Source organism: Lissotriton helveticus, chromosome 9 (assembly GCF_964261635.1).
Source record: "Lissotriton helveticus chromosome 9, aLisHel1.1, whole genome shotgun sequence".
Taxonomy (NCBI): Eukaryota; Metazoa; Chordata; class Amphibia; order Caudata; family Salamandridae; genus Lissotriton; species Lissotriton helveticus.
In genome coordinates, this window is record NC_136070.1 from 211,551,738 (window position 1) to 212,705,170 (window position 1,153,433).

Sequence of the window (1,153,433 nt, forward strand, 5' to 3'; positions counted from 1 at the left end):
TTACATTGTTATTCAGAAAAGATCTGATATGTTCTTGAATCCGATCTTTGAGTGGTCTTATCGTACTACCCAAGTAACTAGGATTGCACTGACAAACAATACAATAAACAACATATTTTGTATTGCAGTTGATAAAATGCGTTATGTTGTGTGTCTGGCCAGTGTATAGCTGAAACTTGTGATCTTGTTATGCGCAAATTGACACACATTACACATAGAACATTTGAAAAATCCCTTTGGCTTAGCAGGTAACCAAGTGCGTGATGGTTCATTCCTAGTATGACCTACATGAGTGGAATTCAAAATGTTGCTAAGTGTCCTTCCCCTCATGTATGTAATTTGGGGTATATTCCTGAGGTATGGATCCATGGTCAAGTTTAAGTAAATGTCTGTCACAACAAAAAGAGAGGCAGGGAGAGTATTGGGACACTCTTATACCCCGGTATAAATCAGATCAACAAAGCAAGAGTGTACCCAGGTAGTAACAGACCACCGGATTGGAGCGAATAGACGTCATCACTTAAGGCGTTAAGGAAAGCCCTCACTCACCACCTAGTGATGACATGCTTCATCATCGGGCCCCACAAAAGAGACCTAGCGTCTCTTTCGTGTGCTTCGACGCCAGATCTACTGCGGAGCGGGTTAGTGGGTAAAGGCAGTGTTGTGCGAAAGAAAATTAACTTAAGTGAGTGGTGAGGGGTTTAAAAAGAAGTCAGTAGTGTCTCAAAAAAACTTTATTAATATGATCACTAAGGACTTAAAGATCAATAAAATTTGTGTAGGAAATACGTCCACATTTAATTAAGTGGTGGTTTCCTAGGTCAGTCGACATGTTTCAGCCAAGAAACGGTGTAAATTTACCTGGCATTCATCAGGACTTTAGTGTGTGATAAACCCTGGCGGTATGGGCTCGCTAAGGCCCACCCTACCTAGGGACGTGAAAGTGAAAAATAATATTTGTGAAAAAGTGCAAAAAATTAGGAACAAAAGAATATCGTCCTAATTACTCCTGGTTTAGGAGGCTTCCGACTTTTGCGGTTTCTGCACTTTTAGGGTGTAAGCGTAATTGGCACACCGCCCTCGACGCTCAGCAACCGTAGTGAACCTGTAGCGGCCCTCCGCTGGACCCCGAAGATCATCTTCGGGGTCCAGCGGAGGGCCGCTACAGGTTCACTACGGGTGCCGAGCGTCGAGGGCGGTGTGCCAATTACGCTTCCACCCCCCCCCCGTGACCCATGGTGTGAACATTTTACACCCTAAAAGTGCAGAAACCGCAAAAGTCGGAAGCCTCCTAAACCAGGAGTAATTAGGACGATATTCTTTTGTTCCTAATTTTTTGCACTTTTTCACAAATATTATTTTTCACTTTCACGTCCCTAGGTAGGGTGGGCCTTAGCGAGCCCATACCGCCAGGGTTTATCACACACTAAAGTCCTGATGAATGCCAGGTAAATTTACACCGTTTCTTGGCTGAAACATGTCGACTGACCTAGGAAACCACCACTTAATTAAATGTGGACGTATTTCCTACACAAAATTTTTTTACCTTTAAGTCCTTAGTGATCAAATTAATAAAGTTTTTTTTGAGACACTACTGACTTCTTTTTAAACCCCTCACCACTCACTTAAGTTAATTTTCTTTCGCACAACACTGCCTTTACCCACTAACCCGCTCCGCAGTAGATCTGGCGTCGAAGCACACGAAAGAGACGCTAGGTCTCTTTTGTGGGGCCCGATGATGAAGCATGTCATCACTAGGTGGTGAGTGAGGGCTTTCCTTAACGTCTTAAGTGAAGACGTCTATTCGCTCCAATCCGGTGGTCTGTTACTACCTGGGTACACTCTTGCTTTGTTGATCCAAGTTTAAGTAAATGCCAGTGTTTGTGTTTTCTACCTAGTTTGCTCTTTTTGTTTTGATAACATTTTAGGATCTCAGTACAATTTTTTCTGTTGATTCTAGTGTGTGCTTTCAAGTGTATCACCATCATATCTTCTAATTAAAAATCGTTTTTTTAGAGCAATCATCCCTTGCTGAAAATTATGTTCTGTACTGCAATTTCTTCTCAAGCGAGTCATCTCCCCGAAGGGAATTGCACAAATCTGTGAGGCAGGGTGTGCACTGGTCACATGTAAGACAGAGTTACAAGCGGTGCTTTTGCGAAAAAGTTTAGACTCCAGGATCCCATTGTCCACAAAAAGTGTGACATCCAAAAAATCAATCTGTTTTTTGATGAAATTATGTGTAAAGCTGAGATTGTAGTCATTATTTTTTAGACAGATGATGAAGTCCTCTACGGTTTTGACGTCACCACCCCAAATCATTAGGATGTTGTCGATAAAACGACCCCAATACATTATATGGTTAGTCAAATCAGGTGGGCAGGATCTCCAGATATGTTGTTGTTCATAAAAGCCCGTATAGATATTAGAGAACGAAGGAGAGAACTTGGCCCCCATAGCCACCCCTGAATGTTGTCTATACCATGTGTCTTGATGTTTAAAGTAATTATTGTCTAGGGTTGACCTGGTAAGTTCAATTACCATCCTGGTGTGATCATACAACGTTGCGTCCCGTTTAGAAAGAAAATAAGTCAGAGCTTCCATGCCCTTGTCCAATGGAATGCTGGTGTACAGTGTATTCACTTCAAGTGCAACAAAATGAGGTCATCCGTCCAGGCAAAATGTTCTAATTTATTGAGTAAATCTTTAGTATCCTCAATAAATGCTGGTAGTTGGCGCAGAATAGGTTGTAAGAAGATGTCAATATATTCAGATGTGCGCTCAGTAGGTCCCCCTATTCCAGAAATGATTGGTCTGCCTGGCGGTGCAGCAAGATTTTCTATGAATTTTAGGCAAGGTGTAAATATACGCGTTCTCGGTGTGAGATTTAACATGTATTTAAATGTGATATCAGATAGAAGCCCTGCATTAAGCCAGTAGCGTAATGTTCTCTCTATTAATTTATTAGTTTCCTGCATGGGATTGTGAGAGATCTTGGTGTAAGAATTGCTGTCTGATAATTGACTTTCAATTTCCTCACAGTAGTCATCATTGTCCATAAGGACAATGGTGCCGCCTTTTACTGCCTCTTTGATCGTTAAATGGGAATATCTGGTCAATTGGAAAAGGGCAGTTCTCTAATTTTTTGTCAAGTTATATTTAAATCTACAAGGAGCATGTTGTACTTTATCCTCCAATTTATAGAGATCAGTCGTGACAGCTTTGTAAAAGCAGTCAATCATGTTTTCAGGCGATAGCATGGGGATGAACGTAGATTTGGTTTTCAACCCACTATCAGTTTGTAAATTGGTTGCTATATCTAAATCCTGAAAAATGTCTTCCATACTAGGAACTGTGTCAAGACTCTCATCAAGAGATAGAAACATGTGTATGTTGTGTATGTCCTGAATGGTTTGTCCCCTGGCATCAGTTGTATAGATTGGTACTAGACACAATTTATTTTGATTTTCAAAAAATGTCTTTAATTTGAGCCTACGCACAAATTTAAAAAGGTCTATATGAATTTGAGTAAAGTCCGGTCTCAACAGCCTCCAATCGCTAAGAAACTGCTTTGCTCTTAACAAGGCACACTGCCTCGTGTCTCTTTAAAAGTTGCTCATATGAGATCCCTTGGGAAACCTGGAATTATTTGCGGGACGTGCAGGAATCCGGGGGGAAGGGGCACTAGCCTAACAACGTAATGTTATAGATGAACATTTTTGCTTTTGAGTACTTCATATACATTCTCATATGTGTACTGTTTTCCTTTATTTTAGAAACAAAAGGATCCACCTCAAGGAGGTCAGAAGGGATGTCTGTCTAAAAGCTAGCTAAGGCATACACTATGTTTGTTAAAATACCCCTCACACACCAAAAGGGCCATTGGTGTCATGCTTCATCATCGTGGTCTTCCCGCCCCGCTGTGGGACGGGGCGTGCTAAGACTGGCGACTACGCTGGAGCACTGTTATTGTAGTGCTAAGTGAGGTGTATTTGTAGTGAGTGAAAGGGTAAGCCGTGGATGAAAAGTGTGGATTAAAAGGTACCTGGCCTTATGGACTAAAGATACTTTATTCGGTCATAGGCTGGTACTGTTAAAAGAGTGGTTCGGAGACATCATGCTATTAATGTGCTGATTCTCCTTGAAAAGTCAACATGTTTCGAAACATCAAGGCTTCTTCATCAGGACTAAAGATGATCCCTTTGTCGCTCACTATGTTGCTATCAAAAAAATGTGAAAAAAATATGTGAATATATACAAAAGTGATGTTAGAATACAGTACTTAGTTGGTATTGTTATTGTGTAGGCTCAGTCAGTATTTCTGAAAATAAGCCTGAAAAAGAGAGCATAGTTACTTCACGTGCGCTTCCCAATGCGCAAACACAGATCACCTAAAAGGAGAGAAAAGATGAAGCAATGTGAACATTTTAACGTTATATTTTACAGTTAACCACAAGTGCTGTGACCTATTCAGGAAAAAAGGGGGACAATACTCATAACAAACATACATATAACAGAAAACACATACTCTATATCGTGGACATTCACAGATGTTGTTGGAATAGGTTGCTGAAAATTTACATATTAGAAACGATAGGAGTCAGTGCTCCATGAGCCTTCTGGTCGAGAGGTAATTGACACTGTAAGCTGTTCGTATAGAAAAAGAGTAGAAATGACCTTGCTGTGTTAGGTTATTGCCAGAAAATAAAACTTCTCTGCTTATCTTATCTGCAAGCGAGAGATAATTATAGTCAATATCCTCCCCAAGCGGCTATGCCGTACTTACTCAGAGTCGTGAAGTCCTCGCCTCCTCTCTCGTCATCCCGCGGCTCCGTGGTTTGACAGAGAGAGCGGAGGGCGGGATATTTATGTGGTAGTTAATTGGTCCTAATGGTCTAAAACGTGTACACCTGGCATGGGTGGCCGGAAATGTGCACAGCCATGTTGGGGGAGAAACACTAGAGTACTGCCTGATACTTCGCCAATGGATGTGGTATTGCCGTAGGAGTGGAAGTGACGTTATGCATTTTTAATCGTAGTGCGGAAGAAGACTAGAATGCTCGCAATTTAGGATTTTCCAGTGCTTATTGACTATTTTGGAAATGGTATTGGAATTAGTGTTGTAGGTTGTGACACAAATAGGCCAAGTTTCTTGTTCCTTAGGTGTGCAATTCTCTAGCAGTGCATCCCTGTTATTATTTCTTGCTCTTTTCAGACCTTTCTGCACAATTCTTTTGGGATAGTTTCTTTTCAGCAGTTTTACTTCTAAGTCCGATGCTTGTTTTTTGAACCCCGAGATGTCTGAACAGTTTCGCCAAAGACGGAGAAATTTTCCATAAGAGAGATTATCCCGCAGGTGCCTCGGATGGAAACTACTGTACCAAAGGAGGCAATTCTTTGAGGTGGGTTTGAAATGCGTGTTGGTTTTTAATCTTCCTTCTTCTGGGTAGATGTTTAGGTCTAGGAATACCAGGTTTTTATTTGAGACTGTATGGGTGAATTTTAAAAAACACATCCTGTTGGTTTAGCCATGTCATAAAACCCTCAACTGATTCCGTGTTGCCCTTCCATATGACAAGGACATCATCGATGTACCGTATCCAGATAACTATTTGGTTGTGGAACGGGTTATGTTGGTGTAGTATTTTGGGCACTACCTCTGCACTCCCTAGTCCTTGTTTTTTGCACACTGTTTTCCTTTATATGACGCCTATACCTGCCACGTCTGACAGACTGAGAATAAATGTTTTGTTCCATTTGTTTTTCTCAAGGTGTGTATTTATATTTCTTGGATTGGTTGTTTTAAATACTGCCCCTCACATTTGGCAATGAATATGTGCTTATATGTGAGATTTAAATTAAATTATCGCATGTAGACTTTATTACGCCTTTTTTAGCTTGGAACTTTACTAGTTTAAAAGTACAGAGTTGCATATTTCAGCTTCCTAACTTGTAATAATTTATTTTCTTAGTTGGTTAGGCTCTGCGCTGACTGATTTAATATCTTTTATATGAACGTAATGTTTGCCTATCTCTTGATATCTAGGGTCTTATCACAGCACTCTGAATACTGCAATTTACTTGTCCCCAGATCAAGCTAAAGGAAAATAAACACTGTATTTAGAATGTCAGTTCTCTCATCTATGCATTTTGCATATGGACAAGCTTCAGTCAGTCGGGTATTTATTGGGGAGTATTAACGCGTTTTATTTATCTCTCTATATCACAGGGTCATACTATGGCACCCTACCGATCTGAACTTCTAACTGTCAGATGACAATTACAACTTAGGCTTTAATTTAATTTGTTCCTAGTGTAAGTTTCTTTTTGACAGTGTGTTATTTGAACTTGTATAGTATTATGAAACTACCTCTCAGTCTACAGTGAGGGGATTTTCTTTGTTTGAACATTAATTGTCTCCTTTTATCTCTTGTGACTTAGGAATTTTCCAATAGTAACTTTGCAAAATAGTTGAAATTTTGAGTTTTACTTCAAGTAATACCTAATGAAAGACCTGTCAAGGAGATAATTATCTGACAGTTTTTCAAGTAAGTTTTTGGTCTAAGGGGATCAATCCAAATCAAAAATCTTTGCCTTAAATATCATGGGACTTTCTGACTGCAAATCTGTTTTACATTAATAGGTATTTGCGGCCTATCAAACATTTGGAAATCAAATCTCAGTGTTTAGGACACAACAAGAGAAGAAAGGATCTGAAGCTTTTATCAAGAGTGAGCTTTCTTTAGTTATAGACAATTTTTGCAGTTCTATAACTAGTGGTTCGTTTTCATGTGTACTGTATAACCGGTACTAATCAAGTCTATATACATTTTTATAATTACAGTCCGTCTACATAAAGTTAACGAGGGAGGACAAAGGATACTCCATAGTCTGAGATATCGGAGCCAAAACAGGAAAAGTTTCTCAGGCTCCTGTGACATTACGATTCAAAGTTATTGCGCTTTTATTCCTATTTTAGGATTTAATCTTGGTGTATGGCATGCCCTTACGATCACACACACCCTGTGTTATTTCACGTGGTTCTTTTCATTTTCTTACTTTTCCTTGCATATGCTTATAAGCTAAGATATCTATTTTATAATGATATGTAGCAAGGCAGGCACCACTTCGCAACATTGAAGCTGTGTGATGCTATGCCTCACCCATTTTTTTGGTGCTCTCACATTTCTTATGGTATCTTGCTCTGGGTGTTCTTTCTCATTCTCTATCTTGGTGTGACAGCTATTCTCATTCACACCATTTCTCAGCCTTAGCCTAAGGAGTTACTCTGTGGCCCCATAGTTTTTTGATACACGTGCCAACTATTGTATTCATGCTTATTTTTACAGCCTTGAGGAAGTCACGGTGGTGACGAAACGCGCGTTTGCTGTTTTCGCACTACAAGACAAAGAACTGGAATTCTAAGCACACAATGGAATCTGACCTTTGTGAATGTTAAGACTCTGAATGTGAAATTTATATGTTTTTGAGGAAACTCGAGACCTAGTATCCACCCTCAATTCTTCTGTATGCGCGATACTGATCTTGTGGCTCTTTTGCTGCCCTCTAAGTCTGTTCAAATGTCCCCCCCGCCTGGTTCCTTTCTTCCCATGGGTTTTTTGTTGTTAAAGCTCAATCTGGTTCCTTTCCTGTACCTCTCTAGCTCTGATAAAAAAGAGGAAGCACCTGCAGTATTCGTGTCATTCTGTATTGAAGTAGATGCCGCTTCACTCCCAAAGTCACTGCTGTCACTAGCAATGCTAGAGAGATCTGACTCACTTGCTGTTGCGTGAGTGTCTGATCTTTTGGCATCCAAATCTTTGATTCCAGCTCTAGGTTTTAATTCATCGAATTTCTTTGCAAATGTGAAGATACGACCATTTCTGTAATCGTTCTCATCCCGTTTAACTTTACGGATTCATGTCTGATGAGTGCTCAGTACCTCTTTGAGTATTTTGAAATTTTTCTCTGTGGCTTCAACCAGATTCAATCTCTTACCACACCCCTCCCCACCACCGACAACAAGCCCATCCTCACGACCTGGAAACCCGCCACCGTTGAACACATCACAGTGACCATTAAGAACACCCACTCAGGAGCCCCCACGGACCCCTGCCCACCGCACAACTACCACAGGGCTGCCGTCATCACACCTGAACTAGGACAAACCATTAGCATCTCCTTCAAATCCTGCATCTTCCCAGATGACTGTAAGCGGGCAGAGGTCCAACCCCGCCTCAAGAAACCCACAGCCGACCTGACGGACCTGAAAAACTATTGGCCCATCTCTCTCCTCCCCTTCGCTCCAAAGTCGCCGAGAGACTCATGAATGCTCAGCTGACCGCCTTCATCGAAGAGAATTCCATCCTATACTCCTCCCGTTCCAGATTCTGCTGCAACCACACCAACGAGACCGCCCTCCTCGCCGCCACTGATGACATTTGCATGCTAGTCGACCAGGGACACAGTGCGGTCCTCATCCTACTAGACCTCTCTGCAGTGTACAACACCATCTCAAATGGCACTCTCGCTGCTAGATTCCACAGCACAGAGATATAAAGAACCCCCCTCAGCTAGATCCAATCCTTTCTCTTCGGCAGAACCCAGAGGGTCAGACTCCCTCCCTTCCTCTCCGAACCCACAGACACCAACTGCAGAGTACCCCAAGGATCATTGCTGAGCCCCACACTCTCCAACATCTACATAGCCCCCCTTGCCACTATTGTCAGACAGCATGTGCTCAGCATGTGTCTTACACCGACCATACCCAGCTCATCCTCTCCCTCACGAAGAACCGCAAAGGCACCAGATGCTGCTTCCGGGAAGGAATGAAGGACGTCGTGGCTTGGATGAAAGATAGCTGGCTGACGCTCAACTCAGAGAAGACTGAGGTCCTCACACTCGGACCCTTCACCTTAGACTGGGACAACACCTGGTGGCCCTCTGCCCTCGGGATGCCACCCACCCCTACAGACCATGCACGCAGCCTCTGCATCATCCTTGACTCCTCCCTCACCATGACCAGCCAGATCAACTCTGTCGCCTCCACCAGTTACAACTGCCTTCGCATCCTACGTAAGACCTTCAAATGGATACCCCCGAATTCTGAAAGACCATCACCCACGCACTCATTGCCATCAGGCTCGACTATGGCAACACCCACTACGCCGGAATCAACAGAACTCTTCTACACAAGCTCCAAACCATCTTCAACGCCACAGCCAGACTCGTCACACATGACCCAACACCTATGAGACCTTCACTTGCTCCCCATCGAGACAAGAGTAACCTTCAAACTCCTCACCCATGCTTACAAATCCCTCCAAAACATTGGACTCAAATACCTCAACGAGGGAGTCTCCTTCCATGCACCCAAATGACCTCGCTCTGGCAGAGACCCCTCGCATCCGCAGAGACAGAGCAGACGGAAAGAACCTTCTCCTACATCGCAGCCAAGACCTGGAACGAGCTCCCAGCTAACATCAGGCGCTCCCCGACCCTGCACACCTTCAGGAAGAACCTCCAGACCTGGCTCTTCGGTTGAACTTGAGCTGCACCCCTCCTGCCCTCCATCAGTGCCTTGAGCCCCTCGCGGGTGAGTTGCACGCTATACCAACCCCCTGATCGATTGATTGATTGATTGATTCATTCATTCATTCATTGAATGTACACACGCCAATGAAGTATTGACCACTGCCAGCAGACTACAATTGTGCATTTATTCACAGACAACAACATGTATTGACTGATTTGCACAAAGGGCACACAAAATGTATGTATTGGGTAGCCCATTTGTACCATGTAGGCTCTAGTCTTACACATTTGATACATTGAAAGCAGCTCTGTACTGAGGAGACATTCCCAGCATGGTAGAAGATTTTATTTTTTCATTGCACTTTTTGTGCAACGTACCCTTTTCAGAGTGATGTACCCATGCTGGACAGCAATTTGGCACACCCCGTGATGGCGATAATTTTTCTATGAGATACATTGGAGGGGGACTGTCACAATGTGACATGCTCAGTTAAAGAAAGTGTTCATTATTCGGTCTCTTCGGGCAGTTCCTGCTGTATTTACTGTGGGGTGTGCGCCACCTGCCTCATCTGTAGCATCATCCTGGTCGTCGTCCGGTGCAGCAGGCACTTGGATCCATAGAGCATTTGTGTGAACAAATATGTTGTACAATACACAACATGCAAGGATGATTTTGTTCACCATTTCAGGGCTGTACAGCAATCTGCCACATGTGATGTCCAGGCAACAGAAACATGACTTTAGCACGCCAAATGTACGCTCCACAATGCACCGAGTGCGTCTGTGGGCCACCTTATACTGCCCCTGGGCCTGGGTGGTGGGGTTTTGGAGGAGTGTCATCAACCACGGGCATAGTGCATATCCTTGGTCACCTGTAACATGTAATAGTAAGATGTTTACATTATTGGTTGTGTCGGCTATGTTGTGGGTGTAGATGGTTTTGTGGTGTGTCATTTGTGTTATGTTGGATTTCATGTTAGCCATGTGTTGCTTCTGAATGATTACAAAGCGGTACAAAAGGGGGTGGTGATGGACGGAGCATCTGAACCAATCAAACACTCACACCCAGTCAACAGATCTGGGTTTAATCCATCACCGTTCTTTAGCCCACTCTGCCACCCCAGTTCAGACATGGCCATATGCAAATCAGTCCGACCCTGTGTCTCATGGGAACAGTCCAGCCTGAACTGCCAAGCCATGCCTTCCCTGGACCGGAATCAAACTTCCTAGGACCGGTTTCTGGCATTCCAGCCGTCTTCAGCCAGGCTTAGATTACAAGCATCATTGCAAATTGAATTGACTCACTGTTGATACTCCCTCCCCCGGGCCTCTTCAATTGTGTGCGCTGCAAAGTTGCATGACTGGATCTTCTCCGATCTATCAATGGCACTCATCCACCCTCCTTACAGTCAATGCCATGTGAACGTTGAAATGGCAATGGGTCACAACATACACGGTTCACGTTCAGTTGTGCTACTGTCGCTGCTGCCAGACATGCCCCAATGCACAGCACATGCTGTTTCCTGTCCTGAGCGGCCACATATCAACAGTCATCAGCCCCCTTGCATGCAGGGCACATTTCAGGCAGGAACGCATCACCCACACCATCAGCATCATCAGATGCAACACTGTCCACTATGTGAACTACTTTCTCATTCGTGGGGGCGCTAGAGGGCGCACGACCAACATTGCTGCGCACTAGCGCGGCTCCTGCCGGCCCGGGCAGAACGCACAACATAACCTTCATCCTGAATGCCCTAAAGTGACATCTAATCACTGGAACGGACAGCGGAAGTCCCCCTGACTTTGGGGAACTAACTTTGACCGTCCGCGATTACGGGCTGCCTGAGATACCCGCGGTCTTGCGATTTGCGCGAGGCGGCGGAGCTCTGGTGCGGCGGAGCCTCCTACATGAGACCGGGGATTGAGAGGCCGCGGCCGCAGTGGAGACTGGCGACTTGCTTCACGAACGACCGCTCTGGAGGACGGGGCCTGGCGGGCCGACATACTAGGCACAACAAACAGCGGGGACTGGCGATTGGCGGAGGGAGCGTCCTATGTCATTGAAACGGTCAGAAGGTGCAGCGAATACCCCCTGGAACTGACGGTGAGGAGGCCCGTATGGCTGTGAGAGGTGGAGAAACTGAGTGCTGCGGGGTGGGATGGGAACTCACTGCATTGAAACCTGCCTGGTCTGCCTGATTTCAAGTGGAGCACGCGCCTATAGATACTAGCTCTTTTGCAACATACAGTGCAGCAGCATGCGGAAGCCGCCATTTTGCACACGCACGTGGGGAGGATTACCGGACGAGGTGTCTTGGACCAGCATGTGCAAGAATATACGGAGGGAGCCGTAGAAACTGGCCATAGTCTCCCTGGGGGAGGAAACCTTGGATGTGGAGCTCTGAAACTGCTCTCCGCTTGCCGACCCTGCCCTGCGGAGGTGAGTGAAAAGCCAGCTGCGAGAGGGGCGATTGCGGCTGGGCCTCCATAGGAAAGTGTGGCCTCTCCATTAACCATTTGCCGGGAACTGTATTGGAGAGGATGTGCTGTAGAACCTATTCTGGCACTGACGGCGCAGGGTGTTGACCCCTTCTGTGACACGAGACGGCATTTGAGTGGGGGTCAGTAGGTGTGCGTGGAACGTGGACATACTGTTTTTGGCTGACACCCTTCAGTTTGTGGCAGAGATAGGGTGCAATGATCCTAGGCAAGCCAAACTCTCTTTCAACTCCCGTGGGGATCAGCGCTCAGGCTTGACGGAGCGATCAGAAACTGGTCCACCGGAGCAGCAAGAGGAAGACTGGAAAACAATCTTGTTAGGTATGAAACAGAGCCTCACGTCCATAGACGCCAAGATTGACTCTATGAACACTAGAATGGACTCAGTGGTCTCTAGGCTTGAGAAACAGGATCATAGGATTGAAGAAGTTGAGTCCAGGGTCTCTGATTTAGAAGATGGCGCCGCATCGACGAGTGCACACGTGCTCCAGATGGACAAATTGCTGAAGGTGATCGCTGAAAAGAATGAGGACATAGAAGCGCGCTCTCGGCGAAATAATGTGCGGGTCATAGGCCTGGCAGAGACCACCAACACGGGCAAGATGGAGGTGTTCATGGAAAACTTAGTGATCGGCAGAGACTCTTTCTCCGCACATCTCACGGTGGAAAGGGCCCACCGCTCGTTAGCTGTGCGACCTCCGCCAGGGGCACCGCCACGCCCTGTCATTGTACGATTTCTAAAGTATCGAGATCGCAACACGGTGCTGCGGCTAGCACCGGAAAAGAAGCAAGTCCGCTATGAGAATACAACCCTATGGTTTTACCCTGATTTCACTCAAGCGGTTCAGGAGGCAAGGCGCAAGTATGTTGCTGTGAAGAAGAAATTGTTGGTGCAAAATATACAATATGCGATGCTCTACCCGGCGAAACTTCGAATCACGCACTTGGGGAAACAACATTTTTTCAATACTCCGCAACAGGCTGAGGGCTACCTGAGGAGACATCGTAAGGCGGCATCCCGGGAGTCAGAATGCAGCAGGCGCTCCTGGTCGCTCTCGCCTACCTCGAACCAGGACTGAACATCAAGATTAAAATTATAAATGGTGGTAGGCCGGGTTTAGAAAACTGCATCAGCCTTACTGTGAACTGGTGATGTATCCTTCATCCTTTTGTTTTGATTGTACTTACTTTGAAATTCTGACCGGGCACTCGCTTACGTCCCTCTGAAGCGCCCTGCTCTGCCGAGTGGGAGCGCGGGTGGGTGAAATATGGAGGTGAGAGGGCAGGTCGTGGACCGCTAGTGTTCACCATATGTGGGCATACCCCCCAAATTACCCTCCATTGAGAGGAGGACTGTAGTAGACTCTGATTTTGTTTTGAGGGAGGGAGGGTAGCATGCTCGGCAGGTTGGGGGAGTCAGAGTGGGGGGACGGGGGGGAGTTGTGGGGAGTTTCTTGATGCAGGACTGACTATTGGACCAGATTGCCACATGATGAACATGCACAACTGCTGGGACAATGGGTGATGGGGCTTCGAGTGTAAGTGGACTCAATATATTATCATGGAATGTACGTGGGTTAAATGATCCTAGGAAGAGGAGGAGTATTGGGTTACTTAGACAGATACCGGATTGCTGTGGCTCTGCTGCAAGAAACCCATCCGAGGCTGAATGGTGTCCCTCAGTTAGCGAGCCGCTGGGCTGTGCACCGCTGTTTTGCCTCCTACTCGAACTACTCTAGAGGGGATGGCTATTTTGGTTAAGAGGGGGAAACCTTTTGTAAGAGGAGGTGAGGAAGTGGATGCTAATGGCCGCTACTGCTTATTGTGGGGTAGGATACACACACATGATGTACTGTTTGCTAATTACTACTGCCCCAACACTGATGACCCCAATGCGCTCCTGGAGGTTTGGGGTAAAATCCAGACGATAGCCCTTACTTATGTGGTCTGGGGAGGGGATTTCAACACGGTTATGGGTTCTGGAGCCGATAGATCCTGTCCCGAACGTATGCAGTATGCTAACTCACAAAGGACGCTGCGAGACATTACGACCTCTAATAGGTTTTTGGACACTTGGCGATACAAACACCCTTCATTGCGAGAGGGGACACATTTTTCAACAGTACACGGGTCCTGGGCGAGACTTGATTATGTCTTTGTTACGGTGCGCATGACACACTGGGTAGAAGGGGCGACTCATTTGGCCCGTACGTATTCGGACCATTCGCCGGTCAGGGTTAGGTTACATCCCCTGATGGAGCACTCCCCTTTTCTACACTGGCGACTGAACCCCCAGCATCTCCAAGACCAGGTATTTAGAGCTGAGCTGGAACTGGAAATACAGGACTTTTTTTAGCGTGACATACACTCAGTTGCCAGTCTGACCACAGTGTGGGAGGCCTTCCAGGTAACGGTGCGGGGTGGTGCATCTCGAAGGGAGGGGGAGTCCTGAAAGTCCTCCAAAGCCAACTGCACAGACTGGAAGGAGAACTCAAATCTCTAGAGAGAGATCTAGCAGAGGGGGATGAGACTGGAACCACCAGAGCTACTCTCCGTGAAAAAATGTCAGAGTATGTGGAAATGGCCGACAGGGAATATCAGTTTCGAGGAAAGGCCCATAGGGCACAGATATATGGAGAGGCTCACCGACCGGGGAAAGCTTTCGCAAATACAGTACGAGCCTCTAGATTTGCTAATTACATAGTGGAAGTGCGGGATAAGGAGAGGCGAATGCACAGCAGCTTGTCGGAGCAACTGCGCTCTAGACGCTCTACTCCTCTCAGAGGACGGCACCCCTAGATTTGCAATCCTATCTTGATGACACAGCCCTGGCATGGTTAGGAGATGCCTAGTGGAAATTCCTTGACCACCACCTTGTGGTAAATAAATAAATAATACCCTATTTTTGACTAGACATATATCATAACAGATAGCTCAATAAATAAGAGTCAAGATTCGAGGTAGTAGGAGTTTTGCAGGTTTAATACAGCATAAGGACAGGAACAGGACAACCTGCATAGGAATAGGATGACTGCTGGGGCTGGGTCTGGGATGAGCGCGCTGACTTTTAATAACAATACATGAGCATATATACATAACGCAAACACATAGCATTACATTGCAGTAGGCGTAGCAGTGGGTGGAGCAAGAGGCATGACGCGAAACAGTCGCGAAAGATAAGGGCTAAAGAGGGTGTAAAGAGGGTGTAACTGGGTGTGTACATAGACATGTGATGCAAATGTAACAGAATATGTCATGAATGGGGCGGAAACATTGGAGGGGGCTACCTGAGGAGCCGGGACCTCTAACCTAGTGGTGCGCGCAAACTGGCAATGACGTATTACTAGGAGAAGCTGGGGGCTATGAACTCTGTGCTAAGAGCAGAGACTGAAGTCTGGAGGGTCGGAGCGACATGTACCTAAACCCTATCTAGTATCTGATGTTTAGAGAACATGTTGATATAAACTATAAGTCAAGAGAGGAAAGGCTAACTTGATTCTAAGACTGGACCATGCATTATTCTACATGTAGTGCGTGATGAAGAATATGAAGAATATGAAATGACCATTAAATACAGTATTTCTCTAACGTGGAGACGTGAAGGCTAGACAATGACGGAAACTATTGATGCAGTTCAGTAGCTTAGGAATGCAGAGAAGGAGGACTAAACTGATAGCTGGAATCATAACATAGTCTTGGCAGACTCAGAGGCAGAGCCAAGCTGCACCGGGCACTGCGAGGCAGGAAGTAAGTGAAGGGTCGAGGATACAGGTGGGGGCTGTATCCCTCCTCAGCGAGGCTTCAGGAGACAGGAGCTGAATCTGGTGTCCAGGCCCTTTTGAGGCCTAGAAACGGGGACTTTATAATGGAATAACGTGCACACTGAGAAACGTGGCAACGTAGCTTTACATAGGCCTGGTATTCGTATTATTCACGAGGACTGGAAACTGGCATACTAGAGGTGGACACAACTGTAATTGCGTCATTAATCAGACATGGGGAATGCATATGCATATTTAATCATGCACACATAATATATGACGGATGACACGTAGGGACATAGAACATGGCAAAATTTACTTTTCCACATTCCCTCCTTGTCACTACGTTTCCATCAGGAAACATCAATATTCATGATACCATCTATCATTTCATACAGTATCATTTGCTCATCTCGAATTATCCTGGAACGGGATTTAGAACGGGGCTTGGGACTAGGAATACAAGAGGTAGCACACATGCCGCAAATCGCAGGGCCACATTGTATACAGAGGCAGCAGCTGAATATGATCGCTACTGCAATACCTAGAAAGGACAATATTTTCCATCCCCATGCGGAAATTATATTCCAGAACCAACCGGACCATGTCCAGGTGCCTGGATCTTGGTGTATCAGATGGGCAATTTTATGGAGTCTGGTTATAGCTGAATAAACAGACGGCGCGTTATTTGGAATGAAAATGCAGCAACTAGATCCGATGACTCTACAGGCCCCGCCCCTATCGGCCAGTATGACGTCAAGGACGAGACGATTTTGCAAAACGACAAATCTCATAGCAGATTGCTCTTCGGTTAGATTACCTAGAGCAGAGGCAGTCTCATTTACTACAACTTCAAGGGTTCTGGTTAACCTACGGATTAGTTTACTATTCTGGACAGGTCCTATAAAGAAGAAGAAACCTCTATTGAAATCTGTATACTGTTCTAGAGCAGTTTCAGTATAATCGACAATTGGGGACTCCCTTCTATGTCTAATGTGTACTAGATGTGTATTTCTATGATAATCAGGTGGGGCTAGGAAAACTGGTGGCAGTAGGAAGGCAATGTAACAGGTTCCCTCCCAATCGAGGGGCAGACGAACATATGCAGTTTGACCACAAACAAAATAAGAATGACGTGAAGCTTTAAAAATAGATTTCCCACTGTCACTATACTTGACAATAGTAGTACAATCACTATGTCCTACATGTACAGAACCATAATTACGAACACATAATTCGCCTTTGACTGGTAGTACTGAAATAGCAGGTAAGTCTGGAGTAGTATCAGACTGAACATTCAGGACCATGAAATTCGACGAATAATTACCTAAATTATACACTTCATTTTCTAGATCTAAACCTGTTCGGTGAGTGAGACCTTGCTTGTCTGGAAAACATGTACTGTTAAGAAAAAACATATCTGTTGAGGATGACGTTAACGTGGACCATGCTCCACACGAACCATTATGTGAGAATGGATAAGGAAAGAGTGGCAGAACTCCCTTTGACGTCTGGAAAGGAGGGAGTCGACCACACACCCAACAATTAGTGGCATTGCTGGTCTGGTGTGAATAATGTAACATGCGGATAAATGAGTTATTACGCATAGCGAGGCGGTAGGACAGTTCATGAGGGGGCAGATCACTAAACGTGTGCTCTACTGTAGCATTAGCAGACTTATTTACATGTGAAACTGGGAAACATAGGTAAAATGCATAACTGGTGCAGGAAATCATAAGGCTGAGAAATAATATAAAACATAGAAAAATGATACATCGAATTGAGTTTTGACTAACTCTCTCACTATGGGGGTCTACTTTATACATGTCAGAAACAGTCTAACCGTTTCACCTAGGGGAGGACTTAGACAATCAAACTGGCTGACTTAATTTACTAGACCGTAGTTTCTGTTTATACTCCTGCTGCGGAGTTTTCTCTAACAGGGGAGGGGTTGTGTCAATGTCATTTGCGGGACAGTCCTTAGGAACAATGTTTTGACAAGTTTTTAAATCCTGGGAAATGTTCTTGGAGACCGGCTTTAATCCGTAGAATTTCTTGACGTGCGAAAGGTGTACCCAGCCGCGGCGTCCTTCCAATTTCACGGCTGTACGGGTGGTGAGGAGGACCTGACGGGGCTCCTTCCAACGTGGCTCCAGCGGACTTGATCTGTCGAAGTTACGTACGAGGACCATTGAACCTGGAACGATTTCATGCGGGGCCACCTCGGTATTGTCTGGAAATGCGGCGGCAACCTGTGAACGACATGAGTTGAGGGCAGACATCAAGGAAGCTAGGTAATCTGTCAGCATATTACATGAAACATCAGTAATACTTCGGGGTCTAGGAGTACCCCACATGTTAGGGGGGCGGCCGAAAACGACCTCATACGGGGACAGACCTGATCTGGAATGTGCGACCATGCGCATATAAAACAAAGCAACTGGCAGAGCTACTAGCCAGTCCACACCTTTCTCTTGACAGACTTTGGCGATGCGGATTTTCAGGGTTTGATTATGTCTCTCAACGAGACCGGCTGCTTCAGGATGGCGTACACAATGGAACTTCCACTGGTACCCTAGCAAAAGGGAAACGTGCTTCATGAGTTCAGATGAGAATGGCTGACCGTTATCAGAATATACGACTCTAGGGAGTCCATATCGAGGGAAAAACTCACGAACCAAATGCTTGGCAGTGGTCGCGGCTGTGTAATCTGGGACTGGATATGCTTCTGTCCACCTGGACAAAGCGCATACAACTACAAGGACATACTTGAAACCTCGACATCGCTCCATCTGAATATAATCCATCTGGAGGACCTCAAAAGGGTGGTCAGGAGGCTGGAATCCCCCTTGTTCCACCGGGACACTTTTACCTGGATTAAACTGACAACATATCATACAGGTACGGACTTTCTGCTTGGCTGCAGCTCGTAAATGCTTGTTGAACCAAATGTTCTGGATACTGTCTAACATAGCTTTTTCTCCTAAATGTGCTGGACTATGTGCGGTATTAATGATAACTTGAACCATAGAGTCGGGGAGAAACCATGTGGTTCTTCCCTTCGTCACCCATCCTTGATCTGTCTGGACCCCTCCTTGTTCGGACCATTTCTTGATTTCATCGGGAGTAGCATGTAACTGGATATCTATGACATCTTGAGTAGGGTCCTTAACTGTCATGCATGTAGTCGGATCTGGAGTATGTGTCATGTTAACTGGAATGTCTGGAGTCTGGGCTGTAAGCTTGGCTGTGCGATCTGCTAGATCATTACCTTGGGAAATAATGTCAGTAACTTTCGTATGTGCTTTGCATTTCATAATAGCAATGGATGTCGGTAAATGTATGGCATCTAACAGAGCTTGAATAAGGAGACCATGCTGAATCTTGGTTCCATGAGAAGTCATGAAACCTCTCTCCTGCCAGAGCACTCCGAAGTCGTGTACGACTCCAAATGCGTAGCGTGAATCTGTGTAAACGTTAACTTTCTTTTCCTTGGCGTGTATACAAGCTTGTGTCAGAGCAACTAGCTCTGCTGCTTGAGCGGACAGAGTGTCAATACGGTGTGTTTCAATAACTTTAGTGTCAGTAGTCACTGCATACGCGGCTACTAGTTCTCCTGTACTAGTTCTCATACATGAACCATCCACATAAAGTGTCAGGTCGGGATCTAGTAACGGAATGTCTGTCAGGTCTTGTCTTGGCTTTGTCGTAATGTTGACTACTTCCACGCAATCATGTGTGGCTGGATTTGAATTAACTGATGGTAACAGTGTAGCAGGGTTCAGGACGTTGCAGCGTCTGATTTCTATGTGTGGCTGGAACAGTGTCAATTCATAACCTGTTAAACGTGCAATTGTCAAGTGCTGAGTTTGTGTTCGGTTCAGAAGAACTTCCACGGAGTGTGGAACTTGTACTGTCAAGGAATGTCCTAAGACTATGGAATCACTTTGTCTGATAGCTAGTGCTGTGGCTGCAACTGACTTGAGGCACGCAGGCAAAGCCTGGGCGACTGGATCTAATGTGCTCGAAAAATAAGCACAGGGCTTGTATTGTCCTGCTTGATCTTGTGTGAGAACAGATAATGCTGTACCTTCACGTTCAGTAACGAAAAGTGTAAAAGGCTTACTGTAGTTCGGTGTCGCTAGAACTGGAGCTTGGCATAAAGCTTTCTTTAACTCGTTGAAACTAAGTGTATGTTCAGATGTCCAAGGGAGAACAGTCGATACGGCTGCCTCCTGTGTCGTTAACTGTATCAGTGGTTTGGCTAGAAATGCATACTGAGGAATCCATTGTCTACAATAAGAAGTGAGGCCGATAAAAGCACGTACCTCCTTCTGGGTCTTGGGCTGAGGAAGACTCGCTATTAACTGGATACGGTCTGGTGTCAACTGCCTACCCCTCTTGGACAGTAAGTGTCCTAAGTATACCACTTGCTGGACACAGAATTGAAGCTTCGAAGGGGACACCTTGTGCCCCATCTCGGCTAGGAAATACAGAACCGTCAGTGACGCTCGCTCGCAGTCACGTTCAGAACGGGCTGTGATCAATAGATCATCGACATACTGGAGCAGGGCAGTGTCAGTTGGCATGTGAATATTGTCTAGTTGTCTCTTAAGTGCTTGACTGTAAATACTAGGACTTTCTGTGAAACCTTGAGGAGCGCGTGTGAACATATAGCTCCTTCCATTTAAACAGAATCCGAAAAGAAACTGGCTGTCTGGATGAATAGGGACACTGAAAAATGCGTTCTTGAGGTCTATGACAGTGAAGAACGTGGCTTCGGAATCAATGGCTGTCAATAGAGAAGAGATGTCTGGGACAACTGGGTACTGAGGAATAATACATTTATTAAGCTCTCGTAGGTCGATCACTAATCGATATACTGGGGGTGCATTTGGATCAGTACGTTTCATAACTGGAATGATCGGAGAATTACATACATTGGAGTCAGTTTCTACAACCACTCCTTGAGCGATGAGCTCGTCAATAATTTTGGATAAGGCTGCTACAGCCTCAGGTGGCAATCTATACTGCCTGATTCGTGGTAACACTACACCTGGTTTGAGAGTCACACGATAGGGTGTGATTTGCATGTAACCTACATCAGTTGGACCTTGCGCCCATAAATGCTGCGGTACATTAGACAGTCTTGGATCAAAATCACGTAATACATAGTGACCCTTAAAGTCACGTAGGAACAATCGTATTCCCTCGGGGGAACAACATATAACTGCACCTAACTCTTTCAATGTCTTAATACCTAATAGATTTTCTGGACATGACTTAGTAAGTAACAGATCAGTAGTGCGGGACAATGGACCTACTTCTAGAGTAACTGGCTTTGAAATCTCATTTACGATAGGTTTTCCTGAAAATCCAAGGGAAACATTTCTTGAGCCTGAGAGCGGAGCCCCTGGAACTTCGGCATGACTAATTGTGGTCCTACTTGCCCCTGTATCAATCAAAAACTTTCTGTCTTTCCCTAATACTTGACTGTGAACATAGGGACCTTCTTGATCTACAGGTATCTCGATGAGAGGCAAGCCTACCTCCCTCTCTAGGCTGTTTCATGAATACTGCTGGTACTCTGGATACTCAGACTGTGCATACTGGTACATCTGCTGTGTGACGTGCTGTGTTGCAGCGATAGGCTGCGGTACTGTAACTGTCTGTTGTGCATTCTGTGGCTGAGGAATCTGTGAAACTTGTTCTTGTCTAGGCGGACGTGGTCTTTCTTTAGTTTTACCGGTAGCTATGTTGTGTTTCAGAACTGCACACTCATTTATAAAATGACCTGGCTGTTTACAATAATTGCAGTTCCCTTTAACGGGTGCTGCAGGATGACTGGCTTGATTCGGACCCCTCTTCTGACTGTCGTGAGGAACAGATTGTGCAACTAGTACTTTCATTTTCGTGTCTTTCATACGTTTTCTCTCGTGTTCTTGCTCTTCCCTGATTCTATTCTGGTGGTACTGGAGCATCTGGAGCATCTGGGACGGGGTATTAGCTTGCCAGGTACTTTCGACTTTCAAAACTCGATTTTTAATTTGTGGGCTTGAATTCTCGACTAATTTAGTAACAAAAAGGTGAGGGTACGACTCACTACTTGTCTTGAGGCCACTGTTGATACTAAAGCACTTTTCAAACCTAGAATAAAAATCACTAATATCCTCGTCTTGCTTCTGTTTACAGGCTGAGATTGCATCCCAGTCTTCTTTTCTAGTTGTCAATAATCTGGGTAAAACTTGAATTAATAATTCTGGTAATTCTTTACATTTCTCTCCTAGACCGGTACCTGGTACTCGTGACTTATCTTCTGCTTCTAGAACTGTCCAATCTATCTTTTTCTCTCCCACCTCCCATTCTTTTTCCTTTAGCTTTTCATACACCCCTGCGGGCAACAGGACCTTTAACATTTTAATGATATCTGGGTAAGTGTATTCTCCCATACGGAGCATGTCTTTCAATTCTCTATGGAACCCTGCTGGATCTTTGTCATGACAGGGAATTAATTTCTTCATTTCGAGGAGTTCCATCTTTGTAATCGGGGTGTAAACAAACACTCGTTGCATTTCACCGTCCTCTGTCTTAACTGGATGCACTTCTCGTAACGGGTTCTGTCTCTCCATGTAAAATGGTTTACTTTCTGGGGGTGAGACATGAACAAAACGCGGGTTCAGAAACGTTCTATATTTGTGGCGCTGTTCTAGAATGACACTAATTAAATCGGTACCTAGACCTCTCCATCTATACTGGAGTAACTCGTTCAGGACATCATGTAACGGACCTGGATCAGAATGTTGACCCTCATACAGAGTAATGAGGTGCTGAATCGTATACATACCCACCAGTCGCTGCTCGGCTGGGGGCAATTTCAGAAACATTTGTGCCACTATTTCGTCTGGAAAAGTGGTAGAATCAGTAATCCATCAGACTGCTGACCGAACTAGTTCTTGTTCATGCATGGTACTTAACTCACTGTAACCGATTCGTGATTTCAGAATGTGATCGGTAGCTTGGAATACTTGTTCTAGGGAACCTTGTTCTGGTGCTGAATGATGGAAAATTGACTTGTGTTCTAGGCGTAAATGGCGATCTGGAAATCTAGATTTTCCTACATACGCTATTCTGGCAGTATTCTCGTCGTCTTCCTCTTCAGGATCAGAATTACTTTCTTTCTCGCTTACTTGTGCTGCTTTACGTTGTTCGTGTATCTTTATTATCTCTCTACGGATTTTCTTGTACATACTCTCCATGGCACTAATGGTATTGTGCTTTCCTTCAGCTATATTATCACTCCATTTTGTTAGAGTTTTCATTTCTTCCGGGTCTTTAGACGGATGATCCTGTTCTCTTATTAGACAGTTAATTAAAAACTTTAATATCATACGCTGGATCTCAGCTTTCCTTTGAGACATGGCATCACTAATACTTTGTGGGTCATCCCCTGTACGGATGAAACGATATATCCTGTCTAGATCTTCTTTCATATTCGGCAGGGTGACTAGATACTCGGTCACTCTCCTTACGCGTACGGAATATAAAACCATATTAAACTCGCCTGGAACTGGGTCATAGACACATTCGCCAAGGGCTTGCCTGATTTCTGCAACAGACTTATTACTCTTGGGAGTACGCTGTGATGCTTGAGCATGTAATTCGAGTGCTGATAAACGCTTACGTGGCGGCGGGGTTTGAGGAAGACCTCCTCCTGCGGCCCCTAGACTAGAATCGTCGACTGATATTCTTCGTGGCGGAGCGGGAAATTGAAATGCTGGCTGGACCGGGGGTACCGTAGCAGGTACTGCATGGGGTGCCCCGGTGTCTGGAGAAGCAGGATGTGCCTGATTTACAGGGACTGGCGGAGCACGAACAGGATCTGCATATTCAGGGACTGTGTCGTCCAGATAGGACGAAATAAAAATATCAGCTGCGGTCGGTTTGTGACGTAGCTTGGTCGGAACTAACGGTGGCGGGAAATTACTGGATGCCTCCGGGGTCGCTTTTGGCAAACCCTCGGCAAGAAGAGGATACATACCCTTAATAAGGGCATGCCTCTGTCTGTCTGATTGCTCAGTTCTAACTCGTTCACCTATCTCGATTAATTCCCTTTCTTGGGCTCGTTCTTAGGATTCTCTACTTAGTTCTGACTTTCTGATTTCTTTTTCGGTTCTTTTATGAGCTTCTTTGCGCCATAACTCAATGGCATCTTTCTGTGATTGTCTGGCTTTCTTTTTCCATAATGCCTCTTCTACTCGCATGATGCATTCGGCATCCCATGTACCCGATACGGGCCATCTATACTTTTCTTCTAACTGTTTGGTATACTCTACCCATAAATCTAGATACAATATGGCACTTATGCCATGTTTCTGATACATAAAGTGACCTGGACTGTCCCTGGGCGGGACGGGAACTGCTGCTTCCAGCAGACCCTTTCTAGTCTTTAACTGACGTAATTTTGAGAAGAGCGGCATGACTGGACTATAATCTGGACATAATACAATACACAATAAACACGATACTTATTCCCCCATTCATACCACGACATTGAAATACATGAAAAACATTTAAAATAACAGTTCGAACAGAATACTACCTGGAAATACTGAGAACAGAACACTTGAAATTTCTCGAGAACAGAACTGACTAGAACAGAAACTAGATGCACTGCTGAAACAGTACGAAACTTACCGGTCTCTTAAAGAGACACGTCAGGACCCGCATCCACCGAAGTGGACACTTCGTTTGTGGGACTGTGTACCACCAACCCACAGACCAGAGTCAATTTAAATTGACCCTGTCTAGATACCACCCCAGTAACGGTACTCACCGGGCAGCAAGAACGGAAAGCCTCGGACTGGACTGGACTGCTTCGACGACGACGACGAACTTCGGACTTCAGTTACGGGTGGACCTCCGGATACCTCGGACCTTGGACTCTTGGCTTGGGCTCTGGTCGGGACTCGCCGCGTTCCTCCACCGTCTCGTCTGGATGCTGGACCGCCTCCTCCGTCTCCTCCGTGGGCCTGAGGGATACTTGAGCAGAAATATCTGCCACTGCGCAGAAGAGTTCCGTCACGACTGCAGAGGGTCAGGGGGTCGGCGTGGCTTCACCGACGCGTGGGGAAAGGGCAAGTCCCTATTCGGGCGCCATTATGTGGTAAATAAATAAATAATACCCTATTTTTGACTAGACATATATCATAACAGATAGCTCAATAAATAAGAGTCAAGATTCGAGGTAGTAGGAGTTTTGCAGGTTTAATACAGCATAAGGACAGGAACAGGACAACCTGCATAGGAATAGGATGACAGGGCCCAGCAGCTGCTGGGGCTGGGTCTGGGATGAGCGCGCTGACTTTTAATAACAATACATGAGCATATATACATAACGCAAACACATAGCATTACATTGCAGTAGGCGTAGCAGTGGGTGGAGCAAGAGGCATGACGCGAAACAGTCGCGAAAGATAAGGGCTAAAGAGGGTGTAACTGGGTGTGTACATAGACATGTGATGCAAATGTAACAGAATATGTCATGAATGGGGCGGAAACATTGGAGGGGGCTACCTGAGGAGCCGGGACCTCTAACCTAGTGGTGCGCGCAAACTGGCAATGACGTATTACTAGGAGAAGCTGGGGGCTATGAACTCTGTGCTAGGAGCAGAGACTGAAGTCTGGAGGGTCGGAGCGACATGTACCTAAACCCTATCTAGTATCTGATGTTTAGAGAACATGTTGATATAAACTATAAGTCAAGAGAGGAAAGGCTAACTTGATTCTAAGACTGGACCATGCATTATTCTACATGTAGTGCGTGATGAAGAATATGAAGAATATGAAATGACCATTAAATACAGTATTTCTCTAACGTGGAGACGTGAAGGCTAGACAATGACGGAAACTATTGATGCAGTTCAGTAGCTTAGGAATGCAGAGAAGGAGGACTAAACTGATAGCTGGAATCATAACATAGTCTTGGCAGACTCAGAGGCAGAGCCAAGCTGCACCGGGCACTGCGAGGCAGGAAGTAAGTGAAGGGTCGAGGATACAGGTGGGGGCTGTATCCCTCCTCAGCGAGGCTTCAGGAGACAGGAGCTGAATCTGGTGTCCAGGCCCTTTTGAGGCCTAGAAACGGGGACTTTATAATGGAATAACGTGCACACTGAGAAACGTGGCAACGTAGCTTTACATAGGCCTGGTATTCGTATTATTCACGAGGACTGGAAACTGGCATACTAGAGGTGGACACAACTGTAATTGCGTCATTAATCAGACATGGGGAATGCATATGCATATTTAATCATGCACACATAATATATGACGGATGACACGTAGGGACATAGAACATGGCAAAATTTACTTTTCCACAACCTAGAAATATACGAAATCACTGACGCTATCATGGCTATGAAGTCGGGGAGAGCCCCGGGCATTGATGGGCTGCCGAAGGAATTTTTTAAAACCTTTGTGACGACATTAGCTCCTATTTTAAAGGTAGTGTATTACGAAGCACTTGAGGAGGGTATGTTACCCACCACAATGAGGGAAGCCCAGATTATGTTGTTGCTGAAACCAGGGAAGTGCCCATCCACTTGCGACTCTTACAGACCGCTGTCGCTTCTTAATTGCGACACTAAGATTTTAGCCAACGTTCTTGCGACACGCCTTAATCTCCTGATGGAAAAACTTGTTCTGCCTGACCAGGTGGGATTTGTCCCCAATAGGTCCACAGCCCATAAACTTAGAACTCTGTTGTCCGTTATGCAGGATATAGATCCCAACAGTGCTGCGGTGGCGGTCTTTCTTGTCGCCACCAAAGCTTTTGACTCCCTTGAATGGGACTACCTACTGAGAACGCTTGAGCGCATAGGCATGCCGTACTCATTCCCTAACTGGGTCAGGCTGTTGTACTCCAATCCGCGGGCTTGGTCCTACTAAATGGGACAAGATCAGATAGCTTCCTCATCTCTAGAGGCACGAGGCAGGGGTGCCCTTTGTCCCCTGTCCTCTTTGCGCTGGCAATCGAGCTGCTGGCAGCAAAACTACGACAACATCAGAAGCACAGGGCACTAATATACCCCGCCAGGCAATTGTTAATATCTCTTTACGTGGCCGATATTACGTTGAATGTAGACAAACCCCAGGAAAACCCTAATCCAGTACTGAGAAAAATAACAAAGTTTGGCGCCATCTCGGGGGTCCAGATTAATTGGGCTAAATCGGCTATATTCCTGCTGACCGACAAGATGGAACAGTATCAGTTGGATTTTCCGTTACTGTGGGAGGTGGAGGATTTTAAGTATCTGGGTATACATGTCACCAGAAACAAGGACGAACTTATGCGCGCAAACTATAGTAAGGCGATAGATAGAATAACTTACAACATAACTCAGTGGTTGAGGCTGCCCCATTCGATGGCGGGACGTACTCCCTCATCAAGATGATAATTTTACCTAAGTTTCTTTATTTATTCATCAATATACCATACCACCCGGGTAATTTCTTTTTCGGTACACTCAAATCCCAACTACTTCTGCTTATTTGGGGAGGGAAACAGGCCCGGCTGAACTTGGCGACTCTCATGCTACCTTATCGACAGGGTGGTTTTGAAGTTCCCAACTTCGAACAGTACTACTTCTGTGCACAGGCACATTTTGCGGTGTACTTGCTGCACCCGCCTCCATACATGGCACACTTGGCATGGGTATATGGCGCCTGTCCCACCCGAGGGGTACTTATTCACACAAGTCACGGAGAGGGGCAGAGATCCAACCACGGTGGACTGCACTGTGGAGTCCTGGAAGTGGATGGCAGGCCAGATGGTGACAACGCTGATGTACTCTCCCAGACTACCGTTACTACACTGCCCAATTTTGCGGGTCACATGTGAAGGGCTGGGAGGCAGAATGTTGCGCAAGCTGCAGTGTACTACCTGGGGAGCACTCTATCTAGATGGCCAATTCCGATCAATGGTACAACTTTTCGGGGACCACACCCCAACCAGCATGGATATTTTTTGTATACTAGACTCTGACAGAATATCAAAGCAGTTAAACCAGATTTCCCTAGGGAACGGGATATATTCACACAACTGCACACGCTATTACAAACAGATGCACCCACACACGTTATCTCACTACTATATAAGCAAGTTAGGGATGTCCGTATGGAAACCCCGGTACATGCGAGGGCGGAGTGGGACAAAGACTTGGGTGTAATATTGACTGATGATCAGTGGGAACGGAGCTGTCTGCAAACAGAGGCGATCACCGGCAGGTGCCGCTTGAGACTAATTCATTACAAGTTTCTCCATCAGTTGTATCATATCCCTGCTCGGCTTCACCGCTTTAAGTTGAGGGAACAAGTTAGATGCGATGGGTGCGGCAGAGAGGGGGCTGATTTCATACACTTGGCGTGGCTATGCCCTAGGGTGGAGGAATACTGGACGGAAGTCTTTGAGAGTATGTCTGAGATGATGGGAGTACAGATTGAGGCGCAGCCCCTTGTGGGTCTCCTAGGACTGACATACTCGGTGCAGACTGTGCATTCAAAGATTGGATTAACGACATGTCCACTTGGCAGGATCACTTACATAGTTATGCAGAGCAGCTTCCTTTAAAGTCACACCCAAAGATATCTGGGGGCCCCTGGTGTCATATCTCCTCGCTCAGAGCGTAGGTCATGACGATGCACAAGAGGAGGGAGGGGACGCATCATTAGCACCGATCCCTACATCAGGGGTGAGTGTCTCACTGTCCCGACGAGGGAATACTGAGCGAGGAGGTGGAGGTACAGAACTAGTGGGGAGGGGGTGGTAACTCCTTCCTTATAGGGACCGGCCATACACATTCCTTATTAACCTTGAGGTTAGGTCCAAATTGTGTCACGGCAGCACCGGTTGGCAATCCGTGACCACACGAAGCTCAGAACTGTGCAGAGGGTATGTCCAGCTATGTTTACTGCATCTGGGGGGGGGTTGGGAGGAGAGAGTTATTTTGGATGTATGTTAATAATGGCCCTTGTGCTGTGTCAACTACTGCAAGAATGTCTTACACTTCGCAATATGACATGTCAGCTTTGTATTTCATGTGCCTTTTTTTCAATAAAGGTTTTGGAAAACTAAAAAAAAACAAAAAAAACTACTTGCTCTTTCGTGAGTGTAGCCTCCAACTCACATGCCACGACTTCTCAAGGTACATTTGACTCTGGGAAATGTTAGCTGACATCAGACTGTACCGGATCTTCAGCACACTGATCCACTAGACAGGGCACACCTTTGATGGCTTCTTTGCATGTGTAGACTTCGTCCAGTTCCTCGGGCCCACTAAAAGGACATGGGCACATGACCACTTACGCATGCTCCACTTTGTTGATGTACCCCAAACCACCGTTGACCACATGCAGGCCCCCACAAAGTTGGTGTAGATCAGTCACCGATGAGATGCCACACAACACCATTGACAGCAACAACCACAACACTGCAGTCGTCAACAATGGCGCAAGGCCACATTTTCCAGACATATATCTCCAAATGCACATGCACCCTTGTCCCACTATGCAACTGCATCTCCATGTAGCTACAGGTGTACACAGGGCCTTCAGCTGCTTTGACAGCCTCTGCATCCTCCATGCTACCTTTACATAGATCGCCACATTGTAAAGGTGTAACAGTGACTCACACAATCATTGCCATCAGACTGGACTACCGAAACACACTATATGCCAACACGGGCACATCTGCAGTCAGCTTCCTCCCAACTGTCCAGCACAACACCTACGCACTGGCCCTTGTGTTCCTACTTTCATTATCGATCGTGTGCCTCCATCGCACATACATGGTTCCCACCTCTCACCAAATTTGCTTATGAGTGGCACAGGAGCTGAGCATTTGCGGATGGTTTGTCTACATATCTAGCCACATTCCCCACAGATCTTGGTGTTGTTGTGTCTGGTTTATGGGCATGTTGATTGAAATGTTGTATGTGTGATTGTACATGTCCATTTTCAAAATTGTGAGTTGCATGAATATGGAGTTAAGGCGTGTGGTGTGTTCAATTAGTACTTACCCACAAGGACTGTATTTCCGTATGTGCCATCCTGGAAGAGCTGGTTTATGATGGACTGTCAGAAGATGTAGGAATCATGCACACTCCTTGGGAACTTGGCTATGACATTGGTGAACAGTCCCCGGTGGTCCACTATTGCCTGCACATTCATGGGTGTGCTGTGTGCACTGTCCAATAGGGGGCATAAATAGGGCTATGGCGTATGATCCTTGCTTGGTCTCAATCTGTTCCTGCACAGTGTTGGAGGTAGTGAAGTTGCTGGGAAATCAGGCTGAGTATGCCATCCAAGACAGTTGGGAGGAAGATTGAGAAGGCTGCCTGTGAGACTCCTCCTACTCTGGCCATTGTTGGTTGGAAGGTCCCAGAGGCCAACATATGCAGCACGGCCAGCAGCTTGGTCTGTGGAGGGATGTTGGTTCTCCGCTGTGTTTGTGGCATCAGCCTGTGGGCTATCTGGTTCAGGATGTGTTGGATGGATGTCACTTTGAGCATGAAGTGGGCAATGACATCCTCTGGCGTCAGGTCTGCGAGGCTGAGACGTCTGCGCAGGACCCTCTGTCATCTTTGGCACTGCCTTGGTGGTGGTCCTGAGGGAGATGGAAGTGGCAGTGGCGATGGTGGTTGTTGCCTTCCTGGGTCTCCAAGCTGAATGATTAGCACCTGTATGGTGTCTGTGGGTCTTCAGGTGTGTGTCTGGACTGGTCTCCCTTATATGCTTAGGTATGATCCATTAGATTTAATAATTTATAAAACTCTCCTTGGCACATATAAATCAGCTATCCTAGGTAAGAAGGCAGCATTCTATGAAGCTAGGATTAGCTCCGCTGGAAATAAACAAAAAGGGATCTTCGCAATACTGAAGGAACTGAGCCAAAAAGGGGACAAATACACCATGGGAGACTTGCCGACCTGTGATAGCTACCAGGAGTTTTTCCTTCAAAAGGTTTGGGATTTTGTCTCAGAAATCACCGCAAACCCCATAGACCCCAGTCTCCTGGACCAGTATGCACCCCCCATTCCCGAGTAGCCAGCTGGCTAGTTTCCCAAAACTTGACCAGGCCACCCTAACTACAGTGGCCAAACAGATTAAATCAGGCTCGCGAATGGACCCCTGCCCGCCGGGCCTTTTTCAAATGGCCCTGCCGGGAGTGGAAAAGCAGGCCCTGGGACTACTCAACGAGTCTTTAGATCTGGGCCATCTACCAGCAATGTTGAAGGAAGCAAGGGTCACTCCCCTATTGACAAAACCAGGGGCAGATGTGTCAGCCTTAAAAAACTATAGGCCCATGTCACAGCTCCCTTTTCTTGCTAAAATACTGGAACAACATGTCCTGAAATCCCTTTTAAGAATATCTAGATGACCACCATCTGCTCCACTCTAGACAAGTGAGTTTCAGGACACATCATAGCACTGAGCTGGTGATGGTGTCTGTTTTGGACGAGCTTAGAATCAGAGCCAATAATAAACATCCGAGTGCTCTGATTCTATTAGATCTGTCAGCAGCATTCAACACGGTCAGCTATGACATCTTGCTGAGCCGTTTGTCGAATCTGGGCATAAAGGGGCAAGCAATTCAGTGGCTAAGATCCTTCCTGACCAACCGTACCCAGAGAGTCCAAATGGGGGACCAGGTGTCGACTTTGGGCTCTCTGATCTGTGGAGTCCCCAGGGCTCTGCTTTGTCTCCACTCCTCTTTAACATCTACCTGCAGCCCTTGGTGTTGGCGCTCACAGGCAGGGATTGCCAGGTCTTTAACTACGCTGATGACACCCAACTCCTGGTCCGTCTTGATCATACCAGCCAGGCACAGAATCAGTGAGAAATCTTCTCAGGTTCACTGTTAACTGGATGGCAGCCAATTCACTAAAAATCAACCCAGACAAAACCAAGGTGCTTATTGTTCCAGCTCAAAATAGCCCTTGGTGTGAACTGTTCTGGCCCTCAGAATTAGGAGTGGCACCATCCCCAGTACCAGTAGTAAAGAGCTTGGGCTTGAAGATCGATTCTGATCTGTCAATGTCTAGCCAGGTATCGGCAGTGGTGGGTATCTGTATGGGACTACTCAGGCAATTACGGAAACTTGTTCCCCTTCTCTCTAACTCTGTCCTACAATCGATTGTATCAGCTACAACTAGACCATGGGAATGGCCTTTATTTAGGCATCCCACAGAAGCTACTGAGGAGACTGCAGGTTGTACAAAATGATGCTGCCAGGTTAATTTTTAGCCTCCCTAGGCGCACAAGAGCCACCCCCCTTCTACATAAACTGCACTGGCTGCCTATTGAACACCGGGTGCACTTTAAGAGCCTGTGTATAGCTCATAAGGCCCTACATGGAGATGCACCAAAATATATAAAAGACAGAGTACAAAAGTATGTGCCGGGTTGGGCTCTGCATTCCTCAGAGACCTGCAGACTAGCCTCCTCCAGATACAACCTTAAGACCAAAGGGGGCAGAGCGTTCTCGGTCCTCCTGCCTCAGATCTGGAATGATCAACCAGAGTCCTTGCGCAAGGAATCAGCCCTGCTCCCTTTTAGAAAGCTGCTAAAAACCCACCTGTTTAGAGAAACACTGACATCTGTTTAATCCTCCGCCCTTTAGTCATGCAGTGCCCTGCTCCTTCTTTTAAGTGCTTAGAGACCAGTGGTAATTTGTGCTATATAAAAATAAAATAACATAACATAACATGACTTGCCTGCATTTATCACCACTATTCAATTTTTAGACCTGTTTTTTCCAGGTCTTATTTTCCTGCAGCTAAGGGGCCTGTCCGGGACATCATTGGTAATAGTGCGATGGTGTGTTAGCGTCTTCTTTCATGAAATTTTGAGAGAGTACGCCTACTTTGAATATCATTAGCGGTAACTTTGCTGCCAGGTACCGCAATGGGAAAATCGATTGCTATTGCCGGAAAGATGTCCCTAACGCTTGTTAGCGTTATCTTGGTGATAGGGCGATTAAAAAAAAATCGGCGATCACTTGCTTTATAATACTCCCCTTTGTTGTGTACGGAATAGATAAATAACATTTGATGCACAACCAGGTATAACCAGCCATCAAGTTAAGTGGTTCCGAGTATGTGAGTGGCATGCAGAGTAGTAAAGGGAATGCATCCATCAATGAGCAACCGCAAAGAACTAGTAATTACTGCTGCAATCCTTGTGTTTGCTTGTGTTTGCAATCTCAAGACATACGATACAGTGCTGCATGCCAACATGGTTACCATACTATGTGTAGTAGTACATGTTACACCTAAAACTAAGTAGTTAGCAAGAATACCTAATGCAAAATGAAGTCCAACCATGTTTCCATGCAAGGGATTAATAGAGATGTCAGGGGCTAACATCACAATTAACTGAGATTCCCTTTTAATAGTGAACCTGTCAATTGGGGGCTTCTCAGACAAGGTTATGGGGATACACCTATCCAACCAGGTGTGGTATCTTTTTTACTGTTTGAAATTATTGCACAAATATTTTACACTTTGCCTTTTAAGTTAAGCCTGAGCCACACTACCATAGCATGAGCACAGGTTAATTTAGCGTGTGTATCTGACTTACCTTGGCTAGGAGTGTGTTTCTTACTGGGACAGCGTGCATACTTCTGCAAACTAGAAACCCAGGGGCAGATTTACGAGCTCCTTGCGCTGCCAGTACGTGACTTTTTGTGTTGCACTGGCAGCTCAGTTCCCTGCCTCATATTTACAAGGACAGGAAAGCCAACCTGCATGGCTTTTCCTGTCCTTGTAAATATGGCCCCTTTACATGCAGCACTTTGTGTGAAAGGGGCATTTCATGGGTGTTGCTGTCGGTGTTCCCATGCAACACCTATGGAATGAGACACATTTCCAGATTTATGAGAAATTGTAAATCTGGTAATGAGCCTGAATACTGCACCTCCCCAGGGGAGGCATACGGAGGTGCAACGAGGAGAAATGTAATCATTTCTCCTCGTTTTTGTTTCCTGTTTTTATGCATGCTGCATTCTGCAGCACACATAGCAAGAGGAAATCACCTCTAATGATTGTTTTTGTTCAGGAAGGTAATCTATGTAATTTTACCAATTACCAATACTTGACAAATGTTGGCCTGCATGTTCAATGACCATCAGTTGTAACATGGCAGAAAAGTGAGCAGTGGCAAAAGGGATGTATAATCTTTGTTAGAATTCCATTCACAGGGCCTCATGGTAGTTATAGTCAATTCAAGCTCACATTACCAGCACTTGAAAATGGGCTAGGGTTACATAACTGTTGGCAACATGCATTTGGGATGGACCATACATTTACATATTAACACATATTGGGGGTCCTGGGATGATACTTGCATGGTCATCCTCTTCCAGTCACCATTCCAACTTGTGGCATATCATGCAGAATGATACTTGTGCTCTTAGATGCAACAAGGATGTATGACGGTACAACGCGTACCGTTACAATGCATACCTTTACGACGCAGGTTTAACAACGCAAGTCGTTACAACGACTTGCGTTGGGGGCACTGGATAGTGAATAGTTTAATTTATTATTCTAACTCCAGTCCCCGTGGATAGTAGGGAAGGTGTTGGATAGTAAATTAAACTATCCCTTATCCTAGAGCGCCCTCCAGCCAAAGTCGTTGTAACCACTTTCGTTGTAAATCCTGCGTTGTAACGGTACTGCGTTGTAACGATTCCATTGTAAAGGATGTTTCCCTGCAACAATGCACAGTAGCACAGGCAAACCAACATCTCTGATACTTTGAGTATTGCATACAGGGAAAGTAGATAGACAATACAATAGCAAAAGCAGAGTTGAGAGCAAATAGGACATTGTGGTATTGATACTGTTAGTGAAGTGAAACTTTACATGACTGCACTCCCCCAGGTATTCAAGTCAAGCCCTTAGAATGCTGGATGGCCATTCTTCTCCCAGGGAAATAATTGTAATAGGGCACTAGGAGGGTCACTGCCAGTCCTCTGGGCCTCCAAGTAGTGGTTGTTGAACCGGGTACACACATTCAACCTGAGGTCATTCCACCTCCTAATTTCCAGTTGTGTGTGTAGGGTGGTACCAACAGCATTCCCTATGTTGACTATCCTGTCCAACAATTCCTTTTTCCTGCTGAAAGGAGTATGCTGATCTTGGGAAGCAAACATTTGAGACAGGCATCCTTGCACCATGGTGCAAGGGTGCCTGCGTCGGCGCATGGCAGAGTTTGTGCGCCAACGCAGGCGGAAGCCCAGAGATGCAACATATTGCTGTAAATATGTTGCATCACTATGCTTTTGAAACTACACGGCACAGCAAAATGACTCCGCGATGCGTTAGTTTATTGTAAATCTGTCCCCACATTTCTAACAGTGTCCAATTATCATGTCCTTCAAATAGAAGTTTATGTAGATCCTTGCTACTTCCCTTTTTCATTTTGTTACAGAGGAGTGCACAGGAAGGATGGTTTTGCATTGGCTTGCTGGGCACAGTTTTACTTTGTGAGCCAAATATCATGTAAAGAAAACGTATGTGGATTAAGATGTATTCTATTTGTATTGTATTTGTTTATATGTTTTCATTAGCATGTGACCATAACTGGGTCTTTCAGAAGTTCATATAGTAAATCTGTAACTTTACTTAGGCAGTCTAGTTTATTTTGTGGGCTCCAGGCTACTTTTTGTAGTGTTGTGCTATACAGATATAACTAAGTTGTTGTACCTTATAACCTTATAACCACTTCATGACATTACTTGCAATAGCAAAACAAATTACCTACCTAATCTAATGTACATTGCTGTGAAATTCGTTTACAATCCATTCAGCTGTTTTTCTGCTACATGAAATACAAAAGTCTATGTAGAATGCTTTGGAGTGTAAGTGTGTTTTGGGACCCCGCCCCTTTTTTCTTTGCACCCAGTTGACCAAACACCGCCAGACCTTCAGTCATTCACCAACAGAATGGGTGCAATATGTCTTCAAGGTTTTGTGAAGATTGGTCAAACAGGTGCAAAGTTATTAGGAGAAAAACCCTCACTATAACTACAGAGTGGGTATTTCCACTCTGTAATAAATATATAGTTATTCATATATCCGTATATATAACTAAATATGTTCACACTGCTTCCATGCATGACAGCGTCTGTGTAACAGTTAGTTAACTTCAGTGTCAGGGCCAGGACAGTCAGCTTTTTTTTAATATTGTCAGCTTTTTTCAGAGCACACTGAACCCCCCCTCCCAAACCCCTTGATAATGATATGGGTCTACCTTCTTACTATGCATTTCGTCCCAAGCGGTCGATGCTTATAACACAGGTGTTCAGTCTCCAGTTCCATTGACTATAGCCTTACAGCCCGCCATAGCAGGCTATACTGGCCATTAAAGGCACCTTTCTTTCAGGCCATCTTAAAGCTGTTAGTTGACAGTGGCACTGAGCTTCACAACAAGGTGAAGAAATAACCGTTTTGCGTAGCCAATCACATGTCACATTGTGCACAGGTCTTCTGTCTGGCAGTACTGTGTGTGATGTATGTTCTATTGCGCACCTAAATGCAAACAAGCAAGAAGAACATCAATGAAAAATGGCATTGTTGCAGTTCAAGTAGTCGTACAAACAAGCAATGTCATTTAGTGTGGTGACTTAGCAATAATAAAGTCTAACTATCCATTCATAAAACAACACCAGCATAAACTTTCATTGTGTTCAGTACACTCAGGAAGAATCAGACAGAGCAAAAACAACAACATACAGATGTAATTGATTTATGTGGCACTCAGGGAGGAGCAGGTGACAATGGAATAATACTGAAACAATGAATGCTGCTGTTCATTGGGTTGATGCCAGATGTTAAGAAAATAGAAACTTTTTTTAGATCAAAATAAAAACAAAATGTAAATAAAAAAAATCAAAGGACAGATTTTGAAGATATACAAATTAAAAAAATGTTATATAAATTAAAATAATTAAAATAAATGAAAAAACGATATGCATTTAAAAAAAAACTTGTTTTAAAAGTAAAATTAAACAATAAATAAAATTCAAATAATAAAATTTAAAAAATCGAAATTAAAAATTTAAGAACATTTAAATATACGCAAGTTTATTATTTTTTAAACTGCTATCTTTGTCAACCATCAATGCACGCCTTGGCAAAGGGCCACACTGGCTCAAGGCACAAAATGGCTGCCAGCCAGTGCCACATGGTCATAAACAACAACTAACAACTAACACATTGCCACAAACAGAGAACACAGAAGGGCCACCAGCCACATGGTCAGAACCACAACAACCAGCGGGAGGCATGCCCACAAACAGAAAAGACATGCAGGCCAATGGCATAAGCACACTGTCTGGCTACACAAAATGGCCATCAGCCACATGGTCAGAATAACAACCACTAGCAAGACGGCATTGCCACAAACCTAATAAGATATGGAGGCCTATGGCAAAAGAACACAGGCTGTCTGCACAAAATGGCCACTAGACACATGGTCAGAACAACCAGCAAGAAGGCATGGTCACAAACAAAGAAGCCATGCAGGCCTATAATTAAAACACATTGGCTGGCTACACAAAATGACTGCCAGCCACATGGTCAGAATTTTATATAGAAGAATTGCCCCCCACTGCTTATTTAAACCAACTTTTAGTTATAAGCCACACATCTACCTGAGTTAGAAGTGTTTGGTATATTTATTTGTACCTTATATTCATCATATAGTCAAAATGTTCAAAGTTTTACATGTCAGACAAAAAAACACTACAAATATAACATATACATATATCAGTGTGAACACAGTTTTACAAATGGAAAAAAATGAGACAAATCAACATGTGCATGTGCTATACACAACCAAGCGGTCACATCTAAGTGCAGACTATTGCAAATTACAGTGACCAATAATGAAAAACTTGTAATTTGGACAATAATGGACAAAATCACACATGAAAGGAGATATCACGACAATTGAATTATAGTATTCATAACACAACAGTAGTTCCTGGTCGTGTTAATTGTTTTTTATGAATGATTCTGATTTCTATCCCCTTCCTTGCCGACGCGTTTCGAACTTCATACATGAATTACGAGTTCTCTTCAGGGCCTTGTCAATACTATCTTCAAAGCCTTGCCATTGCTATCTGCCTGTGTGTAGAGTAAAAAGATTCTTTCAGTGTCAAATAGTGTGCCTCATCTCTTAAGATCTCTCGCATTTTTAACAAAAAAATACCTGTATGTTAGCCAGATTTTTCTCAATATCTTGTTCTGAGTGAAGGCGTATTTCAGTCTAAAAAAGGAGTTAAAAGCCAAAGTCACGTTTTAGAGTCAAAAAATCAGGACTGGCCCTACAGTCACATCGGCCAGGAACATTGCGCGACATACCTTTGGTTTTGTTTTGGGTACGGAGGGGCGTCTCCCTATGGCACGGTGAGGCTTCAGTTACCTGAAGGAGGGGGAGGAGGGAATCAATACCTGCACATTCTACGTTTCTTGTCATGAGCCAAAAAATGAAGTTAGACTAGCTGAACAGTTAGCGTTACCTCAAGGGGTGCCCCGCGGGCTTCGGGAGAGGCTCACTTTCTGCCAAGCAGTTTACGGGTCCACGTTAGTCAGGAATATCGCGTGCTCGCGTTCAGTCACCCTCCGATCTCGTGCGCTGGTAAGAGAGAGATCGGTTCCCGTTTTAGATACTATGTTAGGCAGTCTGTTTTGCATTCAGTCGCACAAGCGCTTCGCTCACCTTTTCGCAAGCGTTCCGTTTTCCAAATGATTCGGTCTCGAGGGCGGCGGTCAGGTTGCCAAGCAACTAAATGCGGTCACATGACCGAAGGTTGTTATGGGAATTGTAGTGCTGAGTGCACGCGGACCCATGGAGTGGCTCACAGATTTTAGGAGTTACAGTTTTCCACTTACACATCCTCCTCGTGTGCCCTTCTATCGCATGGGAGATCAAAGGCCCCCTGGAGTCCCAAACAATCTTAAATTATAATCTGGACACCTCGGACAGAGCGTTCAATCCAGTTTGTGCGCTGTTAAATTTGAGAATCAAATATGCTTCTTTTCTTAACAGGGTTTCCTCAATGTCAATTGGACCCTTATTTCCTGATGGCCCTACTGTGCACAGTACGGTCCACTTGAAATCCATTTCACTGTGGTCTGAATCCAGAAAGTGTTGCACCATGGGGGCACTCTCCACTCTCTTTTTGATGCGTGACCTATGTTGGGTGATGCGACTGTTGATCTGTTGTGTCGTTTTGCCTATATACAGTTTTTGACAGGCACAGATGATTGCATATATCACGTTTCGGGTCTTGCAGTTAGAAAATCCATTATTGCGGCATTTGATTCCTCTATGTTCAAATTCCGACCCTTCAATTGTAGATGCACATGATATACAGTTTCCACATCTGTGATTTCTTCACAAAACCTGGTCGCATGTTTGTCATATTCAGCCACTTCCGAGCAATTTCTTCGAATGCGAAGAAGTTGCCCGTAGGGCAGATTGTCCCTCAGGCTTCTGGGGTGAGCGCTTCGATGATGAAGGATGGTATTTTTGTCCGTTTTTTTGCGGAAAAGGGTGGAATTCAAGTGTCCGTCTGTGCATGTTATTTCTAAGTCTAGAAATGTCATTTTGTGGACAAACATGCGACCAGGTTTTGTGAAGAAATGCAAAACAGAGGGTATCCCAAGAAACTGCTCAGTAACTCTAAAAAGAGGGCACACTACACCCCGAGGGAGTGTTTACTTGAGCGAAAACAAAAACCAGAAATGGACCGACTAGTATGTGTGTCTACCTTTGGGTCTGACACACATCAAGTAAGACAAATGGTATTCAAGAACTGGCATCTACTAGAGGGACTTGAATGCCCATTCCCGCGACCGCTTTTTGCCTATAAGAAAAGCAAGAGCATTGGCCAAAGCATAATCAGGGCTGATGTATTGACTCCTAAGCCCAAAAGTGATTTGATATCAATATGGGGCCTTAAGCCAATAACAGGGCATCACAGATGTGGAAACTGTATATCATGTGCATCTACAATTGAAGGGTCGGAATTTGAACATAGAGGAATCAAATGCCGCAATAATGGATTTTCTAACTGCAAGACCCGAAACGTGATATATGCAATCATCTGTGCCTGTCAAAAACTGTATATAGGCAAAACGACACAACAGATCAACAGTCGCATCACCCAACATATGTCACGCATCAAAAAGAGAGTGGAGAGTGCCCCCATGGTGCAACACTTTCTGGATTCAGACCACAGTGAAATGGATTTCAAGTGGACCGTACTGTGCACAGTAGGGCCATCAGGAAATAAGGGTCCAATTGACATTGAGGAAACCCTGTTAAGAAAAGAAGCATATTTGATTCTCAAATTTAACAGCGCACAAACTGGATTGAACGCTCTGTCCGAGGTGTCCAGATTATAATTTAAGATTGTTTGGGACTCCAGGGGGCCTTTGATCTCCCATGCGATAGAAGGGCACACGAGGAGGATGTGTAAGTGGAAAACTGTAACTCCTAAAATCTGTGAGCCACTCCATGGGTCCGCGTGCACTCAGCACTACAATTCCCATAACAACCTTCGGTCATGTGACCGCATTTAGTTGCTTGGCAACCTGACCGCCGCCCTCGAGACCGAATCATTTGGAAAACGGAACGCTTGCGAAAAGGTGAGCGAAGCGCTTGTGCGACTGAATGCAAAACAGACTGCCTAACATAGTATCTAAAACGGGAACCGATCTCTCTCTTACCAGCGCACGAGATCGGAGGGTGACTGAACGCGAGCACGCGATATTCCTGACTAACGTGGACCCGTAAACTGCTTGGCAGAAAGTGAGCCTCTCCCGAAGCCCGCGGGGCACCCCTTGAGGTAACGCTAACTGTTCAGCTAGTCTAACTTCATTTTTTGGCTCATGACAAGAAACGTAGAATGTGCAGGTATTGATTCCCTCCTCCCCCTCCTTCAGGTAACTGAAGCCTCACCGTGCCATAGGGAGACGCCCCTCCGTACCCAAAACAAAACCAAAGGTATGTCGCGCAATGTTCCTGGCCGATGTGACTGTAGGGCCAGTCCTGATTTTTTGACTCTAAAAAGTGACTTTGGCTTTTAACTCCTTTTTTAGACTGAAATACGCCTTCACTCAGAACAAGATATTGAGAAAAATCTGGCTAACATACAGGTATTTTTTTGTTAAAAATGCGAGAGATCTTAAGAGATGAGGCACACTATTTGACACTGAAAGAATCTTTTTACTCTACACACAGGCAAATAGCAATGGCAAGGCTTTGAAGATAGTATTGACAAGGCCCTGAAGAGAACTCGTAATTCATGTATGAAGTTCGAAACGCGTCGGCAAGGAAGGGGATAGAAATCAGAATCATTCATAAAAAACAATTAACACGACCAGGAACTACTGTTGTGTTATGAATACTATAATTCAATTGTCGTGATATCTCCTTTCATGTGTGATTTTGTCCATTATTGTCCAAATTACAAGTTTTTCATTATTGGTCACTGTAATTTGCAATAGTCTGCACTTAGATGTGACCGCTTGGTTGTGTATAGCACATGCACATGTTGATTTGTCTCATTTTTTTCCATTTGTAAAACTGTGTTCACACTGATATATGTATATGTTATATTTGTAGTGTTTTTTTGTCTGACATGTAAAACTTTGAACATTTTGACTATATGATGAATATAAGGTACAAATAAATATACCAAACACTTCTAACTCAGGTAGATGTGTGGCTTATAACTAAAAGTTGGTTTAAATAAGCAGTGGGGGGCAATTCTTCTATATAAAATTGTGATTTCAGGTCCAGCCTTCCCACTTTAAGGACCGAACTCCTTCATACTAAAAAGCCACATGGTCAGAGCAACAACAATCAGAAAGAAAGCATGGACACAAACAAAGAAGGCATGCAGGACTATAGTGAAAGCACATTGGCTGGCTACACAAAATGGCCCCCTGCCACATGGCCTGAACAACAAAAACCAAAGAAGGCACGGTCACAAACAAATAAGACATGCAGGACTATGGCAAAAGCAAATCACACTGGCTGGCTACACAAAATGGCCACCAGCCATATGGCCAGAACAACAACAACCAGCAAGGAGGCATGGCCAAATACAGAGAAGACATTCAGGTTAATTGCAAAAGCACACTGGCTGGCTACACAAAATGGCTGCCAACCACATGGTCACAACAAGAAGCAGGAGGCCTGGAAAACAAAGAATACATACAGGCCTATGGTGAACACTGACTATACAAAATGTCCCTTTGCCACAGTGCATGGGGAATAACAAAGGCAAATGTTGGCATATGACACACAACCATATACACAGACTGGTCAGACAAAAGCAGAATGGTAACACAGAGAACACAGCATTGATTCAGTAATGCAAAAAACTAAAATTAACAGGGCTAACTTGCTTTACAGCAATGTACATCCCTCAATGCCATACACCCCCTACACTGTTTACAGGAAAAAAATGAAATACCCCTAAAAATACATTTTGTATTTTAAACAAATGTCATCCGTGGCCTAAATGATGTTTAATTTCAACAGATATCGTAGACACAGTTGTTTCATGCACCCATGAATAGTACAGGGCCTACTGGCTGGAAGGCCCATAGGCAGACTAGGACACAACGTGAATCAATATTGCAAATTTATTCAAAAACAAGGAGAAAACGTAGTAACTTGTGCAACATTTTTCATTCAGAAAAGAAGAAGAAAAATGTAATGCAAAAACAAAAACTAGGCCCCAACTAAAACCGCAGGTCAACCACCACAATCAATTTTAAAAGTTGAATTAAAGAACAAATAAATGCAGGTGCCTGCCATCAGTCAAATAAACAACACCGTTATACACCTGTTTGTCAAATTACTTTTGATATCCCAAAACAAAGTCCTTAAATCCAATGGTATATATGCAGCAGACAAGGAGTGTGATCCTTCCAGATCCAAATCCCAGTGAAAAGTGACCAGGAGAGGAAGAAAGCACTGAGAGGAGTCAGCTGGAAAGGAACAGGAAGTTGGAGTCTCTGGGCACGTCCTTCTGGTTTGAAGAAAAGGTTTTAAATATTGCTCCTCACACAAAAAAACCCAACTCTAACGGCCCGTTTGAGAAGAAAACCCACTCCAAATGCCTCTCAGCTGCTTTCTTGAACAGAGGAGCTGCTCAACCACTCCGTTTGTGTTCATGATCAGCACTACGAATACTAAATTGGTGCCGTTGCGTCTGACAGCCATGCAAGTGAGCAAGAAGTCTTGTAGGAGCTTGCTAGTGGTGTGAGAAGTGTCACATGCTCTCGTGGCCCGAGACTCTTGCCATGCGTGGTAGACAGCAAAAAGAAAACTTGAGTGTGTGAATGGAAAATAAATGCCTGAATTCCGCTAAACTCCGTGAGTGAAGAGGAGTTTACTCCCTGGGCACACTTCTGAGCAGAGCTTTGAGCATCAGCACTCAGCTGCACTGTCAAGCCAGACCATAAAAACGACCAGAACACTAACAAATGACTTTGCATGGTGTATGATTGGATAATAACTTATAAAGAACATAATTAACCAGGAAAGGAGTGTGGTGGTGTATGTCCAAGTTATAAGAAAGCAAATAAGACTAAGCAGAAGATGATTGTGAAGAACTTTCTAAATGGTATTAGACAATTTGTGATACATGGTGTGAAGAAAAAATAATTCCAATTGTTTGCCCTATTCACCTATAAGACATGCCCACCCGTTCGAGCACTTCAAACGCTGGTTATGGGAAATAGATTAGCAATGTTTGATTGGAGAGTTCTGGGTGGGATAGAGAAGGTGTATTGAGAACTGCTGTAGCTTGGAGCTTTACAAAATAAAGTAGTATCTAACATAGCACCTTAAAAGACATATTTTCTGAATTGGAAGCCAATGTAGATCACTGAGGTGGATAGAAATTAGAGAACAGAACTGACAACTTGGTTTGACATCTGAACATCTTTTGTAAACAAAATTTCCTTCAATTATATAAAGTATTGTATATCATGAAAGGTAACCGTCAGTAACGCAAAATGCAAATAGTCCAAAAGTAAACGAAAAGAACAAAAACAATTGATACATGTATATTGTGATGTAGTCATTTTATTGGAAAAAACATTACTAAGCATGTTCATGTACATTTCCTGATTATAATGAGGGACACGTGTAGCGCAGCGGCCAGGTCAGCTGACTCCCGATCGCGGGATTCACGGTTAGATCACCAGTGGCAGCTCAGCTAAGCACCATGTGGCTCTGGGCAATAGCTCGCTTAATCACATTGACGGCCACCAGTGCCTTGAGACCCTCAGGGGTGATTAGTTAACCTTTTACAAATACCAGGTTAATATTATTATTATGAACTGATATACTAGAGATGCTTTGCAATATATCCCTTTGAAATGCTGTAACACTCTAAGGGGTCGATTCTGATCCGGTAAAAAGCGCTCCGAATTGCCGTTCGGAGCATTTTTCCCCATACGAATCGTACCCATAAGCGTCCCCGTACGATTCAACAAGTACGATTCCAACCAAAAGCGTCACTTCGTACGCCTCGTAAAAAATGCCGTACAAATCGAAAGTCCATACGTATTGCAGTCGGCTGACGCTCCACGCTACGTCCGAACGTAAATAGACCGCGTCTTCCACACCAGGAAGTACGATCCGTGTTGAACACACTCCGTACGGCTCTTTTTCTACGAGAGCTGAAAACTACTGTAAAACCAGACTCCGGCACAAACCGCACCCCGGTGCGCGACAAGCAGGACATGAACGCCATCGTCCGTGTCAACCCAATCCTGTACGGCCACCACCTTGTACATAGAAACCGACGACGGCGCAGAAGGTGAGTACAACGAAGTCCAACATACCTGTACGTGGTGTCACACGCACACATCCATTGCATGACTGTAATGTCTGGGTACGTTGCGCCACACACTCCCGCACATCACCAGTGTAATACGGAGACGTGCCACACCTACGTCATCGACCTCGGGATACGGTACGTCACCGCACATCACCAGTGTAATACGGAGATGTGCCGCACCTACATCATCGACCTCGGGGTACGGTACGTCACCGCACATCAACAGTGCAATACGGAGACGTGCCGCACCTACGTCATCGACCTCGGGGTACGGTACGTCACCGCACATCACCAGTGTAATACGGAGACGTGCCGCACCTACGTCATCGACCTCAGGGTACGGTACACCACCGCACATCAACAGTGCAATACGGAGACGTGCCGCACCTACATCATCGACCTCGGGGTACGATACGTCACCGCACATCACCAGTGTAATACGGAGACGTGCCGCACCTACGTCATCGACCTCGGGGTACGGTACGTCACCTCACATCACCAGTGCAATACGGAGACGTGCCGCACCTACGTCATCGACCTCGGGGTACGGTACGTCATCGCACATCACCAGTGTAATACGGAGACGTGCCGCACCTACGTCATCGACCTCGGGGTACGGTACGCCACCGCACATCACCAGTGTAATACGGAGACGTGTGGGACATACGCCTGCCATGTCAGTGTAAGTGTAAGAGGTGTGTAGAAAACACACCCAGCAGTGCCCAGCATTAGAGTGTGTGTGTGGCTAAGACCCCCACCAGTGCCCACCATTGCCCAGCATCAGAGTGTGTGTGTGGCTAAGACCCCCAATAGTGCCCACCAGTGCCCAGCATCAGAGTGTGTGTGTGGCTAAGACCCCCACCAGGGCCCACCAGTGCCCAGCATCAGAGTGTGTGTGTGGCTAAGACCCCCACCAGGGCCCACCAGTGCCCAGCATCAGAGTGTGTGTGTGGCTAAGACCCCCACTAGTGCCCACCAGTGCCCACCAGTGCCCAGCATCAGAGTGTGTGTGTGGTTAAGACCCCCACCAGTGCCCACCAGTGCCCAGCATCAGAGTGTGTGTGTGGCTAAGACCCCCAATAGTGCCCACCAGTGCCCAGCATCAGAGTGTGTGTGTGGCTAAGACCCCCACCAGGGCCCACCAGTGCCCAGCATCAGAGTGTGTGTGTGGCTAAGACCCCCACCAGGGCCCACCAGTGCCCAGCATCAGAGTGTGTGTGTGGCTAAGACCCCCACTAGTGCCCACCAGTGCCGAGCATCAGAGTGTGTGTGTGGCTAAGACCCCCACCAGTGCCCACCAGTGCCCAGCATCAGAGTGTGTGTGTGGCTAAGCCCCCCACCAGTGCCCCCCAGTGCCCAGCATCAGAGTGTGTGTGTGGCTAGGATCCCCACCAGTGCCCACCAGTGCCCAGCATTGAAGTTTGTGTGTGGCTAAGACCCCCACCAGTGCCCACCAGTACCCAGCATCAGAGTGTGTGTGTGGCTAAGACCCCCACCAGTGCCCACCAGTGCCCTGCAGTGCCCAGCCGTTAAATCAAAATATATACCAGTGTTAACCTCGTTACCATCAGGAGATAGACACATGTTAACATACCCAAATTTGAACATCACACCAGCTCCCAGGCACACAGCAGTCACAGATATTATCAGACAAACTATTCAGCTGGTTCAAAATTGAAAACGCAAATAAGAGTCCTCGCTCATAAAAGGCCAATGGCTAGTCCAAACAAGTCAGAATAACAGTTTGTGCCTTCATGGATGTGCTCACACCCAAACTTGCCTGCACATGGAGTTCAATCCGCTGTGGTAACTTTGCGGATATCATCTGTGGAATCCTCCGGCACCGCATGGACAGGAGAGGGAAGGACAGGTGGAGTGGGTGCAGCTGTTGTGGATTCATCCACACTGGCCGGTGCATCGCTGAAAGTAGCAAGATGAACTTGGCTGCACACTTCAGCCAGTTCGGAAAAACTACCACCTGAACCCGGTGACACATTGGGGGTGGAGGTAGAGGGCTGTGAGTCTGTTCTCCTGGGTCAGTGGATGCGTGTGTGAGGTGTGTCCCCTCTCCCTGTGGGTGTGCCTACATCCCCTTGAGATTGTGTGCGTGGAGATTTGAGCTTCTTCTGCCGTGTGGGTGTGCTGGGTGTGTCATGTGTTGTGTCTGACCTGTGGCGTCTGCGTGTATGTTGGGGAGGTATGGGAGAGGCTGAGGTGGATGGGTCTGAAGGATGGGGGGGACAGATGCTGCTGGGTATACAGAGCTGCCGTCACTGTTGACTCTATGGCAGTCACACTCCGACGTAGATCAGACATGGCAGATGACATGCCCTCCATGAACGACACCAACTGTGTAATAAGTCGTGTATGTCCATGGAGGACAGTCAACATGGATGTCTGACCTACTACAATCTGCCGGAGTCACAGCAGGGGACACAGGGGCAGGGGCTGCGGTGCTGGGAACAAAGGAGACACGGGGCTAGCACGGACCCTAGGGACACTAACAACTGGGAGGTTGAAGATGGTACTGGAGGAGGGGAGGCCAGCCAAAGATGAAGAAGTGACCATTCCTGCATATTCCCCCTCCTCCTGAGAGTCTGATTCGGAGCCATCCACATGGTAGGATGTGTCCGTCACATGTGGTCTGGCCTGCAGACTCTCCTCACCCTCCGTGCCACTGCCTCCCTCTGACTCCTCAAAGCAGGTGGCACTGTCGCTGGGTCCCTCTGCATGGTCCGCGCCTGTGTCTCCTCCAGATTCTGATGATGATGCTGTTGGCAAGGAGAATAAGAAAAATATATCAGTCACCTGTACACATCAGACATATCAGCTAAAAATCATTTGGGCACATTTATAAACATGGCATGCATCATGAGTCACATGCCACTGAACTCTGCACAATGCTAAGTCTAGTTTTGGGCAATTGTAAGAGAGACAACGCTTAATGTATAGTAGGATACAAGCAACAGGCAAGGCAAAAACTTGTATGAGAGACACAATGATGAGCCACTGCCTGACAACAGGATAGCTGATGATGCATCACAGTTCATTTGCCCACCCTGCCACCCAAATCCAGACCTGGTCATGTTTGATTTGCTTTGACCTTGTGCCACATGGGAAAACTCCTGCCTGAACTGCCATGTGATGCCATCCTGGGACCTGAACCAAGTGTCCCATCACCTCACACTGGCATCACAGCTGTCTACACCCAAAGCCACATTGTGTGGCTAACCATCAATATTATTTACAAACAACATGCAACATAGTTAGAGAATATGCACACACGCACTGCCCAGTGTGAGTACGCACAAGGCAAAATTAGTGCACTTGTACAGTGTGCACCTGTAGCTAACACATGACAATTAGAAAGTGTACCATGGAGAAAGGCCACTGAGGCTGATTCGTGCAGAAAACACATGTTGAGACTCAAGATCAGTGCCAAAATATGAAGAAGGCCAGACACAGTGCACATGTGGTGCTACATGTAAGGTACCAACAGGTGTCACAGACCCCCTCCAACATGATGATGTGCAAAGGAAGATGCATACTAAGACATTGCACCATATGAGTATGTGTGAAAAACAATCATTAGCCAAAGCGCTGGTCAAATGTGGAGTAGGGCAAGGCATGTAAAGAAGCAGCTGATGAAACTGGGACATTCTTATGCCAATGCATTAAGTGCCTGTCTGACCACACGACTCCAACTATGGGAGTGTTACCATGCCTCTGAGCACTGCAGGTAGCATGTGACACACATGACAACAAACAGACATGTAACTACCCCCTTCTTGCTGCTGTCCATGCTGCAACTGCCTAAGGAGGTCAGGGAACACCACTTCCAGGACCCGGAGCATGTGGGGGGTGAGGTGGCGGGTGCCGCCATGCCGGCGTGGAGCTTCCAGCTTCAGCTGTACTCTGGCGATGCGGCGGGTCCAGCACCGGATGTCCTGCCACCTCTTCTTGATGTTTCTGAGCCTCCTGCGAGGCCCCCCCCTCACTCCTGACAGCCCTGGCGATGTCTACCCAGATTTCACCCTTCTCATAGGCAGATACCTGTCACAATTGTTAAGTAAAAGAACATCAGTACACCTGGTCCATGTTTCAATAACACACATATGTGCACAAAATACTTGAGGACAACAGGGCATCGGATGCTCCACACATTTGCATCATTGTCCAGGAGTGTGTGGCCTGTGAGCAAACACAACTGCATTACATGCCATTAAAAGGCTACAGATGACATGAGGGGTGCAAACCACTCTTTGAACATGGCACTCACTGAGCAATATATGCTACATCTGGGTGCACTGCAGCACGTGACATGCTGTCACACACCCCACTACAACAAAGAACCCTCTTGAAACAACACTGTACACCCTGGCACTCACTCCCAACAACATAGCATCTATCCACTATACATACACAGTGGCTATAATCTCACGCACACAACAGGTGCACACTCCAAGGTATTGCACACATCACTCACCTGATCCTCTGGTCTCCCATACAGCTTTCTGTAGTTAGGCAGGAGGGCATCCAGCAGGGCCTTGTTCTCACCATCACTGAATGCAGGTGCCCTCTCCATGCTCAGCTAATCAGGGTCCAGAGGATACAGAGGCAGCAGCTGTGTTTACCACTCCAATGTTGTGCAGGCAGATGCCCTCCCACAGCCACATGCTGCCTTATATTTGTGCTGCAGAGGGTGTGTGAGTCCAAGGAGTAGTGTGTGATAGGCCACCATAGTTAGCATCCTATGTTTCATCCGATCCCATCACACATAAGGCCATGACACACATATGCATGGTTTGAAAACTGAGCCAGAGCTGAACAACAACTTTTGCAACATTGTATACTTTAGCCCAACTGAATTTTCTAGAACACCTGTAGGAGGCTTAAAACTCTCTGTATCCATGACAACCTGGTTGCATTCTGATCATTCCACTGTTCCCCTAGATGTTCCCTATGTATTTATTTGAATACACACACAAGTACGGTGCCATTGCCGTTGCAAATGCAACCCATTCAATGGTGAAACGAGGCGTACACACGCGCGTACCATTGGGGTACGCTGTGCTCGCGTATAGCTAAAATGCAATAGGGAAATGAGGCGTACACACGCACGTACCATTGGGGTACGCTGTGCTCGCATACGGCTAAAATGCAATAGGGAAACGAGGCCTACACACGCACGTACCATTGGGGTACGCTGTGCTCGCGTATGGCTACATTGCAATAGGGAAACGAGGCGTACACACGGACGTACCATTGGGGTACGCTGTGCTCGCGTATGGCTAAAATGCAATAGGGAAACAAGGCCTACACATGCACGTACCATTGGGGTACGATGTGCTTGCGTATGGCTACATTGCAATAGGGAAACGACACGTACACATGCACGTACCATTGGGGTACGCTGTGCTCGTGTATAGCTAAAATGCAATAGGGAAACGAGTCCTACACACGCACGTACCATTGGGGTACGCTGAGCTCGCGTATGGCTACATTGCAATAGGGAAACCAGGCGTACACACGCACGAACCATTGGGGTACGCTGTGCTCGCGTATGGCTAAAATGCAATAGGGAAACGAGTCCTACACACGCACGTACCATTGGGGTACGCTGAGCCCGCGTATGGCTAAATTGCAATAGGGAAACGAGGAGTACACACGCACGTACAATTGGGGTACGCTGTGCATGCGTATGGCTAAAATGCAATAGGGAAACGAGGCGTACACACGCACGTACCATTGGGGTACGCTGTGCTCGCGTATGGCTAAAATGCAATAGGGAAACAAGGCCTACACACGCACGTACCATTGGGTTACGCTGTACTCGCGGATGGCTACATTGCAATAGGGAAACGAGGCATACACACGCACATACCATTGGGGTACGCTGTGCTCGCGTATGGCTAAAATGCAATAGGGAAACGAGGCCTACACACGCATGAACCATTGGGGTACAGTGCGTCAGACATGCTCAAGTGAACGCTTGTGTAGGCTGCATTCCTGACCTCCTTCATGTCACCATTGGGAGAGTGACTCCAGGAAATCACATTGCAGGGATGTAGTCTACACTCATGTTGATGATGTGGATGCATATATCAGCATGGCATCCTTACATCAGCATGCCCCAGGTGTGGGAGACATTGAAGAAGCACAGGGACTGTGACCTTGTGGCTCAGTTGATGTGTGAAGAGCTGTTGAGACATGTCATTAATCATTTTGCACATGTGTATCACAAACATTCAACACTTCGCACCTGAGTAACGTCTGCAACATATTGTGATGCACATCAACACTGGAATGGCACACCATTCAGTACAGGGAACTGTCACATGATGACAACAACATGCCCACTGTCACAGAGGTCGAATTAAAGCACAGCATGAACCTGCGTGCTCACGTCAGGTCCTCTTTTTTCACACCACCAGCGCTGTTCCCGTATCAGTGTAACCTTACTCATTTTTCTTATTCAAATCATAGTACGATCACTTCTGACCATTTAACTTGTATTGTCCGACTCAGGACGGTGCCAATAGGGATGGCCGTTTCCAAGCCTGTGAGGATTGCGACCGACTCATGTCGGTGACTGACCCTCACCGTCGGTGTCTCCACTTTTTTGACGTCAAGCATGACAAGAAGAGCTGGTCCGACTGCCGGGACCAGACATATGAAGATAGGTGTGAGTGGTCCCACAAGCGGCTCGGACTCCAGCAGTTGGCCCTGCACCGCAATAGCTCATGGTCTGGACATAGGTCAAGTGCCTGGGCATGGGTTTTGAGACATCAGAGCCCTGGGATTTGACATCAGTCCTCCAGGGCAAAGTCGTCAGGTAACCACAAGAAGTCAAAGAGACGTCATCGCACTTCAAACTCACCACAATGCACGTGCAATGCTGCATGGGATTCGGGTGACTCCGCCCATGCAGCTCCGTCAGATTTGCAGCCGTCGTAGCCTGCACCACGACCTCCGGTACCTGGCCAGCATGCGACACAGGAGGAGTAAGTGCGCTTCCTCATGGCCATGATGTCCCTCACTCCACCGACGGCCTACGCCGCGGCTTAGGGCCCAGCGGACCCGTCTGGGAGCACTAGCGGGTCTGGTGCTTTGCCCCCGACGCCGTCACTCGCTTTGGCTCTGACGCTGGCGGCGCCTTCATCCCGGCCCCGCTGGGACAGACAGGATCCGATTGGTGATCCTGGTCCTCGCTGGTTCACCTCACAACCTCACCGGCAACAGTCCCCTAGGTGTCACACTTGGCGCCGTCCTCGGGTGGTGCTGTCCCCGATACCACACACTATACGGCTCCGGCGTGGGAACTGCGCGGCAGAACACAGCTTATGACAACCCTGATTATCAGGGAATGGGTGATAAGGAGTATTGGGAGGGTTCTGAAGACCCACTGACACGTGAGTGTCAGTCCCAAGACGACAGGACAGGTGGACTGGGGGATGCGAGTGGTCTGGACACCTCGCCAGACACTGGTAATGTCTCTACTTCAAACGTGTCTTTGGATGAGCGGGCAACGTACAGTGTTGTGTTTACGTGGGCGGCCGAAGCCTTGCCCCTTCATCTCCCCGTTGCGGCTGTGAGGACCAACCTCCTCACTGAGGTCCTTAAACTGCAGTCAAGGTCCGCTGAGCCTCTGCAGCCGTTTCATGAGGAATTGACTGACGCAATATTGGCCACCATGTCCAGGCCCGCTGCAGGTTTGGCTGTAGATAGGCACGTTGCCAGACGCCCACACCCCTCCCCAGACGACCCATGTTTCCTGTCCTCCCACCCCACCCCAGAGAGCATGGGCATCCAGGCCTCCAAATCATAGACCGCATTCCCATTTGCTCCGCTGGACAGGGTATCCAAGAGGTATGAGCAGTACGGAAAGATGGTATCATCCTCCCTGAGTCTGGGACTGAGGTCTTCCAACATCACATGGCTCTTTGTCCGCTACACACACTCTCTGTGGGACACGGTTGTGGAACTGCTGCCAGAGTGCGCGTTGTAGGTACGGGCAATACTTGGCCAAGCCCTTGTAGAATGCCGATCTGCAACACGGTATTCGATCCGGTGTGGGCTGGATAGCACCGACTCACTGGGCAGAGCGATGGCATCCACGGAGGCAATTTGTTGCAAAGCCTAGTATGTATTCCAAGTTAGGAATATGGTACTAACTACTGTTCCTTAAAGATATTTCGTTACAAAAGGTAAGTAACTAGTTCATACTGTTCAGTATATCTGCTGTAGGAGCATCTATGTTGGGTCCGTGCCGTGATGACAGGGTTTCAAATGTACGCACACCATGCCACTTGTGCAAATGAACCGCTCATATGTGTGATGGCATCACAGACCATTTGTCACAAATCAAACATTTCTGCTGTATGATGATGTCCATGTAATAGTTTGGGAAATATTACACCGCAATAGGAATATGTCAGATCTGTGCAAATGATGGCACATGTGATGTGGGTGTGTGTATTGCTGTCAGCTGTCTGGATGTGCAGACAAACTCCTAATGCAATTCACGTGACGTGTGTCACTGACATGATACATTGTCATGCTCACTCAGACCTTCCCATCAGATCATTTGTATGCATGTCATATCCATTCCACAGACCACAGGTCTTTAACTTTTCACGGAGGAGTGGCTGGCAGCTGGCACATGTTTCCTCAGTGTGTATCCCACGCAACACTCAAAATTGCCTAGATTTGTTGAAGCAGTGTTGCTTGTGCCATGTACATTGTTATTGTCTTAGTCTGACAGTTGTACACATTTTCTACTAAATATGGTTTGCAGGGCACACCCTCTGGAAAGGCCGTTGCCAGACTTGGAAGCCATGAGGGAACGTAATTGCATACGGCGTTACCGCTTCGGCTGACAGTTGATCAAGTACCTGACGGACAGGCTGGAAGATCACCTGCAACCACGACACAGGTATCCAACTGCGCTGACACCCAAGGTAAAGGTGATGGCAGCCCTACATTTCTTTGCCACAGGTACGTTCCAATTTACCATAGCTGATGTGGGAGGGATGTCTCAGACAATGGTTAGCCGGGTATTGAGTGATGTATTTGGCAGGGATGTTGCTGCACATAGATGAATTCATTTCATTCCCTACTCCAGAACAGTTGACCCATGTCAAGGGGGAATTCTATGCCCTGGGACGCATGCCACATGTAATTGGTGCAATTGATGGTACACATGTTACTCTGGTGCCACCACAGGCTCAGGAGCAAGCGTACTGCAACAGGAAACACTACCACTCGATAAATGCCCTGGTGGTGTGTCTTGCCAACATGATTATCTCACATGTTTCTGCACGTTTTCCAGGATCGTGCCACGATGCTTTCATCATTTTGTAGTTTGGTTTGCCCTGTTCCCATCATGCACTGGGACAGGAACAGACTAATTTGCATACAGCCAGGTTCTGAAACTGGGATGGTGCAGTGAGCTAAAAAACGGTGTTGGATCTAGCCCTGATCTCTTGACAGGGTGAGAGTATTCTGCTTAATTCAGAGACTCTGTCCCTCACCACCCCTTGTTGTAAATATTTTTGTCCACCCTAAGCGTGGAAGGGTATACTCAGACATGAGTCCCTTGCTCATTGCACCATCAGGATTCAAGCAAGCTGGGCCGAAGACGGCTGTAATGCCAGAAACCGGTCCCCGGAAGCTTGTTTCCTTCCCAGTGTAAGAATTGGCTTTTGTAGTTTGGTTTGCCCTGTTCCCATCATGCACTGGGACAGGAACAGACTAATTTGCATACAGCCAGGTTCTGAAACTGGGATGGTGCAGTGAGCTAAAAAACGGTGTTGGATCTAGCCCTGATCTCTTGACAGGGTGAGAGTATTCTGCTTAATTCAGAGACTCTGTCCCTCACCACCCCTTGTTGTAAATATTTTTGTCCACCCTAAGCGTGGAAGGGTATACTCAGACATGAGTCCCTTGCTCATTGCACCATCAGGATTCAAGCAAGCCGGGCCGAAGACGGCTGTAATGCCAGAAACCGGTCCCCGGAAGCTTGTTTCCTTCCCAGTGTAAGAATTGGCTTTTGTAGTTTGGTTTGCCCTGTTCCCATCATGCACTGGGACAGGAACAGACTAATTTGCATACAGCCAGGTTCTGAAACTGGGATGGTGCAGTGAGCTAAAAAACGGTGCTGGATCTAGCCCTGATCTCTTGACAGGGTGAGAGTATTCTGCTTAATTCAGAGACTCTGTCCCTCACCACCCCTTGTTGTAAATATTTTTGTCCACCCTAAGCGTGGAAGGGTATACTCAGACATGAGTCCCTTGCTCATTGCACCATCAGGATTCAAGCAAGCCGGGCCGAAGACGGCTGTAATGCCAGAAACCGGTCCCCGGAAGCTTGTTTCCTTCCCAGTGTAAGAATTGGCTTTTGTAGTTTGGTTTGCCCTGTTCCCATCATGCACTGGGACAGGAACAGACTAATTTGCATACAGCCAGGTTCTGAAACTGGGATGGTGCAGTGAGCTAAAAAACGGTGTTGGATCTAGCCCTGATCTCTTGACAGGGTGAGGGTATTCTGCTTAATTCAGAGACTCTGTCCCTCACCACCCCTTGTTGTAAATATTTTTGTCCACCCTAAGCGTGGAAGGGTATACTCAGACATGAGTCCCTTGCTCATTGCACCATCAGGATTCAAGTAAGCCGGGCCGAAGACGGCTGTAATGCCAGAAACCGGTCCCCGGAAGCTTGTTTCCTTCCCAGTGTAAGAATTGGCTTTTGTAGTTTGGTTTGCCCTGTTCCCATCATGCACTGGGACAGGAACAAACTAATTTGCATACAGCCAGGTTCTGAAACTGGGATGGTGCAGTGAGCTAAAAAACGGTGTTGGATCTACCCCTGATCTCTTGACAGGGTGAGAGTATTCTGCTTAATTCAGAGACTCTGTCCCTCACCACCCCTTGTTGTAAATATTTTTGTCCACCCTAAGCGTGGAAGGGTATACTCAGACATGAGTCCCTTGCTCATTGCACCATCAGGATTCAAGCAAGCCGGGCCGAAGACGGCTGTAATGCCAGAAACCGGTCCCCGGAAGCTTGTTTCCTTCCCAGTGTAAGAATTGGCTTCTGTAGTTTGGTTTGCCCTGTTCCCATCATGCACTGGGACAGGAACAGACTAATTTGCATACAGCCAGGTTCTGAAACTGGGATGGTGCAGTGAGCTAAAAAACGGTGTTGGATCTAGCCCTGATCTCTTGACAGGGTGAGAGTATTCTGCTTAATTCAGAGACTCTGTCCCTCACCACCCCTTGTTGTAAATATTTTTGTCCACCCTAAGCGTGGAAGGGTATACTCAGACATGAGTCCCTTGCTCATTGCACCATCAGGATTCAAGCAAGCCGGGCCGAAGACGGCTGTAATGCCAGAAACCGGTCCCCGGAAGCTTGTTTCCTTCCCAGTGTAAGAATTGGCTTTTGTAGTTTGGTTTGCCCTGTTCCCATCATGCACTGGGACAGGAACAGACTAATTTGCATACAGCCAGGTTCTGAAACTGGGATGGTGCAGTGAGCTAAAAAACGGTGTTGGATCTAGCCCTGATCTCTTGACAGGGTGAGAGTATTCTGCTTAATTCAGAGACTCTGTCCCTCACCACCCCTTGTTGTAAATATTTTTGTCCACCCTAAGCGTGGAAGGGTATACTCAGACATGAGTCCCTTGCTCATTGCACCATCAGGATTCAAGCAAGCCGGGCCGAAGACGGCTGTAATGCCAGAAACCGGTCCCCGGAAGCTTGTTTCCTTCCCAGTGTAAGAATTGGCTTTTGTAGTTTGGTTTGCCCTGTTCCCATCATGCACTGGGACAGGAACAGACTAATTTGCATACAGCCAGGTTCTGAAACTGGGATGGTGCAGTGAGCTAAAAAACGGTGTTGGATCTAGCCCTGATCTCTTGACAGGGTGAGAGTATTCTGCTTAATTCAGAGACTCTGTCCCTCACCACCCCTTGTTGTAAATATTTTTGTCCACCCTAAGCGTGGAAGGGTATACTCAGACATGAGTCCCTTGCTCATTGCACCATCAGGATTCAAGCAAGCCGGGCCGAAGACGGCTGTAATGCCAGAAACCGGTCCCCGGAAGCTTGTTTCCTTCCCAGTGTAAGAATTGGCTTTTGTAGTTTGGTTTGCCCTGTTCCCATCATGCACTGGGACAGGAACAGACTAATTTGCATACAGCCAGGTTCTGAAACTGGGATGGTGCAGTGAGCTAAAAAACGGTGTTGGATCTAGCCCTGATCTCTTGACAGGGTGAGAGTATTCTGCTTAATTCAGAGACTCTGTCCCTCACCACCCCTTGTTGTAAATATTTTTGTCCACCCTAAGCGTGGAAGGGTATACTCAGACATGAGTCCCTTGCTCATTGCACCATCAGGATTCAAGCAAGCCGGGCCGAAGACGGCTGTAATGCCAGAAACCGGTCCCCGGAAGCTTGTTTCCTTCCCAGTGTAAGAATTGGCTTTTGTAGTTTGGTTTGCCCTGTTCCCATCATGCACTGGGACAGGAACAGACTAATTTGCATACAGCCAGGTTCTGAAACTGGGATGGTGCAGTGAGCTAAAAAACGGTGTTGGATCTAGCCCTGATCTCTTGACAGGGTGAGAGTATTCTGCTTAATTCAGAGACTCTGTCCCTCACCACCCCATGTTGTAAATATTTTTGTCCACCCTAAGCGTGGAAGGGTATACTCAGACATGAGTCCCTTGCTCATTGCACCATCAGGATTCAAGCAAGCCGGGCCGAAGACGGCTGTAATGCCAGAAACCGGTCCCCGGAAGCTTGTTTCCTTCCCAGTGTAAGAATTGGCTTTTGTAGTTTGGTTTGCCCTGTTCCCATCATGCACTGGGACAGGAACAGACTAATTTGCATACAGCCAGGTTCTGAAACTGGGATGGTGCAGTGAGCTAAAAAACGGTGCTGGATCTAGCCCTGATCTCTTGACAGGGTGAGAGTATTCTGCTTAATTCAGAGACTCTGTCCCTCACCACCCCTTGTTGTAAATATTTTTGTCCACCCTAAGCGTGGAAGGGTATACTCAGACATGAGTCCCTTGCTCATTGCACCATCAGGATTCAAGCAAGCCGGGCCGAAGACGGCTGTAATGCCAGAAACCGGTCCCCGGAAGCTTGTTTCCTTCCCAGTGTAAGAATTGGCTTTTGTAGTTTGGTTTGCCCTGTTCCCATCATGCACTGGGACAGGAACAGACTAATTTGCATACAGCCAGGTTCTGAAACTGGGATGGTGCAGTGAGCTAAAAAACGGTGTTGGATCTAGCCCTGATCTCTTGACAGGGTGAGAGTATTCTGCTTAATTCAGAGACTCTGTCCCTCACCACCCCTTGTTGTAAATATTTTTGTCCACCCTAAGCGTGGAAGGGTATACTCAGACATGAGTCCCTTGCTCATTGCACCATCAGGATTCAAGTAAGCCGGGCCGAAGACGGCTGTAATGCCAGAAACCGGTCCCCGGAAGCTTGTTTCCTTCCCAGTGTAAGAATTGGCTTTTGTAGTTTGGTTTGCCCTGTTCCCATCATGCACTGGGACAGGAACAAACTAATTTGCATACAGCCAGGTTCTGAAACTGGGATGGTGCAGTGAGCTAAAAAACGGTGTTGGATCTACCCCTGATCTCTTGACAGGGTGAGAGTATTCTGCTTAATTCAGAGACTCTGTCCCTCACCACCCCTTGTTGTAAATATTTTTGTCCACCCTAAGCGTGGAAGGGTATACTCAGACATGTGTCCCTTGCTCATTGCACCATCAGGATTCAAGCAAGCCGGGCCGAAGACGGCTGAAATGCCAGAAACCGGTCCCCGGAAGCTTGTTTCCTTCCCAGTGTAAGAATTGGCTTCTGTAGTTTGGTTTGCCCTGTTCCCATCATGCACTGGGACAGGAACAGACTAATTTGCATACAGCCAGGTTCTGAAACTGGGATGGTGCAGTGAGCTAAAAAACGGTGTTGGATCTAGCCCTGATCTCTTGACAGGGTGAGAGTATTCTGCTTAATTCAGAGACTCTGTCCCTCACCACCCCTTGTTGTAAATATTTTTGTCCACCCTAAGCGTGGAAGGGTATACTCAGACATGAGTCCCTTGCTCATTGCACCATCAGGATTCAAGCAAGCCGGGCCGAAGACGGCTGTAATGCCAGAAACCGGTCCCCGGAAGCTTGTTTCCTTCCCAGTGTAAGAATTGGCTTTTGTAGTTTGGTTTGCCCTGTTCCCATCATGCACTGGGACAGGAACAGACTAATTTGCATACAGCCAGGTTCTGAAACTGGGATGGTGCAGTGAGCTAAAAAACGGTGTTGGATCTAGCCCTGATCTCTTGACAGGGTGAGAGTATTCTGCTTAATTCAGAGACTCTGTCCCTCACCACCCCTTGTTGTAAATATTTTTGTCCACCCTAAGCGTGGAAGGGTATACTCAGACATGAGTCCCTTGCTCATTGCACCATCAGGATTCAAGCAAGCCGGGCCGAAGACGGCTGTAATGCCAGAAACCGGTCCCCGGAAGCTTGTTTCCTTCCCAGTGTAAGAATTGGCTTTTGTAGTTTGGTTTGCCCTGTTCCCATCATGCACTGGGACAGGAACAGACTAATTTGCATACAGCCAGGTTCTGAAACTGGGATGGTGCAGTGAGCTAAAAAACGGTGTTTGATCTAGCCCTGATCTCTTGACAGGGTGAGAGTATTCTGCTTAATTCAGAGACTCTGTCCCTCACCACCCCTTGTTGTAAATATTTTTGTCCACCCTAAGCGTGGAAGGGTATACTCAGACATGAGTCCCTTGCTCATTGCACCATCAGGATTCAAGCAAGCCGGGCCGAAGACGGCTGTAATGCCAGAAACCGGTCCCCGGAAGCTTGTTTCCTTCCCAGTGTAAGAATTGGCTTTTGTAGTTTGGTTTGCCCTGTTCCCATCATGCACTGGGACAGGAACAGACTAATTTGCATACAGCCAGGTTCTGAAACTGGGATGGTGCAGTGAGCTAAAAAACGGTGTTGGATCTAGCCCTGATCTCTTGACAGGGTGAGAGTATTCTGCTTAATTCAGAGACTCTGTCCCTCACCACCCCTTGTTGTAAATATTTTTGTCCACCCTAAGCGTGGAAGGGTATACTCAGACATGAGTCCCTTGCTCATTGCACCATCAGGATTCAAGCAAGCCGGGCCGAAGACGGCTGTAATGCCAGAAACCAGTCCCCGGAAGCTTGTTTCCTTCCCAGTGTAAGACTTGGCTTTTGTAGTTTGGTTTGCCCTGTTCCCATCATGCACTGGGACAGGAACAGACTAATTTGCATACAGCCAGGTTCTGAAACTGGGATGGTGCAGTGAGCTAAAAAACGGTGTTGGATCTAGCCCTGATCTCTTGACAGGGTGAGAGTATTCTGCTTAATTCAGAGACTCTGTCCCTCACCACCCCATGTTGTAAATATTTTTGTCCACCCTAAGCGTGGAAGGGTATACTCAGACATGAGTCCCTTGCTCATTGCACCATCAGGATTCAAGCAAGCCGGGCCGAAGACGGCTGTAATGCCAGAAACCGGTCCCCGGAAGCTTGTTTCCTTCCCAGTGTAAGAATTGGCTTTTGTAGTTTGGTTTGCCCTGTTCCCATCATGCACTGGGACAGGAACAGACTAATTTGCATACAGCCAGGTTCTGAAACTGGGATGGTGCAGTGAGCTAAAAAACGGTGTTGGATCTAGCCCTGATCTCTTGACAGGGTGAGAGTATTCTGCTTAATTCAGAGACTCTGTCCCTCACCACCCCTTGTTGTAAATATTTTTGTCCACCCTAAGCGTGGAAGGGTATACTCAGACATGAGTCCCTTGCTCATTGCACCATCAGGATTCAAGCAAGCCGGGCCGAAGACGGCTGTAATGCCAGAAACCGGTCCCCGGAAGCTTGTTTCCTTCCCAGTGTAAGAATTGGCTTTTGTAGTTTGGTTTGCCCTGTTCCCATCATGCACTGGGACAGGAACAGACTAATTTGCATACAGCCAGGTTCTGAAACTGGGATGGTGCAGTGAGCTAAAAAACGGTGTTGGATCTAGCCCTGATCTCTTGACAGGGTGAGAGTATTCTGCTTAATTCAGAGACTCTGTCCCTCACCACCCCTTGTTGTAAATATGTTTGTCCACCCTAAGCGTGGAAGGGTATACTCAGACATGAGTCCCTTGCTCATTGCACCATCAGGATTCAAGCAAGCCGGGCCGAAGACGGCTGTAATACCAGAAACCGGTCCCCGGAAGCTTGTTTCCTTCCCAGTGTAAGAATTGGCTTTTGTAGTTTGGTTTGCCCTGTTCCCATCATGCACTGGGACAGGAACAGACTAATTTGCATACAGCCAGGTTCTGAAACTGGGATGGTGCAGTGAGCTAAAAAACGGTGTTGGATCTAGCCCTGATCTCTTGACAGGGTGAGAGTATTCTGCTTAATTCAGAGACTCTGTCCCTCACCACCCCTTGTTGTAAATATTTTTGTCCACCCTAAGCGTGGAAGGGTATACTCAGACATGAGTCCCTTGCTCATTGCACCATCAGGATTCAAGCAAGCCGGGCCGAAGACGGCTGTAATGCCAGAAACCGGTCCCCGGAAGCTTGTTTCCTTCCCAGTGTAAGAATTGGCTTTTGTAGTTTGGTTTGCCCTGTTCCCATCATGCACTGGGACAGGAACAGACTAATTTGCATACAGCCAGGTTCTGAAACTGGGATGGTGCAGTGAGCTAAAAAACGGTGTTGGATCTAGCCCTGATCTCTTGACAGGGTGAGAGTATTCTGCTTAATTCAGAGACTCTGTCCCTCACCACCCCTTGTTGTAAATATTCATCATGAGGCGTAGCAGGGTACCACAGATGATGCTGCAGCTGCACAACCACCTGGCATGTCTTGTTGGTGGGTAAACTCTGTCAGCTATTTATGTCAGTATGTCAAAACGTCATGGACTGCATCATATTACACACTCATTTCCATGATGTCAATTTGCAGGAGACGCAGGATATCCAAACATGCCGTGGCTAATGACTCCGCTACGCAACCCCAGGACAGCTGCAGACCAGCGGTACAACAATGCTCATGGGAAGACCAGGCGGGTGATCGAGAGAACATTTGGACTCCTGAAGAGCCGGTTCAGGTGCCTGGACAAGACAGGCGGAGCCCTCCAATACACCCCACGCAAGGTGTGTGACATCTTCACCGTGTGCTGCATGCTACACAACATGGCAGTGGAGAAGGCCGTGACACTCTACCTTGATCCTGATGAGCTGGAACATCCGCCCGTTGAGGATGAAGTCCTTGCCCAGGATGCCAGTGACGAGGAGGATGAAGATGATATCCGGAGTCACCTCATCCGCAACTTCTTTTCATAATGGTGAGTCATAGGTGCATTTTAGTAAAACATGTACTATAGAGTTGCATGGGTAGTATGCTGTGTATGCAATTGACTGCATGCAATGTCACTTGGATGTTTGTTGTGCAGTGTCACACAGGTGCATATGTAATGCAACAGACATACGTGCTATGAGTGTACTTGGAATGTACAGGTGTACTACAACATCAGGCTATTCAACAGGACAATGTCAGAATGACATTATACGGAACTTGACCCCTTGTGTGCCTCTCATCCCCAGCTCGCCCTGCCTGTTGTCCGTTTGGTCATCGTGGTCAGCCTGCTATTGCTCATTATGATTGCAACGTCAGCCGAATCAACGGAGCATGCATGGACATGTGGAAAAGTCAATTTGGGTAAGTACCCATATGAGGCTGTTTAGCGTTGGTATGGTTTCAAATGTGTGGTACATGTTCATGCGCATGTTGTTGGACCATGCATACATGCAACAACATCATGTTCCTTATTACATGTAGGCCCACTCCCATGACAGGATAGTCAACCCATCTGACAGTCATCTGTTGTAGTTTTAGACTCTGGTGAATGCATCAATGTGTGTAGACATTGACAATGCAACATTGCATATACCATGGTTTGACATTGTGTTAGAGGTCACAACCACGGACTCTGTGGGGGATTGCAGCCTCACTGTGTGCATTAGAATGTGTCTGGTTCCTCACCTCCACCTTGTGGGCCAGTCCAGTTTGTTTTCCACAAAACCATGTCGTGTAGGTGTGGCCCAGTGTATGTTCCACATGTTAAGACAACTGTCCTGTGATTCTGTTCGCATGGATGCATTGCCCCTTGTTGCAGTATGTCATGTCACTGTCATGTCATTACCTCAGTGCAGGTTGAGAATACTGCTACGCCAGCTTTCACAGTGAGTAGCAGTTCCTTTTTAATTCACACAATGCCATGTATGTTTAGCATTAGACATGGCAATGTTGGGATGATGCATATGTGAATTATTGTGTTGCACCAGTGGAGTGCGGTCATTCACATGATTCTCTTGTCCCGTGCAGCATTTCTGTGCAATGGTAGGGTATCATTATGTGGCTTGGATCAACATCACTTGCTGTTGAGTTATTTTCAACCTGCTTGTCATGTTTGGCATAGTGATTCTAAGTTGATAGAGCAAAAGACTGGCTACAGAGTGCCTTCATTGCATGTAGGTCATTAGCTTCCTCATCATATGTGATTCTTACAGCTGTTGTGGGTGATGTCAAGTTTGCCTACATGGCCCTTACGGGTACACATAATCAAATACAGATATTACACTTTGCGTAAGTAGCATTGCCATATGTTTTAATTTGTTTGTAGGGTCCACATCATCAGAGACAGTGAATTAGTTTTTGTCCACATAGATCTCATTGCATGGTAGCTGACTTGTGAGCGTTACACAAGATTCAAATAGATGACAGACTGTCCTAGGTTTTATGTGTCCGTGTTACAGCATCGGATCTCATGTGATAGCATGATGAGTGATCTCTAATTGGCTACAGTCATTACACTTCACAGGTGTGACTGGTACAGTGTATCTCATGAGGTATTTGTAGTGTCAGTGACATGAGAAACTACTCCTAATGGTTATTTGCCTCTGTTTCAGGTCTCCCTCCCTGCAGTTCCCATCCTCTCCTTCCCTTGCCTGATCACCCTTTTGTGTCTGTCATTTGTACTCAGACCAAGGGGCTATTTGGAGGTGGAACCCTTTGAGCATCACACCACTCTGATGAAGAAAGGTATGGCCAGTCCCTGGCAGGCTTGGAGCGAATAGTTCTGCTGCATTACAGGTGACATCATTCATAGACTTTTTTTGTCTTCTTGCCAATGCCAATGACCATGTATGTTTGATAATGCTCCATGGGCTCACAAGGTAAATCATCATGTTGTGCATGACGTGTGATTTCAACTGAATGTTGTGCCTCCTTGATGTCAACGCACATGTCCTTCTAATCTGCATGTATACTATATGGCATGAAGTAAGCTTATGCTTGTTATTTGTTTACGTGTACAGTGACTACATGCATGGTGTTGGTTAAGGCTAAAATACTATATTGTATGAGAGGTAGATGGCTGTGTAGCTGCTGTTTAGCTTGGAACACACTAGCTGTAGTCTACACCTGCTGACGCTGTGTGTCATGTGCCCCACTTGTCCCTAAGGGGCCTGATCCAGTGACCGTGATCTTTGTAGATTACTGTGCCATTTTATTTGCAGTGACCCTTAGTGAAGCAGACACTTCTGCATTCACATACACATGTCACTTTGTGGCTTGCCAATGCCCTTGTGGTATGTGCTTGTTTTGCAAGTTGTCACACCCCTCCTGCCGTCATGTCTTCACTCATTCCTGCTGCTGCATACACAGCCACAATGCAGCGCACACTATCCAGGACCACACACGCCTACAGGATACCTCTGCTTCCATCCATTTGTAGAGCATGCTCCAGCCATCCTACACACAGAAAACACCATACAATCATCCTCCTGGTATCACGATGCCTCAAACTCAGCCATTACAACTTCTATGCCTGTGTGTGCAACACATACTGGCAAGACTATGCTGAGCCACATGACAGTGTGGGTGCACAGACATAATATCGACTCCAAAATATCGTTTGGACAGAATATCGAGGAAAAAATATCGTTTGGACAAAATATCGACTGGACAGAATATCGACAGCCAAAATATCGTTTTTAAGGTAAGTGCAGTAATATCGACTGTAAATAATATAGAAAGTGAAAATATGTAAGTATATACTATAGATAGTAAAATAAATTGTTTTTATTTTTAGGGTTCAGGGTCAGTTTTGGGTTTTTGGGTAAAGGGGTATTTTTAGGGTTCAGAGTCAGTTTTGGGTTTTTGGGTAAAGGGGTATTTTTAGGGTTCAGGGTCAGTTTTCAGTTTTTGGGTAAAGGGGTATTTTTAGGGTTCAGGGTCAGTTTTCAGTTTTTGGGTAAAGGGGTATTTTTAGGGTTCAGGGTCAGTTTTCAGTTTTTGGGTAAAGGGGTATTTTTAGGGTTCAGGGTCAGTTTTCAGTTTTTGGGTAAAGGGGTATTTTTAGGGTTCAGGGTCAGTTTTCAGTTTTTGGGTAAAGGGGTATTTTTAGGGTTCAGAGTCAGTTTTCAGTTTTTGGGTAAAGGGGTATTTTTAGGGTTCAGGGTCAGTTTTCAGTTTTTGGGTATTATTTTATTATATTTTATTACTATATATATATGTTTAATAAATATGAAATAAAAAAATATTTATTTAACTTTCATTAATTATTTAATTATTATAAGTTAATTTAAGTAATTTTAAGTATATTTTAGTAATTAATTATTAATATTAATTTAATTTAACACTGTTTTTAGTAAATACGATATTTTTTACAACTATATTTTTGTAAACGATATTTTGTACTCGATATTTTTGTACTTACCTGTTTGTACATACAAACTCGATATTTTTGCTGTAGATATTTTTTCCTCGATATTTTGGGTAGTCGATATTTTGGTAGTCGATATTCTTTCAGTGATCCGACAGTGTGTCTACGTACCACCAGGTCATGTGCCTTGTACAGCACACACACACCTTCCATAGGCACAATATTGTACAGTGTTACCTTGTCAACACCACAGCAGCAAAAATCGGCTTCCTTACAGTCACGTGGCAGTACACGACCTGGTCACACCACTTCAACATAGCCATCAAAGTCAGTCAAGTAGCCACAGGGGACACACACCATGACCACGTCTCTTGGGTGTGGTGGGATTTGGCCGTTCTGGTGTAGATAATTGTCAGACGTGGGTAGTTTTTCTGGATGCGTTGCACCCATCACAGGAGTTTAGTACTTGTAGCTCCATAGGGGGAGGTCACGTAATCAGGTGAGCTTGGGTAGAGTGCTACACCCCATTGCCGACAGTCTGTACTGCCACCCTTGTCCTGTGCGCCATTCATCACATCCACAGTACAGCATCATGCTGATGATAGTTCACATACCTGAGGACACAGATGTAGGTACTCCCTACGTGGACAACTCGTTTTGTCACACTGATCTATACACCTTAAAGTGACTCTTCTGGGCCTGGCTGTAATTGCAGTTTTGTGATCCAAACCCCCCTCCAGCATTTACTATCCCTCACAGGTGTGTGTTTCCATCCATGTATCTAGTTGTTAGGAATTTGTGACCGATGTGTGTCCTCACCCGGACTCAGATCCAAGTGTGTGGATGGCTGCAGTTTGTTGAATACCCTTGCATTTCATACATTTGCACACACATATTATTTTATACTGTGGGTGCAAGATAACTCACCAAATGCGTATGATGTTTAGAATATTTATTGGGTGATCTTGTGCAGGAAACGTGAAGAGGTGCTGTACAGAAAGGGGGGGAATCCAAAGTTCACTGCTGGAGATGAGATGCCTTACAGTTTGAGTCAACAGAGTCCAGGCCACAGTGCTTGGCATCATTGGGCAGACTGTGACCAGCAAGTCCATGTGGGAGAGTCTCATAGGTTATGCTGTTGCACCCAAGGGCAATATGCCAGGTCAGGTGTCCTGGGAGTTGTGCATGGCCCACTGCCTCGCAACGTCTTAGCCGTGGACGACCCTTCTTCCTTGGGAGACCCTCACGTGCAGGCATGGACGATGCATGGGATGCTACGTCAGACAGTTCCTCCTCCTCCTCCCTCCCTGTGACTGGTGTTGCACTTTGCCTTGATGTAGCTGGCCTGGTGACACAGGGAGGGTGCTGCATGTTGGCAGCAATCTGACGTAGTGATTGGCTCATTTCCCGATGCACCGTCAAGCGCTCAGCCAGACTTGCCTCCACCCGTCCATAATGTTGGTCTTGCCTGGCATTTTGCTCAGCCTGCTGTTCATTCACCTGGTTGAGGGCCTCCGCTAGCTGGCTTACCTCCCTGGTGTCCCGTCGGTATGCCTCCAGGATGTTAGTTAGTTCAGGCATGTCAGGCCCTGCAGCTGACTGGCCAGAATCTCGCCTCCGCCTTGCGCCACTCCCACCACCCTGACCCACATGAGCACGGCCTGCGCTTGTGGGCACATCCGATCGACGGGCCCCCCGAGTGCTGGCAGGGTGGAGGTTGTCTGCCACCTCAGGGGTGCCCGACAAAGGGTGTCCCTCATTTTCAGACAGGCTCTCTGGTGGATCATGGGCAGGGCTCTGACCTGTCTGCTGGGATGTGGTGGGAATGGTTCTGGTGGTGTTCTCTTTCTGCTCTGGCAGCCTGATATTCCGAGGCTCTTCACCTACTTGTGCAGCGGCCGGGCTTGGCTCCGCCACACCGTCTTCGTCATCGACCGGCCAGGCTTGGCTCCGCCGGTCGAACTCCATCTCCCAGCAGCCTCCAGGGGAGGCGACGACGCCAGCTAACAGCGCGCCAGGTGGCGCATAAAGCACCGGCGGGGGCTGAGTTCCCCATTCTTCTCTTTCTGCTCTGGCAGCCTGATATTCCGAGGCTCTTCACCTACTTGTGCAGAGGCCGGGCTTGGCTCCGCCACACCATCTTCGTCATCGACCGGCCGGGCTTGGCTCCGCCGGTCGAACATCTCCCAGCATCTCCCAGCAGCCTCCAGGGGAGACGACGACGCCAGCTAACAGCGCGCCAGGTGGCGCATAAAGCACCGGCAGGTACCTCGTCCCGCGAGGATGCGCGCGGGACGCGCCGGACGAAGCCCAGACTAAGGGCGGACAGTCTAAGACAGTCCGAGACCGGCAGAGACTGGGCTGGGCCAGTTACTCTGTCCGTTACCCTCAAGGTGAGACTTTTCCATTGCTCGTGGTCCTACTCGGTCTCTATTGTTTACAGACATTGTTGAACAGCGGTTACGCTGCTCTGGGGGTTTGGGATAAAACGTTGTCAACACATACACATAGGATTCTTGGAAAGATTACTGTACACTGGTGCACTATGTCTAGCAAAAAGCTATCTCCGGCTAGAAATACTATGGACAACTACTTAGTCCAGGTAGTTCCTAAAATCAATAGCGAAAGGAGATCTTCACTTGGGTTGGGTGTATCTTCTAAATCATCTACACCCACCTTATTGGCACCAGACCTGGCCCAATCTCCTGAGTTAGCCAACAGTAGTAGCACTGCTGCAATATTTGACCATGTTGACAATGTGTTTTCGGCTCAGATAAGCTGTTTAGTAGAAGAGAGTGACAATGAGGAGGTGGCTGAAGTACATCTAACTGAGAAAAAAGCCCCTACCCCAGTGCCTGCACCGCGTAGTACTAGAGGTGTCAGAAAGAATCAGCCCAAACGTGGAGGGCTTCGATCAAGCCGGAAAAATCCCTCTAGTAATATAGTGGTGGAGGAAGATGGATCAATTGATGATAATTCCATGTCCTTAACTAACGAGCAATTTAAAAAACTGTCGGGCATGATAGACTCAAAGGTTAAGGGTATTGTAAAGCCATTGGTAGGCATGATAGAGAAGCTCACTAGCGAGGTGAACCGATTAGGGGATCTACTGAATAAAGCATTAGCAGAAGTGGAAAAGCTGCCAGATGAAGTCGCTAATAGGGCTGGGCTAGTGCTAGGCACCACTACACATGTGGGCGACGGCGGTGCCTTCCCTTTGCTCAACCAACCGGTGGCTCCTCAGGTAGCTACATTAGATGGTGAGCGTGGGGAAGTTGTCCCTCCAGTTGTACCTACTGCCCCGGAACCTATGAAAGGTTCGGTTGAGCTTATAGTTGAGGCTTCTCCTCTAGTCCTGGTCCTAGCTAACGTTCCCACATTGGCTCCTGGACAGGATGAAACTACTTCATCCTTGTTGCCCAAAGCCCTACACTGGCTGACAGATAACATGAAGATAACTCCCTGGGGCAAGCAACAGCTGGCAGAAGAACTAGTTATGGCCAGGAGGGTGAAGTGGATCGGAAACAGTCCAAAAAGATTCAGGGGTGATTGTGTCGTTTTGAATTTCTCAGACCCAGATTTTTGACCAACATATTGCCCAATATTCTACCGCTACAGCGTAGATCTACTGAGATTATTCCACTCACTTTAGACTTCTTTTACTATCAGAGTGGGAGGGCTCCTAACCGGTGCATGTTAAGGACAAGATGGAATGTGGTTTCAACCAAGGGGAGGAGGGCTACCCAACCCACTGAGTGGGGATTAAATCTGGAGAATAGGTATTCAGCTCTTTCCAATCTGAACGATTGCGATTGACTTTCTGCGGGCAAAAGTTTAGCAGTATCCACTACAACCAATCAGAGCTTATGCAGCTTGCCCGTCCAAAAAGTCAATTGTTGTAGAAATGGGTTGAAGACTAAACTTGGGGCCGTGTCTGGCAAGAGGGACCCTCAAACAGTTACGGTCCCATCTACTGTTCACTGCAATCTTGTAGTTGGTTCTCAGGGGGCAGGTATCAGTGCTACTACAAGCAATATAGCCCAGTTAAGTCCAGTAGTGTTAGTAGCAGGTGAGCCTAGTATCCCGCATGTTATTCCTGAAGTGTTAGTTGGCCGTTTCTCTGGGGGGGCGAATCTAATCTCTTGGAACTTGGCTGGGCTGTCCTCTAAACTAGATTGTGGGGACTGGCTTGGCTTTGTAAGCTTATTCGATGTGTGCATATTCCAGGAGACTTGGGCTTGCAAACCTGTTTTTGTGTTAGGATATCTAAATTTTTCTGTACCAGCGATAAAGGGTCCAAAAGGGAGACCAATGGGGGGTCTCACAATTTGGGTCCGACAGTCCCTTAAATTCACAACCAAAAGTATAGGGACTAGTCACAATGACATCCAGTTGATCAGGATAACTAATGATATTCTAGGGTCACTTGACATTTATAATATATATGCAAGAAGTGCTAAGGGAGGCCGATCCAAAGTATTAATTGCCTTAGATAACTTTCTTGATATATATTCCTATGACAATAATATTGTTATTGCAGGCGACCTTAATAGGACGTTCGAGCCTTTGGTCGCGGGTGAGTTCGACTGTGGAGCAGAAGTGGACTCCCATTGGGGTATTCCTGAGATACAAGTGAAGCCAGTCACACGTTGGACTGAGGACATAATAGCTCTGAATGCCATGTGTCTCGAAAAAGGTCTGAGAGCTTTGAATGGAAGAACAGTACGGGATAAAAATGGCTCTATGACTTTTGATAATGGGAGACATAAAAGTCGAATAGACTATGTAATCTGTAGCATGACTCTGTGGCCATCTGTCTATGACATGGAGGTTGTCGTGAGACCCGAGAGCGACCACAACCCCCTATGCGTGGAGCACAAATGGTGGCCCGCTAGGTCTAACTCCATCTGCTCGAATGCTCTTGTTCCGCCTTTGATCATCCCAGCAAATATTATGCGCAGGCTCAAGTGGGCTAGTGTAGTGACCAATCCGCAGGCCATTGATACTATTAATTATGAAACTGACCAAGCTATATTAGCTATGGAATCAATTTGTGTTTCCTCCTCTGGCTTGGGGGATGTGGTCAACATCCATGATACCCTCTTTGGCAAGATCAAAGAACATTTTTTAAAACCTGCTAAGCGAAATGGAGCAATAGCTTATAAAGATGCAAGATGGTACAACGCCGAATGTAGGGCGGCACGACTTGCTCTGGGTCATGCCATCAAGAGGAGGGAGCCCGCGACCATCTGCTTAGCCAGAAAGGGTTACAAAGCCTGCATAGCGGAAGCCAAGAGAGATTGGGATGAGCAACATTGGTGTAAATTGAAAAAAGCTAGTGATAGGAAGGACTCCAGAGTGTTCTGGAACATCGTCAAATGGGGTAGTGATAGAGTAGAGGAACCCCCTAATAATAATGTGTCACAAGAGGATTGGGTTAAATTTTTTAGTTCTCAATACGCTCTTAATATTCAGATTACAGGTGAGGACAGGTTCATTATGACCTTTTCCCAAGGTAATCTTTTTACCAACAAGGAGGTTATGTCTGCCATTAATGCAGTGAATAGAGGGCGTGCTCCCGGGTTGGATGGTGTCCCTGCCGATATCTTTTTAAATGACAAAGAGCGATGGTGTAAATATATTCATTTACTTACTAATTTCATCGCTGAGGGAGCAGAGGTCCCGGCCTCATGGAGAGGAGCTGTGATCATCCCCATGTTTAAAAAGGGTGACCGCGCACAGCCAGGTAATTATAGGCCAATAAATGTAAATGTAAATGTAAATGTATGAAACTTATATAGCGCAGGACTTACCCTGGGGCATCTCCGCGCTTGCTTAGGGAACCCGTCCTGGTATTCCCCTGTGAGAAACCCCGGCAGGGTATCCACAAGGTGAAAGCCAGGCATCCCGCCGCGAGGGGCCGATGTGGAGATTAAGCAAGCTATTGCCCAGAGTCGCAGAGTGTGACCCCGTGAGTCGAGTAGGCACCGGAGCGAGAATTGTCGAGACCGTGGAATTTTATGAGCCCGAGACCCGCCGAGGCGGGGATTCGAACCCTGGTCCACGGTCGATCTCAGATTCCAGGTCTGCCGCCTCTAACCACTGAGCCACACTTCTCCACATAAGCCTTATAGACACTGTGCAGAAAATAGTTGGACGTGTGGTTGTAAATAAGCTCCTTGACTGGGCCGAGGACAATAATATCTTATCACCCTACCAAGCGGGATTCAGAAGGGCAACAAGCACGGTGGACCAAGTGTTCCGCTTTCAATTGCTACAGTGGAAGACCGTGGTGCTGGGGGGAGGCAGCCTATATGCGGCTTTTGTCGATCTAAGGGCTGCTTTCGACCTGGTGCCACGGGCCAAATTGTGGCAAGTTTTACAGAGTCTGGGGGTTCCTATGGAATTATTGACCTTGATAATGCGCCTCCATGAGCTCACTTTTGCTAAAATTCAGTGGGGCGGCTATGGGATGGTCACATCTGACTTTCCAGTTGAGCGAGGGGTTCGACAAGGGTGCTCAATGGCTCCAACTTTGTTTACCTTGTTTATAAATGGTGTTGTCTCCAGTATGGTACCAGCTTCAGTAGATGCTCCCTCTCTTTCAGGTCTAAAAATCCCCATATTAATGTTTGCGGATGACACGCTTATTCTATCTAAACCCCCTAGTGGCTTGCAGCGTGCTCTGTTAATTTTTGAGAATTTCTGTGGGGAACATGGATTAGAGGTGAACGCAACTAAAACTAAACTTATGATCTTTAATCCGCACCGCAACTTTAAGTCCAAAATTGTTATGAGCGGTCGGCCTCTTGAAGTAGTAAACTCGTTTACATATCTGGGTATCCACATTGCAGACAATAACAGGTGGAGTCAGCATATAAACATTGCCACTCTGAGACACAAACAACTAGCGGGTGCCATTAACTCAGAACACAGGAAGTCTTTGACTAAACCTGTTAAGCCAGCTTTGTTGGTTTACGAAGCAAAGGCAATTGGTTCCGCACTTTATGGTGCGGAGATGTGGGGCTTTGAAAATTTGAATCCCTTGCAAACCTCAGAGAACACATTTTTACGGTTACTCACTGGCACACCGAAAAGCACTCCGCTGTTGCCTTTAAGATACGATCTTGGTAGGAAACAAATTAAGGACCTGGCCAGCTTACGACCAATCTTGTACTGGCGAAGGCTTTGGACCACTCCCGAGCTCTCGCATTATGCTGAAGGTTTCATTGATGTCATAAAGGCGGATACCTTCCATAAAATTAGTTGGCTCAGGTCACTGAAAGCCATACTGTTTGAGCTTGGGTTGAGTTCTATATGGCTAGATCCAGCAGGTGCATTATTTCCCACCAAGTCTGCCCTAAAAAATATATTTTGGGAAAATGTTGCTAACAGGAGCCTGAGTAGATCTAGCAATGGGTCTATGTCTGTGGGTTTTCTTGAGGTTAAACTGTATCCCGCTTTGGAGTTGTATTGGGATATTATCTCAAAGCCAGGTGACAGAAAGCTTTTATTCCAACTGAGAGCTGGAGCCCTACCAATAAGATCATTGACTGCTAAATGGGGTACAGGGGGGAGTGACACCTGCCCAGCTTGCGGTACGGGGAAGGAAACACTTGGTCACTTCTTGTTTTCCTGTAAAGCTTTCTGTGCTCCAAGGCGTGTCTGGTTAGCACCTATGTGCAGGAACCTTGGGACGTCCTGTAGTTCTGTTGCCCTCTGTATTATATATTCAAACTCACTTACATGGATAACAATAGCCACAGCTAAATATATTGGTTGGGCATGGGCGATCAGACAGAGACTGCTAGTTGATTAACTGTTCTCTGTCTGCAAAATTTTTCTTTAGGATTTTGTTACCATTGCTTTCTAAACTACGAATGTTTTGGTATTCAGATAGAGACTGCTAGTTGTTTAACTATTCTCTGTCTGTATTATTTGTCTCCATGAATTTGCCATCACTGCTCCTTAGATTGTCAATGTTTTTATAACCTTCCATGAAACTATGAATGTTTTGGTATTCAGATAGAGACTGCTAGTTGTTTAACTATTCTCTGTCTGTATTATTTGTCTCCATGAATTTGCCATCACTGCTCCTTAGATTGTCAATGTTTTTATAACTTTCCATGAAACTATGAATGTTTTGGTATTCAGATAGAGACTGCTAGTTGTTTAACTATTCTCTGTCTGTATTATTTGTTTCCATGAATGTGCCATCACTGCTCCTTAGATTGTCAATGTTTTTATAACCTTCTATGTTTTTTAAAATGTACTAAACTCCTTTTAAATTATTTAATTGAGGGAAATTTTATAATTGTGTACTCTATGAATTCAATAGTGCAGTGTCATTGTGATTGACTGAAAATTTAATTCAATTTTAATATTCTGTGTATATTCTGCTTTTATGAGTATCTACTCGAATAAAGCACTATTTGACTTGACTTGACTTGGTTCCGGTGGTTGGCACAGATGTCGCTGGTACAGTTGCTGCAGGGGTTTGGGATCCAGAGGAGCCAGGTTGGTTGGGGTCATCCACAGTGCGTTAAGTGGCGTCGCTGTCGGTTGGGTCAGGGTTCTGCTGAGCCTGGGACTGGGATCCTTCTCCCCCCTGGTTGGGGGAGGTCTCCACACGTTGCCCTGTGTGTGGGAGAGACAGACACTGTTAATGCACTATCAAGTGACATCTTAATTAGTTAGCCATTATCAGCATCACAGTTCCACAAGCTTTACATTGTTGTCATTGTACAGTTGTGTATGTAGTGGTAGTAATTTGACATGTACTCGGGGGTATTTTCCTTCTTCCATTCTCTTGACAATGACTGACACAGCCATTGCCGTGTCTTGTCTTGCCGGCAGAACACATATACAGCAGTGCTCAGTTTCACGCAACATCCAGGATACAGTGTTAATCCTTATGTCTGCGTCAAGTATGCACAGAGTTTAGATGCAGCATGTTCATGTAAGAGACAGAGCATTATTTATTTGCATAAAATCTTCTACTTTGGATAGGTGTTGCTGTTCCGTGATGGCCAAACAATGCCAACACCCCTGGACCTGTACACCCACTTCTAGATCATGGCTTTAGAACGTGGCACTTCTTCAAGATGCATCACCTTGTCAATACCCATGTCCATGTTGGTACTTAAGTGCATCCACAACGTTCATGAGATGGGGCACGTGCATTGTGTGAGAGGCACAATGGACTGGAGCATCTGCAATGTGCATGTAAAAGTTGTATGCGTATTCATATGAGTGAGTGTTTAGTTGTGGTACATGACAATTGTGACAGTGTTGCACTCCATTGCCTGTCCCCAGGGGATGAGTTTTTGTAAGGGGGGTGTATGACAGGCCATGCTAGTAGTTTGCCTGTGATTTGCAAGCGTCCATCCTTCATGATTTGGCTGTCCCCTCATGTAGCATGCTGGCATCATTGTGGTTCTGTGTTCCTGCACAGGATGTGTGACCTTGTCCTGGTGTCTGTGTTTGCAATGATCACAGGAGGGACTTGTGCTGCCTACACCTGTGCCCATTGTGTACTACAGAGCTTTCCAAACTGTGTGTCCTGACACACTAAAGTGTCGCCTGCAAATGGTGGGTGTGTTGCAGGCACTTAGTACATGACTGCTGGTAATTAGGAGACATCCCTAAACACTCTGCTCTATGGTCTTTATAAGTCCTGTGCAGTGCTTGGGTGCAACTGTGTGTGTGCCCAGGGAGCTGGGGTGAGGTGACAGAGGGAGGAGCACTGAGGGATGGATACAGAGGGAGGGAGGGAGACAGAGGGAGGGAGACTGAGGGAGGGAGGGAGACAGAGGGAGGGAGGCAGAGGGAGGGAGACAGAGGGAGGGAGACAGAGGGAGACACAGGGAGGGAGACAGAGGGAGAGGGAGACAGGGATGGAGGGAGTCACAGGGAGGGAGGGAGACAGAGGGAGGAGGGCAACAGAGAGATGGAGACAGGGATGGAGGGAGTCAGAGGGATGGAGGGAGACAGAGGGAGTGAGACAGAGGGTGACAGACAGAGGGAGACAGTCAGAGGGAGGGAGACAGACAGAGGGAGGAGGGCAACAGAGGGATGGAGACAGGGATGAAGGGAGTCAGAGGGATGGAGGGAGACATAGGGAGAGGGAGACAGAGAGAGAGGGCGACAGGGATGGAGGGAGTCAGAGGGAGGGAGGGAGACAGAGGGAGTGAGACAGAGGGTGACAGACAGAGGGAGACAGTCAGAGGGAGGGAGACAGAGAGAGGGAGGAGGGCAACAGAGGGATGGAGACAGGGATGGAGGGAGTCAGAGGGATGGAGGGAGACATAGGGAGAGGGAGACAGAGAGAGAGGGCGACAGGGATGGAGGGAGTCAATGGGAGGGAGGGAGACAGAGGGAGTGAGACAGAGGGTGACAGACAGAGGGAGACAGTCAGAGGGAGGGAGACAGACAGAGGTAGGAGGGCAACAGAGGGATGGAGACAGGGATGGAGGGAGTCAGAGGGATGGAGGGAGACATAGGGAGAGGGAGACAGAGAGAGAGGGTGACAGGGATGGAGGGAGTCAGAGGGAGGGAGACAGAGGGAGTGAGACAGAGGGTGACAGACAGAGGGAGACAGTCAGAGGGAGGGAGACAGACAGAGGGAGGAGGGCAACAGAGGGATGGAGACAGGGATGGAGGGAGTCAGAGGGATGGAGGGAGACAGAGGGAGGGAGACATAGGGAGAGGGAGACAGAGAGAGAGGGCAACAGGGATGGAGGTATTCAGAGGGAGGGAGGGAGACAGAGGGAGTGAGACAGAGGGTGACAGACAGAGGGAGACAGTCAGAGGGAGGGAGACAGACAGGGGGAGGAGGGCAACAGAGGGATGGAGACAGGTTGTTTGTGCTCGCTTGCTTGCTACACTGCCTTACTGTGTCACAAAATGATGCATCTCCGAAAGGTGTGTCAGCAACATGAAATAGTTTATGAGCTGTGGTCTACTATCTTGTGTGATATTTCCCTATCCCTGTGCATTGGGCATAGTGCTTGGGTGTGTCCCTGGGACATATGGGATGGGAGCAGCCTCCTATCCTACACCTTCCACCCTTTGTGCCTCCCCCTTGCAACTACCCCCATTCGGTTGTGTACTGCTGGGACTCATGGCCACCCACCCCATGCTGCTGGGCACTGTTGTAAGTCCACCCATGTAACATGTGTTTTTTGTACACTCACCAGACTTAACGGCTCCTTCAATTCCGTGTACTCTCACCAGTGCCAGCACGGCCATGACTTTCTCCTCCCAGGGCTGGTATACAGGAGGTCTGCGGGGACCACCACCTCCAGTGTAGTGTGCATTGGCGTAGTCCTGGTCCATTTTCTTCTTCACCATCCTCCGCAGATCATACCACCTGGACTGGCATTCCCCCCTGGTGCGCCTTATGGGTGCACAGCATTGACCCGGTCTACGATCCTCTCCCACAGGCGTGTTTTTTTCTGCCATGCTGGTCTGTCTGACCAATGCGCCAAACAGCTGTGGCTCGACTCTGATGACTTCATCTGTAAGTATCTCATTCTCCGGGTTAGTGAACTTTGGATTCTTGGGTGTGGTCATGGTGTGGGGTGTATGTAATTGAGGGGGTGATGGTGTGTATGGATGAGGGTGTGTGGGGCTGAATGTGAAGGGGTGGTGTTGGTGTGGATGAGATAGGGTGTATGTGTGAAGGTGTGTGGCTACAATTGTTTGTGAGATGTCTGTGTCTTTGCAAGAATGGGTATGTTGCAAAGGATGATGGGTTGTATGTGTGGACCCTTTTATTGGTTAATTTGTGGGTGTGGCTTAATTTGAATAGGTGGTGTGTGTGTTATATGGGGTGGGTGTTAGTGTTGACCTCTGTTTGCCTGTTTGGCTGTGACCAGGACATTGTTTCTCAATGGTGTGTACACAGGAGACATGTTTAGTGTGGTTGTGCGACTCGTTAGCAAAGTCCTTGTGCTGGTTTAGGTGTTGGCGTTATGTGTGCGTGTCGTACTTGTGCGTGCGGTTGACTTGTACGGGCCGTTGGCGGGTGGGGGGGTTCCAATAGGCTTGATGGGGGGGTGTGTGTGTCGTTTTTGTTCGTGCGCTTGACTTGTACGGGCCGTTGGCGGGTGGGGGGGTTCGTGTAGGCTTGATGGGGGGGTGTGCGTGTCGTACTTGTGCGTGCGGGTGTGTTGTACGGGCCGTTGGTGGTTGGGGGTTCACGCAGGCTTGATGGGGGGTGTGCGTGTCGTACTTGCGCGTGCAATTGACTTGTACGGGCCGTTGGCGGGTGGGGAGGTTCGCGTAGGCTTGATGGGGGGGTGTGCGTGTCATACTTGTGTGTGCGGTTGACTTGTACGGGCCGTTGGTGGGTGGGGGGGTTCGCGTAGGCTTGATGGGGGGTGTGCGTGTCGTACTTGTGCGTGCGGGTGTGTTGTATGGGCCGTTGGCGGGTGGGGGGTTCGCGTAGGCTTGATGGGGGGGGTGCGTGTTGTACTTGTGCGTGCGGGTGTGTTGTACGGGCCGTTGGTGGGGGGGTTTGCGTAGGCTTGATGGGGGTGTGCGTGTCATACTTGTGCGTACGGGTGTGTTGTACGGGCTGTTGGCGGGTGGGGGGGTTCGCGTAGGCTTGATGGGGGGTTGTGCATGTTGTACTTGTGCGTGCGGGTGTGTTGTACGGGCCGTTGGCGGGTGGGGGGCTCGCATAGGCTTGATGGGGGTGTGCGTGTCGTACTTGTGCGTGCGGTTGACTTGTACGGGCCATTGGCGGGTGGGGGGGTTCGTGTAGGCTTGATGGGGGGTGTGCGTGTCGTACTTGTGCGTGCGGGTGTGTTGTACGGGCCGTTGGTGGGTGGGGGGGTTCGCGTAGGATTGATGGGGGGTGTGCGTGTCGTACTTGTGCGTGCGGGTGTGTTGTACGGGCCGTTGGCGGGTGGGGGGGTTCGCGTAGGCTTGATGGGGGGTGTGCGTGTCGTACTTGTGCGTGCGGTTGACTTGTACGGGCCGTTGGCGGGTAGGGGGGTACGCGTAGGCTTGATCGAGGGGTACACATGTGGTATGTGTTGATGCCGCTTGCTGTGAGGCGAATTATCCCGTACGAATCAATCTTCATGTGCGAATACTTTGGGCCGTACGAATCACGGACAGGCTTTTCGTACAGGATCGTACTAGTGTGTTTGTACGGCCTGGTTACAAATCGTACGGTAGGATTCACGATGCTTATTCGTACGGGTCATCGGCTGTGGTTCGTACGGTTCGCTGATATTCATACGGCAATCGACGGAAATGGATCGGAATTCGCCGGTTGGACGGTAATTTCCCATTCGCACGGATACGAATACGAATCGTACGGCGGAATATTTTACCGGATCGGAATCGACGCCTTAATGTATACCCTGAGCACAGAGTGGATGTGTTTCAACATTAATACTAGAACAAATGCACTAATCATGGTATTCTAGTTATAACGCATAATAACAGCGACTAGTCATGATGTACCTGAGAGGATCAATAGTTTTTTTATTGTTCATGAAATGTAATTGGTTAGTTTAATATATGACGTATAAAATGGACACAAAAGAGTCATGAATTCCTTTGAAATGTTAACATATCATGTGCTCTTCCCGTCAATGAGCCAAGAGTCTTTAATAAAGCTATGGGTCAGAGACACTTCCTGAACTTGCTATCAGTTTAAAAAGGAAAAAGTTCCCCTAGCACTACATACGCAATTGAATCAATGATTTTGATGACATACTTTTGAGAAAATGGAAGGGCAAATTCTGCGTAAATTGAACAATTTTAATTAGTCTTTCCTGTTTACTTAAGACTGTCAAAGTGCTTAACAAGTTGCTACGTGCAAGTGTTGGCAGTGTGATTTGGCAGGGTTTTCAGCTTAGGAGGAGTAAAAAGGATTTGTTGAGTGGCTTTCCGAGCTCAGAAATTCTTAGCTCTGAACTAGGAAAATATATATTTTCCAGGTACCTCTATTATACTTTAAACCCATTGGATTTAAAGGAGGACACTGGCCTCCTTTTCCTCATATTCATTTTACCAACTTTCCAAAATATTCCCAAGTCTCATTTGTCAACAATTGAATATAGAACATTGCCTAACATAGTAAACGTGTGAGGTGGTGACCTCTTTTTGTCAATTAAAGGTAGCCCAGCAGTACTTGTCTTGAAACTCGAGCATGGTTTTTGTCACTTTTGGACCTTATTAGTTAGGAATTTGCTTCCCTTAAAGGTGTTAACATTGAAATAGGGGAACTCCGGAGAAATGGAGAAATCGTGCAATTTGTGCAATGTGGACACTCAGGATTTTGTTTGAATTGTTTGTCTGTACCGCACTGATCTTTCCCTGTCGTTACACTTAATGCTAATGTTATTAAATAATAATATGAAGACAGCAGCATGTCAATTTCTCTTTTTATCCTAAAAATGAGGTTATTTGTATAAAAGTTTTTAGTGTTTTGTAAATGTATTTTGAAGTGAATAATGTCATTTGTTAATCATCTCATTTAGTATGGACCTCTCTTGAGTTTCAGATCATGAATAAAAAAAATGTGTTGATAAATATTGAGTCTCACATTAAAAAACACAATGGTGTTTGAAAGGATAAGTGTTTCTATGATTTTCTTCTGCAGCGGTATTTGGTTCTTTCTTTTTGAACATTTTTAGTTGAGGTTTGAAAAATGTTGAAATTACTAACATTGTTACTCTAATCAAGGTTCTAGCCAGAACTGAAATGCATTGTGGTTTGCTTCCTGTAAAAAAAAAACTGTCAGTTGGTATATGATTGAATTCCATGTTATGGGGCCTATTAAGATTGCGTTTTTTCCGCATCCTCCGGGCCGGCGGAAGCCACTGCCAGCCCGGAGGATGCAGAAAAACCGCAGCCGACACACCAAAGACCCACCGCCACATTAGGATGGCTGGTGGGTCCTGGTTTCCGTCCGCAGCTTTTCCACCGCGGTTGGCTTACAACCGCGGCGGAAAAGCTCTAATATGGTGGCGGTGTCTCTCAGACACCGCCAGACATATTAGGATGGGCTTTAAAAAATGCTTTTCCGCGGTGGGTTTTCCGCCGTGGAAAAGCATGTGGAACTTCACTGCGGGGGCCCGTTGTGGGCCCCCTAGGTGAAAGGGGGTTGGAAGGGTGCACCTGGGGAGTATCTATGGTACCTCCCTGCATTTGTATGCAGAAATCGGCAGGCACCGCACAGTGCCTGCCGCTTTCTGCATACAAATGCAATGTATGCATTTTTACCATTGCGGCGGGCGCAGCTTGAAGCCGCACCTGCCGCTATGGTAAAAATAGAGGATGTGACCGCCAGGGTGGCGGTCACATCCTAATTGGACAGGAGGGAACTCCGCAGGCCATGCGGAGGTTCCCTCCTCCTCTATGGTCGCGGACGGACTCAAGTCCGTCCGCGATCATAATGGGCCCCTTATGTGTTTGTGTGTGTGGGTGTGTGGGTGTGTGTGCGTGTGTGTGTGTGTGTGTGTGTGTGTGGTGAATTGGGCTCAGAATAACCTTTGTTGACATAAACATCTGCAATCTCTAGGATTATGCCATTGAAATATTGTTGCATACTAATATTGAAGGTAGAATATCAAGGCACAAAATATTGAAGGGTAAAGGCATATAGGGAACTATAGATTTACTACTTCTAACTCAACATCTGTGTACATTGAAGGCATACGTACTGTGTAGGTACATGTGTGTGGAGTTAGGTTTAGAAAATAATTTATTTTTGATATTCTGCCCTCGATATTCTGTCCTATTGAAATTGTTGATTCAATATTCATGGTGCATACTACAACCGCGGCCGGTAGTTAGAGTACTGGCCGGGCGGTGACGCGGGGATTGGGAGGGGCAGGGTGCGGGGTAGTAATGTATGGATTACGGACCTTAACAGGTAAGTAAACATATAAATAAATAAAATGAATTTGGTTGCGCGCACTGCTTCGCATTTGGTGATGCAGTGCCCGCAACCAAATTTGTTTTACACTTCACAAATTTACACTTTGCAACAGTGTCACTCAACACACTGTCCTCCTGCATAGTAAACAGAACAGAGAAAATCTACACTTGCACAACCTTGAACTAAAACACACGCCCTGCACCCTTTAACCTATAGGAAGAGTGGAACCTTGGGCTAAACACTTGCACCTACACCTTTAACCCCTTAGGAAGGGTGGTAAAATTGCACATTGCATCAATGTCACTTAACCAACACAGTCACACTCCAGGACCAACACATCATATCATGGTCACCTTTTAGGATCACCATATCATTGTACAGACACTCCCTCTTCTGCATACCCCATATGGCTGGGAAGAGCATAGCATTAAAAACATATTCTGACTTAACATGTCACTCGGTGACCAAACTCTTAACCAACATCCAACCATGTACACTAACAATAAGACCAACTGGAACAGTTCAATTCATCCCCAATTGTCACAAGAGGAGCAGCAGTTGCTGTTCATCATCTTGAAGACAGCTCTGGTTAGTGCTCCATGCATGCAAAAACTTAACTCCTCAGCTTCAAATGGTTGGGCATCCACTGCCCAAAAGTGATGTAGTTGTGGTGCGACAATTATTCTTCCTCAAAATGTGAAAGTCATTCACCCCTGGACAAAATCCCAGAGGAGCCGCTGTAGTCTTCTCTTGTTCCAATAAAGCTTAGCAGGAATTTTCACTTACATTTCCAATGCCCCTGGGGAAACGTGATCCAGCACTGACATATGATTCTGATCTTACAGATGTGGTAAGCTAATTTATAGGTAAAGAATGCCACATGGAGGGTTAGGGCTTCACGGCGCCTTGCATTTTGCTCCCCACGCTGCTTATTAAATTTAAACGCACTGTCCAGACTGCCAAAAGTTACTTACATTTCAATCAAGAATCTAAACACAGGTAAAGCTCCCCAGTTTTACAACATTGCTGACATCCATCATACTCCGTCTGCAGTAGAAACCATTCTTGGTGATCTCCACGAAGGTAAATTCATGCTCCCGGTTTGCTCACTTCATAACTTACTGCATTATTTGTATCACAGCACTGCCTGTTCACTCCATTCCGGCATGACCAGCCAAACTATGAAATATTCTTGCACATACCAACTTCAATCTTGTTGAAAACAAAGTCCTTTCAACCCAGTAACCGCTCTCTAGATCTGCTGCACAATTCACGCTGGCCTGTGAAAATGCCCTGGACTGCAGGCTGCCTGGTGTAGTCAACACTAGTGGGGTTAATAGGCGCAATCCTTCATCAAAGGGTTCTTACAGGCTTCAATCTCTATTGTTTTGTAGTCCACTTCGTTTCTTCAGCAGTTCCACAAGTTCCTCACTCGTAGTTTATTTTCTGCTTGTTGCCAGTTTTACAATGAAGGATGCAGTATCATAGGTTACAAACGATATTGGTTTATTGGGTTTAGATCAGGTTACAAGTAGAACAATGTAAAGGCCCACCAGGCGCAGCATCCTGCTGCTCAGCCCTTCTCAATTCAACTGTACACTCATCCAAGCACTAACACTCTCAACTCTTGGCACTGTCTCCCTACCTTTAATTCAAAGCAGTTGCCTTCTCTCAAGAGCTTAGAGACCGATGGTGATAAGGCGCTATATAAATATAAATTACAATTACAATTACAATTACAACATCCCAACCATACAATGAACTCACTTACCTACAGAGCAGCAGGGAACATCAAGACTGTGGGGAAAATGCATAAGGTAGCAAGAGGCCACAACAGAAATCTTGGAAAAGTTCTGGAGTATGTTGTTTGTGACATGTTTAAGAGCATTATCAGATTATTCAGAATTTGCAAATCCTGACTATCTCGGTACAGGGTGAAAAAATAAGGAGAGGTTTGGTTTACATAAAAGGGGTGACCCTGTGTCCCTCAGAACCTGGGTAAGCGTGGTTAAATACAAAGTGGTTCCGTCGGGTAGCGAGAAATTGCTTTAAAAAATGGTTGATTTCAGTTCAATCTATACTTAAAGTAAACCCTCTCAGAACAATGCAGTCAAAAAATATATAGTCTTTATATTGACAAATATTCGCGATACACAGGAATTACTTCATTCCGCAATAACACATGTTTGAATAAATGGTAAAATCATTACAAACAACAAACATGTGGTGCATGTGACTGTCAGTGAACAAAGTGATCAGTGCATTTAATCCAGTGACACATTTATACAATATATACAGTGAAATTGTAAGGGAGGGGAGGGGGGTTTTGAAAGGCCAGTATGTTCAATTCGTACTCCAAGGAGACAGGGGTTAATTTATACAAGCTCCTGGAGTTATCTTGACCGGTGGTGAGCGTCGACGTTTCGACCCTAAAGCGCCCCAGTTGGTGGTCGTGGCGGGTCTTTATCAAGACAGGGACCGTATATAAGGCAGATCCAGATATCACTGCCTGGTGGGTGGCCAAATGGTCCAACCCCTGGAAATAGCAAAGCGCGGAGTGAGTCCGTTCGTCTATGTGCGAGTCCTGCCAGCAATGAACGCGGCAAAACACCGCCGCGTTCATTGCTGGCAGGACTCGCACATAGACGAACGGACTCACTCCGCGCTTTGCTATTTCCAGGGGTCGGACCATTTGGCCACCCACCAGGCAGTGATATCTGGATCTGCCTTATATACGGTCCCTGTCTTGATAAAGACCCGCCGCGACCACCAACTGGGGCGCTTTAGGGTCGAAACGTCGACGTTCACCACCGGTCAAGATAACTCCAGGAGCTTGTATAAATTAACCCCTGTCTCCTTGGAGTACGAATTGAACATACTGGCCTTTCAAAACCCCCCTCCCCCCCTTCCAATTTCACTGTATATATTGTATAAATGTGTCACTGGATTAAATGCACTGATCTCTTTGTTCACTGACAGTCACATGCACCACATGTTTGTTGTTTGTAATGATTTTACCATTTATTGAAACATGTGTTATTGCGGAATGAAGTAATTCCTGTGTATCGCGAATATTTGTCAATATAAAGACTATATATTTTTTGACTGCATTGTTCTGAGAGGGTTTACTTTAATGTATAGATTGAACTGAAATCAACCATTTTTTAAAGCAATTTCTCGCTACCCGACGGAAAAAATAAGGAGAGCCATCATCACCTATTTCTTTGTAATATGCATACATAAAACCTCACTGGATATCTATGTCACTCTGTTGTCAATCAAAGAACTTTTGCAGTCATCACACATGGACCGTGTTGGAGAGATCAATTTGTTAATAAGATTGCAGCCATTCTTTGTCCAACCTCTACATATTGTTCCTATATACCACCATATGCCCAAAAACCCATGTACACTTTAATAAAGGGTGCATTTAGTGAAAAACATGTATTCGCATTTCACAGAAAATGCTGCTCGAAGCTCTTCACTTAGTGGGAAGGCATGGTTTAAAAAAAACCAACTAAATTACTTGAAGGCATGGTATAATCCTCTTCTTAGGCAATTGTACACCCTTGATACTTCATTATTAGATATGATGCATGGGTTAGCTGTGTCATACATATGGCATATATAATGCTACCTGCTCTTCGAACCAAGTTTATTTGAGTGGTTAGTCTAATGATGATTTCTGTCTAGATGGACTTAGATTTCATGCAACACTCATGCATCCAAATGTTTTGTCCTGAGTTATGGGAGTGGAAAACCTTGGTACAGGCTACATTTACAAAGACAGGCTTGATGCTAGTGTCATCCTCGACACTTGTGCACAAGCAGGATTTCTTTGGAGATGCACAGCTTTATACCGTGGTGCAGAGGTGAATGTGTTCTCTCCATACTCTTTGGGCCTGATTCACAAAGGTAAAGTTACAAATGTGTATCCATTTACGATATTTTGCAATTCAGAAAGGAATTGTATGAGTTGTAGCATTACGACTGTGAGGTTTCAGCAGTCTTGGTTGAGACTCTGCACATAAACAGATAAGCAGCCCTAAAGATACTACCCGTAAAATTGCTTTGTGAATTGCAAATAATTGTAATGAATCAATCAATCAATTTTATCATTTGTAAAGCGCACTACTCACCAGTGAGGGTCTCAAGGTGTTGGGGTAGGGAATGCTGCTACTGCTCGAAAAGCCAGGTCTTGAGGAGTTTTCTGAAGGTCAGCAGGTCTTGGGTCTGCCGTAGGTGGATGGGGAGGGTGTTCCAGGTCTTGGCGGCAAGGTGGGAAAACGATCTGCCGCCTGAGGTTGCCCTTCGGAAGCGGGGGACTGTAGCGAGGGCGAGGTCGGCGGAGCGGAACTGGCGAGTGGGGGTGTAGAAGTTGAGTCGTCTGTTGAGGTACGTTGGTCCGGTGTTGTGGAGTGCCTTGTGTGCGTGGGTGAGGAGCTTGAAGGTTATCCTCTTGTTGACCGGTAGCCAGTGCAGGTCTCTCAGGTGGGGTGTGATGTGGCTGCAGTGAGGGATGTCAAGGATCAGGCGTGCAGAGGTGTTTTGGATGCGTTGGAGCCATCTCAGGAGTTTGGCCGAGGCTCCTGGGTAGAGGACGTTTCCATAGTCCAACCTGCTGCTGACAAGGGCCTGGGTGACTGTTCTTCTCATTTCAGTGGGGATCCAGTTGTAGATCCTACGGAGCATGCGGAGGGTGTTGAAGCAGAAGGAGGAGACGGCGTTGACCTGCTTAGTCATGTAGAGGGTGGAGTCGAGGATGACCCCTAGGTTGCGTGCGTGGTCGGTGGCTGTTGGAGCGGTTCCTAGTGCGGTTGGCCATCAGGAGTCATCCCAGGCCGAAGGGTTGGATCCGAGGATGAGGACCTCCATCTTGTCCGATTTCAGCTTCAGTCAGCTGTTCCTCATCCATTCAGCAACGGCCTTCATTCCTTCGTGAAGGTTGGTTTTGGCGTTGTGGGGGGTCCTTGGTGAGGGAGAGTATCAGCTGGGTGTCATCGGTGTAGGAGAGGATGTTGAGGTCGTGCTGACGGGCGACGTGGGCGAGCGGTGCCATGTAGATGTTAAACAGGGTTGGGCTGAGGGATGAGCCCTGGGGTATGCCGCAGATGATCTCTGTGGCTTCGGAGCGGAAGGCGGACGCTCTGTGTTCTGCCGGGGAAGAAGGAGGTGGTCCAGTCCAGGGCCTTCTCTTGGATCCCAGCATTGTGGAGGCGTGTTCGTAGTGTGTGGTGACAGTCCGTGTCGAAGGCGCTGACAGGTCCAGGAGGATGAGGGCCGCCGTTTCTCCGTTGTCCAGTAGGGACTTGATGTCATCGGTGGCGGCAATGAGGGCAGTCTCGGTGCTGTGGTTGCTGCAGAACCCGGACTGGGAAGGGTCCAGGATGTTGTTCTCCTCGAGGTAGCGGGTCAGTTGTTCGTTGACGGTCTTCTCGATGTTCTTTGCCGGGAACGGGAGCAGGGAGATGGGCCAGAAGTTCTTTAGGTCCTTGGGGTCCGCCTTTGGTTTCTTGAGTGAGGCGTTGATAACGGCGTGTTTCCAGCTCTCCGGGAAGGTTGCTGTCTAGAAAGAGGTGTTGATGACTTTCCGGAGATGGGATGCGATGGATGTGCTGGCTTTGTTGAAGATGTGGCATGGGCATGGATCTGACGGAGGTCCGGAGTAGATGGTGTTCATGATCTTGATGGTGTCATCGTCGTTGATGTTGGTCCAGTAGAGCAGGCGGTTGGTGCGGATGGTGTTCGTGGGGGCGGAGGTCTCAGTGGTTGTCGGGGCAGTCGTGGCGTTGAAACTGTCGTGGATGTCTGTGATCTTGCGGTGGAAGAAGGTAGCCAGCGAGTCGCACAGGTCTTGAGAGGGTGGGACGTTGTTGGTGTTGGAGCTGGGGTTGGAGAGTTCCTTCACGATGTTGAAGAGCTCTTTGCTGTGTGCGCATTGTTGTCTAGGCAGTTTTTGAAGGAGGTCCTTTTGGCGGATCTGATGAGGTGATGGTGTCTGCGGGTGGCATTCTTGCGGGCAGCGTGGCTGTCCGGTGTTCGCCCACAGAGCCAGATCTTCTCCAGCTTTCAGCAGGTTTGCTTGGAGGCCCGGAGGTCTTCAGTGAACCAGCTGGCTTTCTTGTTGGTATGATTGTTGGAGTGTTTCTTGATCGGGCGAGGGTGTTGGCGCAGTCGTTGATCCACTGTCTGAGGTTGCGGACGGCGGTGTCGGGATCGGTATGGTCGGCGGGTGGGCTCTGGGCGAGGGTGGTGGTTAGCTGGTCTTCGGTGACTTTGTTCCAGCAGCGGTGAGGCATCTGTTGGGTGCGGTGGTGCGTGGTGGGTTTCTTTAAGGTGAAGTGGATGCAGCGGTGGTCGGTCCAGTGGAGTACCGTGGTATGGTTGAAGGAGACGTGGTGGCTTGTGGAGAAGATGGGGTCAAGCGTGTGACCGGCGGAGTGGGTGGGTGTTTTGACAAGTTGTCTGAGTCCGAGGTTGGCTAGGCTGTCGATCAGGGTGGTGGAGTTGGTGTCATCATTGTTCTCGAGGTGGAAGTTCAGGTCCCCGAGGAGGATGTAGTCCGTGGAGGCGAGGGCGTGTGTGCTGACGAAGTCGGCGATGGAGTCACTGAACTGTGGTCGGGGTCCGGGCGGTCTGTAGATGAGCGTTCCTCTGAGGGTGGTGTTGGGGTCGGTGTGGATCTGGAAGTGCAGGTATTCGGTGGTGCTGAGGGTGTCGTCGGTGTTGGTCGAGACTCTGAGAGTGTTCCTGTGGACGATGGCAATTCCTCCTCCCGCTCTGTTGGTGCGGTCCTTGCGGGTGATCTTGTAGCCTTCCAGGATGGCTATGGCTATGTTGGGTGCTGAGGTGGGGTTCAGCCAGGTCTCCGGCAGGACGGCGACGTCTGGGGAGGTTGAGTCGAGTGATCCCAGAGTTCAACGGCATGTTTTCGGGCGGAGCGGGTGTTGATAAGGATGCATCTCTAAGGTGGTTGGGTTCTTTCCTGGTCGGCAGCATGGTGGGGCGGATACTTGTGAAGCTGCAGTTCCGGCAGGTGAAAGCTCCGTGGGTGCACTTTGGGTCGGCCAGGAAGCAGGTGTGTGATCGTCCGGTGATGAGTGCGTGGAGGGTTCTGTAAATGTACACAAAAATGTAAGTTTACCTTTGTGATTCAGGCCCTTTCATTTTTATTTCCTATAGACTACTGAAAAAGATTCAGACTCATTGCATGTGTTCCATGCTCTGCAGCATATATGCAGGGGCATAATTATGAAAAAAGTCATGTATTGCAGTGCAGCAAGACACCTTGCTGCACTGCATGACTGAGAATGAATATGGCACATTCAAGCATTTGTCCCTGCGCTGGTACCTGTGTCTACTGAGCAATATTTTGGGGTGAAAAAACTGGTCACGCCAATTTAGTAGACGGAGCTTTGTTTGAAAACTCGGAAGTCTGAACTGGTGCACCCTCAGAATGTCCCCTTGTTACAAATTATATTTAGAATTGTGAAAAGGCACTTTTCTGGCACTAACAGTGGCAGCTCCTCTGCTACGGTGGAGGAGCATAGCCCCACTTCTCTTTGAGTAGTGCAAACAAATACAAATAAACTGATAATAACAAGTAGTTATTATCATTTTAATTTTCAGAGCGGCACACGGAGCCAGGTTGGAGTGAGGTGGGGCTGAGCCCACCAGAACAGAGTGAAGAGTGGTTTGCACTCCTTAATCACTTGTAATTGTTTGGCAGGCCCTCTTGAACCAGCCAAACAGTCATGCACACTTAGCATGTTCTTCACCTGGCTGTGTTGCCCATCTAGGTGGAGAACATTCCCAGGCTCCCAGATGCTACCTGAGTGGCTAAACAGGCCACTAGATCAATCACAGCAGCATCGTGATTGGCTGGGACAGTCTGGGAGCCTGTGTGCTTCCGGTGCTTCCAATTCATTGAGGACCAAGGAGAGGCATGCAGCTGCGAAGGTAAGTTTATTTAATTAATTTATTTATCCCCGTTCCGAGGCAGCCGCCACTGAGCACAAAACACCTTCCGAACTCGATAATAAAGCACCGGTGCAGCTTTTTTCATGCTCCCGCCTGAGCAAAGCATTAGCAAACATAGCTTACTGTAAAACTGTAAAAATACCAAAAGAACAGCAAAGGCATACAGGCTCTCCTTTGCATCTTCTGCTTTGTTCATAAAATATTGATACACGCAATGAATGTAACAACATACGCTTCAGTGAAGGTTCTATCATTTGTTTTTAGTGCAGGTGCATTTTCCTTAAGGGCTACAATAGGTAAAACACAGTGAGGTGTTGTACAAGAACCTTGTTTGCTTCAGGAAGTGGAATGCTTCAGCTTTACTATAAACAATATTTTTTTGCAACTGCCCATGGGCAAATACGCTCACCCTGAGGCTTCTGCACTCTGTGCTCTGGCGTTATCCTAGACATTTTGCTATGAAGCAGACGCAGTGAGTGCGAGAAGGAAATACAATGCTATACATAACTTATAAATCGCTTGTAAAGGATTATTTTTAGGATAATCTTACCTCGCAAAAAGCTTCAAAAAAAGTATACATATACTTTTGTGTAAAATTAACAAAACGCTGAATGAAAATGTTCGTTTTTCGGCTGCACATTGATTCTTTGTCACTCTTTCAGATTTAACGTGTGCTTGTGGCTTTATTGGGAAGTGTCACTGTTTATGTGCACTGTAGTTGCAGTTTAGAATTAAAGATAGAGATTATTCAAACCATTATAAGGATTTTATTTGAGGACTCCCATCAAAACATGCCTTGTTTGTATAGATTTTTTGAGTTCATGGACTAATGTTGGACGGTGACCACGCTAGCGATATACACACCTACATATGCAAGCTTACGTATGAAAAAGAGTGAGGCAACCAGGAAAGTGGAATAAGACAAAATAGGACCACGGTCTTGAAACTGGGATGATGGAACAAACAGAGAAAGTGTCGAAAGGAGAAAGAAGAGGAAAGTGTGTAATGGGTGAAAAGCCAAAGAGAAAGTGAGAGAAATAGTAACATTTAAAAAAATGTGAAAGGCTTAAAAGGGAGTGCATGCATAAGGGTGCAAAAAAGGAAAGTAACAGGGTGAGCTCAGGGAAGAGATACAGAAGAAACTAATTCCCCGAGAAGCAGACTGAGAATGAAAAAGTAGCAACTCAGTGAAAAGTGGCCAACAAAGCAGCACTAAGAAAGTGTGAATCAAAAAGATGATGCTTGAGTGAAGACCAAAGAGACAACGAAAAGGATAAGGGGGGTTATGCACCGGGTCGTATTGGGACCAAAAATAGGCCTTAGCAACCCCAAAACAGTGGCTCACACTTGAGGAGTGCGACCAATGCTTGGTTATTATCAGGAGGCTCATTTTCGGAGAAATGTGTGGTACATTAGGGATTTTAAAGTTTGAAGGGTCAGTAGCAGTGGTGAAGACTGGAAAAACTGTAGCTGGAAAAACTGAATAATTATTACAGTCTCAAAGCCTTGTAGAAGGTTGCAAGAATACCACTCCCAAGCATCTAGGTTCTCGACCCTAATTATAACATCAATCAGAAATCCAGTACAAAGCTAAGGGGCAAAAGAGGATAGGTCAGGATCCCTCGGAAAAAAAACCTACAGTAACTAAAGAAAGAGAAAAAGTGCTCTGAAATTCCTTCTCTTGATTATTCACTACAGAGGAATTTTCCTATTCAATGGTGTTCACACTAGTCTCTGCCCCCGTTTGGTATGCAAAAAGAACTATTGATGGACAGAATGCAGAACAATGTCATACATTTACACCAGTACAGAGATCTGGGCCTAAATCCATCGATTTTTTGCTCACCATGCCATTCCAGTTTGAACTCAGCTATATGCAAATCAGTATTGACCATCCGCCCAATAGGAACAGTCCTGCCCGAACTGCCAGACCAGGTCCACTGCGGTGGTGAAGTGAGTTAAAGTACGATGATGGATTCAACCCAAATCTGTGACTGGGGGTAAGTGTCTGAAGAGTTTCAGCGTGAACTGCCAGGCCAGGTCCTCCCTGGACTGGAAGCAAGCATCCTAAGACCCGTTTCAGTATGCGGTATCCCCCTTTTGTGGTGTAGTAGCACATTCTGCAGTGGTACAGGGTGTGAATCCCCGTCCTCCACCGCTAAGTGTGGTGTGTACGCATGCGAGTTATACCAATAGTGTGCAAAATGTGCATGAATGCATAGGCAGTAAAGATATAGATCTGGTGCATTAAAGGTTGTTTACCTGCCCAGATGAGCCTTAGCAATTGTGAACATATATTTGCAATAAGTGAGGTATATTTATGAACAGGTAGAGAAAACCTGGAAGTGTTATCATTTTTACCAGAGCTATGTTGTCTGCAAGGGACAGCTGCTTTTTTATCCATCTTTCGACTTGTTTTTCCAGTTTTAGTGAGTGCCCAGCCATTGTTTTCTCTTATTATCAGATCTGGGTCTCTGTGAATCCCCACTCCCAAAAGACTTTACTGGTTGTGTGGACCATTCAACTGGATTTTCAAGCACGTATGGTGAGGTGCATTCCACCAGAGGAATAATCGTCGATTTATTCCAGTTTATGCTAAGCCGTGGAAACTGCTCAAAGCGAATATATTGATGAAGAATTGGCATGAGATATGTGTCCTGCTCCCTGACAAAGAACACCCTTTTGGCTGCATACAGGGAAATATTAATTGGCTACTCTCTGAATCACAACACCGATGCCCTGTGGCGCTGTCCTATAATGCAAGCCAGGGTGTTTAGACAAAATATAAGGTTGCAAATATCGACAAGAATATCGGATTTAAAATATTGTGATATGGAAATATCAATGTCAAGAATATCGATTTGGAGGTAAGTAACATTGACTTTTAAAATATAATAGTAATTAATATCGTTTGCAAAAATGTAAGGGCCGATTACAATGAAGGTGAGACCGTCACCGACATCCTGTCGGTGGCAGTCTCGCCACCATCGAAGACAGGTTTCCCGCCTACCATATTACAATGCAGGTAGTGTGATAGCGGGCAGAAACACTGATCGCCACGCTTCCGAGGGCTCCTTGAGCCGACCGCTGCAGCAGAGGGCCTCATAATTCCTGCAATGGTGGTGGTGCCTACCAGGCACTGCCGTAGGGGTAACAATGTCCCTCCCCGCCAGCAGTTTCATGGCAGTTCACCTGCAATGGAACGGCTGGTACAAAGGGACATTTGGGGGCTCTTGGCAGTCCCCCTTCCCCCTTGCTCTTGATTTGAGGTATTGGGGGGACACCTACTCGTAGTCCAGGGATATGTTCCCTGTCTATTTCTTGTACTGCGGCGTGTACTGCAGCACGCAGCACCCACCGCAATACAGGAGATAGGCAGTGTGACCGCCTTGGAGTAATGAGGTAATGAGGTTGACGGGACCATAGACTGCATGTCAGGCATTCCTGTTGTCTAATAGCAGGTGGACATGAGTCCATACGACATCCTAATCAATATTGTTTTTTAATAAGTGTTATGTATTTTAGTATTTAAGTTAAATGTATGTGAAGTAATTTTTTTGTTTAAGTGGTGTTTATGTTCTTTAATATAGGTGTTATATTTTTAGTAGTTATTAAATGTCATTTAAATACATTTCGTGCTTTTTAGTTACGCAGCAGATTGTGGGTTTACAGGGGATTAGGGTGGGAAGTAATTTAATTATAATAAATGAAGGATTATTTTGCATTTAATAATATTTATTTAATCAGTATTTAATTGTGTTACATTTCATATGTGGGTTATGGGGTATATAGGGGTAATGGATGGGAAGTAATATATTTGTTTATATTTAATAATTAGGGGACAATTACGATGCTGTCCGGAAAGGCTCTTAACTTGAGTCGGTTTAGGAAAATCTGATTTGGAACCTATGTTTCCGACCGAATTAGAAACCTTTCTGGATGACTGATTACGATGCAAGGAAACCGTTCAGCCTTTCCTAATAGTGTGCGAATGGCATTCATACAGCTCTATGGACACGGTTTCCAGACAAGCGATTACAATGACTATATCGGAGAGCCATTTCAATTTGGTCAGCCCGACACAAAATGTCTGTTGAAATCTGGCCCATAGCAGGCTCCCCTTCATCCATATGCCTCCAGATGGTGCCCGTTGAGGGTATCCAAGGTAACCCTCTCACACACCATGCACAGTGTGGCAGGCACCATGGGGTGCACGTCACAGGAAGCATGGTTTTACCCAACCACCCTTTTTTCCGATGGGAGCCTGTGTTCTGGTTCGGAACACAGGCTCCCATTGAAGTCAATGCGAGTCCGAGCGAAGTTGAGAAGCATCATAATAGATCAGTCGGACTCAAAGAGCCGGAGTCAGTCGGAAACGTCCTGAAACGGATTTGGTTGGAATAGTTTCCAAGCAACATAGTAATTGACCCCTTACTTGTTAATTAATATTAATTAATTAATTAATTAGTTATTTATTATGTTAATTATTTAGTTGTTTAGGTGCAGGTTGTGGGCTTATAGGGGTAAACCATGGGAAGTAATTTCTTTTTTATTTAATAATTACTTGATAAATAATTTTGATGAATTAATTGATAATGAAATTTGTTAATTGTGTGATTTATTTAGGTGCGGGTTGTGAGGTTATAGGAGTAAAGGGTGCGATGTAAGTTATTTTTAATTAATTATTATTTAGTTGATAATTAACATTAATTAATTAATTAAATGCAATTATTTATGATAATTGCTTATTTCTTTAGGTACATGTTTGGGGTTTATAGTGGTAAAGCGTGGTGAGCACATTATTTATAATTACTTTATAATTAGTTGATAAATCCTATTATTTATTTATTTGAACATTTATTTTTATTTGTGTAATTATTTTTTATATGTTTACTTTTAGGTGCAGGATGTGAGGATTATAGGGGTAAAAAGGGTGGGAAGTTAATTATGTTAATGTAACACTTTCCGTACTGTTGTAGTGATTGGAGTGTAAATAGTAAATGTATCCCTTCGCACTCCAACAGTTTTCCTACTGTTGAGCTGGTTGGAATGGGTACAGTCAATATTACTTATGCGCAATCCAACACTTTTATTACGGCTGAATTTATTGGAGAGAAATTTGTACGTTTTAACCAATTTTATTAATTTCATGTTGTGTGACATGGAAGTAGTACATTTGTTATACATTAATTTTAATAGTTTGTGTAGTTTGGTATACATTTTAGTAGGAACGGTATTTGTATTACATTTTATATGTTATAATTTATGTTATGCTGTTATAATTTCACATCATTATATTTTTGTTTATTTAAAATTATCATCATTTTAATTATTAATATTTTCAATGTGTTAAATAATTTATAATACATTTAAAGAATGTGAAGTTGTTGAATTTTTTATTTAACGATAACAGTTTGTTTTTTAAAGATTATATGTTAATGGTATATGTATATATATATATATATTTATTTGTTTTCATAATCTTTTTTACTTATATATATTAAGTAGATATATGTAAATATATTTTAATTATTATATATGTGTATTTAACTTTTTTTGATGAAGATATATATGAAATATTTTGTAATTTTTGTAAATCAATTTTACGATATAATATATTTAAAATGTATTATTTTATTTTATATATATTTAAAAAATGTATACAACTATATTAAATACATCAATATTGTTTTCTGATATTTTTGTACTTACCATTATAAGTGTAACATTTCGGTATTTTTTACATCAATAATTTCATCACAATGTTTTTGTATGGGAATATTTTGAGTGTGGATATTATGTCAGTATACGGCACGCCACTAGTTCTAACATCAGGGAGAACAGCAGCAGGGACAGAGGGCATCCCTGCCTGGTACCCCTGTATATAGCAAGCAATTCCGATGTGTACCCATCTATACATACTCTCGCCGCTGGGGAGGCGTATAACAGCCCTACCCATTTTTGGAAATCCTCGAGAAGGCCCATTTGTTGAAGTATTTGGAACATGTAGTTCCATTCTTTAGTGGCACCCAACATTTCTCAAGCAGCCTTAAGATTAAGATTAAGCTGGTGATAGAGTGTAAATATTTTACGCAAGTTGTATGTGGTTGAACTGGTTGGTATAACTCCTGATTGGTTTGGGAGTATCATTGTCTTCATTAGAGGCTGAAGTCTTGTGGCTAGTATTCGTGCTAGTATCTTAGCGTCTTCATTGATGAAGGATAAGGGCCTATAGGACTCACACCTCATTGGGGGCTTATTGGGCTTAAGCAGAGCTATTATTAAAGCTTCACGTAATGTAGACAGGAGAATTTCTAAAAAATATGTTGTGCTAGTAGATCCACAAATGCTTTGTGAAATTCACTAGTGAGTGTGTTTGGACGTGGTGCTTTCCTGTTTGGTAGAGACCTTATGGCCTCATATATCTCTGCCCATTTGACTACCAGGGGAGCACAATACCCGATAAGTAGTTGTCTAGCCCTTCTATAATTACCGCTCACAGGAAGCATAGATTCCCTTGTAGAATCACTTAAACTTTTCCAGTATTCCCGTGGGGTCAAAATGATCTTTCCAATCATCAACCGTGATCTTTATAATGTGATGATGTTTTTTGTCTTCTGTTATTCTAGTAACTAGTTCGTATCCAGGTCTCCCCCCTTTGCCATATGCCCTCACAACGTGCCTTTTAGCCAAATATTGTACTTCCCTTTTTGCCAGGTCAATCATAATCTGTTATTTGCTCTCTTATATTTGCTAAGGTGTTGGGGCGTGGCCTAGCTTTGTATTTCTGCTGACAAAAGTGATGCCACTGACCATGTTAAGGGTGATGTAATATGTGAGGTCATAAGCACTGCATTGCGGAGCTTGAGTTATAGTTAGCTCAGCTAACTATAACTTCTAAATCTCTCTTGTTTAGTATGAGTGAAACCTGAACCTAACAATAACGTCTCTGTGACCTTTAGTTTTTTCAGTGAATAAATATATATATGTATATATATATATATATATATATATATTCACTGAAAAAACCATAGGTTATAGACCATATATAGTTAGGAATTAGCATTTAAAAAACCTTATTTTACTCACACAAAACCATTGAAATTCCATATATAGTTAGTTGCACTAACTATATATCGCGCACCCGCAATCCACTGCTGATGATGTCACATATTACATCATTCATGACATGGTCAGTGACATCACTGATGACATCACTGATGACATCTCAAATGACATCACTGATGACATCATCCAGTGACTGTGTGTTTCTGTAAAGTTTAAATATGTTTTACATATTGAAGAATGAGTAGATGTAGAAGTGTCTGGATGAAGGATTTAGTAGGTGCGTGACTGACTGTATGAGTGAGTGATTAAATGTGTCTCACTGAGTGCATGGGTTAGTGACTAAACTGTCTTAATTGGTGCATCATTATGTCTGTTGTTCTGTAAACTGCTGCATGTGTTGATCAGTAGCTATATGAGTAACTATATGGGTTATTGATTGATTGTCCAAGTATTTGTATGGGAGACTGAGTGTGTGTGTGGCTGGCTGGGAGGTGTGTGACTCTGTGCAGATCAATGTGTACTTGTATCAATGATTGTATAAGAGAGTAATTATGTGTTAGTATATGTTTCAAAATGTAAGGTGCTCTATGTTTAACTGTATAGATTAGAAAATGGAAGTGTGATTGATTCTTTACAGGACTGACTAGGTGTGTGAGTAACTCCATGGATGAGTGACAGAGTGTGAGAGTCTGTATAGGTGTATGAGTGCATATGATAGTGTTGTAAAGATGAGTGATTGTATGTATGAATGATTGTATGGGTAAATGAGTGAATGTGTGTGTAAACATAGGAATCACTGAGTGCGTATGTAGTAACTAGTATTGGTGTGTCAATGGTTTCAAAAATTATACTCTGTATTTAACACTGGGTGTAACAGAGGTTATATTAAAGTGTGAGGAGATGCATTGTATTGTCACATGAATGATATCATCAGTGATGTGGTCATTGATGTCAAATGAGATGTCATCAGTGATGTCATCAGTGATGTCATTTGAGATGTCATCAGTGATGTCATCAGTGATGTCACTGACCATGTCATGAATGATGTAATATGTGACATCATCAGCAGTGGATTGCGGGTGCGCGATATATAGTTAGTGCAACTAACTATATATGGAATTTCAATGGTTTTGTGTGAGTAAAATAAGGTTTTTTAAATGCTAATTCCTAACTATATATGGTCTATAACCTATGGTTTTTTCAGTGAATTTTCAAGGTTTTGTAAATGCTAATTCCTAACTATATATGGTCTATAACCTATGGTTTTTTCAGTGAATTTTCAAGGTTTTGTAAATGCTAATTCCTAACTATATATGGTCTATAACCTATGGTTTTTTCAGTGAATTTCAATGGTTTTTTAATAGCAAATATCATAAGCTGTCGAATGTCAAGTACGTGGTAAGTAAAAACATTTTCGTGTTTATGCACACTGATCTGCTTTGAATGCTGCCCCCCACCCCTCATTTCTATTAGGAGTACTCTCTCTTTGCAGATAGTGAAGGGTAGTTAACGCAGCCCTTTGCCCCCTTTGTAATCCGTCGTGCCTGCTTCTCTCTCCATTTGATTGATTGTTCTCTTTGGTTCATTCTCTATTTACAAACAAGCACAGAGTCGCAATACTCTGTTTAGTCTTTGCAGATAGCGAAAAATCGTGTAAAAAAACAAAAGGAATCGAGCAAAATCAGTAGGCCACTAATGGGATCTCTTTTTGACCTCGCTAAAATAGAAACATTAGGAACAACCTGTTGAAAATAGCAATGCGTATGTATATAAGCGGCGTTCATTTGTGTTCACAGTACCCCTTGTTGATTGTTTCAATCGAGCATTGAATTGTTCGAAGTTAATTCTCTTAAGGATCTTCTCTACCTGCAAACGAGGAAGAATAGGAATATTCTCTCTCCCTTTGCAGATAGTGAAGGGTAGGTAACGCAAGCCTTTAACACGTCGTACCTATTTCATTCCTCATTGATTGATTGATTGTCCGAACATTGACTGTTTGGGAATTAGTTCTTTTTGGAGGTATTCCCTGTTTGCAAATAAACGTAGGAAAATCTTTGCAAGTAGTGAAAGGGTACGTAATGCGGACCGTTCTCCCCCGTTGTAATCTGTCATGCTTATCTACTCCCCACTGATTGATGCACCTTTTTCCCCCGGACCATTTACTAGAGATACGTCATCTGGCCCGACCAGAGAGCACCCCTAGTGAAAAGGACATATGCAATAATAACGAAGTGATCACTGTATCCTGTTAACAGAAACTTTACCATGAAACAACCTGGAAAGAAAAAAATAGGAAAACGAAAATCAGTAGGCCACTGATGAACATGAACTTTTATTAAACAACGAACAAAGAAACGATAACATAACGTAATGATAAAACCTATTAATGTCCTAGAAACAAGAAAACGTTAAAATATGCCAGTGGTGAGAGACCAGAAAAACAGTAAGAGAAACCAAATCACCCCTCGCTGTCCCACCGCCTGCCACGCCAAAAAAATCGATAGACTAGGGAAAATGCAAGTCAGTAGAACATCCACCCCCACTCTGGAAACTTCCAAGGTGGGGCAGGGTTCCGGCTACGCCCAGCCGGGAGCAGCCCATATAAGGCAGGTCCTGCTGCCACGCCTCGGCCAGGAGATCCTAACGTAGGGTGTAGCCGGAGGAGAGGCCGAGGCCAGCGGGACCCGGCCAGGGGATTGCCTTTACAACGCTGAACAGTTGCAGGGGGGGGGAATGTCTCCTCGACCCTCCCCTCTCTCTCCCAGTCCGGCCGCGGTGGCCCTTGAGAGTTGCAGGTAGTCCCGCCACATGCTCTTCCGGTCCGACCACCAACGGTCGGGGGGCCGAGGCCGACGGGATCCGGCTGCAGCCGATAAACCAAGAAACCCGTTCATGGGGCCAGAGCCAGGGGCGTCCGGCCGACATCCACCGGAAGCCCGGCCCGAAGACGGACGGGACACTTCTTTCTTTTATAATGGCTGCGACAACACTGGGGGGGGATGTCTTGCACATGCCTCCGACCCCCCCCCCCTCGTCCTCATTGCCTGGTCCGGCCATAACAAATCTCAAGCGAGACGCCGTGGGGTGCACTGGGAGGGAGAGACGGTGCGAACAGGCCTCTCCCGCCTCCCCAGGTGGAGGCTTCCCAGCTGCACCCTCAGCGCTCCAGGCGCCCGGAAAAGGGTTCTTCCACTGTGGCCATGCTGCAACGTCTCGCCCGGCAGGGTGGAGCCCGTCCGCTCATGTGACCCCGCGATCGCCGGTAGCTGCCGAACTCTCAAAATGGCGGTCGACCTGGCAAGAGCGGGCCCAGCATAAAGAAATGGCCCGGTCACTGGTTGACTCCACCACCGTAGTCCTCCTCGACCTTGAAGATTCTAGAGGAGCCGCGGGAGTCTCCGACCCCCGATGGGGAATGACTGCCATGATCGCCCGTGGAGTGACGAAACTGTATCCGCGGGACGTCGGCGCTCCCATGCTGGCGCCAGCCTCACTTTGAATTACTAGAATCCTGCAGACCTCACTTCCGGTGAAAGCACAGTGTGACCCGGTAGGAAAAATTATTGCACCCCCTCCCCTTTTTGACTGATAGTTCAAACCACCGATCCTTTCCTTTGCCCTTTTAACGGAACTTTGGACTGCCTCCCCCTCTTTTACATTTTCTAGAGAAAACAAAACATTAACTACTACATTAGCATAGCAGTTGACACCAGAACTGTTTTCAAATTGAAAACCAACAACATCTTCAACAGAATCCTTTTTGTTTCTGCTGTGACCCTGCTACAGCACAGGCATTGTCCCCAGCAGTAATTCTGCAATGCCGGTAAGAATAGCTGTGGTGCCTACTGGACTCACTCACCCCCGCGGCGCCCCACGCCGTTTTTTGCTGGGCGGCAACTTACTAGACATCACTTTCGTGCCATCTAGATTTCAGCGCGTTCTGCTGCCTTGGAACTATTCGCACAACAGACCGCTACTGACAAGAATATTTCATTATTGGTGCTGTCAATTTCAATAAATCTATTGGATAATTCAAAAGAAATTGCCACGGTCTCTTCGTTGTTTAAATGTTTTTACTGTTTTTGTTTTCTTGTATATATTTATATGTTATTAAAGTTTTATATTCCTACTACTTTGTTGGAGTGCTATATATTTTTAATGTGACACATAATTGTAAAAACTTTGATGTACAAAGAGTCATTCCTGGAATCTTCCGCTTCAGGCTCGGTCCCCTCCCCAATCACAATACAGGATGGTTTTCAGATAGTAGGAACACGTGTGGTGTGACGGATCTCATCGGGTGTGGGCCTTGATCTACTATAACTCCTTTGAAGAGGGGTGATTCTTTACAGCTGGGGCCATAAACTACATCTGCAGGGCTAGCTGATAGCCTGGACAATCGGACACAGAGAAAGAGGAGTGTCAGAGGGTGCGGTAGTGAATAGGGCGAAAGGGAGGTGTCGGGCGGGCACAGAGTGTGATTCTCAGGGAAGAGCAGCGCAGATGGGGGGAGGTTTATTGCCCATGCATAAGACAGAGAGCGGTGGTGACCAGTGCCTAGGGAAGATGCTTGCGTGGGTGAGGAGCCATGCTACGAATCGACAGCGTGCAGAGAGTGGGTCTGGTCAACACATCTAAAATGGCTGCCGTGCACGACAAAAGTGTGGCATTTCAAAAAAGGCAAGATGGCGCAGACAATGTTTTTCAACACTTCCTCATTTCCTTCGAATCGAACGTTAACAGACGTTGGGGCATATTACCAAAGTTAAGCGATATTTATCGCTAACGATGCTTACCAACCAATTTTTTACCACTAAGCATCGTCAGAAATTATCGAAGATAAACCTTGCTATTATCAAGGTTTATCGCAAATGCGATAATAAACGGCCGCAATGCATGAATATCGCTAAAACTCAGCGATATTCATGCATTACCGAGCTAATGCTCTTAGCCATGTTATCCACCTCCCATTGGATAACATGGCTAAGAACTGCTCAGGGCAGGTGTTACTTTTTGGAGATATTCGCGCTTAGCGCGAATATCTCCAAAAGTTGGTAATAGGAGATAGATATCTTGCATGTTGTAATGCAAGTTATTGTGGTATATGGAACTCATACCATAATCTCTCAGGAAAGCAGAAACTGATCCTTTTGGGACCGCCTAAAAAGGCCTAGGGGGTGAGGAGTACTCTACTTTGCCCCCTTTTCACGTTCCGAACTATTTTATTTTACTCTCTTCTGTAATTACACAAAATAGCAGCGATAAGATGCATCGGAGACACACAGTGAGAGAAAGGAGGCCGGAGATGAAGAAAAGATGTCAAATACACATTGGAGATAATATAGTGGCAGAAGGGAAGTAAATATGAGTAAACTTACCATGTAACATAAAAATGTTGCACTCTATACTATAAGTCTCATTTTATACTACAATCACTTCGCTACAACCTCATAAATTAAAAATAAAAATGAATAATGTCTCAAACAATTTTTGATTTCTAAATATACATTTATTCTTCAGAATTTTCTAAATTTGAAAGAACTAGTAACATGTCCTCATCAGCAATGTCCTCATTAAAAGTCTCCAATGATGATTCTTGTAACTCTATGGTCTCCAAACACTCGATAAATTCGCCATCAAGAGATTGATCAAAAAAATCATTCAAGTCATCTCCTCCTTGTGACAATATTTCATTATTGGTGCTGTCAATTTCAATCAATGTAGTGGAATCATTCAAGTCATCTCCTCGTGACAATATTTCATTATTGGTGCTCTCAATTTCAATCAATGTAGTGGAATCATTCAAGTCATATCCTCCTTGTGACAATATTTCATTATTGGTGCTGTCCATTTCAATCAATCTAATGGAATCATACAAGTCATCTCCTCCTTGTGACAATATTTCATTATTGGTGCTCTCAATTTCAATCAATGTAGTGGAATCATTCAAGTCATCTCCTTGTGACAATATTTCATTCTTGGTGCTGTCCATTTCAATCAATCTAATGGAATCATACAAGTCATGTCCTCCTTGTAACACTATTTCATTATTGGTGCTCTTAATTTCAATCAATGTGTTGGACAATTCAAAAGAAATTGCCACGGTCTCTTCATTGTGAGCCATTTTATTTTGAAATTGCTTGCTGTAAATTGCAGAAAAAAATAATCACTTTCATTTATCGTTTTTAGTAATACATAATATAAAACTAACTTTATCAAGTATTTAGTATAACAGAAGGACTGCAAATAAATAACAGAAAACATTTTTCAAATTATCTTCAAGTGTACAACATAGTTCCCCTTACAAATTAACAACTCACCTTTTTAAAAGTAGCAGAAGTGTTAGTACTGTGTAAATCAAACACCAGAAATTCACCACCAAAAATTCCTCACAAATGTACCTCAGACAGTAGTATCACAAAATGGCTGTGGTTTCCTCTCATTTGACATATATACATAACCAATTAACTTTCATCACACACAAATACAAAACCAAAGTAACATTTTAATTGGTTCTAAATTTCAACACTTTCAAATGTGTTTTCCCCATGCAATTTTCCATAGGACATTTACATACGTCTACAGCCTGAATGGCTGAACGGAATTACACCAAACTTGGCAAAATGGTACATCAAACCTAAGAGGTCAGGAAGGATCTACTATGCCCCCTTATGGTCATTTCCCCCTTCGCTTTGGCCTCCTCTTGTCTCTCAATCCTACCGAGAGACAAGATGGCGGCCGCTACGGACTGTTTGGAATGTTGACGGACGCCGGAGAACCAATCAGCTTCGCAAAGCTCCGTAACGCGAAAAGTACGCGAAGCGGAGCGCTGTTACAGATATATATCTTTTTTTGAACGTTAATTTCTCAAAATCCACTGGAGCACATATATTGAGACCTAGCAAAGGCACATCGGGCTACCAGTCCCTAATATTTTGCCAAGTTTCGTGCAAATCCATTCAACCGTTCGATTATTATTATTTTGGGTTTTTTTTGCCCCGCGGGGCCCTTTTAAAACCTCCACATCAAACCTAGGGGGTCAGCGAGGATCTACAATGCCCCCTTATAGTTATTTCCCCCTTTGTTTTGACCTCCTCTTGTCTCTCGATCCTACCGAGAGACAAGATGGCGGCCGCTACGGACTTTTTGGAATGTTGACAGACGCCGGAGAACCAATCAGCTTCGCTTCACAAAGCTCCGTTGCGCGTAAAGTACGCGTCCTGGGACGCTGCCAGGTCCGCTGTTACAGATATATATCTTTTTTTAAACGTTAATTTCTCAAAATCCACTGGAGCACATATATTGAGACCTACAAAAGGCACATCGGGCTACCAGTCCCTACAATTTTGCCAAGTTTCGTGCAAATCCATTCAGCCGTTCGGGCTAAAAGTGAGGCCAACCGCCCTATGGAAAACTCAATGTTAAAAACACGTTTTGGGACCCCCCTTTTTTCTCGGCCCCCCATTGACGAACCCCCCCCAAATTTTCAAGGGCTGCTCAGAAACAAAATGTGCCATTTTCCTGAAAATTTCAGCCAATTCCGTCCACAAACGCCAAAGTTATTAGACATAGAATTTTCAAAAATCCCATAGAGAAAAAATCCTAACTATATATACCTACTGGCGGTATATATATATATATTACCTACTGGCGGTCGCCAGTAGGTATATATAGTTAGGATTTTTTCTCTATGGGATTTTTGAAAATTCTATGTCTAATAACTTTGGCGTTTGTGGACGGAATTGGCTGAAATTTTCAGGAAAATGGCACATTTTGTTTCTGAGCAGCCCTTGAAAATTTGGGGGGGGTTCGTCAAGGGGGGGCCGAGAAAAAAGGGGGTCCCAAAACGTGTTTTTAACATTGAGTTTTCCATAGGGCGGTTGGCCTCACTTTTAGCCCGAACGGCTGAATGGATTTGCACGAAACTTGGCAAAATTGTAGGGACTGGTAGCCCGATGTGCCTTTGCTAGGTCTCAATATATGTGCTCCAGTGGATTTTGAGAAATTAACGTTCAAAAAAAGATATATATCTGTAACAGCGGACCGGGCAGCGCTCCGGTTCGCGGACTTTTCGCGGTACGGAGCTTTGTGAAGCGAAGCTGATTGGTTCTCCGGCATCTGTGAACATTCCAAACAGTCCGTAGCGGCCGCCATCTTGTCTCTCGGTAGGATCGAGAGACAAGAGGAGGCCAAAGCGAAGGGGCAAATGACCATAAGGGGGCATAGTAGATCCTCGCTGACCCCCTAGGTTTGATGTGGAGGTTTTAAAAGGGCCCCGCGGGGCAAAAAAAAAATATAATAATAATAATCGAACGGCTGAATGGAATTGCACGAAACTTGGTAAAATATTAGGGACTGGTAGCCCGATGTGCCTTTGCTAGGTCTCAATATATGTGCTCCAGTGGATTTTGAGAAATTAACGTTCAAAAAAAGATATATATCTGTACAGCGCTCCGCTTCGCGTAACGGAGGTTTGCGAAGCTGATTGGTTCTCCGGCGTCTGTAAACATTGCAAACAGTCCGTAGCGGCCGCCATCTTGTCTCTCGGTAGGATCGAGAGACAAGAGGAGGCCAAAGCGAAGGGGCAAATGACCATAAGGGGGCATAGTAGATCCTCCTTGACCTCTTAGGTTTGATGTGGAGGTTTTAAAAGGGCCCCGCGGGGCAAAAAAAATAATAATAATAATAATCGAACGGCTGAATGGATTTGCACGAAACTTGGCAAAATTGTAGGGACTGGTAGCTCGATGTGCCTTTGCTAGGTCTCAATATATGTGCTTCAGTGGATTTTGAGAAATTAACGTTCAAAAACAAGATATATATCTGTAACAGCGCTCCGCTTCGCGGAGATAAAATTATATCTGTATTACCTAGCTGTTGCCAGTTAGCGACGGCTAGTAGGAGATAGCGACCATCTTGGGCCCCACTTTGCATGTGAGTGATATTTATCACTAATGACATGCAAAGTGGGCATGCCAAGATGTTAGCGACTGGAAACAGTCGCTAACATCGCTATCTCCTTTTATCAACTTTTGGAAATATTCGCGATAAGCGCGAATATCTCCAAAAGCTAGCACCTGCCCTGAGCAGTTCTTAGCCATGTTATCCAATGGGAGGTGGATAACATGGCTAAGAGCATTAGCTCGGTAATGCATGAATATCGCTGAGTTTTCAGCGATATTAATGCATTGCGGTCGTTTTTTATCGTATTTGCGATAAACCTTGATAATAGCAAGGTTTATCTGCGATAATTTCTGACGATGCTTAGCGGTAAAAAAATCGTTGCTAAGCATCGTTAGGGACGGAATGGCAACTTTGGTAATATGCCCCAACGTCTGTTAACGTTCGATTCGAAGGAAATCAGGAAGTGTTGAAAAACATTGTCTGCGCCATCTTGCCTTTTTTCAAATGCCACACTTTTGTCGTGCACGGCAGTCATTTTAGATGCCTTGACCAGACCCACTCTGTGCACGCTGTCGATCCTCAGCATGGCTCCCCACCCTCGCAAGCATCTCCCCCAGGCAGTGGTCACCCCCGCTCTCTGTCTTATGCATGGGTAATAAACCACCCCCCATCTGCGCTGCTCTTCCCTGAGAATCACACCCTGTGCCCGCCCGACACCTCCCTTTCGCCCTATTCACTACCGCACCCTCTGACACTCCTTTTCCTCTGTGTCCGATTGTCCAGGCCGGTCCTAGGGTATCAGCTAGCCCTGCAGATGTAGTTTATGGCCCCAGCTGTAAAGAATCACCCCTCTTCAAAGGAGTTATAGTAGATCAAGGCCCACACTCGATGAGATCCGTCACAGCAGACGCGTTCCTATTATCTGAAAACCATCCTGTATTGTGATTGGGGAGGGGACCGAGCCTGAAGCGGAAGATTCCAGGGATGACTCTTTGTACATCAAAGTTTTTACAATTATGTGTCACATTAAAAATATATAGCACTCCAACAAAGTAGTAAGATTATAAAACTTTAATAACTTATAAATATATACAAGAAAACAAAAACAGTAATAACATATAAACATTTTTAGGGAAAAACAACGAAGTAGCGCTCGGCTGTGCGAATAGTCCCAACGCAGCACAACGTCCAGATTTCTGGCGTGGGCCGTCGCGGGGGGTGGGTCATCAGTAGCAAACTGTTGTGCGAATAGTTCCAAGGCAGCAGAACGATGGCACCAAGGTGATGTCCAGTAAGTTGCCGCACTGGTTTTGGTATCCTACAATGCTGCTCCGAATAACGGCGTGGGGCGCCCCGGGGGAGGCGGCGTGAACGGGCCTCTCCAGGTGGAGTCTCGTCTGTTGTAGTGGGGCGCCCCTTTACCGTTTCAGTTGCCATTCTGTCCGCTTTTGGTCCACTGTGTCAAAAGCCGCAATTCAGCTGAGTTGCGCCCACTCTTGCGGTGCAGCGATAGGCGGCTGTCACAGGACTCTCAAAATGGCGGCAGGCTGTTTCCTTTTTGGGCCTGGTCCACTGAAATGGCCCTGGGACACCTTGGAAATCGGACGCTTGTCTGCTAGGTCTTGGACCCCATTCTCGAAAGCGTCCCCTCCGCCTTGAGGATTCATCAAAAGTTTTGGGGGCCCCCGACTCCTGTAGGCTTCTGGTGGGGAGCGGCTGCCATGATTGCTCGCGGAATGACCACGACGGAGCTACGAGATGGTGGTGCTCTCATGCTGACGCCAGCTTCAGTCTGAAACATCCAGAAACAAGGTGGGGCTTTCATCGTTTGGGAAAAAAAAAAGTTTTCATCCAATGAAAAGTGTTGTTTTTAGGTCATATGATCAAGCCTTCCATCATTAGGAAACCAAAAGTAAAATGAACCAATGAAAAGTTTTATAAACAAGTCACATGACCTGTTATGCGGCATAGGGTATAAAATGCGGAGAAAATACGTTGGCACGTGAGGCGGCGTCAGTAGCGGACCGATGTGCGAATAGGCCGAAGGCAACACAACGCGCCAAGATCCGGATGGCACCGAGGTGGTGTCCAGCAAGTTGCAGCACTGGTGTGGCCATCCTACAATGCTGAAATTCGGCGTGGGGCGCCCCGTTGGCCTGTGAGTTTGTGTCAGTAGCGGACCGATGTGCGAATAGGCCGAAGGCAGCACAACGCGCCAAGATCCGGATGGCACCGAGGTGGTGTCTAGTAAGTTGCCGCACTGGTGTGGCCATCCTACAATGTTGAAAGTCGGCGTGGGGCGCCCCGTTGGCCTGTGAGATGGCGTCAGTAGCGGACCGATGTGCGAATGGGGCCAAAGGCAGCGCAACAATATTTTCTGACTAGAAGACACCACAAGGCGCTGAGATGCCAAGATTCGGATGGCACCGAGGTGGTGTCTAGCAAGTTGTGGTACTGGTGTGGCCATCCTACAATGGTAAAAGTCGGCGTGGGGCGCCCTGTTGGCCTGTGAGATGGTGTCAGTTGCGGACCGATGTGCGAATGGGGCCAAAGGCAGCGCAACAATATTTTCTGTATGGAAGATACCACTAGGCGTTGAGATGCCAATATCCGGATGGCACCGAGGTGATGTCTAGCAAGTTGCTGTACTGGTGTGGTCATCCTACAATGCTGAAACTCGGCGTGGGGCGCCCCATTAGCCTGTGAGATGGCGTCAGTAGCGGACCGATGTGTGAATAGGCCGGAACCAGCACAAGGCGCCAAGATCCGGATGTCACCGTGGTGGTTTCATAGTTGAGAGGCACTTCATCTGCAGTGGGGCGCCGAGATCCGGATGGCACCGAGGTGATGTCTAGCAAGTTGCTGCACTGGTGAGGTCATCCTACAATGCTGAAACTCGGCGTGGGGCGCCCCATTAGCCTGTGAGATGGCGTCAGTAGCGGACCGATGTGTGAATGGGGCAAAGGTAGCGCAAGAATATTTTCTGAATAGAAGACACCACAAGGCGCTGAGATGCCAAGATCCGGATGGCACCGAGGTGGTGTCTAGCAAGTTGTGGCACTGGTGTGGCCATCCTACAATGGTAAAAGTCGGTGTGGGGCGCCCTGTTGGCCTGTGAGATGGTGTCAGTAGCGGACCGATGTGCGAATGGGGCCAAAGGCAGCGCAACAATATTTTCTGACTAGAAGACACCACAAGGCGCTGAGATGCCAAGATCCGGATGGCACCGAGGTGATGTCTAGCAAGTTGCTGTACTGGTGTGGCCATCCTACAATGCTGAAACTCGGCGTGGGGCGCTCCATTAGCCTGTGAGATGGCGTCAGTAGCGGACCGATGTGCGAATGGGACCAAAGGCAGCGCAACAATATTTTCTGAATAGAAGACACCACAAGGCGCTGAGATGCCAAGATCCGGATGGCACCGAGGTGGTGTCTAGTAAGGTGCACTGGTGTGGCCATCCTACAATGCTGAAAGTCGGCGTGGGGCGCCCCGTTGGCCTGTGAGATGGCGGCAGTAGCGGACCGATGTGCGAATGGGGCCAAAGGCAGCGCAACAATATTTTTGGAATAGAAGAGACCACAAGGCGCTGAGATTCGGTTAGCACCGAGGTGGTGTCTAGCAAGCTATGCAGCTGAGTTGCGTGCGCACTTGCGGCGAATAGGTCGAAGGCAGCACAACAATGTTTTCTGAATAGAAGACACCACAAGGTGCTGAGATTCGGTTACCACCGAGGTGATGTCTAGCAAGTTGCCGCACTGGTGTGGCCATCCTACAATACTGCTCCGAATAACGGCGTGGGGTGCCCGAAGGGGGGGGGGGGCGGCGTGAACGGGCCTTCCTAGGTGGAGGCTCGTCTGCTGTAGTGGGGCGCCCCTTTACCGTTTCAGTTGCCATTCAGCTGAGTTTCGGCTGCTCTTGATGCTACAGCGACAGGCGGCTGCAACAGGACTCTCAAAATGGCGGCCTGTTCTTTGGATTTGGGCCTGGTCCACTAAAATGGCCCTGGGACACCTTAGAACTCGGACGCTCGATTTTTTTTTCCTTTCCTGTACATGCAAAAAAAGGTAAATGCCCGGTACGTTACACGCTTCATCTGCCACGATGAACTCTCCAGAGGAACCGAAAAAAAATATAGTTATGGTAACTATACCATGCATCGTCATATGGAGAGGTGGCACCAATTAATTATAGTGCTGCATAAAAGAGAGATTTGGAGGAGAACCCCTGACCTGCTAGTACATTCATCAAAGAAGTGGCACTGACAGCATCAGAGGCAAGGGAAACGGTCCCAAATATTTAGAAGAACTTTGGAAAGATTAAAATGACATGTTTAGATTGTGGCAAATTAATTTCATGTGGACAGATGAGTGTTACTCTAATAAATACAGCATATGAACATCATCATAGTCGATGGTTGGTAGAGACATTTTGACTATATCCTGGACCTGCCCGTCCTCGCCCAAAATGGCGCCGGAATAAATGGGACTCGTAACTCCTTGTTGTGTACTGGTTGCAGAACCTTGAAATCACGAGATACGTATGCAGTTTTGAAGCACATGGCGGGCGGGGACGAGAATTGATTGAATATTTCGACATCCCTATTGATATTAAGTTCTGATGTGTTATTGATTACTGTACTATTGAAAGTTCGAATTAACGTCACCCATGGTACTTGCGCGCAAATGTATATCTAGATAATTTTATTGTAACTGGCCCTGTCGTATTTTAATTATAAAATGTACGTCCACCGATTCCGTAACTGTTAGACACCTTAGTTCTTGCAACCTAATGGCCCGCCCGTTACGTTCCTCTGCAGTGTAAATGTCTACTCATCATATACGATTACAGTTTGCTCCGTGGCCGGCCCACGTGGTTATAGGCTCGTATTTGTATAATGAAATTTTCACAATAAAGGTTTTTAAAAGAAAACATGGTAGTAGTATATACATTGGTAAAGTTTTTAATAATAGTCACTGTTTTAGAATCATTAAAAGGCAAGTGAAATAAAGCAGACCAATTACATGAAGGGTAAAAGGTATAATACGAAGGAACGCAGTAAAGATAAATGGTCAAGGGCTGTTGTGTTTTCTACTCCTGCAACATAAAGTGATCGATAAGAATCTCATATTCAGGCGTATTGGCGACTAAGACAGCAGGTCGACCCTCTTTTGCTCAACGGCTCCGTCATGGGACGAAGAAACGCTCTTTTTCTCGAAAAAAGAATATATTTTACTTGCAGGACAGTTGTAAATTTTCCGGGAAAGTACATTAGCCTGGAACATTATAACATATATTTAAGAAAAAATAATGTTCGGAAGTAATAAAAAGCGTAATTTTTAGGTCATATGACCAAGCCTTTCATCATTAGAATAAGAAAAGTAAAATGAACCAATGAAAAGTTGTATTAACAAGTCACATGACTTGTTATGCTTACGTTACGCGCTGCGCGCCCCGGATGACTTCCGGATGCGCTAACGCGGCGCGTCATATGACGCATTACGCGACAACGCAGGTCCAGAATATAGTCAAAATGTCTCCACCAACCAGCGGTCGGAACACAACCCCTTTCAGCAGGCTAAATAGTTCTGTTAAATGACAACAGAAGGGACAGGCAACAAGAACCATCAGTCAAAGAGGGGAGGGCTAGTTCTTCTCTACCGGGTTACATTGGGGCGCTACCGGAACTGATCGAATTGGTAGTCTACAGTGTTTCTGGATGTTTCAGACTGAAGCTGGGGTTAGCATGAGAGCAGCACCATTTCGTAGCTCCGTCGTGGCCATTCCGCAACCAATCATGGCAGCCGCTCTTTATCGTTATTTTGGGCGGGGTGGGTGGCGGAGCCGAGCTGTTTTGCAGCCATCATTGTGTGGAGTTCAGTTCATCTCCCTAGTTTTGTATTTGTCATGAGGGGTTGTTCCAAATGTTTCTATTTTAGCGAGGTCAAAAAGAGATCCCATTAGTGGCCTACTGATTTTGCTCGATTCCTTTTCTTTTTTTTTTACACGATTTTTCGTTATCTGCAAAGACTAAACAGAGTATTGCGACTCTGTGTTTGTTTGTAAATAGAGAATGAACCAAAGAGAACCAATTCTAAAACAGTAAATACTTGGATAACAATCAATCAAATGGAGAGAGAAGCAGGCACGACGTATTACAACGGGGGCAAAGGCCTGCGTTAACTACCCTTCACTATGTGCAAAGAGAGAGTACTCCTAATAGAAATGAGGGGGGGGGCACTGTTCAAAGCAGATCAGTGTGCATAAACACGAAAATGTTTTCACTTACCACGTACTTGACATTCGACAGCTTATGATATTTGCTATTAAAAAACCTTGAAAATTCACTGAAAAAACCATAGGTTATAGACCATATATAGTTAGGAATTAGCATTTAAAAAACCTTATTTTACTCACACAAAACCATTGAAATTCCATATATAGTTAGTTGCACTAACTATATATCGCGCACCCGCAATCCACTGCTGATGATGTCACATATTACATCATTCATGACATGGTCAGTGACATCACTGATGACATCACTGATGACATCTCAAATAACATCACTGATGACATCACTGATGACATCTCAAATGACATCACTGATAACATCTCAAATGACACCACTGATGACATCTCAAATGACATCACTGATGACATCACTGATGACATCTCATTTGACATCAATGGTCACATCACTGATGATATCATTCATGTGACAATACAATGCATCTCCTCACACTTTAATATAACCTCTGTTACACCCAGTGTTAAATACAGAATATAATTTTTCAAACCATTGACACACCAATACTAGTTACTACATACGCACTCAGTGATTCCTATGTTTACACACACATTCACTCATTTACCCATACAATCATTCATACATACAATCACTCATCTTTACAACACTATCATATGCACTCATACACCTATACAGACTCTCACACTCTGTCACTCATCCATGGAGTTACTCACACACCTAGTCAGTCCTGTAAATAATCAATCACACTTCCATTTTCTAATCTATACAGTTAAACATAGAGCACCTTACATTTTGAAACATATACTAACACATACTTACTCTCTTATACAATCATTGATACAAGTACACATTGATCTGCACAGAGTCACACACCTCCCAGCCAGCCACACACACACTCAGTCTCCCATACAAATACTTGGGCAATCAATCAATAACCCATATGGTTACTCATATAGCTACTGACCAACACATGCAGCAGTTTACAGAACAACAGACATAATGATGCACAAATTAAGACAGTTTAGTCACTAACCCATGCACTCAGTGAGACACATTTAATCACTCACTCATACAGTCAGTCACGCACCTACTAAATCCTTCATCCAGACACTTCTACATCTACTCATTCTTCAAGATGTAAAACATATTTAAACTTTTCAGAAACACACAGTCACTGGATGATGTCATCAGTGATGTCATTTGAGATGCCATCAGTGATGTCATCAGTGATGTCACTGACCATGTCATGAATGATGTAACAATGCTGAAATTCGGCGTGGGGCGCCCCGTTGGCCTGTGAGTTTGTGTCAGTAGCGGACCGATGTGCGAATAGGCCGAAGGCAGCACAACGCGCCAAGATCCGGATGGCACCGAGGTGGTGTCTAGTAAGTTGCCGCACTGGTGTGGCCATCCTACAATGTTGAAAGTCGGCGTGGGGCGCCCCGTTGGCCTGTGAGATGGCGTCAGTAGCGGACCGATGTGCGAATGGGGCCAAAGGCAGCGCAACAATATTTTCTGACTAGAAGACACCACAAGGCGCTGAGATGCCAAGATTCGGATGGCACCGAGGTGGTGTCTAGCAAGTTGTGGTACTGGTGTGGCCATCCTACAATGGTAAAAGTCGGCGTGGGGCGCCCTGTTGGCCTGTGAGATGGTGTCAGTTGCGGACCGATGTGCGAATGGGGCCAAAGGCAGCGCAACAATATTTTCTGTATGGAAGATACCACTAGGCGTTGAGATGCCAATATCCGGATGGCACCGAGGTGATGTCTAGCAAGTTGCTGTACTGGTGTGGTCATCCTACAATGCTGAAACTCGGCGTGGGGCGCCCCATTAGCCTGTGAGATGGCGTCAGTAGCGGACCGATGTGTGAATAGGCCGGAACCAGCACAAGGCGCCAAGATCCGGATGTCACCGTGGTGGTTTCATAGTTGAGAGGCACTTCATCTGCAGTGGGGCGCCGAGATCCGGATGGCACCGAGGTGATGTCTAGCAAGTTGCTGCACTGGTGAGGTCATCCTACAATGCTGAAACTCGGCGTGGGGCGCCCCATTAGCCTGTGAGATGGCGTCAGTAGCGGACCGATGTGTGAATGGGGCAAAGGTAGCGCAAGAATATTTTCTGAATAGAAGACACCACAAGGCGCTGAGATGCCAAGATCCGGATGGCACCGAGGTGGTGTCTAGCAAGTTGTGGCACTGGTGTGGCCATCCTACAATGGTAAAAGTCGGTGTGGGGCGCCCTGTTGGCCTGTGAGATGGTGTCAGTAGCGGACCGATGTGCGAATGGGGCCAAAGGCAGCGCAACAATATTTTCTGACTAGAAGACACCACAAGGCGCTGAGATGCCAAGATCCGGATGGCACCGAGGTGATGTCTAGCAAGTTGCTGTACTGGTGTGGCCATCCTACAATGCTGAAACTCGGCGTGGGGCGCTCCATTAGCCTGTGAGATGGTGTCAGTAGCGGACCGATGTGCGAATGGGACCAAAGGCAGCGCAACAATATTTTCTGAATAGAAGACACCACAAGGCGCTGAGATGCCAAGATCCGGATGGCACCGAGGTGGTGTCTAGTAAGGTGCACTGGTGTGGCCATCCTACAATGCTGAAAGTCGGCGTGGGGCGCCCCGTTGGCCTGTGAGATGGCGGCAGTAGCGGACCGATGTGCGAATGGGGCCAAAGGCAGCGCAACAATATTTTTGGAATAGAAGAGACCACAAGGCGCTGAGATTCGGTTAGCACCGAGGTGGTGTCTAGCAAGCTATGCAGCTGAGTTGCGTGCGCACTTGCGGCGAATAGGTCGAAGGCAGCACAACAATGTTTTCTGAATAGAAGACACCACAAGGTGCTGAGATTCGGTTACCACCGAGGTGATGTCTAGCAAGTTGCCGCACTGGTGTGGCCATCCTACAATACTGCTCCGAATAACGGCGTGGGGTGCCCGAAGGGGGGGGGGGGCGGCGTGAACGGGCCTTCCTAGGTGGAGGCTCGTCTGCTGTAGTGGGGCGCCCCTTTACCGTTTCAGTTGCCATTCAGCTGAGTTTCGGCTGCTCTTGATGCTACAGCGACAGGCGGCTGCAACAGGACTCTCAAAATGGCGGCCTGTTCTTTGGATTTGGGCCTGGTCCACTAAAATGGCCCTGGGACACCTTAGAACTCGGACGCTCGATTTTTTTTTCCTTTCCTGTACATGCAAAAAAAGGTAAATGCCCGGTACGTTACACGCTTCATCTGCCACGATGAACTCTCCAGAGGAACCGAAAAAAAATATAGTTATGGTAACTATACCATGCATCGTCATATGGAGAGGTGGCACCAATTAATTATAGTGCTGCATAAAAGAGAGATTTGGAGGAGAACCCCTGACCTGCTAGTACATTCATCAAAGAAGTGGCACTGACAGCATCAGAGGCAAGGGAAACGGTCCCAAATATTTAGAAGAACTTTGGAAAGATTAAAATGACATGTTTAGATTGTGGCAAATTAATTTCATGTGGACAGATGAGTGTTACTCTAATAAATACAGCATATGAACATCATCATAGTCGATGGTTGGTAGAGACATTTTGACTATATCCTGGACCTGCCCGTCCTCGCCCAAAATGGCGCCGGAATAAATGGGACTCGTAACTCCTTGTTGTGTACTGGTTGCAGAACCTTGAAATCACGAGATACGTATGCAGTTTTGAAGCACATGGCGGGCGGGGACGAGAATTGATTGAATATTTCGACATCCCTATTGATATTAAGTTCTGATGTGTTATTGATTACTGTACTATTGAAAGTTCGAATTAACGTCACCCATGGTACTTGCGCGCAAATGTATATCTAGATAATTTTATTGTAACTGGCCCTGTCGTATTTTAATTATAAAATGTACGTCCACCGATTCCGTAACTGTTAGACACCTTAGTTCTTGCAACCTAATGGCCCGCCCGTTACGTTCCTCTGCAGTGTAAATGTCTACTCATCATATACGATTACAGTTTGCTCCGTGGCCGGCCCACGTGGTTATAGGCTCGTATTTGTATAATGAAATTTTCACAATAAAGGTTTTTAAAAGAAAACATGGTAGTAGTATATACATTGGTAAAGTTTTTAATAATAGTCACTGTTTTAGAATCATTAAAAGGCAAGTGAAATAAAGCAGACCAATTACATGAAGGGTAAAAGGTATAATACGAAGGAACGCAGTAAAGATAAATGGTCAAGGGCTGTTGTGTTTTCTACTCCTGCAACATAAAGTGATCGATAAGAATCTCATATTCAGGCGTATTGGCGACTAAGACAGCAGGTCGACCCTCTTTTGCTCAACGGCTCCGTCATGGGACGAAGAAACGCTCTTTTTCTCGAAAAAAGAATATATTTTACTTGCAGGACAGTTGTAAATTTTCCGGGAAAGTACATTAGCCTGGAACATTATAACATATATTTAAGAAAAAATAATGTTCGGAAGTAATAAAAAGCGTAATTTTTAGGTCATATGACCAAGCCTTTCATCATTAGAATAAGAAAAGTAAAATGAACCAATGAAAAGTTTTATTAACAAGTCACATGACTTGTTATGCTTACGTTACGCGCTGCGCGCCCCGGATGACTTCCAGATGCGCTAACGCGGCGCGTCATATGACGCATTACGCGACAACGCAGGTCCAGAATATAGTCAAAATGTCTCCACCAACCAGCGGTCGGAACACAACCCCTTTCAGCAGGCTAAATAGTTCTGTTAAATGACAACAGAAGGGACAGGCAACAAGAACCATCAGTCAAAGAGGGGAGGGCTAGTTCTTCTCTACCGGGTTACATTGGGGCGCTACCGGAACTGATCGAATTGGTAGTCTACAGTGTTTCTGGATGTTTCAGACTGAAGCTGGGGTTAGCATGAGAGCAGCACCATTTCGTAGCTCCGTCGTGGCCATTCCGCAACCAATCATGGCAGCCGCTCTTTATCGTTATTTTGGGCGGGGTGGGTGGCGGAGCCGAGCTGTTTTGCAGCCATCATTGTGTGGAGTTCAGTTCATCTCCCTAGTTTTGTATTTGTCATGAGGGGTTGTTCCAAATGTTTCTATTTTAGCGAGGTCAAAAAGAGATCCCATTAGTGGCCTACTGATTTTGCTCGATTCCTTTTCTTTTTTTTTTACACGATTTTTCGTTATCTGCAAAGACTAAACAGAGTATTGCGACTCTGTGTTTGTTTGTAAATAGAGAATGAACCAAAGAGAACCAATTCTAAAACAGTAAATACTTGGATAACAATCAATCAAATGGAGAGAGAAGCAGGCACGACGTATTACAACGGGGGCAAAGGCCTGCGTTAACTACCCTTCACTATGTGCAAAGAGAGAGTACTCCTAATAGAAATGAGGGGGGGGGGCACTGTTCAAAGCAGATCAGTGTGCATAAACACGAAAATGTTTTCACTTACCACGTACTTGACATTCGACAGCTTATGATATTTGCTATTAAAAAACCTTGAAAATTCACTGAAAAAACCATAGGTTATAGACCATATATAGTTAGGAATTAGCATTTAAAAAACCTTATTTTACTCACACAAAACCATTGAAATTCCATATATAGTTAGTTGCACTAACTATATATCGCGCACCCGCAATCCACTGCTGATGATGTCACATATTACATCATTCATGACATGGTCAGTGACATCACTGATGACATCACTGATGACATCTCAAATGACATCACTGATGACATCACTGATGACATCTCAAATGACATCACTGATAACATCTCAAATGACACCACTGATGACATCTCAAATGACATCACTGATGACATCACTGATGACATCTCATTTGACATCAATGGTCACATCACTGATGATATCATTCATGTGACAATACAATGCATCTCCTCACACTTTAATATAACCTCTGTTACACCCAGTGTTAAATACAGAATATAATTTTTCAAACCATTGACACACCAATACTAGTTACTACATACGCACTCAGTGATTCCTATGTTTACACACACATTCACTCATTTACCCATACAATCATTCATACATACAATCACTCATCTTTACAACACTATCATATGCACTCATACACCTATACAGACTCTCACACTCTGTCACTCATCCATGGAGTTACTCACACACCTAGTCAGTCCTGTAAATAATCAATCACACTTCCATTTTCTAATCTATACAGTTAAACATAGAGCACCTTACATTTTGAAACATATACTAACACATACTTACTCTCTTATACAATCATTGATACAAGTACACATTGATCTGCACAGAGTCACACACCTCCCAGCCAGCCACACACACACTCAGTCTCCCATACAAATACTTGGGCAATCAATCAATAACCCATATGGCTACTCATATAGCTACTGACCAACACATGCAGCAGTTTACAGAACAACAGACATAATGATGCACAAATTAAGACAGTTTAGTCACTAACCCATGCACTCAGTGAGACACATTTAATCACTCACTCATACAGTCAGTCACGCACCTACTAAATCCTTCATCCAGACACTTCTACATCTACTCATTCTTCAAGATGTAAAACATATTTAAACTTTTCAGAAACACACAGTCACTGGATGATGTCATCAGTGATGTCATTTGAGATGCCATCAGTGATGTCATCAGTGATGTCACTGACCATGTCATGAATGATGTAATATGTGACATCATCAGCAGTGGATTGCGGGTGCGCGATATATAGTTAGTGCAACTAACTATATATGGAATTTCAATGGTTTTGTATGAGTAAAATAAGGTTTTTTAAATGCTAATTCCTAACTATACATGGTCTATAACCTATGGTTTTTTCAGTGAATTTTCAAGGTTTTGTAAATGCTAATTCCTAACTATATATGGTCTATAACCTATGTTTTTTTCAGTGAATTTTCAAGGTTTTGTAAATGCTAATTCCTAACTATATATGGTCTATAACCTATGGTTTTTTCAGTGAATATATATATATATATATATATATATATATATATATATATATATATATATATATATATATATATATATATACATATATATATATATATATATATATATTCACTGAAAAAACCATAGGTTATAGACCATATATAGTTAGGAATTAGCATTTACATAACCTTGAAAATTCACTGAAAAAACCATGGGTTATAGACCATATATAGTTAGGAATTAGCATTTACAAAACCTTATTTTACTCACACAAAACCATTGAAATTCCATATATAGTTAGTTGCACTAACTATATAGCGCGCACCCGCAATCCACTGCTGATGATGTCACATATTACATCATTCATGACATGGTCAGTGACATCACTGATGACATCACTGATGACATCTAATTTACTCAAAATTCACAGGAGCATATATCTTGAGACCTAGCAAAGGCACATCGGGCAAACAATATCTACAATTTTGCCAAGTTTCGTGGAAATCCATTCAGCCGTTCGGGCTAAAAGTGAGGCCAACCGCCCTATGGAAATTAACATGGGAAAAACACGTTTTGGGACCCCCCTTTTTTCTCAGCCCCCCCTTGACAAACCCCCCCAAATTTTCAGTTGCTGCTCAGAAACAAAATGTTCCATTTTCCTGAAAATTTCAGCCAATTCCGTCCACAAACGCCAAAGTTATTAGACATAGAATTTTCAAAAATCCCATAGAGAAAAAATCCTAACTATATATACCTACTGGCGACCGCCAGTAGGTAATATATATATATATATAGATATATATAATAATATTATATATATATATATATTCACCCGCACAGAATACGCAGCACTCCTTTTGGCTTCATAAAGATGAAATTTATTGCAAATGCAAGCTCCAACGCGTTTCGAACTCTGTTCTTGTTCACGGTAGTATGACGAATCTTCGCGAAATTTTCAAAACAAATTTTTTGTTGATATCAGCTCCTATGTTGGAAGTTTGGGGGTGATTTGTCAAGAGGGGCTGAGAAAAAAGGGGGGGTTCCAAAATGTGTTTTCTCCATGTTAATTTAGACAAGGCTACAGGTCGAACGAGTGAACAGAATAACCCCATTTGGCAGGGCGAAGGGACTTGGTCTAGAAAGCAAGCTTTTGTTTATTTGGTGTAAATCCGTTCAGTATTTTTTGAGAAATATCGAAATTTACAGATATCGATTTTTGGGAATTCCGCCATCTGATTGGCTGAGGCGTTATGAGCACAAGCTTGCTGCTGATTGCCTGCGAGCGCTGCGAGCAGTTGCAACTAGGAAGTGTTGGCTGCCATTTTATGATTCCGATGAAGCTAGTAAGGGGAAAATGTGCAGAAAAAAGTGGGAAAGAGGAGGGTAGGAGCGCTGTAAGGTCTGTAGGGTGGTAAGGGTGTGCTGTAGAGGGAGTGTGAAGCAAAGTATTTACCCCTACGGGTGTGAAAGTGCTGTTTTGCCCACTGTGAGATAGTGCTGAGGTGAGGTGCCGGTATACTCCGGGATGAAAGCGAGCATGTAAACCATGAGCTTAGTGCTGTAAACTGATGTGCTCTGGGGGCTGTAGCATACTGGCCGAAGCTAAGTATTTACACCTACCGGTGTGAAAGTGCTGCTTTGCCCACCGTGAAATGGTGCGGAGGTGAGGGCTCTGTGAACTCGGCAATAAAAGTGTGTGCCTAAACTTTGAGCTGGGTGTTCTGTGGCATCCTGGCAGAAGCGACGTATTTACCCTTAGCGGTGTGAAAGTGCTGTTTTGCCTAGAGTGAGATGGTGTTGAGGTGAGGTATCAGTAAAGTCGGCGATGAAAGTGTGTGCTTAAACTGTGAGCTGTGCGCTGTAAACTGATGTGCTGTGGGCGCTGCAGCATACAGGCTGAAGCAAAGTGTTTACTCCTACCGGTGTGAAAGTGTTGTTTTGCCCACCGTGAGATGGTGGTGAGGTGAGGGGCCGGTACACCTTGGCATGAAAGTGTATGCCTAAACTGTGAGCTGAGTGGTCTGTAGCATACTGGCAGAACCAAAGTATTTACCCTTACTGGTGTGAAAGTGCTGTTTTGTCTAGAGTGAGATGGTGCAGAGGTGAGGTACTGCTAAACTCGGGGATGAAATCGTGCGCTTAACCTGTGGACAACGCTGCTGGAGAACGTACATGGCAAGCTGATGGATGTTTGAAATAGTATGATGGAACTTATCATGGCTCCATGAGTACTGACAATACAGAGGATCAATTTTCACACATCTCACATATTTGAACAGGTTGGATTATATTGTTGATGAATCTTATATTAAGACTGATACATTCTGCGAAAGCTGTGACTGCAAAAGTGTAGTGTTCAATACGTTGCAAAGAAGCCTTGAGGCAGCCCGAATAGGGCAAAATGCACGTCGGCTGTGGAACATCGTCTTTTAAGAAATAAAACATGAACTGTCTACACAACATGGCTCTCTGGGAATGATAAAGATTATTCCGACAAGAACATTGATGGAGAAAAAGTGCTAACTGCACAGAGAATAAAAGTGATTACATGTGATGTGTGCTGGTGTTTTACTTTTGTTACTTTGACATTCTGCTGCAATTGTTGTAAGCAGGAGGTCTCTTTGATGCTTGAGGTGGATGCACGTCAAATGCCAAGGCTGCACTCAATATTGAATGTTTTGAACTTAATAAGTGGTTGAAGTGTTTACAATAAGAGGATGCCAATTGATGTGCAGATCATTCTATAGCAAATCCACCCTTCTTTATGTTTTAAAGAATTTACCATTACTGATGTGAAAGTGCTGTTTTGTCTAGAGTGAGATGGTGCAGAGGTGAGGTACTGCTAAACTCGGGGATGAAACCATGCGCTTAACCTGTGACCTGAGTGCTGTAAACTGATGTGCTCTGGCCAGTGTAGCATCCTGGCTGTTGTAGCATATTTGTGCAGGTGGTGTTAGTATGCGTTTAGAGTATAGCGGGAGTGGAAGGCAAAGTACTCACTGGTACCGGTCTGAAGAATCAGGGATGAACGTGTGAGTGTAAGTTGTGAGTTTATTGCTGTAAAGTGATGTGCTGTAGCTGCTGTAGGATACTGGCCACTGTAGCATACATGTGTAAGTGGTGTTAGTGTACGTTTATACTATACAGGGAGTGGGAAAGCGAACTACTCACCCCTACCGGTCTGCAGCCTCGAATGAAGTGTTTTAGGAAGCAGGAATGGAGAAATAATCGTGAAGAATATAATGCAGAATGTTGCCATGCCACAGAAGAAACATTGTGAAATGTGGTATGTTTAAGAAAGTGGCTGTGTGTAATAAAGGCATAGAGTTTGAAAATTATATAGGAAGTGTCTTTATTTAAGTGTCATAATTGGACCCACTGGTGCAGGAGCTAGGGCATCCAGCTGAAGCAAAGTTGAACCACTACTGTTGTATTCAAACGTAAGCTCCTGCATCAGTGAATTGCATATTACATGTTACAGTTGCATGTAACATAAACAATAGCTATTACACTTTAATTACTCTAAATTCTATCAGGACAATAAAGGAAGGATACAATTACCACATGTATCCTTTAAGAAAAAGAAAGAACAAAAAAAAGATATTGCAAAATGTAATCATCAAGAAAAAGTTATCAACAGTAGAATAGTTAGCAATCTTTTGTACAGTAGATTGAATGTGGTGCATGTCAGAATTGGTACTAGTTCTAATCACAATAGAACTTTGAGGATGAACACAAACATTGTGCTTCTGAGAAGCACATTCGGTACCTTTGTAGTCAAAACATACATTATTGTCTTCAGCTGTTTCAACAAAACATTTTTGTGTAGAGAGGTAAGGCATCGAGCTGAGACAAACTCCAACTGCTTCTGCTGTAGTCAAATCGAAGCTTCTGCATCAGTGAATTGCACATTATATGTTACAATCCTATGTGACGTACACAATAGCTATTAGACATGAATGAATACATGGTATAATGAAAATAAAGGTAGTTTACGTGCCAACTAGTCCCTATACAAAGTCGGCTTTTTTCAATATTATTGTGAGTTTCTGAGTAGAGGTTGACTTTGAGTAAATTTGTGTGAATGGGCTTTGTGAATAACAGGGAGGCAGAGAGGCGTGTGCACAAAGAATAGTCGTGGTTTCTAAATGGGTGTCGGGTTTAGGCTAATTACGGAAGTAAATAGCGTATTTGCATTGGCCATAAATCACCGATCCCTGGTTAAAGTGGAGACGTAACGAGCAATAATGAAGATAGAGTTCAAATGTCTGAGTATACTTAGAAAGTTATTATATGAAAGTAGTAGGATTGAAGTGTATTATAAAAAATGTAACAGAAAAAGTAAAAAAAGATGGAAAAAAAATCCATTCAAGAATAACGTGAGTTTCTTACAAGTCTTGGAGATTCCAGTCCAGGAGTTCTTCCGCGGCTTGAGATGCGTAATGTTCCAAGAGGCTTTTTTTGCCATTATCTGAGAAAAGCGAAGCGATCCAATTCATATCTTTGAAGAGACAGTAATGTTCTTCGAATTTAGGAGCGGAAATTTGAATTGACAGGCAATCTGCGATGTTGTGAAAGGTCGCACGTTGCAGGAGATCTTTCGCTGCTGCGCAGTAATCCCATTCCGCTGCGATTCCTTTTTGCATTGCACTTGCCATTTCTCCACTGCCAGAAAAATCACGTTAATGGTTTTCAAGATAATGCATTACCTGCTGGCAAGGCATACATCCATTCGCTAGTCAAATCAGCAAGTTTTGCAATCAAACAATGGTTGTACGCATATTGCATAAGTGTAGATAAATGTTATGTTGTAGCTAGCTCCGATAATAGATAGAGGCAGGTCGGCAAAAAGTTTTTCTGTTTTTTTACAGTATTGATGTAGCTTGACGTAGAGGCGTATTCTGTCAGACATAGTTGTTTCCACAGAGAGCGTAGCCATTTTTAGAAGTAGAATTAGTGGTAGGATGGCTGTAAAGAGAGCGAGAGCTATGGGCACTGTTCCTGTTATTCCAGAGATGATCGAATGAATGTAGTCTGGTATTAAAAGAAGAACAGTTTGAACGCATGTTAGAAGGCTGTAGGAGACTGTGTTAATAAAGGGTGCCAGACCTTGAGTGTGACATGTGTTCAAAATTGTGAAACAATTCACAAAGTGTAATTGGCGGTTCGTATTTAAAAGGGAGTGTATTTTACTTGATGTTCGTGGTATCTGCAGTCGATACATTTCTTTTGCAAAAGTGAGGGAGAGTTCTGTACTGAACAAAAGCACTTTTAGTTTGGTTTGTTTCTAGAAATCTGTTTTTAAACGAAGAATTGAAGGCCAAGTTGAAGTTTGGGAGTTAGTTTGTGTGGGTGGGAATAGACATTGCCACAGGGATTTACTGTGTTTGAAACAGTAAGCACATGCGGTGTGCCAGCTCACATTCCGTAGGAGTGCATGTTATTGATAAGCAGATAACTGCAGTTAGAAAGCTGTGTGAATGTTAGTCTGATTGAGGGAGTTGGCATTCTTTTAAGGAAGGATGCAAGGCTGGGGGCTGTAAGCTTAGAAGCGCCGTGTAGTTGGACATTCTTGGATAGTAATGAATGACTGCCATTGTGGTCGCACTTTTCACCTGTGAGAAAAATTTCTGTATGCTCTTTAAGACAGTGATATGTAAATGAGAGAAACCGCTGCTCGTGAATAAACGCGCTACCTTATATAATCACATACAACATGACAAACAACATGTGCACCTAGCAGACACAACAACACTACATACTGTGGGAAACATGGGTAGCCATGAACACAAACAAAACATTGCATGTCACCTCTGCCTCACAATGCAGAATGCTGGGAGAGATGGGTGCAAAGTATAAGCGAAGGTGGTAAGTAATTATCGATTATAAAAGTATATAATGCAAAGTGTTGCCGGGTTGTGCCGGATAGAGTTGAGTCTGTAGAGCACAGACATGTACATGTCAACATACAATGATGGTCTATTGAGTGAAGTAGACAGTGGACGGAACCATGATAGTACAGTCAGTAGGGAAGATTACGGAATGGTAGCGCGTACGTGCCTCCTCCCCTCCTAAATGTTTAGGGTAGTGGGCTGGTTCGGCGTATGCAAGGCTAGCATAGGGGTTTGAAAAAGAGGCACGTTTCCCTGGGTGTAGTTCTCTTCCGAATTGGCGAACGTGTCTACCAGGTCTGCGTATCTTACACCGCCACGAGGCTGACAGCATGAGCGAAGGTGGCTGCGTGAATGATGCTTTCAGCCTGCTGGTATCTGCAAAGTGTATTGGCCTATGCAACGCATATATGCTGCACAGTTCATCCTTGGACACCACCGTATGTGAAGGAGGGTCAACCACGTGCAGGCGGAAGTTCCTGGGCCGAGGTCTCCAAGCTCAGAATGCTCCTGAGAGCACACAGCGCCCAGCCTGTGGCCCAGCACCGTGGATTGCTCTGTATACTACTAACACAGTAGTCCGACAGGTACCAACAGTGGAACAGTGTTTTCGATACCATAGTGGGCGATGCTAGAACTGTATCTGGGAGTGGAGATGAAGGCACTCCTTTCAACCAGGTGAAAGCAACTCTGGGTCCCAACAGTGGAATGGTGTCTTGATCCCACAATGGACGATGTTAGAACTGTATCTCAGAGTGGAGATGGAGGTACTCTCTTCGACCAGCTGCAACCAACTCTAGGTTCCAACAGTGGAACGGTGTCTTGATCCCACAATGGACGATGTTAGAACTGTATCCGAGAGTGGAGATGGAGGTACTCCCTTTGACTAGCTGCAACCAACTCCAGGTCCCAACTGTGGAACGGTGTCTTGATCCCACAATGGGCAATGTTAGAACTGTATCTCAGAGTGGAGATGGAGGTACTCCATTTGACCAGCTGCAACCAACTATAGGTCCCAACAGTGGAACTTTGTCTTGATCTCACAATGGACGATGTCCGATATTACCTGCTGCTCGATTTTGTCAGAAGTTTGTGTGTTGAGGTGCATCACAGTCTGTGCTTCCATAGCTAAGTGCTGCACATGATTATTGGGCTTGGTTGACAGTAGTTGGTGGAGTATACTGTGGTACAGCAGGTGCGAACAGTGAAGTGGGGTCTTGATTGTATGATTGAGGATGTCATAAGTTCAAGTCTGTAATGATTTCTGTGTACCCTCTCTGATCAGGTGCAACCAACTCTGTGCTTTCAAATCAAACTGTATGTGGCTGTGAGGTGTTAATGACCACTGCATCTAGTCTAAACTGCGGTTCGCAGGGTTCACAATTTAGATTGAGTGGTGATTGTTTAATTACAGAATCCAGTAGTTAAGCAATTAGAACGTATATTGAAACATACACAACATTGTTTTATTAGAACATTGGAATGTTGGGAGCTCCATTGAAAACAATGGAGTAGCTCCGTTATTATAATAGCTTGTATAAGCCTGGAGCTCCAACTTTGCAAAGTTTTTTTGTTCACAGCTCTGGCTGTGAACAAATGCTTTAGGGAGCCTGAAGGAATTCCACTCCCCTTGCGCTCTCTTAAGGCTTTGCTTTATTTGTTGGAACATTCTACCCTCTAGTGGCAGAATGTTCAAATAGCCTTATAGCCCTTTGTAGCTGGGCAATAGTGGCTATTAAAGTCCCTCTCCCTGGTTAAAGGCCATCGCCTTTGGCTTGGGCCTTTAATGCTGGAGAGGGCCTTTAATAGCTGGTATAGCCTGCTACGGTGGGCTATAAGGCTATAGAATACTTGCTTGAAGACGTTTTTTTAGATGAGTTATAGGTTTAGTAAAATTACCAAATTCATCTTGTAAGTTGAAAGGAACAGTGAATAGTGTAGACTGTGGACAGATGAAATCCCAATTTGAATTGTTTTGATTTCTTTATTGTAGACTTCTATGCAATTTATGTAGTTGTATTTTGTAAAGAAGGAGTGAGAAAAAGTATTGATCGTTTTGTGTGTGAGTACTGCTTTCAATTAACAATGCAGACAGTGTGTTCAAAATTCAGATTGAGTCACTATTGTAGATGATTCAGTCCTATAAGAGAAGAGATTGCTGTAGTGTGCTCTGTCTGCACCAGTTATACGCATCATTGCAGGCTTTGCACACATTTTATTTTGCTTCGCGAATTGCAAACTGTAGAGCTCAAGTCAATGCCATGTGGCTGTGGGCCCTTTCTGACTGCTCTCTCTGGCCTACACTGCAGATAGCAGTGTTCACAATTGAGATCAAGTTGATATTGTAGATGAGGTAGTCTTGTAGGAAAATATATTGATCCAGTGCGTACTGTCTGCACCACTCATATGTATCATTGCAGGCTCTTCACACGTTTTTCTTTGCTGCTTGTATTGCAAACTGTAGAGCTCATGTTAATGCCATGTGGTTGTGGGCCCTTGCTAAATGCTTTCTCTGGCCTATACTGCAGACCTCAGTTTTCGCATTTGACATTGAGTCAGTATTGTAGATGATGCAGTCCTGTAGGAAAAGACATTGCTCCAGTGTCCTTTGTCTGCACCACTCATACGCATCATTGCAGGCTTTCACAATTGAGATCGAGTCGTTATTGCAGATGAGGTAGTCCTGTATGAAAAGACATTGCTGCAGTGCGTACTGTCTGCACCACTCATACGCATCATTGCAGGCTCTGCACACATTTTTTTGCTTTGTGTATTGCAAACTGTAGAGCTGAAGTCAATGCCACGTGGCTGTGGGCCCTTGCTAAACGCTCTCTATGGCCTATACTGCAGACTTCAGTGTTCACATTTGACATTGAGTCGGTATTGTAGATGATGCAGTCCTGTAGGAAAAGACATTGCTCCAGTGCGCCCTGTCTGCACCACTCATAGGCAACATTGCAGGCTCTGCACACATTTTTTTTGCTTCGCGTATTGCAAACTGTAGAGCTCAAGCCAATGCTATGTGGCTGTGGGCTCTTGCTGACTGCTCTCTTAGGCCTACACTGCAGATAGCAGTGTTCACAATTGAGATCGAGTTGATATTGTAGACGAGTGAGTCTTGTAGGAAAAGACTTTGCTCCAGTGCATACTTTCTGCACCACTCATATGCATCATTGCAGGCTCTACACTCGTTTTTTTTTGCTTCGCGTATTGCAAATTGTAGAGCTCAAGTGAATGCCACGTGGCAGTGGGCCCTTGCTGAACGTTCTTTCTGGCCTACACTGCAGACTTCAATGTTCACATTTGACATGAGTTGGTATTGTAGATGATGCTGTCCTGTAGGAAAAGACATTTCTCCTGTGCACTCTGTGTGCACCAGTCATACGCATCATTACATGCTCTGCACATATTTTTGTGCTTCTCGTATTGCAAACTGTAGAGCTCAAGTCAATGCCACGTGGATGTGGGCCATTGATGATCGCTCACTCTGGCCTACACTGCAGACAGCAGTGTTCACAATTGAGATCGAGTCGCTATTGTAGATGAGGTAGTCCTGTAGGAAAAGACATTGCTCTAGTGCATACTGTCTGCACCATGCATATGCATCATTGCAGGCTCCACACATGCTTTTTTGTTGCTTTGCTTATGACACACTGGGCAGCTCAAGTTACCTTATGTAGGTGTGGGCCTTTGCTGACCGCTCTCTGAGGCCAACACTGCAGACAGCAGATTGAGTTGCTATTGCAGATGATGCAGTGTTGATGGCAACATATATTGCTCCTGGTACGGCCTGTCTACAGCATGCATTATAGCTGGCTGTGCACATGCTGAATGCTTTTGATGTGGCCATGTGAGTGCACAAGAACTGATGGAGCGTTTATGATATAATCTTTTTATGTATTATTTCAGATCTATTGATTGTGTGTCAGTATACAACAAGTTGTGGTTCTCTTACGATAGAATTATTTCTGTATTATTTCACATCTACTGCCCCTACCTTACTGCAGCACAAATTATTTATTCTTTTAATATTGAATATCTGTGATGCAATGATTTCTGTTGTAGTTGATGCTAGCAGCAACCGTTCCCTGAGGGCTGGTTTACACTCACTCCACACACATCCATCACAGACTTCACTGGATATGTGACCCTGGTATTAGGAAGGAGTCGAGTGCACGTGCCCGTACCCACTTCCACTATCTATCTGTGTCCGTGTGTTCATTAACTATGCATGATTCTGTCTCCGGACCGTACTTTATTACATTGTGCTGTGGACAGCGTATGCAACCATGTTACCTCTGGTATTGGGGAAAATGTTGGTAATGTAACTTTTAGGTGTATGGCTATCACAGGTGGAAGGCTACTTTACAGAGCATGAATATTGATGAAAATGATGGTTCATGTTGTATGCAGTGTAATATATGTGTATATTGCAAAAAGTTTAGAACAAAGCTCTCTAAGCAGAAGAGGTGTGTTTCATGAAATGCAGTACAGATATTGACTACAATGGGTGGCGTTTTCGAACTGTTACAATGGGAAATGTCATGAACAAATGAATTTATTTTTATGGTCATATGGCAATCACGCAGCCAGTGCCCAATGTGATCGCTTCCGATGTGCTTTTGAGAAAATATATTTACTATAATATAAGTTTATTACAGTTAGAAATATAAACTGTTTAAATATCTTTATTTATTGCTTGCTCTCATATACACTCTAAAGATATTTAGATATAGTTTTGAGACCAAAAAAATGGGGGAATGGCGTATGTGGCGCAATATCGTACATCTGTAACATAACACAGGGTGTGGCAGCATGCATTCATCGCATTTGGAATGCGCAGAGGGTGCCACCCCATACGTACATGATGTAATGTGCCGTTTGGTAGTGCGTATGGGTCGCATCCCACAGTAGTAGCTGGCGCAACCTCATATGTACATGTTGTTACTTATGACGTGGTGTTACAAACCCGTCGGATATGAAATGCGCATCATTTAAATGTTGTGGATAGGATTCGCGTGCTGATCTAGGTTGGTAGACTACCGGTACGGGACTGTAGTTTTATCTAAAGAATATGCATATTTTTGGGGGAAGATATAAAACATTACATAATTTTTAAAGTTAAGAAAAGGATAATAGAGTTGCAAAATATTAAAAAACAATAAGAAAAAATATAGGTTTTATAAATATTAAAATATGAAATTAACATTTAAAAAACCTTTGAAATTCACTGAAAACAACATAGGCTTTACAGACATTATAGTTAGGAATTAGCATTTAAAAAACCTTAGAAATTCACAGAAAAAACCATAGGTTTCAGGGACGTTATACCCAGTTGGACATTTGACTCATATAAAACCAGAGAAATTTGCCAGTTATAGTTAGTTGACCTAACTATAATTTGCGCGCCCGCAATGCACTGCTGATGACGTCACATATTACATCAATCAATCAATCAATTAAAGCATATATAGAACACGCTACTCGCCCGAGGGTCTCAAGGCACTGGAAAAGGGGGGGGTGCTACTGCTCAAAAAGCCAGGTCTTGAGGTGTTTCCTGAAGGTGAGACGGTCCTGGGTCGTTTGTAGGTGTACGGGGAGGGAGTTCCATGTTTTGGCTGCCAGGTAGGAGAACGATCTTTCTCCGGCGGTGGTTCTGCGTATCTGTGGAACGGTGGCGAGGGCGAGGCTGGCGGATCGGAGCTGGCGGGTGGGAGTGTAGAATGAGAGGCGCTTTTTGAGGTATTTTGGGCCCATGTCGTGGAGCGCTTTGTGTGCATGGGTGAGGAGCCTGAATTTGACCCTCTTGTTGACGGGGAGTCAGTGCAGGTTTCTGAGGTGGGCGGATATGTGGCTGTGGTGAGGGATGTCGAGGATGAGTCGTGCGGAGGCGTTCTGTATGCGTTGTAGTCTTTTCTGAAGTAAGTGGATGTGTATATAGATGGTGAAATTATTGAATTGGTTGTTGTTACTGGTATGGGTATCTCCATTTTTTTTTACATTTTAGTTTCTATTATTGAATATGTGCTTCAAGTGTTACATTACAGTGAAAGGAGGTCTGTCACTCTGTCACAAGGATGGTGTCATCAGTGATGTCATGAGTGATGTCACTGACCATGTTATGAGTGATGTAATATGTGATGTCATCAGCAGTGCATTGCAGGCGCGCAAGTTATAGTGAGTCCAACTAACTATAACGTGGGAATTTCAATGGTTTTATGCGAGTAAAATTTCCAGCTAACTATAACTGGTGTGAAACCTATGGTTTTTTCAGTGAATTTAATAGGTTTTTTAAATGCTAATTCCTAACTATAACTGGTGTGAAATCTATGGTTTTTTCAGTGAATTTCAATGGTCTTTTAATAGCAAATCTCTACAGGTATAAAAAGTAAAAAAATTTATAACGAATTTTATATTGTATAATTATGTTTGTTTTTTTTGTTTGCCCTGGGGCGCTCCTGGGGCGCGTACTGGTGAACGCACGGGTAACCGCAATGTTACGGCGCGGCCCAGGGCGCGTACCGGGGAGCGTCCCGTTAGTGCTATTCTCGCGAACGAAAACAACATCGTGACATTTCGCGTAACCGCGTGATGCGTCATATGACACACTGCGTAAGCGCACCCGGAAGCACGCGAGCGCATACGATCGCGCAACGTCCTGATGCGCTTATGCTACGCACCCCCGGGCGCGCCCCAGAGCGCGACTACGGGCGCGCCCCGGGTCGCGTAGCGTAAGCGCGTCGGGTCATGTAATCTGAAAATAACACTTTTCATTGGTGCAGATCAGTTTTGGTTTCCAAATGATGAAAGCCCGGATCATGTGACTTGAAAATAACACTTTTCATTGGTCAAGAAAAGTTCTGTTTTCCAAATGATGAAAGACTCCACCTTTTTTCCTTATTCTGACTTTGTCCTTTGACTGAGGAAGACCTGTTTCAACAACAAAGAGAATTATTTTGTACTTTAAAATGGCTACAGTAGCAGCAGCAGCTGGAGCATCTGCACCACCACCACCACCACCACCACCACCACCACCACCAAGAGGACCACCACAACAGTACATTGGTGGTGAAGAAGAGGAGGAGGAGGAAGAGGAAGAGGAGGAGAGGAGAAGATGGCTGGCTGAAGACAATACCCCATACCAGCCAAGGCCACACATTGTATGGGAGTTTTTTTCAATCCCAGAGGGCAAGAAAAAAGTAAATGCGGCCAAGGTAACTTGCCTAATCTGTGGCATGGAACTCTCAAGGGGCAACCCAAACAAAAAATATTCTTTTGGTAATAATACCATGATTAGACATATGACCCGCAAGCATCCAAACAACTATGCTGCTGCAGAGATCAGGGAACTGGCCAGGAACCTCCCCCAATTTTGGAAAAGGGGGGTGGTGATGGACAGAGTTCCTGAATGATGCAGAATACTCTTACCAAGTCAATAGATCATGGTTTTAATCCATCACCGTTTTTTAGCTCACGGCACCATCCCAGCTCAGAACCTGGCTATATGCAAATTAGTCTGTTCCTGTCCCAGTGCATGATGGGAACAGGGCAAACCAAACTACCAAGCCAATTCTTATACTGGGAAGGAAACAAGCTTCTGGGGACCGGTTTCTGGCATCACAGCCTTCTTCGGCCCGGCTTGCTTGAATCCTGATGGTGCAATGAGCAAGGGACTCACGTCTGAGTATACCCTCCCACACATAGTGTGGATAAAACCGATTTTGGAAAAGGGGGGTGGTGATAGACAGAGTTTCTGAATGATGCAGAATACTCTTACCAAGTCAATAGATCATGGTTTTAATCCATCACCGTTTTTTAGCTCAAGGCACCATCCCAGCTCAGAACCTGGCTATATGCAAATCAGTCTGTTCCTGTCCCAGTGCATGATGGGAACAGGGCAAACCAAACTACCAAGCCAATTCTTATACTGGGAAGGAAACAAGCTTCCGGGGACCGGTTTCTGGCAGCACAGCCTTCTTCGGCCCGGCTTGCTTGAATCCTGATGGTGCAATGAGCAAGGGACTCACGTCTGAGTATACCCTCCCACACATAGTGTGGATAAAACCGATTTTGGAAAAGGGGGGTGGTGATGGACAGAGTTTCTGAATGATGCAGAATACTCTTACCAAGTCAATAGATCATGGTTTTAATCCATCACCGTTTTTTAGCTCACTGCACCATCCCAGCTCAGAACCTGGCTATATGCAAATTAGTCTGTTCCTGTCCCAGTGCATGATGGGAACATGCACTGGGACTTCACGAATCTTGGAAAATTACACGCAAATTCCTCACCCGGCGCCAAAGTTATTCCCAATAGAATGTTGCGGATTTCCTATGGTAGCTAGGTCCTAACTATATATACCTACTGGCTTACGCCAGTAGGTAATATATATATATATATATATATTCACTGAAAAAACCATAGGTTATAGACCATATATAGTTAGGAATTAGCATTTACAAAACCTTGAAAATTCACTGAAAAAACCATAGGTTATAGACCATATATAGTTAGGAATTAGCATTTACAAAACCTTGAAAATTCACTGAAAAAACCATAGGTTAGAGACCATATATAGTTAGCTGGACATTTTATTGACATAAAACCAATGAAATTCCATATATAGTTAGTTGCACTAACTATATATCGCGCACCCGCAATCCACTGCTGATGATGTCACATATTACATCATTCATGACATGGTCAGTGACATCACTGATGACATCACTGATGACATCTCAAATGACATCACTGATGACATCATCCAGTGACTGTGTGTTTCTGTAAAGTTTAAATATGTTTTACATATTGAAGAATGAGTAGATGTATAAGTGTCTGGACGAAGGATTTAGTAGGTGCATGACTGAATGTATGAGTGAGTGATTAAATGTGTCTCACTGAGTGCATGGGTTAGTGACTAAACTGTCTTAATTTGTGCATCATTATGTCTGTTGTTCTGTAAACTGCTGCATGTGTTGATCAGTAGCTATATGATTAACTATATGGGTTACTGATTGATTGTCCAAGTATTTGTATGGGAGACTGAGTGTGTGTGTGGCTGGCTGGGAGGTGTGTGACTCTGTGCAGATCAATGTGTACTTGTATCAATGATTGTATAAGAAGGTAAGTATGTGTTAGTATATTTTTGAAAATGTAAGGTGCTCTATGTTTAACTGTATAGACAAGAAAATGGAAGTGTGATTGATTCTTTACAGGACTGACTAGGTGTGTGAGTAACTCCATGGATGAGTGGCAGAGTGTGAGTGTCTGTATAGGTGTATGAGTGCATATGATAGTGTTGTAAAGATGAGTGATTGTATGTATGAATGATTGTATGGGTGAATGAGTGAAGGTGTGTGTAGACGTAGGAATCAGTGAGTACGTATGTAGTAACTACTATTGGTGTGTCAATGGTTTCAAAAATTATACTCTGTATTTAACACTGGGTGAAACAGAGGTTATATTAAAATGTGAGGAGATGCATTGTATTGTCACATGAATGATATCATCAGTGATGTGGTCATTGATGTCAAATGAGATGTCATCAGTGATGTCATTTGAGATGTCATCAGTGATGTCATCAGTGATGTCACTGACCATGTCATGAATGATGTAATATGTGACATCATCAGCAGTGGATTGCGGGTGCGCGATATATAGTTAGTGCAACTAACTATATATGGAATTTCATTGGTTTTATGTCAATAAAATGTCCAGCTAACTATATATGGTCTCTAACCTATGGTTTTTTCAGTGAATTTTCAAGGTTTTGTAAATGCTAATTCCTAACTATATATGGTCTATAACCTATGGTTTTTTCAGTGAATTTTCAAGGTTTTGTAAATGCTAATTCCTAACTATATATGGTCTATAACCTATGGTTTTTTCAGTGAATTTCAAAGGTTTTTTAATAGCAAATATCATAAGCTGTCGAATGTCAAGTAGGTGGTAAGTAAAAACATTTTCGTGTTTATGCACACTGATCTGCTTTGAATGCTGCCCCCCACCCCTCATTTCTATTAGGAGTACTCTCTCTTTGCAGATAGTGAAGGGTAGTTAACGCAGCCCTTTGCCCCCTTTGTAATCCGTCGTGCCTGCTTCTCTCTCCATTTGATTGATTGTTCTCTTTGGTTCATTCTCTATTTACAAACAAGCACAGAGTCGCAATACTCTGTTTAGTCTTTGCAGATAGCGAAAAAACGTGTAAAAAAACAAAAGGAATCGAGCAAAATCAGTAGGCCACTAATGGGATCTCTTTTTGACCTCGCTAAAATAGAAACATTAGGAACAACCTGTTGAAAATAGCAATGCGTATGTACATAAGCGGCGTTCATTTGTGTTCACAGTACCCCTTGTTGATTGTTTGAATCGAGCATTGAATTGTTCGAAGTTGGTTCTCTTAAGGATCTTCTCTGCCTGCAAACGAGGAAGAATAGGAATATTCTCTCTCCCTTTGCAGATAGTGAAGGGTAGGTAACGCAAGCCTTTAACACGTCGTACCTATTTCATTCCTCATTGATTGATTGATTGTCCGAACATTGACTGTTTGGGAATTAGTTCTTTTTGGAGGTATTCCCTGTTTGCAAATAAACGTAGGAAAATCTTTGCAAGTAGTGAAAGGGTACGTAATGCGGACCTTTCTCCCCCGTTGTAATCTGTCATGCCTATCTACTCCCCACTGATTGATGCACCTGTTTCACCCGGACCATTTACTAGACATACGTCATCTGGCCCGACCAGAGAGCACCCCTAGTGAAAAGGACATATGCAATAATAACGAAGTGATCACTGTATCCTGTTAACAGAAACTTTAGCATGAAACAACCTGGAAAGAAAAGATTAGGAAAACGAAAATCAGTAGGCCACTGATGAACATGAACTTTTATTAAACAACGAACAAAGAAACGATAACATAACGTAATGATAAAACCTGTTAATGTCCTAGAAACAAGAAAACGTTAAAATATGCCATTGGTGAGAGACCAGAAAAACAGTAAGAGAAACCAAATCACCCCTCGCTGTCCCACCGCCTGCCACGCCAAAAAAATCGATAGACTAGGGAAAATGCAAGTCAGTAGAACATCCGCCCCCACTCTGGAAACTTCCAAGGTGGAGCAGGGTTCCGGCTACGCCCAGCCGGGAGCAGCCCATATAAGGCAGGTCCTGCTGCCACGCCTCGGCCAGGAGATCCTAACGTAGGGTGTAGCCGGAGGAGAGGCCGAGACCAGCGGGACCCGGCCAGGGGATTGCCTTTACAACGCTGAACAGTTGCAGGGGGGGGGGAATGTCTCCTCGACCCTCCCCTCTCTCTCCCAGTCCGGCCGCGGTGGCCCTTGAGAGTTGCAGGTAGTCCCGCCACATGCTCTTCCGGTCCGGCCACCAACGGTCGGGGGGCCGAGGCCGACGGGATCCGGCTGCAGCCGATAAACCAAGAAACCCGTTCATGGGGCCAGAGCCAGGGGCGTCCGGCCGACATCTACCGGAAGCCCGGCCCGAAGACGGACGGGACACTTCTTCTTTCTTGTATAATTGCTGCAACAACCCTGGGGGGGGATGTCTTGCACATGCCTCCGACCCCCCCCCCCTCGTCCTCATCGCCTGGTCCGGCCATAACAAATATCAAGCGAGACGCCGTGGGGTGCACTGGGAGGAAGAGACGGTGCGAACAGGCCTCTCCCGCCTCCCCAGTGGAGGCTTCCCAGCTGCACCCTCAGCGCTCCAGGCGCCCGGAAAAGAGTTCTTCCACTGTGGCCATGCTGCAACATCTCGCCCAGCAGGGTGGAGCCCGTCCGCTCATTTGACCCCGCGATCGCCAGTAGCTACCGAACTCTCAAAATGGCGGTCGACCTGGCAAGAGCGGGCCCAGCATAAAGAAATGGCCCGGTCACTGGTTGACTCCACCACCGTAGTCCTCCACGACCTTGAAGATTCTAGAGGAGCCGCGGGAGTCTCCGACCCCCGATGGGGAATGACTGCCATGATCACCCGTGGAGTGACGAAACTGTATTCGCGGGACGTCGGCGCCAGCCTCACTTTGAATTACTAGAATCCTGCAGACCTCACTTCCGGTAAAAGCACAGTGTGACCCGGTAGGAAAAATTGTTGCACCCCCTCCCCTTTTTGACTGATAGTTCAAACCACCGATCCTTTCCTTTGCCCTTTTAACGGAACTTTGGACTGCCTCCCCCTCTTTTACATTTTCTAGAGAAAACAAAACATTAACCACTACATTAGCATAGCAGTTGACACCAGAACTGTTTTCAAATTGAAAACCAACAACATCTTCAACAGAATCCTTTTTGTTTCTGCTGTGACCCTGCTACAGCACAGGCATTGTCCCCAGCAGTAATTCTGCAATGCTGGTAAGAATAGCTGTGGTGCCTACTGGACTCACTCACCCCCGCGGCGCCCCACGCCGTTATGTGCTGGGCGGCAACTTGCTAGACATCACTTTAGTGCCATCTAGATTTCAGCGCGTTCTGCTGCCTTGGAACTATTCGCACAACAGACCGCTACTGACAAGAATATTTCATTATTGGTGCTGTCAATTTCAATAAATCTATTGGATAATTCAAAAGAAATTGCCACGGTCTCTTCGTTGTTTAAATGTTTTTACTGTTTTTGTTTTGTTGTATATATTTATATGTTATTAAAGTTTTATATTCCTACTACTTTGTTGGAGTGCTATATATTTTTAATGTGAGACATAATTGTAAAAACTTTGATGTACAAAGAGTCATTCCTGGAATCTTCCGCTTCAGGCTCGATCCCCTCCCCAATCACAATACAGGATAGTTTTCAGATAGTAGGAACACGTGTGGTGTGACGGATCTCATCGGGTGTGGGCCTTGATCTACTATAACTCCTTTGAAGAGGGGTGATTCTTTACAGCTGAGGCCATAAACTACATCTGCAGGGCTAGCTGATAGCCTGGACAATCGGACACAGAGGAAGAGGAGTGTCAGAGGGTGCGGTAGTGAATAGGGCGAAAGGGAGGTGTCGGGCGGGCACAGAGTGTGATTCTCAGGGAAGAGCAGCGCAGATGGGGGGAGGTTTATTGCCCATGCATAAGACAGAGAGCGGGGGTGACCAGTGCCTGGGGAAGATGCTTGCGAGGGTGAGGAGCCATGCTACGAATCGACAGCGTGCAGAGAGTGGGTCTGGTCAAGACATCTAAAATGGCTGCCGTGCACGACAAAAGTGTGGCATTTCAAAAAAGGCAAGATGGCGCAGACAATGTTTTTCAACACTTCCTCATTTCCTTCGAATCGAACGTTAACAGACGTTGGGGCATATTACCAAAGTTAAGCGATATTTATCGCTAACGATGCTTACCAACGAATTTTTTACCGCTAAGCATCGTCAGAAATTATCAAAGATAAACCTTGCTATTATCAAGGTTTATCACAAATGCGATAATAAACGGCCGCAATGCATGAATATCGCTAAAAACTCAGCGATATTCATACATTACCGAGCTAATGCTCTTAGCCATGTTATCCACCTCCCATTGGATAACATGGCTAAGAACTGCTCAGGGCAGGTGTTACTTTTTGGAGATATTCGCGCTTAGCGCGAATATCTCCAAAAGTTGGTAATAGGAGATAGATATCTTGCATGTTGTAATGCAAGTTATTGTGGTATATGGAACTCATACCATAATCTCTCAGGAAAGCAGAAACTGATCCTTTTGGGACCGCCTAAAAAGGCCTAGGGGGTGAGGAGTACTCTACTTTGCCCCCTTTTCACGTTCCAAACTATTTTATTTTACTCTCTTCTGTAATTACACAAAATAGCACCGATAAGATGCATCGGAGACACACAGTGAGAGAAAGGAGGCCGGAGATGAAGAAGAGATGTCAAATACACATTGGAGATAATATAGTGGCAGAAGGGAAGTAAATATGAGTAAACTTACCATGTAACATAAAAATGTTGCACTCTATACTATAAGTCTCATTTTATACTACAATCACTTCGCTACAACCTCATAAATTAAAAATAAAAATGAATAATGTCTCAAACAATTTTTGATTTCTAAATATAAATTTATTCTTCAGAATTTTCTAAATTTGAAAGAACTAGTAACATGTCCTCATCAGCAATGTCCTCATGAAAAGTCTGCAATAATGATTCTTGTAACTCTATCGTCTCCAAACACTCGATAAATTCGCCATCAAGAGATGGATCAAAAAAATCATTCAAGTCATCTCCTCCTTCTGACAATATTTCATTATTGGTGCTGTCAATTTCAATCAATGTAGTGGAATCATTCAAGTCATCTCCTCGTGACAATATTTCATTATTGGTGCTCTCAATTTCAATCAATGTAGTGGAATCATTCAAGTCATCTCCTCCTTGTGACAATATTTCATTATTGGTGCTGTCCATTTCAATCAATCTAATGGAATCATACAAGTCATCTCCTCCTTGTGACAATATTTCATTATTGCTGCTCTCAATTTCAATCAACGTAGTGGAATCATTCAAGTTATCTCCTTGTGACAATATTTCATTCTTGGTGCTGTCCATTTCAATCAATCTAATGGAATCATACAAGTCATGTCCTCCTTGTGACAATGTTTCATTATTGGTGCTCTCAATTTCAATCAATGTAGTGGACAATTCAAAAGAAATTGCCACGGTCTCTTCATTGTGAGCCATTTTATTTTGAAATTGCTTGCTGTGAATTGCAGAAAAAAATAATCACTTTCATTTATCGTTTTTAGTAATACATAATATAAAACTAACTTTATCAAGTATTTAGTATAACAGAAGGACTGCAAATAAATAACAGAAAACATTTTTCAAATTATCTTCAAGTGTACAACATAGTTCCCCTTACAAATTAACAACTCACCTTTTCAAAAGTAGGAAAAGTGTTAGTGCTGTGTAAATCAAACACCAGAAATTCACCACCAAAAATTCCTCACAAATGTACCTCAGACAGTAGTATCACAAAATGGCTGTGGTTTCCTCTCATTTGACATATATACATAACCAATTAACTTTCATCACACACAAATACAAAACCAAAGTAACATTTTAATTGGTTCTAAATTTCAACACTTTCAAATGTGTTTTCCCCATGCAATTTTCCATAGGACATTTACATACGTCTACAGCCTGAATGGCTGAACGGAATTACACCAAACTTGGCAAAATGGTACATCAAACCTAAGAGGTCAGGAAGGATCTACTATGCCCCCTTATGGTCATTTCCCCCTTCGCTTTGGCCTCCTCTTGTCTCTCAATCCTACCGAGAGACAAGATGGCGGCCGCTACGGACTGTTTGGAATGTTGACAGACGCCGGAGAACCAATCAGCTTCGCAAAGCTCCGTAACGCGAAAAGTACGCGAAGCGGAGCGCTGTTACAGATATATATCTTTTTTTGAACGTTAATTTCTCAAAATCCACTGGAGCACATATATTGAGACCTAGCAAAGGCACATCGGGCTACCAGTCCCTAATATTTTACCAAGTTTCGTGCAAATCCATTCAGCCGTTCGATTATTATTATTATTTTTTTTTTTTGCCCCGCGGGGCCCTTTTAAAACCTCCACATCAAACCTAGGGGGTCAGCGAGGATCTACTATTCCCCCTTATGGTCATTTGCCCCTTCGCTTTCGCCTCCTCTTGTCTCTCGATCCTACCGAGAGACAAGATGGCGGCCGCTACGGACTATTTGGAATGTTGACAGACGCCGGAGAACCAATCAGCTTCGCTTCACAAAGCTCCGTTGCGCGAAAAGTCCGCGTCCTGGGCCGCTGCCCAGTCCGCTGTTACAGATATACATCTTTTTTTAAACGTTAATTTCTCAAAATCCACTGCAGCACATATATTGAGACCTACAAAAGGCACATCGGGCTACCAGTCCCTACAATTTTGCCAAGTTTCGTGCAAATCCATTCAGCCGTTCGGGCTAAAAGTGAGGCCAACCGCCCTATGGAAATTAACATGGGAAAAACGCGTTTTGGGACCCCCCTTTTTTCTCGGCCCCCCCTTGACGAACCCCCCCAAAATTTTCAGGGGCTGCTCAGAAACAAAATGTGCCATTTTCCTGAACATTTCAGCCAATTCCGTCCACAAACGCCAAAGTTATTAGACATAGAATTTTCAAAAAACCCATAGAGAAAAAATCCTAACTATATATACCTACTGGCGACCGCCAGTAGGTAATATATATATATATATATATATATATATATATTCACTGAAAAAAACCATAGGTTTCACACCAGTTATAGTTAGGAATTAGCATTTAAAAAACCTATTAAATTCACTGAAAAAAACATAGGTTTCACACCAGTTATAGTTAGCTGGAAATTTTACTCGCATAAAAATATTGAAATTCCCACGTTATAGTTAGTTGGACTTACTATAACAAGCGCGCCTGCAATGCACTGCTGATGACATCACATATTACATCACACATGACATGGTCAGTGGTATCACTCATGACATCACTGATGACACCATCCAGTGAATGTGTGTCTTTCTGAAAAATAAATATTATGTTTTTTTTTTTTGTTTGCCCTGGGGCGCTCCCGGGGCGCGTACCGGTGAACGCACGGGTAACCGCAATGTTACGGCGCGGCCCGGGGCGCGTACCGGGGAGCGTCCCGTTAGCACTATTCTCGCGAACGAAAACAACATCGTGACGTTTCGCGTAACCGCGTGATGCGTCATATGACGCACTGCGTAAGCGCACCCGGAAGCACGCGAGCGCATACGATCGCGCAACGTCCTGACGCACTTACGCTACGCACCCCCGGGCGCGCCCCAGAGCGCGACTACGGGCGCGCCCAGGGGCACGTAGCGTAAGCGCGTCGGGTCATGTGATCTGAAAATAACACTTTTCATTGGTGCAGATCAGTTTTGGTTTCCAAATGATGAAAGCCCGGATCATGTGACTTGAAAAGAACACTTTTCATTGGTCAAGAACAGTTCTGTTTTCCAAATGATGAAAGACTCCACCTTTTTTCCTTATTCTGACTTTGTCCTTTGACTGAGGAAGACCTGTTTCAACAACAAAGAGAATTATTTTGTACTTTAAAATGGCTACAGTAGCAGCAGCAGCTGGAGCATCTGCACCACCACCACCACCACCACCAAGAGGACCACCACAACAGTACATTGGTGGTCAAGAAGAGGAGGAGGAGGAAGAGGAAGAGGAGGAGAGGAGAAGATGGCTGGCTGAAGACAATACCCCATACCAGCCAAGGCCACACATTGTATGGGAGTTTTTTTCAATCCCAGAGGGCAAGAAAAAAGTAAATGCGGCCAAGGTAACTTGCCTAATCTGTGGCATGGAACTCTCAAGGGGCAACCCAAACAAAAAATATTCTTTTGGTAATAATACCATGATTAGACATATGACCCGCAAGCATCCAAACAACTATGCTGCTGCAGAGATCAGGGAACTGGCCAGGAACCTCCCCCAGTCTTCAAGGACCACCTCCAAAAGAAAGCAACCCACTCCATCGGGACCAGAAACAATGGAGACGATGCTTTGCATTCAACAACGATTTGAAGATTTTAGAGTAACATGTATTTATTGTGGCAAACTCATCTCCTATGGTGAAAAGAGCGTAAAGCTCATCGTCCTTGCTGGTGACAATCACAATTGCCACAAGAAACCCTAATGTTTTCCGTTTTTTGTTTTTTGCTCCAGTTGAGCCATTTTCAATTCCCTTTTTTTTGTTTCTCCCCATAAAAAAATACAAAAAAAATATAAAACTGTTTTGAAAAACCAAAAAAAGTACAAAATGTTCAAAAAAACATTAAAAAACAATATAAAACAACAAAAAGAAGAAAAAAAACAGTTCTTTTTAGAACTACCTTTAATTTATAAAAATAAACCTATATTTTTAAAGAATCTCTGTTATTTTTTTTTTTCTTAGGGTACGCGTACCGGGGCGCGCACCCAAAAAAAATAAAAAAAAATTAATGAAGGAGTTAGCATGAGGGAAGAACACAAAGAGAGTAATGTTAAGAGAAAGAGAGCTACAGGGAGAAACACAGAGGGATTGTTTATTACATAGTAAAAAACAGAGAAGGTGTAATAGGGTGAAAGTGAGAAAAGTAAAATGACTAAAGGAGCGAAAGAAAGGAAGAGAGAAGAAAAAGACTAAAGTAGAGATAGTGGGAGAATGTGAGTGGGTGTTGAAAGAAAAAGAAAGGACAGTAAAAAATGGAGAATGAAGGGTAGTGGCGGAACCGGGATAAATGAAGAACGGTGAAGGAGGGTGAGAAAAGACCAGTTAGTGTAAGTAAAGAGGGGTGAAAGAGGGTGAAAAATTGAATTAGGTTAAGACATGGGGAGTGACAAAGAGAAAGGACAAAGAGAGTAAAGGAAACAGTGCCTGAATGGGTTTGAGTGAAACAGCAAAGAAAGGTAAGTAATGCAGTGTGTGTGACTTATAGGGAGTCAGTGGGTGTAGGTCGGGGTGTGGGTGTGTAAGGTGTGTCTGTGGGTGTGGGTGTGTGGGGTGTTTCGGTGTGGGTGGAGGTGAGGGTGTGTGAAATATGTGTGAGGGGTGTATGGGTGTGGGGTGTCTATGTGTGGGATGTATGTGTGTGTATGGAATGTGTGTGTGTGTGTGTGTGAGGAGTGTGTGTGGGGGATTTTTTGTGTGTATGAGGTGTGTGTGGTGTGTGTGTGGGGTGTATGTTAGAGGTGTGTGTATTTGTTGGGAGGGGGATGAGGTGTGTGTGTAGGAGTAAGGTAAATAATTAAGAAAAACAGAATGAGTGAAGAAGCAAAGGAAGGGAACAGAGGGTAAGTGAAGTAAAGAATAGGGACTGAAAGAAGTTGAATATGAGAGGGGAAATTGGGAAATTGGAGTAAACATGGAGAATAAGAATAAGTGAGGAAAGCAGAGTAAGGAAACAGGAGTGAGGTTGGTTGAGAAAATATTAGTGAGCTTAAAGCAAGGGGTGATGACAAACTACATTTTTTTTGTCACACTTACCATATAATAAATGTAACTTTAATTAAATTGTTTTACTACACTTTGTATCTGTGAAAGAGAGAAGAAAAAAGAAGTTATAATTAGTAAAATATGTATTTTAAATCAAAAGATACAAATGAAGAGGTTAAAAAGCATAACAGTGTATTTAGAAATAAAGTAATAGTGAAGGACATAGAAAGGGAAATAAAGTAAGGTAGAAGGACAAAAAGAGAGAAAAGGAAATAGAAGGAGAGCAAATTAGTAAGAGTAAGGCATATAGATTCACTGACAGAGAGGAAGAGAAGAACAGAGAAATGAACTGTAGGTAAGAAAGATACTAAAACAATGTGAGTTAGCAAAACTAAGTCAGGAAACAGTAGTAAGTAAAAAGATAATGACAGAGACGGAAAAGAGTCTAATTAAGGATGCATTTAGAAGAATGAGGAATAGAAGATAACTGAGAGTAAGTGAAGAACAGTCATAGAGTGAAGGGATGAAGGGAGAGAGGATAATATACAATGATTGAGGGAAATGGAGTGAGGAAGTTAGTAGACAGACACACTAAGAGAAAAACTGAGTGAGGTGGAGTACAATGAGTAAGCAAAGGAAATGAGTAAGGGAGCAAAAAAAGGAAACAGAGGAGAAGACGACTAAAACAGTGGTACTGAGAGAAAATAATTTGGTGATGAAAGTAAAGAGAAGGACATTGAAAGAAAGGAAATGAGGGATAGTAATGGAACCAGACTAAAAGAAATGGGATGAAGAACGATGAGAGAGGAGCAGTGAAGTTGTTATAAAAGAAATGATAGAAGGTAGATAAACACAAGTGAACATAACACAAGGGGAGTGAGGCACTGAGGACATAGAGGTAGTGAACGAAAAATAGAGAGAAGAGGTCAAAAGAAAAGAGCAAACAAAGATAAGCGAGGGAGAGTGGGTGATATATAGTGAAAGAGTGCGACAATACTGCTGAGTGAGTAAAGAGGAATTACTAAAAGAGCAAAGGAGGAAAATACGGAAAAGGGAAGTAAAGCAGAGAGACTGAAAGCTGAAAAGTTATGCAAGGGAGAGAGGGGATGCAGAAAGTTGAAATGAGAATGAGGGGTTGTGAAAAAAGTGGAGTAAAGGAACAGGGGTTACAGAAAGTGAGAGAAAGACATTATAAGTGAGTAAAAAGAGCTGAAAGAGGATAGAAAAAGGAAAGTGAGTGTCAGACAATGGGAATACAATTTAATTTACACAATCCAAAGTATAGAATAACTTGTACAACATGTTACATAGTTTATTTTTGCTGTTCTCAGAATATATTGAATTTCACTTAAAACAGTGAGTTCAAATTACTCATCATATGACAGCGGGAAAAAAAGCACAATCTAAAAGATTGTGTTTTAAAAAAAAACTTAGATACTGACAAACGACAAATGTACACTAATCTTTGATTCACTTACTTTTCCTTTAGGCCAAATAGTATATCATGAAGGTCCTTTTCTCGTTGGAAAGTACTCTGCTGTTCACTAAAAAATCCATTTCATCAACTTTCTAGAAGAAAAGCTCCAAGAACATCTGAAATATTTTCATTATTTTCACCATTCCTTAAGGCCAAATAGTGTCAGATGTATCAGTATATTTTCAAATTACTTAAAACAAACTCTAAAATTACCGTTTTTCCGACGTTCTGAAAGAAAGACTCAAACAACATTTTCACAATATTTAAATTTTCGTAATTCTATCTCTGACTCACTCATGTTCATCATTTCCTATAATACTGATATCACTTACTATGAGATCCACTTACAGTACCTATATGACAACTCAATTTGTTATATTATCTTGATCACTTTTACTCAGAATATAATTTTAAACAGCAAACTAACCTTTATTAACTGCTCCCGTCTTCATAGGCCAATTACCTTTACTTAATTTTTGGTTGTAAAAACACTAGATATGATTTTTTTAAGTCAAAAGGCAAACGTTGTTTTAAAGTCAAACCTTTACAACTTTTTAAATAGCATGTGTAATGCCCTGATGTTGTTGAAAGACCGTCATGATAAATAATAGCTACAGTTGCAAACGTTCTTCCTGAAATTGATAATTGAGAAGCCACAAAATTTTTAATAGAAGTTGTCAATTTTGTTCCATCAGGTCTACATCGTTGGAACATTAAAATTACATAGTGACCACAACTTCGTAGAAATAATGTGGACAGCATTGCAGACTTACATTGGGTACACACCATATTGTGATCAGCTGCTTTAACGAGATTATTAAAAGGCACTGATTTGCAGTCTGGTAAACTCAAATATATACATCTTTCAGTGTCTATTCTAGTACTACTTGATAAAGTACAGTTATCACAGTCATGCTGCCATTGATAAGAAAGGTTAAAAAGATTTTTTGATATCTACTCCTTCATCTTCCAATACATCAAACATATACATTAAAAATTCCTGACAATCCTGCAGAATTATCTGTGAAAATTGATTTTGACCAGAACATATGTCTAGAAGATTTCTAATTTCTGAAACACTTTCTATTTTTGCTCTATCACTGCTACATTTCTCAAACACAGAATTCAATAAACAGCAGAATGTTTGATCCCGATTTTCAACAATCTGTTCTTGTAAATTTTGAAGAAAAAAAACAACATTAACTACTACATTAGCATAGCAGTTGACACCAGAACTGTTTTCAAACTGAAATCCAACAACAGAATCCTTTTTCTTTCTCCTTACAATTACAGTTTCATCTACTTTTTGTCTTTTTGCTAGTACCTCACTGCAATTATTCTCATTTCTTCTTTTACGGCCTACCACACGTTTTTCAAACACAGGATATTGAGGCAAATATGGAGCATACTCTCTTCTTAACCTATTGTATTCTTCCACACAATCTAGATCAGCACAAATCTTTGTTTCATCACACTCAATCAAGTACAATCCTGATAAAGTTCTGACTCGTGATAATGCCACATATGCCATACCCTCTTTAAACACAGAACTTCCAATGTTCACCAAAGCACTATCTACGCTTAAACCTTGAGATTTATGAATTGTCACTGCATATGCTAAACAAACAGGAAACTGTTTTTGGCGAACATATAAGTCTTTCACAAGCAAAAATCTAGCTGAACAACGACAAATTTGTTCTATTTCGTCAATGACATCAAATTTAATTTTTTAAATTTCAATTCCATCTGTATTTTTGTAATTCACAAAACCAACAACATGACCCATTGCTCCATTTACCAGACCTCTTTCAACATTTAAATTCCTTCTCAAAATGATACGACAATTTAAACACAAATTCAGAGTCTTTTCAAAACCAGCAGTTTTAGATATAGTCTTCTCTAATTAATCCAATTTTGATTTCAAATTTTCTGACAAAATAATTGTTGCTCCCATATGCTCTATTTTATCTATAGCTTCCATTTTCACTATCGCTTCATTTTCTAAATTTAACATTTTGTTGTTGAACATGGAACATTCTTTCAGAGTTGGCATCAAGCATATGCCAGATTTCTTCTCGTTAATTTTCTTAAAAATATTCTCTGGAAGAATGTTTTCATTTGGGTACAAATTTGAAATTAATCGTCCATGTAAAGCTTCTTTCCCATGCTGACTTATTTTTCTGATTCTTACATCTTGTAGAATAATTTTATAATCTTCATCCTTTGCCTGCCGCATATTTTGGAGTAGTTCTCCATATTTGAAATTTAACCATATATTAACGTTTCCAATGCTTCCTAGGCACTTCCTGGTATCTTCATGCATGACCATTTTAAATACTGGTTGACCTTTCACTGGAGTCAACTGCAGTAGATCTCCAAAAACAATAATGTGTTTACCTCCAAATAAGACATCATAGTCTGTTCTAAAAATTTCTTGCATTCCTAATGCACAAAAGCAAGCATTAGATTTGAGACCATGCTTACTTCATCAATGATAAGAAGTTTCATTTTCTTCAGGACTCTGGAAACTTCAGAACACGCATCTCCAGATAGCTTGTGGTATTGCAATTTGTTATCATGCTCCACTGGCAGCATCAGTAAACGATGTAAAGTAATCCCTTTAATATTATGTGCTGCCAGCCCAGTTGGAGCGGTAACAACACAAGACAGCGGTGATTCAGTCCTTTTCTGCAGATAAATTGCAATTGCTTTAATCAGAAAACGTTTTCCAGTTCCCGCTTCTCCACTCACGTACAGTCGGACAGGCTTAAATGATGTACATGAGCACTCTTTCTTCTCATGACTCAATCCATGTTCAACCTGTTCTGTGACTTTGTCATATATCTGTTTCTGCTCAAGGTTTAATTGTTTCACCAAATCTTCTAAATTAATTACATCCTCTTGAGCTTGCTCCATAGCTCTTTCCACCTCATCCATGGCAGTTGCAGCTTCATTTTGGATAATTGGTCCTCCTAGTGGATCCTGACTCAATGAAGCAGAACTCTGACTGTCTTGAGAACTGTCTCTCGCAATCTCTGCAGCAATTGTTGCTTCTTGCTCTATTTCTTCATTCAACATTTGCAGATAATTTGGAAAAACAGGACATTCTATGGTATCCTACGTTGCATTAAAAGAGTCTTCATAACAGAGAAAATCTCCAAGTAGTTCCTCTTCTGTACGCCATGGTTTAAAGAGTTGCAAAAGAGCCAAATAGTAAAATTCTCTTTTGTCTGGATTTTCACAACTCAATTTTCGATGATTAATCAAATGACCTTTTCTCTGTTTCACTAGACATCCTTCACATCCAATGACAGCATATATTCCATTATTGATATCTTCTCAGATGTTCCTCTTATAAATATAGCTTTGAAGAACTTCATAGAGACAAGCGTTCTCAAGGTGAGGACTTCTATTTGGATAGTATGTATCCAACATGTTTGTCTTCAAAATATCTGTACTTTCTGGTTCTTTCTCCGCCAAATACTCTACCTCTTGTACAGATTTCAAAACTCGGTTTCGTGTTGCAGCAAGACCTAGACTTATCCAAATGATGGTTCTAGATTTGGCATAGAGACTTGCTGATGACAATCGGTCAGAACATTCCTATGCTCCAATTTCTCGATGCGACAACATCTTCAGACTGTAACTGTATAATTTCTTGCTTAGACTCTTTTCATGTGAAATGTCCTCCCACATTTTCTTCAGTTCTGTCTTTTCTTTTTTTGTGATGTAAGACATCACATATCGAGCCACAGCAATAGAGTTGTCAGCAACGAATTGAATATCCATGTTAGCATTCCACATGGACAAAATCACTGGGTTGTAGTCGTTGATGTACTTGGACTCTTCGTTTCTTTTTTAAATTGTATGTATTTTTGAGTGATTTCCTCGTCATAGTATGTCGTAGAGGAGACATCAAATTATTGACTCTTCCTTTAGAAATCACTGGTCGTGGAAAGCCGAAACGACATTTTGTGTAGAACTTGTCCTTGTTTCTGAATTTTCGACGACAGTACTTTCCACAACGATGGGATTGAAAACGTAAAACTTGTTGCCTTAAACTGTTTTCTTCGGTAGTTTTCGGACAGCACATGTTGAATACTCTTCAATGAAGCTCATCACTGTCTCATCCGCATCTGTTCCAAATTTGGGTGCATCTTTAATCCACAACAACATATGTATATGAGGAGCACCTCTCGCTTGATACTCCTTTCTCCAAAAGAAATCCAAAACCTCTCCAAGGGGAGGATTTTTTTTGTTGGTAATAAAAGACATGATAGCTTCAAATCTATGATTAAAATATCTGCATACATTCACTGGATCCAAAGAACACAGTTCTCCAGGTGTTTTGAATTCTATATTTTGTGTATTTGCATTTGCCTCTCGTAGAAATTGAAGTAAGTCGTCCCATGCATACTCGGCACAGCTAAAAGTGAGGAACCATGTAGGAGTTCCTAAGTTTCTTAGCATACATTTCAATTCCCCATGACGACGGTACCAATACTCGTTTGTACCACGCTGACATGCCATGAGATTGATTAAATGAGATTCCAAAATATTATCTTGCAGATTCTCTCTCTCCATAAAGTCCCTCGCCGAAACATTTTGCAGATGTGCTCCACTTTCCAGTATATGGTTTACTGCATAAGAAAGAACAGACAAGTCACTTTCATACAGTAGATGAAACAAATAAGGAATGCATTACCGAAACCTTGGATCTTCAGCATATAATCTTACAGTTCGATATTCAGATGCAGGAATTTGAAGTGGTCGATCCTCATATCGTCCACCTCGACCTGTTGGAAATAAATGTGGAAAACAACGAGCTTCCAAACTTTCTTCCCATACACTAATGGGACTTCCTTTTGCTGCTTTCATTTGAAACAATTCAAATGCATTCCCCATTACTTCTTTGGAATGCAAAGGATGAACATTATAATGTTCATATATTTCTTCACTTCTAGACACATCAACTTTTTCAATTTGGCCGCCTGAACAATCACTGTCTTCATCGGCAGCTGTTTCCTCTGCTGCAACACATACATCTTTGTAATACTCATTGTTTTTGACTAAATACAACGTTGCCTTTTTGACTTTCCTAACATCCACTAAATCTTGCCAGATTTTCTTACTCTTTGTCGGAACCCCATTAACTAGAATAACTAAAGGTTCCTCTTCTACTTTTTCTATACCAATTGTATCAATATTTTTTTTTAAATCTAGAGGCAAATAAACAACTCTTCCCTTTAATCCTCTCTGCAAATCTGTAGGAGGAAATTTCCCTATCTTAGGCTCCATGCGAACAATTGCCTGAAAAGGATGGACACATTGAATCAAAATAGACTCATATGTATTTAAATCCATCAATTCACGGGGAATGTCTACCAACTCCAGATTATTATGAACAGCTCTAGCAGGCATTCTGTTTTGATTTAATTTATCATAACAATATTTACAAATACGCTGATCAGAACTCAAATCAAAACAATTCTCCACCCACAAATAAGTTGCAAAATCCTTCCACTCATAATTATTTATCTTTTCACTTTTTACGTATAAATCAACTAATCTAGTTTGATGCTTAAAATGACTTCGTCGACAACACACACAAGTAAAATTCGGCCTTTCACTTGATTTCACCTTAAACCTGGTAATTTCCTGGTCAAACTTTTCTGTACTTGAAATCTGTACATTGTCTTCCACATTACCTTGAATTGCTGCGTCAATTTCTACACTGTCCTCTTTTTCACCAAAATAACAAATGTCAATTTCTTCACAAATCTTCTTCACATCTAATTCAGTTCCATGCAAAAGAGCACTGTTTAATTGTTTACGCTTAAGTGCTGGACTTTTTGCATAATACAACATTCTCACTAATTTCCTCATTTTGGTATGATGCACTGCTAACATCCTAAAATGATGAAAAACACTCTGACAGACTTTTCTAGAAAGACAAACCAGTGAATGCCCTTGCAAACCTGTGTTTTCTCTCACTCTGCAAGGATCTAAGGTTTGCAACAACTTCACTTTCTGCTTTAGACTTTTCTTACTATATGTACGTAAGAAATTACAAAACAAATCAATTGATTCCTGTCGCACACTACAAATACGATTACACTTCCAAGTGTACACTGGACCCTTAGTACGTCTCCCTAAAACTTAATCAGTTAACACCTCTTCTGGTTCTCTAGGCACAAATTTCTCTTTTTCAATCGGACAACCGTCTTTCACTTCATATGCTCGACCACTGGTGTCAACTGCATGCACTAAATCATTCTCCTGGAAGTAACTCTCCTCATTAAAAAAAGGCTCACAACTTGAACTGTGCATCCATTCTCCTGAAAAAACTTTACAAAAATAAGTCTGATTAATTACTCTTTTCCATCTACTGTTTGATTTGAAAACATCAATTGTCTTGTTAAGTGTCCTAATTCTATTGATTATTAAAATAAATAATTTTTTCTTAACTTCAAAAGCCTGATCAACAATCTTCTCTACACTTTTCTTTTTCTTATAAAAAGCAGCTCTCTGTTTACCTTTCCTAATGTTTTTTAACAAATTTAAAACCACCCTATTTCGAAACATTCGTTTACGAATGTCTCTAAACTGATTCTGCCTTCTATTCCTATACATATTATTCTCTCCTGCTCCAGTTGTAAGATTTTTTGAGGGTCTCTCCTTCCTTTTCAAATTTACTCTCTCATTCTCTTTTTCTACATGCTGTCCAACATTTTTTTTTTATCTACATATGTTCCGTAAGAAAGACTTAGTTGTCTTACCAGGAGCTTTGTTCCTGTTTTTGAAGTATTTGTTGTGGAAGAGTGCTGTAATTCCGTTGCTGCTTTTGTTTTTTTGCGGTTATCATGTTTTCTTCTCCTTTGCCTTGAGGGCACGTTTCCTTACTCTTGAAATCTTGATTTCAATCTGTGTTAAAGAAAAAAATAGCACATTATAGACCACTATTACCAAACAACAAAGCAATGACAAAAAGCAAACAGTCTATTCAGGGTTACAGATCAGGTGAGGATTCTCCAGGGGTGCAGAAGAGGTGAGGCCTGTATTGAAGAGTGTAGTGGAAGAGAGCTCTGTCCACAGGTACAAAGAAGATAAGACCTGTGTCTAAGAGTGCAGTAGGGGATAGGCTTCATTAAGTCTAGTCCACTGCACTCTTACACACAGGCTTCACCACCTATGCTTCCCAGGAAAAGCCTCTCTCCCACTACAGTCTTGAACACAGGCCTCACCTCCTCTGTCCCTCTGGACATTCCTCACCTCATCTGCACAATCTACTTCCTAATCTCAGGTAACACAGGTCACATTATTGTGAAATGATGAAATATATTTATTTAATTATGCAGACACTATTTATTCCTTCTCAAAAATCTAAAACTCATTGATTTGCACCAAAATCGTTTTTTACATAACATTTTAGACACACACTGCAGGTCCTATGTACAAGCATTCAGTGTCCATGAGTACAGTGGAGAGGACTGACCTCCTCTCACCCTTGGACAAGCCTTACCTCATCTGTATCCTCTGGACAGGCCTCAATGTATTGAGTATAAATGATGGTAACTGGGTTCAGATGAGGTGACGCATGTCCAAGGGTGTAAATAAGCTGAGGCCTGTCTAAGGATACAGATTAGTTGAAGTCTATTCAGGGTTGCAGATGAGGTGAGGATTGTCTAGGGGTGCAGGAGAGGTGAGGTCTGTATTGAAGAGTGTAGTGGAAGAGAGGTCTGTCCACGGGTACAAAGAAGGTGGGACCTGTGTTTAAGAGTGCAGTGGGGGATAGGCTTCATAAAGTCTAGTCCACTGCACTCTTAAACACAGGCCTCACCACCTATACTCCCCAGGAAAGGCCTCTCTCCCACTACAGTCTTGAACACAGACCTCACCTCCTCTGTCCCTCTGGACATGCCTCACCCCAACTGCACAATCTACTTCCTAATCTGAGGTAACACAGGTGACATTATTGTGAAAGGTTGAAATATATTTATTTAATCATGCAGACACTATTTATTCCTTCTCAAAAATCTAAAAGTCATTAATTTTCCCCAAAATCGTTTTTGACATCACATTTAAAAAACACAGCACAGCACCTATGTACAAGCATTCCATGTCACTACTAAAACTTCACAATTTTACAAAATACATTTCCTCTATGCAACGAAACTCAATGTGCTTCCTACACTGAGTTAACACAGGTAACATCATTCTGAAAAGGTCAAATTTATTTCTTACAGCATGCAAACACTATTTATTCCATCTCAAAAATGTAAAAGCCATTTATTTCCCCCAAAATCGTTTTTGACTTCACATTTAAGAAACACAGCACAGGTCCTATGTACAAGCATTTCATGTCATTACTGAAACCTCACTATTTTACAAAATACAATTCCTCTATGCAAACAAACTCAATGTGCTTCCTACACTGAGTTAACACAGGTAACATCATTGTAAAGAGTCAAATTGACGCCAGTGTCTAAGAGTGCAGTCGGGGATAGGCTTCTTGAAGCCTAGTCCACTGCACTCTTAGACACAAGCCTCACCACCTATGCTCCCCAGGAAAGCCCTCTCTCCCACTACAGTCTTGAACAAATGCCTCACCTCCTCTGTACCTCTGGACATGCCTCACCTCATCTGCACAATCTACTTCCTAATCTGAGGTAACACAGGTGACATCATTGTGAAAGGGGCAAATTTATTTCTTTAAGCATGCAGACACTCTTTATTCCTTCTCAAAAATGTAAAAGTCATTCATTTTCCCCAAAATCGTTTTGGACATTACATTTAAGAAACACAGCACAGGTCCTATGAACAAGCATTCCATGTCACTACCGAAACTTCACAATTTTACAAAATACAATTCCTCTATGCAAAGAAACTCAATGTGCTTCCTACACTGAGTTAACACAGGTAACATCATTGTGAAAAGGTCAAATGTATTTCTTTAAGCATGCAGACACTATTTATTCCTACTCAAAAATGTAAAAGCCATTCATTTTCCCCAAAATCGTTTTTGACATCACATTTAAGAAACACAGCACAGGTCCTATGTACACGCATTCAATTTCACTACTGAAATTCAACCATTATAAAAAAAAATGACACAAACCAACAGCAAAGAAACTCAATGTGCTTCCTACTCTGAGTTAACACAGGTAACATCATTGTGAAAGGGTCAATTTTTTTTCTTTAAGCATGCAGACACTCTTTCTTGCTTCTCAAAAATGTAAAAGCCATTCATTTTCCCCAAAATCGTTTTTGACATCACATTTAAGAAACACAGCACAGGTCCTATGTACAAGCATTCCATGTCACTACTGAAACTTCACAATTTTACAAAATACAATTCCTCTATGCAAAGAAACTCAATGTGCTTCCTACACTGAGTTAACACAGGTAACATCATTGTGAAAGGGTCAAATGTATTTCTTTAAGCATGCACACATTATTTATTCCTTCTAAAAAATGTAAAAGCCATTCATTTTCCCCAAAATCGTTTTTGACATCACATTTAAGAAACACAGCACAGGTCCTATGTACAAGAATTCCATGTCACTACTAAAACTTCACAATTTTACAAAATACAATTCCTCTATGCAGTAAAAACTTTTTACCAAGCATTATCAAAAAGCATGACACAAAACAACATTAAAAAAACCACAATTTGCTTCCAAATCTTCTCCATAGAGTATACAAGTCTCTATGTATATTAAATGAATCATTACTCACCTTTACAAATGCTTTAGGAGATTGAGAACAGTGTCATACACACACACCAATATTTCTTTAGCAGAGAAAAAGGTATGTACTCCAGGCACTGCAACCATGAATGGCACAGAGAACCTCTAATTCTACACACATATTGCACATGGTAACCAATCAAAACTCTTCCCTCTCTATTTTCAAACCAACACCCTTCCCCCCTCAGCCTTTTCTACCTGTTACCATAGCAACTCCCTCCTCACTGAGCTCTCAGAGTTAAAAGTTTATTCTACAATGTTGCAAATGAACTAAGCAAGGATGCTTGACCTCTCAATACACCAGCTTATCCGCTGCAATCTTTCTTTAAATGACTTTTTCTTAACCATTCAAATTGCTTCTTTCACAGAACAGAACCATGCACCCTAACTTCCAGTTTTCAACTATCTGAATCCACCAATCATTGCTTGTGATTGAAGAGCACTGAAACTCCACAGTTTTTTTTGTTGCAAACTCATACTGTTCCAACTGCCATTTCATTCCCACACTTCATCTGACTGCACCAGAACCTCCTCTTACCATGTATTCTGTCTGGATTATTGGACATAGCTACATCCACTGGGCTCAAAGGTATGCAGCTACCAGAAATTTTCACAACCTTGACTTACCAAATGTAGACATAAAATGGATTGGCCAAAGAGGATTGAGATGTCATCAATTGATACCATTGGTGAAAACCTTTTTGCATCTGCCACACCCAAACCTCATAATTCTGCACTGTGGTGAAAATGACTTAGGCACTTTGACTGGGGTAGGTCTGGAAATGCTTTTAAAGGACACCTTTGAGCAATTGATGGCACTTTTTCCTCAAACTGCCTTGGTATATTCCAATATATGCCAAAGACAGAAATGGAAGTGGTCCAACCAATTTTGTCCACAATTTGAGAAAGCACGGAAACATGTGAATAAATCTGTTTCTGCTTACATGAGAGACTATGGAATGGGTTCAAAATACAACACCAACTTGCGTTACAACATGCAAGATATCTACAGAGGAGATGGTGTGAACTTCTCAGATGAGGGGAATAGAATATTCCTCCTGAATATAAGACTGTGCATTGGAACCTACTTGTAGGTACCTAAATCAGCCACAGAACCCAAAAGCTCTTTTCAGAGCTACCCTACCTCTGATCACTCAAAATGATTATTTTTTTCTAACTTTTTTCACTGTTTTTCACTAAAGTACGCTCCCCGGTATGCTTCCCGGTGCGGGTACCGGGCGCTCCCCCCGCGAAAATGTTTAAAAAAATTGGTTTTTTTGGGCCTATATGGGCCTCCTAAGCCCCCCTCAGAAAACCTAGGGGGTCAGGGAGTGTCTACCGTGCCCCCTCTTACCCATTCCCAACGTTGTTTTTCCTCCATCTTGTGTCTCAAATTTACCGAAACACAAGATGGAGGACTCCCGTAGCGCTGCCGGTACGCGTACCGGGGCGTGCACCGGGAAGCGCTCTCAACATTTTTTTTAAGTTAATTTACATAAAAACCACTGGAGACACTTTCACCAAATATAGAATAGGCCCTACTACATACCAATCCCTACCATTTTCCCAAATTTGGTGGAATTCCATTGAGCCATTTGAGCGGTAGCATTGTCTAAATATCCTGAGGTTAATTACATGACAAAAACACATCTGAAGTGTTAGAATTTACAACCAATTAAAATGTTACTTTCATTTTCTACTTTTTTTCCTGACATTTGATTGGTTATGTACATGAATATAAATGAAAAATGAGAGGGAAACACAGCCATTTTGACTACAACTACCTGAGGTACATCTTGAAAGGATTTTCGCATTTTTTCTTCTTCACCTCTCTGTAAAGTAAGTTGTTAATTTGTAAGGGGCACTTTAAGTTAATTTGTAAAAACGTTTTCTGATAGTTATTTACTGTCACTCTGCTATAGTTATAGATAGAGATAGGCTCCTCTGTTGTATTTATTGATTGACTTAGGCTTCTCTGCTATAATTATGAATTTACGCTTCTTCACAGGCACTTTTTTATATTTCTACTTCCTGCCTGATACCATACACTTCCCAAAGTTAACTTCACTGTTAAAAAATCAGAACTACCTGTCTGAACTTAAACCCAACACTGCCCTAACTCTACTGATATATATATTTTTAATACAATTTACAGCAAGAAAATGGAAGGAGAAGCAAATATTTCTTTCGAAATTGTTCTTCAAAACAATCCTGAGGAAGACTTGGACTTTATGGATCAGTCTCTAGACGAAGAATTAGTTAATTGTGTGGAAGAAATAGAATCATGGACTGAAAATGAGGACATTTCTGACGAAATAATGTTGGAAGTGTTATTAAATTTTGAAAAATCAGAGCAATACATTTTTATTTATTAATTAAAAATTGCTCTAGACATTATTCTGTTTTATATGTAATTCATGAAATAGTACCAAAATGATTATGTTTATATTATAGTATAAAGTGAAACTTACAGTATACTGTGCAATTTTAAAACATCATAAGGGAGCAGGGTAGACTACCCATGATCCCCTAGGTCTTCTCAGGGAGTACTTAAAGGATCTGTTTCTGCTTTCCTGACAGACTATGGTATGGATTCCGTATTCCACAATAACTTCTGTAACAACATGCAAGATATCTACAGAAAAAACGATGTACATTGAATTTAAGACTCTGCATTGGTACCTACATGTTGGTACTTAAATCACTCACACAACACAAAAACTCTATTCAGAGCTACCCTACCTCTAAGCATTTTAAATTATTATTTTACTGTTTCACTGAGTTTTCCCCATGTGTGGGGGGGGAGGTGTGTGTGGGGGATGTGTGGGGTGTGTCTGTGAGGTGTGTGTGTGTGTGTGTCTGGGGGGTGAGGTGTATAGGTGTGTGTAGGTGTGTGGGGTATGTGGGTATGGGTGGGGATTTGGGTGTGTAAGGTGTGTGTGTGGGTGTGGGTGGGTGGGGTGTTTGGGTGTAGGTGGGGGTGTGGGTGTGTGAGGTGTGTGTGGGGGGTGTGTGGGTGTAGGGGGTATGTGTGTAGGATGTGTGTGTATGTGTGGGATGTGTGGGTGTGTCTGTGAGGTATGTGTGTGTGTGTGGGGGGGCATGTGTGTGTGGGATGTGTGGGGTGTGTCTGTGAGGTATCTGTGTGTGCGTGTGTGTGTGTGTGTTGGGGGGTGAGGTGTGTGTGAGTGTGGGTGTGTGGGATGTGTGGGTGTGGGTGTGGGTGTGGGTGTGGATGTGTAAGGTGTCGGTGTGTGGGTGTGGGATGTTTGGGTGTGGGTGGAGGTGTGCGTATGTGAGGTGTGTCTGGGGAGTGTGTGGGTGTGGGGGTGTGGGGTTGTGTGCGTGTGGGTGTGTGTGGGACGTACTTGTAGGTACCTAAAACAGCCACAGAACCCAAAAGCTCTTTTCAGAGCTACCCTACCTGTAATCACTCAAAATGATTATTTTACACTTTTATTTTCACTATTTTTCACCAAAGTACGCTCCCTGGTACGCTCCCCGGTGCGCGTACCGGGCGCTCCCCCCGCGAAAATCGAAAAAAAATATTTATTTTTTTACCCGCGGGACTCTTTTATGGCCCCCACATCAAACCTAGGGGGTCAGGGGGGTCTACCCTGCCCCCCTTTGGTTATTTCCCCCTTTGTTTTTGCCACCTCTTGTGTCTCGATCCTACCAAGACACAAGATGGCGGCCGCTCCGGACTGTTTGGAATGTTGACTGACACCCGCGAGCCAATCAGCTTTCCATGCGCAAGTCGCGTGGCGCGCCCGGAGCGCTCCCCGGTGCGCGTACCGGGGCGCGGCTATAGATATATATATTTTTGGGAACCTAAATTACTCAAAATCCACTGGAGCACATATCTTGAGACATAGCAAAGGCACATCGGGCTACCAGTCCCTACAATTTTGCCAAGTTTGGTGGGAATCCATTCAGCCGTTCGGGCTATAAGTGAGTCCAACCGCCCTATGGAAATTAACATGGAGAAAACACGTTTTGGGACCCCCCTTTTATCTCGGCCCCCGCTTGACGATTCCCCCCCAAACTTTCAGGGAAGGAGCGGAGAGCCGCGAGGCAAATTTGAGGAAAATTTCAGGCAGATCCCTTAACCAAAGTTATTCCCAATAGAATGTTGCAATTTCCCTATGGAAAACAATCCTAACTATAACTACCTACTGGCGACCGCCAGTAGGTAATATATATATATATATATATATATATATACATATATATATATATATACATATATATATATATATATATATATATATACATATATATATATATATATATATATATATATATATATTCACTGAAAAAACCATAGGTTATAGACCATATATAGTTAGGAATTAGCATTTAAAAAACCTTATTTTACTCACACAAAACCATTGAAATTCCATATATAGTTAGTTGCACTAACTATATATTGCGCACCCGCAATCCACTGCTGATGATGTCACATATTACATCATTCATGACATGGTCAGTGACATCACTGATGACATCACTGATGACATCTCAAATGACATCACTGATGACATCACTGATGACATCTCATTTGACATCAATGACCACATCACTGATGATATCATTCATGTGACAATACAATGCATCTCCTCACATTTTAATATAACCTCTGTTTCACCCAGTGTTAAAAACAGAGTATAATTTTTGAAACCATTGACACACCAATACTAGTTACTACATACGTACTCACTGATTCCTACGTCTACACACACATTCACTCATTCACCCATACAATCATTCATACATACAATCACTCATGTTTACAACACTATCATATGCACTCATACACCTATACAGACACTCACACTCTGCCACTCATCCATGGAGTTACTCACACACCTAGTCAGTCCTGTAAAGAATCAATCACACTTCCATTTTCTACTCTATACAGTTAAACATAGAGCACCTTACGTTTTCAACCATATACTAACACATACTTACTCTCTTATACAATCATTGATACAAGTACACATTGATCTGTACAGAGTCACACACCTCCCAGCCAGCCACACACACACTCAGTCTCCCATGCAAATACTTGGGCAATCAATCAATAACCCATATAGTTACTCATATAGCTACTGATCAACACATGCAGCAGTTTACAGAACAACAGACATAATGATGCACAAATTAAGACACTTTAGTCACTAACCCATGCACTCAGTGAGACACATTTAATCATTTAAGCATAACAAGTCATGTGACTTGTTAATAAAACTTTTCATTGGTTCATTTTACTTTTCTTATTCTAATGATGAAAGCCTTGGTCATATCACCTAAAAATTACGCTTTTAATTACTTCCGAACATTATTTTTTCTTAAATATATGTTATAATGTTCCAGGCTAATGTACTTTCCCGGAAATTTTACAACTGTCCTGCAAGTAAAATATATTCTTTTTTCGAGAAAAAGAGCGTTTCTTCGTCCCATGACGGAGCCGTTGAGCAAAAGAGGGTCGACCTGCTGTCTTAGTCGCCGATACGCCTGAATATGAGATTCTTATCGATCACTTTATGTTGCAGGAATAGAAAACACAACAGCCCTTGACCATTTATCTTTACTGCGTTCCTTCGTATTATACCTTTTACCCTTCATGTAATTGGTCTGCTTTATTTCACTTGCCGTTTAATGATTCTAAAACAGTGACTATTATTAAAAACTTTACCAATGTATATACTACTACCATGTTTTCTTTTAAAAACCTTTATTGTGAAAATTTCATTATACAAATACGAGCCTATAACCACGTGGGCCTGCCACAGAGCAAACTGTAATCGTATATGATGAATAGACATTTACACTGTAGAGGAACGTAACGGGCGGGCCATTAGGTTGCAAGAACTAAGGTGTCTAACAGTTACGGAATCGGTGGACGTACATTTTATAATTAAAATACGACAGGGCCAGTTACAATAAAATTATCTAGATATACATTTGCGGGCAAGTACCATGGGTGACGTTAATTCGAATTTTCAACAGCACAGTAATCAATAACACATCAGAACTTAATATCAATAGGGATGTCGAAATATTCAATCAATTCTCGTCCCCGCCCACCATGTGCTTCAAAACTGCATACGTATCTCGTGATTTCAAGGTTCTGCAACCAGTACACAACAAGGAGTTACGAGTCCCATTCATTCCGGCGCCATTTTGGGCGAGGACGGGCAGGTCCAGAATATACTCAAAATGTCTCTACCAACCATCGACTATGATGATGTTCATATGCTGTATTTATTAGAGTAACACTCATCTGTCCACATGAAATTAATTTACCACAATCTAAACATGTCATTTTAATCTTTCCAAAGTTCTTCTAAATATTTGGGACCGTTTCCCTTGCCTCTGAAGCTCTCAGTGCCACTTCTTTGATGAATGTACTAGCAGGTCAGGGGTTCTCCTCCAAATCTCTCTTTTATGCAGCACTATAATTAATTGGTGCCACCTCTCCATATGACGATGCATGGTATAGTTACCACAACTATATTTTTTTTCGGTTCCTCTGGAGAGTTCATCGTGGCAGATGAAGCGTGTAACGTACCGGGCATTTACCTTTTTTTGCATGTACAGGAAAGGAAAAAAAATCGAGCGTCCGAGTTCTAAGGTGTACCAGGGCCATTTTAGTGGACCAGGCCCAAATACAAAGAACAGGCCGCCATTTTGAGAGTCCTCTTGCAGCCGCCTGTCGCTGTAGCATCAAGAGCAGCCGAAACTCAGCTGAATGGCAACTGAAACGGTAAATGGGCGCCCCACTACATTTCAGCATTGTAGGATGACCACACCAGTACAGCAACTTGCTAGACATCACCTCGGTGCCATCCGGATCTCGGCGCCCCACTGCAGATGAAGTGCCTCTCAACTATGAAACCACCACGGTGACATCCGGATCTTGGCGCGTTGTGCTGCCTTCGGCCTATTCGCACATCGGTCCGCTACTGACGCCATCTCACAGGCTAATGGGGTGACCCACGCCGAGTTTCAGCATTGTAGGATGACCACACCAACTTGCTAGACATCACCTCGGTGCCATCCGAATCTTGGCATCTCAACGCCTAGTGGTATCTTCCATACAGAAAATCTTGTTACGCTGCCTTTGGCCCCATTCGCACATCAGTCCGCAACTTAGACATCACCTCGGTGCCATCCGGATCTTGGCATCTCAGCGCCTTGTGGTGTCAGTCAGAAAATATTGTTGCGCTGCCTTTGGCCCCATTCGCACATCAGTCCGCTACTGACACCATCTCACAGGCCAATAGGGCGCCCCACGCCGACTTTTACCATTGTACGATGGCCACACCAGTGGCACAACTTGCTAGACATCACCTCGGTGCCATCCGAATCTTGGCATCTCAACGCCTAGTGGTATCTTCCATACAGAAAATCTTGTTACGCTACCTTTGGCCCCATTCGCACATCGGTCCGCAACTTAGACATCACCTCGGTGCCATCCGGATCTTGGCATCTCAGCGCCTTGTGGTGTCTTCTACTCCGAAAATATAGTAGAAAATATTGTTGCGCTGCCTTTGGCCCCATTCACACATCAGTCCGCTACTGACACCATCTCACAGGCCAACAGGGCGCCCCACGCCGACTTTTACCATTGTACGATGGCCACACCAGTGCCACAACTTGCTAGACACCACCTCGGTGCCATCCGGATCTTGGCATCTCAGCGCCTTGTGGTGTCTTCAAATCAGAAAATATTGTTGCGCTGCCTTTGGCCCCATTCGCACATCGGTCCGCTACTGACGCCATCTCACAGGCCAACGGGGCGCCCCACGCCGACTTTCAACATTGTAGGATGGCCACAGAAGTGCGACAACTTACTAGACACCACCTCGGTGCCATCCGGATCTTGGCGCGTTGTGCTGCCTTCGGCCTATTCGCACATCGGTCCGCTACTGATGCAAACTGACAGGCCAACGGGGCGCCCCACGCCGACTTTCAGCATTGTAGGATGGCCACACCAGTGCGGCAACTTGCTACACACCACCTCGGTGCCATCCGGATCTTGGCATCTCAGCGCCTAGTGGTGTCTTCTATTCCGAAAATATTGTTGCGCTGCCTTCGGCCCCATTCACACATCGGTCCGCTACTGACGCCATCTCACAGGCCAACGGGGCGCCCCACGCCGACTTTCAGCATTGTAGGATGGCCACACCAGTGCGGCAACTTACTAGACACCACCTCGGTGCCATCCGGATCTTGGCGCGTTGTGCTGCCTTCGGCCTATTCGCACATCGGTCCGCTACTGACGCAAACTCACAGGCCAACGGGGCGCCCCACGCCGACTTACAGCATTGTTGGATGGCCACACCAGTGCGGCAACTTACTAGACACCACCTCGGTGCCATCCGGATCTTGGCGCGTTGTGCTGCCTTCGGCCTATTCGCACATCGGTCCGCTACTGACGCAAACTCACAGGCCAACGGGGCGCCCCACGCCGACTTTCAGCATTGTAGGATGGCCACACCAGTGCTGCAACTTGCTGGACACCACCTCGGTGCCATCCGGATCTTGGCGCGTTGTATTGCCTTCGGCCTATTCGCACATCGGTCCGCTACTGACGCCGCCTCACGTACCAACGTATTTTCTCCGCATTTTACACCCTATGCCGCATAACAGGTCATGTGACTTGTTTATAAAACTTTTCATTGGTTCATTTTACTTTTGGTTTCCTAATGATGGAAGGCTTGATCATGTGACCTAAAAACAACACTTTTCATTGGATGAAAACTTTTTTTTTTCCCAAACGATGAAAGCCGCACCTTGTTTCTGGATGTTTCAGACTGAAGCTGGCGTCAGCATGAGAGCACCACCATCTCATAGCTCAGTCGTGGTCATTCCGCGAGCAATCATGGCAGCCGCTCCCCACCAGAAGCCTGCAGGAGTCGGAGCCCCCAAAACTTTTGATGAATTCTCAAGGCGGAGGGGACGCTTTCGAGAATGGGGTCCAAGACCTAGCAGACAAGCGTCCGATTTCCAAGGTGTCCCAGGGCCATTTCAGTGGACCAGGCCCAAAAAGGAAAGAGCCTGCCGCCATTTTGAGACTCCTGTGACAGCCGCCTATCGCTGCACCGCAAGAGTGGGCGCAACTCAGCTGAATTGCGGCATTTGACACAGTGGACCAAAAACGGACGGAATGGCAACTGAAACGGTAAAGGGGCGCCCCACTACAACAGATGACACTCCACCTGGAGAGGCCCGTTCACACCGCCTCCCCCGGGGCGCCCCACGCCGTTATTCGGAGCAGCATTGTAGGATACCAAAACCAGTGCGGCAACTTACTGGACATCACCTTGGTGCCATCGTTCTGCTGCCTTGGAACTATTCGCGCAACAGTTTGCTACTGATGACCCACCCCCCGCGACGCCCCATGCCGTTATTTGCTGGGTGGCAACTTACTAGACATCACTTTCGTGTCATCTAGATTTCGGCGCGTTCTGCTGCCTTGGAACTATTCGCACAACAGTTTGCTACTGATGACCCACCCCCCGCGACGCCCCACGCCGGAAATCTGGACGTTGTGCTGCGTTGGGACTATTCGCACAGCCGACCGCTACTTCGTTGTTTTTCCCTAAAAATGTTTATATGTTATTACTATTTTTGTTTTCTTGTATATATTTATAAATTATTAAAGTTTTATAATCTTACTACTTTGTCGGAGTGCTATATATATTTAATGTGACACATAATTGTAAAAACTTTGATGTACAAAGAGTCATCCCTGGAATCTTCCGCTTCAGGCTCGGTCCCCTCCCCAATCACAATACAGGATGCTTTTCAGATAATAGCAACGCTTCTGCTGTGCCGGATCTCATCGAGTGTGGGCCTTGATCTACTATAACTCCTTTCAAGAGGGGTGATTCTTTACAGCTGTGGCCATAAACTACATCTGCAGGGCTAGCTGATACCCTAGGACCAGCCTGGACAATCGGACACAGAGGAAAAGGAGTGTCAGAGGGTGCGGTAGTGAATAGGGCGAAAGGGAGGTGTCGGGCGGGCACAGGGTGTGATTCTCAGGGAAGAGCAGCGCAGATGGGGGGAGGTTTATTACCCATGCATAAGACAGAGAGCGGGGGTGACCACTGCCTGGGGGAGATGCTTGCGAGGGTGGGGAGCCATGCTAAGGATCGACAGCGTGCACAGAGTGGGTCTGGTCAAGGCATCTAAAATGGCTGCCGTGCACGACAAAAGTGTGGCATTTGAAAAAAGACAAGATGGCGCAGACAATGTTTTTCAACACTTCCTGATTTCCTTCGAATCAAACGTTAACAGACGTTGGGGCATATTACCAAAGTTAAGCGATATTTATCCCTAACGATGCTTAGCAACGATTTTTTTACCGTCAGAAATTATCGCAGATAAACCTTGCTATTATCAAGGTTTATCGGAAATACGATAAAAAACGACCGCAATGCATTAATATCGCTGAAAACTCAGCGATATTCATGCATTACCGAGCTAATGCTCTTAGCCATGTTATCCACCTCCCATTGGATAACATGGCTAAGAACTGCTCAGGGCAGGTGGTAGCTTTTGGAGATATTCGCGCTTATCTCGAATATTTCCAAAAGTTGATAATAGGAGATAGCGATGTTAGCGACTGTTTCCAGTCGCTAACATCTTGGCATGCCCACTTTCCATGTCATTAGTGATAAATATCACTCACATGCAAAGTGGGGCCCAAGATGGTCGCTATCTTCTACTAGCCGTCGCTAACTGGTGTTAGCAACAGCTAGGTAATACACATATAATTTTATCTCCGCGAAGCGGAGCGCTGTTACATATATATATCTTGTTTTTGAACGTTAATTTCTCAAAATGCACTGAAGCACATATATTGAGACCTAGCAAAGGCACATCGGGCTACCAGTCCCTACAATTTTGCCAAGTTTCGTGCAAATCCATTCAGCTGTTCGATCCTACCGAGAGACAAGATGGCGGCCGCTACGGACTGTTTGGAATGTTTACAGACACCGGAGAGCCAATCAGCTTCGCTTCGCAAAGCTCCGTAACGCGAAAAGTACGCGAAGCGGTGCGGTGTTACAGATATATATCTTTTTTTGAACGTTAATTTCTCAAAATCCACTGGAGCACATATATTGAGACCTAGCAAAGGCACATCGGGCTACCAGTCCCTAATATTTTACCAAGTTTCGTGCAAATCCATTCAGCCGTTCGATTATTATTATTATTTTTTTTTTTTGCCCCGCGGGGCCCTTTTAAAACCTCCACATCAAACCTAGGGGGTCAGCGAGGATCTACTATTCCCCCTTATGGTCATTTGCCCCTTCGCTTTCGCCTCCTCTTGTCTCTCGATCCTACCGAGAGACAAGATGGCGGCCGCTACGGACTGTTTGGAATGTTGACAGACGCCGGAGAACCAATCAGCTTCGCTTCACAAAGCTCCGTTGCGCGAAAAGTACGCGTCCTGGGCCGCTGCCCAGTCCGCTGTTACAGATATATATCTTTTTTTAAACGTTAATTTCTCAAAATCCACTGGAGCACATATATTGAGACCTACAAAAGGCACATCGGGCTACCAGTCCCTACAATTTTGCCAAGTTTCGTGCAAATCCATTCAGCCGTTCGCGCTAAAAGTGAGGCCAACCGCCCTATGGAAATTAACATGGGAAAAATGCGTTTTGGGACCCCCTTTTTTCTCGGCCCCCCCTTGACGAACCCCCCCAAAATTTTCAGGGGCTGCTCAGAAACAAAATGTTCCATTTTCCTGAAAATTTCAGCCAATTCCGTCCACAAACGCCAAAGTTATTAGACATAGAATTTTCAAAAAACCCATAGAGAAAAAATCCTAACTATATATACCTACTGGCGACCGCCAGTAGGTAATATATATAGCCTACTGGCGGTCGACAGTAGGTAGTTATAATTAGGATATTGTTTTCTCCTTGTTCATTTCCATAGGACCTTTTGTTGTGGCTACAACCTGAACTGCTGAATGGAATTAAACCAAATTTGACAGAGAAGAAGCTCTTGGTTCAGAGTGCACTCTTTGCTTTAAATAGTGTAAATCCGTTCAGTAGTTTCAGAGAAATGTAAAAATAAAAAAATACTGATATCTGGGGATCGAGGAGGATTCATGAAGCTTGAGTTTGATTGTCTGCCAACACTTCAAACCAAGAAGTGTTTCCAGCCATCTAGTGACTCGGTAAAACCGAGTCACAAGCAAAAAGGGAAATAATTATGAAACAAAAGAAAAGGGGGCAGGGTAGAAACACCCTGACCCCATAGGCCTTGTCAGTGGCTGACACAGGGACCCCCATGGCCCAAAAAAGCAATTTTTTATAAAAAGAAATTGGCGGGATTTGCGAATCTCACCCCAAAAAACCAAAGCGCAGGCTCCTGTACTTTGTTTTAATGCGTTACCGGGTGGGCCAGGTGCCGGGGGCAATGCGCATAATATATTCGGGGTCTGAGTGGGCCCCCGCAGCCCCGGGGACTGCCACCTCCCCAGTGCTTTATTAATAATGTGCGGGGGTATGTAGCACCCCCACAGCCCTGGGGTCCGCCACCTCCCGGGGCTTGGCAACAAAATATTTGGAGAGGCTCCTGCCCCCACACTGCCCCAGGGACCAACACCTCCCTGGGGCATTCGTTTAATTATGTGGGGGGCCCTCAGGCCCCCCAGCCCTGTGACCACCACCTTCCTGGTGCTTCAATTTAAATTATAAAGTATGGTGGGACTCCTGTCCCTCATACTGTCCTGGGGACCACCACCTCCCTGGGGCACACTTTATTTAAATGTGGGGGTCCGCTGTGGACCCCTGACCCTGATGACCACTACCTCCCGGGGCTATGTTCACATTGGCAGGGTACCGGGCTGCCCCAGCATTGTCCTGGGGTTCCCACCCCTGGAACATTGCAGTTTGCAAGAGCAGGAAACCAGCTCTCGCTTCCATGAAGCAAAGCAGATTGCTTTTGGACAAGGGGAGCTGCATGACAGCAAGAGGCGTGGATCTGGCAGGGACCGTGGGGACATTGGGGTACCATCCACGGTCCCCAACTTGAGGGCCAATCCCAGGGGATGGGAGGTGGGCCACTTGGCTCCCCTCCTTTTTAATTTTTTTTTTTTTTAAATGAAGGCTGGACCGGTTGATACATTCCCCAGGGACATAATTGGCCTCAGGAGGGGGACCAGGTAGCCCCCATCTAAAAATAAAAAATAAAGGCTGTCCAGGCCCCAGGGATGGGGTGCCTGGGGCCAAAAATGGCCCAGGGAAGGGGGGGGCATGCTTCCCCCCTTCCGTAAGATTAATTACATTAAAAAAGAGGCAATTCCCAGGGGGCACACAGCTAGATTGCTTAGAGTGGTCCGAGGCCATGCCCCCTTTTTATATCACTCTGCAAACGCACCTTCTGACGTACTACTGCTCGGGAGATGACGTCCACTTTAGTCCTGAGGTCCTCAGGACACAAGAGGACCTCATTGCTCCACCAGCAGCGTGCCAGGAGGTGCATTTGCAGGGTGGTGTAAAAAGGGGCATGGCCTCGCCCACCCCCAGCAATACAGCAGTGTGGGGCTTACTGGAGGTACCTGGCAGGCCAGTTGGCCCCTCAGGACCCTCAGGACTAAGGGGACTTAATCCCCCAACCCAGAACGGGGCAGGAGGAGCATTTGTAGAGTGGTGGAGAAAGGGGGCGTGGCCTGTGTCCTGTGTCTACCTATCAGCAATCCCACTATCCGGGGCATACTGGAGGTATCAGGTAGGCTAGTTGGCCACTAAGGACCGCCAGCAGCGAAGGGGACTTTAATCCCTATCCAGTGGTGGGGAAAGGGGGCGTGGCCTGCTATAAAAATGTAGCAATCCTTTTGTGTGGGACTTACTGGAGGTAATAGGAGGGGTAGTTAGCCCCCAAGGTTGACCTTGGGGGACAAGTACCCCTCCTATTACCTCCAGTAAGTCCCTCACACTAGGATTCCTAAGAGGTCTTTGGAAGCCACTCTCACCTTTCTCCACTATTCTACAAATGCAACTCCTGGCACAGTAATGGTTGGGGATGAGGTCCACTTTACTCCTGAGGGACTTTGGTGGCCAAGTAGCCCTCCTGGTACTCCCTGTAAGTCCTACGCAGCGGAATTCCTGAGCGCTGGTTGGAGGTCCAGCCTCCTTTCTCCACCACTCCCCAAACGTGACTACCAGTTAAAGAAGCATTTGCAATGTAATAGGTTTTGCATTTGTGACAGTTAGAGCTATTGGTGTTGTAAATGTAAAAGTTTTTTACTAATGTCTTTTTGGAATGGAGTGGATGTATGTTGTGTGTAGTGAAATTATGTAGTATGTTTTCAGTGAAATTATGTTGATATAAAGTATGTGGTATTTAGTGTATAGGAATTATGTGGAGTGGGATTATGTGTTATGGAGAGTAAATATGGGGTATGGTAGTCTGTGTTGGGAGTGGTAACCTCAGGTTAAGTCTTCCTGATTTCCATAGAAGCTAAATTATAAACTCAATGTGATAAAAAAAGAAGGAACTGCTGATGAGCACTTCTTGACCTAGTGAGAGGTATGAGCGGGGCCACTGGACTTATGTGACTGTTTAGCTGCACCAACTTTAGCACTATTATAAATTTTCCACATTTGCCACACAATCCATCATCTGTTGCATAATCTGCAGATTTCAACAAAAAAACCTTGTTTTTAGCGCAAATGGCTCTAACGGTACCAAAAATACAGGGACAAGTGGTATAGTGTGGTGGAAGGCCCTTTGCAAACCTAGAATGGTCACCTCTTACTTATTACTAAATGTGGGTGTTAGATTGGTACTAATGGTATGCAAACCACTCTTGCTTGTTTCTGCACCTCTCTTGCCTCTTTCTTGATTTATCTTGCTTCTTTCTGTACCTTTCTTCTTTTTTCTCCACTTCTCTTGACCTTTCTACACTTCTCTTGCTTTTGTTATGCACCTCTTGTTTCTTTATACAACTCTCTTGCCTCTTCCTGTACTTCTCTTGCCTGTTTCTGCACTCCTCTTGCCTCTTTCTGACCATCTCTTGCCTCCTTCTAAAACTCTCTTGCCTGTTTCCGCACCCCTTTTCCTTTTTCCTGTACCTGTCTTGCCTCATTTTGCACTCCTCTTCCCTCTTCCTGCACATCTCTTGCCTGTTTCTGCATCTCACGTGGTTCTTTCTGTACTGCTCTTGTTTCTTTCTGCACCTGTATTGTAAATTTCTGCACCGCTCTTGCTTATTTCTGTACCCCTCTCCCCTATTTCTGCACCTCTCTTGCCTCTGTCTGCACCCCTCTGCCCTCTTTCTGCACCAATGTTGTTTCTGAAACTCTCCTGCTTCTTTCTGAACTTGTCTTGCCCCTTTTTTTACTCAAATGGGAAGTGCAATCTGTCAGGTTTAAAGGTCTGCATGCTCTTGTGACTGAGAATACGTCTACTTGTATATGTATTCTTACATGTGTTCTGCATCTGAAGATGGTAGCTTTGAAAGCAAATAACTACTCCTATAGGTATTCATATATTCTCAGTTCTGCTCTGTCATTTAGTTGCACAGGCAGCCATGTCTTATGTATATATGTGTTATAGAGCCCCTCAAATATGCTATTGAATACCCTTGTGCCCTGTATTGTGAGCATAAAGAAATGCATACGCCTTTTTTTACACAAATTTACAGAGTATGCTTTTTGAAGCACAGGTATTTGTATGTTTATTTTCATTTAACATACCACTAGGTAAAAGCATAGACACGCCTACATACCTTCACAAACGTGGTCAGACTTACAACAGCGGTATGCTTAGGATTGCTGTTTTTTATTTGGTAGGCCTAACATTCTGAGCAGTCGATTAATAGTGAACCTTCAGTAGAAAAGTGTGGTTTAAGACATCTTGGGAGAAGGATTAGTGATTAGGGTACTTTGTGTAAGTCTGTTGAAGGTACAGTCAACGTAGGCCTCTTTCTGTACCTCTGTTGGTTCGTTCTGCACATCTCTTGCTTCTTTATGTACCTTACTCACTCCTTCTGGACTTCTGTTGCCTCTTTCTGCTTTCCCTTGCTTCTCTCTGCACTTTTCTTCCTCTATCTGCACCTCTCTTGCATCTTTCTGCACTTCCCTTGCTTCTTTCTTCGCCTTGCTTCCTCTTTCTGCAAATGTCCTACCTACGTAGGCATAGAAATTAGCATTTTAAAAAAACTAAGAAATTCACTGATAAAACCACAAGTTTCAGGGACGGTATAGTCAAAGATTAGCATTTAAAAAACCTTAGAAATTCACTTAAAAAGACACAGGTTTCAGGGATATTATAGTTAGGGATTAGCATTTACAAAACCTTATAACTTCACTGAAAAAAACACAGGTTTCAAGGACGTTATAGTTAGGGCTTAGCATTCAAAAAACCTTAGAAATTAATTGAAAAAAACATAGGTTTCAGGGACGTTATAGTTAGGCTGTCATTTCACTCTTACAAAACCAGAGAAATTCGGCTGTTATAGTTAGCTGAGCTAACTATAACTCGTGCCCCCACAGTGCACTGCTGATGACATCACATATTGCATCACTCATGACATGGACAGGTACATCACTGATGATATCTCAAATGACATCACTGATGACATCATCCCGTGACTATGAGTGTTGATAAAAAGTTTATGAATATATATATATATATTTATATATATATTACCTACTGGCGGTCGCCAGTAGGTATATATAGTTAGGATTTTTTCTCTATGGGATTTTTGAAAATTCTATGTCTAATAACTTTGGCGTTTGTGGACGGAATTGGCTGACATTTTCAGGAAAATGGAACATTTTGTTTTTGAGCAGCCCCTGAAAATTTGGGGGGGTTTCGTCAAGGGGGGGCCGAGAAAAAAGGGGGGTCCCAAAATGTGTTTTTAACATTGAGTTTTCCATAGGGCGGTTGGCCTCACTTTTAGCCCGAACGGCTGAATGGATTTGCACGAAACTTGGCAAAATTGTAGGGACTGGTAGCCCGATGTGCCTTTGCTAGGTCTCAATATATGTGCTTCAGTGGATTTTGAGAAATTAACGTTCAAAAAAAGATATATATCTGTAACAGCGGACCGGGCAGCGCTCCGGTTCGCGGACTTTTCGCGGTACGGAGCTTTGTGAAGCGAAGCTGATTGGTTCTCCGGCGTCTGTGAACATTCCAAACAGTCCGTAGCGGCCGCCATCTTGTCTCTCGGTAGGATCGAGAGACAAGAGGAGGCCAAAGCGAAGGGGCAAATGACCATAAGGGGGCATAGTAGATCCTCGCTGACCCCCTAGGTTTGATGTGGAGGTTTTAAAAGGGCCCCGCGGGGCAAAAAAATAAAATAATAATAATAATCGAACGGCTGAATGGATTTGCACGAAACTTGGCAAAATATTAGGGACTGGTAGCCCGATGTGCCTTTGCTAGGTCTCAATATATGTGCTCCAGTGGATTTTGAGAAATTAACGTTCAAAAAAAGATATATATCTGTAACAGCGCTCCGCTTCGCGTACTTTTCGCGTTACGGAGCTTTGCGAAGCTGATTGGTTCTCCGGCGTCTGTAAACATTCCAAACAGTCCGTAGCGGCCGCCATCTTGTCTCTCGGTAGGATCGAGTGACAAGAGGAGGCCAAAGCGAAGGGGCAAATGACCATAAGGGGGCATAGTAGATCCTTCCTGACCTCTTAGGTTTGATGTACCATTTTGCCAAGTTTGGTGTAATTCCGTTCAGCCATTCAGGCTGTAGACGTATGTAAATGTCCTATGGAAAATTGCATGGGGAAAACACATTTGAAAGTGTTGAAATTTAGAACCAATTAAAATGTTACTTTGGTTTTGTATTTGTGTGTGATGAAAGTTAATTGGTTATGTATATATCTCAAATGAGAGGAAACCACAGCCATTTTGTGATACTACTGTCTGAGGTACATTTGTGAGGAATTTTTGGTGGTGAATTTCTGGTGTTTGATTTACACAGTACTAACACTTCTCCTACTTTTAAAAAGGTGAGTTGTTAATTTGTAAGGGGAACTATGTTGTACACTTGAAGATAATTAGAAAAATGTTTTCTGTTATTTATTTGCAGTCCTTCTGTTATACTAAATACTTGATAAAGTTAGTTTTATATTATGTATTACTAAAAACGATAAATGAAAGTGATTATTTTTTTCTGCAATTTACAGCAAGCAATTTCAAAATAAAATGGCTCACAATGAAGAGACCGTGGCAATTTCTTTTGAATTGTCCACTACATTGATTGAAATTGACAGCACCAATAATGAAATATTGTCACAAGGAGGAGATGACTTGAATGATTCCACTACATTGATTGAAATTGACAGCACCAATAATGAAATATTGTCACAAGGAGGAGATGACTTGAATGATTTTTTTGATCAATCTGTTGATGGCGAATTTATCGAATGTTTGGAGACCATAGAGTTACAAGAATCATCATTGCAGACTGTTAATGAGGAGATTCCAGATGAGATGATTGAAGAGGAAATTCCTGATGAGGACATGTTACTAGTTCTTTCAAATTTAGAAAATTCAGAAGAATACATTTATATTTAGAAATCAAAAATTGTTTGAGACATTATTCATTTTTATTTTTAATTTATGAGGTTGTAGCGAAGTGATTGTAGTATAAAATGAGACTTATAGTATAGAGTGCAACATTTTTATGTTACATGGTAAGTTTACTCATATTTACTTCCCTTCTCCCACTATATTATCTCCAATGTGTATTTGACATCTCTTCTTCATCTCCGGCCTCCTTTCTCTCACTGTGTGTCTCTGATGCATCTTATCGCTGCTATTTTGTGTAATTACAGAAGAGAGTAAAATAAAATAGTTCGGAACGTGAAAAGGGGGCAAAGTAGAGTACCCCTCACCCCCTAGGCCTTCTCAGGCCCCAAAAGGATCAGTTTCTGCTTTCCCGAGAGATTATGGTATGAGTTCCATATACCACAATAATTTGCATTACAACATGCAAGATATATATCTCCTATTACCAACTTTTGGAGATATTCGCGCTAAGCGCGAATATCTCCAAAAACTAACACCTGCCCTGAGCAGTTCTTAGCCATGTTATCCAATGGGAGGTGGATAACATGGCTAAGAGCATTAGCTCGGTAATGCATGAATATCGCTGAGTTTTCGGCGATATTAATGCATTGCGGTCGTTTTTTATCGCATTTGCGATAAACCTTGATAATAGCAAGGTTTATCTTCGATAATTTCTGACGATGCTTAGCGGTAAAAAATTCGTTGGTAAGCATCGTTAGCGATAAATATCGCTTAACTTTGGTAATATGCACCAACGTCTGTTAACGTTCGATTCGAAGGAAATGAGGAAGTGTTGAAAAACATTGTTTGCGCCATCTTGCCTTTTTTGAAATGCCACACTTTTGTCGTGCACGGCAGCCATTTTAGATGCCTTGACCAGACCCACTCTCTGCACGCTGTCGATTCGTAGCATGGCTCCCCCTCGCAAGCATCTTCCCCAGGCACTGGTCACCCCCGCTCTCTGTGTTATGCATGGGCAATAAACCTCTCCCCATCTGCGCTGCTCTTCCCTGAGAATCACACTCTGTGCCCGCCCGACACCTCCCTTTCGCCCTATTCACTACCGCACCCTCTGACACTCCTCTTCCTCTGTGTCCGATTGTCCAGGCTATCAGCTAGCCCTGCAGATGTAGTTTATGGCCCCAGCTGTAAAGAATCACCCCTCTTCAAAGGAGTTATAGTAGATCAAGGCCCACACCCGATGAGATCCGTCACACCACACGTGTTCCTACTATCTGAAAACCATCCTGTATTGTGATTGGGGAGGGGACCGAGCCTGAAGCGGAAGATTCCAGGGATGACTCTTTGTACATCAAAGTTTTTACATTTATGTGTCACATTAAAAATATATAGCACTCCAACAAAGTAGTAGGATTATAAAACTTTAATAACTTATAAATATATACAACAAAACAAAAACAGTAAAAACATTTAAACAACGAAGAGACCGTGGCAATTTCTTTTGAATTATCCAATACATTTATTGAAATTGACAGCACCAATAATAAAATATTCTCACAAGGAGGAGATGACTTGAATGATTTTTTTGATCAATCTCTTGATGGCGAATTTATCGAATGTTTGGAGACCATAGAGTTACAAGAATCATCATTGCAGACTTTTCATGAGGAAATTCCTGATGAGGACATGTTACTAGTTCTTTCAAATTATGAAAATTCAGAAGATGTTGCCTGGGGGTGGGTCGTCAGTAGCAGTCTGTTGTGCGAATAGTTCCAAGGCAGCAGAACGCGCTGAAATCTAGATGGCACGAAGGTGATGTCTAGTAAGTTGCCGCCCAGCAAATAACGGCGTGGGGCGCCGCGGGGGTGAGTGAGTCCAGTAGGCACCACAGCTATTCTTACCGGCATTACAGAATTACTGCTGGGGACAATGCCTGTGCTGTAGCAGGGTCACAGCAGAAACAAAAAGGATTCTGTTGAAGATGTTGTTGGTTTTCAATTTGAAAACAGTTCTGGTGTCAACTGCTATGCTAATGTAGTGGTTAATGTTTTGTTTTCTCTAGAAAATGTAAAAGAGGGGGAGGCAGTCCAAAGATCTGGTAAAAGGGCAAAGGAAAGGATCGGTGGTTTGAACTATCAGTCAAAAAGGGGAGGGGGTGCAACAATTTTTCCTACCGGGTCACAGTGTGCTTTCACCGGAACTGAGGTTTGCAGGATTCTAGTAATTCAAAGTGAGGCTGGTGCCAGCATGGGAGCGCCAACGTCCCGCGGATACAGTTTCGTCACTCCACGGGCGATCATGGCAGTCATTCCCCATCGGGGGTGTCTGCGGGGGTCGGAGACTCCCGCGGCTCCTCTAGAATCTTCAAGGTCGTGGAAGACTACGGTGGTGGAGTCAACCAGTGACCGGGCCATTTCTTTATGCTGGGCCCGCTCTTGCCTGGTCGATCGCCATTTTGAGAGTTCGGTAGCTACTGGCGATCGCGGGGTCAAATGAGCGGACGGGCTCCACCCTGCCGGGCGAGACGTTGCAGCATCGCCACAGTGGAAGAACCCTTTTCCGGGCGCCTGGAGCGCTGAGGGTGCAGGTGGGAAGCCTCCACTGGGGAGGCGGGAGAGGCCTGTTCGCACCGTCTCTCCCTCCCAGTGCACCCCACGGCGTCTCGCTTGAGATTTGTTATGGCCGGACCAGGCGATGTGGACGAGGGGGGGGGGTGGGTCGGAGGCATGTGCAAGACATCCCCCCCAGTGTTGTCAAAGCCATTATTGAAGAAAGAAGAAATGTCCCGTCCGTCTTCGGGCCGGGCTTCCGGTGGATGTCGGCCGGACGCCCCTTGCTCTGGCCCCATGAACGGGTTCCTTGGTTTATCGGCTGCAGCCGGATCCCATCGGCCCCGGCCGTTGGTGGCCGGACCGGTAGAGAATGTGGCGGGACTACCTGAAACTGTCAAGGGCCACCGCGGCCGGACTGGGAGAGAGAGGGGAGGGTCGAGGACACGGACATTCCCCCCCCTGCAACTCTCCAGCGTTGTCAATCCCCCTGGCCGGGTCCCGCTGGCCTCGGCCTCGGCCTCTCCTCCGGCTACACCCTACGTGATGATCTCCGAGGCGTGGCAGCAGGACCCGCCTTATATGTGTTGCTTCCGGCTGGGCGTAGCCGAAAACCTGTTGCCCTTTGGAAGTTTCTAGAATGGGGCGGATGTCTGCTGACTTCTATCTTTCCCAGTTTGCCGTTATTTGGCCGTGGCAGGCGGTGGGACAGACACGTTTTGGGGCAGTGAGGGGCGATGTTTTCAGGTTTCTTATTACGGGCTTACTTCTAATGTTTCTTGTTTCTAGGACAATAATAGGTTTTATCATTACATATTGTTATCGTTTCTTTGTTTGTTATTGAATAAAAAGTTCATCAGTGGCCTACTGATTTTCGTTTTCCTATTCTTTTCTTTCCAGGTTGTTTCATGCTAAAGTTTCTGTTAACAGGATACAGTGATCACTTTGTTATTATTGCATATGTCCTTTTCACTAGGGGTGCTCTCTTGTTGGGCCAGATGACCTATCTCTAGTAAATGGTCCGGGTGAAACAGGTGCATCAATCAGTGGGGAGTAGATAGGCATGACAGATTACAACGGGGGAGAAAGGTCCGCATTACCTACACTTTCACTACTTGCAAAGATTTTCCTACGTTTATTTGCAAACAGGGAATACCTCCAAAAAGAACTAATTCCCAAACAGTCAATGTTCGGACAATCAATCAATCAATGAGGAATGAAATAGGTACGACGTGTTAAAGGCTTGCGTTACCTACCCTTCACTATCTGCAAAGGGAGAGAGAATATTCCTATTCTTCCTCGTTTGCAGGCAGAGAAGATCCTTAAGAGAACCAACTTCGAACAATTCAATGCTCGATTCAAACAATCAACAAGGGGTACTGTGAACACAAATGAACGCCGCTTATGTACATACACATTGCTATTTTCAACAGGTTGTTCCTAATGTTTCTATTTTAGCGAGGTCAAAAAGAGATCCCATTAGTGGCCTACTGATTTTGCTCGATTCCTTTTGTTTTTTTACACGATTTTTCGCTATCTGCAAAGACTAAACAGAGTATTGCGACTCTGTGCTTGTTTGTAAATAGAGAATGAACCAAAGAGAACAATCAATCAAATGGAGAGAGAAGCAGGCACGACCGATTACAAGGGGGGAAAGGCCTGCGTTAACTACCCTTCACTATCTGCAAAGAGAGAGTACTCCTAATAGAAATGAGGGGTGGGGGGCAGCATTCAAAGCAGATCAGTGTGCATAAACACGAAAATGTTTTTACTTACCACGTACTTGACATTCGACAGCTTATGATATTTGCTATTAAAAAACCATTGAAATTCACTGAAAAAACCATAGGTTATAGACCATATATAGTTAGGAATTAGCATTTACAAAACCTTGAAAATTCACTGAAAAAACCATAGGTTATAGACCATATATAGTTAGGAATTAGCATTTACAAAACCTTGAAAATTCACTGAAAAAACCATAGGTTAGAGACCATATATAGTTAGCTGGACATTTTATTGACATAAAACCAATGAAATTCCATATATAGTTAGTTGCACTAACTATATATCGCGCACCCGCAATCCACTGCTGATGATGTCACATATTACATCATTCATGACATGGTCAGTGACATCACTGATGACATCACTGATGACATCTCAAATGACATCACTGATGACATCACTGATGACATCTCATTTGACATCAATGACCACATCACTGATGATATCATTCATGTGACAATACAATGCATCTCCTCACATTTTAATATAACCTCTGTTTCACCCAGTGTTAAATACAGAGTATAATTTTTGAAACCATTGACACACCAATACTAGTTACTACATACGCACTCACTGATTGCTACGTCTACACACACCTTCACTCATTCACCCATACAATCATTCATACATAAAATCACTCATCTTTACAACACTATCATATGCACTCATACACCTATACAGACACTCACAGTCTGCCACTCATCCATGGAGTTACTCACACACCTAGTCAGTCCTGTAAAGAATCAATGACACTTCCATGTTCTTGTCTATACAGTTAAACATAGAGCACCTTACATTTTCAAACATATACTAACACATACTTACCTTCTTATACAATCATTGATACAAGTGCACATTGATCTGCACAGAGTCACACACCTCCCAGCTAGCCACACACACACTCAGTCTCCCATACAAATACTTGGGCAATCAATCAATAACCCATATAGTTGGTCATATAGCTACTGATCAACACATGCAGCAGTTTACAGAACAACAGACATAATGATGCACAAATTAAGACAGTTTAGTCACTAACCCATGCACTCAGTGAGACACATTTAATCACTCACTCATACAGTCAGTCATGCACCTACTAAATCCTTCGTCCAGACACTTACACATCCACTCATTCTTCAATATGTAAGACATATTTAAACTTTACAGAAACAAAAAATCACTGGATGTTGTTATCAGTGATGTCATCAGTGATGTCATTTGAGATGTCATCAGTGATGTCATCAGTGATGTCACTGACCATGTCATGAATGATGTAATATGTGACATCATCAGCAGTGGATTGCGGGTGCGCGATATATAGTTAGTGCAACTAACTATATATGGAATTTCATTGGTTTTATGTCAATAAAATGTCCAGCTAACTATATATGGTCTCTAACCTATGGTTTTTTCAGTGAATTTTCAAGGTTTTGTAAATGCTAATTCCTAACTATATATGGTCTATAACCTATGGTTTTTTCAGTGAATTTTCAAGGTTTTGTAAATGCTAATTCCTAACTATATATGGTCTATAACCTATGGTTTTTTCAGTGAATATATATATATATATATTCACTGAAAAAACCATAGGTTATAGACCATGTATAGTTAGGAATTAGCATTTACAAAACCTTATTTTACTCACACAAAACCATTGAAATTCGCATATATAGTTAGTTGCACTAACTATATATCGCGCACCCGCAATCCACTGCTGATCATGTCACATATTACATCATTCATGACATGGTCAGTGACATCACTGATGACATCACTGATGACATCTCAAATGACATCACTGATGACATCACTGATGACATCTCAACTGACATCACTGATGACATCACTGATGACATCTCAAATGACATCACTGATGACATCACTGATGACATCACTGATCACATCACTTTTGCGAAAACCTCTGGTCGTGCTAAGCCAATTATCTAGGACCACAATTTCAGGGCTGGATTTAACCAACTCATCTCCCAAAGACCGGGCTTTTCTGAAAGTTATTAAGGGCTTTAATGGCATACACTCACCGATAGATGGATCATTACGGATGAGGTTCCAATGTTTGTTCACAATGTTTCTCAATGCACTATGTTGTTTATTAAACAACCAGATTAGTCTGGTCTGTTGCTGGGGCTCCTCACAACTCAAGATCTTATTTTTCTTATATGTTAACGCCTCCTGTCTAGATAGTGCATTGGCTTTGCAAATTGCCATGTTGATGTCTTTAGCCTTATAGCCTCTTGCCAAGAATCTATCATGGCTAGCTCGCTGAGCAGACTCACACTCCTGATCTGTACTGCAAATGCGTCTTATTCTCAGCATCTCCCCATAGGTGATGCTGCGTATAAGATGGGGTGGGTGGTGGCTGGTAGCATGCAACAGGGTGTTGCCAGCCGTAGGTTTCCTATATAATTTTGTATGGATATGATCATCAACAATCGAGATCTCAACATCAAGGAAATAGGCAGTTGTTCGGCTAATGTTAGCAGTAAACTCAAGGTTGAACATATTAACATTGATGTTTCTAATAAATGTTTCCGCCTCTTCAAATGACCCACGCCAAATTGAAAATATATCATCGATATATCTGAACCATTGTAAAATGTTATTGCTGCAAATCTCTTTAAAGTCACCATGGGTTGACCTGTCTCTCCCAGTAGCTCATATGTAAACAGGCATAACTGGGAGAGAAACAGGCCCCCATGGCAACCCCTCTGACCTGTTGGAAATACTGCTTATTGAACATAAAAAAATTATTGTTCAAACAATGGGTAATCATGGCAATAAGCATTTTGTTGTGATGTGTCATAACTGCTGGTCTAAAGTCCAAAAAATACTTGATTGCTCTAACACCATCCTGGTGATGGATGCTCGTATAGAGCGATGTAACATCCAATGTAATTAGCCAGCAGTCACTGTCCCAAACGATGTTATTGATTTTCCTAAGGAAATCACCAGAGTCTTGGATAAAATAGGGTAAGCCACTCACAATGTCCTGTAAAAAAGAATCTATGTAGATGGTTGTGCTTTCCAATAATCCTCCACAAGCCGAAATAATTGGCCTCCCAGGAGGAGTGGCAGCGTTCTTATGGATTTTTGGAATGAGATAGAAAACTGGCATAATTGGATGTTCATTCTTCAAAAACTTCAGTTCTTCCATACTCAATAAACCCATACTGCACCATCCCAACAATAAGGAGTAGAATTCAGATTGTGAATTGGTAACAGAGATTTTATCACACCGTCGATAACACAAAGAGTAATTTAATTGTGAGAGGGCTTCCTGTAGATATAATGTTCGAGGCCATAAGACGACGTTACCGCCTTTGTCCGCTTGGCGGACAATTATATATATATATATTACCTACTGGTGGTCGCCAGTAGGTAGTTATAGTTAGGACCTAGTTACCATCGGAAAATCGCAACATTCTATTCCCAATAACTTTAGCGCCGATTGACAAATCTTCGCAAAGTGTTCAAAACCTATGGCACGCTTCGGTCCGCTCCTATCTCGACAGTTTTGGGGTATTTCAGCAAGTGGGGGCTCAGAAAAAAGGGGGGTCCCAAAACGTGTTTCCTCCATGCAATTTTTCATAGGAAACTTTAGACACGGCTACAGCCCCAACTGCTGAACGGAATTACACCAAATTTGGCAAAAAGGTAGCCCTATGTTCAGAAAGAGCCCTTCTTTTTAAATGGTGTAAATCTGTTCAGTAGTTTTGTAAATATAAATGGAAAAATAAATATATATATCTTGGCGGAGCCTAACCACACATCTCATCGTGAGATCTGATTGGCTGTCAGCACTTCATCCAAGAAGTGTTGGCAGCCATCTTGGGGCCAATATACATGATAGTACCGCATTAAAAAGCATTGCAGGTAATATAAGGTTTTAAGACTTTAGTTACATTATAAATCGTTTGTTGATGGTATCATACTCATTTTAGGAATTGTGGTGTGTTCTAAGGTGATTTTACCATGTAAAAAGCCTTCTGCTGGGATATCATAAATCATGTTTGAGAGAAAACTATTTTTTCATGCTTTTCCCACAGAGCTTTGGAAGGTGATCTATAAGCTAAACTGAGAGCATATTTTCTGTAAATTCACATTATCTTTCTCAGTCATGTGAGAATGAAGTCTGACAATCTCAGTAAAACATGTATATCCAACAAGGGCAGAGACTGTCAGTTCATTCCTTTGTATTCTACTGCAGCTTCCCAGAGTGTTCTAAAGAACAACCAGAGTGCTAACAGTCCTACTTGTGACAAACGTATTTCAGACCTGAAGCCATCTTGATTGGAATAAGCTGGTAACTCTTAAAACATTTAATTTAGAAAGGAACATATTGAGGGGGTTCATTTTGCCATAGAAAGTATGATTAGTGCTGCAGAAAGAAAAATGAGGGCACATTTTGAGTGACTTCTCAAGTCCTCTTCTATTTCATTAAAACATTCTGACATGCAGACAGAAACATTCACTTTCAGTACTAGAAGGAGACTTCCCAGGTGAGCAGTAGCCTTACTACAGTGATCTAATGAGCAACTAGAGTGCTACCATTCAGAATTCCTGGCAAATGTGTGACACATCTGAATGCCTTCTTGATGGAATCAAAGTAAAAAAATGAAAGTATTTCCGACTGAGGAGACTGTAGTAAATGAGGAAATTAGGAAACTTCATAACAGATAAGTCTCACAAGATGGCCACCACAGACAAAAGAGCCCAAATGTAGCACAAATATCACCCAGATGTAGCCCACGTATAGCCCAATGACAGAAGTATACACTTTTTATTTTTTGTGTTTTTGCAATTTTATATAGTGCAGACTTGTCAGGTATTGGAGTGCTGTACATGACATGGGGAGATTAATTGATTTGACCAGAATCACAGAATGTCGAGCTGAAGCAGAAACTCCAACCTGGCTCCCCAGTTGCAAAGTCTGCAGCTCTGGAAGTAATACCACATCCTCTCCCCTAAGTGCAACATTTAATCAAGTGGTGAACTGGATAAAAAAACATAAAGATAACAAATAATTTAAAAATTCTTTGTCACTATTTGAAAACTCAGAAAATATGTCCTCATTTTAGTTTTTTAGAGCACTAACCATAATTCTGATGCAAATAAGACCCGCTCATATATGTAATTTCTAAAGGAAATGCTCTAGGTATTACAGTTTTGATTATATCAAGATGATGTCAGGCGTTCCACACTTTTGTAATAAATATAGAATGTTAGCAATCTAGTTGTTCATTAGGATACTGTTGAGAGGCAGAGGCCAGGGGCACGGACTCTGAAAATTGAAGGCAGGTAGGAGGGTGCAGAGGCAACAATTTGACCACACTGGGCAGGCAGAAAGGTCAGTGGCAGCACAACAGACTATGGAAGGCAGTGGAAAGGGGGCAGGGGCAACAAACCAACAATACAGGACTGGCGAGAGAGGCTGTGGAAATATAATAGACAATTGTTGGAAGAAGGAAGAGGCAGTGGTAGTACAACCATACATGCCAACAGCCAGGAAATGTCCAATGTTTTTAAGCCCAAATGGGCTTTATTTGATCTGTCTCCTGTCTACAATCTCCTCCATTTTCAATGTAAGTCAAAGGGGAAAATCAATACCCCAGTTTTTTTCAAAATCTCCCTCCCAAATTCAAAATGTTGGCAAGTATGGTACATTGGATCATGGAAGGCAGGAGGAACTGGGGTAGGGACATGAACTCAGATAACAGAGGACAGGAGGGACATGGAGAGGTGCATCCACCTGACCCTACAGGGCAGGCATCAGGGTTTGCAGCAGCACAATACACCACACAGGGCATGTGGGACGGGAGTGCAGCACAACAATCCATAGAAAGCAATAGGGAGGGGACAGGACCATGCACATAAACCACAGAGAACAGAGGGGAAAGAGGCAATGATAGCTAGCTGACCATAATGAACAGACAGGAGAGAAAGCTGAGCATAACGGACCATAAAGGGCAGGAGGGACGGATCATGGGCATTGCAATGGAACAGATAAGCCAGGAGGGAGGTAATAGGGGTCTGCACATGGTAACAGAGGGCTGGGGGCAAGGGGGCTAGACAGGAGCAGCAAGATGACCATGGAGGTCAGGCAGGATGGGCACTAGAAGCAAGACACACCATGGGGAGCAACAGTGAGACTATAGTGGCATACAAGAAACACTACTATATACAGAGGGGTCTCAGGGACAAATTCATAGACCTAGCATGGATATATTCCCCAAAAACATATGAATAAACAACACTAATATCCACGGGTCTAGTAATAAAGATAAACATTAGAAGCTAGCAACTGGATCAATCTGATTCCTACAGCTCAAAAAAAGAAAAAAATTATTTAAAATGGACGGATTCCCATCAGTCACCAATGGTGACATGTTTCATCATCTGGGTCTACTCCTAGTGCCACAGTGGTGGCACTAAGTGCTACAAACCTTGCACAGGGTAAGGGGAGCTTGCAGATGTTTTTTACCTATTGCGAACAAACGTTATAATTAGACCTCTAGATGTGAGTGAACGATTATATGGGAATTGTGATTGCAGTGCAGTGATGTGTTTATGTGATGTGGGTTGAAATTGACCAATGGAAAGCAAAATTATTTATTCACGCCTCTCATAGATCAAAATTTAAAAACAGTGCAACAAGACAGTCTTGAACAAATAACTGTCTAGATGTGAAACGTCAACATGTTTCAGCAATAATGGATGAATTATCCTATGCCTTCGTCAGGACCATAAATATTGCTACTGCAAGTGAATTTTATATATACACAATGTGTCACGTATGTAAAGGGTTGGAAATGATACAACCCCTTTTGCAAGGACCTAGATGATGAAACATGTCACCCTTGGTGACTGACGGGAATCCGTCCATTTAAATGAATTTTTCTTTTTTTTGAGTTGTAGGAATCAGATTGATCCAGTTGCCAGCGTCTAATGTTTATCTTTTTTACTAGACCCGTGGATATTAGTGTTGTTTATTTATATATAATGGCATACTCACAGACCATCGAGGGAAGGTGGGAGGGGGTCAGGGGCAGCTTGCTGACCACACAGGGAAGGTGGGAGGGGCCATGGCAGCACAGTAGACCATGCATGGCAAGCGGGAGGGTTAGTGGCAGCACAATGGCTATGATGGGCAAAAAGGAGGGTCAGGGGCATGCACAAAGGACCATGGAGGATTGAAGGGAGGGTCAGGGCCTGGGCACAGACAGAAGAGTTCAGCGGAAAGGGCCTCACAACAGACCAAGCGGGGCAGGTAGGAGGAGCAGTTGCCACACAACAGACCAGAGAGGGCAGAAGGGTGTGGCAGTAAAATCGACCAGGGAATAGGGGCATGGAATGTGGACAGGCAGGGTGGAGGTGGCAGGGACAGGTTACAGTCATCTGACAATGCTAGGCAGGTGGGAGGGGAGTGGCAGCTCAACAGAAAACTCAAAGTAGATAGGAGTGGCAGATCCATGGAACATGGTAGGCAAAAAGGATGGAGCAGGGGCATGCACACAGACATCGGAGGGCGGGGGAAGGAGAATAGGGGCAGCAAGCTATGCAGGAGGTTAATGATGGGGAATATATTTGGGCAATGGAGGGCAGGAGGAGTGGACTGGTACATCATGCTAAATGGAGGGCAGTGGCAGCACATCAGACTATGCATGACAGGTGGGAGGAGGCTAGTCCATGGATTCAGACAACAGAGGATAGGGAGGAGGTGGATGGGGCAGCAAGCTAACTGTTCAGAGAAGGTGGTAAGGCCAGTGGCAGAACAACGGCCACACAGGGCTGAAATAAGGGAGCAGGGACATGGACTTGGACAATGGATGGCTAGGAGGAGGGAAGGCAGGAGCAGCAAACTTGCATGGGGCAGCACAATGTCAGGCCCTTCTTCCAACCCCCCACCATCCATTGTGAAATGCATCTTACTTAACGTTAAAAAAAACTAGAAATGTTCTGAAAAAAACAACGATTACAGGGACGTATAGTTAGACTCAGATTTCACTCATACACAACCAGTGAAATTCCGCAGTTATAGTTACCTGTGCTAATTATACCTTATGCCCCGCAATTCACTGCTAATGACCTCAGACATTACATCATTCATGACATGGTTACTTGCATCACTCATGACATCTCAAATGAGCTGTGAATGGAATGGAACTATATTCGCTAGAACTTTATTTAGGGATAGTGTTTGTATATTAACATCCCTTTTTTTTCTTTTCTTTCGTGTAAGAACCATTATAATATGCAACGTGCCCAGGATAATATGGCCGATAGCCTTTCACTTTAAAATAATGTGTAGTCTATTGTTTATGTTGGTGTTTGCAATCATAAGTATGTTTATTATGAATAAGTCACGTTGACAAACATGCACTTCGTGACCAGGCCAATATGGCCACCAGCTTTCTGGATTAAAGTAATATGTAGTCCTTTGTTAATGTTGGCAACTTTAGGACTTTGTATATTTAAATAAGGATGCTACAATTACGTCTTGTATCATTATCAAGGTTCGGACGAGCTGAAACGCGTGGATCATGTCCTTTACAGATTAAATACTTCCAAACTACAACCTGAGTGCTGAATCCTTCCTTGTAAGAGTGAGAGGAGATTAAGTATATATTTATATATATATATATATATATATATATATATATATATATATATATATGAAGAAAGCAGTCCAGGTTCCGAATAGATGTCGGAATCAACGGTCGGGACCTCAAAATGCCTCGTACCCAGCAGTTAACACAGCCTCATAGAAAGTAAATCCACCAGTGGAAACAGGGAAGACGTATATATATAAAATTCACTGAAAAAAACACAAGTTTCAGGGACATTATAGTTAGAAATTAGCATTTAAAAAACCTCAGAAATTCACTGAAAAAACCACAGGTTTCATGGACGTCATAGTTAGTTGGACATTTCACCCGTACAAAACAAGAGAAATTCGGCCGTTATAGTTAGTTGTGCTAACTATAATGCATGCCCCTGCAATGCACTGCTGATGACGTCACATATTACGTCACTCATGACATGGTCAGTGACATCACTGATGACATCATCTGATGCACCTCTTCACATCCTAAAATACAGACTACCATTCTAGAAACCATAGACACACCAATACTAGTACAGCTACAATATTCTGTGCATTATGCATACAGACCTCTAACCAGCTACATACTATTGATAAACTCTTCTAAATATCCAAATAGTACCTATGCAGTCTAGGAATCCTTCTGTCTGTCCTAAGCACTTCTCCATTCACCCATCCAGCACTATCTACGTATCCTATCACTCCACCAATACCTAAGCACTTATAAATTCAGCACGCACTTTCTTTGCAACACTGAAATTACTCCAGTTATCAGTGGTATACTTAAGGAATGGCATAGTCACTAACACAAGTGCAGGTACAATATTTTATACACTATGCATGCACACCTCTAACCAGCTACAAACTATTGATACGCTCTTCTAAATACCCAGTTTGTACCTATGCAGTGTAGGAATCCTCCTATCTGTCCCATGCTTTACTCCAATCATCCATCCAGCATTATCTGATTATCCTATTATTACACCAATACCTAAGCACTTATAAATTCACTATACACTCTGTAATACTGTAAATATTCTAGTTACTAGTCATGAACTTATGGAATTGCCTAGCTACTAACACAAGTACAGCTATAATATTTTGTGCACTACCCAAGCAGACCTCTAACTAGCTACATACTATTGATGCACTCTTCTAAATACCCAGTTAGTACTCATGCAGTGTAGGAATCGTCCAGTCTGTCACATGCGCTTCTTTAATCACTTATCTACCACTATCTACCTATCCTATCACTCCACCGATACGTAAGCACTGATAAATTAATTGTTCACTCTGTTTGCAGCACTGTCATCATTCCAGTTACTAGTGGTATCCTTATAAAATGACCTATGCACCAACACAAGTACACATAAAATATTCTGTGCATAATCCCTACAAATCTCTAAGCAGATACATACTATTGGTCCACTCTATTAGATACTGAAATAGTACCCATGCAGCGTAGGATACCTCTTGTCAGTCTCATGCAATTCTTCAATCACCCATCTAGCACTATGTTCTTATTGTATCAGTCTGCCAATATCTCAGCACTTATGGGGCAGATTTACAAGCACCCTGCACCGCCAGTAAGTCACTTTTTGTAACGTAGTGATTGCGCCAGGCACTCATATTTACAAGGAGAGGAAAAGCCACCCTGCATGGTTTTTCCTCTCCTTTTAAATACGACACCTTCATACACAGAACTTTGCGTTGAAGGGGCGCTCCATAGGTGTTGCTGTGGGTGTTCCCACGCAACACCCATAGAACAAGACACATCTCCAGATTCATAAGAAATCGTAAATCTGGAGATGTGTGTGAATGCTGTGCCATCCTAGAGTTGGTGTAGCAAAGGCACAACGAGGAGAATTGATTTCATTTTTCCTAATTTTTTCCTCTTTCAATGCATGCTGCATTCCATAGCATATATTGAAATAGGAAAATGCCTTTACTGATTGTTTTTGTGCTGGAAGGTGTCCCTTCCTGCACAAAAACAATCTCAGCACGACACAGACATCCTTGCACCATGGTGCAAGGGTTCCTGTGTCACCGCATGGCTGCAATTTGTGCAGCAGTGCAGAGGGAATCACAGATTTGCAACATATTCATGTACATATGTCACATCTCCTGTGCTTTAGAAGTGCCACAGTGCAGCTAAAGATCTTGCAGTGTCATGCTGCAGTACTTCTTCATAAACCTTCACCTATAAATTCAGCATACTCTACTAATGCATTCTTTCAGTCAATCATGCTGTATACATATAGTCAACCAAACGTTCACACATTACCTTGCAATTATAGTTCTTTCTTTTACCAGATCAGGTTCTAACTTTTTTTTCTTCTTTTTTCTTTTTCCTTTTTTTGAACAATTTTTAATTTTTGGGGAGTTTTTTCAAACAATGAACACAAAAAATAACGCCTAAAACAAGAAACTTTTGGAATTACTTATCATTCAAAAGACAACAAAAAAATGTAACAACAATGGTTGCGTTGCGCAGCACAAACTGCATCCACCGACTGCTCACCGAAGCATATAAGTTTCTTACACTTCACGCAGTGTTGCTCGAGAAAGACGAATTCTGGCCGAATGTCCATTGCAGGTGTTCCTGAGGACGCTCCAGACGTACTTGCCACAGCAGGTGAGGGGTTCAAAGCAGCTTTCCTCATTTCCCCCCGAGCAAGATTGAGAGGATGTGTGGTCAGGAGATGCTTGTATATAGAAGCAGTGCCACAAGAGTATTTTTTTTCACTGCTTCTTGACAAGACTCGGTCACAAATTTTGCACGTCACCTTTCTCGCATTTACTCTCTGCTCTCAAGGTGGAAAAGTGAAGAATTTCCACATGACAGATTCCAGCCTCTGTGGACGTGGTGCCTCCTGCAAGAATTCTTCTTCGGAAGATTCTTCCTCCTGCTGCTGCTGCTGTCCAGATGACATTTTGTTTGATAATTTTTTTAAAACACCAAAAAAAACAAGCAAAAAGGGTTCTTGTAGGAAAAGACAAGAATGATTAAAATGGGTGGGGTCCTTCAATAGTTACAGTGGGAAATGTTATGAACCAATGAAATCTTTTTTTTTAGGTCAACTGGGATCTGCTCACTCTGCGCTCACGAAGCACGCACCTGACGCGACTTCGCAAAAATATATTTAAAAATAATATACATTTATTATAAGTACAAATATATTATTTCTATAAATATCTTAGATAATCTCTTGCTCTAATATGTATATTAAAGACACATAGATATCTTTATATCTTTTTATAACATCATTTTTTGCGGGAGTCGCCCACCCAACGTGCCCCAGCACGTATATGATGTCACGCGGGACCCGCGCACGCATCGCGTACCATAATGCGCATGTGTCGTGAATGCGCAGGAGCAGGAGTAGCCAATCGGTCGAAATACCAATCGCGCACATCACGTAATATTAAATGTATGATGTAACTGAAAAACACGCAGCCGCCGAACACCGTACGCGGATCCTTCACGACTTTTCTAAAATGGCGGTTAGAATCCGTGCACCCACCGTGATGTGTATGCTTTGGGTTCGTAACTCCGAAAAAATGTCGAAAAAAAAATAATAATATAAATATATTCAAATAAAAAAGCACGTATATAATGTCACGCGGGACCGGTGCACGCATTGCGTACCGTAATGCGCATGTGTCGTGATTGTGCAGGTGCAGGAGTAGCCAACTGGTCGAAATACCAATCGCGCACATCACGTAATATTAAATGTATATGATGTAACTGAAAAACACGCAGCCGTCGAACACCGTACGCGGATCCTTCATGACTTTTCGAAAATGGCGGTTAGAATCCGTGCACCCACCGTGATGTGTATGCTTTGGGTTCGTAACTCCGAAAAAAAATAGAAAAAAAAATATTAATATAAATATATTAAAATAAAATAAAAAAAAAAACAATATTCAAGTTTAAATTAAAACAAAGATTTTTGTGCAATTTTCAAAAAAAATATAATGTTATTTAATGAATAAAATATTTATAAATAAACAGATAAAAAACTGTAGAAAATCAGAACAAAAAAATAGGTATAACTACTATTACTCATAAAAATTTGCATTTAAAAAACCTTTGAAATTCACTGAAAAAACCACAGGTTTCAGAGACGGTAAAGTTAGAAATTAGCATTTAAAAAACCTTAGAAATTCACAGAAAAAAACATAGGTTTCAGGGGTGTTATAATTAGTTGGACATTTCACTCGCACAAAACCATAGAAATTCCTCTGTTATAGTTAGTTCTGCTAACTATAACTCACGCACCCACAATGCACTGCTGATGATGTCACATATTACATCATTCATGACATGGTCAGTGACATCACTGATGACATCTCAAATGACAACACTGATGACATTACGATGACATCATCCACCTGACAATCTGATACACCTCATCATACACTAGTAACCTTTCATCACTCACTGTAAAATACAGAGCACCATATTTGAAATCATTGACGCATCAATACCAGTTACTACATACCCACACACTGATTCCTAAGTCTACACCCACAACTACCCATTCAACAACAGACTAAAGTGCTAAAGTGCTTGTACTCACTCCCTTAAACATTTTAAAATTGGATTTCTCCTGATTGACACATTTAATTTACTTATAAATCCCCATGTAAAGTGATATACCATATAACCAGGGCTGGTACTTTTAGTAGGCCTGCATCACGTATTGTGCCACCCACTTAAGAGGCCCCTTAAAACACGTCCCAGGCCTGCCTTTGCAGTCTTTTGACAGTTTAAATAGCTTAATCGACTTACCGGAATAACCACTTTGCCAAGCATTAAACTCCCTTTTTGTTACATATGTCAACACTAAGGTAGGGTATGAACAGCCCATAATGCAGCAGGCATTGAAATTAAAAGGTTGGAAAGTATTAGATGTCTTGGTTCTGTAAAACTCACAATTTCGTATCCCATTAATGTGAGGCTTACCTCTCTAATAGGATAACATTGTGTTACTTTATTACATTAAATAAGTGCTAATTTGTTATTGGGAGTAAGTAGGAAATTCGAGGTTGTACCTGAAGAACTGTACAGTTTCATTTTGGTCACACTTTTAAAAATGTCCACTTTTAGAAAGTTGACGGTTTCCTATCTTAACTATTTGGTGCCTGCAGCCTGTTCCTGTGACACATCACTAGGTGTAGGTGGTGTTTGCATATTCCTCTTAGACAGCTACACAATAGAGGGATTAGGCGTGCCTGGATTGACCATCTCAGGCAGGGTGGTGGGAAAAAGGGGTAGAACAGGGCACAGCCATAATTGCAAGTCAATTGGGTGTGCCCTGCCTTCACATAAAGAACGTCACATTAGGTTTTTTTGTATCTGCAGACAGAGTTTCAAACAAGGCATCAGGCATAAAAGTAGGACCCTCAGGCCCACTCTTCAGATCACGTCTGGGCCTGTGGAAGACTCTGATTAAGTACTGCTCTGTGCTCTGCTACAAGGACAGCTTTGCTGCCCAGCTTCTCTGCTACCTGAGTAAGAAGGACTGGATCTGCACCTTGAACCCAGAACTACCAGAGTAAATCTAAGGGCTAGTTGGTTGGCCCCCTGATCAGACCTTCACTGTCAAAGAAGAGTCCAACCAATCGTTGCACAGATCCGGCTGGTAAAGCAGGACTGTGTATTAGGGCAAGAGGAAACCAGAGTGTAGGGACTGAGTCTCTCTACTACATCAGTAAAAGTCAGTCCAAATCCGAGCTAGCTCACAGTTCCTCGTTTGAACTCCTAACTAATCCAAAGCAGCATGTGTTGTCAGCAACCTCCAACAGGACACTATAGTCCCAGAGGGAACTGTGGAAACAGATCCTACCCATTTCTTTATTCACACACGTATGCATTCCCGATGTAAACACAAGAAAGACGTGAAAAGTTTACAATGTGTTTCTTGAAACTACACACACACAAGTACTACTCAGGATTATAGGGACTGAGGGCCAGATATAGGTAAATGCATGTTTGTGAGTCCTTTATAGCGATTTTTTGAGAATCGCTATTAAGGAATCGCAAAATGCCATTTAGGTAGGAATCGCAATATTTTTTGCGATTCCTTAATATTCCTTTATTGTGAATATTCACAATTAAGGAATAGCTCCACATTCATTCCTATGGGCCAAGAAGCACATAGGAATGAATAGGAATGAATAGGAATTACTCCCCCAATTTGCGAGTCATCAAGAGGCACTCGCAAATTGCGGGCGCAATTTCAAGGGTGCCGGGGTTCCAAATGGACACCCTGTTGCACCCTGAAATGTGCATGTGTGTACATGTGGCACGCATACATGCCCTTAGGGCATGAATGTGTGCCACATGGCACTTGAAAGAAAGCAAAAAAGTGCTTTTTTTAAAGGAAATCGCTAATTACCACCAACTTGAAGTTGGTGGTAATTAGCGATTCCTTAAGGCTAAAGTGCATTTTCTTTTGTGCTACTTACAAAGCATTTAAGGAATCGCAATTTCCGATTCCTTAAATATAAGAGCAAAATAAGGAATCATAATTGTGCGATTCCTTATTTTGCTAGTAGCTTTCAACTTACCTACATTGCTCGCTGCCAAATAGCGATCGCAAACGTTGAAATTCTGCAAATTTCAGCGTTAGCGCTCGCTATTTGGCCACCTACATCTTCCTGCTCCCGTTCCCAGCGAATGTCATTGAGAATACTGTCAACAGACAACTGACCCTCTACCTCGAGGAGAACAGCATCCTGGATCCGTCCCAGTCCGGATTCCGCAGCAATCCGAAACTGCCGAAACTGCCCTCATCGCTGCCACTGATGACATCAGGATCCTACTGGACAGCCGCAAAATCGCGGCCCTCATCCTCCTAGACTTGTCAGAAGCCTTTGACACTGTCTGCCACCGCACCCTAAGCACACGCCTCCACAACGCTGGGATCCGAGACAAAGCACTGGACTGGACCACCTCCTTCCTCGCCGGCAGTACCCAGAGCGTCCGCCTCCCCCTTTCTGCGCCGAAGCCACCAAGATCATCTGCGGCGTCCCCACGGATCACCTCAGCTCGACATTGTTCAACATCTACATGGCACCACTCGCTCATGTCGCCTGACTGCACAACCTCAACATCATCTCCTACGCCAACGACACCCAGTTGATCCTCTCCCTCACCAAGGACCCCTAATCACCAAAACAAACCTACACAAAGGAATGAAAGCCGTCGCTGAGTGGATGAAGATCAGCTGCCTGAAATTGAACTCATACAAGATGAAAGTCCTCATCCTTGGCTCCACTCCCTCGTGTGGGGTGACTCCTGGTGGCCAAATGCACTGGGAGCAGCCCCAACTCTCACCTACCATGCACGCAACCTAGGGTTCATCCTCAACTCAACACTCTCCATGACGAAGCAAATCAACGCGTCTCGTCCTCCTACTTCAACACCCTCCAAATGTGCAGCAAGATCTACAGGTGGATCCCCACTGAAACAAGAAGAACGGTCACCCAGGCCCTCGTCAGCATTAGGCTAGACTAGGAAAACTTGTCCTGCATGAACCAGGGTATGCAGGAGATAAACAAAGTGTCTTCGATAAAAAACCCTCATGCACGTGTTGGGAAGTATGGGTAGCGGTATATCTTGATTCTCCGCTCTTCATACACGTGTGTGCATAATCATAGGGTTAGTTTTGGTATGCAGCCTCCACCTGGAGGATCTTACCCATGGTTAAAAACAGTAGTGACCCAGTGATGTGGACAGTGTTCAGTTAAAAATACCCGTCTCAAATGACCTCTATTAGTATGCAGTGCCATCAACTTTCACCACCGGGTGTCGGTCGGTCCCCTGACCAAGACAATGTGGAGCAGAGGAAACTCCAACCGACATCGTAATCGGGCCCTTGGAATTACTGAAAGAATTCTGATTGGCGAATGGGCTCTCCGAGCACATTAGAAGCCAGTTGGAATCACCGATCACATTCCCTTCTGACTGACTTCATCATAATGGGTCAGTTGGAAAGGAATCCGGCAGCTGATTACGATGCGGTTGAAACGGCTCCAACCAATGGTCGGAGTTGTTTCCGACCGCATAGTAATTTGCCCCTTAGTAGGGATTCCTGAAAGCACAATTTAGTAGGGGTGTCCAAAAACACAAGTCAGTGACAGTTGATTAAGGCTAAAAAAACACATATTATTTTGAGTAGCTGAAAAAGTAATTCAATGGTGAAAGACGAACACACTATTCAGTAGGGGTTGCCAAAGAACAATTCACAAGGTATATGTAAAATCACAAATTATGTGGGTATGTGAAATCACAGCATACTGGAAATAATACAAACCCAATTCAGTAAAAGTAGCACAATTGATTGGAATTAGCTGAAAGCACAATTCAACGAGTGCCATTGAAAACGTAATTGAGCATGAATAACTGGCAGGACTGTCGTAGAAACAAAACAAAATTCACTTGGAGAAGCTGAAAGCGCATTTCATTGGAAATTCAGTAGAAATATCCTAATATATTGAAAGCCCCATTCGGTGGCAGCGCGTAAAAGTTGAATTTACTGGAGTAGCTGAAAGTATAATTCAATGGGAATAGCTGAAACCGCAATTGAGTAGCTGTGAGCTAACATATACAAGGAAGCACACCATTTGATATTAATCAGTTCAAAAGATAAAACTATGGGGCATATTATCAACAACTAGCAATATTTATCGCTAAATGAGTTTAGCGATATTTTTTTTAACGCCGCATATCGCCGGATGTTATCGCAGAGATAACGTGCTATTAGCAACGTTTATCTCAAATGCGATAAAATATCTGGCGATAGCGTCTCAATACGTGAATATCGCTGGAAATCCAGCTATATTCAGGCATTAACGCCAATAGGGTCTTAACCTGATTATCCAACTCCCATTCGATATACAGGTTAAGAAGTGGTCTGAGCAGGCATTAGTTTTTGGCGATATTCGCGCCTAGCGCACATTTTTTTATCGCTGTGCCTGCATTGCTAATAGGCGATAGCGATGTTAGCGACTGCTGGCAGTCGCTAACAGGTTGGGTACGCCCACTTTGCATGTCATTAGCCATAAATATAGGTGACATGCAAAGCGGGCCCCAACCCGCTCGCTATTGCCTACAAACTGTCGCTAACTGCTGTTAGGGACATCTTGCTAATAGGGCGATGAAATTATCGCCGCTTTAGCGGGAAAAAGTCCCGCTAAAGCGGCGAAAAGGCCCTTGATAATATGTCCCTATTTCCTTTATCCAATTCAGGAGTTTTTTTTTTCTTCTCATATTGAACATGTGGAAATAACTGAGAAATCAATAATGAGGTTTGTAAGGTCAAGAACAAGATCATTCTAAGACAGGTTTTTAATTCTTCCCGGGCCAAATCACGGAGCTTCGAGGCCATCACTTAGAGAAAATTTAGCAGATCTGACAGCTAATTAATTAAATAGCAAAATTAGATACTGGACAGAGGTGGAGTACACGAAACAATTCATCTTTTATGTCAACTCCTTTCATTGTATCCATTTTCTTAGCACCAAAGGAAACACATCCAGGAAACCTAGGTTTATATTTTAGCACCAGGAAGGAAATTAAACATGACATGAACAATTACCAGTATATTCCGAGGGAAATGAACTTTCAAGAGTGTAACATGGAAACAAATTAACATTGCAAACATCTGATATTTTTTGACAGGTTTCATTCAAGGATTACGTTGGCCTGAGTATTATAAACGCTGCAACAACAAAGACATGCTGAAAACTGTAAAAGTCATTGCAATGCAAAATGGCTTTAAAATATTCTTTCTGGAGTTTTCACGGTATATGCTGTAGATGGAAACATACCTTACGTGAGATGCGCATCTTAAAGGTGATTGAAGCTCTATTTGCTTATGACAAACACATTGTAATTTTGCAGATGTCTGTTGATGGTTGGCCCAGTATAAGCTTGGTACCTATTCAAATATGTAGTTTTTTATTTGTATTGTTTTATATCAGAAAACTCAAATCTGATGCCCTGCTTAAAGAGCTTACATTATCATTGAGGCAGCCTTTCAGAAGTTGATATCCAAACTACAGAAAATTAATATAGCAGCCTACACATTGCAACGAAACTAGCAATCATAGGAGCCGTCATGACAGATAGTGCACGTTAGAGAAAAATAACCAGATGTGATTTTTATTAGCTTTCATTATCAGATGTTGCTACATTTTAGAAGTTTACATTCTAAGAGATTATGGTGGTCGTTTAGAGTTTGGCAGAGTGGGAACATTGACATAAGTTGACAGGGTTTCGTTGCGCCAAACTCACAGTTCCTCTGCTCCATTTGGCAGTTGTGGTTCAGTTCGTTTTGCTTCAATGGAGCTATTTCTCTGCTCTGCTAGTAGAATTCCTTGACCTGGAAGCCCGTCAATCACTGGACCACTAGTTACTGTGGCACTCTCTGCCTTATTTAGGGAAGGGAGACTAGCTATCTTTTTTACTTTTCACTACTTTTCAGGACTGTTAAGTGAGGCTTGGCAATCGAGGTAAAGAACATGTTCAAAAGTCTGTGAAATAGAGAAATATGATTCACTGTGAGTCAGGGATAGGTGTTTTTTAATTGCAGCAAACAATTTCCAAAGCAGAAGAAAATGCTAATTGTGCTGATAAAACAAGGCATCCTGTCTGGCATTCACCAGTAAAGTAAGTGCATCCACTCCACTGGAAGATGCACTTGTATCACCTAGATTCCCTCCAGGCAGGAAGATGATCTTAAAATATGGTGGGTGGTCCTTCAACTGGGCCTCATGGCCCACGGGCAGCATTCAGTAGTATTAAAAACACCCCTAGACCTAGGTCAATAATGCTGCAGAATTTCAGGAGTACACAAGCTATTAGATGTAACCGTTTTAAAACATCATTTAATCCTCTGCTCGGGCTTCCTCATCATGGCTTGGAGAACCTTGGAACCGTATTCAACTCTCAAATCTAATTTTTTGCCCAAAGCGACAGAATCTCATGAAGCTGCTTTTTCATGCTTTGGTTCATATGTAAAATACATCCCATTCTCGCTGAGTACTCTTGAAAGACTTTTAATAAAGCCTACTTTATTGCTACTTTTTATATTTCAGCATTACTCTCTGTCTATTAGCTAAACATCCAACAGCCTGACTTGTCTTAGAATCAAACCATGACTTTAGAATTTTGAGTCATCTTAAACAGATCTGCTGGCTTCAAAGCACTGGCATATTTAGGGCCTCCTTTTTGGGAATTTAGCATCGCGCAGCACAGCAAGTCACCTTGCTGTGCTGCCCTACCTCAAAGTGAAAGGACAGGGATGCACCACATTTATCCAATACGGGGCATTCCTGTCCTTTCCCCTTATGCTGGCACTGTACCAGCTGTCTAGCACCAACACAGGCCTGTGCTGTTGGCAGGATTTTTTTTCTCGAGGAAGGGGCAACTTGCCATTGCCTCTTTCTTTTTGTGCTGAGCACATGTGGAAAGAGGAAAAATCAAGGAGAAATAAAGTTCTTTCTTCTTGTTACGCCTGACCTCAAGAAGCGCAAGGTTTTGTCACATCCCTAGGTGAACATGGTCTTGTAAATCCGGGGAATCGTCAAAATCCAAAATCCATGGGTGTTGTGTGGGAACACTCCTGCATCACTTATGGAATACTTCCCTAGCGCAAAGTAAAGCAATGCAGCCATTTGCGCTGCCATGTCTAACTCCATATCTATGAGGCCATTCAAAGCCACACAAAGTTTTTTTGCGTGGTCTCATTAATATTATTTGGTGGTTTACCCTACCGGAGGGCAACAAAAAGTGATGCTACAGTGGTGCAAGGGGTTCATAAATATGCCCCTGAAGGTGTATGGTCCATTTGATTATTGAACTTTTTACCCCATAAGTAGCACCAAAACCTTTCAAACACCCACCAACATACCAAACATTATTTTTCAATTACTTAATAATGTAACTCAGCATTGGGTAGTATTCTTGTTGCAAAACCAAACGTTTGTTCCTTTGCATCCATTTTTGCGGAAGGACCAAGAAATTACTTCACCCCACTCTTTTCAGTTGGAGGGGTGCCTCAATGATGCCACTTACCAACCCTGGTCTAGGAGAAATCCCTGTGCTGGAAATATTTTGTTCAATATATTTAATGGATTTGTTCAGAAATGCACAATTTTCAGGTTTAAAAAAAACTTCCTGCTTCTGAAATATTGCAAAAACTTTGTATACATTATCATCATGGGTTTCACAATCATGAGCATACATTAGAACTATATCTTGAAAAATGACCACATTCTACACATCTCTTGCAATGTAAGTATCACTCTTTCGAAGAGAGCGAAATGGCATGCAACAACACTGAAATGTTAAATGTAAATGTACAGGAATTTATATAGCGCAAATCACCAAGCGGTTTCTAAGCGCTTGCTTAGGGAACCCGTCCTGGTATTCCCCTGTGAGATAACCCCGACAGGGTATCCGCAAGGTGAAAGCCAGGCATCCCGCCGCGAGGGGCCGTTGTGGAGATTAAGCAAGCTATTGCCCAGAGTCGCAGAGTGTGAACCCGTGAGTCGAGTAGGCACCGGAGCTAGAATTGTCGAGTCCATGGACATTTTAGGACTCAAGACCCCGCCGAGCCGGGAATTGAACCCTAGTTGACCTCTTAGAGGAGGCTGACCTCTGCTTCCAGGTCTGCCTCCTCTAACCAGTGAGCCACACTTCTCCTAGAAGAGGATAGGAGTCTGCACAGATCTCCTCATTGAGGTTGCAGAGATCAATGCATACTCTCCATTCCCCATTTATTTTCCGCACAGCTACTAATGGATAGAACCAACGTGAGGATTCTAAAGGTTCTGTGATCCCCCTTATTGCATAAAGAAGTAAGTTCATTTTCCAAATCATCTCTGACACTAAAGAGAACACCCCTGAGTTTGTGCTTAACAGGAATGGTGCCATCTTTTTTTTGGTCCTATGTCTAACCCTTTTATTTTACTCAGCTCTCCTGAAAAAAACACTCTGGAACTGGTTTAAAATCTCCTGTACAAAGCTGCCTTTTCCTATGACTAGACCTTGCTTGCTTGCTCTTGGCCGTAAAACCAAGGTAAACAACCCTTGATGGAACCAACCAAGCATATTCAGACCAATAACTGATACATCCACCTTGCATTGAGTATGTCTAACTTTAAAATTCAAAATGTCCTCAAAATAACTCACCAAATATATTTTGTGACTGTCATAGGACACTGGAACTTCATCTGGTGAAGACAACTCTCAATTCTTCCAGGTGGACATGAGCAGTTCTTAAGAGTCCACTAATAAAAGGAAGGCCTTGTCTCCTTTTAAAATGTCCACATGTGGGTCAACACATTCAGATAGATCACCTTTGACGACTTTACCAACAGCAGCAACCAACATCCTGTCCTGCACGTTACTAATAAGATCTTCTGAGTCGCTTCCTTTGTCATTCATGACACATGCTACTTTCCCGCCTGCACTTTTTATGCTTTGACATACCTTTGCGAAATTACTTATTTTGTTAAATAATCTCCACATTACATGATTGGCTGGACAAGACTTTACCCCTTTAAATGTGACTCTGATTCCCACATCTAAAATATTCATTTGCTTGTTAAAAAAAATCACTAGCTTGAACTTCCCTTTTCCTTTGTTGTAATCAGTACTTAATCATATCTGATTGAACAATTCAGTTTTGCGACATCTCAATACTCTTAGCTGTCCTAATTGTTTCCTCCAATTAGGGATTTGCTAATGATAGAAGCTTTTTATGAATTTCCCTAACTACACAGTAGCTAATAAATTGGACACACATTAGTTGGTCACTGACATTCTCAAAATGACACTGCAACCAATTTCCATGAAAAAGCAATGTAGGTTTCCACATCTTCTCCAGACTTTTGAACTCCATTAAAAAACCTATGCTGCAAAACAACGAAGCTCGACTGAAAATAAAATGGATTTGCAAGTTTCTTAATAGTTTCCTGAAATTCCTCAGGTTCTTCACCTTGTACCACAACCATATCAGAGAGATGTTTGAAAATTGATTTCCCCTCAAAACCAAGTGACTAGAACAACAGAGACATTTTTTTGTTCAGGTATAAATCTTGATGCCCCAATGGCTCCTAAATAGGGTTCAAAGGTAACAAGCATTGTCTCCATGGTAATAGGTGGTTCTCCAGGAATGTCAAGAAATGGCGATTCTGGATTTACAGCATGCATGCTGGAATCCTTCCCACTGGTTATGTAAAAGGTTTGGGGATATTAATAATAAAGGTAGGCAATTTGTTATTAGTTGTGTGGCATGTACAAGTAATAGGTCCACCATTTTCCTTACTCAGAACCAAGCCCCCCACTGTAGAGCTTGACTCTCACAGGGTAGCTAGATGCAGTTATCAAAACAATGCTCCAGCCTGAATGCACTTATTAAAGCAAATTAAAAGATATAATTGTCATCATCATGTAAACCTATAACGCATTTGTGATTATTAAAACATGCATGTGTACACATTTTAAGAGGGCATCACATTGTAATGATACTGCATTGCAACCATACACATGGCACCTAGAGGGCGTGTTGATACATGTACTGCTTTTAACAACCTTTAGAGCTATCAGACTATGATAAATGCAACTCTATATATAGCCCTAGAGAATGCCACACTACCAGCTGTAGAGAAAAAGCTCAAGTATTGGGAGTGCTTGAAAATACAGCATAAATTCAAGGGTGGTGAATGTTTTGGAGTCCCCCAAACTTTTTGTTTTTTGTTTTTAGAGGAATAGGAATCAGGCTACTCAACCCCAGTAGGCGTGATGCCCTGTTCCAGGAGTATGTCAGATTGTGGCAAATGGACTCCACATATGTCCTGTAGGGACCCCATATGTCTTTGGGACAAGAGGAAATAGGTAGGCTAACAGAGTAAACCTCATTATTGATGTTACAATATGATAGACTATTCAACCAATTCTGCAAAGTGGGAGCTGTCTTGCGATCCAGTGGATCGCAATTTCTCGCTTGGCTAGTAATAGACTAAGGGCAGAGAATTTTCTAACTTTTTTGGGGAAGGTCACCACATATCCTAAAAATGCCACCTCCAGTATGGGAATAAGAGACAGTGATTTATGCACCTTTTCCCAGTATGGTTGTAAAACAGGGCAGATCCAGGTGAGGTGGGCAAAATCTGCGTGTGGGGCTCTGCAGTTGCGGCAGGTGTGAGGCCTTGTTGGGTCTAGTCTGTGTACTTTGGCAGGTGTGAAGTATAGTCTGTGGAGGAATTTAAAATGTAGCAATGTATGCCTGCTGTTTAGTGAAATATCTTTTGTGACTGCGCAGCATTTGGCCCATTGTTCATCGGTGATAGGATGGCCCAAATCCTCCTCCCAGTCCCTTCGGCCTTATCATCGCAAACTGGTAGCATCCCAGAGCATGCCTTGTAAAGTTGAGATATAATGTGTACCCCATTCTCATTCTCAATGATGAGTGTAAGAGGAGGGAACAAGTCCAGTTCAGTTGGAAACCCTGGAATCGCGGCTCGGAGAGCAGAGCGGATCTGACCCAGCACAAAGCTGTCCATGACCGCAGCATCACAAAAGCAGTTGTCTTCCGCGGTTGAAAAAATCTGTCCGTCGGGATACAGGTGACCCAGTTGTATGATGTCAAACTTGGTTAAAGAGTGCTGTACCAGTCTCTCACCTGGTATAGGAAGCCAGCGGGCACTGGCAAGAGGAAGCACCAAGGAGTATAGCGTCTGAGCACCTGTTAGATGCGTAAGTTTGCTCCAAGCCCAGCTGGTAGCGTCCCTGGGTACACCCTTCAGTAGGACAGTGGATAGCCGTTCCGGGAGAACAAAATCTGCTTCCAGGCGGAGGAATGGGATCCTGGCGTCGGGATGGTACCATGCGAAGGTGTAGCTGCATTGTGCCACAAGGTAGTACAGACGGAGATTTGGCACTCCATACCCCCCTCATAGGGTAGGGTGAGAATCTACCAGAGAACACGTGGCAGCTTGCCCCCCCAAACCAACCATAGGAGGTGCGTTGGAATCATGGGAAAAAAGCTGTTTGGGAGAGGAATAGGGAGGTTTTTAAAAAGATATAAAAATTTGGGTAGGACTACCATCTTGATGATAGCGACTCTGCCAGCAAGGGACAAAGGCAGCCTCAGCCAACGCTCAACCGGGGCTTCAAGTACCCCAAGTGTCTAAGTAGACGTGAATGCCAAGGTACTTAACCGAGTCTGAGCTCAACTCAAGAGGGAACTCACATTCCCATTGGGACATACTGGAAGTTAAGGGAAAAATAACTGACTTTCACCAGTTAATGCCCAGGCCAGAGTGCCACCCAAACCGGAGAGTCTCTCTAATGAGCAGCTCTGGATTCACCCATAGTTCTGGAATGTACAGTATGATGTCATCTGCATAGAGCAAAACTAGAAGAGGGGCAGTGTTGAATTGCAGGCCTCTCTGTAGATGCCTCTCCTGGAAGTGTCGTATCAAGGGGTCTATGGCGAGGAGGAATTATAAAGGTGATAAGGGGTACCCCTGTTGCGTGCCCTGGGATAATGAGAAGGGACGAGTAAGCGTATCATTCAGACGGAGTATCGCCGGGGGGCGGCTGTATAGCAGTGCCTCCCACTGGCATACCCATGCGACGCATGACTGACATAAAGAAAGGTCATTCCAAAGTATTAAAGGCCTTTTCAGTATACAAAAGAATAGCAGCGGTGGGGAACTCCGGGATTATTCTGTGAAGGACCAAGAACAGCGTTCTGAGACGTCGACCGATGGGGGACACCGCCGGTTTGAGCAGGCAAAATAATGTATTCCATCAATTGAGATAAGCTATTGGCGACGATTTTAGCAAGAATTTTATAATCCAAATTGAGCAGGGATAGGGTCTGTAAGACCCGCATAATGATGGGCCTTGGTTACCTCAACATTGAATAAGTCGTCACTGAGGGCGCGACTAGGGAAGCGCAATTATCTATTGTATCCGTCATTTCGTGTAATCTGAACGAGGAGCCTAACCAGGGAGTGATCGGAGTACATTCTCAAGGATGTCACGAGGGAATGATACCAACCGGAGACCCCAGGGGAAAGACGCAGATACAGAATTCTAGTCCAGGTGTTGTAGTGGCCCACATAATGCGTGAAGTCAGTGTGGGAGGGATTGCGCCTGTGCCAAACAACAATTAGAGAGATTTGGTTGCAAAGATCCTGGAGAGCACGGGGCTTAGTGCCATGGGATTTAGCAGTACTATCCAGTTCGGGGTCAAGGAGTAGATTAAAGTCTCTACCCATCAGTAGTAAAATGGGATCTAACTTTGAAAGCTGGGGAATTAGTGTTCGGGGCGTATACACAGATCAACGCAACACTATAGCCCATTAGCGTCCCCACCACAACTGTGTATCTACCTTGGCTATCATTGACGACTGAGTGACAACTATAGGGAACCCTCTTATGGATAAGGATGGCTGTGCCCTTGGGGTTATTGCTAAAGTTAGCAAAATATCTGTGAGCTCCTCAACCGGAGGCAAAGTGGACAGAACCGGACTTAGGAAAATGTGTTTCTTGCAGAAAAACAATATCGACATTGTGTCGAAGCAGATAATGAATAACCTGTTGTCTCTTACAGTTATCGTTGAGCCCCCAGACATTCCAGGACATCAAGATAAGCTAGTGGGGCCATCAATATTTCCTATCTGAGCCATCTAGGGGATGTGGTACATATGAGAGATGCAGGCACAAACCTATAAAGTCAGACTGTGACAGTGAAGAAAATACTCAACAACAATTGCTATGGCATGGTAAGTAGCCCCCCACCCACCCAACCTCACTACATAGAAAACAAGGCAAAACTCCAACAAATAATAGAACATAAAGTCCCAATCAACGGTACATCGGAAAGGAAAAGCTCTGTAAACACCATGGGGTGGCAACACCATGACAGCCTGGCAGCCATTTTAAAGAGATCACATGAGGACTATTAGCATACTACTAGAATACAGCAATGACATAGAAAAAACATTCAGCAGAGTCAACCAGTTCCAGAACCAGAGAAAAGTTCCAAGCTTGCTTCGGAGCCCCTCTGTGAGGGAGAGTGTCTACTCCCACCCGGCGCTGTCTGCTAGTTGTTTTGTTTAAAAGCGTGGCAAAAGTCCTGTACTTTGGTGGGATTCTCAAAGATTCGGGCCCGGCCTTTAATGTCAACTCGTATTCTGGTGGGGTATAACATGCTGTATTTCCAATCCAAGTTCCCGAGGGTGGCCTTAACTCTGTTGTACTTGCGGCGGGACTCTTGCACCATGATGGTGAAGTCTTGAAAGCAAGCAAGTTTGATGCCCCACCATATGTTGTCCCCTCCTTCCCTAGCGAGGCATAATGCAGTGTCACAATCCCGAATGTTCATGATGCACGCAATGATAGGGCGTGGGGACAGCCTTGGTTGGGCTGGGGCCCCAGGGAACATTGGGTGCACTCCACTACAAACCTGGGGGTAAAGGACTGCTTACCAAAGAGGTCAGAGAGTAGAGACTCAACAAAGAGGTCAAGGCGGCCTGTTGCAGTGGTCTCCGGCACTCCTAGGATGCATATGTTGTTGCGCCGTTTTTAATAGCCACCTCCTTGAGGATGCGCACCACCCGTTCCAGTTGCTTAATGGACTTTGCTGTGCCGTTGTCTATATAAGAGATACAGGCCTCAGCAATGTCCAGGTGTCTGTCATGGACTTGAATTTTTGCCCCCAAGGTCGCCAGGTTCCTGTCAAGTGTGTCAAACTGCCCACCCAGAGCATAAAAGACTGCTCTCATCTCTTGAAGCAGGGAGGTTGATGGGACGGAAGGATCTTCAGATCGGTCCTTACCCTGGCCGCCATCTGCTATGTTGGAGCTGTCGTCGGTAACCCTCTCCACTAGTTTCTCAAAGGGAAGGGTTTTCTGCTTGGGATCCTTGAAGCCCTTGCTGCATCCCAACGACTTTATATTAAAAGGCAGACACTGGCAGTAAATGTGCAGTTTGTTTGCCAAGTGATTACCATGAGTCCTGACGCTGGCATTCAAATAACGTATTGACTGATAGTCACTGTTAAGATATTGTAACTGGAGATTGTTTGACTTCCCTGTGAAAGTGCCGCCACAATGCTGGACGGACCTTGATCTTTAGATCAGTTATAGCTCCGCTATTGATTCAAGTGGTGTGAAATTTACTCCCACGAAAAGGATTCAATCATGTTGAGTCCATTCAGCAGGAAAAGGTTTTTTTTCATATGCAATATCTACTGTGCTAAAGATGATCTGACGGACTGACGCCACTTAAGACCGAAACGTCGACTCTACCATCTACTTCCGAAAAACGTAATGTGGTCAAGTGACCATTATTTTCATTAGGAGTTATGTCATTTGTAATTCTACTGGAATAGATGTTTTGCTCATGAATTGTAGGCTTAATTGTATTTTTACCTCCTTTCATGATTTATTGCTAAATTAATTGTTCATTTGTACTCCCTTTTTAATTTGATCAACACATATACATATTTTTGTATATTCAACAAAGGATACTCCCATGTTTATGCTTTTCTTACTCATTTATTGATTGTTTCAATTGAAAATGTGGGTTTGTGATCTAATTAGACTCACCTGTAGAGAAACTCCTTGATAAATAACTACAGAAGTTGTTCTTGTAAATTAAATCCCTTGTAGGCGCCTTTACTTGCTACTGTTTGAATTGCCCAAGCCTCCAGATGTTAATGATGACATCAATATAGTCAACCATGAAGCTGGTGTAAACCGTGCACTTTAGAAATGTTTTGTGTTGAAATCTGATGGTCAGGTGTGTTAACGCAGTTGCATTATACTAATTTAAAATGTAATTTGAGATCCATCCCAGACAAGCAAACGAGAAAGGGCCAAGAAAGTTGGGAACACAGCTGGTCACAGTGGTTTCAGTCATGACAGTATGTACTCAGAGAGACCCAGTGACCGAGAGGGTGAGTGGAGTGATACGGAGTAGGCAAGCACAACTTCATCATCTTCAGAGTCATCCTCCATTGGTCACTCCCAAGTGGTGGCAAACCCCAACAAGTTTTTTCCGACTTCATCCTTGTCTGCCACCCCCAGTTACATCACCACCATCCCTGTTGCACACACACATACACACACACCACACCCCTACCACCCAATCAACGTTTGTGTAGTTCCCACTGATTTGTAGGATCTGTGAGTTTTTTGGGCAGCATACATTTTGGGTGAGGTTCCTAGGCTTAATATAGGCACCCCCACAGAATCTGTTGGCCTAGAGACCAGCTAGCCCACAGTGCCACCATAATCCCCCTGACCCTACCAGGGAGGGAAAGGTTTCTGGAAAGCACTGAACATAACAACCCTGACTCCTTATGGATCATGGTAACAAATCAGAACCTCTCGCTCAGTCATTTGTGCTCTTTTGGCCTCCGAAAAATATACTGCGAATACCCAATATGATGTTTTGACTATATATTTATTGAACTAGCGTTATTCTTGTATAAAATGCAGGTGCGCAAAGATCTTGTACTTGGTTTTTGAGGTTTTGTGATGATGTTATGCAAAACCAGATGTGTACAAAGAAGTATTTTCATAGAAACTAACTCAACCTTGTTACACATGCGAATATGTGCAAAAGGTCACAGCAGAAATGTTATTGTGAAAAAGAGGACAATGTAAGAAATGAGCAGCTTCACTACATGGGCCTACTGGGGCACATAACACCACAGCCAGTACAGGCAACACCACACCTATCCCCCAAGCACCATTGCTTCCATTCAAACACCACAAACAACCACACACAATGTTTCCACAAAATCAGCATCCACAACGCCCATGCTAAGCACTTCCACAGCAGCAACCTTCATTAGATAAAAGCACCCAACAGACACCACAAAAACAAGAAATAGCCATACCTTCAGCACATACACCTGACACACATGCCCCTGCACCCACAACAGACTCCAGCACATCACACACAGTCACTCCCTCCACCTCCAAGACCCCAATCCTTACCATTCCCACTAGCAAGTACCCTATTGAAGATTACACATTTTCCCTTGCTATCACCTCTCCCAAACCTCCAACCGCCGCTTCTAAGGACCTTACTACACCTCCCACACCCAAGACTACCCCTTCTACCTCCAAAGTCACCCCTCTTACCAACCCATCCACCCCTTCCACTTCCCAAGACACTTCTACCAAAAGTTCCTTGACTTCTCATTTCCAAATGTAAGTCTACTCTTTCGTCTTCCAAAACCATCACTTCCTAACCAAAGGACACCCCTCACGAAAACCAAATGTCCCCATCCCAAATAACATATTTAAGGTGCCTGCCCTGACCAATGGATGGCACTTTGTGAGGAGGTTACCCTAGCAGTGGAAGTCAAGGCACGTTTTGTGGCACTGGAGTGTGCTTTGCCATACAATTAACTATGGATTGACCATTGGGCTTTTGTTATGGTTTGTCCCTGTTGCTTATTTGAACTAATTAATATATGCTTTGTATTTGAACAAATTATTCCTGTCATTACTTTTCCCTAGCTAAATTTGGAAACCTTGCATTGTTGCAAAGGTTCAATTTAATGTAATGTTATTGTGTTTGCACATTATGGCAGGTATACTACAAATATATTTAGAGTATATTTTGTTACGTACATGCACAATTTGATATGATATTGTATGTGATGGTGATTTCTTTTGGTGGGCATACAATACACACAATGTAGTGTTGATCACTTGCCCCACCTAATTAACATGATTTGATACACTGGAATGTGTGACTACAGGGGAGTTTGTTTCAACCTGATTTGGTTTGTGCATTTACAATTTGGAACCAGTGCTGTAGAAATGCAGGACAAGGGGAAATGTGCCATGGATGGATATGTGGGATGAATCCAAATTGGGCCAGACATTGATTGGGGTGGTATTTCACATGGTAAATATTTCAGCTTGTCTTAAGAAATGTCTACATCATTTTGCTTGCACTTTTCTCTAGGATATATGTTGAATATGTATTCAAAGTGTGCAAATTGGTTGGTTAATTGTCATACCTTTTTGTGTTATGTTTTTGGACATGTGTCCATTATTTTATGTGTACGTTAAGCCTACTTTACTTATATGAGAAGGATGCTATTTTTGTGCGTGATTTTTAGAGTTTTATATAGCGTTAACTCAATTCCAAGTTACCAGAGTACTTACATGAGCACCTGTTGCATTACAGAAGAGCACATTCATTTTGTTAGACATGGGGAGATTAAGTGATTTGCCCTGAATCACTTGAAGTGGAGCATCCCTATCCAAGACTTGAATCCGGTTCCACAGCTTTGAGGTCGACTGCTAAAGCCGTTAGGCCACAACCTCTCCCCTGTTTCTGATGTGTATGTTTTTGTATCTTGCACTTAAACATTACACACAAATGTATGGCACTTGGTGTTGCTATTGGTTATCTCTGATATACCTGAAGCCAGGGTGCCTCGGCACAGAGACTTTTAGAGGCATAGGCAAAGTGGGCTGTGGCCCAGAGATCCAGACTTTCAAGGTGCCCCATGCTTGAGCCATCCCTGTTCGACAAAGAGTCTTGCCAGGATGACCTTGAACATTTTCTTCAACAGACTGGTTTGATTAGCATTATCCAAAAGGTACTTTTTAACATGAGTGATGTGTGAGAGTCTATTACTGAAATTTTGCAGAGAAGGTGTGTTTCTGTTCCATGAAACATCCATGCTTCAGTTTATTTCATATCACAACAACAGCTAGCATGTTGGAAACGGGAGAGTGTCACAAAACGTATTTGATGTAATGTTAGTAGAAGCTGCTGATGTGTTGCAACATTGAAATCACACATCACTATTCATGAATGTTAGATGTAATCACATTTGGAATTTGTAAAGGTATGCCTGTGCTCAATCAGTGACCTGACATAAGAAGGCATGAAAATAGTGACGTTGGATCATACACTCAAATCTGTTCCAAACAGGGACCGACAAAATTGGTTTGGACCAGGGCACCAATACATCGTAAGATGTGCCTAGCTGTGCATCTGTTAACTGAGAAGTCAATGGAAAACGGTCAGATCGTGACTTACTGCCGTTTGATTCCACAGCAGTGTCAGTTTTGGACATCATCAAGCAGAAGCAGCAGCGGCAGGATGTGTATGATCAGATTAATGGTGACACAGGGTGTGTGTAGCTGAGTACAGGTGAGTTTAAGCCTTATATCTGTCCCTTTCTGCCAGCTCAGGTGTTGCAGTTTGACCACCACAGTCATGTTGGCATGAAGGCTCATCATGATGGGGCGGATGGTAACACTGACGGTCCCTACTCTGACACATGTATTTGCCTATTCCACCACCACTGCGGACGAGATCTCCTGGTGGCAGTGCCACAACAGTCTTTATTCTCTTGAACAGTATGCATCATAATAGGGCAAAAGGATCACTAACTGAATGCTGGAGAATACAACACTATTTCGATGTTGGTACCCTTACTGCCAAACTCATAATCAGGCCCTAAATATTTCTACTTAGTACAAATAACTACAATGCACATCTTAAAAAAAAGTGATTTGTCATTAATGTGGTAATACATTTGCACTATGAGTAAGTAAGCATAATTTTTAAGTTCGTGAAGTGTGCGCATCACCACACTGATCAAAATATACTGACATTTGGAATAGTAGCAATGGTGTGCTTATGACTGCACCAAAATGTGTACAGTACATTATGTGTTCCACAGTATGAGGTGTGCATGTCACTGCACTGAGAATTACTGGATAAAATCATGTGCACATCACCGTGCTGACCAAATGAAATGGTTATACATATCACTGCACCAAAAGGTGCAGAATGCATTATGACGTCTACAGTCTAAGATGTGCACATCACCCCGCTGAGAACTATTGAAGAAAATGGTGTGCCTGTCACTATGCTAACAGAAGCTAAACTAATATACAATCTATCACTGCTTAGAAGTGAAATATGCAAATGTTAAACAGTACTCACAGATACCCTCCACCCAAGCAAGAGGACATCAACTCTTGAATGATCTTCATTCATCCTGAACAATGCAAACCTGTGACAGGTTGTGCTAGAACTACTCAAGGGTTCAGAGCTCCCTATAAAAAAGGTTAAACACCCTCCATGGGGGATGTATGACGTTACAAAGCATACTTTTACAACGCATACCTTTACAACACATTTTTTACAACGCAACATTCATTACAACACATTCCATTACAAGGCATGCCATTACAACGAATTTTTAAAAAACTACCTTTACAATGCATTCCATTACAAAGCATACTACCTTTACAACACATACCATTACAACACATAACATTACATTGCATGTTTGGTAAGTATTGGATAGTGTAGTGGTAATAATTACTATTTTAACTCCTGGGGGTGCAACAGTAGGGTAAGTGTTCGATACTGTAGGGGTCAAAATTATTATTGTAACTCCAGGGGTTGCAACAGTAGGGTAAGTGTTGGATGGTAATATTATGCATTGTAATGGTATGCGCTGTAATGACTGCGTTGTAATGACATGCGTTGTAGTGGTATGCGTTGTAGTGTCATGCGTTGTAATGGTTGTGTTGTAATGGCAAGCGATGTAATGGATGTTGCATTGTAAAAGTTTTGTTGTAAAGGTTGTTTCCCGCCATGGGTGTTTTAGGCATGCAGTTCTGTGGGCACCATGATCACTCAGGGGAGGGCTCAACAACAAGGACATGGGAAATGGCCTAACGCATGTCAAGCTTGAGTTTTAGCTGTTGAAAGATACTTTCCAGATGCCAATAATGCCCGCCCCTCAAGTCCGCACCACGCAATGTATCCTTTTGTAGTTTTTGTTAGCCATTTCAAGTTTCATAGGCACTAGTAGGTTCCGTATATGGGGGAGTTTGGAATTCAAGCTTGTCGTCACATTTCTTATGTAATTCCAGGAACACATGGTGAAGAAGTTTCTATGTGAAGGTTAATTGAAGTTGAAACACACAACCACCTTGAAGTGGACAGCCTCCAAGTTCCCGCGACACCACCCACCAACTGTCCCCACACATTTTAAAGCCAACATTCTAAAGAATCTCCGTCACATGAACCCTCCAATTGGTCACCATGTCAATCAGAAGGCTCATGTGAAGCAGATTACTACACAGTGGTTAGGGTATTACATCGGAGCAGGACATCCTGCTTGCTCCCATATCTTCATTGAGCATTCAGGTTGAAAATGTGTGAGTGCTGATACTTCAATGTCAACACTATCATCAACCCTTATAGTAGCCTGCTAATGAGCTATACCGACCATTACACACCAGCTCCAGACTTATAGGCCTGAGCCAAAGGTTTGGGATACTTGATCTGCAACACTGGATTTGTTCGCTGTTAAAGGCTTTGTTTGGTATAGGTAGTCATTTACGAGTTGCTGCAGAGGTTTATATACAAATCCTACCCTTTAATCAGTCTGAAAACCACTTTTCAAGTTGTTGTTTGTTATGCAAAAACTCCAAGACGTTCAAATAACATTCTCACAAAATGTGGATTGCTACATTTTCTTAGAAATTCTTTAGTTTTAAACTACCATATAATAATCGGTAGTTCGCATACTTCCTCCAATACTTGCTATTCCTTATTGATATTGATATGTTGGTGATGATGACAATGTTAATGATAATGACCCGTCAATAGGGTGTCCTGGTGCAAGCAACTGATTAGGCAAAAAACAACGAAGATTAAACAATATAGAGAAGGAGCATAGATTTTAGACTTACAAGAGAAGTAAATACAATGCTTTAAATTGTAGATATAAAAAACAAACACCTCCAGTACAGACTCTTTGAAGACTACGAATGATGAGACTAGAGAAACATTAGGAGTGCACATTTCTACCACGTATGTACCACTTGAATATGTGCGTCCATTATATGCATTTGGAAAAAAAATCGAGAGCCACTAAAATGGGCCATTTGGAAGAAAGGGGAGATAAATCAGACAGTCCACCTGTTTAGCAAGAAGATATTTTGGTAACTCAAGAAGTACAGAATTCTAGTGATATAACCTTGATGGCATGGGGACCAGGTACACTAGATTCCTGAACATAGAGTGCAAAAAGGAGAGAACACCTTGCAAAACATTAAGAAAGAAACACCATGTTGATGCAATTATTGTATTGCTGAAAAGAGTGTATTGCCAAATTGGACACCAAGATATGGGAGTATTTCTAATTCAGTATGCTATCACTGCTCTCACTGCTTGATGTGTGAAAATGAATACATCTATCAACACCTTGGAGTAATTTAAAAAGTGTGCCAATGTAATCTGATTAATTTTGGTATTCTAAATTACTCTTTGATGTGGAATTACCAATAATAACAGGTGTCCTCTGATTGTTGAATTAATTTGGGGTAAAAATGCTACTGCAAGAGCACATTTAGTGAGGGGGAGTGGAAGCTTGCAAGGCTGTTTATGTTTGCTGCATTCAGCACTATTTTCTTAACACAAAATGCATCTTCATGTCCCTTTTGAATGCAAATGTGCAGTTTATGCTAAGAAACTAGAGTCAAATGCCTAGAGTAAACTGGGGGAAAATCCTGCCCCAAGTACACATTGAGCAAATGTGATCTAGTGTTCTTGCTGCAATTCAGTTTCTGTTGCATTTAGATTTATTTCTTAGGGCAAAATACCTACTTGTATCCCGTTGGAATGCAATGGGGCATTTTATGCTTAGAAAATAGCTCTAAATGCAGAATTACTCTTTTTGCATCATTTAGTGAATTATAATAACATTTTAGGTCATTCCAAATGATTACACAACACAGAATTATGCAATCTATGCAGTCCCCCTGATTTCATCTTCCCTGAGTTATGTTGAAGAAAATTACTGTTCATGCAGACAACAATGTTGGAATCTGACACTGTAATCGGTAGGTCGGTCAAAAATGCTGCTTGTTGAGCTGTGTGAACCGGCTCCGACCGAATTGGATTCTCTGAATGCCGAAATGACCGAACGGTTCCCCTCCCGACTGCGGGCATTGTAATCAGTCTGTCAGAAATGTTTCCGACTGTGTCAGGCGGATGAGTTTTGACATGGTCTAGGAGAATTCACCTGTTGGACGGATGCTTTACAACCAACATTGTAATTAGGCCCTAAGTCTCGGAATTTTTGGGACGTGGACAATCAACAGCAGGAGGAGGCAGACAATTAATGGCAAAGGACTTCTGAACACCAAATTGTTCCGCAAGGAAACATAGGGCAATACCTTGCTCCATGCTCTTAGCAGCCAACCGGATCCCTTGAAGTGGAGCATACCATATTCCAGGCACTGGCCTTTCATTGTGTATCCAGGGGTATATCATTTGGGTCATCTCTCCTAGACTGAGAACTGTGGGATCTCACCAGACCGAGAGGATTAGTAATTCGGATGTTGCACTTGTACACTGTTTGTTTGGACTCACAACCTCACAACCAACCCTGTTCCAGCCTTTCCTTCAACTTGGCCACTGGGGACACAAACACCAGGTTGGTCCCTTCATTCCCTTGGCACTACTCATGCCAACCATGCCAACCTCGATCCATTGACGTTCACCTCTTTTAGGGCTTGATCCTTTTTAGCAGGTGCTGCCGAGATAGCCACTCCAAGTTGGCCACCACTCTGTGGTCTCCCGTACCTGAGACACACGTTACCCTTTTAAGTCATTTGACACACTGTGTCTCAGTACATAGTACTCTGTGGAACACCATGAATGTATTATTAGGAGATTTATCAGGACTCTTGTTGCTATACTCATTGTCGAACCGCAGTACAACCAATCTAGAAGTATCTAATTTCAAGGATGCTCAATGCCGTTTTATTCCAGACATGTTTACTTATTGCAATGTGATGTGTACATTATAACCTTCTAGCATTGCTGTTAATCTTATACTCATGTTCATCACAATTGTAACACTACAACATGGCGGCAAATTCTGAGCAATTTGCTAGGTTGTTTCTTGTCCATTCTTAAAATATATATTTTGATCAATGTACACTGTGTGTTTGCAGCTTCTCACGTGTGAGCAACGCTGCTTACAGTCAAAACACATACCGCAGAAGCAGAATAAACCTTTTCTGAGTATTTACCATGTCTGTTCCTTCAGAGTACGGTAAACCCTGGATACGGGGACTGTGTCGGCTGCTCTACCGGTGCACATACCACCTCTCTTGGGTCCTTGGGCGAGCATGAAGCGGAGACTGTGTTGTGATATATATATATATATATATATATATATATATATATATATATATATATATATATATTTGTGTATTACCTACTGGCGGTCGCCAGTAGGTAGTTATATTTAGGATTGGCTACCATAGGAAATCCGCAACATTCTATTGGGAATAACTCTGGCGCCGGTTGAGGAATTTGCGTGTACCGGGGAGCGCACCCGACGCGCTACGGGAGTGAGCGAGCGGAAAGCTGATTGGCTGTCGGGTGTCTGTCAACATTCTAAACAGTCCGGAGAGTCCGCCTGCTTAAAAGAAAGGGGGAAATAATTAAAAGGGGGCAGAGTAGACACCCCCTGACACCCTAGGTTTTCTGAGGGGGGCCTAGAAGGACCCTGAAGGGCAAAAAAACTGGGTGCGTTCCCAGGTGCGCGCTCTGGTACGCGCACCCTGAGCGCACCACAGGGAAAAGCAGTGTAAAAAATGATAGTAAAAAAATTATTTAGAGTGCTTAGAGGTAGGGTAGCTCTGAAAAGAGCTGTTGTGTTATGTGGGTGTTTTTTGTACCTACAAGTAGGTACCAATGCAGAGACTTATATTCAAGAGGAAAACTCTATTCCCCTCATCTGTAAAATGCACACCATCTCTCCTATAGATGTCTTGCATGTTGTAACGCAATTTGTTGTGGTAAATGGAACCCATACCATAGTCTCTGAGGTAAGCAGAAACAGATTTATTTACATGTTTCCTTGCTTTTTCAATATGTGGACAAAATTGGTTGGACCAGTTCCATTTTTGCCTTTGGCATATATTGGAAAAAGTGACATCAATTGCCCAAAGATGTCCTTTAAAAGCATTTCCAGACCTACCCCAGTCAAAGTGCCCAAGTCATTGCCACCACATTGCACAATTATAAGGTCAGGGTGTGGTAAATGCATAAAGGATTTTACCAATGGTATCAATTGGTGACTTCTCAATCCTCTCTGTCCAATCCATACAATGTCCGCATTTGGTAAATCAAGGTTGTAAATACCTCTGTTAGCTGCGTATTTTTGACTCCAGTGGACATAGTTATGACCCACAACCCAGACTTTTTGCATGTTGAAGGTAGATGTGCTTCTAGTCAGATGAATTGTGGAAATGAAATGGCATTTTGATTATGAAAAAAAGTGCTTGGGAATCAGTGCAGTTGAAAAACCAGAAATGATTGGTGCTTTCTTAAAAATCTCCACTGAAAATTAGGCTGCATGCTTTTTTTTTGTAAGAAGTCATTTAAATGGTTTAGAAAAAGTCATTTAAAGAAACATTGCATTTCATTAGCTAGTAGATTGAGAGGTCAAACAACCTTGATGGATTTTTTTGCAACATAGTATGATGAACTTGTGAACTGTGTGCTGGTTTAAGAGGGAGTTACCATGGTTACTTGGTGAATGAGCACAAGGGGGGATGGGTGAATGTTATGTGAGTTTCAAAGTCTTGAAATGTACAACCAATTAAAATGTGCAGTTTGGTTTTGAATTTATGTGGGAACAATTTTAATCGGTTAGGTACAAGAATATGGGTCTGAAATGAGAAACAATCTATGCCATTATTCTTTTCTTCCTCTCTTTTCCCATCCTTTGCTCTTTCACTGTTTTCCCTTCCCTTACTGTCCTTACTCCACTTCACTAATTATTTCTCTTACTCCCTCTGTCCTCTTACTTCTACACTCCTCTTACCTCATTCTCTCTCTGTTAGCCTCATTCTCCCTGACCCCTTAGTCTGTCACTCCTCTTCTATCACACTCACTCCCTATAACACAGCCACACTCCCTCACTTATGTTTCTTTCCTCTCTCACTCAGGGCCTCATTTATGAGAAATGACGCATTGCTGCTTGAAAGCAGCGATGCATCACTTCTCAGTGCGCTCTCCTTGCGACATTCCTGATGCGTCATATTTAATGTATGACGTATTATGTCGCAAGGAGTTACAGATACGTCAGTATTTCTGACGTATCTGTAAGCGCAAAAGTGATGCATTGCTGGAGTGTGTCACAAAAGTGACGCAACTCCAGCAATGCATTCTTTCACATGGGGCCAGCCCCATGTGAAAGGGCCTGCGTCAGTCTTACACCTGCTGTGAGGCAGGCGCAAGATTTTGACGCAACAGTGTCCTAAAAGTGACGCAGTGAAATCTCATAGATTTCACTGCGTCACTTCTACGACCCTTCCTTGCGTCAATACGCCCCCTTTGCATACATTACACCTGGCGCAGGTATAATATGGCGCAGGGGTTTACAAAGTGACGCATCTACCTAGATGCGTCACTTTGTAAATATGACTCAACAAGGTGCATTTTTTACAGCACTGGTGTGTCACAAAAAGTGACGCACCGGCGGCGTAAAAGTGACGCATGGCCTCATAAATGGGGCCTTCAGTCTTCTACTCATGCGTCATATTTAATGTATGATGCATTATGTCGCAAGGAGTTACAGATACGTTAGTATTTCTGACGTATCTGTAAGCGCAAAAGTGATGCATTGCTGGAGTGTGTCACAAAAGTGACGCAACTCCAGCAATGCATCCTTTCACATGGGGCCAGCCCCATGTGAAAGGGCCTGCGTCACTCTTATGCTTGCTTTGAGGCAGGCGCAAGATTTTGACGCAACGGTGTCCTAAAAGTGACGCAGTGAAATCTCATAGATTTCACTGCGTCACTTCTACGACCCTTTCTTGCGTCAATACGGCCCCTTTGCATACATTACACCTGACGCAGGTATAATGTGGCGCAGGGGTTTACAAAGTGACGCATCTACCTAGATGCGTCACTTTGTAAATATGACTCAACAAGGTGCATTTTTTACAGCACTGGTGCGTCTGCGTCACAAAAAGTGATGCACCGGCGGCTTAAAAGTGACAGGCCTTCAGTCTTCTACTCTTACTTTTTCTTTCACTTTCTCTGTTTCTTCACTGCCTTACTCACCTTGTCTCACACTCACTTGTCTTTATCCAGTCTGTATCTCCACTCTTTTCTAAACATCACTGCTCTTTTCTTACCCTTCCACACCCCCGTTCCTTTACTACATTTTCTTCACTTATCCACATTCCCCATGTTCACTCTCCTTCTCCTCACTCTCCTTCCCCACACTCACCTTCTTTCAGTCCCCCTACTTCACTTCCCTTCCCCTCTCGTCCCTTTCTTTGCTTTCTCACTCATTTTCCTCTCCTCTCTCACTGCACTCCACTTCAGTTACTCTTTTTCATTTTTTAAGAATACAGCTCTTTGATGAGAATTGGAGGTAGTTCTGAAAATAACTTTTTTTCCTTCTTTTTTCCTTTTGTTTTGAACAAAAACAAAAACAGGGAATGGGAAACTGCTCAACAGGAGCAAAAAAAATAATCAAAATTAGGGCTGGGGACGGCAGCGGTGGTTCTCTAATGCTCGAACCATGAGCATAACACTTTGTTCCCCATAACAAAGGAGCTGGTCACATTGTCTGCATTTAATTATGGCTTCATTAAAAGCAGGCTGAATATTAGGGATCAGCTCTTCTGGTCGCCCCCTCACCGATGCAGTTGCTCCTCCAGTTGAAGTAGAGGCACCATCTCTTGGAGCCTCTCGTGCCAGAGCCCTGACACTCTCCCGGGCATAGTTTTGGGGATGCCTTCTCTGCACGTGGCAAATCATGGTAGAATAACCAAGACTGTACTTCCTTGTGGGGTCTCCTCTAGAAAGTACAGTATGGCAGATCTTACACTCCACCTTTGGAGCATTTACTTTCTTACGTCCCTTAGGTATATCAAAAAATTTCCAGATAAAATGCTCCTTAACTCTAGGCTGAGGAACATCTTCATCTATAAATCCATCTGTGTCATCACTGCTGCTGGATGCTCTGGCAGCCATGATAATCCAACAAAGATTAAGCTGCAAAAAGACAGGTCTTGCAGTCACAAAAGTGAAAGAAGAAGTGAAGGAAGTGGGTGGGGATTTCATTCTTTGTAAAAAAAAACTGTTAGCAACCAATGAAAAGTGTTATTTTAAGGTCACATGACTTGACACGCTTACGCTGCGCGCACCGGAGCGCTTCCGGGGGCGCTTACGCGGCGCGTATGTAGGCGCTTCCGGGGGCGCTTACGCGGCGCGCCTGAGTGATGTTTTGGTAGCTTTACGGAAATGCAAAATCATTTTCATTTCGTAAATCAATAATACTGCTTTTATAAGTATGGTACTGAATGTCTTGCATTATTATTTACTTTTCATCCATATTTTTTTTACGAACGCAGAAATAGCGCTCTCGCTGCGCTCTCGGGAGAGCTTACCGGTGCGCGCACCCTGAGCGCCCCAATTCAAAATGATACGGGTAAGCTTACCGGTGCGCGCACCCTGAGCGCACCAGGAAAAAATGATAAAAAAATATACATTGAACAAATATATATTTTTAAAAAAATATATAATTAATACTTATAAAAAACAGCTAATAAAAAAAATCGTAGGTTACAAAGTCGATATACAAAGAAATTTTCTTTTTAAAAAACAATGAAATTCACTGAAAAAAACATAGGTTTCACAATCGTTGTAGTTAGGAATTAGCTTTTAAAAAACCTTTGAAATTCACAAACAAAACCATAGGTTTCACAATCGTTATAGTTAGGAATTAGCATTTAAAAAACCTTTGAAATTCACTGAAAAAACCACAGGTTTCACACTCGTTATAGTTAGGAATTAGCATTTAAAAAACCTTTCAAATTCACTGAAAAAAACATAGGTTTCACACCAGTTATAGTTAGCTGAACATTTTACTCATACAAAACCATTGAAATTTCCACGTTATAGTTAGTTGGACTCACTATAACTTGCGCGCCCGCAATCCACTGCTGATGATGTCACATATTACATCATTCATGACATGGTCAGTGACATCACTGATGACATCACTGATGACATCCCAAATGACATCACTGATGACATCTCAAATGACATCACTGATGACATCATCCATGTGATAATACGATGCACCTCCTCACACTCTAATCTAACCTTTGATACACCCAGTGTTAAATACAAACCACCATTCCTGAAATTATTGACACACCAATACCCGTAACTACATACGCACTCACTGATTCCTAGGTCTACACACACATCCACTCATTCACCCATACAATCACTCATACATACAGTCACACATCAATAGAACACTATCATATCCACTCATACACCTATACAGACGTATCATCCACGGAGTTACTCACACACCTAGTCAGTTATGCAAAGAATCAATCACACTCCCATTTCCTCAACTACACAGTTATACACACTAAACCTTACTTATTCAAACATATACTAACACATACTTACTCTCTTTTACAATCACTGATACAAGTACACATTGATCCATACAGTCACTTACGCAATCACAGGCTCTCATGTATAGTCATTTATATATGCCAACTCTCACATGCACTGTGTTTTACATATGTACTTACTTGGACATGGAGCACTGAGATAGCTATTCACTCACCAACACACCCATGCAGACAGTCAACCACCCATACAGCTCTTTCCACATGCACTGTTGAACCCATATACCAAGTGAATCAACTGCTCACACATATATGCACAGAGTCACACACCTCCCAGCCACCCACACACACACTCACCCTCACATACAAATACTTGGACAACCAATCAATAACCATATAGCCACTCATATAGCCACTGATCAACACATGCAGCAGCTTGCACAACAACAGACATAATGATGCACACATTCAGACAGTTAAGTCACTAACCCATGCATTCAGTAAGACACATTTAATCTCCCACTCATACAGTCAGTCACGCACCTACTAAATCCATTATCCAAACACTCATACATACACTCATTCTACAATATGTTAAACACATTTTTAAATCTTTAATTTACAGGAACACACATTTACTGGATGATGTCATCAGTGATGTCATCAGTGATGTCATTTGAGATGTCATCAGTGATGTCATCAGTGATGTCACTGACCATGTCATGAATGATGTAATATGTGACATCATCAGCAGTGGATTGCGGGCGCGCGAGTTATAGTGAGTCCAACTAACTATAACGTGGGAATTTCAATGGTTTTGTATGAGTAAAATGTTCAGCTAACTATAATTGGTGTGAAACCTATGGTTTTTTCAGTGAATTTGAAAGGTTTTTTAAATGCTAATTCCTAACTATAACGAGTTAGCGGATCTTCTTCAAAACTAATTTCTCAAAGGAAGAACAAATCACACTCAAAAACTTAGCCAATAATCCCCTAAGAGTAATTAAGCCTGCTGACAAGTGCGGGGGCATTGTTCAGTGGGACAGTGATGAGTATGATAAAGAAATAATGAAACAACTTACCGAACAAGTACATTAAAGTCCAATTACAGACAATCCCATCCCCGCTTGAGAGCCCAAATTCTACACCTCGCTACTGAGGCTTTAGAAGGGGGCTACATCCGTATAAAAAAATATGAATATCTGAATATCACCACGCAAAAAACACCCAATACATATGTGCTACCAAAAGTACATATAAATGTTGAACAACCAGCAGGTAGGCTGATTATTTCTGCCTGCGGTTCTCTTTTAGAACCCTTGGCTAAATATATTGATTTCTTTTTAAAACCCTTTGTTGTTCAGACAAAGGAATACATCAGAGATACGACGGATTTGATTAAAAAAATTGAGAATTCATTGTTTGACAGGGATAAACAATTTATTGGTCTTGTTCGACATTAAATGCTTATATACTAATATACCACAAGAGGAAGCCCTTGCAGTCCTAAGTATCGTCTTAGATAAAAGAGACAGACCACACCAAGTACCAACAGAATTTATAGCTGCTCTAGCCAGAATATGTCTTAAAAATAATTTTCTTGCTTTCAAAGATGACCTGTATTTACAGGTCAAGGGTGTGGCGATGGGATGCTGCTTCGCCTCAGAAATAGCCAATCTTGTTACGGATTGTTTTGAGACCCAATACATTTTTCATGACTCCAACCCATTTAAAGCGCATACTGCACAGTGTGTGTAGTTTATAAATGATATTTTGATGGTGTGGAATGGAGACCAGGAGTCGTTAGAACAATTTTATCAATGGCTGAACTCACGCACACTAGATATGAGGTTTACTAAAACATACAGCAGCGAAAACATTTCTTAGCTGTATGGATAGCCGATAATGATGGGAAACTGGAGGTGAGCTTGTACACAAAGCCTACGGATCCTAACATGCTGTTGCATTATACAAGCAGACATGCTAGAAATTTAAAAGAGAACTTGCCCAACAGGCAGTCCTTAAGGATAAGGTTGAATTGTACTAATAAAGCAGATTATTTTACCAATGCAGAAATTCTGCTGTAGAATTATTTGAGAGAGGCTAGCCAAACAAATTGGTCCAAACAGCACTCAAACATGCCTGGTTCACACCACAAGAAGATCTTTTTACTCCTAAGATCAAACCTGACTCAAACCAATTGACATCCTAACATACCACCCCAAGGCCAATAATATTATGCAAATCATACTGCAGAATTGGAGGTTGGTGCGGCATTTAAACCTCCCAAAGTCCCTTTTTGTTTTCCGTAGAACTTACAGCAACATGTAGTGAAGGCCTCATGCACGCAACAACCCAAGACAGAGAAGTATGTTGGGCCTTTCGCCCTTAGTAGGGCATTTGGTGCAATAACTGCGTTGCGTGCCCACAGACAAAAAATTCTAAATTTGTAATGCTTAACCCCTTCGCTGGTATTCCTTCTCCCCCCCCCCCCCCCCCCCTGTGCTAAGCCTTTTTTTTGGGCTATTTGTGGTAGTTCGCGCTTAGGCCCTTGTAACTTTTTGACAACATAAGTTATCCACGCCAAATTTGCGTCCTTTTCTAAAAGTACCCAGGGTGTCTGGATTCCCCTGGGGGGGGCAGAAATTAGCCTTAATACAGCAACATTTTGTTTTTTGGGGAAAAATGGTAAAAAAGTGCTGCAAATGTCTGGGTTGTTCCCTGCAAATAGTATCAAAAAAGGGTTTGTGGGGCTGAAATCACATTTTTCCCATATTTTAGGGAATGACAGACTTTTGTCAGAAAACCAACATTTCATACACAGTTTTGAAAATTTTCTGGGACATAGCCTATTTTTGCTATTTTTTGTGCTTTCAATCTCCTTCCAGTTAATGGTCGAAATGGATATGAAAGCACTAATGGATAATGGAAAGCTATACATTTTAGAACCTTACTGGTTCTAGGATATATAGGACTTTTAGGTGCACCAAGGACCCGACCAACCCAGAGACAAAAACTGAGCAGCGACTTGCAATGGTTTTTTTTTTATATACCGGGTATATAGCAAATATTCTGGGAAAATGTATACATGGAAAAATCAGTATGAAATACACCTATGTATTTCTGAAATGGGAACAAAATATAGATTTTAGAAACAGTAGATATTTGCACATATCCGAAATTGGGAAACATTTTGTGATAGGCAAATTTGATGTTGCCTCAATATGTTTTGGGCCCTTGCCTGCCGCAGGTACTTGGGCCTCCAACACAAGTGAGGCACCATTTTTATAGGGAGACCTGGGGGACGCTGGGTGGTAGGAAACTTTCCTACACTGAAATGTGTGAAAAAAAGTGGTTTATCCAGGTAAAGTTCAGGTTGCAGGAGATTCTAGGAAGAAAACATTGTGGAATCCATGCATGCTATACCTCCCTGGAATCCCCCGGGTGTCTAGTTTTCAGAAATGTGTGGGTTTTGTAGGTTTCCATAGGTGGCTGCTGAGCCCCGGGTCAAAAAGTCATGGGACCCCCCTTGTAAAACCAGGTCGCTTTGTGATTGGCAATTTTGATGTCGCCTCAATACGTTTTGGGCCCTTGCCTGTCGCGGATACTTGGACTTCCAACATGAGTGAGGCACCATTTTTATCGGGAGACCTGGGGGAATGCTGGGTGGTATGACATTTGTGTCAGTCCGGTGATGCCACAATTTTCCCACACGAAAAGGTGAGGAAAAAGTGATTGATTTTTTCAGCTGCATTTGAGGTTTGCAGGCGATTCTTGGTAAGAAAACATTAAGGGATCCACACAAGCCATACCGTCCTGGAATTCCCAGGGTGTCTAGTTTTTAGAAATGTGTGAGACTGGTAGGTTTTCCTAGGAGGCCGCCGAGCACCGGGCCGAAAAGTAATGGGACCCTCATTGCAAAACCAGGTCAACTTGTGAAAGACACTTTTGATGTCACCTCAATACCTTTTGGGCCCTTGCCTGTTGCGGTTACTTGGGCCTCCCACACAAGTGTGGCAGCATTTTTGTTCGGAGACCTGGGGGAATGCAGAGTGGTAGGAAATTTGTGTCAGCCCGGTGATGCCACAACTTTTCCACACAGAAATGGGTAAACAAATTGAGTTTTGCAGCTACATTTCAGGTTTGCAGGGGATTCTGGGTAAGAAAACATTGGGGGATCAATGCAAGCCATACCTACCTGGAATCCCCGGGGTGTATTCTTTTCAGAAATGTGTGGGTTTGGTAGGTTTCCCACACTTTTCTGAAATTAATTCATGTGGGGGCTGCAACAAATGGGCATGCCAATGCCCCCACCCTAATTCAGATTTGCCCCAAAAAAAATTCCTGGCATCAAGTAGTCTTTTTGCCATTGGGCGGCAGAAAGGATGGCATTTTTGCAGGGGGTGGGGGCATGGGCATGCATATATTGGGCAGCCCCACCACTAATTATAATTTAAAAAAATCCCTGGCATCTAGTAGTCATTTTGCCCCCAGGGGGGCAGAAAAACTGTAATTTTTGCAGCCAGGGACATCGGCATGCCCGTTTTGGGCAGCCCCCACCCTAAATTAATTTGGCAGTAAAAATCCCCTGGCGTATAGTGGGCTTTTTGCCCTCTCGGGGGGGGGGGCTGATGGGGGACAACTGCTCCACTAGAGGCTATTCCTCTTCCATGGTAATTAAGTCAAATGGGAACATCCCATACCCACTTTTATACAGTGGCACTGGAAACAATTGTGCAACTATGCCAAAGTCCGTTCTAAGCTTCTTTGGTAGACTTCTATCGTCCATCAAATCTGCCTCCGTTGTCTTCTTCCGCGTTGGGCCTCTCGATCCAGGCCTTCTATAAAAATAATGCTTCTCAGTATCTGTTGGAGTGTCCTGCTGGGAAACACTCACAGCTCACTCAAAAGTCTCAATGTCTCAATGTAGTGCACCAGTGTCTCTCCTCTGCGGCAGGCACTATAGATATTGTGCTCTTTGTTGGTCGTGGGCACAGATCATCTCTTGCAGACCCATGTACTGCTTAAACAGAAAAAGCAATAACATGTCATCTTCAGCTACATTCTCAGGCTCCAACACTCATTATTCAGTGTCAGAGGACACTCGGGCTGCTCTTTCATTTTATTTTTCCTTTCAACATGGGTACCACAATATAGTGCCTTTTGCCAATCTTGGATCCTCCGGTACACTGCCCTTCCGTTGGAGCAAAGAAAAGGGGTGGCAAAAACTCAGGCCAAGGGGCTCAAGGGACTGCGCGCTGTCAGAGATTACCAGCACATGACAAGTAGAAAACTAAAGCCTCAAACCAGCCCTGACATAAACAACAGGGATCCTTCTCTTTCACTCTTTTGCACTGAAACTCTGGTTCTGTGGCAAACAGGGAACCAGCTCCTCCTTCTTGTCCGATGCCCAACGCCGTCTGATGGAGCAAGCATGATGCTTTGAAGATACCATTGATGGCGTGCTGCCGATCGCTGTCCAGCCTTGCTACTTTCTGGGTGCTGGGACTGTAGGTCCAAGACGTCTGCCTTTCATCTGTAGCTGTCACTAATGGGATTTAGGATTCAATCAGTGTTCTGCAGGTTATTATGACTCTTCCTGTAACTCTGGAAGATCTCTCAGAACCTAGTGACGTAGGAAATGTGACACAGTTGTTAGTTTCCTTCAAATTAGCGCAAAAACAGTTCATTGTATTTAACAATGGGACGGCAAGCAGGTGGCCTGCAATCTTCAAAGGAGTGGCCAGAAGCCATGGGACAACTCTCGTCTAGAATGCACAGTCACTCTTAAAGGATACAAAGGCAGTACGTCAAGTCTCTTCAATTGGGTACTTTTCATATCCTCACCAACTTCAATGTGGGAGCATTATCCTCTGCCATTTAAGGGTAGATAGCTACATGGGAATTCTATCTAAATGTGTGTCCTCACACATAGTGGCTTTATCTAATGGGGTAAATTCCTTATCTAGAACATCTCAAAAGGGAAATCACATGATACAGATTATCGGAGACATGTAGATCCCTCCCTTTAATAATTGTGCATCAGGTACACTATGCAATACACAGGCTAATGATCAAAATGTGGAAACAAAAGACAAGAACTAGAGAGTCCTGGTATTTCCATGATTAGAACATATTTGATCCCACCAAAAATTAAAGAAGCAGGAACAAAAGGGAAAAAAAAACAAATTAAAATAGGCATTACATTTGTCATGTTAAAAAAACGTAATGTATCTCCTATTGAGGTGGAAAACTTGTCTTACTATAGTATTGAGTCAGTTAACCAGTCTATCACTACCCTGACAGTCAGACTGGAAAACATCAAAGTGGGCCTAAAGAAAATTCTTGAAAACCAGTCTGGTCAAACAAAAGGGAATTATACATAATATGGGGGTCCCTGGTATATCACTGCAGTCTGGAAGTGTGAACTTGAACAATACACCAACAATAATAAAAGGGCTCACTAGTGAAAGGTATACAGAAAAGGGAAATGGGACTAGGACACAACTAAAATCCCCAATAACGAGGCACAATGCAACATCAATCAGGGGAGAAGCGGCAAAAGAAAAATCTATAGGAAGAACAAGAAATTACATGAGTGATAGTCAAGCATGTGACACAACACCAAGAGTACGGGTGATACATAAGAGACCAAAATAGTACACAATTTTAACTCTACCACCAGCTGCTACACCATATACTGTAATCCCAGCTACTGATCCAGTTCCTCTGAGGAACAAAACCATACACTACCTAGGAAGCAGAACATGATTAACTAATGTAACATCATGAGAAAGGTTCAGGTCACCTTTAGCAAAAGCCACAAATTTATAGTCCAACTTAGGGTCAAATCAAGGAACATAATCAAGGGCTGCCTGCTCCTTAAGGGAAGGGGCAGTAATGTGACTAACTGCAGGTGACACACTTTTAATCCTGTATAACTCTTTTATTTTTCTTCAATACCATTATAGCCAAATAGACATGCACTGGTGAAGTGTTGTCTCTCATGTTCACAGCATGAAATGTCATATCTGTAGAATTTAGTAACCAGAACAAGTCCAACCAACTGCTTCGTAGCGATGGGCATCGTCATGACCATCCCCTCACAACACAGGGGAGCTTGTAATAGTATCAAAAGTAAAATTATCAAAATAACGCAAAAACAAAAAAACACGCATAAAATAAAAACTCACATGTTCAGCCTTCAGGTATACTTGCTGTATACCAAGCACAGAAAGCATAAACAAATTACAGTAGCACATGCAAACGAGCTGTGACACACAATAATATGACATGCACTTTATGCACAGTGAACCTGCAGCCCAAAACCCAATATTCTGGCCTGTTTAATTTGTCAGGCTTAAAATCAAAATTCAGTTTTCTTTTACTTTCCTCACCCTCCTTTTGACAGCAGGTCACCTTAGTGGTGATCGGCTGTCAAATACAACTTACTGTGTCACTTCTGACACATAGGATCAGCAGGAACAACATGTAAGCATGTAAAGCCACCTTAATTTTGACTGTCCAAAAGTGAAACTGTTTCGCAGACACTCTGTGTGTCCCTTGCGCCACAATTTTTCCTGTGTAAAATAAATCTGAATTTGCTAATCGTTTTTACCTAGACATGTAGCCCACAAAATTCTAAGAAAGAGCTTCATCTTATTTTCTGTCTAAAACGAATGCAACATTTTATTTTCTGTTAAATGAAGGCAACTACGTGGACATTATTTTTCAAGAGCAGAAGCAGTGTGTAATACACTTGTCTAACAATCCAGAAGTCAGCTATTTGTATTATACCTAAATGTATGCAGTTACTGAAGCCTAAGGCACTTTAAAGCTACTGTAAATGGCAAGAATACTGTTTAAATACTCTATTTCACCCAATTTCGACTTTGATATTTGGAGCACTTAAAAATAAATGTCCTATAATTGTGTTACGTATTAATCATCCTCAAAATGTTCTTTACAGATTGCAGGGATTGGAAATTATACATATCTCATGTGAATCCTTGGAAAAATGAGTTTTTTACGCCTGCGCCAAGTGAAATTCCACATGCAAATGTCATCATAATGCAGTACAACACAACTTAAATTAAATTGTAATGCTAGGAGGTCACAGTATTAGTATTAAGCTTTATAAATAGTGAAAACAAATTTAAAAGCACTTATTTGTAATAATTTTTTTCATAATTAATACATATTTTTTATAAAAACCAATAATTTTTGATAATTCCACATATAAAGAGCAAGCTGCATCCCTTGCCTATCATTTTTTGACGTATTCATTCATAAGCCTAAGCACAGAAGCCTAACTTAAAACATGACACATTTTTGCACCACTTTTTTTTTAAAGAACAATTATTTTAACATTAGAACCAAGAATATGCTTATAAAAATGCTTAAAGAGAGGAAACCCTTAATTGAAATGTTTTCCAGTGATACAAAATAATGAACCTTAGTTTTGGAACCTTTTTTAAAACAGCATTCTGAAATGCAAAGTTTCACCCGTGTTTAACTGAGGGAGTCCTGGCTGAGTAAACAATCCTTTCTTTTTGTGGCCTACACAAATAACAGCTGCTTGCTTAGTGGCAGTAAAAGCTGTTTCTCAGTGTTGGAAAGTGTGCACGGTGGCAGTCTTATTTAAAACAGACATTTCAAGTTTTAAAATGCGTGTGCAATACAGCAAAATCTAATGTATTCAGATGATGTGTTTGCCTGTTAATATCTAGTACAATGTATCTAAGGAAAATGCGTTACAATTGTTTAAATATTACAAAACACACAATTTTGTTTTTGAGGCTTTTTTTAAAACTATTGAATGTGATTTCTAATTTTATCTTTTAAGCATTTAACAGTTTGTACGTGTGCGTAATTGCTTACTCTATAAATTAAATAGCAACATATAGCTATTATATCATATCATATGGTTAATTTCTGAATTTTTATTTAATTTCTAATTAATATTAATTAACTTAAATTTTGATTAACAGACTGAATACAACAAGAAAGTCCACAAACACATATTGAGCACATTTCAGACATATACAGAAAGGGGTCAAACACTCAGGACACACAATACAGCGCGCTTAATAGCCTTCAATTAATAAATAGCGCCATCGCTATTTACTTACACAAGTTGCACTAATGGGTAAACCACATAGACATTTAAACACACATTTAACGCACAGATCAATACTTAGGACAGAAACGAAGGACAGCCCACAGACTGTACTCAAACCAAACCATTTGTAAATACTAGTTGTAAGTCATATTTACAAGAAGCACAACTGAATAGTATACCAAAAGACTGCAAAAACAGCCCAACAAACTGTTTTATTTCCAAGAAGCCAACATATACTCAATTCACTAGCTTTAGCTGGCAGAACACCAAAAATAGCTCTGCATATCTCCATTCATAAAATTGCGCAGAAAAAGGATCCTTGTATGTATTTTGTCATATTTTAATTAGCTGGGGATACAGAATCACCAAGGAAGAAATATGTTTTTATACCTAAACCTATTTAGGTATTCCCTCAAGGGAGCCGGCTAATTTAATTCACATCTCTCTATGGTACCTTCAAAGAGCAACACATTCTTCTATGTGTGCTTGAAACAGGCATGCCAAAATTAGTGCACAATATGCAGTATCATAAAAAAGTAGCTCTTAAAGTACTCTTTGTACGTTGAGCCGTTCAAATTTCATAGGAGTACAGAAAAATCTCCCCTCATTACCTGCATATACGTGTTGCATCACATACATCTACATATTCATATTCATAGGACTAACTCAATATTTGGCCAATTTCAAATTTATGTCATATTCATGTTCAAAATCAAGCTCCCGGGTAAGTGTACCTAAACCAAGTTTACCAATCGGGTCCCGGGTAAGTGTTCCTAGACTACCTTACCAATCGATTTCAAACCTATACAAGTGCCACAAAACGACTATTATCAAACAAATGGTTGTCCAAATTCTAACTGCCAAGTTCTAAATGCCCTTACAGACTTTTTTTTTTTAAATAGTCATGCCAAAAAGGTTCTCAGTCAGGGCTGACATCATGTGGAGGAGCAAAATCAGGAAGATCAGAAATATACTGGGCTGCATAGACAGAGAATCCCCAGAATCTCAAAGCACAGAGTACCTCCTCAGTAGAATCCTGTCCTGTCCTCCTCAGTAGATTTCTGTCTCCTGACAAGATCACTCCCTCAGATAGTCACTTCTGATGAGGTCCACGTTGGCGCGCCAAACTGTAGTAAACAAAAATCCACTTCTCAGGGGTTCTACTGATACTTAGTCCTTTTAAACCAACAAAGAAGAAATTGGCACAGAAGCTGAAATGTAACAGAGAGTTTTATTAACCTCAAATGAGGTGAGACTATGTCACACAGAAGCCTTAGCAACTGAATGAGGCAGTCTAAGGAGTACAGAACACTGGGGCCTTATATATGTGAGGGTTACATACTCAGCATGAAACCAAGGGGCAGTCCTGGCTCATGTAAGCATTTAAAACTACTAAGTCGGGCATACAAGATCTACTTGCTCAACAAAGTGGAAGGATAGTTACTTCTCCATACAGCAGCAAAAATAGCCTCACAGTTATACTAGAGAGGCAGGTGCATTCTACTAGCTAGGCCCTTCTGGGCATGTGCGAAGTGGAGGATGCTGAATATAGTTTGTCTCCATGCAGACTACGAGAGCAGTTAACAGAAAGATAGGACAGAGCACATGGCAGACAAAATGGCTGCCAGAAATACAAAATGGGTTTCAACTCATGCTAACAAATCTGTCCAATATTTAACACCACTACCTAAGGTGTCAACCCACTGTGGCCCAAATGAACCCAGTGGGAAATGTCAAAACATGTACATAAACCGCGGCACTCTAGTCAATTTAAATGGACTATTTACGAGGTTATTTGATTGTCTTACCCCTCCACATTTTTTACTCTGGAGTGGTTGGTCCACTCACTTTGTCTTGTATGACATAGCTCTGGACCTTACATACAGCTTTCTGTTTGAATACAACACCTTCCCTGATTTTTTAAAAGAAGAGGTGGAGCTATATCCTTTTGCCCCCTTTTGGAGTAACTTGTAAGGGACATCACTCCCACCTATACCATAGATAATGATATTATTTGCATCATCGGGTTTCCATGATGATCTGATAACAATTCTCCGGTAGTCTGGCTTTCTTGATTTTATCCCCCGTGATAACTCTCCATATTTTGTGGTTATATTAAACATCTCTTGTGTAGGCAAAAACAACAGTTGATGGACAGAATGCAGAACAATGTCATACATTCACCCCAGTACAGAGATCTGGGCATAAATCCATTGTTTTTTTGCTCACCATGCCATTCCAGTTTGAACCCAACCATATGCAAATCAGTCTTGACCCTGTGCCCTAAGGGAATAGTCCAGTCCGAACTGCCAAGCCAGGCCCTCCCTGGCATGGAAAAAAATAAAGCATCCAAGGAAAGAAATGATGGATTCAGGCCCCGATCTCTGTACTGGGGTGAATGTATGACATTGTTCTGCATTCTGTCCATCAACTGTTGTTTTTGCATTTGTCACTCCGAGTGGGACGGGTATGCTCAGACGTGAGTCCTGTGCTCTCCACACCACTGGAGTCAAGCTATCCTGGCTGATGACGGCTGATAGCCAGAAACCGGTCCTAGGATGCTTGATTCCAGTCCAGGGAAGACATGGGTTGGCAGTTCGGGCTGGACTGTTCCCTTGAGGCACAGGGTCAAGGCTGATTTGCATATGGCCATGTCTGAACTGGGGTGGTAAGGTGAGCAAAAAAACGATAGATTTAGGCCCAGATCTCTGTACTGGGGTGAATGTATGACATTGTTCTACATTCTGTCCATCAACTGTTGTTTTTGCATTTGTCACCCCGAGTGGGACGGGTATGCTCTAACGTGAGTCCCGTGCTCTCGACACCACTGGAGTCAAGCTATCCTGGCTGATGACGGCTGATAGCCAGAAACCGGTCCTAGGATGCTTGATTCCGGTCCAGGGAAGACATGGCTTGGCAGTTCGGGCTGGACTGTTCCCATGAGGCACAGGGTCAAGGCTGATTTGCATATGGCCATGTCTGTACTGGGGTGGTGTGGTGAGCAAAAAAACGATGTATTTAGGCCCAGATCCCTGTACTGGGGTGAATGCATGACATTGTTCTGCATTCTGTCGATCAACTGTTGTTTTTGCATCTCTTGTATAGGGGCACAGTTTTTTCATTCTTCATCGTTATGGATTAGACCGCATTCAATTATAAGTACTCGATACTTCCTTGTGTTTTAGGTAATTATGACAACCTAAACACAAAATCCTGGGAGTCTTTTTTCTATTTTCCTGGATTTGATTATGACGTGGTTAATCCGTGACCATGCCTACAGGACGTTTCCTGTTCTTAACCTCCCTGTGATTTAGTGATGGCAGCGTGTCAGAGCGTTTACACTCTTGGATGACTGGAGCGGCTATTCATATAAGTTACGTCGTGACCCTTGGCACTACAGACGGTGAGTGCTGAACCGCGCAGATTGTATGAGGGCTATCCCCGTATTTTGGAGCACGCACAAGAGCCTGAATTTGTTAAAGCCACATGAGTGTGCTTTGTTTCTTCCGCACTTCTATAGTGTTTTACCATGGTAGCACGGCAGGTGTGTGACTTTATCTTTATATGCACTCTTTTGGGCCCCTTTTGGGATCTGCAGCCTTCCAGGTCTACCACTATGGGGTGTCCAAGCACACTTATCTTTTGCAATCCCTGCATGAATGTTCTTTGGAAATTGGATGGGCACTTGTTGCATGTCATGGGTTCAGAATATCCTGTGAGACTTAGAGGACAGTTGTTTTAGATTTTGTAAATGTTTCCGTTTTGTGTTACTTAGGTTGGTTCGTTTACCCTTGTCCTGATGAGGCCATGAAGGAATGGGGGCTGAAACGCGTCGACTGTTTTGATGGGAGGAATCCACTTGAAAACAAGATTTACAATTGTATTGTATTTCAACCCACATTCAACAAATGTTTGTAGAAGTGTAGAAACCTTGTGTGCATAGAGGACTACCTCCCAGTGTATTGCCTAGATTCATTGTAAAAATTTGTGGGTATAGGCAACAAAAATTGGTTTATGTTTATGTCTATATATGTTGGTTATGTAGATGTCTATATATGAAAAAATAATTATTGATTTTTCTCAAAGGAAGTCATTGTGGTATGTGTACTCTTTGATTTGTTTTTTAAGAAATTGGAATGGTACATTGTACCATTTATCGGGTAAGTTGATGGTCCCTATGATTAAGTAAATGAATAGATATTTGTTCCTCCATACCATATTTCTGCACAATGTGTATTTTGAATGGAGGCAACAGTAATTCAACATGAAATTACATTTTCTAGTTGAATATGTATGCCCAAACAGAACATTAGTGTGAGATACATTTTGCAAACATAATTTTGCGGAAATGTCACATAAGTACACTACAGCGAATCATGCAACCTTCACACTCTAGTATTTGATTGACACAAATGATTATTTAACCTTGAAATACGGAACGGGGTTGTTACAGATGCCTCTTAATATGCAGCTAGCCTTCACACATATGTTCATGGAATCTGTAATGGTATTCCGTTTGTTTTATGGTGAAACAAATAAACAAAATGCTAGGTCTCTATAAGCTGTGCTACTCCTGACTTTTGTGTATGAACAGGTTCTTCTGAATAATGCAACCTGACAAAAACCTGCTGTGAAACCCCACAGTAAAAACTGTTTGCATTTTCAGAGATAGTTCAGAGAAAGTTTGATTTCCATCACAAGCAAGGAGCTCTCGACAGAGGTGAGTTCGATATCTCGAAGTACAAAGTGGTCTCTGTTTAAAAGAGTTGTTCCCCTGGAGACCCACAGGGGGGATGAAGATACTTTAGTAGCTCTGTACAACGCATTTCTATAGTAAACCCCTGTGCAATCGCTGACCGAGTAGGGATTCTCTGCGGGAGCTCTGTCACTGCCATCTCTCTGTAATGCATGGATTGAATGTCAACAGACTCTAGGTATTGTCAGGCAGACCATAGAAAATGTCTTTTGCAAATATATACACGTAAACTTATTGATGATTTTCCGTGATATATGCCCAATTTCGAAAAGTGACTACACAAATAAAGTTCTAGGCGTGTTTTATTAAAGCGTAGCAGGGCAACAACAATTGAGGTTTTGGAAAGCTATATGAAATATGTATGTTCTGTCAGAGACTGAACGTTCTCTTATGATTAGGAAATACCACATCTCCTTTATCAATATCTTCATCTTGCCATAAAGTGCGCTAGTACAGCTCAAGTCTTTGCTGGGATTTATTGGGAAGAGTGCGCTTTCTGACAGTAATATGGCGTTTATATAATCAACAGCGCAAAGGCTTTCGCATGACCTGTAAAATACATGTTTTATGAGCTCAAGAAATGTTTTTTGATTCACGAAATCCTGCCTAGATAATATTAACGTATTGCCAAACAAGCAGCTAAGTTCGCAGAAATGATACACGGTAAATGTGTGTTTAATTAAACAGGGCTGTGGGAAATGTATAAAGTAAACTGAACATTTCCTGACAGGTCTTGATTTTAAAATTCCTGTAACTGACCATTTCTTTTGAGATTGTAATTGTGCTGACCCTAAGTATAAGCATATTTAAAACTGAATTTCGAAGAAACCCATTATACTTCCAGTTAAATCGTGTGCACTGTAAACACTTTAATTTTGGGACACAGTTTAATTAAAAACAACACACGAATATTATAATAATGAGGACATATATAGCGCCCATCACAATCAAAACGTGTTCTTTGGCACTTGTATTACTGAGGTATTTATTACACATTTTCACCTAACTAGGGAAGGGAGTGTGAGTAGTCCTCCCTGGCAGAGAACTTGTAAAGGGAAGAATTGTGAGTAGGTGCTGAACTCAATGAACCGCTATGTAAGAGAAGAGATACAACAGAAGAAGAGAATAGACAAAGCATGTACCATACAGCAGACTTAAACATATCACATAATGCACAAGTGGAAAACAGCACGAAATTAACTTTAACTATTTATTATCAGTTAGTACAGGATGGATAAATTAGATTTGCCTTAACATTTTTGGGTTTGAGAAGATTCAAATTGAAAATTTCTATTGAAGATCCAACAAATATCACAGTTTGTTTAACTTACATGCCTTTTTTAAATGACCACACTTAAAGGGCTATCCATAATAAAATGCATTATTAGTTAGGGGGGTGTGAATTCTTCCCAAGTAACAAGTAAAAAATCTTATCAGGTCCATCATACTAGTTTAATTAATACGCTTTGACTCAATGCTTAGTTACAAAGACACAGATCAGAGATGCTTAAATTGAAGAAATGTATTTGAAGAATTTGGCAATGTTAGAGCTTGGGGTCTCTAGATGGCAATGGCTTGCACCTTTGTCCAAATAGAGACCCTTGCATCTAGTCAGAGTGAGGGAGCTACACTCCTAAAATAACCCCTGCTCAACCCTGTGGTAGCTTGGCACGAGCAGAAAGGCGTATCTCAGAGGCAGTGTGTAAAGCATTTGTGAACACATACAGTAATACAGTGAAAACACTACAGATGGACACAACACAGGTTTTATGAAAATAAGTATTCTTTTATAGACTTAACACAAGACCCAAATGACAAAAATCCACAATACAGTATTAGGAAAATGACTTTAAGATGGTAGAAATAGCTTAGTTCACTTTAGATGGTAAATGCGTCACGTTTCTCACAAAGTATGTTAGGATGTGTAACACAAGATAAACAAAATGTTCACAGGGAGAACGATGCGTCGGTTCCTTGCGTTGGGGGAGGCGATGCGTCTGTTCCTCAGTGCTTGCGCAAAGTAGGCAATACGTCAGTTTCTTACTGGAGAGGAGGTAATGCGACGTTCCCGTGGTGGTTCCGGTGGCGTTGTGGCAAGATGGCACCTCGATGCAATGCGATGATCCGGTGCGGTGTGACAAGATGGTGTCTTTGATGCGATGCGACGACGTGAAGATGATGCGTGCAAGTCCGATGGCCGTGCGACGACTCTGTAACTTTAAAGCCTCGACAGGCCCTGCGACATGCTTCTCTGGTAATGGAACGGCGACCCTTGCGGTGGCGACACGCTTCTCTGGTGATGGGATGACAAACAGCTGCGACAGAGACATGCTTCTCTGGTGATGCGACAGCGACCCTTGCAGTGGTGACACGTTGCTCCAATGATGCGACGGTAACAGCTGCGGATACAAAATGCTTCTTCACATTGTGGCATGCTTCTAGCTCCCAACAACATGCAGGCTTCTGCAGACAGAATTCCCAGCAAGGAAATTCAGGGGGGAGCAGGCGGTGAAGTCTTGTATCCCTGAGACTTCAGCAGGAGGCAATCACAGTTCAAGCCCTTGGAGATTCTACTTCAAGATGATGAAAGTTGCAAATAAAAGTCTTTCTACTTTCCTTGGAAATAAAGAAACCACTGCAGGCCAATCCCAGAAAGCAACACACTGGCACAGGGACAATCCAACTCCTGCAGATTCTCTGGTTCTTCTCCTTGGCAAAAGGTCTGTTGTGATGTCCAGAAGTGAACTAAACTCTTGGACCTCCATATTTATACTAGTCAATCCTTTGCCCTCTGATGGCAATTGGTGCCTGTACCTAGCCAGACCCAGTTATGTGCAGCTTCCTGGCAGGAGGTGGAGACAGCATTGTTGAAAGCAGACCTGGCACAGGTAGCTGAAAGGAAATCTCCTCCCCATACTCTCTGTTCTATGAAGGCTGGGAGCACTGAAAGGAAATCTCCGCCCCCACTCTCTATGCAGCCATGGTCCAATTCAGCCCAGCCCTGACTCATCAGACTGTTGGAGCTCAAGCCCTACTGTCACCCACAAACCAGACATGCAATATAGAACCTAGAGGAGGCAGGCTGGAAGTTAGGTCAGAAAATACCTACTTTCTCAAAGTGGTATTTTCAAGCACAGAATGGTAAAACCAGCTTTACTAAAAGATGCTTTTTATCATTCTGAGTTCAGGCTTACTTAATTTGTTTTTCTACCATGTACCCTGGGATAGTTATGATTATAAGATGTTATAATCAAACTGCTCATTCTGGCCTATGAGGACAGGTAGCCTTGCAATAGTGAAATACGAAATTGGCTGTAATTCACTATCAGGACATGTCACACACATCAGGACATGTCCTACCTTTCACATACAATGCACCCTGCCTTAGGACCCACCTTAGGGGTGCTTACATATAGAAAAGGGAAGGTTTAGGGACTGGTAATTGGGTGCACTGACCAAGTCACATGACAGTACTAGACTGCACATAGACTCTGCAATGGCAGGCCTAAGACAAACTTTACAAGCTGCTTCTGTGGGTGGCACAATCAGTGCTGCAAGCCCACTAGCGGAACAAAAGAGGGTGGTGATGGACGGAGCATCTGAACCAATCAAACACTCATACCCAGTCAACAGATCTGGGTTTAATCCATCACCGTTCTTTAGCCCACTCTGCCACCCCAGTTCAGACATGGCCATATGCAAATCAGCCCGAACTGCCAAGTCAAGAGTTCCCTGGACTGGAAACAAGCTTCCTGGGACCGGTTTCCTGCATTTCAGCCATCTTCAGCCCGGCTTGCTTGAATCCAGTGGCAAAGTGAGCAAGGGACTCACGTCTGAGCATACCCTGCCAACTTATAGCAAACAAAGTGGTACAAAAGGGGATGGTGATGGACGGAGCATCTGAACCAATCAAACACTCACACCCAGTCAACAGATCTGGGTTTAATCCATCACGGTTCTTTAGCCCACTAGCAGCATTTGATCTGCATGCCCTGGGCACACATGGTGCACTGCACTAGGGTCTTACAAGTAAATCGATTAAGCCAATCATGGAGTCACTAATCCATTACAATATTTTACAATAAGGTGTACTTGCACTGTGGCACTGAATAGCAGTGGCACAAATGCCCAAAACATCTAACCAGCAAAAACATATCAAAAACAGAGTAGACAACAACGAAAAATGGAAGGAAGACTCACGCCAATGGTACCAGGTCTAACACATGTCCCCTCCAGCTGAAATATGGGGAGAACTACCCATCCTCTTGGGAGTCCTATTCACTAAGGCAGAAAAATCTGGACAGACCATCAGCATTGGTGTGTTCTGTACCAGGGCGGTGTTCCACCGTGAAGTCCATCCCCTGTAGGGAAATGGACCACTTCAACAACTTTGGATTCTCAACCCTCATCTGCATCAGCCATCTGAGAGGCCTGTGGTCTGTCTGAACCCGGAAGTGAGTACCAAACAGGTATTGTCTCAACTTCTTCAGTGCCCAGACCACAGCAAATGCTTCACGTTCAATTGCACTCCACCTCTGTTCCAGTGGAAGTAGCCTGCTACTGATGAAGGCTACAGGCTGGTCTAGGCACTCCTCATTGACATCCCCCACACCATGCTCTAAAGCATCTGTTGAACAATGAATTCCTTTGAGAAGTTGGGCGCCTGAAGCACCGGTGCTGTGCACATGGAAGTCTTCAGAGCGTCAAAAGCTTTCTGACAGTTGTCTTCCCAGCGGTGGCGCAGATGTTCTTCCCAACTAGCGCTGAACACTGCAATTTCATCTAGGTAGGCGGCACTGAAAGCTTCCAGTCCGGCCAACACTTAACTCCTTACACACGATTTGTACATTTTGCTTTGTTTCACACATAACATTTACTTACATATAAAAAGACATCAGGATTGCATATACAAATATTTGACTATAAACAAATATAAAAATACATCTTTTAGAAAGGAAAAATGCTGCACAGTTCAGAAATTTCTTTTCATATTTGTTACATGTGCAATATTGATTTACTTATAATGTTTGCCAGTCTGCCAACGGGCCATCCAGTCAGGAAGCACAAGCCAGTGATGCAGCGGATCTAACACAAAACCCCCTATCTATACCACCAATACAGGAGCAACCTCTTTAATTTAATACACGGTGGGGTCCATAGCACTGCGAGTCACACACACACTAAAAACACACTGCCCCTGAATGAGTGACAAGTAGATGAGCTGCAAGACATATGGGGTACCTTATTAACCTAAAAAGTGACTTTATACATTATATACATTAGAATTTTAAATGTTTAACAGTCACAAAAACAACACCAAATTGATGGCGATTAAGTCCAGTGCAATCACAATATTCTTATAACTTTTAAAATTTAATTGTCATGACTTTACTTCAATAAACACAGGCTCGAGTTTATATTTGATAGAATTTTATTTATATTTATTAAGAGAGAGTTTTATATTTCGAAAGATTTATTAAACAAGTACATTCTAAACACTATTCAATACATTTTAAGCAAAGAAAAATTAAAAGTACTCATTACCCCTTGGCCATCAAAGGTCAAAGTCCAAAAACTGTCAAAGTCTCTTGCACCATATGAAAAATCATCCCAACCAACCGCATGTCGTGGGGAAAAAATAACGGCCACACCGAGATCATTTACACAAGCTATATTATACCCTTTCACTAACTATCTAAACCCAAAATTGAAACTTTTAGGGGCTACACTCATCTCTCATTGGTCCATTGGAGGGGTGGCGATGATCATTTCATGTCCTCCTTGCTCAAACCCATTCATAAAAAATGCAAAATCATACCATGGTTTCTCATTACTTTATCAAATGTTCACATTTAGCACTTTGCAACACTTCCTCGCATTAAGGTTTCAATGTCCATCCGTTCCCAGGCTTTTCAAGACAGACAACTTTGACGCAACTCCTGTTACAGGCCAGGCTGGCCTTGACATCTCTTGCTCTGGGCATAGGCCACACACTTGTGACTGAGCATCCACTTTATATGCATGCGTGGGGGCTATCTTTAATTTCAATTCCACCATCACGTTTTAACAGCAGCCACTTTTCAGACTAGGCTAATCAGGCCATAATGGGAACTAATATGAAAAAAAAACACAACAGAAATTAGATATAGTAAATAAGCCCTTCTGTTTACCTCCCACCATTCTAATTACCCATGTTGGGTGTTACCTAGCAAAGCAACATGTAAGCAATGTTACTTATCATCTGCATTCTTTTGCCACAATACAATTCTACCATATGTACAAATACATGTGTTTACTCTTTTATATCTACGTTATCACAGTTCTATATTTTTTCGACTCATGATTTATTAATGAATTAGGTTTTTGCAAACTAGCAGTTATTTTTCCCATTTGTAGTGTCTAATATAATGTGCATTTTGTTGATTAGTTTACATGCTTCACACAACTTATATTATTAAAGTTATGAGGGAACAACATAGTAGGGGGTACAAACATTTTTGTTTCTCCCCTGCTCCCTCACCAGTACTAGACATGGTTGCATGAAACAACTGCTTCTTTAATATGTTGTTTTAAAACATCATTTAACGCTTGGATGGCATTGGATTAAATAAACAATTTGGTGTTTTTTGTATTTCACTTTTTTTGTGTATAAAAAGTGTATATGTGAGATAATATTTAATGTCATGGGAGGATGTGTGGTGACTTGTACATTTTATAGCTCAGTTAATTTAATTTTTTTGGCACTGTTGAATTAATGGTATTATTTTCTTCAGTGTTACTAGGCGTCATTTGCCTCATCAGTGAATGAGTTTGACATAGGTCACCATTTGCGTTTGTTCTCCATGACATTTGGCCTGGAGCCATTTTGTGTAGTCTGTATCCATTGGCCAGAATGTGTTATTTGTTCCCCATGTCTCCTGCTGCTTTTGTTTGATCATGTGGCCAGCAGCCTTTTTGTACATTCAGCGAGTGTGCCTTTGCCATAGGCTTGCATATGTTCTTTTTCCCCATGCCTCCTTGGTCGCTATTGTTGTTTTACCATGTGGATGTTGGTCACTGGCCTCCTTTCTCACTGCTGTTTTTTGACTATGTGGCTAGCGGTCATTTGTGCATCCAATCAGTCTTTTTTGCCATTGGCTTGCATGTGTTCTTTGTTCCTCGTGCCTCCTTGTTTGCTGATGTTGTTTGATTATGTGGCTGGCAGCCATTTTGTAGATCTAGCCAATGTGCCTTTTCCATAGGCTTGCATATGTTCTTTGTTCCACATGCCTCCTTGCTTGCCGTTGTTGTTTGATCATGTGGTTAGCAGCCATGTTGTTCTTCCAGCCAGTGTGGAACTCACAATGGCACAAGAAGATTCGAAGTCAGAAGGAGAACCCATTGCATACAGTGGCTGCCCCACGCCTTACATTGAGTCTACCACCACCTACTTCTTAAAGTCACCTGCGTCAGTGGCCCCAGAAAATAAAAAAATCCAGGTTCCTATAATGGGCATATTTAGGCAGGAGAGGCCCTATTGCCACAACCACCCGCTGGCATGTTGGTACAATGGGAAGCACGCAAAAATGTTATCACAGGACCTCCTCCAATTTTTCTATTATAGCAGTAGTGAGATTCTTGGTATTTGTTGCAGACATCTGTCCAAAATGATGGGTTACAAGTCAGACCTACTGTGCCATTCCCAGCACTGCATAATGATGTGCTGTAATTAGTTGGACAAGCGTTGCAGCAAAGTAATGTTCACAATATCCATCTGATGACAGACATGTGGGTCTGTTGTCAGGTGACTGATTACATGTACATCATTGCACACTCAATCACTTTTTGTGAAGTTAATGCAAAAGCTATCTATAGGTCTTGGCCCTGAATAATGTTCTAAGAACATGTAGTGGCATTCAACAGTAGCCGTGTTCGCCATGGAGAAACCACATTGAGCAACAGTCTTGGATGAAGTTAACAGGAAGGTGTCTGGATTGTTGAGACCCAGAGGTCTCAGAATTTGATTTTTTGCCAAGGATAATGGTAGTAACATAGTCAAGGCCATGGAAGATGGTGACAGGGTCCTGTTTTTGGTGCATTGCATCAACCTGGTTGTGCAAGATTTTCTAAAAAAAGTATACACATTGACCACCTGCAGAAGTATCAGCTCTCAATTCAGCTATTCTTTTAAAGCTCGGAAGCAGTTGATTATTAGACAGCATGCTAATATAGTACCAGTTAAAGCCCTGATACAGAAGGTGCCAACACATTGGAACTCGACCTATTACATGTTGCAATGTCTGTTTGAGTGGTACAGACAAATCAATGACTAAGGCATTCAAAGAGGAGGGAATGCAATTGGGAAAACTTTGACCAAGGATGTGGACAAAAGGGGCCTAGTCAAATGTCTAACACAGATGCTACTACCTTTTGAGGCTTTCACAAGAGAAGTTAGAAAGGAGGACAGTACGATGGGCCAAGCTATCTAGTTGTTGCATCTGCTACAGGACCAGCTAAAGAATGTGTCTGAAAGGATCGATCGCAAACACAGGTGTGAATGGAATCCCAGAAGCACATGCCTTGGTTGAAAGCTTTATCTTTAGCTTGGCTTGAAGTGCAAGGCTAAATATAACATCATCTCACCCAAAGAGTACATCTGAGCCACACTACTTGATACATGGTACAAAAGAATTTTGCCCAATTTCATTTATTTTTTTGGGAAGAGCATATTTCAAAATATGTGAGGTGAATTGTTGATCAAGCCGGAGACCTGGAAGAAGAATGGTTGGAACTTGGAATCTAACTCCTCAGTACTGGGGTGCCTTCTTCAACTTCCAGAGAGGGCAGTCCTTTCCCTCAAAAGGCAACAGCAGCAACAAGAACACCGACAACAACAGCAACAGAAGAATCAGACCCAAACTCTGCATTGGATTGGTTTAAAGTGGCAGTTCTTAAGTCTAGTGCAGGGTCTAAGGCATGAGGTCAAGCAAGTGGCTACACCAATGACCACAGGGAGGATGTTTCAGGAGTATCTGGATGATCCAAAAAAGGACTATGAGGACCAAAACCCATTGTTGTATTGGAATCGATAGATCTCCAAATGGCTAGAGCTCAGCAGGCTGGCAATAAAGTAATTGGCATGTCCTGTATCCACTGTATCTGCTGAGCATGTGTTCAATGCAGCTGGCACAGTTGCTGCAGTGAGAAGAACAAGTCTCTCACTTCAAAACATAGAGAGATTGACCATGATCAAAATGAGCTAACATTTCATACCACCGTTCCTGAAACAGCACAGAACTAGGAACATGATTGGACAGAATCAAGTGTGCTAGCTGACCAACCTCTGAGTTTCTTTTCAGTAAATAAATTAGCTAGCAGAACATTCTGTTTGTGTCAGATGTATGCTGCCCCACCAATTTTAAGTAACATATTGCATTCTTTTTTGTACTTTATACAGCCACTCCAGACGACAAATCTTAAAACCCCTCCTGTTAACTTGGGGCTTAAGGAAAGCAAGAGATGCCTATAACAAACTCAGGTCCCTAGAAGATTCTTTTATCATCAGCATAGTGAGCCTTTATTTGAATACAATTATAAGAGCGAGACGGACCATCGTCATGGGATAGCAAGAGTTAATTAAGTATTTTTAACTATTATGTAATTAAATTGATTGTATTGTTTTATCCTTTTAACCACTTTTTACCAATTTCTTCATGGCATTGGAGACAATACTAGCCTCCCTTCCATGCCTATCCTTTTTTTCATCCATTAACATGGCTGCCCCAGAAGATCATTGATTTACAAGAGTGTCAATACAATATTCCAATGTGTTGCCTGCGTCAAAGATACAATTCTGTACTTAATGTACCTGTGCTTGCATTGGAAGTGGTAACTATAACTCTTGCAACAATGAGTGAGTGATTGGGAGTGATGATTGATGATTTAGGTGGTAGACAGTGAGGGAGAGTGTTCAATTAATAGTAAACTTGATTTTGATGAATTACAAGGTTTGATACCCCGTACAGTTTCTTGAAGGTGATTGGCCTTTTCAAACTTACTTAGTGAAAATGTACCCGTATGGTCCACTGTTTTTTGGGGTTCTTCGGAGACCAGACCAGACTCTTTAGTTAGCAAACATAAATCCGAATAAAATACTTCATTTTTGATTTCCCTAGGTGTTCTTGAACAGCAGCGCACTACATGTCTATCTTGCTTGGGTCGAGACGGGGACAAAGATCTTCAGAGTCAGGAGTAGGAAGGAAGGAATCAGTTCAGGACAATGCAGATTCACAGCTCAAACTGGCAACACAGAATCATTTTTCTTTTATTAATCAGATTTTTGGAACTGGGTGGGTTCAGTTCACTCCGTCATAATTTAATTTTTTCAAACCTAAATGCTGGCATAGGTATTTGGATGACAGTTTCCTGGTATGGAGGGGCAGTGAGAGTGACGTCCATAATTTTGTACGATACTTGAATACAGTACAACCACACCTGATGTTTACATCCACTTTACATAGGTCTAGTATTGCCTTCCTGGACCTGAACTAAGCATGGGCGTAAAATCCGCTCCGCTCGCGGATTTTTCGGATTTTCGGCAAATTCGCAATCCGCGAACTCTCGCGAATTTGTCGAAAATCCGTGAATTCGCTCGCGGCGGATTTTTTGCTTGGTGATACAATATTGCGGCACGCGGCGTGGTTCAAGGCGTTCACTTTCCGTCATTCAGCGTTTGCCGAGTTGTTTTTCTCAATAATATTTTGCGAGTGCTGCGCCATTTTGGATCTTGCTGCGGGATCCCGCGGGAGTTTGGCGCCCGCGAATACGTAATCGCGGCTTGCCACCTTGCACAGCACGCCTCGCGAGAGTTCGCAATTGCGAACACGTAGTTGCGGGGGAAAGGAACAATCTCGCACTCGCGAAATAGAGATTTAGCAATTCTGCACAAGAAATCCACCAGCAAACAGGATAAACCTTCAGAAAATGATGATTTTTATCAGAATCACTCCTCAGGTTGACATTTGCATGGCCTTTTTTTTTGCAAGGAGTCCATTTTTGGGGGGGGGGGGGAAGGAAGTGCCCCACAGTCTCCAACTTCCTGTTCCTGTCCAGCAGGCTCCTCCCAGTGCTTTCTTCATGTGCTGGTCACTTTCATTTGGACATTGACCTGGAAGGATTACTTTTTGTGGGTGCTGCTGGATATTTGGATTTGAGGCCTTTTTTACTTTCTTTGGATCACTTTTGGATTAGAAATCAACTTTCACAAGTAAGTTTGTTTGGGGCATTACAGTTGCTGCAACTACAATTTTGGAACTTTTTCAGAACATTAAATAAAATATATTGTGGGTAGCCACAGTATCCAGTAGGACCAGTGTTGGTTATGGGTGCATGATACAACTGTTTTGTTGAATTTAAACACCATTGAGGCCATGGATGGCCTTGGATTGTGCAGATTTTTGTTGTTTTTGTCGTTTTTTGGGGCTGCTGGTGGGGCCCTTTGCCCAGGGGTGGTGAGTGTTGCATGGGCCCAGTCTTTCTGTGGGGTGTCCTCTTGAATTTAAACACCATTGAGGCCATGGATGGGCTGGGATTGTGCTGTTTTTTGTGTTTTTTGTCGTTTTTTTTGGGCTGCTGGTGTGGCCTTTTGCCCAGGGGTAGTGGTGCATGGACTGAGTGTGCCTGTGGGGTCTCACTCTCTTTAAGGTAAACATCCTGGATGGCATTGGATTGTGGTGATTTTTGGGTGTTTTTCTGTTTTTTTGGGGTGTACTGTTGATGTGGACTGGCCATGTGGGTGGTGGTGGTGGCCATCTTGAGTGCTGGCTGGTACAGGCAACATGTGCTTGGGGTGCAAGGGGCCATTTTGAAGAGAGGCAGTGTCTGAGGCCTGCACTTATTTAGCCTACTTTTCATCCATTATCCCCAGGGGTAGTGAGTGTTGCATGGGCCTAGTCTTTCTGTGGGGTGTCTTCTTGAATTTAAACACCATTGAGGGCATGGATGGGCTAGGATTGTGCTGAATTTTGTGGTTTTTGTCGTTTTTTTGGGCTGCTGGTGGGGCCCTTTGCCCAGGGGTGGTGAGTGTTGCATGGGCCCAGTCTTTCTGTGGGGTGTCCTCTTGAATTTAAACACCATTGAGGCCATGGATAGGCTGGGATTGTGCTGTTTTTTGTGTTTTTTGTCGTTTTGTTGGGGCTGCTGGTGTGGCCTTTTGCCCAGGGGTAGTGGTGCATGGACTGAGTGTGCCTGTGGGGTCTCACTCTCTTTAAGGTAAACATCCTGGATGGCATTGGATTGTGGTGATTTTTGGGTGTTTTTCTGTTTTTTTGGGGTGTACTATTGATATGGACTGGCCATGTGGGTGGTGGTGGTGGCCATCTTGAGTGCTGGCTGGTACAGGCAACATGTGCTTGGGGTGCAAGGGGCCATTTTGAAGAGAGGCAGTGTCTGAGGCCTGCACTTATTTAGCCTACTTTTCATCCATTATCCCCAGGGGTAGTGAGTGTTGCATGGGCCTAGTCTTTCTGTGGGGTGTCTTCTTGAATTTAAACACCATTGAGGGCATGGATGGGCTAGGATTGTGCTGAATTTTGTGGTTTTTGTCGTTTTTTGGGGCTGCTGGTGGGGCCCTTTGCCCAGGGGTGGTGAGTGTTGCATGGGCCCAGTCTTTCTGTGGGGTGTCCTCTTGAATTTAAACACCATTGAGGCCATGGATGGGCTGGGATTGTGCTGTTTTTTGTGTTTTTTGTCGTTTTTTTGGGGCTGCTGGTGTGGCCTTTTGCCCAGGGGTAGTGGTGCATGGACTGAGTGTGCCTGTGGGGTCTCACTCTCTTTAAGGTAAACATCCTGGATGGCATTGGATTGTGGTGATTTTTGGGTGTTTTTCAGTTTTTTGTGGTGTACTGTTGATGTGGACTGGCCATGTGGGTGGTGGTGGTGGCCATCTTGAGTGCTGGCTGGTACAGGCAACATGTGCTTGGGGTGCAAGGGGCCATTTTGAAGAGAGGCAGTGTCTGAGGCCTGCACTTATTTAGCCTACTTTTCATCCATTATCCCCAGGGGTAGTGAGTGTTGTGTCGTGTATTTCTATAGGTTCTGATTCGATCCCCCTATTCCTGACCCTATTCTGGTTAAACTTACTAGCTAGTTAACTAACAGTCAGCCCATGAGGCAAGAAATCCCCCATGATGCAGATACCGTTATCTGACGCAGTCACACTACGGCACAGGAACGTGTTATCTGATTAGGTCATAACGCTTGAGATCTAATTAGACAAGCAATATTCCTCCAGCCCCTGATAAGGCATACGACGTTCTCATAACAAATCAAACCTATGACAACCTGGATAATCCGTGCGGCCATTGTTTTGATTTCACAGAGAACTTTAGTAAAGAATGTGCTAACGAGCAAGTCGTATGACATCTTTATTGACGTACCTATGTCCATCCTTACGTCAATCTCGGCACCTTTAAGGTATAAATATTGCCGACCTTGCCCTATGCAAACACACGCGTGGTGACAAGACGGAGCAGCCATACTTGCCGAAGCCGAGAGCAGAAGCAGACCCCGCAGGCAGCAGCCCCGCCTTCCTGACGCGCTGAGAGACGCGCTGCTATCTCAAGCCGAGAGACCCAGCACCGGCGCTTCTGGGCAGCCCTCGCAGGCAGCCTGGAATATCGAGAGCAGAGAAAGAGATACCATTCCTCATTCATCCTAAATTCCAGGTACAGAACTGAATAACCCCTCCTAGAGAATTCTTTAGTTATTCACTTGGCAAAAACAAACTTAAACTAAACTGTAACTTTCTATTCCCGCCCACGCATTAGACTTAGGTCAGGTACACGGGGTAGGCGTATTTAGAAACACCAGTTGAGTACGTTTAGTCAAATGTATATGTGTATGTAAATATATTTTAATCATTTTAAACATCATATGGCTCAGAAACCATATCAATGTTTTTACAGTATTATTTTATACTATTGCTTCTAATGTATGCACTTTACTTAACTATAAGTATTGCAATAATATCGATCCATTTCTCTTGTACGAGAAAAGAGACTGATCAATAAATAACATCTTTTATTGAACACGCCCGTCTCTTCCTTTTCTCTACATTCTGATGAGACTAAGAATGCACGTACTGACTGAGTAAAATAATTGCCTTGTGCTCACACGACTCTTGAGATTGACTCTTGATTAGGGGAGAGCAAAGTTGTCATGTTCTATGGTTGTCAGAAACTAAATCCCTTCTTGTCTAATCAGGGGAGTTCATCCTTCCTTGAACATTCGAGAAAGTTTCTAGCGAACTCTGAGCTTAGCTGGCAAACCCAAAAATTAAGTCTAGTTTCGACAGTAGTAGACCTAGTTAACGTCTGGCCTAGGTCTTTACTGCTGTAGGTACTATTCCAATGCGCAGAGCCTATTGGGAAAATAGGAGCTACACTACATGGCGCCCAACGTGTTTGGAAAGGGCGATAAAACTAACGTAAGACATTTAGAGTAACTCAGTCGTGCTTTCTCACTCAGGCCCCTTTTCCCAAATACTCCAAAGACGTCTGGAGTGGGTGAAAGGTTATTATATCCTCCAAAACCTCGCAGGAGGGAACTCCTATGTACGGTTCTTGGTCTAGTCAACGTTGAAGGATAAAACAGTTCCAAAATATTGTGCACCTAATCTCTGTTTCCATAAAGAAACCTGATCTGCAAATAAAAATAATACCATCCTGTCAGTAAAATGGGAGACAGTGATGGAGAAAGAGAGGCAATTAGATTAGCTACTGAAATAGCAGATGCTGATGCTACCATGCAAACAGCAGACCCGGATATAATACTCATCCAGGTCGCCAAAAGGAGATCTATAACCTTAAAACTTATAGAAAATGGACTGACACCTAGAGGTGGCACAGTCATATTCGTAATTGAGGCACACGAATATCGGCAGACAGAGGTATACTATACATGGATACATTTTCCAGCAGCAAATGCTGTAACAAAGTACTTCCACTATTACAAAGTAGAGGAACCTCCTGAAACGTACACTCCTTTCGAGGAGGTGGAAGTACCACTCAAATTCCAAGAGCATTTGCTCTTATTTGATGGCGCCCTAAAACATAATAATCACATTACAAGGCTCGGTCCTTTAGGAAGACCAGGAGCAACGTGGCCGGTCTTAGCCGGATACACACCACATCCAGACATCGACGAGATGACTGCACCAGAGCTATTAATACAGCTAAAACAACTACTAAAAATTCACAGACAATTAGTTCAGTATGTAATGCGGACTTCAACAATTCAGCCAGCGATTAAAATTCCACAGCTGACCCCTCACCAGGGGAACACAAATAAAATCACACCACAGAACATCCAATCCTGCCTAGGTAAAGTTCCAGCTAAACGGGAACAGATACCATTCTGGTTGGCACAGAAAATCACCCAAATAGAGGCGGTGTTTCCTGACACCACCCCATTAGAAAAGCACAGGATTCTGACTATATGTCTCCCAATGGGAATCGCACCACACATTGAGGACTGTGACACTTGGGGTACGGTCTTTGCTTCAATCTACACAAAAACGCACGGTGTTCCATCCATTTCGGTAATACCAGATGTGCTAAAACAAATTCAAGATGAATACGGTCCAGAACCTGCTTTAACTCTTGGTATGAAATTACTGAAAGACTTCAAGCAGGTCTCGGCTATATTACTAGCCAACATAAAGGGTGAAGCAGCAAACGTGGCGATCCGCCAGAGGTTAAAAGAGACAGATATAGCAGACCAACCAGCTGAAATTGCCAGAATCATAGAAAAATCCTATGAAGAACTAGGCAGAGATAGTCTAGGTGGAATACCAGTAAAACCGCAACTGACTACAAGTCCAGAAAAATATTTTTTAATAATAATTCACCAAAAAAGAACTGGGATGGAAATAAACAATCCAATCCTAAAGAAAAGAAATTCCAGTCCAGAGGAAGGTCTCCTAGGCGAAGAGAGAAATCTCCAAACCCGAGACAAAGGTCACCTCAGAGTGAACCCTCTGGGAATAGATATAACCTTAGAAATAGGGATAATATTAAAAAACCTGATAGATATCAAGACATTGATACACGTCCGTCTCAATCTTTTCAGAATTCCTCGCAGAAATCGGAAAGAAGAGGACGATCAGAAGAGCACGCCAAGTCCAAAGACAAGGAACCTGCTCAACTGAAAAAGAAATCACGATTTCCAAAAAAGAAGGTAGCCAGTATCAAGGTAGTTAACAATGCTGAGAATACTGAGGACACAACTGAAAAACGGAGAATGGGCTCAGACAATGCTAGACAGCGCAGCAGAGGTGAGCATAGCTCGCAAAGTCCTTATGAATCATCTGGAGACAGTGGACACGAATGAATACCTTCAAGTGGAAACTGCAGATACCAGAGTTAGCAAGCCCCACAAAATATACGAGATAACATTACGTATAGAGGGAGATAAGACTAGGAAAATAAGGGGACTATTTTGGGATAACCTATCCAAGGGCTATGACATCCTTCTAGCTGAAAAAGACTGGCCACCGGAGTTTGTCAGGGAGTGCCCTCATGGCGAAGAAGTAATTATGCCTGCCTTCTCGAATCAAATACCGATTCATAAAAAATATACACTTGCTAGAAAGTGGGCAGTGGCCTTAGCACCTGCTTTATATAAAAATCACGTAGGATGGGATGAGGATTCTCCTCCTCACAAAGTCCAGTTAAAATCACAACCAACTGCACAAAGGCAGTACCCAATTAAGCAAGAAGCTAAAAAACAAGTAAATGAAATACTAGATCAGCTAGAATACCAAGGGGTGATTGAAACTTGCACCTCACAAATGAACAATCCTTTGTTTCCGGTCTCCAAACCAGACAATTCATATCGTCTAGTTTTGGATTACCGACACCTTAACACATGTTGCAAAACTTTTGCAGTGCAAAACTCACACAGTGCTGCACTAATGAATAACATAGTGCGCAAAAAATACAAAACAACCTTGGACATCTCCAATGGATTCTTTTGTCAAAACATAGCACCAGAGAGCAGATATTTAACTGCATTTTCAGTAAATGGCACTCAAAAACAATTCTGTTGGTTAGCCCAGGGGTACAAGAACAGCCCGGGGGTATTCTCAGCGAGAGTAACAGAATTACTACAACTATATGATGATGAAGCATTATCTTATGTCGATGACATTTACTTAACAGATGATGACTTGGAAACTCACTTGAAAAGAGTGAACACCATAATACTTGGTTTCGCTGCAGAGGGTTACAAATTCAACTTCAAAAAGTCCAGAATTGCCCATCTGACGGTCCTATTCTTAGGATATGAGTTATCAAGTGAAGGCAAAAGCCTGGCAGACAATTTCCTAGAGAAATGTGCCGTAATCCAAGCTCCTAAAACACTAAAAAACCTACAGTCAATTCTAGGCTTCCTAAACTTCGGAAGAACATATATTGCAAATTACGCAGAAAGGGTCAAACCCCTTTACGATCTAATTAAACCAGACTTTAAAAGATCCAGTTGGACTCAAGCACACACAGAAATTTTGAGATCCTTACAAACAGACATGCTAATTAAAACAAAATTAGAAACCCGTGATAATACACGCAACCTTGTGATCCGAGTCATCCCAGGGAGATGCGGATTCACATACCTAACCTCTAATGAGGGAGATAAGGTACCAATTGCATTCAAATCACATTTGTACACAAAAGCTGAACAGAGATTCAACAACAAAGGAAAAATTGTTCAAGCAGTTCAAACCGCAATAACTAGAGAAAAAGACATAGCTGACGGTAGACATATCACAGTCAGAACAGCAGAATCAGCCTTTGAGGCATTAACAACACTGTGTAATTTACCAATAACAACATTGGATCCAGAATGGTTACAATGGGTAAATTCAATCACAACGGACAAAGTATATTACTTCTTTGATCCAGAACTAGAAGAATTAAAAAATCTAAAATATGAAAAAACGTATCCTCTGCCAATCGACATTCTGCCTCTACGACATTACGCCTGTGTAATCTATACAGACGGACATGCTCAACCCTCCGTTTGGGGAGAACATGCATACAATCCCACATGTGAGATTACAAAAGAAGTGTGGCACGGAGGTAAACTAAGACCTCTATTAACAAAATCACACTCAGTAGAAACTAATTCAGAACTACAAACTGAAATATTAGCTTTGAAAATGGCGCTAGATAATGCGGATCGCGAATTCCCGACACTTATAGTGTCAGATTCATATTTCTGCGTCAAAGCATATAACAAGGATTTGCAGACCTGGATTCAGAACGATTACAAAGATGACACGGATGCACCAATAAAGCAGAGACTGCTCTGGGAACAGGTAGCTCTTTTGAAAAAAGAACTACCAAAGACTCACTTGACACACTCACTGAGTCACCAGCGTGATGGCGTTCACGTTGTAGGGAATTCATTGGCTGAAACAGCCGCAGCGGCAGCCAGTAAACCGGCTCCCGTAGATCGAAAAAAGCGTACATTAAAATACATTGACGGCGAAACAGTGCTGGCAGTAAAAACGTCATCAAAAGGCGACTGCTCGGCGTTACCGATCAACTATCCACTCAATTACACATACATCATAGATGCAAACTCCATTCCTTTTGCTCGAATCCCTGGAGTGGGGGATAGAGTGATTCCAAACATGGACAGGAGAAACTTGTTAATCGCAGACGCACACATGGGCGAGGGTCTCAGACACCTTAAATTAAAAGATTCTCTGGAAGAATTACAATCACGGTACTGGTGGCCAGGCATGAGCCTGCACTACACCATGTTTGTAAAAAACTGCCCAAACTGCAACAGAGATCGCAGTGGGGAGAGAAGCAGTTTAATACCTCGTCGTATCAAGGCAGATAACATCACCACTAAAAAGAATGGCTTGCGATTAACATATACAGGCTAGTTCCCACTTATAATGTAGATCCACAGCACTCGGCTGACGTCCGGACTGTTATACAAGATTTGCGAGTCTAAATGGCATATACGCTAAGAGCATGCTACGTTCGACCATTTTTTTCTTTTTCTCAGGCAATCCAGCCTGGGGGGGGGAAAGAATGGCCAAATGAGCACAGCCCAGCGGGAATCTTCTCACTTCCTTCCTGAGGGTATGGGATGGTGTAAAGAAAAAACCAAGACAGAAAGCAATCTATAATAGAAAGGATATTAGGTTCGGGAGCTGGGTGGGTCAAACATCTAATAAGTGTCCAACGTAGTCTAAATAACTTGCCAAGAAATTCTCTGAAGGGATTCAGTCCGTACGAATTATTATTCGGAACTAGGATGTTGATCTCTGACCTTGATAGTCAGACTTCAGTGGTAACAGAAAAAAGCTTTGATGTCAAAGACCGTTTGGCTATTTTGCAGGACTTAAACAAAACAAGAAAAGACCTGAGCAACATACAGTTGAAAGAACAGCCAACGACCACTGAAGAATCACCACCTGTCCCAGCAAGACCTGTCTGGATTCCAAAAGTCGGGGATCTAGTCAGGGAGAAGATCGCGGTAAAGAAGGAATTTGGGCTTTCTTACAGAAAAGCAGTTCCTGTATTGTCTGTCAACGGGACAAGATCAGTTGTACTACCGCCACTTGCTGGAAAAAAGGAGAACCGAGTTGTATCCATCGACCTGGTAAAACCACAACATGTGGCCGATAACCAACAGTAGGCCAAGTGGACTCCCAATAAGTAGCAGAACACCAAGGTTTGCTACCAGTACAGAGGTCCTATCAAAGAGGCTCATCACATTCGAAACGCCTACAGAAGAACAACAAGGACTATGCAACAATGCAATAGAACTTAGACCTCTGAAAACCCAAATAAAGACATTTAGCAGAGACACACCAATCTATACAGAAGTACCAAGTGAAAATGCAAGAAACAAAAATCCTGAACCAATTGGAACAATTGACAGAACTGCATCCGGTTACTTCATCAACTTCGATGATTCGTCTGAAGGCTTCAGCGAACAAAAGACACAGCCATCATCAAAATCCTTTAAAGACAAAGCGAAGGAACTTTTGAAACAACTGAAAGAAACATATCTAGTTTCTCCATGGATTGAATTTTGGGTGGGTTTTGGTGCATTTATCCTCATACTTTGGCTCATCATGGTATTTACCTTGGGACGCTTCATTGAGGGAAAATATGCTAAAATGGACACAGCAAGTCAGAACATCAACTTGGTCCTCAAACCACACACATCTTCACACGTCGAGAAAAGAGAACTTTCTTCAGAACTTTCTTCAGCCAACTTCACAGCAATTCCAATATCTGGTGGGGTAGCCTGGGACAACACTGACTATGAAATTTATGGTCCGGTCGAGATCCTGAAATATCCACACCAAATCAAGATCTCCTTGAGTGACTTTGCAAAACCAAACTCATTTGCTGATGATTGGGACTTTGAAAGTATAAACAATATGATGTCTGACTTAGTAATGTCTGCTAAATTTACAAAACATGATTATTTGCAGGGTTCTACAAATTATGACAGCATGTACTGCTATAACCATTATGGTAACCATTTCTTGCATAAATCTGCACAACCTAGAAATGTTTTAACTTTTAATCAATGGGAACATTGTGCTACACCTCCAAAAGGGAGCTCTAGAACCGTGTATGGCAAATATTCATATTTTTCAGGTTTTAACATAACTAATGCTGAAACATTTTATTACAAATTGTCAAACAAGACAGGGATGAAAACCATGATAACCAACACAAAATTGATATATTCAGATTCTTTCTTTGAAAAAATGAATACTTTTGGATTTGATTATTGGGACAAACATGTTGATTTGAAAAGTGTTTGGGGTACAAAAGAATGGCAAGTACAGGGTATAGAAGCTTTGTTTAGAGCCTGCATGATCCCAGAACAAATGATATTTTTAAATGACACCGTTCAACAAACCACCTGTCTTGGCTTAGCCAAAATCAAAGATTTAAATAACCTGTCTATTCCAAAGCCAACAATGTTTAGCAATAACTCTGAAACAGATGAAGAAATAGACATAAACCATATACTTAACCAAAACAGAACACATTCTGATTGGAAACAATGGTTGATCTGGCCCACAGATACAAATAACTGTCAAGATAGATTCCTGAATAAAACACAGGGTTTCAAAATGAACAGGCCAGACCCTAGATATCCCCAAAGACATCACCCAGGGATAATAACAACCTACAGTGTGGGCAAATTATGCCTTCAATGGCTACAAACTTCCACACTGCCTGAAATTAAGCAACACCTAACTTTACTTACTGATGGTGCTGACTTGCGTGATTTCATAATTTGACCACGCAAACAGCGTCAAAAGCGTTTCATAGCAGCCTCTGTATATGCAGCATACAATGAGGCCTGGAAGGTTACTCAAATTGAGACAGCAGAAAGAATACGGGAAATTGACCGTATTAATTTGGAAAAATCACTTTCTGTAGTGGACAATGGGTTAATGACTCTGTCCTCCAGAATTTTTTCATTGGACAGCATTGTGTCTTCAGCAATCGATATATTATCGCAAGACTTACTGTTATTACAACATGGTCAGTCACAATTGCGTTCTATTGTACAGCTTGGCTGGACGTTACAAAATCTGCGTTCAGGCTATGTGCCTTGGCGTTTAATCAACACAACGTCACTATTTCAAATCTTTAACCTTACTGATAGACAAATCGGTATGGCGCAGAAGGGTGCTGATTATACAATCTTGAGCATTGAAAAACTAGAAAGATTACCGTTGACAATGTCAGAACGACCTGTCAGTGAATGGATAATCCACGGAATCATAAATATTCCAATCTCAACCTTCAGGTTTCAATACTGCCAAAAATATATACAGGCTGGCATGTACGAGAAATTGGGAAAGGGGTACCTTAAAACAACATGGAACCTGCCCTATTCACATGCATGTGTCAGTAACAAAGGACAGAAAGTGTTTCTTAGTGGCATCAATTGTGCTATGTCACTAAGCGGCACGCTTCTGTGTAACGGTATTAGTTTGCACGGAGCCTGTGAAGGGAATTCATACAACCTTTCATGTCACCAGCAAGGCGCACCTGCAACTGAAATAGAACCATTCTTTCAAAGACTCTATAATGGGAGTTACATTCTTATTGTAGACCGCAGATGCTGTAGTCTTATGCCCGGGACTCCTTATCTCGTCACTACGACGGCGAAGGTTAAGTGCTGTGGACGTTCTTTGTTCCCCAGCTCCTTTCCAGACAGGGAGGCGAGGGCATGGCCCAGTTTGAAAATTACTTCTATTCGAATAGACACTTTAAGCAGAATGAAAACAGTGCTTCTTCAGACGCCTACAAGGCTCACGTCATCTAAAGAAACGTATGATCTACAAGTCGCAAGGACGACTGCAGAGATACATACATTATTATCAACTAATTCCCCCGTACATTTCGCGGAAATCCTGAGCGAAATCTTAAATATTTCTGATACCACAGGGGTCTCAAAGGTATTTAAGACAGTATTTTCGATGGCATTAACACCATTCAAAGCCATACTGGGTATTTTTCCAGACTTCGTCCATTCGATTTTTGGCGGACTTCCCCTGATCCTAGGACTAATTGCAGGAATCCTATTCCTAGTCCTTATTTTTCGTTATGGCAACCCATGTCACAGATCAAACTCTCGCGACAATGGAAGATACGATCCTAGCCATTGGATACCGGGACCGGATATCAAAAATCCTGGGACTATCCCGGCTTAGAGACCTAAACATGACTTGGTTTCTATCATTTCGACCAATGTGGCAAAGGTGTGTTTTACCTGTACTAAGGTGTCTGCTATGCGGAGAAGAATGCGTGTTAGACACCTGTCTGACGCTACAATCGGATGCGCCGGTGGATGCAGATACACTGTTGGTTCCTACCAAGGTTCACGCACTGTGCTGCCCTCAAAGGCTGCCAATTCTGATGACGGCATTCCTGGAATCTTCACCACTGCGATTGAAGAGTAGTGAAGTTCAAGATGAAAGCAGCATCGAACAGGTACGACCTTCTGTCAGCAATGCAAATCAGAATGTCAATGGAGACAATCATGCGCATGAATGCATGGTTACCCCTATTTCCGACTTAGAGGAACTTTCCCATGAAGCTGTTGACAGTTTTTTCGAAAGCCTGAATGATATGATGTTCTCTCCGGAACAGAAATAGAGACTTTTGAGTAAACTCGCACACGGCGTTCCCTGAATTCGGCCTTCAACTTTAAAAATAAAGTCACATGAACAATTACAATCCAGTTCACGGACAGCAACTTTTTTCAGCAAGCCCCTAAAATATTTTTCTATATATTTTTTCCCGGGACACTGATTTTCTGCTTAAAGTAAGAGACTATTCCTAGAGAACTAAGATTTCTATTTTAGATACTTTATAGACTTTATAGACTTTAGCTGCCCGCTGGTATGTTCGCAATAGATTTTATGTGATGAAATGGTTTCGACTTTTTTTCTGTATAGCCATATTAAGAGCCATTTCATGTGTATTTCTCATATACCAACAATCAATAATGCATAACAATGCGTGTTCACTTTTGCATCCAATTCATAGCTTAAGTGCATACAATATATATGACTGCAATTTTTCAGTATATTTGAAAATTTCGAAATACATTTATGTATTTTGGGGTGGTAAGGTATACACTATACTCTATAGTATGTTGTACTATGTTATACTATGCATAGATTAGTAGATATGACCATAGTTAGCGTGGAGTGGGTGTCGTGTATTTCTATAGGTTCTGATTCGATCCCCCTATTCCTGACCCTATTCTGGTTAAACTTACTAGCTAGTTAACTAACAGTCAGCCCATGAGGCAAGAAATCCCCCATGATGCAGATACCGTTATCTGACGCAGTCACACTACGGCACAGGAACGTGTTATCTGATTAGGTCATAACGCTTGAGATCTAATTAGACAAGCAATATTCCTCCAGCCCCTGATAAGGCATACGACGTTCTCATAACAAATCAAACCTATGACAACCTGGATAATCCGTGCGGCCATTGTTTTGATTTCACAGAGAACTTTAGTAAAGAATGTGCTAACGAGCAAGTCGTATGACATCTTTATTGACGTACCTATGTCCATCCTTACGTCAATCTCGGCACCTTTAAGGTATAAATATTGCCGACCTTGCCCTATGCAAACACACGCGTGGTGACAAGACGGAGCAGCCATACTTGCCGAAGCCGAGAGCAGAAGCAGACCCCGCAGGCAGCAGCCCCGCCTTCCTGACGCGCTGAGAGACGCGCTGCTATCTCAAGCCGAGAGACCCAGCACCGGCGCTTCTGGGCAGCCCTCGCAGGCAGCCTGGAATATCGAGAGCAGAGAAAGAGATACCATTCCTCATTCATCCTAAATTCCAGGTACAGAACTGAATAACCCCTCCTAGAGAATTCTTTAGTTATTCACTTGGCAAAAACAAACTTAAACTAAACTGTAACTTTCTATTCCCGCCCACGCATTAGACTTAGGTCAGGTACACGGGGTAGGCGTATTTAGAAACACCAGTTGAGTACGTTTAGTCAAATGTATATGTGTATGTAAATATATTTTAATCATTTTAAACATCATATGGCTCAGAAACCATATCAATGTTTTTACAGTATTATTTTATACTATTGCTTCTAATGTATGCACTTTACTTAACTATAAGTATTGCAATAATATCGATCCATTTCTCTTGTACGAGAAAAGAGACTGATCAATAAATAACATCTTTTATTGAACACGCCCGTCTCTTCCTTTTCTCTACATTCTGATGAGACTAAGAATGCACGTACTGACTGAGTAAAATAATTGCCTTGTGCTCACACGACTCTTGAGATTGACTCTTGATTAGGGGAGAGCAAAGTTGTCATGTTCTATGGTTGTCAGAAACTAAATCCCTTCTTGTCTAATCAGGGGAGTTCATCCTTCCTTGAACATTCGAGAAAGTTTCTAGCGAACTCTGAGCTTAGCTGGCAAACCCAAAAATTAAGTCTAGTTTCGACAGTAGTAGACCTAGTTAACGTCTGGCCTAGGTCTTTACTGCTGTAGGTACTATTCCAATGCGCAGAGCCTATTGGGAAAATAGGAGCTACACTACAGTTGCATGGGCCTAGTCTTTCTGTGGGGTGTCTTCTTGAATTTAAACACCATTGAGGGCATGGATGGGCTAATATTGTGCTGAATTTTGTGGTTTTTGTCGTTTTTTGGGGCTGCTGGTGGGGCCCTTTGCCCAGTGGTGGTGAGTGTTGCATGGGCCCAGTATTTCTGTGGGGTGTCCTCTTGAATTTAAACACCATTGAGGCCATGGATGGGCTGGGATTGTGCTGTTTTTTTGTGTTTTTTGTCGTTTTTTTGGGGCTGCTGGTGTGGCCTTTTGCCCAGGGGTAGTGGTGCATGGACTGAGTGTGCCTGTGGGGTCTCACTCTCTTTAAGGTAAACATCCTGGATGGCATTGGATTGTGGTGATTTTTGGGTGTTTTTCAGTTTTTTTGGGGTGTACTGTTGATGTGGACTGGCCATGTGGGTGGTGTTGGTGGCCATCTTGAGTGCTAGCTGGTACAGGCAACATGTGCTTGGGGTGCAAGGGGCCATTTTGAAGAGAGGCAGTGTCTGAGGCCTGCACTTATTTAGCCTACTTTTCATCCATTATCCCCAGGGGTAGTGAGTGTTGCATGGGCCTAGTCTTTCTATGTGGTGTCTTGAATGTAAACATCATGGATGGCATGGGATTGTGCTTATTTTTCTGTGTTTTTCCATTTTTTGGGGTGTATAACTGAACTGATGTTCCTCTGTCTTCCATTGCTTTTAGGTGCACAAGACTCTAGAGAACCACCAGTGCCAGGAAGAAGTCCTGCAGCGGTGTGTGTGTGCAGCATAACGTCACGCGACGTCACGTCTGGACACAGACAACTCTGCAACTCGTGCAACTGCTGCCTGCTGTTCTGAAGAAGATGGCCCCAAAAAAAGTTACCCGTAGCTCCTCTAGCAAGAAAGTTGCCAGTAAGGAGCAGAAGAAGCAAGTTACCAAGGAGACTGGTGTGCCGGCCGCCCCTTTTTTGGGGAGTAAAAAAAAAAGTATGCCTGCAGCAGCAGCGGGATCTGCTGGGGACCAAGCTGGGAGCAGCACCCCCGCTCCATTGGGCTCAGTGCCACCACCACCACCACGCCAACTTAAGTCCAAGCCCTTCAGTGCTGCAGAGGCACTTAGTCTAGTTGTTCAATCACCATCGACCAGTGATGTTGGCTCATCGCAAGAAAGTAGCAGCAATGTCCCTCAATCAACACAGGTTGTTGTAACTCATCTGACGAGTGTTGAACAACCACAGCCGCAACAAAAACCACATGTGCAAGTACAAGCCCAAGTACATGTGGAAGGAGAGGCAGCGCAAGGAGATGCGCAAGCAGAGGTGCATGGAGGGTCACAAGTGCCCTCAATAGTTGTTCCTCCCGAAGTAGGGGCACATCAGGAAATCGACAATCAAGGCGAGGTATCATTTGAGGAAGACACTCCTCCTGATGATCATTCATTGTCTTCCACACCCCTAGCAAGGAAGAGATCAAGGGTGGTGTCTACATCTTCTTCAAGCACACCTCCTTCTGATGATACGGATCAAAATTGGGAACCAGCGCCACTGCCGTCTGAGAGTGAGGCACATGATCTGACAAAGGTAGTTAAGCGTAAAAGGAAGCTCGTCCAAAGTCTCAGAGTTATGGAGTGTGATGATGAGGCTCAACAAGAAGTGGCGGATACTGCTGCTGATGAAGACTCTGACAACGACGACCCAGTCATCATAAAGGTCACTGCAGCCCCAGCGGGCATGCAGCAAACAGACATTTTGACCCTAGCCCGAAAAGCTGCTGAGCGTGATGATGATGATGTTGTCGACGAGGAGGCAGTGGAAACACCACAATCATTGGAGTTAAGTAGCACACCAACTCGTACCGCTTCCATATTTCTTTCTTACAAGAAGGGACCTCCATCCACCTCGACCTTAATTAGTGGCGGTGAAAGTGCACAACGTACAAAAGTTGGGCAATCCAGATCCTCCACTTCATCTGGCATTAGCAGCATGACCACCACCACCAGTATCGCTGCCTCCTCCGGCCCCCACAGACACTTCAAGTCCCCAGTTTGGGACTTCTTTACTGTTTGCCCAAAAAGGGAAAAGTTAGCCATTTGTACCATTTGTAAGGTTGCAGTTAGTCGTGGTAAGTTTGGTACCAACTATGGTACCGGAGGCCAGAGAGGTCATCTTAGGAGACAGCACACTGTGACAATGGTTTGCGCACCTAAAGGCGATCAAGGAAGCCCGAATTGGAAGTCAAGAAAACGTTGATGTTGCATCTGATGATGACGAGGAGGAAGAAGACGTGTCAAACACTTCACTTACACCCAGTACCCCTGTCAGCAGCACACCCCATGTGAGGCACACTAAGAGTGTTGGAGCAAGTGAGACACCAACGCGCAAAAGTTCACCAGCGAGCATAATTGGGTCAACGAAGTCATTATCATCCCGTAAATGCTTGGTCCAGGGCAACATTAGAACCATGTTTTCTTCAGACGCGCCATATGAACGCAACCACCCACTGACGCGTCTGTATAACAATAAGCTGGCTAAAATGTTAGCTGTGGACCTTCTCCCTTTTTCTTTTGTAGAAGCGGTAGGTTTTCTAGAATTAGTGGCAACGCTCTGCCCTAAATGCCGGTTCTATTTTGCCAGAGTTGCGGTTCCAGCACTACATGAAGATGTGCTGGAGGCGATTGGGGCAGCTTTGCAGAAGAGTGCTGTTCACACAATACATCTGACAACAGACATGTGGACCAGTGGTGCAGGCGCTGATTACATGTGCATCACTGCACACTGGGTCTCTTTTTCAGGTGTTAAAGCAAAGCTAAACGCAGGTGTTGACCCGGACCAAGTTTTTGAAGCTGCTCATAAACATGCAACACTAGCCATGTTTGGCTTGGAGAAAAGTCACACATCACAAAACATTTTGGACGAGTTTAACAAAAAGGTCTTTCACTGGCTGTCCCCAAAAAACGCAAGATTGGTTATGTTTCCACGGATAATGGCGCCAATGTAGTTAAGGCCATGGCGCTGGGTGACTATTTCAGAGTGCCGTGTTTGGCGCACTGTATCAACCTGGTAGTTCAAAAATTCTTGAGTGATAAAGACAGTCCAGCGTGCGAGGTAATGGCCACCTGCCGCAAAATGTGCAACCATTTCAGCCATTCTTTTAAGGCCCGGAAGCATCTGAGGAGCCTGCTACTTGAACGTCGAATGCCAGTGAAAGCACTCATCCAGGAGGTGGTAACACGTTGGAACTCAACCTTCTACATGCTTGAGCGTCTGTATGAGCAGTATACGGTACTCGATCACTATTTCTTTAAAGAGGGTACAGCTCAGAAGGACCTGCGGATGGGTGCGGCGCAATGGGACATAGTTAAAAGCCTGACAGACATGCTTCGTCCTTTTGAGTTCTTCACGCGTGCAGTCAGCCAGGAGGACTGTAATTTGGGAAAAGCTATCCCATTGTTGTGCATGCTGGAGCACCAACTGAAGGCGGTGTTTTCTGAGTTAGAAAAAGATGAAAAAAACAAAGACCCTTTTCTTTTGTCGGAGAAATTATTAGAGCGCCTACGTGGTGATGAACGTCTTAAAAAGATCAACTCAGAACAGCATTCAATTTGTGCTACTATTCTGGATCCACGCTACAAAAAGGCGCTGGCAGGCCAAGCATTCTTTCCTTTTGCTGATGAAGATGTTAAAAAGTACAAACGTTGGCTAGCCTGGTCAGCCAAGAGGTTTGAAAAAGAACGGCAGGATATTGAAGGAGAAGGCAGTACATCAGCATCAGCATCAGCAGGCCATCCCCAGTCAAAAGAATCCACTTCTGCACCTGTGGCTGTGGCACAAGTGACCTCTCAGCCGTTAAAGACACCGGCAACCGGATCATCTGCACCACACACAAGAGTAACAAGAGTAACAGTGGCTGCTGAAGCGGATTGGCTAACTTTGCTTGGGTATGGTTCTCAAAAAAAGGTCACAGGCACAGCAAAAAGTAAGCAAAGTGGAGGAACCGTTGAGGACCTTGAGTCGATGGTGCAGGACTATCTGAATGACTCAACAGAGGTCTTTCTTAATGATGAGCCATTGCAGTATTGGCATGGGAAAAAACAATTGTGGCCACAGCTCTCCAACCTGGCTATAAACTATTTGTCTTGCCCACTCGCAAGTGTGTCTTCTGAACGTGTTTTCAGTGCTGCTGGTGGCATTGTAACTCCCAAACGGAGCCGCTTCTCGCCCAAAAATGTGGAGAGGCTAACAATGATCAAGATGAATCAGCACCTCATACCACCAGATTACAAAGTACGAGAAAGCACGCCGCATGAAGACGAGGAGGACGGCAACGTAGATGAGGGGATTTGTTCTCTGTTCGGTGATGCTGACCTCATCCTGCCTGAATTCGCAGAGTATGATGACGAAATCTTCTTCTTATTCCCTGACACCGAGCCCTGAAAATGAGACAATGAATCAATAACTTTCTTTTTCGTCCTTATTCACTTTTATTCCTGTGTGTCTGTCTTTCTTTGTTTTGCACAGTTAATTTAATTCAAACTTTAATCACCTAATCCCAAAAACAAGCCCATCAGCAGAACTGTCTTCACTTGTTTGCTTATTGATTTGAAGGTGCCGCAGTCTACATTCCTCAGGTTCACAAGTTCAGAAGAACATGCTCCTCTATCCTCCTCCTCCTATTTCCCTCAAAGCAGAGGGCTGGATTAAGCCCAATGAAGAAAGACTCAGCACTTGTGGGGGTGTTCTACTTCTTTGCGGGTGAGTTGACGGCTCTGGGCCCATTGCTGTGAAGCTCTAATAACGGATAAAAGTGTTATGGACCAAATATGAGGCGGAAATTTCTTGCCGTTTTTGCTGACTTGCTTGCCTTTGAGGTGCTCTTTGGCGGGGTTCCGGGTGTTTGTGGGTGAGTTTTGGGGTCTGGGAGCACTGCTGCGACAGTCTAATCTTGATTGCATTTGCTTTTCAGGAAATCCGTGGTGGAAAACAGGAGTTATGATGATGACCTAGCTGCACAGCGCGTTTGGACCGAAGGCCGAGAGATATTGTAAGTATGAGATTTTGCTTTTTGGCTGTTTGGGGTGTCGTCGCGTGCTTTTTTGCGGGTGGGTTGGCGGGTCTCTTGGGGCATTCCTGGGAAGGTCTAATACCGGATAGAAGTGGTTTGGACAAAATCCATAAGGAAAAGCCTTTTGGCACTTTTTGTAACTAAGGGTTCATTAGGGTTAGCCCTAGCAGCAGGATTGCATGTGTTTCGGGGTGTTCTAGATTTTTGCAACTGAGTTCCGGGGTCTTAGAGCACTCTTGGAGCGATGCTGGCTATGGATACTTTTGCTTGCTTGCAAGTGGTTTGAATACAATCCACGGTGGGTAAGGGTGTATTTGGGCCTACTTTTACTTTCAAAGTACGTTTTGTCACCATTTTTCTGCTAGGCCTCGTTTTTTGAGATCTGATTGGGGGTCTTCTACATTTTTGCGACTGGCTTTAGTAAGGGTCTTGGTGGGAGCATTGCTGGGAAGGTCTAATTTTGTTCCAAAACACAGTTTACAGTACACCTAGCTTGAGGGAAAAGATCCGCTAAATTAATTTGGCCATACTTATTTATCCTTAAAAAGGTGACTCAGACAGATTATGCAATTTCAAAAATATTGTACTGTCCATCATCAAAATCAAAGTGTGACTTTTTGCACCACACAGCGTACATACCTTATATTTCTTTATCAGTGGTAGTGTAATAGCACTTCCTGTTTTCCGTTCAATAATTACAGGCCGGGTTTCAGTCAACATCCGCCAGGCAGGCAGTGGACAGGGTGTCTTCTGTCAGTGGTCACTGGTCACCAACATTGATGGACGAAGCGTCAGCTGGAATGGAGGAATGCCGCTAATAAGAGGAATTGTTTGCTGCATGCAACTTACTTACCAAATTCAACAGGACAACTCCAACAACATACAGAATACAGATACAGTATCCATTGTTTTCTTCTATGAGTGTGACTGCATGTGGTTAGCTTTAGTTTGTACCCAAAGATTTCTTTATCTTCAATTATTGTTTGTCCATGCTGTGCTTTTTTTTTCTTCTCTCAACAAAACCTACCCAAAAAGAAACCCCCATTCCCATCCATTTTCCAAACCCTAACCCTCTTCCCCCGGGCTGTGTGGTTTTGCTTGATGTCTGACTAAATGACATCAATAATTCCACACACTTGCTGGGGAGTATAAGGTCATAGCAACAGGCTGGTGAAGGAATACGAGGATATATTCTAGACTTACTCAGCTTCAGTACTATTTCTTGTAGTAGTAGGAGCCAATGTCAAATAAATTCAACGCAAGTACTAGTTATACTTGCAATACTTTACCATTTGTTAGGCTACATTGTGGCACTGTTCTAGTGTACTGTCACCTGCTATATTCTCTATCGTACCGTAACCGTTGTAATGCTACAGTAAGGACAAACCAGGTTTCGTTTTCTTTTTTTCCATAGGCATGCAACTGCCACTGTGTCACACCACTAGTACCACCGCAACGAGGAAATTTCATCCGCCCAGGATTGCCAACCTTAATCCCCATTTCCCGTGGAGCCAGCCCTGGGCCTAGCCCTAATTTCTAACACAAATTACAGGTAAGATAAGCGTTTGGTGGGAGGTAGTATAATGGAGTATTAGGACTAGACGAGAGATTGACGGTAGTACTACTAAAGTCCTAGGACTCTTCAGGAAAACAAACTTACTGTTAAACCCCCACCCACCAGAATGAAAAGCAGTAAAAAACAGGTATGGTCAGATAAAGTTTAAAAAAGTATATTTATGTAGCCCTAACAAAATAATCTCCCTCAAGACCCTCCCTAACCCCAACGATTGTCTTTCAAAAGTCCCAAAAAGAACCCAACTCCCAAATCCCAGCCCCCAAAAGTCTCTAAAAAAAGGGCAAGGGACACTCTGGAGGGTGCTGGTGAATTTTGCGGCCAGGGCATCATACTCCTTGCGGAGGGTGGCATGGTCGAAGCGGAGGCCCTCCACCAAGTTCTTATAGTTATGGAGCAGCCCGTGGGGGCACGGAGGAGGATGCAGCTGTCCCAGTGGAGGATGTTGTGGTTCCACCGGTTGACTGCGTGTCCTCCTCCTCCAGGGCCACCAGCCGCCGATATTCGGCGACAGTGGCATCCAGCCTCCATTGCCGGGCCATTCGAGCCTGCTCCCTCCGTGATGTCAATTTGGAAGGAGCAACTATATGAAGAAAGAAAGACATAGTCTGTAACCAATGCTCCTTAACATTAATAACACAAAGTGATTGAGCCGAAAGTTGTGTCACAGTACAAGTAGCAAATTGAAAGCACAGTACATAACTATTGAGGACAGTATCTATCTAACCTCCCACTTCTGCATCTTTGCTCTAACATTAGTGGGAGTGTAATGAACAAATTCTACGACCACTATGGACTTCCATTACAGTCGACTATGACAGTACACCAGTCTTATTCTTCTCCTTCTCTCTTGTTTAGGAAAATTGGTACGTTATCTTATGCAAGCCGGCAGAATGCCAGCGCAGTGAACTTGCACCCGAGAAAAACAGACGCACACCATGATGAGTGAGACAGAATTGCGTTACTGTACCGGTCCAGTACATGCAGGTGGTGAAGCTATTACTTTTCTATTACGGGTGGCACTGAGAATACTCTGTTACAAGGGCTACTGCTTAATTAATTTACCTTTCACCCTACAGTGCAAATGAGTACTAGAAAAGGAAAATGAAGAAGCTAAATAATTTGATTATCTATCACTTCATATGGGATGTATTTGATGACATATGGGATGACTTTAGGTGCTTTGCTTATTATTGAGTGAACAGTGATACACCCACACATGAATGACGTACTACTACTAAAGTTATTAAGAGAGGTACAGAGTGTCCACCGTAATAACCGGATATATGCTGTGCTTGCAGTTGCAATACAAACTACTACTACTATTCATGGTAGTATTGGACAAATTTACAATTTCTTTTCCTTGCCTTCCCTACACTGGAACGGACGTGCGGGTGCGGTGCTACATGCTCTTCAAGGTAACACTTAGTTCATCCAGTGACCATCTACTCTCTCTAGATACACATGTGCTATCTAAGAGTCAGATAATACCATGATCCAGGCATCCATCCATTCAAAGTATATGCACACATACAGTTTCTGTTTCACCCACCCAGGCTGTTGTCCTTCCACCCATCCTTGCTTCATCATTGACCCAGCCATGCACCATACCATATTCTTTCCTTCCCAGCCACCTCGGGGGCCAAGCAAACACATATCATTCTTCTTTGCCAGCCATCATAAAATTTCTCGTCCTTCCACACTTACTTACACCCTTCTTTCGCTTTTCGTTCATCCCATCCATCAAGTTTATCTAAGATCTTATTGGGATTCTTCTCACCAAAAACTTCACAGCTAAGTCGAAGTACATTTAGAGGAGGCTACTACCTGGTTGATTTATAATACACCCGTGCAGAAAGCACACTATGCAGTCTTCAATCTCAATAAGTAAGGAATATATAGCTTACCTCTTCCCGCCACCACCGTGCGAACCCTCACAGGAACGTCCGGCACTTGCACCGCCTCCTCCCCAGAGTCCTCGCCCAACACCACCACCTCCGCGCTGGCCCCGCCACCAGATGTTCCACCTACAAAGTACATTTAAGAATGTTAGAATACACCACTCACTACTATATATTATTTGGTCTAGGAGGAATAAACAAATGTTAAAAAAACGAAATACAATGTAATAATTTGTAACTGTCTACTCTAAAGTAAAAATGTCCCTTTTTCCACAAGAAATGTGTCCAATTATTCGTTAGCACTAAGCACTTTTCCATTTTCAGTTAAACGTTTACTTTTATGACAAACTTGATTTTAATAAATGTGTTTACTTTTAATAAAGCTTTTAAACTTAAATAGACTCTGTGGTTTTTGGTCCTCCAGACTAGAGTGGATGAGCTAAAGGTTTTGGAATTTTTGCAAGCATGAGTGCCTCTGGCACTTCTTGACTCTGACTCCGTACTCTTGTCCTGCGTTGGATAATCTAATGATCATTGGGGATCAATCATCGGTGACTTTGGGAGCTAAATGACTCTGCCACACTATCTAGTCAGTAAGGAGATTGGGGGTTCTTCAAAGTCTGATATCACTGAGGTATGTGGAAAGAAAGTCTACCTGCGCCTATTATAATTGATAAACAATGCACTATTTAGTGTTCATAGTTCGGTTTGTGCAGATTTGTCCCTGCAACAGTAGTAGAATGGATTGTCCTCCTATCCAAACCAAAAGTAAAGTAGTATCTTATTCTTTCTTGGTGGTCATTCACCTTTTTATTGTTGGCAATTGTCAAAGCATAAACATTTAGAAGACTTGAAAAGACATTATGGACAATCCCAGAGGACTGCACTCAGTGCATAGAGCTATTGCTGACTAGAATGGGAGTCCAATGAAATTGCCAAATGTGCAATCTTAGTTAGCTACTCAGACAGACTAATAAGAATAATCTAGTAATACCACAGGGAGTCATAGTCGAGGCAGGATAAGAATTTAGATCCAGTCTACAAGAAGATCAAAGACGATTTAGAAAAAATCGAATGAGGAACGCTAGGAAAAAATAGGTACTCTATATTAAAATTAAAACTTACTGGGGCCAGCAAAGGAGCCCTCGCCTGCCCGATCCTGGCCTGCATCCTCCTGAACAGCACCCTCCTCCTCCTCCTCCTGTGTCCTCTTGCCCTTGGGGGGAGCAGATGTACAACATGAAAGAAAGAAAGACCAGAAAACATGGATGAGATTTGTCAACCAAATCAAACATTTCAAAAGAACAATAACAAAATATTTTGGAGAAATAGCAAATAGATAGACAACTATTCCACAGGATATATTGACCTATCTCATGTGGTATACTACGTTATTCGTATTGCCTGATTTGCGGACATTTGACTTTGAAAGTTCCTATGTAACTCACTAAACAGACTACTAAAAAGGTTTGCCTAGGCCTGGCAGGCAGCAGTCCGCAGCACGCGAAGTGACAGACAAAGTCCATCCTGCTTGCAGATCAGTGAATACTCAAACTATCAATCCACCGACCACCACCACTATTTCTTCTTATAGCCATGTGTCTAAAGGAAGGACTGGACTTCAGTCTGTTGGGGCTGATTTAGAAGTCCCTTGCGGCTCATTTTCCTCCATTGTTGCGTGACTTTTGTGACGCAGTGGCAGAACAAAAGAGTCGCCATGGTGCGGCGTATATATAAAAAAAAACGCATATGGGAGATGCATCACGTTGTAAAGCCCTGCGCCATCAGGGGGCGTTCCGGCGCAAGGGAGGGCGTTCCTGCGCAGGAACGAATCCTAAAAGTGGCTGAGGGAAATCTACAAGATGTCAATCAGTCACTTTTAGGACAATGATGCGTGACTCAAACCCTGCGCCTGCTTGAAGCCGACGTACGGCTTGATGCTGCATTGGGGAGATAGGGCACCCCAGAGCATTGCTGGAGCTGCGCCATCGTTGGCATGCAACTCCAGCAATGCGCCGCCTTTACGGCACAGATGCGTAAGGCTTCTGTGCCGTTTTGGGCCAATTGGTGGTGGTGGCATGGCGCACAATTACTGCCGCATCCCTGCTACTTTGCAGGGATGCGCCGGTAATTGAAAATATGACCCTTAGTGTCTAGCATTACGCAGTTCTTTACACTACACTCATACATAATTTCTCAGGCCAATGAAATGAACACAACATACAAACAAATAAGCATAGTAGCAAGCAAGGCTACTGAGAAGGAGAGCAGTGCACCTGAAATGCATAGAAGATTTTGAAATATAATTTACCTACAATGTAATCGGCAGCATTATTGCTCTTGGTAAAGAACAAAGATTTGCAAATAACAGAGCCGGATAAAACAGATTAGTGATGAAATAGCTAGAAATAGCTACTACTACTCACCAAGCCCGGGGACCTCTACGCCGAGCGCGTCCAGCAAGTCTCGTTCCCGGTCCATGACATCCGTCCAGCGGTGGGTGGCCTGGTTATAGGTGCGCCGGACCCCAGAGAGCTTAAACATGGCCCGGCACACCTTCTCCAACCGCTTCCGGCGCTCCCGGATGCCATAGCCGGTTGCGATCTTACCGCCTCCCAGGATGGTCTTGGGGAGGCGGCGCTGGACGTGGAAGATGAGTGCGGCCACCTCCTCCGCGCTAAAGATCTCCCGTGGCATCACTAGCTCCCCCCTCAAACGCCCGCACGGGAGCCGGGCACAGGGTGCGGGACCCTTCCCCTTCTCAGGGTGCTTCCCGGCTCCCTTTACCATGGTCTGGCCAGAAATGAGTTAAATAATAAAGAAGAAATAGAATAGGGAAGAAGAAAAGAAAAGAGTTTAAAAAAGTAGTTTAAAATTAACAAAAAGTAGCAGAAAACACAAAAATATAGAGCTAGAAAAATAGAGGGATAGATAATAAGTAAAATAGATCAAATAAACTTCAAACAAGCAAAGGATGGCAGAGATTCAGAGAGGATACAGAAAGCATGCCCAGAACCATAGCAATGAATGAGAAACAAGATGGCCGCGCCCATTCACGACCGCGTGGGTAAGTTCGCGCGAGATTTTCCTCGCGATCACGCGCGAAATTGTACTAGCGAGCAGCACACTTTGCGAGATTCCACATAGCGGCCGGAAACGGAATTACGTCACGCAAACAAGATGGCCGCGCCCGTGTACGACCGCTAAGGTAACTTCGCAAACGTATAGCTACAAGCGCCTTGCGAACATGCAAAAAATCACGCGAACATACACGCCGCAAAAAAAAAAATAGTGTATTCGCACGCATTCGCGGCTTCCGAAATCGATTTCGCTCGGATTCGCGCCCCACAAATCGCGCGAAATTGCAGAAAAACGATTTTTGCTGAACTGAAAGCAATCAGCAGGTGCAAAAGTTCAAACTTAACATTAGTAACCATTCACTCTAGTGCTTCCTGAGGGGCCCCTCCAGAGTTCAGTTGCCTATTTGCCACTATTCCATGACCCTGCTATGACCCAAACAGCAGGCTCATAGAATAGCTACAAGTAGACCATAAAGGTCCTGTGAAAAAAAATTGTACTGCAACAGAAAGCAAATTACAGATAAGGAAGGAAGCAGGTGCCAGCTAGATTGGAAGTTTCAAAATTACTGACACATTAATCACCCCCTAATTAATTCATGGCAGTTGAAGAAGGGCAGGTGTGCTTGCTTTCACTGCAACAGAAAGCAAATTACAGATAAGGAAGGAAGTAGGTGCCAGCCAGACTGGAAGTTTAAAAATAAGTGACACATTAATCAACCCCAAATTAATTCATGGCAGTTGAAGCAGGGCAGGTGTGCTTGCTTTTTTTCACCCCCATAATCTACAGTGATAAACAAACCTAATGGGTGGCAGTGAGGATGTACCAGCGGGTGGCATGGGTGTACCAGAGGGTGGCAGTGGTGAAACAGAGGGTGCTGTGAACCTGTGATGATAACCCAGACGTAGAAACAACATAGTCGCGGCCGTTGCGAGCCGAAAAGTAAGTTCGCAATTGCGAAATGGTCCACAAATCCTCGCGAACGCTCGCCAACACAAAAAACTTAAAAATCCGCTAATCCGCGAGAGTTCGCGGATTTTGCGGATTGCGAATCTGTAAATACGCAAATTTGCGTACGCGAGATCCGCTAGATCCGCCCATGCTTAACCTGAACATTAGACACATGTAATGCCAAATCTATACCACCTTACATAGGAAATCCACGGAGCGTAACACATTGTTATCATATAAAAGTCAACACCCAGAGCGCTCAGAGATGTATTACCCTTCAGACAATTTCTGCGCATTCGCAGAAACTGTTCACTTAAGGAGGACTATATACTGTCCAGAGGGTATCCAAATAGAGTAGTCAAGAAATCATTGAAATGGGCATGGTACTGCCCCCTGGGGGAACCTTTGAAACCCAAACAAAAGAAGCAACTAGAGAAAATTGTTTGTGTGACCACTTTTTGCGTACACACAAACGAAATAAGGATACTAATCACAAAGAACTGGGGCGTAATTGAAAACCTTGACCCAGAAATGGCAATACCATTATTTGCATAAAAAAGATGCAAATATATAAAAGACCATATGGTTAGATCCTCTACTGAGATAACTAGACCAAAGGTAAATACACTAGAACCGACATGGGGCCTACCAGAGATCAAAGGCCATCACAAATGTGGTAATTGTGTGGTTTGTCCTTTTACCTCCAATACTCAGACTTTCGAACATGGTTCATGGAAAGGCACACTGAATTTCTTCTCAAATTGCAATACCCGAAATGTGATTTACTGCATATGGTGTCCGTGTGATTTACCATGTATCGGACAGACCCAACAGCCCATAAAAGGCCGCATTGGACAACACCAGAGTCACATACGACGCTCGGTGGAAAACGCCCCTCAAGTGTCCCATTACAAAGACAAAAAACATTCTGTGGAGGACATCAGATGGCAAGTCATTGACATTGACTTAGTACCGGAAAGAGGGATTGATATCTTGCAAATCCTACAGAGACGTGAATGCCATTGGATAGACCGTATTAACTCTATTAATGAAGGCCAAAATAATGCTGAAGAATGGCTGGGCGTTGTGGCGACGCTGGTTTAAATCACTCCATATGTAACAGATTATCACTTATCCATATTTTCCTATTGATCAACAATGCCATGAGCAACTCACTCCAAATGCGTCACGTTATGACTCCTACATATGTTCCAATTCACCCACAAGTACAGTATAAAATTTAAAATTTTGATTTAAATTTTTGAACTACAATTTATGACCATCCACTATGTAATAAATTGTGTGACCAGAAAAATTGGATTAATCTTGGATGAGATAAGCTGTATAGAATGTGTAAACCTTAAACATGCAGCCGTTATGGAGATCTCAATTAATTGCAAGATAACTGTATCACAACAGCCGTTTTGAAAGCATCGTCCGCCGTTTCCACCTTGAACATAATTGGTTATCCTTGTAGTGACGGAATCAAACATAATCACCAGTATGCCCTACCAATTGTGTGCCAGAACTGCCCCGTCATGCCTGATGTCCAACCTATCCCAAAACATAAGGCACTCAGATTCCTGCTTTGACTAATTAATTACTGAGATAATTACAGAGAATAGTGCTCCTTGCTCTTCCAGCAGCGATACGGAATAAGTGTCATACACATGAGCGCACATGCATGCATAGTCACATAAATCACACACAAAAAGTAACCACACTGCCATAATCTTCTCTTTATATTTATTATAATTATTTTTGGTTGCACTTTTCTATTTTCTTTTTAACTATTTCCTTCACTCCCCTCTCTATCGTCACTTATTCTAATTGGGTAGAATACACATTATAAGTAAAAGGGCCCCCCCATTCTCAGGTTGAAGACGGGGGAATCGTGGCACGTCACACGTGACATATATTTATAGCAATGTGTGGCGGCCGCCGTACACACAGCGGTCACAACCAGAATTAACTGGAGGCTTAAATATTTACCGAGTACACTTGGTCGCCGTCATTTGTACCACGGAGGATGGACAGAAGCAGCTCCTCCATACAGAGCCTTGAATACATAGGAAAAGGTTCGTTCTTGCGGAATTCAGGGGCCCCTGGCATCAGCCAGGGGGCCCTGAATTAACCACTTGAGACATTTTTAAGATTCGAAGTGAAACAGCCCTGATTAATTCACTATCCGGTCTAAATCAATAGCACGCCAGAGCAAAGACAATGGTATAGTTATTATTCTATGCAGATCCTTTTGAAATGACACATTCATGTGACAACCCGATCGCTCTAATTACATAACGATAAGAGAAGGGGTTCCAAGTTAAACACTTTTTACCTGAGTTAACCCTGAAATAGCCCTGCACATTTAGTATCTTGACCTCAGCGAGGACGAAACATCACAAATGATGGCACCGTTTTAGTTTTGGCGTTATATACGGACATGTTTCACATTCTCTAAGGGGTTGGAACCGAAAATGCACCCCAAATTAAGTAATACATTAATAATAGACCTCGGCACAGTGACGCCATACTTAGCCTACTATTGACGGACTATTGTATTCTTAATACAGAATCCCACACAGACTTTGGTGACTGCTAAACAGCGCCCGCAGGAACAAGGACAAGCGACTTCAATGGAAATAACACCCTGAAGCCAATAGGACAGCCATTGTGCACCATACCGGAATTGTTAAGGCCACATACTTACTAGGGGTAAGTAAACCTGTATCTGCCCTCTCAAGGATACCACCAGTGTATGCTTCTCTAAACCTTTTTTCATCTATTTCTTCTTTTAATAATGGACTATTTGCATTTCTCTCTCTTATAGAACCCCAGCTGGGTTTCTTAGTGAGTATCTTTAATTTTATTTTCACTTGCACACGGTTCTCACGCACTTCACCTACATTGAGCAATTCCAACACCAGGTAATTTTTCCAGTCCGCATTTCTCTAAGACAACGTCTTAAACTATAGATTGGTCTTAGATTCTAAATACATATCTCTGTCTCCCTAGATGCCCCTCACATCATAAAGTCCTGAAGAGACCCTTAACCCATATTTGGGTCGAAACACCGTTGACAATTAAGAAAAGCAAACCAATATAACTGGCATTCTATCATTCTATAGATGTTATGTATTTGAAAAAAGAAATTGGTCATTTTTTGTACATAACAAAGTCTATTTTGAAACCTTGCACATATTGTTTCACAAATCTATTCATATGGCTTGGTTCATAATTTCACTTGGGACACAACACACAACTGTAAATATTTGTTGTAGAAATTATTTGGAATCATTGTTGTCTTCAATACAATCATTGTACAAACTAAATCAGTGTATTGGAGTCCTTTTCTATATGACATCCCACCTGATCCCTATATATACATGTGATTTTCGCTGTTGTATATAATTATTAAATATTAAGTATTGTTCCACAGGAACCACTGTTTTCTTAACATACTTAAATCACCCTGGTTCGGACGTGAGTAGGGTTCCCTTGTCTTCCTTTTCAAAAACATTTATGGATGTCATTGATGCTTATCGTTCCCATAGGATAGCCTAGTTTTGATATGTTAAAAACACACTGACGAAAATGGGTCTGAAGGCATTATGGATCAGCCCACTGCAACCCCCATTCCCTCAGCTGAAAACTTGAAAAAGCTTTATTGGTCCTCTATTTCATTATAAGAGCAGTGCTTGGTAGAAGGCTCTTGTCTGACCAGGAGGTTTTAAGAATTCAAAGCTAACTTCTTCATGGAGACATATTGGTATATAAAGCAGGACTTCGAACTCAGGGCAAGATCGATTCCTTTAAATTCATTCATCCGCAAATGGAATCCAAAAATTGATGATTAGTGCCCGATTTGCCACGGTAATGAGACTATTTCTCATGTCCTGATCGTCTGTCTCGCCTATGCTAGGCCATGCAAACAATAGCTGAAACCTTTATGTCAGTCCCTGGGGAAGCAAAGCAGTTCCATTTCACTGATAATCCTGATAGATACTCGTCTGACATTTGCATGTGTGGTTGCCAAGTTCCAAATCATCTCATACTTTAACTTTCATATTCTAGCCCTCCTAATTTTGGATCATGAAGGCGTATTTCAGTAATGCCATTCTCCTGTCCATGCCTATGATAGTATGATAGGCGAAGACTACTGCACTTTTATATTAGTGGTCCATATTTGTTTTCAGCACATTTCATCACATTTTACTGTTTTATCTTCGCTCTTGATTTTATGAATTTTAATGACGTATCTTCTAAATGACTACTTCCATTTTTATGATCTGAATATAATACTTTGGCTTTTTGCCAATCATAGTTTTATTTTCGTGTTTTATCTGCACATTCTATGTACTGTACTGCTTTTATGACATGTGTTGTCGAAATAAAGCTGATGATGATAACATATTACTTTTGTACATTTTACAACTGACTTAATATTATGAAAAAACAAAACATGTCTAACATTATTTGTGACCATACATTCTAATATATGACTTAGAATGCAAATGAGAAAATAAGAATTTGATGCAATGGAAGCAACTTGACAGTGAACAATTTTATGCTATTGTAATCCATAGTTGAAATCAGAAAATTGCCATTCGTTTTTTTCTATTCACTATGTTAGAAATAAAACAGCTTTTGGAATTATCTGGAATTGATGTCGATGAGTGTGGGATGGGAAATCACATCCATTTGCAAATAATGTGGATCTTGCGACATTCAGGAAGATTAGTCTGTCACTTTGAATAAGCTGGAGTCCAGCGGCATTCAGGCAAGTCACAGGCAGGATCAAATGATTGCAGATGCAATGCGACAGCTACTCTTTTAAAGGTGAGCCTGCACCAGAGATTCAGTTCCAGTATATTTGAAACAAATTCAAAGAGGTTTGAACCGGCCACATTTGAATTGCTTGAAAAGCAGCTACTACATTTTCAAGTAAAATTCTGGGGACATCCATCACTCAGCAAACAGGGGAGGAAATATTTAGTCCTTTCTGCTCAATCCGTAACTATACAATTTACAAATTGTGCTGGCCCTTTTAATTTCAAGTATTCTTACAACATTCCCTTTCGACAATGATGTGCACCCCCAAAAAGTTTTGAGAATAAATATTTCACCCAAAAATAAAACTAAAAGGATTTTATTTGCGCAGACAGTCACACACAGAAACCTCTGCCTATGTGGTATCCCACCTGAGAGGTTTAGCTGTTTGTCGAAGACAGCATTATTAACAATATATTAACATAGGTATGCACTCCAAATATCAATGTCCGGATATCGATGGGAACAGGATTAAGGACAAAATATCGAAAATGAAAGATAACGCTCAACGGAAATGCATGAGCCTGGACCCTTATCGCTCTTCTGTCACCACCACCATCTCACGGTCCTTTTCCATGTACCTTTGTTGCCGCCCTCACCTCCACCACGCCTCTCTACGTTACCACCTTCCCCCCACAAGTTTCCAACATCGAATACTGCCGCACTCAGGGGCATATTACCAAGCAATAGCGATAATTATCGCTATTGCTTGGTTAGAGACAAAATTTTACTGCTGAGCTGCGGTGATTTTTACCGCAGATAAACCTTGGTATTACCAAGGTTTAGCGCAAATGCGATAAAAAACATCCGCAATGCATGAATATCACTGAAAAGTCAGCAATATTCATGCATTACCGAGCTAATGCTCTTAGCCATGTTATCCACCTCCCATTGAATAACATGGCTAAGAACTGCCCAGGGCAGGTGTTAGCTTTTGGAGATATTCGCGCTTAGCGCGAATATCTCCAAAAGTTGGTAATAGGAGATAGCGATGTTAGCGACTGTTTCCAGTCGCTAACATCTTGGCACGCCCACTTTGCATGTCATTAGTGATAAATATCACTGACATGCAAAGTGGGGCCCAAGATGGTCGCTATCTCCTACTAGCTGTCGCTAGCTGGTGTTAGCGACAGCTAGGTAATAGGGAGATCATTTTATCTCCGCTTTCTTGGCTTTTAAAGCCAAAAAAGCGGAGATAAACCCCCTTGATAATATGCCCCTCAGTGTCTCTCTCTTTCTCTCCTATCATCCTTCGCCTGGCTTTCTTTCCTTTCACCTCCCCTAAAATCCTTAACCATTAGTGGCAGAAATACCTATTTTCAGCCTGCAGAACGCAGGGAACATGGTATATTTAGTGAATGCACAAGAAAATCATATGACAATAATCTGTGCACATTTGGATCTTGTTTCATCTGCCTGCCTATGGAATATGGGCTCAATTTCTAGTTAGATGGTCTTTCCCATCTTTAATGACTGACTTCTTTTCCCCTCCAAAGTTGTATCACAGAAACAAACCTCAGAGAGCACTGGCCAGCATCAACGCTGCCATCTCAAAACGGAGCTCTTCAACAGATGAATCTCTAAACAAAACTGAAATGAATTAAGGTTAATAATACATTCTGTGTAACATTGAAGAGGTTACATGCCAAGTCACAGCATGCTACATTGTGAATATAAGCTTTGAAACTAGTCAGCTATAAATACAGGGGCCAGATGTAGGCAAATTGAATTTAGCGAGTCCTTAATAGTGATTGTTACTAAATCAAGAACAAAATTGAATGTAGGTAGGAATCACAAAAATATTTGAGATTCCGTACTATTCCTTAATTGCAAATTGCAAATTGAGATTCACAATCAAGGAATACCTTCCCATTCCTTTGCAAGAGGCCCATAGGAATGAATATTATTTATGCCCGCATTTTGCGAGAAACCAAGAGACACTCAAAAATTGCGGGCTCAATTTTAAGGGTACGAGGGTTCCAAAAGGACACCCTGTTGCACCACAGAAATGTGCATAAGTGCACATATTGTGCACATACATGCCCTAAGGGCATGTATGTTTACCACATGGCCCTCTGTAAAAGGCCAAAAAGTGCTTTTTGAAATGAAATTGAAAAATACCACCAACTTTAAGTTGGTGGTATTTTGCGATTCCTTAAGGCAAAATCGCAATTTGCGATGCCTACCAGCATAGCATTTAGGGAATCGCAAACTGCAATTCTCTAAATGCTTGCTCAAAATAAGAATTTGGGATTCCTTACTTTGCGTGCGGGTATTTGCACCTACATTGCTCACAGCCAAATTGCGATCACAAACGCTGAAATTCAGCGAATTTCAGTGTTTGCACTCGCAATTTGGCTTCCTACATCTAGCCCCTAGTCATTTTTTGTCATATGAGTAGTACTATGTTGGACAAGAAACATGCATCTGTGATATGCTTGTAGAACTGATTCTGTTTCAAGATGCTAATCTATTGCTGATCAACAGATGTCCCTTTGAATGCTAGTTCTTTGTCAATTTCACTGTCTATAGACATTTTTAGGCATGGGCAGCATGAATGATTGCCCAAGGTCTGCACATTATAAGGTCTCCAGTGGTAAAGTGATTATTCACAGTTTCCATAACTTGGTTTCCCTTTTAATTGTTTTGCTACCAGAACTCTCTCCTCACAACTCGACCTTTGTCTCTTTCTGCCCAGTGTCATTTTAAAGTTGGACAAAACACATCACAGCTGTTTTTGTGCAAAACTTTAAGTATTACATTATTTGGCATCATGTAGAATAGATAATAACATTAAAACATTTTCTGAACGGGGGTCCTAAAAACCCTTAAAATGACACTGATGGCATCTGCCACTCTAGGCCACAAGGCTGACTTGCAACGTGGCTGAAGATAGGAATGGTGGCAAATAGAGGCAGGGGTATGTATGTATGTAATTTAAGTTAAAAATATGTAAATACAATTATAAAATATATCATGCTAGCACATTTTAAGAACCTTTTTTAATTTAAAAAACGTTGTATGCCTGTGGTCAAGCGTTATGTATATTAATTCTGATTTATTTGATTAATTATTTGCGGATTTTCTAAGGATGTTCGGCATTTCTGGTTAAATAAACTTTGTTATTTATAACTCATTGCACACATTTCCCAATGAATGTACAACTGGCAACAAGGAGATTGGACCTTTATAGACTGCACAATATATCTTGTCTGTGCATGGCATGGGGTAATATCTGTGATTCAAACAGAGATTATTAAATTACATGTATTTTTTCTATTATGTGCAATGTATTACTGAATTCTTTGAAACTACATCTCTGTATTATGTATTTTGGGAAGAGTTTTTCCATTCTTCTCTTGACTATGATATATATTAGTTTTTACTGGTGGTGGTGCGCCACAAACTGACAAAAGTTGAAAGGCAGAAATGCGTCTTGTGGGTTAAACTCAGCAAAAATTAAATGTTTGGGTGCCAGCATTTTCTTCTTCTTTTGAAAATGTACTGTTATTTGAACAAACATTTTAATTGAAAAATCTAGGGACATTTTAATACATAATACATACATATAACATTTAATTTAGGCCGTTTTTGAAATAAATCTTTAATGAATAATGTTAATTTAAGTTAATATTTAAATTAATTGAATATTCATTCACAAATAATAAGTTAAAAATGCTGTAATATTTCATTTATTTTTTTCAACATTTACAAAAGGAATATAACATTACTTTACATTAATATTTAACACAAAATTATTTTGACACGTTTTTTAAAGTTGAATAAACTTCTTCAATGCATCCTTACACGTGCTTTAGGGATATTTCTGCCCCTGTGTTGAAGATCTTCCTATATAAAGTATAGAGATGGACAATAAAGTTTATTGAATTTAAATATGTATCTCTATTTTACAATAGGGAGATCTCCACCACTCAGAGGGTGAGCTCTCCCTATGGTAAAGTGCAGTTATGTAAAAAAAAGTTACACTTAAAAATAAATACTAAAACTACTTTATGTTAAATAGTAATGCATATTAGCTTTATTTATATATATATTCACAAAAAAAAACGTAAGTTTCAGGGGCGTTATAGTTAGTTGGACATTTCACTCGCATAAAACCATAGAAATTCACCCGTTATAGTTAGTTCACCTAACTATCACTCGCGCGCCTGCAATGCACTGCTGATGAGGTCACATATTACATCACTCATGACATGGTCAGTGACATCACTCATGACATCACTCATGACATCTCAAATGACAATACTGATGACATCACTGATGACATCATCCAGTGAATGTGTGTTTTTCTGAAAATTAAATATGTTTTATATATGCATATCTCAAGGTTGATGGAAGAATAAATGGGTAAATAAGTGGGTAAATGGATGATTTTTTTATGTAAAATTAATTGTATGGCCTACGGATTAAGTGTATTTTAGTGAATACATGGGTTAGCGAGTAATGATTAAATATATAAATATCTGTATCAGTCTCTCACTTTGTGTATAAATGACTGCATGGGTTGGTGAGTAGCTACATGAGTGTCTATATGAGTTATTAATTGGTTTTGTGAGTATCGGTATACGTGTGTGAATGTCTGTGTGGTTTGCTGGGGGGTATTACTTAGTGCATAGATGCATGAATGAGTGAGTCACTGATTGTATGTGTTGAAGGCAGCATGTGTGCAGGACTGTATGGGTGGATGAGCGTGTGTATGGGTGTGTTAGTGAGTGAATGTCTGTCACAATAGTGTATTTTTGAGTAACTACATATGTTTTAAACTTTTATATGTGCATATTGGTGTATATAAGTGAGTATATGTGAGAGTGAGAGATTGGAAGAGTTCCTGTATAAATAGGTATGTGTTTCTATAAGTGATTGTTTAAGAGAGTAAGTATATGTGATTTTCTGTTGAAATAGTGTGGTGGTGTGTGTATAACTGTATATGCAAGTAAATGGATGTTTGATACTTTGTTTGCATGTGTGACTATGTGTATGAGTAACTCTATGGATGAGTGGCAGTGTGTAACAGGATGTATAGGTGTATGAGTACATATGATGAGTGAGTATATGTATGAGTGACTGTATAGGACTGTTGGTGAATGAGTGGATGTGTGTGTAGATCTTTGAATTACTGAATAGGTGTGTTGTAACTGGTATTGGTATGTCTATTGTTTTGAAAATGTTAGTTTGTATTTTTGAGTGTGTGTATCAAAGGTTATATTAGGGTGAGACGAGGTTTGCCACTCTATCACAAGGATGATGGCTTCAGTGATGTCATGAGTGATGTCATTTGAGATGTCATCAGTGATGTCATGAGTGATGTCACTGACCATGTCATGAGTGATGTCATATGTGACGTCATCAGCAGTGCATTGTGGGTGCGCAAGTTATAGTTAGCTGAACTAACTATAACGGGGGAGTATCTATGGTTTTGTACGAGTGAAATGTCCAACTAACTATAAGGCCCCTGAATCCTATGTTTTTTTCTGTAAATTTCTAAGGTTTTTTCAATGCTAATTTCTAACTATATAGTGCCTGAAACTTATGTTTTCTTCAGTGAATTCCAAAGGTTTTTTTAAATGCTAGCTTCTAACTATGTCTACAGAGGTAGTACATGTGGTGAAAGAATAAACAACGCACAGAAAGTTCAAAAAAGAAATGCAGAAAGAAGCAACAGAAGTCCACAAAGATGAAGAAAAGTGCAGGAAGAAGAAGAGATGTACAGAAAGACCAACAGAGGAGCAGAAAGTCCTCCTTCACCCACACCTTTTTCAGACGGGTACTGGTGGTAACTGACTCTGACTAATCAGGTCTAGAGCCAGTGCTATGCTAAAAGACACTTAGAATACAGTGAAAACAACTACATACACTAGGTAACACTATGCGTTGGGCTTAACCCTGTGATTAGCATGACCTCCTCTGTAAGACCATAGTACATAATAGGGCAGAGGGATTAAAACTACCTCTTAAACGCGCCACAGGGCCGGTTTGCACACTGGTGAAGGGAGGGGGGCCTGAAGTGACATGTGTGCAAACACACCTTGAGGCCGTTTTAAGTTGGGGGATAAAGTCCCCTTGAATCCTGGGGGTCCCTTGGATCCAACCAGCCTACTAGGTATCTCCAGTAAGCGCCACAGAGCTGCGTTGCAGAGAGGTGTAAAAAGGGGCCTGGCCTGGACAACCTCTCTGCAATGCAGCCCAGTGGCACTTACTGGAAGCACCTGGTGGGCTAGTTGGGCCCCAGGAGCCCTCAGGATTGAAGGGGAATTATTTCCCCAACTTAAAACACACCACAGGGCGTGGTTGCACACATCACCCCAGGCCCCGTCCCCTCCGTTCACCACTGTGTAAACACGCCCTATGGCCGTTTTAAGTTGAGAGATTAAGTCCCCTTGAATCCTGAGGGTCCCTAGGGTCCAACTAGCCCACTAGGTCCCTCCAGTAAGTGCCACAAGACTGTGCTGCAGAAAGGTGTAAAAAGGGGTGTAGCCTCGGAACACCTCTCTGCAACGCAGCTCCCTGGCACATACTACAGGTACCTGGTGGGCTAGTTGACCCCCAGGGACCCTCAGTATTGAAAGGGAAATAATTCCCCAACTTACAACTTGCCAGGGGGCGTGTTTGCACTGTGGTAAAGGAAGGAGCGGGCCTGAGGTAACATGTGTGCAAACAAAACCTGTGGCGTGTTTTAAGTTGGGGAAATAATTCCTCTTCAATCCTGATGGTCCCTGGGGGCCAAAAAGCCCAACAGGTACCTCCAGTATGCACCGGGGAGCTGCGTTGCAGAAGTGTTCAGAGGCCACGCACCTTTTTACAACACTCTGCAACACAGCTCTGTTGCGCTTATTGGAGGTACCTGGTAAACTAGTTGGCCCCAGGGGACCTCAGGATTGAAGAGGAAATAATTTTCCAACTTAAAACGCGCCACAGGGCGTATTTACACACATGTCACCTTAGGCCCTGCCCCCTTCCTTCACCACTGTGCAAACACGCCTGTGGTGCATTTTAAGTTGGGGGATTAAGTCCCCTTGAATCCTGAAGGTCCCTGGGGTGCAACTAGTCCACCAGCTACCTCCATTAAGCGCAACAGAGGTGCGTTGCAGAGAAGTGTAAAAAGGGCATGGCCTCTGAACACCTCTCTGCAATGCAGCTCCCTGACGCCTACTGGAGGTTCCTGGTGGGCTTGTTGGCCCACAGGGACCCCCAGTATTCAAGGGCAATTAGTTCCCCATCTTACAATGGGCTAGCGGGCACGTTTGCAGAGTGCTGTAGGGAGGGGGCAGGGCCTCCGGCGCCATGCCGTTATTTTTTTCTTTCATTACTTTTTTTTTAAGAAGAAGAGCTGTGTAGCCACCCTTCTCTTCCTATTTTATTGGCACTGTGGAGCCCATCCCCAGGGCCTGACCCCTATTTTTTATTTTATTGTTTAAAAATTGGAAGGGGGCCACGTGACCCCCCTCCCAAGGCCATGGGGCATGGCCACTTTTAGTTTTTTAGATTTTATTATTGGAGGGGACTGCGTAGCCCCCCTCCCTGGCCACTTCTGGCCCTGGGGGGCCCATCCCCTGGGGTATGGCGATTGTTTTTCTTTTTTTTCGGAGGGGGCTTCATGGCCCCCCTCCTCAGGCCTATTATGGTCCTGGTGACCCCGGGGGCCGGCCTGCCTTTTTTTATTTGTAGGGGAGGGGGCTGCGTGTCCCCCTCCTAGGCCACTTCTGGCCCGAGTACCCCATACCCAGGGCCGGCCCTATCCTTTGGGGACTGTGGGGGGTCCACAATCCCCCCACTGTCCTGCCAGCTCCCCGTGTCCAGCAGGAGCCGTCATTGCTTTTCCACATGGGAACTGCTGACATGCAGCTCGCCATGTGGAAAAGCAATCTGCTTTGCTTCATTGAAGCGGGAGCAGTTGCAGTTTGCAATGATGGCTCCTGCCCTGTCATTGCAAACAGCAGTGTCCCGGGGTGGGCCCCCTGGGACACTGTAGGAGCCGGTGCTGGGGGGTGGCGGTACCCAGGGCCATAAAGGGCTCCAGGAGCGGGGCCGTGCGGCCCCCTCCCCCATAATGCACAGCCACGGGGAGGTGGTGGTCCCCGGGGCATGTGGGGGGCTCAAGCCCCCTCCACACAGGAGTCTTTATATTTTTTTTTAAAAGCCCCGGGGGTGGCGGTCCCCACAAATAAAAAAAAAAGCCCTGGGGGTGGTGGTCCTTAGAGGACCCCACACAGATTAAAAGAGAAGGCCCGGGCTGTGTGCCCCCCGTAACTCATTGACCAAGTCCCGAGGAGGTGGTGGTCCCCGGGCAGTGAGGGGGGAATTTGGCCTCCCCCACTTTTCTTTTCTCTACCTCTGGGACCTGGCCCACCCAGGGGCTAAAGAATAACAAAGCGCAGGAGGCCGTGCTTTGTTTTTTTTTTACATTTTGGCCAAAATTCACTCTGGATGCGTGAATCTCACAAATGTTTTTTTTTTTAATGCTTTTTTGGTCCCTGGGGATCCTTGTGGCACCCCCTGAGCAGACCCCTTTTCTTGTTTGTGCATTACTTTTACAAGATGTCTGCCAACACTTCCTTTTTGGAGTATTGACAGCCCATTAGAATACAGCTCGTGGTTGGGAGGGTCCGTGGATCCACCGCGGCCATAGATATCACATTTTTTTTAATTTGATTTTCTCAGAAACTACTGCACGGATTTACACCATTTAACAAAAAGTTCTCTTTCTGAACCAAGGGATACCTTTTTGCCAAATTTGGTGTAATTCCGTTCAGCAGTTCGGGCTGTAGCCGTGTCTAAAGTTTCCTATGGAAAATTGCATGGGGAAAACACGTTTTGGGACCCCCCTTTTTTCTCAGCCCCCACTTGATGAATCACCCCGAAACTTTTAAGATAGGAGCGGACCGGAGTGCCACACAAGTTTTAAAACTTTTGCAAAGATTCGTCAATTGACACCAAAGTTATTGGGAATAGAATGTTGCAATTTTCCTATGGCTAATAGGTCTTAACTATAACTACCTACTGGTGACCGCCAGTATGTAATATATATATATATATTCACTGAAAAAACCATAGGTTATAGACCATATATAGTTAGGAATTAGCATTTAAGAAACCTTTTTTTTACTCACACAAAACCATTGAAATTCCATATATAGTTAGTTGTACTAACTATATATCGCGCACCCGCAATCCACTGCTGATCATGTCACATATTACATCATTCATGACATGGTCAGTGACATCACTGATGACATCACTGATGACATCTCAAATGACATCACTGATGACATCACTGATGACAACATCCAGTGACTGTATGTTTCTATAAAGTTAAAATATGTCTTACATATTGAAGAATGAGTAGATGTATAAGTGTCTGGACGAAGGATTTAGTAGGTGCATGACTGAATGTATGAGTGAGTGATTAAATGTGTCTCACTGAGTGCATGGGTTAGTGACTAAACTGTCTTAATTTGTGCATCATTATGTCTGTTGTTCTGTAAACTGCTGCATGTGTTGATCAGTAGCTATATGAGTAACTATATGGGTTATTGATTGGTTGCCCAAGTATTTGTATGGGAGACTGAGTGTGTGTGTGAATGGCTGGGAGGTGTATGACTCTGTGCATAGATGTGTGAGCAGTTGATTCACTAGATGTATGGGTTCAAAAGTGCATGTGGAAACAGCTGTATGGGGGGTTGACTGTGTGCATGAGTGTATTGGTGAGTGAATGGATATCTCAGTGCTACATGTCAAAGTAAGTACATATGTAAAACACAGTACATGTGAGAGTTGACATATATAAATAACTGTGCAAAAGAGCCAGTGAATGTGTGAGTGGCTGTATGGATCATTGTGAACTTGTATCAGGGATGGTATAAGAGAGTAAATATGTGTTAGTATATGTTTGAATAAGTAAGGTGTGTATAACTGTATAGTTGAGGAAATGGAGGTGTGATTGATTCTTTGCATGACTGACTAGGTGTGTGAGTAACTCCATGGATGAGTGACAGTCTGTGAGTGTCTGTTTGCACTGAGTGTATCTAAGGTTATATTAGAGTCTGAAGAGGTTCATCGTATTATCACATGAATGATGTCATCAGTGATGTGATCAGTAATGTCAAATGAGATGTCATCAGTGATATCATCAGTGATGTCATTTGAGATGTCATCAGTGATGTCATCAGTGATGTCATCAGTGATGTCATTTGAGATGTCATCAGTGATGTCATCAGTGATGTCTTTTGAGATGTGATCAGTGATGTCATCAGTGATGTCATCGGTGATGTCATTTGAGATGTCATCAATGATGTCATCAGTGATGTCATCAGAGACATCATCAATGATGTCATTTGAGATGTCATCAGTGATGTCATCAGTGATGTCATTTGAGATGTCATCAGTGATGTAATCAGTGATGTCATTTGAGATGTCATCAGTGATGTCATCAGTGATGTCATTGACCATGTCATGAATGATGTAATATGTGACATGATCAGCAGTGGATTGCGGGTGCGCGATATATAGTTAGTACAACTAACTATATATGGAATTTCAATGGTTTTGTGTGAGTAAAAAAAGGTTTCTTAAATGCTAAATCCTAACTATATATGGTCTATAACCTATGGTTTTTTCAGTGAATTTTCAAGGTTTTGTAAATGCTAATTCCTAACTATATATGGTCTATAACCTATGGTTTTTTCAGTGAATTTCATTGGTTTTTTAAAAGCTAATATCTATAGCTGTAAAATGTATTCTTCTTTAAATCAAAAAATATATTTTATATGTTTATTAATAATTTTTTTTATTATTATTATTTTTTGTTCGCTCCCGGTTCGCGAACCGGGAAGCTTCCCGTTAGCTCAATTTGGTGCCGCGACCCGGTCCGCGAACCAGTAAACGTTCCGTTTGCGCAACTGCCGCGTTAGAAATCAACATCGTGACGCGTCGCGGAAGCGCGACGTATCACGTTGTCGCGTAATGCGTCTTAAGACGCGCCGCGTTAGCGCACCCGGAAGTGCTCCGGAGCGCGAACCGAGGCGCGAAGCGCAGCTCCCCGGAAGCGATCCGGGGCGCCTTCCGCAGCGCGTAACATAAGCGTAACAGGTCATGTGACTTGTTAATAAAACTTTTCATTGGTTCATTTCACTTTTGGTTTCCTAATGATGTAAGGCTAGGTCATGTGACCTAAAAATAACACTTTTCATTGGTTTAGACCTATTTTTTTTCCAAAATGATGAAAACCCCTCCTTCTTTCCTCACTCTGACTTTCATCTTTGTGAGAGGAAGACCCTTTGTGATCACTGAGCAATGGCTTCGTTAGTAGCTTCAGCTGGTGCACCCCCACCACCACCACCACCTCCTCATAGGAAGAGAGGACCACCTCCACAGTTCATTACCAACACAGAGGAGGAAGAGGATGAAGAAGAGGAAGAGGAAATACAGGCACCACAGTTTTTACAAGAGGAGCCCCGGGTATCTCATCATAAAACTAGTTTCATTTGGCAGTTTTTTTCTTTTCCTGAAGGACAGAAAAAAGTTAAGGCTCGATATGTGACGTGCCTGATATGTAAAGAGGACTTATCTAGAGGCACAGAAAAGAAGTATAGTTACGGCAACTATACTATGCACCGTCACATGCAGAGGTGGCATCCACTAAATTACAGCCGGGCAGAGATGCGTGACCTTCAGGACAACCCACCAACTCCTGTGGCCAGGACATCGGCACAGATATCTCTGTCGGGGCCAGAGGCACGGGAAACAGTGCCAAACATTCAGGAAAACTTTGTCCACATAAAGATGGTCTGTTTATATTGTGGTACATTACTCTCATGTGCCAATATGAGCATTAACTTAATAAACAGAGCATTTGAAAACCACAAGTGCTCTAAACGCCCCAGAAAATAAAAATTTTTTTTGCTCCTGTTGAGCCCTTTCCAATGCCTGTTTTTTGTTGTTTCCCCTCCAAAAAAAAACAAAAAAAACATAAAAATGTTCAGAAAAATAAAAAAAAAATATAAAACAACAAAAACATTAAAAAAAAGTTCTTTTCAGAACTACCTCCCCTTTATAAAAAAATTGCTAGAATGTTTAGCACTCTGGCAAGCTCTATTTCTTTGGTTCGCTTCCCGGTTTGCTCGCCGGTACGCGAACCGGGAGCGAACCAAAAATTTTTATTAAAAAAAAAAGAAGAGTAAGTATAAGGGAAGTAAACAGAGAGTAATGTTAAAAGAAAGACAGCTATAGGGACTAAACCAGAGATACTGTTTAATAGATTTATTTACCGAAGAAAAGAGGGAAGAGGATATAATTCTGAAAAACAAAATAGATAAGGAAGTGAAAGAAAAAAAGGAGAGTAGAAGAATAACAAAGAAGAGTTTGTTAGAGAATGTGAGTGAATGTTCAAAATAAGATTAAAACATGTGGAATAACAGAGAGAAAAAACAGAAAGCAGAAAAGAAGAAGTAACAGAAAAAGAATAATTGAAACAGCAAAGAAATGTAAATAACATAGGGGCATATTATCAACATAGGCGATAAAAGTTTTGCAGCTTTTATCGGCAGAAATGTGTCGCTAAAGCCGCTTTTGCGGCTGAAAACTGCCGCTAAAACCGCTTTTGCAGCAGTTTTCTGCCGATAAAAACAGCAATAATTTTATTGGCTGTGTTCATAATATGCCCCTTAGTGTGCTTCAACTACACAGAGAAAGCATAATGAACAAGTAGTGAAAGAGTGATCAGTCAAAGACACTAAGAGTAATGGAGACAGAGTGAGTGAACAAGAGTGAGGAACTATGAGAAGAGAGGGACTGAGAAAAGGAGTGGAAGGAGTAGAGTAAGTAAGTAATAGAGAAAGGAATTAGGGAAGTAGCAAAGGCAGGAAAGTGAGGGTTAAAGAAATGAAGCAGTGGAACTAATAGTAGTTAAATGTGATAGAAATGTAATGAAAAGAGTACAAAACATTTACCTTATAATTGTCGTTAACTTAGTCACTTGTTATTTTTATACTTTCAATCTGTGAAAGAGAGAACAAACATTTGAAAAATATTAAAACATGTATTTAAAAATTAGAAAAGACAAGGGAAAAGATTGAAGGACAAACAGTTTTTCAACAACTTTGACACTTACAGAAGCTTCTGCTTCTCCAGGCCCCCTACACAGTCCTAAAGATATACATTTTAAACTAACAGTATCTTGATGCAGATGAAGTGAGGCCTATCTTGGAACATGGTGCATCTTTTGCACTGCTGTTGTCTCACAAAAGTGACGCAATGGCAGCGCAAAAGAGGTGCACAATCATCATAAAACTGTTCCTAACATTTTAAATCATTGTTTCAGGATGGCAATAAGGTGTGTCCTATCCAGACGTTTGTTTCAGGTGAGGCCTACTCAGGGTTGGAGATGAAATTTAGGCTTGTTGAAGAGTATAGAGGACATAATACATGTGCAGGCCTACTAACGAAGTGAGTCATGCCCACTGCACTCTTGAACAAATGTCAGACCTCCTCTGTCTCCTGGAACAGGCCTAAACCTCATCTACACAATGTGATGTGTAATGTTAGGAAACACAGGTAATATAATAGAAAAACGTGCAATTTTTTTTGCTCATTCCACAATCACATCACCTGTGTTTCCTTTGCTTAGGTATCTCATTGTGGAAATGTAGTCTATCATATGAAAGACTACGTAAAATGTGAGCACTGTATGCAACAACTATGACACTTACAGAAGCCTCACCTTCTCCATGCCTCCTACACAGTTCTAAATGTACATCATAAATACAAACAGTACAGAATTAATTATACATGTTAAATGGTTTATTTTTGCTGTTCTCAGAATGTATCAAATTTCACTAAAAACAGTGACTTGAAGGTATTCATCATATAACAGCGGGGAAAAAAAACACAATCAAAATGATTGTGTTTAAAAAACCCATATAACATAACCAATCAGAAATCAGAACTCCTCAAAAGTAACTTACTTTCCATGACGTCGAAGGATGTCCTATGAACAGCTTACACTCGGTTGTGCTGTTTTTATTTTCAGCCCGCCACTTTCTGAAAGAAAACCTCCATCGTTTTGAGAAATATGTTACATACAATAAATGACTTCTCGCTCTCTACCACACGTTTCCACAAGGCCAAATCATGTAAGAGCCATTTATAACTCTTGGAATTCTTGTAAGCAAATCCCGTCATTTTGTATTTCCGCAACTTTCAGAAAGAAAACGTTCAAGATCACTTTCACAATCCTGGACTAGTAATATCTTACCCTTCTTGCTCACTCGTGTTCTACATTTCCTATGACACTGATACTGCTTACTATGAAGCAGACTTACACTACCTCTATGACTACTACAATTATTTAATTCTCTACATCACTTTTAATCACAAAGCAATATAAAACAGTAGATAAAATTATATCAACCCCTAGAATCATTATACGCCAGTTACCTACCCTAAATTCTCTTTTCTGAAAATAGAAAGTAAGAATATTTTTAAATAAAAAGGCAACATTGTATCGTAGTCAAATGGGAATAATTTCCGAAACAGCAATTTTTTTTACATTTTAAGCTGTGTAATAAGCGGATCTGTCAAATGACCATCATGCCATATAATAGCTGCAGTTACAAATGTTCTTCCTAAAATCAACGACTGTGTAGCCACAACATTTGTAATTAAAGTTGAAGACTTACTTTCATCAGGTTTATATACTTGGATTTTTAAAATGACATTATAATCAAAAGTTTGGACCAATAATCTAGACAGCATTGCAGACTTACATTCCCTCTACTCCATGTTTTGATTCGCAGCTTGAATTAGCTTATAAAAAAGAAACAGTTTTTCTGAACTCATTCAAAGTGCAGTTATTTTTCCATGACGTCAAGTGTTATGGTAAGAAGACCGTTTGCTTTGGGAAATACTCTGTTGTCCCTCAACTAATCTGTGCCCACCACTTTCTGTAAGAAAGTCTTCTTTTTTTCCAGGAACTATTTAATACTCAAAAATAACTTATGTCTCTGTACTACACTTATCCTCAAGGCCAAATCGTGTAGGAGCCATTAGAACCTCTTGAAATTCCTCAGAGCACATCCCGAGATTCTTTCCCTAAAATTTTGGTTTTAAAAACACCAGGTAAGAATTTTTAAGGTCATACGGCAATTTCTTTTTTAAAGTTAAAACAGAATCGTTGCAGAATGACCAGCCGTTTCTAGACTTTAAATAAGCTGTGTAATGTCCTGATGTTATTGAAGGACCGTCATGATATATAATTGCTCCAGTTACAAAAGTCCTTCCTGATATTGACAACTGTGAAGCCACAAAATTTTTAATTAAAGTTGTCAATTTTGTTCCATCAGGCCTACATCGTTGGAACATTAAAATGACATACTGGCCATATGTTCGTATAAATAATGTTGACATCATTTCAGATTTACATTGGCTAAGTTGAGGGGCATTAGCAGGTGATCAGTCCATGGGAGGTGGGTGATAGTGCCAACCGTGAGGTTGGGGCAGTTGGTGAAGACTGGGTCAAGCAAGTGACCTTTGTTATGAGTGGGAGACCTGATTAATTGTTCTAGTTCGATTGCGGCTAGGCTGGAAAGTAGCTCGTTAGCGGTGCTGTCCGTTTTGTTATCGAAGTGGATATTGAAGTCTCCCAACAATGTAAAGTTGGAGGAAGATATAGCAGAATCGGCTGCTAACGAGGGTAGTGAAGAATGGAAATGATTCAGTGGGCCTGGGGGGCGATAAACAAGTGCCCCAGTTAGACTGTTGTTGGCGGTGAGTTTGAGGCAGAAGGACATGCTTTCGCAGTCTGGGAATGGATCAGGGGTGCAATGACATTGATATATGGATTTATAAACAATGGCAAGTCCTCCCCCTTTTCCGCGTGAGTGGTCCTTGCGAGCAATTTGGTATCCCGGAGGCAAGGCCTGAATCACATCCGGGTCGCAATCTGAGGTTAACCAAGTTTCGGTCAGGAAGATGGCGTCAGGAGACCGCTCTTCTAGGAGCAGGGAGATTTCTGCACTGTGTTTAGGTAGAGACCTGCAATTCAGGAGTAGTAGGGTGTAATTTTGCAGGGAAGGCCTTAATCGAGTGGGTCGGAGGTTGGTGTTGCAGTGCGAGCAATAGGTGGGTAGATTCAGAGGGTGATGTTGATGAAGGCAACTCTCTTTCGTGGGGGGTTTAATTGTCAGTAGGGCAGCAGCACAATATCGGGTTTTGGGAAGGGGGCCAGGGGATTTGGCCCCTGTCCCCGTCCGGACGGGCTTGCCTTTGGCGCGCTGGCGCCGCGCTGGCGGCGCGCCCGCTGCGCTCATCCGCTGCGCGCCCGGTAGATACACATGATTTATGGGAGTGGAGGGGACGTGTGGGGGGCGTGGCCTAGCTGTGGTGGGCATGGCCTCAGGGGTCCCAGGTGCTGGTGGTTTAGCGTTTGTTTGTTTCCCGCCGCAGCGCCAAGATCGGCTGCGCGGGGATGCCCAGGGGAGTGGAGAGCACGTCAGGTAGGTGCCCAGGGGACGAGGGTAGAGTTAAAAATACACAATCACAATACAATTTTTAAAATACAAGCAGTTGCGCTCCCGGCTGTGCCTCAGGAGTAGTGTTGTCTTGTGGCTCGCGATCAGCGTGCCTTAAGAATTCCGGTGGGGGGGCGTGGCCTAGCTGTGGTGGGCGTGGCCTCAGGGGTCCCAGGTGCTGGTGGTTTAGCGTTTGTTTGTTTCCCGCCGCAGCGCCAAGATCGGCTGCGCGGGGATGCCCAGGGGAGTGGAGAGCACGTCAGGTAGGTGCCCAGGGGATGAGGGTGGAGTCAAAAATACACAATCACAATACAATTTTTTAAATACAAGCAGTTGCGCTCTCGGCTGTGCCTCAGGAGTAGTGTTGTCTTGTGGCTCGTGCTCTCATTCAGCGTGCCTTAAGAGTACCGGCGGGGGGGCGTGGCCTAGCTGTGGTGGGCGTGGCCTCAGGGGTCCCAGGTGCTGGTGGTTTAGCGTTTGTTTGTTTCCCGCCGCAGCGCCAAGATCGGCTACGCGGGGATTCCCAGGGGAGTGGAGAGCACGTCAGGTAGGTGCCCAGGGGACGAGGGTAGAGTTAAAAATACACAATCACAATACAATTTTTTAAATACAAGCAGTTGCGCTCCCGGCTGTGCCTCAGGAGTAGTGTTGTCTTGTAGCTCGCGCTCGCATTCAGCGTGCCTTAAGAGTTCCGGCGGGGGGGGCGTGGCCTAGCTGTGGTGTGCGTGGCCTCAGGGGTCCCAGGTGCTGGTGGTTTAGCGTTTGTTTGTTTCCCGCCGCAGCGCCAAGATCGGCTGCGCGGGGATGCCCAGGGGAGTGGAGAGCACGTCAGGTAGGTGCCCAGGGGACGAGGGTAGAGTTAAAAATACACAATCACAATACAATTTTTAAAATACAAGCAGTTGCGCTCCCGGCTGTGCCTCAGGAGTAGTGTTGTCTTGTCCACAGGGCCTCTAGACTCAAAATAAGGCCCTATGTGTCAGTAATACATTCCTAATTCAATATTTCATTAGTCATATTTTCTCCTGATACATTGTATTTACTATTACAGTTGAGTTGCACACATATTAAATTATACACAAAAGGTGTCAACGAATTCCCCATCCTTCTAGTTTGTGCCATGTTGCTGTTAACTTTATCAAAGGTCACCAAGATCTCCAAGAAACACGCAGATAAAGTTGAGCTTCACCATTGACTATGAACTGGCTCAATGATGTGTAACATGAAAGGAGGAGAGGAATGATTATAATACGCCATGGTCATAGCTAAAGGCACTGGCACGACGGAACGAGTACATCGCACCATAATTGATGCTTGAGAAACTGGCATAGTCCCTCTTCAATTGGACTACTGTAAAAACATTCCAACTTATGTTTTCTGCTTCAAACTACTCCCCTCCATCTGGATTTGAATAACAGCCCTAGAAAGACATCGCTTCTCTTAGAGCAATTTAGCTCATGAACAAAAAGCTTGTTTGGTCCTGAAGAGAACTCCTTATAACCCAGAGAGTGCGAAACGCATAGACCTGTTTGCCATACAGTTTTAGGATTAACCACAAAAAAAATTCCATGGCTGTTAATGTTGAATCTCTTGCTTGATATGTATAGATTGTAATGTTGTTCTTGTATCAATTGTTGTAGATAGAGTGTGGCTGTGAATGCTGGAATGAATGAGAAGAGTGAGAGAAGTTAAGTTAATGTTTTCCTAGGATATTCCATGGTGCAAATGTAAATCTTTTAGATTACATAAAGAGAAACAAAAAGAAAAAGTTGTTTTTGCTATGTGAAAAAAAGAAAAATAAATAAAATTGATTTATTTCAGACTGAACAAAAGGCCTATGGCACATATTGTTTAATTGTCAATACATTCCTTTGAAACTTCCCCAAATAGAATGGCACTACTGGCAGTTATTTTGTTTTGATAGTTTTCTGCTTTCTGACACAGATACCGTCTCTAATAGAATGAAAAAAGCAGTGCATTCAAATTACTGTAAATAATAATCGGAAAAGTTTGTAAGGAGTCTGTATTTGATTGCATTTATATTTCTTGTCATTGCTCAAAAAGACAGCCAGTGTTATTCCCACCAGTTGGGACGTTTCTCTGCCTCTAAACCTACCATCTAACCCTTTCATCATTTTTTCATCTGTCTGCTTTCACCCACCAAACAGATAGCTATGAAAATAAAACGTGCTTTCAGTATTGCCAATAATGCTAAAACTGAGAGGTTGGCAAAAACATTGAAGGGAAACAAAAATGTAATCAATTGTGCCTTATTTTTGAATAAGACAATGGAAAGGCTGTCACTTCAAAACAAAAAGTTAGTGTAGTTTCCGTTATACCGATTGAGTACTAATAAAGAAAAATCCGTAATTTTGGGTAATCTTGATATTGTTACCTGTGAGTAGAGAACCAAGCAGTTCCATATATAGGTTGAAGATAAGAGGAAATTGTATGGAGTCCTTGGGGACTCCAAATGTCATAGGCATCCTTTGTGACTTTGTCTCGCCATATGAACCAACTGGTGTCAATTGGAAAGGTAGGCGGAGAACCGGTGAAGGACATTGCCAGTTATTAGAATTGGGGATCTCTACTTGGCAACGGTTTGCACCTTTGTCCAAGTAGGGACCCTTCTTCTTAGTCAGGGTAAGGGGGATACACTTCTAAAATAACCCCTGCTCACCCCCTTTGTAGCTTGGTACAAGCAGACTGGCTTATTTCATAGGCAGGTTGGAAAGCATTTGTGCATGCATACAGGAACACAGTAAAACACTACAAATGGACACCACACCAGTTAAGAAAAATAGCAAATCTTTATCTAAAACAATAAGACCAAAAACAACAAAAATAAAAAATACAATATTGGAAAAATAGGTACTCTGCAAGATAATCTTTAAATTGCAGTAATATCTCACAAACACAATTCTTCTGAGTCGGTAGCTGCATCTGTGGCTACCGCATTGCTGAAAACAGAGTCTAACATTTCAGCTGACTGCGTCAGTATGGGGCAGGTGTAGCATCGAAAGATTTGTAGACAGCACCTTTCTCATTGCGGCCAATCCCGTTGGTACAAGTTGGTTGGGGCAACGGTCGCAGTTGTATTGTGAAGTGAAGTAGTGCTGTGCATGGTGCCCTCATGGTGCAGTGCAGGCAGCGCCTCGGTGACGGTCGTCCAACGACATCTGTGAGACCTGGTCTATGACGCAAAGTGAGGCGGTGCTTGATGCAGTGCTGGCAGGTCACTGTGCAGGTGACGGAACCGGTCGATGCAGGTGAGGTCCGGACAGAGTGAAGTGGGGTGGTGCGGAGTGCGGTGCTCATAGTACGCGTTGCAAACAGAGGTTCAGTGACGGTCACCCAGAGGCGTCAGTGAGACATGGGATGTGGTGCAGCAGTGTCTTCTGTGGTGCCTTTAGGGGTAGGCAGACAAAATATTGATTTTTAAATATCGACATACAATAATGTCGATGTTTAAATATCGAAGGGACATAATATAGAAGGTAAGTTATATCGATGTATTTAATATCGATGTTGGTAATATCGATGTTAGTAATTTCGATGTTAGTAATATCGATGTTACTAATATCGATATTAGTAATATCGATGTTAGTAATTTCAATGTTACTAATATTGATTTTTATATGACTTTTATGTATATTATTATGTATTTATTATGTGTTTATTTGTTATTTATGTAATTTAAGTACATTTTGTATTTTAGTACTGTAGCGGGTTGTGGGTTTATAGGGGAATAGGGTGGGAAGCAATTTAATTATACTAAATTAATTATTAATTATTAGGAATTATAAATTAATTTGAATTAATTAGTAATGACTTTTAATTAATTGGTAATTCATTTTAAATAATTGATTAATTGATAATTATGTTCTGTAGCGGGTTATGGGTTTATAGGGGAATAGGGTGGGAAGTAATTTAATTATACTAAATTATTTATTAATTTTTAGGAATTATAAATTAATTGTAATTAATTGGTTATACATTTTTATGGATTGGTAATTAATTTTAATTAATTGATTAATTGATAATTATGTTGTTTAGCGAGTTATGGGTTTATAGGGGAATAGGTTGGGAAGTAATTTAAATGTAATTAAGTAATATATTTCAATTAATTGTTTTGTTAATTATATTATTGTTATTTAATTATTAATTGGTAATTACTTATTATTAATTGATATTTTTTTTACTTAATTATTTATTGCTAATCATGTTTTTAATAATTATGTATTGGTATTTGTAAATAGTTTATATTTATTTAATAATTAATGATTTAATTATTTTAAATTAATAATTTATTTATAAGTATGTTATTTTTAACTTCTACGCTATCCAATACTTTCCCTACTTTTGCACTCTCTGGAGTTCGAATAGTAATTTTTACCCCTATGCTATCCAACACTTTCCGTACTGATGCACTCTCTGGAGTTGGAATAGTCATTTTTTCCCCTTCAATATCCAGTAATATCCCTACTGTTGCACTCACTGGAGTGAGAATAGTAATTTTTACCCCTACGCTATCCAACACTTTCCCTACTGTTGCACCCTTTGAAGTGGGAATAGTAATTTTTACTCCTACGCTATCCAACACTTTCCCTACTGTTGCACTCTCTGGAGTTGGAATAGTAATTTTAACCTTACGCTATCCAACAGTTTCCCTACTGTTGCACTCTCTGGAGTGGGAATAGTAATTTTTACTCCTACGCTATCCAACACTTTCCCTACTGTTGCACCCACTGAAGTGAGAATAGTAATTTTTACCCCTATGCTATCCAACACTTTCCCTACTGTTGTACTCTCTGGAGTTGGAATAGTACATTTTTACCCCTACACTATACAACACGTTCCCTACTGTTGCACTCTCTGGAGTGGGAATAGTAATTTTTAGTCCTACGCTATCTAACATATTCCCTACTGTTGCACTCTTTGGAGTGGGAATAGTAATTTTTACTCCTACGCTATCCAACACGTTCCGTACTATGGCACTCTCTGGAGTGGGAATAGTAATTCTAACCCTACGCTATCCAACACTTTCCCTACTTTTGCACTCTCTGGAGTTGAAATAGTGATTTTTACCCATACGCTATCCAACACTTTCCCTACTGTTGCACTCTCTGGAGTGGGAATTGTAATTTTTACCCCTACGCTATCCAACATTTACTTACTTTTTAAAATTTGTTTCACATTTTTATACATTTTTATTTATATTATTATTTTATGTGTATACATTTATTTGTAATTTATAATATTGTTATTTATTTATAAGTTATTAAAATTATGTTGAAAGTTATTAAATATTATAACATATTTTAACTACGTTTTTTACATTTATAAGTATTATTGTATTTATATTACATATTGTTTTAATTAAAAAAACGATATTTTTTAATAACAATATTTTTGACATCTATATATTTTTTCCTATATTTTTGTACTTACCTTGTTAGAGATAGCATGTCGATATTTTTTTAATCGACATTTTTGTTGCGATATTTTTGTAATCAATATTTTGTCAGACATTCACCTTTAGGACATGGAACCAGCGACGGACTCAGTGACAGAGTCAGCTGCTCTTGTCCTCAGTTCCAGAGACCATGTCCAGAGGGATAGTGAAGTCTTTTCCATTCCTGAGACTTCTTGAACAGGGGCAAGCTCTACCTAAACCCCTTGGAGATACTTTTCAAGCAGGATATACACTCAGTTGCTCTCCTTGCCAGAAAGAGCTACTGCAGGCCAACCGGAGTCAGCACACAGCAAAGGGTCAGTACTTCTCCTCCATCTTCTTTCAGCATTTCTTCTTGGCAGAGGTTCCTCTTGAATTCCAGAAGTGATCTTAAGTTCTGGGGGTTGGGCCCCAGTATTTAGACTCAGTTTCTCTTTGGTCTTTATGGCAGAGAGTGTTTGAGCTCAGCCCAAACCAGTTCTGTCCTCCCTGGTCCAGCTTCCCAGCAGGAGGTGGAGACAGCATTTCCGAAGGCAGATAGGGCCTATTCTGGTGTAAGGAAAATCTCATCACACCACTCTAAATGCAGACCAGGCATATTCAGCTGCTAGTGAAAACCCATCCCCCTACTCTGAGTGCAGCCCAAGTCTATTCAGCACAGCCCTGACAGGAAGAAAGACAGGACACACATCAACCCCCCAGTGGCTGTCTGAGAGAATGCACATCCCCAGCCCCTGTGACTCCAAAGCCAGACAGTCAATCCACAAACCAGCAGAGGCACACAGCGTGGCTAAGCAAAAAAACACCCACTTTCTAAAAGTGGTATTTTCAAACACACAATATTAAAATCATCTTTACTAAAAAATGCATATTTATATTCTGAGTTCAGGCATACTAAACTCCATCTTTCTATCTAGTCCCAATGGGGAGTTATATTTATAAGATGTTATAAGTAAATTCCCATTCCTATCGGGCAGATAGCCTTTCAATAGTGAAACATGAAATACACTGTTTTTCACCTTCAGGACATGTCACACACCTCAGTATATATCCTACCTTTAACATACACTTCACCCTGCCCATCTGTCGACCTTGGGCCTACCCTAGGGGTAACTTACATGTAAGAAAAGGGAAGGTTAGAACCCGGCAAGTGGGTGAACTTGACATGTCAGTACTAAACGGCGCACAGACACTGTAGTGACAGGTTTCAGTTACAATTAGTGACTGCTCATGGGGGTGCCACAATCAGTGATGCAGGCCCACTAGCACCATTTGGTTTACAGTACTTGGGCACACACTAGGAGCCTACCAGTAAATCAAATATGCCAATCATGGAGTCACCAATCCATGAACACAATTTACAGGCAGAGCATATACACTTTAGCACGCAATAGCAGTGGTAAAGTGCCCAGACCCCTAAAACCAACAAAAATAGGGCAAAAACAGGAGGCCAAAAAGCAAAAAGTCAGGTGGTAAACCAGCTGAAAAAGCCAAGTCTAACACCAGTGAATCCCATTTGAGGCTCAAATGAGCATATGTGGAAGGAATGGGCAACTGTTTTGAAGATAGCTGAGAAGTCCAGTAATATGTGGATACAGGGATAATCTTCATATGTGGTCAACAGGGCATCATCTAAGATGCAACAGTAGTGGCTTCCATGCGGCAGTGTGATCAGAAGCCAGAGTAGAAGCCATGCACCACCTACTTAGCACTGATGTGGTCTTGGAGCGCAATCAATCAGTAGACTTGTAAAGTGCTGCTTGTCACCCCATGAGGTTATTCGGTCTCTGGAAGGTTCCAGTTGATTAGAGGAATAGACAGTTCTTCATGGACTTTCAGTACTCTGCAAGAAGTGGTGATAACCACAGGTAAAAAGGTAGTTCATTCCATGCCTTCGCTGCTAGCAAGAAGAAGGAGTAACCTCTGCATCTGCTACATCGGATACAGGGTGGGAGGGTTAGAGAAAGGTCCAAGAATGGAAGTGTCTTGTAGGTTTATTGAAGTTCAGGGGGTGATTCATATAGACAGGTCTGTAGTTGTGTAGGGCCTTGTATGCATGGGTTAGGAGCTTGAACTGACCTCTTTTCTGTACAGGGAGCCAGTTGAGTTCCCTCAGGTAGGGGGTGATGTGGATTATTCTAGGGAGATCCAGGATGAGTCTTGATGTGGCTTTCTGTATGGTCTGTAGTCATTGGAGGAGGTGAACTGTGATCCCTATGCAGAGAGCATTGCCATTGTCCAGTGATGTGACACAAGGACCTGTGTGATGATGTGTCTTGGGCTTTGGGTTAGCCATTTGGATATCTTACAAAGCACACAGAGGATGAAGAAGAAGGAGGAGGAGAGAGAGTTGATCTAAGTCATCATGGTTAGATTGTTGTTTAAAATGATTCCTAGATTCTAGCATGGTCAGTGAGGAAGGGAGTACATCCGTGTTCTGAGTGCCAACAGGATGCGTCCCTTGGGGAGCTTTTGTGTCTACAACTAGGTGCCTCTGTCTGGTCCGTGTTGAGCCACAGGCAGTTGTCCTTCATCCAATTAGCAATGTCTGTCATGCAGTTGGGGAAGTTGGTCTTGGCATTAGTGGTGTCTTTGGAGTGGGAGAGGATGAGTTGTGTGTCTTTGGCATAAGTAATGATGTTGAGTCTGTGGGTTTTGGCAATGCTGGCCAAGGTAACATATTAGTGTTGAAGAGGGTGGGGAACTTCACAGATGATTTTTTGGGGTTCGGATGTGAAGGGGAGAAGGCAGCCTTTTTGCATTCTTCCAGTGAGGAAGAGGTGATTCATCTGAGAGCGACTCCTTTGATGCCTATGTTGTGCAACCTTGTGATAAATGTCTGGTGGGAGACTGAATCGAAGGCAGCTGAGAGTTCTAGGAGAATCAAAGCTGCAGTTTCTCCTTTGTCTAATCAGGCTAGGATGTCAGAGCTGAATGTAGATTGTTTTTTCAATGATCTTGCTGATGAATATTAGGTGAGTGATGGGCAGGTAGTTTGCAAGTGTAGGAAAGTGGAGTTTTATGGAGTGAGGCTGGTTATGTTTCACTATGTAATACTCTCACAATACCCCAAAGATTGTCTTAGATTCACAATAATAAATCGTTAGCTCAGTCATGGTAATGTAGCAAAGAGCAATCCGGCTTTACTAGATAAACATGGGTACTAACATAGATAATAAGTAATTGACACAACTTGTAAGAAATACAACTGACACCAATTTATAAGCCTAAAACAGATTTTCATATAAATTTAGACACCAAAATGAAATCAATCGGATAAGTGTAACCAGAGTTATGGATTTTAGAAGTAAAAATAAATCAGGGCAAATTATTACTGCAAACGTTAGCAATGCGACTAATGGTAAAAGGCACTAGTTATAATTTGTCACTTGCAGGTCGAGTTGCATGGAATCCTCTGGGGGTTCAGGTGATGCGGGTCCCTGGACCAAGCTACAACAATGAGTTTGATTTTACCTGGGTGGAGAGCACTGGATGCAGTCTTGTCCTGACTGTCCTTGGTGCTGATGCGGTAAATGCAGGGGAGCTGGTTTTACAACTTAGACTGTGCTGGTGGGGAATATCATGCAAAAAGGTGACAATGGGCCACTGCTGTGGTCATTTGAAGGTGCTACGTTCCTTTGTTTTACAGTGTAAAATAAAGTTGGTTGTTTATAGACTGGCTACCATCAAGCATTGGCAGTGGTAAGGTTAGCAAAATGTATTTTCGACATCCAGAGGTGTGAGGTAAAACTGAAGTGGCCTGAAACTTGCTGTAAGTCAGTGGAGTTTGGGTCGCTGGGGTAGGTGGGTGTGTTCTGAGCGAGGGTGGCATGGGCGGATTTTGCGGATCCACGATTCAAGAATTTGCGGATTCACGGATCGTGGATCCGCAAAATCCGCGGATTTTGCGGATCGGCGGATTTGGGGGCGGGGCTTCCTCGAGTGTGTGGGCGGGGCCAAACGGACGGGGCTTCCATGCGAGCGCACATGCCTCTTGTGTATACAAAAGGTCAGAGACCGATCAGAGCAGCAGATTAAGAGACAGAAGCCCCTGGTCACAGGAAAGGCACGGGGATTGCGCTCGTGAAAGTCAAAGATGCAAATGCCTCTGGCCAGCATCACGATTTTTTTTGGCCTGATGAATGAGTCACTGCATTTGCGCTTCAACTAGTTCCAGCGACCAAGTGTGTGTTGCTATGCAATCGCGCCGAAGTGCGCAGGGGTCCCTTGATTGAAATGTCCATCATAGTGGGTAAATGGCGGGAAGACGGTGCACACCTCGAGTGTGTGGGCGGGGCCAAACGGACGGGGCTTCCATGCGAGCGCACAAGGCACACCTGCCCAGCCTCCACAACGCTCACGATTATTTTTTGGCTGATGAATGAGTCACTGCCCTTCAGACACCATGTAAATAATTTACGATGGCGCCGGCAAGCTGCCAGCGCCATCCTGCAAAAGTTACTTAATTAGCTTCAACAGGAAGCTCCAACTGATAAAATAAAGCAGGCGCTCGAGCCCCTGCTTTATCTTATCTGTTAGAGCTTCCTGTCGAAGCTAATTAAGTAACCATTTGAGGATGGCGCTGGCAGCTTGCCGGCGCCATCGTAAATTATGCAGGCTTGAACTTTTGACCGCAAAATCCGCTCCGATCGCGGATTGCGGATTCTCGGTAAATCCGCGAGAGTTCGCGGATCGCGGATTTACCGAAAATCCGCAAAATCCGCGATCGGAGCGGATTTTGCGCTCATGCTTAGTGACCAGCTGTTCTGCAGTGATTTTGCTCCAGTTGCTGCGGGGCAGCTGTTGGGTGTGATGGTGCATGGTGGGCTTCTTGTAGGTTAAGTGGATGCAGCGGTGGTCGGTCCAGTGGAGTTCGGTGGTGTGGTCGAAGGAGACGTGGGGGCTAGCAGAGAAGATGGGGTCAAGTGTGTGTCCGGCGGCATGTGTGGATGTGGTGACAAGTTGTCTGAAGCCAAGGTTGGTGAGGTTGTCGATCAGGGTGGCGGAGTTGGTGTCATTGTTGTTCTCAAGGTGGAAGTTCAGGTCCCCAAGGAGGATGTAGTCCATGGAGGCAAGAGCGTGGGTGCTGATGAGGTCAGCGATGGAGTCGCTAAACTGTGGTCAGGGTCCGGGGGGGTCTGTAGACAAGAGTTCCTCTGAGGGTGGTGTTGGGGTCGGTGTGGATCCGGAAGTGCAGGTGTTCGGCGGTGCAGTGGGTGTCGTCGTCTGAGTGGGTGGAGACCTTGAGGGAAGATTTGTGGACGATGGCTAGTCCTCCTCCAATTCTGTTGGTGCAGTCTCTGCAGGAGATCTTGTAGCTGTCCGGGATGGCTATGGGGATGTCGGGCGCCGAGGAGTTGTTCCACCAGGTCTCGGTCAGGAACGCGACGTCTGGGGCAGAGGTGTTGAGCAGGTCCCAGAGCTCGATGGCATGTCTGCGTGCGGAGCGGGTGTTCAGGAGTATGCAGCGGAGGTGGTTGTTTCCAGTCCTTGGTGGTTTGGTGGCTCTGTCGATGGTGAAGCTGCAGTTGTGGCAGTAGAAAGGTCCATGGGTGTATTTTGGGGCGGCCTGGAAGCAGGTGTGGTCTTGGCCGGTGTTGAGTGCGTGGATAGTGCTGGCATCATAATGGAGTCTGGCGTCTTGGTGTTCGCGGGGGCCAGGGGTTCTGGCTCTGGGCGTGGTCCAGGCGTGTACAAGCGCAGACGGGCTTGCCTCTGGCATGCCTCCAGGGCGCCAACGGCGCGGCCATGCAGTGGCCGGCATTTAAGGTGGTGAGGGAGGGAGGAGCAGCTGGGAGGTGGAAGCGGGGCTGCGAATGGATGACAAGGGGGCGGGGCCAAAGGGGAGCAGCGGTGGGAGTGGGCAGCGGGGTACAGAAGAAGAAAAGGGGGGAGGGGGAAGGCGAGGACGCAAGGCCAAAATAAGGGTCAAAATACACAAGACGGTGGGAACATTAGAGCACAATCAATGGGGCACAGAACTGAAAAAAGGCACAAAAACAGTGGAATACAACCAGCAGGATCGAACTCACGGGCTGAGCGGCAGCGAGGGGTGGAGGCACTCACACACAGGAGGAGCTTTGCAGCGTGGGGAGTGACCTGGACTGACAGACTGATACACACATTCACACAGGTTAGTCACTCAGCCATAAATTCAGTAAGGCATGTTTAATCACTCACTTATACTGTCAGTTGCATATCTACTAAACCATCCACACAGACACTCATACAACCACTCATTCTTCAACACACCTTGGCGTATATAATAAATAATAAATAACATCCTTAAACTTTTCAGAAACACTGTCATCAGTGATGTCCTCAGTGATGACATGAGTAATGCAATATGTGACGTCATCAGCAGTGCATTGTAGGGGTGCGAGGTTTTTTAAAATGCTAATTTTTAACTATAACAACCATGAAACTTTATTGCAGTGAATATATTACCTACTGGCGGTCGCCAGTAGGTATATATAGTTAGGATTTTTTCTCTATGGGTTTTTTGAAAATTCTATGTCTAATAACTTTGGCGTTTGTGGACGGAATTGGCTGAAATTTTCAGGAAAATGGCACATTTTGTTTCTGAGCAGCCCTTGAAAATTTGGGGGGGGTTCGTCCAGTGGGGGCCGAGAAAAAAGGGGGGTCCCAAAACGTGTTTTTAACATTGAGTTTTCCATAGGGCGGTTGGCCTCACTTTTAGCCCGAACGGCTGAATGGATTTGCACGAAACTTGGCAAAATTGTAGGGACTGGTAGCCCGATGTGCCTTTTGTAGGTCTCAATATATGTGCTCCAGTGGATTTTGAGAAATTAACGTTTAAAAAAAGATATATATCTGTAACAGCGGACCGGGCAGCGGCCCAGGACGCGTACTTTTCGCGCAACGGAGCTTTGTGAAGCGAAGCTGATTGGTTCTCTGGCGTCTGTCAACATTCCAAACAGTCCGTAGCGGCCGCCATCTTGTCTCTCGGTAGGATCGAGAGACAAGAGGAGGCCAAAGCGAAGGGGCAAATGACCATAAGGGGGAATAGTAGATCCTCGCTGACCCCCTAGGTTTGATGTGGAGGTTTTAAAAGGGCCCCGCGGGGCAAAAAAAAAAAATAATAATAATAATCGAACGGCTGAATGGATTTGCACGAAACTTGGCAAAATTGTAGGGACTGGTAGCCCGATGTGCCTTTGCTAGGTCTCAATATATGTGCTCCAGTGGATTTTGAGAAATTAACGTTCAAAAAAAGATATATATCTGTAACAGCGCTCCGCTTCGCGTAACGGAGGTTTGCGAAGCTGATTGGTCATTCTGTCACTGGGCTATAGTTGGGCTACATCTGGCTGATATTTGGGCTACATTTGTTTTTTTGTGTGTCTGGCGGCCATCTTTGGGCTACATTGGGCTACATTGGGCTTCATTGGGCTACATTCGGCTAATTAGCAAATAGCTCATCGCAAACTAGGAATGGTAAAGAATCGCTATTTATTCCTTAAAGTTCGCTATTTAGGAAATGCAAAAAACTTTGATGATATATATGGCGGTTCATCTCTAACAAGATAAGAAGCATAGGGATACATTTATGATGACTGGCGCATCACCAGGGATGTGTTAGTCATTCTGTGCCGCTGTTCCGTCACCTATGGTGTGCTGCATTTACAATGCGGCGCATCATGGGGCAAAAACAGCACAGATGCGTGATGTATCTGTGCCGTAAAGGTGGCGCATTGCTGGAGTTGTATCGCAAGTGTGATGAAGCTCCAGCAAGGGTCGGGGGTGCCCCTGTCGCAGGGTTTCTGTTCTCACACAGAACTGTGGACAGAGGATTGGAACCTCGGCGAATGCATTGCTGGAGTTGTATCGCAAGTGTGATGAAGCTCCAGCAAGGGTCGGGGGTGCCCCTGTCGCAGGGTTTCTGTTCTCACACAGAACTGTGGACAGAGGATTGGAACCTCGGCGAATTAGGGTGTCCCAAAACTCACGTTAGTAATCAAAAACTCCTTAGCAAGCTAGGTACAGTGTCACATTGGATATAACAAACTCTCAATGTTTAGACAATCCAGAATATGAACTTATAGTACCTCAGGATACGTGGAACTCATGAACAGTCGGTCGTTATAGATTTCTTAGAAACCAGAAAATGGAGTTAAGAAGAACAGATGTGTATTTGAAATGTTTATTTACTAATGCCGTCTTCTCAGGCGTAGTACCTTAGATAATAAAAGTACACATATTATCAGTAGCAAAATTACTAGCATAGTTACTAGTACATAAAAAGTGAATGGTGATAGTATGTTAACATGCTGTAAATGAATAAGAGTTAGCAACACTTGTAAGCAGCCGCGGGCCGTGGAGGGAGTTACGGTGAGGCAGGGAGGCGGGGAGGGGGAGAAGCAGGGTGGAGAATACAAGTACACATATTATCAGTAGCAAAATTACCAGCATAGTTACTAGTACATAAAAAGCGAATGGTGACAGTATGTTAACATGCTGTAAATGAATAAGAGTTAGCAACACTTATAAGCAGCCGCGGGCCGTGGAGGGAGTTACGGTGGGGCAGGGAGGCGGGGAGGGGGAGGGGCAAGGTAGAGAGGGCTCCACCCTGCTTCTCCCCCTCCCCGCCTCCCTGCCTCACCGTAACTCCCTCCACGGCCCGCGGCTGCTTATATCTCACCCTCCCTAATACACATATTATATTATTTGCTAAGAAGGTCTCTTTGTGTTGGTTTAGGGCGTGCCCATACTTTAGTGTCTTAGATTTGAAGGAATCACATCAGCATACACCAGCTCTCTCTTCATGTGAACCGCATCAACTGTTGTGTATGTGTGTTCGGCAAAGCAATATAAAACCCGCCTCATGCCCAGAATTGGCAGAAGTTGCACTTATGTTATGAGTATGAAGTCGTGGAGATCAGACCTCATAACAATTCTGTATCGTGTTGTTCTTGAAACTTTAGCACTCGCTGTACAGATATAGTTTAACAAGTAAAGCAGATAGTAGACCAATAACATATTATTCTCATGTAAACCACGATGAACTACTAGGTGGAAAGCTAAAGCAACAACTAAGTGTCGTGTGCAGAAGTTGCAAAAAAGGAAAAATGGCGTTTAAACCGGTAATGAGCCCATGCTAACTTAACACGGTGTAAAGATATCCAGGACCTAGATGACACCTCCTCATGATCCGGAAACGAACTGAATAAGATAATAGAAGTGCCATCTCATGAGAGCAGATTGCAAGTTTATATGTGGACGGTCCGCAAGGTAAAGCATTAAAAACTAGGAAAATTTAATGCTAAAGAAAAATAAAACAGCCAAGTACTTTATCGAGTCTTAAGCCAATAGGCAAGGTAAATAATAAAAACTTGACAAATAAGTTAATGAATTGTCAATGAAATGCTAGTACTCAGCATATCAAACATGAAAAAGGTCTATGACATAACTGTGTATGCAAAATAAGCTGCAACAGCCTCCAATAGGAAGTCACCGTCTTCATCCGAAAACAGTTCAGCCATCCAATTTAAAAGCGGAAAAGAACATACGTGCTCTCCCAGCACCGGATCCTCTATCACCATCAGAGGACAGCTCGGTGGGTTTTCAAGAAAGCTCTGTTCCAAGAAAGACTGTGCTGCCGCCAGTAAATTCCAGGGACCAAGTAGTCCATGCATCAATGCCACAGCCATAATCCTTTCGCCAGGACAAACCAACTCGTGAGTAATGATAGGAGTCATCAGCTGATTAAAGTCGACGTCAGGAGAAACCGGTCCGCAGAGACACAAATCAATGGCCCAATCGAAATCACAGGTCAGGCAGTGAAATACAGGCTGGATACAGGTGAAGTAGGAGAACCGAAAAGATAATCCATATGCCGTGCTTAATATCGCCAACGGCATTGTGCCATAATATTCTAGCATGCGATTGCGGAACAGTGTCAGCAGCTGCAGGGTCGGAGGTTGCATAGGAGGGACATCCATATTTAAAAATGTAAAAAAGCACAAGAGCGTCCGCTGGTAATGCAAGTAAAAATGCCAATCCACGAACCAGAGCGCAGAAAATACAATGAAAGGAAGCAGGGATGACTCCAAAGATTTTCTCAAATGAAGTCACGAGGCCACTGGTAACAACTTTAAAAAAGTGTGTCAGGGACTTTGTGGAGGATGCGTTAAAGATAGTCGGAAACATGTTGCTGAAATTGAAAGGCAAATCTTAATTGAAAAGGGTGTGCACCTCTGTACGGGTGTTCGCTATGTGAAGTACGAAAGTTTCACGGGCCGAACTCAAGGCCACCTCTCTCTGAGACAAAAGAGCTCTTATTCTTGCCATGCCGTTGAAACGTGTCCCAAGGTTGGTATTTGTGGCCAGATTGAAAACTCCCTATGTTCATGTGTGGGAGGAAATAGAACATTTCTGCAGCAAATAACCCGTTCACTTACTGTTACGATAAAAGGAATACTTTTAATTAACTCAGAACAATCTTCATTATTGAGCATCAAATAACTACCATTTTCCAACAACTTGAACGTGGGGATGATAGCAGGAACTGGCGTGCCTTGCAACACGCAAGCCATATTTGGTCGGTGTTTGTTGCATGAACCGTGTAACTGTATGTGCCTACACATTAGTGAATGATCTGGCGTCTCAGTGCATTCCTCTCCATTCAGATAAACTTCTTGATCATCTTTGAAACATCTGTATGTGTATGGAAGCGACCAGACCTCATGAAGAAAAGCACTACCTAAAGGTTCATAACGACCTATTGGTATATATTTCATACAATTTGAAAACTTATATAAAGCAAAAGGCAGCGTTATTAAACCGTGGATAAGGCATGTTGTCAAAAAACCCGCAATCCTCTGCTGATGATGTCACTGAGCATGTCATGAATGATGTAATATGTGACATCATCAGCAGTGGATTACGGGTAATAGTATCTCTAGTTTACTCCCCTATAGCTGTCTTTATTTTAACATAAGTGTGTGTTTCCCTCCCTTATACTTACTGTTTTTGGTTCGCTTCCAGTTCGCGTACCGGCGAGCGAACTAGGAAGCGAACTAAGAGAAATAGAGGTTGGCACAGTTCCAAATATTGTACCAATTTTTTAATAACGGGGAGGTAGTTCTGAAAAGAACTTTTTTTTTTATTTTTCTGAACATTTTTTTACTGTTTTTGAATTTTTCGGAACAGTTTTATATTTTTTTGGGTTTTTCTTGGAGGGGGCAATGAAAACGATTCATTGTAAAGGGCTCAACAGGAGCAACAAAACAAAAAAAAGAAGTATTTATTATTTTGGGCGTTTCGGACAAACTTGCATATGATAGTCAATAGCTCTGTTGATCAGAGTGATGCTTCTTTCTCCGTAGGAAATGAATCCATCGCAAAATACGCAGGTGTGTTTTACTTCACCAAATCTCATTTGTATATTTGGCACCATCTCCCTGCCCTCTGGTCCCGTTACTTCCGGTACAACAGATCTTCTGGCCATAATAGGGAGATTATCTAGGTCGTTCCGAAACTGTGCAGCACTGTAGTTGTTAGGATGCCACCTAGTCATATGGCGATGCATTGTGTAGTTTCCGAAACTGTATTTTTTGTCGGTCCCTCTGGACAGTCTATCTTGACATATAAGGCAAGTTACGTATCTTGCATTTACTTTTTTCTGACCTTTGGGAATTTAAAAAAATTGCCAAATGAAGTTTTCTTTCCGGTGAGACGTCCTGGGCTGCTCAGGCAAAAACTGCCTCTCTTCGTGCTCGTCCTCCTGTTCCTCTTCTTCTTCTTCTTGTTGAATTATAACTTGAGCAGGTGGTCCACTCTTCCTTGGATGTGGTGGAGGTGGTGGGGAAGCACCAGCTGAAGCTACTAAAGAAGCCATTGCTCAGTGATCACAAAGGGTCTTTCTCTCACAATGATGAAAGTCAGAGTGAGGAAAGAAGGAGGGATTTTCATCATTTGGGAAAAACAAGAGTTCTCAACCAATCAAAAGTGTTCATTTTAGATTATATGACCTAGTCTTACATCATTAGGAAACCAAAAGTGAAATGAACCAATGAAAAGTGTTATTACCAAGTCACATGACTTGCTGTGTTTACGTTAAGCGCTTTGCAGGGCCTCCCGGTTTGCTTCCAGAAACCTGCGCTTTGCGACTCGCTTCGCGTACCAGTTCGCTAACGTAGTACGTCATATGACGTATCACGCGACAACGTGAAACGTCATGCGGACGGGAGGCGTCACGATGTTGTTTTGTAACGCGGCACTTGCGGTAAAGAAACGTTTACCGGCTCGCGGTCTATTTCGCGGCATCAAGGTCAGCTAACGGGAAGCTTCCCGATTTGCGAAGCGGGAACGAAGAAAAAAAAATATTTTAAAAAAAAATTATTCATAAACATATAAAATATATTTTTGGATTTAAAGAAGAATACATTTTACAGCTACAGATATTAGCTGTTAAAAAACCAATGACATTCACAGAAAAAACCATAGGTTATGGACCATATATAGTTAGGAATTAGCATTTACAAAACCTTGAAAATTCACTGAAAAAACCATAGGTTATAGACCATATATAGTTAGGAATTAGCATTTACAAAACCTTGAAAATTCACTGAAAAAACCATAGGTTATAGACCATATATAGTTAGGAATTAGCATTTAAAAAACCTTATTTTACTCACACAAAACCATTGAAATTCCATATATAGTTAGTTGCACTAACTATATATCGTGCACCCGCAATCCACTGCTGATCATGTCACATATTACATCATTCATGACATGGTCAGTGACATCACTGATGACATCACTGATGACATCTCAAATGACATCACTGATGACATCACTGATGACATCTCATTTGACATCATTCTTGTGCTAATACGATAAACCTCTTCAGACTCTAATATAACCTTAGATACACTCAGTGTATACAGACACTCACACACTGCCACTCATCCATGGAGTTACTCACACACCCAGTCAGTCATGCAAAGAAACAATCTCACCTCCATTTCTTCAACTATACAGTTAAACACACCTTACTTATTGAAACATATACTAACACATATTTACTCTCTTATACAATCCCTGATACAAGTTCACAATGATCGATACAACCACTCACTCATTCAGTGGCTCTCATGCACAGTTATTTATATATGCCAACTCTCACATGTACTGTGTTTTACATATGTACTTACTATGACATGTAGCATTGAGATATCCATTCACTCATCAATACACTCATGCACACAGTCAACTGCCCATGTAGCTGTTTCCACATGCACTCTTGAACTCATACACCTAGTGAATAAACTGCTCACACATCTATGCATAGAGTCTCACACCTTCCAGCCACCCCCACACAAACTCAATCTCCCATAGAAATACTTGGGCAACCAATTAATAACACATATAGCCTCTCGTATAGCTAATGATCAACACATGCAGCAGTTTACAGAACAACAGACATAATGATGCACAAATTAAGACAGTTTAGTCACTAACCCATGCATTCAGTGAGACACATTTAATCACTCACTCATACAGTCAGTCATGCACCTACTAAATCCTTCATCCAGACACTTATACATCCACTCAAGACATATTTTAACTTTACAGAAAAATACAGTCACTGGATGTTGTCATCAGTGATGTCATTTGAGATGTCATCAGTGATGTCATCAGTGATGTCACTGACCATGTCATGAATGATGTAATATGTGACATGATCAGCAGTGGATTGCGGGTGCACGATATATAGTTAGTGCAACTAACTATATATGGAATTTCAATGGTTTTGTGTGAGTAAAATAAGGTTTTTTAAATGCTAATTCCTAACTATATATGGTCTATAACCTATGGTTTTTTCAGTGAATTTTATATATATGTATATATGTGTGTGTTTATATATATATATATTACCTACTGGCGGTCGCCAGTAGGTATATATAGTTAGGATTTTTTCTCTATGGGTTTTTTGAAAATTCTATGTCTAATAACTTTGGCGTTTGTGGACGGAATTGGCTGAAATTTTCAGGAAAATGGCACATTTTGTTTCTGAGCAGCCCCATAAAATTGGGGGGGGGTTCGTCCAGGGGGGGTCGAGAAAAAAGGGGGGTCCCAAAACGTGTTTTTAACATTGAGTTTTCCATAGGGCGGTTGGCCTCACTTTTAGCCCGAACGGCTGAATGGATTTGCACGAAACTTGGCAAAATTGTAGGGACTGGTAGCCCGATGTGCCTTTTGTAGGTCTCAATATATGTGCTACAGTGGATTTTGAGAAATTAACGTTTAAAAAAAGATATATATCTGTAACAGCGGACCGGGCAGCGCTCCAGGACGCGTACTTTTCGCGCAACGGAGCTTTGTGAAGCGAAGCTGATTGGTTCTCCGGCGTCTGTCAACATTCCAAACAGTCCGTAGCGGCCGCCATCTTGTCTCTCGGTAGGATCGAGAGACAAGAGGAGGCCAAAGCGAAGGGGCAAATGACCATAAGGGGGAATAGTAGATCCTCGCTGACCCCCTAGGTTTGATGTGGAGGTTTTAAAAGGGCCCCGCGGGGCAAAAAAAAAATAATAATAATAATAATCGAACGGCTGAATGGATTTGCACGAAACTTGGTAAAATATTAGGGACTGGTAGCCCGATGTGCCTTTGCTAGGTCTCAATATATGTGCTCCAGTGGATTTTGAGAAATTAACGTTCAAAAAAAGATATATATCTGTAACAGCGCTCCGCTTCGCGTACTTTTCGCGTTACGGAGCTTTGCGAAGCGAAGCTGATTGGCTCTCCGGTGTCTGTAAACATTCCAAACAGTACGTAGCGGCCGCCATCTTGTCTGTCGGTAGGATCGAGAGACAAGAGGAGGCCAAAGCGAAGGGGCAAATGACCATAAGGGGGCATAGTAGATCCTCGCTGACCCCCTAGGTTTGATGTGGAGGTTTTAAAAGGGCCCCGCGGGGCAAAAAAAAATAAATAATAATAATAATCGAACGGCTGAATGGATTTGCACGAAACTTGGTAAAATATTAGGGACTGGTAGCCCGATGTGCCTTTGCTAGGTCTCAATATATGTGCTTCAGTGCATTTTGAGAAATTAACGTTCAAAAACAAGATATATATCTGTAACAGCGCTCCGCTTCGCGGAGATAAAATTATATCTGTATTACCTAGCTGTTGCTAACACCGGTTAGCGACGGCTAGTAGGAGATAGCGACCATCTTGGGCCCCACTTTGCATGTGAGTGATATTTATCACTAATGACATGCAAAGTGGGCATGCCAAGATGTTAGCGACTGGAAACAGTCGCTAACATCGCTATCTCCTATTATCAACTTTTGGAAATATTCGAGATAAGCGCGAATATCTCCAAAAAGTAACAGCTGCCCTGAGCAGTTCTTAGCCATGTTATCCAATGGGAGGTGGATAACATGGCTAAGAGCATTAGCTCGGTAATGCATGAATATCGCTGAGTTTTCAGCGATATTAATGCATTGCGGTCGTTTTTTATCGTAATTGCGATAAACCTTGATAATAGCAAGGTTTATCTGCGATAATTTCTGACGGTAAAAAAATCTTTGCAATGCATCGTTAGGGATAAATATCGCTTAACTTTGGTAATATGCCCCAACGTCTGTTAACGTTCGATTCGAAGGAAATCAGGAAGTGTTGAAAAACATTGTCTGCGCCATCTTTTCTTTTTTCAAATGCCACACTTTTGTCATGCACGGCAGCCATTTTAGATGCCTTGACCAGACCCACTCTGTGCACGCTGTCGATCCTTAGCATGGCTCCCCACCCTCGCAAGGATCTCACCCAGGCAGTGGTCACCCCCGCTCTCTGTCTTATGCATGGGTAATAAACCTCCCCCCATCTGCGCTGCTCTTCCCTGAGAATCACACCCTGTGCCCGCCCGACACCTCCCTTTCGCCCTATTCACTACCGCACCCTCTGACACTCCTTTTCCTCTGTGTCCGATTGTCCAGGCCGGTCCTAGGCTATCAGCTAGCCCTGCAGATGTAGTTTATGGCCACAGCTGTAAAGAATCACCCCTCTTCAAAGGAGTTATAGTAGATCAAGGCCCACACTCGATGAGATCCGTCACAGCAGAAGCGTTGCTATTATCTGAAAACCATCCTGTATTGTGATTGGGGAGGGGACCGAGCGTGAAGCGGAAGATTCCAGGGATGACTCTTTGTACATCAAAGTTTTTACAATTATGTGTCACATTAAAAATATATAGCACTCCGACAAAGTAGTAAGATTATAAAACTTTAATAATTTATAAATATATACAAGAAAACAAAAATAGTAATAACATATAAACATTTTTAGGGAAAAACAACGAAGTAGCGGTCGGCTGTGCGAATAGTCCCAACGCAGCACAACGTCCAGATTTCCGGCGTGGGGCGTCGCGGGGGGTGGGTCATCAGTAGCAAACTGTTGTGCGAATAGTTCCAAGGCAGCAGAACGCGCCGAAATCTAGATGACACGAAAGTGATGTCTAGTAAGTTGCCACCCAGCAAATAACGGCGTGGGGCGTCGCGGGGGGTGGGTCATCAGTAGCAAACTGTTGTGCGAATAGTTCCAAGGCAGCAGAACGATGGCACCAAGGTGATGTCCAGTAAGTTGCCGCACTGGTTTTGGTATCCTACAATGCTGCTCCGAATAACGGCGTGGGGCGCCCCGGGGGAGGCGGCGTGAACGGGCCTCTCCAGGTGGAGTGTCATATGTTGTAGTGGGGCGCCCCTTTACCGTTTCAGTTGCCATTCCGTCCGTTTTTGGTCCACTGTGTCAAAAGCCGCAATTCAGCTGAGTTGCGCCCACTCTTGCGGTGCAGCGATAGGCGGCTGTCACAGGACTCTCAAAATGGCGGCAGGCTCTTTCCTTTTTGGGCCTGGTCCACTGAAATGGCCCTGGGACACCTTGGAAATCGGACGCTTGTCTGCTAGGTCTTGGACCCCATTCTCGAAAGCGTCCTCTCCGCCTTGAGAATTCATCAAAAGTTTTGGGGGCCCCGACTCCTGCAGGCTTCTGGTGGGGAGCGGCTGCCATGATTGCTCGCGGAATGACCACGATGGAGCTACGAGATGGTGGTGCTCTCATGCTGACGCCAGTTTAGTCTGAAACATCCAGAAACAAGGTGGGGCTTTCATCGTTTGGGAAAAAAAAAAAGTTTTCATCCAATGAAAAGTGTTGTTTTTAGGTCACATGATCAAGCCTTCCATCATTAGGAAACCAAAAGTAAAATGAACCAATGAAAAGTTTTATAAACAAGTCACATGGCCTGTTATGCGGCATAGGGTATAAAATGCGGAGAAAATACGTTGGCACGTGAGGCGGCGGCAGTAGCGGACCGATGTGCGAATAGGCCGAAGGCAATACAACGCGCCAAGATCCGGATGGCACCGAGGTGGTGTCCAGCAAGTTGCAGCACTGGTGTGGCCATCCTACAATGCTGAAAGTCGGCGTAGGGCGCCCCGTTGGCCTGTGAGTTTGCGTCAATAGCGGACCGATGTGCGAATAGGCCGAAGGCAGCACAACGCGCCAAGATCCGGATGGCACCGAGGTGGTGTCTAGTAAGTTGCCGCACTGGTGTGGCTATCCAACAATGCTGAAAGTCGGCGTGGGGCGCCCCGTTGGCCTGTGAGATGGCGTCAGTAGCGGACCGATGTGCGAATAGGCCGAAGGCAGCACAACGCGCCAAGATCCGGATGGCACCGAGGTGGTGTCATAGTTGAGAGTTCTGAGCAGCGGTTGTAACACTGTCTGAAGCTTATTTGCAGCTGCTGCAGCTTCACTACGCGCCAAGATCCGGATGGCACCGAGGTGGTGTCTAGTAAGTTGCCGCACTGGTGTGGCCATCCAACAATGCTGAAAGTCGGCGTGGGGCGCCCCGTTGGCCTGTGAGTTTGCGTCAGTAGCGGACCGATGTGCGAATAGGCCGAAGGCAGCACAACGCGCCAAGATCCGGATGGCACCGAGGTGGTGTCTAGTAAGTTGTCGCACTTCTGTGGCCATCCTACAATGTTGAAAGTCGGCGTGGGGCGCCCCGTTGGCCTGTGAGATGGCGTCAGTAGCGGACCGATGTGCGAATGGGGCCAAAGGCAGCGCAACAATATTTTCTGACTGACACCACAAGGCGCTGAGATGCCAAGATCCGGATGGCACCGAGGTGATGTCTAAGTTGCGGACTGATGTGCGAATGGGGCCAAAGGCAGCGTAACAATATTTTTTGTATGGAAGATACCACTAGGCGTTGAGATGCCAAGATTCGGATGGCACCGAGGTGATGTCTAGCAAGTTGCTGTACTGGTGTGGTCATCCTACAATGCTGAAACTCGGCGTGGGTCGCCCCATTAGCCTGTGAGATGGCGTCAGTAGCGGACCGATGTGCAAATAGGCCGAAGGCAGCACAACGCGCCAAGATCCGGATGGCACCGAGGTGGTGTCATAGTTGAGAGTTCTGAGCAGCGGTTGTAACACTGTCTGAAGCTTATTTGCAGCTGCTGCAGCTTCACTACGCGCCAAGATCCGGATGGCACCGAGGTGGTGTCTAGTAAGTTGCCGCACTGGTGTGGCCATCCAACAATGCTGAAAGTCGGCGTGGGGCGCCCCGTTGGCCTGTGAGTTTGCGTCAGTAGCGGACCGATGTGCGAATAGGCCGAAGGCAGCACAACGCGCCAAGATCCGGATGGCACCGAGGTGGTGTCAAGTAAGTTGTCGCACTTCTGTGGCCATCCTACAATGTTGAAAGTCGGCGTGGGGCGCCCCGTTGGCCTGTGAGATGGCGTCAGTAGCGGACCGATGTGCGAATGGGGCCAAAGGCAGCGCAACAATATTTTCTGACTGACACCACAAGGCGCTGAGATGCCAAGATCCGGATGGCACCGAGGTGATGTCTAAGTTGCGGACTGATGTGCGAATGGGGCCAAAGGCAGCGTAACAATATTTTTTGTATGGAAGATACCACTAGGCGTTGAGATGCCAAGATTCGGATGGCACCGAGGTGATGTCTAGCAAGTTGCTGTACTGGTGTGGTCATCCTACAATGCTGAAACTCGGCGTGGGTCGCCCCATTAGCCTGTGAGATGGCGTCAGTAGCGGACCGATGTGCGAATAGGCCGAAGGCAGCACAACGCGCCAAGATCCGGATGTCACCGTGGTGGTTTCATAGTTGAGAGGCACTTCATCTGCAGTGGGGCGCCGAGATCCGGATGGCACCGAGGTGATGTCTAGCAAGTTGCTGTACTGGTGTGGTCATTCTACAATGCTGAAAGTCGGCGTGGGTCGCCCCATTAGCCTGTGAGATGGCTGTTCTTTGGATTTGGGCCTGGTCCACTAAAATGGCCCTGGGACACCTTAGAACTCGGACGCTCAATTTTTTTTTCCTTTCCTGTACATGCAAAAAAAGGTAAATGCCCGGTACGTTACACGCTTCATCTGCCACGATGAACTCTCCAGAGGAACCGAAAAAAAATATAGTTGTGGTAACTATACCATGCATCGTCATATGGAGAGGTGGCACCAATTAATTATAGTGCTGCATAAAAGAGAGATTTGGAGGAGAACCCCTCACCTGCTAGTACATTCATCAAAGAAGTGGCACTGAGAGCTTCAGAGGCAAGGGAAACGGTCCCAAATATTTAGAAGAACTTTGGAAAGATTAAAATGACATGTTTAGATTGTGGCAAATTAATTTCATGTGGACAGATGAGTGTTACTCTAATAAATACAGCATATGAACATCATCATAGTCGATGGTTGGTAGAGACATTTTGACTATATCCTGGACCTGCCCGTCCTCGCCCAAAATGGCGCCGGAATAAATGGGACTCGTAACTCCTTGTTGTGTACTGGTTGCAGAACCTTGAAATCACGAGATACGTATGCAGTTTTGAAGCACATGGCGGGCGGGGACGAGAATTGATTGAATATTTCGACATCCCTATTGATATTAAGTTCTGATGTGTTATTGATTACTGTACTATTGAAAGTTCGAATTAACGTCACCCATGGTACTTGCCCGCAAATGTATATCTAGATAATTTTATTGTAACTGGCCCTGTCGTATTTTAATTATAAAATGTACGTCCACCGATTCCGTAACTGTTAGACACCTTAGTTCTTGCAACCTAATGGCCCGCCCGTTACGTTCCTCTACAGTGTAAATGTCTACTCATCATATACGATTACAGTTTGCTCTGTGGCAGGCCCACGTGGTTATAGGCTCGTATTTGTATAATGAAATTTTCACAATAAAGGTTTTTAAAAGAAAACATGGTAGTAGTATATACATTGGTAAAGTTTTTAATAATAGTGACTGTTTTAGAATCATTAAAAGGCAAGTGAAATAAAGCAGACCAATTACATGAAGGGTAAAAGGTATAATACGAAGGAACGCAGTAAAGATAAATGGTCAAGGGCTGTTGTGTTTTCTATTCCTGCAACATAAAGTGATCGATAAGAATCTCATATTCAGGCGTATCGGCGACTAAGACAGCAGGTCGACCCTCTTTTGCTCAACGGCTCCGTCATGGGACAAAGAAACGCTCTTTTTCTCGAAAAAAGAATATATTTTACTTGCAGGACAGTTGTAAAATTTCCGGGAAAGTACATTAGCCTGGAACATTATAACATATATTTAAGAAAAAATAATGTTCGGAAGTAATGAAAAGCGTAATTTTTAGGTCATATGACCAAGCCTTTCATCATTACAATAAGAAAAGTAAAATGAACCAATGAAAAGTTTTATTAACAAGTCACATGACTTGTTATGCTTACGTTACGCGCTGCGCGCCCCGGATGACTTCCGGATGCGCTAACGCGGCGCATCATATGACGCATTACGCGACAACGCAGGTACAGAATATAGTCAAAATGTCTCCACCAACCAGCGGTCGGAACACAACCCCTTTCAGCAGGCTAAATAGTTCTGTTAAATGACAACAGAAGGGACAGGCAACAAGAACCATCAGTCAAAGAGGGGAGGGCTAGTTCTTCTCTACCGGGTTACATTGGGGCGCTACCGGAACTGATCGAATTGGTAGTCTACAGTGTTTCTGGATGTTTCAGACTGAAGCTGGGGTTAGCATGAGAGCAGCACCATTTTGTAGCTCCGTCGTGGTCATTCCGCAACCAATCATGGCAGCCGTTCTTTATCGTTATTTTGGGCGGGGTGGGTGGCGGAGCCGAGCTGTTTTGCAGCCATCATTGTGTGGAGTTCAGTTCATCTCACTAGTTTTGTATTTGTAATGAGGGGTTGTTCCTAATGTTTCTATTTTAGCGAGGTCAAAATGAGATCCCATTAGTGGCCTACTGATTTTGCTCGATTCCTTTTCTTTTTTTTTACACGATTTTTCGTTATCTGCAAAGACTAAACAGAGTATTGCGACTCTGTGTTTGTTTGTAAATAGAGAATGAACCAAAGAGAACCAATTCTAAAACAGTAAATACTTGGATAACAATCAATCAAATGGAGAGAGAAGCAGGCACGACGGATTACAACGGGGGCAAAGGCCTGCGTTAACTACCTTTCACTATCTGCAAAGAGAGAGTACTCCTAATAGAAATGAGGGGGGGGGGCACCATTCAAAGCAGATCAGTGTGCATAAACACGAAAATGTTTTCACTTACCACGTACTTGACATTCGACAGCTTATGATATTTGCTATTAAAAAACCATTGAAATTCACTGAAAAAACCATAGGTTATAGACCATATATAGTTAGGAATTAGCATTTACAAAACCTTGAAAATTCACTGAAAAAACCATAGGTTATAGACCATATATAGTTAGGAATTAGCATTTAAAAAACCTTATTTTACTCACTCAAAACCATTGAAATTCCATATATAGTTAGTTGCACTAACTATATATCGCGCACCCGCAATCCACTGCTGATCATGTCACATATTACATCATTCATGACATGGTCAGTGACATCACTGATGACATCACTGATGACATCTCAAATGACATCACTGATGACATCACTGATGACATCTCATTTGACATCATTCTTGTGCTAATACGATAAATCTCTTCAGACTCTAATATAACCTTAGATACACTCAGTGTATACAGACACTCACACACTGCCACTCATCCATGGAGTTACTCACACACCCAGTCAGTCATGCAAAGAAACAATCTCACCTCCATTTCTTCAACTATACAGTTAAACACACCTTACTTATTGAAACATATACTAACACATATTTACTCTCTTATACAATCCCTGATACAAGTTCACAATGATCGATACAACCACTCACTCATTCAGTGGCTCTCATGCACAGTTATTTATATATGCCAACTCTCACATGTACTGTGTTTTACATATGTACTTACTATGACATGTAGCATTGAGATATCCATTCACTCATCAATACACTCATGCACACAGTCAACTGCCCATGTAGCTGTTTCCACATGCACTCTTGAACTCATACACCTAGTGAATAAACTGCTCACACATCTATGCATAGAGTCACACACCTTCCAGCCACCCCCACACAAACTCAATCTCCCATAGAAATACTTGGGCAACCAATTAATAACACATATAGCCTCTCGTATAGCTAATGATCAACACATGCAGCAGTTTACAGAACAACAGACATAATGATGCACAAATTAAGACAGTTTAGTCACTAACCCATGCATTCAGTGAGACACATTTAATCACTCACTCATACAGTCAGTCATGCACCTACTAAATCCTTCATCCAGACACTTATACATCCACTCAAGACATATTTTAACTTTACAGAAAAATACAGTCACTGGATGTTGTCATCAGTGATGTCATCAGTGATGTCATTTGAGATGTCATCAGTGATGTCATCAGTGATGTCACTGACCATGTCATGAATGATGTAATATGTGACATGATCAGCAGTGGATTGCGGGTGCGCGATATATAGTTAGTGCAACTAACTATATATGGAATTTCAATGGTTTTGTGTGAGTAAAATAAGGTTTTTTAAATGCTAATTCCTAACTATATATGGTCTATAACCTTTGGTTTTTTCAGTGAATATATATATATATATATATATATATATATATATATATATATATATATATATATATATATATATATATATATATATATATATGTGTATATATATATATATATATTACCTACTGGCGATAGCCAGTAGGTATATATAGTTAGGATTGTTTTCCATAGGGAAATCGCAACATTCTATTGGGAATAACTTTGGCGCCGGTTGAGGAATCTTCATGAAATTTTCCTTAACTTTGCCTCGCGGCGCTCCGCTCCTTCCCTAAAAGTTTGGGGGGGACAAGCACTCACGGAGTGCGAAACGCGTCACGTAGGGCTTATGGCGTGAATAAACCCTACTATTTGGCAGACCTGATTTGTTGGTGTGGTTATTGCTGTGCCTGAGTGCGCGCTTGGGACGCCGTTTTGTACTTCATATTGACTACCGGACACCTCACCGGCAGCACGCCACCCCCACGAGACGATGGATGCCCCATCGAGGTATTCTTTGGATTAATATATATATATATATATATATATATATATATATATATGTGTATATATATATATATATATTACCTACTGGCGATAGCCAGTAGGTATATATAGTTAGGATTGTTTTCCATAGGGAAATCGCAACATTCTATTGGGAATAACTTTGGCGCCGGTTGAGGAATCTTCATGAAATTTTCCTTAACTTTGCCTCGCGGCGCTCCGCTCCTTCCCTAAAAGTTTAGGGGGGATTCGTCAAGCGGGAGCCGAGATAAAAGGGGGGTCCCAAAACGTGTTTTCCCCATGTTAATTTCCATAGGGCGGTTGGGCTCACTTTTAGCCCGAACGGCTAAATGGTTTTCCACCAAACTTGGCAAAATTGTAGGGACTGGTAGCCTGATGTGCCTTTGCTATGTCTCAAGATATGTGCTCCAGTGGTTTTTACGAAAATTAACTTTGAATAAATATATATTGGGCTACATTGGGCTATATATATATGTTAGAGCCCAAATGTAGCCCAATGTAGCCCAATGTAGCCCAATGTAGCCCAAAGATGGCCACCAGAGACAAAAAAAACAAATGTAACCCAAATATCAGCCAGATGGAGACCAACTATAGCCCAATGACAGAATGTCCCAGAGTGTTCTAAAGAACAACTAGAGCGCTAACAGTCTTACTTATGACAAAAGTATGGCACACCTGAAGTCATCTTGATTGGAATAAAGTGTTAACACTTAAAACATTTAATTTGCAAAGGAACAAAATGACGGGGTTCATTTTGCCATAGAAATTATGATTAGTGCTGAAGAAAGAAAAATTAGGGCACATTTTGAGTGACTTCTCAAATCCTCTTATATTTCATTAAAAAAATTCTGATATGCAGTCTCCCAAGATGGCCACCAGAGACAAAAGAGCCCAAATGTAGCCCAAATATCAGCCAGATGTAGCCCAACTATAGCCCAATGACACAATGTCCCAGAGTGTTCTAAAGAACAACTAGAACGCTAACAGTCTTACTTATGACAAAAGTATGGCACACCTGAAGTCATCTTGATTGGAATAAAGTGGTAACACTTAATACATTTAATTTGAAAAGGAACAAAATGAGGGGTTTCATTTTGCCATATAAATTTTATATATATATATATATATATATATATATATATATATATATATATATATATATATATATTCACTGAAAAAACCATAGGTTATAGACCATATATAGTTAGGAATTAGCATTTACAAAACCTTGAAAATTCACTGAAAAAACCATAGGTTATAGACCATATATAGTTAGGAATTAGCATTTACAAAACCTTATTTTACTCACACAAAACCATTGAAATTCCATATATAGTTAGTTGCACTAACTATATATCGCGCACCCGCAATGCTGATGATGTCACATATTACATCATTCATGACATGGTCAGTGACATCACTGATGACATCACTGATGACATCTCAAATGACATCACTGATGACATCACTGATGACATCACTGATGACAACATCCAGTGACTGTATGTTTCTGTAAAGTTAAAATGTGTCTTACATATTGAAGAATGATTTGAAGTATAAGTGTAGGGACAAAGGATTTAGTAGGTGCATGACTGAATGTATGAGTGAGTGATTAAATGTGTCTCACTGAGTGCATGGGTTAGTGACTAAACTGTCTTAATTTGTGCATCATTATGTCTGTTGTTCTGTAAACTGCTGCATGTGTTGATCAGTAGCTATATGATTAACTATATGGGTTACTGATTGATTGTCCAAGTATTTGTATGGGAGACTGAGTGTGTGTGTGGCTGGCTGGGAGGTGTGTGACGCTGTGCATATCAATGTGTACTTGTATCAGTGATTGTATAAGAGAGTAAGTATGTGTTAGTATATGTGTGAAAAGTATGGTGTTCTGTGTTTAACTATAGATGAGGAAATCGAAGTGTGATTGATTCTTCACAGGACTGACTAGGTGTATGAGTGCATATCATAGTGTTCTAATAATAACTGACTGTATGTATGAGTAATTGTATGGGTGAATGAGTGAATGTGTGTGTAGACGTACGAATCAGTGAGTGCGTATGTATTAACTGGTATTGGTGTGTCATGATGTCATCAGTGATGTCATTTGAGATGTCATCAGTGATGTCATTTCAGATGTCATTAGTGATCTCATCAGTGATGTCACTGAAGTATGGTGTTCTGTGTTTAACTGTATAGATGAAGAAATGGAAGTGTGATTGATTCTTTACAGGACTGACTTGGTGTGTGAGTAACTCCATGGATGAGTGGCAGTGTGTGACTGTCTGCATAGGTGTATGAGTGCATATGATAGTGTTGTAATAATGAGTGACTGTATGTATGAGTGATTGTATGGGTGAATGAGTGAATGTGTGTGTAGACGTAGGAATCAGTGAGTGCGTATGTAGTAACTGGTATTGGTGTGTCATGATGTCATCAGTGATGTCATTTGAGATGTCAGCAGTGATGTCATCAGTGATGTCATTTGAGATGTCATCAGTGATGTCATCAGTGATGTCACTGACCATGTCATGAATGATGTAATATGTGACATCATCAGCAGTGGATTGCGGGTGCGCGATATATAGTTAGTGCAACTAACTATATATGGAATTTCAATGGTTTTGTGTGAGTAAAATAAGGTTTTGTAAATGCTAATTCCTAACTATATATGGTCTATAACCTATGGTTTTTTCAGTGAATTTTCAAGGTTTTGTAAATGCTAATTCCTAACTATATATGGTCTATAACCTATGGTTTTTTCAGTGAATTTCATTGGTTTTTTAACAGCTAATATCTGTAGCTGTAAAATGTATTCTTCTTTAAATCCAAAAATATATTTTATATGTTTATTAATAACTTTTTTTTAAATATTTTTTTTTCTTCGTTCCCGCTTCGCGAATCGGGAAGCTTCCCGTTAGCTGACCTTGATACAGCGAAATAGACCGCGAGCCGGTAAACGTTTCTTTACCGCAACTGCCGCGTTAGAAAACAACATCGTGACGCCTCCCGTCCGCATGACGTTTCGCGTTGTCGCGTGATACGTCATATGACGTGCTACGTTAGCGAACTCGTACGCTTACCGAGTCGCTAAGCACAGGTTTCTGGAAGCAAACCGGGAGGCCCTGCAAAGCGCGTAACGTAAACACAGCAGGTCATGTGACTTGGTAATAACACTTTTCATTGGTTCATTTCACTTTCGGTTTCCTAATGATGTAAGACTAGGTCATATGATCTAAAATGAACACTTTTCATTGGTTGAGAACTATTTTTTTTCCCAAATGGTGAAAATCCCTCCTTCTTTCCTCACTCTGACTTTCATCATTGTGAGAGAAAGACCCTTTGTTACCAGTGAGCAATGGCTTCTTTACTAGCTTCAGCTGGTGCTTCCCCACCACCTCCACCACATCCAAGGAAGAGTGGACCACCTGCTAAAGTTATAATTCAGCAAGAAGAGGAAGAAGAGGAACAGGACGACCTAGATAATCTCCCTATTATGGCCAGAAGATCTGTTGAACCGGAAGTAACGGGACCAGAGGGCAGGGAGATGGTGCCAAATATACAAACGAGATTTCGTGAAGTAAAACAAGTCTGCGTACATTGCATTGGATTCATTTGCTACGGAGAAAGTAGCATCACTCTGATCAACAGAGCTATTGACAATCATGCTCATGTTTGTCCGTAACTCCCCAAACAATAAATTCTTTTTTTTTGTTTTCTTGCTCCTGTTGAGCCCTTTACAATGAATCGTTTTCGTTGCCCCCTCCGAAAAAAAAACAAAAAAAATATAAAACTGTTCAGAAAAATTCAAAAAAAGTAAAAAAATGTTCAGAAAAATAATAAAAAAAATATAAAACAACAAAAACAATTTAAAAAAAAGTTCTTTTCAGAACTACCTCCCCGTTATTAAAAAATTGGTACAATATTTGCAACTGTGCCAACCTCTATTTCTCTTAGTTCGCTTCCCAGTTCGCTCCCCGGTACGCGAACCGGAAGCGAACCAAAATTTTTTTTTTTTTAAAAAGAACAGTAAGTATAAGGGAAGGAAACAGACAGTTATGTTAAAAGAAAGACAGCTATAGGGGAGTAAACTAGAGATACTATTACCCGTAATCCACTGCTGATGATGTCACATATTACATCATTCATGACATGCTCAGTGACATCATCAGCAGAGGATTGCGGGTAACAGTATCCCTAGTTTATTCCCTATAGCTGTGTTTCTTTTAACATAACTGTCTGTTTCCTTCCCTTATACTTACTGTTCTTTTTAAAAAAAAAAATTTAGATCAGTCAGAAACAGTGAAAGTAATGAAATATAAAAGACTACGTAGAATATGAGCACTGTATGCAACAACTTTGACACTTACAGAAGCCTCACCTTCTCCATGCCTCCTACACAGTTCTACATGTACATCATAAATGCAAACAGAACAGAATTAATTATACATGTTAAATGGTTTATTTTTGCTGTTCTCAGAATGTATCAAATTTCACTAAAACAGTGACTTGAAGGTATTCATCATATAACAGCGGGGAAAAAAAAACACAATCAAAATGATTGTGTTTAAAAAACCCATACAACATTACAAATCAGAATTCAGAACTCCTTAAAGTTAACTTACTTTCCATGACGGCCAAGGATGTCCTATGAACAGCTTACACTCTGTTGTGCTGTTATTACTTTCAACCCGCCACTTTCTGAAAGAAAACCTCCATCGTTTTCAAAAACATGTTACATACAATAAATGACTTCTTGCTCTCTACCACAAGTTTCCACAAGGCCAAATCTTGTCAGAGCCATGTATAACTCTTGGATTTCTTGTTAGCCAATCCCGTCTTTTCGACTTTCCGCAACTTTCAGAATTAAAATGTTGAAGATCATTTACACAATCCTGGACTAGTAATATCTTCCCCTTCTTGCTCAATCATGTTCTACATTTCCTATCACACTGATACTGCTTACTATGAAGCAGACTTACACTACCTTTATGACTAGTACAATTATTTAATTCTCTACATCACTTTTAATCACAAAGCAATGTAAAACAGTAGACAGCATTGCAGACTTACATTCCCTCTACTCCATGTTTTGATTGGCTGCTTCAATTAGCTTATAAAAAGAAATAGTTTTTCTGAACTCATTCAAAGTGCACGTATTTCTCAATAACGTCCAGTGTTATGGTAAAAAGTTATGTCTCTGTACTACACTTATCCTCAAGGCCAAATAGTGTAGGAGCCATGAGAACTTCTTGAAATTCCTCAGAGCACATCCCGAGATTCTTTCCCTAAAATTTTGGTTTTAAAAACACCAGGTAAGAGTTTTTAAGGTCATATGGCAATATTTTTTTGAAAATTAAAACAGAATCATTGCAGAATGACCAGCCATTTCTACACTTTAAATAAGCTGTATAATGTCCTGATGTTATTGAAGGACCATCATGATATATAATTGCTACAGTTACAAAAGTCCTTCCTGATATTGACAACTGTGAAGCCACAAAATTTTTAATTAAAGTTGTCAATTTTGTTCCATCAGGCCTACATCGTTGGAACATTAAAATGACATACTGGCCATATGTTCGTATAAATAATGTGGACATCATTTCAGATTTACATTGCCTACACTCCATATTGTGATCAGCTGCTTTTACTAGCTTATTAAAAGAGACTGATTTACTGTCTGGCAAAGTTAAATATATAAATCTTTCTGAGTCTACACTAGTACTACTTGATACCCTACAGTTCTCGCAGTCATGCTGCCATTGATAAGAAAGCCCAAACAGGTGATCTACATCTACACCTTCAGCATGCAATACATCAAGCATATACATTAAAAACTCCTGACAATCTTGCTGACTATTTTGAGAGAATTGTGTTTGGCCTGAACATCTGTCTAACAGATTTCGAATTTCAGACACACTTTCTATGTTTGTTCTATCAGTGCTACATTTCTCTAAAACAGAATTTAACAAACTGCAAAATCTTTGATCAGAATTGACCACAATCTCTTCTTTTACATTTTGTAGAGAAAACAAAACATTAACCACTACATTAGCATAGCAGTTGACACCAGAACTGTTTTCAAATTGAAAACCAACAACATCTTCAACAGAATCCTTTTTGTTTCTGCTTATAATTTCAGGTTCATCAACTTTTCGTCTTTTTGCTACAACCTCCCCAGTATTGGTCACATTTCTTCGTTTCCGGCCTACCACACGTTTCTCAAACAAAGGATACTGAGGCAAATGTGGCGCATACTCTCTTCTCAACCTATTGTATTCCTTAACACAATCTAGATCCGCACAAATGTTTGTGACATCACACTCAATCAAGTACAATCCCGATAAAGTCCTAACTCGTGACAATGCCACATATGCCATACCCTCCTTGAACACAGAACTGCCAATATTCACCAATGCACAGTCTACACTTAAACCTTGCGATTTATGGATTGTCACCGCATATGCCAAGCAAACAGGAAACTGCTTACGACGAACATATAAGTCTTTTACAAGCAAAAATCTAGCAGAACAACGAGCAATTAGCTGTACTTCCTCAATGCCATCAAATTTAATTTTTAAAAATTCAATTCCATCTCTATTTCTGTATTTCACAAAATCAACAACATTACCCATTGATCCATTTACCAGACCTCTTTCAACATGTAAATTCCTTCTTAAAATTATACGGCAGTTCAAGCACACATTCAGAGTCTTTTCAAAACCCGCAGTTTTAGATATACTCTTCTCTAATGAATCCAATTTTGTTTTCAGATTCTCAGACAAAATAATTGTTGATCCCATATGCTCTACTCTGTCAATAGCTTCCAATTTCACAATCTCTTGCTTTTCTAAATGCAACATTTTGTTGTTGAATTTGGCACATTCTGCAAGAGTTGGCATCAAACATATTCCAGATTTTTTCTCAGTAACTTTCTGAAAAATATTCTCAGGCACAACATCTTCGTCTGGATATAAATTTGTCAGTAATCGTGCATGTAAAGCTTCTTTCCCATGCTCGGTCACTTTTCCAATTCTAACATCTTGTAGAATAGTCTTGTAAACTTCATCCTTTGCCTGACGCATATTTTCATGCAGTTCAGCATAATTGAAGTTTAACCATATATTGACGTTGCCAATACTCCCTAAGCACTTCCTGGTATCTTCATGCGTGAGCATTTTGAACACAGGTTGCCATTTCACTGGTGTCAGCTGCAGAAGATCTCTGAAAACAATGATGTGTTTGCCACCAAATAACACATCATACTCTGTTTTGAGAACTTCTTGCATTCTCAAATGCACAAAGGCAAGCATGACATTGGAAACCATGCTTACTTCGTCAATGATAAGAAGTTTCATTTTCCTCAAGACTCTTGAAACTTCAAAACAAGCATCTCCAGATAGCTTGTGATATTCTAATTTGTTGTCATGCTCCACTGGCAGCATCAGTAAACGATGTAAAGTAATCCCTTTAATGTTATGTGCTGCCAGTCCAGTTGGAGCGGTGACAACACAAGACAGCGATGACTCTGTCCTTTCCTGCAAATAACATGAAATTGCTTTAATAAGGAAACTTTTTCCAGTTCCCGCTTCTCCACTCACGTACAGTCGGACAGGCTTCAACGACGTACATGAGCACTCTTTCTTGTCATGACTTAATCCATGATCAATTTGCATGGTAAGTTCGTCATATATTTTCCTCTGCTCAACGTTGAGTTGTCTTTCCAACTCTTCTAAGTTAACCGCATCCTCCTGAGCATGTGCCATGGCTCTTTCCACTTCATTCATAGCAGTGGCAGCTTCATTTTCGATAAGAGGTCCTCCTAGTGGATCCTGACTCAATGAAGCAGAACTCTGACTGTCCTGAGAACTGTCTCTGGCAATCTCGGCCGCAATCGTTGCTTCCTGCTCAATTTCCACATTCAACATTTCTACATATTTGGGAAAAGCAGGACATTCTATGGTCTCCTTGGCAGCATTGAATGAGTCTTCGTAACAAAGGAAATCTCCAAGCAGTTCCTCTTCTGCACGCCAAGGCTTAAAAAGTTGCAAAAGTGCTAAATAGAAAAACTCCTTTTTTTCAGGAGATTCGCCACTCAATTTTCGATGGTTTATCAAGTGGCATTTTCTTTGCTTGACCAGACATCCCTCACTTCCTATTACAGCATACACTCCTTTCTCAGTATCTTCTTTGATGTTCCTCTTGAATATGTAATTTTGCAGAACCTCATACAGACAAACATTCTCGAGGTGACTGCTTCGATTTGGATAATATGTATCCAACATGTTGCTCTTCAAAATGTCGGTACTGTTTGGCTCCTTTTCCGCCAAATACTCAATTTCCCGCACAGGTTTCAGAACTCGATTACGCGTTGCAGCAAGACCAACACTCGCCCAAACGATACTCCTGGACTTGGCATAGAGACTTGCTGAAGACAACCGGTCAGAACATTCGTAAGCTCCGATTTCTCGATGCGACAACATCTTCAGACTGAAACTGTACAACTTCTTGCTGAGGCTCTTTTCATGGGAAATGTCCTCCCACATATCCTTCAATTCTGTCTTCTCTTTTTTGGTGATGTAAGATGTCACATACCGAGCCACAGCCATACAGTTATCAGCCACAAACTGTATATCCATGTTAGCATTCCACATGGACAAAATCACCGGGTTGTAGTCGTTGATGTACTTAGACTCTTCGTTCCTCTTCAAATTGTATGTGTTTTTAGGTGATTTCTTCATCACATTATGTCGCAGCGAAGACATCAAACTGTTCACTCTTCCTTTAGAAATCACCGATCGTGGAAAGCCGAAACGACATTTGGTGTAGAACTTGTCTTTGTTCCGGAATTTACGACGACAGTACTTTCCACATCGATGGCTTTGGAAACGTAGAACTTTTTCTCTTAGGCTTTTTTTCTCCTTTGCGTTTGGAACAGCACACGTAGAATACTGTTCTATGAAACTCATCACTGAGTCGTCTGCATCCGTTCCAAATTTAGGTGCATCCTTGATCCACAGCAACATATGTATATGAGGAGCACCTCTTGCTTGGTACTCCTTCCTCCAGAAGAAATCCAACACCTCTCCAAGAGGTGGATTCTTCTTATTCATGATGAAAGACATCATACCTTCAAATCTATGATTGAAGTACCTACATACATTGACTGGATCCAAAGAGCACAGTTCTTCGGGTGTCTTGAATTCGATGTTTTCTACGTTAGCATTTGCCTCTCGTAGAAATTCAAGTAAGTCTTCCCAGCCATACTCAGCACAGCTCAAAGTGAGGAACCATGTGGGAGTTCCTAAGTTCCTCAGCATACATTTTAAATCACCATGACGACGGTACCAGTACTCATTAGTACCACGCTGACACGCCATGAGATTAATCAGGTGAGAATCCAAAATAATGTCTTGGACATTGACTTTATCCATAAAGTCACTTGCCGAGATGTTTTGCATGTGTATACCACTTTTCAAGATGTGGTTCACTGCATATGACAGTCCAGACAGATCGCTTTCAAACAGGAGATGAAACAAATAAGGAATGCATTGTCGAAACCTAGGATCTCCTGCATACAATCGCAAAGTCCGGTATTCAGAAGCAGGAATTTGATGAGGTCGCTCATCATATCTTCCTCCCTGACCTGTTGGAAAAAGCTGTGGGAAACACCGAGCTTCCAAACTTTCCTCCCAAACACTAATGGGACTCCCTTTCGCTTGTTTCATTTGAAACAACTCAATAGCATTCCCCATGACTTCCTTGGAATGCAAAGGATGAACACTATAATGTTCATATATTTCTTCACTAGTACAGGGTTCTACTTTCTCAATTTGACCAGCACACAAATCGCTATCCTCTTCCTCACTTACTTCCTCTACTGCAACATATACATTTTTATAGTATTTATTATATTTTTTCAAATACAATGTTGCCCTTTTGACTTTCCTAACATCTACTAAATCTTGCCATATTTTCTTATTCTTTGTCGGAACCCCATTAACTAAGATAACAAGAGGTTCCTCTTCCACTTTTTCTACTCCAATTGTGTTAATGTTTTTCTTCAAATCTAGAGGCAAATAAACAACTCTTCCCTTTAATCCTCTCTGTAAATCTGATGGAGGCAATTTCCCTGTCTTTGGCTCCATTCTTACAATAGCCTGAAAGGGATGGATACTTTGAATCAAAATAGATTCATAAGTATTTAAATCCTTCAATTCAGAAGGAATCTCAACCAATTCCAGATTATTATGAACTGCTCTAGCAGGCATCTGGTTTTGATTTAATTTGTTACAACAATAAGTACACACACGTTGATCCAATCCCAAATCAAAACAATTTTCTACCATCAAGTATGTTGTAAAATCCTTCCATTCACTATTATTTTCCCTTTCACTTTTTCCATATAAATCCACTAACTTAGTCTGATTCTTATAATAAGTGCGTCGACAACACACACAAGTGAAATTTGGCCTCTCACTTGATTTCACCTCAAACGTCGCAATTTCCCTCTGGAAATTATCTGTACTGGAAACCTGTACACTATCTTCCACATTACTCTCTTCTTCTTGGTCAATTTCAACATTCTCCTCTTTACTTCCAAAGTAACAAAACTCAATTTCTTCACATATATTCTTCACATCTATTTCAGAACCATGCAAAAGAGCAGCGCATAATTGTTTAAGCATAATTGCTGGACTCTTAGCATAATACAACATTCTAACTAATTTCCTCACTTTATTATGATGCACTGCTAGCATCCTGAAATGATGAAAAACACTCTGGCATACTCTCCTGGAAAGACAAGCCAGTGAATGACCATGCAAACCTATCACTTCTCTCACTCTGCAAGGATCTAATTCTTGCAACAACTTCATTTTCTGCTTCAAACTTTTCTTACTAAATGACCGTATAAAATCACAAAGCAAATTGATGGAATCCTGTCGTACACTGCAAATACAACTACACTTCCAGGTGTACACAGGACCCTTAGGACGTCTCCCTAAAACCTCATTACCTAACACCTCTTCTATCTCTGTTCTCACAAGTTTTTCTTTTTCAACTGGACAACCATCTTTCACTTCATAAGCTCGACCACTGGTGTCAACTGCATGCACCAAATCATTATCCTGGAAATAACTCTCCTCATTAAAAAATGCCTCAGAGCTTGAACTATGCATCCATTCTCCAGAAAAAACTTCACAAAAATTACTACGATTAACTATTCTCTTCCATCTACTATTTCTTTTGAAATCATAAATTACCTTGTTTAGCTTCCTAATTCTATTGATTGTCAAAATAAATAACTTACGTTTAATTTCAAATGCCTGATCAATAACTTTCTCAACTATTTTTTTTCTCTTATAAAAAACCACTTTCTGCTGACCTTTCTTAATATTTTTTAACAAATTCCCAATTATCCTGTTGCGGAACATTCGTTTACGAATATCCCTAAACTGTTGTTTCCTTCTACTTTCATGCATAGAGTTATCTCTTACTCTAGCAGTAACATTTCTCATTGGCCTTTCCTTACCATTTGAATTCTTTCTCCTTTTCTGGACTGAAACATTTTCTGTAGTAATATTTTTTTTACTACACATATTTCTTATGACTGTTTTTCGACTCTTACCCGGTGCTTTCTTGGTGACTTGACAAATCTTTTTGTTAGAGGACTGCTGCATTATTCCATGGTCCTGCTGTCTTTGACGTTTTGCAGCCTTTCTTACTCTTTCTTTGCTAGGCATCCTAAAATCTTGAAATAATCTGCAGTTGAATCTGTGGTAAAATATAATAAAAAATGTTATTAACCACTATTACCCAACAGTAAATTAATAACAGTCATCAAAAACTTAACACACTACTTAAGTATATAATATACTGAAGCCTATCTCCAATTTTTCACTGAACAGGACTCATCTCTTCTTAACCTTGGATAAACCTCACCTACTCTGTGTCCCCTGCACATAATTAAATGTAAAGGGGCAGATTTATATTAACTAGCACATCCCCAGGGATGCACCAGTTAACGTGCACCGCTGCTCTGCCACCCACGGTGTGCCGCATTTACAATCAGATAGGACAAAGCTACATCAAAACCCTGCGCCTGCTTGAAGCAGGCATAGATCTTGACGCAAGTAGGCTGAAAGCTAAAGCAACAACTAAGTGTCGTGTGCAGAAGTTACAAAAAAGGAAAAATGGCGTTTAAACCAGTAATGAGACCATGCTAACGTAATACAGAGTAAAAATATCCAGGATCTACATCAGTTTGGGGTTCACGAACCTGGCAGGTACAAGGCACTGAGGCTTTCCACCGTGCATGTCTCATCCCAAAACATATGTTGTTTGTGAATGAAACAATTTCCCAGACCAAATGCTTTGGATTGGCTACTTCTAAAAAATTAAACACCCCTACTATCCCGGAGTTAGAGGAATATGATGGTTGGAGTAATTTTACTCGTTGTCTATTAAAGATTTACAGGCCCTACTCCGTAATTCTTCCTTTAACATTTCCAGTATAAATCCAAAAGGTTGACTGCTTTGGCAACGTGCCTTATCCACGGTTTAATAACGCTGCCTTTTGCTTTATATAAGTTTTCAAATTGTATGAAATATATACCAATAGGTCGTTATTAACCTTTAGGTAGTGGTTTTCTTCATGAAGTCTGGTCGCTTCCATACACATACAGATTTTCAAAGATGATCAAGAACTTTATCTGAATGGAGAGGAATGCACTGAGACGCCAGATCATTCACTAATGTGTAGGCACATACAGTTACACGGTTCATGCAACAAACACCGACCAAATATGGCTTGCGTGTTGCAAGGCACACCAGTTCCTGCTATCATCCCCACGTTCAAGTTCTTGGAAAATGGTAGTTATTTGATGCTCAATAATGAAGATTGTTCTGGGTTAATTAAAAGTATTCATTTTATCGTAACAGTAAATGAACAGGTTATTTGCTGCAGAAATGTTCTATTTCCTCCCACACATGAACATAGGGAGTTTTCAATCTGGCCACAAATACCAACCTTGGGAGCACATTTCAACGGCATGGCAAGAATAAGAGCTATTTTGTCTCAGAGAGAGGTGGCCTTGAGTTCGGCCCGTGAAACTTTCGTGCTTCACACAGCGAACACCCGTACAGAGGTGCAGACCCTTTTAAATACAGATTCGCCTTTCCATTTCAGCAAGATGGTTCGGACTATCTCTAACGCGTCCTCCACAAAGGGCCTGGCGCACTTTTTTAAAGTTGTTACCAGTGGTCTCGTGACTTCATTTGAGAAAATCTTTGGAGTCATCCCTGCTTTCTTACATTCTATTTTTTCCACTCTGCTTCGTGGATTCCCATTTTTACTTGCATTACCAGCGGACGCTCTTGTGCTTTTTTACATTTTTAAATATGGATGTCCCTCCTGTGCAAGCTCCCGCCCTGCAGCTGCTGACACTGTTCCGCAATCGCATGCTAGAATATTATGGCACAATGCCGTTGGCGATATTAAGCCCGGCATATGGATTATCTTTTCTATGCTGATGTGATTCCTTCAAATCTAAGACACTAAAGTATCGGCACGCCCTAAACCAACACAAAGAGACCTTCTTAGCAAATAATATATTATGTGTATTAGGGAGGGTGAGATATAAGGAGCCGCGGGCCGTGGAGGGAGTTACGGTGGGGCAGGGATGCGGGGAGGGGGAGGGGCAGGGTGGAGCCCTCTCCACCCTGCCCCTCCCCCTCCCCGCCTCCCTGCCCCACCGTAACTCCCTCCACGGCCCGCGGCTGCTTATAAGTGTTGCTAACTCTTATTCATTTACAGCATGTTAACATACTGTCACCATTCGCTTTTTATGTACTATTGACTATGCTGGTAATTTTGCTACTGATAATATGTGTACTTGTATAATCTAAGATACTACGCCTGAGAAGACGGCATTAGTAAATAAACATTTCAAATACACATGTGTTCTTCTTAACTCCATGTTCTCGTTTTTAAGAAATATATAACGACCGACTGTTCATGAGTTCCACGTATCCTGAGGTACTATAAGTTCATATTCTGGATTGTCTAAACATTGAGAGTTTGTTATATCCAATGTGACACTGTACCTAGCTTGCTAAGGGGTTTTGATTACTAAGGTGAGTTTTGGGACACCCTAATTCGCCGAGGTTCCAATCCTCTGTCCACAGTTCTGTGTCAGAACAGAAACCCTGCGACAGGGGCACCCCATAACCTTACTGGAGCTTCATCACACTTGCGATACAACTCCAGCAATGCGCCAACTTTACGGCACAAATACGTCACGCATCTGTGCTGTTTTTGCCCCATGATGCGCCGCATTGTAAATGCAGCACACCATAGGTGACGGAACAGCGGCACAGAATGACTAACACATCCCTGGTGATGCGCCAGTCATCATAAATCTATCCCTATGCTTCTTATCTTGTTAGAGATAAACCGCCATATGTATCATCAAAGTTTTTTGCATTTCCTAAATAGCGAACTTTAAGGAATAAATAGCGATTCTTTACCATTCCTAGTTTGCGATGACCTATTTGCTAATTACAAATTACCCATTCATTTCCATGCAGCAGGAGGCCCATAGGAATGAAGGTGCAATTTGCGATTAGCAATTACCTCATCGCAAATTACGAATTTTTCCGACGGTGCAGGGGTGTCTCAAGAACACCCTGCTGCACCCCTGAAAAAGAAATTTGGGGTCATATGGCGCACATAAATTTTGAAAACATTCCTTTACCTCAAAAACGATTTTCAACTCATAATTTGAAAACACTGCACATGGGGAAATGACTTGAAATGTCCTTAAGACACATAAAAGCATTTTTTGATTGCCTTTGCAGCATGTTTCAGTCACCTTTAACATGCCTATGTAACGGAAACATTCAAAATCTAAATTTGCCATGCACAGGTGGGAGCATATTTACAAGCAATTTGCTCCACAGACAAACTTCTTACATTGAAATGGGAAAAATAACATCAGAGACTCTCAATTACCTTATAAAGAAGCAGACACCATTATGTCCTTCTCATCAATATTAAAACCATTGCTTTTTCTCAAAAACGATTTACAAGTCATAATTTGAAAACACTCCACAGCTCCTATGCACATAAAAGCCCTGTCAGTACTAATACTTCACATTTTCTCCAATTACAATTTCTCAAAGAAACAAAATCTATTTGTGAAACACTTGAGACAAAGCAACATTTGAAAAACACAACTTTCTTCATAATTTTCTCCTTAAAGCACACTATTTTCTATCTAAATTAAAGAAATCTTTTCTCACCTTAGCAAATACTTTGAGTTTCAAAACAGTCTCAGAAACACACCAATTTGTCTTCAGCAGAGCAAAAGGTATGCACTCCAGAGTCTGCAGCTATCAAAAGCACTTCCTCACACATATCTCTCATGTCACCCAATCAAAACTCTTCCCTCACTTTTTTTCAAAGCAAAACCCTTCCCCCCTCTGCCCCCTCTCTGCTTTTTCTGCATAGCAACCACCTCTTGCAAGACCTCTCACACAACAATGTTGCAATTGAACTCTGAACTCTCAGTGCACCTGCATATCCAGAGCATTCTTTCATTTAATGATTTTTTCTTCGCCACTCAAAATACATCTTTCAACGAACTCATCCATGCACACTAACTTTCTGTTTTCAGCAATCAAAATCCACCAATCACTCTTACTGCTTCATTAACACAGAAACTCCTCAGTTTTTTTCATTTTACACTCTCATTTTTTCAACTGCCATGTCATTGCCACACTTCATCTGACTGCAGCAGAACCTTCTCTCACCATGTTTTCTGTCTGGATTGTTGGACATAGTTACATCTATTGGGCTCAAAGGTACGCTGAAAACAGGAATTTACCTAACCTCAATTTACAAGATGTGGAAATTAAGTGGTTTGGCCACAGAGGATTAAAATGTCACCAATTGATACCATTGGTGAAAACCTTTATGCATTTGCCAAAACCTGACCTGTTAATTGTGCACTGTGGAGGTAATGATTTGGGCACTTTGACTGGGGTAGGTCTGGAAATGCTTTTAAAGGACACCTTTGAGCAATTGATGGCACTTTTTCCTCAGACTGCCTTGGTATATTCAAATATATGCCAAAGACAGAAATGGAGGTGGTCGAACCAATTTTGTCCACAAATTGAGAAATCGAGGAAGCATGTAAACAAATCTGTTTCAGCTTACATGAGAGACCATGGAATGGGCTCCCTGTACAACAATAACTTGCGTTACTACATGCAAGATATCTACAGAGGAGATGGAGTTCACTTCTCAGATGAGGGCAACAGAGTTTTCACTCTGAATTTAAGAATGTGCATTGGTACCTACTTATAAGTACCTAAATGTACCATAAACCCAAAAGCTCTTCTCAGAGCTACCCTACATCTGATCACTCACAATTATTATTTTACTCTAACTTTTTTCACTAATTTTCAAGAAAGTACGCTCCCCAGAACGCTTCCCGGTTCGCGAACCGGGCGCACTCCACGCAAAAAAACTAAAAAAACGGTATATTTTTTTTTGCCCTGCGAGACCCTTTCAAAGCCTCCACATCAAACCTAGGGGGTCAGGGACGATCTACTATGCCCCCTTATGGTAATTTGCCCCTTCGCTTTGGCCTCCTCTTGTCTCTCGATCCTACCGAGAGACAAGATGGCGGCCGCTACGGACTGTTTGGAATGTTTACAGACGCCGAAAAACCAATCAGCTTCGCAAACCTCCGTAACGCGAAAAGTACGCGAAGCGGAGCGCTGTTACAGATATATATCTTTTTTTGAACGTTAATTTCTCAAAATCCACTGGAGCACATATATTGAGACCTAGCAAAGGCACATCGGGCTACCAGTCCCTACAATTTTGCCAAGTTTCGTGCAAATCCATTCAGCCGTTCGATTATTATTATTTTATTTTTTTTTGCCCCGCGGGCCCTTTTAAAACCTCCACATCAAACGTAGGGGGTCAGCGAGGATCTACTATTCCCCCTTATGGTCATTTGCCCCTTCGCTCTGGCCTCCTCTTGTCTCTCGATCCTACCGAGAGACAAGATGGCGGCCGCTACGGACTGTTTGGAATGTTGACAGACGCCGGAGAACCAATCAGCTTCGCTTCACAAAGCTCCGTTGCGCGAAAAGTACGCGTCCTGGGACGCTGCCCGGTCCGCTGGTACAGATATATATCTTTTTTTAAACGTTAATTTCTCAAAATCCACTGAAGCACATATATTGAGACCTACAAAAGGCACATCGGGCTACCAGTCCCTACAATTTTGCCAAGTTTCGTGCAAATCCATTCAGCCGTTCGGGCTAAAAGTGAGGCCAACCGCCCTATGGAAATTAACATGGGAAAAACGCGTTTTGGGACCCCCCTTTTTTCTCGGCCCCCCCTTGACGAACCCCCCCAAAATTTTCAGGGGCTGCTCAGAAACAAAATGTGCCATTTTCCTGAAAATTTCAGCCAATTCCGTCCACAAACGCCAAAGTTATTAGACATAGAATTTTCAAAAATCCCATAGAGAAAAAATCCTAACTATATATATTTGAGATGTCATCAGTGATGTCACTGACCATGTCATGAATGATCTAATATGTGACATCATCAGCAGTGGATTGCGGGTGCGCGAAATATAGTTAGTACAACTAACTATATAGGAGCAATTTCATTGGTTTTGTATGAGTAAAATGTTCAGCTAACTATAACACCACTAAAACTTATAGTTTTTTGAGTGAATTTCAAAGGTTTTTTAAAAACTAATTCCTAACTATATAACTTCTGAAACCTATGGTTTTGTCAGTGAATATATATATATATATATATATATATATATTTAAAAAATATTTTTAATATTTTTTTTTAATTATTTTTATTAAAACGTTTACAAATATATATATATATGTATTTTACAAAAAATGTATTTTTTATAAAAAAATAGTCACATACTGGATGTGAATCATTGCGTTTTGTTCATGAAGCCATTTATTTGTTTAAAAGTGTAAACATAGTGAAATTAATACTTTCTGTATGTGTTAGGGGTTGTAGTTTAGTTGTGCATTAATATAATAAACACGTAGTTATACTAAATTATAAATAAATATTACATGTATGTATATCGCAATACCACTGCGTATACTACTGGGCCTTACTTCCGGATCTGCGTATGAATCGAGGTGCCTGCATGATTTTTAACAGTTATATTTCTAAAAATGTACGTGTTATCACTTTAATATTTTAATATAAATTACATTAAATCTCCTTTTTCTTTCGAAAGTGTAAATGCTGAATCGTAACCCAGACACAACTCTTTGTTTTTAATTTGTACTATTAATACATACAAGTAGAGAATAATATTCTGAAGTTCAAGGTTACAGTTTTGCTAAGATAGTTTATAAACTTATATTGTAATACAAGAAAGTGATTAAAACATATTTTAATGATAATTTCAGGAATCGCGATACGTCCGGTACATCACGACTTCTGGATTAGAGTAGGGGACGCAAATCTAAAAAATGTTTTAACAATATTATATATTAATATAGCTTCATTTACTTTACTTAAAATAAAGAGATACAGTTGTTTGTAATTAAAATATTATAAGATAGTACTAAATATTGTTGATATATAAAATTGAAAAAAGTTGCAGAATCATGTACGGTACACGGTGGTACCGCGTAGTGGTTGCACACCCCATGTGACACAAATAAATTATATTTGATTAATTAAAGATCCTGTCATCATTAAGTTTGCTAGATCCCACCCTGTTTCTTCTAATTTTGGGTGTGGTTGGCAACAGCCATACTTTTTCAGGAGCTTGACAGTTTTGGAGGTGTTCTTTGGTGTTAGACAGAATTTACACAAAAATTTCGATATGGTAACTCCACAGGATCTGCAGAAGGAGGAGGAGAGACCCTTCTGGAGGAGGAAGAGGAGCCATGCCGCAGAAGGAAGGAGAGTGTGGTATGGCAATTCTTCAGCATAACTGAGCTCCAGAAGAAGGTCAATGCACAAAGAGGAACATGCCACATGTGCAAGAAGATGCTGTCACGAGGTTCCAGACAGAAAATATTCTGGTGGTATATCATCGATGTACAAGCATCATAAAACTAAGCACGAAAACAGTTTGCAAGAGCTGAACTTGCAAGACTAAATGATGGGAGTCAAGATGCACAGCCAAAGACCTGACGACAGGTTGGAGCCCATCCCACCGACTCTTTCCGAATTTCTCAAAGGCAGGACTTTATTACCTTAAGTGCATTACTGTACTAGGTATTGGGGAACAGGTTGTCCAAACCATGTTGGAAACTATTAACAATCACCGTTGTTATATTTTTTGTATCCGAATTAGGCACATTGTTTTGTGCTTGTTTTTTTGTTTAACTGTTCTTTGTTATATCTAAAAAATACAGAAAAACAACAAAATTGTTATCAAAAAATAAATAAAATAGTTTTAAAAAAAGAATTAAAAAAAGGTTTTTACGGAACCACCTATTCTGGTTTAACCCCTTCCATGCTCATGACAAGGTCAGCTCGTCATGCAGTACAATGGAGCTGTGCTAGTGACGAGCTGACCTTGTCATGAACAATGGTAAATCTGACTTGTCAGCACCCAGCGGGAAAAGCCTTAGCACCAATGTGGTTAAAAGAGAAAAGGTATATGTTGTATGAATACATGAGTCAATGGATAGTGTCTGTGTGATTGGATGATTGTGTAAGTATCTAACCTGTCTGAATGATTGGATGAGTAAATGAGTAGTGCTTGAGTGAATGGATGACTGCAAGATTAGTGGTTGCCTGATTGTGTAACTGAATCGATAGTGCCTGAGTGATTGGAAGAATGTGTGAATAGTGCCTGGCTGGTTGGATGACTGCATGAGTAGTGCGTGGCCCATTTGGTAGTGCATGGTTAGTGTTTGTGTGATTGAATGATTGAAGGGTACTACCTCCAGGTTTGCATGAGACTGCATGGACAGTGTATGAGAGAATGAATCAGTGCATAGGTAGTGCCTGGATGAATGGGTGAGTACCCAGCCTTGCATGAGTAATTGAAAATGACTGCATGGATAGTACGTAGGTGAATTAATTAGTGTATTGGTAGTTCCTGAGTGATTGGATGAGTGCATGAATAGTGCCTGGGAGATTGGATAAGTACAAGAGCAGTGCCTGAGTTATTCAATTAGTGCATCAATAGTACCTGGATAAATGAATGAGAGTAGGGGTAGTACCTGGGTGATCGGATGTGTGCATGAGTACAGCCTGAGTAAATGCATGACTACAGGAGTAGTGATTGAGTAAATGGTTGCCTTCAAGCATAGTGCCTGAGTGATTGCATTAGTGCATGGGTAGTGCCAGAGTGAATGGAATACTGCAAGTATAGTACATGCCTGAGTGAATGTATGAGTGTATAGGTAGTACCTGAGTGAACTGTTTAGTTGGAGGATAGTGTGTGAGTGATTGGATGAGTGCATGTGTCCTGCCTGAGTGTATGCATGAGTGCATATGTAGTGACTGAGTGAATGGTTGAGTGAAATCATAGTGTCTGAGTGATTGGATGACTCCATATGTAGTGCATGAGTAAACAGATTAGTGCAATGGTAGTGTGTGGCTCATCCAGAGGGTACATGAGTAGTGTGTGCATGATTGGATGAGTGCATGGCTACTGTCTTGATGACTTTATAAGTCCATGCACAGTATGTGAGTAAATATATGAGTGCATGAGTAGTGCCTCAGTGAATAATTGAGTACAGAAGATTTGGCTGGATGATTGCACGAGAGCATGGATAGTACCTGGGTGAATGAATGAGTATACAGGTAGTCCCTGGGTGTTTCTATGAGTGCATGGATAGTGTATATTTGGTTCCATGAGTGCATGGGTAGTATCTGTGTGATTGCATCAGTGCATGTGGACTGCCTCAATCAATGCAATGTCTGAAAGAATCAATGAGTGCATGATGAATAGGTGAGTGCAAGAGCAGTGTCTGGGTAATTCCACAAGTGCATGGATAGTACCTGGGTGAATTAATGAGTATATGAGTAGTGTGTATGTGTTTGGATGAGTGCATGGATAATGCCTGGGAGATTGGATGAGTGCATGGGTAGTGTCTGAATGATTGCATAAGTGCGTAGGTAGTGCCTAAGTAAATCGATGAGTGTAAGGAAAGTGTCTTGCTCATTTGCTGAGTGCATGAGGAGTGTCTGTGTGACTGCATAAATGCATGGGGACTGCCGTGATCACTGCATGACTGTATGGGCAGTGCTTGAGTGATTTGATGAGTGCATGGGTAGTGGCAGTATAAATTATTGAGTACAAGAGCAGGGTCTTGATGATTTTATGTATTCATAAAAAGTATGTGGGTGAATTATTAGTAAATGAGTAGTGCCTGGGTGATTTGATGAGTGCATATGTAATGTTTGTGTGATTGATTGAATGCATGGGGACTGCCTTGATCACTGCATCACTGTATGGGCAGTACCTGAGTGAATCAATAACTGCATGGTTAGTGGCTATGTGAATTTCTGAGTGCACGAGCAGTGTATGGGTGATTCTAAGGGTGCATGGATAGTACCTGGGTGAATGAATTAGTGTATGGGTAGCCCCTGGCTGATTGGAATGAGTGCATGGGTAGTGGCCCGGACATTGAAAAAGTGCATGGGTAGTGCATGTGTGATTGTATAAGTGCATAGGTAGTGTCTGAGTAAATAGATGAGTGTAAGGGAAGTGCCTTGATCATTTGGTGAGTGCAAGAGCAGTGTTTGAGTGATTGCATGAGTGCATGGGTAGTGCCTGGCGATTGCATGACTGTATGGGTACTGCCTGATTGACTGGATGTGTGTATGGGTAGTGGAGCCTTGATTGCATTAGTGCATGGGCAGAGCCTGAGAGAATAGATGAGTGCATGGGTAGTACCTGGGTGAATGGTTAATTGCAAGATTGGTGCCTGAGTGATTGCATGCATGCATGGGTAGTGCCTGGATGACTGTGTGAGTGCAGGTGTAGTGCCTGAGTGATTGGATGAATGCATGTGCAGTTCTTGAGTGATGAGTACAAGGTTAATGCCTAAGTCATTGGATGAGTGCATGGGTAGTGGCTAAGAGAAAGGATGAGTGCATGGGTATTGTCTGAGAGAATAGTTGAGTCCGTGTGTAGTGTCTGACTGAATGGTTGAGTTAAAGAGTAGTGCCTGAGTAATTATATGAGTGCAGGGGTAGTGCCTGAGTGATTGGATGAGTTCAAAGGTTATGCCTGGGTCATTTCATAAGTGCATGGGTAGTGCCTGAGAACATCGATGAGTGCATGGGTAGTGCCTGGGAGAATGGTTGAGTGCAAGAGTAGTGCCTAAATGATTGCAGGAGTGCAAGCGAAATGCCTGAGTGATTGAATGACTGCATGGGTAGTGCCTGAGTGAATGGATTAGTGCAAGAGTAGAGCGTGGCTCACCCAGTGATTACATGAGCTATACCTGAGTGATTGGATGAATCCATGGCTACTGACTTGATGACTGTATAAGTCCACGCACTCTGTGTGAGCAAATTTATGAGTACATGGGTAGTACCTTAGTGAATAGTTAAGTACAGGGGAATTGCATGGGTGATTGCATGAGTGCATGGACAGAACCTGGGTGAATGAATGAGTGTATGGTTAGTTCCTGGGTGATTTGATGAGTGCATGGATAGTGTATATTAGGTTCCATTAGTACATGAATAGTTACTGGGTAATTCCAGGAGTGCATAGCTAGTGCCTAGGTGACTAGAGCAGTGCATCGGTAGTGCCAGAGTCTATGGTTGAGTGTATGGGCATTGCCTGGGTGATTGGTACACTGCAAGAGTAGTGTTTGGGTGATTGAATGACTCCATTCGTATTATCTGGATGATTGGATGGATGCATGATTGGGCCTGAATAAATGAATTAGTGCAAGGATAGTGTTTGAATGATTGGATGACTGCATGAATTAAGCTGTATACAGTAGATTGTATACATTAAAACATAGTCCTATTGGCTCTACAATGTCTTGAAGAATACATCTTCAAATGAGAAGATACATCATAATTCAAAACTGACACATGTTCAAATATAATAAAAATCACTTTCAATACCCACCTGTCTTGTATAAGAGGATAAACTAATATATATAAATCTTCTTGCATGTAAAATTGGAAAACATGTGGTATGAAACAGACATATTCTGGTATGTGTAGGCTTCTACTTGTATTCTGACATGAGTTATGCATCTGATGTCTCTAACTTCAAAACTATCTTGTTTATCAAAGAAGTGCACACATCTTATCAGTTCTACTAGAGTATTGTGTCACAGAAGCAGGCATCTTTTAACTATGTATGCATGTGAAAAGTCCTTGGCCAGAGAGTTCAATACACACCTGTGCTGTATAATGTGAGTTATATAACTTGCAATAAAAGCACTTTTATTGGTCTATGCACTTTTGTAAAAAGTAAGTGTAATACTGCTTCTCAGAAATATGATGATACTTTTCAAATAGTCAAAAGGATTAACATTGTTTATTTTAGAAACAAATAACATATTAAAATTTAAATAATGTTTCCATGTTATCATGCATAGTATATTATGTATTCTTCCCTTTCAAGTAATTTAGATACATTACTCAGCAAAACTGTTTTAGAGTAGTATTTTCCTAAACAACATACAAATAGTTATCAAAATTCAACCGGAGATACTATAAAGAAGAAAAGGAAAACTATTATTTAATGATAATATACTACAAAAATTATAATATTATATGTTTGAGAACACAACATAAATTTAGAATTACATAACTTCGTAGTTTGCCTTTTTTGCTGTTCTCAGGTTCCACTTAACTTTACCATATAAGTGATTTCAATGTAGTATAATCATTGAACAGCGGGGAAAGAAACAATCAAATTGATTTTTGAAAAAAAAGGTTAGTTTATCATCATCAATATGTTTACCTATGCATTTTCCTATATACACTTTGTTAATTACCCTGTCAAATACATTTGCCAAAATGTACACTCTCATGTACATGTGATGCAATGTAGACAACAAATATATAACCTTTAGCTTTTAAATACAATTTTCCAAATGTAATATCAATTAGTGCAAATAATAATCAAAATACTAATTATAAATAATAATAGTTTGCAGTGCTATCTACTTTCTGTTGACAACATCCCCAATAGGCCGAATGATGTACCTATAACTTTGGCTGTGAAAATAACATATATGAATTTCATATTTCATAAGGCAATCTAAGTTTGAATTCCAAGTGCGCTTCATTGCGTAGCGTCCATTCTTTGTTGCACTTTAAATAAACAGTATAGTGTCCAGATGTTGCAGTATGTCCTTCATTCAAAATAATAACTAATGTTGTATAAGTTTTTCTTGAAATAGATATTTGACTTGCTTTCGGCTCTGAAGCCACCAAGATCACCTGCGGCGTACCCAAAGGATCATCACTCAGCCTGACGCTTTTTAACATCTACATGGCACCGCTCGCCAAAATCATCCAGGCGCACAACCTCAACATCATCTCACATGCTGATGACACCCTGCTGATCTTCTCTCTCACCAAGGACCCCGCCACTGCCAAAACCAACCTCTACAAAGGAATGAAGGCCGTTGCTGAATGGATGAAGGACAGTCGCCTGAAACTGAACTCAGACAAGATGGAGGTCCTCATACTCGGCTCCACCCCATCCATCTGGGATGACTCCTGGTGGCTGACCATGCTGGGCACTGACCTAACCCCCACGGACCACGCACGCAACCTAGGGGTCATCCTGGACTCATCAATCTCTATGACCCAGCAGGTCAACGCCATCTCCTCCTCCTGCTTCAACACCCACCACATGCTCCGCAAGATCTACAGATGGAACTCCACCGGAACCAGATTGACGGTAACCCATGCCCTTGTCAGCAGCAGGTTGGACTATGGCAATGCCCTCTATGCAGGAACCACGGCCAAACTCCAGAAAAGACTTCAACGCATACAGAACGTCTCCACACGCCTTATACTCAACAACAACCAACACAGCCAAATCACTTCCCACCTGAGAGACCTGTACTGGCTCCCCGTCAACAAGAGGATGACCTTCAAAGTCCTCACCTATGATTACAAAGCACTACACAACGCCAGACCAGTATACCTCAACAAACGAGTCACCTTCTAGACCCTAATCCACCAGCTCCGCTCCGCTGACCTAGCCCTCGCCACTGTTCCGCGCATCCACCGAATGACCACCGGTGGCAGATCATTCTCCCACCTTCTTCCTAAACGCTGATCTTCTTTTATACTTGTTAAAATCTTTTAATACATTTTTGAATTAATCTACTTCCAAACATTCTTATACATTTTTCTTTAAATAGTTTTTACTTTCTTATAATATGATTTGTTTTTCCTTCTGGTTTGTTGTAAAACTTTTCTTATTCTGTTCATTATTATTGACTTTCTTTAATTTCTCTACAACTGTTTTAAGAAACTGATTAGTGCTCTTACCAGAAGAGATGTAACATTTTGCTCTTTTTCTAATGCACTCTTTTTACTTTTCTTTAAGTAGTACTGTTTTCTTTGTTCTCTTTTCTTTTCATGGTTTCTTGGCATCTTCAACTTGTGATCCGAATAAAATACATTTCTAAAAAACATAGAACAGTTTCAATAGTTTGTTACATCAATTAACAGTTTTAAGTTAATTACATGTTAATATGCATACTAACCACCAAGCAATTACTTACAATTACATTGCTATTCTCTTGATAACAAATAAAAAAACTAAAATGCAGAAACAAGCAAGAGAACTGCAGAAAGAGGAAGAAAGGTGCTGAAATTGAAAGAAAGGGACAGCAAGAAAAATAAAGGTTCAGAAAGAGCGAATAGAAATAAACAAAGAAGCAACACAGCTACAGAAAAATGCGAGAAGTGCAGAAAGAGGCAACAGAGGTGCAGAAATAGATACTAGAGGTACACAAAGAAGCCACAGGGGTGTACAAACATGAAAGAGAAGCACACAAAGAGGTAAGAGAGATGCAGACAGAGGCTTGAGAGGTACAGAAAAAGAAAGACAAATATATAAAGAAGCAACTGACATTCAAAAACAAGCAAGAGAAGTGCAGAAAGAGGCAAGAGAACTGCAGAAAGAGGAAGAAATGTGCATAAAGTGGCAAGAAAGATGCAGAAAGAAGCAAGAGAGTTGCAGAAAGAGGCAATAGAAGTGCAAAACGAGGGAAGAAGGAAGAAGAAAGAGGCAAGAGAAGGGCCGAAAGAGGGAAAGAGTTATATAACAAGGCAAGAGAGGTTCAGAAAGAGACAAGAGCCATGCAAAAAGAAGCAAGAGAGGTGCAGAAATTGGCATGGGAGGTGCAGAAACAGGTGAGGAAGATGAAGAAAGAGGGAAGAGGAATACAGAAAGAGGCAACAGAGGTACAGAAACAGACAACAGAGATACAGAAACAGGGAAGAAGGGTAAAAAATAGAGGCAAGAGGAGTGCGAAAAGAAGCCACAGAGGTGAAAAAAAGGCAAGAGACATTCAGAAAGAAGTGAGTGCACTTGCTAAGTCGACATGACAGTGAAAACTACGCGCAGACACTGCAGTGGCAGGTCTGAGAACCTTTTGAAATGCTGATCCTGTGGGTGCTGCAGGCCCAATATTAGCATTTGATAGACAGGCCCTGCCTCTCCTAATGAACTTTACTAGGGACTTACCAGATATGCTAATCATGGAAACACCAATCCATAATCCAATTTACAATAGGAGCACTTGCACTTTAACACTAAACAGCAGTGAAAAAGTGTGCAGAGACACTAAACAAGCAAAAAAAGAGTAAAAACCGGGAGGTCAGAAAACAAACAGACAGTGGAAACATTGCAAAAGATACCAGTTCTAACACACACCTTCTGGCCTCCCAATGCTCCTTTCTTGGATGCTTTGGCTACAACAGGATCTTTCAGTCTGGCTTTGCCAGAGGGTCAAGGCTGGTCACCCTTCTCTTGCACAAGCCCTTCCCTCTGAATGCTACCAAGGTGCATGATGACTCACAGGGGAGTTTTGGGGGGATTGAGGGACACCTGACCGTGCAACACTACAACTTCATTTCCAATTATGTTCCTCCTCAGCTACTGGGGACCCTTTGCTTCCTAGTGGTGACCCTTACCCTAGTACTGCATTAGTGGGTGGGTACTTCAACATTGTCACGGATCCCAAATGGGACAATTCCAGTGGTCCATCCGAGCAGGAGGGGCTTATGACATGCCTAGTCAATTGGGCAGACTCCATGGGTCTCTATGACACATGGCATGCCAGACTGCTTTCATACATCCCTGGACCGCAAACTTCATCGATGGAACTTATTACCTCTCAACCCAATGCGCCACTTTGCATTATTTAAAATTATGTGTCTTCCTTGACACTTATACATCCTGTCTAACTATCCTCATCTGATTCCCTGGAAGTGGTTCCATTCCATAACCTCTAAACTTACATCCTTAATATGGGCTGGTAAGTTCCTTTGCTAGGTGTTTAACTCAGCAAGCAAGTCCCCCTTTGATCGTGGATTGGGTATGTCAGACATCTATGCCTACTATCTGGAGGCCAACTTAGTGCCCAGAAATTAATGGTTCACAGGATTTGGGATGATCCTGTATACTTCCTAGAGTGCTACCCCATAGACTTTGAAGGGATCCTTAATCTGCTCGATGGTGGTCAAATGGCCCAAACTATTCCATAGTGCACCTGCTTGGCTTTGATATGCTGGAGGACAGTGCAGCACTTTATCTGCTGGGACCACTGACTGATGGTTGTGACTCCTCTTTGGGGGTGTGTTGGGCTCCAAAAGGTGTCTAGTCTCGATGGCTTTGCCCACTGGGACCGGGATTACATACTTGTGGGACGTATATCAGTGGGAGGCTTTGATGTCCTTTCAAGGACTCCAAGGCCAATACACACTGTCTCATACACCGTTTTAATGCTTTCTCTGCCTGAAACATGCTTTGTTGGCTCATCTTCCCCCATGAACTCAGCTTCCTCCATTTAGCCCACTTGAAGCAAACATCCTACCGCTCCTTGATTATCAATGCACCCAATCAAGAGACAGAAGTGGGAGGACTGTGTGGACGGACTTGACAATGATCAAAGGAGGCAGGCTTGCCAGGACCCTAGGGAGCTGGTGATTTCTTTTCATCTGTGCATGACCCAAATAAACTCCCTGCACGTGACCTACCTGTCCCCTCACCATAAACTACTGATGAAGTCGTCAACTCATCTGGCCTGTGCCCCATGCGCTCGCCTTGCTGAGGATTTCTACCATGTGGTGTGGCGTTGTCCTGTGTTGTGCTCCTTCTGGGACTGGAGTGGTCATGAGCTATGGGCAGTTTGGACATGCCATTGAAAAGAACCCCCAACCAGTCCTATTGAGACTTTTGGATGAATTGGAGGGACTGCGACCTGAAAAGACTTTTATGTGGACGGCATGTATGGTAGCAAAGTGAGAGGTCACCCACCTGTTAAGACACCCCTCACCCTTTTCTTTGCAAATATGGCACAGGAGAGTTGTCTGATGCAGGGGCTAAGAGAAACCAATATATGAGGTACATGACTGTCCTTAAAAACATGGTAAAATATGGGCTTACTATGGAATACTGTCATGATGGTTTTATTGTTTGAAATTAAAATTTTGTACACATGTATGCTTCAGAGTCACTTTGTTAGTGATGAATTTATCAAATTGGACAATCCTCGCTTTTTAAACTCAATAAAATTTGGTTAGCCCAAAAAATATTTTGTGGACTTGTGAGGAATCAGAAGAAGGATAGTCCTGCTGTAAGGAGAACCTGAATGAAGCCTGGACCTGTCTGCCTTGACCTCAGGACCCCAGAAGTTATTTCAGGGATTAGTTGGCTGACCTCTATGAGCTACAGGGATGCACCAACCTCTAGAGGCATCTCCCCAGGTGATCAGTTCCATCTCGACCTGTACTGCACCCTGCTGCTGACCTCAAATGGAGTACATCCTAGCCTCAAATGGGAACCCCTGCCTAGGTCTTGGACTCTAGGCTGGTTTTAGAGTGTACTCCTCCTGCCCCCAACTGAAAAAGTGGAACTTAGAAACATTTTGCCAACTTTCTACCTGGAGCATTATTTAAGACTGGGGTCACCGCCAAATCAACAGTCAGTTAGAAAAAGGCCTTTGCCCCTCTCCAATGCAGGACTCAATATCTCATATACCCCACTCTAACTCATCCCAATTATCATTGTACTACTATAATCTACCTAATAACCCTTTTAGACTCTTCCCTTCTCTATCTCTCCTTTGACACATCCCATAGCTCCATTTACTACTATGATCTCCCAAATTAGTACTTTGCAGACTCTTCCCTCTTCTATTCCTCCCTTGATGAATCCCAAACTTCACTTTAATACTATGATCTCCCAAATAATTATTTCTAGACTTTCCCTCCTCTATGCTATTAAATCCAAATAACACTCACATGTATACCCCTCTAATTAATCTACATTTCCCCATACTAAACCACCTCTAATACATTTTGGGTACTGGAGTAGCATGCTACTTGCCTAAAAGCTCTTCAATGCCTTGTTAGTGGTAGTAAGCCCTATACAATGCAATTACAATTACATTTGAATCGCCAGTTTGTAACACTGTGCTGGTTTGCCCAGCTGGAGGAGATCCAATTTATAGAAAGGTTTTAAAGTCCAACCATAGAGGCCTTCATAGGGACTGATGTAAAGCAGCATACAATTGTCCATAAGGCCTTACTGAGCACAGATATTGGACTTTGCCCACTCTGAGCTGTCCCTGTTTGTCAATGACTATGACCTTGCTCCTCAGCAACCAGCCATCATCAGGTCCTGCTTCAGATCCAACCTGCAGCTTGCTCTGCTGACTTCTTATCCATGACCAGGTTTTCAATCTCAGTCAGCCTTAATGTGTAATCTTGACCCTGTCTAGAGCAACTAGATAACAGTAATTGGAGCTTTGTGTTTTTGGTGCTATTTTTATTTAAAAGTTTAAATATTCATATCTCTGGGTTTACATTATTAAATTTAATTATCAAAAATGTATGGAGCGCAATAGCTACTCAGAAGATTGTCCTAGCGCTAAAAGCAAGTCTGATCCCCAAAAAAGTTTGATAACTAAAATACTGAACTGAAAAACCATGTCACGAGGAATCTCTTAAAAGTCATAATTTCACTAGAGGTGCTATGCTGGACTGGGAGGACATTCAACTCCCTGGCAGCCTGATAGGAAAAAGAACTGCCACCCTACTTTTTCCATCTAAAACGTGAAGTGGCTACCAACAGAGCATTGGATGAATGCATATTTATTGGCTTTTCCTCATTATGGTGTAATTCTATTTACTTAAATGCTCTGAATTTTTCTAAATTAGTTTAAGGTTTTTATTTTGTTGTGTTTTCACTTTACTGTGGCTTGAGTATTTCATATATAGTTTACAGTTTGCCTCTAAGTTAAGCCTGATTGCTTTGTGCTGACCTGCCACAGGGTAAAAGCAGAGTTTTATTTAGTGACTTAAGTGCTGTACTCTGACAAGGATTGTGATTATTATTAATATTATTATCAACTAGTAGGCCAATTTCTTACACAAAGTTAAATCTTCTTCACCTGTAGAATTCTCCACAATATACTGTGCGGTCAGCGCGGCAGGTAGAACATTTGGCACTAAATTGCTTTTACTGTTTTGTTATATGTATGGTAATCAGTTGATATAACTAAGAAACTCTTTGAAGATTTCTTTGGCTTAGTTAAATGGCAAGCAGCATTCCGCTTATGTGAAATCTCAGTGTCTGCACCAGCCATACAAACACCTCAGCAGTTGCAGGTACAAGTCCTGGCTTGGAAATAGAGGCAATGAGGCATGAGTGCTACTTCAAATGTAGATAAACAAACAGAATCCACTCCTCGGGTATGGGGCGTATCCTCCACAGTCGGGAACACCTTCCTTGTTTTTGGGTCCCCTCACACACCAACAGGCCCCTTGGTGTCATGCTTCATCATCGGGGTCATCGTACCCCTCTATGGGGTACGGCGTGCTGCGACCTACGGATACGCGGGAGCACTTGATAGACTATGTGTGGTGTGGATGGGGGATTTTTATGTGAGTGTGTGGTGGGGTTTAAATCTAGGTGAAGGTTAAAAAGGACCTGGCTCGTGGGGTGACTAAAAAATATTTAATAAGCCCCCGGGCTGGTGCTATTAAAATTTATGTGTGGGAGGTTATTACGCAGACAATGTGCATTACATCCTCTCGGTGTGCGTCGACATGTTTCGGTGTAAAGACGCCTTCTTCAGGACGGGGTACACAAATCCCCACCTTACTCACGTTTCTCTAACTCGTATCAGAATCTCCAATAAAAAGTGAGGACTACAGTGCAGGTAAAACAATGTACCTAACAAAAAACGTCGCTTTTTGGTCAACCTGTCAAGGAAAAAAAGACACATTTTTTTTTTCTGGTGGTCTACTTCTCAACAGCCATAGGTAAAGTGACCAGTGGTTACAGGTGACAGACTCGCGGTCAAGACTATTACTGTAGGTGTCAATTGTGCCTATAGTGGGATAAAAACACAAGGACAAACTAGACTCACTGACAAAAAAACATAAAACACACACTTATTTTGTAGATATGGTTTTTAGCGTAGTTTCAGAGCATAACACCACTTGTGGTAAGATTGTTTGAGCAAAATGTTTTGTGCCCCTGTAAAGAAACAGAGACACTTAATGCCTTTAAGTACTATTAACATACTGTTTTGATGTGGTTGAAAAGCTTCATGAACCAAACATCCGGGTTTGGTATGCTATTTAGCACCTGTTTGGAGAAAATGGATGTTCAAATCCCCATTCTACTTACATTAGGGTCGTGGAGACAGGAGCTGCTCTTTACCCCAAACTACTCACGATTTCTGTGAGGAAATTCCTCCCGATCGACCCCTCTGTGGCTCCGGTGATTATGCCAAGTGGAGTCGAAACTACGGGTTTTTATATCCTTTCCCGACTTGGAGTTAATTGTTTAATAGGTTAATTAGTGTTTCCTTTATGTTCATATAAGGGTTTATGTCGGTTCTGCTCGCGACTCGCTTTGTTAGTGTGCCCGGTTCGCGCATGCGCACGTGTATTTCCATGATCTAGTTGGATACGCGCATGCGTTTACTGCCGGTACGTTCGTTTACCGCTTGCCGCTTGGAAGGGTAGTGTTCCGAATGTGCGCATGCGTTTATAAATGTCACGAATGGTCACTAATCTCGCGTCACTGTACACGGGATTGTTTAGTACTAATTATAAAAACAGCCAAACGAATCACACAGGAGTTGAAATTTGACATACACAAAATTGAGGTACAACTAAAAGCATACCTAAAACCAGCTGAACTGAAAAAATGATTAGCTGAGTTAAACCAACAGATGTCGGATTTTGAGGCCACACTCAAACAAAGTAAATTCAAAAAACTATGGAAAGACAAAGATCGCTTTACCCCGGAGACTGCGTACCCATACACGAAGGATGACTACGTCCCATGTAACATTAACAGCGACAATGACAGCGACGGTTCCGATACCGGATCGTCAGGGTCAAGTACAAGCAGCAACTCTAGGTACAATGGCACACAGAGACAAAGAGGCCAACAACATCCAAGACAAAGAGGATGGAGGGGTTACCAACCACAACCTTTCTACTCCCAATACGGTGCCGCAGCCTAAACAGAAAAGGAAATACAGTGTTGTGGCAGGACCCGATCCATACGGACCCACGGATGAACACAAGGAGCATGACGGGTACCCTACCAGACAACCCATCCACCAGCTGGAGGGGGACCTAGTGATAAATATCACCCAATGTGAACTAACTGACACCCAAAAAGAAGTCCGGAACAAAGGACTGGGTTTCGTCCCCACTAACAAACTGGACCTATTTAAATTACACACGGAAATACAAGAGTTCATCCGCAAAATCAAGTTATAGGTCTTTTTTGAGGGAAAGGAGAAACCCACGGAAACCGAAGGCTTAAGACCCAAATCGACTTTTGTCCCACCAGACAATACCCTACCCATTGAGGTTCTAACTTATGAAAATGCTGTCATGACTGAACTAAAAGAAGTGGACAGACAAAATCGCCAGGTCTTCCATAACACTAGCCGCCGCGAACATGAAGCCATTCGTGAGCTGGCCAACAATCATGACATGACCATCAAGCCCGCTGACAAAGGGGGAGCAATAGTAATACAGACAACAACAGCCTACAAAAAGGAGTGCCTAAGGTTATTGTCGGACCAACGGAATTATACTATCCTACCCCAAGATCCAACAGCGATTTGCGAAAATAACACATGAAATGGCTCTTAATACAGAAGAAAAAGTGCGAGACCACTCCATCACATATAAACACAATTACTTGGAAATACGCTAGAGGCTGAGGTAATATATTGTCTCTAGATTTCCTAAAAATAGAAGTTCTGTTCTCTAGGAATAGTTTTACTTTAAGCAGAAGAAAAGTGCCAAAAAGTAAATATTTTGGGTTTGGGAAAAGTTTTCGTTTTCAGGGGAAGAAGGAAAAAAAAATTCTCAGTAGCTTTGTTTTTAAAGCCGAAGGCAAAATTCAGAGTTCGGTGAACGCTGTGTGCAATCTTGCTTAAAGTCATTCTCTCTGTTCTGGTGAAAACATCATTTCAGACTGATTCTCGAAAAAACAGTCTACCGCTTCAGGTGAAAGTTCGACCAAGTTGGAAAATGTCGCTACCATGCAGTCGTGCGCATGTTCGCTTTCAGTGATGTTTTGATCAGCATTGCTTACAGAAGGCCGTACCTGGTTGATGCTGCTTTCATCCTGTACTTCACTACCCTTCAATCGTAGTGGTGAAGTCTCCACGAATGCCGTCATCAGGATAGGTAACCGCTGGGGACAGCACAATGCATGAGCCTTTACTGGACCCAACAAAGTATCTGCATCCAATGGTACTTCTGATTGTAGTGTAAGACAGGTGTCCAACACGCATTCTTCGCCGCATAGCATGCATCTCAATACAGGTAAGACACAATTCTGCCATATGGGTCTGAACGAAAGAAACCAGGTCATATTTAGATCTCTTAGCCGGGCTAATCCAAGGACTTTAGTTATGCGGTCCCGGTAGCGTATAGCTAGGATCGTCGCTTCCATTGTTGCTGGAGTCTTGTCTGTGACATGGCTTGCCATAATGAAGCAAGAGTAGCAAAAATAGGATGCCTGCTACAAGTCCCAACAGGAGAGGAAGTCCGCCAAAGATGGAATGGACGAAGTTTGGAAAAATACCCAGGACTGCTTTGAATGGGGTTAACAGTCCCGAAAAAACGGTCTTAAATACACTCGCGACACCACTTGTATCAGAAATGTTTAAGATTCCGTTTAGCATTTCTGCGAAGTGTAGGGGGCAATTTGTTGATAACAATGCATGTATCTCTCCTGTTGTCCTTGCAACTTGGAGATCATACGTTTCTTTTGATGACGTCAAGCGAACTGGCGTCCGTAGGAGCACAGTCTTCATTCTGCTTAAAGTATCAATTCGAATAGAAGAGATTTTCAATCTGGGCCAAATTTTTCCCTCCCTGTCTGGAGTGTCATTCGGAAACAATACTCGCTCACAGCAAATGACCATGGAAGTCACGCTTACTAGATAAGGTTTTCCTGGCAGTAAGCCACAACATCTGTGATCTACAATTAGAATGTAACTCCCGTTAGAAAGTCTTCTAAAGAATGGTTCTATTTTTGTTGCAGGTGTTCCGAGCTGGTGACATGAAAGGTTATTTGAAGTCCCCTCACAGGCCCCATGTAAACTTATCCCCTGACACAGAAGTATACCACTTAGTGATTTTTCACAATTGTTACCACTAAGAAATACACTCTGTCCTTTTTCACTATAACATGTGTGTGTATAAGGTAAGTTCCATGTTGACTTAATGTATCCTTTACCCAACCTTTCATACTGGCCTGCCTGTATATATTTTTGGCAGTATCGAAACTGGAAAGTCGTTATCGGAATAGTTATAATCCCATGTATTATCCATTCAATGACAGGTCGTTCTGACATTGTCAATGGTAATCTCTCAAGTTTTTCAATGTTCAGAATTGTATACTCTGCACCCTTTTGTGCCAAGCTGATTTGTGTATCAGTAAGGTTAAAGATAGTGAATAGTGACGTTGTGTTGATTAGACGCCAAGGCACGTAGCCTGAACGCAGATTTTGTAACGTCCAGCCAAGCTGTACAATAGAACGCAGTTGTGACTGACCGTGTTGTAACATCAGTAAGTCTTGCTCTATTATATCGATTGCAGATGATACAATACTGTCCAGTGAATATATTCTGGAAGACAGAGTCATTAACCCATTGTCCACAACAGAAAGCGATTTTTCCAAATTAACACGGTCAATTTCCCGTATTTTTTCTGCTGTCTCAATTTGAGCTACTTTCCAAGCTTCGTTGTAAGCTGCATATATAGAGGCCGCTATGAAACGTTTTTTACGCTGTTTGCGTGGTCCCATAATGAAATCACGCAAGTCAGCACCTTCTTTAAGTAAAGTTAAGTGTTGCTTAATTTCTGCCAGTGTGGATGTTCGTAGCCATTCGAGGCAGAGTTTCCCCACACTGTATGTAGTTACAATCCCTGGATGTTGTCTCTGGGAGTATCTAGGGTCTGCCCTGGTCAATGTGAACCCCTGTGTTTTGTGCAGGAATCTATCTTGACAGTTATTTGTGTCTGTGGGCCAGATCAACCATTTTTTCCAATCAGGATGTGTTCTGTTTTGGTTCAAAATATGAGATACGTCTATCTCAACATCTGTAGTGCTATTACTGTCGGGTGTTGGTTTCGGAATAGACGGTTTGCTTAAGTCTTTAATTTTGGCTAGGCCAAGACAGGTTGTCTGTTGAATTGTATCATTCAAAAATATAATTTGTTCTGGGATCATGCAGGCTCTAAATAATGAGTCTATACCTTGCACTTGCCAATCTTTTGTACCCCAGATCATTTTTGTTTCAATATTATTGTTCCAGAAATCAAAACCAAATGTTTTCATTTTTTCAAAAAATGTCTCTGAATAGAATAATTTTGTGTTTGTAAGCATGTTTTTCATTCCTGTCTTATTTAACAGTTTAAAATAAAATGTTTCTGCATCACTTGTGTTAAACCCTGATAAGTATGAACATTTTTAATAAAATGTTTTTGAACTTCCTTTTGGTGGAGTTGCACAATGTTCCCATTGGTTATATTTTAAAACATTTCTAGGTTGAGCTGATTTATGGAGATAATGGTTACTATAGTGGTTATAACAATACATCTGGTCATACTTAGAAGAACCTTGTAAATAATCATGTCCTGCAAATTTAGCTGACATCACTAGATCTGACATCATATCATTTATACTGTCAAAGTCCCAATCATCAGCGAATGTGCTCGGTTTTACAAAGTCACTCAATGAAATCTTGAATTGATGAGGATACTTCAGCAGCTCGACCGGACCATAGATTTCGTAATCAGTTTTGTCCCATGCTACCCCACCGGGTATAGGATTGGCTGTGAAGTTTACTGAAGAAAGTTCTCTTTTCTCGATGTGTGAAGACTTGTGTGGTTTCAGGACCAAGTTGATATTCTGACTTGCTGTGTCCATTGTAACGTATTTTCCCTCAATGAAATGTCCCAATTATAGTACCAGGATGAGCCAAAGTATGAGGACAAATACACCTTGTGCCACCCAAAATTCAATCCATGGAGACATCAGATAGGTTTCTTGTAGTTGATGAAAGAGTTCTTTTGCTTTGTCTTTAAAAGTCTTTGATGTTGGTTGTTCCTCAGGTTCACTCGGATCCTCAGAAAAATCATCGAAGTTGATGAAGTTGTTGCAGGGTTTCTGTACTCACACAGAACTGTGCACAGAGGAGTGGAACCTCGGCAAATTAGGGTGTCCCAAAACTTACCTTAGCAACCAACTCACCCCTTACCGAGCTAGCTACAGTGTCTCATTGGACATATCAAACTCCCAATGTTTAGACAAACCAGAACATGAACTTACAGTACCTCAGGGTACGTGGGACTCATGAACACTCTTTCGTTATATTATCATTACAAACCAGAACATGGAGTAAAGAAGACACATGTGAATTTGAAATGTTTATTTACTAATGCCGTCTTCTCAGGCGCAGTATCTTAGATAATACAAGTATACTTATTATCAGTAGCAAAATTATCAGCATAGTTACTAAGACATAAAAAGCGAATGGTGACAGCATGTTAACATGCTGTAATGAATAAGAGTTAACAACACTTATATCTCACCCTCCCTAACACATATATTATATTATTAGCTAAGAAGGTCTCTTTGGGTTGTTTTAGGGCGGGCCCATACCTTAGTGTCCTAGCATGAAGGAATCACATCACAATACACCAGCTCTCTCTGCATGTGCACCGCATCAAGTGTGTTAACAATTCTCGTGCAAAGCAATATCAATCCCGCCTCAAGCCCAAGTTGGCAAAGGCTGCACTTGTGTTATGACTATGAAGGCGTGGAGATCAGACCTCATAACAATTCCATATCGTGTTGCTCCTGAAACTTCAGCACTCTCCGTGCAGACATGGTTTATTAAACAAAACTGATACCAGAGCAATAACATATTATTCTCACATACACCACGGCAAACCACTAGGTTGAAAGCTAAGTCAACAATTAAGGGTCGTGTGCAGAAGTTGCAAGAAAGGAAAAATGGCGTTTAAATCTCAAATGTACCTATGCTAACTTAACACGATATAAGGATATATAGGAGCTATACAACACCCCCCCATGATCCGAGAACGGACTAGATAAGATAACAGAAGTGCCATCACATGAGAGCAGAATCCAATTATAAACGAGCATGAATAAAAATTCAATTATAAAAACTAATGCTAAAAAATAGCCCACAAGTATAATGTGGCTCAAGCCAATAGGCAAGCAAAAATAAAATGTCTTGACCAAAAGTCAATAAAATCAAGGAAATGCTATCAATCAGCATGTCAATTCGAGGCAGTGTCTATGATAAGACTGTATATGAAAAGTAAGCTGCAACAGCCTCCAGGAGGAAGTCACTGTCCTCATCCGAAAACAGTTCAGCCATCCAATTTAAAAGATGAAAGGAACATACGTGATCTTCCAGCACCGGATCCTCTATAACCATCAGAGGACAGCTCGGTGGGTTTTCAAGAAAACTTTGTTCCAAGAAATTTTGCGCTGCCGACAACACATCCCAGGGACCCATTAGTCCATGTGCCGCCGCCAAGGCCATAATCCTTTCGTCAGAACAAACCAACTCGTGAGCAATGATAGGACTCATCAGTTGATCAAAATCGACGTCAGAAGATATTGGTCCGCAGAGACACAAATCAATGGCCCAAAGGAAATCACAGGTCAGGCAGCGAAATACAGGCTGGACACAGGTGAAATAGGAGAACCGAAAAGATAATCCAAACGCCGTGCTTAGAGTCGCCAACGGCAGTGTGCCATAATAATCAAGCATGCGGTTGCGAAACCGCGTCAGTAGCAGCTGTGCGTGGTCTTGCACAGGAAGGGCATCCATATTTAAAAAGGCAGAAAACCACCAAAGCGCCAGCCGCTAATGCAAGTAAAAACGGGAACCCTCCAAATAAGGACGAAAAAATAGAATGGAAGAAGGCAGGGATGACTCCAAAAATCTTCTCAAAGGAAGTCACGAGGCCACCGCTAACAACTTTAAAAAAATGTGCTAGGCCCGTTGTGGAGGATGCGTTAAAGATAGAACGGACCATGGCTCCGAAATGCAAAGGCAAATCAGTGTTTAAAAGAGCCTGAACCTCCGTACGGGTGTTAGCAATGTGAAGCACGAAAGTTTCACGGGCCGAGCTCAAGGCCACCTCTTTCTGGGACAATAGAGCTCTTATTCTAGCCATGCCGCTGAATTCTGCTCCCAAGGTCGGTATCTGTGGCCAAATGGAAGACTCCCTATGTTCACGTGTGGGAGGATAAAGAACATTTCTGCAGCAAATAACTCGCTCACTTACTGTTACTATGAAAGCTATACCTTTAATTAAACCACAACAGTTTTCATTATTGAGCATTAAATAACTACCATTCTCTAACAATTTAAACGTGGGGATGATAGCAGGAACTGGCGTGCCCTGTAAAACGCAAGCCATATTCGGTCGGTCCTTGTTACATGAACCGTGTAACTGTATGTGTCTGCACATTAAAGAATGATCTGGCGTCTCAGTACACTCATCCCCTGTTAGATAAACTTCTTGTTCATCCTTGAAACATCTGTATGTGTATGGGAGTGACCAGACCTCATGAAGAAAACCGCTACCTAAGGGTTCAAAACGACCTATTGGCACATATTTCATACAATTTGAAAACTTATATAAAGCAAAAGGCAGCGTTATTAAACCGTGGATAAGCCACGTAGCAGCAGTGGCTTCTGCCACAGAAAAAGGTAAAGATTCCAACCTTTCAATATGTAGCATAGAAAAGGAAGCATCACGCATTGAAAGCAAGCGTTGTTTGTCTGTCAAATTAAACGGTGCAAATAAAGAGGAAACGTTCATGTATCCCCAGGGAACTTTACCCATTTTCAGAGTCTGAAGTGTCCATGCAAACTGCATGATTGAACGTAATTGATTTTGACCATGGTATAAAACAGACACTTCATCATGCACAATATCAACAACAGACGACACAATATTATCTAATGTGTAAATTCTAGAGGAAAGCACGTTTATGCTATTGTCAACAACTGCAAGCACTTTCTCAAGATTCGCCTGATCAATAGCCCTAAGGCGTGAAGCAGCCTCAATTTGTGAGAGTTTCCAAATTTCATTGTAAACCCCATATAACCACCTTTTCGACCTGCCACTAGCTGGGCCTTTAATGAAATCATTCAAATCCACGTCTGCATTCAGTTTGGAAAGGTGATACTTAACCGCAGGTAAAGTTGAATGTTTCAGCCAAGCTTGACACAACTTGCCCACAGAGTAAGAGGTGACAGTATGACTCAAATCAAACCGGGGATCAGATCTAACAGTCTTAAAACCGTCAGTTATATTTAAAAACCTTTTTTGGCAAGAATCAGCACTACGGTGCCAAAGCAGCCAACCCTTGGGATTCATACTGGAAATGTTAAAGGAGGAATTAAGAAGCAGAGCCTGTATATCTTTAATAGACAATTGAGTAAAATTACTCCAATCCTCATATTCCTCCAACTCTGGGAAAGACGGGGTGTTTAACCTTTTAGATGTAGCCAATCCAAAGCATGTGGTCTGGGAAATGGTTTCATTTAAAAACAACATATGATTCGGGATGAGACATGCACGGTGCAAAGCCTCAGTGCCTTGTACCTGCCAGGCCCTTGAACCCCAAACCGATTTAAGGTCTATGGTTTCCTTCCATAACTCATAGCCCCCAGTAACTAATTGATCTAGGAAGGCCTTCGAGTACAACAATTTTGTATCGGTAAGTCTAACCTTGGACAGTGGCTGTTTGTGAAATTTAAAATAAAAGGACTCGGGATTGGACTGATTAAAGTCAGTGAAATAAGTATACTTTTTAAGAAACGTTTCTGAACTCCCTTGTGTAGGTGCCGGGCAATGTTCCCACTGAGTAAAATTAACAGCATCCCTTCGGGAAGATGTTTTGTGTAAGAAGTGATTGCCATAATGTTGGTAACAGAACAATTCACCATAATTAGCAGATTCCAAGTATAAATCCTCAGCATCAAAAGCAGCATAGTATTTCAAATCAGAAAACAAACTTTCCACAGCATTAACATCCCAATCATCAGACCGAATGTTTTGTTTCACCACATCCCCCATATTCACTCTTAGTACATTAGGAACATTAACGACTTCCGTTGGGCCATGAATCTGAAAACGAACTGCATCCCACGCGATTCCATCCAGAACAGGCCATGCTGTGATGTTAACCAAAGTCAAGTCTCTTTTTAATCTGTGTGTAGAATGTGAAGAGGAAAGTGGGGCCAAAGTTCCATTTAAATGAGTAATGCAAGTTCTCTCCTCGACATAGTGTCCATTCATAATTCGAAAAAAATAAAACACAAAACCAATTGACATAAAAAGGTAAACCGAAAAAAGGACCAGCCAAATGTATGTCCAAGGAGGTATCAAAAAATGTTTTTTAAACAGGCCAGCATATACTGCAATTTGAGAGGGTTTTTTCGAGGCAAGGGAAGCAGAGTCAAATGAAAATCTGGATTCCGTGGCCAAACGAGCTTGCAGGTCAGGCATGGACAAATCAGTGGGGTATGTATAGTCTAATTCATCAACGTTAGTTCCGGGCAAATTATTTAATAATGGACTGGAAACAGCAGGTAATTCGATGGCCACTTCAGGTTCAATATTCGAAGCAGTGGGCATAATTGAATTTCTCACAATGGAAGGACAGGAAACAGCTGGTGTCATGCTAAGAAGAATCGGCCACTCTGTGTATCTTGACATTGTCAATAGAAATAAACCTGTTTTCCTTACGACCTGGAAGTGGTGGTAAAATGACTGTTCTCGTGCCCTTCACTCCAAGCACTGGGACCGGAGCTCGATAGGAGGGACCAAACTCTTTCTTGTTGTCGATCTTCTCTCGAACCAGTTCTCCAACTTGGGGTAGCCAGCCAACTACCGGGATCTGCAACGCATCATCCGATGTGGAGGGCAAATGTTCCTTTGCAAGACTGTCTCTGGTCTTTTGTAGATTCTGTAAAACATTGCAATGTTCATCTGCGTCAAAGGAAGTGGCGCGAACCACAGAGTCTAGACCGTCAAGGTCAGGGACGTACATCTTGATGCCAAAGAGCATTTCGTATGGGGTCCGCCCACCCAGAGACCTTCTAGGGAGATTATTAAGAGCACGCTGCACGCCATAGAGGTGAGCCAGCCAGTTTCTGCCAGTGCCTATAACTCGGGCTGTCAAAGATTGCTTTAAATCACGGTTCATTCGTTCAACTACACTATTACCCTCAGGTCTGTAGGGTGACGAAAACTTGACTTGGACCCCCATCGAAGTCATGGCATCCTTATACGCCTTAGAGGCGAAAGCCGGACCCTGATCCGAATGGAAGGTACCACAGGCAAAAATCCCTATAAAGATACGCAAATCTCTAATGACAGTCCGTGAATCAGCGCTGCGATGTGGCCATACCCACACAAAGCGTGTGCATGAGTCAACTGCTACTAAGATGTACTTATACGCAGTATCAGATGAAAAAGGACCGCAGTGATCTAAATAAACACAGCCTAGTGGTTTATTAGAAATGTACAACTGAGTCTGTGGCGGACGCGTAGGACATAATCACGCGTCTGTTTGTACAGTCCCCGCCACCAGAAACGTTGTTGTAGTTGCGTTACAGTGGCTGAGACGCCCGCATGCGCAGACGCCACACCTTCATGAGCCGCTGTAATCAAGTCTGTTCTGCGATCCGAGTTGGGAATCAGCCGTTCCCCAACATCAGGAATTGTCACAAAAGGAACCTTTTCGGGACTTAAGTGGTATTTATACTTCGAAGGGAATCCCGCAGGATGTTTACTTCCCTTCTCAGAGGCAGCAATCGCTGCCAAGATGTCGCTATCAATCTTGGTTTTAGACCTAGTAACTGCTGCAACTAAGTATGTAGATACTGCTGATTTCGCTGCTTCATCAGCAAGCGAGTTGCCAACAGCGTGAACTCCTACGCGCTGATGACCGAGAGTATGAATCACATAAACGAGTGGCAACATAGCCTTAGGCTCTGCCACTCGAACCCAGATCATTTTATGTTTTATTGTGCTACCCTTGGAATCATGAAAATCATTTTGAATCCAAAAGAACAAGTTTTCATTGTAAGACTGGACACAGTAGTAAGAATCACTTACAATTAGAGTAGTAACACTTGGATCTGCGTACTCCAAAGCTAGTAAGAGAGCACGAAGCTCTGCCAATTGTGCGGTGCAATCGCCCAGGGGCAACGTGTGCACTTCCCTGGAAACGAACTCATCATTCAACATAGCACCGACCACAATGGCGCATGCGGAAACGTAGGCATGTTTAGAGCCATGCGCAACCTGCGCCGACCCATCAGTGTAAATGATGCAATGGAAGTCCTCCAAAGGTCGCATAGCCAGAGGAGCAGGATGAACGAATTCATACTGCAAGTACTCCTGCGACCGTAAGGAAGCGTCAAAAATAAACATGACATCCGTGGATGACAATGACGCTGCCCACTGAATCCACCGAGGGTGCAAAGCCTTTGAATTCGGTACACTGGCTTTCGTGACTGCCTCCAAGTGAGGACAGGGTGTTACCACTAGCATGCGTTTCCCCTGAGACAGTGCTCGTTCCTTTAGAATAGCCATCTGTACAGCAGTTAAAACATTTTCTACTGTGGGAAACCGCATCTCAGCCGAAGTGTACAAGTGTGACTTGTAAGCAATAGGTACTGTGTCACCTTCATTAAAAGTGAGGTATGTGAAACCCACCGTCCCAGGAATTATTCTTATTACCAGGTTGGTGTGGTTATCACGAGTCAGTAAATATTTAGAAGCGAGCAGATCAGCCTGCAAGGATTGCAAAATGGCTGAATGCTCAGGCAGCCAGCATGATTTTGAGAAAGTTGGTTGTATCAAAGCATACAAAGGCTTGATACGCTGGGCATAATCCGGAATGTAAGTTCTGCCGAAATTCAAAAAGCCCAGTAAAGATTGCAATTTTTTCAGTGTTGTTGGAGCGCGCAATTGTGCGCACTTCTCTAAGAAGTGAGGAGCCAAACCTCTACCTTCATTGTTGAGCTCATAGCCCAAAAACAACACTGTGTGTTCTGCAATGTGCGATTTAGCAAAATTAAATTTGTAACCCATGTCTGCAAAGGTACAAATTATGGAATTCACTCGACACAGATGCATCCAAATTTCGTCGTCTGTGAGATAAATATCATCCACATAAGAACATGCATCCGGATCGATTCCCTCCAATAGTGTGACTATTCTGGAGGTGAAGACCCCAGGACTATTTTTGTAGCCCATTGGGAGTCGCCGGAAGCATTTTTGCACACCAGCGGACGTAAAACTTGTCCATTGGGAGCTAAAGCCATCCAGTCTGTGGGCATAAAAACCATTGGAAATGTCAAGCGTTGTCTTGAAACGCTTACGCACTAGACTATCCACTAGGGCAGAGCCGTGAGTATTCTGTACTGCACAGTTACGGCAATGCGAGTTCAAATGCCGGTAATCCAATACCAAACGATATGATCCGTCAGGTTTGGTCACAGTAAAAAGGGGATTATTCATTGGTGACACACACGTTTCAATAACTCCCTGATATTCCAATTGTTCAAGGATTTCTGCGACGGCCGCTTTAGCTTCACGCCGTATGGGATATTGAGGCTGAGGATGCGGCTCAGACCGCAAAGGAATTTCGTGGCATGGGGACAATTTGTCCCAACCACATTGGTTGCGGTAGAGAGCCGGTGCAAGAGCACGAGCCCACTCTTCTGCAAAATGCTGCGCATGCTCAGTTGAGACAGTGTGCGCGAAACTGGGAAGGATTACCTCCTCCCCTCGCGGCGCTGCGAGCACAAAAGGTGGGGGCCAGTCAGCCTCGGAAAGCAAAATGTCGTACGTAGACGAAAGGTTCTCCCAAAATACCCCTCTGACAGTACGCTGTATGTCACCTTCAATTAACAGGACAATTTCAAAAAGTCTTTCAGGGGGAGCCAATCTCGTATCGGCTGTTTCTATAACAACAAAAACTTCAGTCGCTGTCACCCTCAGTAGTGGACGGAGCGCCTCTCTGACTATGGTAATCTCCGCCGCGCTGTCCAGCAAGGTCAGAGCCCACGTCAGATTCCAAAGCCGCGTTCTCACTATCTGTGGCATATCTATGCGCTGTTAAGGCCGCGACTTTCTTCTTCGCAAACTGCGGACGCTTAGGCGTAGAATCCTCCTGCTTCACTGCGCCGTCTGTCTGGCGGGACTGACCACGTCCTTGCTGGCCACCACGTCCACGTCCACCCCCTCCTCCACCACCGGTCTTCTGGGCCGATGTTTCCTGAAAGGAACGAGGAGAGCGTTGATCAGAACCCTGAAAACGATCAGGTGATTTAATCATCGCGCGATCGCGCAAATCATAAACTCTGTCTGCCGGCGCAGGAGCTTGTATAGCAGGAACAGAATCCTGAGTTTGCCTAGTCTGCTTCCCCTGTGTCTGTTTCTTAGGCCAATTCTGTTTTTTGGACTTGGGCTGGACATCTGTCACTGCAGATTGTCCCTGAGGTTGTTTTTTATCCTTCACTGGAAAATATTTCAGACCTCTACTTGTGCGGCCAATTGTCTTATAAGCGGCCACCACAATCTTTGCTAACTGGCGGGGTTTGTCGGCATCGGGCAGAGCAGCCAAAGCATTCGACACCTGAAAGTTAACTGCATCTCCTTTAACATTGGAGAGAATGAGATCACTTACAATCTCAAATGAACCACACAGGCGCATACCCAATTCAACCGCTGCCTCTGGACCGTGATCATTCTGAACACGTCTAATGATTTCAGGCAGGGCATTCATAGACGGGGTGCCGAAGCACCTCGTATAAACTGCCGCAAAAGTTTTTCCCCAGCTTTCACAGTCAGCAAGTTCAGGAGTAATATCCTTTGGTAGAGTAATCGTTAACATTCTATGTTTATCAGCAGGAGTAGAATTCGGAAAAACCGCCTCCAGTTGATCAAACTTCTCTGCTAGCCAGAATGGGAAGTCATCGTTGTCAACTGGACGCGCACCAAAAACCGAATTAACCATCACTGGATTGAGACGCATTCCGCCTCGTTCCATGGGAGCGGCCGCACCCCCCTGGGGACCACCAGGAAGATGTCGACCGATGTATTGCACTAAGGCACGAATCACGGAAATGGAAACAACATGTAGCCTGCGTATTTCTGCTAGGGTACAAGCCCCGTGATTCGGGTGCGGGGTAAAGCCACCCAACGCAGGCCAATTTGTACCTGGAATTGAGAGTGGACCTAACCTCGCAGCGGACAAAGAGTGGGGGAGGGCGCCATCAAACCAAACTCGATGCTGCCAATGATCAATAGGTATTTCCAATGCCCTGTACGGCGTATATTCAGCCGGGACATCCGAGGCGGTGTAGGAGTGGAACAAACCAGAATTAGCGTCCACAGCCGGAAACGTAACCCAAGAGTAAAACAACTCGTAAGGAAACGCCGGATCTGCACATACCACGAAAATCACAGCCATCCCATCTACTGGGACTTGGTACGTCTGAAGATGGTTGCGTACCGCTACGCGACTATGCTGCGCAATAGCCACCACCGCCATGACAACACTGGAAACAAGAAAACACAAAGAATACTTTGTAGCACAACTGGGTAGTAATTCAAAGAAACCGTTTAAGAAAGAATCAAGCTTGAATAAAGACCTATTTCAAAAAATAGGTAGGTTTCACCGACACCCCGTTTTCCGGAAACGGATGTGAAGGGGTTAAGGCATGAACGATAAACTACTCGAGTGTCATGATATAAGACCACCAAAACCGTTGGGCGCCATGTTGCAGGGTTTCTGTACTCACACAGAACTGTGCACAGAGGAGTGGAACCTCGGCAAATTAGGGTGTCCCAAAACTTACCTTAGCAACCAACTCACCCCTTACCGAGCTAGCTACAGTGTCTCATTGGACATATCAAACTCCCAATGTTTAGACAAACCAGAACATGAACTTACAGTACCTCAGGGTACGTGGGACTCATGAACACTCTTTCGTTATATTATCATTACAAACCAGAACATGGAGTAAAGAAGACACATGTGCATTTGAAATGTTTATTTACTAATGCCGTCTTCTCAGGCACAGTATCTTAGATAATACAAGTATACTTATTATCAGTAGCAAAATTATCAGCATAGTTACTAAGAAATAAAAAGCGAATGGTGACAGCATGTTAACATGCTGTAATGAATAAGAGTTAACAACACTTATATCTCACCCTCCCTAACACATATATTATATTATTAGCTAAGAAGGTCTCTTTGGGTTGTTTTAGGGCGGGCCCATACCTTAGTGTCCTAGCATGAAGGAATCACATCAGCATACACCAGCTCTCTCTGCATGTGCACCGCATCAAGTGTGTTAACAATTCTCGTGCAAAGCAATATCAATCCCGCCTCAAGCCCAAGTTGGCAAAGGCTGCACTTGTGTTATGACTATGAAGGCGTGGAGATCAGACCTCATAACAATTCCATATCGTGTTGCTCCTGAAACTTCAGCACTCTCCGTGCAGACATGGTTTATTAAACAAAACTGATACCAGAGCAATAACATATTATTCTCACATACACCACGGCAAACCACTAGGTTGAAAGCTAAGTCAACAATTAAGGGTCGTGTGCAGAAGTTGCAAGAAAGGAAAAATGGCGTTTAAATCTCAAATGTACCTATGCTAACTTAACACGATATAAGGATATATAGGAGCTATACAACAAAGTAGCCTGATGCAGTTCTGTCAATTGTTTCAATTGCTTCTGGATTTCTTTTTGTTTTTGGAATTTTCTTTGTTGCATTAGCATAGTCTGCTGTTACATCATTGTAGACTGGTGTTTCTTGATGTAAGATTTAGATTTGGGTTTCAAGAGGTTTAAGTTCCATGGCTTTGTTGCATAGTCCTTGTTGATTCACTGTAGGTTTATCAATTGTGATTAGTCTCTCAGTTTGAACCTCTGTATTTGTAGCAAACTTTGGTGTTCTACTACTTCTTGGGAGTCCACTTGGCCTACTACTTATTATCGGCCACATGATTGTGGTTTAACCAGGTCGATGGATACAACTCGGTTCTCCTTTTTACCAGCAAGGGGCGGTAACACCACTGATCTTGTCCCCTGCTTTTCTGTAAGAAGGCCCAAATTCCTTCTTTACCGCGATCTTCTCTCGGACCAGATCCCCGATTTTTGGAATCCAGACAGGCCTTGCTGGGACAGGTGGTTTCTCTTCAGTGGCTGTTGGTTGTTGCTTCAACTTTATGTTGCTCAGGTCTTTTCTTTTTTCATTTAAGTCCTGTAAAGATTGCTCTATGCCTTGGTTTTTCCTTTACACCATCCCGTTTCCCTCAGGAAGGAAGTGACAAGAGTCCCGCAATGCAATGCCCATGCTGGCCATGCCCCCCATAAGCTCGAGAGCTAAGAGCAGGACAATGGCCAGAATGTAGCATGCCCCTTGTGTATATGCCATTATAGACTCGCAAATCTTTTTATAACAGTTCAGACGTCAGCCGAGACCTGGGGTCTACATTTTAAGTGAATTTTAGTCTTAAATAATATACATTGGGGCGCATGTTTCTTGTTTAATCATGCGAATAGATCGCTTTATGCTTTCTATTATGTGTTCTGGCACTACCTCGGCCGGTTCGCCACTGCGATCTCTGTTGCAGTTTTCACAATTTTTTGCAAATTTGTGATTATCCACGCTCATCCCCGGCCACCAGTATTCTGATTTTAATTCTGTCAAGGATTCTTTGATTGTCTGATGCCTTAAACCTAATCCCATATGTGCTTCTTGTATTAAGAAGCCTCTCCTGTTCCTGTTTGGAATTACCCTATCCCCCACTCCAGGGATTTGAGCAAAGGGAACGGAGTTTGCATCGATTATGTATGTATAATTGAGTGGATAGTTGATGGGTAGCGCTGAGCAGTCGCCTTTTGATGACGTTTTCACCGCCAGAATTGTTTCCCCGTCAATGTATTTTCCTGAACGCTTTTTTGTAGCTACGGGAGCCGAATAAGTTGCTTCCGCTGTGGCTGTGTCAGCCAATAAATTCCCTGCAGCGTGAACGCCATCACGCTGATGACCCAGTGTATGTATCACGTGAGCCTTTTGTAGTTCTTTCTGTAAAAGAACTACTTGTTCCCAAAGCGATTTTTGCTTTATTGTGGCACCTGTGTCATCTTTGTAACCGTTTTGAACCCATTTCTGCCAGTCTTCGTTGTATGATTTGACGCAGGAATGTGAATCGCACACTATCAGTGTCGGGAATTCGCGATCGGCAATATCGAGCGCCATTTTTAAAGCTATTAATTCAGTTTGATGACCTGAATTGTCTTTTACAGATTGTGACATTGTTACTAGTGGCATCAATTTACGTCCGCGCCTCCGGCATTTGACAACCTCGCATGTAGCGTTGTAGGCTTGTTTTCTCCAAACTGAGGGTTCTGCATAACTGTTTGTGTATATTACGCAGGCGTAAAGTTGTATGGGCAGAATGTCGCTAGGCAGAGGGTATTCTCTTTCATATTCAAGATTTTTTAATTTTTTCATTTCCGGGTCAAAATAGTATTTCACTCTGTCTATAGCAAGAGAATTTTCCCATTGTATCCATTTTGGATTTAATGCCATAGTAGGTAAATTACATGGACTTGTTAATGCCTCAAAGGCTGATTCTGCTGTCCTGACTGTAATCCGTCTGCCGTCAGCTTGGTCTCTTTCTCTTGCTATAGCTGTTTGAACCGCATGAACAATGTTTTCCTTAATGCTGAGTGTTTTTTCAGCTACTGTGTACAAATGTGATTTGTATGCTATTGGTACTGTTTCTCCCTCATTAGAGGTTAGGTATGTGAATCCGCATCTTCCTGGGATGACTCGAATCACAAGGTTGCGTGTGTTATCGAGTGTTTGCAGTTTTGTTTTAACTAGCATGTCTGTTTGTAAAGATCTCAAAATTTCTGTGTGTTTTTGAGTCCAATTGATTGTTTTAAAATCTGGTCTTATTAGGTCATAGAGAGGTTTGACTCTCTCTGCATAATTTAGAATGTAAGTTCTTCCGAAATTCAGGAAACCTAGAATTGATTGTAAGTTTTTCAGCGTTCTTGGTGGTTGGATTACAGCGCATTTCTCTAAGAAATTGTCAGCCAGGCTTTTGCCTTCACTTGATAATTCATATCCTAAAAACAGGACAGTTAGATGGGCAATTCTTGACTTTTTGAAGTTGAATTTGTAACCCTCTGTTGCGAACCCAAGTATTATGGTGTTCACTCTTTTCAAGTGAGTATCCAAGTCATCATCTGTTAGATAGATGTCATCAACATAAGATAATGCGTCATCATCATATATTTGTAGTAACTCTGTTACTCTCACTGAGAATAATCCTGGGCTGTTCTTGAACCCCTGTGGCAAACGACAGAAATGTCCTGTGAGCCATTTATTGAGAAAGCGGTCAAATATCTGCTTTCGGGTGCTATATTTTGACAAAAGAATCCATTAGAGATGTCTAATGTTGTTTTGTATTTTTTGCGCACTATGCTATTCATTCGTGTCGCACTGTGTGAGTTTTGTACTGCAAAAGTTTTGCAACATGAGTTTAGGTGTATGTAGTCCAAAACTAGACGATATGAATTGTCTGGCTTGGAGACAGGAAACAAAGGATTGTTCATTTGTGAGGTGCAAGTTTCAATCACCTCCTGGTATTCAAGTTGATCTAAGATCTCCCTGACCTGTTTTTTAGCTTCTTGCTTAATTGGGTACTGCCTTTGTGCAGTTGGTTGAGATTTTAACTGGATTCTGTGAGGAGGTGAGTCCTCATCCCATCCTACGTGGTTTTTATATAATGCAGGAGCTTGGGCTACTGCCCACTTTCATGCAAGTGTATATTTTCTATGTATTGGAACGTGATTTGAGAAGGCAGGCATAATCATTTCTTCGCCATGAGGGCACTCCCTGACAAACTCTGGTTGCCAGTCTTTTTCAGCTAAAAGGATGTCATAGCCTTTGGAGAGGTCATCCCAAAATAGACCCCTTATTTTCCTAGTCTTATCTCCCTCTATACGTAATGTTATTTCATATATTTTATGAGGTTTGCTAACTCTGGTATCTGCAGTTTCCACCTGAATGTATTCATTCGTGTCCACTGTCTCCAGATGATTCATCAGGATCTTGCGAGCTATGCTCACTTCTGCTGCGCTGTATAGCATTGTCTGAGCCCATTCTCCGTTTTTCAGCTGTGTCCTCAGTATCCTCGGCATGTTTGATTACTTTAATACTGACTACCTTCTTCTTTGGAAATTGGAACTTTTTATTTTGATGAGCAGGTTCCTTGTCTTTGGACTTGACGTGCTCTTCCCTGTGTTCTGACCGTCCTCTTCTTTCCGATTTTTGCAAGGAAGTCTGAAAAGATCGAGATGGACGTGTATCAATATCTTGATATCTATCAGGTTTCTTCAAATTATCTCTATTTCTAAGCTTGTATTTTTTCTCAGAGGGCTCCCTCTGGGGAGACTTGTGTCCTTGGTCCGGAGATCTTTCTCTCCGCCGAGGAGACCTTCCTCTGGACTGGAATCTTTTTTCTTTGGGAGTGGAATGTTTATTTCCATCCCAGCTCTTTTTTGGAGTGTTTAGATTATTTTTAATAAATATCTTTTCAGGATTTTCAGTTAGTTGGGGTTTTACTGGTTTTCCACCCAAACTATCTCTTCCTAGTTCTTCATAGGATTTTTCTATGATTCTGGCAAGTTCAAATGGTTGTTCTGCTATATCTGTTTCTTTCAGTCTTTGGCGGATCGCCACAGTTGCTGCTTCCCCCTTTATGTTGGTTAGTAATATTGCCGAGACCTGCTTGAAGTCTTTCAGTAATTTCATACCCAGAGTTAAAACAGGTTCTGGACCGTATTCATTTTGAATCTGTTTTAGCACCTCTGGTATTACCGCCATGGACGGAACACCATGTGTTTTTGTGTAAATGGAAGCAAAGACTGTACCCCAAGTGTCACAGTCCTCCACATGTGGTGCGATCCCCATTGGAAGACAGATAGTCAGAATTCTGTGTTTCTCAGTAGGGGTAGTATCCGGAAATACTGCCTCTATTTGAGTGATTTTCTGTGCTAACCAGAATGGAATTTGTTCCCGTTTGATGGGTACTTTGCCTAGACAGGACTGCATGTTCTGTGGTGTTATTTTATTTATGTTCCCCTGATGAGGGGTCAGCTGTGGAAGTTTAATAGCTGGTTGAACTGTTGAAGTCCGCATTACATATTGGACTAATTGTCTATGTATTTTAATCAGTTGTTTTAGCTGTACTAAAAGTTCTGGTATTGACATTTTTTCAATGTCTGGATGTGGTATGTAGCTGGCTAGAACCAGCCACGTTGCTCCTGGTCTACCTAGTGGACCGAGCCTGGTGATGTGATCATTATGTTTTAGGGCGCCTTTAAAACAGAGCAGGTGCTCTTGGTATTTTAATGGGATTTCCACCTCCTCGAAAGGGGTGTACTCATCCGGTGGTTCCTCTATTTTGTAATAGTGGAACTCCTTTGTTACAGCGTTTGCTGCTGGAATGTTTATCCATGAATAGAATACCTCTGTCTGCCGATATTTGTGTGCCTCAATTACAAATATGACTGTACCACCTCTCGATGTCAGTCCATTCTCTATAAGTTTTAAGGTTATAGTTTTTCTTATGCTGACCGGGATGAGTATTGCATCCGGGTCTTGCTGTAGGAGACTTGTGTCATCCGCTAGGAGTTGAGCTGCTATTCTAGCTGCCTCCCTTTCTTCTTCATTGTCTGACATTTTACTGACAAGAAGATTTTTTTTTGTTGCAGATCAGGTTTCCACGGAAACAAAGATTAGGTGCACAATATTTTTGGAACACTGTATCCTTCAACGTTGAATAAACCAAAAACCGTACATAGGAGTCTCCTCCTACTAAGTTTGGCTGATTTTAACCTTTGACCCATTCCAGACGTCTTTGGAGTATTTATGGGAGAAAGGGTCTGTGTGAAAAGCACGACTGAGTTACTCTAATGTCTTGCGTTAGATTTATCGCCTTACCAAACCTTTGGGCGCCATGTAGTGTAGTTCCTATTATCCCAATAGGCTCTGCGCATTGAAATAATATCTTCAATAGTATAGACGTAGGACAGAGGTTAACTAGGTCTTCTACTGTCGATATTAGACTTAAGTTTTGTGTGCCAGCTAGCTCAGAGTTCACTAGAAACTTTCTCGATTAGGCGAGGAGGAGTTTAACCTCCCTGGATAGACAAGAAGGGATTTAGTTTCTGACAACCATAGAACATGACAACTTTGCTCTCCCTAATCAAGAGTATATCTCTAGAGTCGTGTGAAAACAAAAGACAACTATTTTACTCAGTCAATACGTGCATACTTAGTTTCACCAGATTGTAGAGAAAGAAGAGATGGGCGTGTTCAATAAAAGGTGTTATTTATTGATCAGTCTCTTTTTCTCATACAAGAGAAATGAATCGCTACAGTTGCAATACTTATGGTTAAGTAAAGTGCATACAGTAAAAGCAGGATTATAAAATAATACTGTAAAAGCATTGATATGGTTTCTTAGCCATATGATACTTAAATGGATAAAAGATATACATACATATATACATTGACTAATCGTACTCAACTGGTGCTTCTAACTACGCCTACCCCGGTGTACCTGACCTAATCCTAAAACGTGGGAGGGAGTAAGTAAGTAGCAGTTTAAGTTAAGTTTGTTTTGCCAAGAATCTGACTCAAGAATTTTCTGTAGAGGGTTAGTCAGTTCAGTACCTGGGATTTAGAAGGTAGGAAGGCTGGTATCTCTGTCTCAGGACACGATATCCCAGTCACCCGCGAAGGTGGACTGGAAACGCTGGAGGCTGGATTTCTCGGCAAGAGAAAAGACAGCGTCTTTCCTCAGCGCGTCAAAGAGGGAGGGGCAGCGTCCGTGGGCTTCTCGCATCAGCTGGGCTCTCCGGCAAGTAATCACTGCTCCAAGCTCATCACCACCGTGTCTTTACTTAGGGCAGTGTCGGTATATTTATACCTGAGAGGTGCCGGGTTTGACGTAAGGATGGACATAAGACGTCAATTAAGAACTGGTCGTTCTTACATTCTTTACAGGAGTTCTCGAACGAAATCAAAACAATAGCAGCGAGGATTTCCCAGGTTTGCTGGAGGCTTGGTTTGTTTAGAGAACTCGGTGTGCTTTCTAGGGGGCAGGAGGAATAGTGCTTGCTCAATGTGACAGCATGCGCTATGACTTAATCTGAGAACGGGTCTCTGTGCCGTTGTATGGACATTAGTGAATAATAACCGGACAAGGGTCAGAAATAGGAGTATCGATACAGGTCCCTAGATAAACATACTACACAATCAGGATAACTATCGGATGTATGGTAGAAGAAGCCTTGGCACACAATTGGCTATCAACGAAGGAGGCCGAATTTTTAATCCAAAAAACACCAAAAACACCCTATTTCTACTGCATCCCCAAAATTCATAAGGATCTGGAAAATCCGCCCGGAAGACCGATTGTCTCAGGGATAGGCTCCATCCTAGAGCCCCTATCAAAATTCTCGGATGCTTTCTTACGCTCTTTAGTACAAGGGACAGATACCTATCTCAAGGAAACCAAATCTGTTCTGCAACTTTTACAAGACCTCAACTTCGATCCAGACAGCCAACTATTGCTAAGTCTAGACGTGGAAAGCCTGTACACTAGCCTCCCTCATGATGAAACCATATCTATTATTGAGGAGGTCCTAATACTCCTATCCCTACGCATCCCACCGAACGCCTTACTAGAAAAATTACGGGACTAGTGGGTTCCGCAGAGAGCCAATGTTGGTTAAGTAAAAAGGAAGCAGCCTTCCTTGTGAAAAAAGAAACTTAGACCCCCCATTTCTACATACTTCCAAAGATTCACAAGGGGTCTCACCAGTCCCAGGTCGCCCAATAGTCTCAGGAATAGACTCGGTTCTAGAACCGCTTTCTCAATTTTGTAACCACTTTTTACAGCCTTTGGTTAAACTCATTCCCTCCTTCATACAGGACACCATGGACGTTCTTCGTCTGCTGGAGCAGTTCAAAGACACCGACGAGATCAACTTCCTCATCACCCTAGATTTGGAGCCCTCTATACCAACATCCCACAGAGGGCCACACTAGAGGTGATTGAGGAGGTGCTGAATGCCACCTCTTGGAAGTCACCTACCCCTCCAACTTTCATGATGGAATGTGCCACACTGGCCCTAACCAAAAACTTTTTCGAGTTTAAGGGACAACTTTACAACCAGACGCAAGGTACTTCCATGGGGAGTACCTATGTCCCAGTGTGGCATGCCTTTACATGGCAAGCACATATTCCACAACTCTAATCCATACCATGAAAACATTCGGTTGTAGAAGCGTTTTATAGATGACATCCTGATCTTCTGGACAGGTGACAGTGAGTCATATGGGGAATTCTTTCAGTGGATTAATAATCTCAATCCATATCTTAACTTCACAATCACTGCATCCCCATCCCAATAGCCTTCCTGGATCTAATGATCAGAATTGATGGCAGGAACCTAACTACGACTATGTACAGGAAAAGCACAGATCGCACAGACTCCTGCATTTTAACAGCCATCACCCCAAAGCACTGAGAGAAAACCTGCCCTTTGGACAGTTTTTAAAGGGTGAGGAGGAATTGTAGCACCATTGAGGAATATAAAACTGAGTCTACAACTCTAGCAAACAATCTAATCACCAGAGGTTATCCTCGCAGGAGTGTTTCTCTCGCTAGAAAATGAGCTTGTAGCAACGACAAAGAGAGCCTCCTGGAACATAAGGCATGTTAACACACTAACACTGAACTCATGGCGTGTGTTACCACGTTCACACCTCCCTCTAACAAATTGAAGAAAGTATACTGATGAGACACTGGCACATCCTAAACACAGGAGTTCTGAGCTCCGAACAACCAAGCTTTGCGTTCACACGCTCCAAAAACATTAAGGTCACTACACTTGTGGCACGTGCAGCGCATGTGCCTTCACCACAGTGCACAAAACTATCACTGTGAATAATTCGTTCACCTGGGAAATGAGAGGACACACAAACTGCAATACAACCAATTGCGTCTACCTCCTGACCTGCCCACTATGTGGGGATGATGACCCACCAGATAAAAGTACGCATCTCAGACCATCGCAGCAACTTTCGATGCAAAAAAAGCAATACCAAAATGTATGCTCAATACCTGGAAAAAAAACACTCTCCAGATTCCATGAAATGGCTTGTTCTAGAAGCCAACCCTAGAACATCAAACCAAAACCTTTTTACAAAGGAACAAAGATGGATACATCGGCTATACACAGACAGCACTGGCCTCAATGAAGAAATACCCTGGAGCTCCATCAAGAGCTAACATGTACTCCTTTGGGTTTCTTCCCAAACCTCTGCAGCAAGCTCCCACATGCTATAGTTCCATGGACCACATGTCAATGGCACCGTACTTGGCAACTGTCCAAAGATAAAATACTCCTAGCCAGATGAAGCACTTAACTGACTACACAGAGACTGTACTTACTAATGACCAGGAGTAGTCCTCATCCATAATGTATTCTTGTGGACAGTCCATAACACCAGCAGAACTAGATTCTACTAGTATGTATTCTCCACTAAGTAACCGCTGGCACACTGGCAAGACTATTGTCATTACTTGGTCATAGCCACCAGGTGCGCCTCACTATGCAAAGTGACCTTTAGGCAATAGATACCGCTTCAGTCACGTGATTCATACTCGTGCTGACCGGGTGAATTTTTGAAGAATTTTTATGAATTTTGATAAAAAAGGTTTTTTGATAACTGGAAACCGATAACTAATTGATAGGATTCAGCTGACAACCTTAGTAGTCACAGTTTCTACCAGTCCATTACTCTGAAGAGGTACCGAGCCACCACACAGACAAATACATAGAACACCACTCTGTCATGGCCGCTGTGTACGCTTAACTAGACCATGTGACCAGGAGGCAGTTGACTCGGTCCCAGTCACGTGATACACACTACTGCAGAAATACATGGCTACCCTGCCTACCACCACCTCCCGGACTCTGTGGTGTGGGTAGGTCAGGAAGCACCACACTAGGCGTAAAAACGTGAGTACAAGGATCACGCTCCCAGGGAGCAATGTTCACCAGCACCGGTAATTCGCGACTATCAACTACACTTAGTTTGCGGCTCCCTTACTAATGTAGTCCTTTTCCTCCATTCAATTGATAGAGTCTTTTGGCGCAAACATATTTTCGTCACCGATTGCACCTCTTGACTCATTGTGCACATAGAAAACCTACGCCTCCACCCACAGACGCTAACGCTGGGCCAACCCATGGGTTGACCACACAGGTTTCAAAACCGAGGGCACACATATCATGAGGGGCATTTATGTATGCATATCTTTGAGTTGCAGAAACCGGGGAGTGATCAAGTAGCTAGACTATACTAACTGCACCTCACATTTGGGCTGCGTTGGAATAGTAGACTCTATGTGCAGCCCCCAAGACATCACGGCTATTACAGGTTGCTTACAAGTCATTTACATATCGTGAAGTTACCACACCGCAGATTTCACCGCATCTCCCACTGAGCACATAGCACAACAACGCCTCCACCTGTTGGGTTACAGAGAGCAGGGAGTGACCAAGCAAGTGAGACTCCATTAACCGTACCTAAACATTGGGCGGTGTTGGAATAATAGACTATATACACAGCCCACACAACACCAGGGTTATTCTAGGGTGTTTACAAGAAAGTTGCATAATACAGAGTAACCTTACCTCTGACCTCACTGGTGACCTATACATGGGCAGTGTGGAAACACATAACTTTGGACCCAACATGCACAACCTTATGGTCACCTCTCCTTTATAGGGTATTACCTAGGGGTGGGTTGAATTTGCGTAATCGCGTTAAGCAAATCTCTGCGAAACTGTAAAAAATCTCTGCGAACACGCAGAAATTCGGCAAACACACGGAATTGCTTGTTCGCAATGCTTTTTTACTGTTTGCCATTGCTGTTTACATGCTTGGGTGAAATATCTCGCGAACACACATTTGAGAACGCGAACAAGCAAAACATTTGGCAAAGTCGCGGAACGCAGAATTTTGGCCAATTTTGCGTTCTCCGCGGAACGCAAAATTACCCAAATTCCGCAAGCAGAGCGGAATTTACTGCCCAGGCCTAGTATTACCCAGTAAGGAGACTCTTGCACTCACCATTGATTACTGCATTGACTATGTTGAAACAGGACACCTATGTCCACAACACCACCCCTAACGGCGATAAACACTAGGTTAATATGTGCTTGAACATTACCATGTACAAATTTCACAACTAGTTGTTTGTCCAGTACATGAATTTTTATTGTTTTCATTGTTGCCATTCATTCCTCCTTATGTAGCCCAACTTACATGCTAGTACAAGCCTGATGTGTTGACCACCGGATACTATCGAAGCCTGGATACTTGATACAACTAGGTGAGTCCAATATACTTTTCCGCTGCGGTTTCGGAGATTTCACATGGGCATACAACCACCTTAGCTCACTGTGGGTTTCCACCAACTTGTTTTAATTTTATGGTACTCAAGCGCACTGGCGCTCACCACTGATCATTCATAACCGAGATTGAAGTCACTAAAAGGCATGATCTGATATTGTTTATCTATGTATATACCTGAAATTTATGTTTCTTTGTCTCTCCAATACAGGCAGATCCAGATCATCGCAGGTACATTGACACACTAGACAGTTTTCTAATGTGATTTTGATAAACATACAAAGTTTTTATAGTGTAGATAGTTTTCGTTTTCATGGTCCTGGAAAATTCGCAAGTTAATTGACACGAACGCGAGAAACATGTTGACCGTTATTTTTTACTAACTGACACACAAGTAGGAGACATTATACGCCAATGAGTGCCGGTTTCACTGTTTTTAACTACGGCAGGAGACCCCCAGAATGAAAATTAATCTTCCCCAGGTACTCCCAGCCTCATTTTAAAGTCACCTACACGTCTACACCCTTCTGGCCCCACACCCGCACTTCACCATACAGCAGTTGGATAAAAGATCTCTGATAAAGTGCCCATCTTTGAGGTGAGCCCGTTGGGTATCGCACCGCTGACCCAACGAGGAACAGCCCATATGATGAAGCATGATACCTGAACTGGTGTGTGAAGGCACTAAAATCCAACCAATGGATGCCCAACCGGAGATCTCTTCGAGACACGGTTGTATCTAGACTATATGTGACTCCCCCAACCCCTTACCCTCGAGGAACTGCGCAACAAACCTTTCTTGACTTCATGGAAGGTTAAACACTCATCGGTATGTGCCAGTTAGGGCATTACCTATTGTTTTATTGGCTCTTCCTATCAAGACCTCGACACCATGTGTGAGAGAGGGGTTGTGTCTAGCACCCATGCCTTGGAGGAGTGGTTGAACTTACAATGCTTTTAAACAGTTCCTTAGGGTAGAAAAAGCAGAGGTTAGATTGTTGTTTCTCCTTTTTATCGCACTTCACTGTTTATGGAAGGCATCTCTTGAGTCAAAGATTACACCGAGATACTTCTAATCCAGCATGGGTTCCAAGGCAGAACCATCCAGATGAAAGATCGATGGCGGGCATCTTCTAGTGCTCACTAACTTTGTTATGGTTAACTCGAAGCCCATGATTTGCTGCATAGAAGGCAGTTGCCAAAGTTAATCGGTGTAGGCCGACCTTGGTGTAACTGATCAAGGTAACATTATCCGCATACACCATGTGTGAAACATTGAATCCAGACAATGTGGGAGAGAGATAATTCTGCTGAGAGTAGTTGTCAGCTCCATGGATATTAGTTGAGCATGTATTAGTGCAGATGCATTTAATGGCCTTTAGGAATAAAGGAGAGATTTCCCAGCTTTGCTAGTTGGACCACATGATGTTGCAGTGGACTGAATTAAAAGCAGAACGAAAGCCCACAAAACATCGATGTAGATTTGAGAAGTGATGTCTAGCTTCGTTGATTAACAGAGTAAGCATTAAGATGTTAATGGTTGTGCCTGTTTCTAAATAAACCAAGTTTGATTTACAGGGACCAGCGAGCCTTCTTCAGCCCAGTCTATCAGTTTGCTAAGTAGAAGTTTGACAACATACTATGCCTCCACATACAGTAGGACAATCAATCAGTAGTGTGAGTGTAATGTTTTGTTCCTTGTTTATAGACTGGAGCTATGATCGATCCTCACCATTTGTCCTAGATTTGCCGTAGATAAATGTCCTAGATAACCTGATTAGTCATACAAAGTGAACAGTTGTTTCACCCAATAATGAGTGTTCTGTTTAAAGCTCATCTGTGGTAGGCCATTGGGGCCCAGGGCACCATCACGTAGTCTGGTGATGATTATTTTCTCCATTTCCTCTCGATAACATTGCGCGACTAGGGCGTACTGCCAATGGAATTGAAGACCAAGTTTGCAGTGCCCCTGTGGTGACTTTGGACCCCGGGTCATTTCGTGTAGGTAGGTGATCCAGACAGCTTCTGAGTTTTTGCAGAGGAAGAGGGCAACCGAGCGCTAGAGGCATGCTTCACCAAACTCCAGAAATCTCTTGGGTTGTTTCTTCTGGAGGCCAGGAAGGTTGTATAGTAGTATTAGTCTTCTTCTGACTCAGCTGACTCTCATGTAGTTTTTTGGACAGTGATCTCGGCTTGGGAAGGATCACACTCCATAAGGTCAAAATTGAACTATTTTGAAGTAGTCACAGGCATGGTTCAACTTCTTTTAAGCTGTAATAAATTAAGTTGAAGGCCTTCTGGCCCAACTCTGTGTTGAAACTGGAAAATTGACTGCCCCACGACATTAGTCCTGTTCATCTAGGAGCAGTGCGTGGAGCTGGGCCCACTTTTCCAGAGGGACATAAGTTGATTTGCATAACAGCTACCAGTTATGCCTGGATATATGTTCCACCCACTCAATGGATCCTGTTGACTAGTAAATGCTTCTGTAGTTAGTGATGGCGCCTGGTCCTATGTCTGGATGGGCCTGGTCATGCATTGAGCAGTGTAAGCGTATCAGGATCTTTTGAAGTTGAGGGTCACTTTCCAGTTGGCTTTTCAAACAATAGTTGGTCATTATCTGAAATAGAGCCTGAGACACACAGGTGTAATTTATGATTGAGTTGGAGATTGCCCAGTGATAGTTAGACTGAGCTGGAATAAGTGGGTTAATGTGACCATTCAGGGAACTCATGCCCAGATGCTCAAAGTCATTGGCGGACAGCCAAGCTCTAGTATCCTTCCTTTGTGTTTGAATATAGGTATGTCGCAGATCTGATCATGTATTTCTATTATTTTTTTCTCATATTACAGCCTGCAATACCTTCCTATTGAAGTTGCTGGTCATAACAAAAACCTGAGCCAGAATTGATGCCTTTTGGGCAATGATGAAAGCAAGTAAGATGTTTATTGTCCCTTTGTTCTTAGAAAGTGAAGGGTGTATGTAGACATTTATGTCTAACAAAAGAGAGGGTCCCCAACGCCCAAAAGGGCAGGGTGCCTGAAGACAAATGTAAAAAAAGATTCCCTTTTGGGTGCAACCTTATATAATAGAAACACTTTCTAACCACAACAGCTTATTCATACAGGAGCAGAAAGGAAGAATTGTTTAAAAAAAGACAGTTTATTCAATAGAATATGTTAAAAAAGCTTATCCTTTCTTGTCATCAGACACAATTAAAGATTAAAAAAATATTTTCATTCACAAGATTATACACAATAAAAACTCATTACAATATACAAGTGGTAAACAGAAGCCAAAGGAATTGATGAGTCCTTTTAGCATGAGGTAAGTACAATAGCAACACTTATAATCCCGCTCTGATATCCAACTAATTTTTCAATCTAAGTTGTTATCACCAGGACTTAAAGTACTTCATCTCATAAAAGGGGCATCGACGCGTTTCGGTGGGCACAATGTTTAGAAGCCAACACCTTCTTCAGGATATAATGATTTCATCCCACATTAAATTTAAAACATCTGAAATGCAAGAAAAAGTGTCTTAGATAATTTGTATTTGTATTTATTTTATTTTAGAAGTTTTCTATAGCGCTGGCCAGACCAGAGGGTATTGGAGCGCCTTACAGTCGATGTGGAGAAGACAAGTGTAGGACAATACAAACAGATTCATACATGTTCAAAGATTAACAGAATTGTCTGGCGCCAGAGGGGCGAGTCTGAGGTAGCGTCTTTGAGGTCATCAATGTTACAGGGTGAGCTGTTGTGGTAGAGTTCGGGAATGCACGGTTGAGGTAGAGGATTTTTAGACGGCTTTTGAATTCTGGAAAGGAAGGGGTAGTTCTGATATCCACAGGGATGCAGTTCCAAATTTTTGGAGCATTACCGGCAAAAGAGCGGGTTGCGTTTTTTTGTTTCCGGGTTTTCAAGGGGATGAGTAGGAGGGAGTTAAAACTTCTGAGATTTCTGGATTGACCCGCTTTCTTGAGTTTAGAGGCTAAGTATTCCGGTTTCCCTGTGTGCAAGGCTTTGTGTGTAAGGCAGGCCGTTCTGAAGCTGGCGCGCATTTCCACTGGGAGCCATTTTAAATCTTTGAGTGCTGGAGATATGTGGTCGAATTTCATTGCACCAGAGACCATTCTGGCTGCTGCATTAAGAGTAGATTTAAGTGGCGCTAGGTGGGATAGGGATGTGCCGGATAGGGTTGCGATTCCATAGTCTAGTCTGGACAGCACCAGTGCTTGGGTGGCTTGTTTGAGATCACTCTGCGGAATGTGTGGTTTGATTTTGTTGAGGAGCTTCAGATTGAGGAAGGTGCTCTTCGCAGAGTTCTTTATGTGGTTCGTCATTGATAGTTTGTGATCAAGAGTGATTCCAAGTGATTTTACCGAGTTAGTCAGGGTGAGATTTCCTTTGAGAGCATCAATAGCTTTCACCCATTCAGTGATTTGAGGGTTATCCTCCTTGTTGGATATGAGGAGGATATCGGTTTTTCCTTGATTGAGTTTGAGGTGGTTCTTCCCTAGCCAGTCTTGGATTTCTTTGAGAGTGTTGTTGAGCCTTAGAATGTCGTTAAAGGAGGCGGTTTCTATGTAGATCTGTGTGTCGTCTGCATAGAGATGGAAAGGGATGTTGGCTTTCTTCAGTATGGTGGTGAGGGGTACCATATATATGTTGAACAGTTGAGGGGAAAGGACAGATCCTTGGGGGACCCCTCTCGTCACGGGCAGAGGGTCGGATGTGAAGGATTTTATTTTAACTCTTTGGAAGCGGTTCTGAAAGAAGGAGGCGAACCATTGCAGGACCACATCATCCGCACCTGCTCGTTCTTTGAGGGCCTTGATGAGCAGCTTGTGGTCTACCGTGTCAAAGGCCGCTGACAGGTCTAGGAGTATGAGTAAGCAGCACTGATCTGAATCAAGGGAGTTGCGGATGTCATCCACTATGTTCAGGATTGCAGTTTCGGTGCTATAGCCTTTTCTGAAGCCTGATTGGTTGTGGTCTAGAAGATTGATGTTGTCAATCTGATTGTTAAGTTGACGTAATACACATTTTTCTAAGATTTTGGCTAGGAAGGGCAGGCTGGAGACTGGTCTGAAGTTGTTTAGTTCATTAGAGTCTTGGCCTGGTTTCTTCAGGAGAGGAGTGACCTGGCCGACTTTGAGGCAGTCAGGAATGATGCCAGTTTTTAAGGAGCTGTTGATGATTTCACACCAGAGTGGAGCAAGGGTGAGTTTCAGGTCTTTGGCCATTTGGGAGGGGATGGGATCAAGGTTGTGGGATGAGGGTTTGGAGGATGAGAATGAGATTAGATTGAGGATCTCGGCTTCATGGATGTGGTCGAAGGAGGACCAGGCGATAGAGGAGCTTAGCTACAGCATTTTACATTAAATACAACCATTGATAATTCTTTTTTTTTAAAACACATCCTAAATGCTCCACATAATACACTTTACACATCATCCTTACACACATAGATTCCAAACTTGTATATCAAAGTATAAAATCAAATTCAAGGAACCTTTCTTCAAAAATAATCTATCATTTAAAAGGGAACACTATGCAATTTCATATTTGGCATATGTGAACATCATATGATATCCATGTAAATGACGCCGTCACAACTCTGTGTTGTTAGCTGATGTATTATACACCGTAGGTAAGCCAATAATTACCTTATACGGAGAAAGCTCAGAGTCTCAATTTTTTCCGGATATATGATCTAACTGTTGGAAAAGAGACGTATTATGAATACTAAAGTTCTCCAGATATATCTGCAATGTATGCTGTATACAATATTTCATCTCTAGCACATACCTTTGAAATTGGCGCATTCTTAGTTTAATTATTCTTTAAAGACCACTCTTGCATCTATCAACGATATTATCATCTAATCTGAGGGCATAAATAGAGCCATGTAATGACTATAATATTGACTTGATTTCAACTGAGGTAGACTACGTTACGTTACAAGGATTAAAACTAGAGAGCGCGGATATGTTACGCCGCATTTTAGAAATAGACCAGAAAAACGCACGTATACAAGGCTACCCCATACTAACTATTTTATACTTAACATATCGGGGCCTGCCATTACCTCATAGGTTTGCTTACATATTCAGCCGTGTTACAAAGGTCGTTACTTCACACGTCTTAGCCATCTGACAAAATAGTAGTCAACCTGCCAGATAGCCCAAAGCTCACATACTACCAATTGTGCACACCTTAAAGTGCGTATTTCAATAGACATACTAGCCCAGCATATAACAAAAAGGCATATAATATTGCCATTCATTTTCTATAGTTGGTAATATTATGGTAAATAACATACCTTACACAAGCAAAATCGACAGTTGGCCGAGGAATGGGAACGTTTGTTGAGACCTGTGTAAGGAAATCTAGGATATCAATATTTTAGACTGTATTTAGAAAAAAAGACATATATTCTATTCTGTGTTGGCTATAATGGAATCTTTTATGTTGTGTAATTTCATTAATTCTCATTAATATGTGTGAGTTTCCCACATTGTGATTTACCGTGATTTTCTGTAACTTGCGTTGTGATTCCCATTATGTGGTAGAATCATTCATATGGGACCACAATGGAATTAGTACAAGATATTAACTGTAACATCTATGTCCCGTGTACATCCTGATACCTTGATACTGTGGCAAAATCGTTTGCAATTACATCTTTGGCATATGAAAAATGTCGAGCATTTATAATGAGAAGAATATTAGAAGGGTCGAGTATACATCCTGATAACAATATATTGTCACATTGATGGCCGTTTATTGGAGATGAATAGGTTAGTGAGTGCTAGGCACGTTCGTACATTTACAAGGAGAATACAATGTCTCATTTAGGACCTCTTATTTAGGGCCCATATGAGATTCATCTATAACGTATGGTAATGAGTACTACTCATGCTCTTGTACTGATATGAATATCTAGGAGCGAAAGGTTTAACATTCGTAAATCATAAATGTGGTAAATATAACATGTCGAGCCTTATTATATTGAATTAAATGAAGGGAACCCAGTCGCTTTTTATTTTTACTGCTTCTTTTATTTGATGCAGATACCACCCAACTTTTATTTGAATTTGTGGGTGTTGTGATTTATTTATTTATAACCACATTTACAAGTTGCTTCACTTGGATCAACTAGAGTAATAGTCCGAGGGTTTTTTTTGTCGAACACCTGAGGCTAGTGTTCATATACAATTTTTACAATAAACATTCAAACAAACATTAAGACTACAAAACTATACATTACTATACATATTGACATATATTTACATATGATATGCAATGAATTGTTGTAGAACCCTACTAACAATTTTTACCACCAGGCCCTTACTGTATAACTTCAATGTAATTGGGGACTGGTTGCACTAGGGCATGCCTTTTTCAAGCACTTTTGTGTCTGAATTCACAATATTCAACTAATGGCCCTTAGCGCAATAAATGTTCGAGAACAAATCAGGTACAAGTGAGCCGACGCGTTTCCAAGCCTGTGTCTTGCTCGCCAGGCTTTTCTTCAGGGCTTTTGTTAGTTGGGTACCTAAACAAATCAGGGGAACTCTCGTTTAAAAAGGGACCTTACATTTGCATCAATGTTGTACTTTAAGCCGTTTGCGTTATGTATTACCTTTACAGGCTGTAGGTTGATTCTATCATGGTGGGAACTCCAGGGCTTTCAAAGATTCTGCAGGGGTAAGAGGAGCTTATTATATCAATACTCTATGTTTATGCAACCAGCTGTCCCGATAATTAAAAAATGGAGGGCAGGACTTACATTTATAAAGCCTCCTAGTTGTATTGTAAGAGGGAATCTGTTTTTCTTTATGCTTTTTTTCTCTTTTGTTTTACTCGTGTCTGTCCAGGCTGCTGCGGCAGGGTCTATGTTAAATGAGACGTGGGGAGAACCTTTAGTAATCGGTTCATATGTTTTCAATTTGTCAAATGACAACTTTAGCTTGAACTTGCTTACTTGGGGGTTTAGTCCGCGGTGCAGCCGCCGCTTTAATCAGATGCGCGAAGCCGCCTATGGTTTTGTTTTCAAGGGTCTCGCGTGTAGCTGCAAGGGTAGAATTAAAAGGATTTATTTAGAAATTATACCGTGTTTGCGCCTCGTTTACCCCGCGGTTAACTGCCCTTACCTTTGAATATCATGAACGCTCATAGTTTTCCTGCCTGCTTTCGTGACGAACTGGTGTGCAGTGGTGGTCGATCACCTGACCACTTGTATTTGATCCTGTCATGTGATCAAAGGATTATGGGAGATGTAGTCCCGAGTGAAAGTTTGTGGATCAGCGTCTTTCCAGCGATCATCAGTGTACGATTCAGATTTCGAATTGTTCGTTCAATCCTGTATTCACGCAGTTGAACTTAGCAATTAGGTATGCTTCTCTTTTTAATAACAAAGTTTCAACATTTCCTCCTCTCGGAGGAGTTTTTATTCCAGATAGTACAGACCAACGTAAATCTTTTTCAGTGTGGTTCTTCTCTACGAAGTGTTGAACCATTGGTGCGGTCAACACTTTCTGCTTTATTCTAGAGCGGTGTTGGGCCAATCTCTGTGTGATGTGTTGGTTTGTTTTGCCTATGTATATTTTGTCGCAAGGACAAAGAATTACGTAGACAATATTTTTACTTTTACAGTTAGTGAATTCATTGTGATTCCACCTAATGGAGTTGTGTTCGAATTTAGTCCCCTCTATTGTGCTTGCACATGAGATACAGGTGCCACATTTATGGTGGCCCTGTATTGGACTCAAATTCCATAATGTCCGTAGATCACTTTTCACTGTTGAGACACCCAAATCAGCTCTTATTAATTGTTGACCCAGGTTTTTGTTCTTTTTTAGGGCAAACATCGGTCTTGCAAATGGGGCTTCTAGATTTGACAACATGTGCCAATTTTTTAACACAATTGATTTAAATTTGTTTGTCAGGGGACCATATGTGGAAACACACACCAGCTGTTCCAAGGTTTTTTTTTCTTTTTTCGTTAACAATACCTCTCTTGGGGTAAACCACGCACGTTTAGTTGCGTGCTTTAGCATCTTTTTCGGGTAGCCTCTCGCTCTTAATTGCTCACAGAATATTTCAGCGTGTGTGAAATAGTCCTCTTTTCTTGAGCAATTACGCCGAATTCTTAGTAGTTGGCTGTACGGTAGATTTTCTTTTAAACTCTGTGGGTGGAAACTTTGATAATGTAGAATGGTGTTTTTATCTGTCTCTTTCTGATGTAATGTGGTAGCTAGTTCGTTATTGTTAACAAAGACCTCGACATCCAAAAAAGTTAAGCGGTTGTTGCTGTGTGTCATACTAAATTTGATGTCTGGATGCCTGTTGTTTAACCAATCATGGAACTCGGCCAGATGTTCCTGAGTCCCACTCCAATGGCACCAGACATCGTCTATGTAACGATACCATTTTAGGATATGCTTCTTGTATGGATTGTTTTGATAGACAAATCTTTCCTCGTACAGGGACATGAAGAGCTCCGCCATCTCCGGAGCATAAGGACACCCCATGGCGGTGCCCTTCACCTGCACGTAGAAAGTGTCTATGAATCGGAAGAAATTTCTTTTTAATGCCAAGCTGGCCAAGTCTCTTATAAGTTTGGTGGGAACTCTTTGTGGTTGTGGCCTGGTGTCTAAGTAAAACTCAATGGCTTCGAGTCCCTCCTCTTGGGGGATCTGGGTATACAACGAGTTAACGTCGAACGCCACCATTAGTTCTTTCCTCTCATCAAAAGGCAAGTTTTCAACTTTGTTGATGAAATCTCCAGTATCTTTAATATGAGATTTTACATCGCTCAAGAATGGTTTTAAAAAAACGTCCACATATTTGGCCAGTGGTTCTAGGATAGAGTCGCACCCGGAGACTATTGGTCTTCCGGCGGATTTTGCAGGTTTTTGTGCACCTTTGGCAGGAAGTAAATCACTGGAGTCCGAGGGTTTTTTTTGTTCATATATTCAAACTCTTTTGGGCCCAGTATGCCCTCATCCAATCCTTCCTTTAATATGATTTGGATCTCTGCCTGGATCCTATCAGTTGGATCATCTGTTAGTTTTCTATACCATTCTGTGTTGTCTATTTGGCTTATCGCTTCTTTGATGTATTTATCTTTTTGCCACACCACTAGGGCTCCCCCTTTGTCGGCCGGCTTCACGACAATGGTCGTATCCTCGCTTAGATGTTTTATTGCTGCCTGTTGGTCTTTCGAGATGTTTCTCTTTACGAATGTCTTTTGTTGGCCCAACTGCGTGATTGAGGAAAGAACGGCTTGTTCAAATGCGAGAATTTGTTTAGGAACCATTTGTGATGTCGGAGTAAAAGACGACTTATTTGATAAGTTGGAAGGTTCTGATGGTCTTGTGTATTCTTTGTTTGGAAATAGGATTTTAATCTAATTTTCCTGAATAGATCTTGAGCCTCTATTTTTAAGTTAATTATGTCTGTTTTGACTATTGGGACAAATTTGAGTCCTAGTTCGAGGACTGTTCTCTCATGTATTGTGAGCTGTTTAGTAGAAAGATTAATGATGGACGAGTTGGTTATGTCTTGTAGTAGTTCTTGTTGCGGGTTCTCATCTCCCATGCTTGCGGTTGGGGTTTGAACCTTACGCGGCCTCTGCCTTCTCCCTTCTCTAAAAAAGTGTTTTGTCATTTTGATGGGCCTTCTCTGGGGTCTTGATCACCCGAGGAGTCCTACGATGAACTCTCTGAGAAGGTGAGAAAACGGTTTTTAGAGCGACCCTGATATTGGGAAAGTGCTCTACGGGATTCTTGTTGGATATAAAAGTCCTCCCTCAAGTATGGATAGACCTTTTCCAAATTAAACACTTTACAGTCCTTCTCAAACTTATTGATTCTGTAATTTATTGTTGTATCTTTGAACGTTTGAAGCTCTTTTTCGATTTTTTCTAGTAAAGCCTTTGCTTCAGTTGTATTATGATTGTCAGAAATCTCTTTAGTCAAAGCGTCTATTTCCTCTTGTTCTTTTGCACAAATTCGTTGAGCAGTCTCTACTGTATGGACCATAAGGTCCCTGCTGCATTTTGTGGCAATATAGCTGAAACCTTTTTTGTACACCGGGTCCTCTGTAAAAACTACTGGCACATTCTTAACTTGGAGCCCCCAAGGAATGGTACCTGATTTCAAGTGTTGAAACAAAAAATGCCCGTGTAGTTCCGTCCGAACGTGTTTTTTGCTCAAGCGCATTAATTTGTCAGTTTCGTTCTGTTGCTGAGCATTAGTACTCAATTTTAATGACGCAAATGGTGACGGTCCTGAAATTAAGTTTTTGGTGTATGCCTCTGTGAATGACAAAGTTTCTTCCTCGGACATGTTTTTATAGGCTGAGATGCAGCCTATGTGTTTAAATTATTCTCTGTGTTAATTCTGAAGCTGGCATTAATTTTGAATGCAGGGACCTCGCGGAAGGGTTACCGCTCAAGTACATGTAAGAAGGGGGAGGTTGTGTCCGAATAAGCACTGGGTAGGACAACGTAATCAATTGAATTAAATAAAGGGAACCCAGTCGCTTTTTATTTTTACTGCTTCTTTTATTTGATGCAGATACCACCCAAACACAATTCTCTGAAAATATTCAGCAATATTGTCAAGAGTTTTTAATGTATATGCTTGATGTATTGCATGCTGAAGGTGTAGATGTAGATCACCTGTTTGGGCTTTCTTATCAATGGCAGCATGACTGCGAGAACTGTAGGGTATCAAGTACTACTAGTGTAGACTCAGAAAGATTTATATATTTAACTTTGCCAGGACTTTCAACAAGTGGATTGAGGACTCCATAGACACTGTCCTCCCTCCCAGGAAAATCAAGCTAAAAAGAGCACGCAAAACCGCCCCCTGGTACTCGGAAAAGCTTAGGGAGTTAAAACGACAGTGCAGAAAGTCGGAAAGGAAGTGGCGCCTGGGGTACGCTACCACATCAAAGGATAGATACAGGGAAGCCATTAGGGCATACAAATGTGAAATCAACTTAGCCCAAACTACCCACTATAAAGAAAAAATTATGGCAGCTCGATCAAAGCCAAAAGAAATATATTCGATAGTTAAAAGTCTCTCCAAAACCTCCCCTCCCTTGGTTCCAACCGACAACCCTACAGCCCGATGCAACGAGCTGGCTGACTACTTCTTTCAAAAAATCAATAAAATATACTCTTCCTTCACAGCCCCCACCACAGAGACTATTACTGCCACGCCACCATCCCCAAGCAATATATCACACCCTCCGCGTGCATCCATGAGTACATTTCCACCTCTAGACCCGGATTCACTCAAATCCCTCGCACACCAAATAAAATGAGGTTCCCCCCTTGACCCAGTGCCCCCTCAGATGATGAACATGGCTAATCAAGTCATTTTCCCTACCCTCATGGACCTACTTAATAGCTCCATGCAAACTGGAGTGGTCCCCCCCCCTGGCAAACAGGCTATGGTGAGGGCACTGCTTAAAAAACCCACCCTTAACCCTATGGACCCCAACAATTTCCGCCCAATATCCCTGTTACCTTGGGCAAGTAAAATTCTAGAAAAACACATTAATCATCACCTCACCAACTTCCTTGAGGAGAACTCACTACTGGACCCCACCCAGACAGGATTCCGCCCAAAACACGGCACAGAAACTGCCCTTCTGGCCGTAACGGAGGAATCTAGGAGGATCTTGGATCAAGGGGGGTCAGTGGCAGTGATCCTCCTTGACCTAAGCGCCGCGTTTGACACAGTGTGCCACAAAACCCTGCTGTCTCGTCTAGTCGATCTGGGGATTGCAGGAAACGCTCTCGACTGGTTGGATTACTTTTTGAGCGGAAGGACCTTCCAGGTCTTTGATGGCGACTCCTGCTCCACGAGTAGACCTTTAAACTGTGGGGTTCCCCAAGGCTCCTCCCTAGGCCCCACGCTGTTCAATGAGTACATGAGGCCGCTGGCTGAGGTCGTCCGACAATACGGTGTCAAGATCATCTCGTATGCGGACGACACTCAGCTGGTGGTCTCTCTGGCACAGAAGAACAGCAGGCTTCCCCAAATCAACCTAGCAGCATGCATGGAGGACATCAGGAGATGGATGACAGCATCCTCATTAAAACTCAATGGTGATAAGACCGAGATAATGCTCCTTGGCCCCCCCACTCCCACGCCCATGGACCAACTATGGCCTCCCAGTTTGGGTCCGCCCCCATCCCCGAAGGAGGACATCAAGAGTCTGGGAATCTGGCTGGACAAAACCCTTACCTTCAATACGCAGGCAACTAAAACAGCAGCAACGTGCTTCGGGATCATCCGAATGCTAAGGAAGATTCTGCCTATTTTACCCCATGAAGCCAAACAGATTGTTATCCAGGGCCTCATCCAATCCCGACTCGACTTCAATAATGCCCTTTACCTAGGAGCCCCTGACTACGTGCTGCAGAAACTTCAGCGCACACAGAATTGTGCAGCTCGCACGCTTCTCCAAATTCCGCGCAGAGAATCGGCTAAACCAGGGATCAGGTCACTACACTGGCTCCCGGTCAGGGATAGCATTAAATTTAAGACTCTGTGCATATCGCACCAAGCCTTCCACAGAGCCAGACCTGAGATCAACCACACTCTTCTGACTCCCTACTGTCCTGGTAAGTCACTTCGCTCTGAGAACGCATTCCTTGCTGCAGTTCCCAGAGTAAAAAGATCCAGAGCAGGAGTTAGGTCCTTTTAGCTTAATGCTGCTAAATTATGGAACTCCCTTCCCTTTTCACTTAGGTCCAACCCTATCTTGTCATCCTTCTGTAAAGAGCTAAAAACACATCTCTTCAGCAATTAGCCCCCACCTGGACTCCTCCCCCCTCCCCTCAGAGTTCTGTTATCTTCACTCAGCGCCTGGACGCCCTTGGGCAGCAGCCGCGCTATACAAAACTCCTTTTCATTTCATTTCATTTTCATTTCATTTCATTTCAAACCTATGGCAGTGCTGCTAACCCATACAGGTTGTCCAACAACCCTGTAACAAGTTGGGCAATTGGACCACCATAGGATCGCTGCTGCTGCCTCGGTTCCATGATCCCTGGCAGTCTAGCTGTGGTGTGAGTCTCCTTTTTTTCTGGTGGTGACGCTGCAGCACTGCCAAGCATGTTCAAGAGTTTTCTCACTGACACAGTTTTCATGGCAGTGAACCTGCCATGAAAAGTGTGGCAGTGAGGAAATGACTGCCAGTGGATACATGCAATGGGTGCACATTGTGTGCCACTTTGAATGCATGCACTCCCAATTTCTGCAGGGCATAGACATGACAGTTTTGTTATGTTACATAGGTTTATAGAGCGCTCATGTACCCGAAGGTGTCTTGCCTCTGTTCTGAGTGAGCGAGGTCAGACCTGGTTGAAAGGTGCTGTACGGTTACTATAGCCTAAAGAGCCAAGATTTGAATGCTTTTCTGAAATATAATAAAAAGTTATTCTGAGAGTTTTACAGCCTATGCCCTGCAGAAACATCCAATAACTTCCCAATTGCGGTGCCTTTCTAAGGCTCATGTATGAGCCTTAGCACAGCACCACTGTGGGTCAGGCACGGCAGGACTGCCTGACTTGAATTCCTGTCGGAATCAAGCAGACGGTTGTAATATGGCTTTGGCAGTGTGGCAGCAGACTGCAGGTGTGGCGGCCCGCTGCCACACAGCTAAAGGCATAATAAGGCCCTTATACTCTTCAGTCTTTATACTGTTAATGTAGGGGCTGGTTTGTATAAGCTAGGGTATTTCTTCTTAAACTCAGTACATAGTCTTAGTATAAGGATGATACTGCCATCACAAATAGAACAGCCATAGGCCTAATAGAAGCATTTACTGATTTGGATCAGTAGATGTAGTATAAAGTATGCTTTGCAGTACATTATAAGGCTATTGAAAATCACCCAGGAAATCACTGACCAATTAGATAAATAAGGCTGAAAGCCAAGTTAATTTATGAAGAGTCAAAATCATGACATTTTATGAAATTCTCTAATACCTCATCATTTGTTGTGGGTTGCTGTCCTTAAGACATGGAACAAAAGATATGGTTTTTCCCATCTGAGAATATTCCTAGTTAAGGAAGGGCTTCCAGACCTCGTAAATGAGGAAAGGTGATTATTATGGGGATTATTAGATTCACAATACAATTTTTATGCAAGTTTCCAAAAGCACTGTGACAAGAATTTGCTCCACATATGACATTGTCTTGGAAATCATCACATCCCCACATCTAGAATGGTAGAAGTACCGAGCACTTATAAAAGTTAGGGAGACTTTTCTTTGCTTTCTGCTGCCAATTTGTTTACCTGCTCAGTGGGACGCCACATGAAGCGAGGGAGGAACCCCTAGAGGGGCGAGGGACCGAGGGGCATGCCGCACAGCCCGCAGCACCAGCCACACTCTGGGGAGGACTGCAACCCCCAGAGTGCATCACTTGCTCTCACAGCTGGCGTGAGTGCCGCAAACGAGGGGGTGGTGGGGTCATTGCACTTATAGCGCTGCCTCTCCCACTGCAGCGCGGTACACAAGCTGGACGATGCCTGCACGAAGCCTGGACAAAGGGCGGGCCCATCTAAGACCGCCAGAGACTGGAGGAGGCTGGGCTGGACCACGGTATTGACATTTATATTGTGATATCTGGACATATTATTGTTGATATAGCTAATTGTCATCTAGCTATCAGTTTTTATATTGATAATTAGCCCCCCCCCCCCAGGAACTTGGTTAATTAAAAGTTGGAGAATACACTGAACGACCCCTGGGAGATAATAGAGCAAGGGAAAGAGGATGAGCAAGCGAAAATCCCTTACAGGGCATGGGTGGTTGGGACCTTTGATGCCTTTTTGCAGAGGGGCGAGCTGGTCCTAAGGCATGAAATTACTCTAACTGAACTTAGGTTATCACTCGAGCTGCAAGTTGGTCCTCTGTGCCCACAAATTCACCAGTCAGAAATTTTAGCTATTACTTCAGCGGGACCCCCAAAGTCTGACCTACTTAAAGAGGCCCTGGGGGAGGAAACCCCACTGATGCCTTCAGTTACATCCTCGGCCGTGCGGGAAGTATATAACCACGTCATAATAACCAAACCCAATGTCCAGATGAGAGGCCAAAAAATGAAGATCAGCCAGGGCAAAGGAGTAGCGCCCCCATCAATAAAAAGACGAGGGCAGGGACCAAACACTGCATCATCAGCAGTGGCCCATGAGCCTACAGGGGTCAACCCTGCAACGGGGGGGATTCCCGACACGATTCACCTAGATTTCTGGGAAAAACTTGAGTGCATTTTTTTTGAACCCTAATTAGACCTGTGCTAACTATGCTATCTGCAATAGAAGAAAGGCTACAGGGTCTAGAAGGGGCTGTTGAACTTCCCTGGAACTCTCACATCCACCTGTACAGATATGTCGCGAGACAGAGTTTACCGCCAATAACTCCCAGGGTCTTCCAGGCCCGAGCGCATTGCACAACACACATGTACTTAACACTGCACCCGTAGTCAGGTCCTTAGTTAATCCTGAGCTTGAAGTAGCGCCAATGGCTCCTTGCATGCCGTCCTCCCAACAGTCCCATCAACCTCTTTTAGAGATTGGCGGTTCAAGTTGCAGCGAAGTGACCTACCCTGCGCGCACCTCAACCCAGGCAAATCAGGTAAATTCTATCAGGCCACAGACCAGGGAGAAAACAAGGGAGTCTAATGGGAGACAGAAAAACAGTAATCTGTCAGAGTCAATGTTTTTACATCTCTCACCAGAGGCAACACCTTACAATGTTGTCCTCACTAATGTACCCCTTTTACATCAGGGAGTTTTTGAGCATTTGTCTTCCCTGAAAAATAAGGCACCACACGCACTCTCCATCAAGATGGGCCACTCGAATGTTCTATTCTCAGAGTTTAAGATGGCTTGCCGAATCCCTTGGGTAGGTAGCGCACCGAAAACACTGGCAGGGGATTGTGTAGTAGACACTTTTAGATCTCCAGATTTGGTCAGAAGCATCCTTGAAGTGTCCATGCGCCACATGGTCAGAAAAGGGGGATGGGTGTTGTTCCTCTAGGCTTCTTCTATCAACCTTCTCTGCTGCCTAAACAGGCCCCTGTATTTGATAACAATAGTGGTATTCTACAATATAGATATGGCATCCCAACATCCAACTCTTTTGACCCCCTCTATAATCTGGACGGGGTAGACTGACTGGCATCACAGCTAGGCAACATCGAAGGCAAGAGGGAGCAACAAGATATTACTACCTTAGACACCTCGCAGTATACGGGTCTAACATGGAACGTGGAATTAACTAGGGCCCCAATCCCCAAGTATTTAGAGGGATGTACAAGTGGGAAGGGAACCCCTGGGGACTCAGTGCACCCTTTTGAGCAGTATGTGGATAAATTAGGGATACTAACAACACCTAATCTGGATCACCCTAATGTAACAGGGTCGATTAGTATTCTATCCTCAACAATACCAGATCTCACAACGCTTACCGTAGTGTCTTGGAATATCTCTGGGCTACGCTCAAAGGTTCAGAACCCAGTTTGGGAAGCTTTTGTCGGGAATATACATATTTTATGCCTAAAGGAGACATGGGTAACTGAACCTTTATATATAAACGGTTAGAAGACGTTTAACACACCAGCAGTGAAAAGCTGGGGAGGGAGGCCAAAGGTCAGGATCTCCACCTACAACTCTAATAAGCTGCCCTTAAGTAAGATCACGTTTCACCCGGGGAAATCCACTTTCATGTGGTTGAGTTAGCTCCCACTGCAACTCACCGCATACTCTTAATCAATATATATAATAATACCAACCAAAATTACCTTAACTCTGTAGTAAAAGGTATTCTGGCTACAGTCACAAACATTTCCAATGGGAAAAGCAAAGAAACTATGACTCTGCTGATGGGTGATTTGAATTGTGGTATATGAAATCATTCTGATAACAGATTGTGTGGTATCCTAAATGGGGCAGATAGTTGTACACACTTCAACCACTCTAAGACAGGGGATATTTTTAACAACCTCATCTCTAAATTAGATCTTGGGTCTGCAAATGAGATCTCAACTACTCCAGTTGGTTTTCTGCCTGCCTTTAATAGGAGAGGCTATGCCAACACCATTGATTTTATACTGATGTCACCCGTACATGCGCACTTGGTCATTTTCTTTGAGGTAAGCAATATCGCCTTAAGTGACCGTTTCCCCCACCTCTTAAAACTTAAGACACACACGCACTTCTCAAACAAGCCTGAATTACCTACCCGTATGTTGGGAACTGTAGAACTGAACAAAGTAAAAGGATTCTCATTAAAGTGGTCTAAGGTTGATGCAGATCTGCTAATTAAAAATGTTTTAGTGAAATGCAGGTCTGAGATAGAAACCTGTCTAAGCATGGTTGCTTTGGATGCAACTATAGTCAATTGCTCTGTAGATATTACCAGGGTGGCCAGAAATGTAACTGTACAATTTAGTAATAAACCTAAACCTCCTGGTTTGTTTAACAAAACATGCTCCAGGGCATATGCCAATTTAAAAAAGGCACTACACACAAAGCCAAGATCATTACCCAACATCCGTCAAGCTAGATTAGACTATAGAAGGGCATTAAAAGTAAGAAAACAAACTTTCGTAATGATGCTTGGGACTCTTTGCATAACGCCGCAGAGCAGAAAGATAGTACTGCATTCTGGAAGGTCCTGGGAACTCCCTTTCTAGCCCCAAGCAAAGGCCCCTCAGTGGAGATAGCTATTACAGAAGACGCATGGTTAAGCCACTTCTCCAAACTATATAATGAACAAGGGAACCCAGGGAGAACCCGGAGGACTGTAACATAAATATTTGTGAACATATTGATCTAGAAATCACCTTGGAGGAAGAGACTAGGGCCCTGGCACAAAGTGCGGGAGGTAACGCTCCTGGGCCACACGGGGTACCAGTTGACCTGTGCAAAACATAATGTCCCCTTTTGGGTTCCATATTGACACAGATTTTTAATACCAGCATAAGGTCTACCCTCCCTCAGACATGGGCACAATCAATAAAAATTCCAATTTTTAAAAAGGGCAATCGTGAAGATCCAGGATGCCTCAGACAGATTTCTCTCCTGGATTCTATGGTCAAAGTGCTAGGGAGGGTCATACTGGAACGCTTAGCTGACTGGGCCGAGGAAAATCAGATTTTATCCGACCTGCAGTACGGGTTCGTGACGGCCTTGGCACCATTGAACAGTGCTTAAATCTCATAATATTACACAAGAGCGAAAAAAGGCAGCCTCTATTTGAATTTTGTTGACCTCACTGCGGCCGTTGATTCAGTTAAGCATAATCGGCTGTGGGAGGTCCTTGAAGGGGTGGGGGTTGACTCACAAATTATTATGCTCCTACGCTGACTGTACAGCGACAAGTCAGCAAGTGTCCGTTTTGGCCAGAAGGGAGAATGCATGGAAGCCTTGCCAATCAGGAGAGGGGTCAGACAGGGCTGTGTGCTCGCCCCCTTCCTTTTTAACCTTTATATAAATGGACTTGAAGATGCATTGCTTCTGCAGGGCAAAGACTTTCCCCAAGCTGGTGGTCGATCGATTCCCGCACATCTCTATGCGGATGATGCCGCATTGATAGCCTGCACCCAAAACGGCCTTCAGAGAGCCCAGGACATTTTCAGCACATTCATGAGGGACCTTGGTCTTGAAACCAATATAACCAAGACGTTTGTTATGAGGTGTAAGCAAGGGACGCAGAAGACCCGTGAAATGTATATAGACGGGAAAAAGTTAGCCTCCACAAAAAACTTTTCTTACTTAGGTGTACTATTTAATCACCATGACTCCTGGGCCCCTGCCATATTTGCCCAAAAATTTGCCTTTGCTAGATCTACTGCTGCAGTATCAACCATTCCAACAAGTTAGGTAGGAAACTGCCCACAGAATTGCTGCATATATATAAAGCAAAGTGCGTCACTATGGCAACTTATGGAGCCGGGGTGTGGTTTTTTTTGGACATTAATCCCCTACAAATAATTTAAAAAGTGTTCACAAGGTATATCCTCTCTGCTGCTCCTAGTACATCACCTTTATTTGCCATAATGAGTTAGCTCTCCACCATAAAGCAGAACAATTAGAGCCTATTCTTCTGTGGCATTGAGTCTGGTGTAAGGACCAGAGAGAGTTGAACAGAGAGATCTTAAAAGATACCTTAAAACTAGAAGGGGCCCTTGCAATCCTTTAAATTAAATCTGTACGTGATTTTATGAACGAATTGGGTCACCCTGAATAGTTTTTAACCCCATCGTCAATGATGGAGATCCCAATCAAGCCTTGAAAAATTAGGGCATTCAGTACTTAGAAGCTAAATGATTACACAGAGAATCAGTAGCAAAAATAACCGTGAGACAACAACAATTGTTACGTACCACCATAGGGATGGAGCCCTATTTATCTTTTGTACCAGGAACCTTTGACATTCCCGAAAATGAATGACTGGTCTCGTACTTTAATACTGTGCCCTTGCAATAACATCTCTGACCAATCCACCATGCATCTAGTCCTGTTTTGCTAATTTTACTTAGAGCAAAGGAAAGCTTGGATTATTCCTTTCTTAAGAAAACCTGGGCTCAGGCAGTGCCGCCAAGCCATGCTTTTACTCTAATTACAAGAGAATGAGCATATAGCACGGAGGGTAGCTCAGTTTTAAAAAGCTGCATTTTATATAAGGAAAAGTATTTTATTGGAATAGTAATGTATGTATCATGTTTCTCCTCTTTTTAACTGTAAATTACCTGTACTATTTATTACGTGTAAATATTATGCAGTGTTTTTAATTTTTGTGCTTTTATATAGGTTTTTAATAGCAGCTAAATAAAGCTTTCTTTGACTTGACTATAACAGTTGTGGCAATGCCTCCGGTGTCCTATCAAGCAATAGTTCCATGTAATACTAAAAATCGATCTTTAAGAAAGAAACTCAATAGGTTCCTCAAGCAACTGGGATGGGAATTATTCAGTGGCAGGCAAAGGTAAGAGCAGAAGGGCGGGAGGAGGGATATCAAGCACAATGTATTTGCAATTATTCATTTATTTAATCTTCCCTATTCCTTCATCTGTCGACTTCTGCCTCTGCCTGCTGCCCCACTGTGCTTACCTGCATGGACCACTGCTAGAGGCAGGTGAATAGTTATGGGTTTCAGTACTAAGATTGGAACCTTTCTAGGTAACATCAAATTCCAATTTCAAGGACTGTGAAATGCTAGTCCTGTCGCATCAACACTGCAGCAGAATTGTTTTTTCAATATTTAATATTTACTCATGCCCAATATAGTTTAACAGTGTTGCTGGACCTTGGGTGGTCCTGCGGACCTTATTAAGCACTATTTTCGGTCTTTCTGTGCATCCTATCTGATTAAGTATCATTGCGCTTTGCACTGTCATTGCTTTATGTGGATTACATTGTTTTAAAAGTATGAAAATAAGGACATATGCATAATTACATCCTTATCCATTCAAGAATAAAATCAGGACAGTCAGGAAATTCATTTTTTTGCCTTTTTTCTCCTTTTTCGTTTTGATTTTTGGACACTGGACATGTTGCATTGTCTGGGCAGATGCGACCTACTAAATAGCTGGCAGGTGCTCGTGCTCATCCCCAATAATGAAAAGCAATTATGGGATGCAATCGATGTAGTCCACACAATGGCAGGACAGCTGCAATTTGCGCACATGTATGGGACAGCTGTACAAGGATCATATCTCCGATTTCAGCTTGCCTCCGATGTTTTTGCTTCTAATAAACACCAGACAGTGGACCGGTGTATGGAAAAAAAGGAAAGCCACCCTTTAAAGAAAGCCACTGATTTTACCATCTGTAACATTTTTAAATATGGGCTGTAAGAATTTGCTTTGTTATTCACTGAGATGTGAGCCCTGGTCAAGCAGCAACCAGAATCCTTGACAGGGTGAGGCACACACCAACCCTAAATTACCCTGTGCTCAACCCAACGGCAGCTTGAAATAGAGCAGTCAGGCTTAACTTTAAGGCTATGTGTAAAGTATTCGTGCAACACTTTAAACAGTAATAAATTGAAAACGCTACACAAAATGAATCACAGTTCAAGTCCGAAAAAATAGACATTTTTAAAATAAACAAAGACTAAAAGGGCATAAATCCAATGAGTAGAACCAGATATATGCAATTGTAAAGATTTTAGTTAAAAAATTAATCCAAAAAGGACAAAACGCCAACCCTGGATATCTGGACACTCCAGGCTGGGAAAAAGTCACAAATTCAGGCTGCCTGCAATGGAGCATGGGCCGGCGACAGGGACCCAGTAAGGTCCACTGAACAAAGTAACTTACATTTTAGTTTACAGCACATTATAAGGATCAGCATCGAAGATGCGAGATGCAGCAGTAGCACCAAGATGTGGTGAGGCTGTGGTGTGAGGTACTGTGTAGTCACAGAGAGTCCCATCAATGAGGGCTTCCGATGATGTGCAAGGCTTCAATGCAGTTTGAGGTCGTCTTTGAGGTTGCCGTCAAAGAGGGATGCAAGTGCCTTTGCCAAGAATGCGTCATGCAAATATACAGAGATAATGGACGGACCTGCAAAACGTTTCAGACACTCACCCTCAGTCACTGACCTGGATTATACATCCTCGTTCTTTAGCTCACTTCGCCACCCCAGTTCAGACCCAACCATATGCAAATCAGTCTTGACCCTGTGCCTCATGGGAACAGCCCAGCCCGTCCTGACAAGCCAGTTCTTTACTGGACCGGAAACAAGCATCCTGGGACTGGGTTTGGGGAAACATCCCTCATCAGTCAGGCTAGCTTGAATTCATTCGCAAAGTGAGCACTTATATTCCCACTCAGATACTCAAGCACCCACTCGCATACCTATTTAGAGACTCCTGTGCCAACTTGCATACCCACTCAAACACCCATGCTCCCAGGCACATCCCCAGAGACTGTTGTCCCCAATCACAGACTCAGTGAGACTCATATACTCACTCACAGACCCACTCAGATATCCACAGACCCAGTCACAGATTCACCAATAGAATTATGAACCCAATGAGGGAGTCATTAAAAACTCATGCACCCACTCAAAGGCCTACTCGGAGACTCATGCACTGAGCACAGAGTCTGATGTACCCAGTACCAGACCCACTCAGAGACGTAGACTCCAACTCACATAACCCAGTGAATCATTAATACACACTGTTATAGAGATATTGAGAGACTGATGAAGGTTTTAATAGAGCTATTTAGACAGTGATGTAAGTGGTGTGATGGTTAGAATTATACAGTTATAATTGTGGATATTGAATTCATATTTTGCTTTGTGTTTTCGCCTACATATTTGCGATTGTTCTGGTTACAAAATTATTGCAACTCTCGGGGTCACTGCGAAAATGGAAAATAGGTTTTAAAGATGGTTTTTATAGAACTTCACTTGAAAAAGATACGTTTGAACTGTTCAGTAATAAATCCCTAGTTCCCAAAATACTAGAATACGTGTGCATATATGTGTTTTACACTTTGCAAAAAAGGTGCAATTGTGGTCGATACTGATGTCATTGTGACTCCCAGCATCACCACAAAAACTGAAAATAAGTTTTAAAGATTTATAATGAAATTTAGTATAAAAACATGAGTTTTAACATGTTTTTTAAATAGCCATGTATATAGTAATGCATGTAGTGCATTGTTTAGAATGAATATATTTGTTATATTTTTTTTAAGTGCTCGTGGCCCTTGAATGTTTGCTATTGTTTTCCATCTTCACTAGTTATGTGTGACCACCACAATGTTGCCACAAAAATGTCTAAAACTTGTGGGTGAAAAGGCTCCTTAAAAAAATATAATTATAATTTGGGCACTGGCAAGTGACTTTGTGTTGATTGTGTCTATTTGTCATCTACACGTAAGACTGGATAGCGAGTTTCAGGTTGCCTAGAGGCACCCTGTTGCCTTTGTCTGTAAAGTGAACTCCATCACTTCTAGAAATTCCATGCATGTTGAAACGCAGGTTGTTGTTGTACATTGAGTCCATGTTTTGGTCTCTTAGGAAGGCAGAAACAGTTTTATTAACATGTCTCCTGGCTTTGTCAATCTGTGTACAGAATTTATTAGACCACTTCCATTTCTTTCATTGGAATATGTTAAAGTACACCAAGACAGTGTGAATGAAAAGCTTCATCAATTCAGCAAAGGTATCTTTCATTAGAATTACTAGACCTACCCCAGTCAATGTGTCTAGGTCATTGCCACCACAGTACACAATTATGAGGTCAGTGGCTGGTGAATCCACAATGTTTTTATCTAAGCCAGCAATTGATGAAACTTTAATCCTATCTGCTCCAATCCAAGTAATGTCCACATTAGGCAAACCCAAGTCCCTATTAATACTTCTCTTTCTTGCTAAATCACTAGCCCGATAGACATAGCTGTGGCTATAGCTGTGGCCCACAATCCACACTTGAAGCATTTTGAAGTGAAGGAGTAGTAGCAGACAAGAGAAGGCTGTAGCTGTATTAGGTAGTCGGTAGAATGAAAGGCAGTTAAAATGAATGTGTGGTGGTGATTTGAAAAAATATAAAACATTTGATTGGACTGAGGCACTATGCAGGTGAATAAAAGTAGGTGACATTTGGAAATGATTAGTAAATAGATGTTTAATTAGCTCTGCAAAATAGAATAAAATGCAATCAAGAGTATGATATGCTTTACAGTATGTGCATTAAGCCACACTTGCTGTAGTTCTATTTGTAGCTAGTATGGCCAGTGTGGAATATGTTGTGAACTTATGACCTTTTCGGCTCTAGTGGGTTTCTATGGAGAATGTGATGTTGGTGAATTGGGCAAAGGGTGTTAAAGAGAAAGAAATTAGTGTTTATAACTTTGAGAGTTTTAGGTTAATTGTTTCATAAGGCAAGTATGATTACCTAGTGTGGATTTTGCGATAAACTATAGTATAGTATTTTAAATGTAAAATTATAAAGAAAGTTGTTTTTTTGACTCCTGTCGCAGTTACATTGTGAGTATTGAAACAAAGGCAACCTTTTTAGGTGACATCTAAAACGTAGTAGAAAGGTTAACAGACAGTAACCACTCAGAAATGCAATTACAACAATGAAAGGAATGTTTCAATTTGCTGATTTTTGCAGTATTATGAAATGCAAAGTTCAGAAGGTTGCTATTTATGGCTGTTTTGTGTGCAAGTGGTGTGCCATTCTTGTGCTGAGTTTTTACAAAACCTAAGAGTATTGCATTTATCTAATAAGAGAAAGAAAAGCGATTTTACCAACAACCTCAATCTTCTGGGATGTAAATTGCATTTCTTTGGAAGTAAAAAACAATTGATGAATAAGGTTTGTGAGCTTTTCCCATGTTTAAGCCCCTATCTCTTGCCTCACAGCTTCCAATTGGCCGCCGGGAACGAGGTGGGAAAACGGCCAAAGATTTTACGCTCTGAAGTGAGCAGGTCCGTGTTGAATATCTTGGAACACTGTTCAGCAGAGACAACACAAATAAGAGGGTCCCTGTGCCACCTAGGACTCAACATGTTTTGTGTCCTGTCTGTGATGACTCCCAAAATATATATTGTTCCTTTCCTCTCAACTTTCATGGCTCAAAGTATCGGGCAGCCCATATCTATAATGCCACTGAAAAAAATAACAGTTTGTTAAGAGTATGTTTGAAGGCACATACTAATGACTGCTGGGAAATATTTGTATTAAGGTGTCATCACACATGGTACTACGTAATCAAGACATCTATTAAAATTGCAATAGTGACTATTTCTCATAGATACCAATTTTACTGGGGCCACCTGCCATTCTTCTATCTGAAAACACCCTGGTGGGAAACCCGGTCCCAGGGTGCAACTTGGACAGGTTCCTGTAGCTGCTGTTCGGGGGGAGGCATGGGGGAGGGATGGTCATCTCGCGCTCTTGAATTGAATTGAAAATGTATATAGCGCTCGAATGCCCAAGGGAGTCCAGGCGCTGCAGCAGAGGAAGAACCAAAGATGAAGAATGATTAGATTGAAAAAAAAACAGGTTATTAACGCTTTCCTAAAGGAAAGGAGAGTTGTGCAGTTCTTTATAGATATCGGGAGTGTGTTCCACAGCTTAACAATGTGAAGAAAAAAACTACTTCCTCCCCAAATTGCTCTCCTAAATTTGGGCACCTGAAGGAGTTTACTCGTAGCTGAGCGAGTGTCCTGTTAGGATGATGTCATAACAGGTGCTGTTTAAGGTATTCAGGTCCTGTCCCCTGAAGGGCCTTGAAAGCCAGACAGAGGGCTTTAAATTCCGCTCTCTTCCTTACAGGTAACCAAATGTAGATATTTTAGGCCATGGGACACAGATTGGAACTTAGGAATATTCAGCAACATCCTAGCTGCGGAATTGTGGACCCGTTGAAGTTTAAGCAGATGTTGTTTCTTAAGGCCCAAGTGAAGGGCATTACTATAGTCCAGTCTGGCCAACGCCAAAGTTGTTACTAATGTTTTTACTGCAGCTGGCGGAACATAGGGTCTCACCTTCTGAATTAACTTTAAAGTTAGGTGTACCTGAGAAGCAACCTTATTGGTTGCCTTGACTCCTGCAGCGTGGGCTTTGCATGGGCCATGCCAAGGCTAAGCCTGTGCTAGGGGTAGGCCCATCCCAAGCACATCAGTGACAAGAAGAGGCAGGGCAGGGCCACCACCCTTGGTTTTTGTTAACAATTAACCATTCTACGGATACAATTAAAAGGTAAAACTTTCAATAAAGTTAGACTTTGACATCGATAAACAATCAACCTTAAAAAGGCGGGGTTCTGGTACAGACAGACTCCTTTTGACTGGGAACAAAGAAATGTTTCCACAACATAGTGTGCGAACATTTGCCTGACCTATCATTTTATTACTCATTAGTATTTCTGTACTTGTGGTCTTGCCTTTGTATATACTATTCATTTTATATTTCACATTTGGTAGGCAACAGTAATATTGGTTTGGCACAAACTGTCAAAATTGTAAACCACAAGATCAGATAACTTAAGGGACAAATTAAAACTAGGACACACTGCAAGGAGAAATACTGAACATGTAGTACCCAATGCTTTCCTAGAATGGGCAAGAGAAAGGCTATTGAATCCCTAAATTAGAAGGTAGAAATAGCAAAGATTCTCATTGACCTTTCTTCTGCTTTTGACACTGTTAAGCACAACATCCCCTTATCCATTCTAGAACACAGGATGGACTGCTCAGGAGCGGTATTCCAATGGTTTACTTCCTTCCTCCACAACAGATCACAAAGAGTCAAAGTGAATCAATCCCTATCCCAGCCCTCCTCAGTGAATATATAGAGGGGTTCCACTGGGGTCCGCTCTATCACCAATACTTTTCTGCTATGACATGTGAGTTCAAATACACTCTTGAAACCCTATGTTCCATGTTACTAGCATTAAGAGACTGGAACGTCTAGCCATTTGATGCCCCTGTCATACTGGCTAAGAATCTGGGTTACAAAAGAACTAAACCCTTATAGTCAAGGATTGAAGGAGCTACTGGAACTTGACAGCCAGCTCACCTTTTCTTGGTTCCGCTATGTGCGAAACTAATTCCATGAGCTGGGCCTCACCTCAGAAGTTTCTGGACTGAGCCTAGTTCACTGACTGTATACTCTAAGAATTAACTAAAACGCATCCATTGGGAATTTATAGCAGATAATGTCCATATTGATTGTAGAATGGGTAAACTCACTACATCATTTCTAAGCTTTAAACTATTGCCAAGTTATAACTCTTATCTCGATGAAATCCAACCCCAATTAGCCAAAACCCTCTTCATGAAGTTTCAATTTGAGACTCTTCAGATTAACTCAATCATAGCCATATGGTCCCCTGGTCAAGTAGCATGGAGAAAAACCAAATGAACTCTATGGGAGTTGGATGCTGAAGTAAATATTGCACACATTTTAATTTTGTGCCCGGAATATGCTGATATAAGTAGGAAATGGGTAAAACCAATGCATCTGTGTCTGAGGATTAGAAACCTTTCAGAGGCCCTAAGAATTTTGAAAACGTGAAGAGGATGGGCGTGTTGGCTCCAATGACGGATGGAGAGACACTTCGGAGTGGCAAGAGGAGCTTCTTTGCCCACTGTGTTTTTAAAACTGCACATTTTTGAAGGTCTAGGGAGAGGAACGCCCGGCCTATGGACAGACCACAAGAGATTTTGACCTTTTGTTGTTCTTTGTTCTCTCTCATCTCATTGGAGCCCGCGTGCCCATCCTCTTCATGCCCACGCCCACAAGACCCTTTTCGGGGTCCCAACCTTTTCCACCCCCCCTTCTCAGTACCACTGTCCTGAGGATGACCCTGGCGTAAGGGACTTACTTCAAGAGAGAAATTCCCTCGTGGCCTTATTTACTTTACTCTAGACCTATAGTTCCTACTTTCAAACAAAGCCCTTCAAAGCATGACGAGTACAATTATTTATTGCATTTTATATTTTTATTTAGTAGTCATTTTTTTACTTTTTCCTTTCATTTCAAATTCATATTTCAAAAAATGTTTCTTGGAATCAATATAGCAAAAACATTTACATAACATATACAAACAATTAAAATAAGAGAATCAATTCTATATACATGATACCCTACAAAGAGCACACCATAACATTCATACAACTTACACACATCCTAATGCATTCACTCAAAAAAGATTCTGTATTCCGTATCTGAGGAGTCACAGATATTTATGTGTACTGTCACGCTAGGTTGACGCGTTTCGGTGGGATAGGACCACCTTCCTCAGGACCCTTGACAGAACAGAGTTCTTCACAACAATTAGTGCCCTCTGTATGGATATCCTAGCACGAGTTGCCTACAATCTTACAGGGGTTGAAACGTCGACAACAGATACACTAGCCAGTTACAACAACAACGATGAATCACTGTTATGTTATATATTGTTATATTAAATTTGTGGAGCGCACAGCTACTCAAAGTATCCCGACGCTGACTCGAGAAAGAATTCAACACTTCAATCAGAAGACCTCAAAAAAGCAATGTTTTTAGTTTCTTCTTAAAGGACACAGGGTCCTGCACCCTCCGAAGTGCCAGCAGAAGCGCATTGGAAGCTAGGCCTGCTTTGCGAGTGAAAGAGCTCCCGCCCAACCTATGGCGGTTAAAGCGAGGGTACTGTATTATAAGCTGGTCAGAGGATTGCAGTTGTCTAGAAGGTTTATAAAAGACGAAGCGGTTCTGCAGGTAGAGCGGGCCAAGCCCATACCGGGCCCGATGGACAATGGACAGCATTTTAAATTTAAGACGGGACTCAACTGGGAGCCAATGCAGGTGACTTAGATGGATCCGAACACTCTGACTTGGAGAGAGTCCCAGAAGTAATCTGGCTGCCGCATTTTATACTACCGCACAAAAGGAGATAGGTCCGTAGCGGGGCTGAGGGAGGGCTGGACCCTATTATAATGAACACACAAAAAATTGCCCCCTTCTCAATTCACTTTTAGTTAGGGACCAAATGAAAATTCATTAAATCTGGTCCAGTATATTTATTTATACCCATTAATCATATTCTTTCATACAAAAATTATTTAGAATGGCAGAAAGAAAATACACAATACAAACAATTACTAACAATCTTACTAAATTACCGACTAACACAAAACGTATTATAAAAATATCCAAAGAAAATAACATCAATATTACATCCAACGAATCATACAGATTGCAATGCAACAATTTTATATTACATTACATTAAACCATTTCATTGATCAAAATTCATAACATGGAAAGAGTTACTTCATCACAAGACCAAAAATTGCATATATCACTGTTATCTTAAAACACACTAAATGTTACAGTTCGCTCTTCCTGGATTTGCCGACGCGTTTCAAGTTCGGGCCATTAATGTCCAAACCATTGTCAGGGCTCTGTTATTTTTCTGACGCGTTTCAAGTTCGGACCATTAATGTACAAACCATCGTCAGGGCTCTGTTATTTTTTTGTTAGGATGCAAGAAAACGACGTTTTAATACAACCTAATGGCCTCTTTTCTAAAATACCACCGTTCAGGTAAGGAATAAATGTACCTGTATGTTGCTATGTAGTTGACCTGAACTGATTTTAATGGAGACAGTCCTTCCTTCAGGTCTCAACGGGGACAACTTTTTCCACGAAAAAATCTGAGGAATGAACAACAAATTGTCCACATTTACAGGACGTGATCGTGGGGCATTATATCAACTTTATATCGTATTTAAGGAATTCATACCTTAAGCTGAGCAATCTTGCGATGCAAGGAGGGGCGGAGGAATGTCTTTTTTTCTTTTTCTTTTGCTTTTAATCCTAATAGAACGACACATAACCTGCTTTTACCAACCCACTATGTTTTAATAAAACTCAAGGTGATAGTATACATAGTCTACTACTCGTACCTGTAGTGCACACCACTTTGGTTGTGGTCAACTGCTTCGTCTTTTCATTAAATGTTGCCACGTATACCTGTTTGTACAATACACTTGTAAATCCACAGGTATTTGGAAAATTATCACAAAGCAATTCGTTTAACTTGGGCAGCAGGTGCCGAAGACTCATACCTATATTGTTGTGAAACGAGGCGCCGCCTCTCGCCCCCGTTTAACCGCCCCATCCGGGGCTCGAAGTATATCGGAATCGCCTTCCTTTTAGTACTCGCGTGCTCCGATAATAACCAAGAATCAAAGCGTTCTCTGGAGGGAGAAACGAACTGTCAGATATCTCGCGGTTTACTGGCTTCTACTGAACTAAAAAGCAGCCCGCGCGGCCGTATGTGTAACATTACCTGCTTCTGCAGTCTGTTTATTTCTGCCGGGTCTAAGCGTTGCTTCTCAGTCACTGGCTGCTCGTTTGTGAAGCCGGCAGCCATACTGCCACAGTATAAAGGAACTACTATTCAGACTAATGTATTGTGGGAATTGTAGTGTGTTTTTTGTTAAAACACCCTGGAGGCATATACATGGGTTACAAGTAGGGGTTCTAAAATTTTGCCCAAGCATTTCAAAGTAGGCGGCAGGTATGTGTCATTAGCATAAGTATTAGATCAAATAGATGTTAATTCGCACAATTTTAATCGAAAAATTAATATTGCATGGTAGCTAACAGATTATTTCAGTCTTAGCAGAGACTCTTCTTGACAAAATCCAAAAGGACATACAGGTTTTTAAGGATATCACGATCAACATTAAAAGTCTTAAATACGAGAAGGATAGTAAATCCTTCAAAATAGAACAAGTATATCCTTTCCTAAAAGAGGATTACTATACCCAGGCTGAGTCACGCAGGGCATTGTACGATTACCAAGGCAGATCCAGAAACCGCTTTACCACCTTCTCTGAGACTTCGTCATCAGATTCATCAGACCCAGACTCAAGAGGCAATAATTCACGCAAACAGGTTTTTTTTTTAGAGAGGGGCCAGCAGGGAAGAACAAAATCCGAAGCCCCTTGGCAAATGCGAACACACAAACGTTTCTACCAATCCTAAATAAACCCAACGTGGTGGTTAATCTATCCGACCGGGTATTGACAAGGCATAAAGAATCCTTATTGAATTTAGGCCTAAAATTTGTTCCCTGTAAACGAACGGATTTTACCAAATTAAAAATAGAAACCTTAGACTTTTGCAGGAAATTAAGGCTTAAAGCCTACTTTTTCAATCAACCAGCCTCCGATAATACAGAGACAACGGGGTTGAGGAACAAATCTAAATTTTTTCCATATCAAAATATTCCGAAGCAGATACAAGCGTTTGAGCAAATCATGCTCTCTTCTATTAACAAAATGGAAAGAACTAAGAAATATGTGCCTCCAAACATCAGTAAGGGAGAGGTACATGCAATACAAAGCCTTAAGGAAGACCCCTCCCTAGTCATTAAGCAGGCAGACAAGGGGGGAGCGGTCGTGATCTGGCCTCGCGACAAATATGTCGCTGAAGGACTCAAACAGGTCAACAATACCACTTGGTATCGAGCTCTAAATGAGGATCCCACAAAGCAGATCCAAGGATTGATAAATGAAGTGTTAATACAAAGAAAAGATGAAGGTTTTTTGGGCAGTAAAGAATTTGAATTTTTGAATAAAAAATTCCCGCGAGTACCGGTATTATACTTACTCCCCAAGATACATAAAAACCTAGCCGAACCACCAGGGCGCTCGATCGTGTCGGGCTGTGAGCCAATATCCAAATACGTGGATTTCTTTTTAAAGCCTTTCTTGACGGAGGTTAAATCGTATCTCAGAGATACTACAGATTTTCTAACGAAGGTGGAAGGAATTAATTTTGACCCATCCAAACACATAATGGCAACCATGGACGTTACGTCCCTTTACACACAAATTCCTCAAGAAGAAGCATTAGAGGTAATTGAGTTGTTTTTAGATAAAAGGGAAAGGCCACATAGGGTGCCCACTGCATTCATTCTAAAACTTGCAGCGATAGCATTAAAGAAGAACTATTTCACATTCAACGATCGGTTCTATATGCAAATCAAGGGCACTGCCATGGGGTGTCCTTATGCTCCGGAAATGGCAGTGCTCTACATGGCCCAGTATGAGTCCTTGTTTGTAGAGAATAATAACCCATACAAGGACAATATCATACAATGCGGGCGTTACATAGACGACGTCTGGCTCCTGTGGCAGGGGAGCCAGACCGAGCTCTTGGCGTTCCATGACTGGATCAATAGTAGACATAGTGACATTAAATTCTCTATTGAGACAAGCACCTTGCGAATGACATTTTTAGACGTCGAGGTTACCTGTGAGGATGGAAAACTGAAAACATCCTTATATAAGAAACCGACCGATAAAAATACTATTTTACATCATAAAAGCTACCATCCCAGAAGCCTGAAGGCTAATTTGCCGTATGGGCAAATGCTACGTATCCGGAGAAATTGCTCCGAGATAGGGGATTATGAGCATCATGCCCAGGTCTTCTGTAACGAGATGATCCATAGAGGGTACCCACGAAAGCTCTTGAAGAATTCGTACAAAAGGGCTAGGTTTACCCCTCGGGAAACCTTATTACAAACCAAAGAGAAGAAGGAACTAGACCGAGTAGTATGCGTTACCACCTTTGGGCCTGACACACATAAGCTCAGACAAGCGGTCCTCAAAAATTGGCACCTATTGGAAGACTTGGAGTGCCCTTTTCCGTGCCCCATTTTCGCATATAAGAAAAATCAGAGTTTGGGACAACAAATTGTGAGAGCGGATCTCCTGAAGTCCCAACCAAAACATGATCTTCTTGCGCTCTGGGACATTAAACCAATAGAAGGCCACCATCGGTGTGGTAATTGTGTTTCATGCGGCAGTACTATCGAAGGAAACGAGTTCCAACACCAAGGGGTCAAGTGAAACACCTTGGCTTCTCGAACTGTAAAGCCAAAAGCGTAATGGACGTAATCATCTGCCCTTGCCCCAGGATTTACATAGGCAAAACAAACCAGCAGGTTAACCTCCGAATAGGACAACACAGATCAAGGATCACAAATAAAATACTCACAGCCCCTATGGTGGAGCATTTTGTGGAATTGTCACATAATGAGAATGACTTTTGGTGGTCTGTCCTTCGCACAATGAGTAACGTACACCGCCCTGCTGACACCGAGAGGATGCTACTTGAGAAGGAAGCATACCTCATTTTGAAAATTAACTGTATAACGACTGGCCTAAACAATATGTCAGAATTGTCAAGAATATGAGACTTTGCGTCACACTGCCTGGGTTTCTCTGCTAAGACTGAAAGAATCTGTTAGCTACCATGCAATATTAATTTTTCGATTAAAATTGTGCGAATTAACATCTATTTGATCTAATACTTATGCTAATGACACATACCTGCCGCCCACTTTGAAATGCTTGGGCAAAATTTTAGAACCCCTACTTGTAACCCATGTATATGCCTCCAAGGTATTTTAACAAAAAACACACTACAATTCCCACAATACATTTGTCTGAATAGTAGTTCCTTTATACTGTGGCAGTATGGCTGCCGGCTTCACAAACGAGCAGCCAGTGACTGAGAAGCAACGCTTAGACGCGGCAGAAATAAACAGACTGCAGAAGCAGGTAATGTTACACATACGGCCGCGCGGGCTGCTTTTTAGTTCATTAGAAGCCAGTAAACCGCAAGATATCTGACAGTTCGTTTCTCCCTCCAGAGAACGCTTTGATTCTTTGTTATTATCGGAGCACGCGAGTACTAAAAGGAAGGCGATTCCGATATACTTCGAGCCCCGGACGGGGCGGTTAAACGGGGGGCTAGAGGCGGCGCCTCGTTTCACAACAATATAGGTATGTGAGTCTTCGGCACCTGCTGCCCAAGTTAAACGAATTGCTTTGTGATAATTTTCCAAATACCTGTGGATTTACAAGTGTATTGTCCAAACAGGTATACGTGGCGACATTTAATGAAAAGACGAAGCAGTTGACCACAACCAAAGCGGTGTGCACTACAGGTACGAGTAGTAGACTATGTATACTATCACCTTGAGTTTTATTAAAACATAGTGGGTTGGTAAAAGCAGGTTATGTGTCGTTCTATTAGGATTAAAAGCAAAAGAAAAAGAAAAAAATACATTCCTCCGCCCCTCCTTGCATCGCAAGATTGCTCAGCTTAAGGTATGAATTCCTTAAATACGATATAAAGTTGATATAATGCCCCACGATCACGTCCTGTAAATGTGGACAATTTGTTGTTCATTCCTCAGATTTTTTCGTGGAAAAAGTTGTCCCCGTTGAGACCTGAAGGAAGGACTGTCTCCATTAAAATCAGTTCAGGTCAACTACATAGCAACATACAGGTACATTTATTCCTTACCCGAACAGTGGTATTTTAGAAAAGAGGCCATTAGGTTGTATTAAAACGTCGTTTTCTTGCATCCTAACAGAAAAATAACAGAGCCCTGACGATGGTTTGGACATTAATGGCCCGAACTTGAAACGCGTCAGAAAAATAACAGACCCCTGACGATGGTTTGGACATTAATGGCCCGAACTTGAAACGCGTCGGCAAATCCAGCAAGAGCGAACTGTAACATTTAGTGTGTTTTAAGATAACAGTGATATATGCAATTTTGGTTCTTGTGATGAAGTAACTCTTTCCATGTTATGAATTTGGATCAATGAAATGGTTTAATGTAATGTAATATAAAATTGTTGCATTGCAATCTGTATGATTCGTTGGATGTAATATTGATGTTATTTTCTTTGGATATTTTTATAATACGTTTTGTGTTAGTCGGTAATTTAGTAAGATTGTTAGTAATTGTTTGTATTGTGTATTTTCTTTCTGCCATTCGAAAAAAAATTTGTATGAAAGAATATGATTAATAGGTATAAATAAATATACCGGACCAGATTTAATGAATTTTCATTTGGTCCCTAACTAAAAGTGAATTGAGAAGGGGGCAATTTTTTGTGTGTGCATTTTATACTACCTGCAGTTTCTTTGTCAGATATCCCGGGCAGCCCACCAGGAGGGCGTTAGCATAATCTAGGCGGGAAAGGATCAGGGCCCTGACAACCGTCTCTTTGGCACCACCCGGCAAGAGGGGGAGAAACTTTCTCAGAAATTTCAGGGTACCAAAACATGTCCCTGTAAGCTTCTTCACATGGGTAGAAAAGTTTAGGTTTTCCTCGAACCAAACCCCCACATTTTTGGTGAGGCCCTTCCCTGTCATAGGGCGGGGAAAGTCAGGTGGCCACAACCTGGCTCTGAAATCCTCTGGAAATGAGCCGAACAGGAGTACCTCCGACTTTTCTTCATTACACTTCAATTGTGCGTTTGCCAGCCAACGAAACACAGATGAGAGGCAGTGCAGCACCACAGTGACCGAGTCATCACCCCGTCTCCAGGACAACAGGAGCTGTGTATCATCGGCATATGCCATCACCTTAGCCCCCAGGGACTCTGCCAGATAAACCAGCGGAGTCACATAAATGTTAAAAAGCAGGGGGCTAAGTGAGGACCCCTGTGGAACACCAGTGGACAGCGGCGTCGGCGCAGAGGCACAAGGGGGCAGCCATACTTCCTGTGATCTGACACAACTCCATGCTGAGCCCACAATGCCGATTTCTGTTAAACGAGTGAGGAGGAGAGAGTGGGGCAACCGTATCGAAGGCCGCCGAGAGATCCAGCATAACCAAGGCTGCTCTCCCACTGCATTCAGACAGTCGCGTATTGCCTCCGCCACCTCCAGTAATGCTGACTCCGTACCGTAAGAAGCACGAAAACCGGATTGCGCAGGATGCAACAAACCCGCCGTCTCGACATAGTTGGTGAGCAGAGACGTAACGGCCTTTTCGCAAACTTTAGCCAAACTTGGCAAGAGTGAGATAGGACGGTAATTGGCAGGAAGCAGCGGATCAAGGGTCGGCTTCTTAAGAAGAGGCAGTATAAGAGCCTGCTTCCATGAAGGCGGAACACAGGCCTCACGAAGCGACTGATTAACTACTACTGTTCTATGTTATTTGATCATGGCTATTGGAAGTATGGATACTGTATAAATAAGCTGGCTTATTTTTGAGCCGTCATGTTGTGTATATAATATACTGAATGAATCACACTTTTGTACATTCACTCCCTCATCCTCACCCTAATCACATACACCCCCCACTGTTCCTATGTACATACATTGAACATGACATTTACAGTGAAGTTAACAAGATAGAGAAAGTTTAATAGGAAATATGAGTTTATGTAAATTAAAAGGATTTGAGGAAAACATTCAGTCCATTTAGAAGAAAGAAAGGAAAGCAAATAATGTGCTTTAACATTAATAAAACACGTCAGGGAGCATCAGGGGAACCAGTCTATATACAAGGGGCAAAGTATATAAATGTCCTGAAAAAGTCACAGTCCAAAAACTAAACTATCCTTCTGGTCATCTTCAAACTCCACAATTTTCAGAACATCCAAATATGATGCAGGCTCCTGGTTGGCCAGTGCAGGACCAGGCACCACACGAGGTTGGAACATATGAGGAGTACAAGGGAAACAGTGTGGGACAATATACAGGGTAAACATTGAGGGTGCTTTGGGAGGGACCTTGTGCTTGTCAGACAACCTGGCTATACCCAAGGAAGTGACACCAGCTGTGAGGGTGGCCATAGGTTTTGCAAGTTACTCTTGCATCATATTCCCCTCATCACAGAGCTGATGCATTATGCAAGAAGACATGTCTGGCTGACTCTCACATGCCCCATCACTTCCTGGGATGCAGCCACAGGAGGTACAATGCAGGGAGGTTGTTTGGGTTGAACATGAGGGGTGTGGTGTCTTGGGTCAGAGCCTAGATTAGGGTATTCCTGGCAGCTACTTGGAGTGTGACTAGTGGCAGGGAATGCTACTGGAGACCCTGATGAATGGGGGCCCTAGAGTCACGGAGGGACTGATGTAAGGACCAGGTTGTGTTGTGGTCTGCACCCTGGACACCTCACCAAAAGAAAGTTGTGAATAGTTAGGGGGAGAGTCGATCTCCTCCCCCCAGGCCAGAGGTGTCCAGTTTTTCACCCCCTATATTGTCCTCAGCCTCTACCCAGTCCGTAGCACTTCAGGGGTGGTCTTGCTCAGTCTGGGTGGTTGCAATTCCCCTGCCTTCTGATGTTGAAGGCCCCTCCTTCTCCTCATCCTCTTCATTTGTGGAGAGAGATTGTGGCCGCCGGTGCACCAACGATGTAGTGGTTGTACACATCAGAACAACACAAATAACTAAGTGAAGCAAGGGAAGGTTTTGTTCTTCTCTGATCACACTATTCAAATATGAGTGACTTGGATCCTAAAGCATGTGTATGTTCACTGTGATGTCCTGATTTGACTCACACAGAGACATCTTACTTTAAATTTGATGACTTACACTTTTGAAACTGACCAACTCTCACCTTCTTCATTCTTGTAATCTGTCTTTCCTGTCATTGCTACATAGGCATCTTCCAATGCCAGTCTAGAAAAGGAGATCAGAGACAGTTCAAATGGTATTTGAATGGTCCTGTGATATAGAGTCACTGCACTATTATACTTTCTAGCAAATGTCATCCAGTGGCGGTTTCTCCCCGAGGGCGTCGGGCCTCCGCCCCGTTACCAAAAGTGCCATGCTCAATTTTAAAATCTATTTTAGTAAATCAGTAAAATTAATCACAGACTAGTACTGTATATTGCTGCCGCGCCGGCCGTGACAGTGAGTGGCCGTTCGTTGTGGTGGCTGCTGGCTGCCTGGAGGCATGTCACTCACTCACGTCACGTGATTTTCCCCCTTGCGGTCCGAAAGAAGCTAAGTTTTTGCCGTGCCGACAACCTCACCGCCCTGAAGGCTGTGATGTCATCAGCTCGGCAAAGACCTAGCTTCAGGGCCCAGTCTCCACCCCCTGATGGCGTGGAGGTTAAGTTAGCCCCGGGCGTTTTATGTCCAAGCCCGGTATCTCTAACCCTCCACGTCAATCAGAGAGTGGAGACCTTTCCCAACTCATTACAGGGCGTGGTAGGACCCACCCACCCTGTGACGAGTTGGGAAAGGGGTGTGGCAGGACCCTTCCCCCGTAACCTGTGGTGGAACTTTCTGGAAGGAGGATTAGCACGGTCGGAGTGGAGTGTACACCACACGGACTGCAGTTCCACACTTCCCCGATTGATTGAGAGTGAGACTGTGACTCGCTCGTCTCAGTAGAGTAGTCGGAGGGTACGGCAGCTCACCAGAAGGCAGAAGCGAGCCCCTGCCCAGGTAAGGCCCAGGCGGGCATTTTTTTGAAGTTGCTATTGCTACCACCATTCTGAGCCGTCATGTTGTGTATATAATATACTGAATGAATCACACTTTTGTACATTCACTCCCTCATCCTCACCCTAATCACATACACCCCCCACTGTTCCTATGTACATACATTGAACATGACATTTACAGTGAAGTTAACAAGATAGAGAAAGTTTAATAGGAAATATGAGTTTATGTAAATTAAAAGGATTTGAGGAAAACATTCAGTCCATTTAGAAGAAAGAAAGGAAAGCAAATAATGTGCTTTAACATTAATAAAACACGTCAGGGAGCATCAGGGGAACCAGTCTATATACAAGGGGCAAAGTATATAAATGTCCTGAAAAAGTCACAGTCCAAAAACTAAACTATCCTTCTGGTCATCTTCAAACTCCACAATGTTCAGAACATCCAAATATGATGCAGGCTCCTGGTTGGCCAGTGCAGGACCAGGCACCACACGAGGTTGGAACATATGAGGAGTACAAGGGAAACAGTGTGGGACAATATACAGGGTAAACATTGAGGGTGCTTTGGGAGGGACCTTGTGCTTGTCAGACAACCTGGCTATACCCAAGGAAGTGACACCAGCTGTGAGGGTGGCCATAGGTTTTGCAAGTTACTCTTGCATCATATTCCCCTCATCACAGAGCTGCAGCATGATGCAAGAAGACATGTCTGACTGACTCTCACATGCCCCATCACTTCCTGGGATGCAGCCACAGGAGGTACAATGCAGGGAGGTTGTTTGGGTTGAACATGAGGGGTGTGGTGTCTTGGGTCAGAGCCTAGATTAGGGTATTCCTGGCAGCTACTTGGAGCGTGACTAGTGGCAGGGAATGCTACTGGAGACCCTGATGAATGGGGGCCCTAGAGTCACGGAGGGACTGATGTAAGGACCAGGTTGTGTTGTGGTCTGCACCCTGGACACCTCACCAAAAGAAAGTTGTGAATAGTTAGGGGGAGAGTCGATCTCCTCCCCCCAGGTCAGAGGTGTCCAGTTTTTCACCCCCACTATATTGTCCTCAGCCTCTACCCAGTCCGTAGCACTTCAGGGGTGGTCTTGCTCAGTCTGGGTGGTTGCAATTCCCCTGCCTTCTGATGTTGAAGGCCCCTCCTTCTCCTCATCCTCTTCATTTGTGGAGAGAGATTGTGGCCGCCGGTGCACCAACGATGTAGTGGTTGTACACATCAGAACAACACAAATAACTAAGTGAAGCAAGGGAAGGTTTTGTTCTTCTCTGATCACACTATTCAAATATGAGTGACTTGGATCCTAAAGCATGTGTATGTTCACTGTGATGTCCTGATTTGACTCACACAGAGACATCTTACTTTAAATTTGATGACTTACACTTTTGGAACTGACCAACTCTCACCTTCTTCATTCTTGTAATCTGTCTTTCCTGTCATTGCTACATAGGCATCTTCCAATGCCAGTCTAAAAAAGGAGATCAGAGACAGTTCAAATGGTATTTGAATGGTCCTGTGATATAGAGTCACTGCACTATTATACTTTATAGCAAATGTCATCCAGTGGCGGTTTCTCCCCGAGGGCGTCGGGGCTCCGCCCCGTTACCAAAAGTGCCATGCTCAAGTTTAAAATCTATTTTAGTAAATCAGTAAAATTAATCACAGACTAGTACTGTATATTGCTGCCGCGCCGGCCGTGACAGTGAGTGGCCGTTCGTTGTGGTGGCTGCTGGCTGCCTGGAGGCATGTCACTCACTCACGTCACGTGATTTTCCCCGTTGCGGTCCGAAAGAAGCTAAGTTTTTGCCGTGCCGACAACCTCACCGCCCTGAAGGCTGTGATGTCATCAGCTCGGCAAAGACCTAGCTTCAGGGCCCAGTCTCCACCCCCTGATGGCGTGGAGGTTAAGTTAGCCCCGGGCGTTTTATGTCCAAGCCCGGTATCTCTAACCCTCCACGTCAATCAGAGAGTGGAGACCTTTCCCAACTCATTACAGGGCGTGGTAGGACCCACCCACCCTGTGACGAGTTGGGAAAGGGGTGTGGCAGGACCCTTCCCCCGTAACCTGTGGTGGAACTTTCTGGAAGGAGGATTAGCACGGTCGGAGTGGAGTGTACACCACACGGACTGCAGTTCCACACTTCCCCGATTGATTGAGAGTGAGACTGTGACTCGCTCGTCTCAGTAGAGTAGTCGGAGGGTACGGCAGTTCACCAGAAGGCAGAAGCGAGCCCCTGCCCAGGTAAGGCCCAGGCGGGCATTTTTTTTAAGTTGCTATTGCTACCACCATTCTGAAATGGGCACTGTTTCTGTAAAGCGCCGCCACCACGTGAACCCAACCCTGTCTCTTAACGCTGTATGTAATCTGGATTGAGACCACCACAGTGACAGATAAGGGCACTCATTGTACCCCAGGAGGAGCCCCCACCGGCCAGACGGCCAACTTCCTCCTCTGTCCCATCCTCCTGAGGTGTCCACGTCCGGCCCCTGTGTCCAGAACCTGTCCTTTCTTACAGCGCAGCGCTAGGTAATACCAGAGCTCGAGGCCTCCAAAGCTGCCCCCAGGGATGTGGGGGGGCTCGACACGACCAGATTAGTCACCGGATAAGGGGATTTGTTCATTGCAAAGCTCACTTTGTGTCACTTTGTTCGCTGCAGTGCAGTAGATGCTCACACGACAGGCCCTGTCGTGTGAGCATTGACTACACTGCAGAGAGGACGGCAGGCGAGGCATGAGTCTAACAGTGAGGACTGGTGAATCCACCTCTTCGTTTTTAACCAAAGAACCAACAATGTTCAGGCTAATCAAGATAATTATCCCGGGCCGGTACTTTATCAATGAAGATGTGCTGACAGAAACCTGTTGCACGCGGCAAAAATAAAAGAGGCAGCGACAGGCAGAGAAGTTCTTTACTGCATGTTAACAAGAAGCTGGGTAACACAAGGAATTGGAAACGGTAAGTAAAGCAGCAGGCAGCGGCCCCTGATCACATAGATGCACTTATTTTTAAATTAATTATTCCTGGCTTGTCAAACTCCAAGGTTATTGGCAGGATCAGATGTCCCTTGTTTATTTTTAATGATACTTTTTGCTTTTGACAAACTACATACAAATAGCAACGATCTTAGGTGAAGGGGGTTTCCATAAAAAAAGTCTTACACAATCAGTACACTTCTCAATAGCATTAGCAGACACTTTTAATTTGAATTGATACACGGTGGGAGGGGAGGCAGACAGCAGGACAGAAAACAATATCTTTTTGGGATATACCAGATAACCGAGTATGCAGCACATTGCAAATAATGCCATAGGCGTCAATTTTGAAATATATTTCCAGAGATGGTTTTCTATGTGGCGCCCAGCGCACAATTATTCTCTGGAGTCTACAGTGGAGCTGAGAGAGGCTCAAAATATTATTTTTTTTACCCATCTTTAGGGGCACCTGATGTGACAGAAGGGGGATTAACAGATGGAAGGGCAGGTGCGACTGAACAAAGAAGATACAAAAGGATGCTAATCAATAATCGGTAGAAAGAAGTGGGCACTAAATGAAGATGTCCCACATTATGTGCAAATTAATAAATTAGCTGAGCTGGAAGTTGATGATCGGTACATGACTGTGTGTACAGAACATTAAAGAAGGCAGAGCCTTCGAACAGTCAGATGTATCTCTTCTTCAGGTTCAATGGTGGACGTTAAGGAACGCTCCATGTACAAGCCTTATTAATGCTTGATTCCTTTATATCATAAGCATCGACAGTATCCTGTGCTTGTCAAGATTTGACACACACAATGTCTTTCCTACAGCTATGCCTGATCAGCATAATGCTGATTTTCAATGGTTGATATGCATTCAAAAATGTATGACCACACAGTTATTACAAGTACAATTTAAAATATTATATGGGAGACAAAGAGGAAAGATGTCTCCCTTGACAGAAAATGAAATTAGATGACAGAGGTAAGAGGTAAGGATTGAAAAGGGTTTCAGGATGAGGTGGTCGAGGGAAGCCAGGACGCAGATGACAGACTCAGGACACATCAGTAACATGTGCCTTGTCATTGCCCATGCACCCCCTGCAAATGTTATAAATAATGGTCCTACATCAGTCGGACTGAGGTCAGCTCAGGCGTGTAGACCTTGTTTGCATTGCATCACTGGGAGGGTCTGACCAGCCAGCCAAGGGCCTGGTCCTCTCGTTACCTCTGCTACTGTTGCTACATCACAGTATCCCACCTCCCTCTGTCTCAGTGGACATCCCAGGAAGAGACCCCCCTCTCTGTTCGGGGGTTTCCAGCTTTCTTGCCCCTTAGAAACCCCCGGCTGGAGCCCGGCTCTGCAAACACAAAGGCAACAACCCGTAGGGCACCTCAGTTGACCCTGTTGTTCCCAGTTGTCTATAATCGTTGTTGGAGTTATTTTTGGTTAAAATCATATTTACTTAGTAAAATGAACATTTTGCTTTTGATACGATAATTCTGCAATGTACAGAACTAAGTTTGTCTTGCCAATGCCATTAACCAAACTAGGCGTTCATTGGGCTCTGACTCCATCTTGGTTTGCAAAGAAGTCATGTTTTCATCATGTTTTCAAACTCTAGTCAAACACTACGGAAAGTGCATGTATTTGGGGTGGAGTGGGAGGGCTTGGGATTGATTTATAACTCCAGTCAAACACTTCAGAAAGTGCATGTATGTGGGGTGGAGTGGGAGGGCCTGGGGTGGATTTATAACTCTGGTCAAACACTGAGGAAAGTGCATGTATTTGTGGTGGAGTGGGAGGGCCTAGGGTGTATTTATAACTCTGGTCGAAGACTGCGGAATGTGCATGTATTTAGGGTGGAGTGGGAGGGCCTGGGGTGGATTCATACTCTGGTCAAACACTGGGGAAAGCAGTGGGGGTTTCTAGTCCCCGAGGGCGTCTTCTATCTTCTCTCTAAATAAATAATAATAGTAAGATTAGTCTCTTGATGCAGTCCAGTCTTCTGCAGCGCAGCAAGATAGGTGATCAGCGGAGCCCAAATATCCTTTGTTATGGATCACTAAGGCATCAGCTCCTAAAAGTTGCTCCTGGCTGACAGAATGCTTCATCTCTCAGTCAGTGTTTAAATAGTGGGGCGAATGGCGACCCTGCACTTGGCCAATATAAGCAAGATGGTGGTCAGCCTTCAGGCCCTTGAGGGTGCATCCTTCACATACCTCAGCAATCAAACCTGGTCTTTGACCACATGTGTAATGCACTATCTTGCCATCTCTGTGATTCCCAATGTGTGGGAACCTGGACTTTACGTGCGCACCTTCCTTCCTTTTTTCTACCTCTGTCACCTTCGAATCGGTTACACTTGTGTTTGATCATGTGCCACACTTTTGTTCTACTTTACATTGACGTATACCATTTAGTATGTCTTTGCACGCTTACTCTACCTGGCTACACTTGTTTGACTATATGCCGCGCTTTGGTTGAATCAACATATACCATATATTATGTCTTCGCACGGTCAATCTACCTGACTTGTGATCATTTTTGATATACATTATGTTGCCAGTGTTACATCACCTACAACTTTTAACTTGTTCCTTAATGTGCGCGCGCTCTCTCCTTTTTCTTTCTACTCATGCCATTTCCCTACCGGCTGTCTTTGCCTTTGTTCTGTCTGCCGCCGTATGTGATGATATCATGTTGACACATACATTTTGTACAGTATATTTTTCTACCTTTGTTCATATATTATATCTTTGCACAATTATTGAACCTGGTTGTGACCATCTTTGATATGCATTATGTTGACATTTTTCAGGCCCCCTACATCTTGTTTACCTGTTCTTTAATGTGTGCTCTCTTTTTCTTTTCCTTTTCTTTGTCTCCTCCTTCCTTTCTCTCTACCTATGCCATTTCATTACTGGCTGTTTCTGCCTTTGTACTGTTTGCCAATGTCGGTGATGTAATCATGTTGACTTATACATTAGTACTGTATTCTTTTACTTGTGTCTTTTCTTTTTTCTCCTCTGGTATTTCCACTGCGGTATTTTGTTACGTGCTTTTCGCTTTTACTGGGACTCACTTTCCCCTTCCCACTCCAGTCTCACCACAAGGCCTACATCCCATTCTTCTTGCGCCTACTATCTCTCCCTTTTCACTTGATAACCATCGCCAACACACTACCCTAACTGAACGTTGACCCACACCCTCCCTTCTTCTGTGTGTTTTTTCTCTCTGCTCCTATCGCTATGTTTGCACTTTCTCTCTGCACATGGAAGGCGAGCATCAACATCAGTGCCCCCACCCACCCCATTAGCAAACCAGATTGGAAATCAGATGAGCCTTGAACTCGTATAGATGCGCTGCAAGGCATAGGACTAAAGACTGCATGAATTTGAGCTTGCTGCAGGCCTCGCTTGTGTTAAAATCGGGGAAATAAACATGAAAGAAACAGGCACACAAACTGCTAAAAACTGCATCATACATTTATCTGTCTGATTTATCTGACCAACCCATCTGTGTTTATTTCACCTCATACTTAGCGGCTGGAGACTCTTGGCTATCTGAGTTAGCGCTACCTAAATGCACACTGCATGCTAATGCTGAGTTTACAGAGTTACGTAGCGCGCTATGCTCCTCATTCACTCCTTTTATTTGGGGCTCATTCTCAGTCACAGATGCTAGGTTAGTAGTATAATAAAGTTATAACACATTTGTGGAAAGAGCCTTGTTTGGTGATGGCAGGGAAACTTTCTCTATTGTGTGTTAATGATCGTTCATGGTAAAGGTTTAATAAGTAAACCTCCCAGGTTCATTCATCCATTGAGTATGTTGATTTCTCTGATTAAATTATATTGTGAATTGGGCTCTAAAACGCCTTCCAGCATTTGGCTTTCTAGGTTCTTGTTCAATGTTGAATATGTATTTTAGTATAGGAGGTTGGCCTGCCTTTTTGGGATTTCCTGTTTAGCTGTTGATTGCTATGCGCACATCTCTTCGCACTGACAAAAATCAGGCATTAGATATTGTATTTTTGTGTTTCTCCCTCAGGTTCCATAGAGTTATGCTGCTTTGATGAATCGGACTGTGCTGGTAGTCTACCATGGCTAGTAAAATTGCGGGTCACCCTAAGCAGATTTGAGGCCAGATGTTCGACCATGGCATTTACCCCCACATGCATCATTGTGTTTTGTATTCGCAAACGGTGCGAATCGGAGAATTTGGCCGTTTGCGAATGCAAAATCCAATATTGGGATGCATCATGTTTTTTGTGAAAATTCGCTATTTAAGAATTCGCATATCGGTTGCGAATTCTTAAATAAGTCGCAAATTTAAGGAATCGCTAATTTTTAAGAAAAAATGGCATGCATGAAAAAACGCTATTTGCGATTCTCTGTAAATTCGCAAATAGCATTTCCTAAAATAAGAAGAGCTCAGACTTGGTGTTATTTTTTTCTTAACCAAACGCACATGTGTTTTTCATTGCTCTTGCTATAAAAGTGACACTCTCACCATTACATTTCCTTTCACCATAGCTGCAATCATAGTCTTGGCACGTAGGCGGAGATTGAGAGCTGCTCTGAGGCGCAGAGTAGTGAGTGAAAGGATATTTAGGGTGCGCATTAATTTATTTGGGCAGACTGAGGCAGAAATTTATGATAAATACAGGTTAAATGTAGATTCTATACTAAAATTAATTGCTGATTTGGATCCTATACTACAGAGGCCCACCCTTAGAACACAAGCCATTCCTACTCATGTCCAAGTACTTTGTTGCCTACATCTTCTGGCTTCTGGTTCTTTTCAAGGTGTGATTGCCATTGCTGGGGGGGTGTCACAGAGTTCCCTTTCAAGGTTTTTCAGAAATTTTTTAAATGCTATGTTGTTGAGGATCAGGCATTACATAGTTTTCCCAAGTACTCAGCAGGAACTTTTACAGACAAAGTTGGACTTCTATAATATGGCTCATTTCCCTCATGTCATAGGCTGTATAGATGGTACTCATATCCCCATATGCCCACCTTCTCACAATGAGTACATTTTTAGGAATAGGAAATTGTATCATTCATTGAACATTCAAGCCATTTGTAATTCAAAAACCATAATCACAGACCTAGTTGCTAGTTTCCCTGGAAGTGCTCATGACTCCTACATATTTAAACAGAGTGCCATATACACAAAGTTGGAAGCAGGACATTTTGGAGATGGATATTTATTGGGTAAGTTATCATGTTATGTTGTTGAAATTGTTGTCAGCCAAAGAATGTTTTCACATGTTTGCATTCAAATTAAATTTTTTTAAATTTTCCACAGGTGACAGTGCTTATGGTGTGAGAACTTTTATCCTGACTCCTTATCTCAACCCTACAACCCGCAAAGAGCAAAATTATAATCAAGCTCATATCTCTACCAGAAATGTGATTGAAAGGACATTTGGAATAATGAAATCCAGATTCAGAATACTTCATAAAACTGGAGGTGCATTACAATATCGTCCTGATGTCTGTTGCAAGATTGTTGCCACTTGTGCCATGCTCCACAATGTAGCCATGAAAAGAGGACTTGGATTGGAATTTGAAGACAACATCCCAAACAACCTCAACCAACCTCACCAACCCCAACCTAGAATCAATGGTCCTGATGCAGCAGAGGGAAGGAGAAGGAGAGCAGAGATAACTCAGCATTACTTTTAAATAAAGGTATGACACGGAACAAACATGCTTTTGCTGTAACTTTGGACTTTATTTCAGTTCAAAAGTAATGTAATGTGAGCCTTTATTCAAACATATCTGCTGTTTTTCAAAAAAAATCTCATTTAAATGTAATCTTCAAAGGTATGGATATTGACATTCAAAAACAGTGCAAAATAAGGTTCCAAAAATATCCACATATGACTCATTTTTTCCTTCCTCTTAACCCCAATGCTTTAACCTGCACAGGGTTTGAAGTAAGGTTTTTAAAGGTATCTTTGGCTACATTTCTCACACTTCTTCTTTCTGAAGCTGCTTTGCTTTTTAGATTTGGATTTTCAGCAGAAGATGCAGTGACTGCAGACTCTGGTTGAGTTATACTTTGCCCTTGATGGTGCTCTGAAATGAGGCCTTGCATTGACTTCATGCCAGAGGACAGCTCTCCATAACATTTCATCATTTCCTTTTGAATGGCAACAGTACTTTCTATCAATTTTGAAGTGTTATTGCACATTCTGTGCATGGCTCTTGTGCTGGAATGCATATTTACTACTGTTGCTCTTTGTAAAACTGCACCCTGGTTGCCCTGCATTGCTTGAGATAGTGTCTCTATTGCTGATGTCATGCGTTCCATTTTATCTGAGGAGACATTGACCATGTTGACAAGTGCTGTACTCATAATGTTCATGTCTTTGGCCATATTGGTGATTGTACCCTTGATAACCCTAATATCCTTTCCTTGCAGGCGCTGTACTTTAAATAACTTCCTCTCAATGACACTTCCATTGACAATGTCATCCATTGCTTCATGATTTTGAAAAGGACGTCTGCGACGCCGGATGAATTGTCGCAGTCTTTGACGCCTGCCTGGGCCCCTTTGTGCAGGCTCTGCATTGACTGTTGTATTTGGGACTTCAGTGTTCACATTATCCTCTGCCTCAGATTCTGTGTCTACCAGTTGACGCAGTCTGCGTCTTTGACTTTGTGGTTCCACAGTGGGTGAAGGTGGTGGGTCAAAATTATTACCAGTATCATTTAATAAGTCTTGTGTAAAGGACTCTGCAAATTGAATGAATTCAGCATCCAAATCTGCATCTGAAAATGAGACAGTGGGAGTAAACTGTTAGAACATTTTTCCCAATGCCTACTCTTTTTTTACAGGTTAACATCTGACACTCATATATTGAGGCATGGCTCACACATACTCTTTAAAGTGCCTCTACATATTTCCTGAAAAGACCCTGTTTTTGTGATTTCAATAAAGAAATATTTTGAAAACTACATGTCCCATGATGCAATTTATTAAAGCTAAATGTATCAAAAATGTCATGCACTTTGGCCAAAAATGTAGTTAACACATTATTAACATTTCAAAATTAATGACAAGTAATGCAGTCAATGACAGTACCCTGATTTCAAATAAAATTTACCTTGACTTGGTCCTGGCTGCTCAGAGGTGTCTATGTCAAACACTCCAATCACTGCTTCTGTTGGTAAAGTCCCTTCAACTAGTTCCTCCCAAGGGGTAGTTGGTATGTCTTTTGGTGTACCCCCACCAGTTTTCCTTGATGATTTAATGCGTGTCGCAATCTTCTCTTTGGCTCTGCTGCGCAAATCATACCATCTCTTCTGGAGATTGCTGATGTCTCTGTGGGCGACACCTACAGCATTGACCTTTGCCTGTATTGTAATCCAAATTTTTCTTTTCATAGCCTCAGGTACTTTTAGAGAAGTTTTACCAAAAAGCTGTTCATGCTTAGCTGTCACTTCCTCAATTAGTATCTCCAATTCTTTGTCACTAAATTTGACTTTCCTTTTCCTGGGCTGCTGCTGCTGTTGTTGGGGCTCCAAGACCTCATTGCTTGGCTCCATAATCACATGAGAAAACAGGAACCTCTCCAGCACCTTCCAAACACTCTTTCCAAACTGCCAAATTCAAGTAGAATGTAGCCCACAAGTGTCTGTAATTAGTTTCAGAGGCAGGCACACTACAATCACTTCAGTATTCATCATGTGTGTGTTTTCCTTATTAGCGAATTCGCAAAATGCGATTTCGCTAATAAGGAATCGCATTTTCCTTGCGATTCGGTAAAAATTGCGATTTTTACCGAATCGCTAAAAAATTGCGATTAATTTCATGCATCCCATTATGCGAATTCTTATTTGCGATTCCTTATTTTTCGCAAATAAGAATTCGCAATTTGTCACATTGATGCATGTGGGGGTTAGTGACTTGCAAATAGCGCTCAATTGCAAGTCAGGATTTGCAAGTCACTAAATGCCATGTACAACAGTGTCTGATACACTGTTAGCGATTCCTAATGAGGTTGCAAATTGCATGCCTCATGAATATTATTGAGGCACTCGCAATTTGCAACTCCGTTTGACTCTCCCAGGTATGGTGGCCTGCTGGGCTCAGCAGACCTCCATGTCTGGGATTGCTTTTAAATAAAGCAGTTTGTTTTTAAAATGCAGCACATTCTCCTTAAAGGAAAATGGGATGCATTTAAAAAAAGAATTTTTTTTTCATGTCATTTTTCATTTTTTAAGTGTAGGCAGTGGCCTGTTCTCTTTAACACAGTGGCTCCTGAAAGTCTTGAAAATGCACCATTTGCCTAATAATTTTTCAACATTTTCTCGGGGGGAGAACCCCCCCGAACCCTCCTTAGGTGGTTCGGGCTCGCTCCCTTCGCTCGCTCGCACGTGTGCACCACCACTAATTTTGTGCACCACCACTAATTTTACGCCCACCACTTTCAAATGTCACCAGCCACCACTGATGTCATCTGCTGTGTAGCATTGTATGAGACAACACAAATGCAAATGTGGGTGTACATATTCAAATAGGGGCTGGGATATTAAATATGCTAAGTGGGGAGTCTAACATGTTGATATTCCTTCATAACAGCAGACAGTCTAGAGCCACATTTTCCCTTCAAAGACTGCTAAGGTAGTGCAGTACCCTGATGAACAGTTGTGGCTAGTTGTTACATCTACATTGACTGGACAAATTACATACAAGCCACTAATAGGAATATGTGTGCATGTGGACCCACTTAGAGAAGTTGCTGTGACTTTAGAGTGAGGCAAGGGTCTCAAAGTCTGTCCTACCTCAATGGCACATAATGATCTGTCTTGATCGGGACCCAATCTCACCAAAGGTATTGAAAGTCACACCAGCCAACACCCATAGGCCTCTCATCCACACACTGGATAGTGTCTGTACCATTCCTCACCCAATGTACACATCAGTTATAAGGCCCTTGATTCACTGGTAATGGGGCTGGTAGTCCAATTTTATACACAAATACACATGTGTGGTCTATTTCTCTGGTGGCGTACAAAAACTACGGCTCCCAGAATGCACTCTGTTCAGTGCATTCTATGTGCTACAGCAAGCCTTTGGTCTTATAATGACAGCTACATTTGCACAGATTAGGTAAATGGAGACCTGAGACACACACCAAAGGCCATGCAAGTCACAGCATCAAAAACCAAAGCCTTCTCATCCAATGGTAATGGTGCTGGCAGTGCAATTTAATATACAAATGCATGTGTTCTATTCCCCCAGTGGCATACAAAAACGTCCACTTCCAGAATGCACTCTGCTCAGTGCATTTTATGTGCTACAGCAAGACTTTGGCCTTATAATGACTGCTGTGTTCACATATTTTAGGTAAATGGAGACTTAGACACACAACAAAGGCAATGCAAGTTGCAGCATCCAACAACCAAAGGCCTCCCATCCACACAGTGGATATATTATCTTCATAAATCTTTACTGATGCCAGTGTTACATTTATTAATAAATGGACACAAGAGACCTTTTAGAGGATCCCTGGAAAACCTACAAAGTGCTGGTGTGGTCTCTGACTAGTCTTTTTCAGGCTGCCACCATGGTGATACTGGCACCAGTGTCTCTCAGGGCTACCATCCTAATCCCATTAATATTTGGCTCTTGTCTTTATCTCTCCAGGTTACTGGGCCAGACAGCCAGGGTAGCATCATCCTCCTCTCCCTTTGAAACTAGAGAGATGCCTCAGTGAGCACCAACAGGTGTGCTAGAGGCATTGTTTTTGGTTTTTACTGCTAGGGTCTCCATATTGGTGCCCAAGGGCCTTACATCTTGACACCTAGTCTTTTGGGGATCCTAGTGTTTGCCCTGGTACCTACCATTCTGTTGTGAAGAGGTTTAAGGCTCACTCTTCTGAGCAGGTTTTTGGAGGCATGAAGAAGACTTTTGTTTTTAGCTTTTTGTTCACCATTTTAACCTTGGGGGGTCTGTTGGCCACTTTCTATTGATCACCCCACCAGTGAAAATGTTGGTTATCCTTATTTTGACCCAGTGGTCTGCCTTTTTCCCTAACTCTAGAGGAGAAAGTGGACCTAGGCCTAACAGATGCTGATATATCTTCTCATGGTAACAATTACTTAGCAGATGCTGTTTCATGATTAAATTGTAAAGTCCTTCACAATAATGCATATTGTTGCCGGTTAACCAAGCACCTAGTGGCTTCATTGATAAGTCAACAAATTCCAACGAGGATTGACTCTGATTTTTTCAAGTCTCCCTGAATTTGATCCTCTATTCTTGATTGCTGAATCCAAAGTCCTCAGTTGGTGCACCCTTCATTAGCGTCATAGGACTCATTATCTTTCTCGTTCAATGTCAGGAGTCTATCCTTGCATTTTCCTGACACTATTTCCCACAAGAGTGTGATCCAGATCTTTCAGGCAACCCTCATGGCTAAGCAGGCTCTCTAGAAAACAATGATACATCTGGTGATGTCATTACCATCTTAATATTTAGGGACAATCTCTTTGGGGAGTTTTAAATCAAGAGAATCTTCTCTCTATATAGTTACAACACTGCTGCCACCATGGATGGGTCCTAGGCCCATCTCTTTCCTTTGTCTTTCTATGTCCACGGGTTTACAGCATGTTTTCCTCATCTGAGGGCTCCTCATTTGCATCTGAGTGGAGGGACTCAGCCACCTTGTCAGAAGGATATTCATTAGCAGTCTCATCATCTTTAGATTGAGCTACTAGCTCTGGATGGTTTCTCTCAAACTCTGCTATCAGTCTTCTAAGCTTTTCTTTGTTAGCTTGAGAGCCAGTCTTGATACCATAACCTTTACAGAGGGCCCTACACCTGACATAGGAGAGGTCAATGTAAGGTTCCGATCGAGCTCCTGACAATGGTTATCATTATCACCCAGTATTGTTATTAAAGTTAGGACCTTTTACATAAAATAAAATAAAAACTCAACACGTACATATAACGCCCCGGTATGTGTTCCAGGGGGCCCAAACCTTGGACCATGTGCGGGGACAACCTCGGGCAGCATAGACTTTTTTCTCCCTCAGCCTACACCAGTCAAGGTCTTGCTCCCAAGCTATGACCGCGGGTGGATGCGGGGCTCCCCAGAGTTGCGCAGTATTGCTCTTGGCCACCATGCAACCAAGCGTGACCCATTTCATAATGTAGGTATTGAGGTCAGTAGGCTTCTAGATGGTAAGGAGGCACCCGGTGGAGTCGAGTCATCGGGAATTGCCTTTTGCGGCGAGTATCTGATTTGCAGGTATCGAAAATATTAGGACTTCGCCAGGGCATATTGAGATTGCAGAGCGTCAAAGGGTTTCACACCCCCATTGCACCAAAGATCCTTGACATGAGAAATATCTATTAAGTCCCATTTATCAAATTCTTTTGAGTTTCCCATATACCCCAGTTTCTGTGAGTCCCACAAGGGCGTGGCCAGAGACAGCTTGTTTTGCCAGCCGGTTGATTTAGTGGCAGAGTGCCAGACTTTGTGTGGGCAGTGGGCCCGGTGAGCGGGTATTTGTTTTGTGTTGAGTATAGCGCTCTTAAAAAGGTCCCATTGGGTAAAAGCCAACGATCCATAAGGAAGCCCGGGCTGTCAGTGCGACCATATGTGAAATGGTTGATAGCTGCGAGATGAGCAGCCCAGTAATATTTTTTGATATCAGGTAAACCGATTCCCCGGTCATACCAGCTAAGTGTCACCTTTTTCATAGCAATGCGTGGTCTGACTGCCCATAGGGGGTCCCTCAGGAGCCCTTCAAGATCTTTAAAGTGTGAGTATGGGACAAGTTCGGCCGAATTTTGCAGCGCCTACAGGAAACAGGGCAAATACTTCATTTTAAATAATGCAGCCTTACCCAGTAATGAGAGCGGGAGTGACTTCTAGTGTGTAATGTCGCTTTTGAGCCGCTGCAGTGGGGGGAGTAGATTGCGGGCGTATCAAACTGACGGGTCTAAAGATATAAATATTGCTAAGTATTTGAAGCCGGCTGAGACTATTGGAATCGGGCAATTTTGGGGTAAAGGTGGAGAAGTCCTCCATAGGACATACAGAAGTAGTTTTTGCCAGTTGACGTGAAACCCAAAATACATACCAAAAATATCTAATATATCAAAATCTGCTATCAGGGATCTCTTAGGGGACATGAGATAAAGGAGGATATACGGTCCTCCCAGTCCGCCGACCAGCGCATGCCGCAGACCATTACATCTTTACGGATCCACGCTGCGAGTGGTTCAAGGGCCAAAGCGAACAGTAAGGGAGAAAGGGGGAACCCCTGACAGGTCTCCCAGCTGAGTATAAAGGGCTCTGACTTTCTGTTATTTATAACTACCTGAGCCAGCGGCGTACTGTATAACAGTTGTATCCAGTGGCAGAAATTTGGCCCAAATCCTAGTTTGACAAGTACTGCAAAAAGATAGTGAAGAATTTGGTTGACAGAGCACAACGCAATCAAGTTACAAAAATGACTCCAGTGAGTCAGCAGTTACATAGGCAATACTAATACAGATCCAATGGTATGTGTAGCCAAAATTATTTTATTCTTAAGTCTTCTTCAGTGTTGACCCGTAGAGTCAGAAACAAGAACAGCCGACACTTGTTTCGTCTTGAGACGACTTTTTCAAGGCTAAGAACAACAGTTCTCATCAGAACTTGATGTGTGATGACGCTTTCAGGATAGCTTGCTATGTGTTCATGAGGATTACCCTGGCCCTCAATCTGATGACGAGAAAATACCCTGTAGTCTAATCAGAGCAATACCATTAAATGCATCCGTAAATATCAGAGGCTCTTTCAGACGTGAGACACATGAGTGCCCAGCAGTTTAAATAATGGTGTCCGTATGCCAGAGAAATATTATTAAATTCATCCACTCAGTAAACAGAGCCCATATGAGTATAAATATAAATACGCAGTGTAATGTAAAAGTTAAAAGTCACGAGCTGGAGCAGTTCTCAGGGGAATGCCCAGGCAGGAAGCCTCACTTGATAATGAAGAGCTTCTGATCGATCCCAAAGTCGGAAAGCCCGTCTGAAAAAGGAGCCGCTTGCTACCGGATACACACCACGTCCCTCAAAGGACATACAGAAGTAATTTTTGCCAATTGACGCGAAACCCAGAATACCTACAAACAATATCTAATATATCAAAAGCTGCTATCAGGGATCTCTTAGGGGACGTGGAATAAAGGAGGCTATCATCGGCATACAGGGATTTACGGTCCTCCCAGTCCGCCGACCATCGCATGCCATGGACCATTACATCTTTGCGGATCCATGCTGCGAGTGGTTCAAGGGCCAAATCGAAAAGTAAGGGAGAAAGGGGGCACCCCTGACAGGTCCCCCAGCTGAGTATAAAGGGCTCTGACTTTCTGTTATTTATAACTACCTGAGCCAGCGGCGCACTGTATAACAGTCGTATCCAGTGGCCGAAATTTGGCCCAAATCCTAGTTTGACAAGTACTGCAAAAAGATAGGGCCATTCCAGTGTATAGAAAGCCTTAGTGGTGTCCAGGGAGACCACAACGGCATCCTCACATATCATCGGTACTCTGCCCAGAACTCCGTGAAGTCTGCGCAGGTTGAGAGCCGTGTTTCTTTTAGGCTCGAACCCCGACTGATCTGGATGGACTAGGTCGCCTATCACCTTGAGCAGCCTGGTGGCCAGTACTTTGGGCAGAATTTTGGGTTCTGCATTCAGCAGCGATATAGGCCGATAGGAGGTGCACTCTTCTTTGGGTTTCCCTTCCTTGTGGATTGTGACTATAGTGGCAATTCTCTGGTCATACGGCAATGATCCCAGTTTAAGGCTGTCTTTGAACATAGACTTAAAATAGGGGGCCAGTTTAATCTGGTCAATGATTGTAGAGCTCGATTGGAATGCCATTTAGGCCCAGTGCTTCCCCCAAATGTAGAGTTTGTATAGCTGTAGTTATTTCATCAGCAGTCAATGCACTGTCCATGAATGTGAAGTCAGAGTCCGATAGTTTCGGGAGAGAGATATCTTTGATAAGATCAGTAAAGTCTGCTTCAGGGTATGGTGCCACCGAGCTATAAACAGTTTAGTAGTGAGCTGCAAAGTGGTTAGATATGTCTTGGGGATCTGTCACAGGGGAACAATCAGTACCGTTGATTTCTGTCACAAGCCTGCTGGCCTGCTCTCTCTTGTCCAACCATGCAAGCAATTTACCAGCCTTGTAGCCCCAGTCGTATATACGCCCAGTCTTTCCTGTCTCAGTAGTTTGGCACGGTCAGTGACCAGCACCCGGTATTCCTCTTCGCAGTCAGAGGGCGTGAAGGGCATCAGGTGTGGCATCTGAGGTGACATCCTGTTCTAGGCGGTATAGCTCCTGTTCTATGCCAGAGATTTATTTCACCCTGTCTTTTTTGGAACCCGCCACCAAGGAAAGGGCCTGCCCTTGGACCACCATTTTGAAAGCTTCCCACAATGTTTGGGGAGACTCAACTGTGTGCTCGTTCTCCAAAAAGTATTCATCAATTGCTTTAAGTAGATCTTTCAGTATTTAAAGGTTCTTGAGGTACCAGGGGTTTACTGGGGCAACCCTTCCCACATGTGTATGGTCTAGAACTATATGGACCCACAGAGGGGAATGGTTAGAGATGCCTCTTGCCAGGTGGCAGATTTCATGAATATCAGTAATTTGCAAAGCCGGGACAAGTATGTAATCAAGTCGGGACAGACTGTTGTGTGCCCCTGAGTGGAACGTGTATTGTGTTTTATAAATGTTGTATTTCCTCGAGCCATCTAGTAGTCCCATCGCCTCTAAGAAACTGGAGAATTCACACACGGCTTGAGGGGTTGCGCGGGTGGGGTGTCTATCTAGAGCGCCCGAGACTATATAGTTTAAGTCGCCTCCGAACACCAGGTGTCCGTCAGGCAATGCCAAGAGTACAGCACTGAGGTCAGTGAATGTTGTGCCCTGCATCCCAGGGGGCGTGTATATTGACATATAGGTGATAGGTCTGCCCTCCCAAGAGCCCTTGATTCCAACATATCTGCCCAGGTCGTCTACATATGTAGAGGTGAGTGTGAGAGGAAATTACTTTTTTTGCACAATGCCTTCTCCCCTGGAGCTAGAGGTGAAGCCCGCATGTGCCACCTTCGGTTGTAGCTTTGTCAAGATCAGTTCCTCAATGAACAGGTTAACAGCGCGACCCTCCGATTTCTCTGGCACGCCAAGAACACGGATGTTATTGCGTCTAAGGTGTCCCTCATAGTCATCCAGTATGTCCTCCGAATATTTGCGGAATGATTGAAGCTCCCAAATGTCTGTTTGTTGTTGCGAGGTGTCCTCCACAAGGCTGGCAGTGGTAATCTCTAATTGTTTGACCTTCTCTCTGTATTTTGTGAGCTCCACTCTGATCAGCGTTACTTCCGAGGAGAGGGTGTCGATAGATGAGCGGACACTTATAGTAGCTGCCTTTAAGTCCTTCATCGTGGGTTTGGTAGCGTTTTGCTCAGCTCCACCTTGCGATTTGTCACTGGCCGCCTTCCTGTCAGGAAAGTTCGCCTTCAGCCAGATAAAGCGGTCAAGTCTGCTTTGTTGGCGCTGGACATGACAAGGCCCTCACTGATCACTTGATTAGTTACTCAAAGTTAATCTCAAATAGAATTGTCCTTTGTAAGGTCCTCCTGAGGTCTTCTCCAGTGTGCTGGGCCAAATACATACTTGTGTGTATGCTGCTGAGTTGACTCCGCCGTATCCGGATGATAATTTGGACCTAGGACGCAAGCAGTGTGTGGGGGCACCTAAGGCGTCGCTGGCTGTAAAGTCACTGTGTACTGATCTCGCGGTGACATCTACGGGCAATGGAAGTCCCAGAGTGTCCCTAAGCTGTGGAATATCAGGTCGCCACCAGGTCTAGCCACCACTTAGGCCCAGGACGTTGGCAGCTTTAGAGCAGAGCTCCAGGCAGCAAGGAGTAGCAACGACAAGTCAGTCGCAAAGTCACCGATATGCCAAGGAAGGGAGGGGGTGTAGTGTGGTTTAGTCCATGTGGCCGCAATCTGCCGGCTTTAATGGTGCAGTTATATGGAAGTGTCCGCTTCATTGTCACTCATCCACTCCCTCTGACGCCACAATGAGGTTGTTCATCAGAAGTTCTGCCATGCACCGCCAGTCCCGGGGATCATCCCAGACAATAAGGTCCGATCTAGTACGGCCAAAGCTGCTCCCAGCATGTCTCCCACAGGTTTGCCCAGACACTGTAGCTCACCCCTAATTCTGCCCAGCAGAGTCTCCAAGGCCCCTTGCATTCCTTTCCACGGGAGATGCAGCTGCTGCACCCGAAAGTTCCGGTCCCCATCTGCCCCCGATCCAGCTTCAAGGCTAGGAGGTGTTGGGGACAATGACTCACAGGTGCCGTTCTCATTGTCTTGCCGCCTGAAGGGCAGGTCGGGTTGCGGGGGGCTGCAGACCTTGCAGGGCACCGCACTGATTACCAGCAAATTCACACCTGCCGGGTCACGGGAACTGTCCTCGCACTTTTGGCAGTCTACATGGGCCCACCGCGCAGACGCTGGCGGGCACGGTTAATCCCGCTCGGGGTCGGCAGCCCCCAGTCCAGCAGTCCAGGCAGCAGCGTCCAGGTCTCGGGGGGGGGGAGGCTTTAAGGACGGTTCCCGAGCTTTTGCAACGAAGTCTCCGACCCCCCGAGGGTGGAGGAGAGGGTCGCACCTGTGTCCTCGCTCCTGCCGATGGCGGCCTCAAATACTCGAGGCCCCAGCCTAACCAGTCTCAGGTTCCAAGTTGTCGATCAGTATAATATTGGCCCACCACCTCGGATTTTGCTCAGGCCAGTCTCATTGGGTGCCGCTGTCACTCCGGTTTAAGATACTGCACCTCTTAGTCGGATAACTGTGGCGGATTCGTTTGGTAGGACGGGTGGGCCTCAGAGCAGTCCTAGGTAGTGGCCATGTTGGTTTGCCGTGAAACCACGCCCCCACCCATAAACTTTTTTAACATGCATTAACTAACAGACCCACTCAGACACTTATGCACTGACTCATTCATCCACTCAAAGACATCCATTTACTCACAGACTTTCAAAGAAGTGCATGCACCTACTCACAGACCCAGTCAGAGACTCAGGCACTGACCCACAGACCAACTAAGACACGCATGCACCCACTCACAGACCCACTCAGTCACTAATGCATCTAGTCACAGACCCACTCAGACACGCATGTACCCACTCACAGACCCACTCAGTCACTAATGCATCTTGTCACAGACCCACTCAGACACTCATGCACCCACTGACAGACCCATTAGGACACTCACACATTCACAGACCCCACAGGCACTCCTACCGTCACTTACACAGATATGTACACAACCCTTCATTCACACACATATCCACTCTCAGACCCATACAGCCACTAACACACCCATTCACCTAATTATACAGCCACTCACAAACCCACTCTCGAAGTTTACAGTGTACAGTTAGGAAATCATGTTTTTTTTAAAACATTCATATTCACTCAAAAAATAAAGTTTACAAGGACATTATAATGTGGAAGTAGAATTTAAAAACCATTGAGATTAACTGATAAAACCAATGGTTACAGATATGTTATAGGTAGGAATTTGAACATACAGCCACTCACATCACAATACATCTACTCACACGCCCACTCACTCATCCATGAAGTCACTCACACATCATACTAGCATCTGCTCACATATGGATACTCATAGTCACACAGTCACTCAATCACTTAAGAAATGTTGTAAATATTATCACACATTAATATAACAGAAAGTAAAACATCTTAGAAAACACTCTCACTCACTGGATAATGTCATGAGTGATGTCCTTTGAGATGTCATCAGGGATGTCATTAGTGATGTCACTGACCATGTCATGAGTGATGTAATATGTGAGGTCTAAGCAATGCATTACGGGTGGGGGCATAAGTTATAATTAGCTCAGGTAGCTATGACTGCGGAATTTCACTAGTTTTCTAGGAGTGAAATGTAAGCTAAAGTATAATGTCACTGTAACATTTGTCTTTTCTGTTCATTTCAGTTTTCTAAAATTATATTTCCTAATTTTTTCACAATATAAATATATGTACCAAAATGCCAAGCAAAACAGGGCAACCAGGAGAAGAAGGGGCGTAGGCAATCAAGAAGAAAGCGCCAGGAAGTGAGGGAGAGGGAGAGCTCGCAGGTAATAATTGGTCAAGGTGGAGTACCCAAAGAAACCATCCAAGAGAGAACCCCCCAATGAATAACAATTCTATTGTCAATCTGTCAAGCGTCTCCCTCACAGCGGCCGAAAAACAGCTGTTGACATTGGGACTTTCTTTTTGCCCAGAGTCCAACTTTAATTATACCCAAACCCGTGCGGATATTTACAAGTTTATAAGAAAATTAAAACTAAGAAAATGTCATGAACAAAGGGGCGCCTGGAAAAATGATGGAGAGGGCCACGCAACAGCATCCTGAGATGCAAGGCCTACGATTTACTTCATGATATGCATGGGTTGGAGAGAGGAGGGGGGAGAATACCATGTGATGCCCCCCAGTTATTACCAGGCGTGATTACATCCGAACATGAAACCTGGCAAACACAGATAGCCGGGACAATGTCAAGCCTCAAACTTCTTTTAAACCAAATTCAAAATTCGTACCAGTCATGGCACGGGATTCACTAGAAGTTTTCAATGAACAATTGGTGGCACAAATTAAAAGATTGAACATCATGACTTCCAAATCTAAAAGAAAACACACTAATCATGAGAGGAAGTACTGGCAACTTATCAACAAATTGAAGGATAACGACCAAGTCATAATAAGGAACTCAGACAAGGGAGGGAATTTGGTGTTGTGGCCGGTGCAGGATTACCTGCAAGAGGCAAATAGTCAACTCAACAACACCGAATGCTACAGAAAAGTTCAATTTTCAAAGCACAAAGACACTCAGGAGGCTTTGTCAAAACAATTATTGCCTTGGAAGAGTGTGGGAATGCTTAACTGGGAGGAGTTCAAATATCTAAAGAAGGACTATCCCAGCTTCCCGGTGATCTACTTCATACCTAAAATCCATAAAAGTATGAATAGACCACCGGGGCACCCCATCATTTCCGCATGCGATGGCCTACTGGAAAATCTCTCTAGGTACATCGATTTCTTTTTGCAGGACATGGTCAGGAGCTTGAAATCCTATGTACAGGACACAAGTGACTTTCTTAGGAAAATTCATGATATAGAATGGAGGTCATCTTACCTTTTAATAGCTCTGGATGTGTCTAGCTAATACACATGTATCAGAAATCGAGATGGCATGCGGGCAATTGAATATTTCCTTCATAATAGGCCTATTATCTGCTCTCAGCATTCAAACATGTTGCTTAAGATGATAACATTCTGCTTAGAAAATACTTTTTTTCTATTTGATGGGAGGATGTACCAACAGACGCAAGGTGTAGCTATGGGGGGCCAGCTTCTCCCCCAGTTATGCCTGTTTATTCATGGGCTGGTGGGAGGAGCTGGTCCTCAGGCGGCAACATGAGTTGGTGTTCAACAGCAATGTGGTAACATGGTTACGTTACATTGATGACTTATTCATTGTGTGGGATGGAAGTACAGCTAGTGCCACTGATTTTATTGAAAGATTGAATCTAAATGAGGTTAACCTACACTTCATGGCAGAAATTGTTACATTTCTGGACGTGAGAATACATGTGGTAGAAAACGAGCTCACTACCACCTTATACCGCAAACCTCCATCTGGTAATACACTCTTACATGCCTCAAGTGCGCATCCCCCCCATTTACTTAGGAGCATCCCGTACTGGGAATTCCTCCGTATAAGATGGATATGTAGCAGGGAGGCTGACTGCGAGGAAAAACAGAATGAGTGTAAAAGCAGGTTTCTGGAAAGAGGGTATAGTTCGGAAGTAATTGAGGCAGCTATTGGGAAATCTAAATTAAAGGCAAGAGAAGACCTGTTTCAATACAGGAGAAACAGAACATGGAAGGTACAGAAAAGGAACCCATAAGACTAATCCTTGGCTTTTCGAGGCAGCAGAAACAGATCAGGGAGATAGTCAGGAGGAACTGGCCCATTGTTAAGGGCGACCTGGTAATAGGGGGGTCAATGCCAAAGATGCCATCAATTACTTTTAGAAGAAACAACAATATAGGCTCCTCTCTGGTCAGAAGTAATTTTGAAACCAGGGGGAAGGGGTCATGGCTGATGGCAAAGAAGGGTTTCTTTAGATGTTCTGTATGCAAAGCATGCCAGTATGGTGTTAACACGACTACTTACACCACTGTGTTTGGTTCTGCGGTCTGCAAAATCAGTCAACATATAACCCGTAAATCTGAATTTGCAGTGTACGTGTTCACCTGCAGATGCAACTTACGTTATGTAGGGAGCAGAAAACTACCTGTACACAAGAGGGTGCTGCAACATATCCGGGCCATATGCAACAAGGATGATATTTACCCTGTGGCACGGCATTTCCAACAAAGTCATAACAGCGACCCCAAGCACCTGAAATACTATGCCATAGATACCATTATGCCTCAAAAGAGAGGGGGGGATAGGGAATGCAAACTAAGAAGGTTGGAAACATCGTATATTCTATGGTTTGATTCTAGACATCCTAATGGTCTAAATATCAGTGAAGACCTGTATACCTTCCTCTAACACATGTAGATATTGTAATATAATATTTTAACATTTTACTATTATGAGGTTAACCGATGTAATACTAGAATGAGTAGAACCAACAGTGAAGCATCCATTGAAAGGATATGGTAGGTTCAATATTGAGGAAATGCAATCTGATATCATCCTGTGAAAGCCTATGAATTTTAGAGTGGGAAGAGATTTTAGGATAGTGTATTATGTATGACATATTTATGAGGATTAGGGATGAGTTTTTAGACTCATTAGATGGAAAGTATATATATTTTTTGATACTTCTGACATTTAAAATGATTTTATTTATGGATTGACCCTGGTAATTATATGTTGACTGTCCTAATCTCACTTTGCACTTTAAACATTTCCGCAACTTTTGCACAGATTATAAGTCGCCTTGCTGGCAAACTGAGAAATGAAATGACTGTTATTTATTGCTTATTCACTTTATGGTATTGCACTATTGTTATTATTTATTAGGCACTATAACAAATTCACTGTGGATTCATGGTGGTATACATAGGCACAACAAGCATTTATGCATGTATAATTGTTTTTCTTGTTATGAATTTCATAATTAGAAGGTTCCTATAGGAATGTTGAGAGTAAAGATCTGGTGCTACATTTCACATATTGTTAAAAAATTATACAGTAACTAATGTATAATTGAACCAGAAGATGTGCCCAAACAAAGTATTTCCACTATGTCTATGTATGGCTGCACTGCACTTGCACTTTAAAAAGCGAAGGGTTAAGCCTTTGGGTTGTCATGTGATCAAGGGAGGGATCTCCCGAAACGCGTTATGGCGGCGCTGGCAAAATAAAGAATGCACTAAAAATATCGGGTCCACGCTCGTTTGTCCGTGTGAAGATTTGGAGTGAAAGCGAGTGGAAAAGGATAAATATATATATATTCACTGAAAAAACCATAGGTTATAGACCATATATAGTTAGGAATTAGCATTTACAAAACCTTGAAAATTCACTGAAAAAACCATAGGTTATAGACCATATATAGTTAGGAATTAGCATTTAAAAAACCTTATTTTACTCACACAAAACCATTGAAATTCCATATATAGTTAGTTGCACTAACTATATATCGCGCACCCGCAATCCACTGCTGATGATGTCACATATTACATCATTCATGACATGGTCAGTGACATCACTGATGACATCACTGATGACAACATCCAGTGATTATGTGTTTCTGTAAAGTTTAAATATGTTTTACATATTGAAGAATGAGTGGATGTATAAGTGTCTGAATGAAGGTTTTAGTAGGTGCGTGATTGACTGTATGAGTGAGTGATTAAATGCGTCTTACTGAATGCACGGGTTAGTGACTAAACTGTCTGAAAGTGTGCATCAGTATCTCTGTTGTTGTGCAAGCTGCTGCATGTGTTGATCAGTAGCTATATAAGTAGCTATATGGGTTATTGATTGGTTGCACAAGTATTTGTATGGGAGACTGAGTGTGTGTATGGCTGGCTGGGAGGTGTGTGACTCTGTGCAGATCAATGTGTACTTGTATCAGTGATTCTATAAGAGAGTAACTATGTGTTAGTATATGTTTCAAAAATGTAAGGTGTTCTGTGTTTAACTGTATAGATGAGAAAATGGAAGTGTGATTGATTCTTTTCAGGACTGACTAGGTGTGTGAGTAACTCCATGAATGAGTGGCAGAGTGTGAGTGTCTGTATAAGTGTATGAGTGCATATGATAGTGTTGTAAAGATGAGTGATTGTATGTATGAATGATTGTATAAGTGAATGTGTGTGTAGACATAGGAATCAGTGAGTGCGTATGTAGTAACTAGTATTGGTGTGTCAATGGTTTCAAAAATGATACTCTCTATTTAACACTGGGTGTAACGGAGGTTATATTACAGTGTGAGGAGATGCATTGTATTATCACATGAATGATATCATCAGTGATGTGATCATTGATGTCAAGTGTGATGTCATCAGTGATGTCATTTAAGATGTCATCAGTGATGTCATCAGTGATGTCACTGACCATGTCATGAATGATGTAATATGTGACATCATCAGCAGTGGATTGCGGGTGCGCGATATATAGTTAGTGCAACTAACTATATATGGAATTTCAATGGTTTTGTGTGAGTAAAATAAGGTTTTTTAAATGCTAATTCCTAACTATATATGGTCTATAACCTATGGTTTTTTCAGTGAATTTTCAAGGTTTTGTAAATGCTAATTCCTAACTATATATGGTCTATAACCTATGGTTTTTTCAGTGAATTTCAATGGTTTTTTAATAGCAAATATCATAAGCTGTCGAATGTCAAGTACGTGGTAAGTAAAAACATTTTCGTGTTTATGCACACTGATCTGCTTTGAATGCTGCCCCCCACCCCTCATTTCTATTAGGAGTACTCTCTCTTTGCAGATAGTGAAGGGTAGTTAACGCAGCCCTTTGCCCCCTTTGTAATCCGTCGTGCCTGCTTCTCTCTCCATTTGATTGATTGTTCTCTTTGGTTCATTCTCTATTTACAAACAAGCACAGAGTCAAAATACTCTGTTTAGTCTTTGCAGATAGCGAAAAACCGTGTAAAAAAACCAAAGGAATCGAGCAAAATCAGTAGGCTACTAATGGGATCTCTTTTTGACCTCGCTAAAATAGAAACATTAGGAACAACCTGTTGAAAATAGCAATGCGTATGTACATAAGCGGCGTTCATTTGTGTTCACAGTACCCCTTGTTGATTGTTTGAATCGAGCATTGAATTGTTCGAAGTTGGTTCTCTTAAGGATCTTCTCTGCCTGCAAACGAGGAAGAATAGGAATATTCTCTCTCCCTTTGCAGATAGTGAAGGGTAGGTAACGCAAGCCTTTAACACGTCGTACCTATTTCATTCCTCATTGATTGATTGATTGTCCGAACATTGACTGTTTGGGAATTATTTCTTTTTGGAGGTATTCCCTGTTTGCAAATAAACGTAGGAAAATCTTTGCAAGTAGTGAAAGGGTACGTAATGCGGACCTTTCTCCCCCGTTGTAATCTGTCATGCCTATCTACTCCCCACTGATTGATGCACCTGTTTCACCCGGACCATTTACTAGACATACGTCATCTGGCCCGACCAGAGAGCACCCCTAGTGAAAAGGACATATGCAATAATAACGAAGTGATCACTGTATCCTGTTAACAGAAACTTTAGCATGAAACAACCTGGAAAGAAAAGAATAGGAAATCGAAAATCAGTAGGCCACTGATGAACATGAACTTTTATTAAACAACGAACAAAGAAACGATAACATAACGTAATGATAAAACCTATTAATGTCCTAGAAACAAGAAAACGTTCGAAATATGCCAGTGGTGAGAGACCAGAAAAACAGTAAGAGAAACCAAATCACCCCTCGCTGTCCCACCGCCTGCCACGCCAAAAAAATCGATAGACTAGGGAAAATGCAAGTCAGTAGAACATCCGCCCCCACTCTGGAAACTTCCAAGGTGGGGCAGGGTTGCGGCTACGCCCAGCCGGGAGCAGCCCATATAAGGCAGGTCCTGCTGCCACGCCTCGGCCAGGAGATCCTAACGTAGGGTGTAGCCGGAGGAGAGGCCGAGACCAGCGGGACCCGGCCAGGGGATTGCCTTTACAACGCTGAACAGTTGCAGGGGGGGGGGGAATGTCTCCTCGACCCTCCCCTCTCTCTCCCAGTCCGGCCGCGGTGGCCCTTGAGAGTTGCAGGTAGTCCCGCCACATGCTCTTCCGGTCCGGCCACCAACGGTCGGGGGCCGAGGCCGACGGGATCCGGCTGCAGCCAATAAACCAAGAAACCCGTTCATGGGGCCAGAGCCAGGGGCGTCCGGCCGACATCTACCGGAAGCCCGGCCCGAAGACGGACGGGACACTTCTTCTTTCTTGTATAATTGCTGCAACAACCCTGGGGGGGGATGTCTTGCACATGCCTCCGACCCCCCCCCCCCCTCGTCCTCATCGCCTGGTCCGGCCATAACAAATCTCAAGCGAGACGCCGTGGGGTGCACTGGGAGGGAGAGACGGTGCGAACAGGCCTCTCCCGCCTCCCCAGGTGGAGGCTTCCCAGCTGCACCCTCAGCGCTCCAGGCGCCCGGAAAAGGGTTCTTCCACTGTGGCCATGCTGCAACGTCTCGCCCGGCAGGGTGGAGCCCGTCCGCTCATTTGATCCCGCGATCGCCAGTAGCTACCGAACTCTCAAAATGGCGGTCGACCTGGCAAGAGCGGGCCCAGCATAAAGAAATGGCCCGGTCACTGGTTGACTCCACCACCGTAGTCCTCCACGACCTTGAAGATTCTAGAGGAGCCGCGGGAGTCTCCGACCCCCGATGGGGAATGACTGCCATGATCACCCGTGGAGTGACGAAACTGTATCCGCGGGACGTCGGCGCCAGCCTCACTTTGAATTACTAGAATCCTGCAGACCTCACTTCCGGTGAAAGCACAGTGTGACCCGGTAGGAAAAATTGTTGCACCCCCTCCCCTTTTTGACTGATAGTTCAAACCACCGATCCTTTCCTTTGCCCTTTTAACGGAACTTTGGACTGCCTCCCCCTCTTTTACATTTTCTAGAGAAAACAAAACATTAACCACTACAATAACATAGCAGTTGACACCAGAACTGTTTTCAAATTGAAAACCAACAACATCTTCAACAGAATCCTTTTTGTTTCTGCTGTGACCCTGCTACAGCACAGGCATTGTCCCCAGCAGTAATTCTGCAATGCCGGTAAGAATAGCTGTGGTGCCTACTGGACTCACTCACCCCCGCGGCGCCCCACGCCGTTATTTGCTGGGCGGCAACTTGCTAGACATCACTTTCGTGCCATCTAGATTTCAGCGCGTTCTGCTGCCTTGGAACTATTCGCACAACAGACCGCTACTGACAAGAATATTTCATTATTGGTGCTGTCAATTTCAATAAATCTATTGGATAATTCAAAAGAAATTGCCACGGTCTCTTCGTTGTTTAAATGTTTTTACTGTTTTTGTTTTGTTGTATATATTTATATGTTATTAAAGTTTTATATTCCTACTACTTTGTTGGAGTGCTATATATTTTTAATGTGACACATAATTGTAAAAACTTTGATGTACAAAGAGTGATTCCTGGAATCTTCCGCTTCAGGCTCGGTCCCCTCCCCAATCACAATACAGGATGGTTTTCAGATAGTAGGAACACGTGTGGTGTGACGAATCTCATCGGGTGTGGGCCTTCATCTACTATAACTCCTTTGAAGAGGGGTGATTCTTTACAGCTGGGGCCATAAACTACATCTGCAGGGCTAGCTGATAGCCTGGACAATCGGACACAGAGGAAGAGGAGTGTCAGAGGGTGCGGTAGTGAATAGGGCGAAAGGGAGGTGTCGGGCGGGCACAGTGTGATTCTCAGGGAAGAGCAGCGCAGATGGGGGGAGGTTTATTGCCCATGCATAAGACAGAGAGCGGGGGTGACCAGTGCCTGGGGAAGATGCTTGCGAGGGTGAGGAGCCATGCTACGAATCGACAGCGTGCAGAGAGTGGGTCTGGTCAAGACATCTAAAATGGCTGCCGTGCACGACAAAAGTGTGGCATTTCAAAAAAGGCAAGATGGCGCAGACAATGTTTTTCAACACTTCCTCATTTCCTTCGAATCGAACGTTAACAGACGTTGGGGCATATTACCAAAGTTAAGCGATATTTATCGCTAACGATGCTTACCAACGAATTTTTTACCGCTAAGCATCATCAGAAATTATCGAAGATAAACCTTGCTATTATCAAGGTTTATCACAAATGCGATAATAAACGGCCGCAATGCATGAATATCGCTAAAAACTCAGCGATATTCATACATTACCGAGCTAATGCTCTTAGCCATGTTATCCACCTCCCATTGGATAACATGGCTAAGAACTGCTCAGGGCAGGTGTTACTTTTTGGAGATATTCGCGCTTAGCGCGAATATCTCCAAAAGTTGGTAATAGGAGATAGATATCTTGCATGTTGTAATGCAAGTTATTGTGGTATATGGAACTCATACCATAATCTCTCAGGAAAGCAGAAACTGATCCTTTTGGGACCGCCTAAAAAGGCCTAGGGGGTGAGGAGTACTCTACTTTGCCCCCTTTTCACGTTCCGAACTATTTTATTTTACTCTCTTCTGTAATTACACAAAATAGCAGCGATAAGATGCATCGGAGACACACAGTGAGAGAAAGGAGGCCGGAGATGAAGAAGAGATGTCAAATACACATTGGAGATAATATAGTGGCAGAAGGGAAGTAAATATGAGTAAACTTACCATGTAACATAAAAATGTTGCACTCTATAGTATAAGTCTCATTTTATACTACAATCACTTCGCTACAACCTCATAAATTAAAAATAAAAATGAATAATGTCTCAAACAATTTTTGATTTCTAAATATAAATTTATTCTTCAGAATTTTCTAAATTTGAAAGAACTAGTAACATGTCCTCATCAGCAATGTCCTCATGAAAAGTCTCCAATAATGATTCTTGTAACTCTATGGTCTCCAAACACTCGATAAATTCGCCATCAAGAGATTGATCAAAAAAATCATTCAAGTCATCTCCTCCTTCTGACAATATTTCATTATTGGTGCTGTCAATTTCAATCAATGTAGTGGAATCATTCAAGTCATCTCCTCGTGACAATATTTCATTATTGGTGCTCTCAATTTCAATCAATGTAGTGGAATCATTCAAGTCATCTCCTCCTTGTGACAATATTTCATTATTGGTGCTGTCCATTTCAATCAATCTAATGGAATCATACAAGTCATCTCCTCCTTGTGACAATATTTCATTATTGCTGCTCTCAATTTCAATCAACGTAGTGGAATCATTCAAGTCATCTCCTTGTGACAATATTTCATTCTTGGTGCTGTCCATTTCAATCAATCTAATGGAATCATACAAGTCATGTCCTCCTTGTGACAATGTTTCATTATTGGTGCTCTCAATTTCAATCAATGTAGTGGACGATTCAAAAGAAATTGCCACGGTCTCTTCATTGTGAGCCATTTTATTTTGAAATTGCTTGCTGTAAATTGCAGAAAAAAATAATCACTTTCATTTATCGTTTTTAGTAATACATAATATAAAACTAACTTTATCAAGTATTTAGTATAACAGAAGGACTGCAAATAAATAACAGAAAACATTTTTCAAATTATCTTCAAGTGTACAACATAGTTCCCCTTACAAATTAACAACTCACCTTTTCAAAAGTAGGAAAAGTGTTAGTACTGTGTAAATCAAACACCAGAAATTCACCACCAAAAATTCCTCACAAATGTACCTCAGACAGTAGTATCACAAAATGGCTGTGGTTTCCTCTCATTTGACATATATACATAACCAATTAACTTTCATCACACACAAATACAAAACCAAAGTAACATTTTAATTGGTTCTAAATTTCAACACTTTCAAATGTGTTTTCCCCATGCAATTTTCCATAGGACATTTACATACGTCTACAGCCTGAATGGCTGAACGGAATTACACCAAACTTGGCAAAATGGTACATCAAACCTAAGAGGTCAGGAAGGATCTACTATGCCCCCTTATGGTCATTTCCCCCTTCGCTTTGGCCTCCTCTTGTCTCTCAATCCTACCGAGAGACAAGATGGCGGCCGCTACGGACTGTTTGGAATGTTGACAGACGCCGGAGAACCAATCAGCTTCGCAAAGCTCCGTAACGCGAAAAGTACGCGAAGCGGAGCGCTGTTACAGATATATATCTTTTTTTGAACGTTAATTTCTCAAAATCCACTGGAGCACATATATTGAGACCTAGCAAAGGCACATCGGGCTACCAGTCCCTAATATTTTACCAAGTTTCGTGCAAATCCATTCAGCCGTTCGATTATTATTATTATTTTTTTTTTTTGCCCCGCGGGGCCCTTTTAAAACCTCCACATCAAACCTAGGGGGTCAGCGAGGATCTACTATTCCCCCTTATGGTCATTTGCCCCTTCGCTTTCGCCTCCTCTTGTCTCTCGATCCTACCGAGAGACAAGATGGCGGCCGCTACGGACTGTTTGGAATGTTGACAGACGCCGGAGAACCAATCAGCTTCGCTTCACAAAGCTCCGTTGCGCGAAAAGTACGCGTAGCGGAGCGCTGCCCAGTCCGCGGTTACAGATATATATCTTTTTTTGAACCTTAATTTCTCAAAATCCACTGAAGCACATATATTGAGACCTACAAAAGGCACATCGGGCTACCAGTCCCTACAATTTTGCCAAGTTTCGTGCAAATCCATTCAGCCGTTCGGGCTAAAAGTGAGGCCAACCGCCCTATGGAAAACTCAATGTTAAAAACACGTTTTGGGACCCCCCTTTTTTCTCGGCCCCCCCTTGACGAACCCCCCCCAAATTTTCAGGGGCTGCTCAGAAACAAAATGTTCCATTTTCCTGAAAATTTCAGCCAATTCCGTCCACAAACGCCAAAGTTATTAGACATAGAATTTTCAAAAATCCCATAGAGAAAAAATCCTAACTATATATACCTACTGGCGACCGCCAGTAGGTAATATATATATATATATATACATATATATATATATATATATAATATAATATAATATATATATATATATATATTACCTACTGGCGGTCGCCAGTAGGTATATATAGTTAGGATTTTTTCTCTATGGGATTTTTGAAAATTCTATGTCTAATAACTTTGCCGTTTGTGGACGGAATTGGCTGAAATTTTCAGGAAAATGGAACATTTTGTTTCTGAGCAGCCTTTGAAAATTTGGGGGGGGTTCGTCAAGGGGGGGCCGAGAAAAAAGGGGGGTCCCAAAACGCGTTTTTCCCATGTTAATTTCCATAGGGCGGTTGGCCTCACTTTTAGCCCGAACGGCTGAATGGATTTGCACGAAACTTGGCAAAATTGTAGGGACTGGTAGCCCGATGTGCCTTTTGTAGGTCTCAATATATGTGCTCCAGTGGATTTTGAGAAATTAACGTTTAAAAAAAGATATATATCTGTAAGCGCGGACCGGGCAGCGGCCTAGGACGCGTACTTTTCGCGCAACGGAGCTTTGTGAAGCGAAGCTGATTGGTTCTCCGGCGTCTGTCAACATTCCAAACAGTCCGTAGTGGCCGCAAACAGTCCGTAGTGGCCGCCATCTTGTCTCTCGGTAGGATCGAGAGACAAGAGGAGGCCAAAGCGAAGGGGCAAATGACCATAAGGGGGAATAGTAGATCCTCGCTGACCCCCTAAGTTTGATGTGGAGGTTTTAAAAGGGCCCCGCGGGGCAAAAAAAAAAAATTATAATAATAATCTTACGGCTGAATGGATTTGCACGAAACTTGGCAAAATTGTAGGGACTGGTAGCCCGATGTGCCTTTGCTAGGTCTCAATATATGTGCTTCAGTGGATTTTGAGAAATTAACGTTCAAAAAAAGATATATATCTGTAACAGCGCACCGCTTCGCGTACTTTTCGCGTTACGGAGCTTTGCGAAGCGAAGCTGATTGGCTCTCCGGTGTCTGTAAACATTCCAAACAGTCCGTAGCGGCCGCCATCTTGTCTCTCGGTAGGATCGAGAGACAAGAGGAGGCCAAAGCGAAGGGGCAAATGACCATAAGGGGGCATAGTAGATCCTCGCTGATCCCCTAGGTTTGATGTGGAGGTTTTAAAAGGGCCCCGCGGGGCAAAAAAAATAAATAATAATAATAATCGAACGGCTGAATGGATTTGTACGAAACTTGGTAAAATATTAGGGACTGGTAGCCCGATGTGCCTTTGCTAGGTCTCAATATATGTGCTTCAGTGCATTTTGAGAAATTAACGTTCAAAAACAAGATATATATCTGTAACAGCGCTCCGCTTCGCGGAGATAAAATTATATCTGTATTACCTAGCTGTTGCTAACACCAGTTAGCGACGGCTAGTAGGAGATAGCGACCATCTTGGGCCCCACTTTGCATGTGAGTGATATTTATCACTAATGACATGCAAAGTGGGCATGCCAAGATGTTAGCGACTGGAAACAGTCGCTAACATCGCTATCTCCTATTATCAACTTTTGGAAATATTCGAGATAAGCGCGAATATCTCCAAAAAGTAACAGCTGCCCTGAGCAGTTCTTAGCCATGTTATCCTATGGGAGGTGGATAACATGGCTAAGAGGATTAGCTCGGTAATGCATGAATATCGCTGAGTTTTCAGCGATATTAATGCATTGCGGTCGGTTTTTATCGTATTTGCGATAAACTTTGATAATAGCAAGGTTTATCTGCGATAATTTCTGACGGTAAAAAAATCTTTGCAATGCATCGTTAGGGATAAATATCGCTTAACTTTGGTAATATGCCCCAACGTCTGTTAACGTTCGATTCGAAGGAAATCAGGAAGTGTTGAAAAACATTGTCTGCGCCATCTTGTCTTTTTTCAAATGCCACACTTTTGTCGTGCACGGCAGCCATTTTAGATGCCTTGACCAGACCCACTCTGTGCACGCTGTCGATCCTTAGCATGGCTCCCCACCCTCGCAAGCATCTCCCCCAGGCAGTGGTCACCCCCGCTCTCTGTCTTATGCATGGGTAATAAACCTCCCCCCATCTGCGCTGCTCTTTCCTGAGAATCACACCCTGTGCCCGCCCGACACCTCCCTTTCGCCCTATTCACTACCGCACCCTCTGACACTCCTTTTCCTCTGTGTCCGATTGTCCAGGCCGGTCCTAGGGTATCAGCTAGCCCTGCAGATGTAGTTTATGGCCACAGCTGTAAAGATTCACCCCTCTTCAAAGGAGTTATAGTAGATCAAGGCCCACACTCGATGAGATCCGTCACAGCAGAAGCGTTGCTATTATCTGAAAACCATCCTGTATTGTGATTGGGGAGGGGACCGAGCGTGAAGCGGAAGATTCCAGGGATGACTCTTTGTACATCAAAGTTTTTACAATTATGTGTCACATTAAAAATATATAGCACTCCGACAAAGTAGTAAGATTATAAAACTTTAATAATTTATAAATATATACAAGAAAACAAAAATAGTAATAACATATAAACATTTTTAGGGAAAAACAACGAAGTAGCGGTCGGCTGTGCGAATAGTCCCAACGCAGCACAACGTCCAGATTTCCGGCGTGGGGCGGGTCATCAGTAGCAAACTGTTGTGCGAATAGTTCCAAGGCAGCAGAACGCGCCGAAATCTAGATGACACGAAAGTGATGTCTAGTAAGTTGCCACCCAGCAAATAACGGCGTGGGGCGTCGCGGGGGGTGGGTCTTCAGTAGCAAACTGTTGTGCGAATAGTTCCAAGGCAGCAGAACGATGGCACCAAGGTGATGTCCAGTAAGTTGCCGCACTGGTTTTGGTATCCTACAATGCTGCTCCGAATAACGGCGTGGGGCGCCCCGGGGGAGGCGGCGTGAACGGGCCTCTCCAGGTGGAGTGTCATCTGTTGTAGTGGGGCGCCCCTTTACCGTTTCAGTTGCCATTCCATCCGTTTTTGGTCCACTGTGTCAAAAGCCGCCATTCAGCTGAGTTGCGCCCACTCTTGCGGTGCAGCGATAGGCGGCTGTCACAGGACTCTCAAAATGGCGGCAGGCTCTTTCCTTTTTGGGCCTGGTCCACTGAAATGGCCCTGGGACACCTTGGAAATCGGACGCTTGTCTGCTAGGTCTTGGACCCCATTCTCGAAAGCGTCCCCTCCGCCTTGAGAATTCATCGAAAGTTTTGGGGGCCCCGACTCCTGCAGGCTTCTGGTGGGGAGCGGCTGCCATGATTGCTCGCGGAATGACTACGACGGAGCTACGAGATGGTGGTGCTCTCATGCTGACGCCAGCTTCAGTCTGAAACATCCAGAAACAAGGTGGGGCTTTCATCGTTTGGAAAAAAAAAAAGTTTTCATCCAATGAAAAGTGTTGTTTTTAGGTCATATGATCAAGCCTTCCATCATTAGGAAACCAAAAGTAAAATGAACCAATGAAAAGTTTTATAAACAAGTCACATGACCTGTTATGCGGCATAGGGTATAAAATGCGGAGAAAATACGTTGGCACGTGAGGCGGCGTCAGTAGCGGACCGATGTGCGAATAGGCCGAAGGCAACACAGCGCGCCAAGATCCGGATGGCACCGAGGTGGTGTCCAGCAAGTTGCAGCACTGGTGTGGCCATCCTACAATGTTGAAAGTCGGCGTGGGGCGCCCCGTTGGCCTGTGAGTTTGCGTCAGTAGCGGACCGATGTGCGAATAGGCCGAAGGCAGCACAACGCGCCAAGATCCGGATGGCACCGAGGTGGTGTCTAGTAAGTTGCCGCACTGGTGTGGCCATCCTACAATGCTGAAAGTCGGCGTGGGGCGCCCCGTTGGCCTGTGAGATGGTGTCAGTAGCGGACTGATGTGTGAATGGGGCCAAAGGCAGCGCAACAATATTTTCTACTATATTTCCGGAGTAGAAGACACCACAAGGCGCTGAGATGCCAAGATCCGGATGGCACCGAGGTGGTGTGTAGCAAGTTGCCGCACTGGTGTGGCCATCCTACAATGCTGAAAGTCGGCGTGGGGCGCCCCGTTGGCCTGTGAGATGGCGTCAGTAGCGGACCGATGTGCGAATAGGCCGAAGGCAGCACAACAATATTTTCTGACTGACACCACAAGGCGCTGAGATGCCAAGATCCGGATGGCACCGAGGTGATGTCTAAGTTGCGGACTGATGTGCGAATGGGGCCAAAGGCAGCGTAACAATATTTTTTGTATGGAAGATACCACTAGGCGTTGAGATGCCAAGATTCGGATGGCACTGAGGTGATGTCTAGCAAGTTGGTGTGGTCATCCTACAATGCTGAAACTCGGCGTGGGTCGCCCCATTAGCCTGTGAGATGGCGTCAGTAGCGGACCGATGTGCGAATAGGCCGAAGGCAGCACAACGCGCCAAGATCCGGATGTCACCGTGGTGGTTTCATAGTTGAGAGGCACTTCATCTGCAGTGGGGCGCCGAGATCCGGATGGCACCGAGGTGATGTCTAGCAAGTTGCTGTACTGGTGTGGTTATTCTACAATGCTGAAAGTCGGCGTGGGGCGCCCCATTAGCCTGTGAGATGGCGTCAGTAGCGGACTGATGTGCGAATGGGGCCAAAGGCAGCGCAACAATATTTTCTGACGAGAAGACACCAAAAGGTGCTGACATTCCAAGATCCGGATGGCACCGAGGTGGTGTCTAAGTTGCGGACTGATGTGCGAATGGGGCCAAAGGCAGCGTAACAATATTTTTTGTATGGAAGATACCACTAGGCGTTGAGATGCCAAGATTCGGATGGCACTGAGGTGATGTCTAGCAAGTTGCTGTACTGGTGTGGTCATCCTACAATGCTGAAACTCGGCGTGGGTCGCCCCATTAGCCTGTGAGATGGCGTCAGTAGCGGACCGATGTGCGAATAGGCCGAAGGCAGCACAACGCGCCAAGATCCGGATGTCACCGTGGTGGTTTCATAGTTGAGAGGCACTTCATCTGCAGTGGGGCGCCGAGATCCGGATGGCACCGAGGTGATGTCTAGCAAGTTGCTGTACTGGTGTGGTCATCCTACAATGCTGAAACTCGGCGTGGGTCGCCCCATTAGCCTGTGAGATGGCGTCAGTAGCGGACCGATGTGCGAATAGGCCGAAGGCAGCACAACGCGCCAAGATCCGGATGTCACCGTGGTGGTTTCATAGTTGAGAGGCACTTCATCTGCAGTGGGGCGCCGAGATCCGGATGGCACCGAGGTGATGTCTAGCAAGTTGCTGTACTTGTGTGGTCATACTACAATGCTGAAACTCGGCGTGGGTCGCCCCATTAGCCTGTGAGATGGCTGTTCTTTGGATTTGGGCCTGGTCCACCAAAATGGCCCTGGGACACCTTAGAACTCGGACGCTCGATTTTTTTTTCCTTTCCTGTACATGCAAAAAAAGGTAAATGCCCGGTACGTTACATGCTTCATCTGCCACGATGAACTCTCCAGAGGAACCGAAAAAAAATATAGTTGTGGTAACTATACCATGCATCGTCATATGGAGAGGTGGCACCAATTAATTATAGTGCTGCATAAAAGAGAGATTTGGAGGAGAACCCCTGACCTGCTAGTACATTCATCAAAGAAGTGGCACTGAGAGCTTCAGAGGCAAGGGAAACGGTCCCAAATATTTAGAAGAACTTTGGAAAGATTAAAATGACATGTTTAGATTGTGGCAAATTAATTTCATGTGGACAGATGAGTGTTACTCTAATAAATACAGCATATGAAGATCATCATAGTCGATGGTTGGTAGAGACATTTTGACTATATCCTGGACCTGCCCGTCCTCGCCCAAAATGGCGCCAGAATAAATGGGACTCGTAACTCCTTGTTGTGTACTGGTTGCAGAACCTTGAAATCACGAGATACGTATGCAGTTTTGAAGCACATGGCGGGCGGGGACGAGAATTGATTGAATATTTCGACATCCCTATTGATATTAAGTTCTGATGTGTTATTGATTACTGTACTGTTGAAAGTTCGAATTAACGTCACCCATGGTACTTGCCCGCAAATGAATATCTAGATAATTTTATTGTAACTGGCCCTGTCGTATTTTAATTATAAAATGTACGTCCACCGATTCCGTAACTGTTAGACACCTTAGTTCTTGCAACCTAATGGCCCGCCCGTTACGTTCCTCTACAGTGTAAATGTCTATTCATCATATACGATTACAGTTTGCTCTGTGGCAGGCCCACGTGGTTATAGGCTCGTATTTGCATAATGAAATTTTCTCAATAAAGGTTTTTAAAAGAAAACATGGTAGTAGTATATACATTGGTAAAGTTTTTAATAATAGTGACTGTTTTAGAATCATTAAAAGGCAAGTGAAATAAAGCAGACCAATTACATGAAGGGTAAAAGGTATAATACGAAGGAACGCAGTAAAGATAAATGGTCAAGGGCTGTTGTGTTTTCTATTCCTGCAACATAAAGTGATCGATAAGAATCTCATATTCAGGCGTATCGGCGACTAAGACAGCAGGTCGACCCTCTTTTGCTCAACGGCTCCGTCATGGGACAAAGAAACGCTCTTTTTCTCGAAAAAAGAATATATTTTACTTGCAGGACAGTTGTAAAATTTCCGGGAAAGTACATTAGCCTGGAACATTATAACATATATTTAAGAAAAAATAATGTTCGGAAGTAATGAAAAGCGTAATTTTTAGGTCATATGACCAAGCCTTTCATCATTACAATAAGAAAAGTAAAATGAACCAATGAAAAGTTTTATTAACAAGTCACATGACTTGTTATGCTTACGTTACGCGCTGCGCGCCCCGGATGACTTCCGGATGCGCTAACGCGGCGCGTCATATGACGCATTACGCGACAACGCAGGTACAGAATATAGTCAAAATGTCTCCACCAACCAGCGGTCGGAACACAACCCCTTTCAGCAGGCTAAATAGTTCTGTTAAATGACAACAGAAGGGACAGGCAACAAGAACCATCAGTCAAAGAGGGGAGAGCTAGTTCTTCTCTACCGGGTTACATTGGGGCGCTACCGGAACTGATCGAATTGGTAGTCTACAGTGTTTCTGGATGTTTCAGACTAAAGCTGGGGTTAGCATGAGAGCAGCACCATTTCGTAGCTCCGTCGTGGTCATTCCGCAACCAATCATGGCAGCCGTTCTTTATCGTTATTTTGGGCGGGGTGGGTGGCGGAGCCGAGTTGTTTTGCAGCCATCATTGTGTGGAGTTCAGTTCATCTCACTAGTTTTGTATTTGTCATGAGGGGTTGTTCCTAATGTTTCTATTTTAGCGAGGTCAAAAAGAGATCCCATTAGTGGCCTACTGATTTTGCTCGATTCCTTTTCTTTTTTTTTTACACGATTTTTCGTTATCTGCAAAGACTGAACAGAGTATTGCGACTCTGTGTTTGTTTGTAAATAGAGAATGAACCAAAGAGAACTAATTCTAAAACAGTAAATACTTGGATAACAATCAATCAAATGGAGAGAGAAGCAGGCACGACGGATTACAATGGGGGCAAAGACCTGCGTTAACTACCTTTCACTATCTGCAAAGAGAGAGTACTCCTAATAGAAATGAGGGGGGGGGGGCACCATTCAAAGCAGATCAGTGTGCATAAACACGAAAATGTTTTCACTTACCACGTACTTGACATTCGACAGCTTATGATATTTGCTATTAAAAAACCATTGAAATTCACTGAAAAAACCATAGGTTATAGACCATATATAGTTAGGAATTAGCATTTACAAAACCTTGAAAATTCACTGAAAAAACCATAGGTTATAGACCATATATAGTTAGGAATTAGCATTTAAAAAACCTTATTTTACTCACACAAAACCATTGAAATTCCATATATAGTTAGTTGCACTAACTATATATCGCGCACCCGCAATCCACTGCTGATCATGTCACATATTACATCATTCATGACATGGTCAGTGACATCACTGATGACATCACTGATGACATCTCAAATGACATCACTGATGACATCTCACTTGACATCAATGATCACATCACTGATGATATCATTCATGTGATAATACAATGCATCTCCTCACACTCTAATATAACCTCCGTTACACCCAGTGTTAAATAGAGAGTATCATTTTTGAAACCATTGACACACCAATACTAGTTACTACATACGCACTCACTGATTCCTATGTCTACACACACATTCACTCATACAATCATTCATACATACAATCACTCATCTTTACAACACTATCATATGCACTCATACACCTATACAGACACTCACACTCTGCCACTCATCCATGGAGTTACTCACACACCTAGTCAGTCCTGAAAAGAATCAATCACACTTCTATTTTCTCATCTATACAGTTAAACACAGAACACCTTACATTTTTGAAACATATACTAACACATAGTTACTCTCTTATAGAATCACTGATACAAGTACACATTGATCTGCACAGAGTCACACACCTCCCAGCCAGCCATACACACACTCAGTCTCCCATACAAATACTTGTGCAACCAATCAATAACCCATATAGCTACTTATATAGCTACTGATCAACACGTGCAGCAGCTTGCACAACAACAGACATACTGAAGCACACTTTTAGACAGTTTAGTCACTAACCCGTGCATTCAGTAAGACGCATTTAATCACTCACTCATACAGTCAATCACGCACCTACTAAAACCTTCATTCAGACACTTATACATCCACTCATTCTTCAATATGTAAAACATATTTAAACTTTATAGAAACACATAATCACTGGATGTTGTCATCAGTGATGTCACTGACCATGTCATGAATGATGTAATATGTGACATGATCAGCAGTGGATTGCGGGTGCGCGATATATAGTTAGTGCAACTAACTATATATGGAATTTCAATGGTTTTGTGTGAGTAAAATAAGGTTTTTTAAATGCTAATTCCTAACTATATATGGTCTATAACCTATGGTTTTTTCAGTGAATTTTCAAGGTTTTGTAAATGCTAATTCCTAACTATATATGGTCTATAACCTATGGTTTTTTCAGTGAATATATATATATATATATTCATTCATACATACATATATACTTACAAATACACACTTGTATACATACATAAATAATGTATGATTCATACATATATACGGAGAAATATACACATATATTTGTATGTGTGTGTGTGCGTGCACGCTCCTTGGTTTCCTGATTGACTTCAGGCATAGTAGCTAATGATGTTAATCTGAGTAACGAACCCTGGCAAAATCAGACATCAGACCACTAAGTGCGGATCACGAAAATGCTCAACACTCCTCGAATCCTCGTGCAAATGTTCCCTTCTGAATAAAGATACTCAATAGCGAAGCACTACAGATGTTATCAGGTAGGGAGCAGAGTGTCAGCGACTGCTGCGATCAGCATAAGATCACACATTTGGGGCTGGTGGGAGTTAGAATTGTGATGTGCAATCTCAACTCCTTAGTCGCCTAGTGACCGCACCCATTTGAAATCACCCTCTTCGTTAAGGATCAATCTCTTTCATGACGGTATTTTTGCTACATACTCCCCTCTTCTCGCCCACACATCGTGCTCCTCCAAGAGCATGTAGGCTCCGGGTGTAAAATGCCAGCTTTGACTTACTGTGACTGCGTTTCTTGGACAGTGTTTCCTGCAGCGTGCATCGCCTTTGAGATAAAGGCTGCTGGCAGATTCAGGGTGTGGATCTGCTCTACAGCAGATGTCCCTAGCTCAGGGCACTGCATTATACATGTCTGCACAGCTGCTTCAGTGCATCCACGTATACAGGGATTTAATTTGACACATAACTCAATGTTTTCAGACCCGAACTCGCCTTTCACAGATTATTGTTTTTTAACATTATATGCATGATAGATTATATGTGTTTAAAAAAAACCATAAACAATCTCATTCAATAGCAAACGCTTTTGCATATTCCGAAGCAATGTTAATAAATTGTAACAATTTTGATCTTAAAACATTATCCACAATGTTCATCAAACAGAATATGACATAGGAGTTGATCTACTAAAGAGATGTGCCTGTTTATTGTGTAATACTAACAGATCTTAAGCATAGTCACAGATCCTGTATTTATATAATGCGTTTTCAAATTATCACACTGGTGAAGCAGTGATAAAAGACTACAACTCCCAGAGTGCATTAGATTGGTAACTGAAAGCATATGACTGGAAACAGGGTGCTTCAGTGACATGGCGTCATCTGGCCACAAAAACACATGTATGCCATTGTCCTACTAAAAGAAACATTCTCTTCCTGCTCATGGGTCGTTGCTTGCTTCCCATGCTTATTTAAATATTTACATATTTAGTTTCCCTAATGTGCATGCACCCCTGAAAATGCTTCTTTGACCTCTGACATGCCATGATTGAGCAGAGTGCCCATCTGGCACTTCCTGTCTCTGTTTCTTTAAAGATTTAATCGCTGCTCTCTGAGGAAGGATGTTTCTGAAATTGGTGCTGGCTGTGAAAAAAAGCGTGGACTTAATGTAAGGAGATCTCAGTCTCACATGACACAAAGGCCATGTCAGAATATTGGACACATCTACTCCCAATAGTGGAATGTGCATTGTCTCTATAGATCCCACTTGGCCCCCTTTTATGAGCTTCAGATTCTAACACACGAAGAGTTGGGGGTAATAAAAACGATATGCCCAGAATCACATCACTGTGTTGCGGTGGGAAGACTGTTTAGAACTCGGGTTTTCCAATCGGTTCACGTTACGTAACTTTAACCACCAAACCTTATCTCCTCGATGTCAAATGATGAATACACTAGGTTAGGGCATCTGTACCGAATCCTGCCCTGCCAAGGGTGGTGGACAGGGCATGTGCTGGGCACTCTGGGGCTTATTTATGAGCCCTTACGTCACTTTTGCGCAGCGGTGCGTCCCTTTTTGTGAAACACCACCAGGGTAAAAAATACGCCATGCTGCATCATATTTACAAAGTGATGCATCTATGTAGATGCGTCACTTTGTAAACCCCTGTGCCACATTATACCTGCACCAGCTATCATGCATGCAGGGTGGGCGTTCTGACGCAAATAAGCCTTCTCAGAAGTGACACAGTGAAATCTATAAGATTTTACTGCGTCAATATCTTACGCCTGCCTCACAGCAGGAGTAAGACAGACGAAGGAACATTTAAAATGGGACTTGCCCATTTAAAATTACCCATTGATGGAGTTGCGTCACTTGTGTGACACACTCCACCAATGCGTCATTTGTGCACTTATAGATACGACAGAAATACTGACATATTTGTAACTCCTTGCGACATGATGCGTCATACTGTAAATATGACGCATCTAGCATGCCACAAGGAGATCACATGAAAAGTGACACATTGCTGTTTTCAGGTAGCGATGTGTCACTTTTCATAAATGAGGCCCTCATAACAGTGGAGGCCAGAGAGTGTCGCTTCATTATTTGGAAAATGGGTGATTTTCTTTCTGTCTGGTGTCTTTAAACTGATCAGCTTGATAAACATTTAGGAGCTCTTGCGTTTGAAAGCTCCTCACTTACAGTGGTTTGTGAAAGTAGAACCTGAATCAGGATGCTTGTTGCTCCTGCCCATGGCACACCAAGTCATCTTCCTGAAATTCAGAAGTTGACACTGCTTTTGCGGACATCAAAGCATTTCTGGTGTGTAAAAAAACCACTCTATAAAGCTCCCAGTAGCGGTGATTCACTAAGCATTGGGCTTAGTAAAGCACTCTCATATCGGAGCAGGATTTTCATTATACACCCATTGGGAGCCTTTTTGCTAGTTATGTGAAGCGCATCTAAGCGATGAGTGTGCAGAGGAGGACAACGATGCCCCCCGGCATGGGGAAAGTGCATTTTCCTCATGTTAATTCCCATAGAGTTTTTGAATAGGACTACAGCCAGAACCACTGAACGGAATAACACCAAATTTGGCACATAGCTAGATCTAGGTCCAGAGTAGTGTTGTTTGGTTGTTTGGTTGTTTGGTGTACATTTTTTCAGCAGTGTTACAAATATTAACCAAAATCCACATTTGTATATCTGAGGGTGTGGATCCTGCCAGGATCCAACAATTCCAGTGCTGATTTCAGAGCCATCTAAAATGGTAAAAATAAAGAAAAGAGGGCAGGGTAGGAATAGCCCAACCACCTAGGTGTGATAGTGGGGTCTAACAGGGACCCGGCTTGTGGCTCCTTTTGTAATGGCGCACCAGCTAGCAAGTCCTTCATCACCCTGCTCCCAGCTGAATCCAGGATTCTCCTAATCTTTTCCTGATGGAACTTGGGACCTGGTCCAGCTACCAACATAATATGTGAAGGTGAACTTCGTGAAAGCATTGCCTACTTTTATATTAATTTGTCTGCTTTTCTCCATTGACTTCACTGGTGTGTAAATGCCCAAAAGTCATTTTTAGTGTCAATGAGTCACACCTAAAGTGACTCATATTGCTTAATAATGCAGGGTGCATAGATGAAGGACACAGGCTCACCAGCACAAAAACAAAGCCCAATAGAAACATAAACCCAACCCAGCAGCTCCACATTGCAGACGACAACATGGGCCCAAATGGTGCTGCCCCAGATAATGTGGCCCGCCATAAATCATTCACACAATGTATTAGAAACTAAAATCTGAGATAGAGACCTGGGTATCCAAATGTACCTCTTTGACTAGGGAATTGGCGGCACTCATGATTTCCAGAAGGTTGCAAGGAAAACTCGATGGAACTCTTCTTGGATCAATGGCGCTGTGAGTTGCTACCAGCAGGTGCTCTTACCTCATGTTTTGTGGTTGAGTGGGACCACAGGGCATTAGTTCGCAAACTCCTCTCAGAAACAGGTCTCACCCAGTAATTGTGAAACTTCTGAACTATATGGACAGAGACACTATCCTAAAGCATGCCTAATCACAGGAAAAACTGATGTACCAATCGCATGTGATTATGATATTGCCAGACTACACAGGGCTAGTACAGTAGTAACGTCAATCATTCCAGTCCACAAAACAGCACCCGTAAGTTAAATATAAGATATATGCTTCAATATCCAGTCAAACTCACAGAGATATATCAGTGTAAGATGCTCTTCTTCAACTCCAAAGAGGAGGTATTCCAATGGACAGTGAACGTATCCTGATCAAACAACATACATCCCAATGCTGGACGCTGACTCCTCACAGAGCGATAGGCAATATATGAAGAGAAATATATTGGTCACCATTGATCTCAATCATCCTGGTGGAACCCCAGGAAGAAGGAAGATGCACCAGCGGCTACAGGGGGCTCTCTGTCCTCCAGACATCTGGAACATGCTCCCCTAAGTGACCAAGGGGGTACCTATGTTTGATAGTGCTATCCGCAATCTAAACAGTATATGACTCCCTGGGTGGCCACACAATGCAATATTCAAGTACCTACACTCTCCAATAGTTAGTTTAATTTTGGGAATGGGGATCCATAGCGATGGGCCAGGGCAGACCCACCACTGTGGTCTGCCGCTATCACATTCCATGACAGATACTTCGGGCTTCTGAGTATGGGACAGGGGAGTTAAATATTAGATGTTGTTGCAGCAAATATTATATGAACATAATGGATATTTGAGTATGGTGCCACTTTGGTTATATCTGTATGTTTTTCTTATTTTTTGTTATTGGAACCAGCCGAATTTCCACTCCCTCACTCACAAAACATAAAGCTACAGTAACAAGATGGAACCATGTGCACTCAGTCCCTGAGGAGTGCATAGCAATTCATCAAATTTGTGCTGTGGAATGTCAATAGTCTACTATATAGGGTAAAGAGGGGAGCGGTCCTGAACCAGGCCAAGAGGATGGGAGCATATATCCTGTTCCTACAGGAGACCTCATGGTTGACAAGCCCCATGCTTTGCCCGATGGGCATATACATAAATGCATCATTTAGGATTAACACTGGGTTCCAGAGGTAACGGGGTCCTGATTGAGCGCACCATTCCTTTTCAGCATCTCAATAAATGTGGTAGATCCACACTGTTCACAGGAGTGCTCTATGGGAACCTATCACGTTGTTTAATGTATAGCCCCACCCCAACTTGGAAATTCCTTTATTGAGGTGCTGATGGGGCTCTGGGGTGAGCTAATAGATGGGCTTGTAGTGCTAGAGGGAGATTGGAATGGAGTCATTCATCGATCAGTAGATATATGGGGCCCACAGGGACCTCCCCAAACATCAGGCCAGACATCCCTCTCTGCCTTCATTTCAGCCCTGGGCCTCGTTGATGTGTAGAACACACAACTCATCCCAGGGTGGCTACGCCTCCTACTCTTCCACACCTGGCTCCTACTTGGGGCTGGACTATTTCCTGATCCCTGGCAATCACCTACATAGGGTGAGGGATGTAAGGTACTCCCCCGGGGGGCTTTCTGACCACTCTAGGGTGACCCTGGGCCTACAGATGGGACACATATTGCCAGCATTCCATAGGCGCCTCTTGCTATACCATCTGTAGAACCCAAAATATCACATACATATTGAAGACTGCATAGATGGATCTCTGCGGATGATATAGGTACAATGCTGTCATCTCAGGCTTTATTGGAGGCCCTGAAATCAACCCTTTGGGGGGCAGACATTAGTTATTTTCCAACAAGCGCTGGCACAGACTGCAGGACATAGCTGCTCTGGAAACAGAGGTCCTGATACTGGATGGATGAGGTCACCAGCCATTGGACAAAATGCACATAGACAATGCAGTCTGGTGCAGCAGGATTACCTCCAAGCCCTGATGGGTGAGGGACAGCTCACCTGGCAGGCTTCTCAGAATCCTATTTCTCAGTGTGGGGGAAAATCTATTTTTTCATAGATTATGCCAGGGTGCCCCCAAATCACTCATTACCCCTAATTGGGAGCAAATCAGGTGCCCGACTTATGGATCCTAGCATCCTTTTGAATGTTTTTGCATCACATCTGGAGGGTGGCTAACCCAGGTGAGAAGTAATTATGGAGATTCAAATGTTGGAGTTCATACAGTCACTTCCACTTCGATCCTTGTCCCCTGTGGCCTGAGAATGGTTGTACTCTATGCTTACTGGGGAAGAGTTCCTCGTGGCCTGAGTCGATATGAACTCAGGCAAAGCTCCCAGCCCAAACAGCTTTACTAGTGAATTGTTAAAACTATATATGTTAACGTTTCAAACTCACCTCTTGGAGGTGATGTTTTCTGGAGCAAGAAACAAGCATCATGCCGCCAATATACTGTGAGCATATAATGCTTTGACAATGGTAGATGGGCTGAGGGAGCTGGCGATGCTTCTTCTTGCTGACATAGATAAGGCATTTGACTCAATAAACTGGACATATCTATTTATGCTCTTTCAGCATCTTAACTCTGGTCTACTGTTCATCTCCTACATCCGACTATTATATACCGACTTGATGGTGTCAGCATGGGTAGCTGGGGTTGGGTCAGGTATCTTCCCCATACGGCGGGGGACAAGACAGGGTTCTACCCTATCCTCCCTACTGTACGCTATTAGCAAGGAGCCCCTGGCAGTGTGGGTGAGAATAGAGGCACATGTCCAGGGATTTAACTGATGAGGCAGGAAGTTGGACAGGATTATTTCATGCTCCGACATAGTCTAATTTTTTAACACAATGCTGGACATTATAGAACCTGACTGTAGCAGATAATGCGTGTATTTGGGGGAGACCGTTGCCTTTGTCTAATATCCTCCCAATTCACAATATACAATTTGGGCCAGGCATACATAGACTCGGCTGGGTGGCAGGCATATGAGGGCCAGAGACTAATTTCAATACCTAGGGGTTTATGTTTCCCCGGTGGCTACTGTAGTGTGGAACACTAATGTAGAACCAATAGTCGCAAGTTTGAAAGAAGACAAGAAGATTTGGCCTCAACCTCTGCTGTCTCTTTTTTTCTAATATTAAGAATCCACAGTATTAAAACAGTATTAAACCATTACATACAAACCAATCATAAACCAAGATCCAATAATAAATACATATCAATTCATTCCATTCCACAAACATAATTTCAACAGGTCAAATGATCAAGCATAGTACCCTATATTTGCATATCCAGCTCTCTCTTTCTTGAACTTTTAACTGAGTACAGACTGAACTCCAAGTTGAATATATTATTAAACCTACCACACCACATTTCAAAGGAAGTTGCCTCAGGGTGAAGCCATGTGGATGCAATACATAACCATGCTACCCCAGTAGCAACAACAATAAGATACCTATATTTATGTATTGATGTCCCTTGACACAAATCATACCCAGTACCCAATAACATGACTGGGGCTGAGATCTCTATAAACACTCCAGTAACCTCTGATAAAAACCTCTCAATATGTTGTATATACAGAGCCAAATTAATGCATGAATAGAAAACATGTAAAATATTGGAATCATCTGCACCACAGCAGAAACATTTCCCATCATACAAACACCCCCATTTCTTCATCTTTGCACGAGTGTTGTATAAATCGAATATCGTTTTATAGTGCTGTGTTTTTAAGTTTGCGGCCATAAAGATTCCTGCCAGGTCGATCGAGTCCTCTAAGAACACAGCTTGCACTCCTAAGGAATGCCCCCATTTAAGATTGTGTTTCTCAAAGTCATCAGTTTTAGAAGCTTGTAACACTTTATAGATGGTTTTAACGTTGTGACATGTATATGTAGGAAATCATATATCTGAAGGTATGTAAAAAATTGGCCTTTGGGAAGCTGATACGTATCCGCCAGATCAGAGAAGGAAAAGTACCGCTCCTGCCCTCTGTAAAATGTCCCAATTGTATCATACCAGAGACTCAATTGCTCGGCCACATAATTATGAAATATCGATGGGAGAATCCCTACAGCCGACAAAGGTGTGTAGAATGAGAGCCCCTCAATCTGCAAATTCTTTTGGACTGTCTTCCAGACCTTATAAACTGCCTCCAAGATTTTTTAAGCGTGTTCTCTTGTAATAACTGCCGTCAATTCTTTTAAACAGGCAATTTTTGGCCTCAGTCCCGAGCACCATCTGCTATATTGATGGGGCCTCAGCGGGATTATCCACTTCTCCTCCAGTTAACAAAAAATCAGATATTAGCTAAGATACAAGCATAATAATATATTGCAAAATCAGGAACTGACCCCTCTATCTCGGGGTAGAGTCATAAAATCGTGCCGCTCTACATGGTTTCCTCAGTGCCCATGGGAATCTAGAGCAGAGAGATTGTAGTTGGCGTAATTGCAGGTGAGATATTTCCAAAAGTACTGATCTAAAAAAATATAGCACTTTCGGGAAAATATTAATTTTAAGAACATTGGCTTTACCAACCAAAGACAAGTGAAGACATTGCCACCTCCCAAGAGCCTCTTTAATATTTCCAGTGATGACCCCCCAGTTAGCATCAACCAGCTCTTTAAAACAAACCTGTATCTTGATACCCAGACATATAACCTCCTTAACAACTCTAGGATCATGATTAATGATTTGATCAGTACAAAGAATCTGTGTTTTAGACGTATTGAGCCTATATCTGGCTAAACAGCCACATTTATATGCAAGATGTTCAATTTCGGGTAATGCCATCACTGGATCAGATGTTACTATGGCTATATCATCTGCATATGCGAAGACAAGGAACTGATCTTGCCCCACCATAAACGGTCTTATCCTGGTGCTCCACTCAAGCATATTCAGAAAAGGGTTGATATAGAGCGTAAACAAGAGCGGAGAGCATGGGCAGCCCTGACGTGTACCACTAGCATTCTGAACTATCTTAGGTGTTAAGCCCATGGAAGACATCCGAGCCACAGGAAAACAATATAGAACCTTCAGAGCCTGAGGAAAGCGTATCATCAGTAAAGTTCCCTAAAGAAAATTCCATGAGTTGCGGTTGAACGCCTTCTCGGCATCGAGCAACACTATTCATACCTCTCTGGCCTCCGCTTGAGCAACATCAAGTATGATAATGACTCTAGCTATGTGGTTCACCGTCCCCTTGCCAGGGATAAAGCTGTGCTGTCTGAGTGAGACTAAAGGGGACATGACCGTAGCCTATTTGTGACAATTTTCGTATAAATGTTCCCGTCACAATTTGTGAGTGAGATTGGGTGATAAGACCCCGGGAGATCGGATTGCTTACCCTTCTTTTAAAAAAAAATTAATAGCGGCGTCGTCCCATGGCTGTGGTGGCGCCCCAATTTGAGCGTCCTGACAAACAGCCAACAAATCAATTTTAAGGTCATGAAAAAAAATCCGACAGAGTTCAGATGGGAGCTTATCTGGACCTGCGGCTTTACCCCATGTCATACCGTTAATAGCCTGTTCCAACTCATCAATCGAGATAGGACTATCGAATATTCCTACTTCTTCATGAACTAGCCGCTGAAATTGCACATCCAAAACCCCAAAATCTACTGCATCAAGTTCTCCATCCTGTTCTGTATAGAGCTCTTGATAAAAACTATGAAAAATCTCTAAGATCTCCTAAGATCTTCTGGAGATCGTTTACCAATCTACCAGAAGCATTCTTCATACCTTTCTATTCCTTGTGAAGCTACCTTGGAACGTAGCCTTTGAGCTAAAAAATGCCCTGTCACCTCCCCACATTCATAACAATCTTTCTTGAAGAGTTGGTATTTTGTATCAATTTCTTTACTCCATATCTGTCATATTGTTATTAGCTTTACATCTAGCCACTTCAGTTTGCAACTCAGTGATATTACTTCAAGACAGAATCCCACATGTTAGGTTTTGTTCTGCATCTATCATATTATCATAGAGCTTCTGGACCATGCGTTTGGTCTGTTTATGTAGTCCAAAACTCAACACTTTCCCTCTAAAGCAAGCTTTAAAGGTATCCCAAACAATCCCATAGTTTGTAGAGTGACGATTATTCTGAATAAAAATCCCTAACCCAATTTCTCATATACTCAATAACAAAATTGTCAAGAAGGAATTAATCTCCTTGGTGATTCGGGGGAAGACCTGTGTTAGACCTGTCTGGATTTTTTGCGTAGTCCCTCCTCATTATTCTTTATTTTGTCCCCTTTTTGCCCCTCATACCCTTAATATTTTTTGTGTCTACTACTTTTTATAGGTGTTGGTCAAGGGGATAGGTGTTCTTTCCCCCCCCCATAATCTTTTACCTCAGGCCCAGAGGCCTGTTCTGACAGGGAAAGTTGGAGCCACAAAATGGTGGCTACCAACTGCCCTAACTGCCAAGTCCAGAACTCACCCATAGACCAGCATAGGGCATTCCAGAACCTTCTGGTCCATTCTGGACCACTGAGGGGCAGCCTATAAAAGGCGGAATGCGGGGCAGCCATTTTGTCTACCTGTGGAAGTCAGCTGGAGGACAGGCTGTAGCTAAGGGTGGGAAGAGGTTAGACTTAGGGTTGACCTCCTGGACTGGGAAGCTGCCTTATTGATCCATCCCACTACTCCCCTTTTGGTTACTTGTCCTGGCCCCGCTGTTGAGGGTTACTGGAGACCCTGGGCGCCTAGCTTGCCCCTTGTCTAACTAAAATAGGGGAAGTCTATAGGAGAAGGAGACTGCAGCGCTGCGGAGCGCAGTCCTCTGCCCAGTAAAGGAACTTAAGGGAAGTGTTCCCCAGGACATCATTACAGTGGCTGTAAGGACTGCGAGTTGGTGAGAAGTCTATTGCCACGTAATACAAGGATATCCCCCCTTTTCCCTGTACCTGGGGCTGCTTAAGTGAACTTCCAGTGTCTCAGTTGGGGCTGGGAGCGTGCGCTGCTCAGGGAGCTTTGTCGTGCACTGATCGGGTGACCGGGCCGCCTGGGTGCCTGTGTCCTGTGGTAGCAGCGGATCGTTTCCCTGCGCTGTGTGCGCTGTGTCCTGTCAGCGCTAACCCGGTGTGCAGAGCAAGTGAGCCGGTATCTGAGGGCGGGGCCGGAGGAAGCCGAACGGAGCAGTCTCCAGAGTAAGCCGCTGCTCACTCACGCATGCCCGGTCGCGCCGCTCCTCTTCAGGAAGGCGGAGGCGGGACCAGGGTGGGAGGCGCCGAGAGCCGAGCAAAGGCTGAGGTGTGTGTCATCGTCTTTTCCCCCCCCGCTCGAGCGCCTCAGGAAGGAGCTGGCGCGAGCGGGAAGGGGGCATTTGAAGTGTGCTCTCCGTTGTTCTTCCGCCCCAGCATTAAGGAAGCAGCTGGCTCGGCGGGAGGAAGTCGAGTGGGGCATTCGAAGTGTGTTCTCCGTTGTTCCTCCGCCCCAGCACCCAGTAAGCAGCTGGCTCGGCGGGAGGAAGTAGAGTGAGGCCTGTGAGACCTCGAAGGAGCCTTAAATCAGCAGCGACGCGTGGAGACTGGGACAACATCGTCTCCACGCTACAGTAAGGAGTTCTGAGCACAGGGGATAACTTAAACTTTTGGTCATTGCACTCAGCTGTATAGAAGAGGTTGGGCCGGCTGATTAGATAAGAAAACAGCTTCTCTTTAGACGGTTAATGCCCCTATGAACATCTTATAGTTCTGAACCCCCACAGTGACTGCTGAGTTGTTAGGAGAGTGGGAGGAACTGTGGGAGGAGGATTAAGGGCACCTTATTGAAGTCCAGTTATATATCTCAAGAATATTTACAGAATTGAATTCAGATTACTAATGTTGGCGTCTGATGCAATGTTCTTTTGATAATAGCTCCTGAAGCAGGTTAACATTTCTGGAGGTGGCACTACTGACGTACATGACATCCAAATGTGATAAAAGTTACTGTTAATGTGGATTTTTAATGCCGGTTAACACTGCTAATTAGGTTGTTATTAATTCCATGACATCTGCTTGTGCTTATATTGTGTGATAGTTTTCTCTCCCAAAACTTTAGCGGATGGTTTTCACTTGATTGATTGGAAAGTACTGAACTGTAAATTCTAAAGTATAAGAGAACAGAATATATTATTTTTATAAAGCAGTACTTATTTTCCTATACTTTGGTGTAGTGTTGTTTTTGTGTGCTATTGCGTGGATTTACTTTTGGGTGGTCTGCAACCTTCACACTGTGCCTCTAGAAATTGCATGTCTTACCCCTAGGCCAGGCTACCCTAGGTGACCTGGCATCTCAGGTTCTAACATTTGGTGCCTAGCGGTGGGATACTGACTTGGTTGCAGCTACTCACTAGTAATTTAACGCAATACACTAACCTACACCAGGAGTTTTCTCCTTGCGGCCCTCCTAATTTGAATTTTGTTTTTTCAAAATTTATTTCTGGTGGTGGGTGGAGGTTAACCCCAGGTCACTTCTTGGTTTTCTCCTGTGAGTTGATTCTATCCCATAGCGAAAGATGGAATTGAATTTTAAAGAGCTGGAAACCAATACTGTGGCCCAACTCAGAGATTGGTGTCAGCATCAAGGGCTATTTTTTAATAAAGGTGCCAAGAAAGGAGAGTTGCTGACAAGCATAAGGGCATGGGTGGAAGCTCATTTAAGGGAGGAACTAGAAACTGAAGAGGGTGACGAGGACACTGTCCCTGAGGCTGCATTGTTGAACCAAGTGGGAAGTGGGAATCTGCTGACAGGTCCCAGGATACCTTCAAGGGCAAGCAGCAGCGTCTCAGACAGGGGTTTAACTGAAGCCGAGCTAGAAGATAGGAGGGAGGAGAGGAGAATGAAGTTGGAATTAGCTAGGATGGATATGGAAAGGGAGGAAAGGAGGTTAGCTCATGAGCGAACCATCAAGGAGATGGACCTACAAGCCGTACTAAGAAGATCTCCCAATCCTGATAATGGTGGCAGCGAAAATAAAGTGAACACCAGGGAATCCAGACCCTATTTACCCAAAGATGTCATTGCTAGTTACACCCCAGGTGATGACATTGCCAAATGGTTGGCCGCCTACGAAGTTTCTTTAAGGGCTCACGGGATCTTAGAAACTCACTGGGGAGGTGGGCTGTATAAATACATGCCACCTGCTGGCAGAGACACCTTGTTGGCTCTGGAGCAGGATGAGCAAACCCACTACCCTGCAATGAAGGTGGCACTGGTGAAAAAATTTGGACTTACCCCTGAAAGGTACAGACAGAAATTCAGGGGAAGTCACAAAATGAGTACCCAGAATTGGGTAGACTTTTTAGACTACGCCAAGAAAGCTTTGGAGGGTTGGGTCAAGGGCAGCGAGGTGAAAGACTATGAGGGGCTGTACAATCTATTTTTGAAAGAACACCTCCTCGAGAAATGTTTTCCCGAGTTGCGCCAACACCTGGTGGACAGCAAGCTGACCGATCCCCGGAAGCTTGCAGAGGAGGCGGACACTTGGGCAAGTACCCGGGTGTCCTCAAAGGGGACTGGAGGGGATTCTCAAAAAGCCGGACAGGGCGCCCCCCAGAAGAAAGAGGGAGGAGATAAAAAAAAGGAGTTCTCCAAAGGTCCCCAAAATAATTTCCAAGGTAAGGGAGCAGGTTTCACCCCTAGGGCAAACCCGCCCAGAAACCCTAATCCTGGCCAAAGCCAGCAGCCAAGGGTTCCCCACTGTTTTGAATGTGGTGGTGTTGGACATTATAAGGGAGATGTCAGATGCCCAAAGAGACCACCCCCTCCCACCGGAGGAAAGTCACCGGGAGTAGCTAGTGTAGCGCTCGGGGAGGAGTTGCCCTTAGATAAGGGGGGTGAGTGGGCGGGTGTCACCTTAGTGTCCCTGGGAGAGCGGGAGATGGTACCAAAGATCCAGGTGCCCCCAAATACTACAAAGTATGGGCAATGGGTTACCATCAATGGCCAAAGAGGGGAGGCTCTGAGAGATACAGGAGCCAGTATGACTATGGTGAGAAGTCAACTGGTGTCTCCAGGGCAGGTTGTTCCTAATGTACTCCACCCCGCCGCGATGGCTGACGGCAGAATGGGCCACTATCCAGTGGCTGAGGTTCCCTTTGAGTGGGAAGGGGTTGCAGGTTCACTTCGAGTTGCCGTAAGCCCTGCCGTGCCAGTTGATTGTCTGTTGGGGAATGACATGGAGCACAACACTTGGAGAGAGGTGGAATACCGGACGCATTCTGCGATGCTGGGTACACCTGACTGGGCCTGTGTAAGCACACGGTCTGCGACTGCCCGGAGAGGGAGTTCGCCTGGGTTGGAGCCTGGAACAATGGCCCAACCCGCTGCCAAAAAGGGACATTATCGGAGACAGGGACAGCCTGCTCCGGCTTCCACACCCCATGTGACAGATTGGCCACCTGCGGTGGTAGGCCAGGAGTCCATGGAGGGGGGAGTAGACTCTTTGGAGGATTTACCCATCCCTGCTGAATGGCATGTGGAGGGAGGTCCTACCAGAGAGGAATTCTGTAAGGGGCAGAGGGAGTGCCCTACCCTTGAGGGACTGAGGCGTCAGGCTGAAGCCCAGGCAGCAGGTGATGCTACGGGACACCACCATATTTACTGGGAGGATGGCCTCCTCTACAGTGAACCTAAGGTACCTCTACCTGGCTCATCAAGGGCCTTGGTGGTCCCGCAGCAATACCGAGCCTTTCTGCTGGAATTGGCTCATGCGATACCACTGGCAGGACACTTAGGCCAGGACAAGACCTTTGCACGGCTTGTTCTCCACTTTTACTGGCCTCAGATGAAAGCGGCGTCCAACACATACTGTAGGACATGTGTATCCTGCCAGGCCAGTGGGAAAACAGGGGTGAAGCTAAAGGCTCCCCTGGAACCACTTCCTGTCGTTAGCACCCCCTTTGAAAGGGTGGGCATCGACATTGTAGGGCCATTGGATCCACCAACAACAGCTGGTCACAGGTTTATCCTGGTTCTGGTGGATCATGCCACACGGTACCCAGAGGCCATCCCTCTGAGGACTGTTACTGCACCTGTGGTGGCTAGGGCCCTGATGGGAATCTTTACCCGGGTAGGATTTCCCAAGGAGGTTGTGTCTGACAGGGGGACCAACTTCCTGTCAGCTTACATGCGGACAATGTGGAAGGAGTGTGGGGTGACCTACCGGTTCACCACTCCTTATCACCCCCATTCCAATGGACTGGTTGAGAGGTTTAATAAGACCCTGAAGGGCATGATAAGAAGTCTGCCGGAGAGCTTACGGAGGAAGTGGGACGTCCTCCTACCTTGCTTGCTGTTCTCTTACAGAGAGGTGCCGCAAAAGTGAGTGGGCTTCAGCCCTTTTGAATTGTTGTATGGGCTCCCTGTGCATGGGCCTCTCAGCCTGGTGAAGGATGGATGGGAGAAGTCTCCCAGAAAACCTCCCCAGGATGTGGTGAGCTATATGCTGGCCTTCAGAAGCCAGATGGCCAAGTTGTGGAAGCAGGCTGCTGACAACTTAGAGGCCAGTCAGGCAGTCATGAAGGAATGGTACAACCAAAATGCTCACCCGGTGGAGTTGGAGCCTGGCCAGAAAGTATGGGTGATGGAACCTGGAGAGCTAAGTGCCCTTCAGGATCGTTGGACAGGCCCATTTGAGGTGTTGGAGAAGAAGGGTAAGGCCACTTACTTGGTGGATCTTAAGACCCCGCGGCAGCCTTTACGGGTGCTGCATGCCAATCGCCTCAAACCCCACCATGAGAGGCCAGAGGTCATCCTGATGTTGGTGACTGATGGTGCTGAGGAAGCAGAAAGCGAGCCTCTCCCAGATCTCTTTTCATGCCAAGAGAAGGATGGGTCGGTGGAGGGAGTGATTCTCTCCCCATCCCTAACTCCTGAGCAACGAGAGGATTGCCGCCAGGTATTGGGGCAGTACTCTTCGCTGTTCTCCCTTGTCCCGGGAAGAACCCACCTGTGTACCCATGATGTGGACACAGGAGACAGCCCCCCAGTGAAGTCCAAGACCTACAGGCTGTCGGACAAGGTGAAGGCTAGCATCCATGGCGAAGTTGCCAAGATGTTGGAGCTAGGAGTGATAGAACCTTCCAGCAGCCCTTGGTCCAGTCCGGTGGTGCTAGTCCCAAAAGCCGCCCCACCAGGCACCACACCAGAACTGAGGTTCTGTGTGGATTACCGAGGACTGAACTCAGTTACAAAGACTGATGCTCATCCAATCCCTAGGGCGGATGAGTTAATTGACCGGCTAGGAGCTGCCCAATACCTAAGTACCTTTGACCTCACTTCAGGGTCCTGGCAGATCTCCTTGACAGATGGAGCAAAGGAAAGGTCAGCCTTCTCCACGCCTGAGGGACACTTCCAGTTCTGTGTGATGCCATTTGGGCTCAAGAACGCCCCTGCCACATTTCAGCGACTGGTGAACCAGGTTCTCTCTGGAATGGAGAGTTTCTCTGCTGCTTACCTGGATGACATTGCTGTCTTCAGTAGCAGTTGGGAGGACCATTTGCAACATTTGCAAGCAGTTCTCCAGGCCCTGAAACAAGCTGGATTGACCATCAAAGCCAGCAAATGCCAGATCGGGCAGGGGTCGGTTGTGTACCTTGGACACTTGGTGGGTAGGGGGTCAGTGCAGCCCCTGCAGGCGAAGATTGAGGCAATCATGGCCTGGGAACCCCCCCAAGACACAGACTGAGGTCCGAGCTTTCCTGGGCCTCACAGGTTACTACCGTCGCTTTGTGAAGGGGTATGGCACTATTGTGGCGCCCCTCACAGAGCTCACCTCTAGGAAACAACCTCGACGGGTAGTTTGGACAAAGGCTTGTCAGCAAGCCTTTGAAAAGTTCAAGCAGGCCATGTGTGAAGCACCAGTCCTGAAGGCTCCCGATTTCTCCAAGGAGTTCATTGTCCAAACAGATGCATCCGAACATGGCATTGGGGCAGTGTTATCGCAACTAAATGAAGAGGGCCTGGATCAGCCTGTAGTCTTCTTATCCAGGAGACTGCTTCCCCGGGAACAGAAGTGGAGTGCAATTGAGAGGGAAGCTTTTGCGGTGGTGTGGGCTCTGAAGAAGCTGCGGCCATACTTCTTTGGCTCGCACTTCCTGGTTCAGACTGACCACCGCCCCCTTCGTTGGCTGATGCAAATGAAGGGGGAAAATCCCAAGCTGTTGAGGTGGTCCATCTCCCTACAGGGAATGGACTTCCGGGTGGAACACCGGCCTGGAGTGGACCTCGCCAATGCAGACGGTCTCTCCAGGTATTTCCGCCTTAGTGAAGAGGACTCCCAAGGGGTTGGGTAGTTCTCCCCACTTTCAGCTGGGGGGGACGCGTGTTAGACCTGTCTGGATTTTTTGCGTAGTCCCTCCTCATTATTCTTTATTTTGTCCCCTTTTTGCCCCTCATACCCTTAATATTTTTTGTGTCTACTACTTTTTATAGGTGTTGGTCAAGGGGATAGGTGTTCTTTCCCCCCCCCCATAATCTTTTACCTCAGGCCCAGAGGCCTGTTCTGACAGGGAAAGTTGGAGCCACAAAATGGTGGCTACCAACTGCCCTAACTGCCAAGTCCAGAACTCACCCATAGACCAGCATAGGGCATTCCAGAACCTTCTGGTCCATTCTGGACCACTGAGGGGCAGCCTATAAAAGGCGGAATGCGGGGCAGCCATTTTGTCTACCTGTGGAAGTCAGCTGGAGGACAGGCTGTAGCTAAGGGTGGGAAGAGGTTAGACTTAGGGTTGACCTCCTGGACTGGGAAGCTGCCTTATTGATCCATCCCACTACTCCCCTTTTGGTTACTTGTCCTGGCCCCGCTGTTGAGGGTTACTGGAGACCCTGGGCGCCTAGCTTGCCCCTTGTCTAACTAAAATAGGGGAAGTCTATAGGAGAAGGAGACTGCAGCGCTGCGGAGCGCAGTCCTCTGCCCAGTAAAGGAACTTAAGGGAAGTGTTCCCCAGGACATCATTACAGTGGCTGTAAGGACTGCGAGTTGGTGAGAAGTCTATTGCCACGTAATACAAGGATATCCCCCCTTTTCCCTGTACCTGGGGCTGCTTAAGTGAACTTCCAGTGTCTCAGTTGGGGCTGGGAGCGTGCGCTGCTCAGGGAGCTTCGTCGTGCACTGATCGGGTGACCGGGCCGCCTGGGTGCCTGTGTCCTGTGGTAGCAGCGGATCGTTTCCCTGCGCTGTGTGCGCTGTGTCCTGTCAGCGCTAACCCGGTGTGCAGAGCAAGTGAGCCGGTATCTGAGGGCGGGGCCGGAGGAAGCCGAACGGAGCAGTCTCCAGAGTAAGCCGCTGCTCACTCGCGCATGCCCGGTCGCGCCGCTCCTCTTCAGGAAGGCGGAGGCGGGACCAGGGTGGGAGGCGCAGAGAGCCGAGCAGAGGCTGAGGTGTGTGTCATCGTCTTTTCCCCCCCCGCTCGAGCGCCTCAGGAAGGAGCTGGCGCGAGCGGGAAGGGGGCATTTGAAGTGTGCTCTCCGTTGTTCTTCCGCCCCAGCATTAAGGAAGCAGCTGGCTCGGCGGGAGGAAGTCGAGTGGGGCATTCGAAGTGTGTTCTCCGTTGTTCCTCCGCCCCAGCACCCAGTAAGCAGCTGGCTCGGTGGGAGGAAGTAGAGTGAGGCCTGTGAGACCTCGAAGGAGCCTTAAATCAGCAGCGACGCGTGGAGACTGGGACAACATCGTCTCCACGCTACAGTAAGGAGTTCTGAGCACAGGGGATAACTTTAACTTTTGGTCATTGCCCTCAGCTGTATAGAAGAGGTTGGGCCGGCTGATTAGATAAGAAAACAGCTTCTCTTTAGACGGTTAATGCCCCTATGAACATCTTATAGTTCTGAACCCCCACAGTGACTGCTGAGTTGTTAGGAGAGTGGGAGGAACTGTGGGAGGAGGATTAAGGGCACCTTATTGAAGTCCAGTTATATATCTCAAGAATATTTACAGAATTGAATGCAGATTACTAATGTTGGCGTCTGATGCAATGTTCTTTTGATAATAGCTCCTGAAGCAGGTTAACATCTCTGGAGGTGGCCCTACTGACGTACATGACATCCAAATGTGATAAAAGTTACTGTTAATGTGGATTTTTAATGCCGGTTAACACTGCTAATTAGGTTGTTATTAATTCCATGACATCTGCTTGTGCTTATATTGTGTGATAGTTTTCTCTCCCAAAACTTTAGTGGATGGTTTTCACTTGATTGATTGTAAAGTACTGAACTGTAAATTCTAAAGTATAAGAGAACAGAATATATTATTTTTATAAAGCAGTACTTATTTTCCTATACTTTGGTGTAGTGTTGTTTTTGTGTGCTATTGCGTGGATTTACTTTTGGGTGGTCTGCAACCTTCACACTGTGCCTCTAGAAATTGCACGTCTTACCCCTAGGCCAGGCTACCCTAGGTGACCTGGCATCTCAGGTTCTAACAACCTGTATTTGGGCTTCTGTCAGTAATAAAGGCGACATAAAAAACTAATCAAGCTGTACTAGTTTAACATGCGAATGAGAATAGAACGTATAGCCAGAGTTGGGTGCTTTAAGCACACCCCAGAAATCAACTAAACCATGATCCAACATTAAGTGATATAGAGCTTTAAACTCCCTAGGTTTCCTACCAATATAACTCTGAATTCCTGCTTGCAGTTCATCCTGTACCAAATTGATCTTAAAAGCCCCACATAACACAAGAGGGGTGGGCCATGATGCAAGTTCAAGATTTAGATATTTAAGTATGGGGGCTTTGTCCAAATTGTATCCATATCCTGTACATAACGTAAATCTAGAGGCTCCCGAAATGCATTCCAAAATTGCCCACAACCCATGGCTGTCCACAGCTATGCATCCAAAAGTTTGTATTGTCGATTTGGCCAACACAGCAACCCCACGATTCAGAGTCTGCTGTGAGGTGGCTAAGACTACATACCCCACATCTGATGGAACCTTGCTCTTTCCCCAAGGTATGTGTGTCTCCTGTATGCATACAAAGCTCTGCAGCAACTCTTTGCCTTTTATTACAGTTGTTAAGACCACAGACATTGCGCGAATATATTCGAAGCCCTAACAGAACCATAAGGCAGGCATGGGCTTAATTCTCTAAAGTAGCATTTAATATCTCTAAATTTCACAAACTTAACAATACTGTGGATTATTTTCTTTTTTCACCCCGGTTTCCTCCCCCACCCAACCCCTGACCCTGAGTGCACCCGACTCCCCAAATCCCCCACCCTTCAATAAGGCATTAGGAACCATGTTCCCAGTGATGATAAGCTCCCGCCACCCAGGTGACCCCGCCCACACTAACATACATCCTTATATGCTAAAAACCCATCAGAAATATAAAGAAAGAGAAACATCAACTCTTCATAGCACATACTTATTGATAATTAATAATGCTGTAACTGTTTTTCTGATACATAAATACATAAACCCAGAGTACTATAAGACAAAAAAAGAAAAAAAGACGGACAGAGAGTCAAAGTATACCAACTGCAACAACCTACCCCATCCATATATAATCCTGCAAAAAAAAAAATACTTCTCACCAAATAGATCCAAGACTAAATATTAGATATGACAAAGAATATAAATACTCTTTGGCTTGGACCTCAGATCTAAAAAATCTGGTTTGATCTTTATACAGCACTATTAGCTTTGCGGAGTCAAGTAAAAAAGCTTGAGCCCCTTTAGATTGGAATGGAGAAATGAGCTGACGGAGCTGCCAATGCTTTTCTACAGTATAATGACAGTAGTCGGGGTGCACAAAAAACTCCAGCCCTTTCCCAGCCTTCTTTCTAGCAGAGTGAGCCAACTCATACACAGCTTTCCATGCCCAAAAATTATTGAGGGATATTAAAATTGCTTTGGGTCTAGCTGTTCCTTGACCAGTGCCAGGACGAATGGAAAAAGGGAAACGATGCACCCTCTGCACTTTTCTGTGCCAGTCGCACTGCTTGAGTTCAGGGAAGGCTTCAGTGAATAAGTCAATGATAAATTTGCGAGGATCTTGCCCCTCCATGCCTTCAGGGACCTGCAGAACTCTAAGATTAATCCTACAGGAATGATTTTCTAGATCAGTTAGCTTCCACTGAGTGTCCTCTTTTAGAGATCGCAGAGACTCAGTGATGGCCTTCTGTGCAAGAGATCATCTTCTAAGGAAGAGATCCATGCCTCAGCTTCGCTAAATCTAGTAGTAAATTCCATGCAGCTCTTGGTGATGCAATGCGATGCACCGAGCTCTGAAGCTTACGACAAGAGATCTGCACCCTCTGACTCTCTGACCGTGTCGCCTCCCTATGGGTCATTAAAGTTTGATAAATCAAAGCAAGTGATATCTCTTCAGGCGGACCTGATACATCTCCTTTTGCCGCCTTAATGCCCATGCCATTCTCAGTTGTAAAGGAATAGTCCCACTGCAGAGCATTGCCACCATTGCCACTATCGTACGATTTGGGACCTTCTCTAAAATCTTGTTTCTTTCTCACTGTGCGAGGACTGTCTTCCGACGTATCCCCTCCTGTATCCTCCTAAAAAATAAGTTAGTGGTGGTATGTTACACAGGGAGGCCCGCATACGCTCTTGAAAAAAAGGCACTGGGTGAGACTCTGCTGCAGGTATACTTATATTGGGGAAGATGCCACTCTTTCCCTGGAGTCAAAAAAGGTGCTGGATTTGTGGCGGTTGACGTTTCATCAAATGAAATGATGGGGCAGGCTAATGAAACAAAGTTCCCTCCGTTGTGGAGCTATGCTCCCAACAGTGGCCGCATTAGAGGAGTTCTGGAGGTGGGGCCTCATCAGGATCTCCATATTTAAGTAATGACCAGGGAGTAACTTTGGTGATGAACCTGTCAGGCACATCCAGGACTGGTCTCAAGAAACACTCCTTAACAAGTAAGTATGGGCCGAAAATCCGTTCCGCTCGTGAAATGTGAAGATTTTCGTCAATTTTGTGATCCGCGAATCTTGCGAAATTGCCGCAAAATTCGCAAATTCGCTCGCGGGTGGATTTTAATTTTTTTTTATGGCTAGCTCACTCAAGGGACCAAAGTTACAGGCACACACGGTCACTGGAGGCAAATCTTCTGGCCCTTTACGCAGATGCAGTGTAGGAAAAGCACTATACATTTAACCAACTAGGTAGCACTTACTGATTGATTAGCCAGTAGAAAGTAATCCAGTTGAGTAGAGGTATTGCACAAAAAGGTGGCATCTTCGTGGATAACTATGCAGGGCAAGATTCATTCTTGCACGAGACTCCTGTCACAAAAATTAAACCTCAACAGGAAGCACTTACAGATATAAATAAAGCCGGTGCCCGAGTTGAAGCTCAAATTCAGTAACGTTTTAATCAGCCCAAAACATTAGTGAGCACGGTGGAGGCTGGGCAAGTGTGCTTTAACCCCATATCTGCTGTTGAAAATTAGCTGTAATACTCGAGGGAGGTCTTTGAATCCATGAGTTTCTCGAGCGCAACCCCCGTGTAGTTCCTGTGACCAGGAGGCTGCTTTCTCCTCACCTGCTGCGCTGCTCGCTCTCTGACCCTTTATACACAAGAGGCATATTGACACGCATAGAAGCCCCGCTCGTTTGGCCCCGCACCACACGCTAGCGGTATCAAAAGTCTTCCCGCCCTTTCCCAACTATGATGGACAGCTCACTAAAGGGACCTTGGCGCCTTTTGGTGCGGTGGCAAAGTTACAGGCACACATGGTCAGAGGAGACAAATCATCTGGCCCTTTACGCAGCTGCAGTGTAGGAAAAGCACTATACATTTACCCAACGAGGTAGCACTTACTGATTAGCCAGTAGAAAGTAATACAGTTGAGTAGAGGTATTGCACAAAACGGTGGCATCTTCGTGGATAACTATGCAGGGCAGGATTCATTCTGGCACGAGGCTCCTGTCACAAAAATGAAACCTCAACAGGAAGCACTTACAGATATAAATAAAGCAGGTGCCCGAGTTGAAGCTCAAATTCAGTAATGTTTTAATCAGCCCAAAACATTAGTGAGCACGGTCGAGGCTGGGCAAGTGTGCATTAACCCCATATCTGCCATCGAAAAATAGCTGTAATACTCGAGGGAGGTCTTTGAATCCATGAGTTTCTCGAGCGCAATCCCAGTGTAGTTCCTGTGACCAGGAGGCTGCTTTCCCCTAACCTGCTGCCCTGTTCGCTCTCTGACCCTTTTTACACAAGAGGCATGTTGACACGTGTGGAAGCCCCGCTCGTTTGGCCCGGCACCACAGACTAGTGGTATCAAACGTCTTCCAGCCCTTTTCCAACTATGATGGACAGCTCACTCAAGGGACCTAGGCGCCTTTTGGCGCAGTGGCAAAGTTACAGGCACACATGGTCAGTGGAGACAAATCTTCTGGCCCTTTACACAGCTGCAGTGTAGGAAAAGCACTATACATTTACCCAACGAGGTAGCACTTACTTGATTAGCCAGTAGAAAGTACTACAGTGCAAATCGCAAAAAAATCCACGAGTTTGCGGGAAAATCTGTGAATTTGCGTTTTTTTGCGATTTTGCGTGAATTCGCGGACCGCAGATCTGCAAAATTCGCTCATATTGATTAACAATGTCTTCAGGATTCACCAGGAACTGGCAGGTTTCTTCCGGAACATTTGACTCTAGGTGTTTTTTTAAGGGCAACCCGAGGCGTAGGGGGGGGGGGGTGACACCAACTTCCGCCCTTATTCTAAATTTACACCCCTGACTGCAGCCCTCCCCATAGAGGTGGATACATTCGAACAGAAGTTCATCCATGAGGTTGAAACCCTGGGGAGACAAGAGACACTCCCTTTCAATAATCTAACCAGACAGGAAAAGGAAGCTCTGAAATAGCTGAGGAACAATCGGGACATTGTGATAAAACTGGCGGATAAGGGGGGAGCCAAAGTGATCCAGGCAAAGGATACTTATGAAGCGGAGTGTCTGAGACTCCACTCAGATGAGAGAAATTACAGGGTGCTCCGAAGTGACCCAACGCAGGACATCAGGAGGGTAATAACCTCTGTTGTTGAGGAAGGAGTTAACAACAACTGGATCACTGTGAAGGAAAGTACATTCCTGTGTAAAGAAGAGCTTGTGAAATCATACTTTTATACCCTTCGGTAGGTACACAAACAGACAAGACCACCATCAGGGAGTACAATCGTATCCGGGTAGGCTCAGTTTTGGAGCCTTCGTCACAATTTAGTGATTTTTATTTAAAACTCTTGGTATAAAACAGGAGAGCCCACCTCAAGGACATGACAGATGTTCTCATACAGCGTGTTATTACCTGCATAGACCATTTCCCCTTTGCATATGTCACTATGGGCTCAGCTTGTATTTGAATAGCCGTGTCTCATGTGTGGCTGAGTAATGGGGCCATTCCTGGCAGATCTTTGCTCATCGAATGTGGTATTTCACCCAGCCACAAGATGGAGCGCGGCACCAGAACTATGGAGGAGCATCCATGTACAGACTCTAACCTCCACTGGCCGTTCGCGATAGCACTGAATAGAGTGGATACCAGCACCATACTGTTTAACAGCAATACGTACATTCCACTTCACTTGGAGCTGAATATAAGATTAGCGTGTTTTAGCCTGTTCTTTCCTCTGGATTCTATACTATATAAAACAGCACAAAAACCTGGCTCACAATCCCTGCCTTTAACATAAACATTCCAAGATGGTGGAGGAGGTTAGTGGTTCAGCTGACATCCAGACAGGCAGTGTGGCGATGGCTGTGTACGTCTCACACATGATGACGCACATAGCCTGAGACAGGGAGTTAACCGGCCATTGCGCCTTAGCTCAGAGCAACTACGCAGCGACTGGAGATACTATTGGTTGGAGACAGCTCACCTTGACTAAGTAAGTCCTGGAGGTGGAGGGGCCAGCTGACGGCGGACATGATACAGACCCGCCCGGGCGGACTCCAACAAGCAGAGTCTATCACATACTATAGTTTATTTTGTTTGGATTTCCAATCCGATCTGTTAAACACTCAATCCTGGCACCACGGCCCATGGCAGTAACCTATTGGAATACCAGGCATGCTCATACGGGCCCGATGAGCTGAGAATGTGTTTATTTATTATTAACTACTAAAAAAAAAGATGTCTCTCTCTCTTTTTTATCTCCACCATTACAGCGCGTGACTATAAGGAGTTGATCTCGCTCCCCCGCCAGTTCAAGCACTGTTTTTAAATAAACTCAGTAAGATTTGCCGAGTTCCTGACTGTGTCGTATAACTAAGTAATGTTGACCCTGTGTTGGTACATATAGAAGGAGTGTCAGTATAGTGCACTTGCGGGATGATAGCTCCACTACACCGGGGTTGCCTACTTTAACTTTAGCACCCAACGGGTCGCACTATTGATCTGGAGGGATAAAACCACTTCTTCCTGTACATTTTTAATCACATTCATCACTAAGGGCATCTAATATAATATGTTGATGTTTTTAACTTTCTCATTATTTTCAGGTATTTCACTGGGATTAAGTTACTGTACCACTAGACCTGAGCATTTTTCTCAGATTTGAGACCACGCTCTACTCCAGAAATAAGGAGGTAGGGTGAGTGTCATAGGGATCTATTTTTCATAGTCCTGATGAAAGCCGGGGGCATTGGAGGGGTAGGAGGTTCATTAAAGCACAGCATACCACTATCTACTAGTCGTTGAGTGACAATTTTATTCTGACCAGGGAATCTATCATTAAAGGGTTTATTTGGAGATGCCTCGTTTTGTTTCAATTATTTTCTCTGCACCTTTTCTTTTGATCCAGCACTATTTCTCTATTTGCTTGTTGTGTCTTCCCCTCCTTATTGCTCCACTTCTAGCGTTGGCTTGCACAAAGGTGTGTTAGCAGCCCTATGATGAAGCATGCCACAGATTTCTGTAGGTGTGGGCAACATTACATGTGCAGCCCCATTTATTTGTGTGTGTAAAGTTGTAATTTAGGAGGTCAGAATGGGGCGTTTCCTCGTACCCCTTATCTTCTGTGTGTGTGAATTATAATATAATATATGGTCCAGGCCTGAAGTCGTACCAGACAATTCAGAAAGAGTACCACCTGCACCGCACCCAGTTCCATAAGTTCCTCCAGCTCCGCCATGAGCCGGGCCCACATATAAGGTTATTGCCGGATCTTCCATAATTTAATCCATTAGAAGGAATATTATTTATGGGAGGTGTGGGTTACCATAAAATTGCCAAGGTTTACCAGACCTATTTCTCTGACCAGCCAGAATCTTTTGGAGTCCTACATGTGGCATGGGAGGCAGATGTAGGTGCATTAGAAAATGAAGACAGGGCCGAGATACTAGGTTCCCCCAGGGGAGGAGCAATTGTAGTAAGGCTCCAGCTAGTTCAATTTAAATATCTCCACAGGGTCTTTTTGACATGACACCAGCTATGGTGTATGGGAGTGATTGCTACTACTGCATACATCCATTGTGGTGCAGAGGAAGATACATTCTTTCATACAGTGTAGAGCTGCCCACAGTTGGAGAGATCTTGGCGGGGTGGTCACATGCTTGGGCAGGGTACTGATCCGGGAAATCCCATTTAACCCATAGTTGGCCCTTCTCCACTTATGGGTGATGTGCATGGACCACTTATGGGCATGGAGAGTGTGGTGCTTAAAGCCAGGAGATGCCCCCCAAAACACTCAAAGCTATGGAAGAGATGTATTTATTTATTTATTTTTATTGATGTGTATAATATAGGAAAATGTAACTAGTGCCAGTCCACCAAAATTACCATCTTCTTGAACATGAAATTCGGACATTTCATGGCCCAAAAGGGACTTTACTGGACTGATCTTTCAATGAATATAAGTTATGTCACTGAGATGTATTCCAATCATTTTTGTGAACTCCTTTTGCTAGAGGAGAGGAGTGGGCGTAGGACTGCAGGACAGCTATATCTTATTGTTATCACAATTTTAGTTACACCTAACTATTTTATCTATGGGCCACACTGGCCATGTTGAATTCTATACATTTACCTCAATAATATGTGCTCTCCCAAACAAATCAATTTCCACTACTGCAAGGTGTGCTCTTCTATGGGATAACAGTGGAGTGACCTTATTAAATTTAATAAGTGTTAACTCTCAATTGCAAGCTGGTGGGAATATCTAGTTTGATGTCTAATTAATTGTAATTTAAAACCCTCTTTAATGGTGAACTTGGATTTAAGTCACAATTCCTAAAAATACCACTTTTAAAAAGCTGGTATTCTCTTGTACTAACCAATTAATATTTCAAAGCAAACACATCCTTTATTCTTTATAAAATCCAATAGAAGCCCCGCCAATGCATTGGCCTCCTGCTGGAACATTTGTCTCAGGTAAGTGACACTGGATCCCTCAGTGAAAGTCTCGGCCTAAAACTACTGTGCATGCCTCTGAGCATCAAGGACAGTGACCCTCTCCCTGCTGGACATTCAGCCCCGGATCCCTGTGAGAGATCTAGTGTCACTCACGTGAGACTAATGTTTCAGCAGGAGTCCGATGAGGCAAATTATAGATTGAAACAGAACAGCATCCTGACCTATATTGGGAGCATTCCTAGATGACAAAATGTTCGAAACTGCAACGAGAGTTGATTTTTATTGAAACCCCAGATGAGGTCCATGTTAGGGACAAAATGCATTGGCTGAGCTGCTGTTGGATTTTGTAAATAATAAAGAATAAGTTTGCTCTGAAATATCATGCCTCAGCTCCTGCATTATATTAAAAAGTGTTGGAATGATGGCTACATCAAGCCAAATTTTGAATAATACTTTGCATCCAAAGTAATTTTTCTGCATTAGCTGGACCTGAAAGAAGAAGTTGCATGATTGGAATATGAACTTGAACTGGCGTTGTATTGAGTTACTTTAAATTCAGATTTGGTTTGCACGTCCTAAGCACTTTCTTTTTATGTATATGCATGTTATTGCTTTCAGCTACTCTGGAATAGATATTAGGCCAATCAGCCTACTTGATGCCGCTCAGAAGGTTTTTTCTCATGCTCTATTAAACAAAATCACAGATTGGATGGAGGAAAACAATATACTATGCCCCTACCAAGCGGGGTTCAGGAAGAAAGTGAGCACTGTTGATGACGTTTTTCATTTTTCCATGCTCGCCTGGAAGGCAGTACTACTAGAACAGGGTAGTCGGGGTTCTGCCTTTACTGATCTAAGTCAGCTTTTGATCACATTCCCTGGCCTAAACTATGGCAGGTGTGACATGATCAGGGGCTCCCACGTGACATTTTGACTTTTCTTATATGGCTACATGAGGGAAACTATGCAAGGGTGAGGTGGGGAGACCAAGGGCCGTTGACAGATCCAATCAAAGTTGCGAGAGGGGTATGGCAAGGTTGCGTCCTGGTGCTCTCTCTTTTTTCACTGTTAATAAATGGAGTTGTGAAGTACCTAGCTGAGGTCCACGTGGAAGCCCCCAAATTGGCAGGAGTACAAATGACAACCTTACTGTTTGTGGATGATAACCTCCGGGTCATAAAAAAAAACCCTGTGGCCTTCAAGTGCTGCTTGATCACTTTATGTCCTTCGGTAAATCGAGAGGATTAGAGATTAACTGCTCAAAAACCAAGCTCATGCAGTTAAATCCACATAAATCATTCAAGGCCAAACTATCGCTGGATGGGATGCCCCTAGAGAGAGCGGACGCTTTCGATTACATGGGCATAACGGTTGAGGAGAATATGTCCTGGAAACATCAAATCTTGAACTGGTCCCTCGAGCAGACGAAAACTACAGGGGCATTACTGAAGGAACACAGAGCTTCACAAACTAGGCCGATAGCTGCATCAATCCAAATCTATGATCAGAAAGTGGTGAGCGCTGCTCTTTACGGAGCTGAACTGTGGGGGTTTGATAACCTTGAGGGTCTTATCCTCACTCAAAATAAATTCCTGAGGTCCCTCTGCTCCCTCCCACAGAGTACTCCACTGCTCCCTCTTAGACACAACATGGGTAGATCCACAATAGTGGACAAAGCCAGATTACGCCCCATTCTTTTTTGGTTACGTCTGAAAAAAACACCTGAGCTTATCCTCTATGTGGCTGCCCTTGAAGACGTTTGTAGTCTAGACCGTTTGAAAAAAATTGGGTGCTTTAGTTACATTCAAAAATCCTCTCTGTGGTTGGTCTGGGGAATCTGTGGGCTGAGTTTGATATGAGTTTGCTACCTAGTAGGGACTGCATCAAGACCTGCTATTGGAATTGGGTAGACCAGAGAAATGTATCACTAGCAGGTGGCCGACTTACAACAGAATTTCTTGAATTCAAGCTATTTAGTATGTATGAGCAGTATATGGAGGTAATCACCATCCCAAATGTACGAAAGCTATACATACAGTTCAGATTTGGTACTCTTCCACTGAATTCATTTACAACTGACATGCAGCGGGGATCTGACGATGCACTACGCTGCTGTCCCCACTGCTCAGGGGCTCATGAGATTATTAACCATGTTTTTTTTTCATGCCCACTGTACAAATCCCTGAGGCTCAAGTGGTTAGCCCCCGTCTGTAGGCTGATGGGTACCCGATGCCATCAAGAGGCACTGCATATTCTAAAAACAGACTCTGGGCGAAATGTGGCTTATAAGAAGACTTAGACTGAAGAATGCCTAAACTACTTACTGTAGCTCTCTAACTTCACCTGGCCCTTTTAGTTTACAGATATAGTTAGAGCATGTTACACCATTAGCACTAGTATCTGTAGTTTTGTTATCTTGGCGCTGGTCTCAAAAGTAAATGTTCACAAATTGTACTACGGGCCTGAGATGCTATGGAAATGAAGCAGACTTTTTTAAGATGTATATGCGCTCTATTTATTTGCACATTTGTTTCCCCTTTTCTTAGGGTAAAACACTGTAAGCTGAATTTGTACTAGCTAAATAACAATATTGCAAAAAAGTGGTCAATTGAGCACTATCCTATAGGTTGTGTCAAAGAAGTGACCTATTAGTCATAGTAATTTCATAAAATTGCACATTTCATCAATAATCTTCCTCTTGAGACAGGATAATCAAGCCAAAGTCCTTTTGTATATGTTTTTCCATGTATTCATAAACATCAGAAGAAAGAGACAAACATCAGAAGAAACAGCCAACACGTGTTTCGTCGGTACACACTCCGTACCAAGACTTTCTCAAGGCTCGATGGTTGAATGGAACACGGTAAGTGAAAAAGACTTTTGAAGATGGTAAACACGAAGAAATCTAAAACGTCCCAGACCCGAGCAATGATGATGTCCGGGAGCACAAATTACAGTAACCGTTAAGGGAAAGTATAACAAGGGCAGTACATGTTGACCGTAGAAAAACTCTCAATTGTCAATCCAAATAAAATTACGATGTGGCCGCACTAATATGTTCACAATGTATCTCTAATATAAGTAACAATGTAGATCGGAGAAATTTCTGAGTATGTCTAACAAGGCTCGGGAATCTAGGTAATTAGCCAGTGCGGTATGTTGAGGAACAAGAAATGGCTATTGAAGCTTGTATTCGTCGTCTGCCAAGTTGGACCACCACATCAGTAATCCGATGTTCTGTTATTCAGTCCGCTTGATAAAGCGACTAAAAATACAACATATACAAAAAGACTTTGGCTTGATTATCCTATCTCAAGGAGAACATTATTGAAGAAATGTGCAATGTTATGACTACTTTGAATATGAAATTACTATGACTAATAGGTTGCTTCTTTGTCACAACTTATCGGATAGTGCTCAATTGACCCCTTTTTTGCAATTTTGTTCCTGAAAATCTTTCGGATTTTCTCTAGTCACTCGGGTAGTGTGTGATGGTGGTCTCCCTAGCACTCCGATTAGATTACTATTATCTTCATTAACTGTGTGTCCCACATTACCATTCCATTTAACACGTATGTGAAGGTGTGGTTACTCCCTTTTAGGGAACACCACTACCAACATTTTTGTTGTCGCTAGCTAAATAACAAGTATGTACAGTGGTATCCCTGTGTTATAACCACTTGCATTTTTCTTATCTATCCTCCACGCTGATGTTTTATGTCTGAGAACACTATTTGGAGCTCCATGTTAGCCCTTAACTTTATCAATATGTAGCTTTGTTTTATTATGATATTTGTAAGTTTAGTCGACTAAACTAAAGGAGCTACTCAGATGAACCAAGGAAACTGCGCCTCTTAGACATTAGTTGCAGGTTTTTAATAATTGCTTATTTCTATTGTATGTTTTTATTGACAAGTTCCAATTTCTCTTTTCTCTTTTTAAACTCACAATGTTTTATCTATATTTAACCTTCTTATGAAGATGTATTTATTGTCAGCTAATGTAGTATATTGTAACATCAGTAATCAAAGTAAGTGTTGGTGAATTCACTATCCTGTACCCATTATACTTTGATGGTCAAATCGACTGAATAAAGTTTCTTGACTGAGTGATATTATGTTTTTGATTGTCGAAGTCTAATCTTGTTTGGTGTTGCTCTACATGCACCTCACACAATGTTTCTGAAGAACGCCTTGCTTATTATCCCAAACTATCAGGGGTGAACCAGGGAGTACTCACAAATAAATATTTGCTTAACAAGATCTGAATTATTTTGCATTCGTAGGAGCTTGGCAAGAGCTCACATTAAGACTCTAATCTATTTTCACAATAGCTTAACAAACTGTTATAATGGAATCAGCCCAGCTGCTTGCTGCTGCACAGTTGTATGGGTTGCATGCAAATGTCTACTATATATAGAACTCAGCAGATTTATTTTCTACTACTAGAACATTCAATGTGTTTCTGAACACTATAAAGATGAAAGTTCAACGCTACAGTTTGCCAAAACATGTTGTAATTTTTAGGGAAAATACTGTGTATGCTATCATATACAATTCTGTCTCATCCAAATGAAGTAAATTTGTAGACTTATTAAATCATGGTACACAAAGTTCCACTTTGTACGGATGTATGACGGTACCACGCGTACTTTTACAACGCGTACCGTTACAACGCTACTTTTACCACGCAAGTGGTTACAACGACTTGCGTGGAGGGGCGCTGGATAGTACATTTTTTAATTTACTATTCCAACTCCAGTCCCCGTGGACTCTAGGGAAAGGAGTTGGATAGTAAATTAAACTATTTACTATCCTGGAGCGCCCCCCAGCACAAGTCGTGGTAACGACTTGCGTGGTAAAAGTAGCGTGGTAACGGTACCGCGTTGTAAAAAATGCGTGGTTACCGTTGTATACCACTTTGTACAGCATTACAGGGAAAATATTCAGTATTTGTGGATGAAACTAAAGCTACATTGTGTGCACTATAGTGCTACATGCTCCATGTATTATTTGATACTGAATTATTCATTCAAACAGCGGTACAGTTGTTATTTGTCTATTTGTAGCATAGTACAAAACACAAGAAAGTAATGGAAAGAATGTTCAAAATAATCTCAGCCAAATGCATTTGCTTGGGGACAAAATCTCTCCATTGTTTTCCCCAATAAGGCTCTACACAGAAACTATAGCTATTCAAATAGACATGGTTGTGCTCCAACTGAAACAGTACAGTATGAACTGCCATGACTTGTACCCTCCAGGTAGAATCACAACACTCATAGGTGAGGTAGAGTTTGAATTCTGTGGTACAGTGAACATGACACCCATAACACAACGGAGTCTACTGCAAAAAACAAATAGATGTAGGGAATGCTTAACTTAATCTCATCCGTGGGAAATCACTTGGGACCAGATTCCAGTCCACTGATTTTTGCCTAATGTGCCACTTTAGATAGATACCTGCTATATCACATTTGGTTATATGGAAACAACAATGGTCCCTGGCAGCGAGACAAATGATTGAAAATGAATATAGACTCAGTCAGTTCTATATTAGAGAAGACATGCCCAGCCGGGCAGAGGTCCTCAAAATGTATATTTAAATCAAAGTTTGCAAAACAAAATAACACCTTCAACAATTCACGTGCGTGGGGCACAAGCCTGTACCCAGCCACAACAATACACAAACAACAACATACATAAAGGGCTTGTAAGGCAAAATCAACAGTCTCTGCAGAATTCCAAGTTTAGACAGAGAATTTCCTATAGGTACCATTACACAATTTTTGTAACAATATTATTTCACAAGTATATGGTACACAGTGGGTCGACGACGTTTCGAAAAAATCGAGTTTTGCCGACTGACCCGGCCCTCCTGGTTCCAGGACCCCAGCGCGACGCGGCGCTTCCGGTATTACCCGGTGCACAAGGTACATGCGGATGCAAGATAATACTCTTCTCCCGCCTTCTGGACCCTCGACTTAACGTCCTTGATTCACTGATGAACCGACCAAGCGGATAATGCCTCCCTAATTGGTTCCGTTCTAAACTCCTTGTCTGCGCGCTCCTCCCGTGAGCTCTCATTTCAATTGCCCTGGGCCCTCGAAATATATATTCTGGTACCACTGATACCGATTGAAGCGGATTATTAATTATTCATGAAGTAAGCCCTCGCCTGCGCGCTTACTTGAGCTCCAGTACCCTTACCCCTCTGGCAAAAGAGGCTTTTAAATTAAAAAGGCAACCATTGTTTTGTCCTGATGATGGACCCCATCATTTAGCAAGGGGTCCGAAACGTCGTCGACCCACTGTGTACCATATACTTGTGAAATAATATTGTTACAAAAATTGTGTAATGGTACCTATAGGAAATTCTCTGTCTAAACTTGGAATTCTGCAGAGACTGTTGATTTTGCCTTACAAGCCCTTTATGTATGTTGTTGTTTGTGTATTGTTGTGGCTGGGTACAGGCTTGTGCCCCACGCACGTGAATTGTTGAAGGTGTTATTTTGTTTTGCAAACTTTGATTTAAATATAAATTTTGAGGACCTCTGCCCGGCTGGGCATGTCTTCTCTAATATAGAACTGACTGAGTCTATATTCATTTTCAATCATTTGTCTCGCTGCCAGGGACCATTGTTGTTTCCATATAACTAAGCTCCCCGAGGTCCCTCGCTGATACTAATTGGGGTCCCCTTGTTGTTTAAAATAGATATCACATTTGGTGGCTCTTTGAGAAAAGGACAAGTCCTGCATGAACTCAAAGGCCCCCTCCAGGTGGGAACACAAGGAATCCTAGACCTGTTTTAGCCTATTGTGTTAGAGGGCCATACCAATCACACGTAAGTCATCTATTGCAAAGAACCGGACTACTTGAAAAAATGCATATATTAATCTCAGCCACTGGTAATCACTTGAACTGTATTCCAGCATTAACAGCACTTCCAAGCTAGGTCTCCTGAAGATAAGAACACAAGCAACCAGGCTGCTTTTGACCTGTTTAGGCCTCTTTAGTGAGGTATAGCTTCCGTCCATGCCATAGCTTGCAAGGGACCTATGTCTGGTCATATCCTGAGACTTAGGGCTTCTATTGCGAAAACAGCCGTGATGCCACTCGACAGAAATGACCCCTTATCCATTTTTTCCATCTACCTTTTATGAGCTATTCAATTTAGCCATACGTCTGGAGAGATATCAGGATGATAAGGATTCTCAGGATATCCACATATTTGTTTGAAGCTTGACATCTTCATTGTTATGGTCAAAGGAACAGATTTATAACCTTTTAAACCAGTGACAGGACAGATGTATGTGCCACAGACATTCTCAATGGACTTATTTAATGATCCCAAATGTGATGATCAAGGAAAATGAGAAACAGTGAAGTAAAGAATTGTTTAGGATCATATCATTTGGTGAAGTAGGGAATCCAGGATTGAACACAGGTTTCCTAATTACACATTTGTGTAAATTAGTCATTGGATGAGAATTTTTTTCTTCAAATTTTGCTTTAGAGGACATTGCTTTATGTTGATTTATTTGGGGTGCTAAATTGGCATAATGTACTAAGGATGCACATTACATTTTAAATTATGCTGACTTATTAGATCGTTCTAGAAAGAAAATTAAGTTACAGGAAGGCAGGACACATAAGTTTTATGTTGTTACCACCGGCTTTCACTGAATAAAACAAACATAATGATTTAACATAGGTTCAAAACCTCAATGAAAACCAATACTAATACTATCAAAATATAGCTTGGTGATCTTACAGAGATATAAGTAAGAAGCAAAGTGCTTGGCTGCAGGAGAAACAGAGATCTCACATTGCGCCATCATTGTGGCCTTTTAGCATAGTTGATTATCTCCTGGGGGTAGGGGCAGCAATAGTTCAGATGGGCTGATTCTGAAGATGATGTGGAGTGCTGAGGAATGCTGCCAAAAATAAGAAATCTAAGTGTATTTTTCAAATTGACAATCACATAGCAGAGTGTTTTGAAATAATACCGGAAATCTCCAAGCATTTTCACAACACTAAATGATAGATTCACTCTCAAGGCATCTGTTCTTGACTTAACTAACAGCCATTGTACAAAAAGCACAATTTCACTATTAACTCATCTACCAAAAGACAATTTTTGCTGTCAGTCCTTCGGAAAAAATTTTTGCCAGTACTTCCTCAGCTACAGGTGTGTTAGTGTAGATTGAAGGATGAGAGAATGGGATGAGAGGGAAGTAGAAAATGTACTGAGGTTGGAAGACAAAAGCACTTTAAGGCTTAGTTCACTTTTGCCTTGAGAGTCCAAATGGACCTTCAGCTAAGACCTAGCCAGAGACATCGTTTCTACTAAGGTTCACAATTTCAGTAGACCAAGTCTACCAAGTCTCTCCTTAATCTTGTTCTCCCATTCAACCAATAGTTAGTTATAGATTATCTAAACATATATACATCGATGAAAAAATAAACATTGATATTCATATGTGCTCAGTACTTCCCATACCCCCACAAAAACCAAATTGAATATCTGAAACTAGCAGCCCGTTCCGACGTTGTCCGGGAGCAATTAGGCTTCAGGGCCCCCGCCTGGCCCGACGTTGTCCGTGGGTCCCCCGGAGCCTTCCTCCATATATTGCAGTATTATACCTCTATGTTTACTTTGTACGCTTTTGTAACCTGCACACGTCACTTTTTCCTCTTGTAATGCAGTATTATACCTCTGTTTACTTTGTACGCTTTTGTAACCTGCACACATCACTTTTTCCTCCTGTAATGCACCGTTTGGCTCACTTTTATAATGCACCGTTTGCTTCCTCTTGTATTTTGTTGTCTCACGATTGTCATTTTTGTTGCTTGATTTAAAGTAACGTTTGCTTACTTTGTATACTTTTGTAACCTGCACACGTCACTTTTTCCTCCTGTAATGCACCGTTTGGCTCACTTTTGTAATGCACCGTTTGCTTCCTCTTTTTTTTTGTTGGCTCACGATTGTCATTTTTGCTTCATTTAATGTAACGTTTGCTTTTGTATTTTGCCGCCGCTCACCGCTCCTAAATAAATAAATAAATAGCCTACCTCATCCGCCGCTCACCGCTCCTCCCCGCCTGTCTGCCGCTCCTCACCGCCTGTCCACCGCTCCTCATCGCCTGTCCGCCGCTCCTCATCGCCTGTCCGCCGCTCCTCACCGGCTGTCCGCCGCTCCTCATCCCCTGTCCGCCGCTCCTCACCGCCTGTCCACCGCTCCTCACCGCCTGTCCGCCGCTCCTCACTGCCTGTCCACCGCTCCTCACCGCCTGTCCGCCGCTCCTCACCGCCTGTCCATCGATCCTCACCGCCTGTCCGCCGCTCCTCACCGCTCCTCCCCACGCTCATGTCCACCGGTCCTCTTCGCGCTCCTGTACGCCGCTACTCCCCGCGCACCTAACGTCAGCACTCATGTCGCGGCCGGAGCTTCTTCAAAGGGACTACTTTTTTGGGGTAAATCTTTGAAATTACGTATATTTATTAAGTTTATATAGCCTATGTCCATCTGCACACCCTGACGATTACAACGATGTATCGGGTGTATGGATTGGCGCTGTGGTTCCCGAGTTTACCCACCCCAAAGGTTCAAAGTTCTTCCTTTATAATAGTAGTATAGATGATGTTGTTATCCTCCTCCCATTTTTCCAGTCTAGACAATAAAATATGTCCCATTATTTTAGAGGGTGTATGGAGTAAAGATATGGGATGGTAACAAGAGGGATGGTTTCTTTCCCATTTTCAATGATTGAATCTTTCCAAGAGTCTGGAAGTGGGACTGTTATTGCAGCGCAAAACACATTGGTCAATAAACGCCCCCATAAGTCGAGATCAGACTTACACATAGCAGCTGAGATCCCAAGAGGTCGATAGGATTTCCAGGAGATTGATTTGTTAATGGCATCTGTTACCTCACTGAGACTACCTGACTGACTAATAGAGCAGGCAAAATCAAAATCCACATCGATCAAATCAACCTCATCCAGCAATGTATTTCCAATGGCAGCGTGAAACACTGTTATAAAGTGTTCCTCCTAACTATCCACTCTAATATGACAGACAAGTTGGGGGTCCTTCTGCTCTCCCTGCAGGCAACGGTAATGCTGGGTTGTAGAATTGTAAAAACCTGTTAATTGCAACACTGTTAAGCATCCCTATTTCCTGACAGCACATTATATCATAACACAAGATTAAAAGGAACCAGACAGTGTTAGACAACTTTGACATCACCCCAGCAATATTCTACGCTAGAAAGTTAAGGCCATGCAGTGTTATTTCCCCCTTGTTAAAATGATGGACGTCATTGGTTAACACAATGTGTGGACCTTCAGATGGACTTTTCCCCCAGTAACTCGTAAGTGGTACTATGACCTATTTTATGGTTCCTAAGTCAATCGATATCTGTAATACCATCCAAATTAGTAAAACAATTCACAGTTGAAACATTGTAGTGAGTGGCCCTAGGTGACCCTAACTAGAGTTTCTTGTAGGGAGGACAGGCCTTGAAGTTTATAAATATAGCCATTTGAATGAGCATGATTTCTCTCCAGCAATGAGATAAGGTAATTCAAATAACACTGCACAACTTTCCAGTTTTCTGGATTCCTAAGGTGAATTACTACGCAGTCACCTTTGCCTTTCTTTTGCCTGTAACCCACCCATGTCACCAAAATTATCTCACCTAATAAGTCCTCATAACATCTTGCATTCAAGTTTAGCCAATGAACAACCTTATTCTTTAGGTCCTTCTCTTCTTTCGTTTTTGAGGTAGACAGAGGAGGGACAGACTCCAGCACAATAACATACCAGGTACATTCTGGTGGAAGCTGTAGTGTTTCAAATCCCAGAAAAGGACCCTTCAGTGATTGAGTTGCGCTTGTATAAAATGAGTCTCAATAAGGCCAACCCTGCACTTCAGATGCTGAAGATTAAGCCTGGGCAGAATTGGTAGAGTGCCATTACGATGAGTTCCACAGAGTTGGAAAAAAACTCAGTAGAACTTTGCTCCGCTGCGCTCCCCTCCACCCTCCCTAAAAAAACACTTACCTGAAGTGGCATCACGGGCTGCCCTCCGCCTTGTTGTGGTCTCTCTCTCCTCCTCATCCTCGCAAACCCCAACATGGTACATCATGCGAGAACTGCGCATACACAGATGCCCGCGCACACGCAGTCCTCCCGAGACATACATTGTAGGGGTTTGCATGGTAGAGGACAGCAAAGAGGATGAGGTGGAGAATGAGACCACAGCAATGGGGAGGGCAGCCCAGAGAAACCACAGCAGGTAAGTGCTTTTTATTGCTATTGGGCGTGGGCAAGGGCCGGCCAACTCCGCTCCGCTGCAGAATCAGAGTTCTGCCTGAACTCCACGTTCTCAACGGAGCACGGAGTTGGCAAAACTCTGCAAACTCCACTGACAGAGTGAAGTTCTCTGCCCAGGGTTACTGAAGATGTACATTGATCATTAGAACCGGGTGGTACTCCCTTGAATCTATATCTATATCCATTCCTATATCCATATCTATTTCTATATATATGCCTTTATCTTCATCTATACCTATATCTCTATCAACATTTATGTTCATATCTATGTACAATTCTATCCATATATATACAATTTAAAAATAGAGAGGCATTCAGATTGACTGAGAAGGCCTTTTTCTCAGCCATCCTCATGGGACCAGTGTGGTGGCCATTTTAGGACTTGGGGAATCGATCCAGTATCTTGAGCTTGTTTTAAAAAAAACTGAAAAAGTGGTTGGGTAGAAGTACCATGACTCTCTGGTCCTTGTAGTGGAGTCTCAATAAAAAAAAAACATTTTCATGCAGTATGTCCCCTGGTATTCTATCAGGAGTAGGAGTAAGTACAACTCCTGTGTACTCCTGCAGGAATAGTAATACCACAAGAGTACCCCAGGAGTATGACAGGACTGGCCAAGGCCTTCTTGCAACTAACTAGTAAGGTATGGTAATTAGACCTTACTTTACACAAGGTAAAGTGATTTTAACGTTATGTATGGGAGTAATAAATATATGCATATTTACTAACCATGTCCTGAGTGATGTAATATATGTGTTCATAAGCAGCGCATTGCTTGGGCACAAGCTCAGCTAACTATAATGGCTGAATTTCTCTGGTTTTGAATGAGGGAAATGTAAGCCTAACTATGATGTCCTTGTAACCTTTGTTTTTTTCAGTGAATTTTTAAGGGTTTTGAAATGCTAATTTCTAAGTATAACGTCCTTGAAACCTGTGTTTTTTTCAGTGAATTTCTAAGGTTTTTTGAACTGCTCATTTCTAACTGTAATGTCCCTGAAACCTGGGTTTTTTTTCAGTGAATTTCTAAGGTTTTTTAAATGTGAATTTCGATCTATAATGTCCCTGAAACCTATGTTTTTTTCAGTGAATACCAAACCAACTCCTACTCCATACTGGAAGAAGGCAAGCACACGAGGGCTGCAAAATAAATGCTTCTTTATTTCATCGGACCTCCCAAGTATATATATTACTTAAACCAAGGTTACAGGGATGTTATAATTAGGAAATAGAATAAAAATAACTTTAGAAATTCACTGAAAAAAAGGGGACAGTGACATTCTAATTAGGCTCAGATTTCACTCATACAAAACCAACGAAATTCAGCAGAAGTTATAGTTAGCCCAGGTAGCTATTACTTTGAATTTCACTGGTCTTGTTTGAGCAAAAGCTGAGTCTAATTATACTGTCTGGGTAACATTTGTTTTTTTCAATGTATTTCTAAGAATTTTTTTAATTCTATTTCCTAACAATAACATCCATGTAAATTTAGTTTTTTTAAAGTGACTTTCTATTTTTTATAAAAACTAAAACTCGCATTTGCAGGTTGACAGAGAAAGTGGGTGGGGCCTCCGACTAGTTTACAGCAATCCCACTTTGTGAAACTTGCTGTAAGTAACAGGAGGAGTTATTGGCCCTTAAGGAGCCTCAGAATCCAACAAGACTTCATCCCCAACTAGTAGTGCACCAGGAGGTGCATTTGCAGAGTAGAGGTGAAAGGGGGTGGGGCCTCTGACCAATTTTCAGCAATCTCGCTGTGTGTGACTTACTGGAGTTAGCAGGCAGAGTTCCTGACCCCTAGGAACCTTAGCATCCAAGGGGACTTCATCCCCCAATCAGTAGTGCACCAGGAAGCATGCTTAGAGGATGGCAGAGAGAGGGGGCGAGCCTATATCGACCTCTCAGCAATCCATCTGTGTGGAACTTACTGGAGGTAACAGGAGGGGTTCCTGGCCCCAAGGACATTCAACATCCAAGGGAACTTCATCCCCCAACCAGTAGCGTTGGGAGGTACATTTGCAGAGTGGTGGTGAAAGGGGGCAGGTCCTATAAAAAACTCTCAGTAATTCAGATGTGCGGGAATTACTGGCGATAACAGTAGGGGTTGTTGCCCCCCAGGCACCCTCAAGAGCCAATGGATTTTATCCCCAACTAGGTCTCCACCAGATGGCCCCTTTGCAGAGTGGATGAGAAAGAGGATGGGGCCTCTGGCAATTTTTGCCCAGGAGACCCCATCCCCCGGACCCTGGCCTTTTTACAATGGGGGAGAAGGGCTGCCTGGCCTCTTTTCCCAGGCTGATTTGAGCCCCAGGAACCATCCATATGCAAATGTGGGGGGACCCAGGGGCCTGGCATTTTATTTTATAAAATTGCAATATGGGAGAGGGTCCACATCACCCACTTCTCCAGGACAATTTAGGTCTGGGGCCTGACCATAAGCAAATGGAAGCTGCCTTATCTGAGCTGATTACGACCACGGGGACCCCATCCCAGGGGTCCAGATTATTTACTCTATATTTACCTTCATTGGGAACTGCAGGGGAAGCTTCAAGGTCACAGTGGTCCCTGCCAGCTCCCATGCCTCCTGCAGACGCTGGCATTACTTTGACACACAGGGGCTGCACACAGATACCTCCTTACAGTGGAAGTTGATGAAATACATTATCCTGAGTGTACAAATAAATAAAAAAAATATATACTGGTGCAGTTGTATGTACTATGCTATTACTAGCTCTATATACTATCGTTCATATCATTAAACTGGAGGGTGCACTATGAACCAGCACGTGCTTGGATGCACAACAAAGGCGAAAGGTGAGCTTCGAAGATTTTCTCCAGTATTAGCTGCTCCATCTATAAATTTCTCTCTCTCACATTTTAATGTAGTATTTTCTCTTTCTTTCCCTCGCTCTCTCTCACATTGTTTCTCTTTCTCTTTTAAAGTTATGGACGCTGCTGTCCACTGTGCCGTGTACAACCAAAGCTAAGTTCAAGTTGTGAACTCTGTTGGCCACAGTGTTTACACAAGGTAAGCAGAGCAGCCTAAATATACAATGCCTCCGATTAAATGCGTTAGAAATAAAAGGGCTTATTTACATGCCCCTTGCGCCACTTTTGCATCACTTTTAACATGTGAAAAGTAACCCAAAAGTGGCACAAGGGGCTTGTAATAAGCCCCAAAGAATATTGTCCTGCATAATGACTTGATCTCCCACCTAATTCTGTCTCATCTCTGAATCATTTTAAAGACCTGTTGATCCATACTGTAAATCCGACGCTGTAGGCACTCCCGTACAGACACCTCTTGAACGCGAGCCTATAAGAGAGGTGGAATGTATCAGGCACAATGCAGACATGCAAATTAAAAAATATCGCCAAGCATTACCTTAACTTGTAATGTTTGACCTCATTTATTCACATCAATCTAATTTTGAACACTTATTTTAATTTTTGTTTTACAGATTACCTACCCTTCTTCCATTGGAGTCCATCTCACATTTTGTTTATTATATTGTTATGTTAAAGTTATGTTTCTAGTTATTTATTAGATTGTTATCCTAAAGTTAAGTTACTAGTTATTTATTGTTATTTTAATAAAACTAATTTTAAAAAGTACATACGTCTTCTTTTTCTGACAACATTTCACTATTATTTAGTGTGATAATCATATAGTTATAAAACATTTAAAAATAGAAATAGTATTTATAACTAGAAGTATAATACTGAGGCTAACTCTTTACCAGCTCTTTACCAGAGTCCATAGCTACGACTAACGGTTCCTATGGAAAACTTTTAAATCTCCAGCACAGTAACTGTTTCGATTAGCAACATTGTGTGGTGAACTTCTAACCTCTGTGCTAACTTAAGTGTTCCATGAACTGTTACTATGGTAACAGGCAGTAAGCAGTTTGGGGGTAGGGTTGAAAGGTACTGGCTGTACAGAAACTATTATATTTACCCACGATCCTCTACATGACAGAAGGGAAAGCAAAGTAAAATAGAGCACTGTGTACCAGATTTACAATCCCCGTGCGCCATTTTGGCTTCCAAGACCCCCCTGCGAAATTAGAAGTTTGTAGGCCTCAATGACCCCCGTCAAGCCCCGGGAACCACCACCCCCGGGGATTTGTGTATTGTGGGAGTAAGGCTGCGTGACCCTCCCCCTGGAGCCCTCGAGGGCCCTGGGGACCGCTATGCCCCAGTGCCAGCTCCTACAGTGTCCCAGGCTGCCTACCCGCGGGACACTGCTGTTTGCTATGAGAGGGCGGGAGTCTTGCGGCTCCCGCCCCTCCCATAACAAACTTGGTTAGTATTTTGAAAGACAGAGCAGTGAAATCTGTTCTCACTTTCAAAATCCAAACCAGATTGCTTTTCCACATGCAAGTTAGCATCTTCCCATGTGGAAAATCAATGCCGGCTCCCGAAGGACAAGGGGAGCTGGCGGGACCGTGGGGGCATTGTGGCTTCCCCCACGGTCTCCAACATTTTTTATAAGACCAAGGGGATAGGATCCCCGGGGATATTAGAAATTACTGACAGGGGCTATTTTTTTACAGTAAAATTAGTACTCACGTACCCAGCGCAGCGCTCAGTGCGGCCCCCTGGTGTGCATGCCCTGAATGCATAATCAGTAGGGTGCACGACTCCAGCGCCTTTGGTGCACAACTTCTACGCGTTTGGGAGCCGGCATTGCTTTTTCACATGGGGAGCTACTAACATGCAGCTCCCCATGTGAAAAAGCAATCTGATTTAGATTTTGAAAGAGAGAACAGATTTCCTTGCTATGGGAGGGAGGGGTGGACACACCGGGACACTGCAGGAACCGGACCTCCCACAATACATAAAGCCCCGGGGAGGGGGGAAAACGAGTGGCACAGTGCAGAAAACGAGGCACGAAGAGGAGGAAACAGTGGTACAGAAGGCAAAATGAGGCACAAGGGGGGAAACGAGTGGCACAGAGCAGAAAACGAGGCACAAAGAGTGGGAAACAGTGGTACAGAAGGCAAAATGGGGCACAAGGGGGGGAACGAGTGGCACAGAGCATTAAACGAGGCACAAGAGGGGGAGACAGTGGCACAGAAAGCAATAAGGACGGAGGACACTTACCAGCGGCAGTGGCAGGGGCACACAGTCGGATGTGCGTGGAGGGGGAGCGACCTACCAGGAGGGTCAGGGGCCGCTCACCTCACCGCGCAGCATCCGGCATATATGGGGAGGTGGGAGGGAGGAGGAGCTGGGAGGCAGGAACAGCGTTTGGGCAGTGGAAACGAGTGCAACAGAAGACAAGAGGGACAAAAAAAAACAAGTGGAATAGAGGGCAGAGGGGCATAAAAGAAGGGCACAAAAAACGAGTGGAACAGTGGGCAGAAGGGCACAAAAAACAAAGGAAAAACGAGTAGAACAGAGGGCAGAAAGGCACAAAAAATGAGGGAAAAACGGGTGGAACAGAGGGCAGGCACAAAAAACGAAGGGAAATGAGAGGAACAGAGGGCAGAAAGGCACAAAAAGCGAGGGAAAACAGGTGGAACAGAGGGCAGAAAGGCACCCAAAATGAGGGAAAATTGGGTGGAACAGAGGGCAGAAAGGCACAAAAAACGAGGGAAAAAAGGGTGGAACAGAAGCAGAAAACGAGGCACAATAGGGGGAGACAGTGGCACAGAAAGCAAAAAGGACAGAGGACACTTACCAGCGGCATAGGGGCACACAGTCGGAGCTGCGTGGAGGGGGAGCGACCTACCAGGAGGGTCAGGGGTCGCTTTAGACTTTAGTTACATTATACATCATTTGTTGATGGTACCATACTCATTTTAGGAATTGTGGTGTGTTCTAAAGTGAATTTACCATGTGCAAAAGACTTCTGCTGGGATATCATGATTCATGTTTGAGAGAAAACTATTTTCTCATGACTGTCCCATAGAGGTTTGGAAGGTGCTCCAGAAACTAAAATGAGAGCATATTTTCTGTAAATTCACTTTATCTTTCTCAGTCATGTGAGAATGAAGTCTGGCATTCTCAGTAAAACATGTACATCCAACAAGGGCAGAGACTATCAGTTGATTCCTTTATGTTCTACTGCAGCTTCCCAGAGTGTTCTAAAGAACAACTAGAGCGCTAACAGCTTTACTATTGACAAAATTATGGCACACCTGAAACCATCTTGATTGGAATAAACTGGTAACACTTAAAACATTTAATTTAAAAAGGAACAAAATAGGGGGGTTTATTTTGTCAAAGAAATTATGGTTAGTGCTGTAGAAAGAAAAATTAGGACATGTTTTAAGTGAGATCTCAAATATCTTCCTGTCATATTTCAACAGAAGCAGCCTGGCAGTTGATTCATTTGTGTTGTACTGCAGCTACCCAGAGTGTTCTAAAGAACAGCTAGAGCACTAACAGTCTTACTTATGACAAAATGATGGCACACCTAAAGCCATCTTGATTTAATAAACTGTTAACACTTAAACATTTAATTTAGAAAGGAATCAAATGAGGGGTTCAATTTGTCCTAGAAATTATGGCTAGTGCTGTATAAAGAAAAATTAGGACATGTTTTAAGTGAGATCTCAAATATCTTCCCTGTTATATTTCAACAGGAGAAGCCTGGCAGCATATTTTCTGTAAATTCACATTATCTTTCTCAGTCACGTGAGAATGAAGTCTGACATTCTCAGTAAAACATGTACATCCAACAAGGGCAGTGACTGTCAGTTGATTCCTGTGTGTTCTACTGCAGCTTCCCAGAGTGTTCTAAAGAACAACTAGAGCATTAACAGTCTTACTTATGACAAAATTATGGCACACCTGAAGCCATGTTGAATGGAATAAACTGGTAACACAAATGAGGGGGTTCATTTTGTCATAGAAATTATGATTAGTGTTGTAGAAAGAAACATTAGGGCATGTTTTAAGAGAGATCTCAAATCCTCTTCTAATTAAATAGCAAATTCTGACATGCAGACTGAAAAATCACTTTCAATACCAGCAGTAGACTTCCAGTTAACTCCCTGGTGAGCACTACCCCCTACACTACACAAACACCACTGCATTACCCTAAACCCTAAAACACTACCCCCTACAGTAGACAAAAACCACTGCTCTTCCCTGAACCCTAAAACACTACCCCCAGCATGACCCCCTATACTGAGCCGCCGTCTTAGATACTAATGCGCATGTGCGGCCACCCGCGCATGCGCATTTCTCGTGAGAAATGCGCGGGCGGCCGCGCATGCGCATTAGTATCCAAGACGCGCGCTGGCGGCGCCATGACGAGAGGGAGCCCCGGGGACGCGGCGGACAAGGTAAGTGGTTTTATAATTCATTTATAATGTCATTTAAGCATTTAGGGAGGGCGGGAGGGAGGCAGGAGGGAGGCAGGTGGCGCGTAGTGGGGCTACGCGAAGTGCGCGGGCGGGCGTAATTTTTTGCCCACTTCGCGTAGCTTCGCGAAGCCCCACTACGCCCACTACGCCCAGGGTTAATTACGTATAGAGGGGGACAAAACTAGGAAAATCAGAGGACTCTTTTGGGAGAATCTATCTAAAGGCTATGATATCCTGCTAGCAGACAAAGACTGGCCACCAGAGTTTCTCAGGGAGTGCCCACATGGCGAAGAAATGATTATGCCTGCCTTCTCAAATCACATTCCAATTCATAAAAAATACACATATGCTAGAAAATGGGCAGTGGCCCAAGCCCCTGCATTATATAAAAATCATGTAGGATGGGATGAGGATTCCCCTCACCATAAAATACAGTTAAAAAATCAACCTACTGCACAGAGGCAATATCCTGTTAAGCAAGAAGCTAAAAAACAAGTCATGGAGATCTTAGATCAACTTGAATACCAGGGGGTGATTGAAACATGCACCTCACACATGAACAATCCTTTGTTTCCTGTCTTCAAGCTAGACGATTCATATCGTCTAGTTTTGGACTACAGACACCTAAACTCCTGTTGCAAAACATTTGCAGTACAAAACTCACACAGTGCAGCACTAATGAATAACATTGTGCGCAAAAAATATAAAACGACATTAGATATTTCAAATGGTTTCTTCTGTCAAAACATAGCACCAGAAAGCAGGTATTTGACCGCTTTCTCAAGTATGGGGGCCCAATGGCAATTCTGTCGTCTCCCCCAGGGATTCAAGAACAGCCCGGGATTATTTTCAGCCAGGGTAACAGATTTACTACAAATGTATGATGATGAGGCATTATCTTATGTCGATGACATCTATCTTACAGACGATGACCTGGAGACACACTTGAAAAGAGTGAACACCATTTTACTTGGGTTCGCATCTGAAGGGTACAAATTTAACTTTAAAAAGTCACGAATTGCCCACCTCACTGTCCTATTTTTAGGATATGAATTATCAAGTCAAGTCAAAAGCCTAGCAGACAACTTCTTAGAGAAGTGTGCAGTACTCCAAGCTCCAAAAACCGCTGAAAAACTTACAATCACTTCTAGGTTTCCTGAATTTTGGAAGAACTTACATTCTAAATTATGCAGAGAGGGTTAAACTCCTCTACAAATTAATAAAACCTGATTTCAAACCAATTAATTGGACACAGAAACACACAAAATTTTTACGATCAATACAAACAGACATGTTAACTAAAACAAAACTGCAAACACGCGCAAATGAACGCAACCTTGTAATCCGAGTCATCCCAGGAAGATGCGGATTTACGTACCTGACCTCTAATGAGGGAGAAACGGTACCAATAGCTTATAAATCACACTTGTACACACAGGCTGAAATGAAATTCAGCTCTACTGAAAAAATTCTGACTGCGGTCCAAACTGCTGTAGCAAAAGAAAGAGCCCTAGCCCAAGGGAAGAGCATATCTGTTTTAACAGCAGTATCAGCCCTTGAGGCAGTAATAAGACCAAGGATTCCAAATGCTATGGCATTAGATCCAAAATGGATACAATGGGAGAATGATCTTGCTGCAACAGACGTGATACACGCATTTGATTCCAAAATGAAAAAACTAGAACATCTAGAATACGAAGATGAATGTCCTCTGTCAATCGAAATTCTGCCTCTCGAACAGTACACCTGTGTAATCTACACGGACAGATTTGCACAACACTACGTTGTGGATAAACAAGTTTACAATGCAGCATGCACGATTGTTAAAGGTCGCTGGCGCATAGGTAAATTCAGACCAATGGTGACTAAAACTGAATCACTCAGAAACTGTACAGCTCAGCGAGCTGAACTACGAGCTTTAAAGATGGCGATTGAGAATGCCGATCGTGAATTCCCCACACTAATAGTGTGCGATTCGTATTATTGCGTCCGCTCTTACAATAATTTCATGCAGACCTGGATTAAAAACGGTTACAAAGATGAGACAGGTGTCACAATAAAGCATAAAAAACTATGGGAACAAGTAGTTCTTTTACAGAAAGAACTACGAAAGACTCACGTGATACATACGCAGAGTCTTCAACGTGATGGCGTTAAAGTTGCAGGGAATTCATTGGCTAACAGAGCCAGAACCGCAGCTGTTCAACCGACTTCCGTGGCTACAAAAAAGCGTTCTAAAAAACAAATAGATGATGAAACCGTGCTGGTAGTAAAAGCCTCATTAAAAGGCGACTATGCAGCATTACGTCTCAACTGTCCACTCAACAATACATACATAATTGATGCAAACTCCATTCATTTTGCTCGAATCCCTGGAGTGGGGGACAGAGTAATTCCAAACACGAACCGGAGGGCTTACTTGATTCAAGAAGCACACATGGGAATGGGTCTGAGGCACCAAGAGATCTTGAAATCTCTAATAGAATTGCAATCACAATACTGGTGGCCGGGGATAGGCGTGCACATGTATAACTTTGCAATGGATTGTCAGGACTGCAACAGAGATCGCAGTAATGAACCGGACCAGATACCAGCCCAGACACCTCTATTAGACAGCATTAGGCTATCTACACGCAGACATCCACACGGAAAAATGCAATCCCATAAATATTAAGACGAGATTCATTTACATGTGGCCCCAGCGCTCGGCTGACGCCAGAAGATTTGCGAGTCTTTATCGGCACATACGCAATTGGCATGCTACATTCTGACCAGGGTCCTGCGTTTAGCTCTCGAGCTTACAAGGAGGCCATGGCCAGCATGGGAATTGCATTGCGGTACTCTAGTCCATTCCATCCCGAGGGAAATGCGGTAGTGGAAAGAAAAACCCGTAACATAAAGCAATCTAAAACAGCGAGGGTATTAGGTTCGGGTGATGGGTGGGTCAAACATCTAATAAGTGTCCAACGTAGTCTTAATAATCTGCCAAGACATTCTCTGGGTGGAATCACTCCGTATTAACTTTTGTTTGGTACTAGAATGATAATCGAAGACCTCGATAGTCAGACTTCAACAAAAAAACCTTTGATATCAAAGATCGTTTGGCTGTTTTACAGGACTTAAATGAAACAAGAAGAAGACCTGTCTGGATTCCAAAGATTGGGGATCTGGTCAGAGAAAAGATCACAGTGAAGAAGGAATTTGGGCCTTCTTACAGAAAAGCAGTACCTGTCTTAGCTATCAGCGGAACAAGATCAGTAGTACTACCGCCCCTTGCTGGTAAAAAGGAGAACAGAGTTATATCAATCGACCTGGTAAAACCACAATCATGTGTCCAATAATAAGTAGTAGGCCCAGTGGACTCCCAAGATGTAGCAGAAGACCAAACCTTGCTACAATTCAAGAGGTTCAAACTGAGAGACTAATCACATTTGATAAACCTGCAGTGAATAAAGAAGGACTATGCAACAAAGCCATGGAACTTGTGCCTCTTGAAACCCAAATTTCAACAGTTCGTCAAGAAACACCAATCTACAATGATGTAGCCTCTGACTATACAAATGCAAAGATTAATGAAAATCCGGAAGCAATTCCAACAATTGACAGAACTGCATCTGGCTACTTCATCAATTTCGATGACTTTTCTGAAGATCCAAGTAAACATTAAGAAAAGCCAGCAAATAAAACTTTCAAAAGAAAAATAACTGAACTCTTTCATCAACTTAAAGAAACATATCTGATTTCACCATGGATTGAATTGTGGATTGTGTTAGGTGTACTTTTCCTCCTACTCTGGTTCATTTTGGTTTTAAGCTTGGGAAGAATGATTGATGGAAAATACATTACAATGGACACAGCAAGTCAGAACATCAACTTGGTTCTTAAGCCTCACAGATCTTCTCACATTGAAAAAAGAGAACTATCATCAGTAAACATCACAGCCATTCCTATACCGGGTGGTGTAGCATGGGACACTACTGATTACGACATTTATGGCCCGGTTGAACTATTGAAATATCCACATCAGTTCAAGGTTTATTAAGTGACTTTGTAGCACCTAGTACTTTCTCGGATGATTGGGACTTTGAAAATATTAATAATATGATGTCAGATTTAAAAATGTCAGCAACATTTACAGAACATGATTATTTAGAAGGTTCATCAGGTTATGAAGAAATGTATTGCTTTAATCATCATGGGCATCACTATTTGCATAAATCAGCTAATCCTAGAAATGTTTTTGCTTATAATCAATGGGAACATTGTCCAACACAGCCAAAAGGCAGCTCTAAAACATTTTATGAGAAATTCCCATACTTCTCAGGGTTTAATATCACTGATCCAGAAATGTTTTATTTTAAGGTTTTAAATAAGACAGGAATGAAAAACATGTTGACAAACACTAAATTGATATATTCCACAAAATTTTATGAAAAAATGTCTACATTTGGTTTTGAATTTTGGAAAAACAACATTGAGACAAAAACCATCTGGGGTACAAAAGATTGGCAGGTACAAGGTCTAGAATCATTATTCAGAGCCTGCATGATCCTAGAACAAATAATGTTCCTGAATGACACCATTCAACAAACAACCTGTCTTGGCCTAGCCAAGATAAAGGACTTAAACAAACCGTCTATACCAAAGATCATACCTGATAGTAATAGCTCTACAGATGCGGAAATAGACGTATCTCATATTTTACACCAAAACAGAACTAATCCTGATTGGAGAAAATGGTTGATCTGGCCCACAGACACTAATAACTGTCAAGATAGATTCCTGAATAAAACACGGGGGTTCATACAGAACAGACCAGACCCAAGACATTCCCAGAGACAACATCCAGGGAAAATTACAACATACAGTGTAGGAAACTATGCCTCGAATGGCTACAGAAAGCTACACTACCTGAAATTAAGCAACACTTGACTTTACTTAAAGAAGGTGCTGACTTTTCTTCTTTTGGTTACTTTAAAGCTACTTTTTTAACTCTTTTCTTTTCTTTAGTTTTTCCCTATTCTTTCCTATTTTTTTTTCAGCTGTCCAGGACCATGGCAAAGGGAGCCGGGAAGAGAGAGGGACGCGCACCCCGTACCCAGCTTCCTTGCGGGCGATTGAGGGGGGAGGATGTAGTGGCCAGGGAGTTTTTCAGCATGATGGAGGTGGCGGCGCTTATATTTTATGTTCTGCGCCACCTCCTGAAGACCGTGGCAGCAGGGGGCTGGCCCGGTCAAGGGTATGGCCTCCGGGAGCATCGCCAGCTCTGGGATAAGGTGTGCCGGGCCATGCGTAGGGAGTCGGGGGTCCGGCGCACCTATGACCAAGCGACGCACCGGTGGGATGACTTCCTCGACCGGGAGCAGGATCTGCTCGACCTGCTAGGCGTGGAGATCCCTGGCCTTGGTGAGTAGCTATTTAATAACTACTTTGTTTTCTTCTGCTCTGTGTTACATTGCTAATATATGTTTTTCCCGAATAGCAAGAATGCTGCTGATTCGATTACATTGCAGGTAAAATAATGTTTAAATAGCTTCTGCGATTGCAGGTGCTCGCCTCCTCAGTGGTGTTGCTACTATGCTTACTTGTTTGCAACTTTGTGCTCTTTTCTCATTTGGACTGAATATGTATGAGTGTAGTACTTTACAGAACTGCGTAATGCTAGAGAGACTAGGGACTAAAGTCTAGTCCTTCCTTTGTACTCCTGCTGCCACTAAGAAGAAGAGACAGTGGTGGATTGATAGGTTGAGTATATTATGACTTGTTATTAGAAGTAGGACATTTTTTAGTGGTCTGCAATCATGATGACGGACTGCGTCTGTCACGTCGCGTGCTGCTGAGTGCTGGCAGTCGTAGTAGAACCTTTTGTTGTTGGTTTAGTTAGTGATTTACATAGCTTTCCAAGTAGATGGTCTGCGAATCCAGCAATTCTGTACTAGTATCCTCCTAGTTGACCAGATCATATAGGTCAATACATGTAGTGCAATTGTTGGTAATTTGTTTCCCCAAGATAATTTTAGATTGTGGTCAAAGAAATCAAATATTTCAAAAAAACAATCATCCATGTTTGTGTTTATTTCATGTTCACATTCAGCACCTCCCAGGGGCAAGAAGAGTACAGCCCAGACTCCGGCGGAAGAAAGTGGGCAGGAATGGTCCTCTGCAGCCTCTTCTTCTGGCCCCAGTAAGTTGTTCTGTTGTTTATATAATCATACTTCCCTAACTTTTACAGCTCAAAATGGCAATATTGTCAACCAAGAATAAGCTAGTAGTTGGCTTTTTGATTTGATAGTAGCACATACCATACCGCTAGTATTTCAGGGACTATTCTGCACATACAGAAGTATGGACAAGAGAAATAGGACATTGTTGATGATAGGTGCAGTTTGACTTTTCACATACCTCAGTCAGAAGTAACTGTGCGGGACTCGGGAGCCCTCATATTGTTGGAACTTCAAGTCCTCCTGGTGGTGATGAGGAGTAGGTGGTTCTGTCTGTAATTAGAAAAATGTTGCTCGTTTAAAAGCAAGCATTCATCAGTTGTGCCAAAAAGTGTTGCATGTTATGGCTAAGCATATAAGTTACACCCTCCTCAAAACCGTGACTTTTCTTCAGTCCCAATAATTAAAAATTGTATATGTATTATAACATTTTCTCTTCCATTACGAGACGAAATAGGGGGTGGTGTATGGCATCTAAAAATATATCATGTTTTTTCTAGGTGTCACAACATTGGATGCAGACCTACCCACCACCAGTGCCGGGGCCAGCAGCGCGGACGGGTCCACTCGCCGGGCGGATGCGGCTGCGCCACAAGTGCCACCAGGAGGAGCTGAGGGGGATGGCTCAGCAGCGGCAGACGGTGGTAAGTTATTATACTCCTTACTTATTGACATTTTAGAGTAGGCTCGCAAAGGAGTGTATGATGTACTGTACAGTAGAAAGTACACTGGTACAAGTACACTGTACTGTTAAGAACAGTTCCTAATTTAGAACTACATTTTTGCCAATCACGGAGAAGACAGTCAACCTTGACTAAGTAATAGCATTAGCGGCGGTAGTTCTCAGGTAAGCAATGGCCCCCTCTATTTGACTTCAACTCAGCTGGGAAACTTTTTTCGTGAAGGCAAGTCATCTTGAGGGATGTGAAGAACGAAAAGGGAAAGAAGGGTGAAAGGAAGGACGAGCGAGTCATAACATTTATGACTGTAAAGAATGATACGTGTTTTGAATGCAGACAGAGGTGGCTGATAGGAAGGAATCAGATGCATGGCTGCTTGAAGCAAGGGTGGTTGGAGGAGAAAGAAAAGATGACTGCCTGTGTGGGCGAATCAGAAAATGCATGTGTGGTGTGCATTGCAATATATCATTTGGGTCAAACTCAAATGCAAGTCAAGACGGTGGTTTACCAAATAAAATGAAAAGGGTGTTAGTTGGTTGTTGAGAAAAAGTAAACTTGGTACAAGTTGAGACATTAAGAAGAATGATAGACGTTTACTTTGGAAACCAGGATGGCATCTTCTTCTTCCTCATAGATAGCAGAGGTGTATGTATTAGAGCAGACGCGCAGCGGATGAACAGTGTTACTTTGAACAGCATGTCCGTGCCAGAGTAGCAAAGCTGAGGAAATCCAAATACTAGAAGTTGTGATTGTTCATAACATTTAAATGCTCCCTTGACTAACAGTACAGTCGTTTACTTTGCAAGCACAGCATATATTGTGTATCTATTGTATAGTTGACATTATATCAAGTCAAGTCCCTTCCTCCGGCAATCATGGGTACCACACTCACTCCCTATGTTAATAATTTTATTTCAGCTGTGTCATGGGTGGACTATTGCTGTTGTTCACTCAATCTATCAAAACAAAGCACCTAAAGTCATCCATCATATAAGCAAAGATCATGTGACCGGCAGGATATATGATCAGAAATCAATAATCTTCATTTTTCTTTTGTAGTAGTCAAGGCCCGGGGGGGCAGTGCTAAATATAAATGACATTGAGCAGTAGTCCTTGATGTAACTGAGTATGGCCAGTGCCACCCCCAAATAGAAAAGTAAGAGCTTCCTATCCCCACCTGCATATACTGCTTAAAGTAATGCGAGTCTGCGTCATCATGGCTTGTGTCTGTTTTTCTTTGGTGCAAGCTGACTGAGCTGGCATTATGCCGGCTACCACAAGTTCACGTAAATGTAATTTCTTTTGCAAAACAAGCGAAAAAAAAAAGACTGGTGTAGTCTCTGACTCTCTGACTATGTAGTAGTGAGTCCATAGTGCTGCTAGTAGAATTCCTGAAACTCACACTAATGTCACAGGCCTACAAAGACTGAGGAAAGATACATGCCAAAATGTTATACTGTGCTTGCAAGTTGCTAGTGTTACTGTGAGACAACTTTCTGTTGAATTATTTTGACTTAATGTTAAAGACTATTGGCTACAGTATTTTTCTTTCTTTCTTCATATAGATGCTCCAAAACAGCTCACCCGCAAGGAGATGGCTGTCCGGGCCAGGGCACGTAAGCTGGAGGCCATTTGCACTGAATATCGGCGGCTGTGGGCTCGGGAGCAGGAGTAGACGGCAACTACTCAATCAATCAATCAATCAAGACATTTATAGAGGGCACTACTCACCCGTAGGGTCTCAAGGCGCTAGGTGGGGGGGGGGGGTGCCGTTACTGCTCGAACAGCCAGGTCTTGAGCTTCTTCCTGAAGGAGAGGTGGTCTTGGGTCAGGAGCAGGTCGGTCGGGAGGGAGTTCCAGGTCTTGGCGGCCAGGTAGGAGAAGGACCTTCCTCCTGTTGTCGCTCTCCGGATGCGGGGGACGGCGGCGAGGGCATGGCTGGTCGATCTGAGGTGGCGCCTGGGAGCGTAGAAGTTGATTCGGTTGTTGAGGTAGGTCGGGCCTTGGTCGTGTAGGGCCTTGTGTGCATGGGTGAGGAGACGGAAGGTGATCCTTTTGTTGACGGGGAGCCAGTGCAGGTCTCTCAGATGTCCGGAGATGTGGCTGTTTCGTGGGATGTCGAGGATGAGTCTGGCTGAGGCGTTCTGGATCCGCTGGAGTCTCTTCTGGAGCTTGGCGGTGGTTCCGGCGTAGAGGGTGTTGCCGTAGTCCAGTCGGCTGGTGACGAGGGCCTGGGTGACAGACTTCCTGGTCTCGGTGGGGATCCACCAGAAGATCTTCCGTAGCATGCGCAGGATGTTGAAGCACGACGAGGAGACGGCGTTGACTTGTCTGGTCATGGAGAGGGAGGAGTCCAGGATGAAGCCCAGGTTGCGTGCGTGGTCCGTTGGTTTGGGTGCGGTGCCCAGGGCGGGGGGCCACCAGGAGTCGTCCCAGGCGGAGGGCGAGGAGCCCAGGATGAGGACCTCCGTCTTGTCTGAGTTCAGTTTCAGGCGGCTGGTCGTCATCCACTCGGCTACATCTCTCATCCCTTCGTGCAGGTTGGCTCTGGCGGCGGCGGGGTCGTTGGTCAGGGAGAGGATCAGCTGGGTGTCGTCGGCGTAGGAGATTATGTTGAGGTTGTGTTGGCGTGCGATGGCCGCGAGGGGGCTCATGTAGACGTTGAAGAGGGTGGGACTCAACGAGGATCCTTGAGGGATGCCGCAGATGACTTCGTTGGCCTCTGACTTGTACGGTGGTAGGCGGACTCTCTGTGTTCTTCCGTCGAGGAAGGAGGTGATCCATTCCAGTGCCTTCTCCTGGATTCCGACGTTGCCGAGGCGTTGCACTAGGGTGCGGTGGCAGACAGTGTCGAATGCCGCAGAGAGGTCCAGGAGGATGAGGGCCGCTGTTTCTCCGTTGTCCATCAGGGTTCGGATGTCATCGGTGGCGGCGATGAGGGCGGTCTCGGTGCTGTGGTTGGCTCGGAAGCCAGACTGTGAGGGGTCGAGGGATCCATTTGTCTCGAGGAAGGCGGCCAGCTGTTTGTTGACGGTCTTTTCGATGACTTTGGCCGGGAACGGGAGGAGTGAGATGGGACGGTAATTCTTGAGTTCGGTGGGGTCCGCTGTAGGTTTCTTGAGTAGAGCGCTGAGCGCTGAGTTCGGCGTGCTTCCAGCTCTCAGGGAAGGTGGCGGTGTCGAAGGAGGTGTTGATAATGTCCCGCAGGTGGGGTGCGATGACAGCGTCGGCCTTGTTGAAGACGTGGTGAGGGCAGGGGTCGGTCGGCGATCCGGAGTGGACGGAGTTCATTGTGCGGACGGTGTCTTCAGTGCTGATTGGAGTCCAGGCGCGGAGGGTGGCGGTGGGTGGCGTTGCTGCGGCTGTGGCATGCGTCGGTTGGATGATGAAGCTGTTGTGTTGTGACTACTGCATCCTCCTCCAATGCCCCCGGGTCCACCAGCCAGCAGCCTCCAGCTAAACGGCATCGTGGCCCAACAGCCTCCCGCCGCCGCCGCACAGCAGCAACAACACCAGCTGCCCCCCCAGAGCCTGGATGGCACGTCTGCACCACCTCCGAAAGCGAGTGGACTACCTGGAGCGATTGGCAGAGAAGCAACAGCAACAGCTCCGAGACCTCCGCAAAGAGGTGCGGGACCTGTCCACAACACTCAGAGGACACCGCTGGAGGAATTGACTTTCCCTTGCCCCTTTTTTAAATACTGTTGGGGGTGTGGGAATTGGGCGTTGGGGAAAGGGACTTGAAGGACATTTGGACATTGGTTGGGGTTAGGTAGGGGGGTGGGTTGGGTTAGTTAATTTTTGTTAGGCGAAATATATTCATTTATTTTACATACTTAAGCATGGTATATGCGTTCATATAATTTTGTGTGGTGGTGGGCGGGGGTTACTGTACGTTTGCTCTCTTCAAACTTACCAGCATGAATTATCTAAACGTTCAATCATGTACAAAAGTGCCACTAACAGAGTTAGTGAATTCAATTGCCCTACTAGTACTTTACTAGTACTACTGTGACACTGTCAGTCTCTCCTCTCCTCCGAGTCCTAGCCCATTATTCTACCTCCCCAAAATGCTTATCTTACCTGTGATTCATGTTTGAGAATAGGGCTAGACACAGGGCTGGCTGCATGGCAATTAAGGTTGGGTGTTGACTTGAATCCTGGATTGTTGAAATATCATTGTTGTGCTGGTAGTAGTAGTGGTATACACTGGCAGTAGCAGTATATGAAAAAAAAGGAAATGAAACATTGAGTGGCCTGAGCGTAGCATTAGAAACAGTACGATAGATAGTACGGTAGAGAACAGTGCCACAAATTGTAGCCTAAGCAGTGCTAAAGTATTCAAAAGATAACTAAGTACTAGTTGCGTGGAGTATGGCTACTATAAGAAATAGTATTAAGGCAAAGGACAAAGCAACGTAAGCATTAAGCAATCAATTTGTCACGTGTTGGAGGAGGATGTTGTTGATGATCAAACCACGATGGCGCACATGAAATTCTGATTAGAATGATTTTTCTGTTACTTTGACCTTATCCTCTCCAGCAAGTGTGTGGAATTTATTGTTGTCATTTAGTCACACCTCAATGAAAAACCACACAGCCCGGGGGAAGAGGGTTAGGGTTTGAAAATTGGATGGGAATGGGGGGTTTTGGGAAAGTTTTGTGGAGAGAGGAAAAAAAACAGCATGGACAAACAGCAAATGAAGAAAAACAAATCTTTGGATTCGAAGATATCCATAAATCTTTTAAGGGACATAAAGGAAGTGCACTATTGCATGCATGAAGTTTTTTGCTAAATGGATGTTTAGGTTACTGAAAAGTAGTACTTACTACAACTTACTAGTAACTATAAAGAAACAATTTGACAGTACAGGGCTGCAATAATAATTATAATTACACAATTTCACTTGCCTCTCTGCCCTCAGAGAGAATAAACACTTACAGTTATTAGTACATTAAATTAGTTTTAAAAATAGCAAAGAAACTTATCAAATAGCTGGAGGGACGAATTTGAAGCACAGAGCAAACAAACACACAGGGTCACACTCCTAGAAGTTCAAGTTCACAACAATACCATTTAAAAGATAAGGAGAAGTTAAGAGGATACTGTAACTGTATGTTGTAGTTGTCCTGTTGAATTTGTGAAGTTGCATGCATCCAACCATTCCTCTTATTCGCGGTACTCCTTCATTCCATCTGACGCTCCGTTAATCAATCTTGGTGACCAGACACACTGTCCACTGCCTGCCTGATGCGGAATTGCGGATCGCTAATGGTAAGCCTGAGTTAATCGTTTGTTCCACAGCACAGGGTAAAAGCCGGCCTGTAATTGTTGATGGAAAAACAGGAAGTGATATTAAAACACCACGGTGAAAAAAATATAAGGTACGCTGTGTAGTACAAAAATAATAACACTTTCAGTTTCAGAGGTGACAGTATTACATATAATCATCATTTCGAAAGTGCGTACTCTAAGTCTCCTTTTCAATGATAGTAATAATTTCTAATAACTATGGCCGATATTTGCAGATCGTGCCAAAACGCTGTCTGCAGCTAGGCCCAAACCCCCCTTTTCTCACCATGGATTTTCTTCAAATCACTTGCAATCAAAATTAGACCTTCCCAGCAGTGCTCCCAGACCCCACAACCCACCCCCAAACATCTAGAACACCCCCAAGCAGCCCCACAAAAACATGCAATACTGCTAGGCCTCAGTTTAAATCGTGCCAAAACGCTGTCTGCAACTAGGCCCAAACCCCCCTTTCCCACCATCGATTTTCTTCAAACCACTTGCAATGAAAATTAGACCTTCCCATTAGTGCTCCCAGACCCCTCAACCTACCACCAAAAAGCTAGAACACCCCCAAGCGGCCCCCAAAAAACATGCAATGCTCTTAGGCCTCAGTTAAAATCGTGCCAAAACGCTGTCTGCAACTAGGCCCATAACCCCCTTTCCCCACATGGATTTTCCCAGCAGTTCTCCCAGACCCATAAACCCACTCCCAAACATCTAGAACCCCCCCAAACAGCCTCCCAAAAACATGCAATACTGTTAAAAAACAAAAACTTTTCCACCATGGATTTTTTTTCAAACCACTTGCAATCAAAATTAGATCTTCCCAGAGGTGCTCCCAGACCCCTAAACCCACCCCCAAAAATCTAGAACACCCCTAAACAGCCCCCAAAAACATGCAATACTGCTAGGCCTAACTTAAAATCGTGCCAAAACGCTCTCTGCAACTAGGCCCAAACCCCCTTTTCCCACCATGGAATTTCTTCAAACCACTTTTAATCAAAATTAGACCTTCCCAGCAGTGCTCCCAGATCCATAAACCCACTCCAAAACATCTGGAACACCCCCAAGCAGCCCCCCAAAAACATGCAATACTGCTAGGCCTAACTTAAAATCGTGCCAAAACGCTCTCTGCAACTAGGCCCAAACCCCCCTTTCCCACCATGGATTTTCTTCAAACCACTTACAATCAAAATTAGACCTACCCGGCAGTGCTCCTAGACCCATAAACCTACCACCAAAAATCTAGAACACCCGTAAGCAGCCCCCCAAAAACATGTAATACTGTTTGGCCTCAGTTTAAATCGTGCCAAAACGCTGTCTGCAACTAGGCCCAAACCCCCCTTTCCCACCATGGATTTTCTTCAAACCACTTGCAATCAAACTTAGACCTTCCCAGCAGTGCTCCCGGACCCCTCAACCCATCCCCAAAAAGCTAGAACACCCCGAAACAGCCCCCCAAAAACATGCAATACTGGTATCCCCAAAACATGGCAAATTGCACCGTTAACAACAAATTCTGTTTTCAGCACTTCCACTACTTTGATCCTCTTGAACCTTACCAGGATACTTGTTTCAGCGATTCCCAAGAATCTCAGCAAGGCAGAACAAAATCGATCCACTGGAAGGTGTACGACTACTTTTCACCCAAACACACGCTCCCGCAAAACACCAAAAAATGCCAAAGTTCGGCCAATTCTGGACCAAAAAATGGCAAACCCCCCTAAAACCTTGCCAACATCATTATGAACGAGCCTGCATCGGGCCCTGAGCCCTACACCCTAAACAGATTTTTGGCCCATGCTTGCGGCAGGGCTATGCAGACGGTCAAGGCAGGCACCACTGAGTGAATCAACCTGATGTAGCATACCTAGGCTCTTTGTCACAGACAGACAAAGCATATGTAATTGTGTGCAGCAAGCCACATAGCCCCAATTTTATATGAACTGCTGTCTGGACTCTGCCAGGCATAACAACACTACACTGCCTCGACTACTCCATACCACGACTAGACAGACATGTATTTCTGCTGTAGTAGTTCTTGTAGACTGGTTTACCTCTTTGCCACTCACGAATTGGCCATTGTTCTTCCGTAAACCGAAGCTGATGATCCATCCATCCCAGGGAGTGACTGTAAAGAAAAAAGATATATTATTTAATCAATCATCATGGTATATTGGCAAACAGTAAGTCCAAGGACATTTTACATATTGGAAAATGCAACGTAGTGGCCCCTGCAGTTGAAGTACAATTTGAATTAAACAAGGTAAAGAAAGTAGAGTAGACTTGAGTTACATTTAGTGTGTAAAAGATTAAATAATAACAGATGACATATGATTAATTTCATGCACAACAAACAAACAGGAATTGCTTTCATCAGAGACAGACAGCCATTGCTGTCCACTGCATGCCATCTTCTTCTCATTATTCATTACCTGTTCCACTTTTTGTCCGCATCTTCTTCTAAAAGTGAGGGCCCACAGGGCAGCCTCTCCTGTCAATTTCAGAAGTAACTGTCAGCAATCAGCAAGCATGTAGTCAGTATTTCCAGTCCCACTTGAGGGGACTCGTCTACGAAGACAAAGTTTCTTTATGCTGCGTAATCCAGCCCTCTACTTTGAGGGAAATGGATAGGGGGGTCTGGAAGAGGAGGATAGAGGAGCATGATTGAGTTGAGAACTTGTGAACCTCAGAAATGCAGACTGCGGCACCTTCAAATTAATAAGGAAATAAGATGAAGACAGTGCTGCTGATGAACTCGTCCTCAAACTCTATGAAGTGAGACAGGAGTAGGTCAGCTAACAGAGAGGAATTTCCGTCACTTAAGTCGGTGTCCTCTTCTTCCTACGTGCATTCACGTATTTTGTAAACTGGAGGCATGAAGTGCTGATTCATCTTGATCAGTGTTAACCTCTCCACAATTTTGGGCGAGAGGCGGGTCCTTTTTGAAGTTACAATGGCACCAGCGGCACTGAAAACACGTACAGAAGACACGCTTGCAAGTGGGCAAGACAAATAATTTAGAGCCAGGTTGGTGATCAGTCGCCATAGAGGAATTTTCCTAAACCAATACAGCTGATTAACAAAGACCTCTGTTGGGTCATCCAGATAGGCCTGCACCATCGACTCAAGGTTCTCCAGGATTGCTCCACTTTGCGTACCATCTGTGGCCTTTGCTTCACTGGAACGAGCAAACCCTTGATGAATTAGCCAATCCGCTTCCGACAATATTATGGCGGGGCCTGGTGCAGGTGAGGATGATGATACGGTTGCTGGTGTCGTTAACGGCTGTGAGGGAAAGTGACTCCCTTCGGCCACAGATTCAGAAGTGGAACTTGACACCGGATGGCCTGCTGATTCAGTAGTACTTCTGCCGGCTCCTTCAATGTACTGCTGCTCTTTTTCGAACCGAGTGGCTGACAGAGCTAGCCAATGTTTGTTCGTTGTAGATACTTTATTCGACAAAAAAGTACAGACATACATACATACAAAAAATACATAAAAAGCAGTCCGTCCCAAAGTACTACAGCAAAATGGAATAATTCTAAAACTTTAAAAAAAAAAGGCAATGATAATACTAGCTAGTCAGTTCAGACGGGTTTGCTGAGTTACCTAGCATCCAGGAGCGAATTAACCAGGCACCCGCTAGGTATTTTGAGACCCCACAGACAATATACAATGAAACAGTATCACATGTCATAATACGCAGGGCTGATCTATGATCTTTCACGCCCATGGACTTACACACAGGTTTCAGCCATTTGTTCCTGACAAGTTTATAGGCAGAACATGCAAATATGAAGTGGTCCAGAGATTCTTTCGGGCAACTACAGCCTGGGCAGGTAAGATCTATCCCCTCCATACTTTTCCAACCTGCCATGAATTCTTTAACGGGCAAGGTACCATATCTGAATTTTAAAAACAAAGTCCTATCTCTAGGGATTTGGATAAAATCCAGAAAGGGCTCGGACAAACGCCACACTTTGTGTTCTAAGAATTTAGTCGTTAGTGGGCCAAAGGTCGAATTGGCATGTACCTTGGAATCTACCAATTCCCAATATAACTTTTTTACTTCTAGTTTAGTGGGAGGGCATTGCGAGGTCCAAGAAGCTCCCAATCCTATTGAATTTACCAAAAGTTTGAGGTTGTTAAGCCACTGTATTTTGTTATTTACATTTAGGGTAATTAACTCATCAAGGACTTGAGCATAGTCTTTTAATTCTTCTGTCCTTCGGAGTCGCACCCAAAATAATAGGGGTCTGAGGTGGACTTTGTCAGCTATACATTTAATACCCATATCAAAAAATAATGGTAACAAAGGTGTTGACATGGGAAGTGATACCAGATCTCGAATAAACTTGTTCTCTATAACTGTGAGGGCTCTAGTGTTAACAGCGCCCCAGATTTCGGAACCATAGACGGCTGAGGCTACCGCCTTTCCCTCATAAACTGATAGGGTTGGAACAACAGGTCTACTGGTTGAGTGGCGTTGGTTTTTTAGTATAACTCCAGAGACCCTTTTAAGATTAAGTATCATTTTGGATATATGTGGCCCCCAAGACATATTGTTGAATAATCTAACCCCCAAATAGTCAAATTCACTTACAACCTCAAGCGGAGACCCAAAGAGTGATATATGTACATTCCTTAACTTCCTGTTTGTCGAGAAGACCATTAACTTTGTCTTTGTGGTATTTATTGTTAATCCCCGCTCACTACAAAAGAGTGAGAAACGATCAAGCAGTTTCTGCAGACCCCGCGGGGTCTTGGACATCAAGAGGGTATCATCCGCAAAGAGGAGTGTGGGGGTCTTCTCGCCGGCAAGGACTGGCGCATCCGCGGGGTCCTCCCTCAAATGGTCCACCACCCCATTTATAAAGAGGGAGAACAACGTCGGTGCCATCACACATCCCTGCCGCACTCCTCTATTGACTGGTACCCTCTCTGTCAATTGCCCTTGACTCCCCCAGCGTATCCTCGCAAAATTGCCCTCATGGAGCTTAATAATAAATTGCAGAAGATAGTTGGGAAACCCCATTGCCAACAGAACTTCCCATAGTTTGGAGCGAGGAATGACATCGAATGCGGTTTTGAGGTCGATGAAAGCCAGAAACAAACTACCTTTGTTGATGGAAACTGACTTCCAATAGACCACACAAAACCGGAACACCTGGTCTATTGCACCCACATTCTGTCTGAACCCTGCCTGGAAGTGTGTTAGTACCTCTTCTTCCATAAGCCAAGTCTCGATTCTATTTACAATGACCCTACCAACTACCTTTTGTATAGTGTCAATTAAACTAATTGGCCTATAGTTTGCGGGGTCCTCTCTTTCGCCTTTTTTGTATATTGTGATTACCTCCGCCCCTTTCCAAGAATCTGGAACTGGGAAACCCTGCTGGATTAAGTTCATTAAACTAGCTATAAAATTTGCCCATACCAAAGGTTCGTGAACTAACAAATCTCCAGGCAAGCCGTCTGGTCCAGCTGCTTTGCCTGGCCGGATTTTAGAAATAGCATCTTTAACCTCTCTTGCTTCGAAAGGGACTATCTCCATTGGTAAATCTGGTCTTAGAGGGGATGCTATTGCTAAAGATGGGTGGGCTTGGGTCTCATCTTCACAATATAACTTTAAAAAATGAGCATGCCATTGCTGCTCATTTATGTGATTTAAAATGGGATCAACTCCTCTTCTATCTAAAATGTTGATCAATTTCCAAAAGGAGACAGAATTCTTATCCCATGCTGCTTTTTTAAGTTTCTGCCAGTGTTCTTCCTCCCAATTCTTTTTAGAGGATGCCAAGATTTTGCGATAATCCTTCCTGGCCAGTCTTACTGCTCTGGGGTCTTTTAACTTGATTGCCCGTACAATTTCCTTTCTCTTTTCCCTGCAATCAGCAGTATACCAAGGATTTGTTTTTAATAAATGTTTCTCAGCAGAATGATCTAACTTGGTGGTTTTATGAAAAACCTTGCCTATTTTAGCTATAAGGTCATAATAATGGTTTAAAAATAATGGCCCAAGGGTATTAAGATTAGCCAAATCCATCTTTGTTGCCGACAAGGTAGAAGATTCCGCTATAACCAACTAATGTACAAGAGAACCTCCTCCTCATGCTTAATCGCCTCCCATCTCAATTTCATATTACAGTTGGATGGGATAGCCTCCTTGGTAATTAATTTCGGACCTGGGGGCTCACTTTGTTCATTTGACCAGTTAATTATCATGCATAAAGGATTATGGTCACTATCTATGGACTGCTTAATCTCCATATCTATAAGATTGGACCAGGAGTGGAGATCTAAAAAAATATAATCTATTCGCGATGGGGAGGCTATCTTGTTATATGTCATCGCCCCATTGCGATCAGAGATGGTCCGTCCATTCAGAGCTCGTAATTGGTGAGCCAAGGCTAGAGCATTCAGCTGTATAGCTCTGGGATACCATTTCCTGATAGGTGATAAATCTAAGGTAGGGATAGAGTACTTCCATTCCTCCGCGGTCCAACCCAAAATATCCTCATCGTCCAGGGGTTCGAAAGTACAATTAAAATCACCACCCACCAGGATTTTTGATCCCGGAGCTAGTTCTAGTAACTTGGAATCCAAAAGCTCTATTGTTGGAGAAATTTGACAGCCCTGCGATCCTCTAGCATAAATGCAGAAAATATGTATTTTGGCCCCCATTGGGCTTTTCAGAGATATGTACAATAAGTCATCTGAGGAAACATTATACACATTGACGGCATAATTAAGATTAATTTTCACCCATATGTGTAGGCCACCAGATGGGCGGCCTTTCCCTGAGTAAACAGCCGGGACAAAGTAAGTGGAATACCCATTTTTATACTCAGGAGACAGACACCATGTTTCCTGAAACATGCATATATCGAATGGTTCGATACAATTATTCCAGTCTGGGCTTTCAAGGTTTTTTTTGAGCCCTGCTATATTCCAGGAGAGGATATTTATAGGGGTGCCGCCTATATTCGGAACAGATAATAAACGGGAAGACGGAATTTCCATTTCAATACTGCTAAGATCACCATTTTCCGGGAGTATCTCGACAGACCTAGCGTTACCTACATTGACCACAGGACATTCTATCTTTTCCCCTAATGCTGCTTTTTCAATTTCAATTGAGATTACGGGTTCAACTAACTTGTTTTCCAACCCAGAATTATAGATTTTTATATAAACTTGGGTCTCTCCTGTCCTGGAAACTACCGGACCTGGCGGATCTATCATATCCTTTAAAGCAAGTTCTCCAGAGGAAGTAGATAAAAGTCAATCTATATTTTCCAGCCCACTATAACGGTTGAAACAGGATATGGACGGAGGGTTGAATTGAGGACCTTGCCATACTCCATTAGGGTGCACTGGGCCGTACAATGGCCTACCTGATCTCCTCGGAACTACACTCCACCCTTCGTTTACGCCACCGTCCCACTGGCTCAAGGTGTTATGTTTATAGTTTCCAGACCATGACCCTCTTTGTTGGTTGGTATCATGGAAACGACTGCCCCTTGTAGGGTGTGTTGGGTTCCTCCCAGTCCACTGGCTTGGATTGTACTCTTGCCAGGGATCCCCTTTTATTCCTCTTCCTGCATGATTAGGACCTCTCAGCCAACTCCACCTATTACCACCATGGTCAGGGACCATGTAGAAATAGGATACGGGTTTGGCTGAAATTGAAGAGGTAGCAATACATGGGGGTCCTGCAGTTATATGTTCCACCGGACCTAAATCCTCAAAGGACACAACAACACAATCCCCCTGTATGGTTTTTTTATTCTCGCCCACCCATTGTGCTCTTTCTACCATGAGCATTTTGCTATTCATATTTGGGGGTAGCGGATGATTTTGATCTAACCAGTGGCAAACTTTGTTCTTGAGGGCCCAAAAGGATTCAGATGTTGAAGGGGCAAGCTCAGGAACACCAGTTAGCACTATTACATAGGGGGAAGCATCAGGTGGTAAATTAATATTGCGGCGAACCTTAGATCGTACTGTTTTAAGGATCGGGGGTTTAGGCACAGAAGATTGGGGTTTATCGTTGCTCTGTGGTTTTTTTGGTGCGCTAGACGTTAAATTGGGTGTGTTACTAATGCTACTCTTAGCAGTAGGTGTTTTGGAAGGCAGTGATTTGGAGATTACGGATCCCCGTACTGTCTGCTTTGGTACTAAAGGTTTAATACTGGATAGTACCGGGGTTTTTGTAACTGTGTTGACGGGGTTGTTAACATTGTTTTTCCCTTCTTCGTGTATGGCCTTTAGTTGTAATTCAATCCCCAATAGTCTAGATTCCAGAGGTGCAAGTAGAGATTTAATAAGTTTTGCTAGGTCACTCATAAATATACCTTTTCTATCTTCTAGGCCCTCTGCTGTCTCATCCAAGGAACTAGACTCTAAGAGGCTTGCAAGGCTGATGTTGGAGTCAGAGTTATCGGGAATACCCAATGGAAAAGGGTGAGATCCATGGGGACTCACTGTTCTATCAATACCCTGGACTTGAATGGCTAAACTGTCACAACCTACCTGGTTATCACTGGTGTTGTTGGAGATCTCCATGTGACCACCCGCAACATCAGTACTTAATATGGTGACACCAGTACTCATACTAGATGGTTTAGAATTTTTCGGGACGGCGCCCTCTCTTACACCCCTTAAGTATGTTGAGACATCCTGAACAGTAGTGCCTGCCTCGGGGATCTTAGTAGGAAGAGCTACTGGCGAGGGATTCAGAATGTGAGGAACAAGTAAAACATCCTGGTTGTTATTAGTATTGGGACAAGTAAGTAAAGGAACGGATGAGTTAGAGACCGAGTTGGAAAGATTTTTAGTAGGGGTACGTGCAGATGCAATAATTCCCAATGAGGACCTTCTCGCGTTCGCGAGGTCCTGGGATACCCTCCTTTCCATGCCTTCGTCGATTAGTTGGTTGGTACGTACGATAAAGTTATCTAAAGAACCAGTGAGTTTTGATTTGCTGCGGGTTTCCCGGGTGCACATTTCTAATAATGGATTATACCTAACTGGATACAAGAAAAACCTAAAACAAATATAACCATATATAAAATTAAATACAACAGGGGTGAGAAAAGAGCTTACAATATTAGTACCCCCTTTTATGTCACTAGCAGAGCGCTAACAACACTGCCCAGAGGTGTGGCCCAGACCAGACTCTCCAGGCCTCGGAGGGCCACAGAGGGCCCGCCCTTTGCCCGGGCTTAGCCCCGGGCGCTCCCGCGCGCTATCGCGCAGCGGGAACCACCAACTCTGATATGGAGCTAGGGGCGGGGGCGTTACCGGCAGGGAGAGCAGCCACAGGTGTGACAAGCAGGGACTCCTGGGATATTGAGTCCCTGCACTACTGCTCGCAGCCCTGCCGGAGCCTCAAGTCGATGTTGCTCACTCGGTCCACACAGCCCCGAAGTCCTGGAAGGCGAAGCGGGACCCGCGGAGCGGGTCCGGCAAGACGTGGGTTTAAAAGAACAAGGAAATCCGGCTCCCAGCGGCAAAGATTAGTCACGAAATTATTCCCAGGTCGCAGTTCCACCAACACAGCAATAAAGGGGCGGGGGCGTTACCGGCAGTGAGAGCAGCCACAGGTGTGACAAGCAGGGACTCCTGGGATATTGAGTCCCTGCACTACTGCTCGCAGCCCTGCCGGAGGCTCAAGTCGATGTTGCTCACTCGGTCCACACAGCCCCGAAGTCCTGGAAGGCAAAGCGGGACCCGCGGAGCGGGACTGGCAAGACGTGGGTTTAAAAGCGTGGGTTTAAAAGAACAAGGAAATCCGGCTTCCAGCGGCAAAGATTAGTCACGAAATGATTCCCAATGTTTGTACTTTGAAACATCTGCTTCATTAAAAGGAATGAAAGCTTTGCTGGCCACGGCCTTTTTGTACCGTGGATCAAGAATAGTGGCACAAATGTAATGTTGTTCTGTATGTATTCTTTTAAGCCTTTCATTGTCAACGAGGCGGCTTAATAATCTCTCCGCCAACTGATATGCATCTTGCTTTTCAGCATTATCTCGGAACATTGAAGACACCGCCTTCAGATGGTGCTCTAGCATGCGCAACAATGGGATAGCTAGTATAAAGTGAACACACCAAAAGAAAGTTCAATTACTTTATTAAGGTATGAATCAACGACATCCATAGCCCTGCCAGTCAGGTACAAATGCAGGAGTAAATGTAAATGTAAATGCAACTTGGAATGTTGACAGTGCCAAAGGGTCAGCCCAACAGGGGCAGGAAAGGGAGGGGGGACGGAGGGTACCAACACTGACATTTAAGTAGTTACAACACATCTCCTACCCTATAGCAGAAAGCATATACAAAGTTTGTCACCACATGATGTAGTCGTTCAGCCTCTCTGGTCTGAGTACCCCTTTTCTTAGGTCATGCTCGACCCGTGAGTTGCCTTCCTCCTGATCAGCCTTCCCTTCAACAATGTCCCTACTTGCCTCTGTTACATTACCATTGTCCCTTGCAATGCGGTCCATGCTCCATGTCTGACCATCATTGAGGACTACAACATTTTTTAGTATCTTTGTTATTATTTTCCTCTAAGAGAACTTAGAACATCCCGAGTGGACTGATCTGGGAAGCTTGACCTTTACCTTGTCTCCAACCTTCCATGTCCTGCCATGTTTACGTAGGCCTTCATTGTATCTCTTGACATACCCATCCTGATATTTCCTTATTCTTCCTGCAATCTGTCTTTTGTCATTCACTTCCTACTCCTTCCCCCTCAGCCACAAAGGACTCATCTTAGTGCACGGTTCTCTTCCTTTTAGTGATTTAAATGGCGATATCCCCGTCACACTGTGTGGCGTGACTAGGTAAGACCAAATCATTTCATCTAGGGCTTTTCTCACATTAGCCCTGCTGCTGCTATTCAGCTGTATACACTCTTTGATCATACGATTTACTCTCTCGATCATTTCGTTTGCTCTAGGACTGTACAATGCCGTCCTTTGATGAGTTATCGCAAAACTATGTAAGAACTCTCTCATTTGTGACGAAACAAACTGGACCCCGTTGTCCGTCACCAATGTTTGAGGAACTCCCTCAGTCCTGAAAATTTCTTGCAAGAACGCTATTACTGAGCTAGTAGTCACATTTTCCACAATCTTTATTACCCCCCACTTGGAGTGATAGTCAACCAGGGATATGTTGAATCTGCCTCCCAATCCTTTTACCTTCAGGGGTCCCACAATGTCCACTGTTCACGAAAGGTCTTCACTCGTATTTTATCAATCCTTTACCTCTTTTCCGTTCTCCTAAAAATGTCACATTTCCTTCTCCATTTATAGGATTATGACTCCTTCCAGTTCTCATGTGCTTTTTGTCATGTTATTACACACTCTCTATGCTTCAGATTGTTTATTCCCAAACATGGACTTGCTGCGGTATCGCGCTTCTGATGGTTGGACTCCTTTGTTTAAAATCTTTTCCCTTGTATTTCACTGGTCCTGGGTGACAGATGGAGGGGATGTCGTACGTTGGCCTCCTCCCATCCTCGTCACCAGTATTATAAAGTGAACACACCAAAAGAAAGTTCAATTACTTTATTAAGGTATGAATCAACGTTATCCATAGCCCTGACAGTCAGGTACAAATGCAGGAGTGCAACTTGGAATGTTGACAGTGCCAAAGGGTCAGCCCAACAGGGGCAGGAAAGGGAGGGGGATGGAGGGTACCAACACTGACATTTAGGTAGTTACAACAATAGCTTTGCTCAAAGAACAGTCCTCCCTGCTGACTTCACGCGTGAAGACCTTAAAAGGACGAAGCATGTCTGTCAGGCTTGCAACTAGCTTCCATTCCTCCAACTCTAGCCTCATGTCTTTCATAGTAGAACCCAGTTCATAGACATACTCATTGATTACCCCCCACTGATCAGACAGATGCTCAAGCATGTAGAAGTTTGAGTTCCAACGTGTTGCCACCTCCTGGATGAGTCCATTGACTGGCAGTCTACGTTCATGTTGCATGCTCCTCAGCTTCTACCGGGCCTTAAAAGAATGTCTGAAATGTGTGCAGATTCTTCGGCAGGTGGTCAGTAACTTGCTGACTGTGATTTTTTTTTCAAGAAATCTTGCACAACAATGTTAATACTCTGCACCAAACATGGCACTCTGAAATAGCCACCATCATTCATGGCCCTAACTATATTACTGCCATTATCTGAGAAAACATAACCATTCATGCGATTTCTTGGATGCAGCCATTCATAGACCTTCCTGTCAAACTCCTCCAAAAGGTTAGGTGCACTATGAGATTTCTCCATGGCAAACATGGCTACTGTTGCATGTTTCCGAGTTGCTTGAAAAACTGTGTCTGTGTCAACACCTGCTTTTTAACTTGTCTGTAACCTTTGCAAAAGAGACCCAGTGTGCAGTGATGGACATGTAATCAAGGGCTTGGCAACTGGTCCACATGTCTGTTGTCAGGTGGATAGTGTTAACAGCACTCTTCTGAATAGCTGTGCCAATCACCTCCAGCACATCTTGATGTAGTGCTGGAACAGCAACTCTGGGAAAATAGGACCGGCTAGGAACCTTGCATTTAGGGCAGACTGTTGCCACAAATTCCAGAAAACCCACCCCTTCCACAAAAAGAAAAAGGGAGAAGGTCCAGCGCTAGCATTTTTGCCAGCTTTGCGTTGTACAGACGTGCCGTTGGGTGGTTGTGTTCAAATGGCGCATCTGACCAAAACATGCTTCTAATGGTGGGCTGGACCGTTTTACGTGATGATGATGATGCAGACTTTTTCAAACCAGTTAGGCTCATTGATGTACTTTTTCGCATTGGTGTCTCTCCCAGGACTCTTAGTGTGCCTGATACATGTTGCAGGGGTAGAGGGAGTGGGCACTACCACTGCAGTGCTGCTGACAGTGGTACTGGGTGGACCAGAATAAATGTCTGTCGCTTCTTCGCTTCCCTCCTGCATGATCAGCCCCTCGTCATCATCAGATGCAATATGAATGGATACATTTGAATTTGTTGTACTTTTGGCTCCCTGGATCTTCTTTAGATGCGCCTCCCAAATGATAGTGTGGTGTTTTTAGAGATGACCTCTCTGGCCTCCGGTACCATAGTTGGTACCAAGCTTACCCCAACTAACTACAGTTTTACAAATCGAGCAAACGACCATGTTTTCCGCCTTTTGGCTAACACTAAAGAAGTCCCAAACTGGGGACTCGAAATGTTTGCTGGTGGTGGAGGTGCTACTTTCAGTTTCAATGCCAGATGAAGTGGAGGATGGGCGTGGCTGAATTCGACTCTGTTGTGCACTTACAACACCACTACTTGAGGCAATGAAGGTCGAGCTGGATGGAGGTCCCTGCAGGCCCTTCTGAAGAGAAAATATGGAAGCTGTAGGTCGTATTGGTGTAGTAGTTAACTGCGTTGGTGGTGGTACCAGTGCCACGCCGCCCACATCCCGCTCAGCAGCAATTCGGGATAGGGTTAAAATGTCTGTGTGCTGCATGCTCGCTAGGGCTTGAGTGACGTCTGTGATGACTGGGTCGTCGTCAGACTGTTCATCAGCAGCATACACCACTCCTTGCTCGTCGTCATCATCAACGATAAGTGAAAGCCTTGCGGGAACCTTCCTTTTAGGCTTAGTTACCTTTGTCGGCTCATGGCGTGCCTCACTCTCAGACTGCATTGGTGGGTTCCAATCAACATCAAGATCATCAGAAGGAAGGGGACTTGAAGAAGAACTTGTAGTAGTAGCCCTCCTTGACCTTTTTCTTGCTGGGGATCTGGAAGACAATGGATCATCATCAGGAGGAGTGGCTTCCTCGGATGATACCTCTGCTTCAATCTCGATTTCCTGATGTGCCCCTATTTCTGGAGGAACAAGCATTGTGGGCAGTTGTGCCGCTCCATGTGCCTCTATTTATGTCTCTCCATGCGCCTCTCCTTGCACCTCTCATTGCACCTCTACTTGCGCCTCTCAATGCGCCTCTCCTTGCGCATGTACTTGCGCTTGTACTAGTTGCACCTGTGGTTGTCGTTGTGGCTGTGTTTGTTGAACAGTCGTCAGCTGAGTTACACCCTGCGTTGATTGGGTGCTACTTTCTTGCGATGAGCCAACATCACTGGTCGTTGGTGATTGAACAATTAAAGTGGCTGCCTCTGCAACACTCATGTGCTTGGACCTAAGTCGGCGTGGTGGCACTGAGCCCAATGAAGCGGAGGTGCTGCTCCCAGCTTGGTCCCCGGCGGACACCGCTGCTGCTGCAGGCGTAGTTTTTTTCCCCAAAAAAGGTGTCTGTGGGCACACCAGTCTCCTTGGTAGGTGGTGCCACTTGCTTTTTCTGCTCCTTCTTACTGGCAGTGGCAACTTTTTTTGTAGAGGCGCTACGGCCACCTTTCTTTGGGCCCACCTTCTTCAGATGTCAGAACAGCAGGCCATAGTTGCACGAGTTGCAGAGTTGTCTGTGGTCACACGTGACGTCACGTGCTGCACACACCGCTGCAGGACTTCTTCCTGGCACTGGTGGTTCTCTTGTACACCTAAAAGCAAAGGAAGCCTGAGGAACATCAGTTAAACACACCAACAAGTCAAAAAACACATAAAAATCACCACAATCCAATGCCATCCATGCCCTCAATGATGTTTAAATTTAAGACACCCCACAGAAAGACTTGGTCCATGGACCACTGAGTACCCCTGGGCATAATGGTTGAAAGCAAGGCAAACTGGGTGCAGGCCTGAGCACACTGCTTGGCTTCAAAATGGCCCCTTGACCCCATCACATGGTCAGGCCCTGCCTGGACTAGACCTCAAAATGGCCCCCTCCCACATGGCCAGGCCCCAACAACACCCCAAAAAGCAGAAAAACACACATAAATCACCACAATCCAATGCCATACATGCCCTCAATGATGTTCAAATTCAAGACACCCGACAGAAAGACTTGGTCCATGCACCACTCACTACCCCTGGGCCTACTGGCTGGTGAGGCTTTACAGGCACTTAAAAAAAAAAATAACATATAACAGTGAGCTAAAATTCCATGACATAAATGAGATTTAAGTTAAAAATAAATCACAGAAACAGTTGTATCATGCACCCATTACTAACCCTGGGCCTACTGGATACTGTGGCTACCCACAATATATATATTTTTAAAGTTGTGAAAAAAGTTTTAAAATTGTAGTTGCAGCAACTGCAATGCCCCAAACAAACAACACCAACTTACTTGTAAAATCTCAAATCCAAAAGTGATCCAAAGTCCAAAAAGTCCTCAAATACAAATATCCAGCAGCAGCCACAAAAAGTAATCCTTCCAGCTCCAGACCCAAATCAAAAGTGACCAGGACATGGACAATGCACTGGGAGGAGTCTGCTGGATAGGAACAGGAAGTTGGAGACTCTGGGGCACTTCCTTCCTCCCACCCCACCCCCCAAAATGGACTCCTTGCACCAAAAAGTTCAGCCAAATGTCAATCTGTTATTCTGATCAAAATGATCATTTTCAGAAGGTTTACGCTGCCTGCGGTGGATTTCTTGTGCAGAATTGCAATTTTTGCAAGTTCGGGAAAGCGAGCTGTTCAAATCTCCCGCCGGAGGTCAGCTGCGTGCCGCATCTACGTGTTCGGCATTGTTTACTCCTGTGATGCGTGATCGCGGGCCCCTATGACGTACTCGCATTGTCAAACCTTCGCTGTGCAAGATGGGGGGCCACGATGACGTAATCGCGGTCAAAAAACTCTCGCGCAATCACGCAGCAAGATCAAAAATGGCACAGCACACGCAAACCAGGAGAAAAACAACTCGGCGAACACAGAATCACGGTAAGTCAACGCCGCGCGAGCGATATTGTATTTTTCAAGCGCGACCAAGCAAAAAAATCCACCAGCTTGCGAATTTACGGATTTTTGGGCAAATTCACGGGATTCGCGGACCGTGAAATTGCCAAAAATCTGCATATTTCGCGAGCGGAATGGATTTTGTGCCCACGCTTACTCGACACCACACACACACCATTACGCTACCCTAAACCCTGAAACACTACCCCCAGCACGACCCCTACATTACACAAACACCACTGCACTTCCCAAACCATAAATCACGACCCCCAGCAAGACCACATACACTACACAAACACCACTGCACTACCCTAAACCCTAAATCTACCCCCAGCACGACCACCTACACTACCCATTCACCACTGTGCTACCCTAAACCCTAAAACACTACCCCAGCACGACCCCCTATACTACCCAAACACCACTGGGCTACCCTAAACCGTAAAGCACTACCCCCGGCACGACCCCCTACACTACCCAAACACTACTGCCCTACCCTAAACCCTAAAACACTACCCCCGGCATGACCCCCTTCTCTACCCAAACACCATTGCGCTAACCTAAACCCTAACACACTGCCCCCAGCACGACCCCCCTACACTACCCAAATACCACTGCCCTGTGGTGCGTTTTAAGTTGAGGAATTAATTCCTCTTCAATCTTGAGGATCCCTGGGGGCCAACTAGCCCACCAGGTACGTGCTGCAGAGAGGTGCTCTGAGGCCGCGCCCCTTTTTACACCTCTCTGCAATGCAGTTCTGTGGAGTTTACTGAAGTTAGCTTTTGGTCTAGTTGCATCCCAGGGACCCTCAGTATTCAAGGGGTGCTAATCCCCCAACTTAAAACGCACCACAGGGCGCGTTTGCACAGTGGTGAAGGGAGGGGGCGGGGCCTGAGTTCACATGTGTTCAAAAACACCCTGTGGCTTGGTTTAAGTTGGGGAATTAATTCCTTGTCATTCCTGAGGGTCCCTGGGGCTAACTAGCCCACCAGGTACCTCCAGTAAGCGCCACTGAGCTGCCTTGCAGAGTGTTGCAAAAAGGGGCGTGACCTCTGAACACCTCTCTGCAACGCTGCCTCCTGGCGCATACTGGAGGTACCTGGGGAGACTTAATTCTCTAACTTAAAATGCGCCACAGCGCGGGTTTGCAGACATATCACCACAGGCCATGCCCCCTTCCTTCACCACTGTGCAAACGCGCCCTGTGGTGAGTTTTAAGTTGGGGAATTAATTCTCTTTTAATACTGAGGGTCCCTGAGGGCCAAATAGCCCAACAGGTATCTCCAGTATGCGCCAGGGAGCTGTGGTGCAGACAGGTGTTCAGAGGCCACACCCCTTTTTACAACTCTCTGCAACGCAGATCTGTGGCACTTACTGGAGCTACTTAGTGGGCTAGTTTGACCCTTGGGACCCTTAGGATTGAAGGGGACTTAATCTCTCAACTTAGAAGGGTGACAGGGTGTGTTTACACAATGGTGAAGGGAGGGGACGGGGCCTGACGTGATGTGTGCAGAAACGCCCTGTGGCACGTTTTAAGATGGGGAAAAAATTCCACTTACAACCAGAGGGGCCGTCGGGCCAAGTAGCCCACCAGGTGCTTCCAGGAAGCGCCACTGCGCTGTGTTGCAGAGAGGTGGTGCAGGCTGTGCCCCTTTTTACTTCTCCCCGCTACGCAGCACTGTGGCGCTTACTGGATGTACTATGAATTCCGATTTACTTACCTGTTATCAGGAGAGACCTCAGTGCTGCATCTTTGAACCCAGTACTGATCCTGAAAAGTAATTCTAACCATACTTACCAGTAACTTGAATTTCCTTCCATAGGCTAACATTGACTGGTTTCACTTGAAAATACTTCTGTGTGGAGTTCTTGAACTTTAAAATATTCACCTAAAATCATCTGAACATCGAATTCCGATTTACTCTCCTGTTATCAGGAGAGAACCCAGTGCTGCATATTTTAGCCCAGCACTGACCCTGAAAATTAATTCTAAACGTACTTACCAGTAACTTGTATTTCCTTCCATTGGAATCCATTGTCTGGTTTTCACCAGAAAACTTCTAAGTGTTGATTTTCACAAACTACAAATATTCCTTAAAAATCGCCTGTATGACTAAAATGTATTCTATCAACTGTTTACAGGAGATGCATCAGTGCTGGATCCAGGATCCACCACTGAGTAAGAAAAAGTAACGATAACACTACTTACCTGCTAAGTGAATTTCCTCCCATAGGATAACATTGGTAATTCTATGCGAAAAAGTTTCTGTCAACTTTTAAAATACAATAATATTCCTTAAAAATCACTACTGTAACCAAAACGCTTTTACTCAACTGTTTACAGGAGATGTCCAAGGACTGAATCTAGGATCCAGTCCTGTGGTTAGAAAAGTAATCCATGAAGTAACTAATTGCATTTAACTAGAAATCCACATTGAGCTCAATATTGCATTGTATTTGAAATTGTGTTGCCCATTGCAACAACTGTAAGTACTGTATTTAAAAGTCTATTGCCTAATTCCAAAGTATTTAAACTACAGTAATTCATTCTGAGAAGGTATATTTTGTAATGGAATGTATAATGTGATTTTAATGTAATTTAAAAAATGAAATATCTAAAAATAAATAGTGTAAAAAAATGTAGTAAATCAGTATCAAAAAATAAATATAACAATTAATAGATTTAAAATTAGTCATTTACAAAACCTTCTGAATTCACTGACAAAACGATAGGTTTGAGGCCTGATATAGTTAGGAATTAGCATTTAAAAAACTTTTGAAATTCACTAAAAAAAACATAGGTTTTAGGGGTGTTATAGTTAGGAATTAGCATTTAAAAAACCTTTGAAATTCACTGAAAAAAACATAGGTTTTAGGGGTGTTATAGTTAGCTGGACATTTCACTCGTACAAAACCATGGAAATTCCTCCGATATAGTTAGTTGTACTAACTATAATTTGGCAAATTTGAGAAAGGGGTAGAGTTTGGTGCACAGTTCACGCTTTTTGTTAAATGGTGTAAATCCGTTCAGTAGTTCCTGAGAAAATAAAATGTAAAATCAGAGATATATCTATAGACAAAGTAGGGTATGCGTATCCTCCCGAGCACGAGCTTTATGCTAATTGGCTGTCAACACTCCAAACCATGAAGTATTGGCAGCTATCTTGTGCCTCGGTAGAACCGAGGCGCAAGAAAACAGAAAAAGAAAAGCGAAAAACAAGAAAAGGGGGCAAGAGTAGAAATACCCTGACTCCCTAGGCCTGCTTAGGGGGTCCCACAAGGACCCCTAATCCCCCCAAAAAATGAAGCGCGGCTCCCGTGCTTTAATTTTAATTAGCCCCCGGGGGGGCCAAGTCCCTGGTGCAATGTGTTTTATAATATTTGGGGGCCCAGAGGGGCCCACCAGCCCCGGGGACCGCCACCCCAAGGGCTTTCACATTATGTATATGGGGGGCTCACGGCCCACCTGCAGCCCCGGGGACCGCCATCCCTGGGGCTTCTTTGTTTTTAAAATAATGGGGGCCCAGAGGGGGCCCCCAGCCCCAGAGACTACCACCCCCGGGGCTTAAACATTATGTATGCGGGGGGCTCATGGCCCCCCCGCAGCCCCAGGGACCGCCACCCCCCGGGGCGTCTATTTTTTTTAAACTAAAACAAAAAACCTGTGTGTGGGGCTCAAGCCCCCCCACATGCCCTGGGACTGCCACCTCCCCGGGTCACTACATTTTTAAATTGGGGGGTCCGTTATGGACCCCCCAGCCCCAGGGACAATCACCCCCCGGGGCTTTTAAATGTTGGGAGGGGGGCCGCGCGGCCCCCGTCCTGGAGCCTTGTAGTGGCCCTGAGGACCGCCACCCCCCAGGGCCAGCTCCTGCAGTGTCCCCGGCTGCCTACCCTCGGTCACTGTAGTTTGCTATGGTTTTTGGAAGAGAGAGCCGGAAACCTGCTCTCTCTTCCAAAAACCAAAGACAATTGCTTTTCTACATTGGGAGCAGCATGTTAGCTGCTCCCAATGTAGAAAAGCAATGCGGGCTCCTGCAGGACGCAGGGAGCCGGCAGGGACCATGGGGGGGATTGGGGACCCCCCCACAGTCTCCAACGGAGAGGGCCAGCCCCTAGGGGATAGGGTCCCCAGGGCTAGAAGTGGCCCGGGAGGGGGGCCACGTGGCCCCCTCCCCACATAATTAAACAGTTAAAAAAACTAAAACAAAAGGAGTCAGGCCGGCCCCGGGGGATGGGGTCCCAGGAACCACAAGTATCCTGGGAAGGGGGCTATGCAACCCCCCCCTAAAAATATTTTTTAAAACTTGGCCATGCCCCGGGGGGATGGGATCTCCGGGGCCCAGAATTGGCCACAGGAGGGGGGCCATGCGGCCCCCTTCACGTAAATATTTAATACAATTTGAATTTGGGGGTGAGGCCCTGGGGAATGGGGTCCCCAGGGCCCCAAAAAAGAAAAAGGAAGGGGGCTACACAGTCCCACTTCACAAAATAAAATGTAAAAAAAAACGGGATAGGACCAGAGGCCACGCCCCCTTATTACACCACTCTGCAAACGCGCCCCTTGGCTCGTTTGCAGAGGGGGAACAAATTCCCCTTGAATACGGGGGTCCCTGGGAGCCAACTAGCCCACCAGGTACCTCCAATATGTGTCAGGGAGCTGCGTTGCAGAGTGGTGTTCTGAGGCCACGCCCCTTTTTACACCTCTCTGCAACGCAGCTCCGTGGCGCTTACTGGAGGTAGCTGGGGAGCTAGTTGCACCCCAGAGACCCTCAGTATTCAAGGGGAGTTAATCCCCCAACTTAAAACACGCCTCTGGGTGTGTTTGCACAGTGGTGAAGGGAGGGGGCGGGGCCTAAATTCACATGCGTGCAAACACGCCCTGTTTATGCGGTTTAAGTTGGGGAATTAATTCCTTGTGACTATTGATGGTCCCTGGGGGCCAACTAGCCCACCAGCTACCTCCAGTAAGAGCCACGGAGCTGCGTTGCAGAGTGTTGTAAAAAAGGGTGTGGCATCTGAACACCTCTCTGCAACTCACCCCCTTGGCGCATACTGGAGGTGTCTGGTGGGCTAGTTGGCCCCAAGGGACCCACAGGATTGAGGTGGAATCAAATCTCTAACTTAAAACACGCCACAGGGCATGTTTGCAGACTTGTCACCTCAAGCCACGCCCCCTTCCTTCATCAGTTTGCCAACGCGCCCCGTGGTGCGTTTTAAGTTGGGGAATTAATTCCCTTTCAATACTGAGGGTCCCTGAGGACCAAATAGCCCAACAGGTATATCTAGTATGCGCCAGGGAGCTGTGTTGCAGACAGGTGTTCAGAGGCCACGGCCATTTTTACACTTCTCTGCAACGCAGCTCTGTGGTGCTTACTGAAGGTACCTAGTGGGCTAGTTTGACCCTAGGGATCCTTAGGATTGAAGGGGACTTAATCTCTCAACTTAGAACGGTGACAGGGTGCGTTTAGACAGTTGTGAAGGGAGGGGACAGGGCCTGACGTGATGTGTGCAAACACGCCCTGTGGCGCGTTTTAAGCTGGGGAAAAAATTCAACTTCAAACCTGAGGGACCATGGGGCCCAAGTAGTCCACAAGGTGCTTACAGAAAGCGCCAATATTCTGTGTTGCCATGCCCCTTTTTACATCTCTCTGCTACGCAGCTCTGTGGCGCTTACTGGATGTACTCCGAATTCCGATTTACTCACCTGTTATCAGGAGAGCTGCATCTTTGAGCCCACTATTGATCCTCAAAAGTAATTCTAACCATATTTGAACTTGAATTTCCTTCCATAGGCTAACATTGACTGTTTGTCTTGGAGTTTCGGAACTTTAAAATATTCACCTAAAATCATCCGAACAACGAATTCCGATTTACTCACCTGTTAGCAGGAGAGAACCCAGTGCTGCATCTTTTAGCCCAGCACTGACCCTGAAAAGTAATTCTAACCGTACTTACCAGTAACTTGTATTTCCTTCCATAGGAATCCATTGACTGGTTTTTACCAGAAAAGTTTCTAAGTGTCTATTTTCACAAGCTAAAACTATTCCTTAAAAATCGCCTGTATGACTTCAACGCATTCTTTCAACTGTTTACAGGAGATGCACCAGTGCTGGATCTAGGTTCCACCACTGAGTAAGAAAAAGTAATGATAACACTACTTACCTGCTAAGTGAATATCCTTCAATAGGGTAACATTGAGTGGTTTTACTTGGAAATTCTTCTAAGTGTGGAGTTTTGGAACTTTAAAATATTCTTAATAAAGCAGCAGAACTACGACTTCCGATTTACTCACCTGTTATCAGGAGAGACCTCAGTGCTGCATCTTTCAGCCCACTACTGATCCTGAAAAGTAATTCTAACCGTACTTACAGTAACTTGAATTTCCTTCCATAGGCTAACATTGACTGGTTTCACTTGGAAATTCTTCTGTGTGTGGAGTTTTGCAACTTTAAAAAAATCCTCTAAAATCAGCCTAACTACGAATTCCGATTTACTCACCTGTTATTAGGAGATACCTCAGTGCTGCATCTTTCAATCCACTACTGATCCTGAAAAGTAATTCTAACCATACTTACAGTAACTTGTATTTCCTTCCATAGGCTAACATTGACTGGTTTCACTTGGAAATTCTTCTAAGTGTGCAGTTTTGGAACTTTAAAATATTCCTCTAAAATCAGCCGAACTACAAATTCCGATTTACTCACCTGTTATCTGGAGAGACCTCAGTGCTGCATCTTTCTGCCCAGTACTGATCCTGAAAAGTAATTTTAACCGTACTTACCAGTAACTTGAATTTCCTTCCATAGGATATCATTGCCTGCTACATAAAATATATACAAGTTAAAAAAAAGTAAAATAAAAAAAAACAAATATTACAATTTCAATATTTAAAAAAAAAAAGATTTTTCAATTTATATTAAAAATATGTAATGTAATTTAAAAAATAAAATATCTAAAAATAAATAGTTTAAAACAAAGTAGTAAATTAGCATTTAAAAAACCTTAGAAATTCACTGAAAAAACCATAGGTTTCAACCACGTTATAGTTAGGAATTAGCATTTAAAAAATCCTAGAAATTCACTGAAAAAACCATAAGTTTCACACATGTTATAGTTAGCTGGACATTTCTCTAACACAAAACCATTGAAATTCCTCCGTTATAGTTAGTTGAGCTAAGTATAACTCATGTGCCCGCAATGCACTACTGATGATGTCACATATTACATCACTCATGACATGGTCAGTTACATCACTCATGACATCACTGATGACATCTCAAATGACATCACTGATGACATCATCCTTGGGAAAGAGTGGCAGACCTCCTCTCACCGTAATATAACCTTTGATACACAGATTCAAAAATACGCGTCGGCTTTTGTAACTGTTGTTGCTGAATAAAAAAATTTGAAGCATCCCGGAGTGTCCCGACCCTTTCTGAACCTGGATGGTGTACAGGAAGCTTGCTGTTATATTATAAAAAACGCTGTTTTTTTGGAAGGGACCGCCGCGTTGCTAGAGCCCTGGATTAGCCGTAAGGCTTGGTCATGGTCTATATAGTTTTATATGTATATATTTTTTTAAAGAGATATACCTGTATCATATTCGGGAACTTAAGTTTCAATACCAAGATATCTTTTGAGTCAGTATGCACAGTTTAGCATTTATATTCATTTTTATCCAGGTGGTCAGCCCCCCAGACGGTCTCCCCTTATTTGACAGTAGGGCTTCTATGCTAAATGTTCTGTACCCTAATTTATGTAGTGGCTCTCCTGCCCAGGTCTCCTGGAAAAGACAATGTATTCCTACCAATTTGGCTCAATGACTTTTTGCTTGAGCCAGGCTATATTCCATGAGACCATCTTCAAAGATTCTGGGGCTAGATCGGCAATCCTATTAGATGGATGACCAGGCATAGTTATGAAACCACTCCCCTCTAGCTCATGGGCATTAGTTACCAGGGTTACTTGTAGGTACATGCTCTCTAAATGGTCATCATAGATAACTGGGTGGCCAGATTCTGGTACAAGGTGCTTCATGTCTGTTTGGCTAAATGCCTCCAGTTATTGTGTTTACTTTAGCCTGCTCAGTCAATCTACCATATGTAAAGTGTTTGACCCCACTGTGTCTTGGTGAACATCTATAGTAGATTTGTTCTGTCTGAAACTGATTATGGATTCAAAAAATGAGTGTGTTCGCAGGTTCATGGCTATCAAGTTATCTGCAATGAACTTTGAATGAAAGGTTAACTGTAGGGGTACGGCCATCTAAAGGCACTTCCCCTCAATACCAGCTCCTTAACCACTTGGCTGCTAAGGGTGTTCGATGAGCTCCATTGACTTTCCATTGAAATCAATGGAAAGTCCATGACGAGTTACCCTTGTCATTAGCGCTGAAGGGGTTAAAAAAACATGATTTGCATATCTTCGATTTGCTGTTGGAATCTTACCCTGATATAATATTTCTAACAGAAACATGGCTCAACGATGGCTCAAATCCGACTATTGCGAGCGCCATTCCCGCTGGCTACCAGATCATAAGTAAGGGTGGGCGTAGTTCGCAAAGTAGCGCTACGCGAAGCTACGCGAAGTGCACTTCGCACTACGCGAACTTCACGTAGCACTACGCGAGCTGCGTAGTAGCATGTTCGCACTGTGCAAGATGCGTTTTCAATGATTGCACAGTGCGGACAAGCATCCGGCACTGTGCAAGCATTGAAAATGGCATCTTGCACAGTGCGAGCTGTAGTTTTCTGCTGCTCGAGTAGATTATTACTCGAGCGGCAGCTTTCTCAACGCGAACAGGTAGTTTCTCATTGAGAGCGGTCGCGAGCATGCGCAACCACTCACAATGAGAAACCTGACCTCGCGTTGAGAATCTCGCCGGGATGTCATTTTGATTGCTCGCGGTCGCGAACATGACGTTCAGGACCGCGAACAAACAAAAAATGACGGCTGCACTACGCTACGCTGCACTACGCATGTTCGCACTGTGCTATGTACAGCTCGCGTAGTGCGAAGTTGCAAAAACTTCGCAAACTCCGCGAGCGTAGCGTAGTGCTTTGCCCAGGGTTAATCATAAGCAGGGATCGTGCAGTGGGTATGGGTGGGAAGTTTCTGGAGTCTATTAGTGATGCAATTTAACCCCTTGTCTCCAAATACATGCATTGCCTGGTGTTGGGTGACTTTAATATTCACATGGAGAATCCAGCAGAGCAGGAGTCCATTATGCTGTGGGAATCTTTGACCATTCTCAATCTGCACCCTTATGTCCATAACCCTACCCATGAGAAGGGTCACACTCTGGACCAGATATTCTCAAATGTGAAGATTGAAACAGATGCACCTCTTCCTCTAGTTTGGTCTGAACTTCATCTTCTAGGTTTTAGAGTCTGTAAGGGGCCTAAATGCCCTCAATCCTATGGGAGGGTTCACCCCAGCACTTTCAGACCTTTCCATCAGATTACCTCAGAAGCCCTGAGTAAAGCACTTAGTCATCGTAGGATTTCCCTCAGTGGCGACCTCGAGAATGATGTTCTCTGACTGGAAAATTTTGCTCCAGCTATGCTCCTGAGAGCCTGCTCCACCACGCTCGCATTCAGCTAATCCACTGGAGCCTCAGCCCCATGGTTTACGGAAGCCCTTAGAAAGAGCAAAAATGCCTCCAAACGACTAGGGAGGGCATGGCGGAAATATTTTAATCCTGAAGATAAAGCAATTTACAAGCATGCCCTTAAGGTCCACTACAATAAAATCTGTAAGGGAAAAAACATTTCTTCTTATCCAAAATTGAGACAGTGGGGAACAAAAGCAAAGAAATCTGTAGAATAGTAAGAGACTTCTCATCCCCGAGTGCTGTCGACAGTCCGTTTACCCCCAGTTGCGAATGGACTAGCCATCCTGCTTCATATTTTTATAATAAAATCAAAACCATTTAAGCCTCCTTTGAGGATTCCACCCTGGTTAATGGAGCGAAAATAGGACCTCCTTTTCCCGTCACCCCTGTGACAGGTCCATTTCTCACACAGTTGCCTCCAATTACCTTGGAAAAGTCTTTGGAGATTATGAAAGCACTCAAGTCAGGCTCTCCCTCCGACCCATGCCCAGCTGAAGTGTTGGCATCTATATCAGGAATCATCAATACAGTTGCCAATTTGATCCTCAATGCCTCACTGGAAAGTGGGCAGATGCCAGGCAGATGGAAAAATTAGAAAATTCTCCCTCTACTAGAAAAGCATTCGGCCAACCACTTGGTGACTTCAAACTATAGGCCAATATCATTACTTCTTTTTTTTCTCCAAAGCCCTGGAGAAATATGTGAATTTAGTCACCGCAGAATATATGGAAGCTAATCATTTGCTGCATCATAGCCAGTCTGGTTTTAGAGCAAGTTATAGCACAGAGACAGCCCTGCTTGAAGTCTCTGAAGTCATTAAGGTGAAATTAGATAAAGGAGGCAAAGTGGTGCTGATTTTGTTGGACCTCTCCGCGACCTTTGATACAGTGCCCCATGACCGTCTCCTGCAGAGACTTCAGGAGTGCGGACTTGGTGGCACGGTACTGAAGTGGTTCTATTCCTTTCTAAAGGACCGGCATCAAATAATTTGGTCTTCTTCTTTTGCTGCCCCAGTACCTCCCATGAAGGTGGGGGTCAAACATGGCTCGTTTTTTACACAACACTTTTATTATTTTAACAGATTGTATTTGTCAGCATAACACATATGATGCAGACCTCTGAATCCCAGAGACAGCTGCCACATGTTCGATACAAAAGAAGTTGACTTTGACCATATTACTCATTTAAAGAAGGAGAATATGAACACCCAAACATCCCCCCCTTCATCCCCACCCCCCAGTGCACTGTCTCCTTATTCCGGAACAACATATCTCTAAACCAGACTGCCATTGCTCTACAGAAAAACCCAGTGTCTAAGATATCGCATCCTGCCGTGGAAGTTAGGGCAACCCATAAGAAAATGTAGAAAGTGGGAGAGGCCAAAAGGTCACTCTGGGTCACGGCTCCGACCCTCCTGCAGCGGCTCCAATTCCAAGCATCGATAATCCGCCCAGCACCTCCAGATCTTATAGTGCTTACAGGGGCACCCTTTAGCTTCAGAAATGGGAATCTCAAGGCCCATACAAAAGTCCAGACCTTTTTTCCAGTTCGAGACCAAGGGAGCAACCACCGCCTTCCAGGCTCTAGCTATATCTCTCTTCGCTAAGGTAAAGCCTAGAAGCATAGGATGGCGCTTATAGATGTTGCCCCCGATCCCCTTCCATCACATTAAGGAGGACAAGTTTCAGTGAGTTAGGGAGCTCCCACACCAGTACTTCAGAGAGACAGGCCAGGACTCCCCTCCAGAATAGTGCAAGCACTGTACAGTGGCTAATAGTGTGTGTAACAGGGTCCCCTACTCGTGCCCGCAACGAAGACACACCGGGAAAGCCACCAAGCCCGCCCTCCAGAGCCTAACCCTGGTAAAATAGACTCTATGAAGGTATTTAAACTGAATAAGTCACAGACTTACCGTAATAGCCGCCTCATGAGGGGAGGCCAAAGCTTCTGTCTAGTCCTCTTCCTCCATCTTACCTACATCTCCCTCCCAGGCCTCTCGCAGATGCTGCAAGAGGGGGAACAGTGCATAACCAGGGATTAATAGATTTATAGATCTCATGGTCTAGGAGGTCTCCAATAAATTCCTTAGCCTCTACTGGGTTAAACTCTGGCAATGAGTCAAGACCCTCCAAGCTAGGGGAGATAGTGTGCCTAAATTGTAAATATTTGAAGAATTGGGTCTTTGGCATCTGGAGATCCTGAAAGGATTTAAAACCGTGCCCTGCATGACGTCCCACAGAGTGGAAAGTCCAATGTTGTCCCAGTCACAAAACCCGGAAAGATTCAGCAACTGCGGGAAGCGGCCATTGTGCCAAAGCGGGTTCTCCCGAGTCAAAGCTGAAACACAATCGTGTGGCCGACGGCAGGGGATGCCTCAGCGGTGCAGAATAAAGGAGAGTGTGTAGGGACTGGTCACTCATGGAGCGCCGTTCCACAGCATAGGCTGGGTCCCATCTGTCTCCATACCACCACTCATTTAATACTAGTAGATGCGATGCAACATAAAAAAAAAAATATCGGGGTTTGCCAGCCCCCCACAATAGGTAGATAAGAAGCATTTCTGGACCGCTACCCTCACCGCTCCCCATTCGCGAAGGAACTGACCTTAGGCAGAGTTCACCTGCCGGAACCACAGTGGGGGAAATCAGGTAGGGATGATTTTGTAGGTGATAAAATAGTTGTGGAAGCGACACCATCTTAAAAATGGCTGATAGGTTGTAGATGGACAGGGGCATATGGGACCAGGTCTTAATATCCTCATGCACATGCTCCCATACAGGTGCAAGATTTCACTCCCAGGCCGTGGTGGGAGAATCGGGCAAATACACCCCAAGGTATTTAATGCCTATACACCACCTGGACCGGCAATGCCCAATTACTGAGCTCGCCCCGACCTCCGATATCCCATAAGGTCTACTTTCGAGGGCTCATATATAGACCCGAGTTTTCCCCAAAGATCTGCATGATACACATCAATCGGGGGCCTGTGCGTTCCAAGTTGGTAAGGAAAAACAATACATTGTCCGCATTAAGGGCGATGGGATCAGAGAGCCTGTGTGCCCACTCAAAACCGGACTCCTGAGTGTCCATCCGTACCCAGCAAGCCAGGGGTTCCATTGCTAAAGAAAAAAGGTATGGGGAAAGCTGACACCCCTGCCTGGTGCCCCGCCCTATAGAAAAGCCTGAAGAATTGAAGCCCACCACACGCACCAATGCCGTCAAGTCAGTGTACAACAGGGTTGGTTAGGAAAAGAAACCTAGTCTGAATTTCAACCGCCGCAGGAACGCAAATAAATCTCTTTCTTATGTTATCAGTATATTAAGCTGTAGTTTAGATGGTGAGAGGAGAAATATGCCAAGGGAATACCAGCCAAACATGGTTTTTAGTTTTGAAGGATAAGGAAGATAGATAGCATTGTGTACCATACAGAGAAATTGGAAGCTGATATGCTTGTTAATCGGGAGCCAATAAAGGATTTCTAATCGCTTGCCCGCCGACTGCCTTCTAGGAATGTCCTGAACCAGTCTTGCCAGTGCATTCTTCTGTACCAACTGGAGTTTATGCTGCATACATTTGCATGAGTCCAGATACAGTGAGTTGGTGTGCCAGCTCCCCTGCTAGATCTCGACAGGGAAGCCTCTATTATAGGTGGGGAAGGAGCAGGTAGTCTAATGGCATGGAACATTGCGGGTTTGCGCCATAAACAGGAGTCACAGGATTGGGTTAACTTTGTCACTGGTTTCGATATATGTTTATTCCAGGAGACATGGATGTGTGAATCTTTGTTCCTCCAGGGCTATTTGAATTATTCTATACCTGCTACCAAGGGCCTCAAGGGTAGACCAATGGGAGGCCTGACGAACTAGATCCGGCAAAGTCTGGGTTTCAATATAAGAGTTATAGAGACTGGGAGCACGGATATTCAACTTTTAAACATGGATCTGGGCGCGATAGGGGGTATTGACTTATATAATGTATATGCAAGGGGTTGTAAGGGAGGAAAGTCTGAAGTTTTAGCTTCTTTGGCGGTTCTCCTAGAGGCACATTCCCTGGCTAACAACATCATAATCGCAGGTGACTTCAACCGCACTTTCGAACCGCTAGATATAGGTGAAGATCGTATGGGGTCTGAAGAGGATAGGCACTGGGGTGTTCCTCCACTCGATTTGGACCCAGTAAAACGCTGGTCTGACGATGTCATTTCCTTAAATGCCATTTGTCTAGAGAGGGGCCTCCGTGCATTGAATGGGAGAACTAAGAGTGATAGGGAGGGGGTTTGTACTTTCGACAATGGTAGGAGCAAGAGTAGGATAGACTACGTTATGTGCAGTTTGGAAATGTGGAAGCAGGTTAACGATATGGAGGTCAGGCACAGGTTGGAAAGCGATCACAACCCATTGTCCATCTGTCATAGATGGTGGACCTTGCCCAAAGGGAATGCTCGTACAGAGTGGAGTGGTCTCCCCCTACCGGCTCTTACTAATGATATACGCCGGTTAAAATGGCCTCATGTACTGGCTATCCAGGATTCTATGGCTAGCATAAATATAGAGGTGGATAGAGCAATCGAGGGCCTGGAGCGGGTTGCTAATATAAACCAGGGGTTGCAGGAAGTGACAATGATCCATGACAATCTTTTTGCAACTATCAAGTCACACTTCCAGAGGGTAGTTAGGAATACCAGTAGGGCTCAAGTTAGAACTGTAAAGTGGTACAATGCAAAGTGCAGGGAGGCTAGGCTCGCTTTGGGCATTGCTATTAAGGCCAGGGAGCTGGCGGCAATTCGTGCTGCCAGAAGGAAATATAAAGATTGCATAGCATCAGCAAAAAAGGAGTGGGACGAGATGCACTGGAAAAAGCTACTGGAAGCATGTGGCTCTAAGGACTCCAGGCTCTTTTGGAGTATTGTTAAATGGGGAAGGGGCGGTGAGCCAGATTGCCCGGATAACAATGTCCGGGAAGAGGACTGGGTTAAATATTTCAAACCTCAATATGCGGAATCTAACCCTGGCAGGGAGATGGACGGGTTTAAGGCTGTCTATCCCATAGAAGAATTTTTTAACTTGAAGGAGGTGCTGCTGGCACTAAGTGTAGTATCCTCGGGCAGAGCCCCCGGTATGGATGGGGTCCCGGCAGACCTTTTTATTAATGATAGAGATAGATGGGGTAGATACATCCTTCTCCTTGCTAATGCAGTCACTCAAGGTGCACCGGTACCACTTAGTTGGAGGGGTGCAATTATTATTCCCATATTTAAGAAGGGAGATAGGGGATCGCCTTGTAACTATAGGCCAATTAGCCTGATAGCAACCATCCAAAAGGTCGTGGGGAGGATGGTGGTAAATAGGCTTATGGAATGGGTTGATGAGCATAATGCTTTATCACCCTTTCAAGCAGGGTTCCGGAGGGCTACCAGCACGATGGACCAGGTGTTTCGATTCACTCTGGTATGGTGGAAGACTGTGGTACTGGGCGGTGGCAGCCTGTACGCTGCTTTTGTAGATTTGCGGGCTACCTTCGACCTGGTGCCTAGGTCCAAGCTGTGGTCTGAACTTAGGAGCCTGGGTTTGCCCGATGACTTGTTGACCATGGCCATGAGGTTGCATGAGGCGAATTTCGCTAGAATCCAGTGGGGCAAGCAGGGTGAGACTACTGATGACTTTCCAGTTGAACGTGGTGTGAGACAAGGGTGTGCGATGGCCCCTTTGCTCTTTTCATTGTTCATTAATGGGGTAGTAGCAGGAATGCTATCCGCTAATGTGGACGCACCCTCGTTGGCGGGCATCAAGATTCCGATCTTGATGTTCGCCGACGATACATTGATTTTGTCAAAGACTCCTAGCGGTCTGCAAAGTGCCCTCTGCATTTTTGACAACTTCTGTAAGAATAATGGCTTGGAAGTGAATGTAGCAAAGACGAAACTTATGTTTTTTAACCCTTATCGTAGTGGTAGAGCCAAGCTGTAATTAAACCAAAGACCTTTAGACACAGTTAGAGCCTTCACCTATCTTGGCATATATATAACTGAAGACCTAAGATGGGCTCAGCACATTGATTTGGCTGTTCTCAAGCATCGGCAAGTAACTGGAGTCCTTGGGCTTGAGCACAGAAAATCCCAGGTCAAAAACTATAGCACCAGCTTTACAGGTGTATGAAGCAAAAGCGCTGGGGTCCGCGCTGTATGGTGCAGAATTGTGGGGATTCGGTAACCTTAACTCAATGCAGATGTCTGAGAATAAGTTTTTTAGGACATTAGCAGGCCTCCCCAAAAGTACACCCTTACTCCCCCTTAGATATGATTTGGGAAGGAAGGCAGTAAGTGATTTAGCTAGGTTGCGCCCCATTTTATACTAGAGGTGGCTTTGGACCACGCCAGAACTAAAGCACTATGTAGAGGGCTTTGTAGCAGTGATCAATGCTGATGTCTTTCACAAGATCCAATGGCTGAGTAAACTCAGAACATTGCTATACGTGCTTGGGCGGAAGTCGTTATGGGATACCCCTGCAGAAACATCCTTCCCAAGCAAACACGCAATAAAGGAGTTGTATTGGACCTACGTGCTTGAGCAGGCATGGAGAAAATCGGATGCTGATTCTATGACGGGACGTTTCCTGGAAGTCAAGCCCCTCCCTATACTAGAACTGTTCTGGGATACTATAACTAAGCCAAGGGACAGGAAACTCTTTTTTCAACTGAGGATAGGTGCCCTCCCTCTACGGTCACTAACAGGGAGGTGGAGGGGCCTGTCCAACATTACCTGCCCAGCCTGCGGTGCTACAAAGGAATCTATTGGGCATTTTTTGTTTTCCTGCAAAGCCTATGCGGCCCAACGGCGCATTTGGCTAGCACCTGCCTGCAAAAACTTAGGTACTTCCCGCTGCTCTGTAGCTATGAGAATTATTTGCACTAGCTCCTGCCTCCAACTAAGTGTAGCAACAGCCAAATTCTTGGGGTGGGCATGGTCCATTAGACAGAGCTCTATTTTTTAGGTTACCTCTACCCACAAGAATTTTAGAACTGTTTTGCACCAATGTATTGGTTATTATGTTTTTATGTATCTCTTCTGGTTTTTTAACTGTCTGTATATTTCGTGAGGTATGAATTTAATAATGTTTTAAATTATTTATGTATGTACATGCTTTTAAGAGAATTCTCGAATAAAGCCTCTTCAACTGAATAATCAAGTCTGGACATTACCTGGGAATGGGCAAGCTGCTGAATGAATGGAAATATTTTTTCAGCATCCTAATAATCCAAGTGCAGGTAATAATTTTACGATTAGTTTGAGCATTAAAGTTAAGTTCAATGTCCATCAATAATCCTAGTTACTTGGTATTCATTCCCGGAGTAGGACAAATTCCTAAGAAATTAGGTCAACAGCTGCATTTCCAGATTGAAGCACCTGTGCCAAAAATTATCACTTCTGTCTTATCCCCGTTCGGATTTAAGAAGTTGCATGACATCCATTCTGCCACTGTGGTCATGCAACAGGAATCTATTTCAGCTACTGAGCATGAGTTCTTAGGGATTGACACCATGATCTGGGTGTCATCTGCATACGACACTACCTCCATTCCGAAGGAATGGATAATAGCCGCTAGGGGTGCCACATAAAGATTGAAAAGCCTGGGGCTTAGAGTTGAGCCCTGTGGCACTCCACAGGGCAGGGAAAAGGCATTTGAGTAAAATTGCTGTAACTTCACCTTTTGTGATCTTTTCCCCAGGAAGGAGAACAGAAGGGCTATGGCTTGATGCTAGATGCCAAGACCCTGGGGTCTGTTTGGCAGCAGAGCAGGTGAGATGGTGTCAAATGCAGTAGACAGATCCAGGAGTATCAGCACCATCCCCTGTCACTCATCCACAAGACGTCTGATGCAGATAGGATCACATTGTTAATTAGCTTACAGAGTGGGTGAGCTATAAAGTTAGCCAACATGTGGAGAACTAGAGGAGGACAGGCTTCTTGGCCCGGGCTTTGCCTGGGCGTGGCCTGCGCATGTCTCACGCTGCGGGTTGAGATGGGGTGCTTTTCAAGCGTGCAGTGCATGCCCTATTTTGGTAGCAAAGAAATGGCTGTAGAACAGGGGTGCTTGGTGACGAAAGCCTCTTTTCTTTGTCGTCTCGTGCTGAAGGAGGTGGTAGGGTGCTTTTCCATTCATACCCCTCTTCAGCAGCAAACAAATGGTTGTGAAACAGGGTTTCTCAGTGATTAAAGCCTCTTTCATTATCATTCCTCCTGAGGCAGAAAGCCGGGAGTAGGCCAATATTTGTGACTACTTTTTAAAATTGTATCTATTTTAATCCTACCTGTTGCTTCACTTGCTTCTCTTGGGGTCATACACTCCTGCTTCAGCGGTTCCAGCGCTGACACGGGACCCTGTGCAGAGGAAAACACCCCGCCGCCATCACCGGCGAGATCGCTGGCCATGCCCCTTTTTAGGCCACGCCCCCCGCCCACTCTACTTAAACGACGCTGACTGCGAGCGCCGCTAAACATCATTCCTCCTGAGGCGGAAAGCCAGGAGTAGGCCAATATTTGCGACTACTTTTAAAAATTGTATCTATTTTAATCCTACCTGTTGCTTCACTTGCTTCTCTTGGGGTCATATACTCCTGCTTTCAGCGGTTCCAGCGCTGACACGGGACCCTGTGCAGAGAAAAACACCCCGCCGCCATCATCGGCGAGATCGCTGGCCATGCCCCTTTTCAGGCCACGCCCCCCGCCCACTCTACTTAAATGACGCTGACTGCGAGCGCCGCTAAACATCATTCCTCCTGAGGCGGAAAGCCGGGAGTAGGCCAATATTTGCGACTACTTTTTAAAATTGTATCTATTTTAATCCTACCTGTTGCTTCACTTGCTTCTCTTGGGGTCATATACTCTTGCTTTCAGCGGTTCCAGCGCTGACACAGGACCCTGTGCAGAGGAAAACACCCCGCCGCCATCACCGGCGAGATCGCTGGCCACGCCCCTTTTTAGGCCACGCAGTCAGCGTCGTTTAAGTAGAGACATGGCTGACTCCTCAATCCAACCCTGAGCTGGTTCAAACCCTGGGGCAAGGTTACCAAATTGTGAGACAGGATTGCGTAAATGAAAGGGGGGGTGGCTTAGCAATCATTTTCAGAGACTGTTTCACCTGTCGCTGCACCCCTAACCCCTTCACGGACTGTGAAAGCATGTCTTTCTCCCTGGATTTTTCCGCCAATACCACCTTTTCAGGGGCACTTGTGTATCGCCCACCGGGCCCAGCTAAACAGTTCTACGACTCTCTGCCCCTGTTGGTCCCTGACCTTGCTTTTTCGCCCTCGAACTTTACGTTATTGGGCGATCTTAACATCCATTTTGACGAACCTAATGACTCCACTGCCAATAAATTAATTGGTGATTTCTCTGCTCTACAGCTGCTCCAGCTGGTTTTATCCCCCACGCACACCAAAGGTCATCTGCTGGATCCGGTGTTCAGCAACTGCCCTAATCTGAAGGCACGCCCCCCTATAGCACTTCCCTGGACAGATCATGCATTAATACCATTGCTATGGAAAACTGACAAGCTCTCGTCCATTACACCCACAGTACGAGAAACACGCAATTGGTCTAAAATTCCGATGGTTCAGTGGACCCATGAGTTACAAAAATCAACTACCTCAGTTGGTCAGACTCCATCACTGGCCAATGAAATGTTTAATGAATGGATAAATAACTCTCTAAATGCCACGCTCCCCTTGAAGAAAACTATCTTAAAAAGATCTAGGATTTCTGCTCCCTGGTACTCGAATGAGCTACGGGAGAAAAAGCGCCACTGCAAGAGACTAGAACGCAAATGGCGACTAGGTTATGCTGGAGCAGACAAAATTATTCATAGAGAGGCTATTAGAGCATACAAAAGAGACATAAAGAACGCGCAAGCCATATATTACTCACATAAAATCGCAGAGGCCAGCTCCAGTTCCAAGGAGATTTATAAGATTGTAAAAAGTCTTGTTAATCTCCCAACGCCCCCACTTATTTACGAAAATCCTCAGCTCCGTTGTAATGATCTGGCAGAGTTCTTCTTTCAGAAAATCCATCTCATCTACTCCTCTTTTCCATCCTCAGAGCAGACCAGATCGAAGGAAACACCCCTATGTCCCCCACAATAAATCAAATCCAACTGCCCCCTGTGCTGGTGGAATTTCCCCAGATGGATGCGGACCAACTCGCCTCCCTTATGCGTCAGGTGAAATCAGGCTCACCTAGGGACCCAGCAGCACCACATATACTAGTCTCTGCTATACAGACCATCCTCCCTACATTGTTAGCAGTACTTAACACCTCGATCTTTACCAGCACAGTCCCAGTGGCTTGGAAACAGGCCATGGTGAGGGCCCTCGTTAAAAAACCCAACTTGGACACCAGGAATCAGAACAACTTTTGCCCGATCTCCTTGCTGCCTTGGGTAGCTAAAATCTTGGAGAAATATATAAACGGTCTATTAATAACCTTTCTTGAACAAAACCAGCTGCTTGACCCCTCCCAGACAGGCTTTCGACCCAAGCATGGGACCGAGACTGCACTACTGGCTGTCACAGAGGAGTCCAGGAGGATCTTAGATCGGGGAGGATCGGTGGCAGTCATCCTCCTCGATCTGAGCACTGCATTTGATACCGTTAACCACAACATCCTCTTGCAGCGCCTCCTGGACACCGGAATATCTGACAAAGCCTTGGAATGCTTCAGGTCTTACCTGAATGATAGATCTTTCCAGGTATACGAGGGAAACATCACCTCCACCAGTAAGCCTCTGGGTTGTGGAGTCCCGCAGGGATCATCGTTGAGCCCGACGTTATTCAACGTCTATATGAGGCCACTGGCTGAGATCGTCCGTCCGTACGGCATTAAGATCATTACCTACGCGGACGATACTCAGCTGGTGGTCTCTCTGGCGCAGGAAGGGGGTTCCGTAGCGGGTGTGGATCTTGCAGGCTGCCTGGAGGTGGTCAATAGCTGGATGACCAAGTCTTGTCTCAAACTTAACGGAGACAAGACTGAGCTCATGCTCTTAGGTCGCCTCGCACCATCTTCTATCGAGACTCTTTGGCCACCCTGCTTAGGTCCTGCTCCGGCACCTAAAGATACCATTAAGAGCCTTGGTATCTGGCTGGATAGGTCCTTGTCATTTGACCAGCAGGCAATAAGACTGTCTGCCATCTGTTTCGGCATCCTCAGAGTCATCAGAAAGATCCTCCCTCTACTCCCCTTCGAAGCAAGAAAGACCGTGGTTCTGGGCCTGATCCAATCAAGGTTAGATTTCGGGAACGCTCTATACCTGGGAGCCCCTGACTTCACTCTGCGCAAATTACAGCTGATACAAAATTGCGCCACACGGACTCTTTTACAAATCCCCCGCAGATTATCAATAAAGTCCGGCCTAAGGAGACTGCACTGGCTCCCCGTTAGGGATAGAGTCCATTTTAAATCACTCTGTATTGCACATCAGGCCTTTTGGTCTTTAGGCCCAGCAATCAATCTCCCTCTCATTACACCCTACCATCCTGCCAGACAGCTGCGCTCTACCGCTGCCAACCTGGCCATCATTCCAAAAATAAAGAAATCAAGATCGGGAGGCCGCTCTTTTTCCTATAATGTGGCCAAGCTGTGGAATGCTCTTCCCCAGCATCTTAGGTCCAACCCCGATATCAACTCTTTCCGCAAACAGCTGAAAACGCTTCTGTTCATTAATCAGTAGTTGAGCAGATAACCTTCCCTCAAGCAACCTAAGCCTCAGTTGGTAATCTCAGCGCTTGGACGCCTCAGGGCAGCTATGTGCGCTCTATAAAACTCAATTCATTCATCATTCATCCCGCATGGCAGAATCAGGTAGGGTGCTTTTCAAGCACATAGGGATCATGCAGGCAGCCACACAGGAACTGATTGTTGTGGGACAGGGCGTTCCAGGCAAAGAAAACCTCTTTCCTTGCCATCCCCTTGGCATTTAATGTTTTGCGTATAACTTTGGTACTGTTTGAAGACTCTTCATAATACTTGACAAATCTTTCCCACAAAAAATGTTCTACCACTGTTCATAACTGAAATGTTTCAGGGTAGTTTGTCTTGCAGGGGTCGCAAAAAGGGGATCTCAAAAGAGGTTTCGCCCATTCATTTTCCATTGGAAAATTAGACACATCTACAGTTGAACCACTGAAAAGAATTACAACTAATGTAGCAGAAAGGGAGATTTTGTAAGTACGCCTTTTGTGATTTGGTGTAAAACCATTCAGTAGTTTTGAAAAAAATTAATGCCAGAGAGGATCTGTAAAGGGACACATTTAAAGAATATTCCATTTGTTACCCACTTCTCTTGAAAACGTGGGCCAAAAAAGCACATGATAAGGTTAAAGAGTGTACCCCAATTGTGTGCCCGATTATTGTTGCCACAGAGGAAGAGAGCACAGGAAATAGAGTTTTTTTTGTTGTTGTTCTTTTTTGAGTAAGTAAGTACTATTTCATTTATATTGCACAGTTACTTAAAACCATTTACAATACATCTTAAAAAGAAAGGCAATCCTAAAAAAAAATGCATTTGTATACAAAACTTTCAAAATAAGTATATAAAAATCAATATATATATATTAATATTTGTATCTGTACATTCGTGAATAAAAACAGCAAGCATATACCAGTGTGTCCACATTAGTGTGATGCCTGCGTAAGTTAAGATATTATAGTTATTAAAATGATCTCTTATCCGTCTGGTAAGTGGGGCAAGATGGCTTATTGGTCTAAAGTGACTTTCATCATGCCTGACCCTTTATTTTCCATAAGCCTGTTTCGAAGCATGGCCATGTATTTCCCAAACTTGGCCAGGTCTGATGGAAGAGTGCAGGAGAAAAGTACCGAAACAGCTTCTTTTACTGTTCGAACCCCGTGTTGTAGCCAGATTTGTTTTAAAAACATCCGTCGGGGCAAGAGCATCTCAGGGCAGCAGCAATCATGTGTAACATCTGCATCTTATTTTGTATTCCAGGGACCTCCACCCAGGGTTTAGCTCTTTAATTTGGAGGGGCACTAGTCTGGCCCATATGATGTTTTTGAGTGCTTTCCTTCCAAGTGCTTGGCTGAGGTAGGGCTGTGTTTTGTGCCCTATATATGATGTTGCCAACCCGGTTGGACCCCTTTCTGTTGCGAATTCTGCTAGATCATTTGTATTTGACGAATAAAGACATTGTTTGTTTATTGCATTTTTAATCGCCAGGTAGTTTGTTGGTGCATCTTTCCAGTTTTCAATTGCAAGCCCCAACGTTTCCACTGCTTTTTCCTTGTAGCTATGCCACGGGTTAGCGGTATCTCCGTAAATTGGCTTCAGCATACTTTTTAAACTTCCGGCTGGGGCAGTTAAAACTTGGTAAAAGTATTTAGCATGTGTTCCCAAGCATTCCTTACTTTGTTGTTTTAGGCTAAACTCCAAACAAATTAGACTGTGACGAGTGTGTTTGGGAAGTTTAAAGATACGTTTGTAGGCCTGGCATTGTACTTTATCCAACATTGCCTCCATTTTGCCTGGGAACGCCTGTTGTGCATATCCTGCGGTTGCCCTGATCTTGGCTTGTAGTACCTTTCTAATGGGAGCTGACGTTGGGCTCTGCATGCGCTCATTTAATTTGCATATCGAAAAAATTGTTGCTTGTGCTCTGGCCTTCATTTTGTGCCTATGTGATGTAGCTTTGCCAGTTTCACTTAGCCAAAAAACAACAAGTGATGGACTGAATGTGGATCAATGTCACACACTCCCCCAGTCAAAAGATCTGGGCCCAAATCCATCGTTTTTTTGCACTCCACACCACCCTGGGTCAGATAATGGCTTTATGCAAATCAGCTCTGACCCTGTTGCCCCATGGGAACAGTCCAGTCCGAACTACAACAGCCATATCTTTCCCAGACCGGAATCAAGCATCCGAGGACCGGACCGGTTTCGAGGTAACACCTCTCTTCAGCCCGGCTAGCTTGACTCCAAGTGGTGTGGAGTGCCTGGGACCCACGTCTGGGCATCCCCAGCGCACTTAGGGCGGCAATTGCAAAAAACAACAGGTGATGGACTGAATGTGGATCAATGTCACACACTCCCCCAGTCAAAAGATCTGGGCCCAAATCCATTGTTTATTTGCACTCCACACCACCCTGGGTCAGATAATGGCTTTATGCAAATCAGCTCTGACCCTGTTGCCCCATGGGAACAGTCCAGTCCGAACTACAACAGCCATATCTTTCCCAGACCGGAATCAAGCATCCGAGGACCGGACCGGTTTCGAGGTAACACCTCTCTTCAGCCCGGCTAGCTTGACTCCAAGTGGTGTGGAGTGCCTGGGACCCACGTCTGGGCATCCCCAGCGCACTTAGGGCGGCAATTGCAAAAAACAACAAGTGATGGACTGAATGTGGATCAATGTCACACACTCCCCCAGTCAAAAGATCTGGGCCCAAATCCATCGTTTTTTTGCACTCCACACCACCCTGGGTCAGATAATGGCTTTATGCAAATCAGCTCTGACCCTGTTGCCCCATGGGAACAGTCCAGTCCGAACTACAACAGCCATATCTTTCCCAGACCGGAATCAAGCATCCGAGGACCGGACCGGTTTCGAGGTAACACCTCTCTTCAACCCGGCTAGCTTGACTCCAAGTGGTGTGGAGTGCCTGGGACCCACGTCTGGGCATCCCCAGCGCACTTAGGGCGGCAATTGCAAAAAACAACAAGTGATGGACTGAATGTGGATCAATGTCACACACTCCCCCAGTCAAAAGATCTGGGCCCAAAATCCATCGTTTTTTTGCACTCCACACCACCCTGGGTCAGATAATGGCTTTATGCAAATCAGCTCTGACCCTGTTGCCCCATGGGAACAGTCCAGTCCGAACTACAACAGCCATATCTTTCCCAGACCGGAATCAAGCATCCGAGGACCGGACCGGTTTCAAGGTAACACCTCTCTTCAGCCCGGCTAGCTTGACTCCAAGTGGTGTGGAGTGCCTGGGACCCACGTCTGGGCATCCCCAGCGCACTTAGGGCGGCAATTGCAAAAAACAACAAGTGATGGACTGAATGTGGATCAATGTCACACACTCCCCCAGTCAAAAGATCTGGGCCCAAATCCATCGTTTTTTTGCACTCCACACCACCCTGGGTCAGATAATGGCTTTATGCAAATCAGCTCTGACCCTGTTGCCCCATGGGAACAGTCCAGTCCGACCTACAACAGCCATATCTTTCCCAGACCGGAATCAAGCATCCGAGGACCGGACCGGTTTCGAGGTAACACCTCTCTTCAGCCCGGCTAGCTTGACTCCAAGTGGTGTGGAGTGCCTGGGACCCACGTCTGGGCATCCCCAGCGCACTTAGGGCGGCAATTGCAAAAAACAACAAGTGATGGACTGAATGTGGATCAATGTCACACACTCCCCCAGTCAAAAGATCTGGGCCCAAATCCATCGTTTTTTTGCACTCCACACCACCCTGGGTCAGATAATGGCTTTATGCAAATCAGCTCTGACCCTGTTGCCCCATGGGAACAGTCCAGTCCGAACTACAACAGCCATATCTTTCCCAGACCGGAATCAAGCATCCGAGGACCGGACCGGTTTCGAGGTAACACCTCTCTTCAGCCCGGCTAGCTTGACTCCAAGTGGTGTGGAGTGCCTGGGACCCACGTCTGGGCATCCCCAGCGCACTTAGGGCGGCAATTGCAAAAAACAACAAGTGATGGACTGAATGTGGATCAATGTCACACACTCCCCCAGTCAAAAGATCTGGGCCCAAATCCATCGTTTTTTTGCACTCCACACCACCCTGGGTCAGATAATGGATTTGGGCCCAGATCTTTTGACTGGGGGAGTGTGTGACATTGATCCACATTCAGTCCATCACTTGTTGTTTTTGCAATTGCCGCCCTAAGTGCGCTGGGGATGCCCAGACGTGGGTCCCAGGCACTCCACACCACTTGGAGTCAAGCTAGCCGGGCTGAAGAGAGGTGTTTCCTCGAAACCGGTCCGGTCCTCGGATGCTTGATTCCGTTCTGGGAAGGACATGGCTTTTGTAGTTCGGACTGGACTGTTCCCATGGGGCAACAGGGTCAGAGCTGATTTGCATATCGCCATTGTCTAACCCAGGGTGGTGTGGAGTGCAAAAAAACGATGGATTTGGGCCCAGATCTTTTGACTGGGGGAGTGTGTGACATTGATCCACATTCAGTCCATCACTTGTTGTTTTTGCAATTGCCGCCCTAAGTGCGCTGGGGATGCCCAGACGTGGGTCCCAGGCACTCCACACCACTTGGAGTCAAGCTAGCCGGGCTGAAGAGAGGTGTTACCTCGAAACCGGTCCGGTCCTCGGATGCTTGATTCCGTTCTGGGAAGGACATGGCTTTTGTAGTTCGGACTGGACTGTTCCCATGGGGCAACAGGGTCAGAGCTGATTTGCATATCACCATTGTCTAACCCAGGGTGGTGTGGAGTGCAAAAAAACGATGGATTTGGGCCCAGATCTTTTGACTGGGGGAGTGTGTGACATTGATCCACATTCAGTCCATCACTTGTTGTTTTTGCAATTGCCGCCCTAAGTGCGCTGGGGATGCCCAGACGTGGGTCCCAGGCACTCCACACCACTTGGAGTCAAGCTAGCCGGGCTGAAGAGAGGTGTTACCTCGAAACCGGTCCGGTCCTCGGATGCTTGATTCCGCTCTGGGAAGGACATGGCTTTTGTAGTTCGGACTGGACTGGACTGTTCCCATGGGGCAACAGGGTCAGAGCTGATTTGCATATCGCCATTGTCTAACCCAGGGTGGTGTGGAGTGCAAAAAAACGATGGATTTGGGCCCAGATCTTTTGACTGGGGGAGTGTGTGACATTGATCCACATTCAGTCCATCACTTGTTGTTTTTGCAAAAGTTTCACTTAGCCAGCACCTGAAATAGTTATATGAGCGAGTGGTTGTGATGATTTCCTTCCCCACGTGCCATTTCAGTGTGGCTTTTTTTGGGAAGTGGCTAAACACAACAACTTTTGTTTTTTGCGCATTGATTATGAGCTTGTTGATTTCATTGTACTTATTTAGGCTACTAGCCCTCTTTGCAGCCCAATTTTTGTGTGATCCAATACCACTAAATCGTCCGCATATTGTAAAATTTGCGGTTTGTTTCTCCCAATTTTTGGGGTTGCAAGGCTGGCATTCAGAAGCTTCTTCCCCAGATCTGCAGTATAAAGATTAAACAGCGTGTGGGTGAGTACGCAGCCCTGTTTTAATCCACGATTTGTCTGACACTTCTTTTTTATAGTATTGTCTGCTACTTTTACTTGGATCCAGGTTTTGCTATATAATGAAATGATAGCGTTAAGGAGTCCTGCTGGGATGTGCCAATTGCTCAGTTTTTTCCAGAGCTTATTTTGGGGTACCCCGTCAAAGGCGGCTGAATAGTCTACAAAGCATGTGAAAATTGGTTTGTTGTTTTTACAGTTTGCTTGCTGGCTCAAGTATGACATGGCCACGGTGTTATCAATTGTGGAACATCCCTTGAGAAAGCCAGTCTGGTAGTGGGGGAGGATTTCCTTCTCTTTAATCCATTCGTTTAGTTCCTTCAGTAGAGTACTGGCATAGGCTTTCCCTTCAATGTCCTGGAGAGCAATGAGTCGATAATTTTTTGGGTCTGTGTTGTCCCCCTTCTTGAAGATAGGCTGCAAGAAGGACCCTCGCCACGAGTCAGGTACTTGTGCTTTTAGTCTACATTCGGTAAACAGTGTGGAGAGAATTCTACTCCAGTAAACTGGATCTTCTCTGAAGATTGCCCCGGGGAGGCCATTAGGCCCAGGAGCCCCGTCTCTTCTAATCCTGCTTATCACTTGTTTAACTGAGGTGCCGTCTTGTTCTTTTCCAAGTGATTCCGCGCGGGCTTCCGTAACAGTTTCCCCTCCAGTTGCAAGTAGGACCTCTTGTTTTTCATGGGCTGCGATAGATGCTTTCTCAGTGTAGATTGAGGCAGCGTACCTTATCCAAACATCGGCGTGTTCTGAGTTGCGCCTATCCACTTTGCTGTTCTCCAAGTTTGCAATGTATTGCCAAAGTTGTCGTTGTTTGTTGGGTTTTGAAAGCTCGTGTATTGTTACCCAGTCATGCTCTAGTTTCTCCTGTTTGAGTGACCATATTAAGTGTCTCTTCTTCTTTGATAGGTCTGTGTATTTCTCCCTTGTTTCTTTTGTTCCTCTAATTTTGTGTAGTCGTTTTGCTCTTTTTAATTTGCGCAACAACATAGTCAAATTTGTTTTATGTCTAAACCTTGAGGTAAGCATTATATTTCCCGGGCCACTGACATTAGGATTGTTGACCAATTTAGCTTTTAGGTTTCCTATCCACTTTGTCCAGTTTTCCATAGTGGGTGGATTCCCCGGGCCCATCTCTTGTTTTTTTTCCAAAGGTTGAACCGCTTGGCTTGGGATGTGTTCCTTTTTATCCTTTTGACTAGGGAGTGTTCTTCGGTCCCTGTTGATTGCGATATAGCCTCGGCTTGTTCCCTCTGTAGTAGGCACAAATTTAGGTCCACCTGCAGTAGTTTATGGTCACTGGTCTCATGTGCTATTATTTCAGTATTGCCAATGTTCTGGGATAAGAGGAGTGGTGTGGCTCACTGATTAGAGGCGGCAGACCCGGAAGCAGAGAACGGCCCGGGACCAGGGTTCAATTCCCGACGCGGCAGGGTCGTGGACCAGGGTCAGCGGACTCGATAATTCTCGCCTCGGTGCCTACTCTAACGAGGGATCACACTCGGCAACTCTGGGCATTAGCTTGCCTCATCTCTACAACGGCCCCCCACATTCGCCGGGGATGCCTGGTTTCACCTTGGAGATACCCAGTAGGGACCATCTCACAGGGATAGCCAGGACGGGTTCCCCAGCAGTCTACAGCGCCACGACGCCTCAGGGCAGCAGTGTGCTTTACAAGACACATACATTTACATTTACAAAAATATGTAATCTATGGTGGAACAATCCCTAAATGTGGCCACATTCACGAGCTAAGAGTCTGGTGATTTCCATGTGTCACTTACAGATGATTTTAGGGCGTAGTTTTTTAGGAAGGAATTAAAAACCCTTTCGGAGCTGCTTAACCCGAGCATATCGCTCTGGTATGTACCCAGGTGATGCAGGTTAAAGTCTCCAGTGATAACTTTGGCCAGGAGCGCGTTGGAATGTAATATTTCCTTTATCAGTGTTATAATATGTTTGGTGGCATTCAGTTTGTACTTTCACTGTGCATTGAGATATAAATTTATCAGTAAAATGGGTGCACTATCTTTTTGGGTCCTATCACCCTCTATTATGAGCGCCTGTAGTGAGTCAGAATCTATTTTTACCCTTTTTACCATCATCATCTTTTGATGTTTTACGTAGATCGAAATGCCCCCCGATGGTCTACCGAAGTGATTGTTTTTGGTTGCTGGTTTATGAAAACCAGTATAGCCTTCGAGGTGTACGTTATCTGTGGCCCAAGTTTCCTGTAGGCATACTAGGTCTCCTTCCTGCAAAGTTTGTAGGACGGTTTCATGTTTAAATGCTTTGTGTACCCCTGCCACATTCCACAAAATATTTTTGAGGTTGGAGAACGTTTTATAATTAGTGTGGGATGCCCTAAACGGTTCCGGTACTGCCGGTTTCATATTAAAGTCCACCCTTTCAATTCTAGTGTGCCCCCTTGGGCATCAGGAGTATCGAGTTGATCTTTGTGGCTCTTGGCTTATTCTGTTTGCAGGAGCATTCATATACGTTCTGGGTGAGTCATCATCTGTTACGGTCCTACTTATGGTTGCGTCCTCCTGTCTCCTGACTGATATTATCAGTTTGTTATAATTTTTGTCTTCGTTTATTGTTGGTACGCCTCTAAGTATTCCTTGGGCGGGTTCTTTCATGCTTTTAGTTCTTAAGTTTGCTGGCTCCTGAAGAATTGATGGTTACTTTTCTTGTTCTAATTGACTCACCCCAATTCCCCAGTTTTTGAAAATATCCTTTTCTCTCAGTACTACTGCCGCCGTGTGTTCGTTTAACCAGGTGACTATGGTATCTTCTTTATTAGTGTCCTCTTTCGTTGATTCAAATTGAATAGAGACTATGTCTTTACTTTTTAAGTGCGATAGTGTCGGTATGTGTTGTAGGAGCCGTAAAAGGTTCCCCCTGTTTAAGATGTCATGCCTCCCCTTTGATTTATACTGCGGTTGTAGGATTGTTATATGGCTGTTGCTGGCATTTGGTGGGGTTGGTGTGGTTCTAAACGAGGGTTCCATCCATGTTATGTCTTTGGGCTCTATCGTCTCTGTGGCATGATACGAGGTAGTTTGCACAATTCTTTGATTTTTACCGCCCCAACTTATAGTTTCCTTGTCGGCACCATCTTCGGATTTCTTTTCCTGTTCATTTATTGTTAGTGCAATTTCCTTTGTTAAGCTGCCACTTCTTGAGTGTTGCGAGACCTGCGACCATGATGATTTTGATATTGCCTTGTCTATGTGCTCTTCTTTACTCGTGAAGTTATTTTGAGTTTATTTTTTTATAAATATCGGGTAAAGTTTACATGGTGTTGGCCTTTCATGACTGAGCGGTGGGTCGGTACCATCTGTGGGCCCATGTGTAAGCCGGGCCATGTTTCTTATATTATGAACGGACTTTTGACGTTTTAGTTGTTTTTTTAGTTTTTTCTTCATACATCGTGAGAGTTTTGTCTCTGTATTACTAGTTGAATTCTCCTTTGTCCAATACTCCTCAGTGGTTCCTGTAATTTCAAATATTGAGTTTGTGTTACTTAAGTCTAAGTTTGAGTTTGAGAGCATTATTTGTTTAATAGCTGTCGAATCTGTATTTATTTTGGAAATTGGGTTTGCACTGACTGTTTTTATGGTGTTTTCTTGAACGTGTTGTTTTTTGGCCTCCATTATTCTATTGCAAAATATTTGAGGTGTGTGAGTTTTTGAATCATCAATTAGAGTAGTAAGCATTTCTGGGATGGATGCAATTTTGTCGATTGTAGGCCCAAATGCACAGTCTGTATTTAAAGCATATTCTTGAGCTCGTATTATCAGCTTGTTTAAATTAGCTAAGTTTGAATCAATTCCAGATATTGTGGTTGCCATAATGTTCAGCAGATCTACTTGGACAGCCATCTTATTTGATTGATACGTTATTGCCTCGAGTGTGAGTTGAGATGTTTTACAGAATAAGTCCCAAATTGATCCTGCATCTGAGGTTGCTTCTGGAATACCCCTGGTCATGGAATTGTTGCAAGGGCTCACACTTTTGGCTGTCAACTTCATCGGGTAAGGTGGAATCTTTTCTTTATTGTTCGGGACTGTGGAATCTGGCAAGTGGGTGTCCCTTTGGTTGGGTTCAGCTCCGTCGCCTTCGTAGTTTGGCTCTATTGGACTCTCATTTGTTGTCGTATTCTGTGTCCTCTGAGGTACTGCTATCAAGATCGTTTTCTGTATATCAGAGATTGGTGCCTTGTGTTGATGCTCATATTGTGGACACTTGGGGCCGGCTTGATGATTTTGACCTCTACCTCGATTGGATGTTGGGCCATACTGGTGTTTAATTGGCCTTGAATATTTAATGACGTGGCTTTGATGGAACACTCAAGAGGATCCAGTAACTCTTCATTTATTGCTAAATCATAATCCTTAATTGAACCCCGGGATTCATCATTTTGTTCCATGTGAACCGTGTGGTCTTGCATCTTGGAGCCTGCTGTTGTTGTGAGTTCTGAGTTATTACTTTTTTTCAAGTTTAGGGCCCCTACTTGAATGGTAGGTAGGATCGGGTCCGGTAAACGCTGCTCTCCTTCGTTCCAATGCGCTGGTGCGAATAGCATTGCATCTGCTGCGTTTTTTAGGAAGTTAAATTTGTTTGGTATGCTAGTTGATTTAGCAAACATTCTGTAGATCGGCGAAATCAGGGGTTGCACCCCGCCGTCTAGTTTGGCTTTGTTGTTATTCTTTACCGTAGGTCCTTGAGCTTTCTTTTTCCTCTTTGTTAGGGGGAGTGTAACTCGCTCTCTTCCTGATCTCATGGCAGCTATTGAGAACTCCCTTGACGTGCCCTTTGATATTGCCTAAGGTTGTTATTTAGTCTATAGTTTACGGGCCACCGCGAGATTGTTCAGAAATGTATAGTACGACCCCAGTCCGCTATCTTTGATCCGCAATCCTCACAAGGACTTTGCTCTGCGGCTGTGAAAGGTGCTCTGTTGTTCCTCCTCTGCTGGTGCCCGCAGGTTGATGGTAGTTGCCTTCATATAATCGTTCACTATTGTTCAATGTTCCTTAGATTGTTTAATTATTATGAATTGGTGTTGTTGTAGATATGTTCTGCTGCACTCAGTGCTTTTGATTCTCTGCTATGCTGCACTGCTTTACAGCACCAACGTTGTTTTGCACCCCCCACCAGCTGCCCTGACCCCCCCCCCCCGGCTTTCCCAAGGCCTCCACTTCAACAACTCAAGACCACAGCCCGCTCCGTGCGGAGGTCCAGTGAGCTGACTCACAGCTGCGCCCAGGTCCGTCAGCCCTGAGAGAGGAGAGGGAGGAGGGGTGCCCGTATCCCCACTCAAGTCAGTCGGGCTCCAGTTTGAGAGGCCGTAGCGAAACGGCTAAGAATGACAGTCAAGGGTGGCGGCTAGGCGACAAAAGTGATGAAGTGACGGCTTCTGCGGGGGCCCCCTATTCACGAAGGAGAGCTCTTGGCCACTCCTGCCAAGAGAGCTCCCATCGCACCGGGGAGGCCACCCACTGCCCGCCACACCCAAAAACTCACCTGTGCAGGTGCTGCAGAGAGGAATGGACTCGAGGCAGTCTTGACGCCGGTGCCGCACCGGTAGCGGTACCGGCACCGCACTCTCTCCCTCTGCCGTCCGCGGCTATGTAATCCCAGCCGCGAATTAGGTCAGCCCAGCTCACTCGGCGCTCCTCGCTTTGTCCTCTTTTTGTGCACGGCGGCGGCGGAGTCCCGCTTCCTCACAAGACATCCTGGAGGCTCGGCTCGGCTCTGCAGTCGGCTCTACTGATCGGCCAAACTGCTGCACTCTGCCTCCCGGCCTCTCAGCTGCTCAATTGCTCGACGCTCGGCAAACAGGGTTCGGAAAGAGGCAAGCGAATGCGTACCTCTGCAAATGTATATTATGCCTGCTGGGGCCCGGTGCTGAAAACCTAGACCTTACTAATAAAAATGAATGTATCAGGGGCGGCTCTAGGCTGAAGGTGGCCCTGGGCAGGGAGCGTAGGTGGGGGGCCCCGGAAGAGGGGGTCCGGGGCGGGGCGGAGCACCGAGGCCAGTGAAGAGGGGGTGGGTCAGGGTGTTTGGAAGAGGAACAGAGCCGGAGGCCACCAAATCCCTGCCAGGGGCCGCCACGCAAATATGTATCCATCCTCAAAGGTTTATTATATTAAGGATATATATTGGCGTGGTGGCCCCTGGGGTTTGGTGGCCCTGTGCAGGTGCACAGCTTGCACATGCCTAAGGCCGGCCCTGAATGTATTAATGTATTTTTATTTGCTAGAAAATCTCGATTAGTTTAGGCATGCTTCTGTTAGCATACCTCGTACGCACTAGGCCACATTGTTTATTCATGAAATGCTTCAGAAAGTGCTTGTTTATTCTATATATACGATCTTTCCATATGCGAGGGTCTTTCTCTATCTCAACGAAAATACAGCTTCAGCTCCAGTCTGTGTTTAAAGAAAATTATAATAATTTGTTATGCACTCCAAAACAAAGGATGTGTTTCAGTTACAAGTACAAGGTCACCCTGCAGCTCTGCTAGTAGTGTAGTTGAGCAAAGCTTTTTCTTCTTACATTTAGAAATGTTTATTCGGCTATACAACTATAAAACACAAAGAATCATAACAATACAAAATAAATACAATTCGTTATTAAAAATGATTGTATAATACAATAATATACTGACAATGCATTCATTTCAGCTCAATGCGTAATCCAGACACTGTGATCCAATGTCATACATGTAGGTAAAAACACCAATTAAAAGCCTAAATTCCAAATTCATCCATGGTAACTGAAAGCTATCCACTCACTAGACAGGTCATTAACTAAGCTATCATTTTAATGGCACCTTGTCAATATATCCATATTCGGGACAATAACTGCCCAACATGTGCATAATAAAAGTCAAAGACCATGGGGGTTATAAACGTATAAGCGCCAAAGGGAGGCCTACTGCACCTGCACTCTTTTTTACCTAGCACTCCACATACCTGTAAAATAATGGAAAACTGCAAAAGCTATGGGTTGTCTACTAACACTTTTTAGGATTCTAATCAACACTCTATAGTCCCATATTCCCAGGTTGCAGCTAAACAGAAGAATCCATGTCCTTCTGCACCCAGAATATGACGGGCAAGTAAATAAAACATGCTCCATCATTTTGATATCTGTGGAGCAGAAGGAACAGCACCCCTTAGCCTCCTTAGGATCTCCCTGCCATTTAACCACATAAGAATATAGAGTGGCAGGATCCCTAACACTCATTTCCTAGATGGAGACTTGACTAGTGGAGGTTCAAAGTCATCCAGAAAATCTTCCACTATTAATTTATCGTTGTGTACAAGGAAGGGTACTGTAAAAGAGCTGAGGCTGGACTGCCCAAGAGGAGATCCATGTATATGTTGGTTGTATATGCCCTTGATCATTGCTTTAGATTCCCCAATTGCCTCCACAAGGGGTGTCCACAGTTTCAAACACCCCATCTGAAGTAAGCCTGAATTTATGAATCTAAACCAAAGAATGTTATTTGCCCTAGGAATCCCAAAAACTCCATCAAGGTCCTGCGATAGGAAATCAGTTCTAGAGTCGTCCAAAGTCTTCTCCTGTACAAGATAAGTCTCAGTACTATCTTTTCGGCATTGATCTCAGTCCAAGATAGAATCTTAGAGGGATTAACAGGATTCTAACAGGAAGGTTGGTTAAGGATCAAATAATTCAATTTTCCACTATTAGCAGAGAAGTTACATCGTTGGGTCCACATAGTGTGATGTATTTACTACGGGTACTGTATCGATCCCCCTATTTCTGACCCGTGTCTGGTTAATAATTAACTAGCAGCCATTCATCTGCACAAAAACCCGTTATCTGATTAGCCATACAACGGCACAGAAGCCCGTTATCTGATTAGGTCATAGCGCATGCCATCTCATTAGGCAAGCACTATTTCTCCAGCCCCCTAATAGGCATACGGAGTTCTCAAAACAAATCAAACCTACAGCGACCTGGGAAATCCACGCAGCCATTGTTTTGGTTTAGCGTAGAACTTCAGTAAAGAATGTGCGAACGACCAGTTCTTATGACATCCTTAATGACGTATTTATGTCCATCCTTACGTCAATCTCGGCACCTTTCAGGTATAAATAATACCGACATTGCCTTAAGCAAACACACGAGGTGGTGACAAGATTGGAGCAGCGAGACTTGCCGAGGAGCCCAGCTGACAGCGAAGCCCACAGACGCTGCCCCTTCTTTCTGACGCGCTGAGAAAGAGACGCTGCCTTTTCTCCTGCCGAGAAATCCAGCTCCGGCGCTTCCAGCCGCCCTTGCAGGCAGCTGGGATATCAAGCCCTGAGATAGAGATACCAGCCCTCCAGCCTTCTAAATCCCAGGTACTGAACTGAATAACCCCTTGCAGAGAATTCTTAAAGCAGACTCTTGGCAAAGCAAACTTAACTTAAACTGCTACTTATCTACTCCCGCCCACGTATTAGGCTTAGGTCAGGTACATTGGGGTAGGCGTAGTTAGAAGCACCAGTTGAGTACGATTAGTCAATGTATATATGTATGTATCTATTTTATCCATTTTAAGTATCATATGGCTAAGAAACCATATCAATGCTTTTACAGTATTATTTTATAATTCTGTTTTTACTGTATGCACTCTACTTAACAATAAGTATTGCAATAATAGCGATTCATTTCTCTTGTATGAGAAAAGAGACTGATCAATAAATAACATCTTTTATTGAACACGCCCGTCTCTTCCTTTTCTCTACAATCTGGTGAAACTAAGAATGCACTGAACTGACTGAGTAAAATAAGTTGTCTTTTGTTTTCACACGACTCTAGAGATACACTCTTGATTAGGGGAGAGCAAAGTTGTCATGTTCTATGGTTGTCAGAAACTAAATCCCTTCTTGTCTATCCAGGGAGGTTAAACTCCTCCTTGTCTATTCGAGAAAGTTTCTAGTGAACTCTGAGCTAGCTGGCAAACACTAAACTTTAAGTCTAATATCGTCAGTAGAAGACCTAGTTAACCTCTGTCCTACATCTATACTATTGAAGATATTATTCCAATGCGCAGAGCCTATTGGGATAATAGGAACTACATTACATGGCGCCCAACGGTTTGGATAGGCGATAAATCTAACGTAAGACATTAGAGTAACTCAGTCGTGCTTTTTCACACAGACCCCTTTTTCCCCATAATACTCCAAAGACGTCTGGAGTGGGTGAAAGGTTATATCCGCCAAACTTCGTAGGAGGAGACTCCTATGTATGGTTCTTGGTTTATTCAACGTTGAAGGATACACTGTTCCAAAATATTGTGCATCTAATCTTTGTTTCCATAGAAACCTGATCTGCAAATAAACAAAATCTTCTTGTCAGTAAAATGTCAGACAATGAAGTAGAAAGAGAGACAGCTAGAATAGCAGCTCAACTACTAGCGGATGACAATAGTCTCCTACAGCAAGACCCGGATGCAATACTCATCCCGGTCAACATAAGAAAATCTATAACTTTAAAACTTATAGAAAATGGACTGACACCGAGAGGTGGTACAGTCATATTCGTAATTGAGGCACACGAATATCGGCAGACAGAGGTATTCTATTCATGGATAAACTTTCCAGCAGCAAACACTGTAACAAAGGACTTCCACTATTACAAAATAGAGGAACCTCCTAATGAGTACACTCCTTTCGAGGAGGTGGAAATACCACTCAAATACCAAGAGCACCTGCTCTGGTTTAATGGCGCCCTAAAACATAATAATCACATCACCAGGCTCGGTCCACTAGGTAGACCAGGAGCAACGTGGCCGGTCCTAGCCGGATACACACCACATCCAGACATTGAAGAAATGCCTGCACCAGATCTTTTAGCACAGCTAAAACAATTAATTAAAATACATAGACAATTAGTCCAATATGTAATGCGGACTTCAACAGTCCAACCATCGATTAAAATTCCACAGCTGATCCCTCATCAGGGGAACACAAATAAAATTATACCACAGAACATACAGTCCTGTCTAGGTAAAGTACCCGCAAAACGGGAACAAATTCCATTCTGGTTAGCACAAAAAATCACTCAAATACCTCTGTTGAGAAACACAGAATTCTGACTATCTGTCTTCCAATGGGAATCGCACCACATGTGGAGGACTGTGACACTTGGGGTACAGTCTTTGCTTCCATTTACACAAAAACACATGGTGTCCCATCCATGTCAGTAATACCAGATGTGCTAAAACAAATTCAAGATGAATACGGTCCAGAACCTGCTTTAACTCTTGGTATGAAACTACTAAAAGACTTCAAGCAGGTCTCAGCAATATTATTAGCCAATATAAAGGGAGAAGCAGCAAATGTGGCGATCCGCCAGAGGTTGAAAGAAACAGATATAGCAGACCAACCATTTGAACTTGCCAGAATCATAGAAAAATCCTATGAAGAACTAGGAAGAGATAGTTTGGATGGGAAACCAGTGAAACCCCAACTAATAGAAAATCCTGAAAAGGTATTTATTAAAAATAATCTAAACACTTCAAAGAAGATCTGGGATGGAAATAAACAATCCACTCCCAAAGAAAAAAGATTCCAGTCCAGAGGAAGGTCTCCTCGGCGGAGAGAAAGATCTCCGGACCAAGGACACAAGTCTCCCCAGAGGGAGCCCTCTGAGAAAAAATACAACCTTAGAAATAGGGATAATCTGAAGAAACCTGATAGATATCAAGATATTGATACACGTCCCTCTCGATCTTTTCAGACTTCCTCGCAGAAATCGGAAAGAAGAGGACGGTCAGAACACAGGGAAGAGCACGTCAAGTCCAAAGACAAGGAACCTGCTCATCAAAATAAAAAATTACAGTTTTCAAAAAAGAAGGTAGCCAGTATTAAAGTAATCAACCATGCCGAGAATACTGAGGACACAGCTGAAAAACTGAGAATGGGCTCAGACAATGCTAGACAGCGCAGCAGAAGTGAGCATAGCTCGCAAGATCCTTATGAATCATCTGGAGACAGTGGACACGAATGAATACATTCAGGTGGAAACTGCAGATACCAGAGTTAGCAAACCTCATAAAATATATGAAATAACATTGCATATAGAGGGGGATAAGACTAGGAAAATAAGAGGTCTCTTTTGGGATAATCTCTCCAAGGGCTATGACATCCTTCTAGCTGAAAGAGACTGGCCACCAGAGTTTGTCAGGGAGTGCCCTCATGGCGAAGAAATAATTATGCCTGCCTTCTCAAATCATATTCCAATTCATAAAAAATATACACTTGCAAGAAAGTGGGCAGTAGCCCAAGCTCCTGCATTATATAAAAACCATGTGGGATAGGATGAGGACTCTCCTCCTCACAAAATCCAGTTAAAATCACAACCTACTACACAGAGGCAGTACTCAATTAAGCAAGAAGCTAAAAAACGGGTAAAAGAGATCCTAGATCAACTTGAATACCAGGGGGTGATTGAAACTTGCACCTCACAAATGAATAATCCTTTGTTTCCTGTCTCCAAACCAGATAATTCATATCGTCTTGTTTTGGACTACAGACACCTTAACTCATGTTGCAAAACCTTTGCAGTACAAAACTCGCATAGTGCTGCACTAATGAATAACATAGTGCGCAAAAAATACAAAACAACATTAGACATCTCTAATGGATTCTTCTGTCAAAATATAGCACCAGAGACCAGATATTTGACCGCGTTCTCAATAAATGGCGCGCAAAAAAAATTCTGTCGTTTGCCCCAGGGGTTCAAGAACAGCCCAGGATTATTTTCAGCAAGAGTAACAGAGTTACTACAAATATATGATGATGAGGCATTATCTTATGTCGATGACATCTATCTAACAGATGATGACTTGGATACTCACTTGAAGAGAGTGAAAACTATAATACTTGGGTTCGCAGCAGAGGTTTACAAATTCAACTTTAAAAAGTCAAGAATTGCCCATCTAACTGTCCTGTTTTTAGGATATGAACTATCAAGTGAAGGCAAAAGCCTGGCTGACAATTTCCTAGAGAAATGTGCTGTAATCCAAGCACCTAGAACACTAAAAAACTTACAATCAATTCTAGGTTTCCTAAATTTTGGAAGAACTTACATTATAAATTATGCAGAGAGAGTTAAACCTCTCTATGATCTTATAAAACCAGATTTTAAAAGAATCAATTGGACTCAAAAACACACAGTAATTTTGAGATCTTTACAAACAGATATGTTAGTTAAAACAAAATTACAAACACGTGATAACACACGCAACCTTGTGATTCGAGTCATCCCAGGAAGATGCAGATTCACGTACCTAACCTCTAACGAGGGAGAGAAGGTACCAATTGCATACAAATCACATTTGTACACAGAAGCTGAAAAAAGGTTCAGCATTAAGGAAAACATTGTTCATGCGGTTCAAACAGCTGTAGCAAAAGAAAAATACCAAGCCGACGGTAGACAGGTTACAGTCAGAACAGCAGAATCAGCTTTTGAGGCATTAACAACACCTTGTAATTTACCGACAACAGCACTGAATCCAGAATGGATACAAGGGGTAAATTCTGTTGCTACAGACAAAGTAAAATACTATTTTGACCCGGAAATGAAAGAATTAAAATATCTAGAATATGAGAGAGAATACCCTCTGCCAATCGACATTCTGCCTTTACGACAGTACGCCTGTGTAATATATACAGACGGTCATGCTCAACCCTCAGTTTGGGGAGAGCTGGCTTACAACGCCACATGCGAAATTGTAAAAGACGCGTGGCACGGAGGTAAATTGAGACCTCTATTTACAAAAACACACTCAGTGGAAAATAATTCAGAACAACAAACTGAAATAATAGCGTTAAAAATGACGCTAGATAATGCCGATCGCGAATTCCCGACACTTATAGTGTGTGATTCGTATTACTGCGTCAAATCATACAATAACGATTTACAGAAATGGATTCAAAACGGTTACAAAGATGACACAGGTGCAAAAATAAAGCAAAAAGTGCTTTGGGAACAAGTAGTTCTTTTACAGAAAGAACTACCAAAAACTCACGTGATACATTCACTGAGTCATCAGCGTGATGGCGTTCACGTTGCAGGGAATTCATTGGCTGAGACAGCCACAGCGGTAGCAACTGAATCGGCTTCCGTAGCTACAAAAAAACGTGCAGTAAAATACATTGACGGTGAAACTGTGCTGGCAGTAAAAACGTCATCAAAAGGTGACTGCTCAGCGCTACCGATCAATTACCCACTCAATTATACATACATAATCGATGCAAACTCAGTCCCTTTTGCTCGAATCCCTGGAGTGGGGGATAGAGTAATTCCAAACACGGACAAGAGAGTCTTGTTAATAGTAGACGCACATATTGGCGAGGGTCTAAGACATCGCACAATTAAAGATTCTCTAGCAGAATTACAAACAACATACTGGTGGCCAGGAATGAGTCTGGACCAACACCTATTCGCGAGGAACTGTCCAAACTGCAACATAGATCGCAGTGGTGAACGAAACGGTATATTCCCACGGCTTTTCGCTCAATAAGGAATAGGCTACCAACATAAACACACCCAGTATGAACAATGCGTCATATTAACATGTAGAGACTATTTTCACTTATAATGTAGACCCCAACTTTCGGCTGACGTCGGAACTGTTATTCAAAGATTTGCGAGTCTATAATGGCATATACGCTAGAAGCATGTTACGTTCTGACCAAAATCTTTCCTTTAGCTCTAAAACAGCTTATGGGGGGTGCCTGGCCAGAATGAACATTGCATTGCGGGACTCTTCTCACTTCCTTCCTGAGGGAAACGGGATGGTGTAAAGAAAAAACCAAGGCATAAAGCAATCTATAACAGAAAAGGTATTAGGTTCGGGAGCTGGGTGGGTCAAACATTTAATAAGTGTCCAACGTAGTCTTAATAATCTGCCAAGAAATTCTCTGAGAGGTCTCAGTCCGTACGAACTATTGTTTGGGACTAGAATGTTAGTCCAGGACTTAGATAGTCAGACTTCAGTGGTTAAAGAAAAATGCTTTGATATCAAAGATCGCTTGGCTATTTTACAGGACTTAAATGAAACTAAGAATGCACTGAACTGACTGAGCAAAATAAGTTGTCTTTTGTTTTCACACGACTTTAGAGATACACTCTTGATTAGGGGAGAGCAAAGTTGTCATGTTCTATGGTTGTCAGAAACTAAATCCCTTCTTGTCTATCCAGGGAGGTTAAACTCCTCCTTGACTATTCGAGAAAGTTTCTAGTGAACTCTGAGCTAGCTGGCAAACACTAAACTTTAAGTCTAATATCGTCAGTAGAAGACCTAGTTAACCTCTGTCCTACGTCTATACTATTGAAGATATTATTCCAATGCGCAGAGCCTATTGGGATAATAGGAACTACACAACATAAAGTTGAAACAACAGCCAACAACCACTGAAGAGAAACCACCTGTCCCAGCAAGGCCTGTCTGGATTCCAAAAGTCGGGGATCTGGTCAGAGAGAAGATCGCGGTAAAGAAGGAATTTGGGCCTTCTTACAGAAAAGCAGTTCCTGTCTTGTCTATCAACGGGACAAGATCAGTAGTACTACCGCCCCTTGCTGGTAAAAAGGAGAACCGAGTCCTATCCATCGACCTGGTTAAACCACAATCATGTGGCCGATAACAAATAGTAGGCCAAGTGGACTCCCAAGAAGTAGCAGAACACCAAAGTTTGCTACATCCACAGAGGTTCAAACTGAAAGACTGATCACATTTGAAAAATCTACAGTGAAACAACAAGGACTATGCAACAAAGCAATGGAACTTAAACCTCTTAAACCCCAAATCAAAGCTTTTCATCAAGAAACATCGACCTACGATGATATAACTACAGACTTTTCTAATGAAACAAAGCAAAATCCAAAAGCAAAAAGTTATCCAGAAGCAATTGGAACAATTGACAGAACGGCATCCGGCTACTTCATCAACTTCGATGATTTTTCTGAAGATCCAAGTGAACCAGAAGTACAGCCATCAACAAAAACTTTTAAAGACAAAGCAAAGGAACTTTTTCATCAACTAAAGGGAACTTGTCTGACTTCTCCATGGATTGAAATTTGGGTGACATTAGGTGCATTTGTCCTCATACTTTGGCTCATCATGGTACTATGCTTGGGACATTTCATTGAGGGAAAATATGCTAAAATGGACACAGCAAGCCAGAAAATCAACTTGGTCCTTAAACCACACACATCTTCACACGTCAAGAAAAGAGAACTTTCTTCAGTGAACTTCACAGCCAATCCTATACCAGGCGGTGTAGCATGGGACAATTCTGATTATGAAATCTATGGCCCGGTTGAAATCCTGAAGTATCCACATCAATTTAAGATCTCGTTAAGTGACTTTGTAAAACCAAGCACATTTGCTGATGATTGGGACTTTGAAAGTATTAATGATATGATGTCTGACCTAGTAATGTCTGCTAAATTTACAGAACATGATTATTTGCAGGGTTCGTCTAATTATGATCAAATGTTCTGCTACAACCACTATGGTAACCATTATCTCCATAAATCTGCACAACCTAGAAATGTTTTAAAATATAACCAATGGGAACATTGTGCTACTCCTCCAAAGGGTAGTTCTAAAACAATTTATGATAAATATTCATATTTTTCAGGGTTTAACACAAGTAATGCAGAAACATTTTATTTCAAATTGTTGAATAAGACAGGTATGAAGACCATGCTTACAAACACGAAATTGATATATTCAGATTCATTTTTTGAGCAAATGAATACATTTGGTTTTGATTTCTGGAACAATAACATTGAAGCAAAAACTGTTTGGGGTACAAAAGATTGGCAAGTACAAGGTATAGAATCATTGTTCAGAGCCTGCATGATCCCAGAACAAATTATATTTTTGAATGACACTATTCAACAAACTACCTGTCTTGGCTTACCCAAAATCAAAGACTTAAACAAACCGTCTATTCCAAAGCCAACAACGAACAGTAACAGCTCTATAGATGTTGAGATAGACGTGAACCATATTTTAAACCAAAACAGAACACATCCTGATTGGAAACAATGGTTGATCTGGCCCACAGACACAAATAACTGTCAAGACAGATTCCTGAACAAAATACAGGGGTTCAAATTGACCAGGCCAGACCCTAGATATTCCCAAAGACAACATCCAGGGATAGTAACTACTTACAGTGTGGGTAAGCTCTGCCTTTAATGGCTACAAACATCCACACTGGCAGAAATTAAGCAACACCTAACTTTACTTCAAGAGGGTGCTGACTTGCGTGATTTCATTATGGGACCACGCAAACAGCGTCAAAAACGTTTCATAGCGGCCTCTATATAGGCAGCTTACAATGAAGCTTGGAAAGAAACTCAAATTGAGACAGCAGAAAAACTACGGGAAATTGACCGTATTATTTTGGAAAAATCACTTTCTGTTGTGGACAATGGGTTAATGACTCTGTCCTCCAGAATATATTGACTGGACAGTATTGTGTCTTCAGCAATCGATAAAATATCGCAAGACTTACTGATGTTACAACACGGTCAGTCCCAATTGCGTTCTATTGTACAACTTGGCTGGACGTTACAAAATCTGCGTTCAGGCTATGTGCCTTGGCGTTTAATCAACACAACGTCACTATTTAATATCTTTAACCTTACTGATAAACAAATCAGTTTGGCACAGAAGGGTGCTGACTATACAATTCTGAGCATTGAAAAACTTGAGAGATTACCATTGACAATGTCAGAACGACCTGTCATTGAATGGATAATACATGGGATAATTAATATCCCGATAACAACTTTCCAGTTTCAATACTGCCAAAAATATATACAGGCAGGCCAGTATGAAAGGTTGGGTAAAGGGTACATTAAGTCAACATGGAACTTGCCTTATACACACACATTTGTTAGTAATAAAGGCCAGAATGTGTTTCTTAGTGGCAATAATTGTGCAAGGTCACTAAGCGGTACACTTCTGTGTCAGGGTATTAGTTTGCATGGAGCCTGTGAAGGGACTACAAATAACCTTTCATATCACCAGCTAGGCACACCTGCAACACGAATAGAACCATTCTTTAGGAGACTCTCGAACGGGAGTTACATTCTAATTGTAGATCGCAGATGTTGCAGTCTGCTGCCCGGAAAACCTTATCTCATAACCGTGACTACGAAGGTCATGTGCTGTGAACGAGTATTGTTCCCAAACGATGCTCGAGACAGGGAGGCAAGGTTATGGCCCAGTTTGAAAATTTCTTCTATTCAAATTGATACTTTAAGCAGAATGAAGACTGTGCTCCTACAGACGCCAACCCGGTTAAAGTCATCAAAAGAAACGTATGATCTCCAAGTTGCAAGGACAACTGCAGAGATTCATTCACTGTTATCCATAAATTCCCCCATACATTTCGCAGAAATACTGAGCGAAATCTTAAATATTTCTGATACAAGTGGAATCTCGAGTGTATTTAAGACAGTGTTTTCGGGAACTTTAACCCCATTCAAAGCCATCCTGGGTATTTTTCCTGATTTTGTCCATTCCATCTTTGGCGGACTTCCTCTCCTTTTGGGACTAGTGGCAGGCATCCTATTTTTGATCCTGTTACTTCGCTATGGCAAACCACGTCACAGACAAGACACCTGCGACAATGGAAGAAACGATCCTAGCCATACGCTACAGGGACTGCATAACTAAAGTCCTTGAAATAGCCCGGTTTAGAGACCTGAACATGACTTGGTTTCTTTCATTTAGACCGATGTGGCAACGTTGTGTTATGCCTGTATTAAGGTGCTTGCTATGCGGCGAAGAATGCGTGTTGGACACCTGTCTGACACTACAATCGGATGTGCCAATGGACGCAGAGACTTTGTTGGGTCCGGTAACGGCTCATGCATTGTACTGTCCCCAGCGGCTACCAATCCTGATGACGGCATTCGTGGAGACTTCACCACTACGATTGAAGAGTAGTGAAGTACAAGATGAAAGCAGCATCGATCAGGTACGACCTTCTGTCAGCTATGCTGATCGAAACATCAATGAAGGCAATCATCCTCATGAATGCATGTTAATAAATTTTTACGAGTTAGTGGAACTTTCTCAAGAAGCAGTTGACAGTTTTTTCGAAAGTCTCAACAATATGATGTTTTCACCAGAGCAGAAAGAATGACTTTTAGCAAACTAGCACACGGCGTTCCCTACACCCTGAATTTGGCCTTCAACTTTGAAAATAAAGCAATAAGACATTTTCTCACCAGTTTTTACGGAGAGCAGGACATTTTTTTCTTTCCATTTCCAAAAATATTTACGATTTTTTGGGACACTTATCTTCTGCTTACAGTAAAACTATTCTTAGAGAACAACATTTCTATGTTTAGCTACTCTAGAGACATTAGCTACCCTCTAGCATGTTCACAAGTATTTATGATTTTGTGATGAGATGGTCTCGAATTTTTTCTTCTGTATTAAGAGCCATTTAATGTGTAATTTCCGCATTTTGTTCATGCTGATTTCAAAATATGATTTTTTATACTGCTTGAAGTGCATATAGTAACTATACTCATCTTTTCGTGTATTTCGCATTTCCAATTTTCAAAATGCATTTGATTGTATTTTGGGGTGGTTCGGTATACACATGCACTACTAGTTTTGTTTACTATGCCTAGATTTGTAAATATGGACATAGATTACGTGGAGTGGGTGTGATCTATTTACTATGGGTACTGTATCGATCCCCCTATTTCTGACCCTTGTCTGGTTAATAATTAACTAGCAGCCATTCAACTGCACAAAAACCCGTTATCTGATTAGCCATACAACGGCACAGAAGCCCGTTATCTGATTAGGTCATAGCGCATGCCATCTCATTTGGCAAGCACTATTTCTCCAGCCCCCTAATAGGCATACGGAGTTCTCAAAACAAATCAAACCTACAGCGACCTGGGAAATCCCCGCAGCCATTGTTTTGATTTAGCCGAGAACTTCAGTAAAGAATGTGCAAACGACCAGTTCTTATGACATCCCTATTGACGTATTTATGTCCATCCTTACGTCAATCTCGGCACCTTTCAGGTATAAATAATACCGACATTGCCTTAAGCAAACACACGAGGTGGTGACAAGATTGGAGCAGCGAGACTTGCCGAGGAGCCCAGCTGACAGCGAAGCCCACAGACGCTGCCCCTCCTTTCTGACGCGCTGAGAAAGAGACGCTGCCTTTTCTCCTGCCGAGAAATCCAGCTCCGGCGCTTCCAGCCGCCCTTGCAGGCAGCTGGGATATCAAGCCCTGAGATAGAGATACCAGCCCTCCAGCCTTCTAAATCCCAGGTACTGAACTGAATAACCCCTTGCAGAGAATTCTTGAAGCAGACTCTTGGCAAAGCAAACTTAACTTAAACTGCTACTTATCTACTCCCGCCCACGTATTAGGCTTAGGTCAGGTACATTGGGGTAGGCGTAGTTAGAAGCACCAGTTGAGTACGATTAGTCAATGTATATATGTATGTATCTATTTTATCCATTTTAAGTATCATATGGCTAAGAAACCATATCAATGCTTTTACAGTATTATTTTATAATTCTGTTTTTACTGTATGCACTCTACTTAACAATAAGTATTGCAATAATAGCGATTCATTTCTCTTGTATGAGAAAAGAGACTGATCAATAAATAACATCTTTTATTGAACACGCCCGTCTCTTCCTTTTCTCTACAATCTGGTGAAACTAAGAATGCACTGAACTGACTGAGTAAAATAAGTTGTCTTTTGTTTTCACACGACTCTAGAGATACACTCTTGATTAGGGGAGAGCAAAGTTGTCATGTTCTATGGTTGTCAGAAACTAAATCCCTTCTTGTCTATCCAGGGAGGTTAAACTCCTCCTTGTCTATTCGAGAAAGTTTCTAGTGAACTCTGAGCTAGCTGGCAAACACTAAACTTTAAGTCTAATATCGTCAGTAGAAGACCTAGTTAACCTCTGTCCTACGTCTATACTATTGAAGATATTATTCCAATGCGCAGAGCCTATTGGGATAATAGGAACTACACTACAATAGTTACGCACCCCGGAACATTATACATTTGTATGGCTGGTGAAATTGGCAGAGATTTAAAACCTCACTGCATCTTCAAAATTTCCTCAGATGGTTATTCCAATTTTATTTTGCATTCAATAATATGAGGTTGCCAATCAAACTGATCAGTGAGGGTTACCCCCAAATAATCAAATGTATGCACTCTCTCCAATGGCACCCCACTAACCATAGGATCAGCTTTTGTGGATTTACATAAACTTTTTTTTCCAGCTGTTGATCTCTGAGCCCATCGGTTTGCACAAGCACTCAAACTAATCCAATAGCTTTGGAATCCCCATGGGAAATTTTGTGATCAGGAGTGTTTCATCTGGAAATAGGAGGGCAAGAACCCTGTCATAAGCTAACTTTACAAAATCATTCTTGCACTTCTCCAAATGAACTACCAGCTAATTGATTAATTAGGTGGACAGGGTTGGGACAAGGGCACACCTCTGCAATACTCCCCTATTAACTGGAACTGGATGGGTCAAGATTTTTGCCCTGTGAGCCTTTACTTTGAGATTTATAGCTCTGTCAAACTTTTGATCTGAGGACTCTTTGAACTTTTCTTTAGAGACAAAACCCAGTCAGTCTGCTTCCTATATCCCTTGATTTATTAACAAAATAATGTTTGTTTTCTCCAATGATGTTATTTTTTAGAAAAAGTTATTAACTTTTTAATATTGTCATGTATAATATTTATTAGCAGCTTTGGACTGAGTCAGTGAGAGACTCCAATAGTTCTATTCCTGCTTAATAACCATTTAACTTCCTCTAATTAAAGCATCAATATATGCACAAAAAAGCAAACCATAAAGTAACTACTATTCTCAAGAACATAAGAACGAATATATTGTATAACATCGAACACGTCTCATTCAGTTTAAATACCCATACTCCAACTGCTGCACTGCCTTGTCATATCCAATGAACATTTTGGGCCTTACCTAACTTCAAATATAGGACTTACTGTAAGAAACATGGAAGAAATGTACATCTGCTGTATCACAAGTACATTATAGCCTAAGGTATTTGTAATACAGCGGATAGGATATTGGTCACGTTTTGGCAGAGTATCCGATCCATCAAACTCTAATAAGGTCACACGTCAAGATATAGATCATTGTACAAGCAGGTGCAAACCATTAATATTAGCATTCAAGTTAATTCTTTGAATAATTTCCTTCTTTTTATGGTTTTCAAAGGTTCAGAGCAGGATGCAGCATAATTCTGCAACACATAATTGATCAGAATTTCGCTTGTTAATCTAGCAAAACTTGCCATTGTCTGTTTAGTTCTTAGTCCTGTGCACCTTGGGAGTAGGTCCACCACATTCCTCATATTTTCTGATATTTTAGGGGACATTGCCTCAATTTATATACATACTCTTCCACTTTGGTGCACCATTTCATTCTGTAAAGAAGGGGCTTTGTGGGATCACCAATGATAAGGTATCTCTTATAGCAGTTTGCATGTCCATAACCATTAGGATTCTTGTAATGCATTGACACCACCATTTAGCCATTAAGCCCAAAAGTGCAATCTTAGGTCTTAGGTTCAGTTACGATTAGTCTTCCCTCAATCTTGTACATGTTAAGGTGTGTAAATGACTGGTTAAATGGCACACTATTATTGCAAACAATATCGTTAACAAAAATATAGTGTAAAAAATATAACTAACCACAATATCATATTCATATACTGATAATGGAATTTCTATTCTAAGTATATATCTATATAAACACACTCACATATATATGTGTGTGTATGTAAATATATATATATCGTGTTGGTGTATGAAGCGGCCAGCCTGGGTCGCGGAGACAACCCGACGCTGCTTCGGCGTCCCAGTAAATCCGTCAAGCGGCGGAGTTACATATGGCACGGGAGCCAGTTTGTTCTGAAGAAGCAGACAGCGATGTCATGGCACAGCATTTTCCAGCCACGACCCACTGGGGTAACACTTAAAACATTTATTTGGACTAAACAACGGGCTAAATCACTTGAAAATAACTGGTTGGGACTACAAGACCCAAGAGGCCTCAGCGTAGGCCACGCCTACCAAGGCGGGTCGTTGGAACTACAAGTGCCGCCAAATCTTGCCCTGTTGTTTTACTCTGCAGCCCTGAATCCCCTGATGAAGTAATCTACGAAACGCGTCGGGATGGGACCTTTACTGCTTGTGAACTGAAGTGCTGCCACAACACTGCTGTGCACTGAATAAACGTATTTTCGGCAGATACTATCCTGTGGTGTTGTTGTCTCCTCATCAGGCATCTTCGTGTTGGTATATATATATATATATATATATATATATATTCACTGAAAAAACCATAGGTTATAGACCATATATAGTTAGGAATTAGCATTTAAAAAACCTTATTTTACTCACACAAAACCATTGAAATTCCATATATAGTTAGTTGCACTAACTATATATCGCGCACCCACAATCCACTGCTGATGATGTCACATATTACATCATTCATGACATGGTAAGTGACATCACTGATGACATCACTGATGACATCTCAAATGACATCACTGATGACATCACTGATGACAACATCCAGTGACTGTATGTTTCTGTAAAGTTAAAATATGTCTTACATATTGAAGAATGAGTGGATGTATAAGTGTCTGGATGAAGGATTTAGTAGGTGCATGACTGACTGTATGAGTGAGTGATTAAATGTGTCTCACTGAGTGCATGGGTTAGTGACTAAACTGTTTTAATTTGTGCATCATTGTGTCTGTTGTTCTGTAATCTGCTGCATGTGTTGATCATTAGCTATATGACTAACTATATGGGTTATTGATTGGTTGCCCAAGTATTTGTATGGGAGACTGAGTGTGTGTGTGGGTGGCTGGGAGGTGTATGACTCTGTGCATAGATGTGTGAGCAGTTGATTCACTAGATGTATGGGTTCAAAAGTGCACGTGGAAACAGCTGTATGGGCGGTTGACTGTGTGCATGAGTGTATTGGTGAGTGAATGGATATCTCAGTGCTACATGTCAAAGTAAGTACATATGTAAAACACAGTACATGTGAGAGTTGACATATATAAATAACTGTGCATAAGAGCCAGTGAATGTGTGAGTGGGTGTATGGATCATTGTGAACTTGTATCAGGGATTGTATAAGAGAGTAAATATGTGTTAGTATATGTTTCAATAAGTAAGGTGGGTATAACTATATAGTTGAGGAAATGGAGGTGTGATTGATTCTTTGCAAGACTGACTAGGTGTGTGAGTAACTCCATGGATGAGTGACAGTCTGTGAGTGTCTGTTTACACTGAGTGTATCTAAGGTTATATTAGAGTCTGAAGAGGTTCATCGTATCATCACATGAATGATGTCATCAGTGATGTGATCAGTAATGTCAAATGAGATGTCATCAGTGATGTCATCAGTGATGTCATTTGAGATGTCATCAGTGATGTCATCAGTGATGTCATTTGAGATGTCATCAGTGATGTCATCAGTGATGTCACTGACCATGTCATGAATGATGTAATATGTGACATCATCAGCAGTGGATTGCGGGTGCGCGATATATAGTTAGTGCAACTAACTATATATGGAATTTCAATGGTTTTGTGTGAGTAAAATAAGGTTTTTTAAATGCTAATTCCTAACTATATATGGTCTGTAACCTATGGTTTTTTCAGTGAATTTTCAAGGTTTTGTAAATGCTAATTCCTAACTATATATGGTCTATAACCTATGGTTTTTTCAGTGAATTTCAATGGTTTTTTAATAGCAAATATCATAAGCTGTCGAATGTCAAGTACGTGGTAAGTGAAAACATTTTCGTGTTTATGCACACTGATCTGCTTTGAATGGTGCCCCCCCCCTCATTTCTATTAGGAGTACTCTCTCTTTGCAGATAGTGAAAGGTAGTTAACGCAGGCCTTTGCCCCCGTTGTAATACGTCGTGCCTGCTTCTCTCTCCATTTGATTGATTGTTATCCAAGCATTTACTGTTTTAGAATTGGTTCTCTTTGGTTCATTCTCTATTTACAAACATACACAGAGTCGCAATACTCTGTTTAGTCTTTGCAGATAACGAAAAATCGTGTAAAAAAAAAGAAAAGGAATCGAGCAAAATCAGTAGGCCACTAATGGGATCTCTTTTTGACCTCGCTAAAATAGAAACATTAGGAACAACCGCTCATGACAAATACAAAACTAGTGAAATGAACTGAACTCCACACAATGATGGCTGCAAAACAGCTCGGCTCCGCCACCCACCCCGCCCAAAATAACGATAAAGAGCGGCTGCCATGATTGGTTGCGGAATGGCCACGACGGAGCTACGAAATGGTGGTGCTCTCATGCTAACCCCAGCTTCAGTCTGAAACATCCAGAAACACTGTAGACTACCAATTCGATCAGTTCCGGTAGCTCCCCAATGTAACCCGGTAGAGAAGAACTAGCCCTCCCCTCTTTGACTGATGGTTCTTGTTGCCTGTCCCTTCTGTTGTCATTTAACAGAACTATTTAGCCTGCTAAAAGGGGTTGTGTTCCGACCGCTGGTTGGTGGAGACATTTTGACTATATTCTGGACCTGCGTTGTCGCGTAATGCGTCATATGACGCGCCGCGTTAGCGCATCCGGAAGTCATCCGGGGCGCGACGCGCAGCGCGTAACGTAAGCATAACAAGTCATGTGACTTGTTAATAAAACTTTTCATTGGTTCATTTTACTTTTCTTATTCTAATGATGAAAGGCTTGGTCATATGACCTAAAAATTACGCTTTTTATTACTTCCGAACATTATTTTTTCTTAAATATATGTTATAATGTTCCAGGCTAATGTACTTTCCCGGAAAATTTACAACTGTCCTGCAAGTAAAATATATTCTTTTTTCGAGAAAAAGAGCGTTTCTTCGTCCCATGACGGAGCCGTTGAGCAAAAGAGGGTCGACCTGCTGTCTTAGTCGCTGATACACCTGAATATGAGATTCTTATCGATCACTTTATGTTGCAGGAGTAGAAAACACAACAGCCCTTGACCATTTATCTTTACTGCGTTCCTGCGTATTATACCTTTTACCCTTCATGTAATTGGTCTGCTTTATTTCACTTGCCTTTTAATGATTCTAAAACAGTGACTATTATTAAAAACTTTACCAATGTATATACTACTACCATGTTTTCTTTTAAAAACCTTTATTGTGAAAATTTCATTATACAAATACGAGCCTATAACCACGTGGGCCGGCCACGGAGCAAACTGTAATCGTATATGATGAGTAGACATTTACACTGTAGAGGAACGTAACGGGCGGGCCATTAGGTTGCAAGAACTAAGGTGTCTAACAGTTGCGGAATCGGTGGACGTACATTTTATAATTAAAATACGACAGGGCCAGTTACACTAAAATTATCTAGATATACATTTGTGGGCAAGTACCATGGGTGACGTTAATTCGAACTTTCAATAGTACAGTAATCAATAACACATCAGAACTTAATATCAATAGGGATGTCGAAATATTCAATCAATTCTCGTCCCCGCCCGCCATATGCTTCAAAACTGCATACGTATCTCGTGATTTCAAGGTTCTGCAACCAGTACACAACAAGGAGTTACGAGTCCCATTTATTCCGGCGCCATTTTGGGCGAGGACGGGCAGGTCCAGGATATAGTCAAAATGTCTCTACCAACCATCGACTATGATGATGTTCATATGCTGTATTTATTAGAGTAACACTCATCTGTCCACATGAAATTAATTTGCCACAATCTAAACATGTCATTTTAATCTTTCCAAAGTTCTAAATATTTGGGACCATTTCCCTTGCCTCTGATGCTGTCAGTGCCACTTCTTTGATGAATGTACTGGCAGGTCGGGGGTTCTCCTCCAAATCTCTCTTTTATGCAGCACTATAATTAATTGGTGCCACCTCTCCATATGACGATGCATGGTATAGTTACCATAACTATATTTTTTTTCGGTTCCTCTGGAGAGTACATCGTGGCAGATGAAGCGTGTAACGTACCGGGAATTTACCTTTTTTTGCATGTACAGGAAAGGAAAAAAAAAAATCGAGCGTCCGAGTTCTAAAGTGTCCCAGGGCCATTTTAGTAGACCAGGCCCAAATCCAAAGAACAGGCCGCCATTTTGAGAGTCCTGTTGCAGCCGCCTGTCGCTGTAGCATCAAGAGCGGCCGAAACTCAGCTGAATGGCAACTGAAACGGTAAAGGGGCGCCCCACTACAGCAGACGAGCCTCCACCTAGGAAGGCCCGTTCACGTTGCCCCCCCCCCTTCGGGCACCCCACGCCGTTATTCGGAGCAGTATTATAGGATGGCCACACCAGTGCGGTAACTTGCTAGACATCACCTCGGTGGTAACCGAATCTCAGCGCCTTCTGGTGTCTTCTCTTCAGAAAATATTCTTGCGCTACCTTTGCCCCATTCGCACATCGGTCCGCTACTGACGCCATCTCACAGGCTAATGGGGCGCCCCACGCCGAGTTTCAGCATTGTAGGATGACCACACCAGTACAGCAACTTGCTAGACATCACCTCGGTGCCATCCGGATCTCGGCGCCCCACTGCAGATGAAGTGCCTCTCAACTATGAAACCACCACGGTGCCATCCGGATCTTGGCGCCTTGTGCTGGTTCCGGCCTATTCACACATCGGTCCGCTACTGACGCCATCTCACAGGCCAACGGGGTGCCCCACGCCGACTTTCAGCATTGTAGGATGGCCACACCAGTGCGGCAACTTGCTAGACATCACCTCGGTGCCATCCGGATCTTGGCATCTCAACGCCTAGTGGTATCTTCCATACAGAAAATATTGTTGCGCTGCCTTTGGCCCCATTCGCACATCGGTCCGCTACTGACGCCATCTCACAGGCCAACAGGGCGCCCCACGCTGACTTTTACCATTGTAGGATGGCCACACCAGTGCCACAACTTGCTAGACACCACCTCGGTGCCATCCGGATCTTGGCATCTCAGCGCCTTGTGGTGTCTTCTATTCAGAAAACATTGTTGCGCTGCCTTTGGCCCCATTCGCACATCGGTCCGCTACTGACGCCATCTCACAGGCCAACGGGGCGCCCCACGCCGACTTTCAACATTGTAGGATGGCCACACCAGTGCACCTTACTAGACACCACCTCGGTGCCATCCGGATCTTGGCGCGTTGTGCTGCCTTCGGCCTATTCGCACATCGGTCCGCTACTGACGCGAACTCACAGGCCAACAGGGCGCCCCACGCCGACTTTCAGCATTGTAGGATGGCCACACCAGTGCTGTAACTTGCTGGACACCACCTCGGTGCCATCCGGATCTTGGCGCGTTGTGTTGCCTTCGGCCTATTTGCACATCGGTCCGCTACTGACGCCGCCTCACGTGCCAACGTATTTTCTCCGCATTTTATACCCTATGCCGCATAACAGGTCATGTGACTTGTTTATAAAACTTTTCATTGGTTCATTTTACTTTTGGTTTCCTAATGATGGAAGGCTTGATCATATGACCTAAAAACAACACTTTTCATTGGATGAAAACTTTTTTTTTTCCCCAAACGATGAAAGCCCCACCTTGTTTCTGGATGTTTCAGACTGAAGCTGGCGTCACCATGAAAGCACCACCATCTCGTGGCTCCGTCGTTGTCATTCCGCGAGCAATCATGGCAGGAGTCGGGGGCCCCCAAAACTTTTGATGAATCCTCAAGGCGGAGGGGACGCTTTCGAGAATGGGGTCCAAGACCTAGCAGACAAGCGTCCGATTTCCAAGGTGTCCCAGGGCCATTTCAGTGGACCAGGCCCAAAAAGGAAACAGCCTGCCGCCATTTTGAGAGTCCTGTGACAGCCGCCTATCGCTGCACCGCAAGAGTGGGCGCAACTCAGCTGAATTGCGGCTTTTGACACAGTGGACCAAAAGCGGACGGAATGGCAACTGAAACGGTAAAGGGCCGCCCCACTACAACAGACGAGACTCCACCTGGAGAGGCCCGTTCACGCCGCCTCCCCCGGGGCGCCCCACGCCGTTATTCGGAGCAGCATTGTAGGATACCAAAACCAGTGCGGCAACTTACTGGACATCACCTTGGTGCCATCGTTCTGCTGCCTTGGAACTATTCGCACAACAGTTTGCTACTGATGACCCACCCCCCGCGCCGCCCCGCGCCGGATTCCGAAATCAGTGAAATCTGGACGTTGTGCTGCGTTGGGACTATTCGCACAGCCGACCGCTACTTCGTTGTTTTTCCCTAAAAATGTTTATATGTTATTACTGTTTTTGTTTTCTTGTATATATTTATAAGTTATTAAAGTTTTATAATCTTACTACTTTGTTGGAGTGCTATATATTTTTAATGTGACACATAATTGTAAAAAATTTGATGTACAAAGAGTCATCCCTGGAATCTTCCGCTTCAGGCTCGGTCCCCTCCCCAATCACAATACAGGATGGTTTTCAGATAATAGGAACGCGTCTGCTGTGACGGATCTCATCGAGTGTGGGCCTTGATCTACTATAACTCCTTTGAAGAGGGGTGATTCTTTACAGCTGGGGCCATAAACTACATCTGCAGGGCTAGCTGATAGCCTAGGACCGGCCTGGACAATCGGACACAGAGGAAAAGGAGTGTCAGAGGGTGCGGTAGTGAATAGGGCGAAAGGGAGGTGTCGGGCGGGCACAGGGTGTGATTCTCAGGGAAGAGCAGCGCAGATGGGGGGTGGTTTATTACCCATGCATAAGACAGAGAGCGGGGGTGACCACTGCCTGGGGGAGATGCTTGCGAGGGTGGGGAGCCATGCTAAGGATCGACAGCGTGCAGAGAGTGCGTCTGGTCAAGGCATCTAAAATGACTGCCGTGCACGACAAAAGTGTGGCATTTGAAAAAAGGCAAGATGGCGCAGACAATGTTTTTCAACACTTCCTGATTTCCTTCGAATCGAACGTTAACAGACGTTGGGGCATATTACCAAAGTTAAGCGATATTTATCCCTAACGATGCTTAGCAACGAATTTTTTACCGCTAAGCATCTTCAGAAATTATCGCAGATAAACCTTGCTATTATCAAGGTTTATCGCAAATACGATAAAAAACGACCGCAATGCATTAATATCGCTGAAAACTCAGCGATATTCATGCATTACCGAGCTAATGCTCTTAGCCATGTTATCCACCTCCCATTGGATAACATGGCTAAGAACTGCTCAGGGCAGGTGGTAGCTTTTGGAGATATTCGCGCTTATCGCGAATATTTCCAAAAGTTGGTAATAGGAGATAGCGATGTTAGCGACTGTTTCCAGTCGCTAACATCTTGGCATGCCCACTTTGCATGTCATTAGTGATAAATATCACTCACATGCAAAGTGGGGCCCAAGATGGTCGCTATCTCCTACTAGCCGTCGCTAACTGGTGTTAGCAACAGCTAGGTAATACAGAGATAATTTTATCTCCGCGAAGCGGAGCGCTGTTACAGATATATATCTTGTTTTTGAACGTTAATTTCTCAAAATCCACTGAAGCACATATATTGAGACCTAGCAAAGGCACATCGAGCTACCAGTCCCTACAATTTTGCCAAGTTTCGTGCAAATCCATTCAGCCGTTCGATTATTATTATTATTTTTTTTTTTGCCCCGCGGGGCCCTTTTAAAACCTCCACATCAAACCTAAGAGGTCAAGGAGGATCTACTATGCCCCCTTATGGTCATTTGCCCCTTCGCTTTGGCCTCCTCTTGTCTCTCGATCCTACCGAGAGACAAGATGGCGGCCGCTACGGACTGTTTGCAATGTTTACAGACGCCGGAGAACCAATCAGCTTCGCAAACCTCCGTTACGCGAAGCGGAGCGCTGTTACATATATATATCTTTTTTTGAACGTTAATTTCTCAAAATCCACTGGAGCACATATATTGAGACCTAGCAAAGGCACATCGGGCTACCAGTCCCTAATATTTTACCAAGTTTCTTGCAAATCCATTCAGCCGTTCGATTATTATTATTATTTTTTTTTTTTGCCCCGCGGGGCCCTTTTAAAACCTCCACATCAAACCTAGAGGGTCAGGGAGGATCTACTATGCCCCCTTATGGACATTTGCCCCCTCGCTTTGGCCTCCGCTTGTCTCTCGATCCTACCGAGAGACAAGATGGCGGCCGCTACGGACTGTTTGGAATGTTCACAGACGCCGGAGAACCAATCAGCTTCGCTTCACAAAGCTCCGTAACGCGTAAAGTCCGCGAACCGGAGCGCTGCCCGGTCCGCTGTTACAGATATATATCTTTTTTTGAACGTTAATTTCTCAAAATCCACTGAAGCACATATATTGAGACCTAGCAAAGGCACATCGGGCTACCAGTCCCTACAATTTTGCCAAGTTTCGTGCAAATCCATTCAGCCGTTCGGGCTAAAAGTGAGGCCAACCGCCCTATGGAAAACTCAATGTTAAAAACACGTTTTGGGACCCCCCTTTTTTCTCGGCCCCCCCTTGACGAACCCCCCCCCCAAATTTTCATGGGCTGCTCAGAAACAAAATGTGCCATTTTCCTGAAAATTTCAGCCAATTCCGTCCACAAACGCCAAAGTTATTAGACATAGAATTTTCAAAAATCCCATAGAGAAAAAATCCTAACTATATATACCTACTGGCGACCGCCAGTAGGTAATATATATATATATATATATATATATATATATATATATATATATATTATATATATATATATATATATATATATTATATATATATATATATTCACTGAAAAAAACATAGGTTATACACCATATATAGTTAGGAATTAGCATTTAAAAAGTGATGTCATCAGTGATGTCATCAGTGATGTCATCAGTGATGTCATTTGAGATGTCATCAGTGATGTCATCAGTGATGTCACTGACCATGTCATGAATGATGTAATATGTGACATGATCAGCAGTGGATTGCGGGTGCGCGATATATAGTTAGTACAACTAACTATATATGGAATTTCAATGGTTTTGTGTGAGTAAAATAAGGTTTTTTAAATGCTAATTCCTAACTATATATGGTGTATAACCTATGGTTTTTTCAGTGAATTTTCAAGGTTTTGTAAATGCTAATTTCTAACTATATATGGTCTATAACCTATGGTTTTTTCAGTGAATTTCATTGGTTTTTTAAAAGCTAATATCTATAGCTGTAAAATGTATTCTTCTTTAAATCCAAAAATATATTTTATATGTTTATTAATAATTTTTTTTAAATATTTTTTTTGTTTCGCTCCCGGTCCGCGTACCGGGAAGCTTCCCGTTAGCTCAATTTAAAGCCGCGACCCGGTCCGCGAACCGGTAAGAAATCAACATAGTGACGGTATCGCGTTGCCGCGTAATGCGTCTTATGACGTACTGCGTTAGCGCACCCAGAAGTGCCCCGGGGCGCGGACCGAGGCGCGAAACGCAGCTCCCGGAAGCGATCCGCGGCGCGTCGCGAAAACGCGACGTATCGCGTTGCCGCGTAATGCGTCTTGTGACGTACCGCGTTAGCGCACCCGGAAGTGCACCGGGGCGCGGACCGAGGCGCGAAGCGCAGCGACCCGGAAGCTATCTGGGGCGCGGACCGGAGCGCGTAACGTAAGCATAACAGGTCATGTGACTTGTTAATAACACTTTTCATTGGTTCATTTCACTTTTGGTTTCATAATGATGTAAGGCTAGGTCAGGTGACCTAAAAATAACACTTTTCATTGGTTGAGAAGTATTGTTTTTCCCAAATGATGAAAACCCCTCCTTCTTTCCTCACTCTGACTTTCATCATTGTGAGAGGAAGACCTTTACTACTATATGAGAAATGGCTTCATTGGTAGCTTCAGCTGGTGGACCCCCACCACCACCTCCACCTCCTCATGGGAAGAGAGGACCACCTCCCCAGGTCATTACCAACACTGAGGAGGAAGATGAAGAAATGGATGAGGAGGGAGAAGAACCACAGTTCTTAGAAGAGGTGCCCCGGGTTTCCAGAAAGAAAGCCAGTTTCATCTGGCAGTTTTATTCGATCCCTCGTGGCCAAAAAAAAGTCAATGCGAGGTATGTCACCTGCCGCATATGCAAAGAACAATTATCAAGAGGGACGGACAAGAAATATAGCTACGGAAATCACACAATGCACAGGCACATGACAAGGAAGCATCCACTAAATTACAGCCGGGCGGAAATAAGGGATATGCAGGACAATCCAAGACCAACTCCTGTGGCCAGACCAAGATTACCAATTGCATTAACAACAGAAGAGGCACGGGAAACTGTGCCAAATATACAAGAAAATTTTAGCCACATGATACACTGTTGTATGCACTGTCGTGCGTTGTTAGCGTGTGGCAACATGAGCATCAATGCTATAAACCTGGCATATGAACACCATGATTGCCCTAACCGCCCCCAGTAATTTTTTTTTTGCTCCTGTTGAGCCCTTTTCAACGCCTGTTTTTTGTTGTTTCCCCCCCCCCAAAAAAAACCCCAAAAAATATAAAATCGTTCAAAAAATACAAAAAAAACAAAAAATGTTCAAAAAATAAAAAAAAATATAAAACAACAAAAATATTTTAAAAAAAGTTCTTTTCAGAACTACCTTCCCTTTCAAAAAAAATTGCTAGAATGTTTAGCACTCTGGCAAGCTCTATTTCTTTTGGTTCGCTCCCGGGTTAGCTTCCCGGTACGCGGACCGGGAGCTAACCCAAAAAAAAAAAAAAAAGAGTAAGTATAAGGAAAGTAAACAGAGAGTGATGTTAAAAGAAAGACAGCTATAGGGAGTAAAGAAGAGATACTGTTTAATAGATCTATTTACCGAAGAAAAGTCGGAAGAGGGTATAATTGTGAAAAACAAAATAGATAACGAAGTGAAAGAATAAAAAAGAGAGTATAACATTAACAAAGAAGAGTTTCTTGGAGAATGTGAGTGAATGTTCAAAATAAGATTAAAACATGAGGAATAACAGAGAGAAAAAATAGAAAACAGAAAACAAAAAATAACAGAAAAAGATTAATTGAAACAGCAAAGAAATGTAAGTAACATAGAGCCATAGCATCAACATAGGCAATAAAAGTTTTGCAGCTTTTATTGGCAGAAATGTGTCGCTAAAGCTGCTTTTAGCGGCAGAAAACTGCCGCTAAAACCACTTTTGCACCAGTTTTCTGCCAATAAAAAGAGCAATAATTTTATTGGCTGTATTCATAATATGCCCCTTAGTGTGCTTCAACTACACAGAGAAAGCATTATGAACAAGTAGTGATAGAGTGATCAGTCAAAGACACTAAGAGTAATAGAGACGGAGTGAGTGAACAAGAGTGAGGAACTATGAGAAGAGAGGGACTGAGAAAAAGAGTGGAAGGAGTTGAGTAAGTAGGTAATAGAGAAAGGAATGAGGGAAGTAGCAAAGGCAGGAAACTGAGGGTTAAAGAAATGAAGCAGTGGAACTAATAGTAGGTGAATGTGATAGAAATGTAAGGAAAAGAGTACAAAGCATTTACCTTATAATTGTCGTTAAATTACTCACTTTTTGTTTTTATACTTTCAATCTGTGAAAGAGAGAACAAACATTTCAAAAATATTAAAACATGTATTTAAAAATTACAAAAGACAAGGGAAAAGATTGAAGGACAAACAGTTTTTCAACAACTTTGACACTTACAGAAGCTTCTGCTTCTCCAGGCCCCCTACACAGTCCTAAAGATATACATTTTAAACTAACAGTATCTTGATGCAGATGAAGTGAGGCCTATCTTAAAACATGGTGCATCTTTTGCATTGCTGTTGTCTCAGAAAAGTGTCGCAAGACACTAAAATTTTAAATAATTGCTTCAGGATGCCAATAAGATGTGTCCTATCCAGAGGTTTGTTTGAGGTGAGGCCTACTCAGGGTTGCAGATGAAATTTCGAGTTGTTGAAGAGAATAGAGGACATAATACATGTAAAGGTCTACCAATGAAGTGAGTCATGTCCACTGCACTCTTGAACAAAGTCCAAACCTCCGATGTTTCCCTGGACAGACCTAAACTTGATCTGCACAATGTGATTCGTAATGATAGGAAACACAGGTGATGTAATTGAAATACGTGCAATTTATTTTGCTCATTTCACAATCACATCACTTGTGTTTCCTTTGCTTAGGTATCTCATTGTGCCGATGTAGTCTAGCATATGAAAGAATACGCAGAAGTGCAGCACTGCATGCAACAACTTTGACACTTACAGAAGCCTCACCTTCTCCATGCCTCCTACACAGTTCTACATATACATCATAAATGCAAACAGTACAGAATTATTTATACATGTTAAATGGTTTATTTTTGCTGTTCTCAGAATGTATCAAAATTCACTAAAAACAGTGACTTGAAGGTATTCATCATATAACAGCGGGGGAAAAAAAAACACAATCAAAATGATTGTGTTTAAAAAACCCATACAACATAAGAAATCAGAATTCAGAACTCCTTAAAGTTAACTTACTTTCCATGACGTCAAAGGATGTCCTATGAACAGCTTACACTCTTTTGTGCTGTTATTACTTTCAGCCCGCCACTTTCTGAAAGAAAATCTCCATCGTTTTTAAAAACATGTTACATGCAATAAATGACTTCTTGCTCTCTACCACAAGTTTCCACAAGGCCAAATCTTGTCATACTCATTTATAACTCTTGGATTTCTTGTAAGCCAATCCCGTCATTTGGCATTTCCGCAACTTTCAGAATTAAAATGTTGAAGATCATTTTCACAATCCTGGAATAGTAATATCTTCCCCTTCTTGCTCAGTCATGTTCTACATTTCCTATGACACTGATACTGCTTACTATGAAGCAGACTTACACTAACTCTATGACTACTACAATTATTTAATTCTCTACATCACTTTCAATCACAAAGCAATGTAAAACAGTAGACAGCGTTGCAGACTTACATTCCCTCTACTCTATGTTTTGATTGGCTGCTTCAATTAGCTTATAAAAAGAAATAGTTTTTCTGAACTCATTCAAAGTGCATTTATTTCTCCATGACGTCCAGTCTTATGGTTAGAACTTATGTCTCTGAACTACACTTATCCTCAAGGCCAAATTGTGTAGGAGACATTAGAACTTCTTGAAATTCCACAGAGCACATCCCAAGATTATTTCCCTAAAATTTTGGTTTTAAAAACACCAGGTAAGAGTTTTTAAGGTCATACGGCAATTTTTTTTTGAAAATTAAAACAGAATCGTTGCAGAATGACCAGCCATTTCTAGACTTTAAATAAGCTGTGTAATGTCCTGATGTTATTGAAGGGCCGTCATGATATATAATTGCTGCAGTTACAAAAGTCCTTCCTGATATTGACAACTGCGAAGCTACAAAATTTTTTATTAAAGTTGTCAATTTTGTTCCATCAGGCCTACATCGTTGGAACATTAAAATGACATACTGGCCATATGTTCGTATAAATAATGTGGACATCATTTCAGATTTACATTGGCTACACTCCATGTTGTGATCAGCTGCTTTTACTAGCTTATTAAAGGAGACTGATTTACTGTCTGGCAAAGTTAAATATATAAATCTTTCTGAGTCTACACTAGTAGTACTTGATACCATACAGTTCTCGCAGTCATGCTGCCATTGATAAGAAAGCCCAAACAGCTGATCTACATCTACACCTTCAGCATGCAATACATCAAGCATATACATTAAAAACTCCTGACAATCTTGCTGAATATTTTGAGAGAATTGTGTTTGGCCTGAACATCTGTCTAACAGATTTTGAATTTCAGACACACTTTCTATGTTTCTTCTATCAGTGCTACATTTCTCTAACACAGAATTTAACAAACTGCAAAATCTTTGATCAGAATTGACCACAATCTCTTCTTTTACATTTTCTAGAGAAAACAAAACATTAACCACTACATTAGCATAGCAGTTGACACCAGAACTGTTTTCAAATTGAAAACCAACAACATCTTCAACAGAATCCTTTTTGGTTCTGCTTGTAAATTTAGGTTCATCGACTTTTCGTCTTTTTGCTACAACCTCCCCAGTATTGGTCACATTTCTTCGTTTACGGCCTACCACACGTTTCTCAAACAAAGGATACTGAGGCAAATGTGACGCATACTCTCTTCTTAACCTATTGTATTCCTTAACACAATCTAGATCCGCACAAATGTTTGTGACATCACACTCAATCAAGTACAATCCCGATAAAGTTCTAACTCGTGACAATGCCACGTATGCCATACCCTCCTTGAACACAGAACTGCCAATATTCACCAATGCACAGTCTACACTTAAACCTTGCGAATTATGGATTGTCACCGCATATGCCAAGCAAACAGGAAACTGCTTACGGCGAACATATAAGTCTTTTACAAGCAAAAATCTAGCAGAGCAACGACCAATTAGCTGTACTTCCTCAATGCCATCAAATTTAATTTTTAAAAATTCAATTCCATCTCTATTTCTGTATTTTACAAAATCAACAACATTACCCATTGATCCATTTACCAGACCTCTTTCAACATGTAAATTCCTTCTTAAAATTATACGGCAGTTCAAGCACACATTCAGAGTCTTTTCAAAACCTGCAGTTTTAGATATACTCTTCTCTAATGAATCCAATTTTGTTTTCAGATTCTCAGACAAAATAATTGTTGATCCCATATGCTCTACTCCGTCAATAGCTTCCAGTTTCACAATCTCTTGCTTTTCTAAATGCAACATTTTGTTGTTGAATTTGGCACATTCTGCAAGAGTTGGCATCAAACATATTCCAGATTTCTTATCAGTAATTTTCTGAAAAATATTCTCAGGCACAACATCTTGTTCTGGATATAAATTTGACAGTAATCGTGCATGTAAAGCTTCTTTCCCATGCTCGGTCACTTTTCCAATTCTAACATCTTGTAGAATAGTCTTGTAAACTTCATCCTTCGCCTGACGCATATTTTCATGCAGTTCAGCATAATTGAAGTTTAACCATATATTGACGTTGCCAATGCTGCCTAGGCACTTCCTGGTATCTTCATGCGTGAGCATTTTGAACACAGGTTGCCCTTTCACTGGTGTCAGCTGCAGAAGATCTCCGAAAACAATGATGTGTTTGCCACCAAATAACACATCATACTCTGTTTTGAGAACTTCTTGCATCCTCAAATGCACAAAGGCAAGCATGACATTGGAAACCATGCTTACTTCGTCAATGATAAGAAGTTTCATTTTCCTCAAGATTCTTGAAACTTCAAAACAAGCATCTCCAGATAGCTTGTGATATTGTAATTTGTTGTCATGCTCCACTGGCAGCATCAGTAAACGATGTAAAGTAATCCCTTTAATGTTATGTGCTGCCAGTCCAGTTGGAGCGGTGACAACACAAGACAGCGATGACTCTGTCCTTTCCTGCAAATAGCATGAAATTGCTTTAATGAGGAAACTTTTTCCAGTTTCGGCTTCTCCACTCACGTACAGTCGGACAGGCTTCAACGACGTACATGAGCACTCTTTCTTGTCATGACTTAATCCATGATCAATTTGCATGGTAACTTCGTCATATATTTTCCTCTGCTCAACGTTGAGTTGTCTTTCCAACTCTTCTAAGTTAACCGCATCCTCCTGAGCATGTGCCATGGCTCTTTCCACTTCATTCATGGCAGTGGCAGCTTCATTTTCGATAACAGGTCCTCCTAGTGGATCCTGACTCAATGAAGCAGAACTCTGACTGTCCTGAGAACTGTCTCTGGCAATCTCGGCTGCAATCGTTGCTTCCTGCTCAATTTCCGCATTCAACATTTCTACATATTTGGGAAAAGCAGGACATTCTATGGTCTCCTTGGCGGCATTGAAAGAGTCTTCGTAACAGAGGAAATCTCCAAGCAGTTCCTCTTCTGCACGCCAAGGCTTGAAAAGTTGCAAAAGTGCTAAATAGAAAAACTCCTTTTTTTCAGGAGATTCGCCACTCAATTTTCGATGGTTTACCAAGTGGCATTTTCTTTGCTTGACCAGACATCCTTCACTTCCTATTACAGCATACACTCCTTTCTCAGTATCTTCTTTGATGTTCCTCTTGAATATGTAATTTTGAAGAACCTCATACAGACAAACATTGTCGAGGTGACTGCTTCTATTTGGATAATATGTATCCAACATGTTGGTCTTCAAAATGTCGGTACTGTTTGGCTCCTTTTCCGCCAAATACTCAATTTCCCGCACAGGTTTCAGAACTCGATTACGCGTTGCAGCAAGACCAAGACTCGCCCAAACGATACTCCTGGACTTGGCATAGAGACTTGCTGAAGACAACCGGTCAGAGCATTCGTAAGCTCCAATTTCTCGATGCGACAACATCTTCAGACTGAAACTGTACGACATCTTGCTGAGGCTCTTTTCATGGGAAATGTCCTCCCACATATCCTTCAATTCTGTCTTCTCTTTTTTGGTGATGTAAGACGTCACATACCGAGCCACAGCCATACAGTTATCAGCCACAAACTGTATATCCATGTTAGCATTCCACATGGACAAAATCACCGGGTTGTAGTCGTTGATGTACTTGGACTCTTCGTTCCTCTTCAAATTGTATGTGTTTTTAGGTGATTTCTTCATGACATTATGTCGCAGCGAAGACATCAAACTGTTTACTCTTCCTTTAGAAATCATCGGTCGTGGAAAGCCGAAACGACATTTGGTGTAGAACTTGTCCTTGTTTCGGAATTTACGACGGCAGTACTTTCCACATCGATGGCTTTGGAAACGCAGAACTTTTTCTCTTAGGCTTTTCTTCTCCTTTGCGTTCGGAACAGCACACGTAGAATACTGTTGGATGAAACTCATCACTGAGTCTTCTGGATCCGTTCCAAATTTAGGTGCATCCTTGATCCACAGCAACATATGTATATGAGGAGCACCTCTTGCTTGGTACTCCTTTCTCCAGAAGAAATCCAACACCTCTCCAAGAGGTGGATTCTTCTTATTCATGATGAAAGACATCATAGCTTCAAATCTATGATTGAAGTACCTACATACATTGACTGGATCCAAAGAGCACAGTTCTCCGGGTGTCTTGAATTCGATGTTATCTACGTTAGCATTTGCCTCTCGTAGAAATTCAAGTAAGTCTTCCCAGCCATACTCGGCACAGCTCAGAGTGAGGAACCATGTGGGAGTACCTAAGTTCCTCAGCATACATTCTAAATCACCATGACCAAGGTACCAGTACTCATTAGTACCACGCTGACACGCCATGAGATTAATCAGGTGAGAATCCAAAATACTGTCTTGGACATTGACTTGATCCATAAAGTCACTTGCCGAGATGTTTTGCATGTGTATACCACTTTTCAAGATGTGGTTCACTGCATATGACAGTCCAGACAGATCGCTTTCAAACAGGAGATGAAACAAATAGGGAATGCATTGTCGAAACCTAGCATCTCCTGCATACAATCGCAAAGTCCGGTATTCAGAAGCAGGAATTTGATGAGGTCGCTCATCATATCTTCCTCCCTGACCTGTTGGAAAAAGCTGTGTGAAACACCGAGCTTCCAAACTTTCCTCCCAAACACTAATGTGACTCCCTTTGGCTTGTTTCATTTGAAACAACTCAATAGCATTCCCCATGACTTCTTTGGAATGCAAAAGATGAACACTATAATGTTCATATATTTCTTCACTAGTAGAGGGTTCTACTTTCTCAATTTGACCAGCACACAAATCGCTATCCTCTTCCTCACTTACTTCCTCTTCTGCAACATATACATTCTTATAGTATTTATTATTTTTTTTCAAATACAATGTTGCCTTTTTAACTTTCCTAACATCTACTAAATCTTGCCATATTTTCTTATTCTTTGTCGGAACCCCATTAACTAAGATAACCAGAGGTTCCTCTTCCACTTTTTCTACTACAATGGTGTTAATGTTTTTCTTCAAATCTAGAGGCAAATAAACAACTCTTCCCTTTAATCCTCTCTGTAAATCTGATGGAGGCAATTTCCCTGTCTTTGGCTCCATTCTTACAATAGCCTGAAAGGGATGGATACTTTGAATCAAAATAGATTCATAAGTATTTAAATCCTTCAATTCAGAAGGAATCTCAACCAATTCCAGATTATTATGAACTGCTCTAGCAGGCATCTGGTTTTGATTTAATTTGCAACAACAATAAGTACACACACGTTGATCAAATCCCAAATCAAAACAATTTTCTACCATCAAGTATGTTGCAAAATCCTTCCATTCACTATTATTTTCCCTTTCACTTTTTGCATATAAATCCACTAACTTAGTCTGATTCTTATAATAAGTGCGTCGACAACACACACAAGTGAAATTAGGCCTCTCACTTGATTTCACCTGAAACGTCGCAATTTCCCTCTGGAAATTATCTGTACTGGAAACCTGTACACTATCTTCCACATTACCCTCTTCTTCTGGGTCAATTTCAACATTCTCCTCTTTACTTCCAAAGTAACAAAACTCAATTTCTTCACATATGTTCTTCACATCTATTTCAGAACCATGCAAAAGAGCAGCACATAATTGTTTAAGCATAATTGCTGAACTCTTAGCATAATACAACATTCTAACAAATTTCCTCACTTTATTATGATGCACTGCTAGCATCCTGAAATGATGAAAAACACTCTGGCATACTCTCCTGGAAAGACAAGCCAGTGAATGACCATGCAAACCTGTCACTTCTCTCACTCTGCAAGGATCTAATTCTTGCAACAACTTCATTTTCTGCTTCAAACTTTTCTTATTAAATGACCGTACAAAATCACAAAGCAAATTGATGGAATCCTGTCGCACACTGCAAATACTACTACACTTCCAGGTGTACACAGGACCCTTAGCTCGTCTTCCTAAAACCTCATTACCTAACACCTCTTCTGCCTCTGTTGTCACAAGTTTTTCTTTTTCAACTGGACAACCATCTTTCACTTCATAAGCACGACCACTGGTGTCAACTGCATGCACCAAATCATTATCCTGGAAATAACTCTCCTCATTAAAAAATGCCTCACAGCTTGAACTATGCATCCATTCTCCAGAAAAAACTTCACAAAAATTACTACGATTAACTATTCTCTTCCATCTACTATTTCTTTTGAAATCATAAATTGCCTTGTTTAGCTTCCTAATTCTATTGATTATCAAAATAAATAACTTACGTTTAATTTCAAATGCCTGATCAATACCTTTCTCAACTTTTTTTTTTCTCTTATAAAAAACCAGTTTCTGTTGACCTTTCTTAATATTTTTTAACAAATTGCCAATTATCCTGTTGCGGAACATTCGTTTACGAATGTCCCTAAACTGTTGTTTCCTTCTACTATCATGCACAGAGTTATCTCTTGCTCTAGCAGTAACATTTTTGATTGGCCTTTCCTTTCCATTTGATTTGCTTATCTTTTTATGGACTGAAACATTTTCTGTAGTAATATTTTTTTTACTACACATATTTCTTATGAAATATTTTGTGCTCTTACCCGGTGCTTTCTTCGTGACTTGACAAATCTTTTTGTTAGAGGACTGCTGCTTATTTTGTTTCACCTGCTGTCTTTGACGTTTTGCAGCCTTTCTCTGTCTTTCTATTGTTGGCATGGTGAAATCTTGAAATGATCTGCAGTTGAATCTGTGGTAAAATATAATAAAAAATGTTATTAACCATTATTACCAAACAGTAAATCAATAACAATGATCAAAAACATAACACACTACTTGACATTTTAAATAGAAGATTTTTTAGTCCTTGGCAAATTTACAATACAGAAATAGCAGAAAAGAAATGACATTTATATTTATGTTACCTGTGCTATTTTATATGTGAATCTGATCTAATTTTATGAGCATATTTTAATATTTTATTGAAGACACTACACATAACCTGTTTTTGAAGGTGTCTTTATTTTTAAATTAAACGGTTTACATTTTTACTTTTTATTAATTATACATTTTAAAAATAAATGTTTATATTTCCATAGGCTCAAGCAGGTCAGCTTCCCACCCTATGTCATATAATTCGGACAAATCTGCATCCTCATCACGCTCTTCTTCATCCTCAGGATTTAAATCATCCAATGGATCAACATCCACTGATGTTTCAATTACAAGTTCAATGATGAGGTCAAAATCAACTGATTGCAGATTGTCACTCATGTTGATGTTGTCTTTATCTTTAAAGAAAGATAACAACAATGAGATGTTGCAGAGTAAGAGACAAATCTCAGAGATTATAATAGTAAAATTGTTTAACAAGAGTAATATTTGGCAGCTATTATTTAGCCATGTCCAGCAATGCTGATCAGGTGAAGACTATGTCTAATTTTTCAGTGAACAGGACTCATCTCTTCTTAACCTTGGATAAGCCTCACCGACTCTGTGTGTCCTGCACATACTTAAATGTAAAGGGGCAGATTTATGTTAAATGGCACATCCCCAGGCATGCACCAGTTAACGTGCACCGCTGCTCTGCCACCCATGGTGTGCCGTATTTACAATCAGATAGGAGAAAACTGCGTCAAAACCCTGCGCCTGCTTTAAGCAGGCATAGGTCTTGACGCAACATTGTGGAGATGGGGCACCCCTGAGCCTTGCTTGAGCTGCATCGCACTTGCGATACAACTCCAGCAATCACTACCTTTACATCACAGATACATCACGCATCTGTACCATTTTTGCCCCATGATGCCCCGCATTGTAAATGCAGCACACCATGGGTGGCGGAACAGCGGCACAGGATGACTGACACATCCCTGGTGATGCACCAGTCATCATAAATCTATCCCTAATCTTCTTATCTTGTTACAGATGAACCGCCATATGTACCATCAAACTATTTTCCATTTCCTAAATAGCGAATTTTAAGGAATAAATAGTAATTCTTTACCATTCCTAATTTGCAATGAGCAAATTGCTAATTGCAAGTTACCCATTCATTTCCATGGGCTAGGAGCCTCATAGGAATGAAGGTTTAATTTGCGATTAGCAATTTGCTCATCACAAATTAGGAATTTTTCCAAGGGTGCAGGGGTGTCTCAAGAACACCCTGCTGCACCCCTGAAAAAGAAATTTGGGGGCATATGGCACACATACATGCCCTAAGGGAATGTGTTGGCGTCATATGGGACCTTTTGTTTTTTTGAAAAAAAGCTTTTTGAAAAGAATTCACAAATTACCACCAATTTACCACAATAGTTTCCAAATCCTTAATGTCATTTTTTACATATTTTTTGTTTGATACATTGCATTTAAGTAATCGCAAAATTTGCAAATCCTTCAGTGCAATCGCAAAATAAGGAATAGCAAATTTTGCTATTCCTTATTTTGCATCAAACTTGTTTGATACATACCATTTGTCTAATTAGCATTCGCAAAGGCCGAAATTCGCAGAATTTTGATCTTTGCGAATGCTAATTAGCTTGATACATATGGCCCCAAGTGAGGCCTGTCTTGCAACATGGTGCATCTTTTGCATCACTGCTGCATCGGTTTCATGTGGTACGTTTTTTTTACACCATGACATATCTGCCTAAAAGCATCAATTTGTAATTTTGTCGCCTCATAGCAAATCTTTTGCACCGCCGCTGCATCATAAAAGTGACGCACAGTGGCGCAAAAGAGGCATACACCTATTATAAATCTGTACCTAGCATTTTAAATGATTAATCCAGGATGACGATAAGGTGTGGCCTATCCAGAGGTTTGTTTAAGGTGAGGCCTACTCAGGATTGCAGATTAAAGTTACGCTTGATGAAGAATACAGAAGAGATAATACATGTAAAGGCCTACCAATGAAGTAAGTGATTTGCACTTTATTTCGCCAGTCATCATAAATGTATCCCTAAGCTTCTTATCTTGTTACAGATGAACCACCATATGTACCATCAAACTATTTTGCATTTCCTAAATAGCGAATTTTAAGGAATAAATAGCAATTCTTTACCATTCCTAATTTGCAATGAGCAATTTGCTAATTGCAAATTACCCATTCATTTCCATGGGCTAGGAGGCTCATAGGAATGAAGGTGCAATTTGCGATTAGCAATTAGCTCATCACAAAATAGGAATTTTTCCAAGGGTGCAGGGGTGTCTCAAGAACACCCTGCTGCACCCCCTGAAAAAGAAATTTGGGGGCATATGGCGCACATACATGCCCTAAGGGCATGTATGGGCGTCATATGGCACCTTTTGTTTTTTGGAAAAAAAGCTTTTTGAAAAGAATTCACAAATTACCACCAACTAGAAGTTGGTGGTAGTTTCCAAATCCTTAATGTCATTTTTTTACATATTTTTTGTTTGATACATTGCATTTAAGTAATCGCAAAATTTGCAAATCCTTCAGTGCAATCGCAAAATAAGGAATAGCAAATTTTGCTATTCCTTATTTTGCATCAAACTTGTTTGATACATACCATTTGTCTAATTAGCATTCGCAAAGGCCGAAATTCGCAGAATTTTGATCTTTGCGAATGCTAATTAGCTTGATACATATGGCCCCAAGTGAGGCCTGTCTTGCAACATGGTGCATCTTTTGCATCACTGCTGCATCGGTTTCATGTGGTACGTTTTTTTTTACACCATGACATATCTGCCTAAAAGCATCAATTTGTAATTTTGTCGCCTCATAGCAAATCTTTTGCACCGCCGCTGCATCATAAAAGTGACGCACAGTGGCGCAAAAGAGGCATACACCTATCATAAATCTGTCCCTAGCATTTTAAATGATTAATCCAGGATGACGATAAGGTGTGGCCTATCCAGAGGTTTGTTTAAGGTGAGGCCTACTCAGGATTGCAGATTAAAGTTACGCTTGATGAAGAATACAGAAGAGATAATACATGTAAAGGCCTACCAATGAAGTAAGTGATTTGCACTTTATTTCGCCAGTCATCATAAATGTATCCCTAAGCTTCTTATCTTGTTACAGATGAACCACCATATGTACCATCAAACTATTTTGCATTTCCTAAATAGCGAATTTTAAGGAATAAATAGCAATTCTTTACCATTCCTAATTTGCAATGAGCAATTTGCTAATTGCAAATTACCCATTCATTTCCATGGGCTAGGAGGCTCATAGGAATGAAGGTGCAATTTGCGATTAGCAATTAGCTCATCACAAAATAGGAATTTTTCCAAGGGTGCAGGGGTGTCTCAAGAACACCCTGCTGCACCCCCTGAAAAAGAAATTTGGGGGCATATGGCGCACATACATGCCCTAAGGGCATGTATGGGCGTCATATGGCACCTTTTGTTTTTTGGAAAAAAAGCTTTTTGAAAAGAATTCACAAATTACCACCAACTAGAAGTTGGTGGTAGTTTCCAAATCCTTAATGTCATTTTTTACATATTTTTTGTTTGATACATTGCATTTAAGGAATCGCAAAATTTGCAAATCCTTCAGTGCAATCGCAAAATAAGGAATAGCAAATTTTGAATTAAGGACATTTTAAGTCATTTCCACATGTGCAGTGTTTTCAAATTATGATTTGAAAATCGTTTTTGGGGAAAAGTAATGGTTTGCAAATTTATGACAAGGACATAATGGTGTATGCTTCTCTATAAGGCATTTCAGTGTCTCTGATGTCATTTTTCCCATATTACATTATAAGACCTTTCCCCATGGAGCACATTCCTTGTAAATATGCTCCCACCTGTGCATGGTGAATTTAGATTTTGACTGTTTGAGTCACATAGCCATGTTAAAAGTGACCCAAAAAAATTGCAAACGCTTTAAAAAAACACATTCATGTGTCTTAAGGACATTTTAAGTCATTTCCCCATGGACAGTGTTTTGTAAGTGGCGCAAAAGAGGCATACACCTATCATAAATCTGTCCCTAGCATTTTAAATGATTAATTCAGGATGACGATAAGATGTGGCCTATCCAGAGGTTTGTTTAAGGTGAGGCCTACTCAGGATTGCAGATTAAAGTTACGCTTGATGAAGAATACAGAGGACATAATACATGTAAAGCTCTACCAATGAAGTAAGTGATGTCCACTTCATTGCGCCAGTCATCATAAATCTATCCCTAAGCTTCTTATCTTGTTAGACATCAACCGCCATATGTATCATATAACTATTTTGCATTTCCAAAATAGCGAATTTTAAGGAATAAATAGCGATTCTTTACCATTCCAAATTTGCGATGAGCAAATTGCTAATTGCAAATTACCCATTCATTTCCATGCGCCAGGATGCCCATATGAAAGAAGGTGCAATTTGCAATTAGCAATTAGCTCATCGCAAATTAGGAATTTTTCCAAAGGTGTAGGGGTGTCTCAATAACACCCTGCTGCACCCCTGAAAAAGAAATTTGGGGGCATATGGCGCACATAAATTTTAACAACATTCCTTTACCTCAAAAACGATTTTCAATTCATAATTTGAAAACACTGCCCACAGGGAAATTACTTAAAATGTCCTTAAGACACATGAAAGTGTTTTTTATTGCCTTTCCAGCATGGTTGGGTCACTTTTAACATGGCTATGTAACACAAACATTTAAAATCTAAATTTGCCATGCACAGGTGGGAGCATATTTACAAGCAATTTGCGCCACAGAGAAAGGTCTTACATTAAAATGGGAAAAATAACATCAGGGACAGTCAATTGCCTTATAAAGAAGCATACACCATTATGTCCTTGTCATAAATTTAAAAACAATTCCTTTTCCCCAAAAACGATTTTCAAATCATAATTTCAAAACACTGCACATTGGAAAATTACTTAAAATGTCCTTAAGACACATAAAAGCGTTTTTTAATTGCCTTTGCAGCATGTTTGTATCACTTTTAACATGGCTATGTAACACAAACATTAAAAATCTAAATTTTCCTTGCACAGGTGGGAGCATATTTACAAGCAATTTGCGCCACATAATTCATAATTTTCTCCTTAAAGCACACTATTCTCTATCTAAATTAAAGAAATATTTTCTCACCTTAGCAAATACTTTGAGTTTGAAAACAGTCTCAGAAACACACCAATTTGTCTTCAGCAGAGCAAAAGGTATGCACTCCAGAGTCTGCAGCTATCAAAAGCACAGAAATGCTGTAATTCTTCACACATATCTCTCATGTCACCCAATCAAAACTCTTCCCTCACTTTTTTTCAAATGAAAACCCTTCCCCCCTCTGCCCTTTCTGCCTTTTCTGCATGGCAACCACCTCTTGGAAGACTTCTGGTGTTTGCAAGTTCACACAACAATGTTGCAATTGAACTCTGAACTCTCAGTGCACCTGCATATCCAGTGCATTCTTTCATTTAATGATTTTTTATTGACCATTCAAAATACATCTTTCAAATAACTCATCCGTGCACCCTAACTTTCTGTTTTCAGCAATCAAAATCCACCAATCACTGTTACTGCTTCATGAACACAGAAACTCCACAGTTTTTTTCATTTTAAACTCTCATTTTTTCAACTGCCATTTCATTGCCACACTTTATCTGACTGCAGGAGAACCTTCTCTCACCATGTTTTCTGTCTGGATTGTTGGACATAGTTATATTCACTGGGCTCAAAGGTACACTGAAAACAGGAATTTACCTAACCTCAATTTACAAGATGTGGAAATTAAGTGGTTTGGCCACAGAGGATTAAAATGTCAACAATTGATACCATTGGTGAAAACCTTTATGCATTTGCCCAAACCTGACCTGTTAATTGTGCACTGTGGAGGTAATGACTTGGGCACTTTGACTGGTGTAGGTCTGGAAATGCTTTTAAAGGACACCTTTGAGCAATTAATGGCACTTTTTCCTCAGACTGCCTTGGTATATTCAAATATATGCCAAAGACAGAAATGGAGGTGGTCAAACCAATTTTGTCCACAAATTGAGAAGTCGAGGAAGCATGTAAACAAATCTGTTTCAGCTTACATGAGAGACCATGGAATGGGCTCCCTGTACAACAATAACTTGCGTTACTACATGCAAGATATCTACAGAGGAGATGGAGTTCACTTCTCAGATGAGGGCAACAGAATTTTCACTCTGAATTTAAGAATGTGCATTGGTACCTACTTATAAGTACCTAAATGTACCATAAACCCAAAAGCTCTTCTCAGAGCTACCCTACATCTGATCACTCACAATTATTATTTTACTCTAACATTTTTCACTAATTTTCAACAAAGTACGCTCCCTGGGGCGCTACCCGGTACGCGAACCGGGAGCTAACCTCGCGAAATTTTAAAAAAAAATGTTTTTTTTTCGCACATATGGGCCTCCTCAGCCACCCTCACAAAACCTAGGGGGTCAAGATAAGTCTACCGTGCCCCCTTCTACCCATTCTGAACATTATTTGCCCTCCATCTTGTATCTTAATTCGACCGAAACACAAAATGGTGGACTCCCGTTACGCTTAAGGTTCACGAACCGGGGCGCTCAACGGTTCGCGTACCGGGTCGCTCCCTGGGAAGCGCACCATCAAAAAAGGTGGGAAAGTAGTTCACAGAAAAGCCACTGGAGACAATTTCACCAAATATAGACTAGCTCATACTACATACCAATCCCTACCATTTTCACAAATTTGATTGGAATTCCATTTAGCCATTTAGCCTGTAGACCTCTCTAAAAACCGTGAGGTAAATTACTTCACAAAACACATCTGAAGTGTTGGAATTGACAACCAATTAAAATGTTACTTTCATTTTCTACTTTTTTTACCTGACATTTGATTGGTTATATACCTGAATATATATAAAGGAAGAGAAGAAAACACAGCCATTTTGACTACTACTTCTTGGTGTACATTTCAATAGGATTTTCACTAATTCCTTCAACTTCTATCTAAAGGTAAGTTTTTATTTTTAAAACTGAAGTATATTGTGCACTATAAGTTAATATGGTAAACTTTTTCTGATAGTTATATACTATCCCTCTGTAGTAGTTATAGATTTAGATAGACTTCTCTGTTATAGTTATGGATGGAGTTAGGCTTCTCTTGTATAATTATGAATTTACTTACGTTAAATCACATACACTTTTTTAAATTCCTACTTCCACTCTGATACTATACACTGCCCAAAATTAATCCCAACAGTGCCCTATCTATACTAATATATATTTTTTTAATCTAAATTTCAGGCAAAATGGAAGGCGAACAGAAAGTTGAATTTCAAATTGTCCTGCAAGAGAGCAGCCAAGAAATCAATGATGAAAATGATATTGAAGTTTTCGATGAAACTTTAGACAAAGAACTACTGCAATGTGTACAAGCAGTAGATAACCTCCTTGAAAATGAGGACATTTTACACCCTCAGAGACTACAATGTATATTCAATGATAATTATGAAATTTCTGACAATGAAATGTTAGAAAGTTTAATAAATTATGAAACACAATCACAATAAAAAAAATGCTTAAAAAATAAAGAAAATAAAAAATAATCAACAAAACCAACAATCAATTAACATACAGCATTTGAAAAGTCTATCATTCATTTTTCATTGCAGTACGCTGCCCAGAACGCTTCCCGGTTCGCGGACCGGGCGCTCCCCACGCAAAAAAAACAACAAAAAATTTTTGTTTTTTTTGCCCCGCGGGGCCCTTTTAAAACCTCCACATTAAACCTAGGGGGTCAGGGAGGATCTAGTATGCCCCCTTATGGTTATTTCCCCCTTTGTTTTGGCCTCCTCTTGTCTCTCAATCCTACCGAGAGACAAGATGGCGGCCGCTCCGGACTGTTTAGAATGTTGACAGACACCGGAGAGCCAATCAGCTTAGCTACGCGAAGTTCCGGTACGCTTAAGGTCCACGGACCGGAGCGCTGCCCAGAGCGCGCTTACAGATATATATCTTTTTTTAAACGTTAATTTCTCAAAATCCACTGGAGCACATATATTGAGACCTAGAAAAGGCACATCGGGCTACCAGTCCCTACAATTTTGCCAAGTTTCATGCAAATCCATTCAGCCGTTCGGGCTAAAAGTGAGGCCAACCGCCCTATGGAAAACTCAATGTTAAAAACACGTTTTGGGACCCCCCTTTTTTCTCGGCCCCCCCTTGACGAACCCCCCCCAAATTTCCAAGGGCTGCTCAGAAACAAAATGTTCCATTTTCCAGAAAATTTCAGCCAATTCCGTCCACAAACGCCAAAGTTATTAGACATAGAATTTTCAAAAATCCCATAGGGAAAAAATCCTAACTATATATACCTACTGGCGACCGCCAGTAGGTAATATATATATATATATATATATATATATATATATATATAAATTAGGTATTTATAGTTAGGACCTAGTGGCCTAGTTTCCATAGGAAGAGCTTTTTTGATTTTCAAATAACTTTGGCGCTGTTTGACACATTTTCACACATTTTTTTAAAACTAATGGATCAGTCATGTCAGCTGCTGACTTGAAAATGTCAGGTGATCCATCAAGGGGGCAATGAAAAAGGGGGGTCCTTAAATACTTTTTCTCCATAATAATTTCCAAAGGAACCTTTAGACAGTCTGAAATGCTGAACGGAAATTACACCAAATATGGCAAAAAGGTAGCACTTGGTCCAGAAAGTACTCTTTTTGTTAAACTGTGTCAATCCATACAGCAAGTCATGAAAAATGTAAAGATTTCTCAGATAGACAACTCTGGCGGCAGTGGATCCGTGAATCCTCCGGATATTGTGTCTGAGATCTGATTGGCTGCCAACACTTCAAACCAGGAAGTATTGTTAGCCATATTGTGACTCAGTTGAACTGAGTCACAAGCAAAAATTTAAGTTGGTGTACGTAAGTTGGTGTACGAGTGGCTGTATGGGTGAACGAGTGGATGTGTGTGTGACCTATGAATCAGTGAGTGGGTATGTAAGTACTGGTATGGGTGTGTCAATGGTTTCAAGAATGGTAGCATCGAAGTTCCAGTGCCTGTATGAAAGTTTACATGTTGTTGGTCATAAGCTGTTCATTGCGGGGGCATAAGTTATAGGTAACTAAGCTAACTATAACAGCTGAATTTCTCTGGTTTTGCAGGAGTGAAATCTGACTAACTATAACGTCCCCATAACCTTTGGTTTTTCAGTGGATATATATTTATATCTTTATATACACATAAACACAGACTATTTTGTAAGTATATATATATATTACCTACTGCTGGTCGCCAGTAGGTAGTTATAGTTCGGACCTAGTTTCCATAGGAAATCCACAACATTCTATTTGGAATAACGTTGGCGCCGATTGATGAATCCTTGTGAAATTCTCCAAGAAGATGGCCTGCTCAGATCCGCTCCTTCTTTGACAGTTTGGGGGTGATTCATGAAGCGGGGACCGAGAAAAAGGGGGTCCCAAAACATGTTTTCCCCATGCAATTTTACGTAGGGACCTCTAAACACGGCTACAGCCCGAACTGCTCAACGGAATTACACAAAATTTGGCAAAAAGGTAGAGTTTGGTCCGGAGATTTTGCTTTTTGTCAAATGTTGTAAATCCGTTCAGTAGTTCCTGAGAAAATCAAAAGTAAAATAATAGATATATATCCGAAGATGTACCGTATGCGTACTGTCCGAGGCCTTTTCACGTACCATTACGAGCAAGAGCTGCATGCTAATTGGTTGTAAACTGTCTGTCAACACAAGGCGCAAAGGTGGTAGGGTAGAAGCACCCTGACCCCCTAAACCCCCCAATTTTTTTTCTTTTTTTTAAATTACAGGATACTCGTAGGGTGCGTGTAACGTGTGAACAATTTTAAAAAATCGAAGCCCGCTTTGTTGTTAATTAGTCCCCGGGGGGCTAAATACTGTGGGCAATGTCTTATTTATAATGGGGGGCCTAGAGGGGCCCATCAGCCCCGGGGACCGCCACCCCCGGGGGCTTAAACAATATGTATGCGAGGGGGCTCACAGACCCTCCGTAGCCTCGGGGACTGCCACTCCATGGGGCTTGTTTTTTTTTTTAAACCTGTGGGAAGGCCCCCCAACACGCCCCGGGGACAGCCACCTCCCCGGGGCTCTAATATTGAAAATAGGGGGGTCCGTGAAGGACCCCCCAACCTCGGGGACCACCACCCACGGGGCTTTTAAATGTTGTGAGTGGGGCCACACGGCCCCCTCCTGAAGCCTTGTAGTGGCCCTGGGGACAACCACCCCCCAGGGCCGGCTCCTGCAGTGTCCTGGGGTGCCTACCCCGGGACACTGTAGTTTGCTATGGTAGGGCGGGAACCTCGCCGCTCCCGCCCTACCATAGCAAACTGATTTCATATTTGGAAAATAGGAAAGCAGATTGCTTTTCCTCAGGGGGAGCTGCATGTAAGCTTCTCTCCCTGACGAAAAGCAATGCCGGCTTCTACAGGATGCAGGGAGCCTGCTGGGACCGTGGGGGCATTCGGGCTCCCCCCATGGTCCCCAACATTTTATTTGAGCCTCGGGGGATGGTGTCCCCAGGGATATTTGTTTACGGTAAAATTATAGTACGACGTATGTTGCGAGGTTTCTAAGTCGTCCCGTACGCGTACCTAAGCAAGAAAAAGATAAATATTTTTCAGACATTTATCAAATGTATGTGTTTAGATGTTGGGTGGCTCTAAAAAGAGCCCTAGTGTTGATTGGGAGATTTTAGTACCTACAAGTAAGTACCGATGCAGAGTCTAAAGTTCAAGAGGAAGACTCTGTTCCCCTCATCTGTAAAATGTACACCATCTCTCCTATAGATGCCATGCATATTGAAACGCAGATTGTTGTGGTAAATGGACCCCAATCTATAGTCTCGAAGAAAAGCAGAAACAGATTTATTCACAAGTTTCCTAGCTTTCTCAATCTGTGGACAAAACTGATTGAACCAGTTCCATTTCTGCCTTTGGCATATATTAGAATAGACAAAGGTAGTTTGGGGGAAAAGTGACATCAATTCAGTAAAAGTGTCCTTAATAAACATTTCCAGACCTACCCCAGTCAAAATGCCTAGGTCATTGTCACCACAGTGCACAATTATGAGGTCAGGGTGTTGGAGATGTAAAAAGGATTTCACCAATGGCATCAATTGGTGCCATGTTAACTCTCTCTTTTCAATTTATTTAATGTCTACATTTGGTAAACCTAGGTCTTTGTGATTTCCTTTCTGTTCTGCGTACCTTTGGCTCCAGAAAATATAGCTGTGTCCCACAATCCACACTCTAAGAATCTTGAAGGGAGGTCTGGATGCACTCAGATAGTGTCTGTAAATGAAGTGGTAGTTTGAAAAGTATTTTTTTAAATGGTGGATAACATGCAGTTTTGAAAAAAGAAAAGAAATGATTGGTTGTTTGAGAACATTCCACACTGAAAGCTAGGGTGTATGTTTCTGTTTTTTGGAAGCCTGATTTTTATTGGTTAACAAAAACTGATAGAAAAGAACGTTACATAAGATTAGCTGGTATATTGACAAGTCAAACACACTTGCTGTTTTGATTTGCAACAATCTATGACTTTTGACCTGTCTCAGTCAGGTGTTTCATGAAGTATTTCTATGGTAACAGGCAGAAGGCAGAATAGGGGTTGGGTAGAAAGTTATGTCATTTGGAAAGGGTTCACATGTTCAAGCAATAGAAATGTGTGTTTGCTTTTGAGTTAATATGGAAAGTAAAGTATTTTGTTAATTATATGTATATGTGTGTAGATTGAGTTTGTAGATTGTCAGGAAAAGTTTGCTATGTGCCATAGGAATTTCTGACCCCTGGGCCTGCTCTGGGGGATCCTACAAAGACCCTTAAGGCCTAAAAATATATTATTATTTTTTTAAAGAAAAAAATACACAAAGCACGCTTTATTGTTAAGGCCCGATCAGGAGGAAGGAGATTCTCCGTTAATGTCGCTGCTCTTTGGAATGCCCCCCCCCTAGGTCTACGCGCGGAACCTTGCATTTTGCGTTTTCGAAAACGGTTGAAAACCTTTCTTTTCTGCTAAATTTCCTTTTCCCCTCTGCTCGTAATAATACTCTATTTGGCAAAGCGCTGGGATGCTCCAGGGTAACCGTGCGCTGTACAAAACCGATTTAATAATAATAATAATTGTTAATGAACCCCCATGGTGCAAATCCTGGGGACAATCTATTTATTTATAATGAGGGGCTCAGAGGGGCTCCCCAGCCCCGGGGACCACCATCCCCGGTCTTAAATGTTACGTATGTGGTTTTTTTAAAGAAAATAACAAATACCTGTGTGGGGGGGTCATGCTCCCTCACACGCCCGAGGACCGCCACCTCCCCTTACTTCTATAATTGAAAAAATGGATGTCTGTGTTGGTCCTCCCAGCCCTGGGGACCAGCACCCCCGGGGCTTTTAAATGTTGGGAGGGGGGCCACGCGGCCCCCCTCCTGGATCCTTGTGGTGGCCGTGGGGCCGGCAGTCTACCCCATGGACACTGTAGTTTGCTATGGTAGGTCGGGAGCCTCGCGGTTCCCGCCCTGCCATAGCAAACTGCTTTCCTAATTGGAAAAGACAGCAGGCTAACGTGCTCTCTCTTCCAAATAGGAAAGCATATTGCTTTTCGTTAAAGGAAGCAGCATGTAAGCTGCTCTCTCTGACGAAAAGGAATGTAGGCTCTCAAAGCAGGCGGGGAGCCGGCTGGGACCGTGGGCGCATTGGGGCTCTCCCCACGGTCCCCAACGTTTTATTTGAGCCCCGGGGATAATAAAAATTAGTGATAGTGGCTATTTTATTTTTTACGGTAAAATATTAATACGCGTACCAAGCGCGGCCGTACGACGTATCGTGCAGGGTTCCTAAGTCGTCCTGTATGCGTACCTAAGCAAGAAAAAAAGAATACAAAAAATCTCTTTATGCTCCCCCTCTCTCTACTCATACTCCCCCCTCTCTTCTCACACTCCCCCTTTCTCTCCTATACTCCACCCTCTCTCCTCATATTCCCCCTCTCTCGTCGTTTTGCCCCCTCTGTCCTCATACTCCCCCCTCTCCTCATACTCCCCCCTCTCTCCTCTTACTTCTCCCTCTCTCTTTATACCTCCCCTTTACCTCATGCTACCCCCTCTGTCCTCTTACTCCCCCCCTCTCTCCTCATACCCCCATCTCCTCAATGTTCCCCCTCTTTCCTCATACTCCCTCCTCTCTTCTCATTTTCCCCCTCTATCTCCTCATACTCCCAAACTATCTCCTCATACGCCCCCTCTCTCATATCCCCTCTCTCCTCATACTTCCCCTCTTTCTTCTTATAATACCCCCTCTCTAATCATACTCCCCCTCTCCTCATACTCCCCCTCTCTTCTCATACTGTCCTCTTTCTTATCATACAACCCCTCTCTCCTTATACTACCCTCTCTCTCCACATTGTCCCCCTCTCTTCTCACCCCCCCTTTTTCTTCAAACATACCCCTCTCTCCTTATACTCCATCTCTATACTCATACACATCTCTCTCTCGTTATATTCTCCTCTCTCTCCTCATACTCCCCCCTCTCTCCTGATATTCCCCATATCTCCTCATTTTCCTCCTCTCTCCTCATAGACTCAAGCACTTATAAGTTCAGTCAGGCACTCTCCTTACAGAACTGTAATTATTTAGTCAGTACCCAAGTACGGATGCAGCGAAGTAGGCCTTAGAACATGAACTGCTTCAAACCCCTATCTAGTATATATGCATTCTTCTGTCCACTTGCACACTTGTGTTTCACATCTTCAATTTTTGCACTCTGTATCTTTATATTTCCACCAAACACTCTGTGACTGTTCTTGCACTACTGTAGTGATCTATTTAGCAGTCTGTGATAATCCTTTTACTGCACTAACACTCAAGCACTTATAAATGTAGTCAGGCTCTCTCCTTACAGAAATCTAATCATTTAGTCAGTGCTCAAGTACTGATGCAGTGAAGGAAGTCTTAGCACATGTACCGCTTCAGACCCCTATCCAGTATATATGCATTCTTCAATCCACCTGCACACTTGTGTTTCACATCTTCAAATCTTCACTCTGTATCCTTATTCTTCCAGCAAACTCTCTGTGACTGTTCTTGCACTACTGTAGTGACCCATTTAGCAGTGTACGGTAATCCATTCACAGCACTAACACTGAAGCACTTATAAATTCAGTTAGACACTCTCCTTACAGAACTGCAATTATTTAGTCAGTACCCAAGTACTGATGTAGTGAAGTAGGCCTTACGACATGAACTGCTTGAAAACTCTATCTAGTATATATGCATTCTTCTATCCACCTGCACACTTGTGTTTTATATCTTCAATTTTCCATTCTGTATCCTTATACTTCTACGAAAGGCTCTGTGACTGTTCTTGCACTACTGTAGTGACACATTTAGCAGTCTGTGATAATCCTTTAACTGCACTAACACTCAAGCACTTATAAAGTCAGCCTGCCACTTGCCTTACTGAACTGTAATTATTCAGTCAGTACCCAAGTACTCATGCAGCAAAGTAGGTCTTAGGGCATTCAGAAGTCCTTTAGCTTTAGGATAGTGAATGGGTTAGTGCATTATGTTGAATGGTTCACTACAACAATTAAATAGCAGTGATATAGTGGTTGGTGAAAGTTTAAGGATAGAAACTGGGAAATTAAATGTGTGAAAAACAAGTGTGGGGGTACATACAAGACTGCATGCACACTGAGTAGGGGTTTGAAGCAGTCCATACCCTAAGGCCTACTTTGCTGCATGATTATTTGGGTACTGACTGAATGATTACAGTTTTACAAGGAGAGTGCCTAACTGAATTTATAATTGTACACTTGTCTTTCACAACTTCAATTACCCAGTTAGTATCCATGATGTTGCAGAAAATAGTTTGTGTCTCCCCTTATACTGCTCTTGTGATGTATTCAATACCATATAGTAATGCATTCACTGCTCCAAAATTCAATGTCTTATAAATTCATTCAGATACTCTTCTTGCAGATGTAGTTTTTCAAAATCTTTTGCAGTATGTATACATTTTTGTTATTAATTACATACTTGTTTGTTATACTTAGTGAATATATTCTTTCGTAATAGAATGTTATATTTTTATAGATTTATTTTTATAATATTATATCTATATTTTTTTAACAGATTCTTTTTATCAAAACTAAAAGAAATTCATCATGCCATCAAAAAGTCAAAAGAGAAAACAATATAAAAAAGATTATTTTTTGAAACAAAGTCATCCACAAGATTTACTTGAACAACAATGTGTGAACAAAAAGAAAAAAACTCCTGGTAAGACAACAAAGGATTTTTTTAAGAAGTTATCAAACAGTGGGAAAAGTGTGGACAAAGTGAAAAGTAAAAACACAGTATCTGCAACAAAAGAAAAACAAGAGAAAAAACAAAAATTATTGGAAATCATGTTGTAAACAAACACTGTATAGAAAAAGGAGGAAGAATCAATTTCAGGAAATTAGAAAAAGAATGTGTATAATAGAGTTGTTTTAAATTTGATAAAGGGAATGAAGAAATGTAAAAGAAAATCAGCATTATATAAGAAAAAGAAATATATTGAAAACATTGTTGAGAAGGCTTTTCAATTAAAAAACAAATTATTTATTTTAATAATTATTAGATCAATAGAATTCGATCACTAGATAAACCAATTAATTTGATGAAGGCGAAAAGTAAGTGGCGAAGACTCATTAATAGAACTAATTTTTCTGATTTTTTTTGGTGAATGTAAGCATAGTTCAAGTTCTGAGCCTTATTTTAATGAAGAGAGTTATTTTCAGAGTAATGATTTGTTGTATGCAGTTGACACCAGTGGTCGAGCTTATGAGGTTAGAAATGGTAGATTAAGATGTTGCAAGGACTAGACCCTTGCAGAGTGAGTGAGAGAAAATACTGGTTTACAAGGTCATTCTCTGGCTTGTCTTTCTAAAAGAGTATGTCGAAGTGTTTTTCACCATTTTAGGATGTTAGCAGTACATCATACTCAAATGAGGAAATTAGTCAGAACATTGTATTATGCAAAAAGTCCAGCACTAATGTTAAAAAAGTTGAACAGTGCTCTTTTGCGTGGATCTGTATCAGATGTAATGAACATTTGTGAAGAAATTGAGGTTAGTTACTTTAGTCCCGAGGAAGACAGTTCAGACACTGATACATTAATAGAAGGAAATGTGGAAGAGAATGTACAATATTGTAGCACAGAAAAGTTTGAGCAAGAAATTACGAAGTTTAAGGTGATTTCAGGTGAAAGGCAAAATTATTCTTGTATTTGTTGTCGACTAACTCATTATAAAAATCAGACCAGGACTGTTGATCTGTATTTAAAAAGTGAAAAAGAAAATAATAATGAGTGGAAAGAATTTGCAACTTATTTGTTGGTAGAGAATTGTTTTGATTTGGGTTCTGATCAACGTATTTGTAAATATTGTTATAACAAATTAGATGAGAACAAAATGCCTGCTAGAGCTGTGCATAATAATCTTGAGTTGGTAAATATTCCTTCTGAGGTGATGGATTTAAATACCCATGCGCCTATTCTTATTCAATGTCTGCATCCATTTCAGGCTATTGTTCGTATGGAGCCTAAGACAGGGAAATTGCCTCCTTCAGATTTACAGAGAGGATTAAAGGGAAGAGTTGTATATTTGCCTCTAGATTTAAAGAAAAATATTGAAACAATTGGTGTAGAAAATGTAGAAGATGAACCTCTAGTTATTCTGGTTAACGGCGTTCCTACTAAGAGTAAGAAAATATGTAAAGAATTAGTGGATGTTAGGAAATTGAAAAAGGCAACGTTGTATCTGGTAAAAAATAATCAGTACTATAAAAATGTGTATGTGGGAGAAGAAGAAATAACTGTAGAAGAAGATAGTTACTCGTCAAGTGGACAATTTGATAAAGTGGATGTGTCCAGAACTGAAGAAATCTACGAACATTACAGTGTACATCCACTTCATTCCAAAGAAGTGATGGGGAATACTATTGAGTTATTCCAAATGAAAGAAGCAAAGGGAAGTCCCATTAGTGTATGGAAAGAAAGATTGGAAACTCGTTGTTTCCCTCAGTTGTTTCCAACCGGAAAAGGAGGACGATATGATGAACGACCTGTGCAGATTCCTGCATCTGAATACCAGACATCAAGATTGTATGCAGAAGATCCAATATTTCGAAAAAGTATACCATATTTTTTCATCTTTTGTTTGAAAGTGACTTGTCTGGACTTTCTTATGCAGTCAACCATATATTGAAAACAGATGTACATCTGCAGAATGTTTCGGCAAAGGAATTTATGGATAAAGTACAGCAGAAAGATAATGTTTTGGAATCTCAGCTGATTATTCTCATGGCATGTCAACGTGGTACTAATGAGTACTCGTACCGTCGTCATGGAGAATTTAAATGTATGCTAAGGAACTTAGGAACTCCTACATGGTTCCTTACTCTAAGCTGTGCTGAATATGCTTGGGATAATTTACTTCAATTTCTTCGAGAGGCAAATCCAAATATAGTAAATATTGAATACAAGACACCTGGAGAATAGTGCGCTTTGGATCCAGTTAATGTATGCAGATATTTCAATCATAGATTTGAAGCTATGTTGTCTTTTATCACCAATAAAGAAAATCCTCCTCTTGGAGAAGTTGTGGATTTCTTTTTGAGAAAGGATTATCAAGAAACAGGTGCTCCTCATATACATATGCTAATATAGATCAAAGTTGCCCCCAAATTCGGAACAGATTCGGATGAATCTGTGTTGTCTTTTATTGAAGAATATGCTACATGTGATATACCCAAAAGCACAGAAGAAAAGGATTTAAGACAACAAGTCTTACCATTCCAAAGCCATCGTGGTGGGAAATACTGTTGTCGAAAGTACAAATCTAAGGACAAATTCTACACCAAATGTCGTTTTGCATTTCAACCTCCTGTAATATCAAAAGGAAGAGTGAACAGTTTTATGTCATCTTTGCGACATACTATCACAAGAAAGTCTCCCAAAAATACCTACAACTTAAGAAGAAATGAAGAGTCAAAATATATAAATGACTACAACCCAGTTATTTTGTCCATGCGGAATGCTAACATGGATATTCAATACGTTGCAGACAATTCCATTGCTGTTGCTCGATATGTAACTTCCTACATAACAAAATCAGAAAAGATGGAATTGAAGGAAATGTGGGAAGACATTTCCTACGAGAAGCGTCTAAGTAAGAAATTATACAGTTACAGTTTGAAGATGGTATCTCATCGAGATATTGGAGCGTGTGAATACTCGGATCGCTTATCATCTGCAAGTCTATACTCCAAATCTAGAAGAATCATTTGGGTGAGTCTAGGTCTTGCTGCAACACGAAATCGAGTACTTAAATCTGTACAAGAAATTGAATATTTAGCTGAAAAAGAGCCAGAACGTACAGATATTGTGAAAACAAATCTTTTTTACAAAATCTAATTTCAAGCAAATCAAAATGATATCGGGACTATCAAAATGATATTCAGGACTGGTTCCTCCTTGGTCCATATGTCATGACAGAGCTTCAGGGGAGATAGTTGCATATGAAAAGTCAACGGTGTTACACCTAATTCGTTGTGGCACATAATGACAGGAGTACTTTGAGGTATTGTGAATGTGCGTTTTAACAACATATTTTCCGCTTTTGGAAGCCCCAGAGTATTAGTGAAGCCCCATACTCCTGCTCCATACAGAGCACATGTCTGTGCTTTGTAGATGTCTATTATGGCTTTAATTGAACGGGAGCCTAATTTCTTTGTGTATCTGAAGATGGCCTCTGCGTTTTTATTAAAGCTACCAATGCTTGCATCCACTAGATGTGTCCATGAATTTATTTCATTAAAAAGTATGCCTAAGTAAGAAAAAGTTGGTACCAGAGACAATATTTCATTATTTATATAAAAAAGTTTTTGTTTTTGTCGGAGATTTACCGATTACCATTGCGTGTGATTTTGCAACACTGGTTTTTAGGCCAAGTTCACTCATGAAATCATTAAAACCAGTTAAAAGCCTTTGTAATCCCACCCCAGTCCTCGACATTAAAACACAGTCATCAGCATTTAATAGGGCCGGTAGAGACCTGTTATCTACTGTTGGTGCATCTATATCTTTTATGTTTAGAAGGACAGGATAAGTTACTGTGTGTAGCTTTTCTTCTCTATGTAAATATGTCCTCATCATACACAATAATTTCTGTTGAAGCGCGTTCTATACCTGTTGCTGTGAGTATTTTTGACTTATATAAGCAAAGACTAATTTCTAAATATGTTAAAAGGTGAGTACTGTATTGGTTTTCTGGACAACCAACAGTATCCCTTGCATTTTACTAAAACACATTTACTAGTTCGGAATGGGTAAGGTGAATAGACATATTCAACATTTTTAGTACTGCATTTTATTATAACAGTCTGAGTCTTTTTTATAGTTATAAGAAGTGACTGGTTTTACATTTTATGAAAACTTAAGAAAAGGATATCTTTATAAGTAATTATATTTATATAACCTTAGAAAGTAATAAAACTGTACTGGTGGAATGTTATTAGACAATGGTATTCATATCAAATTTTTTTAGGCCAAAATAGTTGATAAAGCTAGTTTTGTATTATGTATTAAGAAAACTGATAATGTGAAATGTTTGTGTTTTTTTGCAAGGACCTCAATTTAACAGATTAGTTATGGAAAGAGAGCAGAATAATACCAAAGACACATTGGAAATCACGAACAGTTTAATTGAAGAAATAAACATACCTCTAACAGACAGCAAGACTGAAGTACTAAACATCAGTACTGCAGATATCAGCTGTGATTTCGAAGATGAAAGCTTTGATGCTGATTTTGTAGAAGCACTGAACAATGTCGGATTTTTCGGAAGACATACATTTTGAGATTGCTAACCAGCAATATGATGTTGAAGAAATAGCTGATGAATTGCTTTTAGAAGTTCTGTTACAATATGAGATGTCAGAAGAATACATTTATTGTTTAATAATAATAAAGTATTGAGCACTATGTACTAATGCTTTCACTGTACTAAAAGTCAAGCAGTTATAGATTCACGTACACAATGTTTACAATATTCAATTAATTTAAAGTACGCAAAGTAGGTCTCAGGTCATGGACTGCTTGAAATCCCTATGCACTATGCATGAAGTCTTGTATCTACCTGCACACTTTCTCCCGGGACCTGGTCCACCGGGGGACTTAAACAATGGAGCATTGGTATGTTTCACAGATCCAATGCGAATCCCACCTAAAATTAAAAAAATAAATGCTTCCCTGTGAGACCTGTGAGATACCCTGAGCACGCCTAGGGGGTCGGGGTGTTTCTATCCTGTCTCTTATTCTTAATTTTTACCGTTTGCTTACCTTTTTCATTGTGACTCAGGTCAACCGAGTCACAAGACGGCTCTTAACACTTCCTGGTTTGAAGTGTTGACAGCCAATCAGATCTCAGGCTCGAGATCATGAGGGCTAGCGGATCCTTTTCGGCCATATTTGTATATCTGAGAAATATTTACATTTCTCAGGAACTACTAAATGGATTCACGCCATTTCACAAAAAGAGTGCACTCTGGACCAATACATTTCTGCCAAATTTGGTGTCATTCCGTTCAGCAGTTCGGGATGTAGCTGCTTTAACAGTTTCATATGGAAATTAACATGGAGAAAAAGTGTTTTGGGACCCCCCTTTTCTCGGCCCCTTGCTTGACGGATCACCCCAAAATTTTTAAGACATCAGCTAAGGTGATTGGGCCAAATGTTTTTAAAATATTGTGAAGATTTGTCAAACAGTGTGAAAGAAATTGGGAAAAGAAATAATTATTTTTCAATAGAAACAAGGTCCTAACTATTACTGCCTACTGGGGACTGCCAGTAGGTGATATATATATATATATGCTGCTGTATTTTTATTATTCAATGTTTACTCGTCATGCGCCCCTTTTGATCAAATTTTCAAATCGGAGCTTGCAATCTTCTCCCACAGTGGAGAGTAGATGAGTTAATTCACTGAGAATAATTTAGTTGAAACTGTATATTATGTGTATTGTTTCTTCTGTTAAAAACTATATCAAATAATGTTTGACTATTTTCATCTATTTCGAATACTATGTAAAGATTGGCGTAGTATGTCTTTTATGTTCATAATAGAAAGAAGGTGGGGCCGGAAGGGGATGTTCACAGTATTTAAACCACGTTTTCTCTGGGTATGTCATGTGATCAAGTCCGGGTTTCCCAGACAAAACGCGTCATGCTGCTACCCATCTTTGGAATAAAGGCACTCTAATTCGCACCATCCCTCGTTTTGGTCTGTACCTGTTTTCCTGTTTGCCTCTGTGTTCTCGTGCCTCAGGACTGTGGAGTTCAATTAAATTGGACGGTTGGGCTGATCCCGTCCCATACAGACCCTCTCTTCGCTTTGTTGGCTGGTGGATTTTGGCCGATATCGCTTTTGCGATTTGTTTTCTTTGAACCCGGAAGGAGTTTTCTGTTATCCAGCCCCCCGCGACCGGAAGTGTTTTGGGATTGCAACGCGGCGTGGTGCACCGGAAGATCGGTGTTGAGGAGTTCTGCTGGGAGCCGGAGGACCCAAGTAATTCTTCCTGACATCGTTCGAGGTGAGCCTTTTGCCGCATGTTGCTACCTAATGGTCATTTGCGGGTAAAGAGATAGAGTGAACAAACAACTGTAGCCACTCACGCGGTGAACATTTCTCGTGTGGCTTCACAACAAGTGCTATATATAATTCCTAAAATCAAGATGGCGATGGCAGCTGACGTACTCAGAGATAGAGAGCAAGCAGCTGACGCTCTGTTTTTAAACTTACCGGCTATTCCTAACGGCAGCAAAACAAATGAAAAAATGGAGTGAATCCAATGATGTAAAAACCAAATTGAAGAAATTTGAAAAATTGCTTACAAAATGGTGGGAGAAGAGAAGTTTGGAGAAATACAAAGAAGCGGGGAGAGTGCCCGAGGATTGAGGGTATTAATAGCGCCCTCATTTGAGAACCCCATATATTATGTGTATTGTTTCTTCTGTTAAAAACTATATACCATAATGTTTGACTATTTTCATCTATTTCGAATACTATGTAAAGATTGGCATAGTATGTCTTTTATGTACATGATAGAAAGATGTTGGCGTCGGAAGGGGATGTACACAGTATTTAAACCACGTTTTCTCTGGGTATGTCATGTGATCAAGTCCGGGTTTCCCGGACGAAACGCGTCATGCTGCTACCCATCTTTAGAATAAAGGCACTCTAATTCGCACCATCCCTCGTTGTGGTCTGTACCTGTTTTCGCGTTTGCCTCTGTGTTCTTGTGCCTCAGGACTGTGGAGTTCGAGTGGCCTCGACTCTTTTTCGGAGGAGGGACTCTACATATTTTCAGCGCGGTGTCCAGTGCCGCGCCTTCGAGGCCCCCGCAGCACCAAGTTGGCCTTAGACTCACTGGTCTCTGCCTCAGCGGAATCTTTGCAGCATCCAGGGTACTGGAATGTCTAAGGCCCACCTTTGAGTTTGGGAGGAGATGGAGCGGTGATGCAGTCATTGACGGCACGTCGGGCGAGGCGGATTTCCCACCTTGCCCCCGCTGTAGGGATCCCTGTAAAGGATACAAGTAGGTTCCGCAGGAGCGTCAGGAATCCGAAGAATATTCCACAGCCTTCCCCTGCGGCCTTCCGACTCTATCAAATACTAGAGTACGAGAGACACGTCAGGGGAAAACAGGGAGACAAAACAAGGAAAAAGTGGGGGAAAATTGCTGGATGGTAGTCTTCAGACTGGATGCGTGGGACTTCAATTGGGTACTGGACAACAAGGTAGCTGAAATACAAAGTAAGTAAGCACCCTTATCTCAAGACAATACTATCCTTACATTCCCTATGACACCTATGCATATAAACTTTTCATACCAAGGGTTTCTTAAGTGTCGCAGAATTAATATGTAGGATCTTTCTTGTAGGAAACACGTCTGGAGCTGTGGCAAAGATGATATCAAATATCAGTAAGTAACTGCTTACTTCAATACACTTAAGTGCGCTACGATTTGATTTGATATACTGCTCACTCTGGTTGTTGTGGAGGGCTCAAGATAAACATCCACTAATCTGATGGAATGTAATGGCCCCAGTGCCAACACCCCTGTCGGTTGTACGAACATCTAAAAAAACAAAACATGTATTCAGACTTCACATATGTCATGTACCTTAACCAATATAATGTGAAGCGCTACTGCGCTGTTACCGTGATTCAATGGCGTGAAGAATTAGCTGCACCCACTCAGGTCCACGCAAGATTCAGAGCAAATACGTGAATTATCTCAGGATAGATCTCCATCCAGGGGAATGCTACACAAAGAGGGGAGAGAGTAATAAGGAGGCAAGGAGACCCCAGTAGAAGGGAAAAAATAAACTGACTAGCTAACTAAAAGGGACACCAGAGAAAACTCAACCGAGCAGAGGAGACCAAGCCCGGGTGAAGCAACTCGAGTGAAGGGCAGCAGGAACAAAGCCCGGCCAGACAGCGGAGAGCAAGCCCGGCTGTCGGGCGGAGCAATTATGAGGCGAGAAGGGGAATGAATGATACCCGGCCAGGCAGCGGAGATCAAACCCGGCTGTCAGGCGGAGTACAGGAGAAGGAAACAAGGAAACTGAGCCCAGCCGGATGGCGGGGAAAAAACCCGCCCGCCGGGCGTGACTCTTAGAGCAGGAAAGAAATGTTCACGGAAGGACCCGTGAACCTACAGCAATCCGAATACAGCGTTACACGGAGAACGCCCGTACAATGCTGGAAGCTGCAGAGAGAGAGTGAGAACCGGCGCCCGTAAGGAACACGGGGGCCCGGGACGCTCCCTCCGATCTAACTTGAGCCGGAAGAACACAGAAACGGAAGTCAGGCAATCAGAAACAGGACGGACACAGAACCTGTCGGAGCTAGATGCAAGAACGTGAAGCGTCGCTCCATAGGTCATAGAGTCCTATATAGCGAGATTTTAAAGGGACAGTGTGGTAGGAGGCTCGAGGCATGACAATCCCTACATCTTGAAGGTTGCTGCGGTAAGGGGGCCTGAGAGACCAGCAAACTTGCGGGACACTCTGACTTTGAGGGTTTATTAATTACTCCAGCCCATACCCTTCTCCACCCCCGCAATGCCTACCAACACAAAACACTGCATTCTGGGACCTGTAGGCGCCAGGAAACCGGGCGTCCAGCGGGAAGCATTAGTTAATGGATTTCACCTGGAGAGGACGGAGAGAGTATTGAGCATGTAGGATGGGGCGGGGTATTTATACCTACCATAGCGCCTGCATCCTTACAAACACCTCAGGCGCTGAAGAAGGCACACATACGCTGAAATGCATTCGCCAGGATTGGTGTTTCCTAAGCATGGGCGGATTTTGCGTATTGGCAATCCACGGATCTGCGTATTTGCGGATTGCGACAATACGCAAAATCCGCGGATCCTAGCGTATTTTTTTTTTTGCGGGTTTCTGCAAGTTCGCAAGGGTTTTATTGTACAAAACGCTCGCGAACGTGCAGAAACCCGTGCAAACACAATGTGCTTACTCATGGCCAAACGGACGGGGGTTCCATGCGAGTGCACATGCCTCTTGTGTGTATAAAAGGTCAGAGGCCGATCAGAGCAGCAGATGAAGATATAGAGACTCCTGGTCACAGGAACAGCACAGGCATTGTGCTGCACATGCCTCTTGTGTGTATAAAAGGTCAGAGGCCGATCAGAGCCGCAGATGAAGATACAGAGACTCCTGGTCACAGGAACAGCACAGGGATTGTGCTCGTGAAAGTCAAGGATGCAAAGGCCTCTATCCAGCCTCACAGCTGACTTTCAACGGTAGATTTGGTAATAAAGAAGGCACATTGCCCAGCCTCGACGACGCTCTCGATTGTTTCTGGGCTGATGAATGAGTCACTGCATTTGAGCTTCAACTAGTTCCAGCGACCATGTGTGTGTTTACAATGGCGCCAGCAAGCTGCCAGCGCCGTTGTAAAATAGTTACAAAGTTAGCTTGCACAGGAAGCACTTAGATAAAATAAAGCAGCACCTGCTTCGTTTTATCTAGTGGTTCCTGTGCAAGCTAACTTTGTAACTATTTTACAACGACGCTGGCAGCTTGCTGGCGCCATTACATGAGTGGGTGGGGGTTCAACTTTTGAACCCGTTACATCCGCAGATTTTTTCGGATTTTTTGGAAAATACGTAAAATACACGGGTTGCGTATTCACCAAAAATCCGAAAAATCCGCGGACGTAACGGATTTGCCGCCCATGCTTAGTGTTTCCTCAATAAAGCTGGTTTCAAATTGCTCCCCTGCTGTGGCCTCGACTCTTTTTCGGAAGAGGGACTCTACATATATATATATATTCACTGAAAAAACCATAGGTTATAGACCATATATAGTTAGGAATTAGCATTTACAAAACCTTGAAAATTCACTGAAAAAACCATAGGTTATAGACCATATATAGTTAGGAATTAGCATTTACAAAACCTTATTTTACTCACACAAAACCATTGAAATTCCATATATAGTTAGTTGCACTAACTATATATCGCGCACCCGCAATCCACTGCTGATGATGTCACATATTACATCATTCATGACATGGTCAGTGACATCACTGATGACATCACTGATGACATCTCAAATGACATCACTGATGACATCACTGATGACAACATCCAGTGACTGTATGTTTCTGTAAAGTTAAAATGTGTCTTACATATTGAAGAATGAGTGGAAGTATAAGTGTCTGGACAAAGGATTTAGTAGGTGCATGACTGAATGTATGAGTGAGTGATTAAATGTGTCTCACTGAGTGCATGGGTTAGTGACTAAACTGTCTTAATTTGTGCATCATTATGTCTGTTGTTCTGTAAACTGCTGCATGTGTTGATCAGTAGCTATATGATTAACTATATGGGTTACTGATTGATTGTCCAAGTATTTGTATGGGAGACTGAGTGTGTGTGTGGCTGGCTGGGAGGTGTGTGACGCTGTGCATATCAATGTGTACTTGTATCAGTGATTGTATAAGAGAGTAAGTATGTGTTAGTATATGTGTGAAAAGTATGGTGTTCTGTGTTTAACTATAGATGAGGAAATCGAAGTGTGATTGATTCTTCACAGGACTGACTAGGTGTATGAGTGCATATCATAGTGTTCTAATAATAACTGACTGTATGTATGAGTAATTGTATGGGTGAATGAGTGAATGTGTGTGTAGACGTACGAATCAGTGAGTGCGTATGTAGTAACTGGTATTGGTGTGTCATGATGTCATCAGTGATGTCATTTGAGATGTCATCAGTGATGTCATTTCAGATGTCATTAGTGATCTCATCAGTGATGTCACTGAAGTATGGTGTTCTGTGTTTAACTGTATAGATGAAGAAATGGAAGTGTGATTGATTCTTTACAGGACTGACTGGGTGTGTGAGTAACTCCATGGATGAGTGGCAGTGTGTGACTGCCTGCATAGGTGTATGAGTGCATATGATAGTGTTGTAATAATGAGTGACTGTATGTATGAGTGATTGTATGGGTGAATGAGTGAATGTGTGTGCAGACGTAGGAATCAGTGAGTGCGTATGTAGTAACTGGTATTGGTGTGTCATGATGTCATCAGTGATGTCATTTGAGATGTCATCAGTGATGTCATCAGTGATGTCATTTGAGATGTCATCAGTGATGTCACTGACCATGTCATGAATTATGTAATATGTGACATCATCAGCAGTGGATTGCGGGTGCGCGATATATAGTTAGTGCAACTAACTATATATGGAATTTCAATGGTTTTGTGTGAGTAAAATAAGGTTTTGTAAATGCTAATTCCTAACTATATATGGTCTATAACCTATGGTTTTTTCAGTGAATTTTCAAGGTTTTGTAAATGCTAATTCCTAACTATATATGGTCTATAACCTATGGTTTTTTCAGTGAATTTCATTGGTTTTTTAACAGCTAATATCTGTAGCTGTAAAATGTATTCTTCTTTAAATCCAAAAATATATTTTATATGTTTATTAATAACTTTTTTTTTAAATATTTTTTTTTCTTCGTTCCCGCTTCGCGAATCGGGAAGCTTCCCGTTAGCTGACCTTGATGCCGCGAAATAGACCGCGAGCCGGTAAACGTTTCTTTACCGCAACTGCCGCGTTAGAAAACAACATCGTGACGCCTCCCGTCCGCATGACGTTTCGCGTTGTCGCGTGATACGTCATATGACGTGCTACGTTAGCGAACTCGTACGCTTACCGAGTCGCAAAGCACAGGTTTCTGGAAGCAAACCGGGAGGCCCTGCAAAGCGCGTAACGTAAACACAGCAGGTCATGTGACTTGGTAATAACACTTTTCATTGGTTCATTTCACTTTCGGTTTCCTAATGATGTAAGACTAGGTCATATGATCTAAAATGAACACTTTTCATTGGTTGAGAACTATTTTTTTTCCCAAATGGTGAAAATCCCTCCTTCTTTCCTCACTCTGACTTTCATCATTGTGAGAGAAAGACCCTTTGTTACCAGTGAGCAATGGCTTCTTTACAAGCTTCAGCTGGTGCTTCCCCACCACCTCCACCACATCCAAGGAAGAGTGGACCACCTGCTAAAGTTATAATTCAGCAAGAAGAGGAAGAAGAGGAACAGGACGACCTAGATAATCTCCCTATTATGGCCAGAAGATCTGTTGTACTGGAAGTAACGGGACCAGAGGGCAGGGAGATGGTGCCAAATATACAAACGAGATTTTGTGAAGTAAAACAAGTCTGCGTACATTGCAGTGGATTCATTTGCTACGGAGAAAGTAGCATCACTCTGATCAACAGAGCTATTGACAATCATGCTCATGTTTGTCCGAAACTCCCCAAACAATAAATTCTTTTTTTTGTTTTCTTGCTCCTGTTGAGCCCTTTACAATGAATCGTTTTCGTTGCCCCCTCCGAAAAAAAAACAAAAAAAATATAAAACTGTTCAGAATAATTCAAAAAAAGTAAAAAAATGTTCAGAAAAATAATAAAAAAAATATAAAACAACAAAAACAATTTTAAAAAAAGTTCTTTTCAGAACTACCTCCCCGTTATTAAAAAATTGGTACAATATTTGCAACTGTGCCAACCTCTATTTCTCTTAGTTCGCTTCCCAGTTCGCTCCCCGGTACGCGAACCGGAAGCGAACCAAAACATTTTTTTTTAAAAAAACAACAGTAAGTTTAAGGGAAGGAAACAGACAGTTATGTTAAAAGAAAGACAGCTATAGGGGAGTAAACTAGAGATACTATTACCCGTAATCCACTGCTGATGATGTCACATATTACATCATTCATGACATGCTCAGTGACATCATCAGCAGAGGATTGCGGGTAACAGTATCCCTAGTTTATTCCCTATAGCTGTGTTTCTTTTAACATAACTGTCTGTTTCCTTCCCTTATACTTACTGTTCTTTTTAAAAAAAATTTTTTAGATCAGTCAGAAACAGTGAAAGTAATGAAATATAAAAGACTACGTAGAATATGAGCACTGTATGCAACAACTTTGACACTTACAGAAGCCTCACCTTCTCCATGCCTCCTACACAGTTCTACATGTACATCATAAATGCAAACAGAACAGAATTAATTATACATGTTAAATGGTTTATTTTTGCTGTTCTCAGAATGTATCAAATTTCACTAAAACAGTGACTTGAAGGTATTCATCATATAACAGCGGGGAAAAAAAAACACAATCAAAATGATTGTGTTTAAAAAACCCATACAACATTACAAATCAGAATTCAGAACTCCTTAAAGTTAACTTACTTTCCATGACGGCCAAGGATGTCCTATGAACAGCTTACACTCTGTTGTGCTGTTATTACTTTCAACCCGCCACTTTCTGAAAGAAAACCTCCATCGTTTTCAAAAACATGTTACATACAATAAATGACTTCTTGCTCTCTACCACAAGTATCCACAAGGCCAAATCTTGTCAGAGCCATGTATAACTCTTGGATTTCTTGTTAGCCAATCCCGTCTTTTCGCATTTCCGCAACTTTCAGAATTAAAATGTTGAAGATCATTTACACAATCCTGGACTAGTAATATCTTCCCCTTCTTGCTCAATCATGTTCTACATTTCCTATCACACTGATACTGCTTACTATGAAGCAGACTTACACTACCTTTATGACTAGTACAATTATTTAATTCTCTACATCACTTTTAATCACAAAGCAATGTAAAACAGTAGACAGCATTGCAGACTTACATTCCCTCTACTCCATGTTTTGATTGGCTGCTTCAATTAGCTTATAAAAAGAAATAGTTTTTCTGAACTCATTCAAAGTGCACGTATTTCTCAATAACGTCCAGTGTTATGGTAAAAAGTTATGTCTCTGTACTACACTTATCCTCAAGGCCAAATAGTGTAGGAGCCATGAGAACTTCTTGAAATTCCTCAGAGCACATCCCGAGATTCTTTCCCTAAAATTTTGGTTTTAAAAACACCAGGTAAGAGTTTTTAAGGTCATATGGCAATTTTTTTTTTTAAATTAAAACAGAATCATTGCAGAATGACCAGCCATTTCTACACTTTAAATAAGCTGTATAATGTCCTGATGTTATTGAAGGACCATCATGATATATAATTGCTACAGTTACAAAAGTCCTTCCTGATATTGACAACTGTGAAGCCACAACATTTTTAATTAAAGTTGTCAATTTTGTTCCATCAGGCCTACATCGTTGGAACATTAAAATGACATACTGGCCATATGTTCGTATAAATAATGTGGACATCATTTCAGATTTACATTGCCTACACTCCATATTGTGATCAGCTGCTTTTACTAGCTTATTAAAAGAGACTGATTTACTGTCTGGCAAAGTTAAATATATAAATCTTTCTGAGTCTACACTAGTACTACTTGATACCCTACAGTTCTCGCAGTCATGCTGCCATTGATAAGAAAGCCCAAACAGGTGATCTACATCTACACCTTCAGCATGCAATACATCAAGCATATACATTAAAAACTCCTGACAATCTTGCTGACTATTTTGAGAGAATTGTGTTTGGCCTGAACATCTGTCTAACAGATTTCGAATTTCAGACACACTTTCTATGTTTGTTCTATCAGTGCTACATTTCTCTAACACAGAATTTAACAAACTGCAAAATCTTTGATCAGAATTGACCACAATCTCTTCTTTTACATTTTGTAGAGAAAACAAAACATTAACCACTACATTAGCATAGCAGTTGACACCAGAACTGTTTTCAAATTGAAAACCAACAACATCTTCAACAGAATCCTTTTTGTTTCTGCTTATAATTTCAGGTTCATCGACTTTTGGTCTTTTTGCTACAACCTCCCCAGTATTGGTCACATTTCTTCGTTTCCGGCCTACCACACGTTTCTCAAACAAAGGATACTGAGGCAAATGTGGCGCATACTCTCTTCTCAACCTATTGTATTCCTTAACACAATCTAGATCCGCACAAATGTTTGTGACATCACACTCAATCAAGTACAATCCCGATAAAGTCCTAACTCGTGACAATGCCACATATGCCATACCCTCCTTGAACACAGAACTGCCAATATTCACCAATGCACAGTCTACACTTAAACCTTGCGATTTATGGATTGTCACCGCATATGCCAAGCAAACAGGAAACTGCTTACGACGAACATATAAGTCTTTTACAAGCAAAAATCTAGCAGAACAACGAGCAATTAGCTGTACTTCCTCAATGCCATCAAATTTAATTTTTAAAAATTCAATTCCATCTCTATTTCTGTATTTCACAAAATCAACAACATTACCCATTGATCCATTTACCAGACCTCTTTCAACATGTAAATTCCTTCTTAAAATTATACGGCAGTTCAAGCACACATTCAGAGTCTTTTCAAAACCCGCAGTTTTAGATATACTCTTCTCTAATGAATCCAATTTTGTTTTCAGATTCTCAGACAAAATAATTGTTGATCCCATATGCTCTACTCTGTCAATAGCTTCCAATTTCACAATCTCTTGCTTTTCTAAATGCAACATTTTGTTGTTGAATTTGGCACATTCTGCAAGAGTTGGCATCAAACATATTCCAGATTTTTTCTCAGTAACTTTCTGAAAAATATTCTCAGGCACAACATCTTCGTCTGGATATAAATTTGTCAGTAATGGTGCATGTAAAGCTTCTTTCCCATGCTCGGTCACTTTTCCAATTCTAACATCTTGTAGAATAGTCTTGTAAACTTCATCCTTTGCCTGACGCATATTTTCATGCAGTTCAGCATAATTGAAGTTTAACCATATATTGACGTTGCCAATACTCCCTAAGCACTTCCTGGTATCTTCATGCGTGAGCATTTTGAACACAGGTTGCCCTTTCACTGGTGTCAGCTGCAGAAGATCTCCGAAAACAATGATGTGTTTGCCACCAAATAACACATCATACTCTGTTTTGAGAACTTCTTGCATTCTCAAATGCACAAAGGCAAGCATGACATTGGAAACCATGCTTACTTCGTCAATGATAAGAAGTTTCATTTTCCTCAAGACTCTTGAAACTTCAAAACAAGCATCTCCAGATAGCTTGTGATATTCTAATTTGTTGTCATGCTCCACTGGCAGCATCAGTAAACGATGTAAAGTAATCCCTTTAATGTTATTTGCTGCCAGTCCAGTTGGAGCGGTGACAACACAAGACAGCGATGACTCTGTCCTTTCCTGCAAATAACATGAAATTGCTTTAATAAGGAAACTTTTTCCAGTTCCCGCTTCTCCACTCACGTACAGTCGGACAGGCTTCAACGACGTACATGAGCACTCTTTCTTGTCATGACTTAATCCATGATCAATTTGCATGGCAAGTTCGTCATATATTTTCCTCTGCTCAACGTTGAGTTGTCTTTCCAACTCTTCTAAGTTAACCGCATCCTCCTGAGCATGTGCCATGGCTCTTTCCACTTCATTCATAGCAGTGGCAGCTTCATTTTCGATAAGAGGTCCTCCTAGTGGATCCTGACTCAATGAAGCAGAACTCTGACTGTCCTGAGAACTGTCTCTGGCAATCTCGGCTGCAATCGTTGCTTCCTGCTCAATTTCCACATTCAACATTTCTACATATTTGGGAAAAGCAGGACATTCTATGGTCTCCTTGGCAGCATTGAATGAGTCTTCGTAACAAAGGAAATCTCCAAGCAGTTCCTCTTCTGCACGCCAAGGCTTAAAAAGTTGCAAAAGTGCTAAATAGAAAAACTCCTTTTTTTCAGGAGATTCGCCACTCAATTTTCGATGGTTTATCAAGTGGCATTTTCTTTGCTTGACCAGACATCCCTCACTTCCTATTACAGCATACACTCCTTTCTCAGTATCTTCTTTGATGTTCCTCTTGAATATGTAATTTTGCAGAACCTCATACAGACAAACATTCTCGAGGTGACTGCTTCGATTTGGATAATATGTATCCAACATGTTGCTCTTCAAAATGTCGGTACTGTTTGGCTCCTTTTCCGCCAAATACTCAATTTCCCGCACAGGTTTCAGAACTCGATTACGCGTTGCAGCAAGACTAACACTCGCCCAAACGATACTCCTGGACTTGGCATAGAGACTTGCTGAAGACAACCGGTCAGAACATTCGTAAGCTCCGATTTCTCGATGCGACAACATCTTCAGACTGAAACTGTACAACTTCTTGCTGAGGCTCTTTTCATGGGAAATGTCCTCCCACATATCCTTCAATTCTGTCTTCTCTTTTTTGGTGATGTAAGATGTCACATACCGAGCCACAGCCATACAGTTATCAGCCATGTATATCCATGTTAGCATTCCACATGGACAAAATCACCGGGTTGTAGTCGTTGATGTACTTAGACTCTTCGTTCCTCTTCAAATTGTATGTGTTTTTAGGTGATTTCTTCATCACATTATGTCGCAGCGAAGACATCAAACTGTTCACTCTTCCTTTAGAAATCACCGATCGTGGAAAGCCGAAATGACATTTGGTGTAGAACTTGTCTTTGTTCCGGAATTTACGACGACAGTACTTTCCACATCGATGGCTTTGGAAACGTAGAACTTTTTCTCTTAGGCTTTTTTTCTCCTTTGCGTTTGGAACAGCACACGTAGAATACTGTTCTATGAAACTCATCACTGAGTCGTCTGCATCCGTTCCAAATTTAGGTGCATCCTTGATCCACAGCAACATATGTATATGAGGAGCACCTCTTGCTTGGTACTCCTTCCTCCAGAAGAAATCCAACACCTCTCCAAGAGGTGGATTCTTCTTATTCATGATGAAAGACATCATACCTTCAAATCTATGATTGAAGTACCTACATACATTGACTGGATCCAAAGAGCACAGTTCTCCGGGTGTCTTGAATTCGATGTTTTCTACGTTAGCATTTGCCTCTCGTAGAAATTCAAGTAAGTCTTCCCAGCCATACTCAGCACAGCTCAAAGTGAGGAACCATGTGGGAGTTCCTAAGTTCCTCAGCATACATTTTAAATCACCATGACGACGGTACCAGTACTCATTAGTACCACGCTGACACGCCATGAGATTAATCAGGTGAGAATCCAAAATACTGTCTTGGACATTGACTTTATCCATAAAGTCACTTGCCGAGATGTTTTGCATGTGTATACCACTTTTCAAGATGTGGTTCACTGCATATGACAGTCCAGACAGATCGCTTTCAAACAGGAGATGAAACAAATAAGGAATGCATTGTCGAAACCTAGGATCTCCTGCATACAATCGCAAAGTCCGGTATTCAGAAGCAGGAATTTGATGAGGTCGCTCATCATATCTTCCTCCCTGACCTGTTGGAAAAAGCTGTGGGAAACACCGAGCTTCCAAACTTTCCTCCCAAACACTAATGGGACTCCCTTTCGCTTGTTTCATTTGAAACAACTCAATAGCATTCCCCATGACTTCCTTGGAATGCAAAGGATGAACACTATAATGTTCATATATTTCTTCACTATTACAGGGTTCTACTTTCTCAATTTGACCAGCACACAAATCGCTATCCTCTTCCTCACTTACTTCCTCTTCTGCAACATATACATTTTTATAGTATTTATTATATTTTTTCAAATACAATGTTGCCCTTTTGACTTTCCTAACATCTACTAAATCTTGCCATATTTTCTTATTCTTTGTCGGAACCCCATTAACTAAGATAACAAGAGGTTCCTCTTCCACTTTTTCTACTCCAATTGTGTTAATGTTTTTCTTCAAATCTAGAGGCAAATAAACAACTCTTCCCTTTAATCCTCTCTGTAAATCTGATGGAGGCAATTTCCCTGTCTTTGGCTCCATTCTTACAATAGCCTGAAAGGGATGGATACTTTGAATCAAAATAGATTCATAAGTATTTAAATCCTTCAATTCAGAAGGAATCTCAACCAATTCCAGATTATTATGAACTGCTCTAGCAGGCATCTGGTTTTGATTTAATTTGTTACAACAATAAGTACACACACGTTGATCCAATCCCAAATCAAAACAATTTTCTACCATCAAGTATGTTGTAAAATCCTTCCATTCACTATTATTTTCCCTTTCACTTTTTCCATATAAATCCACTAACTTAGTCTGATTCTTATAATAAGTGCGTCGACAACACACACAAGTGAAATTTGGCCTCTCACTTGATTTCACCTCAAACGTCGCAATTTCCCTCTGGAAATTATCTGTACTGGAAACCTGTACACTATCTTCCACATTACTCTCTTCTTCTTGGTCAATTTCAACATTCTCCTCTTTACTTCCAAAGTAACAAAACTCAATTTCTTCACATATATTCTTCACATCTATTTCAGAACCATGCAAAAGAGCAGCGCATAATTGTTTAAGCATAATTGCTGGACTCTTAGCATAATACAACATTCTAACTAATTTCCTCACTTTATTATGATGCACTGCTAGCATCCTGAAATGATGAAAAACACTCTGGCATACTCTCCTGGAAAGACAAGCCAGTGAATGACCATGCAAACCTATCACTTCTCTCACTCTGCAAGGATCTAATTCTTGCAACAACTTCATTTTCTGCTTCAAACTTTTCTTACTAAATGACCGTATAAAATCACAAAGCAAATTGATGGAATCCTGTCGTACACTGCAAATACTACTACACTTCCAGGTGTACACAGGACCCTTAGGACGTCTCCCTAAAACCTCATTACCTAACACCTCTTCTATCTCTGTTCTCACAAGTTTTTCTTTTTCAACTGGACAACCATCTTTCACTTCATAAGCTCGACCACTGGTGTCAACTGCATGCACCAAATCATTATCCTGGAAATAACTCTCCTCATTAAAAAATGCCTCAGAGCTTGAACTATGCATCCATTCTCCAGAAAAAACTTCACAAAAATTACTACGATTAACTATTCTCTTCCATCTACTATTTCTTTTGAAATCATAAATTACCTTGTTTAGCTTCCTAATTCTATTGATTGTCAAAATAAATAACTTACGTTTAATTTCAAATGCCTCATCAATAACTTTCTCAACTATTTTTTTTCTCTTATAAAAAACCACTTTCTGCTGACCTTTCTTAATATTTTTTAACAAATTCCCAATTATCCTGTTGCGGAACATTCGTTTACGAATATCCCTAAACTGTTGTTTCCTTCTACTTTCATGCATAGAGTTATCTCTTACTCTAGCAGTAACATTTCTCATTGGCCTTTCCTTACCATTTGAATTCTTTCTCCTTTTCTGGACTGAAACATTTTCTGTAGTAATATTTTTTTTACTACACATATTTCTTATGACTGTTTTTCGACTCTTACCCGGTGCTTTCTTGGTGACTTGACAAATCTTTTTGTTAGAGGACTGCTGCATTATTCCATGGTCCTGCTGTCTTTGACGTTTTGCAGCCTTTCGTACTCTTTCTTTGCTAGGCATCCTAAAATCTTGAAATAATCTGCAGTTGAATCTGTGGTAAAATATAATAAAAAATGTTATTAACCACTATTACCCAACAGTAAATTAATAACAGTCATCAAAAACTTAACACACTACTTAAGTATATAATATACTGAAGCCTATCTCCAATTTTTCACTGAACAGGACTCATCTCTTCTTAACCTTGGATAAACCTCACCTACTCTGTGTCCCCTGCACATAATTAAATGTAAAGGGGCAGATTTATATTAACTAGCACATCTCCAGGGATGCACCAGTTAACGTGCACCGCTGCTCTGCCACCCACGGTGTGCCGCATTTACAATCAGATAGGACAAAGCTACATCAAAACCCTGCGCCTGCTTGAAGCAGGCATAGATCTTGACGCAGGTAGGCTGAAAGCTAAAGCAACAACTAAGTGTCGTGTGCAGAAGTTACAAAAAAGGAAAAATGGCGTTTAAACCAGTAATGAGACCATGCTAACGTAATACAGAGTAAAAATATCCAGGATCTACATCAGTTTGGGGTTCACGAACCTGGCAGGTACAAGGCACTGAGGCTTTCCACCGTGCATGTCTCATCCCAAAACATATGTTGTTTGTGAATGAAACAATTTCCCAGACCAAATGCTTTGGATTGGCTACTTCTAAAAAATTAAACACCCCTACTATCCCGGAGTTAGAGGAATATGATGGTTGGAGTAATTTTACTCGTTGTCTATTAAAGATTTACAGGCCCTACTCCGTAATTCTTCCTTTAACATTTCCAGTATAAATCCAAAAGGTTGACTGCTTTGGCAACGTGCCTTATCCACGGTTTAATAACGCTGCCTTTTGCTTTATATAAGTTTTCAAATTGTATGAAATATATACCAATAGGTCGTTATTAACCTTTAGGTAGTGGTTTTCTTCATGAAGTCTGGTCGCTTCCATACACATACAGATTTTCAAAGATGATCAAGAACTTTATCTGAATGGAGAGGAATGCACTGAGACGCCAGATCATTCACTAATGTGTAGGCACATACAGTTACACGGTTCATGCAACAAACACCGACCAAATATGGCTTGCGTGTTGCAAGGCACACCAGTTCCTGCTATCATCCCCACGTTCAAGTTCTTGGAAAATGGTAGTTATTTGATGCTCAATAATGAAGATTGTTCTGGGTTAATTAAAAGTATTCATTTTATCGTAACAGTAAATGAACGGGTTATTTGCTGCAGAAATGTTCTATTTCCTCCCACACATGAACATAGGGAGTTTTCAATCTGGCCACAAATACCAACCTTGGGAGCACCTTTCAACGGCATGGCAAGAATAAGAGCTATTTTGTCTCAGAGAGAGGTGGCCTTGAGTTCGGCCCGTGAAACTTTCGTGCTTCACACAGCGAACACCCGTACAGAGGTGCAGACCCTTTTAAATACAGATTCGCCTTTCCATTTCAGCAAGATGGTTCGGACTATCTCTAACGCGTCCTCCACAAAGGGCCTGGCGCACTTTTTTAAAGTTGTTACCAGTGGTCTTGTGACTTCATTTGAGAAAATCTTTGGAGTCATCCCTGCTTTCTTACATTCTATTTTTTCCACTCTGCTTCGTGGATTCCCATTTTTACTTGCATTACCAGCGGACGCTCTTGTGCTTTTTTACATTTTTAAATATGGATGTCCCTCCTGTGCAAGCTCCCGCCCTGCAGCTGCTGACACTGTTCCGCAATTGCATGCTAGAATATTATGGCACAATGCCGTTGGCGATATTAAGCACGGCATACGGATTATCTTTTCTATGCTGATGTGATTCCTTCAAATCTAAGACACTAAAGTATCGGCACGCCCTAAACCAACACAAAGAGACCTTCTTAGCAAATAATATATTATGTGTATTAGGGAGGGTGAGATATAAGCAGCCGTGGGCCGTGGAGGGAGTTACGGTGGGGCAGGCATGCGGGGAGGGGGAGGGGCAGGGTGGAGCCCTCTCCACCCTGCCCCTCCCCCTCCCCGCCTCCCTGCCCCACCGTAACTCCCTCCACGGCCCGCGGCTGCTTATAAGTGTTGCTAACTCTTATTCATTTACAGCATGTTAACATACTGTCACCATTCGCTTTTTATGTACTATTGACTATGCTGGTAATTTTGCTACTGATAATATGTGTACTTGTATAATCTAAGATACTACGCCTGAGAAGACGGCATTAGTAAATAAACATTTCAAATACACATGTGTTCTTCTTAACTCCATGTTCTCGTTTCTAAGAAATATATAACGACCGACTGTTCATGAGTTCCACGTATCCTGAGGTACTAAAGGTTCATATTCTGGATTGTCTAAACATTGAGAGTTTGTTATATCCAATGTGACACTGTACCTAGCTTGCTAAGGGGTTTTGATTACTAAGGTGAGTTTTGGGACACCCTAATTCGCCGAGGTTCCAATCCTCTGTCCACAGTTCTGTGTCAGAACAGAAACCCTGCGACAGGGGCACCCCTCAACCTTACTGGAGCTTCATCACACTTGCGATACAACTCCAGCAATGCGCCAACTTTACGGCACAAATACGTCACGCATCTGTGCTGTTTTTGCCCCATGATGCGCCGCATTGTAAATGCAGCACACCATGGGTGTCGGAACAGCGGCACAGAATGACTAACACATCCCTGGTGATGCGCCAGTCATCATAAATCTATCCCTATGCTTCTTATCTTGTTAGAGATAAACCGCCATATGTATCATCAAAGTTTTTTGCATTTCCTAAATAGCAAACTTTAAGGAATAAATAGCGATTCTTTACCATTCCTAGTTTGCGATGACCTATTTGCTAATTACAAATTACCCATTCATTTCCATGCAGCAGGAGGCCCATAGGAATGAAGGTGCAATTTGCGATTAGCAATTACCTCATCGCAAATTACGAATTTTTCCAACGGTGCAGGGGTGTCTCAAGAACACCCTGCTGCACCCCTGAAAAAGAAATTTGGGGTCATATGGCGCACATAAATTTTGAAAACATTCCTTTACCTCAAAAACGATTTTCAACTCATAATTTGAAAACACTGCACATGGGGAAATGACTTAAAATGTCCTTAAGACACATAAAAGCATTTTTTGATTGCCTTTGCAGCATGTTTCAGTCACCTTTAACATGCCTATGTAACGGAAACATTCAAAATCTAAATTTGCCATGCACAGGTGGGAGCATATTTACAAGCAATTTGCTCCACAGACAAACTTCTTACATTGAAATGGGAAAAATAACATCAGAGACTCTCAATTACCTTATAAAGAAGCAGACACCATTATGTCCTTCTCATCAATATTAAAACCATTGCTTTTTCTCAAAAACGATTTACAAGTCATAATTTGAAAACACTCCACAGCTCCTATGCACATAAAAGCCCTGTCAGTACTAATACTTCACATTTTCTCCAATTACAATTTCTCAAAGAAACAAAATCTATTTGTGAAACACTTGAGACAAAGCAACATTTGAAAAACACAACTTTCTTCATAATTTTCTCCTTAAAGCACAATATTTTCTATCTAAATTAAAGAAATCTTTTCTCACCTTAGCAAATACTTTGAGTTTCAAAACAGTCTCAGAAACACACCAATTTGTCTTCAGCAGAGCAAAAGGTATGCACTCCAGAGTCTGCAGCTATCAAAAGCACAGAAATGCTGTAATTCCTCACACATATCTCTCATGTCACCCAATCAAAACTCTTCCCTCACTTTTTTTCAAAGCAAAACCCTTCCCCCCTCTGCCCCCTCTCTGCTTTTTCTGCATAGCAACCACCTCTTGCAAGACCTCTCACACAACAATGTTGCAATTGAACTCTGAACTCTCAGTGCACCTGCATATCCAGAGCATTCTTTCATTTAATGATTTTTTCTTCGCCACTCAAAATACATCTTTCAACGAACTCATCCATGCACACTAACTTTCTGTTTTCAGCAATCAAAATCCACCAATCACTCTTACTGCTTCATTAACACAGAAACTCCTCAGTTTTTTTCATTTTACACTCTCATTTTTTCAACTGCCATTTCATTGCCACACTTCATCTGACTGCAGCAGAACCTTCTCTCACCATGTTTTCTGTCTGGATTGTTGGACATAGTTACATCTATTGGGCTCAAAGGTACGCTGAAAACAGGAATTTACCTAACCTCAATTTACAAGATGTGGAAATTAAGTGGTTTGGCCACAGAGGATTAAAATGTCACCAATTGATACCATTGGTGAAAACCTTTATGCATTTGCCAAAACCTGACCTGTTAATTGTGCACTGTGGAGGTAATGATTTGGGCACTTTGACTGGGGTAGGTCTGGAAATGCTTTTAAAGGACACCTTTGAGCAATTGATGGCACTTTTTCCTCAGACTGCCTTGGTATATTCAAATATATGCCAAAGACAGAAATGGAGGTGGTCGAACCAATTTTGTCCACAAATTGAGAAATCGAGGAAGCATGTAAACAAATCTGTTTCAGCTTACATGAGAGACCATGGAATGGGCTCCCTGTACAACAATAACTTGCGTTACTACATGCAAGATATCTACAGAGGAGATGGAGTTCACTTCTCAGATGAGGGCAACAGAGTTTTCACTCTGAATTTAAGACTGTGCATTGGTACCTACTTATAAGTACCTAAATGTACCATAAACCCAAAAGCTCTTCTCAGAGCTACCCTACATCTGATCACTCACAATTATTATTTTACTCTAACTTTTTTCACTAATTTTCAAGAAAGTACGCTCCCCAGAACGCTTCCCGGTTCGCGAACCGGGCGCACTCCACGCAAAAAAACTAAAAAAACGGTATATTTTTTTTGCCCTGCGAGACCCTTTCAAAGCCTCCACATCAAACCTAGGGGGTCAGGGACGATCTACTATGCCCCCTTATGGTCATTTGCCCCTTCGCTTTGGCCTCCTCTTGTCTCTCGATCCTACCGAGAGACAAGATGGCGGCCGCTACGGACTGTTTGGAATGTTTACAGACGCCGAAAAACCAATCAGCTTCGCAAACCTCCGTAACGCGAAAAGTACGCGAAGCGGAGCGCTGTTACAGATATATATCTTTTTTTGAACGTTAATTTCTCAAAATCCACTGGAGCACATATATTGAGACCTAGCAAAAGCACATCGGGCTACCAGTCCCTACAATTTTGCCAAGTTTCGTGCAAATCCATTCAGCCGTTCGATTATTATTATTTTAGTTTTTTTTGCCCCGCGGGGCCCTTTTAAAACCTCCACATCAAACGTAGGGGGTCAGCGAGGATCTACTATTCCCCCTTATGGTCATTTGCCCCTTCGCTTTGGCCTCCTCTTGTCTCTCGATCCTACCGAGAGACAAGATGGCGGCCGCTACGGACTGTTTGGAATGTTGACAGACGCCGGAGAACCAATCAGCTTCGCTTCACAAAGCTCCGTTGCGCGAAAAGTACGCGTCCTGGGACGCTGCCCGGTCCGCTGTTACAGATATATATCTTTTTTTAAACGTTAATTTCTCAAAATCCACTGGAGCACATATATTGAGACCTACAAAAGGCACATCGGGCTACCAGTCCCTACAATTTTGCCAAGTTTCGTGCAAATCCATTCAGCCGTTCGGGCTAAAAGTGAGGCCAACCGCCCTATGGAAATTAACATGGGAAAAACGCGTTTTGGGACCCCCCTTTTTTCTCGGCCCCCCCTTGACGAACCCCCCCAAAATTTTAAGGGGCTGCTCAGAAACAAAATGTGCCATTTTCCTGAAAATTTCAGCCAATTCCGTCCACAAACGCCAAAGTTATTAGACATATATTTTTCAAAAATCCCATAGAGAAAAAATCCTAACTATATATACCTACTGGCGACCGCCAGTAGGTAATATATATATATATATATATATATATATTCACTGAAAAAACCATAGGTTAGAGACCATATATAGTTAGGAATTAGCATTTAAAAAACCTTGAAAATTCACTGAAAAAACCATAGGTTATACACCATATATAGTTAGGAATTAGCATTTAAAAAACCTTATTTTACTCACACAAAACCATTGAAATTCCATATATAGTTAGTTGCACTAACTATATATCGCGCACCCGCAATCCACTGCTGATGATGTCACATATTACATCATTCATGACATGGTCAGTGACATCACTGATGACATCACTGATGACATCTCAAATGACATCACTGATGACATCTCATTTGACATCTCAAATGACATCACTGATAACATCATCCAGTGACTGTGTGTTTCTGTAAAGTTTAAATATGTTTGATATATTGAAGAATGAGTGGATGTATAAGTGTCTGGATGAAGGATTTAGTAGGTGCGTGACTGACTGTATGAGTGAGTGAATAAATGTGTCGTACTAAATGCATGGGTTAGTGACTAAACTGTCTGAATGTGTGCATCAGTATGTCTGTTGTGATGTAAACTGCTGCATGTGTTGATCATTAGCTATACGAGAGGCTATATGTGTTATTGATGGATATATGACGGTACAACGCGTACCGTCACAACGCATACCTTTACAACGCGGCCGTGACAACGCAAGTCGTTACCACGACTTGCGTTGGGGGGGCGCGGATTTCGAATAGTTTAATTTACTATTCTAACACCAGTCCCCGTGGACCCTAGGGAAGGTGTTAGGATAGTAAATTAAATATTTTTAGACCTTGAGCGCCCTCCAGCGCAAGTCGTGGTAACGACTTGCGTTGTCACAGCCGCGGTGTAAAGGTACCGCGTTGTGAAAACATCGTTGTAAACGATGTTTACCGTTATTGATTGGTTGCCCAAGTATTTGTATGGGAGATTGAGTTTGTGTGGGGGTGGCTGGGAGGTGTGTGACTCTGTGCATAGATGTGTGAGCAGTTGATTCACTAGGTGTATGAGTTCAAGAGTGCATGTGGAAACACCTGTATGGGCGGTTGACTGTGTGCATGAGTGTATTGGTGAGTGAATGGATATCTCAGTGCTACATGTCAAAGTAAGTACATATGTAAAACAAAGTACATGTGAGAGTTGGCATATATAAATAACTGTGCATGAGAGCTAGTGAATGTGTGAGTGGCTGTATGGATCATTGTGAACTTGAATCAGGGATTGTATAAGAGAGTAAATATGTGTTAGTATATGTTTGAATAAGTAAGGTGTGTATAACTGTATAGTTGAGGAAATGGAGGTGAGATTGTTTCTTTGCATGACTGACTAGGTGTGTGAGTAACTCCATGGATGAGTGACAGTGTGTGAGTGTCTGTATACACTAAGTGTATCTAAGGTTATATTAGAGTCTGAAGAGGTTTATCGTATTAGCACAAGAATGATGTCAAATGAGATGTCATCAGTGATGTCATTTGAGATGTCATCAGTGATGTCATCAGTGATGTCACTGACCATGTCATGAATGATGTAATATGTGACATCATCAGCAGTGGATTGCGGGTGCGCGATATATAGTTAGTGCAACTAACTGTATATGGAATTTCAATGGTTTTGTGTGAGTAAAATAAGGTTTTTTAAATGCTAATTCCTAACTATATATGGTGTATAACCTATGGTTTTTTCAGTGAATTTTCAAGGTTTTTTAAATGCTAATTCCTAACTATATATGGTCTCTAACCTATGGTTTTTTCAGTGAATTTCAATGGTTTTTTAATAGCAAATATCATAAGCTGTCGAATGTCAAGTACGTGGTAAGTAAAAACATTTTCGTGTTTATGCACACTGATCTGCTTTGAATGCTGCCCCCCCTTATTTCTATTAGGAGTACTCTCTCTTTGCAGATAGTGAAGGGTAGTTAACGCAGGCCTTTGCCCCCGTTGTAATCCGTCGTGCCTGCTTCTCTCTCCATTTGATTGATTGTTATCCAAGCATTTACTGTTTTAGAATTGGTTCTCTTTGGTTCATTCTCTATTTACAAACAAGCACAGAGTCGCAATACTCTGTTTAGTCTTTGCAGATAGTGAAAAAACGTGTAAAAAAACAAAAGGGATCGAGCAAAATCAGTAGGCCACTAATGGGATCTCTTTTTGACCTCGCTAAAAGAGAAACATTAGGAACAACCCCTCATGAGAAATACGAAACTAGTGAGATGAACTGAACTCCACACCATGATGGCTGCAAGACAGCTCGGCTCCGCCACCCACCCCGCCCAAAATAACGATAAACTCTATGCAAATATTACAAATATATACAACACACCAGTAAAGTAACAGGGTAAAACATTTTATTAAATAACTATTTACATAACTATTTTATACTTTTTGTTGCCCGATCCGGCTAGCTCAATCGATCGAGCATGAAACTCATGCACTCTGATAGTTCAAAGTTTTGAGGAGTGCTTGTTAGACTGTCTGAAGCTTATTTGCACCTGCTACAGCTTCACTATTCTCAATGTAAGTGGGGGCTGTTTGAGGACGTGACTGCATTTGAAAACAATGTGATGCGGTGCCTCCCTGAAACGCTTGACGGAGGCCCCCGAGGGACGGTGTGATGGCGCGGACTCGGAGGGGGCGCTTGGCTCCGGCCCCCTCCCCAAGTCGTGTTGCCCTGGTGTGGCCTGAGATCGCCCCCGACATAGGTGGCCGGCTCCCGGGGTTAAGCGGAACTTTTTGCCTTTTGGTGACTCTTCCATTCTGGACCTTGTCCCACAATCCGTTTGACCTGAAGACACGCTGTAGTGGGGCGCCCCTTTACCGTTTCAGTTGGCATTCCGCCCGCTTTTGCTACACTGTGCCTCTTCCGCTATTCAGCTGTTTACCGCCCGCTCTTGCGACTACAGCGTTTCGCTCACCATGTAGTTGAGTTGCTCCCGCTCTTGCGGTGCAGCGATAGGCGGCTGCCACAGGACTCTCAAAATGGCGGCCGGCTCTTCAGATTTGGGCGTGGTCCACTAAAATGGCCCTGCGACACCTTGGAACTCGGAGGCTTGTCTGCTAGGGCTTGGGCTCCATTCTCGAAAGCGTCCCCTCAGCCTTGAAGATTCTACAAAAGTCTTGGGGGCCCCCGACTCCCGCAGGCTTCTGGTGGGGACCGGCTGCCATGATTGCTCGTGGAATGGCCACGACGGAGCTACGAGATGGTGGTGCTCTCATGCTGACGCCAGCTTCAGTCTGAAACATCCAGAAACACTGTAGACTACCAATTCGATCAGTTCCGGTAGCGCCCCAACGTGACCCGGTAGAGAAGAACTTGCCCTCCCCTCTTTGACTGATGGTTCTTGTTGCTTGTCCCTTCTGTTGTCATTTAACAGAACTATTTAGCCTGCTGAAAGGGGTTGTGTTCCGACCGCTGGTTGGTGGAGACATTTTGACTATATTCTGGACCTGCGTTGTCGCGTAATGCGTCATATGACGCGCCGCGTTAGCGCATCCGGAAGTGCTCCGATGCGCGAAGCGCAGCTTCCCGGAAGCGATCCGGGGCGCGGCGCGCAGCGCGTAACGTAAGCATAACAGGTCATGTGACTTGTTAATAAAACTTTTCTTTGGTTCATTTTACTTTTCTTATTCTAATAATGAAAGGCTTGGTCATATGACCTAAAAATTACACTTTTTATTACTTTCGAACATTATTTTTTCTTAAACAAATATGTTATAATGTTCCAGGCTAATGTACTTTCCCGGAAAATTTACAACTGTCCTGCAAGTAAAATATATTCCTTTTTCGACAAAAAGGGCGTTTCTTCGACCCATGACGGAGCCGTTGAGCAAAAGAGGCTCGGCCTGCTGTCTTAGTCGCCGATACGCCTGAATATCAGATTCTTATTGATCACTTTATGTTGCAGGAGTAGAAAACACAGCAGCCCTTGACCATTTATCTTTACTGCGTACCTGCGTATTATACCTTTTACCCTTCATGTAATTGGACTGCTTTATTTCACTTGCCTTTTACTGATTCGAAAACAGTGACTATTATTAAAAACTTTACCAATGTAAATACTACTACCATGTTTTCTTTTAAAAACCTTTATTGTGAAAATGTCAGTATACAAATACGGGCCTATAACCACGTGGGCCGGCCACGGAGCAAACTGTAATCGTATATGATGAGGAGACATTTACACTGTAGAGGAACGTAACGGGCGGGCCATTAGGTTGCAAGAACTAAGGTGTCTAACAGTTGCGGAATCGGTGGACGTACATTTTATAATTAAAAAACGACAGGGCCAGTTACAATAAAATTATCTAGATATACATTTGCGGGCAAGTACCATGGGTGACGTTAATTCGAACTTTCAATAGTACAGTAATCAATAACACATCAGAACTTAATATCAATAGGGATGTCGAAATATTCAATCAATTCTCGTCCCCGCCCGCCATGTGCTTCAAAACTGCATACGTATCTCGTGATATCAAGGTTGTGCAACCAGTACACAACAAGGAGTTACGAGTCCCATTTATTCCGGCGCCATTTTGGGCGAGGACGGGCAGGTCCAGGATATAGTCAAAATGTCTCCACCAACCATCGACTATGATGATGTTCATATGCTGTATTTATTAGAGTAACACTCATCTGTCCACATGAAATTTATTTGCCACAATTACCATAACTATATTTTTTTTCGGTTCCTCTGGAGAGTACATCGTGGCAGATGAGGCAGGTAACGTACCGGGCATTTACCTTTTTTGCATGTAGAGGAAAGGAAAAGAAATTCGAGCGTCCGAGTTCTAAGGTGTCCCAGGGCCATTTTAGTGGACCAGGCCCAAATCCAAAGAACAGGCCGCCATTTTGAGAGTCCTGTTGCAGCCGCCTGTCACTGTAGCAGCAAGAGCGGGCTAAACTCAGCTAGACGGCGCTCCATTGAAGTAACATAGACTTGCTGAGGATCTTTCATCTTTTCAACACACACCAGTGCGGCAACTTGCTAGACACCACCTCGGTGCCATCCTGATCTCGGCGCCCCACTGCAGATGAAGTGCCTCCACATGGAGGGAGAGACTCGTTTGCGCCACCTCCCCCCCGCTTCTCAGAACTCTCAACTATGACACCACCTCGGTGCCATCCGGATCTTGACGCCTTGTGCTGGTTCCGGCCTATTCACACATCGGTCCGCTACTGACGCCACCTCACAGGCCAACGGAGCGCCCCACGCCGACTTTCGGCGCAGCATTGTAGGATGGCCACACCAGTGCGGCAACTTGCTGGACACCACCTCGGTGCCATCCAGATCTCGGCGCGTTGTGCTGCCTTCGGCCTATTCGCCGCAAGTGCGCACGCAACTCAGCTGCATAGCAAGTGAAACACCAAGGGGTGACCCACTGCAGCCGAGGACCTCCATCTTGGGGGCGACGCACAGCATCACATTGCTTTCCAATGCAGTCAGATCCTCAAACAGCCCCCACTGACTGACGCGAACTCACAGGCCAACGGGGCGCCCCACGCCGACTTTCGGCGCAGCATTGTAGGATGGCCACACCAGTGCGGCAACTTGCTGGACACCACCTCGGTGCCATCCGGATTTGGCGCGTTGTGCTGCCTTCGGCCTATTCGCACATTGGTCCGCTACTGACGCCGCCTCATCTTGGGGGCGACGCACAGCATCACATTGCTTTCCAATGCAGTCAGATCCTCAAACAGCCCCCACTGACTGACGCAAACTCACAGGCCAATGGGGCGCCCCACGCCGACTTTTGGCGCAGCATTGTAGGATGGCCACACCAGTGCGGCAACTTGCTGGACACCACCTCGGTGCCATCCGGATCTTGGCGCGTTGTGCTGCCTTCGGCCTATTCGCACATCGGTCCACTACTGACGCCGCCTCACGTGCCAACGGATTTTCTACGCTTTTTATAGCCCTATGCCGCATAACAGGTCATGTGACTTGTTTATAAAACTTTTCATTGGTTCATTTTACTTTTGGTTTCCTAATGATGGAAGGCTTGATCATATGACCTAAAAATACACTTTTCATTGGATTAAAAAAAAAAAATTCCCAAACGATGAAAGCCCCACCTTGTTTCTGGATGTTTCAGACTGAAGCTGGCGTCAGCATGAAAGCACCACCATCTCGTAGCTCCGTCGTGGTCATTCCGCGAGCAATCATGGCAGCCGCTCCCCACCGGAAGCCTGCAGGAGTCGGTGGCCCCCATGACTTTTGTAGAATCTTCAAGGCTGAGGGGACACTTTCGAGAATGGGGTCCAAGACCTAGCAGACAAGCGTCCGAGTTCCAAGGTGTCCCAGGGCCATTTCAGTGGACCAGGCCCAAAAAGGAAAGAGCCTCCCGCCATTTTGAGAGTCCTGTGGCAGCCGCCTATCGCTGCACCGCAAGAGTGGGCGCAACTCAGCTGAATGGCGGATTTTGGCACAGTGTACCAAAAGCGGACGGAATGGCAACTGAAACGGTAAATGGGCGCCCCACTACAGCAGACGAGCCTCCACCTGGGGAGGCCCGTTCACGCCGCCTCACCCCCCCCCCCCCGGGGCGCCCCACGCCGTTATTCAGAGCAGCATTGTAGGATACCAAAACCAGTGCGGCAACTTACTGGACATCACCTGGGTGCCATCCACATCTCAGCGCGTTCTGCTGCCTTGGGACTATTCGCACAACAGACCGCTACTGACGATGCCTCCCCCCGCACCCCCCGGGATGCACCACGGAATGGCAACTAAAACGGTAAAGGGGCGCCCCACTACAGCAGACGAGCCTCCACCTGGGGAGGCCCGTTCACGCCGCCTTCCCCCCCCCCGGGGCGCCCCACGCCGTTATTCGGAGCAGCATTGTAGGATACCAAAACCAGTGCGGCAACTTACTGGACATCACCTGGGTGCCATCCACATCTCAGCGCGTTCTGCTGCCTTGGGACTATTCGCACAACAGACCGCTACTGACGAGGTCTTCCCCCGGGACGCCCCACGCCGTTTTTCGGAGCTGCATTGTAGGATACCAAAAACCAGTGCGGCACCCAGGTAACATCACCTGGGTGCCATCCAGAACTCAGCACGTTGTGCTGCCTTGGGACTATTCGCACAAAACTCAGCTACTGACCATTGTTGCTTCTTTTTTCTAAAAAATGGTTAAATGTATTTACTGTTTTTGTTGCGTTGTATATATTTATAAGTTATTAAAGTTTTATAATCCTACTACTTTGTTGGAGTGCTATATATTTTTAATGTGACACATAATTGTAAAAACTTTGATGTACAAAGAGGCATCCCTGGAATCTTCCGCTTCAGGCTCGGTCCCCTCCCCAATCACAATACAAGATGGTTTTCAGATAGTAGGAACGCGTGTGGTGTGACGGATCTCATCGGGTGGGGGCCTTGATCTACTGTAACTCCTTTGAAGAGGGGTGATTCTTTACAGCTGGGGCCATAAACTACATCTGCATGGCTAGGTGATAGCCTGAGACCGGCCTGGACAATCGGACACAGAGGAAGAGGAGTGTCAGAGGGTGCGGTAGTGAATAGGGCGAAAGGGAGGTGTCGGGCGGGCACAGGGTGTGATTCTCAAGGAAGAGCAGCGCAGATGGGGGGAGGTTTATTGCCCATGCATAAGACAGAGAGCGGGGGTGACCAGTGCCTGGGGGAGATGCTTGCGAGGGTGGGGAGCCATGCTAAGGATCGACAGCGTGCAGAGAGTGGGTCTGGTCAAGGCATCTAAAATGGCTGCCGTGCACGACAAAAGTGTGGCATTTGAAAAAAGGCAAGATGGCGCAGACAATGTTTATCAACACTTCCTGATTTCCTTCTAATCGAACGTTAACAGACGTTATCTCTCCCACACTACCGGTCCCCCTGGGCTTAAACGCCGAGATGGTAAGGACTGCATCCCGTGGAGATAGGCCGAGACGTCACTCAGCCCAAAAAAAAAAAAGTCTATAAACATACAATAAGTTAAAAGTCAATCATTCTTGTTTCCTTGTAGTATGCTCCCCAGTCCGCTTTCCGTTACGCGTACCGGGCGCACCCCACGAAAAAAAACGATTTTTTTTTTTTTTGCCCCGCGGGGCCCTTTTAAAGCCTCCACATCAAACCTAGGGGGTCAGGGAGGATCTACTATGCCCCCTTATGGTCATTTGCCCCTTCGCTTTGGCCTCCTCTTGTCTCTCGATCCTACCGAGAGACAAGATGGCGGCCGCTACGGACTGTTTGGAATGTTTACAGACACCGGAGAGCCAATCAGCTTCGCATCGCAATGCTCCGTAACGCGAAAAGTACGCGAACCGGATCGCTGCCCGGAGCGCTGTTACAGATATATATCTTTTTTTGAACGTTAATTTCTCAAAATCCACTGGAGCACATATATTGAGACCTAGCAAAGGCACATCGGGCTACCAGTCCCTACAATTTTGCCAAGTTTCGTGCAAATCCATTCAGCCGTTCGGGCTAAAAGTGAGGCCAACCGCCCTATGGAAATTAACATGGGAAAAACGCGTTTGGGACCCCCCTTTTTTCTCGGCCCCCCCCTTGACGAAACCCCCCCAAATTTTTAGGGGCTGCTCAGAAACAAAATGTTCCATTTTCCTGAAACTTTCAGCCAATTCCGTCCACAAACGCCAAAGTTATGAGACATAGAATTTTCAAAAATCCCATAGAGAAAAAAAATAGAGAAAAAATCCTAACTATATATACCTACTGGCGACCGCCAGTAGGTAATATATATATATCTATATCTATATCTATATATATATATATATATATATATATATTACCTACTGGCGGTCGCCAGTAGGTAGTTATAGTTAGGATTGTTTTCCATAGGAAATCTGCAACATTCTATTGGGAATAACTTTGGCGCCGGTGGACGAATCTTCGCAAATTTCTCAAAGAAGATGGCACGCTCCTTCCCTGACAGTTTGGGGGGGATTCGTCAAGCGTGGGCCGAGATATTTGGGGTGTCCCAAAACGTGTTTTTCCCCATGTTAATTTCCATAGGGCGTTTGGACTCACTTTTAGCCCGAACGGCTTAATGGATTTCCACCAAACTTGCCAAAATTGTAGGGACTGGTAGCCCGATGTGCCTTTGCTATGTCTCAAGATATGTGCTCCAGTGGATTTTGAGTAATTTAGGTTCCCAAAAATATATATACACCTATAAGCGCGCCCCGGTACGCGCACCGGGGAGCGCACCCGGCGCGTAACTCGAGTTCGCGAGCGGAAAGCTGATTGGCTCTCAGGTGTCTGTCAACATTCCAAACAGTCCGGAGCGGCCGCCATCTTGTGTCTCGGTAGGATCGAGACACAAGAGGTGGCAAAAACAAAGGGGGAAATGACTAAAAGGGGGTAGGGTAGACCCCCCCTGACCTCCTAGGTTTGATGTGGGGGCCATAACAGGGCCCCGCGGGGCAAAAAAAAATAATCTGATTTTCCCGGGGGGAGCGCCCGGTACGCGCACCGGGGAGCGTACCGGGGAGCGTACCATGGGGAAAACCCAGTGAAACAGTAAAATAATAATTTAAGCCACTGCTCTTTTCTTACCCTTCCACACCCCAGTTCCTTTACTACATTTTCTTCGCATATCCACATTCGCCATGTTCACTCTCCTTCTCCTCACTCTCCCTCCCCACACTCACCTTCTTTCAGTCCCCCTAGTTCACTTCCCTTCTCCTCTCGTCCCTTTCTGTGCTTTCTCACTCATTTTCTTCTTGTTTATCAATGGACTCCACTTCACTTACTCTTTTCATTTTTTTAAGAACACAGCTCTTTGATGTGAATTGGAGGTAGTTCTGAAAAGAACTTTTTTTTTTAGAACAAAAACAAAAACAGTGAATGGGAAACTGCTCAACAGGAGCAAAAAAACAAAAAAAAATTAGGGCTGGGAACGGCAGCGATGGTTATTCAATGCTCGAACCATGAGCAGAACACTTTGTTCCCCATAGCAAAGTAACTTATCGTAATATCTGCATTTAATAACGCCTTTATTAAATGCTAATTCCTAACTATATATGGTGTATAACCTATGGTTTTTTCAGTGAATTTTCAAGGTTTTTTAAATGCTAATTCCTAACTATATATGGTCTCTAACCTATGGTTTTTTCAGTGAATTTCAATGGTTTTTTAATAGCAAATATCATAAGCTGTCGAATGTCAAGTACGTGGTAAGTAAAAACATTTTCGTGTTTATGCACACTGATCTGCTTTGAATGCTGCCCCCCCTCATTTCTATTAGGAGTACTCTCTCTTTGCAGATAGTGAAGGGTAGTTAACGCAGGCCTTTGCCCCCGTTGTAATCCGTCGTGCCTGCTTCTCTCTCCATTTGATTGATTGTTATCCAAGCATTTACTGTTTTAGAATTGGTTCTCTTTGGTTCATTCTCTATTTACAAACAAGCACAGAGTCGCAATACTCTGTTTAGTCTTTGCAGATAGTGAAAAAACGTGTAAAAAAACAAAAGGGATCGAGCAAAATCAGTAGGCCACTAATGGGATCTCTTTTTGACCTCGCTAAAATAGAAACATTAGGAACAACCCCTCATGAGAAATACGAAACTAGTGAGATGAACTGAACTCCACACCATGATGGCTGCAAGACAGCTCGGCTCCGCCACCCACCCCGCCCAAAATAACGATAAACTCTATGCAAATATTACAAATATATACAACACACCAGTAAAGTAACAGGGTAAAACATTTTATTAAATAACTATTTACATAACTATTTTATACTTTTTGTTGCCCGATCCGGCTAGCTCAATCGATCGAGCATGAAACTCATGCACTCTGATAGTTCAAAGTTTTGAGGAGTGCTTGTTAGACTGTCTGAAGCTTATTTGCACCTGCTACAGCTTCACTATTCTCAATGTAAGTGGGGGCTGTTTGAGGACGTGACTGCATTTGAAAACAATGTGATGCGGTGCCTCCCTGAAACGCTTGACGGAGGCCCCCGAGGGACGGTGTGATGGCGCGGACTCGGAGGGGGCGCTTGGCTCCGGCCCCCTCCCCAAGTCGTGTTGCCCTGGTGTGGCCTGAGATCGCCCCCGACATAGGTGGCCGGCTCCCGGGGTTAAGCGGAACTTTTTGCCTTTTGGTGACTCTTCCATTCTGGACTTTGTCCCACAATCCGTTTGACCTGAAGACACGCTGTAGTGGGGCGCCCCTTTACCGTTTCAGTTGGCATTCCGCCCGCTTTTGCTACACTGTGCCTCTTCCGCTATTCAGCTGTTTACCGCCCGCTCTTGCGACTACAGCGTTTCGCTCACCATGTAGTTGAGTTGCTCCCGCTCTTGCGGTGCAGCGATAGGCGGCTGCCACAGGACTCTCAAAATGGCGGCCGGCTCTTCAGATTTGGGCGTGGTCCACTAAAATGGCCCTGCGACACCTTGGAACTCGGAGGCTTGTCTGCTAGGGCTTGGGCTCCATTCTCGAAAGCGTCCCCTCAGCCTTGAAGATTCTACAAAAGTCTTGGGGGCCCCCGACTCCCGCAGGCTTCTGGTGGGGACCGGCTGCCATGATTGCTCGTGGAATGGCCACGACGGAGCTACGAGATGGTGGTGCTCTCATGCTGACGCCAGCTTCAGTCTGAAACATCCAGAAACACTGTAGACTACCAATTCGATCAGTTCCGGTAGCGCCCCAACGTGTCCCGGTAGAGAAGAACTTGCCCTCCCCTCTTTGACTGATGGTTCTTGTTGCTTGTCCCTTCTGTTGTCATTTAACAGAACTATTTAGCCTGCTGAAAGGGGTTGTGTTCCGACCGCTGGTTGGTGGAGACATTTTGACTATATTCTGGACCTGCGTTGTCGCGTAATGCGTCATATGACGCGCCGCGTTAGCGCATCCGGAAGTGCTCCGATGCGCGAAGCGCAGCTTCCCGGAAGCGATCCGGGGCGCGGCGCGCAGCGCGTAACGTAAGCATAACAGGTCATGTGACTTGTTAATAAAACTTTTCTTTGGTTCATTTTACTTTTCTTATTCTAATAATGAAAGGCTTGGTCATATGACCTAAAAATTACACTTTTTATTACTTTCGAACATTATTTTTTCTTAAACAAATATGTTATAATGTTCCAGGCTAATGTACTTTCCCGGAAAATTTACAACTGTCCTGCAAGTAAAATATATTCCTTTTTCGACAAAAAGGGCGTTTCTTCGACCCATGACGGAGCCGTTGAGCAAAAGAGGCTCGGCCTGCTGTCTTAGTCGCCGATACGCCTGAATATCAGATTCTTATTGATCACTTTATGTTGCAGGAGTAGAAAACACAGCAGCCCTTGACCATTTATCTTTACTGCGTACCTGCGTATTATACCTTTTACCCTTCATGTAATTGGACTGCTTTATTTCACTTGCCTTTTACTGATTCGAAAACAGTGACTATTATTAAAAACTTTACCAATGTAAATACTACTACCATGTTTTCTTTTAAAAACCTTTATTGTGAAAATGTCAGTATACAAATACGGGCCTATAACCACGTGGGCCGGCCACGGAGCAAACTGTAATCGTATATGATGAGGAGACATTTACACTGTAGAGGAACGTAACGGGCGGGCCATTAGGTTGCAAGAACTAAGGTGTCTAACAGTTGCGGAATCGGTGGACGTACATTTTATAATTAAAAAACGACAGGGCCAGTTACAATAAAATTATCTAGATATACATTTGCGGGCAAGTACCATGGGTGACGTTAATTCGAACTTTCAATAGTACAGTAATCAATAACACATCAGAACTTAATATCAATAGGGATGTCGAAATATTCAATCAATTCTCGTCCCCGCCCGCCATGTGCTTCAAAACTGCATACGTATCTCGTGATATCAAGGTTGTGCAACCAGTACACAACAAGGAGTTACGAGTCCCATTTATTCCGGCGCCATTTTGGGCGAGGACGGGCAGGTCCAGGATATAGTCAAAATGTCTCCACCAACCATCGACTATGATGATGTTCATATGCTGTATTTATTAGAGTAACACTCATCTGTCCACATGAAATTTATTTGCCACAATTACCATAACTATATTTTTTTTCGGTTCCTCTGGAGAGTACATCGTGGCAGATGAGGCAGGTAACGTACCGGGCATTTACCTTTTTTGCATGTAGAGGAAAGGAAAAGAAATTCGAGCGTCCGAGTTCTAAGGTGTCCCAGGGCCATTTTAGTGGACCAGGCCCAAATCCAAAGAACAGGCCGCCATTTTGAGAGTCCTGTTGCAGCCGCCTGTCACTGTAGCAGCAAGAGCGGGCTAAACTCAGCTAGACGGCGCTCCATTGAAGTAACATAGACTTGCTGAGGATCTTTCATCTTTTCAACACACACCAGTGCGGCAACTTGCTAGACACCACCTCGGTGCCATCCTGATCTCGGCGCCCCACTGCAGATGAAGTGCCTCCACATGGAGGGAGAGACTCGTTTGCGCCACCTCCCCCCCGCTTCTCAGAACTCTCAACTATGACACCACCTCGGTGCCATCCGGATCTTCACGCCTTGTGCTGGTTCCGGCCTATTCACACATCGGTCCGCTACTGACGCCACCTCACAGGCCAACGGAGCGCCCCACGCCGACTTTCGGCGCAGCATTGTAGGATGGCCACACCAGTGCGGCAACTTGCTGGACACCACCTCGGTGCCATCCAGATCTCGGCGCGTTGTGCTGCCTTCGGCCTATTCGCCGCAAGTGCGCACGCAACTCAGCTGCATAGCAAGTGAAACACCAAGGGGCGACCCACTGCAGCCGAGGACCTCCATCTTGGGGGCGACGCACAGCATCACATTGCTTTCCAATGCAGTCAGATCCTCAAACAGCCCCCACTGACTGACGCGAACTCACAGGCCAACGGGGCGCCCCACGCCGACTTTCGGCGCAGCATTGTAGGATGGCCACACCAGTGCGGCAACTTGCTGGACACCACCTCGGTGCCATCCGGATTTGGCGCGTTGTGCTGCCTTCGGCCTATTCGCACATCGGTCCGCTACTGACGCCGCCTCATCTTGGGGGCGACGCACAGCATCACATTGCTTTCCAATGCAGTCAGATCCTCAAACAGCCCCCACTGACTGACGCGAACTCACAGGCCAACGGGGCGCCCCACGCCGACTTTCGGCGCAGCATTGTAGGATGGCCACACCAGTGCGGCAACTTGCTGGACACCACCTCGGTGCCATCCGGATCTTGGCGCGTTGTGCTGCCTTCGGCCTATTCGCACATCGGTCCGCTACTGACGCCGCCTCATCTTGGGGGCGACGCACAGCATCACATTGCTTTCCAATGCAGTCAGATCCTCAAACAGCCCCCACTGACTGACGCAAACTCACAGGCCAATGGGGCGCCCCACGCCGACTTTTGGCGCAGCATTGTAGGATGGCCACACCAGTGCGGCAACTTGCTGGACACCACCTCGGTGCCATCCGGATCTTGGCGCGTTGTGCTGCCTTCGGCCTATTCGCACATCGGTCCACTACTGACGCCGCCTCACGTGCCAACGGATTTTCTACGCTTTTTATAGCCCTATGCCGCATAACAGGTCATGTGACTTGTTTATAAAACTTTTCATTGGTTCATTTTACTTTTGGTTTCCTAATGATGGAAGGCTTGATCATATGACCTAAAAATACACTTTTCATTGGATTAAAAAAAAAAAAATTCCCAAACGATGAAAGCCCCACCTTGTTTCTGGATGTTTCAGACTGAAGCTGGCGTCAGCATGAAAGCACCACCATCTCGTAGCTCCGTCGTGGTCATTCCGCGAGCAATCATGGCAGCCGCTCCCCACCGGAAGCCTGCAGGAGTCGGTGGCCCCCATGACTTTTGTAGAATCTTCAAGGCTGAGGGGACGCTTTCGAGAATGGGGTCCAAGACCTAGCAGACAAGCGTCCGAGTTCCAAGGTGTCCCAGGGCCATTTCAGTGGACCAGGCCCAAAAAGGAAAGAGCCTGCCGCCATTTTGAGAGTCCTGTGGCAGCCGCCTATCGCTGCACCGCAAGAGTGGGCGCAACTCAGCTGAATGGCGGATTTTGGCACAGTGTACCAAAAGCGGACGGAATGGCAACTGAAACGGTAAAGGGGCGCCCCACTACAGCAGACGAGCCTCCACCTGGGGAGGCCCGTTCACGCCGCCTCACCCCCCCCCCCCGGGGCGCCCCACGCCGTTATTCAGAGCAGCATCGTAGGATACCAAAACCAGTGCGGCAACTTACTGGACATCACCTGGGTGCCATCCACATCTCAGCGCGTTCTGCTGCCTTGGGACTATTCGCACAACAGACCGCTACTGACGAGGCCTCCCCCCGCACCCCCCGGGATGCACCACGGAATGGCAACTAAAACGGTAAAGGGGCGCCCCACTACAGCAGACGAGCCTCCACCTGGGGAGGCCCGTTCACGCCGCCTTCCCCCCCCCCCCGGGGCGCCCCACGCCGTTATTCGGAGCAGCATTGTAGGATACCAAAACCAGTGCGGCAACTTACTGGACATCACCTGGGTGCCATCCACATCTCAGCGCGTTCTGCTGCCTTGGGACTATTTGCACAACAGACCGCTACTGACGAGGTCTTCCCCCGGGACGCCCCACGCCGTTTTTCGGAGCTGCATTGTAGGATACCAAAAACCAGTGCGGCACCCAGGTAACATCACCTGGGTGCCATCCAGAACTCAGCACGTTGTGCTGCCTTGGGACTATTCGCACAAAACTCAGCTACTGACCATTGTTGCTTCTTTTTTCTAAAAAATGGTTAAATGTATTTACTGTTTTTGTTGCGTTGTATATATTTATAAGTTATTAAAGTTTTATAATCCTACTACTTTGTTGGAGTGCTATATATTTTTAATGTGACACATAATTGTAAAAACTTTGATGTACAAAGAGGCATCCCTGGAATCTTCCGCTTCAGGCTCGGTCCCCTCCCCAATCACAATACAAGATGGTTTTCAGATAGTAGGAACGCGTGTGGTGTGACGGATCTCATCGGGTGGGGGCCTTGATCTACTGTAACTCCTTTGAAGAGGGGTGATTCTTTACAGCTGGGGCCATAAACTACATCTGCATGGCTAGGTGATAGCCTGGGACCGGCCTGGACAATCGGACACAGAGGAAGAGGAGTGTCAGAGGGTGCGGTAGTGAATAGGGCGAAAGGGAGGTGTCGGGCGGGCACAGGGTGTGATTCTCAAGGAAGAGCAGCGCAGATGGGGGGAGGTTTATTGCCCATGCATAAGACAGAGAGCGGGGGTGACCAGTGCCTGGGGGAGATGCTTGCGAGGGTGGGGAGCCATGCTAAGGATCGACAGCGTGCAGAGAGTGGGTCTGGTCAAGGCATCTAAAATGGCTGCCGTGCACGACAAAAGTGTGGCATTTGAAAAAAGGCAAGATGGCGCAGACAATGTTTATCAACACTTCCTGATTTTCTTCTAATCGAACGTTAACAGACGTTATCTCTCCCACACTACCGGTCCCCCTGGGCTTAAACGCCGAGATGGTAAGGACTGCATCCCGTGGAGATAGGCCGAGACGTCACTCAGCCCAAAAAAAAAAAAGTCTATAAACATACAATAAGTTAAAAGTCAATCATTCTTGTTTCCTTGTAGTATGCTCCCCAGTCCGCTTTCCGTTACGCGTACCGGGCGCACCCCACGAAAAAAAACGATTTTTTTTTTTTTGCCCCGCGGGGCCCTTTTAAAGCCTCCACATCAAACCTAGGGGGTCAGGGAGGATCTACTATGCCCCCTTATGGTCATTTGCCCCTTCGCTTTGGCCTCCTCTTGTCTCTCGATCCTACCGAGAGACAAGATGGCGGCCGCTACGGACTGTTTGGAATGTTTACAGACACCGGAGAGCCAATCAGCTTCGCATCGCAATGCTCCGTAACGCGAAAAGTACGCGAACCGGATCGCTGCCCGGAGCGCTGTTACAGATATATATCTTTTTTTGAACGTTAATTTCTCAAAATCCACTGGAGCACATATATTGAGACCTAGCAAAGGCACATCGGGCTACCAGTCCCTACAATTTTGCCAAGTTTCGTGCAAATCCATTCAGCCGTTCGGGCTAAAAGTGAGGCCAACCGCCCTATGGAAATTAACATGGGAAAAACCCAGTGAAACAGTAAAATAATAATTTAAGCCACTGCTCTTTTCTTACCCTTCCACACCCCAGTTCCTTTACTACATTTTCTTCGCATATCCACATTCGCCATGTTCACTCTCCTTCTCCTCACTCTCCCTCCCCACACTCACCTTCTTTCAGTCCCCCTAGTTCACTTCCCTTCTCCTCTCGTCCCTTTCTGTGCTTTCTCACTCATTTTCTTCTTGTTTATCAATGGACTCCACTTCACTTACTCTTTTCATTTTTTTAAGAACACAGCTCTTTGATGTGAATTGGAGGTAGTTCTGAAAAGAACTTTTTTTTTTAGAACAAAAACAAAAACAGTGAATGGGAAACTGCTCAACAGGAGCAAAAAAACAAAAACAAATTAGGGCTGGGAACGGCAGCGATGGTTATTCAATGCTCGAACCATGAGCAGAACACTTTGTTCCCCATAGCAAAGTAACTTATCGTAATATCTGCATTTAATAACGCCTTTATTAAAAGCAGGCTGGATGTTGGGAATCTGTTCTTGTTATTGCTCCCTCCCTGATGCAGTTTGTCCTCCGGTTGAAGTAGAGGCCCCATCACTGGGAGCCTCTCGTGCCAGAGCCCTGACACTCTCCCGGGCAAAGTTCTGGGGGTGCTTCCTCTCGACATGTCGAATCATCGTTGAGTTTCCAAATTAATACTTCTTTCTGGGGTCACCCCGTGACAGGAAAGTTTTACAAATCCTGCACGCCACCTTTGGAGCATTTACTTTTTTCTGCTGAGGAACCTCTTCATGCAGAAATCCCTCTGACTCATCTTCACTGCTGGATGCTCTGGCAGCCATGGTCATGCAAGATATTAATTCAGCAAAGAGCTGACAGCAAAAAGAGAGGTCTTGCAGTCACAAAAGTGAAAGAAGAAGTGAAGGAAATGGGTGGGGATTTCATTCCTTCTTAAAAAAAACTGTTAGCAACCAATGAAAAGTGTTATTTTCAGGTCACATGACCCAACGCGCTTACGCTACGCGCCCCGGTGCGCGCCCTGGGGCGTGCTCGGCGGTGCGCCTGGCGGCGCTTACGTTGCGCGATCGTATGCGCTCGGGCGCTTCCGGGTGCGCTTACGCCGTGCGTCTTAAGACGCATCACGCGACTACGCGATACGTCACGATGATGTTTTCGTTCGCGGCAATGGTGCTAACGGGACGCTCACCGGTACGCGCACCGGGGCGCGCCATAACACTGCGCTTACCGGTGCGTTCACCGGTACGCACACCGGCAGCGTAACAAGGCAACAACATTTTAAAAAAGGGAAAAATATACATAAAAAAAATAGTATGACATAAATATACAATATAGGATTTATTATAAAAAATATTATATTTCATAAATATAAAAATTAGCTATTAAAAAACCTATGAAATTCACTGAAAAAACATAGGTTTGAGGCCCTATATATAGTTAGGAATTAGCATTTACAAAACCTATGAAATTCACTGAAAAAACCATAGGTTTCACACCTAGTTAGTTGGACATTTCACTCGTATAAAACCAGAAAAAATGCAGCCATCATAGTTCATAGAGCTAACTATAACTCGTGCCACCACAATGCACTGCTGATGACGTCACATATTACATCACTCATGACATGGTCAGTGACATCACTGATGACATCACTGATAACATCTCAAATGACATCACTGATGGCATCATCCAGTGACTGTGTGTTTCTTTAAAGTTTAAATATGATTTATATATATGCCAAGGTGTATTGAAGAATTAGTGGGTGTATAGTGTCTAAGTGGAGGATTTAATAGGTGTGTGACTGGCTGTATGTGATTAATATTGTCCCACTGAATGCATGAGTTAGTAACTAAACTCTGTGAATATCTGTATCAGTCTGTTTGTTGTTGTGTAGGCTGCTGCTCAAGTTGATGACTAGCTACATGCGTGTCTACATGAGTTATTTATTGGTTGTGTGAGTATCTGTATGGGTGCCTGAGTGTTTGTGTGGGTGGGTGGGGCGGTTGGGACTTTCTGCATAGAATTGTGAGTGGGTGATTCACTGGGTGTTTGGGTTTAAGAGTTCATGTGGAAATAGCTGTATGGGTGGGCAAGTGTGTGTATGAGTGTGTTGGTGAGTGAATGGATGTCTCAGTGGTATATGTGTGAGTAACTACATATGTGAAAGGCAGTATATGTGAGTGTTGGAGTATATAAATGACTATATATGACAGTGAGTGATTGTGAGAGTGGCTGTTCTGAATGCGTGTGTGCTTGTGTCAGTGATTGTATCAGAGATTAAGTATATGTTAGGATCTGTATGAATAGGTGAGGTAGTGAATGTATAACTGTGCAGGTGAGAAAATGGCAGTGTTATTGATTCTTTATATGACTGGCTAGGTGTGTGAATAACACTTTGATGAGTGGCAGTGTGTGAGTGACTGTATAGGCATATGAGTGCATATGATAGTGCTGTATTAATGAGTGACTGCATGTATGAGTGACTGTATGGGTGAATGAATGGATGTGTGCGTATACCTAGGAATCAGTCAGTGGGTATGTAATACCTGCTATTGGTTTGTCTATGGTTTCAAAAATGGTAGTCTGTATTTTAGAGTGGGTGTATCAAAGCTTACATTAGGGTGTGAGGAGGTGCATAAGATTATCAAATGGGTGATGTCATCAGTGATGTCATTTGAGATGTCATCAGTAATGTCATCAGTGTTGTCACTGACCATGTCATGAGTGATGTAATATGTGACGTCATCAGCAGTGCATTGCGGGGCGAGTTATAGATAGCTCTACTAACTATAATGGCCAAATTGCTCTGGTTTTGTATGAGTAAAATGTTCAACTAACCATAACGTCCCTGAAACCTATGTTTTTTTAGTGAATTTCTAAGGTTTTTTAAATGCTAATTTCTAACTATAACGTCCCTGAACCCTATGGTTTTTTCAGTGAATTTTTAAGGTTTTTTAAATGCTAATTTCTAACCATAACGTCCCTGAAACCTATGTTTTTTTGTGAATCTTAAAGGTTTTTCAAATGTTAATAATTTCCATTTATAATGTTAAAATAAACCTGTGCTTTTTTCAGTAATTTTTAATTTTTTTTGTGATATTTTGTAATTTTAATATCCTAAAATAAATTTTTTGTGTTTGTTATTAAAAGTATATACTGTCTTCTTTTTTATTAAATATTAAAATATATAGTTCACGCACCCATCGTGTACCTATCTCGGTGGGTGCGCGGATTCAAACCGCCAAATTTGTGAAGGCTTGAAGGATGCGCGTTTCAGCCAGCCCACTCCGCTTACACTTACAGGAAAGGCACAATAACGCTACATGTCCCAGGTCTTCCCTGTAGTGTTCTGCTGATCATAGGTCTAGTAGTCAGCATGCCACAGCCACTCCCTCACGGATGGTTTACACCCACACCACACCCACGCAGTACAGGCGTCACAAGACAAGTGACAATGCCAATAAAAAGGGCCGGGCACACGTGCTGAAGGCCATTTCTATTCTCTCCCATGACTTGAAGTACACAGAGTTGGTGGCAGCTGAGGCACTTTGCCCAACATGGGCCTCCTGCCACGTGGTGATGACTTGAGTTCCACTGAGTTAGTGTCACCAGAGCTGAGTGGGTGTGCAGCCTGTGATGATGCATAGGCCTCGATACACCTTCCTGGCAAACAAGACCCGATTTGAATTGTGAGCTCGGCTGGAGCGCGTGTACACCACACAAAGATTACTCCTCGGCACCGTGCATTGATATGTTCTCGGCCATTGCGATATCAAGACCCAGAATCAAATGTGCAATCTTTTGGCTGCCAAGGATGCAGGCCCCAGCCTTGGAGCATTTTTCAGCACGTGGTGGGCCCTCTTGGACACACGCCAGTGGTGGAAGGTGAACGGGGAGGCCTGTTTAGGCAGCGGTGGGCAGTCACCTCTGGGCGGTGGGAGTGGATGGTGTGCAGCAGCCTGGGTGCGCATGGGCAGGCAGTAACCTCGGGTGGTGGGAGTGGATGGTGTGCATCAGCTTGGATGTGCAGGGGCGTGCAGACACCTCTGGGCGGTGGGAGTGGATGGTGTGCAGCAGCCTTGGTGCGCAGGGGCCAGCAGACACCTCTGGGCAGTGGGAATGGATGGTGTGCAGCAGCCTGAGTGCGCAGGTAAGGGCAGACACCTTTGGGCAGTGGGAGTGGATGGTGTGCAGCAGTCTGGTACGCTCAGGGGCAGGCAGACACGTCTGGGCGGCTGTAGTAGATGGGGTGCAGCAGCCTGGGTGTGCTGGGGAGGGCAGACACCTCTAGGCGGCAAGAGTGGATGGGGTGCAGCAGCCTGGGTGCGCAGGGGCACGACAGCGATGAAGGCGTGTGCAGTTGTATGTACTCTGCCATTACTGATTCTATACTATGTTTCAGATGAGTGAGCTTGAGGGCTGCAGTATGTCTCGGCACATGGTTGGAGACACACCAGTGGCGGAAAGGTGAGCTGTGAGGGTTTTGTCCGCAGTGACAGCACTCACTCTCCCTCTCCATCTCTTCCTTTCTCTCTCTAACAGTCGTTCTCTCTTTCTCTCTGTCTTCTTCTCTCTCTCACTCTTTCTCTCTTTCTCTGTCTCTTCCTCTCTCTCACTCTTTCTCTCTCTCTCTTCCTCTCTCTCACTCTTTCTCTATTTCTCTCTGTCTTCCTCTCTCTCTCTCACTCTCACTCTTTCTCTCTTTCCCTATCTCTTCCTCTCTCTCTCACTCTTTCCCTCTCTCTCTCTCTCTCTCTCTCTCTCTCTCTCTCCATTGATGGGCGCATGACGCACAATCTTATCTTGCTTTTTGCCTTGCAGGCTGTGGTTCACAGATTGTTGAGGGATGACACGCCATGGCTGTACCTACTTTTTTGTTTTGTTTTCGATTAAATAAAATGTTTTACATGTGAGTCTCATTTGTCCAACCTCACATGCATCTTGATTGTTATAATTATGCAACATGAGCCAATTTGTTATGTTCCAGATTTTGGAAGGTTGCTGTCACATTTGTTTGTGGGGTGGGGTTAGGGGGGATGACGTACAAAGGGGTGGTAGCGGAGGGGGTTGAGGCACTGTTGGGTGTCCGAGCTGCATGATCGTTGGCTCCATGGCATCTGTTGTCTTTCAGGTGTGGCTGTGGGCTGGTCTCCCTTTCATGTTGCAGGTTGTAGTCCGACTTTACACCAGGTCAGAGGAGGTGTAAACTTCCTGGTGCTAACACACCTTATCGCCTGTTTTGTGTTCTCTTCGCCGATCTGGCTGGTAGTTGAGAATGTTGCAAAGTGGTGTGTTTCCTGCTTTTTGCACGGGAACGCCTGCTCAGCATCTCATTAGCGATATTTGCCGGGGTCATCCGTGACAATATTTTGTTGAGGCTGCTACCACTGGTAAACTGGTGATATGGGCTGTTTGCACCAGCTTGTGAATGGTGTGGTAAATTTATCACCATTTTGGCTGCGATAAACTGCCGTTAATTCGGCGATGTGTCCTTGAGAATATGTCCCTTGACGTTTTAAAGACCTGAGAAGTACTTGAGTGCTGTGCTATGAGCTGTGCACCCAGGGGGCTGCGCTGAGAGCCATGCACCCTTTGTATTCGCACTAGGGGACTGCGCTGAGAGCCACGCACCCTTTGTGTTTACACTAGGAGGCTGCGCTAGGGTCGCGACTCCAAACTTTTTTGGGACAAAAAAAATATCACTTTCATTAATTTGCATTCGCCTGGGGGACCCCATTCCCGAGGCATGCCCACATCTACATATTCTTTTTTTTTTTAAGGGAAGGGTAGCCACGAGGCCACCCTCCCAGGCCACTTCTCGCCCCAGGGACCCCATCCCCCGTTCACTGTACAAAACCCTTACTGATTGCCAAGTTTATATTATCCTTACAAGGACATACCTACATTCTTACTTTGGCATCCTCACAGAGCAGGACAGTCTTCTTTGCTAAGATTAAATGTTTTAAATAATAAGGATGGCATTGTGGATTTAATGCGATGCATTTCATGAAACAATGGATACGTTGAGGACTTTACTCTATACCAAAATATCCCATCCCTGTATTCTTTCCACATTAATCTTTAATTCTGATCCTGATATTTAGAACAACCTTGCTCCTTTGTGTAATATTCGAAAATACATCATTCCATCACACAGTGCAGCGCTACTGTGGAGGATTAGTTTCAGTAGGCACAAAGTATTTCCCGCTGAACCATTCTTCGTGGGACGGTATTCATAATGATAATTCTTAACCCAAACATGTTATACCTGGTGGCCTTTTTATCTCAGAGTTTTAACCCTGGTGAGCTCTTATATACCTTTTTCATGTAGTGCATTCAAGACTTTGAAGAGGTTAGAGAAATATATCAGGAGAATCTTTAATAAACCTGGAAGGTCATTATCAAACTTGACTTTAACTCTGACCACAGCAAAGTGGAGAAATAATTACAATTACTGTATTCTGAAATCCCAAAACAATTAAACACAGTTCTTCAGTTGTATTTTTTCTTCTGATTTATTAGAGCCAATGTTAAAAAAGAACAGAGAGAGACATCCACATAATAAAGACAAAGTGAGAAACCTTTGATACAAGAGGCAGCAGGTACATTTCTAGACATGTTAATGCCTTCCAGAAATCTTAATTAGCCTACACATTTTAATAATTTGAAGGATTTATAGTGACTGCCTGACACCACGGTTGACAGTAGGAAGGAAGACTGATTTAGAGAAAGAGATAACCAATGTAAAAAACTAGTCTACAAATTGTTATAAACATGTGTAGAAAGAATGGGTGAGTGACAAAACTTGCAATGCAACACCCAAACCGTGATAGGAAGCTTCATTGGAAAAACCCAGGGCAGGTTACGAGACTCTCCTTTATCCCACGTATGTTTAGAATGATAGGATAGTGAAGGCAATTGACAGAACAGACAGACCCATAGCAAGGAGAAAGAGAGGGAGTAGCAAACAGGCAGTAGAGTGAAAGAAAGGGACAGAAATTAGAAAAGAAGAAACTTCAATCCTTAACAAGGAATACAAAGAACTAGAATAAATCACAACACATACCCCACTGACAGAGATTACACATTTCATTAACAGGTATGGTGACCATATTTAAAACAATGGTATGGTGACCATATATAAACCAATTTTTTTCCTGAGATTTTTCTACATACTACAGAACTACCAGTGGATAGTACAATTTCTGCAAAGAAAATACACAACAAGAAAATACACAACCTAGTTACATCAGTAATATGGAAGGACCCTTGAGGGTAGCATTGATCATGTCAGAGAAGAACACTTTTGATGGTGGTAGTGCACTAGCAAATATTCGAAAATGTTATGTGGTGTCCCAGCTCCTGGTGGTCAATGATTTGGAGTTTACACGCCTGGATGAACCAACAATATGAATAGATTGGCAAGCAATGGGAAGAAAGGGATATATACACATATTGTATGGGGGAAGACTGTAAAGGATAAACCAACAAGTTATGCATACAGGGCATAGCTTTACCTGAGAGCTTGGATGTAGGATACAACTGACAATAACAACACTATTGAGAATGCTTTCTGTATTGCCAGGAATAAATGATTTTTTGTGGTGACGGGATGAGATTACATTTGAACATTTCCCTTGGGGGTCATGTGGTAGGGGCTAAATATTAAGGGGCATATTCTCAAGGAGCTATCGCCAAATTAACGGCACTTTATCGCAGCCAAAGTTGTGATAAATTCATCACCCCATTCACAAGCTAGTGCTAACAGCCCATAGCACCAGTTTACCGGCTATAGCAGCCGCAAAAAACATCGCCACAGACGACCCTGGCAACTATCGCTGATGAGATGCAGAGCAGGCGTTCCCGTGCAAAAAGCTGCAACAAAACCACTACACAAAATTCACAACTACCAGCCAGAACGGCAATCAGATCTTAAAACTTGCGATAAGGCACGTTAGCAGCAGGAAACTAACACCTGCTCTGACCTGGTGTAAAGTTGGACCACAGCCTGCACCAGCAAAGGGAGCCCAGCCCAGACCCACACCTGAAGGGCAGCAGATGCCATGGAGCCACTGAACAGGTGGCCCAGACACCCAAGAGGCAAATAACACCCACCGCCACCACCCCCAGGACCACCCACCACCCCCTAGGACATCAACTGGCCCCCCGTACCAACATTGAGGCAGCACCCTCCGAAAATGCACCAACCTCACAGACCCAACACCAGAGAATGCCATTGCCCACCACAGGCACAAAAGGACAACCATCCTCTGCATCCTGACCACCATTGTACACAGGCTGACGGTACCAACACAGAGCACAACCAACATCTAACCTCAGACCAAGCTGCTGGCCGAGATGCACCTGTTGGCCACTGGTACCCTCCAACCCACATCCGCATGAGTCGGAGGAGTCACACAGCCAGCCCCAATCCAAGTCCCTCACAACGGTCATGTAAGTCACCATCAGCTTCGTACCTCACTATCTATACTTGAAATGAAATGAAATGAAAAAAAGATTTGTTAAGCGCGGTTGCTGCCCACGGGCGTCCAAGCGCTGAGTTGAAGCAGAGATGTGACGGAACAGGGAGATTAGGACTAGAGGGGCTTGGCGAACAGTAATTTTTTCAGCTTTTTCCGGAATGAGAGCAGGTCAGGGTTGGACCGAAGAGAGAGGGGGAGAGCATTCCAGAACTTGGCGGTGTTCAGCGAGAATAGCCTACCCCCGGTCCTGGCTCTCTTCACTCTAGGAACAACTGCCAGGAAAGCATCCGTAGACCGAAGGTTCCTGTTTGGGTGGTAGGGGATGACAAGGTTGTTATTGATTGCTGATCCCGTCTTCCAAAAGGCCTGATGCGCAATACACAGCGCCTTAAATGCCACTCTTTGCCTCACTGGCAGCCAGTGCAGGCTTTTCAGTCCAGGTCTAGCTGACTGGATTCGCGGAATCTGGAGTAAGGTACGTGCAGCGCAGTTTTGTACCACCTGCAGCTTCCGGAGGGTCATCTCAGGGGCCCCTACGTATAGAGCATTGTTTGAGTCCAGGCGGGACTGGATGAGGCCTTGTACTGCCACTTTTTTGGCCTCTAGAGGCAGAAGTGGGAGGACCTTCCTCAAGATTCTAAGTAGGCCAAAACAGGTGGCGGACAACTTAGTGGCCAGGGTGAAGAAGGAGAGCTTTTTGTCTAACCATACTCCCAGGCTCTTGACACTTTCCTTGGGGGTGGGGGAGACACCTAGACCGCAGGGCCACAAGGAAGTGAAAGGTACTGGCGAGGCTGGGCCTAGGAGCATGAGCTCTGTTTTTTCTCCGTTCAACTTGAGGGAGGAGTTGGTCATCCACTCCTTCACGTTCTCTAAACATTTCAGCAGACCTACCGGGGATTGCCTGTTGTTCTCTTGGGCCAATGAAACCACTAGCTGAGTGTCGTCGGCGTACGACACAATTTTAATGCCGTACGGTTCGACTACCCCAGCCAGTGGTTTCATATATACATTAAATAGCACAGGGCTCAGGGAAGAGCCCTGCGGTACTCCGCAGCTGAGAGGCTTGCTGGATGACATTGTATCGCCGTCGAAGATCTGAAAAGATCTATCAGACAGGAAAGAGTCGAACCACCTTAATGCATCACCTGAGACTCCGATGTTATGGAGACGGTTCAGCAAGGTGGCATAGCTGACCGTATCGAAGGCGGCACTTAGATCAAGGAGGATCACTGCCACTGATCTTCCCTGATCCAGTATTCTTCGAGATTCTTCGGTGACTGCTAATAAGGCGGTTTCAGTCCCATGCTTTGGTCTGAAACCTGTCTGGGACGTATATAGTAGGGAGTGGTTCTCTAGAAATTGGACCAACTGGGCATTTATATATTTCTCCAGCACCTTGCTAGCCCAAGGGAGGAGTGAGATGGGGCGGTAGCTGGAGTGATAATCAGGGTCCAGGTTGGGTTTTTTCAACAGCGCCCGCACCATGGCTTGCTTCCAGGCAGTGGGGACTGAGCATGCAGATATGGATGAGTTTAGAAGTTCCAGGATTACAGGCAAGGTAGATTCACCTGCCTGCATGTGGATTTCTGGAGGAGCTGGGTCACGTGGAGAGCCCGACTTAACTTGGCGTGCCACTTTATCTAGGGTGTCAAGGTCCAGAAGGGGAAAGTGATCCAGAGTTGGCTGGTCTGGGGGGAGGGAGATACTCGGGTGGAGTAAATCAGTCGCGTCCGGGTTTGAGGCTATTGTTGGAAAGGTGGAGTAAATTTTCAGTACCTTATTATAAAAGAATTCCGCCAGCTCATTGCATTGATCTTGAGTCTTGGTCGGATGGGGGGCAGTGATGACACTGGTGCATTGTTTTATTATGTGGAAGATTTTCTTGGGCTTTGATTTAGCTTCCAGGATTTTGTCAGAGTAGTAGGTTGCCTGGGCCGTCCTGACCCCTTCTCTGTAGGCTTTGATCGCCACTTTGTAAGCTGCCTTTTTTCCCGGGAGAAAGTCTAAACGCCAGGCTCTCTCTCGTTGCCTACAAAGGCGTTTTAGCTCTCTTAGCGAGTCGGAGAACCAAGGAGCTGATTTCTGCGTTCTCTTTGAGGATGATCTGCGAAGAGGGAGGATCGTATCCAATGAGTTCGTGATCCAACCTACATAGTTTCCATTTGCCACGTTGGGGTCTGGGCAGGGTGGCGGACGGGTGGAGTCCAGATCATGCATCCAGGATTCCACAGAGAGTTTTGACCAGTTTCTCCTAGTTGTAATTTGAGGGGGTAATTGGGGGGCTTTGTGGGTGACCCAGTTAAACGGGACCAAAAAATGGTCCGACCATGGGAGGGGGGTGGGTTGGTCAACAGTCAGATCAGTGCAGTTACTAAAAATAGGGTCTAGTAGATTGCCCTTTTCATGGGTCGGCGCTGTTGCCAGTTGGGCCAGTTGAAGAGCTCCAAGGTCATCTATTAGTTCCTTAGCAATGTGGTCTGAGGGGGAGTTAAAATGGAGATTGAGGTCCCCTAAAACCGCATGATTGGCAGAGGATAAAATTCTTTTCGCTATACTCTCTGGGAGAGATCTATGAAATAATTTTGCAGACTCGGGGGGGCGATAGATCAAAGTGCCGGAGAATGAGCTGTTTGCGTGAAACTCTATGCAGAATTCTACACTCTCGCAACCAGGGATAGTTTCTGCTGTAGTGCCGCAATGGTACTGGTCCTTTAATATGATGGCCAGACCACCGCCTCTCCCTTCCGGTCTGTCTAATCTGAAGATGTGGTAGCCAGCGGATAGGGCTGAAACTATATCAGGCTCCGATTGAGCCGTGAGCCAGGTTTCTGTCAAGAAAATCGCGTCTGGCTTGTGCTCGTCGAGCAGCATGGCGATTTGTGTGCAATGCTTTGGCAGTGATCGGCAGTTTAACGCGTACATGCAGTATTTCTGGGCTGTGGCCAACGGGGAGGTGTTACGAAAGGAGTGTTTGCAGTCCGGGCAGCGGGGGGGGAGCTCTGTAGGAGCATATATATGCGTGCACTGGGAAGCAGCTGTTCTTCCTATGCTGTGTAAGGCTGTCGAGCTATATATCCTGCCCTGGAGACTGGGGGAACCAGGGTTTGTGGCCTCTGGTCCCGTCTGCGCGGGGAGGGAGTCACGTGGGGAGCCAAGAGGTAGACTGTAGTTCTTTTTTAAAATAACACAGTATCACAATGACAATTTTTAAAATTAATCTTTAAAAATCCTGCTCTCGGCTTTCCGCCTCAAGAGCTCTACTTACAACAAGCGCTGGCGAGGATGGCGCGCTTTTGTAGTGAAAGGGGGCGTGGCCTATTCCAATGGGCGTGGCCCTGGTGTCCCGGCGATTCGCCTGCCACCCGCTGCAGCGCCTGACTCGGCTGCGCGGGGAGGGAGTCACGTGGGGAGCCAAGAGGTAGACTGTAGTTCTTTTTTAAAATAACACAGTATCACAATGACATTTTTTAAAATTAATCTTTAAAAATCCTGCTCTCGGCTTTCCGCCTCAAGAGCTCTACTTACAACAAGCGCTGGCGAGGATGGCTCGCTTTTGTAGTGAAAGGGGGCGTGGCCTATTCCAATGGGCGTGGCCCTGGTGTCCCGGCGATTCGCCTGCCACCCGCTGCAGCGCCTGACTCGGCTGCGCGGGGAGGGAGTCACGTGGGGAGCCAAGAGGTAGACTGTAGTTCTTTTTTAAAATAACACAGTATCACAATGACAATTTTTAAAATTAATCTTTAAAAATCCTGCTCTCGGCTTTCCGCCTCAAGAGCTCTACTTACAACTTCCCACACACTGCACAGGAACAGCCGGAGACCAAGCAAGGCATCTACGCCACAGCTGGCTTCCCACACGTGTCAGGAGCAATTGACTGCACACATGCCCTGGCAACACTGCACACAATAAGCGCAACAGAAAGTGCACATATCCCACCAATGTCCAGGCAATATTGGACCACTGAGCAATCCCCACCAACATCAACGCCAACCCCCCAGTCAGTGTGCATGAGCCCTACACCTTTCAACAGTCCATCATCAACCTGCGCTAACAGGATGGCACCCACTGTAATGCACTGCTCGTTGGCCAATACCAAATGAACTCATCACACACCTCAACTCTACAATCATGCAACTCACAACACAGGAAATGCACATGTCACTAGCTCACATACAACATTCACACCCACCAGACATGACCGAACAACTTACTGTGGGAACCTGGGCCAGCCATTTACATTAGCCATCAACGGCATGGCACCTCAGCCACACAATAGCAGGATGTGGGAAGAGGTGGGGCCCGACATGTGTGAGGGAGGCAAGTGACCCATGAATGACTATGCACAAAATGCCAAGTGTGGCGTGGATGTGCAGGACAAACTGCAGTATGCAGACCACACATATATCCAGGTCGAAACACACCGCTGGTGTTTGCAGTGTAGTGGACAGTGGACGCAACCATGTCACCCCAGCCAGTGTAGAGGAACGTGGAAATGTAACTTGTTACATCCCCCCATAAGTGTGAGGAGAGTGGGCTGGCCCGGCGTACGCCAGGTTATCATAGGGGTGTCAATAAAAGGCTGGTAACTCTGGGCTGGGTCCCCTTCCCGAATGCCCAACGTCTCTGCCAGGGTGGCGCCTTTTACCTCGCCATGAGCAGAGTTGCCAGTGATCCTGTGTGTCTGCTGCATCCCGGAATGCTGGTCCCCAAATCAGCCCTGCCCGCCCCTGCGCACCCTGGCTTCAATGCCCACCTGCCGACACCAGCATTTGTCAGAGGGCCCACCACATTCCAGTGCAATCTCGAAAGCCCGAGGCCTGCGACCTTGGCATCCACCTCTGACCATCACGGCCTCCTCAACACAGGCCCGCTGTACTCCTTACTCGTTGACGCACTCCACCGGCATGCACAGCGGACAAGTAGGTCACACATTGGGAACTGAGTCTTGATTACACCATGGCAGAGCTCATTCATTATGGCGGGTGTTTGTTACTATACACCCTTTGATGTGGTGCCACCAGGCCTTAGTAGTACATCACAACCACAAGATTCTGTGAGCCTACATGGCCTATGCTGCGCTCGAGTAGGTGACAGAATTGGAACTGAACATCGATTATGCAAAGACAGAGTACATGTCATTGCACGCAAAGAGAGGTGTAAGAGGATGACGTGTTGCATTTTGGCGAAACAAAGGATCGTCACTACAGAGGTGATCGAACACTACTGGCAACTACCCTGGTGTCAATAACTCTGTGCATTGCAAGCCAACGACACGTGGATGTGGGCCACTGCTGACCGCTGTCTCGGGCATCCACTGTGGACCAGTAGGTCACAGAGCCTTGATTTAGAAATGGCGGAGTTCATATCAGTGTACCGGCATCACCGCAGACTGCAGCCCCAGTGCCACTAAGCCTGTTCCCTGACATTCATGGACACTCCCTGGTTGTACATTGGTGGCATTTGAGTCTATGGACTATGGGGGCGTTTTCATCCTCATGTATCTGATATTGAATTGGTTGTGGCAACGAGGCTGTCGCTTTCCACTCCACCATTTGCTGCTTACAGATAACATCAGACCTTCCGCATCACGCCTTGGAGGACATCTTCCACTTTCCCCTGCAAGCCTCCGCCACATTCACCTTCAACACACTCGCACTTGTCATGGATGCCATCTTCTTGCTCATGCCCTGCTCAGCACTCCAGGTGCCACTGACTCAGTGCACCGTAACCCATGGACCGTTACTGATTGAGTTTTGTGCTGTGGAGAGGTTGCGCAGCAATGTCACCTCAAGCAGTGTGGGAGACTTGGGACGTTGATGAGAGAGATGATACTGATCTAACACATCCCACTGCCACTGCAGTAGGAATATCTCAAAGGGACACAATCCGAGATTTTTTCTTCACATGAGCGCACTCAGCTCTAGTGCCCCAACCTCAGTGCACTGCAACTCACAGACACGTCTGTTTGCATGTTGGGTGACCTCTGGACTTGCTCCGGCTCCCTCCATGTTGTTCAGCCGTTGACTCTGTTATGCAGGTGTTTTCAGTTTTCGTTGCACTGGTGTCCACTGTTCAAGCTGTTGCCAGCAACAAACACTCCTTGCAGGCTGGCTTACTTTACCCCAGTCACATCCAGCAGACGTGTCATTGTACATGTGACCCTGCCAATGAAGGGGCCGGGCGCACATGCCCGTAGCCAGTTCAACATGATATCTGCGTGTGTCCCTGTGGTCTTGTTGTATGCATGAGGGCCCTGGGCCATACAACATTACAGTGTGCTGTGTACAGCGGGCACAGACATGTCACCGCAGGCAGAGGGTTGGAGCTTCGACATGTAGCTTTGCTGTCACCCACTCAATTTATAAGGGGAGTGGCTGGGCCGTCGTATGCAGAGCCAATGTGGCGTGGTTATGTCCTGTGAATGTGCATCTGCATGTGTCTCCATGGCAGTGTGGGTCTCCTTTTTGGAGTGTAGGTGTTCCATGAAGGATAATAGACACCAATGTATGTGATCTAGTTCACCTTCCATGGGTTCGGACCCTACTCACACCTGTTCGGCCACCTCCTCTTGGCATGCTGACACCTGGCATTGGGGTGCCATGTGTGGGTGGATGAAGTCTAGTGAGCGAGCTGTGCTTGCGGGTGCTTCCTGCTTTGTGGTTTGTTGCAGGGTCTTTATTTTCCTCTAAGTAGCTTGGCTGCCCTGGTTGTGGGTTGTGGGTTGCGTGGGATGTCTGTGGGCTGTTTTAGGGCATCGGTGTCGAAGGTGTGGTGGTCCTCTCCGGAATCACAGACTGTTGTCTTCTGTGCTCTTCTGGAGGTGTTGTGTGCCCTTCTGCAATGTGAAGGGAAGATGCATGTTGACATTGTGATAACATGTATGTTGTTGCATCATTTGGGAGGTGCAGGATTTGGATGCAGGACCGTGTACATTTGAACTACATGACGGATGTGAGGTTGTATGCATACATTTCTGTTTCACAGTTTCCAGCTCTGTCAGATGTAGTAGGCATGTTTCTGCACATGTAGTCATTACTCACCCTGTTGATGTTGTGTCCTCTCGAGCTCTGTCCGTATTCCCTACTCCTTGCACCGTCTCCACACTGATGACTATGGCCTTGGTTTCCTCCAGCTCCTCCTGTGGTGCAGGCCTCCCACCTCCTGTCGCCGTTGCAGCCTTCATGTTGGCAGCGGGTTTTTGCTTGGTTTAGGTTGTCACATCATGCAAGTGCCTCTTGCCCTCCTCGAATAGCCTCACCGACACTCCAACTGAATTCCAGGTGGTCTACTTGTCGGTCAGTTGATGCTGGTGTTCTGTCACCTCCGTGATGCTGTTCTGTTTTTGCTGCGGACTGCACCCCGTCTTCCTCTCCCTCTTCTCCTTGACCGTCCCCGTTGTTCCTTGCTGGTGGTCTGTGAGGGTTGTGAGGTTTGCGTTGGCTTCTGTGCTCAGTCAGGGTGCATCCATGTTGCAGCGTGCTTTGGATTGTTTCTGGTTCAATGGTGCATTTTCCCACCAGACACGTGGGATTTGCAGACCTGCTGCTGGTTTTCGCTGCTTTTAGTACCGGGATTGGCCTCAGCGCAAGATTTTTGCATTTGCGTTTTGCATTTTTGTGGTGTGGTGTTTTAATGCGGACATTTGATTCGTTATCTGGAGACTATCGCATGGTACTGCTGTGTTGAGAATGCTTGGTTAACACAATAGACTGCGATGTTGGAAGTTGCGTTAGGTTACTTTTGCGATGGGTATCACACGTTCTTGAAAATATGCCCCTAAATCTATTAACAAACTGAACTCTCAATTGACATATCACAGACATTTAAATATATACACCTACAACACAACCTGGTGCCTGAATCAAAGAGAGTACAATGGTAACTGAAGAGTCCCCAATTGAGCATAAACAACAGGAGTGCGGAATGTTCCATTCTGCCAGCAAAACTGGCAGACATTTGGCCACTCTGCATAACTCTTTAACACTGAGCTCTGGCAAAATTCCGCCAAATGCCACATGATGAATCTTGTCTCTTGCGAGGCTCCAGAACATGAGAGCTGGCTAGCAAAATTTCTAACGTGGCGGTTGACAATGTTTACGAGTGGGCGCAGTTAGAGGACCACTGTTCCAGTAGATTTGATGCAGTCTGAGTACAATTTCTACTCGGGCAGCAGCAAAATCAATTTGAATGCCAGTGCGCTCTTACATAAGGCATGGTGATGCTGGCGTTGATTTTCATGGCTGCTGGTGCTGCTTACTGAGCTTTTCTTTAACTACGTGGAATTCCACTGTGTGAAACTCCTAAAGGCCAGGTTAAACAAAAAAAGATTAATTCTCAATTTAAACCAACATGATGATGAATAATTTATCAAAAAGATCTGGTGGGCCTAAAATCACGATGGGAAGCTGAAGTCGGGCATATGCAGAAAAGGAACCTAGAGAATATTCTCATGAACTCATGGATGTGATGATGAGATCCGGTTTCAGCCTGATCTGATTAAAAATATTGTACCGGATATACATCTCAGGGTACAACTAACACACTTTACTCATATCCCACTGATCTATCCCTGTGGGACTGTGTTTCTACATATATTTTGGGAATGTCAAATTATGTAGATATAATAGGAAAGGGCATGGGAATCGATTGATTAGACTGTAGAAGAAACATTGAGACTGTAAATCAAGGTATTATAGTAGTAAAGCGACTTTTAGCACAGTAATGGGCAAAGCTAACTCTGCACCTAACCATAAAGAATGGCACAAATCGTGGATTAGTATATGTCTCCTAAAATACTTTCTTACACAGGAAGGGGATGCATTCAAACGTTTGAAAAGATAAGGTGTAGTGTGTTTTATCTAGGTACCTGAATCAATATCCTATTCTTTGCCCTTGTCCGGTTATAAATCAATAATATCCCTGCAACGGCATAGAAACCCTTTTTCATAATTCAGTCTTAGGGCATGCTGTCACATTAAGCAAGCCTATTCCTCCAGCCCCCTAGAAAGCACACCGAGTTCTTAAACAAATCCAAGCCTCCAGCAACCTGGGAAATCCCCGCTGCTTTGTTTTGATTTCGTCCGAGAACTCCTGTAAAGCACTGTAAGAACGACCAGTTCTTAGTGACATATTTATTGACGTCTTATGTCCAGCCTTACGTCAAACCCGGCACCTTTCAGGTATAAATGTACCAACGTTGCCTTAAGCAAACACACAGTGGTAATCCTGGAGCAGTGCAGCTATCTACTTCCGAAGAGCCCAGCTGATGCGAGAGCCCACGGACGCTGCCCCTCCCTTTTGACGCGCTGAGAAAGATGCTGTCTTTTCTCTTGCCGAGAAATCCAGCCTCCAGCGTTTCCAGCCCTTGCGGGTGACTGGGATACCGAGTCCTGAGGGAGAGATACCAGCCCTCCTGCCTTCTAATACCCAGGTACTGAACTGACTAAACCCTTATGGAGAATTCTTGAGTCAGATTCTTGGCAAAACAAACTTAACTTAAACTGCTACTTACTTACTCCTTCCCATGTATTAGGCTTAGGTCAGGTACACCGGGGTAGGCGTAGTTAGAAGCACCAGTTGAGTACGATTAGTCAATGTATATATGTATGTATCTATTTTATCCATTTTAAAGTATCATATGGCTAAGAAACCATATCAATGCTTTTACAGTATTATTTCATAATCCTGCTTTTACTGTATGCACTTTACTTAACTATAAGTATTGCAATTGTAGCAATTCATTTCTCTTGTATGAGGAAAGAGACTGCTCAATAAATAACACCTTTTATTGAAAACGCCCGTCTCTCTTTTTCTCTGCAGTCTGGTGAAACTAAGTACGCACCTTTGACTGAGTGAAATAGCTGTCTTTTGTTTTCACACGACTCTAGAGATATACTCTTATTCAGGGAGAGCAAAGTTGTCATGTTTTATGGTTGTCAGAAACTAAATCCCTTCTTGTCTAACCAGGGAGGTTAAACTCCTCCTAGCTTATTCGAGAAAGTTTCTAGTGAACTCTGAGCTAGCTGGCAAAAAACTTAAGTCTAGTATAGTCAGTAGAGACCTAGTTAACCTCAGTCCTACGTCTAAACTGAAGATATTATTCCAATGCGCAGAGCCTATTGGGACTATAGGAACTACACTACATGGCGCCCAGCGTTTGGTAAGGCGATGAATCTAACGCAAGACGTTAGAGTAACTCAGTCGGGCTTTTTCACACAGACCCTTTCGCCCGTAAATACTCCAAAGACGTCTGGAGTGGGTCAAAGGTAAAAATCCGCCGGAACTTAGTAGAAAGAGATTTCTATGTGTAGTTTTTGGTTTATTAAACGTTGAAGGATACAGTGTTCCAAAATATTGTGCACCTAATCTTTGTTTCCTTGAAAACTTGATCTGCAACAAAAACCTTTCTGTCAGTAAAATGTCAGACAATGAAGGAGATAGGGAGACAGCTAGAATAGCAGCTCAACTCATAGCATAAGACACAAGTCTCCTACAGCAAGACCCGGATGCAATACTCATCCCGGTCAGCATAAGAAAAACTATAACTCTTAAACTAATAGAAAATGGACTAACATCGAGAGGTGGTACAGTCATATTTGTAATTGAGGCACATGAATATCGGCAGACAGAGGTATTCTATTCATGGATAAACTTTCCAGCAGCAAACGCTGTCACACATGAGTTCCACTATTACAAAATAGAGGAACCACCGGAAGAGTACACTCCTTTCGAGGAGGTGGAAATCCCATTAAAATACCAAGAGCACCTGCTCTGGTTTAAAGGCGCCCTAAAACATAATAATCACATCACCAGGCTCGGTCCACTAGGTAGACCAGGAGCAACGTGGCCGGTTCTAGCCAGCTATACACCACATCCTGACATTGAAAAAATGTCAATACCAGAACTTTTGGTACAGTTAAAACAACTGATTAAAATACATAGACAACTGGTCCAATATGTAATGCGGACTACAACAGTCCAACCAGCTATTAACATTCCACAGCTGACCCCTCATCAGGGGAATACAAATAAAATAACACCACGGAACATACAGTCATGTCTGGGTAAAGTACCCGCAAAACGGGAACAAATTCCATTCTGGTTAGCACAAAAAATCACTCAAATAGAGGCAGTATTTCCGGATACTACCCCTACAGAGAAACACAGAATTCTGACTATCTGTCTTCCAATGGGGATCTCACCACATGTGGAGGACTGTGACACTTGGGGCACAGTCTTTGCTTCCATTTACACAAAAACACATGGTGTTCCATCCATGGCGGTAATACCCGATGTACTAAGACAAATTCAAAATGAATACGGTCCAGAACCTGCTTTAACTCTGGGTATGAAATTACTGAAAGACTTCAAGCAGGTCTCAGCTTTATTATTATCTAACATAAAAGGAGAAGCAGCATCTGTGGCGATCCGCCAGAAATTGAAAGAAACAGATATAGCAGAACAACCATTTGTACTTGCCAGAATCATAGAAAAATCCTATGAAGAACTAGGAAGAGATAGTTTGGGTGGGAAACCAGTAAAACCCCAACTAACTGAAAATCCTGAAAAGATATTTATTAAAAATAATCTAAACACTCCAAAAAAGAGCTGGGATGGAAATAAACAATCCACTCCCAAAGAAAAAAGATTCCAGTCCAGAGGAAAGTCTCCTCGGCAGAGAGAAAGATCTCCAGACCAAGGACACAAGTCTCCCCAGAGGGAGCCCTCTGAGAAAAGATACAACCTTAAAAATAGGGATAATTTGAAGAAACCTGATAGATATCAAGATATTGATACACGTCCCTCTCGATCTTTTCAGACTTCCTCGCAGAAATCGGAAAGAAGAGGACGGTCAGAACACAGGGAAGTGCACGTCAAGTCCAAAGACGAGAAACCTGCTCATCAAAGTAAAAAACTACAATTTCCAAAAAAGAAGGTAGCCAGTATAAAAATAATCAAACATGCCGAGGACCCTGAGGACACAGTTGAAAAACGGAGAGTGGGCTCAGACATTGCTAGACAGCGCAGCAGAAGTGAGCATAGCTCGCAAGATCCTGATGAATCATCTGGAGACAGTGGACACGAATGAATACATTCAGGTGGAAACTGCAGACACCAGAGTTAGCAAACCTCATAAAATATACGAAATAACATTACGTATAGAGGAAGATAAGACTAGGAAAATAAGGGGTCTATTTTGGGATAACCTCTCCAAAGGCTATGACATCCTTTTAGCTGAAAAAGACTGGCCACCGGAGTTTGTCAGGGAGTGCCCTCATGGCGAAGAAATGATTATGCCTGCCTTCTCAAATGACATTTCAATTCATAACAAATATACACTTGCAAGAAAGTGGGCAGTAGCCCAAGCTCCTGCATTATATAAAAACCATGTTGGATGGGATGGGGACTCTCCTCCTCACAAAATCCAGTTAAAATGTCAACCAACTGCACAGAGGCAGTACCCAATTAAGCAAGAAGCTAAAAAACAGGTCAGGGAGATCTTAGATCAACTTGAGTACCAAGGGGTGATTGAAACATGCACCTCACAAATGAATAACCCTTTGTTTCCTGTCTCCAAGCCAGACGATTCATATCGTCTAGTTTTGGACTACAGACACCTTAACTCATGTTGCAAAACTTTTGCAGTACAAAACTCACATAGTGCAACACTAATGAATAACATTGTGCGCAAAAAGTACAAAACGACATTAGACATCTCTAATGGATTATTTTGTCAAAATATAGCACCTGAAAGCAGGTATTTGACCGCTTTCTCAATAATGGGCTCGCAGAAAAAAATTCTGTCGACTCCCACAGGGGTTCAAGAACAGCCCAGGATTATTCTCAAAAAAGGGGGTGGTGATGAACAGAATGTCTGAATTAAGCAGACCACTCTTACCCAGTCCAAAGATCAGGGCTTGATCCATCACCGTTATTTAGCTTACTGCCCCATCCCAGCTCAGAACCTGGCTATATGCAAATTAGTCTGTCCCTGGCCCAGTGCATCATGGGAACAGGGCAGACCAAACTACCAAGCCAATTCTTCACCAGAAAGGAGACAAACTTCCGGGGACCGGTTTCACCCATTTCAGGCGTCGTCGGCCCGGCTTGCTTGAATCCTGATGGAGCAGTGAGCAAGGGACTCATGTCTGAGTATACCCTTCCACGCTTATGGTGGACAAAATGATTCAGAAAAGGGGATGGTGATGAACAGAGTGTCTGAATTAAGCAGACCACTCTTACCCAGTCCAAAGATCAGGGCTTGATCCATCACCGTTATTTAGCTCACTGCCCCATCCCAGCTCAGAACCTGGCTATATGCAAATTAGTCTGTCCCTGGCCCAGTGCATCATGGGAACAAGGCAGACCAAACTACCAAGCCAATTCTTCACCAGAAAGGAGACAAGCTTCCGGGGACCGGTTTCTGCCATTTCAGGCGTCGTCGGTCCGGCTTGCTTGAATCCTGATGGAGCAGTGAGCAAGGGACTCATGTCTGAGTATACCCTTCGACGCTTATGGTGGACAAAATGATTCAGAAAAGGGGGTGGTGATGAACACAGTGTCTGAATTAAGCAGACCACTCTTACCCAGTCCAAAGATCAGGGCTTGATCCATCACCGTTATTTAGCTCACTGCCCCATCCCAGCTCAGAACCTGTCTATATGCAAATTAGTCTGTCCCTGGCCCAGTGCATCATGGGAACAGGGCAGACCAAACTACCAAGCCAATTCTTCACCAGAAAGGAGACAAGCTTCCGGGGACCGGTTTCTGCCATTTCAGGCGTCGTCGGCCCGGCTTGCTTGAATCCTGATGGAGCAGTGAGCAAGGGACTCATGTCTGAGTATACCCTTCCACGCTTATGGTGGACAAAATGATTCAGAAAAGGGGGTGGTGATGAACAGAGTGTCTGAATTAAGCAGACCACTCTTACCCAGTCCAAAGATCAGGGCTTGATCCATCACCGTTATTTAGCTCACTGCCCCATCCCAGCTCAGAACCTGGCTATATGCAAATTAGTCTGTCCCTGGCCCAGTGCATCATGGGAACAGGGCAGAACAAACTACCAAGCCAATTCTTCACCAGAAAGGAGACAAACTTCCGGGGACCGGTTTCTGCCATTTCAGGCGTCGTCGGCCCGGCTTGCTTAAATCCTGATGGAGCAGTGAGCAAGGGACTCATGTCTGAGTATACCCTTCCACGCTTATGGTGGACAAAATGATTCAGAAAAGGGGGTGGTGATGAACAGAGTGTCTGAATTAAGCAGACCACTCTTACCCAGTCCAAAGATCAGGGCTTGATCCATCACCGTTATTTAGCTGACTGCCCCATCCCAGCTCAGAACCTGGCTATATGCTAATTAGTCTGTCCCTGGCCCAGTGCATCATGGGAACAAGGCAGACCAAACTACCAAGCCAATTCTTCACCAGAAAGGAGACAAGCTTCTGGGGACCGGTTTCTGCCATTTCAGGCGTCGTCGGTCCGGCTTGCTTGAATCCTGATGGAGCAGTGAGCAAGGGACTCATGTCTGAGTATACCCTTCGACGCTTATGGTGGACAAAATGATTCAGAAAAGGGGGTGGTGATGAACAGAGTGTCTGAATTAAGCAGACCACTCTTACCCAGTCCAAAGATCAGGGCTTGATCCATCACCGTTATTTAGCTCACTGCCCCATCCCAGCTCAGAACCTGGCTATATGCAAATTAGTCTGTCCCTGGCCCAGTGCATCATGGGAACAGGGCAGACCAAACTACCAAGCCAATTCTTCACCAGAAAGGAGACCAGCTTCCGGGGACCGGTTTCTGCCATTTCAGGCGTCGTCGGCCCGGCTTGCTTGAATCCTGATGGAGCAGTGAGCAAGGGACTCATGTCTGAGTATACCCTTCCACGCTTATGGTGGACAAAATGATTCAGAAAAGGGGGTGGTGATGAACAGAGTGTCTGAATTAAGCAGACCACTCTTACCCAGTCCAAAGATCAGGGCTTGATCCATCACCGTTATTTAGCTCACTGCCCCATCCCAGCTCAGAACCTGGCTATATGCAAATTAGTCTGTCCCTGGCCCAGTGCATCATGGGAACAGGGCAGACCAAACTACCAAGCCAATTCTTCACCAGAAAGGAGACAAGCTTCCGGGGACCGGTTTCTGCCATTTCAGGCGTCGTCGGCCCGGCTTGCTTGAATCCTGATGGAGCAGTGAGCAAGGGACTCATGTCTGAGTATACCCTTCCACGCTTATGGTGGACAAAATGATTCAGAAAAGGGGGTGGTGATGAACAGAGTGTCTGAATTAAGCAGACCACTCTTACCCAGTCCAAAGATCAGGGCTTGATCCATCACCGTTATTTAGCTGACTGCCCCATCCCAGCTCAGAACCTGGCTATATGCAAATTAGTCTGTCCCTGGCCCAGTGCATCATGGGAACAGGGCAGACCAAACTACCAAGCCAATTCTTCACCAGAAAGGAGACAAGCTTCCGGGGACCGGTTTCTGCCATTTCAGGCGTCGTCGGCCCGGCTTGCTTGAATCCTGATGGAGCAGTGAGCAAGGGACTCATGTCTGAGTATACCCTTCGACGCTTATGGTGGACAAAATGATTCAGAAAAGGGGGTGGTGATGAACAGAGTGTCTGAATTAAGCAGACCACTCTTACCCAGTCCAAAGATCAGGGCTTGATCCATCACCGTTATTTAGCTCACTGCCCCATCCCAGCTCAGAACCTGGCTATATGCAAATTAGTCTGTCCCTGGCCCAGTGCATCATGGGAACAGGGCAGACCAAACTACCAAGCCAATTCTTCACCAGAAAGGAGACAAGCTTCCGGGGACCGGTTTCTGCCATTTCAGGCGTCGTCGGCCCGGCTTGCTTGAATCCTGATGGAGCAGTGAGCAAGGGACTCATGTCTGAGTATACCCTTCCACGCTTATGGTGGACAAAATGATTCAGAAAAGGGGGTGGTGATGAACAGAGTGTCTGAATTAAGCAGACCACTCTTACCCAGTCCAAAGATCAGGGCTTGATCCATCACCGTTATTTAGCTCACTGCCCCATCCCAGCTCAGAACCTGGCTATATGCAAATTAGTCTGTCCCTGGCCCAGTGCATCATGGGAACAGGGCAGACCAAACTACCAAGCCAATTCTTCACCAGAAAGGAGACAAGCTTCCGGGGACCGGTTTCTGCCATTTCAGGCGTCGTCGGCCCGGCTTGCTTGAATCCTGATGGAGCAGTGAGCAAGGGACTCATGTCTGAGTATACCCTGCGACGCTTATAGTGGACAAAATGATTCAGAAAAGGGGGTGGTGATGAACAGAGTGTCTGAATTAAGCAGACCACTCTTACCCAGTCCAAAGATCAGGGCTTGATCCATCACCGTTATTTAGCTCACTGCCCCATCCCAGCTCAGAACCTGGCTATATGCAAATTAGTCTGTCCCTGGCCCAGTGCATCATGGGAACAGGGCAGACCAAACTACCAAGCCAATTCTTCACCAGAAAGGAGACAAGCTTCCGGGGACCGGTTTCTGCCATTTCAGGCGTCGTCGGCCCGGCTTGCTTGAATCCTGATGGAGCAGTGAGCAAGGGACTCATGTCTGAGTATACCCTTCCACGCTTATGGTGGACAAAATGATTCAGAAAAGGGGGTGCTGATGAACAGAGTGTCTGAATTAAGCAGACCACTCTTACCCAGTCCAAAGATCAGGGCTTGATCCATCACCGTTATTTAGCTCACTGCCCCATCCCAGCTCAGAACCTGGCTATATGCAAATTAGTCTGTCCCTGGCCCAGTGCATCATGGGAACAGGGCAGACCAAACTACCAAGCCAATTCTTCACCAGAAAGGAGACAAGCTTCCGGGGACCGGTTTCTGCCATTTCAGGCGTCGTCGGCCCGGCTTGCTTGAATCCTGATGGAGCAGTGAGCAAGGGACTCATGTCTGAGTATACCCTTCCACGCTTATGGTGGACAAAATGATTCAGAAAAGGGGGTGCTGATGAACAGAGTGTCTGAATTAAGCAGACCACTCTTACCCAGTCCAAAGATCAGGGCTTGATCCATCACCGTTATTTAGCTCACTGCCCCATCCCAGCTCAGAACCTGGCTATATGCAAATTAGTCTGTCCCTGGCCCAGTGCATCATGGTGATGGATCAAGCCCTGATCTTTGGACTGGGTAAGAGTGGTCTGCTTAATTCAGGCACTCTGTTCATCACCACCCCCTTTTCTGAATCATTTTGTCCACCATAAGCGTGGAAGGGTATACTCAGATGTGAGTCCCTTGCTCATTGCACCATCAGGATTCAAGCAAGCCGGTCCGACGACGCCTGAAATGGCAGAAACCGGTCCCCAGAAGCTTGTTTCCTTCCCAGTATAAGAATTGGCTTGGTAGTTTGGTTTGCCCTGTTCCCATCATGCACTGGGACAGGAACAGACTAATTTGCATATAGCCAAGTTCTGAGCTGGGATGGTGCAGTGAGCTAAAAAACGGTGATGGATCAAGCCCTGATCTTTGGACTGGGTAAGAGTGGTCTGCTTAATTCAGGCACTCTGTTCATCACCACCCCCTTTTCTGAATCATTTTGTCCACCATAAGCGTGGAAGGGTATACTCAGATGTGAGTCCCTTGCTCATTGCACCATCAGGATTCAAACAAGCCGGGCCGACGATGCCTGAAATGGCAGAAACCGGTCCCCGGAAGCTTGTTTCCTTCCCAGTATAAGAATTGGCTTGGTAGTTTGGTTTGCCCTGTTCCCATCATGCACTGGGACAGGAACAGACTAATTTGTATATAGCCAAGTTCTGAGCTGGGATGGTGCAGTGAGCTAAAAAACGGTGATGGATCAAGCCCTGATCTTTGGACTGGGTAAGAGTGGTCTGCTTAATTCAGGCACTCTGTTCATCACCACCCCCTTTTCTGAATCATTTTGTCCACCATAAGCGTGGAAGGGTATACTCAGATGTGAGTCCCTTGCTCATTGCACCATCAGGATTCAAGCAAGCCGGGCCGACGACGCCTGAAATGGCAGAAACCGGTCCCCGGAAGCTTGTTTCCTTCCCAGTATAAGAATTGGCTTGGTAGTTTGGTTTGCCCTGTTCCCATCATGCACTGGGACAGGAACAGACTAATTTGCATATAGCCAAGTTCTGAGCTGGGATGGTGCAGTGAGCTAAAAAACGGTGATGGATCAAGCCCTGATCTTTGGACTGGGTAAGAGTGGTCTGCTTAATTCAGGCACTCTGTTCATCACCACCCCCTTTTCTGAATAATTTTGTCCACCATAAGCGTGGAAGGGTATACTCAGATGTGAGACCCTTGCTCATTGCACCATCAGGATTCAAGCAAGCCGGGCCGACGACGCCTGAAATGGCAGAAACCGGTCCCCGGAAGCTTGTTTCCTTCCCAGTATAAGAATTGGCTTGGTAGTTTGGTTTGCCCTGTTCCCATCATGCACTGGGACAGGAACAGACTAATTTGCATATAGCCAAGTTCTGAGCTGGGATGGTGCAGTGAGCTAAAAAACGGTGATGGATCAAGCCCTGATCTTTGGACTGGGTAAGAGTGGTCTGCTTAATTCAGGCACTCTGTTCATCACCACCCCCTTTTCTGAATCATTTTGTCCACCATAAGCGTGGAAGGGTATACTCAGATGTGAGTCCCTTGCTCATTGCACCATCAGGATTCAAGCAAGCCGGGCCGACGACGCCTGAAATGGCAGAAACCGGTCCCCGGAAGCTTGTTTCCTTCCCAGTATAAGAATTGGCTTGGTAGTTTGGTTTGCCCTGTTCCCATCATGCACTGGGACAGGAACAGACTAATTTGCATATAGCCAAGTTCTGAGCTGGGATGGTGCAGTGAGCTAAAAAACGGTGATGGATCAAGCCCTGATCTTTGGACTGGGTAAGAGTGGTCTGCTTAATTCAGGCACTCTGTTCATCACCACCCCCTTTTCTGAATCATTTTGTCCACCATAAGCGTGGAAGGGTATACTCAAATGTGAGTCCCTTGCTCATTGCACCATCAGGATTCAAGCAAGCCGGGCGGACGACGCCTGAAATGGCAGAAACCGGTCCCCGGAAGCTTGTTTCCTTCCCAGTATAAGAATTGGCTTGGTAGTTTGGTTTGCCCTGTTCCCATCATGCACTGGGACAGGAACAGACTAATTTGCATATAGCCAAGTTCTGAGCTGGGATGGTGCAGTGAGCTAAAAAACGGTGATGGATCAAGCCCTGATCTTTGGACTGGGTAAGAGTGGTCTGCCTAATTCAGGCACTCTGTTCATCACCACCCCCTTTTCTGAATCATTTTGTCCACCATAAGCGTGGAAGGGTATACTCAGATGTGAGTCCCTTGCTCATTGCACCATCAGGATTCAAGCAAGCCGGGCCGACGACGCCTGAAATGGCAGAAACCGGTCCCCGGAAGCTTGTTTCCTTCCCAGTATAAGAATTGGCTTGGTAGTTTGGTTTGCCCTGTTCCCATCATGCACTGGGACAGGAACAGACTCATTTGCATATAGCCAAGTTCTGAGCTGGGATGGCGCAGTGAGCTAAAAAACGGTGATGGATCAAGCCCTGATCTTTGGACTGGGTAAGAGTGGTCTGCTTAATTCAGGCACTCTGTTCATCACCACCCCCTTTTCTGAATCAGGATTATTCTCAGCAAGAGTAACAGAGTTACTACAAATGTATGATGATGAGGCATTATCTTATGTCGATGACATCTATCTAACAGATGACGACTTGGATACTCACTTGAAAAGAGTGAACACCATAATACTTGGGTTCGCAGCAGAGGGTTACAAATTCAACTTTAAAAAGTCACGAATTGCCCATCTAACTGTCCTGTTTTTAGGATATGAATTATCAAGTGAAGGCAAAAGCCTGGCAGACAACTTCTTAGAGAAGTGCGCTGTAATCCAAGCACCAAGAACGCTGAAAAACTTACAATCAATTCTAGGTTTCCTGAATTTCGGAAGAACTTACATTCTAAATTATGCAGAAAGGGTAAAACCTCTCTATGAACTAATAAAACCAGATTTTAAAACAATCAATTGGACTCAAAAACATACAGAAATTTTGAGATCATTGCAAACAGACATGTTAGCTAAAACAAAATTGCAAACACGCGATAACACACGCAACCTTGTAATCCGGGTCATCCCAGGAAGATGCGGATTCACATACCTAACCTCAAATGAAGGAGAAAAGGTACCAATAGCGTTCAAATAACATTTGTACACAGAAGCTGAAAAAACATTCAGTATTAAGGAAAACATTGTTCATGCGGTTCAAACAGCTGTGGCAAAAGAAAGAGACCAAGCTGACGGCAGACAGATTACTGTTAGAACAGCAGAATCAGCCTTTGAGGCATTAACAAGCCTGAGGTTCCGTGACGATTTTACTCGTGTTTGTAAACATTGTCGTAAATACATAATTTTGGTATCAGTGAACCGCAAATGATCCATTTAGTATATCCTGGTGTTTTCGCTATGCTACGAGCAAGAGCACTCCAGTTACAAACACATTTCTGTTCTACCCATGGCATCCATCTTAGAACACGGAAGCCATTTTGTATTCCTTGCCCTCACATAGTCAATGGACACACAATGACCTCTTTTCATTTAAGGACACGTAGGCTTTAGCCGGCGATTCACCTTGCTAGTGACACGTGGACCTCAGGCCAGCAACGCTGTAGCAGCATGACTCGGCAAGAACTGCCTCCCCAGCCTGAGGCCAGTCCTGCTATACTGGTTCTTGTGTTCGTTGGCCTGATCATGATTAGGCGGCCGAAGCTGGTAACCGTGCCCATTTACGACCCACAAACATCTCTTATCCTGTCTTTCTATCTTCCACACCTGGCTCTGCTCCTTTCCTTCTGGGCCTTTATTAGGGGGAGGTAACGAAATTTACGATGAGGCGGTCCGGGTCTTGAATGAGGAATTGACATGGGATTATGATGGACTAGTGGGAACCCCTCATTCGTAATGTTTTGACATCAGATACTGTTGACGATTCCTGTACAACGCCAAATATTTATTGTTTAAGACACGAATGTTTAAAACTGTGGTAACATGTAAAGAATTTGCCCCGAGCAGAATATTTAGTATATAAGGAACAACCCTCTTTGTACAAATTGAACAGGCTCCTAGACACTGCCCGTGTGCAGTTTCTGTGACTTCTGTGTCCCTGCAGTAATAAACCTTTGGTCTTTGACGCCACCATCGAGAAGCCCGTGTTTCTGTTTGTTTGTGCACCGAGACAGGTTGAACTCCGGGGTCTTCGGGTGTTGTCCCTGACACCTCTGGACGGAACCAAAAAGTCCAGAACTCCAAGCCCATGCAATTTACCTACTGTGGCATTAAATCCAAAATAGATACAATGGGAAAATTCTCTTGCTACAGACAAAGTGAAATACTATTTTGACCCGGAAATGAAAAAATTAAAAAATCTAGAATATGAAAGAGAATATCCTCTGCCAATCGACATTCTGCCCATACGACAGTACGCCTGTGTAATATACACAGACGGACATGCACAACCTTCGGTTTGGGGAAAACAAGCCTATAACGCCACATGCGAGATTGTTAAATACGTGTGGCGCGGAGATAAATTGAGACCTCTGGTAACAAAATCACACTCTGTAGAAAATAATTCAGATAAGCAAACTGAAGTAATAGCGTTAAAAATGGCGCTAGATAATGCCGATCGCGAATTCCCGACACTAATAGTGTGCGAATCATATTACTGCGTCAAATCATACAATAACGACTTGCAGAAATGGGTTCAAAACGGTTACAAAGATGACACAGGTGCCGCAATACAGCAAAAATCGCTTTGGGAACAAGTAGTTCTTTTACAGAAAGAACTACCAAAGACTCACGTTATACATTCATTGAGTCATGAACGTGATGGCGTTCATGTTTCAGGGAATTCATTGGCTGAGACAGCCACAGCGGAAGCAACTAAGTCGGCTTCCGTAGCTACAAAAAAGCGTTCAGGAAAATACGTAGACGGGGAAACGATGCTGGCGGTAAAAACATCATCAAAAGGCGACTGTTCAGCACTACCCGTCAACTTTCCACTCAATTATACATACGTAATCGATGCAAACTCTGTTCCTTTTGCTCAAATCCCTGGAGTGGGGGATAGAGTAATTCCAAACACGAACAGGAGAAACTTATTAGTGGCAGACGCACATATGGGTGAGGGTCTAAGACACCTTAAGATTAATGAATCTCTGAAAGAATTACAATCAATATACTGGAACTCCAATTGGCGCCCAACGTGGGGCGACGTCATTCGGTACCGGTCCAAAAGCCTGAAGAGTTCGAGGAGCTTCGTGGGAAGATTTCAGAGGGAGGCGCCCCACTTCATCGATCCCGGCATATCGCAAAAGTGGCCCCGACGTTCTCTTCCACGAGGGTTCCCGTTCAGACGGCTGCAGTGGTCCGTTGCCTTGACCGTCGCCCTGTCTTGGACCCGAGGTGCAGTCCTCTGTACGGCGAGACGTGACGGGTTTCTCCTTGGTGACGTCTTCAGTACCTCAGTTAAGTATTTTGTGAGGGTTGCTCCTGTTTGGATAATCCTTTTAGTTCTCAGTTCAGTTCAGTTCTGTAAGATTATCACTGGTTATTCTGGTTACGATAATCATTCTGTTCAGTTCAGGTATCGATACGTTTATCAGTTCTGGTAGGCCTAAGTTCTCGAGTGCGCATCTTTTCTGTTTGTGTCTTGTTTGTTTTGTGTTCCGGATTATAAAATGGTAAGTCGGAAAAATTGTATGTTGTCTTGTTTTAGTTGCAACAGTGATTCCCAGTTGGAGGACTCGTGTTTGGTTCCTCCGATTGGAACTCCCCTTTATGATCTATATTGCAAATTTGGTGTGGGCCCTATCTCTTATAACGAGGTATGGATCCGCTTCACAGAGAAAGATGGTGTCCTTAGTTGGCCACTACATGGTAGTTTTGAACCTGAAGTTCTCGATAATCTAGAAAGAAGGTTGTTTAAGAAGAAAGCCCGGCCGGCAATGTTTGATTCTTTCCGTTATTGGCGAAAAGAACCTAAACAGAGAGAAATTAAAAAGTTGAAGAAAGAACAGAAAGAGCAAGAGTTGACTTTAGAACAGTCTGCTAGGCAGCTGCAACTCAACGAGTCTGAAAAAGCGATGGAGGTGGCCAATAGAGAGCGTAATTTAGCGATAGACAAGTGCTATCCTGCTTTACCATCGAGTACGACTGAGATAGTAGAGGACCCTGAAAAGGATCCCCTGTTGTCTTACTTGTTACGATCACCCCCACCGTATGCACAGGGTGCTACGGCTCCACCTATACCGAATGTTCAATTACCGGTTGCTGGACAACCTGGTGTTCCCGCTCCCCTGAATCAAGTTCCTGTACCTCCTGTGGTCAATATTAATGTTCCTTCGACAACCCCTCTTCTAGGGTTGCCGGCTTCTTTACCTATGCCTGTGTCGCTCACACCTGCTAGTTCACAAGCTATTTTTCCTGCTACTCCTACTGCTCCTAATCTATCTGTTCCAACTGCTACTCTATTTACTGCTTCTGCTAATATTATGACTCCGCTTTCTGTTCGTCGGAGAATCACTGATTCTGTCTCCAATATTCTATCTCCCTTCTATAAAACTCTGATTAAGACTCCTACCTCTGACTCTGTGCAGAGACGTAGTCAGCTTCCCAGTACTGAAGAAAGAGGAATATTAGATTCCACTGCTCTTAGATGGGTTTCAAAAGTTGGAAGTTATAATGTACAAGATGTATTAGATACATTTATGCAATGGAATGAACCGACACAACGATATGTGTTCGATGAAATGTGTTTCCTTCTACGTGAGGAATTGGAAGAGGATGACCCTGAATCAAATCTAGAAGAATTAATTAATGTTCAGAAAGAGTTTGCTGCAGGTATGATAGTTGGACAAAATATAAAAGAAGCGATGGAACTGGTTCTAAGTTATAGGACCGACTCATCCCTTCGTTCACCAAGAGAGTTGGGGAAACGTAGTACGAAACAAAATCGTCAATACCCAATGAGAGAGGTCCCACCAATTTGGCGTGAAGCTGTGCAAGCTAATGCAAACCTTGGTATTGCAGCCGCTCCGGCCCAATTCCAGAGAGTATGGATACATATTCCATGGAAGCGAGCTGAAGTATTAGCAGTAAAACAGGCCTTGCCAGATCCGCGTAAAAATCCTGCAGGGTACTACAAAGAGTTGGCTCAAACAGTTGACGCTTGTGTATTGAATCTTGCTGACATAGATCTGCTATTTGGTAATGTAGTACCGCAACCAATTTGGGCTAAAATTCGTAAAGAGAACCATCCAGTTGCCCTAGGGGGTGACTGGGCAGCTATAATTGCAGCGGATGGTCAACAAATAGGTGGTTCTAAACCTGAACCCTTAATTGCTAATTTGCCTGGTAGGATAATCGATTTAATGAAAACTTTGATGCCAGCATTGCGCGTTAACTGGGACAAATTGTCCGCGTGCAAACAAAAGAAAGACGAAAGCGTCTCCGACTTTTTCACAAGATTCGAGGAGACTTTCGTGGATCATAGTGGTCAGGATATGAGCACAGAAGGAGGCCAGAGATTATTTGTTGATAAATTTGTGCACAATCTGTTGCCAGAACTTAGTGGTAAATTAAAGAATTCTGAAAGTGCGTGGGCTGTCTCTACGACTGCGCAAATACTTGCGATTGCCCAGTACTATGAAAATAGGGATAAAGAAGAGAAGGAAAAATCGGATAAAAAGACGAAAGATTTAAAAACTAAAGTACTTTTACAGCAAGCTTATCCGCCTCGCACGAATCAGACTAATATGCAGCAAGGGTCATATCAAAGAACGGATTATAATTTTCAAAGGCCACAATACCAATGGAATCAATGTGCTTATTGCAAAGTGGAAGGTCATTACAAAAATGAGTGTCCAGTTCGGGCACAAAATAATGCTGCAGCAGCTCAGAGAGGTCGTGGTAGTTCCATGCAAAACTCTAGAGGTCGAGGACGAGGTGCTATGCCTCCGCAGACGAGTGATCGCCCTTCTAATTATTTCGACCAGCGAAATGGACAATCTGCCCAACAGAATAGGTCTCCACAATATCATGTTGAAGACTATTATGAAGCTAGTGAGGAAGTTCAGCAAAGTGAGTACTAGGACAGCCATGGACAAAGAGAGGGAGTAGTATCAGTTCCAGTAGATCAGAGTGGGCCTTATGTCGCAGTAGCAACATCAGGTATAGTCGAACCGTTTCTGTTGGATACTGGTGCAGCAAACAGTTCTATCATACATGCGAAACTCCCTGGCGCACCTTTGTCTGGCTCAACAAACGTTTCAGTAGGTTTTTCGGGCGCCCCTGTTCATAACCCTGTTTCTGGTCCTTTGTCTATTTCTGTTGGACCCTGTCAATTGAAAGCACCCCTGATTTTGACGACAGGTTGTAACGAAAATCTGCTTGGTTTAGACTTGTTAAAACGCCTGTACGCGACATTGTACTGTTCTCCAGCAGGAGTACAGCTTACGTTGGGTAAAAGAATAATCTCTCCGATGTACTTATCGATGGATGCGCTCCCACCAGAGCTGCGTTCACTCCCTGACACTCTTTGGGCGACTGGTCCTAATGATGTAGGTCTATTGGAAATTCCACCCTATGTAATAACTTTGAAAGCAAATGTCAAACTTCCACGAATTCCACAATACAGAATCTCTAGTGAAGGTGAGCGTGCGCTCCTACTGATAGTGCATGATCTGATTGAGAAAGACGTTATAGAAGAAACTAGAGGTAATGTCTGTAATAGTCCTGTACTGCCTATTTTGAAACGAACTGACCCAACAAAACCTCCAGTATATAGGTTTGTAATTGATCTCAGAGAGGTTAATAAAATTGCGATTCCACAGTTTCCTGTGGTTCCAGACATTACTGCGTTGTTAACGTTGATTCCTGCTACAGCAGCATGGTTTTCGGTTGTCGACTTGAAAAATGCCTTTTTCAGCATTCCGATAGCCGAAGAAAGCAGAGATATCTTCGGTTTCTCTCTAGGAGGACGAAGCTTCAGGTTTAAACGCGCTCCACAAGGCTATTGTGAAAGCCCATCCATTTACAGTCAAGCATTAAAAAGCCAGTTAGATTCCTTCGTACTTCCTCTTGGTTCTGCTTTAATACAATATGTTGATGATCTTCTAGTGGCTGCTGATGACAAGGAAACTTGCAAAACAGCTACGATTTCTTTATTGCATCATTTGTCAAATTTGAATCACAAGGTGTCACCTTCAAAAATGCAATACTGCTGCCAAGAAGTGACCTACCTAGGTCATCTCTTGTCAAAGGAGGGAAGGAAGTTGACCCCAGAGAGAATAAAAGCAATTACACAGATGAATGTTCCTAGCACGCAGAGAGAAGTACGTGCCTTTTTAGGTATTACCTCATATTGTAGGCAATGGATCCCAAATGTTTCTCTTTTAGCAAAACCATTGGTAGCCTTGACTGGGAAAGGTGTTCCGAGTCCGGTACCATGGTCTGCAGAATGTCAACAGAGTTTTTCTGAATTACGAAATGCACTGTGTTCAGCACCTGTATTGGGTACACCCGACTACAGTAAGCCATTCACGCTCTATGTCCACGAGAGAGAAGGTTGTGCATTGAGTGTGTTGACGCAGAAATTTGGTGATAAACAACGCCCTTGTGCGTATTTTTCATCAACATTAGATCCAGTAGCTAGAGCGTTGCCTAGTTGCTTGAGAGCTACAGCCGCAGCTGCAGCTTCCATTCGACAATCTGCTGGTTTAGTAATGAACAACATGCTAGTGGTTATGGTTCCTCATGCGGTGGATACACTCATGAACCGAACCAAGACGCAACACCTTACCAGTGCTAGATTATCAGGTTATGAACTGACACTGTTAGCTAGTCATATTCAGATCAAAAGATGCAATGTATTGAATCCAGCAACATTGTTGCCGACTAGCCAAGAGTCGAGTGATTCCGAACCACACGACTGTTATTTCAAAACTGAGGAAGAAACAAAAGGACGAATTGACCTAAAAGACACTCCGTTGTCAGATCCAGATGGCACGCTGTATGTTGATGGGTCTTGCTTCAAATTGGAGAATGGTGATGTGACTGCTGCTTATGCAGTAACGACCTTGAGTACGATTGTGGAGACTGCAAGAGTGAGTCAGAATTCTGCTCAGGCTGCAGAATTGATCGCGCTAACAAGAGCGTGCGTTTTAGCTAAGGGAAAGAGAGTGAATGTGTTCACAGATAGTCAGTACGCGTTCGGCGTGGCCCATAGTTTTGGCCGTTTGTGGAAAGAGAGAGGTTTCATTACGTCCCATGGGACTAAGATTCAACATGGTCAACTAGTTAATGACTTGTTGGAATCTCTAACCTTGCCGACTGAAGTTGCGATTGTGAAATGCAGTGCTCATAAAGCAATTACGGATGATGTTGGTCGTGGGAATGCTTTTGCTGATGAGACTGCAAAACAGACAGCTAGAAATATGATGAGTAGAATGTATGTTGCAACGTCTGCAAGATGGATTTCTGAGTCTGGAATGTGTGAGGACACAGTGGAAAGCGTGAAGGAAATTCAGAAAGAGGCGACTGAGGAGGAAAAACTTGCATGGAGAGAGAGCACGGGTAAATTGGACTCGAGTGGGTGTTGGATTGACTTGTCGGAACAACAGCGTTGGATGTTGCCTGATGCGTATGTGCTTGCAGTAGTAACGATGGCACATGGAACAGCTCACATCAGTTCAAAAGGGATTTGTAAGATGTTGGCTCCGGTCTGGAAGAATGATGGGATAAGTAAGTGTGCAGAGAGAGTGGTGAGAAATTGTATGGTATGCTTGATGCATAATCCTGGCAAGGGAATCCCCACACCTGCAGGTCACTTCGCTCCTCCTTCCTGCCCCTTTGAAGTGATCCAGCTAGACTTCATTCACATGGATCGTTGTAATAACCTGAAATACGTCCTAGTGGTAGTTTGTGCTTTCTCCAGATGGATTGAAGCATACCCGCTAAAGGACAATACTGCCTTATCCACTGCCAAAATTCTTCTTAAAGAATACTTCCCCAGATACGGAATGCCACGGATTGTATGGTCAGATAACGGAAGTGAGTTCGTAGGGAAAGTTATGCAGAGTGTGTGTGCCGGCCTAGGGATTAGACAGAAGTTTCATAGTGCGAATCATCCCCAGTCCGCGGGTTTAGTCGAGGGTTACAATGGCACCCTTAAACTGAAACTTGCTAAGATACAAGCATCCACGGGTTTGTCCTGGCCAGACGCATTGCCTTTGGCTTTGCTATCAACAAGAGCAACTGTACATTCTAGAGTAGGGCTTAGTCCTTATGAAATAGTTTTTGGTCGTCCTGCAAATGTTTGGGGGGTACCTAGACCAAAAGAATTCAAGCAGCTGGAATACCCAATGTTAATTGACTACCTTTTCGACTTGACTGCTAAATTGAGTCTTATTCACCAACAGGTTTTCGATGCATTGCCAAAGCCACCGGAGAGTCCAGGCCATCAGCTGAAACCGGGTGATCAGGTGGTCATTAGAAATTTTGCAAGAACGAAAAATCTTCAGCCCAGATTCATTGGCCCTTTCCAAGTCCTACTAGCAACGAGAACTGCTATTCGTGTGGCCGGAAGGAAGAACTGGATCCATACGACACATGTCAAACGTGTGCCTTTGCCACTTCCTTACGACAACTGGGTAAAGAAAGGAATCGGTGCCTCTGAAACGGAACAAGTCCCCAGGTTCATACCTTTCAGCGATGCAGAACTGATCACTGATTCACCAAATTCTGACTCTCCTCTTGAAACTGCTCTTTTGAACCCTGAACATTTGTCATCCACACCCAACGAACATTTGCCATCTGCACCAAAAGAACATTTGTCATCTGAAAACGTGAACATTGCAACGTCGGCTGAAAATACATTGTTTCCAGACCAGACAGCTCCTGCAAAACTGAGATACAACTTACGTTCTCGCAATATGGACAAATAAAGCAGGAAACTGCCTATTTTCAGATTTGAATTTCCTATACATTGCCTCCAGCCAGGAAGTTTGCTAAAACTTTGTATTGTTTCTTTTTGTTTTAAAAATTGCCTTGCCGTCTGGGTAGCCGTAGGGTCGTGGCTGTGTGCCTAGTTGAATCTGCGGGGGTCAGACACAAGGTCGATCTTTCTGTTAGTTCTGGGAACTCCCAGGGCTGATAGAGGCATTTTCATCTACGTACACATCATCAGTGGTCGCGAACGGTCGTAGAAGATGGAGCTTCCTGAGCTGCAACGAGAAAATGTAATTTATGTTCGCAGAAATAGACTGTACAGAATACTTCACAGCAAATGCTTTCTAATGCAATGTGCAGTTACATTTTTAATTGTTTTGATAACGTTGGTGGGTGGAATCGTCTTTGGTGTACATTTGATTTTTATGCCAGTAACTACAGTACCTTCCCTTGATCCTACTACTTCTACGGTTTCTTCTATGCATTCTTTTCACTCATTTCCTGAACACGAACAAGCTCGACGCTCAGAATTTATTAACAATACATTTGTACAGCTCTTGCATCAACACCAACTGGTAGTTAATACTACAGACTGCTGGGTGTGTGGCTTGATACCTCACACTATGGATAAAGGCATTCCCTATCTAGTCTTGCCTTTTAGCTACAATGGATCATTTCAGGCCTTTCAGACCATTTTTTCATATGCCCTTGAGACCTATCCTCCGCGTCCACCACGGTCCACTAAATACAACTCAGCCAACAAAGCTTTAGTCCAGGGAATTATTGACATGATTAAAGACGTCAATAATACTCCATCTTACCCTAGAGATGAATTACGGGTGTATTTGAGTTGGAACTCTACAGAGTATCGCCTTAGTTTGGGAGAAAGCAAGCGTAAAAGCTCCACTTCAGTTTGGGTCGTGCCTCACCGAGGTCAGGTCTGTTTGCAAGGAAATGGGAGAAATCTGAGAGCTCAGCTAGGGAGGAGTGAGTGCGTTGAGACTTACGTATTTCCGTCTAACTCCTCCCCTGCCTTCCTTACTGCTAGGGGTACTTACTTCATCTGTCAGGACAGAGCATATACATGGCTGCCTGCTGACTTTTCAGGTTCATGTTATATTGCTCGATTGTTACCTCCGACATACACTGCTTCTTCAGATTATCACAAGACCAGAGTAGCAAGAGGTGTCTTCAGCAAGGAAGATACCGCTGGTCAAGAAGCTGGAGACTTTTTCAAAGGTTTCCTTCCGTTTTGGGGGCCTATGGCCAATAGTAGAAATCTACGTCAACTAACACGGGTAGTTGAATCTACTATTACAGAAACTGCTGGTGCCCTTAGTAACTTAACAGCTGAGCTTCAGGCGGATCGTCTCATGACGTTGCAGAACCGTATGGTTCTAGACGTAATACTTGCAGATCGAGGTGGGGTATGCAGAATGATCCAATCGAGCTGCTGTGTCTTTATTCCAAATAATGCTCCAACAGTCTATGAAGCGATCTCTAAACTACACAAGATTTCCGACTCTATACACGTAGATAAGGGAAACTGGTCCCTCATGGAGTGGTTTTGAACTCTGGTATCAGCGTGGGGATGGAAGGTTCTGATGGTCATTGGTGTCATCCTAGTATTTCTGTTCTCGTGCTGCCTTATTATCCAATGTGGTCCCGCTTTGTGTAATCTCTGTGTTGCAACCTGTTTCAGAAAACCACCTGCATTAGGAGAAAAGGCACGAGACAGGATGATGATACAACAACATGTCACTGACCTAATGAGCATAGAATTAGACTCTGACTCTGATATAGACTGAGTAATTGCCTATGTAAGGGCAAAAGGAGGGTCTGAGGTTCCGTGACGATTTTACTCGTGTTTGTAAACATTGTCGTAAATACATAATTTTGGTATCAGTGAACTGCAAATGATCCATTTAGTATATCCTGGTGTTTTCGCTATGCTACGAGCAAGAGCACTCCAGTTACAAACACATTTCTGTTCTACCCATGGCATCCATCTTAGAACACGGAAGCCATTTTGTATTCCTTGCCCTCACATAGTCAATGGACACACAATGACCTCTTTTCATTTAAGGACACGTAGGCTTTAGCCGGCGATTCACCTTGCTAGTGACACGTGCACCTCAGGCCAGCAACGCTGTAGCAGCATGACTCGGCAAGAACTGCCTCCCCAGCCTGAGGCCAGTCCTGCTATACTGGTTCTTGTGTTCGTTGGCCTGATCATGATTAGGCGGCCGAAGCTGGTAACCGTGCCCATTTACGACCCACAAACATCTCTTATCCTGTCTTTCTATCTTCCACACCTGGCTCTGCTCCTTTCCTTCTGGGCCTTTATTAGGGGGAGGTAACGAAATTTACGATGAGGCGGTCCGGGTCTTGAATGAGGAATTGACATGGGATTATGATGGACTAGTGGGAACCCCTCATTCGTAATGTTTTGACATCAGATACTGTTGACGATTCCTGTACAACGCCAAATATTTATTGTTTAAGACACGAATGTTTAAAACTGTGGTAACATGTAAAGAATTTGCCCCGAGCAGAATATTTAGTATATAAGGAACAACCCTCTTTGTACAAATTGAACAGGCTCCTAGACACTGCCCGTGTGCAGTTTCTGTGACTTCTGTGTCCCTGCAGTAATAAACCTTTGGTCTTTGACGCCACCATCGAGAAGCCCGTGTTTCTGTTTGTTTGTGCACCGAGACAGGTTGAACTCCGGGGTCTTCGGGTGTTGTCCCTGACACCTCTGGACGGAACCAAAAAGTCCAGAACTCCAAGCCCATGCAATTTACCTACTGTGGCATTAAATCCAAAATAGATACAATGGGAAAATTCTCTTGCTACAGACAAAGTGAAATACTATTTTGACCCGGAAATGAAAAAATTAAAAAATCTAGAATATGAAAGAGAATATCCTCTGCCAATCGACATTCTGCCCATACGACAGTACGCCTGTGTAATATACACAGACGGACATGCACAACCTTCGGTTTGGGGAAAACAAGCCTATAACGCCACATGCGAGATTGTTAAATACGTGTGGCGCGGAGATAAATTGAGACCTCTGGTAACAAAATCACACTCTGTAGAAAATAATTCAGATAAGCAAACTGAAGTAATAGCGTTAAAAATGGCGCTAGATAATGCCGATCGCGAATTCCCGACACTAATAGTGTGCGAATCATATTACTGCGTCAAATCATACAATAACGACTTGCAGAAATGGGTTCAAAACGGTTACAAAGATGACACAGGTGCCGCAATACAGCAAAAATCGCTTTGGGAACAAGTAGTTCTTTTACAGAAAGAACTACCAAAGACTCACGTTATACATTCATTGAGTCATGAACGTGATGGCGTTCATGTTTCAGGGAATTCATTGGCTGAGACAGCCACAGCGGAAGCAACTAAGTCGGCTTCCGTAGCTACAAAAAAGCGTTCAGGAAAATACGTAGACGGGGAAACGATGCTGGCGGTAAAAACATCATCAAAAGGCGACTGTTCAGCACTACCCGTCAACTTTCCACTCAATTATACATACGTAATCGATGCAAACTCTGTTCCTTTTGCTCAAATCCCTGGAGTGGGGGATAGAGTAATTCCAAACACGAACAGGAGAAACTTATTAGTGGCAGACGCACATATGGGTGAGGGTCTAAGACACCTTAAGATTAATGAATCTCTGAAAGAATTACAATCAATATACTGGTGGCCGGGAATGAGCCTGCAAAACTACAAATTTGCATTTTACTGTAAAAACTGCAACAGAGACCGCAGTGGCGAGATACCCGGAGTACTACCAATGCCCTTCTTTTAGAGATCACAAAAATACCAATACAAAATACCCAGGAAAAATGCGTTCCATTAATATTATTTAAGACTAGTTTCACTTAAAATGTAGACCCCAGCTCTCGGCTGACGTCTGAACTGTTACAACAAGATTTGCGAGTCTATAGCGGCATATACGCAATTGGCATGCTACATTCTGACCAGGGTCCTGCTTTTAGCTCTCGAGATTTTGAGGAGGACATGACCAGCATGGGCATTGCATTGCGGGAATCTTATCACTTCCTTCCTGGGGGAAATGGGATGGTGGAAAGAAAAAACAGAGACATAAAGCAATCTATAACGGCAAAGGTATTAGGTTCGGGTGTTGGGTGGGTCAAACATTTAATAAGTGTCCAACGTAGTCTTAACAATCTGCCAAGAAATTCTCTAAAAGGTTTTCAGTCCGTACGAACTATTGTTCGGGACTAGAATGCATATCCTGGACCTCGATAGTTTAAACTTCAGTGGTAGAAAGAAAATGCTTTGATATCAAAGATCGTTTGGCTATTTTACAGGACTTTTATGAAACAAGAAAAGACCTGAGCAACATAAAGTTGAAACAACAGCCAACAGCCACTGAAGAGAAACCACCTGTCCCAGCAAGGCCTGTCTGGATTCCAAAGATTGGGGATCTGGTTAGAGAGAAAATTGCGGTGAAGAAGGAATTTGGGCCTTCTTACAGAAAAGCAGTACCTGTCTTAGCTGTCAACGGAACAAGATCAGTTGTACTACCGCCCCTTGCTGGTAAAAAGGAGAACCGAGTTGTATCCATCGACCTGGTTAAACCACAATCATGTGGCCAATAATAAGTAGTAGGCCCAGTGGACTCCCAAGAAGTAGCAGAACACCAAAGTTTGCTACAAATCAAGAGGTTCAAACTGAGAGACTAATCACATTTGATAAACCTACAGTGAATCAACGAGGACTATGCAACAAAGACATGGAACTTATGCCTCTTGAAACCCAAATTGCTACAATTCCTCAAGAAACACCTGTCTACAACGATGTAGCCACAGACTATACTAATAAAACAACGAAAAATCCAGAAGCAATTCCAATAATTGACAGAACTGCGTCAGGCTACTTCATCAACTTCGATGACTTTTCTGAGGATCTGAACAAACCTGTGGAACAGCCGACAAAAACAAAAACTCTTAAAGACAAAACTAAAGAACTCTTTCATCAACTAAAAGAAACCTATCTGATTTCTCCATGGATTGAATTTTGGGTGGTGCTAGGTGTACTTTTCCTCCTGCTTTGGCTCATCATGGTGCTATGCTTGGGACACTTCATTGAGGGAAAATATGTTACAATGGACACAGCAAGCCAGAAAATCAACCTGGTCCTAAAGCCACACAAGTCTTCACACTTCGAGAAAAGAGAACTTTCGTCAGTAAACTTCACAGCCGATCCATTACCCGGTGGGGTAGCATGGGACAAAACAGATTACGATATATATGGCCCGGTCGAGCTCTTGAAGTATCCTCATCAATTTAAGGTTTCATTAAGTGACTTTGTAAAACCGAGCACATTCTCTGATGATTGAGACTTTGAAAGTATTAATGATATGATGTCAGACTTAGTTATGTCAGCAAAATTTACAGAACATGATTATTTACAGGGTTCATCAAATTATGAACAGATGTACTGCTACAACCACTATGGTAACCATTATTTGCATAAATCTGCTCAACCTAGAAATGTTTTAAATTATAATCAATGAGAACATTGTGCAACTCCACCAAAAGGTAGTTCAAAAAACATTTTATGAGAAATGTCCATACTTCTCAGGGTTTAACACAAGTGAAGCAGAAACATTTTATTTCAAATGTTTAAATAAGACAGGAATGAAAACCATGCTAACAAATACAAAATTAATCTATTCAGAATCATTTTATGAAAAAATGAATACATTTGGTTTTGATTTTTGGAAAAATAACATTGAAACGAAAACAATCTGGGGTACTAAAGACTGGCAAGTCCAAGGTATAGAATCAATATTCAGAGCGTGCATGATCCCAGAACAAGTTATATTTTTGAATGACACAATTAAACAAACAACCTGTCTTGGCCTAGCCAAATTTAAAGACTTAAACAAACCGTCTATTCCAAAACCAACACCTGACAGTAATAGCACTACAGAGGTTGAGATAGACGTATCCCATATTTTAAACCAAAACAGAACACATCCTGATTGGAAAAAATGGTTGATCTGGCCCACAGACACAAATAACTGTCAAGATAGATTCCTGAACAAAATACAGGGGTTCAAATTGACCAGGCCAGACCCTAGATACTCCCAGCGACAACATCCAGGGATTGTAACAACATACAGTGTAGGAAAACTCTGCCTTGAATGGCTACATACATCCACACTGGCAGAAATTAAGCAACACTTGACTTTACTTAAAGAAGGTGCTGACTTGCGTGATTTCATTATGGGACCACGCAAACAGCGTCAAAAACGTTTCATAGCGGCCTCTATATATGCAGCTAATAACGAAGTTTGGAAAGAAACTCAAATTAAAACAGCAGAGAAAATACGGGAAATTGACCGTATTAATTTGGAAAAATCACTTTCTGTTGTGGACAATGGGTTAATGACTCTGTCTTCCAGAATATATTCACTGGACAGTATTGTATCATCTGCTATCGATATAATAGGACAGGACATGCTAATGTTACAACATGAATATAACCAGAGGGGGGAGAGAGAGAGCAAGTGGATTCAGTCTCCCTTGGCAATATGATTAAACAAAGTAGAATCCACTCAGAAGGTGGCAGTGGTCCCTAAAGTGATGGGGAACACACAGTGTTGTTTAAATGCCCCTCACACACCAACAGGCCCCTTGGTGTCATGCTTCATCATTGGGGCCTTTGCATCCCTCTATGGGATGCGGCGTGCTACGACTGACGGCTACGTAGGAGCACTTAGTAGTGAACTATGTGAGGGTGTGTGTTTTAGGGAGAGAATGTGAGTGAGGTGAGGTGAAAAAAGTGAGTTAAAAAATACCTGGCACGTAGGAAAACAATTATTTATTATGTTCTCGGCTGGTATTATTAAAAAGGTGCAGAGTGAGGTTGATAATATACGTACTAGGGTATATCAACCACTTCAAAGTGTCAACATGTTTCGGAGCGCAGGGACTCCTTCTTCAGGACGAGGATATGCACGTTATCCTCACCTTACTCACATGAAATGTTAAAGTGTTACATACAAAAATAAATGTGTAATGTACCTAACAGTGTTTATGTATAGGTAAGTTCAGTTGCACCCAATTGGCGTTGTAGAGAACCTGTGGAAAAAAGACATAATAAACATAATAGTCGGATGTCCAGGAACTTAGGGAAGAAAATACTTTCCTAGTCAAATGAGGGTAAATGACAGAACCAAAAATGGGGTTCTGGGACCCTGTAAAAAAGACATTTAAAAGGACATACAGACAAAAACACAGACATACATCTAAATTGTTGTCTCCCTGGTATGGATAAAGAGAGAGAAAGTGATTAAATGAAGGCTTACTTATTTTTCAAAGTCTGATAACCTCATGAGCCTATGCGTGGTTTATTGGGGGGATCCTCCCTCACTGCCCAGTAAAGCAACCTAAAGGATATTCAAGGGTAGGTTTTAGGTTGTTTTTAGGAGAGATCAGCAGAAAGTACAAGGTAACAGATGCACAAAGTGCATTCTAATTCGTGTGACCCCACTCACGGTTACTGCATGGTTTATTCGCCTGCCTTCCCCTCAACGCTGCTCCAGTGAAGTGAGCGGTTGGGCTAGCGATTTTCTATTTATACTCTTGGCTCGGTAATTAGTGGAGGAAGATTGGTTAATGATCCTCGGAAGTATGCCCAAATTCGGCAATAGTTATCCCACCGGATCCGGTGTTGCGCGATCGGCGGGGTGTGGTGCTGTAAGGGTCTGCGCCTGCGTAAGGAAGTAGCATGGGTAGAGCTGCGCATGCGTGAACTGAAATCGTCACGCGCATGCGCTTAGGTTTGATACTAGGATGGCGCGCATGGGCAGTACTGAGAGGCGATAGCTTTTACCGACTCTGGATCCAAAAATGATAACAATTAATAATCGAGCACTAGTTAATGCGAGTGTGAAGGAGAGGGGAAAAGCGCATAGAATAAATGTAGCGCTAATACTATGAGAAGTGTATTATGGCTAACAGGAAAAGACCGGATCCCATCAATGTAAAAGGGAGAGGTAAACAATAAAGTTATGCCAAGTCTTATTTGGTGTGTTCAGTAAATAAACCACACCGTAAACACCTAACATCAGATGGCATTCAGATGATCAGCGTAATTGGCTCTAAACATATTGGAATATTGGCAGAGTTTCTGGTTAACAGAAAAATAAACAGGATTTCAGTAATGTCTTAGGGAGATATGTAAACAGTAAGGTTATGCCAAGTTTCATTGGGTGTGCCCTGTTCATTCATCACACCCTGTATACAGATCATAAGATGGTATTTAGGTGTTCAGCGTAGTTGGCTCCACAGAATTGAGTCATTGAGCCCTGAGGTGTCAGTCCCGAGGCGGAACACCCACCGTTGCTCTTTTTCCAATAGCCCTGTCTCTGAGGGTAGCTGCTCGATCACTGTCCACTGTAACTCATTGACACAATGCTGATGTTTCAGGAAGTGGGCTGACATTTTTGTGGTTGACTTCTTGCATCTAATGTTGCTTTTGTGCTCGTTAATCCTTATCTTAACTTGTCTCGTTGTCATTCCCACATACTCCTTTTTGCAGGGACATGTGATTAAGTACACTACATTCTTGCTGTTGCAGTTGGTAAATGTACGTTGTTCCCAGCTAGTACCATTAGTAAAGGTAAGAGTCCGGCTCTTCCTGGTGAGATGACAGCTGTTACAATTGCCACACGGGTGGTGGCCCTGTATCCCTTGTAGTCTTGTTTGTTCCACTCTGTGTGGAGGAGGTCTAGTATGGATGAGCATGTCTTTTAGATTCCTACCACGTCTGTGGGCAAACAGTGGTTTCTCAAGGGACAGTGTGCCACTTGTGAGTATGCGCCAATGTCTGTTGACCAGTTTGGCCACTTGGTTGGTTACTGGGCTATACGCTGTGACACATACTGTTCTACTCATTTGGTCATCTTTCTTGGGTTTGTCTTCCAAGAGAGCTTCGCGATTGTTGTTCCTGGCTCATTTGCATATAGCCAAGTTCTGAGCTGGGATGGTGCAGTGAGCTAAAAAACGGTGATGGATCAAGCCCTGATCTTTGGACTGGGTAAGAGTGGTCTGCTTAATTCAGGCACTCTGTTCATCACCACCCCCTTTTCTGAATCATTTTGTCCACCATAAGTGTGGAAGGGTATACTCAGATGTGAGTCCCTTGCTCATTGCACCATCAGGATTCAAGCAAGCCGGGCCGACGACGCCTGAAATGGCAGAAACCGGTCCCCGGAAGCTTGTTTCCTTCCCAGTATAAGAATTGGCTTGGTAGTTTGGTTTGCCCTGTTCCCATCATGCACTGGGACAGGAACAGACTAATTTGCATATAGCCAAGTTCTGAGCTGGGATGGTGCAGTGAGCTAAAAAACGGTGATGGATCAAGCCCTGATCTTTGGACTGGGTAAGAGTGGTCTGCTTAATTCAGGCACTCTGTTCATCACCACCCCCTTTTCTGAATCATTTTGTCCACCATAAGCGTGGAAGGGTATACTCAGATGTGAGTCCCTTGCTCATTGCACCATCAGGATTCAAGCAAGCCGGGCGGACGACGCCTGAAATGGCAGAAACCGGTCCCCGGAAGCTTGTTTCCTTCCCAGTATAAGAATTGGCTTGGTAGTTTGGTTTGCCCTGTTCCCATCATGCACTGGGACAGGAACAGACTAATTTGCATATAGCCAAGTTCTGAGCTGGGATGGTGCAGTGAGCTAAAAAACGGTGATGGATCAAGCCCTGATCTTTGGACTGGGTAAGAGTGGTCTGCCTAATTCAGGCACTCTGTTCATCACCACCCTCTTTTCTGAATCATTTTGTCCACCATAAGCGTGGAAGGGTATACTCAGATGTGAGTCCCTTGCTCATTGCACCATCAGGATTCAAGCAAGCCGGGCCGACGACGCCTGAAATGGCAGAAACCGGTCCCCGGAAGCTTGTTTCCTTCCCAGTATAAGAATTGGCTTGGTAGTTTGGTTTGCCCTGTTCCCATCATGCACTGGGACAGGAACAGACTCATTTGCATATAGCCAAGTTCTGAGCTGGGATGGTGCAGTGAGCTAAAAAACGGTGATGGATCAAGCCCTGATCTTTGGACTGGGTGAGAGTGGTCTGCTTAATTCAGGCACTCTGTTCATCACCACCCCCTTTTCTGAATCAGGATTATTCTCAGCAAGAGTAACAGAGTTACTACAAATGTATGATGATGAGGCATTATCTTATGTCGATGACATCTATCTAACAGATGACGACTTGGATACTCACTTGAAAAGAGTGAACACCATAATACTTGGGTTCGCAGCAGAGGGTTACAAATTCAACTTTAAAAAGTCACGAATTGCCCATCTAACTGTCCTGTTTTTAGGATATGAATTATCAAGTGAAGGCAAAAGCCTGGCAGACAACTTCTTAGAGAAGTGCGCTGTAATCCAAGCACCAAGAACGCTGAAAAACTTACAATCAATTCTAGGTTTCCTGAATTTCGGAAGAACTTACATTCTAAATTATGCAGAAAGGGTAAAACCTCTCTATGAACTAATAAAACCAGATTTTAAAACAATCAATTGGACTCAAAAACATACAGAAATGTTGAGATCATTGCAAACAGACATGTTAGCTAAAACAAAATTGCAAACACGCGATAACACACGCAACCTTGTAATCCGGGTCATCCCAGGAAGATGCGGATTCACATACCTAACCTCAAATGAAGGAGAAAAGGTACCAATAGCGTTCAAATAACATTTGTACACAGAAGCTGAAAAAACATTCAGTATTAAGGAAAACATTGTTCATGCGGTTCAAACAGCTGTGGCAAAAGAAAGAGACCAAGCTGACGGCAGACAGATTACTGTTAGAACAGCAGAATCAGCCTTTGAGGCATTAACAAGCCCATGTAATTTACCTACTGTGGCATTAAATCCAAAATAGATACAATGGGAAAATTCTCTTGCTACAGACAAAGTGAAATACTATTTTGACCCGGAAATGAAAAAATTAAAAAATCTAGAATATGAAAGAGAATATCCTCTGCCAATCGACATTCTGCCCATACGACAGTACGCCTGTGTAATATACACAGACGGACATGCACAACCTTCGGTTTGGGGAAAACAAGCCTATAACGCCACATGCGAGATTGTTAAATACGTGTGGCGCGGAGATAAATTGAGACCTCTGGTAACAAAATCACACTCTGTAGAAAATAATTCAGATAAGCAAACTGAAGTAATAGCGTTAAAAATGGCGCTAGATAATGCCGATCGCGAATTCCCGACACTAATAGTGTGCGAATCATATTACTGCGTCAAATCATACAATAACGACTTGCAGAAATGGGTTCAAAACGGTTACAAAGATGAAACAGGTGCCGCAATACAGCAAAAATCGCTTTGGGAACAAGTAGTTCTTTTACAGAAAGAACTACCAAAGACTCACGTTATACATTCATTGAGTCATGAACGTGATGGCGTTCATGTTTCAGGGAATTCATTGGCTGAGACAGCCACAGCGGAAGCAACTAAGTCGGCTTCCGTAGCTACAAAAAAGCGTTCAGGAAAATACGTAGACGGGGAAACGATGCTGGCGGTAAAAACATCATCAAAAGGCGACTGTTCAGCACTGCCCGTCAACTTTCCACTCAATTATACATACGTAATCGTTGCAAACTCTGTTCCTTTTGCTCAAATCCCTGGAGTGGGGGATAGAGTAATTCCAAACACGAACAGGAGAAACTTATTAGTGGCAGACGCACATATGGGTGAGGGTCTAAGACACCTTAAGATTAATGAATCTCTGAAAGAATTACAATCAATATACTGGTGGCCGGGAATGAGCCTGCAAAACTACAAATTTGCATTTTACTGTAAAAACTGCAACAGAGACCGCAGTGGCGAGATACCCGGAGTACTACCAATGCCCTTCTTTTAGAGATCACAAAAATACCAATACAAAATACCCAGGAAAAATGCGTTCCATTAATATTATTTAAGACTAGTTTCACTTAAAATGTAGACCCCAGCTCTCGGCTGACGTCTGAACTGTTACAACAAGATTTGCGAGTCTATAGCGGCATATACGCAATTGGCATGCTACATTCTGACCAGGGTCCTGCTTTTAGCTCTCGAGATTTTGAGGAGGACATGACCAGCATGGGCATTGCATTGCGGGAATCTTATCACTTCCTTCCTGGGGGAAATGGGATGGTGGAAAGAAAAAACAGAGACATAAAGCAATCTATAACGGCAAAGGTATTAGGTTCGGGTGTTGGGTGGGTCAAACATTTAATAAGTGTCCAACGTAGTCTTAACAATCTGCCAAGAAATTCTCTAAAAGGTTTTCAGTCCGTACGAACTATTGTTCGGGACTAGAATGCATATCCTGGACCTCGATAGTTTAAACTTCAGTGGTAGAAAGAAAATGCTTTGATATCAAAGATCGTTTGGCTATTTTGCAGGACTTTTATGAAACAAGAAAAGACCTGAGCAACATAAAGTTGAAACAACAGCCAACAGCCACTGAAGAGAAACCACCTGTCCCAGCAAGGCCTGTCTGGATTCCAAAGATTGGGGATCTGGTTAGAGAGAAAATTGCGGTGAAGAAGGAATTTGGGCCTTCTTACAGAAAAGCAGTACCTGTCTTAGCTGTCAACGGAACAAGATCAGTTGTACTACCGCCCCTTGCTGGTAAAAAGGAGAACCGAGTTGTATCCATCGACCTGGTTAAACCACAATCATGTGGCCAATAATAAGTAGTAGGCCCAGTGGACTCCCAAGAAGTAGCAGAACACCAAAGTTTGCTACAAATCAAGAGGTTCAAACTGAGAGACTAATCACATTTGATAAACCTACAGTGAATCAACGAGGACTATGCAACAAAGACATGGAACTTATGCCTCTTGAAACCCAAATTGCTACAATTCCTCAAGAAACACCTGTCTACAACGATGTAGCCACAGACAATACTAATAAAACAACGAAAAATCCAGAAGCAATTCCAATAATTGACAGAACTGCGTCAGGCTACTTCATCAACTTCGATGACTTTTCTGAGGATCTGAACAAACCTGTGGAACAGCCGACAAAAACAAAAACTCTTAAAGACAAAACTAAAGAACTCTTTCATCAACTAAAAGAAACCTATCTGATTTCTCCATGGATTGAATTTTGGGTGGTGCTAGGTGTACTTTTCCTCCTGCTTTGGCTCATCATGGTGCTATGCTTGAGACACTTCATTGAGGGAAAATATGTTACAATGGACACAGCAAGCCAGAAAATCAACCTGGTCCTAAAGCCACACAAGTCTTCACACTTCGAGAAAAGAGAACTTTCGTCAGTAAACTTCACAGCCGATCCATTACCCGGTGGGGTAGCATGGGACAAAACAGATTACGATATATATGGCCCGGTCGAGCTCTTGAAGTATCCTCATCAATTTAAGGTTTCATTAAGTGACTTTGTAAAACCGAGCACATTCTCTGATGATTGAGACTTTGAAAGTATTAATGATATGATGTCAGACTTAGTTATGTCAGCAAAATTTACAGAACATGATTATTTACAGGGTTCATCAAATTATGAACAGATGTACTGCTACAACCACTATGGTAACCATTATTTGCATAAATCTGCTCAACCTAGAAATGTTTTAAATTATAATCAATGAGAACATTGTGCAACTCCACCAAAAGGTAGTTCAAAAAACATTTTATGAGAAATGTCCATACTTCTCAGGGTTTAACACAAGTGAAGCAGAAACATTTTATTTCAAATGTTTAAATAAGACAGGAATGAAAACCATGCTAACAAATACAAAATTAATCTATTCAGAATCATTTTATGAAAAAATGAATACATTTGGTTTTGATTTTTGGAAAAATAACATTGAAACGAAAACAATCTGGGGTACTAAAGACTGGCAAGTCCAAGGTATAGAATCAATATTCAGAGCGTGCATGATCCCAGAACAAGTTATATTTTTGAATGACACAATTAAACAAACAACCTGTCTTGGCCTAGCCAAATTTAAAGACTTAAACAAACCGTCTATTCCAAAACCAACACCTGACAGTAATAGCACTACAGAGGTTGAGATAGACGTATCCCATATTTTAAACCAAAACAGAACACATCCTGATTGGAAAAAATGGTTGATCTGGCCCACAGACACAAATAACTGTCAAGATAGATTCCTGAACAAAATACAGGGGTTCAAATTGACCAGGCCAGACCCTAGATACTCCCAGCGACAACATCCAGGGATTGTAACAACATACAGTGTAGGAAAACTCTGCCTTGAATGGCTACATACATCCACACTGGCAGAAATTAAGCAACACTTGACTTTACTTAAAGAAGGTGCTGACTTGCGTGATTTCATTATGGGACCACGCAAACAGCATCAAAAACGTTTCATAGCGGCCTCTATATATGCAGCTAATAACGAAGTTTGGAAAGAAACTCAAATTAAAACAGCAGAGAAAATACGGGAAATTGACCGTATTAATTTGGAAAAATCACTTTCTGTTGTGGACAATGGGTTAATGACTCTGTCTTCCAGAATATATTCACTGGACAGTATTGTATCATCTGCTATCGATATAATAGGACAGGACATGCTAATGTTACAACATGAATATAACCAGAGGGGGGAGAGAGAGAGCAAGTGGATTCAGTCTCCCTTGGCAATATGATTAAACAAAGTAGAATCCACTCAGAAGGTGGCAGTGGTCCCTAAAGTGATGGGGAACACACAGTGTTGTTTAAATGCCCCTCACACACCAACAGGCCCCTTGGTGTCATGCTTCATCATTGGGGCCTTTGCATCCCTCTACGGGATGCGGCGTGCTACGACTGACGGCTACGTAGGAGCACTTAGTAGTGAACTATGTGAGGGTGTGTGTTTTAGGGAGAGAATGTGAGTGAGGTGAGGTGAAAAAAGTGAGTTAAAAAATACCTGGCACGTAGGAAAACAATTATTTATTATGTTCTCGGCTGGTATTATTAAAAAGGTGCAGAGTGAGGTTGATAATATACGTACTAGGGTATATCAACCACTTCAAAGTGTCAACATGTTTCGGAGCGCAGGGACTCCTTCTTCAGGACGAGGATATGCACGTTATCCTCACCTTACTCACATGAAATGTTAAAGTGTTACATACAAAAATAAATGTGTAATGTACCTAACAGTGTTTATGTATAGGTAAGTTCAGTTGCACCCAATTGGCGTTGTAGAGAACCTGTGGAAAAAAGACATAATAAACATAATAGTCGGATGTCCAGGAACTTAGGGAAGAAAATACTTTCCTAGTCAAATGAGGGTAAATGACAGAACCAAAAATGGGGTTCTGGGACCCTGTAAAAAAGACATTTAAAAGGACATACAGACAAAAACACAGACATACATCTAAATTGTTGTCTCCCTGGTATGGATAAAGAGAGAGAAAGTGATTAAATGAAGGCTTACTTATTTTTCAAAGTCTGATAACCTCATGAGCCTATGCGTGGTTTATTGGGGGGATCCTCCCTCACTGCCCAGTAAAGCAACCTAAAGGATATTCAAGGGTAGGTTTTAGGTTGTTTTTAGGAGAGATCAGCAGAAAGTACAAGGTAACAGATGCACAAAGTGCATTCTAATTCGTGTGACCCCACTCACGGTTACTGCATGGTTTATTCGCCTGCCTTCCCCTCAACGCTGCTCCAGTGAAGTGAGCGGTTGGGCTAGCGATTTTCTATTTATACTCTTGGCTCGGTAATTAGTGGAGGAAGATTGGTTAATGATCCTCGGAAGTATGCCCAAATTCGGCAATAGTTACCCCACCGGATCCGGTGTTGCGCGATCGGCGGGGTGTGGTGCTGTAAGGGTCTGCGCCTGCGTAAGGAAGTAGCATGGGTAGAGCTGCGCATGCGTGAACTGAAATCGTCACGCGCATGCGCTTAGGTTTGATACTAGGATGGCGCGCATGGGCAGTACTGAGAGGCGATAGCTTTTACCGACTCTGGATCCAAAAATGATAACAATTAATAATCGAGCACTAGTTAATGAGAGTGTGAAGGAGAGGGGAAAAGCGCATAGAATAAATGTAGCGCTAATACTATGAGAAGTGTATTATGGCTAACAGGAAAAGACCGGATCCCATCAATGTAAAAGGGAGAGGTAAACAATAAAGTTATGCCAAGTCTTATTTGGTGTGTTCAGTAAATAAACCACACCGTAAACACCTAACATCAGATGGCATTCAGATGATCAGCGTAATTGGCTCTAAACATATTGGAATATTGGCAGAGTTTCTGGTTAACAGAAAAATAAACAGGATTTCAGTAATGTCTTAGGGAGATATGTAAACAGTAAGGTTATGCCAAGTTTCATTGGGTGTGCCCTGTTCATTCATCACACCCTGTATACAGATCATAAGATGGTATTTAGGTGTTCAGCGTAGTTGGCTCCACAGAATTGAGTCATTGAGCCCTGAGGTGTCAGTCCCGAGGCGGAACACCCACCGTTGCTCTTTTTCCAATAGCCCTGTCTCTGAGGGTAGCTGCTCGATCACTGTCCACTGTAACTCATTGACACAATGCTGATGTTTCAGGAAGTGGGCTGACATTTTTGTGGTTGACTTCTTGCATCTAATGTTGCTTTTGTGCTCGTTAATCCTTATCTTAACTTGTCTCGTTGTCATTCCCACATACTCCTTTTTGCAGGGACATGTGATTAAGTACACTACATTCTTGCTGTTGCAGTTGGTAAATGTACGTTGTTCCCAGCTAGTACCATTAGTAAAGGTAAGAGTCCGGCTCTTCCTGGTGAGATGACAGCTGTTACAATTGCCACACGGGTGGTGGCCCTGTATCCCTTGTAGTCTTGTTTGTTCCACTCTGTGTGGAGGAGGTCTAGTATGGATGAGCATGTCTTTTAGATTCCTACCACGTCTGTGGGCAAACAGTGGTTTCTCAAGGGACAGTGTGCCACTTGTGAGTATGCGCCAATGTCTGTTGACCAGTTTGGCCACTTGGTTGGTTACTGGGCTATACGCTGTGACACATACTGTTCTACTCATTTGGTCATCTTTCTTGGGTTTGTCTTCCAAGAGAGCTTCGCGATTGTTGTTCCTGGCTCTCTTTATAGCCTTACGGATCACAGGGTTGGGGTATTTTCGTTGTCTCAGTTTGGTGCAGAGATCCTTAGCTTAACAACCAGAACACTTTCCTTAAATTCACTCACCAAATGTCAAACAGCACTATGGTTTTTTTAGATCTCAGTATTTATCATGAAGCAGGCTTCCTCAAAACCGAGACCCATTTTAAACCCACGGCCAGGAACTGCCTCCTCTGGTTTGACCGTTTCCATCCTCGTCACCTGAGGGAGAATCTACCATACGGGCAGTTCCTCCGCCTATGCCGGAACTGCAGTGACCTGGCAAAATATAAAAGTCAGGCTAAGGATCTCTGCACCAAACTGAGACAACGAAAATACCCCAACCCTGTGGTCCGTAAGGCTATGAAGAGAGCCAGGAACAACAATCGCGAAGCTCTCTTGAAAAACGAAATTATTTTTTCCTGATTCCAAAGTATTTACCTTTTTTTTTTGGCACTCATCCTCTGCTTAAAGTAGAACTATTCTTAGAGAACAGAGCTTCTATTTTTAGGAACTCTAGAGACAATATATTACCTCAGCCTCTAGCATATTTACAAATAACTGTATTTATATGTGATGGAATGGTCTCGCACTTTCTTTAATGTATTAAGAGCCATTTCATGTGTGATTTTCGCAAATCATTCATGCTGATATACATGTGCATCCTTTTTAATGAATGATTACACTGCTTGAAAGCATACAGTACCTATACTCATTTTTCGTGTATTTCGCATATACCATTTCAGATGCAAAATAATGTATTTTGGGTTGGATCGGTATACACATGCACCGTTAGATATGTTTACTATTGCTTAGTTTAGTAATTATGGACATGAATTCGTGGAGTGGGTGTAGTGTGTTTTATCTAGGTACCTGAATCAATATCCTATTCTTTGCCCTTGTCCGGTTATAAATCAATAATATCCCTGCAACGGCATAGAAACCCTTTTTCATAATTCAGTCATAGCGCATGCTGTCACATTAAGCAAGCCTATTCCTCCAGCCCCCTAGAAAGCACACCGAGTTCTTAAACAAATCCAAGCCTCCAGCAACCTGGGAAATCCCCGCTGCTTTGTTTTGATTTCGTCCGAGAACTCCTGTAAAGCACTGTAAGAACAACCAGTTCTTAGTGACATCTTTATTGACGTCTTATGTCCCGCCTTACGTCAAACCCGGCACCTTTGAGGTATAAATGTACCAACGTTGCCTTAAGCAAGCACACGGTGGTAATCCTGGAGAAGTGAAGCTATCTACTTCCGAAGAGCCCAGCTGATGCGAGAGCCCACGGACGCTGCCCCTCCCTTTTGACGCGCTGAGAAAGACGCTGTCTTTTCTCTTGCCGAGAAATCCAGCCTCCGGCGTTTCCAGCCTACCCTTGCGGGTGACTGGGATACCAAATCCTCAGAGAGAGATACCAGCCCTCCTGCCTTCTAATACCCAGGTACTGAACTGACTAAACCCTTACAGAGAATTCTTGAGTCAGATTCTTGGCAAAACAAACTTAACTTAAACTGCTACTTACTTACTCCTTCCCATGTATTAGGCTTAGGTCAGGTACACCGGGGTAGGCGTAGTTAGAAGCACCAGTTGAGTACGATTAGTCAATGTATATATGTATGTATCTATTTTATCCATTTTAAAGTATCATATGGCTAAGAAACCATATCAATGCTTTTACAGTATTATTTCATAATCCTGCTTTTACTGTATGCACTTTACTTAACTATAAGTATTGCAATTGTAGCAATTCATTTCTCTTGTATGAGGAAATAGACTGCTCAATAAATAACACCTTTTATTGAAAACGCCCGTCTCTCTTTTTCTCTGCAATCTGGTGAAACTAAGTACGCACCTTTGACTGAGTGAAATAGCTGTCTTTTGTTTTCACACAAGATATACTCTTATTCATGGAGAGCAAAGTTGTCATGTTTTATGGTTGTCAGAAACTAAATCCCTTCTTGTCTATCCTGTGGTAAATAAATAATTAATTACCGGTTCTATTTTTGACTATAATCAATAAACAGGTAGCTCAATAAATAAGAGTCAAGATTCGAGGTAGCTGGAGTTGACAGGCTTTAATTAAGCATAAAAGGACAGGAACAGGACAGCCTGCATGGGAATAGGATGGCAGCTGCCGGGGGCAGGATCTGGGAGCATAAGGGGTAACTTTTAATAACAGTGCACAATATTTATAGTTAAACAAATACATTGCATTCAATATAGTAGGCGTAGCAGTAGGCGGAGTTTGTAGCAGTCGCGAAAGATAAGGCATAAAGTGGGTGTAACAAGAGGTGTGTACAGGGCGTATAGATAGACAAGTGATGTAAACGTAACAGAATATGTCATAAATGGGGCGGAAACATGGAGGGGGCTACCTGAGCAGCTGGGACCTTTAACCTAGTGGTGCGCGCAAACTGACAATGACGTGTTACCAGGAGGACTGGGGGCTATGACTTCTGCGCTAGAAGAGGAGACGAAAGTCTGGAGTGTCAGAGCGACATGTACCCAGGCATATCTAGTATCTGGTGTTTAGAGTACATGTTGATAGAATCCAAAAGTTATCAGGGCAAAGGCTAACAGACATTAAGACTGGTGCATGCATAATTCTACATGTAGTGTGTGTGCGAGGAATATTCTATGAATATTAATACAGTATTTCTCTTACATGGAGACATAAAGGCTAGACCATGACGGAAACTATTGATGTGATTCAGTAGCTTAGGAATGCAGAGAAGGAGGGCTGGACTGATAACTAGAAACATAACATACTCTTGGCAGACTGGGAGGCAGAGCCAGGCCGAGCCGGGCACTGCGAGGCATGAAAGTAAGCTAAGGGTCAGGGATACAGGTGGGGGCTGTATCACTCCTCGGAGAGGGTTCAGGAAACAGGAGCTGAATCTGAGTCCGGGCCCTTTTGAGGCCTAGAAACGGGGATAATTCAATGAATTAACGTGCACACTGTAAAATGTGGCAACGTAGGATTACATAGGCCTGATATTCGTTGTATTCACGAGAACTGGAAACTGACATACTAGAGATGGACACAACTGTAATTGCGTCTTTAATCGATCAGAGGGGAATACATGCATATCGATCATGCACATATAACATAACATGGGGAACACGTAGGCACATATAACATGGCAAAATTTACTTTTCCACATTCCCTCCTTGTGCCCTACGTTTCCATCAGGAAACATCTATATTCATGATACCATCTATCATTTCATACAGCATCATTTGCTCGTCTCGAATTGTCTTGGAACGGGACTTAGGACTAGGAATACAAGAGGTAGCACAAATGCCGCAAATCGCAGGGCCACATTGTATACAGAGGCAGCAACTGAATATGATCATTACTGCAATACCTAGAAATGACAATACTTTCCATCCCCAGGCAGATATGATACTCCAGAGCCAACCGGACCATGTCCAGGTGCCTGGATTCTGGTGTAACTGATGGGCAATTTTATGAAGTCTGGTTATAGCTGAATAAACAGACGGCGCGTTATTAGGAATGAAAATGCAGCAACTAGATCCGATGACTCTACATGCTCCTCCTCTATCGGCCAGTATGACGTCAAGAACGAGACGATTTTGGAGCACGACAAATCTCATAGCAGATTGCTCTTCGGTTAAGTTACCTAGAGCAGAAGTAGTCTCATTCACTACTGCTTCAAGGGTTCTGGTTAATCTACGTATTAACTTACTATTCTGGACAGGTCCTATAAAGAAGAAGAAACCTTTATTGAAATCTGTATACTGTTCTAGAGCAGTTTCAGTTTGATCGACAATTGGGGACTCGATCTCCCTTCTATGTCTGACCTGTACTAGATGTGTGTTTCTGTGATAATCAGATGGGGCTAGAAATACTGGTGGCAGTAGAAAGGCAATGTAACATGTTCCATCCCAATCGAGGGGCAGACGAACATATGCGGTCTGACCACAAACAAAATAAGAATGACGTGAGGCTTTGAAAATAGATTTCCCACTGTCACTATACTCGACAGTAGTAGTACAATCACTATGTCCTACATGTGCGGAACCATTATTTCTGACACATAATTCGCCTTTGACTGGTAGTACTGAAATAGCAGGTAAGTCTGGAGTAGTATCAGACTGAACATTCAGGACCATAAAATTCGAAGAATAATTACCTAAATTATAAACCTCATTTTCTAGATTTAACCCTGTTCTATGGGAGAGACCTTGCTTGTCTGGGAAACATGTTCTATTCAGAAGGTACATATCATTTGAAGATGACGTTAACATGGACTATGCTCCACACGAACCATTATGTGAAAATGGATAAGGAAAGAGTGGCAGAACTCCCTTCGGTGTCTGGAAAGGGGGGAGTCGACCACACACCCAACAATTAGTGGCATTGCTGGTCTGGTGTGAATAGTGTAACATTCTGATGAATGTATTATTACGCATAGCAAGACGATAGGATAACTCGTGAGGAGGCAGATCACTAAATGTGTGCTCTACTGTAGCATTAGAAAACTTATTTACATGCGAAATTGGAAAACATAAATGCAATGCATAACTTGTGCAGGTAACCATCAAACTTAGAAACAATAGAAAACTTAGAAAAATGATACATCTGATAGAGTTTTGACTAACTCTCTCACTATGGGGGTCTATCTCATACATGTCAGATACCTGTCTAACCGTTTCACCCGAGGGGGACTTAGACAATTAAACTGGCTGACTTATTTTACTAGACCGGAGTTTTAACTTATACTCCTGCTGCGGAGTTTTCTCTAACAGAGGAACTTTCAGTTCGGGATTGAGATTAATGTCTGATTTAGAGTCTTGTTTCAGGCAGTCTTTAGAAATGGAACAGTCTTTGGAATTGTCATTAAAAGTCTTTTTTCGGATTCCATGAAATTTCTTGATATGCGACAGATGGACCCAACCCTTGCGGCCTTCCAACTTCACGGCCGTACGGGTGGTCAGAAGGACTAGTCTCGGCTCCTTCCAGCGAGGCTCCAGCGGACTTGAACGATCAAAGTTCCTGACCAGTACTAGGTCACCTGGGATGACCTCATGCGGTTTCACTTCGGTATTATCTGGAAATGCAGCGGCAACCTGTGAACGACAAGAGTGTAGGGCAGACATCAAGGAAGCTAGGTAATCTGTCAACATATTACTGGAAACATCTGTAATACTGCGGGGTCTAGGTGTACCCCACATGTTTGGGGGGCGGCCGAATACGACCTCATAAGGGGACAGACCTGATCTGGAATGTGCAACCATGCGCATAAAGAATAAAGCAACTGGCAGGGCAACTAGCCAGTCTACACCTTTCTCTTTACATGTCTTAGCAATACGGATTTTCAGGGTTTGATTATGTCTCTCTACGAGACCGGCTGCTTCAGGATGGCGCACACAATGGAACTTCCACTGGTACCCTAACAAAAGGGAAACATGTTTCATCAACTCAGATGAGAATGGCTGGCCGTTATCAGAATACACGACCCTAGGGAGTCCATAACGGGGGAAGAATTCACGAACCAACTGCTTGGCAGTGGTCGCTGCTGTGTAATCTGGTACTGGATATGCTTCTGTCCACCTGGACAAAGCGCATACAACTACGAGGACATACTTGAAACCTCGACATCGCTCCATCTGAATATAATCCATCTGGAGGACTTCAAAAGGGTGGTCAGGAGGTTGGAATCCACCTAGTTCCACCGGGACACTTTTACCTGGATTGAACTGGCAACATATCATACAAGTACGGACTTTCTGCTTGGCTGCAGCTCGTAAGTGCTTGTTGAACCAAAGGTTCTGTATACTATCTAACATGGCTTTTTCTCCTAGATGTGCTGGACTATGTGCGGTATTGATAATGACTCGAACCATAGAGTCGGGGAGAAACCATGTGGCTTTTCCCTTCGTCACCCATCCCTGATCTGTCTGGACCCCTCCTTGTTCGGACCATTTCTTGATTTCTTCAGGAGTAGCATGTAACTGTATGTCTATGACATCTTGTGTAGGGTCCTTAACTGTCATACATGTAGTCTGTTCTGGAATGAATGTCTGTGTCTTGTTAACTGGAATGTCTGGTGTCTGAGCTGTAAGCTTGGCTGTTCGATCTGCTAGATCATTACCTTGGGAAATGATGTCAGTAACTTTCGTATGTGCCTTGCACTTCATGATAGCAATAGCTGTCGGTAAATGTATTGCATCTAACAGAGCTTGAATGAGGAGACCATGCTGAATCTTGGTTCCATGAGAAGTCATGAAACCTCTCTCCTGCCAGAGCACTCCGAAGTCGTGTACAACTCCGAATGCGTAACGTGAATCTGTATATATGTTTACTTTCAGGTTCTTGGCACGTATGCAGGCTTGGGTCAGAGCAACTAGCTCTGCTGCTTGAGCAGACAGGGTATCAATACGGTGTGTTTCAATAACTTCAATGTCAGTAGTCACTGCATACGCGGCTACTAGTTCTCCTGTACTAGTTCTCATACATGAACCATCCACATAAAGTGTCAGGTCGGGATCAGGTAATGCAATGTCTGTCAGGTCTTGTCTTGGCTTAGTCATAGTGTTAATAACTTCCACACAGTCATGTGTGGCAGGATTTGAAGTAACTGACGGTAACAGAGTAGCAGGATTTAAAACGTTGCAGCGTCTGATTTCTATGTGTGGCTGGAACAATGTCAGTTCATAACCTGTTAAACGTGCAATTGTCAAGTGCTGAGTCTGTGTTCGGTTTAAAAGAACTTCCACGGAATGTGGAACTTGTACTGTCAGGGAGTGTCCTAACACTATGGAATCACTTTGTCTGATAGCTAGAGCTGTGGCTGCAACTGACTTGAGGCACGCAGGCAAAGCCTGGGCTACTGGATCTAATGTGCTCGAAAAATAAGCACAGGGCTTGTACTGTCCTGCTTGATCTTGTGTGAGAACAGATAATGCAGTACCATCACGTTCTGTGACAAAAAGTGTAAAAGGCTTACTGTAGTTCGGTGTAGCTAGAACAGGTGCTTGGCATAAGGCTTTCTTTAATTCATTAAAACTAAGTGTATGTTCAGATGTCCAAGGGAGAACAGTCGATACGGCTGCCTCCTGTGTCGTTAACTGTATCAGTGGCTTTGCTAGAAATGCATACTGAGGAATCCATTGTCTGCAGTAAGAAGTAAGGCCGATAAAAGCACGTACCTCCTTCTGTGTCTTGGGCTGTGGAAGACTCGCTATTAACTGGATACGGTCTGGTGTCAACTGCCTACCCCACTTGGACAGTAAGTGGCCTAAGTAGATCACTTGCTGGACACAGAACTGGAGCTTCGAAGGGGACACCTTGTGCCCCATCTCGGCTAGGAAATACAGAACTGTAAGTGACGCTCGCTCGCAGTCACGTTCAGAACGGGCTGTGATCAGTAGATCATCGACATACTGGAGCAGGGCAGTGTCTGTTGGCATGTGAATGTTGTCTAGTTGTCTGTTAAGTGCTTGACTGTAAATACTAGGACTTTCTGTGAAACCTTGAGGAGCTCGTGTGAATTTATAGCTCCTTCCATTTAAACAAAAACCGAAAATGTACTGGCTGTCTGGATGAATGGGAACACTGAAAAATGCATTCTTGAGGTCTATTACAGTAAAAAATGTAGCTTCAGAATCAATGGCTGTTAATAGAGATGAAATATCTGGGACTACTGGATACTGAGGTATGATACATTTATTAAGTTCTCGAAGGTCAATCACTAATCGATATACTGGAGGTGCATTTGGATCAGTACGTTTCATGACTGGAATGATAGGAGAATTACATACATTGGAGTCAGTTTCTACAACCACTCCTTGAGCAATGAGCTCGTCAATAATTTTGGATAAGGCTGCTACAGCCTCAGGTGGCAATCTGTACTGTCTGATCCGTGGCAGGACTATACCTTGCTTGAGAGTCACACGATGGGGTGTGATTTGCATAAAACCTACATCAGTTGGACCTTGTGCCCATAAATGCTGTGGTACATTTGATAATCTTGGATCAAAATCGCGTAATACATAGTGACCTTTAAAGTCCCTTAAGAACAATCGTATTCCTTCTGGGGAACAGCAAATAACTGCACCTAATTCTTTCAATGTTTTAATACCTAACAAATTTTCTGGACACGATTTCGTAAGTAACAAATCAGTAGTTCGGGACAATGGACCAACTTCTAGAGTAACTGGCTTTGAAATCTCGTTTACAATAGGCTTTCCTGAAAATCCAAGGGAAACATTTCTAGAGCCTGAGAGCGGAGCCCCTGGAACCTCGTCATGACTGATAGTAGTCCTACTTGCCCCTGTATCAATCAAAAACTTTCTGTCTTTCCCCAATACTTGACTGTGTACATAGGGACCCTCTTGATCTACAGGTATCTCGATGAGAGGCAAGCCTACCTCCCTCTCTAGGCTGTTTCATGAATACTGTTGATACTCTGGATACTCTGTCTGAGCATACTGGTACATCTGCTGTGTAACATGCTGTGTTGCAGCGATAGGCTGCGGTGCTGGAACTGTCTGTTGTGCATTCTGTAGTGGCTGAGAAGTCGGTGAAACTTGTTCTTGTCTAGGCGGACGTGGTCTTTCTTTAGTCTTACCAGTTGCTATGTTGTGTTTCAGAACTGCACACTCGTTTATAAAATGACCTGGCTGTTTACAATAATTGCATGTCCCTTTAACGGGAGCTGCAGGATGACTGGCTTGATTCGGACCCCTCTTCTGACTGTCTTGTGGAACAGATTGTGCAACTAGTACTTTCATTTTCGTATCTTTCATACGTTTCCTTTCGTGTTCTTGCTCTTCCCTGATTCTATTCTGGTGATACTGGAGCATCTGAAGCATTTGTGACGGGGTACTAGCTTGCCAGGTACTTTCGACTTTCAAAACTCGATTTTTAACTTGTGGACTTGAATTCTCGACTAGTTTAGTAACAAAAAGATGAGGGTATGACTCGCTACCTGTCTTCAAACCACTGTTGATAATGAAACATTTTTCGAATCTAGAATAAAAATCACTAGTGTCTTCATCCTGTTTCTGTTTGCATGCTGAGATTGCATCCCAATCTTCCTTTTTCGTGGCTAGTAATCTTGGCAAAACTTGAATCAATAACTCGGGCAATTCTTTACATTTCTCCCCAAGACCGGTACCTGGTACTCGTATTTTATCTTCAGCTTCTAGAGCTGTCCAATCAATCTTTTTCTCTCCCACCTCCCATTCTTTTTCCTTGAGTTTCTCATATACCCCTGCGGGCAACAGGACCTTTAACATTTTAATAATATCTGGATACGTGTATTCTCCCATACGGAGCATGTCTTTTAATTCTCGATGGAACCCTGCTGGATCTTTGTCGTGACAGGGAATTAACTTCTTCATCTCTAAGAGTTCCATCTTTGTGATAGGGGTGTAAACAAATACTCGTTGCATTTCACCATCCGGTGTCCTAACCGGGTGTACTTCTCGTAACGGATGCTGTCTATCTATGTAGAATGGTTTACTTTCTGGAGGTGAGACGTGAACAAAATGCGGGTTCAGAAACGTTCTATATTTGTGGCGCTGTTCTAGAATGACACTAATTAAATCGGTACCTAAACCTTTCCATCTATACTGGAGCAACTCGTTTAGAACATCATGTAACGGACCTGGATCAGAATGTTGACCCTCATACAGTGTAATGAGGTGCTGGATCATATACATACCCACCAGTCGCTGCTCGGTTGGGGGCAGTTTCAGAAACATTTGTGCCACTATTTCATCTGGAAAAGTGGTAGAATCAGTAACCCATCGGACTGCTGATCGGGCTAGTTCTTGTTCATGCATGGTACTAAGTTCACTATAACCGATTCGTGATTGCAGAATGTGATCGGTAGCTTGAAATACTTGTTCTAGCGAATCTTGTTCTTTTGCTGGAAGATGAAAAACTTTCTTGTGTTCTAGACGTGAATGTCGGTCGGGAAGTCTAGTTTTACCTACATACGCTATTCTGGCGGTATTCTCGTCTTCTACTTCTTCAGTAGAAGAGTCGTTTTCCTTCTCGCTTACTTGTGCTGCTTTGCGTTTCTCGTGAAACCTTATTATTTCCTTACGAATTTTCTTGTACATACTTTCTATACTACTGAGTGTCTTGTGTCTACCCTCAGCTATATTATCACTCCACCTTGTCAGGACTTTCATTTCGGTCGGATCTTTAGTCGGACAATCTTGTTCCCTCACTAAACAATTAATTAGAAATTTTAATAGCATGAGCTGGGTCTCAGCTTTCCTTAGAGACATGATTTCGCCAATACTTTCTGGATCGTCTCCTGTACGGATGAAACGATATATTCTGTCTAGATCTTCTTTCATATTCGGTAGGGTGTCCAAATACTCGGTCACCCGTCTTACACGCAATGAATATATAACCATATTATCATCGCCTGGGACTGGATCATAACGGCATTCGGTAAGAGCTCGGCTGATATCTGCAACGGACTGATATTTGGGCGTACGCTGTAACGCACGTTCATGTAACTCGACTAATGTTACACGTTTGTGTGGCGGCGGGGTACCAGGAGGACCTCCCCCCGCGGCCCCTAAACTGGAATCGTCGACTGATACTCTTTGTGCTGGCAGAGTGACTGATGTGGCGGGAACTTTTACTGTAGGCTGGACCGGGGGTACCGTAACAGGTGCTGTAACAGGTGCCCCGGTGGCTGGAAGAACAGGAATTACATTATTTACAGGAGCTGGCGGAGCAGGATTTGCATATTCTGGGACTGTGTCGTCCAAATAGGACGAGAGAAAAATATCAGCTGCGGTCGGTTTGTGACGAAGCTTAATCGGAACTAATGGCGGCGGGAAATTACATGGTGCTTCCGGGGTTGCTTTCGGCAAGCCCTCGGCAAGAAGAGGATACATACCCTTAATGAGGGCATTTCTCTGTCTGTCTGACTGTTCGGCTTTAACTCGTTCACCTATTTCGATTAATTCCCTTTCTTGGGCTCTTTCTGAGGATTCTCTACTTAATTCTAACTTTCTGATTTCTTTTTCGGTTCTTTTATGAGATTCTTTGCGCCATAACTCGATGGCATCTTTCTGGGACTGTCTGGCTTTCTTTTTCCATAATGCTTCTTCTACTCGCATGATGCACTCGGCATCCCATGTACCTGATACAGGCCATCTATATTTCTCTTCTAGATCTTTAGTATACTCGACCCATAAGTCTAGATATAATATGGCACTTATGCCATGCTTATGATACATAAAATGACCTGGACTGTCCCTAGGCGGGACAGGAACTGCTTCCTCGAGCAGACCTTTTCTAGTTTTGAACTGACGTAACTTTGAGAACAGAGGCATGGCTTAGACTGGAGTCTGGACACAATACAATACACGATAAACACAATAATAACTGAAAAACGAATCATTCATACCACGACATTGAAAACACATGAAATAACATTTAAAATAACAGTTCGAACAGAATACTACCTGAAATACTGAAAACAGAACACATGAATTTCTCGAGAACAGAACTTACTAGAATGGCTAGATGCACTGCTAAAACAGTACGAAACTTACCGGTCTCATAAAGAGACACGTCAGGACCCGCATCCACCTAGGTGGACACTTCGTGTTGGATCTGTGTACCCAAACCCACGGACCAGAGACACATTAATTGACCCTGTCTAGATACTACCCCAGCAACGGTACTCACCGGGCAGCAAGAACGGAAGGCCTCGGACTGGACTGGACTGCTACGACGACGGACGGACGAACTTCGGACTTCAGTTACAGGTGGGCCTCCGGATACCTCGGACCTTGGACTCTCGGCTTGGGCTCTGGTCGGGACTCGCCGCGTTCCTCCACCGCCTCGTCTGGACGCTGGACCGCAACCTCCCTCTCCTCCGTGGGCCTGAGGGATACTTGAAGCAGAAATATCTGCACGTGGCCGGTATGGTTCCGTCACGGCTGCAGAGGATCAGGGGGCCTGCGTGGCTTCTCCGGCGCGTGGGGAAAGGGCAAGTTCCTATTCGGGCGCCATTATGTGGTAAATAAATAATTAATTACCGGTTCTATTTTTGACTATAATCAATAAACAGGTAGCTCAATAAATAAGAGTCAAGATTCGAGGTAGCTGGAGTTGACAGGCTTTAATTAAGCATAAAAGGACAGGAACAGGACAGCCTGCATGGGAATAGGATGGCAGCTGCCGGGGGCAGGATCTGGGAGCATAAGGGGTAACTTTTAATAACAGTGCACAATATTTATAGTTAAACAAATACATTGCATTCAATATAGTAGGCGTAGCAGTAGGCGGAGTTTGTAGCAGTCGCGAAAGATAAGGCATAAAGTGGGTGTAACAAGAGGTGTGTACAGGGCGTATACATAGACATGTGATGTAAACGTAACAGAATATGTCATAAATGGGGCGGAAACATGGAGGGGGCTACCTGAGCAGCTGGGACCTTTAACCTAGTGGTGCGCGCAAACTGACAATGACGTGTTACCAGGAGGACTGGGGGCTATGACTTCTGCGCTAGAAGAGGAGACGAAAGTCTGGAGTGTCAGAGCGACATGTACCCAGGCATATCTAGTATCTGGTGTTTAGAGTACATGTTGATAGAATCCAAAAGTTATCAGGGCAAAGGCTAACAGACATTAAGACTGGTGCATGCATAATTCTACATGTAGTGTGTGTGCGAGGAATATTCTATGAATATTAATACAGTATTTCTCTTACATGGAGACATAAAGGCTAGACCATGACGGAAACTATTGATGTGATTCAGTAGCTTAGGAATGCAGAGAAGGAGGGCTGGACTGATAACTAGAAACATAACATACTCTTGGCAGACTGGGAGGCAGAGCCAGGCCGAGCCGGGCACTGCGAGGCATGAAAGTAAGCTAAGGGTCAGGGATACAGGTGGGGGCTGTATCACTCCTTGGAGAGGGTTCAGGAAACAGGAGCTGAATCTGAGTCCGGGCCCTTTTGAGGCCTAGAAACGGGGATAATTCAATGAATTAACGTGCACACTGTAAAATGTGGCAACGTAGGATTACATAGGCCTGATATTCGTTGTATTCACGAGAACTGGAAACTGACATACTAGAGATGGACACAACTGTAATTGCGTCTTTAATCGATCAGAGGGGAATACATGCATATCGATCATGCACATATAACATAACATGGGGAACACGTAGGCACATATAACATGGCAAAATTTACTTTTCCACAATCCAGGGAGGTTAAACTCCTCCTAGCTTATTCGAGAAAGTTTCTAGTGAACTCTGAGCTAGCTGGCAAAAAACTTAAGTCTAATATAGTCAGTAGAGACCTAGTTAACCTCAGTCCTACGTCTAAACTACTGAAGATATTATTCCAATGCACAGAGCCTATTGGCACTATAGAAACTACAATACAAAGGAAAGATTGGTTTCCAATACATGGACTAAACAAGATATGAATAGGGTAGAAACAATGTAAGGCGAGCTTAAAGGAATGCAGAAGAAAGGATTTACATGGAGAGTAATTCGAGTATATATGATATTACTTTATTATCTCACAGAAACATTTATATCAGAGGACTAACATCATATATCTGTGCAGTTCTAGTGTATGTGCTTGGTGGTCTAATTTGGCAGGGTGCTGCTCAATATTCTGAGGTAATACTAATAAAATAAAGCAAAAGTTCCATAAAGCCTATCACAAGTCTGCTCAATTAGAACAACAATGCTCAATAGGCAACTGCATTGCTGAAATAAGCCAGGGTTGCTTTACTAAGAGTGCCACAGTCCAAGACTGTCAGCATTGTTACCTTGTGTCACATATGTTATGGGGTCAGGTTAGTCAAGTTTACTTTGGGATGGGTAGTTATAAAACAAGAATTATTTATCTTCGTGCCACTGAAATATTGGGGAAATTCGGATCAAATAAAAAAGTGACTTGTAGACAATGCACATTCATTTACTTGTTATGTCCTATATCAGACCAGGTGGGAAGATTATATTTGATGCAGTTGATGGACTGATAAATGAAAAATGTAGGCCCTAAAATGCATTTTTTTGTAAAGTAGAGTGCACGTTCTTTAATGTGGGATATTGTGCTTTCTATGTACATATACAAGTGTCATGATTACAAGCCTTCAGTAACATACATCCGTGAATTTGAATCACGTAATTTGCACATACAGTAAATATTTAGAACCAGACTTGAGTCTAAAAATAAACTTTTCGCAGAGTAGAGACTCTAGTACATGTATGGAAAGATGTGAAAAATGTGTGTTCAGAACTGAAAAATGATGCAGTGTTCCAATCGATTGGCTAGTATCTCCATTATTCATTCCATTCACATACAAATCCTTAGATAATACAAGGTATTTTGAATAACCTTCTCCCCCAAATGTAAAGAGATATTCAAGCTTTGTCAGAAAGTCAAGGATTTTGTGTTAGACCCTACAAAACTTGTTGAGGCCCTTTGAAGAATAAAGACATTCTGAAGGTATGGGCTATTCACAACAGTGAATGGGCACATTCGCACCAAGACTCTGCCGTCTGCAACGACCCCCAATGTGAAGCTTCGATGAATCTAACTGTTCTTGTTACAGTGACCGCAAGTGATGACTTGCAACATTAGATCTGCATGTTGTGCTACAGCAACATCAACCCGCAGTGACTGTCAACACAAAGCAACAATGGTCTATGTCACCCGATCAGCTCTTTATGTTACAGTGACGATAGCTCATGTCTCCTGACCTGCTCTTCATGCTACAACGAAGACCATCTGTGATTCTCTCCCTGCTCCTCTAAGCCTCCTTCACTGACAACTGAGCTCTTTATGCTGGACTTTGAGAAGGAAGCTTTTTCAGCAAGGTCCCCCTGGCCCATGTATCCAGCATGTGATCCATCGCAGTCAGCCTGAACTTGTGATTTTCCCTCAGTCTAGCACGAACAGTTGAACACAGGTGGCGCTTTGTACTTGCTTTTAGGCATTATATATACCTAAAACTGTAATATTGCATATTTCCGGTTTTACTGATTAGAATGTTGTCTTCTGGTGACATTGAATTTATGAAAGTTTACTATAATTGTTTAGATTGGTTTGCAGTTTTTGTTTTGTTGTTTTTTCATTTTATTACTGATTGTGTGCTGCATAAATACTTCATTTACCTCTAAGTTAGGCCTGATTGGTTTGTGTCAAGTTACACACGGATTAATCACAGGTTAATTTAGTGACTTTTGTGGTTCTCCCTGAAAAGGTTTGTGGTTGTTGCCTGAGTGGGGCTTCCACCTCTCTCAACCACTAACCCAGCTTCTTAAAGGAATCATATTAATGTGTACATTCTAAAATGAGTGCTACAGTATTCGAAAGTTATGAAGTTGAACCTATCATACAAAGGTTACTTAGGTGCAACAAAACACAGCAAATTTTGAGTCTTTATCCTGGAAAATAATCCCCCATATTTTACAATGAGAGAGCAAAATTACATTTAATCCAAATGCAGTTGAAGAATGGAAACATTAGAATGTGGTGTCCTACACCTCCAATCCAATGTTTCTAACAAGGTGTACTTATATATAAAAGAGACTAGTTTACAGAAGTTATATAAAAAATGACAGCTAGAGGACGCCTTGCGAATTATAACTAAAACTGCTTTAAAAATAGAGAGACGATATAGAAATAGAGAAGAATAGGTGAAAAACTTGTAGGAAAATGTGAAAGAGAAGTTGGTGGGTGCTGGACTTGGGCCTTTTTGCAGGGTCATCCCAGAACTTTTTGCTTTCCTCCTGTATTTTTTCTGACCTGTCGGTGGTTTTTATGACTCTGGGCACTTTTACCACTGCAGATCAGTGCTAGAGAGCATATGCTCTCTATAGTAAATTGCTGTAATGGATTAGTGACTCCATGATTGGCTTATTTGATTTACTTGTATGACCCTAGTACAGTGCACCATGTGTGTCCAGGGCCTGTAAATCAAAAGCTGCTGGTGGGCTTGCAGCAGTGGTTGTGCCACCTACAGAAGCAGCTTGTAAAATATAGCTCAGGCCTGCCACTGAAGAGCCTCTGTGCAGCATGGGGCTGCCATGTCGACTTGGCACGTGCACACACTTGACAGCCCCTAAACCTTCCCTTTTCTGCATGTTAGTCACCCCTAAGGTTGGCCCAAGGAACCACCATAACCCCCATGGGCAGGGTGCATTGTATGTAAAGGGTAGGACATGCCTTGATGTGTGTGGCATGTCATGATAGTGAATTACAGCCAATTTTGTTTTTCACTATTGCACAGAAGCCTGGAGGGAGTGCTGCCGGGCGGAGATGTGGGACTGGGGAGGGGCAGGGTGGGGCATAGTAAAATCTGGAATGCAGCCAGACAGAGGTAAGTAAACAAAAAAATAAATAAAACTAATTTCATTTTGCGTACTGCATCGCATTTGGTGGTGCAGCGTGCACAATGACATGTGTTTTATTTATTTATTTGTTTACTTACCTCTGTTAGAACGTTTTCCGGATTTCAGTGTAGGTGATTTTTACATTCTGTGTTTGAGAAAGTAGGTATTTTCTTGCCTAACTATCCAGCGTGCCTCTGCTAGGTTTGTGTATTGCATTTCTGGTTTGTGAGTGACAGGGAGCTGGAGAGGGCCTTGACTCAAGCAGTCTGATGGGTCAGGGCTGGGCTGTATAGGACCTGGATTGAATAGAGAGTGGGGGGGTGGAGATTTCCTTTCACTGACCTGAGCCCTCATAGAATAGAGAGTAGGGGGAGGAGATTTCCTTTCAGCTACCTGGGCCAGGTCTGCTCTCAGACAATGCTGTCTCCACCTCCTGCCAGGAATATGCACAGAACTGATTTTGGCTGGCACAGGCACCCTCTGAGGACAACGGATTTACTGGTATAAATATTGGGGCCCAGACCCCAGAACATTAGATGACTTCTGGGAATCAAGACAAACCTTTGCCAAGGGGAAGAACCTAGGAAGCTGAAGGAGGAGATCGCCCCTGTGCTGTTATGCTATTTTTGGGGTTGGCTTGCAGTGGTTACTTTATTGCTAAGGAAAGAGGAAAAGGACTTTTGTGCACTTTTCATAATCCTGAAGAAGAATCTCCATGGGCCTGAAGTGTGCTTGCCTCCTGCCTGAAGTCTCAGGGATACCAGACTTCATCACCAACTCCCCTGAATTCCCTTGCTGGGAATTGTACCTGAAGAGCGGTGCCTACTGTTGTTTTGGCCCTCTGAAAAGACTGCGTGTCGCTAGGAGCTGGAACCGCAATGCAACGAGGAGAGGCATGTTGCCCTCTCAGCAGTGGCTCAAGAAGCGTGCCGCCGCCGCAGCTGTTCGCCGTCGCATCACCGATGAAGCGTGACGCATCACTAGAGAAGCGTGTTGCCGCTGCAGAGGTCGCCATCGCATTACCGGAGAAGCGTGTTGCAGGGCTTGTCGCGGCTCAAATTTACCGAGTGCACCGCACGGACGTCAGACGTGCAAGCATCGCATCCAACCGTGCTGCATTGCATCAAAGACGCCATTTTATCGCATCGCACCGGCCACAGTAAGAAACTACACATCGACTCCCCACACAGTAAGGAAGCGAGCCTCAACTTCCCTGCGCAGCCGTAAGGAACTGATGTATCCACACCCCTGTGGGGAAGGCACGGCGCATCAACTTCCCTGCGACCCTTTTGCTTGTATTGCGCGATTCATCCCAGGTACTTTGAGAGTAAGGTGTTGCATTTACCATCTACATTGAACTAAGCTATTTTCTACCATTTTAAAGTCTTATTTTTGATTACAGTATTGTGGATTTTTGTTGTTTGGTCTTGTGTTAAGCCTAGTGAAGATTACTTTAGATTACTAAACTGGTGTAGTGTCCATTTGTAGTGTTTTCACTGTATTACTGTATGTGGTTTACAAACTTCCTCTGAGATAAGCCTGTCTGCTCGTGCCAAGCAACCAAGGGTGTGAGAAGAGGTTATTTTAGAAGTGTAGCCCCTTACCCTGACTAGAAGCAAGGGTCCCTATTTGAACCAAGGTCCCTACCTCTGCCAACTAGAGACCCCCAATTCTAACAGTGGGAGACTGAAATAAAATCAAAGCATCATGATTGATAACAAATAATCAAATCTGATATTTAACAGAGACTGGCCGCAGCTCCAAGAACGGGGATCTCAAAGTTAGTTCACTAAAAAGCTGTTTGTCATCAAGATTACAGGTGGGTACAATTTGTATGACGCTCACAATTAGTTCTTGACAATAATGTAGTCCTCTTGACAGATGTTCTTAACTCTGTTTAGGTGGTGGTTTGTTATCTTTGCAAGGGAAGTCTGTGTTTGGCTTTGTATCTGAGTAAGTGGACATTCTACTGCAGAAGCATTCAGACTGTCAGGGTCAGATAAACAAAGCCATCTGGGCCATACAGATTACTTTACAAATTAATAAATGTTGATTAACACCCACTGGGTAATTCCATTTACTCATAAAGATGAGAGTATGCTACTAGCTTGGAGTGTATACCATGCAAGGAGTGGGTAGTTTGCATTACAATGGATATTTAGCCATTGGGGAAGGTGCGCCATCTACAGTGGGCATATGATTGGGCCTTTACTCCAGTCAAAGCCTGGAACAAAACCCTTTGGAGGGTGGGAAGGGGAACAGAACACTTCCGGGCTTAGTGCAGGTCGAGAGGAAAGGGTTGTCTCCACAGGAGAAAGAAAATCCTATAGTTGCCCACAGGTAGGTGTTTAACTGTACAATGCTGACTGTGCTTAACTTGTAAAAGAATGAATTCCAGTGCCCACTCCTCTACTCAGAAGCCTACTACTGGTGCGATTGAATGTTGGCGTGCAAATGCTGTGCGCTCCTAAATTCACCTCATGCCTCTTTAATCTACAAGTAGACACCCCCTTGATTTTTATTTCCCTGTTGCAGGTTCCTTTCTTCCTTTAATTTGGTTGTACCATCTTCCTCTTTCTTAGACTTTCTATTCTATGAGGCATATTTACAAGAACTGAGCAATTTTTTTTGTTGACATTACAGTAGTTTTTTTATCTCTTTATTTACAAGTTGCCACTAACTGCAGTTAGCTGCACTTTTCCAACATAAATGTGAATTTTCCAAATAGCCACTTCTGTTAGCCGGATTTAAAGAAAATTACATGCAAGGTAGGTGTTCCAATAAAAAACTGCCACTAAACCCACAACGCAATATTTACAATGAAATTCCAGTATGTCGATAACCTCCCAAAACTGCTGCTAACTCCATTTAGAGGCAGTTTCTTAAGACCAGAAAATTGTTGGTCTTAAAATTGGTGCAAACACTTGGACCCACATATAAAATGTTTGAGTGCTGAACAGTGCTGCAAGGAATATTGCTGCACTGCCCTGTACCAGAATAAAAGGTCAGGAATGCGCCCCATCAATAAGATAGGGCGCATTCCTAGGCCCCATTCATGAAAAGTGTTGCATCTCTGCGATAAAACAGCGATGCAACACTTTTCACTGCGCCCTTCTTGCAACACAATTGCAGCACCATATTTTCTGTAAAACAATTCATGTCGCATAGAATGACAGATATGCCTGGAGTCCTGACGTCTCTGTAAGCGCTAAAGTCACCCATTGCTGCAGTTGTGTCACAAGCATGACGCAACTCCCGCAATGCATGGGGCCAGCCTATCCCTATGGCACTGCATCACTCTAACGAAAGCCATAGGGCAGGTGTAAGGTTTTGACGCAATTGCGTCCTAGAATTGTCACTGTGAAATCTGGTAGATTTCACAACTCCACTCCTATGAGGCTTTGTTGCACACATCATACCTGATGCAGGTCTAATGTGGCACTGGACTTTACAAGATCAGGCATATGCCTAGATGAGTTACTTTGTAAATACGGCGCAATGTGGTGCAAAATGTAAGCTGCAAATACATCAAGAAAATGATGCATCAGCTGTGTTAAATTGTTGGAAGGGCCTCATAAATCATCCCTCTGTCTTTTTCCCCTTCATTGGCGCACAATGGCTGCCATGCGCCGACACAGGCACTCTTGTGCCATGGTGCAAGGGTGACTCTGTTGCGGAGTTGATTGATGTTGTGCAGGAAGGGACACCTACCCGGACAAAACCTATCAATCCAGTTTATTTTCTCTGTGTGCTGCCGAATGCTGCACACATTGAAAAAATGAAAAAAAGAAGAGAAATGAAAACATTTGTCCTTGCTGCGTCTCCCTAATGCCTGCCTTGGGTGGTGTTGGATTCAGATGCATTCTGTAGAATTACGGTTTCTCATAAACCTGGGAATGCTGCAGATTCCATTGGTTTGGCACGGGAACACCCACAACAACACCCATTAAATGCCCCTTTCACACTTTTTAATGTGTGAAAGGGGCACATATTTACAAGGCCATGAAAAGCCACATAAAGTGTTGCAAGAGTGCAGCTACAGCCTCATAGTAAGGCTCTTGGATAATAGACTAACTCCCACAATTCACCTTTGCCAAGGTCAACAACGCCATGGACATCCTGCCATTGCAGCTCGGAGCATTCAGGAGACCACCACCACCACTCCTGACATGCGTTGCTCACCTGAACAACTGTTCTGTTCCCTTTGGTTGACAATTGGACATGATCCTCTCTAAGTGCTGACCTCCGTTCACCAGAACTTCAGCAACATGATGCCAGACTCCAGGAACCACATAAAGCCAGAGGCTCTCCAGAGCTGTCTATAACCGTGGAAGTTGGAGAGATGCACAACCATTCAATATTAAATCAAGGTATCTGCTGTCTGAGGAGTCTCATCCGGGGGCTGTGTGGTAAATAAATAAATAATACCCTATTTTTGAATGAATAAATGAATAACAGATAGCTCAATAAATAAGAGTCAAGATTCGAGGTAGTAGGAGTTTTGCAGGTTTAATACAGCAAATACAGGAATAGGATGGCAAGGCCCAGCAGCGCTGCCGGGGTCAGGATCGGGACAAGGGGAATAACTTTTTAATAACAGTGCATGAGCATATATACATAACGCAAACACATAGCATTACATTGCAATAGGCGTAGCAGTGGGTGGAGCAAAAGGCGTGACGCGTAGCAGTCGCGAAAGATAAGGGTGAAAAGAGGTGTAACAGGGCGTATACATAGACATGTGATGCAAACGTAACAGAATATGTCATGAATGGGGCGGAAACCATGGAGGGGGCTACCTGAGGAGCCGGGACCTCTAACCTGATGGTGCGCGCAAACTAGCAATGACGTGTTACTAGGAGAAGCTGGGGGTTATGAACTCTGTGCTAGGAGCAGAGACTGAAGTCTGGAGAGTCAGGGCGACATGTACCTAAACAGCATCTAGTATCTGATGTTTAGAGAACATGTTGATATAAACTAGAAGTCAGGAGGGGAAAGGCTAACTTGATTCTAAGACTGGACCATGCATTATTCTACATGTAGTGCGTGATGAAGAATATTAAATGACCATTAAATGCAGTATTTCTCTAACGTGGAGACGTGAAGGCTAGACAATGACGGAAACTATCGATGCGATTCAGTAGCTTTAGGAATGCAGAGAAGGAGGACTGAACTGATAACTGGAATCATAACATATTCTTGGCAGACTCAGAGGCAGAGCCAGGGTGAGCCGGGCACTGCGAGGCAGGAAGTAAGTGAAGGGTCGAGGATACAGGTGGGGGCTGTATCGCTCCTCAGCGAGGCTTCAGGAGACAGGAGCTGAATCTGGTGTCCGGGCCCTTTTGAGGCCTAGAAACGGGGACTTTTCAATAGAATAACGTGCACACTGAGAAACGTAGCAACGTAGCTTTACATAGGCCTGATATTCGTAGTATTCACGAGAACTGGAAACTGGCATACTAGAGGTGGACACAACTGTAATTGCGTCATTAATCGAACATAGGGAATGCATATGCATATTTAATCATGCACACATAACATATGATGGATGACACGTAGGGACACAGAACATGGCACAATTTACTTTTCCACATTCCCTCCTTGTCACTATGTTTCCATCAGGAAACATCAATATTCATGATACCATCTATCATTTCATACAGTATCATTTGCTCGTCTCGAATTATCCTGGAACGGGATTTAGAACGGGGCTTGGGACTAGGAATACAAGAGGTAGCACAGATGCCGCAAATCGCAGGGCCACATTGTATACAGAGGCAGCAGCTGAATATGATCGCTACTGCAATACCTAGAAAGGACAAGACTTTCCATCCCCAGGCGGAAATTATATTCCAGAACCAACCGGACCATGTCCAGGTGCCTGGATCTTGGTGTAACAGATGGGCAATTTTATGGAGTCTGGTTATAGCTGAATAAACAGACGGCGCGTTATTTGGAATGAAAATGCAGCAACTAGATCCGATGACTCTACAGGCCCCGCCCCTATCGGCCAGTATGACGTCAAGGACGAGACGATTCTGTAAAACGACAAATCTCATAGCAGATTGCTCTTCAGTTAAGTTACCTAGAGCAGAGGCAGTCTCATTTACTACAGCTTCGAGGGTTCTGGTTAACCTACGGATTAGCTTACTATTCTGGATAGGTCCTATAAAGAAAAAGAAACCTCTGTTGAAATCTGTATACTGTTCTAGAGCAGTTTCAGTATAATCGACAATTGGGGACTCCCTTCTATGTCTAATGTGTACTAGATGTGTGTTTCTATGATAATCAGGTGGGGCTAGGAAAACTGGTGGCAGTAGGAAGGCAATGTAACAGGTTCCCTCCCAATCGAGGGGCAGACGAACATATGCAGTTTGACCACAAATAAAATAAGAATGACGTGAAGCTTTGAAAATGGATTTCCCACTGTCACTATACTTGACAATAGTAGTACAATCACTATGTCCCACAAGAACGGAACCATTATTTCGGACACATAATTCGCCTTTAACTGGTAGTACTGAAATAGCAGGTAAGTCTGGAGTAGTATCAGACTGAACATTCAGGACCATGAAATTCGAAGAATAGTTACCTAAATTATACACTTCATTTTCTAGATCTAACCCGGTTCTGTGGGGGAGACCTTGCTTGTCTGGAAAACATGTACTGTTAAGAAAAGACATATCTGTTGAGGATGACGTTAACGTGGACCATGCTCCACACGAACCATTATGTGAAAATGGATAAGGAAAAAGTGGCAGAACTCCCTTCGGTGTCTGGAAAGGGGGGAGTCGACCACACACCCAACAATTAGTGGCATTGCTGGTCTGATGTGAGTAATGTAACATGCGGATGAAAGAATTATTTTTCATAGCGAGGCGGTAAGAGAGTTCATGAGGAGGCAGATCACTAAACGTGTGCTCTACTGTAGCATTAGCAGACTTATTTACATGAAGAACTGGGAAATACAAGAAAAATGCATAACTGGTGCAGGAAATCATAATGCTGAGAAACAATATGAAACATAGAAAAACGATACATCGAATTGAGTTTTGACTAACTCTCTCACTATGGGGGTCTATTTTATACATGTCAGAAACAGTCTAACCGTTTCACCTAGGGGAGGACTTAGACAATCAAACTGGCTGACTTATTTTACTAGACCGGAGTTTCAACTTATACTCCTGTTGCGGAGTTTTCTCTAACAGGGGAGGGTTTGTAGCAATGTCTTTTGCGGGACAGTCCTTGAGAACAATATTTTGGCAATCCTTCAAATCCTGGGAAATGTTCTTTGAGACGGGTTTCAGTCCATAAAACTTCTTTATATGTGAAAGGTGCACCCAGCCTTTGCGACCCTCCAACTTCACGGCTGTACGGGTGGCGAGGAGGACCTGTCGGGGCTCCTTCCAGCGTGGCTCCAGCGGACTTGAGCGGTCAAAATTGCGGACCAAGACCATGGATCCTGGAACGATTTCATGCGGTGCCACCTCGGTATTGTCTGGAAATGCGGCGGCAACCTGTGAACGACAAGAGTTGAGGGCAGACATCAAGGAAGCTAGGTAATCTGTCAGCATATTACTTGAAACATCGGTAATACTTCGGGGTCTAGGAGTACCCCACATGTTAGGGGGGCGGCCGAAAACGACCTCATACGGGGACAGACCTGATCTGGAATGTGCGACCATGCGCATATAAAATAAAGCGACTGGCAGAGCTACTAGCCAGTCCACACCTTTCTCTTTACATACTTTTGCAATACGGATTTTTAGAGTCTGGTTATGTCTCTCTACGAGACCGGCTGCTTCAGGATGGCGTACACAATGAAACTTCCACTGGTACCCCAACAAAAGGGAAACATGCTTCATTAACTCAGATGAGAATGGCTGGCCGTTGTCAGAATATACGACTCTAGGGAGTCCATAACGGGGGAAGAACTCACGAACCAACTGCTTGGCAGTGGTCGCGGCTGTGTAATCTGGGACTGGATATGCTTCTGTCCACCTGGACAAAGCGCATACAACTACAAGGACATACTTGAAACCTCGACATCGTTCCATCTGAATATAATCCATCTGGAGGACTTCAAAAGGGTGGTCAGGGGGCTGGAATCCACCTTGTTCCACCGGGACACTTTTACCTGGATTAAACTGGCAACATATCATACAGGTATGGACTTTCTGTTTGGCTGCAGCTCGTAAATGCTTGTTGAACCAGATGTTCTGGATACTGTCTAACATAGCTTTTTCTCCTAAATGTGCTGGACTATGTGCGGTATTAATAATGACTTGAACCATAGAGTCGGGGAGAAACCATGTGGCTCTACCCTTCGTTAACCATCCTTGATCTGTCTGGACCCCTCCTTGTTCGGACCATTTCTTGATTTCTTCGGGAGTAGCATGTAACTGTATGTCTATGACATCTTGTGTAGGGTCTTTAACTGTCATACATGTAATCGGATCTGGAGTGTGTGTCATGTTAACTGGAATGTCTAGAGTCTGTGTTGTAAGCTTGGCTGTGCGATCTGCTAGATCGTTACCTTGAGAAATGGTGTCAGTAACTTTCGTATGTGCTTTGCACTTCATGATAGCGATAGATGTCGGTAAATGTATGGCATCTAACAGAGCTTGAATAAGGAGACCATGCTGAATCTTGGTTCCATGAGAAGTCATGAAACCTCTCTCCTGCCAGAGCACTCCGAAGTCGTGTACAACTCCAAATGCGTAGCGTGAATCTGTGTAAACATTAACTTTCAAGTTCTTGGCGTGTATGCAGGCTTGTGTCAGAGCAGCTAGCTCTGCTGCTTGAGCGGACAGGGTGTCAATACGGTGTGTTTCAATAACTTCAGTGTCAGTAGTCACTGCATACGCGGCGACTAGTTCTCCTGTACTTGTTCTCATACATGAACCATCCACATAAAGTGTCAGGTCGGGGTCTGGTAACGGAATATCTGTCAGATCTTGTCTTGGCTTTGTCGTAATGTTAACTACTTCCACGCAGTCATGTGTGGCGGAATTCGGAGTAACTGATGGTAACAGTGTAGCAGGGTTCAGGATGTTGCAGCGTCTGATTTCTATGTGTGGCTGGAACAGTGTCAATTCATAACCTGTTAAACGTGCAATTGTCAAGTGCTGAGTTTGTGTTCGGTTTAAAAGAACTTCCACGGAATGTGGAACTTGTACTGTCAAGGAGTGTCCTAAGACTATGGAATCACTTTGTCTGATAGCTAGGGCTGTGGCTGCAACTGACTTGAGGCACGCAGGCAGAGCCTGGGCTACAGGATCTAATGTGCTCGAAAAATAAGCACAGGGCTTGTATTGTCCTGCTTGATCTTGTGTGAGAACAGATAATGCTGTACCTTCGCGTTCAGTGACGAAAAGTGTAAAAGGCTTACTGTAGTTCGGTGTCGCTAGAACTGGAGCTTGGCATAGGGCTTTCTTTAACTCATTGAAACTAAGTGTATGTTCAGATGTCCAAGGGAGGACAGTCGATACGGCTGCCTCCTGTGTCGTTAACTGTATCAGTGGCTTGACTAGAAATGCATACTGAGGAATCCATTGTCTGCAGTAAGAAGTAAGGCCGATAAAAGCACGTACCTCCTTCTGGGTCTTGGGCTGAGGAAGACTCGCTATTAACTGGATACGGTCTGGTGTCAACTGCCTACCCCTCTTGGACAGTAAGTGTCCTAAGTAGACCACTTGCTGGACACAGAATTGAAGCTTAGAAGGGGACACCTTGTGCCCCATCTCGGCTAGGAAATACAAGACTGTAAGGGATGCTCGCTCGCAAGCACGTTCAGAACGGGCTGTGATCAGGAGATCATCGACATACTGGAGCAGGGCAGTGTCAGTTGGCATGTGAATGTTGTCTAGTTGTCTTTTAAGTGCTTGACTGTAAATGCTAGGGCTTTCTGTGAAACCTTGAGGAGCGCGTGTGAACATATAGCTCCTTCCATTTAAACAAAATCCGAAAAGGAACTGGCTGTCTGGATGAATAGGGACACTGAAAAACGCGTTCTTGAGGTCGATTACAGTAAAGAACGTGGCTTCGGAATCAATGGCTGTCAATAGGGAAGAGATATCTGGAACGACTGGGTACTGAGGAATAATACATTTATTAAGTTCTCGTAGGTCAATCACTAATCGATATACTGGGGGTGCATTTGGATCAGTACGTTTCATGACTGGAATGATCGGGGAATTGCATACATTGGAGTCAGTTTCTACAACCACTCCTTGAGCCATGAGCTCGTCAATAATTTTGGATAAGGCTGCTACAGCCTCAGGTGGCAATCTGTACTGTCTGATTCGTGGTAACACCACACCTGGCTTGAGAGTCACACGATAGGGTGTGATTTGCATATAACCAACATCAGTTGGACCTTGCGCCCATAGATGCTGCGGAACATTAGACAATCTGGGATCAAAATCTCGTAATACATAGTGACCCTTAAAGTCACGTAGGAACAATCGTATTCCCTCTGGGGAACAGCATATAACTGCACCTAACTCTTTCAGTGTTTTAATGCCTAATAGGTTTTCTGGACATGACTTAGTAAGTAACAGATCAGTAGTGCGGGACAATGGACCTACTTCTAGAGTAACTGGCTTTGATATTTCATTTACAATGGGTTTTCCTGAAAATCCAAGGGAAACATTTCTTGAGCCTGAGAGCGGAGCCCCTGGAACTTCGGCGTGACTAATTGTGGTCCTACTTGCCCCTGTATCAATCAAAAACTTTCTGTCTTTCCCTAATACTTGACTGTGAACATAGGGACCTTCTTGATCTACAGGTATCTCGATGAGAGGCAAGCCTACCTCCCTCTCTAGGCTGTTTCATGAATACTGCTGGTACTCTGGATACTCAGACTGTGCATACTGGTACATCTGCTGTGTAACGTGCTGTGTTGCAGCAATAGGCTGCGGTGCGGTAACTGTCTGTGGTGCATTCTGTGGCTGAGGAGTCTGTGAAACTTGTTCTTGTCTAGGCGGACGTGGTCTTTCTTTAGTCTTACCAGTAGCTATGTTGTGTTTCAGAACTGCACACTCGTTTATAAAATGACCTGGCTGTTTACAATAATTGCAGTTCCCTTTAACGGGAGCTGCAGGATGACTGGCTTGATTCGGACGCCTCTTCTGACTGTCTTGAGGAACAGATTGTGCAACTAGTACTTTCATTTTTGTGTCTTTCATACGTTTTCTCTCGTGTTCTTGTTCTTCCCTGATCCTATTCTGGTGGTATTGGAGCATCTGCAACATCTGGGACGGGGTATTAGCTTGCCAGGTACTTTCGACTTTCAAAACTCGATTTTTAATTTGTGGACTTGAATTCTCGACTAATTTAGTAACAAAAAGGTGAGGGTATGACTCACTACTTGTCTTGAGGCCACTGTTGATGCTAAAACATTTCTCAAATCTGGAATAAAAATCACTAATATCTTCGTCTTGTTTCTGTTTACAGGCTGAGATTGCATCCCAGTCTTCTTTTCTAGTTGTCAATAATCTAGGTAAAACTTGTATTAATAATTCTGGTAGTTCTTTACATTTCGCTCCAAGACCGGTACCTGGTACTCGTGCCTTGTCTTCAGCTTCTAGAACTGCCCAATCGATCTTTTTCTCTCCCACCTCCCATTCTTTTTCCTTGAGCTTTTCATACACCCCTGCGGGCAGCAGAACCTTTAACATTTTAATTATATCTGGATACGTGTATTCTCCCATACGGAGCATGTCTTTTAATTCTCTATGGAACCCTGCTGGATCTTTATCATGACAGGGAATTAATTTCTTCATCTCTAGGAGTTCCATCTTTGTAATCGGAGTGTAAACAAACACTCGTTCTAGTTCGCCACCCGTTCCTCTAACTGGGTGGACTTCTCGTAACGGATTCTGTCTCTCTATGTAAAATGGTTTACTTTCTGGGGGTGAGACATGAACAAAATGCGGGTTCAGAAACGTTCTATATTTGTGACGCTGTTCTAGAATGACACTAATTAAGTCGGTACCTAAACCTTTCCATCTATACTGGAGTAACTCGTTCAGGATATCATGTAACGGGCCTGGATCAGAGTGCTGACCCTCATACAATGTAATGAGGTGTTGAATCATATACATACCCGCCAGTCGTTGTTCGGCTGGGGGCATTTTCAGAAACATTTGTGCCACTATTTCGTCTGGAAAAGTGGTAGAATCAGTAATCCATCGGACTGCTGATCGGGCTAGTTCTTGTTCATGCATGGTACTCAACTCACTGTAACCGATTCGTGATTTCAGAATGTGATCGGTAGCTTGAAACACTTGTTCTAGAGAGCCTTGTTCTGGTGCTGGATGATGAAAAATAGACTTGTGTTCTAGGCGTAAATGGCGATCTGGAAATCTAGATTTTCCTACATACGCTATTCTGTCGGGATTCTCGTCGTCTAACTCTTCAGGATCAGAGTTACTTTCTTTCTCGCTTACTTGTGCTGCTTTACGCTGTTCGTGTAACTTTATTATTTCTTTACGGATTTTCTTGTACATACTCTCCATAGCACCGACGGTCTTGTGCTTACCCTCGGCTACATTATCACTCCACCTTGTCAGGGTTTTCATTTCAGCCGGATCTTTAGACGGGTAATCTTGTTCTCTTATTAGACAATTGATCAGAAACTTTAATATCATCAGCTGGGTCTCAGCTTTCCTTTGAGACATGGCCTCGCCAATGCTTTCTGGATCATCCCCTGTACGGATGAAGCGATATATTCTGTCTAGATCTTCTTTCATATTCGGTAAGGTGACTAGATACTCGGTCACCTTTCTTACGCGGAATGAATATAAAACCATATTATCCTCGCCTGGGACTGGATCATAGCCGCATTCGGTAAGGGATTTTCTTATTTCTGCTACAGTCTGATGTCTGGGCGTACGCTGTGATGCTTGCATATGTAATTCGGCTGTCGTTAAACGCTTGTGTGGCGGCGGGGTTTGAGGAGTACCAAATAGGACGAAATAAAAATATCAGCTGCGGTCTGTTTGTGACGTAGCTTGGTCGGAACTAATGGTGGCGGGAAATTACTGGATGCCTCTGGGGTCGTTTTTGGCAAGCCCTCGGCAAGGAGAGGATACATACCCCTAATAAGGGCATGCCTCTGTCTGTCTGACTGTTCGGCTTTGACTTGTTCACCTATCTCGATTAGTTCTTTTTCTTGTGCTCGTTCTAAGGATTCTCTACTTAATTCTGACTTTCTGATTTCTTTTTCAGTTCTTTTATGAGCTTCTTTGCGCCATAACTCGATGGCATCTTTCTGTGACTGTCTGGCTTTCTTTTTCCATAATGCCTCTTCTACTCGCATGATGCACTCGGCATCCCATGTACCCGATACGGGCCATCTATACTTTTCTTCTAACTGTTTGGTATAATCTACCCATAAGTCTAGATACAAAATGGCGCTTATGCCATGCTTCTGATACATAAAATGACCTGGACTGTCCCTAGGCGGAACTGGAACTGCTGCTTCCAGCAGACCCTTTCTAGTTTTTAACTGACGTAACTTAGAAAACAAGGGCATGACTGGACTGTAATCTAGACACAATACAATACACAATGAACACGATACTTATTCCCCATTCATACCACGACATTAAAATACATGAAGAACATTTAAAATAACAGTTCGAACAGAATACTACCTGGAATACGGAACACAGAATACATGAATTTTCTCGAGAACAGAACTGACTGGAACAGAAACTAGGTGCACTGCTGAAACAGTACGAAACTTACCGGTCTCATAAAGAGACACGTCAGGACCCGCATCCACCGAAGTGGACACTTCGTTTGTGGGTCTGTGTACCACCAACCCACGGACCAGAGTCAATTAAATTGACCCTGTCTAGATACTACCCCAGTAACGGTACTCACCGGGCAGCAAGAACGGAAGGCCTCAGACTGGACGGGACTGCTTGGACGCCGGACGGACGAACTTCGGACTTCTGTTACAGGTGGGCCTCCGGATACCTCGGACCTTGGACTCTCGGCTTGGGCTCTGGTCGGGACTCGCCGCGTTCCTCCACCGTCTCGTCTGGATGCTGGACCGCCTCCTCCGTCTCCTCCGTGGGCCTGAGGGATACTTGAAGCAGAAATATCTGCCGGTGCGCAGAAGAGTTCCGTCACGACTGCAGAGGGTCAGGGGGTCGGCGTGGCTTCACCGACGCGTAGGGAAAGGGCAAGTCCCTATTCGGGCGCCATTATGTGGTAAATAAATAAATAATACCCTATTTTTGAATGAATAAATGAATAACAGATAGCTCAATAAATAAGAGTCAAGATTCGAGGTAGTAGGAGTTTTGCAGGTTTAATACAGCAAATACAGGAATAGGATGGCAAGGCCCAGCAGCGCTGCCGGGGTCAGGATCGGGACAAGGGGAATAACTTTTTAATAACAGTGCATGAGCATATATACATAACGCAAACACATAGCATTACATTGCAATAGGCGTAGCAGTGGGTGGAGCAAAAGGCGTGACGCGTAGCAGTCGCGAAAGATAAGGGTGAAAAGAGGTGTAACAGGGCGTATACATAGACATGTGATGCAAACGTAACAGAATATGTCATGAATGGGGCGGAAACCATGGAGGGGGCTACCTGAGGAGCCGGGACCTCTAACCTGATGGTGCGCGCAAACTAGCAATGACGTGTTACTAGGAGAAGCTGGGGGCTATGAACTCTGTGCTAGGAGCAGAGACTGAAGTCTGGAGAGTCAGGGCGACATGTACCTAAACAGCATCTAGTATCTGATGTTTAGAGAACATGTTGATATAAACTAGAAGTCAGGAGGGGAAAGGCTAACTTGATTCTAAGACTGGACCATGCATTATTCTACATGTAGTGCGTGATGAAGAATATTAAATGACCATTAAATGCAGTATTTCTCTAACGTGGAGACGTGAAGGCTAGACAATGACGGAAACTATCGATGCGATTCAGTAGCTTTAGGAATGCAGAGAAGGAGGACTGAACTGATAACTGGAATCATAACATATTCTTGGCAGACTCAGAGGCAGAGCCAGGGTGAGCCGGGCACTGCGAGGCAGGAAGTAAGTGAAGGGTCGAGGATACAGGTGGGGGCTGTATCGCTCCTCAGCGAGGCTTCAGGAGACAGGAGCTGAATCTGGTGTCCGGGCCCTTTTGAGGCCTAGAAACGGGGACTTTTCAATAGAATAACGTGCACACTGAGAAACGTAGCAACGTAGCTTTACATAGGCCTGATATTCGTAGTATTCATGAGAACTGGAAACTGGCATACTAGAGGTGGACACAACTGTAATTGCGTCATTAATCGAACATAGGGAATGCATATGCATATTTAATCATGCACACATAACATATGATGGATGACACGTAGGGACACAGAACATGGCAAAATTTACTTTTCCACAGCTGTACGGACTCCCCACTGGATGACCATGTTGGAGTAGAGCCCACGTCACTGGCGTCGCTGGGGGAGAATTCAGGGGAAGTGTTGGGATCCAGTCTCTGAGTGTGACTGCACATCGTTGCCACCACATGCAGCACCTTCCACCACTCTTGTCTAACCTGCTGCTGATTGGGGGTGGCTTGCAGTTGTGGGATGCCTGCTACTCATTTGCCTCCCAGTATGACTGGCTCCACGAATGACAGTTGTTATGGGTAGAGGAGGGAGTATTTGATGGCCAACTCTCAGATGCATCACTTAACCAGTAAGGACGAGCCCATTTGTCTCTGCACCCCTGTGGCATAGTCAGGGAAGAAAATAACTGTGCGCTATCCACTTTCACCTCCCCCATATTGCATACCTCCTTCAGGAAAGCATCACAAACCCTATAGGAGGCAGAAGAGAAAGTGTCTAGGACCTGTGGCTCACTGGCACTCGATGGGCCTGTTCCAGTGCACCTGCTGGCAGTAGGTCATGCAACCATGTCTCAGTATATCCCACTTCATCAGCCTATTCTGCTCCCTCATGCAGACCCAACACCCTCACGCTGTTATACTGGAAGCAGCCCTTTGCATCCTCCGCTGTTCTTGCCAGTGAGTTCACATGCGCAAATAGCAAATAGCTGCTACACCTCCAACGCTGCACTCAGGGTACTTTGGCCACTTCCTGCTCAATGTTGTGTACCTTGTAAGTCAGCTTGTGATGATCTGAGTGCTCCAGAATGAAGGCAAATGTGTTTTTGTCTATGCATCCCTCAAAGGAAGTACCCATTTGTTCAAGGGAGGTACCCACTTTGAGTACAAAGTCTAGTTGGGAGTACAGGCTGTCACCTGCCCTGGCGGCCAGTGTTCCCCAACCCCTAGGTTCATCGGCACAGAGCAGCGGCCAAATGTTGACACCACCCCCATCTGCAGGTGACCCATCTTTGCGTCAGACACCCAGGCACTATGTCTGACATGGGTTGCAGTGCAGTGTGGCCAGCTGGTCCCTCTCCTCCAGTCAGGTGTATGCTAGCCAGGAATCTTTGTCGAGCAGCACTGAGGGAAATCAATCAATCAATCAGGGACTTATATAGTGTGGCTACTCACTCCTGAGGGTCTCAAGGTGCTAGGGGGAGCATGGCTGCTGGTTGGACTGGGTGGAGGATCATTCAAAGAGCCAGGTCTTGAGGTCTTTCCCGAATTTAGGTCAGTGACGCGTATTGCCTGAGGTGCAGGGAAAGGGGCAGGTTGTTCCATGTCTTCGCGGGGAGGTAGAAGAATAACCTTCTTCCTGTGGAGTTGTTGTGTGATCTGGCTGTGGTGGGGGATGTTGAGGACTATCTTGGCTGCAGTATTTTAGACGTTCTGTAGTTCCTTGGTGTACAGCGCATTGCCGTAGTCAAGTCTGCTGGTGATGAGTGTGGCTGACCGCCTTTCTGGATTCTGTCAAGATCCATCCGAATGTCTTTCAAAACAGGCGGAGTGTGTGGAAGCAGGCTGAGAAAACTGCGTTGATTTAGCAGTTCATAATGAGTGATGAGTCCAGTATGATGTTGAGGTTGTGTGCGTAGTCCGTCAGAATGAGTGGAGTTCCTAGAGCGGCTGGCCACCAGGAGTCTTCCAGGTTGAAGGGGTGGGTCCCAGGATAAGTAATCAGTCTTGTCCGAGTTAAGCTTGAGGCAGCTGTCTTTGATCCAGGTAGCAATGGCCTTCATTCCACTGTGGAATTTGTTTCTGGCAGTTGTGGGCTCTTTGGGGAGGGAGAGTATCAGCTGGGTGTTGTCAGCGTAGGAGACAAAGTTGAGTCCATGGCTTCTGATGATGGCTGCAAGGGGGCCATGTAGAAGTTGAAGAGGGTGGGAACAAACGGGGACTCCACATCTGATCTCCGTGGGTTCTGGGAGGAACAGCAGTAGTCTGACTCACTGGGTCTGGCCGGTGAGGAAGGAGTGGATCCATTTCAAAGCCTTGTCACGGATGCTGGAGTCGTGGAGTCTTGTGATTGGGGTGCATAGGGAGTCGGTGTCGAAGGAGGCTAAGAGGCCACCATTAAGTAGTGCTGCAGGGGGGAGCTGGACAGCTGGGAGGCAGGAAATGTGGGAAAGACCACTGGAGGGGGTGGGGCTGTGGGGGATCACAGAGGCAAGGAGGGAGTGGACAAGGTAAAAGGAAATGAAAAAAACCAACAGAAGAAACAAAGCCAGAGAATGCAACGAAAAAAAAGCAAAGGTAGAAAAGCAATGGAGAAGAGTAGAAAGAGGGACAGTAACAGCAGAAAAGAAAGACAGGAGGGCAGTCAAGCAGCAGAGCAGTGATGCTCTACAACCAGAGATGAGGTGCAGGCAGGAGCCTGTGAGTGGAGGAGAGCCTCAAACTGATGACCTCCAGGTCAGAGGAACCTGCAGCAGCAGATGGAGATAGCAGCAGCAGCTACTAGACGATGCATTGCTGTGGGAGAAGCAAGTTCACTAAGGGATAGTTCCCCATGCACCCAAAAACGAACTAACAGGGGACAAGGAAAGGCAGCACCACTCGGTTGCCTTTTCCAATATAACAGTGGTGACCAGATTCTGTATTCCCCAGCAAGTAACGGCGGAACAAGCTGCATACCCAAAGGCCTGGGTCCAAATCGACTGCCATGCCCCTGGCACCCATTGCCACCAATGCCCGATATCAGCTACTTGAGTCAGTTTGTAGAGTCCCCCATGAGTCTTGTTTGGTGCCCTCGACAATGTAGGTCCTTTGCAGCACAGGGATTGCTCAGGGCACAGTGCACGACAACCACAGGTGCTAGGCCTGGGCCCAACAGGACCCCCAGGCCTCCTTCCCTCCCCATTCCACCTTCTCCTCACCTGGACATCGACACTAGGGCTAAATTCACTGCACCCTCTCCGAATATATGACTCAGCCAGCAGGTGGGATTTCACAAGCCTGGGTACAGCAGACACCGCCAAGTCTGCTGCCAAACCTCCTGATGCAGGTGATGCAACAGGGTCCCCTTAGGTGTGAATTTGCAGCACTCCCACCACACAAGTTTGGTGCAGCTCAGGGTCCACACCCTCCACTGCGTCCAGGCAGCACCACATCCACCGGCTTGTGATACAGAAAGGCACTCACCACCATTGGCAATCTCCTTTGTGCACCCCGGTGTAGTGATTGCGCATGTTATGCAATGCAGACCCCACTACGTCGGTGCACAGGAGTGCCTCTAGTGATCACAGCTCCAAGGGTTACCAGGTGGTCTTCTCCCACAGGTCATCAAAGTGTCTCGATGCGACTTGCCAGATCTCACCACCAGGTAAGGGCGACCGTCTACACCTCAATGCCTACTGCCATGGCCTACAGGCTTGGGCCCAATATAGCCCACCTCCACCATCAGCCTGCAGCGAATCCACAGCACTGCCGACTCGCAGTACGGGCCTCAGATGTTGGCCTAGCAAGGCTTCTGGGTTCTGGAGACTGGCTGCGCTTCCAGGAATCGGCTGCCATGGTGTCGCAAGGATGGCTCTATGAAAAATGCTGAAACACTGGTTTTCCCCAACGATGCGCCTCTTTTCATGAATGAGTCCATGATTCTGCATTTATTAATTAATTTATTTATTTAAAGGCTTATATAGCGCAGGACTCGACCCCCGGAGGGGTATCTCCGCGCTTGGTTCACCCTATGTGCTAAGGACCGCGCTCTCCTGGGTATACTAAGAATCATGCTGTCTGAAACAAAAATGTCTTCAGAGCTTTCCTGAAGGCAAGATAGTTAGTGTTTTGTCTCAGATTGAGAGGAAGTTTATTCCAGAGACTGGGGCCGAAGAACGAAAGCACTCGGCCTCCCAATCTCACCTTTCTGATTGGCGGAACCTGTAGCAGAGATTAATTGCTGGAGCGGAGGGTACGTCCAGGTTTATAGGGGGTGAACTTTTCAGTCAAATACTGAGGGCCTCAACCAAAAATGCTTTTGTGAATGACACAGCAGGTTTTAAACTTTACCCGTTGCCGGACGGGCAACCAATGGAGTTTTTCCAGGAGGGGGCGGGATTGAGTTCTAGACGGGGCATTAAGAACCAGCCTTGCCGTGGTGTTTTGAGCCACTTGTAGCCTGCTCAGTAGAGTGTCATTAGCAGATAAAAGAACAATAATCCAAACGGCTAACTACAAGGGCTTGGACAAGGGTCTTTCTGAAGATGTCTGGCAGAAAAGGGAACACGCGTCTCAGGAGTCCAATTACCCAAAAACAGGACCCGGTAACCTGATTCACGTGTTCCTTAAGCGATAGTCCTTGGTCCAGCCGCACGCCTAGGTTTTTCACTGTCTGTTTGGGACTGGGGACAGGCCCCAAGTCCAGTGGCCACCAGTCTGGCGACCACAGCAGAGTAGCCTCCCCAAATAGCATGACCTCGGTTTTCCCTACATTACATTGCAGGAAATTGGAGGCCATCCAGCAGGACACCGCTCTCATACCTTCAGCAAAAGAGTGTTTAATTGCAGGGGTGAGGGTCTGGAAGGGAAATAAAAGCTGAGTGTCGTCAGCATACAACACCGGAGTGAATCCATGCGCTCTGACAAGGTCAGCTAGGGGGCCACATACACATTAAATAGTGTAGGGCTTAAGCACGAGCCTTGTGGAACCCCCTTAGTGAGCTCCATAGATGTAGAGCGAAAGGAGCCCAAGCTGACACTTTGTGAGCGGCCTGAGAGGAAGCTCTCTAGCCAGGACAGAGCCAAACCTCCAACTCCCACCTCCTGCAGACGACTGAGAAGTATATCATGCGATATCGTGTCGAAGGCTGCGGTCAAATCCAACAGCACCAGAATCATTGAGCCCCCTTTATCCTGTGACATCCTGATGGTATCAATCACGGAAAGGAGCACTGATTCTGTGCTGTAGTTGGATCTAAGTTGGATCTAAATCCCGATTGGGAATGATCTAAGCCTCCCGACGCCTCGATGAAATTCGACAAATGGGTATTCACATGCTTCTCAGTCATCTTGCTGAAATACGGCAGAAGGGAAATGGGGCGGAGGTTAGGCAGATCTGTCCATGGCAGAGCGGAGTTCTTACGAATAGGATTCACTAAAGCTTTCTTCCATTCTTGTGGAACCCGGCCCTCCCCAAGAAAAAGGTTCATCAGCTTCTGGATCGAAGGGCAAAGTGAGTTGCCTTAAGAGGCTACCATTTTAGCAGGTAAAAGATCCAGAGGGGACCCTGTTTTAATTTGGCCCATCAGTGAATAGATGTCACTCTGAGTGACCGCCGGAAAGGCGGTAAATGTGCCAGTAACATGTATGGGAGAGGAAGAAGAGGTGATGGGAGAACTACCCTTAGGGTTAGTAGCCTTTATAATTTTGTCGTAGATCAACTCTATTTTACTTTTTAAAAAAAGGGAAATGTCATCGCACAAGGATTGAGAGGAATCATCGGGACTTTCACAGGCCGTGGGTCCAATAAAAGTCTGCAAGATCCGATATAGTGCCTTGGTGGAATTGCCGGCTTCCGCCAGCTGAGAAGTGAGGTAGTTCTTCCTGGCTAGCCTAATATTTTTATGATATAAAGACAAGGCGTCCGAGTGATTTTCCTATTTTCCTCAGAGTGTGTTTTCCTCCAGCTTTTTTCCAGTTTCCTGCAGCCCTGCTTCTCCAGTCTAAGTTGCTCAGTATACCATGCCTCCTGACGGGATACAGGACACTGTTTAAACAGTTTCAAGGGGGCTAGTGAGTCAACCGCAGCTAAAAGAGCAGAATTGAACTTAGATAAGGCGGACTCCACATTGTCAGATGCTAGGATAAGGGGTTCCACCAATACTTACTGGAGTTCGTGCAGTGTCACTTTGTGCCACTGTCTGCGCCATAAAGAAGGAAGGGGAAGTCGTTTGCTAGGTTTATCCAAACCAAGAAGTAAAAATTCAATTATATAGGGGTCTGACTAATTTACTCGAGTCGAGGGTCGGCATAGTACCTTAGAGCAGTTAGAGAAGACCATATCCAGACTATGGCCTGCCACATGTGTAGGGCTGTTATTTTGCTTTGCAAGCCCTAGTATGGAAAGGTCTGAAAACAAAGATAAGGCCTCAGAATGATTAGGAAGATCGCCATGTATATTAAAATCATCCAAAAGAAGGAAATCCTCTTTGGATTTAAAGTCAGGGGCCAGTAGTTCAGTGAGGGAGAGAGTAAAACCGGCACTTGGCCCTGTCGGATGATAAACCAATGGGTTTTGGATGCAAAGCTGATCCTAAAGATTATAATTTCCATCACAGAGCTGCTCCTTTGTTCCACTATTGAAACCTTCAGCCCTTCATTATAAACAATGGCAATGCCGCCTCCAGTTTTTACTGGTCGGTCAAGTCTTAATATTCTGTATCCTGCAGGGAGGCCCAGAGTAATAGCGGGGACCGTATGCGGTTTTAGCCAAGTTTCGCTCAGAAAGCAAATATCGGGTTTAGCAGTGGAGATAAGGTCCCATAATTCAGTGTGATGTTTGGGTGGGGAACGAACGTTCAGAAGAAATTTCTTCAAACCGGTCAACGCCGGTAGTTCCCCACTGTTGCGCCCGATAGAGGTAGTAGTAAGAGATGCCTGAAATCGACAATTAATACACCCAAAAGGGCCTTCCAGGCATGGCCAGGAGTCACGGGCACAGCCCACTGAAGGTGCTGGTCGTAGATCTACTAGAGCTTGAGCTGTATACCTCATATGGAGTTCCTCAGTAGGATCTAAGCCGACTTGAGCAGAGTCCATAGCCCCTGGCCCCGTCCGGTCACGCACAGGCACAGACGGGCTAATCTTTGGCTACTCTTCGGCATGTCTTCGGCTCCCTTGCGCACGACCGCTGCGCGCTCGAGGTCAGACGAGGGCTAAATAGTCTTGGGAATGCTACCACTAGAGCGTTAACCGCTCCAGTGATAGACCGGAAGTGCCTGGCTCTCCCTGACCCGCCCTCCGCGCAACGGTACTAGCTACCACATCGGACCGGGGCGGGCAGGAGTGGTGATCGAGCCCAGGCTCCCGAAAGTTACAGTGTAAGTGCCAAGCCCCCTTTACAATTCAGATACCAGTTTAAATGGCACCAATAGCAACTCCTAACTGCAAGGTAACACAGATAAATACATTTCAGTATTTCAATTTTCCAGTCTTAAAATATGCGAGTGGTTTTTTAAAATATCAGCATCAGCATAAAAGCGCGATTCTTACACCTGGGCGAACAAGCGTGTCGGGGAAGACACTGCCACCATCTTCCCTACCGCAGCTCGCCGATGGTCAAACTCCGCCTAAATAGTCCTGGGAATGCTACCACTAGAGCGCTAACCGCTCCAGTGATAGACCGGAAGTGCCTGGCTCTCCCTGACCCGCCCTCCGCGCAACGGTACTAGCTACCGCATCGGACCGGGGCGGCCAGGAGTGGTGATCGAGCCCAGGCTTCCGAAAGTTACAGTGTAAGTGCCAAGCCCCCTTTACAATTCAGATAACAGTTTAAATGGCACCAATAGCGACTCCTAACTGCAGGCTAACACAGATAAATACATTTCAGTAGTTCAATTTTCCAGTCTTAAAATATGCGAGTGGTTTTTTAAAATATCAGCATCAGCATAAAAGCGCGATTCTTACACCTGGGCGAACAAGCGGGTCGGGGAAGACACTGCCACCGTCTTCCCTACCGCCTCTTTCCCTGGGGCTCACGCTGGTCGTCTTGGCTGTTGGGGGGTTTGGTGTGGTTGTTGACCTGTGCTGGACTTGACCCTGGCTGATCCATTCAGCATTTCAGTGTTTTTTTTATAGCCTATTTTTGCTTCTAGAGGCTGGGAAAAGTTATGTTGGGCTGACTAACGCAAAAACAAATTGCCACTTATTTGCCTTTCGTCACTTTTTTCTCATTAACGGCAAATTTTTGTATCACTGTGACGCTAGTATTAGCACCAATTTTCACTGCGGCTCGCTGATACAATTGCCATGTAGTGGTATATTGTAAATACATTGGTAACACAGCAATAGTTTGCGGCAATAAGCAGCGGTAAAACAATTGCCGCTAACAACCTCAAAAACTGGTTTGCGGCAGTTCTTGTAAATATACCTGTTAGATTTGGGGGTCTCTTGTTGGCACAGGTAGATACTTGTGACAAGCCGGGACCCTCTCCTCTAGTCAGGGAAAGGGAACTTACACTTCTAAAATAACCCCTGCTCACCCTCAAGGTACCGTGGCGAGAGCAGCCAAGGCCTTACTTCAGAGGCTTCATATCAAAAATAAGTAACTTTATATAGAGTTACCACAAGACTATAAACAACAAAAATACACACTATGATTACTTTAAGATGGTAGATTTAAGCTTAGTTCAGTTCAGTTCTTAGATGCGACACTCTGCGTCAATATACCTTAAGTTGCGCTGCGCTTCCACGGCAGGTAATGTGGCAGCGATGAGAATGCGTCAAAGTTCAGGTACAAAGAAATAAAGATGTGAAGATCTTCCAGATGCGGCACGCTTCTCGGGGATGCGAGAAACTCTCGATTCGATACGTGGACTGCAGCAGCGACACCCTTACAATAGGACGGCAACAGATCCAGTGGCGACGCTCTTCTCCACGATGCGTGAAGCTTCTGCTCAATGCGACAACTACAGCGTCGACATCCAAGATGCGATGGCAGCAGCTCCGACGGCGGCGCGCTTCTCAGGGATGCGAGGTGCTCTTGGTCGATGCGGTGCAATGTGACAGTTCCAGCGGCGACACCCTCCTTCTTCGGAGTTACGACAGCAGGCACAGCAACGGGCGACACGCTCCGACCTCGTTGCGAGATTCTTCTCCTGATGGGGTGCAGTGCGACAACCACAGCGGTGACACCCTCCTTTCTCCGGAGTTGCGACGGCAGGCACAGCGACGCGTTCTTCTAGTTGAGTCGCGCTTCCAGCTCCTTGCGACACGCAGTTCCTCAGAAGGCCCAAAACAGCAGCAGGCACTTCCAGAAGAACTCTGGGGAGCTGGGGGGTGAAGTCTGTTGTCCCTGAGACTTCAACAGGAGGCACGCTCTTTTCCAAGCCCTTGGAGATCCTTCACAAGTTGAAAGCAAAGTTACAAAGTTCCTTTCTCCTTCCTTTGGCAGTAAGGCAACCACTGCAGGCCAATCCCCCAAGCAGCACTTCAGCTTGGGAATAGTCTCTCCTCAGTTTCTTCAGGTTCCTCTCCTCAGTTAAGGTTTCTTCTTGTAGTCCAAAGTGATCTAATTTCATGGGAGCAGGGTCCCAATACTTATACCCCAAAGTCCTTTGTTCTCTGAGGGGAGAGGGGCCTGTGCCTAGTCCAAACCAGTTCCTGAGCACTTTGTTTACCAGACTTCTCCTCTCCTTTCACAGTGCAAGGCAGAGACATCAGACGCCCCACAGGAGGTGGAGCCAGCAATGTGGAAGGCAAGTACAGCCCTGGAGTACTCTGTTGACAGTCTTCCTTCTCTTCTTTCAGTGTGCAGGACAGAGACATCAGGCGCTCCCCGTGGGGTGGAGCCAGCATTGTGGAAGGCAGACACAGCCCTATTCAGAGTTCAGGTGCACTCCTTCCTCCCATCAAGATGCATATCTCTCTATTCACCACTGGGTGACTCAGCCTGTCTCCTGGAATTCCCCAGCCCTGTCACTCACAGAAACCAGACATAGGAATACACAAACTAGCAGAGGCAGGTTTGAATTGTTAGACTAGCAAAGACCTACTTTCTAAAAGTAGTATTTGCAAACACAGAATATTAAAATAAACTTCACTAAAAGATGTATTTTATTATTCTGAGTTCAGGCATACTAAACTCGGATTTCTACCATGTTCTCTGAGCCTGTTAGGATTATAACATGTAACAATGCTAACAGCCCTTTCTGGCCTATGTAGAACAGGTAGCCTTGCAATAGTGAAAACTAAAATGGCTGTAATTCACTATTTAGGACATGCCACACACATCAGTGCTTGTCCTACCTTATACTTACAATTTTCCCTGCCCTTGGGCCTACCATAGGGGTGACTGATATGAAGAAAAGGGAAGGTTTAGGGACTGGGAAGTGGGTGCACTTGCCCAGTCAGCATGACAGTACCAGACTGCACGCAGGCTCTGAAATGGCAGACCTTAGACACATTTTACAAGGCTGCTTCTGTGGGTGGCACAACCAGTGCTGCAGGCCCACCAGCAGCATTTGGATTTACACGCCCTGGGCACACTGAGTGCACTAGACTAGGGTCTGACAAGTAAACCAAATAGCCAAACATGGAACCACTGATTCATACATCAATTTACAATAGGGAGCACGCATCTTAACACCAGCAAAAACACATGAGGCAACATGAGGCAACAGCCAAAATGGAAGGGAGACCCAGGCCAATGGTGCCATGTCTAAAAATACCCCTATATGTTTTCCCTTTTTTGCTCTAGTAAACGTGTGACAGAGAAAAATAAGTGTGAGTCCTTGAAAATGATGGCCCGTGGCTACCACTGGCAACCACCGGCTCACACTAAGCACTAGCTATGAATATATTCAAATACGCACATGCATAAGACTAGCTTTAGGGCACTGCCTAATGAACTGTTTTTTTTAGGTCAGGTTGAGGACCGTTTTATTAGATGTTTGTGAGTCGGCTTTATGGTCTGCTTGGCAGGTGTTTGCTCGTGATTTCGAGATATTAAAGTAAACATTTGCTACATCAAGATCAAATCCATGCAGTCTATACCTTACATATCTTTTATACAGCCTGTCTTTACATGTTCAAACTGCATCAATTGGCAAAAATTATTCATGTTTTTAGCTTTCTACTTCAGTAATGGGACCTTTTTTAATTTTGGTGCATGTGTCTATATTCTGTCCCATTCCGATCCTGGGGAAATGCTTTGGAATGAAATAGCCAAATAACTTTGGAAATATTTGTGAGTTGCAAAAAATTCAAAAGCATGTTCACTCAAGAACGAATATCTCCACATAAGTGGTTGCTATTTTTTGTGAACTGGTCCCTTAGTACTCATGTGGAAAATATAATCCTTCTCAGGGGTCCCACTGATACTTGGTCCTTTTAATCCAACAAAGAAGGCACAGAAGCTGAAATATAAAAGAGCATCTTTATTAACCTCACATGAGTGAGACTACGTCACACAGAAGCCTTAGCAACTGAATGAGGCAGTCTGAGGAGTACAGAAAACAGAGGCCTTATATATGCTTAGGGTTACATAGTCATCATAAGACCAAGGGGCAGTCCTGGTTCATGTAAGCTTGCAAAATGACTAATATGGGCATAGAAGATCTGCTTGCTCAACAAAGTGGGAGGAGAGTTACTTCTTCAAGCAGGTGCATTCTACTAGCTAGGCCCTTCTGGGCATGTGCGAAGGTGGAAGATGCTAAATATAATTCGTTTCTAGGCAAGAAGAGCTGTCAACATTGAGGGAGGACAAAGTACATGGCGAGCACGTGGCAGCCCATGGCAAACAAGATGGCTGCCAGAAATACAAAATCGCTTTCAGCTCATGCTAACAAATCCCTCCAATATTTAACACTAAGATGACTCTATGGAGGTTCTTATTCATGAAGGGGCAAGTTATGAAAGGGCAAGTCGATAAAGTTTATTTTACTAAACATAACAACGCAAAATTATCCAGCACTGAGCCAACCTGTATGGAAAACGGAACGAGGTTTTATTGGTTTCGTGAAGGCCACTTCCTGTATCCACAATATGTAGAGTGGGTCGAATTTTCAAAGAGCTGAAATACGGAGTTGTTCCTTCAATTTATATTACTCGCCAGAAGGCATTTCAAATACTTTGAGAAATAAACCTTGGCCTGTTTCTGACCAGGAATTCAACAATGTAACTAATGCATGCCTATAAACTTCATTTAAAGAACTGCATGCTGTATACTTTTCTATGTGATCTAGATACATATAAAAGTGCCTTTGTATCAAAATTATGTAAATGGATGGATTGGGATTTAAAATATATTGCGATATATTATAGTTTTTTTGAAGATGCACTGTTTCTGAACCCTGAATGAAATGGCTGTGGTTGAACAATGGGAGTGGCAACTGAATTATGTTGTAAGGGTGCTGAAGAAAAATATGAAATTTGTTGGTTGAATTACCATCGAAGGAAGATAATTTGTGTGTGTGTGTGTGTGTGTAGGGGGGGGGGATTGGATTCGAGTTGAGTGCTGTGTGATCTCTGGGGATTTTGAAATTATCACAATTCTTATCACATTACAGATACTTTTATGACGAAACATTACACATCACCTTGGTGCTGCATATATTTTCATGCAATCTTTCAAGCTGCCAGACTATACCTTATATGGAGCTGACCTAGTAGTTCTAAGCAATGACAGAAGAGCGCAGCATATATGTGTGTGTGTGTGTGAGTGCCTGCATGCATGCATGCGTGTGTGTGTGTGTGTGTTTGTGTGTGAGAGAGAAGTCGGAAACTGTAGGGTTTGCCCATGACTTAATTTTTGTTATTTTTCCTAGGATTTTTGATCTCTCAGAGTAAAGGTGAAATATGCTTATTATATCTACTTACGTAATAGTGGTATATATGTACGTTACTTAATACCAGATCCCTACCTGGCCATGCTTTAGATATCTGGAATATGTTGCAGGATTCGCAGGTATCCTGTTTATTCCTGACGGAGACTTGGCTGTCTGACTCTTCTGCCCCTGACTTGGCAAACGCCGTACCCTCCGCTTACAATATATTTAGAAAAGATAGGCCATCTGGTAGAGGCGGTGGAGTGGCGATCATAGTAAATAAGAACATAGCATGTCGCACTTTCCCTGTAGATAATATACAAGGCAGTGAAGCCCTTGGCTTCACTCTTCAGCTCTCGTCTTCTCAGGCTTGTACAGGTATTCTTGTGTATACACCACCAGGTTCAGTGGGGTCGTTTTTAGAAGAACTGCAGGCAGCCCTATCGACTCCTTGCCTTAGATCTAATCACTGCCTTCTATTGGGTGATCTAAATATTCACATGGATAATAGTTTAGACCCGGACACTCAAAAACTGTTGGATATTACTTCCGTGCTCCGATTATCTCCTTATGTGGTAGGACCGTCCCACAATAAAGGCCACACGTTGGATCAGATTTTTTCTACTCTGCCTATCTGTGTAGATCCTCCCATGCCAGTTTTGTGGTCGGACCATTTTCTCATCTCTTTCTCTTTTCCTGCTATTGCTTCAACACGGTCCAAACCTGCTGGGTCGTTAAAATATCTCTATAAATCTTTCCATCTTCTTACTAGAGAGATGCTATCGAATGCTTTAACTAATTTTCCCTGTCCTACCTCTGACAACTTAGAGGATTACATTGCTCTTTTTCATAATTGGCTCACAGATTGTCTGGAGAGCCTGGTTCCGGTCAAGAAACAAAATTCTGCCAATAAGAGGACATCTGCCCCATGGTTTACTCCTCAGCTAAAAAAAGCACGACAAGATCTTAAGAAAGCTGAAAGAGCATGGAGGCGATCTTATGATCATGCAGAGAAGCAGAATTTTAAGGTACTGACTCGAGCCTACCATAAATCGATTTGGGCAGGTAAAAAATCTTATTTGGAATTCAGAATAAATGAGGCAGAGCATTCTTGCAAAGAAATTTTCAGGGTGGTAAAAGATTTTACCTCTCCATCTGCTTATACTCCTATTCATGCTCATTCTGAATCCTGGCTGAGGGAATTGGCTGTCTATTTTGTACAGAAAATTACCACTATTCAAGATTCTCTCCTGTCTACTTTTCAGCAGCATACTGTGAGTTTGGGGTGTTCCTTGTCAGACCATGGTCCTTTCTTGTGTGACTTTCCCCTACTTGATCATGAGAGTTCTCTTGACATCTTAGCAAATCTTAAATCCGGATCTCCACAGGATCCTTGCCCTGCCAAGTGTTTAGCAAATATGGCACCAGTTCTAAATGACCTGGTTAATCCCATCTTGAATCTGTCGCTCTCATCCGGGGTAGTTCCTAAGGCTTGGAAGAGCGCCATGATCCTGCCACTCTTGAAAAAGCCAGCACTTGACCCTTCATTCCATGCCAATTACAGACCCATTTCCCTACTCCCTGCTCTGGCGAAAGTGACTGAGAGGTTTGTTCACAGATCTATTTCTAATTTCATCGAGGAAAATGGTCTGTTGCACAGTACTCAATCCGGTTTCCGTGCGAATTTTAGCACGGAGACTGCGCTCCTTGAAGTCACAGACGCCATCAGGGAGGAGTTGGATGTTGGAAGAAAAGCTGTATTGGTTCTGCTTGACTTGTCGGCGGCATTCGACACCGTTCCCCACGCGCTTCTCCTTTCCAGACTCTGGGACTTTGGTCTGCGGGGAACGGTGTGGAGCTGGCTCAAATCCTTCTTAGCCGACCGCCGACAGACAATCTGGGCGCCTCCCTACTCCGCCGAGATGTCACCGCTAGAAGTGGGGGTTCCCCAGGGTTCCATCTTGAGCCCCCTCCTTTTTAACATCTTCATGGCTCCTCTGGCGGTGGTGGCGGAGTCTTTTGGCGCCTGGATTGTCACCTATGCTGACGACACCCAGCTTCTGTTTGTAAGCAACAGGGATGGTCTGTTTGATGATGCTCAGGTTAGGGGTTGTTTGAGCGCGGTTTTTGAGTGGTTTGGACGCCATGGACTGAAGTGCAACTCCGACAAGTCGGAGTTGCTCTTCTTTGGTTGCACTTCCGAGCCTGATTGGAAACTCTGGTGACCGCAGGATATGTTCCCTCCTGCTAGTTCATCCTTGAAGGCCAAAAATTTGGGAGTCATCATCGACAGTGACTTATCCTTCGGACCGCATATTTCCTCTCTTACTGGGAAATGTTTTGGCATCCTTCGGATGCTTCGTAAATTTCTCCCTCTAGTGTCCATCCAGCATAGGAAAATCATTGTTCAGTCACTGGTCGGCTCTAGGCTGGATTATGCGAACGTTTTATTTTTGGGACTTCCTAAATACCTGGTTAGGCGTCTACAAATCGCCCAGAATTCTGCGGCCCGAGCTATTTTTGGCCTTCCAAGAAGAGCCAGAGCCACTGATCTTCTTTCAACTTTACATTGGCTACCTATTGCCAAAAGGATTCTTTTTAAAACTTTGACCACGACTTTCAAGGCCTTACATGGCATAGGCCCTAAATATATTTCAAAACGATTGTCCTGGTATCATTCCTCCAGATCTCTTAGATCCTCGTCCCTATCTAAAATGACTGTTCCCGTTATCAAGCGCGCCAGAGCAGGAGGACGGTCTTTTCGCTATTTAGCTCCTCATGCTTGGAATGATCTCCCAATTTCTTTAAGACAGGCCTCTGGCCTTCTGTCCTTCCGAAAGGCCCTTAAAACATGGCTTTTCCCTTAATTCTTGTATTGTGTTCTTGTTCTTGCGTGTTCCCTCAGTGTTATGTTTCTCCCTTTTCTGGTGGGTACCTTCGATAAAGCGCCGGGATACTCTGTGGAGTGGCCGTGCGCTATAGAAGCATAAAAATAACATAACATAACATAACATATTGTAGTGTAGTTCCTATCATCCCAATAGGCTCTGCGCATTGGAATAATACCTACAGCAGTAAAGGCCTAGACCAGACGTTAACTAGGTCTACTACTGTCGATACTAGACTTAAAGTTTTGGGTTTGCCAGCTTAGCTCAGAGTTCACTAGAAACTTTCTCGAATGTTCAAGGAGGACTTAACTTCCCTGATTAGACAAGAAGGGATTTAGTTTCTGACAACCATAGAACATGACAACTTTGCTCTCCCCTAATCAAGAGTAAATCTCGAGAGTCGTGTGAACAAAAGCCAATTTATTTTACTCAGTCAGTACGTGCATTCTTAGTCTCATCAGATTGTAGAGAAAAGGAAGAGACGGGCGTGTTCAATAAAAAGGTGTTATTTATTGATCAGTCTCTTTTCTCATACAAGAGAAATGGATCGATATTATTGCAATACTTATAGTTAAGTAAAGTGCATACATTAAAAGCAATAGTATAAAATAATACTGTAAAAACATTGATATGGTTTCTAAGCCATAAGATGTTTTAAAATGAATAAAATATATTATATACACATATACATTTGACTAAACGTACTCAACTGGTGTTTCTAAATACGCCTACCCCGTGTACCTGACCTAAGCCTAATACGTGGGCGGGAATAGAAAGTTACAGTTTAAGTTAAGTTTGTTTTTGCCAAGTGAATAACTAAAGAATTCTCTGTGAGGGGTTATTCAGTTCTGTACCTGGAATCTAGGTTGAATGAGGGATGGTATCTCTCGTCTCTGGTCTCGATATTCCAGGCTGCCTGCGAGGGCTACCCAGAAACGCCGGTGCTGGATTTCTCGGCAGGAGAAAGCAGCTTCTCTCAGCGCGTCAGGAAGGCGGGGCTGCGCCAGCGGGGTCTGCTCTGCTCTTCGCTTCGGCAAGTATGGCTGCTCCGTCTCGTCACCATGCGTGTGTTTGCATAGGGCAATATCGGTAATATTTATACCTTTAAGGTGCCGAGATTGACGTAAGGATGGACATAGATACGTCAATAAGGATGTCATACGACTTGCTCGTTAGCACATTCTTTTACTGAAGTTCTCGGTGAAATCAAAACAATGGCCGCAGGGTTTTGCCCAGGTTGTCATAGGTTTGATTTGTTATGAGAACTCCGTATGCCTTATCAGGGGCTGGAGGAATATCGCTTGTCTAATTAGATCGCAAGCGTTATGACCTAATCAGATAACACGTTCCTGTGCCGTAGTGTGACTGTGTCAGATAACGGTATCTGCATCATGGGGGTTTTCTGCCTCATGGGCTGACTGCTAGTTAACTTGTTGGTTTGTTTAACCAGAATAGGGTCAGGAATAGGGGGATCGATTCAGAACCTATAGGAATACATCACACCCACTCCACGCTAACTATGGTCATATTTACTAATCTATGCATAGTATAACATAGTACAACATACTATAGAGTATAGTGTATACCTTACCACCCCAAAATACATAAATGCATTTTGAAATTTTCAAATATACTGAAAAATTGCAGTCATATGTATTGTATGCACTCAAGCTGTAGAATAATGCCAAAGTAATCACGCATTTGTATACATTATTGCTATTCGGTATATGAGAATTTACACATGAAATGGCTCTTAATACAGAAAAAAAGTTCGAGACCATTCCATCACAGAATAAAATATATATATGTGATCATACCAGCGGGCAGCTAATGTCTATGAGCTATCTAAAATTTAGAAACCTTAGTTCTCTAAGAATAGTTCTTACTTTAAGCAGAAGATAGTGTCCCGGAAAATATGCAAAAATATTTTGGGGCTGCTGAAAAACTTGCTGTCCGTGAACTGGAGGGAAAATTGTTCATGTGACTTTATTTTTAAAGTTGAAGGCCGAATTCAGGGAACGCCGTGTGCGAGCTTGCTCAAAAGTCTCTATTTCTGCTCTGGTGAGAACATCATATCATTTAGGCTTTCGAAAAAGCTGTCAACAGCTTCCTGGGAAAGTTCCACTAACTCGGAAATAGGTGTAATCATGCATTCGTGCGCATGATTGTCTCCATTGACATTCTGATTTGCATTGCTGACAGAAGGTCGTACCTGATCGATGCTGCTTTCATCTTGAACTTCACTACCCATCAATCGTAGTGGTGAAGCTTCCACGAATGCCGTCATCAGGATTGGTAGCCTTTGAGGGCAGCACAAAGCATGAACCTTGATCGGGCTCAACAATGTTTCTGCATCCATTGGCGCATCCGATTGTAGCGTCAGACAGGTGCCTAACACGCATTCTTCTCCGCATAGCAGACACCTTAATACAGGTAAAACACATCTTTGCCACATTGGTCGAAATGATAGAAACCAAGTCATGTTCAGGTTTCTAAGCCGGGAGAGTCCCAGGATTTTTGATATCCGGTCCCGGTATCCAATGGCTAGGATTGTTTCTTCCCTTGTCGCAAGAGTTTTGTCTGTGACATGGGTTGCCATAACGAAAAATAAGGACTAAGAATAGGATTCCTGCAATTAGTCCCAAGATCAGGGGAAGTCCGCCAAAAATCGAATGGACGAAATCTGGAAAAATACCCAGTATGGCTTTGAATGGTGTTAATGCCATCGAAAATACTGTCTTAAATACCTTTGAGACCCCCTTGGTATCAGAAATATTTAAGATTTCATTCAGGATTTCTGCGAAATGTATGGGGGAATTAGTTGATAACAATGAATGTATCTCTGCAGTCGTCCTTGCGACTTGTAGATCATACGTTTCTTTTGATGACGTGAGCCTTGTAGGCGTCTGAAGAAGCACTGTTTTCATTCTGCTTAAAGTATCTATTCGAATAGAAGTAATTTTCAAATTGGGCCATGCCCTTGCCTCCCTGTCTGGAAAGGAGCTGGGGAACAACGAGCGTCCACAGCACTTGACCTTCGCAGTCGTAGTTACTAGATAAGGAGTCCCGGGCATAAGACTACAACATCTGCGGTCTACAATTAGAATGTAACTCCCATTATAGAGTCTTTGAAAGAATGGTTCTATTTCTGTTGCAGGTGCGCCTTGCTGGTGACATGAAAGGTTGTATGAATTCCCTTCACAGGCTCCATGCAAACTAATTCCGTTACACAGAAGTGTGCCACTTAGTGACATCGCACAATTGTTGCCACTAAGAAACACTTTCTGTCCTTTATTACTGACACATGCATGTGAATAGGGCAGGTTCCATGTTGTTTTAAGGTACCCCTTTCCCAATTTCTCGTACATGCCAGCCTGTATATATTTTTGGCAGTATTGAAACCTGAAGGTTGAGATTGGAATATTTATTATCCCATGTATTATCCATTCACTGACAGGTCGTTCTGACATTGTCACTGGTAATCTTTCGAGTTTCTCAATGCTCAGGATTGTATAATCAGCACCCTTTTGTGCCATACTGATTTGTCTATCAGTAAGGTTAAAGATTTGGAATAGTGACGTTGTGTTGATTAAACGCCAAGGCACATAGCCTGAACGCAGATTTTGTAACGTCCAGCCAAGCTGTACAATAGAGCGCAATTGTGACTGACCGTGTTGTAATAACAGTAAGTCTTGCGACAATATGTCGATTGCTGAAGACACAATGCTGTCCAAAGAAAAAATTCTGGAGGACAGAGTCATTAACCCATTGTCCACTACAGAAAGTGATTTTTCCAAATTAATACGGTCAATTTCCCGTATTCTCTCTGCTGTTTCAATTTGAGTAACCTTCCAGGCCTCATTGTATGCTGCATATACAGAGGCTGCTATGAAACGTTTTTGACGCTGTTTGCGTGGTCCCATTATGAAATCACGCAAGTCAGCACCATCAGTAAGTAAAGTTAGGTGTTGTTTAATTTCTGCCAGTGTGGAAGTTTGTAGCCTTTGAAGGCATAATTTGCCCACACTGTAGGTTGTTATTATCCCTAGGTGATGTCTTTGGGGATATCTAGGGTCTGGCCTGGTCATTTTGAACCCCTGTGTTTTGTTCAGGAATCTGTCTTGACAGTTATTAGTATCTGTGGGCCACATCAACCATTGTTTCCAATCAGGATGTGTTCTGTTTTGGTTTAATATATTGTTTACGTCTATCTCTTCATCTGTAGAAGTGTTGCTAAACATTGTTGGCTTTGGAATAGACAGTTTATTTAAATCTTTGATTTTGGCTAGGCCAAGACAGGTGGTTTGTTGAACAGTGTCATTTAAAAATATCATTTGTTCTGGGATCATGCAGGCTCTAAACAAAGCTTCTATACCCTGTACTTGCCAATCTTTTGTACCCCAAACACTTTTCAATTCAACATTTTTGTCCCAATAATCAAAACCAAAAGTATTCATTTGTTCAAAGAATGAGTCTGAATATATCAATTTTGTGTTGGTTATCATGGTCTTTGTCCCTGTCTTGTTTGACAATTTAAAATAGAATGCTTCAGCATTACTTGTGTTAAAACCTGAAAAGTATGAATATTTGTCATAGAAGGTCCTTGAGCTTCCTTTTGGAGGGGTTGCACAATGTTCCCATTGATTATAATTTAAAACATTTCTAGGTTGTGCAGATCTATGTAAAAAATGGTTACCATAGTGGTTATAACAGTACATACTATCATAATTTGTAGAACCCTGCAAATAATCATGTTTGGTAAATTTAGCAGACATTACTAAGTCAGACATCATATTATTAATGCTTTCGAAGTCCCAATCATCAGCAAATGAGCTTGGTTTTACAAAGTCACTCAAGGAGATCTTAATTTGGTGTGGATATTTCAGGATTTCGACCGGACCATAAATTTCATAGTCAGTGTTGTCCCAGGCTACCCCACCCTGTATCGGATTGGCTGTGAAGTTGACTGAAGAAAGTTCTCTTTTCTCGATGTGTGAAGATGTGTGTGGTTTGAGGATCAAGTTGATTTTCTGACTTGCTGTGTCCATTTTTGCATATTTTCCCTCAATGAAGCATCCCAAAGTTAGTATCATGATGAGCCAAAGTATGAGGATAAATGCACCAAAACCCACCCAAAATTCAATCCATGGGGAAATCAGATATGTTTCTTTCAGTTGTTTCAAAAGTTCTTTAGCTTTATCTTTAAAGGTTTTTGATGATGGCTGTGTCTTTGATTCACTGAAGCCTTCAGAGGAATCATCGAAGTTTATGAAGTAGCCGGATGCAGTTCTGTCAATTGTTCCAATTGGTTCAGGATTTCTGTTTCTTGCATTTTCACTTGGTACTTCATTATAGATTGGTGTGTCTCTGCTAAATGTTTTTATTTGGGTTTTCAGAGGTCTGAGTTCTATTGCATTGTTGCATAGTCCTTGTTGTTCTTCTGTAGGCGTTTCGAATGTGATGAGCCTCTTCGTTAGGACCTCTGTACTGGTAGCAAACCTTGGTGTTCTGCTACTTATTGGGAGTCCACTTGGCCTACTGTTTGTTATCGGCCACATGTTGTGGTTTTACCAGGTCGATGGATACAACTCGGTTCTCCTTTTTTCCAGCAAGTGGCGGTAGCACAACTGATCTTGTCCCGTTGACAGACAAGACAGGAACTGCTTTTCTGTAAGAAGGCCCAAATTCCTTCTTTACCGCGATCTTTTCCCTGACTAGATCCCCGACTTTTGGAATCCAGACAAGTCTTGCTGGGACAGGTGGTGGTTCTTCAGTGGTTGTTGGCTGTTGTTTCAACTTTATGTTGCTCAGGTCTTTTCTTGTTTTGTTTAAGTCCTGCAAAATAGCCAAACGGTCTTTGATATCAAAGCTTTTTCTTCTACCACTGAAGTCTGACTATCAATGTCAGAGATCAACATCCTAGTTCCAAATAATAATTCGTACGCACTGAATCCCTTCAGAGAATTTCTTGGCAAGTTATTTAGACTACGTTGGACACTTATTAGATGTTTGACCCACCCAGCTCCCGAACCTAATATCCTTTCCGCTATAGATTGCTTTATGCCTTGGTTTTTTCTTTACACCGTCCCGTACCCTCAGGAAGGAAGTGAGAAGATTCCCGCTGGGCTATGCTCATTTGGTCATGTTTCCCCTCAGGCTGTTGGGCTAGAGTGGAGACAATGGTCAAATGTAGCATGCTCTTAGAGTATATGCCATTTAGACTCGCAAATCTTTGTATAACAGTCCAGACGTCAGCCGAGTGCTGGTGATCTACATTATAAGTGGAACTGGCCTGTATATGTTAATCGCAACCCTTCCTTTTTACTCCTGATTTTTCCTGGAGTAAACCGACGAGGTATTAAACTGTTTCTCTCCCCACTGCGATCTCTGTTGCAGTTTGGGCAGTTTTTTACAAACATGGTGTGGCGCAGGCTCATGCCTGGCCACCAGTACCGTGATTGTAATTCTTCCAGAGAATCTTCTAGTTTGAGGTGTCTGAGACCCTCGCCCATATGTGCGTCTGCGATTAACAAGTTTCTCCTGTCCATGTTTGGAATCACCCTATCCCCCACTCCAGGGATTCGAGCAAAAGGGACGGAGTTTGCATCGATTATGTATGTATAATTGAGTGGATAGTTGATCGGTAACGCTGAGCAGTCGCCTTTTGATGACGTTTTCACTGCCAGCACTGTTTCACCGTCAATGTATTTTAATGTACGCTTTTTTCGAACTACGGGAGCCGATTTAGTGGCTGCCGCTGTGGCTGTTTCAGCCAATGAATTCCCTGCAACGTGAACGCCATCACGCTGATGACTCAGTGAGTGTGTCACGTGAGTCTTTGGTAGTTCTTTTTGTAAAAGAGCTATTTGTTCCCAGAGCAGTTTCTGCTTTATTGGTGCACCTGTGTCATCTTTGTAACCGTTTCGAATCCATGTCTGCAAATCCTTGTTATATGATTTGACGCAGTAATATGAATCTGACACTATAAGTGTCGGGAATTCGCGATCCGCATTATCTAGCGCAATTTTCAAAGCTAATATTTCAGTTTGTTGTTCTGAATTAGTTTCTACTGAGTGTGTTTTTGTTAATAGAGGTTTTAGTTTACCTCCGCGCCACACTTCTTTTGTAATCCCACATGTGGGGTTGTATGCCTGTTCGCCCCAAACGGAGGGTTGAGCATGTCCGTCTGTATAAATTACACAGGCGTAATGTCGTAAAGGCAGAATATCGATTGGCAGAGGATATGTTTTTTCATATTCTAGATTTTTTAATTCTTCTAGTTCTGGAAGATTGTAAGCCAGGCTACACTTGATAATTCATATCCTACGAACAGGACTGTCAGATGGGCAATTCTGGATTTTTTAAAGTTGAATTTGTAACCTTCTGCAGCGAACCCAAGTATTATGGTGTTCACTCTTTTCAAGTGAGTCTCCAAGTCATCGACATAAGATAATGCTTCATCATCATATATTTGTAGTAATTCTGTTACTCTCGCTGAGAATACTCCCGGGCTGTTCTTGTACCCCTGGGCTAACCAACAGAATTGTTTTTGAGTGCCATTTATTGAGAATGCAGTTAAATATATGCTCTCTGGTGCTATGTTTTGACAAAAGAATCCATTAGAGATGTCTAATGTTGTTTTGTATTTTTTGCGCACTATGTTATTCATTAGTGCAGCACTATGTGAGTTTTGCACTGCAAAAGTTTTGCAACATGTGTTAAGGTGTCGGTAATCCAAAACTAGACAATATGAATTGTCTGGTTTGGAGACCGGAAACAAAGGGTTGTTCATTTGTGAGGTGCAAGTTTCAATCACCCCCTGGTATTCTAGCTGATCTAGTATTCATTTACCTGTTTTTTAGCTTCTTGCTTAATTGGGTACTGCCTTTGTGCAGTAGGTTGTGATTTTAACTGGATTTTGTGAGGAGGAGAGTCCTCATCCCATCCCACGTGATTTTTATATAAAGCAGGAGCTAGAGCTACTGCCCACTTTCTGGCAAGTGTGTATTTTTTATGAATTGGGATATGATTTGAGAAGGCAGGCATAATTACTTCTTCGCCATGAGGGCACTCCCTGACAAACTCTGGTGGCCAGTCTTTTTCAGCTAGAAGGATATCATAGCCCTTGGAGAGATTATCCCAAAATAGTCCCCTTATTTTCCTAGTCTTATCTCCCTCTATACGCAATGTTATTTCGTATATTTTGTGAGGTTTGCTAACTCTGGTGTCCGCAGTTTCCACTTGAAGATATTCATTCGTGTCCACTGTCTCCAGATGATTCATAAGGACTTTGCGAGCTATGCTCACTTCTGCTGCGCTGTCTAGCATTGTCTGAGCCCATTCCCCGTTTTTCAGTTGTGTCCTCAGTATTCTCGGCATTGTTAACTACCTTGATACTGGCTACCTTCTTTTTTGGAAATTGTAATTTCTTTTTTAGCTGAGCAGGTTCCTTGTCTTTGGACTTGGTGTGCTCTTCTCTTTGTTCTGATCGTCCTCTTCTTTCCGATTTCTGCGAGGAAGTCTGAAAAGATTGAGAGGGACGTGTATCAATGTCTTGATATCTATCAGGCTTTTTAATATTATCCCTATTTCTAAGGTTATATCTTTTCCCAGAGGGGTCACTCTGTGGTGACCTGTGTCTTTGGTTCGGAGATTTTTCTCTTCGCCTAGGAGACCTTCCTCGGGACTGGAATTTCTTTTCTTTAGGATTGGATTGTTTGCTTCCATCCCAGTTCTTTTTTGGTGATGTAGAATTATTATTAAAAAACATTTTTTTCAGGACTTTCAATTAGTTGCGGTTTTACTGGTATTCCACCTAAACTATCTCTACCTAGTTCCTCATAGGATTTTTCTATGATTCTGGCAATTTCAGCTGGTTGGTCTGCTATATCTGTCTCTTTTAACCTCTGGCGGATCGCCACGTTTGCTGCTTCTCCTTTTATGTTGGCTAATAGTATAGCCGAGACCTGCTTGAAGTCTTTTAGTAATTTCATACCAAGAGTTAAAGCGGGTTCAGGACCATATTCATCTTGAATTTGTTTTAGCACATCTGGTATTACCGAAATGGATGGAACACCGTGCGTTTTTGTGTAGATGGAAGCAAAGACTGTACCCCAAGTGTCACAGTCCTCAATGTGTGGTGCGATTCCCATTGGAAGACAGATAGTCAGAATCCTGTGCTTTTCTAGCGGGGTGGTGTCTGGAAACACCGCCTCTATTTGGGTGATTTTCTGCGCTAGCCAGAATGGTATTTGTTCCCGTTTAGCCGGTACTTTACCTAGGCAGGACTGGATGTTCTGTGGTGTAATTTTATTTGTGTTCCCCTGGTGAGGGGTCAGCTGTGGGAGTTTAATCGCTGGCTGAATTGTTGAAGTCCGCATCACATATTGGACTAATTGTCTGTGTATCTTTATTAGTTGTTTTAGCTGTGTTAACAGCTCTGCTGCAGACATCCCATTGATGTCTGGATGTGGTGTGTATCCGGCTAGGACCGGCCACGTTGCTCCTGGTCTACCTAAAGGACCGAGCCTGGTGATGTGATTATTGTGTTTTAGGCCGCCATCAAATAAGAGCAAATGCTCTTGAAATATTAGTGGTACTTCCACCTCCTCGAAAGGAGTGTACGTTTCAGGAGGTTCCTCTATTTTGTAATAGTGGAAGTACTTTGTTACAGGATTTGCTGCTGGAAAATTTATCCATGAATAGTATACCTCTGTCTGCCGATATTCGTGTGCCTCAATTACGAATATGACTGTGCCACCTCTAGGTGTCAGTCCATTTTCTATAAGTTTTATGGTTATAGATTTCCTTTTGATGACCGGGATGAGTATTATATCCGGGTCTGCGTCTTGCATGGTAGCATCAGCTGCTGCGAGTTCAGTTGCTAATCTAACTGCCTCTCTTTCATCCTCATTGTCTGACATTTTACTGTCCAAAAGGTTATTTTGTTTGTTTGCAGATCAGGTTTCTTATGGAAACAAAGATTAGATGCACAATATTTTGGAACTGTTTTTATCCTTCAACGTTGACTAAACCAAGTACCATACATAGGAGTTTCTTCCTGCGAGGTTTGGCGGATATTACCTTTCACCCACTCCAGACGTCTTTGGAGTATTTGGGAAAAGGGGTCTGAGTGAGAAAGCACGACTGAGTTACTCTAAATGTCTTACGTTAGTTTTATTGCCCTTTCCAAACGCGTTGGGCGCCATGTAGTGTAGTTCCTATCATCCCAATAGGCTCTGCGCATTGGAATAATACCTACAGCAGTAAAGGCCTAGACCAGACGTTAACTAGGTCTACTACTGTCGATACTAGACTTAAAGTTTTGGGTTTGCCAGCTTAGCTCAGAGTTCACTAGAAACTTTCTCGAATGTTCAAGGAGGACTTAACTTCCCTGATTAGACAAGAAGGGATTTAGTTTCTGACAACCATAGAACATGACAACTTTGCTCTCCCCTAATCAAGAGTAAATCTCGAGAGTCGTGTGAACAAAAGGCAATTTATTTTACTCAGTCAGTACGTGCATTCTTAGTCTCATCAGATTGTAGAGAAAAGGAAGAGACGGGCGTGTTCAATAAAAAGGTGTTATTTATTGATCAGTCTCTTTTCTCATACAAGAGAAATGGATCGATATTATTGCAATACTTATAGTTAAGTAAAGTGCATACATTAAAAGCAATAGTATAAAATAATACTGTAAAAACATTGATATGGTTTCTAAGCCATAAGATGTTTTAAAATGAATAAAATATATTATATACACATATACATTTGACTAAACGTACTCAACTGGTGTTTCTAAATACGCCTACCCCGTGTACCTGACCTAAGCCTAATACGTGGGCGGGAATAGAAAGTTACAGTTTAAGTTAAGTTTGTTTTTGCCAAGTGAATAACTAAAGAATTCTCTGTGAGGGGTTATTCAGTTCTGTACCTGGAATCTAGGTTGAATGAGGGATGGTATCTCTCGTCTCTGGTCTCGATATTCCAGGCTGCCTGCGAGGGCTACCCAGAAACGCCGGTGCTGGATTTCTCGGCAGGAGAAAGCAGCTTCTCTCAGCGCGTCAGGAAGGCGGGGCTGCGCCAGCGGGGTCTGCTCTGCTCTTCGCTTCGGCAAGTATGGCTGCTCCGTCTCGTCACCACGCGTGTGTTTGCATAGGGCAATATCGGTAATATTTATACCTTTAAGGTGCCGAGATTGACGTAAGGATGGACATAGATACGTCAATAAGGATGTCATACGACTTGCTCGTTAGCACATTCTTTTACTGAAGTTCTCAGTGAAATCAAAACAATGGCCGCAGGGTTTTGCCCAGGTTGTCATAGGTTTGATTTGTTATGAGAACTCCGTATGCCTTATCAGGGGCTGGAGGAATATCGCTTGTCTAATTAGATCGCAAGCGTTATGACCTAATCAGATAACACGTTCCTGTGCCGTAGTGTGACTGCGTCAGATAACGGTATCTGCATCATGGGGGTTTTCTGCCTCATGGGCTGACTGCTAGTTAACTTGTTGGTTTGTTTAACCAGAATAGGGTCAGGAATAGGGGGATCGATTCAGAACCTATAGGAATACATCACAATATATTTAAGGTTATTTAGATCGTAGTCCATCAAACATAGCAAAATGTGTATAGTTAAAAGCATAAAATAAGTACAATCCTTTACAATCAAATTCATTAAAACACCCCAATAAAACTGCCCTTCTTACTACAATGAAACCCAACCGATTTAAACATACTTTTTCCTTCCTTAACATTGATCAGACACTTACTGACAATAGGTACCACCTAATTGCCCATACCAGATTTTGAAACTGCACATCAAATACCAATTTCATAGCTACACAGCTCCGTTTATGACTTCCTTCCTGGAGTTCATTGTAATGATTGTCAGAAGCTCCTTAATCACTTTATAAATGCCTTGTGAGAGTCCTTCATTCCCTCTTGCGCAGATGGCTTTTAAATGCCCTTTACATGCTAGTTCTGATAATAGACAACACTACTGTACACTGCCTGTTTACCACCCCGAGGTGCACCAGTTAGAAACTTTGTACGTTTCAAAGATATTGCTTGTAGCATTTTACCCCAATTAGAATTTTTGCATTCCTGCTTTTTCTCCTGTAATGTTCTTTAAATATCTTCTGTAGACTATGAAATTACCTCTCCACCTGTTCAGCCTGCCCTTTTCTCCTCAACCACTCAGAAGTCTTTACATTTCTTTTTGGTTTTGGCATACCACCCTTTTTTAACAAGTTGCCTTCTAGATTCTTCTACCTGTGCATTTTTTATCTTTAATTGTTCTGTTTTTATGCAATGGATGACTTTAATTAGATTCATGTACCACCCCACTACCTCTGCAGTCTTTAGTTTTTAGTCTTCAAATTCCCACTGTATCTGAAGACTTGCAAGCAATTTCAATTCTTGGTACTCTATTCTAGTTAAAACCTTACTTGGAAAAATAACATATATTATTATTTTATTTTGCCAAACCCTCATGACTGCAAAGAAGTTTGAAAAGTCTACTACAGCTGCGTAAAGTGCCAGAAGAGTTGTCTCCAGTGACCATGTGTGTGTTACTATGCCATCGCGCCGAATGGAGCAAGTGTTCCTGGTGTGAGCTGTCCATCATAGTGGGTAAATGGCGGGAAGACGGTGCACACAGCTAGTGTGTGGGCAGGGCCAAACGGGCGGGCTTCTATGTGAGTTCACATGCCTCTTGTGTGTATAAAAGGTCAGAGACTGATCAGAGCAGCAGATGAGGAGAAAGAAGCTCCTGGTCCCAGGAACTGCACGGGGGTTGCGCTCGTGAAAGTCAAGGATGCAAAGGCATCTTTCCAGCATCACAGTTACGTTTTCGACAGTAGATATGGGGAGAAAGCACAGTTGCCCTGCCTCGACAAAGCTCACGATTGTTTTTGGGCTGATAATTGCTTTACTGAAATTGAGCTTCAACTTGGGCACCTGCTTTATTTACATCTGTAAGTGCTTCCTGTTGAGGTTTAATTTTTGTGACAGGAGCATCGTATTAGAATGAATACTGCCCTTCATATTTATCCAAGTAGACGCCACCGGTTTGTGCTCAACTGCCCAAAATCAGCCCGCGAGCGTATTTGCGAATTTTTTGGCAATTTCGCGAGATGCGCGGATCGTGAAATTGCAGAAAATCCGCACAATCCGCAAGCGGAACGGATTTTGCGCCCACCCTTAATAATATTGGGCTGATAGCAGATCCCTGAGGAACACCGTATGGGTTGTTAGTGAACTCAGATTGAAACGGTGAGAGAGCCACTGCCTGTAGTCTCTTGGAGAGGTATGACTGGAACCATTTCCATGCTGTACCGACAATCCCTACGTCCTTGAGCCTGGCCAGGAGTATTTTAGGGTTAACCATGTCAAAAGGGGCGGACAGGTTAAGCAGACCGCTCAGCCCTCCACAGGGCTTGGTCGCCCAACTCATTGCTGCCGCTCCTGCCTGCCTTTGCCGCCTCCTGCCTGCAGATTCCTTCGCTCGCTGCCCGCTGCTCCTGGGAATTTCCCGCTGCTCCTGGGAATTTCCCGCTGCCCGCTGCTTCTTGGAATTTCCCGCCGCTGCCTCCCTGTGGCCCCGCCCCCCTGTGATTCCATTCGTCACCCCGCTCCCGCCACCCAGCTGCTCCTCCCTCCCGGCTCCTTACTTATGATGCCCCCAGAGCGACCGCGCAGCGGACGCGCGCAGCCGACGCGCGCAGCGGGAGCACCGATTGAGCGCCGAAGGTGCGCCAAAGGTAAGCCCGTCTGCGCCCGTCCGCACCTGGCCCGCGCCCAGCGCCAGGACCCCTGGCCCTCCCCGCCGAGGCAAGACGACCCGACTGACCTACGACGCCGCCACTCTCAACGCACTCAATGCCGGCCGGACCCACGCCTGCTGCCGAGCCACCCCGAGACGCACCCACGGACCCTTCACCTGCTGCACCTGCAAGTTCACCTGCCTCCGAACCTGCCCCACACCCGCCAAGACAAACACCAGCAGCAACCACCTCAAGTGCATCCTGATCAACACCCGCTCCATCCACAGACACGCCGTGGAACTCTGGAACCTCCTCGACGCTACATCACCGGACGTCGCCTTCCTCACGGAAACCTGGATGAACGCCTCCTCTGCACCCGACTTCGCCATCGCCATCCCGGACGGGTACAAGATCATCAGGAGGGACCGCATCAACCAGACCGGAGGTGGCATCGCCATCTTCCACAGGAACACCATCCACATCACGACCGACGCCAACGACTCCTTCGCCGCAGCCGAACATCTCCACTTCCAGATTCACACCGACCCTAAGACGACCCTCAGAGGCACCCTCGTCTACAGACCCCCGGGACCACGCACACAATTCAGCGAAGACATCACAGACTTCATCAGCCCGCACGCCCTCCCCTCCACCGACTACATCCTCCTCGGGGACCTCAACTTCCACCTGGAGAACAACAAGGACCTCAACACCACCGCCCTGCTGGAAAACCTCGCCAACCTCGGACTCAAGCAACTGGTCAACACCCCCACCCACTATGCCGGCCACACGCTTGATTCCGTCTTCTCTTCCAGCAAGTACATCACCTTCAGCCACGCCACCGGACTCCACTGGACCGACCACAGCTGCGTCCACTTCAGCTTCAAAAGATCCACGACCCACCACCACCCGCAACAGGTACCTCACAGGAATTGGAGCAAGATCACCGCAGACCAGCTCACCACCTCCCTCAGCCAGAGCCCACCCGCCAACACAACGGACCCCAACGAAGCAGCCCGCAACTTCACACAGTGGCTGACCGCCTGCGCCGACGACCTCGCGCCACTAAAGAACCCTCCCAGCAGACCCAGAAGCAAGAAGGCATCCTGGTTCACCGACGACCTCAAGGACTCCAAGAAGACCTGCCGCACCCTCGAGAAAGCCTGGCTCCTCGACCGGACCACCGACAACATGACCGCCCTCAAACACGCTACCCGCAAGCACCACCAGCTCATCTGCACCACCAAGAAGAAATCCCTGAAGGAACGACTGGACAACAACGCCCACGACAGCAAAGAGCTCTTCACTATCGTCAAGGAGTTCTCCAACCCCAGCACCGGCACCAACGACATCACTCCGTCACAAGACCTCTGCGACTCCCTCGCCTCGTTTTTCCACCGCAAGATCGCCGACATCCACAACAGCTTTGGTGCCCCACCCATGCACCCAACCGTCGAACCAACGCCCCCCACCGCCACCCTTTGCACCTGGTCCACGGTGACCACCGAAGACACAGCCCGCACAATGAACACCATCCACTCCGGATCACCGACCGACCCCTGCCCACACCACGTCTTCAACAAGGCCGACTCCACCATCGCACCCCAACTCCGGAACATCATCAACGCCTCCTTCAACACCGCCACCTTCCCGGAGAGCTGGAAGCAGGCCGAGATCAGCGCCCTCCTGAAGAAACCTACAGCGGACCCCACCGATCTGAAAAACTTCCACCCCATCTCGCTCCTCCCTTTTCCTGCTAAAGTCATCGAGAAGATCGTCAACAGACAGCTGACCGCCTTCCTCGAGACGAACGGATCCCTCGACCCCTCGCAGTCCGGCTTCAGAGCCAACCACAGCACCGAGACCGCCCTCATCGCAGCCAACGACGACACCCGGACCCTGCTCGACAAGGGGGAAACAGTGGCCCTTATCCTCCTGGACCTCTCCGCTGCGTTTGACAGCGCCTCAGCAACATCGGTATCCAAGAGAAGGCACTGGAGTGGATCATCTCGTTCCTCGCTGGAAAAACACTAAAAGTCTGCCTCTCCCCGTTTCGCTCCGAGGCCACCGAAGTCATCTGCGGCGTCCCGCAAGGATCTTCACTCAGCCCCACCCTCTTCAACATCTACATGAAACCTCTCGCAGCCATCGCACGCCAGCACAACCTCAACATCATCTCTTACGCCGACGACACCCAGCTGATCCTCTCCCTCACCAGAGACCCCGACACCGCCAGAACCTGCCTACACGAAGGGATGAAAGACGTCGCCGAGTGGATGAAGGACAGCCGCCTGAAACTGAACTCGGACAAGACGGAAGTCCTCATCCTGGGATCTTCGCCCTCCGCCTGGGACGACTCCTGGTGGCCCCCAGCCCTGGGCACCGCACCCAAGCCAACCGACCATGCACGCAACCTGGGCTTCATCCTGGACCCCTCCCTCTCGATGACCAGACAAGTCAACGCCGTCTCCTCATCGTGCTTCAACACCCTGCGTATGCTTCGCAAGATCTTCCACTGGATCCCGACCGAGACCAGGAAGACTGTCACCCAGGCACTCGTCACCAGCCGACTGGCCTACGGAAACGCCCTCTACGCCGGAACCACAGCCAAGCTACAGAAAAGACTCCAGCGCATCCAGAACCCCTCCGCCCGACTCATCCTGGATGTCCCCCGACGCAGCCACATCTCCAGCCACCTGAGGAACCTGCACTGGCTCCCCGTCGACAAGAGGATCACGTTCCGGCTCCTCACCCACGCACACAAGTCTCTCCACGACCTGGGCCCCAAGTACCTCAACGACCGCCTGACCTTCTACACGCCCACCCGCCAGCTACTGTCCACCAGCCTCGCCCTCGCAGCCGTACCACGCATCCGAAGAGCCACCGCCGGAGGAAGATCGTTCTCTTACCTGGCTGCCAAGACTTGGAACTCCCTCCCCATCCACCTTCGGCTGACCCAGGACCATCTCGCCTTCAGGAAACAACTCAAGACCTGGCTGTTCGAGCAGTAGCATACCCCTCCCCCCAAGCGCCTTGAGACCCTCCCGGGTGAGTAGTGCGCTATACAAATGGCATGATTGATTGATTGATTGATTGAATCAGTATTGCTGACTGCCCCTTGTCCGTCCGCATTCAAAGGTCATCCAACACAGTTACCAGAGCAGTCTCCGTTTCATGCCTTGGACGCAAGCCAACTTACACGTCCTCCAGTATATCGCTAGTTTCCAAAAACTGGGAGAGTGCTTTACTGACCACCTGCTCTATGATCTTTATTGGGTAGGGCAGCAGGGAAATAGGTCTATAATTCGTGGGGCAGCCTGGATCTAGTGTCAGCGTTATTATTTCAATACAACATTTTACATTAAACTTAACATGGAGTTGTGTGATCTTTCTATACTTTCATATGCAATGTAATAATAAAAAAAACATGTACATGGCACCAGTTACAGAAAACATTTTAAAACGAGTATAACATGTGTGTGTATTTTTTAAACTTTCAAGTGACTAAGAATGTAACCATACAAACAACACTCAGAGAGCATCACTTTATGGCCACATAAAATGTAACCATAGACTTGGCCCTTAGTCGGCATTGAAGACCATGTAGCTCCAGCTTTGAGAGGGCTTTAAAAAGTATGTGAAAATTAACCTCGAGAGGAGAACTCCGCTCCACCAGCGGAGTTTGAAGAGTTTTGCCAACTCCATGCTCTTTTGAGAACGCGGAGTTTAGGCAAAACTCTGACTCCGCAGTGGAGCAAAGTTAGCTGGCCCCTGCCAATGCCCAAAGCAGTAAATAAAACACCTTCAGTGGCATCTCTGGGCTGCCCTGCACCTCACTGTGGTCTCACTCTCCTCCTTGTCCTCGCCATCCTCGTCCATGCAAACCCCTATAATGTACGTCTTGGGAAGAATGCACATTCCTCGGTTCTAGGCTGGGCCGGACTGGCTACCGGGCAGTTTGGAATGCTGCTGAGCTGGGGGCTGATTTCGTTGATGGGGATCTCCGTGTACTAAACGAAATTCGTTTTGCTTTCATTATTTCAAAGCACACGCAGGTCTCCATGAACAAAATCAGCCCCCACTGCAGTAAAATCAACCAGCAGCTTGGCAGCATTACAATCTGCCCGGTAGTCAGTCCGGCCCTGGTCTTAGGGCTAAATGGGCCAGAGTATTTTGGGAAATCAGGGGGTTCCTCCATCCAGTCGCCCTTGACTGTCACTGTCCCAGGGTTCAGCAGTGAAAAGCACAAGCAGCACCAACCAAGATAGTATGTCCCCCATGTGCAAGACCTTTTGAATGGGATCAGAAAGGAATTATTAGGGTGCCACATGATCTCGCTACCCCTGCCTCAACGCTCCTACCAGCATTCCTGGACAATTCAAAATGGTGTCACCCAGGTGCCACTGTTAACATCTCTGCTGGGGGCCCCACGTTCGCCCTTCACTGACATCACGACCAGAGACTTCCCCAACAAAACTTCAAAGTGGAGCTCCCTCCTGTGTTGGCTCCAGAGTTCAGGGCTCTCTCCTTTATTCAGTGGGCCTAGCCTGTCCCATCCCTGCTAAAGTGTGATAGCTAATGAATTAATGAAGATCCTTCATCCCCACCATTTCCTCCTCAGAAGCTGAGTGCAGCTGTGTTAATTGCTCCCTTTGTTTGGGCGGCCTGTGTACCTGCTGCTGGGGTGAAATGCAATTAATATAGCACAGCAGGATGACAAAAGGCCCAGACTCTGATGCTGAGCTGAGCGAGAACAATATGACAACCCTGGATGACCCATAAATTGGACAGATACCCTCTTAGAACTCTCAGATTTGGTTTTCTCACACATGTTCAGCCCCAATTTAATATGTTACATGTAGGAAAACGGAAAGCAAAACAGCACTCTAAGGCAGTTTCCCCCCATGTGTATAATAAAGTGTCACTGCAGACAAGATGGTAAATCACACCGACTTTCCCTATGTCTGAACATCAACATTATAAGGCCTATTCCAGGTCAATATCTAATCCTGCAAAGAGTCTCCTCTATGCTAGGCTACCTGTGCACGGTTACTAGGATGTGCACAACAGTAGTTTCGCACATGCAGCCTGAACAAGGAAAATATCATTCCTATGTATCCTGCACACATGTGCACAGGCGTGTGCAAATGTATAACAGTGTAACCAGCCAAGCGCAACTTACCTTAGCTGCATTGCAGCGCCATTATCTTAGAAGTTGACCACTAGCTGTAAACATGCATAGTCCATTTGTTGTGTTATTACTGTGAGTGAGACACATGTAGGGAAACTCACTCACAGTAAAACGTCCAAAACCGGATCATCCAAAAAGCAAAAAGAAATCTGGCCGTACTGAATGGTGGTAATCAATTGCAACAGTCAACTCCACTGATTTTGATATGTTTTGTGCACTGGTAACAATGCCCCACTGCATGTGCTCTGACCTTTCAAACATGTCAGAATTCAATAATAAAAAATTAGCTTAATAGTTAATTAAAACCATAAACAACCATAATCAGAGATTATTCAACATAATTAAGCACACCATTGTAGTCTATCTATTTCATTTAAGCAAAGCAATTAAGGAGCAAAATTCACTCACTCAAGTAACACCTCCCGATATTGTAAAATCCAGGATAAAATACGACAGGAACATAATGACAAAGATTAGCAGAGTTACCCTGCCTTAAATATAGCCCCCCCCCCCCAGCATCCTGTTTGTTACTAACGGGTGAAACTCCAACCTACATTTTCAGGGAGACACAATACAAAAGTGTGAGTGCCCCTTTATGAAAGTCCATAAAAATGACAACCAAGGGACTCACTGCTTCTAAAATTCAAACACAAGGTACAGGTCTATATATAGTCTGCATAGCATCCATAAACCCCAGTCAAGGGGTGAATACATATAACTGTTAAAGTTTAAATGCAAGTCTAGATGCCATAGACAAGGGCATCAAAGGAAATAGAACAAAGTATTAAAAGAGCAGATTAAAAATATAGGATGGTGGACAGCAAGAAGACAGACTACCAGCTACCATTTTCTCCTAAAAGACTAATTGCACCCCATGATCATTGGCAAAGTAAAGCAACACACAACAGTACCCAAATACGCGATTGAGCTAGGAGAGAAAACAGCTATGTCCTGACTAGGAGATGAACCCTTGGCATCCTCTTCTGATTGCAAGGATATACGTGCATTCACATTATAAAAGGGGGGGCAGTAGAAAAGTTCAAGTGCATACATTGCCCAAACAGAGATCCTTGTAAGGGAAGTGCCTTTTATAAAGTGGCCTGCAATATTTTGACAGAGCACTCAACAAACAACAGTGGGTGACCAGGGTACAAAGAGTAAATAACGGAGGTGGTGAGGGTGGAGGAACACAAATCATGCAAGATCAGGGGTTCAATGAATTAGACCCAACAGACCCAATCGAGGGAGGTGCAGGATTCAACGCATATAGCTTACAAAGCTCCCTCTCAGAATTCACTAAAACCCTACTTAGAAAAATGTAACCATCCTATAAGACTACAGTATATGGTGTCCTTAAGTACACCCATGGCATGGAAAGCTAAATGATACTGAAGCACCCATGTGCAATCCACTAGTGTTATAAGACAAACATGCCTCCAGGCATATCCCTGTAGTCTGGCTGCTGCAGTTTTAAAAGCTGCAACCTGGCTTGCCAAAATAAACCTTTTGGAAAGGAGATAAGTTCATTTTTAAATATTATTGTCATTACTATGTAGACCTGGCACCCCACAAAACAGCTGCATTGTATTTAAAAGTGAGACATGTCAAAATGTAAACTTAAGATGTCCTTAGAGTGACTAGCATCCAAAAATTATTTTCACGGTAGGAAGGCTGGCTTGCCAATAGAGAAGCAGTGGGAAGTGGTGATACGTATTAATTCTGCTATCTCAGGATAGGGAACAGCTAAAAAAAAAAAAAATCAAGAACTGTTTTTAATATTTATTAAAAGCCCAACTCCGTAATGGCAATAGTTATGATAAAGGATATGCACTTTGGGAAAACTACCTTTTGCCTACCTGAGGCGCCTGAAGGGTAATTTGCATGCAACGGTCACCCAGATGGTGAGTATGCCGGATGAGGTGTGAAAACTGCTCCCAGAGCAAAGAAAAACACCTGTGTGGGGGAAGGTGTTTTGTTCCTCTGATTGGGAGATAAATTGGGCAGTGGCAAGGACCTTAATTTCACAGGGGCCTCGGTCTCGCAATCAAATGTCAGATGACTCTTCTATAGGTCCCTGATTTTGCCCTACCTGTCCGTCCAGCACCAGAACCAGTGGGGGCGAAAGCTGCCCCCAAAAGTGGTGTGAATGACCAAGGAGGAGGAGAATGCTTAATACTCTGGCCACACCTCTCGGTGGGCACACAGGTTCTGCACAAGACCAGAACTGTACCTCAATATTTCATTTAGTGAGTGAGAAGCACTGTGGGATTGCTTACAATAAGGGGCACTGGAAGTGTTGCAAAAATAGGCAGGATTACACCAAGGAACTCACTGATGGAATTAGTCTTGACCCCTAAGTGCAGTGTTCCTGAGGTACTGGGACCATTGGCAATGTCCTATTAGAATACTCATAGTATTCCTAAAACATGGGACTTACAATAAATGTGGGGTTGAAGACCTTTGAGAATCAGTACAAACTTGATGAGCTATATCTGCCCAAGCATAGTTGGCATGGGCTGAAGAAAAAGGTTTCCGCCACTAAGAGCTTCTCTTCAGCAGCAAATACGATTCAGCCTTAATTCGCTGGGAAGGTGTCTGACCTTGTGAAGCCCTTTTCAGATACAGCCTGCAGACTTGTCACATCTAAGGATTCTGAGCTACGAAAAAGAGCCCAAGGTAAAAATCTTGACAGAGTGAAGTTCCAATGTAAAACCTCAGACTGGTTCAAACCTGTGTGACCCACACACCATCGTGGTCAACCTGAAATCATGCCCAGTTTCTGGTCTACCACAACCAGTTCAGCTGCATTGGTGCTTAGTGCTTTTTGGTGCTATTGCACTTACATTTAAAACAAATAGTAGCTCCGATTTCCCTTTATTGGATCGTTGTCATTTTAATGCCATTTATAAATTGGAGTGGGGGTTTTATTCTTTTGTGATTTTAACTTTTAAACTGTTTTGGTATTACTAACTGCTTTACACATTTTCTCTACATTACATCTGTCTGCTCTCTGCAATCGATTTCAGTGGTTGGATTCGGGTAAAATGGCTGAAACCTTTAACTTGTCCTAACAAATTATTGACTTTATTGTTTGTGGTGAACATCAACTAATAATTCACCTTCTCACACATACATGCGGTGGATTTGTTAATAATCTAACTAGCATAATGTAAACATCCTGTTGAAGGGCCAGATTCTCTACATAAAATATAAACATATGAATACGTCCCTTTTTAGAGTAGTGTTTAAAAGAATATTTCCGTTACATATGTATTATTGCCTTACAAATTGAAATATTAACAGGGTTATATCACATCCGACAGCACGATACTGGTCTACAGACTGAAGCATGGGTTTCTCTACAGATGTGATGCTGTCAGAAGCTTTGAATTTTCATTATGTTTTCATTCATCTATAATATGTCAATCCTCCTGCCAATAATAGCAATGGTTCCCAGTTGTAGTGAACCCAAGTTTTGTTATTTGATCTTTTTTTGTTTCACTATTTTCGTATAGTGAACTACCCTGCACAAAAAACATTTTTATACATCTCATCTTTGTTTGCCTTTATACTTCAACGTGTTGCAAGGGAATCTCACCCTTCAGGTGACTGCGGTACTTCATTGCGAAATATATAATGTTTTTCTGAAACTGATGCATGGCAGCCAAACTTTCCATGAATATTAAAAGAGTGTGCAATATATTCCCTAATGAAGGAGACTTGCAGTGACTCTTTACCCCAGTCTGCAAATTATTTGGACTGTAAGCGAAAATGCGTGAAAATGCAGAATGGCGAACTGGTGTAATTCGCGCCAAAGGCTGAAAAAGTTCATAATGATCTTCAGAGTGAAGTCTGGACTTCTGGCTTGAGGGTTTAAAGAGAATTCAGACAGTCTCGTGTATCCCTAGTTTGTAATCTTAACAGTACAGTAGTTTTTATTCACAGCCATGCTTAAACTCTAATGACACCGGTTGCTAAGAGACTTCAGTAAGGAAATTTTAATAAAAGCTCGACTTGATGGTTTTCAGCTCCGAGTTCTGTGTTGAATTAAACATAAGGCTGAGAAATCTGTTGACAGCATATCAGCCTGCGGCATTACTGGCCAGTGTCGGGTTTGGGTAAATAGTACTATGTCATTTTCTTTAAGGCTCATTCCGTGCTTTCAATCATCCACATATAAAACATGAATACAGAATTATTGCAATGACTGACAGTCCTGAATTACAAGTTCTTTCACATATTTCATGACGACTCAGCTGTACTGAAAAACTCAGAATGCCTTTACAAATGGGATGGGACACATATAAGTTCTGCTATTTTGAAGAGAGCAATAGGTAATCGAAAGACTTCATGTTTTCAGAGTTACAGATGTGGTTACAATTTAAAACCTAAAACATCACTGTAATTCTCAAGTTATTACTAGCTCCACAATACATAAATCGCCATGCAAACCATAATTTGCTCTTTATTTAAATTTAATAGTTCTCATCAAAAAGCACACCATAATTAGAAAAGTGACACATACTCAAAACAAAAGTGTTACTATATACTTCGTTGTCTCATTGTCAACGTAAATGGTCGATGATCTATAATCTAATAGGTAATATCGTTTCTGTCACACTAGGGATGTGATATCGAGCATTGTGTTTGATGTTCTAGTTGTGTTTACATATATGGTGTCTGAATTATGGATTTCAATGACCTATCACAGTCAAATCCAGCAGCACACAGCCAGCTGCGGCTCTTCCGCTAAGGCGGAGGAGCGTCACGCTACTGCTTTTCACAGTGAAAAATTAAAAGGAAAATGCTATTATCATTTTACTTTTCCTCGCTCACTTCCTGCAACCTTCCCAAGATCAGGGTGGGGCCTTCCATTCTGACACAACACTGCTGCAGGAAGTAAGAGGAGTGTGGCACTGCTTCAAGTGCACATGACAGTTTGGCCGGCCGTGTAAGGCCGGCCCAACAGTCATACGCACTTTGATCTCTCCACCCAATCTGGGTTCATTGACAAAATATCGATGTTAAAAATAGAAGTAAAAAAATGTCGATGCAAAAAATATATCATGAAAAAATATTGAATCCCTATACTTAAACAGGTAAGTACAAAAATATCCCCAAAAATATCGATGTAAAAAATATAGTTGTACAAAATATCGAATTATATCGAATTATATATATATAAATAGGTTTTATTATTGCTTACATACGGAACTTTATGTCCCAGAATGCACCTGAATGACATTGCACTAAGCTAGTCCAGGCGACGGCAGTTGAAATAAAAGATGCCGGAAATTACATTCATGTGAGATTGTGATGCCATTCTGTAGCAGCTCGAGAAGAAGAGGCTTGAAGCCTTGAAACGCGTCGGCGGAATGATTAATGGCTGGGGTGTGAGACTGAGCTGCATGAAAAGGCCGGAGGGCGCAAGTGATGACGAGTGCCCCTTCAAAATGCTTTCGGGCACTTTGGTGGATAATCTATTTACAGGGCAGCCCTGTCCTGGAAGGGGCACCATTTCCACTGGTTTGGAGAGGCTGGGGAGCAAAACCTTTTCGAATCCTGTGCAGCGCATCACTTCATATGCGAAATAAGCGGGTCCATGGCACTATACATCCTACGAAGGAAAACTGTAAGCTTTTTAATCCAGACTGTGCACCACGCCTACTTAAGGTTTTATTATTGATCACATACGGAACTTTATGTCCCAGAATGCATTTGAATGACATTGCACTTGTCAGATTGTGATGCCATTCTGTAGCAGCCCGAGAAGAAGAGGCTTGAAGCCTCGAAACGCGTCGGCGGAATGATTTATGTCTGGGGTGTGAGACCGAGCTGCATGAAAAGGCCGGAGGGCGCAAGCGATGACGAGTGCCCCTTCAAAATGCTTTCGGGCACTTTGGTGGATAATATATATATATATATATATATTTGAATTTCTCTGTGGATTTCATGCAGTTTAAGGGTATGCCTATGAATTTTTGGCTACGATGGGCTATTTAGCATACAATGACATTTTTATGTTGAGGATTTGGGTATTAATATCAATACGTTTTTTTACTATACCTCAGCATTTTATTATATTTGTATAAAAAATTAGTATTTATCCCCACATTTATAAATTTGTATGTAAATTTGAAATCGGTACAGCTTTCAATGTTTAAATACAGCATTGAGTTTTATGCGCCCAGTATTTTCTCTATGTCTAGTAATCTTGGTTGTGATATCCAATCATGTAACAGGATTTTGCACTCATGCACTTTAAAAAGTAACTGCTGCCTCATTAACGTTATGTGACCAAGGCCTCTGGGTAGGCCGAAACGTTATGCTTTTGGCAACATTTAAAAATAAATAATTAACCTTAAGCTTGGGTCAGCTCTCGCTTCTTATCTCCGGTGGTCTCCCTTTCGGAGGAGTAATCCTGGAGGTTTTGGATCGAGGTCTTTTGCAATATATATCTATATATATATATATATATATAAATATATATATATATATATATATGTATATATATATATATATATTACTACTGGCGGTCGCCAGTAGGTAGTTATAGTTAGGATTGATTTCCATAGGGAAATCGCAACATTCTATTGGGAATAACTTTGGCGCCGGTTGAGGAATCTGCCTGAAGTTTACAGCAACTTTGCCTCGCGGCGCTCCGCTCCTTCCCTGAAATTTGGGGGGGATTCGTCAAGCGGGTGCCGAGATAAAAGGGGGGTCCCAAAACGTGTTTTCCCCATGTTAATTTCCATAGGGCGGTCTGTCGCACTTTTAGCTCGAACGGCTGAATGGATTTTCACCAAACTTGACAAAATTGTAGGGACTGGTAGCCCGATGTGCCTTTGCTATGTCTCAAGATATGTGCTCCAGAGGATTTTGAGTAATTTAGGTTCAAAAAAATGTATATATCTGTAAGGGCGTCCCGGTGCGCGTACCGGGGAGCGCTCCGGGTGCGCCACGCGACTTGCGCACGGAAAGCTGATTGGCTCTCGGGTGTCTGTAAACATTCGAAACAGTCCGCAGCGGCCGCCATCTTGTGTCTCGGTAGGATCGAGACACAAGAGGTGGCAAAAACAAAGGGGGAAATAACCAAAAGGGGGCAGGGTAGACTCCCCTAGGTTTGATGTGGGGGCCATAAAAGGGTCCCGTGGGTCCAAAAAATGTTTTAATTTTTGTTAGATTTTCGCGGGGGGAGCGCACGGTACGCGCACCGGGGAGCGTACCAGGGAGCGTACTTTGGTGAAAAATAGTGAAAATAATAGTGAAAAATAATCATTTTGGGTGATTAAAGGTAGGGTAGCTCTGAAAAGAGCTTTTGGGTTCTGTGGCTGTTTTAGGTACCTACAAATACGTCCCACACACACCCACACGCACACAACCCCACACTCCCACAGTCACACACTCCCCACACATACCTCACACATGCACACCTCCACCCACACCCAAACACCCCACACCCCCACACCGACACCTTACACATCCACACCCACACACCCCACACACCCACACACACACCTCACCCCTCCAACACACACACACGCACACACAGATACCTCACAGACACACCCCACACATCCAACACACACACCTCCCGCCCCTCCACAGACACACACACACCTTACAGACACACCCACACATCCCACACATACACACACATCTTGCACACATACCCCCCACACACACACACCCCCCACACACACCGCACACACTCACACCTCCACCTACACCCAAACACCCCACACACCCACACCCACACACACAGCTTACACAGCCACACCCCCACCCACACCCACATACCCCACACACTTACACACACCTATACACCTCACCCCCCCGACACACACACACACCTCACAGACACACCCCACACATCCCCCACACACCCCCCCTCCATACATGGGGAAAACTCAGTGAAACAGTAAAATAATAATTTAAAGTGCTTAGAGGTAGTGTAGCTCTGAATAGAGTTGTTGTGTTGTGTGGCGTATTTAAGTACCAACATGTAGGTACCAATGCAGAGTTTTAAATTCAATATAGACCGTCTCCTTTGTAGATAATTTGTATGTTGTTACAGAAGTTATTGTGGTATATGGAATCCATAGCATAGTCTGTCAGGAAAGTAGAAACAGATCCTTTAAGCACACCCTGAGAAGGTCTAGGGGATCAGAGGTAGTCTATCCTGCTCCCTAATGATGTTTTCCAGTATTACATTTAATCTCTTCTAAATGTATAAAAAATTGGCGGTGATATCGTGCATTAGAGACAGACTGTGAGAGAAAGGAGGCAGGAGATGAAAAACAGATGTCAAATACACTTTGGAGATAATATAGTGGGAGAAAGGAGGTAACTATGAGCAAACTTACTATGTATCACAAAAAAAATTGCACAGTATACTATAAGTCTCACATTATATTATATTCATTTTGGTACTATTTCATTGATTACATATAAAAAAGAATAATGTCTGGAACACCTCATACACACACAAAAAACTCCCACACACACTCCTCAAAAACACACACACATTCCATACACACACATACATCGAACACATATACACCCCACACTCATACACTTCTCACACATATTTCACACAGCCTCACCTCCACCCACACCAAAACACTGCACACAACCATACCCACAGACACACCTTACACACCCACACTCCGACCTACACCCACTGACTCCCTATAAGTCACACACAGTGCATTACTTATCTTTTTTTACTGTTTTACTCAAGTCCATTCAGGTACTGTTTCCTTTACTCTCTTTGTCCTCTCTCTTTGTCACTCCCCATGTGTTATCCTAATTCAATTTTTCTCCCTCTTTCATCCCTCTTTACTTATACTACCTGGTCTTTTCTCCCTTTCCCTCATCGTTCTTCATTTATCGTGGTTCCGCCACTACCCTTCATTGTCCATTTTTTACTGTCCTTTTTTTTTCTTTTAACAGCCAATTACAGTCTCACACTATCTCTACTTTAGTGTTCTTCCTCTCTCTTCCTTTCTTTCGCTCCTTTACTCATTTTACTTTTCTCACTTTCATCCAATTACACCTTTTCTATTTTTTACTATGTAATAAATAATCCCTCTGTGGTAATCTTGTAACTCTTTTTCTCTTAACATAACTCTCTTTGTGTCCTTCCCTCATGCTAACTGCTTCATTAAATTTTTTTTTTTACTATTTTTTTGCGGGGCGCGCCCCGGTACGCGTACCCTAAGGACAAAAAATTGACAGAGATCCTTTAAAAATATAGGTTTAATTTTATAAATGAAAGGTAGTTCTGAAAAGAACTTTTTTTTAATTCTTTTTGTTGTTTTATATTTTTTTAATGTTTTTTGAACATTTTGTACTTTTTTGGCTTTTCAAAACATTTTTTTTTTTTTTATGGGAAGAAACAAAGAGAAAGGGAATTGAAAATGGCTCAACTGGAGCAAAAAACAAAAAACAAAAAAAAATACTTCTTTTGTTTGGGGCAAATGTAATTCTGACCAGCAAGGACAATCAGCTTTACGCTCTATTCACCATAGGCAATGAGCTTGCCACATTCAGTACAAGTGATTCTAAAAGTACCAAATTGTTGCTGAATGCAAGGCATCGTCTCCGTTGTTTCTGGGTCCGATTGACTGGGTTGCTTTCTTTTTGAGCTGGTCCTTGAACACTGGGGAGGTGACTGGCCAGTTCCCTGATCTCTGCACGAGAATAGTTAGCAGGATGCTTCCGGGTCATATGCCGAATCATGGTATGATTCCCAAATGAATATTTTTTATTTGAATTGCCCCTTGAGAGTTTTGCACCACAGATTCGACACGTTACCTTGGCTGCATTAACTTTTTTCTTGCCCTCTGGAAGAGAAAAAAACTCCCATACAATGTGTTCTTTTGGCTTGTATGGGGTAATTTCTTCCGGCAGCCATCTGCTCCCCTCCTCCTCTTCCTCTTCTTCCTCCTCCTCTTCTCCACCAGCAATGTATTGTTGTGGTGGTCCTCTTGGTGGTGGTGGTGGTAGTGGTGGAGCAGATGCTCCAGCTGCCGCTACAGTAGCCATTTCAAAGTACAAAAGAATTGTCTCTGTAGATGAAACAGGTCTTCCTCAGTCAAAAGACAAAGTCAGAGTAAGGAAGAAAGGTGGGGTTTTTTATCATTTGGAAAAAAAACTGTGCTGAACCAATCAGAAGTGTTATTTTCAGGTCACAAGACCCAGGCTTTACTCATTTGGAAACCAAAACTGTTCTGCACCAATAGAAAGTGTTATTTTCAGGTCACAAGACCCAGGCTGGTCACAAGACCCAGGCTATACTCATTTGGAAACCAAAACTGTTCTGCACCAATAGAAAGTGTTATTTTCAGGTCACATGACCCGACGCGCTTACGCTACGCGCACCAGGGCATGCCCGTAGTCGCGCTCCGGGGCGCGCCCGCGGGTGCGTAGCGTAAGCGCATCAGGACGTTTCACGATCGTATGCGATCGCGTGCTTTCGGTTGCGATTACGCTGTGCGTCATATGACGCATCACGCGGTTACGCGAAACGTCACGATGTTGTTTTCGTTCGCGAGAATAGCGCTAACGGGACGCTCCCCGGTACGCGCCCTGGGGCGCACCGTAACATTGCGCTTACCCGTGCGTTCACCAGTACGCGCCCCGGGTTACAAATAAAAAAAAATTACAAAAACTTATTTTTTACATGTTTATACAATATAAAATTTGTTTTAAAATGTTTCACTTTCTATACCTATTAAGATTTGCTATTAAAAAACCATTGAAATTCACTGAAAAAACCAAAGGTTTCACACCAGTTATAGTTAGGAATTAGCATTTAAAAAACCTATTAAATTCACTGAAAAAAACATAGGTTTTACGCCAGTTATAGTTAGCTGGAAATTTTACTCGCATAAAACCATTGAAATTCCCACGTTATAGTTAGTTGGACTCACTATAACTTGCGCGTGCAATGCACTGCTGATGACGTCACATATTACATCACTCATGACATGGTCAGTGACATCACTCATGACATCACTGATGACACCATCCTTGTGACAGAGTGAGAGACCTCCTTTCACTGTAATGTAACCCTTGAAACACATATTCAAAAATAGAAACTAAAATGTTCAAAAAAATGCAGATACCCATACCACTTACAACAACCAATTCAATAATTCCACCATCTATATACACATCCACTCATTCACCAACAGTTCTACATAGTCACTCATACATATACTCACTCATCATATGTAGTGATACACCTATACATCCTGTTACACACTGACAGGCATCCAAAAGTTACTCACACACATACTCACACATGCAAATAAACTATTGAACATCCATTTATTTGCATATACAGCTATACACACACTACCACTTTACTTCTAAGGAAACTTACACATACTTACTCTCTTAAACAATCACTTATAGAAACACATACTAATTTAAACAGGAACTCTTACAATCCCTCACTCTCACATATACTCACTTATATACATCAATATTCACATATACTAGATTAAAACATATGTAGTTACTGATAAAGACACTAGTGAGACAGTCATTCACTCACTAACACACACATATACACACTCATCCACCCATACAGTCCTGCACATATGCTGTCTTCAAAACACATACAAAGAGAAAGTCAGTCATTCATGCATCTATGTGCTAAGTAATACCCCCACCAAACCATACAAACACTCATACTGATACTAAGAAAAACATCTAATAACCCATATACATACACATGTAGCTACTCACCAACCCATGCAGCCACATATACACAAAGTGAAACAATAATACATATATTTAAAAATTTGAACATTACTCACTAATATTTCTTTTTCAGAAAGACACACATTCACTGGATGGTGTCATCAGTGATGTCATGAGTGATGTCACTGACCATGTCATGATCGATGTAATATGTGACGTCATCAGCAGTGCATTGCACGCGCAAGTTATAGTGAGTCCAACTAACTATAACGTGGGAATTTCAATGGTTTTATGCGAGTAAAATTTACAGCTAACTATAACTGGTGTAAAACCTATGGTTTTTTCAGTGAATTTAATTGGTTTTTTAAATGCTAATTCCTAACTATAACTGGTGTGAAACCTATGGTTTTTTCAGTGAATATATAAAACACGTTTTGGGACCCCCCTTTTTTCTCGGCCCCCCCTGGACGAAACCCCCCCAAATTTTCAAGGGCTGCTCAGAAACAAAATGTTCCATTTTCCAGAAAATTTCAGCCAATTCCGTCCACAAACGCCAAAGTTATTAGACATAGAATTTTCAAAAATCCCATAGGGAAAAAATCCTAACTATATATACCTACTGGCGACCGCCAGTAGGTAATATATATATATATATTCACTGAAAAAACCATAGGTTATAGACCATATATAGTTAGGAATTAGCATTTAAAAAACCTTATTTTACTCACACAAAACCAATGAAATTCCATATATAGTTAGTTGTACTAACTATATATCGCGCACCCGCAATCCACTAATGATCATGTCACATATTACATCATTCATGACATGGTCAGTGACATCACTGATGACATCACTGATGACATCTCAAATGACATCACTGATGAGATCACTGATGACATCTCATTTGACATCAATGACCACATCACTGATGATATCATTCATGTGACAATACAATGCATCTCCTCACGTTTTAATATAACCTCTGTTTCACCCAGTGTTAAATACAGAGTATAATTTTTGAAACCATTGACACACCAATACTAGTTACTACATACGTACTCACTGATTCCTACGTCTACACACACATTCACTCATTCACCCATACAATCATTCATACATACAATCACTCATCTTTACAACACTATCATATGCACTCGTACACCTATACAGACACTTACACTCTGCCACTCATCCATGGAGTTACTCACACACCTAGTCAGTCCTGTAAAGAATCAATCACACTTCCATTTTCTTGTCTATACAGTTAAACATAGAGCACCTTACATTTTCAAACATATACTAACACATACTTACTTTCTTATACAATCATTGATACAAGTACACATTGATCTGCACAGAGTCACACACCTCCCAGCCAGCCACACACACACTCAGTCTCCTATACAAATACTTGGACAATCAATCAATAACCCATATAGTTAATCATATAGCTACTGATCAACACATGCAGCAGTTTACAGAACAACAGACATAATGATGCACAAATTAAGACAGTTTAGTCACTAACCCATGCACTCAGTGAGACACATTTAATCACTCAGTCATACAGTCAGTCATGCACCTACTAAATCCTTCGTCCAGACACTTACACATCCACTCATTCTTCAATATGTAAGACATATTTAAACTTTACAGAAACAAAAAATCACTGGATGTTGTTATCAGTCATGTCATCAGTGATGTCATTTGAGATGTCATCAGTGATGTCATCAGTGATGTCACTGACCATGTCATGAATGATGTAATATGTGACATGATCATTAGTGGATTGCGGGTGCGCGATATATAGTTAGTACAACTAACTATATATGGAATTTCATTGGTTTTGTGTGAGTAAAATAAGGTTTTTTAAATGCTAATTCCTAACTATATATGGTCTATAACCTATGGTTTTTTCAGTGAATTTTCAAGGTTTTGTAAATGCTAATTCCTAACTATATATGGTCTATAACCTATGGTTTTTTCAGTGAATTTCATTGGTTTTTTAAAAGCTAATATCTATAGCTGTAAAATGTATTCTTCTTTAAATCCAAAAATATATTTTATATGTTTATTAATAATTTTTTTTAAATATTTTTTTTTGTTTCGCTCCCGGTCCGCGAACCGGAAAGCTTTCCGTTAGCTCAAATTGATGCCGCGACCCGGTCCGCGAACCGGTAAGAAATCAACATAGTGACGGTATCGCGTTGCCGCGTAATGCGTCTTGTGACGTACCGCGTTAGCGCACCCGGAAGTGCCCCGGGGCGCGGACCGAGGCGCGAAACGCAGCTCCCCGGAAGCGATCCGCGGCGCGTCGCGAAAGCGCGACGTATCGCGTTGCCGCGTAATGCGTCTTGTGACGTACCGCGTTAGCGCACCCGGAAGTGCCCCGGGGCGCGGACCGAGGCGCGAAGCGCAGCGACCCGGAAGCTAACCGGGGCGCGTTCCGCAGCGCGTAACATGAGCGTGAGAGGTCATGTGACTTGTTAATAAAACTTTTCATTGGTTCATTTCACTTTTGGTTTCATAATGATGTAAGGCTAGGTCAGGTGACCTAAAAATAACACTTTTCATTGGTTTAGAACTATTTTTTTTCCCAAATGATGAAAGCCCCCACCTTTTTTCTCACTCTGACTTTCAACTTTGAGAAAGGAAGACCTGATCATTTGCTCTGATTAAAAAATGGCTTCAATAGTAGCTTCAGCTTCTGCACCCCCACCACCACCACCACCATCTCCTCATAGGAAGAGAGGACCACCTGCACAGTTTATTGGAGACACAGAGGAGGAAGAGGAAGAACAAGACGGAGAGGAAGAAGAGGGACCACGATTTGTCAAAGAGTTACCCCGGGTATCTCATCGCAAAGTTAGCTTTATCTGGCAATTTTTTTCCATTCCACCAGGAGAGAAAAAAGTCAATGCACGCTATGCTACGTGCCTTATCTGCCAAGAAAAGTTATCCCGGGGCACTAATAAAAAATACAGTTATGGAAATCACATGATGCACCGACATATGCAGAGGTGGCATCCAAACAACTATAGTCGTGCAGAGATGCGTGAACTACAACAGAACCCCCCAACTTCGGTGACAAGAACATCTACTGATATCTCTCTCACATTTGGAGAGGCCAACGAAACAGTGCCAAATATTCAAAAAAATTTTGTCCATATGAAGCTGACATGCTTATATTGTGGCACTTTAATTTCATGCGCAAACATGAGTCTGAAATTAATTAATTTGGCTTTCGAGAAACACCGATGCTCCAAACGCAGCAAGTTTAAATTTTTTTTTTTGCTCCTGTTGAGCCTTTTTCAATGCCTCTTTCTGTTCTTTCCCTTTGAAAAAAAACAAAAAAAACAAATAAGTGTTCAAAAAATACAAAAAAAACAAATAATGTTCAAAAAAGAAAAAAAATATATAAAACAACAAAAATATATAAAAAAAAGTTCTTTTCAGAACTACCTCCCCGTTATTAAAAAATTGCTAGAATGTTTAGCACTCTGGCAAGCTCTATTTCTTTTGGTTCGCTTCCCGGTTAGCTTCCCGGTACGCGGACCGGGAGCTAACCAAAAAAAAAAAAAAAATAGAGTAAGTATAAGGAAAGTAAACAGAGAGTGATGTTAAAAGAAAGACAGCTATAGGGACTAAAGAAGAGATACTGTTTAATAGATCTATTTACCGAAGAAAAGACGGAAGAGGGTATAATTGTGAAAAACAAAATAGATAACGAAGTGAAAGAAAAAAAAAGAGAGTATAACATTAACAAAGAAGAGTTTCTTGGAGAATGTGAGTGAATGTTCAAAATAAGATTAAAACATGAAGAATAACAGAGAGAAAAAATAGAAAACAGAAAACAAAAAATAACAGAAAAAGATTAATTGAAACAGCAAAGAAATGTAAGTAACATAGAGCCATATCATCAACATATGCAATAAAAGTTTTGCAGCTTTTATTGGCAGAAATGTGTCGCTAAAGCTGCTTTTGCGGCAGAAAACTGCCACTAAAACCATTTTTGCACCAGTTTTCTGCCAATAAAAAGAGCAATAATTTTATTGGCTGTGTTCATAATATGCCCCTTAGTGTGCTTCAACTACACAGAGAAAGCATAATGAACAAGTAGTGAAAGAGTGATCAGTCAGAGACAGTGAGAGTAATAGAGACGGAGTGAGTGAACAAGAGTGAAGAACTATGAGAAGAGAGGGACTGAGAAAAAGAGTGGAAGGAGTTGAGTAAGTAGGTAATAGAGAAAGGAATGAGGAAAGTAGCAAAGGCAGGAAACTGAGGGTTAAAGAAATGAAGCAGTGGAACTAATAGTAGGTGAATGTGATAGAAATGTAACAAAAAGAGTACAAAACATTTACCTTATAATTGTCGTTAACTTACTCACTTTTTGTTTTTATACTTTCAATCTGTGAAAGAGAGAACAAACATTTGAAAAATATTAAGGACATTTTACACCCTCATAGATTACAAGCTATGTTCAATGAAAATGACGACATTTCAGACAGTGAAATGTTAGAAATGTTATTACATTTTGAAACACAATCACAATAATAAATAATTGCTTAAAAAATTAAAAAATTAAAAAATAATCAACAAAACCAACAATCAATTAACATACAGTATTTGAAAAGTCTATCATTCATTTTTCATTGCAGTACGCTGCCCAGAACGCTTCCCGGTTCGCGGACCGGGCGCTACCCACGCAAAAAAACAAAATTTTTTTTTTATTTTTTTTGCCCCGCGGGGCCCTTTTAAAACCTCCACATTAAACCTAGGGGGTCAGGGAGGATATAGTATGCCCCCTTATGGTTATTTCCCCCTTTGTTTTGGCCTCCTCTTGTCTCTCAATCCTACCGAGAGACAAGATGGCGGCCGCTCCGGACTGTTTAGAATGTTGACAGACACCGGATAGCCAATCAGCTTCACTACGCGAAGTTCCGGTACGCGTAAGGTCCGCGAACCGGGGCGCTGCCCGGTCCGCTGTTACAGATATATATCTTTTTTTAAACGTTAATTTCTCAAAATCCACTGGAGCACATATATTGAGACCTACAAAAGGCACATCGGGCTACCAGTCCCTACAATTTTGCCAAGTTTCGTGCAAATCCATTCAGCCGTTCGGGCTAAAAGTGAGGCCAACCGCCCTATGGAAATTAACATGGGAAAAACACGTTTTGGGACCCCCCTTTTTTCTCGGCCCCCCCTGGACGAAACCCCCCCAAATTTTCAAGGGCTGCTCAGAAACAAAATGTTCCATTTTCCAGAAAATTTCAGCCAATTCCGTCCACAAACGCCAAAGTTATTAGACATAGAATTTTCAAAAATCCCATAGGGAAAAAATCCTAACTATATATACCTACTGGCGACCGCCAGTAGGTAATATATATATATATATTCACTGAAAAAACCATAGGTTATAGACCATATATAGTTAGGAATTAGCTTTTAGAAAACCTTATTTTACTCACACAAAACCATTGAAATTCCATATATAGTTAGTTGCACTAACTATATATCGCGCACCCGCAATCCACTGCTGATGATGTCACATATTACATCATTCATGACATGGTCAGTGACATCACCTATGGTTTTTTCTGTGAATTTCATTGGTTTTTTAACAGCTAATATCTGTAGCTGTAAAATGTATTCTTCTTTAAATCCAAAAATATATTTTATATGTTTAAATATTTTTTTTTCTTCGTTCCCGCTTCGCGAATCGGGAAGCTTCCCGTTAGCTGACCTTGATGCCGCGAAATAGACCGCGAGCCGGTAAACGTTTCTTTACCGCAAGTGCCGCGTTAGAAAACAACATCGTGACGCCTCCCGTCCGCATGACGTTTCACGTTGTCGCGTGATACGTCATATGACGTGCTACGTTAGCGAACTGGTACGCGAAGCGAGTCGCAAAGCGCAGGTTTCTGGAAGCAAACCGGGAGGCCCTGCAAAGCGCTTAACGTAAACACAGCAAGTCATGTGACTTGGTAATAACACTTTTCATTGGTTCATTTCACTTTTGGTTTCCTAATGATGTAAGACTAGGTCATATAATCTAAAATGAACACTTTTGATTGGTTGAGAACTCTTGTTTTTCCCAAATGATGAAAATCCCTCCTTCTTTCCTCACTCTGACTTTCATCATTGTGAGAGAAAGACCCTTTGTGATCACTGAGCAATGGCTTCTTTAGTAGCTTCAGCTGGTGCTTCCCCACCACCTCCACCACATCCAAGGAAGAGTGGACCACCTGCTCAAGTTATAATTCAACAAGAAGAGGAAGAAGAGGAACAGGACGACGAGCACGAAGAGAGGCAGTTTTTGCCTGAGCAGCCCAGGACGTCTCACCGGAAAGAAAACTTCATTTGGCAATTTTTTAAAATTCCCAAGGGTCAGAAAAAAGTAAATGCAAGATACGTAACTTGCCTTATATGTCAAGATAGACTGTCCAGAGGAACCGAGAAAAAATACAGTTTCGGAAACTACACAATGCATCGCCATATGACTAGGTGGCATCCTAACAACTACAGTGCTGCACAGTTTCGGAACGACCTAGATAATCTCCCTATTATGGCCAGAAGATCTGTTGTACCGGAAGTAACGGGACCAGAGGGCAGGGAGATGGTGCCAAATATACAAATGAAATTTGGTGAAGTAAAACACATCTGCGTATTTTGCGATGGATTCATTTCCTACGGAGAAAGAAGCATCACTCTGATCAACAGAGCTATTGACTATCATATGCAAGTTTGTACGAAACGCCCAAAATAATAAATACTTCTTTTTTTGTTTTGTTGCTCCTGTTGAGCCCTTTACAATGAATCGTTTTCATTGCCCCCTCCAAGAAAAACCCAAAAAAATATAAAACTGTTCAGAAAAATTCAAAAAAAGTAAAAAAATGTTCCGAAAAATAATAAAAAAAATATAAAACAACAAAAACAATAAAAAAAAAAGTTCTTTTCAGAACTACCTCCCCGTTATTAAAAAATTGGTACAATATTTGGAACTGTGCCAACCTCTATTTCTCTTAGTTCGCTTCCCAGTTCGCTCGCCGGTACGCGAACCGGAAGCGAACCAAAAACAGTAAGTATAAGGGAAGGAAACAGACACTTATGTTAAAAGAAAGACAGCTATAGGGGAGTAAACTAGAGATACTATTACCCGTAATCCACTGCTGATGATGTCACATATTACATCATTCATGACATGCTCAGTGACATCATCAGCAGAGGATTGCGGGTTTTTTGGCAACGTGCCTTATCCACGGTTTAATAACGCTGCCTTTTGCTTTATATAAGTTTTCAAATTGTATGAAATATATACCAATAGGTCGTTATGAACCTTTAGGTAGTGCTTTTCTTCATGAGGTCTGGTCGCTTCCATACACATACAGATGTTTCAAAGATGATCAAGAAGTTTATCTAAATGGAGAGGAATGCACTGAGACGCCAGATCATTCACTAATGTGTAGGCACATACAGTTACACGGTTCATGCAACAAACACCGACCAAATATGGCTTGCGTGTTGCAAGGCACGCCAGTTCCTGCTATCATCCCCACGTTCAAGTTGTTGGAAAATGGTAGTTATTTGATGCTCAATAATGAAGATTGTTCTGAGTTAATTAAAAGTATTCCTTTTATCGTAACAGTAAGTGAACGGGTTATTTGCTGCAGAAATGTTCTATTTCCTCCCACACATGAACATAGGGAGTTTTCAATCTGGCCACAAATACCAACCTTGGGACAGATTTCAACGGCATGGCAAGAATAAGAGCTCTTTTGTCTCAGAGAGAGGTGGCCTTGAGTTCGGCCTGTGAAACTTTCGTGCTTCACATAGCGAACACCCGTACAGAGGTGCAGACCCTTTTCAATTCAGATTTGCCTTTCAATTTCAGCAAGATGGTTCCGACTATCTTTAACGCATCCTCCACAAAGGCCCTGGCGCACTTTTTTAAAGTTGTTACTAGTGGTCTCGTGACTTCATTTGAGAAAATCTTTGGAGTCATCCCTGCTTCCTTTCATTCTATTTTCTCCACTCTGGTTCGTGGATTGGCATTTTTACTTGCATTACCAGCGGACGCTCTTGTGCTTTTTTACATTTTTAAATATGGATGTCCCTCCTATGCAACCTCCCACCCTGCAGCTGCTGACACTGTTCCGCAATCGCATGCTAGAATATTATGGCACAATGCCGTTGGCGATATTAAGCACGGCATATGGATTATCTTTTCGATTCTCCTACTTCACCTGTGTCCAGCCTGTATTTCACTGCCTGACCTGTGATTTCGATTGGGCCATTGATTTGTGTCTCTGCGGACCGGTTTCTCCTGACGTCGACTTTAATCAGCTGATGACTCCTATCATTACTCACGAGTTGGTTTGTCCTGGCGAAAGGATTATGGCTGTGGCATTGATGCATGGACTACTTGGTCCCTGGAATTTACTGGCGGCAGCACAGTCTTTCTTGGAACAGAGCTTTCTTGAAAACCCACCGAGCTGTCCTCTGATGGTGATAGAGGATCCGGTGCTGGGAGAGCACGTATGTTCTTTTCCGCTTTTAAATTGGATGGCTGAACTGTTTTCGGATGAAGACGGTGACTTCCTATTGGAGGCTGTTGCAGCTTATTTTGCATACACAGTTATGTCATAGACCTTTTTCATGTTTGATATGCTGAGTACTAGCATTTCATTGACAATTCATTGACTTATTTGTCAAGTTTTTATTATTTACCTTGCCTATTGGCTTAAGACTCGATAAAGTACTTGGCTGTTTTATTTTTCTTTAGCATTAAATTTTCCTAGTTTTTAATGCTTTACCTTGCGGACCGTCCACATATAAACTTGCAATCTGCTCTCATGAGATGGCACTTCTATTATCTTATTCAGTTCGTTTCCGGATCATGGGGAGGTGTCATCTAGGTCCTGGATATCTTTACACCGTGTTAAGTTAGCATGGGCTCATTACCGGTTTAAACGCCATTTTTCCTTTTTTGCAACTTCTGCACACGACACTTAGTTTTTGCTTTAGCTTTCCACCTAGTAGTTCATCGTGGTTTACATGAGAATAATATGTTATTGCTCTACTATCTGCTTTGCTTGTTAAACTATATCTGTACAGCGAGTGCTAAAGTTTCAAGAACAACACGATACAGAATTGTTATGAGGTCTGATCTCCACGACTTCATACTCATAACATAAGTGCAACTTCTGCCAATTCTGGGCATGAGGCGGGTTTTATATTGCTTTGCCGAACACACATACACAACAGTTGATGCGGTTCACATGAAGAGAGAGCTGGTGTATGCTGATGTGATTCCTTCAAATCTAAGACACTAAAGTATGGGCACGCCCTAAACCAACACAAAGAGACCTTCTTAGCAAATAATATAATATGTGTATTAGGGAGGGTGAGATATAAGCAGCCGCGGGCCGTGGAGGGAGTTACGGTGAGGCAGGGAGGCGGGGAGGGGGAGAAGCAGGGTGGAGCCCTCTCTACCTTGCCCCTCCCCCTCCCCGCCTCCCTGCCCCACCGTAACTCCCCCCACGGCCCGCGGCTGCTTATAAGTGTTGCTAACTCTTATTCATTTACAGCATGTTAACATACTGTCACCATTCGCTTTTTATGTACTAGTAACTATGCTGGTAATTTTGCTACTGATAATATGTATACTTGTATTCTCCACCCTGCTTCTCCCCCTCCCCGCCTCCCTGCCTCACCGTAACTCCCTCCACGGCCCGCGGCTGCTTATAAGTGTTGCTAACTCTTATTCATTTACAGCATGTTAACATACTATCACCATTCGCTTTTTATGTACTAGTAACTATGCTGGTAATTTTGCTACTGATAATATGTGTACTTGTATTATCTAAGATACTACGCCTGAGAAGACGGCATTAGTAAATAAACATTTCAAATACACATGTGTTCTTCTTAACTCCATGTTCTGGTTTCTAAGAAATATATAACGACCGACTGTTCATGAGTTCCACGTATCCTGAGGTACTATAAGTTCATATTCTGGATTGTCTAAACATTGAGAGTTTGTTATATCCAATGTGACACTGTACCTAGCTTGCTAAGGAGTTTTTGATTACTAACGTGAGTTTTGGGACACCCTAATTCGCCGAGGTTCCAATCCTCTGTCCACAGTTCTGTGTGAGAACAGAAACCCTGCGACAGGGGCACCCCCGACCCTTGCTGGAGCTTCATCACACTTGCGATACAACTCCAGCAATGCGCCACCTTTACGGCACAGATACATCACGCATCTGTGCTGTTTTTGCCCCATGATGCGCCGCATTGTAAATGCAGCACACCATAGGTGACGGAACAGCGGCACAGAATGACTAACACATCCCTGGTGATGCGCCAGTCATCATAAATGTATCCCTATGCTTCTTATCTTGTTAGAGATGAACCGCCATATGTATCATCAAAGTTTTTTGCATTTCCTAAATAGCGAACTTTAAGGAATAAATAGCGATTCTTTACCATTCCTAGTTTGCGATTAGCTATTTGCTAATTACAAATTACCCATTCATTTCCTTCATTTCCATAGGGCGGTTGGACTCACTTTTAGCTCGAACGGATGAATGGATTTCCACGAAACTTGGCAAAATTGTAGGGACTGGTAGCCCGATGTGCCTTTGCTATGTCTCAAGATATATGCTCCAGTGGTTTTTACGAAAATTAACTTTGAAAAATATATATTGGGCTACATTGGCCTATATATATGTTGGAGCCCAAATGTAGCCCAATGTAGCCCAATGAAGCCCAATGTAGCCCAATGTAGCCCAAAGATGGCCGCCAGACACACAAAAAAACAAATGTAGCCCAAATATCAGCCAGATGTAGCCCAACTATAGCCCAGTGACAGAATGACCAATCAGCTTCGCAAACCTCCGTTACGCGAAGCGGAGCGCTGTTACAGATATATATCTTTTTCTGAACGTTAATTTCTCAAAATCCACTGGAGCACATATATTGAGACCTAGCAAAGGCACATCGGGCTACCAGTCCCTAATATTTTGCCAAGTTTCGTGCAAATCCATTCAGCCCTTCGATTATTATTATTATTTTTTTTTTTTGCCCCGCGGGGCCCTTTTAAAACCTCCACATCAAACCTAGGGGGTCAGCGAGGATCTACTATGCCCCCTTATAGTTATTTCCCCCTTTGTTTTGACCTCCTCTTGTCTCTCGATCCTACCGAGAGACAAGATGGCGGCCGCTACGGACTTTTTGGAATGTTGACAGACGCCGGAGAACCAATCAGCTTCGCTTCACAAAGCTCCGTTGCGCGAAAAGTACGCGTCCTGAGACGCTGCCAGGTCCGCTGTTACAGATATATATCTTTTTTTAAACGTTAATTTCTCAAAATCCACTGGAGCACATATATTGAGACCTACAAAAGGCACATCGGGCTACCAGTCCCTACAATTTTGCCAAGTTTCGTGCACATCCATTCAGCCGTTCGGGCTAAAAGTGAGGCCAACCGCCCTATGGAAAACTCAATGTTAAAAACACGTTTTGGGACCCCCCTTTTTTCTCGGCCCCCCCTTGACGAACCCCCCCCCCCAAATTTTCAAGGGCTGCTCAGAAACAAAATGTGCCATTTTCCTGAAAATTTCTGCCAATTCCGTCCACAAACGCCAAAGTTATTAGACATAGAATTTTCAAAAATCCCATAGAGAAAAAATCCTAACTATATATACCTACTGGCGACCGCCAGTAGGTAATATATATATATATATTCACTGAAAAAAAACATAGGTTTCAGACATGTTATAGTTAGGAATTAGCATTTAAAAAAACCTTAGAAATTCACTGAAAAAAACATAGGTTTCAGGGCTGTTATAGTTAGCTGGACATTTCACTTGTACTAAACCATTGAAATCCTCCGTTATAGTTAGTTCTACTAACTATAACTCAAGCGCCCGCAATCCACTGCTGATGATGTCACATATTACATCATTCATGACATGGTCAGTGACATCACTGAGGACATCACTGAGTGACTAATAACTAGAGTAATCACAGTACTGCAAAGAGAGTAAACAATAGGTTTTTAAGTACTTACGTTTTAGCAAAGTGATAAGATAGATACATAGTGCTGGATGGATGAATGGACAACTGATTGGGACAGACTTAGATCTCTTAGGATTCAAAGTGATTTAATGTCATATTATAAAAAAGGATATAGGGCGTGTTTACAGAGTGGTGGAGGGAGGGGATGGGGCCTGATGTGACATGTACAAACACACTCTGTGGCATGTTTTAAGTTGAGGAATAGAGTCTCTTTTAATCATGAAAGTCTCCGGGTCCTGCTAGCCCACCATGTCCCACTATTAAACATGATAGAGCTGCGTTGCAGATAGTTGGTCCGAAGCCATGCCCCATTTTACTGTTCTCTGCAATGCAACTCTCTGACACTTTCTGCATATATCTGGTGGGTTAGTTGGCCCCCAGGTACCCTCAAGATTCAAGGGGACTTTATCCTGTAATTTAAAACGCCCACATAGCATGTTTCCACACATATCAACTCAGTCCATCCCCCTTTCCTCACCAGTGTGCAAACACAGCCTTTCTGCTTTGTAATACTTAGTTAATCTTACCTTCACAGTAGTAGATATAAAAAACAAGAAATATTTTTTCAGTTGTTTTTTATCATTTACATTTCTGAAAATTTCATATTTTAGAATTAGGATCTGTGAAAGAGAAGAAACAATACAGTTACAATATATAATAATATATTGTTTACAACACAACATCATTTTAACATTATATAAATTATTTCCTTTGCCTTTTTAGCTGTTCTCAAAATATATTGAATTTCACTACAAGCAGTGATTTAAATGTTACTTGCCACATAACAGTGGGCAAACAAAGAAAACAATCAATAAGATTGTTTAAAAAAAACAAAAGTGTTTAAAAAATATTTTTAATATACTCAACTATTTTTCAATATTCCATAAAAACAAGCTCTTCAATAACATACCATATAATACAAATCTAAAATGCTTCCTTCTAAGAGAATTTTCTTACATGAATATGAAAGAGCTCAAATAATAATTCAATGAACAATCATTCATAAAAATATATGTTGTGAGAATGTACAAGAAAAAGTCCTTAATTCAAATGTATACCTTTCTTCTAGGCCACATGGTATTTCTCAAATCCTTTATACTGAAATTGTCCAATAGTAATCATATTAATACATTTTCATAAATTCCTCATAGGCTGAATTATGTTGTTAAAACTTTGGTTTTAAATATATTAGGTAGGAATTTGGTAATTCGTAAGGCAAACATTGTTTAAAAACCAATTGAGCATCATTACAATATGTACATCCTTTACTGCATTTTAAATAGACAGTGTAATGTCCAGATGTTGTTGAAGGACCATCATGGAAAATATTTGCTACTGCTACAAAAGTTCTTCCTGATATTGATACTTGGCTTGCTACAAAATGTTTAATCTGTGATTAATCAAATTTCCTTTCCTTTGTTTCACCAAACATCCTCCAGAACCAATCACTGCATATTTTCCATCATTTATGTTTTCTGTAGTATTCTGTTTACAAGTGTAGTATTGCAGCACTTAATAGAGACATATCTTCTCAAGATGATGGCTTCTATTTAGGTAATATGTGTCCAACATGTTTGTTTTGACAATATCTGTACTTTCCGGAACTTTTTTCTGCTAAATATTCGATTTCTTGTACAGATATAAGTACTTGATTCCACGTTGCAGCAAGACCTAGACTCACTCACATGATTCTTCTAGATTTTGAGTACAAAATTGCAGGTGATTACCGATCTGAGCATTCCTACGCTCTAGTTTCTCCATGGGATAACATCTTCTAACTGAAACTGTATAACTTCTTACTAAGACTCTTCTCGTGAGAAATGTATTCCCACATTTCTTTCAATTCCTTCTTTTCTGATTTTGTAATGGAGGATGTCACATACCGGGCAACAGCAATGGAATTAGCATTCCACATTGAGAGAATAACTAGATTATAATCATTTAGGTATTTTGATTCTTCACTTCTTCTCAAATTGTATGTATTTTTGGGAGATTTTCTAGTGATGGTATGGCTCATAGCTGACATAAAACCATTTGCTCTTCCTTTGGATATAACGGGACGTGGAAACCCAAAACGACATTTGGTATAAAACTTTCCCTTAGACTTGTACTTTTGTCGACAGTATTTTCCACATTTGGAATCGTAAGACCTGTTGTCTTAAGTTGTTTTCTTATGTTCTTTTTGGTATAGCACATGTGGCATATTCTTCAATAAAGGACAAAACAGTATCATCTGAATCAGTTCCGAATTCGGGTGCATCCTTGATCAATATCAGCAAATGTATATGAAGAGCACCTCTTGCTTCATACTCCTTGCTCCAAAAGAAATCCACAACATCTCCAAGAGGAGGGTTCTTTTTATTGCAGATAAAAGACATCATAGCTTCAAATCTATGATTTAAATATCTGCATACTTTAACAGGATTCAAAGAGCACAATTCTCCAGGTGTCTTGTACTCTATATTTTCGATGTTTGCATTTGCCTCTCGAAGAAATTCAAGTAAATCTTCCCAAGCATACTCAGCACAGCTTAGAGTTAGAAACCATGTAGGTGCTCCTAAGTTCCTTAGCATACATTTAAGTTCTCCATGACAATGATACCAATAGTCATTAGTACCACGCTGACATGCCATCAAATTAATCAGCTGAGATTCTAAATGATCATCACTCTGATGTACTTTATCCATAAATTCTTTTCCAGAAACATTTTGAAGATGTACTCCTGTTTTCAAAATGTGGTTGACTGCATATGAAAGTCCAGACAAGTGACTCTCAAACAAAAGATGAAATATATATGGGATACATTGTCGAAATCTTGGATCTTCGGCATAAAATCTTGTTGTCCGATATTCAGATGCAGGAATCTCCACAGGTCATATCGTCCACCTTTTCCTGTTGGGAACAGCTGCGGAAAACAATGAGCTTCCAAACTTTTTTCCCATACACTCATGGGACTTCCCTTTGCTTTTTTCATTTTTAATAATTCAATAGTATTCCCCATCACTTCTTTTGAATGAAGTGGATGTATACTATAATGTTCATAGATTTCTTCACTTTTGGACATGTCCACTTTTTCAATTTGACCACTTGACCTTTCAGTATCATCTCCTAAAAGTATATCTTCTTCTCCCACATACACATTTTTGTAGTACTCATTGTTTTTTTATCAGATATATTGTTGCCTTTTACACTTTCCTAACATCTACTAATTCTTGCCAAGTTTTCTTACTCTTAGTAGGAACACCATTTACTAGAATAACTAGTGGTTCACTTTTTGCATTCTCTACACCAACAGTTTCAATATTTTTCTTCAAATCTAGACGTAAATATACAACTCTTCCTTTTAATCCTCTCTGTAAATCTGTAAATTTACCGGTTTTAGGCTCCATACGAACAGTAGCCTGAAATGGGTACACACATTGAATCGGAATAGACTCATATGCATTTAAATCTATCAGTTCTGGAGGAATAGATACCAACTCTAGATTATTATGGACAGCTCTAGCGGTTATTTTATTCTCATATAATTTGTTATAACAATATTTACAAATACGCTGATCAGAAACCAAATCAAAACAATTCTCTACCAACAAATAAGTTGCAAATTCCTTCCACTTATCATTATTTTCTTTTTCACTTTTAAAATACAGATCAACACTCCTAGTCTGATTTTTATAGTGAGTTCGCTGGCAACAAATACAAGAATAATTTGTCCTTTCACCTGAAATCACCTTAAACTTTGTAATTTGTTCTTCAAAATGTTTTGTAGCAGTAAGTTGCACATTCTCTTCAACATTTTCTTCTATTAATGTGTAAGTTTCTGCACTCCCTTGTTCAGGACCAAAGTAACAAAACTCAATTTCATCACAAACCTTCTTCACATCTGATACTGACCCACACAAAAGAGCACTGTTCAACTCATTTAACATTAGTGCTGGACTTTTTGCATAATACAATCTTCTAACTAACGTACGCATTTGAGAATGATGTACTGCTAACATCCTGAAATGATAAAAAACCCTTTGACATACTTTTCTAGAAAGACAAGCCAGAGATTGACCTTACAAACCAGTATTTGTTCTCACTCTGCAAGGATTTAGTCCTTGCCACATCTTAATCTTTTGTTTAACACTTTTTTTTACTATATTGTCGTGAGAAATTGCGTAAAATAACAACAGATTCCTGTTGTATACTACAAATACTACTGCAATCCCAAGTATACACTGGGGCTTTTGGACGTCTCCCTAGGCTTCATCAGCTATCAGTTCTTCTACATTTCTGGGAACCATCTTCTACTTGTCAATTGGACAACCATTTCTAACTTCATAAGCTCGACCACTGGTATCAACTGCATGCAATAAATTATTGGTCTGAAAATAAATCTCTTCATTAAAGAAAGGCTCTGAACTTGAACTGTGTTTTCATTCACCCACACAAAATCACAAACATTTGTTCTGTTAGTTACTCTTTTCCTCTTACTTTTGGCCTTCATAAAATGGATCGGTTTATCTAGTGATCGAATTCTGTTTAAAACTAAAATGAATAATTTCCTTTTTAATTCAAAATCCTTCTCTACAATAATTTCTATTTCCTCCTTTTTATAAAAAAATGCTCTCTTTTGTATTTCTTCACATCTTTTAACAATTTAGAAACAACTCTATTTTAAAAAAAATTCTTTCTAATTTTGGCAAACTGACTTTTTCTCCTTTTACCGTACGGTGTGTTTTTTTAATGTGATTTTGTTTTGTGTATGTTTCTTCCTTATTATACTTTTTAGTTGCTGAATCATTCTTTGATTGTAGGCTTTGAACGTTTTTTGATAAATTGTTTGGTCCTCTTACCGGAACACTTATTGTTTTCACCACATGATGTTGGTCATCCAATACTTGTTGTTGAATTTTCTTCAAATAATTGTCCTTTTTCTCTTTCTTGATTTTTCAGGCATGATAACTTTATTTTAATGATGATAAACAATATCTGTAAAAAAAAATAATATTGTATTTTAATACATTTATAAATTATACATTTCTATCACTATACAAACACACTGTATATAAAAACCATTTAACCACTTTCTTTTGTAATCACTAATTGGGTGAATGTATAAGTGTTTGGGTTTTGGCACAGTGTTTGAATTAGTACATGGTGCTGGATGGCTGATTGGAGGAATACATGGGGAGTTACAGGGTGTTTTCTGGAGTATATGGTTACTACCTGAGTAATTGAAGGTGTAAAGATACGTGTGTAGGTGGTTAAAGGTCTGCATGTGTAATGGACAAGGGTTTTTACCAGTGTTTGTGTTAAGCCCTGGGACATTGTATGAGTACTTAGGTACTGGCGGAATGATTAGAGTACTGCAAGGAGAGTGCCTGGGTGAATTTATAAGTGGTTCAGTTTTGGCGCAGTGAATGGATTAGTACATGGTGCTGAATGGGTAACTACAGGAGTGCAAGGAGAGTGACAGGGTGTTTTCTAGAGTGTGTGGATACTGCCGGGGGAAATGAAGGTGTGTAAGGTAAGTGTATAGGTGATTAAAGTACTGCATGCACATTAGACAGAGGATTGTAGAGCTACATGTTGTAAGGCCTGGATTACTGCATTAATACTTGGGTACTGACTGAATGATTAGAGTACTGCAAGGAGCATGCCTGGGTGATTTTATAAGCGGTTGGGTGTTGGCGCAGTGAATGGATTAGTACATGGATACTGACTGGGGAATTGAAGGCCTGAAAGGCAAGTGTGTAGCTAGTTAGAGGCCTACATGCATCGTGGATAGGAGTTTGAAGCAGTCCATGTACTAAGGCCCTGAATCAGTGCATGAGTTATTGGGTACTAACAGAATGATTAGAGAATTGAAAGGACAGTGCCTGGGTTAATGTATAAGTGATTGTGTTTCAGTGCATTGAATGGATTATTACATGGTGCTGAATGGGTCACTAGAGAAATGCAAGGGGAGGGATAGGTTTTTAAGCAGTTATGGGTCAGCAAAGACATGAAGCAACCAAATGCTTCTCTCACAATGATGGCCCAAATGTACACAGACTCACAGTGTGATTCTAGGCAAGCAACACTATTCCTTGGAGTTTAGCAAAACAGACTCACTAGTGTTCAAGGGGTAGGGTGACTGCACACATTCTCCATATTTCACTACTGCACTCTAGTGTGAATGCCTAACTCATTCTACGAATGCATAAGCAATGACTGGCTTCGAATACTACTGAAACTTGACAACAGGATAGGTTTTTTAGCAGTTATGTGTCAGCAAAGACATCAAGCAACCAACTGTTTCTCTCACAATGGTTGCCCATATGCACACAGACTCACAGTGTGATTCTAGACAAGCAACACTATTCCTTGGACTTTATCAAAACAAACTCACTAGTCTGGAAGGGGTAAGGTGACTGCACACATTCTACATATTTCACTACTGCTTCTCTCACAATGGTTGCCCAAATGCACACAGATTCACAGTGTGATTCTACACAAGTAAGACTATTCCCTGGACTTTAGTAGGAGAAACATAGTAGTCTTATTAAAAAAAGGCACCACATACAACACCTCATAAATTAATAACTCACCTTTCAAATTGATTTGAAGATTAAGAAGTATCTCAATCACACACCAGATTTTCTTATACAGAATGTCTGTAGTGCACTGTTCTTAGCAAAACCAAAAAATGGCAACACTTTCCCTCTCATTCTGCACAGATATACATGTAAATATCAAATGACATTGCTTCCCCCATTAATTCAAAAGCTAACGCACATTTATATAGGTTACACATTTCAACCATTTCCAATTGACATACCTTTCAACCCTACCCCCATTCTGCTTAATGCCTGTTACCATAGTAACAGTTCATGGAACACTTAACTGAACACACAGGTCACAAGTTGAGCACACAATGTTGTAAATCCAAAGAGCAAGCATGCTTGACTTTTCAAAATATCAGCTTATCCTATGTAATGATCCTTTCAAACAGTTTTTATTAACCAATAAGAAACATGCTTTTAAAACACAGGAACATGCGCCCTACTTTTCAGTCTATAATGTTCCCAGACAGCCAATCATTTCTCTTCTTTGTTCAAAACTGCATCTTATCCACCATTTTAGAAAAATCTTAGCTCAGTTTCAAACTGCCCATTTCACATACAGACACCTTCTGAGTGCATCCAGACCTCCCTTCAAGATGCTTAGAGTGTGGATTGTGGGACACAGCTATATTTTCAGGAGTAAAAGGTATGCAGAAAACAGAGGTATTTTGCAAAGATTTAGCTTTGCCAAACATAGACATTAAATGGATTGGACAGAGAGGATTAAAGTGGCACCAATTGATGCCATTGGTTAAATCCTTTTTGCATCTCCAGCACCCTGACCACATAATTGTGCACTGTGGTGGCAATGACCTAGGTCTGGAAATGCTTATGAAGGACTCCTTTGGAGAATTGATGTCACTTTTCCCCCAAACTGCCTTTGTCTATTCTACCAAATGCCAAAGACAGAAAATGAACTGGTCCAATCAATTCTGTCCGCAGATTGAGAAAGCTATTAAACATGTCAATAAAGCTATTTCTGCTTATCTAAGAGATTATAGAATGGGGTCCATTTACAACAATAATCTATTTTTTAATATGGACGGCATCAATAGGCGAGATGGTGTACAGTTTTACAGATGAGTGTAACAGAGTCTTCCTCAACAACTTTAGACTCTGCATCGGTACTTACTTGTAGGTACCAAAATCTCCCAATAAACTCATGGGTACTTTTTAGAGCCAGCCAAGATATAAACACATAAGCTTGATGTAAATTTGAAAAATATTACTTTTTTTTTTGTTTGGACTCGAGCACCCAGTGCGTTTTGGAGTCGCCCACCCAATGCATTCACACCAGGGGGCCGCGCTGGGAGTTGCGCACCCAGCGCAGGCACACCAGGGGGAGACGCAGAGCGCCGCGCTGGGTGCGTGACTCCTAATTTTACCGTAGAAAACAAAATTTGTTCCTATCACTAATTTATATTCTCCCCGGGGACTCCATCCCCCGGGGCCTATATAAAACGTTGGGGACCTTGGGGGGGCGCTCCAATGCTCCCACGGTCCCACCGGCTGCCTGCGTCCTTTGGGAATGGCAATGCTTTTCCACATGGGGAGCTGCTAACATGCAGCTCCAAGTGTGGAAAACCAATCAGGTTTGCATTTTGAAAGAGAGAGCAGGTTTTCCAGCTCTCTCTTTCAAAGTGCAAACCAAGTTTGCTATGGCAGGGTGGGAGCTGGGAGGCTCCTGCCCTGCCATAGCAAACAGCAGGGTCCGGGGGTGAGCACCCCGAGACACTGCAGAAGCAGGCCCTGGGGGGGTGGCGGTCCCCAGGGCCATCATTGGCTCCACGAGGGGGGCCCCCTCCCACCTAATACAAAGCCCCGGTTGGCGGTCCCCAGGGCTTGGGGGTCCATAATGGACCCCCTACTTTAAATATTTAATACCCCAGGGAGGTGGCGGTCCCTGGTCCTTGTGGTACCCCCTAAGCAGGTCTAGAGGGTCAGGGTATTTCTACCCTGCCCCTTTTTTGCGTTTTGCGCTCTTGTTTTCCTAATTTCTTGTGCCTCGGTTCTACCGATGCAACAAGAACACAGTGTCCTGAAAGGTGAGAGTCCGTAGACAATTATAAATAGCATGCACATAGCATTACTTGGGCAGAAAAGAAGGAGAATACTCGTTTTTTAAGTCAAAAGATAGTTATTCATCTTTATATAGTTACATTAGTTCCAAGGTCGGACGAATACAGTTAGAAACAGCACTGCATAAATTGAGTTACTGACAACCACATGGAACTTTGTGCAAAAAACGTGTACAAAAGTGCAAGTGGCGACGCAAGTGAAAAGTGAACAGCGTTGGTGGCACACTGTGCATAAAGTGCAAACTATTTACAGTGATGTCGAAGGAGTCCCTCTCCTATACAGAGGAATACATTAATTCTCTTATGGTCGGACCTTCTCTTCTTACTAGTGCCCCCCCTTCCTTGGCTTCTTCAACCCCCCCACCACTTCCAAAACACTCCTTGAAAAACTAGAAAAACTCAAAAAGAAACAAATCAGAACTATGCTATGTGCATGCTATTTATAATTGTCTACTGACTCCCACCTTTCAGGACACTGTGTTCTTGTTGCATCTTACCTACCCAGTCCTGAATTTGTCTATGGGTTAATTATACACAATCGGTTCTACTGAGGCACAAAATGGCTGCTAACACCACCTGGTTTGGAGTGTTGACAGCCAATTAACATGGAGCTCGTGATTGGGAGGGTGCGCGCAGGGTACGCAAAGGGTACGCGGATCCACCGTGGCCATAGATATATATATATGATTTTACTTTTGATTTTCTCAGCAACTACTGAAAAGATTTACATCTTTTAACAAAAAGGCACCTTTCTGAACCAAGGGCAAATTTGGAGTAATTCCGTTCAGCAGTTCGCCGTGGCTAAAGTTTCCTATGGATAATTGTAAGGGGAAACACGTTTTGGGACCCACTTTTTTCTCACCCCCCGCTTGCCGAATCACCCCAAAACCTTCAAGATAGGAGCGGACCAGAGCGGGCCATAAGTTTGGAAAATTCGCAAAGATTCGTGGACCGGTGCCAAAGTTATTGGAAATAGAATGTTGCGGATTTCCTATAAATCTGACCAATGCAAAGTTGACTCCAGGAGGGGAAGCGGTCCTAGGACTAGGACTATCGTACTGCCCTCCATGCAATTTCAAGTATGCAGATACAAGAATGGACACCTACAGATTCATAAGGAAACTTAAATTAAGCAAATATCATCGTCTGCAACCAAAAAAGAAAGTACAATCTGAGACCATGACAAGTGTCAATGTGTGTAAATGTGTTGGACTTGTAAAGCGCACGGCTGCCCGTAAGCGTCCCGGCGCTGGAGACTGCTGGGGAACCCGTCCTGGCTTTCTCTGTGAGATGGTCCCTTCTGGGTACCTCCAAGGTGAAACCAGGCATCCCCGGCATCTGTGGGGGGCTGTTGTAGAGATGAGGCAAGCTTAATGCCCAGAGTTGCCGAGTGTGATCCCTGGTTAGAGTAGGCACAGAGGCGAGAATTATCAAGTCCGCTGACCCTGGTCCACAACCCTGCCGCGTCGGGAATTGAACCCTGTCCCGGGCCGTTCTCTGCTTCCGGGTCTGCCGCCTCTAACCAGTGAGCCACACCACTTCACAAGTCCCTCTCTGCTAACTGCTGGAGATCGCGAGCTCTTTGAAAATTCTTGGTCTTTACAAATTGAACAAGGTGAAATTGCAAACATGGCGGACCCATCATCAGCTGATGACATGAGCAAATGCAGAACTCCCTTTTTTATCCAAAATCAGTTTTTCAGCCCGTCATGTTGCATGATAACTTGGATGTATATCAAGATATGGTCATTCAGGAATTAAAGAAATTATAATTTAAAACAAGAACTGACAAGAGGGAATCTTATGCGCAATAAATAGTGTTCACTTATATGATCCAACTTATTAGGTCATCTAGGTAATGCTCTAAGGTGGAGATACAACCCTTGTCACAAGTTGTAATCAAACGGGCATACAAAGTATGACTGTTATATATAATCTTCAACAGTTCTCAACCTGAGCAAATCTAGGTAAAAAAGTCAATAGAGTCCAATCAAAAAGTACTAATTTTCCAATAAAGTAGTTTCAAAAATAAATTCTTCTTTATTTCTTCAACAGTTCATATGCAGTCACAACACACAGTTCTTCCAATCATTTTCTTAGTGTACAATTCGTTGCCAAAACGTGTTTCGTCCGGCTAATAAGCCTAAGGACTTCGTCAGGGCTAGAAACAAGTGACATATACACTTGATTAGATGATCATATAATAAACCATAATCAGTTCATTTTTAGTTTAATACTGTATACTAGATGTTCAGTATACTCTCAAGTGTAAACACAGGGAAAAGATTTCATAAAATTGTGACAACTCTCAGGGATATTTCTACATTCAGATGAACATAGAAATATAGCAGCAAGATAAAGTGCTAATCACTGCATGAAACAAAAAAAGACAAATAGGATTATACACCTAAGGATACAACGTGCTATTAAGAAAACAGTAGAAATAGTATTATGTCTCATATAATTAGTAGAAAGACATAGTTCATGATAGTACATGATGATAAAAAAGAAAAGAAAAGAAACACTCCTCTATAGCGGAGTATCACTAAAAGTTAAACTAGTGCTAGACTTACAAGTTTAACAAAAAAGGTTTTGCAGGGTGGAGTCTAATGGATTGCGTTTTCTTTAGAGGGAAAGTAACCTATTAAAAAGGCACATATATTTTAGTATTTATATCGGGAATATACACTTCAAGATATTATCAATCAGCAAAGTAACTAATGTTATTAATTTTCTAATAGCAGTGGAGCCAAGCTTAATCTTTGGAATGAATAGCAGTATACCAATATTAAATGTTCAATGACTAGGTATAAAGTTAATCCGTACAGTTCAGAGGTACTGTTGTATATAGATGTAAAAGAATAAGAACCAACCATATATTACTAAGTTGGACACTATACTTATCGTCTACATATTCATCTGTAGTGTCAATTGTAATAACTAGGTCATGATATATATTAGTTTATTCATGATTCTAAATCGATAGCTAAAGGCCTATATAGTCAAGGTTTACCTGAGTATTGGTTAAATCCCTCTTATATCGTTGCTTGCGATTTCTAAATAATTAATATCAGGACCTATATAAAAGAGTCATATATATGAAATCGTCATTAGAGTATAAGGTGTCGCTAAGTGATAATTTATAATCTAGTGGTACATTTTACTATGAACATTGTTAAAATTTACCTTTTCTTTACTAGAAGATCTCCAAAGAAAAACCGGGCACTTTCTTTTTTTGTATATTCACAAGTGATATCTTCTTTTTTTATTTCTGTTAAAAAACGGTTTAGATTTATGAAACTAAGTGGTAACTTGCCGATAAATAACTCAATCGCAGTATCCATCTAGGATGCATTATTAGCTCACCCGTTTTATAATCCTCTCGATCGATATTAGGAATCACTGGCAACTCGGCGTCTAGCACCCGCGCCATGTTGAATTCTGCTATTTATACCGGGCACATTAAAAATCGGACTTCAGTAAAGTTCGTATTATCCAAAACCTAGCTTGTGCGCCATTTTGAATAAGTTTGACAACAACCTTAAGTGAAAACGGACTAGTAGCGAGGTCCTCGAACGTTCTTAAAATAGTCGATTCTTTATAATTAACGTGTACGAACCTATGGTTTATACTAATTATCGATCTATATTGGTTTGCACACTAAATCATATAATTTACATGATGTTGAAAAAATTAAAATGTAACGATTTATAAATGCATATAAATGTTAAGTTACTTACGAATATCTAACAATAATTGCATTAACGCTTCCTTTTCCTTCTATTTAAAATTCCATATTCTGCAGGTTTTATAACTGTTCTATCAGGGGACTCCTATGGAGAATTAGTATTTCAAAGGTGTTATCTTGGCACACGTTAATATAACGAAATGGGGGAAATTTAGGATGATTTGAGGCTTAGTTAAAGAAAAGGAAAAGCAGAAGTAGAAACAAATCGGACGGTTCATATATACATATAATAAATCATTATTCATAGACATTATTAGAATCATTACAAGGTATGCAGTTACATCCGTGATAATTCTATGCATGAGGCACTTATTATTGGCATGCATATTGACAGCATATATACACAGAAGTGCACTTATTACTTGCATTTACAAAGTTGAATTTTCTCAAGTATGTTATATGTAATACTATACCCCTAGTTTGCAATTTTGGCTGAAACAAGAGAATATAATGTTTTACTACATATATATGACCATCATATAACATATTAGCGCAGATAATGCTATAGGTACAGTTAAAAAGATATTATTCATAAGCACAGATACACAAACTATCAAATGCAATATGTTATTCTTAGATATAGTATTCATAGCAATAAATACAGAAGTGATAAAGTGTAGAATACTGAAGATGTTATTTGTCACACTTATTTTCTGTATATTTTTTCTAGACATGTTAATGTTTTCATCCCAAAAAGTACTGCATCTCACTATCTATGTTGATGCCTTGTTCTTCTGCAAGTAGTATACTTATCCAGCGAACTTCAGCTTGTCGAACTCTAAGTTCTCTATTTCCTCCTCTCATGTTCAAAGGGACACTCTCTAGTCCATGAAAGGAGAAACCTTTATTTGTACACATTGCTGCGTGTCCACCTATAGGGTGTCTTGCATCCATATTTTTAAAGGCTTGATAGTGTTCAGAAATGCGATCTTTCATACTCCTTATGGTGCTACCCACATAGATTTTTGAACATTTACATACTATAATAAAGAATAGATATTTAGTTGGAGAGTCAATATGTTGCCTTATTATACATACATACTGCAATTGTTACATTTAAACGAACCCAAATTGTGTTGATGTAACCATGTCGGTTTCGCTCTTTGGTCACTATGATAGCTCGGGCTGATTATATTGCCTAAAGTTTTTCCTTTCCTGTAGGTCACACTTGGGTATTTAGGGATGAACTTTTGCACTTGGGCATCTGATGTAAGGAGATGCCAGTGTTTCTTTAGAATATTAAATATTTATGCGACCAGGGATGAAAACCCATTACTAGTTTCACTGGGGCCTTTTTAAGCTCTCTTTTTCTCTCGGTTTAAGGGTATCCAACCTTTTCAATTTCATTGCTCGATTTTTTGCTTTGAAAAGAACCTTTTTGTCATAACCCCTAGAAAGGAATCTTTCTTCCATATCTAGTATCATTTTTTCAAAATCTTCTTCCTTTGTACAGTTTCTGCGTGCTCTGTAGAACTCGCCATAGGGAATGGCGTTGATCTGTGTCTTCGGATGGGCACTACCTGCATGTAATAATGAATTGCAGGAGGTTGCCTTCCTACGCATTCTGCTTTTCAATTTACCCTCCTCTACAAATAATGATACATCAAGGAAGACTAGGGATTCAGTGCTGTATTGCATCGTGAATTTTAAGTTATGTGAATTATTGTTAAGGAAATCAAAGAACTCCCTAAGCTTAATTTCACCACCTGTCCATATTAGGAGACAGTCGTCTATATATCTCCCAAAATACATAATGGAGTCATGCCATTCAGCCCCATGGGTACCCCAGATATGCACCGCCTCAAACCGTCCCATAAAGAGACAGGCGTAAGACGGTGTAAATCTGGAGCCCATTGCCGAACCACATGTTTGTTGGTACCAATCTGTTTTAAACAGAAAGACATTGGGGTCGATTCCGATCCGGTAAAATAATCCGGCGTACGAATCGTATTCGTAGCCGATTCCGTACGAATGGGAAACTACCGTCCGACCAGCGAATTCCGATCCGTTTCAGTCGATTTCCGTACGATTTGCTGCGACCCGTACGAATGACATTCGTTTACCCGTACGAATAAGCCTCGTGCAGACCACAGTACGAATCGTGATCAGTCCGTACAAACTCACTATTCCGATTCGGAACGAAATGCCTGAGCGACATACGTACGGGCCAAAGTATTCACGCTACAATATTGATTCGTACGGGACATTCGCCTCACTGCAAGCTCCACCAATACATACTACACGCACACCCCTCGGCCAAGCCTACGCGAACACCCCCACCCGCCAACGGCTCGTACCACTCACTCGCACGCACAAGTACGACACGCACACCCCCCTACGCGAACACCCCCACCCGCCAACGGCCCGTACCACACACTCGCACGCACAAGTACGACACGCACACCCCTCAGCCAAGCCTACGCGAACACCCCCACCCGCCAACGGCCCGTACCACTCACTCGCACGCACAAGTACGACACGCACACCCCCCCAACAAGCCTACGGGAACACCCCCACCCGCCAACGGCTCGTACCACTCACTCGCACGCCCAAGTACGACACGCACACCCCCTACGCGAACACCCCTACACGCCAATGGCCCGTACCACACACTCTCACGCACAAGTACGACACGCACACCCCTCGGCCAAGCCTACGCGAACCCCCCCCACCCGCCAACGGCCCGTACCACTCACTCGCACGCACAAGTACGACACTCACACCCCCCAACAAGCCTACGCGAACACCCCCACCCGCCAACAGCCCGTACCACTCACTCGCACGCACAAGTACGACACGCACACCCCCCAACAAGCCTACGCGAACACCCCCACCCGCCAACGGCTTGTACCACTCACTCGCACATACAAGTACGACACGCACACCCCCCCAACAAGCCTACGCAAACACCCCCACCCGCCAACGGCTCGTACCACTCACTCGCACGCACAAGTACGACACGCACACCCCCCTACGCGAACACCCCCACCCGCCAACGGCCCGTACCACACACTCGCACGCACAAGTACGACACGCACACCCCTCGGCCAAGCCTACGCGAACCCCCCCACCCGCCAACGGCCCGTACCACACACTCGCACGCACAAGTACGACACGCACACCCCCCCAACAAGCCTACGCGAACCCCCCACCCGCCAACGGCCCGTACCACTCACTCGCACGCACAAGTACGACACGCACACTCCCACAACAAGCCTACGCGAACACCCCCACCCGCCAACGGCTCGTACCACTCACTCGCACGCACAAGTACGACACGCACACCCCCCAACAAGCCTACGCGAACACCCCCACCCGCCAACGGCCCGTACCACTCACTCGCACGCACAAGTACGACACGCACACCCCCCCAACAAGCCTACGCGAACACCCCCACCCACCAACGGCTCGTACCACTCACTCGCACGCACAAGTACGACACGCACACCCCCAACAAGCCTACGCGAACACCCCCTCCCGCCAACGGCCCGTACCACTCACTCGCACACACAAGTACGACACGCACACCCCCCCAACAAGCCTACGCGAACACCGCCAACGGCCCATACCACTCACTCGCACGCACAAGTACGACACGCACACCCCCCCAACAAGCCTACGCGAACACCCCCACCCGCCAACGGCCCGTACCACACACTCGCTCGCACAAGTAGGACACGCACACCCCCCCAACAAGCCTACGCAAACACCCCCACCCGCCAACGGCCCGTACCACACACTCGCACGCACAAGTACGACACGCACAGCCCTCGGCCAAGCCTAGGCGAACCCCCCCCACCCGCCAACGGCCCATACCACACACTCGCACGCACAAGTACGACACGCACACCCCCCCAACAAGCCTACACGAACCCCCCCCCACCCGCCAACGGCCCGTACCACTCACTCGCACGCACAAGTACGACACGCACACCCCCCCAACAAGCCTACGCGAACACCCCCACCCGCCAACGGCTCGTACCACTCACTCGCACGCACAAGTACGACACGCACACACCCCCAACAAGCCTACGCGAACACCCCCACCCGCCAACGGCCCGTACCACTCACTCGCACGCACAAGTATGACACGCCCCCAACAAGCCTACGCGAACACCCCCACCTGCCAATGGCTCGTACCACTCACTCGCACGCACAAGTACGACACGCACACCCCCCAACAAGCCTACGTCAACACCCCCACCCGCCAACGGCCCGTACCACTCACTTGCACGCACAAGTATGACACGCACACCCCCCAACAAGCCTACGCGAACACCCCCACCCGCCAACGGCCCGTACCACTCACTCGCACGCACAAGTACGAAACGCACACCCCCCCAACAAGCCTACGCGAACACCCCCACCCGCCAACGGCCCGTACCACACACTCGCACGCACAAGTACGACACGCACACCCCCCCAACAAGCCTACGCGAACACCCCCACCTGCCAACGGCCCGTACCACACACTCGCACGCACAAGTACGACACGCACACCCCTCGGCCAAGCCTACGCGAACACCCCCACCCGTCAACGGCCCGTCCTACTCAAACTCACGCACAAGTACCGCACGCACACATAACGCCAACACCTAAACGACCACAAGGACCTTGCTAACGAGTCGCACTACCACACTGAACATGTCTCCTGTGTACACACCTTTGACAATCAATGTCCTGGTCACAGCCAAGCAGCCAAACAGAGGACAATACCAACACCCACCCCATATAACACCCACCCCAACAATTCAAATTAAGCCACACCTACCATTTGACCAATAAAAGGGACCACACATGCAACCCATCATCCTTTGCAACATACCCATTCTTGCGAGGAAACTGAGAGCACACAAACTATTGCAGACACATACCTTCACACATACACCCTATCTCACCTACACCCACACCACCCCCTTCACATTCTGACCCAAACACCCTCATTCATACACACCATCAACCCCTCAATCACATACACTACACACCATGACCGCACACAAGAATCCAAAATTCACTAACCCGGAGATGGAGATACTTACTGATGAAGTCATCAGAGTCGAGCCACAGCTGTTTGGCGCATTGGTCAGACAGACCAGCCTGGCAGAAAGAACACGCCTGTGGGAGAGGATTGTAGACCGGGTCAATGCTGTTGCACCCATCAGGCGCTCCAGGGATGAATGCCAGGCCAGGTGGTACGATCTGCGGAGGATGGTGAAGAAGAAGATGGCACAGGATTATGCCAATGCAAACCACACTGGAGGCGGTGGTCCCCGCAGACCTCCTGTATACCAGCCCTGGGAGGAGAAGGTCATGGTCCTACTGCCAGCGGTGGGAGTACATGGAATAGAAGGAGCCATTGAGTCTGGTGAGTGTACAAAAAACACTGGTTACATGGGTAGACAAACAACAGTGCCCAGCAGCATGGGGTGGGTGGCCATGAGTCCAAGCAGTACACTACCAAATGGTGGTAGTTGCAAGGGGGAGGCACATAGGGTGCAATGTGTAGGGTAAGAGGCTGCTCTCATGCCATATGTCCCAGGGACACAAACAAGCATAATGACCAATGCACAGGGATAGGTAAATATCACACAAGATACTACACCACAGCTTCTAAATATTTACTATTTGCTGACACACCTTACAGAGAGGCATCATTTTGTGACAAAGTAAGGCAGTGTAGCAAGAGACCAAGCACAATCTGCCTGTCTCCATCCCTGTCTCGCCCTCTCCCTCTGGCTCCCTCTCCCTCTGTCTCTGTCTCCCTCTGTCTCTGTCTCCCTCTCCCTCTGTCGGCCTCTGTCTCTGTCTCCCTCTGTCTCTGTCGCCCTCTCCCTCGGTTGCCCTCTCCCTCGGTTGCCCTCTCCCTCTGTCTCCATCAGTCAGTGTACGTCCCTCTGTCACCTCAACGCACATCCCTGGGGCACACACACAGTTGCACACAAGCACTGCACAGGCCTCACAAACTCCATAGAGCAGAATGTCAAGGGATGTCTCACAAGTACCATCAAACATCTGCTATGTGCCTGTAAGACACCCACCATTTGCTGTCAACACTGTACTGTGTCAGGACACACATCTCAGAAAGCTCTGTCGTACACAATGGGCACAGGTGCAGGCAGCACAAGTCCCTCCTGTGCTCATTGCAAACACAAACACCAGGACAAGGTCACACATCCTGTGCACCAACACAAATCCACCATTATGGCAGCATGCCACATGAGGGGACAGCCAAATCATGAACAATGGACGCTCGCAATTCACAAACAAAGTAATAGCATGGCCTGTTGTACACACCCCTTACAGAAACCCATCCCCGGGGGACAGGCGTTGTATTGCAACACTGTCCCAATTACCATGTACCACAACAAAACACGTACTCATATGAACATGCATACAACTCATACATGCACATAACAGAAGCTCCAGTCCATTGTGCCCCTCCAAAAAAGCATGTGCCCCATCTCATTTCCTTTGTGGATGTACACATTACCAACATGGACATGGGTATTGACAATGTGATGCGTCTTAGAGAAGTGCCAAGTTCTAAAGCCATGATCTAGAAGTGGGTGTACAGGTCCAGCGGTGTTGGCATTGTTTGGACAGCATGGAACAGCAAAAGACATCCATAGTAGTAGCTGACATGCTAAATAATGATGCTCTGTCTCTTACATCAACATGCTGCATCTAAAGTCTGTGCATGCTTGACGCACACATAAGAATTTTCACCGTATCCAGGATGTTGCGTGTAACTTACAAAGGCTTTACACGTGTGGTGCCGGCAACACAAGACACAGCAATGGCTGTGTCAGTCATTGTCAAGAAATTGGAAGAATGTAAATACCCCATTGTACAATTGTTTTTTCTACCACTAAATACACAACTGTACAATGTCAACAATGTATAGCTTGTGGAACAGTGATGCTGATAATGGATAACCAAACCACATGTCACTTGATATTGCCTTAACAGTGTCTGTCTCTCCCACACACAGGGCAATGTGCGGATCTCCCCCCCAGACAGGGGGGCCAAGGATCCCAGTCCCAGGCTCAGCAGGACCCAGACCCCACCGGCAGCACCGTCCCTCAACGCACTGTGGATGACCCCAACCAACCTGGCTCCTCTGGATCCCAAACCCCTGCAGCAACTGTACCAGCTACATCTCTGCCAACCACCGGACCTATTCCCACCACATCCAAGCAGACAGGTCAGAGCCCTGCCCATGATTCACAAGAGAGCCAGTCTGAAAATGAGGGACACCCTTTGTCGGGCGCCCCTGAGGTTGGTGACAACCTCCACCCTCCCAGCACTCGGGGGGCCCGTCGATCGGATGTGCCCACAAGCGCAGGCCGTGCTCATGTGGGTCAGGGTGGTGGGAGTGGCGCAAGGCGGAGGCGAGAATCTGGCCAGTCAGCTGCAGGGACCGGTATGGCTGAACTCACTAACATCCTTGAGGCATACCGGCGGGACACCAGTGAGGTAAGCCAGCTTGCGGAGACCCTCAACCAGCTCAGAGAACAGCAGGCAGAGCAAATAGCCAGGCAAGACCTGCATTATGGACGGGTGGAGGCACACCAGGCTCAGCTCTTGATGGTGCATAGGGACATTGTCCATGTGCTACGTCAGATGGCTGGCAACATGCAGCCCCCTCCCTGTGTCACAAGGCCAGCAACATCACTGCAAAGTGCAACACCAGCCACAGGGAGGGAGGAGAGGGAGGAGGAGGAGGAACCCTCTGACGTAGCGTCCCATGCACCGTCCATGCCTGCACATGAGGGTCCCCCAAGGAAGGTGGGTCGTCCACGGCGAAGACGTTGAGGGCCTGTGGCACATGGACTTCTCCCAGGACACTGGACCTGGCATATAGCCCCTGGGAGCAACAGCATCCCCTATGAGACTCTCCCACATGGACTTGCTGGTCCCAGTCTGCCCAATGATGTCAGGCACTGTGGGCTGGACTCTGTTGACTGAAACTGTAAGGCATCTCATCTCCAGGTGTGAATTTTGGATTCCCCCCCTTTCTGTACAGCACCTATTCACGTTTCATGCACAAGATCACCCAATAAATAATGTAAACATCATACGCATTTGGTGAGTAATCTTTGAAACAGCATACATGTATATGTGTCTGCAAATGTCAAAAATGCAAGGTATACAACAAACAGCAGTCATCCACACACTTGGATCAGAATCTGAGTGAGGACACACATTGGTCAGAAATTTCAACAAACTACATACATGGATGGTAAGACACACCTGTGTGGGACAGTCAATGCTGGCGGGGGGATTGAATCCCAATACTGCTAGCACAGGCAGGCCCAGGAGAGTCACTTTGAGGAGTACATGTCACTGTCACAAAAGTAGTAGTCCATGTAGGGAGTACCTACAACTGTGTCCTCAGGTATGTGAGCTACCATCAGCATGATGCATTACTGTGTATGTGATTAATGCCGCACAGGCTAACGGTGGCAGGACAGACTGTGGCCAATGGGCTGGAGCACTCTAGACAAGCACACCTGATTAGGTGACCTACCCCTATGGAGCTACAAGTACTATACTACTGTAATGGGAGCAACGCATACAGAACAACGACACACATCAGACAAATACCTACCCCTGAACGGCCAAATCACACCACACCCAAGAGACAGGGTCATGTGTGTGTCCCATGTGCCAACTTGACTGACTGTGACAGCAATGTTGAAGTGGTGTGAGCATGTTGTGTTCCGGCACGTGACTGTAAGCTAACAGTTTTCTGATCTAGTGGTGTTGACAAGCTGACACTGTACAATATTGTGCCTATGTAAGGTGTGTGTGTGTGTTGGACACGGCACATGACCTGGTGGTATGTAGACCCAATGTCATGTGAATCTGCATAGTCGTGCCAGTATGTGTTCCACACACACGCATAGCAGCAGCTATGGCTGAGTACAAAGCATTTTTATAGCACGAGGGTGAATGTCTGGTGTTGTCTGTGTGTAGGGTGGCAGGAGCATGCTCTATTAATGGATGGAAGGAGGGTCATCCTGTAGGTGTCAGTGTTCCTGGATAGTGTGCGCTGCATGTTGGCTGTGTATGCAGCTGCAGCAATGAGTGAAGACATGACGGCAGGAGGGGTGTGACTAATTGCTAAACAAACACATAACACAAGGGCAACCGCAATGCACAAAGTTACTTGTGGATGTGAAGGCAGCAGTGTCTGCCTCAGTCAGGATCACTGACAACAAAATGGCACAGTAATCACCACACATCACAGTCACTGGATCAGGGCCCTTACGGTCAAGTGGGGCACAAGACACACAGCGTCAGCAGGTGTATACAAGAGCTAGTGTGTTCAAATCCAAACTGCACCAACAAAGACATCTACCTCACACACAACATAGTATTCTAGACTTCACCCACCCCATGCGTGTGGTCAATATACAGTTACACACCTAACAAGCATGAGGTAACTACGTTCAAAATAGTATATGTGCACATTAGACGGACATGTGTGTTGAGCCCCAAGCAGGCACTATATTCTCTAGGAGTCACACGTCATGCACAACATGATAATTTACATTGTGAGCCCATGGAGCTTTCACAAACATACATGTGCATTGTCAATACGTCCAATTTACAATAATCATGATGTCACCTGTAATGCCGCTTTACGAATACCTACAAGGCTGTTAACGACTGGCCGTACCTTTCTTCATCAGAGTGGTGTGATGCTCTAAGGGTTCCACCTCCAAATAGCCCATTGGTCTGAGTACAAACAACAGACACAAAAGAGTGATCAGGCGAGGGAAGGAGAGGATGGGAACTGCTGGGAGGGAGACCTGAAACAGAGGCAACTAAGCATTAGGACAACATTCTCATGTCACAGACACTTCAAAAACCTCATTAGCTACACTGTACCAGTCACACCTGTGAAGTGTACTGTCTGGTGAAAAATAATGATGATTAATCATGCCATCACATGAGATACGATGCTGTGACACAGACAAATAAAAACTGGGACAGTCTGTCATCCATTAGAGTCATGTGTAACGCTCACAAGTGAGCACCCATGCAAAAATATCTATGTAGTATAAACACATTCCCAGGCACAGATGAGGTGGACCTCAGTAACAAATGGAAACATATGGAAATCCAACTACCGCTAACTGTAAAGTCTGTATCTGATATTGGATAGCCATAAGGGCCATGTAGGCTAACTTGAGCAAATCCACTACAGCTGTTAGTATCACATATGATGAGGAAGCTAATGATCGACATGCAATGAAGGCACTATGTAGCCAGTCTTTTGGTGTGTCAAGTATGCATCACAATGCTAAACATTAAATGCATGTACAATATATATCAAGTGCAAGCGATGTCCATCCAAGCTACATAATCAGACCCTACCATAGCACAGTAATGGTGCCGGCGACCAGAGATTCATGTGAATGACCGCACTCCACTGGTGCAACACAAAAATTCACATATGCATCTTTCACACTTTTTACTTAGTCATGCTAAACATACATGGCATCATGTGCATCTAAACATCACTGCTACTCACTGTGAAGGCTGGCGTAGCAGTATTCTCAACCGGCACTGAGGTAACGACATGACAGTGACATGATATACTGCTGCAAGGAGCAATGCATCCATGTTAACTGATTCACAGGACAGTTGTCTTAAGATGTGGAACATACACTGGGCAACACCGACACCACATGGTTTCAAGGTAATCACACTGGACTGCCCCACAAGCTGGAGGTGAGGATCCAGTCACATTCTAATGCACACAGTGAGGCTGCAATCCCCCACAGAGTCCGTGGTTGTGACCTCTGACACAATGTCATGCCATGGTATGTGCAATGTTGCTGTGGCAATGTCTACACACATTGATGCATTCACCAGAGTATCAAAGTACAACAGATGACAGAAGAGGTGACTATCCTGTCATGGGAGTGGCCATACAGGTCATAAGGCACATAATGGAGTAGCATGTATGCAAGGTGACACTACATGCACATGAACATGTACCACACGTTTCTACACATACCAACGGTAAACAGCCTCATATGAGTCCTTACCCAAATTGACTTCTCAACATGTCCAAGCATGCTCCGTTGATGTGGCTGACGTTGCAATCATAATGAGCAGTAGAAGGATGACCACGATGTACCCCAACGGACAACAGGCAGGGCGAGCTGGGGATGAGAGTGGCACACAAGGGGTCAAGTTCTGTATAATGTCATTTTGTCAATGTCTGTTGAATAGCCAGATGTAGTATGACACCTGTACATTCCAAGTGCACACATAGCATGTATGTGTGTAGCATTACAACTGAACATGTGACACAGCACAACACACATCCAAGTGATCTTGCTTACAGTCTGTTGCATACACAGCATGCTACCCATGCAACTCTATAGTCCATCTTTTACATAAAAGATGAAATGACTCACCATCATGAAAAGAAGTTGCGGATGAGGTGACCGCGGATATCATATTCACCCTCCTCGTCACTGGCATCCTGGCCAAGGCCTTCATCCTCAACGGGCGGATTTTCCAGCTCATCAGGATCCAGGTAGAGTGGCACAGCCTTCTCCACTGCCATGTTGTGTAGCATGCAGCACACGGTGAAGATGTCACACACCTTGCGTGGGCTGTATTGGAGGGCTCCGCCTGTCTTGTCAAGGCACCTGAACCGGCTCTTCAGGAGTCCAAAGGTCCGTTCGATCACCTGCCTGGTCTTCACATGAGCATTGTTGTAACGCTGGTCTGCAGCTGTCCTGGGGTTGCGTAGCGGAGTCATTAGCCACGGCATGTTTGGATATCCAGCGTCTCCTGCAATTTGACATCATGTACAAGAGTGAATCATATGATGCAGATCATGAAGTTGTGACATACTGACATACAGAGCTCACAGTGTATACTCACCAACTAGACATGCCCGGTGGTTGTGCAGCTGCAGCATCATCTGTGGTACCCTGCTACGCCTCATGATGAAAGCATCGTGGCACGATCCTGGATAACGTGCACAAACATGTGAGATAATCATGTTGGCAAGACACACCACCAGGGCATTTATCGAGTGGTAGTGTTTCCTGTTGCGATATGCTTGCTCCTGAGCCTGTGGTGGGACAAAAGTAACATGTGTACCATCAATTGCACCAATAACATGTGGCATGCGGCCCAGGGCATAGAATTCCCCCTTGACATCTGTCAACTCCTCTGGAGTAGGGAATGTAATGAATTCATCAAGGTGGAGCAACATTGCTCCCAAAACATCACCCAATACCCGGCTAAACATGGTCTGAGACATCCCTCCCACATCAGCTATGGTAAACTGGAAGGTACCTGTGGCAAAGAAATGGAGGGCTGCCATCACCTTTGCCTTGGGTGTCAGTGCAGTAGGATACCTGTGGCGTGGTTGTAGGTGAGCCTCAAGCCTGCCCGTCGGGTCCTTGATCAACTGTCTACCAAACCTATATCGACGGATGCAGTTGCGCTCCCTCATGGCTTCCAAGTCAGGCAACGGCCTTTCCAGAGGGGGTGCCCTGCAAAACACAATTTTAAGTAAATGTCTACAACTGTCTGACTAACACTATAACAATGTACATGGCACAAGCAACACTGCTTCAAATAATGTAGACAATTTGGAGTGTGGCGTGGGATACACACTGATGCCAGCTCCCACACACTCCTCCGTGGAGAAGGAAAATACCTGTAGTGTGTGGAATGGATGTGACATGCATACAAACGATCAGATGGAAAGGTCTTAGTGAGCATGACAATGTATCATGTCAGTGAGACACATCATGTCAATGTCAGTAGGAGGTTGTCTGCACATCCAGACGGCTGACTGCAATACACACACACACCAAATGTGCCATCATTTGCACTGTTCAGCCTTAGTCATGTTGCAGTGTGTACTTTCAGTGACAATTACATGACCATCATCATACAGCATGATAATTACATTTGTCACTGATGGTCTGTGATGCCATCACACATGTGAACGGGTCATTAACACACGTGGCACGGTGTGTGTTCATTAGTCACCCTGCCATCACAGCAAGGACACTACATAGATGCTCCTACATCAGATGCACAGAACTTTCAAGGACTAGTTACTTACCTTTAGTAAACCAATATCTGTAAGGAACAGTAGGCTGTAGCAAAGTGTCACATTTCAATACATACATAGCTTAGGACTAATTAGCCTCCCTGGGTGCCATCGATCTGACCAGTGAGTGGTGGCTATCCAGGCCACACCGGAACAAAACCAGTGTTGTAGATTGGCAACCGAGATGGGCGTGGCCACGTTTTGGCCGTACCTACAACACATTCACTGGCAGCTTTTACACATACATATCCCACAGAGAGTGTGGGTAGCAGGCAAAGATGGATGTCAAGTAGCTAAACATCACTCCCAGAGTCAGGGAGGATGATGACATCTTAGCGTAGTGCCTGTACCTCTTGGATACCCTCTACAGCGTAGCTAACGGGAATGTGTTCTGTGGTTTTGAGGCCTGGATGCAGATGCTTCCTGGGATGGGGTGGTAGGACAGGGAACATGGTCAGTGCGGGTAGGGCAGTGGGGGTCTGACAACGTGCCTATCTACAGACAAACATGCTGCGTGGCTGTACAAGCTTGCCAATATACATACAGTTCTTTCATCAAGATAGGCCTGCAGAGGCTCAGCGTAGCGTTAGTGTAGTTGAAGGACCTGAGTGACAAGTTGGTCCTCACCGCAGCAACAGGGAGATGAAGGCCCATGGTTCCAACCGCCCACATAAACACTACACTGTACGTTGCCCAATCATCCAAATACATCATTTGAGTTGAGACATCACCAGTGTCTGCCTAGGTGTCCACAACACTCGCATCCCCCAGTCCACCTGTCCAGTGGTCTTGGGACTGACACTCACGTGCCAGTGGGTCTTCATTACCCTCCCAATACTCATTAGCGCCAATTGTAATGAGGTGTGGCCAGCTCATTGATGTTTGTCACAGGGGTTCTGGGACGTATGCACCGCCTGCGTCCGTCACTCAGCGAGTGATGGTGTCAGGGGCATATCAACAGAGGCGCAACTGCCCCCAGACGGGTACGGTGGGCCAGAAGCTGACGCTGAGTCAGTGGGCTGGGTGAGGGACATCATGGACATGAGGAAGTGCACTTACTCCTCCTGTGTCACATGCAGGGCTGGGACCGTAGGTCGTGGTGCTGGCTACGACGGCTGCAATTCTGATGGAGCCGTGTGGTCGCTGTCACCCTAATCCCATGCAGCATTGCACTTTCATCTTGGTTATTTGTTTATGCAATTACACATCTCTGACTTCTTGTGTTTACCTGACGAGTTTGGGCTGGGGAATGATGTACTACTAAGGGTCTCACATGTCTCCACACCCACACACATGCACTCGTCCTACATCCCAACCATGAGCTATTGTGGTGCTGTGCCAACTGCTGGAGTCTGAGTGGCTTGTGGGACATATCACAATTGGATTCATATGTCTGGTCCCCGCAATTGGAGCAGCTCTTGTTGTTGTGGCTGACGTGAAAACCGTGGAGACACAGACGGTGAGGGTCACTCACCAACATGAGGCGTTTTCATTCCTCACAGGCTTTGTAAGTGACATCCCTATTGGCACGGTCTTGAGTATGACAATAAAAGGTAAATGCTCAGAAGTGTTAGTACAATGATTTAGGCTACAAAATGTGTAAGCTTTAACTTAGACCGGACCTGCGTTGGTGTTGAGAAACAAACAGAGGACCTGACGTGTGCACGCAGACGTCACATATGACTACTCAGATAACGTCATCAGGGCACACACAACGCCAAGGATACTTGCAGAGCCAGAGGATTTGCACACCAACACACAAGTGTACGGTATTACGGAAATTGCCATGTCCAGGATGACATGTGGGGATATTCTGAGGTGAGTAATACGTTACTGACCTGTTCATGGCATATGCTAACAGCACCATGTAGCACATGGCACACACATGACGTGGTCACACAGGGTCATGCTGTGCGGCTATGACACCTCTGTGACAGTGGACATGTTCCTGTCATCATGTGCCAGTTCCCTGTACTGAATTGTGGGCCATTCGAGTGTTCATGTGCCTCGCTACATGTTGCTGACGTTAATCGGGGTGAAATTGTTGAATGCATGTGATGCACATGTGCATCAAGATTGATGACATGTTGTGCAAGCTATTCACACATCAACTGAGGCACAGGGTCACAATCCCTGAGCTTCTTCAATGTCTGCCACACCTGGCACATACTGATGTATGTGTGCCATGCTGATGTATGCATCCACATCGTTGACATGAGTGTAGCCTACATCCCTGCTGTGTGATTTCCTGGTGTAACTCTCCCAATGGTGACATGAAGGTGGACAGGGATGCAGCATACACAATCGTTCACAATCGTTCAGTTGACCATGTCTGACGCAATGTACCCCAATGGTACGTGCGTGTACGCATCGTTTTCCTATCGCATTTCGGCTCTACGGAGCTAAGCGTACCCCAATGGTACGTGCGTGTGTACGCATCGTTTTCCTATCGCATTTCGGCTCTGCGCGAGCTAAGCGTACCCCAATGGTACGTGCGTGTGTCGGCCTCGTTTCCCTATCGCATTTCGGTTCTACGCGACCTAAGCGTACCCCAATGGTACGTGCATGTGTCGGCCTCGTTTCCCTATTGCATTTCGGCTCTACGCGAGCTAAGCGTACCCCAATGGTACGTGCATGTGTCGGCCTCGTTTCCCTATCGCATTTCGGCTCTATGGAGCTAAGCGTACCCCAATGGTACGTGCGTGTGTACGCATTGTTTCCCCATCGCATTTCGGCTCTACGCGAGCTAAGCGTACCCCAATGGTACGTGCATGTGTCGGCCTCGTTTCCCTATCGCATTTCGGCTCTACGCGACCTAAGCGTACCACAATGGTACGTGCGTGTGTACGCATCGTTACACCATTCAATGTGTAGCATTGGCAATGGCAATGTCACCGTACTTGTGTGTGAATTTTAAAAAATGCATAGGGAACAACTAGGGGAACAGTGTACTGTTCAAAATGCAACCAGGTTGTCATGGATACAGAGTGTTTTGAAACTCCTACAGGTGTCCTGGAAGAATCAGTTTGGAAAAAGTATACAATGTTGCGATAGTTGTTGTTCAGCTCAGGCTCTATTTTCAAACCATGCATATGTGTGTCATGGGCTTAGGTGTGATGTGATTGGATGGAACATAGGATGCAAATTATGGTGGCCTATCACACACTACTCCTTGGACTCACAGACCCTCTGCAGCACAGATATAAGGCAGCATGTGGCTGTGGGAGGGCACTTTCCTGCACAACATTGGTGTGCTAACCACAGCTGCTGTCTCTGAATCCTCTGGACCCTGATTTGCTGAACATGGAGAGGGCACCTGCATTCACTGATGGTGAGAACAAGGCCCTGCTGGATGCCCTCCTGCCAAACATCAGCAAGCTGTATGGGAGACCAGAGGATCAGGTGAGTGATGTGTGCAATACCTTGGAGTGTGCACCTGTTGTGTGTGTGACATCATAGCCACTGTGTAGTAATAGTGGATAGATGCAATGTTGTTGTGAGTGAGTGTCAGGGTGCACAGTGTTGTTAGAAGAGAGTTATTTGTTGTAGTGTGGTGTGTGACAGCATGTCACGTGCTGCATTGCACCCAGATATAGCATATATTGTTCAGTGAGTGCCATGCTCAAAGAGTGTTTTGCAGCCCTCATGTCATCTGTAGATTTTCTATGTCATGCAAAGCAGTTGTGTTTGCACACAGGCCACATACTCCTGGTCAATGATGCAAATGTGTGTGGCATATGATGCCCTGTTGTCCTCATGTATTTTGTGCACATCTGGGTGTCTTGGGAACATGCACCAGGTATACTGATGTTCTGTAACTTTGCATTTGTGACAGGTATCTGCCTATGAGAAGGATGAAATCTGGGTGGACATCGCCAGGGCAGTCCGGAGAGAGGGGGGGCCTCGCAGGAGGCTTCGAAACATAAAGAAGAGGTGGCAGGACATCCGGTGCTGGAGCCGACGCATCGCCCGAGTCCAGCTGAAGCTGGAAGCTCCACGCCGGCATGGCGGCAGCCGCCAACTCACCCCAACATGCTCCGGGTCCTGGAAGTTGTGTTCCCAGACCTCCATAGGCAGTTGCAGGAGGGACAGCAGCACGAAGGGGGTATGTACATGTCTGTTTGTAGTCATGTGTGTGTGAAATGGTACCTGAAGAGCTCTAAGGCATAGTCACACTCCCATAGTTTGAGTGGTGTGGTCAGACAGGCAGTTCATGCTTTTGAATTTCATTGTCCCTCTGTCAGCAGCTGCTTCTTTACATGCCTTGCCCTACTCCACATTAGAGGTTTGCTTTGGCTAATGCTTGTTTTTAACATGTACTCCTATGGTGCAGTGTCTCAGATTGCATCTTCCTTTGCACATCATCATGTTGTAGGGGGGTATGTGACACCTGTTCGTACCTTAAATGTAGCACAACATGTGCACTATGTCTGCCCTTCTTCATATAGTGGCACTGTTCTTGAGTCTCAACAAGTGTTTTGTGCACAAGTCTGCCTCAGTGGCCTTTGTCCATGGTACACTTTCAAATTATCTTGTGTTAGCTTCAGGTGCACAATGTACATGTGCTATGTTTTGCCCTTCTGCATATTCACACTGGGCAGTGCGTGTGTGCATATTCTCAACATCTGTTGCATGTTGTTTGTACATAATAATAATAATAATAATAATAAAGGGGCTTATAAAGCGCCATGGTGACGCCATCCCGGCGTGTCCCCGCGCTGTGTAGAGAGTGGTGGAAACAGAAAAAAAGCAGGATCCGGACTACTGGGTGAACAGGTGAATTTTTAGGAGTTTCCGAAATACCGTTTCGGTCTTGGCCAGCCTAATTTCGATGGGAAGAATGTTCCACTGGTTGGCTGCCAACACTCGGAAGGAGCGCCCGCCCATTCTGGCCTTCTTTATACGGGGTACTTTCAGGAGGCCCATGCCCGAGGAGCGGAGTGCTCTGGTGGGCTGGTAGGGGATCGCTAAGTCCTTCAGATATTCAGGGGCTTTTGAAACGAAGATCCTATGGCAGATTAAGAGTGCCTTAAATAGGATCCTTTTTTTTATAGGAAGCCAGTGAAGGGTAGCCAGAGTGGGTTTAGATGCCGTTCTTTTGGGGAGTCTGAGAACTAGCCGTGCTGCAGTATTTTGTAGCACCTGAAGCCGTCTTAGGTTTTTCTCAGTGGTCCCCAGTAGCAGTACATTAGCATAATCTATGCGGGAAGTAACTAATGCTTGTGTCATAGTACGTCTAGCCTCCAAGGGCAGAAGGTCCAAGGTGCGGTTAAGGGTCTTCATTATCCCAAAGCATTTCCCTGCTACTTTGTTGACGTGGCCCTCAAAAGAAAGTTGCGGATCCACCCAGACTCCCAGATTTTTTGCCTCCCTGCCCGGGATAGGTGTAGGGCCAAGGCAGGGGGGCCACCAATCCTGAGTCCAGCTGGCATCCTTGCCCCCTATCACTAGAACCTCAGTCTTAGAGCCATTGAGCTTCAGGCAGTGTTGGTTCATCCAGCCTGCAAGCGCCTGCATGCAGGTTTTAAAATTGGCCGCTGCTAGGACGGGTGCCTGTGATAGGGAAATGAGCAGTTGGGTATCATCGGCATAGGATACTAATTCTATGCCGTATGATTGGACCACCTCTGCTAGTGGAGCCATGTAAAGGTTGAACAGGGTGGGGCTCAGGGCAGAGCCCTGGGGCACCCCCTGTTCTAAGGCTATGCTGTCCGAGAGAAACGTGCCTCTCTGGACCTGAAAACTGCGGTCAGAAAGGAAGGCCTTGAGCCAGCCCAGAGCCGCCTTGGTGACCCCAGCACTGCGCAGACACCGTAGCAAGATGGAATGAGCCACAGTGTCGAACGCAGCGCTGAGGTCCAGCATGATGAGAGCCATTGTGTGCCCTGCATCTGCACCAATCCGCAGAGTTTCGGTCGCTCGCAGGAGGGCCGTCTCGGTCGAGTAATTCTTCCGAAAGCCCGATTGGGAGCTGTGTAGTGCCTTATTAGCCTCTAGATGATCCATGAGCTGTATATTGGCTAGTTTTTCGGTCACTTTAGCAAGACAGGGCAGGAGGGAAATAGGTCTAAGGTTCTCTAGTGTGTCCTGGCTGACATTTGGTTTCTTTTTTATTGGCAGCACTATACCCTTCTTCCAGTCTCCCGGGAGAGAGGCCGAAGAAAACGAAAGTTGAATGATGTGCCTAAAATAGGGCTCAAGTACATCCAAACTAGCAGTCAGAACTTTAGGAGGGGCCGGATCTCGAGGAGAGCCCGATTTGACACTTTGGCAGACATTTACCAGTACATCCGGTGGGGGGACCAGGAAACTGTGTAGACATGAGTCCGTGGGGCTAATCTCTCTGTCTTCCATGAGATCATAAGTGGCGGTCAGGTTTCCAGAGAAGCTTGCGTAGATATCCGAGATCTTTCCTGCGAAGTATCTCGCAATCCTATTGCAGGTGTCTACTGAGTCACTGGCGGACCTATTATCAGTCGAGAGTACAGAGATCTCCTTAAAGATTTTAAAAAGCTCCTTCGAGGAGTTCTCTGCCTCATCAATCCGATTTTTATAGTGGGTGGCTTTAGAGATGCGAACTTCTCTATAATATTCCCTCTGCAATTTTTTATATTTTGTTTTCATCATTGGGCAAAAGTTAACCCGCCATGCACGCTCCAGCTTTTTGCAAGCAGATTTGAGCGTTTGGAGTTCAGGAGTGTACCATGAAGTGGTTTTCCTCGTATTTTTAGGATTACTCCCATCACGAATGGGGGCGGTTTTATCAAGGGCGCCTAAAATGCGGGATTGTAGGTGACTGTATGCAGTTTCACAGTCCGTGCCTCCTATCGGACCACCTAATGTGAGGTGTTCATTGAAGGTAGCCTGAGAAAAGGATTTCCACTTCCTCCGCGGATATCGCTGCTCAGAGTCTTTTTTTAGGTCATCCTTGGAAGACTGAATGGAGAAAGGAATGACAAAATGATCGGACCAAGGGACCGGGATCGGTGTAGAGGATTGTACTCTAGAGTGGTAACCGAAGATGGGATCTAGGAGGTGCCCAAGTCTGTGAGTAGGGTTCTGATTTAAAAGCTCAAGCTGTAGGGAATGGAGTGCGGACCTAATGTCGCTCGCCTCCCTATCTAAGGGGTCATCAAAGTGGGCATTCAAGTCGCCAAGCACAAGGAAGCTCTTTTTCCTAATCGCATGGTGAGCAGTGACCTCCAACAGGTTGGCAATAAAATCGTACATCCTGCCAGGAGGTCTATACACTAGGATGCCTGAAAGGGAATTTTGCGGTCCCATGTTTATAGTGAAAACACCAGCTTCACAATGATCAATATTCAGAGGCAAAAGGGTGCATTGCATAGCAGCTCTAGTCGCAATGGCAATACCCCCCCCCCCCTGCCCTCCTTCCTATCCAGTCTGGCAAGGGAATAGCCAGGGGGCAAAGCCTCTATGATGTCAGGATCAGAGAGTTCTCCCAGCCATGTCTCGGTAAGAAACAGTATATCAAATTCCTCGTCCTCGAGTAGATGGTAAACTTGAGTACTGTGTTTACCGAGAGAGCGGCAGTTAATCAATCCAGCCTTGGCCCTCCTATTTGCAGGAGCCGTCCGAGATGGATTGGGAGGTTTGAAGGAACATATAGGACAAGCATGTAGTGATAGCACCTCCATGGAGTGTATGCAGTTAAGGGAGATCTCAGGACACAGAGCAAGCAGCTCTTCTCTATCATAGCGCAAAGTAGGGGATAATATGAGACCAGGGTACCTGGCCCCGCGCCCCGTCCTGTCGCGGACGGGCGCAGACGGGCTTGACTTTGTCTCGACTTCGGCGCGCTTCCGGCGCCCCCGCTGCGCCAGCCCGCTGCGCCGTCTGGTTGGGTGACACATGATAAAGGGAGGAGGAGGGTGGGAGGCCGGCCCGACTTGAGCGCTGACCTCGCCTTCCTCACCCAAGATGCCGAGTAAAATCACAAACAAAGCGGGTTGAGGCTCAAGATAGAGGAGGTAAGGGTGTAAAGGGTGTCAGTGTGCCTGCAGTTCAATTCCCATTCTAAAAGCAGCCCCCAGAATATAAAAACGATGTGCTTCTTAAAATGTTAAAAACGCTCCAAATTGTTTTTATAAAAGCCTGTAAACAGTGCGCAAAGGTTCGCGCTTCCTCTAGTTTCCACCGCAGCTCGCAGCCCCAGTACCCTCGCTAGGGAGAGCTACTGTAGGGGAGGGAGCGCTGGGTAGGGCGCGCCTAAATACTGTGGGAGGGCGGGAGGCCGGCCCGACTTGAGCGCTGACCTCGCCTTCCTCACCCAAGATGGCGCCCACCGCCGAGTAAAATCACAAACAAAGCGGGTTGAGGCTCAAGATAGAGGAGGTAAGAGTGTAAAGGGTGTCAGTGTGCCTGCAGTTCAATTCCCATTCTAAAAGCAGCCCCCAGAATATAAAAACGATGTGCTTCTTAAAATGTTAAAAACGCTCCAAATTGTTTTTATAAAAGCCTGTAAACAGTGCGCAAAGGTTCGCGCTTCCTCTAGTTTCCACCGCAGCTCGCAGCCCCAGTACCCTCGCTAGGGAGAGCTACTGTAGGGCAGGGAGCGCTGGGTAGGGCGCGCCTAAATACTGTGGGAGGGCGGGAGGCCGGCCCGACTTGAGCGCTGACCTCGCCTTCCTCACCCAAGATGGCGCCCACCGCCGAGTAAAATCACAAACAAAGCGGGTTGAGGCTCAAGATAGAGGAGGTAAGGGTGTAAAGGGTGTCAGTGTGCCTGCAGTTCAATTCCCATTCTAAAAGCAGCCCCCAGAATATAAAAACGATGTGCTTCTTAAAATGTTAAAAACGCTCCAAATTGTTTTTATAAAAGCCTGTAAACAGTGCGCAAAGGTTCGCGCTTCCTCTAGTTTCCACCGCAGCTCGCAGCCCCAGTACCCTCGCTAGGGAGAGCTACTGTAGGGCAGGGAGCGCTGGGTAGGGCGCGCCTAAATACTGTGGGAGGGCGGGAGGCCGGCCCGACTTGAGCGCTGACCTCGCCTTCCTCACCCAAGATGGCGCCCACCGCCGAGTAAAATCACAAACAAAGCGGGTTGAGGCTCAAGATAGAGGAGGTAAGGGTGTAAAGGGTGTCAGTGTGCCTGCAGTTCAATTCCCATTCTAAAAGCAGCCCCCAGAATATAAAAACGATGTGCTTCTTAAAATGTTAAAAACGCTCCAAATTGTTTTTATAAAAGCCTGTAAACAGTGCGCAAAGGTTCGCGCTTCCTCTAGTTTCCACCGCAGCTCGCAGCCCCAGTACCCTCGCTAGGGAGAGCTACTGTAGGGCAGGGAGCGCTGGGTAGGGCGCGCCTAAATACTGTGGGAGGGCGGGAGGCCGGCCCGACTTGAGCGCTGACCTCGCCTTCCTCACCCAAGATGGCGCCCACCGCCGAGTAAAATCACAAACAAAGCGGGTTGAGGCTCAAGATAGAGGAGGTAAGGGTGTAAAGGGTGTCAGTGTGCCTGCAGTTCAATTCCCATTCTAAAAGCAGCCCCCAGAATATAAAAACGATGTGCTTCTTAAAATGTTAAAAACGCTCCAAATTGTTTTTATAAAAGCCTGTAAACAGTGCGCAAAGGTTCGCGCTTCCTCTAGTTTCCACCGCAGCTCGCAGCCCCAGTACCCTCGCTAGGGAGAGCAATAGTATTGATGGTCTGCCACACAATGTGACTTTGGGTGTAGAAATCTGTGATGGCAGTGTGAGGTGATGGAACACTTGTTTCTGGTCCCAGGATGGCATCACATGGCAGTTCGGCCAGGACTTTTCTAATGTGGCACAGAGTCAAAGGGAATCAAACGACCAGGTATTGATTTGGGTGGCAGGGTTGGCTAATGAACTGTGATGCATCATCAGCTATCCTGTTGTCAGGCAGTGGATCATGATTGTGTCTCTCATACAAGTATTTTCCATGCCTATGCCTTGTCTCCTACCATACATTGAGCGTTGTGTCTCAGAAATTTGTCCACAAGTAGACTTGTCATTATGCAGAGTTCTGTGTCATGTGACTCATGATGCATGCCATGTTGAGAAATGAGGCCAAATGATTTGCTGCTGATATGTCTGACGTGTACAGGTGACTGATATGTTTTCATTCTTCTCCTTGCTCACAGCATCATCATCTGAATCTGGAGGAGACACAGGCACGGATCAGGCAGAGGGACACACCGACAGTGCCACCTGCTTTGAGGTGTCAGAGGGAGGCAGTGGCACAGAGTTGGAGGAGAGTCTGCAGGCCGGACGACATGTGACTGACACTTCTTACCATGCCGACGAATCCGAGACAGACTCTCAGTGTGGGTGTGAATATGCAGCAATGGTCACTCATTCATCTTTGGCTGCCCTCCCCTCCTCCAGTCCCATCTCCAACCTCCCAGTCCTTGGTGTGCCTAGGGTCCGTGCTAGCCCCCGTGTCTCCTTTGTTCCCGGCACCGCTGCCCCTGTGTCCCCTGCTGCCCTCAGTGCTGAGACAGTGGACCTACTCCGGCAGATTGCAGTAGGTCAGACATCCATGCTGTCTGTCCTCCATGGACATACACAACTGATGACACAGGTGGTGTCGTTCATGGAGGGCATGTCATCAGCCATGTCTGATCTGCGTCGGAGTGTGGCTGCCATTGAATCAACACTGACGGCACCTCTCTACACCCAGCAGCATCTGTCCCCCCCCCTCCTTCAGAGCCATCCACCTCTGCCTCTCACATACCTACACAGCATACACGCACACGCCACAGGTCAGACACACCCAGCGCACACACACAGCATAAGAAGCTCAAAGCTCCACGCACACAGTCTCAAGGGCAAGTAGGCACACCCACAGGGAGAGGGGAGACACCTCACACACGCATCCACACACCCAGTAGGACAGTCTCACAGCCCTGTACCTCCACCCCCAATGTGTCCCCGGGTTCAGGTGGTAGTTTTTCCGCCCTGGCTGAGGTGTGCAGCCAGGTTTTTGAATCTACTTTCTGCGATGCCCCAGCCAGTGTGGATGAATCCACTACACGTGCACCCACTCCACCTGTCCTTCCCTCTCCTGTCCATGCGGTGCCGGAGGATTCCACAGATGGTGCCCCCATAGTCAGCACAGCTGATTAAACGCCATGTGCAGGCAGGTTTGGGTGAGATGAAACCCATGGAGGCACAAACTGTTGCAGAGACTCTATTGGACTGGCCATTGGCCTTTAATGAGCGAGGACTCTCATTTCCTTTTCTTTTGTGATTCCGCTGAATAAAGCTAATTTTTTCCTTTTCAGATTTGTAGTTTGTGTGATGATGTCTGTGACTGCTGGGTGCGTGGGAGCTGGTGTGATGTTCACATTTAGGTCTACTAAAATGTGTCTATCTCCTGAGGGTAATGAGGTTGACAATGGTATGTTTTTGATGTACGAGCTGGGCAGTGGTGGGCACTCTGATGCTGGGAAGTGGTGGGCACTCTGATGCTGGGCAGTGGTGGGCACTCTGATGCTGGGCAGTGGTGGGCACTCTGATGCTGGGCAGTGGTGGGCACTCTGATGCTGGGCAGTGGGGGGCACTCTGATGCTGGGAAGTGGTGTGCACTCTGATGCTGGGCAGTGGTGGGCACTCTGATGCTGGGCAGTGGGGGGCACTGGTGGGCACTCTGATGCTGGGCAGTGGTGGGCACTCTGATGCTGGGCAGTGGGGGGCACTGGTGGGCACTCTGATGCTGGGCAGTGGTGGGCACTCTGATGCTGGGCAGTGGTGGGCACTCTGATGCTGGGCAGTGGGGGGAAGTGGTGTGCACTCTGATGCTGGGCAGTGGTGGGCACTCTGATGCTGGGCAGTGGGGGGCACTGGTGGGCACTCTGATGCTGGGCAGTGGGGGCACTGGTGGGCACTCTGATGCTGGGCAGTGGTGGGCACTCTGATGCTGGGCAGTGGGGGGAAGTGGTGTGCACTCTGATGCTGGGCAGTGGTGGGCACTCTGATGCTGGGCAGTGGTGGGCACTCTGATGCTGGGAAGTGGTGGGCACTCTGATGCTGGGAAGTGGTGGGCACTCTGATGCTGGGAAGTGGTGGGCACTCTGATGCTGGGAAGTGGTTGGCACTCTGATGATGGGCACTGGTGGGCACTCTGATGATGGGCACTGGTGGGCACTCTGATGATGGGCACTGGTGGGCACTCTGATGATGGGCACTGGTGGGCACTCTGATGCTGGGCAGTGGGGGGAAGTGGTGGGCACTCTGATGCTGGGCAGTGGTGGGCACTCTGATGCTGGGCAGTGGGGGGCACTCTGATGCTGGGAAGTGGTGGGCACTCTGATGCTGGGAAGTGGTGGGCACTCTGATGCTGGGCAGTGGTGGGCACTCTGATGCTGGGCAGTGGTGGGCACTCTGATGCTGGGCAGTGGTGGGCACTCTGATGATGGGCACTGGTGGGCACTCTGATGCTGGGCAGTGGGGGGAAGTGGTGGGCACTCTGATGCTGGGCAGTGGTGGGCACTCTGATGCTGGGCAGTGGGGGGAAGTGGTGTGCACTCTGATGCTGGGCAGTGGTGGGCACTCTGATGCTGGGCAGTGGTGGGCACTCTGATGCTGGGCAGTGGGGGGAAGTGGTGTGCACTCTGATGCTGGGCAGTGGTGGGCACTCTGATGCTGGGCAGTGGGGGGCACTGGTGGGCACTCTGATGCTGGGCAGTGGTGGGCACTCTGATGCTGGGCAGTGGGGGGAAGTGGTGTGCACTCTGATGCTGGGCAGTGGTGGGCACTCTGATGCTGGGCAGTGGTGGGCACTCTGATGCTGGGCAGTGGGGGGAAGTGGTGTGCACTCTGATGCTGGGCAGTGGTGGGCACTCTGATGCTGGGCAGTGGGGGGAAGTGGTGTGCACTCTGATGCTGGGCAGTGGTGGGCACTCTGATGCTGGGCAGTGGTGTGCACTCTGATGCTGGGCAGTGGTGGGCACTCTGATGCTGGGCAGTGGTGGGCACTCTGATGCTGGGCAGTGGTGGGCACTCTGATGCTGGGCAGTGGGGGGCACTCTGATGCTGGGCAGTGGGGGGCACTCTGATGACGTTCATGCGGCACGTATAACACTGGTGGAGTGCGGTGACGTACCGTACCCTGAAGTCGATGACGTAGGTGCGGTATGTCTCCGTATTACACAGGTGGAGTGCGGTGACGTACCGTACCCCGAGCTGGATGACGTACATGCGGCACGTATAACACTGGTGGAGTGCGGTGACGTACCGTACCCCGAAGTCGATGACGTAGGTGCGGTACGTCTCCGTATTACACAGGTGGAGTGCGGTGACGTACCGTACCCCGAGCTGGATGACGTACATGCGGCACGTATAACACTGGTGGAGTGCAGTGACGTACCGTACCCCGAAGTCGATGACGTAGGTGCGGTACGTCTCCGTATTACACAGGTGGAGTGCGGTGACGTACCGTACCCCGAGCTGGATGACGTACATGCGGCACGTATAACACTGGTGGAGTGCGGTGACGTACCGTACCCCGAAGTCGATGACGTAGGTGCGGTACGTCTCCGTATTACACAGGTGGAGTGCGGTGACGTACCGTACCCCGAGCTGGATGACGTACATGCGGCACGTATAACACTGGTGGAGTGCGGTGACGTACCGTACCCCGAAGTCGATGACGTAGGTGCGGTACGTCTCCGTATTGAACTGGTGAAGTGCGGGAGTGTGTGGTGCAACGTACCCAGACATGACAGTCATGCAATGGAGATGTGCCCGTGTGGCAACACGTACAGGTATGTTGGAGTTCGTTGTACTCACCGTCGTCGGTTTCTAAATACGAGGTGGTGGGCGTACAGTATAGGGATGACACGGACGATGGCGTTCAAGTCCTGCTTGTCGTGTACCGGGTGCCGGTTTTGCCGGAGTGTGGGTTTACGGTAGTTTAGAGCTCTCGTAGCAAAGATGTCGTCTCATTATATACAAATATCCCTCATGAACTAGGATTAGAATCATTGAGATATTATTTGTATAAGAGACCGGAAGAACTACTTGTTCATTCAAACATGCTGATAGACATGGCCAGAATAATTCTTGAACATAATGTCTTTCTGTTTAAAACAGATTGGTACCAACAAACATGTGGTTCGGCAATGGGCTCCAGATTTGCACCGTCTTACGCCTGTCTCTTTATGGGACGGTTTGAGGCGGTGCATATCTGGGGTACCCATGGGGCTGAATGGCATGACTCCATTGTGTATTTTGGGAGATATATAGACGACTGTCTCCTAATATGGACAGGTGGTGAAATTAAGCTTAGGGAGTTCTTTGATTTCCTTAACAATAATTCACATGACTTAAAATTCACGATGCAATACAGTACTGAATCCCTAGTCTTCCTTGATGTATAATTATTTGTAGAGGAGGGTAAATTGAAAAGCAGAATGCGTAGGAAGGCAACCTCCTGCAATTTATTATTACATGCAGGTAGTGCCCATCCGAAGACACAGATCAACGCCATTCCCTATGGCGAGTTCTACAGAGCACGCAGAAGCTGTACAAAGGAAAAAGATTTTGAAAAAATGATACTAGATATGGAAGAAAGATTCCTTTCTAGGGGTTATGACAAAAAGGTTCTTTTCAAAGCAAGAAATCGAGCAATGAAATTGAAAAGGTTGGATACCCTTAAACCGAGAGAAAAAGAGAAGCTTAAAAAGGCACCAGTGAAACTAGTAATGGGTTTTCATCCCTGGTCGCATAAAATATTTAATATTCTAAAGAAACACTGGCATCTCCTTACATCAGATGCCCAAGTGCAAAAGTTTATCCCTAAATACCCAAGTGTGACCTACAGGAAAGGAAAAACTTTAGGCAATATAATCAGCCCGAGCTATCATAGGGACCAAAGAGCGAAACCGACATGGTTACATCAACACAATTTGGGTTCGTTTAAATGTAACAATTGCAGTATGTGTAGAGTTGCAATCAAGGAGAAGAAAGACTTTGAATATAATGGATCCAAAAAATATATAATACGGCAACTTATTGACTGTTCACCTAATTATGTCGTCTATATTATAGTGTGTAAATGTTCAAAAATCTATGTGGGTAGCACCATCAGGAGTATGAAAGATCGCATTTCTGAACACTATCGAGCCTTTAAAAATATGGATGCAAGACACCCTATAGGTGGACACGCAGCAATGTGTACAAATAAAGGTTTCTCCTTTCATGGACTAGAGAGTATTCCTTTGAACATGAGAGGAGGAAATAGAGAACTTAGAGTTCGACAAGCTGAAGTTCGCTGGATAAGTATACTACATGCAGTAGAACAAGGCATCAACATAGATAGTGAGATGCAGTACTTTTTGGGATGAAAACATTAACATGTCTAGAAAAAATATACAGAAAATAAGTGTGACAAAAAACATCTTCAGTATTCTACACTTTATCACTTCTGTATTTATTGCTATGAATACTATATCTAAGAATAACATCTTGCATTTGATAGCTTGTGTATCTGTGCTTATGAATAATATCTTTTTAACTGTACCTATAGCATTGTCTGCGCTAATATGTTATATGATGGTCATGTATATGTAGTAAAACATTATATTCTCTTGTTTCAGCCAAAATTGCAAACTAGGGGTATGGTATTACATATAACATACTTGAGAAAATTCAACTTTGTAAATGCAAGTAATAATTGCACTACTGTGTATATATGCTGTCAATATGCATGCCAATAATAAGTGCCTCATGCATAGAATTATCACTGATGTAACTTCATACCTTGTAATGATTCTAATAATGTCTATGAATAATGATTTATTGTATGTATATATTAACCGTCTGATTTTTTCTACTTCTGCTTTTCTTTTTCTTTAACTAAGCCTCAAATCATCCTAAATTTCACTCATTTCATTATATTAACGTGTGCCAAGATAACACCTTTGAAATACTGATTCTCCATAGGAGTCCCCTGATAGAACAGTTATAAAACCTGCGGAATATGGAAGTTTAAATAGAAGGAAAAGGAATCGTTAATGCAATTATTGTTAGATATTCGTAAGTAACTTAACATTTATATGCATTTATAAATCGTTACATTTTAATTTTTTCAACATCATGTAAATTATATGATTTAGTGTGCAAACCAATATAGATCGATAATTAGTATAAACCATAGGTTCGTACACGTTAATTATAAAGAATCGACTATTTTAAGAACGTTCGAGGACCTCTCTATTAGTCCGTTTTCACTTAAGGTTGTTGTCAAACTTACCCAAAATGGCGCATAAGGTAGGTTTTGGATAATACGATTTTTACTGAAGTCCGTTTTTTAATGTGGCCGGTATAAATAGCCCAATTTAACATGGCGCGGGTGCTAGACGCCGAGTTGCCAGTGATTCCTAATATCGATTGAGAGGATTATAAAACGGGTGAGTTAATAATGCATCCTATATGGATACTGCGATTGAGTTATTTATCGGCAAGTTACCACTTAGTTTCATAAATCTAAACCGTTTTTTAACAGAAATAAAAAAAGAAGATATCACTTGTGAATATACAAAAAAAGAAAGTGCCCGTTTTTTCTTTGGAGATGTTCTAGCAAAGAAAAGGTAAATTTTAACACTGTTCATAGTAAAATGTACCACTAGATTATAAACTATCACTTAGCGATACCTTATACTCTAATGACGATTTCATATATATGACTCTTTTATATAGGTCCTGATATTAATTATTTAGAAATCGCAAGCAACGATATAAGAGGGATTTAACCACTACTCAGGTAAACCTTGACTATATAGGCCTTTAGCTATCGATTTAGAATCATGAATAAACTAATATATATCATGACCTAGTTATTACAATTGACACTACAGATGAATATGTAGACGATAAGTATAGTGTCCAACTTAGTAATATATGGTTGGTTCTTATTCTCTTAGGTCTATATACAACAGTACCTCTGAACTGTACGGATTAACTTTATACCTAATCATTGAACATTTAATATTGGTATACTGCTATTCATTCCAAATGTTAAGCTTGGCTCCACTGCTATTAGAAAATTAATAACGTTAGTTACTTTGCTGATTGGTAATATCTTGAACTGTATATTGCCGATATAAATACTAAAATATATGCGCCTTTTTAATAGGTTACTTTCCTTCTAAAGAAAACGCAATCCATTAGACTCCACCCTACAAAACCTTTTTTGTTAAACTGGTAAGTCTAGCACTAGTTTAACTTTTAGTGATACTCCGCTATAGAGGAGTGTTTCTCTTCTTTTCTTTTTTATCATCATGTACTATCATGAACTATGCCTTTCTACTAATTATATGAGACATAATACTATTTCTACTGTTTTCTTAATAGCACGGTGTATCCTTAGGTGTATAATCCTATTTGTCTTCTTTTGTTTCATGCAGTGATTAGCACTTTATCTTGCTGCTATATTTCTATGTTCATCTGAATGTAGAAATATCCCTGAGAGGTGTCACAATTTTATGAAATGTTTTCCCTGTGTTTACACTTGAGAGTATACTGAACATCTAGTATACAGTATTAAACTAAAAATGAACTGATTATGGTTTATTATATGATCATCTAATCAAGTGTATATGTCACCTGTTTCTAGCCCTGACGAAGTCCTTAGGCTTACTAGCCGGACGAAACACGTGTATGCAACGAATTGTACACTAAGAAAATGATTGGAAGAACTGTGTGTTGTGACTGCATATGAACTGTTGAAGAAATAAAGAAGAATATATTTTTGAAACTACTTTATTGGAAAATTAGTACTTTTTGATTGGACTCTATTGACTTTTTTACCTAGATTTGCTCAGGTTGAGAACTGTTGAATATTAAAGAAATTATACACCGCCACCAACAAAAAGTGCTTTGCAATTAGCAAACAAAACCGGTGCTACAATCAGCTAATTGGTAAGTTGGAATATGACCGCAACATTATAGTCAGACAAGCAGACAAAGGCAGGAACATTGTCCTGTGGCTGAGTTACAGTTGGGGGATGTATCTTGTTACAAAGAAGAGCAACATCCAGACAATAAAAACTGCATGGATGGATCAATATTCAAAACTTCAGGCTTGGAGAAGTGGGGGTTTGATCTCAGAGGAGGAATATTGTTTCTTGAGAAAATAACACCCTGTCATACCCACATTTTATCTGATACCAAAAGTTCACAAGAATATAGAGAAACCCCCGGGTAGACCAATCATCTCGGCCATCTATAGCTCAATGGAAAATACATCTAGATACATTGACTATTTTTTACGAGACTGGTTCAAAGGATTACAGTCATATGTGCAGGACACTTCTGAATTTGTACGCTAAATTGATCATGTGACATGGGGCCCTGACATGTTTTTAATGACTTTGGATGTATCTGCCCTTTATACATCGATAAGGCACTGTGATGGACTAAAAGCTGTTGAGCACTTCCTGAATAGACGTCCGATGAACTTTTCATCACATAACAAAAAGTTACTTACTATGGTACAGATGTGTCTAGAGCAGAATTTCTTTCTCTTCAATAACCAAGTATACCAACAGATTAGGGGAGTTGTGATGGGGGCCTGCTTCTCCCTCAGGTACACATGTTTGTACATGGGGCTGTGGGAGGAGCAGGTCCTGACTGGGCAACATAGTGAAACTGTGGAACACAACATAATTCTGTATCTAAGATATATAGATGATTTGTTCTTCATCTGAAGGGGTTCAGAACGCAGTGCCAGGGCATTTGTGGATCAGCTAAATAACAACAGCCTAAATTTAAAGTTTACATCCACTATCCACGCAACATCCATTTGCTTCCTTGATGTAGAAATATATGAAGAAAACAACAACTTGGCTACAAAACTATACAGGAAACCCACTGCTGGGAATACTGTTCAGCATGCGGCGAGTCACCATCCGCACCACCTGATTCGCAGTATCCCTTATGGGGAGATGCTGCGTATCAGGAGGATATGCAGTTCTGATGCCGAATGTGCAATTGCACAGGAGACAAGCAGGTCGCGTTTTCGAGCCAGGGGTTATTCTCATCAAGTTCTCGATATTGCTATAAAGCACACACGAAGCATGACGAGGAAGGAAGCACTAATTCCTAAAAGTCAAATCTAGATCAGAAACAACTGAGGACCCCAGCATTCAGTCACGTATTATCCTTACATACAACAGACAACACTCGGAATGAAGGAAGATTTGTTTATAAAAATTGGAATCTGATTAAGGCAGACCCCATAATTGGTTAGAGTGTAGCTAACAAACTGGCACTCACACTTAGAAGATCTCCCTCCATGGGCAAGGCTTTGGTGAGCAACAGCCCAGAAATATCAACTCCGAGTACTTGGATGTCTTTAAGTTAGGGTTTCAAAAAGTGTCCTCAATGCAAAGCGTGCCGTTTTTTGTGTAACAAGACCAACTACAGCAGCCCTTTCAAAAAGGAACCCATCCATATTACTAAAAGATTGACTTGCAAAACTGATCACGCAGTTTATGTGCTGGAGTGTCCATGTGGGTTGAGGTATGTTGGGAGTACCAGACTACCCGCCCATAAACTGATACTCCAGCAGATTAGGGCAATCACGTGCAAAGATCAGGTATACCCAGTTGCAAGGCACTTTGAATTAAACATGAAGGGAATCCAAATCATCTCCAGTATTTTGTCTTTGATACGGTGTTACCATTAAAGCGAGGAGGGGACCGTGAGGCTAAATTACGTCTCCTCGAGACCCGTTATATACTGGAGCTTGATAGCAAAAATCCAAAAGGGCTTTACGCCAGTGAGGATCTATATACCTGTCTTTAGATTCCATGTCTTAAGTGCCTGTCTGGGTTTTCTCAAATGTATTATATAGGGACATAACTAAACTGGTATGGGAGAGGAATTATCATTCATGAATTTTATTACATCTTACAATTGTTGTAAGTCTGCCTCTGATTTCCTTGTGTTAGTTATTTATAATATGTAAGAGTTGATTCTAGTTTTAGGTTAATAAAATGCAATCACTGTTTTTTGCACATTGTTTTTTTTTATACACACGATCTTTAAAGGATTGGCTAAATTTACAAATTCAGGATGAAGTCAAATGGCAGTGCATTTTATTGGCCCATTTGGGCTCAATTGGTTTAAAAGGCATTCACTTTGGCAATCATAAGCTATAAGGACAATAGTAATCATTGTGCACTGTGCAGGAATTTATAAAATCATTGTTTACAGGGCTATATTTATTTATTTATTCTCGGTGGTTTTTCTTTTAGAAACACAATCAAATGTGTTATTTTTTAAGAAAACTTGGATTTTAATAACTCTTGATATTTTTATTCCGTCTTTATTTTAAAAATGATGAATCACTGTACTGCAATGTCAATCATTTATGCTTGTAGTATGTCCTTTATGTCTATGCCTTTTATGCACTGAAAGCGGCCATTTGTTCTGTACTAGCACTTTAAAAGCCATCCTGATCACTCGCAATATGTCATGTGATCAAGCTTCGTAGTGAAGCGAAACGAATTATGGCGGACATGCTGGACACAATAATGGCACTTTAATTTTGCACTAGAGAAATTAGGTCTGCTCATCGTCATTGTGCTGTATATGTGGTGGTGGCGAATTTCTACATATAGATATATATATATATATATATTCACTGAAAAAACCATAGGTTATAGACCATATATAGTTAGGAATTAGCATTTACAAAACCTTAAAAATTCACTGAAAAAACCATAGGTTATAGACCATATATAGTTAGGGAATAGCATTTAAAAAACCTTATTTTACTCACACAAAACCATTGAAATTCCATATATAGTTAGTTGTACTAACTATATATCACGCACCCGCAATCCACTGCTGATGATGTCACATATTACATCATTCATGACATGGTCAGTGACATCACTGATGACATCACTGATGACATCTCAAATGACATCACTGATGATGAATTATAGTGCTGCCCAGCTACGTGACGAACAACAAAATCCCCTCCCAATGGCAAGAAGATCGGTGGTTCCAGAGGTGTCAGGACCAGAGGCGAGGGAGATGATTGCAAACATCCAAATGTTGTTTGGGCACGTAAAGCAAGTGTGCGTGGAATGTGGCGATTTCATCTGCTACAGAGAAAGTAGCATCACTTTGATTTTGCGAGCAATTCAAAATCATGTTAATGTTTGTACGAAACGTCCCAAAAAATAAATTCTTTTTTTTTTTTTTGCTCCTGTTGAGCCCTTTATAATGGATCGTTTTTGTTTCCCCCCCCCCAAAAAAACCAAAAATTTTTTAAAAACGTTCAGAAAATACAAAAAAAGTAAAAAAATGTTCAAAAAATACAAAAAAAAATATAAAACAACAAAAACATAAAAAAAAAAGTTCTTTTCAGAACTACCTCCCCATTATAAAAAAATTGGTAGAATATTTGGAACTCTGCCAACCTCTATTTCTCTTAGTTCGCTCCCCGGGGCGCTACCCGGTACGCGTACCGGCAGCTAACCAAAAAAAATATTTTAAAAAAAAAAGAACAGTAAGTATAAGGTAAGCAAACAGACAGTTATGTGAAAAGAAAGACAGCGTTAGGGAGTAAACAAGAGATACTGTTACCTACAATCCACTGCTTATGATGTCACATATTACATCATTCATGACATGGTCAGTAACATCAACAGCAGTGGATTGTAGGTAACAGTATCCTTAGTTTACTCCCTATAGCTGTCTTTCTTTTGACATAACTGTCTGTTTCCTTCCCTTATAGTTACTGTTCTTTTTAAAAAAAAATTTTTTTGATCAGTCATAAACAGTGACATTAATAGAAACAGAGAGAGTGAACAAGAGTGAAGAACTATGGTCCTCCTCAGCCACCCTCAGAAAACAAAGGGGGTCAAGATACATCTACCGTGCCCCCTTCTACCCATTCTGAACATTATTTGCCCTCCATCTTGTATCTTGATTCGACCGAAACACAAAATGGTGGACTCCCATAACGCTGCTGGTTTGCGAACCGGGCAACTTCCCGGGAAGCGGTCCAAAAAAAAAAGTTGGGAAAGTAATTCACAGACACTAAGAGTAATAGAGATGGAGTGAGTGAACAAGACTGAGGAACTATGAGAACAGAGGGACTGAGAAAAAGAGTGGAAGGAGTTGAGTAAGTAGGTAATAGAGAAAGGAATGAGGAAAGTAGCAAAGGCAGGAAACTGAGGATTAAAGAAGTGAAGCAGTGGATCTAATAGTAGGTGAATGTGATAGAAATGTAACGAAAAGAGTATTTGTAATTGCCGTTAAATTAATCACATTTTATTTTTATACTTTCAATCTGTGAAAGAGAGAACCAACATTTGAAAAATATTAAAACATGTATTTAAAAATTACAAAAGACAAGGGAAAATATTGAAGGACAAATAGTTTTTCAACAACTTTGACACTGACAGAAGCTTCTGCTTCTCCAGGTCCTCTACACAATCCTAAAGATATACATTTTAAACTAACAGTATCTTGATGCAGATGAAGTGAGGCCTATCTTAAAACATGGTGCATCTTTTGCATTGCTCTTGTTTCAGAAAAGTGTCGCTTCAGGATGCCAATAACATGTCTCCTATCCAGAGATTTGTTTGAGGTGAGGCCTACTCAGAGTTCAAGATGAGATTTACACTTGTTGAAGTGTACAGAGGAGATAATATCTGTGAAAGTCTACCAATGAAGTGAGTCATGTCCACTGCACTCTTCAACAAAGTAGAAACCTCCTATGTTTCCCTGGACAGACCTAAACTTGATCTGCACAATGTGATTCGTAATGATAGGAAACACAGGTGATGTAATTGAAATATGTGCAATTTATTTTGCTCATTTCACAATCACATCACTTGTGTTTCCTTTGCTTAGGTATCTCATTGTGCAGATGTAGTCCAGCATATGAAAGAATACGTAGAAGTGCAGCACTGCATGCAATAAATTTAACACTTACAGAAAACTCACCTTCTCCATGCCTCCTACACAGTTCTACATATACATCATAAATGCAAACAGTACAGAATTAATTATACATGTTAAATGGTTTATTTTTGCTGTTCTCAGAATGTATCAAAATTCACTAAAAACAGTGACTTGAAGGTATTCATCATGTAACAGCGGGGAAAAAAAAACACAATCAAAATGATTGTGTTTAAAAAACCCATACAACATCAGAAATTAAAATTCAGAACTCCTTAAAGTTAACTTACTTTCCATGACGTCCAAGGATGTCCTATGAACAGCTTACACTCTTTTGTGCTGTTATTACTTTCAGCCCGCCACTTTCTGAAAGAAAACCTCCATCGTTTTTAAAAACACGTTACATGCAATAAATGACTTCTTGCTCTGTACCACTATTTTCCACAAGGCCAAATCTAGTCAGAGATATTTATAACTCTTGGATTTCTTGTAAGCCAATCCCATCATTTGGCATTTCCGCAACTTTCACAATTAAAATGTTGAAGATCATTTTCACAATCCTGGAATAGTAATATCTTCCCCTTCTTGCTCAGTCATGTTCTACATTTCCTATGACACTGATACTGCTTAATATGAAGCAGACTTACACTACCTCTATGAGTAGTACAATTATTTAATTCTCTACATCACTTTTAATCACAAAGCAATGTAAAACAGTAGACAGCATTGCAGACTTACATTCCCTCTACTCCATGTTTTGATTGGCTGCTTCAATTAGCTTATGAAAAGAAACAGTTTTTCTGAACTCATTCAAAGTGCACATATATCTCCATGATGTCCAATCCTATGATTAGAAGTTATGTCTCTGAACTACACTTATCCTCAAGGCCAAATTGTGTAGGAGCCATTAGAACTTCTTGAAATTCCACAGAGCACATCCTGAGATTATTTCCCTAAAATTTTGGTTTTAAAAACACCAGGTAAGAGTTTTTAAGGTCATACGGCAATTTTTTTTTGAAAATTAAAACAGAATCATTGCAGAATGACCAGCCATTTCTAGACTTTAAATAAGCTGTGTAATGTCCTGATGATATTGAAGGGCCGTCATGATATATAATTGCTGTAGTTACAAAAGTCCTTCCTGATATTGACAACTGCGAAGCTACAAAATTTTTTATTAAAGTTGTCAATTTTGTTCCATCAGGCCTACATCGTTGGAACATTAAAATGACGTACTGGCCATATGTTCGTATAAATAAAGTGGACATCATTTCAGATTTACATTGGCTACACTCCATGTTGTGATGAGCAGCTTTTACTAGCTTATTAAAGGAGACTGATTTACTGTCTGGCAAAGTTAAATATATAAATCTTTCTGAGTCTACACTAGTAGTACTTGATACCATACAGTTCTCGCAGTCATGCTGCCATTGATAAGAAAGCCCAAACAGCTGATCTACATCTACACCTTCAGCATGTAATACATCAAGCATATACATTAAAAACTCCTGACAATCTTGCTGAATATTTTGAGAGAATTGTGTTTGGCCTGAACATCTATCTAACAGATTTCTAATTTCAGACACACTTTCTATGTTTCTTCTATCAGTGGTACATTTCTCTAACACAGAATTTAACAAACTGCAAAATCTTTGATCAGAATTGACCACAATCTCTTCTTTTACATTTTGTAGAGAAAACAAAGCATTAATTACTACATTAGCATAGCAGTTGACACCAGAACTGTTTTCAAACTGAAAACCAACAACATCTTCAACAGAATCCTCTTTGTTTCTGCTTGTAATTTTAGGTTCATCGACTTTTCGTCTTTTTGCTACAACCTCCCCAGTATTGGTCACATTTCTTCTTTTCCGGCCTACCACACGTTTCTCAAACAAAGGATACTGAGGCAAATGTGGCGCATACTCTCTTCTTAACCTATTGTATTCCTTAACACAATCTAGATCCGCACAAATGTTTGTGACATCACACTCAATCAAGTACAATCCCGATAAAGTTCTAACTCGTGACAATGCCACGTATGCCATACCCTCCTTGAACACAGAACTGCCAATATTCACCAATGCACAGTCTACACTTAAACCTTGCGATTTATGGATTGTCACCGCATATGCCAAGCAAACAGGAAACTGCTTACGGCGAACATATAAGTCTTTCACAAGCAAAAATCTAGCAGAGCAACGACCAATTAGCTGTACTTCCTCAATGCCATCAAATTTAATTTTTAAAAATTCAATTCCATCTCTATTTCTGTATTTTACAAAATCAACAACATTACCCATTGACCCATTTACCAGACCTCTTTCAACATGTAAATTCCTTCTTAAAATTATACGGCAGTTCAAGCACACATTCAGAGTCTTTTCAAAACCTGCAGTTTTAGATATAGTCTTCTCTAATGAATCCAATTTTGTTTTCAGATTCTCAGACAAAATAATTGTTGATCCCATATGCTCTACTCTGTCAATAGCTTCCAGTTTCACAATCTCTTGCTTTTCTAAATTCAACATTTTGTTGTTGAATTTGGCACATTCTGCAAGAGTTGGCATCAAACATATTCCAGATTTCTTATCAGTAATTTTCTGAAAAATATTCTCAGGCACAACATCTTGTTCTGGATACAAATTTGACAGTAATCGTGCATGTAAAGCTTCTTTCCCATGCTCGGTCACTTTTCCAATTCTAACATCTTGTAGAATAGTCTTGTAAACTTCATCCTTCGCCTGACGCATATTTTCATGCAGTTCAGCATAATTGAAGTTTAACCATATATTGACGTTGCCAATGCTGCCTAGGCACTTCCTGGTATCTTCATGCGTGAGCATTTTGAACACAGGTTGCCCTTTCACTGGTGTCAGCTGCAGAAGATCTCCGAAAACAATGATGTGTTTGCCACCAAATAACACATCATACTCTGTTTTGAGAACTTCTTGCATCCTCAAATGCACAAAGGCAAGCATGACATTGGAAACCATGCTTACTTCGTCAATGATAAGAAGTTTCATTTTCCTCAAGATTCTTGAAACTTCAAAACAAGCATCTCCAGATAGCTTGTGATATTCTAATTTGTTGTCATGCTCCACTGGCAGCATCAGTAAACGATGTAAAGTAATCCCTTTAATATTATGTGCTGCCAGTCCAGTTGGAGCAGTGACAACACAAGACAGCGATGACTCTGTCCTTTCCTGCAAATAGCATGAAATTGCTTTAATGAGGAAACTTTTTCCAGTTCCCGCTTCTCCACTCACGTACAGTCGGACAGGCTTCAACGACGTACATGAGCACTCTTTCTTATCATGACTTAATCCATGATCAATTTGCATGGTAACTTCGTCATATATTTTCCTCTGCTCAACGTTGAGTTGCCTTTCCAACTCTTCTAAGTTAACCGCATCCTCTTGAGCATGTGCCATGGCTCTTTCCACTTCATTCATAGCAGTGGCAGCTTCATTTTCAATAAGAGGTCCTCCTAGTGGATCCTGACTCAATGAAGCAGAACTCTGACTGTCCTGAGAACTGTCTCTGGCAATCTCGGCTGCAATCGTTGCTTCCTGCTCAATTTCCGCATTCAACATTTCTACATATTTGGGAAAAGCAGGACATTCTATGGTCTCCTTGGCGGCATTGAAAGAGTCTTCGTAACAGAGGAAATCTCCAAGCAGTTCCTCTTCTGCACGCCAAGGCTTGAAAAGTTGCAAAAGTGCTAAATAGAAAAACTCCTTTTTTTCAGGAGATTCGCCACTCAATTTTCGATGGTTTATCAAGTGGCATTTTCTTTGCTTGACCAGACATCCCTCACTTCCTATTACAGCATACACTCCTTTCTCAGTATCTTCTTTGATGTTCCTCTTGAACATGTAATTTTGCAGAACCTCATACAGACAAACATTCTCTAGGTGACTGCTTCGATTTGGATAATATGTATCCAACATGTTTGTCTTCAAAATGTCGGTACTGTTTGGCTCCTTTTCCGCCAAATACTCAATTTCCCGCACAGGTTTGAGAACTCGATTACGCGTTGCAGCAAGACCAAGACTCGCCCAAACGATACTCCTGGACTTGGCATAGAGACTTGCTGAAGACAACCGGTCAGAACATTCGTACGCTCCGATTTCTCGATGCGACAACATCTTCAGACTGAAACTGTACAACTTCTTGCTGAGGCTCTTTTCATGGGATATGTCCTCCCACATATCCTTCAATTCTGTCTTCTCTTTTTTGGTGATGTAAGACGTCACATACCGAGCCACAGCCATACAGTTATCAGCCACAAACTGTATATCCATGTTAGCATTCCACATGGACAAAATCACCGGGTTGTAGTCGTTGATGTACTTGGACTCTTCGTTCCTCTTCAAATTGTAAGTGTTTTTAGGTGATTTCTTCATCACATTATGTCGCAGCGAAGACATCAAACTGTTTACTCTTCCTTTAGAAATCACCGGTCGTGGAAAGCCGAAACGACATTTGGTGTAGAACTTGTCTTTGTTTCGGAATTTACGACGGCAGTACTTTCCACATCGATGGCTTTGGAAACGCAGAACTTTTTCTCTTAGGCTTTTCTTCTCCTTTGCGTTTGGAACAGCACACGTAGAATACTGTTGGATGAAACTCATCACTGAGTCTTCTGGATCCGTTCCAAATTTAGGTGCATCCTTGATCCACAGCAACATATGTATATGAGGAGCACCTCTTGCTTGGTACTCCTTTCTCCAGAAGAAATCCAACACCTCTCCAAGAGGTGGATTCTTCTTATTCATGATGAAAGACATCATAGCTTCAAATCTATGATTGAAGTACCTACATACATTGACTGGATCCAAAGAGCACAGTTCTCCGGGTGTCTTGAATTCGATGTTTTCTACGTTAGCATTTGCCTCTCGTAGAAATTGAAGTAAGTCTTCCCAGCCATACTCGGCACAACTCAGAGTGAGGAACCATGTGGGAGTACCTAAGTTCCTCAGCATACATTTTAAATCACCATGACGACGGTACCAGTACTCATTAGTACCACGCTGACACGCCATGAGATTAATCAGGTGAGAATCCAAAATACTATCTTGGACATTCACTTTATCCATAAAATCACTTGCCGAGATGTTTTGCATGTGTATACCACTTTTCAAGATGTGGTTCACTGCATATGACAGTCCAGACAGATCGCTTTCAAACAGGAGATGAAACAAATAAGGAATGCATTGTCGAAACCTAGCATCTCCTGCATACAATCGCAAAGTCCGGTATTCAGAAGCAGGAATTTGATGAGGTCGCTCATCATATCTTCCTCCCTGACCTGTTGGAAAAAGCTGTGGGAAACACCGAGCTTCCAAACTTTCCTCCCAAACACTAATGGGACTCCCTTTGGCTTGTTTCATTTGAAACAACTCAATAGCATTCCCCATGACTTCCTTCGAATGCAAAGGATGAACACTATAATGTTCATATATTTCCTCACTAGTAGAGGGTTCTACTTTCTCAATTTGACCAGCACACAAATCGCTATCCTCTTCCTCACTTACTTCCTCTTCTGCAACATATACATTCTTATAGTATTTATTATTTTTTTTCAAATACAATGTTGCCTTTTTAACTTTCCTAACATCTACTAAATCTTGCCATATTTTCTTATTCTTTGTCGGAACCCCATTAACTAAGATAACCAGAGGTTCCTCTTCCACTTTTTCTACTCCAATTGTGTTAATGTTTTTCTTGAAATCTAGAGGCAAATAAACAACTCTTCCCTTTAATCCTCTCTGTAAATCTGATGGAGGCAATTTCCCTGTCTTTGGCTCCATTCTTACAATAGCCTGAAAGGGATGGATACTTTGAATCAAAATAGATTCATAAGTATTTAAGTCCTTCAATTCAGAAGGAATCTCAACCAATTCCAGATTATTATGAACTGCTCTAGCAGGCATCTGGTTTTGTTTTAATTTGTTACAACAATAAGTACACACACGTTGATCCAATCCCAAATCAAAACAATTTTCTACCATCAAGTATGTTGCAAAATCCTTCCATTCACTATTATTTTCCCTTTCACTTTTTGCATATAAATCCACTAACTTAGTCTGATTCTTATAATAAGTGCGTCTACAACACACACAAGTGAAATTAGGCCTCTCACTTGATTTCATGTCAAACGTCGCAATTTCCCTCTGGAAATTATCTGTACTGGAAACATGTACACTATCTTCCAAATGACCCTCTACTTCTTGCTCAATTTCAACATTCTCCTCTTTACTTCCAAAGTAACAAAACTCAATTTCTTCACATATATTCTTCACATCTATTTCAGAACCATGCAAAAGAGCAGCGCATAATTGTTTCAGCATAATTGCTGGACTCTTAGCATAATACAACAGTCTAACTAACTTCCTCAATTTGTTATGATGCACTGCTAGCATCCTGAAATGATGAAAAACACTCTGGCATACTCTCCTGGATAGACAAGCCAGTGAATGACCATGCAAACCTGTCACTTCTCTTACTCTGCAAGGATCTAATTCTTGCAACAACCTCATTTTCTGCTTCAAACTTTTTTTGTTAAATGACCGTACAAAATCACAAAGCAAATTGATGGAATCCTGTCGCACACTGCAAATACTACTACACTTCCAGGTGTACACAGGACCCTTAGCACGTCTTCCTAAAACCTCATTACCTAACAACTCTTCTGCCTCTGTTGTCACAAGTTTTTCTTTTTCAACTGGACAACCATCTTTCACTTCATAAGCACGACCACTGATGTCAACTGCATGCACCAAATCATTATCCTGGAAATAACTCTCTTCATTAAAAAATGCCTCACAGCTTGAACTATGTATCCATTCTCCAGAAAAAACTTCACAAAAATTACTACGATTAACTATTCTCTTCCATCTACTATTTCTTTTGAAATCAAAAATTGCCTTGTTTAGCTTCCTAATTCTATTGATTATCAAAATAAATAACTTACGTTTAATTTCAAATGCCTGATCAATAACTTTCTCAACTTTTTTTTTTCTCTTATAAAAAACTAGTTTCTGTTGACCTTTCTTAATATTTTTTAACAAATTGCCAATTATCCTGTTACGGAACATTCGTTTACGAATCTCCCTAAACTGTTGTTTCCTTCTACTATCATGCACAGATTTATCTCTTGCTCTAGCAGTAACATTTTCATTTGTCCTTTTCTTTCCATTTGATTTACTTCTCGTGTTATGGATTGAAACATTTTCTGTAGTAATATTTTTTTTATTACGAATATTTCTTATGAAATATTTAGAGCTCTTACCCGGTGCTTTCTTCGTGGCTTGAGAAATCTTTTTGTTAGAGGACTGCTGCGTTTTTTTTTTCTCCTGCTGTCTTTGACGTTTTGCAGCCTTTATCTGTCTTAGTATTGTAGGCATATTGAAATCTTGAAATGATCTGCAGTTGAATCTGAGGAAAAATATAATAAAAAATGTTAATAAACATTATTATCAAACAGTAAATCAGTAATAGTGATCAAAAACATAACACACTACTTGACATTTTAATTTGAAGATTTTTTAGTCATTGCCATTTTTACAATACAGAAATACCAGAAAAGAAATGACATTTATATTTATGTTACCTATGCTATTTTATATGTGAATCTGATCTAATTTTATGAGCATATTTTAATATTTTATTGAAGACACTACACATAACCTGTTTTTGAAGGTGTCTTTATTTTTAAATTAAACGGTTTACCTTTTTACTTTTTATTGATTATAAATTTTAAAAATAAATGTTTATAATTCCAAAGGCTCAAGCAGGTCAGCTTCCCATCCTATATCATATAATTCGGACAAATCTGCATCCTCATCACGCTCTTCTTCATCCTCAGGATTTAAATCATCCAATGGATCAACATCCACTGATGTTTCAATTACAAGTTCAATGATGAGGTCAAAATCAACTGATTGCAGATTGTCGCTCATGTTGAGGTTGTCTTTATCTTTAAAGAAAGATAACAACAATGAGATGTTGCAGAGTAAGAGACAAATCTCACAGATTATAATAGTAAAATTATTTAACAAGAGTAACATTTTGCAGCTATTATTTAGCCATGTCCAGCGATGCTGAGCAGGTGAAGCCTATGTCTAATTTTTCACTGAACAGGACTCATCTGTTCTTAACCTTGGATAAGCCTCAACGACTCTGTGTCCCCTGCACATACTCAAATGTTAAAGTGCAGATTTATATTAAATGGCACATCCCCAGGCATGCACCAGTTAATGTGCACCACTGCTTTACCACCCATGGTGTGCCGCATTTACAATCAGATAGGAGAAAGCTGCTTCAAAACCCTGCGCCTGCTTGAAGCTGGCATAGGTCTTGACGCAGCATTGTAGAGATGGGGCACCCCTGAGCCTTGCTGGAGCTGCATCGCACTTACGATACAACTCCAGCAATGCGCCACCTTTACGGCACAGATGCGTCACGCATCTGTGCCGTTTTTGCCCCATGCTGCGCCGCATTGTAAATGCAGCACAACATGGGTGGCGGAACAGTGGCGCAGGATGACTGTCACATCCCTGGTGATGCGCCACTCATCATAAATCTATCCCTAAGCTTCTTATCTTGTTACAGATGAACTGCCATATGTATCATCAAAATATTTTACATTTTCTAAATAGCGAATTTTAAGGAATAAATAGCTATTCTTTACCATTCCTAATTTGCGATGAGCAAATTGCTAATTGCAAGTTACCCATTCATTTCCATGGCCTAGGAGGCTAATATGAATGAAGGTTTAATTTGCGATTAGCAATTTGCTCATCACAAAGTAGGAATTTTTCCAAGGGTGCAGGGGTGTCTCAAGAACACCTGCTGCACCCCTGAAAAACAAATTTAGGGGCATATGGCACACATACATGCCTTAAGGGCATGTGTTGGCGTCATATGGCACCTTTTCTTTTTTTGAAAAAAAGCTTTTTGAAAAGAATTCACAAATTACCACTAATTTACCACAATAGTTTCCAAATCCTTAATGTCATTTTTTACATAGTTTTTGTTTGATACATTGCATTTAAGTAGTCACAAAATTTACAAATGCTTCAGTGCAATCGCAAAATAAGGAATAGCAAATTTTGCTACTCCTTATTTTGCATCAAAGTTGTTTGATACATACCATTTGTCTAATTAACATTCGCAAAGGCCGAAATTCATAGAATTTTGATCTTTGCAAATGCTAATTAGCTTGATACATATGGCCCCAAGTGAGGCCTGTCTTGCGACATGGTGCATCTTTTGCATTACTGCTGATTCGGTTTTATGTGGTACGTTTTTTTTTTACACTATGACATATCTGCCTAAATGCATCAATTTTTAATGTTGTCACCTCATAGCAAATATTATGCACCACCGCTGCATCATAAAAGTGACGCACAGTGGCAGAAAAAAGGCATACACCTATCATAAATCTATCCCTAGCATTTTAAATGATTAATCCAGGATGACAATAAAGTGTGTCCTATCCAGAGGTTTGTTTAAGGTGAGGCCTACTCAGGATTGCAGATTAAAGTTACGCTTGATGAAGAATACAGAGGAGATAATACATATAAAGGACTACCAATGAAGTAAGTAATGTGCACTTTATTGCGCCAGTCATCATAAATGTATCCCTAAGCTTCTTATCTTGTTACAGATGAACCACCATATGTACCATCAAACTATTTTGCATTTCCTAAATAGCAAATTTTAAGGAATAAATAGCAATTCTTTACTATTCCTAATTTGCAATGAGCAAATTGCTAATTGCAAATTACCCATTCATTTCCATGGGCTAGGAGGCTCATAGGAATTAATGTTGCAATTTGTGATTAGCAATTAGCTCATCACAAAATAGGATTTTTTTCAAGCGTGCAGGGGTATCTCAAGAACACCCTGCTGCACCCCTGAAAAAGAAATTTGGGAGCACATGGCACACCTACATGCCCTAATGGCATGTATGGGCGTCATATGGGACCTTTTTTTTTTTTTGAAAAAAATGCTTTTTGAAAAGAATTCGCAAATTACCACAAACTAGAAGTTGGTGGTAGTTTCCAAATCCTTAATATCATTTTTTACATATTTTTTTTTTGATACATTGCATTTAAGGAATCACAAATTTTGAATTATTGACATTTTAAGTAATTTCCACATGTGCAGTGTTTTCAAAATATAATTTGAAAATCGTTTTTGGGGAAAAGTAATGGTTTGCAAATTTATGACAAGGACATAATGGTGTATGCTTCTCTATAAGGCATTTCAGTATCTCTAATGTCATTTTTCCCATATTACATTATAAGACCTTTCCCCATGAAGCACATTCCTTGTAAATATGCTCCCACCTGTGCATTGCAAATTTAGATTTTGACTGTTTCAGACACATAGCCATGTTGAAAGTGACCCAAAAAAATTGCAAACGTTTTAAAATAACACATTCATGTGTCTTAAGGACATTTTAAGTCATTTCCCCATGGACAATGTTTTCTAAGTGTCACAAAAGAGGTATACACCTATCATAAATCTGTCCCTAGCATTTTAAATGATTAATTCAGGATGACAATAAGATGTGGCCTATCCAGAGGTTTGTTTAAGGTGAGGCCTACTCAGGATTGCAGATTAAAGTTACGCTTGATGAAGAATACAGAGGAGATAATTTATTGTAAAGGCCTACCAATGAAGTAAGTGATTTCTACTTCATTGCACCAGTCATCATAAATGTATCCGTAAGCTTCTTATCTTGTTAGACATCAACCGCCATATGTATCATATAACTATTTTGCATTTCCAAAAAAGCGAATTTTAAGGAATAAATAGCGATTCTTTACCATTCCAAATTTGCTTTGAGAAAATTGCTAATTGCAAATTACCCATTCATTTCCATGGGCTAGGAGGCTCATATAAATGAAGGTGCAATTTGCGATTAACAATTTGCTCATCACAAATTAGGAATTTATTCCAAAGGTGCAGGGGTGTCTCAAGAACACCCTGCTGCAACCCTGAAAAAGAAATTTGGGGGCATATGGCGCACATAAATTTTAACAACATTCCTTTACCTCAACAACGATTTTCAAATCATAACTTCAAAACACTACACATGGGAAAATTACTTAAATTGTCCTTAAGACACATAAAAGCGTTTTTTGATTGGCTTTCCTGCATGGTAGGGTCACTTTTAACATGGCTATGTAACACAAACATTCAAAATCAAAATTTTCCATGCACAGGTGGGAGCATATTTACAAGCAATTTGCGCCACAAAGAAAGGTCTTACATTAAAATGGGAAAAATAACATCAGGGACAGTCAATTGCCTAATAAAGAACCATACACCATTATGTCCTTCCCATGAATTTAAAAACAATTCCTTTTTCCCAAAAACGATTTTCAAATCATAATTTCAAAACACTGCACATGAGAAAATGACTTAAAATGTCATTGAAACACATGAAAGCGTTTTTTGATTGGCTTTCCTGCATGGTTGGGTCACTTTTATCATGGCTATGTAACACAAACATTCAAAATTAAAATTTTCATGCACATGTAAGAGCATATTTACAAGCAATTTGCGCCACAGAGAAAGGTCTTACACTAAAATGAGAAAAATAACATCAGGAACAGTCAATTGCCTTATAAAGAACCATACACCATTATGTCCTTGTCATGATTTTATAAACAATTCCTTTTCCCCAAAAACGATTTTAAAATCATAATTTCTAAACACTGCACATGGGAAAATGACTTAAAATGTCATTAAAACACATGAAAGCGTTTTTTGATTGCCTTCCCAGCATGGTTTAGTCACTTTTAACATGGCTATTTAACACAAACATTCAAAATCTAAATTTTCCATGCACATGTGAGAGCATATTTACAAACAATTTGCGCCACAGAGAAAGGTCTTACACTAAAATGAGAAAAATAACATCAGGGACAGTCAATTGCCTTATAAAGAACCATACACCATTATATCCTTGTCATGAATTTAAAAACAATTCCTTTTCCACAAAAACGATTTTCAAATCATAATTTCTAAACACTGCACATCAGAAAATGACTTAAAATGTCATTAAAACACATGAAATCATTTTTTGATTGGCTTTCCAGCATGGTTGCGTCACTTTTAACATGGCTATGTAACACAAACATTCAAAATCAAAATTTTCCATGCACATGTGAGAGCATATTTACAAGCAATTTGCGCCACATAAATCATAATTTTCTCCTTAAAGCACACTATTCTCTATCTAAAGTAAAGAAATATTTTCTCACCTTAGCAAATACTTTCAGTTTGAAAACAGTCTAAGAAACACACCAATTTGTCTTCAGCAGAGCAAAAGGTATGCACTCCAGAGTCTGCAGCTATCAAAAGCACAGAAATGCTGTAATTCTTCACACATATTTCTCATGTCACCCAATCAAAACTCTTCCCTCACTTTTTTTCAAATGAAAACCCTTCCCCCTCTGCCCTTTCTGCCTATTTTCCATAGCAACCACCTCTTGGAGAAACTCTGGTGTTTGCAAGTTCACACAACAATGTTGCAATTGAACTCTGAACTCTCAGTGCACCTGCATATCCAGTGCTTTCTTTCATTTAATGATTTTTTATTGACCACTCAAAATACATCTTTCAAACAACACATCTGTACACCCTAACTTTCTGTTTTCATCAATCAAAATCCACCAATCACTGTTACTGCTTCATGAACACAGAAACTCCACAGTTTTTTTCATTTCAAACTCTCATTTTTTCAACTGCCATTTCATTGCCACACTTCATCTGACTGCAGGAGAACCTTCTCTCACCATGTTTTCTGTCTGGATTGTTGGTCATAGTTATATTCACTGGGCTCAAAGGTACGTTGAAAGCAGGAATTTACCTAACCTCAATTTACAAGATGTGGAAATTAAGTGGTTTGGCCACAGAGGATTAAAATGTCACCAATTGATACCATTGGTGAAAACCTTTATGCATTTGCCAAAACCTGACCTGTTAATTGTGCACTGTGGAGGTAATGACTTGGGCACTTTGACTGGTGTAGGTCTGGAAATGCTTTTAAAGGACACCTTTGAGCAATTAATGGCACTTTTTCCTCAGACTGCCTTGGTATATTCAAATATATGCCAAAGACAGAAATGGAGGTGGTCAAACCAATTTTGTCCACAAATTGAGAAGTCGAGGAAGCATGTAAACAAATCTGTTTCAGCTTACATGAGAGACCATGGAATGGGCTCCCTGTACAACAATAACTTGCGTTACTACATGCAAGATATCTACAGAGGAGATGGAGTTCACTTCTCAGATGAGGGCAACAGAATTTTCACTCTGAATTTAAAAATGTGCATTGGTACCTACTTATAAGTACCTAAATGTACCATAAACCCAAAAGCTCTTCTCAGAGCTACCCTACATCTAATCACTCACAATTATTATTTTACTCTAACTTTTTTCACTAATTTTCAACAAAGTACACTCCCTGGGGCGCTACCCGGTACGCGTACCGGGAGCTAACCTCGCGAAATTTTTAAAAAAAATGTTTTTTTTTCGCACATATAAACCTCCTCAGCCACCCTCAGAAAACCTAGGGGGTCAAGATAAGTCTACCGTGCCCCCTTCTACCCATTCTGAACATTATTTGCCCTCCATCTTGTATCTTAATTCGACCGAAACACAAAATGGTGGACTCCCGGAACGCTTAAGGTACGCGAACCGGGGCGCTCAACGGTTCGCGTACCGGGTCGCTCCCTGGGAAGCGCACCATCAAAAAAGGTGGGAAAGTAGTTCACAGAAAAGCCACTTGAGACAATTTCACCAAATATAGATTAGCTCATACTACATACCAATCCCTACCATTTTCACAAATTTGATTGGAATTCCATTTAGCCATTTAGCCTGTAGACCTCTCTAAATACCGTGAGGTAAATTACTTCACAAAACACATCTGAAATGTTGGAATTGACAACCAATTAAAATGTTACTTTCATTTTCTACTTTTTTTACCTGACATTTGATTGGTTATGTACCCGAATATATATAAAGGAAGAGAAGGAAACACAGCCATTTTGACTACTACTTCCTGGTGTACATTTCAATAGGATTTTCATTAATAACTTCAACTTCTTTTTAAAGGTAAGTTGTTATTTTTAAAACTGAAGTATATTTTGCACTTTAAGTTAATATGGCAAACTTTTTCTGTTAGTTATATACTATCCCTCTGTAGTACTTATACATTTAGATACACTTTTTTATATTCCTACTTCCACTCTGATACTATACACTGCCCAAAGATAAATTCTCTGTTAAAAACTGCCTATCTAAAATTAATCCCAACAGTGCCCTACCTCTACTAATATATATTTTTTTATGCAAATTTCAGGGAAAATGAAAAGTGAACAAAACATTTCATTTGAAATTGTCCTTCCAGAGTCCAACACAGAAATCATTGATCCAAATGAGATTGAATTTATGGATGAAACTTGGGACCAAGAACTACTGCAATGTGTACAAGCAGTAGATAACCTCCTTGCAAATGAGGACATTTTACAACCTCAGAGACTACAATCTATATTCCATGATTATTATGAAATTTCTGACAATGAAATGTTAGAAAGTTTAATAAATTATGAAACACAATAAAAAAAGCTTAAAAAATAAAAAAAAATAAAAAATAATCAACAAAACCAACAATCAATTAACATACAGCATTTGAAAAGTCTATCATTCATTTTTCATTGTGGTACGCTCCCCAGAACGCTTCCCGGTTCGCGTACCGGGCGCTAACCACGAAAAAAAACAAAAAAAAAAATTTTTTTTTTTTGCTTCGCGGGGCCCCTTTAAAACCTCCACATTAAACCTAGGGGGTCAGCGAGGATCTACTATGCCCCCTTATAGTTATTCCCCCCTTTGTTTTGGCCTCCTCTTGTCTCTCGATCCTACCGAGAGACAAGATGGCGGCCGCTCCGGACTGTTTAGAATGTTGACAGACACCGGAGAGCCAATCAGCTTCGCTACGCGAAGTTCCGTTACGCGTCAAGTACGCGAACCGGGGCGCTGCCTGGTCCGCGCTTACAGATATATATCTTTTTTTGAACGTTAATTTCTCAAAATCCACTGCAGCACATATATTGAGACCTACAAAAGGCACATCGGGCTACCAGTCCCTACAATTTTGCCAAGTTTCGTGCAAATCCATTCAGCCGTTCGGGCTAAAAGTGAGGCTAACCGCCCTATGGAAAACTCAATGTTAAAAACACGTTTTGGGACCCCCCTTTTTTCTCGGCCCCCCCTGGACCAACTCCCCCCAAATTTCCAGGGGCTGCTCAGAAACAAAATGTTCCATTTTGCTGAAAATTTCAGCCAATTCCGTCCACAAACGCCAAAGTTATTAGACATAGAATTTTCAAAAATCCCATAGGGAAAAAATCCTAACTATATATACCTACTGGCGACCGCCAGTAGGTAATATATATTACCTACTGGCGGTCGCCAGTAGGTATATATAGTTAGGATTTTTTCTCGATGGGATTTTTGATAATTCTATGTCTAATAACTTTGGCGTTTGTGGACGGAATTGGCTGGAATTTTCAGGAAAATGGAACATTTTGTTTCTGAGCAGCCCCTGAAAATTTGGGGGGTTTTTGTCAAGGGGGGGCCGAGAAAAAAGGGGGGTCCCAAAACGCGTTTTTCCCATGTTAATTTCCATAGGGCGGTTGGCCTCACTTTTAGCCCGAACGGCTGAATGGATTTGCACGAAACTTGGCAAAATTGTACGGACTGGTAGCCCGATGTGCCTTTGCTAGGTCTCAATATATGTGCTCCAGTGGATTTTGATAAATTAACGTTCAAAAAAAAATATATATCTGTAACAGCGCTCCGGGTAGCGCTCCGGTTCGCGTACTTGACGCGTAACGGAACTTCGCGAAGCGAAGCTGATTGGCTCTCCGGTGTCTGTCAACATTCTAAACAGTCCGGAGCGGCCGCCATCTTGTCTCTCGATAGGATCGAGAGACAAGAGGAGGCCAAAACAAAGGGGGAAATGACCATAAGGGGGCATAGTAGATCCTCTCTGACCCCCTAGGTTTGATGTGGAGGCTTTAAAAGGACCCCGCGGGGCAAAAAATAAATAAATAAATAAATAAATTTCCGGACACCATCTTGTCTCTCGGTAGGATCGAGAGACAAGAGGAGGCCAAAACAAAGGGGGAAATGACCATAAGGGGGCATAGTAGATCCTCCCTCACCCTCTAGGTTTGATGTGGAGGCTTTAAAAGGGACCCGCGGGGCAAAAAAAAAATAATCATTTTTTTTGCGTGGGGAGCGCCCGGTACGCTTTTGTGCAATGGGCGGTGGTAATCTAAATGATGAGGGGGGGGGGCAGCGTTCAAAGCACATCAGCGTGCATAAACACGAAAATGTTTTTATCTACCACGTACTTGACTTATCTCTCTGAGATGCATTCCCTTGTGTCTCGGCAATGGTAGTCTGTTCATTACATAGATCGCTCGAGGGCTGTAGTACAGACCGCGCGTAGGAAAGGGTCAAAAGCCAGGGGTATGGGAGTATGTAACAAGCGAGCCATTTAATTGAAAAAACTAAACGTGACAAACGGTTGCAGGATCAGTGAAGGTTGATTTTATAATTGAAAGTATAACAGGATCAGTTACAATAAAATCGTCCATACGCACACCATGGGCGAGTATCATGGGTAACATTACTTCTAAGCTTTAATAATACAATAATCAATAATGAAAAATCGACATCAATAGGGTTGTCCGTATGCCCAGTCAGTACCCTTCCCCGCACGCCATGTGCACAAAGACCGCATACATCCCCCATAACGTCAAGGCTAAGTAACTAGAATGTCATAAGGAGTTGCAAGTCGCTCCCATACTGGCGCCATTTTGGTCAAGGCCAGGCAGGTCCATAGTATAGTTCAATGTCTCCAATAAGTAGTGGCAGGACCAGAATACCTTTCGGCAGTTCAAAAAGTTCGTTAGCGCCAACAGAAAGAACAGGCAGCATGAACCATGACTCAAAGGCGAGGGAGGCAAAATCTTCCCTACCGGGTCACGCTGAGGTCCCACCGGAGCTGATCAAGTTGGCAGTCTACAGTGTCTCTTAGTAATTCGGACAAAAACTGGCGTCAGCATGAGAGTACTACCATCCTGTGACAATGTTGTGGCCACTTCCGGAGAGCGGGACAGCAGGCGTATCCCTCCGCCGATGCACTGAATCAGCCTCCCTCACGGCACCAGATGTGGATAAGGCGGACGACACCCGTGGCAGCGGTATATCAATGGGGTACAGTCGAGCAACAGTGGCGATTGCCCCCATCGGAAGCCCACGGGAATCGAGGGCCAACGACTCTCGTAGAACCTTTAAAACTGAGAGGACGCCTACAAGAGTGGGGCTCATGTCCGAGCAGGCAAGCAGAATGAAATGCTTTGCATTTGTAGACTTCAGTTCGGCGAAGACCCAGCAGAATGTTATAAGTAAATGTCATGGCACGAAGTTCAGTGGGCGGTTTAGGGCCAGGCCCAAGTCTGTGGAGCCGACCGCCATTTCGTGAGCTCCGTGGCAGCTGCCTGTCGCTGTACCGTAAGAGTGGGTGCAATTCAGCCGGATGGCGGGTGAGACGCTGTAATAGCAAGAGCAGGCGCAACTCAGCTGGCCGAGCGAGGCACTGTGCCGCAAGAGTGGGCGTAACTCAGCTGCCGAGTGAAGCGCTGGGGTGCAGCTGAGAAACCTCCACCTGGGGAGGCTCGTTCGCGCCGCCTCTCCCTTCCAGTGCACCCCACGCCGTCTCCTGGCGCAGGTATATGTGATGGTCAGACCAGGGCACCGCAGGACGTGTCTTCAGGTCAAACGGATTGTGGGACAAGGTCCAGAATGGAAGAGTCACCAAAAGGCTAAAAGTTCCGCCGGACCCCGGTAGCCGGCCGCCTACGTTGAGTGAAGCTCTGGTGTGCAGCTGAGAAACCTCCACCTGGGGAGGTGGGGGAGGCTCGTTCGCGCCGCCTCTCCCTTCCAGTGCACCCCACACCATCTCCTGGCGCAGGTATATGTGATGGTCGGACCAGGGCACCGCAGGACGTGTCTTCAGGTCAAACGGATTGTGGGACAAGGTCCAGAATGGAAGAGTTACCAAAAGGCTAAAAGTTCCGCCGGACCCCGGGAGCCGGCCGCCTATGTCGGGGGCGATCTCAGGCCACACCAGGGCAACAAGACTTGGGGATGGGGCAGGAGCCAAGCGCCCCCTCCGAGTCCGCGCCACCACACCGCCCCTCGGGGGCCTCCGTCAAGCGGCTCATGGAGGCACCGCAGGCAGCGGTTCTTCAGATCAGTGGTCTCACCGGCAAGGCTCCCCTCCGTCAGCAGCGATCGTTGGCGCTGTGGTTGCGGCCGGAGGCCCTGCCTAGTCAACGCCCCGGCCTCTCCATCTCGTAGGCCGCAGAGTAGTCGGGGAGAAATCCCGGGAACAGCGGCATGCATTTGGATCGATGTTGCAGCAGGCTGCCATGTAAATAGTTATTTAATAAAATGTTTTACCCTGTTACTTTGCTGGTGTGTTGTATATATTTTTAATATTTGCATAGGGTTTGTCGTTATTTTGGGCGGGGTGGGCGGCGGAGCCGAGCTGTCTTGCAGCCATCATGGCGTCGAGCTCGGTTCCTCTCACTAGTTTCATATTTCTCATGAGGGGTTGTTCCTAATGTTTCTATTTTAGCGAGGTCAAAAAGAGATCCCATTAGTGGCCTACTGATTTTGCTTGATTCCTTTTGTTTTTTCTAACGATTTTTCACTATCTGCAAAGACTAAACAGAGTTTTGCGACTCTGTGCTTGTTTGTAAATAGAGAATGAACCAAAGAGAACCAATTCCAAAACAGTAAATGCTTGGATAACAATCAATCAAATGGAGAGGGAAGCAGGCACGACGGATTACAACGGGGGCAAAGGCCTGCGTTACCTACCCTTCACTGTCTGCAAAGAGAGAATACTCCTAAAAGAAAAGAGGGGGGGGGCAGCGTTGAAAGCACATCAGCGTGCATAAACACAAAAATGTTTTTACCTACCACGTACTTGACATTTTAAAGCTTTTGATATTTGCTAATAAAAAACCATTGAAATTCACTGAAAAAACCATAGGTTATAGACCATATATAGTTAGGAATTAGCATTTACAAAACCTTGAAAATTCACTGAAAAAACCATGGGTTATAGACCATATATAGTTAGGAATTAGCATTTACAAAACCTTATTTTACTCACACAAAACCATTGAAATTCCATATATAGTTAGTTGCACTAACTATATATCGCGCACCCGCAATCCACTGCTGATCATGTCACATATTACATCATTCATGACATGGTCAGTGACATCACTGATGACATCACTGATGACATCTCAAATGACATCACTGATGACATCACTGATGAAATCTCAAATGACATCACTGGTGACATCACTGATGACATCTCAAATGACATCACTGATAACATCTCAAATGACATCACTGATGACATCACTGATGACATCTCAAATGACATCAATGGTCACATCACTGATGATATCATTCATGTGACAATACAATGCATCTCCTCACACTTTAATATAACCTCTGTTACACCCAGTGTTAAATACAGAATATAATTTTTTAAACCATTGACACACCAATACTAGTTACTACATACGCACTCACTGATTCCTACGTCTACACACACATTCACTCATTCACCTATACAATCATTCATACATACAATCACTCATCTTTACAACACTATCATATGCACTCATACACCTATACAGACACTCACACTCTGCCACTCATCCATGGAGTTACTCACACACCTAGTCAGTCCTGTAAAGAATCAATCACTCTTCCATTTTCTAATCTATACAGTTAAACATAGAGTACCTTACATTTTCAAATATATACTAACACATTCTTACTCTCTTATACAATCATTGATACAAGAACACATTGATCTGCACAGAGTCACACATCTCCCAGCCAGCCACACACACAGTCAGTCTCCCATACAAATACTTGGACAATCAATCAATAACCCATATAGTTACTCATATAGCTACTGATCAACACATGCAGCAGTTTACAGAACAACAGACATAATGATGCACAAATTAAGACAGTTTAGTCACTAACCCATGCACTCGGTGAGACACATTTAATCACTCACTCATAGTCAGTCACGCACCTACTAAATCTTTTATTTAGACACTTCTACATCTACTCATTTTTCAATATGTAAAACATATTTAAACTTTACAGAAACACACAGTCACTGGATGATGTCATCAGTGATGTCATTTGAGATGTCATCAGTGATGTCATTTGAGATGTCATCAGTGATGTCATCAGTGATGTCACTGACCATGTCATGAATGATGTAATATGTGACATGATCAGCAGTGGATTGCGGGTGCGCGATATATAGTTAGTGCAACTAACTATATATGGAATTTCAATGGTTTTGTGTGAGTAAAATAAGGTTTTGTAAATGCTAATTCCTAACTATATATGGTCTATAACCCATGGTTTTTTCAGTGAATATATATATATATATATATATATATATATATATATATATATATATATATATATATATTATATATATATATATATATATATATATATATATATATATATATATATATATATATATATATATATATATATATATATATATATATATATATATGACGTACCAGTTACCTCACAAAGAAGAACTCAGAGGCCAGAGGGAGTTCAGGGCAAACAGCTCATTTATTTCGCAGGTTCCCAGTGGCGGTGAATGCATTTCGGCTCATTTAGCCTTCCTCAGCGCCCAAGACTTTGGCGCAGGGAAGGGATTCGGCCAGGATTACCTCCTGGCGCGAGCTTGCAGATCGAAACGGCATTCTGAGAGTCTACAACAGCCTACAGAGAGCAGTGGTATTTTCACTCACCTGACCGTCTTGAAATGAAAGACCCCCATTTCCAACGTGCATGTGCAGACGAACGGAACTTTGCCATGGATTACATTCCTGCACGATGCACACTGGGATCAGTAGTTCGTGATGTGCGGTCACGTGATGGACCTATTTAATTCTGCTTGCACATACCTGGGCGCTTGTATTCCAGTCTGGGAAAAAGGCATGACGCCGAAACGTTGACTCATGGGAGCAGGCGCTTTTGAACTCAGAATTGAAATAAAGCACGTTTCCTGCATTGGGCCTCACATTGTTTTTCCCGCCGTGATGGTATCTAGGGGGCCACCCTGTGCTCCTTCGTGAGGCCGCCCTGTAGGGTCATAAGCTCCAGTAACAGGGAACGCTTGTTGCGAGTTTGCAGAAATTGTTAATTGGAGACTGACCCACCTGCGTCCTTCATCCTACTGAGGAACGCTACTTAAGCTCAAGACTTTGGCGCAGGGAAGGGATTCGGCCAGGATTACCTCCTGGCGCGAGCTTGCAGATCGAAACGGCATTCTGAGAGTCTACAACAGCCTACAGAGAGCAGTGGTATTTTCACTCACCTGACCGTCTTGAAATGAAAGACCCCCATTTCCAACGTGCATGTGCAGACGAACGGAACTTTGCCATGGATTACATTCCTGCACGATGCACACTGGGATCAGTAGTTCGTGATGTGCGGTCACGTGATGGACCTATTTAATTCTGCTTGCACATACCTGGGCGCTTGTATTCCAGTCTGGGAAAAAGGCATGACGCCGAAATGTTGACTCATGGGAGCAGGCACTTTTGAACTCAGAATTGAAATAAAGCACGTTTCCTGCATTGGGCCTCACATTGTTTTTCCCGCCGTGATGGTATCTAGGGGGCCACCCTGTGCTCCTTCGTGAGGCCGCCCTGTAGGGTCATAAGCTCCAGTAACAGGGAACGCTTGTTGCGAGTTTGCAGAAATTGTTAATTGGAGACTGACCCACCTGCGTCCTTCATCCTACTGAGGAACGCTACTTAAGCTCAAGACTTTGGCGCAGGGAAGGGATTCGGCCAGGATTACCTCCTGGCGCGAGCTTGCAGATCAAAACGGCATTCTGAGAGTCTACAACAGCCTACAGAGAGCAGTGGTATTTTCACTCACCTGACCGTCTTGAAATGAAAGACCCCCATTTCCAACGTGCATGTGCAGACGAACGGAACTTTGCCATGGATTACATTCCTGCATGATGCACACTGGGATCAGTAGTTCGTGATGTGCGGTCACGTGATGGACCTATTTAATTCTGCTTGCACATACCTGGGCGCTTGTATTCCAGTCTGGGAAAAAGGCATGACGCCGAAACGTTGACTCATGGGAGCAGGCGCTTTTGAACTCAGAATTGAAATAAAGCACGTTTCCTGCATTGGGCCTCACATTGTTTTTCCCGCCGTGATGGTATCTAGGGGGCCACCCTGTGCTCCTTCCTGAGGCCGCCCTGTAGGGTCATAAGCTCCAGTAACAGGGAACGCTTGTTGCGAGTTTGCAGAAATTGTTAATTGGAGACTGACCCACCTGCGTCCTTCATCCTACTGAGGAACGCTACTTAAGCTCAAGACTTTGGCGCAGGGAAGGGATTCGGCCAGGATTACCTCCTGACGCGAGCTTGCAGATCGAAACGGCATTCTGAGAGTCTACAACAGCCTACAGAGAGCAGCGGTATTTTCACTCACCTGACCGTCTTGAAATGAAAGACCCCCATTTCCAACGTGCATGTGCAGACGAACAGAACTTTGCCATGGATTACATTCCTGCACGATGCACACTGGGATCAGTAGTTTGTGATGTGCGGTCACGTGATGGACCTATTTAATTCTGCTTGCACATACCTGGGCGCTTGTATTCCAGTCTGGGAAAAAGGCATGACGCCGAAACGTTGACTCATGTGAGCAGGCGCTTTTGAACTCAGAATTGAAATAAAGCACGTTTCCTGCATTGGGCCTCACATTGTTTTTCCCGCCGTGATGGTATCTAGGGGGCCACCCTGTGCTCCTTCGTGAGGCTGCCCTGTAGGGTCATAAGCTCCAGTAACAGGGAACGCTTGTTGCGAGTTTGCAGAAATTGTTAATTGGAGACTGACCCACCTGCGTCCTTCATCCTACTGAGGAACGCTACTTAAGCTCAAGACTTTGGCGCAGGGAAGGGATTCGGCCAGGATTACCTCCTGGCGCGAGCTTGCAGATCGAAACGGCATTCTGAGAGTCTACAACAGCCTACAGAGAGCAGTGGTATTTTCACTCACCTGACCGTCTTGAAATGAAAGACCCCCATTTCCAACGTGCATGTGCAGACGAACGGAACTTTGCCATGGATTACATTCCTGCACGATGCACACTGGGATCAGTAGTTCGTGATGTGCGGTCACGTGATGGACCTATTTAATTCTGCTTGCACATACCTGGGCGCTTGTATTCCAGTCTGGGAAAAAGGCATGACGCCGAAACGTTGACTCATGGGAGCAGGCGCTTTTGAACTCAGAATTGAAATAAAGCACGTTTCCTGCATTGGGCCTCACATTGTTTTTCCCGCCTTGATGGTATCTAGGGGGCCACCCTGTGCTCCTTCGTGAGGCCGCCCTGTAGGGTCATAAGCTCCAGTAACAGGGAACGCTTGTTGCGAGTTTGCAGAATATATATATATATATTCACTGAAAAAACCATAGGTTATAGACCATATATAGTTAGGAATTAGCATTTAAAAAACCTTATTTTACTCACACAAAACCATTGAAATTCCATATATAGTTAGTTGCACTAACTATATATCGCGCACCTGCAATCCACTGCTGATCATGTCACATATTACATCATTCATGACATGGTCAGTGACATCACTGATGACATCACTGATGACATCTCAAATGACATCACTGATGACATCACTGATGACATCTCATTTGACATCATTCTTGTGCTAATACGATAAACCTCTTCAGACTCTAATATAACCTTAGATACACTCAGTGTATACAGACACTCACATATGGTCTATAACCTATGGTTTTTTCAGTGAATTTTCAAGGTTTTGTAAATGCTAATTCCTAACTATATATGGTCTATAACCTATGGTTTTTTCAGTGAATTTCAATGGTTTTTTAATAGCAAATATCATAATCTGTCGAATGTCAAGTACGTGGTAAGTGAAAACATTTTCGTGTTTATGCACACTGATCTGCTTTGAATGGTGCCCCCCCCCCTCATTTCTATTAGGAGTACTCTCTCTTTGCAGATAGTGAAAGGTAGTTAACGCAGGTCTTTGCCCCCATTGTAATCCGTCGTGCCTGCTTCTCTCTCCATTTGATTGATTGTTATCCAAGTATTTACTGTTTTAGAATTAGTTCTCTTTGGTTCATTCTCTATTTACAAACAAACACAGAGTCGCAATACTCTGTTTAGTCTTTGCAGATAACGAAAAATCGTGTAAAAAAAAAAGAAAAGGAATCGAGCAAAATCAGTAGGCCACTAATGGGATCTCTTTTTGACCTCGCTAAAATAGAAACATTAGGAACAACCCCTCATGACAAATACAAAACTAGTGAGATGAACTGAACTCCACACAATGATGGCTGCAAAACAGCTCGGCTCCGCCACCCACCCCGCCCAAAATAACGATAAAGAACGGCTGCCATGATTGGTTGCGGAATGACCACGACGGAGCTACGAAATGGTGCTGCTCTCATGCTAACCCCAGCTTCAGTCTGAAACATCCAGAAACACTGTAGACTACCAATTCGATCAGTTCCGGTAGCGCCCCAATGTAACCCGGTAGAGAAGAACTAGCTCTCCCCTCTTTGACTGATGGTTCTTGTTGCCTGTCCCTTCTGTTGTCATTTAACAGAACTATTTAGCCTGCTGAAAGGGGTTGTGTTCCGACCGCTGGTTGGTGGAGACATTTTGACTATATTCTGTACCTGCGTTGTCGCGTAATGCGTCATATGACGCGCCGCGTTAGCGCATCCGGAAGTCATCCGGGGCGCGCAGCGCGTAACATAAGCATAACAAGTCATGTGACTTGTTAATAAAACTTTTCATTGGTTCATTTTACTTTTGGTTTCCTAATGATGGAAGGCTTGATCATATGACCTAAAAACAACACTTTTCATTGGATGAAAACTTTTTTTTTTTCCAAACGATGAAAGCCCCACCTTGTTTCTGGATGTTTCAGACTGAAGCTGGCGTCAGCATGAGAGCACCACCATCTCGTAGCTCCGTCGTAGTCATTCCGCGAGCAATCATGGCAGCCGCTCCCCACCAGAAGCCTGCAGGAGTCGGGGCCCCCAAAACTTTTGATGAATTCTCAAGGCGGAGGGGACGCTTTCGAGAATGGGGTCCAAGACCTAGCAGACAAGTGTCCGATTTCCAAGGTGTCCCAGGGCCATTTCAGTGGACCAGGCCCAAAAAGGAAAGAGCCTGCCGCCATTTTGAGAGTCCTGTGACAGCCGCCTATCGCTGCACCGCAAGAGTGGGCGCAACTCAGCTGAATTGCGGCTTTTGACACAGTGGACCAAAAACGGACGGAATGGCAACTGAAACGGTAAAGGGGCGCCCCACTACAACAGATGACACTCCACCTGGAGAGGCCCGTTCACGCCGCCTCCCCCGGGGCGCCCCACGCCGTTATTCGGAGCAGCATTGTAGGATACCAAAACCAGTGCGGCAACTTACTGGACATCACCTTGGTGCCATCGTTCTGCTGCCTTGGAACTATTCGCACAACAGTTTGCTACTGAAGACCCACCCCCCGCGACGCCCCACGCCGTTATTTGCTGGGTGGCAACTTACTAGACATCACTTTCGTGTCATCTAGATTTCAGCGCGTTCTGCTGCCTTGGAACTATTCGCACAACAGTTTGCTACTGATGACCCGCCCCACGCCGGAAATCTGGACGTTGTGCTGCGTTGGGACTATTCGCACAGCCGACCGCTACTTCGTTGTTTTTCCCTAAAAATGTTTATATGTTATTACTATTTTTGTTTTCTTGTATATATTTATAAATTATTAAAGTTTTATAATCTTACTACTTTGTCGGAGTGCTATATATTTTTAATGTGACACATAATTGTAAAAACTTTGATGTACAAAGAGTCATCCCTGGAATCTTCCGCTTCACGCTCGGTCCCCTCCCCAATCACAATACAGGATGGTTTTCAGATAATAGCAACGCTTCTGCTGTGACGGATCTCATCGAGTGTGGGCCTTGATCTACTATAACTCCTTTGAAGAGGGGTGAATCTTTACAGCTGTGGCCATAAACTACATCTGCAGGGCTAGCTGATACCCTAGGACCAGCCTGGACAATCGGACACAGAGGAAAAGGATTGTCAGAGGGTGCAGTAGTGAATAGGGCGAAAGGGAGGTGTCGGGCGGGCACAGGGTGTGATTCTCAGGAAAGAGCAGCGCAGATGGGGGGAGGTTTATTACCCATGCATAAGACAGAGAGCGGGGGTGACCACTGCCTGGGGGAGATGCTTGCGAGGGTGGGGAGCCATGCTAAGGATCGACAGCGTGCACAGAGTGGGTCTGGTCAAGGCATCTAAAATGGCTGCCGTGCACGACAAAAGTGTGGCATTTGAAAAAAGACAAGATGGCGCAGACAATGTTTTTCAACACTTCCTGATTTCCTTCGAATCGAACGTTAACAGACGTTGGGGCATATTACCAAAGTTAAGCGATATTTATCCCTAACGATGCATTGCAAAGATTTTTTTACCGTCAGAAATTATCGCAGATAAACCTTGCTATTATCAAAGTTTATCGCAAATACGATAAAAACCGACCGCAATGCATTAATATCGCTGAAAACTCAGCGATATTCATGCATTACCGAGCTAATCCTCTTAGCCATGTTATCCACCTCCCATAGGATAACATGGCTAAGAACTGCTCAGGGCAGCTGTTACTTTTTGGAGATATTCGCGCTTATCTCGAATATTTCCAAAAGTTGATAATAGGAGATAGCGATGTTAGCGACTGTTTCCAGTCGCTAACATCTTGGCATGCCCACTTTGCATGTCATTAGTGATAAATATCACTCACATTCAAAGTGGGGCCCAAGATGGTCGCTATCTCCTACTAGCCGTCGCTAACTGGTGTTAGCAACAGCTAGGTAATACAGATATAATTTTATCTCCGCGAAGCGGAGCGCTGTTACAGATATATATCTTGTTTTTGAACGTTAATTTCTCAAAATGCACTGAAGCACATATATTGAGACCTAGCAAAGGCACATCGGGCTACCAGTCCCTAATATTTTACCAAGTTTCGTGCAAATCCATTCAGCCGTTCGATTATTATTATTATTTATTTTTTTTGCCCCGCGGGGCCCTTTTAAAACCTCCACATCAAACCTAGGGGATCAGCGAGGATCTACTATGCCCCCTTATGGTCATTTGCCCCTTCGCTTTGGCCTCCTCTTGTCTCTCGATCCTACCGAGAGACAAGATGGCGGCCGCTACGGACTGTTTGGAATGTTTACAGACACCGGAGAGCCAATCAGCTTCGCTTCGCAAAGCTCCGTAACGCGAAAAGTACGCGAAGCGGTGCGCTGTTACAGATATATATCTTTTTTTGAACGTTAATTTCTCAAAATCCACTGAAGCACATATATTGAGACCTAGCAAAGGCACATCGGGCTACCAGTCCCTACAATTTTGCCAAGTTTCGTGCAAATCCATTCAGCCGTAAGATTATTATTATAATTATTTTTTTTTGCCCCGCGGGGCCCTTTTAAAACCTCCACATCAAACCTAGGGGGTCAGCGAGGATCTACTATTCCCCCTTATGGTCATTTGCCCCTTCGCTTTGGCCTCCTCTTGTCTCTCGATCCTACCGAGAGACAAGATGGCGGCCACTACGGACTGTTTGCGGCCACTACGGACTGTTTGGAATGTTGACAGACGCCGGAGAACCAATCAGCTTCGCTTCACAAAGCTCCGTTGCGCGAAAAGTACGCGTCCTAGGCCGCTGCCCGGTCCGCGCTTACAGATATATATCTTTTTTTAAACGTTAATTTCTCAAAATCCACTGGAGCACATATATTGAGACCTACAAAAGGCACATCGGGCTACCAGTCCCTACAATTTTGCCAAGTTTCGTGCAAATCCATTCAGCCGTTCGGGCTAAAAGTGAGGCCAACCGCCCTATGGAAATTAACATGGGAAAAACGCGTTTTGGGACCCCCCTTTTTTCTCGGCCCCCCCTTGACGAACCCCCCCCAAATTTTCAAAGGCTGCTCAGAAACAAAATGTGCCATTTTCCTGAAAATTGCAGCCAATTCCGTCCACAAACGGCAAAGTTATTAGACATAGAATTTTCAAAAATCCCATAGAGAAAAAATCCTAACTATATATACCTACTGGCGACCGCCAGTAGGTAATATATATATATATATATATATATATATATATATATATATATATATATATATATGACGTACCAGTTACCTCACAAAGAAGAACTCAGAGGCCAGAGGGAGTTCAGGGCAAACAGCTCATTTATTTCGCAGGTTCCCAGTGGCGGTGAATGCATTTCGGCTCATTTAGCCTTCCTCAGCGCCCAATCACTGTGGCATGTCCTCCCCAATGGCTCCTTCCTGCCGAAATACCTTGCAGCGCCTGGATCTCCTCCCCCTTAAGTGGTCGACACACCCATTGCAGTTCGTGAAGAATGTAGAACTACAAATTCCAGAAAGCACTGTGGCGGTCAGTCCGGGCAGGTGGCGTGGAGGAGTGAGTCTAACGGTAGGTTCGCGCTGGCAAGCAGGTTGGTGGTGGTAGGCGCGCAGTCATGGAGCCGCAGAAAGTCCACTGCCGTTTCCCTTGGTCCCTCGTACCGCTACAGCCAGAGGTCACACACTAACGGTCCGCTGGGCAGGGACAGTCAATGCTGACTGGGTTCCCAAATAGGTGAAATACCTATGACTCCCCAATGGTGCTGTGTGTGTTCTGGCGGTCACCGGAGCTCTCGATCCCTCGAAAATCTTAATGCTGCACGCAGCGTGATGTCCAACTTTGCTCCAGGACAGCTTAGTGTAGCGGGGCCATCTGTTCTGCGTTGTTGGCAGGCGCAGTATACACGACGTACCAGTTACCTCACAAAGAAGAACTCAGAGGCCAGAGGGAGTTCAGGGCAAACAGCTCATTTATTTCGCAGGTTCCCAGTGGCGGCGAATGCATTTCGGCTCATTTAGCCTTCCTCAGCGCACAATCACTGTGGCATGTCCTCCCCAATGGCTCCTTCCTGCCGAAATACCTTGCAGCGCCTGGATATATATATATATATATATAGGTTTATATGTATATAGGTTTATATTACCTGTTTAAGAATGTATACTAAATTTATAGGACTTATATTCATATATCTAATCCTTTGAAGAGCAACGCTTTCCCTACTGTTGCCATGACGGGAGTTGGCATTGTGACTCTAACGACTCCAATGGCCATAACCTTCAATACTGTTGCTTAGACTGGAGTTGGCATAGTAAATCTAAACCCTCTGAAGTTCAACACTCTCCCTAGTGTTGTTTAAACATGAGTGGGAATGGTATTTCTAATGTTTTCAGGGTCAAACAATGTTCCTAATATTAGAGAAATAGAATGTATGTTAATATTTTACATTATTTGTTTTTGTTTGCAAATGTTTCTAATGTGTATATTATTTTAGTAAATGTGTTTCTTTGGGTTCTAATATCTTTGTTTTTTATAATTCCATGAAATAAGTAATATTTTTAGTATTGTTTTTTTTGTTGCTCTTTTTTGTGTGCATCAAAGACCTGGGGCATCTATGATCTGTGCCAAGGGGCATATACAAAATTTATAGCACATGCATAAATGACTCTGTGAGCAATCTCTGTCAGTATCCCAGGCAGTATCTGCCTCATTAGCATTATAGGGTTCATGCCACTATAACCCAAGATAACACTCGCAGTATTAGCCCAAGGCATTATTACATCTATCGGTAGAAATGTGAATCTAACTTGTTGCAATCAGGCATTATATGGTCTAATTATGAGTATGGCGGTCTGAAGACTGCCACACTTGTGGTGGTGGTCCAACCGCCGCATCCTCATCAGTTGGACCTCTTAATGCACAAGATGGTGCGAGGTACAGAGTGTAAGTGATGCTGCTACGGCATACGCTTCAGGGGCTCTATGGACCAAATCATGCCTCTGTGTTGACAAAGCTGATACAACACCGCCAGCTCGGTGGTGTAAACATAATATGGCAGTTGGGATGCCGCCGGTTTGGCTGTTTTCTCCCAACCGCTACAACGGAGGTAATACGGTTGGACTGCCAAACTCACAATCAGTCCTCTGATCCTAATTAGCCACATGCAGTAATAATTAGGCTTTGCCCTCTTTTATGTTTTGCATAGCAGAGAACACCTACAAGCCCAAATAAATAATAATGTAATTTAAAAAGCCAAAAGAATTGCATAATGGAATTTAAAATCTCAATATTATTTCAGCATTGTTTTCAAATACTGGCAAAGGGAATCGTACACCCCCATCAAAACCTGTCTTTCATATTGTAATTACTGGAATCGACCTCCCTCGACCTCTCTCCAACAAAGACTCCAGGCTTTCACCCAGTTTTGTACAGTTAGGTGCGGCCAAGATGTAAGTACAGGTAGATCAATGCTTGGGGGCCTATTATGAGGGTGGGCGGATCGCCACAGCCCGCCCGCCAGCCATAACTCCCCACCCGAATGCCATTTAACTCCCGCCATATTACCATGGCGGAGGGTACCACGGCAGATCAAAAGTCCATCGGCTGCTTTTCTGCCAGTCGGCAATCTGCAAGATTTCGGGCCGGGCAGAAAAGGCCCACAATATGGTGACTTTGCCTTGCAAGCATCACCATCCATATTATGATGCCTGCAGTGGATATGCCTTTTCATGGCAGAGACTCCGCCATGGAAAGGCATACAGTAAATCACTTTGGGGGCCCGTTGCAGGCCACCGGGAAGGTGGGGGGGGACCTATGGTACCCCCCTTAATTGCCACAGACAAGGTGTCAGACACAGCACGGTGCCTGTCACTTTGTGCATGGCAATGCACAACATGCCACTTTATCATTGTGGCGGGTGCTGCTTACAGCACTGCCCGCCGCAATGATAAAGATGCTGGAGGAGACCGCCAGGGTAGCTGCCGCATCCCAATTGGCCCCGCAGGACTGCACGTCTTGCGGTCGGTCCATTTTTCCATTACGGTGGCGGCGAACAAAGTCTGCCCACCATCGTAATGGGGCCCTAAGTCGTATCTTCAAGGCATAGTGTAGAAATAGCTAAGTCTGGGGTTATATACGCTGCAGCAAGGAAGCATTACTCAAATGGCAAATTGGTGCCAATGTGTTTGGTTTATTAGTGAAATACAGTTGAAGCTTTCTTGCTTCTGGAAATAAAAAGAAAAAAGCTCGTTATTTTACAAATTGGTAATCTGTGCAATGGTATTATATAAAGCAGGCAATCTGCTTGAAGCTCTCTCTTAATAATGAAGCACCATTTTGTATTGGCCACTTAGACACGCTAATGTGTAAATTAAGTTACTTATTTAAATCATATTTCTTGAAGAGCATAAATCTTTTTTTAATGCAGTCTCCAACTTTAACTTGCATTTCTACAGTGCTCATAATCCCTCAAAAATATTAAGGGAATCAATTAAGCAGCTATTTAACTAATGTGCTCCCCTTCCATGAGTGAATACAAATGAAAGTGCAATCATATATTTGCCATTAGCAGTTTAGCACATATTTGTCCTTTGTTTCTAGAAAGACACATCTGTAGATCTCGCTGCTGTATAAACAGGGACAAGTTGAGTCATGCAAGGCGAAAAGTTCATCCTCATATTGAAATTAGATCTATCTCCACTATATTTATATTCAATTTAAAACATTAAAATCGGAGTGAAATTTCAACAATTCACAAATGCAATAAATGCTAATGTCAACTCATAAAACCATCTTTCTTAAAATAGATACCAAGCGTTAGCATACATGAAGCAGTGTTGACAATAACAGGTTGTAATAAAAATTGACTTTATTAACCCAAATCCAAACCAATAAAATTGTGCTTAGTGTCTAACAGGGGTGACACATTGTCTGTTTTAATACCATAATAATCTGCATGCTCGAGTCTACATATTGGAACATTTGTTTGCTTAAACGTCTTGAGGGAAAGGTACCCACAGCAATTCTCCAAACGTTGATCCAAATTGGTCTCTTCTATAGCAGGCGAAGGCAAGGCCATGAGGACTGATGCGGGCTGCCAACATTTTCTTTGACAATGTTTCATAGTGATTTCTGTAAAACTGCACAAGTGAACTTCTTTTGTGTTTAAGTGATATTATGAAAGAACAGAATGTCCTCACTCACAGAAAGGGAAGCCAGTGGCTGAATTGGGCCGATGCAATGTCTCATGTTTTATTCTCTGCTGGGCAAAACAAATATGTGAATAGCACCTTGATAGACCAATGGCTAAAGAGACCAGACAATAAGGAAGTGTTTTGTAAATATGTTTATTAAAATAAGAAGGTTTTGGCTAACGCTGACCTAAATATATATTTTAGCAGTTTTTGGCTGACAAGTTTATTTTTTGCAAACTATTTTATACAGCAAACAAACAATTACAGAATAGGTGATGTAAAGCCTTTCTTTCTAAAACACACAGTCGAGAAGATTATTTGATGGGAAATATTACCAACAAAATGACAAGAAAAAAAGGAAGGATTTAGAGGAAATATAACTTCCTTAAATGTCAGCACTCAGATTTGCAGTTTGAAGCAATAGTAATAATAATAATCTGTAGTTCTGCCATGAGATTGGTGTAATTGTGATATCATGCTGACATGAAGAGCTCCTTTAGTAATTTTTTCATCTCCAATCACTGCATTCGACAGGTGAGACAAGAGTTCAACAGCTAAAGGCTGAATCATTGTACATCTCCTAAAGAATGATTGAGGTATAATTATAAAACTGCATCCCTCCCTTTTCCAATCATTATATTAACTGGGATGCCTGTACCTTACTGTTCATTGAGGAGCAGCCAGTTGCCTTCACTCTTATATTCGATTGTGTCTATCTGATGATTTGCACCACTGTCAGCAACATCACTCTACACACATAAAAGCCACTCAGTCATCCACTTCCATATAACAGGGCCTCCAACAATGCCAACGGAGTCTAGCAACACCCCACACTGCTTCTGGAAGAAAGTTACAGAAAAAGGAACACCTTACAACTAAACTACGTAGATCCCAACAACGACCTCACCAACAAAGGAAATTCCAACAACTGGATCCCCACCTGCACCAATTCCCTTACACCTCTGAAAAACACCAAACCCAAATGATCCAAGAAATAAGCTAGCTGGTGCAACTATGACCTCAGAGAATCCAAGAGAGTTTACACACAATGTGAAAGGAAATGGAGAACTACCCATGGAATCATCGCAAGAAACACATACAATGCTGCACCTAGACACTACCACCATCAAGTAAAGAAGACCAAGACAATGGCCATAACCCTGAGAATCAGATCTAGCTCCAACAACTTGAATGAGCTTTTTACCATCATCAAGGAATTCACCAACTCAACAGCCGCTATCCAAACCATCAGCCATACACAAGAACTCTACAACAATCTCGCCTAGTTGTTCCACAAAGAAATCACCAAGGTCTACAGCAACTTCATACCAGCCACCCCCCATCGACCTTTCTAACCTGCTAACCTGCTAACCATATCAACCAAAATCTACCAACTGGCTTCTTGGAACCCTCTATCCATCGAGAACACTGCAACAGTAATGAAGACAATCCACTCAGGGGCTCCCACAGACTCCAGCCACGCCATAACTACAACCTGCTTAGAGTCATGATCCGTGCTCCACTCAGTTCCATCATCAACACCTCTCTCAAGCCAGCCAACTTCCCATAAATCTGGAGACAGACAGACAACTCTTGTTTTAAGTGCCTGAGCTCACAAGGGAAGAAAAGAGGATCTTGGAGTAGACTTTGGTGGGAGATGGTGCAAGGAGAGCAATTTCTGAAGCTGATTGCTTGGTTATTTCAACCTAAGGCTGTCTGAGCTGCTAGCTCCACATATGGGGAATGTTTCAGTATTCTTGCTGCTGGGTTAAATTTATTATCATCTTGACAAGCTTTCCAATCCGGAGTCCAAACATTTAATACAGGATCTACTCAACTTGGGTTTGAAACTTATCAGTAATCAATTCAGTTACAAAAATTGAGAATCCATAAAATATACATAAAAATATAAGACAATACAGTAGTCTTCAGAAACATTGTTCTAAAAAATATTTTAAAAATCTATTAAAAAGAATAATGCATAGTATTAGGTGTGAAATTATTACATTGCTAACATGCAGACGGAGGTCATGTAAAAATCCAGCTTCAATAATCAATTTAAAATCATATCATAATATATGATATGATATGGACGTTTAATCAGTCTCAGAAAGTACATTTTCTAAGTGACTATATTATTATTATTATATTTAAGTTTGTAGAGCGCACAGCTACCCGGAGGTTTTCCGGCGCTAAAAACAGGTTGAGGGCATAATACCAAAAAGACTGGACAGGAAAAAGGTCTATTGGTTAAACAACCACGTTTTTACATCCCAGCGGAAAAAGGTCTATTGGTTAAACAACCAAGTTTTTACATCCCTGCGGAACTTAAGGTAGTTGGGTTCAGTACGCAGTGGGAGAGGAAGAGAGTTCCACAGCGACGGAGCCAGATAAGCAAAGGAGCGACCGCCCATTCTGGCTTTTTTGATCCTGGGGATCTGAAACATATGCTGGTTGGATGAGCGAAGGGTGCGGGAAGGGCAGTATTGGTGGACTAAAGTTCGGAGATAGGGAGGGGCACTGCCTAAGTTAATTTTGTGCATAAAGCAGAGGGCCTTAAACTTTGTGCGACTTTCAATGCGGAGCCAGTGAAGGCTTCGTAGGGAAGAGGAAGTGTGGGACTTGTTGGGAAGGTTGCAAAGAAGCCGGACAGCAATGTTCTGTACTGTTTGCAGTTTACGAGTTGCTTCCTTGCAGGCCCCCAGGAAGAGCACATTACCGTAGTCCAGTCTGGAAGTGATTAAAGCCTGGACTTCTGTTTGTTTAGTGTCCTGAGGGAGCATCCAGAAGATCTTTCTGAGCCATTTCAGAATGGTCGTGCAAGTGGAAGAGACTCTGACCGCATGTTGTTTCATAGACAACAGGTCATCAAAAATTATGCCAAGGTTGCGAGCGGTTTTGGAGGGAGCAGGAAGAGTGCCCATTTGAGATGGCCAGTGGTGAGGACCCCATAAGGTGGTATTGTGACCAATCAGGAGAAGTTCAGTTTTCCCACCGTTAAGTTTTAATTTATTTTCATGCATCCAGGTAGCAATGTTGTTAAGTCCTGAGCAAAGGGAAGAAGTAGTAGAATGATGGCCAGTAGAGAGAGAGTAGATGATCTGAGTATCATCAGCGTAAGAGTAGATGGTGAGCCCAGCTTGCTCCGCAATAGTGGCCAAATGTCTTACATATAAATTAAAAAGTAGGGGACTCAAAATGGAGTAATATACAACAGTTGTACAAGGTTCCTCAAGGGAGGGGGAGGGGAGGAAAGGAAGGAAGGAGAGGAACAGCCACTCTCAGGAGTGTACAACAGGGAATCAAGTAAACCCTTAACGGAATAAGGATGCCTCACACAATTAGAAGGTTGGACAACAATAGCCGTCCGTCCGAATAACTGTATTGTGCCATAACTGGCGTGAAACATCACCCTTACTGTTGCGCTTCGCTACCCCTCCCTTTATCAATTTTAATTAAGCAGTGAGCCACCCTATTAAAAATGTTCTAATGGACTCTACTGACTTATTTTTAATTTCCACTCACGCTCACAATTGCACTTCTTAGGTCCCTCACACGCATGCACCCATTGGCCAGGAATAAAAGAACTCCACCAAAAGAGTAGCACTACGTGTTACCCGGCAGGCATTGCACCGCCAGCTTGTCGTTGGAGCAGGAGGCCAATGATGACACAATACAGTTATTCGGACGGACGGCTATTGTTGTCCAACCTTCTAATTGTGTGAGGCATCCTTATTCCGTTAAGGGTTTACTTGATTCCCTGTTGTACACTCCTGAGAGTGGCTGTTCCTCTCCTTCCTTCCTTCCTCCCCTCCCCCTCCCTTGGGGAACCTTGTACAACTGTTGTATATTGCTTACTGGACACGTACATTGGACCCCGGTAAATATTGTCCTCCATTGTCCCCCCTTTTGTATACGACTCAAAATGGAGCCCTGAGGGACACCATAGACAGATTTATGTACTTTGGAAGCAGATGTGGAAGAGAAGACTTGGAAAGTGCGATTGGAGAGGAAGCTAGCAAGCCACTCAAGGGCTGAGCCAGTGATGCCGGAAGACATAAGGATGTTAAGAAGGATGTTGTGGGAGACAGTGTCACAAGCGGCACTTAGGTCGAGCAAAATAAGTGCCACTGTTTCCCCTTTGTCGACCTGGCATCGACTGGTCTCAGAGACCCCCAAGAGAGTAGATTCTGTCGAGAAACCAGACCTGAAGCCAGACTGAGATTGGTGAAGGAGGTTCCAAGTTTCAACGTATTTGGTGAGTTGTGCATTCATGTGTTTTTCCAAAATTTTGGAATAGACCGGAAGGAGTGAAATGGGTCAGAAATTAGATGGGTTGTTGGGGGTCTGCATTTGCTTTTTTTAATAGCGGGACTATCATGGCGTGTTTCCATGCGCTTGGGACCTTGGCTTCCCTAAGGGAGGTGTTAAGTAATTCTAAAATAAGATTAAGGGAAGAGGTGTCTAGGGTTTGTAAGATTTGGGGGGGGATAGGGTCCAACGGGGAGCCAGATTTAATGTTGCTGATGATATCTTGCAGTGTGGTGATATCAAGAGGGTCCCAGGTAGTTAACTGCTGTAAGGGAAAGTGGGGAGTATGATCCGGTGGCTCGGATGCACAGGGCACAGGCATTCTAGGTTGCTCCAAGAGTGGGTGGGAGGGGATAGGGTCTCCGAAGTCGGCATAAATATTATTGATTTTGGAGATAAAAAATTCTGCCAAAGTATTGCATTGCATTGTGTCTAGACATGGTGCTTTAGGTTGACCGGATGCACCAGAGAGCTCCTGAACAACTTTAAAAAGTGCTCTGGGGCGCTTTTGGGCATTGCGTATAGTCACAGTGACATATTCTGCTCTAGCTGTGTTACAAAGTGCATGATATTTGGCAAGAGCCGTTTTATACAGTTGCTTGGTGCAGGGGTCATAGTGAGTACGCCACTTCCGCTCAAGGTTTTCGCAGATGTTTTTTTCTCTTTTTAACAGGTCTGTGAACCAAGGGGCGAGGGGATGGTGCAGATTGTACTTTTTCTTCCGCTGAGGGAGGCACATATTAACAGCCGAGGTGAGCCAGCTGTGGATGGCCGCCTCCTCTTCAATGCTAGTCACGGAGGTGAGGGGCTTTATGTTCTCAAGACAGGAGTTGAATCTCTCGGAGTCAAGATTTTTCCAATTTCTGGTTAATCTAGGTTCTGTGGGAATTACTGGAGACTTAGGGGACCGATCGATTATTATCGTGAACTCTACCAGGTAGTGATCTGACCAAGGGATGGGTAAGGAAGGCCCGCTTGTAATAGTATCCAAATTAGAGAAAATGGGATCAAGAAAATTACCTGCCTTATGAGTTGGGCCCGAATTATGCAGAGCGTTGTTCAATGCTGCTAGATCCAGTGTGAGATTGGTGCTAGTGGTGCAAGATGTATCATTAAGGTGTATGTTAAGGTCACCAATGAGCAGGAAGTTGGTGGTGTTTAACCGTATAGGGGCGATGTATTCCGGGAGAGTGAAGCCCACGAGCTGGCTGGGCCAGGGGGCCGATAGATGAGTATTCCGGAGAGAGTGTAGTTTGGGGATAGCAATAGTTTAAACCGGCCGACTTCACTGTTGGGGATATCTATATCCTCCCATTTACAGGAGTATATTCGTTTAAAAATGATGGCTATCCCTCCTCCCTCTTTCCCTGCTCTATTTTTGCCGATATAGGTGTAATTGTCGGGAAGGGCGGATGCTATATCAGGGCCAGAACTGTCATTTAACCATGTCTCCGTCAGGAATAGGGCAGCTGGTTGGGAGGAAGTAAGTAGGACAAAGATATTTCTCTTGTGCCTTGGTAGTGACCTGCAGTTCAGGCTGATAAAGGTGAGTTTTTGAGAGAAATCAGCGGGTAAGTGCCTTGATTGAGGCTGCAGAAAGTCAGAGGCTGCAATGTTAAGCATGGAAGGGAGGGAAGTAAGGGAAAGATTACAAGCCGTACATGTCAGTGGGGTTAAATGACAGCACAAGAGTAGGTTATGAGAGCACTGAGGAGGCCTTAGTTTTAGGAGGGTTTCCCTGGAGTAAGTATGGGATGGTGATTGACCCTGACAGGGAATGGAACTGGCCCCTGGCCGTGTCAGGTCGCTGACGGGCGCAGACGGGCTGGACTTTGGCACAACTTCGGCGCGCCATATGTTTTCCTTTGTTTTATTACAGAAGAAATAAATGCAGAAACTGAAAAGCACAAGTCCAACATGTCCAATTTACATAGGAGATTAAAATCATCCATAAAATTAAACAATTTATGTGTTATAACTCTGATAAAAATTGATGAACTGGATAAAGTACTGAGTAGATTGGCATCGCAAGGGCATTTGGGTAAGTGCTCATTCCATACACTCATTTTGGAAAATGCTACCTTGTCAGGTAGAATTTGTCCTGAGTATAACTTTGAATACAGTTTTTTGTCGGGCCATTAAAATATCTCTGAACTGTTGATTTGACAGTCTTCCTAGATTCTCTCCTAGCCTCTCTATGGCACATTAGAAGTGTCTTCAGTTCCTCTTTACTGTAACATAAGATACTAACTGGAACATTCAAACTAATATTTGTATCCATTTTATTTAAGAGGCTTTTCACCTGAGCCTGCCAGGGAATTTAATCTCTGCTATCAAGAGCCAAGCAGTCTTTAATTATGACTTTAGTAATCTTAGTCCCAGACTTATTACAGATACTGTGCCAAGTCAAGAGACCACTGATGTTAATAGTATCATCTAAATAAGAGACCACTACCTCACTGTGGATGATTTATGTAAAAGTAGATTGTGGTACTACCAACAGGCTGCAAAAAACGTTGTTCTCGCATGTCTGTAGTGACAATTTGACGTACCCTAAAAAGAGGCCCCACAGATAACACTGCTAATGCACTTATTTCTATATAACTGCAATATCTCTCTTTCAACCATACTAATGTTTTGATGGGTGAATGCATGATATGTGCAGGTCCGACAATGGCAATGTCAGTAAATGCGATGTGAACGTATGCCACAACCTGTGCCCACTTAACCTCAACAATACCAGTCAATGCAATGTCAATGTATACTGTAAATTGTGCCTGCACAGCAGCGCTGACCTCAGCAATAATGATACCAACGCATGTTATAATCCATGCATGTATGAACAAATTATTTTTGACAAGAAGAACAATGTCACTGTATGTTAAGACCAAACACTTTCAATTTTAGTAGAAAATCTGAAATTTTATTCGGAGGTTCTCCAAAAATTGAATTTTCAAATTTTCAAATGAGAACCCAAAAAAGCAGTATTGGAAAAATGTAAGCCCAGGCAGGTAAAACTTTCAGTATCAACTGAGCCTGACCATTAACAAAATGTGTTCTCTCATTTTACCTGTGCCAAATGCCATAACAAATGTTTTAGTCAAATTCAGTCTTATATCTTTGCACTCCATTTATGTAACAAAACCTTCAATCAGGCGCTGTAAATCGTTGGTGGTTTGTAATATTAATACCACATCGTTGGCATAAAAAAGATAGTATTTGACTCTCGCCAACATTAGGGGGGTTGGCAATCAGCATTTATATATTGAGAGAATAAAAAGTGTGCAAGACATACCCTTGCTGAATTCCTCGTGTGACTATAAATCCTGGAGTGCAATCCTCATTTGTACCATAATGTACACAATATGACTATACAGCTGTGACAAAAAAGAAATGACATATATCGGACAAGATCTTCCACAACTTGGCCTAGTTGACCTTGTTGAATGCACTACTTAAGTCAGCAAAGCATAGATGGATTTGGACTTTTTATGCTATGGTAGGATTACTTATGGGCACATTTAAATATATTGCTCCAAGGTGCCGACTTCACTCGTAAGGCCAAATTGTGAGTCCGCAAGCAAATAATTATCATCCACCCATGTCTCTAATCTTTTAAGTAGTATTCTACCAAACATCTTGGCGGATGAAACAAGGAGACAAATTGGTCTGTAGCATTGTGGTTCAACCCATTCCCCCTTTTGAAAATTGGGACTATTGCATTTTTGGTCCATGTTGCTGAAATGCAACCTTTTGCCCCTGCTGTCCACACTTGTGTTAAAATGGGTCTCCAAAGTGCTGGGTAGGATTTATAGGCACCCATGGGGACCTCATTAGTGGCCAGGGGCCTTCCCATGTGCATGTCTTCCAAGGCTATATTAACTTTATAGAAGGCAAATGGAGTTAAATAAGGAGGGCTACAAAAATATTTCATTTGGTCAAAAGTCCACAGCTTCATTATCAGGGTTGAAAATCCTACCATAGTGAGTTATTCAGTCTGCTGGTGGGACATGTAACTTAGGGGCTGTTGATTGTATGAGAAACCGTTGATTAATTGTAGTATCTCTCAATACAGCTACCTTCTCTAGATCATCTCAAGTCTTTCAGAAATGAGCTTGCCTATTCTCAAGTGCTTGCATATGAATTTGTTGCTTTGATTTGACTTCCTCCCTATTTCTTGCTGAGGCCTATTATGCTCATTTAAAGTTCTGATTTTCACACAAACATTGGAGATCAACCTCATACCTTATTTGAGTTATCAAATGTATTCCTAGTTATTAGGCTGGCTGCAATTTCAGCTTTAAGCTTACTAAAAGCTGCAAGTATTTTGTGCAGGCGGGTGTCCCATTCTGTACAAATAAAAAAATAATTCTTTATTGGTCTTTCTAATTTTTTCTTGATGGGAAGTTTCATTAAAGCCATCCACTCATGGATTGTCCCTTTGTTACCTTCTGTTCATACATGGGTGGCTAGCTTTGCTCTGTCTTTCTGTTGGGCCTCTAAAGTGAGGACTAAAAGTAGCGGTTGATGGGCACTAAAAGAGCTCGACACAGCCCTAAATGAGTCAAGCATTGTTAGATTATGTATAGATATTAAAATATGATCAATGATTGAAAAGTTACAAGCCCCTCCCCCCCAAAAAAAAAGTCAGTAGCATAGCATTTTCATTTCTCAGATTCTGCACCATCAAGTCTAAATTATACTTATACATCACATCATTAAATGCATCCCCATACCGGTCATGCAAAAAGTGAAATTGACCTTTACCAAAGTCATTCATTTACTCACAGCCTTCTTCTGTTACTACTTGACATTTAGCAATGTCAAAGTCCCCAACCCAGATATAAACATAGACTGCTGCCAACAAACACTTCAAGCCATTTCCATAAATCAAAAACTGCTGTACTTTTAGTAGAATCAAATAAATTGTCATATCAATCAAACATTTGTAAAGCACACTACTCACCTGTGAGGGTCTCAAGGGACTGGGGGGGCTGCTACTGCTCGAACAGCCAGGTCTTGAAAATCTCCTGAAGGTCAGCAGGGTCTGGGTCTGCCGCAGGTGGGTTGGGAGGGTGTTCCATGTCTTGGCGGCGAGGTGGAAGAATGATCTACCACCGGCAGTCATTCCGTGGATGCGTGGAACAGTGGCGAGGGCGAGGTCGGCAGAGCGAAGCTGACGTTTCAGGGTGTAGAAGGTAAGTCGTTTTTTGAGATATGCTGGTCCGGTGGTGTGGAGCGCCTTGTGGGTGTGGGTGAGGAGCTTGATTGACAGGGGAGCCAGTGCAGGTCTTTCATGTGGGCTGTGATGTGGCGGGGGATGTCGAAGATGTGGCGTGCAGAGGCGTTCTGTGTGCGTTGTAGTCGTTTCTTGAGTTTGTCTGTGGTTCCCGCGCAGAGGGCGTTGCCGTAGTCCAGTCTGCTGCTGACGAGGGCCTGGGTGACTGTCCTTCTGGTTCCGGTGCGGATCATCTGTAGATCTTGTGGAGCATACGTAGGGTGTTGAAGCAGGAGGAGTATACTGCGTTGACTTGCTTGGTCATTGATAGTGATGAGTCTAGGATGAACCTCAGGTTGCAGGCATGGTCGGTGGTTGTCAGTGCAGCGCCCAGTGTAGTCGGCCACCAGGATTGTCCCAGCGGGAATGAGGACTTCTGTCTTGTCCGAGTTCAGTTTCAGGTGGCTGTTCTTCATCTATTCGGCGACGGCCTTTATTCCTTAATGGAGGTTGGTTTTGGCAGTGGTGTGGGCCTTGCTGAGGGAGAGGATCAGCTGGGTGATGTTGGCATATGAGATGATGTTGAGGTCATGTGATCGGACGATGTTGGCGAGCGGTGCCATGTAGACGATGAACAGTGTCAGGCTGAGGGATGATCCTTGGGGTACGCCACAGATGATCTTGGTGGCTTCAGATCGGAAAGGCAGACACTATGGGTTCTGCCGGTGAGGAAGGAGGTGGTCCAGTCCAGTACTTTGTCGCAGATCCCTGCGTTGTGTGCGTAGGGTGCTGTGGCAGATGGTGTTGAAGGCGGGCGAGAGCTCCAGGAGGATGAGGGCCGCAGTTTCGCCGTTGTCCAGTAGGGTCCTGATGTCGTCGGTGGTGGCGATGAGGGCAGATTCGGTGCTGTGGTTGCTGTGGAATCCAGATTGGGACGAGTTCAGAATGTTGATCTCCTCAAGGAAGTGTCAGTTGCCTGTTGACAATCTTCTCAATGACTTTCCCCGATAACGGGAGCAGGGAGAGGGGCCGGAAGTTCTTGAGGTCCTTAGGGTCCTCCTTGGGTTTCTTGAGTAAGGCGTTGATCTCGGCAGACTTCCAGCGAAGGAGTTTTTGACAATCTTCCGGAGATGGGGTGTGATGATGTAGCTTGCTTTGTTGAAGATGTGGTGCGGGCAGGGGTCGGATGGTGAGCCAGAGTGGATGGTGTTCATGATTTTGCTGGTGTCGTTGTCGGTGACGTGGGTCCAGGAGAGTGGGAGGTCGGTGTGGCTGGGGGCCGTGAGTCTGAAATGTTGGTGGCTGTTGGGGGTCTTCTTTGTTGAAGCTGTCATGGATGTCTGCAATCTTACGGTGAAAGAAGGTGGCTAGGGAGTCTCAGAGGTCTTGTTTGGCAGGATGTCGTTTGAGTTGGATCTGGGGTTGGAGAGTCCCTTTATGATGTTGAAGAGCTCTTTGCTGTTGCTTGCATTGTTTTTGATACGTTACTTGAAGGAGGTCTTTTTGGCGGTTCGAATGAGTTGGTGGTGCTTGTGGCTGGCGATCTTGAGGTTGTTTGGTGTCTGTTCATGGCGCCATTTCTTCTTGAGTCTTCGGCAGGTCTGTTTGGATGCATGAAGGTCAGGGGTGAACCAGATGGCTCTTCTGTCGGTGCGTCTGTTTGAGGGTTTCTTGATCGGGGCGAGGGTGTTGGCGCAGTCGCAGATCCATTGTCTGAAGTTACGGGCGGTTGTGGCGGTGTCGGTGTGGTCGGTCTCGGGTGAGGATGATGATTAACTGGTCTTCATTGACCTTGTTCCAGGTGCGATGGGGGATTTGTTGTGGGTGGTTGTGTGCGGTGTTTTTCTCGAAGGAGAAGTGACTGCATTGGTCCAGTGGAGTTCGGTGACGTGGCTGAAGCTAACGTGGTTGCTGGCGGAGAAGATGGGGTCGAGTGTGTGTCTGGTGGAGTGGGTGGGTGTTGTGACGAGCTGTTTGAGACTGAGGTTGGCGAAGTTGTTGAGCAGAGTGGTGGAGCTGCTGTTGTTGCCACTCTCTAGATGGAAGTTTAGGACTCAGAGGAGGATGTAGTCTGTGGAGGCCAATGCGTGCGAGCTGATGATGTCGGTGATGGAGTCGCTGAACTGTGGCCGGGGTCTGGGGGTTCTTTAAACGAGGGTTCCTTCGAGGGTGGTGTTGGGATTGATGTGGATCTGAAAGTGCAGGTGTTTGTTGGTGCTGTGGGTGTCTTCAGTGCCGGTCGAGATTCTGAGGGTATTCTCGTGGACATTGGCAATTCCTCCTCCTGGTATGTTGGTGCGGACCCTGCGGGTGATCTTGTAGCCGTCCGGGATGGCAATGGCGTTGTTGGGTGCCGATGAGGGGTTCAGCCAGGTTACTGTCAGGAAGGCGACGTCTGGGGAGGATGAGCCAAGAAGGTCCCATAGTTTGATGGCATGCTTGTGAACAGAGCGGGTGTTGAGCAGTATGAATCTGAGGTGGTTGTGCCCTGCCCTAGTAGGAGGGTCAGGTCGTGCTGGTGTATGCTGGCTGGGGAAGCTGCAGTTTGGCAGGAGAAGGGTCCATGGGTGCACTTAGGGGTGGCCTAGAAGCAGGTGGATGAACGGTTGGCATTGAGTGCGTGGAGGAAGTTGGAGTCGTAGCGGCGTAGGGTGTCGTGGTGTTCGCAGGGGCCTGGGGGTCTGGCACTGGGCGCAGTCCAGGCTCAGACGGGCGCAGATGGGCTTGCCTTTGGTGCATCTTTGGCCGCCATAAGAAGGGGAGCTGGTAGGAGGGGAGTGTTAACGAATGGGTGAACAAGGGGGCAGGGCCGCAGGGGATGCAGCGGCAGGGACGGGGAAGGAAGGCTGGATGCTGGAAGGGGTTATGGCACAAAACCCGCAGAACCAGAGTACAACAGGATGATAACATAATACAGCCACAGAATATAAAGACAAAGTACAAAAGTTAATAGAAATAAACAGCAGTGGAGCAGTATATAGCAACAAGAATTAGAGCGACTTAAAGTGCAAGTGGGGTAGAGCGAGCAGATACCTATGAAGGGCCTCGATATTGCTTTAGCAGTGAGGTCAGGGACACGGGCACAGGCAGGTGGAGCTGTGCGGCGTGGGGAGCAACCTGCCTGGAACAGGGTCAAGGGTTATGATAGTTTATCAACACAATACCCAGTTTTTCTTTGGAGTGTAAATGCAAAATCTGAGCATGTGCAAGATTTCATCAGGGTTAAAGGGGTTATGGTGGATAATAATACCACTAGACTCTCTTTTCCTCATCCACTGGGCAATGGTATAGATGATTTAATAAAAGAGAAATAGTCTTCAATATGAAACGACCTCAATGCCATGTTTCTTGGAGGCATACCAATTGTGACGTCTTTATAGACTCCTGCTGTTCAATTATCCTTTATTGGTTACCTTGCAGTGCTATCCATGTGTGTTAAATAGTACCTGACATCTTCTGTCTCACACTACTCTCCTAATATTTCAGAGCAAGCTCTTTGTGAGTCTACTAATATTCCACTCAAATTGGAGACTGACTCATCTAAAGTTTCCCTGAATTTTTATAGTTGGATAAGCAAGCTGATGAGTTGCTTGCAGAAAAGAAATATTGTAAGACCTTTGAACGTAAATCGATGTTGACATATTATGTGGATGATACAAATGCATATAGTGAAGCAATTAGGAAGTACCCTCAACTTTTTACCATGGTCCACTGCTCTTATCTCAATAATAGAATTGAGGCAGCTACTCTTCTAATATTTCAGAGCAAGCTCTTTGTGAGTCTACTAATATTCCACACAATTTGGAGACTGACTCATCTAAAGTTTTCCTGAATTGTTATAGTTGGATAAGCAAGCTGATGAGTTGCTTTCAGAAAAGAAATATTGTAAGACCTTTGAACGTAAATCCTAATTATCCACAATTTTTTCTTGACTATTGCTATATGTATTGCTATGTTCTTACCCTGGGTGGGGATGTAAGGGAGCTGAGATTCTGCTTCATGCCCTACAATTGTCTTTCCCCCCTGTACAAACACATTTCTCCCACATGCCAGCGACCCTAGTTGTCAGTCCTGATCATTGCAGCTACCGAGGGGGCAAATCTTTTAGCACTTCTCCAAATACCTACCCTGGACTGTTCAGCTGCAGAATATCTTGGTCCTTGATCATGTTGAATGGGATTTCTTTTACAGGCACCCTATTTAATTGTAATTCCAAGCCTTTAGGGAGAAATGGTTCATGTTCAAAGACCGGCCCTGGGACAGAGAGACATTTTTTTGTAGGCTTTTTTTTAGTGGCCTTATCTCATGGGCTGTCTGCACTTTTTGCAGGGGGAGAGATTACCTCATTACTAAGTGAGAGCCCTGATATCTCAAGAAGTGTAGTTAGCACACAAGGCAAAGATGTTGTGTTACGTGTGTGCCCAGATATTAGTAGGTTGTCTGATGCAGGGCGAGCGACTTGCTAAAGTTAGGGGCTCATCAATGGCTTCTGTAATCACAACACATAATGCACTTTTATTAGCCACCAATCTTCCTTCAGCTTTTACAATTGCATTTAAATCAGAGCCATAGCATCAGTAAGATAATTAGTTATTACATTGTTAGCTTTTGCAGTCCTTGTGCTTTTACGTTTTAGCTTTCCTATGGTGATAACAGAAAGTGGCCTATATATTAGCCACAGTTGTATAACAAATGGGTTATCTTACCAAATGCTCCTAGATTCACTATCTAAGAGGGTGGGCCCAGCTTGGACTTGTCAGCCCCGGACAGGCATAGACAGGCCTGCACTGGCCCTGGGTATGCATGTGCTCATCCCATATAGTGGGCAGTCCACATGTTATTTCAGCACTTCAGGCAGGAAGCAGGTGGATTACGTGGGTGCTGACTTTGGGTAATGAAGTCCCTCAGCAAGAGATGATGCAGCAACAAGCCTGGTCCCCCAACCATGCAGCAGGCAGTCAATGCCCTATTACAGCATTTCAGATGGGAGTCAGAAGAATTACGTGGGTGTTGACACTGGGTAATGTAGTCCCTCTGCAAGAGGTTATGTAGCAACCAGCTCAGTCCCCCAAGGCACACACCTGAAAGTGTCCCATGCAGTGCGAAATCCAAGATCTATTTCAGTGCTTCAGGTGGTAGGATTAATTGGGGGCTGAGTCTGTGTGATGTAGTCCCTCAGCAAGAGATGATGTAGCACCCAGCCCGGTCCTCCAGGCACAAACAGGAAAATGTCCAATGTAGCGGGCAATTCATGCTCTATTGCAGCACTTCAGGGGAGAGGATTATGTAGGTCCTGATTCCGTGTAAAGTAGTCCCTCAGCAAGATATAATACAACACTGTTCTTATCCTAATAATAGAATTGAGACAGCTAGAAGTTCTGAGCATATACTTTTTAACATCATGAGCCAGGGGACTGACTTGCTATAGTGTCTCACTCGCCCTCCTACTCACTCACAGAGGAACAAGTGATTAGGCACCCCAGAACACAACACTCCCGACCCTCATAGGAATCGTGTGTGCAGGACACACCTTTTCACTCTCACTCTCGTACAAGTCCATAATAAGATTTGACAGAGACACGAGAAAAGTTTAAAATGTTTATTTTAACTAACGTGCCCTTGTATGCAGTATACCTGTCACAACAAATAGAATAAATGCCTAACGCAAATATGGCTAGCAAAGCAACTAGTCCATAAATCATAAAAGGTGCTGTCATTAAATGCGGCAGGGTAGGGTAACCTCCCTCTCTTCCATAGAAGCAAAATGATTATATATTAGAAGATCTCTGTGAGGGTCGGGAGTGTTGTGTTCTGGGGTGCCCATCACCTGTCATTTTTGCTATTAAACTTGATACAGTGGCAGGCCTGAGGGATGTTTTACAGTGGTACATTAGTGGGTGCCATAATGATGTCTGCCACCCAGAAGTAGCAAATAATTTACAGGTCATGGTTACAGGTAATACCCATCACTGGGGACTTACAGTGTACCAATTAGGTGTAGTCTAATTTTGCCATGTTTAAATGAGAGAGCACAAGCATTTTAGTACTGGTTAGCAGTGGTAAACTGCATAGAGTCCTAAATCCAACAAAAAAGACTTCAGCAAACAGACCCAAAAGCAAAATCGTGGATCGAAGGGTTAGTACAAATTACAATGGACTCAGAAGGGGCAAATGCCTATGCCTGACTAAGGAGGAGAACAGAAAAGATCGGTTGAGGCCTTAAACCATCGTCCTAAACATCCTGGCGCTTCTTCGTAACAAGCACAATCTTGCTTCCAAGTAAAAAAATCTGTTCTTAAAAGGGAAGCAATAAAACACCTCCGGACTTATGATATCATTGCTGTACAAGAAACTTTGGGCCTTGCGCTCAACACCATGGCCGGACTCCACTGTCAATGAATCACACACCACAGCCTCTCAAGTAGGTGGCCATGCCTCAAGAGGGGTGGCAATCTACGTTAAAAACAACTTGGCAGCTCAGGTATTACTCCTAAGTGAGGAAAGCAGAGATTATATTCTTGTCAAGGCAAAGTTGCTAAAACCAGAAATACCAACCCCGGTTGAAAAATCCATGACTTTAGGATGCATTTATCTCCATACATCTAAGACTAAATGGGAAACAGCCCTTAGTAGAATGTTACCAACAATAAACGACCTTCATTCACAGTGTCCAGAAGATCCATGGATAATAATGGGTGACTTTAATGCCAACCTATTGAATTCAGATCTAAAGTCCCCTCTGGTTGCACTGGATGGCTCCACCTGGTCCATTTCAGATAAAAGCTGCCGGTACCAATGAAAAGACAATCATGGTCTCAAATGTTCAACTTTTTTTAATCAGGGCCTACACATTCTAAACGATAGATTAGCTGCTGACTCGCCAGCACCTTCACTCCTTCTTCAAATGTTAGACTGGCCACACTGGATAACATATGCTTCTTGATTGCCCACTGTCAAGCAACTCAAGACTTTGCGCTAACACCAACTGTGGCAAGCGATCATGTAATCATCATCTGTGATATCATATTCCTGCAATGCCACTGGCCAAGAATAAGACTGATCGGCGAGGAGGAAAAACTGGAACCAATAAATAAAATAAGGTGGGCGATAGAACATCAAGAAAAAATCCACTCAGAAGTGGAATCTCTCTTGAATAAAGTAGCCCAGGTTAATGGCAAACAGCCCTCAATACCATCATGGCAACTCCTCTTGGAAGAAACAAGAGAAAAATTAACCACTGTGTTGAAGCCAAGACTCTGCCAATTCCCCCCAAAATTGATCGCCTCACAATACAAAAATAACTAATAGTGACAATAAACATTAATGCACATTAAATAATATCATGGGCAAAACCACCAAGGATTTGCCTGAGCATAGCTCTTTAAAGGCAAAGCTTATAGCTATCTGCCGAGAATATAGGAACGCAAGATTGTCATAAAAGAGAATGATTGAAAAAAACATTGGGGTAAAGTACATGGAATTATAAAATCACAAGAACAGAAGCGAGTTTGGAATTGGATGAATAACTGTTTCAGATCCAGTCACCAACCGAAAAACACAAATATCTCCCCTACAGCATGGGAAAACCAGATAGAAGCCCTTTATGTGGAGACATCCACTAATAATGGAGTAACCACTTTCATGAGGAACATTAACAACAGACATAGGATCAGAGAGTCACAAAATCTCTCCCACAACCGAAAAGAAATAACACCCGATAAAGTTATGCATCTGATTAAAAAAATGCGTTCTGGAGGGGCACCTGGCCTCAATGGTATCTCACCCATGGGGTATAAAGGGAATGCATGGAAATGGGCAATAATCATGACACCTTTATTCTGGGAGTATAGGTGGAAAGAAGTATCCCTGAGTCATGGAGAGGATCCCTTCTTGTCCAAATACACAAAAAAGGCTCAAGATCCATCCCTGAAAATCATCAAATGATCGCGCTCCTAGATGTAGAAGTGCTACGCTAGTATACTGTTGCAAGAACTGACAGCTTGGGCAGAAGCGCGTAAATTGATCCCTCACACGCAAACAGGGTTTTAAAAGGGATCGCACATCAAAGATAACTTGATCTGCATGTCCCATTTGATTGAGACAACACTTGCAAAAAAAGGTAGTGCCTTGTACCTTGCATACATAGACTTCCAAACTGCCTTTGATCGTGTGCCCCACCAGAGATTGTGGATGAAATTTAAAAAACTGGGGCATTGATAATACTCTCTTAAAAGCATTGGTTGTACTATATTCAGAAACCTGGGTCAAGATTAGAGTCACTACAGCCTGGTCTACCACCAAAAAATTACAAACCAATAGAGGTGTGAAGCAAGGATGCTTATTGGCCCCAAAGCTTTTTTATCTGCATCTGGCTGACTTACCAGACTGTTTGGCGGAAGCCTGAGCTTTCCCTCCCAAATTAGCCGGAACCAGAATCCAATTGCTCCAATATGCGGATGACACCATATTGCTCGATCAAATTCCGATCGGACTACATCGGCTGCTAACTGCATTGTCTTTATATTGCAGAGAAAACAATCTAAAAATAAACAAAGCAAAAACAAAGGCAATGATAATTTCCTTTCAAATAAAAAGAAAAGGTGCTTGGTACATTGAAGGTAAACCTATTGAGATAGTCATGGCATACAAGTACTTAGGAGTGTGGATCGATCACCATGGACGGCTGTCTGTTGAAATCAATGGAATGTAAGGAACAGCTCAATCTTTAGAGGGCACTTTTTGTAGAGCAAGGAAAGTCAATAGCTCACCAGATCTTAACCCCTTAATCCGAATAATGGGGGCAACATTTCTACCGTCATTAGCTCACTGTGCAATAGTTTTCTAACATAAAAGGACAATATGGTTGGATAGAGGTCAGTCAGCCTGTTTCTGTAGTGTTCTTTTTACCAGCTGCTACCTAACATGTGCAAATACGTAGGTAATTATACCTTTCATCTCAAAAGTGGATCTTAAAAGCTAGAATAATAGCCTATTGTCTAACAGCCAAACAAGCGTGGGAAAACACGCTAAAGAAAAACATCTGGACAATAATGAACAGCCGAGGGTCCACATGGTGTGAATTCTTAGCGCATTGTGTTGAGGTATTGGAAGCTCAGGAAATATAGTCCAGCCCTATCCCCACATTGGTAGCAGCCATACTCTTAACAAAACAAGCAAAGATAATGTTGTCTGATAGTGATGCACAAACTCTGAAAAACTTAAGTCATGGAAGCTTGGCATCAAAACTTTACAACAGTGGGGCCTTGCAACATTACCTGTCCTCCCCCTTAGAACCAATAATGAAGCCAACTAATGAAATTATGGTTCGGTTTGATTCCACTGTTGGCATACAAGTATAGACGGGGGTATAACGAGACCATAGCCACTCAGTTCTAAGCATGTGGGGGAGTAGAGGAATCTTTAAGCCACATACTGTGCACCTGCGAGAAACTACACATTTTGAGAATATATTGGCTATAACCCATTTGGCGTATTTTAAATATATGAACATGTCAAGCTGCCCAATTCGAGTGCATGTAAGGCAAATCAGTGCAGCTGATCTAACTATCTATCTATTTCCGACATCGAAAGCCTGTTGGAAAGCGACATAGGGGTCCCCTTAGCAGGGCCCCCTTCAACCTGCAGCCTCTGTTTGGGGGACGAGGGGGCATGTGTGGCAGGCACTGAGAGGTGCCTGCCACACAGTGCAGGGATTCACATAAACTCCAATCCCTCTATGAGGGAGCTTGTACTACGCCCAGTTTATGGCCACAGCGCAAGCGGTCACATTGTAATTAGGTATGCAGAAATGCTGACAAATGGTCGGGTGGTCCCATACCGATACATTGTCAGGTGGATGCAAGTCTGCCCAACTAGGTAATACGGCCATTTGTGTTATTTTATCCAATAGTTTAATAATAGATGTTGTCTCTCACCTTAGTTGTGCAACATATTTCCATCCCACATGATATATGTAAACTACTGCTGTTTCTTGTTTTTGCCACGTCTGTTTTGCAATTTGAAAGGTTAGTATAAGCTGGTATTGTCCAGGGTTTGAATTCCACGATTTTTTGAGAACTATTATATCATGGCAAGTTAAATATTTCAATAAGTCGGTTTTGCCTGATTATTGTGGAATACTGTCCACATTCCAGTACATAATCAAAGTGTTTGACCCCATATGTTAATTGTTTTTTCGGGAACAAAATGGCTTAATTCTACTAGTCAGCCTGACTTTGTATTGTATTTTTGCCTAGACTTTTACCTACTATTGGGGTGGGAGATATTGTTTTTCTAGTTATACATTTTAACAGCCACTAGTTGGTTCTCTGGCTCACAAGTCGTTTAATTGATCCCTACTAGTATTTTTACTTATTTGATGATTCTTCAGTTGAGTGGAGGCAGAAGATATTACACTGGTGTTTGGCCCTAAAGCAAAGGCAGGTTGAGATTTTAGTTACCAAGTATTTTATCGTGAGTTTAGGACCAGTATAATTTTAGATGATGAAATCAGACTTGCAAGGGGATGGTTTTAATCATATACAGGCACATGCATCAACGATAAATGCATTTGCAAACGGTGCGAATCGCATTTTTCGGCCGTTTGCGAATGCAATTATCAAAATTGGGATGCATCATGTATTTCGCAATTTTAGGAATCGCAATCATGTTGCGATTTCTAAAATTGCAATTGCATTTAAGAAATCGCAATTTCAGATTTCTTAAATGCAATGCATGATCATTTTTAATTTGCGAATTTTCAATTTGAAAGTGGTAAATTAGCACGAGGTTGAACCTCATGCTAATTTACCGAAAACCTTCAAACGTGCACAAAAATGCATTTTTGAAAGTTGCATTTTACACACACACATGTCCTTGGGACATGTGTGTGTGTAAATTGCACTTAAGTTTAATTTCAGGGGTGCAGGGAGGGGTTCTTTGGACCCCCCCCTGCACCCTTGAAATTGCATTTTCAATTTGCGATTCGCAAATTGAAAATCGCAAATTGTAAATGCCTTCCCATTGATTCCTATGGGCCTCTTGGCCCATAGGAATCAATGGGAAGGGTTTTCCTTAATTGTGATTCGCAATTTGTGAATCGCAATTAAGGAAAAATAAGAAATCGCAAAAAAAAATGCGATTTTGTAATGCATCCCAATTTGCGATTTCTTAATTGCGATTCCTTAATTTTCGCAATTAAGAAATCGCAAATGGGCACTTTGATGCATGTGGCCGATAGTCTATTAGGTTGGAAATTCCAGTATCTACTAGAATGAAGCTGTTTTAACAGTGTGAACTGCAGAGGTGCCATGTCACAATCTGAATGTCAATTATTTTCATGGCACTATCTTCTAGTTTGTTTGTTTATTCATATTCTTTCTCGAAGAAAATCTTCCCTCTTTCTTCATGGTAGACAGTAAGTTGCTATTTGAAAGATTTTCACTACATGCCCTTGCTTTGAGCATTGGCGTCCTACAGTAACTTATGTTTTCTGGGGGGGTTTTAGGTAACTTGGTTAAAGTGTCAGTTCACATTCATTTTTTTAGAAAATACTCCACTGGGTTTCCATTTAGGAATACATTTCCTCACAGAGAAATTCCTTACCTTTATTAGCCTTCGTGCCATTGTCCAATTCAGATTTATTGTTCTCAGTGTTTACACTGGGCATAGAGCATTCATCTCTGCAGTGTGGAGTATGAATGTCTGTGTTAAACTCTTTTTCGTGGCCTGTTCAATTTCCAAGCACATGAATTTCCCTCTCTAATGCCAACATTTCTAAATTTAAGGTGGATATACGTGGTAAAAGGACCATATAGAGGCACTTTGTAAGCTATTTCTGAGCTTTCCCTTTTGGCTCTCTGGTCTGATCGTAAGCTGAATTTCATTATTCTGGTTTGGCCAAAGACCACCTTGCCCATTTGTTGTGTTCTTGCTGAATTATGTTTGGCTTCTGTCTGTCGTTCTTACTCGCACATTTACAATGGTATCTTTCTGATGATTATTGTGATATGTAACAGGATGTGAGTAAGGTTTTGTGACACTGAAAATAAGAGCTTGATGTTTTGGGTGATCGCTGACAGATTTATTTCCAAGGCTGCATACCTTGTGGACGTCACAGCTTAAATTCAGGTTGCTTCCAATCGCGGTCCTCTTTAGGAATGTTTGGGGCACTGCCTATGACTAGACCCTGTAGTACACACTTCATTGTACTGTGGCAGTTGGTGTAGTCTTCTTCTAGTTTTTTATAATTTGTATTTCCATTGTCTTTCTATGGGGATATGGTGTTTGCTTTTCATTTGTTGGTTAAAGCCTCGAGGGGGTCTCCATGTTTGCATTTTTTTTAGCATTGCCAAGATTAATTCCATTAATTTCCAGAGAGAATGGTAGAGATTGTGGAATTAGTCTGAAACATTTGGTGCCAAGAATGTTCTTTCAAACTTTAATGCTGCCACCATCAGTGGCATAGATAAGTTGCAATGGGCTTGAGTGCAAGCAAAGAAACTGTGGCCCGTCACTAGGCTGACATCTCAGTCTGTCACCTGCCCACAACACTGCTCAACCTACTTCGTCAGAGTCTGCATCTGCTGTATCAAAACACGCTACCTTTCTCACATAAACGCTGTTATATTTCCATTCCCTGTACTGCATTACTGCAAGTCAAAGCATTAATTCTAAATGCCATTGACAAAGGCCAATATGTTTGGTCTTGTACAGTTCTGCACACAAAGACATAACATAGAAGAACCCCACATTCACACTGCACACCTTATATAGAGACATCCCTCGTACTGCACTCATGCAGGTTCTGGAGCAGGAATCAGCTTAATATAAAACTTGGCTTACTATCACACACAGGGCTAATCCCCACTGTTCTCCACCCAAACGGTCAATGAACCTTGGATGTTGAACATTTCGAGTCCTAGTATGAGTAAGTATAACTATTTACTACAATTGTGCACATTTTGAACCACATTTGTTCATTAAGTCTGTATGTTAATATTGCACACATATATTAATTATAATATTTTGCCTTTTGCTAAAAATGCCTCTTAAATTCCTCCCTCTGATGTTTTTTATCTTAACCCCTTGTATGCCTCGGAGGGCTCCCGGCCATCATACGTCACGGTGTGTGTGTGTGCAGGGGACGGGCCGGAGCCGTCCGCATCCCACCCACTATTTAGATCACCCAAGCAGCACGAAAATGAGCGCAGCATGCAAGGGGTTAACCATCCCATTTTCACATGTGAATCGGTTAGAGCTCCCTCTCATCTTCAATTATGTCTTCTCTTCACTCTTTTCAAACGTTTAAATGTGTTTGACTTTCTGTGTTCTTTAATAATACGATCATTCAATGATATTTTTCTCTCTGTTCTTTTACACATTACCCTATTCTTTATTTTGTCAATGGATTATCTACAACCTTTGAATAAAGCAAACAAGAAGAATAAGTAAAGCCGTATTATTTTTATTTCATGACAATATCTTTCAAAATTCCCCCTGCAGCAGTGGCACACCAATTTCCAATTGTTTTAATTCCCTTTCTGATGTTTTCTAAGAAACTAGGGGCCCGATGTAGGTCGCCAATTACCGGTCGGTATCGGCCAATTTCGGCCATTACCGACCGGTATTTGGGATTTGGCATGTAGATAGGCTTAATTTACAGAATCAGTATATTTACCGATTCGGTAAATTTACCTATTCTGTAAAATACCGAATCGGTAAATTTACCGAATCGGTAAATACAGATGTAGGTGGCACTGAAAACAGTGCCACAGGCCATTACCGATTAGTTTTACATGGTAAATAACGAATTCCAGTGTACATGCACATCTGTGCATGTACACCTGTGCCATGTGGCACACAGACATGCCCTAAGGGCATGTCTGTGTGTCACATGGCACACAAGCCAGAAACAGGGGTGCAACAGTGTGTCAAAGTGACACCCTGTCCCCCTTGTAAAATCCGTAACTTTACCGATTCGGTAATTACCAAATCGGTATTTGCTATTGAATCCTATGGGCTTCAAGGCCCATAGGAATCAATGGCAAATACTGATTCGGTATTTTTACCGAATTTTTTACCTACATAGCAATTACCAATTAGTAAATACCGAATCGATAAAATTCTGTATTTACCATTCGGTAAGTTGCTATTACCTACATCTGGGCCTAGGTGTTTCTGATGATAACAATCCAGATTCGAAATCAGAAATGTTCTTTGCAAATTCTCGTTTTTTCTGACTTTATTCTGGGATCTACAAACAGCAGTGCTAAACTTTCAGCATCGTCCAGGCATCGCTTTTTCTGCAAGCAAAATGTCTAATGCTAAGTGATTTTGTTAAACCATATATCTATTAGATACTAATTCTGTGTTTCCAACTGAAAAAGCTTTAGAAGTGCTGGTTTGTTGACAAATGTTGAAAGCTTTCTGGTCTTTCCATAATTTGTTATGAATCCTACCAGTGGTATAACCGGCCAAAAAGGGCTCTCAATAATTGATTTCCATTTTCTGCATTGTGCGTGGGTCTTTCTGGTTGTGTCATTGCTAAAGCATCTATACTATATACATGATACATCTTAGGAAACAATATAGCTAAATAGCAACTCTCCTCCCAACGGGATATATGCATCCTGTTCAAAAACAAAGTAAACTCCTATTCTTAGTATGTGGAATGTTAGTATTTCTTCCCTCTAAAGTCATAATAAATACGTTCTCAAAGGTCTCATTAAGCAGGTTAAATTGTTTTCATAATCCTTAACACTATCTATAGGCGTGAATGGTCTAAAATAGTTTCAAGGTGGCTATATTTGTTTTACTAGCACTAAGTCATAATTTGAATACAATTATTCACAGTGGTCTCACCTATATACTTACCTATAGACTTATAAGAAAATACCCATAACAAGCTTACATCTATTTCTAAGGCAACACATATTTGTCTGCAGTCAGATCATTTAAGCAAAAAAGTACAGAAATTAGTCAGAAGTTCAATTCACATTTTCTCAAGCAGTTTTCTTAAGTAGTTTGTTTGCTTTAAATAGCCTCTTATACACAGTCTCTTTAACCCGTTGCTGCTTCCGCGATTTCACGGCAGTGCAGCCGTTTTAAAAAACGGGCGTGGCCGTGTCGGCCATTGGCCTAAGGCAGCACCAGCGAAGTAGTGCTGCTGTCGGCCAATGTCCAAACGACGGCAGCATTGAAGGGATTAATATCAAAACTATTTGTACAGTCAACCTCAACTCAACTTCGTTTTCATCTAAAATGGTATCATTACTCTTCTCCTGCAGCCTTGGGCCTAAGTAAATCTTCTTGAAACAAAAAGGAATACTTTATAATAGTTTTTTGCACTTTTTCAATCAATATTTTCTCAAAAGGCTTTCAAACTTTTGTTTCTTTGCAGCTTCATCCAGATCTTTTTTTAGAGCGACATCATGGTGGTTAAAACAGTTCAGATTTCAAGTCACACAGCCCATCCACTGACACATTCAGCACTTGATATACGTAGCAGTTAAATTCCATTCAGATGCACAATACATTTGCCAAGGCTCCTCCCTCGTTTTGATCTGTTTTTGTTGATGCTCCTCTGTGTCACTTGCTCTACTTGACTCAGTCTCTTCAGTGATAGCCGGTGGTGTTCGATCACCAGACACACTTTTTTTCAGTCTCCATTGACCATGGTACCGTGACTATTCAACATTGTGGATGGCTCTTGTTGTTTTAGTGTTTGTTCCTTCACCTTAATGCATAGGAATAATTCATTCCAAGCATTGGAAAAGATATACAATAAACATGTTTTGAAATCAAAAAGTGCTAGTGCTTCACAGTACAATTTGTTAACAATGAGACATTAAACTTGTACCTAAAATATTATAAAAAAGTGCTGGTGCATATTATTCCTGATGCCTAGGTCTAGAAATGTGTGCAACTGTAACCATTGGTTGATGCTGCCATCTCGATAAAAGAAATGTCACCCTAATGTATTCATACAAACACAAAATGTGCATTATGCGCTCAGAAAGCGGCTATCTGATTAGTCAACAGGTCAGCAGTTCATTGACAGAGACCCAAAGGGTTCTCTGTGTGATGCTCTGTATATACTTTCAAGGTAATTCCTAGAACTGGATGAGGATGACTCACTCACGTAATGTGACATGCTTCATTATTTGCCACCTTGTCCCACCCTCGTGAGATATTATTACCAGGGCGGACTCAACCTCAGAATGGGCTTTTCTGAGGGAGTTCTTAGAATAGTTTTTTCTTTCTGGACAATGATTTAGGTCTCATTCATGCATTTAAAAAAAAAAACTCAGGATAAACCACTAAAGTATTAATTGGATGGTATACCTGGTTAGTTAAAAATATTACCAAAGGGTGAATACAAGAGGAATACGAAGGTATAATGGCCTCTATGAGTCAATGTATAGTATTTATGCCAACATGTGTCTGCCCCTATTCAGCCATGGGTCTAAGGCATTCATGAGGGCTATGTTGATGCCCTCTACACTGCAAATAGTAATTGCTGGGTAAGCTTAGATGTAAAGAGAGGACCTACCTCTCAACTGGTGTCATAGTAAGATATGACCTAGGATAAACACAAAAGCAGCATAAATGTTATTCATGTAATAGATCAACAAAGAGTCAAAGGTGAATTAAATTAGCACAGTGCACGACCAATAAGTCAGTTGATTTAACCAATAACAATATACAATATTTAGCACTATATGACAACAAATCACAGACCTGTGATTGAATGAGTAGACTATATATAAGCTGAGGTGAAATATACAATCAGCCTAGTGTATTTCATGTGATGATATGGAGATCAAATGAAGAAAGCAGACAAACAAATATCTAGAGCTATTTAGCTAGGGCATTCATGGTCTATTCCAGGTGGGTCTCTCCTGTAGTCACACTCTTGAGTCACCAATACATAAATAAACCAGTGATTAGAGAGATACCATCTCTATTGAAAATGGTTACCGGTAATATTCCCCTGCTGTGGTTAGTACAAGAATGTTAGGCAAAGTATGTTGTGTTAGTTATATAGGAAAAAAAGCAGTTTGGATAAAATTTGCAACACATAAATCAACACCCATGTTCTCTCTTGTAATAGGAACAATTTCCAGAGATAATGATATACCCAGTCTACTGCTTCTTGAATAGCTGCATGCTTTGACTCTCCTCTTTTCACACGGTACAAGACTCACTTTGTCAAGGTAGAGAACCCACTTGTCTCCTAACATGCCCCTTCGAAACAGCTGTCTAGTGTTGTGGCCTTCCGCCTAGATGCCCCAGCTTTAAAACTTCCAGAACACGATTAGTCAGTGTGCTAGTTGAGCCTTTGCACCTGTGCTTGCAGGCCATATCTGGGGGGGGGTAGGTAAGAAGTCCAAGACCAGAAAGGGGAACCCCACTTAGCATGCTTCTATGTTGGAGGGTCCCGGTCCTGGACATACCCGCATATTGCGCCTCCTTCAAATGTCAACTTGGGGGCATTTCCCCAGAAGCCTTGAGCACATACATATGTGTACGAGAGAAAATTCAGGCTATTGGAGCAGGCGATGCGGCATAGAACCAGGTTTATTACCCCAGAAGAATATGTATCTTCATTAACAAATTCCAGAGACTTAGAGACACAATATGTGGCATAAGGTCCTCATCACTAAACTACTGCTTAGATAGCTATAGGTTCTTGGGGCATCTGTATTATGGAAGAAAGATTTTTGTGTGGTAGACTGGTCCTCACTGGGGTAATAGTGTATAGAAATGTATAATTATTATTAGGATTTGGATCCATTACACATCGCCTCCCACAGGTTCACTAGGTTAGGAAAATGCCTTGCATTTTTTCAGGTAGGCTCATTTTCAAACATCAAATGAAAGTCTGGAAACCATGTGCTGGCAAAACCTTCCTGTTCACCCTGTGTACTGCTACCTTCTATTTAATGAGCCCCATGGTATATCATCATTTAAACTCTTTGACTCAGTTCGGGGTCAATATACCCATTGTTGTTCAAATTTGAACAGTGTTCTTGTGGTGTCGGTGTTTCTCTGTTCCAATTTTTCCAGAACGTACCTTTCCATGCCGTTTTTGATATGTTGTCTTTCTATGAAATGTCCTGTCAGTTTGGTATTCTCTTTTTTTCATCTGATTGTGCCTTGATGTTCTGTTATCCTCACTTACTTTTTGTGAGGTCATCCCTATATACAGGAGACCACAAGGGCATTTTGGCACATACAATTGGCAAATTGTTTGATCTGCAGTTTGTTAGATGTTTTTATTTCCATGGTGAGGAAAGGCCCTCATCCACCTTGGTACATTTCTTTGTGAATGTACATACTCCACATGGATGGTGCCCCGTGGGTGGATGGAGTTTCAGAATTTCTCTTGTGGCTCCACTCTCTTCCTTTTAGGGCTTGTGTGGACAACCACATCTCTGATGTTCTGACTGCATTTAAACACAAATATAGGTCAGGACATCTTCAGATTTTGGGTGTTTAGTATCCCCGAGTGTCTCATGACCAGCTTTTTTACGGAGTTGGAAATGGGGGTACACGTAGCTACACAGATGGGTCTAAATTCTTGCTTTTTTTTGCATGTTTCTAATAGAGCCTCTCTATTGTTATTCAAATCTGTTTTCCTTGCACTCGTGAATATTTTTTCCATTTCGTTTCTCTCTCTGAATGTATGGCTCAGTATCTGAGCATGTTCTTTATACATTTTGATTTCTGTGCAATTCCGTCTTAGCCTCAGAAATTGTACAATTGGTATTCATAAACATATGATTCATTGTACCCTTTTATGCACAACCCAATCAACTTGAAAGATTTTATGCCACAGACAAGTTCAAGGGGTTACCAAAATGCTGCCAGGTATCTGTATAGCTCCTGAAACTCCTTACTATTTTCCCATATGCTTCTTCAAACTGTTTAGTCCTTAACATTTTAGTTCACCAGCTTTGGAGTGAGGGAACCAACTGAGTTCTCCATTGTTGCAATATTAAGGTGTGAGCCATCGTAAATAAGATTGAGATAAAGTGCTGTCTGTATTTGGGGGCATGGCCAGGCTGCGCACCAAGATGGCCGCTTGACAACGAAGCTCTGGAACTGCTGCAAAATGTACACAGACTCTCTCCGCTTCCCAGCTCTATTGTGGCTGCTGCCGAGTGAGGCAGTGTGGCCCATCCTTTGGTAGAGCCTGGGCCACTCTGCGTCTGATTGGGTGCTGTGGAGGAGATGCTGCCTGAACTCACTTTGACCTAACATGGCCCTTGGAGGTCCTGTGATGACAGGGGTCACAGGCGAACCCGAGGATGGGGCCGCGGTCATGCACAAAGGCAGACCTAAACTTGAGATTGGGAATTCCTGCGACCTTGAAGTTTGATGTGGGCACAGGAGCACCCACTGAAGGCAGGAAAGCATACCCTGAGCTGCATCACAGCTACCTCCGGGCCATAATGATGAGTAAAGTAATAAAGAGATGGGAGGACTCCTTATAGGTTCAATCAGGGACCAGGAGTGAATAGTGTAAGAAAAAACAAAGGTCCAAAGTAAGACCAGCTCTTGGGCTTCTACCCAGTTTTACCCTGCTCTCTCAAGGAAGCCCACTGTTTCCGAATTAGTTGTTGCGTTGCACAGTACTTTAGACAATGAAGACATACATGCATAAAGACCTCACCAACTATACTTATTTAAAAATACTTAAACACTTTATTCAAAGTTCATACAATCATAGATAATGCACATTTGATTAAAAAAATGAATAAAACCATATGTTTAAAACAGTTTCCTCGTCTTTTTTTGTTCGAGAAAAAGATTAAAATTAATCTTTATACATGAAAAAAAACACACATCATCAGATTTTTCAAAAATATACAGGAAATCACACTATTCGTGGGTGTCCAGTTTATCAAAAGTTGTCGACGCAGCGTTTCGGTGTATTATGATATCACCTTCATCAGGACAAGACAGTTCTATACAAAGGAAACATACAGTTAGAGGCCTTTACATTATTAATTTACATATATTCTCTTTTTTTCAAGGATTAATTACAGTACTGTTGGGCTGATCACATTAAAATCATTGATAGTCATTAGTCATAACAGTATAACAGTGTGGGGCGTTTTTAATGCTCAATCGCTTCCTGATTTTAAGTTGGAGAGAGGGTAACAAAGGGAAGAGGAGCATTGTAATAAATACTACTCATTGTTATGAGGAGGATGGTCAGGCCAGCTTAATATGCATACCTGGAGGACGTGGTACAACCTCTCTTCTGGTTTAGAGGTGAATTCTTCAAAGTATCTCAAAGGATACAAAGCTCCGATGTTGCTCGATTGGATGTCACAATAATTTCTGTGAACGCACATACATTTAAGTAAAAAAACTAAACTCATAAGGGGTCAGATTTCAATTACAGGCACAGTTTTATACAGGTTCTATCAGAGTTGTGGACTGTTAAATTACCTGTCTGTTTTGAAAGCCAAATAGTGAGGATGTTACTGGAGGGGCGCCACCGTTCTTTGTTTAGGGGCGTGATATTTCCTAAAGAGAGAATACGTGTGCTTAGCTCCCTGCTGTTGGTCATGATATCAGACCCTAAGTTATTTTACAAAACTGGATGCCATTATTATTGGTAGCCCGTTATCACTCACCTTTAATAAAAGGTTCTATGACCCATTGATGCAGCGTGGCTAGATTCTTTCAATTTTCAGTCAGCGCTGGTTTAGCGTCTTTTTTCAATTCAGACCTGTGTTGGGGAAAGAGCAAATTTGTCTCTTCCTTCAGATTTTATACCTCTATTTCACAATTTAGTTGTCCATCTTTTTTAATTAATAGAGCTTGCTATACTAGTCATTGTGGACGTCTCTCGGTGTGCACGCTCATTTACTGGGTGCCTCTTTGTCGTAGTATTACTGCGCAATTGTCACAGCGTGGCTTTAGGTTACCACTATTTACCGGATCAATAACTTTACAACGTCGTGGTATACAGTGTTAAATTTAATTCATGCCGCCTCAACGGGTTTGGCGCGACCACACAGATAGTCTGGACGCTTTTTGTACATCGTTACAAGGATGTGTACCACCAGTCTTTTTTTGACCAAAATTAAGAATGGCCCTTTATAACTTGGACGCATCTTCCATTTGCATTGACTTCGGCATACTATCAATAACAGTACATTGTGAGCCAGCTAGTTTGTAGTAATTACACTCGGCGGATTCTAGAGAGTTTTTAGCTACTTTACAGACTATTAAGCCGGCTCTCTCGGGGAAAAAACAGTTGCGGCGGCTCTTACCTTTTTTCTTAATGTCGGGCTCCCTGCGTCCCTCACAGCTCCTCGTCTTTGATTCAACCAGTTGTTTTTGGGCTTTCGGTCGCGTCTTTGTTATTTAAACAAATTATCGCGGTACTTCACGGGGATTACCTCCCGCGAGATGGGTTTCACGTGATACTAATAGATTGACGTTTACTTCATCTGCGTTAGGTCTACTCTAGTAGTTCTTTTTGGTGTCTCTGTTATTGATCGTCATCACTCTGCTGCTTGTTTTTTGAACTACAGATGTAGTTTACCATTACGTTTTCTACTTACGTGGATCACGAGTGTTGTGGCGCGTGCTACAATTCTATCGTTAGGGTCATGTTAATTTAAGCGTGCAGTTCGCCTCTAAAGACTATTCGTATGTTAAAACTATTCCTGTCTAAAGTTCAGGTTTTATGGTATCTCGTACATTATAGGATCCTTTCCCAATCTTCTTTTGAATTCAGGCCATCTCTGACTGAATAAAATTTTGACATAAAAATTGTTCACGTCTCTTCCTTTTCACATCCATATTGCCTCCTCTGCTGCTTTGAGAAGTCAGTTCAAGCCCACACCATCTGATGTCATTTATGCCATGTCCTGCTGTGTTCCAATGGTCCACCAGGGGGGCACCCAGTTTTTGGCATCGGATCGCTGATTTATGTTCATTAAGTCTCAGTCTAATCTAATGATTTAATTCTGTGTTTTGTTTTTTTGTATTCTATGCAATCACCTTTGATGATATGGGCACAGTTGGTACAGTTACAGCGGAATTAGCAACAAAGTAAAAAACATAATTAACCGCAATTGGAATTTGGTGAGCAAAAAGAATAAAGAGAAAGTTGATAAACCCATGTTTGCGTTTCGACGCAATCGAACGATTAAAAACAGTCTAGTGCATACCTATCGAGAAGAAAACAAAAATAAGCAATCAACGATTGATAGTAAACCGTTCCCACAAGGGACGTTCCCATGCAGTAACTGTACCAACTGTGCCCATATCATCAAAGGTGATTGCATAGAATACAAAAAAACAAAAGACAGAATTAAATCATTTATTAACTGCAGGACTAAGAATATGGTATATTTAATTAAATGCCCATGCGAATATGTATACATAGGAGAGACGTCTCGAGAGATTAGACTGAGACTTAATGAACATAAATCAGCGATCCGATGCCAAAAACTGGGTGCCCCCCTGGTGGACCATTGGAACACAGCAGGACATGGCATAAATGACATCAGATGGTGTGGGCTTGAACTGACTTCTCAAAGCAGCAGAGGAGGCAATATGGATGTGAAAAGGAAGAGACGTGAACAATTTTTTATGTCAAAATTTTATTCAGTCAGAGATGGCCTGAATTCAAAAGAAGATTGGGAAAGGATCCTATAATGTACGAGATACCATAAAACCTGAACTTTAGACAGGAATAGTTTTAACATACGAATAGTCTTTAGAGGCGAACTGCACGCTTAAATTAACATGACCCTAACGATAGAATTGTAGCACGCGCCACAACACTCGTGATCCACGTAAGTAGAAAACGTAATGGTAAACTACATCTGTAGTTCAAAAAACAAGCAGCAGAGTGATGACGATCAATAACAGAGACACCAAAAAGAACTACTAGAGTGGTCCTAACGCAGATGAAGTAAACGTCAATCTATTAGTATCACGTGAAACCCATCTCACGGGAGGTAATCCCCGTGAAGTACCGCGATAATTTGTTTAAATAACGAAGACGCGACCAAAAGCCCAAAAACAACTGGTTGAATCGAAGACGAGGAGCTGTGAGGGATGCAGGGAGGCCGACATTAAGAAAAAAGGTAAGAGCCGCCGCAACTGTTTTTTCCCCGAGAGAGCCGGCTTAATAGTCTGTAAAGTAGCTAAAAACTCTCTAGAATCCGCCGAGTGTAATGACTACAAACTAGCTGGCTCACAATGTACTGTTATTGATAGTATGCCGAAGTCAATGCAAATGGAAGATGCGTCCAAGTTATAAAGGGCCATTCTTAATTTTGGTCAAAAAAAGACTGGTGGTACACATCCTTGTAACGATGTACAAAAAGCGTCCAGACTATCCGTGTGGTCGCGCCAAACCCGTTGAGGCGGCATGAATTAAATTTAACACTGTATACCACAACGTTGTAAAGTTATTGATCCGGTAAATAGTGGTAACCTAAAGCCACGCTGTGACAATTGCGCAGTAATACTACGACAAAGAGGCACCCAGTAAATGAGCGTGCACACCGAGAGACGTCCACAATGACTAGTATAGCAAGCTCTATTAATTAAAAAAGGTGGACAACTAAATTGTGAAATAGAGGTATAAAATCTGAAGGAAGAGACAAATTTGATCTTTCCCCAACACAGGTCTGAATTGAAAAAAGACGCTAAACCAGCGCTGACTGAAAATTGAAAGAATCTAGCCACGCTGCATCAATGTGTCATAGAACCTTTTATTAAAGGTGAGTGATAACGGGCTACCAATAATAATGGCATCCAGTTTTGTAAAATAACTTAGGGTCTGATATCATGACCAACAGCAGGGAGCTAAGCACACGTATTCTCTCTTTAGGAAATATCACGCCCCTAAACAAAGAACGGTGGCGCCCCTCCAGTAACATCCTCACTATTTGGCTTTCAAAACAGACAGGTAATTTAACAGTCCACATCTCTGATAGAACCTGTATAAAACGGTGCCTGTAATTAAAATCTGACCCCTTATGAGTTTAGTTTTTTTTACTTAAATGTATGTGCGTTCACAGAAATTATTGTGACATCCAATCGAGCAACATCAGAGCTTTGTATCCTTTGAGATACTTTGAAGAATTCACCTCTAATCCAGAAGAGAGGTTGTACCACGTCCTCCAGGTATGCATATTAAGCTGGCCTGACCATCCTCCTCATAACAATGAGTAGTATTTATTACAATGCTCCTCTTCCCTTTGTTACCCTCTCTCCAACTTAAAATCAGGAAGCGATTGAGCATTAAAAACGCCCCACACTGTTATACTGTTATGACTAATGACTATCAATGATTTTAATGTGATCAGCCCAACAGTACTGTAATTAATCCTCGAAAAAAAGAGAATATATGTAAATTAATAATGTAAAGGCCTCCAACTGTATGTTTCCTTTGTATAGAACTGTCTTGTCCTGATGAAGGTGATATCATAATACACCGAAACGCTGCGTCGACAACTTTTGATAAACTGGACACCCACGAATAGTGTGATTTCCTGTATATTTTTGAAAAATCTGATGATGTGTGTTTTTTTTCATGTATAAAGATTAATTTTAATCTTTTTCTCGAACAAAAAAGACGAGGAAACTGTTTTAAACATATGGTTTTATTAATTTTTATATCAAATGTGCATTATCTATGATTGTAAGAACTTTGAATAAAGTGTTTTAAGTATTTTTAAATAAGTATAGTTGGTGAGGTCTTTATGCATGTATGTCTTCATTGTCTAAAGTACTGTGCAACGCAACGACTAATTCGGAAACAGTGGGCTTCCTTGAGAGAGCAGGGTAAAACTGGGTAGAAGCCCAAGAGCTGGTCTTTCTTTGGACCTTTATTTTTTCTTACATAATGATGAGTACACATTTTTTTATGTGCTGACACTTTTCTACAGAGCTGGTGACAGTGCGTACTCTGCCTGTGCCGGGAGGTATTGGAGGACGTTGCTGCGCTGCAGGCCTGACGGCCGATGCCATTAACTGTGATTGGTTGTGAGGGGTCCCCATAATTGCCTTATGCATTGGCATGATTATTTGGGCCACGTGGCTGCCCTGCATTCCAGTTGGGGCTGATCGATCCCAAAGGCTACAGATCCAAGCATGAAAATACCTGGGCTGCTATCATGCACTGAAGTGCATTTACTTTACTTTGCCAGTAGTACTTTTTCCACAGCACCGTCCTCTTCATTGGTAGTTAATTCCTGGTGGTGTCTCCTGTTGCTGTTGTACTGCTGACCTGAGGTGGGCACACTACTTTGGTCAAGGGCTCTGGGGTCTGGATACCTACTTCCACTAGTGGCGTTGTATTGTTGTGAGCTTCCTTTTTAAAATATGTTTCCTTCCTCAAATTACACCTGCTCGCTTGTCTTTGACACATCTAAAACCCCTCAGGCAGAGTAAGTGATGATCCCCGTGGTGACCTCCCAGGGCCCTCTGGGGTGGATGCCCCTCATTTGGATGGTGCCAAGGCCATAGTTGCGGAGTTATGAGCTGGCTTTAAGTCGTTTTGACAAGCTGACTGCTCGACTGGAGGACATGCATAGCCAACTTGAGCCACATGAGACATGCATTGGTGCCACCAAGCAGTGATTGCCCGATCTGGAAGATGCTAACCCTGCACAGCCAAAAGACTTGAAAGAGCCGAACTACTCCTCAAGACAGACGCTGCCAAAGTAGAAGATTTAGAGGCATATTTGCAGTGGAATATTAATTGCATAGCCGGCTTACCTGAAACCACCAAAACAGGCCCTATTAGCACATATGTTGAGTGTTTACTTGAGGACCTTTTATGTCAGGGAGGCATTCTCGTACACATTTGCAGTGGAGCGGGCCCACAGCTCACTGAACCTGCGACTGGTGCCTGACATACCCCCTCGATTGTTAATTGCCAAGCTCCTCAATTACCATGCCCGAGATGAAGTTCTTCGCCTCGCTCATGGCAAAGGGCCTATCCAATATCAGGGCATTTTTCCAGACTTTACCCCTCTTTTACAGCATGTGCACCACATACTCAGATATATTAAGGGCACAATCCAGAAATCGAATGTAAGTTATGCTATGTTGGACCAGGCGCCGCTTCGCATTCAGATTAATGGAAAATTACATGTCTTTGATTCGCCTACTAAGGCCAGAAACTTCTGGAAGTGTCATCGGGCTGGATCTGGATCCTCTACTGGTGGGGGAGTGGCTACTTCCCCCCATTTAGACCGAGCAGACCTATAAAGATTCCTTGGTACTCAATTGAATGTAAACTGCCCCTCCTGCTGACTGTCACCACTCTGGCCTCCTACTTCCTATTTACATTAAGCTAGAACTTCATCCACAGACTGCAAGACTTGCAGTCCTAACAGGGCTGTACACATTCTCATTAAGGTTATGGAATTCAGGCGGTCTCCACTGAGTGTTGCCTCCGCACAAGGACTATTCATATTGTTTGAACTAATTGATTGTTGTTTGGGAAGCGATGGGATTCACCGGATACTACTTGTTTGCTATCCGATGTGGAGTATGTGCGTTATTTTTTGCTATGTTATTTGCTGTTACTCTATACAGGGTATTGATTATACAGTTAGCTATGCATATTTCTTTTCTACACATTCACACATGTTCATACAGTTACCCGTGGTTTAGATGACACTGCCATTTAAGGGGTCAGGGGTGCTAACCTTGAAATGTATGATGTGGAACCTTAGAGGGCTAGCTAACCCAGAAAATGGACAACAGGTCCTGTCCTGCCTTACCAGACAAGCCGTTCAGTTGGCATTTCTGCAGGAGACCCATTATGCCCTTAACTCTTCCAATTGGTTTGCATCACACTGAGAGAACAACCATTTATTTGCATCTTACAGTATCCTTGGTACTCAATTGAATGTATACTGCCCCTCCTGCTGACTGTCACCACTCTGGCCTCCTACTTCCTCCTACTTCCTATGTACATTAAGCCTGTGCTGTAATTTGACAGCGATTAGGTTGAGCATTAGCAGAAGACATCTTAGTTCTAGCCGTTATCTTGACATTTAGCAGACTCCATTTTGTGTTCATGGCAGCCATTTTGTCTGCTACATGCTGCCTCGTACCGACCATGTGCTTTGTCCTATCTTCCTGTTCATGGTGCTTGAATTTGCCCAGCAACAAGCTATATTTAGCATCCCCCACTTTGCCGCTGTCCGTTAGGGTTCACATCTGGTAGTGATTAGTTCCCAAGACTGTTAGCTCCTCCCACTGATCGATTGTACCTTTCGATATTACCTTATATGTACATAAAATGTGCTCTTGTACTCTGTACCGCCTTCTTTTGAGCCCCTGTGCGGGTATAAATAAACCATGCTTTCTTAGCTCGTGGTGCTACTTCTTGCAATACCGAAGGGCACTGTTTGAACCGTAGCACCACCTCATGAGGTGTAATAAATGTTACGTTTTCCATTCCAGTTTCTGTGCCAACTTCTTTCTATTGGTCTGAGGACTTCGTGCAGAGAAGGGCAAACCCCTTGCACTAGCGGGTCTGGCTACGGCCTGCGCGACAAATTGGCGGCCGACACGTGGGGCCCATCGGCGACTCAGATGCCCGAAGGATTGGTTGTGACGAAGGTTTGGAACCTCGCTGAGGACGCGATCGCTGCCAGAAGAGACCCGAGTCTTGGCACCCAAGGTGTTTCTTCCCTTCTTTCCGATCTGACCATCCAGGTGGCGCCGGTCTTCGACTGAGATCTCTTCTGTTGGTCCGCCGTGCAGTGACCGTTTGGTCGAATTTAGAACTTGGAATCTGGACATATTTGTATTTGGAAAAGACTAGTCTAATTTGTATTTAGAAATTGGTATATATATGTGTTGCAACCCATATAGGCAGTCAATGTGTAGATTTCTCTTCAATGATTTGAATTTGAACGGCGCAACGTACTAAAGGTACTTTAAGTGCTACTTTGTGTATAATACTTCATATATTGCATTATTTCTGGCATGCCTGCTTTTAGCGCATTTCGAAGGTTGTGTTGCTTTTGTAATGGTACTAGCCTCCGATTGGAGGAATCACAGCCGGCTCCCCCAGAGGGGACGCCTAATAGAGACATGTATGTCAAGTTTGGTCTTTCTGCCATAATGTACAGCACGTTGTGGCATAAATATACCAAAAAGGATCCTGAATTACGTTGGCCAATGCATGGGTCATTTGATGCACGGAAGATTGAGTATGTGGAGCAATGTATGTTTGAGCGGGAATCTAGACGTGATATGTTTGAATGCGTGCGTATGTGGGAGAAAGAAGTGCGACAACAAGCGAAACGTGAGCAAGCGTTGATTGAGAAAGAGCAGCGAAAGAATGTGTATGAGAAAGCGTTGGAGTTGAGAACGAAAGAAGTGAAAGAATTGAAAGAGAGAGAGGAGAAAGAACATAGGTTGCAGTTATCTGGCCAATATCCTGTCCGACAGCCTCTCTATCCTGTCCTTAATAAACCGCAAGATGATTTTTTGTTATTAGATCGACCTCCACCTCTGTATGCCGTTCCGTCCGCTCCGGTCGAAGCCGATGAGGATTCTGACGCAGATCAACGAACAGCGCGGGACACGCGATCCATGTTGTCTGCTCAGCGTGCGGGTGAGATCAGACAAGTTACTCGTAAAGCCTTACGTGGCACTGACTCTGCTCCTGAACTTTTAGCTAGTATGAAGGATTGGTCGGAGAAGGAGCAGATATATTTTACTGAGACATTTGCTTCAGAAGTTGTAGAATTCTTTCGGAAATTCTCTCCAAAAATAGAACCTGATGATGTAGCAGTTGATTGTAAAAACATTCGTGATGGTCTTTTTCTTTTCTCTCAGGTGGCTGACATGGTTAGACGGTTGGTTAAATTACGAACTGAGGCGGCTCACTTGAAGGAGAAGAAAAAGCTAACAGACGCAGCCGTGCAGTCCAATCCGTCCGGAGTGTAGCAGTCTTCTATCTTCGGAACAGATAAGATAATACCAGTCGATATGAGACCTATGCGAGAAGCCGCACCCTTGTATGTTCCTCCTAAAGGAACGGGTGACAGTGATGATAAAAATTCTGCTGATGCTAAAGGGTATTTAGTTTATAATTGGGTGTACACTCCTTGGAATAGAGCAGATGTAATGGCGCTTAAAGCATCATTACCTGATCCGCGTAAAAATCCAGCCGCTTTCTATGAGGAAGTTGAAGGTGCAATAAATTCCTGTACCATGACCCTATCTGATATAAATTTATTTTTCGGCTTAATCTTACCGCCAGATATGTGGTGGAATGTTCGTAAAATCGATGATCGGGCTATTCTTGGTGCCGAATGGAAGGATTTAGAACAATTGGATGTGGATAGGGAGCCCGCTAAAAAGCCACACAAGTTAATATTAGATCTCCCTGCAGCAATATTAACTAAGCTTAAAACAGTTATTCCCCCTAAAAAGATAGATTGGACTGTTTTAGCATTGTGTAAACAAAAGGTAGAGGAATCGGTTTCTGATTTCTTTACACGCTTTGAGGAAGCTTTTCATGATTTTAGCGGTCAGTCTTTGACGGATGATACAGGCAGACTTCTGTTTGTCGATAAATATGTTACAAATCTGTTACCAGGGATAGCTAGCCGCTTAAAAGCCAGTGAAAGTTCTTGGACTACATCTTCCCCAGCATCTGTTTTGACAATGGCTCAATATTATGAGCGTCAAGAATTAGAAGCAAAAGGTAACAAAGAAAAGAAATCTAAAGATTTAAAAACAAAAGTTATGTTAGCCCAAGTCTATGGTCCGCCCTCTAGAGGCTACGATAGAGGCTATGATAGAGGCTACGATAGAGGCGGACATGGATCTTTCAATCCTCCCTATACTCGTACGAATCTGTCTATTAATCAATGTGCGTATTCTAAGAAATTTGGTCATTGGATGGCTGATTGCCCAGTGTTGCGTGCCCAACATAATTCACGAGGGCGGGGACAAATGAGAAATCGTTCAGGTTTTTCAGGGCTTGGGAAAATACGAATGATCGTGCTCGGTTTGATACTAATGTGCAAACACAGGATGGGCTAAATGTTTTTGATAGACGGAATCAATATCAAATGTCTGATTATGTTCAGCCTGACCTTTATGATTCTGTTCAAGCATAGGATTGCCTAGGATGGGGTAAGGAATCAGTTGAAGTTCCAGTAGATCAAGCGGGTCCCTATGTTACAGCACATGTTTTGGGTTCTCCTGATCGGTTTCTGGTTGATACAGGAGCTACTCGTATCGCCTTGTCCAAACATTTGGTTCCAAGGGCTCCCCTGTCTGGCGTAACTATTACTTCAATAGGTTTCGATGGAACACCTCCCCTTAGCCCATTGTCACAACCACTTGCATTTCATTTTTTTTTTAAAACAAATTTTATTGAATTTTCGTTTCAGAGGTAATACAGTTGTTTCACTTCACCGTTAAATGCACGATGCAATTATACCGCTCGAGCCATAAATGGAAATACAAGGAAACATTACATCATCTTTCGGCTAGGCAGTGGTAGCCCTTGCGCTGTCAGCGCGCAGTGCATAGTCTTGTTTGAGTCAGGTGTCCTAATTCCGTTGCCGAATAGCATAGTGCCGCGGGACTCAAGCCACTTAACACACGTTCTTCCTAAACACAGTCGTCTTCCATTCAATAAAGCAGGTAACAAAACATCCAACTCCCCTTCACTCCCACCCTCCCCGCTAACAGACTCGCACCCATCCCCCCGCAATCCGTCCACAACCACTTGCATTTCATGTCGATAAATTTAGTGCTCCATGTCCGTTTTTGCTTTCCCCAAACACGTCAGACAATATTGTGGGTCTTGATATGCTGAAGTATTTCAGAGCCACAATCCGATGTTCTTCTGAAGGAGTGCCTGTCATTTTGAATGACAATCATTCCAAGCCTGAAGAGTTTGTCTTGTTAAAGAGGATATTGCATTGGCTTCACTTCCTAAAACTTTGTGGGCTAACTCAGACACTGATGTGGGTCAAATGGTTATCCCACCAGTACATATTAGTGTTAAGGAGGGAGCTGTGTTACCTCGCTTGCCTCAATATAGGATTTCACAGGAGGGTGAAGAAGCACTCATACGAATTGTACATGATCTTATCCAAGTTGGGGTTGTTGAAGAAGTTCCATTTAATGTTTGCAATAGCCCGATTCTTCCAATTCTGAAAAGAGATACTGACAATCGAGTTTACAGATTTATCATAGACTTGAGAGAGGTAAATAAGATTGTTGTACCGCAGTACCCTGTGGTTTCTGACATCACAACACTTCTTACTTTGGTCTCCCGACTGCTACTACGTTTTCTGTAATAGACTTGAAGAATTCTTTCTCTTCGATCCCTATTCATCCTGACAGCCGAATCTTGTTCGGTTTCACTTTGAATAATCGATCATATAGATTTTGTAGAATTCCTCAAGGCTCTACGGAGAGTCTGAGTATTTACAGTCAAGCATTAAAAAGAGAACTTGATTAGTTTGTGTTGCCTGAATGTGTGGCTCTCATACAATATGTCGATGACATCTTGCTGGCAGCCGACACCCCAGAGCAATGTGAAAAGTGTACTCTGTCTTTGCTTTCTTTTCTTGCTTCCCATCATCATAAAGTGTCACGAAAGAAGTTGCAATATTGTAGACCAAAGGTAACCTACTTAGGTCACCTTTTGTCTAAGGAGGGACGTGCATTGACATCAGATCGTATACAAACAATTTTAGATACTCCAGTACCTACTACACAGAAAGGAGTACGTGCATTTCCTGGTCTTACCTCCTTTTGCAGGCAATGGATTTTGGGGTTTTCACACATTGTTAAACCTCTGTTAGCACTTTTGACAAAAGACACTCCCGTACCCCTTCCATGGACAGATGAATGTGAAAATCCTTTTCGACAGTTATGACAAGCCCTTTGTTCAGCACTAGTGTTAGGTACACCAGATTACACAAAGCCTTTTACACTTTACGTGCATGAGAAAGATGGATGTGCATTGTCAGTTTTAGTCCAGTTACATGGTGATAAGCAACATCCCTGTGCTTATTTTTCAGCAGTTCTTGTTCCTGTTGCTCGAGCATTACCTGAGTGTTTTCGCTCAGTTGCGGCAACGGCTGTGTCAATACGACAGAGTGGAGGAATAGTTTTGTCACATAAGCTATTAGTGTTGGTACCCCATGCGGTTGATGCCCTTCTGAATCGAAAAAAGACGCAGCACTTAACTAGCGCTCGTCTGACAGGATATGAACTGACATTGCTAGCTCCTTTACATTGAATAGATGTGCAACTCTAAACCCAGCTACTTTGTTGCCGTATCCGGTGACTCAGCCTCAGTCACAAGAAACGCATGATTGTATATTCCTGCCTAAGGAACAGACAAAGGGTCGCATTGATTTGCAAGATACGCCCCTTCCAGATGTGGATGGTGAATTGTGGGTTGACAGGTCTTGTTTGAAATTACCAGATGGTACGACCTCAGCCGCATATGCAATCACTACGCTTGAAACAATAGTGGAGACAGCTCGCATACCATAGAAATCGGCTCAAGCAGCTGAATTGATAGCTTTGACACGAGCATGTGAGCTTAGTACTGATTTGTGTGTGAACATTTATACAGATAGCCGCTATGCTTTTGGAGTAGCGCATGATTTTAGGCTACTCTGGAAGGAAAGAGGCGTTCCTACATCTCACGGAATGCAAATAATGCACAGAGACTTAGTGCATAACCTTTTGATTGCATGGACATGCTCAAAGAAAGTAGCCATAGTGAAGTGTAGTGCGCACAAGAAAGTGACAGATAAGATTGGACAAGGTAATGCCTTTGCAGATCACGTGGCACGTGAAACTGTGATGCAAAGAAGCACTACTCCCATGCATGTAGTGAAGTCACAAGCTGAGAGATGGCATGATGCTAGACAAGAAGTACGAGAGATACAGAAAACTGCTTCTGTAAAAGAACGTGAACAATGGTCTGAAGAAGGAGAGTTAGATGATGAAGGTTGCTGGCGGAATAAGCAGATGGATAGATGGAAGCTGCCTGTACCTTTCGTACAACCTATGGTTCAGATGGCACATGGACTAGGACATGTTGGAGCTTTAGCAATAACGAAAATGCTTACGCAAGTTTGGGAGCATCCAGAAATTGCTAGCACAGCTAAGAGAGTAGTACAGTCTTGCTTGATCTGTTTACAATATAATCCTGGAAAAGGAACGCGAGTTCCAGCTGGAGGTTTTGCTACACCAACTGCACCTTTTGAAGTCTTGCAAATGGATTACATCCAACTTGAGCGTTGTAATAATTTAAAGTATGTTCTAGTGGTGGTTTGTGCCTTCAGTAAATGGATTGAGGTGTACCCCACAAAGGACAATACTGCTATTACTACTGCTAAGGTATTATTGAAGGAATTCTTTCCGCGATTTGGTGTATGCAGACTCCTATGGAATGATAACGGACCTCATTTTGTTGGGGAAGTTATCAAGTATGTCTTGAAGGGATTAGGAATTAAACAGAAGTTCCATGCAGTGTTCCATACACAATCAGCAGGATTGGTGGAAAGGTATAATGCTACTCTGAAGCTGAAAATAGCGAAAATTCAAGCTTCTACACACTTGACTTGGGCATTGGCATTGTTGTCTATCAGATCAGAACCACATTCTAGAACGGGTCTCACCCCGTATGAAGTGGTATTTGGACGACCAATAAATATCTGGGGAGTTCCAAAACCAAGTTCTGTGTATGATGTACCTTGTGTCTTGATGAATGACTATTTGGCACAGTTAACCGACAGTTTGGTTTCTATTCATCAACAGGTTCGAGAAGCACTTCCTGACAGATCTACAGGTGAAGGCCATGAACTCCGTCCTGGTGACCTGGTGATGATCAAAACGTTCGAGAGGTCAAGCAGCTTAGAGCCGAGATGGCGTGGACCAGAACAGGTGCTCCTCGCCACGAGAACAGCGGTTAGAGTCACCAACAAGAAAAACTGGGTGCATAGTACCCATTGTCGAAAAGTATCGTCGACCTTGGTGGAACCTGCTGTGCTGACTGATCATCGAGAGATTTTGACCACGGAGAAAGGCCCTGCTGTATCACCTGATGAATCTGCGGAGTTCTTCCCGGACCAGACGATCCCTGGAGCAGCGCGATACAACTTGAGACCGAGGAAAGAATCTACAGGTTTTTTTTGAGTGAGACAGGTTGAGCAACCGCCCTGGGTAGTGGAAACGGACTGTCGATATGACAAGGGAGGGGGATCAGCCCTGTGTAGTGTAGTGACACCTGTCTTGATCTGCGGTGAAGAAAACAACATCTACCCACGGGAGAAGAACTCCTACGACTATTTTTGTTTTGTTCTGTTTTTAGAGAAAGTTGATTTTTGTTGCTATGATGAATAATAAGAAGAAGATTTTAGGAGTTAAGGGTGTTTTTGCTGTTTTGACAATTATAGCAGTAATCACCTGGTTTGTTGAAATGATGGCTCCTGCTCATGAGTTTTTTGTGGTTACTACTACTCCAGTCCCAGAAGAACACCAGCATTTCACTCTTCCGTATCATGAGTAGAAGCACCGAGAATCTTATCTTAGTAACACGTTTGTTCAGATGCTTCACCACACTCACAATGCTACGAATACTACTAATTGTTGGGTATGTGATATGCTTCCAGCGCATCAAAAGAAAGGAGGAACACCTGTTATTCCACTTCCTTTCTCGCATATTGGTTCTTGTCGAGCTTGGTACACTCTTTTGTTTGCAACTAGAAAACCTACAGTAGGTGGACTTCTATTCCATTTGAATAAGGAGTTTTATCAGGACAAAGATGGGTATCCTCAAGCAAATGGAACTATATGGGAATGGGAACGAATACCGACCGGACAATGTTTCTACGCCATATGTTTTCACCCACACGAGAGACTTTGCCACAAGTAACCAATCTGTAATTACTGTTACAAGGACTAAAGCAGACTTATGTGTACAAAGTACTGGGCGAATCCCAGTTGGAATTAGTGATTGTGTTACTGTATTAAATATAGATGGAATGAACAATAGTTCCTTCTTAGCTTCGCATTACACATATCTAGTATGTGGAAATCATGGATATCATAGGCTACCAGTTGGGTGGTCAGGTGCATGTTATGTTTCTTTTTTGTTACCTCCTGTTTTCCTAGCATCTGCATCATACCATCGAGATTTTAAACTGTTTAGGAACATTTCAATAAATCGTTACAAAAGGACAATAAGTACTGATGAAGTGGACCAGACAGACACTAGTCTACAGCAATATGTTGATTTTAATTTGAGCCTATTTTCTTTTGGGGGCGCTGCATTAAACAGCAAAAAGGTGCGACGATTGACTAGAGTTGTGGAAGCTTTCACTAATGAAACTGCTATAGCGCTTGGAAATATCACTGAAGAATTACAAGTTGCCATAATTGTAGCCCTCCAAAATAGGATGGTATTAGATGTGATGTTAGCCGATAGAGGTGGTGCATGTAAAGTTATCGGTAGTAGTTGTGTTTTCATTCCTGATAATTCACCCGCAGTATATGATGCAATTTTTAAACTGCATAAGATAGCTACAGACATTCATACTAAGAATGGCACTTGGACTTTTGCCAGATGGGTTTGGGCTTTAGTCTCTGCCTGGGGTTGGAAATTACTGACTGTTCTCTGTATTGCAATTGCAGTGATTTTCACCTGTTGTATGATTATCCATTGTGGCCCAATGCTATGTTCTATGTGCATAACTGCTTGTAATAGTGTAAAAAACAAGGACCCCCTGGTAAATTATGATAATCTAAAGAACAGGGAAATAAATCATGTGTACAGTACCATAACAAATATTATTGAAACTGGGAGACATTAATATATCGAACACCAAAACATCGCAATTAGAAAAAATATATTTCTGTTTATTAATAATTGGTATTATTGGTCGGGATTAAAAAACATATAATAACTATACAAGTTGAAACAATTGTGACCAAAAAATAGACAATAATCATAATACACAATTAATTTAAGCAAAAAAACCTAAGCATATCAATATCAATATCAAATGACAATAAAATTATATCACACAATTCTTGAGTATTAAAACAACCAATAAACCAAAAGGGAAAAAGGAGTTAACTAAAAGGTGGCAGTTTGTATTTTCTCGACGCGCGTTTCGGCATTTAGACCAACGCCTTCATCAGGAGCCACATAAACATATCTGCAAAAAATAAATTAACATAAAATACAATCAATTAATTACATTAACATTTTAATTCCTAAAATTCTTTTCTCCCCCCATTTTCTTTCTAAACCGTTTTAGTGTTCGACTAGTATTCTGGAATGGGATTACTAATTCTCATTTCCTTCTCATTTTACATATAAAAAACATTCTCGTCTCCCATTTGATTCATAGCATATAGTATTCATGGAACAAGGTTTATATACATATATTTGAGCAGTTGCAAACCCTTGACTTTGTACATAAGGAAATTTTGGTATACTCTCATTAGCAAGTATACCATATCTGTAGTGTAGATCGTTTCCGGACTGATTAGCCATATAGATTTGTAGGGAACAGTATGACTTCTGATATCTTATTATAAAATCAAGACATATATTTATCATGAATCAATTATTTAATAAAGGGGAGTTGGGGGTGAGGTTTTATATTCTACTCCCTAGGATGACAAGGTCGCATTGTTTTAGTCTTGCATTTATTCTAGCATGACCGCTAAAATCTACTCACCTAATCTTCTGATTAAGAGTGTCAGCAATCTTGTTATCAGATGTCGGCTACCAGAGTGGACATCAAGATTCACACGTGCACTACACTGAAAATTATATCCTGGATAAACAAACATACAGACTGTCAGATTATTGAAGAGGAGCGGTATGGCTCACTACTATAAGGAAACCTAACCGATATTATTGCCTATATAGCAACCGACATGCTCACCTAATAGTGTATGCCGGGAATCCTACTGTCACGTGATATGTAACCAAATTCCGGGTAACACTCGTTTTCAATAAAATTCGAAACTTGATTCAACTGATAATATTCATTTTCGGCAAACCTATAGATGTAGAGCATAAACCCACAGTGGGAGATTAAACATTATTCATTACTAACTGCAATTTATGTAACTAAGCCTATTAGATGTGGATTCATAATACATAGAAGAATGACACTTACTAAATAACTGCGTCTAGAATCTTTGTCTTAGTTCAAAACTGTATTCAACTGCTAATTTTCCTTGTCGGCAATCCTAAGGGTATAGAACACAAACCCATGGTAGGGAGGTCAAGTATTGCTCGTAGCTAAAAACGACCTGCACAACTAAAGCTATTCAACACGGGTTTATTAAGTACGAAGGGTTAACACTTACTCACTAAACACGTATAAAGCTTTTATCTTTTCCACCCGCACGTTAGTAATTCATGTCAGGGGATGTTAACGGTCGTTTCTTCTTGGACTCTCGATCGGATTCCCGCCTTATATTTCATATATATCTGCGTTAAAAATAACGAGAGATGATCAGTGTTTATCTGGGTGTGGGTTTTCCCTAAGAAAACAATTATAATTAACTTTCATGTAATTTAAAATTGCCCAATATCGTCACGCTCTCTAAGTCTCTTTCTTACCGGTGATAAACAGTAGAACTAAGACGGCTATGCTCAGCGTCTGTTGATGGAAGACGGCCGAAATCGCCGGTGCGGTCCTGGAAGCTGGCGTCCTACGACCGTTGGAAGGATATCAACAGTGACAATCGCCAACTTCCTATAAAGCTACTCTATGGTTGGTCACATGATTGACTGTCTAGGGATCTTAAAGCGCCGGTACATAACAATTAGCGATTCCGGGACGGATCGTGCTCAGAAGTTGTAATTATTTATACTCATCGTTTAGAGACTAACGTTACTGCCGCTGCGTAGCTATTTAGTAACAGCATTGCCCGGATACTCTTGGCGGCAATGGTGAAAAATAGAAGAATAAGCTGAATATGTTCACCCATTGTGTATTGCATCCGGCCAATATATAGATGTCAACAAAGGGACGTCTATATTAAATAAATATAGTCCAGTATCCTATCGACCAGCTATATGATGCCCTGCTCCTGATTAATAAAGTCCTAGTTCACAGTAATGATCGCCCTTGAACTATAACTAGTACGAGAGGGTTTATTGTTCATAATTAAATCAAAGTAACGAGGCGTAGGTCCCAACATTACTAATTAAATATGTTCAGAATATCGCGTTTTCCCAAGGAAGATCATTATTTAATCCCATTTTAAATGTATTAAGGACAAATATCCAGTAGACTTCTCTCTTCTTCCTAATGGCGCATCCTCCCTTGTTATCTGGAGTTTTTATTTTTTCTAGGATGCGCCATTGGAAATCTTCTGGACCATGGTTCTTTTCCAAGAAATGTTTCACTAGGGGGGCTGTTAATTTCTTAGTCCTAATAGCTGATCTGTGTTCAGATAAACGTACCTGGATGGATCTACAGGTTTCTCCAACATATCCAAGGCCACAATTGCATGAGATAAAATAAACCACATTCGACGTTTTACAATTCCAGATATCGTTAGCCTTGGAGGAAAAACCGTTATGTGTGAATTCTAATCCTCCAATGATATTCTTACATGATTTACAAGAGGAACATGGAAATGTTCCTCGTACTGGAACATCATTGAGTAGAGATCTTTGACTGGATCTATTCTTAGTCAATGTCGTCCCAAATCTTGAATGTACAATTTTGTCCTTTAGGTTTTTGTTTCTTTTATGCGCAAACATAGGTTTAGGAAGACTATTCTCTGAATTCTCTGAATTAGGGTTACAGTTCAATATATGCCAGCTAGCATTGATAATTTGCCTTACCCGTTCATTCATGGTAGAATGGGTGGTGATGCAGACGAGTTGGTCTTTAGGAGGCATGGCTTTGGGTGTTAACAGGGCCTCGCGGTCATAGAAGCGGGCTCGCTTGTATGAACTCCTCACAAGTCGGTGGGGATATCCGCGTTCCAAGAACTTTTTCCTCATTATAGTAGCCTGCCTATCATAATCTGCGAGATTCGTACAATTTCTACGCACCCTGAGGAATTGGGAAAAGGGGATGCTTTCACGTTGGCTCTTCGGGTGAAAGCTGCTGAAATGAAGCAAGGTGTTGCGAGCTGTGGGTTTTGTAAACAAATCTACTTCTAATTTCGAATCCTTTTCTCTTATTATCAAATCAAGAAATTCAACCTGATCTGTACTATACTGAGCAGTGAATTTTAGGTTATCGTCAGTAAGATTAATCCATTCCAAGAATTCCAATAAAGAATCTTTCCCATTGGTCCAGATAAAAAAGATGTCGTCTATGTATCTAGACCAATGGGAAACGGATTCAAAAAAGGGTGCCAGTTCGTTGTAGATGAACCTTTCCTCAAACGCGGACATATATATGTTCGCTATCGAGGGGGCTACCGAGGCACCCATGCTTACTCCTCTGATTTGGCGATAGAGCAGATCTCCAAACTCGATTATATTGTCTGTCAACACAATAAGAAGACAGTCAATAAGAAATGTTTTAGGGCACGCTATATCATGCTTGTCAATAAACAAGTCAGTTCTTCTAATCGCTTCATCTAGAGGAATATTACTATAGAGAGCCTCGATGTCCATGGTGACCATTATGTCTCTATGTGATATAAATTCTAGATTTTCAACTTTATTGATCATATGTCCAGAGTCTCTGACATAGGATCGAATTCCTGGTATGGAGGGTCTCAAGAAGTGGTCAATGAATTTCGACAAGGCCTCAGTGGGGGTCCCGATCGTCGATACAATGGGTCTGTAGGGGGGATTTTCTGTGCTCTTGTGAATCTTAGGTAATCCGTAGATACACGCTGTTTTGTTCTTATTTGTATTCAAGAATTCATGTTCTTTCAAATTAATATCTCCTTTGCTGAGTGCTTCATTAGTTAGACGTTTGATCTTTTTAATGATGTCATTCAATGGATTAGTCCTAATTTTTATATAGGTGGAATTATCATCTAACATTGTAATCATGTTGCTCTCATATTTGTCTGAATCAAGCACTACGATACCTCCTCCTTTATCACACCCTTTGACAACCAATTTATTATGCAACTGCTCAAATATATGAATATAAACCTTGTTCCATGAATACTATATGCTATGAATCAAATGGGAGACGAGAATGTTTTTATGTGTAAAATGAGAAGGAAATGAGAATTAGTAATCCCATTCCAGAATACTAGTCGAACACTAAAACGGTTTAGAAAGAAAATGGGGGGAGAAAAGAATTTTAGGAATTAAAATGTTAATGTAATTAATTGATTGTATTTTATGTTAATTTATTTTTTGCAGATATGTTTATGTGGCTCCTGATGAAGGCGTTGGTCTAAACGCCGAAACGCGCGTCGAGAAAATACAAACTGCCACCTTTTAGTTAACTCCTTTTTCCCTTTTGGTTTATTGGTTGTTTTAATACTCAAGAATTGTGTGATATAATTTTATTGTCATTTGATATTGATATGCTTAGGTTTTTTTGCTTAAATTAATTGTGTATTATGATTATTGTCTATTTTTTGGTCACAATTGTTTCAACTTGTATAGTTATTATATGTTTTTTAATCCCGACCAATAATCCCAATTATTAATAAACAGAAATATATTTTTTCTAATTGCGATGTTTTGGTGTTCGATATATTAATGTCTCCCAGTTTCAATAATATTTGTTATGGTACTGTACACATGACATAACTGCTTGTAAACCATCCAAGAAGAATACCGTGGATATAAAAGCACAACACACGTTAGATGAAGAAGTAGCTGATATGATGCGTATAGATATACAGGATGAATGTTTAGATTATCCCAGAAGAGCGTATGTCTTCAGCTAATGCTAAAAGGGTTGTCTGTTGTAATTTGACAGCGATTAGGTTGAGCATTAGCAGAATACATCTTAGTTCTAGCCGTTATCTTGACATTTAGCGGACTCCATTTTGTGTTCATGGCAGCCATTCTGTCTGCTACATGTTGCCTCGTGCCGACCATGTGCTTTGTCCTATCTTCCTGTTCATGGTGCTTGATATTGCCCAGCAACAAGCTATATTTAGCATCCCCCACTTTTTTTTTATTTATTTTTTATTTTGCAGAGTTTTATATAGCGCGAACTAGAACCGAACCGAATCAGTTATCAGAGCGCTTTACATAGCACCAGTTACGTTACATGAGGACACTTTCATTTTAGGCACGGGGAGATTAAGTGATTTGCCCAGAATCACAGGGGGTTTTTGGCGTCGTTACCGAGACTCGAACCCAGTTCCCCAGGTCCGAGGTCGAGCGCCTTAGCCGTTAGGCCAACCCCTCTCCCCACTTTGCCGCTGTCCGTTAGGGTTCACATCTGGTAGTGATTAGTTCCAGATAGGAATGTGTTTGTCAAGCCCTCAAGACTGTTAGCTCCTCCCACTGATCGATTGTACCTTTCAATATTACCTTATATGTACATAAAATGTGCTCTTGTGCTCTGTAACGCCTTCTTTTGAGCCCCTGTGCGGGTATAAATAAACCATGCTTTCATAGCTCGTGGTGCTACTTCTTGCAATACCGAAGGGTACTGTTTGAACTGTAGCACCACCTCATGAGGTGTAATAAATGTTACGTTTTCTATTCCAGTTTCTGTGCCATTTTCTTTCTATTGGTCTGAGGACTTCGTGCAGAGAAGGGCGAACCCCTTGCACTAGCGGGTCTGGCTGAGGCCTGCACGACACCAGAACTTCATCCACAGACTGCAAGAGTTGCAGTACTAACAGGGCTGTACACATTCTCATTAAGGTTATGGAATTCAGGCGGTCTCCACTGAGTGTTGCCTCCGCACAAGGACTATTCATATTGTTTGAACTAATTGATTGTTGTTTGGGAAGCGATGGGATTCACCGGATACTGCTTGTTTGCTATCCGATGTGGGTGAGGTGTTTGAGTATGTGCGTTATTTTTTGCTATGTTATTTGCTGTTACTCTATACAGGGTATTGATTATGCAGTTAGCTATGCATATTTCTTTTCTACACATTCACACATGTTCATAAAGTTACCCGTGGTTTAGATGGCACTGCCATTTAAGGGGTCAGGGGTGCTAACCTTGAAATGTATGATGTGGAACCTTAGAGGGCTAGCTAACCCAGAAAATAGACAACAGGTCCTGTCCTACCTTACCAGACAAGCCGTTCAGTTGGCATTTCTGCAGGAGACCCATTATGCCCTTAACTCTTCCAATTGGTCTGCATCACACTGAGAGAACAACCATTTCTTTGCAAATTACAGTATCTACTTCCAAGGGGTGTTTATCCTAATCCGCAAAGTGATCCTGTCCCGCAGATGGGATGTAGTTGCTGACCCTGAAGGCCATTATTTCTTGGTTGCTGGCACCCTGGGGACTGAATCCCTCCTTTTGCACAATGTTTATGCTCCAAATGTGTACTGGCCAGAGTTCTTCCCAAGCATATTGACACATACCTCCCAATTATCTGCGGACACTATACTAATGGGGAGTGATTTTAATGTTACACTGTCCCGGTGTGGGCACTTTCTTCCCTTTTGCAGAACTTCCTCCTCGCAGATGCTTGGGACGCTCACCACTAACTCAGGGATATTCTTTTTATTCGGCTCCATACAACTTATGGTCCCCTTTAGGTCACTGGTACCTTTCCCCTAATATTCTGCTATCAGTTGCTGCTGTTGCATACCTCCCACGCACAATATCAGACTGTTAACCAATACAATTAACCTTTTGCTTACCCAGCATTATGCAAACACGTGCACCCTCGCGCAGTCCTGCAGACAGCCTACTGGACAGTGTTTCAGAGTGCTGTCATGGTTGCCATAATTGAGTACTTCCAGCTCAATGCCGGGACAGTATCATGTCACGCAACACTCTGGGAGGCATTTAAAGCTTAGAGGGATATGCATTGCCGAACATTCTAGGGTGCTCCTCGCTATATGCTGGAAGCTAGGGACTAATAGGATGCGCTGCGGGATCTCAACTACAGGCTTTGACTGACGCCCCCCTCCTATCGCTGAACCGGCAGACTTTCAAGACCTAGCAGCTCGTGAGGTGAACAATATCGCCAAAATCGGGTGTATGATGAGAGTAAAAGACCTGGTCGAACACTGGCTAAAATACTTTGCCCCCATACCAATCCTCCTTTATTACACATCTCGAATGGACGATAATACCTCGGTCAAGCACAACGAGGACATTTCTGCCAGATTTCTTACCAATTATACCTGTTGATATACCACTCACTGCCACCTTGCTGACAACACACTTACAAAAGGATGTTGCTGAATTGGTTATAGTCTGGTTTGATGGAGAGAAACAGGAGTTCCCGGCTCACCCATTACCACTGATCTTGCCGGGCATTGATGACCTGAGTGGCAACCAAGCCCAGGCACAGACGAATTATCCAGCATATTTTATAAAACGTTTAAATCCCTACTATTTTCCCATTTATCGGAAGTATATGCGGAATCCTTGGAGGGCGGATCTCTCCTTCTATGATGCAGAAAGCAGTACTCACCCTTTTACTTAACTTGCAAACCTCCTCATCGTTGCACTTCCTACAGACCTGTGTCTTTGTTGGCTTGGCAGTTCGGCTGGACTGTTCCCATGAGGCACAGGGTCAGACTTATTTGCATATAGCCATGTCTGAACTGGGGTGGCAGAGTGGGCTAAAGAACGGTGATGGATTAAACCCAGATCTTTTGACTGGGTGTGAGTGTTTGATTGATTCAGATGCTCCGGCCATCACCACCCCCTTTTGTACCGCTTTTGGCCGCCATAAGTGTGGCAGGGTATGCTCAGACGCGAGTCCCTTGCTCACTTTGCCACTGGATTCAAGCAAGCCGGGCTGAAGACGGCTGGAATGCCAGAAACCGGTCCTCGGAAGCTTGTTTCCGGTCCAGGGAAGACATGGCTTGGCAGTTCGGGCTGGACTGTTCCCATGAGGCACAGGGTCAGACTGATTTGCATATAGCCATGTCTGAACTGGGGTGGCAGAGTGGGCTAAAGAACGGTGATGGATTAAACCCAGATCTTTTGACTGGGTGTGAGTGTTTGATTGATTCAGATGCTCCGGCCATCACCACCCCCTTTTGTACCGCTGTGTCTTTGTTGAATCATGATTATAAAATTTTGGCTAAAGTCCTTGGCTCTCACCTTTCCCTACGTATAGATAAGATAATTTCCCTGTTACAGTCTGGTTTGTCCAGAATCGCTCCACGTTGGTAAACCTGTGATTAGTTAAAACCTTTGCAACCAAAGAACATGACAACAACTGGCTCGCGTATCTGCTGTTATCATTGAACAGGACATCTAAATACTTGAGGCAGTTTGTGGCTTCTATTTTCTTGTGGTGTAGAGATCATGTTGGCTTATTAGTCCTGGCTATTCGAACTGCAAGGATCTTGGTTTTCTTTTATTTATCAGCAGACCGTTCCTATTGGAGTATGTGGCAGTTGCGTCCAAAAGCAACAAGCATCCTGGGACCGGTTTGGGATCATCACCCATCATCAGCCAGGCCAGCTTGGATCCAGTGGCACAGTGAGCCCAGGGCCCACGTCTGGGCAACCCAGCACACTTAGGGCGACAATCAAAAGACCACATTGACTGCCCAAAGTAGATTTCAGAGGCGAAGGCTGCCCAATTTAGGTAGATGCGGGATTACTGTATTGAGGACCGGCAACAGGTCAGACAGAAATAAGTTAAATAGCATGGGTGCCAAAACGCAGTCTTGCTTGAGGCCTTGCGTGGTGATTATAGGCCGTGACAGGCATGATCCACCACCGATTTTAATTTTGACCCATGTGCCATTGTGCAGAAGATGCAAAGTCCTGAGCAAGGTGTCAGGAAGGTTGAGGAGGGCGAGTTTCTGCCAAAGCTTCATTGGTAATCTATGTAACATTTTCACGATTCTTAACTAAATAACTCCTGATCTTCCTGCCACAGCTATATTGTTGGACACTGAAAAACCATGTCATTGCTGCAATGGTCCTTTTTATATGCACTATTATGGAAGCTGGGGGTTCCAGCGAGCTTTTCCGATCTTATACGCCTCTTGTATGCAAGTCCGCTTGCCCGGCTCCGAGTGAATGGAGACTTAACTGACCAATTTATGCTCTCAAGGGGCACCAGACAGAGGTGCCCCATGTTACCCCCACTGTTCATCATAGCCATTGATTCCCTTGTGCTGCATTTTCGGGAGCGCCATTTACCATGTGGGCTAACATTTTACCCTGGACCTCTTTTAGCTTCTTTATATGCAGATGATGTGATGTTGTTTGTAAGAGACCCAAAATGAATCTCCTTCCTTTTCTTCATCAAATTGTGTGCTTTCGGGCATTCTCCAGACCTGCTATTAATTGTACAAAATCAGAAATATTTCTATTGATAGTCACCACACCCCCTTCACTTAAAACTTCCCTCAGCGCTGGTGCACGTCCCCCTCCCCCAGGTTCCAAGGCGTCTTTTTACATCGTAGCACTGCAGAGGTTATCCATTCCAATTACGGACCCACTATTTATAAATTAGCAACACAAATTGTCCATTGGATTCAGAATCCTCTGTCGATTCCTGGTAGAATTGTCATCATTAAAATGGTGGTACTGACCCATTTTTATTCCTATTTCTGAACATTCCCATAGTCATGACGGCTAGGTTTTTTTACACACTCCGCAGTGTGCTCATTAGACTTGTCTGGGCCAGTAAGCAGCCACGAATCAGCAGGAAAACATTGACTATGATGTATCTGTGTGTGGGATTTAGTGTACCTGATTTATACTACTTAGTTGCACAGGCACATTTTGCGTACTATTGGTACCATCCTGACATGCGGCTACAATACTTGAGGCAGGAACGGTCTCAGTCTTGTCCATGCCTACTTTCCACTATCATACCAAATGGCCCAACTAGGACACCCTCAGGAATACTAACACTTCCAATAACATACTGGTCCTGGGTTATGCTACAATTGTATATGAACGCTGACCTACTTTATACCCTGCACATACTGCCCTTAGATAACCCTTAACTTTCCCTAACAACCGAAGCACTAACCAAGCAAATCTTAGCCTTGTGTAAACTCCACACTCTGGGTGACCTCTTTCATGATGCGCAACTGTGCTCTGTAGACGCCCTATCGAAGAACACGCCATGTGTCTTACATGGACAGGTTCATCTTACATAGACATTGTAATACCATTTGTGCCACACTTCTGTCTTCCCCTGAGGAGTCAGGGAACTTCCCACCAGAGAGCTTAGTCATCACATCCACTTGTGGTTCTCACTTGGTCTCCCAGCTATATCGCTCATCCTTGACTCTTCGGCCTGCGGTCAGAGTGGGGGCGTGGGCATCGTGGGAGAGAGATCTGGACCATCCCCTGCCGGACAAGACATGACTTTATTTCTGTGACCAAACTTGGTTCATATCCAGTAATCATCAGCAAAAACTATTAATTGTTAAATATTTCCACAGGGCTTACTCTACGCCACATTTGCCTGCAAAAAATGGATCCCACCAAATCACACTGCTGCTCTAAGTGTGCAACAGAGCATGCCAACTTTTCATATCTGGCTTGGAACTGTGCGCCAATACTGGCAGACCGGGAGGATGTTTTTCGGCATCTTTCTCAAATGATTTAATCTGATGCCAGCCTGACCCCGCTGATGGCACTGTTGGGCTATATTAAGCAGCTAGCTGCGGAAGTTTGGCATTACACCGTCATTGCTATGCTTCTCACTATATGAAACAAAAATAATGCCTATGGTACCATTTTGTGTAAGCTATAACTTAATTATGGAAAATACACTGCTAATTGTCCTTTCCTGACCTAAACTAATGATCACGAATAAATCTCAATTGAATCACGGTACTTTATTCCTACATAAGCTAAAAATACATAAATCACTCTTAAAGGGATTATCAAGACTATTTATTATTTCTTAAAGTTAATTTTTCTTGTGTTTTTTAGTAGTAACACTTATTTTGCCAACACGTATATATACAAACACAAAGGTACACAATTTATACAATACAAACAGAAGACAATTCTTTTCAAAAGCAAACAATTTGTTGGTCTAAACAGCCCGTAAATAATTAAGCAAAAGGACGTTGACAAATAATTATGTCACAGCATTCCCTATATTCGGTCATCAACATAAGGATTATTAGGGCTTCCAAGGGTCAATCCCTTTCTCCCTTCGTTCTATATCAAGATCCTTATCTATGTATTATCATAAACAGTATCACAATTTTCTTATGTTGATGCCTTTATATATATGCAGTCGACGTCTTTCAGCCTTTTTCCTAGTACAGGCCTCTTCCGGACTATAGGGCATTTTAACCATAAGAATCCTATAAATAAAAATGTATATTGGCTATGAATGTTTTATCAGAATACATCTATGTAAAGATAGAGCTGAGGCGGATAAGGTGTTCAAAGAATGGTTTATTAATTCTTCAAACCATAGACCCACCGGAGCAGCTGGGCAAACGTCCCGACTCTCCAGAAACCAACCGCCTTCTCACCACAATACACCAAGCTCTAACATTCTAAATTACATCACTACATTCTAATTATGACATACGCATGTTATACAGTTTGATTGGACCTTGCATTTACATTGACTCAAATAAAGGATATAAACAACTACCACATGTCTCTTTTTTACAAAAATAACAGAATGAAATAAATCAAACATCCAAGATGTAATCGTCAAATTTCTTAGGAACTTTAGGAATCCTCTTGAGGGGTAAATGATCAACCTGAGCAGATATTCCAATAGACTCCTGAAGATTGGAACCACCCTCACAAACACTGGAACTCTCTGAAGAAACAACAGTTCCAGTGCCAGCATCGTGAGTAGAGTCATCAGAGAACACATCAGCCACATCAGCAGCATGAAACTTCTCACCACAACCAAGGTCATTCCAAGTGCAACCACCATCCTCATCTTTGGCAAAAAAACGTTCTTGCCCAGGTTTGAGAAGAATGACTGAACCCTTGCTCCACCAACCCTTCTCAGCCAACAGAACAGCAGACTCAGTCACCCCTTCAACCTGAAACGGATTGGAAAACTTGGAAGAACCTTTGGGAGATATGGTAGGTTTCACCACACGTACCCAATCACCAACCCTGATGCATTTATCTTTGGACTTGAGAGAAGCATCATGATAACTTTTACCAGTAATGCGAGACTCCAGAATGTTTTGTTTGACTTCATCAATGATAACTTTCATGTTAACTTCCTCCCCCACACTTTTAACAAAGTTGGGCCTTAAGACAGATTTAGCTTGTCTGCCTCTCATCAATAGATATGGAGAAAAACCCGTGGAGGAATTTGGAGTGATGTGGTAACTCCATAATTTCTCCTTCAAGAATTGCAAAACATCCAACTTGCTCTCTAAGGCAGCCTGAATGCCCTCCTTAATAAATCTATTGGCCCTTTCCACTTGGCCATTGGCCCTGGGACAATACAAAGGAGTGGTTTCAGACTTTACTCCAAACTTTTCCAAAAATCCTTTCATTTTCCTGGAAACAAATTGTACCCCATTGTCAGATAAAATGAAATTTGGAGCACCCTCCAAACTGAAAACAAAACTCAAAAAATCAATAACAGCATCAGTATTGGGATGTTCCACAAAGGTGTAATAAATCCATTTGGAAAAATTATCAATCAATACAATGGAAAATCTTCTCTCCCTTCCCAAACATTCAAAGGGGCCAGAAAAATCAATAGAAATTCTATCCCAAGGGCCAACAGCTCCTTCTTTAAGAGACAAAGGTTGGGTTGAAACCTTCCAGTGCTTATCTGCTCTGACACAAACAGAACAGTTGTCAATGACCTTCTCGATACCAGCATCCATACCAGGCCACCAATAGTGGTTCTTGAGAATCTTCTTGGTACCAGAAACACCAGGGTGACCAACATGAGCAAGCTTGATGAGTTTACTCCTTAAACCATCAGGAGGAATAAACAAGTGTTGGCGCAACAAAATATTCCCCTCAATACTAAGCTCATCAGCAACCTGGGCAAAACTCCTTAAACACTCCTCCAAATTCCTAATGGGAGGCCAACCATTACCTACAAAATTTTTAACTCTATTGAGTACCAGATCCTTGTCCATAGCCTCAATCCAACTTTCCTCTGAAATGCCTGATTCAAACGTGCTCACAGCATCGACCAGTGCCACTACACATTCATGTTCATCCAAAATATCATTGTTATCTTCCTCACTAGGGGGAAGCCTGGACAAACAATCAGCGGTGAAATTTTTTCCACCCGGAATGTGCTGCGTTTCAAAATTGTATTCTTGAAGTCTGGCAATCAACCTCACCAGTCTAGAAGATGCTTTGCCGCTCTTTACCCCATCCATCATAAATACCAGCGGTTTATGATCCGTGACAAGTACAAAAGGCCTGCCCCACAGAAAACTCTTGAATTTTTCAACGGCCCAGACACACGCTAAAGCCTCCTTTTCTATAGTGCTGTAATGCTTTTCAGCACCCCGAATAGCTCTTGAAATAAAAGATATTACTCTCTCTCTGCCCTCAACCATTTGAGAAAAAACAGCACCGAGACCAACAGTACTGGCATCCACGGTGACGAAGGATTTGCCCTGAGGATCGAAGGTTTTAAGACCCGGTGCTTTAGAAATAAGCTTCTTTACATTGACAAAAGCTTCATCATGGCTCTTGTCCCAAATAAACTGAACCCCCTTTCTAAGAAGCTGTCTAAGAGGCTCCACCACTAGAGCGTACCCTTTCACAAACCTTGAATAATACTCTCCCAAACCTAAGAAAGAGCGCAAAGAATCTTTGTCCTGGGGTGTACTGATGTTATCTAAAGTGTTGACTAAATCCTCTTTTGGAAAAATGCCATCGGCCGTGATTTTGTGCCCAAGGTAATTAAGTTCTTCAACTAGGAATTTACATTTTTCTTTGCTGACTGTCATGCCTTTACTACCAAGAATATTAAGAACTTTGTTGAGAATAACATTGTGTTGTTCACAAGTCTGGGCAAAAATTAAAATGTCATCCTGGAATGACTGAACACCAGTGATGCCTTGAAACAAATTCTCAATGAGCTTTTGAAACACACTGGCTGCAGATGCCAGCCCAAATGGCATTCTTTTAAATCTATACAACCCAAAGGGAGTAGTGAAAGTGGTCAGATCTTTCGAAGAATCATCCAGGGGTACCTGATGGTATGCAGATTTGAGGTCTATGATAGAAAAATACCTGGCACCATTGACCGCTGACAACATGTCCTGAATGCGAGGTAACGGATGCGTGTCAACGACAATGTTCTTATTGAGAGACCTCAAATCTACACATAGCCTCAAATCTTGATTCTTTTTAAGTGCCAAAACTATGGCCGACACCCATTCAGAACTATCAGTAGTCTCAATGATGCCCTCTGAGCATAACTTGTCTAGATGGACCTTCAGTTTCTCACGAATACCCAGAGGAACAACACGCACTTTATGTTGAACGGGAATGGCATCCTTCTTTAGCTTAATTTTATGCATATAACCTTTCACTTGACCTACAACATTTTTGAACACATTGGCATGTCTCTTTATAATCATATCTAAACTACACTTGTCCATGTAGATATTATTAACATCAAATTCTCTGAGTTGCAGGGGACGATCAGAACCAGGACACAAAATTACTCCCAGCCTTCCTAAATCAAACCACCCAACCAAATTCTTACCATCAATGGCAACATAAATTTTGGTGAAAATTTTCCTAGACTCAAACTCAAGAGAATCTTCAAAGTAACCTAACATGGTGATATCAAAATTCCCAAAAGCTTTGGGATTGATGTCAGATTTATGGAGAACAACATTTTTCCAATTGTCCCTGAAAAACACATCAGACAGGATGGTGATCGGTGAGCCAGAATCAGCCATGGCTTGAAAAGAAATATCACCAACTAAAACCATGCCTAACGGTGCTTTAAACGGAAAACTGACATTGTTTACAGAATAGTCAAAAACACAGTCATAAATGGTTAACAACATGTTCTGTAAGTCTTCATCAACAACGTCAACATTATTGACACCAGAGCTTGAAGAACTAGCACTCCTCCTAGGTGCATGGCAAACAGAAGAAAAGTGGCCAACTTTCCCACAATTAACACATCTTTTTTTTACAGCAGGACAGTTGACATTGTTGGCAAGATGTGCTTTGGAACCACACCTATAACAGGCAGATTTATTGACAGAAACCTGTTTAGAATTAGACTTTCCTTTGTTGGACAATTGCACAGCACATACCGATGAAGTAGAAGATAAAGAATTGAAAGACTTAGCATTCTCAGCAGAAATGGCTTTAGAAGATAAAATGGATCTTTCAATCCCCTTCGCTAGATCAACAGCTTCACTTAATGTGGGATTTCGACAAGCCAGAAGTCTTTCTTGGACCTTTTTTGACTCACATTCAAAAATCAATTGATCTCTAATACAATAATCCACAGTTGCCCCATAGTCACAATTAGCAGCCAGCACTCTTAAAGCAGCCACATATTCCTCAATTGTTTCATCAGGAAATTGTTTCCTCTTATGAAATGCATGCCTTTCAATAAGAACATTAGGCTCATCCTGAAATTGTTTTTCGAGTCTGGCTACTGCTTCCTTGTAAATGTTCCAACCATCACCACCACCACTGGGTGGAGGAATGGGAATCAAGTTTTTAAAAATCTCAATAGCTGCAGAACCCAAATAACTGAATAAAATGGCTTTTAATCTCTCAGCTGAAAATTTGGACCCATCAATAGCCACAATATAATTTTCGAAACTTTCAAACCATTTCTTCCATTCCAATTTAGGCTTACCTGGAATTTGTAGAAAAATTGTGGGCTGATTGCAGATTTGAGCATTTGCCATGTTACAAGATTCTGAAACTCTGAATAAGGAGATAAAGTTAGTAGTGGCACCCACCACCTATTAAATAGGAATTATAATTTACATAGACCGTGTTCGTGACAGGAACTAAATCAGAATTACTCAGAATAAACACTGTAGGAGTAAACAATGTGCCAATCACAGAAATAGCTACTACGGAAGACCAGCATATCAATTATATTGAGCATAAAACTGAACATGCACTTAAGTGAAAGTCATCAAGGTGTTAAAGTGTGCGCATCACTGAAAACGCGCTGTTAAAAGAAAGTAATAGTGTGCGCATCACTGGTTAGAAACAGTTCATGAAGTAACACCCTGAATTTGAAGTAAAATGTCAAAGTGCGCGCATCACTGAAAATGCGCAAATGAAGAAAAAGGTATGAACCATGCAGCAACAAACTGCTTAAATAACAGTGACTTAGGATGAAAGTGTGCGCACCACTGAAAATGCGCTAACAGGCAAAAGCACGGAAGCGTGCGTATGTTTATTGCTGACGTAGAAATCAATCGGAGTAACTGGAAGAGTCTCACCGTTAATGATAGCCGGATAGTTACGCGAGGCAGCTGGACTGATCCTCGGTGAATTGCAGAAAATGGCCGCCAAGCGTGAGCACGTGATGGCGTCACTGAAACGCAGACCAGCAGTAAACCCCCACAAAATGGCGGAAGCAGCGCAGTGACGTTATCAAGTCACTGACGCACGCTGAAACGCACAACGGGGTTATTGATGACGCTGTCAAATGCTGTGGCGGTTACTCACGCGCTGGAACTCCGGGCTCGATTTGAAGTTAACGAAGTTAACTGATCCCACGAAGCAGGTAGGAGACTCCCAAATCAGAATAAAAGAGAGTAACAGTACCTGGAAAATTGTAGAATACAGCTGAAGTGATGAAAACATTTTTAGATGAAAGAGAGAGTCTTGGGCTCGATAATCCGGTAACCGGTGGCAAAAATTACCGAAATTTTAAAATTTGCCGATCAATCCAGTGGGTCTTGAAGAACCGTTTCCCTCGTCGCCAATGTAAAGATAGAGCTGAGGCGGATAAGGTGTTCAAAGAATGGTTTATTAATTCTTCAAACCATAGACCCACCGGAGCAGCTGGGCAAACGTCCCGACTCTCCAGAAACCAACCGCCTTCTCACCACAATACACCAAGCTCTAACATTCTAAATTACATCACTACATTCTAATTATGACATACGCATGTTATACAGTTTGATTGGACCTTGCATTTACATTGACTCAAATAAAGGATATAAACAACTACCACAATCTATTTACATATGAGCAAACACAACTCAAAAAAGGAATTCAAACTAATAAAAGCAGTTTGGAGAAGTATATTTAGAGTATAAACCCTCGAGGTAAATGGCAAAACTTATAATAGAAACATCCATAGTGGCACAGATACATTGAACATCTCGTGTTCCAGATATTACTACATCAAAGGGAAATCAAATCACTAAAAATCACTAAACACCATTATAACCCTTATCACCCAAACGTGAGGGGAACCTCATCCAAGTCTTTCTCAAGCACTGACCACATACCTTAAGACAATCATCTGGGTATATTACTTATACCGGAAACGAGGCGTCTTAGCAACAATTACAGCGCTAGATGGGGAAGGGGAAATTCTTCAACCCAGCAGGTATCTGCCTCCTGTATAATCAAATAATCATGTCCAGCAATGACATTTTTACCGGTTTCAGTTAAGAACAAGGAGATTGTCATTCCCAACAACAAAGAAGTCTTACCAACTTTTAAGGGGCCACAGCTCCCATTTTCATTAGTGCAGATGCAGCATCGCCTAAAACGAACAAACGTTCCATTAGGTCTCGCCTCTCTATTTCCAACGGTTAAAATTACTCTGCTGGCATAAGGATCAAGTCCAGGGTGCTCACCTTCAATCGACTAGTCTCTCTTTCAGCGATAAGGGACCAAATCACCAACTCCTCATGTGAACACGGAAGCGTCTTCTCTACGATGGCTTCTGGGATAGAAATAAGCGGCGGACTCAGCCGAATCCCCGCCCTCTATAGTGAATACCTCATTACCGTCACTCGCCCATACCCAGGGACATGCGCTGTCTATCGCTACATATTGGTAAACACAACGGAAGGACTCTCTGCGACTAACAACTCCGCAGGCCAACTTGTAGAACAACAGAGAACTATGAATCTGCCCGTTAAAATGTTCAGGGGAGCGGACACTTCACCCATTACTTATGGTGAAACCAGGAAAAAGACAAATTATACAGGTTTTATTGCAAAAAGGAAGAGAAGAGCGTATGTCAGTATCAAACTGGCCCTAATCTTCTTTCAACCCAAATGCTATTAGTCATAGAGGGGACGAACATTTAAGGTAACCAAATTGAGAAAGAATATCTAGGGAACGACTAAAGTAAATAAAACCTTATAATCCAAGTGATTGCCAACCTCTCACATTCTATTTATATACAGACCACCTGCACAGGAGGGATATTATTGATTTAAGAACAGCAAATAAATTATCAGCGCACATTATTTACATGCATCAAATCAAGGTATTCCTAAACATCTCAACTTTTTTCAAAACATAGATACAGCATAACATGTTAAGCACGTCCAAACACATAATTATTTTCTAGGGTAGTCTATAGTCATAGAAGCAAGGCCCACATCTCATCCCTGTCATTAAGACCAGTCTTGGATGTTTGATACTTCTCTATTAGTCTTGCCTCTAGGCGGTTAAGCTTAATTTTGGTCTCTCCTCTGTTGGTACCGGTCACTTTACATAGTACTGACCGTTCTAAATCTTTTCCAGTATGGTTGTACATCAGGAAATGGCTAACCAGAGGGGCCCCTGTGGTTTTACATTTGATTCTTGATTTATGCTGCAAAATTCTAGATTTTACAGTTTGGATTGTCTGGCCGATGTAAAATTTATTACACGGGCACTTTATACAATAAATCAGGTTTTTTGAATTACAATTTGAGAAGCCTTTTTGAAAGTGTGTGTTCCCGTTTATCATGATTTCTTTAGTGTCATTTGTCAGCTCACATGCAGCACAGTTTTGACATCTAAAGTGTCCAATCACTGGGGGCAGGCCTAGAAGTTCTCTAGTCCCTAGTGTGGGTGACGGTATAGCAGTTGTAGTAGCCCTTACTAGTTGGTTCCGAATATTTTGACCCTTTTTAAAAGCGAACAAAGGTTGGGGTATACCTAGTTGTTCAATCAATTTCCAATTCTTTTGGATAATCTTCTTAACTCTATTAGCCCTAGGGTCGAAGGTCAAAACACATGTCAAGGGGGGGTCTTTTTCTTTAGTTTTTGGAGTCATGAGGGCCTCTCTCGGGGTATACCACGCTCTCTTTAGAGCTGTTTTGACTAATTTCTAGGGTAACCTCGGTGTAGTCATTTGTCTTTTAGTTTTTCAGCATTATGGAAATCATTTTCTTTACTGCTGCAATTTCTCTTAACCCGGAGAAATTGCCCGTATGGTAGATTTTCTTTCATGGTACGTGGGTGACAGCTCGTAAAGTGTAATAGGGTGTTGCGATCTGTAGGTTTTGAATATAGATTCACACATAACTTGCCATCTTCATGATGTACATAAACATCTAAAAAGTTAATCTTTTCTTGGTCGCTTGTCATTGTGAATTTGAATTCCCTTGTTCTAGTGTTGAGCCAATTTTGGAATACAGTCACTTGGTCACTGTCCCCATTCCAAATCATAAAGATGTCGTCTATATAGCGACACCAAAATCCCACATGTTGTTTAAATGGGTTGGTGTCGCTATATATCCACTTAGATTCAAATTGTGACATCACCAAATTCGCTATTTCTGGCGAAAAGCTGCATCCCATTGCCACTCCCGATATTTGAATAATAGATTGTTTTTAAAGTTAAAGAAATTATTCTTAAGGCAAAGCTTCGCAAGATCTGTGATGAACTTGGTAGGCACTTGATGTGGACGATCACGAGTATCTAAGACATATTCCATGACTCCTAATGCCTCATCTTGAGGTATGTTGGTGTATAATGATTCGTTATCAATGGTGGTGAGTTGTTGGATCTCAGGGTTGAACGTCAATCCCTCCACCTTTGATATCAGATCCATCGTATCACGGACAAAGGCTGGTGTTTCCTCGACTTAAGGCAGTAAAAAGAAATCAACATATTGGGCTATAGGATCTAAGATCAAACCACAGGAAGCCACAATGGGCCTACCTGGTGGATTTGCTTCTCACTATATGGCAGGTCTCTCTACACTGGGGTGGAGCTAGTGTCCCAACAGTGAAGGCTTGGATTCGGGACTTTATGGATTGTGACATTACTAGTGACACATATGCTACACTGCAGCCACCTACCTTCAGCCCCAAAAATATATGGCTGCCATTGTAGACCTATTTAATACTTTACCCTGAGGAGGAAAAGGGATCACACTGTACTTGAGCTATGCCTATTTGGGCTTCACATGAGCATACAAGCACAAATACTCATTTCTGCAATTAATTTCCCCGGACACCCTCCACATTTGATTTTTCTACCCTCCTCTTTAATCGGCACCAATAATACTACTAAACACTTCTCCTCGTAGTTGCATCTTAGGCTCCCTATTCATTCCCCCCATCTCCTTGCCTATTGTAACTAGCTATGCTGGATTCCTCTTTGTATGTGTAAAAATGTACTTTACTGAACATTATGTATTTTTGTTATTGATGATGCATATGCTGATGCTTTTTTTGTGGCATTTCTGACTCCCCTGTATATTCCTTTGTTTCACTACCCTGTCTCTGTGGTTGTATACCTTGTTGTAAAACTCAATAAATAAAGTTTTTTTTAAAAAGTACTGTCCTCATTTACTTAACTCACTAGTCTCTTGAGAAGTCCCAAATAGCACTACACTTCCCTCAATTCCAATCCTGGCCTGCAGACTTCTATATATAGCTGTAAAAGAACTAGTCACTTCGTTGTCCTTGCATATCAGCACCTTGCACTCTGAAAAAAAGGAAAGGAAAGTGTGTTGCACCAATATCCAGGTGAGTGTGACCAATTGCCATGTCAGGACACCACAATGCAATGGGTGGGCTGAGGGAGAGGGAGAAGGGCCTTCCTCTTTCTCAGATGGTGCTGGAGTGGGGGTGGAGGGGAGGCCAGGCAGGGAGCATTCTCTGAATGTTGAAGGTGATACCTCAGAACTCTAAGTTCCAGCAATTCTTCTCCCAGATCTGTGACATAGTCCACAATCCACCTCTTGTATTTTGAAGCATCCCCTTTGTAAATAGAAATCAAAGCACATGATTAAGCTCTCAACCAAATCATGTGCTTCGGTTGTTTCATTCACACCTGTGGAAGCAAACCTTGCAGATACCGTCTTTACCTAGTCATGTAGGATAGCTTGGCCCATTGTACTGTCCTCCTTGCTAACTTCCCATGGGAGTAGCATCGGTGTCAGGCCTTTGACTAGGTCCCATTTGTCTGCATTTATGATCATAGCTTTCCCAAGTGCATCCCCTCCTCTTAGAATGACATAGTCATTGATCTGTTTGTCGAACTCAAAGATTTTGCTTCATGTGTTAGGTCGAGTTACAGCATGTTGGCACCTCCTGCATCAAGGATTTAACTGGTGCTCTTTTATTACACTGAATAATTTGCAGGTGCTGCTGGGCTTTAAAAGAATGGCTGAAATGAGTGCAGATTCTTCTGCAGGTGGTCAGTATGTTTTTGACTCTGTCTTTCTTTTTTAGGAAGTCTTGCACCATCAGGTTCATGCAACAGGCCAAAAACAGGACCTTGAAATAGCCTCCATATGTTTTTGCCGTTGCCCGTGGCAACAACTCCAACTCTGAGACCTCTGAGTTGCACCATATTGTTAATTTACTCAAAGATGTTTAAAGCTGTATATGATTTCTTCATAGTGAACATGGCCACTGTTGCATGTCGGCAAATGCTCTCAAAATTTTCTTCAGGGCCAAGGCCTGCAGATAGTTTTAGATTTCTCCCTACAAAAGAGATACTGTGTGGAGTGATACACATGTAATCAGTCGCCTGACAACTGGTACACATAACTGTCATCAGGTGGATAGTCTGAACAACACTTTGCTGCAAAGCTCGTTCAAGCACATTGTGATGCAGTGCTAGAAAAGCAACTCTGGTAAAATGGGTAAGACGTGGAACCTTCCATTTTGGGCAGATGGCTGACACAAATTCTTAGAATCCCACTTCATCTACAAAAGAAAATGGGGGGAGGTCCAGCACTAACATTTTTGCCAGCTTCCCATTGTACAAATGTGCCGTTGGGTGGTTCTGCTGATTGGCCCCTCCTGCCACAACATGTCCATAATAGTAGCCTGGGTTTTCTTCTTTTCTGGGGCCACTGACACAGGCATTTTTCCAGAAGTAGATGGTGGTGGTAGACTCAATGTGCATCAAAGTGTATACCATATTGTCTCAATCTCACTCAGAGAATTGTGCCATTGTGAAATCGCTTAAGTGGGTGATTCTGTTGCACTGCGGGGGATAGGGCTGCTTTGTGTGAAGATGTCACACCTTTCTTCCTCATCATCACCTCCCACTGTGACTGGACTTGTAGCTGTTGTGCCCCAGATCTCCTCACCACCATGACCATGTTCAGCATTTTTTAAGGTGTTACTCCCACTTGATTGTGTGGTGCTTTTTCATATGGGTCATTTGGCCTCTGGTACCATACTTGTCTCACCTCAACAACCTAAACCTCTTGCATTTTAATTATGTCACTGTGACCACCTAATAAACTTTCAGTGGACTTAGTTAGACATTTTTAAACCACACTTTATCACTCCTTTCTGCACTCGGGGACTTGTAGCCCACACTACAGTGTGAGGAGGGAGCCCATATGATGAATCATGTCACCTAAAGGTGAGTGAGGGTTCTTATTCTGAAGGAATTCCCCCCTCTTTTTCTACATAGCACTCATTCTTCATTTTTCTCCTCTTCTCCTTCCCCTGACACATAGCCAGACATACTTCTATGTGATTAGTATTCTCTTGAGGGATCAGTGCCCTCTGGCTTTCAAAGATCCCCTGAGATCCCAAGTGTTTATATGAATAGTGCTAACTGTGCGACATCCCTTGGAGCGGATTGAATAGCAATGTCAGACTCCTCTGTGTCACCTTCCACAATGACTGCCTCATCATCATCATCATCATCATCATCATCATCATCATCATCCTCATCTTCCTCTTCCATAAGTGTAAGTCTTTCAGGAACTTTTCTTTTTCCATGCCTCTCCATGTGTCTCCTGGACTCTGCTGGTGTCCACTCCATGTCCCTATCATCATCAGTAGCATTTGTGCTTGAAGGTGATGGAGTAGTTGTACCCTTTCTTTTCCTTGCTGGAGATCTGAGAGCTAATGATTTTAATGGAGGAGGTTCTTGCTCCAACATGAAGAAAATGTACTGTTGGTGGCTGTGGCTGCTGTCCATTTTTCTCAGGTTGCTGAAATGATTGCATACAACTTTGTGAAAGGGACATATTCAATTCAACATCACTACTCATCAGTGTTGACATGATTGCATTGACTGCCTCACTGAGAGCCAAGGTCCTGGCTTAGGTTGGGGTGGTGCTGTTAATGTAGGAGTGCAGCTTCCAGCTTGTTCCCCAGAGGCTGGTGCAGCAGGCACAAGTTTGTCAAAAATCTTTATGTTGGCACATCAGTGTTGAAAAGTTGCTTCTTCTCACTGGCAATTTTCTTTGCAGCATCTTTCTTGGATCCATCTTCTTAAAGCTCTCAGTTGGCAAGTGCACCAAGCTGCACAAGCCAAAGTGATTGGAGGGCTCCACAGGCTTTCTGTTTGGCGGTACTACGTGTGATGTCTCTTTTCTTGTGCACCTAAAAGCAAACAAGCAAGAGTATTATTTAGGGCCTGATTATGAAGTTGGTCTGAAAGACTCAGAATGGCATTCGGATGTCCCTAAACCAAGTCTGAACACACCCCAATTGGTCAGTACGAAACATTTCCGACTGACCGATTATGATAGAAAGGTAACCGTTTGGTCATTTTGAATCGGTTCCTTCAGGCATTTGGAAACTCCTAGTCATTCAAAGTCATATCATACAGCTCTAAGGACCGCGATTCTGACTGTGGTATTGCGATGTTGGAATCGGACAGCTTTTCTGACATGAAAAGTCTGTTAGAAACTGACTTGGGGGCCCTAGCAGGCCCCCCTTCATCCTGAGCCTCCGGTTGGGGGCTGTGGGCTGCCGACACGATGCAAAGATTGCAGAAACCACCCCTTTTTTCAATGGGAGCCTGTGTTGTCGGTCGTAACACAGGCTCCCTTTGAAGTCAATGGGAGACTTCCCGAACGGTGTTTTGAAATTACCACTACACCTTCTTGGGGCTCTTCAATCCCTGCACTTTGGCAATTGGGCTCAGGTGGAGCTAGACAAGACAGGACGGTTGTTCCAAAGAATCTCTATCGAAAATGGCCTGACTTTTTAGTCTATTTTTGACCGATCTCCCAACAGCCTAAAATTAGGGAGCAGCATATTGCTTGTCTGCTCTATGCAGACGATTTGGAATTAATGGACTACACTCCAATTGGTCTGCAGAGGAAACTCAACACATTGGCCTCCTATAGTAAGCAGAACAAGCTTTGTATTTATCTGGAAAAGACGAAAATTATAATTTTTGGGAAAAAAGTGCAGAGCTTCTCCTGGTATCTTGATTCTCAGGTGGTGGAACATGTGGAACCATATAAATACATGGGTTTAACATTTAGGAAAAATCTAAATTGGGGCGCGCACTGGGATGCCACTATGCAGGAGGCCCTTTTGCAGGCAAGCTGTTTATCTGGATTTAATGGTAGATTTGGGGGCCTATCCCATATCCCACTATTAAAGGCCTATGAAGGGAAGATTCCACCAATAGGCCTGTATGGAGGAGAGATATTCCCTCTTGATCCAACCTATGAATGGGACAGACTGGAAGGGGCAGTACTTAAAAGACTTCTATCACTACCACAAGGTACCATGGTCCTGGCTATAAGGAGAGAGTTCAGTCTGGTATCTTGGAACATAGCGGCAGCCACTCGGGCTCTATTATACTTCAACACCCTGCTGGAGAATGATGACGTGGCCAAAGTATCCAGATTGCGCTGTGAAGAGAGCCAAAGCAGCATAAGGATGTGGGCAAAGGCCATTAGACCCAGAATGACTGTAATGAAGAATCTCCATTTAAATAGTGGTACAGTCACATCCTGGCTCACTTTCCCAGGCAAAGGAGTATTGAGAGAATCTGCTGCTATGGTGTCACAACAATGTGATTTATTATATTTAGAGAAGAAACCACCTATTAGCTGCTCGTTAGCTTCACTTGGCCAGGATTGTGTTTTCCCTTACTTATCACAGTTACCAGATCCAGGTTTGAGAAAAGAAATCTTAAGGGTTCGGGTGGGATGTAATCCAATCTATTCATCCCACCCATATAAGACAGGGGTGCAAAATAATAGTGGTCTTTGTCCCTGCCCTTTGAAAGCCAAATGCACTATTACGCATATTCTTATGGACTGCGTTTTTTATCTTGCAAATCGGATCAAGTTTTTAAGATCTTTGTTTTTTAAATATGATGCTCTTCAGAGAAACAAAGCGGTAGAATTACTGTCTGAGATGCGATACTTAGACGTGGCAGTTGGGATTGCTCGGTTCCTACGATCTGTTAAACAGAATTATAAAAATGAAATGTAATGGGGATGGGGTGGTGAGGAGGGGGGTTCATGTAATGGTTTTAATTAATGTGTAGTTTTTTAGTATGTTTTATGGACAATTGTCTAAATACACTTGTTTTTTTAAAGACTTAACAGGGTTAAGACATTTTACAACAACACATATCCTCTAGAGGCATCAAATATAATTACCCCAACTATACACTGTTTGAAGAAATAAAACGTGAAACACTCTCCCAAAAAACACTTTTTTCCATTTATTTCAATGCCATCCAAAGCCTAAATGAAGTCTCAATTCAAAAGACAGCACAGAAACAGAAGTTTCATGCCACCATAACTACTACTGGGTCTACTGGCTGGGAGGCTCATTGGCAGACTAGGCCATATAGAGAGCTAAATGAACATTGCAAATTAATTATAAAACATGGAAAAAATTCACTGAACTGTGGATCATTTTTCCTTTACAAAAGAAGAAAATGGCATGCTGGAAATTACTAGGCCCCTTAAAACTACAGGCCACACACCATGATAAATTTAAAAAAACAAATAAAAGTACAAATAAATCCTGGTGCCTGCCTCAATCAAACTAACAGCATACTTACATGCCAATTTTTAAACTTACTTGTGAAATCTAAAACACAAAGTCCTTAAATCCAATAGTATAAGCTCAGATGCTGCTGCAACTGGCCAGTTGGAGAAGAAAATCCACTTGAACTGCCTCTCAGCAGCATCTCAAGCACAAAAGCTGCATGAGCACACCATTTGCAATCAGCACTACATCTTTAGCACCAAGATGCTCTGCCATAGATTGCGCTTTACAAATGTTTACTTACTTACTTTACTTACTTGGCGCCATCGTGGCCGGAAGCTATTCGTGTGAGCGCGAAGTCTAGTGGGATCTCACTAGTGGTGCAAGGGAGCATGAAGTCTCATGTGCACTCGCAGGAAGCCCAAGAGTACAGATCTCAAGTGCGAAACTGGAAAAAAAACTCCACTTTGTGTCTAAAAGACGGAATTCAGGACCTCTGTGCTCCTCCACAGAGCGAAAAGTGCTCAAATTACGCTAGAGGGGCAGAGTTTTAAGCACAGGCCTAGTTTTCACACAGCCATTGTACAGCAAATTTACTTGCAGCCCATAAATCATTTTGCACTACAATGTCAAAGTATGTAAATAAATCAATTCACAGCTCTTTTGAAATTTTGACAAATTTGTCAACTTGTGTGTACCACTGTATGGTCTTGTCTTTCAACTTTGGAAAATTGTTCTTAAATGCTTCATCTACCTCTGATTGTTTCTTTTCCTTGTCAAGTTTCTTTCACAATTTACTCTCCAGTTTTTAAAAATCACTCCATTTATGGATGCCTTTCACTATTTCAGTTATGTTTAATCGAATTCACGAAGAATGCATTGTCTCAATAACTCCATCATCCATTTGAATCCTGTAACTTTTCAGTAAAGGAAAACTTTTTGAAAGATTGAGGAATTGAATGTATTTATTGTTTAAGTTATTTAAAACCATAACAATATCATAATACAAATATAATGTCCCTGTAAATTTGTTATTAAAAAAATATTTTAAAAACACGAACAAGCATATTAATTATATAATTCCAATAGAGCAACAGCAGTGTTCTTCTCATGATGTCAATTTAAAATTTGTCTCATAATACAGTAAGAATTTCATTATTTTACAAGTCAGCTGAGGGTCTGTTGTGCCAAGTCCTTTAATTATTGCACCTCTACACATTCGAATACCTCTGTCATTAGAGGCCATTTTCAGTAGTCGCATACGTTGCATTTTTAAGTTGGGACAGACGCATATTAGGTGGATGATGTCTTGCCAGGCTTCACCACATAAACCACAAGATTTGACGCCACTATATGTCCACGACGGTTGTTCCGCTAGGCTTGGTAATACCCCAAATCTTGTTGTCATTAACTTGAGTTTCAAGTGAGGCGAGTATGTTGCTCTGAGGTATTCCGCCGGTCGAAGTGATGTATATGATTGGAGCACCATCCAACCGTGCGATCTTTTTGCTAAGGTGGCTTTTTCTGCCAATAATGATTGCATTTTTGATGCCTTGTTTGCTAAGCTACAGAAGGTTTGGAATGACGGGTTCTTTGTCCATAGCTCCTTCGTCTCAGTGTCATCTAATGCCTTTTTTTTAAATTTACCGCAGCTTGAGTTTGGGTCCTCCTGGGCTTGCCACAAGGCATCATTTAGCAGATTAGATCGATTCTGCCATAATTTATACCATGTTTTGATTGCTGCATATTTTCTCCCAATTTCCTGCTTGATCAGGCCAAATTCATGTCGAACCTGTGCCGGGGCTGCTGACTGGGGTAATCTGAACACTTTTTTATATGCCTTTATTGTTAATGAGTCTAAAATGTTACCATCTTTTCCATTTAGCACTATGCTTACATACGTGATTGATGGTAGTAGTTTTGCGGCCATCACAGAGATTAGAGGTGTAAATGAGGGGCCATATAGCTTCTTCGCGATAGCGCAAAAGGCATAAATATTTGCGTTTACTTTTTTTTCAAGATATTGTTTCTGCGATTGGAAATTCAGACTTTTGTCGATATATACCCCCAGGTACTTATACGTTTTTACTGTTCCAAGGTGCTTTTCTCCTAATTTGAATTGAAACTAATGTCGTGTGCAGTTCGTGAACGACATAGTTTTTGTTTGTGTCTCGTTAATCTCCAGTGCGTTGGCGTTGGCAAACAGCAATAGTTCATTAAGTGCTCTTTGTAGGCCTAATCGGGTCAGGCTAAACAAAACGATGTCATCTGCATACGAGAGATGCGTTATGGGCAATATCCCCAGACGCGGTGGGTGTGGATTTGCTTGATCCAATTGAGGTGAGAGGTCGGCCATAAACAGATTGAATAAATAGGGGGCTAATACGCAGCCTTGATTTAATCCGATCTCAGTTTGTATTTTTTTTGATAATTTAGTTCCATTCGCCAGTTTTACACGGACCCATGTATTTGTGTAGAGTTGTATGATGGGGTGTAGTATTGTTTCCGGAAGCCCCAGGTTGTGTAATTTAGTCCATAATAGCCCATGGTTCACTCGATCGAATGCCGATTAAAATCTATAAAACACACTTGTAGTGGTCTTCGCTGGCGTTTGCATTTATCGGCTATCGTTGCAAGAGCTAAAATATTTGTTGTGGTGCCACAACCTTTACGAAATCCAGTTTGATTTACAGAAATCAGGCCATTTGTAGTAGACCATTCAACCAAGTCTTCCAGGCTTAGTGTTGCAACGTATTTGGCTTCCACGTCCATGAGTGCAATTAACCGGTAATTTGCCGGATCTGCCCGGTCACCACCCTTGTGGATCAGATTAATGATTGACCCCTTCCAGCTTGTGGGGAGGGTATTTGTTATGGTGATTTCATTGTAAAGACCTTGTAGCGATTTTGCCCAGTAGTCTGGATCCGTCCTGAAAATGGCCTGAGGGATGCCATTTGGACCTGGGGCGCCATCATTGCGACCCTTTTTTATTATTCTTGCAATATCTTCTGCTGAATGGCACTGACATTCCTGGGTTATGGTGGTCCCAAGGTCTAACAATCCTGAAAGATTTTTCACAGTGAGTACTGCGATTAAGGCCTTGCTACTCAAAGTAATTAACTGATTCACGGTTGTTATTTGGTCCTCAAATATTTTAGTTAGATGGGATGCCCATGCCTTCTCTGATACTGATGCGTTGTTAATCACATTTTTTGATCTTATCAATTTGTTGACTTGTTCCCAAAACAGCCTATTGTTTACTTGTTTGGCACTGAAAAATAATTTTGTCCAGAGGCTTTCCTGTTGTACTTTATGATCCTTCCAAATTTGGATTTTATACTGCCTCTTGGCCATCTTTATATCCTGCCATGTATGTTTAGGGATTTTCTGTGTATTGTTTTGCCTCACCATCTTTCTTAATTCTTTTCTTAACAAGTAGGCTGTCTCTTTACTAATACAGAGGCTTGTGGAGGAACGGACCATTGCTCGTTGTCTGCTATCAGCTGATCATCATCATCTGGTGTATGGATTAAATATGAATTAAAATCGCCAGTTATAATTATCTCCCAAATCTTGATTATCGAATCTGATGGAAGCGACTAGTGACGTTAATGTTTCTGATTGTACCTTTTTTTTCCTTGCATTTGGATGAATGTAATACTGTTGTATTCTTTTTTTGACCCTGTTCCATTTTTATTACTTGCAGATCAGGTGTAGTACTCTGTAATTGTTCTGTATGGATATTTAGCGCAGTTGATATATAAGTGCCCAAACCGTCCTTCGGCCTTCCATAATTGTGTGTTCTGGTAGCTTTTACTTGGTGGAGTGTATAGTTGGCTACATCTTTACACTCCATCATCCATGTTTCTTGCAGGACGATGATGTCATAGTGCTCCCAATATGCTGGGGCTGTGTCTTCCTCTAATTCCTTTTTGGCACCTGCAATGTTCCAAGATAAAAATGCTATGGTACTCTTGACGGTGCTTTTGCCTTTTGTGGCAGTTCATTCCATATTCCTAACATTTAAGGCTGTGGCCATCCAGTTCCATTTATTGCCATCTTGTTGTGGAATAGGACTCACTGTAGCGTCTCTGGCCGGGTTTGTTTTTCCTCTTGCGTTATGGAGTACTGAGTACGCAGGTACGTTCTGTTCTTCCCTTTTTTTTTCTTTGTCTCTGTTAGTAGGGGTGAGGGATATCGTCTCTTTATTGGTCTTGTCATTGTGATACCCCAACTTTCAAACAGTTCTCTGGCGTTCATTATTAGTGTTACAATGTCTTCATTTTTCCAGGTTGATAATGTTTTTTCCATACTACTATTCTCATCAGTCTCGAGAAATTCAATAGACAACAGATCAGAGGTAGTCAAATGCTTCAGTGAAGGAATTTCAGCTATTAGTTTTAATAAATTCCCTCGATCAAGAAGGTCTTGTTGCCCCCGCGAAATATAATGGGGGGTCAATATGATCTGTTTATTACAACTATTTTCTCGATTATTGCCCAGATGTTTGACTCTTGGTTCGGTGCGTCGGAATACCTCTCTTTGAGTGGTTCCATATCTGTCACCTTCACGCTTGTTGATTGTAATTATAATGTTTTCATTGGGTACCTCTTCTTCCGAAAGTATTCTGTGCTCCATCTCAGTAATTCCCTTTATTTGCACTGGGATATTCTGGTCCTCAGTTGCTTGAGTCGTTGAGGTAAGGCCTGATACTTCCCTTTGAATGCTTCCATATCTATCTCCAGTTTGTGTATTGATTTTAATGCTCAGTTTTTGAAAGATTAACATAATATTTTTGAGCCAAAGCAGTTAATTAATCATGTGTAATTTCTTTGCCCAGGTAAAACAACTCTTTTTCCTATTACTTGTTCAAATGCTCAAGTTTTAAATGTCCCCTAGTAATCTCCTCTAATTACACTTTTAGGAGCCCATTAGGATCGCGGACGGACTTGAGTCCGTCCGCGACCCCTGAGGAGGAGGGAACGTCCGCATGGGCTGCAGCGTTTCCTCCTGTGCAATTAGGATGTGACCGCCACCATGGCGGTCACATCCTCTATTTTTAACATTGCGGTGGGTGCGGCTTCAAGCTGCACCCGCCGCAATGGTAAAAAAGCACGCATTGCATTTACATGCAGAAAGATGCAGGCACCGCACTATGCCTGCTGCTGTCTGCATGTAAATGCAGGGGGGTACCATAAGTACCCCCCATGTGCACCCCCCACTCCCCCCCTTGCCCCTGGGGGCCCGCAACGGGCCCCCGAAGTGCACATCCGTATGCTTTTCCACGGCGGAGTACCCGCCACGGAAAAGCATATCTGATACGCAATCCTAATATGGCTGGCGGTGTCTGAGAGACACCGCCACCATATAAGAGCTTTTCCGCCGCATTTGTAAGCCGACCGCGGCGGAAAAGCGGCGGACATAAACCAAGACCCACCAGCCATCCTAATTTGGTGGTGGGTCTTTGGAGGCTCCTCGGCGGGTTTTCCCGCATCCTCCGGGCCGGCGGTGGCTTCCACCGGCACGGAGGATGCGGGAAAACCGCGATCGTAATGTGCCCCTAAGTTTGGTAACATTAAGTGGTATCTCCTTTTCAGGGTCTGGGGTAACTTGTCATTCTACAATCTCTTTTTAAATCCAGCAACTTTCTCCAGCCAGTTGAAAAAATCCCATCTTCTAACAAAATTGTCTCTACTTTTGCTATTGGTGTCGTAAAGACAATCCTTCCCCCTTCTCTCAGGGATTGCATCATTTAAGGTGGTTTCCAGGCAGCAATATGTGAATTCTGCAATGCTGGGCAAACCCAATCTTCCTACAGCTCCCCATGCTTCTAAAATCAGGCAATATTTATTAATAAATTTGCAACTGGCCTTTAACCTTTTCAACGCTTATGACGAGCTCATACTGAATTTGTGAACTATATTTCAGTTATCACCTGTTTTTTGGTAGACTGTCTTTTGAAAAAAGGTTTTTTAGTGAAAGGCAAAGAATAACGTATTGCAGACTACCTCATAAGAATTAAAGAAAAGGAAACCGTGTGAAGTTAATATTTACTGTGATATGCATACTTCGTTGTAAAAGTTTCACCTTAGATACCAGGTCTTGGTGCCCGTTTGTCTGCACCCATGGTCAAACTTTTCCCAGCTGCAAGCAGATGTTGCAACATGTAATAGGTCAAGTTCCAATGTGTTGGCCCCTCCTGGAAAAGGGTTTAACTGGCGCTCTATTAGTGTGTTGAATAATCCACAATGCTTCCAGGCTTTAAAAGTATTGCTAAAATGAGTGCAGATTCTTCTGCAGGTGGTCAGTAGGCTGCTGATTATGTCTTCTTTTTTGAGAATGTCTTACACCATCAGTTTGATGAAATGGGCTAAGCACAGGACCCTAAAATAGCCACAGACTGACATTGTCTTGACTATGTTATTGGCATTGTCCGAGGCAACAAATCAAATTATGTGGCCTCTGCATCACAGCCATGTATTAGCCTTGCTGTTAAATTTATCCAAGATAATTGCAGCAATATGTGATTTATCCATGGTGAAAATGGTCACTGTTGCATGCCACCAAATTCCCTTAAATTCGTCTTCAGCACCAAGACCTGAAGATATCTTTTGCTTTACTCCAGCAAAAGACTTACAGTGTGGAGTGATGCACATGTAATCAGTTGCCTGACAACTGGTCCAACTAACTGTTCTCAGGTGGATAGTGTTAACAACAGTTTGCTGCTGTTATCCAACAAACAGCAGAAAATCATGATCCAGTGCTGGAACATCAACTCTGGCAAAATAGGTCGGACTAGGAACCTTCCATTTCAGACAGATGGCTGACACAAATTCAATAATCCCACTTTTTCCACGCAAGAAAATGGAGGGAGGGCCTGCACTAACATTTTTGCCTGCTTCCCATTTTGCAAAAGTGCAGTTGGTTGGTTGTGGTCGTAGGGCGACTCTTGCTCAACATGCCCGTTCTTTTTTGGGGCCACTAGCACAGGCAACTTTCAAGAAGTAGGTGTTGGTAGACTTAATGTGCATCTTGGTAGGGCAGTTAGTATATGCTGTGATGTCTCCATCTCCCTCTGAGTATGCCAGTGCCATTGTGAAGTCACTGAGGTGGGTTATTCTGCTAGTGCCCTGCTGCGGGTAGGGCTGCTTTGCAAGAGCATGTTACCCTCTTCTTCCTCATCATCATGTCTGAGGGATTAGACTTGTAGCTGATGTTCCCCAGTTCTCCTCACCTCCACACCCATGTTCAGCAGTTTCTTAAAGATGCCCCTCCCACTTGATTTTGTGGTGCTTTTTCATATCGGTCATTCGGCCTCCAGTACCACATTTTTTGCACCAGGCTTACTTCGATGAATATTTGTGTGGCAAATGCTGCTTACTGCAACTGGATCCCCATATTTGCTAGCCACAAAAAGTCACAACCTGGGGAGAAGTACTTTTTTCCCTGTTCCACTGCCACTGCCTGAAGAAGAACTGTAGGGATGTGGATGAGTCGTCAATTGCCTCTCTGCAATCAATACTTCTCCTGAGGTGTGGTTTGATGCAGGTCTCGGTAAGGGCTTTGTAAATATGGGAACTGATGATCCTAGCCATGCTACATCCCTCAGAGCAGGTTGAATAGCAATGTCAGACCTTTCACAATGACGGCATTATCATCGTGATCCTCCCCATCATCCCCTTCCATAAGCCTAAATGTTTCAGAATCTTTTCTTTTCTCTTGCCTCTCCTGTTGTCTCCCAGAATCTTTCGAAGTCCTCTTCATATCCCTGTCATCATCATCAGAAGTGGTGCTCACAGATGATGCTGGTGTAGTACCCTTACTTTTCCTTGCTGGAGATCTGGAAGCCATTGGTTCTAAAAGAGGAGGTTCTTACTCTGAAGGAAGCTCATCCTCCTGTTCAGATCCAACATAAGGAAAAAATGCTATTGCTAGCAGCGATTGCTGTCCAGTTTGCTCTGTTTCCTGAAACGATTGGATACTACTTTGAGAAAGGGACACATCTAATTCAGTGTCACTGCTCATCGGTATAATCAGGATTGCAGTGGCCGCCTCACTAACAGACATGGTTTTGGGGTTGGGGTGCTGGTGTTGATATGGGAGTCCTGCTCCCATCTTTCACCCCAGAGGCCAGTGCGGCAGGCACACAGCACAGTAATCCAAAAAGGATTTGGGGTGACATGCGACTGGTGGGAAGCTGCTTATTGTTACTGACCACTTTCTTGGAAGCATCTTTCTTTTGGTCCATCCGAAAACTGTCATTTGGCAGCTGCACTAAGCTGCACAAGCAGAAGAGTTTGGAGGTCTGACGTGTGACTGCACAGGCCTTCTGTTTGGATGATGTTTTATCTCTTGTGCACCTAAAAGCAAAGAAGCAAGAAAAACATTTATTGTGAAACGTGGCATTGTTTGTAGTTTGAATTAGAACAGACAAAGACAATATTGGTGTGGTTGTTTACTTAGGCAATATTAACCACTTTAAAGTCAAACCACACCACCATACCATCACATTTAATGCTGTATCAGAATAACACACAATATACAAAATGATAGAGTTGTTTTCTTTATGTCCATATATTCTAAAGGAAACACCAGTGGCACTGAGGAAACTGCATGGGTAAATGGAATAGTATTCTTTTAAAAAATGGGGGCTAGTGGCCACCAATGGCAGATTTTTTTTTTTTTGTCCTCATTCGCCACCAACCTCACTTCAGTTCGCACTCAGAATATCTATACACTCAGTCAGCAAGCTGAGATGCGTAGGCGACTGGAAGGGGGGGTACCAGAACTTGCTTGGGTGCTAATGAAGAACCAGCTGAGATGACTCTTCTGCCAAGCTCCCGGAGGTAGAAGACACTTGTCGAAAACCCCTCAGTAACAAACTAGGAGAATCTGACTTAACCCGAAGAGTATTAAGGCAGCCTAATCATAGGACTCAGATGGTCAACTTTGAGCACCATCTCCGTGGCAGGAGGTCCCAAAATGCTTTCTTCTTCTTCTTCTTATTACCTGATCTCATAAGTTCAAGCTTAGAGACCGCCAAAAATGAAGTGTACCAGACTAGAAAAGAGGGGTGAGTGGAATCTGTCCATCCTATACAAATTTGCCTCCTGTCTAGGAGGATAGTATAAAAAAGCAGTCAACGTTGTCATTGTAAAATGGAATAATCATCATTACACAAATGGATGATGCTGATGTATCGAAAGTGCACTGCAGCCAGGGTGCAGCCAGGGTGTCCAGGAGGAAACGGATTTATATATCTTAATAATGTAATGATGGTGTGCAGCTGTGCACCTATGGTGGAAAGACCGAGGTAAAAGGGGGACAAATATTTATATATATTTTTTTTAATTACATTCAAAATACTGAAATTAAAAAATGTAAAACAAGAAACAATTACAAACATAAAAATCTAAATTAAAAAAATCATTAAAAAAATTATAGATATTAGTAAACAAAGTGAAATTTAAAAACTAAAATGAAAAAATGAAAACAAACTAAAAATGTTAATGAAAAATAATTATTTGCAGATATATTTGAAGAGGAGAAGAAACCTATTGGAGATGCAAAATCAAAAATAAAATGTGAAAGATGCATATAATATATAAGCACGGTTCATCAAAATCATATTATTAATGTACATACTGCAATGATCCTCAATCATATTATTAAACTGATATCTTATCCATCCATCGAAGTCTATGGCAAAATCACATTGGCTGGATGCAGAAAATGGCTTAGAGCAAGTGCCACATGCCTAAAGAATAACACTGAGCAAAGAGGCACGTCCACAAGAAAGAAAACTTGCATGCCTATGGTAACCGTACACTGGTTGGTGGCTGCACAAAATGGTTTCCAGCCACATGGTCACAAAAACAAGCTGGAAGCATGTAAAACAAAAGACATATACAGGCCCATGCACATTAACTATACAAACAAATAGCCCCTGGTCACATGGCAAGGGAAAAAAGACAAATGGTGTCCTATGGCAAACACACTCACAGACTGGCCAAACAAAGGAGGCATGGTAACACAGGAGAAAACAGCATTAATTCAAATGCCACAAAAAAACACAGTTTATGATTTAATCTAATGCTATTCATGGCCTAAGTGATGTTTCAATTCAACAGACCCCAAAGGAACAGTTGTTTCATGCACCCATGACTAGTAGTTAGCCTACTGGTTCGAAGGCCAAATGGCAGACCAGGCCAGATATTGAGGTAAATGAATATATTGCAAAATATAAAAAAATCTGGAGAGTGATCCTTCCACCTCCAACTCCAAATGAAAAGTGACCAGGAGATGGACAAAGCACTGAGAGGAGCCTGCTGGAAAGGAACAGGAGGTTGGAGCCTATAGGGCACTTCCTTCCTGTTGCAAATAAACATAAAGCATGGTTCCTTGTATAAGAAAAACAACTCCAACGGCCCATTTAATAACACAATTCACTCAAAAAGCCTCTCAGCTGCTTCTCAAGCACAAAAGCTGTTCAAGCTGAGCGGTCACAATCACGATCAGCACTACATAGGTGCCTTTGTGGGCAGTAGACTTTCAAGCAAGTGCAAAGTATCGCGCAAGCTCACTAGTGACCCGAGATTATCTCAAGTGTGAATGGAAAAAAGTTCTGCTTTGCACCATGTTTGGAGTGTCTGAATTCTTCAAACTCAGCAAGGGGAGTGGAGTATACCGCCAGGGCCTAAACAAAAAATTATTGAGTAATTCAAATTTCAATGTTTTGATTCTGTTCTGTAAACATCAAATATCCTTCTCCAATCCTGTCACATTTTTAACTCTTGAAGACTCATTAACTAATGTCAATGCAATAGCCACACAACAACTGACCTATTACAGTGTGGCACACTGTGAAGTCCTCAACCAATCACAGTGCAGCCGGCACACTGTGAAGTCTGATTTCACTTGTTGCAGCATTTCATCTTCCTTTAAAATTACTCTTGTTCCATCAATTCTACAATCGCAAAAAAAGGTAAATAAAAAAATATTTATCTACTCCACTAAAGAAAATTAAACAACTCAATTCAACAATTGGAATATTAAGGATTTTGAACCTTCTGACTTTTCACGCTAAAAGAGTTTTCAGCCAATCAAATAAAATTTTGACCAGCAGGAAATCACTCTTATCAATTTAGTTTCACCCTTTACTTAATTAGGTTCTTCCAACATCAAACATTATTAGTACAACCAAAACAGATCTTCAAAATCCCTATCTCAATTGTGTGGTCGATGGTACCAATGGATCTACACCACAAATCTTAGCAGACAAGAAACCCATACGTGTCCTTTGCATTTATATCACTATCCTATGATCTTAGGCTATGCCAAGCCTAATAACCTCTTCAAATTATTCACAATAAACACATAAACATCACAAAATCATTCATCATGCGTAGTCAAATTTTTAACAATAAGACAACTCACAGCGCATAACCCTATTAATACTCACACCTTCAATAGAGCAATCTCTTTTGGAAAATTGCATCTCATCCATTTTCATGTTCTAGGCATTGGGCTTTGGGACTTGGGTATTACTCTAACTTGGGCAAGTATTTATAGCTCCTCTTCTCAGAACATAAACTGTTCCTAGGCTATGTTAGCTAACAAAGGAACGTGGAGAAAATCAGAAAATCGTCAGGAAAGGGAGACATTTGTATGCATTGTTCCTTGGAATTAAAGCAAATATGTTAAAAGAGGTCAAGTAGAAAATTCCTTGAAAAATGGAGCATGATAGCAAACAGGTGCTCCAGAGACCTGATGATACATATTATCAAAACAGCTAAAGAACTGGTATCCTCCCTTAAGAACAAACTAGCTGAATTAGAAGAGATAATCAGAAAATCAAACGCTCTCAACGAAGCAAAAAATAAACAAGAAGAGACAGACAGAGAGTTAACTTCTTTCACTGATTACTTGATTAAACGTAAAACCAAAAAACTTAAAAAGATACACGTTATAATTCAGTAGAATAAACGTACCCATATCTGAGTGAGAATTACTGCAAACAAAATCAATACTCTAATGATAATAATTCAAGAATTCAGCAAGTCCGAAACCTTCTCTGACACCTCAAACTCTGAAGGTGAAAGCACTGCTTACTTCTATGAACCACCTGGCACACATAAGTCTTTTGAGTCCAACTAAAGTGGCAGACAGCCTTTTTCAGACCAACGAGGGCCGCGCAAGGGGCAATTATGAGTGCAGTTTCAGCCTCAGACAAGGGGAAACTACCAGAACCAACAATTTCAACAAGACAACCAGCATATGCTGAAAACCAGGAACAAACAATGCTGGTGACAAGGGAGATAATACCCATTTTTAATCTATCATCCAAATGCCTTAGAAAGATCTGATTTGAATTTGTTATCTAAAGGGCTGTCTTATGTTGCTCATACTCAAGTGACCATATTTGAACTATATACTGACATTACGTCTTTCTTTTGTAAGATTAGACTCAAGAAGTTCTTTTCCAATGAAGAACAATCCTCATCTGAGCTACCACATCAAACAGAACTATCTATTCAGTCCACCTTTACTCCCTCCCTTGACCAAGTTGGCCTTAAGGTGGCAATTTTTAAACATACTGTTCTTAACCGCCTCAATCAAGTCTTGCGCTTTATTCCCAAACCAACTTACACCCTTAATAAAGATGAATTTCTGTCTTTGATATCCTTTGTTCACAATAAAAAAGTCATTATAAAATATTGTGAACAAAGGAGGTGGCATTGTAGTATAGATACAAATATGTATGAACAGAAAATGTTAACCCTTTTAGGTGATGAACAATTCTACGCTAAATTGACTAGGAGCCCCACTAACAAAATCATCTCAACCATCAAATCTCTCACAACTTTAGCATTTGGACAAGGATACATTAGTCAAAAAGAATGTCTTGTATTAATGGGGTTCCCAAAATACACATAAACACTGTAGACGCCCCTTATCGTCCTTTCGTATTTGCGATTGAGTCAGTGACCAAACCCCTCTCTAGATACGTTGACAATTGGATCCGACCCCATATTCCCAAAATTCCATCTTACATCAAAGACACTAGGGATACAATCATGATAGTTGAGAATTTACCATTCAATTCCCTCAACCACATTTTTGTGACTTTGTATATTGAATCCTTATATAGTAACATCCCTCAGATTGAAGCGATAGAGGTAGTTGCCTGGTTCATTAATACTTATCATGTTTCTTGCCCCAAAACTTTGTCCTGGACTGTCTCAAAATTGTTTTAACAGAAAACACATTCAAATTTGATAACACCCTGATCTAACAGACAAATGGCATAAGTATGGGAGCATCAGTAGTTCCATCAGTGGCCAATATTTATATGGCTTTGTTTGAGACCAAATACATTTATAACGGAATTACCCCTTTTTTTGAGTCAATCCAGTTTTGGTCCAAGTATATATATGACATCTTTTTTATCTGGACTGACATCAAGGATAATCTTCAACAATTCTTAATATGGTTGAATCTCACAGACACCAATTTGAGATTCACAGCACACATCAGTCGACATCAAATTGAGTTTCTGGATATCTTAATTCGGCAGAATGTTGACCACCTTGAAGTTGACCTTTACGTCAAACCTACCACCAGAAATACTTAGCTACATTTTAATAGCTGTCACCCCAGAGCAGAAAAGCAAAGTATACCATTCAGTCATTTTTTGCGACTACGCCACAACTGTACGAATCTATCCAACTTTGACACACAAGCAGTATCTTTGAAAGCCAAATTCATAGCAAGAGGGTACCCTCAATGCCTTGTAAGAGAATCATTGAAACATGCCAGGTTTTACGATAGAGACCACTTACTACAAGCCAACCAACGTCTTAAATCAACTAGACTTGTATCTATCACAAAGCATTCATCGATAAATGAAAAAATTAAGCAAATAGTCAACTCCGATTGGCATATACTAAATAGTGACCCCGAACAACCGCTCAAAATGATGAAACCCTTGTTTGCCCATAGACGCAACAAGAACATCAAATATATCATTGTGCACTCACGCTTCCACACTAGTGTACCTTTGGTGCAGAAATCTTTAGATGGCACTATGCCAGTGAAAGGAACTTAAACATCTTCCAACTGTAAATCATGAGAGACTGTAATTAAGGGGGACACCTTCATCCATAATGGACATACCATATGTGGCAAAAGACTAATGAATTGTAAAACGAAGAATGTCATTTGATTTATTGTATGACCACGCAATTTGGGCTACGTCGAAGAGACATCGGAAGCAGTTGTAGTGTCCTGCTGGACACGTTCTAGTCTTTTTGGGGCTGAGCGCACGTGCTTGTGGCCCAATAACCAGCCCACTATCCTGGTGTCTGTGTCTCCCTAATTTACATAATGCGGGCCTAGGGCCCAACATTACAATGGCGACGAGGCGGGTCTTTCCCGCGTGTGCAGCCACTGTTCACCGGTGGAAAAAAAGGGGGAGAGAGCTGCCCACGCAGAGGGCACCCCCCGTACTGAGGCGCGACGCACCAAGAAGCCTGCGGGCAGGACGCAGCCCCGCACCTTAGGAGCCAGCAGTGAAGTGCCCTAGAGGAAGTGCAGACCAGGCGTTCCCCACCTGCGGTGGCTGTAACCGAGGGCCCCTACCGTGGCGAGGCCATGCGGTTCCCACCCGCATCGGCTGAGAAAATGGCAAGCTAATGCCCGTGTGAGGCGAGGAGAGAATAAGTGGGGCCGGACTGCCAATCTGCCGGCCACCGCCACTGCCTACAGAGGGGCGGCATGAAGTTGTGACACAGCGGAGCCCACCTGCGACAGCCACGACGCCAGCCAGACCCAAGGTGAGCCCGCAGGCTGCCCGAGAAGCCAGGGTGTGAGCGGAGGTCCGCGGGAGCCCAACCCGCCTCCCCGACCAACGCAATGAATAAGGAGAGTGAGGGGAGAGAGTGGGGTAGCTAACCACCTCCTGGCCCCCCCTGTGACGGAAAGTGAATGCTGTCCTGGAGCGGCTCCCACCCGCAATAGCAGCGACGCCCTGCCAGGCATGATGCAAGCCCGCAGACTGCCTGAGGAGATGTGACCGCCCCCAAGAAGACCTGAGCCGGGGCAAGAAGGAGAACCCATAGAGAGGCGGACCATGTCGTGGGCAGTACCAGAAGCAAGCAAGCGGTGCCCACCTGCAGCCAAGAGGCAGTGACTCCCCTCCGAAACCGCCGCGCAGCATGTGAATGTCAGGCGAGCTGCGGCGGCGGGGTGAAAGACTGTTAAGGCCGCATCCGGCCAGCGCTACCGCAATTAAATGAGGGGCGGGCAGGGAGCACGACTGCCGACAGCGCACAGCCCCATATGCAAGTACACAAAGCGGATACCACCCGCACTCACCACGAGGCCCCTCACCCCGCAAAGCACATGGACTGTCGGCACCAGCGCGTGTGCCCGGTGCTGTCCACAAAGTGAGAGTGGAATAATTGACCAAACCAATGCCATACATAAATAACTAAAGCGGAGCCCACCCGCTGAAACAGGAGCCCTGGGTCTGTGCCCCAACTCCCCCTGCCAAACTCGAGCCCGACTCTTCTGCGCAGAACACTGCAATATTGAGATAGGAGGCTTACCGGGAGACGGAAGGCCATGCTGCTGTCCGGAGGGAGGGCCTCCGGTGGTGTGCATCGACGGTGGCGCCCTGAGCCCACCGGTGGAGGATCTGCACGCAGCCTCCAAGTTGCGCCGAGGCCCAGCGCCGGCAGTGTTGAGGAAAAGGATCTAGAAGTAAAGGAAAGACTGCCGGTGACTGTGGAAGCACTCCCCTGCCACCTAGTGGCCGTTTCACGCTAATACCAGGAGCTGCAGAGAAAACGCACAGCAGCACAGAGACAGTACAAACTGCCACTATTCCACAGGAGTTGCATGACAAAGCTACCTGACGTGCCAGTGGTACCAAGACACCACAGAACTTTGAAAACATGGAAAAGGCACTGCGCAGTAAAGCGCCAGCACCACACGGACACGCAGCAGCGCAAGACTGCGCAGAGATGCCACACAACAGCAAGAAAGCAAAAGAGCAATATAAAGCGTGACACTGCCAGGACCTGCGGGAAAGAAGAGGAGGTGACGCCTAATGGCCAAGGGTGGTCACCACAGCGGCAACCAAGACACCAGTGCCTATGCCACCAAATGGAAAGACAGCGAGTTCCTGAGAAAGTGCACCATGTACATTGAGTGGCGCGACAATGCCAGTAAAAGTCACAGGAGCGGTGGCGTAACCCTCCCGACACAGAGAAGCATACGAAGAGCGCAGACAAAAGCGCACCAAACCAAAAGCATTGAAAAAGAAAAGAACAGTGATCGCGCAGATCACCGGAAGCAAGAGACGACGAAGCCGACCACCCAGTCTGGTCGCCAGGGACAAGAAGTCGACCACCCAGTCTGGTCAGAAGCCAACCACCCAGTCTGGTCGCAAAGAAGAGAAAGCAGACCACCCAGTCTGGTCGTAAGGAAGATAAAGCCAGATAATCGCCCATGAAGAAAAGAAGGATTCGACCAGCAAGATGGTCGCCTGCGATGAGAGACCTGGCAGGAGATCTGATCAGAGTGAAGTAGAAGTCCATGGAGCGGATATCCGGAAGAGGACTCACAAGGGTTCCATGAGGAGGACCCGAAGAAGACGGACGCGACACCCATCAAGAACCAGAAGTAAAACAGTCAAAAGAAGAAGGTTGCGGCGACCGGTCCAGTGACAGAGTGGAAAGAAGACAGTGTCCTAGAGCCAGGACAAGACCAGAGGGAAACGGGCAGAGTGCACGCCGCTCGGAGAAGCCTGGTCAGGAGGATATGAGCAGCAAGATGACTGGACCGCGTCGCGAGGAAGAAAGAAAGGAATCGAAGAGCATGATGCCACCAGAAACAACAACGTCCAGGAAGATGTGAAGAGGTGTTGCAAGCTAACACACACCAAAAGAGAAAGTGACATGTGCCGCAACATCGAGTACAAGGACATACATGTCCAGGGGGACATCGTTAGCACTGGGAAAAGAACAGGATCTACTTACAGGTCCTCGGACCAACGGTTGACGACAGGAACAAACAGGCAAGAACATTGGTAACACCTACCTTTGGGATTGAGCGAAAGTCTGGATGGGGAGAGCGCTCAGACGTCCAGCAGAAGGAGAACTGACCACTCCACACCAGCCTGTGGATATCCAAGGGGCAAAGGCCTCAGGGACACCGGTGGCAGAGGGTCCCGACAAGAGAGATGGATCCATCGCCGTCTACCCTGCACGTCCCCGAAAGAAGAGGAACTTGTGCGCAAAGGCAGGAGTCAACAACCTCCCTTTAGGTGGAGCTACGGACTTTGTGGTGACATTCTCATCGTCTCCTCCATTCACACACAGACTGTGGAGTTGGAGCAACGCTGCAGAAAGCACCCAGCCCAGTGGAAACCTGATGAAGAGGGCCTCCGGGATATCTCGTGGCAGGAGAACACCCGTGAGAGGGTCGTCCTAGTGAGAAGGATGTCTTTCAACTACTCCCTCCTTTGCAAAGTGAAGCCACGCTGCCACCAGTGAAGAAACCAGATGGACTCGTAGAGAACAACATCCATCAGATCTACCATCTTGGCATCTGTCAGTCGACACCACAAGAGCGAGGCTGAAAGTCCAGAAGGGCACATCCATGGAGCACCAGGACGTTGTGCCCATGTGAACTAGTAGTTCCAGCTGCAAGTTTCTACCGTCGTCATCCGTCAAGCAGCTGAAGAGATTTTTGTAAAGTTGTGACAATGGTATATTTTGTGTTTATTTCCTCCCGCAGGTTCGTACTTGGTTCCTTTAATTTTTATGAAAGTTTGGGAGGAATGTAGTGTCCTGCTGGACACGTTCTAGTCTTTTTGTAACTGCAGCCCACACTGTACACCCACCCACCACCGGCGTCACGAGTCAGGTGACCCGGTCAATAAAGGGGGCCGAGCGCACGTGCTTGTGGCCCATTAACCAGCCCACTATCCTGGTGTCTGTGTCGCCCTAATTTACATAATGCGGGCCTAGGGCCCAACATTACAGCAGTGTCTACATGCCTGACTGAACATCGCTCGGCCATTCGAACTCAGAACATGAATGCACCATTAGTCAAACACTATCTTGACTGCGGAAACCACAGTAAATGATGTCAAATGACTCAATTTGGAAAAAAATTAGAACTCAGATGAAAACAGAAGCAACGAAATAAGGAAGAAAATAGATAATTTTGGGATATTTACTTTAAATACATATAAACAAGGTCTCAGTAATGAGTTACCTTGGGAAAACACCATACTATTCAATAATTCTAGAACATGTTTGCTTCTTAGTTCCTACATATATTTGAATTCTGGGCAGCAAACAATCATATTGGGACCACACAGCATTATTCAACTACTTCCAGAATATTCTTGTTTTAAAATATCTGTATATATATTATTCTTGGGTGGAAAATACTCCCACCTGCACTTTCCATATTTGTTTTCCCGATCTTATTTCTGTTTGAGAAAAGCTATTGTATTTAATTAATCACAACGAGCCTTCTAACATAGGCTGTGTGATAAATTAATCTATAGACATTCATCGAGTGGCTATAATGAATAGATGATCGGATTTGTCATCAAGATCTTCATTTAATGTTGTCATAGACTACTAGAAAAACAGTATCTACTCGAAAGTGGAACTTTAGCATGTTTATAGCGCGACCGTTGATAATTTTTGACACCTCTTACTTTTCTTTTTTCTTTTATTTCTTATTCCTTTCAAACCTAAGACACGCTTTTTAGTTAAATTACTATTTACATGTACCTACTAGTTATTTATGGGACCCAGAGGGATCTGGCGGGAGCCGGTGTCCCCTTGGGATTATTCGCACGATGGAACAATCCATCGAACGCGAAAGGCGGGGAGCAGGCTAGTGGGCGGGGTTTAGGTTTTCAGGGCTGCGTAGGTTTTTTGCCGGGCGGGAACGCCTCACTTGAGGTGATTTGTCTGCCAGCGTTGTTTGTCCCACCCACCCAACCCTTAATTTTTGCTGCTTTTCTTTTGTTTTAAAAAAAAAACCAACATCATATCGTCACGTTAGGATGGGTAACAGTTTTTTCCTTTCATTATTTTCCTTTTCTTTAGGCACTGTTTGGTGGTCTGGATGGTCTGGAGCGGGCTTATCCTTTCCCTCTGGGGTGGGGGTGGGTAGACGGAAAAGATGGGTAGGAAAAAGTTAAAGAGGAAGAAAATGAAATGTTGGGATTGTACAGTATGTGGGGTTTACTGATAAGTATTGTTGGGAATGTTTTGATTATATATTTATGAGGAAAAAACTTTGAAGTTTTGCTAATGTTTTATTTCTCTCTCGTGACAAATACTTTTGCTTTAAGAAGGATTATTCTATTTGCCTGTCCTAATAAAGTGACCTTTTCTACTATGTGTGGATTTTTGTTATTGCGCGACGTTGTTATACGGCTCCTCAGTCATTAGTCTGACATCATCACCCAGTCAGGTGTCCTGTACATGCAAATTAGTTTGCCGATTTAAACTCGAGGATTCCTCGCATCTGTTCATTTTACCCGTCAAACTTGGAGCGATACCATTCCGGTAAGACCTTATGACTTGGAGTATGTTTAATTACTTTGGACAGCAGACATATACAGAGTCTAACAAATATTTTCGCTGTAATTTCTTTTTAAACAGCGTTAACCAAAGACGTCAGGCTACGGACTGTTTAAAATAATTTAATTTACATTCTAAAATCGACTTTTGAGTAGCATCCAGAATCGTCATACTCTGGACATCAGGGTCCAACTCATTGAGCGTTAACCAGGTATCGTCACAAATGACTTGGAAACCAGTAGTCGGTTTTACAACTTTGGACCCCAGACTCAAATATACTCTAATATATATCTTCACTGTGATTTTTTTTTTAAGCAGCGTCAACTATAGACGCCAGCCTGCAGGCAGTTTTAAACAAACTTTATTCATTCTCTGACATCAACCTTTGAGCAGCAAACAATCTAATTACACATGGCTCATCGTGTGCCATCGTGTATTTTGAAGCAAGTAATCAGCTTCCCGGTTCAGGACATTCAGCTGACTCATGTTAGTGCATGTTGTTTGTCAGAATTTTGAGTATCTATTCTAACCAAAGGACATTAATCGAGACATACACCCCGCAAATTCTCTATTTTAGGTAATCATACTTGTCTTTTATACACTTGCAGCTATCCAGTGGTGCAAGTTAACTACAATGTACACTGGTAGATATACAGTCTCTAGTCTGTTTTTATATTCAGCCTGTTGTGTCGGTATGTCATTTTCTGGACTCCAATACATTCTGACGCCTTAAAGTTATACACATCCGTAGACCTGATATATGGTAACTATTTCGGCTCAGTATCTAATAATGAGATTAGATTCTAGGTAATATTTAGGACCATCATCATTTATTTTTATTTCTATTTGTAGATTCAAATACATTGTCTACCGTCTCTAAATCTCATCCTTTACAAATACATAGCAAGCGGCCATCATTTTTTTGTCTACTGTTCTGCATGCATTATCTTGGAATGCATTCTATACTTTCTATGGGGTTTTTGAATGATCTCTTTTCTTCCCTCATCTTTCATGCTTTTATGTAAATAGACACAAGTAAATATATCTGATTTAATTATATTTACATTTTTCTGCTTTTATTTTTTACTCATTTTACGGTGATGGTAATACTTGTACTCCATTTAATTTCCCTGTTCCTCTGATCAGGTAGGATATCCACTGCCTGACACTATAGAAGTCTGATTTTACAAAGGACTTGGACACTTTGTGGGTTAACTGGAAGTTATTCCCGATCGCCGGGAACGCAGCTTGCCGCCAGCTCACTTTTGTGGCATTCGGAGATCGCCGCTCGCGCGCTCTCACAAACCCCCGGGCGCACGCTCAAAACACTAGAATGCGTCGCCATATATCTCCCCCTTTTGCACATCACAAATAACAATAACACATCAGTACCATGCTGGAGTAGTCCCTGGACCGCATGGGTAATTCTATGCATAAACAATAGAACAGTCTTACTTGGTCTCCATGTCATAGTCCTCGAAACTCTTGGGCGCCTTTATCAGTCTGCCCAGCCTGGTATGTGTCTTTACTGTTATTTTTAATTTGTTATTGTTAATTTGGATTTGTAACGCGCCCAATCACCTACAGGTCTCTAAGCGCTCGGAAATCGATGTTATTACAATAACGTGGCACAACACATCAGAGAGACACAGCTACCAGTTTACATTGCGCTCAGAACTTTACAAAACAGCAGTGTTTTCAACAGTTTTCTGAACCGCAGAAGATTCACTTCCCTGCGTAGCCCCTCAGGCAGCTTATTCCATAGCTGAGGGGCCAATACGGAGAAGGCTCTCCCTCCCTTAGTTACTTATTTGTAACGGGGGCAGACCAGCAACTGGGAGTCCGATGATCTAAGTGTTCTCTTTGGGCTATACACCTCCAAGCGGTCTTTAATGTAGGCAGGTGCATGGCCGTAAATCACCTTATGGGCTATGCATAAACTCTTGAATTCAACCCTCTCTTTAATAGGGAGCCAATGAAGACTCAGTAGTAGAGGGGAGCCTCCTGCAGCCTCCTATTTGCTGGTCGCTGACTGTGGGTTGGCACCCACCTTCGCTTTTACTCTCGGCTCTACTTCTTTCCTCCCCATTCCCATGTTGCACAGAGTGACTTGATTGGTGTCTCCTCCTTCCACACATTCCTCCAGTACACGTCTTCCCTCATCAGCACGTTCTGCACAGATGGTTTCTTGCAAAGTCCCTTCCAAAGGATCAGCATCTCTAGGTTTTAGGGGTTCCTCAGGAGTGGTCGGTCTCCCTGCTTCTGGAACTTCCCACTTCACCACTCGGTTACATCTGGCCATTCTGTCCTGCGACCATACTTTGCCGTCGCTTAGCAAAGCCGACCGGGCATACAGCTCCACAACTTGTAGTGGGGGGCTGAATTTGCTGTCACCTTTCTTCCTCAGCACAGCCTGCTTCACTCTCACCCACTCGCCCTTCTCTAAGGTCACCTCTTTGACGTTGTGCCGCTTGTTGTAGTATTCAGTGTATATGGCTTGTGCTCTGTCCATGTTGCGACGTACCACCGCTGGGGACCATTTGCTTTGCACCAGCAATTGTTTCCATGCTAGGTTATCTTTCGTGAAGGGGTCTGTGGAAAATTAGTACGGTTTGGTAAACATTATCTGCGCCATCTTGCCTTTTCCCCTGATGCCACACTTTTTGTCGTGCGCACCCGCCATTTTAGGTGCCTCGATCAGAACCACCCTCTGCACGCCACTGGCCCCCAGCATAGCCCTTCGCCCTCGCAAAGCCCGCACGCTGACAACCCCCCCCGCTCTCGCATGCCTTGGGTCATAAACCCATCTTCAGCGCAGCTCTGCCTCAGAACCCCATCCTGTTCCCAGCGCGACACCTCCCTTCATTCCTTTCATGGTCCCAGGCCCTTTGATACAAACCCCCTTTCCTGTGTGCCCGTTTGTCTTCCTCGTTCCCAGGCCGCCACCTAGCTCTGCGGATACTGTTTATTGCCCCCCCCGTAAGTAGGAAGCTTCCCCCCAATTAAAGGACCCTCGAATGGATCAAAGCCCCCACCCTATGATATCCGATCAACCCCCCACATCCCGTGAATCGGCGGGATGTCCAGCTGCGCGATAATCATCACCTGTTGTGACCGGGGTGGGGACTTCAACTGTAAATGTGTGTGGGAACGGGCCTAAAGGGGAGATTCAGAGGATGTCCTTTCATACTTCAAGGCATTACAAGAATGTGTTACCTGCAATAAAGATCATGAAAATGTGTATAAGAGGCCAGGCCTCAGAGATGCGGGAGAGCACCTCGTGACGATACTGGCTGTCTGAACTGATGTGTTCTCCTCCGGAGAGAATAAACTTTGTTTCCTGCCTTCCAGTCTCCAGCGCCTGCCTCTTCATTGATTAATATTTTGTGGGTTAAAGAGGCGATACCGCCGGGCAAATATTGATTGTCCCTGACCTAGTTTTTACAATTGGCGCCCAACGTTGGGCCCATCAGCGACACGTGGATCCAGTGGGAGAGGTCCTGACGACAGAGTGAACGACTGCAACGATCGGGAGAGCTCTTGCCCAATAGACCCTCGTCTGGCAGCCGATCATCCGAACTTCACTGGTTCCGAACAGACCTCTCTCGAGTGATCTACGGTCCTGACTGGGAACCATCAGGAGTGCCGCGAGGAATACGAGGAAAAGAGGACGATCGGGCGCTGGATTCGGAAGACAAGAAACTGTCCATACGGTCCGGGTAAGGTCGTGTAAACACGACGAATTGCGAAATGATTGTTTAATGGTTCGGAAAATACTAGTATTACTCTTTGTTGACTTATTTGGAGATTCACTGTCTGCACACGGAGAAACAACAGGCTCTTTCTCTTTGCAAACATTGAAGGATAGGTAACGCAGCCAGCGTACCTATCTTTCTCCCCCACTGATTGATTATTTGTTCACGGATTGTTTTCGGGAGATTCTCTCTCCCACACTGATTAACTGTTTTTTGACCCCGAACTACTGTTCGCGGATTGTTTTCTGGAGATTCTCTGTCTACAAACAGGAAAGAACAGGTTCCTCTTTGCAGATAGTGAAAGGGTAGAGGACGCAGACCTTTTGCGGGCCTACTTATTCTCCCCACTGGTTGTTTATTGATTATTTGATATTGGTTCATGAGGTATTCACTGCCTGCAAACAACGTAGAATAGAAATATTCTGTCTAGTCTTTGCACGCAGTGATAAGATAGGCAGTGCTGACTTTTTGTCCTCGTTGTGAGCCGTCATGTCTGTCTTCTCCCCACTGATTGGTAGTTGGTTCAGCCCGGACCGTTTATCAGAGGTGGACCATCTAGCTCCGCTGGAAGGCACCCCTAATAAAGACATGTTCATAAACTATGGATTAGTTACCATAGCCTATAGTAAGCTGTGGCACAGGTATACCAAAGAAAATCAAGAGAAACAGTGGCCACTGATAGGATCCTTCGATCTTGATAGAATAGAAACATTAGAAATAGCCCTTTCTAGTAATAAGACAACGCCTATTATGCTCGACAGTCTCGGTATGTGGCGCAAAGAAGCAATGCAACGAAAGAAAAGAGACGAGGACAGAGTAGGTAAAGGAATATATCGACAGGACAACCCCAGGACACAACGACCCGAAAGTAATCCCCCGACACTACGCACAGGACGACCAGACTTAGGGCAAAACCAATGTGCTTTTTGTAAATGTTCCGGGCACTGGAAAGCCCAATGCCCAACTCTACTGAACAAGGGTAGGAGCAGAGGGCCGACAGGAATAACAGGCCGGCAGAAAGGGAAAAGGCGCGAGACAAAGATGAATCAGACTGACATGGACAGGCCAGATAGAACCACCACGTTTGATTATGCCCGATGGCACAGATTTCGCCAGACCGATTTCAGCGACATGTTCGAGTCCTCATAGATCGAACAACGCTAAGACAAGAAACCCAGCCTAGCTCTAAGTTACCCGGTGACGAACCCCGTACTACCGCTACTGTTCCCTAACACAAGAAAAGCCACCCTTTTTGGATAACCTACAGAAACAATACACAGAGTAGTCTCGGACAGATTAGTATACATTCCATTAATGAACTCAGACTTCGAGTGCAATGGGACTGATTACTCTCTGCTGCCCCCCCCCCCACTCTGTGAAAAGAAAGGAGCAATTACAGGCCTGCATAGACAACCCCCCATTACCCAGACATGCCTGTCCAAACAAAATACCTACCCCCACTCGGGAAGTTCCCGAAATGCCGCAGGTCACCGGTCACGCCCATCCGGAAGGTGAACCACACAGCACGTGTGGGGCGGGGCCTGCTGACAGCCATCGATCGAATCACCAGTGGGATGTCCAGGAGGCACCACGGGCCCGGCATGAAATGGCTGTCCCATCCTCTTCTTCGTGAGGTTGGGCTGGGAGGGAGAGGCGACGCGGACGGGCCTCTCCCACCTCCTCGGATAGGAGGTTTCCCAGCCCCAGTCCGGCCATCACAAATACCTCCGCTGAAATTGGTCCAGGTTGGGCTGGGAGGGAGAGGCGACGCGGACGGGCCTCTCCCACCTCCCTGGATAGGAGGTTTCCCAGCCCCCGGCCCGGCGCCGAAATCCTCCAGCCAGGCGGTGCCCATACTTGCGCAGCACCGAACATACAACAGCGGTGCCCATACTTGCGCAGCACCGAACATGCAACAGTGCCCATACTTGCGCAGCACCGAACATGCAACGGTGCCCATACTTGCGCAGCACCGAACATGCAACGGTGCCCATACTTGCGCAGCACCGGACATGCAACGGCGGCCATACTTGCGCAGCACAAGACATACGATGGCCCTCAAGAGTACTTGTGGAGCACGGGATGTGGAGTGGCCATCATGTATGCCCGTGAGAAGGGGCGGCGTGGGGTGCACTGGGAGAGGGAGACGGCACGAACGAGTCTCCCTCGCCCCCCCAGGTGGGGGCACCACAGCTGCACCCTAGCCGAAGGTCCTGCTCCTACGGCACGGTGTTCCATTTCTTTCACCCCAAAGGGCCTCTTCCACTCTTGCAGACTCGACGAAAGGCGGCTGCTGCAGGGCCTCAAAATGGCGTCTGGGCCCCCTGGAAGGCGGGTCTAGGCCACTAAAGTAACTCTGACCAGCAGTGTAACCCGGACGCTTGCCCACCGGGGCACGAGCCCCCACCTCCGACAGCATCTCCACAGCCTTGAAGATTCCACAAAAGTCCCCGGAGCCCTCGGCCCCTGCAGGCTTCCAGTGAGGAACAACTGCCTTGGTCGCTAACGAAATAACCACGACGTAGCCACCCCTTCTGTTAGCATGAATTTTTGAACTGCCGAAAAGGACTCTGGTCCAACCGCCGGTTGTAGGAAACATTTTTTTCCTGATGCTACTTCCGGACTAACCCGGCCCCGCCCAAAATGGCGCCGGTATCAATGAGAACTTACGAACACCTGGTGGTGTTTTTAGCTAAAAAGACTCGATGTTCTGAGATGTATATATATATGATCCTTTGTACACTTGACGAAAACGAGGGAGGGTTCACTCGACGAACATGTAAAAGGACCCCGTGAAAAATGTTGTTTTCAATGTACGATTTATTATTATATTTTTGTAACCGATACATAACCTCGCTTGTGACACACGCCCACGGTATGCATTTAGGAAATTTGATTGCAACTAGTCTGACCGTGCTTCCAATTATGAAATGAATGCTCCTTGATCCCTCACCTATTGATAGACCTTTTTAGTCTCCTGCAAATACCTAAATAAACCCTTTTTAATGTTTTTTAATGCTGCAAAATACCCCCCCTTACTGTACGTACTTCAGCCGTCGCCGTGTCCGGCCAAATACGATTACACTCTCATATCTACATGCTGAACGATTGTGCAAAGAAAGGTTTTCCAAACTATGAACAGGTATTGCATGCTTTTTTTAAATGTGGGATCAGCGGGAGAGTTTTTGTGCACCCTGCTTTGTTCTCTTTTTAAGGTTATTAGAAGATGATTGCTCAGCCCCAGATGGAAGATCGAATCTAAAACACGATACTCTGCCTCCAGGTATGCGACTGGCTCAGGAACTAACGCATGGAGAAGGACCTCGACTTCTGAGGACGGGTAAAGTGAAGCGGTGTAAATAATAGAATGTTATAAAGGTACGGCACTAAAAGGTACTAGGGAACAGAGTTGGCCGAAGAACTGATATGCCTTAGAACATCACAGCGTTGGAAAAGATTTAAGGACCCGATAGCTAGATGCACCTACCAACTAGATACCTCGCACTAGGTGCTTCTGATTTTTAACGTTTCCCTACACACGGCCTATAAGGACACACTGCCCCCCCTGGCTTCAGAAACCAAGACCCCAGGGATTCTACCCCGAGGAGATAAGACGAGTATGAGGTAAGTAAAGGACTTTCGTGCCCATGCATTTGATATGCTCGAATGTTGTCCCCCTCCCTTCCCCACTTTTCCTCCCTCTACAGGTTACATTGGAATCACGACCGAGGTACGGTGAAGATCTGAAGCCTCGCTATGTCTGATACATGAAGCGGACTAACGCTGCAAGGTGGCACCTAAGCACACCCACAAACTGCTCTCGTAACGAAAGAGCCAACGAGTTGTATGATATGATGAAACACGGTCACCCCTAATCAGTGTTGCGTGAATGGGCACGTGTCACGTATGTCTGAAACTATGAGAAAATGTTTTTGTGCGACTGAGGCGCTGACTTGACTGGTCGAAGGACCGAGAGTGCGAGAAGTGCGATACAATGGTGTCTTTTACTCAATGCATGTCCCCTGTACCCGGCCTAATGCTCGTCTGTCCCAAACTGCATGCTTTCGAAATTCTAACACAGACCCGAAATGTCTTATGTTGTGTAAAGCGCTGAATAGCCTATCTTAATACACGGCCACTCCCCATGTCGCACGTGTACTATTTAGCCTATTGTTGCACATCTCTCTCTCTCTCTCTCTCTCTCTCTCTCTCTCTCCCTCCCCTCCACACTCTCACTCTTCCGAACGATTAGCACCTAATTGGCAAACCGCCACCCCTGGTGCACCACCCAATTGGCTCCAAATACCGCAAGTATTTGCACAAAATTTGTCTTAAATAAAATCACCCTGATGCCGTGTCACTACCTCTCCTTTCTGCAAAAAATTGATGAAACCTAGAATTGGCCAAAAGGGAAAGAACAGGTAAGACGACTGAGGTTCCCCAATCTGACCCGTAATAAGGGAACTACATGTCAGTGACTTCTATGATAAAAAAAAAAAATAATGCCTCAGATCACGCGACCTTCCCCGTCCCGAATTGTCGCCATACCCAAACAGTAAAGGTGATCGAAACATCCCCATCTTCCCAGAACGCCCCCAGTTTTGTATCAGCTGCCCCGGACGAGAGTTTTTAAAACTGTCCCTCACCCCCGGTTGTGAGAGATGGGTCGACTTACGACTAACACAGGCCAGCCGTTGTTCCTAGAAATGATTTGTTGATGAGCAAGCAACGGAGTTTAGAATTCGAGAAATGTCACTGAACGCTTACCAACTGAACTGTGGCCTTCTGCTAAATAACGCCCCTATGACACAAAGCAAGACGATAGTCCCTCCCCGCAGTTTGCTATGTCCCCAGTTGTTTTCCATAAGACCCCGGTTTTTTAATGAAGTAGTCAGGTTGTAAGAGGCTATGTAGGAACTAGAATGATGTCTGCAAAGTTAAGATTAGACCGAAATGAAGAAATTGTTGCAATGAACCCTGTTGAAAGTAAAATGTTTAGCTGAAAGGTAGGATGCATTGATAGAATGAAAAGAAAAAAAATTGTTTAGCCTATGTTCGTCCCTCAGAAAGATACCTATCAGACCATGGTGATAGCACGTTGCACTTTTTCGAAAAATATAAAGCCCTGGAGAACGGTATAGCTTTGTAAGGCTCGTACTAGGAAGGTGGGTCTCTGTCAGAAGAACTGACGTAACTATAATACACAAAATGCAATGAATAGGTACCAGATCTCGTACCACGACAATGAATGTAACACCAACAAACACCAAAGAAATAGTTACGAAGGAAAGTTATAGGAAATCCAACAAGCCCATCATCAATTATTTATATGTTGGTTGTGAACCCCAATGTAACGGATGTCTCTCATTGCTTGGAGCTGGGAGAGAAATAGACTTATGTGATTACCTTCCTCTGCCAATTCTCTAAAGACTGTCTTTTCAAACTCATTTAAGGGTACCACTGTCGGAGGAGAGAGAGACCGGATGTGGGAGCACACGGCCTGACTACAGATCGTGGAACATCTGCGACACTGGCCAAGGCGAGACCGCAACAGTAAGGAGTCGCAGGACGAGGCACTGTTTCCGACAAAATGAGAGGAAAGGGCTGACCTGATGCCCCTGCTCGATGTTCAACGTGTGCCGAAAAGTCCCCGCTCTCTGAACTCGGTCATGAGCCCGCCTACCTAAAATTTTCCGTCCCCCTGGTCTGTTCCCGATCTGGCCCTGCTCCATCCCCCTTTTTCTCCGACCTACCCTAAGGACTACTTACACACACACTTCTTCCACCTGAACTTTTTGACAATCGACTCAAAGGGACACAGGGCGAAAAGGACCTTTTTGACCAGAAAAGCGAGGAAAAGGTCATGCCCTGCAACACGGAAACTAGAATAGAGCTGGACCCATAGCTCCACCGTGCCAACAGAAGACGACAAAGAATGCTGAGAACTCACTAATAATGGTCCATGACAATAGGACCTCCCCTTCGAACAATGACACCCCTGATTATTGTTTTTACTACGTCTCATTTCTCTCCCAGCCACCGTTGTACTGATTATGCTCCAACCAAATATGAACAGAACTTACATATGTAATAACCTATCAGTTCACATTCCGAATGACTATAAGTATCTATGAAATGTACTCAATGCTCTCACTACAGAATCGTTTTTTGTCCGACATTGCATTACTATGACTTTCCTGCAAACAAGTTTTTTCGATAGACCCGCCTCCTAAGACGAAAGATTTTAAATGTAATGTTTATAGCTCCTTCACCTGGGTTCCTACTTCTTTACTTATGACCACCACAGTAGACATGGATAGGAAATAGGCCAGCAAGATGTCTTGGATATGTTAAAGGGAGGACTGTGGAAAATTAGTACGGTTTGGTAAACATTATCTGCGCCATCTTGCCTTTTCCCCTGATGCCACACTTTTTGTCGTGCGCACCCGCCATTTTAGGTGCCTCGATAGAACCACCCTCTGCACGCCACTTGCCCCCAGCATAGCCCTTCGCCCTCGCAAAGCCCGCACGCTGACAACCCCCCCCGCTCTCGCATGCCTTGGGTCATAAACCCCTCTTCAGCACAGCTCTGCCTCAGAACCCCATCCTGTTCCCAGCGCGACACCTCCCTTCATTCCTTTCATGGTCCCAGGCCCTTTGATACAAACCCCCTTTCCTGTGTGCCCGTTTGTCTTCCTCGTTCCCAGGCCGCCACCTAGCTCTGCGGATACTGTTTATTGCCCCCCCGTACAGTAGGAAGCTTCCCCCCAATTAAAGGACCCTCGAATGGATCAAAGCCCCCACCCTATGATATCCGATCAACCCCCCACATCCCGTGAATCGGCGGGATGTCCAGCTGCGCGATAATCATCACCTGTTGTGACCGGGGTGGGGACTTCAACTGTAAATGTGTGTGGGAACGGGCCTGAAGGGGAGATTCAGAGGATGTCCTTTCATACTTCAAGGCATTACAAGAATGTGTTACCTGCAATAAAGATCATGAAAATGTGTATAAGAGGCCAGGCCTCAGAGATGCGGGAGAGCACCTCGTGACGATACTGGCTGTCTGAACTGATGTGTTCTCCTCCGGAGAGAATAAACTTTGTTTCCTGCCTTCCAGTCTCCAGCGCCTGCCTCTTCATTGATTAATATTTTGTGGGTTAAAGAGGCGATACCGCCGGGCAAATATTGATTGTCCCTGACCTAGTTTTTACAGGTCTCGCCCCCTGAGTACTTCGAATGGGCTATATCCTGTGTTGGCTAGGGTGATGCAATATGCCCATAGCATCCTTTGTAGTTCCTTCTCCCAATCCCTTGCCTCACTTATTGCAGCTTGCACAGAGCCCATTATTACCCTGTTGAACCTCTCTGCTAATCCATTCCCCGAGGGATGGTACATATAATAAATACCTGAAGTGGGTTGAGCAAAAGCCATTTTTCTGTGAGCAAGATTGGGTTTTAATTTTTGCAAAAATATGAGGCTGGTAAAACAGCTAAAACTGTCTTTTTTTCTCAGGCACAAACCCACAGAAATAGATAGAACACATGGAGCAGAGGTACATGGGATCCTTGGCTCACATGCATGAGACATATAGCCTTGATCGAGAGCATCATGATCTTCCTTAAAGACATGGAACACGTGAAGTACTGCCAGACCAGTGCAAGTTTCCTACAAAGATATAGAGTAAGTGTGGTACAACAGTTCCAGCTAGGTCAAGCGTTCTTCGAAGACAATGAACAAGTATGCAACTACAGGGCCTGTCAGTGCAAGCTTCCTTTAAATACATGGGACAGGTGTGGTATTGCTGGGCCACTACAAGCTGTCTTCCAAGGCATTGACTAAGTGTGGCACTAGGCAGAACCATTTAACACCAACCTTGGAAATAATGAACAAGTAGCATTTCAGATTGAGTACAAGTGTAAGGAACAGCACTGGGGGGTATGAGTGCAAGAGTAACACACACACAGCCAGATTCTCAAACACAAACCAGGTACAGCGCTAGTCAGGAGAATATTCTTCCTTCACACCCATAGAACACATGCTGATCTGGTCAGAAGCAACACAAGCTTCCCTCTCATGCGTCAGTGGCTCCTGATGGACCTACCTGAGTGGTATGGGAGGGAACATGGAGGCCGCGAAGTGAACTGTTGTGGACCGCATGGGGAAGGAGCTGCATTATTGAGGTTTTTTGAGCATCCCCCACCCGCCTATTCCACAAGATGGCTGTGCAGCGCGATATGAAGTAGCAGCAAGATGAAATATAGATAAATATTGTTTCTTTTTTCCCGCACTTTCTGACTTTCGAATGATACCGGCTCAGCTGATATGCAAGGATGGCTCCAGCCTCGGATGCGCAGTGAGAACGCCAACATGGATGAGGGCGGATGGATTAAAGTGGCGACTGCGAGCAACATGATGGCAAGAATTGGAAAGAAGATCTGGTAAAACTACATTCTCCCCCCATGGAGAAGTCGAGTTTGGTGCCTGAGGAGAAGTGAGGTGTGAATCCCGGGAGGATCTCGAGATATACTCTTCTTACCCGGGCGCTTGGTACTCTGGAGAAGCCAACAGGGGTAAGTTATGATTATATAGTACTTCCTGCCAAGGCTAAGGTGGCCCCTGGGGACATCACTACTGGTGCAACTCCCTTAAAGTTTGCGAAAGTAGGAACAAATATGACATCAGGGGAATAGCCCACGCATTAGGGGTAACAAAATCACCCCCCTGCATGTCAAAGTTACCCCATCACTTAAGTCTTACTATAAAGTGCTTACTCACGGAATGGCATCAGGAGACACTGGGGGTATCAGGACAGCGAGGGCTCAATGGACAGAGCTGGAGGTCAACCCCATTAAGCCTATAATTAGCGTAGGACTGAAGGTACAAGGGGGTCAAGAAATAGGAAAAACCACAGAGACGAGGATTCTCGCTTTCAATTTGCAACACAGAATAGGTTTCCATAAGGACCAAATTAATAAAATACAAGGGAAAATATTGAGTTTTATTGGGCATCCAGGGGGGGTTTGTCTCTCATGGAAAAAAGTAAGAAGTAGCCTTAAGAAGGGGGGTAGCATTGCCAGACCTCAGACTTTACTGCATGGCCTTCCAATTTAAAAATATGGGCATATTGGTAGGGGAGCCCATGAATACTACTTGGGGTCTAATACTGAGAGAAATGACCAAAGATGTGAGCACTGGAGCCTTAATATACAAATTTGGAGCACAATTCTTTAAAAAAAAAAGTAAGGTTAAAAGTTTTAAGATCAGCATTAAGCCTGAAGCCTGTAGCTTGTAGTGAGATGGACACTAAAGATTGGTTACTTCTCAGAATATGCCCCAATTTAGGAATCCCCGGGTACACTGCATTGTCTGGAAGAAGCCTTAAGCTTGCCTTTAAAGCAGGCGGGGATAACAAAATGGGGAGACTTGATAACAACAGGAGGATGGATTGCCTGGGAGGTCTTGAACATTAGGACAGGCAATAGGCTTTCCAGGTTTAAGTACATGCAGCTTACTTCATGGTCTCTGACCGCAGCAGATGAAGTTGAAGGCAATTGGGATTTTGCGGCCTCACTTCAGGGTACTAGCCTGAAAGCTAAATAAGTGGCAAAATGGTAAGGACTATTCCTGGAGGCAGAGGAAGAGAAAATTAAGGACCCGTCTGATGTCTGGATAGACATATGCAGGAGGACAGCCTACAATCTCTCTGGTTAGATTCCGTTAAATGACTTTATGCCATGGTAACACCAGCCAATTTTAAACGCCATCCCTTTTTTGTCATCGAAAGGTTGTTTGGACCCCGCAGAGACTGGCCAGGTTCGTGCTATATCCTGTTTCTTGATGTAAGAGATGCAACCTTTAAGGGCCAATGATATTCATGTCTTTTTTACATGTCCAGAGATAAAAAAGTTTTGGAAATCTGTAGAAGCTACCATAAGGGCCATCTTAGCAGAAAATATAGTCTTAACTGAAACATTGGTACTTCTCGGGTGGATAACGCCTCCCAACAGGTTTTAAACTGTAAGCAAAGGGGTTTAGTATTCTACCTGCTGCTCTTGGCTAGGTGAGAAATTTGTAAACATTTGTTGGACCCCCACCTGTCGAATCTAACAGCCTGGCTAAGTGTGGTAAAATGGACATGTGAGTTAGACATTAAGGGTAATCTACAACGGACCATAGAAATGTGGGAGGATTTTCTGAAGTGGTCAGGTTAGGGCTCTAAGATAAGCTTACTGGTTGGTTATAAATATCAATATTTGGTCCAATGATTACATCAATCCATGGACTAGGGGGTGGGGTTTTTCTGCACCTCCTCCCTATACAAAGATCAGTGCTGTGAAAGGTACGAGTCCGAAACTGCTTGTACAACAGATGGATCAAGGGTGTTTACGAATCGGTCCAGAGTGCAGTAGCCACGGTGTAAAGAGGACTAAGAAAAAAAAAGAACATTTTAAAAAGCTTCCCTTGCATGCACAGGACATGAATAGCATTTGCAACAGCAGTCCAAACCTATTTGTAAACACACATTCATATATATACAATGTACAGCATCTGGCATCAGTGTAAGTTCCCCTCACATGCAACACTGGTACAACACAATTATCACACTTGAAGCAGCATCTAACCTTATTTCAGTAAAGTATAGAGATGGGCGAGCCACTGCAGACTCGAACCAGACATTAGACTCTGGTTCAGCTCAAGGTCCTCTTAAGAGCTCAAGCCTAAAATGAGTTTTCTTGTTGCTACTTTTGCTACCTAAACTCTATCCTCATGCAACAAGAATGAAAGACAAACCATCAAGATGTTATGTCAAACAGGACGGAGAAAGCAATCTAGTGGCTGAATTATACAATGTGAAACCAGAAAACCTTGGATCAGTCCTAGCTTGGCCACTTGATCAAATTGTGTTATTCTATGTAGATGTTTTATTTCCTTGTGCCTCCTGTTCTTTTCATTACTGCTTGTGAAAAAATCATTGACATACATAAGAATTTGTGCTGTACAAAAATCTCTGGTGTTTGACTTAATTGACTATAGGTTTGCTCCAAGTGAAATGAAAATAAGAAGAATGTAGCCCACATAGAGGGTGCCTTTATGTGGTGCAACTAACTTGCCTCTTAGTTCACTAATTGTATTGGCATCCGCATGAATATTTCCAAATTCATGTTTAAAAACTATCACTTTAAGTAAACACTTCACAATTCAGTCATATAATCAGATGAAGAAAAGTGAAAAGCTTGTCAAAGAAATATATTTTTGTAGAAATGTTAAGGCCCTTTGGTCTCGATTTACATCTTGGCGGATGGGTTACTCCATCATAAGGGTGAGGGTTAACGCATTCTGTCAAAATATGAATCCCGTTATATCCTATGGGATCTATTTTTCAGATAATGGGCACTTTATAAAAAAATATAATACCTGTTGCATGATTTCCATGCCAAATGTACCCATCGCTCCGCTCCTGCCTGGACTATTACAAAGAAGACAACCCTTGGCTTGCTTTCCCTGTTCATTTGTTGGGTCTCCTGTTTCCACTACAGTAGTATTGCACAACAGTTTCTCGAGTTTCCCCTCTCTCAGTATCTTGCTCTTGGGAGAACAAATAGCTTTTTAAGAATCTGGCCAGTTTCCATGAGTTTGAAAAGGATACCTAATCCTACTTTTGGTTTTGATAAGGAAAAATTGTGCATTAGGGACCCCAAGAAGCAGTTTTAAAGTTACCTGGGCATTTTATTTTAACATCAAATGAAACTAACAACAAATCCTTAATTTTCCCAGTTCAAGAACATTGTCCTAAGTCTGTGTTCTCTTACTAACTGTCAGGCTAAACGCAGTGATTACTGTGACTGTCTTATCTTTAGAAGCCACCTAGCAGCATGGGCATAATTTCTTCTTTGACCTCTGCTGGCCTCAGGCAGCCAGAACGAAAAGTGCACTCTGGGGCAGATTTACAAGCCCCTTGAACCACTTTTGCGCTGCCGTCGTGTCACTTTTGTGATGCAATGGTGGTGTAAGAAATGCGGCAAATTTATAACGTGATGTTTCTAGGGAGATGCATCACATTGTAAAGCCCTGCATGACATTATACCTGCGGCAGGTATAATGTATGCAGGGTAGGCATTCCCATTCAGGAAAGCCTCGTAAAAGTGACGCAGTGCAATCAACAAGATTTCACTGCGTGACGTTTACAAGGCCACTGCGTCAAAACCTTACGCCTGCTTCAAGCAGGTGTAAGGAGTGATGCAGTGTGGTGGGAATAGGTTGCAACACGCATTGCTGGAGTCCCGTTGTGCTTGCAACACGACTCCAGCAATGCGTGACTTTTCCGCCAACATATGCGTCAGAATTTCTGACGCATCTGTCAATCCGTGCGCCATAGTGCGCTGTATTATAAATACGGCGCATCTATGGGGGGGGCAAGAGTGGCTCATGCAGGTGCAGGGAAACTGCGGAATCTACACAGATGCGTTAGTTTCTTGTAAATCTGCCCCTCTGCATTTAGAAAAGTGAGCATGCGCACTTCTTGGCCATTCAGTGTGCATGTGATGAGGCCTTCGCAGTGCGTCCACTGGTGCTTCAGTAGATTCTGACTTCTGTTGTTGAGGGAGTGTGATTGAGTAACAGCAAGCTCTCAGTGCTATAAGAGCTCCTGTGCCCCTAGTAGGTAGGGGTACTGGAAAGAGAATCAGACTGGTGGTGCTACATAACTAAACTCAGTGATAATGAAAAAACCAAGTATTACACAAAGAACAAGTGTCACAAATGAGCCATGCTCATTCCGCAGGAGAGTAGTAACAGTGTAGTATGTAACTGGTCTTGCATTTAGGAGAACACTGCCACAAATATATTACTAAAGAATGGTTTTGTAGCAACTGTTATTAAGAGACAGCACAATTGACATTGACATGACCACTGAATCTGCAAAGACATAACATGTGCATCACAAAGTGTCTTGATTTGTTTTAATTATTTAAAAATGTGTGTTTCCATTACACTTATACATTTTAAAAAATGTGCTTGATTTGTGCTTTCCTAAATGCTTATTTATTTTGAAATATCTGTACTGGCCATTATTAGAAATGTAAATGTTGTGGTGTTAGCAGAAAACAACATCATACAGTCATTCCTTTCACATCAGCAAGAATGTCGCATAGTTCACTTTACAAAATCCTCAAACTTTGCTGTAAGCGCCAAAAAATGTAAACACCAGTCACCATGTTCAAAGAATAAGGAATACTTAGTCAAAAGACTATCTGGCATTTGACCTCTGTCTTTGAACGCTCTCAAATGTGACAGGATAAAAACGAAGTTCAAAATTGTCTTTAATTCTGGATCATCTTCGGAAGAATGGGTATTTAGGTGCCATCTCAGGTCCCAAGAAGCTGCTGTAGTTGGGCTCCCTCAGACCTCTGGGCCTTGGTGTATTGCACGGGCAACAACACTTGAAACTACACCCCTGGCCATCATAGAGGTATTACCATAATCAAGTTTTACTTTTACCTCATGTTCGTTACAAGGTCTCTGCTTTGGGCAAGATCAGTGCATGCTGAATCTATGACTCAGACAGCTGTTCCAGTTCTTCGTTTGTACATCCAGGGCGTGATTTTCCATAGAAGACTTCATTACTGAAGAGCCCTACATGTAGTTATGTTTGTCAGGATTTTTGTTAACTTAAACAGGCTTCTCTTTAGCATCTGCTTTAAATATAGAGCATTAGTCTTGTGGTAATGCAGGTAGGCCGACCCTGTTTGGAGTTGGAGTGGACAAGTGGTTTTTGATGTTGGTGAAAGGTGTAATAAAAGCTCATACGAGGCATTGGCCCGCATTGTTCATATGAGTGTTTCTGTTCATTAATTTATGTTCCTTCTTTAATGATTTTTCTTAAATGTCTGATTTTCGGATTTCTATTTACTAAGGCTCGTATGTTTCGTCCCCTATGTTGTTATCAAGATCTTCTTTATTACCCTGATGCACAGTACTGATGTTGATTTTTTTCCTCTTGTGAGTTCACATTACACAATCGTAAATAGTAACTGCTCTGAGTGTAGGTGTTTGCACGGATTGACAGGCTCTTTTTTCATCGGCTCAAGATTTTGTTTGGATAATGTGGCAGATGGGTGCTTTCAGGTTCAACATTTAATAACGTAGTCTGATTTTGATATGAGGCTACTACTAGATCTGATTTACCATTATTTTCAGTCTTGTGTTTAGCTGACATGTTGTCAGCTTTTTGGTTTCTCTTGAAATCCAGGATTCAAGATGTTGGTACTACTGCTAGTTGCAGAATAATGGAGGATAGGTTTTGTAAAAGAAACAGGCACGGTAGGTTAGATCATTGCTTAAACACTGTTAAATGTAGGAGTTTCAGGCAAAGATGACAGATGGTTTTGGTGTTAGGAGCTGCTGTAACAGCCTGGTATAATACACATGCCTACAGTTTGTTTGTTTCTTGCATCCACGCCTTCATGCGTTTACCTGCACTGCAGTTGTATGATACTGGCCATAGCTCCCACAGTTCCCCCTGAATACCACTGTCTGTACCATCTATGGGACATGTTCTCTGCCCTCGTACACTGCATCCTCTACTGCTATCGTCAGGTATCCACTCTCTTCGACCCCAACATTAACCATATCACTTCAACAGTTGCAAGCCACAAAATTCATGAGGAGTGTTGACCTCTGTTTGCCCACAAATTATTCTTCAAACTCCAACCCATTCGGTGTCTTGATGACTGATGAGGGTGGGTAGGGAGGCCAGGCAAACAGCCCATTTGCGTATACCTTTGTCAGCCCTTTTCTGTACCATCTCCCAGGGTAAAGTTACAATCCCATGTACAAGTTCTCAGGTCTGTGATGCTCCAGAATGTAGACTTTGCTGCATGGATGCCTGTGTGATAGGCTGTTGGGCACAGTATTAAACCCAATGATCTTCTATAGTATGTGCAATAGTTGTTGCCTTTGTTGGGACCTCTTTGAGCAAACAAAAATGACGTGTTTATAAAACTAGTGAGAATGCAGGTACAATGATCGTCTCTGATACTATCTGTTGTATAATGGTATGATTGTATTTGAAAATGGTATATAGAACTGTACTAGGTACCAAGCCCCCAGTACCTGCAGTGCCCTATATTTCAAGAATACAGTTCAAGAAAGTGTGGATGACTCTAGAGCTAGTGGAGGGGGTGAGGGGGGAGGGTTTCAAATAAAGACCCTGTGCTCATGTGCCCTTCAACGAATCCCTCTGGGCACCTCAGAGGTATAGCTAGACCCAACGCCCTCCACTATGAAAGTGAATGCAACATCTTGTACCTGTGCCTTATGCGCTGATACTTGGTGTACCGCTAACACCTATTGCGATGCACTAGTTCACAGACCAGCCTTAGCACCTCTCTCTCTAGGCCCAGAGAAGCTGAGAGGCTGCATCCTCAGACAAGCTGAGGTAATTGACGATCTCTCAATTTTCTGAAGTTTTTTATTTTTCCATTGGTAGCTTGGTACAAAGCAGTCAGGCTTATCCCAGAGGCAATATGTACATTATTTGTATACACACACACACAGTAACACAGTAACACAGTGAAAACACTACAAAATGACTTCAAACCAGTTCAGAAAAATAGCCAATATTTAACTGCATACAACAAGACCTAAACTACTACAAAAGCCAAGATATGAATTTGCAAAGATTAAATAAAGATCAAAGATGATGCGAGACAGAAAGGAGGTGAAGTCTCGAAAAAACAGGCGACAACTTTGTTCCTCATTGCTAGGCAGGGGAAGTGAGACGTCATTTGCGGGCACGATACCATCGCACAATGATGAAGTGTAGAAAGTCAATTCATGCTACATCGATTCCATAGCATTGAAGCAGGCGCTGGGTCATATTTGGGGAGATGCATCATGGATTTCGGTGATGTGGTGCTTGATTCTCATGCAGCTGCAGTTCTTCGAAGGCGCTGCTACTAGTTGTTGATTCCATCAGTAGCGCCTCGAGTGTGTCCGTGTCAGGGACACAGCGCCCAGAAGCCCTGCAGGGAGGGGTTCTATCGGTGTAATCAACGAATCCTTTACACTCAACTGGAGCAACAACACAGCCTCCCTACTGCACCGGAGAAGTGAGGAGACGCAGCACGAAGGAGTATTGATGGAAGGTAAAGAGTAAAGAAAATGGATCAGCGAGCCACGGCAAAGTGCTAATGAGAATTTATGCGCGTGTGTGCTGTATGGGGATTTCCAATATTGATGCTAATTTTATGATGCCCCACCTCACTAAGTGGATGCAAGAAAGAAGGCACTGCGAGCGATGTAAAAGACTCTAGCTGAAAAGAAGAGGGACCAGCGAGGAAAGAGCAAATGGACATCAGAAGATGGAACAGCAAGTTACCGGACGTAAGAAAGAAGGCGCAGCTAGCGAAGCGAAAGTGGGTTAGATATAACCGACAATGTGGTAACCTGGTGACTCCCGTAGCGCGGGACTCCGTAGAAGACTGCAACCTACCCTGTCCAGGATCGCTTCTGGGGACAGGCTTCACCACCATTTTCCTCGGAGCACTGAGGGGGTCTGTGCCCGCGACTCCTGCTGCTTGTGTGCCGGCTGCATGTGGGGTTGCCTTGGGCCCTGCGACTACATCTCCCAGGTTTCCCCGCGCGGCGTACACCATCTCCTGTCCAAGTCCAAATAAGCTTTATTCGATATTTCAAAGAATATCATACAAGCATTCATAATAAAATAGAAATATACAACAATACATTTAGTCAATTCATTAAAATAGATACAAATATAAAAATTTGTAAGAAAAAAGTTACCATTTTGATAAGGGGATCAGGGGAACCAAAACTTCTCATAAGTAAAAAATATTATGCAGAATTCTAATAAAAGAAGAGCAGCATTTTTACGTTGGCCCTTGTGTTCTAGGTAACTGGGAGGGTGGAATGCTCGGATAAAAGTCATGTAAATCCCAGATACGAATTGGGCCATCCCCCTCTTTATGCTTGCAGGATCGTAAATAGCGGGCTATTTTCCTATGCTTGAATCTAATTAGCACCAAGTCCCCTGGAATGTCTTTTGGCAAAGGGCCCAACCACCCCACCCTCCTAACGCTTAGGATCCCCCCATCTAGGTCGGGTGGCAGGGGTCTATTGGTCTGTAACCAAAACATAGCCTTATGTAATAAATCTTGACGAGTTTCAAGTTTTCGGTGAGTTAGTGGTGGGATCCCAGAGACAACGGTCACATAAGGGGCGGCTTCAGGGGGTACATTTATTCGTGGCATTCTAACAGGTTCAGGTTTAGCCTCGATGTGGTTTGTTTGTACAAGCGGTGTAGTTTGAGAATGCGCATTCCTGCAGGAAATCAATTTGGGTTTTTCCAGGACAGTGAGGGGAATAGGAGGGTCTGATAATACTGGTTTAGTTCCAGATGGAATGTATGTTTTGATCAACAGTTCAATATTAGATATCCTGTCCCCCAGATCATTAATTTTATCTACCAGCGGTGAAATTAGGGAGGTTAGTAGATTCTCAAGCTGGGCCAATAAAGTTGGTTGAGGGGATGATAGGCAGTTTTCCATTTTTCCATGCTCCATATCCCCTGACACAGAGCTGAAGTTGGAGTGATGTTGAGAGGGACTGGAGCATAGTTTGGGAGTTTTGGCTGGGTTCCCGTTAACAATGACATCATCGTTCTTTATCTTGATGTTGAGCCCACCCGGGAGTGCTTTGATTGGAGATTGGGGTTTATTCGAGCAAAAAGGTGACATCTGCAGGGTGGCGTTAACATCGTCTGGATTGGTAGCTGTGCTTATGGGGGATAAAAAGTCAGGGATATATTTAGATCCACACATAGCATTAAGCTCCTCCCAGATAGACGTGGTGTGATGCGAGTCTCCAAAGAAATGGGTTGATAGTAATAATAAGGGGAATCACAGTACCTCTTTGAGTGAATTGGCAAGGGGGGGTGGCCCGTCCCATCCTCCTCGTGCCTCTGAGGGCCACAGAGGGCCCGCCCTTTGCCCGGGCTTTGCCCGCGCGCGGTCCCGCGACGCGGGGGCTCGCGCTGGCCTTAAGCGCACCTCCGGGGGCATGTCAGGATGCAGGATGCGCGCCTTCCTGGGCGCAAGGGGTGCTGGGAATTGTAGTTCCCGATCTACCGCTTCGCTGCGGTGTTCGGGTAACGGCAGGCAGCAAGGTCCGGTGGCAAGAAGGGAGCAGCGCTCGGGCTGCAACACTCAACAATCCCCCAGGTGACCTCCCAGGTCAGAGAATGTGTCAGGTCCCCCGCTCCCCCGGGGCTCGCGCTGGCCTTAAGCGCACCTCCAGGGGCGGGTCAGGATGCAGGATGCGCGCCTTCCTGGGTGCAAGGGGTGCTGGGAATTGTAGTTCCCGATCTACCGCTTCGCCGCGGTGTTCGGGTAACGGCAGGCAGCAAGGTCCGGTGGCGAGAAGGGAGCAGCGCTCGGGCTGCAACACTCAACAATCCCCCAGGTGACCTCCCAGGTCAGAGAATGTGTCAGGTCCCCCGCTCCCCCGGGGCTCGCGCTGGCCTTAAGCGCACCTCCGGGGGCGGGTCAGAATGCAGGATGCGCGCCTTCCTGGGCGCAAGGCGTGCTGGGAATTGTAGTTCCCGATCTACCGCTTCGCCGCGGTGTTCGGGTAACGGCAGGCAGCAAGGGCCGGTGGCAAGAAGGGAGCAGCGCTCGGGCTGCAACACTCAACAATCCCCCAGGTGACCTCCCAGGTCAGACAATGTGTCAGGTCCATCTCCTGTCATCACCAAGCGCCAGAGGCGCTTAAAATCACCTGGTGACTCCCGTAGCGCGGGACGGGCGTGCCCAGGTGCTGCCCGGGCAAAGCCCGGGCCAAGGGCGGCCCCGTCCACGCCCGTCAAAGCCCAGAAAAGACCGGGCTGGGCCACATCTCTTGATTTTGCCGCTAAACTCTCCTGCGCTGAGAATAGAGTCAGGCAGCGGTAAGACTGATTACATTGAAGCCATTATATTGGGAAGGACATATTTCTACTTTTAAATAGAATACTTTATTTTTAATATTGGAACATCATCAATTCATTTTTGTTTATGTATTATGTAAAATGTATTTGTGCCTGATGTTTTTAAATTGAAATCCTCATATGTTGGGTTCTTTGTGAAGTACTTATTCTTCTAAGCTTGTAAAGGGGGTGTAACTCACCTTCTTATTGAAGTACTGAGATTTTTGTTCTCAGGGAATACTTACTAATATAACAAAGAACTTGGCACAGAAGCTGTAATATGAAAAAGACATCTTTATTAAATTTAATCAGTGAGGCCACGTCACCCAGAAGCCGTAGCAACTGAATGAGGTAGTCTGAGGAACACAGAGGACAGAGGCCTTTTATATGTTTTTAGTGTTACATGACTCAGTACAAAAAGTAAGGGGCAGTCCTAGGTTTTGCAAGCATGCAAAACCCAACATTCCTTCTTACACAAGCTGCACAAACCCATAATAAAAACCCGGCACATCCCCATCGTAAACAGGCCATAAAGAAAGGAGCAGAGACAGGTGTGAGTAAGATAAGACCTAGTTGTGGCAATAAAGGTTTATGATCTCCTGTGCCTTGATGCTTAATCTTGATCAGCTACTGGGAAAGGAACTGGTCGAACAGGTTTGGCTTCGGGCCGTGGAGTCAGCTTGCCCAGGTCACAGAGAAGTCAGCTGAAGGTGTACGTGTCCTTAAGACTCGCTTGGCCTTAATCATCAGCCTATGTGAGGGCAACTCTAAAATGGCTGCCATGTACAAAATGGAACCCGAGGGTTCAGGACGGAATCCCTGATTTAATGGTGATCTCGCCACTCAAATATGACGAAAATGCTCGTATATCTTACACTTGCCATTTTCGGTCTAATATTACCAAAATCGTCATGATACGACGACTTTTATGAAGCGGGTTCAGAATTTAAAGTACCACAGACCATCCTTTTGCCCTTACATAGGCAATAACCTACACTCACGCTAATGTGAGTCCAGGTCTATGTTCATCAAATCATCAAGATGTTGCTGAAGCATAATCCTATTACTTAGCAACTCTCTCGGGACAGACAACTCTCTCGGGACAGGCACACACGTAGTAGCACAAAGGCCATATATGGCAGGACCAAATAGGGACTACCTCTATCTCTAGTATGTGGTATAAGACCACACACCCAACCATTAGTGATGTTCACTGCTGACTGGTGTTGATGTAGAAACTATACGAAAGGAATTATCAGTAAACTCTGACCTCCTAACTTGTCCATGTTCAGGTAAAATATGGAAAGAATGCAAAGAAGTAGCAGTAGGAAGAGACATAGGTTGGGAGGTGGGTACAGATGTCAATTTGGCAGCAAAAACAATCCCACCCATAAAAGACAATGTCATGTTTAAAAGCACTAGAAAACACGTTGTTAAGAACATATAGACAAAGTAGTGACCGCTATTACAAATGAAATCACAATTTTTCACAACCCTAAGCAAAATGTAAATCCTAAAATTATCTAGTAACATTTTAGGTCTTCCTATACATTTCTGTAATTTATTATATGTTCAAGTGAAACAGTAGTGACCCTCGTTAATGCTCTGAGGTGAAAAGGGGATACTCTTCCACAGAAAATGGACTTTATTCTGCTTTTACTAAACAGAATACTAATTTAAAATAATGCCAGCAGAACAATAAAATCATTCTCCTAACACTTAGTCTATACAATCACACGGAAACCTCTTGTGAAACCAACTATGCCCAGAGTCTGTTCAAAAAGCCTCTCTGGCAGGCTTCTATTGTCCAATCAAGCCTGCTCCCGTTGTTGCATGGGCCTTTGGATTCAGGCCTCCCATGCTCTGATGCTCAGTATCTGTTGGAGTGCCCTCCTGGCAAACACTCATAGCTCATTCAAAAAGTCTCAATGTCTCAAGGCAGCACACCGTATTTCTTCTCTGCGGCAGACACTACAGATATTGTGCTCTTCATTGGTCATTGGCACAAATCATCTCGTGCAGACCCGGGACCATTCTCAGACTCCAAGACTCATCATTCAGTGTCAGAGGACGCTCAGGCTGCTCTTTCATGGGCACAAGAATGGAGTGCCTTTTGCCACTACTTGGATCCTCCGGTGCACTGCACTTTCGTTGAAGCAAAGGAAAAGGGGTGCGTGGCCAAAACTCAGGCCAATGGGCTCAAGGGGCTGCACACTGTCAGAGGTTAACCAGCACATGACAGGCGCTCGGTGCGTGGACAAAACTCAGGCCAAGGGCTCAAGGGACTGCACACTGTCAGAGGTTAACCAGCACATGACAGGCGCTCTTTTGCACTGAAATTCTGGTTCTGTGGCAAAACCAGCTCCTCCTTCTTTTCTGATGTTGAACGCCTTCTGATGAAGCAAGCGCAATGCTTTAAACAGTTCATTGTACAACAAGGGGACTGCAAACAGGTGGCCTGCGATCTTCAAAGGAGTGGCCACACGCCATGGGACAATTCTGCGTTGAAATACACTGTCATTCTCAAAGGCAATACAAAAACAGAGGCAATAGGCAAAACAGTGCCTCCAGGCTCTTCAATTGGGTTTCCGTGTGAGAGAATATCCTTCATCATCATAGCGACATGGGAATTGTATCTGAATGGGTGTCCTCACGCATAGTGGCATCGTCTAATTGGGAAAACACATTTTATCTCAATGATTTCATATAGGTGTTCCTAAATTCCTCATCTAGAACATCTCAAAAGAGAGATCACATACATATTATCAGGGACATGTTCATCTGGTGGACTATGCAATACAAAAGCTAATGATCAAGATATGGAAACAAAAGACAAGAACTAGAGAGTCCTGGTATTTCCATTATTTATAATACATCTGGTCCATCAAAAATTAAAGCAGTAAAAAAAGGAACTAAAAACCAAATTAGAATAGGCATTGAATTTGTCATAATCAAAAAAACGTAAAGTGTCTCCTATTGAGGTGGAAAGCTTATCTTACTATAGTATTGAGTCAGTTAATCAGTCCTAACAGTCCTAACAGTCAGACTGGAAAAACATCAGAATAGGCCTAAAGAAAACTCTTAGAAACCAGTCTAGTTATGCAACAGGGAATTACACATAAAATGGGGGTCCATGGTACATTACTGCAATCTGAAAGTGCGAACCTGAACAATACACTGATAATAATAAAAGCTGACAGGTGAAAGGAATACGAAAAAGAGGAATGGGACTAGGACACAGCTAAAATCCCCAATAACTAGGCATGATGTGCTTGGGTGATAGTCAGGCATGTGACACAATACCAAGAGTATGGCTGATACACCAAAAAAAAATCACAATAGTTTACAAATTTAACTCTACTGCTGGCCCTCTGCACCATATACGGTAATCTCAGCTAATGTTCCAGTTCCTTCTTCTGGGAAAAATGGTTTCTTCTATGGTACAAGCCACTACTTAGGAAGCAGAATAAAACTGACTAATGTAATATAGAAATTAGGTCACCATGTACAAGAGTCACAAATCTATAATTTATCCTTACGTCCAATCAGGATATATAATTTTAGGGCTGCCTATTCCTTACAGGAAAGGGCAGTATCGTGACTACAAATGACACAATTTGCTGTTTATTTTTCTTCAATACTTATAGCCAAATTTGACATACACTGGTGAAGTGTTGTCTGTCTGGTTCACAATATGAAAAAAAATCATATCTGTGAATTTTAGTATCAGCGAAGCGACACGTATCGTCATACATGTCCCCTCACAACAACACAGGTGAACTTGTAATAATTTCTTAAGCAGCAACATAAACGTAACATAAACATGCAAAAACGCACAAAACGGACGTCAAGCCTACTCGCTGTAAAACAATAGCATATATAAATGAGCGGTGACGCATAATACCATGTCAGGTTCTTACCCTCCCCTTTGACAGTAGATCACCAATATTAGTGGGTATGTGCTGTCAAATACAACTGGGAGACACACAGAACCAGCAAGATCAATTCATGATAGAACCAAATAAACAAGCATGAAAAACGCATAGACATTTCTTTCCGAAGGAGTTGCGCAAAAAAAAAATCTCATTTCAACCAACCAAACTCACGTGTCTTGTTAGGCTTAAAATCCCCAGAGCAATCCATGAATGATCTGTGAGCAGAAGCGAAAAGAAAAAATACACAGCACACAAAAGAGAGACATTTCTGATAACAAACGAATCAGAAGACAAAACATGATACACATTAAGAAACACAAAAATACATTTCCATTACTTAACTGTTACCATCTTGTCAGTCACCTTGCAACATAAAGCCCTTTTAACTTTCCACAAAAATAACTTAATTGGCAATTCGTTCTTACTTATTCATGTAGGCTTCAAAATTTTAGTAAAAGGCTGCATCTTATTTTTGTCTAAGACGTAATGCAACACTTCCTTTTCTGTCAAATAAAAGTGACTAGCAGACATTATTTTTTAGAGCAGAAATACAAATGTCATGATGTTGGGACTTTTAAAGAAACCTTTTTTATATTTCCCTTTTGGAATTAAGTTCTGTAATTGTATTGATGTTCTTATGGAGAAACCAGAAATTCCACCTTTCAGGGGCCTGTTTAGCAAGCTTATTCTGTATTTCACAGAGACAAGGCTCGAATTTAAAAGGTCACAAATGTCAACATGACAGCCTCCTCCATTGTTTACAGGAAAACTAAAGATAGCATCTTAGCGCAACTTGAGCAGCCTGTTCTCCTAGCCCACAGTTTCTGCTCATTCCGAGGCCTAATACATTTAATGTGAATGATTCACACATACCAGTTTTTAGAACAAATGTTTGCTACCACCCTATACAATGATACTCATTTTAACAACCTAACATGGATGAACGCCTAAATGGGCCCCGCTAAAGTCAGAATCTTAACCCTGATATTAAACACAAACGTCTGTACCGGGCACATTGGGTCACTGAGCTATGAAAAACAATCTTAATAACAACTCGCAAGTTTGTATTATACACAAATGTATGCATTTACTGAAGCCTGGGACACTTTCAAGCTATGGTAAATGACAAGAATGCTGTGTTAAAAATCAATTTAACTCAATTTTGACTTTTATCTTTGTGGCACTTAAAAATAAAAATCCTACAATTATATTACTTATTAATCATCCTCGGAATGTGCTTTACAGATTGCAAAGATTGGACATTAAGCATATCACACTAATTCCTTTGAAAAATTAGTTTTTACGCCTGCACCAAGTGAAAAACCAACATGCAAATTACCTAATTATACAGTAACACATAACTTAAATCAATTTTTAATACTAGGAGGTCATAGTATGAGTATTAAGCTTTATAAATATCAAAAAACGATTTTAAAAAAAACACATTTTTTTTCAAATAATTTTTCCATAATTAATAATTTTTCGTTCAATGAAACCAATTATCAGTTTTTATGATAATTCCACATATAAAGGTAAGCTGCATCCCTTGCCTATCATTTTTAGATGCATTCATTAATGCGCCTAAGCACTAAAGCCTAACTTAAAACGTGACATTTGTCGCGCCATTTTTTAAGGACAATCAGTATTTAGCAACAGAACCAAAAATATACTTTGAAAAAAATGTTTAAAGAGAGGAAAACCGCAATTGGAATGTCTTCCAGTGATACAAAGTGATGAACCTTATTTTTGTAACCCTCTAAAACACTATTCTGAAATTAAAAAGTCCAACTGTGCTAAATAAACATTCCGATGCCATTCATGGCCTTCGAAAAACAACATCTGTTGCCTTAACGGCAGGAAAGGCCCTGCACAGTGCTGAAACCTGAGCACGCTTTCAGTCTTACTGAAAACAGACATTTCAAGTTTTAAAAATGCGCGTGCAATAAGATGCATTTAAATCTAGCAAAAATTTTCTTTAGCTGAAGTGTTTGCCTTTTACTGATGTACTACAATGCATGTACTAAAAAATGCTATAAATTCGTTTTGCTACAAAACACACAATTATTTTTGAGGCCCTTCATATTCTTAGTGAATGTGGATTTTAACTTTATCTATTTTAAGCATTTAACAGTTTGCACATATGCGTTTTTGCTTAGTCTGTAAATTAAATAGCAACATATAGCGATTTTAGCATGTGACATAGTAAATTGCTGAAGTGTTATTTAATTCTTACTTAATATTAATTAATCTGACATTTTACTTAACAGACTAAAAACATCAAGAAACCTACAAACACATATTGAGCTCATTGCAGACATAAAGAGAAAAAATTCAAACACTCAGGACACACAATACAGCGCTGTAGCTATTACTGAAGTTACACTAATGAGAAAAACCACATAGACATTGAAACACACATTGAACCCACAAATCAACACTCAGGACGAAAACAAAGCCATTTGTAAATACTAGCTGTAAGTCATATTTACAAGAAACACGTCTCAATAGGGTTCCAAAAGATTGCAAAAACCCAGCCCAACAGACGTGCACGAAGCCACAATACACTTAATTCACTAGCTTTGGCTGGCAGAACACCAAAAATCGTTCTGCATATCTCCATTCATAAAATTGCACAGAACAAAGGATCCTTGTTTTGTATTATGTCATATTTTAATTCCCTGGGGATACAAAATCACCAAGGAAGAAATATGTTTTTAAATCTAAACCTATTTAGATATTCCCTTTAGGGGAAGCCGGCTAATCCAAACGTATACAAAGTTGGCCAACACAAATCTCCAAATTTGCTAAGATCAGGCATCTTATAGCTCACTAATCTAGCTTCAAACTTCAAGGGGCTATCTCTATCGATACACTCGTAAACAAGACCCTCGGTTTTTGAAAATTGCAATATTCAAATAAAAACTAAGGACAAATCAAACTAAGAACCAGACTTACGAACAAAGGACTGGGAGCGACCCACTTATACTTAACTCTTACTTTTACTAATCAAAATATTATCCAGATTCTAACTGTCAAGTTCTACATGACCTAATGGTCTTTTTAAGAATACTCACGCCAAAAAGGTTCTCAGTCAGGAGTGACATCATGCGGAGGATCAAAATCAGGAAGATCAGAAATATACTGGGCTGCAGAATCAAAGAATCTCCAGAATCCCCGTGCACAGAGTACCTTCCTAGTAGAATCCTGTTCTGTCCTCCTCAGTAGATTTCAGTCTCCTGACACGATCACTCCCACAGAAAGTCACTTCTCTGATGAGGCCCGCGTTGGCTGCGCCATATGAAGTACTGAGATTTTTGTTCTCAGGGAATACTTACTAATATAACAAAGAACTTGGCACAGTAGCTGTAATATGAAAAAGACATCTTTATTAAATTTAATCAGTGAAGCCACGTCACCCAGAAGCCGTAGCAACTGAATGAGGTAGTCTGAGGAACACAGAGGACAGAGGCCTTTTATATGTTTTTATTGTTACATGACTCAGTACAAAAAGTAAGGGGCAGTCCTAGCTTTTGCAAGCATGCAAAACCCAACATTCCTTCTTACACAAGCTGCACAAACCCATAATAAAAACCCGGCACATCCCTATCGTAAACAGGCCATAAAGAAAGGAGCAGAGACAGGTGTGAGTAAGATAAGACATAGTTGTGGCAATAAAGGTTTATGATCTCCTGTGCCTTGATGCTTAATCTTGATCAGCTACTGGGAAAGGAACTGGTCGAACAGGTTTGGCTTCGGGCAGTGGGGGTCAGCTTGCCCAGGTCACAGAGAAGTCAGCTGAAGGTGTACGTGTCCTTAAGACTTGCTTGGCCTTAATCATCAGCCTATGTGAGGGCAACTCTAAAATGGCTGCCATGTACAAAATGGAACCCGAGGGTTCAGGACGGAATCCCTGATTTAATGGTGATCTCGCCACTCAAATATGACGAAAATGCTCGTATATCTTACACTTGCCATTTTTGGTCTAATGTTACCAAAATCGTCATGATACGACGACTTTTATGAAGCGGGTTCAGAATTTAAAGTACCACATTATAACCCACCTAACAAAGGAAATGGGGAAAAGGAAAGCCGCTGAATTATCTTAGAAAAGAAAAAGATAGCAAAGCTAGCAAAACAAAATAAAACACTAAAATCAGCAGCTGAAAATTGCACGTTAGATGCAAATGATGAGTTGATAGAAGAGGTTGAATCCATGTTGTCAGCAGGGAGTGTGAACAAGACGAACAATAGAGGTAAAATCTCCTCTTATTATGAAAGGAAAGATAAGGGTGCGACCCCGAAGCCGATAACCCCACAGTCATAGTGCCTCAAGTAAATGGTGGAGACCTAATTCAAACACCCCCACATATTGTTCCACAGAAGCCAGGCCAGAGCACAAGCACTACTCCCTCTCCTGCTGTAATAGGTAAAGATGGCATGGAAAGGGTTCAACATAACTCATTGGATAATGAGGTAATAAATGTTGAGTGCTCGCCGTTAGAGCTTAATGGTGAAGAACCTAAGGGGGATTGCTTGAAAGATACTGTTGTAACCTGCACGAGCGAGTTGCCTTTAACAGAGGAGTTCTTAAAAGATGCTTTAGTGCCCACTCACAAACTGGGGAAGGCCCCTTTTTGAAAAATTAAATATAGTTCAAGAGGAGGTCATGGTTATAAAAAGAATGATTGAGGTACTTACAACTCGTCCCCCTCCTACCCCAGATATTACCTCAATAGTTAACCCTGGTGTAAACTTACCAATGGGTAAAAAACCCGACCCCCCCACTACTAGTAAATGGGGAGCAAAACCAACAAATAAAACTAGCAAGGAACAATCCGTGGATATCACATATAAAGGAAAACCACCGTTACCACAAAAAGTAATCAAACGATCATTGGAAAACAGTGGGTTGAGTGAGAGCACGAGTTTCTGTGAATCCCGCCAGTTTTTTGATAGAAGACCATCTTCCAGGCTCCCCCTAACGAGAACCAAAAAAGAGATGTCACCAGGTCCTTGGACAACCGATATTTACCAACTTTTGGGTCCAGGGGAGTAAATGTGAGAAGTTACTCTGGGGTAAAAGAGTGGAATGCCATTAAACACCATAGTAGTTATAGTGAGAGGGATGAAAATCAAAATATGCATAGTATTTTTTTAACCAACGTACCGAGACCAACATCGAGCATAAGAGAAGATAAGGACTCCCTTGTTAATAAAGTTATCCATTGGTTTAGAAAGGTAAGGCAATGCCGGTCCATTATCAGATCTGATATAAAAAATGTTGAAAGGATCCCCCAAGATAAGGGAACCTAGATGATGTAAAAGTATCCTTCTGGTCCAAAGAAATCCCTGAAAATCTAATTATCATGAGTTTAAGATCCCACCTCCTTCTCAAATCAAATGTTTGCATTAGACAGTGCAGAACTGAGGGATATGCCGACAATTTTCAATATGAAAATATACAACCTTGCAGTGGTCTAGAGGCAATAGATTGACTATCTCAACCCCTAGATGGACATTCTGACCCGATTGACTTATTTTGTTCACCTGCACAAGTTAGTCGATACCAGCAACAACCCGACCAGCCCAAAGCTCCTGACTTAGGTACAAACCTTTTAAATGAAAGTAACCAATTAATTATCAATGACAATAGGGATGTTGAAATCTTTACATCTGATGTAGATCCCACAAGAGATTTAGTGAGGGAAGTTGCATTAATCCAAAACACTCCTCAAGTCACATCACAATCTCTATCCCATCGTAGACTGAAAATTATATCTTGGAACATAGCAGGACTTATAAGAAAAATGCAAGATCCGGAGTGGCAAACATATATTGCTACGTTTGATATCTGTTTGTTTCAAGAATCGTGGGCAACAGAATCCTTATTTAAAAAATGGTTAGAGGACCTTTAGCATCGAAGCGCGTCAATCGGCTAGAGGGAGTCCCTTAGGTGGGCTATTAGTCTGGATAAAGAACTAAATAAATGTCTCTGTAGATATACTATCTACTGGCTCTGATGATATCCTGGGACTTAAACTTAACATCTTAAATAAGTACTGTATTTATATGTTTAATGTTTATGTCAGAACGAGAGACCCATCAAAAGAGTCAGTAATCATTACTCAATTAGAGGAGATACTCAATACTGTCCCTACAAAAGACCTAGTCCTAATTGGCGGTGATTTTAATTGTTGCTACGAGCCTCTTCAGGGAGTGAGTTCAGTCATTGAGGAACAAGACATTATAATGGGCATCCCCTTATTGGACACATTTGAGACAATGAAACCTACTGTTTCAGCTCTACAGCTGTTTAATTTCAGTATTGAAAAGGGATTGAGAGCGTGTAACGGCAGAAGCCAGCTAGACATTCAGCGTTCACATACTTTTTCGAGAGGGGGTATCCTCCTCTAGAATTGATTATTTCATGATAGGCACTGGTCATTGGGACCACGTTGAGGGATTTTTTGTAGATAGCGGCAAGAAAGATAGCGATCACTTTCCTTTATGCCTGGAACTTTCAGGGAGTCTTATCAAGTACTTTTTCTCACTTGGACCTGCTATGGTTCTGGATGTAACTCAGCATCAACTTACTAATAATAGGAGGGCTCTGAAGTGGCCGGTTATCTTGGGCAAAGCTGATCTTTTAACACTTGTATATAATACTTTGCTGATCTATTAACACAGTACCTAGTGGGGTCATTAAATGGCCCAACGATAACTGAAACCCATCAGATGTTGATAGACACTATTAGGCCCCATTTAACCAAACCAGCTTCTGGAACTAATAAATCAAAAACCAAGGATGGTTGTACTAATCTTTGGTTTGACTCAAGCTGTTCACTTGCTAAGAAAAATCTGTGTAAGGTTCTAGACTCTAAAAACAGTATATTGATTAGAGAAGCAAGGGTCATCTATACTAGCGTCCAGAAAGCTGCACGTAGAAAATGGGAAGATGACTGTTGGGCTGAACTGTTATTAGCTTTCAAAAGGAACGATCAATTCTTGTTCTGGACAACTTTGGTAAATGGCTTAAAGGCAGAAAACCCGGTGCAAGATTATCATTTGGATCCTAAGACTTGGTATAATCATTTTGCCAGTCTTTATGCACCTCCGGCTACTGCTAATGAAGACTCTGCAGCTACGGTTAAAGGATTTATGTCATTGAGCCATGTACCTACTCTCCAGTTTTCAATATTAGAAACCAGTAGGGCAATGTGTCCATCTTCGTGCAGGGCTACTCTCTGCCTGCTGCCCCGCTACTTAGCCCAGCAGAATCGCCTCCAACACCAGCATCCTCAGCCCCCCTCCCGCCGCCGCAGAATCCAGCTTTAGCGGCCGCAGTGTGGAGGGAGGCGACCAGGGAAAACTACAATCCCCAGACGCCCCAGCGGCGGGAGCCGCGACCAGCTGACCATCTCACGCCAAGAGGCGCGCTAAAAGGATGCCGCCCCGGTGGAGCGGGGTGTCCATCTTCGTGCAGGGCTACTGTTTGCCTGCTGCCCCGCTACTTAGCACAGCAGAATCGCCGCCAACACCAGCACCCTCAGCCCCCCTCCCGCCGCCGCAGAATCCAGCTTTAGCAGCCGCAGTGTGGAGGGAGGCGACCAGGGAAAACTACTATCCCCAGACGCCCCAGCGGCGGGAGCCACGACCAGCTGAACATCTCGTGCCAAGAGGCGCGCTAAAAGGACGCCGCCCCGGTGGAGCGGGGTGTCCATCTTCGTGCAGGGCTACTGTCTGCCTGCTGCCCCGCTACTTAGCCCAGCAGAATCACTGCCAACACCTGCACCCTCAGCCCCCTTCCCGCTGCCGCAGAATCCAGCTTTAGCGGCCGCAGTGTGGAGTTAGGTGACCGGGGAAAACTACAATCCCCAGACGCCCCAGCGGCGGGAGCCGCGACCAGCTGATCATCTCGCGCCAAGAGACGCGCTAAAAGGACGCCACCCCGCATCTACCCCAAAAATAAGGATCATCGATACCAGCAAAAGCCGTAAGAGGAACTTATTTTTGAACTGCGCCTGTTCTGCCTTAGGGGTAAACCATTGTATCGTTTGAAACAACGTAATCCCCGTATATTCTAGCTACATGGGGAAACGAAAAGCGATGGAGGGGGGGAATGGAGCAGGCAATGTGTCAAAGCATCGCAAGGCGAAGAGAGTATCAAAAAAGGCATGTCAAGTAGCAGATAGTGGTGTTATGGATCATATTGATTCCCTTGTGAACGAGTGCAGAGATATTCTTGCTGTTGACCAAATATAGTCCGTTGTGACTGATAATGGGGGGGTATTCTTGAACCTATCCAATGCTTCAAATGATCATCCTAAGATACCAGCTATGTTTAAGGCAAAACGGATATGTAAATCCAAGGGAATTATGGCTAATGCTACTGAGGACTGCTTAACTGCATGTACTTTTGGGAAACAGGTTTGCAGTCTTGGCGGAGGTCCATGATGAGCCTACTTCTCTCTCTAGCAACAATAGTAGCAGGGATAAGACACTGCCTACGGACATTGGTACTTTGTCTAATCTAGTTATCTTATTAAGGGATGAAATAGGGGCCCTGAGTTCATTGATCGTAAATCTAACCTCTATGATCACCGAAAAAGGTGAAGGTGTACTAAAACCAACAAGTAAAGTGGCTCCGCCAGTACGTGACTTATCTCAATCACGTACTGATGTCGCTAGAAATGTACCCCTTGCTAAAACCTCGAACCAAATTAGTACCCAAAGACAGGGATTACAGCAGGACCAAACACCGGGTGCCTATCCCCGAAACCGAGGAATACAGGTCAGCCCCCCCACAGCTCTAGAGGAGAGGGGTGTGGCCAAACAACTAGACAGACTATTAATGGGCCAGCCGGTTCCCATTTATACTCGGCTAAAGTCTCTGAGGGTCCACCAACCCTAGAGCCAAATAACTTGGGTCCCAAACAAAGTAGCCTCCATAATAAAGTGCACTCCTCTAAGAATAAAATATATATGACCAATGTTCTGAAACTAATGAGGGGAAAGAATGGTAATTTCGAGTCCCCGGATTCTCTAACTAACAAAGCCATTCATTGGCTGTGCTATGTTAGAGGATGCTGTTCGGTGATCAGGGAGGATATTCTAAAGGCAAAGAGATTGAGTTCCCCAAATCTTGCAGGTGATTCTATAGAGCTAACTCTGAAATCCCCATCCTTGCAGAAAACCTTTTCACACTGGAGTTTAGATGTAGTGCTCCATCTCCTTCTCAGATCCAGCTAAGGAAAACATGCCCCCACACCCTGGTGTCTACCACTGCACTTTCTACAAGACCAGGTAGTAGGTTTAACTCTGGGCTAGATAACATTGACTGACAATCATTGGTCTTACAGACAGAAGGTAGCGAGAATTGGATGGCAACCAATGAAAGAGAGGATATGCACAGACTAGCAAGAAATGGATCACCTAGTCCTGAAGTGTGTGATGTTATCTCTTTAGTAAGCCCTAACTTTGAACCAGATCCTGGGAGAGCGGTCGACACTGTTTCTAATCAACATCAAGGTCTCCTAAAGGAATTGGAACAAGATCCGTCTTTGGCGAACTATGTAAACCCTTTACCAAAGTCTTCGGTTGGCATTGTGGACAATATGGGAAAACTACTCTCATGGAACATTGCTGGGTAGGGTTCGAAACTGGACTCTGGTGACTGGCTTTTCTTTGTTAATTCTTATGATTTATGTATATTCCAGGAGACATGGTTATGCGAACCATCCTTTGCACAGGGATACCTGAATTACTCTGTGCCAGCACTAAAGGGTCCAAAGGGGAGACCTATGGGTGGTTTGACCATTTGGGTTCGTCAGACTTTAAAACTAGCTGTCAAGGTAATAGACAACTTTCACAGAGACATACAACTAATCAGAATGAGTTCTGACACTCTGGGGTCGCTTGACATCTACAACGTTTATGTGAGGAGCAAAAAGGAAGGGAGGTCAGAGGTTTTAGCGGCCTTGAGTTCCCTCCTTGATACTCACTCACAAGATAATAACATTGTAATTGCGGGTGACTTTAACCAAACATTTGAACCCTTAGCCACCGATGACGATTTTCTCGGGGATGAAGAGGATATGCAATGGAGAGTCCTCAAATTAGAGTTGAAATCTTTTGTTCGCTGGACTGAGGATATCATTAGTATGAACGCCTTATGTTATGAAAAAGGATTAAGAGCGTTAAATGGGAGGACTTTAAGCGACAAAAATGGGTCTAGTACATTTGACAACGGGCGCCATAAAAGCAGAATTGACTATGTCATATGTAGCCTGAAATTATGGCCGCTGGTCTGTGACATGGAGGTTGTGCGGAGGAGTGAGAGTGACCACAACCCTCTGTGTACAGAGCATAAATGGTGGACTCCCACCAATGGGCCCATAGGCACTAATGTCCTTATCCCTCCCTTAATTGTCCCTACAAATGACATGCGCTGGCTTAGGTGGGCAAATGTAGCGACCAATCAGCAGGCTATTGTCAATATTAACTGTGAGACAGATAATGCAATACTAGCTCTTGAACTTATCATCTCCTCTAGTTCTGGGTCGAGTACTGCGGTTGAAATCCATGATACTCTCTTTTGTGTAATAAAAAACCACTTTTTGAAGCCTGCGAAAGTTACTAGAGCGAGAGCCCCCACACATGCAAAATGGTTCAATACCCATTGCAGGGATGCACGACTGGCCCTAGGTGCTGCCATAAAAGGGAGACAGCCTATTGCTATTCGATTAGCTAGAAAGGAGTATAAGGCTAGTATAGTGAAGGCAAAGAAAGCCTGGGACGAGCATCATTGGTCTGAGCTGAAAGTAGCCTGCGATAGGACCGACTCTAGGTTATTCTGGAGCATTGTTAAGGGGGGTAGCGAGGGGCAACCCGAGCCCCCAGGCAACAATGTCCCAGAAGAGGAGTGGGTAAAATACTTTAAGACACAGTACGCTGATTCTAACCAGGTCCCCACAATGGAGGGTATAAGTTTATCCCACTTTAAAGATAAATCCTTTAGCCTAAAAGAGATCATGGCGGCCTTGAGCACTGTGTCCAGTGGGCGTGCTCCTGGACTAGATGGAGTACCAGCGGACGTTTTTATTAACGATAAGGAACGCTGGTGTAAATACATCTACCTTCTTATTAACGTTATTGCCCAGGGTGCAGAGGTACCGACATCCTGGCAGGGTGCGGTAATAATACCAGTGTTTAAGAAGGGTGACCGTTCACAGCCTGGCAATTACAGGCCGATAAGCCTTATTGATACCATCCAAAAGGTAGTGGGGCGTGTGATTGTGAACAGGCTGCTTGACTGGGCAGAGGAGAACAACGCTCTCTCATCTTTCCAAGCTGGATTCCGTAGCTCCACAAGCACGGTGGACCAGGTTTTCCGCTTTACCTTGTTGCAATGGAGGACCGTGGCGCTGGGCGGGGGCAGTCTATACGCAGCCTTCGTTGACCTGCGGGCTGCCTTCGACCTAGTACCACGGCCCAAGGTGTGGCAGTCCTCAAGACTATAGGTGTTCCTATAGAACTATTGTCATTGATAATAAGACTCCATGGAAAAAAAATTGCCAGGATACAGTGGGGGGGACATGGTAAGGAGACTGCGGACTTCCTGGTCGAGCGAGGCGTCCGGCAAGGTTTCTCAATGGCACCCACCCTCTTTACACTATTTATCAATGGCGTAGTGGCCCGTATGTTGTCTGCGAAGGTGGATGCTCCCACACTATCTGGCATAAAAATGCCTATTTTAATGTTCGCAGACGACATGCTCATTTTATCAAAGACTCCGAGCGGTCTCCAGAGAGCTTTGTCCATCTTTGAGCTATTCTGTGGGGAACATGGCCTAGAGGTCAATGCGGCCAAAACAATACTTATGGTCTTCAATCCCCATCGTAGTTTTAAATCTAAAATCATTATGAACGGCTGCCCTCTGGAGATGGTGAACGCTTTCACATACTTGGGATTCATATATCGAGTAGGACCAGGTGGAGCCAGCATATAGATCTTGCGACACTGAGACACAGACAACTGTCAGGAGCTATTAGTTCAGAACATAGAAAATCTCTGACTAAACCTGTAAAGCCTGCTCTCCAGATATATGAAGCAAAAGCTCTTGACCACGCACTTTATGGTGCAGAGCTATGGGGGATTGAGAAGGTGGCTGCTCTTCAATCCTCGGAAAACAAGTTTTTCCGGGCAATAACTGGTGTACCAAAAAGCACCCCTTGCTGCCCCTGAGGTATGATCTGGGCAGAAAAGCGGTTACAGACTTGATCAGGCTCCGACCGATCTTGTATTGGCGAAGGCTCTGGACGACTCCTGAGCTTTCCCATTATGCCGAGGGGTTCCTAGACTTTATTAAGGCAGATGTGTTTCACAAAATCAAGTGGCTCAAATCACTCAGTGCAACTTTGAATGAGCTTGGTATGAGCTCACTTTGGGTAGATCCAGCGGGATCGCCTTTTCCGACTAAAAGAGTCTTAAAAGAAATTTACTGGGAGAAGGTAGCCTCTCGGGGCTGGGGTAGCTCGAGTACAGGATCTATGGCTGGAACATTTCTAGAAGCTAAACTCTATCCCTGCCTGGAACCTTATTGGGACATCATAACAAGGCCTGGTGACAGAAAGCTTCTTTTCCAATTAAGAGCAGGTGCACTTCCCCTCAGAGCTTTAACAGTAAAATGGGATGGTGGAGCATGCGACAGATGTCCTGCTTGTGGTACTGCTAAAGAAACGATTGAACAATTTTTTATTTTCTTGCCCAGCCTACTCTGATCCACAGCGCATTTGGCTAACACCGATGTGCAAGAATTTGGGAACCACCAGCAGCACTGTTGCCTTGCGTATTATACGGACTAACAATCTGACATGGTTATTATTAGCTACTGCCAAGTATCTTGGATGGGCATGGTCGATTAGACAGAGACTGCTAGTCATTTGACTATTCTCTGTCTAACTAATTTGTCTGCGTTCTATGCTTATGTTTTTATCCATAAAATTGTTTTAACCTTGCAAGTTTTAACTTTTGTACATTTTTAACAAATTGCATAGTTTGCACTGTCTCCAATTTCTAAATTGGAAATGTAATTCAAGTCAATAACTGTTTTAGCTCTTAACATAATTAATTGTGAATCTAAATTGTATTTTTTTGATTGTGGAATGTACCTGCTTTTATGAGTGAAATCTCGAATAAAGCACATTTTGACTTTGAGTAGGGCAATTGATGCAATAAAATCATCCAAGGCACCAGGCCCCGATAAGATCCTGGGGGACATATTCAAACACGAGCCAGATGTATGGACCCCTTATATAAATCTTCTCTCTAATAGCATAGCCAATGGCCAGCCTGTTCCTGCCTCATGGAAAGGAGCAGAGATTGGTCCAATCTACAAGAAAGGTTCCAAGAAAGAACCTGCAAACTACAGACCAATAAGTCTTCTAGATATTTTGCAAAACGTTTATGCTAAACAAATCCTAGATAGGCTGAATGATTGGATAATAATGTCCTCTCCTCCTGCCAAGCAGGTTTTAGAAAGAAAACTAGTGCGATAGATCAGGTACTGAGACTAGTAATCATTGCTTGGAGGTACACAAGGCTGCGTCGTGGGAACTTGTATGTGGCCTTCATTGATTTGAAGGCTGCTTTTGTTTCTATTCCTAGGGATTGTCTTTGGAGTAGTCTTCTGCGTATGGTGGTACCAAGAAATATTGTATTCCAGCTCATTAGATTACATGAGAACACATACGCAAAAGTGCGTTGGGGGAAAGGGGGTGAACTGACTGAGGAGATACCCGTAAAAAGGGGTGTGCATCAGGGCTGTGTCCTGGTGCCAACCCTCTTTCTCCTGTATGTCAATGATATGACTACGGCACTTAAAAAGCTAACCATGACCCAACGAAACTGGGAGGTGAACACATCTGTGCTTTTACTTTTGCCGACGATGCCATCCTGCTATCGCAAACCCCGAGGGGACTGAAAAATCTTCTAGATGCATTGGATGGATATTGTAAACAAAAGGGTCTCAAAATCAACCCGATTAAAACCAAATATATGACTTTCAGACCACACAGATGTTTCAATAATAAAATGCAGTCAAGTGGAGTTAGCTTGGAACGGGTGGCAAATTTTGTTTATCTGGGGGTGACCATAAATTCGAAACTCTCCTGGAACACACAGATCATGAAATCTAAAGCTGTTCTTAATCAATACGCTGCCCCAATTGTAAAAAAACTCCTATCAACTTCATCAAAAGCAGTGACCCCTGCTTTACTAGTCTATAAAGCTAGGGCTGAATCGGCTGCCCTATATGGCTCAGAGTTATGGGGAGGTGGGACTCTTGCCCCACTAACCGTAGCAGAAAATAAAATTATGAGGAGATTCACTGCCCTCCCACAAAATACACCGGTGATACCTCTATTGTTGGATCTGGGCCTTAAACGGATTGAACACCGGGCAATATGGATGTCTCTTTCCTATTGGATTAGAGTATGGACAACTGAGGAATTTGCAGATATATAGAAAGGCGATAAGTGAATTGATTAATCTTGATACCTTTGTCGCATTTCCTTGGTTGATCCATATTCGGACTTGGTTTTTGTGACTTCTGAATAGATATTGGGAGAATTCAGAACAGATCTCCCCTGACTCAAAACTGGAGTGGAAAACTATTTTTTGGAATTATATTGATCAAAATATCGCAGTATGCCTTGGGTATGGATCCATTACTAACCAGTTTTTAAGTTTTAAAATTAGTCCCTCCTTCGAGCAATTTATGGACGACATTGAGCCTCTCCTAGCTAAAGTACTGTATCCTAAAATTCAGATACGGTACATTGCAAATTAAGAAATTTATGTCTAGGTGGGGGAAAAAACCCGAAGAGGGCAATGATTCTCTCTGCACTGAGTGTGCTGTGGGTAGACAAGAAGACCTAGCTCATGTCCTTTTTTTTTTACTTGTTATGAAATCCCAAGGAGGAAATGGATTCGCCCACTGGGTAGGAACTTGGGCATCAGACAGTACGCTGAAATGTTACGCATTCTCAAAACAGACACCTCTAGGTTGGTCGTATTTGGGTTGAGTAGATTCCTACTAGCAACCAATTTCATCAGATTAAAACGAGGCCTAAAGTTCTGAAATAAGAGGGAAGATGATAACATATGAGTGGTGGTCTTGCCCAAGAATTATCACGTATTTTTAACTACACCTGCTTATCCACGTGAGAAATGCTGAATGGCTGGATTTTGCAGCTGTTGTGCTATTTGTATGTTTTTTTTGCCTATGATTAGTATTGGTCCTAAGCATTATGAGTTAATAACTGTTTCTATTACTTGACTGTAATTTTGTGAAAATATTCCCTATAGGTTGTTGGAACTTGGAATTAATTGAAAAGTACTTTACGCTGTGGACTTGCAAAAATTGTACTTTATAATCATTGAATTCACTACTGATATTACATTTTATATATATCGCTTTTATCTTATTTATATATATGTATTTTAATGCTATTGATGAATTTTTCTGCATTGATGATCCGGTGAATCGAATAAAGATGTTTTACACACACTACTTCAAGTTTCAAGTTTCTTTATTTCCTGCATAGTTACTTAAACCCATTGCAGTGTTAGTGCATAAATACAAAATTGGAACATAAAACATCTGTATATATAAAATTTCCACAAGGTATATGCGACTACTTCCATTTTTATTTTTAAAAATTATGATAACATCTTCAAGATAAAACCAATTGTTAAATGACTCTTTGAAACATAAACAAGCTTGTGTTTTGGTCGTGGTATATGTCCTTGTATAGCTAGCTATATATCACAGTTCAATTTTTCTTCCGACCCGCCATAGATTTCTTTCTGCCGGTCATCTTGTTTGCGTGTCTCAGAATTTCTCCCCTTGTAGCAAGGGTTATCTCTTTGCAGCTGGCAATATATTTTTACGGTGGACTGACTTGGGGCTTGTTCCTGTCAAAATGTACAGCAATGCTGAGGCCTGGTCAAGTCTTTGCAGGTTTGGGCAATGTTTTGTTCAGCCAGCAAAAGGAACTTTACCAGTCTACAGTTTAGTTGTGTTTGTTCTGGGTTTAAGCAAGCTAACACCGCTTGCCATCTGGTGCGGATGCCTTTCTGTATGGATGGATATTTAATTAACTGTTGCCGAGCTTGGTGCATTTCCTTGCATACGCAGATTAGATGGACTATATCACCTTGTTTGGTTTTGCACAAACTGCATGGCCCTGATGCTTGTGACCTTAGCCATGGCAGAAAATGTTGAGCGCACGGAAAGATTCCCATCCTATGTCTCAAAAAGTTCATCTTCGTGGACTTCGAGTAACCCTGGTTAAAAAATGGATTGAGGACATTCTGCCAGGAAGAATTGCTGTCAGGAGGGACAGCCACTTTGCTGTGTTGGCCTTCTGGGTGCTGCCTCTGTCCTGGGAGTGGATGGACTGAACTTTTCCTTCTACATCCTGCTTCCAAGGGTCTCCTAGAGCTTGATTTGAGCTTGCCTCCTGTTAAGTAGTATCAGGGCCATCAAAGACTTCACCTGGACTCGGCTGCTGTGAGCTCTACTTTACCAAGTGGTGCCACATCCAGTTCCTGAGCCCTTGCAAGTGGGTTCTGTTGACAAAAAGAAGAAAATCCTCGCATTGTCTCCAAGCTTCATATATGCCTGCTAAGTAAGTAAGTCCATTACCTTTTAAACATAGAGCACTTACACTTTAGTACTGGTCAGCAGTGGTAAAGTGCCTAGAGTCTTAACACGAGCAAAAACGTAATGAAGCACACAGTCAAAACAGGAGGTCAGAGGTAAAAAGAGGAAACCATTCCGAAAGATGCCAGGTCTAACACTCCTGATCAGAAGCAACTGATCTTTTGCTATTAGTTTGGGTGGACCCAGTAGCATTTTCCTTTGCATTAGCCAGCACACAAAACAAAGCAAAAAATGAAATCCAACTCTAAAAAGCTATTTTGTACTTAATCTGTAGAATCTGTAGTTTGCCTATGTTATAGAGAATGCCAGTGAGCAACACATGGCTATTCATACCTTTTTCCTGTGTTAGGGGAAGTTGAACTGAATCAGCGTGATACAGGAGAAATTAACATTAGAATGTAGCAGGTTTCAAAATTATAAGAACACAACCGACACGCCAGGATAGTATAAAATGCCACCACCTTAACAAGAAACAGACAGTTATTGTTAAACAAAGAAACTCGGGGAAAAGCAGGAGCTCTTCCTTTACCTGAGTGCAGCTAAAATAGTTTTCTTCAACCAAGTTTGCTGCTGAAAAGACAGGTTTTTCAAGATTTCAACATAACAAATCATTCTGAATGTCTAATGACTAGCTGTGAAGAAGGGAGCATCAAAGGACGGGACTTTCTGAATAGTGCTTGACAAAGGTGCTTAATGGTATCGTTTTTTATGCTGAATGAGAACGGGCTAAGAAGGAGGGACTAATTTCGGGTCACTGTGTTTTTGGTCTCTACATGAGAATGAACTAATGGATTCACAGTAACAGAGATGAATGAGGTCAGAAACCGATCATAGCAGCAGACGAGGAGAAATAAGCTCCTGGTCACAGGAACTGCACAGGGATTGCGTTCGTGAAAGTGAAGGATGCACTTTGCATCCTTCAGGAGCGCAATCCCTATGCAGTTCCTGTGACCAGGAGCTTATTTCTCCTCATCTGCTGCTCTGATCGGTCTCTGACCTTTTATACACTCAAGAGGCATGTGAACTCGCATAGAAGCCCCCCGTTTGGACCCGCCCACACACGGTAGATATGGGGAGAAAGCACACCTGCCCAACCTCGACAAAGCTCACGATTGTTTTTGGGCAGATGAATGCGTTACTGAATTTGAGCATCAACTCGGGCACCTGCTTTATTTATCTGTAAGTGCTTCCTGTTGAGCTTACATTTTTGTGACAGGAGCAGCGTGCCAGAATGAACCCTGCCCTTAATTATTTATCCACGAATATGCCATTGTTTTGTGCGATACCTCTACTCAACTGGAGTACTTTCTACTGGCTAATCAGTAAGTGCTTCCTCGTTGGGTAAATGTATAGTGCTTTCCCTACACTGCAGCTGCGTAAAGTGCCAGAAGAGTTGTCTTCAGTGGTGTGTGTTACTGCCATCGCGCCGAAGGGCGCAGGGGTCCCTTGAGTGAGCCGGCCATAAAATTATAAAAAAAACACCCGCAAGCGAATTTGCAAATTTTCGGCAATTTTGCGATATTCGCGATTGCAAAATTGCCGAAAATCCACAAATTTCGTGAGCGGAACGGATTTTTGGCCTATGCTTAGTACAGGTTGGCCCCCTTTTTTTTTTAAATCATTCATATACATCGTTCATGACATACCCCAAGTCATTCCTTCGGTCATTTTATAAACCCACCATCTTTGATACAGTAGACGGTTTCAGATTAAGGAACTCTGTCCCACTACAAAAATACTACTGGATAACTCAATCAATAATGTGCATGCTGTATCATTCCAGAACACATCCTGTAAACCATTCATAACTTCCCTTCAAATGGTGACAGGAGGCGTCTGCTGAAGATAGGATTAATGACTACTCAAGAAGGTGGTGGCCAAGACATGTTACTCACAACAAGAACGCCTCCAGAAAATGAAGTTAAAGAAAGGGACTATTTATAAGTGTGTTACAGTGTGGGTGTTGGGCTGAGTGTCACAACCATCATGCAGGGAAGAATCTCTTTTAGGACAAAGACCATCACATACCCAGAGGTGACTTGCTTCATCATTGGGTTCCCTCCTCACACTAGGGCTGCAAGGTCATTATTGTGGGCTACAACTCTCTAGGCTTTGAAGAGGAGCTGAGGTGTTTCCAAGGGATGGAATGAAGGATGGAGAGACACAATATTGATGCAAAAATATCGGCTTGCACAAATATTGTGGTAAAAATAACGTGGGTCAGAAACATCTCCTGCATTTCTCATCCACATCATGCATGAGAAGCTGCATTTCACTCCGCTCACCCTTCACCCTTTTAGGTTTTTTGCCAAGGTCGGTTTCAGATTAAGGAACTCTGTCCCACTACAAAAATACTACTGGATAACTCAATAATTAATGTGCATGCTGTATCATTCCAGAACACAATTTAAACCATTCATAACTTCCCTTCAAATGGTGACAGGAGGCGTCTGCTGAAGATAGGATTCAGGACTACTCAAGCAGGTGGTGGTCAAGACATGTTACTCACAACAAGTACGCCTCCAGAAAATGGAGTTAAAGAAAGGGACTGTTTATAAGTGTGTTACAGTGTGAGTGTTGGGCCGAGTGTCACAACCATCATGCAGGGAAGAATCTCTTTCAGGACAAAGACCATCACTTACCCGGAGGTGACTTGCTTCATCATTGGGTTCCCTCCTCACACTAGGGCTGCAAGGTCATTATTGTGGGCTACAACTCTCAAGGCTTTGAAGAGGAACTGAGGTGTTTTCACGGGATGGAATGAAGGAGGGAGAGACAGAATATTGATGCAAAAATATCGGCTTGCACAAATATTGTGGTAAAAATAACGTGGGTTAGAAATATCGACAAACCATATATTGTGGTCAAGAATATCGATTTTAGGTAAGTAATATCGATGTTTAAAACATTGACGTGTTTAATATCGTTTGCAAAAATATAGTTGTTAAAAATGTTTTTGTATTTGTATTTTTTTCATATGTGGTAAAATGTTAGTAGTTATGAATTTTTTTTCATTTGAATTTTGCATTTTTAGTTCCGTAGCGGGTTGCAGGTTTATGGGAGAATAGGGTGGGAAGTAATTTATTCATATAAAATGTATAGATTATTTTTAGTTATTAATATTCTTTTATTTGAATTGTGCGTTTTTAGTTCTGTAGGAGGTTGCGGGTTTATATTAAATGTATTGAATATTTTGTATTTATTAGTACTTGTTTAATTGAGAAGTTATGATGTTAAATGTGTAAAGTAATTTATGCTAAATTAATTTGTTGTAATTAATTTTAATTAATTAATTGGCAATAAATGATGATAATTGTGTAATTAGTTTTAGGTGTGTGTTGTGGTATTTATAGGTGTAAATGATGGGAAGGCTGGGAAGTAATTTATTTTTAATTGAATTAATAATTACTTGTTACTGATTTAAATGAATTAATTAGAAATTAATTATGGTGTGAAGTATTTATTTATTTTTTGGGATAGGAAATAAAATAAATACATTTATGTTTTAAATAAGGTGTTTGTTTGTTAATATTTGTTCCTTTTAAATAATTACTGTTTATACATGTATTTATGAATTTATTGTATATCATATTTGTAACTTTTTGTTATATGTAATTTATATTATATTATGTGTTCTTTTTATATGTTTAATATATTCATTGTTTATTTATTTTTATGATTTTAAAAAAGAAAATCAATTGTTTAAATGGTATTAGTAATTTGTGTTTCTCTGCTATCCAACACTTTCCTTAAATGTGACACTCACTGGAGTGGAAATAGTAATTTGTAGCGCTCCACCATCCGGCACTTTCCCTACTGTTGCAGCCATTGGAGTGGGAATAGTAATTTTTACCCCTCCGCTATCCAACACTTTCCCTACTGTTGCACTCACTGGAGTGGGAATAGTAATTTTTACCCCTCCGCTATCCAGCACTTTCCCTACTGTTGCACTCACTGGAGTGGGAATAGGAATTTTGTACCCCTCCGCTATCCAGCACTTTCTTTACTGTTGCACTCACTGCAGTGGGAATAGTAATTTTTACTCCTGTGCTATCCAGTGATTTCCCTACTGTTGCACTCACTGGAGTGGGGATAGTGATTGTTACCCCTACGCTATCCAGCACTTTCCCTATTGTTGTACTCACTGGATTAGGAATAGTAATTTTTACCCCTCAGCTATCCAACACTTTTATCTACTCTTGTACTCACTAGAGTGGAAATAGTAGGGTTTACCCCTTCGCTATCCAACACTTTCCCTACTGTTGCACTCACTGGAGTAAGAATAGTAATTTTTATCCCTTCGCTATCCAATACTTTCTCTACTGTTGCACTCTTTGGAGTGGGAATAGTAATTTTTTCCTCTTCGCTATCTAACACTTTCTCAACTGTTTGTCTTACTGGAGTGGGAATATTAATTTTTACCCTTCCACTAATCAATACTTTCCATACCATGGCACTCACTGGAGTTGGAATAATAAATGTAATTATTCTGCTATCCAACATTTTTCCCACTGTTGCATTTATTCTATTGTGAAATGTAAGTTTTAATTTTTTATATAATTTAATGTTTTAATTTATTGTACAATGTTTTTTATTTAAAATTATTGATATATATATGTGTATATATATATATATATCCACTCTTTTTGTGTGGTGTGTTGACATCAAGCTCTGTGTAACAATGGAAGCTAGGGTTGCCAAACGTGCAACAAAAGCGTCAACTATGTTTAAACCAGGAGCAATAACAGTGGATGTACAGAAGAAAACAAAAACAACAGAAAGTGACAATGTTACTTTAAAGCAGCAAATGAACACACTGGAACGCTTATACAAAAAGGAAATCAACAAGAGCTGGGAGATCATAGCACTAGAGAACTATGTGGAAGTAAAGAGAATCCCGAGGGGATTGAGGATTTTTACCATGCCCACACACCCGGACACTAAGGAAGATCTTATCATGGAATGGCTCGATAACAATACGGACTGTTCTTTAAATATGATGCGCATTCTCATCAAGCATGCCAAAATTGACATTGATGATATAACAATCAAAATAAAAGAGTTGGAGGACATAATCTCCAAAGACACAAAGCAGGATGAAATCACAAAACTAAGATCTGAAATGGAAGCACGACTGGACACTTACGAAGAGGAAATACAAGAGCGTAAAGAACGAAAGTTCAGAAGGGATGAATTAGATTATCAACATGGACGTATTCTCACTTTCGCAAAACGCTATGATAACCTGAAAAAAAACTTTCCGGTGAACATACCAGCATCGAGCGGCAGCGAATCAGATGCCAGCTTGGCGGATTTGATAATTGAGCAGTCAAAAAACTTCAATATTTTAGACGAGGTAAAAATGGTGAATCTACAGAAAGACATCACCAGAGGAGGCAGAGGGAGAATGCCCTTCCAAAGACGAGGAAGAGGGAGAGGCATGCAAAACCCACCAAATCCCTCACCAGCACCAGAAAAACCCGCAGGTCCAAGCGGCGAAAAAAGACAATACCCCCTACGGAACAGAAAGTAGCCAATCTAATTGTAAACCTATCGAGCTATCAACTGTCAGATGATGAACAAAAAGTCCTCAACAAAGGGTTATCGTTCTGTCCAGAGGCACATTTCAATTATCCACAAACTAAAATAGATTTATACAAATTTATAAGAAAACTCAAATTGGCTAAGATTCATGCCAACAAACCGACATCAAGCAATGGAACCGAAATTACCCAACAAGCAAGGGAAACGGAAGAGGAAACTACCATCGACCAACTGTCCGATCTAAGAGAAACATTCAATACAATGTATAATCCTGAGAATGAGGAGGTAACGGATACACAAATGCTACATCAAATGGATATTCAAACCAATCTAAGCAAAAGCACAGGATTAAAGAAAAAATCCCGCTACTGCCCAGTCTTATCTCCAGGCAATAAAATCGATTTGTTCGCAGAGGCAATGTCAGAAGAAATTGACAAACTGATAAAAGTGAAAGACAACAAACATCAAAATGTTTCAAAAAAAGAAAAAGAGGCCATACAAAATCTTGCGAACAACATCAGCATAATAATAAAACCAGCGGATAAGAGGGGCAATATTGTCATCCAAGACACAAGAGATTACATATTGGAAGCAGAACGCCAACTAAACATACCTCAAAATTACAGCAAACTTACATCAAATCCAATGACCAGAATGATGTCTGAATTACATGGAAACCTAAAGAATTGGCACAGTAAGGGATTGATCAATGAGGATGAAATGAAATATATGATCACGGAATTTCCAATCACCCCGTGCATATACTTCCTGCCAAAGATCCACAAAACCCTGATCAACCCGCCCGGCAGACCTATCGTTTCCTCCTGCGATTCCCTATATGAAAAAGTATCGAGATACGTAGACACCTTTCTCGCACCCATTGCCAAGAGCATGCCTTCCTATCTGAAGGATACTGGTGATTTTTTGAGAATCCTCATGGACATTTCATGGAACCCAGGCTACCTTTTGGTGACAATAGATGCTGTATCTCTATACACATCGATAAGACATGATGTGGGAATAAAAGCATGTAAATATTTCTTACAACAACGCAGCATCAAAGAAATAGAACACACCTCAATGCTTCTACAGATGATACAGCTCTGTCTTACCAATAACATCTTTCTTTTCAACAATACCTTGTACAGGCAAGAGTGCGGAACAGCCATGGGGATTTCTTTTTCTCCCAATTATGCAAATGTGACCATGGGATATTGGGAGAAGATGGTCGCATGGAATACAACTGACCAAGAAGAACTGGACCGGATCATCTTATGGGTCAGATATATTGACGACCTTTTTCTGATTTGGAATGGAACTGATGAACAATTCCAAAAGTTTTTCACTACTTTAAATCAGAATGAGGAAGGTCTACAGTTCACCTGTTCAACAAGCAGTGAAGAAATTGACTTTCTAGACACCAAAGTATATGTCTCGGAAGGTAAATTGGAAACTACACTATTTAGAAAAAAAACGGCGACCAATAGTGTACTCCATGGTAATAGTTTCCACCCCAAATCATTACTCAAAAGTATTCCTTATGGAGAGTACATAAGATTGAAAAGAAATTGCTCTAAACCAGAAGAAGCCGAAAAAAAGATATGTGAAAGCAGAACAAGATTCCTAGCAAGAGGATATAAGGACTATGTATTAAAAGACTCCAAAAAAAAGGCAGACAAAATCAGCAGAGCTGAAACGCTCATTGAAAAACAGAAACCCCCACAGGATAAAGATCCACCCAGATTTGTCACGACATATAACAAGGAAAGTGGCATCATTGCCAAGAAATTGAACAAATATTGGCATCTGATCAGCAGTGACCCGGATGTAGGACCTCTAGTGGACAAACACCCATCAATCACGTACAAAAAAAACACGTCTTTGCAAAATCTGCTAGTAAAAAGCTTCTTCCAAGTAAAAGAACAACCCAAATGGTGGATGGAACAAAATGTGGGCTTCAAGCCATGCACGTCATGTAAAGCGTGTAAAATAGGCAGAAAAACAAAGACAGTACGAGAACCAGATGGAAAAGAAATGGCCATTAAGCAATACATAACATGCACATCAAAAAATGTGGTGTATGTGATAGAGTGTAAATGCGGTATGAAGTACATTGGGTCGACAACATGCATGCTGAAAAAAAGAATATTGGAGCACATACGTGCTGTGAAAAACCAGAATATGTTGTATGCCACCGCTAAGCACTTGACTGCCTGTCAAAATGGGGACTGGAGAGCCATGACCTTTTTCGGACTGAAAATGCTGTCTAAAACAGAGAGAGGAGGAGACACTGTCCGTCTTTTGCGACAAATGGAATCCCGCTTCATTGTCCGTTTCCGAACGAAACAGCCCAAAGGCATGAACTTCGGAGAAGATCTCCACATACATCTTGAGTGAAAGTGAACTCAGCTTAATTTGACTTTAAGACCAGGGTACTATACCCATTACAACCTAATTTCATTATAATTTGAATGCCATGAAACAGAGTAATTCCTGAGCAAACACTACTTGTGGCGCTTAGTACTATACTAGTGATGTTAACACACCAGTCCTTTTGTTTGTCTTATATGTTACAAAAAATTTTTTGCTAAAAACTACATATCCCATAATGCCACTTAACGGCTAATATGGGACAGTATATAATGTGAAAGCAAAAAAGGACTCACTAACCGTGAGAAAGGCCGTGAGGCTGAAACGCGTTGGTGGAGTGTTGTGAAATAAAGCAACTTTGAAAAAGTATCCAGTTGTGCTGCCCTTTCTGTATATAAATATATATATATATATATATATATATATATATATATATATATATATATATATATATATATATATATATATATATATATATATATATATATATATATATATATAAGTTATTTGTATATCATTTTAAATTAAAAAAATTAAAAAAAGATAAGTTGTATGTATGCATATGTATACATTATGTTTGTGTGTTTACTTTTTTTAAGTTAAGTTTATGAGTTATATCTAGTTAAAAAATATATTACATTTAATTTACTTTTTTTAAATATGAGTATGTAATATATTTAATATATTTTATTTTATATATATTTTTAAATCCATCATTTTTACATCTATAGTTTTTTACTTCGATATTTTTGTAATTGCCTGTTTAAGGTATAGGGAGTCGATATTTTTGTATTCTATATTTTTTCATCAATATTTTTACCATTGATATTCTGTCAGTGAACCGGAATTGAGCCGTATGACGTCGCGGTGGGTGTGTGCTTCGGACGGCCGAGGGCCGTTCGAACTGTACACACGTCATTCCGCCGCGGCGAAGCGGTTAAGCGGATGGTGGTGAGGGGCAGAGTGCAATAAAGGGGTGTATTTGTTGTTAACACCTAGGGGTCCATTAGGATATCGGGCGGATTGCCTCCGCCAGGGTGGCAGTGGCCACCGCCACCCTGGCGGAGGCAATCCGCCCGACAACCACTCTCGTTTTCCCCTCTGCCAGATTAGGATGGTGGAGGGGACAGCGGCGGACGGAAAGACCGTCCGCCGCTTTACCGCCGCGGTCGCCTAGGATTAGATTAATATGGTGGCGGTGTCCAATGGACACCGCCAGCCATATTACGATGTGAAAATGTGTGGGCCTTTACGCGGCGGCAATGCCGCCACGGAAAGGCATGCGGATATTGCTGTGGGGGCCCCCTGCAGGGCCCCCAGGTTGCCACCACTGTCGGGGGGCACATGGAGGTTGCTATGGTACACCCCCACATTCACATATGCAAAGCGGCAGGCACCGCACGGTGCCTGCCGCTTTGCATGTGTGAATGCGTCAACTCATGTTTTACATTGTGGTCGGGCGGTGCAGAGAGCACCGCCCGCCACAATGTAAAACATATAGGATGTGCCCGCCACTGTGGCGGGCACATCCTAATACCCCCAACGGGACCCCCGCCCTTATGGCGGGCGGTCCCGATCTCCGTTAGGGTGGCGGGCAGACAAAGTCCGCCCGCCATCCTAATGGACCCCCTAGTTTGCTCTCTTTTCCTGTCCCAGGAGACCACTGAATAAATAGCATCTGGTCTCCTTTAGACAGTTTTATCTCACAACCTACCCTTTATTGCACTTTGCCCCTCATCATCCTCCACGTCATTCCATCCCTTGAAAACACTTCAGCTCCAGATGTTCTTCCCTCCATGATGGTTGGGACTTTCATACCGGCACTCAGACTGTCACAGACTTATAAACGGTCCCTTTCTTTAACTCCAACGTTCTTGGGAAATACTTTGTGTGAGTAACATATTAAGGCAGTGAGTTGTACATTCTCTGATTCAGGGCCTCTTCCCTAGATACTTCATGTGTTTTTGATAGGTAGTCTAGACACAGTCAGGCATAGGGGTTCTGAAAGTGCTGGCCACCTAAGGATGCAACAAAAGCTGGTGGTATGTACACCTGACATACAGACAGACTGGGTGTGCACATGGACCAAGAATTTAGAGTAGTGTGACCTCTCTGACATATGCCACTCCTCTTTCTTCCCCTTGGCAGCCATCCCTGCAGGTGTTCCAGTGATCTCTGTATTCAGTACATACAAACCCATTTGCTGAAAAGAAGTGTGTCCTATGATGGAACAAAGCAGACTCTCCTGCATTTCTCATCCACATCATGCATGAGAAGCTGCATTTCACTCCGCTCACCCTTCACCCTTTTAAGTTTTTTGCCAATGTGCCAGCAGCAGAACGGCTTATGCTAGTGCCAATTCAGTGCACCACAGCAATGGTAGTCTCCACATACGGCTCAAGGTTGGAAGTTGCCTTTGAATAAGGGAGTACCCATCCTGCAAACTATAAACCAGCCCTGTAGCCTCATATAGCCTGGTGTTAGGTAATGTAGGTGCATTCCCGGTGGCAGAAGATTACATGGTTTTCCAGGGCCCCTTCTAGTCTTTGCACAGGAACACACATGGGATACTCATAACTGTATCAGTGATAGATCAATAAAGAGAATGTGTGGCAACATAGCATATCAGGGCGGCTTAGCAGGGATCTTGTTTCAGTTCTCCACCATGTTTTCTTCTGTGATGAGGATCAGACGATGTCTGCAAATGGAACTCTTTGAAGCCATCACTGCTTGCTCCACTGTGAGTCCGTGACATGCAAAGTGAATTGGCGCATACTATTGTTTGGCACTACCATAAAAATGACTCAGGATTCACAACTCAAACATGCTCTTTTCTCCAGTAGGTATCTGCATGCAGACGACAACCTGCCAAGGTGTTTTGTTTCCCATTTTCAAATAGCTCATATCTTCCAGAACAAATGTCACTTTCCTACAGCAGAAACACCCCACGTGCTTTCGAGCAGAAGTTTATGTTTCGGATTGCACTTCGCTTGCACTATGTTATCTAAGTTTCTGCTTGAACGAAGCAGGCACATTTTTTACTTATCTTGTTGGAGGCAAACATCTTTATTCTATTACATATTTGCATATGATGTGATTAAACACCTTGCTTTATCAGGCTCAAATATGCTATTTTTGCATGTTGGTTATAAAATTGTAGGTGAAAGACGTTTGTACTGAACTGTTACTTCAGATAGAGGCATAGTGAAAATTGTAGGGAATCCCGATTTGCAGAGTTCAGCTCACTTATTTCTTTTGCTAACATGGGTTTGTCATGAGTCAGATAGGCTTACGCTTTGATGCTCGGACAGTGGCGGTACAAGCGGATGCGGGGGGAGGTCTGTCCCCGGCAGAAAGAATTTTTGGGACGGCTCTTAACTGCAGCCATAGCAGGAATTGCCAGCACCCCCCTGCTCTTACATGCGGCCGCCCCAGGCAGCAGGCGCAGGGACCACCATGGGCAGCACAAGGTCTAGTGACGCCATTGAGATGTTTGCAATATTCAATCCATTGTTGTCCATTGATGCAATATGTTTATGTTTACCACGTCCATTTACATGAATTCAGTGCTGCATCATTCAATCAATCAATCAAAGCATTTACATAGCGCGCTACTCACCCGGAGGGTCTCAAGGCGCTTGGGGAGGGGGGGTCCGCTACTGCTCGAACAGCCAGGTCTTGAGCTGCTTCCTGAAGGCGAGGTGGTCTTGGGTCAGGCGGAGGTGGATCGGGAGGGAGTTCCAAGTCTTGGCGGCCAGGTAGGACAAGGACCTTCCTCCTGCTGTGGCTCTTCGGATGCGGGGGACGGCGGCGAGGGCGTGGTTGGTCGATCGAAGCTGGCGGGTAGGAGTGTAGAAGTTGAGGCGGCTGTTGAGGTATCTTGGGCCTTGGTTGTGTAGGGCTTTGTGTGCGTGGGTGAGGAGACGGAAGGTGATTCTCTTGTAGACCGGGAGCCAGTGTAGGTCTCTTAGGTGTCCGGAGATGCGGCTGTGTCGGGGGATGTCGAGGATGAGTCTAGCTGAGGCGTTCTGGATCCGTTGAAGTCTCTTCTGGAGCTTGGCGGTGGATCCGGCGTAGAGGGCGTTGCCGTAGTCCAGTCGGCTGGTGACGAGGGCCTGGGTGACCATCTTCCTGGTCTCGGTGGGGATCCACCGGAAGATATTACGTAGCATGCACAGGATGTTGAAGCAGGACGAGGAGACGGCGTTGACTTGTCTGGTCATGGAGAGGGAGGAGTCCAGGATGAAGCCCAGGTTGCGTGCCTGGTCTGTCGGTTTGGGTGCGCTGCCCAGGGCAGGGGGCCACCAGGAGTCGTCCCAGGCGGAGGGCGAGGAGCCCAGGATGAGAAGTTCCGTCTTGTCTGAGTTCAGTTTCAGGCAGCTGGTCATCATCCATTCGGCTACGTCTGTCATCCCTTCGTGTAGGTTGGCTCTGGCGGTGGCTGGGTCGTTGGTGAGGGAGAGGATTAGCTGAGTGTCGTCGGCGTAGGAGATGATGTTGAGGTTGTGTTGGCGTGCGATGGCGGCTCATGTAGATGTTGAAGAGGGTGGGGCTGAGCGATGATCCCTGTGGTACGCCGCAGATGACTTCGGTGGCTTCTGATCTGAACGGTGGAAGGCGGACTCTCTGAGTCCTTCCGGCGAGGAAGGAGATGATCCACTCAAGTGCCTTCTCCCGGATTCCGACATTGCTGAGGCGCTGCACTAGGGTGAGATGGCAGACAGTGTCGAATGCCGCGGAGAGGTCCAGGAGGATGAGGGCCGCAGTCTCCCCGTTGTCGAGCAGGGCTCGGATGTCATCGGTGTCTGCGATGAGGGCGGTCTCGGTGCTGTGGTTGGCCCGGAAGCCAGACTGCGAGAGGTCGAGGGATCCATTCATTTCGAGAAAGTCGGCCAGCTGCTTGTTGACGGTCTTCTCGATGACTTTGGCCGGAAACGGGAGGAGCGAGATGGGGCGGTAGTTTTTGAGTTCGGTGGGGTCCGCTGATGGTTTCTTCAGTAGAGCGCTGAGTTCGGCGAGCTTCCAGCTCTCCGGGAAGGTGGCGGTGTCGAAGGAAGTGTTGATGATGTCCCGCAGGTGGGGAGTGATGACAGCGTCCGCCTTGTTGAAGACGTGGTGAGGGCAGGGGTCGGTTGGAGATCCGGAGTGGATGGAGTTCATCGTACGGATGGTGTCTTCGGTGGTGATCGGGGACCAGGCACGGATGCAGGTGGTGGAGGACGTTGGTGCGGTCGTGGGGAGCGTTGGTTGCGTGCTGAAGCTGTTGTGTATGTCTGCGATCTTGTTGTGGAAGTAGAAGGCGAGGGAGTTGCAGAGGTCTTGTGATGGGGTGATGTCGTTGTTTCCGGCATTGGGGTTGGAGTGCTCTTTAACGATGTTGCAGAGTTCCTTGCTGTTGTGTGCGTTGTTGTCCAGTCGTTCCTTGAATGTAGTTTTCTTGGTGGCGTGGATCAGTTGATGGTGTTTTCGAGTGGCGAGCTTGAGGGTGGTCATGTTGTCTGGTGTTGGGTCTCTGCTCCAGGCTCTTTCGAGGGCTCGGCAGTTCTTCTTGGAGCTCTTGAGTTCGTCGGTGAACCATGGTGCTTTCTTACTGCCGGGTCTGCTAGGCGGGGTCCTCAGTGGGGCGAGGTCATCTGCGCAGGTGCTGATCCACTTCGTGAGGTTGTCGGCGGCCTGGCTGGGGTTCGCTGAGCTGGTGGGAGGGTGCTGGCTCAGGGATGCGGCGAGCTGGTCGGCAGTGATCTTGTTCCAGCTCCTGCGTGCAACCTGTTGCTGGTGATGGTGGATCGTGGTTCTTCTGAAGCTGAAGTGGATGCAGCTGTGGTCCGTCCAGTGGAGTCCGGTGGCGTGGCTGAAGACGATGTCCTTGCTGGATGAGAAGATGGGGTCGAGTGTGTGTCCGGCGTAGTGGGTGGGAGTGGTCACCAGCTGCTTGAGACCGAGGTTGGCGAGGTTGTCCAGCAGGGTGGTGGTGTTGCGGTCGTTGTTGTTCTCCAGGTGGAATTTGAGGTCCCCGAGGAGGATGTAGTCAGCGGAGGGGAGTGCGTGCGGGCAGATGAAGTCGGCGATGTCTTCGCTGAATTGTGTGCGTGGTCCCGGGGGTCTGTAGATGAGGGTGCCTCTGAGGGTGGTCTTGGGGTCTTTGTGGATCTGGAAGTGCAGGTGTTCGGCGGTTGTGAGGGTGTCGTCGGTGTTGGTCGTGATGCGGATGGTGTTCCTGTGGACGATGGCGATGCCTCCTCCGGTCTGATTGCCGCGGTCCCTCCAGGTGATCTTGTATCCGTCCGGGATGGCGATGGCGATGTCGGGCGCTGAGGAGGCGTTCATCCAGGTTTCCGTGAGGAAGGCGACGTCTGGAGATGTGGTGTTGAGGAGGTTCCAGAGTTCGACGGGGTGTCTGTGGACGGAGCGAGTGTTGAGCAGGATGCACTTCAGGTGGTTGCTGCTGGTGCTCGGCCTGGTGGGTGATCGTGTAGTGCAGGTCCGGATGCAGGTGAACTTGCAGGAGTGGCAGCTGAAGGGTACGTGGGTGCGTCTCGGGGTGGCTCTGTAGCATCCCGGGATCCGACCGGTGTTGAGTGCGTTGAGTTCGGTGGAGTCGTAGGTCCGGCGGGTGGGCTGGCGTCTGCGGGGGCCAGGGGTCCGGGCGCTGGGCGCGGTCCTGGTGCGGACGGGCGCAGACGGGCTTACCTTTGGCGCGCCTTCGGCGCACAATCGGCGTGCCCACTGCGCGTGCGCACGGTCGCCATTTATGACGAAGCGCGAGGGAGGGAGGAGCAGCTGGGAGGCGGGAGCGGGGAGGGCACAGAAAGAAAAGGGGGCGTGTCTGAACTCTCGGCGGCGGGAAGCGGGGAGCGGGGCGGGGGGCACAGGGGGCAACAACGGGAGAATACAGCACAGGGGGGCACACAGAAAGGCGAAAAAGGGGCAAAAATACCTAAATAGGCAACGAGGCAGCAGGAAAAGAACTCGGCACACACAGACTGCAGGGGACCGCGCCGAGCGACGGCAGGGGGCGTGGTCAGCAGGCAGCAGGCAGGCTCAGTGAGGCAGGCGGGGAGCACACGCTACAGCTGGTGGCCGTGCGGCGCGTCGGTGTCCTAAGGCTAGGTCACACTCACCTGCGCCGCACGGTCGCCATTTATGGCCAAGTGCGAGGAAGGGAGGAGCAGCTGGGAGGCGGGAGCGGGGAGGGCACAGAAAGAAAAGGAGGCATGTCTGAACTCTCGGCGGCGGGAAGCGGGGAGCGGGGCGGGGGGCACAGGGGGCAACAACGGGAGAATACAGCACAGGGGGGCACACAGAAAGGCGAAAAAGGGGCAAAAATACCTAAATAGGCAACGAGGCAGCAGGAAAAGAACTCGGCACACACAGACTGCAGGGGACCACGCCGAGCGATGGCAGGGGGTGTGGTCAGCAGGCAGCAGGCAGGCTCAGTGAGGCAGGCGGGGAGCACACGCTACAGCTGGTGGCCGTTCGGCACGGGGGTGTCCTAAGGCTGCATGATAATCAGTGCTTAATTTGTAACAGAATAAATGTCAGGCCTCTCATCAGGAGGTCACTGCAGCTTGCACCACCCTTTGCCACTGTCAATGACCATACCAACATACCAAGGGAGTGGATGCAGCGCAGATGCCAGGACTGCAGACTCAGGAGCAGAGGATTCCAGTTTGACTCAAGGCTTGGCCAAACATCACGTACCGATGGACAGCTCTTGGATACCCTCACAGGTGATAAGCGCCGCTACATGCATAGCAAACCTTAACACAACTACTAACCATCACACATCTCCAAAGCTTTTAGAATTTATTGGGGGCAGGTAATAAGTTTAATGTATATTGAACTTATTTATTATTGTTGTGCTCTCTTCTAAATTAGAAAAACAATGTAACCATGTGGCAGACTGTCATAGGTCCTGGTGTTGACAAATGAGTGCCAGTGCCGAGCATCGGAAACCACTGGCTCAAATTAAGCACTGGTGGTAGTCTTCATTGTTATGCATGTTTTCCTGTCATTTTGTCCCAATCATAAAATAAGTCATACCAACTAATGAACTGTTGGCCTCTCAAATGCTACAGAAGAAACTTTAAAAAATAAACTACATTGGTACTTCCAAAGGAATTGGTACATACTTTTCAATATCACCTTTCAATGCTTCTTTTTGTCAAGGGTGGTTCTTTCTTTCGACTGGATGAGCATCGCCCCACTTAATATACCCCAAAAAACATGAAAAATAAAATGATTATTTATTGCCATTTTATTTTTCATCCCTGTCCCATGACAAGTGTCAGGACGGGGAGGGGTCGCTGCTGAGTGCCAGCAGCAGGGAGGAGGGCGGGCTGTCTATGCACTTATGTTTAAAGTGCGCATGTCTTTTTGGCTATGTCTTGAGACGGCCAACCACACATGTGCATTTTGAGCATCTCTAACCCAGCTATCTTGAGACCGCCTGAGACAGCTGGGTTAGAGCCAGTTCTGGGCACTGTGGCGTGTCGAGTGCAACCACTCGCTTCAATCAGCCAGGCTCGAGCTTCCAGTTCTCTTGGAGGTTAAGAGTGGTAAGTGAATTCTTTATTAACTGTACGATTCCGTAAAATATTCACAATATAAAACACATAAGCAGCCCCTTCCTCCCAACCGCCCTCCCCATAGAGCTTCCCAGCATTCAAAGTAAAAATGCACCATGCCTGCATGTGCTCTGTTTACTACTTTTTGTACTTTTAAGAAAGCAAATTAGAATTGAATTAAAATGTGAGATCAACTCCTTTGTAATGCCAATTTTCACTTAGCCCTGTTAGTTCAATAGTTTTATAAAACTCAACAGGGTCATTGCTTCTGTTATTTAAGTTGTCATTGATAGGAGTTCTTAGTGTGCTCCCTACTGGGCCCCATTCTCTCTTTATAATCTGATTGTCCATGTGTGAAAGCCCCTGGAATGAATGACATCCATCAGAGCTAGGGCACAGGCTGGTTTAATTACTCAATAATTGTGACCCTGGAATCTGCTGCCTGTTGCTGGGAGTCAAGTACGATTCGAATTCGATGCATAAACTTGCCAGCTCTGGCAAGTAAGCAGGTAGTACTTTCTGAGAAGCACTTATCTGGACCATCCTTGCAGGTTCTGAGGCCCTTATACATTAGGCCCGGGTGTAGCAAACAATATCGATCTCTGGCCAGCTTGGGGCAGGAGCATAGAAGATGCAACCAGGATTCCCTGTGATAATTGCATAGCCGGCAGGCAATAGTGTTGTCTTTTCGTGCCCATGTCGGGTTGAACTCCAGGATCTTGAGGGCAGTGAGGCGAAAAACAGGATTTTCCTTCTAGCTTGAGCTGAGAGTGGGTCTCGCATGTAAGGTTGAGCTTTCCCAGGGACATACAAATTGTCAAGTGCCAGTGCAAGGGCGTTGTGCCGGAGTGAGGAACGATCCAGTTCAAACGAGATGACCTGGTCACAGCTTTAGCCCAGGCAGTGTATGGTCCAGAGTGGAGGATGTTGTGTTCACCCCGTAAGTTTTTATTTATTTATTTTTAGGTGCGTGCACTCCCTGTAGATGTCAGCTGCTACTTCTTTTTGTGCTACATTGCTGTGGCACGTCAATGTAAGACGCATTCCATCTACATTCAGAGGCAGCTGTGGTCTTATCCCAGATCTATTCTTCAGCACTCTAGCGAAGATTCCATGTGTATATTTCTCCACCCCAAATAGCCAAAAAACACCTGGCCTCTGAATTTCAAGATAGCTGCCTGATCCATACTGGGGTGCACCACTTCATCATGGCTGTATTCTGGCTCTGGAGCAGCCACAAACTGCAAAAAGATAACCTCACTTCATGTCTCCCAAAATACGAGCTTATTTAGACATATAAGGGAATTTAGTGGGGCTCAGTACAGGAGTTCCAGCTAGTTTGGGTCTCTTCCATATATGCACATTCGGCCTAACAAAGCCTTACAAGTATTGATCAGAGCAGGAAGATAAAGTCTAATGAATTAATTATGTAATGGCATTTTTTGTTTTCCTGTATGGCAGACCTTCGTGGCTACCTAACACTACGATTATACCTCAAGTCATCCGCAGGTAGGCATATGACAGTCTATCTTCAGCCATTTGTGGGCCCTTTACCTTGATGGTACCCTGCTCTTCTCAGTGAATTTTCCCTGAAGCAAGTATTATTTGACATATATCTATTTTTCCTCTTTATCTTATTAACAATTGGTCGCATGCCTTCTCACTTTTTATATCTATTTTTTTATACAGACATCTCAATCTCGTTTGCTTCTCTACTTGGAACTTTCATAGTTCAGGTATCCTTCTGAACTTAATATTCTATAGAAGCCTCCCCCATGAAATGGTGATTGTTTTTTCTTCAAACTCCATCGACATTTCTCCGAAGTAGGTATCCTTTTCTGTCTTGAGTTCTGTCCTTACTGCTACTACATACTTATATGTTCTTTTTATTTAAAATCTCATTCCTACCCACTATTCTGGATTCATGTATATCACATGTAATCTTCACCTAGGTCTTTCTATAAGGTTTTTCTATCGGTATTTCTATCGACAAACCCTTACCTCCTGTATGTGGTTCTATGGAGTTTCACCTACACAAGCACATTGGGCCTCTTTTACTTGGTTTGTTACTTTAACTATTCCTACCCCTCGTACTTAATTTTGCCTTATAATAACTAATTTTGTTTCATAGTTCAGACCAGTATATGAAGGTTGTTGTGAGCCCCTTATGTTTGACATTGCTTTTGAATAAGTGCAGATTGGATGGCAACTGCCACAGAGTTAAATATATAGACAGGGCACTGATGAAGATTGCACCACTCATTTATACCGACTTGTAAGTTTTGAAATGCGCTTTGGCGCACATCTGTCCACATATAATAGTGTTTTATAAAATAGTTTTTAAGAATTTTTTAACATTGCACTATAACTTAAGTTAAGCCTTAGGAACCCATGCCTTTTCTGTAGTTGATGTCTTGATGTGCATATTTTCATTAGTATGTCTGTATGTGATTGTCTTTTATGACTTTGTTCTCTGTGTATTTATATGGTTAACTTGTCTTTCTACATATGTGGAGTTCACAAATTGCATACATATATTATTGTTAAATATCACTAATTTATATGGTAAAAAACGAATTTTCATATCTAAGAGTAATAAATTATAAATGACACTGGTCTGACCTATGGTATCTTTATATCATATATGCATTGTTTTCATATTTAGACTTTGGAGACGTTTATGTTGATTTCTGTTACTAGTATCCTTCCCTGGATTCTTCTCCAAATCAAACTAAAGTTGCAGGGACCCCTTTCTATGTATTTTAATCCTCCCCAGAAGGGGCAGGGTCCATAAAGGGGAAGCTTCGAAGGCTTGCCGCCTTTGTGAGCTGACCCAGCCATTTGCTGCTCCCAGCAGTTCTGACCCCCACTTTGGAGGGAGAATCGGCATGAAAACCACGATAGGAGAAGAGGTGTGCCCACTTTTGCCAACCTCAACCCTCAGGTGCGGGAGAGGTGGAGAAGAACAACTCTCTGTCCCCCCATCTTGAAGGTGGGGGGACCCAGCCAACCAGAGTGAAGTTTATGCCCCTCTCCCACTGGAGGGTGGCATAATAGGGGTGTACCCACCCCAAGGAAGTCACTCATTGGTCCTGACCTGTATCTACCTGAAATGCCCCTAAATTTAGTATTTAGGCACAACCCAGAACCTTGCTTCTCAGACAAGCATGAAGAAGTAGAAGTAGAAGGACCGAAGAGCCATACTGAAGGAAGAAGAGGAGGGCCCCAACTGACTTGACCCCAGTCCTACCGGCCTGTCCCCACCTGATAGAATTGAAACATAACATTGTCATCTTACTAGTATTTAACCCAATTTTATGTTAGCCTTTATATAGCTAATACAGTATATTTGCATATTGTGTGTAGACACAATCAGTAGCTACAGATGCTGCGTTAGGTTGACATCTGTGCCACCATTTTAGCTCTCGAAGACGCCATTTTCTATTATTATCGAAACTTTTACTTGCTCATTTACGGGAAATGGTCCTTGGAAAGTTTTGTTTCTCCAAAGCGGAAACTTGCTCATTAAGGCATGCCTTTTTTGTTACATAGAGGCCTTCTCCCACCTGTCTAGAAGGGAAGATAGGCCAGACGACCTTTGATAGTAGGTAGCTTGTACCAGGCTGTGAATCAAAACTTATGTTCTGTTCCCCTATTGCATTATATCAGCTGCCAGTACTTTTCCATATAGGTGGGTCTTCGTGGGCTCTGCAACTTACATAATGTGACTTTATGCTTGTTAGAGTCAGTCCCTCGTCAGCCATCATAGGAGGCTGGTCAGACTGGACTCCACAGCAGTGAAAAAACTAGTGTGCTTGTATTCTCCACTGCGTCACAGTTACTGTAAGGAAAGAGGAGGTCAAGAGTGAGCCGGGTAACCCTAGTGGGTCACTTTCTTCAGACCTCGACCTGTTCCTGCAGAATCCCAATGTGTCCTGTAGCCAGCAGACCCCCAGAACCCATAGGACCTGCCCTGCCCTACAAAGACTTTACCTCCCGTGAGCACCGGACTTATTCAAGAACCAGACTCTGGCTCCGGCCGAATTTGCGAGGCTGCACCATTCCACACCCGAAGTACGGGGCCCGTGTTTCGGTTGCCCAACACCATGAGGAGGTGTCCCCAGCGATCCTGATCTGGGATCTAGTGGTCCCTGACCTACCTCAAGCCTCAGGACGACGCCTGCAGCCTCTATCTGGATGGTCCCCCTGACCGTGCCCGGAGCTGGTAAGGAAAATCCGATGCCCCACTGCCTTGGGTAGCCCAACCAACGGTGTTCAGGCAACCCTCAGCATCTCAACTTACCTCTCCAACTGGTGGTCGTCTGCATAAAGTCTTTTTGGCTGAGCCTGCAATCCTTGTTCTGACCAAACCTTCCCCATGGAAAACAACAGGGTGCCGGAGGTCGATCCAGCACCCTGCACCTGGCCGCCCCAGTGCTACTGTGGCTGCACTTTGTGTGCTAACTTTGATCCCCCTTTGCCCTGAGCTTAACGCTAGGAACTTTGCTCCCTCAACCTTGTGGTCTGCTTGTAAGGAGCCCCATCCAACAGCCCCTCTAGCCCCCTAGACTATTATTGGGCCTTAGCACTCTGCAAACAGCTGCCTCTGTGCTGCTGAGGAGCTCTTTTTCAGTGCATCCCTGACCCTGGGGGAACCTTTTTTCAAACCCTAGAAACGCACCCCTCAAGACTGTGTACTTACCTCCAAACTGATAACCTCACTTTTCTCCATAGGATTGCATTGACTGTTTTGCTCTGAAAAAAGTGTTGAGGGTGTTTGTAGGTAAGCATAAGAAAATGTGTTTTGATAAAAACTGTTGTACTTACCTTTAATCCAGGAAATGTACCAGTGTGATATCTAGGCATATCACACTGAGCAGTAAAAGTAATCTAAAAAGTACTATAACAAGTAATAAAAGTAATCTAAAAGTAATTTCAACTGTGATTAAATCTTTGCACAAACCTGTAACAAAAGTCATTCTCATCCAGCTTGCTTGTTGTTCAATCTGTCTGGAAAAGTACAATTCCACTTTCCTGTAACAAATCTTGCTTGGTTCTAAAAATAAAATGCAACAAAGAAATATTTTTGATACACAAAAATGTGTCTAAATGTGTGACTTTGAGTGTGTGGCATAATTTCTTGCCTGAGTGTGAACAATAAATGCTTAACACTACCCTATGATAAACCCTTACTGCTGGTCCACTCTACCACGAATAAAGAGTAGGGTATTATCTACGTTTACCTCTGTTATCCTTTGGGGATATGGTATATACAGAGCCAGCTTCCTACAGGCCCTAATTGACAGACCGCAGGCCCGAGAGAAAAATAATGTTCTATCCTTTAATCAGATTCCCTTTCTAACACTTTTTGATTGAAAGCCTTTCAATTCAAAAGTAGCACCTCAACTGGGAAGTTATCTATATGGAGATATGTATGTATTTTTAACATCATGTGACCTGTAGTTTTATTGAAAAAAGCGCTTCCTAAATTTTAAGGAACTAAGCAAAAGTTTACATCATTGAAGTCTCCTGTAAATACCATCTGCTTTTGAGATCGACGGTACAACATTATTTCCCTTAAAGACTTCACAAGCATTTAGGCACTTTTACCTCTATAACGTTTGTTCAATGATTTAGTCAATGTGGATGAATCATAGTGTTGACACCTTTCTTGAGGTATTGTGAAATGGCAGCAAACGTATTAAAAGTCTTAAAACATGCCATAGTGGGTTCAATGTAACTATGACTACCGAATTGATATGGGCATAACATTTCAAACGAAGAATGACTTTAAATGCTGTGTTCTATTGTACTAATATAGAAGTGCATCGATTGCCCGTATGTCGAACATTTCAATAATAAATCAAGAACTAACAAATATTGAACTTTAAAAAATAAAAATTGCATTTTATGTCTAAATTACTTTCAGTTAAATAAAGACTTCTTTTTGAATTTTCTTTCTAAAGCTCTCCTTTAACTGACAATGTTATATCCAAATTGTAAGCAACTATCTAATATCCAAGGTTATTTGTCTTTCAGTTGCAAAAGCATTACAAACTAAGTGAAAAAAGAATAGGTTGATGAGTAATATGTACCATGCTCCCTTCACTTTCAATATTTGTTAATCATTGCTGGTACAGGTTACGAAGAATCATTTTATGCTTTTTTCATCTTTTTCTGCAAAGTTGTAGAAATCCCAGCCAATTATTGGCTGATCACCTTCAAAGTATTTGTTTTGTACTGTACAGTTTCGAAGAAATGAACCTTCCTTCATGCGAAATAACTTATAACTTAGAATGCTTATCATAGAAAGGGACAAGGTGGCCAATTAAGAAGCACTCCATCCAGTTATTCCGACACTGCTGTTCTAGGTTTAATAAAGGTGTCCTAGAGTTGCACTTTGCCCTTGAATGTCTTCCTCCCCGGAATGTACCAGTAAAGTGGATGGTACATTTGAGTGACCCTCCACATCCCATAAAGTGGAGAGGACTTCAATTCCCTTAATTAAGGCATCGTTTTCCAGATTCATTTACTACTTTTGTGAAAAGAACTTGCAGAGGCCCTTTCAGTACATTTATGCCAAGTTTATATTGCCGGAGAAAATACAACAGATGCATTTTCGTAACAGCTGCACATATTTTTAACTCATTGCACATAATTCAGATACTGCATTATTTACAAAGATGAAGAATGAAATTCAAATGGATATCTACAGAATTATTCATTATCATTTGAGATTTTATGGTTACTTAACTTCAGGGGTCGTATTATGGAAAGTGCCCTGGGAGTGTAACAGACATGTGCAACCACTTTGCACACATCCTGGGCTCTTTGGTATTTCGCGTGTGCGATCCTTTCTATAAGCAGATAGCACTGGCCCCCATACAGCACCAGTGCTATCACCAGAGGGTGTTTCCTTATTTGCATGGAAGTGTGGCCGTATGCAAATGAGGGAATCCCTTTGCCACTGCGCCCCCCTTCATATTAGAGATGCGAGCGCAGAGGCAAAGAAGTAGTCAGGTGGCGCACTGACAGTATGCCACCTAAAGATGCACTGTCAGTGCGCCCCATGATGGCAGCCTTTTGGAAAGGGGAAAGGGGGTCCAGACATCTCATTGCAGGTAGGAGCAGTCACTCACTGCACCTGCATGTAAGGAGATCTCTATCCCTTCTTGAAAGTGCAGGTGTGTTGCTGCTTGCACAGTGAAACACAGAGAGACTGCTTCAAAGCGGTTTCATTTTTCACTGGAATGGGCTGCCCATAGTGCTCCAGGACTTCGTTGTTGTCCTTGGGGCTGCACATTCAATGAAATAGGGTGCACTTTCCCTGTTTGTTCCCGGAGCACCTGTTTTAAGGTGAGCTGGAGAGCAATCAGGGAAAATGTGCTTGAATTGTACAATTTGTTGATGCATGTTCACATGCAGTAAGTTTGTAGTGAAAGTCCTAGTTTTTTAAAACAAAATTATGGAGGATCCAGTGGTAATTGTGGAAATCTTTGAGTGGATCAGGTTTACTGAATTATTCAAATGCAAAGCTGTTACCATACATGAAAAAGTGAACATCTGTACATTTCAGATGGTGATAATTTGTCCTATTTCTCCCACTGGAAATTATTTATTTCTTGAAAACAAACAACTATTTTTGATGGTGTTGTAAAATGCATTTCCTTTGACCCTTATCCGGAGTACATCTATGATTGCTATCATGGCGAGATTTTATTGAAACAAAAAGAATAGATGAAGGACTGCTAAACAAATCAAATATTCAACCTGTCACAGATCTGGGTTTAATCCATTGTTTCTTTGCTCACCTCTCCAGCCCAGTTTGGACCCAGTCTTAACCCTGCTCGTCATGGCAACAGTTCAGCCTGAACTGACAGGCCAGGTCCTCCCTGGACAAGAAACAAGCATCCTGGGACCAGTTTCAAGGTATTAACCCTCATCAGCTAGGCTAGCTTGAATCCAGTGATGCACTGAGCATGGGACATACATCTGGGAATAACTATCCCACTTAGGGTGACAAAAGCAAAAAGAAAAGATTTTGGACAGAATGTTGAACAAATCAAACATTCAACTCAGTCATAGATATGGGCGAAATCCATTGTTTTTTGTTGTTTTAAAATAAAAAATAAAAATATAGCACAAACTTGACCCGAAGGTATTGGGGCGCTTTACAGAAGCATAAGTTATGTTACACAAGGACATATTATCTTTTTGGTAGGTAAGGGGAGACTAAGTGAGTCACAGGATGTTGAGCCGAGGCTCCAACCTGGTTTCCCAGTTCCAAAGTAGGCACCTTTGATCATTATTCAACATCCTATTGGTTCATCATTTTTTCTTTTTGCTAGATGTTATTAACAGCTCATTCTTGGTGAATATTCACAAACTTAACCGTTTCGATTGACTACCCACCTAGGAATGTCCACAAGCCTACTCCTAGTCTGCAGCCCTTTGCCATTTCTTCGGAGGAGGGTGTCGAAGCTCTAGTTTTTTAAATGTAGTGCCACCTCCCCGCCACACTGGCATAAGGCAGGAGGCCTTGCAGTAGGTCTGGCCTCAGAGAGCATTGGCAGTGGTTGGAGGGGTGGGAGATGGCGTACTGGGCTGTGCACTCAATAATAAGCATGGGCGGATTTTGCGGATCCACGATTCACGAATTTGCGGATTCACGGATCGTGGATCCGCAAAATCCGCGGATTATGCGGATCGGCGGATTTGGGGGCGGGGCTTCCTCGAGTGTGTGGGCGGGGCCAAACGGACGGGGCTTCCATGCGAGCGCACATGCCGCTTGTGTGTATAAAAGGTCAGAGACCGATCAGAGCAGCAGATTAAGAGACAGAAGCCCCTGGTATATTTGGGAAGAAGGCACATCTGCCCAGCCTCCCAACGCTCACGATTGTTTTTAGGGCTGATGAATGAGTCACTGCATTTGCGCTTCAACTAGTTCCAGCGACCAAGTGTGTGTTACTATGCAATCGCGCCGAAGTGCGCAGGGGTCCCTTGAGTGAAATGTCCATCATAGTGGGTAAATGGCGGGAAGACGGTGCATGCCGCTTGTGTGTATAAAAGGTCAGAGACCGATCAGAGCAGCAGATTAAGAGACAGAAGCCCCTGGTATATTTGGGAAGAAGGCACATCTGCCCAGCCTCCCAACGCTCACGATTGTTTTTAGGGCTGATGAATGAGTCACTGCATTTGCGCTTCAACTAGTTCCAGCGACCAAGTGTGTGTTACTATGCAATCGCGCCGAAGTGCGCAGGGGTCCCTTGAGTGAAATGTCCATCATAGTGGGTAAATGGCGGGAAGACGGTGCATGCCGCTTGTGTGTATAAAAGGTCAGAGACCGATCAGAGCAGCAGATTAAGAGACAGAAGCCCCTGGTCACAGGAGCAGCACGGGGATTCCGCTCGTCAAAGTCAAAGATGCTAACGCCTCTGGCGAGCATCACAGCGGATTTTCGATGGTATATTTGGGAAGAAGGCACACCTGCCCAGCCCCCACAACGCTCACGATTGCAGTGTTTCCTGCTGAGGTTTATTTTTTGTGCCAGGACCGTCGTGCCCGAATGAACCCTGCCCTTCATATTTATTCAAGAAGACACCACCGTTTGAATAATTTACGATGGCGCCGGCAAGCTGCCAGCGCCATCCTGCAAAAGTTACTTAATTAGCTTCAACAGGAAGCTCCAACTGATAAAATAAAGCAGGCGCTCGAGCCCCTACTTTATCTTATCTGTTAGAGCTTCCTGTCGAAGCTAATTAAGTAACCATTTGAGGATGGCGCTGGCAGCTTGCCGGCACCATCGTAAATGATGTAGGCTTGAACTTTTGACCGCAAAATCCGCTCCGATCGCGGATTGCGGATTCTCGGTAAATTCGCGAGAGTTCGCGGATCGCGGATTTACCGAAAATCCGCAAAATCCGCGATCGGAGCGGATTTTGCGCTCATGCTTACTCAATAACAGCTGATTCACCTGTGGGCCAAAATACTTGACAGGGAACAGGACCTGCTTGACCTGATGGGCAATGAGTTTACAGGGCTAGGTGCATAATAATGATTTACTTGTGTTCTATCCTAACATTTTTTACAAAATAGCAAGCATGCTGCTCACACTCAGAGGTAAGTTGCATATATATTACAAATATTATGTGTTCATTATCTAGCCAGATGCTCAGCTCTACCTAATCCTACTTGTTAACGCTCTCTTGGAGTGATTGTTTAGGAAGTCATGCAGAGACTTTTCTGTACTATCACTAAGATAGTGGAAGTTAATACTATTGGTGAGTTAGAGTTCTCTCACGTCTTTGCGCCTTTCTATTTTTGTATCTCATACAGTCCCAAGTAATCTCCCAGTGATGTGTAGTATGCCCTGAAAAAAATGCAGAGATATTGAGAAAGAGATGAGAAGTAAATATAATTCATTGCAAATTATTATTAGTTCCAAAATGGAGTTCAGGAAATTTGGAATAATGTTAGGTTTAGGAAATTAGGAATAGGTCCACAATAGTACTTTAGGAGATCTGATTTAGAAAAGCTCAATATTACTGTGTTTGCCTTTGCCTGGCAAAATATTTTTGAAAGATTATTAACTGTACCACTATTTTATTTTATTTATTTATTACATCAGCATTTATGGGCAAGAGGAGGGCTGGCACTACAGAAGTGAGTGGGAGAGCCAGGGTATGCCAGATACAGCAGGAGTTGAGTAGTTAATGGCCCCATCTATCTGCAGATGCATACACAAGTTCATAATGAACTTTAACAACAATGGATTGGGGGAAAAAAGGATAGTCAGGGTGAAATGCATTTTGGAGAAGAGCAGGGCCATTGGAATAAAATGATTGTCCATTACAGCTGCAGATTGCAGAGAGTAGCAAAGTATGACTAATGAGTGAGACTAGGGCACCAGCTAGCATACTTGCACTCCATAGTGCATAATGCCTTCTCATTAATGTATTTTAGTTTTTACACACAAAGTATCTGTTTAGTTTTTACTAAGAAATTCTTCAAAAGAAAAAAACAACTGCTTTTGTACATTGGTGTGCTGTTTATTCTGCCTTAATTCCTTTCAGGTAGTTAGTGTGTTTGCCATTTGCTTTTAGTTTTCTGTGAGACTTTAGTATCCTTTCCCGCCCGCTTTTTCCCCCAGTGCGAGTGGCACTATGGTTTGTCCTGTCGCGCACTGCCGTTGGCACGCGACCTTCTATGAACAATGACAGTTGGGTGTTCTGTGACTGACTCCTTCATGCTTGCATGCACTCTTATGCTCGCCTGTGGGATATTATTATATAAATAAACTACGTATTCAGTACTTTGTTTCCTGCCATCACTACATCTTTTGAATGGCGACGAGGGGCAGGACGGATCCCACAATTACCCAATGTGTGCAAGAAAGGAAAGAGGAAATTTTCTTTCTATCAAGCTTCAAGTAATTTTGAAAAGAATATTCTCTATTACCTCACGTTCGAGTTTACCTTGTTGGCGAGTGTTGTTTCAAAGGAGGAATTCTTCACAGAAGTCTGTATATATATATACTTCCTCTCACTGTCTCAGTCCAGCCGTTTCGTGTCTAAAGAGGAAATACAAGAATGAAGTGCTTCTTCAAACACGTGATTTCCTGACTGAAAATTAATGATGGACTGCGCTCCAAATATAACAACAGAAAAGTATCTGCTGCCCCAAGTGTCGAGAGTGAAGCATTTATTCTTGATTCTTTTAAGGTGAAATTAAAGATTTAATAATATGAATTGTAGTCTTCGTGGGACAACGTGTGGAAAATCTGAGGTACTGCTTTCCTTTTTATTACATTTTGGAGGTGAAAAATACTAAAGTACAACACAGATGGTGCGAGTTTACACAGCGGTGACACGCACACCTTAACTCATCTGTGACTCATATTTCTTTGTGAACAGTTCACCACAGATTGTGTGTGTTTACTAAGCGGTGACACGCACACCACAATTTATCTGTGACTGAGATTTCGTCAATTTTCAAAAAAAAGTTGGTTCATTTCTGAGTAGTAGCACCATCAGCGTGCAACGACAAATCGGTGACACGCACACCATTTTCAAAAATTGAGTAAAATTAACTTGGTTTTTAGTTAAATATTACAAGAAAGGTTAGTTTTAGAAAATGTTACTGCCTTTGTGTGTGTTTTAAAAGCCTCTGAGTTTATTCTTTATTGGAAAAAATATCTTAAGCACATCCTTAGTGATTTAGTGGTCTCTTCCGTTTAAAATATATATTTATTTATATTAAAAATAGTTTAGGAAGTTATGCAAGCAGTTCAGGCTCCTCCACCTTTTCTTGACGCACCAGGTGAATCACCAATAAAATGGCGGAAATGGATAGATGCTTTTGAGAATTATCTGGGTGCCATAGGGGCACACAGGTTCAGACCAGAGAGGAAAAGATTTCTTCTGTTAAACTCTTTAGGTTTTGAGGGAAGAGACACACTTAAGCATTTACCTGAAGCAGATCCAATTGAAGGAGAAGAACCAGACGAATATGTAAACACCATTAGAAAATTAGCAAAAAGATACGACAAACAACCAAGCATAGTTGTATTGAGACATACATTTTTTAAAAGAGTGCAAAAAAATGATGAGGATGTTGCACTTACATTACAGCACTTAGAAAATTAATTGCAGACTGTGGGTATGCAAATTTTAGTGAACAAATTGTACGTAATCAATTCATAAGTCAATGTTCAGACAGGAGCATAAGGCAAAAATTACTCACATTAGAAAATCCTCCTTTAGAGGAATGTATTTGTATTGCAAAAAGTATTGAAACATCACAAGAATCTGTGAAGGAATTGGAAAACAAGAACTTTGAAAACGTAAATGTTTTTTTTTGTTTTTTTGTCCTCATACGCCAAAAGGATATTCTCAGAGTAAGAGGTTTGTGCCACCCACTACGCAGTGGAAAGGCCCCACCTTATACCCTGAAGATCTTAATTTATGCTCTTTCTGCAGATACCCAAAGGGTGCCAGACGGTACCATGGAGAATAAATTCAATTCAGTTCATCTATCTTTCCAGGCCCTTGAACTGATCTTAGGGTAGCTCATTCTGCAAAAAGGCATAATCATTGGACAAGATCATTTACATCCTATCAAGCCATTCGATACAGGGAATCCAAAAATGCTTCCTTCTCTTCCACCCTATCTTATCTTACTTAAGTGTGTGTCTAATTGCCCTAATCCAATCTAGGTATGAAGGTGCAATATCCTTAACCCAAAGTTTGCATATCTCTCTGCGTGCCAAAATAATTAAATATAGAGATAACTTATTTATATCTTGAGGGAGTTCCTCGTAATTTGAAAGAATTCCAAAAAAGACAAGTGATATATTAACCTGTATATCAAAATTAAACAGCTCTTTCATACCTTCTTCTACCGTGGCCCAAACCTCTCTTAGAGCAGAACAAGTTAAAACCATATGAAGGTCATCAGCTTTTTCCTGCTTACACTTTGGAAAGAAGGGAATGGAACCCTTAGAAAATTTTGCCAGCCTGGCCGAAGACTAGTCTACTCTGTGAAGAGAAAAAAGATGATTGTGCTTTAAATTGGCGGTAGAGACTGTAATATAAAGTAGATCAAAAGATACTTGCCATATAGCCTGCAAGTCGACATCCAGAACTAGGTCTCCCCATAGTTGAGCCGGCATAAAGAAATCCCCATCTTCTTCTTCCAAAATGGTCCAGTACAGAATTGATGTTTTTATCTGCCTGGGCTTCCTCAGTAAAAGTTCCTCCAACGCTGTCTTAGTGCCAGTTTTAACTGCTGTAACCTGCCTCCAACTCTTGATTTGTAGATATTTAAACTTGGATAAGTTATTGTCCGTGAGACTGGAGATCTCTTCCCAAGTTAACAAGACCCCTTCCGGCATTATCTGACCCCAAGTTGTTAAATTGGCCACCAGGAGAGGGGTGATCAATAAATCTTTGGTCCACTCTGGAGAGCCAGGTGATTCCCAAATTGGAGCCAGAGCAGAGTAATATGGAATACTGAGCGATCTTCTTACTCAAGCCCAGACATATGTCATATCTCTCAGCACCTTTAATCGAACCTTCTTGAAGAAGCGCGGGTCACCAAATTTCAGCAGGAAACCCTGAGCGCCTCCTTGAACCCCCGATAACATTGTCTGGAACATATTGCCTGTTTCTGTCCTTTCTGGAGTATCGAATAGCGTTACCCCCACCTTCATTAGCAAGGGCCAGGCATACACTTTAAAATCTGGAGCACAGAGCCCTCCTTTGCTTTTCTTTCTACGGAGCATCTTCCATGCAATCCTTATGCCCTTTGAAGCCCATACAAAAGAATTCCATTTAGCTTGGATTTTACTTAGCTTGGCTTCTTTAAAAGTTAACAGGATATTCTGGAAGAGGAAAATTAATTTAGGGAGCAGCATCATCTTAATAATATTAACCCTCCCAATTAAAGTCAAAGGAAGAAGCTACCAAATTCTCAGAGATTCAGCAGCCTCTCTCTCGATTTTCACCAAATTTCTATCAGCCAATTGTTCTATATCCTGCGTAATTTGTACCCCCAGATATCTTATTTCATGTTTTAGAATTGAAATTGGAATAGAAGTGGTTATATTCCAAGTCATTCATTCAGATTTAGACTGATTAATCTGATATCCAGAAATTTGCCCAAACTGAATGGCAGCATTCTAAATAAGGGGGATTGCGTTAATTGGGTCTGAAGTATATAACATCATGTCGTCAGCATACAGAGAAACTTTTTTCTCCCAACTTTTATATTTAAATGGTAGAATACCCTGATCTTCGGCCAATTATTCTATATATAAATCAAAAAGCAGGGGTGAGAGGGGACACCCCTGTCTTGTACCTCTGTTAATTTTTATGGGTGCTGAAAGACTTCCATTTATCAATACTCTTGCTGTTGGAGCATGGTAAAATGCAGATATAACTCTGCAGAAATTCCTGCCCAAATATCACCTATCTAGAACTTTCGCCAAGTGTCTCCAATTGACGCGGTCAAATGCCTCAGTAGCATCTAGTGTTACAATCCCCAACGGTAGTTTATAAAGGGAAGTGAGATCAATTGCGCCCACCAATGCTTGCGTCAGATCTTGAATAGAGCGCCCTCTGACAAAGCCCTTTTGATCAAAGTGTAATAATCTACCAGCTACCCCATTTAATCTCTCTGCTAATATTTTGGCCAAAAATGTATAATCCAAGTTAAGCAGAGAGATAGGTCTGTAAGAATCACACTGGGAGGGAGATTTAAGAGGTTTGAGGACAAGAACAACCGTAGCTTCATTCCAGGAGAAAGGGATTTTACCTCCTTCCTCAAAAATAGATGTGAAAAGCAGCTGGAGAACAGGGGAGATTACTGGAGCTAAAGCTTTGTAAAGCTCGGCAGGCAGCCCATCTGGACCTGGAGCCTTGCTTCTTTTAGCTGAGTCTATTGCGCCGACTATTTCTTTTAAGCTGATTCCTCTGTTTAAATTCTCAGATGCCTGATCATCAATTTGCCGAAGAGCAAATTGCTCAAGCCATGTCCGAATTAAGTCTTCCTGTGGAACTAAATCTTCCTTATATACTTCATCAAAGTGATTAAAAAAAGCTTCCTCAATATCAGCCCTACTTTCTGAGATCACGCCCGTGTTGGCCAGCTGGACTCTTTTAATTGTGTTCCTCTTCTGCTCCTTTTTAGCCTTCCAGGCTAGTAGCTTACAGCTAGCTTCCCCAAATTCAAAATGAGCAAGAGAACTAGCCTGCTATCGCTACCTAAGTCTATCATCTAGAGTCTCTTCAAGTTGTAATTTACAGCTTGCCAGTTGTTCCCGAATACATGCTCCTGACCCTGAGGTTAGATCTAATAAATCTCGTTCTAAAGTAGTAATTTTTAACTTAGTCTCAGAGATCTTTGCCCTGTATTTCGTAAATGTTGTAAAGTTTTCTAGTGTTAAAAAAATAGAGAAATTCATCAAAATAATGTTTTCAAAAGAACATATATTTGCTTGAGATGTGGTAACTTACCTCACAAGAGAAATAGTAGGCCGTGTCCAGCAAGTAATGTCGTATGTAGATCTTGTGGTAAAGTGGGTCATTTTGATAAAGTTTGCCAAACTAAAAAGTTAGAAAAAGTGTGTGTTAGTTATTTAAAAGATTACAGTGACAGTGAGAATGAGGATCCTTTAGAGGAATTAAAAGACATGGTTCTTGTGGTGAATGATCCTGATATAAAAAGTGGTGACCCTAACGATTGTATTGATCCATATGTTTACATAATTGTTGGTGACAAGAGTTTGCTCTTACTTTTGGATTCTGGTGCGCGAATTACTATGATTACTGATGCACTATTTAGGAGCAAATGGAAGAATAGAGAACTAAAACCTCCTGATCGTGCTCCAGTTTCATATGAAGGAAGAACAATAGAATTGTCAGGATTTTTTGAAGATGTGTTGGAATTCAAAAACAGGAAAATATTTGGTAACATTTATGTAGCTGTACATGGCTTAAATATTCTTGGGTGGTTTCACCAAGGTCTATTTAATATGATGTTATGTCCTGGAAAGAAAGAACAGGTTCTAACTATCAGAAATCTTTCACATGTGGAAGAAGTACTCAACAATTTTCCAAACGTTTTCTCTGGTCAATTAGGAAAGATAAAGGGGTTCAGACATAAAATAAAGGTTATGAAAGAAGCTACTCCTGTGAAACATAATTAAGGAGTGTTCCTTTCAGCATAAGAGAAAACTTAGAAAAAGAGTTATCTTCAATGCAAAAAAGAGGAGTGATTGAACCTATTGAATCGTCTGAATGGGCTTCTCCCTTAGTGATTGCAAGAAAAAAAAACAATGAGTTGAGAGTCTGCTTAGATTTGCGCAGTTTGAACAAAGTGATATGGGTAGACACTCACCCATTACCCAACATCAATGAGATGTTAGGAGTAGTTGCTGGGGCAAAGTTTTTCACAAAACTGGACCTAGCATCTGCATACCACCAGGTAGAATTTAGATAGAGAATCACATCATCTTACAGCTTTCAATTCACCAAGTGGCATGTTCCAATTCTGTTGTATGCCATTTGGTTTGGCTTCGGCAGCTTCAGTCTTTCAGAGACTCATGGTCAACCTTCTCAAAGGAATTAAAAAAGTAGCATTATTTCAAGATGATATTCTAATATAGGCTAACGACCAAAAAGAACATGATGAAATCTTGAAACAGATTCTATCCATATTTGAAGAACATGGCATAGTTCTAAAATGTTATAAGTGTGTGTTTTCAAAAGATTTGGTTGAGTATCTTGGTCACACGATATCTAGTTCAGGAGTCACTCCAAAACCAGCCTGGTACAAGCAATTGTGGATGCATCTCCCCCTAAGGACAAGGTCGGGGTAAAGTCACTGTTGGGGTTAACAGAATTCTATTTCTACCAGATTATGCTACCCGTGTTCGTCCCATATCTAATCTCTTTAAAAACCACACAGAATTTGTATGGGACGAAGGATGCATTCATGCTTTCTCTTGGATAAAAGAAAAATTGTGCGAGGTTCAAGCATTAAAACCTTTCAAACCCTCTATACCATGCACATTGACAGTTGATGCAAGCTGCTATGGTTTGGGAGCAGTGTTGACACAGGAGATTGGTACCCAGGAAAATACCATTGGCTTTGCTTCAAGAGTGCTGAGGGATTCAGAATTCCATTATTCTGTAATAGAAAAGGAAAAAAAAAAAAAGGAAAAGGAAAAGGAATTACTTGCATGCTGGTGGGGTATTCAAAAATTCAAAAGTTACTTGTGGGGTAGGAAATTTAATTTAAAAATTTTAAAAACTGATCATAAACCATTAGTAAGCATTTTAGGTAACACCAGCCATAACAACACCACACCCCGCATAGCACACCTATCATCTAAACTACTACAAAACAATTTTGAAATCACACACATTGCAGGTGGTAAGAATGTACATGCTGATGCTTTGTCACGTCTTCCTTCTACTATAGATCCATCCACTCTTTGCAATGATAATTTTGAAGATGATGAGCAAGAGGTTTGGATCATTGCAAGTGTTGAGCTACAAAATGTGTGCTCAGTGACAGAAAGAATCTGGCTTGCAGCGATGGAGTCAGATGTTATTCTGAATGATGTTAAATCCTACATTACTAAGGGATGGCTGAAAAAAAGGAATGCAAATGAAGAACTTTCACCCTCTGTAAAAATATGGGATGAGCTATCTTTAGAAGATGGTCTCATTTTGAGGGGAGAAAAAATAGTTCCACCAATAGTGTAAGAAAGACTCTTTTGAATAAGGCACATGAGGGACATCTGGGAGCCACTCTCACCGAAAGAAGAGTAAGAGAGTACTTCTGGTGGCCCAAGATGGACAGAGACATAGATGACATGGTACTTGAGTGTCCAATATGTGCTACCAGTGATAAAGGCCTCCGCATTACTAATCCGCCACTAACTCCCATTCCTTATCCTGAAAGACATTGGGAGAAGTTGGGAATAGATGTTTTGGGTCCTTATAATGTTCTACCTCAAAAAACTAAATTCGCCATTGTCCTTATGGATTATTATTCAAAATGGCCAGAGGTTAGATTTGTTTCCAAAGTTGACTCAAAGGAGGTTATTGAGTTCATGAAAGAGATCTTCATGAGAGAAGGTTTTCCGAAAACAGTAATCTCTGACAATGGTGTTCAATTTTCTTCGTCTGATGTAGGAGATTTTCTTAAAGACTCTTCCATTTCACATCTAAAAAGCTCACTTTACCATCCACAGACTAACGGCCTTGTGGAAAGGCTTAACAGAGTCATAGGTGATTGCATAAGACGGGCCTTACACATAACAAAGACATACCTGCAGCGGTAAGAAGCATGCTGTGGTTTTATAGGACCACGCAACACTCTTCCACTGGGTCTTCACCTTTCGAATTATTAAGAGGAAGAAAACCATCCACAGAATTCTCCCCTGCATGGATGTCAAAATGGTTTAAGAAGAAAGAATCACACCAGGAATTGGACACTAGAGTTAGAAACAGTGTTCATCATGTGCAAAACAAGCAAAACAATTATTTTTACAAAAGAAAACATGCTTCAGAAAAAGATTTGATAGTGGGTGATGTAGTGAGGATAAAGAAACAGTCTTTTGTTAAAAAAGGCATGCCTAAATACAGTGAGCCAGTGGTTATAAACAAAATATGTGGAAGTGCTATACGTGTCAATGGAGGTAACTGGTGGGACATGAACAAAGTGGTAAAGGTTAATGAGATTTCTGGTTTAAAAAAAAATGTTAAGAATGTAGTGGAAGAGAAATGTGCAAGTGTACTTGAGGAATGTGATTTTGGTCGTTCTCAACATATCATGCTTGAGGCGACAAAAAGTGGTAGAGTGATAAAATACCAGCCAAATACCGTTGACACATTTTCACCATTTTCAATTTGTCCTTCTCCATGTTTTATCTTATTCTCTCTCTCTCTCTCTCTCTCTCTCTCACTCTCTCTCTATTTCTCTCTCTCTATCTCTCTCTCTCTCTCTTTCTTCCTTTCTCTTTTTCTTTCTCTCTCTTCCTCTTTCTCTAGTCTGTTTTACTCATCTTGTTCTTCCTTTGTCTTTCTTCTTTCTTATCCTTATTTTTTCCTTGTTACGAAAGGAGATATGTAGTATCCTTTCCCACCCGCTTTTCACCCCGGTGCGAGTGGCACTATGGTTTGTCCTGTCGCGCGCTGCAGTTGGCACGCGACCTTCTATAAACAATGACAGTTGGGTGTTCTGTGACTGACTCCTTCGTGCTTGCATGCACGCTTATGCTCGCCTGTGGGATCCTATTATATAAATAAACTACGTATTCAGTACTTTGTTTCCTGTCATCACTACAGAGACGTGTGAGAAATGGCTGCTACTCTAATCACATCAAAATAGAATAGCCCTAGAGTACAACCAATGTACTGCAACTGTGTCACTACATCATTTTAAACAAGTGTTTTGCACATAAAAGTGTTTACAATTGTCTTTTTTTATATGTGTCATAGCTACTCCTGCTGGTCATTCTCAGCAGCATACAGCATAGCTGCTGTAGTCAAAGCTGGTGGCCAAACGGGCAGAGTACCAGTGACTGCTGGCCTCGGCATGAAGCTCAGTCTTCTGAAGTGCTCCTACTTAGGGAAGCACTACTATTGCTGACTGCAGCTGTTGTTGTCGACTTAGCTGAGTTTCCGGCAATGATTGATAACTACATTGTGAAAAAGATAACTCCAATTCAATGTAAATGCTCGTTGGCATTGATATGATTAGAGTGGCTACCTCTGTGTCAATCATGGACTTGTGCCACCTTGGGGTGGGCCATTGATGCAGAAGTTCTGCTCCTAGCTTAATCTGGAGGCTGGTGCAGCAGGCATATGACGTTGCCTGAAAAAGGTCTGGGGTGGCATACCAATGGTGATAAGCTCCTTTGCATCACTGGTGAGACTTATCTCCACAAGCTAAAGAGATATACTATTGTGTGGTCACGCATCACATGCACAGGCCTTCTGTCTCCCAGTACTGTGGGTGATGTCTCTTCTCTTGTGGACCTAAATGCAAACAAGTAAGAAAAACATGGCATTGTTGCAGTTTGAATTTGTCATACAAGCAATATCATTTAGTGTGGATACTAAAGTTAGAATCAATTAACAAAAATACAGAATATCCATTCAAAAGTAAAGCCGCACCAACATAACATTTCACTTGCAATCGTGAAGGATAATAGAAGAGCAACACAATACAGATGTAACTGTTTATGTGTATCAATGTGGGATGTGGCACTCAGGGAGGTGCAGGTGACAATGGAATAATCCTTAGAAAATGAATGCTGTTGTGCAAATGCGTGCTGTTGGGAAAATGTAAAACAGAAAAATACATTAAAAATAAAAATGTTAGAAAATATAAAATATTTTTTTAAACCCACAAAAGATAAAAAAGATAAAAAAATGAAAACAAAAATGAAAAATTAAATAAAAATATATAATTGCTGGTGTGTGTACTAGGGGACTACCATTAGAAACTCATTCGGATTTGGGCAACAAGGAGTGGTGCAGGTGAAATATGCCAAAAATAAACTGAAATCAGGGAAAAGTGAAATAAAAAAATGACCACACACAAAAAAAGTTAAGCCTCTACATACAAAATGGCTTTGAAAACTAAATAAAGGGTGGTTCCACAAAAGGTCACATGGTCAAAGAAAATACAGGGAGGCATGGCCACAATAAAGAACACATGCATGACTATGTCAAAAGCACACTGGCTGATAGTGGCTACACAAAATGGCCACCAGCAACAAGGAGGCATGGATAATAAAGAACACATGCAGGCCTATGGCACGGATAATAAAGAACACATGCAGGCCTATGGACACTGACTTAACAAAATGGCCCCTGTCCATGTGGCCTGGAAAACAAAGACAAATGTTGGCCTATAGCAAACATATTTACACAGTGGCCAGACAAAGGAGGCATAGTAAAACAGAAGAAAACAGCATACATTCAGAAATATCAAAAACTAAATTTAGTTGGGTTATAAAATAATATCACAACACACATCCTCCAAAGGCATCACATATATTAGACCAGCTATACACTGTTTGCAGAAAAAAAATTGGAATAATCCAAAATAACACATTTTGTAATTTAATTCAATGCCAATGGTCTAAATTATGTTTCTACTCAACAGATACCACAGAAACAGTTGTTTAATGCACCCTTGACTAATACTGGTCTCACTGGCTGAAAGGCCCACTTGAAGACTAGGCGACATAATAAATCAAATGAATATTGGAAATGCATACAAAAGTGAGTAAATGTACAGAACTGTGCAACATTTTCCTATACAAAAGAGGAAGAAGTACAGAAAAACAGAAACAGGAAGCAAAGATGCACCAGACGGGAGTATTCGATTGCACCAACAGGAGAGAGGAAACACCAGCAGTTGTAAGAAGTGTTGCGACGTAAGGAAATGAAAAATTCAGCACCTTATATACCCATACACATGAAGTGATGCAATATAAGGTGAGCAGTAGCCATCTTGAATGGGGAGAAAGTAGTGAAAAAGATAGGAAAGTTTGCCATCGTATTTTGGTGCATCATAACATCTCCCAACGCCTTAAGGGAGCAAGAGTGTGGACTCCTTGGAAGAAGAAATGTAAGAAGATGACCCCCCATGCAAAAGTATGGCTATCTGGATATCACTACATATTTTCCCTGAACTAGAGGTAAGCCTAATTATAAATACTACAAGTGATTGCGTTCCCACAATTGGAACCACCATGTATCCTGGGCATGTCAGGCCACAGTACAACTCCGTGGAGTGACCAAAGGAAAAAAGACAGTGAGGGCATAGTGTGATGTACCTTTAAAATTTTAAAATCAATAGCCTGATGTCAACGGAGGCCACGACCTGCCGAGCAGGGATGTGAGGTGCTGCAGGCTTAAACATGGCCCACAGCAGTGAGGAAAGGGGTGCCGTGGCCTCCCATACAACCCATGGCAGTGTGTGACAGTTCTGGTCTGGATGGCGTAATAGCCATCCCGGCCGACTATTCCATGTTACACTGCGACAGAGTGGGCAAAAGTGGGGGTGGCATTGCTAATATTTATAAACACTCTTTTAACTGTGTCACTTTTGACACTAAGGAGCTTCTAGGGGCACACTTTCAGCAAACAAAACCCCGGCTGATGTGTTGGTCTGCTGCCCTTCCCCTTTGCCCACAGACACATTCCTGTCTTTCCTGAATGAGTTTCTGTTTAAATTCTTGCTAAAACATTCCAGCTTCATGATTTTATTGAACCTTGATATACATGTGGACTCACTCTCTGGCCACACAGTAAACTTCTTTTAGAGAACTTAACCACATGGGACATGCAGTAATTTATGACCCAGTCCACCCATGCAGCAGTCCATATCTTGGACACCATTGTTTCCAATAGCCAAGTTTTGCTGTCAAACATCAAACCCCCGAAATGGTCCAATCAAGCTCTTTACTTCAAATGGAAGGTGGGCCATGTCCCCCAAGGACCTCTCTTCCCTCCCTCAGAGTTTAGCCTCTCCATGAATGCTTTAGACGAGTACCATTAAACAATTAAGAAAGAACAAATCAGATGTTTTCACAGCTCAGATTGATACTTCCCTCACCAAACCAGGAGTGGTATTTACATTTGTCAAAACACTTACACACACTGATGCCCTGCTTCAGTCATTAATGCCCTCTCTCAGGCTGTGTGCCCAACTGTCAAGTTTCTTTAATGCAAACATAAAAAGGATTGTATACTCCATACATTCTGCAAACCCCAACTGTATAGGTAATAGTGGACCCTGGGCTCTTCATGAGACTTTGTTTACACCTGGCTGGCACTCATTGAAGGAGTTCTCTTCTATGTCATTGGAGGAATCTGCTCAAGCCCTCAAAGCATGTAAATCTGGGTCTCCTGATGACCCATGTCCCCCTTATATTCTCATCTCCAACAGCAGCGCAATCACCCCTCCCTAACTCAGCTAATAAAACCTGCCTATTAAGACGGCCACAGTCCCTAGCTGTTGGAAACTGGCTATATGAATTCCACGCCTAAAAAGTTGCCAGCTGACACATTACATTTTCCAACTTCACACCAATCTCTTTGTTTCCAACGTTTGCCAAAATATTAGAGAAACTTATCAACCAGCAAATCTCAGGTTTTTTAGAGTAGAATGAGTTGCTACACCCCTCTCAGTTGGACTTTCACACTGTCTTCATCACTGTGAGTCTGTTACTACTTTGCTAGAGGTTCCCGACACCAATAAGCTAGAAGTAGTTCAGGGGAAGCAGGTGGCCTGATTCTCATTGATCTATCTGCAGCTTTTTACATTGTCTTGCACCTAATACTTCTAGAGCATCTCTTTGACATAGGTGTCTGTGGCGCCGCGTTGGCCTAATTCCACTCTTTCCTGCTAGGCAGACTTTACTCTGTACGAAAGGCTCTATTTATCTATGAGCCTAAACAACAGGTTTTGGGGTGCCCAAAGGGTCAGCATACAGCATTCAATGTATATATGACTCCACATGTGATCCTTGTCGAATTTTACAGTGTACAAATAGTTTTGTATGCTCATGATACACAATTGCTCCTCACCCTAGATAAAAATTCCACTGATCCGCTGAGCAATTTTAAGACATGCATTTCAGTAGTATTTTAATGGATGCACACCAGATACCTACAATGCAATGCCAGGAAAATGAAAGTCTTGCTCTACGGGTTCCACTTCCCAACTGGGACAATGACATTCGGCCAAATGGTGTCCCGCCTCCACCAGCCACTACCACATTGGCTAGCAACCTAGGGGTTGAAATTTGATACTTCTTCTACCTCCAACCTCAAGTGGTCAGTGTAGTAATTTCCTGTTTCAGACTCCTAAAGATGCTAAAAACATTTCTTTACATTCTCCCTCTAACTCAGCAGAAAACAGTGATTCAGGCCCTGATCATCTCACGGCTAGATTATTGCAATTAATTTTGTTGGGGTTTACCAGCCTATCTCCTGAGGAGACTACTGTTGGTTCAGAGGGAGATGTCATCATGAAAACAATATATAGCCTAACATCCCTCCCCTTGCTAAGAAGCAGTATTATTATATATTTGAATATCTCTGGGCTTTGTCAGCAGAGACCATATCTTAGCCTACAGATGGAAGATCTAGATCATAGGTGCTGTTTGCTCTTCTCCCTGGAAAGGTCCCTCTCCAAGTGTATGCTACCAATTTGTGTATTCCAATAAAACCAAAGTACATTGTCCGAAACAACAGCTGCATCAGTATGTTTTGTCTATGGGCTAAGGCATGGCCAGAACAAAATAACAAGAGGCATTATTGTTCAACCTTGCTCACAATGTTCAGTCAAAATCCCCAGAACCTACAGAGTGTGAACACAGCGATGAGTTCCCATGTGAAAACAGCCATAGAAATGATTGCAAAAATAAAGTTGTGCAGTAACATGCGCAAAGCAACGTGCAAGCTGCAGCATGCTCATTATAACTTAGAGAAGACGACAATGTCCCCCTGCACCATGAGACAAAGGAGTGCATTAGGCCATGATGTACACATTGTTTTAGTGTTGGGTGTTTGTCCCGCACACGTGCACAGATTCTTTCTGCCCCTCAAGTAGGTGTTCTACTCGAGGGGCACCTTCCTCAACACAATGGAAGGTTTCTCAGCACGAGCAATAGCAGCCCTCTGCATCCTCCCATGTTTAAAAACCTCATCAAGAGGTGGTATGGAGTAATATTTTCCTCGCTCTTACTTGCCGACTTAACGTTGGCAAGTGCTAGCGAGGGAAGGACTCTGATTTCACACCCAGGCCAAATATAGAGGGCCAATAGAGGCTGCTCAATGATCTAAATAATGTAATTCTTGATGCCACCTCAAAAGGGAAGAATTTAGGCAGCAGGGATGATAATCTTTCTGTTGGATGCCAGCCCCAAGGATGACAGAGCCCATTCTTAAGGTGGAAGCTACCCCACATGTAGACAGCTTTCTCTTTGCAAATCAATCTTTGTCCTGTGTAGGCATTTACTCAATTACCAGTAACGCATTTACTCAATGGGTTGCAAGCATAATTGAGGCAGCACACCATTGCTACAATAATTGGGAATTACAATGTTGAGTAGGATGCCCTTTTCATTTCTGTTCCTCTTCACAATTCAGAAGAAGTCACACTTTCAAATTTAGAAACACTTTACTGCTAGATTTGTGCTCATTGTACAGTTCAACACATTTGTAGGTCTTGTAATTTTTACAGCTATAAAAGAGTTTTGCACAGCAGAACACTCACATGTCTGGTAGAACATAATTTCAGGTAGAGCTGAGTTTATGCCTACCATCTGTCAGTTCTTGTGAGAAATTACCCCATTGTTTGCTGACTGGTATTGTTAGTTTTCGGTCTCTTCTCTGTAGGGTAAAGCTGTCCAGTCTCAACTGTGTGTGCTTAAAATATGGTAAAATTGATAATCCTCTGTAGGCACATTTAGCATTCATGTAAGGCATAGTATATAAGGCATGAAAACCCATCAATGGCGTGGACTTTTAAATGTCACTTGTGAAATGGAGCACATATTCTCCCATGCATCAGACTGGCAAGGAAAAACATGGCTTCACGTGCAAGAATTTTATGTTGACATGCAACTATACTGACCAAGCCCCAGAAGCTTTTATAGTTGAAAAGGGCAGTCATTGATCCTGTAAGAAAAATGAAATCTCAAATGAAATACTGTTTTGCTAACTTTGGTTTGCAAGAAACTGCAGCCTCCAACCACTGCATTACATGATACTTAAAGTCCAATTCAATTGTTTTTGTTAAACATACAGAAAAGGTAACTTTAAAAAAATAGACTTTGCCAACCTGAAGTTCCAGCTAGCCAATTAGCATTAGCTTGCCAACAGGCTCCTTTCTGCCGGTGATTTCCCCGTAATGGTGTAAAAAGTGTTCCCAGAGCTGGATCAATTGCTTAGGCCTTTTGGCAAGAAGACATGGGCGTGAGGTATGTGACTCTTTTTAGCTCAAGAAGCACCGGTGGGCAGGCTTCAGGAACTTGAAAGGGACCAGGGTGAGGCCATCCCCATCATTATTAATTGTAAAGTGAGACATGGGGGAAAGAAACCTTTCGATCCCCGGTCCTACTACAGCCAGTTTAGCACCATTCATGCGAGAGGAAGAACTCGATCCAGATCAATTTTTGTGCAGTAAATGAGGGGACTGCTCATTTCCCTAGGCACACCCTGGCAGGGCCTTCAGCCTGGTCCAGGGGAGGAAGGCTTCTGGCATTTTGGATCTTACTTAGAATAGTGCACTGTGGGATAATTTACAGTAAGGCATGAAGGATGTGCTGCAAAAGAGGAATGGGTTTTTAATGTGAACCTTCTACCTATAGGTTAGGGAATGTCGAGGAGCCACCACCACCCACTGGCTAGTGAATTTTATAAAGTGGCACCTCACTCCCTTCTCATAAGAACACTTTCTGGACCTGGAAACAGAAGAGGTCAGATTCTGTAGCCTTTGTACAGAGCCCCCAGAGTGAAGGACCTGCTCCCACTGCATCCACATGAATTCAGTACTGAGAAGTAGACACTAAGGGGCATATATATAAAGGGATTGTGCCACCGGAATGTCACTGTTTTTGATGTTCCAGTGGTTAAATGCCCTAGACCACATTTAACAATGGAGTGTTAAGCCGCTTTGCATGGCTTAACACTTCTTTGTAAATATGGTACCATTTTATTTTGCAATGTGGTCTAAGCGAAGGCATCTGCTCAAAAATTACGTTGAGAATTTATAACACCTGTCGCTTATCCACTTCTTTCTGTTCAAGGATCACGCAAGACTTATGGTTATTTGTGTAGGCAATTGTTGATCAATTGACTGAAATATACTAAATGGCTGCTAGTTGATGATGGGCTTCAGATATATTTTTATATTACATTTTTATTTGGTTTTAATATTTAGTGAGCTCACATTTGTTTGTGTACTATTTATCTTTGTACTTACCAATTGACTACTTTCTTGATCTTTTTTAAAGAGGTAAAAAATTACGTTCTTTTTTAATGTTCTTTTGTGGCTGTAATAGCCGAAATAAAGTTTCAATGAATAAAATATGGTACCCATTCACGCAGGAATTTGCATGAAAGGGGCATGTAATAGGTGTTTCTGTGGATGATCCACTGCTACACCCATTGCTTTTTGATGCTGCTCCAGATTTACAAGGATCTGTAAATCTGAGGCAGGACCAAAAGCTTTCAGAAAGCAGGCATTATATTAGTGCAAAAAAGAGAATACTTTTATTCTGCAACACACATAGAAAGAGCAAAACAGCCTTAATATTTTTGTTTATGCAGGAAGGTGTCCATGCACAAAAACAATCACCTTCCTGAGTATGAACTATAATTTCTGCAAAGCAGACACCCCTGCACTATCACACAAGGGTGTCTGTGTTGGCACTAGGCAGCTTTTTTTAGCACCAGCGCTAGGAATAACACAGGGGTGCCTTTTGGAAATTATTCAGCACTGTATAATTTGCAACTGGTCTGCGCAATTTCCTTCTACATAAGACCCTAAGAGTTAGTTGGCTTAGAAGAGACCAAGAAGAATTACTTCTAGCAAGTCTAAAAACAGTATTTTGGATTTCCAGGGCCTCTGGAGATTTAGCTGGACATTACAGAAACAATACCTGATTTTAGGAGGACTTCATATGATACCGTTTCCAGATTTGACCCACTGGGGGTATTTTTAGTTCCTAAAATGAGAGTAAGGGTGGATTCCTGAAACGTTGTTGTGTGCGATTAGCTAAATCAGACCATTTGTGAATGCAAAAAGCCCTTTTCTTCCATACTACACCATTTACTTTATTTTTTGCAGCAAAGCAAATGAATACCGATTTGTTAATTAAATTGCAAGATATATTTTGTGATTTCTTGTTACCAAATCACATTTTAAATGTCCAAAGCATTTACAAATTGCAACTAGTTGCAGAAGGCTAGTTTTGCGCATGCACAGTATCACTAACTCAAGGCACTTACCTGGTCGACCTACATTAACAGCCTGAGAATGCATCTGCATTTTGTACAATGACTTCTCTGTATGTGATGGGGAGGAGGGTGGGGATACTTGTTGGTTTACAGAGAAGGAAGAGGAGACAGAAGTGCATTTTTAGAGTCAGAATTACTCTTTTTGAACAGACAGAGGAGTAAATCTTTGACAAGTACAGGCTGAGTTGTACAGCTGTATTAAATCTTATTGCTGACATTAAACCTCTGCTAGAGAGACACACTCTTAGGAGCAATCTATTTCCTCACCCCATGTGCAGATATTATGTTCACAGCACTTCTTACCCTCGGGGAGCTACCAGAGTGCGATTGCTGATGCAAATGATGTCTCACAAAGTGTACTGATGTATTTTTTCAGAGCTTTTGTATATGCAATGTTCTTGAAAATTATACATATATAAAATTCCCTTCAAATTCAGAGGATTGCAGATAACTAAATAACATGTTTATCAAGAAGAACGATTCCCACATCATTGACCCTACTGATATTTTCCAATTTGCCCACCATTGCACAACAATGTATGTTTAGCAATACGAAGAATATGCATTTTCTTGTTTGAAATACTTATAAATTGATTACAGATATAGTTGCAAGATTCCCTGATAGTACCCATGAATTATTTATGTTTGGCATAATGCGATTTATGCACACCTTTTAGAGATGGATATTTAGTTTGTAATTCAAAATTAATTTACATAGGTATATGATGTATTTACATTTTATACATGTTTACCTGAATACTTTCTTACTTTAACATTGTAGGAGACAGTGGCTATGAATGCGCTCCTGGATTTTACTCCTCTATCTGAATCGTGAGGCACTAAGTGAGCACCGCTAAAATGCTGCTGAGTCTTCAACACGTAGCATTACTGAACAGATGTCTGGCTAGTTGGAATCTTATTTCTGTTGCCTACAGAATAATGGTAGTGCACTACAGTACAGGCCTGGTACAGACCTGGTACAAGCAGCAAAATAGTAGTAACGTGCTGTGTTGCACACCATGACAACAAAAAGAGAAGTACCCTTACTCTTGTCTGATGAAAATAATGTTCCAATACCACTATATAATGCTCAGAAGGGCTCCAGGGCAGGCGAACCAAGAGTGTGACAGATATCACTCTGAATTATTGTTAAAGAAAGTATGCCATTTGAAACTACACAGAGTTCTCTGCTTATTTTTTGCAAATATATATTTAAAAATTTAAAATGTCAGGGGGTCAGTTCTCCTGATATATTGGCCGATATATTGGCTGGCCCCTGTTGGGCTCACATTTTTTTGGGGAAATGTGTGTTTTCCCTGGTGCCTGATTGCTGTCCCCCAGGGAAAAACAAACATTTCCCCTAAAAATATATAGGTTATATAGTGGGAGGTCGGCCCTGAAGGCATGTGCTTATCCCCTTTAGGGCCCTCTTTTTAAAAAAAAATATGTGTTTTCTACTTGCGGGGCGATTGCTCCGCCACAGGAAAACACACAAATATATATAAAAAAGCCTCACTACACATATAGCAACAATTTGTTAGCATGTAGTGAAAGGCACTTCACAAAGTTGATGTATCATCTTTCAGATGTTTATTTCTTTATTTGTTTATCTGTTAAAAAAATGAGGTCAAATCTTTGCCTAGGCAGCATTATTATTTTTTAAAATCACAAAATAATGAAAGAATGCTGTCAAAAAAAGTGTTACATTATACTGCATAATTAAACTTTTCTTGCTGCATAATGTAGTCTACCCTGTCGCATACTTAGTTGCTCTCCTGCCACATAATTCCAGTGACTGCGGTGATATCACTGTGTGTTTTGACAAGAAGCATGCCTGCATAAGCCATTATATTACACAAGTATGCTGTGATATTGGATATGTGGCAGAGTAAAGTAATATTGTGTCTTTTTGTCGTCTTTTATTGTCTTTAGACAACCTGCAGATTCAGGAAAGAAGGTAAATGTAAGTTAACTTTGTGTTTATTTACTGTACACACATCTCACACACACACCCACCAACCGATTTAAAACACTAATAATGCTTTCTATGTAGGACAGTGTTTTAGAAGGATAGGTTTAGTCAGTAGCAGAGATGGCTTCTTGGTGGATGACTGCTGCCCAGACCCTCTCTCAAGTTATGGAGGACAGCTCTGCGACTGGATCACAGACTGAGACAGCAGATACTGAGAGCATCTGAGCAAGAGGGAAATGGAGCAGAATCTGGAAGTGATTTTTCAGTCGACGGAGTTCCATCCAACAATTCTGAGGGACATGATGATGGCAGTCATGCTGATCCATTACAGGCACAGTCTGGGCAGCTAGGCAACCATAGAAAGTTGGACCAACCCAGAGAGCAGACATGTGCAGCAGCAAGCACAGATGGAGTGCTTTCTTGGCAGCACCCCAATTTAATTCAACATCAAATTCTGCCTTTCACTAATGACGCTGGATGTAAAGTCAATACAGACAACTTTTGCCAATTGACTACATCCATTTCTTTTTGAATGTTGACTTCCTTGAGCAACGTGTGCAGCAAACACATTTGTGTGCCAGACAATTTCCAAGGGAGCATGAAAGCACTCTAAGGCATCTTTCTATGGCACACCAGTGATCTCCCACTTCCCTTGAGGAGTTGAAGAGATTTTTTACAGCTTTACACTCAAAATGGGGTTAGTGCAGTAACCAACCTTGCAGTCCTACTGGTCTACTCATACAGTTTGGGTAACCTGCATCTTCGCACCGTACAAGAGCAGAAATAATTGTTTGCTATTGCAGTATATCCTGCATTTCAATGACAATTCTGCTGCATTGCCTGAGACCATCCAGACTATAACATGTTGATTAAAATTCGGGCTGTCATGGAACATTAGTTTGCCAAGTTTCCAGAGATTTATGCACCTGGAAAGAATATAACAATTGATGAGTCCTTGTTCCTTCACAAAGGGTGGCTGCTGTTCAGTTAGGACATTGCGAGCAATAGAGCTCACTATGGCATCAAGTTGTACATTTTGTGTGAGAGAGTGTATACTGGGAAGGACTTCACGTTAAATCCTACAAGTTGCCCTCCAGACTAGTAGACATGATAAAGATTGTATGAGAGCTTGTCTAGCCACTTCTTTACACAGGTTATAATCTTCATGTTGACAATTTATAAACTGGAGTAGAGCCGTTCAGTGAGCTGTAACTAGGTTGCACTAGCACAGGCGGATTCCTGCAAGAGGTTGTTTGTGAATAACTACAGAAATCCCAGAGCATTCTAAGAAACTGCACAAAGCAAATTCTCTGATAGGCATGATGTGTAAGAACTCACTGCATTTCATAATAGTGCTTCCCTTTTCATGGTTTGGGGTCAGCTGGCTGAAGTGCACGAGCCCACCTGTATACTTGATTACAACATACAATGTGAGTTTTAAAATTCATACTTGACACAAGTAACTGTTTACCCACCTGATCAGGATGGCAACATACAGTGTGCATGTTGTTGATTGGTAGACAACCACAGGAAGACTCATGCATTCCCTAGACTTTCACTTGCTCATCATTGAAAGTCTTACTGCTACTCAAGCAGCGGCCACCACTTCATATGCTCTGGAGGAAGTGGTAAGGCTGCATGTTTGAGATTTTTTGCAGATTGCATTCCTGAAACAGCTAATGTTGTTATTATATAGTCTGTTCTAAGCAGGGTAAGAGACAGGAGAGTCATATTAACTGCCACCAATGCCCATCTCAACCAGCCCTGTTTTTTCCCACGTGCTTTATACTGAACCATACAAAAGTGAAGTATTGGGAAATTGACTGAAGTGGAGTTGCCGTTAGATAAAACTTTAATTTGCTGTTCATGGATACCTTCCTTCCAGGGGCAACTAATTCACTAGGCAAGAAGCCTTAGAATTGTTGCTGCTCTACTTGAGGGAATTATAGACTTGCTTATGACCTGCTCAACAACGTAATCCACCATCAGAACGTGATAGTTTCTCTGTTTGCCTAATGACAAGTGAATTATAACACAAGCCATGTTGTCATTAGTACCCTGTGTGGCAAAATTGTTAAGGCTTGACTACATTTTAAAGTCGTTTTTAGGCCACTTATGTATACAACACAAGTATTATTCTGATTACCCACAAGAACCAGAGTAAATGTAATAATCCAAACAAATGTCCTGTGTGACAAAGTCACTAACACTTCTACTTGCTTGGAAAGTGTGCTAAATCTATTAGTAACTCGTATCATAACCAATGTTATGGAAAAAGGGAACAGGACACAATATCTTGTATGATGAGTGTTTTCACATCTTCAATGCAAGGACAATATACATGTCAATATAAATCTAAATTAGTGGAGATAACACAGTGCTCAGACAGTGAACAAGTACATATACAACAATATAAAACAAGACACTAAACAGATCCCAAGGTGGCATAGGATTTTATATCAGACAAACATATGCAGAGCTCTGGTCTGCTCATATATGGGTTTTCCTGGCACAATATGACATGTGTTGAAAGCAACTGAGGGAGGAGATATCAATAATTCCACCTGTAGTTAGTCTTCAGGTCTCATCAGAACAGAAATCCCCTGACTAAACTTCCCTAGAAACCATGGAATATTGAGACCATCAATAAGGCATTCTGTAAAAAATACGGTCAAGCATACTTCAAGGCAGAGCCTACAATGTATACTGGGCCGCTCAGTTAGTCAGACCGTTCCAGTGGGGCTAATAATCATTTAGGAAAAGTACACCTTTGTATTGTGTGGAGAAAGTGGTCACACCTACACATACAAGAGTATTCCTAGACAAAGCCAAAAATGCAGAACAAGTCACTTGGTTCCTTAGACTGTCGAGTAGAGTTAAATGGATCACTTGGGGTGAGCAACCAGGAATCTTTGCATTGCCCTTTTACTTTTTGCCCAATTCTGACTACTAGATGCTGGTTTTCTGACTCTGCTCTAAAGTACATGGTAATTAGGTGTAATTGTAATTGGTACTGACAACCTACCTGTAAGTGCCTAGTATGAGGTAGTGCATGTGGGTTTAGAGGCCCATCTGATTTAATGTACTAAAATCTGCACTGCTGTGTGGCCTGCTATCATTTTGAAAGCCAGCCCTGCTTTGCAGGCTTCTTTTAAATTACATTTATATGCAAATTTGACTTTCCATTTAAAGGCACTTCCAGAGTCCCGGACTACCTTATTTTTAAATAAGTCACCCCCAATTATTTCCCCAGAGTGCCCCAGAGTTTGGGTGCCTTGTAAACTATAAGCAGGGACATTATAACATATGTTTTATAAAGCCTGGTAAGAGAAAAATGGCCAATATTTTTGTTCCACATTGTAGTGCCTCAGCTTCATAGGCTAACATGAGAAGGCTTTATTAAACTTTAATAACATATAATTATTTATAGGTGTGACCTAAAATGCCACTTCAGTAGTTAGAATGAATCCTGCAACTTGCCAAGACTGGTTACATTACAACTATGATAGAACAGAAGTTAGAAACTTGCTTTTCTCTTTTGCCAAAGTCCAGCCTTCTATCAGGTTCTCCTGATTGGCCAGACTTTAACAGGCTGAGCCAAACTGCTCTGATGATGTGTGATGTGGCGTTCATTGAGACAAAGGAAACATCTGGTGGGAGGAGATCTGCAGGCTGCAGAGCAAAAGGCAGGAAAGTAGATAGATAGCAAAACTGGCCTTAAAGTGATAAAGACACAGAGGACAGGAACCAAGCCCACCCCAACTTTCTGCACCCCTAGCCAGATGGGAGCCCCTGTATTTGAAGAAGCGGAGGGCTGGAGAGGGAGTGTAAGTGAAAATTAGCCATACCTGTAGGTTAGGTTAGCCATACCTTAAGCACCAGTAGATATTTCCTCAAATTTGTATTTTGATAAGCAGTGTTTTCCCATTAGCCAGGGGTGCCCCATCCCGCTTGTCACCTCAGAATCATTGATAAATATGGGAGAGCTGCCCAGCAACTCAGGTCCCTGCCTTGGAACTATAAGAAGAAGGACTGCCCTACTGAACACTTGGACTGCACAAGGGAGGACTGAACTCATACGGACTGCACCTGTTGCACATGTTGGGCTGTGAAAGTTGAAGGACTGAACTCCCTGAAACCTACAGATTAAAAAGGCTCCACCTAGATCTCCACCAAAATGAACCCAGCTAACAACCTTCAGTTGGGCTTTGGCCAGGTGCATTGTGGGATGTTAGGCTCTTACCAGACGTTATTCTCTTACCAGACTTTATACCAACCCTACCTGAACCAACGTCAGTGTATCAGGTCAAGGCTCCTGATGGTCTTAGCCTTCTCAATTCTATAAAGCAAACAACAAAATTGTTAGCATCTAATTAATATTGTAGTAAACAGATTATTTTAGAGTTTGATCAGTTCAAATTACTTAATGCCCCTTCCTCCATTGTTAGGTAAACCAGTATTTCCAAGCATGTACTTTCTGCATCTACGATAAAGAAACCACAAGGTGAGTCCTTTATAATACCTTCCTCTCCTAGATGATTAATATGCTAATCTACCACTTTTCAAGATGCTCACCTCGCCTATGAAAAATTCTTCTTCGGAAAACAAAAACAAACTTCCAAAAACATGGATAACTCTAGACAATCAAGATTTAATCAATTACATAATCTATGGCAGCATTCCTGGTTAAAAGATTAAACAACTTAAGGTATTCAAATACTCAGTACAACTGAAGTAAGATACTGTTGCATATTCAAGTCTGTAAAATAATAATGTTAATGTTTTTCACATCATTGTATCAATATTATTTATAATGCTACTGCTTGTTTTCTCTTTCATTTACTTCAATTGGTTTCTCAGTCACTAGCTAGTTCAGCACACGTCTTTTAACAATTTCTCAGATTAGTTTCACTATTTTTACATTTACAGCACCAACAGTGTGTTACCCTGTTAAGTGTTTGTGGCTTTTTGAAATGTCTTCCTCTTCTGTTTTATTTCAGGAGCAGCAGCAGGCTTCCAGGAAACACTGGCAAGGGCTTAAAGAATGGTAGACCCGATGGAGAACAGCAGGGATGTGGAAATGCTGGTGAAGCAGACACCGACCAAGCAGGATACAACATAGACGGATGCTAAGACACTGCATGATTTACAGGTAAGTAGGCAGGATTTCAGAATGACGAGCAGTCTTTTGTGGTCCAGCGGTCTACCCATTATTGAGGCCGATCCCCCATGACACGAGACTGGAGCACGCCCGTCAAAGGAATTCTGGTCCCAACATCCCAAGGAGCAACTCAGAGATTCTTGAACCTTGAATTGGTTTGGAACCCCAAAAGGACCCTTTCGAGGCATCTCCAGAAGATTGAGATTATTGGGGAAATTTCGGGCACAAAGCTCCATGTTATGTTATGTTATGTTATGTTATAATGATTTGAAGCATGCACTAATACTCTGGAGTGTCCTGGTGCGTGAGTGGGCTGTGGCAGAGAGTGCAGAGATTAATTAGGTGAGCTGATTTAAAAGGTGAGTTTTTAGTAGTTTCTTAAAAATATGGAAGTCCTGGGTTTGCCGCTACTCCTCAGGAAGAGTGTTCCATAAAGTAGATGCTTTCACCAAGAGAGACTGACCCCCCAACCGAGTTCCGCGAAACTGGGGAATTGCCATACGGCGTAAAGTGGCTGAAAGCAGAGAGCGCCGAGGAATATAGAAAGCAAAGCGCTTCCTGATATAAGAAGGCCCCAGGCCATGAAGGGCTCTATAGGCTAGGGTAAGAGTTTTGAACTGCACCCGCTGGGCCACAGGGAGCCAATGCAAATCATGCAGATGCAGCCGCCCACTGGATCTCCAAGAGATATTGAATAAAAGTCTAGCCACAGAATTCTTTACAGTTTGGAGTTGTTTCATCAAATAGCCGGGAATGCGATGAACAGTGCATTGGCGTAGCCGAGGCGGGAAAGGATAAGGGCCCGAGCTACCATTTCCTTAGCCGGCCTCAGTAACAAAGGGAAGAACCTTCTAAGGGTCTTAAGAGTACCGAAGCAGACACCGGTAAGTTTTTTAACGTGATCTGAAAAACGGAGATCTTCTCCAAACCAGACCCCTACGTTTTTCGATGGACCGCCTTCTGAGTTGGGGCAGGGGAATCCCGGAGGCCATAGGGTTTCTCTGAAAGAAGGAGGGAACTGGCCATACATAAGTACCTCCGACTTCTCCTCTTTTGCACTTGAGTTGGGCCTGTGCAAGCCAATGAAACACGCATGAGAGGCACCTCTGGCCGATGTCAGTGCCCAGGTCGGAGCCCTTCCAGGTAAATAGGAGCTGGGTATTTTCCGCGTAGGCTAAGATTTTGGCACCCAGCTCCTCTGCTAGGAAAATCAGGGGGGTAAGAGAGATATTAAAAAGCAGAGGACTCAACGTGGAGCCCTGATGGACCCCAGTGGATAACTTCCTAGCAGAGGATGAGAAGGGAGACATCCAGACCTGCTGAGTGCGCTCATCCAAAAAGATTTGATCCAATCCCAGGCGAGACCGGCAATACCAATGGATGAAAGCTGGGCAAGAAGGAGCTGCTATGGCACTATATTGAAGGCGGCAGAGCGGTCTAATAAAATCAGGGCCGCCCTGCCACCTCCATCCAGACACTCCCTAATTGCCTCTGCCGTTATAACAAGCGTGGTCTCTGTGCTATAAGAGGTTCTAAACCCGGATTGGGATGGATGAAGAGCCCCAGAGGCTTGAACAAAAGCCTCAAGTTGACGAAAGACCACCTTTTCACAAACTTTTGCCAAGGCCGGCAAAATAGAAAAAGGGCGGTAGTTGGTAAGTACAGAAGGGTCTCCGGTTAGTTTTTTGAGGAGAGGAAGGAGTTTGGCCTGTTTCCATTGCCACGGGACACTGGCAGACCCGAGAGATAAATTGATGATAGCAGCTGCTTCTGAATACACCATCTCGGCCACCACAGCTAAAGCTCTAGCCAGACAAGGGTCTGTGGGGGAGCCTGACTTGAGAGATTTAAGAATGGCTAAAATATTAGACCCGCTGCGGGCAAAAACGGAGAAAATAAAGAAGTGGGCACTCTGAGGAGAGAAGGGGATAAAAAGGGAAATTTACTCTGCTCCACGGAGGAAGTCCCTAAATTGTCCTGAATAGACTGTATTTTGTCAATGAAAAAGGAGGACAACTCCTCACACCATTGGGGGGAGACCGTTACAGCCTTTTGCTCAGTGCAGGGAGACAAAAAGCTTCTGACAAGCTTCTCCTTACTAATATTTTGGCAGTCGTGATCCGTTCCGCATAAAAGTCACTCTTGGCTTTCCTGATGGCTACATAATAATCCCTCTGAGCAAAGCAAAGGGCAGATTTAGCGGCAGGACAATACGCCAAACGCCAGCAGCTTTCCAATTTTTTACATCCCAGTTTCAGCTCTTTCAAAGTGGCCGAAAACCAGGGGTTAGATGAAGAAGATCTCTGTTGTCTAAAAGCAGGGGCTTTGTAAGAAGAGCCAACCCCCTGGCTAACCCAAGTGTCGAAGCAATCATAAACGGGTGCCGGACGCGTGAGTAGCAGAGCCTCAGATAGCGCCGGAATATTGATCTTCCGGGAGGGCGGGCCATAAGGCAGAGCCGAGGTAGAAAAAGGCTTCCCCATGGCCCATTAGAACCTGATCAGACAATGATCGGACCAGGTGACTCATATTTGATCCATGACAGAAACATCAAAATTAGAGGAAACCAGGTCAATCAAATGGTCCCCAGTATGCGACGGCAGCTTAATCCACTGAGTCAGCTGCATTAAGTCAAATAAATCCATAAGAAGCCTAGAATCTGGTGCCTCTGGTGTATCCAAATGAATATTAAATCACCCAAAATTAGGAACTTAGGGAAGCGGAGAACGCGGGAAGCAATGGCATTGTCCAGTGCTTTCAGGAAAGCTCCAGGAGGGTCCAGAGGGCGAGAAACCAGCGTGCCCCCCAGCGTGCAGTGGGGGACAGGGTAAAAGTAAAATCCAGGGCCTCCCCATCAACCACCTCCCTAGATATTTCACTGATGAAGGACAAGGCCTCCCTGAACACAACTGCAGTGCCACCCCCTCTCCAGGTTTTCCGATCGGCTCGAACAATGCTGTAGCCACGAGGGACAGCGAGCTCAACCACCGGAGCACAAGACTCCCTTAACCAGGTCTCAGTAATAAATAAAACGTCAAGCTTTTCATCATGAATTAGCTCATAGATATTTAGAGCATGTTTAACCATAGAGCCGGCATTGATAAGCGCCACAAAGATCCTACTCTCCCTATCGACTTGAGGAGCCAGACATAACACTTTCGTATTGAAGAAAAATTTGTGGGCGGGGCAGGTTCTGGAAAGACTGTGGAGGACAGCCCAATGCTTGTCTCCATCACAGTACGAGATATCTAGAGCCAAAAGTTCATCTCGGCTAAAGGATCTCCTACCATGTGGGTCTGCTGGCAATAAACCAGCAGCATGGCTGGCATTGGGCACTCCTGGGGCACGGACGGGCGCAGAGGGACTTGCCTTTGGCGAGCGTCCGCTGCGTGCCCAAGGGAGCATGTGTGTTTTATGCGTAATCCCTCCCCCAGTTAGTCCGCTGACTTGAGTCCCACCAGGATCCGGGACTGCCTAAGATGGCGCCCTGCCCTCCACTCAATCGGTACTGGGAACCGCAGTGGACCGGGGCAGGGACAACACACCTCCCATGCCAAAAGTGTGAGCCAATGCAGAGAAGGCAACTAAATTCAAGAAAACTGTGGTGATTGCGATTTTAAAAACAAAGCACTTTTAAAAACATGTAAAATACAGATCACTCAGCAGAGCAACAGTGCGCAATAGAATATAGGATTAGCCTTCTCAGACTGCCACTGTACACAAACGGTTCGAGCAGGAACTGCCACTACCTGCTCTAGCCGCAGCAAACACTGCACTGCCAGCCTTTTTATGCGTAATCCCTCCCCCAGCTAGACCGCTGACTTGAGTCCCACCGGGATCCGGGACTGCCCAAGATTGAACCCTGCCCTCCACTCAATTAGCACTGGGAGCCGCGGTGGACCGGGGCAGTTACAACACACCTCCCAGGCCAAAAAAACGGTAAGTGTGAGCCAATGCAGAGAAGTGCAACTAAATTCAAGAAAACAGTGGTGATTGTCTATAAGTTTACCCACCTGTCATCGAGAGACAAGCTGGCAACATCGAATCACAACCTCCGCTGAAGCTACAGAGTGTTTTGTCATCCACAAGACTTCCATGAGTTCACCAAGGCCTCCTGCTGGACAAAGGTGCCATCACTGAACGTAAACCAAGCTTGCTGATGAGACCCGCTCGACACTGAGAGAAAAAAGCTTAAAAAATGTGACTGCGTTACAAGGTAAAAACTTGACCGGGCGCCACCACTCACTGTATCTGACCCACGCTCCATTGTGGGCAGCATGAAACGATGACTGTGTCCCTGTCGCACGTGACCAAATGTAACAAGTTGACACTTTGGCTTTCAATCAAAAGAAAGTGTTTATTCTTTAAATATTCATATTTCCTGTTCCCTATATTAGATTTTTGTCATTTCAGTGTCATTATAATCATAAAAACATTTCCTATTTCCAGAAATTATGGTTGCATTTTTATTGTGTGTTGTCTCCTACTTATTTAATGTATTGTTGTTGGATTTTTATTATGTGTTGTGTCTTACTTATTTAATGTATTGGTGTTTTTAAATGCATTTCACACTTTTCTCCTGAGTTAAGCCTTTCTGTTCACTTTACAGCCAGCTACCAAGTGTTGAGCTACAGAATAATTTATTGGGACGTTGACTACACCTTATATAGTAATTGTAGTCTTGTTCCTAGTGGTAGGTACCTACGTACACCTCCTTCCAACACTCGGGGAAAGTATATCTTTGCATTTTGTCTAGCAGCACGGAACGTTATGGATTTCTTCAACTGTCAAAATTTTTGGACATAATTGTGAATTCTGTCCTGTGGCTTATGACTGTGATGGGCCCTTGCATTGCCACAACATGTTGATGTGAGTGCACTGATCTGTGGCCGGAAGTATAAAAGTCTTGTGTGTGGTGCGTAAATGGTGTGTAAATGGACCATAAGGCAGCTGGTGCCTTGACACTGCTTTTTGGCTCACCTTCAGGAGTCTTGGTTTCAATAGTCAGAAACTTTGCTAAGTTTTTGTTCTTTGAAACTAGCATTTCTCAAATAACCAACCAATGCAAGTGGAGGATTAAATTTCAAAAATGTCTACCAGATTTATATCTGAGGTGTTAAGGATACTCCGTTACAATGGCAACAGACTTTCTTTACTGTGAAGATAGTGGTCTGGCCACCCATTATATATGGAGGATTGGTGTAGACTACTCAATCTGTGGCAAGATTGCACCTCTCCCATTCACTGACTAAGAAAGGGCAATCTCAGGTTGACCTCTCTGTCCACCCACCTCCTGGAAATCCATGGTGGTTAGGGGCAGCGATGAATGACTACTGTCCACTTTGCCATGGGAGATAACTCCCATGGAGAGAGGGGCATTTTTTTTTCAAAAAGAAAAAACAACTTTGGGATTTTGTTTTAAAAATAGTTTTGAAAAATTGATAGACTCTGTCATATCGATTGAGTAGTGCGTCGACGTAAAATGGCATTGATAGAACCTGCCATTTTGATAGCTCCTGTAAAAAAATTTAATTGACCACCAGCTTGACAGTTATTTCTAAATTTGGTGGGCCTCTCAGCATGGCAGATGTTAATCACTCCACCAATGTGCCTGAGTATTATTTATCAGTCAAAATGTATAATGGACCTATACTAAGAACTACTTGCTTTTCACTTTTCTTTACAAAGTGGGTAGCTGCGGATTTTGAGCCCTAACTCCGCTGGCATTCAGGCCACCCTTCATATGTTTTTTAACTAGACAACCAGGGAAACCCAGGGGTGCATGACTTGCATGGCTCTTGCCAGGCAATTTTATTCAGAAGCCGTTGCAAACATCAATCTTTGGGAAAAGCACACATTTTAATCAAATTTTTGTGATGGAAAGACATGAAATTTGTGGGAAGTCATAGGTTTCCTACCACCCTGACTTCCCACATGTCACCCAAATGGAACGGTCGCCCACATGTATAGGTGGCTCAAGACAAAACAACAAAAAAGGCCGTAAAATGATATGCTGAGAGATAAGCAGTAGGGGTATTTGAGTCTGTGCTGTGGCACCACCCATGCAAACCTATGAACAATAGACAGTTTTTAAAACTAGACAATCAGGAGTATCCAGGGTGGTGTGCCTTGCATGAATCCCACATGGTTGTTGTACCCAAAATGCTTTGCAAACCTAACTCTGACTGAAATCACACATTTTCCTTTCATTTATGTGATGGGAACTTCCAGAATCTGCAGGAATCCACCAAATTCCTACCACTCTGCATTACCCCACTGTGCCGGAAAAAATGCTACACCACTTGTGTGGTAAAGGCTCAGATCAAGTTCAATGTGAGCCCTTGACAGGGAGCTACTTTCACCTTAGTTTTCTTGTTTCTGTCACAGGCAAAAAGCCTAGTCACACAAGTGAGGTACCATTCTACTGAGAGACGTGGAGGAATGCTGGGAGGATGGAAGTTTGTGGCTCCTTGCAGACTCCAGAACTTTCTTTCACAGAAATGAAAGGAAAGTGTGTTATTTTTTAAGGAACATTTGATGTTTTCCAGGGATTCTGGGTTCAATAAACTTGGTGAGAGCCATGCCCATCCTTGATACCCCCGGGTGTTTAGCTTTCAAAATGAATGCTTCGCTTGGATTCCCTAGTAGCAAGAGTCCAAAATTGACAGCTAATCGCATTGGATAGAAAGGGTCAGTTTTCAGTGGAAAAATGCAAGGCGTCCATGTTGTGTTTTGGGCCGTTTCCTATTGTGGGGACTAGTCCTAGCTACACAAGTGAGGTACCATTTCATCAGGAGATTTAGGGGAATACCGCGGGATGGACGGTTTTTTCTCCCTGTAAATCCACAGCTTTCCTTCACAGAATTATCAGGAACATTTGTTTTCTAGGTACACAAAACCTGGTGAGAGCCATGCTTGTCAGCCCACCATGGATAACCCTAGGTGTCTAGTTTAAAAAAATATACAGGTTAGCTCGGTTTCTCTAGATGCTGTAAATGTAAATGTATTTCGATTTATATAGTGCACGAATCACCCAGGGGTCTCAAGGCGCTTGCTTAGGGAACCCATCCTGGTATTCCCCTGTGAGATACCCCGGCAGGGTATCCACAAGGTGAAAGCCAGGCATCCCGCCGCGAGGGGCCGTAGTGGAGATTAAGCAAGCTTTTGCCCAGAGTCGCAGAGTGTGACCCCGTGAGTCGAGTAGGCACCGGAGTGAGAATTGTCGAGTCCGTGGAATTTTGAGCCCGAGACCCGCCGAGGCGGGGAATCGAACCCTGGTCCACGGCCGATCTCAGCTTCCGGGTCTGCCGCCTCTAACCACTGAGCCACGCTTTTCCACAGAAGTAGGATCCAAATTGACAGTTAATTACAATGGGAAAAAAGGTCAGTTTTCAGTGGAAAAATGCAACTCGTCCATGTTGTGTTTCAGGATATTTTCTGTTGTGTGCACTAAACCTAGCCACACATTTGAGATACCATTTTATCGAGAGACTTGAGGGGATGCAGGATGAAAGAAAGTTTGTGGCTCCCAGCAGATTTCAGAACTTTCTAGGTCCAAAATCTACAGCTATACACATTGGAAAAAAGGGTCAGTTTTCAGTGCAAAAATGTAATGCTTTCATGTTGTGTTTTGGCCCGTTTCCCGTCGCAGGCACCAAGCCTACCCACAGAAGTGAGGTACCATTTTCATCAGAAGACTTGTGGGAGCATACAATAGTAGAGTATTTGTTATTACCAATTGGCTATCACTGCATTTGTGACTTTCAAATGTAAGCCAATGCATAACAAAGAACACATTTTGGAAAATGCCGTCTAATTTATAGTACGGACACCCATAAATGAAAATATGTAGATATAACCACTACTCCTAATGTTCATATTTTGTGCTCATTTCAGAAATACATAGGTTTCCGTGATACCAATTTTCTCTCTACCTATTTCACTATATGGATTGGTCTATATGTGGCACTCAATTCTACGTTGCAGCTCAGTTGTTGGCTCTGTGTACCTTAGGTTCTTGGAGAACCTTCAAAATCCTAAATATCTCTACAACCAGAATTGCATATATTGGTATATTGCTTTTGTAAATCGACCACCGAGACAAGAAGTTACAGATGAAACTTTTGTCACTAGTGGCTGGTTTTTTTTCCTCCTAATTTTCAATATTTCTTTATTTCAACATGTATTTTCCTCGGGGAAAAGCTTGAGGAATCTATATATAAGACCCCTTGTTGGATTAAGACATTTGTCTACTTTTCAGAATTCTATAACTTTCCTGGCTCACCAATGGGCGTCAGACTGGTTTCCACCATGAACTGGAAGTAGGTTGAGATCACTAAAAATAGGAAACAATGGGCTACCTCTTTGAAAAATGGCAAAACTGTGGTACAACATTAGATTTTTTTATGAACCCGGACATGTTCCTAAAAGCTGGGAAGATGGTCACTTTAGAACAGAAATCTGTTTGGTCAGTCATTTTTTAAAAAAAAAACAGCCAATTTTATCTAGAACACTTTTTCCCTATATTTTGCAAAAAACTCAAAATGTACTTACATTTTGTCTATGTTACGGTCCCCTCCAGGGGAATCCACAAACCCTGGGACCTTTTAGAAACTTCAGGATGTTTGAAAAAAAGGGCGTCAATTTATCATGGATACCTTATGAGAGAACAAGTTATGAAGCCCTAAGCACAAACTAACCCAAATTGCCAAAGGAGGGCTCAGAAATGGAGGAAAAATGTCCAGCAGCTAAGGGGTTAATTTAAATTTAATTACCATGTTTTCAGGTTTTATGTTTCTTCATAACGTTTTTAATCTTCATACATTGATCAAATTGTTTTCACCAAAAAATAACACATTTTCTGTGAAGTTCTTTAACATTGAAACAAATATAATAAATAGTTGTGATGCCATGTTTTAATGCTTCCTTCTCTTTCTCACAATGCTTGCTGTGCTTTCAAAATGATAAGTGTCTGATACCTCACTTCTTATATTGTGTCTGCAACTGTAATGTGGTTTTAATGCTTCTGGTACAGATATGCTACTGAGCTTTGATGATTCTTTCATTTCACCCCCACCTAATTCACATGTAGTAAAAAAATTTAAGGTTTTGATATTCTCTAAAGCACTGGTCTTGGATCAGGTTATGCACAACATCCCCATTGTAGTGACTCATCTCTACCTGCATGTTGACCGTGCACCTTGAAAAAGTGGCTCTAGCATATGCCAGGTGATGAACTGAGCTTGTGAATCCAATCAATTGGCACAGAAGCTGATGATGATAGCACCTGTGATTTCTGGTATCTTATAAAACTGTACATAAATGTATTACTGCATCTCCTATTTGCTTGATATTATCAGCAATAACTGTGTGCCCCACCTCAACAGAGGTATTAATCTTTTCTAAAGTATTTTCCTTCATTGGCACTAAATGGGGGTTATTCTGTTACATTTCAAGCAGCTCAGCAAGACAAGTTACTGTGCTGCGAAGTTTGAACGAGAGTAACTTATGGCTGCCTAGCACCAATTCAGTCCTGCATTAAAGGCAGGATTATTTTGCGCAGGAAGTGATCACTTGTATGTAGTTACCACCCATAGCCACACAAGGCGGCTTTGTGTGGCTATGGGTGGCTACACAAGCCACCTTGTGTGGTTTAGCAAATGGCAAAAAGGATTTAGCAGGAAGCCTCCTCCTTATAAGTGATGCCTCCAGGATGCCAAACCTTGGTAAATGTGCCCCTAACAATGTGTTAAGAGATTTCATGTGACTATTTTATATATTTGTATCCAAACTACCAAAAAGTGTTGCGGTATCAAGATTATCTGTAGGTCTAACAACACCTGAACCTCTCAGTTTTGAAGCAATGTTTCTGTGTGGAAAAAAGACTCTTAAGCATGTGGCTGCAGGAAATTCTGTTATACCAATTTCTCCTGACTGGTACACTGCCTCCTGTGCAGAAGTTGGCAGTGAAGAGATTACACCTTTGCATGTGGATGCCACAGGGGGTTTTGGTGTGGATGTAGTAACATTACCTTCCTCTATGTCAGACAGAGTGTCTTGAAGTGCCTCATGTTCGGATCCATCACCACATGTTAATGATATATCTGAATGCAATTTCTTTTTTAGAAAAAAATACATTTTCTTTTTCAGTAGAATGTATTTTGTACTTATTTTGATTGAAACTAAATAGTTTTTATTGTCATTTTTTACATGAACCCATCCACCGACCCGCTTCAAACGCTAGGTGTAATGACCATGCCACCAACTTTTAAAATTAAATTTTGGACTTCTGCCTCTCCTTTCAAAAGGTGGACAATAATCCAGACTCCTATTAAACTAGTGATAACATTGATAGTAGATTAACTGCTCTCTCAGCATTTCCCCAACTAACGTTAGGAACATTTGCTACTCTCTTTAGTAAAGGTAAATCCAGATTGCCATTCGATCCGGCCCCCTCAGAATCCTTTTCCTAGGAGGAGAAGTGATCTTCCCCGTTCTGCTTGACATGGTAAACTTCTCACTTGAAAAGGGAACAGTACCCCTGGTGTGGGAAAAATGCCATGGATAAAGCTATCCTGCTAACCTTGGCTTTTTGAGCGGGTTCATCCCCAGACTTTTTGCTTTTTGCCCTGTGTTTTCTGCCTTGTTATCACTGGTTTTAGGACTCTGGGCACTTTACCGCTGCTATTCAGTGCCAAAGTGCATATGCTCTATATGTAAATTGCAAAAACAACAGTTGATGGACAGCATGCAGAACAATGTCATACATTCACCCCAGTACAGAGATCTGGGCCTAAATCCTTCGTTTTTTTGCTCACCATGCAATTCCAATTTGTACCCAGCTATATGCAAATCAGTCTTGACCCTGTACCCCATGGGAACAGTCCAGCCCGAACTGCCAAACCAGCTCCTCCCTGGACTGGAAACAAGCATCCTAGGACCGGTTTCGGGCTTTCAGCCCTCATCAGCCAGGATAGCTTGATTCCAGTGGCATGGAGAGCACAGAATTCACATCTGAGCATAACTTTCCCACTCGGGGTGACAATTGCAAAAACAACAGTTGACGGACAGAATGCAGAACAACGTCATACATTCAGGCCAGTGCAGAGATTTGGGCCTAAATCCATTATTGTTTTGCTCACCATGCCATTAAAGTTTGAACCCAGCTATATGCAAATCAGTCTTGACTCTGTGCCCCATGGGAACAGTCCAGCCCGAACTGCCTAGCCAGGTCCTCCCTGACTGGAAACAAGCTTCCTAGGACCGATTTTGGGCTTTCAGCCCTCATCAGCCAGGATAGCTTGACTCCAGTGGCATGGAGAGCACGGATCTCACGTCTGAGCATACCCCTCCCACTCAGGGTGACAAATCCAAAAACAACTGTTGATGGACAGAATGCTGAACAATGTCATACATTCGGGACAGTACAGAGATCTTGGCCGAAATCCATAGTTTTTTTGCTCACCATGCCATTCCAGATTGAACACAGCTATAGGCAGATCCGTCTTGACCCTGTGCCCCATGTGAACAGTCCAGCCCGAACTACCAAGCCAGGTCCTCCCTGACCTGGAAACAAGCATCCTAGAACCGGTTTTGGGCTTTCAGCCCTCCACAGCCAGGATAGCTTGATTCCAGTTGCATGGAAAGCACGGGACTCACGTCTAAGCATACCCTTCCCACTTGGGGTGACAAATACAAAAACAATAGTTGATGGAAAGAATGCAGAACAATCTCATACATTCACCCCAGTACAGAGATATGGGCCTAAATCCATTGTTTTTTTGCTCACCATGCCATTCCAGTTTTGACCCAGCTATATGTAAATCAGTCTTGACCCTGTGCCCCATGGGAACAGTCCATCCTGAACTTCCAAGCCAGGTCCTCCCTCGACTGGAAACAAGCATCCCAGCAAAGCTTTCCGGCTTTCAGCCCTCATCAGCCAGGATAGCTTGATTCCAGTGGCATGGAGAGCACAAGACTCACGTCTGAGCATACCCATCCCACTTGGAGTGACAAATGCAAAATCAACAGTTGATGGACAGAATGCAGAATAATGTCATACATTCACCCCAGTACAGCGATCTGGGCCTAAATCAATTGTTTTTTTGCTCACCATGCCATTCCACTTTGAACCCAGCTATATGCATATCAGTCTTGACCCTGTGCCCTATGGAAACAGTCCAGCCTGAACTGCCAAGCCAGGTCCTCCCTGGACTGGAAACAAGCATCCTAGGACTGGTTTCAGGCTTCCAGTACTCATCAGCCAGGATAGCTTGATTCCAGTAGCATGGAGAGCACAGTACTCACGTCTGAGCATAACCATCCCATTTGGGGTGACAAATTCAAAAATAACAGTTGATGGACAGAATGCAGAACAATTTCATACATTCACCCCAGTAAGGAGATCTGGGCCTAAATCCATCATTTTTTTGCTCACCATGCAATTCCAGTTTGAACCCAGCTATATGCAAATCAGTCTTGACCCTGTGACCCATGGGAACAGTCCAGCCGAACTACCAAGCCAGGTATACCCTCGACTGGAAACAAGCATCCTAGGGCTAGTTTCGGGCTTTCTGTACTCATCAGCCAGGATAGCTTGATTCCAGTGGCGTGGAGAGCACTGGACTCACGTCTGAGCATAACAGTCCCATTTGGGGTGACAAATGCAAAAACAACAGTTGATGGACAGAATGCAGAATAATGTCATACATTCACCCCAGTACAGAGATCTGGGCCTAAGCCAATAGTTTTTTTGCTCACCATTCCAATCCAGTTTGAACCCTGCTATATGCAAATCAGTCTTTACCCTGTGCCCCATGGGAACAGTCCAGCCCGAACTGCCAAGCCAGGTCCTCCTAGGACTGGAAACAAGCATCCTGGTAAAGGTTTCGGGCTTTCAGCCCTCATCAGCCAGGATAGCTTGATTCCAGTGGCATGGAGAGCACGGGACTCACGTCTGAGCATACCCGTCCTACTCGGGCTGACAAATACAAAAACAACAGTTGATGGACAGAATGCAGAATAATGTCATACATTCACCCCAGTACAGAGATCTGGGCCTAAGCCCATAGTTTTTTTGCTCACCATGCCAATCCAGTTTGAACCCAGCTATATGCAAATCAGTCTTGACCCTGTGCCCCATGGGAACAGTCCAGCCTGAACTTCCAAGCCAGGTCCTCCCTGGACTGGAAACAAGCATCCCAGCAAAGCTTTCTGGCTTTCAGCCCTCATCAGCCAGGAAAGCTTGATTCCAGTGGCATGGAGAGCACAAGACTCACGTCTGAGCATACCCATCCCACTCGGAGTGACAAATGCAAAAACAACAGTTGATGGACAGAATGCAGAATAATGTCATACATTCACCCCAGTACAGAGATCTGGGCCTAAATCAATTGTTTTTTTGCTCACCATGCCATTCCACTTTGAACCCAGCTATATGCATATCAGTCTTGACCCTGTGCCCTATGGAAACAGTCCAGCCCGAACTGCCAAGCCAGGTCCTCCTAGGACTGGAAACAAGCATCCTAGGACTGGTTTCAGGCATTCAGTACTCATCAGCCAGGATAGCTTGATTCCAGTAGCATGGAGAGCACGGTACTCACGTCTGAGCATAACCGTCCCATTTGGGGTGACAAATTTAAAAATAACAGTTGATGGACAGAATGCAGAACAATTTCATACATTCACCCCAGTAAAGAGATCTGGGCCTAAATCCATCATTTTTTTGCTCACCATGCCATTCCAGTTTGAACCCAGCTATATGCAAATCAGTCTTGACCCTGTGACCCATGGGAACAGTCCAGCCGAACTACCAAGCCAGGTATACCCTCGACTGGAAACAAGCATCCTAGGGCTAGTTTCGGGCTTTCTGTACTCATCAGCCAGGATAGCTTGATTCTAGTGGCGTGGAGAGCACTGGACTCACGTCTGAGCATAACAGTCCTATTTGGGGTGACAAATGCAAAAACAACAGTTGATGGACAGAATGCAGAATAATGTCATACATCCACCCCAGTACAGAGATCTGGGCCTAAGCCCATAGTTTTTTTTGCTCACCATGCCAATCCAGTTTGAACCCAGCTATATGCAAATCAGTCTTTACCCTGTGCCCCATGGGAACAGTCCAGCCCGAACTGCCAAGCCAGGTCCTCCTTGGACTGGAAACAAGCATCCTGGTAATTGTTTCGGGCTTTCAGCCCTCATCAGCCAGGATAGCTTGATTCCAGTGGCATGGAGAGCACGGGACTCACGTCTGAGCATACCCGTCCCACTCGGGGTGACAAATACAAAAACAACAGTTGATGGACAGAATGCAGATCAACGTCATATAGTCACCCCTGTACAGAGATCTGGGCCTATAGCTATTGTTTTTTTGCGCACCATGCAGTTCCTGTTTGAACCCAGCTATGTGCCAAAGAGTTTTGACCCTGTGCCCCAAAGGAAAATTCCAGCCCAAACTGCCAAGCCAGGTCCTCCCTGGACTGGAAACAAGCATCCTGGGACTGGTTTCGGGCTTTCAGCCCTTATCAGCCAGGATAGCTGATTCCAGTGGCATGGAGAGCACGGGACTCAATTTCGAGCATACCCATCCCACTCGGGTGACAAACGCAAAAACAAAAATTGATGGACAGAATGCAGACAAATGTCATACAAACACACTAGTACAAAGATCTGGGCCTAAATACATCAATTTTTTTTGCTCACCATGCCATTCCAGTTTGAACCCAGCTATATGCAAATCAGTCTTGACCCTGTCCCCATGGGAACTGTCCAGCCCAAACTGCCAAGCCAGGTCCTCCCTGGACTGGAAACAAGCCTCGTAGGACCAGTTTTGGGTTTTCAGCCACATCAGCCAGGATAGCTTGATTTCAGTGGCATGGAGAGCACGGGACTCACGTCTGAGCATACCCGTCCCACTTGGGGTGACAAATGCAAAAACAACAGTTGATGGACAGACTGCAGAACAATGTCCTAAATTCACCCCAGTAGAGAGATCTGGGCCTGATTCCATTGTGTTTTTGCTCACCATGCCATTCCAGTTTGAACCCAGCTATATGCAAATCAGTCTTGACCCTGTGCCCCATGGGAACAGTCCAGCCTGAACTGCCAAGCCAGGACCTCCCTGGATTGGAAACAAAGCATCCTAGGACCGGTTTCGGAAGACATTGCTTGGCAGTTCGGGCTGAACTGTGCTCATGAGGCACAGGGTCAGATGATTTGCATATGGCCATGTCTGAACTGAGCTGGTTGAGTGAGCTTAAGAATGATGATGGACTAAACCCAGATCAGTTGACTTAGGTGAGTGTTTGATTTGCTCAAACGCCCAGTCCATCATCCCCTTTGGTATTGCTTTGTTCATCCTAAGTTGGCAGGGTATGCCCAGACAGGGGTACCTTGCTCATTTTGCCACTGGATTTCAGCTAGCGTGGCTGATGACAGCTGATTAGCCAGAAACCGGTCCCAGGATGCTTGCTTCCGATCCAGGGAAGACATGACTTGGCAGTTCGGGCTGGACTGTTCCCATGAGGCACAGGGTCAGACGGATTTACATATGGCCATGTCTGAACTGGGGTGGTGGAGTGAGCTAAAGAGTGATGGTGGATTAAACCCAGATGTGTTGACTGGGGTGAGTGTTTTATTTGCTAAAAATGATCCGTCCATCATCCCCTATGGTATCGCTTTGTTCGCCCTAGGTTGGCAGGGTATGCCCAGACGTGGGTCCCTTGTTCACTTTGCCACTGGATTCCAGCTACCCTGGCAGATGAGGGCAGCCAGAAACCGAACCCAGGATGCTTGTTTCCGGTCCAGGGAAGACATGACTTGGCAGTTCGGGCTCGACTGTTCCCATGAGGCACATGGTCAGACTGAGTTGCATATGGCCATGTCTGAACTAGGGTGGTGGAGTGAGCTAAAGAATGATGATAGATTAAACCCAGGTCAGTTGACTGGGGGTGAGTGTTTGATTTGATCAAGTCCTCATTCCATCATCCACTTTGGTATCCTTTGTTCATCCTAAGTTGGCAGTGTATGCCCAGACGTGGGTCCCTTGCTCACTTTGCCACTGGTGGTTTAAAGCTAGCCTGGCTGATGACGGCTGATTAGCCAGAACCCGGTCCCAGGATGCTTGCTTCCGATCCAGGGAAGACATGGCTTGGCAGTTCGGGCTGGCCTGTTCCCATGAGGCACAGGGTCAGATGGATTTGCAAATGGCCATGTCTGAACTGGGGTGGTGGAATGAGCTAAAGAATGATGATGGATTAAACCCTGATGTAATGACTGGGGTGAGTGTTTTATTTGATAAAAATGCTCCGTCCATCATCCCCTATGGTATCGCTTCGTTCGCCCTAAGTTGGCACGGTATGTCTAGACGAGGGACCCTTGCTCACTTTGCCACTTGATTCCAGCTAGCCTGGCTGATGACGGCTCATTAGCTAGAAACCGATCCCAGAATGCTTGTTTCCGGTCAGGGAAGTCATGGCTTGGCAGTTCGGGCTCGACTGTTCCCATAGGGCAAAGGATCAGACTGAGTTGCATATGGCCATGTCTGAACTAGGGTGGTGAGTGAGCTAAAGAATGATGATGGATTAAACCCAGATCAGTTGACTAGGAGTGAGTGTTTGATTTGCTCTGTCCATCAACCCCTTTGGTATTGCTTTGTTCGCCATAAGTTGGAAGGGTATGCCCAGACATGGGTCCCTTGCTCACTTTGTCACTGGATTCAAGCTAGCCTGGCTGATGACAGCTGATTAGCCAGAAACCGGTCCCAGGATGCTTGTTTCCGGTCCAGAGAAGACATAGCTTGGCAGTTCGGGCTGGACTGTTCCCATGAGGCACAGAGTCAGACTGATTTGCATATGGCCATATCTGAACTGGAGTGGTGGAGTGAGCTAAAGATTGATGATGGATTAAACCCAGATCAGTTGACTGGGGGTGAGTGTTTGATTTGCTCAAACGCTCCGTCCATCATCCCCTTTGCTATCCTTTGTTTGCCCTAAGTTGGCAGGGTATGCCCAGATGTGGGTCCATTGCTCACTTTGGCACTCGATTCAAGCTAGCCTTGCCGATGACTGGTGATTAGCTAGAAACTGGTCCCAAGATGCTTGTTTCCGATCCAGGGAAGACATGGCTTGGCAGTTCGGGCTGGATAGTTCCCATGAGGCACAGGGTCAGATTGATTTGCAGATGGCCATGTCTGAACTGGGTTGGTGGAGTGAGCTAAAGAATTATGATGGATTAAACCCAGATCAACAGTTGGACAGAATGCAGAATAATGTCATACATTCACCCCAGTACAGAAATCTGGACATAAATCTATTATGATGGATTAAACCCATATCAGTTGACTGGGGGTGAGTGTTTGATTTGCTCAAATGCTCCGTCCGTCATCCCCTTTGGTATCCTTTGTTCACCCTAAGTTGGCAGGGTATGCCCAGACATTGGTCCCTTGCTCACTTTGCCACTGGATTTAAACTAGCCTGGCTGATGACGGCTGATTAGCCAATAAGCGGTCCCAGGATGCTTGTTTCTGGTCCAGGTAAAGTTTATGGCTTGGCAGTTTGGGCTGGACTTTGCCCATGAGGCACAGTGTCAGACTGATTTGCATATGGCCATGTCTGAACTGGGGTGGTGGAGTGAGCTAAAGAATCATGATGGATTAAACCCAGATCAACAGTTGGACAGAATGCAGAATAATGTCATACATTCACCCCAGTACAGAAATCTGGGCATAAATCCATTGATCCATTGGTAAATAAAATATTACCCTGGCAGAATTTCTAGGCATTAACAAAGTATCATGCATCAAATGAGAGACAGGATCCGTGGTGTCCAAGTTAAAATGGGCTTTATTCCAATTACTCGAGTCAAAGGGAGAATCAGTTCCATCACCACAGAGGCTCAGGAAGGGTCATCTAACAATTATTTACTGAACATAGTATATATACATTTCTTGTACATAGGCTAAGCAGAGCAAGGAAGAAAATGAGATAAGAACATGTGGGTGTACATGAGGGTGTGTACTTTGATGAGTCATAGGTAGGTGATAGGTAGGTGTCATAGGTGGGTGGGTACTTAGAGGAGGAGTTTGGATAGCTAGCTGGAACTATGCCCTAATTGTGCAACTTTGAGCATGACGTGCAATTGACGTGTAACTGGGAAGAGGCTGACTTTCAGTCTAGAAGAGAGATCTCTTGTGTCAGGGTGACTAGCACATCCAGTACAACTGATATGATAGGGGATGTATTATCTGAAGCAAAGGTTGTTCGTCACTAAAAGACAGAGAGGGCATATTCATTCGTTCATTGCATGAGCTTTCTATGGGTGCAAGCACTGTAATTCACTTAAATGGAGACAGAATGGCTAGGCCCTATCTCCCCCGGACGGGTTCTGTTTACTTTTCCTCACCGGGCAGGGATGCCACTCTGTACAGCAAACAGATAACTGTTATTCATAATACTGTCTTGGCAGGCCTCTTGCTGGGCTTCTCTCGGCTGAGCTAGAAGCATGCGAGGTCAGAGGGACGTAACTGCAGCTTCAGTGTGTCAGGAGTCATGAACTGCAAATACATGGGCCTTATGCTACCTTAACGTTTGGGAGACTTTGATGACTGGCATTTCTAATGCAGGACATGATTGCAGGGGCCTAGTGATTCAGGCCACTACGAGGAAGTGCATGGGTGACATGCACATAACATGTAACATAGGGTATATGTAGTGGACATTTTTGGTCAGGCAAAATATCATTTTCCTCATTCCCTCCTTGTCCCCTACATAACCCTTTAGGATACATCTATATTCATGAGACCGTATAGTTCATCATACAGAATCATTTGTTCATCTTTAACTCTTTGTTTACGTGGATGGGGAATACAGGCAGTAGCACACAGGCCGCAAATGGCCGGGCCACACTGCAGACAGAGACAGCAACCAAATACCATAAGTAGGGGCATTCCTAGGAAGGTCAGCACTTTCCATCCCCAAGCAGATATTATACCCCAGAGCCAACTGGACCAAGTCCATGTGCCTGGATCTTGATGTATGGCATGAGCAATCTTGTGGAGCCTTGTTATTGCTTCGTACACAGATGGTGCATTATCTGGGATGAAAATGCAACAACTAGATCGGATGACTCTACAAGCTCCGCCCCTATCCGCCAAGATGACGTCTAGAACGAGGCGGTTTTGAAGAACGACAAGTCTAATAGCAGACTGTTCCTGGGTTAAGTTCGCCAGGGCAGATGCAGTTATATTTACAACTGTTTCAAGAGTCCTTGTTAACCTGCGTATCAGTTTACTGTTTTGGACGGGGCCAACGAAGAAAAAGAATCCTTTGTTGAAATCTGTATATTGCTCCCAAGTTGTTTCAGTCTGATCGATCCCTGCGGAATCTGTCTCTCTCCTTTTGTCTAACATGTTCTAGTCGTGAATCTCTATGATAATTGGATGGGGCTAGAAAAACGGGTGGCAATAGGAATGCTATATAACAAGTCCCACCCCAGTCTAAGGGCAGATGTACATAGGCTGTCTGACCACAAATGAAATAGGTATGGCGTGATGTTTTGAAAGAAGAAAGTCCTTTATCGTTAAACTCCACTACAGTGTTACACTCGCTGTGTCCCATAAGTACTGAGCCTTTCTTACTAACACATAGTCACCTATTGCTGGCAGGACTGATATAAACGGTGGACCTGTATTTTGCTTGGGCTGAACATTTAACATTATAAAATTAACAGATGCATTTCCCTGTTCGTACTCTTCATTCTCTAAATCGGTTCCCTTTCTTTGGGGGAATCCGTCTTTGTCTGGAAAGCATGCTTCATTCCTTACTTTATTCAGGTTTCCATATATCCAGCCACCTGGATAAGCTATGTACTTTCTATCTATTGAGGTCATTAGAGCAAACCATGCTCCACATGAACCATTGTGTGAGAACGGTAATGGGTAGAAGGGCAAGACTCCCTTTGTCTCTTGATAAGGTGGCATTTGGCCACATACCCAGCAATCAGTTGCATTGCTGGTCTGGTGAGAATGGTGTAACATACGAATAAAAGTATTGTTACGTAGTGCAAGTCGATATGACAATTCATGAGGAGGCAGGTCACTGAATGTGTGCTCTGCGGTGCTGTTACTGGAAGAATGTATATGTGAGGAAATGGGAAAGAAAACATGTAGCAATAAACTGATACCAATTATAACAATGCACAGAATAAAAAAAATGATCAAGGTAACTATACATCTACTGCGTAAACTCTTGCAGTATTTTTCCTTCTTATCTCTCTTCTTGCTATTCTCATATGTGATCTTATACATGTCAGAAATCTAGCCTAACCGATTCACCACCGAGTGGACTTAGACAATTAAACTACGTCTGACTTACTGGATCGCTACTTAAACCTATACTTCTGCTGTGGAGTCTTTTCTAGCAAAGGTCAGTGTTCTTTATAAAAGTTCCAAAGTTCCAAATAGTCCAAAGTATCTTTTGTAGTGATGAAGGTGAGTTCGGCCTTTACGTCCTTCCACAAACTTCGGTCCTCGTGGTTTCGGCGTCTTCCAACGTGGCTCAAGGGGGCTTGATCGGTCAAGATTCCGGACACAAGTATAGAATCTTCTGGTGCTATGGCATGTTCCTTGACCTGGGTGTTGTCAGGGAAGGCGGCAGCAACCTGTGAACAACAAGAGAGTAGTGCAGAAATCAAGGAAGCCAGGTAATCTGTCAGCATGTTACTGTCAACATCAGGTATTTTCTTTGGCATAGGCGTACCTCACATATTTGGCGGTCTACCGAAAACTACTTCAGAAGGAGATAGGCCTGTTCTGGAATGAGCTACCATTCGCATGTAAAAGAGGGCAACCGGCAAGGCCACCATCCAATCCACGCCTTTTTCTGTACAGATCTCAGCAACTTTTGTCTTAATTTGTCTGATTATGTCTTTCTACAAGGCCTGCTGCTTCTGGGTGTCGTACACAATGGAACTTCCATGTATAACCTAACAGAAGGGACACTTGTTTCATTAGTTCAGAGGAGAATGGCTGACCGTTATCAGAATAGATGACACGGGGCAATATCTGGGGAAGAACTCGCGCACCAATTGCCTGGCTGTTGTCACAGCAGTATAACCTGGAACTGGATATGCTTCTGTCCATCTAGATAGTGCACACACAACTACTAAGACATACTTGTAACCTCTACATCTGTCCATTTGGATGTAATCCGTCTGGAGAACCTCAAAAGGGTGGTCAGGAGGATGAAATCCGCCTTGATCCACCGGAATGCCTTTACCTGGATTGAACTGGCAACAGATCATACATGTTCGCATATTCTGTAAGCTGTCTAGCATTGCTTTTTCTCTTAAGTGTGCTGGACTATGGGCTGTGTTGATGATTACTTGTACCATAGAATCTGAAAGAAACCATGTGCTTTTTCCCTTAGTCATCCAACCTTGGTCAGTCTGGACCCCTCCTTGTTCAGTCCATTTCTTTATCTCATCTGCAGTGGCATGTGTCTGTATGTCGAGTACATCTTGAGTGGGATCCCTGACTGTCATACATGTTGTCAGTAATGGTACCTCTGTCCTTGTCGTGTCTGTTGGTGTCTGTGCTGTAAGTTTAGCTGTTCGGTCTGCCAGGTCATTACTCTGGGAAATGGTGTCTGTAACATTGGTGTGAGCTTTGCACTTCAGGATAGAAATGGCTGTAGGTAAATGTATGGCTTCTAACAGGGCCTGAATAAGTTGGCCGTGCTGGATCTTGGTCCCATGGGAGGTCAAAAAACCTCTCTTTTGCCACAGGACCCCAAAATCATGAACAACGCCAAAAGCGTATTGTGAGTCAGTATAAATGTTTACTTTCAAGTGCTTTGCTCTTATGCAGGCTTGTGTCAGAGCAATGAGCTCTGCTGCTTGTGCTGACAGTGTGTCTATTTTCTGTGTCTCTATGACTTCTGTGGTCACGGCATACGCTGCTACTAACTCTCCTGCACTCGTTCTCATGCATGATCCATCTACATAGAGCGTCAGGTCAGGGTCTGGGAGTACAATATCTGTCAGGTCTTGTCTTGGTCACTATATTCATAACTTCCACAATAATAAATAAAAAAATGGCGCGTGATATAATGCTCTTTTTAATTCCTCAAATGCCAAGGTGTGTTCTTGTGTCCAAGGGAGTACAGTCAAAATGGCTGCCTTCTGTGTAGTTAACTGTATGAGTGGTTTGGCTAGATACTGGGGAATCCATTGCCTACAGTAAGAAGTAAGGCCAATAAATGGTTATGTTAGCTGTATACCTGGCGTACCCTCCTCGGAAAGCAAGTGTCGTACACCACTTGCTTTTCACAGAAAGTGTAAGACTGTCAGAGATGCAATGTCACAGTCTGGTACTGATCTTGCTGTAATCAGAATGTCGTTTATGTACTGTATCAGTGCTGTGTTGGTAGGCATGTAAACACTGACTAGCTGTCGCTTTAACCCTTGACTGCAAATGCTAGGACCCTATGTCATCAATCCAGCAAAAATGAATTACATAAAAATAAATAAATAAATAAAAATGAATTTTCAATCCAAAACCACAATTTTTATTTTGGGGGAACCTCAAACAAACGCCCATGAACCTCTGTTAACCTCTAAGTTAAGTGGAGCCTCGTTCCAAAAGCTCTGCAGTTTACACTGTTATCCTACTCTAAATCTTGGGAATAGTATGACCATACCACCTACAATATGCTCTCTAAATGTATTTGAATAAAACCAAAGTATTCTTGTCATAGACAGAAGGCCTAGAGCCTCGCCACTCCTCACCTCTGTGAGAAACAGCCCCTCCCTCTAGAATTATGTTCGCGCTCGGAGTTTTGAATCAAATCCAAGCCGGGCTTCACTGTGATCTAACATTGAATGACTGCCAGATGCTTAACCCATCTGCAAGAGCAAGACTCCTGCCAAGTATGCTGTTTACACTACTGAAGGAAAAACGTATTCATTTGCAAGCGTGAATTTATCTGAAGTCAATGAAGCTTTTAGTGTTGACTGTAAGGAAGAACAACATTTTTTTTTTTACACAAGTCAGAGGGGCTGGGGAGGTAACTTCGCTACGAACTCACTCCTTGCTCACCTACCCCTCCCCTCAGAGCCAGGAGCTGGCTCAGTGTCAAACATCACTAAGAGGAGACAAGCCTCTTACTCGTCTCTGCTTCTCTAAAATTGGGTCGCTGCCAACGCTGAGCTCATTGAAAGAGTCAAGCGTCTGCCAAGTTCCTTAGAGAGTGAGCTGCAAGCCTCCTCCCTCCACATTCGAAGGAAGCTAGTGTAAGTCGGAGGAGTGGCCCTCCCTTTACATAAACAAAGGGATCGCGGAAAGAATTGGGTTATGGCCAATAATAACAAGACAGGCACGGCAAGAGGGAGTAACCCTCCCTTTACATAAACATCTGTCCCTGGGAGTCAGCCAGGAGAAGTTGTTCAGCCACTTCAAGGTCGAAAAACACATTCTAAGTAATTCAAAACATAACTGTTCCCAGGACAGAGAGCTTAACCCACGTTCTCCAACTTAACTGAAACAAATTTAAAACGTTGTAAAAAGTAAATTAATAAAGATATATTTTTTTTGTAACTAAGTGACATGCTAGAATGTTAAAATAATTCTGTACTGCTACTTAAAAGCTCCACTTTCTAAAAAACACTTTTGTCTAACTAATTCAGCTAGAAGGCAAGACATTTGAAACATGGGCAGATGTTTAGCAGGCAAATTAACACACAAATATGGGACAATGTGCTTCTGCACACAAGGCTACGCATTTTGCAGTTGAGAGAAAAAAACGAATTATCATGGACTGTTGGGTTGGGACTGTTCTCTGCATACATCAATTGAAGTGTCTCCACTAAATGTTTATCTGTAACCATCTGTGTAAGCATTGCAGCCTAACTGACCTCTGAATCAGACATAATAAATCCTATTTTCCAAGTTTTGTTTAATGAATACTGCTTTTATCGTGCAAGAAATAACCTTTCTATCAGCAGCCTGTCAAAGTACATAGGTGAGCCTTGAAACTAAATGAATGCAAATTAAACTAATGTAGGGGACACATAGCAATGCATTAAGATGGTGGTGTATTATAGCTATCAAAAAGAGCCACGTTCATTAATTTACAAATAGCCACTTTCCTAAGTGAGTGGGATAACTGTCACACGCTATTCTAAAGGGCAGCTTGCATTGGGAAAAATATTCTGTAGAAACATTCCTATTTAAATAAAAACACACTGTTGCAGTACACTAATTAAAAGCACTTTCTCTAATGGGTCTATTCTATAATTTCTTCTCATCCGTGAAAACATTAAAGCACTCTCCGTGTAAAAACCCTTATCTCAATAAGACTGGTTTATTTACAACTACCGACCTCTGAGTCAAACACATTAAATCAAGTGTTCCAAGGCAAACTTTTTACAAATACACTTCTTTACTCTCCATGCAACATTTTACCATTCAATCTGTAAACTGACTACGCCCATTGGATAACATGGCAAATCGCACCTCCGCACAAAACATGCCTTTTTCCACCACTTCCACAGCTCAGATCCTTTTCAAATTTGGCATCACAGTAGTCCAAGCGATTCCCTAAATCCTCACCAAAAAGCAACCAAATCCCTCCACTGGAACGGGTACGAATTTCCGCTCAAAAACACGCCCCCCGCAAAAACCAAAAAACGCCAAAATCCCTCAACACTTTGTTAAACAGCATGTTAAAACAAATACTGCCTACTCAGTACAAGATATCAACTCTTTGGCAGCTGAAGCACAATCATTCCCCAATGACTGCAGTACATGGGAAAGTCATGAACTCATCTCTCCACGTTATCACATAACACGTAGGCACATCTTCAAAACATTTTCTCTAAGCACTTGAAAGAGATACAGCTCTCTCCTGACTAATGTAATGATAACAAGCTCTGTACAAAACATAACCACATGGTGCTATTCACAAGCCATATTTACAAGAAACTCAACAAGTCACGAAAATGACACGCTATTTACAAGGCATATTTACAAGGCGCTATTTACAAGGAACTCCACAGTAAACTTATAGCTCTAACTCTAACTCTAGCTAGTTCTTCTGAGAGGACGTTATTCTTTTTCTTTGGCTATTTCCTCTGCTAGTTTATTTCTCTCTACTTTGTTGAATTCTTTCTCTGTTCTCCTATATGACTCTTTGCGCCATAAACTCAATAGCGTCTTTCTGAGAGGGTCTTGACTTCTTTTATACATATCATGACCAGGTGTATCTCTTGGCGGGATGTTAACTGACTCTTCTAGTATACCTTTCCTGATCCCTATCTGACGTAATTTTGAAAACAGTGGCATGTTTGAAATCAATACAATGAAAACACAAGACACAAGAATAGACTGAAACAAGTAACAATCATTCACACTAGAACAACATAACATTGAAACACTAAAACAGATACCATTACAGAGAGTTAAACATGTACTTGAAAAATAGTTTTGTGCACTGAAAATACAGTACAACCATACCGGTCCCAAAAATTGAGACACGTCTTGACCGGGCCCACGTTTAACCATGGACCCGTCTTGACCGTTCCCACCTTTTACAGTGGGCCCGTCTTGAAACTTGATGCATTCCCCATAGTGGTACTCACCGGGAAAGCAGAACTTGAAACTTGAAGGCCTCGGAAACTTGACTTGACTACGCTTGCGCCTTGGAACAGGTGGACCTCTGGAGACCTCGGACCTTGCTCTCTCACGGGCTGGGCTCTGGATGAGACGATCCGCGTTCCTCACCGCCTCACATGGATGCCTGGTCGCAGTCCGTCTCCTCCGTGGGCCTGAGGGAGTGGCAGGAAGTCCTGCTGAAGCGCTTTGAAGTCCGTCACGGCTGTAGAAGGGGGCAAAGACTAGACCGACAACTCCGGCAAGTGGGGAAAGGGATATGTCCCTGTTCGGGCGCCAAATTATGTGGTAAATAAAATATTACCCTGGCAGAATTTCTAGGCATTAACAAAGTATCATGCATCAAATGAGAGACAGGATCCGTGGTGTCCAAGTTAAAATGGGCTTTATTCCAATTACTCGAGTCAAAGGGAGAATCAGTTCCATCACCACAGAGGCTCAGGAAGGGTCATCTAACAATTATTTACTGAACATAGTATATATACATTTCTTGTACATAGGCTAAGCAGAGCAAGGAAGAAAATGAGATAAGAACATGTGGGTGTACATGAGGGTGTGTACTTTGATGAGTCATAGGTAGGTGATAGGTAGGTGTCATAGGTGGGTGGGTACTTAGAGGAGGAGTTTGGATAGCTAGCTGGAACTATGCCCTAATTGTGCAACTTTGAGCATGACGTGCAATTGACGTGTAACTGGGAAGAGGCTGACTTTCAGTCTAGAAGAGAGATCTCTTGTGTCAGGGTGACTAGCACATCCAGTACAACTGATATGATAGGGGATGTATTATCTGAAGCAAAGGTTGTTCGTCACTAAAAGACAGAGAGGGCATATTCATTCGTTCATTGCATGAGCTTTCTATGGGTGCAAGCACTGTAATTCACTTAAATGGAGACAGAATGGCTAGGCCCTATCTCCCTCGGACGGGTTCTGTTTACTTTTCCTCACCGGGCAGGGATGCCACTCTGTACAGCAAACAGATAACTGTTATTCATAATACTGTCTTGGCAGGCCTCTTGCTGGGCTTCTCTCGGCTGAGCTAGAAGCATGCGAGGTCAGAGGGACGTAACTGCAGCTTCAGTGTGTCAGGAGTCATGAACTGCAAATACATGGGCCTTATGCTACCTTAACGTTTGGGAGACTTTGATGACTGGCATTTCTAATGCAGGACATGATTGCAGGGGCCTAGTGATTCAGGCCACTACGAGGAAGTGCATGGGTGACATGCACATGACATGTAACATAGGGTATATGTAGTGGACATTTTTGGTCAGGCAAAATATCATTTTCCTCATGCTCACTATGCCATTCCAGTTGGAACCAAGCTATGTGCAAATCAGTTTTACCCTGTGTCCCACGGGAACAGTCCAGCCTGAACTGCCAAGCGAGGTCCTCCCTGGACTGGAAACAAGAATACCATGACTGGTTTAGGAAGACATGGCTTGGCAGTTCGGGCTGGACTGTGCCCAAGAGGCAAAGAGTCAGACTGATTTGCATATGGGCACGTCTGAACTGGAGTAGTGGAGTGAGCTAAAGAATGGTGATGAATTAAAACCAGATGTGTTGACTGGGGTGAGTGTTTTATTTGCTAAAAACGCTCCGTCCATCACCCCCCATGGTATCTCTTTATTTGCCCAAAGTTGGCAGGGTATGCCCAGACGTGGGTCCCTTGCTCACTTTGCCACTGGATTCCAACTAGCCAGTCTGATGAAGGTTCATTAGCCAGAAACCGATCCCAGGAAGCTTGTTTCTGATCCAGGGAAGACATGGTTTGGCAGTTCGGGCTGGACTGTTCCCTTGAGGCACCGGGTCAGACTGATTTCCTAATGGCCATGTCTGAACTGGGGTGGTGGAGTGAGCTAAAGAATGATGATGGATTATACCCAGATCAGTTGACTGGGGGTGAGGGTTTGATTTGCTCAAACGCTCCGTCCATCATCCCCTTTGGTATCATTTTGTTCGCTCTAATTTGGCAGGGTACGCCCAGATTTGGGTCCCTTGCTCACTTTGCCACTGGATTCAAGCTAGCCTGGCTTATGACAGCTGATTAGCCAGAAACCGGTCCCATGATGCTTTTTTCTTGTAGAGGGAAGACATGGCTTGGCAGTCTGGGCTGGACTGTTCCGATGAGGCACAGGGTCAGACAGATTTGCATATTGCCATGTCTGAACTGTGGTGGTGGAGTGATCTAAAGAATGATAATGGGTTAAACCCAGATCAGTTAACTGGGGGTGAGTGTTTGATTCCATCCCCTTTGGTATCCTTTGTTTGCCCAAAGTTGGCAGGGTATGCCCAGATGTGGGTCCCTTGCTCACTTTGCCACTGGATTCAAGCTAGCCTGGCTGATTACAGCTGATTAGCCACAAACCGGTCCCATGATGCTTGTTTCATGTCCAGGAAAGACATGGCTTGGCAGTTCGGGCTGGACTGTGCCCATGAGGCACAGGGTCAGACTAACTTGCATATGGCCATGTCTGAACAGGGGTTGTGGAGTGAGCTAAAGAATGATGATGGATTAAATCCAGATCAGTTGACTGGGGGTGAGTGTTTGATTTGCTCAAACGCTCCGTCCATCATCCCCTTTGGTATCACTTTGTTCGTCCTAAGTTAGCAGAGTATGCCCAGACTTGTGTCTCTTGCTCACTTTGCCACTGGATTCAAGCTAGCCTGGCTGATGACAGCTGATTAGCCAGAAACCGGTCCCAGGATGCGTATTTCCAGTCCAGGGAAGACATGGCTTGGCAGTTCGGGCTGAACTGTTCCCATGAGGCACATGGTCAGACTGATTTGCATATGGCCATGTCTGAACTGCGGTGGTGGAGTGAGCTAAAGGATGATAATGGATTGAACCAAGATCAGTTGACTGGGGGTGAGTGTTTGATTTGCTGAAACGCTCCGTCCATCATCCCCTTTGGTATAGCTTTGTTTACCCTAAGTTGGCAGGGTATGTACAGACGTGGGTCACTTGCTTATTTTGCCACTGGATTCAAGCTAGCCTGGCTGATGATGGCTAATTAGCCAGAAATCGGACCCAGGATGCTTGTTTCCGGACCAGGGAAGACATGGCTTGGCAGTTCGGGCTGGACTGTTCCCATGAGGCACTGGGTCAGACTGATTTGCTTATGGCCATGTCTGAAGTGGGGTGGTTGAGTGAGCTAAAGAATGATGATGGATTAAACCCAGATCAGTTGACTGGGGGTGAGTAATTGATTTGCTCAAACGCTCAGTACATCATCCCCTTTGGTATCACTTTGTTCGCGATAAGTTGGCAGGGAATACCCAGACGTGGGTCCCTTGCTCACTTTGCTACTGGATTCAAGCTAGCCTTACTGATAAAGTCTGATTAGCCAGAAACCGGTCCTAGGAGTTGCTTGTTTCAGTTCCAGTGAAAACATGGCTCGGTATTTCGGGCTGGACGGTTTCCATGAGACACAGGGTCAGACTGATTTGTATATGGCCATGTCTGAACAGGGGTGTTGGAGTGAGTTAAAGAATGATGATGGATTAAACCCAGATCAGTAGGTGACTGGGGGTGAGTGTATGATTTGCTCAAACGCTCTGTCCATCATCCCCCTTGGTATCCCTTTGTTCGCCCTAAGTTGGCAGGGTATGCCCAGATGTTGGTCCCTTGCTCACTTTGCCACTGGATTCAAGCTAGCCTGGCTGATGACGGCTGATTAGCCAGAAACCGGTCCCAGGATGCTTGTTTCCAGTCCAGGGAAGACATGGCTTGGCAGTTCGGGCTGGACTGTTCCGATGAGGCACAGAGTCAGACAAATTTGCATATGGCCATGTCTGAACTGGAGTGGTGGAGTGAGCTAAAGAATGATGATGGATTAAATCCAGATCAGTTGTCTGGGGGTGAGTGTTTGATTTGCTCAAATGCTCCGTCCATCATCCCCTTTGGTATCCTTTGTTCACACTAAGCTGGCAGGGTATTCCCAGACGTTGGTCCCTTGCTCACTTTGCCACTGGATTCAAGCTAGCCTGGCTAATGACGGCTGATTAGTCAATAACCGGTCCCAGGATGCTTGTTTCTGATCCAGGTAAAGTTCATGGCTTGGCAGTTTGGGTTGAACTGTTCCCATGAGGCACATGGTCAGACTGATTTGCATATGGCCATGTCTGAACTGCGTTGGTGGAGTGAGCTAAAGGATGATAATGGATTGAACCAAGTTCAGTTGACAGGGGGTGAGTGTTTGATTTGCTCAAACGCTCCGTCCATCATCCCCTTTGGTACAGCTTTGTTTACCCTAAGTTGGCAGGGTATGCACAGACGTGGGTCCCTTGCTTATTTTGCCACTGGATTCAAGCTAGCCTGGCTGATGATGGCTAATTAGCCAGAAACCAGACCCAGGATGCTTGTTCCCGGACCAGGGAAGACATGGCTTGGCAGTTCTGGCTGGACTGTTCCCATGAGGCACAGGGTCAGACTGATTTTCTTATGGCCATGTCTGAAGTGGGGTGGTGGATTGAGCTAAAGAATGATGATGGAATAAACCCAGATCAGTTGGCTGGGGGTGAGTGTTTGATTTGCTCAAACGCTCCGTCCATCAGCCCCTTGGTATCACTTTGTTCGCGATAAGTTGGCAGGGAATGCCCAGACGTGGTTCCCTTGCTCACTTTGCCACTTGATTCAAGCCAGCCTGGCTGATGATGGCTAATTAGCCAGAAACCGGTCCCAAGATGCATGTTTCCGGTCCAGGGAAGACAAGGCTTGGCAGTTCAGGGTGGACTATTCCCATGAGGCACAGGGTCAGATTGATTTGCATATGGCCATGTCTGAACTGGGGTGGTGGAGTGAGCTAAAGAATGATGATGGATTAAACCCATATCAGTTGACTGGGGGTGAGTGCTTGATTTTCTCAAACGCTCCGTCCATCATCCCCTTTGGTATCGCTTTGTTCGCCCTAATTTGGCAGTGTATGCCCAGATGTGGGTCCCTTGCTAACTTTGCCAAAGGATTAAAGCTAGCCTGGCTGATGACAGCTCATTAGCCAGAAACCGATCCCAGGATGCTTGTTTCCGGTCCAGGGAAGACATGGCTTTTTCAGTTCGGGCTGGACTGTTCCCATGAAGCACAGGATCAGACTGAGTTGCATATGGCCATGTCTGAACTAGGGTGGTGGAATGAGCTAAAAAATGATGATGGATTAAACCCAGATCAGTTGACTGGTGGTGAGTGTTTGATTTGGTCAAACGCTGCGTCCATCATCCCCTTTGGTATCCTTTGTTCGCCCTAAGTTGGCAGGGTATGCCCAGACGTGGGCCCCTTGCTCACTTTGCCACTGGATTCAAGCTAGCCTGGCTGATGACTGCTGATTAGCCATAAACCGGTCCCAGGATGCTTGTTTCTGATCCAGGGAAGACATGGTTTGGCAGTTCGGGCTGGACTGTTCCCATGAGGCACAGGGTCAGACTAATTTGCAAATGGCCATGTCTGAACTGGGGTGGTGGAGTGAGCTAAAGAATGATGATGGATTAAATCCAGATCAGTTGACTGGGGGTGAGTGTTTAATTTGCTCAAACGCTCCGTCCATCATCCCCTTTGGTATCAGCTTGTTCGCCCTAAGTTGGCAGGGTATGCCCAGACGTGGGTCCCTTGCTTACTTTGCCACTGGATTCAAGCTAGCCTGGCTGATGACAGCTGATTAGCCAGAAACCGGTCCCAGGATGCTTGTATCCAGTACAGGGAAGACATGGCTTGGCAGTTCGGGCTGGACTGTTCCGATGAGGCCCAGGGTCAGACAGATTTGCATACGGCCATGTCTGAAGTGGGGTGGTGGAGTGAGCTAAAGAATGAAGATGGGTTAAACCCAGATCCATTAACTGGGGGTGAGTGTTAGATTTGCTCAAACGCTCCGTCCACCATCCCCTATTTGATATTTTTGATATTTATGGGAATTTGTAAAGCGCGGCTATCGCTCCGGAAGGAGCATCTTGGCGCTGAGCGTACAGAGAAAAGAAACGTGGTGAAAAAGGATCAGATGGCTGCTAGAACGGATGTATCAGATTGCTGGAACACCCAGGTTTTCAAGAGTTTCCTGAAGTGGCTCTCAGTTTCGGCTAACCTGAGATTGACAGGGAGGCTGTTCCAAGCTCTTGCTGCTAGGAAGGAAAAGGTTTTCCCTCCCTTGGTTTTTAACTTAAATCTTGGGATTATGATAAGATTGGTTCCTGAGGATCTCAGGCAGCGTATAGGATTATAATACATAAAGCGCTTGGTTAAGTAGAGGGGGCCTGTTTTTCTAGTGGCTTTAAATGCAGTGAGCAGGAGTTTAAACAAAATTCTTTTATGGAGTGGTAGCCAGTGGAGAGCATTGAGGGCTGCTGAGGCTGAAGACCTTCTAGGGAGTTTAAGCACGAGTCTAGCCGCGGCGTGTTGAACACTTTGTAGCTTCCTAAGGGTAGACTTCTTCACTCCTGCCATTAGTCCATTGCAGTAATCAAGTCGGGAGAGAATTAAAGCAACCGCGACTGATTTTCTGGCTGCAATGGGGAGGAAGTCAAAGAATTTCTTCAATGATCTAATAAGGCTAAAACAGCACCCGGCAGTGATGCGGACATGATCATCGAAGGTGAGGGATGCGTCGAATTGAACGCCAAGGTTACGCGCCGAGAAGACAGCGCTCGGTGGGGCTTCTGAATTTTTAGGCCACCAGTCTTTTGGACAGAAGAACAAGTCTTTCCCTAGAGGTATAATTTCAGTCTTAGCACTGTTGCATCTGAGGTGGTTTTTGTTCAGCCATATAAAGACCTCAGAGAGACAATTCTGGAATCTAAGGTCTGCATCCGTGCATTTTTTATCAATGGTGACGACAAGCTGAGTGTCGTCAGCGTATGATGTAACGAGGATTCCGTGAGATTCTATCACTGCAAGGAGGGGGGCCATGTAGATGTTGAAAAAGAGTGGGCTAAGTATGGATCCCTGGGGGACTCCTGATGTGATTGGTCTTTCACTGAAGAGGTAAGGGCCTAATGATACCGTTTGGGATCTGTTGGACAGGAACGATGTTATCCATGTCAACACAGCGTTTGTCACACGAATCTCGCGCATTCTATTAATAAGGATGGCGTACGAGATGGTGTCGAACGCTGCTGTCAGGTCGACCCTATGGTATCCTTTGTTTGCCCTAAGTTGGCAGGGTATGCCCCGATGTGGGTTCCTTGCTCACCTTGCCACTGGATTCAAGCTAGCCTGGTTGATGACGGCTGATTAGCCAGAAACCGGTCCCAGGATGCTTGTTTCATGTCCAGGGAAGACATGGCTTGGCAGTTTGGGCTGGACTGTGCCCATGAGGCACAGGGTCAGACTAATTTGCATATGGCCATGTCTGAACTGGGGTTGTGGAGTGAGCTAAAGAATGATGATGGATTAAATCCAGATCAGTTGACTGGGGGTGAGTGTTTGATTTGCTCAAACGCTTCGTCCATCATCCCCTTTGGTATCGCTTTGTTTGCCCTAAGTTGGCAGGGTATGCCCAGACGTGAGTCCCTTGCTCACTTTGCCACTGGATTCCAGCTAGACTGGCTGATGACGGCTCATTAGCCAGAAACCGATCCCAGGATGCTTGTTTACGGTCCAGGGAAGACATGGCTTTTTCAGTTCGGGCTCGACTGTTCCCATGAAGCACAGGATCAGACTGAGTTGCATATGGCCATGTCTGAACTAGGGTGGTGGCATGAGCTAAAGAATGATGATGGATTAAACCCAGATCAGTTGACTGGGGGTGAGTGTTTGATTTGCTCAAACGCTCCGTCCATCATCACATTTGGTATCCTTTGTTCGCCCTAAGTTGGCAAGGTATGCCCTGACGTGGGTCCCTTGCTAACTTTGCCATTGGATTCAAGCTAGACTGGCTGATGACGGCTGATTAGCCATAAACCGGTCCCAGGATGCTTGTTTCTGATCCAGGGAAGACATGGTTTGGCAGTTCGGGCTGGACTGTTCCAATGAGGCACAGGGTCAGACTGATTTGCAAATGGCCATGTCTGAACTGGGGTTGTGGATTGAGCTAAAGAATGATGATGGATTAAATCCAGATCAGTTGACTGGGGGTGAGTAATTGATTTGCTCGAACGCTCGGACCAGCATCCCCTTTGGTATCGCTCCATGTAAATTGTGCATATGAGTTTGTGTTTCTATAATTGGCTTATTTGCTTTACTACTAAGTCCCTAGTACAGTTCTCTGTGTGCCTCCAGAGCCTGTAAATCAAATGTTACTAATGGGCCTACAGCACTTGGTTGTGCCATCCACACAAGTAGCATTTCAGAGGTGTCTTAGATTTCACACTGCATTGTCTGCACACAGTTTTTAACTGCCATGTTGAGCTTGCAAGTGCATCCACTTGTCCGGCCTTTCCCTTCATTTATCTTACATCTAAGTTACCCCTTAGGTAGCCTCAAGGTATCCCTATGGCAAGATGCAGTGTATTTAAAAGGTAGGACATGTAGTAGTGTATTTTTTAAGCCTGGGCAGTTTTTGAAGAGTCTTTCCGCACTATGTGGTCTGCATAATGGAGTGTTTCCCTCACTCCCTCTCGCCAACAGTAAGTTGCCGAGCTTGGAAAATCTGATGCCAGACCACATCCCAGTGAGATTTCTCAATGTGGATGGTCGTAGGTGGTTGCTACCGCTCCCATTGAGAAACCTTCCATTCATGTTGCGGAAGCTGCAGCTCGAGTACAACTTCTACTCAAGCTGCAGAAAGAAGCAGCATCCACTTGGACTGTGCAAGATGCCATTCACACTGGTTTTACAGCGCGGGAAAAACACCCGGCACAAAAATCAGTGCAAACAGTGCTAGATAACCCACTCTGCCGCGCACAGAACTCTGCGTAGCTTTGCAGAGTTTTTTCTCACTTAATGGAGTTCCACGTAGTGGAACTCCATGAACTCCACCCAAGCTTACTATTTTTGCATGTCCTAATAGAGAAATACTGTGCATTTTGTTTTCACTGTTGACAGGCTATCTCTCCTATAGGTTAACATGGGAGTTGCTTGGTAACACTTTATCAAGGTAGCTTGCCTGTGGGAGCTGATAGAAAAATAGAGTTTACTCAATCCTGAACTCAGGATTTAAAAGTGCATCTTATAGTAAAGATGATTCTTATATTATGTTTTAGAAAGTGGTTATTTTCTTGTGTAACCATCCTGTGTACCCCTGGTTTTTGTGTATTTCCTGTCTGAGTGGCAGGAGTAGGGGATGTACATTCACACTAGACTGACACAAGGGGGTGTTGAGGTGTGTTCTGCCTTTCCTAGATGACTCATAGCCAGGCTGGATAGACTGGCTGCATTTAGAGTAGTCGGAAGAGTTGTCGCTTGCACCTGAATGGAATGTAGCTGCCTCTCTCAAAGCTTTCTCCGCCTCTTGCCGTGAACCTGGCCCAAGTCAGGCTGAACTGGTTTGTATGTGTACGAGGAACTTTGTTTGTAGCAACTTCAAAGGAAAATGTGGTCTAAATATTGGGGCCTTGACCCAAGACTTTAGATTACTGCTGGACTAAGGAACCTGCTAGGAAGAGTACTGCCCCTTTTCTGTTGTTGCTTTGTTGGATTGGACTAAGTATCCACAAGGGCTTGATGTAGAGTTTACCTTCTCTTGGGAGTCTCAGGGAAACCACAGACTTTAACATCTTCTGGATACAACCTTTGGGACTGTGTGTTTCAGTGGCCACAGATGGAAATCGCAGTCCGACACCATTATCGAGACCTCTGGCATTTCTGTGACCTGAAAGCAATGCAGAGGGCACCACTGCACTTCTCACCTCAACCCTGGTCTCACTGACGATGCCATCTATTCCTGCCACGAGCCGCTGCTTGCACCGTGATCTATGGGCACCTCACTCCACACTGCTTCACTTCACTCCACCACCCTGTTCTCACTGGTGTCCCTGCAAGCCGACATAGGTGCCACTGATTGCACTGTAGTTTAGGGGCACCGTTCATACAGTACACAATGCCCCTTCCCAATTCACACTACAGCTCTGGGCTCACCATCGCTGCTGGACAACCGCCACCAAGCCGCTACCTGCACTGTGACCTGAGGGCACTGCATACTGCACCACTTTACACCGCAGCCTTGGCGCCTGCGTCAGCTGACCCGAACTACTGCAGAAGGTTGGAATACAAAAGTACTGTTTTGAGGATCTTCTGACACGGCAGCCAGCCACCACTGCCACGTTCTGCCGGAACCATTGGACTTGGGTGTGCACGACACGACAATAGCTCAGAATGGAGCTATCAACTTCAAGAAACAGTTTCTAAGTGTCTGTATGTTGGGCTTTTATTGTTTTACAGAGATACATACTGGATATTTTTATAAAACTGGGGTGGTGTCTTTTTGTACTGTTTTCACTGTATTACTGTTTGTTATGTGCAAATGCTTTACACTGTGCCTGTGGGATAAGCCTGACTGCTTGTGCAAAGCTACCAAGGGGGTGAACAATGGTATTATTAGACGTGTAATCCCATTATCCTAACTAGAGTGTTAGATTCTGCCTGGCTTTGGTGCATACCCTGCCCAGCCAGAAAAAAATGTCTAACATATCCTGAAAAAGCCTAACCTACATGCCTCAAACCTAGCAAACTTTTGACAGACCTCCCTCCTCCCAAAAAAAACATTAACAGCCATCATTCTGATTTCATTGAGGCCAACAATGTCCTACACCCCACTCAAATTGGTTGTCGGACAAACACAGCACCAAAACTGCCCTCTTAATCGTAGTCGAGGCGGCAAAAAGAACTCTAGACCATGGTGGCTCAGTAGTGATATTGCTTTTCGATCTAAGTGCAGCCTTTGACACCATCAATCACGATATCTGCCTCGAAAGTATCCTCACAGCTGGTGTCTCCAAAAAACTCTGGACTCAATTAACGCCTATCTGAAAAAAAGAACCTTTCAGGTGTTCTGACAAATCCTGCTCCACAGATGTGTTTCTTTTAACTGTGGATTCCCTCTGGGATCATCCCTGAGCCCGATGCTTTATAATCATTATCTGCAATATTTGGTGGACCTTGTAACTCCCTTCTGCATCTCCTTAGTGTCCTATGCAGATGACACCCAGCTGGTATTCTTGCTTACTTCAGTCCAGGACCCTACAGACTCCACCTTGGGCCCATGTCTGGAGCTGGTAGCCAGCTGGATAAACAGATCTTGTCTTAAGTTTAATGAAGCTAAGACTAAACTTATGATTCTGAGGAGCAATCATTCTCCACAATGGTCCTTGGGTTGGCCAGACTGCTTTGGCCCACCTCCTGTCCCAAAACTGTCATAACAAGTTTGGGGGTTTGGTTGGATACATTCCTCCCGATGGAAACCCAGATCACCAAACCTTCTGCCATCTGCTTTGGAATTCTGTGTTTGTTCCCTAAGATACTTCCTCTGCTCCCTCAGACCTCAAGGAGGCTGGTAGTCCAGGCCCGTATCCTCTCCCGCTGGAACTACGGCAATTCTATCTCTCTGGGTTCCCCCAATGCAGTCATCCATAAATTACAGGTCATGTAAAATGTGGCGGCATGGGCATTGCTAGGTAACCCTAGATATATCTCAGTCAGACACGGTCTGGCAGATCTCCACTGGCTCCCAGTGGCCAAATAATTGAATTTTAGGCATTGTCCAGTGCACATAGAGATCTCCGCTCAAAAGGACATTCTATTTCTCACCAGCTCATCACTCCTTACTCCACCATTAGGGCATTTTGATCAACCAGCACACATCTGACCATTGATCCTCCTATCAGAAGAGCCGTAACTGGATGGCAGGCCTTTAGACGTAATGTTGAACTACAGTGGAATTCCCACCCCAGTTGCCATTAGGACGCAGCACTTCTCATGCAACGTTGGATGCCTATGGGTCACCATCCACTCCATAAAATGAATTAATACAGTACAGTACTATGGTATAGTATATGCTTTTAAAAGTGTAAGCTCTATGTACTACATCTCCTATAATGGATAATAAAGGTAATAGTATGCATTGATCAGAAGTCTTTTTTCTCTCGAAATACTACTAATTTCTTTTAATAAAATAAAAGTACTAGCTTTACTTGCAAACTATGTTTTATGATTCACATACTGATCTTTTGAAGCAGTAGGTAAGGTAGATAGGCAGAGGTTTCTAAAACCCCAACCAAGCTTTCTGGCTAAAAGGTCAATTTAAGGATTTCATTTGATAGTATACTACGTCACTCCAACAGCATTCATTTTATGTTGAATGTCCTTCCATCCACACAGCCTAACTTACTCTCTCCTTCAGAGAACTGTAGTGATCATGTGTGAACACAGTTCCTCATTGTGAGGTCATCAAGGTGTTCCGGAATGTGTCTTTTGCAATTTAGTGAATTCCAAATAACGATTTGCTTTTTCGAAAATCAAATCATTAGCAAAACATAAATTCTTTATCACTAAATGGTTGCCAAATTGCAACTCGGTGTAATTTTTAATTTCGAAATAGCAAATCAAACCTTTCATACATCCAGCCCTTTGTTTGAAGGTCAAATTGTGGACTGGGCAAAGGTTTACAAGCAAAGGACTTCATCTGGCATTTTTATTTTCAAACTCAGAGCTTTTCCTGACAGGGTCAACAGGACCTAATCGAATGGCTATATGACATTGAGAGGGCTTCATTAGATGCAGACTGCAACTTTGCCCCGTTGAAGGATTTTGACTTCCAATTTAGAAACTAAGTCAAAGTCTTTGAAAAGGTCGACCCCCTTAGTATATTCGAAAAAGTTGGCATGCAATTGTATCCAGGTCCCAGTCAACTGCAAACAATTATATCTGATTCATGCTTAACATTTTCTTACCCCTTTTTTGGTCTGAAACATTAAAAAAATATTGAATTTTAATCATTTTTATGTTGTTTCTCTAATAAAACTGTTGTCTATTTTTTGAAGTTTTTACTTTTTAAATTATTTTGGCACTGCTAAATACTTTGCATGCGTTTTTTTCAGTTAAGCCTATTTGCTCTGTGCTGTAACTATCAGTTTTATTTACTGAACTTGTGTGCTGAACATGCCAAGATGTTGGACTTGTTACTTAGGAACATCTCATATCTTCCCTAACTATGTTTCGCATAATTTTATTGTATTTTAACATTTAAAATACTTGTGTTCCAATTCACACAAACATACTTTAATGTGTTGACAAAATATAATGAATGTACTCGTTTTACAAGTTTAATAACATTATCACACCTTTCAAATGTAGCTTTAAAATAAGTTCTAATATGTTAGGAGCTAACAGTATGTAAAAAAGGCAAATCCAAACATAAAATACATTTTCAAACAAAGTGTCAACTTCTCTGCTGCATATGTAGCTGCCTCACCTCCCTATGTGGCACTTTAGGAAGTCTATTCCTATTTATATTGCTTTTCAAGTCTTACGGACCATATATTGCAGTAAATAAATAGTCTCCTTATTAAACACCAACACAAAAATGAGATGTTTATTCTGCGAGAGACACTTACTTTCTGTACCATCCCATGAAATGCCAAAACATGCATATCATAGTTCTGAGGTGTTGGTACATTAGTTTTTATTTCCAAAATAATAGTTGCAGGACAGTGAACTACCAATGCCAACAGATTTTAGGATATTGCTTAACATCGAAATAATGACGATTAACCATGTGAAAATAGTTAGTGCTATTAATATAAACATGTGAACAAGGGTAGATAGTATGTATGTTGTTTCCTCCACTTTCTATTTCTCTCAAACAGGCACAAACATGGATGCATATATACAGACAGAAACACACACACACACACAAGTCTTCATTAACAAGTGTGAAACAATATGTGTGAGGATCTTTTCTTGCACATGAAAAAAAAATCCTACTCTTTACAGTTCACAAGCCTTCTCAGGAGTGTGTCTGGAAAGGTGCTGTAGGCTGAAAACCTTGCCTAGTGGCTTTATTTGGTCGAAGTTGGGTGCTCATGGTGGATTAGGTTCCGGGCTGTCGGAAGGTCATCCAATCCCTCCTGCCTCCTGCACACAACAAATGGTTGGGAAAGGTAATCAGGTTTCATACGTCTTTATTTCGATTATTACATCATAAAAGACAATTTGCACAATAAAATTGATGGGATACATAAAATGAATAAAACATCATATTTACTTAAAACATTTCATCATTAAAAAATAATTAAACAGTGTATTAAAGACCCAATGTATGAAAACCATGCTAAAAATGTATCAATCAACTGGCTGCAGGTGTCCGCAGGTGTCTGGCTCAGATGATCCATGCCCACCCCAGATACTTAGCCACACCTATTACCACCATCTCTGATGTATTGGTACGTAGCGCCCACAAAGCTTCAGAGCTCCCTTTAATTTTCATTTTGCAACAAATAGGCCTAATCCATTTAGTTCTAGGGGCATGATAAGCTGGACATGCAAAAATGAAGTGACCCACACTCTCCCTTTGATCAACACACAAGGGACAAAGCTCATTAGAATGACCAGACCAGTTTTTAGTAAAAGATCTTACAGGCAGGGACCCAACTCGAAACTGATGGTATAGTTTTTTATCTAGAGTTTTTGTAATAACGTCCCAATAATTCTCCAGAAGAGGGTCTAGTTTATGGGCCAGAAATCTGCCTGACAAGCTGGTAGCATCAGATTGCGCAATATATGGAAGTTTAGCAGATGCCCAGTAAAGTGCTTTGAAGGCTTGCTTCGACGGAAATATAGTGGACCCCGGAGAAACCCACAGGTCGTTAAGACCCATGTCCTCCAAAATTGATTTCACCTCACGTAGCCAAGGAATGTTACTAGAACCCAGTGCAGATCTTACATCCATCAATTCGCTGGCAAAGAGACTTAAATCCGGTGACGTCCAGATCCGTCTCCACAGCGCCACTAGCCGATAACGTGCCATCTCCAGCAAGAGTGGTTTGATTGGTGTCGATTGCGGGAGACCTACCAAATTCCGCATGAATTTGTTTTGTACTTTTACCAGTGGCGAAAGGTCCTTGTAACCCCATAGGTCAGCCCCGCACAAAATGGCAGAACTAATCTTGGCTTCATAAGTCTTAAGTGCTGGTTTAACCCGTTTACTTAATGACATTTTTTGTTCCTGGATTAAACAGCCCGTGAGGCGTGCAAATTTTAAGCAGAGCACGTCGATCTGGGGTTTCCAGCGGAGGCGATAATCTATAGTCACTCCAAGGTATGTTATAGCCTCCACTTGTTCAAGACTGGCACCATTCAACGTAACAGAACTTTTAATGGGACGATTTTTGGTTAGGACCATGAATTTGGTCTTGCTTACGTTTATTTGCAGATCGTTTAACTTGCAAAACTCCTCAAACCTATTTAATGCGGTTTGCAACCCTCTGCGTGTCTTTGAGAGGAGTAAAGTATCATCTACAAAGATGAGCATTGGGAATTTGGTCCCACCTAAGCATGGTGCATCCGTAGGGTTGTCGGCAAAAAACTTCACCACCTGATCAATAAACAATAGGAAAAGGGTGGGTGCCAGAACGCACCTTTGACGGACACCTCGTGTTACAGGAAAGCTGTCCGTCACCTGCCCCTGGCCTCCCCACCTTACCCTGGCAAAATTGCCCTTGTGTAATCTGACCACAAGATCTAGTAAGTCTAGCGGTAGTCCCAGGTTTCTCAAGACTACCCACAATTTAGCTCTTGGCACAAGATCAAAGGCCGATCTCAGATCTATAAAGGCGGCGTAGATGTGTCCACCGCCCATCAGCACCACCTTCCAGTATATCAGAGTAAATCTGAATACCTGGTCGAGGGTGCTGATGCCTGATCTGAAGCCCGCCTGTAATGTGGAGAGGATGTTTTCTATCTCCATCCTCCCCTGAACTCTCGCAAGGACCATCCTAGCAAATATTTTTGTAATGAGTCGATTAAACTGATGGGGCGGTAATTTCCCGGTGCGAACAATCCCCTTTTTTAAAAATTGGGAGAATTTCCCCCCCTTTCCAGGACTCTGGGATCCTTGCCCCTTTAACGATTGCATTAGCAATCAGGGTTATATAGGGAACCCAGAGTTGGAGATTTGTTTTAAAAAGGTCCGCCGGAATAGAATCCATCCCTGGCGCTTTCCCCGATTGAACCAAGCTGAGAGCAGACTCAGTATCAAGAGTTGTAAAGATCAACGAGTGACTAGGATTAAGGTAAATTGGTGTCTGCATCCCTTGCCCATTAAGAGATTGCAAATTAGGGTCCTTAAACTGTCCTGAATAAAATTCCACCCAATCTTCCACAAACACATGGTTTGCTGGAGTTTGGGAGTCCGTGTTCCTGCCCCATTTCACGATTTCGCTGAATTTAGCCTGATTCGGGGATAAACATGCCTCATTTTAAATACATTAGTTGTATATTGTCATTAGAAAATAAAGAAAATCAATAAAGAAAAAGCAGTTAAGGGAAAGCTATAATTTGGATGTATTCCAAAACGGTAACTTATGTTTTGAAAAGACCTCTGAAATTCTCTTAAAAACACAATTATATACATGTTATGGTTACAAATCATAAAAAACCTATGAAAGTTGCCAGTGATAGATGGCATTGTAATCCTTAGCTCAGTGAATAGCCTTTCAAGCCGTATCTCGAACATCGAATGCAATGCTTATGATCTCACAATTATAATACTGAGAAGTAACTATACCTGAAAGCACAGTCATTCAATAAGAACAAATATTGAAACCGGTGATTGATACTTTATTCATATTTGTCGCATTGCTTGTTAATGCTAATATGACCTGAAAGATCATTTATGATATTTTAAATGCATTGGTCAGACCAAGTGTGGGGTCATGATGAGCACAGCATTTAGTGTTTGAGTATTGGTGTGCATATATATATATATATATATATATTCACTGAAAAAACCATAGGTTATAGACCATATATAGTTAGGAATTAGCATTTAAAAAAACTTATTTTACTCACACAAAACCATTGAAATTCCATATATAGTTAGTTGCACTAACTATATATCGCGCACCCGCAATCCACTGCTGATCATGTCACATATTACATCATTCATGACATGGTCAGTGACATCACTGATGACATCACTGATGACATCTCAAATGATATCACTGATGACATCACTGATAACAACATCCAGTGATTTTATGTTTCTGTAAAGTTTAAATATGTCTTACATATTGAAGAATGAGTGGATGTATAAGTGTCTGGACGAAGGATTTAGTAGGTGCATGACTGACTGTATGAGTGAGTGATTAAATGTGTCTCACTGAGTGCATGGGTTAGTGACTAAACTGTCTTAATTTGTGCATCATTATGTCTGTTGTTCTGTAAACTGCTGCATGTGTTGATCAGTAGCTATATGAGTAACTATATGGGTTAATGATTGATTGTCCAAGTATTTGTATGGGAGACTGAGTGTGTGTGTGGCTGGCTGGGAGGTGTGTGACTCTGTGCAGATCAATGTGTACTTATATCAATGATTGTATAACAAGGTACGTATGTGTTAGTATATGTTTGAAAATATAAGGTGCTCTATGTTTAACTGTATAGACAAGAAAATGGAAGTGTGATTGATTCTTTACAGGACTGACTAGGTGTGTGAGTAACTCCATGGATGAGTGGCAGAGTGTGAGTGTCTGTATAGGTGTATGAGTGCATATGATAGTGTTGTAAAGATGAGTGATTGTATGTATGAATGATTGTATGGGTGAATGAGTGAATGTGTGTGTAGACGTAGGAATCAGTGAGTACATATGTAGTAACTAGTATTGGTGTGTCAATGGTTTCAAAAATTATACTCTGTATTTAACACTGGGTGAAACAGAGGTTATATTAAAATATGAGGAGATGCATTGTATTGTCACATGAATGATATCATCAGTGATGTGGTCATTGATGTCAAATGAGATGTCATCAGTGATTTCATCAGTGATGTCATTTGAGATGTCATCAGTGATGTCATCAGTGATGTCACTGACCATGTCATGAATGATGTAATATGTGACATCATCAGCAGTGGATTGCGGGTGCGCGATATATAGTTAGTGCAACTAACTATATATGGAATTTCAATGGTTTTGTGTGAGTAAAATAAGGTTTTTTTAAATGCTAGTTCCTAACTATATATGGTCTATAACCTATGGTTTTTTCTGTGAATTTTCACGGTTTTGTAAATGCTAATTCCTAACTATATATGATCTATAACCTATGGTTTTTTCAGTGAATTTCAATGGTTTTTTAATAGCAAATATCATAAGCTGTCGAATGTCAAGTACGTGGTAAGTGAAAACATTTTCGTGTTTATGCACACTGATCTGCTTTGAATGGTGCCCCCCCCCCCCTCATTTCTATTAGGAGTACTCTCTCTTTGCACATAGTGAAGGGTAGTTAACGCAGGCCTTTGCCCCCGTTGTAATACGTCGTGCCTGCTTCTCTCTCCATTTCATTGATTGTTATCCAAGTATTTACTGTTTTAGAATTGGTTCTCTTTGGTTCATTCTCTATTTACAAACAAACACAGAGTCGCAATACTCTGTTTAGTCTTTGCAGATAACGAAAAATCGTGTAAAAAAAAAAGAAAAGGAATCGAGCAAAATCAGTAGGCCACTAACGGATCTCTTTTTGACCTCGCTAAAATAGAAACATTAGGAACAACCCCTCATGACAAATACAAAACTAGTGAAATGAACTGAACTCCACACAATGATGGCTGCAAAACAGCTCGGCTCTGCCACCCACCCCGCCCAAAATAACGATAAAGAGCGGCTGCCATGATTGGTTGCGGAATGGCCACGACGGAGCTACGAAATGGTACTGCTCTCATGCTAACCCCAGCTTCAGTCTGAAACATCCAGAAACACTGTAGACTACCAATTCGATCAGTTCCGGTAGCGCCCCAATGTAACCCGGTAGAGAAGAACTAGCCCTCCCCTCTTTGACTGATGGTTCTTGTTGCCTGTCCCTTCTGTTGTCATTTAACAGAACTATTTAGCCTGCTGAAAGGGGTTGTGTTCCGACCGCTGGTTGGTGGAGACATTTTGACTATATTCTGGACCTGCGTTGTCGCGTAATGCGTCATATGACGCGCCGCGTTAGCGCATCCGGAAGTCATCCGGGGCGCGCAGCGCGTAACGTAAGCATAACAAGTCATGTGACTTGTTAATAAAACTTTTCATTGGTTCATTTTACTTTTCTTATTCTAATGATGAAAGGCTTGGTCATATGACCTAAAAATTACGCTTTTTATTACTTCCGAACATTATTTTTTCTTAAATATATGTTATAATGTTCCAGGCTAATGTACTTTCCCGGAAAATTTACAACTGTCCTGCAAGTAAAATATATTCTTTTTTCGAGAAAAAGAGCGTTTCTTCGTCCCATGACGGAGCCGTTGAGCAAAAGAGGGTCGACCTGCTGTCTTAGTCGCCGATACGCCTGAATATGAGATTCTTATCGATCACTTTATGTTGCAGGAATAGAAAACACAACAGCCCTTGACCATTTATCTTTACTGCGTTCCTTCGTATTATACCTTTTACCCTTCATGTAATTGGTCTGCTTTATTTCACTTGCCTTTTAATGATTCTAAAACAGTGACTATTATTAAAAACTTTACCAATGTATATACTACTACCATGTTTTCTTTCAAAAACCTTTATTGTGAAAATTTCATTATACAAATACGAGCCTATAACCACGTGGGCCGGCCACGGAGCAAACTGTAATCGTATATGATGAGTAGACATTTACACTGTAGAGGAACGTAACGGGCGGGCCATTAGGTTGCAAGAACTAAGGTGTCTAACAGTTACGGAATCGGTGGACGTACATTTTATAATTAAAATACGACAGGGCCAGTTACAATAAAATTATCTAGATATACATTTGCGGGCAAGTACCATGGGTGACGTTAATTCGAACTTTCAATAGTACAGTAATCAATAACACATCAGAACTTAATATCAATAGGGATGTCGAAATATTCAATCAATTCTCGTCCCCGCCCGCCATGTGCTTCAAAACTGCATACGTATCTCGTGATTTCAAGGTTCTGCAACCAGTACACAACAAGGAGTTACGAGTCCCATTTATTCCGGCGCCATTTTGGGCGAGGACGGGCAGGTCCAGGATATAGTCAAAATGTCTCTACCAACCATCGACTATGATGATGTTCATATGCTGTATTTATTAGAGTAACACTCATCTGTCCACATGAAATTAATTTGCCACAATCTAAACATGTCATTTTAATCTTTCCAAAGTTCTTCTAAATATTTGGGACCGTTTCCCTTGCCTCTGATGCTGTCAGTGCCACTTCTTTGATGAATGTACTAGCAGGTCAGGGGTTCTCCTCCAAATCTCTCTTTTATGCAGCACTATAATTAATTGGTGCCACCTCTCCATATGACGATGCATGGTATAGTTACCATAACTATATTTTTTTTCGGTTCCTCTGGAGAGTTCATCGTGGCAGATGAAGCGTGTAACGTACCGGGCATTTACCTTTTTTTGCATGTACAGGAAAGGAAAAAAAAATCGAGCGTCCGAGTTCTAAGGTGTCCCAGGGCCATTTTAGTGGACCAGGCCCAAATCCAAAGAACAGGCCGCCATTTTGAGAGTCCTGTTGCAGCCGCCTGTCGCTGTAGCATCAAGAGCAGCCGAAACTCAGCTGAATGGCAACTGAAACGGTAAAGGGGCGCCCCACTACAGCAGACGAGCCTCCACCTAGGAAGGCCCGTTCACGCCGCCTCCCCCCCCTCCCCTTCGGGCACCCCACGCCGTTATTCGGAGCAGTATTGTAGGATGGCCACACCAGTGCGGCAACTTGCTAGACATCACCTCGGTGGTAACCGAATCTCAACGCCTTGTGGTGTCTTCTATTCAGAAAACATTGTTATGCTGCCTTCGACCTATTCGCCGCAAGTGCGCACACAACTCAACTGCATAGCTTGCTAGACACCACCTCGGTGCCATCCGGATCTTGGAATCTCAGCGCCTTTTGGTGTCTTCTCTTCAGAAAATATTGTTGCGCTGCCTTTGGCCCCATTCGCACATCGGTCCGCTACTGACGCCATCTCACAGGCTAATGGGGCGCCCCACGCCGAGTTTCAGCATTGTAGGATGACCACACCAGTACAGCAACTTGCTAGACATCACCTCGGTGCCATCCGGATCTCGGCGCCCCACTGCAGATGAAGTGCCTCTCAACTATGAAACCACCACGGTGACATCCGGATCTTGGCGCATTGTGCTGCCTTCCGCCTATTCGCACATCGGTCCGCTACTGACGCCATCTCACAGGCTAATGGGGCGCCCCACGCCGAGTTTCAGCATTGTAGGATGACCACACCAGTACAGCAACTTGCTAGACATCACCTCGGTGCCATCCGGATCTCGGCGCCCCACTGCAGATGAAGTGCCTCTCAACTATGAAACCACCACGGTGACATCCGGATCTTGGCGCGTTGTGCTGCCTTCGGCCTATTCGCACATCGGTCCGCTACTGACGCCATCTCACAGGCTAATGGGGCGCCCCACGCCGAGTTTCAGCATTGTAGGATGACCACACCAGTACAGCAACTTGCTAGACATCACCTCGGTGCCATCCGGATCTCGGCGCCCCACTGCAGATGAAGTGCCTCTCAACTATGAAACCACCATGGTGACATCCGGATCTTGGCGCGTTGTGCTGCCTTCGGCCTATTCGCACATCGGTCCGCTACTGACGCCATCTCACAGACTAATGGGGCGCCCCACGCCGAGTTTCAGCATTGTAGGATGACCACACCAGTGCACCTTACTAGACACCACCTCGGTGCCATCCGGATCTTGGCATCTCAGCGCCTTGTGGTGTCTTCTATTCAGAAAATATTCTTGCGCTACCTTTGCCCCATTCACACATCGGTCCGCTACTGACGCCATCTCACAGGCTAATAGGGCGCCCCACGCCGAGTTTCAGCATTGTAGGATGACCACACCAGTACAGCAACTTGCTAGACATCACCTCGGTGCCATCCGGATCTTGGCATCTCAACGCCTAGTAGTATCTTCCATACAGAAAATATTGTTGCGCTGCCTTTGGCCCCATTCGCACATCGGTCCGCAACTGACACCATCTCACAGGCCAACAGGGCGCCCCACGCCGACTTTTACCATTGTAGGATGGCCACACCAGTACAGCAACTTGCTAGACATCACCTCGGTGCCATCCGGATCTTGGCATCTCAGCGCCTTGTGGTGTCAGTCAGAAAATATTGTTGCGCTGCCTTTGGCCCCATTCGCACATCAGTCCGCTACTGACACCATCTCACAGGCCAACAGGGCGCCCCACGCCGACTTTTACCATTGTAGGATGGCCACACCAGTGCCACAACTTGCTAGACACCACCTCGGTGCCATCCGGATCTTGGCATCTCAGCGCCTTGTGGTGTCTTCTATTCCGAAAATATTGTTGCGCTGCCTTTGGCCCCATTCGCACATCGGTCCGCTACTGCCGCCATCTCACAGGCCAACGGGGCGCCCCACGCCGACTTTCAACATTGTAGGATGGCCACACCAGTGCGGCAACTTACTAGACACCACCTCGGTGCCATCCGGATCTTGGCGCGTTGTGCTGCCTTCGGCCTATTCGCACATCGGTCCGCTACTGACGCAAACTCACAGGCCAACGGGGCGCCCCACGCCGACTTTCAGCATTGTAGGATGGCCACACCAGTGCTGCAACTTGCTGGACACCACCTCGGTGCCATCCGGATCTTGGCGCGTTGTATTGCCTTCGGCCTATTCGCACATCGGTCCGCTACTGACGCCGCCTCACGTGCCAACGTATTTTCTCCGCATTTTATACCCTATGCGGCATAACAGGTCATGTGACTTGTTTATAAAACTTTACATTGGTTCATTTTACTTTTGGTTTCCTAATGATGGAAGGCTTGATCATATGACCTAAAAACAACACTTTTCATTGGATGAAAACTTTTTTTTTTCCCAAACGATGAAAGCCCCACCTTGTTTCTGGATGTTTCAGACTGAAGCTGGCATCAGCATGAGAGCACCACCATCTCGTAGCTCCGTCGTGGTCATTCCGCGAGCAATCATGGCAGCCGCTCCCCACCAGAAGCCTACAGGAGTCGGGGGCCCTCAAAACTTTTGATGAATCCTCAAGGCGGAGGGGACGCTTTCGAGAATGGGGTCCAAGACCTAGCAGACAAGCGTCCGATTTCCAAGGTGTCCCAGGGCCATTTCAGTGGACCAGGCCCAAAAAGGAAACAGCCTGCCGCCATTTTGAGAGTCCTGTGACAGCCGCCTATCGCTGCACCGCAAGAGTGGGCGCAACTCAGCTGAATTGCGGCTTTTGACACAGTGGACCAAAAACGGACGGAATGGCAACTGAAACGGTAAAGGGGCGCCCCACTACAACAGATGACACTCCACCTGGAGAGGCCCGTTCACGCCGCCTCCCCCGGGGCGCCCCACGCCGTTATTCAGAGCAGCATTGTAGGATACCAAAACCAGTGCGGCAACTTACTGGACATCACCTTGGTGCCATCGTTCTGCTGCCTTGGAACTATTCGCACAACAGTTTGCTACTGATGACCCACCCCCCGCGACGCCCCACGCCGGAAATCTGGACGTTGTGCTGCGTTGGGACTATTCGCACAGCCGACCGCTACTTCGTTGTTTTTCCCTAAAAATGTTTATATGTTATTACTATTTTTGTTTTCTTGTATATATTTATAAGTTATTAAAGTTTTATAATCTTACTACTTTGTCGGAGTGCTATATATTTTTAATGTGACACATAATTGTAAAAACTTTGATGTACAAAGAGTCATCCCTGGAATCTTCCGCTTCAGGCTCGGTCCCCTCCCCAATCACAATACAGGATGGTTTTCAGATAATAGGAACGCGTCTGCTGTGACGGATCTCATCGAGTGTGGGCCTTGATCTACTATAACTCCTTTGAAGAGGGGTGATTCTTTACAGCTGGGGCCATAAACTACATCTGCAGGGCTAGCTGATACCCTAGGACCGGCCTGGACAATCGGACACAGAGGAAAAGGAGTGTCAGAGGGTGCGGTAGTGAATAGGGCGAAAGGGAGGTGTCGGGCGGGCACAGGGTGTGATTCTCAGGGAAGAGCAGCGCAGATGGGGGGAGGTTTATTACCCATGCATAAGACAGAGAGCGGGGGTGACCACTGCCTGGGCGAGATGCTTGCGAGGGTGGGGAGCCATGCTAAGGATCGACAGCGTGCACAGAGTGGGTCTGGTCAAGGCATCTAAAATGGCTGCCGTGCACGACAAAAGTGTGGCATTTGAAAAAAGACAAGATGGCGCAGACAATGTTTTTCAACACTTCCTGATTTCCTTCGAATCGAACGTTAACAGACGTTGGGGCATATTACCAAAGTTAAGCGATATTTATCCCTAACGATGCTTAGCAACGATTTTTTTACCGCTAAGCATCGTCAGAAATTATCGCAGATAAACCTTGCTATTATCAAGGTTTATCGCAAATACGATAAAAAACGACCGCAATGCATTAATATCGCTGAAAACTCTGCGATATTCATGCATTACCGAGCTAATGCTCTTAGCCATGTTATCCACCTCCCATTGGATAACATGGCTAAGAACTGCTATGGGCAGGTGCTAGCTTTTGGAGATATTCGCGCTTATCTCGAATATTTCCAAAAGTTGATAATAGGAGATAGCGATGTTAGCGACTGTTTCCAGTCGCTAACATCTTGGCATGCCCACTTTGCATGTCATTAGTGATAAATATCACTCACATGCAAAGTGGGGCCCAAGATGGTCGCTATCTCCTACTAGCCGTCGCTAACTGGTGTTAGCAGCAGCTAGGTAATACAGATATAATTTTATCTCCGCGAAGCGGAGCGCTGTTACAGATATATATCTTTTTTTGAACGTTAATTTCTCAAAATCCACTGAAGCACATATATTGAGACCTAGCAAAGGCACATCGAGCTACCAGTCCCTACAATTTTGCCAAGTTTCGTGCAAATCCATTCAGCCGTTCGATTATTATTATTATTTTTTTTTTGCCCCGTGGGGCCCTTTTAAAACCTCCACATCAAACCTAAGAGGTCAAGGAGGATCTACTATGCCCCCTTTTGGTCATTTGCCCCTTCGCTTTGGCCTCCTCTTGTCTCTCGATCCTACCGAGAGACAAGATGGCGGCCGCTACGGACTGTTTGCAATGTTTACAGACGCCGGAGAACCAATCAGCTTCGCAAACCTCCGTTACGCGAAGCGGAGCGCTGTTACAGATATATATCTTTTTTTGAACGTTAATTTCTCAAAATCCACTGGAGCACATATATTGAGACCTAGCAAAGGCACATCGGGCTACCAGTCCCTAATATTTTACCAAGTTTCGTGCAAATCCATTCAGCCGTTCGATTATTATTATTATTATTTTTTTTTACCCCGCGGGACCCTTTTAAAACCTCCACATCAAACCTAGGGGGTCAGCGAGGATCTACTATGCCCCCTTATGGTCATTTGCCCCTTCGCTTTGGCCTCCTCTTGTCTCTCGATCCTACCGAGAGACAAGATGGCGGCCGCTACGGACTGTTTGGAATGTTCACAGACGCCGGAGAACCAATCAGCTTCGCTTCACAAAGCTCCGTAACGCGTAAAGTCCGCGAACCGGAGCGCTGCCCGGTCCGCTGTTACAGATATATATCTTTTTTTGAACGTTAATTTCTCAAAATCCACTGAAGCACATATATTGAGACCTAGCAAAGGCACATCGGGCTACCAGTCCCTACAATTTTGCCAAGTTTTGTGCAAATCCATTCAGCCGTTCGGGCTAAAAGTGAGGCCAACCGCCCTATGGAAAACTCAATGTTAAAAACACGTTTTGGGACCCCCTTTTTTCTCAACCCCCCCTTGACGAACCCCCCCCAAATTTTCAAGGGCTGCTCAGAAACAAAATGTGCCATTTTCCTGAAAATTTCAGCCAATTCCGTCCACAAACGCCAAAGTTATTAGACATAGAATTTTCAAAAATCCCATAGAGAAAAAATCCTAACTATATATACCTACTGGCGACCGCCAGTAGGTAATATATATATATATATATATATATATATATATATATATATATATATAAACAAATCCTGCCCGTCCCCATCCGGGAACAGCAGCAAACAGCTTGCAGGCACGGACCTCTTGCTTCCACGCAAATGAATAAGGACCTCCACACAGTTTGTAGATTCAAAGCAAGAAAGACAGTTTATTGCGGCATAAAATGTCTCAGGCAAGTGCCTTCCATAAATATATATATATATATATTTATATTCTCAATGAAAAAAACATAGGTTTCAGGGATGTTATAGTTAGCTGCACATTTCACTCATTCAAAACCATTGAAATTCCTCCGTTATAGTTAGTTGTGCTAACTGTAACTCTCGCTGCCGCAATCCACTGGTGATGATGTCACATATTACATCAATAGTGACATTGTCAGTGACATCACTGATGGCATCTCAAATGACATCACTGATGACATCACTGATGACATTATCCACATGACAATCAGATACACCTCATCATACACTACTGTAACCTTTCATCACACTGTAAAATACAGAGTACCATATTTGAATCCATTGACACAGCAATACTAGTATCTAAAAACCCACTCAGTGATTCCTACCACCACCACCACAACCACCCCCCAGATCCCTCCCCCCTACTACCTCAGAGGCAGCGCAAAACAAGTCAACCCAAGATACCATATCCTCTCAAACGCACAATAGCTGAATGTTCAGAGATGTGGCGGTGGACTCCTGCTATCCTCTGCTTCCTGCCTACACTGCGGTCATCAGAACTCACAATTAAATAGACTATTGAGTCATTATTTTCAGAGTACAATACCAAACTAAGTATAACACCTATCAAACCTATACAATATCCCTTTAGGATGCTTCCTTCAAAAACTTCTTTTATATCGATTATATACACACTTAATGGCACTACACTGCTAACAGCACAGATCACAATTTGAACCTCACTTTTTCTTCATTGGAAACCTGAATTTCTTTTTTGGAGACAAAAACATCTACACTACTGGAAGAATCATCTGATTCTGATAATTTTGGTGCAGTCCAGTATGCAACAGTCAATGCTTTGAGTGAAGACTGTTCAGACCACGCATCATCGCAGGGTGAGCACATGCTAAACACCAGATGTACCACTAACTCAGTACACCATAAATAATCACCAGAAGACTTTATTAAGGCAAAATTCAGTAGTCAAAAAACATTACCCCCAGTGCGGCCTGACCGGACCACGCATCACACGCTCAGTCCCAAAGGTACTACTAACTCAGTGTATCATAATTCATTGCCACGTGGCCGTATTCAGGCAAATTGAACTGACTCTTCATTCATTATTTACAGAGTGCAGTACCAAACAAAGTAAAACGTCTATCAAACCCTATACAATATCCCTTTAGTAGCCTTGCTTCAAAAACTTCTTTTATATCAGTCCTAGGTTTAGTTGAAAAACAAAATTCACGCTGCAAGTGCAAAGACACCCTCAATGGTAGTCTACACTGCGGACACCACAGGTCACAACTTGAACTATAATTTCCTTGAAACATACATATTTCATCAATGTATTCCATACAAGTTTCATCTTTTATTTCAATCGTGATTACAAATTATGCAGTCCAGTAGGTAACACGCTGAGCATCAAACGTACCACTAACTCAATACACCATAAATAATCGCCACGTGGCCTTATTAGGGCAAAATTCTGTTGCCGAAAGACATTCTTACCAGTGCGCTCTGCCTGAACCACACATCATCGCAGGTTCCACACAACAAGAACCCTTTACGATAGAATTTTCTGTGTATAATTTCACATATAGTGCTCCTACCTTTATACAGCAGAAGTCCTAAACCGTTTATGATTGAATATCTGTGTATGATATCATGATTACTATTTTAATAGTTACCAACAGCAACGTAATAAAATGGAGTCGAGCACACGTACCTGTACCCACTTCAACTATCTATCTGTGTCTGTGTAGTTATTATGTTTATAAAATGCTGCTCCTGCGCCCTACCACATTATATTGTGCTGTAAACAGCGTATGCAACCAACTTACCTCTGCCAATAACATAAACTTTGATTATATGACCTTATTTTGCTCATTCCAAAAATACAAACGTACACAATGGATCATTACAATACTGCAAATAAACTGTATAGTCAATTTATAAATGTGTACCATTTCTTTTTTTTTTAAGCATATTTAAATAGCGCGAAAGTCGACCTAAAATTATATCAACAATTTACATGAACACCGTATTTACAGTATATTTTCAGGCACGTGTTGATTACGTCATTACTCTACAATAACAGGATGTGGACGCGACTCCGAGCCTCGAACACTGATTTCCAGCACCAAGTTCGACAGTATACCCGAATGACCACATACGTATATATATTATCTGTCCTTCATGTGCTAAAAACTGCAACCTAAACCTCTCACAGCCTTGTATTACTACAGCTACAACACTCCACTGAATGTGCAACAAAGATTCATATTCGCAGAAATGCGTCATGTCCACCATCTTTTATGTGTGGATCTATGGATTAATATAGGGTCAGTGATATCCCGTACCTTTCATGTTAGCTATATTGTGGGACTTTACAGACATAATGACACATTTGTGTGTAAGACCTCGGTGACAGCAGCACTACAAAATGGACACTCAAATCAGTAGATTTTACATATAGCTCACGACGGAACCACGCCCATAGCTCCGGAGTCATCGTACACAGCCTTGCACAGCACTGGCATACATCAGTGCAGCCCACTCTGCTTACACTTCCAGGAAAACACAACAAAGGTATGTACATGGCCCAAATTTCCATTGTAGTGATTTCTTAGTTCCAGGTCTAGTTGTCAGAACGGCACACACACACTCCCTCATGGCTGGTATACACCCACACCTCACCCATCCAGCACATACATCACTACACACTGGACCCTACCAATAAAAAAGACTGGCTCATGTGCTCTAAACCATTTTAGAGTTGCTCCCATCGCAAGCGCTGTGAAGCCCGTCCTAGTGATTCGGACGCCTCATGAAGGCCTGAACTTCCGAACAGGGGGACCACTACCATGTGCATGGCCTCTTTGGTCACTGAGTTAGTGGTACCACAAGGACTGAGCGGGAGAGGAACCCGCGATGAAGATAGGTGCATGAGTATGTCCTTTGCCATAGTGATATTAAGACTCAGCACCAAATGTGAGACTTCTTCGTGGCAGAGCAGGACTGCATTATGTAGAATGTACCCTGTCCACGAAAAGGTGAGCAGTGAGGCCTGGGTGCGCAGCGGAAGGAGTACATGGGGTGCAGCAGACTGGATATAAAAAGGCGACACAGCGTTTTAGTCATACGCAGTCCTATATACCGCATCTTATTGCATTTGTATTTTTTTCCAATAGCCGGAAAGTTTTTATAATCGGTCAAATGTCCGTCGTTTGTGATGATCGAAACCACGTGTATCACTGCGCACCACTTTCTTTCACAACTGGATAAAAAACATTACTACTATAGTAAATAAACAAAAATCGAAGCCTATTAAACACGTTGGAACTGTACAAATAGTAGTTTTTTAAATGCGGTAGGGAAGATGTGTGAAAGGGCAATGTCATTCTACTCCACATTAAGATAGTAGCAATTACCAATCATAACATCTTTCTTTTAGAATCTTTTAGATGTAAAGCTTCAGGGTGCATTATGTCCCGGCACGTGGTGAAAGACACACTGCTGACAGAAAGGTGAGCTGCGAATATTCTTTTCAGTCACTCTTTCACTTCCTCTCTCCGTTGATAAAAAAATTATGCACAATGTGAAATTCCTTTTTATCTTATAGGTTGTGTTTCACAAATTGGAGTCCCCCCAATACCTCCAAAGCTCAACGTTCGAGGATTCTGTGATGATGCGTGGCCATTGTAACAACGTCTGAAAAGGCTGCTTCGACACGTGGAGCACCCTCTTTGACTCACGCCAATGGCACAAGGTGAGCAAAGAAGCTTGTTTGCGAAGCAACAAAAAGTCACCTGTGGGCGGAGAGAGTGGGTAGTGTGCAGCAGCTTGACAGCGTAGGAATGTACAATTACCTCTGAGCAGTGAGAATAGATAGGTTGCAGCAGTCTGAGGGGCAGATTTACAAGCCCCTTGCGCAACTTTTGCATCACTTTTAACAAGGGAAAAGTGACACAAAAGTGGCGCAAGGAATCTTGTAAATCTGCCCCTCAGTGCGCAAGAAAAGGCACTCACTTTGGGAGTCAATGGGGTACAACAGTCTGGGTACGCAGTAATGAGAACTCACCGCTATGAAGTGGGAGTGCATGGGATATAGTACTTTGGGAGAAAAACAGCGCACAGACATATTGTAGTGGAAGTTGATGAAATACAGTATCCTGAATGTGCAAAGACATAAAGCAGAAATATACTTGTGCTGTTGTATGTACTCTGCTATTACTAACTCCATACTATCTTTCAGATCACTAAACTTGAGGGTGCACTATTGACCGGCACGTGCTTGGACACACAACGGAGGCAAAAAGGTGAGCTACGAAGATTTTACCCAATATTAACTGCTCCATCTATTACTTTCCCCTCTCTCACACTTTTGATGTTGTTTCTTCTCTCTCTCTCACTCCCTCTCACATTGTTTCTCTTTCTCTTTTAAAATTATGGACGCTGCTGTCTACTCTGCTGATAAAACAATCAAGGCTGAATTTAATACAGTCTGCAGTGTAGAACCAAAGCAGAGTTCAAGTTGTGAACTCTGTTCGCCACAGTGTTTACACAAAGTAAGCAGAGCAGTCTAGGTACACAATGCCTCTGATTAAATGAGTTCGAAATAAAGAATATTGTCCTACATAATGACGTGATCTCTCACCTAATTCTGTCTCATCTCTGAATCATTTTAAAGACCTGTTGGTCCACACTGTAAATCTGATGCAGTAGGCACATCCGTACAGACTACAATCAACTAACAATTATTCTGGGGTTCAAGGGGTGTGTTTTAAGACCTGGGCACAGTTATATCCCCCACACAGGCATTCAAAAAGCAACAAATAACTGTGGGTCTAACGGTGAGCTCAAAACATGCTATGTATGGCTGGCTATGTGTCTGCTACTCCTCTTGAGATAGAAGACAGACTGGACAGTTAACCACTGTGAAAAAATGTCCATCAGTTACGCGGTTGTAGGCGCCCAGTACATCATCTGGTCTACTCCACAGTAGTATAACCACCACTCTATCACCATAGATCAATATTGGAGACAAAGAGTGATGGGTGGATGTCTGGTAGATTGAGTTATCGTAACTGTGAGCAGTGCACAAAAATAAGAGTGTAAAAATGATAAGTGTAAGATTGGATGGTGCATACAATTATCTTTTATTCTGGAGTCATGCACCTCCAAGGTTAAAAAAATCGTGCAAGTAAGTCAGGTGGTTCAAACAAATACCTTCTGACTGGGCTATCTGGTCGACATGTTTCTGCGGTTACTGGTCAAGTGTTACCATCCGCTTCCTCAGGACCCATAAACTTAATTGCTACTGCTGAATCAGTGATAAGTGAAAAAACAGGACATTCTATAAACATAAAAAGTGTCACCTGTACACTTCCATTTTTCTCCTGTGAGTGTCCGTTTTTGATATAGCCAGCGAATCCACATGTAATGAAAAACAAACAATAATAGCACTCACATTAGTTAAGGCTATCCCGAATAGAATTGTTCCAATGATTATAATACTGCCTCTGGGTCAGAATGACACTAGAGTGTATCACATTGTCATAATAATCAATGTCTCACCTTAATTTTTAAGGGAAAACGCCTCACCTCACCTGGCAAACAGCTCAGGAAAATGAAGCACCGCTCTGTAGTGCAGAAAATATATATACATAGGTCAGTGTTAAAAGACAGTGTCAGGCAGTTACAGAAAACACTACCTAGAGGGTGCCCGGTAGGCAACCCAAAGGGGGGCAGTTATCTTATCGTGGTGCCCACATTATGGCATAGTTCAATGTATTCAGCACACAACCCATAAGGTGTATACCGTGCTATCAAAAAGCAAATTGCTCGCGTTTTTGTTGTCGTGGTAAAATATTCAGGCAAATATTTACAGAGCTAAAGGCATTCTAGAGCTGTCTCTCTCGGCCGATCATCAAAGTTAAATTTGTTCAAAGGATGAACAACACCAAGCGTCTTATTGTAATAATAGTTTACAAAAATCAGTACTGCCAAAAGAAATGACTAGTAGTTAGGCAGCTGACTGCATGTCTAACTTGGACAGAAACGCGCTGGATTTTTCGAGCGCTCCCACCCATTAGTGCAAGCGGCATCTATCGCGCGCTGCTGATCTAACAAGGAGTTAAACAAAGCCCCTCCTGCTGCCTCACCTCTCCGTCGGTACTTCAGACAGCCGGCCGGGCTGTTTGGGGAGGTGCCGAGGGGGGCGACGTGCACTTCCTTATTGACTCTGTGCCTGCGCGTTAGGTCATGCGCGCAGAGCCCAGAACTACAAGTGCTCATGGGTAGTGTAGTTCAGCTAGGTCCCGCCGAGCGCTTCAGTGCGCGAGTACGTTAGGGACTACAGAGTTTCTGGGAGTTGTAGTTTCAAGGGCGCCTGTCAATCGCGCTTGGTTGAAAATGCCAATGTGCAGAGAGATGTCATTTCTAGCGTGATGACCAGGTACCTATGATGAGGAGGCTGAGAGCCCTAGTGCGCGAGTCCATTAAGGACTGCAATCGACTCTGGGGAACATGGTTGCATGAGCGCCCCTCGATCGCGCTTAGTTCGGGCTGCTACTGTGCAGTGGGATGTCACTTGTAGCGCGGTGACATGATAAAGTCAATTCTGGCGCGGTGACATGATAAAGTTAATTCTGGCGCGGAGGTTCTTTTATTATTCATCTCAGTGTATCTGGAGCCTTAAATAACCACCCACCAGCCATCGTCCTCCTTCTCACGAGGACAAGGGATCAGTATAGAGCAGGGGATCAATATTATGTTCTCAGCATATTCATAAGACAACCATAGAACTAGCTGGACAACCTATATCTCTGTGTTTGAAATAATCGCTAAGGTCCATGTCTCAATCGACAGGACTCCTCTCAGGATAGTAACAGATGGCCAGTCAGGTAGACCTCTCAGATTACATGCAATCATTGGATAGTACTTCTACAGTGTCATCCACGGGATGTCTTCGTTGAGCCCGCTTTTATCACAGTTGAGCTTATACACCCATTTTTGTTCGATTCTGAACAAGTACCTGGATATATCCGTGATGTGATTAGGAATATTGGGTTGTTCTAACACAGTCCACTCAAAGTCTGTGGGTCTGTGCCCCACTTGAATGAAGTGATTGGTCAATCTTGTTGCCTGCTTCTTGCACCTTATTGTGCTCTTATGCTCCGAGATCCTTGTTCTGATCTTCCGGGTGGTCATTCCAACATATCTCAGTGCGCAGGGGCAGGTGATAAGATAGATCAGATTACTGCTATTGCAGTTGGTGAACCTCTTCTGCTCCCACGGCCGATTAGTTCCTATATCTACAGAGGTGGTTCTTCTGGTCTGTGGACAAGCCGCGCAATTGCCACAGGGATGGTGTCCCGTTACTGGTGGCATGTTCCAAACTGTACCCACTTGATGGATTGCCTTAGGAGGAGGTCTGGTGTGAACAAGTCTGTCTCTCAGACTGGTTGCTCTTTTGAAAGCAAATAGTGGTTGTGGAAGGGAATCTTCTCCGGTGTTTAAGATCCTCCAATGTTTACGGACAATACGCTGTATGGCGTTGGATCTTGTGCTAAAAGTGTTGACTGGTGGTTCCAATAAGGCTTCCCTATTGTTATTAGCTGCTCTTTTCATTGAGCGCCGGATCAGTTTTTTGGGGTAGTTCCGTTCAGCCAGTTTAGATGCCAAGTCGTCAGAGTACTTGATCGTGTCCTCCTTATTGGTGCAGTTCCGCTGCACTCGCAAAAACTGTCCATATGGGAGATTATCCCGTAGAGATTTAGGATGACAGCTGGTGTACTGCAGTAAGGAATTGCGAGCCATAGGCTTTCTGTAGAGCTCGGACTTCAGACCCTGTGGTGTGATCGTAATCAACAGGTCCAAGAAAGCCAAGGATTGTCGGCTGCTCTCCAAAGTGAACCGTAGAAAAGGATTCTGCTCATTGAGCCAACTATGAAAATCGTGGAGAGATTGTTCATCGCCACGCCAAATCACCAGGATATCATCGATATACCTCTTCCAAGTGCATATCGATCCCAAAAAGGGGTTCGTATTGATAAGAACAGAGTCTTGTTCAAACTTGTGCATATATAAATTCGCCAGGGACGGAGCAAAAACGCTGCCCATGCTCGTCCCAGACGTCTGCAGGTAGAACTGGCCTTCGAACTCAAAAAATTTTTCTTTCATAGTAATCGTTGCCAGATTCATCACTAGTGGAATAGGTGTTATTGACTCCCACGTTAAATCACCCAACAAAGACTCGATAGCCTCTAGTGTTTCGTTCTGGGGGATGGAGGTATAAAGTGACTCCACGTCGAAGGATACCAGGTGATCAGTCAGGATGTTAAAATCAAGCTCTGGTAGCAGTCTCAGTAGGTCTTTGGTGTCCTGCAAGTAGGTTGGCATCAGTTTAACCATAGGCCTCAGGAAGACATCTACGAACGTGGACAGGGGTTCAAGTATAGACCCAATGCCCGAAATGATGGGTCTGCCAGGTGGTGGTCTTCTGGCCTTATGAATCTTCGGCAGGACATAGAAGTAAGGAGTCACAGGGTTTTGGGTAGTCAGATAGGCTGCTTCTTTGGTCGTAATCCAGCCTTCTGCCAGTGCCTCTTCCACAAGATGCCCAATAGTCGTTTTCAATCGAGGCGTGGGGTCTGCCGTCAGAAGCTTATAGGAACGCGTGTCTCCCAGCTGCTGTAAACACTCCTCCCTGTAGGTAGACATATCTAGAAGGACTGTAGCCCCACCCTTATCGGCTGGTTTGATAATGATGGAACGATCATTAGTCAGATCTTTTAGGGCTTCCTGTTCAGGTTTGGAAATATTCACAAATGGATTGTGAGATTGTTTGTACAGTTCTTGTATGTCGTGCTGTACGGCTTCTTCAAAGGTGACTACCTTTGCCGGAACCATCGCTGTAAGGGGACTGAAAGTGGATGGTTTCTTGAGTCCTGTGTTCTCGAGGAGAGTGTCAGGTGGTTCTGCCTTCGAGAAAAAGAAGTGTAGTCTCACTTTACGGAAGAATTTCGACATCTCAATCTGTGTCAAAAATGGGTCGCCTGTGTTTGTACTCACAAAACCCAGGCCTCGATTCAGTACCTTTTCTTCCATTGGTGTTAAATTATGTGAACTGAGATTCACTACGAGGCTGGTCCCGTGCTCTGGCCCGCTTGGTCCTGCGGGATCTGTTTGCCGCTCCGAAGTCCCATCGCCTGAGGGGGGACGTTCCACTGGACTTGTCCTTGCCCTTGTGCAGTCCGGCGTCGTCCACGCGACCTCCCTCGGCCAAATCCTAAAAAAGGCACATTAGGACCCGGATAGTACGGTCCTGGTCCAAAAGGTCCCATCTGTTGCGGGATCTGGGGTGGCCCTTGCATCCATGGATTGGGTGGCCACCAGGGGTTGAATTGGCCCTGATTGTAATTCTGTCCACCTCTTTGTTTCCACTGGCCTCTTCCTCTGGGTTTCATCGTTTGATTTCCTTGGTTGGAGGAGTCAGAGTCAGTAGAGTTCTCAGATGAGGATGTTCCATAGGTCGAGCCTCCAGTTCTTCCATTGCGATTGAATGGCGTCGGAACATAGTTCGCGCTGGTATAGGGATAGACTTTCTCCTTGGAGAACTTCTCTAAATCCTTCGAGCTGGATCTCGATCATTATTTTGTTCGAGAATGACTTTTCTTCAAAGTCAGAATCTTGGGCCCAAGATTCTGACTTTGAAGAAAAGTCATTCTCGAACATGCATCCATGGAATTACCATGGCGGAATATCTTAGAGGAAACGGTGCACCAACTGGATTGATCGTAATCAATTCACCGAGACTCTTTCTAGACGATCCCGACTTCCTAAGAGATTGATACCTCATTGCATGGAAGTGTACCAGAGACTGGCTGGTCCTGATAATCAAGACCGCGAAGAAAGCTGCGGACAAAATAATGATCGAGATCCAGCTCCTAGAAGGCCAAATCAAAACTACCATAACTGGCAAACTCTTTACTAAACAACAAGAAGAGAACAACAAAACCAACAAGGACTTCAAAGACAACATCCTCTTCTCTAAACTAGAGAAGTGCAAGAAGGATTTAGAGAAGTTCTCCAAGGAGAAAGTCTATCCCTATACCAGCGCGAACTATGTTCCGACGCCATTCAATCGCAATGGAAGAACTGGAGGCTCGACCTATGGAACATCCTCATCTGAGAACTCTACTGACTCTGACTCCTCCAACCAAGGAAATCAAACGATGAAACCCAGAGGAAGAGGCCAGTGGAAACAAAGAGGTGGACAGAATTACAATCAGGGCCAATTCAACCCCTGGTGGCCACCCAATCCATGGATGCAAGTTCCACCCCAGATCCCGCAACAGATGGGACCTTTTGGACCAGGACCGTACTATCCGGGTCCTAATGTGCCTTTTTTAGGATTTGGCCGAGGGAGGTCGCGTGGACGACGCCGGACTGCACAAGGGCAAGGACAAGTCCAGTGGAACGCCCCCCCTCAGGCGATGGGACTTCGGAGCGGCAAACAGATCCCGCAGGACCAAGCGGGCCAGAGCACGGGACCAGCCTCGTAGTGAATCTCAGTTCACATAATTTAACACCAATGGAAGAAAAGGTACTGAATCGAGGCCTGGGTTTTGTGAGTACAAACACAGGCGACCCATTTTTGACACAGATTGAGATGTCGAAATTCTTCCGTAAAGTGAGACTACACTTCTTTTTCTCGAAGGCAGAACCACCTGACACTCTCCTCGAGAACACAGGACTCAAGAAACCATCCACTTTCAGTCCCCTTACAGCGATGGTTCCGGCAAAGGTAGTCACCTTTGAAGAAGCCGTACAGCACGACATACAAGAACTGTACAAACAATCTCACAATCCATTTGTGAATATTTCCAAACCTGAACAGGAAGCCCTAAAAGATCTGACTAATGATCGTTCCATCATTATCAAACCAGCCGATAAGGGTGGGGCTACAGTCCTTCTAGATATGTCTACCTACAGGGAGGAGTGTTTACAGCAGCTGGGAGACACGCGTTCCTATAAGCTTCTGACGGCAGACCCCACGCCTCGATTGAAAACGACTATTGGGCATCTTGTGGAAGAGGCACTGGCAGAAGGCTGGATTACGACCAAAGAAGCAGCCTATCTGACTACCCAAAACCCTGTGACTCCTTACTTCTATGTCCTGCCGAAGATTCATAAGGCCAGAAGACCACCACCTGGCAGACCCATCATTTCGGGCATTGGGTCTATACTTGAACCCCTGTCCTCGTTCGTAGATGTCTTCCTGAGGCCTATGGTTAAACTGATGCCAACCTACTTGCAGGACACCAAAGACCTACTGAGACTGCTACCAGAGCTTGATTTTAACATCCTGACTGATCACCTGGTATCCTTCGACGTGGAGTCACTTTATACCTCCATCCCCCAGAACGAAACACTAGAGGCTATCGAGTCTTTGTTGGGTGATTTAACGTGGGAGTCAATAACACCTATTCCACTAGTGATGAATCTGGCAACGATTGCTATGAAAGAAAAATGTTTTGAGTTCGAAGGCCAGTTCTACCTGCAGACGTCTGGGACGAGCATGGGCAGCGTTTTTGCTCCGTCCCTGGCGAATTTATATATGCACAAGTTTGAACAAGACTCTGTTCTTATCAATACGAACCCCTTTTTGGGATCGATATGCACTTGGAAGAGGTATATCGATGATATCCTGGTGATTTGGCGTGGCGATGAACAATCTCTCCACGATTTTCATAGTTGGCTCAATGAGCAGAATCCTTTTCTACGGTTCACTTTGGAGAGCAGCCGACAATCCTTGGCTTTCTTGGACCTGTTGATTACGATCACACCACAGGGTCTGAAGTCCGAGCTCTACAGAAAGCCTATGGCTCGCAATTCCTTACTGCAGTACACCAGCTGTCATCCTAAATCTCTACGGGATAATCTCCCATATGGACAGTTTTTGCGAGTGCAGCGGAACTGCACCAATAAGGAGGACACGATCAAGTACTCTGACGACTTGGCATCTAAACTGGCTGAACGGAACTACCCCAAAAAACTGATCCGGCGCTCAATGAAAAGAGCAGCTAATAACAATAGGGAAGCCTTATTGGAACCACCAGTCCCAAAGACCAAGAACGATAGGCTTACTTGTGTCAACACTTTTAGCACAAGATCCAACGCCATACAGCGTATTGTCCGTAAACATTGGAGGATCTTAAACACCGGAGAAGATTCCCTTCCACAACCACTATTTGCTTTCAAAAGAGCAACCAGTCTGAGAGACAGACTTGTTCACACCAGACCTCCTCCTAAGGCAATCCATCAAGTGGGTACAGTTTGGAACATGCCACCAGTAACGGGACACCATCCCTGTGGCAATTGCGCGGCTTGTCCACAGACCAGAAGAACCACCTCTGTAGATATAGGAACTAATCGGCCGTGGGAGCAGAAGAGGTTCACCAACTGCAATAGCAGTAATCTGATCTATCTTATCACCTGCCCCTGCGCACTGAGATATGTTGGAATGACCACCCGGAAGATCAGAACAAGGATCTCGGAGCATAAGAGCACAATAAGGTGCAAGAAGCAGGCAACAAGATTGACCAATCACTTCATTCAAGTGGGGCACAGACCCACGGACTTTGAGTGGACTGTGTTAGAACAACCCAATATTCCTAATCACATCACGGATATATCCAGGTACTTGTTCAGAATCGAACAAAAATGGGTGTATAAACTCAACTGTGATAAAAGCGGGCTCAACGAAGACATCCCGTGGATGACACTGTAGAAGTACTATCCAATGATTGCATGTAATCTGAGAGGTCTACCTGACTGGCCATCTGTTACTATCCTGAGAGGAGTCCTGTCGATTGAGACATGGACCTTAGCGATTATTTCAAACACAGAGATATAGGTTGTCCAGCTAGTTCTATGGTTGTCTTATGAATATGCTGAGAACATAATATTGATCCCCTGCTCTATACTGATCCCTTGTCCTCGTGAGAAGGAGGACAATGGCTGGTGGGTGGTTATTTAAGGCTCCAGATACACTGAGATGAATAATAAAAGAACCTCCGCGCCAGAATTAACTTTATCATGTCACCGCGCCAGAATTGACTTTATCATGTCACCGCGCTACAAGTGACATCCCACTGCACAGTAGCAGCCCGAACTAAGCGCGATCGAGGGGCGCTCATGCAACCATGTTCCCCAGAGTCGATTGCAGTCCTTAATGGACTCGCGCACTAGGGCTCTCAGCCTCCTCATCATAGTTACCTGGTCATCACGCTAGAAATGACATCTCTCTGCACATTGGCATTTTCAACCAAGCGCGATTGACAGGCGCCCTTGAAACTACAACTCCCAGAAACTCTGTAGTCCCTAACGTACTCGCGCACTGAAGCGCTCGGCGGGACCTAGCTGAACTACACTACCCATGAGCACTTGTAGTTCTGGGCTCTGCGCGCATGACCTAACGCGCAGGCACAGAGTCAATAAGGAAGTGCACGTCGCCCCCCTCGGCACCTCCCCAAACAGCCCGGCCGGCTGTCTGAAGTACCGACGGAGAGGTGAGGCAGCAGGAGGGGCTTTGTTTAACTCCTTGTTAGATCAGCAGCGCGCGATAGATGCCGCTTGCACTAATGGGTGGGAGCGCTCGAAAAATCCAGCGCGTTTCTGTCCAAGTTAGACATGCAGTCAGCTGCCTAACTACTAGTCATTTCTTTTGGCAGTACTGATTTTTGTAAACTATTATTACAATAAGACGCTTGGTGTTGTTCATCCTTTGAACAAATTTAACTTTGATGATCGGCCGAGAGAGACAGCTCTAGAATGCCTTTAGCTCTGTAAATATTTGCCTGAATATTTTACCACGACAACAAAAACGCGAGCAATTTGCTTTTTGATAGCACGGTATACACCTTATGGGTTGTGTGCTGAATACATTGAACTATGCCATAATGTGGGCACCACGATAAGATAACTGCCCCCCTTTGGGTTGCCTACCGGGCACCCTCTAGGTGGTGTTTTCTGTAACTGCCTGACACTGTCTTTTAACACTGACCTATGTATATATATTTTCTGCACTACAGAGCGGTGCTTCATTTTCCTGAGCTGTTTGCCAGGTGAGGTGAGGCGTTTTCCCTTAAAAATTAAGGTGAGACATTGATTATTATGACAATGTGATACACTCTAGTGTCATTCTGACCCAGAGGCAGTATTATAATCATTGGAACAATTCTATTCGGGATAGCCTTAACTAATGTGAGTGCTATTATTGTTTGTTTTTCATTACATGTGGATTCGCTGGCTATGTCAAAAACGGACACTCACAGGAGAAAAATGGAAGTGTACAGGTGACACTTTTTATGTTTATAGAATGTCCTGTTTTTTCACTTATCACTGATTCAGCAGTAGCAATTAAGTTTATGGGTCCTGAGGAAGCGGATGGTAACACTTGACCAGTAACCGCAGAAACATGTCGACCAGATAGCCCAGTCAGAAGGTATTTGTTTGAACCACCTGACTTACTTGCACGATTTCTTTAACCTTGGAGGTGCATGACTCCAGAATAAAAGATAATTGTATGCACCATCCAATCTTACACTTATCATTTTTACACTCTTATTTTTGTGCACTGCTCACAGTTACGATAACTCAATCTACCAGACATCCACCCATCACTCTTTGTCTCCAATATTGATCTATGGTGATAGAGTGGTGGTTATACTACTGTGGAGTAGACCAGATGATGTACTGGGCGCCTACAACCGCGTAACTGATGGACATTTTTTCACAGTGGTTAACTGTCCAGTCTGTCTTCTATCTCAAGAGGAGTAGCAGACACATAGCCAGCCATACATAGCATGTTTTGAGCTCACCGTTAGACCCACATCCGTACAGACACCTCTTCAACGCGGGCCTATAAGAGAGGTGGAATGTATCCGGCACACTGCAGATGTGCAAATTAACAAATATTACCAAGTGTTACTTTCATTTGTGATCTTTGACCTTCTTCACTCACATCAATCTAATTTAAACACTTATTTTGATTTTTGTTTTGCAGGTTACCTACCCTCCTTCTATTGGAGTCCATTTCACATTTTGTTTATTATATTGTTATGTTAAAGTTATGTTTATAGTTATTTATTATATTGTTATCTTAAAGTTACGTTTCTAGTTATTTATGTTTGTTTTATTAAAACTTAATGAAAAAAAGTATACATGTCTTCTTTTTCTGACAACATTTCACTATTATTTAGTGTGACAATCATATGCTTAGAGAAGATTTAAAATTCAAAAGTAGAACTGATGTTTATAACTAGAAGTATAATACTGAGGCTAACTCTTTACCAGCTCTTTACCAGAGTCTGTAGCAGCGATTAACGGTTCCTATGGAAAATTTTGAAAACGCCAGCACAGTAACTGTTTGGATTAGCAACATTTTGTGGTGAACTTGTAACCTGTGTGCTCACTTAAGTGTTCCATGAACTGTTACAATGGTAACAGGCAGTAAGCAGTTTGGGGGTAGGGTTGAAAGGTACTGGCTGTACTGAAACCATTATATTTACCCAGGATGCTCTACATGACGGAGAGGAAAGCAAACTAAGACAGAACACTGTGTAGCAGATTTACAAGCCCATTGCGCCACTTTCGCGTTACTTTTCCCATGTTAAAAGTGATGCAATAGTGACGCAAGGAACTTGGAAATCTGCCCCTACGTACATTATGAGCAAAATAAGTATACAACTCAATTCATTATCTATCACAATTAGATAGTGTTGCTTCATGATTCACAATGCACTTTACTAAATACTTTATGCCTATTTTAAGGGGAGACGGGACTGTCGACATTACAAAACTTAGGGATATATTTACAAGGACGGCATTAAATTTGTCACCGCTTTAACGGCAGCAAACTACAACTAAAACGGCGATAATGGGCTTCAAAATCCTTCGTTATCTTACTGGAAGATTTTTTCAACACTGCTGTTTGCTATGCAAGAGTGGGAGCCGAGGCTCACGCCCTGCCATAGGAAACTTGGGGGCATATTATCAAGGACAGCGTTAACATGTTCTGGTGTAAACCTGGGCTTCTATTGGAATTCTCAGGAATTCTCAAAAGCCAATTATTAAGCCATTATGGCCGCTTTAACAACACTTTCCTAATGCTAAAGAGACAATAAATGTTAATGCTGTCCTTGTAAACATGCCCCCAATATCAAAAGAAATACAGCGATAATTTATGTTAGCAACTGAAAAGCTTATTTATATAAGACTGTGGACTCAACATATCAATCCACCTCGCATGCTTAAGTCTACTTCAGAGCAGATGTTAGGATCCGACATAAACCGTAATTAGCAAGAGTTTTCATATCGGTCCTCAAATCCAGGGCCGCCTTGTTAATACAACGCTGTTGTCATATCTCCCTCTTCCTTTTTATTTTCTCATAGAAACACCTACCTTGCCACTGACAACATCTACATTGCAACTCATTGGAGATACGAGACGAGCCCTTACCAAACTGGCTGCTAACATGCATTAATGCATCTTAGCGACACCAAGTAAATAGGGCGATATAATATTCACAGCTTTTTTGGCTTTTTAAAAAAAATTGTGATGAAATGGCACTTGTTAATATGCCCTCAAGCTCGCTATGACACAGCGGGAACTTCGAATCCCGCCCTGCCATAGCAAACAGCAGTGTCCCGGGGATAGACACCCCGAGACACAGCAGGAGTCGCTCCTGGGGGGTGGTGTTCCCCAAGACTTTCGACTGCTCCAGAATAGAGACCACGCGGCCACCCTTTCAAAATATAAAAAGCCTCGGAGGGTGGTAATACCCGAAGCTTAGACGGATCTTTGAGCTCCCTCACCCATTTATTTTGTAGCACCAAGGGATGCCGGTCCCCGGGCTACAGAACCCCCATCAAACGTAATATTGTAGACCCCGGGATTTCCCCTCCCAGGTAGCTAATTTTTAAACAAGCACAGGAGCCCCCGCTTCATTTTTATTTTTATTATGGCAGATCCATGCACCCAAAACACATTTCTCCTTTTTTTTACCAAAAATAAAAAAATTGGGGGAACCTAGGGGTCCTTGTGGTACCCCCTAAGCAGGTCTAGATGCTCCTTTTATACGTGTTGAACACTTGTCCCACTATTTTCTAGATCCGAGGCACAAAATGGCTGCCAACAATTCCTGGTTTTGAATGTTAACATACACTTGACAGCCAATTAGCATTCAGCGAGTGATCGGGACGGTGCGCTTAGAGTACGCGCAAGATGCGCGGAAACACCAAGGTCATTGATATATATGTATATTTAATTGTAATTTTCTCAGAAACTATTGAACGGATTTACACCATTTAAGCAAAAGGCACAAGTCTGAACCAAGGACCAAGGACTACCACTTTGTCAAATTTGGTGTAATTCCGTTCAGCCGTTCGGGCTGTAGCTGTGATGAGCGTTTCCTATGGAAAATTGCATGGGGAAAACCCGTTTTGGGACCCCCTTTTTTCTCGGCCACCGCTTCAAATGCAATATTTTAGACCCCGGGATTTCTCCTTCCCATGTAGCTAATTTTAAACAAGCACAGGAGCCCATGCTTCGTTTTTTATTTTCTTTACGGTGGATCCATGCACCCAGTGCACATTTATCAGTTTTAGAAAAAATATATATGTAGATTTTGGGCCCTAGGGGACCTTGCTGGTTCCCCTAAGCAGGTCTAGAGGGTCAAATTATTTCTTACCTGCCCCCTTTATACTTTTTAAACAGATCCTCGCTTCTACCGAGGCACAAAATGTCTGCCAACACTTCCTTGTTTCGAATGTTGTCAACCACTTCACAGCCAATCCGCATTCTGCGCGTGACCCGGACGGGGCGCTTATAATCCACGCAAGATGCACAGATCTACCGTTGCCATAGATATATATGTACTTTTAATTGTAATTTTCTCAAGTACTACATTAGCAACCATTCTGATGTTAAGAAGGAAAGCACGTAGGTCTCCAATTCCAAAGTGTTTATTTACAGACCCCTTACACCTTACCCCTCCAACAGATGGGTTTCGCCTCACGGCTTCGTCTGTGTTGGCGTGTGCAAAGAAAATTAACCATTTTATTTCGTGTGGTTACACGGACACCCAGTAAACAGTGAAAGTGGACTGCTAGCATCAATGCCACTATGGCGGCCATCTTACAACATGTTCATTCTGGGTCACTATGTTACAAAAAACGATCAAATTTATGAAAAAGTACAAGTGCAATAATTAAAATACAATCTCTAAAAAGACAATTTTATTAGGGGAGCAGAAAAGAAAAGCATACATTTATAATTTTCTTTGAATTATACTATAATTCAAGTCTCCATGCACTTTTGGTACTGAACCTATGGATTTAAACAAATGTAATGTGCAATGCATAAGAGATTATATTAGCATAAATATAGACACAGTTTCTGATTTCAAATATGTCTGTGCGTATCAGTGCTTTTTAATAATCCGTTCCCCATATGTTATCTCGCCCTGTATGGGCTTTCTCAACTGTTTTCTCGCCCTGTAAGGGCTTTCTCATATTTTTGTTTTGTGATGAAGAGAGATATTATTTAGTAGCATCTGAAAATCAGATGACGCAGTCACACCTCAAGTAGGGGGAAGATGTATGTACATATGATACTACTATTTCTTTTTTAGTCCCTTCTACTATGGGTGTACCTTCCTCATCCTTGTATCAGCAGTCTTTATTTATTCAGTTATTGGAGCCCATTTACAGGTGGATCCATAGCTCTTCATCGTTATTAAGCCCGATAGGCCATTTGGTCTGCAAATCAATGATGTATTTTGATTTTAACACCCTTAGAGCTTTAACACGATCACCATCTGTTTCTCTTCTGTCTACCTGATCCAGACAGAAGAATGTAAGGATGTCCCTGTCACTTTTGTGATGTGTCTCAAAATGGCATGCCACGGAGTATGTTTTTGTCCCAATTTGTTATGGCACGCATGTGCTCTAATATGGTTTTCTTCATTTAGTGAATGGAACTCCCGATGTATCTCTTGGAGCATGGGCATTCCAAGCAGTACACAGTGAAGTCTGAGTTGCAATTGAGAAATTTGGAAATTTCTCTCGTGAGACATGGATCATTTGGTCTTCCCTTGTAGTTAAATCTGTTTTTGCTATGTTTGCAGCCCTTACCACAGAGGCACTGGATTTTCAAAGTGGCTACGTACAAGGTGATCACCTAGTGACTGGCAGCGTCTGTGCGTTATAGAGGGATGTGCGGGTAAGACTCTTCTTAGGGTGGCATCTGTTTGTAAAATGTGCCAATTTTTATTAAACACCTGTACCAGTTCCCCTGATCTAGCGTTGAAGTTGGTGATCATCCGTGTGGGACCCTCAACTTCCTTGTCCACCAATAGATCTTTCCTGTCTTTTTTCCCCACCCTTCCGGCAGCATCAGTCAATATTGCTTTAGAGTAGCCTCTTTCCTGGAATCTTACAGAGGCTTCATCCTTGGCTTCCTTGAAGTCCCCCCCATCTAAGCAGTTACGCTTAAGACGGAGTAGTTCTCCAAAAGGTAGATTTCATACCAAACTTTTAAGATTGTGACTTGCTGCATGCAAGACAGCGTTGCCCGCTGTGGGCTTTGTGTATAGTTGTGTTTGTAGGGTGTTTTCTGTCACCTAAACCTTTAAGTCCAGATAGTTCACTAAGGTGTCACTTATGGTGCTAGTGAATCTCAAATTGAGCTCATTGTCGTTTAGCTTGGCAACCTATTCCTCAGCAGAGACCCGGTCACCACGCCAAACGACAAAGAGATCTTCTCATACCTTGCCCAAATCATGATTTTGTCCAACCAGCATTCATTAGCCTTGCCCCAGGCCATGTGCTTCTCCCACCAGCCCATAAAGACGTTTGCGTAACTGAGGGTCAAGCACGTGCCCATGGCCGTCTCACGTGTCTGCCTGTGCAGAGTCCCTGAGAATAGGAAAATATTATTCTTAAGGCCCAATAGTACAAAATCTCGCATTCCCTGCCGCACCTCTGACTAAGAGCGTTGCGTGTTTGATAGTCCTGAGGCGGAAAGCCGGGACTGGTGTGCTGAGGTGAATGTAAAAATCGTCGCTTTTTAAATATCACTGTAAATATTCCGTTTTGGCACAAAGTTTATTTTTTAATACTTCCTGATTGCTATGATCTATCTACTCTTTACTGCCACTTAGCGCCTACCTGTTTAGGCATCTTGCCCCATTGCAGCCGAGTAGACGCTGCCGGGGGTGTGACTCGCTTCTGCATCCGCCATCTTGGGGGTTAAATTTTGCGAGCGGTCCAGTGTTCGGCCCCTCCCTCGCCCAATAGTACAAAATCTTGCATTCCCTGCCGCACCGCTGACTAAGAGCGTTACGTGTTTGATAGTCCTGAGGCGGAAAGCCTGGACTGGTGTGCTGAGGTGAATGTAAAAATCGTCGCTTTTTAAATATCACTGTAAATATTCCGTTTTGGCACAAAGTTTATTTTTTAATACTTCCTGATTGCTATGATCTATCTACTCTTTACTGCCACTTAGCGCCTACCTGTTTAGGCATCTTGCCCCATTGCAGCCGAGTAGACGCTGCCGGGGGTGTGACTCGCTTCTGCATCCACCATCTTGGGGGTGAATTTTGCGAGCGGTCCAGTGTTCGGCCCCTCCCTCGCCCAATAGTACAAAATGGCCCCCCTTACAGGGAGCGCAGCGGACGGGCGCAGCGGGTGCGCCGAAGGCGCGCCAAAGGCAATCCCGTCTGCCCCCGTCTGCACCCAAACGGGCCCTGGGGCCAGCCACGCTTCCCAAATACTCTCCTACTCCAGTAATGACCTGCTCAAATATAACAGAGGTCAGGGCCATTTGCCTAGATATGCAGTCCACAGGGCCAGAAAACATGGAATCCTAGCCAATGGTACCCCTCCCACACCTCTATTTAACAAACTGAGTATACGCAGGCAAACTTAGCCCTGCCCCCCCACCTATTCCTTATCGGTAATTTACCTTAATACCCGCTCCCTGGTAAAACACCAGATGGATATCTACCTATTATTAGATTCTGAAAAACCAGACATCCTGCTGCTTACCGAGACCTGGCTGACCCGAATTCCGCTCCTGACATAATAGCGGCACTCCCACATGATTACTACTTCATCCACGCAGATCGTAGTTCAGGTAAATCCGGCGGAGGGGTAGTGGCTATCATTCGCCGTAATCTGACAGTCACAAGTTTGACCTGCTTGCAACTATTAGACACAGAAAACCTGGTGTTAAAATTTGATACTTCCCACACTATGGTGGGCTGTGTTCTTTTGTACAGACCCCCAGACTCAATGCCGTCTTTTCCTCTTGCACTGAGCGAGCAAATTGCTAATCTGGCTATGGACCATGCCAGGATTGTTCTGGTCGGGGATTTCAACTACTGGTTCAATGACCCTCTGGAAAGCACCCACTCGAGTGAACTTACAGAGGTTCTCATGAACCTGAACTTCACACAACGAGTGCTAGCACCCACCCACTGTAAAGGCCACATTTTAGACCAGATTTGGACCAAAACCTCTATAGTTACAACCCCTACTATTACCCCTTGCTTATGGTCTGATCACTACCTGCTTAAATTTAACCTTGTCTATTCCCCACCTGGACCTACAATCATAAAATCAGGAGGACAAGCAAGGAGATGGAATTCTTTAGACAGGTCAGGCTTTTTTGAGACACTGGCCTCTACTATCCCTTCCCCCCATTCTGATATTAATGTCTATGAAGCCAAATTTTCTGGCTGGTTACAAGCAGCCAGCGACATTCACGCTCCGTACAAACCAGTTAGACTGGCCCGGCGAGCAGATGCTCAAAAATGGTTTACTCCTGAGCTAAAAGCAATGAAACTGGCCGTGCGCCAACTGGAACGACAATGGCGATGCAATTATGCTCCAGACTCAAAAAGTAAATTTATTGTGGCTAGGAAAGATTATATGAAGTCCATTCTTTCCTCCAAATCCGCTTATTTTTCTGCCCGTATTCTCAATTCGACCAATAGATCGAAAGACATTTTTTTAATTTTTAATGAATTGACAAATTTGAACAGTGTACGTCCTAGTGTAAATCCGACACAAACCTTTTAATTCTCACTCAATATCTATTTTATTGAGAAAATAGCAGATATAAAAGCCAGCATTTCACAATCTTCGTGTCCTGTAGCTCCAACAACACCTGGCGCCTTTCCCAACACTAGTATCCTCAGTAGTTTCCCTCCTATCGCTCCAGAACAGTTCCAGCAACTACTAGTAAGAATTAAATCTGGAGCTCCGTCTGACAGATGTCCTCCGTACATCTTAAAAGATTGCCTTTCGGCCTTCCCCACCCCTGCCTATACTCTCCTGAACTACTCACTATCGTCTGGTTCGGTGCCCCTGGCTTTCAAGGAAGCCACGGTGATCCCACTCCTCAAAATACCTGGGACAGACCCAACTTGTAAGGCAAACTACCGCCCGATTTCCCTACTTCCCTTCTTGGCAAAGGTTATGGAGGCGCATGTGGCTAAATGCCTGTCTAATTTCTTGGAGGAATCCAACTGCCTCGACCCCCATCAGGCGGGTTTTCGCCCCGCCCACTCAACGGAGGCGGTTGTGACTGCGGTACTAGACACCCTCCGAGACGGTGTAGACAAACGCTCTCCTCAGGCCCTGGTACTCCTGGATTTGTCGGCCGCCTTTGACACGGTCGATCAATCCATCTTGATCGACCATGTCAACCAGGCCGGCATCCAGGGTACAGCAGCTAGCTGGCTGAAATCTTTCCTGGAAAACCACTCACAGGCAGTCCGACTTGGAGAACTAGTTGGCACCAAACAAACCATCACATGTGGGGTCCCACAGGGATCCTCCCTGTCACCCCATTTGTTTAACATCTATATACTCCCCCTGATTCAGGCCCTCAGAAAACAACATATAACGGTGTTCAACAATGCAGATGATTTGCAATTGATTTTCTCAATTGACAATTCTGAAGCATCAATTCTCACTTTCCAGTTCACTATGAGATTCATCCATACTTGGATGGACCAGAACCATTTAAAATTGAACCCAGGAAAAACCGAGCTGGTCCTTACCGGTGACAGTGTTAGGCACTGGGGCCCACACTATTGGCCGTTTGATCTAGGCCAAGCTCCTACCCCCTCCTGCTCGGCAAAGACACTGGGTGTCACCCTGAATAGTGATCTTACACTAAAAGCACAAGTGGGCCAGGTGGTCTCCAAGTGCTTTTTCCAACTGCGGAAAATTCAGAAAGTGCGACGACTTCTAACAGCAGAAGCCATTACTCAGGTTGTAATCGCAACCGTGATTTCCCACCTGGAATACGCAAATTCTGTCTACCTGGGCCTACCGCTTTTTCTTCTGAAACATCTTCAGATGGTACAGAATTATGCGGCTAGATTGGTTCTGAACCGACCGAGATGGCTCCCTGCATCCCCCCTACTGAGGCAACTCCATTGGCTTCCCGTGGCTCAGCGATGCACCTTCAAGACAGGGTGCATAATTTTTAAATCTCTTCACTGTAAGAGTCCAAAGTTCATAGAAAAATTAATCATTAAGTATGTCCCGTCGCGGAATCTGCGCTCTGCCAACCTGGCCTGATGCGTTTCGAAGCTTTTGTAGTGTAGTTCCTATTTCCCTTATAGGTTCTGCGCATTGGAATAACATACCCATTAGACTTGGCATAGGACTCAGGTCAGTATACCCCTATTATGTATATTAAACTTAATTACTGTGTACCAGCTAGCTCAGAGGCCACTAGAAACTTCTTGAAGACAAGAAGGGAATAGCTTCTGGCAACCACATAACATAAAACCCTGATCCCTCAGGATTGTGGAAACAATATAATACTTTTCATTCAGTCACTCATCTCAGAGGAGTACATAGAAGAAACAGTTGGGTGTGTTTATAATAAAATGTATTGCGCAGTTGTTATTCTAGTACTGGTTATATGTGCTGCGACAACTGTTGGACAGTAGCAGAGAATTATGGCCAGCAGTGCAGTTAAATAAAAAGGCATTGTATAGTTCTACCAATTTGCAATAGTAATGAACACATGCATGAAATACAGAAAGCATTAAGATAAAGCCTATATCCCTATGATGCCTAACTAGATGTACCTAGCATCTGTGTAGGTCTTAGAGAGCCAAGAATCCCCCTAGGATTTTGTCTAACTCCATTACCTTGTGGGACTTCATCCTGATTCTCGAGCTGGACCCTCCAGGGTGGGTGAGGGACTTCTGCCAGCTGGAGCTGTGGCATGACGCAGGTTGCAGCCTCTCAGATATCAGAGTGTTGGCAGGGAAATCTCGGTCTCCTCTCTTTTGCTTGGGCAAAGGGAGGTATATTTATACCGGGTAGGTGCCTTGGAATGTTGGTATTGACGTCATGCATATTTAATGAGGTCTTTGATAAATCAATATTCATGTGCTAGGGAAAATCCCAAGAGTTAATGGTCTGTTTCTAAGAATTCGTTGTGACTTTAGGTTAGTCACTGTTGCACATGGAGATGATGTATTTAGGTTGGACCGTCTTTTGCACCCAGAGCACACGTCAGATAAGGGACAGCCCACTGTTGCTCGTTATTGTAAAGGGAGGGCTAATCTAGGTGAAAGGGCCTTAACTGGGTGAAAGGGCCTGCCTGTCTCTGTGGCACGAAGGATTTGTGCCTCTGAAAAAGAGCACCTATGTTAGGGCCGCAATTTCGTATATCACACCCACTCTAAGCATGGGCGGATTTTGCGGATCCACGATCCGCGGATTTTGCGGATTTGCGGATCGTGGATCCGCAAAATCCGTGGATTTTGCGGATTTGCGGATTTGAGCTGTCCATCATAGTGGGTCAATGGCGGGAAGACGGTGCACACTGCGAGTGTGTGAGCGGGACCAAACGTGCGGGGCTTCCATGCGAGTGCACATGCCTCTTGTGTGTATAAAAGGTCTGAGACCGATCAGAGCAGTAGATGAAGAGACAGAAGCTCCTGGTCACAGGAACAGCAAAGGGATTGCGCTCGTGAAAGTCAAGGATACAAAGGCCTCTATCCAGCATCACAGCTGATTTTCGACGGTAGATTTGGGAAGAAGGCACACCTGCCCAGCCTCGACGACGCTCACGATTGTTTTTGGGGTGATGAATGAGTCACTGAATTTGAGCTTCAGCTAGTTCCAGCGACCATGTGTGTGTTACTATGCAATAGCCCCAAAGGGTGCAGGGGTCCCTTCAGCTCCTGGCCACAGGAACAGCACGAGGATTGTGCTCGTGAAAGTCAAGGATGCAAAGACCTCTATCCAGCATCACAGCTGATTTTCGACGGTAGATTTGGGAAGAAGGCACACCTGCCCAGCCTCGACGACGCTCACGATTGTTTTTGGGGTGATGAATGAGTCACTGAATTTGAGCTTCAGCTAGTTCCAGCGACCATGTGTGTGTTACCATGCAATAGCCCCGAAGGGTGCAGGGGTCCCTTCAGCTCCTGGCCACAGGAACAGCACGAGGATTGCGCTTGTGAAAGTCAAGGATGCAAAGGCCTCTATCCGGCTTCCATGCGAGTCCATGCCTCTTGTGTGTATAAAAGGTCAGAGACCGATCAGGAAGCACTAATAGATAAAATAAAGCACCTGCTTTATTTTATCTATTAGTGCTTCCTGTTGAAGCTAACTTAGCTGACTTTGTAACAATTTTAGGATGGCGCTGGCAGCTTGCCGGCGCCATCCTAAAATAGTTACAACTTCAAGCTTGAAGGCTTGAACTTTTGCCCCCCGAATCCGCCGCTCGCGGATTCGCGGATTTTCGGTAAATTCGCGGATCGCGAATTTACCGAAAATCCGCAAAATCCGCGAGCGGAACGAATTTTCCGCCCATGCTTAACCCACTCCAATCAATGGACAATCGCGAATAACCCATTAAAAGCAAACTACGTGACTAAAATAGGCATATGCATATATTTGGCAGGTAGTTGCATGAGAGTTGTTTATGAGCTGAAAAACTAGCAGCTGTTAAAATATGTAAATTTACTATAGACTCTGTGGAGACAGGAAAAATCTATTGTGTCATTTAAAAATAAAAAATACTCTTTAGAGTCAGCAGTTGCTTAAAAAAGTTACTGTTTATAAAATTGAAAACTCTTTCATGCTGTTTCAGAAGACCATGCTTTCTTTAGAATAAAAAAAAAGGTCAATTTAGAGGGAAAGCTGCAAGCACTCTGTGAAAGTTGAAACAAGAAGAGAAAACATGTGTTTCAGGACTTGTTTTGCTAAAACAGAGAAAAAAGTGCTAGCTGGGAGACACAACATTTTCGTTTCTAGTTGCTGCAGAGAACAGATCTTTTTAATACCCCACATAATCTTTGTGGGAGCACAGAAAGAACAGTGCCATTCGCTGGTTCAGAGGCATCCGGTGCTGTAATCCATACCTTGGTGCTGCTAAAGGAAGCAAAAGGCACCCACGATTTGCAAGGAATGCTTTGGTTTGATGGGAATACACTTGGGACACAGCCAAGCATGGGACTTCAGCAGACCTAGCCTGGTGGTAATTGCCACTGGCGTTTTCCTTTGGAAGTGTCAGACAGATGATGACAACGCTTTCCTCATTGCAAGAAACAGGCATCAGAGAACAGGTACGTTGCAGTCTTTTCAGACTGGTCTTTTAAATATTAGAAACCATGAGAAGCATAGTTCCTGTTCGAGGTATTCCCAAGGTGTATCACACTGCTTGTATGTGAAAGACAAAATGTATCAAAAAGGAAAGAGGGGCAGTCTGTATTTAAGAGTGCTTTTTTTCAAAAAAGAAAAAATATTTCTTTAGCTGATGTGAAATGAAAAATAAAAAGTGCTGCACAAGCATGGTTTTCAGATTGCCTTAAGCATTGAATTTTACAATGGAAACGTTTGTTTCACTACTGTCAGTGGCACAACTTCCCTACACAGTAGAATTGTACTACCTCTGGATCTTATCTGTACATAGCGTAGGTCTGGCCTATGTATACTGAGTCCATTGGTGACATTCAGGAATCAATTTTGTGACAGGTATTTGTGTCTAAAAGGCCAAACCACTCATACTTTCCTAACTGGGTTCTGATTTTGTTTTATAAATAGCATCTAATGTTGCCCCTGTTGATGTATGTGAACTATTCCACCCCCGTGCAATGGTGTTTGGTGGTGTTTGGCAACGTTCCTACTGGTGTTTAAACAACCAAATTTCTAGATGCATTTCAATTCTGTAGGAGTTGATACCCTTAATGAAGGTAACAGATATAAAGTGTTGCAATATGAATACATCTCTAACATTTCAGGATCTGGCAATGTAGCAATTATTCCTGAAACAGACATCATAATATTCACTGTATCAGTAACCCAATTTTCAGAAAAATTTACTGAATGATGACATCATTGAATGAATGATAAAATGAATGAAAAATGAATGAAAGTTTAAAATACATTAATCAGAATTAAAAACTTGAGGATTAAGTACATCATTTAGAATATAATGGGTTGTTCCGGTTGAATACATTTATAAGTCTCTTTTGCATTTGAATTGAAAATGGACGTGGCTTCCGTTTTATGTTGATTATGTGTTGTAGAAAGTGCCCACTAAGAGTCATACTAAAAGCTAGCTCTAAGCAAAGCTAGAACAGAAACAGATGAACCCAGAAATACCCCATAGTTCTACTCATGGTGAAGCTAGGTCTGTATCTTTTGGAAAGGAAAAGGTTCAAAAGTTTGTACTTGCATGTTTGT

General features: G+C 43.5%; 1 long non-coding RNA gene across 2 annotated transcripts; it reads right to left on the reverse strand.

Moving 5' to 3' along the window:
* Positions 1-385,516: 385,516 nt before the first annotated feature.
* LOC144782691 (uncharacterized) lies at positions 385,517-950,357 on the reverse strand. Of its 2 annotated transcripts, XR_013601208.1 has the most exons (6): positions 950,200-950,357; positions 950,053-950,105; positions 912,864-912,893; positions 904,693-904,850; positions 386,154-386,206; positions 385,517-385,548 (listed from the first exon to the last, which is right to left on the reverse strand). It is a non-coding gene; the product is annotated as an uncharacterized LOC144782691 (long non-coding RNA). The 2 variants fall into 2 exon arrangements; XR_013601209.1 differs by lacking the exons at positions 385,517-385,548; positions 386,154-386,206 and adding an exon at positions 894,393-894,470.
* Between the last annotated feature and the right edge of the window lie 203,076 nt (positions 950,358-1,153,433).